Raw genomic sequence first — 1,131,658 nt, 5'->3', positions numbered from 1 at the left:
CCAAGAAGAAGTAACTTCAGCCAGGTCTTGTAGGAAAAATTTACGTAACATGTTGGGGAAACACTGGTTAGATCCATGTCGTTTGTATAAAAGTTCAATGAGGGCTGGGCACAGTGGTTCATGCTTATAATCCCAGCACTGTGGGAGGCCAAGGTGGATGGATCACCTGAGGACAGGAGTTCGAGGAGACCAGCCTGGTCAATATGGTGAAACCCCATCTCTATTAAAAATACAAAAATTAGCTGGGTGTGGTGGTGGGCGCCTGTAATCCCAGCTACTTGGGAGGCTGAGGCAGGAGAATCTGGGAGGCAAAGGTTGCAGCAAACTGAGATCGTGCCATCGTACTCCAGCCTGAGTGACAAGAGTAAAACTCCATCTCAAAAAAAAAAAAAAAAAAAAATCAATGAGTAGTATAAAATAAGCTTGTAAAACCTGACTGCTAATATACTGTGGGTTGTAGTAGATAAAATTAATTGCTTTATCTATCCAGAAACCTTCATTTGTTTGCTAAATATCTGTTTCTTTTAATAAATTGTTCTTTCACATCCCCTCAACTTAACCATATATTTCCAATGGGGACTGATAATCCCCCAGCTCTAAGCCAAGATATTCAATCCAAGACCTTTCTTAGGATCTGTACATTTGGAATTAAAGACGATTTTTCTGTTTCATGAAAAGACGTAAAGATGTTGAATCTAAAGAAGTCAGAGCAAGAGACAGAAATATAGCAGAAGAATTAGGGAGAAGAGACAGGCAAAGAATCCTGATGTTCTAGCCCTTGGTTATAGCCATATCTTTTCTTCCTCATTTTTAGTTTTATGAATCATTTTGAATTTCCCTTTTTACCCAAACCAGTTTCTGTCCCTCTCTTGTAAACAAGAGTCCTGACTAATATATGGAGTACATAAGAAAGCCTTGAATGTCAGACACAAGTCTTTGAGTTTGAGGAGCTGACTGTCATGATTTGTGAGGTCCTGTCCACCTGAGAATCTTTAATTCTATAATATTTATCTATAAACACAATGGGAACCTTTGAAGTTGATATTAGTTGTAAAGCAGCTTTTCCGAAAGATTATTTTGGCACAGGGGTGTAGAATGGATCGGAGCAAAAATAAGCTAGAGACAATTAAAACAAGTGGTTGACTATTAGTGCTGTCATGAGTAAACAGAAAACTCAGACTGGGGGTGGAAGCATAGAGTGGAAAGGAAGGGTCGGATTAAATAGCCATTAATCTTTCCAGAAGAGTCATAAAAGGAGGAACTCCATCACTGGCATTTGGTTGTGACTAATGGATTGAGACGTCTATCTTTTTCCAAGTATTTAATAGAAAATAAATCTTCCATTTCCTTGGGTTTTCTTGAGTCTTTTCCCAGGGAAATACATCTCATCTTTGGAAACACAAAGGCATAAGTCATATTTCCACAAAATTCCTTCTAACTAAAACAAAGATGTCTTCCAAATTGACATTTCTACAGTAATTTTGTTTTTTTTATGACTCACTGACTTCAGACAATTTGAGGTAAACAGGGAAGATCATGCATAAAACCTGTATCATTTTTATGGAATCATAGGTTTCTAAGAGACAACGATGTATCTGTTCATTGCTCCTACTTTGCTCCAGTTATACCCAAAACCATCTTGAAGTGTGGTAACTTGCAATTGAACTATTTTAAAATATCTTATTAGTATATTGATTCCACACACACAGAGACACACACACACACACAAATGCACACACACAGGTACGCACATGCACAGAGAAAAAGAGAGACAGACAGAGAGAGAGAGAGAAACAGATGGTGTGTGCCAGTGGAACCCACAGCTCTTACTCTGGAATTGAGACTGAGAAAAAATGGCTCCCTAACTAAGAAACTTCCAGTCTCTTAAAATCTTACAGCATGGCAGGGGAGATTTTAGCCCAGTTCTAGCTAAAACTAGCCCAGTATTTTTCCAACTTAACTGATCATTTGAATGTTCTAGCCCAGTGTTTTTCAACTTAACTGATCATATGAATCACTTGGGATGTTTGTGCAAGAGATTACTAGTTTATCTTCCAAGTTGATTTTGATTCTATGGGTCAGAAGTGGGTTGCTGGGTTTCTTCTTGGGCAATTGTAGGAACTATCATTTTGTATTATCTTTAGGGATCCAGATAAAAATTCAAGAAATTAAATCACACAGCTAGCAGAACTTAGAACCCATCAGCCCAACTAATACTCGTTTCTTTGCACTTCTCTTAATAAAGGTGGGGAAAAACTAGTCTTTCCTATTTGGGTGTATGCATCTATTGTTGCACTTTATAACCTGACATTGTACTTAGTTTAACTGATACCATATTATTTCCATTACCATACTTTTGATATTTAACAAAAAATTAAATATACCAAAAGAATATGGTATATAACTTTGGTTAAATGCCAAAGTTACCCTTGTTATATAAGCATTACCATACTTTTGGGTATGGTAATGGAAATAATCATCATCACATCATTTAAAATGCTTTCCTGTTAGCCCCAGATTCTGGGCCCAGCTAGATTCCTAGAAAGTAATGTTTCCTAAAGTCAAAAAATAAGAGATTACTGATTCATCTTGTACTGATTTGCTATTGCTCCCTAATTGACCTTGGTACTCATAGTAAATGTCATCTATTGAGAACTTGCAAGGAACACAACCCTACACTTAAGACAATTACAGACATCATCTCATTAAATCTCAATGACTCAATTATCTGACTCCCCCTGACCCCCGCTATTCATTTATTACATCATTATCACTTCATCAAATCCTAACAGCTTTAGCAGCTACTTCCCCTGACATCCACCACCCATTTATTGGGATCTGTACACCTGTTTACTGCTTAGACTGGGCACATTTGCCTAACCTCTTAGTCCCAATCATCTCAAGTTTTATACATACTACCAATTATCTATTTTGATTATGCCTTTGGATTTAAGCTTCAGAAGTCAAGTATAACCCCCAAAATGTGATGACATCAAGAGTCAAAAGAGAAAAAGCAAAAATTCTGAAAACCAGAAATCTACTAGCCAAGACTTCAGAAGTACTGGTTTTAAAAGTAATATAAATCTGCTATTTGTGGGGTCTGGGTCAGATTTTTCTCTCTATCCAGAAGAATATATCACTCAAAAGGATGTGTCTTGTATGGTGACAAGATGTTCTCTGCCATTAAACACTTGTGGCAAGGAAAGTCTCCAGGATTTGCTTACTAAGAGGAGATGGCAAAAGAAGCAAATCTTGCTGAAACCTCCAGAATAAATTTCAGTTAAATCCAAACCCTGAATTTGAAACTAGGTATTAAACAGAAAAAAAAAAAAAAAAAATCTTAAATCCAGTAGACACACTTTGGTGTATCTAGTACTATATTATTTCCAAACAATTTGAAAATAAGCTCTGTTGACTAAGCTATATTTAAGGAATAAAGTCATAATAAAGTGTCTTAAAAAATAAAATCAGATAGAGTCTGAGAATAAAAGGAAAATAGGAGCAGATTCCACCTAGAAATAAGCTAGTCTTTCAAAACTGGCTTTGAAGTAAGATATTTGATTTCAAATCCTGTCTCTTCTCTTAAATAGTGTGGCTTGGGCAAATCACTTGATTACTTTGGGGCTCAGCCTCCCTATCTGCCTAATAGAATAAAACCTCAAAAGCCTATTTGGACATTCTCTATAAGTTTCTATCACAGTATTTCATGGTAAAAACATGTTTTAAAAACATATTTCTTCACAAGAGATATATTCACAAAAGAGATGGTGCCCAACCAGTTCATGTAATCATTTTGAGGGTGATGATTCAGGGTCATTCCTCAAGATAACTATGCCAGTTATTTGGTTCACAGCTGTAACCACCTCACCACAAAGTGGAAGAAAGGCAAGTAAGGAGAGAACAGTTGAGAATACAAGGACAAATCCACAGCCTGGTTGTCGTTCTGGGCTTCAGACTTGCCTGGTCTCTTCGGAAAAATCACTTACATATATGGTATCACTATTGCAATGGTGCTATTGAGATCATTCAGGAAACACCTGTAGCTCAGCTAGTCGGTGACAAATGTGGTGCCAAGCTGAATACAGGTATTGCAGAGATGTTCTCTCTTCACATGCATAGCAGAGATTGCAAATTCTTCAATTACTGTAAAACTCTTCTTAGGACAAAACTCTCTAACAGCTAGTAACATTTCAGAGGATGAGCTAGCCTATCCCCCGAAGTCAGAGGGTTCACTGAAAGCTCAGTGAAGCCACATCAATCACTTTGAATCCCTTTTGATAAATCTGGATAAAAGAATGTCTCTCAGAAAGAACCATTCCAATTGGAAATAATCTTAAAGGACAGCAGAAAATAACATTCTTTGTGCATCTCTCATGTACCAAGATCTTACCTTTTTATGTTCATCCTCTTAAAAGCTTTACAAATTAGGCATTAGTATTCCCATTTTAAGATAAGGGACTATGATCCAAAGAGAATAAGTTATGTGCCCACTATCTCACAGCAAGTAAATGACAAAGACAGAATTTGAACTCGATTGTCTTTAAAACCTCTGATATTTTATTCCATCACATTGGCCCAAAAAGTCACTGGGGAAGTCAGAGAGAGGTCAATCAGAAATCAAGAAGTGAATATTTAAAAGTTGTGTTTAATTTTCTGATTTTTTGCCTCAAATATTAAGGGAAAATTGGTTTCACGTAACTGAGTTTTGCCCACAGATAGGAATTTATGTCATATTAATATCTACCTATTCTGTTTCCACCCCAAAATGAATAAACTGAAATTTAATTTTGACAGTAAATAGTCAAAGTAAGTGCAGATCCCCCAGGTAAGGGCAAAATTCTTCCCAGGACTTCCTGCATTTCGATGCTAGCCACAGGTTACGGTAGATTCCCTGGCCACCACAGTTTTGACTGACTGGCCACAAATTGGGGGTTCCCACAATCCTGTCAAGTTTGATAATTCATGAGAATGACTCACAGACCTCCGAAAAGCATTATACTTGTGATTTCAGTTCTATTATAAAAGATAGCCACAGTGGTAAGATTGGGAGGGTCCCAGATGTAAAGCTTCCACACCCTATTCCCACAGAATCGGCATATTATCCTCGAAGCACATCAATAATGTGTGCACCAACCAGGAAGCTACACATGTTAGTTTTTATTGGAGTTTCATTACACAAGCATGATTAAGTCATTGGCCACATGATTGAATTAAATTTCCAGTCTTCTCTTTCCCCAGAAGTCAGGCCAATTCGGAGTTCCAACACTCTAATCAACACTATTGGTCTTTCTGGTGACCATCCCCTGTTCCAAAATCATACAGGCCTATCATAAGTTATCTTATTAGCATAACAAAGACACTCTTCACCTGGGACAGTCTAAGATTTAGAGTCTCCCTGCCAGAAACCAGGGACAGAGGCCAGGCAAATCTTTTATGATGTAATACCACCTTAACCCATCTGACCCCTCCCAAACTAGCTCCCTTCTCTAACACTCCCAGTTCAGTCAGGGACACCACTACCCATGTTTTCATCTTGCCAGACCTGAAAACCTGGAATTGTCTTTGACTATGCCATTCTTTTGCCCTTCTCAAGTACGTTATTTTCCCTGCAATTGATTTTCTTCTCAAGGTTTCCTAAATTCATCTCTTCATTCCCACTTCCACTCAGAGTTGAACCCCTGAGGAGCTCATGTAATTTTCCAACTTCCTGACTGATCTGCCTGTCTCTAGCTTCACCTACTACAATCCTTCTTGCCCGTAACAGATCAATCTTCCTTAAACATCCTAGTAATCACTTATTTGTTCCTCTAAAAAGTTTGTACAAGATTTGTACAAAAATTTGTGCTTTATCTCTGCACCATGAGATCCTCTATGAAATCAGTTCCTTGCCATGTGCTTAAGGGAGATAAGAAAAATCACTTGAGTTCCAAACGGTCTTAGCAAGGAGGAAAAGCAGTGTGGTAACTGGAATAAGCACTGATTCTGGAGTCCAGAAGGCTTGAGTATGAATCATGATTCAACTGCAAGTTACAAATGTCTATATTGTAGAGGATTACATAGTGCAGACATGTAAGTACCTAGAACATGTATGATCCACAATATACCTTAGTCGTTATTAGTAAACTCCAGTAGATTCGCCTCCTCTGTTCTTATAACCACATTTTTCTGCTTGGCTATCATGGACTTCATGTTCTTCTCCAAAATATACACTATGCTCCAACAGAAAATATAATCTGTAGCTAAATGCATATTTTTCATTCTCACCATATATTTTCTCTAAATTCTCCCTTTTTATTAAGCCACTCTACTGATTTCCTGCTAAAACAAATTTCCATGAACAGTGGCTTTAACAATTCATTTTTTCTCCGAAATCATACCTTTATTATTTTTATTTCAACCAGTTATTCTTGATTAACACTGACAATTTCATACAAGTTCTTAAAAATACAACTTATTTTCTATGCCAAATCACATTATGAAACACTACATTTTTTTTTCCTTATAATTTTTGAGGTCAGAAGCCCAAAATGGGCCTTACTGGGGTAGAATCATGTTGGCCAAAATGTATCCATTCTGGTTACTCTCGCTAGGTAATAATCTGTTTCCCGACCTTCTTCAGCTTCTAGAGACCACCTGCATTCCTGGAATTCACTTTCCATCTTCAAAGTCAGTAATATTGGGCCAAGTCCTTCTGAGGCCACTAACTCTGATTCGCTCATTGCTTTCTCCCTCTTCCATTAAGGACCCATGTGATTACACTGGGTCCACCTGGATAATCCAAGCTAATTTCCCACTTTAAGTCAGCTGATTCACAGCCTTCATTCCATCTGCAATCTTACTTCCTCCTTTTCATGGAAGGTAACATATTCAAAGGTCACAGGGTATAGGATGTGGACATCTTAGGTCAGGGAGAACATTATTCTCCCTGCCACAGGCCAAGTTTTGGCAACACTTCACCTATGAAGCTTTCCCTGATGATTCTCATCTGTATTGTTCTCATTCCTCTAATCCAGTAGTTTTCAACCTTAATTGTAACATGGAGTCACCTGGGGCACATTTTTAAAATGCTTGGGTCTCATTCATCAGAGATATGATATTAGTCTGTTTTCATTCTGCTAAGACATTCCCGAGACTGGGTACTTTTAAAGAAAAAGAGATTTACTAGACTCACGGTTCCATGTTGCTGGGGAGGCCTTACAGTCACGGCAGAAGGCAAATATCATGTCTTACGTGGCGGCAGGCAAGAGCAAATGAGAACCAAACGAAAGGGGTATCCCCTTATAAAACCATCAGATCTCGTGAAACTTACTCACTACCACGAGAACAGTATGGAGGAAACCGCCCCCATGATTCAATTATCTCCCACTGGGTCCCTCCCACATCACATGGGAATTATGGGAGCTACAATTCAAGATGAGATTTGGATAGGACACAACCAAATCATATCAGATATGGATTAAATTGGTTCATGATATGACCTGAGCAAAGGATTTTTTTCAAAGCTCTCCCAACAGTTCTATAATGCAGGCAAGATTGAGAACCACTGCTCTTTTGAATTTTTGTAATTTCATCTTAACTGTCACAGTGTAGAGGAGATATAACACGATGATTAACAGGGAAGTTCTGCAGTCTACCTCCCTGTATTCAGATCTCCCAGCTTCACTTCTAACTAGTGGTCAGGTGCTGAGCGAGTTAAGCAATTGCTTGGTGCCTCTCTTTCTTCATTTTCAAACCCAGGAGAAGAATAATGACTCAGAGTTGAGAGGATTAAATGAGACAATGTATGGTAAACGTATTCTGCATAGCACATGGCTCAGAACATGCTCTCAACAAACATTAGCTGTAGAAGTGTTTTACGGCCACTTGCCTTGTCTTTGAAACTCACCTAGAAGATTTGCCTAGGCATTACCAATTTCTTTCTTTCTGTGGTTCTCAAAAAAAAAAAAAAAAACAAAACACTTATTTGATAAATAGGAAATAAGGTGGCCAGACAACAGGATTACTGCACTTTGAGCCAAAAATCTTATTTTATTTTACTTTTAGGGTAGTTTTGTTATATTTTTGCTTCCTGAGTGTCTGCAACCAGTTTAACCTGCATATGTGTTAGAATCATTTTTGAAAATTTTTGAAAATACAAGGTCTAGGGCCTACTCCACTCCCCAGGAATAAAGATTCCACTGGGGGCCACACATTGTTACCTTTTAAGCTTTCTGGATAATTACAATACACAGCAGGGGGTAAGAATCTCAGACCTAGACTAAATGGCTACAGCTGTTCACATTCCTTCTAAGGAAGCTGATAACTTATGTCTGGGAAGGCTATTGTCAGGTCTATTGATCGAGAGAGTAATACAAGAAAAGAAAGGAAAAAGAAGAGATGTAAAAGGGGAAACCAGAGACAGAGGAAGCAAGGCGAGAAAGATGATGAAGTACAGCTAAAAGGTGTCTCCAGACTCCTTGCTGGCACTCACATCATGTTCTAAATACACTGCTCCATCCCAACTGGATCTTTAAGGAGGGATGGAAACCTTCGAAGAGAATCTCAGTAGAGAAGTGGTATTCTGTGCTCTACCCAGAGTACATACTCAAAATATATTTCAGCCAGTCTGAAATACTGCAGCAGCAAATACTTTTCTGTGACTGCTCAGGTAGTGTTTGTTAGAGGAGGCATTACAAAAAAGATGAAGCTGAATGTTTAGGGCTATTCCTTAAACAACTCCAGAGAGGAAATTCCTTGCTCATCCTGGGTAGCACCCAGGTCACAATGCAATAAACGTGAGTCAGAAGAGCCAATTACTCAAGAAGTTGCCCAATTTCCTTCCATCTGGTGGTGGAAAGAGGCTCTAAGTAACCTCAAAATGACTCCCAGGCATCTATTACCAGGCAGTCAACAGCGTTAGGCAGGTGGCCGCAGCACAAAGAACTTTTCTATCTGCTGCGAAAATATCCATGACAAAAACTATCATAACTTGCATTTGTACATATTTTTAATTTATAAAATCCTTTCCCACTTATGAGCTTACCTAATTTTTTTTTCCTTTTAGGAAAAACAAGCCCTTGTAAGATACATATGGGTCAAATATTAACCCCTTACTTGAGATGAAGTCTCAGGCAGTGAGTGACTGAATCATGGAAATAAAAACTTCTGATCTTTTCTCCTTTCTGGATGTGCACCTTTCCTTGGGGGAAAAAAAGTATAATTAGTTATGGCATAGACGATTACAAAATAAATTATAAGTATTTAAAAACAACGCATTGTCAGGGTGCTGAAAATCATCAGTAAGATTCCATATAAGAAAATGTCCTAGAGAAATGGGAATCTAATATTAGCAGTATTCACAAGCAAAAGGAGATTATATATACCACGATACCCATACTATTAGAGTGAACGAGAAATCTCATATGCTAAATGTTACTGTATTGAAAGTCAGATACTTTATTAATAACGGCTACTGATGATTAAATATCTGAAAAGCAGCACAAGATTCTTGACATGCATTTGTCATCTTATCCCAACAAACTCCCTCTAAGATAGTTAATTATTGCAAGATTATTCTCAGTTTATGGACAAGGAAACAGGCCCACTAGGCCAGTGTCCCGTAGCTGGTGGATGGCAGGGCTATGATTCAGACCCGGGTCTCTTTGACTCCAGAGCCCAGGCTTTTTCCACTGCCCTATGCCATCTCCTCGCAGCCCATAATTAAGCAAAATAATATGCTCTTCACAAATGAAAAGATCTCACGCATGAAAGTGACGAGACAACTTTTAGTTGATGAGCTTCCAAATACGCTGCGGATCCTTTTTCTGGAAACCGCATTTGGCATAAGGGGACCAAAGTCCAGACAGTTCCGATGACGTAACTCAAGGTCTCCGTGGATGTTGGCCTGGAGTCGGAAATAGCTCCAGGCTCTCCCGTCCTGGCGTCTCTGTTGCCTCCCCTCTCAGCCAAGCTCAGACTGCCCACGGGACTTTGCAAGTGGGTGAGGCGACAGCATTCATGGGGCTTGAGACAAGGTACATTGTGATCTCTTTCCCCATCCCAGTAACTATTTCTGCTGCCTTCCCTCTCTCTGGAGCTTATTCTCAGCTTTGTAGGACATCATGTTTGTTTGTTTTGTCTTCAGCTTTAAAAAGATCTCTTAACAACAGCTTAAGACTTTTATAAAATTACCCATCATTATTTAGAACAATCCACAGAGCTGCTGAAAAGAAATAAGGCTCTGAGACGTGGTGCTTGGGACCAGATTATACGTGTAATCTGGCTTTGCATTAAAATCTTTCTCATGGTGTTTCTCCCCACCTTCATTTCCATCCAACTTGTTTAAAACAAAGTGTATCTTCCTTCAAGCCTAAAAGTCAGTCAACAATATGACCAAGTGTATATCACACCCAAGCAGCTTTACCTGGGAGTCCTAGGATTTCTGCAATTGTGGTTTCTAAGTGTGTTCTCATCTTCCCTAACTCTTCTTCAGTCTTTTATCTTGTCTTCCTTACGTCTTGCCCTTTCTCTACCAGGATTTAGTTTTTGTAAAAAGGAAACTGTACAAAGTAGTAAGAGGAGACATTGGAATTAAAGTCAAAGATCTGAGCCCAAATTTATCTTCTTTTACCTGGCTTAGCTGACTGTGGACAAGGTACCTGACTCTGTGAACCTCCTTTTCTCCTATATAAACTGGAGACCATAGTAATACTTGCCCTGCTTATCTCACAGACCTATAGTAAGGATCAGAGTAGATGAATGGGAAGTCCATAAAATGCCCCGGAAGTGTTAGTTCATTCACCGGCCACTAATGACCAGCTACTGTGCTCCCAACAGGATACTACAATTAATAAGATAAAGCATCCCTTTTCACAGAGCAAAACTTTAATGGGAGAGGCAGAACTGGAAGAAAATTATGACATGTTACGATGTTAATGCAGTAATGAGTGGTATCTTGGGGGACTGGAGGAAAAAGCCTGGCTGAGATTTGGGGATATAGCATGCCAGACAATTCCAGAAAGAATCCACAGAGGAAGTCAGGTTTGATCTGGGCATGAGGGTTGAATGGACATTTTCAGAAAAGACAGGAAGAAAGTGCACCTCAGGAAGAAAGGTCAGCACACATAAAGAGCCTCTTGTGCTAACAGGAATTTTGTGTCCTAAGTGCTGGGGGGACAACCTGTGGCTTTCAGGAGGAAATGAAGTAATCAGTGTTTTAGGAAAATCATTTTAGAGGCAGTGGGGTAAGAAAACTATGAGAAAAATTAGTTTTAGAGGTTATTACTCATGTGAACCTAAATAGACATTATATATGAATTGAGCTGAGAGTTTAATTGTCCTCTGCACAAAGAAAAGAAAGTGAATCCTTGAGCAAGGCTGGGAAGGGGAAAGGGGCATTGGCCTTTATTCCAGGGTGAAGCAACACCCCTGAGTGGGATAGAAGATCTTCTTTCAAGGGAGTGGAGATTCCTGTTGTCAATAACCCTGAGAAGGAGATGATGCCAGAAAGGAAATGAACCCCAAAATGGTAATTCTCACCTCTAAGCTTAGACTCAAAGGAGTCGATAAAAGTTCAAGGACACTCTTTTGACTTGTGGCAAAGATGTCTTCTGACAAAGAAAGACAGTCCTGCAGGGAGGCAAGGAGGTCCCTGAAAGATACTCCAGAAGCGTACACCTAGGGCTATTGCAGCTGAGAGTCTCCATATTAAATAGCAGCTGCACTTTCCTCTGATTTTAATCCCGTCTTCTTATTCCTGAGCCATCAGCCATGTCATAGTAGATGTTATTAAGTGGTCTTAGCTGTGTCGTAGTGAAATAAAAATAAAGCTTGCCCAGGATGGGACACAGTGATAAAGAGAAAACCAGTGAATAATAGTTAGCATGTATTGAGTGTTTTATATGTGCCAACAATATCTTGTGCCAACAAGATTTTCTCAACAATCTTGAAATTATAGAACTCCAGTTATTCTCATTGTACAGGTAAGGAATCAGAGGTTTAGAGTGATTCAATGACTTGCCCAAGTCACATAGTTGATATGTGGCATTCCATCTCCAGAGACAATTCTCTTTATTGCCACCCTGGAGTCCCTCCCAGCTTAGGCTCAGTAAGGGCAGAATTTGCCTTCCAGCTTAGGCTCTGAAAGGCCAGCTTCAGTCCAAGGGAGAGATGTCCCCACCTGTGCGTGGAGTGGATGCCAGGAAGATCGGCAGCATTGTTGGGAACCATATGAGGATGGAGCAGCCATTGGGGATCCATTGCTGAAGGATGAAAAAAGTGTAAGCAACAACCCACATTAACATCGAACATGGCCTGGGGCCTCTCTCAGAGCCACTAAAGAAGTCAGAAAACCAAGCTCCTGCTAATGGTAATGAGTTGCATTAAGCCAGCAGAATGCAGCCTAACTAATGTCGCTGTCTTTGTGTCTACAAGCTGGCAAGGTCCAAGGGACATCCAGAATGCCATTATATGACAATTAAGTATGTAAAAGTGAACAGAGAAGAAGAGGAAAATATCAAGAAATTACAAACTGGCCCATAATCGAATTTCAAACTTGAAAATTCACGAGAAAGAACTTTATTCTACATAGGCCTAAACAAATTACACGCTAATAGCATGCTGTTTTTAGAGCACTTTGACTTTATCTGCTGTTCTATTATCAACTCTGCTGTTACTAATGGATTTTTCTTGTGGAACTCAATACTTGGCAGAGCAAAGAAGAAACTGGCAGCAGCATCACAAATTCCCTTAAAGGCAAATAATATTAATGTTTACCCTAGGGGCATCAAAGGCCTGCCATCACCTTCAAAACCAGTTTCAAAGGAGCTGTATGGAGTCTTACCCAAGGAGGCATCTCTCATGGCGGAGCTTCTCGATTTCTAAAACCCCTATAGAAAGTTTCACAGCTCATAAACAACCCCACCATCAGAACCTTTCTAAATAAGGCAACTGAGTGTTAAGATCCTTGCCACTCACAATTGGAAATCAAAATCAGCAGCAGGAACAGCAACATTGGAAAGCTTGTTACAAGTACAGAATGATAGGCCCTATCCAGGATATAATAAATTAGGAACTCTGTTTTAATAAGATCCCCAGGTGATTCGTGTGCATGTTAAGAAGCACAGCTTAAGATTGCTTGAGGGATCTAAATATTAGCCACAGCATAGGATATAGAATCCGTATTATAGCATTCACCCAAGTATGGGTTTGTACCTCCCAATCAATTAATGAATCCGTTAACTATTGACCTCTTAACATGTGTGCCACTTACTCTGCTAAGCACTTGCTGGTGAAACAAAAAGAAATGAGTCAAGATGTGATCCCTGTTGAGAGGATGTTTATCATTGCTTTTAAGAAAGAAAATATATATGTGCTCAGAATGACCTTTTGGAAAAGTAAATCAGACCTCATCTGCCCTACATTAAATAACTAGGGAGCATAAGAAGCCTTTTAACAGCCTGAAACATACCTTCCTCCCCAGGCTGATTCATGGGCATCATCTCCTTCCCAATGCTATGCTCCAGCCTCACGGGGCACAAAGGTCCTTGCATGTGCAGAATTCATTCTCATCTCCACGCATTGTATAATCCTTGCAAAACAATTCAGCCCTTTTCTGCCTTTCCTCATTTTTTTTAATGAGAACTCTATTTAACTTTTAAGACTAACTTTAGCATCATCTTTCTCAGGAAGCTTTTCTTGGGCTTCAAATTCGAGAGAATTATTGCTTGCCTTGCGTGTTCCCATTGCAAATTCTGTTTGAGAATGTTTCCTAGGTACAAAGGCACCCAGGAAATGTCTGATGGAATAAAATATAAATGGTCTGTGAAACAGGTGTAAATTAGTGACATAAATGATGACCATCACAGTCTCCACTTCGGACACATCTAAAAGCCTGGCCCCAGAGTATAAGTGCCCTAATCTTACTCAGGCACCTCTTAGACTTGCTGGCTGAGTCCAGTGCGAGCTGGAGGCTCAAGTCTGTGCTTGGAATGTCCTTTCTCACGCCCTTCATTTGAGAGACTTCTGAGTCTTTTATATCTCATCTCAAATGCACCATCTTCTAAGAAGCTTCTTGCCTTTCCCAAGAGTGAGTTGGTTCTTTCCATCTCTGCGTTGCAACCTCACTTTATGCCTATCTGAAATGTTGTCTGGTTTTGTTTATTTCTGCCTATCCCTTCCACCTGACTGTCAGGTTTTCCAGGACAGATTCCTATCTTATAAGGCAGGAGTAGAACTGACAGCATTTTATTCATGTCTGTATTCTCAGTGTTCTACAAATGTTGGCACAAAATAGACCAGCACTTCCCAATCGTTGCTAGCTAATCATTAGAATCAGCCATGTAGGGCCGGGTGTGGTGGCTCACGCCTGTAATCCCAGCACTTTGGGAGGCCGAGGCGGGTGGATCACGAGGTCAAGAGATCGAGACCATCCTGGTCAACATGGTGAAACCCCATCTCCACTAAAAATACAAAAAATTAGCTGCGCATGGTGGCACATGCCTGTAATCCCAGCTACTCAGGAGGCTGAGGCAGAATTGCCTGAACCCAGGAGGCGGAGGTTGTGGTGAGCCGAGATAGCGCCATTGCACTCCAGCCTGGGTAACAAGAGTGAAACTCTGTCTAAAAAAAAAAGAATCAACCATGTAATACTTAAAATTCCATATTCCTGCATTTTATCTCAAAACATCCTGCTTCTGTAAGTCTAGGATTAGGCTTAGCCATCTGTATTCATCTGTATTTTTCAAATGTCCCCCAGATAATTCTGGTATGCAAGCAAGATTTAAAAACCCTGCATTAGGTCCCTTCTAAAGTTTGTTGGTGAAGGAATTACTCATTCTATACCTCTGAGCATAACTCACTTTTCTGGATAAACCTGAGGTAACTTGTCAACATATTCTGCTTGATTAGATTGTCTTAGTCCTTTCTGGCTGGAGATACCTATTTATACCCACATCCTGACATTAAAACAATGATAGCAAGCAGTATATACACTTACGGGCTCTATTGTGTGTGGCCATCTTTATATGTTATTACAGGCAGAGGCAGAGGAAAGGTAATTGGTGTATAATTGGGATAGAATAATGGCAGAGGCCCCTTCACATAGATTCACTCTTCCCTTGCCCCATGTTCCCAAGGCACTATACCCATACCTTCACAACATCATTTCTTACCTTTCCTGGAGTGAACGTATCTGCTCTCCAACTAGGCTGTGCTAGATTCCTTAAAGGCAGGGATATTCTCTTCAGTACTGTAATCTTAAACCTTAGAACAGGTGCCTGCCACATAGTAAGTGCTCAGCACATGTTTAGTGATTGACTGACCCCATTCAGACTGACTGACTGAATGAATAAATTAGAGGATTTGGATAGACAGAAGAAAGAAAGACAGTCCGGCAGGAGTGGGGGCTTAGAAACAAGATGTCCACAGGTCTAAAAAAGAGAATGAGGCTGGTGTGGTGGCTCACGCCTGTAATCCCAGCACTTTGGGAGGTCAAGGCAGGCAGATCACTTGAGGTCAGGAGTTTGAGAACAGCCTGGCCAACATGGAGAAACCCTGTCTCTATCAAATATACAAAAATTAGCTGGGCATGGTGGCACCTGCCTGTAATCCCAGCTACTACTGGCTAAGGCAGCCGGGAGGCGGAGGTTGCAGTGAGCCGAGATTGGGCCATTGCACTCCAGCCTAGGCAACAGAGACTCAGTCTCAAAAAAAAAAAAAAAAGATAGTGAGAGAGAGAATGAGCCTGGTATATGTGGTATATGCACAGGACCAAGAGAAATGAGTTTGTGAAAAAAGTTGCTCCTTTTTGGAGAAATTTGAGGCCTGTGAGGTTAGTTCTCATGTAATTTCTAACAATGGACTGCTGAACTGGGCAGGAAGAAACTCTCTTCTGGGTTCAAAACAGTATATTCTTATTTCTAACTCTGCCATGAAATCACTATGTTGCTCACAATAAAATGAAGGGAGAACACTAAAGGAAAATTAATTTAGTATCTGTTATGTGCCTGGTGCTTCGCATATGCTGTCTGCCTGAATCCCAACAACAGCTTCCTGTGCTAATACTTCCACTTTGCGGGAGATGGAAATCAAAGTGAAAGTTTAAATGACTCTTACAACTTAAGGCTCTCCCTGAATACATTGCTGCTTCCATTCATTTAAGCTATCTGGGCCTCAGTTTCTGTACTTGGAAATGATTGAATTCTGCTGGATTATTTCATAGGTGCTTTTAGTTCTAAAATCAATGGGCTTATCTTTGCAATAAAGTTTTTCAACTCAAAAGCAACTTCCTTTGAATCCTATTACTTAGTACAGTACTATGCACCGTTCAATAATTGCTTGTTGAATGTGAGAAATGAGGTTAATTGTGTAGACAGCCTGGGAGATAAAAACAGTGTAACATTTTACTCTAGTTAAAAAAGATTTTCTCACAGTTTCCAAGCAAACCATACATATTCCTATTTCTTCCCTTTTGCCTATGACATGCTCTCCACTTATCAAAATTCTACTTTTGAAAGTTAGTTCAATTGTCCTCCTCCATGCAGCCTTCTGTGGCTCCCAATGAACCAATCGCTATGCTAAGTAGAATGGATTATTCCAACTGACCTACATCTTTGACTGCTTCATAATGAGGGAAGAGTAGAATAGATGATGAAAGGCAACTTCAATGTCCAATATATTTCCTGATGGGGAATTAAAGGAAGAACTGTCCAAAATTGCTCTTTCCTACAATTGTTGGGCTTCAAAGAACCCCATCGATGCCTTAGAAATAAAGTGACTGTATCTATATTTAAAGTCAACATCACCTCTAGCTTTCAAGCTTCTTCATAGATTTTTCATAACCAACTTCTGCTTTTCTGTTAGATACCATTAAATCTGAATGTACTCTGTCTTGTCTGCATGGAAAATATCTCTTTGCTGGGATAGTGGTGGAATATTACTGAACAGAACTGACCTTATTCATTATATCTAGGCCTATGGAGATCCTGTAAGAGTCAGGTCACTATCAGAGCCAAAACGTTTTGTCTTTTTCATGCATCTCTGTTTGTTCTCAGCAAAACCAGATAGACTTAGCATTATGCAAGCACGATCACAAATCAAATGCTTATCCCATATATACACACATATTATGATCCCTGACATTCAACACAGATGTCTAAAGAATATGTTAAACCTTCTGGATCACTCTGCTATAGACCGTAGTGAACTACTGCTCCTGGAAGTTTTAAAATCACATGGTAACTTTTTGTCCTTTGAAAGCTATCATTTAATATTTGCTCAATTTTTTATCCCTAACACCTGTCATATTGAAAAAATGAGTCATTCAGTAAATATTTGCTGACTGAATACAAAAGTCAATGGTTTAATCTCATTTTATTTTCTTTATTTCCTCCCCTAATGCTACTGAAAATGTGTCATCCATATAGTAAACATGTTAATTTAACTCTGGAAAATCTGAGTCATAAAGTGGAAGAAACCTCTGTCCTCTGTCCTAGGCTAATGTTTCTGTAGTAATACTTGTAATTTGTTTGTTTTTACATGCATCTGTCCCCTACTGAACATGTGTTTTTTTAAGGGAGGTGACTGCGTCTTATTCATCTCTATCACAAACATGTATTACAGAGTCCAACATGTAATAAGTTTAGTAGATGTTTATTAAATTAGTGAGTAAATATGTTTATAAAATGATTGATGTGCCTGCATTGACTTCCTGCTCCCTCTTCATCCCTTAGTATCTGAGTCCATTAAGGCTGTTATAATAAAGTACCATAGAATGGGTGGCATATAAACAACAGAAATTTATTTCTCAGAGTTCTGAAGCTGGAAGTCCAAGATCAGGGCGCCAGCATGGTCAGGCTCTGCTAAGGGCCCTCTCTGGGTTGTAGACTTCCCATTTTATTCCCATATGGCAGAGAGGGCAAGTGTTCTCTCTGGGTTCTCTTCTGTAAAGGCACGAAACCCATTACTTATGACATAATCACCTCTCAAAGACCCCACATCCTAATGCCATTACATTGGAGGTTAGGATTTCAACATCTGAATTATGAGAGGACACAAACATTGTCTACAACATCTAGTTATTTTAGAATTTGAAGTTACTTTCTTGTCATATTTAGACATGCAGCTTGTGGGAAAATTAAATGTAAATCCCTTTTATAAAAAGTCAGAGACTCCTGTTATAAATAATTTTTTAATGTTTTTTAAATTGCAAAATTGTAATCGTTGAAGGAATCTTAGAAATCTTTCAAATGTAAATAACATATTGAGAAATCTGCCTAGCAATAATATGAAATTAGTATGATCTTTTAAATTAAGAATATATATGATACGTTAAAAACGAAGACTTAGAATATATGAACATGCATTATACAACGGAAATTAAAACAAAAAAAATCAGCATATAGAAAAGCTTTCAAGCATGTATTGGTATAGATTGTGGGAATATTCAGGCTCTCATGCTTGTTGTTAGGAGTGCAGGCTGATGACATTCTGAACAGCCACCTGGCATTAATGGTCATATATGTATGTATCATATATCATATAACCCAAGATCCTAAATGAATAACCCCCAATTATTTGACACACTGTACATAGAAGCAAATAAGAAAATTTGATGAGGAGTTAGAGGCAACTTAGGTATTCACCCAAGTAATGCCAGGTGACAGAATTTTTTTGTCTACATTGTCTACATATTCCTTCTACAAATATACATTCAGAAGTTTATTCATTGTTGCCATGTTTGGGAGGGCAAAGATTTAAAATGACATCGTTTCTAATTCTCCGCTGAAATTTCATTCTCTCCTTTTATTTCCTTGGACACTATAGCAATGCTTCTGGGGACCCTGTGGATCTGTATCTGTTTTCTATTGTTTCTATTATTATTTCTTTCTGTGGTCATGTCTCCTCATTTGCCTGTTTTTTTTTTTTTTTGGTTTTGTTTGGTTGGTCTTTGTGGTTGGAACTTTGTATTTGTAAAATGGTTTCTAAAAATAAAATGAATGCTTGTTGTTATCTTTTCCAGAGAAGATTTGCCTTCGCTTTCACTAGCAGCTCCTAGCAAACCTGGATTATCTCGATCCAGTTTCAGGAATTAAGAGGATGTGAAGTTGAGCTGCAGCTCTTTTTGAAGACTGGCCAATTGGGATTCATTTTCCTTCTTAAGGTTCATCATCCCCTTGGAGTACCAGCCTAAAGGCAGTGGGGTCACCACAGCTCTTCTCGGAGGGCCCATGACTTTCTCCACATGAAACTGTCACAAAATCCTTAGCACCTCATTGCCTAGGTAAAAGCAGCTCCAAATGCTGGGCTCATAGTCATAGATTTCCATTTCCCTCAGCTCCTGACCAGGTAATTCCTCACTCTTTTTAGCCCTCTAAGATCTTCAGGCAGCCTTCTTTTAATTATCTAGGATTTTTGGTTATCCTAATGGAAATTTGGTCCCTATTATCTAGTCTAACATATACAAAAAACAAAATTAAAAAAAATCTTACATGCTTGTCAATAAATAAATTGTAGTACATTTATGCAATAGAATATATTATGGCACATTAATAGTTAGATAACATGGCTAAATAGCTATGATATTAAGTAAATTATGATGCATTTTTATAATAGAACATTGTTCATCTGTAAAAAGGATAGAATAATCTTAAGATATATTGTTTAGTGAAAAAGCAAGGTACAAAACAGTGGGCATTGTATATTATCATTTAGGCCAAAAACATCTCTAGAAGGATTCAAACAATTTAATACTCAGTTACTTTGTGGGAGAGAAAGTGTATTAGTCTGTTCTCACACTGCTTTAAAGAAATTACCTGAGACTGTAATTTATAAAGAAAAGAGGTTTAATTGGCTTATGGTTCTGCAGGCTGTATAGGGAGCATAACAGCTTCTGCTTCTGGGAGGCTTCATGGAGCTGTCAATCATGGCAGAAGGCAAAGAGGGAGTGAGGCATCTTAGACATGGCAGGAGTTGCAGCAAGAGACGGAGGTGCTACACACTTTTAAACAACCAGATCTCATGAGAACTCACTCACTCACTGTCATGAGAACCGCACCAAGGAGATGGTACACTAAACCATTCATGAAGGACCACCCCATGATCCAATCACCTCCCACCAGGCTGCACCTCCAACACTGAGGATTATGATTTGATATGAGATTTGGTGAAGACACATATCCAAGCCATATCAAATGTGCATAGTCAAAGCATAGAAATGAAAATATTTCACTGTTTATCATTTTGCACATTTGAATTTTGGAATAAGTAGTAATTAATTGTTCAATATAAAAGCAATGGAAATAAACAATAAATGCCAAGAATAATGGATAAAAGTATATGTATGAATACATTGATCACTGCAGTATTTATACTAGCAAACAAAATCAACCTAAATACTCAACTGTAAGAAAATGGTTAATTACAGCAAGTGCAAATGATTGCATACTCTAGGGAAGGTAGTGGGGAAGTGGTGATAATTAATGGTTACAATAAAACAGAAAGAATAAAATCTAGTATTTGATAACACGGCAGGGTGACTATAGTCAATAATAATTTAATTGTATATTTTAAAATACCTAAGAGTGTATTTGGATTGTGTATCCACACAGTGGATAAATGCTTGCATTGATGAATACCCCATCTGTCCTGATGTAGTTGTTATATATTGTATGTCTGTATCAACATATCTCGTATACCCATAAATATATATACCTATTATGTACCCACAAAAATAAAAGATAAGTATGAAAGTTATATAGAAACATGAATGCACTACTTTCTTATTGCTACAAACTACCACAAACCTAGCAGTAAACATCATTTACTTTCCCATAGGTCAGAAGTCCCTGCTAGGTCCTCTTTGTAGGATCTTACTAGGTTGAAATCAAATTGTCAGCTGAGCTGAAGTTCTCATCTTAGAATTCTGTCTACTTCAGTGAAAAAGGCATTTCTTTAAAGAAAGAAAAAACTGATAACCCTTAAACATATGCAAATGTATTCAATCTTACTAGTAAGAGAAATTACACTGAAGTACTAGTTTAATTACCAGTACTGTCAGACACACACAAAAACCTTTAAATTCGGCAACATACTGTATTGTCAAGATGCAGAGAAACAGCCTTATTATTGAAACTTACACTAAAATGTTGCACATAGCAATGTAAATAGACTATGATAATATATATATAATCTCTACATATAGACAATTTTATATATATATGTGAAAGAGATTGGAAGAGAATATGCAAAAATGATAATAGTATTATAAGATATAATTTGTGTGACTTAATTTTTCCTTAATTTTAAGGTTTTTAAGTAAGATTACTATTTTCTGGTATCATTAAAATTATAAATACAAAGAGAAAGAACAGTAACTTTTTCTGCCTCTTTTTTTTTTCCTTACCATAGCACAAAGAAATAGGTAGATTATCTGAGTGCCCCATATTACTGTTAGTTGCTGGTATTGCTAAGATTAGGTACACATCTGCAAACCTCTTGCACTTTGCATGCCTTGCTCTCCATTCTCTTGTTAGAAACCTCCAGGAATACAAGAGCAAGACAATTATGAAACGCAGATTACTCAGTGCTCAATGCTTGCTAGACACATTTAAGATGTAGTTAATCCTCACAACAATCCTATAGGTTAAGCATCATTTCACAATCTCACTGGGTTTTTAATTCTAGTTCTGCTCTAGACAAACTCAGAGGCTTGACAAAGATTTAACTCCTCCTTTCTTAGTATTGGCTTTTGTAAAATGGAATAATAGTGGTACCTAAACATAGAAGAAAATTTTTCTAGGCAAAACCATTCAGGACATAGGTGTAGGCAAGGACTTCATGACCAAAACACCAAAAGCATTGGCAACAAAAGCCAAAATAGACAAATGGGACCTAATCAAACTCCATAGCTTCTGCACGGCAAGAGAAACAGTCATTAGAGTGAATCAGCAACCAACAGAATGGGAAAAATTTTTTGCAGCTTACCCATCTGACAAAGGGCTGATATCCAGAATCTCCAAAGAACTAAAACAGATTTACAAGAAAAAAACAAGCCCATTCAAAAGTGGGCAAAGGATATGAACAGACACTTTACAAAAGAAGACATACATGAGGCCAACAAACATGAAAAAATGCTCATCATCACTGGTCATCAGAGAAATGCAAATCAAAACTACATTGAGATACCATCTCACGCCAGTTAGAATGGTGATCATTAAAAACTCTGGAGACAACAGATGCTGGAGAGGATGTGGAGAAATAGGAACAGTTTTACACTGTTGGTGGGAGTGTAAATTAGTTCAACCATTGTGGAAGACAGCATGGCGATTCCTCAAGGACCTAGAAATAGAAATTCCATTTGACCCAGCAATCCCATTACTGGGTATATATCCAAAGGATTATAAACCGTTCTACTATAAGGACACATGCACACGAATGTTCATTGCAACACAGTTTACAACAGCAAAGACCTGGAACCTACCCAAATGCCCATCGATGATAGACTGGACAGGGAAAATGTGGTACATATACACCATGGAATATTATGCAGCCATCAAAAACGATGAGTTCGCGTCCTTTGTAGGGACATGGATGAACCTGGAAACCATCATTCTTAGTAAACTGACACAAGAACACAAAATCAAACCCCGCATGTTCTCACTCATAGGCGGGTGTTGAACAATGAGAACACATGGACACAGGGAGGGGAGCACTACACACTGGGGTCTGTTGGGGGAAAATAAGGGAGGGACAGCGGGGGCTGGGGAGTTGGGGAGAGAGAGCATGGGGAGAAATGCCACATAAAGGTGAAGAGAAGGAAGGCAGCAAATCACACTGCCACATATGCACCTATGCAACAATCTTGCATGTTCTTCACATGTACCCCGAAACCTAAAATGCAATTTAAAAAAATAGTAGTACCTAAGACATGGCACATACTATCAATATCCTGCCTCTGTCTGGATAGCACTTAACCACACCCATACATGCTCAGCTCTCCTTTCAACTGCCAGCACCTTTGGCTGATTGTCTGGAGTTTTCTTTCCTCTTTTTAGGGAACTCCCTCTATTCATATGTGGAAAAACCTGTAAGTTCTGGAGGAATGAATAAGCTTTACCTTCCCCCAACAGCCCTCACCCAGAGAATAACTGGAAAGTGAATGGATAATCAGTGAGCTACCAAGTCCCCTAGGCAAAATAACTGAGGATTAAGTTCTGTTTACAACAGAAGTAATTCTCTTGATCATATACTCTTTTTAAAAAACATAAAGTAATGAGAGTATTTAACATAATATCTTCCCTTTTAACAAATTTTAAATATAATATGGTATTGTTGGCTATATGCACAATGTTGTACACCAGAGCTCTAGAATGTATTAATCTTGAGTAACTGAAACTTTATGCCTTTTGAATAGCAGCTCCTCATTTTCCCCTCCCCTAAGTCCCTGGAAACCACCATTCTACTCTGCTGCTGAGTTTGGCTCTTTACATGCCTCAGACAGGTAGAATCATACAATATTTGTCTTTTAGGTGGAATCATACAATATTTTTCTTTCTGTGACTGGGTGATTTTACTTACACTCAACACCTTCATGGTTCATCCAAGTTGCTGCATATTGCAGAATTTCCTTCTTTTTGAAGGCTGAATAATATTGCATTCTATATACATACCACATTTTCTTTACTCATTTATTGATGGACATTTAGGATGTTTCCATATCTTGCCTATATAAATAGTACTGTAACAAACATAGGATGGTTAATATCATTACAAGACCCTAATTTCAATTCTTTTGGAAACATACCCAGAAATGGGATTGCTGGATTAAATGGCAGTCCTATTTTTAATTTTTTGAGGGACATCCATACTGTTTTCTATGTTACACTATTTGTGTTTCTACCAACTGTAGAACAAGGTACCAATTTCTTCACAGCCTCCCCAATACCTGTTTTCTTGTGGTTTTGATACAAACCATCCTAAGAGGTGATATGGTAATGAGGTGATATCTCATTGTGGTTTCCATTTGCATTTTTCTGATGATTAATTATGATGAGCATGTTTTAAATATACCTGTTGGCCATTTGTCTGTCCTCTTTGGAAAAATATCTATTCAAATCTCTAGCCCACTTTAAATTGATTTATTAGGTTTTGGAAGTGTAGAAGTTCCTTATATATTTGCGAAATATATAGTTAAAAATATTTCCCCATATCATAAGTTGCCTTTTCATTCTGTTGATCATATCATCTTTGCTGTGTAGAAGCATGTTAGTTTGATGCAGTCCCACTTGTCTAATTTTGTTTTTGTTGCCTGTGCTTTTGGTGTCATATGCATGCATTAATTGCCAACACCAATGCTATGGAACTTTCTCCTTACGTTTTCTAATAAAGGTTTTCTAAAAATCTTTTATTTTAGGCTCGCGGGTACATGTGAAGGTTTGTTACATAGGTAAACACGTGTCACAGGGGTTTGCTGTACATGTTGTCTCTTTACCCTGTTATTAGACCCAGTACCCAATAGTCATCTTTTCACTCCTCTCCCTCCTCCCACCCTTCCCCTTTAAGTAGACCCCAGTGTCTGTTATTTTCTTCTTTGTGTTCATAAGTTCTTGTTATTTTATAACTGAGAACATGTGGCCAGCAAGCATAGGAAAAAAAGCACCAACATCACTGATCATTAGAGAAATGCAAATCAGCACCACAGTGCGATATCATCTCACACCAGCCAGAATGGGTTATTACTAAAAATAGTGAAGCTTGGGTGGGAGAATGGCAAAATCACAATACTTTACAAAAAGTTTATGGGGACAATGTCTCAAAGAAATCTGCAGCTTACAAACGGAAAACTCATTTTAAAAAGAGATAAGATGATGTTGAAGATGAAGCCTATAATGACAGATCATCCACACCAATTTTTGGGGAGGTGCAGAAAAGGGAACATTTATACACTGTTGGTGAGTGTGTAAACTAGTTCAACAATTGTGGACAGCAGTACAGCAATTCCTCAAAGAACTAAAAGCAGAACCACCATTAGACCTAGCAATCCTATTACTGGGTGTATATCCAGAGGAATATAATTTATTCTACTATAAAGACTCATGCACAAATGTTCATTGCAGAACTATTCACAATAGCGAAAACATGGAATAAACCTAAATGTTCCAAAATGACAGACTGGATAAAGAAAAATGTGGCATATACACACCATGGAATACTATGCAACCATGAAAAAGAATGAGATCATGTCTTTTGCAGGAACATGGATAAAGCTTGAGGCCATTATCTTTAGCAAACTAACACAGAAACAGAAAATCTACTAAAATGTTTACAGTTTCAGGTCTTATATTTACATTTTTAATCCATTTTGAATTGATTTTTGTGTATGGTTAAGATAAGGACACAATTCCATTATTTCGCATTAGAATCTATAGTTTTCTCAGCATTATTTGTTAACAAGACTATTCTCTCCTCATTGTGTATTCCTGGAACCTTTGTCAAAGATCAGTTGATCATATGTACATAGATTTATGTCTGGGCTGTCTATCCTGTCCCATTGATCAGTATGTCTATCTTAATGCCAGCACTATACCGTTTTGATTACTGTAGCTTTGCAATGCATTTTAAAATCAGGACATGTGATGCCCATACCCATAGTTTTGTTCTTTTTTTTTGAATATTTTTTTCGCTGTCTTGGTCTTTTATGGTTCCACGTGAATTTTAGAAATGTTATTGCCATTTGACAGGGAAAGCATTGAATCTGTAGATTAATTTGACTAATAGGAATATCTCAACAAAAGGAGACTTCAAAAGGTTCATGGAAATGGAATTAAAAGACAAAAATAAAAAATGTAAACTTTATTTTTCAACATAAGCTCCATCAAGTTCAAGACACTTTTGTAAGTGATGATAGCAGCCATTTAGTCCAGCCCTAAAAACTAAGGATCCTGGGAATTTAACTATTTCAATGCAATCCTTTTTACATTAGTAACAGCAAAATAAAGATGCCATTTAAAGATTTTAAAAATTAGAAAAAAAAAGTCAGAGGAGCCACATTAGGACTGTAAAGTGGATGCTCAATAATTTCTCAATGAAACACTTGCAAAATTATTCTTGTTTGCTAAGAGGAATGAGCAGGAGTGTTGTCATGGTGGTGGAGTTTTCCTTGACATTTTTCTGCTAAAGCTTTAGCTAACTTTCTCAAAACATTCTCATAATGAGCAAATGTTATTGCTCTTTGGCCCTTAAGAACATCAACAAGAAAATGTCTTGAACATCCCCCCGACAAAAAACAAAATTGTTTCCATGATCCTTGCTCTTCACTGGTCTAGTTTTGCTTTGACTGGACAACTTCCTTTTTTTACTGGGGATTTCTTTGTGCTTTGTCTTCAGGGTCCTACTACAAAAGGCTTGTTTACCATTGTTCTCATCTCTTGTTTACCATTCTTTAAAGAAATGCTTCAGGATCTTGATCCCACTTGTTTAAAATGTCCACTGAATGTTATGCTGTTGTCTGTAGCTGGTCTGGACGTGGCAGTTTTGCCACCTATTGAGTGGAATGTTTTCTCAACTTTAATTTTTCAATCGGAATTGTATAAGATGAACTAATTACGATTTCTATGATATTGGCTACTGTTTCTGCTGATAATCATCAGTCCTCTTCAATTATGGTAAGTATAAGATTAATATTTTGCTCACAAATTGATGTAGATGATCTGTCATTGCAGGCTTCATCTTCGACATCATCATATCCTTTCTTAAAATGAGTTATTCAGGGCTGGGCATGGTGGCTCATGCCCGTAATCCTTGCATTTTTGGAGGCTGAGGTGGGTAGATCACGAGGTCAGGAGTTTGAGAATAATTGACATAAATTCTTCATTAATGTTTTGTTAAATTAACCAGTGAAGCCATCTGGTCTTGTGTTTTTCTTTGTTGGGAGGTTTTGATTTTTGGTTTTGTTTGTTTTTAATTATAGGCTCAATCTCCTTACTGGTTATGAATCTTTACAGATTTTCCATTCCTTTATGCTTAAGTCTTGGTAGGTTGCATGTCTAGGAATTTATCTTTTCTTCTAGGTTGCATATTTGTTGGTATATAATTGTGCATAGTAATCTCATGATTCTTTTTATTTCTGCAGCATCAACTGTAATGCTTTCTCTTCCATTTCTGATCATATTTATTTGAGTTTTCTTTTTTCATAGTCTAGATGTTTGTTGATTTAGTTCATCTTTTAAAAAAATCAATTCTTAATTTTGATTTTTATATTGTTTTTCTATTATTTATTTTATTTCTGCTCAAATCTTTATTATTCCTTTCTTTCTGCTAAGTTTAAATTTAATTGTTTTTCTTTTTCCAATTCCTTGAGGTATAAAGTTATATTGTTTATGTGAGATCATTATTCATTTTTTATTGTAGTCATTTATTGCTATAAACTTCCTTCTTTATATTCCTTTTGCTATACTGTGTTTACATTTTTATTTGTCTCAGGATGTTTTCAAATTTCCCTTTTAATTTCCTTTTTGACTCATAGGTTCAGGAACATATTATATAATTTCCACATGCCTATAAATTTTCCAGGTTTTCTTTTGATATGGATTTCTAGTTTCGTGACACTGTGGTCAGAGAATACGCTTGGTATAATTTCAATCTTCTTAAATTTGCTTTGTGACCTAAGATGTGATCTATCCTAGAGAATATTCTATATGTACTTTAGGAGAGTTTACATTCTGCTGTTGTTGAGTGGAATGATCCGTATATGTCTATGAAGTCCATTTATTACATAGCGTTGTTCAAGTAAGTTGTTTCTTTATTGATTTTTTTTTTCAGTCTGGATATTCTACCCAGTATTGAAAGTGGGATATTGAAGTATTGCCTTTTTTTTAATTTCAGCTAATGTTCATTTTATATATTTAAGTTCTCTGATATTGATATCAGATGCATATATTTATAATTATATGCTCCTGGCTAGTAGATTATGTTATCATTATATAGTGTCCTTCTTTGTCATTTATGAGAGTTTTTGACTTAAAAATCTATTTTTTCGAAGAAAGTATAATCACCCCTGCTCTCTCAGTTGCCATTTCCATGGAATGTTATTTTCCATCTCTTCACTTTTAGCCTATGTGTGTTCCTAAATCTAAAGTGAGTTTCTTAAACACAGAATACAGTTGGATCTTGCTTTTTTATCCATTCAGCTATTCTGTGTTTTGTTTGAAGAGTTTAAATCATTGGCATTTAAGATAATTATTAACAAGAAAGGACTTGCTATTGCCATTTAGTTCTTTTCCTTCTTGTTGTCCCTTTGCCCCTCTTTTCTTCTCTTGCTGTTTATGTGTTCTGTTGTTTGTTTGTTTTGTATTGCTATGTCTTGATTCTTTTTTCTTTGTGTATCTTCTATACATTTGTATTTTTTTTGTGTGTGGTTACCATGGAGCTTATATAAAATACCACGCAATAGTCTATTTCAAACTGATAGCAACTTAACTTTAGTCACATACAAACAAATATTCTACACTTTCACTTCTCCCTCCCTGCCATTTTATGTTATTAATGTCATATTTAACATCTTTTTATATCATGTATCCATGAACATATTTTTATATTCATAATTATTTTAATACTCTTTTTTAAAGTGTGTAATAGAGCTAAAAGTGATTTTCTCGCTACTCTTAGGGATTATATTACTATGTGTCTATATATTCAATATTACCAGTGAGTTTCATACTTTTATATGCTTTTGTGTTTCTGTTTATCATCATTTCTTGTCAACTTAAAGAACTCCCCTTAACATTTCTTGTAAGGCAGGTTGGGTGGTAATGAAGTCTCTTGGCTTGTTTTGGTCTGAGAAAGTCTTTAAATAGCTTTCATTTTTGAAGGGATTTTTTTTTCAGGTATATTATTCTTTGTTGGCAGGTTTTTTCCCCTTCACTTTGCATAAATCATCCCACTGCCTCTGGCATGCAAGATTTTGCTGAAAAATAAGCTCATGAGTGATTTTTAGAGGTAACCCTGTATGTGACAGATCATTTTTTTCTCTTGCTGCTTTAAAAATTCCCCTTTTATCATTAACTTTGATATTTTTATTATAATAAATTTAAGTGTATATTATTGGAGGAATTTCACTTATCTGAAGTCTGTTAGGTTTCCTGAATCTAGATGTTCAATTCCTTTATTAGAGTTGAGATGTTTTCAGAAACTATACTTTAAAAATAATATTTCTGTCCATGTTTTCCTCCTGCTTTTTTTCTTCTCTGAATTCCATAATACATATATTGGTCTACTTATGGTGTCCTTAAAGTCCCTTAAGCTTTTCTCATTCTTCCTTCCTATTTCATTCTTTTTGATTTTTGCTTCTCTGGATAATTTCTAATGATTTGTCTTTGAGTTCACTGATTCTTCTGTTTGATGTGGTCTGTTGTTGAACCTCTAGTGTTCAGTTACATTCTTCAGCTCTAAAATTTCTGGGGTTTTGCATATATTTTCTATCTCTTTCTTGAAATTTTTAGTTTGCTTATGCATTGTTCTCCTGACCTTGTTGAGCATCTTTATGATGGTTATGTTGAGTATTCTGTCAGATAGATCATGTATCTCTGTTTTATTAGGGTCATTTTCAAGAGGTTTATTTTTTTCCTTTAGGGCATATTTTTCTATTTCTTCAAATTTTCTTGGTACTCTCTGTTGGTAACTGCATGTTAGATAAATCAGCTATGATGTGGTTTGGATGTGTCCCTACCGAAATCTCATCTTGAATTGTAGTTCCCATAATTCCCATGTGTTGTGGGAGGGATACAGTGGGAAATAATTGAATCATGGGGTTGTTTTCCCCACACTGTTCTCATGGTAGTGAATAAGTCTCATGAGATCAGATGATTTCAAAAATGGGTTTCCCCCTTTGCTTGGCTCTCATTCTCTCTTGTCTGACACCATGAAAGATGTGCCTTTTGCCTTCCACCATGATTGTGAGGCCTCCTCAGCCATGTGAAACTGTGTATATATTAAACCTTTTTTCCTTTATAAATTATTCAGTCTTGGGTATGTCTTTATCAGCAGCATGAAAATGGACAAATACAAGCTATCCCTCTTAGTCTTCACAGTATTGTCTCATGCAAGAAAATACCCTCACTAATCATCCCAGCCAGAGATTTGGGAGCGGGGACTTTCAAACTCTATTGCTAGTCCAACTACCTTCTTTGTTCTTAGTGATCCCCTAATGTCCAGAGTATGACAGGTTCTGTCATTACTCTGAGACAAGCAAGACTGAAACCAGTCCCTCAGGCAGCATCTGGAAAAGTTGAATAGTTGGACTTTTTGTTCAATTATTTCCTTCCCCAAGGAGAAGTGTGGATCTGAATATGTTTTCCAGTTTGCTCTGTGCTGGGCTAAGTGGAAGGTCTAGGCTACGGTGGCTGATAGTTCAAACTGCCATCTTTTTTCTCACTGGTCTCTGGGAAGTAAGAGTATGCTAAGTCTTGTCAGTTCTCCAAGACAGGCAGCAGAGAAACTAGTCCTTTGCATGTTCCCTAGATAATATGAGGTGCTGTATGCATGGTCCAACTTCTTTCTTCCTCAGGTCGAATCTGGAAACTGAGATTTTTCAAACCCTTTTATCTATGCAGGACTGGGGAGACTGGCTATGGTAACTGATAATTTGCACAAACTGCAATTTTTGTTTTCACTGATTCCAAGGCAGCTGGAATACACTGGGTCCTGTCAGCACTTCAAGAGAGGCAAGACAGAAGTCAGTCTTCTGAGAAGCCCCCCAGAAAGATTAGGGTGTTGTACAGGCAGTCCAACTCTTTTGCTGTCCAAGAAGCTGAGATCTTGGGGGTTTGCTCCCAATTGTGTGGCACTGTGCCAGGAGGAAGGATGATGGTGAGGGTGTTTCAAATTTCCCTACCTGCTTCAATGTGGCTAGTCTCATGTTCACTCTGGGTATTAGAGCCTCTCAACTAGTTTCTGGATTTCTCACAAAGGGAATTTGTTCATGTTTTGTTGTTAAACCAGTGTAATTATGGGGGGAAAGGGAGTCCAGGGCTTTCTATTCTGCCATCTTGCTGATGTTACATTAATAATATACTCTTTATTGAAATATACCACTTGTTATCACTTTGATAATACAGTCCTGATTCAATCTTATCTCAGAGATTCTGAGAGCATAAATTAAGATGTATTATTATTACTAAAGATGATGATGAATACAAAATACTCAATACAGTATAGATCTCAGGATAGGTAGCTATATACTCTTACCATTTTCATTTTATAAATAAAATAACTGAGGATCAAAGAGGTTAAATGTAAAGTAAGTAGCACAATCTTCCTCACTAGGTCACCTGTTACGTATCATTAGATAACCAAGCTGCTCTAATGCTTGAGCAAAGCATATTTGAGATGCCAGGAACAATTTTTATGTTCCCTCAGGCTTGTGATCATTTTTACTTTTTTTTTTTTTTTTTTGGATACAGAGTCTGGCTCTGTCACCTCAGCTGGAGTGCAGTGTGGTGATCTCAGCTCACTGTGACCTCTGCCTCCCCAGGCTCAAGAGATTCTAATGCCTCAGTCTCCCAAGTAGCTGGGATTACAGATACAAGCCACCACAACTGGCTAATTTTTGTATTTTTTATATACAGGGTTTTGCCATGTTGGCAAGGCTGGTCTTGAACTCCTGACCTTAAGTGATCAGCCTGCCTTGGCCTCCCAAAGTGCTGGGATTATGGGCATAAGCCACCACACTCAGAGATTTTTACCATTTATTGATACTTCCAAAAGAGCAAAATGAAGAGAAGATAAAGTGAAAATAAAGTAGTCTATCAGTTAAGCCAGGATAAAGCTCAGATAAGAATTCAAACAAAGGTATAAGGATTATCTAATGATATTATTCATATATTGCTTCATTACAAATTATTGTAAACTAAGCAGCATAAAACAATCACATTCTATGTCTTCATGTTTTCTATGAGTCAAGAATTCAGACACAGTTTATCTGGGTTGCCTGTTTCAGGGTTTTTTACAAGCTGTAGTCATGGTCTTGGCCAGGCCTGTGGTCTCATCTGAAGGCTTGTCTGGGAAAGAATCTGCTTCCAAGTTCATGGGCTTGTTTGTGAAATTTAGTTTCTTATGGGTTGGTGGACTGAGGGGTATGTTTCTAGCTGTTTATTGACTGAAAGTTTACCTCAGGTCCTTGCTTCATTCGCCTGTCTAACATGGCAGCTTTCTTCATCAGTGTGCACACTGAGAAGGCAATAGAGAAAGTCTGCTAGCAAGAATGAAGTAATAATTTTATGTAACCTAATCACAGAAGTGGCATTCCATGATCTTTTTCATATTCTAGTGGTTAGAAGCAAGACACTAAATAATCTTACACGCAGTAGGAAGGGGTCATAAGAAGGTGTGAATACCAGGAGGCAGCAATCATTAGGAGACATTTTAGAATCTACAGACCACAATAGTCAATCTCAGACCATCCTGATACAAAAGAAAAAGCCTGGAACAACTGGAATCATTATTTTCTGTTTTTTTTTTGTTTTGTTTTGTTTTTTTATGTTATCTTGGAGTCTTAACATGAGATTTTATGCATGAAATCAGCTTTGGTTTAAGCAGATATATTCTGAGGATGTAAGATGGCTCTAAAACTTCACGGGTAACAATAAGGAGATAAGAAGGAAATCAGAGTTATCTATGACTAGTTGAATAGTGTAACTACACAAAATTGAGATTATATCAAATGTAGGTGGATAATGGATATGACACACTTAATTCAACAAATATGCATTAAGCATACTAGTTTACCTGTAATAGGGGCTTAATACCTGTTTGGAAATAAATCAAATGGAATTAGATTTAAATGTGTAGGTTTCAATTATCCTTGCTTACACTGTTCATGCTTTAACTTTTACCAAGAGCCATTCTGCCTCTGCTTACAAGTGTAATGAAGAATTTGTTCCTTAAAGCAGAAATAAAATTGACTATAAAAAATCAGAATCCATGCTGTTATTACTCACTCCTAACAGAACTGTGCTTATAAACTGCAAAGGGCTGACTTCTCTCTAATCTGAGGGGATGTTCCAGCTCAACAAATGGAAAATAAAGTCATATTCAGCAGCAGCCAAGGAGTTAAGGAGCTGGTATGAACTTGTGCCTTCATTACCTGCAATGCATCGCTGAGATCATTTGAACTCCTGAAAATTCTCTGCTAAAACAATCACAAGGTGGGTTGGTAGTTTATGCATTTTGACCAGGTCTACAACCCACAGCTGTCACAGTAAATTTTAATTGGATATTTTTTCTAGAGAGGAGTTCCTATGCTAGTATTAAATCAGAAAAGAAGTAATTGCACACTGCATTATTCATCATCATAAATGAAAATAGAATGGACTTAGAGTAGAAAACTACTTTTCAGCAGAAAGAGGGTTGACATATGACTGAACTATTAACCACAAGGCTTAGGCCTAATATGACAAAAATGCATGTGAAAAATGATTAGAAAGTGTACTTCCAAATAAATCACTTTCTCCACAGTATCTGTGGAGAGTAGCTTTACAAATAAAGCAACTCGTTTTTCCTTGTATCGTCAACGATTTCAAAGCATTACTTTTATTTTTTTCCATTTATAGTCATTTTATTCATAATATCAAAAACTTAAATATCCTACATATCCACCAAGTGATTAAATTAACAAATGATAGCATATCTATATGGTGACATACTAAGACAAGTAAGATGTACAACTACCGATAGAAGGTTAAACATAAATGAATCTCAAAAATATTATAATGAATAAAAGAAGCCTTATACACACAAAATAAATACAGAAAGGATATATCGCTACAAATATCTAGAAAAGTTATAATTATACAAAGCAGATCATTGGTTGCCAAGACTGATGAAACCGAGGGAAAAGGAGCACTATGGAACTTTCTGGAATGATGCACATGTTCTATCTCTTCATAAGGAGGTGACTATCTGGGTGAATACATTTGACAAAATTCTTATAACTTACCCTTACAGTGGTTAAATTTTCTTGTATATAATTATACTTCAGTAAAATTAATTTAAAAATGTAAACAATGTAAAATATTCAAATATTTATATGCATAAAAGATAAGCTAAGCTTCACCAAACAGTTTACAGGTTAAAAAGCACTTATACAGCAATGATTTTATTGTTCTTCACAACCACATAAGACAGTTATATTTTTAAAATTCTACTTTGCTGAAAAACCAGATCTCAGAAAGAGTAAGACATCTTCCATGGCTTATGGTGAACCACCAGAAGACACATGCCCTTGGATTTCAATATTCCTTCTACTAATCAATACTGTTTATTAACCTATTGCCTGCCCCTTCTCTTATAACTCCAGACTGTTAATTCAAATTAAAATTAATCTTACTACAAATATGGTATTCATATCATAAAAATAGCTACACAGGCATACAAAAAGTAAAAAATTGTGTCATTTTTCTTAAATTGGCTAATTTGTACAAGACTGACATATTTTTGATAGAATGACTTTTCTAGAATTTCAAGGTTTCTATTAAGTTCCCCTTCTACAAATTAAAATCACCACAAGAGAGCACAAGAATTAGTTGAGTAGAGAGGCAAAATATTTATAGAACAAATGAGTTAGCTGAAGTCCACCTATTGATTAATGTTTGTCAAGGACTAAAAGGTCAGTATAGGTTAAAAATCCCCAATCTTTAGATCTGAAATGCTCCAAAATCTGAAACTTTTTCTTTTTGAGACAGTGTCTCACTCTGTTGCCCAAGCTGGAGTATGGTGGCAGGATCCTGGCTCAGTTCAGCCTCATCCTCCCAGGCTCAAACGATCCTACTACCTCAGCCTCCTGAGTACCTGGGGCTGCAGGTGAATGCCACCACTCCTGGCTAATTTTTAATTTTTGACTAGTTATCACTACTGAAGGTGGATGTATAGCTTCTGGTTTTAACTTTGAAGCAAACTGGAAAATAATCCATCTAATTATACTTTCTTTCCCAAGAAATTTTTAAATGATATGCCAGCTTCCTAATATGGAGACAAAGGCCTTAATTGACAATGCATTCATTTTTTTTTTTTTGTATAGTTACAGTATACAAGTTGAGTATCCCTTATCTGAGATGCTTGAGACCAGAAGTGTTTTGGATTTCTGATTTATTTTTGGATTTTGGAATATTTCCATATGCATAATGAGAGAGTTGGAAGATGGTATTCAAGTCTAAACATAACATTCACTTACGTTTGAGATACACCTTATCTGAATAGCATGAAGGCAATTTTAGACAATGTTTTAAATAATTTTGTGCATGAAACAGAGTTTATGTACACTGGACCATCAGAAAGCAAAAGTGTCACTATTTCAAGTCAGTGCTCAAAAAGTTTCAACTTTAGGCTGGTGATGCAGTTCATGCCTGTGATCCCAGCACGTTGGGAAGCCAAGACAGGTGGATCTCTTGAGTCCAGCAGTTTGAGACCAGCCTGTACAAAGCAGTGAGACCTTGACTCTACAAATAATTAAAAATTAGCCAGGAGTGGTGGCAAACTTTTATTTTTTATAAGATCAATACAATATTAACCAAGCCAATGAGAATATACATACAAATTATCCTACTTAAAAGTCCTGACTAGTTCCATTATGTATTAAATGTCTTTGTTATCTGCTTCTTGTTTTGACTTCAAGTTTCTATTGTGTCTTTCCAGGCAAAGTTGAAGCTTTAATTGACCCTGAGTCAAGAATGTAATTGTTCAAATATGTAGGACTTTTTCTTCTTGGAATTTTTCAGCGAAATATATTGTCAATGAGGATATGAAACCATTTATAATTTTAAGAATTGAAATGAAAAGGCAGGGGAATTTGACATTTATTGAGCAGCTACTATGCACCAAATATTTTCTGCCATATTCTCTCATTGAATGACCAGTACTGCAAGTAAATATTATTATTCCAATTGGACAAATGATAAAACTAAAACTAAGAAACTATAGAAAAGAAGAAAACTAATATTTGTGCAAGTTTATACTAACATGAGGTGCTCTTTATATATATAAACTCATTTAAATTTTACAAATGTCCATCTTCATGTTATAGTTAAACAAGCAAGCTCAGAGATGTTAAATAATCTGCACAGTATTATACACTTAGTAAGTGGTTAAGTTGAATTGGAACCCATGTGCATCAGATTCCTTGTATTTTGCCCAATTATTTCATAATGCCTCAGCATAACATTCTTTAAATGTAGCTTTTAGCAGAGGCACTGCAAATTCACATGGCTTTCTGCCAGCACAAAAGGAGAAGTTTGCTATTTAGAAAACTATTGTGTTCTCCAACAGGGAAAGACATCTAAGAACATCTCCAGAATTAAATTTGTCTGTAATTAAATAAATAAAATGTTTAAGACTAAATATTAGAGGCATCTTCCTTGGCTAAATTGTATGTTCCAGCGTAGGCTGGATTAAGTCACCAGATCTACTCATTATAATTTCTTTTTCCTTATAATTTCTTTTTTCTTTATTGGTTTAACATTAGCATTATAATTAGTTCTTAACTCATCTTCCTGCTGTTCTAGACTGGGAGTTCCTTGATAGATACCTTGATATATTGCAGGCATCTAACTCTTGTCATTTAGTATATGCTCAATAAAAACTGGAAGGATTAATTAATGGATAAATGCACCACAAGTTAAATAACAAACACCTGAAACAACAGGATACAAACTCAGACTGATAACTTAGTTCTAGCAAACTTTAGAATACTCCCTTACAAAACCCTCACTCTGAAGGTGATGTGATGACCCCAGGCTGCCTTGGGTTGTAGATTTAGCTTGGCAGATACTTACCCAGGATTCAACTTCATTGAGCATTATTCATCTCTGCCCTGCCACTGTCTCCAATAGCTGAAAGACTAAGGTTCCTCTGACTTTGTGATTCTCCATTGTATTCTCCACAATTTTCTTTTATTCCTCCTTTCCAAACACATTTTATTTTTGTATTTACAAAAAAATTGGACATGGGCTTTTCTTCTGCTCACTAGAATGTCTGCAGATGACATGTAGCGGTTTAAAAGCACAAGCTTCAGATCAGACTAAATGCAAACCTAACTATTATTTATGTATTAGCATGTCACCTTCAAAAACCTACTTGATATGTCTAAACCTCAGTTTCTGGTATGCAAGATGGGGATAATAGAAGTACCTACCTCAGAGTTTTTATGGAAATTGTATTAGATCATGTAGCAAATATAGTAAGCATAGCTCTTGATAGATATTTTTAAAATAATAGGATGAGAGTGAAAAATGTCTTTTCATTTGGCTGTTCAGTTCACAAAACCAAAAGAAAAAGAGAAATCCCCTTTATCTTTCTAAGGAAGTGTTCATTGAGTAGTCTAGTTATGAAGATGGGATGGTTTGGCTTAACTTTAGCTATTGTGCCTATCCTGGCAATGATGCTGAGATGTTTTGATTGTCAGCCTTGGTCATGTGACTTCCTCAATGGACTGGGATGGGTAAGGGAATGGGGTTAACTCCTCACCCAAACCACACGGACTGAGAGTGAGAGGGGAGAGATTCACTAAAGGAAAATCAGAGTGCTGAAACTAGAAAAAGCTTTAAAGACTGCTATGAATATCTAAAGTACTAAATCAACCTTTGGATAACCAGTGTAGAATGATATTACTAACCAAGAGAAACGAAAGCACCTCTAAGTGACTGCTTTCTCCTATTTGAAACCAAAATGTGGAGATAAACAAGAGAAACAGATCAATTAAAAGCCTATCCTGATTTAATTGGAGCAACAAAGGAATAATTATTGTACTGGAGGCCACGAAGTTAAGTCTAAGCATTGCCAATGAAAAGGACATAAGCAAAATAGTTGTAAGTGAAGAATTAGAATGTTCCCAACATAAATAAGAGATCAATGTTAGAGGTGATAGATATCATAATTATCCTGATTTTCTCCTTACACATTGTACGTATGTGTCAGAATATTACATGTATTCTCCAAATTTGTACAACTATTACACATAACCTTAAAAAAGCAAATATGTATGTAGATTAATCAGGGTTTCCTTTAACAGACAATTTGGCTAAACAGGAATTTCTTTGTAGAATTCTTTCTTCCCTCCCTCAAAAATTACCCAGATACTTACTTCAAACTTTCCACTTTGCCTACAGATATACAGCTTTGAAAGACATGTCTCCTAAAACTTAAACCATTCACTTATCCGAATGGGAAATATGTGAGTAAAAGGACTGAATTTATGCAAATAAAAGGATCAATTTTTCTAAGCCTGTTTGTCCTTTTTATATTTGAATAAGACCTTGTGTATTCTCTTCTCTCAGGAAAGAATGTGTAAGAATGATAAAATTCAGAAGGGCGTAAGTTGCCAATACTTTTTCATGCAACTATGTCCCATAAGCTTTTGTAGACATAGAATTAAGTTCTGTTGACAACAAGCTCCAAATATTGCTTAAATCAGGCCATTTTGTCCTACAGTCATTGACCCCATAGCTGTGTGTGTGTTTCTTTTTTCTCTCTCCTTATATTTCTGCTCATAAGGAATTTCCTCTTTTTATAGTCATTTACCAACAGGGTCATCAAACATGAAAGAATTAACACAACATTTAGACAACGTAATTTTGTTTCTTAAATAGAATGTCAGATATACAAGCAAGTTTAAAAATGTTCACATGAAAAGACAAAATAAGTAAATGTGGAAGGTAAGTATGGAAGTCACAGAACGTTTTTCCTTTCTTTTCTTTTGTTCTTAAACATGCATTTATGTATTACAAATTAAAAGGGTGTTATGGGAAGACCATTAAAAAGGATATGAAACATGAAAATCTCAAGTAATAAATCATGAAAACAATTAAATAAATTACCAGTGAGCTTCTCAACCCCTAAGCCAAGTATTACATTCAAGATCTCAAGTTAACAGACACTGTAGACTTCCAGCAAGATGGCCGAATAGGAGCAGCTCCGGAGCACAGTTCCCAGTGAGAGTGATGCAGAAGGTGAGTGATCTCTGCATCTCCAACCAAAGTACCAGGTTTATCTCAATGGGACTGGTTGGACAGTAGTTGTAGCCCAAGGAGGGCAAACCAAGGCAGGGTGGGGGTGCTGCCTCATGCGGGAAGTGCAACGGGCCAGAGGACCGCCCCCCTCCCACCAGCCAATTGAAGTCATCAGGGACTTATCTGGCCACTCTGGCACTCTGGTTCAGATTCTGAGCTTCTCCCATGTGTGCTTTACAGCCCACAGATGAAGAGATTCCCACCAGGTGACAAGTGCTGCAGGTTTCCAGCCCAAAACTTGGCAGCCGTTTCAGCCAGTGCCATGGGTTTCCACCACAAATCTGGGTAGTCATTTAAGCTGGCATCTGGAATGACTGTGAGACAGAGCCACCCCATTTCCCCTAAAATAAGTGGGCTTAAGGCAGGGAGCCAAGTGATCTGGCTCGGCAAGTGCCCCCCGCAACAAAGACCAGCAAACTGAAACCCACTGGTTGGGATTTTCACAGCCAGCACAACAGCTTGCGCTTGACCTGGTATGGTCGAGCTCAGTGGGGGGAAGGGCATTCCATCATAACTGAGGCCATCTGCCATTACTGAGGCAGTTCTAACCTTATCTGTGTAAACAAAATCCTAAGGAAGTTTACACAGCAGCTGGCTGGAGCCTGTGGCAGCTTAGCAATGCCTCTGCAGGCAGACTGTGACTAGACTCCCTCCTTGCTGGGTAAGGCATCTCTGAAAAAAGGCAGCAGCCCATCAGGGACTTATAAATAAAGCCCCACCTTCCAAGGACAGAGCACCTGGGAAAAGGGGTGGTTGTGAGTTCCACTGCAGAAGACTTAAATGTTCCTGTTCAGCAGCTCTGAAGGGAGCAACAGAACTTCACAGCACAGCACTTGAGGTCTGATAAGGGACACATGGCCTCCACATGTGGCTCCCTGAACCCCATATATCCAAAGAGACACCTCATACAGGAAAGCTTTGGCTGACATCTGGCAGGTACCCTTCAGGGACAAAGCTACCAGAGGAAGAAACAGGCAGCAATCCTTGCTGTTCTGCAGCCCTTGCATGTGATTCCCAGGCAAGAAGGGTCTGGAGTGGGCCTCAGCAGTCATGCAGCAGAGGGGCCTGACTGTTAGAAGGAAAAATAAAAAATAGAAAGAAATAGCTTCAACTTCAACAGAAAGGACATCCACTCAGAGACCTCACCCGAAAGTCACCACTTCAAAGACCAAAGGTAGATAAATCCATGAAGATGGGAAGAAACCAGCACAAAAAGGCTGAAATCACTGAAAACCAGAATGTCTCTCCTCCTTCAAGGGATCACAACTCCTCACCAACAAGGGAACAAAACTGCATGGAGAATGAGTTTGATACATTAACAGAAGCAGGCTTCAGAAGGTGGGTAATAACAAACTTCTCTGAGCTAAAGGAACATGTTCTAACCCAATACAAAGACACTAAGAACCTTGAAAAAAGGTTAGATGAAATGCTAACTAGAATAACCAGCTTATAGAAGAATATAAATTGATTGAGCTGAAAAACACAGCACAAGACCTTCACAAACATACACAAGTTTCAATAGCTAAATCAAACAAGTAGAAGAAAGGATATCAGAGATTGATGATCAACTCAATGAAATAAAATAAGAAGGCAAGACTAGAGAAAAAAAGAGTGAAAAGAAATGAACAAAGACTCTAAGAAATACAAAATTATGTGAAAAGACCTAATCTACGTTTGATAGGTGTATCTGAATGTGACAGAGAGAATGAATCCAAGCTGGAAAACACTCTTCAGGATATTATCCAGGAGAACTTCCCCAACCTAGCAAGGCAGGCCAACATTCAAATCCAGGAAATACAGAGAACACCACAAAGACACTCCTCAAGAAGAGCAACCCCAAGGCACATAATCGTCAGATTCACCAAGGTTGAAATGAAGGAAAAAATGCTAAGGACAGCCAGAGAGAAAGGTCAGGTTACTCACAAAGGGAAGCCCATCAGACTCACAGTGGATCTCTCAGCAGAAACCCTACAAGCCAGAAGAGAGTGGGGGTCAATATTCAACATCCTTAAAGAAAAGAACTTTCAACCCAGAATTTCATATCCAGTCAAACTAAGCTTCATAAGTGAAGGAGAAAGAAAATCCTTTACAGACAAACAGTTGCTGAGAGATTTTGTCATCACCAGGCCTGCCTTACAAGAGTTCCTGAAGGAAACACTAAACATGGAAAGGAACAATCAGTACCAGCCACTGCAAAAATGTACCAAATGGTAAAGACCAATGACACAATGAAGAAATTGTGTCAACTAACAGGCAAAACAACCAGCTAGCATCAAAATGGCGGGATCAAATTCACACATAACAATATTAACCTTAAATGTAAATGGGCTAAATGCCCCAATCAAAAGACACAGACTGGCAAATTGGATAAAAAGTCGGTATGCTGTATTCAGTAGACCCATCTCACATGCAAAGACACACAGAGACTGAAAATAAAGGGATAGGGGAAGATTTACCAAGCAAATGGAGAGCAAAAAAAAGCAGGGGTTGTGATCCAAATCTCTGATAAAACAGACTTTAAACCAACAAAGAACAAAAGAGACAACGAAGGGCACTACACAATGGTAATGGGATCAGCACACAAAGAAGAGCTAACTATCCTAAATATTTATGCACCCAATACAGGAGCACCCAGATACATAAAGCAAGTTCTTAATGACCTACAAAGAGATGTAGACTCCCATAAAATAATAGTGGGAGACTCTAACACTCCACTGTCAATATTAGATCAATAAGACAGAAAATTAACAAGGATATCCAGAACTTGAATTCAGATCTGGACCAGGTGGACCTAATAGACATCTGCAGAACTCTCCACCCCAAATCTACTAATATACATACTTCTCAGAACCAAATCACACTTACTCTAAAATTGACCACATAATTGGAAGTAAATCACTTCTTGGCAAATGCAAAAGAACAAAAATCATAACAACCAGTCTCTCAGACCACAGTGCAATCAAATTAGAACTCAGGATTAAGAAACTCACTCAAAATTGCCCAACTACATGAAAACTGAACAACCTGCTCCTGATGACTACTGGATAAATAATGAAATGAAGGCAGAAATAAAGATAATTCTTCGAAACCAATGAGAACAAAGACATAACATACCAGAATCTCTGGAACATATTTAAAGCAGTGTCTAGAGGGAAATTTATAACACTAAATGCATGGAAATTAGAGAAGCAAGGAAAGATCTAAAATCAACACCCTATCATCACGATTAAAAGAACTAGAGGAGCAAGACCAAGCAAATTCAAAAGCTAGCAGAAGACAAAAAATAACTAAGATCAGAGCAGAACTGAAGGAGATAGAGACACAAAAAAATCTTCAAAAAAATCAATAAATCCAGGAGCTGGTTTTTTGAAAAGATCAACAAAATAGATAGACCGCTAGCCAGACTAATAAAAAAGAAAAGAGACATGAATCAAATAGTTGCAATAAAAAATGAAAAAGGGGATAACACCACGGATTTCACAGAAATACAAACTGCCATCAGAGATTACTACAAACAAATCTGTGCACATAAACCAGTAAATCTAGAAGAAATGGATAAATTCCTGGACACTCACACACTCCCAAGCCTAAACCAGGAAGAAGTTGAATCACTGAATAGACCAATAACAAGGTCTAAAGTTGAGGCAGCAATTAATAGCCTACCAACCAAAAAAGTCCAGGTCTAGATGGGTTCACAGCCGAATTCTACCAGATTTACAAAGAGGAGCTGGTTCCATTCCTTCTGAAACTATTCCAAACAATACAAAAAGAGAGAATCCTCCCTAACTCATTTTATGAGATCAGCATCACCCTGATACCAAAACCTGGCAAAGACACAACTAAAAAAGAAAATTTCAGGCCAATATCCATGATGAACATAGATGCAAAAATCTTCAATAAATACTGGCAAACCAAATGCAACAGCACATTAAAAGCTTATCCATCACGATCAAGTAGGCTTCATCCTGGGGATGGGATGCAAGGCTGGTTCAACATACACAAATCTATAAATGTAATCCATCACATAAACAGAACCAAAGACAAAAACCACATGATTAGCTCAATAGATGCGGAGAGGGCATTTGACGAAATTCAGCAGTCCTTTATGCTAAAAACTCTCAATAAACTAGGAATTGATGGAATGTATCTCAAAATAATAAAAGCTATTTACGACAAACCTACAGCCAATATCATACTGAATGGGCAAAAACTGGAAGCATTCCCTTTCAAAACTGGCACTAGACAGGAGTGCCCTCTCTCACCATTCCTATTCAACATAGTGTGGAAAGTTCTAGCCAGAGCAATCAGACAAAAAAAAAGAAAAAAAAAAAGAAAAGAAAAGAAATAAAGTGTATTCAATTAGGAAAAGAGGAAGTCAAATTGTCTCTATTTGCAGATGACATGATTGCATATTCAGAAGACCCCATTGTCTCAGCTCAAAATCTCCTTAAGCTGATAAGCAACTTTAGCAAAGTCTCAGGATACAAAATCAATGTGCAAAAATCACAAGCATTCCTATACACCAATAATAGACAGAGAGCCAAATCATGAGCAAACTCCCATTCACAATTGCTACAAAGAGAATAAAATACCTAGGAATACAACTAACAAAGGACATGAAGGACCTCTTCAAGGAGAACTACAAACCACTGCTCAAGGAAATAACAGAGGACACAAACAGACAGAAAAACATTCCATGCTCATAGTTAAGAAGAATCAATATTGTGAAAATGGCCATACTGCTCAAAGTAATTTATAGATTCAATGCTATCCCTGTCAAGCTACCATTGACCTTCTTCACAGAACTGGAAAAAACTAACTTAAACTTCATATGGAACCAAAAAAAAGCCCGCATAGCCAAGACAATCCTAAGAGAAAAGAACAAAACTGGAGGCATCACACTACCTGTGAAAACTATACTACAAGGCTACAGTAACCAAAATAGTATGGTACTGGTACCAACACAGAAATACAGACCAATGGAACAGAACAGAGGCCTCGGAAGTAACACCACACATCTACAACCATCTGATCTTTGACAAACCTGACAAAAACAAGCAATGGGGAAAGGATTCCCTGTTGAGTAAATGGTGTTAGAAAAACTGACTGGTCATGCGTAGAAAGCTGAAACTGAACCCCTTCCTTACACCTTATACAAAAATTAACTGCAGATGGATTAAAGATTTAAACATAAGACCTAGCACCATAAAAACTCTAAAAGAAAACCTAGGCAATACCATTTGGAACATAAGCATAGGCAAGGACTTCATGACTAAAACACCAAAATCAATGGGAACAAAAGCCTAAATAGACAAATGGGAGCTAATTAAACTTAAGAGCTTCTGCACAGCAAAAGAAACAATCATTAGAGTAAACCGGCAACCAACAGAATGGGAAAAAATTTTCGCAAGCTTCCCATCTGACAAAGGGCTAATATCCACAATCTACAAAGAACTAAAACAAATTTACAAGAAAAAAACATACAGCCCCATAAAAAAGTGGGCAAAGATATCAATAGACATTTTTCAAAAGAAGACATTTTTGCAGCCAACAAACATATGAAAAAATGCTCATCACTGGTCATTAGAGAAATGCAAACCAAAATCACATTGAGATACCATCTCACACCAGTTAGAATGGCGATCATTAAAAAATTTGGAGACAACAGATGCTGGAGAGGATATGGAGAAACAGGAATGCTTTTACACTGTTGGTGGGAGTGTAAATTAGTTCAATCATTGTGGAAGTCAGTGTGGCGATTCCTCAAGAATCTAGAGTTAGAAATGCCATTTGACCCTGCAATCCCATTACTGAGGTAGATACCCAAAGGATTATAAATAGTTCTATTATAGAGACACATGCACATGTATGTTCATTGCAGCACTGTTTACAATAGCAAAGACTTGGAACCAACCCAAATGCCCATCAAGGATAGACTGGATAAAGACAATGTGGCACATATACACCATGGAATACTATGCAGCCATAAAAAAGGATGATTTCATGTCCTTTACAGTGACATGGATGAAGCTGGAAACCATCATTCTCAGCAAACTGACACAGGAACAGAAAACCAAACACCGCATGTTCTCACTCATAAGTGAGTGTTGAACAATGAGAACACATGGACACAGGGAGGGGAATATCACACACTGGGGTCTGTTGGAGGGTGTGGGGTTAGGGGATGGATAGCAAGGGTTGGGGAGATTGGGGAGGGATAACATTAGAAGAAATACCAAATGTAGGTGATGGGGTGATGGAGGCAGCAAACCACCATGGCATGTGTATAGCTATGCAAAATCTGCATGTGTATCCCAGAACTTAAAGTATAATAATAATAACATAAAATAGACACCATAGAAACTGATACTGAGCTACATATGCAAAGAAACATTGTTTAATTCTGTTGCATTCTTAAAACATGAATATTTGAGTGAGCAGAGTGTCAGATAAGTATGCTGAAACATGACTTTATTATTAACCTGAGTAAATAAACTCTGGATTGGTACATGACAAGAAATGAAAACCTGAAACCAAACAGAGGCATTCCAAGTTTTAAGTTAGACCTGTTTTCTCTGGAAAATCTATAAGCCTATAGCCACATTACTTCCAAGATGCATCAAATCAAACAATGTCACTTTAAATAAAAATATCACTGGATATTGTGAAATACTTTTGGAGAAATGTTTTATGAAAACAAACTTCAAACATTAAATTTTACAGAGAGAACAAGCCTATGATTAAACAAAAAATATATTTGTATCTCTCAAGAAATCTTGACTCATTAATAGCACTTGACTCATGTTGACAGCTATCTTCCTAGTTCCAAAAGTAAATACTATAATCATGAATGTCATCACAGAAAGGCTTTTATCATTGAATTACAAGTTGCTTACTTCCTTAAAACCTGATCTTATTTTTTTACGGTCTTTTTTATTTTAAAAAAGCCTCACTTACTTATTTTATAGTGTATAATATGCTTATATATAGCAATGGGTTAAAAAAGAATCCCACTAAGATTTAATTCAGGGTCATTCAATAATTCCGTGTTCACCAGTATCACATTTGTAGAGCCTATTACTTGTAAAACTACTCCAGTTAGCATCTTCTCCAGAATGACTTCCATGAGCACACTCCTTACCACCAAAGTTATTTTCAAGAACTCAAGTATTTTGTGCAATGAGATAAAGTACCAATACATGTGTAATTGGGGAATTACTCACTCCTCTATACCACCTATTTAACCTCTAATCATTATACTTGCCACCGTGCATTATAGATGTTTGTTTAATGCCTGTCTGAATAATGAGCCTCTGGGTTACCTCAATATAAAGCCTTGTTATATTCATTTTTGTATCCAGTAGTGGATGCTGTCTTAGCTTTGACCTCTTTATGGAGTCAAAGTACTTATCTTGCAGTTGTGAGTTTGGCTGGTAATGGCCCATAATTATCTTTCTCCAGAGAGTTGTCTTTGGCCAACAGGGGCTCAAGAATGCCTAACAGTGGATCCCTCATCAAATGACTAAATGATTCAAGGGCATAAAGGATCAGCCTCTTGACTTGGAGTGAGATACGTCTGTGGTGTTGTTCACAGAGGTTCTCTGGTGTTGGTCCAAGTTCTCTAAAGATTCACTGAGGTCAGGCTTAGTGAAACCTATTATCTCTGCTTAGCTTCTTCCTGATACTATCCTAATCTGCTTCCTTAGAAGTTTATCCTGAAAACACTTCATCAGTGAAGGACTTGCACAAGATTCCCCAACTCCCACTGTACTTTTAGGAAATCTGACCAAAAACACAGCTCTAAGCACATTGATTTTTGTGACAAATACTCAGTTTCTCCTATTAAACTTTGAAATTCATAAGAACAGACATGATGATTTATTTATCTCTTCATATCTAAGACCCAATTCAGCACCTGAAATGTAGCAAACTTTCAAAAATATTTATAAATTTGAATTAATATGTGTGTACATTTACCTCATTCATTATCTTCATTTTGTACTAAATAAATAAATGGTAGGAAAAGAAAAAGATGGATCTAAAGACTATCGTTGCCATTATAATTTAATTCCAAGCTTTCTCCAAAACCAAAAGAATATAAATTGTTGGTTGGAGTAGTCAGGTCTGAATTACAGAGGGCTGAAGAATCCCTTCCTCTATCTTCTATGCCTACAGTAATGAAGGGAATTAAAAAATAGTATCTCATCAGTTCAACAGATTCATTAACAGTAGCTAATGGTCATATACCAGAACTCAATTTTCTTTTTTTCTCTTTTTCAACTTTCCCTGAGTATATTTTCCATTCCTCACTTTCATCCTACTCCTGTATTAAATCAGCATTAGGTTGGTAAATGTCAAGGCAACTCTAGAAATAAAGATGGGGCATTTTCTCAGTTGCAGCACAGTGTATCACTGGAGATTAAAACAAATGTGGAGCTCAGGTCTCTATTGTATCCTTTGCAAATGATCCTATTTCTCTTCACTAAGCAAGATAGATCAGATTCCACCAAAGGAATTAACAGTTTCATTTAGAAGGACAAGGACTCCTATATTAATCAAAAGCATGCGAATATATCTAAATTAATCTGAAGGCACAAGTTTCTCCATCAGTGTTTCTGTTTGTGCCTATGTCTTACTAGGAAAGTTGCAGGATTTCCATGATTAAAAAATGGAACAATATTTTCAGTATTCTAATTATAATTTCTGTTACTTACTGATCATCCCAAAGTTTGGCTAAGAAAGCATAAAAAATAATTGACTCTTCACAGATATATTTTGTTTTGAGGGTAGAGAGAGCCTTCTGATGAGAAAGGCTCATTAGGTTTCTATTACTTTAACTTGTGTCAAATAGGCAAGATCCTTCCATGAATACAAGAACAAAATGACTCAAATACTATCTCTAAGTGGATTACCTGTTTGGGAACATTTCTATTGGTCAGCTCCTCTGTGAACTTCCAGCCAATTATATTTTGATTACGGAGTTATGAACAAAACTCCTTATATGGAGATTAAGGGTGAGGGTGTAATAGGGGAAGAAGAATTCTAAAGAAAACTGGTGTTTAATCTGGAATCAGTTGCCATTTAACCCAAGTAAACTGCTGGGAATGTGGAGTCATTTTTCCATCTTCTTGTCTTAGTCTGTTTGGGCTGCTATAACAAAATATGATAGATTAGATTGCTTAAACAACAAAAATTTATTTTTCATGATTCTAGAGGCCAGAAGTCCAAGTTTAATATCCTATGCTTGGTAAGAGACCTATTCTTTCTTGCTGTATCTTCACATGGCTGAGAGAGGGATCATAATCATATCACTTGTGTCTCTTCATATAAGAACACTAATCCAATTCATGAGACCTCCACTGTCATGACCTATTTACCTTCCAAATACCGCCATCTCCAAATATCATAACATTAGGATTAGAGTTTAACAGATGACTATAAAGGGGGCACAATCAGTCCATTGCAACATTCTTTACAATGGCTTTAAGGGGGTATATTTTTATCTTTATTTTATAACTGTTAAAATTTGGTTTTACAGATATCAAATGATTTTACAAAGTCACATGGCTATTAAATTGTAGAGCTTATATTTAAACCAAGGGTCCTCTGCTCCAAAGTCCACCATCTTTTGACTCCATAACTCTGTATTAATTTAACTAGAACAGTTGACCTTTGAACAATGTGGAACTTAGAGGCATCAAATCCCCATGCACAAAAATCTGTGTATAACTTTTGACATCTCCCAAACCTATTAATAGCCCACTGTTGACTGGAAGCCTTATCAATAACATAAAGTTGATTAACATATTTTATATGTTATATGTATTATATATTTTTACAGTATATATGCTAGAGAAAAAAGTTATTAAGAAAATTAAAAAAAGAAAATATATTTACTATGGATTAAGTGTAGGTGGATCATCGTAAAGGTGTCTTCATCCTCATCATCTTTATGAGGTTCAGTAGGCTGAAGAAGAAGGGATCATTCTTGCTGTCTTGGGGTGGCAGAGGAGGAAGAGGCGGAGAGGAGGCAAGAGAAGCAGGCACACTTGGAGTTAATTTTTATTGAAACAAAATGTACACATAAGTGAACCCTGCAATTCAAACTTGCATTGTTCAAGGATCAGTTATATTTATGAAGATCTATTTTTTGCTGAGCTCTCAGTATCTCTGACTTAGGAACTAAAAAGAACATTTCTTTTGGACACTTTTATTTTTTTTTATTAAACCATTTTTATAATCTCACCAACCTTCTGCTATATTACCCACTAACTAGCAACTAATAAAAACTTAGTTTAAAAAAGCAGTTATTTATCCTGATTAAGAGTGGATGCAGTCTTCTTTAAGGTTAACAAAATGAGTTAGTAAAATTCAGTGGATCCTTTGAAGGCATGCAAAATCTTTGGAGTATGTCAGCAAATGAGGAAAAGCAATATTGGATTAAGCAAAATAATTGGTACTCTCAATTTTGCAGCCAAATGCCCAAAGCCAACTTAGTATGTTCATAGCTCCGTGGCCTTCCAAACTCTGGGGAAATTTCAAAATTACTGCCTGATCCTCTGAGTCAGGAAGAAATGAGGCAAGGCTGGGTTCTATTCTCAATGGAGCTGGGGAGAAAATTAAGCTCCTCTCTGGTTTCTTTGTGAAATGGGGTACAAAGTTTTCTACTAAGAGTGAAAGTGTGAGATAAAGATGCGGTGACTTAAAGAGAGTTGTAAAGCTAAAACTCACTGTCTTGAAGAATGGGAGGAAAGATTGACAGGTGACAGTTATTAGAATGGAAGCTCTATGAGATCAAGGAATTTTTCTCCCATCTCACTTTGGTGTTTGGTACTTCATAGGTGTTCAATAAATGTGTGTAGAATAAGCAGCCTCAGGATAAATTCTTGTTTTCATTTTGTGGGATCTAAAGTATGATGTGGAAATAAGTTAAATATATTAATATTATTATAATGAAATTGCTAACATCTCATACTGTATCATCTGTCGCTCCCATAGTCTTTGCAAAGTTGAGATCTGGATAAAATGGCTACCAAGGGGGAATTAAATAAATATACAAGGATTTAGCCTGAAAAATACCTGTAGAAGATGAGTCTAGGTTATGTTCCCAGGCTTTGCTTTGGTTATGGTGAAGTGGTTTGTGAGTATTGTGAGATGAGTCTGTGAGGTTTTTTGGGAACACTGCTAGTCACACTTACCTTCTTACCTCTCCCCTTTGAAAGGGCTAGCCTGACTCCTTTTTCCTTTTAATTACAACTGTTATTTTAGATTAAGCGGGTACATGTTCAGGTTTGGTACATGGATATGTGCTAAAATTTGGGGTACAATTGATCCTGTCACCCAAGTAGTGAGCATAGTACCCAATAGTTATTTTTTCACCCCTTGCTATTTTCCTTCCCCTCTGCCAGTGCCCATTGTATATTGTCATTTTTATGTCCATGAGTACCCAATGTTTAGCTCCCATTTAAAAGAGAGAGCATATGGTATTTGGCTTTCTGTTTCTGTGTTAATTTACTTAGGTTAATGGCCTCCACTTGTGTCCATCTTGTGGTAAAGGACATGATTTTGCTCTTTTATGTGGCTGCATAGTATTCCATGGTGTATATGTACCACATTTTCTTTATCCAATCCACCTTTGATGGGCACCCATGTTGAATTCACATCTTTTCTACTGTGAATATTTCTGTGATGAATGTACAAGTGCATATGTCTTTTTGGTAGAACAGTTTGACTTTGGATATATATCCAATAATGGGATTGTTGGGTCTAATGGTAGTTCTAAGTTCCTTGAGAAATTTCTAAACTGTTTTCCACAGTGGCTGAACTAAATATACATTCCCACCAACATTGTCTGAGTGTTCCCTTTTCTCTGCAGCCTCACCAGCATCTGCTGTTTTCTGGCTTTTTAAGTATAGCTATCCTGAATATGTTCCATTGTCAAGAGCCAGAATCCCTCAAATGCAGCACCTTCCAGTCTTTTCTTCTCCCCCTAGAGGAATTTCTGCCAAGGATACGGAAAGTTGTCCTATCTTCCTGCCAACCGCTGCCCATCAGTTTTGACACACTGTTTTGCAGAAAGTTCTAAATTTCTGTAGGAAGCAGTACTGTGGGAGGTTGATAAGTACTCATCTGGCCTAGATATGTTGTATCATGTTTTCTTCAGGTTTAGGGGCTACTTTCTTTTCATTCCCCCATATCATCAGCTTCTCATGACCATGGCTGCTTTAGTGCACCAGTTCCTATGTGTTTGGCTCCAGAAGAGAAGAAGGGGAAATAGCAGTATTACCCTTTCTTTTATTCTTGGTGCATTGGTCAAGTTTAAGCTTTCCACATTCACTTGCAAATCTGACAAAGCATTTTTAATCTCCATATGAAAGCCAATGTTTAATGCAAATATTTATTAAATCTGTATAAAATATACAAATTAGTAAATTATTACTAATGACATGACTTTCTATATTATTCTTCACAGCTGAAGCAGGGAAAGTTTCTTTCATTTTAAACAAGAAATTCATTTTCCACTATCCAGGATACCTAGCTAATCCATTTCAGGTTTTCAGTATAATACAGATTTGTCTACATTTACAAAATGAAAGACTTAGCTGCAAGAAAAACAGTAAAATAACAAGACTGCATTTCAAAGCAACATGGGAAAACCATTACACCAAAATTCATTTTAAACAAGTTGCTTCTAGACAGTATGAGTTGAGTGTGATTACTAGTTCTGGAAATCCATTATGAAATAGATAAAGTTAAACATTGCCCTGGATAATTGATGCATTGAATTGCATTCATTTATCTATTGAATAGTAAATAGAGCTCAATTTTGATAGGAGAGTTAGGGTATCTGGGAGAAGATTTTATCTTAAGAATGTAGGTAAGAACGAGTTAGGTTAAGAAATTAAAAGTATAGAGTAAGAATTTTATACAATCATTTAGAATATGGTGAATTGATGGTATGCCAATTTAACTCAATTGGAACTATGTTTCATAAAATCTATTCCCTGTATAGTTCTTGTTAATGTGAAGTATCAGCCACATTCTTTTCGCACTCAGAAGGTCAATGCAAGCAATGAGGTCCCTGCAGTGTACGTGCATTGTTGGGTATTGGGGACTCACTACCTTGCAGTGGCATCCACCCCACAGTTCCTACAGCTCCTGCCAGTACTCATTTATTGCTGGCTCCTGTGCTAGGTGCAGATTTAGCTCTATGATGAAGAGCACGTGGTTTCTTTTGCAGAATACCCTCATCGTCAACATGTAAAGACAGTGAGAGACTATCCCTGATTTAACCTGTTCTCAGAGGCTCCAGCTTCAAAGGTTCCCATTTTTTCTGGCTTTCATCACTTCATAGACATCCTGATTCTCAACCTCCTGCCTCCTGTGTCACTTCATAAGTGCCCTGATTCTCCACCATCGAGCCCAGAAGAAAATGGTTTAGCTATACTCCACAACTATGTAAGGTGAGGCACATTCATAATATATTAATGTATATTTCATAGAGGTTGTGTTTCTCTGATCAAACTCTGACTGAAATATAGAGTGAGGTTATGACAGGCAAAAATTGGGATGACAAAGAAAGCATCTTTCATTTCAGAGAAGGAAGACAGGGCCTTTGACTAAGCTACTGTTGCTGCAATGTTCACTGAAATGTTTAACAGAAGTTAAATCTGCCGTATTTAAGAACTCAAGGTATATACTGAGTATGGAACAATTTACTAACAAACTATTTTCTAGAGGTTCAGTATCTCCATATAGCTTTATCCTATTTTTGAAGTTATTAGTTACTCAATTTTAAATAATACACAATAGCTGAGTGACCACTGTATATTTATGACTTACATTTCAAATGTATTCACTGGTTGACATTATCTAGGTGACAATATCATTCTTAGTACTGATGGTCAACCTTTAAAGTGTTGCTTGGTATATCACTTTGGGGTAAATTTGTATGTGTGGCCTGATTTTTCTTCTCAAAACAATTCTGAGAAATCAGAAAAGAGCCAACAAGTAATTGGGGTTTGGAAAGTAAAAAGAAAACAAACATTTCTGGACCCCATTCTATCACATTTGCACTATATAACTTCAGCTAATTCTCATAAACCTTTCATGGTTAGACTTATTATTTCTATTTTATAATTAAGAAAATTGAGACTCAAAGTACGAAAGTTAAAATCTCATACTTTATAAACGGCTGTGAATCAAGTTTTTAACAACTGCAAAGTCCAGGATCTTTCTGCTACCTGGTGCTTCTTCAAGGCAAGGGAAACTTGTATTTCTGAAGGTTGGCTAATCAGGCTTATAGCTTTCTGCTTTTACATCCTTCTCACCTATGGCTTTGCTGTTATTTCATTCCAGATAAATAAATAAGCTTAACTCTGCCTCTGTATTGGAAAAACTCCTCTTTCTAGCTTGAAGAAAGTTGTGGAGACCTATACTCAAAGGCTCAGCCAAGGTCATTGTTGATGTTAGATACACTATGACCTTCTCTTCTGTTTTCTATAACCAGGTCTTTATTTTTCCTAAAACTTTCACTTTATACTCAATATTTATTAATTGAAAACCTGTCTCATTATTTATTCTATAAGCACTGAGAGTTCAGTATGGGCCAGATATAACCTTAAACATTAGGGTTAATGAATAATGAATGGAATCTATCCACAAAAAGATATTTGGAGTATATGAGATAACTATGTAAAATAAAAATTTTAGGAAGATACAATACTACATAATTTGAGAATGTGCAAGGACAGGAGGGATCAACTCTATGGGAGAATGAGCGAGGTAGGCTTCATAAATGAAGTACTGCTTGAGTTAAGACTTGAAGGACAAGGAAGATTTTTCAAGGTGAAAGTTTTATAGTCAGAGGTAATAGCATGTGCAAAAAGATAGTGGCATAAAGTAGATTTACTCTTTTGGAATTATAATTACTCAATGTATTGTAATAAAGAATGAGAGGGGAAACTGGGCAATGTGGCTGATGAAGAAGGCATAAACTAGACCATGAATGACTGGGTCAAGCTAAAGAATTTGGACTTTTATCCTGAAGACAACAGAGGTCATTAGAATGTTTAAATAGAGGAGGACTGTAATTACTTGTGTAAGTCTGATATCTGTGTCTGAAGAATGAATCGGAAGAAGGGTCAGTATTGATCCTGGAGTGGCTTCTGTTTTCTCAAACCTAGTCTTCTAGTTCTGGGACTCTGAGCTAGCCTAGACCACCAGGAACCCACCACTCTCTACCTTTTCCCTTTCTAGAAGTCAAGGCCCTTCTTCCTTGCCTTCCATCTATTATATGCTACAGCGAATGGATACTTTGCTGTCCTATCTATTGGGTTATCTATCTGACCCTCACTGCCAGATCTTTGGGTCACAACCCATCTTCCCTCCAATGCTACTGATTGGGCCTCTATTATTATCTATGCTATCCTTGTGGATCTTGTTGGTTTCTTAATACCAGCCATTCTCTATTTGTTCCACTCCAGCCCCTCTAAGTGTCTAGGGTTAGGCAGATGTTTTCCTTCAATAACTCTGAATTCTAAGTGACCAGTTATATCAGTTAATCTTAATCTTGGCTATTTTCATATATATGTAAATTGGGCTGAATAAACTTCTGAATACAGTGCTGGTCTTGTAATTTTTATACTGGACAGGGGTAATGAGAATATGCAAAAAGTCCAATTAAAGAAACATTTTTAAAATTCCACATATCAACTATATTGTTAATTGTTTAAAGTTAAAGAAAGTCTTTGGTTAGCTACCACCTTGGGACTCTAAGCTCTTCTTTAAAAGTGAGTGAACCCATAATCCTATCAATGGGAAAACTGTAGTAACCTTTAGAACCAGAAAAGATTGAGGTGCATTATACATTTAGAAAACTAAGAAGATAAGAGGCAAGCAGAACTGTACGATAAGGAGTTAGTGTCTGACAGCTGAATAGCAGTAGCAGAGAACAATGGAAAACATTTTCATCTCTTGGTAATTGGTGCTTTCTGATAGCAAACTATTTTCAGTATATTTAACATGTCTGAAAAGTGTTACATTTTTAATATGTTACATAAATAAAAAAACTTAAAAGATGCAAAAGAAAGAATCAAACACTAGACTACAAAACTTCAGAGAATCATCTAAGCACCAGGGAGGAAGTAGGATACTGTAATGAAAAAAAAGTCCCCAACGTATAATACCTAGAATTTTGATTTCAGCAATTGTCTCTCAATATTGAGACCCTTTGTCTATTCCAGAGGGGTAACAGCAGGTAGAATTTTACCTAAAATCCCCTCAAGTTTCCAGTTCTTCTAGTTACTTCCTCCTCAAAATTTTTTCTGTTACTAATTAATGGCACCTTGTTATGGCCTCTGTGTTAGTTTGAACAAAAAGAGTCATTTCCCAATGGGTTGTAAAAATGAATGAGGCGTGGAGAGAAGTTATACTTTATACAGTGGTAGAGTCACAGAATTTTAGTGACATTCAAGATTAATTTCCTATCTTCTACAAAAAAGTGAATTGAAAACCAGAGAAGTGAAGGTTATTTGAACCTTAATTAGGATCAAAAGTGGCTCCAGGTTTCATAGGAGCATTAGGCTTATTTTGAGAATCTACTTTAAAAAAACATAAAATTCTGATTAAAAAAAGCTTTAAATATAGTTGATTAAAAACAACAACCACAAAAATCCAAAAAACTAATGTTCTCTGTATATACAGTAACAGTAATTATTAATTAAAACTAATAAAGGACAAAGTCCACATAAACTTGAAATAATTGGGTTAAAATTTCAAGAGCTTTTAAATAAACAATTCAATGGTATTACACAAACTGCAAACAAACAAAAATCCCATATAAGACTTTGGGTGCAGCTTATAAAAGTGAGATTTAATATTCTAATCCAAAATGAATGAGATAAAACCCAATTTGAATAAGTAAAAGCCAAATAAGGGTGAATGACCCAGTCATGCAAAATGTAGGGAGACAGAGGGACATCAGGAACAACTGGAACCAGAAACATGGACCTCCCCAGGACTGTGTCTGCATCTGTTTCTTTCTGCATGTTGGCCTTATTCCCTTTCACTGTAGACCAGCATTCTTCAGAGTCAGAGACCCATGGCTACTGACCATTCATAAGTTATGTACCGTAAAGCTTCAGCCAATGCAGGAAAGCTCTCACTGGGCCAAGCCAAATTTTAGGGAAGAAGCTTAATTGGTCCAGCTTAGGTCCAAGTCAACTATTGCTAAATGAGTAGATCTAATAATAATATGGGGCCACCATTGGCACATGGTCAGTGCAATAAAGGACCCAGTGAAGAATAATCTGGAAAGACAAAACAACTACCTCATGATTTACTCAAAATTGAACAGCTAATAAGCAGTAGGTTCAGGATCATAATCTCAGGATCCATTTCCATACAAAGTTATTTCTCTGAAAGTGACAGCAGATACTAAACAATTTAATTTTCCTGGCTCAGCATTTTTGTGTTTTCTTAATCATAGAAAATTATCAAAATACCAAAATAAAGACAAGATCAAACACAAAATAATTTTAGGTTTTTTCATTCAAAAACACTTAGAAGTTCTTCTAAGTGATCACTATGTTTATATATCAATTCTTATTAGATATTTATTAATGAAAAATATAGGACATATGGATTAGGTGTGCATTATTTTTTTTTTTTTGAGACGGAGTTTCGCTCTTGATACCCAGGCTGGAGCGCAATGGCGCGATCTCGGCTCACCGCAATCTCCGCCTCCTGGGTTCAGGCAATTCTCCTGCCTCAGCCTCCTGAGTAGCTAGGATTACAGGCACGCGCCACCGTGCCCAGCTAATTTTTTGTATTAGTAGAGACGGGGTTTCACCATGTTGACCAGGATGGTCTCAATCTCTTGACCTCGTGATCCACCCGCCTCGGCCTCCCAAAGTGCTGGGATTACAGGCTTGAGCCACCGCGCCCGGCCTAGGTGTGCATTATATAGTAACACAGAATTGAAACTGTCCTTTTGCTATTCTGATTTTATTTATTTTCTTATTGCCTCTTTATAATAGATATAGAATGCACAAAAAAGTGGTAGTTGGTCATGCCCTCAGATAAACTTAAGATTATTTTACAGTGCTTTGATATACAAATAGCATCACTACAAGCTATCACTAATTGTGTTTGTAAAAATGTGGCTTTAGTCACATTTTTAAAAACAAATAGCATACTGCTAAACATTTCAGACCAAAAAGTTCCTGCATAAGGAAGTTGGTATTGATTTGCATTTCATAGTTAAGTAATTCTCTATTGATTTATATTTCTTTGCTTTAAACAAAGTGCTTCAATCACTGGAAACATTAAAATAAGAGGAATTAAAAATGGGGAAATTTTGACAAAATATATTGTAATAGAAAGAAAACTCCAAGCCTCCCTTTTTTCGCCCTCCACTCAGCTTAGCAGCATTTTAAAAATTTCATCTCAATTTTTCAACAAACAAATTCTCATTGTTCTAGAACAGCTCCAGGAATTCCTCCCCAGTTGGACACATGACATAAGTTGAATGAATTGCTGGAGAGATTTTACATAGTGCCTAAATGATCCCATTCTGCTTGAGATGACAGAAAAAACAAAAACAAAAACAAAAAACAGAGCTTTGAAAATAATTAATGGGATGATGGCCAAATAGGAACAGCTCTGGATTGCTGTTCCCAGCGAAAATGCAGAGGGTGATTGATCTGCATTTCCAAACTAATTTTCACTGTCCACAGACCAGGAGATTCCTGGGTGGAAAAGCACCACAAGTCTCCAGCGCAGCTGTTTCAGCCAGTGCAGTGAGTCTCCGCACAAAATCTCACACAAATCCGGGCACCATTTCAACTGGCGACTGGAAAGTCACCCATTCAACTGGAAAAAGGGGCTGAAACAGGGAGCCAGGTGATCTGGCTCAGCCAGTCCCACCCCCACAAAGACCAGCAATCTGAAATGCTCTGGATTAAGAGTTTCACAGCAATCATAGCTGGTCCCTGGACAGTCCAGCTCTGTGAGAGGAGGGGCGTCCACCACTACCGAGGCAGTCCACCATTACCAAGGCAGTCTGCCATTACTGAGGCAATCCACTATCACCAAGGCAGTCCACCATTACAGAGACACTTGGCCATTACTGTGGCAGACTGCCATTACTGAGGTAGTTCTAACTATACGCCTATAAGCAAAACTGCAAGGAAGTTCACACAGCAGCTGGGCAGAGCCCATGGCAGCTCAGCAATGCCTCTGCTAGCAGACTGTGACTAGGCTATCTCCTCGCTGGGCAGAGCATCTCTGAAAAAAGGCAGTAGCATGACAGGAACTTATAAATAAAGCCTCACCTTCCAGGAACAGCGCACCCGGGGAAAAAAGGCGGTTATGAGTTCTGCTGCAGCAGACTTAAATGTACCTGCCCAGCAGCTCTGAACGGAACAACAGAGCTCACAGCTCAGCATTTGAGCTCCTATAAGGGACAGACTGTCTCCTCAAGCAGCTCCCTGACCTGTGAATATCCAAAGATACACCTTATAAAGGAGAGCTCAGGCTGACATCTGACTGGTATCCTTCTGGGACAAAAATAACAGAAGAAGAAACTGGCAGCAACCCTTACTGTTCTGCAGCCACTGCAGGTAATCCCCAGGCAAGCAGGGTCTGGAGTGGACCTCCAGCAGTCCTACAGCAGAGGGGCCTGACTGTTAGAAAGAAAACTAAGATACAGAAAGAAATAACTTTGTCATCAACAAAAATGATGTCCACTCAGAGACCCCATCTGAAAGTCACCAACTACAAAGACCAGAGGTACATAAATCCATAAAGATTGGAAGAAACCAGTGCAAAAAGGATGAAAACATCCAAAATCAGAATGCCTCTCCTCCTCCAAGGGATCACAACTCCTCACCAGCAAGGGAACAAGGCTGGATGGAGAATGAGTCTGATGAATTGACAGAAACAGGCTTCAGAAGGTGGGTAATAACAAACTTCTCTGAGCTAAAAGAACATGTTCTAACCCAATGCAAAGAAACTAAGAACATTGAAAAAAGATTTGATGAAATGCTAACGAGAATAAAGAGCTTAGAGAGGAATATAAATGAATTGATGGAGCTGAAAAACACGAGAACTTCACGAAGCATACACAAGTTTCAACAGCTGAATTGACCAAGTGGAAGAAAGGATATCAGTGATTAAAGATAAACTCAATGAATTAAAATGAGAAGGCAAGATTAGAGAAAAAAGAGTAAAAAGAAATGAAGAAAGCCTCCAAGAAATATGGGATTATGTGAAAAGACCTAATCTACGTTTGATAGGTGTATCTGAATGTGACAGAGAGAATGAATCCAAGCTGGAAAACACTCTTCAGGATATTATCCAGGAGAACATCCCCAACCTAGCAAGGCAGGCCAATATTCAAGTCCAGGAAATACAGAGAACACCACAAAGACATTCCTCAAGAAGAGCAACCCCAAGGCATATAATCATCAGATTCACCAGGGTTGAAATGAAGGAAAAAATGCTAAGGGCAGCTAGAGAGAAAGGTCGGGTTACCCACAAAGGGAAGCCCATCAAACTCACAGCAGATATCTTGGCAGAAACCCTACAAGCTAGAAGAGAGTGGGGGCCAATATTCAACATCCTTAAAGAAAAGAACTTTCAACTTAGAATTTCATATCCAACCAAACTAAGCTTCATAAGTGAAGGAGAAATAAAATGCTTTATGAAAAGCAATTGCTCAGAGATTTCTTCACCACCAGGCCAGCTTTACAAGACCTCCTGAAGGAAGCACTAAACATAGAAAAGAACAACCAGTACCAGCCACTCCAAAAACATACCAAATGGTAAAAAGTATCGACACAATGAAGAAACTGCATCAACTAATGGGCAAAACAACCAGGTAGCATCAAAATGGCAGGATTAAATTCACACATAACAATATTAACCTTAAATGTAAATGGGCTAAATGCCCCAATCAAAAGACACAAGCCAGCAAATTGGATAAAAAGTCAAAAACCCTCAGTGTGCTGTATCCAGGAAACCCATCTTACATGCAAGGATACACATAAGCCCAAAATAAAGGGAAGGAGAAAGATTTACCAACCAAATGGAGAGTAAAAAATAGCAGGAGTTGCAATCCTAGTCTCTGATAAAATAGACTTTAAAGCAACAGAGATCAAAAGAGACAAAGAAGAGCATTACATAATGGTAAAAGGATCAATGCAACAAGAAGAGCTAATGATCCTAAATATATATGCACCCAATACGGGAGCACCCAGATACATAAAGCAAGTTCTTAATGACTTACAAAGAGACTTAGACTCTCACACAATAATAGTGGGAGCCTTTAACAATCCACTGTCAACATTAGACAGATCAATGACACAGAAAATTAACAAGGATATCTAGGACCTGAACTCAGACCTGGTCCAAGAAAACCTAATAAACATTTACAGAACTCTCCACCCCAAATCCATAGAATATACATTCTTCTCAGCACCACATCACACCTACTCTAAAATTGACCACATAATTGGAAGTAAATCACTCCTTAGTAAACACAAAAGAATGGAATTCATAACAAACATTCTCTCAGACCACAGTGCAATCAAATTAGAACTCATAATTCAGAAACTAACTCAGAACTGCATAACTTCTTGGAAACTGAACATATTTCTCTTGAATGTTGACTGGATAAACAATGAAATGAAGGCAGAAATACAGAAGTTCTTTGAAACCAATGAGAATGAAGACACAATGTACCAGAATCTCTGGGACACATTTAAAGCACTGTCTAGAGGAAAATTTATAGCAATAAATGCCCACATGAGAAGCAAGGAAAGATCTACAATCAACACCCTATTGTCAAAATTGAAAGAGCTAGAGGAGCAAGATCAAAAAAACTCAAAAGCAGAAGACAAGAAATAACTAAGATCAGAGAAGAACTGAAGCAGATAGAGACACAAAAAACCCTTCAAAAAATCAATAAATCTAGGAGCTAGTTTTTTGAAAAGATCAACAAAATAGACAGACCACTAGCCAGATTAATAAAAAAGAAAAGAGAGAATAATCAAATAGATGCAATAAAAAATGATAAAGTGGATATCACCACAGATTCCACAGAAATACAAACTACCATCAGAGATTACTACAAACAACTCTATGCATATAAACCAGTAAACCTGGAAGAAATGGATAAATTCCTGGACACTTGCACCCCCTGCCAAGCCTAAACCAGGAAGAAGTTGAAACCCTGAATAGACCAATAACAAGGGCTGAAGTTGAGGCAGCAATCACCAGCCTACAACCCCAAAAAAGCCCAGGTCCAGATGGTTTCACAGCCGAGTTCTACCAGACATAAAAAGAGGAGCTAGTACCGCTCCTGAAACTATTCCAAACAATCCAAAAAGAGGGAATCCTTCCCAAATCATTGTATGAGACCAACATCATCCTGATACCAAAACCCGGCAGAGACTCGGCAAGAAAAGAAAACTTCAGGCCAATATCCGTGATGAACATAGATGCAAAAATCTTCAATAAAATACTGGCAAACCAATTGCAACAGCACATCAAAAAGCTTATCCCTCACAATCAAGTAGGCTTCATCCTGGGGATGCAAGGCTGGTTCAACATATGCAAGTCTATAAACGTAATTCACCACATAAGCAGAACCAAAGACAAAAACCACATGATTATCTCAATTGATGCAGAGAAGGCCTTCGACAAAATTCAACAACGCTTTATGCTAAAAACCCTCAATAAACTAGGTATCGATGTGACGTATCTCAAAATAGTAAAAGCTGTTTATGACAAACCAACAGCCAATATCATACTGAATGGGCAAAAACCGGAAGCATTCCCTTTGAAATCCAGCACTAGACAAGGATGCCCTGTCTCACCACTCCTATTCAATATAGAATTGGAATTTCTAGCCAGAGCAATCAGTCAAGAAAAAGAAATAAAGGGTATTCAATTAGGAAAGGAGGAAGTCAAATTGTCTCTATATGCAAATGACATGATTCTATATTTAGAAGACCCCATTGTCTCAGCCCAAAATCTCCTGAAACTGATAAGCAACTTCAGCAAAGTCTCAGGATACAAAATCAATGTGCAAAAACCACAGGCATTCCTATACACCAATAACAGACTTAAAGAGAGCCAAATCAAGAACAAACTGCCATTCACAATTGCTACAAAGAGAATAAAATACCTAGGAATACAACTAACAAAGGGTGTGAAGGACCTCTTCAAGGAGAACTACAAACCTCTGCTCAACAAAATAAGAGAGAACACAAACAGATGGAGAAACATTCCATGCTCATGGTTAGGAAGAATCAATATCATGAAAATGGCCATACTGTCCAAAGTAATTTATAGATTCAACGCTATCCCCATCAAGCTACCAATGACCTTCTTCACAGAACTGGAAAAAACCACCTTAAACTTCATATGGAACCAAAAGAGAGCCCGCATAGCCAAGTCAATTCTAAGCAAAAAGAACAAAGCTGGATGCATCATACTATCTGACTCCAAACTATATTTCAAATCTACAGTAATCAAAACAGCATGTTACTGTTACCAAAACAGAGATATAGACCAATGGAACAGAATAGAGGCCTTGGATGCAATGCCACACATCAACAACCATCTGATCTTTGACAAACGTCACAAAAACAAGCAATGGGGAAAGGATTCCCTGTTTAATAAATGGTGTTGGGAAAACTGGTTAGCAGTGTAGAGAAAGCAGAAATTGGACTCTTTCTTGACACCTTACACTAAAATTAACTCTAGATGGATTAAAGACTTAAACATAAGACCAATCGCCATAAAAACTCCTAGAAGAAAACCTAGGCAAAACCATTCAGGACAGAAGCATAGGCATAGGCAAGGACTTCATGACTAAAACACCAAAAGCATTGGCAACAAAAGCCAAAATAGACAAATGAGATGTAATTAAACTTCAGAGCTTCTGCACAGCAAAAGAAACAATCATTAGAGTGAATTTTTTGGGAAAAAATGTTTGCAATCTACCCATCTGACAAAGGACTTATATCCAGAATCTACAAAGAACTAAAACAGATTTACAAGAAAAAAAAAAACAAATAAACCCATTCAAAAGTGGGCAAAGGATATGAACAGACACTTTACAAAAGAAGACATACATGAGGCCAACAAACATATGAAAAAATGCTCATCATCACTGATCATTAGAGACGTGCAAATAAAAACTATATTGAGATACCATCTCAAGCCAGTTAGAATGGCAATCATTAAAAAATCCAGGGACAACAGATGTTGGAGACGACGTGGAGAAATAGGAACACTTTTACATTGTTGGTGGGAGTGAACATTAGTTCAACCATTGTGGGAAACAATGTGGCAATTCCTCAAGGAATTAGAAATAGAAATTCCATTTGACCCAGCAATCCCATTACTGGGTATATATACAAAGGATTATAAATCTTTCTATTATAAAGACATGTGAACACGTATATTCATTGCAGCACTGTTTACAATAGCAAAGACTTGGAACCAACCCAAATGCCCATTGACGATAGACTGGACAGGGAAAATGTGGCACATATATACCATAGAATACTATGCAGCCATAAAAAATGGTAAGTTCATGTCCTTTGTAAGAACATGGATGAATCTGGAAGCCATCATTTTCAGCAAACTGACACAGGAACACAAAATCAAACACCGCATGTTCTCACTCATAGGCAGGTGTTGAACAACAAGAACACATGGACACAGGGAGGGGAGCATCACACACTGAGGTCTGTGGTCGGGGGGACTTGGGGAGGGACAGCAGCAGGTAGGGAGTTGGGGAGGGATAACATGGGGAGAAATGCCAGATATAGGTGATGGGGATGGAGGCAGCAAACCACATTGCCATGTATGTACCTATGCAACATTCCAGCATGTTCTTCACATGTACCCCAGAACCTAAAATGCAATAAAAAATAAAAAATAAAAAAAATTTAAAAAAAGAAAATAAGTAATGGATTTCAGCTTCAGCTCCCTTTTACCAAGGAAGTGTTCTCTTTAAGCTTAGCCTCATGACCTGCTACGGGCATGACCAAAGCTATAGATGTTTCACCATCTACTGATGGCAAGAGCAGAAAAGCCTCAACTCAGAAGTGGGCTTCAGGAGTCCAGAAATTTGAGAGTCAATGAAGGATCATGAACATCACCAGAGTGAAGGCATATGAATTATTTTCTAAATGAGTAAGAACAAAATCTGTTAATGTTCATTTTCAATTTCCTTTACATAGACTAAATCCTGCCAAGGAGGCTCACAGCACAGGGCTGCTTATGGAGAAGACAAGAAGACAGGATGCATGAGGAGAATGTGTGACAATGTGATTCCCCAGCAGATGACCTACAGTAGTGACACAATACAGAGGGTGTCCAAAGAAACATCGTAAGAGGCCCACAGGGCTGTGAAACATTGAGAAACCTGAGCTGAGCTCTCACCACCCTGGTAAATTCCATTGGCACCAAGATGCTGAGCCAATTTAAATGCAAAGCAAAAATCTTGCAAGGTTTGCCAGACTCTTTAAAATGTAATTATAGCAACTCATCCAAGAATCAGTTTAACACATAAGCAACTTGGAGAAGACTGCTGATCACATTCGAACATTTTATGTTCCACATACCTACACAATGACATTACCTGGAGGATGTTCTTTCTTAATTTAAGAAAAAAAAAGCCATTTTTTTCCTCTCACACTTTGAAAAGTATGTTGTTATTTACATGCATTTGTATCTTTAATTTTTTAATTCTTCACTTTCTCCACCTATATTGTACTATGTGATGGTAATTTAGAATAATGTCTCTGGTATGCTTAGTGCTACAGTAAGTCTCCATTCTCCCTTGCCATCTCGCCCACACTGCAAAACCAACCTGGTAATCTCTGTGCATCTCAGCCTTTATCTGTGCCCAGGGAGAATGGCTTCTACCAACTGTGTCACCAAACCAGTTGAGTTTGGCCAGTAGGAGGCACTGAAATGAAGTCAGATAACTGAAGGAGAAAAAGATTATTATTACCCCCTATTCTCTTCCAACAAGGTGGCAGTTTAGCAGGAGTTGTGTTCCTCTGGAATGGGTATATCAGATGGCCTGTCACATGGTGGCAGCTCTCTCCAAATGCCAGTGACTGCCTCCTGCCCTTGCCCATGTTGGCCTTATGGTGGTAATAACTCCCTGTCATTGTTAGTTTCAGAGGGCTTTGCCAATTCTTTTTTAATTCCTTAACTCCACCCATACCTTGGTACAGAGTCCCTTAATTATGCTTTCTTAAGTTATTCTCATATGTACAACATCTCCTTTCCTCCCAGGACTCTGATTAATACAATTGACAAAGAAATACCATTTATTGCAATACCAAATCTAAAGGCCTGCATATCTATTAGCAGCAAAGTTGATGCAAAATGAAATGACAACAGTCCCACAGACAAGGGCATATATTTCCAGAAAGCAGTATGGTGTAATGGATCAGTACATAGCCTGATATTACCGTTCAAAGTCTGGTTTTTCTGCTTAGATCCATGAACTCGAGCAACTTTTCCAGCTTTTCAAAACCTGTTCTTGCTTAATAAGATAAGGCTGATGATAATATGTCCCTTAGAAATTTGGTGCTGAGATTAAATGAGATAATTTAGTTTAAACTATAGCATGCCACAAGCATTAAAACTGGGAGCATGACAGTTATAATTGTGGCAATGGTGTTAAAATGATGTTTCCAGAGATAAAACTTCAGCTGAGAGGTGTAATCTAAACATTCTAAAGACAACTCCTTTCATGACCTATGCTAAGGAAAGTCCATTGTGCTTTTTTACTCGGTTTACAAGTTGCCACATTATTGTTACTGTCAAAGAATGATCAACAATATGCTGGATTATTTTCTCAATTAATCTCAGGTTAGATGAGGTTCTCAGCTTTGAAATATTTCCTCTCCCCATCCCAGAATAATACAGAATGAAGGTGACAATTACAAAGGTGATGATGATGGTAACTTTTACTGAGATTAACCACATGCCAGGACTGTTTCAAGCATTTTACATGTGTTAAATCTTTCGATCCTCATAACAATTATATATGGTTGCATATTATTATTTTCCCATTTTGCAGATACAGCATCAAGGGGCAAAGATTAAGTAACTTGGCCATGGTCAAATCTAGTAAGTGGTAGAAATGAAGTTATAACCCTGGAGTTCAAGATCCAACATCCATATGCAAAAATGCCCAGTTATACTACCCCAGTTTGCCATTGTGACTATACCTTTCATGTCATGGATATCTGAATGTAAACATTTTATTCAGAATTATAACCCCACTGAAAGTTTTTTTGTCAAGTGTGCATTTTACAGAGCAAATATCATTAGGCCATTTAAAGTTATTATTGAATTTTCTATTCAGCACAGGTAAAAATTTTTATTGAAATTATATTCATCATGATTGTTTTTCTGTGAACTGTACGCTGAATATCTAATTTATTACTCAGTCATTTTGTCCATATCATGTGAGTGATAATAGCTTCTATCGGTAGGACTCTTATTGTTATAATAAAGCTGCAGCAGACCCACATTTAATTTACACGAATTCAATCAACTTGGCCAAAATGCAGAATAAATCTAAAGGTTTCAGTGATTTCCAAACCTACTCTCAAGGGATTATCAAACATGAAAAAATTGTATACATGATGAGGAAGGTTGTGATTCCTCCAGGAAGAAATTAAGAAATTAGTGGAACCAGGGTTGATGAGAAACAGATTATTAACATAATCTCAAAATGCATCCCTACAAATTATAATTTACAGAAATAACAATTTACAGTACAACAGAGAAACCAAAAAACACCATAACCAAGTTATGAATGTTAACATCATAAATAAAGTGTAAACACATGTGACATACCTACAAATGTGACAGCCTAAGAAGGACATAACATTACTTATTTAGCAATCCAGCCAGTAAGTACTAAACCAGAATTAGATGATAAGGAAACGTCAAGTGAACCGAACTGGGGACAGTCTATGAAACATCTAGCTTGTAATCTTTCAAAATACCAAGGTTAGGAAAGAAGAAAAAAAAAAAAGGCTGAGAAAAATTAGCCTCAAGATTGAATTAAATGAGATTTAGGTAATGTGATAACTTAAGTGCAATACATGATCCTGGACCAGATTCTGTGCTAGAAGAAAAATGGCTATGAGTGCTATTATTGGGATAATTGATGAAATTGGAATGTGGACTCTACATTAGATAAAATTAGCGTAACAATATTACATTTCTTGAATTTGATAACTAGGTTGTGGTTTTGTAAGAAAATACCCTTGAGAAATATACACTAAAGTATTAAGGGATAAAAAATAATGATGTATGCAATCTATTCTCAAATGGTTCAGCAAAAACGTGTGTGTGTGTGTGTGTGTGTGTGTGTGTGTGTGTATAATGAGAGAATAAAAAAGCAAAAGTGGAACAATATTCAAAATCAGTGAATCTGTGTAACAGATAGAAAATTATTCTTTGTATTTTTGTAAAACTTTATATTGGAACTTATTTCAAGATCAAAAGTTGTTTAACAAAATAATTCCTGGAAGGCCTTAGGGAAACATTAACTAAAATTGGGAAAATTGCTAAAATATATTATAGAAAATTATAGTAATACTGGAATTTAAAATTTCCACAAAATTGCAGAAGTCTTGCAAAAACCCTCAAATTATTTACTTGCTGATTATGGTCCTTCTATGGAATTGCATGTTGAACATATTATCCTGTAATACATGCATATTAGTGAACAGAGCTATCTACCAAGAATCTTGTAATCTATATTTATAGGCAATTTAGGGATTTTCCAGGGTGATTTTTACTATTTGTGATTTTCAACTTGTTTTAGAACCAAAAACCAGTGTTTGAAATGTTTCCTCAGTATATTTCTAGAAAGTCTAGTTTTTCTAGATCAGTTTTTGCAGATCTAAATGTTTAAGGATGCAGTCTGCAACATGAGGGAGTTTGTGCTGAGTAGACAAGGCTGAGTTTTTTGTTTATCACAGGAAGACAGAGCACTATGTTGACATATTCTTAGCAGCATCTTGCAGGAGGGAGAGAAAAGTCAAGATATCCATGTTTTGAGGATCTGGTATAAGGTAAAGTTTTCAATGGGGTGTTATGCTTAGAATTGGGTAAAACCTGGCCAGACATGGTGGCTCATGCCTGTAATCCCAGCACTTTGGGAAGCCCAAGCAGGCAGATTATCTGAGGTCAGGAGTTCAAGCCTAGCCTGGCCAACGTGGTGAAACCCCATCTCTACTAAAAATACAAAATTAGCCAGGCATGGTGGCACATACCTGTAATCCCACTACTCGGGAGGCTGAGACAGGAGAATCACATGAACCCAGGAGGTGGAGGTTGCAGTGACTCAAGATCATGCCATTGCATTCCAGCTTGGGCAACAAGAGCAAAAATCCATCTCAAATAAAAGAACTGGGCAAAATTTGTGATATAATAGTTTAGGGTTGGTACATAAAGGGCAAGACAGCGTTTACAGGTGAGTTAAAGAATAAACATTTGCTTGTTAAGCTCAGCTGAATCATCTGTTATGCTGATTAGAGGCTATTTACTCATATAAGGATAAGTTAAATAAAATGATTTTGAGATAAATGGGCTTGTAGAAATTTTCTAAATCAAGCAATAAAGTTATTTGAAACTTTATCTTCTTGGTTGGGCAAGAGTTATATGAAATACCAAAGGTATGTTAAGATGGACTGTGTAGTTGGTTTCTGTTCTGTTTCTATTCTTTTAGGCCTAGAGATAGTAAGAGCTCCCAGCAGTTACTAACCCCAGGGTGCCTCATTATCTGTGGTTGGTTTCCCTTCACCCTGCCTACATCCTCAAAGATAACCTTTCTTAATACTTTTTTCAATTACTGTAAGTGAATATGCCATCTGTTTCTTAATAGGACCCTAACTGATAAAGATAATTATGAGTCAGATAAACATTTGTTCACTTGTATATATTTAGAAATTCACCAACTCTCAAAGAATTACTTGGTTGCTTGGCATTAATCAATTGCATTGCTATTCCAATTCAATATCATTGCGTATGGTGTAGTTACTTTTGGTGCAGCAAAATGCAAACTTCAGAGTAAAAGATTGTGGTTTGTGCCTGGACCTATTTGACCCCACCTACAGAAGTAAGTGGTCTCATTCTTAACCTCTTGCATTAGTTCCGACAAAGGACAGAAGAAACTTAAACTACTCCAGCCAAATACTGGGAGTTTAGCACCTGCATGGCTTATTCCTGCACTTTTGTTCTGGTTCTGAAAACTGTACTTATTTTTAACTTTTATCAGTCTCTGTCTTCATTTCTCTATCTAATGGAGAAAATAAATAAGGGTTGTCTGCCAACTCCCCTGTAATATACTCACAAAAGCTTGTGAATCTTTAAAAGAAACAAAGCAAAGAAAATAAATGCATGTCTAAGCACATTTCCTGAATATGTGTAAGTTCTCTGGTGTTTCTCTTCCCTACAAAGATTACCATCATCTTTAATATACATACCTCGCAAACATCCGCCAAGTGCTGCATTGAATTATTTAGTATGATTTAGCATGGCTGCTTGTTCTCTGTTAGAACTGTGTGGAATGAAATGAAAGAAAGGACATAAGGCAGACACAGAGGAGCATGATTATAAGAAAATCACACTAGGTTTCATTCATCATTCTGTGCTTTCATGCCAGGAACTATTTCAGTTTAGTTATAATATGCACATTATATTTATTTCAATGAGAAACAAATACTTATATAACACATATCCCAATACTTAGATAGATAAAAGTGAACTCTACTTGAAAGCCTATGTCACATGCAATTTCCCTGGCACTTTGAAAAGGAAGGGTACTGCTTTTTTTAAAGAACATGTTATGAATAGCCAATGTTTAAGCAGAAAACACAAAATCCCCCTTTGGGTTTCATACTGGATGCCACTCTCAGCGAGCTGCATAACCAAAACACTGGAGTCATTTCAGTGACTTGCTGGGCTTCTCATGTAATGTGTTATAGGGTGACAGCCCTCCCGATTAAGAATATGTGCTTAATTTTTATTGTATAAGTTATACAGTATACAATCTAATATACTAATTAAAAGCTTTGGCTTTCAAGTTAGACAAACCTGGGTTTGAATTCAAGCTCCCACTCTTACTAGCTCTGTTGGCTTTTCCAAATTGATTTGTTTCATTAAACTTTGGTCACCTCAGCTAAAAACAGTGATAAAACTAGCTGCTACTCATGAGGGTATTATGAGAATCAAATGAAATAATGCATGAAAAATACAAAGCATGATGTCTAACCCGGGCAAACACTTCGTACTACCATGTCATTTGAAGTTTCTGTTTAAATATTGGACTTGCACAGGGGAATAGCCAGTTTTCACATTTAACCCTATTATCTTCATTCAGATGAAATCCAAATAAATAATACTTGTTAACTTCTTTCTGCCCATCAGTTGCTAATAATCAAGAGCCCACTAGGGATTTTCAAGTGAAAGTTCCACCAGCACATCACAGTTTCTGTGCCTGAAGTCAGGTGAATTATTTTCCATCTAACAAGAAAGTTCTTCCTATTGACTTACTGACTACTGTTAAACTGGAAAAATTCCCTTATTTTCAAAGATAGCTAGAATCATGAATTTGACTTGATCTCATTAAAGACTAAGGAAACTGGAAAATAGAACCAAATGAACACGGCATTGTGCTTCTCCAGATCTATCTATCTGTCTATCTATCTATCCATCTATCTATCTATCTATCTATCTACATATCTATATCTCCGTTTATATATACATTATTTACTTTTATGTGATAAATAATACTTATGCATATTTAGAGTGCTATGTGATTTTTTTTTTTTTTTTTTTTTTTTTTTTGGAGACAAGCTCTCATTCTCTCACCCAGGCTGAAGTATAGTGGCAAGATCCTGGCTCATTGTAACCTCGATCTCCTAGACTCAAGCAATCCTTCCCTTTAGCCTCCTGTGTAGCTGGGATTACAAGTACATGCCTCCACACTTGCCTATTTTTTTTTTTCCAGAGATGAGGTCTCACTATGTTGCTCAGGATGGTCTTGGACTTCTGGACTCAGGCAATCCTCCCACCTTGGCCTCCCAAAATACTGGTATTACAGGCATGAGCCACTGTCCCTGGCCTGATGTTTTGATCTATGTACATATTGTAGAAAGATGCAATCAAGCCAATTAACATATGCTTTGCCTCACAAATCTATCATTTCTTTTTCTGATAACAACATTAAATATCTGTTCATTGACCTCAGGGATCTTATGTTCCCTTAAGATATTACACTCTGACATGTTTCATCAGAATTACCAGACAGAGTCTGGTGAGGGGCTACTTTATATTGGGCTAAAGTCTTCGCGGATAAGTTGGCATGAGCAGTAACCTATACAAAGTGAGGCATGAGGCATGCAGCTATGAGGGAAGAGCATTCCAGGGAGAGGGAAAGTAAGTGCAAAGGTCCCGAGGCAGGAGCTTGCTTGGAAAGGTGAGTCCATGACAAGGTGGCCCACAGGGTGGGGACAGAAGAAGCCAGGAGCCCCAGACTGCAGGGATATGTGGGCAATTGAGAAGGTTTTAGAATCTCTACTGCATGGCTTGCCGAAAAATTCTTAGCTATTAAGTGGCAGACCTGGGGAAAAGTTTGAGTATTCAAATTTGAAATCTGAGATGATGGCATATGAAGAAAGCTTCTAAGGGAAGAAGATAAGGCTCTTCATGGCACCTTGAAGCACCACAACAAGGCCCCACTATTTTTTCTTCTCAGTGCCACTAGGAATCCAGAATAACTAGGATCTGTCTGGTTCCAACTCACCTATGAAACCAGTTCATGTTCTCAGTCATTTCTCCTTTTCCTTTTGCTCAAAACCTCCCAATGGGAGAACAAAAAGAAGAAATCATATTCCCTGTGCTCTCCGCTTTAGCCACTTGTTAACATTTAATTCTAATGAAGCTCTGCCATGCTCTTCAGTTGTGCTGTAAGACGAATCACTTGGACACTTTTGTTTTCCTCTTTCTGCAAAAATAAAGATACTGATGCTATTAATATTTTCAAAGTCTGATTTTTGCCAGAAACATGAGGTAACAAGTGTAGAATTGTTTTGGTCTATTTTCTGGAAAGATTATATATTAACAATATTCATTAAGTAATTTTATGTCCCCAGCCTGTGCTAGGTATCATGGAGCATGAAAAGAAGTAAAATGCCCAGGTTCTGACCACACAGAACTCAGAATTCTGTTCAGGGACAGAATATGCATCCATAAGCAACACCAAGGGTTTAAGGTCCTTACCATTAAGAAAAGGGCCACAGTGATGTTGCCAGGTCCCTTAGGCCCAACTCCCTAATAGGTTCTAGGAATTAGCTGACATCTGGCTAGGATTTAGGCTTCTCTGAATTAATAGGAAAACTTGGTCCCAATTTCTCCCTTCAAGGTGTGTAAACTCTCCATATATATTTAAAAATTACATCAGATTTTAAAAGTATAAGAAGAATGCTAAGATCATACAGTTCCCTCAGTGAAATTAGAAGCACTCATACCTCTATATATTCTGTTCAACAGGGCAGGTCAAAGGGCTATTTTCTAGTGATTTTTTAAGACACCCTAACCTACCCCCACCCTCAACATTTCCCACTGACCCAACCAAAGTGCTTATAATTTCCACTTTTTGTGTTACTTCTTTAGAATAAATATGTTGTTTATTGAAAGTCTTTGTTAGAATGTAAGCAAGTTACTAAGAAGTAACTCATTAATTGATTAGCATGGATTAATATATAATTTTCAAAGAGGAAAGTCTTAGGAGACTGTAAATATGAAGGTTTTTGGAATAAGAGATAATGTTTGAGAAAACTGGAACAAAGACCTCAGAATCTGAGAACCTAAAATATTCATGAGACACATTAAGAACATGTACCTGTTGGTGAAGAGGAGAAAAGAGAATGCTAAGGAAAGATAAGAGTACATGAGACCTTATAGCACAGTTTGAAGTCAGGTAGCGTGATGCCTCCAGCTTTGTTCTTTTTGCTTAGGATTGTCTTGGCTATGCAGGATCTTTTTTGGTTCCATATGAAGTTTAAATTAGTTTTTTCTAATTCTGTGAAGAATATCGATGGTAGTTTGATGGGGATAGCATTGAATCTATTAATTACTTTGGGAAGTATGGCCATTTTTGTGAGATTGATTCTTCTTATCCATGAGCATGGAATATTTTTCCATTTGTTTGTGTCCTCTCTTATTTTCTTGAGCAGTGGTTTGTAGTTCTCCTTGAAGAGGTCTTTCACATCCCTTGTAAGTTGTATTCCTAGGTTTTTTATTCCCGTTGTAGCAATTATGAATGGGAGTTCACTCATGATTTGGCTCTCTGTCTATTACTGGAGTATGGAAATGCTTGTGATTTTTGCACATTGATTTTGTATCCTGAGACTTTGCTGAAGTTGCTTATCAGCCTAAGGAGATTTTGAGCTGAGACAATGGGGTTATAATGCCATACGTCTATGACCATCTGATCTTTGACAAACCTGACAAAAACAAGCAATGCGTAAAGGATTTCCTATTTAATAAATGGTGTTGGGAAAACTGGCAAGCCATATGCAGAAAACTGAAATTGGACCTCTTTCTTACACCTTATACAAAAGTTAACTCAAAGTGAATTAAAGACTTAAACCTAAGACCAAAACCCATTAAATCCCTAAAAGAAAACCTAGATAATACCATTCAGGACATAGGTATGGGGAAACACTTCATGACTAAAATACCAAAAGCAATGGCAACAAAAATCAAAATTGACTAATGGGATCTAATTAAACTAAAGAGCTTCTGCACAGCAAAAAGAACCATCATCAGAATGAACAGGCAACCTACAAAATGGGAGAAAATCTTTGCAATCTATTCATCTGACAAAGAGCTATTAATATCCAGAATCCAAAATTTACAAGAAAAAATAACCCCAGAAAGAAGTGGGTGAAGGGTATGAACAGCCACCTCTCAAAAGGAGACATTTATGGGCCAACAAACATATGAAAAAATGCTCATCATCATTGGTCATTAGAGAAATGCAAATCAAAACTACAGTGAGATACCATCTCACGCCAGTTAGAATAGAATGGCAATCATTAAAAAGTCAGGAAACAATAGATGCTGGAGAGGATTTGGAGAAATAGGAACACTTTCACACTGTTGATGGGAGTGTAAATTAGTTCAACCATTGTGGAAGACAGTGTGGCAATTCCTCAAGGATCTAGAACCAGAATTACCATTTGACCCAACAATGCCATTACTGGGTATATACCCAAAGGATTATAGATAATTCTACTATAAAGACACATGCACACATGTTTATTGCAGCACTGTTTGCAATAGCAAAGACTTGGAACCAACCCAAACGCCCATCAATGATAGACTGAATAAAGAAAATGTGGCATATATACATCATGGAATACTATGCAGCCATAAAAAGGATGAGTTTGTGTCCTTTGCAGTGACATAGATGAAGCTGGAAGCCATAATTCTCAGCAAACTAACATAGGAACAGAAAACCAAACACCACATGTTCTCACTCAACTCTCACTAAGTGGGAGTTGAACAGTGGGAGGGGAACACAGGGAGGGGAACATCACACACTGAGGCTTGTCAGAGGGTGGGGGGCTAGGGGAGGGATAGCATTAGAAGAAATACCTAATGTAGATGATGGGTTGATGGGTGCAGCAAACGACCATGGCACGTGTATACCTATGTAACAAACCTGCATATTCTGCACATGTATTCCAAAACTTAAAGTATAATAATAATAGTAATAAAAGAGTACATGAGACCAACTCTAGCAACTTTCCAATTTTGCCTAGGGCTGCTCTGGTTAATTCCTCTGCTTTATATATAGAGAAACCATTGTCCAGGGCATTTAAGTGACATTTCCATGTAGACTCAGTGAGTAAGTGGAAGAATAAAGATTAGAAATCTAGATTCCCAACTCCATACCTGCTTTGCTAAATTAAACAAAAAAGAAAATGCAATGGCTCTGAAGATGCTTTGGTTAGGGTTTTTCCAGATCCTATTTTCCAGGCTTTTTGGTTTTTGAATGAAAGTTTTTTTTTTTTTTTTTTTTGGCTACTATGAATATTTACTTAAGAAAAGGCTATTAAACAGGGCTTGCATTGGGATTAGAATGAAAAGAAACTTAAACCCCTGGTGAACTACATCTTAAAATTCAGAAGAAAAACATTCTCATGATCAGAGGTTGGTGCAATATGCAGACACATTTCCTCTTTTCTTCCCACACTCATCTTAAAAATAATACCAGACAATACTAGACATCAAAGCTAGCCAGCCGAGACAGGAGGAAGTGACTACTCAAACCAGGGAGGAATTCAACAAGGTAAGTCCCTAACAAATACATTGTGGTGATAAATGGAACAAAGCCATCACTGAATTGATCAGTGTCTCAAGAAACATGGGTCCTGCCCACAAGCATCATGAAAAGTTTTCCTGATAATGCCAGTGGTTGAGTCAGTGTTGTAAAAGAAAATTGTTTGATATAAACACCTAAAGACATTTTTTTGAGTCCTATAATTTTTTTATGCTCAAGAGAAGACATTGTAGAACAATGGGGGGAAAATAGTGCTTGACTCATACAGATCTGTTTTTTCAATTCCTGGCTTCGGTATAAATAGCATCAAAAACAAATGGGAAAATTCAAAATATTAATTTTATTTGTTTTAAATATTTCCCAAGAATTTAAATACTTAAGACTCTGTGACTCAGAAATACAATTACAGAAAGAATTACCGACATAAAAAATGTAAAATAATGTTTACTATAATATTATTTGAAATATATAATTATTGGGAACAATGTAAATATCAATATTTCTTAAGATGCTTTGGGCTGCAAGTAACAGAAAACAATTTAAAATGGCTAAAAAACAAGAAAATTTTATTATTGTATATGTCAAAAATGTCATGGGGAAAATATATTTCAAGATTTGATTAATGTATTAGTTCAATGATTCATGAAGAATGATGGTTGCTACTATCATTTTCCTCTACTGGGCATATAAACTGTTATCACAGTAACTCCACTCATCAGTATATAGTCCCACAAATACAGGCTTCATAGCAATATTGGGCAAAAGAAGAAAAACATTTTTTTTAATCCTATGGAAACACCTGTTGGGAGAAGCAGCAAAGAGAAAGAACCGGTTATGAGAAACACATAAACAAGGAACAACAAACTGTGGAAGGCTGCAGGAAGCCTCTGAGGAGGAAGGTCTCTCCCTGCCTCATGTTTTGGTGCAGGGTGACCTAGGTTCTGTTACCATAAACATTGTGCTCAAGGACATAAAACTCCTTCGTAGCATTATTATGTAGTCAGACTTGTAGGCTCCTTGTAAGGCCCATGTTCCATCAGCTGCACATAGATAATAGGCTAAAGATAACCACATGTTCTTGTTTTGTAAAACTCCCACACTGCCACTGTTATCTATTCTTAGAATGACACCCAGTTTTGGCTCACTGATTCACTTCCAGCTCACTGATTCACTCCACCATCACTCCACCCCTACCCTATAGATCAAAGTGATTATAACCAATAATACAGTGTGGTTGATCAGAACTCAGGCCTTCACTGTCTCCTCCAAAGTTATAAAGTGTTGGCCTCCTGGTCCCACTTTTTCTCTTAATCTGTCTTTTTCTCATTCCTTTGTCCCACCGAACTCGGGGTACACACAGGTGATGTAAGGCTGGTTCCCTACAACACCTTTCCAAGAAACCTCTATTAGGGTTCTTCTCATTTCCCTTTAGCCAGAATCATGTAACATACACATTCCTAAGCAAATACCAAGCTAGAGGTATGGGATTCTCTTATCTGGCCTAGGAAACCACATAGCCTATTAGTGAAAGTGGATCACTCAAATTAGAGCTGAGATCTGAAAGGAAAAGGAATAGACATGACATTGAAACAGTCTATACTTTGATTGGAAAAATAACATTGATATACAGTAGTTACCTCCAGTGAATAAGATTGAGAGGTTAATGAATCAAAATATGAGAGAGGTTATGCTGTGATAACAAATAGATCCTGAATTTCAGAAGTTTAATGAAATAGCAGTGTAAGTTTTCTTTCACGCATATCAACACGTTATGTAAGTTGCCTGGCTCTCCTTAGCAGCTCACTTCCAAGCAGTAACAATAGGCTCAGGTTCCTTCTAACCCTACTATTTAAAGCATATTGCCTTCAAAATTATCGCAGAAGGCAAAGAGAACATGCTGACTGCGCAGGAATTTTAATGGCAGCCTTAGCATTGGGTTACATTACTTTCACTAAAACTCCTTTGGCCACAGTGCAATTACATAGTACCTCCTCTAAATGCAAGAGAAACAAGGGAATGAAAATGAATAATAAAACTCCAATTTGGTTATATATGGTTTTGTCTGTCATGAGGGATTCTTGACTTTTATTTTACTTTACGCACTTGTCCCTTTTTGTTTGCAAATGGATGTTATTTTGTAAATTAAAATAGTTGTAAATAGAAAGAAAAACAATCTCTAGTTGTGTTTAATACATTACCTGGTTATGGTAGTATTTAATGGCATTTACCTTTTACAGAAATCCTCTCTCCCTTTTTATACCATATGAGGACTTAGACAGAGATGAAAACTATTGCGCAAAGTCTGCAGGTTATGGACCTACCATAGAAGTCCAAGGATTCAGAATCCAGAGAAGCAAAGGAAGTCAGGACATTCTAACCAGACTTTGCTGTTGCTTGTATTTTCATTTACTTCTTAGATTTATTTTTATTATGGCAAAATACACATAAAATAAAATTTACCTTGCAACCATTTTCAAGTGTGCCCTTCATTAAGCTCATTAACAATGTCGTGTAGCCATCACCACTACCTATTTCCAGAAATTTTCATCACCACAAATGGAAACTTCGTACTTATTATACAATCATTCCCCATTTCCCTCTTCCCCAAGCTCTTGGTAACCAATAATTTGGTTTTTGTTTATATGGATTTTCCTATTCTGGATCTCTCATATCAATGCAGTCAAACAATAAGATACTTCTCAGATAATGTAACATGAGTCAGTATGTGATAATGTGCTAGTTTATCTTAAACTAGTCTTGGCCAGGTGCAGTGGCTCATGCCTGTAATCCTAACACTTTGGGAGATCAACGTGGGCAGATAACTTAAGCTCAGGAGTTGGAGACCAGCCTAGGCAACATGGTGAAACCCTGTCTCTACAAAAAAATACAAATTAGCCAGGTGTGGTGGCACATGCCTGTAGTCCCAGCTACTTGGGAGGCTGAGCTGGGTAAATCCCTTGAGCCATAAGGTCGAGGCTGCAGTGAGCTGGGATTGTGCCACTGCACTCTAGCTTGGGTGACAAAGTGAGACTCTGTCTCAAAAAAAAAAAAAAAAAGATAGATAGATTTAAAAAAAAAACAGTCCTATTCAGAAAATGACTTATTTCAGTCTGAGGCCTTTAAAAATCTTTTATTTTTTTCTGTAAAAGGAAAAATGAGTCACAGTATAATTGGAAGAGGTAAATATATAAACAGGAAATTACAATAATATATAATAGTAGATATTTGCATGGAACATTTGAGGACTATGAAGGAACACGGTCATCCCAAATTGATTAGCCTGAGAGAAATTCAGTAGAAGCAATCCCAGACTTTTGTATTAATGGATTAAGGAATGTTAATAAATCAAAGTGGTCTTGGGGAAGAAAAATGAAGGCCATAAAGACACCTGGAGATGCGTTAAGCGAATTGGGAACTCAATAGTCTGCTAAATGAATTTCAACTCAGACAAAACCATAGAACACACAGGATTCAGAATAAGAATGTGAAATCGAAAGAATTTGCTGTAGCAAACCTCCGTCTCATTCCCATGAAGCTAGGACTCATCTTTCACTTAAACCAGATTTCACCTCTCTCAAAATCTTCAGCCACAGTGAATTCACACACATTTTAATACCTGATGATCTGTTGTCTAGTAGTCATCCTTATTTATATTTTATTTCTTGTTGCTATAAGCAGATATTATCTCCTTCAAAACATAGACATGTAGAAGACATGTCTATGACTCCTAAGGGAGTGTCACTACCCCTTTCAGAAAAGGTAAACACAAGCATATCAGGAAGATGGTGAGGTAGAAATCTGTAAATTAATGTAAATAAATAATAAGATATGTCCTGGCCTAGGTTAAGATGAGGATTAGTAACACAACTAATCAATTGTGCTTGCTTCAGGATGTGTGTGGTTTCTTGCCTGGGCAGCGTACTCTCTTCCTCTGGTAGCTTCAACCTGTATCTACTTTCTTCACGTTCTAAGGTCTTGGTTGCTATATCAATCATGGCCTTCCCCACCTTCAAGCCAAGACAAGTGCAAGTAAGTCCATTTGGCTTTGCCACCCAGAAGTAAACCTGGAACTAATGGACACCTTCTTCCCCAGGCTACCTTAGGAATGACTCAGCATCTTTGTGGTCTCTTAAAGATTCAAGCTTCTGGGAGAGTGACTTTAGATGATCTGGGATCACATGAAACCCACCTTGACTGCTCAGTTTATTCCAAACCCATGGAGAACACCTAGTGTTGCTACCAGAGAAACACTCCTGAGTCATCAGCCTCCTACACCTGCACCTCCATCAACAACCCTTGAGAAATAAGAAAATCACCTTTGTCTCAATCTTAACCCATGACCTCAATGCCTAATCAACAATTTTTCTATACTTTAGCCAAATTCATATTTCCTGGTTATAGAACATTAAAAAGGAAACATCATTGTTGTATGTCTCCCCATTTTGGGGGAGGGTGGTCATTTTCACTGTTGTACTAATGATGATTCTGGAAAAGCCATCTTTTTAAAAATAATTAATAGATGTCCCTAATGCACATGATGACTTTTAAGGTGAGGTAAATAACAACAAAAAGACACAGACTTTCTTCTGAGCAGCAAAGAAATTCAGAAGAGTCAAATTCTGGAGAAGTAGAAAGACAGATGGGAGGGAATGTGGAATGTTACCACATATAATAGAGTCAGGTAGCTTCAGGATAAGATTTTCTTTAAAAAAATATTCATTACACATGCCTGGAGACCGACCTAAAAACCACTGCTCTTTGGCCAAAGACAGCACAGGAAGAATGTTGGGTTTCATATGAATCCATTTCCCTATGCACATAGAGATAGATAATAAAAAATAAACAGTAAAAAATACCTATCATTTTTTAGGCAATCAGAAAAAAAAATAGTGTGTGAGAGACCCTACTCCTTCTAATAGCTTAGAGAGGAAAATAAGTAAAATGAGACAACTGGATTTTATATTATTAGTAGAGGGAGAGAAAAATGGGTTTGGGAGCAGCGGTATTCACATTACTCATAATTGCCACAAATAGAAACTACCATGTGTGGAACATCGTGGTGGGTGAGAGAATGGGCTTTGGGGTATGCAGGCCTAGGCTTGAGTCCAGAGCCTGCTACTCACTTACCTGACTTAAGACAAGTTTGTTAATGCTTCTAAACCTCATTTTTTTGACTTGTAAAATGGGGATAATAATAACACCTATGTCATCGGATATGAGTTTTCCTGTTATTATGCTCAATTACTGTTGTACTTATAATTGGTAACTCCTAGTGTTTTTGTAAGGATTGAATTAGATAATTTATATGCAGTGTCTTGCACATAGACACTCAGTAAATTTTTGTTGTTATGACTATAATACGTCTTAGGGCCATCTATCAGGATTAAAAGCTAAATAAGTTCAGGCCAGTATTTCTTAACTTATTTTTATTTTTATTAACAGGACAAGAGTCCTCTTATTTACTTCTGTCCCTTCACCACCATCAACACTATGCCTGTTTAACATTTTGTCATAAAACATAGACTAATCTAGTATCAAGACAGCAAAGATGGTGTAAGCCTCAATTTTCTCCACACATCTTTCTGACAACAGCTTCCAAGAGACAGCAAAGAACAAAAACAGCAAAGAAAACAGGCACGAACAGAATTTACAAAGAAACAGTTTGTTCAATATAAGGAAGAACTCTCTAACAACCAGAGCTTTCAAAATATGGAATGAGCAACCACAAACTGATAGAATCTTATGGTTGAGAAGGACTTCGAGATTATTTCTTCTGTTGTTCTCTAGGTTTTGAATTCTTTTTACACAACTTCATTTCTTCCTACATCATCCTCATTCTACTTCCTTCTCAAGTGACAGAAAAACCACTCACTCCCCAAGGATGTCCTCTCATTTTGAGAAAGATTTTCAGGATTGGCAAACGTTTATGGTAAAGAGTCAGATAGCAAATAATTTTGACTTTGTGGGCCATGGATGGTCTCCACTGCTACCTCTGCTGCTGCCACTTTGTCAAAAACACTTTAAAAGTATAAAAACCATGCCTCATTAACAGTCCATAGAAAAACAGGCCATGGGCAAAATCCCACCTGACATAGTTTGCTAGCTCCTACTCTAAATTGTGATAATTCCTCCTAGCATTAAGCCCAAACCTAACCACTATTGGTTTAACACTTAATGCCTTCCAATTTTAACCCAAAAAGTAACCCCTCTAAATGTTTCCAACTCTTAGCCCTCATTAAGTATAAGCAAATACAGTATAATGTATCCTTAAATTTCTACTACAAGTGATTATGCTAACAACTCTTTGAGATATATGCAATGATTTTCACAATTTCCAGTCAGCAAAATGGAGACCTAAAAATGTTAAAGCACTTGCTCAAAGTTATGCAATTAGTTGGCTGGGGTGGGGTGGGAGAGAATGCAGGAAACAAAACCTAGAGCTTCAAGAAGCTCTTTATACTCTGAGGTTCCATGTCCACTGCCAGGGAAACACAAAGACATTAGAGTCCTCTTACTCTGACAAATTCCAAAACAGCTGCCAAAACTCACAAAATATTCTCTTCTTCATGTTAAATATCTTCTGTTTTCTGTTGCTCAAATAACCACCATAGTGTTCCTTCTCCTTTAAATAAGGGTTTTTAAAGTTTGTTCCTTCCTTAGTAGCTGCAGCCATTATTGATCTTTTCTCTTCTTAATGATCAATATACTTTTGCTCCATACCTAGGATGTAGGATATGGATTTATGGAGACAGGCATTTAGGCATAGGTTTATAATAATTATTCAATTCTATCTGACTGCCTTTTTAATGTGCAAGGCACATCTATCGAAGCTTTATTTTGTTCAGTCTTAATTGTTGTGTTTTGCCTGTGTAAATATTTTATCCCCTAAATTAATGTAAATTCTTTGAACTATGCAATGGGAAAAAACAAAGCCACCCTCTAATTATGAACAATTACTCAAAATTGGATAACAGATTCTCAAATTTCCACCATTTCCAAACAAACAGAAAAAAAATCTGGAGAATGCCATGCATGGTAGGCAGCCTCTGAGACACCCCTTGGGGATTTGCACTTCTTAGCACAATGCTGAGTCATGCCTTTGTGTAACCTCTCTCTTTCAGTGTGGGCTGGACCTAGTAATGGCTTCTCACAAATAAAATACGGACAACATGATGTGATGTCACTTCCAAGAGTTGTTACAAAAAGACTTCCATCTTGCTGGCTCTCTTTGTTTCTGTCTCTCTTTCTTCTTTTGATTGTCTTCATCACTTGTTGAGGTGGAGCCAGCTGTCCTGATGTGAGTTTCCCTGTGGAATGGTCCATGGCATGAAATTGAGGCCAGCACCTGGCCAAACCCTAGCAAGGAAGAGAGGCCCCCAAACTAACTGCCTGCAAGAAAATGAATCCTGCCAACACCCACATGAGCGAGCTTAGAAATGGACCCCCTCCAAGTCAAGCCTTGACACAGCAACTCCTGACACCTTGAGCAGAGCCTTGCGTAAAATGCTAAGTTGAAATCTAAGCTATGTCTAGATTGTTGACTCTTAAAAACTGTAAGAGAAATGATTGTTGATTGAAGTCGCTGTGTTTCAACCATTTGTTACACAGCAATAGGTGACTAACATGATAAGTATTTTGTCTCATCAAAAGGTAATGAGACTGCTTGGTGGCCAAGGAGTTTCCTGTGGGGTGATGATGTGTTAGGACAAGATAAAGATACGGTTCCACAATGTTGTGAATGTACTACATAATATTGAATTGCAAATTTTAAAGTAATTAATTTTATGTTCTATGAATTTCACTGCAATACTTTTTTTAAAGGAAGCAACACAAGACATAAGCAGAGAAGGTAGGAGAAAAAAAGAAAGATGAAGGAAAAAACGAAAGTTTGCATAAGAACACCTAAAGAAAACAATACATCACAAGAAATGAAAATTACGATCAAAATTCAGCACCAAGTTACTTGACCTGATGAATCTGTCAACTTACAAATGTGAGCAAATGTAGGCTCAGTTAGGAAAAAACAAGATGACAAAGGAGCTGAAATGTGTGTCACAGCACTCAGTAAATGAAGCAGAAACTATAAAAATGTTTCACTGTGAGAAAAAGAAATAATAATGAGGAACATAAAGTAGCTTTCTCAATAAATAATTCTAAAACAATTCAACCCTTTAAATTATGTGAATATATAATTTGATTCAAAAAGAAAACATTATATAGCAAAAATAAGGAAATGAAGATATTTTTATTTTAAAACCTCAATAAACTACAGGTAGATTGTGAACTTGTTTTTTTGTTGTTGTTTAATGTACCAAAGGCCACTAAGGTACAGCTTGAAATCAAGAATTCAATTAACAAACAGAAACCAGAACTTCTGCTTGTAATAAGGTAGGATATTATAATTAGTGTGGGAAGAGACAATTGTTTAAATTATTTTACAATTAGGAAATTATTTCTTATGCAACGTATTTAGGCTACACTGTGTCTGAGAATACCATGCATGGTAGGCAGCCTCTGAGATATCCCCTGGGGATCCCCGCTTCATGTTTGCTTCTAGGAAATGTATACGCGTCTTGTACTTAATGTCAAAGCCAGCCCCTCTCTCGCTATTCATCTTGTTGTTCTTCTAGATCAGTGATTCTTAACTCTGGCCTGGGGAACTTAAAAACTTCATGATTCTACTCTCAGAAATTCTGATTTGATTGGCCTGAAATGTGGCCTGGGCATTGGATAGGATTGACCTTTGTTCTAAACAGAATGGAGAAAAAGAACAAGAAGCCTGTGCTCCAAATTAGAAAATGTCAGAATTTGGGAAATACATTGCTGAGGATTACTCTGTTTCAATATATCCTGCAAATGTGGTTGGAAGTGATAATAAACACTATGGCCAAATAGATGTGTGTGAATAAGGGGTGGTGGGAGATGGAGAGTAAAGACTCAAAGTGGACAGGTTGAATGACAGGGGCATAGAGTAGGATAAATAAGACAGGTTGGTATGTCCATGTAGGACCTTACCAGTGAAAGAGATGCTTTATGGAGCATTATTTTTAAAGTGTCCACAACCTGTGTTCACAGCCATGTCAGGTCACTTATGTTTTTTTTCCTGTTTGACATTGTCACTGTGTTTAGTTAACCCCAACTTATCAATATCATCTGATATAACCATGAAACCTTAGATGGGGCTGCTGTAGGGGAATACTGAGCAATGGAGAGCAATGTGGCTGGCTCACCTTCACTTCCTCATTAACAGCCACTTGGAGGGGCTGCCTCCTAACAAAGCAGACATAGGAGTTCCAGGGGCTGACCACTGGTGAAGTGACCAGTGGCCCAAAGTTTAATTAAAGAAAGAGGGAATAATTGAAGGCCATAATACAAACCCTATTGTTAACTGAGCTAAACCTATTTGATCATGCAAACTCTTAACCTTGGATGGAGATTAGCCAATCTACCACAATTTAACTATCCAGTTGTGATCAAATTTTGCAACACATCTATATTTTTATTAATGCTTTATTTTACACAAGCACAAAAAGGTTTTATACAACTAGTTCTGTAAGCACAAAGAAGTCTCAATTCTCTGTCTTTTTTTAAGTGTTGCAACTGTCCATTGTATGAAAGTATTATTCTGGAGGGAGTATTCTGTTGTCCTACCATACAAAGTGATCAGAAATTCTATAGCCTGATGACTAAACCCAAGACAATTTAGAAACCAAGGTGTAAACATCCAACCTAGGTTCCAAGTTTCAGTTATTATCCCAATTTCACACAAAAGGAGGGTGTATCTTTCAAATATTTTAGCCAATCCACTCATATTGAATGGACATTTAATAAATTTATTTTGACAAAAGAGCATATTTCTATCATCAATTTATGTCAATTAGCAAATATTCTGAATACAGCAGCACTTATACTAGATGCCTCTGAAATACAGGCTTCCCCCAAAAATGTCAGATTTGTATTGGAGAGTGATTCCAGACTGGATAGTTATCTATACTTGGGTATAACTTTATCAAATATACACATAATGTTTTACATAACGAGTCATCAAACCTACTCTCTTTCCCCTGATACATTAAAGCTGAATGCATCCTGAAATGAATAGTTTTGACAGGACCTTAAAATGTAAGTAAATGTATATATCCTTTCCTCCCCCATCCCAGATTCTCACAGACAGAAATTTGTACTATAGTGTAAAGTACACAGTACGTGCTATTCTTAGCCTATTTTGCATTGTTATAAAGAAATACCTAGCCAGGCACAGCTCACAGTTGTAATCCCAGCACTTTGGGAGGCCAAGGCAGGAGGATAACTTGAGCCCAGGAGTTTGAGACCAGCCTGGGCAATATGGTAAAACTCCATCTCTACAAAAAAATACAAAAAATTAGCCAGGCCTAGCGGCATATGCCTGTAGTCCCAGCTACCCAGGAGGCTACGGTGAGAGGATCATCTGAGCCCAAGTAGTCAAGGCTACAGTGAACTGTGATCGTGCCACTGCACTCCAGCCTGGGTGACAGAGTGTGAGACCCTGTGTCAAAGAAAAAAAAAGAAAAGAAAAGAAAGAAAGAAAAAGGAAGGAAGGAAGGAGAAAGGAAAAGAAAGGAAAGGAAAAAGAAATATCTGAAATGGGACAATTTCAAAAGAAAAAAGGTTGATTTGGCTCACAAGTCTGCTGGCTGGAACACTGGGCAGCATCTGGTGAAAACCTCAGGCTATTTCCACTCATGGCAAAGGGGAGCTGGCATGTGCAGAGGTCACATGGCAAGAGAGGAAGTAAGGTGGAAAAGAAATGCCAGGCTCTTTTTAACAACCAGCTTTTGCAGGAACCAATACAGCAAAAACTCACTTCCCCTTCCCCACAGTGAGGGCATAAATCTATTCAGGAAGGATCCACTCCCATGATGCCAAAACCTCCCATTCAGCCCCATCTCCAACACTGGGGATCCAATTTCAACATGAAGTTTGGAGGGGACAAATATCCAAAATTTAGGAGATGCTTTAAAAATATTTGAATTGAATTCTGCCATTTTACAACTCTACATAATAAATAGGTAAAGCACCTGTATTAGTTTGTTCTCACGCTGCTATAAAGAGACTACCTGAGACTGGGTAATTTATAAACAAAAAAGGTTTAATTGACTCACAGTTTCACATGGCTGGGGAGGTCTCAGGAAACTTACAATCATGCTGGAAAGTGAAGGAAAAGCAGGCATACCTTACATGGTGGCAGGAGAGAGAGTGAGAGAGTGAGGAAGTGCCACACTTTAAAACCATCAACTCTTATGAGAACTCACTCACTATCATGAAAACAGCATGGGGGAAACTGCTCCCATGATCCAATCACCTCCCACCAGGTCCATCCCTTGACACATAGGGATTACAATTTGATATAAGATTTGAGTGGGGACATAGAGTCAAACCATTTCATTCTACCCCTGGCCCTTCCCAAATCTCATGCCATTTTCATATTTCAAAACCAATCATGCCTACCCAACAGTCCCACAAAATTTTAACTCATCCCAGCATTAACTCAAAAGTCCAAGTCCAAAGTCTCATCTAAGACAAAGCAACTCCCTTCTACCAAAGAGACTATAAAATCAAAAGCAAGTCAGTTACTGCCTAGATACAATGGGGGTATAGGTATTGAGTAAATGTTCCCATTCCAAATGGGAGAAATTGGCTGTAACAAAGGGGCCACAGGCCCCACAGAAGTCCAAAACCCAGCCAAGCAGTTACTAAATCAAAGCTTCAAAATCTCCTTTGACTCCATGTCTCATATCCAGGGCATGTTGTTGCAAGGGGTGGACTCCTGCAACCTTGTGGAGCTCTGCTCCTGTGGCTCTGTAGGTTACAGCCCCTGTGGCTTCTTTCACAGTCTGGTATTGTGTGACTACGGCTTTTCCAAGTGCATGCTATAAGCTGTCAGTGGATCTACCATTCTGGGGTCTGGAGGACAGTGGCTCTCTTCTCATAGCTCTACTAGGCAGTGCCCCAGTGGGGTTTCTGTGTGGGGCCTCCAAACCCACATTTCCCCTCCACACTGTCCTGGCAGAGGTTCTCCATGAAAGTTCTGCCCCTGCAGCAGACTTCTGCCTGGACATCCAGGTATTTCCATACATCCTCTCAAATCTAGACAGAGGTTCCCAAAGTTCAACTCTTGTCTTCTGTGCATCTGTAGGCCCAATACCACATGGAAGCTGCCAAGGTATGGGGCTTGCACCCTCTGAAACAACAGTCCAGGCTGTACCTGGGCCTCTTTTAGCTACAGGCAAAGCTGGAGTGGCTGGAATGCAGGGTGCCATGTCCTGGGGCTGCAAAGAGCAATGGGGCCCTGGACCTAACCTATGAAAGCATTTTTTCCCTCCTAGGCCTCTAGGCCTATAATGGGAGGGGCTACTGAAAAGATATCTGACCTACCCTGGAGACATTTTCCCCATTGTCTTGGCTACTAACATTCAGCTCCTCATTACTTATGCAAATTTCTGTGGCTGGCTTGAATTCTATCCTAGAAAATGGGTTTTTCTTTTATACCAAATGGTCAGGCTGCAAATTTTCCAAACCTTTATGCTCTATTTTTCTTTCGAACATAAGTTCCAATTTCAAACCATCACTTTGTGAACACATATAACTGAACACTTTCAGAATAAGCCAGGTCATATTTTGAATGCTTTCCTGCTTAGAAATTTCATCTGCCAGATATCCTAAGTCATGATCCAATCACCTACCACCAGGTCCTTCCCTTGACATGTGGGAATTACAATTTGGTATGAGATGTGAGTGGGGACACAGAGCTCCCACTCTCAGTCTCTCTCTCCTGCTACCATGTAATAATGCCTGGAGGATCTGTCCCAGGTTCTCTCTTCATGGCTTGTACATGGACCTCTTTTATGTATCTTGACATCATCTTTGCCTTCTCTCTGTGCTTATCTCTATGTCCAATTCCTCCTTTTCATAAGGTCAACATTCATGTTGGATTAGGGCACAACACTTTTTGAAATATACAAAATTTCCTTGAACTCTCTCAAATTCAAAGTTCCACAGATCTCTGGGCAGGGGCCAAAATACCACCAGTCTCTTTGCAAAAGCATGACATGAGTGACCTTTATTCTAGTTCCCAATAAGTTTCTCATTTTCATCAGAGACAACCTCAGCCTGGACTTCACTGTTCATATCACTATCAGCACTTTGGTCAAAACCATTCAACAAGTCTCTAACAAGCTCTAAACTTTCCCTCATCTTCTTGTCTTCTTCTAAGCCCTCCAAACTGTTCCAAATTCTGCCTATTACCCAATTCCAAAGTCACTTCCACATGTTTAGGATATCTTTATAACAGTACCCACTCTGCCACTACTAATTATCTGTATTAGTCTGTTTTCAAACTGCTATAAAGATACTTCCTGAGACTGGGTAATTCATAAACAAAAAGGTTTAATTGACTCACAGTTCCATATGGCTGGGGAAGCCTCAGGAAACTTACAATCATGGTAGAAGGTGAAGGGGAAACAAAGCACCTCTTACAAGGCAGCAGGCGAGAGAAAGTGAGAGCACGAGGAAGTGCCACACTTTAAAATGATCAACTCATGTGAGAACTCACTCCCTATCACAAGAACAGCAGTGAGGGAAAGTGCCCCCATGATCTAAACACCTCCCACCAGGCCCTTCCCTCAACATGTGGAGATTACAATTCAAAATGAGATTTGGGTGGGGACACAGAGCCACACCATGTCAATAGCTGTAGTTCTAACTTGAACTCTAACCTGCATTTTCTCTCTTTTCCTATCATAAGCAACACTATGCCGATTCTCTGGGTGTAGTTCACTTATTTTCTCATTTTAAATGGCATATTTAACACATTTAAGGCAAGAATAGACACATATTTAAAATCATTATTTCTTGCATTTTTTCAACACAGGTAGCAATATTGTTTTTGAATAGGGTTGTAGAAATGAACTTCTTTTAGAAGTTTACCTCATATTGAATTCAGTGTTGAAAAGTACCTGCAAGAAAGGGCATAAGTCTCTCTCTGAATCATGTTTTTAATCACAATGTTACATATTAAATTTCTTTCTCCAAGTACTTAAGGTCATAGGGTTGGAAGTCATTTATTACTGAATAATTACCAATCCATGATGCTGAGCATGCACAACTCGGTGAGCCCAACACTAGCAGGTCAGGAACTCACCTCTTGGGCTGGGCATCTTTCCCACTTCACAGAGGCTTAGGGGTGACAGTGCCTATTCACTTCTAGAAAAGTTCCAGCCACCCTAACACTGGACACTTCTCTGGAGCTGACTCAGAGTACAAAAAATATTAGAAATATGCCTTGCAGTGGCCCTTCTTACATGCATGAAACAAACCTCGGAGAGAGGCCTACTCTCAAGTCACACTCCACTCTTCAGGCACCAGCAGTCATTTCTCCTCTCTTCTTTTTGTCTCTATTCCCTCTAGCTCTTTCTTTATACTCCCACTTCTGCCTCCACACAAATCCACCACACAACTCTTACTAACTGATTCAGAAAGGATGCTCATTAGCAAGGGGAGGATATTATTAGTTGAATTGTGTCTCCCTGAAATTTATATGTTAAAGTCCTAATCCTCAGTACCTACAATGTAACTGTATTTGGAGGTAGGATCTTTACAGAGGTAACCAAGCTAAGATGAGGACATTAAAGACTATTGACATGTTGGATTAGGACATAGAGATAAACACAGAGGAAAGGCAAAGATGATATCAAGCGATGTAAATGAGGCCCATGTACAAGCTATGGAGAGAGGACCTGGGAAAGGTCCTCTGTCTTACAGCCGCTCAAAAGAAGCCAGTCGTACTGACACCTTGATTTTGGACTTCCAGCCTACACAGCTGTGAGACGGTAAATCTTTGTTGTTTAAATTACCCAGTTTGTGATATTTTGTTACAGCAGCTCCAGCCAATTTATACAGGGGACTTTGGCCTTTTCTTTAGAGTGAGAGAGGGATTTTATTAGGAATAGCAATTCCTGGGTCTTTTAAAGGGCAGAATATCAGATTACTCCAGAATGAGCCAATGATTTATCCTAATGTAACAAAGAATATTAACCCTCTCCCCAAAAAGTTTCATTTTGATAAGAAAATATGTCACTAAGGTATAATGAGAAATATTTATTTAGTCTTTGTTCCCAATTGCTAGTGCAGAGCTCTTAAAAGTTTTGGAATTTCTTGAGTGATGGGAGTATCTTTTGTCTTTCATAACAAGCTCCTTTCAACAATAACTAAGTTTATATTAATACTTAAACCATTCAACAAGTCTCTAGGAAGTTATAAACTTTCCCTCATCTTCTTGTCTTCTTGAGGGTCCCTGGATAACTCTTGAGGGTTCCTAGATAACTTCATGATTGAGGGTGGTCTCCAGAAAGACAACGGAATGATCAGTGAGTTGGAATGTCCAACTCCACCCCCTGACTTTCCAGGCGAGGGGAAAGGGGCTGGAGACTGTGTTGAATCACCTGTGGCCAATGATTTACTAATCATACCTACGCAACAAAACCTCCATAAAAACCACTAAACAACAGGGTTCAGAGAGCTTCCTGGTCAGTGACCACAATGAGGTGCTGGAGGGTGGCACACCCAGAAAGGGCAGGGAAGCTCCATGCCTCCCCCCATACCTTGTTTTGTGTATCTCTTCTACTTGACTGTTCCTGCATTGTAGCCTTTGTAATAGATGGGCAACAATAAGACAAGCACTTTCCTGAGTTTTGTGAGACATTGTAGTGAATCGACAAACCTTGCAAGGAGGTTGTGGGAAACTTTCAACTTGTAGCCAAGTCAGACAGAAGTGCAGATAACCTGGGGACCCAGGCCTTGAGACAGCATCTGAAGGAAGGACAGTCTTGTGGGACTGAACCTTTAAACCTGTGGAGTCTGATGCTAACTCTGGAGAGTTAGTGTCAGAATAAAAGGAATTGTTGGAACCTCTGGTGTTTGAAGAATAGGAGAATTGCAGTCACAAACATGCTTATTCTGTAACACAAATAAAAAGATTATATTCCTATTGTTACTCACTCATTGACTTTAAGGGTCACCTGCTACATAGGAGGCTCTTGTTGCTGCCCCTGTAACTTAATAGAATGGTGAGGAGGCGAAACTTCCCAGGAAATCCTAGCTCCAACGTCCCTCGGAGTCACCCTGGGAGTTTGTGCTTCATCTTAAGCCCCCGTTTTCCTACAAAGCCTGCTTGAAACCAAACTCTCCTTAGTATCCTTTGCCTGGGCAGCAGCTGAGCGCAAACAGGAAGAGTGGGAGAATGCGGGTGAGGTCGGAAAGGAAACCAACCTTGACTTAAACTCCCACCAGCTTTCCTTTCTTCTCTCTCCTACTCCTGTTCCTCAAGGCATTTTTCCTCCCTTTGGACAAGAAATAAAGTCAGGATGAAATACAAATTACTAGTTGTAGGCCACTGCAGTTTTTAAGTCACCCACAATTCTCACCTCCAAGCCAATTAGATTTCCCTGAGCCAAGTCAATTTCCTTTCACCTTCACCATATACTTATCCTACATGAATGCCCACTCCCAATCCACTCACCCCCAGAAACATGAACAGAAGCCTTCCCACCTTTTCTGCCTCTCTTATCTTCTGTTCATTGAATGCTTGATAGGTGCATTTTTAAGTTGCTTTGCCAGGCTTCTCTGGACTTTCTACCACAGGTTGATGGAAGTGGAGAGCTGTACAGCCTGGGCTTAGGCTTTGGGCAGGTATGAGTTCAAATTCCTCTGTGCTACTTACTACCTATATGTCCTTGATAAGTCACTTAAAGCCTCAGAAATGGTTTTCATTTTGTAAAATTGAGATTTTATTTCAACAACTTGATATCTACACATGTTTAATTTATCAGCTAAGTTGGAGCTGTCAGTTAATATAATTAAATAAAGTCACCAAATCACATAATTTGGGGGGTAACTTGAACCTAAACTTCGAAAAGGGCAATTTGACTATTTTTTATTCTCACAGATTTTAATGTATTATGGCTTAGAAACTTAATAGTGAAGCTAAATGGAGTAAACTCCGCAGGTAAGAAGAAACACTTTAGAATCTGCTATTTATCCCTCTTCTCCCCCAGGGTTTTGATGGTCATATTAGAGCAGAGTGAAAACATGATCAGACATCTGCAGAGAGACTTTCCTTTATTCTTCATTAGGAGATTTTGTTTGTAAACTTTAAAGTGCAAAATACACTACAGGTTTGTTTGATGGAAATCACATCTTATACCCTTCAATGAATTATATAAGAGATCTTTAGCATAATTCTGACAATACCCAGTTTTTGTATTAAACACACTGATGTAGAATTGTATTTTCTTAGTAAATATTTGTTCATTATTTTAACAGAGCACATGAAACTGGAGTGTAAATACATACACATTTTCAGTATAGTTATGCATCTTTAACAGTGGGGATTGGTTTTGAGAAATGCTTCATTCAGTGATTTCTTCATTCTGCCAATATCATAGAGTATACTACACAATCCTAGATGGTATTGTCTAATTATATACACCTAGACTGTATGGTATAGACTATTGCTCCTAGCTACAAACCTGAACACCATGTTACTGTACTGACTACTATAGGCAATTGTAATATAATGGTCAGAACTTGTGTATCTAAACAGAAAAGATAAAGTGTAAATACATTGTGAAAGATAATGTATTTAAGATAATGTAAATGATAATGTGCCCTACCTGTAATGTGCACTCACCCTGAATCGAGCTTGCAGGACTGGAAGTGGCTCTGAGTAAGTCAACGAGTGAATGGTGAGTAAACGTGAAAGTCTGTGACATTACTGTCCACCACTGTGAACTTTATAAAACTCTGTACTTCATATACTAAATTGATCAGTAATACTTTTTCTTTAATAATAAATTAACCTAGCTTACCATAACTTTTTTACTTTAAGAATTTTTAAATATTTTTAACTTTTTAAGTCTTTTGTAAATACACTTAGCTTAAAAAACAGATTTCACAACTGTATAAAACTATTTTTCCTTTATATCCTTATTCTATAAGCTTTTTCTATTTTCTATTTTTATTTTTTAACTTTTAAACCATTTTGTTGAAAGTTAAGACACAAACACACACATTAGCCTAGTCCTACACAGGATTAGGATCATCAACATCACTGTCTTTCATCTCCACATCTTGTCCCACTGGAAGGTCTTCAGGAGCAATAACACTCATGGAACTGTCATCTTTTATGATAACAATGCCTTCTTCAGGAATATCTCCTGAAGGACCTATATGAAGCTGTTTTACAGTTCATTCTTTTTTTTTAATAAGTAGGAGGACTACACTCTAAAAATAACAATAAAAAGTATAGTATAGTAAATACATAAACTAGTAACAGTTTTTCATTATTATTATCAAGTATTACATATTGTACATAACTGTATATGCAATAATTGTATAGGACTGGCAGGGCAGTAGGTTTGATTACACCAGCATCACCACAAACATGTTAGTAATGTACTGCAGTGCATCACTACAATGCCTGTGATATCACTAGCAATAGGAATTTTTCAGCTCCATTATAACCTTACGTGATCAGCATCAAATAAACATGTGGTTTAGACATCATTTACCAAAATATCATTACGATTGTTTGTTTTTCAAATATCCAGAGGAAAACACATTCTTATTATCACATATGAAAATAACACTATAAAATAATAAATAAGCAAATCTGCTGACTGCTGTCATCTTATACAGCACCTCTCCCTACACACACACACACACACACACACACACACACCATAGTACTTTTATTGTTCTTACTGTTTTTAAGAAAATAGAATCATAGCATACACATTACCATGCAATGTAGATATTTTTCCATTCACCATATATACTCAATATGCCCAGTAATCATAGACATATACCTAACTTTATCTATTTTTTCAAGACTTTATGTATATATGTACATGTATTGGAAATTTTATCCACTCAAATTCATGTCAAATACTCTGACAAAATTTTTGTTCTATATTTATTTTTCTCATTTTATTTTTATTTATCTACATTGTCCTCTCCTTTCCTATACTCAGATGTATTCTATTAATTGTGAATTTAAGGATTCTAACATATGGTTTTGTTTCTAAGAATTGCCAATTTACATTCTTTGTTCATTATACTACTGAATTACATTTTCTTGCCTGTATGAATCCTAAATATTCTTTATATTATGTAGACTTTAAACTGTATCTGTATCTGTGTTGCAACTTCATTTTACAGATCTATGACCTATCTGATGACTTTGGTATCTTTTGCTATATAAAGACATAAATTTATATGCATTTATATACACTTGCCTTTTACAGTTCCTGAATTTCCTGGACCAATAAAAATGTTTCTCCCACATTTAAGTAGTAAGTATACATACTTAATTTTTTGGTACATTTTTAAAATTTTTAATATTTAAGTTTTAAATTCAGCTAAGATTTATTCTCATATGTGGTACAAGGGGTGGCTCCCACTTCATTTTATTCCAGATGAATTAAATATTAGCTATGCTGTAACCATTTATGAAATAACCTATCCTCCATGAAATAAAATGACAACTTTGCTATATATTCAAAATCCATAAATAATAGAATTTGTTTTTTGCTTCTCTATTTTATTTCTACAATTTATTTATCTGTTTAAACTTCAAAGCTTCATAGCACCTTCTAATGTCTAACAAGGCAATATCTTCATCCTCACAGTTAAAGGTTTTTTTTGCTATTTTTGTTGTTTATTCTTCTGTAAGAAGATCTTTGATGAAATTACCGAAGTCTTCTTACCATTATAATTTGAATTTCTATTATTTCAGAACTAATATTTTTATTTAATATTACCATCTAAGAATATGATATGTCTTTCTAATTATTTACATATGAATTTGTCTTTCAATAACATATTTTTCCCTATGTGTTTCCTATTATATTTTTTTATTAAGTTCTGATACTTTTTTCTTAAATTCATTTGTAAGTACTTTATCATTTTTGTCACCATTATAAATGAAATATTTTACTATTTTTATTTTTGGTTGACATTATAAGAAAAAATACACTGAGGTTTTTTTATATATATACTTATATATACAACTATATATGTGTGTGTGTGTATATATATATTACATATATATACACACACAACTATATATATATATATATATGTATATATATATATATATATATATGCTATTTGGTTTAATTAGGTCCCACTTGTAAATTTTTGTATATTATACACACAACTATATACAAGTTTTTATATTATAGTTGAATCTTGAACAATATGAGTTTCAACTGCACAGGTCTACTTAGATGTGAATTTTCTTTTGCCTCTACCACCCCCAACAAGCAAAATCAACCCCTCCTCTTCTTTTTTCTCAGACTACTCAACATGAAGATGGCAAGGATGAAGTCTTTTGATGATGTACCTCCACGCAATGAATATTAAATACATTTTCTCTCATAATTATCTGAATAATGTTTTTCATTTCTATAGCTTGTTTTATTATAAGAGTAAAGTATATAATACATATAACATACAAAATACCTGACAATTGGCTATGTTATCAGTAAGGCCTCTGGTCAACAGTAAGTTATTAGTAGTTAAGTTTGGGGAAATCAAAAGTTATATTTGAATTTTCTATTGCAGAGGGTGTCAGTACCCCTAACCATTTGTTGTTCAAGGGCCAATTATAATCATACTTAATGTATTATAATCTTGCTCATTTACCAGCTGTATAATTTTCACAGTATCAACAAACATTTTTACAAAAGTTTTACTGATTATTAAGTGAAATCATTTGAATATTTGACCATTCAGAATGATATTTATAATTATTTTGGATATTTGAGGGTAATTTTATACTCAAGAAACCATTTTTACTATCTACAAATATCTCTTTTTTAAATTAATGTTAATAATCTCCAAAAATTCAAAGTGGATAAGAACTAAAAGTCAACTTCCTCATAATATTTACCAGATGCTATATTTAAATGATATAATCATTAAAGCTAGAGAAGGGATAGCAGGAGGTGCGGGGATAGGGGAGGGATAGCATTAGGAGAAATACCTAATGTAGATGATGGGGTAATGGATGCAGCAAACCACCATGGCATGTGTATACCTATGCAACAAACCTGCATGTTCTGCATATGTATCCCAGAACTTAAAGTATAAGAATAATAAAAGAGAAAATAATTATAATAATTCAAGCACTTATTAGTAATCCAGGAACAAAAACAGTCACACTTCCATTATTTATAAACTCAGTGAAGTCCTGGCATCACTTCAACTTTTTTTTCTTCTTCCAACTTCTTTTTTAGGTTTAGGGAATACACGTGCAGTTTTGTTACATGGGTTAATTGCATGTTGCTGGGGTTTCATGTACAATTGATTTTGTCACCCAGGTAGTGAGCATAGTCCCTGAAAGGCAGTTTTTCTATCATAACACTCCTCCCACCCTCCAATCTCAAGTAAGCCCTTGAGTCTATTGTCTAGTGTCTTTTGTTTTAATCTTTGCTTCTATGTGTACCTAATGTTTAGTTTCCACTTAAAAATGAGAACATGAGGTGTTTGGTTTTCTGTTCCTGTGTTAATTCACTTAGGATAATGGCCTCCAGCTCCATCCATGGTTGCTGCAAGACATGATCTCACTTTTTTTTGTGGCTGTGTAGTATCCCATGGTATATATGTAAATTTTCTTTATTCAATCCACCATTGATGGGCACCTGGATTGATTCCATGTCTCTGCTATTATGAACAGTGTGTGATAAAAATGTAAGTGCATATGTCTTTTGGGTAGAATAATTTATTTTCTTTTGGATAAATGCCCAGTAATGGCAATGCTGGATTGACTGGTAGTTCTATTTTAAGTTCTTTCAGAAATTTCCAGACACTTTCCACAGTGACTGAACTAATTCACATTCCTACTAGCAATATATAAACATTTCCTTTTCTCTGCAGCCTCACCAGTATCTCTTGTTTTTTGATGTTTTAATAACAGCCATTCTGCTTGGTGTGAGATGGTATCTCATTGTAGTTTGATTTGTATTTCTCTGATGATTAGTGATGTGGAGCACTTTTAAAATATATTTTTTGCCTAATTGTTTGTGTTCTCTTTTGAGAAGTGTCTGTTCATGTATGTTGCCCATCTTTCAATCAGGTTGTTTTCTGCTTGTTCAATTGTTTAAGTTTCTAATCGATTTTGAATATTAGACCTTTGGTGGATGCATAGTTTGCAATTATTTTCTCTCATTCTGTAGGTTGTGAGTTTACTCTGTTGACAGTTTATTTTGCTGTCCAGAGGCTCTTTAGTTTACTTAGGTCCCACTTGTCCATTTTTGGTTTTATTGCAATTGCTTTTGGAGTCCACATATTGAAATCTTTGCCAAAGTCTATGTCCAGAATGGTATTTCCTATATTTTCCTCCAGGGTTTTCATAGTTTTAGGTTTTATGTTTAAATCTTTAATCTACCCTCAGTTTATTTTTGTATATGGTGAAATGTAAGAGTACAGTTTCAATCTTCTGCATATGGCCAGCCAGTTATCCCAGAGCCATTTATTGAATAGGGGGTTCTTTCTCTATTGCTTGTTATTGTTGATTTTTTCACAGAACAGATGGCTGTAAATGTGCCGCCTTATTTCTGGGTTCTCTAAACCATTTCACTGGCCTATGGTCTTTTCTTATGCCAGTACCATGCTGTTCTATCTACTGTAGCCTTGTAGTATAGTTTGAAGTGGGGTAGTGTGATGCTGCCAGCTTTGTTCTTTCTGCTTAGGATTGCTTTGGCTATTCACACTCTTTATTGGATCCATGTGGATTTTAGAAGAGTTTTTTTAATTCTGCAAAAAATGATATTGGTGGTTTGACAGAAATACCACTGAATCTATAAACTGCATTGGACAGTATGATCATTTTAACAATATTGATTCTTCCTATCCATTAGCATGAAATGTTTTTTTCATTTGTTTGTGTCATCTGATTTATTTGAACAGTGTTTTGTTATTCTGGTTGTAGAGATTTTTCACCTGCCTGGTAGACTGTATTCCTAGGTATTTTATTCTTTTTATGGCTACTGTGAATGGGAATGCATTCAGTTTGGACATTATTGCTGTATGGAAATGCTAGTGATTTTTGGCCAGGCTCATGCCTGTAGTCTCAACAGTTTACAAGGCTGAGGCAGGCAGATCATTTGAGTTCAGGAGTTTGAAAACAGCCTGGGCAAAGGAGAAATATAATTCTTTTCAAACAAGCAAAAGCTAAGAGAATTTGTTACTACCAGACCCACCTTGCAAGAGGTCCCTAAGGGCCACTCCATGCCTGTTTCACTCACCATTTCTCCAGGAGCCACTCAGGGTCAGGAATGAATCCTGGTGCACAGCAACCTCAAGCAGGGTTCTTAGCTTCCTCTCCTTTTAGCCCAGGGTCTGTGTCTTCCTTCTGTTGACTCTCAGTGTTTTCCTTCTGAAGATCAATTCAGAGTGTGCCAGTCTTCTTGATGGTCTGGTCTCTTGGTGGGAGAAGTTATTTTCTCTCTCTGTCATTTCAGCCATCATGGCTAAATTTCCTCTAAAACTCTAAACTTTTCTTTTCTTTTTTTTAAATTATACTTTAAGTTCTGGGATACATGTGCAGAATATGCAGGTTTGTTACATAGGTATATATGTGCCATGGTGGTTTGCTGCATCCATCAACCCGTCATCTACATTAGGTATTTCTCCTAATGCTATCCCTCCCCTAGCTTCCCACCCCTGACAGGTACCAATGTATGATGTTACCCTATGTGTTCTCATTGTTCAACTCCCACTTATAAGTGAGAACATGCAATGTTTGGTTTTCTGTTCTTGTGTTAGTTTGCTGAGAATGATGGTTTCCAGCTTCCTCCATGTCCCTGCAAAGAACATGAACTCATCCTTTCTATGGCTGCATAGTATCCCATGGTGTATATGTGCCACATTTTCTTTATCCAGTCTATCATTGATGGGCATTTGGGTTGGTTCCAAGTCTTTGCTATTGTGAATAGTGCTGCAATAAACATACTTGTGCATGTGTCTACAAATAGAATGATCTAAAATCCTTTGAGTATAGACCCAGTACTGGGATTGCTGGGTCAAATGGTATTTCTGGTTCTAGATCCTTGAGGAATCACCACACTGTCTTCCACAATGGTTGAACTAATTTACACTCCCATCAACAGTGTAAAAGTGTTCATATTTCTCCACATCCTCTCCAGCATTTGTTGTTTCCTGACTTTAAATGATTGCCATTCTCACTGAGTGAAATGGTATCTCATTGTGGTTTTGATTTTCATTTCTCCAATGACCAGTGATGAGCTGTTTTTCATGTTTGTTGGCTGCATAAATGTCTTCTTTTGAGAAGTGTCTGTTCATATTCTTCACCCCTTTTTGATGAGGTTGTTTGCTTTGTTCTTGTAAATTTGTTTAAGTTCTTTGTAGATTCTGGATATTAGCCTTTTATCAGATGGATAGATGATTGCAAAAATTTTCTCCCATTTCATAGGTTGCCTGTTCATTCTGATGATAGTTTCTTTTGCTGTGCAGAAGCTCTTTAGTTTAATTAGATCCCATTTGTCAATTTTGGCTTTTGTTGCCATTGCTTTTGGTGTTTTAGTCATGAAGTCTTTGCCCATGCCTATGCCCTGAATGGTATGGTCTAGGTTTTCTTCTAGGGGTACCATGCTATTTTGGTTACTGTAGCCTTGAAGTATAGTTTGAAGTCAGGTAGAACGATGCCTCCAGCATTGCTCTTTTTGCTTAGGATTGTCTTGGCTATATGGGCTTGTCTTCGCTAAATGGGCTCTTTTTTGTTTCCATATGAAATTTAAAGTAGTTTCTTCTAATTCTGTGAAGAAAGTCAATGGTAGCTTGATGGGGATAGTATTGAATATATAAATTACTTCGGGCAGTTTGGCCATTTCCATGATATTTATTCTTCCTATCCATGAGCATGGAATGTGTTTCTATTTGTTTGTGTCCTCCTTTATTTCCTTGAACAATGGTTTGTAGTTCTCCTTGAAGAGGTCCTTTATGTCCCTTATAAGTTTTATTCTTAAGTATTTTATTCTCTTTGTAGCAATTGTGAATGGGATTTCACTCATGATTTGGCTCTCTGTTTATTATTGGTGTATAGGACTGCTTGTGATTTTTGCACACTGATTTTTATATCCTGAGACTTTGCTGAAGTTGCTTATTAGCTTAAAGAGATTTGGGTCTGAGACAATGGTGTTTTCTAAATATACAATGATGTCATCTGCAAACAGACAATTTGACTTCCTCTGTTCCTATTTGAATATCCTTTATTTATTTCTCTTGCCTGATTGCCCTGGCCAGAACTTTCAATACTATGTTGAATATGAGTGGTGAGAGAGGGCATCCTTGTCTTGTGCTGGCTTTCAAAAGGAGTACTTCCAGGTTTTGCCCATTCGGTATGATATTGGCTGTGGACTTGCCATAAATGGCTCTTATTTTTTTAGATACATTCCATCAATACCTAGTTTACTGAGAGTTTTTAGCATGAAGGGGTGTGGAATTTTATTGAAAGCCTTTTCTGCATCTATTGAGATAATTATGTGATTTTTGTCATTGGTTCTGTTTATGTGATGGATTAATTTATTGATTTGCATATGTTGAACCAGCCTTTTATCCCAGGGATGAAAATTCTAAGAACTCCAAGGAATACCTTGCCTGAAAGGTTCACTCTTGCACAAATGAACCAAATATTTTGATGTAAGATCGAGTAATCTTTCATTCAAATCAATTTTTGATTTGTTACACAGCTATAGATAACTAACAACATATATGATTATACGCTTATTTTCATTTATTTCATCTTACTTCATGTTTAGTATTTCCGTTTGATATTTTTCTTTTCCCCCTTTGTATATTTGTAGCTAATTTAAAAGTAGAAGTGCTTATTAATTTGGGTTTTTACTGTACGTTGATAGTGTACTTTGGGTTCCTTTCCCATTCCTAGCAATTATAATAAAGCCTATTATTTATTAATATTAATTTTACTTAAAAATTCTTACTAAGGGCTTTATTCCCCTATTACTTCCCTCTATATCCATATGCTTCTTAGTATGAGATTTTTCATTTGCTTGCATTTTGTATTTTTCCTATCCTTATTCACAGATTTAACCTCTTCCCAGCCACCTCTCAAACACCCCATTCTCATCTCTGTTCTGACTTGTTGGCTAGTTATAGTTCATTCTCCAGAATTTTCCTCCTATAGAGTATTTGAGTGGTGTGTACTTTTAATTCTTATACATCTATGAGTATTTTTCTTTCATTCATGCTACTGGAATGGCATTTTAGCTGTTTTCAGGATCCATGATTGTATTTCCTTTGTCTAAGTAGTCTATAGATGTCATTCTATGATTGGCTAGTTCCTGGTTCTGCAGACGAGATGTCCAATGCCAACCTAAATCTGTGAATTAACCTTTGAAATAACTTGTCATTCACACTTTGAAGCCTATAAAATGTTCTTTATTCTCAGATTTTAGAAATTCTATTAAGAATTGCCTCAGTCTACCTCTGCCTACTCAGTTCTTTCTTCAGTTTAGGAAATTTTTCTCCTATCATTTAATGATTGCATTTCTATGAGATCTTGTTTTACCTTCTCCTTATCTGTGTATTAAGTCTCCTGTGGCTGTAAGGCTCATCTTTTCCTCTCAATTTCTATTCCTTTGCAGTTTGACTAAGTGGTCTCTGAAAATTTCCTTCATTTGATCTTCCTGGCCTCTAATTTGAATGTCAGTAAGGATCATTTTTCTCTTTCAATTTATTTGCAAGAGCCCAATCATTTCCATCCTCCAGGCCATGGCTGTCTTCCAGCCCCATCATCCATTTGGCTCATGAGGAGTAAGGATTAAAGTTGTTTGGGAATGACAAGGCAGCAGGATGTTTTAGCTACCATATTTTCAGAATTCCATTCTGCCTTTAGAATTTATTTCTTAACTAAGGTGTGATGCTTATTCATGTCTGGCACATGATGTCAAACAACATTCCAACCCCCAATCATCCATTTACATCCTCTTACTTGCATGCAAGCAATACATTTTAAAATGCTGTCTATAATTAAGATGTTTCTGATATAAACCATATATAAAGAACAAATAATAGTTGTTGCTAATGTATGAGAATATCAATATTTAAAATTTTACTTTTTATGGCTTCAGTTTTGAATCAACTGGAAAGTATAGAAGAAAAAGTAGATGAGATGACAATAGCACCTTTATTATTTAAGAACATAGCTTAAATGTTGTGATAGTCTCTAAAAAAGACCACTCTTTTAACTGCCTCATGTATTAACATCCTTGTGTATCTATCCCTCACCTATTGAATCTTGGCTGGTCCTGTGACTCACTTATAACCTGCAGGACACATCAGAAATGATACTGTGTCCCTTTCAAGATTAGGTCAGAATAAACTTTGCAGTTTTCATGTTGATGTCGTGGAATGCTCATTCTGGGGGAACTAGCCACCATGTAAGAAGTCCAACTACTCTGATACCACCATAATGTGAGGAAGCCCAAGCTAAGCTTATGAAGAAGTAATGATGCCCAGGTAGCCCTAGTTGTTTCAGCTCTCCCAGGGCAGGAAAGATATGCTAGTTAAAAAGGATCTTACACATTCTGGCACAGGTAGATGTGATGTGGAGAAAAACTAAGTATATTAGTCTATTCTCACATTGCTATGAAGAAATACCTGAGACTGCATAATTTATAATTAAAAGAGGTTGAATTGAATCACAACTCTGCGTTGCTAGGGAAGCCTTGGGAAACTTACAATTATGGCGGAAGGGGAAGCAAACACACCCTTCTTCACATGGCATCAGGAGGGAGAAGTGCAAGGCGAAGGAGTGAAAAGCCCCTTATAAAACCATCAGATCTCATGAGAACTCACTCACTATCATGAGAACAGCATAGGGGAACCGCCCCCATGATCCATTCACCTCTCATAAGTCCCTCCCGCAATACATGGGAATTATAATTCAGATTACAATTCGAGATGAGATTTTGGCTGGGGACACAGCCAAACCATATCACCAAGGAAACCAGCTGACAGCCAGAATCAAGGGCCAAGACATATAGCTCCCACCAAGCCAGCCCAGCTAAAGGCAGCTGTTTGAGCCACTCTAATTAAAGGTTCTAGTCATCATAGAGAAGACATAAGCCATCTTTGCTGTGTTTTGCCCAAATTTCTGTCCCACAAGATTTTGAAATTAATAAAATGATTGTTTTACACCACTAAATTTTGTAATTGTTTGTCACACAGCAAGAGATAACCAGGCAGGGTGTACAGTAACAATGGGTTTCCTGTTACCCACTGCCATAGACAGCACAGGGTAATCTCACCCTGTCTAATTGGGGGTGCTCCAATACAATGAAGGGCACAAAGGAGATCAGAGCAAATGCTTTCTGAAGGCAGACTGCCATCTGTGAAAATGAGGAAAGGAAGGGGTGGAGATACCGATACCCAGTTCCCCTCCCAAACTCACCAACCAGATAACACTCTAGTTCTTGGTCAGATACAAAGGAGGTAGGGATCTTAAGAAGCCAGGAATTTTTAGGGGATTTTTTTTTAACATGGAAATGAATGGGTAGATAAGAAATATCCCCCAATTCAAGCATTCCTGATTGCAAAAAGGAAAATGATTCTGGTCCAGAAAGCCGTATCTGCCAGACTGGATTAGGGCCACCCTGATATAGTCACTTTGTGGGTACTGGGAGCAGGACTTCAACATTATGAATTTTGGGAAAGCACAATTCAGTCTCTAAGAGCCATCTTCTCTCTGTATTCACATGGTTTTTCCACTGTGTGTATGTGTCTCCTAGTCTCTTCTTATAAAGATACCAGAGTCAGATTCAATTAAGACCTAACCCAAATGACCTCATCTTACCTTGATTATCTGTTTAAAGACCATATCTTGCAAAACAAACACATTCTGAAACACTAGGGTGTTTACATCAGTATATTAATTTGGGGGTTACAAAATTCAACCTATAACAATAACTTAAACAGTTTAGTCATGTGAGCTCTGTTCCAAGTGAGTTTAAGACAAATACAGAAAAAGTCTTTCTTTTTCTTCTAATAAGCCAATTATGCTTTCAAAGCATTCTATGGATGACAATTAGTACAATATGGAACAGTTCTCCTGCAGTGGTTGGACTATTTTAGGTAATTTGGCAACCAACAAGGAATGCCGCAACAGGATCATAGCAGCTCAAGGGAAAGCAAAGTAATGATTATACTGAATGATCAGGCTGGGGTTAAAGCGAGCCTGCTGTTGAGATCCTTCCAACAGTTGACTTTGTCACAAAGGGAGAAAAATAATTGTCCTTCTTACTTTGCAAGAATATAATTGGCTGAGAAGAAACAGGCATTAGAACCAACGTACATCTTTCATTTGTGAAATTCCATGGATGTTAACTGAACATTTACTGTGTGCCGAGCCCTGCTGTAGATACTGGGGACCTAAGAGTGAATGACATGAGAAGTTGACATTCTACTTGAGGAAGACAGAAAATCAGATATGCTGAAAAAGTAATTTCAGACAGAGCTGTGTGCTATAAAGAAAATAACACAGAAAAATGGGCATAGGACGAAGGCTACTTTTGCTATTGTGTTAATGGAAGTGACTTACTCTCAATTATAAGATTTTATCTTTTTTCAATATATATTAGAAGCCATTAGAGGTTTTCAAAAATGGAAATGAGATTATCAGATTTATTAACATCTCAATGTGGCTATGAAGAACAAAAAAATAATAAATAAGTTCAGTTGAGGAGGCTTGCAGTGGCCCAGGCAAGAGATGATGCTAGAACAGGCTAGTCATGCAGAAGAGGAGATGGTGAGATGGGATTGATGATGGCATGTGTCTTTATTTAGTAGGTAGTGGTTTGGAGTTATTAGCATCCTTGCATTAAGTATTGATGTGACCCTATTACCGGGATTGTTAGTTTGATACAATGGGATTACACGGGAATTAACAGCATGTGATGCTATATTGCTGAAGAAGTTAATTACCAACACTGCATTATAAAAAGTGATGTACCTGTTTATAAGTATCTTCTGTGTATGTGTAACAACAATTTTAAAAGAGTATTAAGTTCCCTATAGGGAATACTTCTTCCCTGCAATAAATAAGATGTGGGGCCCCACTGGGTGCTTTGTTCTCCCACTTCACAAAGGACTCTGCCACCAGAACTGACAGGAAGGTGGGCCAACAGGATCACGTGTGTCCATCTTGGATTAAGTCTCTCAAGCAAGGTGATCGTTTGTGTGCCTTGTTCCTCAAAGAAATGGAGAAAATATCTGGGCCTCCATCCAGCTCCAGGCACCAAAGGCTACTGTGTACAAAAGGACTGACAAATGTGAACTGCTGAATTGTGTGTTATAAATCACTAGCCCAGCTCAGGGGTGAGTTCAGCTCTGTTGCCAGGTGGCAAAGTATAGATGCAGGGATTTACAGTCAACCCTCCGTAACTGCAGCTTCTACATCCATGGAGTCAGCCAATCACTGTAAATATTTTTTAAAAAGCAATAAAAGACAATACAAAATGTAAAAATACAGTGTAGCAACTATTTACATAGCATTTGCAGTTGGCCCTTGAACAACATAGGTTTAAACCGCAGGAGTCCACTTATATGTGGATTTTCTTCCACCTTTGCCACCCCAAAGACAGCAAAAGCAACCCTGCCTTCCCCTCCCCCTCAGCCCACTCAACATGACCATGACAAAGATGAAGACCTTTATGATGATTCACTTCCACTTAATAAACAGTAAATATATTTTCTCTTCCTCATGATTTTTAAAATAATATTTCCTTTTACCTAACTTACCTTACTGTAAGAAGACAGTATATTATAAATATAACACATAAAATATGTGTTAATTGACTTTATGTTATAAGTTAGTTTTCTGGTCAACAGTAGGCTCTTAGTAGTTACATTTTGGAGCAGTCAAAAGTTACATATGAATTTTCAACCGGGGCAAGGAGGGTTGGTGCTCCTAACACCTCATTGTTCAAGGGTCAATTGTACATTGCATTAGGTATTATAAGTAACCAAGAGACGACGTAAAGTATACGCGAGGAAATGTGCAGGTTATGCGCAACTACTATGTCGTTTTGTATTAGGGACTTGAGCATCCTTGGATTTTAGTATCTGCAGGGGTCCTGGAACTGATTTCTTACAGATACCAAAGGACAACTGTATTCACCAACACCATCATGCCCACCCAATGTACAGAGCCTTCTTCATTTTAGGGGCCTCCTGGGTGTCATGAAGCTTCAGAACAAGGCCCCACAGATAGCCTGATTCCGTTAAGTTTCTCAGGCACCACTTTCTGCTTTTCTTGCTCCATGCATTTTCCTCCACTTTTTGTTATTGTTTTCCACATTAAATTTTATGGCCCATTAAGCATAAAGCCAGTATTATTAGCAACTGAACTATCTAGGTTCCTTTTTTCCTTGAGGATAGGAAAAACTTAAAGTTTAAACTCTTCAGAGGGTGAAGAGAAATATTTTTTTCATCTTTCTAATGTAGCAAAAGAAAACAAAACAAACAAAAACAAAATTCAAGTCAAATAGTGAAATATTCCAATATTCGGGTGCAGCCACAGAGTTGAATATGCAAAATATATACCATAAAACAGATACCAGTGACTTCCAAAGAAGAGCAGAATTTCTTATCCCACTAGCCATAGAGTTGTCCCATATCATGCTTACGGTTGGTGACAGAAATAAACTCTTTTGGAGCATCTAAGTACCTGGCAGTGGGTCGACCTGTTAACTTGGTCCAGGTGAGTAGCCTAAGAGTAAGTCAGTCATCAGGCTCAGTAGAAGAGCTGATGGCCTGGGAGCTGATTCAGACAAGAAAGAGGGACTTAACTGGTGGGACAAGACAGGGTTTCAGCTGTTGTGAAAAGAGAAGAACCTTGTTTTTAGGTGTTAAGAGGCATCTACAGGCCATGTTGTTAGAGGCATTTGAAACAGACCAACTGCTTGTTGAATGGAAGCTGGGTAAAATGAGGCTGAGATGTACTGGGCTGCATTCGCAGATGGTTAAGGCATTCTAAGTCACAGAATGAGAGAGGAGGTCGGCACAAGATACAGTTCACAAAGACCTTGCTAATAAAACAGCTTGCAGTAAAGAAGCCAGCCAAAATCCACCAAAACCAAGATGGCCATGAGAGTGACCTCTGGTCATCCTCACTGCTACATTCTCACCAGCGCCATGACAGTTTACAAATTCCATGGCAACGTCAGGAAGTTACCCTATATAGTCTAAAAAGGGGAGGCATGAATAATACACCCCTTGTTTAGCATATAATCAAGAAATAACCACAAAAATGGGCAACCAGCAGCCCTGGGGCTGCTCTATCTATGGAGTAGCCATTATTTTATTCCTTCACTTTCCTCATAAACTTGCTTTCACTTTACTCTACAGACTTGCCCTACATTCTTTCTTGAGCGAGATACAAGAACCCTCTCTTGGGGTCTGAATCGAGACCCCTTTCCTGTAACAATCTCAGTTGGGTTCTAGGGGAGCTGAGTTTCACCAGTAGGTAGAACTAATCTGAGCCAACTGGTAAATAGACTAAAGGTAAAGTGATAGGACAGAGAGATACCACCGAGGGGTGTTGTCAGACACACGCCTGCTTTGCCTTCAGCTGCACACTCTCTGGAAAAACTAGTATCAGTAAACCTATCTGTTTCTATTTTTTTCTTTCTTGTTTTTGGTTTTTAATATTTAAAAATTGTATTTAGTAGACTTTATTTTTTAAAGCTGTTTTAGTTTCACAGAAAAACTAAGCAAAAAATAGAGTCCCCATATGGTCTCTCTCAATGATATATTTTACCTGTCTTTTTTCTTTTATCATTAAAAAAAACTCACAATACTGATACCTGCCAAAAATTTTATTTCTAAAATGACTAGTAATTTTCAGCCAGGATGCTGGATGATGATATTGGAGAAAGAAGAGATGAGTCAGTATATGGTCGCAATGTGGTGTCACATTACCTGTGACAATGTGGAGTCAACTAGCCTGATGCCTGGTTTCCAAAGCCAGAGATTAATAGGTCTAGAGTGCAGCATTGAGATTTTTTTAAAGGCATTCACATTGTGCAAGACAGTGTGGCAATTCCTCAAGGATCTAGAACTAGAAATACCATTTGACCCAGCAATTCCATTACTGGGTATATACTCAAAAGATTATAAATCATTCTATTATAAAGACACGTGCACTTGTATGTTTATTGTAGCACTGTTCACAATAGCAAAGACTTCGAACCAACCCAAATGCCCATCAAGGATAGACTGGATAAAGAAAATGTTGCACATATACACCGTGGAATACTATGCAGCCATAAAAAGGATGAGTTCATGTCCTTTTCAGGGACACAGATGAAGCTGGAAACCATCATTCTCAGCAAACTGACACAAGAACAGAAAACCAAACACTGCATGATCTCACTCATAAGTGGGTGTTGAACAATGTGAACACATGGATACAGGGAGGGTAACATCACACACCAGGGCCTGTCGGGGGTGGGGGGCTATGGGAGGGATAACAGGGGGGTGGGGAGCTAGGGGAGGGATAGCATTTGTAGAAATACCTAATGTAGCTGATGGGATGATGGATGCAGCAAACCACTATAGCACGTGTATGCCTTTGTAACAAACCTGCACATTCTGCACAGGTACTCCAGAACTTAAAGTATAATAATAATAATCAATTAAGTGTAAAAAAGGGTCATTCAGGTGATTCTAAATGTGTCAAGATTTAGAACCAAAGAGTTGGAGCCATGTTCAACCAAAATAGGGGAGATCAGACACAGTTAAAGGTCTATGCTCATGTTGCTTTCTTCATTCTGCCCGAGGTGTTCTCTCAGTTTAGAGCCCAATACAGTCAGTATATGTAAAAGTAGAAGTTGGGAAACTGGCTGTTCCTGCCCTTGGAGCTGTGGACATCAGACCAAGTTCTCCCTGGTGCCCTCATCACAGTCACAGCTTACTAACTACAAGCCATTTTTTCAGCCCTAAGAAATAGCTAGTCTACTTTTACTTTCAATCCTCAAAGCTAATTTCTTCAAATAGAGATTCAATTTCCATTTTATTCTGAAAATTTTCTACCTGAGTGAAAGGATGGCTTAAGCTTTAGCAATTCTCTTTGGAGCCTTAAAATCATGAATAAACTAGTTATTTCCTGACAGTCTCACTGACACTTGCCTCTTTACAATTTTTCATTTGTAAATGGAGGCAGCAGCTGAAGAAAATGGGAAGAAGACAGTTCAGATGCCCTGTAAGTCTCCATTTGTGTCTAAAGTTCTCTGGTTTTCTGAAGTCTTTTTATGAAGAATCCCCAGAGGCACCATTTAAAGTGAACTTTTGTTTTATTGTTCTGAGAACGTTTATATATTTTCTTGTTCCTTTTCAAATCCAGATGTATGGTCTATCTGGTTTGTCTATGACCCTTTAGCTGTGGGCAGTAAAGGGAATCATTGATCCACACTGAAACCAGTGGGAGACAGAGGGGCATAAAGAGAAAACAGGGCTTAAACATCAGAGAAATCAAATTGTATGCAATATAAAACCAGCTGTGTAAAATAAGCAATTAATGTCTCATTGATAGTTTGTTCATTGTTGCAATGGATAATAACAAAACTTACCCCTAAAATTATAATAGTCATTGATGTTATAGGCACTTAATAGTCTGGTTGTTTTTTTCTTATATTTTAAGCAGTCATTCAATTTAAAATATCAAACTAGCCAATAATCTTAATATTCAATTTGACTGGCCATTCTGAAACTTCTGCTCTAAATTGTCAGTTCTCAATATAAGCCAATTGAGCACTAAACCAGATGTTGGCAAAGACATGGGGAAACTGGAAGTCTCATACGTATCTCATTTAACTGGAAGTCTCATACGTATCTCATTTAACTGGAAGTCTCATACGTATCTCATTTAACTGGAAGTCTCATATGTATCTCATTTAAAGGCAATTTGCCAGAAAGAAATAAAATATTTAGATTATGTACACTTAACCTCATAGTTACACTTCTCAAAATTTTTCTCGGGAAATTAATTGGATAAATGTGCAAAGAAGTGTGTATAGTCATCCCTTGGTCTCAACGGGTCATTGGTTCCAGGACTGCTATAGATACCAAAATCAGCAAATGCTCAAATCCCTTATATAAAATGGTATAGTATTTGCCTATAGCCTACACATATAATCCTACATACTTTAAAATCATCTCTAGATTACTTATGCCTACTACAATGTAACTGCTATGGAAATAGTTATACTGTATTTTTAAATTTGTATTTTTATTGTTATATTTTTTGTTATTTTAAAAAAGAATTTTGGTCCATGATTTGTTGAATTCACGGATACAGAACCCATGGATATGGCCCTCTTTATGGAGGGCCAAATATATAGATACATTTATCACAGCACTTAAACAGTTAACTATTAGAACTCATAGAGAATTGGTTAACTAATTGTGGATTTATACAGAGGATATATATAAAACTACATTGTTATATTTATCAATTTAAAAAGATAACCACAACATTATATGTGTCTATATATGCACACACAAACACACACTACATACATATGTGTACACATGCATATAAACACATACCACATATATAATTCCATTTTTTATAAATATTTCCATAAATACAGAAGCAGCTGAAAGCTCATATGTTACTATCAATGGTAAACATTGAACTACAGGTGACTTAAAACTATTTGCATGCATTACTAAATTGTTTGCAGTATGTGTCTTGTTTTGAATTTCCTAGAAGCAGAGTCTAACACAGGAACTCTTTTGCAAATACTTTTTCCAAGTTCTCTCTTATAAAGAACTTGGAAAAAAGAGAGAACCATTATAAGAAAGAGGAAGAAACCAAGCAAGAATATCTAGCTTTCAACTTTATTCCATGGGGAGCTTTACAGCATGAACAGTGACACAGAATAAGACCTACCTTGATGTAAGAGGACAATCTTTGCACACCCAGAGAGCCAGTCCCTGGCTGTAAGCCACTATCAAGACTGTGTATTACAAAGCAAGATGGTTCCCATATTCTAAGGGCATTTCTCTGGAGAAGAGAGAATCTGTAAGCCATTAGGACCCAACACTCATGAGAACTGGAGGATAAGTGTATCAGCCTGAAAAGGAGATCTGAGTTGGACACAAACAATATTTTCTATAGTTTATACTTTGCACTACTCAGAACCACTTGCTTCTCATATTAAATTTAATCTACTCAGCAGAGCTCCTCTGGAATTCTGATTGGTCACAAGAACACATTAGTGGAAACTACATGTCCTACTGCCACAGTTGACTTAAAGTCCATGACTGATACTCATCATCTCTCTCATCCATCATCCATATTAGATTTTCCTCTTCCTTTGACAGTACATCTGATGGTGCAGGTGTCTTGCCTGGTTGTCTCACCTATTCCTATGGAGTTTGATGCCCTAGTTTGTATGTCCCAAAGTTATTTCCTTCCCTTGTAGTTAAAACTATTAGGAGAGTACCTGTTGACGCCCCAGTGGTTCACCTGACTGTCAAACATATTCTGTCCCATCCCTCATTATGTAGCAGCAACCCTATTTCCCCAAAATGATTAGGATCAATAGCCTGACCTTTATGGTGACTCTTTTCTTTGACTATTGGCCTGCTATCATACAAATCCCAAGGCAAGCAATGGCAGCAGCAATTGCTTTAAGTTTAGTGGGTCTCTTGCTGTGCCCCTGGCAGAAGCATCATCCCTCTAAGACCCATAGAGCTTAAAATTGTTGGAACAGAAGACTTAGTGGACATCGAGAATGATAGTGAGCAAGCTCACTCCTATTCCATCTCTTAGTTTTTCTTCCATGTTTACCACATATTAAAATTATTTAGCAGTCATTGTTTTAAGATATATATCAGAATGATGGTGTTATCCCTAAACTTCAAATGTCTATTCCACCACTTAATCAGGCCAGCAGCAACTGGATCCTGGATCGTGTGTTAATGTGGTAGAAACAGTGATCTCATGATTTTGTGTCTATAGCCACAGCTACTTTCCCATAAAGTTGGTCCCTTGGTCGGAGGCAATGTCAGTGATTTTATGGAAGCCGCTCAAAATGTGGGGGTGGAGATAACCTCCTCAACAGGGCTGTTAGCTGTTAGCAACCAGCACTCACAGAAGCTGGAGGATTGATTCAACGACTCAATAAAAGGAATCTAAGTGGGTGCCAAGAATGTTTACTAGAGTGTATGTGGCTCCTGTAGCCAGAAAAATGGTAATAAGCTATAAAAAAGATTTTATATTCAGCTATCATTTTAAAATGCTGTACTTAGCTGTAATTTAAAACCAAATATCAGAAAAAGTTACACCCTGATCTTTCATACTAGAGAATTAATAGATAGTGTCTAAAGTTGATGTCAAGAATTAGAATTAGAAGCACATTATTAAGGAAATTTAAATTAGACCTTAAAAATAAACAGATTATGAGTGGAAAATACAAGTTTCATACTTTTAAATAAATTGAGAAAATATACATGCTGGAAGTGGGCAATTAACAATAGTTTTCCTTGGAAGTATCAAACTAAATGGGAGTTCGACAAAAAAAAAATAGCTTTCAGGAAGAACATTCTAGAAATAGAGAGAAAACCCTCAGTTTCAATGTTGAAAGATCATATTTCAGTCAGCAAGATAAATACTTTATAGGTTTTTAAAATCTTATCTGCATTTCTTACTGAGAATTCCTCTAAAAAATATTAAATACCTGTTTGAAGGAAGAATGAATCAGTAAGTTTTCATCACACACTTAACAGTTAGCTAAGGAACCAAATGTCTAAGTCTTCATCTGGCAAGGTCCTCATTGACCAAATTAAAGTTAAATCAACTTGGCCTTCCTCATAGAAGACTTATAGTCTATTAGGAATGCCAGAAGAATATTATTCAGTGTTAGAAGCAAGATAAATCCAAACTTATTTCCTTCAGTTCTACTTGTTTTTTTCCTTATTTTCCTTTGATAGAGACCAATGTGATAATTGAGCTGGCTATGTAGCTGGTAAATGCTGCAACATGAATTATAAAGCCCTCTTCTTCTCTTTAATCAGGTTAATGCATTCATTTGAATGATATTGAGAAAGTTGTGTGGCCAGCACTGAAATGCATAGTAGAGCCACAACATTGAACAAAACAGACACTAGCGCTAAGAATCTTGTCCAAGAATACGGCTGCATCTCAATGCAAGCATGTTGAAATATTTTTAATTTATATGTGTCCATCGGTCAGGTCTGCATGGATCAGTACTAAGGATTCATCTCCAAATGATATTGGTAGCATGAGAATATTTGTGCGTCCAACTCTTATGGTCTTAATAGGCTGGTTAAATTCCTGGGGAATTTAAGCTGAAGGAAACATGGAACTGAATGATTTGTTTTGTGTATGAAAAACACAGCAATACAGCAAATAATGGTTTAGAGCTCAGTCCTCATAATATTATACTGATTTTTATATAATTATACATTCACATACTTAAACATAACAAATTGGTTTTCTAAATGTTAACATGCATTAAAAAATAGACTTCATTTTTTAGAACAGTTTTAGATTTACAGAAAAATTAAGAAGGTGGTATAGACAGTTCTCAAACACTGTGCATGCAGTTTTCCTAATATTAACACCTTACATGATTAGTATGATACATTTGTTACCGTTTATGACCAATATTGATGCATTATTATTGACTGAAGTCTATAGGTTGTTCATATTTTTTTAGCTTTTCCTGTTTTTGTTTATTTTTTACCTTTTTCTGTCCTGGCATCTCATCCAGAAAACCACATTACAGTTAGTTCTTATGTCTCCTTAGGCTACTCTTGGCTATGACAGTTTCTCATACTTTCTTTATTTTTGATGACCTTGGCAGCTCTAAGGAGTACTGGTTAAGTCCTTTGGATGATGTCCCTCTGTGGGAATTATTTGATGTTTTTCTCATGATTAGACTGGGATCATGGGGCTTGGGGAGGAAGATCAGGGGTGAAATGCCATTTTCATCACACCATATTTATCATACATTCTATCAACATGGCCTCACTGCTGATGCTGACCTGGACCACTTAGCTGAGGCAGTGCTTGTAATATTTATACACAGAAAAGTTGCTCTTTTTCCCCCTTTTGCATATTTACTCTTTTTTTTTTTGAGAATCTACCTCTTCCACCCAGGCTGGAATGCAGTGGCACAATTACGGCTCACTGCAGCCTCAACAACCCAGCCCAAAATCTGAGTCCAGAGTTATTCTCCCTTTGTTGAGGAAGGAGTATTTATATAAATTATTTGGAATTGTTTCACACTATAGATTTGTTTATTCTCTTCATTTACATATTTATATCATTATGGACTTATGGATATTTATTTTGTACTTTGGGTTATAAACCGATATATAATCTAAGATAATCCAAATAAATTATTTTTCCCCTTGAATTGTTCCAGCTTTGGCCATTGAAAGCTCTTTTAGTTGGTTCCTGGGCTTCTTTGACATGTCCCCACATATGTGGAGGTTTTGTTTTTGTTTTTAAGTTAATGTGTGATTTTTTTATTAAGATGCAATGAGCATAACAAAAAATTACCATTTTAAAATGTACACTTCACTGGATCTTAGTATATTTACTGTGTTGTGCAACCATCACACCTCTCTAATTCCAGACCATTTCTATTACTCCAAAAAGAAATCTCATATCTATAAAGATAGTTAGGCCAATTCTCCCCTTTCTCCAGCTCCTGGTAACCATTAATTTACTTTCTGTATATTGATTTTCCTACTGTGGACATTTAATATAAATGGAAGCCTTTTGTGCGTGGCTTCTTTCATGGAGCATAATGTTTTCTAGCTTCAGTCATATTGGTATCATGTCTTAATACTTCAATTTCAAATGGCTGAATAATATTCCACTGAATGTATATAACACATTTTGTTTATCAACTCAGTCACATGGACATAAAGTTGTTTCCACTTTTAGATTAATATGAATAATGCAGCTATGAACATTTGTATATAGATTTTTTGTTTGAACATGTTTTCAATTCTCTTGAGTGTATACCTAAAAGTGGAATTTCTGGGTCATCTAGTAATTCTATATTTAACTTTTGCGGAACTAACATGTAATTTTAAGTCAATTAAGTAATCATTATTCAACTCTATTTGTTCATTTTTATGCATCATTTATAACTCTCTTGCCAAAGAGAACTTGAGATGATTCATAGTAAAAAGAGTATAATAAAATTATCTTTAAAATTTAATAAAGTAAAAATAAGCACAGAGATATAGTATACACATAAGTAATTCTTAATCTTTCAGGGCTAATCATCCCTTGGAAGAAGCAAATAGAAGCCGTAGAGAACCTTCAGAGAATCTGATATTTAGGGGAGAGGAGACTCTTGCATCTTGAACATGGGATAAGATGAATTCATTAATCAAGTGGTACATTTGGTTTGGAAGTGTCCAGCAGCTGGAGCTATTTGGTTTTAGAAAGGAAACCCCAATCTCCCTAACTTCTCATTTCACAACTGTCACCCAAGTATAATATTACATTATAACCAGGTCCAGTGGCTCACGCCTGTAATCCCAGCACTTTGGGAGGCCAAGACGGGCGGATCATGAGGTCAAGAGATCGAGACCATCCTGGCCAACATAGTGAAACCCCATCTCTACTAAAATTACAAAAAAATTAGCTGGACATGGTGGCGCATGCCTGTAGCCCCAGCTACTCGGGAGGCTGAGGCAGGAGAATTGCTTGAACGCAGGAGGCGGAGGTTGCAGTGAGCCAAGATTGCACCACTGCACTCCAGCCTGCTGCCTGGCGACAGAGTGAGACTGTCTCAAACAAAAACAGAAACAAAAAAATTACACTATAATTTACTAGAAATAAAAAACCGTAAATGTAACAGAATAACTTGAAACTAATTATGGGAAATCTCTACTTTTAAAAGCCCATGGGTACAAGCCAGTCTCGGGGAACTAAGATAAATTGGCATAACTCCTGCCTGGTTCCAGCCTGCCTCTATATTGCAAGGCCCAGCTTATCTGTGCCATCTGTAATGCTCCATGCAACTTCCCGCATAGAGATTGAGTCTACCTGTTCACAATCCCCAGAGAGGAAGTTTTTCTTTCCCCTGGTACCTGGCCTAACTTATCTCCTGTTACTGGATTAACTTCTTCCCAGGAGAGTTTACAGTGCCTTCTGAGTGTACTCTGGTACAATGATGTAGACTAGACAATCTTAATGATCAACAGTTTATTTACCATCTTACTTATTTAATGCTGAATGCCATTACATTGGAATACTGACACCCAGTGGTTTGCTGAACTTGGTGTGCACCATTTATACACAACAGTTTTCCACTCTACATTAAGTGGCATCACATTGTTAATTTGAAATGAATGATGGTGGATATTTACAACCCAGAAATTAGCAAATATTACATATCAGGGCTTTTCTCCCCAAAGAGCTAAACAGCTTTTACCAGCATATCACTGCTGACACCAATCCTGATTCCATCACACCAAATCTTACCCAAATCTTTATCTGTTTGCAAAATGGTTTATTTAGCATTGTGCCCAAGTATTTCATATATCTCATGAATGCCTCCATTTCACAGATAAGAAAAGTGAGATCTAGAGACATTAAATGCCCAAAGTTACACAGCTAGAAAATAGCAGATTTGGAGCTCAAAAACAGATCTTATTAACTTTGCAAGGTACCCTAAAATATGTGTGTATAATTTATACAAGTCTTAAAACCACCTGCTATTCTGCTATTCTAGTATGAAAAATATTGCATATATCTATATAAATTTGTGCCTTTGTGTCTTACATCTGTACTGAAACACAATCAAAAACAAGTTATAACAACGAGAACACATGGACACAGGGAGGGGAACATCACATACTGGGGTCTGTTGGGCAGTCAGGGGAGGGGCCCAGAGGAGGGATAGCAGGAGGTGGGGGGATTGGGGAGGGATGACATTAGAAGAAATACCTAATATAGATGATGTGGGGGACGGATGCAGCAAACCACCATGGCATGTGTATTCCTATGTAACAATCCTGCATGATCTGCACAGAACTTAAAATATAGTAATAAATATAATAATATAATAATAAAAAGGGCATTTCTCTCATAATAATTGCTTAACTCAAGGCAGCTCTATTTATCTTGCAAAATAATTTGGGAAAATTTTTTCATCATAAATTCCTTCTTTGATTGTTATCTCTCACAACTTGAGGGATTTAAAAATTAATCCTAAATTATCTCATTTCATATGAATTTCTTCTCACCCCCTCCTATTTATATCTCCCCTTTTATAGCACTGTTTTAGTGTGCATTTCATTCTGGGGTCATTTTTAATGTCAATTTATATCTTTTTCACTAGACTGTGAGCATCCAGTGAGATACATCTTGCTTGCTTCACAGTTCCTAGAATAATGCTCTGCATAGAGGTGCTTCTGGATAAATACTTGCTGCATTGAAATTAACCATCTCTTAACCAAAAAGAGTAAATACTAGATTTTATATTTCTTTCCTGAGCATCCCTTTCACCCTGCTACAATGATAACCTACTACTACGATATTCCACACTCACTTTTTTTCTAAAGTCATAATTCCCTGCAAGTTTTCTATCAAATCACAGGTAGAGAAGAAATACCGTTCAAGACATTGAGCACTGTGGTTCTACTTTGCACGACTTGCTAGAACAGGAACCTGCCCAAGAGTTTCTGTCTGTTTCTCTGAAGAGAGTCACACAGTGTATAACCTTCTCTGAACAGTGGTGCAGAATTGCCCAACACTCAGTACGGTTTGTATTATGGAAATATTATATCTTATTTGTCTAAGATTATATATTAACACGTGAATCCATAAATTATAGATGGTCTGACAGAGGCATTATAACTCTTTATATATGGTTTAGTATATTCTAAGCCTCAGCAGTGGAATCCCAGAAACTACATTTGCCATTAACCTTAACAGTCAATGACCTCATCACTGAAAATCGTCAAAGCATTAATCATTGTATTCCAGCACCACCCCAGCCTCCTTACCTCCAGATAGGTTGTATATTGCCGGTATTTTGTTTTTAGACCTTCTAGGATTGGAGAGTATGAGGTTCTCTAAAAAAGTACTCAGTATACCATTAATCTGAATGTCTTGATACTTGTCATGAAAGACTACATTGTTTTTCTGTTTTTTCAATTTCAGCCTGTTAATCCTACCTAGGAGCCTTTTTGCTAACCCACATAATTCTTCCATCCCAGCCTTTATAGGAATTTTGTTGTTGCTGCCAGAACTTTTACTTTCTGTAGCACTTACTCATAAATCATCTACTTAGGCTTATAATCATTTAATTTTCCTCATCAGTTAACTTTCTGTAGGTAATATAAATCAGATTATTACAGTATATATTTGCATAATTTTCTCAAAGCAAATCAAAAAATTTCCCACAAAAAGGATCCTGCTAAGCATTCTCACAGCTCCAGATATAGGATGTGAAAGAAAATGGAGATATTTGGGCAAGGAGGAAACTGAGTCACCAAGCATTTCTGTGAGGGATCGGTTTGGACCTGGTATTAAACATTACTCCACACAAACATGATTGGCTAAATTTTATTTTAGTTTTATTTATTTTTTTACATTATATTTTAAGTTCTGGGGTACATGTGCAGAAGGTATACACATGCCATGGTGGTTTGCTGCATCCATCCCTCCCATCACCTACATTAGATATTTCTCCTAATGTTAGCCTTCCCCAATCCCCCCACTCTCTGTATCCCTCCCCTATGCTCCCCACCCCCCGACAGGCCCCAGTGTGTGATGCTCCCCTCCCTATGTCCATGTGTTCTCATTGTTCAACACCCACTTATGAGTGAGAACATGTGATGTTTGATTTTCTGTTCTTATGCCAGTTTGCTGAGAATGATGGTTTCCAGTTTTATCCATGTCCCTGCAAAGGACATGAACTCATCCTTTTTTATGGCTACATAGTATTTTCATGGTGCATATGTGCCACATTTTCCTTACCCAGTCTATGTTTGATGGGCATTTGGGATGGTTTCAAGTCTTTGCTATTGTAAACAGTGCCACAATAAACATACATGTGCATATGTCTTTATAATTGAATGTTTTATAATCCTTTGGGTATATACCCAGTAATGGGATTGCTGGGTCAAATGGTATTTCTAGTTCTAGATCCTTGAGGAATTGCCACACTGTTTTCCACAATAGTTGAACTAATTTACACTCCCACAAACAGTGTAAAAGCATTCCTATTTCTCCACATCCTCTCCAGCATCTGTTGTCTCCTGAGTTTTTTAATGATCGGCATTCTAACTGGTGTGAGATGGTATCTCAACATGGCTTCAATTTGCATTTCTGTAATGACAAGTAAATTTTATAATGGCAGACCACTAGACACATTTCTATGAAAAACAGGGAATGCCTTTGCCACCACTCTTGAGAAATACAGAGTTCCTATGTTGTTTCATAGAGCAACACAAAAACCTCAGTTGCCTCTGGTTTTCTCAAAAACTACTTTCTCCCCACCCTGCAGTGAGTATTTCCATGACACCAGTTTGTTGGTATTGATCCTGGCTGTTCAAGGTGTTTGACCCCCATCCTGACCCCACATTGCCTTCAGCAATGCTCTGTATCTTGAGACACGGTAAAGAGAAGTGGGTATGGTTCAGAGCAGTGGGTATGGACAGAGAAGTGGCTGAATATCCTCCCATAGGAAGAACAGATCAGCCTCAAAGAATTCCCTCTCAAATTTTCAGTACTGTTGAGCTTGAGAAATCCCAGCCTAGAAATGTAAAATTCCTTTTTACCATCAGATTCCTAATTTCTAAAACTTCTCTGAAGAGAGGGTCATATACCTCTCCTCTGAGTATAACCAACTCCATATTTTCACTCTCCACCTCCAGCTTCTTTTTTTTCCAAGTTATGGCAGAGATCCTGGCAGATAAGGAGGAAAATGGGAGGGATGGGGAGACAATCATGTTTCGACTTTATTCTTTCTGGGATAATGTGGAGATTCCTGATAGGAAAGTTAAGGGTTGGACATAGGTAGATGTTTAAGAGATACAGGGAGAACTCAAGACTGGCTCTAGAAAAATAAATAATTAAGAAAGCAAACTCTGTCTCCCTGTTTCCTCGCACTGCCCCTGAGTTCTTTTAGTTTTGCTACTTTCTTTTCCTGGCATCTCACATTCTCAGTACTCCCTGCAAGCCTCCCCCTTTTATAGAACCTGGCTCACATCTATCTCTGTGATACTCTTGCAATCAAATAAATGAGTCTATTACTGAATAATATTTATCTAGGATGTGTCCTATGTGAAAAGAGAGAGTAAACTAAGATGAGGCATATTTTTCACAGCATACCTTAAGCTAAGTGTTTTATAAGTGCTGTCACAACAAAACTATGAAACAGGAACTCCTCAGCCCCATTCTACAGATGAAATAACTGAGGCTCAGTATGACTAAGTAACTGGCCAGCTATCATATAGGTAACAAGTAGCAAAGCTGAATTCAAACCAGATCTTTCTGTCCCCAAAACCATGTCCTTTCCATTTTACCACATAGCTTCCCGGGTCTCATTTTGCCTTCTTCCTACGAAATGGTGCATGCATCCAGAAATTCTTTCAGGACTCACAATATCAGTAGTAATTTCAGACAAAAATTCATTTTGGTTTGACACATCTTTCAATGGACAGGTTCATCATAGCTCATTAATCACATCAAGTAGGCATAACATTTAGTCCACCTACATGGAGTGTCACACCTGGGAGGACTTTGAAATATAATTCAAGCAGAAAAATATTTTTAAAACCAAGTGCCAATCAATATCATTTATGGTGAGGTATTGTAATCACCAGATGAAGCCTGGCTTACTTTAATATATCTAGCAATATAAATGAGACATCAGTTTTCTACCCATCTTCTTTGACCCTGAGTCAGGTCACTCATATCTCTTTGGATTTCATAAATGCAATGAGTCGTATCTTTAAAAATTATTTTTATAGGGCATCAGGGATAAAAGTAGCTTTCTGTGATCAAAGGAAAATACCCAGAAGGAATAGGGACCTCTACAAATCTCAATCTTTATCTCATAGACTGTTAATTCATAAATGGATTTTAAGAGATCTATGTTTGCAAAATGTCATATACATGTGCATTTTTCTTTATATGATTAATGCAAGCTTTCTTTAAACCTTTCAAGGCAAATATGATTACTGAATTTAAAAGTCACACTCTCCTATCTCACAGACCTTGCATAATGATTTTGGCTCCTATCTAATTATCCTAGATTACAGTATAAAGGATTTAATCCTTAATACTAGCCTGGAGTACTGGGTGTGTCAGGATAGAAGGCCAGTTTGAATCTACAACCGTGTATTACTAGCATGTCCAGAAAGTCTGAAATCCCATGGTTTTCATCTGGAAACCATCTCTGAGTGCAATAAAATGATTGAAATATTAATAATTGATGTTTTTAGTTGAATGACACAGAGTAAATGTTTCTTCCTTCAAGGTGTTTTTGGAATCTCTGTGGGAATTTAGTACAAGTAGAAAATTCAAAACTTTCTGTGTATAGTAGCCATCATGCCCTCTGGCAGTTCTCTTCACAAGGAATAGTCACTTCCTATCTTTTAAAATAATCTTAAAGTTGAAAGGAGCATAAGAAATTCAGCTTTCTATCCAGAGCAGAAATTTGACCTTGTAATATCCCTTGCTCTGAGAAAGTCATCCCTTCTATGTATGGTCTCTCCCAGTGATTAGCTCTTAACATAGCTTACAAAGCAGCCAGTTGCGTTTGTTAGAGAATCCCAAATGTATAGACCTGAAATCCACTGAGTTAAAATATGAACCCTTGTAGCATTTACTCATTTATTTTATTTAATCAAATGTTTCTTGAGCAACTATTTTGTGGCAAGTATTATGCTCAGTCCTAGTGTACAGTGACAATTGTTAACAGACAGTATTCCTAACCTCTTAGAGATTAGACTATGTATCAGTTTAGGATTATTCTTCAAGTGAGCCAGAGTGAGCTGATACCCTCTAGGACAGACTCAGCATTTGAAGGGATGACCAGGTTCCCTGAAGTTCTGTCTCCTTTCTTGGTTCTATCTTGGATGCCTCTATCTGAAGTGTTTTATAGACCTCTTCAGCATACCAGTCAGCCTCTTCTATGTGGGCTCTGTGTCTCAGCGGTCATCTGAGTAGGGTGTTATCTAGAATGAAATACAATATTGAAGTCTACTGATGCTGAGGCAGAGAGATTAATTCCTTGAGCAGAGATTAGATTATACCCTTTAAAAACCTTCCTCCAGATGATACTGATGTTCTGATTAATGTGGAAATTCCTACAAAGTGTCCAATCGGTGAAGAGGACAGTGAGAATCCATGGGGAATGCTACTGTTGCTCTCCAAAAACTCAGCCAACAAAAGCAGAGCCCATCATTGTCATCCACAGGAGCTGCAGTCCTTGAATGACGGTGATGAGCCTGGACTGCTGGGACCATGCCGTGGTTCTGAGCTAAGCAGCTCTGCTAGGTCTCATCTCAGCTCCAGACTTTTAACCTAATCACACCCTCTTCTCAGTCCTGTTTTCCTCACTCTCTCCAGATATCAATACTGAGACATTTTCCAATAAACTTCCTGAACAAAAAAATCTCAAAGAAGTTTGTTTCCTGAGAGAACCTGGTCTAAGACAGGGACCCACCTGGATCCAGGAAGAAATAATCTCAAGCCAATCAAGTTCCACAGCTGAAATGGCTTTTCAAGGTTTTCCCATCTTGCAGTAAACAGGCTAGTCCTGTATCCCCGACATTGTCCAGTCAGTGGATGTGGGCTGGCCCTAGGGAGTGAACGTATCCTTGGACATGGTTGCTCTCCATAGCTGGGAGCAGGTTTCAGCAGCTGAGGGGATTGAGTGTCTCAGCCCTGTGGGCAATGTACTACAGCATCCACTGCAGTTCCCAAGTGACCATGTGGAAGAGTTTCTGTCTCCCTGCATGGGAATGGGCATAAGTGAAAATAAACTGTGTGTGCACTAAACCCTGAGATCACATGGTTAATCTGTATCCTAGACTACCCTGCCTGATAAACCTACCTCATAACATTGTTGGAGAAATACATGAGAATAAGTGGGAATCACCTTACATCATCAGGGCTTTTCAGTGTTTGCACTTCTCTATTCCCTGAAGGGTGATGGACTTTAGAGAACTGTCTCTATTTATAGTGTTACTCCCCCCACCCTAATTCCTTTGCAGTTCTCAAAGTGTGTTTCTAGACCACCAGCAGCAGTAGCATCTGGATATTTGTCAGAATGCAAATTCTCAGGCCCATCTCAAATCAATGGAATTAGAAACTGTGAGCATGGGCCCAGCAATCTGTGTTTTATCAGTCTTCCAAGTGATTCTGCTTCATGCTAGTTCGGGGAACTACTGCTCTAAGTCATTTCCTTAATTTTCCCAGACAACACTCCTGATATCCAGCCCAAGCTATGGGATCAGAGTGTCTTCTTTGCACCTAGGTTCCTATACTACTCTTTATATTCCTCTATTTTACCCATTGCACATTACATTATTTGGGTAGAAGTGTGTCTTTTCTCATAGACAATGCCCTACTCCAGGGCAGATATTAGCTAATCATTATTTTTGCATACCTAATGCCTTGCATTGGTTTGAGCACATCAGGAGTACTTAACAAATTCTCATTCCATTGATAAATATGTATTTAAAACATAATCTGTCATGGAATTTTCTAGGTATATCAGAAAACTTCCATGTAACAAAACAGACAACCTCAAAAATCAACGTAATAAAGTGATGCAGAAGCTATGGGCAAAATAATATGTTTAAAGGATATACTGTGTACCTGGTATTCTTCTGAGTGGTTTGTATGTGTTAATTCATTTAACTTTCATAGTAATCCCATGAGGCACTGTTCTAGAAAGGAACATAATTCATTCTGAGAAAAAAATTGCTCTTTCATTTGGCCATAATTATTAAGAAGACTTTTGCTTATAAAAGGCAAGACAATAGCCCAATCTGAGAGGAGGGAGATAAAACAAAGGTAGTTAAAGTGAAGGATGATGTAAACGTTTGACCTCTTTAGAGATTAGTGTTTATGTTTTAATAATTGATTTTTCATCTCCCATAAGAGAACTGGGTGGGGGACCGGGGGAGAATAAACTGATAAATGAAAATTGTCTTTAAAAATCAGTACAACTTTAGACCTGGTATTGTGGCTCATGGCTGTAGTCCTAGCACTTTGGGAGGACAAGGTGGAAGAATCACTTGAGGCCAACAGTTCAAGACCAGCCTGGGCAACATAGTGAGATACTGTCTCTACAGTTTTTTTTTTTTAATTAGGTGAGGCGGCACACACTTGTAATGCTAGCTACTTGGCAGGCCGAAGCAGGAGAATCTCTTGTGCCCTAGAGCTATGATAGAGCCACTTCACTCCACAGTGAGACCCTGTCTTGAAAGTAGAAATCCATAAAACTTTAGCTCAAAGAATGACTCTCTAAAGTAAAAATTTAGACACTGGAGTAGGAAGGGAGATACTGGAGTAAGGAACCTTCAAACTACAGTACCTAAGAAAACCATCCTACTTTATCTTTAAAATAAAATCTTTCTGTAATTTTCCAAAACTCTAGAAAACATTTTCTTTGATGTTACTTCAGGCAGAAAATTAAAGAAGGTTGTTTGTTTTCTAACCTGAAAAAGGTGTGGAAAAGCAGGATTTTAATACTATTAATCCATAGAAGTGTTTCTTGGATTCTCTACTCCAAACTTTCCTCTCAATAGATTCATGACTGCTGTCTGAATTATTCACCACCATTTGTATTCAGCAATTTTCCCCAACATAACCTGACCTCCTCTGAAAGGCTCTATTATCAGGAAAGGGAAAAATCCATAATATTGGGCAACCTAAATGATTTTATAATTAGCTTGACATGCTTTTCTATAATGTGACATTAACTATAAGCATGAAGAAAGATTGGGAATAAATCTGAGCTCAGAGTATTAAGTAGACCCCTTTTCAGCATACATGAAACAAACCATGCAATACTCTTCATGCTATTTACATCAGAATCAGGAAACCGGAGGCTAGAAGTCTTTGAGTCACAGAACCTCCAAAAAAAACAAACAGGCACAGAGGTAGACTGTGTTAATGGGACCAGTTTTTCATCTCTCCCTCCATCCACCTTTTTCTATGCGGCCTTGTAGATCTTACCAGTAAAAAAAAAGGTAGGCTCAATTTTTTTGCCCTCTGACTTTGTTTTTTGGCCACGTGGCTTGCTTTAGTCAATAGAACGAAGCAGTAGTGACAGTATATCATCTCTGAGCCTAGGTAATAAGAGGCTTTGCATGATGCTGTTTGTTTTCTTTACCTACACCATCTCAATGAGAAGAGCATGCCCATGCTGCAGGTACCAGGACAAAGACGAGAGCCCCACGGATCCGAGTCATAGCAGCGAGATGGTCTACCTACCTCTTTCTAGGTGAGCCTAGCCCCCACCAATTTACAGATATGGTGGGAAAAATAATGCTTATTGTTGAATGCCATGAACGTTTTATGATATTATATAGCATTACATTAGCTGTAGTTGACCAATACAGATGGGGATCCATTCTTTGTTCCAAGATGTCTTCGAATGCAAACTTGACAGTTAACCAATAATAATGAGTTTCACCTTGAAATGTACCAGAAATAGGAACACTAAAAACAATGAAAGCAGAAACAAAGACTAAGAAAAATAAATTGCTTTAACCCAGGAGGCAGAGGTTGCAGTGAGCCAAGATTGTGCCACTGCACTCCAGCCTGGGCAACAGAGTAAGACTCTGTCTTAAGGGCCAGGCGTGGTGGCTCACGCCTGTAATCCTAGCACTTTGGGAGGCCAAGGTGGGTGGATCACCTAAGGTCAGGAATTTGAGACCAGCCTGGCCAACATGGTGAAATCCCATCTCTAAAGAAACAACAAAAAAAAAGACTCTGTCTTAAAAAAAAAAATTATGGATTTCAAGACAATATCAGGAGACCATCAGACTAAGGATGAGACCTATGTGACTGTACAGGTCATAGGCTCATGAAGCTGGCCAGGATGGCAAGTCCAGGACACCAAGCCACCAAGCCAGCCTCCTTCCCGGGCACCATCCACCTCTTCCCTCATTCTGGGTCCACCTGCTGGCCAGTTCCTGGGATCTCTCCGGCCCGCCCACTGGACACTGCTGGACATCCAGGGCATCCTGAGAGAGGTCCACTAGACATCAGGGTAGTGCCCAGTACTTCCCCATCAAAGACCACAGAACACTTCTGGAAACGCTTCCAGAAATGCTCAATGCTGCCAGCACTGGAAGTTTGCCTGCCTATTTTCAGCTGAAGAATACTTGCTCTTAAAGAAAATGTAGCAGGGGCATCTACCTAAGGTGAAATGTAGCAGCCAAGAGATGAGAATCTGACACTGATCAACATTAAAACAATATATAAGAATGAAAGTCTGCCAGGCATGGTGGCTCACGCCTGTAATCCCAGCACTTTGGGAGGCCAAGGTGGTCAGATCACAAGGTCAGGAGTTCAAGACCAGCCTGGCCAGCATAGTGAAACCCCATCTCTACTAAAAATACAAAAAGTTAGCTGGGCACTTAACCAATAATAATAACTGAGCTTCACCTTGAAATGTACCAGAAATAGGAACACTAAAAACAATGAAAGCAGAAACAAAGACTAAGAAAAATAAATGGTTCCTTGAATTGGCTTTCATTTCAAATATGATAACACAGAAGAAATCAGTCCTCTCAGTGAAATCCAGGGACTATGGCTTGACACTTTTAATTAAAAAAGACATTAAAAAATTAACATAGAACTCTTCCCACTTTGCTCCAGGGCAGCTCAAGAAGATTGCTGCTTTGCTATCTGAATGCATAATATCTATGCCCAGGCCCATCTGCTTCCCCTCCTACAGGAAAGATTGTGAATGTCAGTGCCTCCAGTGAGAAACTGTCCTGTCGAGACTTAATTTTTTCAGTACTGATAATGTAAAAATGATCTGTCAGAGTAAATTAGTGTGATTCCAAAGCACGAATTTTTGATCATCTGCCATACTTCTGACATAAATCATAACAGTCAAATATTTTTCACTAAAAAGAATGTAAAGAGGTCTATTTGAAATGTCACAGCACAATTCTATTTTATCCATTGAAGCAAGCCTTGTATGGTGTTATGGAGGCATAACACCTAGTATAGTGCTTCTAAAACACTGAGATATGTAAAAATCAACAGATAACATAAAATGTAGGTTCTGTGAGTTAGGAAGGGGTGAGGTCTGGAAGTTTGAATATTTAAGCATTTTTTATTTGTAGCAGATGCTGTTAGTTCAGAGACCTCTAGGGGGACAATTCTTTATCTATGAACAATCTCTGCTAGAATGAAGTTATCCTGAACTTCAGGACTGATTCTTAGTATTAATAAAGAGTAAAATGTAGGGAAAGGAATAGAATTTCAGTCTAGTTGGTTAAGTTGATTGCCCATTCATTCAATCTGATATATATTTTTGGCCAATCTATTACATATTGCTTAGCCTTCCATATCTTTGGCAAATATGGAAATAACCATCATGAAAACAAATTAATCTATAGAAAATCTTGCTACATGGTAACCAGACAATAAAGTGAGTTCTCTCTTTTAATACAATAAAATTTCAGTTAACCATAATCTTACTTTCTCTAATTTACTAGCCTATTTCCTGCTTTTAGAGGAGAGTCTATTCTGGTTCTGTTTGTTTGTTTGTTTGTTTTGTGATATGATCATAAAGAGACATAGAGACAAGATTTTCTGAGATGTCTGAGTTGTTTATATGTTATTCATTCAATAAAATTGCATTTAAGGCACATTCTTTACTAAAACTGTGATGGGTGCTTGAAGTATTCAAAGACAGGTTTTCACAGCCTGAAGGAAGCTAAATTCTAGAAAGGATCAGATCTCAGTTCATTTGGATGTTACTATCTTCTTCCTGAATCTGTTTAATTAGACTTCCTAGAATTCTGCAACTGAATATATTTCATTAGTATTGCCCTCATGCTTTTAAGAGGCATTGTGTTTTATAGAATCAAAGAATTTTTTTCCCATAGATAAGGATTTTAGAAGCTGTCTTGAGTGGCTAATCATTTGTAAGAGGTTAACTGATCTTCATGCCTTCCAAACTGGATTATTGCACATTTAAGCAGTCCTAAATATAAGTCACTGGTAAATGGTTCTTGAAACTAATAGGAAAAAAATAAAGGCAAATGATATTACTAAGCTATTCATAGTGTATATTGTTTGGATGGAAGGAAATTATTGAATTAATGGATTTTTGGAAGTAATTTCTTAATTCTTGAATCTCAAACTCCTCATTTGCAAAATTAAAATATGTAATTTTGAAAAAACATAATAATTTATTAATATATGATGGCAGTTACTTGCTATTCATTAATCCTTTTTCCTTCCCCTTTTCAGGTAACATATCAAGAATGTAAAGCCAAGAAAATTTAGAAAAATACGGTTTAGAGGATTTTACTTGCAATTTCCCATATAAAACACAAGGATGTTTACATCGAATTATTGTTCTTTAGTTTTGCAACACCCTCTGTTTGTGGACCCCCTACTCACTTCCCCACAGAGATCTTATATCTCAGATAAGCTATACAGCCACTTTGGTGCTACAAAGAATCTTTTCTTGTGGTTTTGGAAAGCCTTCACCAACATTCTGTCCTCATTCCCAACTATGTACAGTCACCTGTGCCAGCAGCAGCCAGAACTGATGATAAGTCCAGTGGAGTCTTTAACTGATAACAAAGGCCGAAGCTACGGAAAATCACAGAGTTGGAAGGCTTCTCAAGAAATGAATTCCAGACATTCAATTCGGACTCTGGGGTGGGATTCTTTTTTTCCATCTATGAATGCCAATCCTAAACTTCTCTAAGTTGGCAGTGTTTGTAATTCAATTGTAAACATTCTTATCATATAACTACAGAATTGCAACAGGATATACAAAAGTTAGTAAATCCATGCATAACTTCTATATTTATGTGAAGATGTCAAAGAGAATGTAGATATTTTCAAATGTTTATGTTATTGCAAGAGTTACTTTCCTTGATGGACAGCTTTAGAATCCCAGTGCAATCACTTACCTCTGCTTATTGAGCACCTATTGTATTCTAGACACATATTTGTCTTACTTGACCCTTACAACAACTTTATCAAGTAGATACAGTGTTATCCTCTCAATTTCCAGATCAGGAAACAGAGACCTACCCTGATCAAATAAAATCTTGTCAAGTCAGAGAACAGTGAAATGGCAGACTAAGTTCAGCTCCAGTACTAGCTCCAAAATACAAAATTGTTTTTATAATATCAATGCCAATGTATTAAGAAAAGTCTTGTTCCCTTTGGAAAGGGAATTTCACCAGAATTTATAAATTAGGGAAAATTAAATAAATGACAACTCCATGGTACCTCTAAAAATTGCCATTGAAGCGTCTTCCTCCAAATATTTTATGAAAGGTGCACATGAAAAATTTGGCTGATTTGAATTTCCTATACTATTTACACACTCCTATATAATACTTAGGGGAAATGCTGAGCTGCTGAACAGTGGAATACAAGATGGTAGAGATTTTAAAAAGAGGAATTAGATAGTGGAAATCTTGAAGATGTATCAGAAAATAGGGTACTATTGAAGACTGGAAGGCTCAGTAAGGTCTACAAATTCATGAAAGAGATTTCCTCATGAAGACAAATTTATTTCTTAGCAACAAAACAAGAAACCCTCTCACTTAAAGAGATGGTCTTTGTGGGAGAGAATATTTCCTTAAAATCTCTCTAGGGTAGGATTGGGAAGGAAAAGTGTAGAGGTGGTAGCCAATAAGGAGGGAGAATGTAGTAGATAGCAAGGAAAAATAAAACCTAGAGAAGGAGATCTAGGAGAGGAAAATGGGAAATGGACAAGGTGAAATGCAGTAGGCTTTCTAAGGTAACCACTGCTCATGACCTCAAGGACTTTCCATAGAGACTATCAAAAGTATTGACACAAATGAAAGTTGAGATTTAAAAAACGAGGGTTGGATAGTAGATATATTAGTTTGTTCTCATGATGCTAATAAAGACATTTACCTGAGACTGGGCAGTTTATAAATGAAAGAGCTTTAATTGACTCACAGTTCAGCATGGCTACGGAGACCTTAGAAAACTTACAATCATGGCAGAAGGGAAAGCAATCACATCTTTCTTCACAAGGCAGCAGGAGAGAGAAGTGCCAAAGAAGTGGGGAAAAAACCCTTATAAAACCATCAAATCTTGTGAGAACCCATTCACTATCATGAGAACAGCATGAGGGTAACTGCCTCTCATGATAAAGTTACTTCCCACCAGGTCCCTCCCAGGACATGTGGGGATTATGAGAACTAGAGATCAAGATGAGACTTGGTAGAAAACACAACCAAACCATATCAGCAGAAATCACAAAGAAGTCTGGAATCCTTGTCATGGTTGATGCAACTGGGCAAGAGTACATCTGACTTTGGGTCATATTCAGAATATAAATTAGCTATTCCCCAGTATCACAAGAGAAAAATACTCAGACTACACCTGGGGATGAGGGAGGTGAGTTAGATCTTTGAAATTGCCAACATTTAAACCTCTTACATGGCTCATGCCTTATCCTGTCTTGATAACATGCCTCTATTCTCATCCTATGACTCCTGATAGATGAGAGAGTAAGTGTCCTCTGGCAACATTTTCTTGAGGATCATCTTTGTATACTCTGTGATATCTAGTAGATAAAGTCCTAAATACATTTGTATACTAATGAATAATAATTTAATGTTAGAGAATGTTTGGAATGTAGATAGCACTTTACAGCTGTGTGTCCTTGGACAATTTATGTAACCTCTCTGAGTCTTATTTTATCCATGGTGAAGTTAAGATAATAATAACCACTTTACAAGACTAGTGTAAAGATGAAAAGGAATCATCTTTGCTGTATGTATGTACGTATGTGTGTATGTATGTGAAATACATGTCAGACATTTGTCACAGTACCTGGAATATGGAATGTACACAAATAATAAGTGTTAGCAGTATGTTTAAGTTATAAACATATTTTTAAAATCTGTGGACTTTGATCTGAAATCCAATTCCATAGACTGGGAATCCAGAGCTCTCCTCATATTCCTGCTAGTTCCCAAGACTGGTTTTCTCTTGTCTCTTTCTAACTCCTCATTTCTGTATCAAGCTTGCTACCATTTGGGATTAATGAGAGTGTGACGCAAGGTTCCTTCACCACTTCCCTCTCTAACTACAACTTCTCATGTATGCATACCACATTTGTGCATTTTAGAGACAATTCAATTTTTGAGGTTTATGGGGCAGGCTCATCTTAAAGATCATAGAGCAACTCACCATCACATTGTCTACATTGCTTTTTCCTTTTCCTTTACCCTTCTCTGATGAGTAGCAAGAAAATCTCTTCCTCTACCAAGCACAGAGCAGTAAAGCTCATATTTATACCCATTGGGTCCAGCCTTCCATTAAATGCTTTCCCCAACAAATATAGTTATTTTCCTCTATGGAATTCTGGTGAATAAAGTGTTCTCCAGTCTGATATGTTATTACTAATATAATGATGAACTCCCTGATGGTGAGTTTCACTAGGCCTGTAATAAGTTAGCAGCTACTGAGTCTTTTCCTTCTCTAGGGTTCTTCAGAAGTAGATGTTGATTAATGTGTATGTGCAAAGGGGAGCTTGAAATTCTATACTTTTCAGCTGGTCTAATGAGTTTTTATATTTATAAAAGAGATTTTGCATAAATGACCTCAAATAAATTCAACTGGAGTTGGATTCAGCAAAGCTCAGAAAGCTACAGATATTTGAGTAGCAGCAGAGAAAATATAAGAAATTAGGTCTCCTGAGCCTGAGTTCTATATGTTTTTTCCACACATTACATTATACCCAATGTCCTAGCTCAACCAAATAAACCTCTGAAGACCTCTGATTAGAGACCAAGAAGCATCCCCCTTCCTGATCAAGGCTGACCTCAAAGTTCTAATTCGTTTAATTCTATTTTAGTTCTTAAAAAAAAAAAAGACATGCTTTTCTTTTAAAATGATGCAGTGTTTGGAAACATCCCCAAGAAAAAATTCTTTCCTTTTTTTCAAAAATAAACCTCAGGGCCTGGTTTTATTTGTTTGTTTGCTTGTTTTTGGTGAGGTTGCTCTTTAAAAGAATCCACTGCACTTGGGTTGCAAAGCCATCTGCCACTACATGCTCAAGTATTGTGGTTAAAAAAATCTGGCCACCCTGCCTTTGATATAAAAGAACCACATGGGGTTGAGTCATATGCTGTGGAGAGAACACAGCTAATTATGGGATGTGCTGGGCCCAAAGAAGATGTTAACTGCTCCATAATTACAACTGCAATCCAAGGGAACAGAGTCATGGAAATCCAGTTAATATAAGGATGTCAACATAAAAATACTAAATTCTAAGCCCAAAACTACTAAAATATAGTTTCATTCTTGAACTTTTATTCTTATATACTTCCAAACTGAAGATTTGGGTTGTCATCAGGGATATGCATAATCCTGAAACACTTTTTGCCATGAAGTAAAATTTTGTTTCAACAATGTTGTGTTATGATTGTTTGAATGATACTGAAAGGATGGTACTAGTCCAGGAGACCCAGGACCTTGGTTCTAGCTTCAGCTCTACAACCAAAATGCAATAGACCTTGTGTATGTCACTTAGTATAAGTGGAGCCAGAGGAAGGGGGCTGGTAGGGGGAAGTGAGTTGAGAGAGTATCTGAATTTCTTCCCAGGACAAATAAAAATAATCCCTTTCAAAAATTATTGATCCTCAATTTTATGGCAGGCAAGTATTTGGAATCCAAAAATGAATAAAACGTAGTATAATGGCCAATTTCACAAGGTTGTTACACCTTCTCTAAATATTCCCTAATTTAGAAAGGTCACGGTAATAATAGAAACTTTGATCTTTTGATCTTTTATTTTTTTATTTAAAAAAAATTTCAGCTCAAACCGATCAAGGAAAGTAAGTACTCATGATGAGTGGACTAAGAAGGTAGTAGTTATAATAGAGGAACTCAGAACAAATATTCAATAGTATTTAAAATATTTTTAAAAATTATACTGAGTAGCTATCTACAATAAATCAGGAGCAGGTATTCTACTTATCGTTAACACATAATGCTACACTAACTCTTCGAGGTTAATAGCTTCTTCCTTTGTTACCTGGAGATGATGCCAAGGTTCCAAGAAGTACCAGTCAAAAGTCAGGGTTATCAACTAGCACTGACAAGTGCTAGGATTAGGACACTTAGACCAAATTTTAAAAACCAAGCTTTTAGCATATTAATGGGTATGCAAAGGGAATGAAATTGCAACAGAAGAAATGTGTCTAACACAGTGTGCTTCATCAAATATGAAAGGTAGAGTAGACTTTAAGGCATTATTTAATAGAGTTTGTCTTCATTGAGACAATTTTCTTTTGGAAATGCAGATGTCTAAGTCAATAACTACGGCAAATTACGGCCAATGAGTTAAGGGTCTTCAAGAAATAAACACTAATATTACTTTGTTTTTTCAAAAGGAAATGAGGCAGCAAAGCTAAAATGAATACATGTTTTGACTTACAGGGAATGAAAATCATCTCCTTCCCCCTCTCTTATTATTATACCTGATTTTCTTTGAACCTGAATAAGCGGAAGAGTTAAAACTCACATATAATTCTATCCATACACAGCCCAAATCTAGTTTAGTTATTCAAACTGATGCTGGCTGTGTATAAATCAAATATCTAAATAGAATGACTTATCCTATTATGTTTTTGGATGGACACTGCCCCACCTAGATATCTAGAAATCATTAAGTAGAGTGGAAGAAATAGCAAAAGACTTTGGTGACTTTGGAAAGCCCAAGACATTTTTGGTATGTGGGGCCAAAGACAGAACTGGAAAGTAAGATGTTTTTAAAAATATCTGTTTGTATTGGATTGAATGATTTTATTCAGATCTGTTGTTGGATAAATCCATATTCATGTCTCCAGTGCCTAGCATGATACCTGGCACATAACTGCTAGTAAATATTTTACAAAATAATTGAGCAATGAATGTCATGGTGTTTCTTCAGCCATGGGGTTGGAACACATTGAAACCTGAGACTTATTAACAAATTGAGATACCTCTTCTGCATTTCAATATAAGGTATTTCAATGACTACAAGCCAACTGACTTTGTAAAAGACAGAATAATTTTCTTTTTAAGCCTCTATACTATCCTAGAACCTGACCCAGTGACCTAGACATCATAAATGATGGATTAATACTGGTTGAACTGAGCAAACTTACTGACATATTGGCATACTGAAAAGCAAATCCAGAAAATCCCCCTAAGGTGATACTGCCTTGAATCTATAGGCAGGTTTTAAAAAATATTTGGAAAGATTTCTAAAATACTATTTTCTTATTTTATTTAGAAAGGAATTCTATGAGATTGGTAGGTTGAGTAGTATTATTCCATTTTACCAATGAACAATTAAAGAACCCACAATTTAAATGATTTTTCTAAGATTATATAACAAGTTAATAACAGAGTCAAGATTAGAATTCAGACCTTCTAAAGTAGCTCTTCTTGGTCAAACCTATCTTTCCAATGGATACAATTCTGCAGGTAACCATTGGGTTAGAGACAAAGACTACCCTGGCATAATAACAAAGCCAACATAATTTTGTTAATATCTTGTTATAAAGCTACCTGGAAATGTATTTATACTTTTAACTTGTGATATCAAAGCCACTTGTTCCCATAGTTGGGTGCAGTAAATTTATGGATATTCTTTTAATGAACAAATAGTGTAAATTCACAGAGCTAGCTTCTTTCAATCAATATATATTATTTTCTAAATCTTCAAGTTAAATGCTAATGGCATTGCTAATGAAATATCCCATACACATCTCTAGCTTTCATAAACCCAAACTATCTTAGAGTTAATAGGCAACCTCACACACACCCTCAATCAGAAAGTTTATTCCTTTTTCTTTCTAAGCTCTTTTTCTCCTTATTAACATTTTAATTAATGATTTCTCCTATTTTGGGGGAGAATTCATGGGACTCAAGAGCCTCAATGTGCATACAAAGAGAACAGAAGAGACAGTATCCTCCAGATCCCTTAGTCCATCCTCACATCCTTTTGTAAGGGCCCTTTTCATTTTGAAATTAATCCATCCAGTTCTTTGATACTTCAGTATTTGGGTAAAGTGAAGAAAGACTCCATCTCTGAATTCAAGAAGCAATACCTGTACATCTAACTCCTTTTCTTCATTTAAAATGTTTCTGAAGTTAGCCAAGATTTAGTTTTGCTTAGGCTGCTTTCTGCAGCTGTCCTGGGCTCTTCCAACCATCATGAGTATCTCTGGGCAAGAACTCTACTTTGGTCATGTGATAAATAGCTTTAACCTGAATAGAGAGCCTTCAAGCAGCATTCTTGGAGGTGGGTCTTAGTGAGCCACACATCCACATCAAAACCCAAAAGATATTCTGAGTCTTTAAGTTATCAAATCCCACTGGAAGTTTATTTAAATTTGCAGTTTCTGTAAAAATAGATGAAATTTCATGAAGCTTTACAAAGATATTAATGCCCCAAATCAGGCCTATGCTATGCAAATATTTAAAACTATAAGCCGTTTTCCAAAGCACAGGAACTAGGAGGCTTGCCTGCTGAATTTCTTGGTAACCAATTGAGGACTATTATATAGATTTTTTTTAGGTTTCAAAACTCTTCCTTCGGAAGGAAATTCATATACATTGGCCATGTGTCCTCTAGTGAAGCTGATTTCCATTTAAATGTAAATAAGTGGCATATGTTAATATCAGAAAAAAAGGTATGTGATGAAACGAATTCTGGCAAACCTTCTCTTTATTGTCCAGATATTTTATCTTAGCTTTCTCATTCCAGCTGGTACCTGAAAAAGCACTGCGGACAGACAAAGTAGGGCTCAAAGGGAGGAAGAAAGGCGAAAGTAAGAGCTCAAAGTCACCTTCCTCCTACTTCTCTTTTCCTTGGGCCACATTTGAATTTTATTTAGTATTAATTGGTTTTGTCTTATTTTTAAAACTAAATTAGAGAATATCTCCAAGCCTCTTTGCAAACAAGGAAATTCTCTAAGAACATCAGTAATGAATGGCACAGAATTACACACACACACACAAACACACACACACACACAAACACACACACACACACACACACCCCACAATCAGTCAAGTGAGAAGGATACAGAGTCCAGCTGAAGAAAACAAAGCTAAGAATCTCTTTATTCTTTGAGGTCACTCATGTTTGTTTCCCTCTGTATTTGCATTTCAGAGGAAATATAACAATTGATACAAGCCAGCTGAAGTCCCATTTCAGTCCATATTCTAGACCTTTTGAGTTTCAATCAGCTCAGTTCTGAAACACAAAACACAATGTCCTTTTGCCAAAATATTTACTTTGCAAAACGGGTTGTTTTTGCTATTTGGCCATGGACTCAGCATATCACAAAGAAATGCATTGTAAAGCTAGTTCTTCAGCATGTAAAAAATCTGATCCTGGAGTAACATTTCTTACTATTACTTATTCATTTAGTAAACAGACATTGTGTATTAGATTGAGACCACATTTAAGGGATACTGTTTTTCCTGGCTGAAGTGAATGGTTCTCTCCCTGAGTCCCCACAATTTGGTTTGGCAGTCTGATGTCAATTGGTAAAAATGACGAGACAGGTCTCAATCATTTTAGAGGGTTTGTCTGCCAAAGTGAAGGACACACAACTGGGAGACAGGTCTATGCTTTTCTCCAAAGGTGATTTTGAGGGCTCCAAATTGAAAAGAGAAAAAGTGAGATATTAAGAAACACAAAATTTTCACGTAAGAGGTGGGTAAGGAAAAATAGCCATTCATGCCTTTGTCTGGCTCAGTGAATCTGCATTTTTTTTTTTTTTTTTTTTTTTTTTTTTACAGAAAATGATATAGACAGATGGGGTAGAGGAAGAATGCAGGGAATCTACACTTTACATAAGATAACATAGACAAAATAGGGAAGGGGAACTATCAGATAGGCATTTGTGTCTGCTGGGCAGGTGGGATGACTGCACCTGTAAAGATAAGCTATCAATTTACATTGCCATGGTGAAAATTTAACAGAAACATCTTAAAGATCTTGCAGCTCTCTAGGAATTTCCTTGTGGGAAAAATATGGAGGAGACATTTAGCTTTTCATCTTGTAACCATCTTATTTAGGAACCAAAATGGGGAGGCAGGTTTGCATGACACGGTTCCCAGCTTGACTTTTCCCTTTGGCTTAATGAGTTTGGGGTCTCAAGATTTAATTTCCTTTCACACCTACTAAATTAATCTACCCAAAAATGGGAAAGTTGTGGCTTTGAATTCTGAAAAGTCACTCTAGATTGTGTTTATCAATTTAAATATATTGTTCTGTATGGTATTGAGAGAGGCCAGGGTTGGAGTCGGAGACTAAAATTTGACTTCCCACTATGTTAACTGGCTGAGGAACCTTAGCAATTCATGTAATCTCTCTAAAATTTGTATTTCCTTATCTGTAAAATGGGAATAATATCTAGCCCAAAGGAATATTCTTAAGATTAAATGAGGCAATTTATATATGATAGTTATTTTGCTGGCACTTAATAATAGTTCAGAAAATTCTGGTGATGATGATAATTCTTCTGAGTTGTATCTATACATAGTGTTCTAATGGAAGAAAACTTAAGAATTTTTAGGCTAGTCAACTCTCAATTACCTATGATAATGAGAAAAGATTACTTATCATAGAAAGTAAGGTCATTAATAAATAATCTAAAAATGTATTTGCCACATTAAATATTTATTGTTTTTTATTATGAAACTTACATACGCTTATTGTAAAATTTTTAAATGACATAAATATGTGTAAGGTAGAAGTCACATTTTACACTTCCCAACTCTAAGATTCGGTGATTTTTTTTCATATTTCTTTAGGTATGTCTATATGTGTGAATATATAATAAATAAATTATTTAAACACAAGTGATCATATTATATATGCTGTCCTACAGATTGATTCAGTTCTCTTCATATCATTACATCTGAAATCCTGCCTTGATTTAAAATGCTATGTGATACAACACTATATAAATATACAAAAATTTACTTACCTAAAGCTGTTTTGAAATGTAAATTGCTTAAAATTTGTAAGAAATACAATGCTTCAATAAGTAAAAACCACACTTTGGACAATGGTACAGAGAATTTCTCCAATCTTTTGAAGATAAATTAAGGCATTGTTAGAAGAAAGGAAATAAATGAAAGGAAGGAAAGAAAAGTTTAAAAGTTTATTAATTACCTAGTAATTTGGTATATATAATGCCAAGAAGCATATTTGTAAGTTTCTTTTTTTGTTGCATTTTGCCGATAATTTTCCTGAATGGGAATGAGCTGAATTGGGTAGCACTCTTGGTGTTGTGCTTGCATAGCCTCATAATTCATCTTCATTGAAAATGTGATAAATCTCATCTAATCAATCTAGTTCTCGGTTTCCAGAGTTTTTCTAACACTCTCGCCTTGGCAGGTATCCCACTGTGAATCACCTCTCCAGGCCACTTTCACTAAGTCTAGAGCCAGACAGCAAGGCTTCTTCAATGCTGTGCCCAGAATTTAACCAGCAAAAACACCTCAGTGTCATAAGTTCATTTTGTAGATGAAATGGGGCAGGCTTTGGATGTGACTTTAATTAAGATATGGAAGGAGAGTATTTTTCTTCAGTGTTAACTTTGGGAGCATGTTGAGCAACCAAACATTTTAGAGGTAACAGTTCTTGATAATATTATATACTGGCAGATATTGTTTGAGCAGACATCCTTGGTTTAAAAGATGATTCTCTCTAATCTAGTGAATCTACATATACTATGTGATTTCAATCAAAACTTCAATCAGATTTTTCAAATAGGCATTTATTTGCTGATCCTAAAGTTAACCAAAAAAGTACCTGCTCCAAAATAGCCAAGAATTTCTGCAACAAAATAATAATGTAGCAAATCAAAATATAAAGTTATAAAAGTGACACTGTAATTTGGAGGGAAAATAATGGACTATTCAAAATGGAATTAGAAAAAGTAGACATCTATTTGAAAAAAAAAAAAGCTATGTATTTCATTCTAAACCCAAATGAAAGGACTAAATATATTTAAAAGATTTAAAAATTATCAGAAGAAACACAATGCTAATAAGATTAATACATTATGACTTGAAATGTGAACATAACACACTAGTAGAAATCATGGGATACATACATATTGGATATAATATGCAGAAGGCCACACACATGACAGATGTGCAAGTGGCTTCTTGAAGCTGACAACAGCTCCTGGCTGAAAGTCAACTAAGAAATAAGGACTTCATTGTTACAACCAAAAGGAACTAGACTCTACCGACAGCCTGAATAAGAAGCAGTTTCTTCCCCAGGCCCTCCAGATAAGAGCCCAGTGTGCTAGACACCTTGACTTTGGCCTTGTAAGATGATAAGCAAAGAACAAATCCAAGCCTCCCAGACCTCTGACCCACAGCTGTGAGATAGTAAATGTGTGGTGATTTCAGCTGCTATGTCTGTGATAATTAACAAACATAAATGCCACACAGCTGATTTTTTTTTCTAAAAAAAAAAAAAAGGTGGGTCTCAAAAACTTTAGCTAAATAACAAAACAGCACATGTAGTATTATTACATTTTACTTTAAAAATAATCTAGGTATGTGCTAATGCACAGAAAACAAGTCTAAAATGACACACATCAGACTCTTGGAAAAGGAGTGGGATCAGGGGTTGATGGATAAGAAGGAAAGCTTCATTTTTATTTTATATAATTTGTAAACATAGCTCTACATTGTCCATTTATTGTAATCAGGAGGTATTACGTTTTAAATTATTATTATTATTATTATTATTATTATTATTATTATTATGAGACAGAGTCTTGCTCTGTAACCCCGGCTGGAGTGCAGTGGCATGATTTTGGCTCATTGCAATCTCCACCCCCACAGTTCAAGTGAGCAATTCTCCTGCCTCAGCCTCCTAAGTAGCTGTGATTACAGGCATATGCCACCACATCCAACTAATTTTTGTACTTTTAGTAGAGACAGGGTTTTGCCATGTTGGCCAGGCTGGTCTTAAACTCCTGGCCTCAAGTGATCCCGCTGCCTCAGCCCCCCGATAGTGCTGAGATTATATGCATAAGCTACTATACCCATCCTGTATTAATTTTATAATGGAATGTTTTTAAAAGTAAAGTACGTTGGATCTCTACTTGGTAGAATACTATCTGCCAAGTGCTTAAACATAATATTTATGGCTGTATATCTTCTATAATCTGATGTTTTATATTAATTTTATATCTAGAAAATTCATTGCTAATCTTTATAACTTCACAGATTGGTTTCTGTGTACATATAACTTTTTCTTTCTATAAAATGTAGTTACCAGTGTAAAATATGCCAACTACCTAAAATATATAAAATGATTGACATGATAAATAGAGGGTTGAAAAGAGGGCGAAAAAGAATATCCTGGAGAAACCTGACTTGAGAGGATTCTCTTCAATTCAATTCACTAAAAATGCTGGAGGAGATACACCTTGGAAAATGACCATATTTTTTCAAAGACACATCCTCATTTTGAAGAAACATCCAAACCTTGTGTGCAGAACAGAGTCAGTCATCTGCTTTGTACCCTAACTTGTCCTCCTTTTTTATCTAAAATCAAGGCAATACTTTAGAAAACTTAAAATAATAAGAGGTTTTACATCAGTGCCTTTTAGTATTGATGTCAAAAAACAAAGTGAATACTATCTTCAACTGAAAACTCACTCTTACAGAGTAGTATATCAAGTCACTTATTTACTAAAGCATGAGAGTAAAGCTATCATCAAGGAAACATTGCTCTTTCGGCCATGGTCAGAATTATATTCTTTCCAATAGCTGACTATAATGTCCTTTTTGCTACTGTTTGTTAAATGTTTGTGATGTTCTAATTTCTATAGCCATGTTTATCTACCTAATTACATAGTGAAATCTGCATTTGGAAGGCTAGTTTCATTTCATTATAGTTTCTCAGAGACAAAACAAAAATATTTGTTTTAACTTATCCATTGGGAAAAATACACTATTTATTTCTTATTAAATTAATACTAATATTGGATTTGAACATTAAAATGATGAGAATGATGCCTTTGCAGCTGAATAGAGAGTAAGGGAAACTTAGAGTACCTCACTCTTTCCCTTCTTCAAAATGAGATTACGAGTAGGGTACGAAACTTAGTTTCTTGAATCACAGAGAAAGACACCATCCCCAGTCTTTCTAATCACACACCTGCTCCCAACCACTACTTAATGTCACTGAGGTCTGTTTTGCTTGAATTCTTCTCTCCCTCAAAACGAGAGAACTATATGTATCCGCAGATCATACGTGCTTCCACTTTCTGCAGTTAGTGTTCCCGAAGACCCTTCTGGATGGATACCACGGTGTGCTCTCAGAGCTACTTGCAAAAATGAACTCCACTTGCTTGTGTTATGAAGCACTGGGTACCCAGGAGCATCCAACTAAGTAATCCAACTTAGTTTAACATCCTAAGCCTTAATCATTATGAAGGAAACCCCAGCTCTGCCATTGCTGTATCCTTCAGCATATTACTTGACTTTCCTCATCATCAGTTTTCCTATCTGTGAAACAGGAATAATAAAAATACTTACTACAGGGTTTTCATGATTGTTAAATGGGGTCATATGGCGTCTGGCACATAGAAAGTTAAAAATATAAGTTAGCTCTAATTGCTAGGATTCTCACTATCAATCTGCACACCCATGTTGGCCAGACTTATTCAGCAAAACAGGTTACCCCAGTTCCTACAAGGCCAGTGTACCGCCTGCAGGTTTCCCCAGGCTCTGCGTAACTAAGCCAGGTAGAAGGCAGCTCCAGCAGCAAGGGGCTGAACTGGAGTTTTGCCTTGCATCCCAGCTATGCCTGCCCTGCTATCTTCCATCTCACTTTCTCAGGACCCAGACAAAAAGGACGCAAGTTTCATGGGTCATGCCACTGTATAAGCCTGTATAAGCACTACCCTTCTAAAACCAGGCCCTCTGTAGGTCATTGTGTACAAATGTGTCAGTTGCTAGATTGTGAACTTAAAGGCGGGACCAAGTTTCCTTTCTCTTTGTTTTTATTTGGTCATTTGTCTTGTACTGTGTCTGGAAAAGAATACTTGATAAAGAATGAAAGAATGGTAGTAACATTCATAAGCAAGTCAGCTGAACCAGCCTAAAGTAAAAGGGAAATTATCATGTTATTTCCCAACTCATTGTGGGATCCTTTGTTCCACCTATAAAGGATGTTCTTCCCTTGGTTATCAGCGCCCTCTAGCATGCCTTAGCTTCTCTCCATCCCCTGCTTCGGACTCCTTCCCTCAAAACTCTGTATCAGAATCCTACTCTCTCTTTCTACCAAGCGGCAATCAGGAGTGAATGTATTCATTAATCAAGGAAGCAGCCCCTAAGACAAGGTACTGATATATCGATGTAACAGAAATCCTTAATCTAGAGAAAACTCTTATTTGCAAAGAATCTAATATGAGTCACTATAGTGGGGCAATGTCAAGATCTATATCAGGCAGGTGAAAGACAACTATTTTATTGTTCTTTCTTCTGGGGATCCTAATGACCTCTTTAAGTGACTATAGAGAAATGCTGCTGTACATGTAGGATCTGAATAAGTCTGGCCAGCTGTCTACTGCTTTACTAATTCTATCTTTTTTCTTTGGGTCCTCCGGAACCACTCTTGAAAGAATCAAAGTTTATGCAGAAGGCATTATAAGAAGAGTTGCAAGAAATTAGAGATGGCAGAAGGGTTATCTAGTTCCTCCCCAGAGGCCAGAAGCAGCATTGTTCCAAATACAATCAAATGTTTGATTTCTTTGGATGGCCACATGAGTAAATGTGACCAGAGACTGCTACTTTCCCTCTCAGTTGAAAGCTTCTGCTAAATGAAGCATAGCAGCACTATGAGAAAGTGAGGGGAAAACCCCACAATGACTAGTCAAGAAACTTTCAAGTATAACTGAGGAAGTCATTGGAAGAAAAGAAAGCAGAAAGCCTGCCAAATCAACTGCTTTTCAGATGGCACCTCCTATGACCCCTGAATTGCCTAAGAGTTCTTTGGAATAGAACATGTATTGCACTACCTTGATTGGCTTTATTAAATTAGAGTGTAAACCCCTAAGGACAAAATCTCACAGTAGACTTGGTAAGTCAGGCTACAGGGGTTTGATCACAGCATCTGTAACTTATACATCTATAACCCTGAGCTGGTTATCTCATCTCTCTGGTCTTCATTTTTATTTTTGCAAAATGAAGATGATCATACTATTTACTCTATAAGACTATTATCAGTATTGCTTAAATTAAATCATTCATCCAAAACCCCATGCACAGGGCTGGACACGTATTAGCACTCAATAATTCTCAATATGGACTGCTACTACTGATCATTGCTGCCCTCCAATTACAGTGCCCACTGAAGAGAATATTTTCAAGACAGATACAATTTAATAGATAAATCTCAAGTATTGTCCTGTAGAGCTGCTACTTCGATGTATAAATTAAATGGCCTACAATTGTACCATCATATTATCATATCTCTGGTTAACTTATCACACACTTCTGTTTTTATCATTTGGTACCATGATATGAAATATTTGAGGCAGCTGCATGTGGAAAATAGGAACTTAAATTAGGTTGAGAGAGTTATTTCTTTATTCAATAAACAATTTTGAAGCAGATACAGTTTTCTAGGCATTTCAAATCACTAAGAAAGCTACAAAAGAATACAATTCACATATAATTCTTATTGATAGTAGCTTATATTTATTACTCATCACCGAATAGGCATTGTGTTAGGTTCTTTACGTATATTATCTCATTTTATCTTGACAAAAACCAGCAAGGCACTTTGAGAGAGAAGAAAACTGAGACTCAAAAATATTTAATGACTTGCCTGACATTTTTCAGCTAGAATTTTCAAGAGCCAAAGCCCACTCTGCAATTCCAAAGCCTGGTTTCTTTCTATTCTCTTGGTATTTCTCTTTCAACATCTCACCATAATGTCAGGTAGAATGGAATAAGCACTGGATTAGAGGTACAAGTAAATTATTATAGAACTCAGGGAGGGAAAACAGTAGAGTTGAATGGTAGAGGATTTGGGAAGGTTTTCTTCAGGGCATTTAAAATGAACCATATACAATACATGGAATTACAGAGGAAAGGGAGGAGTAGGAAAACCAGGGACATCGGGAATGAAAACCCTATCAGCAAAGATTCAGCAATGTCAACTTGCCGGGGAGAGTCACTGTGTGGTAAGATATAGAGAATAGACTGCAAATAGGGGCAAATTATGTCCAGGTGGAAGTCAATCTCCAGTGTTAGAAACGATTGTTAAATATTTTAACCATGGACAAAACTTCCCTGTATCTTTACAAACCTGGTTGCATAACTGAAGCAAAGATCAACTTAAGCTCTATCATAATTTTGAAAAATGATACTAGTTCCTGTTTGGGCAGGTCTGACTTCATGATATTTGTCCATAGCATATATAGATGCACACATATACTACCATGCGCAGCTGATGTCTGCACAGTCATATCTTGGCCATTCATTCTCTCCACCCAATTTCTCTCATATGGAAAATCACCCAGAGATCATTCTTAGTTCCACAAAAAGCTGATCTGCAAATATTTATGGTAAAGTCAGTCTGTTGCAAGATCCAAAAGAGAGAGGCAGAGGGAAAAGGAGAAAAAGAGGAAGATGGAGAGGAAGAGGGAAATGGAGAGATAGAGGGGAGGGGGGAAGGAGAGAGAAAGAGAGAGAGAGCTAGAGCACTATTTTATTAGTGGCTCAGAAGCAGGTGTCTTAAATGGAATATAGAGTTTAAAAAATGTCAAGCCTAGGCATCAATAAAGACCTTGGGCCATGATGTTCACAGACCTGTAGACTTTCAAGATGGCCAATTTTACCAAGTTTTATAGATGAAATGTTTAGAAAGCCTTGAACCTGCACCCAAACCCAATGCTCCTGTTGCCCTAGACTCTTTCCAAACATTTTATCATTTAGTTGTTCTGAAACCAATGACTGCTGCCTCTAGAATACATCCCATTTGCCTCTGAAAGAAAGGCTTTTTTTGGCTACAGCAAAAGGAAAGTGGGAAGATAAAACAAACTTCAATTCATCTGTTCTTACTCATAGGTTTCCCATCAAGGATGGGTTTTATCCTTATTTAGAATCAATACTAAGTAAAGAAAGTATAAATATACCAATTGAAAAATGCTTTCTGTGGAGGCCTTGGCAGCCACAGCAAATTGCTTGAGGTTTAGAGACACCAGGCATTTCCCCTAGGTTTTATTCTGAAACCCTCAAGTGTTAAAGGCAATCGTTTCCTGGGACCCTTGATATAATAGCATATAAGATCTGTTAATAGGGTTTCCTTTTTTTGTTTTGTTTTGATTTTTTTAGTTCTGAAATGGAGGTAAATTTCTAACACACCAAAGGAGTTTTTACACCCTAATTGCTTTTGTTGAATATTTCTCCCCAAGAGATAATAGAAGCTGTAGCTAAGTTGAGTATCACTACGTTTGAGAACATAAGATTTTGAAGAAACTGGAAGATTTCCCCTGGGCATCTCCCATTGGTTAGACTGGTGTCAAGGAACTCAAATGTCAGAATGCTCCTAGAGTCTCCATATGCTGCTGTAAGTGGCATAGACCCTGGCCTTAATTCCCTTATCGTTCCTCACACCAGCACTTTAACCCAAGGGAAAGTTGAACTTCAAAGAAAGTTTAGACTTTTTGTCTGTATAGTAGGAGAATTTAACTGGCATGTTCCTTTAGGATCCCCCTAGTGCTAGTCTATTTCACTTCTTTGAGTTGCCCTGGACCAAACTTGTCTAACCCTTGGCCCACAGGCCGCATGTGGCTCAGGACGGTTTTGAATGCAGCCCAAGACAAATTTGTAAACTTTTAAAAACTGAGGAGTTTTTGCAATTTTTTAAAGCTCATTGGTTATTGTTAGTGTTAGTGTATTTTACTTATGGCCCAAGACAATTCTTCTTCCAATGTGGCCTAGGGAAGCCAAAAGATTGGACACCCCTTCCCTAGACAAACATGAAATGAACCACAAGATAAGGGGTCAAAGCTGAATATCCTAAGAAAATAAAAGGGAAATGGATATTGGGAGTGCATTTAAAGGGTATATGGATAAATTTGTTCTCTGGCTTTTGGAAGACCTGAAATCTTTTGGCCAATGTCGTCTTTGGGTTAATGAGTCTCAAGTTAGCTCACTTTGTTGAGGACATGGGGCAACTTATTTTCATAAAAAGTGAAACCAAAACAGCCTTGAGTGATGAGTTCAGGTCTTGGACCACTCTCTGGTCACTTTTTTACTATACTATGCCACCTAAATTTTCTCCTTGAGACCTAAAGGAAGAACATAAAATAAAAGGAAGATGACTTGAAAAGATTAAACTATTATTCCCAGGCTTTCTAAAAACTATTCCAGAAGATGTTACACATAAAAATGCTTTCAATGTGCAAAAACTGTAAGAAATTAGAAAATTACTGTCTCTCTTAGAGCTTCAAACTTAGCATTAAAATGGTTAGAAGATCCTACTGTAAGGATACCTATAGGCATTGTCTTAAACTGGCATTTTCCAACTTATTTAACCAATGAAAAACTACCAATTATCACTGTATTTAGTTTGTAAATATGTGAATATGACCGCACTCATAGACCTATGGAAAGAGCATGCTATCTGCACTGTGAAGTAACCATCTCACTCATCTTAGCATGTGCCTATTTGTATCTCCTTTTTCCTAATTACCTTCATTTGGCACAGAATTGACTTTTAGTTCAGGGTTCACAGCCTGATCTCAGCAATTTCCTTATTCCAACTATTAACTTGACACTTCTGTATCTCCGATATTACCTAGTATAATGCTTGCATACCATGGATACAGAAATATTTGTGACTATTCTATAACTGGTTTATATAAAGCTTTTCTGTCATTTTTCTGTGGGGACAAAAGCATGAAGTGAGTGACCAAGCTGGTCACTTATGTACGGGCACCATTGATTTCTATCACACATTGGTTTGCGGTATACTATCCAATGATGCATGCCCAACCTCTCATGCGTTAGTGAGAGGAGTGCAGCCAATCTGAGCCTCCCTTAAGTGAAAGTCCAGGGAAAAGGAAGCCACAAGCATCCCCTTCCAAAGCCAGTACACGCAAATCAAGGTCAGCAGTTAAAGGCCATGGTCATCGGCTCAGTGACCCATCTTTATCCCTCGGGGCTGGTTCAGTTCCAGATAAGCTCTGGTGGGGAGGAACGAGTCCAGACCAGAGTGGCCAGAGGGTTCACATGACATACAGTTGCTCCTTGAGGTCCACCCAGCTGTAGGCCATCTCTTAGGTGTGACCCCAAATGACAAAGTCATAGACAATAACAAGTAGCAGATACACATTGGCACAGATAACAAGACTCAGTCATATGTATTTATTAATCAGAAGAAACAAAAACAATTTTTTGAGACAAAAATAAATGGACTTGAATGTAGGGACTCAACACATTGCATTATTATTCTTAATCATGGACTCTGACTCAGAAGATTTAGACTGCAACCTGAGGTATTATGCTCAAAATCCCCCTGATCCCTCAATTTTATTATCTATAAAATGAAAATGAAATAGAATCATATAGAGAATATGGTGAGTAGGCAGTTCCTAGCATAGAATAAGTATACATTGAACATTTTCTTTAATGGGACAGTGTGACAACCCCATCATTTGGTCATTGTTAGTTGGGATCTCTTTGAAGTTGACCTTAAGACTACTTCAATGTCTTTCTTGCCTTATTCCATTCTTCCCTTTTCTTTCCTCTTCCTCTCCCTTCTCAATCCTCTTCTCTATTTCTTTTCTCTTTGATCTCCTTTGATATACCAGGTCAACTATGATCTTTCAAATGCCTACTCCCCTCTTATAGATGGAGTGGGAGAGAGAGAGAGAGAGACAGAACAATGTCCCAGCTAGGGAAGAGAGTGGGGGACAGGTTCTCCCCACAGATATGCTGCCTAGAAGTGGTTACTGGAATGAAGGAGGGTGACAAGTTCTGGTGACAGTAGCTGCCACACATATCAGGATCTAAGGAACAATGGTGTAAATGTCTCTTTTTTTATCTCTTAATTCACCATGAAATTACCAGGATCTAGCCCCACCACTGTTCTCTCAAACTCATATGCAGTCCACTAAGAGCACTCAGCTTAACTGCCTTTGACTGTCATGAGGGTAACGCCAACCCATAATACTAAGGTGTCCATTGGCCTGCTGGCCAAGACACACTAGCTGCTTTTTTTGTAACTGGAAATCATTTACTTAACAAGTATTTCTCAGAAATCAAATATGATTCAGTTACTAATTTGAAAAGAAGTTATTTTGCAGAAGTATTCAATGGCTCCATAACAACATAGATGCATGCAAACACCTCTTTAGTAAACATTAGCAATTTTTAAGTAATATTTGTAAATGAATATAAAAGGTATGTGGACAAATACACAAATGACAGACGTACAGCTTGATGAATTTTCGTAAAGGGAGCACACCCATATAACTTTCACCCTGACCAAGAAATAGAATATTCTAAACAACCTTAATCCTCCATCACCTCCATCACCCTCCTTCTAGTTGCAAGCTCTCCCAGGGTAATGTTAGCAGAGTTCTGACACCACAGGCTAGCTATGCTGTTTTTGAACTTCATTTAAATGGAATTAATTTAGTCTCTAATCTCTTGTAGTCTGGTCATTATTTACTCAACATATGATTGTAAGATTCATCCACACTGCCACATGCAGTAAATGTTCATTTGTTTTCATTGATGTAGATTAGTCTTTATCAGCCAATTTCAATTAGCTTTACATATCAAACCTTACACAGTTCGAAGTGCTTATAAAAACAGGAGCTGTGTATTGACTATAGCAAGATCAACAGTTTGCTTAAATTTTACATGGCTCGATTTATTCTTCCTCCTACAGGCTTCTACCCACACTAGTCCAGACCCAGCCATGAAAATGCGCTTCAATTTGTGTATTTCTTGCCTCCCTTTTCAAGGTTCTGCCTCACCAGTTGATACTGTTTGGATGTTTGTCCTCCCCAAATCTCATGTTGAAATGCAATTCCCAGTGTTGGTGGTGGGGCCTGGTGGGAGATGTTGGATCATGTAGGTGAATCCCTTATGAGTGGTTTAGCACTACCCCCTTAGTGCCAAGCTTTTCAAACTCAGTTTGTTCCTGTGAGATCTGATTGTTTAAAAGTCTGGGACCTCTCCGCCCTTGCTCTTTTGCTCCCTCTTGCCCTGTGATGTGTCTGCTTTCCTTTTGCCTTCCACCATGATTGGAAGCTTCCTGAGGCCCTCACCAGAAGCAGATGCTAGCACCACACTCACTGTACAGCCTGCAGAACCATAAGCCTGTGAGCCAATTAAACCTCTTTTCTTTATAAATTGCCCAGTCTCCGGAATTTCTTTATAGCAATGCAAAAATAGCCTAACACACTAGTCATCTGGCATCCCACCTCCAACCTTCTCAACTTTACCCACCTTTCCCAAGAGTATAATCAGGGAGGTTGAAGTGTAACATTTTCCCTTCTCTGCCAACATGGAAAAAAACAACTACGTGTGCAGAGAATATTGCACAATTTTTCAACCCCTGCCTATGTTGGTCTTCACATTGAAAATACATGGTTTTATTTGAAGTACCATGGATATTCACACAATTACATATAAGAACAAACATTTGTCCCCACTTTTTAAAAATATTTAGTGTTTATCTGGGTGGATTTTTTTTTCCTACCACCTTAAGTAGGTAGAGATAGGTGAAATTAGACTCTAGTGGGCTAAAGTGAGGGCAAATATTACAGCAAAACAAGGGATGCTGAGATACAACATATGGTTAACTTGGCCATGGAAAAAATCCATGGAATATGGAAGAAAGTCTAACACGCTAAAAATGGAAGAAAGGAAGCATACCAAGCAATGCAGCTGCTCCGCCAATGTCATTCTGGCCCATCCCAAAGGAACACAAATAGAAATATTCTGGAATCTAGCGCCACTGATATTTAAACTCAATTTCCCGCAAAGTCAGGAATAATAGCGAGTTATTTGTTTTACTAACTTAGGTTGCAAGTGCCTTGGGCGGATCCTGTGCCTTCTTCTATATCTCGCTCAGCGCCAAGAACACTGTTAGACATCAACAAAACCATAATAGACCTAGAGCCTTTTCTAAAGGCCAATGAAAACACATACTGAGCTAATGGAGACATTGACAGGCAAAGGATTCCGGTTCCCTTTCTGAAAATGCCACCAAGACAGCCTAGCTAATTAGGTCTCAGTAAATGACAGACTGACCAGAACGGTCCACCTGCCTTTGTGTGTATAGCAGACCATTTTTCTGTTAGCTTGGTTTTTATTGTTGCTTTTATTCTTTTAGCTATAAGTTAAAAGGTCTAGTTTTGAAATTTCAAAAGGCTGTCTCTGAGATCTGGCTTGTGAGTACACAGTTATTTCAGGAAAACGGGAATATAGGCCTTTAACACTGTAAAGAGTAAATTTATTCACTTGGAGCTGTTCATTCATTCCTCTCTTACCCCTATTAACTTTCCTTGGGCAAAATCTCAAAAAATAATTTTGTCCAAGTCCACCCAGAAATGCAGTGACAATTCCAGGGACAAAATTCAGATGTTCCAGCAACCTTGTCTCTTACCCAGCCTGAGTAGTCATAATTTTTCCAATATTCCCAATATAGTTGTCCTCATGACAGTCTAACTCAACCCTTGTTTGTGTTTCTGTAAATAACCCACACTGATGGAGATAGCCATTGCAAATACGGGACACCGAAGTAACACAGACTCAAAGCTTAACACGGTCTCTCTGTGAACAAGAATGACTTTGATGTCTATTAGGGTTCTGTAAACATAGAGAAAAACCACAGAAGATGAATGTTAATCACTGGAAAGCCAAAGAAGATTTAATGAAGCTTCTATTATAAGAAATACGCATGCAAATGCTTCTGTGTCCCTCACATTCTCTTCTAGCAGAAAATGATAAAACTACAAGTCATAGACCTGATCTACCAAAAAATAAATAAATAAAAATTTCTGGTGAATTCAAAACATCAGCATAGAAGCCAAAACATACCAAAAACTTGTAATGCAGTATGGCAGAACAGAGAGAATAATGGACTCTAGAAGTAGATATGTCTGATTCTAGTTTCATTTGTTATTAATATTGCAGTTTTCTAAACCTCTAACAGTTTTACTTCCCTACCTATAGAATTAAGGCTAATACTTAAACATATATAATTATATATAATATACATTATATATATTCAGAGTTCTTTCAACTGCAAATATGAAAAAAAAACCCAAACTTGCTTAATCAAAACAAACTAATTAATTAAAATAAAAGAAATATATTGAGTAAGAACCTAGGAGCCTCTAGCTTTTGACACACCTGGATTCAGGTACTCAAGGTTGTCAGGAAGTGATGTTTCATAAGACTGTTATTTTCTAAAATGGCTTAATTTTCAAGCATGTTTTCCCATCGTGACGGCTTCCAGAACCAACGGATAACATACTAACGGCCCCAAGTTCTGCCACAAACTGTATCTGGGAAATGAACCTCATTTACTCTGATCAGTTATATGTCCATACCTAGAGGCAGAACTAAAAGGAATTACATACCATTACATGAATAAGGGTAAATGGCTTCAGGAAAGGCAAAAGAAACCAACATCCTCTGCAATAACACACTGGGGTTGTTGTAAAAAGAAAAGAAAACTCATCCCAGGGCCTATAATTTTGACTAAGACAAGTAACAAATTAAGTAATTCTTATTGCTGGACAAAATTTTGACATCCAGGAAATATTTGCCTATATTGACCCCAGTTAAGGAACACATTACATGCACTAATGGAACCTCCATGACGTACATAATGTTCTGCCAAAATGATAAGGAGCAATTAGGTAAAGCTGCAAGATGGTGAGATTTTAGCTGGACTGAAAGGAAGCAGATTTATCCAGGCTGAGAGGCACAGAGAGGTCATTCTAATGGGAAGTAATAAAACAAGTTGATGACTACATATTTTTTATCTAAGAAAGAGTGTTGTAAGATGGGCATTCTAACCAACAGGAAATGGCATGTGATGAAGTAGATACATGAACATTAGTAGAAAGATTTTGCATACCTCCAGCAAAAATAACATTTACAAAATTAAGTTGTTTAAAATGTGATTACTGAGGAAAGATTTTAAAGAGCTCATTCAACATAGTTATTTGAGAAGATACTCCTCCTTAAGCTGATCTTCTTTCAGTGGGGTGGCCTGTGTACAAACATAAATTTGACAAATTAAGTTTAGAGCTCTTCATTATAAGACACAATTAACTTACTCCAATAAAAAGGACGATTTATTGCTTTAAGCATGTTAATAAAAGCCCAGCCACAACTGAGAAACAAAACATAGTTTAGAACAAGAGTACTCTATTAATATACATGATGTGGGTTCTAACTAGGGCCAAAAGAGAAATATTTCCTGGATTTCAGATAGAGGCCTGTCCAACAAAAACCTTATTTTGAGCATTTCAAAGGTAGACTTCAAATAAATTATAAAAAGCAAGACTGAAACATTTAACCAATGCGAAAAGAGACTTTCTAAACACATTGAGAGTGCCAACCATAAATAATTTTTGCAAGCAATATTAAGCCAGACTTACCATCCTTCCAGTAAAGCACCTACATCACGCACTAAGAATCTTTATTTCTGGCCATTATGAATTCATATGAGTTGCCCCATTCTCAAAAATATGTCTACAGAAGGATCTCCTGGCAGCCAAAAGCAGTATTCTCTCAAATAGAAACCCCTTCTCAGTTCGACTTAACAGGTTTATTACGATCGTCTCAGGAAATTTACCAGTCGGGGAGCTTTATTACATGTAAATGCAAATTTCTTCCAAGGCTTGAAGAAATTCACTCCATATTTCAAGGAATGAACATGTGATTTTTTTATGTGTTGTTTTAATAAATGAAACAATAGCTCTTTCTATGAGGCACCTTGAGCTACTGATTAAAAGCTATTGTATGTTTACAACGAAGCAAAAATGCATTCAAATACGTAAACATATAACACAAAATTGTTCAATAGGCCCAAAGGCAAGTGAGGCTTGTATAGAGGCTAGGGTAAGTAAAATAATCGATTCCTATCACAGGTAGTGAGTGGTATTTTGCTTCCTGGCAGCTGAGGCAAAAATGGAAAGATGCCACGCATTGCAAATTAATTATAATACTACGGGTAGAGCAGCAGGGAGATCTAAATGTAAAGTTAGCACTTTTTTTCTCAGAACAGAGCTTTGATCTTTCCAAGTATGTATACTTGTCTGAAACCCCACATTCAGCACCACGCAACATGAAATAAAAAGATTTAGTCTTGTTTCATCTTATAGCTGCATGTGTGTGCACGTGTGCATGTGTGTGCGCGTGCGTGCGTGTGTGTATATGTGGCCAACTGTTGGTCTCACCTATAAAAGAACATCTATATGTAAAACATAAAGCTAGCAAACATCTCATTTTAAAAACTAGATCCTGAGAAGCCATCAAAATGAATTAAGAGTAAAATGCATCCCTGAGTAACAGAATAAATCCACTGAGTGCTGAAAGTCACTGAATCCCTACAAAAGACATAATAAATTGCCTTATTGCCTGAGGACATGTAAGATTGAATATCTACCAAATACAATGATTTTTTTGTTTTGCAGAATTTTATGCCGAGTTGTTCTTTATAGAAGTAATATTCCAAAAGACCCATACTGCTTAAGTTTACTTTTAGACAATATGACAACGTTATCAGTATAAAGAAGGACACTTGTATTTCCCTTTGTTGAAGCAGGAGGAGATGAAGTTAATTCCTTTCATACTTGTATCATGTTAATATAGTTTAAAAAGACAGGTGTTAGAATTTAAGTCTTTTTTTAACCTCATTTAGGGCGAGATTTACTTTCAACATGAGAATATTTTTACTTGCTCCAATTTTGGCAAATATATTGAATGAAAGACATTGTAATAGCTGGAGGAGTGTCTGGATTGAACGGGTTGGCCCAAAGCCACTTATTATCCAGAGAATCAGTCAGATGATGGAGCAATGATGAAGTTTACGCATAGCTTTGAGATGCCCTTAAGTCTGAGGTATGTCAATGCAAGTGCATAAAAATAAATTGTTACATTTTCAATTTAAAAAACATGAATTGGAAAGACGATGTCAAGAGAAAGGGAAGACAAGCCACACACTGAGAGGAAATGCTTGCAAAAGACATGTCTAACAAAGGACCTCTGTCCAAATATACAAATAACTCTTAAAACTTCACAATAAGAAAATGAACCCAGTTAAAAAATTTAATTTCAACTTAAAAATTAGCAAAAGCTCTAAAGAGCCACCTCACTAAAGAATATGTACAGATAACAAGTAAACATAGGAAAAGATGTTCAATATCATATGTCATTAGGAAATTGAAAATTTGAATAACAATATACCATTATACACATCTTATAGTTGCCAAAATCCAAAACACTTACCATACCAAATGCCGGCAAGGATGTGAAACAAGAGGAACTCTCATTCGTTGCTGGTAGGAATGCAAAATAGTACAGTCGTCTTGGAAGAAAGTTTGTCAGTTTCTTACAAAACTAAATGTACTCTTACCATACAATCCAGCAATCACACTCCTTGGCACTTACCCAAATGAATTTTAAAATGTATGTCTACACAAAAACCTGCACATAGATGTTTATGACACTTGTTTCATAATCGACAAAGTTTGGAAGCAACCAAAATTTCCTTCAGTAGGTGAGTGGATACTGTGGTACATAAGGACAATAGAATACTGTTCAGCACTAAAAAGCAATGCGCCATCAAACCATGAAAAACATGCAGGAAACTTAAGCATGTATTACTAAGTGAAGAAAGATTTTAACAAATGTGCCACTCTGGTGTAGAATGTTGATAATGGGAAAGGTTGTGTACGTGTGGGACAAAGGAGGAATATAGGAACTCTGTATTTTCTGCTTAATTTTACTGTGAACTATGACAGCTCTAAAAAAAAGTTTATTAATAAACAAAAAAATGCAATGATTTCCTATATTACATTGAAACTAACATCATAACTTGCTTTTTTCTCCTCTTACAGGGATAGAAAGGTAGTTATATGTCTATATTCCTCACTTCTAGAACATCTGACTCCTTTTACTTTATTTTCTATCATTTTCCTCATTTTCTGTGTTCTACCATCTCTGTTAACGACATATGTCAAATAACAAAAAAAAAAAAAAAAAAAAAGAGAGAATATTACTTTGAGAGTAGCAATCAAAAGCATTGTTTGAAAAGTGACCAAGATTATTTAAATCAGCATCCTGGAGACCAACTAGTTGAAACTCTTTAAGAAACCATGACTGTATCAGCCTCACTAGTCTCTTATTACTCATCAATTCCAAATTCCATCAATCTCCTACTCTGACTAATATGAGAGTTTTCCAGAATGATCTGTCAGAAACACGTTCTGCTTCATGGTACTTTCTGCACACCCGTCACAGTTGCTTTCCATCAGGATTGTTCAGAAGGCATGGTCACATTCCCAACAAAGGATTTTTTTTTCCATCCTTCTCTATTAGAAATTGCCCAGAAGTGCCCCAACAGACTTTCACTGAATACTCCCTGGCCTAGATTATTCTTCAGACAAAGTTGGCAAGCGATTGGCAAGAAAAATTACCCTGTTTGACTATGATCAATTACAATTCATACCCAAAGACTGAGAAGGGGGTTGGTTATGTTTACTTATCACATGGAAGAGAAGTCCAAGTATTATAAAAATCTCACCTAAAAGAAAGGGTAGAAGAAAACAAAAATGAAAAAGAAGAGGGAGGAGGAGAGCAGGAGGAGAAGAAGAAAAGAAAGGGAGTGAAAATAACTTTGGGGTAAATAACTAATAGCATCTATGTACAATTTTATAAAGGCAATTTCAGTAGAGGGTAAGATTTAGAGTTCTATTAAAGCAAACATAGAAAGAAATGAAGTGAGGAAATAGAGACAGTATACACAAATTATATTTTAAGGGATATTAATGTAAATGGGAAAAGATATATCCAATAGATTCCAGAGAAGAATACAGGGTTAAAGAAGTTTGGATTAGTTTTAGTGTTGTTTTTAAGATAGGTGATATTGGGGTATATTTTATGCCAATATGAATAATCCTGAAGAGGGAAATAAAATGATGTAGGAAATGTGACTGTTACAGGATGTAACTCCTGGTGAAAATGAGATGGAAAGGATTTAAGTTACTGATAAAGGGTTTTCTCTTTGCAACAGAAATATGTGCAACCTTTTAAGAGAAGAGAAGGGATAAGTCAGTAGCTGAGTACAAAACTGAAAGGCTGATTGAATTGTTAGCAGAAAACAATGATAGTTCTTATGCAACTATATTTCTTTTCTTTCTAAAGTAAACTTCAGTGTTATGAAAACAGAGTAGGCAGATAAGAGATGTTTGAAATTTGGGGAGACTCTGTATAAGAGTCTCAGAGAGAAAGGAGGTAGGTGTATTTTCTTGAGAAATATTATGGGGCAGCCTAGTAAAGTTGAGATTTTTAGCAGTATTTTTACGGTTATAGCATTGGCACAGAAGAAATGGGTAATTTGGTTGGCTGAGTTTGGGGTTTTGCCAGATAAGTAGCATAATGGAGGGAAGATGAAGAAAAGGAGTTAAGAGTGTTTTTAAAAGAGTGTTACAGTACTAGCCCATGAAAAAATTTAGGATGCATAGGGAAAGAGAAGTAAGAACTGATTAGATGTGACAGATGGTAAAAAGGTGTCAGGTCAATGCCTTTAAAGTTTGAATGAGGTCAAAAAATGTTTCTTTGGGAATATAAAAGGAAGTCACTAAAAAGTCAAAGGTGTGCAGAAGATGGTCAGAGAAGAAGGTTGGAATTAAAATTTTGAAGGTGCTGTAACTATTGATGATGACAATACGGCTGAACTAGAATGCAGAAAAAGATACTTGGAGGTAAAAATAGTTTGGACACCAGGAAGTGGGACGGACTATTCACTTTCTGGATTCATCACTTACTTGCTGCTAACCTTGGATAAAGTAGTGCACATCTATAGTATTTGGTTTCTTCACCTTTAAAAGAAGGATGATAATATAAACCAATTCATAGGGTTGTTGCGAAATCCAAAAATGTTCATTATGTAAAATGCTTTCAATAGTATCTAGCATATAGTAAGCATTCAGTAAGTGTTACCAGTTAGTACTATTTGCATTTGTATCATGTATGTATTACTTTATTTTTAAATGGTGAAGTTTCTCAATATGTTACGTATTCATTCTATAACAGGAACTGTTTTAAGCACTTACCTTTTTTTAAAAAACTCATTGAATTCTCACAATGTCCTTACAAGATAGGTACTATTGTTATACCCATTTCATAATTTAAGAGACAGAGCACAGCTAGTAAGTGACAGAGACATGTATTAATCAAATCAGTCTGCTTCTAGATTCTCTGGCCTTAAGCACCATCCTATGCAGTAATTGACAGTGGCATAGGTGAATCCAGATGATGAGAACAAAATGAATGAGGAGAAGACATTTGGAAGAAGAGATATGAAAACAACAAGGAAGGATAATGGATAATGAAGTCTATGACATGCACATCAAATACTCTGGGGTTTTGCGGGAGGAAGGAAGGGAGACAGCCTGGAAGTGACAGTGGGGAACAAATCTTACAACACACAGAAGCATTTCAAGTATTTCCGACCAAAGGACAACATGAAAAAATAGCTTCAAATTTGGTCATCTAGTGAACTTGGCAGTTCCTTAAGATTTTGTCCTTGTCCCTGTATTTTTATCCCAGGGAGAAAAAGTGCTTGTGAAGTTCTTGTCCTCTACCCAGTCTTGCTAAGAATCATGCTCAGTTTAGGGGCAAAGCTTGTCAGGTATACATGCAAGCATTGTTTTAAAAACAAAGCAAATTCTCAAATATAGGGACTTTTCTGGTATGTGACATATTTCAAATAGTATAATTAGATACAACATTCCTAATTCCATTTATTTACATGACAGGTTCAAAAATCAATCAATCAACCAACCAAATGCTTTTCATAACCAAGTAGCTATTGAGAAGGGATTAGCAAAGTGCAGGCAATGGACTAAATCCAGTCTGTCACTTGCATTTATATGGCCTGAGGGCTAAGAATTACTTTTACAGTTATAAATGGTAGAAGAAAGTTAAATGACTAATAATATTGTATGCCATGCAAATCTTAAATAAAATTAAAATTATAAATAAAATAATTAAAATTTCATTACAAATCAGCATTAACAGATAACATTTGCAAAAAAAAAATTTTTTTTTGATCAGTTTAAACCAGAATTAAATAAAATGTTATTCTCTCCAAAAAGTTCCATTCTTATCATTCTATTACAGAAATGGGTATGTGATTACTATTATATTTAGAGGTTCATCAATAAAAATCTTTGTTTTTTGCTATATATTTGCTACCTAATCACCTACATAATATTCTCAATTTTATCTTTTATCCTGAGATGCTTAAGATATTTGATATCTGGACTCTTATAGAAAAACTTTGCTGATTTTTGGTCATAAATAATGTGTAGACAAAGTTTATATTAGTGTAGGTATTATCATGTGAATATTGTGAATGCGATATGTGGGTGTCTGTGTATAAATGTAGCCACTTGACCACATATTCATTCCACTTACAGATATTTATTGAGCACGTAATCTATGCCAGAAACTGTCCTGGGTGCTGAGAATACAAGGTTGAAAATAGACAGTCACTGCTCTAGTCTTATTATTTTATTGTGGTGGTAATTTTGATAAACTTTTAGAAGAACAACGAATTTCTACAAAATTTTCTTTTACATGAATATGCCCTTTTCTTTCTCCAACTCAATTGTCAGGTATTAATTGGTTACCGAATTTTATTATTTTATAAAACATTTGATGAATTCATTGGTTTTCAGTCTCAGCTAGAAAACTGGAATGAGCAAACAGACATCTCTCCTGACTTTTAACTCCATTGGAGTAAGTGTCTTGTGACCTCTCTCTCCTTTGCTTACCCCCTATTATGTCATTTGATTTTCTGGGGGGGGTCCTGGCATGCTGCTTGGAGAAAGTCATCCAAGGTCTGTGTCTCTGCCAAGCTGAACTGAGCATTGTCAGTTATCATAGCAATTGTGTTGCTCATCAGCAGAATTGAGACCCAAAGCCATTTCCATACTTTTCAGTAGCTAACGCTATCCTTTTCTTTCTAAATTGTCTCTGACATCAATTGCCCTGCAGGATTTCAGTGTGGGTTTAGGGGATTGAACAGCCAATGAATTCAGGCGGTTCTTATAGCATGCAATCATAACTTGTATTTAGCTTTCATAACAGAATATTATCCAAAACCATCTCAAAGATGCCAAAACCAATCTGAAACCACTTCCTAGGTCCACTGCATAGCAAGTGGATATGTTCTTCCCACCACATGATGAAGGGCACTAGGCAGCTAGATATCTGATCATATGAATGGTGAAAGTATTTGTCTGGCTGTTATATTTAAGCTACAAAACTTTCAAGATTTCTGGTTCCACATTGTTTATTGAACATTTTTCTATTCACATTCGTTGCTATTCCTTCTATAACGCCTGGGAAGAGTCTATTGCTATCTCTTTTCCCTCACATCTTAGAGTGAGCCTAATTCAGGGGCCCTCACTTTTAAATGTACTTCCTAAAATACAGTGTTATTCATTGGGAATGTTCCCCTGCAATTTAAAACTTCCTTTAGTAAGATTTTGCCATTTTTCTAAGTGTTTGCTGCTTCCAGGGCCTAGCATATACATGTAAATGCAGGCATAGCCAGAAGGTGGAATATTCCGTTTTTCAGAAATTAAGGGGTCCCATTTTTCTGTTGAATCTAGACTTTGATCCTCAGATACCTTTGATCAACTTAACCAATGATTTTCCCTACCTAAGCACATAAGAAAAACATACAAAGGATAGAACACAAAAATTCCATGAATTTCCTAAAGCCAGAGTTCTCAGCCCTTATGGTATTGCCATTTACTTCCAGTTTCTGGTTGATACAGTCAGACTCTGAGGCCTCTAACTGGATCCAATCTAGTTAATTATCAGATCCAGTACAATCACGGACCCAGTCCAGTTTCTGTCATGACTTCTGAACCCAGTTTCGATCCAAAATTCGCTCAAACTTGGAAAGCTCAAAACACAAATCCATGCAGCTTTGGAATCAAAGAACTTACCATGATCCTCCGGGGCTACCAAGGACAATGGACACAGTAGGCCCAGTAGGTATCTCACTTGGTGCTCCTGGGGGCCACTGGGAGCCTACAGCAGATCCCACTCTGACATCTTCTGCAAGAAGAAAAGCATTAGACAAATTAACTTTAACAGAGTTTAATTGAGCAAAGAACAATTCAAGAATCAAGCAGCTCTCAGAATCGGAGACTCAGGAGCTGCCACAACAGAAATTTCAGGGAAGGTCAAGGACTTGGGGAGTTTCCTCAGGTGCTGGTGATGGATATCTTTCAGTTTACTTCCTGAATGAAGGCAATTTTCTCAGAATTTATTTAAGCAAGTTTTGGTGCCATTGGAAGTAAGTCTCCTACTCAATTTGCCTGGTCCCAAAACCAGGTTTTTCCAATTGTGTAAGAAAATAAATCAGTTTAGGCATTTCAAAAGATCCTCTGAAGGAAATATATATACATATAACTCTTGTGGGAGTAGGATATTTGGGAATTCAAGGCTTTTACATACTACCCACAGATCAAAGAAATAGGAGAGAAAGAAAAATGAGTATTTAAGGGTTGCTTTGACAGAAATGAGAGAATCAGGGGACACAAAGTTTTTCTAACATATAAAAGGCTTTTTTATTTCCCAAGTGTCCCGCTGCCCTAGCTTTGCCAACACTATTGAGCTTATCTGCCTGGGAAGTAGCAGGGGTATGGTAATTCTAACCTGGTTCAGCAACCACCTGTTACCCTAAATGTGTTCTGTGGTAGCAGTGGTGATTCTCTCTGAATCTTCCATGCATGAAAAAGAAGTGCCCGTTCCTTTCCTTTTATTTTAGAAATAAACAAAGCTGGGAGGTTGTGCTGTAGCCAGAGCACATTGAATAGAGAGGAGAGTTTGGCAATGCTGGAATAGGAAAGAATAAAATAACAAATTCAAGGCTGGAGGGGAAAGAAATTGGAGGAAAAAAGTGAGAAAAAGTAAGTGTGCAGGGAGGGTGAGGGTCACATCTAAACCTAATGGCCAGAGACCCAGATTATGCAAATTGTTCCAGGCAGCTGCACACTCTGCTCCACCCCAGCACCCAACTAATGAAAGAACACTTCTTCAATTGATTTTTCATGGTCTTTAAAACTGCCAGCATTATAAAAATTCTTTAACGGTATAAAAAAGAGATATTTTAACTTAATGAAATCAAATTGATGCCATTTTGATAAGAAAGTAATATATGAAGTGATTAATAAATTTGGGGGTTTGAGTTAAGCCCTATCTATACCCACTACTATCAAAATAAGAGCCTTCAATCAATTCCATTTAGTGCATACCATGTCTCTGGGAAGACACCATCATGCCCTCACCTTTGTCATAATCCTTAGAGCCATTCTAGACTCCTCTATCTCTTTGACCATCTCCCCAAACTTTGGCATAAGAAATCACCACTACAGGCAATTTCTGTTTTCTAAATATCTCTCCAATCTGTCCTCTCCTCTCTACTTCAATCTAGGTGACCCAATTCCTCATCTGGATTTCTGATATGAATTAAGTGGTCTTGTCTCCTGACTATGCTTTAAAGAGAGAATTTGCTAAACTGCAAATCTGATCTCATCATCTTCTTGCATATCTTTCTTTGGGGTCTCCAACAGCCCTTGAAATAAAGCTTAGACATATCCCTATCTGTACAGGATGCTTCCTTAATGGCCTTTCCAGAACAATCCTCTCATGTCTTTAGGGGCTATCCATGCTCTGCCATAGTGACATTTCTGCCAATGTTTTATGCTGTCTCATGCCTTTGGAGCTTTGTTGTGATGCTGGATATTCTTGTCTATCCGTCTCATGACTGTGTGTTCCACAAATGTAGAGAGCATGTCTTATTTGTTGTTGTAGCCATGGCACCTGGCATAGTGTTTGGCACATAGTAGAATGAGGCCAAAGACTGGCAACTTTTAAAATAAATTGACAATTTTAAAAGGAAGGAGTGTTTGTGAGCTGGAGTCAGGTACCATAGTCATGACTGTGAAGCTATCCCTGACAGTCCTAAGAAAACATAATAGTCTCGAATGTTTGGGCCAATGGAAGAAGGCTAATGTGGCTGATGGCCACCAGCAAAAAAGAAGAAAAATAAATGCTTAAAAGCAAACTGTCTACTGCATAATTTTAGAGAGGGCTGGTCCTGATGTAAGGGGTGACTCGAAAGGAAATTACTGCCCGACACAGGAGGAAAGAATACCAATTATTTTCCTCTTAAGTAGGGCCAGACCAACTCAACAGAAAACCAGAGAGGATGGGCTATGCATTCCTGGAAGGAAGCTACTGGTGCTGGTGCCATCAGCCTGGTTGACAAAAGAGACATGATCCAGGAGCCACCCAGCTGAAGGCTGGTACACCACAGACAGACATGCTTCTTGGAAAAGACCTCTGGCAATTAGGAATTCAAGCTTAGCCTCAATTTCTCAGATGAAGCCTTCTAATTTTCCTTTTCCCTCCCATGCGCTTCTTCCAGGAAACCTGCCTTCTTCTCTGTGGTAGTTGTGAAAGATCAAATGTGCCTTTTACCGAAAAGGCAGGACTTTTCTCTCCTCCCAACTCCTTTGTGTGTACCCACATAGGATCGCTTATACAGGGACACTCCTAGGACCTGACATGGGGCCACCTCCCTTTTATGCCTATGAGTGTTTGTGTGGAATGAGAGTGCACGAAGTCAAGGTGGAAGACCGGATCCGCTAGTCTAAGGCAGTAAATGATTATAGAATAATGTGACCATGAAATCCACCACGTTGAATAGAATTGTCTGTGATATATTTTGAGAAAATTTTTGCATGCTTTCATGCCATTTCTTCTAGATTTTACTCATGCTAACTAACTTTAACCAAAACTTTACCAAGAGAATAAGGCAAAATCAGAAAAAACAAAAACAAAAACAAAAACAAAAAAAAACATGGCCTACTCAATTAATTGCAAATTTAAAAATAATCATTGAAATGGGAGAAAGAGATCTGACTCCACTTTGGTACCCAATCTCTTCTCACAATGTTCCAATAAAGTTTCCAAACTTATCCAGGCATTCTCCACCTGCTTCGCATAGACACACAGTATATCCTTCCAGTGGGTTTCTTACACATGCCTACCTCCTCCATTCTACCCAGTTGTACCAGCGCTCATAACCATTACAGCATAGAATCATTCCTCTTCCACTTCTGTCTCCCCGATCATCTACCTTCCTTCTGGAAGATGGGGATTTGTCTCCATCATCTCAACTTATCATCATTAGGTCACTCTTCCCTTCTAAACACCACTTCCCGTGCCTTACTGCTAGACTGCCACCATGGCCAGGGATCATTCAGCACATAAAAAGCAATGCATAAGTATTAGTTGATTGTCTAATTTAGCTAATTTCAGGTATTGAATACAAAACTTGGGACATGGCAATACATGTTGAAACTGTGTACTGTACAAGTATAGAGATCATGCCTTATTTCTTGTTTCAGTCATGGTACCTGACATAGTGCTTGGCACACGATAGATGGAGGCAAAAGACACAACTTTTAAAGCAAATTGACAATTTTAAAAGTACAGAGTGTTTGTGGACTGGATACAGAGATTGCAGTCATGACTGTGAAGCTACTCCTAACAGTCCTAGGAAAACATGATGGCCCTGAATGAATATAAAACATGTCCAAAGTTTTGTACTCAAGTACACTGTTGCTTCTCTCTGAAACCTTCATTTTTTCACATGAAGTTAAACACTGCATGCAGATGGAAGGATTTTGTCAACCCATGAGAGGGCTACAAAAGTACGGAAGTTGTCAACCCTGAACATACTTTCGAGCTTGGGGCAGCAGTGACAATGTGGTCTAAGCCATTCCTCACTCAGGATGCTCACAGAAAACCATTCACAAAGCTCAATCAGTATCCCCAATGAAGCTAGAAAATCAGGGTAATTCTGGAAATAGACAGACTGCAGGGTCAATACAGAACAGGCATTGACGGATGATGTGCTATGTTTTATAAATCGCGGTTCCTGGCCCACAGCACAACTCGATTTCTTGGCCTAACCCACGGTATTTTTAGCCATTGCACTGACGAGTTCCATGTCTGAATGATATTCCTCTTTTGCTTGCTCAATTCTTATGTCTTCCTTCCTTCCTGCTGTGAAATGTTGTGTCTACAGTGTCTTGCTAAATCACTACTACATTTACTTGTGTTTTTCCTGCCAACATGCTCAAAACCTGTTTTGTCCCCATCTGGGGGAAAAATATAACTTGATAAAAGTAAAAAGAAAATTGTGTCTCTTAAATGAATAGATATATTTCACTGTATTTTCTACCTCATTTTGAGCCCTTCCTGGTTATCAGACATCATTAAGTAATTATTACATATTATCACATTTAACATTCACCACATTTGCGGTTTAGATACTTGTTATCACCTTCAGTTCAATTTATGAGGAAATGGGCACAGAGAAACTTCCCCAATGTCATTTGCTATTATATTGTAAAGCCAGATTTTGAGCCTAGGTCAGTTCAAACTTTTAGCTCTTTGCTATTAATTTTCTATGACTTTGAAGTCTGGATCTTCATTTCCCATTGCTCCCTCCAATTCTGGCCATGTTCATCAATTTCAAAAGAATTCTTGTTTAATGAAATTTTATGTCACATAAGATCACAGAAATCATAATGATATAACTAAGACTGAAAGAATTTAAATGACGTAATGTAAGATCTTAAAGTTATTTTATGTCATCTCAAATCAAAACTAAGTTTTTCCTCTCCTTCTGTTGTTCTTTTATCCTTCTTACAACACTGTGGCCCTTATAGTTTTCCTATTTTTTTTAAGAGATGGAGACTTCCTCTGTTGCCCAGGCTGGAGTGTAGTAATGCAGTCATTGCTCACTGCAGCCTCAAACTCCAAAGCTCAAGCAATCCTCAGCCTCCTGAGTAGCTGGGACTATAGGCAAGCATCAACACATCTGGCTAATTTTTAAAATTAAATTTAATTTTTTGTAGAAATTGGGTCTTACCACATTTTCTTTGTCCAGTCTACCATCGATGGGCATTTGGTTTGGTTCCAGGTCTTTGCTATTGTACACAGGGCTGCAATGAACATAACGTGTGCATGTGTCTTTATAATAGAACGATTTATAGTTCTTTCAGTATATACCCAGTAATGGGATTGCTGGGTCAAATGGAATTTCTATTTCTAGATCCTTGAGAAATCGCCACACTGTCTTCCACAATGGAGAAATGCCAGATATAGTATACACCTAAAGTAAAATAAATACATTTAAAAAAAAAGAAAGAAATGGGGTCTTACTATGTTGCCCATGCCAGTCTCTTGGTCTCATGCAATCCACCCGCCTCAGCCTCTTAAAGTGCTGGAATTACAGGTGAGAGCCACTGTACCCAGCCTCATTTTTCCTATGAAGTTTTGATGAGCAGTATTTGTTTTCCTTCACAGAAGCAGCCCTATTTTGACAAAGAAGAATGAAACCTCTCAGAGGCAGGGATTCAGATACAATTGACCCTTGAACAATGCAGCAGGTTAGAGAAGTCAACCCCTTGTACAGTTGAAAATCTATATATAACTTTTGACTCCCCAAAAACTTAACTAATAATAGCCTAGTGTTGACTGGAAGCCTTGCCGATGACATAAACAGTTTGACTAACACATATTTTTATGTTATATGTATCATATATTGCATATCATTTGAAGCCATAATGCACACACCAGATAAATAAACCTTTTCAATTCTTAAGACTTCTTGGTTATGAAGGATGAATGTGTAAATGCAAGATGTGAATTTATACCTTCTCGCTTTATAAGTTGCCCATAGGAATTCACTTGGTTGGTGGATGAGACTAAATACAAGCAAGCCAATGCTAGGCAAGCTTCAAATTGGGCCTCTTTGTTTGGATGGCCTCCCACGCCCCTTTATCTTTCTCCTGTCTCCTGGAATTCATCTTCTTCCCTGCTCATCTATCACCTGTCCATAGTGCTCACTGATCTGGCTGCCCAAGCACAAACAGTACCAACTTCCCTTTTTTTCTACCCCTGTTACCTTCTCTCTTCTTCCTTTCCATGAATTCTCATTCCCTAAGCTAGATGATCTCACTTAAGGTTTTGAGGTTTGAGATCTCTATTATTCTTTTCCATTCTTTCCCCTGTCCTTTGCTGAGCACTCCCATGACTTTCCAGTACCTTCTTCAGTCCATCCCCTACAGAAGCAGAGCCTTGCTATAAACTGGGAACTTTGCCAGTTCCCCTTTTCCATGACTACCGCCCTATCAACATTTAAACTATCTGAATACCCCTCCTTCAAGTCTTGTGCTTTTGGGTGATTAATGAGCACGAAAATTACGAAACTAATCCTTTCAAATGTGTGAGCTTCCTAATATGTCACCCCATAGTAATCAAATGCAAAAGCACATGTGTATAGAAGACCCTCTCTAGGAGTGATTACTTTTAAAGACAGCAAGATAGGTTCCTCAAGTCCTGTAATAGAGACCAATCACTGCTGGCTTCCTTGACCTCCAAAGTTAATTTTATTCCTCCAACTCTTGATAATGACCATTTCATTCCTTGATAATGACCATTTCATTGTGTCCCTTAAATTACATGCTTCAAATAGACGGTTTATAATTTCATTACATGGTAGTAAATGCTTTATTTTTCCTTTTACTTACAGGGTTTATTTTTAATTTAAAAAGTAATGCAAGCTTGTTTTAATAATTAAGTATAAGAATATTGGAGAAAAGGTTAACAATCTCATTCTACCCATTTCTACTCCATCAACTCTGAATAACTAATATTAACAATTTGGTGTATATTCTTCTAGCCCATTCTCTATGATCCAAAAAATTATATCCAAAATAAGTACATATGTTCACACAAAGATATGGATATGTGTGTATAAAATATATTATTGTACTCCAAACATGGGATCATTTTACACCTATGAATCTTTTGCTTGCTTTTGTTCTTAATAACAAACCATAGAGATCTCTCTGGTCATTATATTCTCTATTACAGAGCTCTATAGTTCAGTCAAGTTTCTCTCTAATGAGAGATATTCAGGCTGTTTCTAGTTCTAGTGCCATTACAAATAACAATTCAGGAAATGTCACTGAGTATAGTTTGCATTTAATGGTTTTTTAAACTGTAGGATGTATTTCCCAAATTGGGATTGCCCAGGTCAAAGAAAATGTACATTTTCTGAAAAACACTGGTTAGAGCAATTTCCACTCTCATTAACAACATCTCAAGTGTCCATCTTCTTAGCATAATTACAATTTTTAAAATTATAAACATGTTATTTCTTGCAAGCATACAAATGGGGTATATGTTTGTGTGTATGGGGGCTTGTGTCTACTGTAGTGAGATCCCTAAAACTAGGGACCTGAGGTGGAAGGAATGAAAACAATTACTTGAGGGCCATGTTTAAAGATGTATACTAACATTTTTGTACATGTTAATGCTGGTTGAAAATATTGCCAATGACCTTTCTGGGAACATAAAGATAGAGGTAGACATTTTAGAAAATATGAATGCAGCCTTGGGTATAGAAAGAGGGAGAATGTAGTTATTACCAGAAAATTGCCAAACAAGCAAATTGCCCTAATTTGATGTCTGTATATGAATAATTTGGCCAGTTTCTTTATTTTTCCTACCCTGTCAATCTGCATAGCCACTTGTTCTCTGAAGTAGCACAGAGTGCACATGAGAGGCAGTAGAGTGTATAGTTAATAACAATGATGGAAGTAGTAACAGGAGTTAATATTGTTTGAGTGCTTGCTATGAAACAGGTGCTCTTCTATGTGCTGAGTTCAATTCTCTTGGTATAGCCATGCACTGCACCACCAACATGCACAACCTTCCTATATTCCTAGAATGTCCAGTCCGTCTTAGCCACATACATGCATTGATGGAATGTCCTGTTATGAGCTATATTTGAATTTGCCTCCTACTGCCCATATCCTCATCTTTCTGCCCCCATTCTCTTCTCACTTCCCTGCCTCACACCCACAGTGCTCCACAGAAACTGTTAAGATGAAAGTCACCAGGTGCCCGCTATGTGGTAAAATCTAATAGCACTGTCTTCAGTTTTTACCCCCTTGACATTTGGCCACTGTAAGTCTTCATGAACACAGCTCTCACCTGTCTCATCATGCATATTAACCCTCTTGCCTGGCTTTCCTTCAATCCTCCTTTCTTATTCTCTATTATCCCCTTAAAGGCTCATCTTCTCCAAGATAGTAAATTTGAATCTTTTTTTTATATATACTTTAAGTTCTGGGGTACATGTGCAGAACGTGCAGGTTTGTTACATAGGTATACACATGCCATGGTGGTTTGCTGCATTTATCACCCCATCATCTACATTAGGTATTTCTCCTAATTCTATCCCTTCCCATCCCCACTCCCTGCTATCCCTCCCCAGCCCTCCAGCCCCTAACAGGCTACAGTGTGTGATGTTCCCCTCCCTATGTCTTTGTATTTTCATTGTTCAACACCCACTTAGGAGTGAGAACATGCAGTGTTTGGTTTTCTGTGTCAGTTTGCTGAGAATGATGGTTTCCAGCTTTATCCATGTCCCTGCAAAGGAAATGAACCTATCCTTTTTTATGACTGCATAGTATTCCATGGTGTATATGTGTCACGTTTTCTTTAACCAGTCTATCACTGATGGGCATTTGGGTTGGTTCCAAGTCTTTACTATTGTGAACAGTGACACAATAAACATACATGTGCGTGTGTCTTTATAATAGAATGACTAAATATGAATCCAATTCATATTCATGAAATCAAATACAACATGTAGACTACCAATACCAAAGCTAAAACTCCAGGCCTGAATCCCTTCTGACAACCACATCTTTATCTTCAACTATCTAGCAGAGGCACCAGATATGCCAATCTGTTATTAAAATAAAACTAACTTTATTTCCATTAAACAAGCATATTTTTCCTCCATACTCTCTGTATATCATGACTATCCAGCTACTACTCATCTTACAAATGTAAAGATATCATCCTAAATATATCCTTCTCTCTGAACTCCCAATAGTAGCAGTTATTTATTGGATTTTGATATGGGGCCATATTATTTTTATACTTTGATTCATTTCGTTAAAAAGTGTCCCACAAAACAGTGGCTACAATTCTCATTTCATAAGGGATAAAGCTGATGCTCAGAGATACTCAGTAACTTGACCCAAGTCAGACAGATAGTACAAGGCAGTATGGGATTGAAATGAAATTCTATCTGACCTAAAACTCCTTGTATTTTCAACTACACTGTGTGACTGCTCACCCAGTACTGATAGTGATTATAATAGCTAATGTGACTATGTTTGAAACACCAGATACTAAGAACGTTACATAAATTAATTCATTTAATGCACACAAAACTCTATGATTTAGGTACTACAATCCCATTATACAAAGAAAGAAACTGAGATTTGGATAATTTAAAACTTGCCTTGTATAAATGACCCAACTGGTAAGCTATAAAGTTCTAGTTCCAGGACACAAAACGAAACTCTCTAAGCTTCTGTGATCTTCCTCCTCAAAAAGCACTTTAATCTGCCTCTCTGTCCTCATCACCACTGCTGCACCCTGGTTCAAACTTTCATCATTTCCCTCTGCCTGTTGTCTCCTCCTGTTCTCCCATTGAACCTACTGCACTTCATACACGGCTCCATCATTAGCACATATGACATGATTTCCTGACTCTTAACTTCTCAGGGACCTCATGAGGGTGGGTATTTCATCTCATTCATCTCTTTCCATCCAAACATTGATACATTTTAGATAAAAGGATAGACAGGTGCATATCCTCCACAACCATCAGTAGGGCTTATTCGTGAGCAAATCTCTAAGGTTTCAACCCCAGCCACCATGTGCAGAGAGATAAACAGATTGAAAAGAAGGAAAAGCAAATCAGTACATTGACACACCACAGGCAATTTAGTAATTCTATTCCTTATTTGACTTTCTCTACTAGGTCATCAGCAAGACGATTTACAATGAAAACAAAGACAGTAAGTCCAATTTTTAAACTATTTTCTTTGTAGAGATGGGTCTCACTTTGTTGCCAGGTTGGTCTTGAAATCCTGGCCCCAAGCAATCCCTTTTGCCTTGGCTCTCCAGAGTTTTGGGATTACAGGTGTAAGCACCGCACCCAGCCAAGTCAAATGGAATACAGTCTTATTTTGTATTCATTTGTGTTGATCTGAAAACCAATAAGGATTTTCAAGTGATTAAGAATATGGAAAGAATATATTTCTTTACTGTATGATTATACCTAAACTGACATCTTAGCACTAAATATAATGAAATTATCCCCATCTTTAAAACTTGAGCCATAATATATCAGGTAGTGTAAACAGGATCATGTTACATGGTTTTAATAGTGGTTTTCTTTTGGAGAGGGCAGATTTTCAGAGATGTCAACTTCCTGTAAGTTAGCATAATGGTGGGAATTTCAAATAACTTTTCAAATTTTATAAGAAATCGGCCAATATCTTCCCAAACATCCAAATTTGTAGCCACAAAACAATTGACTCTTTTGAGGAAGACATTTTTCCCTCTCCACAGGTATATCACTCAGCAGCCCTGGACATGGTGAGTCTAGAGAACCAAAGAGAGAAAGGAAACAAGCCCTGGGCTTCTTCCCAATATGCCAGGAAAGAAACAGCAGCAAGACTTTAAGAACACTGGAAAGAGGTAAGACCTTGGCCTATTTATAAATCTCAATTTACTCTTAAAGAAACACTTGGTTCTATTCCTCTTGATATCTCAAACTGCTAATTTCTAAATATGGCCATTCAGAAAGAACACATCTAGTCATTATCCACTTTGTGTGGAAAAATATTTTTCACTCTACTTCAGATAAAGATGGAGTGTCTTATCTATGAACAAACCATTAAAGTTTTATTCCTAGCCAATGTTGTTCTCTTTCAATGACAAAAAATAAAGAAAGAAAGAATTTGACATGCTATAAGATAAATCCAACTGTTCTTTCTTAAAATAGGTAAGACACTTTGATCTTCATTATCTGTATCTGAAATGAAAACTGACTTTTACTTTTAAGCTATCTTTCTCTAATTTGCTAAAAACCTTTTAAATAGCATCTACTTCACTAAATCAGATAAAAAGATAGGCCAGGGATTGAAGTGGTTTCAAATCCATGGCTTACACTGATGTGTCAATAGCAAAATTCAGAATGGTCAATGCTTCAGGGTTGAGCCCTATCCTTGAGGATCTGTGCCAATGGAATCTTTGGTCTCAGGGTCACTGGTGGAGCTTAGCTATGCCTTGGATGCCAAAGGACTGGAATGCTGTGTAGCCATGTATTAAACAGTTGTTAAAAGTATTCTTGGTTTTAAAGATTTGCTATAAATTCTAATGTTAAAAAACCTTCTGAAATACGTCAAATAGAAACACAATTATAAATGTGGAACTTGAAGAAGCTTTGTTCACCCACCCTCTGATGCCTCAACTCTACGAACCAGAGGTTTCTTCCTCGCTATCCCTTTCTCTAATAATAATGATTGCGTTCTTTGACTGCCCATTGCCTGAAGGCTGCCCGTCAATATTGTGTCACCAGCCAAGAGCTCTTCTATTTCTAGTCTTCCTGCCTCCCTGTCTTAGTCCATTTAGGCTGCTATTACAAAAATATCATAAACTGGGTGACTTAAACAACAGAAATTTATTTCTCACGATTCTGGAGCCTGAGAAGTTTAAGTTCAAGGCACCAGCAGATTCAATGTCTAGGTCATAAATGTTGCCTTCTTATGATGTCTTCGTATGGTGAAAATGGTGAGGCAGTTCTCTGAGGCCTTTTTTTTTTTTTAATAAGGGCACTGATCCTATTCATGAGGGCTCCATCCTCATGACCTAATTACCTCCCAAAAGCCTCATTTCCTACTATTATCATCTTGGGAGTTCAGATTTCCAATATATGAATTTTCAAGGGACACAAACATTCAGGTCATAGCCCTCCCCAAAATACTGTTTTCATAACACAGCAAATTGCATGTTTCACAAAAGCAAATATAAAGAAATCTATCATTCCTCACCATACAATTAATGGCCCCTTATCACCTGCAAAATAAAATCCAAGTTCGTGAGCATGACTCTCCATGAACAAATCAAAACCATATGTTTTAGTCTGTTCTCACACTGTTAATAAAGACATACCAGAGACTGGATAATTTATAAAGGAAACAGGTTTAATTGACTCACAGTTCCACATGGCTGAGAAAGCCTCAGAAAACTTACAATGATGGCAGAAGTCATCTCTTCACAGGGCGGCAGGAGAGAGAATGAAAGCCGAGCAAAGGGGGAAGCCTCTTATAAAACCATAATAGCTCGTGAGAACTAACTAACAAGAATAGGATGGGGAAACTTCCCCTACGATTCAATTATCTCCACCTGACCCCTCCCACAACATGTGAGGATTATGGGAACTACAATTCAAGATGAGATTTGGGTGTGGACACAGCCAAACCATATTATTCTTCCATTGGCCCCTCCAGAATTTAATGTCCTTACATTTCAAACACAATCATGCTTCCAACATTCCCTCAAAGTCTTAGCTCATTCCAGCATTAACCCAAAAGTCCAAGTCCAAAGTCTCATCTGAGACAAGGCAAGTCCCTTTTGCCAATAAGCCTGTAAAATCAAAAGCAAGTTAATTACTTCCCAGATAAAATGGAGGCACAGGCATTGGGCAAATTCTAAATGGAGGGAATTGGCCAAAATAAAGGAGCTACATGCCCCATGCAAGTCTGAAATCCAATAGGATAGTCATTAAACGTTAAGTTTCCAAAATGAACTCTTTTGACTCCCTGTCTCACACCAGGTCATGCTGATGCAGGCTTGGGTACCTCCACCCTTGTGGCTTAGCAAACTGCAGCCCCTCTCCTGGATGTATTTACAAGCTGGCATTGAATGTCTGTAGCTTTTCCAGGCACATGATGCAAGCCATCAGCATATGTACCATTCTGGGATCTGGAGGAAGGATGGTGGCCTTCTTCTCATAGCTCTACTAGGCAGTGCCCAGTGGGGACTCTGTATGGGGGCTCCAACCCCAGTTTCCTTCTGCACTGCCCTAGCAGAGGTTCCTCATGAGGGCTCCACCTCTGCAGCACACCTCTCCCTAGACATCCTGCATTTCCATACATCCTCTAAAATCTAGGTGGAAGTTCCCAAAACTCAATTTTTATCTTCCACACACCCGCAGAACCAATACCATGTGGGAGCTACCAAGGCTTGGGGCTAGCACTCTCTGAAGCAATCTCTTGAGCTATACCTTGCCCCATTTTAGCCATAGCTAGAGCAGCTGGAATGCAGTCCCACGGCTGCACACAGCAGAGGACCCCGGACCTGGACCAGGAAATAATTTTTCCCTCATAGGCCTCTAAGCCTGTGGTGGGAGGGACTACCTTGAAGGTCTCTGACATGCCTTGGAGATATTTTCTTCATTGTCTTGGTGATTAACATTCAGCACCTCATTACTTACGCAAATTTATGCAGCCTGCTTGCATTTCTCCCCAGAAAATGGGTTTTTCTATTCTATTGTATCTTCAGGTTGCAAATTTCTCAAACTTTTATGCTCTGCTTCCTCTTGAACAATTTGCCACTTATAACTTTTTTCTGCTAGATACCCCAAATTATCTCTCTCAAGTTCAAAGTTCCACAGATCTCTATGGCAGAGGCAAAAAAGCTACCAGTCTCTTTGCTAAAGTACAGCAAGAGTCACCTTTACTCTAGTTCCTAACAAGTTCCTGATCTCCATCTAAGACTACCTCAGCCTGGACTTATTGTCCATATCACTATCAGCATTTTGGTCAAAGGCATTCAACAAGTCTCTCAGAAGCTCTAAACTTTCCCATATCTTCCTGTCTTCTGAGCACTTCAAGTCTCTAGGAAGCTCTAAACTTTCCCACATTTTCCTGTCTTCTTCTGAGCCCTCCAAAGTGTTCCAACTTCTGCCTGTTACCCAGTTCCAAAGTCACTTCCACATTTTTTGGATATCTTTATAGCAGCACCCCACCCTCTGCAGTACCAAGTTACTCTATCAGTCTCTTCTCATGCTGCTATAAAGAACTGCCCAGGACTGGGTAATTTATAAAGAAAAGAGATTTAATTGACTCACAGTTCTGCATAGCTGGGGAGGCCTCAGAAAACTTACAATCAGGGCAGAAGTTACCTCTTCACAGGGTGGCAGGAGAGAGAATGAGAACCAAGTGAAGGGTGAAGACCCTTATAAAACCATCAGATTTCATGAGAACTCACTATCATGAGAACAGGAATGGGGAAATCACCCTCTTGATGCAGTATCTCCACTTGGTCCCTCCCTTGACATGTGGGGATTATGGGAACTACAACTCAAGATGAGATTTGGGTGGGGGCACAGCAAAACCATATTAACATCCTTATAGAGAAATTTATATTTATACTTTTTTTAATGCTGAAAATCAAAGATCATATTATCCATTCAAGAAGTTAGATGTGCAAACTAAATGCTATACATAAAAAATGAAAAAAAGGGAAATTAATGGGAAAGCATATAGTTAAGACAATGAACAAACCAAAAGTTAGTTCTTTGTAAAGACTAATTAAATCTATGAGCTTTAGTGAGACTAATCAAGAAAAAAGAGAGAAAGGGTACAAATAACTACAATTGGGAGAAAAAGGGATAACCATTACTCTTTCAGAAATACTAAAAATAATGAGGACACTATGTAGTTGCCAGTTAAATACAGGAAATGCAATTAAATTTGAATTTCAGATAAACAACAAATAATGTTAGTCTCAAGTATTGTTTATCTGATATAGATCAGAATAGTTTTATATTGCTAAAGATATTGAAACCATAATTAAAAATCTTTTCACACCAAACTAAAAATACTCCAGGTCTAGAGGAAATCACTGAGAATTATATCAACCATTTAAAAAATAAGTTACACCAATCACACACAAAAATCTTACAGAAAACAAGAAAACAAGCAAATTTTTTCCAATTCATTTTATGCAACCAGCATAAGCTTTATAATAAGCCAGACAGGACATTATAAGAAAAAAAATCTGGTCAATTTCTCTGTTAAAGTAGTACAAAAAATATATGATTTATAAAGATTAAGCAGCTTAACAAAGTTGGGTTTATTCTAGGAATGAAAGGTTAGTTTAATACTTTGGAATCAGTCAATGATATGTCAATGTTATTCACCACATTAACAAAATAAAGAAAAAATATTATTTTATCTTACACAGTAAAGAGCATGTGGTAAAATTCATGTTTACACAACGATGTTCTGCCTATACTTTGTTCTGACAACAGTGAAGACAGTTGGTATACTGTGTCTGTTAAGTAATTACGAGTATGTATACTGATTGAATTAGCAATTTCAGACTTGTTCCAGTCCAAAATAGTTTCAAGCTGATGACAGTGCCAAGTTGAAAATAGTTTAGCTGTGATGCGTCTAAATTATTTAGAGAACTATATTTACATTCCTGGAATCAAAAGAATATGTTAAGATAGGAAGGGTTTGGTCAGAGTCAAATAGGGCAAGGGTCTCTAAAAAGGTGATTGCAGTTTGCTGCACAAAACTAGCACCATGGTTATAAACCTCTGCCTCATGTTAATAATATTATAAGAAAAAAGGCCCAATGCAAATAAAGTGAACAGTAAATTGGGTAGAATAGACTGTACATTCTGCCTAGTGGAGAGGTTTGAGAGAGGTAATGGAGAATTCACAAGTGTAAGCTCACAGGGCTTTTGTTTTGGGTTATACAAAAGAGAATTCAAGCCTGCATGCTCATTATAGAGGTCTGCCTGCACAGATAAACTAAACATGCTAACATTCCTGTTGGCATGCCTGCTGTTCCAAGCGGCCTCTCTTGCATGGAATGAAACCTCAAAACAGGTAGGAAGCTCTGTCCCCTGATATGGTGGCTTTTGCAGATTGACTTGGGCTCCTGGCAATTGAGGCAGCCTTTTGGCTTCATTATTTTTGGCGGGACTTGAGCCCACCTAACAGGTTAGGATAAATAAACAAGAGACTCAACATATATCTTTAGATTTAGAGAAAGTAGTTCTTTCTACATTATAAAGATCACATTGTATACTTAACTTTATATTTAAATATTTTAATTTAATTTTATATTATGAAAATTATTTCCTTTGAAGTTAGAGTTTCTATTACAGTTTTCCTGATGCCTGGCACTCAGTGTTGAGTGAATAAAAACAAGTTCAATATTAAGAATAGTATTAAAAGGCTGTATTTTATGAATATAACGTTTTCAACATGTAGGAGTCTTTCAGGGAGCATGGAGTCGAGCTGAATAAGATGAAGTTGAAGAGTACTGAGCAGGGGAGGCAGCTTAACCTTGAGTCTCTCTAAGCAACATTCCCTGTTCAAAAAGCTTCTGTGCCCAGCTCTGACCATTGCAATGGTTTTCAACTTCTGTTAATCAGATCCCAGGAATTACAGAAAAGTAACTGGGGATTCCAGGAATGGCTAGGATAGGAAGGGAGGGAGAAGTGTGTGTGAGTTAATGAAAAGATCAATGACATGTTTTCTGAATGTTCATTTCTCCTCCAACCAAAACAGCAAAGTATTTATCAATTTTTAATGTACTGGTTTACAGAGAATATTTTATTCGGGAAAAAAAAAAACAGTTCATTTGCTTGATATGAAAACCACTGACTATTTAGTAGTACTGTATTACACGGTTGGTAACGAGGAGACTACAGACACCGTTTAATGAATTATGTCAATGGTAAACAAATGCAAGGCCAGTAGGTTGAACACAGAACACAGATGGAGTAACAGAACTGGCTAGATGCTGCCCAATCCTGTTTCCTCCTCTTCGACACTCAGGAAGAATAGATTTTCCAGCACCATATGGCTGGATCTGACCAATTGAATGTAAATAGGAGTGATGCATACTATTTGCAGGCCTGTCCATAAAATATTTTGTCTGATCTTCAACATTTTCTCATCTCTCATTTTTCCTTCTCTATGTTAGTTGTTACATTGAAATGACAACATGGCAGAGGCTCAAGATGGCAAGTCCTTGAGCTTCTGCTTGCAGACAGCCACCATGGATTGCTATCCAAACAGGAGCTTACATATTTGACTGTGCTGGAAAGCCACAAATTTTAATTAGGTCAAACCACTAAGAGGTCAGAGTTTAATTGTTACTATAGAATAGTCTAGCCCAGTATGTTCAATCAATATGGTGGAAAACTGGTATACTCTGCCTAGCATAACAGACATATGAAGAATGATTTTAATAGTCCCTTCCTTGATAGGAAAGAATATTTCATGTAACACATATCACAAGAAATCCTGGTCATATAATAGAAGCAGGGTAATTTTTTTTCTTTTATGCAACTTAATTCATTTTTAAATTAAAATATAATGCCTCAATGTACTTTTAAATAGAAATAAAATAAGAATATAAAAACTTAATAAATAAATTGTGTTAATTGCACTGCTGCATTTTTTAAAGGGGAAAAAATATACCTAAATATTGGTCTGTTGTAACAGTAAACAATAAAATTGCAGTTTCTATTTTCTTTCTTTCCTTCTTTCTTTCCTTTCTTCCTTCCTTTTTTCATTCCTTCCTTCCTTCTTTTCTTTTCTTTTCCTTTTTTCTTTCTTTCTTTTTTAGAGAGAGACAGAGTATTACTCTATCATCCAGGCTGGAGCACAGTGGTACAATCCTTGCTCACTGCTGCAGCCTCAAACCCCTAGGCTCGAGCAAGTCTCCTGCCTCAGCCTCCCAAGTGCCTAGGACTACAGTCTCGTGCCACCATCCCTGACTAATTTTTTAAATTTTTTTTGTGGTCATAGGGTCTCACTTTGTTGTCCAGGCTGGTTTCGGAGTGCTGGCCTCAAGCAATCTTCCCACCTCAGCCTCCCAAAGTGCTGAGATTACAGGTGCAAGGCACTGTATTAATCTAGTCTCTGTTTTCTAGCCTTCAGAAATTTTGTCAAAATTAATTTTCTTCATATATTCATGTTCAATAGAGAATAAATGCTTTGTCAAACTTTCTCTGGTAGTTGATGAAAGAACATGTTTTATTAATTTTAATCTCATGAAATTTCTTTCACATGAAACCACAGAGACACAAACAGCTAAGAAAATTCTTAAACTTAAGTCTAAGCCTGGCGAAGTTTCATAAAAATTCCATTTCATAATAAATTCCAGAAGTCACATATTGCTCATATCTTTGGTTTTTTTTGGTATCAAATCTAGTTGCTTTCAACTGTTTTTATAGTCAAAAAATTCCCCCAAAATACTTTCAACAGAAATTCATCAGAAATTTCTATTACATTTAGTAAAAACTTCTAAGTTTTAAAACTAGTGTCTAGTTCTTGGTGAAAGTGATCAGGACATTCAGACACTGACTTCTGATTTCTTCTGACAATGTGAAGTGATATCTTTGTTTTTTCCATGGGTAATTTTTTCTGATCTGATTTTTTTTCCCACATAATGTCCAGTCCCTTACATTTTTCACAGTTGATAGCCTTTTCTACTATTTCTATGCACCAGTCTTAAAGGGACAAGCTTGAAACTTGTTTCTGGTACATCATTAAACCATTTGTGGCTGTTTGCAAACATTTTTGTGTCTGGCTAACTTTGCCTAAAATTTCAAACCAGAAACAAAATATAATTCAGAAAAGAAAAATTAATATAGCTATCTTTGTTTATCTCCAATGCATTGTCTAAATACAGGAATATGCAGTACCATGGGGGCTGAAAATATGAACTGTACTGGAATTAAGCTTAAAGGATTCCGAACCATACGAAACTTCCTCTCAAAATGAATGTGGTAGCTGAGTCTACATATGTGGGAGGCCAACTGCTTAGCTGGGAGTTGTTACAATTAACTTCCACAGAGAATTCAATGTTTATTAAATAAGTGATTTAAATGCGCTGATTTGGAGCATGCATATATATTATTGAAACACAGCTGCAATCACAGCAAATGTTTGGAAATTAGACCAGAAAAAGATCTTTTCATTAATGGTACTTAAGAATTTCTGAGCATGGTGACAACTTAAAAACAGATCAAACTTTAGTCAATTTTATTGTATATTTAAATTCTGGATGGATAATGCACCCCCTGGTTGTCTGTACCCCAGGTGAACTGTTTCCACTGTCCAGACCTTGGCTGGGACAGTGAGGACATATGTATCCAACCTCTGCTCAAATATGGATGCATGATCCTGTAACTATCCAATCACTAGGATGGAAAATAAGCAAACCCTCAACTTTCAACAAACATAGAAAAGGCAATTTTCATCATAGTTTTTCCAGATAGCTCTGCAGATAGCAACTACCTGTAGATAGCTTCACATAGCTATACAGTTTATGATAACCCATTGTCATAAACTGTGTATTGACACAGTGTTTCCAAAGGATTTCATTATAGTAAGAATAAGAATTTCCACCAGATAGAAAAGAGACATTGCATGCACAGCAGTGTCACATTTAAATCACTTATTTAATAACCATGGAATTCTCTGTGCAAGTTAATTGTGATAACTCCCAGCTATGCAGTTGGCCTCCTACACATGTGGACTCAGCTACCACATTCATTTCCAGAGAAAGTTGCTTATGGTTCAGAATCCTTCAAGCTTGATTCCAGTGTAGTTCATAAGGGGTAATCATAAACTATGTAATTTCACAATAGTCCCAGTTTCAATATTCTCCTGGGAAAAGAAACATTTCGAGAAATCCCTGACCCATGTGGTCCATTTTCATGATACTTATAGCTTCTTTCTAACAATGGATTGTGGCCATTTCCCTTCAACAAAGCTCTGTTTCCCCAGTTTTGCTGGCTTAAAAGACCAACTCAAACATAGAGAGAAAATGTGTCTTTGCTCAGGTACAGAAACCACTTTGTAGGTCAACAAATAAAAATGTCTTCTTGATGCCATTTAACCCTACACGTTTCCCAAAGCCAGCACACCTTCAACTAACAGCAAAGCAATCACGTAACTAGTAGGAAGGGGAGAGTAACCAAAACCATCGGGGTCATGGTGGAAGAAACTCAGAAACGTCTGACGAAGTGGAAGCTGGAATGAGTGCAGCGCATGCAATGTCTCCTTTCCATCTGGTGGAAATCCTTATTCTTACTATCAAGAATTTCTTTGGAAATACTGTGTTACCTCTATCAGAGAAAGAAGAGCTCTTTTAAGATTTCTAATTTCACCTCGAGTTTCTTCTGCTTTTCCTCTACCCCATTCAGCCACCCCAGACCCAGTTAATCCTCCTGAAAATAACATACTTTTGCAGTTAGTCGTTTCCAGCCGTATTCTCTCAGCCATTATGTTTTCATGCCGGCTCCCTGACTATGATTATATTGATCCATGTATCAGTGAAACAAAGCCCAGAATAAGCACAAGACCTTGGAATGTCCATCTCATAGCTTATTTTGACAGTGAGCTAGAGGTTTTTTGTTTTTTAAAAAATTCAGTTTTGTTTCCTTTTCCAACTAAGAACATCTTCAAGTTCAGGGCCAAATTTACAGACTTATGAAGTGAGTTATCTGGAATTCATCTCCTAGCTAGTTACCCCTCCCTCCATGGCACAGAGCACATCAGACCCTTCCTCTGTGAAAAGAACAGATTCCTGGTGTTCTCAAGCTTAGCCGACTGCCACGGCGTGGTGTGGTGTGACTGCCATCTGCTGGCGTGGGGCTGACATTACAGGATGGCCACCGTGCACACCCTGGCAAAGTAATGAAGTACTTGTTTGAAAAACAAAAGCTTTTCTGGAGAAATGAAGAACGAGTTTTGTTATAAACCTCGTCCATCTTCAATACCAAAAAAAAAAAAATTCTTTTACTCTGGAAAAGCTAAAGAACAATAGAAAATTGGTTTATGGCAGACTTCCAAGTGCTCAACACGGTGAGGAAATGGGATTATCAGCTACAACCTTATTACCACGGCAGAATCAGTATCATAAACCGAGAAAGCAAACCTCACTGACTCTGGCAACAAGTTCCTACCTCATGAAGCCAGTTGTGTGTGGACACTAACACCAATAACACATTGAGGGATCTTCCTTAAAATACTGGCAATGCCTGTAAGTAAACCTTTTCTCTTTAAAAGATTGTGGGTTTTTTGTTTTGTTTTGTTTTTGAACCTAAGTGACCAGAACATAAGTATTGACATTTAGAGGAAGAGAGGCTTTTTTTTCTCATTATAAAAGCCATGCCTCAGTGTTTAAAGATCAGAATCATGCATAAGAAATGTTTCTACGAGCTCACCCTTAAAATCAGAGCCAGGCACTTGTGCTCAGTCCTGACTTTCTTTCCAAGTCTTATCTTTAGGATGTGTGAAACTGCACAGTTCACGGCAATGGAAGCCAAGTTTCTATTGCTGACTTCAGCGGGCGTTGCTGCTTAGCTCCATGTCGAAGAATGGGACCTTGTATAATTGTGAATAGACAACAGGAAAGAATTTCCCATAGAGAACACCCTGATAGTGGAATAAAACTGAAGTTCTTGAAAGGACTTTATTCGTTATAGCAAAAATAAAGTCAACACGGAAGGTACTGTCTGCTGTTAATCAACACAGATCTATTCATTAAAGGCTATGGGAACTGAATCATATTTTAAATTTTATAAAATCCAGGGTATATAATAACTATTATATTTTTATACTTATACAAATGTGATTTCTCTTATCCCCAAAGCCTATTTCTCCCCAAAACTTCCCCATCTTATAAATGGCCACACATCTGCTCAGTTGCCTGAATTCCAAATGCACAAAAGCATCCTTGCAAGCTCTACACTCTCACTCATCAAACTCCATGTCTTTGCAGCCCTACCTCAAAATCCAAAACTATCTCCATCTCTCTATATCTATAGGGGCCAGCAGAGTCCAGTCCACTATCATTTTCCTTTCTCAACTACAACCACAGCCTGTTTAATGGTCCCTGCATCCACTCTTGTCTCTTCATCTTCAATTCTCAGCAGCACAGTTGGAATGATCTTTCTAAACTATAAACCTCCAGGGGTGACCCAGAGAATAAAACCTGAATCCCATAGCATGGTTTACAAAGCCCTTCCATAGTCTGGCCTCCACTTATTCTTTACTCTCATCATCTTCCTCCCTCCCCACCACTCAATATACTGCAGGCACTCTGGCCTTCTCTCTATTCTCCCAACTCTCCCCGGCTGGTCCCACTTAGGAGTGCAGATTTGCTTGTTTCTCTGTATGGCACCATATTCTTGCATGTCCAGTTCCTTCTTTTCATTTCAGTGTCACAGAGAACATCACTCCCTCACGCCAGTACACCTTCCTGAGCATCCTGTGAAAATCGGCCCTTTCCCTTCTGCTACCTCATAACTCCATTTTATTTGCTTCATATCACTGATCCTATCAGCAATTATCTTGTTCCCTTTTTTTCTTATATTCTAGCATTAGAATGTAAAGTCATGAGAACAGAGACTTTGCTATTTCACTTGACATTGTATGACCAGTACCTAGATTAAACCTGGCACATATTAGGTACTTAATAAATACATGGTAAAAGAAGGAATGTGTGTGCACATTATGCAACCAATTATGTTTGCCTATAATTAAGGCTTTCTCTTATAAGGAAGAATTATTGGCACTTTTTGGGGATGAATCTCAAATTGGATCATGTGTAAGAGCTTGAGCTCTGCTAACAAGCATTATTGGTTGGTGTCTTAGGTCAGAATATCCAGTTATCAGATCCTGAGAAAGAATTTGTGTGCAATTGGTTCATTAAGAATGGGATCCCCAGAAAACTTATAAGGGACCAAAAGAAGGGGAACAAAGAAGGGAAGACGCCTAGCAAGGCCATGACCTCAAGCAAAAGATTTGATGAGGAAAAATATAGTCCAATTCCAAAGGGGAGCGCTGGAGTGGAAGTTACCCCTTAAAATCATCTCAATCTGAACCAAGGAAGCTGGGATTTCATAATCCAGCCCAGGCAGGCATTGTCTAAGAGCCGTCAGGCTGGGTACACGCTCCCAGCTCCTGCTTGTGAGCAATGTAACTCTAACATACCCAGCCCACTCTTCAGCACTCTGACTTGGGGTGTGTGGAATGACATTTCTAAGCATGAATTTATGAGTAATTTTCTCATTGGGAAATTTTGTCTATTAAACGAGATAATGCATAGAGAACTTTGAAAATAGCTATTATTTATGATCTGGTTTTTAAAAGCAATTTGAGGGTTAGAAGGAATATCTAGGAAGTTAAGTTCTTACTTAGGAATAGAAACTGAATAACAGCTCTGGTTTATTGTCCAGTCCTATAGATACAAAATTGAAAATAGAAGTGGGGAATGTGGGGAGAAACACTGCATCATAGATTTAGGAAAATAAAAAAGCATGATAGTATCATAGCATCAATAGGTGCTCACTCTTACGAGTATACCAGTAAGTTTTCTATGGAGACCTCTTAGGGCCTTGGAATATTGGCAGAAAAGAAAGAAGTTTGGCTTCCTGAACACCTAGGAGGTGAGAGATCCAACTATTTTCAGTTCCTTTAGAATAAGAGAAATGGATTCTGCCACAGTGATAGGAAATGGATGCAGTCATCTAAAATATGTATGTTTGCACCCAGAGAAACTATAAACAGTTATTGGCATCAGTTTGGATTCGTCAGCATGTGTTGCCAAAAAATAACTTTGATCTTAGAGAGAAAAGCAGCTGGAGCATCCTCAATCCCAGATGTGCTCAGAGCCAGTCTACTGGATAATTTAAGAGAATTCTGCTGTCTGCACCAGTTTCAGAGAAAAGTGAGTGAGATTTATTTACCATTTTTTCCTCGATGATGGTGAGATCTCTTTACTAAGCTCTGGTAAATGTTCAAATAAATGCTATAATTTGGATCTGGGATAAATCAGGCAAAACCATCAACCCCTACTACTGCTGGAGAGACCAGCGCAATGAAAGGCAGGGGTCTGAGTCACTCATGGCAGAGCAGAGCCGATATGTTGATACCTGCTCTTCACACAAGAGCATGCATGCAGGTGGGGTCGGTGGGAGGGGGATCAGTTCTTTACAGAAGATTGGTGACTGTCTAAGACGCCAATGTGGCCAGCCACACTCACTGCTTAATAGGGTTGTTGTTAATATCAAATAATGCATGTGAGGCTTTTAACACACTGTTTGGCATAGAGTAAAAGTTCATGAATGTTATTTTTATTATTCTTATTTTACAGCTGTTGAATAGTCAGGATTAGAAAAAAAATTTTTTTCAATTCTCACAGATCAGAAAGTTGGTAAGTTGCAAAGTTAGAATTTAACCCCTAGAACTTTTTGACTCAAAAGGTTATGCTCTTACCCATCTTTCTGATGAAGTGGTTTTTAAGTGACCTGTGTAAGTCAGGTTACTCCAGAAGAACAGAAGCACTAGGGGATAAATCGGAGAGAGAGAGAAAGAGGAAGAGAGAGAGAGAGAGGAAGATAGAGTAGAGCTATGAGTATAAAAGGCATAGCTATAGATAGATTTATTTTAAGGAATAGGCTCACAAATTGTGGGGTGTGGCAGGTCCAAAACCTGTAGAGCAGGATGGCACCTCAGAAATTCCCATAAAAGTTGATGGTGCAGCCTTGAGGCTGAAAACAGTCTGGAGGCAGAATTCCCTTCTCTTCGAGGAACCTCTGTCTTTAATCTCAAGACTTTCAACTGATTAGCTGAGGGCTACTCACATAAGAGTAATCTGCTTTACTCAGAGTCTACTGACTTAAATGTTAATCACATCTAGGATATTGGCCTGTAGTTTTCTTTTCTTGTTGAGTCTCTGCCGGGTTTTGGTATCAGGATAATGTTGGTCTCATAAAATGATTTGGGAAGGATTCCCTCTTTTTGGATTATTTGGAATAGTTTCAGAAGAAATGGTACCAGCTCCTCTTTGTATGTCTGGTAGAATTCAGCTGTGAACCCATCTGGACCGGGGCTTTTTTTGGGTGGTAGGCTCTTAATTGCTGCCTCGACTTCAGACCTTGTCATTGGTCTATTCAGGGTTTCAACAAGAAAAGAAAACTATGGGCCAATATCCATGATGAACATAGATGCAAAAGTCTTCAATAAAATACTGGCAAGACAATTGCAACAGCACATCAAAAAGCTTATCCACCATGATCAAGTAGGATTCATCCCGGGGATGCAAGGCTGGTTCAACATACTGAAGTCTATAAATGTAATTCACCACATAAACAGAACCAAAGACAAAAACCACATGATTATCTCAATTGATGCAGAGAAGGCCTTCGACAAAATTCAGCAGCCCTTTATGCTAAAAACCCTCAATAAACTAGGTATTGACGGAACGTATCTCAAAATAATAAAAGCTATTTACGACAAACCAACAGCCAATATCATACTGAATGGGCAAAAACTGAAAGCATTCCCTTTGAAATCTGGCACTAGACAAGGATGCCCTCTCTCACCACTCCTATTCAATATAGTACGGGAAGTTCTAGCCAGAGCAATCAGGCAAGAAAAAGAAATAAAGGGTATTCAAACAGGAAAGGAGGAAGTCAAATTGTCTCTATTTGCAGACGACATGATTGTATATTTAGAAGACCCCATCACCTCAGCCCAAAATCTCCTGAAACTGATAAGCAACTTCAGCAAAGTCTCAGGATACAAAATCAATGTGCAAAAATCACAAGCATTCTTATACACCAATAACAGACTTAAAAAGAGCCAAATCAAGAACGAACTGCCATTCACATCTAAAAATACCTTCACAGAAACATCTGGATTGCTATTTGACCAAATAGCAACTGGGCACCATAGCCTAGTCACGTCAACATCTAGAAATTAACTGTCACATGAGACAACAGAAACAAAACTGTATGACAAAGCACCAAGTGCTAGAAAAAAAGAAAATGGATTATTATTACTAAACAATAGGCCTAGGACTACCAGCATACTATGCCTTGCTTTTTGGTTCTTTTCATGTTTTTGTTCACATTGCATGGAAAGACTGAGGGAGCTGGTTAGCCTATTAGAAACATGGACTGTAGAAAACCTGAGAAAGAGAATAAAGAGGTCCTGACATTTTTACAGGCAAAACACAATTTGTGCCAATGCATAACATTTGTAAAGTGTTACAAGATTAGTCTACATGTCTTTAATTGCCTTTTATCCCTGAGGGTGAACAGCTCCTTAAATCACACACAAAAAATGAATGTCCAAATTTCTATCATGATTCACCATCATTATGTATATTTTAACGTGTGCTATTAAAGTTAAATTTGTGAACTTTCCTCCTCCACAATCTTTCAAAATTGAATTAAACAGCACCATGCAATTAGAGATGCCTAAGCCTTAAAATTCCTATATTATTTTCCTAGAATTTGAAACTTTTGAAGGTTTGCTCAAACCAAGAAACAAAATATTCCTTGTACAGGAAGTCCCAAATATACCTTAATGAACTGACAAAGAAACTCACATTATTTGTCTGAAATAATATAAGGTGTTTGAAACTGGTTTGCTGCAGAGTAAGGCCAAACCGCTCATTCTAATACTCCAAAGGCAGAGAAAAATTTGCTTTTTAATCGTTGTAAAAGGTGGCATTAAAAAAAAAAAAGTTATCACAGAGCTTAGGGCATTGGTGAAATAGAAATAGCAACTGGCTTTCAGAGATACAAGACATGAAGTTGCCTCTGGCAGCTTAATAATTTGAAAGCCCTTTAAGGCAATCGTCTTAAAATAGATTTAACTATGTGTTTGGAGAAGATTCGCAGCTCTGCCTGAAGAAAGGAGGTCACTGGAGCACCCCAGCCAATTTAGTTCTGACCCTCTAACTTGCATCCTCATTCAGATGAAAAACAGAAGCCCTGAACTGAACTAGACTCCCTTTCTTAAAAGGTAACTTAGTTAAACACAAATTGTTACCCCCGTTTTCTCATTTAAACAGTCCTCCAAAATGGCTTAACAAAAATTCTATTCAATCACATACATTATTTTCCTGACAAGAGTTCAGCTAGATTCTATTTTCTCCATCTAATTCTCTTCCCAAAGCTGTTTTAGCAACGTGTATTATTAGTCAGGATTTGATCAGAGAAGCAGAACCACTAGGAGATTTATATAATAAGAGATTTATTATAGGTATTTGGTCTTAGATGATTGTGGACTAAAGAATCTATTGAGCTCTGGCTTCTGCAGCTGGGAAAGTCAGCTGGGGCTGGGAATTGGGCATGGAAGAATGTGAAATGGGAGACAAAGCTCCAGAGAAACCCTGCAGGGCTCTGCTGGAACCCCTGAGAATGGATGAGAATCTGCATGGGACTCTCACTGCCTCTGAGCCTTTCACTTTGATGATGGAAGTGAAATGAAGGGGGAGTGGCCCCTTTTGTCACAGAGTTAAACCTACACTTGACCCATGAGTCAGAAAAACTAAAAGAGGGGGTCTGGCTGGAGCTCTACATGCCCACAGGTAAGCCAGCAAAGAAAAGACAGCATGCATTAGAGGCAACAGCACTTCATGGCCTGGCTGGCACTGACCTCTTGGACATAAAAGGAACGTCACTGCTATTTCACTTCCATCTTTTCACTCTTGTTCAGAACATCTTTTGTGGTTCACCCATCCTGGAGCTATATATGTGGAAGGGAATTCTGGGACCATCAGATACAAGTTAGAAAAATTAACATACTATGAATCTACTACATGCCCCTATAAATTGGTACCCAGGAAAATTTTTCACTGGCCCAACTACAGATTCACGTATCAGTTAAAAAGAAGTTTTGCAACATTAGGATGTAAGAGAGAGAGAGAGAGAGACGCAAGAAAATATTAACACTAGAATGACTTCAGGGTAGCCCATCCCGAATTTTGCAAATGAGTGAAAATGAAATCCAGCAAGATGTGGAAACTTGTCTCAGGTCTCATAATTGCCCAGAGGTAGTACGAGAAAGCAGTTTGCCTACCTGCTAAATTATTATCTGTAAATCCAGAAAGATATATGAAGAAATAGAAATTCCCAGGTAAGCCTACCCTGGGTCAGACATACTCAGGGTCCTTGAAGCTGCATATAGGAACATGTGAACATGTAATAAACATGTGGCCTCAATATTATCAGTAAAAAATATATATATATATATTCTCAGTAATAACATTCTCAGTACAGAAATTAAAATTGTTTTTAAATTTATTTCTCAATTATCTTAATTTGCGGTGCCCTTATGTAAAAAGGTAGCATAAATACAATTAAGGTTTAGGTTATATTAAGTTTGATATTCTAAATCTTAGCCCTAAAAAAGAGGTATTTTACATAACATCAGGAACATAGTTCTTAGATTCATGCAGCCCAAACTTCAAATATGAGCTCTACCATTTGTGAGCACTTGGGCCAGCAACAGGTTCCCTAAACTTTCAGAAATTATTTCCTTTTTTAAAAAGTAGAAATTAAAGTGTTTTAGGACTAAATGAGAGAATTCATACATAACGTTTACTATAGTGACACAGGAATAGAAAGAGCATTAATATAGGACCTAGTAATTATTATCATTATTATTGTTGTTATAAATGACACCACTAGTAAGGGTGTTACAGTAAATCATATCCATAATTAATTATTATTAATTAGTATTATTGATAGCAATTAATCACTGAGTATATTAGACCTAAACCACTGAATGTGATGCAAAATAATTTTTACATTTCTTCCTGAAAAGAATAATTTATGTGATTCCTTCAATAAGTCACAGTAATGAAACTAGGGTTTAATATAAAAATAACCTGATTTTATCACCATATGCCTTAGAGTCTATTCAATCTCTCAGTATGAGAATTGTTAGATAAATTTCAAGCCGAGGCTTTAGGATGAGAAATAGAAACTGTACGAAATTACATGTATATCTTTGCCAACATCCCACCTCTAGCCATTTATCTTCTTTTCATTGTTTAGATTTCTCCTTGAAATTAAGGAATACTCATCAAAACATAACTCTGCTGATCTAGTAGACTCTCTTCAACTGATCTTGGTCACAAATCAAGGTGCTCTCTGCATGGCCTTTTAACATGGGAACAATTTATTCTGAAGCCGTTGGGCTCCATCATTGACAGTCAACACCTTTATCACTATGTAAATAAAAGTGCACTGATGTTTATTTAGAAAACATTTCATCTTGGGCTCTACAAATTGGCTGTTTCACAAAGGTTTCCAAGCTTATTTGATGTCCTCATCTAGTGCCACACAGGTTGTTGACAAACAAGATCAGTTGAATTCGACTTCAGATAATTTATCCCTCCTGGAGTTCCATTGCTATTTTGACCTATTTTTCCTATTTTCTATTCACAATATTTAGTTTAGCTCTCACTTCGATATGTATCAGTCTACTGACTTGAAATATCAAAGACTTATTTATCTTCTGGGTTTTATGTCCATTACAAGTGACAGAGGTCTCAGCTCAAGCTCATCTTAGTCATTCAGGGTCCCAGGTTGATGGAACAGGCACCATCTTAAGCATTGCCAGTTGCTGTGCCAGAGGAAAAAGAGCTCTACAGAGTCCTGAACCAGTGATTAAATGTTTGGCTTGAAGTGGCATGAAGTAGCTGAAGTAGCTTCTTCTAAGAAGTCATTAGCCTGAATGGTCACATGGTCTCATCCAACCAGGATAGGGTTTGAAAGTACAACTTTAACCAGAAGGGAATAAACCAGAAATACCTGAGGAAATGCCCTAATGACTAACACATAGAATTTCTAAGATTTGGAACAGCAATCTTTTTTTTTTTTTTAATTGTAACCTTGAGAAGGTTATTTTCTCATTTTCTGCAAAAAACATTCAGTGATAAGTCACGGGATATAATCATTCTATGAAAGGATTCCGAAATCAGATAAGTGTGTAGCATTTTGATGATGAATCTCAGATGCAAGCAAATTTCAGTCTAGGAGACTCTCTAATAGAAAATTGCCACAGCACCCTAGAAATCACACTCACATGGAGAGTTACATATTCACTCTCTCCCCATCCCTAACCCCAATCAAGAACAAAGTAAAGACAACCTGGAGAAACAAGCCTATCCAAGAGTTCTGCAAAGACCTACACCTTCAGTTGTCAACAAACTGCCTCCGTGATGATGCTTTTTAATTTGCAAAAACAAAATTTGACCATTTCACTTAATTTAGGTATAAGAATTCTAATTATTGGTCTTGGGGCATACGTGTTATGTGAATGGTAACAGGCTAAGTTTGCACTAACAGTATCTATGAGCTGTACATATGACTATTTGAACTTAAATATAAAATTAGTATTCCTTAATCACATTAGCTACATTTTGAGTGCTCAATAGGCACATGAAGTTAGTGGCTACCGTATTGGAACAGCACAGACAGCAAACATTCCCATTCAGGCAGAAATTTGTATCGGACAGCACTGGTCTAAGTCTTTTACCTTTGCCTGTAGAAATAGTTTAGTTTGGGCACAGTGGCTCTCACCTGTAATCCCAGCACTTTGGGAGGCAAAGGTGGGTGGATCACCTGAGGTCAGGAGTTCAAGACCAGCCTGAGCAACATGAAGAAATCCCATCTCTACTAAAAATACAAATTAGCTGTAGTGCATGCCTGTAATCCCAGCTACTCTGGAGGCTGAGACAGGAGAATCGCTTGAACCCGGGAGGTAGAGGTTGTAGTGAGCCGAGATCACGCCATTGTACTCCAGCCTGGGCAACAAGAGTGAAACACCATCTCAAAAAAAAAAGTTACGTTTCTTGTTTCCTAAAGCCATGCTTTCAGAAGCCTAGGCTGATTTCTAACATTTCAAAGAACTAAATAGGAAGTCATACCTACAATAACCTAGGCTTAGAACACAAATAGCTTGGCTAGTTTGGGTCTCATTGGTTTGGTATGCCTTGTAAAAACTGAGTTGCAGGAGTTAGTTGCTACAGGCAGTGGTTCAAATTCCAGACCATCCAAGCTAGAAAAGGAAATCAAGACATCAGAAATCAGATAGAACTTAATCTGATTTCTACTATTCCTCTATTTCATAGATCCAGGCTAAAATTTTGGTGTAAGGTTTACGTTTTTTTGGAAAACTATTACAGAAAGTCTAGGTCAATAGCCATAATTGATATATAATAACTTGTTCGGATTTGTTGTGACTCATTCAAATGTTTCCATGAAATTAGGAACATTTTATGCCTGTCAGTAACAATAAAGAAAAAAGTGGATGAACTGGGTTGTGAAGACAAAAAAGAGATGACGGAAGGAGTACCCATTCGGGTCTTTCTTAGGTGTGATATTCACATAACCTGTGTATTGATCTTCAGGATGGATATGATTGATGACCAAAGAAATGGTGAGGGTCTCTGAAAACATGACTTGGGCAGCAGATCAAACTTCAGTATTTGTTGCTTTGTTTGTGGAATGGAATACATATACATTGCCAAAATTTAAAAAAAAGCAAAGACGTGTATTACTGCAGCCCAACTCCTTACTGGTGAGCCCCTTATAATGTCCCAGCTTTTGTTTAGTCAGATTCTTCTTCCCATTTCTGCAAAGGCTGTCACATCAGAAATGAAAGATTAATTTTCACTGCCTCACCTAAATTTGCCAAGATCCAGTAAGAGGACTGGGAATCTAATTATAAATGGCTTAAGCCCTTTATCTGATTTGAACAGACAGAGTCTCAGCAGCAGTAAAAATAAAAATGTTTTTCTGAACAAGTCGTATTAAACTGTGGTATATTTTAGGTTAAAATATATTCATTCTCTGAAACCTACACATATAGTCAAAAGACGTCTCTTTCTTATTTGCAACTGGGAGAAAGAAATAGAACTTTAATCAACAAACTGATATATACTTTACATTTTTTAGCTCAACTCCTTAAATTATAACTTCAAGAAGAACTTTAAGAAATAGTTATGTAGCATGAAATATGCATGTTTGAATATGTATTGTGAAAAATTTTCCATTGAATATAAACTTGCAGTTGTCAGGGATTAATGGTATAAACATTTGCCATTAATTGTGCCAGCATCTACAGTGACCAGGACTGCATCTGTTTCTATAGGATAGAAACTCTGACTTGATGGTTAGAAGTTCAGCTTTAAAGTCAGACTAGGATTAAAGTATCAGCAACGCTACTTTCTGTCACTTTGGAAAAGTTATTTTACCTCTCCGGGTCTGTTTTGTCACTTGTAAATGCAGAAAGTAATATCTCAGGCTGGTTGTAACGATTAGTAGTGATGAATTCGAAGCATCTGGCATATGGCAGGGAACCAATGGATGTTAGCTGGTGTTGTCACTCATGTTTGCTGCCACCCTTGTCCATGAGCAAGACAGCACCACAATGCCATTCACAAAAGCAATCATAGAATCAGCCTAAATGTCCATCAACATTTGTAGTAACAAGTGAATTGGATAAAGAATCGTAGTATATATACTATGGAATAATATTCAGCCATAAAAAAAGAATTAAATCATGTCTTTTACAGCAACATGGAAGCCATTATTATCCTAAGTGAATTAATGTGGAAACAGAAAACGAAATACTGCATGTTCTCACATATAAGCGGGAGTTAAACAATGGGTACTCGTGGACATAGAGATGGAAACATGAGACACTGGGGACATCAAAAGGTGGGGAGGGATGGAGAGGAAAGAGTTGAAAAACTACCTATTGTGTGCTAGGTTCACTATTTTGGGTAATGAGTTCAATAGATGTCCAAATCCCAGCATTACACAATATAATCTTGTAACAAACCCACACATGTGATCCTGTATCTTCTTTTTTAAGTTTTGGACTACATGTGCAGGATGTGCAGGTTTGTTACACAGGTAAACATTTGCCAGGGTGGTTTTCTACACCTATCAACCCATCACCTAAGTATTAAGCACAGCATGCATCAGTTCTTTTCCCCAATGCTCTCCCCGCACCGCCCTGCCCCACTAGGCCCCAGTAAGTGATGTTCCCCTCCTTGTATCCATGTGCTCTCATTGTTCAGCTCCCACTTATAAATGAGAACATGTAGCGTTTGGTTTGCTGTTTCTGCATTAGTTTGTTGAGAATGATGACTTCGAACTTCATCCGTCCCTGCAAAGGACATGAGCTCATTCCTTTTCATGGTTGCATAGTATTCCATGGTGCATATGTACATTTTCTTTATTCATTCTATCATTGGTGGGCATTTAGGTTGATTCTGTGTTTTTGCTATTGTGAATAGTGCTGCAGTGAACATATGCATGCATGTATCTTTATAATAGAATGATTTATATTCCTGTGGGTGTTTACCCAGTAATGAGATTGCTGGGTCAAATGGTTTTTCTGGTTCTAAGTCTTTGAGGAATCACCCACCACACTGTCTTCCACAATGGTTGAACTAATTTACATTCCCACCAACAGTGTTAAAGCATTCCTATTTCTCTGCAACCTCATCAGCAACTGTTATTTCTGAACTTTTTAATAATCACCGTTCTGACTGGCATGAGATGGTATATCATTGTGATTTTGATTTACATTTCTCTAATGATCAGTGATGTTAAGCTACATTTCATATGTTTGTTGGCTGCATGTAAGTCTTTTTTTGAGATGTGTCTGTTCATATCCTTTGCACATCTAGGCAATACCATTCAGGATATAGGCATGGCAAAGACTTTATGATGAAATCGCCAAAAGCAATTGCAACAAAAGCAAAGATTGAAAATGGGATCTAATTAAACTAACGAGCTCCTTCACAGCAAACAAAACTATCATCAGAGTGAAAAGATAAGCTACAGAATGGGAGAAAATTTTTACAATCTATCCGTCTAACACAGGCCTAATATCGAGAATCTACAAGGAACTTGAGCAAATTTACAAGAAAAAAGCAAACAACCTTGTATCTTAAAAAAAAAAAAAAAAAAAAAGCTAATGCCACAATGATGTCAATATGCCCATGGAAGACATGATTACATCATCAGCCTCGGAAAGCCAAAGCCCTTCTGTCTAATCATTACAGATGTATTTTAAGCATTAAAGTAATAAATGCCCCCACACAAGGACTTTATCTGCTTTCTTCTTAAAAATAAATTACCCAAATAAATTATTCACCTGTATGGTAAATTTAGTGCAGACTACAATTGCATAAAATACTACCCCTAACCCCATCTGGGCCACATAGGAACTGCTTTCCCTTTAAAAGAGAGACTGTTGTGGTGGAAGTTTCTTGTTTTTTGTTGTTCGTAGTTGTGTTGGTTTTGGTTTTCATTCTTTGTCTTTTTTAATGCCCTGGATTTGAAGTCTAGAAACCTAGGTTTGAATTCCAGCTCTGTCATTGACGAGTTGTGTGACTTCAGCTGCTAAGTCTCTTGTCTTGCTGGATTTCAATTTCCTCATCTGTAAAATTGGGGGCCATTCTGAACATTATGGAACTTGAACTTTTGAAAGTGCTTTGCAAACTGTAATGCGAGTTACAATGTGGATTAAGAAAAAGCCACCTGAGAGATGTTACTACAATACAACTATGTTCCCAAGGAAGGGCACAGGTGCCCTGGTACTTCACTGTCTTGTCACGTTAGTCTGCTCTCTATTTATTTACTTATTCACTCACTCACTCACAAGTATTTATTGAATGCCTACTATGTGCCAGATGTAGCTCTGCAAGCTGGAAATGCAGCAGTGAAGAAAGCAGCTGAAGTCCTTCTTTCCCTGAAACACACACACTGGGTGAGGAGACAGTCATTAGGTCAACAAATACATGCTCTAATCCCAGGCAGCGGTAAACGCAGTAAGAACAAGTTAAGCAGCTATACTGGTGGATTAGGTTTGTTTTTGCATTGCTATAAAGAAATACCTGAGGCTGGGTAATTTATTTTTAAAAGAGGTTTATTGGGCTCATGGTTCTGCAGACTGTACAGGAAGCATGGTGCCAACATCTGCTTCTTGTGAGGGTCCTAGGAAGCTTCCAGTCATGGTGGAAGGTGAAGGGGGAGCCAGCATGTCACAAAAGAAAAGGAGCAAGAGAGAGAGGCAGAGGTGCCAGGCTCTTTTTAAGTAACCAGGTCGCCCATAAACTCAAAGCGAGAACTCATTCATTACCATGGAGATGACACCAAGCCATCATGAGGTATCAGCCCTATGACCCAAACACCTCCCACTAGGCCCCACCTTCAACACTGGGGATCACATTTCACCAAGGGATTCTGAGGTGACAAATATTCAAATTATGTCAGCAGCCTTAGGAATAGTTTGGGCAGGGTCTTCTCTGAAGAGATGACATTTAGGCAGAAACTTATGAAGTGAGAGAATGGGCCACATAATTGTCTCAGGAAGAACCTTCCTAGCAGAGAAGACCAGAATAAACACATTAAGTGAGGAGGATACTTGCAATCGTGGAGGAACATGAAGGAAAACAGGGCATTCGATGCCTAGTGAGCCAAGAGAGGAGTGGAAAGAGACAGCCCAGAGCATTTCACACTTGTAAATCACGGTAAAAAGGATTTTATTTGGCTATGTCAAAAGATCCAAAGAACATGAGAACTGAGGACTAGGAGATATTTGGGTGAGGTTGGGGAAGGCAGATGGAGGCAAATACAACATGGGACACAGTGGAGGAGGGTAAATCGGACATGGAGCCACAGCGGGCAGTCCTGGACTCCCAGATCCCTCAGAGCTTGGGAACTGACAGGGTAGGTGCAGACAAAGGCAATCCTTCTCCAGGCTGGCCGGTGCCTTCAGCAGGGAGCATGATCAGTACTGAGATCTAGTACAACTTTTGCAGAACAACATATGACACAAGTAAAGTCAAATAAGTTAGCATTGACATTTAAAGTGGCGTTTGGCAGGAATGTGCTCAGATGCTGATGTGAGTGAACAAGAAGCCATGAGCATTCACAATAAAGAAAAATTAAGAAAGACACTGTATATCCCCTAAAAGGTATAGTAAAACACAATAGTTTTTGAGATGATGTTTTATTATTATTCCTACATCTCTAATCCCACTTGCCCACTGCCTGTCACATAGTAGGCACTGAAAGCCTTGTTGAGTGAATGAATGAGATAAGGAAAAAAAGAAGAAAGGAAGGAAAAAGGGAAGAAAACAGGGGAGAAAGGGAGATAGGAAGAAAGGAGGGAATGGGTGATACATTAGTTTCCTAGGTCTGCTGTAAAAATTTCCAAAAACTTGGTGGCTTTAAACAATAGTTATAGAATCTAAGAAGTCCAAAATCAAGATGTTAGTAGAATTGTTTCCCTCTAGAGGCTGTTAGAATATATTCCATGCCTCTCCTAGCTTCTTCTGGTAGCTGCTGATCACCCTGGATATTCTTCGTTTGGGTCTATGAAACTTCCATCTCTGCCTCTGTCTTCATATGAGATTCTCTCAGTGTCTGTGTCTCCCCTTCTTCTTACAAGGACATGAGTCATTTGGATTTACAGTTCACTTACTGGTCATATCTGAGATCCTTAATTAGATCTGTAGATACTCTTTCAGAAAATATGTTCATACTCAACAGGTTTCACATGTACATGTCTCCTGAGGGGGCACCATTCAACCCACTATAGATGGGTATATATTTTTCATATGAGGAAAACTACTGATGGGTCAGATTTTTATATCAGGAGTAGCAGCAAGTTTTTCCTATTTTTTTGCTAATATATACATAGTATAACAATTTTGTTCTATGCAGGCACATTTTCAAAGGAAGAATAATATGTTCTAAAATATTTTGGTATCCTTGAATAAGATTGTACCAAAAATAATTAACTAGACTTGAAAAGTTCAGTTCCTAGTTTTAAAAGAAACTGAAGACACGGAGTACAATCCCTGCTTTGTAGTGTTCTACCTTTTGTCCAGTCCAATTTAAAACAGTTTGAGAATGATTATATTCTGATTGTTATGTAAAAATACCTTCTATTAGTCACAGATGCATGGGAACAAGTTTGCATAGTATAAATATTTAATAGTCAATAAACATTAACTATCACAAATACATATTTACATTCTAAAACAAGACATATAACAGTCCAACAACCACTTGATAGGCAACATACATCAATATGATTCTCCAGTTGGTAAATGAGACCCATAAACAAAATTAAATGCAATGCTTTCATGCATCACCTGGTCTCTTCTGCAACTTCTTGATATTCTTTACATGGAATGCATACTGATACATTAAAATAAAAACTACATGTATACACATAGTTTAACATTATAATATAGTTATAAAATATAGTTTAGCATTAATAGTACAGTTTAGTATTTCTTTTCTTAAAAAATGTTTGAGGTCCATAGGTTATTGGGGTACAGTGGTGTTTGATTACACGAGTAAGTTCTTTAGTGGCACTATTCCTTTCAGACCTATTTATGATGAATGTTAAAGAGAAAAATATGGCTAGCATTGACTTCTTAAAACAGAATATCTAATAAGATACTTTAGAGCAGTTTGAAAAATGTTGATCTGGGAAAATTCTGGAGCCTGAACTGCCATTTGGACAATCTTTAGGGATGTGCTTCAGACAGAACAAGACCTCCAGAGTTAGCTCTAAGGCACCAAAAAATTTGGAAATTCCACAGGGATGTGGGCTTAACTTATCCCTGGACACATCCAAAAACAGCCAAAGGCATCAAATGAGCATTTCCAACTTTTCCGCTATTTTCTCAACAAGAAATCTTTCTCTCCAGTTAGGGAAATACATTACATGCCCGTTTTCATATTGCCACAGTATTTCCAACCCAACCCAACAGAAATGTACTTACTGTCTCTTATTTTTCTCTATTTTTATCCACATTTTCATTTATTTATTTGATTGATTGATTGAGACAGGGTCTTACTCTGTCGCCTAGGCTGCCTCCCTGGGCTCAAGTGATGATCCCATCTCAGTCTCCTGAGAGGCTGGAACTACAAGGTGTGCACCACCACACCCTGTTAATTTTCATATATTTTTATAGAGATTGGGCTTCACTCTGTTGCCCAAGCTGGTCTTGAACTCCTGAGCTCAAGTGATCCACCCACCTCAGCCTTCCCTAAGTACTGGGAATACAGGCATCAGCCACCATGCCTGGCCTTCATTTCTATTTCTATTATGAAGCATTTCCCTGGCACACAAGAAGTCTACTTCTACTGGACTTCTCTGTTTTATTATCACTGTCACTCAAATGGCAATTTGTCTGCATTTCTATAATTTTCTGCTTATATCGTTTAGATTTTCATTTGTGTCACCCTTGTTCCCCCAATGAGTATAAGCTTCTCATATATGTAAACCATGTCTTATGTCTCTATGGCCATCCAATTAACATTGTTTTGCACATAATAAAAACTAGAAATATGTGTGAAATAATAAAAGAATTAATATACTAGTGTATTCTTTATTAAAATGTCTGGAAACATTAAACAGTACAGAACTGATATAAAAGAATTAATGAAACTCTCCAAGGACTTAGTTTGTGATTAGGGCATAATGTATCCACCATGAAACCTATATCCATTACTCACCAATGTCTTTCAGCAATAAGTAAGTCTCCTCAAAGGAGAGTTTATGTTTCTGATCTTGTGGATATGAAATTATAAGATATTGGTCTATGTAGAATTGAAATAGTGCTAATAATTTCTTATGTCAGATAAATTAAAACAATTTTGTATCCAGCTTCAACCAGTGTTCATCAACCAAACGCATGTCAGGAATTTGGAGTGGAGAGAGGCTGCATTATAAAGCCCTCCCTTTTCCTAGACATTAGGGAGCGTTCACCTTTATGCAATTTCATCTTAGAAAAGATTGTTTCTTAGCTCCATTTGAGAGCCACATCCTAAACCAGAGAGTGATAAATCTGTGGCATCTGTTCATTTCCCTCACCTTCCCAAACTGTGGCAGCCATCATTAAGTGACCACAGGATTCTTTCTAATTAAATGTGGACTTTGTCTCAGAATCTATCTCAGCCCAGCACTTTGGGAGGCCGAGGCGGGTGGATCACGAGGTCGAGAGATCGAGACCATCCTGGTCAACATTGTGAAACCCCGTCTCTATTAATACAAAAAAATTAGCTGGGCACGGTGGCACGTGCCTGTAATCCCAGCTACTCAGGAGGCTGAGGCAGGAGAATTGCCTGAACCCAGGAGGCGGAGGTTGCGGTGAGCCGAGATCGCGCCATTGCACTCCAGACTGGGTAACAAGAGCGAGACTCCGTCTCAAAAAAAAAAAAATAATAAAAAAAATAAAAAAATAAATAAAAAAAAAAGAATCTATCTCAGCCCAACTCTTCAGGGCCACCGCCAATCAAATAGATTTGTAAGTCTTCATTTCCATTCCTGGGTCTAAACCACCCTCAAAGCGTTAATCTTCTCTTCCAGTATTAATTCTTGGCAAATTACAATCATTTGACCATAGCTATCTGGCATTTTTCCTCAATTCTTTTGCTTAGAGTTTACTTTTGCTGCTGTTTTTTTTTTTTTTTCTTTTAATCTCTCAGGTTCAAAAGGAAAATACAACTCTTTCTGGTGGTAGTCTTTCTTTCAGAGTCTCAGAAGCTATACAGCATAAACCCACTCCCTCCAAACACTTTCATCTGCAGAAATTTTCTTTTCTTCTTTAAAGGATGAGATGTGTCACAGACTTGCACCGAAAGAGAATCATTAGTGAAAGGGAAAACCAAAGGGGAAAATGAGAACCAAATACCATTAAGAAAGCCCTAAAAGTCATTTTTATTCAAAACAATCCATTTTAACATGCTCTTCATACTTATTTGTTCTCTTTGGTGCAGAGAGAAGGAATCGCCCTAACAGGTTGCAGTCTTCCACTGGATGACTTAGTCATTTGTTCACATGTATATGATCTTTTTCCCACAGATCTAATATACTAAAACAAACGATTATCCTTGGAACATAAGAGAGGCAAAGTAGTGCCAAATAAAAGTAGCATTAAAGAGGAGAGCATTTAGGAAAGCTTGTTGGTCAAAAGAGGAGGCATGATAATCAAAGACATCAATATACAATTTGCAAAAGAAGAAAAAACAACCAGTAAAATATAATATTTTGAACTCAAGAAATGCAAACATAAACCACCATTTTTTTTTTTAGTTTTGAGTATTACTTTGCCAAAGTTTAAAACTATTGGTAGTTCCAAGCACCAGTGTAAAGAGATGCCACTCTGATGTACTGCTGGTGTTGAGAGTTTCTTTAGGACATAGTTCCTGAACAGCAATTTGGCGATACATGCTACATCAGTCAAGGTTCAGTTGGAACAGAAGTCGTTCCAGGAAACAAAAGGAGTGATATGGAGTATTTACACTGAGGCTTACACAGCAGCTCAGAATGTGGAGGAATGTAGATCGGGAAGGCTCCTTTCAAGAAATCCAGAGGTGCAAGATTACAAGGCAGCCACCAGTTATATCTCAGCTCCCTGCAACACTGAAATAGGTGGTTCTCCGGAGAGCACCTGGAGACACTAATGACCTCACTGATTGCAGTACTGATGTGTATAGTTCTTATGGGATGTCCAGGTGCCACTGGAAAACTTCATTGAGTTGACCCATGTGTCAGCCCTAAGTTGTGCCGGAAAATAATATCTTCCCCTTCTGCATCTCATAGGAATGCCTCTCATTAGCAAATTCTACACCAAACTTTAAGCCAAAGGATTCTGGGAAACGTACTTTCTGAGTTTTAAGTCCCTATGTTACATAGAAGAGCAGGGATGAGCAGTCTAGGTTCAGAACCTATATTAATATTTTAACTATACCTTTGACTTATTGATTTCTTCTCCAGGAATTTAATCTGAGAAATTAATGGATGAGAGTATGTAATACATGTGGAAGGATGTTTATCACAGTGTTGTTTGTAAAACAGAAAAAAATAGTAACTATCCATCCAGAGAAAATTAGTTAAATAAATGATACATTCACACAGAAGAATTCTCGGGTGGGAGACATTACCAATTTCTAGTTCTCTTCACTTTCTTTGAGGCACACAGAAGATTATATATCCCAGGCTTCCTGAAGTTAGGTGGCACCACGTGACTACTTCTGGTCAAAGGACCAGGAACAAAGTGTTTGGGCTTTACTTTTAGACAAACGCCATGGAACACCTCTGTGTAATATTCCAGCACTTTTCCCCTGCTGCAGTGACTAGAAGTCCCTCATTGAGATAAGAACCATAAGATGGAAGAGGCATGGATCTACGAGTCATCATTTAGGAATACCAGATCCATAGCCAACTGTGTAAGCAAGAGGTAATTCTTTTATCATTAAGCCACTGAGTTGCAAGGGTTAATTTGTTACTACAGAATAACCTTGGCTATCCTGACTACTGCAACTTACTACTCATAAAAAGATTGCTATTTCTATTCATTGAAATAGGAAAGTGAACACAATATATTGTTTCAAGCATATCATGCGATTAATGTTAAGCTTTCAGTAAATATTTTGAATGAAGGAATTAGTGGATAAAAAGCAGCTTACACATAATATCTAGTATGAGTCCATTTTCCTAAAATTTTATGATTGTACATATGGTACGTGCATTAAACATGTAGAAAAAAATAAATGTAAAAATATTCACCAGAATATCAACTATGGTTTTCTAAGATGGGATTTCTGATGATTTTTGCTTTCTTCTATATATTCTCCTATATGATGATTTTCATAAGATGCCTGTGTATTATCTTAATAAATTAGAAAGTATACATACATTAATACCAATAATAGAACATACTACATTCTAGCTATCATTAGTATTATTTTATTGTATATAAATGGGAAATATTTTAAGGAGTTTCCCAAAACATTTTAACTCATCATTTACTGTCTATTCATTGAACTATAAATTCACTGACTTGAATGACAGTTCCAAGCATGCTATTGGGCTCTCCTTTTAGCAGCAGTGTGTCCTTGGCAAATGTATCCTTTAAAGATTCAATTACTGCTATTAAGACAGGCTCTTGACCCTGAATAACTGAATTTGAATTCATATTCTTCCCTTTCACAGTGGTATGACTTCAAGCAAACAGTTAAATGCATTGGACCTCAGTTTTATCATCTGTGAAATGGAGATATATTACTTTCCTCCTAGGGATGACTAAATAAGCTGCATTGTTCACAGGTAACAGATATAAAAGTTAGTCTGGTCCAGAGTTAAGGTTCTGGACCAGACTATCACTGAGCAAATCTGAAGCCTGCCACTGGTTAGCTGTGTGACTCTGGATAATTCTCTTTACCTTTTTGTGCCTTAATTTTCTCATCTGGAAAATAGAGGTGATAATAAGAGTAATAAGGGTAACTATGTGAAGGTTTTTTGCAAGAGTGCATGAGTTAAAATTCATTGAACTCTTAGAAAAATTTCTGGTACCTTTAAGTATTCATGAATAAAAATGAATAAATACTATATGTTATGTGTTTGAAAAAGTGCCTGGCACATAATAAATATGTTCTCTTTAAATTTCATTTATTTGACATAAACTCAACCTAATGAAAAGTAAGAACACCATAGAAATTATGTGCTTCTGTTAAGAAAAACTAAAATGCTTAAGAGGACTTTCTTATTCTTTGAGAATGTTATTTAGAAAGTGGCTGCCTCATAGGAATCTTCTCTCAAATATCCCACAGTTCTGTGCTACAGAGGGCACTAAAGTTGGCCAGACTGGTATTGGAGCTGTTCCTCTTTAGCCATTTTTACATTCTTAGGTCAAAATGTCATAATAAATGTGTGTGGATATGAGGAGATATTATCAGAAATACCAATTTTAAATGGTTTCTAAATTGAGATCTACAGATACCACAACTGCCTCCCACCCACCATGACTCCTCGAGGTAGTTCAGGAGACATCGAAGATTAGGGGGATGCTAGGTTTGAGGAAAGCTTCTTGCACCAACCCACATCCACCACAGCATCTCCAATTTTGTCTATTTTGCAGATAATAGGCCAGATATATCATGATGATGTGTTGAAAATTCAATGTAATAATACTGCTTATTAAAAGATTAAATAATGGTACTTTCTTTTCTCCTAGATAATCTCCTATGAAAGAACAAAAAATGTGTATTAGCTCCACACCTCAAAAGAGTGACCAGGCCTTAATCCTCACATCTGCATTCCAGGTTGCAGGGTCAGAAGATTTTGTGCTATTGCTTCCTCCATCCACCTCAAGAGCCAGGAGCCAGAGAATTCCCTAATGGAAACTCCTAAAGAGATACTTAAAGTTCAAAGCTCTAGTACGTGCTGAAACTAAGTTGAATGACCTAAAGAGAAACATGGAGACGGTGTGTCCTGAAGATTAGTAAGGGAAGCTCCAAGGCTTCTGAAAGAGTTGAATCCCCTGAACTTAAAGAATGATGCTGGATGCCTACACAAAATGCAGTCACTCTAAGGCAAGCCAGTCCTCAAAAAGCCTGGCAATGTGGGCACTTATAAGGACCTGTTGCTAAGCACAGAGCCTCGGTAATCTCAGAAAGGACCCTTCGTGGCAGAGATGGAAAAGTGGAGCCACCTTCCCTTGAAGGATCATGAAGTCATGGCAGGGAGCCAGGGCCACAGGGACTATTGTGCACTGATGACCCATGCCTTGCCAGATATAAGAGATCAAGAGGAGGCAGTGAAATGAGTGGACTTCCCATTAATATCGGAAGGAGAGGCCTGGAGCTAGATTTGATTTGTTTAAACAAATATATAAATATGATATCATCTGTATCCCAAGTGCCATGTAGTAAATAAAAGTGTTATTTTCATAAGACTTTCAAAAAAATGATTTTCCTGTTTTAAAAAATGTTAGAAAAGCACCACTCCCTCTAGCCACACTATGCTCTACCTACCCCAGGAAGGATTCCAGTGAAGGAATTCTTAGTTCTTGTGGGTTCAACATCAACACACAAACAACTATGATAAAGTCTAATGACATATTCCATGATGCACATGCCAAGCCTCCACAGCAATGAAGAGAGAAAAATTCAGAAAAATGGAAAGATCAGAGTAGCAGCATCCATTAGGTACTGAATAGTATACAATAAGGGTAGCTGAGTTCCAGTAAATTGTAGAAGAGCTGCTTTCCATCTTTCATCTTACTCCCCACTAAGCTTTTTTTGTGCCCCTAGTCTTTTCAAAATAATAAAAACATACCAGATTGCAGCTGAAAAATATGGCAAACCTAGGATTTTTACCCTCTGATTATTTCCACCCTAGGGAAGAGCTACCATGAAAGTGCTGTGTCTAGTGGCTGAAATTGAGACCCTGTAGGATTTAAAACATTCCGAGGAAAATAAAAAGCTGATGGCACAAGTCTAGAGATTAAACTCTCATTATCACTTTTCTCTGAGAGTTCAGAAAGAAATGTGAAATAAAGTCACTGAAGCAGAGCCAAAAGCCACTCTCATTTTGGTACAAGCAACTCTAGCTGCCTTTTTTTTTTTTTTTTTCTGTGCAATTTATCATGAAAGCATGGCTTCTATTCCAGGGCATAGGGGAAGCTGGATGTCAATTTCATCCACCTCTTTTGAAGAGTATTATGGGTGACACGGAAATTAAAACAAAAGAAAAAAATCACATTCTATACGAGGAAAAATAATAGTCAGCAGCATAAAGGAGATAAGTGCCACTATTATGGTCTAGAATTAATGAGGACTCCAGGCAGCCTGAAAAGCTTTTCTTTCAGAAAACTCAATGACGTGATTTCAGTGCCTCTCTGAATGACAAGGTGGACATCCCTTCCTCAGCATGGTAAGCACTAGGAGAGATGGTCTTCCTTCATTACTTCTTCCTTTTCAATGGATTACCTCCATTTTTGATCTAACTCCAAGGGCAATGAAAAGTAGGGGGCTGAAAGTGAGAAGCTGAATTATTCTGGGAAAAATATGTCAAGTTAGATACTTGCCTCACACACATCAGAATGAAATTTAAGTGGATTAAAGTGCAAAATGTAAAAAATAAATAATACCCAGAGATAATTATTTAGTGGATATCATTAGAGAAAGCCTTTATAAGCATAAAAGCAGAAAGTGCAAAGGAAAATTTTAATAGAATTTGTCATATGAAATTTACATTTTTTTTTTTTTTTTTTTTTGAGACGGAGTTTCGCTCTTGATACCCAGGCTGGAGTGCAATGGCGCGATCTCGGCTCACCGCAACCTCCGCCTCCTGGGTTCAGGCAATTCTCCTGCATATACCATGAAATATAAATAAAATGAATAGGCAAAAAAGCAACAGAGAAAATATTTGCAATATTGAAGATGGACAAAAGATAAGTATCTGTATAATTATTTCTTATAAAGCAATAAGAAAAACCTCCAGTGAAAAAATAGACAACATACTATTCTCTCAAAAAAACAGATTATCAAAAAGCATATAAACAAAATTTTACCTCATAAAGAATTCAAGTGTGAAATAATAAATAAATAATATTCTCGTCAAATGGCAAACTTGCTTTTTTTTTTTTTTGAGACGTAGTCTCACTCACTCTGTCACCCAGGCTGGAGTGCAGTGGCATAATCTGGGCTCACCACAACCTCTATCTCCCGGGTTCAAGTAATTCTCCTGCCTTAGCCTCCTGAATAGCTGGGATTATAGACAAGCACCACCACAACTGGCTAATTTTTTTTGTATTTTTAGTAGAGACAGGGTTTCGCCATGTTGGCTGAGATGGTCTCAAGCTCCTGGCTTCAAGTGATCCACCTCCTTCAACCTCGCAAGGTGCTGGGATTACAGGCGCGAGCCACTGCACCCCGCCGCAAAGTTGCTTTTTAATGACAAATCCATCTCGATAAAACTTTGAATCTTTCTCAAATAAATTGGACAATGTATAATCTAATAGAAGCATAATTAAGATGGGATTGGCAAAAATAAGTCCTGCTAGATCATGGAAAGCAGGAGCCGTAGAGACTTTCTTTTTGTACACTCAACCAAGTCAGTCAGAAACTCCAGCATCACTACCACACTGCTAGTAAGGACATATTTCTAAGTTCATGATATGACCTTTTCCTCTCCCCCAGGATAGCACTGCTGCCTAAGGCCAGATCACGAAGCAGGGGAAGGAACTCACTCACACCCTGTGCTATGGGAGTTTTGTCATAATGAACAGTCTGCAGGTACTTCATCCCGTGTGTCTGCTGTGACACCAAATCTGGGGCCACCAGGCTTGGTAAGCCCAGCCGTGAAGGTCCATAGCAGAGCATATCGCATGTCTTCATATTCTTTGACTCAATCATTCTGCTTATAGAGATATGATCTAGCAAAAATAGAGATGCATACAAAGTCCATCCAAGGATATTTGTGGAAGAATTTTTTATTATTGAGAAAACATGAAAATAGTCTAAATGTTTTCTAGACCTGAGGGACAGCTAAATTATGGAATCCTCAAATGATGAAACACCAAGAAATTAAAAGTAATAGTCTAATAAACTTTTAATGACCTGTGAAAGTACTCAAGATATATTAAGTGAAAAAAAATTGAAATAAAACTCAGTGCCACTGCACTCCAGCATCAAGGACAGAGCAAAACCCTGTCTCAAAAACAAAACAAAACAAAACAAACAAAACAAAAATGAAAATCAAATGCTTCCTATGGTTTGATACAGATATTTTAAAAAGGAAAGACAGAATATAAAAAATATTAATTTTGCTTTGTTTAATCTTTACATTTTTTAAATTTTTGTTTAATTATAAATGTATAATTTTAAAAACATTTTGTACCTAAAAAGTAGAACACAATAGTTAAAATTAAAACAATTTATGAACATCTAAAGCACTAAATAAAGCCCCTCATATGTTTCACTTTTCATCAATGAGTCACTTAACACAAAATTGAATCAGTATATGCTCTTTTCAATGTTTTCCTAGGCAGATTTACATTTATTTATTTTAGGAAAATTGAGTCACATTCAGAACACATTTAGTGTGCTAAAACTTTATTTTCATCATTCATAAGGATATCATGAATGTCTTCCATGTACTCAAATTTAGGTAGATATTCTTGGTTATTTTTTAGCAGCAAACTAAATTTATTTGAATATTTTTTGTTTCTTTAATCTTTCATAATTCAGATTTCTCCAAATGTTCAATAATTCTATAATAAGCATATATTACTTTTAGGATCAGAAAAAAAATACACATTTTTAAAGAGAAGAAGGAGTGCCTTCTGCAGTGAAGACAGGGAGAGGGGCTATTCCTTGCAAATATCCCCTCGCTATGGGAATGGGAGAGCCATCTACTGGAGAAGCATTCCCTTGTTCACCTTGTAACAGACAAGCACCGAGGACCTGCTGTGTGTCAGCCCTGTGGGAGGCTCTGGGGAGACGGAGCTCACTGCCCTCCTGCCCCATGCCTCATTTTGTTACCATGATCTAAGCACCTGCCTCAGAGTCAGCTCTCATTAAATAAAAAACTGAACTGTGCTGCTGCTGCTGAAATGGAGCAGGGAGCTCCCCACCGGAAATAGGAACGTTAAAGGGGAAGAAGGGACTTTGGGGTTCCCTTCAATTCCATGATTTTCTGTTAATGCCTACCAGGAACGAGATAAATGCTTTTCCCTGCCCCATAGCTGCTCATAATCTGGTGGGGAGACAGCCTTGTATGTAGATTATTCTGCCTTATAAAATAAAATGTCCTCAACCCTGGAGGCAGACAGACTTAGATTTGAGTCCAGATTATAGTAACTTAGCGTGGCTTAGCAATCAGTTCATAAGCTTTAAAATGAGAATGATAAAATTGTCTCATAGGGATGGATAGGAATTAAGGGAGAACTTGGGGGGAAATGAACGGCCAGGGCACAACACCTGGTAGATTTCATAAAGGACCCTACTCAGATGAACCATCCATTCTCTGGCTGTCTTTCCCCCGCATTGCCTGGGCAGTTAAGATCAGCATCTTCATCTAGACCCAAGTAGCCACTCTGATGGTTGCTGAAGTGCCATTTCTGAAGGGTCTGACACTGTCTAGATTCAGTGACTAAACTCTGCCACAGGCATGGCGGGGAGGGAGTGGAGCTGTTACTTGTCCTCCCTAAACCCAGGTATTTTCAGAAGTGTATGATCATTTTTAAATTGCCCCAAGGCAAATAAAAGCAGGAAAATAGTTCTGTTACTACTAAATGATTTTAAAATATAGTGACAGGATGTGGGATTAGCTGGGATTTCACATTCTAGATATCACCTCTCCTACCGTGGGGGGCAGGTTTCTCAAACCCATGCCTGATTGTGCAAAAAAAGAGAAGAGCAAAAGAAAATACTGAGTTAGAGATGAGCCTAAATAAGACTAGAGAAAGTGATCTTGGTGTAGCTTTGAAATAAACCTACTGTGGGGCCCTGTGGTGCTTTCCTAGCTGCCATTAACAAAGCAAAACAGTTGAGCATTTTATGAGCAACTGTCATACTGTTAAAGAACATAGCCTAAACAGGAAAGAAGCAAGTTGCCACACTCAAAGTGATATTGTCTCACTAGGTTGCAAATGGACCCTAAACAAGATTTTTAAAAGCAGCTCATGAAAAGGATGCAATCATTACTTGAAGTCGGAGTTCGAGACCAGCCTGGCCAACATGGTGAAATTCCCCATCTGTACTAAAAATAGAAAAATTAGCCAGGTGTGGTGGTGCACGCCTGTATTCCCAGCTACTTGGGAGGCTGAGGCAGGAGAATCGCTTGAACCCAGGAGGTGGAGATTACAGTGAGCCGAGATCATGCCACCGCACTCCAGCCTCAGCCATAGAGAGATACCTCATCTCGAAAAAAAAGAAAAGGACATTCAGCAACCCTGGATGCATTTACTTTGTCTGCAAAGACCTGTTTGCTGAAGTCAAGGTAAACTGAACCACTCTGCCACTAGAGTTCTGACCAACTCAATCAAGAATGGTCTTGCCTGGGTATCGTAATTATATCAATGGAGTTTACCCAGGATCGGATGTTTCTGCATTAACCACTACCTATATGAAGATCTGAAATCTCTAGGGCATTTAAAAATAAAGCCACTAATTTAAAAAAAAAAAAGTGTCCTCTTTAGTGAAGGTTTCTTTGATGTCCCCTCAGATTAAAGTGATCTCAACCTGCTCCGAGTTCCCATAGGTCTGCATTTCTATCAGGTTACAGCTTGTACATAAATGATGTGTGTGCATGTGGCATAGTTCCTCCTAGAGCCTATGCCCTTTGAGAGCAAAGCCTAGGACTGCTGTCTTTATGTTTCCCATTGAATTCAGCTCAGAACATAGTAGGTGCCAGGTAAATGTCTGTGAAATTATCAAAGAATGAATGCAAACACATACACACACACATTATTCTAGACAAATGACATACAAACTTTGTTACAGTCACTGCAATCCAGAGTCTCCTTCACCAAATCGAATGACTAAGAAGCCAAGTGGCTAAGGTAAAGGAGTGAAGTAGGCCTGAGACAGGGCATTTATTTGGTGAATTGGTGAAGGGTGTATTCTATCTAAAGACAGCAGCTGCCACTCAGTTCCATGTACTTGTTGCTATATGGAAATTTGCAATGGATTTCTCAGCTCCTTCTTTTTCAGGTGCCAGAAATCTTGACCTATGTGAAATATTTTTGGTTTTAAAATGTCATCAACTGATTAATACATTTTTAAATACAGAGTAGAACAAGCAGAAGCTACCTGTGGGCCAGACACAGAACAAAAGTTTACACTTCTAAGTCAGGTATGTTACAGATTCGTTGCACCATGCCCTTTCCTCGGAATATGTTCTTGTTTAATCTCTCCCTGCCAGAAATAAGTATTTCCCTTCAGCCTGTAAACCTCTACCCTGGTCTTCACTGTTCTTGTGATCTTACTGGGAGAATTTTCTCTAAGGCCAAGTTTATTGCTGTTTGTCTGTCTTCCGCTGGTTTTGTTGACTCGTTAGGACAAACACAATTTTCCTCCCCAACCCTGGCCCTTTCTACTATCTTTCTTGTGTTTTTGCCACTTGAAAGCCATTTTTCTCTTTGTAATCTTTGGATTACAAAGAGAAAAGTGGTCTTTTTCATCTAACCTTCTTTGAAATTCATTGATCTCAACTCAGTTAAGTTTCTTTCATTCTACTTGAATATCCCTCTCTTGTGTCAATCAATTCCCTTTTACCTTTTAAGTCTAGGCTTTCTCTTCTGCCATTTTTCCTTGTGAATAGAGTTTAGGCTTCGTGTTTCTCTGGGAAACTATGTCTTTGACTACAGAACCGCCAGCCACAAAGTACACTGCTTTCCCTTTCCCAGTGGACTCACTAATCCATGTTGGGGATCTTCTGTAAGCAGCCACACTGACTTGCACTGCATGTCATTCAATATAATGGCATCCTGATCACCATTCTATCAATATGTTGTGACTCTTGGGACACAGAGATGGCATTAATCTATCTTAATCCTAAAATGTCACTGAAATTCTGGTCTCTTCTCTGAACATGCTGGAAGTTGCTGTTGATTTTGATTTCATAGTTTTTAGCAAGAAAGAGGAGGTGCTGGGCAAAAATACAATACACAGATACTTTTTTCTGCAGAATAAAAGCCTTCCTGTATGATCTCCTCTAATTCATCTTTTCAAAACCATTCCCCTGTTCCCAAAGCCATATAACCAATACAACCCGATATACTTAAAGAACAAATACTGATGCTCACCTTCAGACTGGTGCTACTCAGCTGAAAAGGCCTCTCACACTTACCTTTTCAACTATTCTCATCCTAGTATACATGGGCTATGGATCTTACTTTAAAATCTTATTTTTATAATCTATGAAAGGTAGATCTCTTCAAATGTTTGGGCTTGAAACTGAAGAGGACATTAAAGAAGAGAGTTAGGCTTCTTAAACTATAAAGAACTGGAAATGAGCTAACGACATATTTCAGGGCATTTTATAAGCATACAATAATACTGGGAATAATCAAGATGTCATTAAAAGATACATGAAACTAGCATGCAGGAGACACACACATTCAAGAACAGTCTTCCTAGAATACCTACAGGATAATCAAGTTGGATTAAAATGTGTTGCATATTCATTCCCCGATTAGTCTGAACTCAGTTAAATGATATTCTTTACAATTTTAGTCAAAGAAAAACAGATAATGCTAGAGTAAGATTAAGGCGGCTGAGGGGCAAGAGGATGGTAAGGGTGAAAATTAACCAGAGTATATAACTCTCAGACTTCTGAGTGACTTGGTGAACTTCTGAGGGCTACCTGCCAATATTTGAGCATGAACTGAAATTTGAGTTTGGTAAAGAGAATTGTGGTTTTGTGTAAATGTCAAATCAAATGTCCATTCAGAGGTTATGTATTTTTTTTAGGTGTTTCCGTGGTTACATTTAAAGAAATTGTAATTCACATCTTACTACCCTAGGTTTTTAATACTAAAATCTTCACAAGTCTTAAAATTGTAAGCCACCAATGTACTTTATTTGTCCAATTTCATTTCTGATCATATAGTCTGAATTGTAATGGCAAACTACAATAGCTTATTATTGCTTAATACAACTCTAAATCTGATTAAGTGGTTCAAAGAATTCCCTCTTTAGACAAGTTAGAACCACTAGAGACAAACTAGACCCACCACTTTGTCTGGAAAAGCCTGACCCATCCAAGCCCAAAATGTCACTGAGTCCTGTCTTGACATTCAGAGTACTTGAGTTAGTACTCGAGTACTGACAATCAGCATTGCTTTTTTTTGTTTGTTTTTGAGCTTTTCCACCATTCCTTCTGCTCCCTACTATGAGAAAGTAACAAGGTTTAAAAATAACAAAAATTATCCATATAGAAAAATATTTTATCATATTCAAGCATCAAAGCTATGTCTATTTTGAGGCAACATAATGCTGCTTCTTATTTAAACATGGCTCTATTTTCCAAACTGTGTTACTTCTAGCTTTTGGTTTAGAGATTTCGTGTTTGGTATTCAAGGTTAACTTCCTAGTTGATTCAATTATTAACAGCAGCAACTGCCAGCATGAAAATGAGATGCTACACAATATTTGGCCTTAAAAGTTAAGAACCTGTGAGTTAAGTAGATGATCTAATCTAGCTTCAAATTAACCACATTAAAATAAAGTAAATGCTCTTTCCTCTTTATGTTGCAAAACATAAAATGTCATACTCTGTAACTTAAGAATGACTGTTCTCATTTGATTCAGAAGATGGTGTGGCATCTTTAATTCCTTTATCAATATTATCTCAAACCAACAGATGGAAGATCGGGCAATTAAAAAGAATGAGCATGTGGTGCACTTATCATACCTCCTCCTTCGCCTGTGAAGTTTGCTTACTGAAGTTTGTTTTACCTTATCCTCCCTATTAAAAAAATAGGGCCAAAAATTATTAAGAAAACATTAGAATTTAGGGAAATTCATGATATATTATAGAGGCAGAGACAGAGAATAAATTCACCACTCTTTTTTCAGACTATTTCTCTGTTGCAAGATTTTATTCTAACAGACAAGTAAACAATACTCCTTGTTTTTTGTTCTTATATAGCGAAATTTTGACATAGATTTTGTCAATAGTAAATTAGTGAACAAGCACTTGTTAAGTACCTGTAATATACTAAGCTCACAGGCCCTACAGACACACTGGTGACAACAGATACTGGCCCTGTTCACTCTAGAACCAAAACTTATAGGAAAACAGGCAAGAAGAAACTTACTTCATTTATTAAAGTAAAAGAGTTGAATTTTAGATCATAGCTCTAGGAATCAAGATGTGTTACGTGCTGTATCACTTTCGGTTCCAGCAGGAAACAGATGGTAAAGTCAAGCAAGTAAATGGGAGGCTTTAATAGAGGGAATAATTATAGAGTTACGGGCAGGATTTAGTCTCCTAAAAGGAAGAGTGTTGTACTCCAGGGTGGTAACAAAGAACAGTGGAGTCCCCCAGGGCAATAACAAGGCACGGTATGGTACCCTAGGTCTCGTAACAGCAGGGAGCCAGCCGTAACAACCAGGTTTTTCCCCTTCCTTCACTCGCCATCCCTTTCCCCCCCCCCCTCCCCGCCCCCCCCCCCCACACACAGAGGAATAATAAGGACAAGGTGGCTAGGGGGACCTGGAAGAAGGACTGTATGAAGAAGTGTGCTGATAGATACCATTGCCTCAGTGGAAGAAAGCAACCAACCCTCAGCAATCCAGCAGAGAGGAAGCTGGGGAATTAATACTCAACATCATTCTCTTCTATCCTGTCTCCTATTGGTGAATACCGGACCAGAACTAGGCATAAAATTTAAAGAGGCCCTCGCAGTACCCTGGCGTCCTCATTCCTTTTACCCTAATCCCAGCCCTGAGCAAACCCAGTGAAAGCTGAAGGGCAAAGCAGCCTGTTGAAAATTTTCGGAGCACAGAGAAAGTCTGAGAGAGTAGAGAGCAAACTGATGGGGGAACAAGTAGAATACTTAGCACACCTACCTTTATTTTTCTAAATTAAATTATACGTAGTTTAAGAGTCCATTCTTCTGGTTGAAGAGAAATTTAATTTCAGTCAATGTCTGGCTCCATTCACTTCCTTCATGGGATTATATTAATACAAACATCCTGAAAATTTGTGGCAGAGATACTGGAAGAGGGGCCGGGTCTTGATGGTTGTGGCCTCCTCTAACTTTGTCTGTTACGATACTTGATACTTCTCTACTTTAGGAATTTACACATCTAGGCCATATCTGTACAATATTATTATCTTCTTGACATGGTCTTCAAATCCATTTAATTTGTAGAAAAATAAGGAATAGCCATTCAACCACAGTTTTAATATATTAAGAGTATATATTCCCTATTCACATTAAAATAAGTAAGTAAATGGCTGTTTAAAATCAGTCCACATTGTTTGAAGTTGGTCGATACGATGTCCCACATAAATTCTTTGTTTTTCTTTTTTTTTACTGATCTAATCTGCAGGCCAATATCACCAAGTTCCTAAAAGGAGCCCACAGAATGGCCTGACACAGACACACAAAGCACAGCCAGAAAACAATCAGGACCCTAGCAACAAGGCAAAAACTGGCTCCTCTCTGCATAAAGAGCTGTTTTATGAGCATTTCTTGTTACTTTCAATTAAGCCCCACTACCTCCCCCAAAGAAGTTCCTTTTTTTTTTTAAATGTATTAATTTTACTTTAGGTGCATACTATATCTGGCATTTCTGCCCATGTTATCCCTCCCCACCCTCCCCTCCCTCCCCATCCCCTGCTGTCTCTTCCCTACCCACCCCCCACAACTGTCCCCAGTGTGTGATGCTTCTCTCCCTGAGTCCCCATGTTCTCGTTGTTCAACACCCACCTATGAGTGAGAACATATGGTGTTTGGCTTTTTGGTTATATATAAATTTTAGGATTTTTTTTCTATTTCTGTGAAGAATTATGCTGGCATTTTGATGAGAATTGTATTGAATCTATAGATTGCTTTTGGCAGTATGGTCATTTTCACAGTACTGATTCTACCCATCTAGGAGCTACAGTTACCAAAAAAGCATGGTACTGGTATAAAAATAGGCACATAGACCAATGGAACAGAATAGAGAATGCAGAGATAAAGCCAAATACATATAGCCAACTGATCTTCAACAAAACAAAAACATAAAATGTGAAAAGGACACCCTATTTAAAAAATGGTGCTGGGATAATTGGCTAGCCACATGTTGAAGAATGAAACTAGATCCTCATCTCTCACCGTATACAAAAATTGACTCAAGATGGATGGGACTTAAATCTAAGACCTGGAACCATAGAAACTCTAGAAGATAACATCAGAAAAACTATTCTAGAGATTGACTTAGGTAGAGTTCATGACCAAGAACCCAAAAGTAAATTCAACGAAGACAAAAATAAATAGATGTAACCTGATTAAATTAAAAAGCTCTGCACAGCGAAAGAAATAATCAGCTGAGTAAACAGACAACCCATAGAGTGGGAGGAAATCTTCACAAACTATGCATCCAACAAAGGACTAATATCCAGAATCTACAAGTAACTCAAACAAATCAGAAAACACACACACACACACACACACACACACACACACACACACAAAATCTCATTTAAAAGTGGGAAAAGAACATGAACAGACAATTACCAAAAGAAGATATACAAATGGCCAATAAACATATGAAAAATGCTCAAAATTACTAATTATAAAGGAAATGAAAATTAAAACAATGAAATACCACCTTCCTTCTGCAAGAATGGCCGTAATTTAAAAAAAATAATAATAACAGATGTTGAAGTGGTTATGGGGAAAAGGGAACACTTTTACACTGCTGGCAGGAATGTCAACTAGTACAACCACTATGGAAAACAAGATGGAGATTTCTTAAAGAACTGAAGTAGAACTACCATCCAATCCAGCGATTCCACTACTGGGTATCTACCCAGAGGAAAAGAAGTCATTATATCAAAAAGACACTTGCGCACGCATGCTTATAGCAATTCACAATTCACAATTGCAAAAGTATGGAATTGTCCTAAATGCCCATCAACCAACGAGTGAAGAAAATGCGATATGCATATGTGTGTGTGTGTGTGTGTGTGTGTGTGTGTGTGTGTATATATATATATGCATGCCATGAAATACCACTCAGCCATAGAAAGGAACAAAATGTCATTCACAGCAACCTGGTTGGAGTTGGAGATCATTATTCTAACTGAAATAACTCAGGAATGGAAAACCAAATATTGTATGTTTTCACTTACAAGTGGGAGCTAAGCTATGAAGATGCAAATGCATACGAATGACATAAAGGACTTTGGGGACTCCAGGGGAAGGTGGGAAAGGGTGGGAGGGGAGTGAGGGATAAAAGACTACACATTGGGTACAGTGTACACTGCTCAGGTGATGGGTGCACCAAAATTTCAGAAATCACCACCAAATAACTTATCCATGTAACTCAAAACCACCTGTTCCCCCAAATAACTATTGAAATAAAATAAAGTATAAAATACCATTATAAAAATTAGTCCACATTGTGACCCCTGTTTGAATATCTTTGGATTCCTTAATATTAAAGTCCATCCTCCCAACCACAGCTACCCTGGACAAGCCCAGGGATGTGTCTCATAGGAGTTGTGCTTACAGACATCACTTTTAAAGCGTCCTTCTTTTCACTGGGGCAGAGCAGGACCTGGTCTCTGCCATCTTGACCTTATTCTGAGTCTCAGCAGTCACTCTAACACTACCTCAAACTCTTCCCATCCAAGCACTCTGACCATCCTCTCCCTTCTCCACTGAGGAATCCACAATTAATCCTCCTGAATGGACCCAACCCTTAAGAGCTCCTGGCTCTTCCAGTTCAAGAGGAATCCGAAATTTAGAAACCGTACTGTCTTCGCTGTTATGGAAAGAGAGAATGGAATCACATACATCACTTATAAAATATGTTCTTCCTAATAATTCACACTGTCACTAAATAATAACAGCTGTTTTGATGAAACAAACAGTAGTAAAAAAAATTGCCTGTAGGGAGGGAGGGTATGACTTGCACAAACTTGGAGAGAATTGGCCACAGGCAGCCTAGAGAAGGGTATGCAGAAGTCAGAGTGCCTGAGCTTGGCAGGCATCCTTGCTAATTTTGCAGGAGGTCTTCCAAGTTTTCTAGGTACATGCCTTATCACCTCTGCTAATGATGATAAACTGTTACCTCAGGATTCACAGCCACCCTTTTACACTGCATATGGATTTATTGCTATCACTCTTAAACAGTAGATAGCAATTAAGGGAAATGAGTATGCGGTATAACATAAAAACTCACAGGTGTTGCTTTGATCCTGAGTGACATCCAAATCTAATGGAATTTATAGGGGCAGATCTCCTGGAAACTATGTACAGTAACAAAGCTATCAATCATTTTTTTTTAATGGAAGAGTAAAATTGCCCATCTGGGCATGCCCTGTAATGGCCTATGTGCTAATGCTTCCCACCTTAGGTCAGCACCGAAAGAGTTGAACTAGTGTAACTGGAGCCCGGTGAGAGCCGGGAACCTAGAATAGGGACTTCCTGGCTGGGGTTGTTGCCACAGGACACCGATACCCTGGAAGAAGTGTCAGTGACACTTGGAGACAGCAGGGAAGAAATTCACCAACCTTTTCCTCCTTCCACAAGCATATTTCTTTCTTCTTGCCTCCCTTTGGCTTAACCCAACGAGAAGCCAGCCAGAAAGGGAGGTGAAGAAATGTCACCCTCAAGGATCAGCTTTGCAGGGCACAGAACAGAGAAGAGGAGAGCAAGTTCAAGGTGGATGGGCAGAGGGAAGATGATTTCAGTTATTTTTATCTTCTCTGTTTTAGCCTCCAGAGATCCACTTAGCTCTCGTGAACCTGACAGGATCAGAAGTAGGGCTAGGAGAGGGCAGAAAATGGTTATTCCCCATGAGCAAACTCTACAAAAGTCATCATTTTTTCAACATTTCTGAGGTAACATACTGACATGGCTGTAAGAATCTGATATAAAGACATAGGAAAGGTGTGTAATTGACCATGAGAGTCATAAAAAATATTAAGGACACATTTTATTATGATTTTATCCCCTTAACCACTAATAGCATAGGTATTGAATACTGAGTTAATAGAGAATATTCCATAATAGGATAGCAAAACAGCATTCCTAGAAAATTGGCCTTCTATAAGCACCTTTTTATTCAGAATATGTGGGGCACAGTGACACACCATCAAGATTTCTCATAGGAAATGAAGGTATTAGTCTCATCTGTCAGCACCATCCAGAGATTGCCTTACCTTGAAGAGAGCTACTTATCCAAGGTCACACACCTTGTCCCAATCCCAGAGCAGCCCACCTCTAATGACTGATTAACACAGGCTTGTAAAGGACCAGCCCCTTCATCCTAACTAGGGACCCAAGAGTCCTGCCATCTTCAGAACTCCCCATAGGAATGGCTGAGGTTTCCACTGGACTGCATCTCAGCCCAACTTCTTTCTCTGCACTCTTCTGCTTTTCCTCCCTTTCACAGTTATATCCCAAGAGCACTCCCTAACAAAAGTCCTCTGTGCTGATCTCGGGGTGTTTTCCTGGGAATCAACCAGCACCACCGAGAGATCCTAACAAATAAACATTTGTATTTCCCTATATTGTTCAACATGCTTCCTGTTGTAAAACAGCAAAACAAAGAGATTATTTTCCTGCCAATATTTTATTAAACCCTCTACACATTAGTTTCCCCACTGCCCTCCCGCTTTTTTTTTTTTTTTGAGACAGTCTCGCCCTGTGGCCCAGGCTGAGGTGCAATGGCTTGATCTTGGCTCACTGCAACCTCCACCTACTGGGTTCAAGTGATTCTCCTGCCTCAGCCTCCTGAGTAGCTGGGATTATAGGTGCATGTGCCACCACACCTGGCTAATTTTTCATATCTTTGGTAGAGATGGGGTTTCACCATGTTGGCCAGGCTAGTCTCGAACTCCTGACCTCGTTTGTGATCCACCAGCCTCGGCCTCCCAAAGTACTGGGATTAAAGGCATGAGCCACCATACCAGTCATTCGTTTCCCTTTTCTGAGATTTTGGTTTTGTTCTTGAACATACTTGAGAAAATGAATAGACCTGGATTCTTCAAAATAAAACCCCAAACACACCAAGTCTTATACCAGAAAGCCAGAGAAGAAGACAAAAGGAGAACCAAGTGCCAAGTTAAAAAGGGATGGGCCAGGTATGGTGGCTCACACCTGTACTCCCAGCACTTTGGGAGACCGAGGCAGGCAGACCACTTGAGGTCAGGAATTTGAGACCATCCTGGCCAACATGGCAAAACCCTGTCTCTACCAAAAATATAAAAATTAGCTAGGCATAATGGCATATGCTTGCAATCTCAGCTACTCGGGAGGCTGAGGCAGGAGAATTGCTTGAACCTGGAAAGAGGGGGTTGCAGTGAGCTAAGATTGTGCCACTGCACTCCAGCCTGGGTGACAGAGTGAGCCTCCATCTCTAAATAAATAAATAAATAAATAAAGGATGAATGAAAATGTAAGAAATATATTTACACATCCAGTGAAAAAACACATTGAAAATGAAAGCCAGGTGCCTGGCCCCGTGGACTTTTTGCATTGGAACTCTACTAAGTGCTTTAATAATATCTTATTTAATGGAAAAAGAGGAGATGCTGATGACCATAAATTATGTATTGAGTTATGGCAATTTTTAAATGATTATATATATCAAGAAAAATGATGAAATCAAAGATGAACCATAGTGGCTTTGTAATGCGTTAACTTGTCCTGGCTGATCTACGTTTCTCAAAATTCCTTTCTTGTGTGTTTCTAGCTAGAGTAGGCTGCATGGGAGATACTTAGGAGAGACTTGGAGGGCAGTAGTGAAGCATCAGTCCTTCGTAGCTCACATACACTGTTGCTGACCTGTGACTTATCTTGTTGGCATGAGACAGTGATCAGGGTGACAACTGTTCCACTTTCATTGGATCTACCAACTCTATAGTAGTCACACACAGAGGTAGGATGGGCCCACACGAACCTAAAATTTGGTTCAAATGTTGAGACCAAAGACATCATCATGCATCAAGAGGTTATGAAAAGGTCTTACCCACATAATGAGGTTTTCTGGGGACAGCAAGAGCGGTTCTCAAGTAGAATCTGTAAAAACATGAAAGATAGCAAAAAAAAAAAAAAAAAAAAAAAAAAAAAAGAGACTGGCTTGGGTGGTTAGAGGATAGGGCTAGGGCTGATGTAGCTTGGACTTCCTGCCAGTGCCAGAGAAGGGAACATCCAGGCTTTCTTATCAGCCTGTGGAGCAGAAGAGGAAGGAGGAGTGGTAGGACTTGAATGCTTTCAGCAATGAAACAACAAAAATGGATTCAATCTTTAATATAAGCTTTTTTGATTCCTGCACCAAAATAATTTTGTCTGGGTTTAACTTCAAGATGAAGGGCCTTGGCTTCTGCAGTGCACCTTACTCCACCACCCAGATCGGGGCAATAAAAGCACACATGGGTTTCAGTTTATCCTCATGGGCTCCAGATCATGCTTGTGGGTTATAGCTTGATCTTGCTCTCCCCTGCTTTACAAACATATTTTCTTCAGGATTGCCTGTGCTGTGGACTTTAAGTTTCAAAAACAGGTACAAAGACAGCAATTTCATAGTAACTACCTAACCAGCTCCCACCGTTGCATATAGCCAAATCCCTGCAACAAGTACATATGTGTGTGTGTCTGTGGGTCTCTGTTGGGGGGGCTGTACACATACTAGTGGCTTTTCAGTTTAAACTCTGATACATGAACCCCAAGCCCTACTTGTTTGGTAGATGGGAACATGAATCAAGAATGGTTTGGAAACCCATTTCAGACCAGATGATATTCCCATTCAATAGGTGGAATGGTTCCCAATGGAACCCCAATTAAATACTTACTTCATCCAGGTGTTTAAGGTCCTTGGGCCTACATCTGTATCCTGAACTGCAGCCAAACTGAACTGCCAGAAGCTGTCTAACCAGACAGCCGTATTCACATAAACAAAATGCAATAGTGTGAGAAGAAGGCCCAGGTCACAGTCTCAGTTTTGCCTCCACCTAGATGAAAGACCTTGGGCAAACTTGCCCTGCTGGTCTTGATTTCCTTATGTGTACGGTGGTGTTTGTGGTCATCTTGGATAATCAATTACCTTTATCAATTTCATTTTGAAAATCGTAAGATCACATGTGAAAATGGTGAGGTCTTTCTTTTTTTCAAATAAGAGTCTATACACTAAGACTGTCTAAATTACTGTTTTTGCTATAAATGAGTTCCCAAGGCCCTCATCATATAGTGTACTTTCTAAATTTTAGATCACAGGGTCTTACCGTGTCAGTGATGATATCTACACATGCATTTATTTCCTTCCTTTCACTCGCACTTCCTTTACTTAGCATATTAAACGCCATCACAATTTTCTACCATGCCCAATTTCTGCCAAAGTGCAGATTTTTCATACTTGCAGATAGGATTTAAAAGTGCCAGCATTTAAAAGCTTAAGTTCTTATCAAGGCAAATGATGGTAGTCATTTGTGTAAATCTTGTTGACAGTTTTCTTTAACTTTGGTCTCCAAGTCATAAAAATTAATGTCTACAATTTGCTTTATGGTCCCACAGAGAGGGACAGCAAAGAAAAGGGGGAAAATACCTGCTCTGTTACAGAGTGTGGCCAGAATTGATCATGTGAGTAAAAATCCAGAATTATAAAACTATTGCTACTCTCATGCAAAGAAAAGGAAGTGGAAAGAAAAAAAAGAATTAAACAAATATATCAAGAGATATATAAACTCTACAGAAGACAGATCTGCTAATAAAAAGACAGAGTACTAAATTATTATGACTCTAAACCTAACTAAATGATTGTAGCCATTTTTTCAACTCCTGTTTACCAAGTCAAATTAGAAAAATAAACTTGCACAATAAGAATAATGGAGACCATACAAATAAGTATTGGCAAAGTGCAGGTGGGGAATGCTTTGAGTCAATGTGACCATAAACATTTGGTCTGGATGATATGCATTGTGACATAATAAGAAAATTAGCACACATCTATTGAATTGCTTATAATTGTCTTTAAACAAAGCACTCAAGACACACCATATGATTAGAAGAAAACAGATGTGGTATCATCATTCCACAGAGCAGGTAGGAATGGCTGAGCCAGCTATTATAATTCAGAAATTGTAACTTAGCAATATAATGAAACAAATATAATAAGATGAAAAATCTTTAAACAGCTAAAACACAATGGGATCATAAGCAAAAGATAAGATGGCCTTATAAAGAAAATATCACTTCAGACTGAAGTCATAGATTTTTGCCAACAAATTAGAAAATCAATGACTGAAGGAAATAAAGTAGATGTTTTGTAATTGCAATGCCTTTGGTGAAGGTTGTAACAAAATCACATAAAATTTTATTTCTTAAATTGTTTTGAATTGGCTTAAAGATGAATATAGTCACCTGGATGGAAAATTGTTTGCCCTATTGAAGGAATATGCCTAGAAGATGCTGATAGGAATGAGTATTTATTTATTTCAATGCCCGAAATTTTCCTTCTTCTTTTCAAAGTCTTGATGAAAATGAGTATAGAGTTACAAATGCAGGCACTACCCATATGGAAATAGTAAATTCTGTATTTATTTTTAGCCAACTAAATGATAGGGCATCCATTTAAACAATATAAATGTAGAAGAAAATGAAGGAATAAGGTTAAATGAAATATGTCTGATGTAGGCATAGAGTATAAAATGTTGGCTATTTCTGATAATGTCTATGTAAAGAAATGGAATTATGTTTGTTTGGGGTTTTGTTTAACTTTGGTTGAGTAATCTGCACATATTTTGGGGTGACTGCATCTCCATGGGAGGTATGCCCTGTGGGCTCAGTCTTGCATGAGAGTTGGAGCCTGTTCCTTCTCTAGATGGAATGGCAGCATTCCTACAGATAAAAAGAAATGGCCATCTGCTGAGTGTGGTGGCACATGCCTATAGTCCCAGCTACCTGGAGGCTGAGGCAGGAGAATCACTTGAACCTGGGAGGTGGAGGCTGCAGTGAGCCGAGATCAGGCCACTGTGTTACTCCAGTCTGGGCAACAGAGTGAGACTCTGTCTCAAAAAAAAAAAGAAAAAAAAGAAAAAAAAAGAAAAAGAAAAAAGAAAAAAAAATGGCCATATGATCTGAATACCCAGAACATTGGGACAAGGGTATAATAGGGAGTTGGATCACTTTCCTGCTGACCTGGCAGTAAAGCTGAGGCATCTCCCTCCCTTCCCCCTGCAAAGATCTCAGTACATTTCACCAGGAGCTCCCTCAGCCAATTTCATCAGGGCTCGGACATTTTCCCACCATTGGAATATTGCATATATCCACCTGCTATAGTTGTAGCCAGTTCTTACCCATGAACACCTCCTACTAGCATTAAAGCTGAACTACTTAACCTACTGGGGAAAAAATACCAGAGGAAAAAAAGTGGAAACCACTGGGGAACAAGGAAAGCTTCATGAGACCTCTGCCATTTTAGCCTGACATGATCTGGATTTGTGTTCTCATCCAAATTTCATGTCGCAATGTAATCCCCAATGTTGGAGGAGTGGCCTGGGGGTAGGCAATTGGACCACGGGGAAGGATTTCCCCCTTGATGTTCTTGTGATAGTGAGTGAGTTCTCATCAGATCTCGTTGTTTAAAAGTGTATGGCACCTCCCCTTTCTTTCTCTTCCTCCTTATCCGGTCATGTAACTTGTACCTGCTTCCCCTCTGCCTTCCACCATCATTATAGGTTTCCTGAGGCTTCCCCAGCAATGGCTCCTGTACAGCCTATGGAACTCTGAGTCAATTGAAACTCCCAGTCTTAGGTATTTCTTTATAGCAGTGCAAGAATGGGCTACAGAAAATTTTTACATAGCAGTGGGGCATTGCTATAAAGATACCTGAAAATGTGAAACCAGCTTTGTAACTGGGTAAGAAGCAGAGGTTGGAACACTTTAGAGGGCTCAGAAGACAAGAAGATGAGGGAAAGTTTGGAACATCCCAGAGATTTGTTGAATGGTTTTAACCAAAATGCTAGTAGTGATATGGACAGAGAAGACTAGGCTGATGAGGTCTCAGATGGAGATAAGGAACTTATTGGGAACTGGAGCAAGTTCACTTTTGTTATGCATTCACAAAGAACCTGGTGGTATAGTGCCCCTGCTCTAGGGATCTGTGAAACTTTGAACCTGAGAAAGATGACTTAGGGTATCTTGTAGGAGAAATTTCTAAGCAGTAAAGTGTTCAAGATATAGCCTGGTTGCATTTAAAATCCTATGCTCATATGTATGAACAAATAAATGACCTGAAACTGGAACTTAAATTTAAAAGGGAAGCAGAGCATAAAAGTTTGAAAATTTGCAGCCTGATCATATGGTAGAAAAGAAAAACCCATTTTCAGGGGAAGGAATTGAAGCAGGCTGCAAAAATTTGCCTACCTAAAAGGAAGAGAAGTACAAATAGCCAAGACAATGGGATAAAGGCTCTGAAAGCATTTCAGAGACCGCTGTGGCAGACCCTCCTATCAAAAGCCTAGAGGCCTAGGAAAGAAGAATAGTTTCATGGGTCAGGCCCAGGGCCCTGCTACCCTTTGCAGCCTTGGGACACTGCTTCCTGTATCCCAGCTGCTCCAGCTCTATCCATGGCTCAAAGGGGCTCAGGTACTGGAGCTTCTGCTTCAGAGGGTGCAAGCCTCCAGCCTTGGTGACTTCCACATAGTGTTACGTTTGTAAGTGTGCAGAGTGCAAGAGTTGAGACTTGGAAGCCTCCGCCTAGATTTTAGAAGTTGTATGGAAAAGCCTACATGTCCAGGCAGAAGTCTGCTGCAGGAGTAGAATTCTCATGGAGAACTTCTACTAGGGCAGTGCAGAGGGGAAATGTGAGGTTCGAGCTGCTGCATAGAGTCTCCACTGGGGCACTGCTTAGTTAAGCTGTGAGAAGACGGCCACCATCCTCCAGACCCCAGAATGGTAGATACACTGACAGTTTGCATTGTGCACCTGGAAAAGGTACAGGCACTCAATACCAGCCCTTGGGAACAGCCGTGGGGGCTGAGTTCTGCAAGACAATGGGGCAGAGCTGCCTAAGGCCTTGGGAGCCTACCCCTTGCATCAGTGTGATCTGGATGTGAGACATGGAGTCAAATGAGATTATTTTGGAGCTTTAAGATTTGATAACTGCCCTGCTGAATTTTGGACTTGAATGGGGCCTATAGTCGCTTCATTTTGGCCAATTTCTCCCTTTTGGAATGGGAGTATTACCCAATGCCTGTACCCCAATTGCATCTTGAAAGTAACTACCTTGTTTTTTTTGTTTTTTCTTATTTTACAGGCTCATCAGTGGAAGGCACTTACCTCGTCTCACATGAGACTGAAGTGAGGACTTTTGAGTTAATGCTGAAAGGAAATGAGTTAAGACTTAGGGGACTGTTGAGAAGGGATGATTGTATTTTGCAATGTGAAAGGGATATGAGATTTGGGAGGTGGCAGGGGCGGAATGATATGGTTTGGATTTGTGCAAGCATTCAGGGCTGAAGTTAGGCAATCACATCCTCAAAAAGGCAAAAAACCCACTCCCATCAAAAATAAATTCAAAAATATTAAGAAATGCTCTATTGGGATGAGAAGGAGGCAGAAAAATAATTCTGGCAATATGAAAAAACCAGAGTTTTATAACACTCCCAATGGATCAAACTAACTCTCCAGCAATGGATCCAAACCAAAATGAAATCCTTAAAATAACAAGTAAAGAAATCAAAATATTTATTACAAAGTTGCTCAATGAGATCCAAGAGATAATTGAAAACCAACATAAATACATTTTAAAAATTCAGGATATAAATGAAAAATTTTCTAGAGATAGTAAGAAAAATAGAACAGGACTTCTGGAAATTAAAATATTTCAGAGCCTGAAGACAAAGGTTTCAAAATAACCAATCAGATAAAAATAAAGAAGAAGAATTAAAAGAAATGAACCAAGTGTCCAATAAATATGAGCTTATGCAACATGTCAATAATTTAATCATAGGCATATAATAACAACCTGAATAAATTAATCATAGGCATATAATAAGAAACCTAATAAGTTAATCATAGGCATTCCTGAGGGAGAAGAAGAAAAAGCAAAAAGAATTGGAAAACATATTTGAGGGAATAATTGAGGTCTTGCTAGAGATTCAGACATCCGGATACAAGAACTTTGAAGAACTACTGGAAGATTCATTGCAAAAAGAATATTACCAAGGCATATAGTAATTAGGCTATACAGTCAATGTGAAGAAAAGAATTCTAAGAGCAGTGAGACAAAAACATAAAATAACTTATAAAGCAGAACCTATCAGACTAACAGCAGACTTCTCAGCAGAAACCTTTTAAGCCAGAAGAAATTGCGGTCCAATCTTTAGTTTTCTTAAACAGAATAACTGTCAGGCAAGAATTTTGTGTTCTGCAAAACTAAGTTTCATAAATGAAGGAGCTATAACGTCTTTCCAAGACAAGCAAAAGCTGAGGGTATTTGTCACCACTAGACCAATCAATCCTACAAGAAATCCTCAAAGGAGATCTAAACATTAAAATGAAAGGTCAATATACACCAATATAAAAACACTCAAAAGCGAAAAACTCCCAGGGCTTATAAAACAGTAATGCAATGGAGAATACAAAGCAACTAGGTAACAATCAACATGATGACTGGAACAGTATCACTCATATCATTACTAACTTTGAATGTAAACTCACAGTCAACATCATACTGATTGTGGAAAAGTTGAAAGCATTTTCTCTCAGAACTTGAATGAGACAAAGATGCCTATTTTCTATTCAACATAGTACTGAAATTCCTAGCCAGAACAATAAGGCAAAAGAAAGAAATTAAGGACATCCAAATTGGAAAAGAGGAAGCTAAGCTATCTCTGCTGATAATATGATCTCCTATCTAGAACACCCTAAAGTCTCCTCCAGAAGACATGTAGATTTAATAAATAAACTCAGTAAAGTCCCAGGTTGCAAACCTAATGTTCACAATTAGGGGCACCATTACACACCAATAACAACCAAGTTGAGAATCAAATCAAGAACTCTATCTCATTTATAATAGCTGTAAAAATAAAATAAAATGAAGTAAAATAGGAATAAACCAAGGAGATGAAAGATTTCTACAAGAACTACAAAACACTGATGAAAAAAATTGTAGATAACATAATTAAATGGAAAAACATTCCATTCTCATGAATTAGAAGAATCAATATTATGAAAGTGATCATACTGCCCAAAGCAATCTACAGATTCAGTGCAATTCTTATCAAAATACCAATGTCATTTTTCACAGAATTAGAAAAAAACAAACTTGATATGGAACCAGAAAAGAGCCCTAATAACCAAAGCAATCCTAAGCAAAAAGAACAAATCTGGAGGCATCACATTACCAGATTTCAAATTATAGCACAAGGCTATAGTAACCAAAACAGCATGGTACTGGTATAAAAGTAGATACATAGGACAATGAAATGGAATAGAGAACCCAGAGATAAAAACTACCTATCTATGACCAGCTGATTTTCAACAAAGCAGACATAACCATATATGGGAAAAGGACACCCTATTCAATAAATGGTGCTGAGAAAATTGGATGGTCATATGCAAAAGAATGAAACTAGACCCTTATCTCTCACCCTACACAAAAATTCAGATGGATTAAAAACATTAGACCTAAAACCATAAAAATGTGAGAAGAAAACCTAGAAAAAACTGTTTGAAATTTTGGTCTAGGCAAAGATTTTACGACTAAAACCCCAAAAGCAAATGCAAATAAATAAATAAATAAATAAATGGGACTTAAACTGAAAAGCTTCTGCACAACAAAATAATCAACAGAGTAAATAGACTACCTACAGAATTTGAGAAAATATTCACAAACTATACATCTGACTGAAGACTAATACCCAAAATCTACAAGGAACTCAAACAAATCTTCAAGAAAAAACAAATAATCCTATAAACAAGGGGAAAATACCATGAACATTTTTTAAGGTAAATATACAAATGGCCAACAAACATATTAAAAATGCTCAATATAACTAATCACCAGGGAAATGTAAATTAAAACCACAATGAGATGCCATCTTACCGCAGACAGAATGGACATTATTAAAAAGCCAAAAACAATGGATATTTGCATGAATGCAGTGGAAAGGGAATGCTTATGTACTGTTGGTGGGAATGTAAATTTATACAACCTCTCTGGAAAACAGTTTGGAGAGTTCTCAAAGAACTAAAAGTAAATCTAGCGTTCAATACAGCAATCCTACTACTGAATAGCTACCCAACAGAAAAGAAGTCATTATATAAAGATATCTGCACTTGTATGTTTATCTCAGCACAATTCACAACTACAGAGATACAGGATCAGCCTAAGTGCCCATCAACCAATGACATGATGAAGCAAATGTGATATAAACATATGATGAAATATTGCTCAACCATAAAAAAGAATGAAATAACATCTTTTGCAGCAACTTGAATAAAACTGGAAGCCATTATCTTAAGTGAAGGTACTCAGGAATAGAAAACCAAATACTGTATGTTCTCACTTATAAGTAGGAGCTAAGCTGTAGGTACACAGAAGCATACAGAGTGGTATAATGGATATTGGCGACTCAGAAGTGGGAAGGGTGAAAAGAGAGTGAGGGATGAAAAATTACCTATTGGTTACAATGTATACTAGTTGGGTGATGGGTACACTAAAAGCTCAGACTTTACCACTGTGCAATTCATCCATGTACCCCAAAACCACTTGTACTCCTAAATCTATTAAAACACAAATAAAATAAAAAGCCAGAATGTATGAATTTAACCCTTGAATTACCCTCTCTTTTATTCTCTACCCTTCCTTCCCTCCAACTAAAAATTATCATTTTCAGTGGAAAAAGTTACCAGAATGCTTCCAAAAGGACACTTTGTGTGACAATTAAGGTAAGCATCCTGCTCACACAAACCAGATGAAAATGAGCCTAGAGATTGTTGATCCTCTCTCACCTACCAAGTGAGGAACACAGCCAATATCTCAGGGTCTGAACTGGGGGGATTTTTGTTCACAGAGCCGCATAAAAGCAATGAGTAAACAGCAGTATTTGATAAGATGACTAAAAACTATGTCACTTAATCTGACACAGAGGGTGGGAGAAACCAGGGAAGTGGATAAGCAAAGTAGCAAAGAGGGAGGCTTGAACTGTGTCTTCAAGGAAAGCAGGAGACTGTCTGGCATTTAGGAAAGAAAGCAGGGGAAAGGAAGTCTTAGGCAAAGGGAATCTCACATGCAAACCACAGAAGCAGGGTGCACACCAAGATTCAGAGCAGCTGAGTGTGTTTTAGTGTAGGATTGACCATACACCCAATGCTTGTCATGCAACCACAGCTTAAGGCTTTATCAGTGCTCTATTGTGCATAGAACAAAAGGGGGAAATTCCTATTGTGGCCTACAAGACCTGCCTGGTGGTCTTGCCCACATCTGACTCTCCAGTTTCATCTTGCTGCATCCTGTAGGGAGACAATTATCCATTGCCTCACTTCTTAGAAAAAGATGCAACAAATGCCATTTTGTTCCAGATTATCTTTTCAAGTGTACAGGGAGTTGTCCTGGAAGTTGGAGACAGAGAGCGTAAGGCAGGTTTGATTATGGTCCAGTGAAATAAAGATGATGTTTCCCTCCAGATTAAAAGTCAGGCAGACTACTACCATTTTAAAAGATTCAGGTTCACAAAACTCAGGACTCCTCAATGGTGACACCAACTCACTGCATGTGCAGCTCCACTGGCACCCCTCCGTGTTACCTCTGTGGGACTTTGGGTGGGCATGGAGGGGGTGGTTGATACAAACATGCAGCTTCTGCTACTTGCTGTGCCATGAGTAATAGAGTCCCTTTTCTCTGACCCTGGAGTCTCATGTTGTCTGCCAGCCTCTATAAAATGGTAACAGGCTAACGTGTTTGTGTGAAAACAGGATAAAATCTCACACCCTTCACAGTTCCTGATATACTCACACTTTTTGAACTCTGGTTACTCTGGCTTTGTTTCCATTTTTTGGAAGTGTTATGTTTCTGGACACACATCCCTCCTTTATAGAGTGTTCTTTTGCACTCCTTGCCAAGTTAATACTTCTTCATTCTGAAGATCTCAACGCAAGTATCACTTCCTCAGAAAGCCTTCCAGAGACTTTTCCCCAGAAGCATAAGGCACCCATTCCCCACAGTGTACCTTTAGCTTATAACATCAATCCCAGTGCACTAGGATGATAAATAGAAATTGTCTCATGTTTTCAAATTTCAAATGAGGCCCTGAAGCTTAACACAATAGATGATGAATGTCCTTATATTGTAAAGCAAAGTGCTAGGCACACAACCTAAGGACTTGCCTAGAATAATCAAAATTGGCATATCCAACTCCTGCCTATATAAATGAAGCCACCGTCTTCATCTGGAAGAAGACAAACATGTATTTGACAGGAATTTGCAGATGAGCTGTAGAGAATGTGGATGTTTTCCTTGTTCTGTCCTTTTCTTTGCTCTCCATCTCTGGCCAGGTGAAAGGTCCCCGAGAGAAACTTTCACAGCAATTGGGATTGTTTAAATAGAGGAAACTACCAGCCAGCTCCCTCATTAGTTGCTCACTTGGCAGTAGAAAGTACAACTTGCCCCATGCTGCTGCTTAATGGAGCCCATGTGTTCGTGCGTAAGCCTTACATGTGTTTTCTGAAGTCAAAGAAAGAAAGTCAAAGATCTGAGCCTGATTCTTCTGGAGAAGCCTGAATGAGAAGCTAGCTGGAGCTTTCCCTGGGAACAAAATAGTAAGAGAAGATAGCAACAGGAGAGCCTTGAATGCCTAACATTTGGAAGCGAAAGAATGCGTAACATCTTTCCAAGGGTCAAGCGGATGTGGTTGAAGTTAAGCAGGCAAGAATGTTATTAAAAGAACTTGCTCCAACCTACTGAACCGTGGAGACACAAGAGGAAGTCTAGGGAGCAGCTGTTATAGAGCGGTCTACAGAGAGGGAAGGAATTAAAAGATGCATGCTGCCAAGAACAAGATAGAGGAGAGAGGGAAGCAAGGAAATGAAAGAGCACATCCCTTCCCCACTGCTGGTCTGGGGAGGTCTGGTACAGGCTGGATAAAGAGAAAAAAAAAAAAAAAAAACTTGGAGTAAGAGGATAAAGTTTTGATTGAGATTAGTATAGACTTCTTAATACCTGAAAACAGACTTTCAAAAATGCCTAAATGTTATATAAAAAGTTTTGAGCAATAAGGAAAAAAAAATAAGGTAAGGTCAAAGAAATAAGAAAGGAAGAAATAAAGCATCTCTATTTGCACACGAGATGATTGTGCAGAAAATTTCAAGAAATCTACAAAAAATCTCTTATAACTAGTTGGGTTTCGCAAGTTGCAAGAGACAAGATTATACAGAAATTATTTGAATTTCAATATATCAGCAATGAAAATGTGGAAAAAAAATAAAAACAGTAAGATTTACAAAGGCTCTAATGAAAATTAAATTTTTAGATATATACTTAACAAAAGATGTGCAGAATCTGTAAGTTAAAATTTATTTAATACAAAATTCTGATTAAGTACATCAATAATCTAAATAAATGAAGAGACATACTGTGTTCATGGATTGGAACACTCAACATAGTAAAGATGTCAATTTCCCCCATATTGACCTATAATAAGTTTAGTATAATTCCTATAAAAATCTCAGCAGGTATTTTAGACAATAGACACTTTTGTCTATGTCTATGTAGAAATATACAATTTTATTCTAAACTATATATGACAAGGCACATGTCATAGAACAGCTAAAATAATCTTGAAAAAGAAGAATAAATTTGGAGAAATTTCTCTACCTGATATTAAGGCTTATTATAAGCTACAGTAATCCAGACAGTGTGGCATCAGCAGACAGACAGACTCACTGGTCAATGAAATATATAGAGATTTCAGAAATAGACTACACAAATATGTTTAGCTGATTTTTGACAAAGATGCAAAAGAAATACAATAGAGGAAAGATAATACTTTCTCAATCAATGGTGTTGGAGTAATTGGACATTCATAAAATCAAACTTCAACCTAACCCTCGCATCTTATAGAAAAATAAGCTCAAAATGGATCACTGACTTCAAAGTTAAAAAATAAAACTTAAAATCTTTTTAGGAGGACATAGGGAATACAAAACCTTCTAGGGCTAGGAAAGGATTCTTAGATGTAACAACAAATCGCAATCCAAAAAAAATAAAAAATAAAAAAAACACACAGCTGGGTGCAGTGGCGCACACCTATAATCCCTGTACTTTGAGAGGTAGAGGCAGGAGAACTGCTGGAGGCCAGGAGTTTGAGAACAGCCTGGAAAACATCGTGAGATTTTGTCTCTACAAAAATATTTTAAAAAACTTTAAAATTAAACTTAACTGGTAGAATGCACCTGTAGTCCATGCACCTTGGGAGGCTGAGGTGGAAGGATCACTTGAGCCCAGGAGTTTGAGTCTGCAGTGAGCTATGATCATACTACTACACTACAGTGTGAGTAACAGAGTGATATTCTATGAAAGAAGAAAAAGAAGAAGAGAGAGTAGGAGGAAGAGGAGGAGAAAGAGGAGGAGGAGGAGAAGGAGGACAAAGTCATCCATTATATTATTTGTAAATTGGACCTCAACAAAATTGAAAAAAGTTTTCCTCTGAGAAAGCACACATGAAGAGGCTGAAAAGAAAAGCTACAGACTGGGAAAAAATATTTGCAAGCCACATATCCAACAAAGGACTAGTATCTAGAACATATAAACTCTCAAAACTTAACAGTAACAAACCAAACAATCTAATTAGAAAATCAGCAAAATACCTAGATATATCAAGGAAGAAGATATATAGATGGAAAATAACCATATGAAAGACATTCGACATTATTAGACATCAAAAAAAATGTAAATTAAGACCACAATGAGTTATCACTGCATACTTATCTGATAGCTAAAGTTAAAAATAGTGACAGCACTAAATACCAACAAGGATAAGGAGAAGCAAAATTACTTATCCTTTGCTGGTAGGAATGTAAAATGGTACAGCTACTCTACAAACTATGGCAGTTTCTTAAAAAACTAAATATGCATTTACCATACCACTCTTAGATATTTATCTAAGAGAAATAATAATTGTGCTCACATAAAAGTGGTACATAAATGTTTATTACACTTTAAATTGTAATGGAAAAAAAAAAACTGGAAATGGTCTCGATGTTTTCCATAGGTGAATGATGAAGCAATCTGTGGCATATTGAACTATGAATGTTACTCAGCATAATGCCTACATGACATTGCCGAATTTTTCCCCTGCCCTGCTCTGCTTATCTTTAAGAAAAATAGGGGAAAAGTTTCATTTGTAACCAGATCAGCTAAGACTGAAAATCAAGATACCTCGATAGCTGACCAACAACTTCAAAAAGACCCCAGCCTTCCTTATTATATCATTTCCATTCTAAATGATACTCCCAACACTGCCATAAAAGTTGATAACTGCCATGACAATGATCTCAAAACAAGCTATAAAATGGCAAAAAGGAAGGTGACACTCGGGTTCCGGAGAAGTTCACTGCCCATTTTCAGAAAATACATGAATATTACTAGTTTGACTTTTAATGTCCAATCCCTTCATTAGAGAAAGCCTATATTTTAGCCCCGTCTCCCTGGAATCGTCCAGAAGTTGATTTGCGAGCCACACTCTTGCTTCTCCATTCCCTTAGCCATGGAATAAAGCTTGCTCTCTACTTGACCTCACTTTCAATTTCATGTGTTGGCTATGGGACACTGAAAAGGGAAAGATCCCATCTTTTGGGGCTACCAAGTTTAGAGGTAACATGAATACTACTCAGCATTAAAAAGGAACAAACTATTGAAAAGAATCAACTTGGATAAATTTCTATAGAATTATGCTGAGTGAAAAAAGCCAATCCCAAAAGACTACATACTGTATTATTCCACTTATATAATATTTTTGAAATGACAAAATTTCTAGAAATGAAGAACAGGTTAGTGGTTTCAAGGGGTTAGGGATAGAGGTAAGAAACAGGGAGGGAGTTATATATTCTTATAAATGTGTGACACAACAAAAAAATCCTTGTGGTGATAAAACTAGTATCTTGACTAAGGTGGTATAGACGTAAACCTTTAAATATGATAAAATTACATGGAACTAAATACACAAACACACACATATGCGCACATGCACACACAAATGAACGTAAGTAATACTGGAGAAATATGAATAGAATTAGTGGATTTTATCAATTTCAATATCCTGGTTGTGATATTATTCTGTAGTTTTATCAAACGTTATCATTGGGGTAAAACAGGTAGGGAGTACGGGGCTCTCTCTGTATGTTTTCTTTATACTATACATAACTCTAATATTATCTCAATAAAAATTTAAATTAAACACACGTGGGATATGCCAAAGATTCCTTATTTGGGTAAGAAAGGCAGTTTATGAAAGTGGGTGTAAAGGCAAAAATGAAAAAGATTAATCACTTCCAGTTTATACCACCTCAAGTTTAACCAATTGCTCCAGTTGAGGAACAATTGTTACAAAGAAGACACTGGCCAGAGGGTCAATAGAGAAAACAGAGAAAGAAACTTTTTACATGTTTTTCAATAATAAAAGTGTTATATAAGTGCATTTTTCTAATGAGAGATAAAATTAATAAACAATAAAACCACTTTAAAATCTCATCTTTACCAAGATACATAAAATATACCTTAACAAATTGAAAAAAATTAAAATTATACAAGATATGTAAGAACATCCTCAATAGAATTAAACTAGAAGTCAGTAATAGAAAGCTGAAAAATTCCCCAACTATCTGGGAATTAAACAACACAATTCCAAATGACACATAGGCTGAAGAATAAGTAAAAAGAGAAATAAAAAAATATTTGGAACTAAAAGAAAATAAATACACAACTCATCAAAAACCATGGGATATAGTGAAAGCAGAGTCTAGATAAAAATTTATGATATTCAATGCATATAATGAAAGAAAGGTCTAAAAATAATAATCTAAGCTTCCAGCCTAGAAAACTAGAGAAGAATGAATGTAAGTCCAAAGAAAATAGAAGAAAAGAAATAAAAAGCAGGACCAATGAAATCAAAAACAGAAAATCAGTAGAGAACATCAATAAAACTAAAAGGTGTTTCTGTGAGGAGATCAATATAATTAATAAGCCTCTAGCCAGATTAATCAGAAAACGAGGAAAAATACAAATTTATCAATATCAGAGATGAAAGAAAGACATTACTACTGATACCATCGATAGTAAAAGAAAAATAAATATTATGATCAACTTCATGTTCACAAATTTGATAACTTAGATGAAATGGAACTATACTTTGAAAAATACAGATTATTAAAACTCAAACAGATTAAATAGATAATCTGAATAGGCCTCTATCTACCAAATAAATTGAAACAATAATCAATAACTTTCCCCCTAAGAGAAGGAAAACACTAAGCCAAGATGGTTTCACAGGTGAATTTTACCAAACATTCAAGGAATATATGATACCAGTTCTCCACAATCTCTTTTGGAACATCTAAGTGGATAGAACACTTCCCAACTTCTTCTATGTGGTCAGCATTATTGCAGTACAAAAACCAGCTAAAAGCATTACAGGAAAGGAAATCTAAAAATGAATATCTCTCATGAATAGACACAAAAATCGTCAACAGAATATTATCAAATAAAATCTAATAATACATAAAAAGAATTACACCACGACCAAGTGTAAATATGCAAGGCTGGTTCAACATTCAAAAATCAATTGATATAATCTGCCACAATGAACAGAAACAGAAAAATAATATGATCACATCAATATATGAGACAAAGAATCTGGTGAAGCCCAACACCCATTCATGATAAGATCCCTCAGCAAACTAAGAATAAGAGAAACTTTCTCATCTTGATAAAGAAAATCTATTAAAAACTTATAGCTAATATCATACTTCATGGTGGATATTTTCCTCCTAAGAAGGGGAACAAAACAATGATATCCTTTCTTCTCTATCCTACTTTATATAACACTGGAAGTCCAAGCTAGTGCAATAAGACAAGTAGTATACAGGTTTTAAAGAAAGAAATAAAACTGCCCTTATTCTCAGATTGCTTATATAGAGAACCCCAAATAATATGCAAAAGACTCTGCAAACTAATAAGCAAATTTAGCAAGGTCACAAGAAACAATATTAATACACAAAACTAATTGCTTCCCTATGTATCAGCAGTGACCAACTGGAATTGAAACTTTTAAAAAATATACATTATTTACAATGGCATCAAAAAATGAAATACAGTTGCCCGTTGGTGTATGCTGGAGTATTGGTTCCAAGATCACCATGGTTACCAAAATTTGTGCATACTCAGGTCTCGCCATTTTCCCTAAGGAACCTGATAATGCAAGATCAGAACAGAACTGAAGGAGATAGAGACACAAAAAAACCCTTCAAAAAATCAATAAATCCAGGAGCTGGTTTTTTGAAGATCAACAAAATAGACCACTAGCCAGATTAATAAAAAAGAAAAGAGAGAAGACTCAAATAGATGCAATAAAACTTGATAAAGGGGATATCACCACAGATTCCACAGAAATACAAACTATCATCAGAGATTAGTACAAACAACTCTATGCATATAAACCAGTAAACCTGGAAGAAATGGATAAATTCCTGGACACTTGCATCCTCCCAAGTCTAAACCAGGAAGAAGTCGAAATCCTGAATAGACCAATAACAAAGTCTGAAGTTGAGGCAGCAATTAATAGCCTACCAAACAAAAGAATGCCCCGGTCCAGATGGGTTCATAGCTGAATTCTACCAGATACACAAAGAGGAGCTGGTACCACTCCTTCTGAAACTATTCCAAACAATCCAAAAAGAGGGAATCCTTCCCAAATCATTTTATGAGACCAACATCATCCTGATCCCAAAACCCAGCAGAGACACAACAAGAAAATAAAACTTCAGGCCAATATCCATGATGAACATAGATGCAAAAATCTTCAATAAAATACTGGCAAACCAATTGCAACAGCACATCAAAAAGCTTATCCATCACGATCAAGTAGGCCTCATCCTGGAGATGTAAGGCTGGTTCAACATATACAAGTCTATAAACGTAATCCACCACATAAACAGAACCAAAGACAAAAAACACATCATTATCTCAGTAGACGCAGAGAAGGCTTTCAACAAAATTCAACAGCGCTTTATGCTAAAAACTCTCAACAAAGTAGGTATCCATGGAATGTATCTCAAAATAATAAAAGCTATTTATGACAAACCCACAGCCAATATCCTACTGAATGGGCAAAAACTGGAAGCATTTCCTTTGAAATCTGGCACTAGACAAGGATGCCCTCTCTCACCACTCCTATTCAATATATTATTGGAAGTTCTAGCCAGAGCAATCAGGCAAGAAGAAGAAATAAAGGGTATTCAATTAGGAAAGAAGGAAATCAAATTGACTCTATTAGCAGACGACATCATTGTATATTTTGAAGACCCCATCATCTCAGCCCAAAGTCTCCTGAAACTGATAAGCAACTTCAGCAAAGTCTCAGGATACAAAATCAATGTGCAGAAATCACAAGCATTCCAATACACCAATAACAGACTTAAAGAGAGCCAAATCAAAAACAAACTGCCATGCACAATTGCTACAAAGAGAATAAAATACCTAGGAATACAACTAAAAAAGGATGTGAAGGACCTCTTCAAGGAGAACTACAAACCACTGCTCAAGGAAATAAGAGAGAACACAAACAGATGTAAAATATTCCATGCTCATGGTTAGGAAGAATCAATATCGTGAAAATGGCCATATTGCCCAAAGTAGTTTATAGATTCAATACTATCCCCATCAAGCTACCAATGAGCCTCTTTGCAGAACTGGAAAAAAACCACCTTAAACTTATATGGAACCAAAAGAGAACCCACATAGCCAAGACAATTCTAAGCAAAAAGAACAAAGCTGGAGGTATCACACTACCTGACTTCAAACTATACTACAAGGCCACAGTAATCAAAACAGCATGGTACTGGTTCCAAAACAGAGATATAGACTAATGGAACAGAACAGAGGCCTTGGAGGCAACACAACACATCTACAACCATCCGATCTTTGACAAACCTGACAAAAACAAGCAATGGGGACAGGATTCCCTATTTAATAAATGGTGTTGGGAAAACTGGCTAGCCATGGGCAGAAAGCAGAAACTGGACCCCTTCCTGACACCTTACACTAAAATTAATTCCAGATGTATTAAAGACTTAAACATAAGACCTAACACCATAAAAACCCTAGAAGAAAACCTAGGCAAAACCATTCAGGACATAGGCATAGGCAAGGACTTCATGACTAAAACACCAAAAGCATTGGCAACAAAAGCCAAAATAGAGAAATCCGATCTGTTTAAACTCCAGAGCTTCTGTACAGCAAAAGAGACAGTCATTAGAGTGAACTGGCAACCAACAGTATCGGAAAAACTTTTTGGAATCTACCCATCTGACAAAGGGCTAATATCCACAATCTACAAAGAACTAAAACAGATTTACAAGAAAAAAACAAACAAACCTATTCAAAAGTGGATGAAGGACATGAACAGACATTTTTCAGAAGAAGACATACATGAGGCCAACAAACATATGAAAAAAATGCTCATCATCACTCGTCATTAGAGAAATGCAAATCAAAACCACATGGAGATACCATCTCACGCCAGTTAGAATGGCAATCATTAAAAAATCTGGAGAGAACAGATGCTGGAGAGAATGTGGAGAAATAGGAACACTTTTACACTGTTGGTGGGAGTGTAAATTAGTTCAACCATTGTGAAAGACAGTGTCGCGATTCCTCAAGGAACTAGAAATAGAAATTCCATTTGACCCAGCAATCCCATTACTGGGTATATATCCAAAGGATTATAAATAGTTCTATTATAAAGACACATGCACATGTATGTTCACTATGGCACTGTTTACAATAGCAAAGACTGGGAACCAACCCAAATGCCCATTGATGATAGACTGGACAAGGAAAATGTGTCACACATACACCATGGAATACTATGCAGCCATAAAAAATAATGAGTTCATGTCCTTTGTAAGGACCATGGATGAATCTGGAAACCATCGTTTTCAGCAAACTGACACAAGAACAGAAAATCAAACACTGCATGTTCTCACTCACAGGCGGATGTTGAACAATGAGAACACATGGACACAGAGTGGAGAGCATCACACACTGGGGTCTTTTTGGGGGGACTAAGGGAGGGACGACAGGGGTAGGGAGGTTGGGAAGGGATAACATGGGGAGAAATGATAGATATAGGTGACAGGGAGATGGAGGCAGCAAACCACATTGCAATGTATGTACCTATGCCACAATCCTGCATGATCTGCACATGTACCCCAGAACCTAAAGTGCAACTATATATATATAAATATATAAAGAAATATATGTATATTATGAAATGCCTAAATTAAGCTAATTAACATATTCCCTCACGTATTTATCATTTTTGGGGGGTAAGAACACTTAAAATCTACTCTCTTGGCAATATTCAAGTATATAACACATTGTTAACCATAGTCACCATGTTGTACTATAGATCTCTTAAAATTATTCTTCCTGTCTAACTGAAATATTATAGTTCTTGACCAACATCTTTGCAACTCCACTGGTTCCCCATACCAGCCCCAGATAATCACCATTGTACTCTATGCTTGCATTAATTTGACTTTTGGGGATTCTACATATAAATGAGATCATGCAGTATTTGTCTTTCTGTGCCTGGCTCATTTCATTTAACATAATGTTCTCTAGTCTAATTCATGTTGTCAAAATGACAGGATTTTATTCTCTTTTAAGGTTGAACAGTATTCCATAGTGGATATATGCTACATATTCTTTATGTATCCATTTGTTGATGAACACCTAAGTTGATTCCATATCTCTGCTATTAGAAATAGTGCTGCAATTAATACAGGAGTGAAGACAATTCTTTGATATAATGATTTCATTTCCTCTGGTTGTATATACTCAGTAGAGGGATTGATGGATCATATAGTAGCACTATTTTTAACTTTTGAGAAACTTCCATACTATTTCCCATAATGGTTATACTAATTTACATTTGCACAAGAGTTTTCTTTTCCACACATCCTCTCTTTTCTCCATGAGTGTTATAATTTTACTTGTAAACAGAATTATACAAATTTTTTAAATTCTGATGAAAGAAAATCTTAAAAAATGGTATTTTCCATGTGCATGGAGTAGAAAACTGAATATTGTTAAGATGACAAGACCTCATAAAACAATCTACAGATTTCATGAAATCTGTATTAAAATCCAAGCAACTTACTTTGTAGGTGTTAACAAACTGATTTAAAGTTTATATGGAAATGTGAAAGATCTAGAATAGCCAAAACAGTATTAAAGAACAACAGTGAAGAACTCACTCTTGCTGATTTCAAGTCTTACCATAAAACTACAGTAATCAAGACAATGACATATTAACTGAAGAATAGACACAAGTTACTGGAACAAAACAGCTCAGAAAAAGACTCACACAAATACAGTCAACTGCTCTTTGTAAAAGGAGCAAAGGCAATGCAGTAGAGAAAAGGATCATCTGTTCAACAAATGGCAATGGAGAAACTGGATATTCATAGCCAAAAAAGAAAAGAAAAGAAACATGAAATAAAACACCCAGATACCAACTCAAAACAGATTTACATGTTACATGTAAAATGTAAAATCATAAAATTCCTAGAAAAGAGCAAAGCAGAAAATCTATATGAACTTGTGTTTGGTGGTGAGTTTTTAGATTTAATACTAAAGTATAATCCATTAAAAAATTGGTAAGTTGTACTTTAATAAAAATAAAAACGTGCTCTCTGGAAAACACTTAAGAGAATAAATAGGGAAGCTACAGACTGGGAGAAAATATTTGTAAAATACATATCTGACAATGAACTTATATCCAAAATATTCAAAGAAATCTTAAAATTCAACAATAAAGAAACAAACAACCCAATTTTTAAAAATTGGTAAGAGACCTGAGCAGATAACTTACCAATGAAGATATACAGAAGGCAGGTAGGTCTAAGAATAGATTCTCGACATCATTTTATTAGAGAATTTCAAATTTAAACATTTGTAACTTAACAATGGAGAAAGCTGACAAACACTACCTCAGTCAGGTAATCAAGGTCAACCTCAATAATAATGTCATATTGATTGTATGTACTCTAACCTAAATCTAATAATGAGAAAACAGATAAATCCCAAATGAAGACATTCTACCAAATACCTGACCAATACTTCTCAAAACTGTCAAGGCCATCAAAATCAAGTAGTCTAAAAAATTGTCAGCCAAGAGGAAACTGAAGTCATGTCAACTAAAAGTAGTGTTGAACCCTGAACAGATCTTGGAATAGAAAAAAGAACATTCAGTACAAAATTAAGGAAATATGAATAAAGTATGGACTTTAGTAAACAATAATATGTTGATATTACTAATTGCAGCCAAGTACCATACTAGATACTAATAATGAAGGAACTGGGTGTGAGATACATGAGAATTCTCTGTACCTTCTTCACAATTTTTTCTGTAAATTTAAAACTGGTCTTTAAAAACCTTTTTTTCCAAGGCTTGTTGAATGGACATGGAGTTTTAGTTTTGTAAGATGAAGAGTTCTAGAATTCTGTTACAACAATGTGGATATGCTTCACCCTACTGATTTACACACTGAAAAATAGTTGAGATGGTAAATTTTCTATTATTTTCTTCCACAATTAAAAATAAAAATAACATATTCTTAAAAGTCTCATTTTTACTTTTACCTACATGAGTTTCTCAGTCTCTTCAATTAACTTAACATTAAATACTATTATTATAACATTATGCTATTTATTAGTATACCTTATGGCATCAATAGAATGCCTTACGTATGTAGGCATTGTGCTAAGTATTTCACAAAAACTTGATGGAATCTTTACAACAACTCCATTAGGTAAGTACTATTATTATGTTTCCCATGTTACAAGAGGTAACTATGAAGCTCAAAGAATTGAAGTGAATTGCTGTGGTCACATTGCTAGTAAGTGGTTCGAATTCCCAGAGCAATCCACCTCCAGCACTCCATATTCACAACTACTTTGCTATATTTGCAAATTTCTCTTGCATCAGGAAGGTATCAGAACCCCAAGGTATTGAGACAAAAAAATTCAACAACAAACACATTAAAAAAAACACAAGAGCAAACAAATAAATAAATGCTAAGCTAGCAGAGCAGCCAGTCACTTAAGTAAAGTGGCTTTCAGTTTCTATACATTTCCCATAGCAGCTTTGGACCATTTTATAGAAGGCTAGTCTCCAATTGGAATCCCATTACAATCAATATTGGTTGTTGTGATCTAATCTATGCTCCCTATCACTCACTAATATTCATTTACAAAAACTGGGAGTAAAAGATATGCTATACATTATGGACCCAAAAAAATCCTGAAGGTTGAAGTAATGTTGCTAAGAAACAGGTTCATCTTCCATTTTGTTTTAAAAAGACCTGCATGTTACCTATCTGTTTAACTATGAAGCCCCTTGCACATGTCAGCCATGGGTTGTGACTGATGGAAAAGCAATCTCTCTATTTGTGAATTCTCACATTTCTCTCCTGGAATTTAAGAGGCAGAAAGCTCATATGAGGCTAAACTGGATAGTTCCTTGGAAATTAAAGTTCGAAAACTTTGAGGAAAAACATTCCAAGCTCCGTCTGATCTAAAAATCAGCCCCAGTGCTTACCTTTAATGTGGAAAATCATAAATAGCCAGAATTGATCCCTGTTCAGGATGGAGCAGGCCATGTGAATGGAATGTGGAAAATACATAAATAACTTTGAGTTGAAAATGTGAATACATTTTCTAACTTTGAAAGTGCTATGAAATGTTAAACCAGTGTTCAAAAGCTATGATTTTTTTCCCTTCCATCAGCTTTCACTAATTTCAGTTTCAAAAACTCTTACATAAAAGGAAGGCATAATCTCTATTATCAGTGTTCGAGGTTTATAGATATTAGCTTTAATTATTGGTTAAGTTGAGTCTTCTCTATCCTTACTAGTGCTTCGTCCTTCACTTTCCTAGAACTGAGAGAAGTGTGTTAAAATCTACTATTAGTGTGTCCTCTGTCTATTTCTCATCTCTAGGAGTTTCTGCTTTTTGAAGGTCGTTTCTGTGTTACTGGAAGAAAAGATAAATTTTGAATCGTCTTTGTGAATTTCTGCCTTTAGTAGTATAAAATATCCTTCTTTATCTCTTTTAATATTTCTGGCCTTAATTTATGCTTCCCTATAAGAAGAACCCTGAGTTTTAAAAAAATTTGCAATTGCCTATTCTTTTATTTTTAACCTTCAAAATCACTTAATTTTAGGTATGTTTCTTTTAAATATAGAGCAAGGATTTTCTTCTTTGGGCAATCTGAAAATAGTTTCTTTTTTCTTTGTAATAAGTAAGGTAAGCCTATTTGCATTTGCTGATATGATCTATGTGTTTGGTCTCCGTTTTGTCATAATGTTTTATGATATTTTTTATTGAATATAGAAAGTTGTTCACTATGTGGTCCTTGTTCTTGCCTCTTTCTTTTTTAAGATGCATACTGAAGTATTTGATAGTAAGATGATATTTCACTATTTTACTATAATTTACTTTAAAATATTTCAGCCATAAAAAGTGGCGTTTGCAGGGGGACACATAAAAGAAATACAGTAAAATATTGGTGGTTATTCAAGCTGAGTATTGGGGTTCATTGTACTTTCTACTTTTACATATGTTTAGAAAATTTTGTTTTTAAAAGTGCTTTGCTTTTTAAACAGTTACAAAAAATAATTTCCTCTGTTTTGTCTATTACACAAAGTTTGATTTTTTTTAATTTGCTCTCACAATAAACCAATTTATATCTTCATGAACACAGACCTGAAATAATTAACACTTAAGAGCTTCATAAAAAGAAGTGTTAGTCTCTAAATCAAATAAAGACCTTCTCTATTGCCTCAAGCTCTGCAATAAATTATACATACTGTAAATGAGCACAGCTTCTTTTAAACTTATAAGAAACAATTTTGTCTTTGTGCGAGTTTTATAATGACATCCAACAGCCTATAAAAAGCCTGTCTTGATGTGGTTCCCGTAGTGACAGAACATAATATATGTGTCCATTAAATTTGGAAATGTAATGAAGTGCAATAAAAATCTACTTCAGAAAAAAATACACTTCTCAGCATATTTTTATTAATTAAAATATTACATTGAGCATTTTTCATGTCTGCATGCCTGACAGCAAATAAAAGCTTTGCCAAAGATTAACTGTGACTCTTGAGTTCCATCCAATATTAATTGGTACAAAATAGGAAAGGCATTTTTGCAGAGAAAATATTTTGACTGGTGGCCCAGAGTGATTAATGGGTAAACAGTAATGCTTCCTGAACAGAATATACCATTTCAAATGCCACCAGCAAGACTGGTTTTGACATTTGTGTCCACAGGGACAAGAACAGATGAGAAATTAGATGTCTTCAATTCTTGTGGAAGAAGAGAAGTTCCTTATTGGTGATCCCCTACCCTAGACCTGCTGAGAACGTGTGACCATTTTGCCTGTTGGGGAGGCATGGTATCATAAAAGCAGTTTAAGAAAACCTCGTATAAGCTCAGCTATCAACAAAAGCAAAAACCAGCTCAGTACACCATTGGAAACATATCAGTTGCAAACAACTAAAAAAGTGAAGGATGGAGGAAAAAAACAAGGAGTAATGAGCTAAATCACTCTCACATTCCACTTTGAATGGCTAAAATTCTAAGCAGAACAAGAGGAGAGGAAAGCATTTAATTTTCAGAATGGTTACCCAGTTATCTTCAAATGAGGAAAAGAAAACTCTCAAGTATATTCAAATATATTCTCTGTGCCTGTCCTCCCAAATTAAGAATATCTGAATGAGTATGATATATTTGAAATCACATGAAAAATGTAACTGGGGAAAGGATGCATAGCTTCTTAACCACTCCAAAAATCAAGATGAGCATGAATTGCCTCTCATATATTAAATTAATCTGAGAGATATTTGCCTTTTGAATGACTGTATCATACTGCAAAGCAATAACTGTAAGAATCTTCACTGTCTTGTTTGTTGTTCCATGAAGAACCTGACAAAATAAAACCACATTGAGCAACTACTCAACTGAAGAACAATGTGTTAGATTTACAGGATTATAAACCCTCCCAAAAGATTTTTTTTAATGCTCTCACAGTATTCCTATTACTTAACCACACCTCAAGACCCTCATCACATTTTTGGAATTATGGAAAATACCTGAAAAGCCACTGCTCCTACTGACATAGTGCCACACTCAAAAATATAAAGATCTACTTGGGCATAGTATTTATACTGCACCCATCATTCAGGGCAGAATATCAACATTATATTACTACTTACTAGTACAGATTTGTCTTGCTGTTACAGTGAAAAAGTAATCAATGGCAATTCACTAATATTTGGAAGTTCCCCAAAGTAAACTTTTCTTCCTGACTGGCTCAGAAGTCTTTTTGAAAATAGGGAACTCTAGGAGTGCACATATTTCAAGGCAAAAATAGAAAGCAAAAGAAGTGAAGAAATCAAAAGCCTTCCAAATCTGGAGGCTCCTGGGGTGTTGAGCTCAGATCTTGCCAGTAGCTCCTTCTCATTTGGTGAGGTGGGGATTTATAAGCACACTCCTTTTACCCAAGTGGACTGTTTCTGTACCAAAATACATAAGAGGACTCTTTTAAGAGTTAGCACTCTAGTCAGGGTTTCCTGATTTTTAACACATACACTCCAGCATCTGCCCATCCCAGGGTTTCACAAGTACACTGCTAGCTCCTGATCCTTCATTTCACATTGAAACACTTATCAGACTATCTCTAATGGTCTCCTCTTCTACCCCACTGGCCTGCCCTCTGGACTGTGAGCCCCTTGATGGAAGGAAATAAATCTTGCTATTTCCAACACTTCACCCTTAGCAATTACTTAACACAAAAATGTTGATTTATGTGGATGGAAAAAGTCTTGATGATCTATTTGTAAACTATTATATACATATGCACACTGATTCCGTCAAATACATGATGGCACCCTTCATCCTTTGCAACTCAAGGTCACATTATCTGGATAGTAGACACATAAGGATGCATTTCTTTGTTCTGTGCCCCTTTTTGACTATCTAAAATATTACTGAATTGTTAAAGGATGAATACAGAAAAAGAGAATGTGTGTGTGTGTGTGTGTGCGTGCGCGCACATGTGGGTATACTGAGTCACTGCCTCTGCCTAATTTTACCCATTTATTTATTTATTCACTGTATTTTTTTGAATATCTATTAAGTTTTAGGCTTTATCTTAGACATTGTGCAAGGAGTAGTGAACAAAGTAGAAACGTCCTTTTAACTCAAGAAGCTTAACTGTTAATTCTGCTGTGCTTGTGAAAAGACAATTAACCAGTAGACAAATAAAGGTACCAGGTAAGCTCAGGTTGTAAAATGTGCATATAAAAAAAGCAAACCATATGATATAATAGATTGACTAGAAGAAGAGAGAGGCTGCGTTAGTAAGTGGCAGAAAAGGCCTCTTTGAGGGGTGGCTTTGAACATAATAAATTTAGAAGGGTGAAGGATAGAAGAGGGGAAGCCGATGAGACAGAGTGGGTTGGGGTAAGATCACGGAGGGCTATATAGGATGTCACAGGAGTTCAGATTTTACTCCAGGGCCACAAGAAGACATTGGACTGTTATAAGCAGGGAAGTAGCAAGGCCTTATTTTTAGGAAACACTACTCTGGCTATTGGGCAGACGATGTAACATGGCCTGCCACAAGATCAAGCGGGGGATTCTACAGGAAGACTGAGCCACATTTACTCCAGGGCTTCTCAATCAGGGGTGATTTTGCCTCCCAAAGGACATTCGGCAATTACTAGGACTATTTTTGGTTGTCACAACTAGGAAAGAGGGGTGCTACTGGCATCTAGTGGGCACAGCCCATAGATACTGCCAAATATCCTACAATGTACATTCAGATGCCATGAATGAGAAACCTTGATTTACTCTACACATATCTTCTCTTTGGCTTCTGGGGAGCATGATAGGAGCAACAGAAAAAAAAAAGTTACATAAATTCTAAGGGGTGTGTGTCCATAGGAAATAAAGCATCAAACTAGGGAAAAACAAAGATCACAGAAGAAGCTATAAAGCCAGACTTACAGTCACCCCAAACAAGGAGTCATCTACTAATGTCACCTCTTGTACCAAAAGCAAAGATGCCTTGCTCTAGAGACCAGCTGAACTACGTTTAATTTTTTATTGCATCCTCAGCATTGTGACTCCCATAGATGAAGAATACAGAATTATCATTTATTTTTCTTTAGTTAAATAGCACTCGAGTTGGATTACTTTGTAGTAACACTTAGAAATATTTCACAAATAGCACATCGTGGCCTTAAAAATGTGTTCCTTTCAATAAGTTAATAATTTGCTTTCAATCTTTGACAAACCTGACAAAAACAAGCAATGGGGAAAGGATTCCCTGTTTAATAAATGGTGTTGGGAAAACTGGCTAACCATGTGCAGAAAGCAGAAACTGGACCCATTCCTGACACCTTACACTAAAATTAACTCCTGATGGATTAAAGACTTAAACATAAGACCTAGCACCATAAAAACCCTAGAAGAAAATCTAGGCAAAACCATTCAGGACATAGGCGTAGGCAAGGACTTCATGACCAAAACACCAAAAGCATTGGCAACAAAAGCCAAAATAGACAAATGGGACCTAATCATACTCCACAGCTTCTGCATGGCAAAAGAAGCAGTCATTAGAGTGAATCGGCAACCAACAGAATGGGAAAAAATTTTTGCACTTTACCCATCTGACAAAGGACTGATATCCAGAATCTACAAAGAACTAAAACAGATTTACAAGAAAAAAACAAGCCCATTCAAAAGTGGGCAAAGGATATGAACAGATACTTTACAAAAGAAGACATACATGAGGCCAACAAACATATGAGAAAATGCTCATCATCGCTGGTCATTAGAGAAATGCAAATCAAAACTACATTGAGATACCATCTCACGCCAGTTAGAATGGCAATCATTGGCTGTGCGCAGTGGCTCACGCCTGTAATCCCAGCACTTTGGGAGGCCGAGGCAGGTGGATCACAAGGTCAAGAGATCGAGACCATCCTGGTCAACATGGTGAAACCCCGTCTCTTCCAAAAATACAAAAAATTAGCTGGGGATGGTGGTGCATGCCTGTAATCCCAGCTACTCAGGAGGCTGAGGCAGGAGAATTGCCTGAACCCAGGAGGCGGAGGTTGCGGTGAGCCGAGATCGCGCCATTGCACTCCAGCCTGGGTAATAAGAGCGAAACTCCGTTTCAAAGAAAAAAAAAAGAATGGCAATCATTAAAAAATCTGGAGACAACAGATGCTGGAGAGGATGTGGAGAAATACGAACACTTTTACACTGTTGGTGGGAGTGTAAATTAGTTCAACCATTGTGGAAGACAGTGTGGAAATTCCTCAAGGACCTAGAAATAGAAATTCCATTTGACCCAGCAATCCCATTACTGGGTATATATCCAAAGGATTATAAATTGTTCTACTATAAGGACACATGCACATGAATGTTCATTGCAGCACAGTTTACAATAGCAAAGACCTGGAACCTACCCAAATGCCCATCGATGACAGACTGGACAGGGAAAATGTGGCACATATACACCATGGAATATTATGCAGCCATCAAAAACGATGAGTTCGCGTCCTTTGTAGGGACATGGATGAACCTGGAAACCATCATTCTCAGCAAACTGACACAAGAACACAAAATCAAATACCGCATGTTCTCACTCATAGGTGGGTGTTGAACAATGAGAACACATGGACGCAGGGAGGGGAGCACTACACACTGGGGTCTGTTGGGGGGAAACAGGGGAGGGACAGTGCGGGGTGGGAAGTTGGGGAGAGATAGAATGGGGAGAAATGCCAGATATAGGTGAAGGGGAAGAAGGCAGCAAATCACACTGCCACGTGTGTACCTATGCAACAATCTTGCTTGGTCTTCACATGTACCCCAAAACCTAAAATGCAATAAAAAAAAATTTTGCTTTAGGAAGTGTAAGTCTTTTATTAATTACTGAGATAAAAAATATTCTTTGTTTTGATAGCTAAACCTTTTCTATCAATATGTCTAGAAACAGAGACAGTAACCCACAATGGGCAGTACAGTCAGATACCTTGATCCAGGTTAAGCTCATGAAGAGGCTGACACACCAGGATTCCCTCAGCAGATGATTATGCTAGTCTTAGAGAAAATTTCACACTCAAAGGGAACTCCTGGGATGCTGCTGTTATTCTTTGAAGGACACTTGACTTTCACTGAACATCTGCCTTGCTTAATGTATGTACCCCTACTAAACATGCGCACCTGAACTGAATATGTTAACCAAGGAAAAAAATGATCAGGAAACCATTTTGAAAACCCCAGGACTTCAACTAGTAAGCTAAAATATATCATGGATCCCAAAAAAAAAGGCCTTACTATAGGATTTTAGGGGTTTCCTTTAACGTTTATATTTTCTGAATAGCCACATCCAATGAGAAGCAATAAAAAATTTGAAGGAAAAACAAGAATACATATTTATATAGAATATGAAAGCTACACACTAGAGTAAAATACATACTAATGTGAGGCAATATATAGGCAGATAAATACATTTCCTGATGAAAATGCAAGTTATACCGGTGAGAGTTGCAAGATGTGTTCCTTCATACACTGATGGAAATTGAGGATTACAAATTACTAAAATCTTTTACTGAAGTATCCCTGAACAACTTTTTTAAAAGTTCGTGCTTTGTAGTTTGTTAACTAATCTTTGAGCTTACTTCCATTCCTCCTAGTAAGTGATCAAAGAAAAACACAAAGATTTATGAATAAAGCTACTTGTTGCAAGATTACTAATCATGGTGTGAAATGGTAACAATAATAGTCAGGAATTGGTTAAATTAATCAAGTTAGTTGACCTAAAATGTAAAACATTAGTAAGTCATTTAAAATTAAGTTTGTCAGCAAAACATTTAAAATACTCTTCACTGGTGCACTCCTAGAACCTAAAATAGTACTTAGTACATTACATTAAGCCCTCAACAAATACTTCCCAAGTGAAAGAATATACTGAGTCAAAAAGATTACAAAATCGTTGGTTTCATTATGACCCAAATTCTTTTGAGAAAAGTACACACACACATACACAACACACACACACATACACATACACCCCTAAATATATATACTCCTACTTAAGCCTAAAAAAAAGACCTGGAGGAAAACACACAATTATTTACAATGGTTATATTTGGGTGGTAGATTTGTGCATTTTTCAGATCTTCTACAATACCAGTTACTTAAATACAATAAATATTTATCAGTGCTGTAATCAAAAAGAGCTACAGTTTTAAGTGGCAAGACAATTGCATACATTAGAAAAGTAAGTCACTATTCTTTTTGGTGGCATTTCCCACTGGCATTTATTTCATTTCTCTACTGGATCTCTTGAGTGTTTATGGGATCAATCAATCAATTTAGTTCAGCAAACATCTGTTGGCTGGGCATTGTGGCTTACACCTGTAATCCCAACATTTTGAGAGGCCAAGGCAGGAGAATCACTTGAGCTCAGGGGTTTGAGACCAGCCTGAGCAATCTGGTGAAACCCCATCTCTACCAAAAATACAAAAATTAGCCAGATGTGGTGGTGTACACCTGTAGTCCCAGTTACTTGGGAGGCTAAGGAGGGAGGATCACTGGGGCCTGGGCGTTTGAGGCTGCAGTGAGCTTTGATTGTGCCACTGCACTCCAGCCTGGGTGACAGAGTGAGACCATATCTGAAAAAAAAATTAAAGTAATAAAAATAATAAAAGAATAAACACTTGTCAATGCCCTATTAGATGTCTGCCTTAATTTGGGGAGACATAAATGAATAGTATACTTCTTACTACTAAAGATATTATAATTAATATAAAATATCATATGTTATATATTTAATATAAAAATAATACAGTGAAAATACAATGAAAGAAAACTTTTTAGTAGTTGGAGCCAGTACCATAATGCAAGTAAGTGGATATAGGTCATAATGGGAGCAAAGATAGACTAGGAATGTCTTCCCCAACCTGGGAGAGACCAGAAGAAGCAGTCAAAGCCATAAGAGGAAAACCAGGAGTGCACAGGGTTCCAGAAGCCAAGGGAAGAAAATAGAGGAGGAAGAGGCCAAGTTGTCATGCTGCCAAAAAATCAAGTAAGACAACACCTGAGATGTGAAGTGAACAGAGAGCATGGGTCGCTTTGCTTTTGGGTGTGTAATCTTGTCACATCTTCATCTCTACCCAAGGAGAAATGATAAATACACATGTCTACTGCCTCCTCCAGCCCCAAGGTTAATTTACCATCACTCAATCTAACTCTCATTTGTGAACGGACCTCCCTTCTCTTCATTATACCTTCACAACCTCAATCACTCCATTCTCCACGCCTTCCATCTCATAACTTCCAGCTTTCTTCCCAGGCAAAGAAACACATCTCATGATGCTTTTGAGATTTTAAGACATTTTAAGACAGAGAGCTTATAATGTAAGCTGAAGAAGAGAGTAAATTCAAAAGGGATTTAAGTAACTAATAAATGGTAACTTTTGAGCAAGATTGGTAGTCCTTCCCTGCTTTTTATCAATTTGGGCACTAAAGATGGATGTTCTTACTGCCAAGTCCTTTGCATTAATAAACACTGGGACCAAAGGGAGTAGCCCAGAGCAGAACCTCAGTTCCAGTGGGGTTCATGCCAATATACGCTTCACTCAACAGCCACACAGATATGAAAATTACCAGTGTAAGACCATATGACCAAGAACAGATTTTTTTTTGGTATAATGTCATGGATAAGCAACGGAAGTGGGAATTTTATTTATTTATTTACAGTCTTGCTCTGTTGCCCAGGCTGGAGAGCAGTGGCACAATCTTGGCTCACTGCAACCTCTGCCTCCCAGGTTCAAGCAATTCTCCTGCCTCAGCCTCCCCAGTAACTGGGATTACAGACACCCACCACCATGCCCAGCTAATTTTTGTGTTTTTAGTAGAGATGGGGTTTCACCATATTGGCCAGGCTGGTCTCAAAGTCTCGACCTCAGGTGATCCACCCACCTCAAGCTCCCAAAGTGTTGGAATTACAGGAGTGAGCCACTGCATCCAGCAGGAATTTTATTCTTAAAACACAGAGATCAGAAGTAACTCAGCAAAATATAAATCCACTAGCCAATGTGTGAGCCAAAGAATGCTAGTTTAATGGGATCATAATAGCTGTTATAAAAAATAAGAACCCTGATTCTGTGAAACACTGGATTAGAAATGTTTTTTACCATTGCCTTTTGTGTGTGTGTGTGAAACAGTGTCTCATTGTCACTCAGGCTGAAGTGCAGTGGTGTGATCATGGCTCACTGCAGCCTTGACCTCCTGGGCTCAAGCAAGTCTCCCACCTTAGCCTCCTGAGTAGCTGGCATCACAGGCTTGCACCACCATGCCTGGCTAATATATATATATATAATTTTTTTAATTTTTATTTTTAAAGACAGGATCTTGCTATATTGCCCAGGCAAGTCTCAAACTCCTGGGATCAAGCAACCCTCAAGCTTCAACCTCCCAAAATGCTGGGATTACAGATGTGAGACACTACACTGGGCCTACCATTATCTTCAGCATGTCCAGGTAAATTAGATTTCTCCAAGAGGATAATAAGATACATAACACTTTTCAAGTTTATTGGACCGCAGAATCTCTTTGCATGGAGCAATTTTCAGGTCTAGGGGTTTCTTTAGAGAACAAAGCTTTAAAAATCATCAACACATGTTAGAAGAAATCACTAATGTTGATTAGATGCCATTTTAGAGCAGCTGTTTTCAACTGTGGCTGCATATTGGAATTACCTGAGAAACTTTAAAACCCCAGTTCCAAACCATGCTTCAGACCAATTAAATCAGAATGCCTGAGGCTAGGACACAAGCCTCAGTATTTTTTAAACTTTCAAGGGGGTTCCAATGGGCAGCATAATTGCAAGCCCGAGCCACCGAGTCTACCACCAATGCAGGAAGCTCTTTTTCAGGATCCCTGATACCTTATTCTAGCTCTTAAATAATGGGGAAGCTTGATGTTCCCATGAGACACTAAAGCATTCCTCTGCTATGTTTAACAAAATGAAGCACCTTGTGTCTAAGATTCCATTTATCTCAATAATATCTTACATTGCTAAAACTATAGAACACATGCTACATTCCTATCTTCCCTCAAAAAGTAAATAGCCAATATTTTTTCCTAAGTTGTTTGAACACAGTGTTCCCGATAAAATTCACACAGAGAGAAAAAACAAGCTTCAAATTTATTAATAAAGTTCTAGCAGCAAATATTGAAAAGTAGATATCTAGACAGAGAGTACAGAATATTAACTGTGACATGTAATATTTAAGGGCAGAAAATTTTTATTAATATTTATATACCTAATATGTATAATCTAGAAATCTAAATAGCAGAGATGCTTTTTGCATTATGCAGACATCGGCCCAGTAAATCTAACCAACCTCCAGGGTACAAAGTAAGACTATCTTGAAGGCAGAAACTGACCAAAGATTTTGCCCATCTGCATTGGTAGGAACCTTAATTAACTTTATTTAGAGTTCTCCCAAGTACTGCTTTGCTTCTTCTCAGTAAATTCTTTGGAACACATGTTCTGTTGTAACATGCTGCTTTCAGTTTAATAGTTAAAATAAAATTACTTGAATTCCAGCAACTCTAGTCATACAACCAACCAGTCAAAATATTGGGACTTAGAAAAGACAAAGCACTGATTGAATCCACCAAAAACTAAGTTCTCAAATGACACCTCAAAAAGCAGTGTTCAGGTGGGCATGGTGGCTTATGCTTATGATTCCAGCACTTTGGGATCACATGAGGTCAGGAGTGGAGTTCGAGACCAGCCTGGCCAACACGATGAAACTCCATCTCTACTAAAAATACCAAAATTAGCCAGGTGTGGTGGTGCATGCCTGTAACCCCAGCTACTCGGGAGGTTAAAGCAGGAGAATCACTTGAACCTGGGAGGCAGAGGTTGCAGTGAGCCGAGATTACGCCATTGCACTCCAGCCTGGGCAACAGAGTGAAACTCTGTCTCAAATAATAATAATAATAATAACAATAATAATAATAATAATAATACTAAAATGGTTAAAAAGCAATGTTCATGATTTGAGGTGATTTGCTATGTTATAGGTCATCCTGTTAAAATGCATAATGATTTAATCCATTGCTACTCATGGATTTCATGTAAAATTCTCATCAAACAAACAAATATACTCAGTAATTTATCTTTAAAATTGAAAAGGCTTATTACAAGGTAGGTGCATTGTTTATCTGAATTATAAAATTGAGCCCAACTTCAGCCTGACTTTCTAAAACCAGCTATCTGTTCTTAGAGTCACTAATCTTTACTTCCTTTGTAATCCAATTTCCTTTATTATTTGCATTGCTAATGACTGTTTTGATTAAGGAATTAGAGATAGAAATGATAATGTTGTATAACCAAGTTTGCAGATTTGGAGCTTTTGCCTTTAAATGCAGTGTATTCAAAGAGCCAGATCTTGGTACTAGGTAATTTGTGAAATTATGTGTTATATTATCAACATGTTTGGATAGTCAAGGAGCTAAGGATTTTAGGATTATCCTCTGTCCAACAGCTGGTGATATATAAATATATCAGATCAATCTAAGACCTTAAAAATAAAATTTACTGAATTAAGCATTAGATTTAATAGTCCCATAAAACATCACTGAAAGAAAAATATTGCAAATTACATTGCCTGATTTCAATATAGCAATTCATTGAATTTTATCTCTCTAGAAAAAATAAATATCGCAATTATTTATCATGAGAAATTTGAATCTAATTTAAATGATACTTCTACATAAAACTGATAGTTTCTGTAAGAATGGAATAATAATATGGTCTGCTGTTTCTAACACAGTTGGTCAGATATTTTGAAACATAAAGAGGGCCTTAGGGAATGGTTGGCATTTGTGCTAAAGAAGAGGAAATACAGAGAAAGCAGCTGAGAGGATAGGAGAAATCTGCTGCTGTGTTTAATTTTGTGCTTGGGCTGCTGTCCCTGCAGAAGAGGGACTAGACTTTCTCTGATGTTTCTGAGGGTTAGAGACCATGTAAACATAAATCGTAGAAGAACATAAGGAAATATTTTCTAGTAGCAAAAATTATTTCAAGATGGAAAGCCCCCAAAAGGAAGTGAGCCTCTCATTAATAAAGGCAATCTATCCGAGGCTTCATAACCACAGCAAGAATATTGAAGAAGACATCTGGCATCAGAATTCGGGCTTAAATGACTTACTTTTTAATTTGTTGTACCCTAAGATCCTAAAATTTTCTATGATTAATTACAGTTAATTGGGGGCTTGTCAAAAAACAAGGTACTTCGTTTAAATAAATCTTTTAAAATGCCAGAACTCAGAATCAATCTAAAATAAAAACTTTTAACCCAAGGAGCAGCCACTAAGAGATACAAAAATGTTGTGAAAAAAAAAATTTGTTTTGAGATGGAGTCTCGCTCCATCATCCAGGCTGGAATGCAGTGGTGCGATCTCGGCTCACTGCAACCTCAGCCTCTCAGGTTCAAGCGATTCTCCTGCCTCAGCCTCCCGAGTAGCTGGGACTACAAGTGCGTGCTACCACGCCTGGCTAATTTTTTGTATTTTTAGTAGAGACGAGGTTTCACCATGTTAGTCAGGATAGTCTTGATCTCCTGACCTCATGACCTGTCCACGTTGGCCTCCCAAACTGCTGGGATTACAGGCATGAGTCACTGCGCCCAACCTGTACAAATATTTTCTGTTAAAAATATATACCTCTCTCAGGAACCATGGCTCATGCCTGTAATACCAGCAATTTGAGAGGCTGAGGTGGGAAGATCACTTAAGCCAGCAATTTGAGAGGCGGAGGTGGGAGGATCGCTTAAGCCCAGGAAAGCATGACCGGCCTGGGCAACACAGTGAGACTCCATCTCTACAAAAAATAAAAAATAAAAAATTAGCCAGACATGGTGGCATATGCTTGTAGTCCCAGCTACTAGGGAGGCTGAGATGGGAGTGTCACTTGAATTCAGGGGTTGAAGGCTGCAGTGAGCCACAATCTCATCATTGTACTCCAGCCTGGGCAACAAAGCAAGACCTATCTCTAAAAAAAAATAATAATAATTAAATCTGTACAAATATGGCTATATTTTTCTATATATGGGCATGATGTTTGAAAATCTGTACAAATATAGTCAGTTTTTGATAATTCGCATTAAAAAGTATTGCGTAGTTACATGCTTATTGTTTTCTCTAGATTGTGTGGTTATAGATAATTTTTATTTTTATTTTTTGCTTATGTTAATATATTTGTTTTCTAAACAAAGGGCACAGTTAGTTGAGAAATGACAAATTTTAGTAAACTATTAGAAGTATATTTTGACATATATGTACATTCATAGAATATGGTTAAAAACTGAGACAAATAATTCTTCATCAAATCTCCCTCTGAGTCAAGCGCTGTGGCTCATGCCTGTAATCCCAATACCATGGGAGGCTGGGGCAGGTGGATCAATTGAGGCCAGGAGTCCGAGACCCACCTGGCCAACATGGTAAAACCCTGTTTCTACTTAAATAAATAAATAAATAAGCAAGCTGAGTGTGGTGGTGTGCACCCGTAGTCTCAGTTACTCGGGAGGATGAGGCAGAAGAATTGTTTGAACCCAGGAGGCTGAGATAGCACCACCTCACTCCAGCCTAGGTGACAGAGTGAGACTCTGTCTCAAAAAAAAAAAGAAAGAAAAAAAAAGAATTTCCCTTTCACCTCAATTGTCTATTGTTAAAAAAAAAAAATGTAAAGTCTACATTCCTAAATTATAATTCTCTTTGTTCTTTCATTTCTCAGTGCAGAAACAGCCTATGTATTTCATCATCTAAAAGTTCACACAAAATAACAAAATATAGCATTCTGAACAAATTTTACTGAAACTTAGAGCATTATATTTCTCATTATATAAATGTATTCTGAGAAATATTTTAAATTTTATGATACTTTGGTATAAAATTAAATTACTATTGACAATTATTTAGGGTTATTCTCAATAGCTATATTAATTATTGGCACAGACAAGTCCCCAAATTAATTCTGGCAAAATTAATTATTTTTAAAACTATTGCATTGTGATAAAATCAAAGTAATAACCACATGATACAAATACAGGAAAAAAAACATAATTTATTTTGCTACTGTCTGCAACTATCATGCAATATAACCTACTAAAAAATTCACAATATTTGCCATGTACCTAGCTTCTATGAACACTATTTTAAAATCACAGTTACCTTCATTTAAATGCTATGACTAAAAATCAAAGACATCACAGATGGCATTAGAATTCAGGCTCCACATGTTCAAGATTACTTGAAACTTCTAGAAACCACTGTATGAGATAACTCAGCTTTAAAATAAAATTTCTAGTTTCTATCAGCCTCACCCAATGTGTGACTCAATTAATTGTTCTAGAAGGTACAATTTCAGTGTCAGGCCAAATAAACTAGCATGCCATTAAGAAAAATCTGATTCTCCTCCCCATGTTAGCATCATTTACACAGGCAGGCAAACAACTAGAAGCAGCTACTTTGGGGAAAATGGTTGCAATTGTCAAATGCTTTTGCCACCACTTGCTTGGTTCCCTGCATTGATACTCTGTCTCTCATCAGTACCTGGGGCTGCCTGGTCCCCTCATGGAAACTTAGCTCAATTCTCCAGGTTCTATGAGCAATTGATCCTTCATCAGAGAACACTGAAAGAATCCCAATTTAGAACTCAATAATAACTATAAAGTCCACTCAACTCTGGCCTGTGTCCGGTCTTTTGCCCTAGTTCTGATGTTTGGTCTTTCAATCAAGATGCCCATCTTTCATCTCTGTCCTGACAAATGATTCCTGTCTTGTTCTTCTGCACCTGATTGTCTGCTTGGATGCATGACTGGGAAGCCAATCTCTCTCAGGCTGGAACACAACTTTGTCCTTGTGTTTGGTAGAGGTCGGGTCTCTCAGATGTTTGAAAAATGGTGCATACACACAATTCCAAAAGAGTTTTAAATTGTGGTATTCTTTACATGTTTACTTTGAACGAACTGATGTTTTTAACCTGAAAACAGTTCAACACAATATGATTGTGTTAGTCACAAGAAAATTATAGAATTAATTTCTAAAATCAATTCAAAATGCATTACAAGAAGTGTAGCAGAAATGAGACTCCAATAAAAATGATACAACCAATGACTCTACACTCTGATCACCTATGCTTGTGTGTGTTCTCTTTTTAATTTTCTTCTCATCTGCTCATGCACTTTCTATGCATGTATTCTCATTGGGAGATGCACTGGATGATGTTCTTTAGTCCCTGAAAATCCACTCTTAACCCCTCTACCATGCTGAGGCTGACCTGTAGTAACAGCTCACCATACTCCCTTGCCCTCGGCTTCCTCTTGAGTTTGCCAGTGCAGAACAGTAGCAGGGAGTTGGGGGCTAGTGAGATTCGGTCAGAAGTATATGCCCCTAGCTCCAACCTAGCTGGGTCACCACAGGTTGTCTGCTTCTCTCAACCTACAGTTAGAGCTCATACAGAGTTGCCTTCTCCACATAGCCTCTGTCTCCAAGTTTCGCTTATAGCTCCCCCGCTGCAGCTCTTCAGATCTGTGAATGGTAACAGCTTCCCCACTGTTTCTAGCTCCAGGGAACTGCACTGTCCCTTGTGGTATCTCTACACGTGGCCAGCACCTTAATAGTAGTCCCTTCCTTAGGCTCTCCAGAAATTATTCGATTTGACGATGCCATTTATTTCCTGATGCAACTCTGACTAATACAGGAGATAACGCAAAAATTCTAAATTTAAGGTTCTACATAAATATAAGATCAAATTACCTTCCTGGCTTTGTTCTGTTAGCCCTGGGTTTCCATTCCTCGTGTCCCGAAACTGGAGTCCTGGCTCTGACCTAGGCTTGTGGCTAGTTACTTCCAATCTAGAACTCCCAGTTTCAACTGGCAAGTTTTGTGCTCCTGGTACCTCCTTTACTAGGCTGTGCTGCAGTCAGTGCACCACTGTAACCTATATCATCCTTCAACTGCATGACCATCTACCATTATTTGTCCACATGCCCTTAGTATACCTGCCTGACTAGACCTTCTCCCACCTCTGGCAGCACTTTGCACCCCATGAACCTGCTGCAGCCTAGTGAAATGTGTCTCCTCTGTCCTTCCATCCTATTGAATCAAATACTCTGAATCTCATCTACATCACAATAGATTCTATTTTGGACACTTGGTATAGAAACGGTTTATATATTCCCTTTTACAATTACTATGACACATTTTCTTCATGCATAAAAGTTACATTGGAATACATATGTGTTCACCATTCACTTTCAGGTGAGTGGTTCAGTATGCATTCTCTTACTTGCCTCTGCTAGTATGGGGTAACCACAGCTTTCCTTCTTTCAAGCCCCTGCTTTACTAAATAAACATTCAGAATAAAGTCATATGCTAAAAGTCACTATGGCTCTGGGACCTTTCTCAGTAGCTACGATTATGACTGATAGGAATCAGGAACACGCTTGTGATGCTGGTAGGTATTTAGGAGAAATGGGCATTCTGAATACACCACCATGTGGTTGGGCCATGCTGATTCATTTTATAACAGGTAAAGCAAGAAAGCTGCTCAGATTGTTTTGCTGCTATACGAAGTGTACCATCAGCTTTGCTGTTCTCCATTACAGCTCTTAGAATTTTGGAAACAAGATGTGCAGTTAGCTTGAGTGGCGCTTAATTTTAAATTGTTGTAGGAAAAGCATAGAAACTTTGCACCCTCGGAAGGGATGGAATGAAATCAAAACATGCGCTGGGGGAGGGGTGGTTATAGCTAGTTGATAATATAACTGAACTCCTCGAAGAGACAGATCAAGAACTTGTGTTCTACCAACACTGACCTAGATGGTTTTATCTAGTGTCCTGAATCCCAAATTCAAATCTTCAGCGCAGACGTCTTGCTGATCTCCAGACTCACCAAAGTGCCTCCTCTGCAGCTCCACAGAGATGTCCACCACATATCTCACACTGATATCCAAAACTGAGACAATGCTCCCCTGCCCTCCGTTTCTCCTGAAATCTTCCCTGTCTCACTAAATAACACTTCCATTCTTCCAGGTGTACAGGTAAAAGAAATTTGGATTATTCTCTTTCATATCAAATCTCTTAGCAAATTGTAACAGCTCTTCTTTCTAAATATCTAAAATGAAACCACCACCGGCCATCTCTACTGCTACAACCCTGGTCCAAGCAGCAGCATGTCTTGCCCAGACAAACACAGCCTTCTCCCTGTGGCTCTCCTGCTTTCACATCTGCCCCTACATTGATTCTATGCAGAGTAGACAAATGTTTGAAAAGGGTGAGTCAGACCATTTCACTCCTCTGCTCAATCCCCTGCAGTGATTTCCCAAGTCACACAGTATAACATTTAAATTCTTTACCAAGGGTTTATACGAGGCGTGATGGCCTTTGCTCCAAACTTTCCCTGCCTCTCACCTGCATCTTCCTGATGACATCTCCTGCCATTCTCCCTTACTCTCTGTTTCAGCCACAGGAGCATCCATGCCATTACTTAAATGCACTCCTACTTCAGGGACTTTGCCGTGATTGCTAGAAACACTCTTCCCCTGACATCTGCCTGTCTTGCTCTATCATTTCCTTAAGATCTCAATTGAGAAGCAATTAGAGAGGCCTTTTCCTGCTCATTCTATAAAATAGTACGTCTCACTCATATCACACCTTATCTCCTTATCCTACTTTATTTTTTTCTGATACAATGTAATATGTTTTTGGTTTATTATCTGTCTTCTCTCACAGAATGTAAGCACTTTGAGGGTAAGAACTTTGTATCCTCAGCACCTTCAACAGTGCCCAATATGGAACAGGCACTCCCTATGTATTTGTTGATTGACTAAATGAATGAATGAAGTACTGTTGTTCCCAGTCTTCCTCCTAATAGAAGTCTGAGTATTTATTCTAGCACGTCAGCTGAAACATATCAGACCTTGATCCAGGCATTCACAATGCCCCAAGAATGTGAAATCTGGAAATAATCATCCTTTAAAAATTGTCACTGCCCCATGGGCCTTTTATCATTCCTTATACCAAGACTGCTGGAAAATCCAGATTGAGCGATTACAATGTTCTCCTAAGGAGCCATTTGCTGTTCATAAAATTCTTTAAGAAATAGCATCTATGGAACAAAGAGGCTGATGCAGAGTAGAGATACATTATCCTGAACAGCTTAAGATGGCTTCCAGGAATAGGCTGTACCACGTAATAGCACAATAACCTGTCCTTTTCTCATTAAAAGGGGGCCGAGAGTGCAACTGGCACCACACATTAATTTTTAAAGTTCTTTCATGAAGTTGTTCTTTTCAGTTCCAAGTGTGGACTTCAAAAAGAAATACAAGATGCTAAAAGAGAATTTTGAAATCTCAGCAAATAATTGAAATATCCTGTGCTTTCTAAATGTGGAATTAGAAAATGAGGTAGAGGAGAACAGGGAAGAGATTGCTGAAGAGAAAATAGCATGTGAATTTTAGACACATCTTTACTTTTTAAGAATTAATGAACTCAAAGATTAGAGACAGAGCAAATATCTTATCGCATTTGTTATGTGTTGGGTAGATAAGGTATTTGACTCTGAGAAGGCATTGAATATTTGGTAGTTATTCTTTAACCTCCATAAAATCGGTTCAGATCACAGACTTTGATGTCATATACACGTGGGTTTAATCTGGGCTGTTAGTAATTAGCTATGAGACTTGACCAGTCGCTTAGCCTCTTTGATCTGTTACTCTCTTATCTAGAAAGTGGGGGTAATAATACTCTCCACAGTGGAAGGATTAAGGAAAATAAACAGAAGAATTTGTGTGGTGTGGTGTCTAGCACATACATAAGACTAACAGTATATAATACAGCATGCATTACAGGAAGAGAATGAGAAGGATAGAGGGGATGTCTAAAGTATGCAGTAATTACTCTTCCACTCCTTCAAGTCTCCACTCAACTGTCTATGGCATGTGATTTGAGGAGTTGCTGACAAAGTGAAAGGCTTTGGACTCTTGTTTTTCATGCAATATGGAGAGAAAATTCCTTTTTGTCAGCTGATTCATCACCTGACTTCACTCTGAACTTAACATCCCTTCCAGAGTTTGATAATGCCTCCCCTGGGAGCACACACTCATCTTCTTAGAATAAAGGTGGATACATCCCTTTGTCATTCCTCTACCCCTGCCAGATCCTCCCTTGCACTAGATTGGCTCTTGTACCCTTGATACTCCATTCCAGGCACCTTGGCTGCTTCCCCGCTGCATCCTGTGTTCTAGTTACAGAAGAATCCCCACCACTCCCTGAAGAAAGAGGCCAGGGCATCTTAGAGCTCATGACACATGTGCTGATCCCTCTCTGTGTATCAGATTTATTCTTCAGGATTGCCTCCTTGCAAAGATCCTACTGTCCACCCCACCAACATGAGAAGATAATTTCTGATTCCTTTACATCATCTGTATGCCTTATTATAACTTCATTATGACTTTTAGAAACTGTGTTGCAATGATTGGTTCATATGTAGCAGAGAATTAGGGTCAGACAGAATTTCTAATTTCAACTCCTCACTTACTATATGACCTTGAGGATGTTATTTAATACCCTTGAGTCCTAATTGCCTGCAAAATAGAAATAATAATATATCTCAGATGATTGTTATCAGAGTTCAGTGAGATTTTTGAAATTAATGTGTTGCCAATGTCTGCCACACACTAAGTGTATTAATGCACAGTGCCTGACACCTAGAACTAAGTCATTCAACCAAAATTTATTTGTGTCACAGTTGTTATATGTTGGGCTTTGTGTTAGAAGCTTGCAATTCAACAGGAGAAGTAAGACCCAGGTCCAACACTCAAGAAGCTCAGACACTAGTTGGGGTGGGTTAGGGAGTGTTGGTTCAGGGACAGGTATGGCAGAGCAGGGCATGAAGTAGGTGGATGGACAAGAAAAGCTGCAATCATGACACAGTGTGGTAGGTGCCATGATGGGGTGGGATTACATGTGAGTGCACCCATTCACCTCTTGGAGGGGCAAAAAGTCTTTCAGAGGCTTTGGGATCCAAGCTGAGACCAGAAAGGTGAATGGGAATTAGCCATACAATGTTGCTAACAGAGATGGTAGTTAGTGAGTGGGATGGTGCCAGGGAAGGCACAGCATGGGGGACATTCTTGGCAGCAATTTGCAGGGCTTTGGAAACAAAAGAGAGCATACTTAAGTTGGGAGCGCCAATAGCACTTCAGAGCCAACTCTACTTCAGCTGGAGACAATGAAGATAACCAATAAATATTAAATTAATTAATTAGCTAAGTAATTGATTAACTGGATTCCTCATATTTCCTACTCTTGCGAAGCTCTTACGGTACTTTTCAGCTGCTTGCCACATGCATTTGAAGACTTGTTCACATCCAGGATAACACAGGGATTAATAACAAGGGCTTTGGATTCAGACTGCCTAGGTCCAAGTCGTCTCTGCTATCTACTATCTGTGGGAGTTGAGTTACTTATCTCACAAGATGAGAAACATAGATAAAAACAGTTTACTCCTTACAGATGGTTACATGGATTTAGTCAATAGTATAGTAGAAGGAACAGATCAATTATTCAATACATGTTAATAACATGACATGTTATTCACAAGTTTTTCCTATGTGCATTTCTTGTCTCATGATCAGATTGCAAGCTCCTTGGTGTCAACGTCACAGTCTCAAACAATTTCCTGATAGGACAGAACAGTGCTGTTCAAAGACACTTAATAAATATTAGTACAAGCAGCATAGCATTGTGCTTAAGACTGTGAAAACTGGAGCCAGATCTGCCTGAGCATAGATTTGTAGTTCTGCAATCTTCTGATTCTGTGATCTTGGGAAACTTAATCTCTCTTTGTCCCAGTTTTCTTGTCTATAAAATGGGGATAATCATAGTAATGACCTCACTGATTTGTTAGAAGCATTCTATGGGTTAACATATGAAACTCTTAGACCAGAGGTGGTATTTGAGAGCTAGCATTATTATTACATTGTTTGTATTTGTAGCATTAGAACAGGAAATCAGAAGTGAGGTGGGAATGCAAAATGTCTAATGAGGCAGTCAACCTACAGCTATAATGGCATAGAAACGTGTAATTGTATAAAATTACCTGCACATATGCACAAAGATATATTCTAAGCTCATTATATTAAAAGTAACAGTGTCTAATGTAACAGGTCATTCCCTCTGCCTCATATCTGATTTTGTCATATTGATCTTGAGTCCAGCAGAATCTTGACTTTAGTTGAGCCCAAGTAAGAGACTGGCATGCTTTCCAGAAATAAGAAACCAAACAACAAAAGTCTGCATTTTAATATCCTGATACCAATAAAGGCCTAAAATTGCAGCTTTAAAAAGTTAGATATTAGTGATTGACCCAATCCTAAGAGACTCAATGCAATTTGAACCATCAAAGTCAGTTCTAAAGCTGGATCAAATCCACTTACCCATTCCTGATATAGAGCTTATGGATTTTATTATTCTAAGGATCTGTAATCCAAATATCTCATTTGCGGCTCACAAGGGAAGATGCAATAAACTGTGCAGAATGCCAGGAATTCAAACGGGAAAATTCCTAACTCCTTAATTAAAGTTGCAGGGATAATGCTTCCTGCATGAATCAGATTCATAACAGTATAATAACAACTACAGATTTATAGCTGGACAATGGATATATGTCATGCTCTGAGATACAGCTGAGAACAGAGTTTGTTAAGGCTGAATTATGGCAAATGCCTTCAACTGAAAAAATGTATGCATAAAATATTAGCTTTGATACACACTTAGAATACTCTGCAGTATAATAAAGATAGTTTCTTTTAAAGCTTATAAATTAAGACTGCTTTCTTTCAAGTGAATTACAATTATCACTTTCTTTTTTAAAGTGGGTGAGCATTTATCTCGTGCCTATTTCCTATAAAAAGGTTATGTCCTTAACCTTAACATTTTTCCTATGTAACATTTTCTAGAGTTCTTGGACTACAGGCACATAGCTACTATAAAAATGAGAAAGAAATATACCTCAGCCATTACAATCGGTAATTATTATGTTAGCCACCAATTGCTTCTAGGTATTCTTTGATTCAGTGGGCAGGTTTACAAGTGTTCAGAGCATCTTTTTTTTTTTTTCCTTTCCTATTATTTTAAGAAAATCCAGGTAGCAATTGCCTTGGCTGTAAATATTCCTTGGACACCCACCATGAAGACATACTTTATTTTCCTCCAAGCTAGAAATGAAAGGAGAAAAATTTTAAAGCATTTGAAGGTACATTTTCATTAAGAAACTTGAGGATTTGAGCTTATAACTCACATCTCCAGGAAAGGGAGGTTGTTGGGTGGAATAAGGAACCCCCTAGGCCTGCATGGGGATTCTGTCACTTAGCTAGCAGACGATGGAGTGAGTTTCAGTTCTGCCAGTTGTCAGATTTACAATAATATTTAGCTTTTGTAAATTACCAGCTCCCAAGATCATGTCTCTAGGTTTTGGTATTTTTCTTCCCTGAAACCTAGCTTTGAGTCCTACTTGTCTACTGACTTGAGTTATTGCTGAATTTATCTAAAACTCATAAGCTTTTGCTTCATCACCCCTTGGCCACAGCATGATTTATTTGAGCTTCTTAATTACATATATACATATATAATATATATATTATATATATACACACATATTATATATATATATATATAAAAAATATATAACCCCCTGTGTGTATGTATACACACAGGGGGTTATATTTTCTAAGGGGGAAAGTATTTGGAAGTATTTGAGATTTAAAAGTTTAGATTTAAGATTTTAAATTTAAGATTTTAAATTTTTTATTTAAAAGTTGTTACTTTTTGGAAGTATTTCTAAGGGGGATATATATAAACATATATATCCCCTTTAGAAAATATAACCCCCTGTGTGTATGTATATACATGTATATACATATATACACATATTTAATGCTGTTTATTAAAGAATACACTCTAATAGTTAGACTTTAAAATATTTTTTTATTTAAAAGTTGTTACTTTTTGGAAGTATTTGAGATTCCCATTCTGTTTACTCAGAAACTCAGAAAAAAAATTTAAAATTTATTAAAGGAAATAAAATTCATTGATCACTACTTTTCTCTGTATACTTCTTTAATATATATTTTCATTCTTTTCTGTAAATGTAAGAATAATGTACTTGTTTGTGGCAAATTTTGAAATTACAGAAAAAATAAAGATTAAAATATGAAATAATTCCTAATTTTAATACCCTTAATCATCCACCATTAATATTTTGATATTTTCTTTTAGCACTTTTCTATGCACTTTCTAAAAGGATTAGAATTATAATGCCTATGGGCAACTTTGGATACTATTTTTAAAACATAACATTATATCTAAGAATTTCTCCATTCCCGTATTCTTTGAAAATCTAATTTTTCATGGCTGTATAATACTCTCTAATATGAATATACTCTAATGAATTTAATCATTTCAATCTTGTTTCACTTTAAAATGTATTTAATTTTTCCTTCTCATGCCTAAATCTTTGTTCTCATCTCTGATTATTTGCTCGAAGTTTCTATACCAAATACAGTGTCAAAAGATACTTTAGAAGCCTATATAATACATATGATGTGGCAGATACTGTTAAGTTTAAAATAATACTGGTTTATTTTATCCTTATAAGATATAGGTACTATTATAGGTTATTGTAAGCTGTTTTACAGATGAGAAAGGTGAGGCAGTGAGATTAAGTAACATCCTAAAATCCCACAGTGAGTGTGTGATTGAATTGAGGTTTGAATTCAAGTACATGCTCCTAACCAGTGTTCCCAGCTGTCTATTGAGAAAAGTTCCTGAGATTTTGATAAATATTGTCAAATTTTGTAAAGATCATACAACACACATGGGAAAGAACTTATTTCACCTAACATCATCTTACATTCACCAACAAAGAACATTATTGTTTTTCATAGCTATCCCCAAATTGTATATTTTAAATTGGTGTTTATTCGATTTGGCCATTTTATTCTAAAATATGTTCTTTGGGAAAATAGTACTTTGAACATAGTTGGAGTTCAACGAATATTTGTTGGTTGGTTGATTAATTGATGGATTGAGAAAACAGAAGAAGTAATTTGAGTCAGATCAGTAAGTATTGATTCAGTCTATTTGAATATAGACTAGCAGGCCTGAGAGAGCAGTGTGGCTACCTGAGCTGTTATAAACAAGGCAAATATCTGTATATTCAGGAAAACTCAAGCAGCCAGGCTTCTGTTCAGTGGGGTTTCTTTTCTAACTCAGATACAAGCTGATAGATGCTCCCTGAAGATGCCTACTGTTCCTAAAGGGTCAGACAGAAAGCAATTAACAAATAATGCAAGATTGTATTCAGTCACGAATTAAATGAAACATAAACGTTATAGTAGATCTGAGAGGACAGAAAGCTCCCAAAAGTACCCTGAACTGAACCTCAACAAACACTGTGAGACTAGTCTTGTCTAACTGTATTTGAATTAGTTGAGCACTCCATCTGAGCAATGCTAAGCCCACTCTTTTGGATGAAATCCTAATAGGAAAATAGAAATATTTTCAAATGGCAATATTATTAACTGCCTTTTATTTTTAAGCAGGAAATGCCATATCTACAACTGTACCTAGTAATTTTCTTTTCTACTCTTATCATTTTATTTTATGCCCAAAATGTAGAAACTACATAAGTAGCCCAAACTATAGTATGATTATATGCAGCGCTTTTGAACATGTTCTGAGTTGGAATAAGATAGATTGATGACAGTACATCAGCTAATCACAAAATGTAGCTTTTCTAGTTGCCATTGATAATAAAGTACTCTTAAAATTAGAGATTGTTTTTCATTGCACAGACTATTAACAGTAGCGTTATACAGAACTATGTAGGAACATGGGATTACTTCTAGACACTTTTCTTGAGCGCAAGTATTGCAGCCTTTTAACTACTATAATACTTCTTAATAATGTTTTGTAGCTGTTAAGAGAAAGATAATTATAGAATCAGTAAAAAATTTTTAAGTATTAAGATACAAACAAATCTATTTCTTCCACTAGACACCAAAAGCACAAGGCCCAGGGCTTATAAAATTTTCAAAACAAACATGCACACAAAGCAACAAAAAATGTATCTGCTCTAAAATTGGAAAAGAAAATTGCAAAATAGAAATTAGTAAATGCTACTATTAGATCTACAGAAGGTATCACTTTTTAACTATTCAAAGACAAATCTTAAGACAGTTATATATAAGTTAAAATGTTTTATTTCCCTTATGAAAATGCATTTGTTATGATGTGGGCCTCCAGAAGTATGGGAGCCTAAGACTTGCAAAGATCTTAAATTGGCCCTCAGTTTAAGGAGGTAATTCTGTCTGATGAAGCTGTTTTCAAACATTGATTTATCAACCATGATTTTCATTTCTCCATTAAGTAACATACTAAGGGACACTTATAGTATTAACAGGCATACAATTCCTACATGTGTCTATAAACTAATTAATAAAGGTCAGTTGCTTCAGAATTTGCTTCTATTTGAGATGTTTGCTTTATAGTTTCCTCTATTTTAGCCACTGCTTATTTTTCATTAGTATACAGTTGCAATCTGCTTTTTGCTCAGACCCTGGGAGAAACTAATCACTGCTTCTCTCCAGTAACCATCCAGTTTGTGGAACTTTGTCATGGCAGCCTTTCAAACTAACACATTGTCTCTACGTTGAAAGTCTGAATTCCAGCAAGAAGGAAACGGATCTATCTTGGTTCAGGTGTCTTTAATCAACTGTGATCACAGGGGAAGAATTATAACTACCACGAACCAAGTACATATATGAGAGAAAGGGATGTCTTAGCTTGATCCCTAGAAAATTGGGCCAGAGGAAATAATTAAGAGCTGATGCTTTATTTGGGAATACAAAAACACAGCAGCAAGGGTGAGGACAAGGTAGGGCTACGATACATCTCCATTTGCTTTAGTCCTGGTTTACAGCTGGTTGTCCCAGTGGATTGTTGGGAGGTGATGGGCAAATTCATCCATGGAAGAGGAAGGCCTTATGATCTCCCATTAGGAGACACAGGGTGATATTCCACAAATGGAGCAACATACTTTTCTTCAAGAAAGACTATGTGATGTCAAGTGATCCAGGGGTTCACAGGACTAGGGATCAGGGTCTCACATGCATAGTTTTGTTTTTATTTTTGTCTTTCATTTGGCTTAAGAATTTCTATGGAATGCAAGGTTTCAAAGGCATCTAGTTTGGGGTTTACTGACAAATGTAAGTTTTTTATAGTTATGCTTTTATTTTAATGTGTATTACAAAAAACAGCATTAAATATGCAAAATAAATATATCTAATAAGAAATAAACGAATTATTTTTTTAAAATTCAGTAAATAACAGTACAGAGAGTGCTGCTGCAAAATGGTGGGGGTGGTTCACAAAAGAAGTTCATTCATAAATGTGCATGCAATGTGGGATACTGGCGTGGGCAGTGGTTCAGCCTGGCCTAGAGCAGCTCCAGTGACTAGGTTTTCATGCTTTCCTTCTCCTTGTGCCTCAGCCAGGTCTTTCCTCTTCTTCCTCCTTGCTTTTTCCCATTAGTCCTGATTCAATCCTGTGGAGTCACATAGAATTATTCTGTTGCTCCGGCTTTGTATCTGTCCTTCCTTTATTTGAAGACAATCACAGTCTTCTTCAAACCTTCTTTTTCTCAGGTATAACTTCCTATGGCCCTTCCTCATTGAGCATCTTTATGTTCTCTTGTCTGTCATTTTCTGACTAAAGAGAGAGGATGTCCAAATGTCAAAAGCAAAGATTTCCCATACAACCCACTTGTGTAGAGCTCCAAGAGACTGAGTCTCCACTTTTAATGTGACTCAAGTATTTAACATTCTTGTGTAGAAATTATTTCATTTGATCCCCTAGAGTTACAGATGCAAGATGGGCAGGTAATATTAGCTCTACTTATCACACTAGAAAACTGAGGGATTAAAATATTAGTGATTTTACTTTAATTTGAAGACAAGATTGTTGAGCATAAAATGGAGTCTCCAAACACATCTGTTGCTTTTTTCTGCTGACCTATTTACATAGTCTGTGCTGTCATAAAATTCACAGTACAAGATATAAGAGAAGGCAGTTAGAACCAAGATAATGGAGAATAATAAGAAAAGAAAAGTAGAAAATTAAAAGAGAACACATAAGGGATATGGAGTGGGTTGGTAGGCAAAGCAGAGGGAAATGAGTAGAAAGGAGAAATAACATTTTATTTGAGTCTTTTATAATGAATTGTCTTTCTTCATATTGGCTCTTGAAATTGAGTTCCCTAAAGCGAGTGCCTGCTGCTTCCGTGGTACTAGGGAAGCCTCTCAGAAAATGTTTAATATTCCCCAGAAGGACCAGCCTCAGGTTTGATAATTTGCTAGAAGGATTTATATGACTCAGCATATAGTTTTACTTATAGCTAAGAGCTGTTACAGTGAAAGGATATAAAGAAAAATCAACAAAAGGAAAAAGCGCATTGTGCAAAGTCTGAAGGAAGCCAGATGCCAGCTTTGAAGGAGCCTATCCCGGTCGAGTCACACAGGACGTGTTTAATTCCTCCAGCAACAATTGTTGCAACAGGCGTAAACTGTCTACCAGGGAAACTCGTCAGAGACTCAGTGTCCAAGGTTTTTATTGGGAGATGAGTCACTTACGAATTCATCATCTAGCATGTACCCAATCCAGAATCCCAGAAGGAAAGCAGGTGTTCAGCATGAATGAAGTTCCACAAACAGTTCAGGCACACTGAGCCATTCTTATCAGTGAGGGGCCATTTATATCAGTGCAGGGAACTATTTACCCAAGTTTCCAGAGGCCAGCCAAGGGCCAATCTAAGGATAGCAGTCTCAGGCCTGCTTTGTTAACTTTTCTGCACACACAGTAAATGCTCCATCGAGGCAACAAAAGCTTCACTATGCTCTAAGTTGATAGGCAGAATTTCTTTTTTTTCTCTTGGGAGAAGGGAATTCAGACTGTCCTAATATAGAAATACAAGTCATCAGAAATATACTGGGATAGTAGATAGAGGAAAATGAGTGATACCAAGTAAATAATGAATAAACCAATGTGATGGATGCACAAATATATAGTTTCCTCAGTGATAATTAGTGTTATTTCCCAATTCCACATGAGAACTAGTGTTTGCAACTGAGATATTTCTGCCCCTTAAATCTAACCTAAATCTTTCCTTCTTATTGAACTGGGTCTTTCCATTCCCTGTTGAAGCTCAATTGGTGGCAACATCACAGACCATCAGGATCTATGATGACATCTACACTGGGGTGTATCCCTAAGAAGAGAACATTTGATCCTTACATTTCAAGAGTTTTTAAACTTCTACACATAGAAAATAAATGTAATAGATTCAGAATACTTGAGGGAAGTGTGCTAAATCCAGGTTCTTTTTAGAGAAAACTTAGGCACTGATTAGCTATGTCTCCTTGAGCAATTAAACCTCCACATTTCAGTTTTCTCATCTGTAAAGTGAGTGAATCAAACTATGTGCCCTGCAAGATTTCTTCTGACGGAAAAACTCTCTGAGTCAATGAGTTTTTACATTTCTGTCATATACACTGCCATTGGCATTACTTACAAGTCATAATGCTTTTCATTCAAATGTCTTTCCTCCCATTCAAATCTAGGGATAGGAAGGATAGAGGGGCAGAGAGCTTGGAGTTGGAGTTGGGGAGCAATGACTTCAGAATAAAAAGTTGTGGGAACTCAAAAAACATCTCAGTAAAACAAGAGTCTTCCAAATACCCTCCCTACTTAGAAACTTGTATTTGGATCACACAGAACTATTTCCTGTGCTCCAGCTGAACTTTCCTTTCTTGGTTTTTAATAATAAAGAAACCAGCACATTAATTTTTAAAACAGGAAATAATAGGGCAAAGACTCCATAAACAGCTGAAATGTTAATCACACAAAAGCTCCCAAAGCAATTTCGCTCTGGACTCCTTGTGGTTATGCATTACAATAGGAATTTTCATCAGAACACTGACCCTAGGACTGGCTGCTGGGCAAATGGCACCTAAGGCAGCCTTTATCCCCGTGCCAGCTCTTGAAGGAACAACCAGGGCAGAATGTTTCAGAAGAGCCATTGCTTAGTTGGTGCTGGTGGAGTGGGGAATGAGAAGCAGTACTTAATCCATGTTGATTAGGTACCCTGCTTATATTATTGCAATTTCAGTTGTGGATGAGAGAATCTTATTATCATGTGTGTTTTACAGACAAAAAAAAAATGAGGTACAAAGAAGATAGGTAACTTCCCTGAAGTCATACAATCACACAGTGTATTCTTTTTCTATTGCTGTGTTCTTGCTGCATAACACATTAGCATAATCTCAGCACCTGAAGGCCACACAAGTTTATGATCCGGGTACGAGTCATCTGAGTCTTCTGCTCAGGGTCTCACTGGGGTGCAATTGAGATATTAGCCAGAGTTATAATTCTAACCTGAGATTGCTGACCTCTTTCAAGGTCATTGGTTACTGGCAGAACTTATCTCCTCACACATATTACTGAAGTTTCTTTCCAGCTAGCCGCCAGGAATCCCTCTCATCTAGTAGAGGTTACAAGTAGTCCTTGTCAGGTGACTCCTATGCACAGTTCACAGTATGGCTATTTGCTCCCAGGCCAGCAGGATCATATCTCTCCAAAGTGTCACTTTCTTTAAAGGCTCCTCTGATTAGTCTGTTCTCATGCTGCTGATAGACATAGCTGAGACTAGATAATTTATAAAGGAAAGAGGTTTAATTGACTCACAGTTCAACGTGGCTGGAGAGGCCTCACAAACATGGTGGAAGGTAAAGGAGAAACAAAGTCACGTCTTACATGGTGGCAGGCAAGAGGACTTGTGCAAGGGAACTCTTTTAAAACCATCAGATCTCATGAGACTTGTTCACTACCATGAGAATAGTATGGGGGAAAATGCCCCCATGATTCAGTTATCTCCAGCGGGCCCCACTCTTGACATGTGGGGATTATTGCAATTCAAGTTGAGATTTGGTGGGGACACAGCCAAACCATATCACCCACCGAGGATAATCTCCCTGTATTACTCTGTTCTCATGCTGCTAATAAAGACATACCCAAGACTGGATAATTTATGAAGGAAAGAGGTCTAATTGAATCACAGTTCCACATGGCTGGGGAGGCCTCACAATCATGGCAGAAGGCGAGGAGGACCAAAGTCACATCTTACATGGCGGCAGGCAAGAGAGCGTGTGCAGGGGAACTCCCCATTGTAATATCATCAGATCTCATGGGAAAGACCTGCCCCATAATTCAATTACCTCCACATTCCATTGAATAAAGCAGGTTCATAAGAGCAAGTTCACTCCTGGGTACAAGAGGGCAAAGACACATAATTCCCACACAGGAAAGGGTTCTTCAAGGAAGGAAAGTGGTTTTTGAGAAACAGTAATATGATCCATCACACCAGAAATCAACAGGCTGAAACTTCTATTCTGCACACTTGGGTTTTCTCTATTCATTTGTCAGAAATTAAATTTTACAATACTTACCTGAGGTTGGAGAAAATAATACAAGTTAGCATTTTAAAGGTAACAGACATAACGAATGCTCAAGTTAGAAAGGTTCTTACAGTTCATGTAGTCACAACATCATATTTTATGAATGAGAAAGCCAGCTCAGAGAAGCCAATTGAGTTTCCCAAAGCAACCCAGCATTACATAGAGGGCTAACACAAACTCCCAAAACACTAGTCTCAGAACTTTCAATCATTCTTCTATGGCCTATCCATGGGATAAGCCAACTTGCCATCTGTGAGTCAGATGCAAAGCTTCACATAGCATAGATGTGGTTCCCGTGCTGGAACCTGATTTATGGTCCTGCTGAGAGAACACCCCAGTGCAACGAGTTACAATGGGCTTTTCTCAAACCAATTCTCCTCGCTCTGTTGAGAGAGGCTATAATTATACTCACTTCTTTCCTTGTTTTATAGCTTGGTACTGACATAGTGAGAACATCTACAATAAAAATGTCTATGGGGCTCTGTTTCCTTTTGTATAAATTCATTGTCTGGAATCTAGCAGCCACATGTCTTGGTGATTTATCAGAATTAGTCCATTTAGGAAGCAATGCCTTGCTCAACTGAAATCTGTTCTCTTTGTTTTACCCAAACCCTAGTATTGTCATGAAGCTTAAAATCAGACTTCAAGGGGATGTTTTAAAGTAAAACAACAACTCTCTGATCCTTGGTAAATTCTTATCTTAAAGCCTCTCTGTTCAAATCATTTTTGTGCTTTATTATTGTTAATGAAAATTATTTCTTCATCATCATTTTATCCTCCACCAATGACATTCCATCTAATTTGACAACATAATCTGATGGCCATCTTCGTTTATGAATTGGTCATATCTTAGAGATGGCAAAACATATGTAATGGAAGAGAGTGCTATTTTTGACATATATAGTATAGTTTATCTAGACTTTGGTCCTTAGTTTTTAATATAAGCTCTTTAAAGTATCATGAATTTCATATCCTTTCAATTTTATTTATAAAAACAGGGAGTACATAATCTAATGTTCTGAAATCTTTAAAAAAAAATATGTGTATATCAATGCACATTATTAGCATTTCGTTCACTCTCTGAGTTTGAATCCATTACTTGATCATCTCATGTTTTCTATTTTTGATTTATTAAGGGTTACATTCTTTTAATATAGTCATGGCATAGATGTACAAGGTTTAGTGCTAAGAACTAGGCAAATGGCAGACACATGAAGAAATCATAGGAGAGATTGGACTATTCTAAGAAATAAATTCATTCATACATACATACATACATACATACATGTTCACTACCTTCAGGAAGGTTAGAATCTAGATTTTTTTTTTTTTAATTTCCTCAAACTTTCAGGGCTGGAGTCTACAATGTTGTTTAGGGTCCCCTACCCCTCCAATTAGATTTTGCCTGCCTGCTCCTCATTTGCTGACTCTAGCAAAGTATACATTGGAGTAGTTTATATGGTTGTGTTAGAACAACTCCAATGACTCAGAATTTGATGAGTGAATCCACCTTCTAATGATTTGTTGTTCTGCATTTTATATTCACACATACACACATATAACATAGGTACAGTATTTTCCTGAGAGTTCTCCAACATAAATAAACTAAATGATGTCAAGCCAGACAAGGGGTATTCTTCAAAGAAAGCCAACTTGGCATAAAGAAAATCCAGACATTGGAAAGCACATTTGAGCAAATACACAGACTGTGTGTCTGAAAAACTGTTTCTCTACAATGCCAGAATTGGAAAGGCTGAACCATTTAGTTACTTGAATAGGAATATTCCTTGAAGACATCACTGATGACTGGACTAGCATGAGAAAGCCATAATCATGCCATGGAGGTCTAGGAACTTAGCCTGCTCCATTGCATAATTTGCACATCTTAGCTTGGTATGATTTGTCTTGACTATGAGACCTACGCCATGATCCTTTCTCTTGTTACTGAAAAACAGCTGAAATGATATTAAGTCTACTGCTCATGTTAGTCCAATTTATGTTGCTATAAAGGAATACCTGGGGCTAAATAATTTATAAAGAAAAGAGGTTTATTTTGGCTCATGGTTCTATAGACTTTACAAGAAACAAAGAATTCACATCTGCTTCTGGAAAGGCCTCAGGAGGCTCACAATCACAGCAGAAGGTAAAGGGGGTGCAGGCATGTCACATAGTGAGAAGGTAACAAGAGAGAAGGGAGCAAGTTATTAGGAGGTCTCAAAATTTTTTAAACAACCAGATCTCACGTAATCTCATTACTACCCATTACCACAGGGAGATCACCAAGTCATTTATGATTCATCTACCCCCCATGACATAACACCTCCCACTAGGCCCACCTCAAACATTGGAGGTCACGTTTCAACAAGAGATTTGAAGGGAACAAAACATTCAATCATATCACTGAATATTCATCTCCAGATATGTCCACATCCTAATCCACAGAACCTGTGAATGTTACCTTATATGGCAAAAGGAACTTTGCATATCTGATTAAGATAAGGATCTTAAACCTAAAAGATTAAGGCTAAAAGATGGGGATATTATCCTGGACTGTCCTCAAGAGCTCCATGAAATCACAACAGTCCTTATAAAAGGGATGAACGAGGAGTCAGAGTGAGAAGAGAAGGCAATGTGATGATGGAAGAGACTGAAGTGATGTACTTGAAGATGGATGGGGTCACAAGCCAAGGAATGTGGGCAGCCAATAGAGCTAAAAATGGAAAGAAAAAACCTACTCCCTCAGAGCCCCTGGAAGGACCCAGCCCTCACGCTTTGACTTTAGCCCAATTGAAAACTGATTTCAGCCTTCTGACCTCCAGCATGGTAAGAGAATAAATTTGTGTCATTTAAAGCCATGAGGTTTAAAGTAATTTGTTACAGCAGCAACAGGAAACTAATACAGATATTTAGGGTTTCTCTTTCTCTAATTGTTTGTTATTATAATGATGCTATGATGAAATTCCTTCTACAGATATTTTTGACTGCCTTTTCAGTGAGTTCGTTAACATGGGATTCTAGAAGCAGAATTCCTGTAACCTGTACCCTCTTACAATATACCTGGGAGTGGCTGGGAAAGTGCTGAGCAACTTGGCTGTCTAGAAGAGTTTGATTTTTTTTTTTCTGTTATTGTTTTGTTTTGTTTTGCTTGAAATAGGGTCTTGCTGTATTGCCCAGGCTGGAGTGCAGTAGCCCAATCATGGCTCACTGCAGCCTCAACCTCCTGGGTCCAAGCGATTCTCCCAAATACCTGGGACTACAGGCATGTGCATCATACCAGCTACTTTTTGTATTTTTTGTAGAGATGGGGTTTTGCCATGTTGTCCAGGCTGGTCTTGATCTTCTGGGCTCAAGCAATTCTCCTGCCTTGGGCTCCCAAAGTGCTGGCATTACAGGAACGAACCACCACACCTGATTGAGTTTCGTAGTAATTTAGTATAGAAAATTGTGAATGGTTAACTTTTGTGTTTTCCAAGTTTTTTCCCTTTTACCCTCAAGAGCCTTGCAACTTAAAGTGTGTTTTTTGTACTAGCAGCATGGCCACCACATGGGAGCTTCTTAGAAATCCCAGCACTTTGGGATGCCAAGGTTGGTACAACACCTGAGGTCAGGAGTTCAGGACCAACCTGGCCAACGTGGTGAAACCCCGTCTCTACTAAAAATTCAAAATTTAGCCTAGTGTGGTGGTGGATACCTGTAATCCCAGCTACACAGAAGGCTGAGGCAGGAGAATCACTTGAACCCGAGAGGTGGAGGTTGCAGTGAGCCAAGACTGCACCACTGCACTCCAGCCTGGGCCACAGGAGTGAGACTCCGTCTCAAAAAAAAAAAAAAAAAAGAAAAAGAAATGCAGAATCTCAAAACCTTATGAAATCGGAATCTACATTTTAACAATATATCCACGATTCTTATGCATATTAAAGTTTGAAAGCATAAGCCCTACAGTCTAAGTTGCATAAAAGAAAAGTCTTTGTTGGTTTTGTTTAGTGATGTATTTGCAGTGTCTCAAACAGTGTCTGGCATTACTTGGAGGGGCTCAACACATATTTGTTTAATGAATGATTAAATAAGAAAATGCGCTAAGGCTTGCATGTTAAAGATGAATTTGAAGATGGGAGTTACCTGTGCATTATTCTCTATACTTTCTATACATACACACACACAGTTTAAATTAGAGAATGTTTTTTGTATCCATACCTCAGGGCCATTAGCACAACCTGAAAAACTGGCTGCAAGTTGAACTCTTTTCCTGGCCATTGTGAAAGGATACATCCAGGGAAGAGGTTAATATAAAAAACACTGGAATGAGATGGGAGAACTTACACCCAGTAACTGCTATCAGAAGTCGCACCTCTTCTTGGGAACAAAGGGACCAAGATTCAGAGGGGAATGACCATGCAGGAACCTAGTGGGGACCTAAGGAGGGTTGCCCTTATCATGAGTACCACAGACCTCAGAATAAATTCCTGGGTCTATCTTTGGCACAAATTACTTACTTCTTCCTAAGGTTCATTCATACCAAATAATGACTGTATCACTTTGACCTAACGGCCTGTAGATTTTGAGGGTGCCACAAAAGTCCTACATATTGTTGAGTTAATAATGACTGAGATTAAATTTTCCTTCAGCCTCATAATATAAAAACTCTAAGCCAGATTTAATTTCATGTAATGAAAATAAAGTACTGATATTTCCTCTTTGAAAATTACTTTTAAATTCTGTATTATCAAAATTTTAAATATCCACAAAAGGTGAAAAGAAAAAATTACAATGAACCCTCATTATCCATCATCCATTTCCAAGAATTATGAACGTATTGCCGAATTTTTTCCATTTATACTTCTCATTATATGCTAATTTTACCAGGTTTATTGAGGCATAAAATGTATCAAATTCATCCACTGTAAGAATACAAGTTAATGAGTTTCAGTAAATGTTTACAGATGTGCAGATATCACCACAATCCAATGGTAAAACATTCTCATCTCCCCCAAGTCCCTGTGTCCTTTCCCAGTCAATCCCTGCTTCCATCCCCAACTCCAGACAACCACTGATTTGTTTATATCTATAAATTTGCCTCTTCTGGATATTTTATAGAGAGAGAATTATGTATTCAGTAGACTTTTCTTTCTGGATTCCTTCACTTAGCATAATATTACTAAGGTTCATCCATATTGTAGCATATATAAGTTGTTCAATTCAGTTACTGCTGAATATTATTAAGTTACATGGACATGCCACATTTGTTTATGCATTCTCTAGCTGATGGACAACTGGATTGTTTCCACTGTGCAACTTTTACATTATAATAATGCTATGAACATTCATTGATGAGATTTTTTGGTACATATTTTCATTTTTTCTTGGGTAGATACCTAGGTACAGAATTGTTGGGTCATAGGGTAGCATTTTTAAACTAAAACCTGTTTTCAAAGTGGTTGAACCATTTTACATTTCTACCAGTAGATAAGAGTTCTAGTTTCTCCACATCTTCCCTAGCACTTGCTTCTTTATCTTTTTTATTACAGCCATTCTAGTGTATATAAAGTAGTACTTCAGTGGGGTTTTAATTTTTAAATCCCAAGTGACTAATGATGTTGAGCATCTTTCCTTGTGTTTGTTGGTCCTTCACATGTCTTCTCTGGTGAAATGTCTATTTAAGTCCTGGCCTCACTTGTTAATTGGGTTGTTCGTCTTTTTATTATTGAGGTGCAAGAGATTTTTTTGTGATATATTCTGGAAGTCTTTTATCAAATAAAAAATTCCAAGCTTTCTCAACAAAATCTGTGGTTTGCCCTTTCATTTTCTTAATAATGCATTTTGAGGCCCTCTGATCATGGGTGGTTACATTATCTGCTTACTCAGTAGGTGCAGGGGCCTCATTTAGCCACATTTAGTTTATTTATTTGGCTACAACAAATGACCAGAAAACCAATTTCAACAGAAACTTTTCAGCCTTTACAGAGCACAAAATGTGCATCTGAGGAAAGCAACTGTGGCCCCGCTCTGGCTAATAGGACGGGCCAGAGAGTGGAGCACAGGGCTTCTCATGAGGGCAGAAAAGTAGTGCCAGTGGGACACCTGCTGGGATTTTGAAAGCAGTTGAATTGACCCTGTAGATCAATTTGGAGAGAATTAACATATTCTAATTCATGAACATGGAATTTCTCTCCATTTATTAAGATCATATTTTATTTCTATCATCAATGTTTTATAACTTTTCAGTATAAAAGTCTTATGCTTCTTTGGTTAAATTTACCCCTAAGAATTTTATTCTTTTTGGTGCTACTATGAATGAAATTGCTTTCTAAATTTCATTTTCAGATTGCTCATTGTTAGTATTTAAAATTACTAACAATGATTAGTAGTTAAAATTACTAACAATATTAGTATTTAAAATTGTTGTTTATACATTGATCTAGTATCCTGTGATCTTGTGAACCAACTGATTATTTCCAGCAGCTTTAAAAATGTGTATTCCTTAGGATTTTCTACATTCAGCTATGATATTTTTTATATTCGTGTGTTTGTGGAGTAAGATTCATGCCAGCCTAATTTTAACTTTAACAAAAGAAGACTGTACTCAAGATTATTCCTATTACAGTAGTGCCTGTGCCTAAGGAGCAGGGTAAGAGAGATGTCATCAGGGCTGTGCTGGGAATTGGGCATCTTCTGCAACCTGGCTTATCTTTTCTACAGCCATACAAGACAGCTTTGCAGAGGACGCTTTTGTCAAAATGTGCCTACTCCTATAGGAATGTATCAGGAGGAGGAAATCACTGAGAATTGCTGCCTTTGGAAGAGGCTTGGCCTGAAACACGTCTTCGGGGAAGATTCTAGGAAGACAGAAGAGATCTCCAAGAACAGAAACAGCATGGGAAAGAAACAAGAGAGACCTGAAGACAGTGCATCAAAGTGTAAGAAGAGGCATCTTCTCCATTTTACAGAGGGTGCAAAGTCAGCATTTTGAGTCCTGCACAGAGTGTACAATTCAGAGATCAGATAAATGAAAACAGAGAAGGCATGGCAATGGATAATTGTTGCTGCAAAAGCGGCAAAATCCTTGTGTTGTACTATAATTTAATCTCAGCACATTGAGTTAGCGTGTGTACAGCATTTAGCACAGGGTTTGGTTAATAACAAGTATTTGATAAATGGTAGCTGTTTATATCATTATTATTATTATTATTATTACATTTTCAGCTAAAATTAGAGGCATTCTGTGACTCCTTACAACCGGTATTTATAATGTCAAAGGCAGTTTGTTACTCAATTTTTATGGTCATTTCAGAGAAAATATTCACGGGACTCAGGAAGTAGGTAAGGCAGTCCAGGATAGAGGCAGATTTCAGAGGAGAATGTGATAAGAAAGAATACAAAAGAAACAAAACTTTGTATTAACCACCCAGAGCAATCAAGACTACAAAATGCTATGGAAAGACTAATGAATATACCTGAAATGCATACATCTGTATGTGTGTGTGTTGATAGAAAGTCTATTTCAAGCTAATCCACAATCATATTTAATTGCATCTTTTAGTTATAATTATCAGATTAAAATATAAACTCCCTTTTCATTGTAGTTGAAAACCTAACACTGGATGTGCCTGCCAAAAGGCAGACCGTTGTGTGACCAGGGGCTGCAGCCTGAAGGGCCCCAATAGAGGCAGTTTCAAAATGAGTCTCTCCCCTCTACTCCCCGCCCCTGTGTTAGTTAAGAGTGGAGTCGTCTGATCCTGCTTGGTGACAATATGGCTCTTAGGGAGTCATTTAGTTCACATGGTTACAACATATAACTCAGGACCTGGATAAAACTGAAGTTTTTCAGACCCTACAAAGTATAGGAATCTGTATCTGGAGAAACTACTTCTATCTTTCCTGCTCAGCTTCTGTGCTCCAAGTAACCCAAAGACAAAGTCTGGCTAGTAGGATATTCCAGGGCAGGGACCCCAGCAGCAGCCTAGATGCAGTCAGGAAGCAAGAATGCTCAGGTATGAATAGGTACAGTGACTCATACCTGTAATCTCATCACTTTGGGAGGCAAAGGTGGGTGGACTGGAGTTCAGGAGTTTGAGACCAGCTTGGGCAACATAGGCCCTGTCTCTGCAAAGAACGTTTAAAAATTAGCCACACCTATGGTCCCAGCTACTTAGGAGGCAGAAGTGAGAGAATTGCTTGAATCCAGGAATTTGAGGCTTCAGTAAGCTAAGATCATACCATTGTACTCCACCTGGGTGACAAAGCAAGACCATGACACACACACACACGCACACATGCACACACACACACAAATGCTCAGGTGGCCAGCACCTCCAGGGTAAATGGCCTGTGACAGGTAGCTGAGGGTAGCAAGACAACACGTAACCTCTCAGTATTCTGCTTCTAAACAGATAGACAATCCCAGACCCAGCAGATAGAGAGAGCCCTAGGTTGATGCAGGAAGCAGTGAGCAGTAAATGGAAAGAACAATCTTTTTTTTTTTTTTTTTTTTTAAGACAGAGTCTGGCTCTGTCACCCAAGCTGTAGCGCAATGTCCTGATCTTGGCTCACTGCAACCTTCACCTCCTTAGTTCAAGCAATTCTCCTGCCTCAGCCTCCCAAGTAGCTACATTACAGGCTCCTGCCACCATGACCTGCTAATTTTTGTATTTTTAGTAGATACGGGGTTTTACCATATTGGCCAGGATGGTCTCAAACTCCCAACCTCAGGTGATCTGCCCACCTCACCTCCCAAAGTACTGGGATTATAGGCATGAGTCACCGTGCCTGGCCAGAATGAACAGTCTTGAATCAACTTTACCACTAGGGAAGTGAAGTTATTTCACTTATGTAAGCCTCTGATTCTGCTTCATAAGTTGGAAATAGAATAATTCCTACCTGCAGGATTATATCCAGGATAAAAAGAACATGCTCTGGAGTGGTCTTTCTGAGGTCTAAGCACTATATAAAGAGGAACCAAAATCACAGACAAGCTGCCTCGAGGTTGCTATATGTAACATGACCCAGAAAATTTTATTTTATTTTTTTGAGATGGGGTCTCACTCTGTTGCCCAGGCTGGAGTGCAGTGGTGCAATCTTGGCTCACTGCAACCTCCGCCTCCTGGAGTCAAGCAATTCTCCTGTCTCGGTCTCCCAAGTAGCTGGGACTATAGGCGCACACGCTACCATGCCCAGCTAATTTTTGGGTTTTTAGCAGAGACAGGGTTTCACCATATTAGTCAGTCTAGTCTTGAACTCCTCACCTCAGGTGATGCACCCACCTCAGCCTTCCAAAGTGCTGGGATTACAGGTATGAGCCACCACTCCCAGCCCATAATAATATTTTAGTGGCCAAAAGCAGGGCTAATTTTCTTGTTAACATTTTTCTTAAAAAGATAATTTAAGGTGTAAGAATGCATTTTATTTTCTTAGAAATTTATGTTTTTATTATTTGTATGAAGAGTATGGTCCATAAACCTTTCTCTTTTTTCCCTGAATAGGTCCCTGTATAAAATATGTTTTTTTATCATGGCTCTAATTGGTTCCTGTTTCAGTCTGACACTCTGATCTCTGTGCTATCTGTGCTTCACACCACTGCCAACCTGCTCTGGCTCAAAGACAAATCTGAGGTTGACTCCTCTTTTTCCCTAACGACCCATATCCAATCAGTCAAGTCTTATGGGTTCTGCCTCCTTTATATCTCTCAAATCCATCCATCTCTCTGTCCCACCTGACATGCCTCCATTGTAATCACTATCATTTCTCACCAGAAACTAATGAACCAGCCACCGACACGGTCACTCATAGAAGTCCCCCTGTGTTGCTCTTTTATCTCCAATACTTTCTCCACACTGAAGCCAAAATGATCTTCCTGAAGTGCAGAATTTGTCATATAACTTTCAGCTGGCAACCGTGACTGTCAGGGCAATCCGGATAAAATCCCCCACCGCCATGCCTGCTTCTTTATGTCCATCCTTCAGGTTCGGGATCTGGCTCAGCTCCCTTACCTCCCCTTGCACTACTTCCTCTATTGTACTTTCCGCTCTAGCCATTCCTCACTCTGCAAGAACCTCCTATGCCACGTTCTCATATTGCCTGCCCTGCTGCACATGCTGTTCCCTTTACCAGGAAGACTCTTTCTCCTTAGCATTTTGCACACTGACTCCCTTCACATGCCCACTTTCCCTTTGCAGTCTTATTATTGCCTATGCCTCCTCTGGGAATCCTTCTCAGGACCCCTAAGACTGGGCTAGATGCCTTTGCTGTGTGTCTTCACAGCACTTCCCACACCCTTGCACTTATCCATCTACACTTATCTTTGCCTATTTGTTGCTGCGGCTCCTCAGCTGGGCTATCATCTTCCTAAGGCATGCAGAATGCATGGATCCTTGCCCTATTATAGTCCAATAATGGACACTGTGTTCTCACACAGATTTCTCCCAGCTACCAGGAATAGCAATTGCTGATGGCTCAAACCATATCCCTCACTCAGCATTGCCTAGGCTTCAAAAAACTGCCTTGTCCAGGACTACAGCCCTTCTCAAGGAGGATGGGCCACCAATGACTAGATGGCATGGCCATAAAAAGGCCTGGCATGCTTACCTCTTTGGGACAACTCTAAAGGGTTATTTCAGTTCAGATCTCCTGTTGGGGCTGGACGAGGTTTCAGCAGTAACTGCATTGATCATCAGTCCTCTCCCTGTCCAGTTCTGTCATCCTCACTTTCTTTTGGGTGCACAGCTGAAGAATATTCCCTAATAAACCTTCTGCACACAATTCACAATTCTCAGTCTCAGAGTTGAATTACAGAGAAACCAGCCCAAGCATTCCCATCACTCAACATAGTCTCTGGCATATAGTAGGTGCTTAGAATATAGGTGACATATGAAAAAATGAGTGGATAAATGCCTTTTGGGATCTGCTCTCAGAGGGGGAAACTTCTTGTATTCATGTTTTCATTTCTAGTCTCAGCATAGGGCCTACTGCTTACTTGTTTGAATAGTCCTTCAAATGTTCTCTTAACATGACTAAGGAAGCAATCTTTATGAGGCATATGACTCTTTTACCATTAGGCCTAAAGTGATACATACTAAAAGCATTGAAGGAATGTAATATTACTCTGTATAATAATGAAATCTACTGCCTTCAAAGGAAGAAAAAGTTATGTTGTAAATCACCAAGTAGTTAGAAAATACTTGGCTTTTCATTAGGGCTTAGAGAGACTGTGCTCTCCCTGAAGATTAAAATAATTTTAGAGCAAGACATGTGCCATTCCAACCAATCTAATAGTTGGGGATAGAGTTTTTTTGTTGTTGTTTTTTGTTTTTTTTGGTGGGGATGTATCTTTAAGAAAATCTCCAAAGAAACTTACCCTGGGGTCACGACCAGCCTGGCCAACATGGCAAAACCCCTTCTCTGCTAAAAATACAAAAAATTAGCTGGGTGCAGTGGCACGTGGTGCACACCTGTAATCCCAGCTACTTGGAGGTCTGAGGCATGAGAATCACTTGAGTCCAGGAAAAGAAGGTTAAAGTGAGCCGAAATCATGCCACTGCACTCCAGCCTGGGTGACAGAACAAGACTCTGCCTCAAAAAAAAAAAAAAAAGAAAGAAAGAAAAGAAAAAGAAATCTACTTCGGGATACATGCATACATGGATGCTGCTGCAAGACCTGCAGCACCAACACCCCCCATCCCCCTGTACCATTCTGCAACTCTTGGGTTATCAAAAGAAATCACTGATTATTTAAATAAAACCAGAGTATGGTACTCCAAACTCAATGACCTGGATTTAGGAAACTGTCTTAATATGGGAAATCACAATGGGCCCTGGAATGACCCAATGGGTAAGTCTTGATTGGTATAAACACCCAGAGTAGGGTGGTTAAAAGCTGTATCCTAGGGTTGATTGCTTGAGAGCAATTTCCAGGATATGAACAGAGTTTTATTGGGAATGTCTAGAAGATAAGGCTCTCTGGGATAGAGGGGAAAACCAGTAAACGGCAGTGCAGTCAGGTCCAAACCTGTGGATGTGTTCAAAGAGGACCCATATAGTGAAGGGTTGACTTCTGAGTCGACGAACATACATACAGGAAAATACATTTTTGGACCTGAGGAAGATATATTTTTAGTATATTTTTTTTTACATTTTTTAATCCCATGAGGCAACACTTTTTTAAAATTCACCAGTCCTTCAGATTTACAGCAACAAAGATGCAACTGGAAGCCATTATCTTAAGTGAAACAACTCAGAAACAGGAAGACAAATTCTGCATGTTCTCACTCTTAAGTGGGAGCTAAATAATGTGTACATATGGAAGCAGAACATGGAATGATGGACAATGGGGACTTGGAGGGGTAGGGGGTGGGCAGGGGTAGATGATTGGAGGTTGCTTGGTGGGTGCAGTGTGCGTGGCTCCAGAGCTAAATGTGCTGAGGGCCCTGAGTTCACCACAATGTGATATATCAATGTAGCAAAATTGCACTTTTATCCTATGATTATATACAAATAAAAACAAATAGAAAAAAATGAATAAATAAAATCATCCAGTCTTTCAGTAAAGAAAGCCACATATATGCATACATGCACAATCATACGTTGATATTCTGAAGTGGTGGTTCTGGGAGGCTGAGGGTTAGACAGTCATAGAGAGAGCAACAGCCTATTGAGCAATGACTTTCTTGACTTTCATGTGTTAAGGTACACTACAGTGAGTAGGAGGGGTATCATCACCGAGTGAGAAGTGTCAGGGAAGAGACATTAGTGGTAAGAAACAGCTTCCAAAATGACAACTCAAGGGAATTTCATGACCTGAAACCTGTGCTTGCCCACAACAAGCCCAAGAGAGAAAACCTCTTGGTTATATTATCTCTCCTTCAGGAAGATTCACATTGCACATTAGCATATCAAAGTCACCACGAAATTCTGTTAGTAAAGGCAAAAACTTAACTTCTTTAGACTGTATTCTCCAAAACCTGTCTATTGATATGTACTCATATCTGTGGGACCCCCATATGAGAAATGCAACAGAGACAATCGAAGGGTTTTGTTTTAACAATGGAGTGGCATAATGAAAGAGGATATTGTTGAGGATTTATGTGGCCACTGGACACAAGATAATTTAGAAGTGAGAGTATGATCCCTGTTGAGGGAATGCTACAATGTGTCGATTTCAGTTCTTTATCAGATGTAGAATGAGGACAGTGGCTAAGGAACGAGAAAGGGAGAGACAAGAGAGCAATTGTTGAGGACAGAATTGACTAGATTTGGTCGCTAACTTCTGTACTGATGGGGAACAGGAGGACTCATGTGATCATAAGACTGTAAAGCAGGAAATGACTTCTAGAGATGATCTAATTTGGCGGTTTTCAAACTTTTATGTAGCCACAGGACAAACAACAAAGTTTCAAGGAGAAGCCTAAAGCAAAAAACAGAAGAAAGGAGGGCTGTGGAAGTGTTTTTTCAAACGATGGAAAAAAAGAATGAAGGATAAATTCCTGTCCTTCACATTGTAAAATTTTGGCTAGTAATGATTAAGGCAGTCTAAATCTGAAAGAAGGACTTCAAGATATAGGCTTAACAATTCAGGCATTATTTCTCCCACCTCCAAAATATTCCTGGACAAATAAGTTTCAGAAACAGGAATATTTCACATAAATAGTTTTGGAAGCCTTGATGGTATAAACACCCAAGTAGGGTGATTAGAAGCTGCATTCTAGGCCGGGCGTGGTGGCTCATGCCTGTAATCCCAGCACTTTGGGAGGCCGAGGTGAGTGGATCACAAGGTCAAGAGATCGAAACCATCCTGGCCAACATGGTGAAGCCCCTCTCTACTAAAAAATACAAAAATTAGCTAGGCATGGTGGTGCGTGCCTATAGTCCCAGCTATTTGGGAGGCTGAGGCAGGAAAATTGCTTGAACCCAGGAGGTGGAGGTTGCAGTGAGCCGAGATCAGGCCACTGCACTCTAGCCTGGCGCCTGGTGACAGAGCGAGACACTGTCTCAAAAAACAAAAACAAACAAACAAACAAACAAAAAACAGCTGCATTCTAGGGTTGATTGCTTGAAAACAATTCCTGGCTCTATCAAGCTATCCATGTTAATATCCAAAAAATTGACTGGGCATGGTGCTTACACCTGTAATCCCAACATTTTGGGAGCCTGAGGCAGGCAGATCACCTGAAGTCAAGAGTTCAAGACCAGCCTGACTAACATGGAGAAATCCCACCTCTACTAAAAATACAAAACATTAGTCGGGTGTGGTGGCAGGCATCTGTAATCCCACCTACTCAGGAGGCTGAGGCAAGAGAATCACTTGAACCCGGGAGGTGGAGGTTGTGGTGAGCTGAGATCATGCCATTGCACTCAAGTCTGGGCAACAAGAGCAAAACTCCGCCTCAAAAAACATAAAATCCAAAAAATTATTTAACTTCTCTGTGCATACTTTAGTTTCCTCATCTGTAAAGCTGGGGTACCAATTGACTGGCACTCATTTCATTGTGAAGGTGAAATGAGCTATTTCATCTAACATGCTTAGCACAATGCCTAACACAAGAACAAGCAATACATTTAGCTCATTATCTAAGAAAGCTGTTGCATACCAAGCACTGCTAGTGCTAGAGAAAGAGGTACAGTAGAACAGGATACTATTTAAGCTTCCAAATAATAATCAATTTCATTTACTAAACACTTATTTTATTACAATAATTTTACCTATGTGACCTCTTGTGCTGATTCAAAATATGTCCACAAATTCTTATACACCTTCTTCAAAAAGTGAAGCCTCTTGGGAGGCCGAGGCGGGTGGATCACGAGGTCAAGAGATCGAGACCATCCTGGTCAACATGGTGAAACCCCGTCTCTACTAATACAAAAAAAAATTAGCTGGGCACGGTGGCGCGTGTCTGTAATCCCAGCTACTCAGGAGGCTGAGGCAGGAGAATTGCCTGAACCCAGGAGGCGGAGGTTGTGGTGAGCCGAGATCGCGCCATTGCACTCCAGCCTGGGTATCAAGAGCGAAACTCCATCTCAAAAAAAAAAAAAAAAAAAAAAAAAAGTGAAGCCTCAGCAACCAAAATAAAAATGGACAAATGAAATCACATCAAGTTACAAAGCTTGTGCAGAGCAAAGTAAACAATCAAGAAAGTGATGAGACAACCTGCAGAATGGGAGAAAATACAATCCATAGGACAAGAGATTGATAGCCAGAACATATAAGGAACTCAAACAAATTTGTAGGAAAATTCTCATAATCCAATTAAAACACAGCCAAAAGTTCTGAATAGACATTTCTCAAAAGAAGACAAATGGTAAATAGATTTATGAAAAGGTGCTCAACATCATTGATAATCAGAGAAATGCAAATCAAAACTGCAGTGAGATATCATCTCACCCTAGTTAAAATGGCTTTTACCCAAAATACAGGCAATAATACATGCTAACAAGGATGTACAGAAAGGGGAACTCTCTATATTATTGGTGGGAATATAAATCAGCCACTATGGAGAACAGTATGGTAGGTCCTCAAAAAAAACAACTAAAAATAGAACGACCATATAAACTAACAATTCCATTGCTAGGTGTATATCAAAATAAAAGGAAACCAATATATTGAAGAGATAGCTGCACTCTCATGTTTATTGCAGCACTATTAACAATAGCCAAGATTTAGAAGTGTCTGTCCAGCAACAGATGAATGGATAAAGAATATGTGGTGCACACAAACAACGGAGTACTATTCAGCCATTAAAAGAATGAGGTCTTGTCATTTGCAACAACATGGATGGAACTGGAGAATAATTATCTTAAGTGAGATAAACCAGGCACAGAAAGACAAACATCTCAAGTTCTTACATATTTGTGGGTATTAAATATTAAAACAATTGAAATAGAGAGTAGAATGATGGTTACCAGAGTATGGGAAGGGTAGCGAGATGGGGAGGGGAAAGTGTGGCTGGCTAATGGGTACAAAAGCATGGTTAGATAGAATAAGATCTAGTATTTGATAGCACAACAGGGTGATTACAGGCAATAATAATTTATTGTACATTTTTAAATGACTAAAAGAGTATAATTAGAATGTTTGTAATACAAAGAAATGAATGTTTGAGATAATGGATACCCCACTTTATCCTCCTGTGATTATTATGTATTGTATGCCTGTATCAAAATATCACATGTGCTCCATGAACATAAACTCCTAGTATGTACCCACAAAAAAATTATTTTAAAAACTGGAACTTAATTCCCATTCCATTGAGGGCTGGACTTTGTGGCTTACTTGTAGCAAGTAGAATGGCTGGAGGGATTTCCAAGACCAGGTACTGTAGATTCCTTCTTGCCCCCTTTGGATAACCCTCTCTGGGGGAAGCCAACTGTCCACCTGTGAGGACAACTCAGCTCTTCCATGAAGAGGTCCATGTTTTGGGGGCACTGAGCCCTCCTGTCAACAATCAGCACTAACTTTCCAAGTGCGTGAGTGAGCCACCTTGAAGCAGATCCTCCAGCCCCAGTCAAGCCTTCAGATGAATTCAGCCCTAGCTGACATCTTGACTGTCACCTTATAAAAGATGCTGAGCTAGAACCATCCAGCTAAGCTGCTCTCAGACCCCTTGAGCCACAACAATTTTGTGAGATGATAAATGTTTATTTTAAGCCACTGTTTTATATACATATAAATTTATATATATATAAATTTATTTTTATCTCTGTGTGTGTGTGTGTGTATATATATATATACACACACACAGAAGTGACTATAGTCAACAATTTATTGTACATTTAAAAATAACTAAAAGATACATACATACATATATATTATACACACACAGAGAGAAAACAATTATTAGAATTGGCTTACTTGATTATAGAGGGTGAGAAGTCATGACAGGCCATCTGTGAGCTGAAGAACCAGGAAAACTGGTAGTGCAGCTCAGTTCAAGTCTGAAGGCCTCAGAGTCAGGGAAGCTGATAGTGTAATTCTCATTCCAAAGCCAAAAGCTGGAGAGCCCATGGGTCCACTGGTATAAGTCCTGGAGCCCAACAGCTGGAGAACATGGAGTTCTAATGTTCAAGGGAAGGAGGGGAAGAGAGGGCAGTACTAAGGGCAGTCCCAGAAGAAGAGTGAATTAGCCCTTCTTATACCTTTTTGTTTTATCCAGGCACCCACTGATTGATTGGTGCCTACCCACACTAAGGCCAGATCTTCCCTACTCAGCCCACAGCCTCACATACCAATCCCTCCTGGAAACACCCTTACGGATACACCTGGGGCAACCCAATCATTCTAATCAAATGCCAAACCACCTGGGTTTCCCTTTCAGCAGATGACAGGCTCAGTGTCTACTGAAGCCCTGATAATACATAATGCTTTAGTAACTATCTGGGCATCTCTTAATCTAGCCAAGTTGAAATCACAAATGAACTATCACAGACACTAAGTTTGGAGATAATTAGATAAATAGATAACTTGTCCTCAAAAAGACCTGGTGAGAGATACAATCCATTTTATAGATGAGGAAACCAAGGCCAGAGATGTTAATTATTTTGCTTTAGTTCACCCAGCTGGTTTGTGAAGAGGCAGATTTTGAACTCTTTTCTATGTTTCCAAGGTCCAGGGTGTTTGTACTCTATCACTGTATAGAATCAATTAATAATTCAGCACATGTAAGGCAGCACGCATGAGAAGAAACCACAGCCTCCAGGAGGCTTTTTGTGTATTTGTTATTATTATCTTTTTTTGAGGCAAGCCCAGAGGGAATAAAGGACCCCTAATCATCCATAGAAGGGCTCTACAAGGAAGGCAGATAAGACCTTAGCCAATATATCGCCACATTACCTAAGCTACCTAACAGATACTACTCCATTAGCATTTAAAACTGAGGGGCAAAAATTAGCCAATAATTTTCTTCAGCCCCGCAAGGTTCCTATTTCCAGCTTTTAGGACCTCTAAATAAAAATACACCTTGCAGAAATACCTTTCGAATCCCCATTTTTCACTAAAAGTTAGCACAGACTAGAAAAGGCAAGTCAAAGGTAAAACCCAGGGCTGCACCATGCTAATGCTTACCTTATCTCACAAGGTGCATCTTGGTGTGCTGTGTCCTTTCTCTCCCAGCTATGATCTAAATTATCTCCTAGGTCTCATTTTTCTTCTACTTCTTTGCATTTTCAGATCATGCCTTCAGGTTTATGAGGACAGTAATCTGTCATCAGCACCTGCAGAGCCTTTTGCCTCGCTCTGACTGCATGAATTCCCCAGACTCTTACTTTCTGACAATTGATGGACTTTTCTCATCTCTAACCACAAAAGCCCAACTCCATTCTTTCATTGTGCAACACCACAACATGTGGGTTTTTTATTCTTCCACAGGGAGAACAAGAAAGCATATGGACTACTAAAAAGAAAAGGTACTTTAAGTTTTATCCATATTATTTGCTCAGCCTTAAAGAAAAGCAGCACAAGGAGAGACATCTTTGGGTCCATACCTGATATCAGTGTATTCAGCTCTATGTTTTAACTGTGGTCTGCCACTCTTCAAAACTGTACATGCTAGAAACTTGTTCTTTTGAACAAGCTGACTCTTGAATAATGCAGGCTTGAACTGTGCAGGTCGACTTACACATGGATTATCTTTTACCTCTTCCACCCCAGAGACAGCAAGACCAGTCCCTCCTCTTCCTCCTCAGCCTAGCCAAAAGGAAAATAATGAGGAGGAAGACCTTTATCATTATCTACTTTCACTTAATAAATAGAAAATGTATTTTCTCTTCCTTATGATTTCATTAATAACATTTTCTTTTCTCTAGCTTACTGTGTTGTAAGAATATAGTATATAAACATATAATATATAAAACATTTGTTAACCCACTGTTTATGTTATCACTAAGGCTGTTCCAGCCAATGGTGGGCTACTATTAGTGAAGTTTTGGGGAAGTAAATTGTTGTACATAGATCTTTGCATAGGAGTTGGTGCCTCTAACTCTTTTGTTATTGAAAGTCAACTGTACATGTAAAATTAAAAAGCCAGCATAGCATGACAGCATTTCTGGCAAATCATAACAACTTCATATGCATTTGATTCATATAGGTAGGTTAAATCTGTTGAAAAAATGCCCATTTATTTAGAGACTCACCTGCACTCTAAGATGGAACTTTAGTGTTCTCATTTAATCTTCATAAAACCCAATAGCATATTCAGACAATAGAGTCCAGAATAAAAAAAAAATGGAACTATGTATCCCCACCCCATTCAAACTAGGAATTTGTTATTTTAAGGACAGATTTTTAAAAATATGCATATATTTGCACAAAGACTTTCTTGTAGTCTTTCCTTTATGCTCTCTAATTTTGATGTGCTAGGCATTAGTCTACATGATTGTACATATACATACTGCCCGATATTTCAACACAAGACACTTTCAACTGCAAACTTAGCCATTCCTATTTTTCCTCTACACTTTTATTTGAGAACCTAACCCTATCTAAGCTCTGACTCTCCTTTGTTAAATGTAGTTGTGCATTAGATATGACTTCATGGGAGAATTTACTTCCCATGTCCCATGTCTGAGTGGCTGCATTCAGCTGTGACATCTTTCCTCTATTAGCTCTGCACATACAGCCATGAGGACTCAGAGTCATTCTCTTCCGGAACTGATTGTAGACAGAACTTTGAAGCCAGCAATAGGCTCTTGGCAATAATCATTTCCACAAATGACTAATACTGTGCAAAGGACCTTACCTATGTTTCCTCATTGATTCTACCCAGTGTAGCTCATGCCAGACTCAAGAACTAGCCTTGATGACCTCTCCTGTCTTCCTCAGTCCCATAAAAAATAAAAATTCATTGTGATGACTTTTGGGTGTGATAACAATGCTATAGCAACTTCACTGCTCCACAAGGCAAGTGGGACCTGGATTATTCTTATTATTCAATGAATTAGTTAAACCCACTTTATTTCTAGCATCTGTTCTCTTGTAATTCCTTTCCTTTGCCTTTTTGCTGCTGACTCAATGTCCCATTCCAAATACAATACCCCTAAACACCAACACACACACGCGCACACACATACACACACACACACGGTCTTATTTCTCACTCCTTAAGAACAATGGTTAAATTCACGTCTTTGCAAAGCCTTGGTTCTACTGTCTTCTGTGGTAATGGTTCTTAAACTTTAACATGAACTAAAACCTTCATGAGGACTTGTTAAACCATGCAATTCTAAGTCCTCACTCCCAGAGTTTCTGATAAGGTAGTTAGGAGGTAGGAGTCAAGAATTTTAACTTCCAGTCAGCTCCTCAGTGGTGCTTATGTTATCTCTGGGTTCAGGACCCAGACTTTGAGAACAACTGCTATAGTTTATAAAAGATGGCAAAGGATTCTGGTCTGTTGTGGGTTAAATAGTGTCCTTCAAGCAGATACATTTAACTATCAACTTCCAGCACCTGTGAATGTGATCATATTTGGGCCTAGAGCCTCTGCAGATATAATCAAATTGACATGAGGTCATATTGGATTAGAAATTGCCCTAAATCCAATGACTAATTTCCTTATAAGGAAGACAATTTCAGAGACAGAGAAGACCAGAGATTAGAGTGATGCAACTGCAGGCCAAAAACCACCAAGGAATGCCGGCAACCACTGAAGCTAACGAGGCAAAGAACCTCCAAAAAAGTATGGCCCTGCCAACACCTTGATTCCAGAGTTCTAGCCGCCAGAACTATAATAAGGTACATTTCTGTTGTTTGAAACCACCCAGCTTGTGGTACTATGTTATGGCAGCCACAGGAAATTAATATACAGTCATTGTAGAGTTAGAATAACTAGCCGTTCTTCATTCTTCGTTGTATTCACATTCTTGCCATGGCTTCTTAATAGGTAGAATATATTTTCAAATGTCTTGTGATAATAGTTTGGCTGTGTCCCCACCCAAATATCATCTTGAATTGTAGTTCTCATAATCCCCACATGTCGTAGGAGAGACCTGGTGAGAGATAACTGAATCATGGGGGCAGTTTCCCCCATCCTGTTCTCATGATAGTGAGTCCTCATGAGATCTGAGTGGAATAAAGCGGGGTACTGACACTATTTAAATGAAAATAGTAAGTATATTCCTACAGACTGATATGAGTGCTCTGGAGAAAACTAACCCAGAATGGCAGCCTAAGAAAAACTTTGCTAGGACTTGTAGGCTTTTACTGAAGAGCAAGGATGCAATCAAATGACTTTTACCAAAGAGCAAGGATGCAATCAAATTGGAGTATGGTGAGTGGGTTTGGGTCATACCATTCTGTTTGCTGCTGGAGAAAGGGCTGCACTGGGGAAGAACTGTACGGCAGATAGACTAATTAGTAAATTATTGAAATGGTCTTAGTGAGAGAAAACCATAGCTTAAACTTGAAGAATACTGAAGATGAATATCTTCCAGCTAAAATCTTCCATTAAGAACACTGTACTTTAAGCTCATTGAAGAAAAGTTTCACTCTTAGACAGTTATTTTGCACAATTAAGGCAGATTTTGTTGAAATATGCCTGATATCAAATGAGATTCTTCATGTCAGAGTTCATTTCAATATATTTTTGGAAGCCAGTAGGGTAAGTTGCACTTTTACACCTGAAAAGAAAGTGCATTGAGACAGCATGAAAAAAAGTACTGAGTGAGGAAATCAGGCTCTGTCTGGTTGTATAAATTGGGGATAATTATCTATCCTTGCCCAGCCTTTGTTTCATGCCTATAAAATGAAGCAAATACTCACTCACAGTCATTGTTAAGATAAAATGCAATAATATATGTGAAGGCTCATTGTACACCACATAATGATTAAAAGTATAAAGTATGTTAGGTAATTATTAACAGAGGAACAGAAGGGTAGGGAAAGGACTAGTGAAATAACTACAGTAACTCATCAGCTTTAGCATTTCTGCCTAGTGAAGATTTCTGGTCATTTTGGAAGTAGTGGTAAAAAGGGAGCCCATCACACCTTAAGTTTTTAACAACCTGGCATAGAATAGTTTAGTTGTGAAAATAAGTCACATCTCTTCTAGTGTTCTCTTGTGCTGATGTGTACAGATGACAAGTAATTCCAGATGACCATTCCTATGCTTTTACACACAGTTTACAATTTTTCCTGCCTGGGGAAGTGGAAGCAACTCTGCTCAAAAGAGCTGCTGCAAATATATTAGACTGGTGCAAAAGTAATTGCAGTTTTTGCCTTTTTTTTTTTTTTTTTTTTTTTTTTTTTAAGGTTGTTCAGTTGCAGTGGCTCATGCCTGTAATCCCAGCACTGTGGGAGGCTGAGACAGGCAGATCATGAAGTCAAGAGATCAAGACCATCCTGGCCAATATGGTGAAACCCTGTCTCTACTAAAAATACAAAAATTAACTGGGCATAGAGGTAAGTAGCTGTAGTCCCAGCTACTAGGGAGGCTGAGGTAAGAGAATCACTTGAACCAGGGAGGTGGAGGTTGCAGGGACCCGAGATCACACTACTGCAGGCCAGCCTGGCGACAGAAGGAGACTCCATCTCAAAAACGAACAAACAAAAAAACCTATTATTTTTGCACCAACCTAATACTTCAGGGTAGGAAATCCAGAACACAGAAGCTTGTATGCAGTCAGCCACTACAGCCCACAATAATCCCACACTCTTTTTTTAATCAAGAAGACCTATCCAAAAGGGGCAAGTGTCCAGGACGCTGCTCTTCATGGCACGCCCACATTTTCCTGCCTGTCAGAAGAGGATCTGCATTGATCAAGTTAAGTTCATTCTGTGACTTAACTACAAGTCAGACTGGGCAGACTTACTCCACATCTGGCAAGTAACCTGAGGCCCCTGTTACTGCTTAACTGAATTATATCCAAGTTCTTTGGGAATGGCCTCTCAGGCTTCCATGGATGATGAAAGGAGCAAACACTTATTGGGTGTCCATTATGTGCTAGGATAGTGCACAGCACTGCATATACTCTCTCAGTCACTGCTGAGCACCAAACTGTCAGCTAGGTAATGTATACATTACAGTTAATAGTATTCTATGACATGTGGGAAGACCAATGCACAGAAATATCAAAGAACTTTGCTAACAATCAACATCGAGTAAATGAGAGTCAGGATTACAATCTAGTTCTGTATGTCTATGATGCTTGAGTACTGAAGCCAAATATTCAGATAACCAGTTAATACAAAGGTAGATGGATTCTGCTCACATTTTGGATACATAATTTAAGTCTGATTTTGAAAGAATACTTTCGAAGAACAGTGCTATAGAATTTCACCAACTAATCAACATACAGATAACACACAATGTGATTTAATTGTACACAATGTGATGTAAGCAAAAATAACTAGACTTTTGTATAAATCATGTTCCCTGAAACATGCTTACTTCCTCCAATAGAAGCCTGATATAACTTGAATAGTTGGTACTTTTTTATGACTCAAGAATCAGTTATTATTTTTTATCTTAATTACAAAAAATTATCTTTTTCCTCTCAGTTCCATCATGTCAAAAATTTTAGTATTTAGGGTTGGAATCCTTTTGGTTAGGTTTAGATCTCCCTGAACAGAACAGAAACATAATCTATTTACTTTTTGAGATTTATGAATGCTTTCTATAGAGTCTTGTGAATATAGCAACCCAGTTAGAACAGTAAATACACTAAAGTCCTTACATGCACTATTTTAAATCTTAGAATCCAGTGAAATCTGTTGTCTCATCTCAATATTTCTTTTTTATGACTTAATTCACTATAAGGTAATGGTCTTTCCCTCCCTTTCTGTGCTCTCTGATGTATTCAGAAATTTTTGAATCATTCTAAATACCACAATTTCTGATATTAAAATATTTAAAACCCCTCATTTTATTAGCAATGACAATTCCTAATTGGCCAAATGCTTATGAATCCAGATTTGTGATCATGTAATCAGTATTGAAATCTAGATGGAGTAACACCACCAAGTTCTGCACTTAGGTAGAGCTCAATCCCTTTGCTACAATTCATGTTTTGGAGACATAGGGCAAATTACTTAAACTTACTAAGCCTCAATTTCCTCATCTGGAAAATAGTGATATATGACAATATTGTAGTGGTTTAAGAAGATGATGTATGTCCAGGTGCTTAGAGCTTGGCGCTTGTAATTTCTCAACAAATGCTACTTATAACAACGATAAAAATAATGACAATAGTAACAATAAATTATTTATTGAGTACTTACTATGTGACCATAATTATGACCAAGAATCTGGAAGATATGAAGCATAAGACTCAGTTACGGCACTTGAAGTGCTTATGTACTATAAGAAACAAATACTAGCAACACAATGAACACAGAATTTGGCTTATGAGAGGTATGGAGTGAGGTCTGGACTTTGCCCCTTACTAAAACTGGGTTTATCTGTTAGGAACTATACTTGGCTGCTGATAAAAAAAAAAAAAAAAAAAAAAAAGACCAAAAATAAGTCACTTAAACAATACATGACTGTAGTCTGTGAAAGATACTAAAGCAGAAGCTAAGCTGTGCCCAAATTACTGGTTCATAGAAACTGAAGTAATACATGGGTATTATTGTAAACCACTAAATATTGGGACAATCTGTAAACAGCAGTAGATTAATACACGTGGCCCATCATGTGGTAGTATACAATTGTAATTCCTCCATTCTCATTACTTTATAGGAGGGTTTGACAAGCTTTTTTCTTCTGCAAAGGGTCAGGTAGGAAACATTTGAGGCTTTGTAGGCCAAGAGGCAAAATTGAGGATATTATGTAAGTACATCTGTATAATCTCCATGCTTTGCAAATTATACTTTTTTGTGTTTTTTCCCAACCATTTAAAAATGTAAAAATCGGCCGGGCGCGGTGGCTCACGCCTGTAATCCCAGCTCTTTGGGAGGCCGAGGTGGGTGGATCACGAGGTCAAGAGATCGAGACCATCCTGGTCAACATGGTGAAATTCCATCTCTACTAAAAATACAAAAAATTAGCTGGGCAGGGTGGCGCGTGCCTGTAATCCCAGCTACTCAGGAGGCTGAGGCAGGAGAATTGCCTGAACCCAGGAGGCGGAGGTTGCGGTGAGCCGAGACGGCGCCATTGCACTCCAGCCTGGGTAACAAGAGCGAAATTCCGTCTCGGAAAAAAAAAAAAAAAAAAAATGTAAAAATCATACTTGGTGAGACATAAAAAATAAATGGTGAGCCATATTTGACTCATTGGTCTTAGTTCGTTGACCCCTGCTATATAGAATTATTTGGTTATACCACAGTTCATCTCTCCAATCTGTTGTTGATAAATATTTGAGTTGTTTTCCATTTGGGAAACATTAAAATAATGCAGCCACAAACATTCTTGCACATGCCTTTTGAAGAACACATGTATGCATATTTGTTTGGTATACACCTAGGAGTAGAACTGCTGGGTCACAGGGTAAGCATATATTCAGCTCAATATTTCAGATGGTTTTCCAAAGTAGTTTTGTGAATTTGCACACCACAAGCAACATATGAGTCTTTACTGTTTCAAAATCTTGCTAAGAGTTGGTATTTTGTGTCTTTTTATTTGGACATTCTAGTGAGAATTCTAATTGTTTTTCTTTAGCACCTTCCAGGTGATTCTAATATTCAGCCAGAATTGAAAACCTCTGCACAACTATTGCTTATCTCTTATTAGGCTGAACCACATGAAATTGCTTTATTTGAAGGTTTTTAAAATGGTCAAACATTGGCTATTTCACATGGTTGAAACTAACATCTCCTTCCTATCTTATTTATACTAAAAATAAAACATTTAGAACGCACATCATTGGGAAAGATATTAAAGACTTGAGTGCGAAGGAACAAGTTTCAGCCTCATCCTGAGCAGCGCTCTCTGGCCCAGGTGGAGAACCATAAGCGGCTGGTGGCTCTGCTCTCCCCACTAAATGGGTGGTTCAGGGGCCAGGGGGCGGTGCCGGCTGCCGAGGCCAGCGGACGAGCCCGAGGAAGCTCATCACACAGCCGAACGCCACCTGCCCACCTCACCACACCTGCTAGGTGCCAAACCCCTTGCAATGGACTGGGAAGAGCTCAATCACGGGTCCTTACTCTTAGCACCGAACCGATCTCAGCGCACGGCCTCCTGGGAGATGTAGTCCGCACCGCTTCCCTCGACCGACAGCCCCCCAGGCACCCCGGGTCCCCTCACAACTTCCTCGGCCTGGACAGCTGAAGCTGAAGGTGCCGTCGGATTGTGGGGACCAGACGGCACCCCCCGGAGGAGTCGAGGTACTCTCCCGAGTCCGAACGAAGGGAGGGAACTACACTTCCCAGGCCGCCCTGCGCGCGCCGAACCGGGAGCCTGCTGCCTCGCTTTGCGTGACCGCGGCAGGTTGGTCCTGGAGCTGATGAGCGCAGAATATTTAGGCGAAAGCGAGAGGAGGGGGGGCGCGCGGGGCAGGAGGAGTACCTCGCCAAGAAAATTATGCATGTGTTAGGAAAGCTCTGAGAATGGCTGTGGAAGGTAAGGGACGCTTGGGGCATTTTTAAGCTCCCTCTTAACCCGCGCACCCCAAGCCATACATCCCCGAGGAAGCTTGGCGATCGTGGGGGAGGCGAGGAAAGAGGGTGGCGGAGAGCGGGCCCCTTCCTCCTCCACCTCTTGGCACTCACCTGCGCCGCCAAGGCCGGTAGGCGCTTTAATTCAGTTGCTTTGGAGAGACGTGAAGGGTAGGTGCGCAAGACTTTGAGTAGAAGGTGTGGAGAAGAGTGTCCCTGATGCGAAACGATATCCTGGAAATGGGGGGAAAGCCGGAGGATCCGGCACGAGGTTCTGGCTCCGAGATGCCCTTTTTCACTGCCCCCTCCCGCCGGAGCAGACTGGGTGGCCCCGGGGCTGGGGATGCTTGGTTGGCCCCCCTCACGTGGGAGACGTCCCCGGGCCAGGTGCGTCCTCCGGAAGCTTGGACTGGGAATGGGTCGAGGGCCCTTCGTCCTGTGCACCCAGCAGCGGCGGCCGCAGATATACCCAGAGGGTGGAGGTATCCCTACACCTGTCTCTGCTATTACAGACAGCGCCCCGGGCTTAGCAAAGTTTACAGGCAGGAAATGTAATCAGCCAGGGAAAAGAAGTGCAACAACCTCTTCGATTTGGGTGAATCATTTTCTCTGAAGACCACTTTCTTCTTACAGTCTTGAGCTTCGGCTTTGCAGTTTTGACCTTACAGCCCTGCCTCCCTTGAACTTCCTGGTTGAAAGCAGCGTCGGGCTGCTTGTGAGGGGTCCTGAGTTTTTCGTTTCAGATTCTCTTACCTTGGAACACAAGCTTCCTTGTTTAGGGTAGTTTCTGAAGAAGGAAAAAAAAAAATTGTGGACCAGAAGCGTTTGTGATGTCACATTAGAGGTCAAGCTGTGCCTGAATGATGAAATGATTGTGGGACGAAATGGGAGCCTACATTCACCTACAGAATTATGGTTCCTGAGTGCAGTCAGGTCAGAGGGGAACTGAGGTAGGGAGAGGAGGGCATGCCTGCTAGCTGCTTCAGGCGCCTTGCCAAGGGGAAATGAGCCTGTTCCTTGTAGGCTAGAGACAGAGACTAGAAGAAACCATAAGGGCTGGTTTGCTCCTCCCTCTCCTCCCTGCCCCAGGAGAAACAAACTGAACTAATCTGACTCTCGCCCCCCTTATAATGACTGTCTTAACAACCAAAAGTAGCAACAACCCAGCTCCTACACTCAGCACCCATAAACTCTAAAAACTCTTTGCCTTTGTGTTATCTGAGGTTCAGAGATCCACAGCCAGCCACTTCCAGCTTTCCTAACTTTATTAGCAAAAATGAAGTTTTCTCTCTTACAACCAAGATTTTTCTAGGTTTTCTTTTCTGTGCAAATGTAGAGGGGTGACAATATGACTTTTTTTTTTTTTTTGCATCGTTACCATTGATAGTCAAGGCTTCAGATCAGATGCCAAAAAAACAAAAGCCGAGATAAAGTTCATCTTGAGCTTGAGACCAAGGATATGTTGACCTACTCCTGAAGTATCCCTTCTACGTCACCCATCAGATGACACTGATTATGATCTCTTCACCACTCCTGTGTCCCCAAGAGAGGGACACTTCCCCTTGTTGCTAGTCCACATTGTTTTTGAAAACAATTTCTTGTTCACTGTAAGAAGTATAAATTTGTCCTATTTCTTGCCTGATGGGCGATTACACCAGTGAAGCCAGACTTTACAAAAACAAGAATTTAGGAAGGGAGTACATGTGGACTATGGAGAGTTTATTTTCTAGTGACGTATTTGGTTAAAGTACCTGTCTAGTAAATAGGTGATCCTGACTTTGATTCACAGTGAGGTCTCAAATAATGAAATTTAATCTTTTAACTGCAAATACGATTCCTATTTTTGGTCTTTGCAAAGACGTCAGCCTGGATCAGTCCCTTCCTAGTTACTCCTGCTTGGTCTTTCAAGTCTCAGAGAAAGTGTCATTTCCTCTGGGAACCTGTCCTAGTCCTCCTTTTCCTTCTGCCTTCTCAGCAGTCTTTCCAGTCTATGGGAGGTGCCTCCTGCTCACATTTATCTTAACATTTAACATACTTAACCTGTCTCTTACTAGACTCTAAGCCCCGTGGGGGTCTGACTTGGACTTTATATTCCCAGTTCATAGCACAGTACTTGGCCCATAATAGGTACTCAATGCTCATGAATTACATGGTAAATATACTCATGGAGCTTTTGTAACTGGTTCTATAAGGGTAAATGGGGCTTTCTTAGAAGCCTAAATGCCATACGATAAGAGATGTCTGACAGAGTTGAAGACAGGAGACTTTTAAGGGAAGTGTTCATCTCTTCAGTCTTTTATCTTGATGCCCCAAAAATCTTTTAGAGCAGTAGTTTACATCTACTGCTGAGTAACACTGTCCCTGGGCACATTTGGGATATGTAGGAACTGCTGCTGGGGGCTGCTATTGGTATTTTGTGCCTGTGGCCAGAGATAATAAATGTCTTGCAGTGCACTACCATCCCGTATCAATTTGCCAAGCCATGGCAAGTAATGACCAGTTTATTCAACTCACTGAGAAATGCTGCTTCAGAGAATAAGGAGTTTTGCCAGAGGAACTGAAATAGAAAATACAGTATGGATTACTTAACAACTAAGTTGTAGTTTTCATATCTGGAAAAAAAAATGGACTCACTACTGGTTACTTGCTGGGAACATTGTGAGGATTAAATAAAGGAGAGGGCTTCTAGAAGGATGTCTGGAACCTGGATTCTAAGTAAATATTACTTATACTCTCATCCCTCTTAAGAAAAGGTATACTATTTGGCATGTGTTTTATATCCTGAATTTTCACTTATTCATGCCAGCCAGTTTTTCTAATTAGTAACAAATTAGAAGGTTTTTACTATGTATAACATTTTTCTTAAGTAAACTTGAACTTGTAAAAGTGTTAATAGCAAGTAGTTCACTCATTCATTTTGCTGAACCTGCAGCTGTGTGTTTAAGATGAAAAAAAGGTGCTCTTTGTTTATTGTTCTGTGGCTACTTTGGGTTATGTTTTCTTCTCAATTTAATTGCATCATCCTACTTTTGTCTACTAGCCTAATTGTGACCCATGTTTTGCATTTATGGTCAGCATACAGGTGTGCATTCCAGCCACAGAACAGAGTACGACCTTATGGTCTGTATTTGGATTAGGATTATATTGGCATCCATTGTCTTTTTTTAAAAAACCAGTGTCTTGTGAAGCAAATGAGCAGGAGTAAGAACTAGGACGTCTAGGAAAGAGGTACCAGGGACCCCAAACTAATCCATTCTCTATGGACAGACTGTGTAGATGGTTGCGCCTGCGGATGTTTACTAACAGAAATGGGTTGCAGTATTATTCGGGGAGAAGAAAAAAGTGGATTCATTAGGGATGGTGTCATATTCATCTCTGTATTCCAGGGATGGTGCCTGGCACTTCGGAGGCCCACAGTCATTGTTTCATGAATGACATATAAATGCATGAGTCCCTGGAGCTAGAGAAGGGTTTTTTACTCCTCATCCCCAACTCCTTTTCTTGCTTTATCCTCAGAGATTTATGAAAAAAGTATGGAGAATGGACATTGTACATGGTAATTTCTATTCCACATCTGACAGAATAGCACCTCTCACATGGCAGAAAAATGACTTCCAATATTCAACACTCATCTCTCTCCCGAAGAAAAGCATGTTTAATGGAAGGCCATGTGCTCTTAATGACATCTATGTTAAAGGATCTGAATTTTCCATAAAAAATGAACAAATTGGCTTACCAAAATCTTCTGATAAGTCATTCAGTGCTCAGGTTCTATGTTTTTCTCCTGTAGGAGAGGGAAGAAACTACCCATCACCATTAATATTTTAAGGCTAAGTAATAATAACAGTGACTGGGAAAATGGGAAATGAGATAGCGTCAAACATTTGTGACAAATAGAAGCAGTCATGGTAAACACTGGGCTTTGACAGCCCCATAAATGATGACCCTTATCCAACTTGAATTCAGAAGTGCATCACAGAGTAAAAGGAGTCACATGGGAGATAAAAAACATCAATTTTATCACAAGGCTACAGTGGGTTATTTTTTCTGACTTTGGGTTGGAGGGTAAGTAGGCTTGCTGATATTGTACCCAGCAGTGAACTTACTCATCATAGGGGTGCCTCCCTCTATACTAATGAGAACATCATTTGAATGTACCTCTTCTACTGGTCGCATTTTCTAAGGGCAAGGACTATGTCTCATGTCTCATCCATGAAGTTTGAATGAATGAATAGAGACAAATGAAGGAATGGGTGGGTTTTTGACTGCTTTTGATTTCCACGGTAACTCTCGTAGACACTTAATGAGAACTTCCAACTGTGTTCCTCTACAGAGCAGATGTTATGAAAGCAGCGAGACCATGGACACGTTTCCCTCATAGGTACCTATCCCTGCAGCAGCATCATGGTGTGATTGTTAAACTAATTACTCCCTCATTCTCTCCCATTCACTTATTCCCAAGGGTCTTTTTTTCTTATTTTTATTATGTTCTTTAGACCACCAAATCTGACTTTCCTGCACCAGCAGTTTCTGTTGATCGCTTTGTTTTAGGAAGGAGAATGGCGGCTAGAAGTTCACCATTGAAAATTCCTGTCCAGTGACTGTGTGAACAAGAATTGGGTCCTCCAGGTTTCAAAGCTAGTTTGAAACTTGCTGTGGCAGTGGTTCCTGCCACCCCCATCTCTTATGTAGCCCTCTTAGCTAGTTCAGACAGGGCTTCAGTCTAATTGTACAGATGTATTGCCTAGCCCAGCCCTTCCTAATCCCTTTTATCTCACCCTTTCTTTCTCATCTGCCTGGCTGTTCTCTCATGCCTGATGAAGCAAGGGCTGGTGCTGAGAAGTAGAACTAGGAAATCTTTGCTGGTGTAGCTGTGTTCTGTAATGCTGAGTCACACTGGATAATGGGGTGACATGTTATAAGGGTGGGGGGAGCTGGGGATCTGAAGCCCATGCTTGAACGCTGGTGAGTGAGTGTCAGCTGTTGTGCATTTAACTAATTAGAAGAAAGAGGGGATGTTGCAAAGTCTCATTCACTGGCATTCAAGCAGGTTGTGCATTTCTGTTGATAAACAGTTGAGTAGCACCCATGTACAAGGAACTCTATGAGATGTGGTGGGGAATCTAATAAAGAAGGGAGCTTAGCCCACTCAGCCCCCTGCCAGCCCAAGCCCTCCCCTGCAGCCTCCACTTGGGAGACAGAGAAGCAGATTAGGCTGAATGATACAAGTGCTAAATAAAAGTACAAGCACCATAACGTGGGAGGTCTGAGAACAAATGGAGCATTTAGTTATGAGCTGGATGGGGATAGCCTAACGAAAGAGTAGCATTGAGTGAGATTTTGAGTAGGATTTTGATGTGTGGGAATCGGGCAAAGGGCATGAAACTGAGTAGTGCTGTATAATGCATGCTTCCTAGTGGATTTCCCCTGCATCCCAGGGATGTGGCAGTTTAGCCCTTTATAGGAAGGAAAGTGAATGGGGAGCCTCCTAACTCATGTCTGGTAAAGTCCTTTTCTTAAGGGCTCTATTATTTGCTTGGCCAAATCTGCAGCACTCCCCACAGTCCAGTTGGATCTTGCATATGGTCCTTTTGAAACCACAAGAGCAAGTGAAGAAAGCTGCTCTCTTGTAAATCAAGCTGATTCCTCCCCAGTTTTCTGAAGTGAAATGTAGCAGCACCACCTGCTCTGAGCTGGCTCATGAGAGCAAACATGGCTATATTTAGTCTGATTTTTCTAAAGTGTGGGTGCAAGAAGCTACTTGTACAGCTCACCTCCCATGTGAAGAGCACGACAGGATGGCAGCTGTCAGGTGGCAGCAGTGGCCCACCTCACTGCCTCCAGCAGCCTCCTTCCCAGAGCGCTGGGGCTGGCAAGAGCCCCTTGGCAAGTTTTATTCCTTTGCTCCTCCCTGCTCCCTGCCCTTGCTGCTGCAGAAGGTGTTTGTGTTCTGTTTGGCAAATCATGAGTCTCAAGTGATTTGACAGATGTTTGTGAATTGGCTATGGGGTGTGGCTCTTGGAGCTACAACTGCCCTTGAGACCTGGGGTACAGAATGGGCTCAGCCCTGCTTCTGGTTTTTCACTGCCTCCACAGTACACGACTCTCCCCTTGGGGATCATAACAGTCACTGTGTCATCTTTAAATGTGCAAGATTGGCAACCAGGCTAGATGTGAACCCCAGCTCCACCCGGGACCTGCTGGGTGCCTCAGTAATTCACTAAACAGCTCTGAGACTCCTTTGCCTGTCTATCAAATGAGAATATTAATGGTTATGACCTCATAGCCATGTTGAGAAGGTTCAATTAGTACAGGGGAAGCTCTTAAGACCTGGTTTGTGGTAGGTGCTCAGTAAACACTGAGTAAGATGTTAGACAAGATGACGGTGATGATGCTGTCTGTTTCACCTTGTCTTCCTGCCATACTTAGGAAAGCATCTAAGCCATTTTTGTAGCATTTTTATAGCCCCATGATATTACAGGCTGGCTCAATGAGGTAATGTAGGTTATTGAGTTGGAAGAACACCAACAATGTGTAATTGATAAAATACAAGGTATCCTCAGCTTAAAATGTACTATTTGATGTATTCATTGTCTGACTCTGTACAGTCATGAGGCAACAGAGGGAAGTAAAAGTTACAAGTATATTCACTAAAGACTCATCACTTACATAATTTTTCTCTACCACAAATTTACTTGCCACTTAACACCAGCTATTTTGTAGGCTGGTCTCTTTCTGATTGTCTGATCATCACCCATCCATATATGTATGCAAAGTAAGTTGATTATGAAGAAATTTCAGATCTTGCAAAAGAGAAAATAGTTCATGGACTCCATGAAAGTGACATTGGGAAACTATTGGAATAATATGCCGTGGCCCAATTAAGATCTGACTGAGCTAGGCCAGATAACCATTAAAGAAGAGAAAATTGACTAGGATATTGACTTGATAGGCATTAAAGAGAAATATTAAGACCTTTTTGGGATTAAGAGAAGTCTTTAGTGAAAAGAGATGCTCTAAATATTTTGGGGAAAATGTTTCCTTTATATTTGGGCTATGAAAAGTCAAGTATGAAATGAAAGATATTTTGTCCTGAGGACATAAGTCCTGTTGCTAAAGTTATATAACAAAAAAATGGTTTCTATTTTTGTTCTAAGAATTAACACATATTTTCAATTATAAGCTAAATTTGTTTAAATATCAGATAAACGTCCCTGTTTCTCTTTTCAAGATGAAGTACCATTCAAACTCTTTCACTATTAATTTGGAAACTCTAGTCCCCATTGCAATTCTAGTCCCCCTTTTTCTTCATTTCTCCCTCTTTCAGGGTTTTCTATTGGTATTTAAATTGGCTTTAAACTTTGGGTTGTTTAGGTGCAATTTACATACAGTAAAATCAGCTTTTGTAGTTCTTTAAGTTTTGGTAAATGAATTAAGAGAAGTCTTTAATGAAAAGAGACGCTCTAAATATTTTGGGGGAAAATGATCTCCTTTATATTTGGGCTATGAAAAGTCAAGTATGAAATGAAAGATATTTTCTCCTGCTGACATAAGTCCTGTTGCTGAAGTTATATAACAAAAAATGGTTTTTTGTTTTTTTTTTTAGACGGAGTTTCGCTCTTGTTACCCAGGCTGGAGTGCAATGGCGCGATCTCGGCTCACCGCAACCTCCGCCTCCTGGGTTCAGGCAATTCTCCTGCCTCAGCCTCCTGAGTAGCTGGGATTACAGGCACACGCCACCGTGCCCAGCTAATTTTTTGTATTTTTAGTAGAGACAGGGTTTCACCATGTTGACCAGGATGGTCTCGATCTCTTGACCTCGTGATCCACCTGCCTCGGCCTCCCAAAGTGCTAGCATTACAGGCGTGAGCCACTGCACCCGGCCCAAAAATGGTTTCTTGTAACCACTACCACCATCAAGAAACAGAGCAATTCGAACACCTTGTAAAGTTTCCTTGTGTCCCTTTGTGGTCAGTCCTTCCCTCCACCCAGAGCCCCTGATAACTACTGCTCTGAATTCTGTCCCTGGGACCATAGAATGGAATATTTGAAGTTAGGATTACTACAGAACTCCTAGACAAATGGCTGCCTAGACTTTTACCTTTTCTAGATTTCATATAAATGGTATTATACACTATGTTGCCAGTCGAGTCTTGTTTCTTTCACTGAGTGTACAGCATTGAAATTCTTCCATGTTGCTGCATGATTCAATAGTTCAGTTCTTTTCATCGCTCATTAATATTCCATGGAATATCTAAACAGCAGTTTATTCACCAATTGAAGTACATTTAGCTTGTTTCCAGTAATTGGTAATTATGAGTAAACCGTAAACCACTAAAAAGCAGTTGCTTACAGGTTGTTGTGGGAACCTAAGTTTATTTCTCTTGTGTAAATAGATAGAAGTGTGATTTTCCACTCATATAGTGAGTATGTTTTACCGTTACTAGAAACTGCTGAACGGTTTTCCAGATTGCTGGTGTCTCACATGTGTTCTCCTTTATTTGTATTTTTTCCCCTGTGGTTATCATCTTCTGATAATGAGGACCTCACAAGGATAAGAGAGTTAGATTAATGGGGCTATACAGGTAGTTAGATGGGATTAGAAAGACACAGTTTTCCAGAGGTGAGTTTCTTGAGCTACACTGCTACACGATTGGGCAGTATAACTATGGCAGATGTTAAGTATAGGCATCAAGCATGGATATAGTTCAGAAATGCCACTTGTTTTGGCATATAAAAGAAGGCTTCTAATTAGTAACTTGTAATAAGAATTTGTCATCAAGTTCTGTTTTTTGACTTTGCTGTTGTTGTAGAAAAACAATTAGATAAGGAAAACAGGCCAGGGAGAGCTTATTTAGGGGGAAAATTAGGTAAGAAAGGAAAGACAAGACTAATTTTGAGAGGTCACAGCAGGCAAATTTAGCTAGAATGGGAAAAACTTACCTATCCCTGAAAGGAATTGGTCTTGCTTGCCAAGGTTTGTTATGGACTCCATCTCGTGAAGCCTGAGGAAAGGTCAGTTCACCATTTCTTGTATGGTTAAGTTTTGGGGATGGCAGGGGTGAGGCTTATATTTTGCTGCCCTGTGTGATTCTGATTTAGAACAGAGTCTTGCAACAGATGTCCATTTATACAATGGGTGCAGTGCTTGGTTCATTTGCAAAGACCACATTTTACTCAGACACACATTGGTTATGGGGCCTGATAGTGGGATTGTTTTCAAATGCAAAAAGACTGTCTTGGAGATGTGATTTGGATACTGACATATTAGGATTTTCCAGGGCTTCCCACTGGTCTCTGGGACCATAGAATGGAATATTTGAATTTAGGATTACTACAGAACTCCTAGGCAAATGGTTGCCCTAATACTTGTTGTCTGAGGTTGTAACATGTGAACATTTCAGTTGAGGGTTTTGTTTTTGTTTTTGGAGAATTTGCCTGTGCAGTACATGGAGGAAAAAATGTGATGTTATTAACCAGGCTTCCATAGGTGTACTTGGTACTTGATTTTGTTTGAAGTTTGTCTATTGCCTGCTTGATGACCAATTATGTTTTTGGTGGAAGAGAAGGTGAAACTAGTAACCAAGAAATGAGGATAGGGATAGGGAAGGGGATGGAGTTGGAGATGGAGCATCCAAATCCTAGCCTCAGTCAAATCATTACCCTTTTGTTCTCTTTCTATCTCTGAGAGTAGCACCAGGTATGTATCAGTGCTTTGTGATGCCTTAGTCCTGCCTTTCATTTTTTTCTGCTTTCTTTCTTTCTTTTTTTTTTTAGGACCAGGTGAGCCATCAGCATAGAGCAGAGTCTGTCTCTGGCACCCCCCCACCTCACTTATCATGCAGGTGGGCTCTTAGCTTGGGCTACTCCATGCTGCTTATACTTCCACCATGCACGTGCTAAAAAGGGGAGGGGAATTTCTGTGTTTGGTCCCAGGTACCTCCTTGCAGCTGCAGGCATCCCCCCAGCACTCTGCAAGCTTCCAGCGCTCCTATCTTAGTGTGCCCAAAAAGGAGGAAGGAATGTGCTCATTAAGACCCAGTGTTTTTACTGGGACCCATCAAATGTATGTGAAGTCTGGTGATTAACCTGGAAATTCTCCGTCTGTGCTAGACTTGCTAGTCTATGTTTTACAGCCTGAACTTCCAGGCTGTTTTTTAGTAGAAGAGTAGTGAATTCTTTGAATTCAAAGAATTCAAAGAAATTTTTTTCTGCTTTCTAAGCTTTTTTTCTAAGCATTTCTTTCTGCTTTCTAAATTTTTTTACATTGTGGTCATTTAGTAGATAATTTTGCCTGGATAAATGGGATTGATATTTTGTGTTAGTTATCTAGGGAAGTATATCGTGGGTATAGCATTCATTTCCCATCACTTAGAAGTACACTGAGTACCTACTATATGCCAGGATCTAGAAGAATTTGATTTATAGTTAGATAGTAGGATGGGTAAGCTTAGGAAATCCAGGTGTGCCAGAGTCTGAGCTCTTAGGCAGTGTTTTCTTAGACGATAAGATTCTCCTGGGGCACTTGATAACATCCATATTCCTACCTCCCACACTAGGGTAATCTTTTCAGGTAAATCAGAAATGGGGCCCTGAATCTAACATGTATCCTGAGTCATTCTTATTAAACTTATTCAGGAAACACTGACTGATCTAGGGGCAGAGTTCTTAATGTAAGATCACAAGAGGGAACCGAAGGATTTCCTGAGATCCTTGACCCCCTTGCAACTGTAGGCACAATTTGTATCTGGAAATTATGTGTATTTTCATGGGGAAAGAGACTGGAGCTTTGATCCTATTCTCACAAGAGCTAAAGATAGTAACCTCCGGTCCATGAGCACATGTATTTGACTTTTTTTATTCTCTAATCTATTGGCAGTGCCTACAACCATATCTGGCTCACAGAAGGCACTCAACTATTTGTTGAGTAAACCAAAAACTAATGTTATTTTGTGATTCTTCTGAGCCAGGATTTTTATACCCTCTCTCTAAAACTTAGTTTTCATAATGCAATGAACTATGTGAGTTTTTCTCCTGTCTAATCATTGAGAGAATTTAGGTCCAGAGAAGTTAAGTAATTTTCCTGAGGCCACACAGCTAATTTGTGGTAGAACTGGGCTTTGTGGCTTGCCTGCCATATGCCAGATTCCTTGCTTTTCACTCTGCTGTATTGCTTTCTGATTTGTCCAAGTTTGATAATTTGGTTATGATTTACTAGTTGTTTTTTGGAAACCTTGGTTACTTAAGAAAAACGGCATTATAATAAAAACAAAAAATTGCTTAATTGGGCTCTGCAATGGGGAAAATTCTCTTGGATTTTTGGATCAAATTTTCAGTAAAGTGTTTATCTTAGTATTAGCTTTCTATACTTTTGCTTTCTCTCTTTTTACGAAGCTCCAGGTCTTTGAGTTTTCTCATGCTGCCTTCCAAATTCACCTGTACCCTAGCCTGCAATTAGTGTAAATTGCTACTTCAGATATTCACTGTGCTCTTGCTATAAGCTCAGTGCTGTGAATGGCACTGGGAAATACAAAAGAATCTACAGCTATTGAACTTACTGCTCCTGAAACTTACAGTCCAGTCAGAGCTTCAAGATTTCTGTCATAAACATGTCACAGCAAAAAAAGGTTGGGACATGGGCAGGGCATATGGGCAGGAAGGCTCAATAGGGGCTGTGCTCTGTCTGTATCAGAGGGGAGCTGCCATACCCACAGCAATGGTCCTCCCACTGCCCCAGACTCCCCTGGAGAGGTTATTACATGGATTTGTTTTGTTTTTTAAATAGAATGAACTAACTGCAATGGAAAGTTTGCTCACAGTCTGGAAAGATTGAAAAAACAAGGGGGAAGCTAAAGTAATGTAGTAATAGGGTGATAAGGAAAAATAAACGGGGGGGCAGATATTAGAAGTGCTTCTTAGGTGAAAGAGAAGATAGGATTTTGGATTGTTTAGTTCCAAGGAGTGATAGATACATAATTGCTTCCAACTCTTCAGGACTCTCCACTGCCAATAAAATAAAGTCCAAACCTCTTGGCATTCAGGGCCCCTCCCAGATTGGCAGGATTTCCTGCTCCAGGCTGATGTCCCTCTCTTTACCCTTAGGAATCTTCCTGGATCTTCAGCCAAGCTCAGCTACTGTTTCCTGGGCTCTTCGTGTACATTTGGCTACAGACGATAGTAAAATAAAAATTCATAAAGTAGTCCGTAATGAAACAGATATGTAACAGTAAACAGTGTGGTACAGAAGTGCTCAGTGAACCCACTTTGTGGGTTGTTCTCCTTTGTCTTTGAACTGCATGGTGGCTGGAGGTGCTTCTGACAGTTTTCACTTTGCAAACTTTTGTTCCTTGATGTAGTCCACCATGCTATGACCACCCTCACTCACGGATTCACTAAAAATTTGGGTGACTTATTATCTTATTTGTTTTTATTCTGTCTTTGAAAAATGTATGTATAGCTCACATTGATTTCAATGTTTTATATTAGAAATGTGTGGGATCTTTATTTAGAAGTTTAGGTTTTTAGGACCAGAAATACGTTGCAGGAACATAACTCATGTTTATATCAATTAACTTATGGTAAAATTGGGTTCATTATATGTTGTGTCACTTAAAGTCGTCATTTCCAAGAACCTATTGAGGACCATTAAATGAGGACTTCCCATACCTTGGACCCCTCCTGTCTTTTTTAAGGCTGTTCTTCCCTCCTCTAGTGCCTTCTGCCCACATGCTCACATGTGGTACTTTTCAAATCCTTTCAGCACTTTGGGAGGCCAAGGCGGGCGAATCACCTGAGGTTAGGAGTTTGAGACCAGCCTGGTCAACATGGCAAAACCCCATCTCTACTAAAAATACAAAAATTAGCTGGTTGTGGTGGCATGTGCTTGTAAACCCAGCTGCTCAGGAGGCTGAGGCAGAAGAATCGCTTGAACCAGGGAAGGGGAGGTTGCAGTGAGCCAAGATCATGCCATTGCACTCTGGCTTGGGCAACAGAGTGAGACTCCATCTCAAACAAAACTAAACAAAACAAAAAAACAAATCCTCCTATCCTTCTACATATATGATGTCTAAGGCAAGGGGAAAGTTGAGCAAGAGTAGGAGATTCCCTCATGTGAGAAAAGCATGACTGCCAGACAGTACAGGGCTTAAGGGACGGGACAGGGAGCAGAAACTAGGAAACTGAAGAAGACAAGCAGAGACAGCCAGTGGTGGTAGACATACCATTTCCGAATGGGGTGTGTCAGTGAGGCGAGATGTACAGCCAGCCAGCAAGGTGTGTGCTAGGAAGTGCCCACTGGGCTTGGCAAGCAGTAAAAGGCATTCTGATGAAATGGGGAGGCAAATTCATATAATAATGTTTTCAGGATTAAATGGGTGATGAGAAGGCTACTCTTGATGAAATGAAAAGATGGAAATGTATTGAAGTAGAAAGAAGGGAGAAATAGTTATAGCAAGAGAGAGATGAAGGTCATTATAAATGTGGCAAGATGCTGAAAGAAGGAAGATAAAGGGTTATACCTAGACCAAAAACATGTTAAAGGAAGCTTTTATAAAAGGTAGAAAATATTTGAGAGTGTTTATAGACTAGGCACATTGACTTAGTGGAGAGGAAGATTTTGAAGATACAAAGGATAGAAGAGATGACTGAAAGAGCAAGGGCCACCAGGAATTTAGATATACTAGCCCTTAGAGAAGGTACTGTTCCTGCTGGAACATACAGGTGCTGGGTAGGACAGATAAGGAGTGTTATAACTGCAAAGTAAATACATAACTATTTACCGTACATAAATATTCCTGTACTGCATGATAGGCACTATTCTAGATGTTTGTCATATATTAACTCATTAATCTTCACATCAACCCTTTCAGCTAGGTATCATTATCATCCCTATTTTCAAATTTAAAAGGGGACTCAGAAAGCTTAACTTGCTTATGGTCACACAGCTAATAAGCAGTAGAGTTGAAATTTGATAAAGATGTTGCCTAAAAAGATGTTCATCCAATTTCCTAATTAGGACATTTGGGGAATACTGGATCAGGACCTTATCATCTTCAGCATCTTCTTTAAAAATTGGACTATTAAAGGATGACTTATTCCTTGTGAATTCATTTATTTTGCAATAACTCACTCCAGGTTGGGTAGGAATGGAATAGGAGGATTTCTAATTCTCAAATGTTGGAGGAGGATATAATTTTCAGAATGTGAGTCATTTTCTGGAGAGGTTAAGCCTTGGTAGGTGCTTGTCTATGGAGTAGGGCTTGGGTGTACCAGCCAGCCAGGTGGTACCATGAGGGTTCTTTTACCTTATAGCATGGGGTTGGGATTTAAATGAAACAATAGAAAGCAGGGGGAGTGTCGGAAAGAAAAGGTAAAAAAGATGCTGAAAATAAACTTGGTCAACTTCATGATTTTGCCAAGATAGACACATGATCTCCATTTCTGTCTCCTATCTCTGCTTCCTTCCTGCTCTTAGAGGCTTTAAGATTTAGATTTCTAGGGTGTTGAGGTTTTTGCCCCTGGTTTTAATGGTAAGGGAGAGTGATTCTTCTTGACTAATGCTCAGTCTATTGCTTGCTAAGTACCACTATGCAGCCTTATGAATCCTGCCTCCTATGCTTTGCCTGGCCAGGGTTTTGTTTTTTTTTTTAATTGAAACTCAATAGGTGATAGCTTTGACACCTGCATGTTTGCTGGGGTTCACCCCAGGCCATCATTACTGAAATCATGCCACCTAGCTTTACATATACTCTGTGCTTTCCAAAATACAGTTTCTCATCTGAGCCACCGTTGATACTCTGGCAGCTGGAACAGGTGCTCTTCTTCCCATTTCACAAACAAGGATGTGAAGACTCCCTTACCCAAGGTCACAGAATTAATTAGCCGCAAAGCTTGGATTTAGAATTTGATATCTTGAGCCTTTCTCTTGAGCTCCCATTATTGCTGCCATGATTGGAAAGGATGGCACAGGGCCCACTTTAAAGGGTTTGCAAATGGGATATAAAAAGAGAACCAGAATCTTAAATTATGGATGAAGGCAGCCAGAGGAGGGCCAAGGTCTTGTGGCTCTCCAAGGTGCCTACTGCATGGCTCAAAGTGATGAGAGTTTCAGTTCCTTTTGTTTTTCCCTAGTGTTTTGTTAATTGACTCTCCAATACTAGATCTTCTAAATTTCCATATTAAGCTAATTATTTTAAAGCATATTTTCTGGGCATGAAAATTCTTTGTATTCACCACAGCAACAAAAAATTATAAAAACACAAATAAGAAACTAACAATACCAGTTGTTAACATTTATTAGGCACTCACTGATAATTAGCAGCCAAAATTGCTCTTCAGTCAGTGAACCCTGGTACATACAGCTATACTGGTCAGTGATGATGGGTACAGGTTCTGATGGGTGTGTGTTCAGGCTATATGGTTGTTGTTTGTTTTGAATAGCCTACTTGCTCACAGTAATCCTATGAGATGATAATTAATATTATCTCCATTTCCTTTTTATAAAAAAATTTCATAGCATCTTAGAAAATATCTCCATTTCCTAGATGAAAAAATTGAGGCCTAGAAAGATTAAATAATTTTTCTAAGGCCAGTAGCTGGCAAGTGAGAGAGTAAGAATTTAAACCCAAGTTGAGATGACTTCAGTGTTTGATCTCTTGCCACTAAACAAGCCTATTAACATACCTCAGAGTTACCCCAAGGATTATTAACATTTCCTTCTGTGCTTTATATAAATGACTAGCTATACTTGGAGTAACATGAGCTATTCTAGCAAATCTTATTAGTTATTGATAAAATATTTGTAAAAATGTATTTTTTCACTTCCTTTTGGGAAATGTGTGTAAGCACAATGAGTAATCAATCATACAGCCCTTAATGAGGCCAGTGATGGGAACTTGAGAAGGCAACAAATAACTTCAAGTTTTAAAAGGTATCATCCCTTTCTGTTCTATCCCTGGGATTTTTGATGGTCATTGTTGAGACTAGAAACTTAGAAAACACTTAGCTTCTCTAGTGAAAGGCATATCTGTGTTGGACCAAATGGGAGGTCTTTGCAATATAAAGACAGTATCAATCCTAGCACTGTGGGAGGCCAAGGTGGGCAGATCACCTGAGGTCCAGAGTTCGAGACCACCCTGACCAACATGGAGAAACCCCATCTCTACTAAAAATACCCCATCTCTACTAAAAATACAAAATTAGCCAGGTGTGGTGGTGCATGACTGTAATCCCAGCTACTTGGGAGGCTGAGGCAGGAGAATCACTGACCCTAGGAGGTGAAGGTTGCAGTAAGCCAAAATCGTACCTTTCCATTCTAACCTGGGCAATAGAAGCAAACTCCATTTCAAAAACAAACAAACAAACAAACAAGACAGTATCTAAGTTATTTATAAACTCATTGTTATATTTGTTAACCTATGCTCATCTATCTTTATCACAGCTTACTGATTATCCACATGCATTACTTTTATTTGATGATTTCGATGATGACATTTTATTCTTGTAATCAGCAATATATTCTTTTAGCAAGGTTTTCTACCCATCTTTTTCTTTTGGGGTTTCATTTTGGTTTGGTCTGTCTAGTCATCCCCCTAATGTTTCATTGGTCTTTTCTTTTTCTTCGTATACTGTGGAGGCTGTTCAGCTATTTTTATCTTAATGTTTTAAAATCCTTGATTAAACATTCAGAAACACCGCAGCTCTTACATTCAACCACTATATTTCTGTGACCTTTTAGTGTCATTATTTCTAAATTAGGATTCTGTTTTTAGGTAATAAAACATTTTATATGCAAATATTTTATATAAAACATATATAAACGTCATATACAAATATAGATAGATAAATATTCTCTACCATTTATCAAACGCTTAGTTGTATACCAAGTATTATGGCTTACAAACATTCTCTCTGATGCTAACAACATTGTGGTTATTCCTATTTTGTATATGAGGCAACAGGCTCTAGGTAGGTAACTTCCCTGGTACCATTTAGTGGAAGAAGCAGTTGGAAGTGAAGCCTGGTATGTATGTATAGTTGAAATCATCATTAAAATAGTGGCTAAATGTATCCAGTACTATATGCCAGGAAGTATGATAGGTACTTTATATAGGTAAAATTTAGATTTTATTAAAGTTATACATTAACATAATTTTAAAAATTAGTCATTGTCTTTTAAAATTTTTGCTTAGTAATTTGTTATTGTTTGCTGTGTTCTATAAAAGTATTACTAATTTAAGTAAAAACTTCCCTTATTTGTTAAATTTCCTTCCAGTACATTAACATATTAGGAATCCTATCAATTTCTTTTCATTGCAGAAATTTCCCCAAAAGAATTCTGAAATATGTTCCAAATAGGTCGTTCTGTTCTCTTGACTTGCTCCATGGCTGTTGCCTTGGGATTTCCTTTCACCATTGTCCATGGGGTGCCTTTCTTGTCTTTGTGTTAGTTTTGCGCTAGGGTCCTGAGTGTTCTTTGTTTTCACCTTGGTTTTGATGGAGTACATCCTCCTGAGAAGAGTGACCTGGGAAGCACAGTTTTGATAACTTGCATGTCTAGAAAAGATTTTATTCTACTCTTGTACTTAATTTATAAGTCGACTGGATTTAAACTTTTTAAAAAAAGTTGGAAATTATCTTTCCTCACAATTTTGAAATGTCTAGTATATTCTAGTTTCCAGTTACATTTTTGGGAAATCTGAAGCCATTCTGATTTTTGATCCTTTGTATAAAACATACTTAGTTATTCTTGAAATTATTGAATATTTTCTCCAGTATTAGTGTTCAGAAATTCCATGAGAATATGCCTAGGTGTGAGTTTATTTTGTCCACTATGTTTTGTATTTAGTGGTGTTTCTGAATGAAAACTCATATTGTTCATTTCTGAGAATTTTTTGAATTATTTATTTGATTTTATTTTATCTATTTTCTTCTGTTGTTTCTTTCTTCAGCTTTTATTTTTGAGATGATAAATTGGCTGGACTGGTTCTTATTTTTTAAAGTCTATGTTTGCTACTTTTAATCTGTTATTTTTGTTTTATTTGTGGATATATTTTATTTTCATGTTTCTGTGGTATTTACAATTTCTACATAATTTTTAATTTTTAAGACCTTGGTTTTTGGAAAAAATTTCAGCATCCAATTTTGTGGATGTAATGTTTCTATATTTTATTGATTATCGTTTATTAATGATATTTTTATTTTCTTAAGTGTACTCCTGTCTTCATAGTTCTTTCTTCCTGTTTGTTTTTGTTTGTTCATTCTGATCTCCTTTTATGTTAAACGTTTTCTTCAAATATTTGTCAATATTAGAGACTTTGCTCATATTTGAGTGGCCCACTTTAAAAAAAAAAACATTGCACACTCTCTAGGTATGAATGGGGTTTGTTGATCATCATCTTCATTGTAAGATCCATTGGCTGGTTATATTTAGGTGCAGAGAGAGGGTCTTCTTACATGAGACTGTTTAGATCTTTTTTTAATAGGTTAGTTAATTACCCAGAGAAGAGCCAGTATTTGAACTCCCAATTTCTGACTCCAGAGTTTGTATCCCTGTCCATCCATTTCACTAACTTTCAGATAAGGTTCAATGTCTATGTACATTTAATTGTGTTGTCTCTAAGAAAGTTAGCAATTGAAATGTAGATTAGGCATTCTCATTTCTGAATATAATTCCTTTAATCAGGGATTCTCTTCTACTATAATTGTAATTTTTTTTAAATTGCATTTGAGCACCCAGAAGAAGGCCTGGTGCACAGTAGGCATTCAGAAAATAATTGTTGAATGAATTCAGACCTTGTGCACAGCATTGGACTTTCTGAATCATATATGATAGGATGTAGAAAAAAGCCCAAGTATCCTAAGTCCCATTCTAGTGCTGTAGTGCATGTGTACACACTCAGATTTGGCAAAGGCAGTTGTGCAAACCAAAATATCTTCAGCCCTGAAAGAGAGGTTTCCTGTGATGGAACTTCTTGGAGCAAGCATGTTTTTCTCTTTGGGAATTGGGAGGTATTATTGAAGTGTTACCAACCATAAGTGGGCCTGAAAGGACCAAGTGAATAAAGACTTTATGGAGTACAGAACTACTCTGCTTAAGAACTCTGGGTGTACTTGTGTATGAAGATTGCAGCCTTTTGGATCTTGATTTAAGCCTTCAGTCTGCTGACTGCTTCTTAGAGACCTTCCCATCTGTTCCTTTCTGCTGAATGGGTCTTTTTAAAATAGAATGGAGAAACATCCCTATGGGCCACTCCACAGCTGTCTCTTTCCTTCCCCATTAGCTTCCGTTCCTCTCTTTCTTTCTGCTTTTACCCACCAATTCTTCACCATTGGAGTAGGGATGGGGGTGAGAGCTTGTTAACGTTGACCTGGCATTTTTAGAGGACCCAACTGCCAAACTAAACAGGCTCAGCTATTGGCATGGCCATATGCTCTGTGATACTGCTTTTGACATCTGGGTCTCCATTCTTAGGGAGAGATCAGTGGAGTAAGACTTCCCCAAAAGAAGCAGGAAAAGAGCAAGACCACAGTATTTCTACAATTTCTCTTCTGATGATAATGAGTAATCATGTTTGAACTTACGATACTCAGTCTGCCATCCATGTTATGTTTTTGTCAGTGAGTGGGATAAAAGAGAGTTGTACGAGAAAACGGAATGATAATGAGGAGGGTATGGTGTCTGGAAATATTTAAACAAAAAAGAGTCACTGTCTAGGCATGGAGAGAAAAATAATTTATTGTTTTAAGCTATATCATAAATTTAGACCTGAAAGCATAGTTTGTATATAAACCTAAGTATTTTTAACCTAATTTAACGTATTCTGGTAATATCCTAGAGCAAGATACTGTTAGAAATTCAAAAATTAAAAAAAAAATGCAACATAGTAACATTTCCCTACCTTTTACATTAACCTTTTAAGATAATTATAATTATATGCTTATTATATATACCCTTTGGAAAATAGAAAAAAAAATCTCCATGAATTCACCTCCAAAAGACAGCCACTGTTAGTATTTGGCATATTTTCTTCTAGCCTTTTTCTTTTTGTATGGTTTTTAGTTTTGCATAGCAGTCATAAGACATTTTGCTTGCCTTTTAGTGGGATTTTTTTGGTCTTCAATTGGAGTTGACTGTAGTTATGTACTGATAATGCATGTCTGTGATTTATTCTTTTCTTGTCATGAGGCTGAATAAGGAGTGCCTTAGTTCTTGGCTTGAATAAATTCTCTATATTCTTTTAACATAACACATTGTTCAGATTAGAAAGTGAATAATCCTTAGAGCAAAGGAGCGTGATGTATGTTTCACAACCACTTAAAAATATATCAGATCTGGAAAAAAAAAAAAGCACAAATGGCTTGGGAGAAATGTGCATAACAAAGATAAGACTTGAAGGTTCTTGAGATGGGAAATGGTCCTTCAGAAGTGCTGGGATACATTATTGGTGTCTAGTAATATTTATTAAATGTGTAATTATTATTACATGTAACATGGTGGTCTCAAGGCTGAGAGAGAAATATCTTTTTATCTAGAAGCATTTTAGAGGGGAATGTAGTGCAATAGAGGCACCAGTGATGCCAGAATTAGAAATTATGATATTGTCTGCACTGCTGACTGTTAATAGTTGCCACCTCAGAGACACCTTTGCTCAATATCATCACCAATAAAATGGTCTGCAAAGCCTGAAATATTTACCATCTAATCCTTCATAGAGAAAGTTTGCCAGTCCCTGATCCTAAAACCTGTCTTCTTTCATCCTTATTACCTTTGTCCTAACTGAGGCATTCATTTCTTCTCACTTGGAAAACCCAAGAGACTCTACATGTATTTTTATTTTTTACTATAGTTTTGAACCTCTCAAATGTATTCTATATAGAGGCAGTATCATTTTTAAAAATTTGGAAACACCGTTTTTGCTTGCTTAAATTATTTGGGGCACCCTGCTGCACTCAGGATAGAGTCTATGTTTCTTGCCTAACACGCAAGGTTAGAAAATCACCACACTTTACTGACATCTAAAGACCCTTACAATTATGAGAGACTAAGTTTTATGTTACATGACATATGCTGTATGAAAACCCAAACCAACTCTACCAGGCCTAAGTAAAAAGAGGAGACATACTGTCTCCCATACCTCAGACATCTATGAGTAGATCTAGCCTCAGGAAAGTCTGGATCCTGATTTCTAATTGAGTTGCCTGGGCTCTGTTTTTTTCTGTTGGCTCTCCGCTTCTGATCACGTGGAGGCTTTCATCTTGAGAGGTCTAGATTGCTGTAGCAGTTCCTGCTTCAAGTTTTTCCAGGTTTACATATGGTGGGAGAGAGAACAATTATTTCCCACTAATTCCTACACAAGCTGTAAGGTCTTTCTGATTGGACTGCCTGGGTCATGTGATCAGGGATAAGTGCATGTGCTGATTGGCTTAGGGCCGGTTCCCACACTGTAGCCCTAGAGTTAGAGGGGAGATCCCACCTGAACCATAAAGACTTTATCTCCAAGCAAACATTGAATTGTTGTGAAAGTGGTGTGATTTGAGGTAAACTGTGACAAAACTACCAGTATTCACTGAGCACCCCAAGGGCACGGAAGCCTTTTGACAGAAGCAGTACCGGCAGTGCTCTGTACCTGGGCAGGCCAGCAGTGAGTATTTGGGGCTGCTTCCCGTAGTCTTGTTGACTGCCTTCTCATGTGCACCTGGTCGTCACTTGGTTCTTCTGAGCACATGATAGAATGTTAAACTCGGAAAGGTAGAACAGAAAGGAAGTTCACACATCATTAAGTCTATCTCCCTTATTTTACAAAAAAAGCAACAGGTCGTGCAGAGAGGAGGAGGGGTCACAACGGTAGATATCTGTATTCTGTCATTGGAAACCTGGACACATTGCATCTCTGCTGCAAGATGTGCACACCATGCCAGACTCCAAAGTACATGCCATCCATTTTGAGTTCAAAATAGAATTAGGTGGGTGCTTCTGCTGGAGAGGTGTTTGAAGCTCAGTGTGTACCTCATTCCTCCTGGGTGCTTGATAGGGCCTTGCCTGGGGTAATTAAAAGTAAAGTAGAATTGCCAAACACTCCTTTTCTTTGCTAACACTTTATTCCAAAGAAATCAGACAGTAAAGAATGAGTGGCAATTTCAGACAGAGATCACATGGTTTGGGATTGTGGGTGCCTTACTCAGTGGCTCTTAATTCTGGCTGCTTATTATAATCACCTGATGCCTGGGCTCTATGAGGCTCAATTGGCTCAGGATTGCTATGGTTGGCCAGGTAAGACTGATTGCATAAGTTCTTCAGATGATTCTAGTGTGTGGCCAAGATTAACTATTGACTGGATATAGGTCCTGACTTCATTTACTGGTTCAGTGACCTTGGATAAATAACTTAATGTTAGAGCTTCAATTTCTTCATCTGGGAAATGGGGACAATCCTATTTACCCAGAAAGATTGTTGGAAGGAATAAATGATGTGATGTACAAAAGGTTTACAGCTTACGTAAGTTCTCAAATAAGAAGCTTTTCATCAGTTGTTCTTAACTTTTTAGGGATATTGTGTTAGTCTACTAGAGCTGCTCTAACAAAATATCATGGAATGGGTGGCTTAAACAACAGAGACTGAATTCATCACAGTTGTGGAGGCTGTAAGTCCAAGATCTAGGTGTCAGCAGGCTTGGTTTCTCCTGAAACCTTTCACAAAATATCACAGACTGGGTGGCTTAAACAACAGAAACTGCATTTCTCACAGTTCTGGAGGATGTAAGTCCAAGACCAAAGTGTCAGCAGATTTGTTTTCTCCTGAAACCTTTCTACTTGACTTGGAGATGGCCTTTTTTCTGTGTTTGCACAACCTGGTATCTCTTCTCCTTCTTGTAAGGACATCAGTCATATTGGATTAAGACCCCCACCTTTATGGGTTTATTAATCTTAAATACCCCTTTAAAGGCACTATCTCCAAATATGGTTACATTAAGGGTTAAGGCTTCAGCATATGAATTTTTAGGGGTGAAGCAGTATAGACGCATTTCAATTCATAACAGATATGGGTTCTTCGATTCTCAGATGAAAGCTAGGTTTCCTTTAACCAGAAAAATGCAGAGATACACAGGCATATCAGACCTTGCATACATTTGTCGGACCTTAAAGAACCTTTTAGCAATAGCTAAAGCAGCCTTGCAGAAGAAAATAAATATGAGAGAGAGGGATGGGAGACTATGTATAACACAGAAGAGGCATCCCATTCTCATTTATTCCTTCATTCAACAATTATGCACAGCATGCTGCCCACATGCCAGCCATTGTGTGAGGATTATGAAACTGGCAAGGTCCCTGCTCTTAAGACTTACAATTTTTGTTGGGGGAGATAGACAGGAAACAAACACATATGCCATTAAATAGCAGAGTACCAACTGCCACATAGAGAATCAAAACAGAAAGATGCAGTGCTGCTTGCCCGGGAAGCAACTTACATATCCTCACTGAGATGATGATGGTGGAGGCTTGAGTGACAAGGAGTCAGCCATGCAAATGAGGGCACAGGGTTTATGGCTGATGAAATGCCTGGTACTCTCTGGTTTATTTTAGTATCAGTTAGCAGAGCTACCTCCTTTCACACCAGCTGCTTCCCAGATTCAGTTCTGCCTGCAGGGCGAGACTTCAGGATTTGCTGTGATAGGCGTGACTGTTGTGGATTGCATCCCTAGCTTGGGATGTTTTTCTGTCATCCTCTCTCTGAAATGTCTAGGTCATGTGTTTGAAGGGGCAAGACCCATCAATTCAACCATCTGTTTCTCTAAATCCTCACTGACATTACCAGAGTTTAGTCACTATTTTCTTTAGCCTGAATTAAAGCAACCATGGGGGTGAGGGAGAGTCAGCACCGGTGGTGTGGCAAATGCACAAGGAATATTTGCATTGCAATACATGCTTGTATAATGGTCTGATGGGGCCCTGAAATCCAAAGGGACCCCAAACAGGAGCTGATAGGTCAGAAAGACTTCTAGAAGCTGAGACCTAAGGAGCCCCTATTGGCCTTAGGATAAATAGCAAAATCCTTTTGTGGCTTGTAGGCTCCTGCAGATCTGGAGCCTGCCACTGTCTCTAGCCTTGCCTAGTACTGCCTTCCTACATCCTGTGCCTCATGCATGCTGAGGGCTTGAATGTATCACTGTCTCTCCAGCTTCACAGGCTTTGCACATGTGATTCCATCCACCTAGCTGACTGTTTGCCCAGTGGATTCCTGCACACTCTCAGTAAAGCTTTTCTCAGTAAACCCTATACTAGGTGGGGGTTTCCTGTTTCCCAATCACTCCTCCCACCACACAAAGCTGTCAATGCTCTGTGTGCACCTTTTCAATCTGGAGAACCTGGAACCATTCTGTTTGTTTGATGTCTGTCTTGTCTGTTAGTTTCTTAGATTTCATAGGCATGGACCACATCAGATTTACTCACTAATTATTCTTCAGTGTCCAGCAAAGTTCCTGGCAAACAGAAGGTGCATACTGAAGGAAAGAGAGATCTGGGAAGTAATAGATGGAGCAGGAAGAACACAACCAAGAATGGTAAAGTGCCAGATGCCAAGGGAGGGAGAGCATGGAGTTTGCCAGTGATCAACAATGCGAGTTGCCAGGCCAAAGGCTGAAAGCTTCCTCCAAAGTTAGTATTAAGGGGTAATTAGTAGAATCAACCACAGGTGGAAGAGCCATATTATAGTGAATTGAGGCCTGGGTGGGAGGTGGGCATTAGATATAGCAGGTGGGTAGGGTTCTTGAGAATGGAAAGATGGAGTGCTTACGAGTACACATGTGGTGGACTGCTTGTTTCAGATCCTGACTCTGCTACTTGTTTGCATGTGAGTTGGCAAATTACTTCAACCTCCTTGTCTCAGTCTTTTTATCTGTAAAATAGGACCCTAATGCATCTAGTTCCTAGAATTTACATGTTCTTGGCAGGTGTATTGGCTATTGTGTGGAATCTGATCAGCTAACAAGGACACATTTATTTTCTCATTCATAGTCTTCAGGTGGACACAGCTTGACTCCAGGCTTCTGGGTGGGGTCTGCTCTGTAAACAAAGTGTGTGTCCTATTCTGGGATCCAGGTTTACAGAGCAGTTGTTCAACAACAACCCTGGGTGTGGTCTTCCTCTGGTTATCACAAGTACGTAAGGGGCTGAATCAAACTATCTGAGCACGTTTAACTGCCCTGCTCACATCTTGTCCACCTACATCCATTGACCAAATTCATATGCCAAAGTCGTTGTATAGGGACAGACACACTGCCCTAAGGGGAGAGGAGTGAATATTTATGAAACACTAATGTAAAATGCTTAAATAGTGCCCATAGAGGTCTGTCTATACTGTAAAAAAATAATGTACTTCTGACAGTCTTACTGTGGGAAAGGAGGAAAAGAAGGGAGTTTTTAAATAATAGTCACTGGGAGAGATTATTATATAGAGCAAGACTGGAGCATGTTAATTGACTCATGGAAGGAGTCATTGGGCTGGGTAAAGATAAAAGAGCAAAGCATAAGAACTCAGCTGAGGTTTGGAAACATGAACTTAGAGTGCTGCTGTCTTCCTTATGGCTTTTGGTATCAGCAGTAGCCAAGGAGGCAAATGGTTAGATTGATAGACTTTCTCTGATCTGAGCTTTGCGTACTTGATTTTTTTTTTTCCCTTCTCCCTAATCTTAAGGAGAGACTTAGATTGTAACAGTTGGTGTTTACAATGTTTTAATGGCTGTCATATTGAGAACTGACTGGAAGCATCTTTAGAAATAATTTACACCGCCATAAAATGCATTGCTAATCTTTCTGAGTGGATTCTTTAGCCTTTTGTTTGTTTTTTTATATACCAGCCAATGAGATCTAGACCAATGAGAAAATTGGTAAAATATTTTAGAAGCATTGTCTGATTTGAAAAGCTAAGTAAGAATATAAATCCTTTCCTAAATATGCAATCACACTGTCTGCCATTTGCTTGACGTTTTGTTTCTTTAGTTGTGTCTTAGAGCAATGTGCATGTATGTGATTAAGAAGTCTATGGGATGCACATCCACCAGCGCTGAGCTGTAGGAGGCATGGGTGGGAACGTGAGGGATATGGATGTGTGTTGATTTGAACCAGCAGTCATTATGTATCTTCTCTGATGGGCCCATATCTAAAGGGATGTAGGTAATGGTGTTGATTAACAACAACATTATTTATGGAATGTCTAACTTTATGGTGGTGACTTGAAGAATTGGAAATGCACTATCCTGGGTAGTGCAGATAAATACTTTAGGAGATTAAGAAATACAGGTATATGTTGGAATAGGAGAGAAGGGTTTTAATGAGACAAACTGTATCACGAAGGATGCTTGTGTATCAGCACAGGAATATTGCCAGCCTGTGTTTATTCATCTATATTATTGAAATAACATGGGCTAAGTTTCGCCCTGCTTAAAACATTTATTGACTTTACAACTGTTTAGTGAAAAAAAAAATCAAATTTCTTACTCTAATACCCAAAGCTCTATGCACCCATTGTAATGGGTCCTATTTTTTTTTTCTCATAGTCTTTCCTGATTTTCTTGGCTTGGAAGTAAACATTTTCTTTTACAGTTTTGCAACCTCTTATTATTACTTTCTCTGCAGCTTTTATTTCCACTTTCCCCTTAATGCCGTATCATCTGCGTCATAACTATTGGCTGGCTTATTTTTGGTCCGTTGCATAGAAGTATTCAAACCTTTAGCTTTCATAGTTTTTAAAATAGAGGACACATAGTTTCGATAGAATTTTTTTATTTTGCTAACATTAAAACTCCTGTGCACAGATACATATACACTTAATTATCTAATTTCATAAAATTTGGTCAACACCAAAAAATGCAGACAAGACAGTAGAAGAATAAAGAACAGACCTTTACGATGAAAACAATTGGCCAATGGAAAGTTTACAGAGTTGTTTTGTTTTGTTTTTTCCATTTTGCTGAGGACCACTGAGTGCTTCCTCACATGTTTCTCTCTTCTCTGGGAAGGCATTAGGGAGCCACTATTTTAGTAGACTGTGAGCTTTACCAGAGCTGATTTAGCTCTGAATCCCTATTTATCTCTTTCTCCCTCAGAGATAATCTGGGATCTCTAAAAGCTTGTAACAAGAAAATAACTATCATTTGTGACACAGGCACAATCAGTTTGGGGGACAGATTATTCAAAGATCTGACAGTTGTCTAAAATAACTAGGAAGTTGCTTTTATAAAACTTATGTGTAGAATGTGTATGAAAGTCAGAATAGTAGACAAGTTATAAAGGTTGTTTATTCTTAAAAAGCTAAATTTCTAGAATAAAATAATAATGGCATTATGTTTACTTTTTCTAATTCTGAAAGTGTAGATGTGGTTACTTAGATCATTAAAAACAATTACACAACTATAGAAAAGAAAATAATTTTATGAAGTAATTTCTGACTTCAAATTCTACTTTTCTCAGTTCTTTTAAAAAACTAACATTTACAGAACAAAACAAATTGAATTTAACATTGGATTTTCCCAATGTTAAAGGACACTGATAAATTTTAAAACTTGTGCTATTCAATAGGACTTTGTGTGATCATTGAAATATTTAATAATCTACACTGTCCATTATGCTGTACACAGCCACGTGCGGCTACAGATATGTGGCTAGTGCAACTGAGCAGCTTAATTTTAAATTAAAAAATATAATTAATTTAAAATAGTGACTACTGGCTCCTATATTGGACAATGTACTTTCAAAGGATTGACCAAAGTACATTCAGAAGTATTGGGCTGTTATTAGTAATGCCAACATTGACAGCAGTTTTCTTGGTAAATTTGAGATTTTTTTTTTTTTTTTAATTAAGGAGTGTTTAGTAACTTGTATACTTATCAATGGCTCCATTGAACTTTAAACTACTTTTAGCCTTTGGATCACCACAAGTTTTTAAAGTGCTCATTCTCAATTCATGAATTAAGCTCATGAATAATTTCCTTCATTATAATATCTCTCGCTTTAGAGAATGTGATTTTTTATTTTATACATATATATTATATGCACATATACACATGCATATATAGACATTTGTGAAGATCAAATGCAATAAGGGATGGAGTTTGTTAAACTTGAATGTTCCTTTAGTCCGAATGTTACTATGAATAGAGAGAGCAAGCAAACAAAATTGCCTGCTAAGATTATCTTGCCCCACCTCTCTGAGAAGAGAGATGCTCACATTCATTAAGTCAAACCAAAACATCTCATGGCTTTTTCATATTTCATATTCAGAAACATAACAGATACTTATGTTTCTGCCTAGATTGTCCTTTTTTTAAAATTATTATTTCCAGAACAAAACCTTCAAGAGAATTTTACATTTCTCTCTTTTTTTTTTTTTTTTTTTTTTTTGAGATGGAGTCTTGCTCTGTTTCCCAGGCTGGAGTGCTGGAGTGCAGTGGCGCAATCTCGGCTCACTGCAACCTTCATGTTTCGGGTTCAAGCAATTCTCCTACCTCAGCCTTTTGAGTAGTTGGGATTACAGGCATGTGCCACCACAGCAGGCTAATTCTTTGTATTTTTAGTAGAGATGGGGTTTTGCCATGTTGGCCAGGCTGGTCTTGAACTCCTGATCTCAGGTGATCTGCCCACCTCAGCCTCCCAAATTGCTGGGATTACAGGTGTGAGCCACCCTGCCCAGCCAAGTTTCTCTTTTTCTTCTCTGAAGCCTGTGTCTGACCTTTGTAACTCTCTACCTTCCCTAACACTAAGTCACCTCTTTCTGTTAGTGGAGCTGTGTGTACAGGTGTATGCAGATGTACAAATGATCTAGGTATTCGATTTTTGAAGAAATCAATATTATTAAAATGATTTAATAATGGTAAAGGAAGTAATACAGCAGTGGTTACCATTTTTTGAGCACTTTCTATGTGCCAGGTATTGACTAAACACTTTAAATATGCTTTAATTATTCTAAAATCTTATAAAGATGTTATGATTTTTCTAATTTTACACGTAAAGCAACACTGAACCTAAAGGGAATTAACTTGTTCAAGGCCACACAGCCACTCTGTGGGGACAGCCAGATTTGACTCCAAAGCCCATGATTTACCTACTAAACAACAATTAAAATGCAGAGGGAAAAGAAAATCTCATTCCCCAGAGTAGCATGGTATGGTAGGAGCTATGTGATGTAAACCAGTCTGAATTCCATTTCCCCTGTGCCATTTTTTTTTCTATTTTTCATTTTAATGGTGGCCTTAAACATGTTGTTTAGCATCTCTTAGTCGTCCCTCTTTTTTTTTCTTTTTTTTTTTTTTTTTTTTTGCGAGGGAGTCTCACTCTGTTGCCCAGGCTGGAGCTCAATGGCACAGTTGCGGCTCACTGCAACCTCCGCCTCCCGGGTTGAAGCAATTCTCTGCTTCAACCTCCCGAGCAGCTGGGATTACAGGCACCCACCACCATGCCCAGCTAATTTTTGTATTTTTAGTAGAGACAGGGTTTTACCATCTTGGCCAGGCTAGTCTTGAACTCCTGACCTTGTGATCCACCCACCTTGACCTCCTAAAGTGCTGGGATTAGAGGTATGAGCCACTGTGCTGGGCCATCTTCCCCCTTTTTTTAAATAGTTATCACCACCTTCATGATAGAGGATGAAAAGTCCTTTGAATATGTTAATTCTGTATTTTTTTCTTCTTCCCCTGCAAAATACCAGATTGTCATATGTAAAGACTTCCTAAATGATTAAGGTCATCTTTTTTTTCATTAGCTTGGTTTCCCAGAGAGTGCAATCAGCTTGTCAGTAGAAACTATGTTACAAGATGCAGATATTTGCTTTTATCTCTTAGTTTTAACCTCATTTCCCAGTTTGCTCCCAGGTTTTTTTGGTATATTTGAAAAGCTGTTCTTTTTTCCTTCTTGTTTTCTTACTAAATTATATTTTAGTTTGTCTTTTTCAGGTAGGATTGCACTTTTTAAGTATATACTATATTCTTTAAAAGTGCATGGTTACTATTTTATTTAACTTATTAAAATTGTTACCACGTAATATTTGTCTACTGTGTTGGAGGAGGGCAATGAGTAAAAGTGGAGGATTTATGTTCATTGAACACATGATAGGTGTCAAGAATTTTATATGTGTTATTTCTATTTATCAACACAATAATAACATGAGTGTAAAAAAAATAAGGTAATATTAGTATTGCTATTTCACAGAAAAGATGATATAACTTGCCCATGCTCAAATATGTATTGTAAGAAAATGGTAGAACTTGTATTTCAATTAATGTGTGTTGGCTAAGATTAGAGTTAGGAATGAAAACATATAAGTCAAAAGTCATTTATAAACGCTTTTGAAAAATGAAATATATCTACTGTCTGTATTCTGTTATGTTTTTGAGATTATTTTATATACAATAAAAGTACATATTTTAGGCCAGGCATGGTGGCTCTCGCCTGTAATCCAAGCACTTTGGGAGGCCAAGATGGGCAGATCACGAGGTCAGGAGTTGGAGACCAGCCTGGCCAACATGGCAAAACCCTGTCTCTACTAAAAATACAAAAATTAGTTAGGCATGATGGTGAGCACCTGTAATCCCAGCTACTCAGAAAGCTGAGGCATGAGAATTGCTTGAACTCAGGAGGTGGAGGTTGCAGTGAGCCGAAATCACACCACTGCATTCCAGCCTGGGCGACAGCAAGACTCTGTCTCAAAAAAAAAAACAAAAAAGAAACAATAAAAGTACATATTTTAAGTGTTTAGTTTGATGAGTTTTGATACTTGTATAGTATCTTGTAACCAAAAGCAAGATGGAGAACATTTCTGTTCTCCAAGTAACTTTTCCAATTAAATTATCCTTTGTTTCCTTCATTCTGTTGTTGAGTCCATCCACTGAGCTTTTAATTTTGTTCATTATATTTTTCAGTTCTAACATTTCCATTTGGTTATTCTTCATGTCTTCTATTTCTTTGCAGATACTTTATTTTTTGGCTAAAGCTTATTTTTTCCATTTGTCTCAAGTATAATTGCTTAGTGAAGCATTTTTAGCATAGCTGCTTTAAAATTTTTCTCAGATAGTTCTGACATCTCTGTCATCTGGGTGTTGGTGTGTATTGATTGTCTTTTGTCTTTCAGTTTGAGATCTTCCTGGTTATGAGTGATTTTCTTTTTTTGTTTGAGATGGTGTCTTGCTCTGTCACGATCTCGGCTCACTGCAGTCAATCTCCACCTCCCAGTTTCAAGCGCTCGTCCTGCATCAGCCTCCTGAGTAGCTGGGATTACAGGCACATGCCACCATGCCCAGTTACTTTTTGTATTTTTAGTAGAGACAGGGTTTCACCATGTTAGCCAGGGTGGTCTCAATCTGTTGACCTCATGATCTGCCCACCTCAGCCTCCCAAAGTGCTGGGATTAGAGGTGTGAGCCACTGCAACTGGCCGGTCATGAGTGATTTTCTATTGAAACCAGGATATTTACATTTTGCATTATGAGACACTAGATTTTATTTAAACCTTTTGTTTCAGCTGGCTTTTTAAAATGCCAGTCTGACCAGAGAAAAGAGAAGATACTGCTTAGTTACTGCCAACTAGAGTTATAAATCCAGGTTCCCTGCTCAACCTCAGTTGATACCTGAAAGGTAGGATTTCTTCCTCATGGCTGGGTAATAGTTAAAGTCCTAAATGTCTGCCAGACTTCCTCTGACACAATCCCAGGAAGGATAGCTCATCTCTTATAAACTGGTAGAGGTGAAAGTCCAGCCTTGCCATATCATCTCAACCGACATTGTGGGGATGAGGAGGTACCCTTTTTATCAGTTGATAGAGATGAAAACCTGGACTCCCTACTTGGCCTTCTACGGCATTCTCCTGGGGATAATGGGGCACCTAAGTGCAGCCTGGTGAGGGTGTGAGTCTGGGCTTTACACTCAGCCTTACTGATGTGATGGTTGGGTCACATTTCTTTTCCGTAATGTTTGAGTAAAGCAATTATTGTCTACATGTTTCCTATCTTGATAGGCTGTCTTTCTTGGTTGTTTGGCTGAAGAGAGCAAACTCTTGTTGTAAATTATTTTTTGTCTGTTCCTATAGGTGTTTCCAGGTTGCAGGCTTCTTCAGTTCTAAGTCTGGGATATATGAGGCAAAAGGAAGCTGAAAGAACTTAACCACCATGTTATTCAAAGTCCTTCAGAGTCTTTAGATGGTCACCTTCTCTTTACCATTCAGTCTTATGTTTGTCTTATATATAATGTCCATCATTTTTAACTTTATTAAGTGGGATGAATTGAGAAAAGTATGTCTATTTCTTCTTCCCTAAAGGATGCAAGAGGTACTGCTTTATTTAGAAAAATAAAGAGTAGATGATGTGTAGTAAAAGAAAGTAATGTTTCATAAAAACTTGGTTCAATTCATCTACATAGATAAAGATGTTTGGTCACAGTTTCACAATATGAAATCTGTTTCTATAGTATCATAGTTTAAAATGTTTTTCAAGTCACCAGTGTAGAGCCCTTATCAATCTCTCAAACTGATAAAGCATCATAGAACCTCTGCATGTATGTCCCCTTGTATTCTCCTTGTGAATGAGGAGAGTTAATGTTGATGCCTTGGACATCTTCCAAAGTCTCTCCCCACTTTACTGATGCTACAGTATCAAAGTTAAGCATTATTTTAATTTCCCTTGTTTTACATTGTCTAGATATCAAATGTAGGACAAGTGAATATTTGATGTGGTGATTAAACTTAAGTAGTCTTTGGAAAACGAGATTCCCTTATAGTAAACTGTTTTTACAAAGATGAAATTGTTTCTGAGACAAGTAAACCAGAGTGAGTGAGCATCCTGGGGCTCAGAGAAGACCATGTCCTTGTACTGCTGCATGTGGTCTGAACATCTGGCTCTGCTGAACAGTCATGTAGGTCCAGCTTGGACAACCATGTCATAGTTGTCAGGCTACTCTGGACAGACTTGTGAGGATAATAGAGTGGGTTTTGTGGGTTCAGCCTTTCATTTTGCATTTAGTTTCTTCCCCTGTCTTTCTCGTTGATGTAGTGACTTCCTTCTTTCCAGTCTCTTCTTGCATGGATAGGGGAGCCATCTATTATTGGCCACTTAGACTTGCTGAGGGTGGTCATGTTCAACTTTTAATGCTGCTGAATTACCCTTCTGGACATTTATAGTTTACTCCTGTTTTTGATAGTGGAAAAAGGACCTCTATAGAAATTTTAAGCTTCAGCAAATATATGGAATATCACATTTAGCTGACCAAGGAGAAATTTGGAAATCATATTCTGTGTCCTCGTTGCCTGACCCAAATGATAAAATTCAGCATAATTTAGCTCATTTAAATTATCTTGGAGTGGAGAAGTGCAGAATAAGTCAGAGGCTAGTCCTGCAAAGACCCTTAAGTTCTTCCTTGATGTTGCTAGAGGGGAGGAGGCTGGGGTTCTCAGGTTCCAGTGCCCTTCAGGTTATGGTTATACTCTACCCTAGAACAAGGGCCAGCAAACTTTTTCTGTAAAGAGCCAGTCAGTAAATATTTCAGTCTTTGCAGGCCACATGGTCTGTGTCACAGCTACTCACTGCTGCCATTGTAAGCACAAAAGCAGACATGAACACTATATAAATAAATGAGCATGTCTCATTATTTTCCAATAAAACTTTATGGACATTGAAATTTGAATTTCATATAATTCCCACGTGTCATAAAATGTCTTTTCTGACACTTTAAAATGTAAAAGCTATTCTGAGGTCAGAAACTACATGAAAACAAGGAGCAGGATGGATTTCGTCAGTGGGCATAGTTTGCTGACCCCTTTCCTGGAAGAGATCTGCTGGGCAGATTCCTTTGCTCAAGGAGATATTGTGCTCCGTATTAGAGAAAACAAGCCTGTGTTTATGAGACATACTTTCTGATACAGTTGTATTTTTATGTTGACACATAAATGACCAGATACACATGAACACATTCCCATTCATTGATGCAAAAATTTTCTGAATGATCTGGGCACTTTTCTGGGTACCTTAGGACCCCAGCTAAGCAAGAAATTTTCATCCTCAGGTTTTCACACTGTCATCTGGATTGATTCCACCTCCAATATCAGTGTTCATTGATAACAACATGTATTCCAAATGTGTATCTTCCTTGCTAAGCTGTTATTAATGCAATACTTACTCAGCTTTCTAAATCATAATAGGAGTTGTGAAACCCAGACCAGGACATTTTGATAGGATTTCAGTTTTCCCTTTTTTAAAGAAGAGCTAAACAATCCTGTGTTATTGGTTAAAATGGTTGTTTTAACCAGGACATTTTGCTAGGATTTCAGTTTTCTCTTTTTTAAAGAAGAGCTAAACAATCCTGTGTTACTGGTAAATGGTTATTGGTTAAAACATGTGATTTTGCAGAGGATCATCTGAAAGTTATAGAAGACTTAACCATGGCTTAATAAGCAGGGAACTACTTTTCTCACAGACTGTCAAGTCCAGAGGGGGACAATGAACAACGTATTCCAAGTAGCCCAATGATGTCAGAGCCAATGTGACTATTATTCTCTTGGCTTTTTTTCATATTTGTAGCCCTGTGGTCACAACATATTCTGTAGCAGTTCTAGACATCACATATTCATTTAAGGCAGGGAGAAGAGGGAAGGGAGTTATTAAGATCTTTCCTCTTTTGTCAGTTCCAGAACTGTTTGTTTCCCATCAAACTTCTGCTTATATGCCCTAGAGAGGAATCTGTCATCAGCCTCACTTGTAGCTGCAAGGGAGGCTGTGAAATTTTTTATTTGGCCTCGTAGCCATCTTTCAATAGGTGGCAAAAATAAGAGTGTTGAGAATGTGTAGCCTATCAGAAGTGTCTGCTATAAAGAGTTAGACTTTTTTTGGTGTTCATATTACTTCTGGATGGTAGTCTCTGCTGAATTCAAATCCAGAATACAATAAATGAAGCACCTATAATAATTAATATAGTGAATTAAACAGATATCGGAGAGTGTTATATGTATATTATATGAGGGAAGTGTTTAAGCAGGACATATCCTTCAGGAGCTTTAGCTAGAAGCAAGACATACACATGAAATTTTAAATAACCTATCTCAATTCTAATGGTGGGGATTGGAGGATATTTGTTTTTAAGGTCATTGATTCATTTAGCAACATTTGTTGAGGGTTGAGTTTGTATAACTATTTAGGCTTTGCAGGTGCAAACATGAGTAAGATGGTCTCTGCTTTGCAGATGGGAGGTAAATCAGTAGTTTCAAGATAGCTTTATGGTTTTGTGATTTAACATTTTTGGTGAATTACACAATTAGATTGGAAGCAACTTTTATTTGCTTTTTTTGAAAAATATATGTTATGCATCAGGACTGAATGGCAGTGAGTAGGATTGAATCAGTATTTTTCCATCATATCTATACTCAGTCTATAAACAATGGTTGAACATCTACTGTAAGGTATTTATGTGGCTAGATACTATATTTGTAAAGCTCAATAAGAAGTAATCACTTCCTTCCAGGGGCTCCTAGTCATAGACTTAGCAGACGTGTCAGTAAATATTTGCAATGCACGGTAAATACACACATACAAGTCATATAAGAAAAAGAGGTGGACTGGGCATGGTAGCTGACTCTTGTGATCCCAGGACTTTGGGAAATTGATGTGGGCAGATGGCATGAGCCCAGGAGTTCAAGACCTGCCTGGGAAACATGGCAGAATCCTGCCTCTACAAATAATACAAAAATTAGCTGGTTGTGGTGGTGCACACCAGTAGTCCCAGCTACTTTGTGGTTGAGGTGGGAGGAACACTTGAGCCTGGGAAGTTGAGACTGCAGTGAGCCGTGATCACATCACTGCACTCCAGCCTGGGCAACAGAGCAAGACACTGTCTCAAAAAAAGGAAAGAGGGGAATTATCAATATTACTTAAGTGCAAGATTAGTTAAAGCTCTACAGTAGAGAAAAGAGAAAATTAATATTTCCTGAAGCAGGTGTCTATGCAATAGGGGAAAGGCAGAGTATATGATGTAAAAAGATCACTTCAGTCAAGGCAGAGAAGCACAACACATTTCAGGGCACAGCTAGCAGTTTCTACCTGGGGGTTCCTTGGCTGGAGAACCAGTTCTTTCTGAGGGGCAATTGGGAGTGTTTGCACAGTGTCTCTATTCAAGGCAAAACTCAGAATAGTGGAACATTAAACTTTTATAAGTCTTCATCCCTTGTTTCATGACAGAGAGAGTGTGGTGTGGGTGGCTTTCTGGAGAGTAAGATGCACTTGTTCTTGGGAATGACCACAGATGCCAGTGCATCCCTCAACTCCTCTTGCATCACTGTGAGGAGAGAAAACGAGGACTGGAACTTCATTCCAGATAGCCTGTGACTGTCACCTAAATCACATGAGAATGGCATCCCTCAGCCACTAAGACCCGGAGAGCCCAGGCTCATTTCCAGCAATCAGCAATCCCAGCCCTGCTTCTACTGATTAGGATAAGACCTGTTTTGGAGAACATTTCCTTTCTAGGAAAATTCTGAAGTGATCTCATACTTTTGAGCTATAATTTTTTACCCTTTTATTTAAAAAAACAAAACATTCTAGGTAAAAATCATGATGACATTATTCATAAATAAACTCTCAAACCTTTGAATAAAAATATCTTTGGAACTTCTCTTTCCATTTATTGAGGCATTAGGGAGTTGAAATGAGAGGGAGTAGGGTTTTTAAATTTTTATTTTTTATTGTGATAAAATATACATTAAATTAATCATTGTAATCATCTTTAGTTGTATGGTTCAGTGGCATTAGGTACATTCACATTATCATATAACCATCACCATCATCCATCTCCAGAGAGTTTTCATCATCCCAGAGTGAAACGCTATACCCATAACTAACCAATAACTTCTCATTTTCTCTCCCACAGCCCCTGTGTAGCATTGCTCCATTTTCTTTCTCTATAGATTTGACTAACTTGTATAAGTGAATCATCCAATAGTTGTCCTTTTTTGTCTGGCATATTTCACTTAGCATAATGTCTTCAAGGTTCATGCATGTTGTAGCATGGATAAGAATGCCATTCCTTTTAAAGGCTGCAAAATATTTCATTATATGTATCACATTGTGTTTATCCATTCATGCATCCACAAGCATTTGGGTTATGCCTGTTTGACTGTTATGAATAATGCTGCTATGTACATGAGCATACAAATATCTGAGTTCCTGCTTTCAGTTTTTGTGTGTGTATACCTAGAAGTTGAATTGTTGGATCTAATGACAATTCTATGTATAAGTTTTTGAGAAACCACCATACAGTTTTCTGCAGGGAGTGTATCACTTTACATTCCCACCAACAATGTACTTGGTTTCCAGTTTTCTGGGGAAGTAGGTTTTTACACATGAAAAAAAATGGTGCCTTCAAAACGGCATCTCAAAACAATGCTACAATATGTGCATTTGCAGTGAAACATTTCTCTCTTAAATTTTTTAAAGAACACTGTTTGCGAAATTCATTTTGGTTTATAACTCTTCATTTTGAAGAATTCAGTATTAGTGACATTCAAATTAAGCAAAAGTGACAGCAGCAGCACTTCCCAGAAAGCCCACAAACTGCCTACAGTGTCAATTAAATAACTAGGCATCCGTCAGGCACAGGAGTGGTGATGAAGATTAGGGAAACAACAAGAGGGTCTCAAAGCCAACCGGTGAGCTGCCAAGCCCATTAAATTAAGTAAAAAGTAAAAATAAGAAAGTGTAATGATGAGCACAGAGAAGAGAAAGCAAATGGGGACACCTTTGACACAAGCAAAGAGATGGAGGTCATGCATTGTAAGAGGCCATTGGAAAGTTGCTTGATTTGTAAATATTAGGGACATTGAATTTCAGGGAAAACAAAACAAAGCCTGTCAAAAACGGTTTTGAATAAATAAGCCTAAGCACAAAAACCTAAATCAACTACTGGGTTTGCAGTGGAGGAAGGAACATCTATGGAGGATTAAAATATTTGTGTGAAGAATGAGGCTACGTGTGTGGAAAGTCAAAAAACTGTATTCTGCTTCCTGTTTATAGATACCTTACATTTTGAATGCCAAGTATTTACTAGCAGAGAAAGACTTCCTTCTGATTTAAGGCATGATTGTGTAAAGGAAGGGGATTGCTGGTTTATTCTGCAGCTGAACAAGTATTTCCTTAATGTCCCTTATGTGTCAGATCCTGGACTCAGGAATGGAGGTCATGGAGATGAAAAAGGGATGGTACCTGCCCTCCAGGAGCTTACAGTTATGTTGGGCAAGGCAGACAGATCAATTACATGGACATTCTCAGTACTGTGAGGAAAATGAAGCACCAGGGAACTGTGTGCATGAGGGAGCAGAGGGAATGGGTTCTTGCTCTGGTAGCCAGAGACCCCTAGAAGGCTTTCTGAAGAAGAGGTCTGAGCTGACATGAGGTGAATAGGAGTTAGCTTCCCAAAGAGGAGGAGATAGGACTGGGTTGTAGTAGGGCCAGTGTTGCTAGGTAGTAGGGCCAGCGTTGCTAGGTGGTAGGACCAGCATGAGCAGAAGTGAAGGAAGTATGAGAGTCAAATTTGGTGGGGAGGTGTTAGGGGAAGAGAATAGGAGGTCACCAGCAGTTTAGTGGTATTCCTAAGTCATGAATTTCAAGGTAGGAAGCAGCAGAGGGTAAAACTAGACAGAAAAATCAAAGCTACACATTTCTCTTTTCTTCATTAATGTCTGAATCCATCCCATGCCAATCCCCCATCTCCCTACACAAGCATACCTTTTAAAGATAATCACAACTTTGGTGTATTTAATTGAACATTCATTGTAAGTAGGCTAGTCTTTGGAGATGGAGAAACTGATTGATATTAACAGTAATTAGCTTCATGCTCTCAGAGGCTTTGTCTGCTGAGCTCTCTTTTCAGCACTGCCTAACGTGGGCATTGTGGTTGGTTCCCCAGCATCTATTCTGCTACAGCCCTGTTGAGTAGCAGCGGTGTGGTTTGGGGAGCTGACCCTCTGAGCTGGTCAGTTGGTTTAAGGGTAATCCTATTTCCACTGCCAGGGTGTGAGTTCGGTAATTGGCATGTTATTCACTCGTGGCCAATGAGAAAAGTGAATAAAATTTGAAGGAGGTTTGGGAGAAAAAGAGCCATAGTCAACCAAGCCCTTTCTGCTGCAAGATGAAAATGAAAAGCTTGTAGTCTAGATGCTGCAAAGGGACCCAGGTTGAGGATAAAGGTGATGCTGTGGATAATATAATGGAGAGATGAAAAAAATCACAATGTTTGATGACACTTGATAATGAAAATCAGCTAATTCTGAGCTTGTGCCATCACTGGACTTCTCGTTCTGACAGTTGATAATTTTCCACACTGTTTAATCCAGTTTGGATTTTTTCATGTGAAATATAAAATCATGTGCATCCTAAATAATCCATAATTTCTGTGACTTTTCTGTATACACTAGTATAGTATGGCCTTTTGTAATCCTAACCCCTTTAAGCCTCATTTTCCTTATCTGTGAATGAATATAATTATGTCTCAGAGTTTCTCATGAAGATTATTTGAGATTCAGAACAAAGCCTGAAAAGGAAGACATGAACTAATAAATGTTAAGTGCCCAGAATGTACCACTAAATAGGAAGCTTAGAGACTAGAAGAAATTTATAAATAATGTCCACAGAAAGGGGTACAAATAAGATCACATGCATTTAGACCTTTGTGCAGTTTGCTTTTTTTTAAAAAAAAAAAGTCATTCATTCAATATTTGAGCAGTATATTGGGTATAGAGCTATTGGATTTGCTGATAGATGGAAGGGAAGTGATGAATCATAGAGTGATGTTAAGGATGTCTCATCAGCTTCTGTGTAATTTGGGAAGACTGGAACAGGCAAATTGTTTCTGCTATAGTTTTACTTGTCTGACATTCATGAGAAAGGTCTATCTAGGCTGAAGTTAATATTTGGGAGTCACCAGAATGTTGATTGGGAACATGGGAATAGATGGCCCTATTAAGGAGGGAGCGGAGAATGGGAGGAAAACACGTCATTTCTCTTGGGAAGGCTGTCTCATCCTCAGGTGTAAAGTACTCGTCAGAATCCTGGCAAAGAAGGGGCAAAGAGGAAACTGCGGCCTGAACGGAGTGCCGAGTAGAGAGTTGGACTACTGGAATCACAGAAGCTGGCTGGAGGGGAAGAATGCTGAGAAAGGGGAAAGTCTAAAAATGTTGGGTAAAAGGAAATTATTCATGAAGTGGAGACCTGGGGAAGATAGGGATGTTAAGTATCTAGCCTTAACTTCTCAGCGAATACAGGAAAGGGGATGAAGATAGGAATTTACCTTAATTTTAAGAGTTGAGGTCACAGGGAAATGAAATAACTTACTACCCGAGAAGTCAAAACACGCATACCTGCCATATGCACACAGACACACATGGTAGTTCATGTAGTGGAATGCATGGATCTTACAACATTCACTGCTATTTATTTGATAATACAGGGTACATGGGGCAGGGGAGCTCAGTAAGCATTTGTTAGATGAATAAATATCCCCAGATTTATATCCCTCAGTTTTAGATTTTATTTGTGGAATATCTATGTTACAGGACATGGAGAGAGTAAGATGCAAAAAGCTAGAAGCCACTGGGCTTGATGGCCTTGAGCCCTCTACTCTGGCTTTTTCTTCTTTGCCACACAGAAGTGACAATTCTGTTTTAAAATCACCAGTCTTTTTGTTTGCCTCCTTTATTACATTGTGAGTAACATCTGTCATATGAACATCTGTGTTTCCAGGATCTAACCCAGGGATGGCACATAGTGAGTGCTTAAGAAATATTGCTTGAATGAATGCGAGAGGGTGGACTTGAGGGAATGCTTAAATAATAGAGAAGTTCCCAAGGAGAGAGGGGGAGCACTTTTCAGAGGGAGGCAGAGATATAAACTAAACCACAGGGTTAACATAATTGCATGTGTGGGAAGCAGTAACAATATTGCCTGATTCTCATCTGTAATGTGGGGATTCGTAACTTGCCGCAAGTCAAACAACTTGGAATTGAGGGCTTCTGGATTTGCACCTAAATCTTGCTGATTTCCAAGCTCAGGGTTTCCCGCTATACCATGCTTCCTTGTCACTATATTATTTCTTGTAGTAATCACCCCACCTTTCAACTCACAGATGCCTTGTTTTTTTTCATCTTTGGGCTCGATGAAATATTTTCTGTCATGGACACCTTCTTTGTATGGTTGGTTTTCTGAGTTCTATTTGTTGCTCTTTCCTAGCTCTCCATTGTGGTTTGAATCCACGGGGTATTGATCACCCTGTCCGTGCTGAAGGTATTAAACTCCAGATTGAAGGTGAAGGTGTGGAATCTCAATCCATTAAGAACAAAAATTTCCAGAAGGTACCTGACCAGAAAGGAACCCCCAAGCGACTACAGGCAGAAGCTGAGACAGCTAAGGTGCGTAACATTCCAGTTAATTATGGAGATTTGAAAGCTGCAGGCTTGATATGCTGTGGTCCAGCCATAGAGAAGAGCTGATAGTGCTTTCACTAATTACTGTTGTATCTGTGGTCAAATGAGCACTGTATCTTGCTGATAAATAATTATAAAGGAAAATAGTAACTGTATTCCCTTTGGAATGAAATGGAAACACATTTGTGGCCCATCTCATAGCGTGAGTCTCTGAGGTTATAGAGAAGAATGGCCTGGACTTAAAACTAAAAGATTAATCTGCCAGGTTCAGACTTACCGCTCTATGATGTTGGGCAAGTCACGTAACTTTCTGAGTTGCAAATTCTTCATCTACACAAGAGAATCAGTCATAAAATAACTTCTCTTATCAGATTGAGTGGATCAAACAATTGCATGCTTGTGAAAACATTTTATAAAAGCCCCAGTACTGCGTGAGTATAAGAGGCTTGTGCTTACAGGTATTGTTAATTAGTAATAGCTGATATTTTATGAAATATGCATGTATATCCCAGGTACTGTTTGAAGGACTCTTGATCTATAGACTTATTGTGTCCCTGTAACAATCTTGTGAGGTAGACAATATTAAATAGAACCCAAACCAATGACAGAGAAAATTATTTTTTTCTGCTGTAGGATACTTAGTTCTTTTCAATCGTTAACCTAAACATAGGTATCATAGAACTGACAAAATAGGCGTTGGTGAAGATGCATGGAAACTTGGGTTCTGTGGGGTAGGTAATTTTTTAGTAAGGACAGCCTCTTCTAAAGGCTGCTTACAATGGAACTGGCCCTACCTGGGTATTTGAAATCAATGCAGATGTTCATGTTGGGGGCACAGTGTTGTTAAAGATACTCATATCAGTTTTCCTCTTAGACACTGAGGAAATTAATCTTCATATAGTTTTGTTTTTCCCTTTGTGTATTCCCTGCAAGACAACGTGCTTTCAAATGTTGGTTGAGTGAATGAATGTATGCATGCTTTGGAAAGCAAATATTATAACCACCGAGAAAAATCTTAAGGAAAAAGGTCACTTGTTGTTGTACAATAACCACCTCCCTTCTCCTCCAAATAATGTCTTCCAAAATCATATGTGAATTTTTTTTGCTTTATCTACAGTTTTGAATAATTACTGTTATTCCTTTTCTTCTTTGGTATGGATAATTAAAAATTGTTGGCATTAACTATGTGTGTGTGGTAGGGAATGGGGAATGATTACCAAGAAATATATCGCAGGCATTTTATGCTGGACATTTTAGCTAAGAGAAATGGCAACTCATAGTATATTGACCGATGATCAGTGAAGTTTGGCTTGTGAGCAGCATTGGAAATGAGTGAACCCTGTTAAGACAGCTAAACCTGATCAATCCATGTTGCTACATGGATATCTTGAAAGAGCCAGGAAAAGAAGCCTTAAGGGTCCTCTTTAGGAAGATAAATAGACTTTCTCTGAGTGAAATATTTTCTAAAGGATGCTTAAAATATTAAAAATTAGAGTAGACAGAAAAGAAAAGTAAACTATTGATATTTGATTTTGATTCAACTTTAAACATTTCTAGTGTGTATCTCTTTTATTTATAAAGGGATTAGAAATATAAAAAATTTGATTCAAATCTGATATGATTCTATTTCTGAATTATCTTGAATATGTGATATTGTTGTGAATCTGAAATTTTGTGTCTTTGCCTCTGAAGCACTTTATAGTTGCTTTGCTGAAAACATACTTCAATGAGTGTGTATAATGAGCCTTTCTTCTGGAACAAACCACATATTGGAAACCAGATTCATTTGAGTTTATGCAAATCATCTACAGTGAACACCCATCCCCAACAAATGAAGTTGAAAGGAGATTCTGGGTTTTTGACAATGCCATCATACTTAGGGGTGAACAGACTAGAGGCTTTAGTAAAGCTTGCATAAAGAATTTGTTCACTTGTTTAAATGGAGGACTTGGGAACGACAGTGGCTGCTGGGGGAACAGAGTTAAAATCACTATAGTGTGATTACTGTGGATGTCAGCAGCATCACAAGCCCTGAAGCTTCTGTATCTTAGACAATGTGAACTTATGTTGTGCAGGTACACACAAATTTACATTTTCCCTTCTGTTGCATTTAGAGGCTAGTGGAGTTTTGAGCCATCTTCTCTTTTCTTGGGTATATAATTGAATCTCTAGTAAATTGACCCACTCAAAACCTACCTTAAAAAACCTGTGGCTAGAAATACATACATCTAAAGCCCTTCAATAATGTAAATTCGTATAGCTTTTCTGGATGACAGCTTGATAATCATTATCAAAATTTTAAATGTGTCCAATTTTGGGGCCAATAATTTTTTCTCTAGGAACTTGCCTAAGGAAATAATTATCCATGTGTACAAAGATGGCTACAGGAGAACACACTGAAAATAGCCCAAATGTCCATTCATGGGACACTGGCTAAAGAAACTGTATTAATGTGATGGGATATAATTTTTCCTTTGTGAGGATTCAGGAGACTTATATTTATTTATGTGGAAAAATGTGATAATATTTTTAAGTAGAAAGGGAATGAGAAGGGTAGGTTATGACACAGTAGGTATAGTATGTTTCCATTTAGGTGAAAATGTCTGTCTCTGTATAAAGGCATCACTGAATCTGGGAAGGTTTTCCACAATTTGAGCAGCAGTTTCTATCTGGAGTTAAAATTATGGAGAAAACTTTTACTTTCTGTATTTCTGCTTTGCTTGAATTTTTAATAAGATATGTATTATTTTAAGTGTATTTATTTTAAAGCCCTTTTCGGATTGTCCCATTAACTTTAGTAGCTCAACCATGACATATTCTGTTTGTTGGGTTAGTATTATGCTTTTAGGATACTGAATTTCCTCACATGGCTTCTAATTCTTGCTGGTGGTTTATTTGGCAGAGGAGTAAATTATTGTGGGGTCTCTTTGCCCATGTGTGCCTTGGATTGTAGAGGCTTCTGGTGAGGTCCTTATGCATCTGTCTTCCCCTGAACTCTGGGATGCGAGAGTTCTGGCCAGGTATTACACTAATGTTTCAAGTTGACGTTCTGTCTGTTTGCTTCTGACTGATTATGCAAATCAAGTTCCTCCATATGCAGACTTCTCACAGGGAGCCTGGTGTATCTCTGGGCCTTGCCACTTTAATTCCTGCCATGTTGGGCTTTGAAACCAATCCCTCAGCACAACACCTGTTCCAGAGTAGCTTAGTGACCTTATATTTAATAGGCAATGCTAGAGTCTATGTGTATATGTGGGTTGGGGGAGGATTGTAGCATGTGCTTAATATACCCTGTTGACACTAAGATTTGTATTGCTTTCATAATTTTAAGAAGTGTGTGTGTGTGTGTCTATATTCATTTTGGGTAAAATAATTCTCTATCTTAGAAGGTCACATTTTGGGACCCTTAGCCCCAATTCCTCAAAGACTCGGAACTCTTACTCCAGGAAAAGCTTGACAGGCTACAAGTTGCCTCTAGCTCTTATAGACCAAAGAGAAACCAATAGAGTACCCAGATCACTTGTAAGTCTTACTGGGAAGGATAGAGTCTAGTTGGAAATAAAAAATGAATACAATTGAAATGTGGATCTGCAAAAACTACTTATCAGGATAAGTCCTAAATGCTTGTGCGTACTTGGAAATTCATAGAGAATATGTATGTCATGCCATGCCACAGCTATAGTTACCAGTTTAAGAGGAAAAAAATTATGTCTACTTAGCTTTATAGGAGGGTACAGGCAAGAAATGTAGTAGGCAAAGCATTTTCATCTCATTAGAAGGCCCAGAAGTTATCCAAGTACACAGCTTCTTTTGACCTATCACCCACACAGCTACCACAGTTGAAAGTCCAGGTGAAGATGAGTCTCTTTGATATATAAAAGGCTCAGCCTCTTTTTTTCACCATTCATTTATACCATTCTAGTAACGTGGACTCAAGACGAAGTCACAGCTCCTGAAGACCAGGAGTGGTTCCACATAGCAGTTTCCAAAAAACCAGCACTATGGGAAACTGAAGTCCTTCTCAGACAGGCCAGCCCTGAGATTGATTAACCCTTTACTTACAGAGCAGTCAGAACAAGACTGCAAGGGAGGGTACTCTAGCACAGGTAGAACTTGACCTGTGCTGCGAAGTATGGATAAATTTCAATATGTAGCCCTAAGGATGGAGGGTGCCTGGAGCCATGAAGTCTAAGCACCTTGAACTGAGGTAGGGCAGCAGAAAGGCTCAGGTGTGTTCAACATCAGTCTCTTCAAGTCAGAATTTGTGTGGCAGAAATCAAGTCTGAAACAGTAGGTTTGGGCCAAACTGTGTGATGGAATTTGAATGTTGGAGTGAGTACCATAGATTTACTTTCCACCTTCATTGTTCAATACAATAGCCACTAGTACATGTGGATATTCAAATTTATTTAAATTGAATAAAATGCAAAAATTTATTTCTTTGGTCATACCAGCCACATTTCAAGTGTTCATTATCCCATGTTTCGAGGGGCTGCTTCTTTGGACAGTATGGACGTGGAACATGATCATTATGGCAGAAAGTCCTATCAGACATTGCTTCTCTAATCTTTGGGAAACCATTGCAGTTCCCTGGGTGTAGGAATAAGATGTAAAATGGAATTATGTTGATATTCTCTCTGATCCTCATCCTTGGGCTTGAGTGGACAAGTGCTTCAGTCATTAAAAAAAAGTCAAAATACTGGGGAGTTTCTTTTGAAATTGATGTTCCCAGATGCTCTGATGGTTGGAATTTGAATTTCTATGGCAACTCTGGCTATGGAATAAGCCCAACAGCCCATCAGTAGCCTATCTGCTTCCTATCCTGGAATACAATAATGAGTCTTTACAAGTGGCCTAAACATGACGTTGGGAATTCTTGACTTCTAGACTTGATTTTCTTTTTTTTCCTTTTCTTTTTTTTTCTTTTTTCTTTTTTCTTCTATTTCTTTATTTTTTTATTGCATTTTAGGTTTTGGGGTGCATGTGAAGAACATGCAAGATTGTTACATAGGTACACACATGTCAGTGTGATTTGCTGCCTTCCTCCCCTTCACCTATATCAGTCATTTCTCCCCATGCTGTCTCTCCCCAACTCCCCACCCCCAGCTGTTCCTCCCCTATTTCCCCCCAACAGACCCCAGTGTGTGATGCTCCCCTCCCTGTGTCCATGTGTTCTCATTGTTCAACATCTGCCTGTGAGTGAGAACATGTGGTGTTTGATTTTCTGTTCTTGTGTCAGTTTGCTGAGAATGATGGTTTCCAGGTTCATCCGTGTCCCTACAAAGGACACGAACTCATCGTTTTTGATGGCCGCATGATGTTCCATGGTGTATATGTGCAACATTTTCCCTGTCCAGTCTATCATTGATGGGCATTTGGGTTGGTTCCAGGTCTTTGCTATTGTAAACTGTGCTGCAATGAACATTCATGTGCATGTGTCCTTATAGTAGAACGATTTATAATCCTTTGGATATATACCCAGTAATGGGATTGCTGGGTCAAATGGAATTTCTATTTCTAGGTCCTTGAGGAATTGCCACACTGTCTTCCACAATGGTTGAACTAATTTACACTCCCACCAACAGTGTAAAAGTGTTCCTATTTCTCCACATCCTCTCTAGCATCTGTTATCTCCAGATTTTTTAATGATCGCCATTCTAACTGGCGTGAGATGGTATCTCAATGTAGTTTTGATTTGCATTTCTCTAATGACCAGTGATGATGAGCATTTTTTGTCTTCTTTTGTAAAGTGTCTGTTCATATCCTTTGCCCACTTTTGAATGGGCTTGTTTGTTTTTTTCTTGTAAATCTGTTTTTGTTCTTTGGAGATTCTGGATATCAGCCCTTTGTCAGATGGGTAGACTGCAAAAATTGTTTCCCATTCTGTTGGTTGCCAATTCACTCTAATGACTGCTTCTTTTGCTGTGCAGAAGCTGTGGAGTTTGATTAGGTCCCATTTGTCTATTTTGGCTTTTGTTGCCAATGCTTTTGTTGTTTTGGTCATGAAGTCCTTGCCTACACCTATGTCCTTGCCTACGCCTATGTCCTGAATGGTTTTGCCTAGATTTTCTTCTAGGGTTTTTATGGTGTTAGGTCTTATGTTTAAGTCTTTAATCCATCTGGAGTTAATCTTAGTGTAAGGTGTCAGGAAGGGGTCCAGTTTCTGCTTTCTGCATATGGCTAGCCAGTTTTCCCAACACCATTTATTAAACAGGGAATCCTTTCCACATTGCTTGTTTTTGTAAGGTTTGTCAAAGATCAGATGGTTGTAGATATGTTGTGTTGCCTCCAAGGCCTCTGTTCTGTTCCATTGGTCTATATCTCTGTTTTGGTACCAGTACCATGCTGTTTTGATTACTGTAGCCTTGTAGTATAGTTTGAAGTCCAGTAGTGTGATGCCTCCTGCTTTGTTCTTTTTGCTTAGAATTGACTTGGCTATGTGGGCTCTCTTTTGGTTCCATATGAAGTTTAAGGTGGTTTTTTCCAGTTCTGTGAAGAAGGTCATTGGTAGCTTGATGGGAATAGCATTGAATCTATAAATTACTTTGGGCAGTATGGCCATTTTCACGATATTGATTCTTCCTAACCATGAACATGGAATGTTTCTCCATCTGTTTGTGTCCTCTCTTATTTTGTTGAGCAGTGGTTTGTAGTTCTCCTTGAGGAGGTCCTTTATGTTCCTTGTTAGTTGTATTCCTAGGTATTTTATTCTCTTTGTAACAATTGTGAATGGCAGTTCATTCTTGATTTGGCTCTCTTTAAGTCTGTTATTGGTGTATAGGACTTGATTTTCTAGGTGTTCATGAGGAAACGTCACCTTGCTGTGTTTTTATGCCTGTCAAATAAGGGTTTCATAAGGTTAATGATCCTTGCTTTTCTGGTTTTTTTTTTTTTTCTGTCACAATGCTAATTCCTGGAGTCAGTGTTCTTTGAGTGTTCCTTGTATTTGCATGCCTCCCCCGTACCTTTTCTTTATAAAATCTGTATCCCCATTTTACAGATTTTATTTGAGAAACCCAAGGATGTAAATGACTCACTAAAATTTAGTTTCTGGCTAATAATCTGGAGGAAGATATAACTCTGTTTGTTTAATGGCTCTAAATTCAGGGTTTTTTATGCTCCTAACATGAAATATACAAATCACCTATTTATTTGAAAAGAAAATACAGCCTGTTACACTGAGAATCTGGCCAACTAGGCAGAAGAAGAGGTTAAAATGCTGCATGTATTCATTAATCCTCAGGAAGAAAACAGCAAATCTTGATTGCTGTATTATATAAGGGAGAAGCAATGCCAACATCTAAAACAGTGAATAATTGCCTACATTTGGCTTTGGGATGTATTATGTGAATCTTTGGCAGCAGATAGGCTTTTCTCATTAGGCTAATATTAGATTTAGTTTGTATTTCTTTGGCACAGAGTTTAAAGGAGCTGGCCTGGAACTTGGTACTGGAGGCAGGAGGAGGAGAAAGCTGGGTGCTTTAGATAAGCCACAGGCAGATAAATGAGAGTTGACTGCAGGGCAACTTGTGGACATTTGTAATGGTAAGCAGGAACCATTAATCTGAGATTAAAACAGAGAGAAAAAAGAACTTAGACTTAGGTTAAGAGATGAAAGGTGGACTGTACTTAACCTTGATCAAATTACATTGCTTAGCTGCCTTTGAGAAGGTCTGTTGCAATTTAGGGATAGAATGATCTAATTCTTGACTATCTGTATTTCTTGGCTCAAGGAGCACAAATGTCTCCAAACAAAGCTGCCAACCCAGTATAATGTCACCAATGATAGGAAAGGACACAATGCATGAGAAACATAATGAGATGTACTTTCGTAAGAATTCTCATAAGGCTCAGAGCAAGAGACAAGCAAGTATGACTTCATGTTATGTGAGTTCCAGGACCCCAGTACATGTACACTGAGTTCCTGGACAGGGCTCAAACAAAACTACAGTAAACTTATATCTGAAGAGGTAAGCTTTTATTACTACCATGTTAAGCTCTGAAAAGTATGAAATTAATAGGAGATATTTAAGCTATAGGTTCATTGTGTAAACAACAAAGAAGAAAACCTAGAGAGCATTTGACCATCTAATTTATCTTACAGGGAGATGAGACTCAGATGAGACTGAATGATTTCACAAAGATCTTGGAGCTAACAGTGGCACAGACTACCTAAAACACAGTTCATCCAACACATGAACAGTGCTTTTCACTCTTTTGTGCTCACAGTTCTATAGGAAATAAAAAGTGCTTGGAGCCACTTGGTTAATGGTATTTCTCTAGTGGAGTAAGACTACAGGATATGCCATTTGACAATGTAAAAGGAAGGTGGTGTTCAAGAGAGTGTATCAGAGCCCACCAGATTCATTTGAGTTTATCCACCTAAACTACTAAGTTACTGAAGTGATTCTCTTTGGAGATTATTGGTACTTGCCATCCCTTCTGCCTATAATGTTCTCCCCTTGATTATTGTTCAGCTAGTTCCTTGTCATTTAGGTTCTAGCTCAAATGTGCTTCTCCAAGAGGTCTTTCCTGACCACCCTAACTAAATGAATCCCTGGTCACATTCTTTGACATCACTTGGTTTGATGTCCTGCATAGAACTTTTCCTGGTCTGAAATCATCTTGTTTTTTTCTGTCTCTTCATGCAGAATTTAAACTATTTGAGAGCAGTGATCTTGTCTGTCTTGTTCACTGCTGTAATATCAATGCCTGCTACTGTGTCCAGCACATAATAAAAAGATTAAATTTTTGATAAATGAATGAATAAGCCAGTTCATGTAATACAGAAGCCCCTTGCCTCTGGGTTTATATCTCTTGCCTCACAGTTATTTCATTATCTTTAGCTCCTCCACAAGTGAGCAGAAGGATGTCTTAATGAGTTCTGTAATTGTTGATGATATCAAGAGAATGCTTTTCTGGATTGGTACAAGTGGCCTATTATCTATACAGTGGACAAGGGATACTTCCAAAGCCATTCCATTACCCTTCACCCTTCAAAAGTTTACTCTGTGTTGTCACTGAGACCAAGCAAATTCCTGATCGCAGTCTGTATAAATCTATACTTCACTTATATATAAGAACCATTGTGAAATACAGTATGGCAACTCCTCAAAGACCAAAAAACAAATACCGGTTGACCCAGTGTGTTAGTCTGTTCTCACATTGCTGTAAGAAAATACCCAAGACTGGGTAATTTATAAAGAAAAGAGGTTTAGGCTGGGCTCAGTGGCTCATACCTGTAATCCCAGCACTTTGGGAGCCCGAGGCAGGTGGATCACTTGAGGTCAGGAGTTCAAGACCAGCATGTCCAACATGGTGAATCCCCATTTCTACTAAAAATGCAAAAAAATTAGCTGGGCATGGTGGTGGGCATCTGTAATCCCAGCTACTCGGGAGGCTGAGGCAGGAGAATCACTTGAACCCAGGAGACAGGTTGCAGTGAGCCGGGATCACACCACTGCACTCCAGCCTGGGCAACAATAGCAAAACTCCATCTCAAAAAAAAAAAAAGAGAGAGAAGAAAAGAGGTTTAATTGACTGACAATTCTTCTTGGCTGGGGAGGCTTGAAACTTACAATCATGGCAAAGGCACCTCTTCACAGGACAGCAGGAGAGACTGAGTGCCAGCAGGGGAAATGCCAGCTCCTTATAAAACCATCAGATCTTGTGAGAACTGACTCACTATCACAAGAAGAGAATGGGGGAAACATAATTCAATTACCTCCCACAACATGTGGGGATTATGAGGATTACAATTCAAGATGAGATTTTGGGTGTGGACACAGCCAAACCATATCACTCAAAATATTTGTTTGTTTTCATGGTGCTGATAAAGACATAGCTGAGACCGCACAATTTACAAAAGAAAGAGGTTTAATTGGACTTACACTTCCATGTAGCTGGGGAGGTCTCACAATTATGGTAGAAGGCAAAGAGGAGCAAGTCACGACTTACATGGGTGGCAGCAGTCATCCATGTAAGAGAGAGCTAAATACTATCAGGTCTCATGAGACTTATTCTCTATCATGAGAACAGCATGGGACAGACTGCCCCTATGATTCAATTACCTCCTACCATGTCCCTCCTACAAAACATGGGAATTAAAGAATTCAAGATTTTGGTGGAGACACAACCAAACCATATCATTCTGCCCCTGGACCCTCCCAAATCTCATGTCCTCACATTTCAAAAGCAGTCATCCCTTCCCAACAGTTCCCCAAAGTCTTAACTAATTCCAGCATTAACTCAAAAGTCTGCAGTCCAAAGTCTCATTCAAGACAAGGCAAGTCCCTTCCACCTATGCAGTCTGTAAAATTAAAAGCAGGTTAGTTACTTCTAGATACAATGTGGGTACAGGCATTGGGTAAATACTGCCATTCCAAATGGGAGAAATTGGCCAAAACAAAGAGGCTACAGGCCCCATGCAAGTCCGAAATCCAGCAGGGCAGTCAAATCTTAAAGTTCCAAAATGACCTCCTTTGACTCCATGTCTCACTTCCAGGTCTCACTGATGCAAGAGGTAGGTTCCCATGGTCTTGGGAAGCTCCACCCCTGCAGCTTTGCAGGGTACAGCCTCCTTCCCAGCTACTTTCCTGGACTGGCAATGAGTGTCTTCAGCTTTTCCAGGCCTATGAAGCAAGCTGTCAATAGATCTGCCACTCTGAGATCTTGAGGATGGTGGCCCTCTTCTCACAGCTCCACTAGACAGTGTCCTAGTAGGGGCTCTGTGTTGGGGCTCTGACCCTATATTTCCCTTCTGTATTGTCCTAGCAGAGGTTTTCCATGAGGACCCTGCCCCTATGGCAAACTTCTGTCTGGACATCCAGGCATTTCCATGCATCTTCTGAAATCTAGGTGGAGGTTTTGAGACCCCAGTTCTTGATTTCTGTGTACTGGCAGGCTCAAAACCAAATGAAAGCTACCAAGGCTTGAGACTTGCACCTCTGTTGCCATGGCCCAAGCTCTATGTTGGCCCCTTTCAGCCATGACTGGAGCAGCTGGGATACCAGGCTCCAAGTCCCTAAGATGCACACAGCATGGGGACCCTGGGCCTGGCCCACAAAACCACTTTTTCCTCTTAGGTCTCTGGGCCTGTGATGGGAGGGGCTGCACTGGAGACATTTTCCCCATTGTCTTGGGGATTAACATTCAGTTCCTCATTATTTATGTGAATTTCTTCATCCAGCTTGAATTTCTCCCCAGAAAATGGGATTTTCCTTTCTATAACATTGTCAGGCTACAATTTTTTTGAACTTTTATGCTCTGCTTCCCATATAAACCTGAATGTATTTAACAGCACCCAAGTCACCTCTTGAATGCTTTGCTGCCTACAAGTATCTTCTGCCAGGGACCCTAAATTATCCCTCTCAAGTTCAGAGTTCCACAAATCCCTAGGGCAGGGGTAAAATGCAACCGTCTCTTTGCTAACACGTAACAGAGTCACCATTGCTCCAGTTCCCAACAAGTTCCTCATCTCCATCTGAGATGACCTCAGCTTGGGCCTTATTGTTCATGTCACTATCAGCATTTTTGTCAAAGCCATTCAACAAGTCTCTAGGGAGTTCCAAACTTTCCCACTAAAACTGAGCCCTCTAAACTATTTGAACTTCTGCTTGTTACCCAGTTTCAAAGATGTTTTCACATTTTTGGGTATCTTTTCAGCAACACCCTACTCCTTGTACTGATTTATTGTATTAGTCTGTTTTCATGCTACTGATTAAGACATACCCAAGACTGCGCAGTTTACAAAAGAAAGAGGTTTAATGAGACATACAGTTCCATGTGGCTGGGGAAGTCTCCCAATCATGATGGAATCAAGGAGGAGCAAGTCATGTCTTACATGGATGGCAGCAGGCAAATAAAGCTTGTTCAGGGGAGCTCCTCTTTTTGAAACCATCTTATCTTGTGAGACTTAGTCACGAGAATAGCATAGGAAAGACTTGCCCCCATGATTCAATTACTTCCCACTGAGTCCCTCCCACAACATTTGGAAATTCAAGATGAGATTTAGGTGGGGACACAGCCAAATCATATGATCTGGTCATCTTATAACTGGGCATAATATACCCAGAGGAATAGAAATCATTCTATTACAAAGATACACATATGCTCATTGCAGCACTATTCACAATAGCAATGATATGGAATTAACCTAAATTCCCATCAATGGTAGACTGGATAAAGAAGATGTGGCATATGTACCCCATGGAATACTATGCAGCCATATAAAAAAATGAGATCCTGCCATTTGCAGGGACAAGGATGGAGCTAGAGGCCATTATCCTTAGTGAACTAATACAGGAACAGAAAACCAAATATGGCATGTTCTCACTTATAAGTGGGAGCTAAATCATGAGAACACATGGACACACAGAAGGGAACAACACATACTGAGAGGCCTGTGAGAGTATGGAGGATGGGAGGAGGGAGAGGATCGGGACAAATAACTAATGGGTACTAGGCTTAATACCTGGATGACAAAATAATCTCTACAATAAACCTCCATGACACAAGTTTACCTATATAACAAACCTGCACATATACCCCTGAACTTAAAAGTTAAAAAAGAGTCTCTGATTGCCTGAATAGGGCCCTATGACCTCTACTACCTGATAGCATGGCTCTTAAACCTTCCTCTGCGGCTCTATTCAGGGTCACAGGTCATCAGCTGGCTCCTGTGATTTCTACCCCATCTCCCTGATCTAGCCCAAACTTGAAGGAAATGGAAAGCAGCTTCTTCTCTTTCTCTTTAAGTGCTTAGGAATTCCTGACTTAAACTGAAAAATTGGAGCACCAGGTGCCAAGTAAAACCTGAAATATTATTTCCAAGGCTGTATGGATTAGAAATTGTTTTCAAATGTTGATTTCACACATAGCCGTAGATATATGCTGTATTAGTCAGCTTCAGCTGCTATAACAAATTACTGCAGACTTGGTAGCTTAAACAACAGACATTTATTTCTCACAGTTCTGAAGGCTGGGAAATCCAAGATCAAGGTGCCAGCTGAGTTGCTTCCAGAGAGGATGCTCTTTCTGTCTTGCGGAGACCACCTTCTCACTATGTTCTCAAATGGTGGAGAGAAAGTGAGCTTAGGTGTCTCTCTCTCCTCTCTATGGATGCTAATCTCATCGTGGGGGCCCACGCCCTCACTGACATAATCTAAACTCCCAATTAACTCTCAAAGGCCCTAGCTTCAAATACTACCCTACTGAGGGTTAGGGCTTCAACCTATCCATTTTAGGAGGCACACACATTCAGTCTGTGACATATACAGACTGAGTAATCTGAAATACTTGAGACCAGACATGTTTTGGATTTTGGATTTTTTCAAATTTTGGAGTATTTGCATATTCAAATTCTCTATCTCATCCAAATTAGATATCTTGGAGATGGGATCCAAATCTAAGCATGAAATTTATTTGTGTTTCATATACATATTATATATATATATATATATATATATATATATATATATATATACCCTGAAGGCAATTTTATATAATATTTTAAATTTTGTGTATGAAACAAAGTTTTGACTGACCCATGATATGAGGTCAGGAGTGGAATTTTCTACTTATGGTATCATGTCCTTGCTCAAAGTTTTGGGTTTTGGAGCATTTTTGATTTTGGATTTTTAGATTCAGTTTGCTCAACCTGCACCAAATTTGCATTTTGACCAAATGCCAAATGACTGAGTGTTAAATCACTATTGGCTGAAGTTGAATATCATCGTCATAAAATGAATGTCTGGTATATAAGAATAAATCTGAACTATTAATAAGAATACCTATTTACTACAGCTTAATTAAAATTATACCAAGCAGAATTTTTTAGAATTGGCATTATAGAGCAGTGGTAATAATTTCTCAGCTGTCAACTCCTGTGGTTGTTCTATTGCATATTTATGATACTGAAAATATGCTCTTTTTCAGCTGAGGTCAGTGAAGGAGCAAAATATGCTTTTATCAAGCTCTGCCATTACAGTAGTAGTGTTAATGGTGATATTCCCCCCAAGTCATTAAGCTTTCCTACTCTCCAATAATAACTGACTACAGTAAAATCTTTAACTCCTGGACTTGCCATCTTGCTGATGGTCATGATGCAATTTCATTGAAACAATCCTGTAAATTAAAGCTTTGGATTGTACAAGAAGAGGATTTCTTTTTTAATTTTCAAAATCAAGCTTAATTTTGTTTTTCTCACTTGAGGGTTTTCCTCTTAAGCAATGTTTTCACAATATTCATTGTAAAACATAGTCCTCAATTCAGCAACCAGAATGATCTTGTTAATGTGTGAGTCAGATCATGTCCCTCTTCTGCTCATAATCCTCTAATCACATCCTGTTTTCCTCAAATTAAAGCCAAAGTTCTTAGTGCCCTACCAGGTCCTGCATGATCTGTGCCCTGGCAAGTCCCTCCTGTCATCTGCTACTAGGATCCTCTATGCTCAGGCTGCTCCTAGTTCAAACCAGGTACCTTCCCACCTCTCAGTCTTTATACTGGCGGTTACCTCTGCCTTGAAGCATCTTTCCTTGGGATATACAAGGCGTACTCTTTCATTTCCATCAAATCTTTGCTCCAGTGTCACCTCCTCAGTAAGGCTGAAATGGTCAGTCCTATTAAAATGGTCAGTCTCTCTTCCAAGGCCCCTGATTCCTGACTCTGTCCTGTAATTTCTTTACCGCACTAACACACTCATCACTTTCTGAAACCATATATAATTTATGTTTATTATTATTTTAGGTCATCATCCCCTAGAGTATAAACTCTGTAAGGCAGGATCCCACGTTTTGTGACATGTGCCTGACAATAACAGCCATTCCTGGTACATGGAAGGACTCGACTATTTGTTTGAATGAATTCTTATAATAGTTAGTATATATTTAGTCTTCAACTGGCTGGTAGGATTTTAAGATATAAAGCAAACTGGAACAATTTTACTGTTTAAATCACATCTAGAATATCTACATTTATTACAAAGGGAATTTTCATAAAGCAACAGTAAAACAAAAGGACACTGCTATTTATTATTGATAATATTACAAGAGTTAGATGTGATCAAATGATAATTAATTGCACACAAGTTCAGGGTTGCCACAAATATAGTTGAAGTGGCATCTAAACCAAGGCTGAAGCCAAATCCTAATAGCAGATTTTTGGCCAAATACCACATCGAAAGCTGAACTTCAGTGGCCCTTTGTCCCTTACGTAATTCCACAGTTAGGTCCTAAATATTCACTTGTCTAACTTGTGTATTGGTAGCTAATCTATTTTGGGAGATGGGAAGAATTGGATACCAGCCTTTTCTCATGTTGTTCTGAATAGATGAAGGATTAACCCTACCCATGCCTGGATGGTAGTAACCTCTTAGAGGTTGTTAGTTAATAAGCCAGAACTAGAACACATGGAAGATGGGAAAACATCAAAGCTTGCATTTTTTATCAAGCAGAAGGTGTTTATAGAGGAAATGTGATTTCACTACTTTTGACTTATCTTCAAATACCGTAGTAAAGAACACAGGCTCTGGGGTCTGATATCTGCTCGGCCACTTACCCGGGGCCAATTTCTTACCTCTCTTTGCTTTAGTGTCTTCATATGTCCATTAGGAATAATAATATCTACCTCATGAGAGAGATGTCATTAGGATCATTGGAGTTTGTAACTGAAGTGCTTAGAATAGCACTTGATATACAGTAAGCACTATATAAGTTTTCTGTTGTTATTTTTGCTATCGTTATTATCCTCAGGAAATGTTTTGGCAAGGTGGTTTGGAAAAAAATATGTATATATATATTTAGCAGAGGGTCCAAATTGGCTGCCTGTAACCATGTTGAATCCACCAGCAAGTTTTCTTTGTTCACCCAAACTGAAAGTTAATTTTTTTAACAGTGGAGAAACCCAGAAATTTTTCATTTAAAAGTTCCAGATTTTTTACTTCTCTTGAAAAATTAAAAAGTCTGGAAATAATAAGCCTAAATGCATACCTAAATGATCAACCTAAATTTGGAGTTGTCAAGTAGCTCCCCCCTTGGGTAGACAGTCTCTCTGGTTTAGATCTGCCTATGCCTGGTGCTCTTCACTCACGCTTCTTTTTAAGCTTCTATGGGCAGTTTAGTTTATGACCTGTGTTATGCAGGATCCTGACATAGTATAAAAGGTATCATTTAACCCCTTTTTATTTAGTGAGAATGTCTCTTACATCCTTAAAAATACACAAACCATTCTAGATTCAAAAATATATATATTAGGTCCCTTTCTGGTAATCCTATATTGAGCAAGTGGGTTCTGCCTTCATGGGGTTTCTGTTCTATTTTGGTAACTGTATCTAAAACAAGTACTATAATGCAAATTCTTTTTTTTATTATACTGTAAGTTCTGGGGTACATGTGCAGAATGTACAGGTTTGTTACATAGTTAGACATGTGCCATGGTGGTTTGCTGCATCCATCACCCCGTCATCTACATTAGGTATTTCTCCTCATGCTATCCCTATATATTTGGAAGGAAACCAACTGGGGTTTGAGAAACTGAGATTGAAAATAAATATGGAGTAGAGGACAGGGGAATGAAAGAGGAAGGGTGTTTTCTGAGATGAAACTGAAATGTTAAAAAGGAGCTGCTGTGCAGGAAGATGGGCATAGGATCTGCCTTTATAAATACCCTGATGTAGAAAAAGAGATAGCCTATGTAGAAAAGAAAGAAGATCATTGTGCAAGTTTCCAAATTGCTCAGAATGATATTGGGGAGATCATGTGGTTTCATCTGAGTTTTATACTTAGTGCAATGGAAGATCAATGAAAGGTTTTACATAGAGAAGGGACTTAGAAAGAGAAGACTCTAGCTGCTCCACAGAGAGCTAATTAAGAACTAGCAAGCACACAAACAGGGAGATGAGGAAGGGATTTTTGTAGCTTACACAGTTGAGAGGAGATGGTGTCTTGAGCCAGGATGGTGTCCGTCGGTGGACAAATTTGACATCTATTTTCAAGATACAATTAATAATACATGATTAGGTGTAACCTATGGAGGTAAAGAGAGGAATTAAGGATGACTCAGTAGTTTCTGGTTTGAGCAGCTAACTGAATGTTGGTATTATTTAGTGAAATAGGGAAAACTGGTGAGAGAGAGAGAGGAAGAAAAAGGGAAGCCTTGGGGTGGTGGAGGAATCACAAGTTTCATTTTGACCATGTCAATTGTGTAATTTCTTAGTCATATCTAAGAGAAGATGTCAAGTAGGCTGTAACTTGTAAATCCAGGTTTCCAAAGAGATCTCAACTAAAGGTGTACATATTAGAGGTCACACTTGTCATACGAGGTACGTACATGTGTTAAAGTATGTCGAAACTAAGGGGTTTTCTGCTGGTCCTTGTCTCTAGGAGGTGGTGGTGGTGTCCCTTCAGTTTCCCTGTCCCTGCTGCTTCTTTGATGAATACTATCGTGGCTCTGTCATCATTGGACTGTGAGGAGCCTAAGGGCTCAGCTGTTCAGTTTGAAGGGTAATGGCACAACATGAAAGGACTTGGCTAGAAATAGCTCATCCTGGCCTTTCTCTTTCAGTGTAATTTTTGATCCTGCTCCCCAACCATGTTTACTTACAGTTAACTCTTTAATACATCTAGTAAAAGGAGGCCAATGCATTTTGTAGGCAATTGAAAAAGAGGAAGAATAGGGCTATTGGCATGAGCTGGTACAGCCTTGGCTTTAAGTCTTTATCTAAATTTCCTGTAGGAATATGAGGGTATATTTGTTTTTCACCAGTGCTGTCATGATAGATATTACTCGAGTTCACCAAAATCCACTTCTCCTACTCTGCTGGGTTCTTGGGAGACTGTATTTTTAATCTCCCAGAACAAGTGGTTCTAGATAGTGCCTATGAGAGAACATGTATTGCTGCATTTACAGGTTGGGGCAGCAAAAACCCCAGTGCAATTTCCAACTTCCTTTTTCTCTTTGGGGAGTGTGGTGGCCACATATTAAGATGGCAGGGCTTAAAGTCAAAGGAGCTTCAATCACCAAGTCACTGCATGGAATACAGCTGCTCAGAAGCTGACTTATAGCAACCTTTGTATAAGCAAGAAATATACTTTCATAGTGTCCCTAGATTTCAGGGGATGTTTGTTACTCCAGCATAAGTGTAGCCTAAGTAGATTAATCCAAGTGGCGTCTGAAAACATTGCAATGCTGCATGTTCTTAGGCTGTAACTCCTCAAAGGCAGGAATCTTGCTGAACCTCAGGTCAAGTGCAAACCCCAGCAAAGATTGGTATGCTTAACTGTTACTCTCCAGTCAGTATCGATCATAACTTTCTTTTTACCAGATAGACTATCAGTGCTCTTTTCAGTCGAACTACTGAACTAAAATTAAATCACCATTTGAAGATTTTAGAACTTTTCTCCTGGGCCCCAGCAATTGTTACTCATGTCAGGACATTCTAGGGCATGCATCTCTCTAGTGCCCCATTCTGTATTGCATGTAAGTGACAGCAATTAGTCACTACTTCCCTTTACTTTCATGTGGCTCATGTTTTTTTCTGCCATGTATTACTGAGTACTTGGCACCTGTTCCTGGTCTCAGTTGCTGGGCTTGAGACTTAGAGATAAATGTTGTTTTGTCAGTGCCATTACTGTATGTGTGTATGTTGAGGATTGGTCCGGGGTGGGGAGGTGGTTAATCTGCTTAAGCAATTATTTTGTTTTGAAGAAGCTGACTTATTTTTACCTCCTCAGTGCAAATCTGGTATATATGGCTTACCATTTACGCATTGACTTTCTGAGACACAAGTGCTTCTCCTTGAATGACCCCTTCTCCTCTTGAGCTTAGTTGACTAATATTTATCAGCAACATCTGGGGCTTAGCACAATGAAGTTATTTACGGAAGTGCTTATTAATGCAGTTTTGTGAATCATGGCTGTTTCTAGCCAACTCTGCCATTTTGTTGAGGATGGCACCCAGTGGAACCCCAAAATTTGCAGCTATTAGGAAGCAGAGGCTTGTGTGCATTGATCAAAACTCACAGATAATAGAGGAAAAAGGAAGAGTTACAGTGGAAATGGACATTAGAAATCATCTATTCCAACCTGCTCATTTTACTTCTGAGAATATTGACAGGCAAAGAAATGAGATGACTTGCAGTAGCTGCAAGTGAGTTATAGAGATGTAAGTAAAAATTAGAATCTTTCCTTCTCAGTTCACCATGGCTTTTGTTTCTTGGGACTTTATTCAGTACTTTAAGCAGGTATTTATGAAGGAAATGCTTTGTTTGTAAATTGTTTCTTAAGTGTTGTTTTCACTCAGGGAAGAAAAATATGAGAAATCTCAAGTTGTGTTTGAGTTGGTTATTTTCAGTGTTTTAAGAGTTTCCCAGCCTTCCTTCTGGAGTCCTCTTTCGAGCCATGGCCAGGTTAGGGCAGAACAGGCCTTTAGCTTTATATTCTGGGTATGGATGGGGATGGGTCCTGCTGACAATGAAATGAGAAGAGGACTAGCATCTCCGACTGCTGTCAAAAGTGATTCCAGGGTCATGTGTATTTTCCTACTCACTCTTTTAAAAACTATGTGTGATTCTTGATCTGTATATAATAGCATGTAATGTATGTTTGTATAACTGATAGTAAAATTAACACTGGTGAACCCATCACCAAATTTATGAAATAGGCTCCTTGCTCTTGAATTCATCTTCTTGTGTGTTCTCTGGATGTGACTGGCTCTCTCAGTTATATCCTTTTCTTTTCTTGGTTTGCATTTTGTCTTTCTATAAAATGTTGTTGCCTAAACATATGTACAAATGTCCTCTATCTTTAAAATAGCCACAATTAAAAACAACCTTTTGTTTCTGTTTTTCATTCCACTCCTCAAATATAGTGATTTATCAAACTGTCAGCAGCCCTTTTCTTAAGTTTCTATCATTCGCTTCCTTGGCAATCTCCAAGAAGATGACAGCTAGCTCATCTCCAGGCCTGGCTTCTCTCCTGGGTCCTTCCAGTGGGCAGGTCTACTTGAATGTACTCCAGTGACATCAAAGGGCCACATCAAAAGAAGCAAAAGAAAATTGCATTCTCCTTTGGCCACCATCCTGATTTTAAAAACATCCTTTCTTTTAATCCCAAATAAATGTCCTCAGGGAATAATTTGTATATACTTCCAGTATTTACTACATTGTGCATGCTTGTGATTTGATCTGTGGCTACACTGCTATAACTGTAGTCTGTAAAGTCAACAATGAGTTACATTTTTTTCCACCATCCTGCCCCATCTTTTGGTGCTTGTTCTTTGTCACAGTTCTGCAGAGTTTCACATTGTGGATCAATTCCTATTTTGTGCGTTTGTATTTAGAAATGTGCTTTCTTCCTTTGTCTATGAGATGCTGCTATAACCTGGTTTCCTGCTTATCTCTGACTTTTTCCTCCTTTTTTTTTTTAATTTAAATGACCTCTTTGACTTTTCTTTATTTCTCAAATAGAATGACTTCTGAGCCTTTCAGCAGCCTTCTTCTGGTGTTTCTTACTATTCCCCTCTTTGGCAGTCTCAATGCGGGTGACAGCCAGATCCTTATCTTCAAGTTCAACTTCTCTCCTGAGTCCTTCTCCTTCACTTTCAGCTGCCTGCTGGACATTTTCACTCGGATGTACTGCAATTATGTTAATTGACAAAAGGAAAACAACAGAGGAAAAATTATATCCCTTCTTCAGGAACTCATAAGCCTTTGACACAAAAATCAAGGAGGAAAATCCAGTGTGTATTAGACAGCAGTCAAGCTCCTTTCTCATCCATCTTGTCATTCTCAGGGAAGGTCCTTTTTAGAAATGCTGCACATCTAAATTATTTGATTCACATTATTATTCTATTTTTTTTCTTTTATACTCAATTACTGGGTATTGATTTCTATATTTGTGGACTAAATAGAGATTTATTATATTTTATACCTTTCTGAATGAAATTTATTAAGCAGATAATCCCATGAACCATAAACTTTAGCACACTAATTACTTTTACCTCTAGTCAGGTTGAGAGTTGTAATTTAACATTTGGCTTCTTTTTTATTGATCAGTTTTGAGACTGATACAGTTTGACCGTGTCTGTACCCAAATCTCATCTTGAATTATAGTTCTCATAATTCCCATGTGTCATGGGAGGGACCTAGTGGGAGGTAATAGAATCAAGGGGATGGTTACCTCCATACTGTTCTTGTGATGGTGAGTGAGTTCTCACTCACAACATCTGATGGTTTTATAAGGGACTTTTCCCCAACTTCTCTCTGCACTTCTCCTTGCTGCTTCCATGTGAAGAAGAACATGTTTGCTTCCTATTCCACCATGGCTGTAAGTTTCCTGCCGCCTCCTCAGCCATGGTGAATTGTGTCAATTAAACCTCTTTCCTTTATAAAATACTCAGTCTCAGGTATGTCTTTATTAGTGACATGAGAACAGAAAAATATAAAGACAACGATAAAAGTTAAAGTTTTGGATATTTATAAGTGGTTTTAATTTCTATTTTAAATTAACCATACAGAAAAACAATGCAGATATAACTTAAAATGTAGAGATGTGCTTTTCTTAAAAATTTGTTTTCACCAAATTTATTTGCTATACATTATCAAAAGTTTAAGTTTATATAATGTTGTCATCAAAATAGCATTATTAAATCATTAAATGGGTTCATTTTTACTCTGTTTTCTTCTGTTTTTGTTTTGGACCCTGGAGAGAGGGTTTTGTGGTGTTTAAAGATTATATATAGTTTGGGAAAATTTCCTACAAAATTTGAAACATAAAAACTAGTATAGTATGAGCATTATTTTAGAATAATAACACAAATACAAATTTTACAAAGCTGACAAATACCACAAACATCTCAAAATACAGAAAAATAAGTTTTTATTAACTGAGTAACATACCCCTATAATACTTTTTGGCCTTCATATTTTGACTGTTTGCTCATTAACTGTGTCTTTAAAACAGTGAGTTTGTAATATTTCTGTGTTTCAAGAACAGATAATGCAATCTTTCCTCTATTGTGTTTGGCTGAAATTTCTTGGTATTATTGATATTTGGATTTATATTATGTGACCTCTTACACACACATACTCACTGATTATTGTAATGATATAGATTTGAGCCCTAAAACAGGAATTATTATATATTCTACCTGCTATTATTCCATATAAAAGAAAAAGAAATAAGATATGTTTATAATTGTATGTGCCCTTTTATCAAATCTGTTCCACATTTCTCTTCTGTTTCATTATCTGTGAGAATGAGGTTTTTAGCTTTCAGTTTTTCAGGTCTAAAGATTGGAAGAATCTCTCAAAGCCTAGCTCCTGCTTCATTACATTTCAAAGCTTTTTTTCTCCACTACACGTTTCCATCCACTGTCTCGTGACTCTGAATGAATCCAAATGGGTGAGAAGGTAGTGCAGAAGTATTCTTGGGAGTCATTTGTATACTCATACAGCTAGTAATAACTCTACATGAGTGTCAGTGAACTGTATCATACCATAAAGACTATATAAATACATCTCACTAAACTCAAGCTAAATGTGATTCTACCTCAACTTCTCCTTACCTGGGTCCCCAAAATGTCTGGGAGTCCCTAGAATTGCCTGAAAATAGGAAGGCATGACTGAGGAAAGTAGGAATTGAAAGAGACAATTATGTTAACTGACTATGGATGAAATATCTCACTTTTGAAAAATTCGCCGGTTTTCAGCCCTGAGCAAATAAGGGGTCTTAAAGCTTAAGTTCCCTGAGCTTCACAGTGTATTTGCTCCCTTTATTGTAAATATAAGTAATGATTCCCAAAAAGCATTAGATTTCTGAATCTTAACTTCTGTAACAGTTTTAGTTATATATTTTATAGTTTTAGTTTTATATTATTTTGAAGCGTCATTTTTAAATGTGTGTTTTTAAATAAAAATATTTTATTGGCATCACCCCTCTCAACAAAGAGCACCTAATCAATTTCAAATTGAATCTTTACAACACCCACTAGATTTTTATATAGGAATATGCTTTAGTTTTAAAATGCATAGTTTTGTATCATCATTCAGTGAAGGTAACACACTAGACTTTCTATGCATGTCACCTGACTACTACACAAAGAAGAGAAGAGGAGACAATGTTTTTAATTATAGCAAACACTTGTAGCAGTTATCACAGACCAGAGGCTGTTCCAAGTGCATGTCACATGTATCTCCACCTCTAGTTCTGGCAGAATTGCACAAAAGATAAGCTAAAAGCCCTCTCACTACAATCTCAAGAAATGCTAGATAAAACAAAAATCCTAATAAGTTTATGATGAGCCTTGCAGGAAAGTAAAGCAAATCAACAGATACTCAAAACAAAAAGGAAACTGCAAATCAGAGAGGAATGTATGTGGGACTGCCCTGTGGAGCCCTTGCTAGAGGGCTGATATTAGGTGTTAATACTCATTTGACGTTAGAGGCAGGAGAGTTGGAACTGCCATCCCTACATAAAATAGGAACTCTCAGAGGACTGTATTCTATAGGAAAGAATGGTCTAAAGATTTACCAATGAGTACAGGAAAGCAAAAGGAAATTCATCTATCTTAATCTGGGTTCTAGGTAGGGGGAAAATAGGTCTTCCTGGAAAAAGCTGAGTTCATGTACCTGTCTTCCTATGTGCTCCAGGAGCTATAAGCTGAATAATTAATTCCTAAATTTGTGTTGTGCTAGTGACAGCTTTGGGACAGTTGCCAGAACCAAAATCCACTCTAGAGGGAATCCTTTTGAGATATTAGAGAATCATTAAATAGCTCTCATTTTTTCTCCCCCTGAATTGGGACCCAACTAAAATGTAAAGTATTGAGTCAGGCAGATATGAGTCAGAATTTCTATTCCTGACAAGTCTAGCTGAACAATGTACGACATGAGTTTGCTAGCACTTGACCCTCAAGCGTGATCTGCTTCTCCATTAAGTCTTAGCTCTGTGTCACTGTCTCAAGCCCCAAAGATTGTATGTGGTCTAGCAGTCCATCCTTGCCAATATATAACAATAGTGTTACCAAGATGTTATATCTTACTGGTAAGATGCAACAATTCTAAAGTTGCATGCACCTAATAAAATAACCTCAAAATGTGTAAATAAATGGAATGGAAAAATTGACAAACTCACAGTCATAGAAGAAAGTTTTAACTTCCTTAGTATTTGAGACCTAGGTAGACCACAGTTAGATGTAGAAAACATGAACAGCAAAATAAAGAATCTTGATTTATTGGGCAAGGTTAGAACCCTGGACTAACAACTAGAAAATACACATTCTTGTGCATTACAAGGCAATAAGAGGTGACAAAATTAAAGATAAATATGCTTTAACCTAGAGATTCCACTTGCATAGAGATACTTTTTGATATGGGAAAGAAGATATTTACAAAGATGTTAATTGTAGAATTATTTGTAATGGCCAAAAGTAAAGAATAAGTGAAATTTTCGTGAGTAGAATACCAGATAAATGAATTTTTATATTCATGCAAGAATATGAAATATTAAAATTATTGAACTAGAGTTATCTGACTCGAAATAGGTTCGTCTCATAATCTTGAGTGATGGTCTAGTTGTAGAATAATATATGAAACATGACATTTATGCTAAGCTTAAAAAGATAAAATATATCAATGTATATAAACAGAAGTTACAGGAACACTCTTGAGTTTATAAACAATAATATTAGGATTTTATTTTTAGAGGCAGGATAATATGGAGAGCACAGGCTTTACAAAGGTCCTTGTGTTTGAAATATTTTATTTCTGTTTTAAAAATATCTTGAATTTCACTAGGTATAATTTCAAAATGACAAATTTGAATGAAACCACAAAGATGCAAATATACATATTAGTTATGTGAAAAAGTCTGTGTACCACTAGAACTCAGGTCACAGTGTGTCTTTGGACTCAAGTTTTCTTTCTGCCCTTTCATAGCTACTGTAGTCGAGATCATCTTTAAAGACTCATTTCAGATGCTCTTTTTCTCTATGAAAGCTTCTCTGATCTACTCCAACCCCAATCAAAATGAACCTTCCTAAATGCTCCCTGTATTAGTTCGTTCTCACATTGCTATAAAGATACTACCTGAGACTGAGTAATTTATAAAGAAAAAAAGAGTTTTAATTAACTCACAGTTCTGCATGGCTTTGAAGGCCTCAGGAAACTTACAATCATGGCAAAAGGAGAAAAGGCATATCTTACACGGCAGCAGGCTAGAGAGAGCAAGCAAAAATAGAAAACTGCCTTATAACCCATCAGTCTCTTGAGAACTCACTATCACTAGAACAGCATGGCGGGGAAAACACCCCTGTGATCCAATCACCTCCCACCAGGCCCTTCCCTTAACACGTGGAGATTATGGGGATTACAGTTTGAGATGAGATTTGGGTGGGGATGTAGAGCCAAGATATATCATCCCTTCACTCTTTGCTTGTTCCTTTACTATGGCCCTTATGTCATGAGTAGCTGGACCCATGTCTCTTTCTATCATCAGATTGTGAGTTTCTTGAGGATAAACTCTGTGTGCCTTTGTCATCTCTGGCTATCAGCACCTTCACACTTATTAGATTCTGAAAATAAGATTAACAAATGATATTGACAATGACAATTCAAAGAATCTTGGAGCCCAAAAATTACTCATTGGTGATAGCCAAAAGGACTTATGCAAACATGTCATTTGCCAGTTGGAAAAGGTAGGTCAAAATGTCTAAAATATTGTGATTCATAAATGATATTTGCAAGAGAGTCCTGATCAGTTCTGTCACATGAGTCATGAAGAATGCCATTCTTTGTTTAATACATCAGGCCATATTAGCAATTCTAGAAGACCATGTTGAGAGTATAGGGGTGGCATTTTCAGCTCTAGAATTTATAAGGATAAACTTTGGATTATTGAGAATACAAAAGAATCATACTCTAAGTGGGATTGTTTTTCATTTAAAACTCTGACACTTATTTCTTAAGGTCACTGGTTGATAGATTTCTGTTCTCTACATTTTAAAGATGAGAATACAGGTAAGGCATAAGAGTGAGGACTCCAAATCTAAATTCCAGACCTTTTGCTCAGTGCTCTGTCTGTAAGTATTTTGCCCTGGCATTCTCTAGTTCCCCACTCTCAGAATGTGACTACTTCTTCTTCTTTTTTTCTAAGCCAATTTAATAGAACATTATGAACAACTAGGATAGTCACTGGAAAACACCAAATAACAAGGACTGGTAATTGTGCCTTAAAATTCTGTTTATTAAGTGCAAATTGACACACTGCTCAAGGATCCAGTTGGAACCGTTACCCAGTTTTACATTTCAATTGAAAGGGGCTTCTTCATTGGCTGTGGTTGGGTTGCCTATAGTGTAATAAATACTTTCTGATGGTTTGTTTCTCTGTTTCAGGAAGTGTAATGATAAACATACAACAGAGCTAGGAATTGGTCTGCAATTCATTGGCACTATAGATTATTTAATAGAAACATGGAGATTTATAATGTGCTGATTTGCAGAGTGGAAGAGACCTCTTATTTAAATTTTATGATATGAATATTTTTAAAATATTGATTTGGTTGTCACTATGGGCTATAGAATTCATTTGCTTCTTTGATTCATTAACAAAAGGCTTTGTATGTAGTGTCCCTGGGATAGTGTGGAGAAAGATAAGCTTGTTGTTGCATATCAGTAACACAAAGTGATGCTCTAGGAGAAATCCTGCTGGCTTCATTTGCAGGGGAAATGAAGAGGAGGAATACTGTTGTTTTAGAAAAATGAATTTGGTATCTTTTTTTCTGGCACTCACTCAAAAAGAGAAAAAAAACACTATAAGCAAACTGTGAAACTTGGGTAGGAGTGTTTTAGTTGTTTTATTAGCGATTTAAAGAAAACAAAGAATGGGAATCAAGTGTAAAGATAAACAATATCAGGAAAGGAATTCTTCAGTATGTTCCCTAAAAAGGTTTTTGTAAAGGCTAATTTACAATTAATTAATTTGAGGAGGACGCTGTGATATGTGGCTTACTTTGTTTTATTCTCACATTTACTCTGTTAACCAATAACAGATGAATATTAGCTCTTTTGTGGTTGTTGAATTATTGTTTTCCTTTATTTTCTTTCCAAACCCCTATTGGTCATCTTTAGTGTTAATTCTTTTCCCCCAAATGCACAAACATGGAAAAATACAGCATATTACTCAGGATTCTCTAGGGAAACGGAATAATTAGAGATCCAAATCTAAATCTGTCTTTCTGTTGACAGACTAAAGAATTGGCACATGTGGCTGACCTGTCTGAAATTTATAGGGCAGGCATACTAGCTGGAAACTCAGGCAGGATTTCTATGTTGCAGACTTGAGGCAGAATTCCTTCTTTGGGAAACTCATCTTTGCTTTTAAGGCCTTCAACTGATTAGGTGAGACCCACCCATATCATAAAGGGTAATCTGCTTTAAAGTCAATTGGTTGTAGATGTTAACAGATACCTTTAGAGTAACATCTAGACACATTTGGCCAAACAACTAAACACCATAACTTAACAAGTTAACACATTAAATTACCCATCGCATGGGGTGTGTGTGTGTGTGTTTCTTTTCAGTATAAAGGGTGTTAAGACCACATTGTTAAGTTATTAGAAAACTAGGAAAGAGAAGGAATCATATATCTATTACTCTACCAGACTTTGTTTTATTTTCTTCCAGTGTTTTTAATAAAAGAGTTTCTTTTAAAATATCTTGAACATATTTGCTATATGTTACAGGTATGAAAGCTTTTGTCTCTTGCTCATATTTGTCCCAGTTGTTAGAGAAAAAACACTATCATGGGAACCTGGTGCTCTTGATGCTTGTCCATTCTCTGCCTAATTTCATTCTCTGTCCATTTTCTCACTAATTTCATGAGTTGAGAAAGAAAGAAGGTCCTTCTGAACTGTGGTTTCCTTCTCTGTTTATGAAGAGTTTGGGTTTGGTAATCTCAAGTGACCTTCTTAGCTGAAATATTTTCTTAATCCAGGATGTCCTCAAGTGTGTTACATGCACCCCTCTATGACTATATGCCAGAAGGTTGGAGGTGGTATGAGGATGATCAATGTTTGATTTAGGAATTTAATATTTTGTATATTTGAAAAAGAATTAAGGCACCAAATCATGGTTTTTCTCTGGTAATTGCTTAAGACAAGGTGAAAACTAACAAAGGGAATTACTTTAAAGAAAAATATTGGGAAAACACATATTTTCGATTACACAGAAAAACATTAGTAATGGCCAAAGTTTGGGATGTATACTGTAATAACCTGTGAATCTGATTCAATATGCTCTCCCTCTACCCTTCAAGAAACCCATAAAGACCACAGTTCTCTTAGCAGACAGCAGTGTAGATACATCATTGCTCAGTTAATACTTTGCCCAACCTGTATTGTGCTAAGTTCTGTGCCAGGTGCAAGAATCTTTGGGTAAATGAGATATGGATTTGGCCCTTGGTTACTTAGTCTAGTGGGGCATCAGAAGTGTAAATGATTAATTACCACCCAGTACTTTACAGTAAGAGAAGTATATTCTCCTGTCAGGCTGGGGATAACAGAGGAGAGAAACTAGCCTTACTCAGGGGACGTCCAAAAAGACCTCACTGAAGTCATTCTTGATCTGGCCAACAAATTGGCAGTGGGCATTCAGGTGCAGGGAATAGGATGTCTGAGAGTTTCAGCAGACTCATAGGTATTTGTGGCTACATTTTTTTTTTAAAGGAAGTGCCTGTGGAAGATACTGTTGTAAAACTTTTTACCTGGTCACGAGTGGCAAGCTCACACTAATCTTTCAGTATTCACAGGTTTGATTCTGGAATATTTGCCATCTCTGCATTTTTCTGTTACCTAACTTGGAGCTTCTATTTCTTTACTCCTGAATGAGTCTCAAGCAAAAGTCTGAATATTCTGTAAACATTCTTTTTCAGTATGGCTTTTGTCTTTTTTTTTTTTTTTAAGAAAGAGAAAAGGAAAATGGTTTTCAGTGATCTTGGATGAGGGAAATTTTATCCTTAATTAAATGCCTGCGTTTGGTTTTGTGTTTGCTAGGAGCCTAGTGTAAAGCAAACTGATGTGGCCTTCTGTTCTCTTCCAGGCACCAAGTGCTTGCTGGGCTTAGTTCCCAATGAGTCTGTGTAATGCATTCCTTCTGTCCCACCCCATGTTGCAGATCTGTGGAGGCTGACATCATCACCTTGAATAATAAAGCTATTCCCAAATGTAACAAGTTCAAGTGCCTAAATGGAGGAATGGTGGTTAGGGAGGTGCAGTGGGGCTTTCCAATGAGTTCAACATTGTAATTGTGGTTTGCCTGCTATTAAAAAAATCTTCTTCTAGAAGTGTCTCATTGTAATTAAGAGAGATTAAACATTTAAATTTATTTTCTAGGGCTAATTTATTGCTCCACTGCCATCTGCCCAGCAAGCAGATCTGTTCATCTGTTCCCTTGACAGGCAGTGAGATTCAAGTTTGCCTTCCCTCTCAGTGGGCCCCTTTCTAGACCTTGGAAGCTGATGGGAATCCTATGGACAAAGTTGGGGTGGGCTGCCAGGAAAAATTGTTGGATTCAGTGTTGTCTCTGATTGAGAACAGAATAATGCTCTTCATTCCACATCGGGGCTGGGATTCACAGAAACCTCACCCCATTCCACCTCTTCATTTGATGCTAAGCGCTACTCAGCATTGTCCAGTTCTCAGCTTAAATGTTAATTGGTCCAGAGCCTTGCCTGACCACCTAAGGCTTGGTTTAGTTCCCTTATTCTATTCTCTGTTTGTACCCTGTTCTTTCCTTCTCATCACATCTGGCTCTCTCACTGCACTGCAAGCTGTGTGAAGGCAGGAATGATGGTGTTTGTTTGGAGCTTGCTTTGTGACGAGAACCGTTCTAAATGTTTTACATGTGCTCCATGGAGAAAGGTATATGACAGAGGTTAAGGGTCCTGGTTTTGGAGCTTGACTACTCACGTAAGCTCTGTGGAGTAACCAGAGGCAGTACTTGGGCTCTGGTGGGTTGGAAACAGATAGTGAAAGATAGGACACCAGACCCAAGAGCTTATACTTTGTTCTGTATGCAGTTCTTTGCAGTTGGGAACAGTCTTAGTGCAGTCTCTCACTAGCTGTGTAACTCAGGGAATTTCATCTCACTTGCCAGGCAGGTAGCCACAGATTAACCAAGACACTAGTGGAAGCTCGATACATGTTAACGATCTTTCATCTATTCAAAAATGCACATTTTTTAAACCTTTTAACATTTCTGAAATTGGGAGGCATCTTATAGTTGCTTGCATAATATGATTTCATTGCCAGTGTATTTTTCCCCCTAAGGAAAATGTAAAATAATGATGTGTCAGGCTCATCAAGATTCATTGAAGTAGGCCGGGCGCGGTGGCTCAAGCCTGTAATCCCAGCACTTTGGGAGGCCGAGGCGGGTGGATCACGAGGTCAAGAGATCGAGACCATCCTGGTCAACATGGTGAAACCCCGTCTCTACTAATACAAAAAAAAAAAAAATTAGCTGGGCACGGTGGCGCGTGCCTGTAATCCCAGCTACTCAGGAGGCTGAGGCAGGAGAATTGCCTGAACCCAGGAAGCGGAGATTGCGGTGAGCCGAGATCGCGCCATTGCGCTCCAGCCTGGGTATCAAGAGCGAAACTCCGTCTCAAAAAAAAAAAAAAAAAAAAAAAAAAAAAAAAAAAAAAAAAGATTCATTGAAGTATGGTATCTCTTTCTCTTTCCTCCACTTTGGACAAAGACTATGGGGTCTAGAGGAAGAAGTAGATACCCTAATTTAGGAGTTCTAATGATGTAATGATGACCTATTCATAAATGCCTATGCAGTGTTTAGAATTGCCTGGGCTGCTTTTTTTTTTTTTTTTTTTTTTTTGGAAATGGAGTCTCACTCTTGTCACCCAGGCTGGAGTGCAATGGCGCAATTGCTGTTCACGGCAACCTCTGCCTGCCAGGCTCAAACAATTCTCCTGCCTCAGGCTCCGGAGTTGTTGGGATTACAGTTGCCTGGCACTATACTTGGCTAATTTTTGTATTTTTAGTAGAGATGAGGTTTCACCATGTTAGCCAGGTTGGTCTCAACTTCCTGACCTCAGGTAATCCACCTGCCTCAGCCTCCCAAAGTGTTGGGATTACAAGTGTGAGCCACTGAACCTGGCCTGGGCTTTTTGTTTTAAAATATATGTGTATACGTTTATACATGTATATCTATAAATGCGTGCACACACACACACACACACACACACACACATATTTATATAGTTTTTGGCCTTATCCAAATTCTACCGACTTGTAGTTATTGGCCTGGGCATCTGCATTTTGTCAGTTTCCCTAGAGAGTTCTGTTGCAGCTCTCGTGAAACAATTTGAGAACCAGTGCCCTCATTCATCTGCTGTTGGCTCTAACTTCCAGTCACTACTTTGCCTTTTTCTATTTAGTTTCTTCTTCTCTTCTTTATATGTCGAAGCACCCAGCACAATGCCTCGCACATAGAATGTTCCCCCCCAAAAAAACTAATGTGTTTCCTCATCCTTTCACCTTAATGTTTCCAAAATTGTAGGGAGGCACAGTTGGAGGATATGCTGAAGAAATAGGGATGTGGTGAAATGAGAGCTACCGACTGAAGTTTCTGCGAGTTGTTAGCAGGTAATGAAGGTTGAGAAGGAGGCAGGAAGCCAGACACCTCTGGTTGCCTAGTTTTTGGTGTTTTTCCCTGGGGCCTTTATAATGTCTGTCAAGTACTTTAGTTTGGTTTCATTTTCAAGGAAAGTGACCTGGGGTGAAATCCCTGGAGCAACTCTGTACCCTCTTCGGCTTTCAGTCCTCACAAATATAAACATCTTGTGCTTGGAAAACGCAGACTGTAAGAAGAACTTCTGATTGACCTGTTCCTGATCGTAGGTAATTGTGACTCTTACCTCTGAAGCCCTAGAGACACCTCTCGTGTGCTCTCCCCACTTCCCAAGCTACTGCTTCCATTTGGCCCTATTATGCATCCTTCAGTCCTTCAGCACCTTTTTCTGAAGATTTTTGTGGAAGACTATTTCCCTTTACCAAGCCCTTGGAACCTTGTATAGCTATTGTTTTGTACTTAAACTATTGCAATATATTGTGAAAGTAAAATATGACTCATGTTTGTGCCACCACATGCCTAACGCATAAGTGATGATATTTAGTTGAATATATGATCAAGAAAAGGTAGAAATGAGTATTGCCATTTGGAGGAGAGCTGATGGACTCACCTAACCATGGAGAGTTTCAGTTTTTTGTGGGGGATGGGTAGGGTAGGTTGGGAGCAGATAGTGAAAGACAGGACACCAGACCCAAGAACGTATACTTCGTTCTGTAGGCAGAGAGGGCCAAAAGATTTTTCTTATCAGGAGAATGGTGGGTTAAAAATGATAATTGGGTAAGATTCATTTAGCATCAGTGATTGGCATGGGGAGATGCTGTGGGTAAAGCAATGAAAGATGAATATAAAGACTATTGTAGAAATGTATACTTGCCTAAGATTTTAAATGGTGTCAGAAGGAATGGAGAGTGGGGAATGAATGCACAAATATGTTCCGAAGGAAGACTTTTTTGCTGTAGGACAGGGTGTCTAATGTTTTGGCTTCCCTGGGTCACATTGGAAGAAGAAGAGTCATCTTGGGCCACACATAAAATATGCTAACGTTAATGATAGCCGGTGGGAGAAAAAACAATCACAAAATCTCATAATGTTTTAAGAAAGTTTATGAATTTGTGTTGTGCCACATTCAAAGTTGTTCTTGGCCACATGTGGGCCACAGATTGGACAAGCTTGCTGTAGGATGTGGACTCAAGATTCCTAAGGTTTCACTGTGAACTGAAGTAGGGAAAGAGAAGTTGGCTTTAAAAGATGTGTTTTTGTTTGATCACATTAGGCTTGGAAATGAAGGTAGCTCTTCTACAGGGAAATACTAGGCAACAACTAGAGACTCGGAATGAGTGACCAGTAGATGGATCAGTTATTAAGATAAGAGATTTGGAAGTTGTACACAAAGAGGTTTAATTGGCATCTTGAGTGTGGGAAGTGAGTTTAGGACTGAGTGCTCAGACTCCGGGGAATGTCCAAAGTGAGGCGGGAGGGGCAAGTCAGCAAGTCCGCAGGACCCTGGGCATGAAACAGACCTTTCAAGGGTCCATTTCCTCCAATCCTCTTAGAATTTTTCTTTGGATAGGGGACTAGGCCTTCAAAGATAACCCCTTTTCCTTCATTCTTAGGCTGTTTAATTCTTCTTTTTTCTCTTCTTCCTTTTTTAAAATCCTCCCATCCTTTTTCCTTCCTTCTTTTCTTCCTTCCCTCTTTCCTTCACTTCTTCCATTCCCTCTTTGATGTCTTATGTTGGCTTCCTTTGTACTACTGTAGTGCAAAGATTCCTGGGTATTTAGCTTGGATAATCTTGCATATAAGATGATAGTGTAGGTGGAAAGGAAAACATAGACAACCTTGGAAAGTCCGTGCTCTGTTTTTTATATTACATACACAAGACTATTTTGTCCCTCAAGGGAGAATCATTCCTCATAATAGAAATAAAATGCATTTAGTTAAATGGCATTTACAGGCAGTTTATCATTACCTGAATGTGTATATGTTTGGAAATTAACTTTCACTTGGATCTAGTTATATGTAATCTCATAAAAGTGATAGTCATAAAATTGCCTTTCCTTGTTCTTTAGTTTCTTAGTTCTGGAAGACCTAGAAAGCTTCTCACACTCCTATATAACGATGTTGGGAATTGAAATCAGAGTGCTGTCCCCCTCTCCAAATGCCCTTAAAACCACATTTCCTTAGAAACTGGACTTTAAAAGGAATATCTAAGATTATACTATTTTTAGTACAATAGTTTAAATAGTCACATTTGTTGCAAATATTGTGATCTTGTGGATATTTTAAATTATATCTAAAACATTTAATCATAAAGTTATTTTATTTTCAAAACCAAATACTATTTGGAAAGTTGTTGGAAATAGATGTATCTATTTTTTCACTGAGAATAGGAGGATCTAATTATCTTCACAGATCTCAAAGAAAGAGTATCTTTTTGGTACTCTTATCTTGTGATTTGGTTTTCTTATCCTGCTACTGTCTGGAAGTCCCTGACACTTACTTATTCTCTATGCAGCCAGGGTGGCCTATTTCTCACTGACGTAATAGTTTTTTCATCCTTGCATGGAGAAAAATGGACTGCTCTTTTCAAAGGACATATGCCTACCCTCTAGGATTGCTTGCTCATCTCACCCTTCTTTGGTTTATCCTCACTAAGATGTTTGGCACAGTCCTTTTCAAGAATCAAAATACTGCTGATCACCAGAGCTTGCACCTATAATCCCAGCTACTCAGGAGACTATATGGGAGAATCACTTAAGGCCCGAATTTCAAGACCAGCCTAGGTAACATAGTGAGACTCCATCTAAAAAAAAATTTAAAAATAAATAATCAAAATACTCAAAGTCAGCATGAGTTAACACATTGCTTGCCTTCATCAATTTGTACATTTGTGTATTTTGTTTGTCAGTTACTGAAATAAGTATGTATATGTACTTGGTCATGGGTAAATTATAAAATAATATATATATATTTTTTAACATTTGGAATTTGTTATAAGGAATTTATAATCTAGTTACATGATGAGTAATAGCTTAGACAGCAAACTCTTAGTGAAAGGCCAAATTCTGCCTCTTCCCTCTGTCTATTTTATAAATAAAGTTTTGTTGGAATACAAACACTCACAGCCACTTACCTACTGTCTATAATTATTTTCATGCTACAATTTAAATGCACATTTAAATAATTTTGGCAGAGATTGTATATCCCACATCCTAAAATGTTTACTGTTAGGTTTTTTATAGACAAGAGTTTTCTTGATTCTTAGCTTCAAAGCCTTAATGTGTCAGTCAACTGATACCCAATCACTTGCCCAAGTTATTGTGGATAGGCAGTTTCAGATTAGCTACACATTTATATAAAATATCTTATGCCTACTTGAAGAATGGTAAGGCTTAGAGCCAGAAAGACATGGATTAAAATCTCCACTCTTCTCTTTTATTCTTGTATGACTTTGGACAGTGGCTTAAACTCAGAGCCCAAGTTGCCTCATCAGAAAAGTGGGCTTACTAGCTGTCTGCTTCCTGGGTAATAAAGATTTGATGAAATAACACACATATGATACTTAAACATACCACTATGTGGTAGTTTTTCTTGGTTGGCTTCATCCTCTGGGAAAGACAGATCCTTGTAGCCCCAATTTTTACATAAATCCTGCCAGTGAGATTTAAGAAAATCTTGTTCATTCTCCCAGCATCATTTCAACTTCTGAAAAAGGATCCTGATTTACCCTGCTCAGGTCACATGTCCACCTCTGGGCCAGTCACTGCCCCACCAGGATCCTATGGCCTGACAGAAGGGTGTGTCCCATCAGAAAGGAATGAAGACAAAAAAAATGTCACTTTAGAGCAGTGTATTTACCTTTGTTTGATCTTCTCATTTGGCTCCTACCCAATCTTTGCACATATTCCAGCTTGAGATAAAAATTTTCAAGGGCTAAGGCCTAGAGCATATGTGGCATTTTTATGTGGCCATTTGCAATGGTGCAGGTTTAAGGAGCAGAAAGGCCTCTTTATGTAGCATCAATAGTGGCAACAGCAGCAGTTTATCTAGTGCCTGTGATATGTTTAGAATTCTGTGAAAGACTCAGTCTCTGAGATTCTTAACTTTCCATCAACCTTGACAAACAGTAGGGATGATTTTCACATAGCTGAATGCCCCTGTATATATACACACCCAGGGTTATGCACAATTCACTGCATGCTGGTATATTAGATTTTTCTTCCACTATGAAAGCATATGGGAATGCAAGTGAGGCTGACAACATTATAGATGACCTTGAAGCTACTCGGGGAAAAAGCAGTCATAAAGTGCTAGGCAACTTTAGCACTTTATTATAATTAAAAAATTACTAATGATATACCTCATCACTGATCATAATACTCTGGGGACCTATGTCATGGTAATTGAGAGCCACTACCCTGGAAGAACTTGGAGTCACCTTAGGATTATGAGAAAGACTTATAAAATGAGTGGCAATACAAGGTTGAGTTCCTATGAAATAGAACTGGCATCTGGAACAGTCGAAAGTGTTGAGATTCTCATAGATAGAGGATTAATGTATTTCTGGGCCTGTATTAGTTTTGAGTCCCTTGTATAAGAAGTAGAGACTCCTGCCATTAACATAAGCAAAGAACAACTTATTTTAAGGATGGAGTGGTATCTTATAGTACTCCATCATTTAAAATAGTATCTTGTACATATTAATTGTGTAGTAAATATTTATTGAGTATATGCATCACCTCAACCAGAAAGTCATCAGAAACCCAGAAATTATTGTCTCCAGGTTTTTTATCTGCTTATATGTGCATATATTTCTTTTCCCTTTTCTTCCCTGGGGCTGGCTTCTCTGTTTCCCAGTCCACCTGACGGCACATGGCCACCCATGGCTCCTGAGTTTATACTATCCAGTTTCAGTTGCATAATGAGGCTGACTTGACTTCCTCATGCCCAACTCTAAATTCTGAAGGAGAGGGAATATGATGGCCTGATAGGAGTTAGTGGCCCACCTTTGGGAAATCACTGGTGACACAAACATGGTGACCAGCAGCTCTTCCCCAGGGCCCTATGGCTCTGGGGTGAGGGACAGCATTCTCAAATGCAAATAAATTAATTTCAGACTAAGAAGAAACTCCCAAGAGTGTCCACTATGAGCCCAATCAGATAGATGTCATAAAAAGTACTAAAGCCAACTCTCCATACAGCAAGGCAGGATTATCTGGGGATTGGTGGTTGAAGCTGGAGTCAGAATAATTCAGCCTCCTGATCTTGGGTGGAAGTCAGCCATACTCTTCTGTGGTTATTATCACTCATGTTCTGCACCAGCCAAGAGAACTTAGAATTGTCTTTGAGAAAGTGTCAATTTGAGGCTTCCTAATTTTAATGATAACAGCTACTTGGTGCTGAATAATAATGGAATTCTATTCCTGGACTTCGTGATTCCATCTCTGAGCAAATGCAAAGCAGATCTTGGCAGGTATATCTATATATGATCAGCAATGCCAAGGCACTTCTTGCTGCTAAAGCAATGTGGCAGATGTGAGTGACATTTTTAGGCTGTTAGTGCTGAATGTAATAATGTTTTAATGTAAAATGTATCATGCATTACTCTTGGGGGATGGCTTGAATTGTTAGAAAGTGTCAATAGGTTTATATCCTAGTTAGGTAATTTGCTACCTCTGAAATATCAGGCAAATTTCCTAACCTTTCTGAATTTTGGTTTTGTTATTTGCAACATGGAGGTAATGGTATTTGGGGAGGAAAAAAGATAATGCAAATAGATGCCTTATATACTATATACAGAAATAAATTCCAGGGGAGGCAGAGCAAGATGGCTGAGTAGACTTCCACTGATTATCCTTCCTGCAGGAACACCTAATTGAAAAACTGTCCACACAGAAAGCACCTTCATAGGAACCAAAAGTAAAGTGAGTTATGACAGTACCTGGTTCTGATTTTATATCACTGAAAGAGGCACTGAAAAGGGCAGGAAAGACAGTCTTGAATTGCCTACACCACTTCTTTCTCATCCCCCTGAGGTGGCCACGTGGTGGGGAGAGAGAATCTGTGCTCTTTGGAGAGGGAGAGCACAGTGATTGTGGCACTTTCATTGGAACTCAGTGCTGCCCTGTCACAGTGGAGAGCGGTACCAGGCACAACTCAACCAGTGCTCACAGGGGAGCGTTTAAACCAGCCATAGTCAAGGGGAATTGCCCATCCCAGTGGTCAGAGCCTGAGTTCTGGCAAGTCCTGCCACTGTGAGCTAAAGGGCTCTGGGGTCCCAAATAAACTTGAAAGGCTGTCTAAGCCACAAGGAATACAGTTCTTGGGTAAGTCCTAGGGCTATGCTGGGCTCGTAGCCAGTGGATTAGAGGAGGATGTGACCTAGGGAGACAACAGCTGAGGCAGCCAAGGGAGTGCTTGCATCACCCCTCCCCTAACCCAGGCAGCACAGCTTGCAGCTCCTGGAGAGATTCTTTACCTCTGTTTGAGGAGAGAAAAGGAAATAGCAAAGGGGACTTTGTCTTACAACTTGGATACAGCTCAACCACAACAGGATAGAGCACCAGGCAGATTCCTCAGGTCCCTGTTCCAGGCCCTAAATCATGGACATTTTTGGATATACCCTGAGGACGAAGGGAACCTGCAAACCTGCTGCCTTGAAGGGAAGGACCCAGTTCTGGTAGGATTTATCACCTGCTGATTATTCAGGGCCCAGGAGGCTTCAGGTATGAAAACACACATTCTCAGCTGTGGTTATTACAGGAAAGGACTCCTTCTTGAGAAAAGGAGAGGGAAGAGTAAAGGTGACTTTGTCATGCTACTTAAGTACTAGCTTGGCCACAGTGGGATAGAGCACCAAGTAGGTTCTTAGGGTCCTTGATTGCTCTTGGATGGCATTTCTGGACCTCCCCTGGGCCAGAAGGACTTTTTGAGTCCCAGGCCTGGCAGCATTTACCACAAGTTGACCGAAGAGATGTTGGGTCTTGAGTGAACATACTGCCCCATGGTAGCTGGGCAATATTTGCACAGGCCTATGGTGGTGGTGGCCATGTGGTGAGATTCCTCTGATTGTAGAAAGTTGAGGGAAGAATGGAAAGGAGTTGTCTTGTGGCATGGGTGCCAGCTCAGCTGCAGTAGAATAGAACACCAGGTAGAGTCCTAAAATTTTTTTATTTCAGGCTCTGGATAACATCTTTGGACCTATCTGAGATGGAGGAAAACTTGTCACCCTAATGGGAGAAGAACACAAATCTGTCTGGCTTCACCGCCTGCTGACTACAAAGCTCTACAGCCTTGAGCAAACATAGGTGACAGCCAGGCTCTAGTTGTCATGGGCCTTGGGCAAGACCCATTGTTGGCTTCAAGTCTGATCCAGTGCAGTTCCAGTGGTGATAACCACAGGGGTGTTTGTGTTACCCCTCCCTCAGCTCCAGGTTTCTCAACAGAGAGAGAGAGAGAGAGAGAGAAAGAGAAAGAGAGAGAGAGAGAAAGAGAAAGAGAGAGAGAGAGAAAGAGGCAGACAGACAGACAGACAGACTGACTCACTCCCTTTGTTTGGGAGAAAGTAAGGGAAGAGAATAAGAGTCTTTACCTGGTAGTCCAGGGAATTCTGCTGGATTTAACTCAAGACCACCTCTACAACAAACATAGCATTACTTCACTTGGCTTGTTCCCTAATACAGATATGGCTGCAATGATCCAAAACTTAGATCATAATACCTAAGTCCCCTCCATTACCTGGAAAGCGTTCCCAAGGAAGATAAGTACAAACAAGCTCAGACTGTGAAGACTACAAAAGACCCAACTCTCCAATGCCCAGACATTGACAAGCATCAGCGTAATCCAGGAAAACATTATCTAAGCAAAAGAACCAAATAAGGTACCAGGAACCAATCCTGGAGAAGCAGAGAGTCTGGGTAACTAAAAACAGACATGTGACCTTTCAGACAGAGAATTCAAAACAGCTGTTTGAGGAAGCTCAACAAAATATAGGATAGCACAGAAAAGGAACTCAGAATTCTATTAGATAAATTTAACAAACAAATTGAAATAATTAAAAAGAACGAAGCAGAATTTTGGAGTTGAAAAATGCAATTGACATACTGAAGAATGCATCAGTGTCTCTTAACAGCAGAACTGATCAAGCAGAAGAAAGAATTAGTGAGCCTGCAAACAAGTTATTTGAAAATGTACAATCAGAAGATACAAAAAAAAATGAAATACATCTACAAGATCTAGAAAATAGCCTCTAAGGGGCAAATATAAGAGTTATTGGCCTTAAAGAGAAAGTAGAGAGAGTGGGGAATAGAAAGATTATTCAAAGGGATAATAACAAAGAACTTGCCAAACCTTAAGAAAGATATCAATATTCAAATACAAGAAGGTTATAGAACGCCAAACAGATTTAACCCAAAGACTACTTCAAGACTTAATAGTTAGACTCCCAAAGGCCAAAGATAAAGAAAAGAGCCTAAAAATACCAAGAGAAAAGAAACTAATATACGAAGGGGCTCCAACATATCTGAAAACAGACTTTTCAGAGGAAGGCTTACAGGCCAGGATAGAGTGACATTACATATTTAAAGTGCTGAAGAAGGAAAACTTGTATCCTAGAATAGTATATCCAGCAAAAATATCCTTCCAACATGAAGGCAAAATAAAGACTTTCCCAGACAAACAATAGTTGAGGGATTTCATTAACACCAGACCTCTGCTGCAAGAAATATTAAGGGAAGCTCTTGATCTGAGAGAAAAGGAGCAATAAGAAATCATCTGAAGATGCAAAACTCACTGTAAATAGTACACAGAAAAGCACAGAATATTATAACACTGTAAGTGTGGTGTGTAAGCTCATATCTTGAGTAGAAAGACTGAAAGATGAACCAATCAAAAATAAGTACAACTTTTCAATACATAGACAGTAAGTACAATAAGATATCAATAGAAATAACAAAAAGTTTAAAAAAAGGGGGGTGGGGTGGGAAGTAACAAAGTTAAAGTATAGAGTTTTTAATTAGTTTTCTCTTTGCTTGTTTGTTTATGCAATGAGTGTTGTCATCAATTTAAAATAACGGGCAACATTGTTTGCAAGCCTCATAATATCACCTCAAGTTATCATTTCAAGTAGAAAAACATACAATACACATCAGGAGATACCTAAAGTCTGGGCCTCCATATCTGTGTGTGTGTGTGTGTGTGTGTGTGTGTTTGTGTGCGTGTCTACATAGTTCAATCTAAACTGATAATAAAGTGAAAGGAACATCATAATATAATGCCAGGTATTTTAAAATATGTTACAGAGGTAACTAAAAATAATAAATAGTATCTATAAAATCAGCTAGGGAGAAAGGAAAGCATTTTAAAGATTTTATCTTGTATTGGGAGAGGAGGAAGGAAAGCTGTAGGGGGAAAGAATACAGATAGAGGGGGCGTGGGCAGAGAATGAGGGCATATTTGGTATCCTATTTTCATTTAATAGGAAATTAGCATGGTTATCAGGATAACCACTAGTGGAATGGAAAAAGAGAAGTAGAACTTAGAAATTAACTTGGGTACATTAAGGGAGGCAGTGAACAATAGCTTGATCAAGCCAGGAAGAAAAAGAAAAAAGGAAACAGCAAAGTAAACTGAACAGAAAACAATGGACAATAGAAAGAATATGATTAAGGACATCAGTTGCTTTGTTGTTATGTGTTGCCAAGTTTTCTTACTATCTTACCCAAATTCAGTTAACAAAGCCCAGCACCATGAAGCAGTTTTCAAAGAGATAAAAAATGGTTTAAATTACAGGAATGTGCAAAGATCAAACTTATGGTAATTTAAGGTTAAAAGCACTGAACAGGATAAATAGGGAAATTACTTGATTATAATAGGCATCATATAAAACAAGATATACTAGTCATAAGCATAAACATCAAATGAGTGAAAAATGTAAAGTAAAACATTAAAATTCAAAAACAAATTAATGTTATTAAAATTTAACTGTGGGATCTTCATATATATCTGTAAGTATCTCACAGATACAGGCAAAATATGTATTACAATATACAAAATTGAATATATTTTACTTTGACTTTTATGAAGAGTCTTTTAGAGGATTCTTTAGAGTTTTTTAGATCTAAGATCGTATCAGCAAGCAAAGATTGTTTGACTTCCCCTTTCCAATTTGGATGCCATTTACTTTTTTCTCACACTTGGTTACTCTTTCTAGAACTTCTATTACTGTGTTGAATATGAGTGGTGAAAGTGGGATCTTTGTCTTGTTCTAGTTCTTAGCTACAAATAAAATAAAATGAAATAAAATAAAATATCTATGAATACATTTAACCAGGGAAGTGAACAATCTCTACAAGGAGAACTACAAAACATTGATGAAAGAAATTATAAATGGTACAAACAAATGAACAAATATCCCATGCTCATGAATTGGAAGAGTCAATATTGCTAAACCAACCATACTGTTCAAAGCAATCTACAAATTCAATGCAATCTCTATTAAACTACCAATGTCATTTTTTACAGAAATAGAAAAACAATCCTAGTATTCATATGAAACTGAAAAGAGCCCAAATAACCAAAACAATCCTAAGTAAAAGGAATAAAGCCTAAAGCATCATATTACCTTACTTCAAATTATACTGCAAGGCTATAGTAACAAAACAGCATGGTACTAGTATAAAAGTAGACACATATATCTATGGAACAGAGTAGAGAACCCAAAAATAGAGCCACATACCTACAACCAGATGATGTTCAACAAAGTTGACAAAAACATACACTGGGAAAAGAATACCCTATTCAATAAATGATGCTGGAAAAATTGGATAGCCGTATGCAGAATGAAACTGGACCCCCATCTTTCACCATATACAAAAATTAAGATGGATTCAATACTTAACTGTAGGTTGAGCATGGTGGTTCACACCTGTAATCCCAGTGCTTTGGGAGGATGAGGTAGGATGATCACTTGAGCCCAGGAGTTTCAGACAAGCCTAGGCAACAGAGTGAGACCCTGTCTCAAAAAAAAAAGATATATCGTCATGTGCCTGTAGTCTTAGCTACTTGGGAAGCTTCTTAGCAGGAGATCCCTTGAGCCCAGGAATTCAAGGATGCGGTGCACTATAATTGCACCACTGCACTCCAGCCTGGGCTACAGAGTAAATCCCTTTCTCTAGGGAAAATGACTTACCTATAACACCTGAAACTATAAATATTCTACAAGAAAACCTAGCAAAAACTCATCTAGATATTGGTCTGGGAAAATAATTTGTTACTAAGATCGCAAAAGCAAATGCAACAAAAACAAAAGTAGACATATGGGACTTAATTAAATGAAAAAGCTTCTGCACAGCAAAAGAAATAATCAACAGAGTGAAGATACAACCTACAGAATGGGAGAAAATACTCGCAAAGTTTGCATATGACAAAGGACTAATATACAGAGCTTACAAGGAACTTAAGTGATTCAACAAGAGGAAACAACAAAACAAAAACCCAAATAACCCTATTAAAAAGTGGGAAAAGCATTTTCCTAAGTTAACTAATACAGGAACAGAAAACCAAATACCACATGTTCTCACCTGTCAATGGGAGCTAGACATTGAGTATATGTGAACACAAAGAAGGAAACAACAGACCCTGGGGCCTACTTGAGGGTGGAGGATGGGAGGAGTGTGAGGATTTAAAAACTCCCTATCAGATGTTATGCTGATTATCTCAGTGACAAAATTAGCTGTACACCAAACCCCTGTGAAACATAGTCTACTCATGGAACAAGCCTGTACATGTACCTCTGTAACTTAACATAAAAGTTGGAAAGAAAAAAATAAAGTGGGCAAAGGACATGAACAGGCACTTCTCAAAAGAAGACAAACAGCCAACAAATATACTAAAAAATATCATCACCACTAATCATGAGAAAAATGCAAATTAAAACCACAATTAGTTACTATCTTACACCCATCAGAATGGCTGTTACTCAGAAGTCAACAACAGATGTTGGTTAGGATGCAGAGAAAAGGGAACACTTATATGCTGTTGGTGGGAATGTAAATTAGTACAATCTCTATGGAAAACAGTATGGAAATTTCTCAAAGAACTAAAAATAGAACTGTCATTTGATCCAGCAATCCCACTACTGGGTATCTACCCAAAGGAAAAGAGATCATTATATCAAAAAGATACCTGCACTGTTGCGTTTATTACAGCACTGTTCATCCTGAACAACACAGTGAGACCCTGACACGCACCTATTCATAAACATACATACAAACCATGGAATACTACTCAGCCATAAATAAAGAATGAAATTATGTCTTTTGCAGCAAGATGAATGGAACTGGAGGCCACAGTCTAAGTGACATAACTCAGAAACAAAGTCAAAATACCACATGTTCTCACTTACAAATGGGAGCTAAATAATGTGTGTGCATTGATGCAGAGAGTGGAATGATAGATATTGGGAACTTCAAGGGGTGAAAGGGCAGAAGGGTGATGAGGGATGAGAAATTACTCATTTAGTACAACGTACACTATTTTGGTAATGGTTATACCAAAAGGCCAGACTTCACCACTATGCAATATATCTATGTAACAAAACTGCACTTGTATCTCCTAAATCGATAAAAATAATAAATGTCGGAGAATGCAGTCTCAAACCTTGTGACAATAAACTTGAAAGCACAAAGGAAATGTTTAGGGGCAAATTATAAGTCATTTCTGGTGCTGGCCAGGGTAAAAAGCCCACCAAGGGGATTTCTCCCCTGATTATGACTAAAAGTTCTGGAGAACATTTTAAAAAGCAACTAAGGACTCTGAAAAGTAAATGAAACAGATTGGGAGGGAAGCAAAAACTTGAACTACTGGTATAGTGCTAAGTTCCTGGTTTTCTCTTCTTTCAACCTTGGCTGTGACAATGGGCAGCCCTGGTTGCCGAACTGTGCAGTGGTTGTCCGTGGCCACAACTTCATTGGAGAAACCCCTGATTTCTTGCCAGAGGACCAGGAAAGGGAACCCTTGCAAGCTGGAAAGTGTGGGGGGAATCTCTGTGTTTTTTCTTCCTTTTGTCTTTTTTATCTTTCTGCCTTATAGCAGGAACGGACCTGCATGACACTGTATTGTGGTCACAGAGGCAGTGCAAGCACCTAAAACTTTGAAAGAAAACCATCTCTGAACAGAGAAATTAGGAAAAGGAGACCTCGTGGTCTGTGGAGTGACTGGGGCCAGTGGAGGGTGGTAATCTCCATTATTTCTTTATTCTGGTCTTTCTGCCCTAGTTGCACAGAAATGCAGATAGCAGAATGTCAAAGTCTGAGAGAGACTCACCTTTTTGGGCAGAGGAAATAAGAAGACAGACTTCTGTCCTGGTGGGTACATGGTTCTAAACATTGGCCAAATCTCATAGATGCCTACACCAAAAAAGAATGAAATTTGCTCTATATGAATTCAAAATTGGGTAATTAGAAAAAAATATACAAGTATCAAGAAAATTCATTTAGGAAGACGAAAGTTTGCATAACCTAATTATCATTGAAGATATTAGAACATGAATAAAATCTACCATTTAAAGAACATATGGACCAGATTGTTATGCAACTAAGTTATCTACATATCAGGAAGAAATTAATCCCCATGTTACTATTTCAGACTATAAAGGAAGACAGCCTAATGTTAATCACAAAACATGATGCAAGTATTATAGAGGCCAGGTGTGGTGGCTTACACCTGTAATCCCAGCTCTTTGGGAGAGTGAGACGGGTGGATCATCTGAAGTCAGGAGTTTGAGACCATCCTGGCCAACATGGTAAAACCCCATCTCTACTAAAAGAAAAAAAAAAAAGAAAGAAAATTAGCCAGGCACTTGTAATCCCAGATACTTGGGAAGCTGAGGCAGGCAGGAAAATCACTTGAACCCAGGAGACGGAGGCTGCAGTGGGCCAAGATCACGCCACTGCACTCCAGCCTGGGGGAATAATCTGTAGGCCAAAATCACGTGATTAAAAATATCAGGTAATCTAGCATTGTGTCCATTAATAAGATGCAATGACTAAGTAGGCTTTATTCCAGGAATGGAAAGCTCATCCTGGACAGTATTAGGAAAACTGTCAATATAAGGCATTTTTCTAACTACTTAAAGAATAACGTCAAGTAATGTCAAATTACCATGCTCAAAATCCATTTTCTAAGCCTCAGCAGATATCCCTAATTAAACAGATTAACTCAAGGTTAATAGGAATAAGTGGGAATTTCAAAAATATAATAAAGGCTGCTAACCAAAAACAACAAACAAACCCAGTAACTAATATTCTCTTAAGAGGCAAAACAAATTATTCAGTTAAAATCAAGAACTAGCGGAGGATAGCTTCTATCACGATTATTATTCAGCATTATTTTGGAGATTATAATGTAGAAAAGAAAGGAAATGTAGTTTGTATACATAGTAGGAAAAAATACAATTTTATTATCATTGCTGATGATAAAATTATATGCCTAGAAGACCTGAGATAGGCTGATGAAACAAAGTACTAGAATTAACAAAGGCTTGATCCATGGGAAATAAACAAAAATCGGTCGATTTTCTTCTCTATTAACAAAATGATATAGAAATGGAAGTAAGGAAACACACTGCATTACAGTCGGTGTCTGCACTTTACTTATATGCTGTGGGGAGCTCCTGTGGGGTACTAAGCCTAAGAGAAATATGATCAGGTTTGCATTCTGAAAGAAAGCTTTGGCAGCTCTGAGGAGAATAGTTTGGAGGGTTGCTACTGGAAGCTCAGAGGCCAGTTATCAGGCTCCTGCAGTGATCCAGGCAGAGATGATGTGGCCTCAAGCCAGTGACAAGGAGAATGAAGAGAAGGGAAGGATCGGAAATATCAAATTGAGAAAATAGAGGATTCATAATTAACTGATTGGAAAGGAGGGAATATATGAGTCTTCAACTGGCAGGTGATTAAATGGTTTGGAGCTGAGAATGAAGGATGTGTTCTGAAAGACATTTGGATATCTTCAGTGAGTTTGTTTGATATGCCTAGTACAGTTACTGGGCCAGTGTTTCTTCCCATAGGAAAGTGACTCTCAAATGCCCGATGTGTGGAATGTTTTCCTTTTAGCCCTGCAGATCTCTTCCTTTGTGTGTTCCATGTCTCAGAAGGCTGTGTCTATGGACTGTATGGAGGCTCCTTTCCCCCTGGCTTCTGATTGCCTTGACCTTGACTGAACATTTAAGCCCCTGCCACGCTGTCTCTTGCAGCCATAGGTACTCTGCACTTTGTGATAACTGCTCCCTCACCTTGTCCCTTTCAGCCTAGGGGTATGAACAGCTCTCTGCTGGTACTCCACTTCACCTTATCCCTGCAAGCACCTTTCTAAATAGTCTTTTCATTAAATTCCTCCTAATTACTTCATTTGATGTGCTGTTTCCTGCTTGCTAAACTTGGTCAGTGAACTGACTGCATCAGAATCACTTGGGTGCCTATTAAAAATACAGATCTCTGGGCCTTATCCCAGAGCTACCAAAGCAGAATTTGTAGAGGTGAAACCAAAGACTCTGCAATTATACAATAGCTCAGGTGATTCTGATCTGTAGCAAGGTTGGGGGACTATTCCTGGTTTTCTTGGTGACTCTTTAGAGACCTTTTAATATGAGACAGATGGTTGAGATTAAGGAGCGCTGCCATTCGCCATTATGTGACCTCCGGCATAATTATTTACCTGTCCAAACCCTGAGTTCCGTAAATGTAAAGAGAGTTAATAGTTTCTATCTCATATTGTTGTTCAGCAGCTTAAATGAGGTAATCCATGTAGAACAGCAGGATGCTAATAATCTTCCAGTAAGTGTTATTTATTATCTATGGGTAGAATTCATTTAATCTTCACACACTCAAATTTTGCCAGCTTTAGGACAAATAAGACTTGGTGTCTGTAATCAGTCTTGTGAAGGACACAGAGAAGTAAAACAATTATAATAAAATATGATTAGATTATTTGGTATTTATAAACTTCTAATTTATGAACTTTCACTGATGTCAACAAAGCTGGGTGACATAACAGATGTACGTCAGCTCTGTCCTCCAACTGTGGGATATGGTGAGCAGATGCATGTACAGTGTTACTTTGAACATAGAAGCAAATGAATTTCTGAACCTAACTTCATAGAGACAGATGCTTTCTTATGAGCTGCTTTAGGAGTCCAGAAGAAGTTGGGAAGAACAGGGCAGGTTACAGAGTCATTTGTGAAATGTCAAAGACATTTCAAGCTTGTCTGTCCATTGGACAAGGAGGCAGGAGAAGTGTTTCAATCCCAGGGAATAGCAGATGTGCATCCCTGGATTGTGAAATGTGCAGTGGCTGAGAATGGGCAGTTTGGTATGAAGAGAACACAATGTTAGAAGCACCTGATGCACTTTTGAGCCATTCTTTCTTTAAACTAATATTTATTGAGCATCTCTGGTGGGCCTGGCACTGCTCAGGTTGCTGGGGACTTAGCCAAGTACAAAATAGTGTCTGCTCTGATGGCACTTGCATTCTATAGGGGTTTGCCTCGATGAGCAAAGATATAAATGTCTAATGTGAAATGGTGATAATTGCTGTGGAATTCCTATAAAGCAAGGTAAGAGGAAAAGGTGTGTGAGGCGGGGGATGGGGGAATGATATATAGTCTCCAGAGAAGGCCTGGTTAACAAACTAACATTTAATCAGAGACCTGAAGGAAATACAGGAGGTAGCCAAGTAGCTATCTGTAGAAAAATCATTACAACAGAGGAAACACAAAGACCTTGAGGTAGAACATGCTTGATGTGCTGTAGAAACAGCGAGGAGCCTACGTGGCTTTAGCAGAAAGAAAATAAGAAGACAGGCATAGGAGACAAGATCAGAGAACTGGGTGGGGCTGTAGCATATGCAAAGCCAGGGAGACTATTGTGAGCAGTTTTGCTTTTACTCTAAGTGAGGGAGTAAGGAATCTTTGAGTTTCAATATGATTTGATTTAACATTTACAAAAGATCACTCTGGCTGCTATGTTGAGGACAGACTGTCCGGGGACAAGCAGGAAGCAGGGATCCCACTTAGGAAGCTGTTGGAATTATCCACAGGAGAATGGAGGCCGAGCATGGCAGTGTAGGAAGTGGTCATATACTTGATACGTTTTGAAGATACAGTCAACATTTTTCAGTGATGGATCATGAGGAATAAGAAGCAGCTGACTCAAGGTTTTGGCCTGAGCAATTGGAAGATCAGTTTTAGCTCTAAGAGATCTGCAGGAGGAGCAGGGTTGTTGTGTGATAATGGATATCAGGAACTCTCTTTGAGACATTTTTAGTTGGAGATGTTGAGCCGGTGGCTGAGAGAATGTCTGAAGTTCAAGGGAGAAGTCCAGGCTGCAGGTATATATTTGGCAAGCATTGGCATATGAATGGTATTTAAAGCCTGGAGACTGGGCGAGTTCTCTTAGGGAGAAGGAAGAGCAGAGCTGCAGGGACTGAATACTGCAGCATCCAATATTTAGAAGTCAGGGAGATGAGAAGAAAACTGTAAGAAGTCAGAGAAGGAGCAGCCAGGGTGGGAGGAGGGAAGGGAGGTGAGTCATGTTCTGGAAGCTAAAACAAGAAAGTGTTTTTGGAAGGATGGATGGTAGAATCAAATATTCGTGCTTTGTTAGGTATGGTGACTGAGAATTGCCCATATGATTCAGCAATGTGGAGTCATTGACGACCATGAAAAGCTGTCTCAGTGAAGTAGTCAAGGGGAAAAAGCCTGATAGGAGTGGTTCAGTAGAGTGGACCTGGTGGCCTTGGAGAACAAGAGCAACACTTTACAAGTTTTTTGACTCTAAAAGGGGTGGGAGTAGAAAAATTTGGTAGGAGCAGGAGGGGTACTTGGGGTTAACGGTGTATTTTTTAAACACTGGAGATATAAAAAGATACTTATATGCTGATGGAATGATATCATCAAGCGGGAGAAACTGAAGATGTGTGGGAAGAGAGTGAACATGTTGCTGGATAGTTTGACTTAAAGGAGCATGCACAGTTATAAGAGAAAAGGCAAAGTAAGTGGGTTCAGGGACAAGACAGGTGAGTGGTAGAGATGGTGGTGGGAGGTTAGGAAGCCTTTTTGGATTGTTTCTCAGACATAATGAGTTTACATTCAGCAGTGAGGATGGCAAGTAGATTCTACAGAAGAGAGCATGAGTGACTGGAGTAGGGGCAGGTACTGGAGACCCCTGGAACACTAAAGTCCCCTTGGCTTACTGGCTCTGAAATGCAAGGGAGACCAGTCTCCAGGGTTGTGGATTATTTTATGACCTCTTTCACTGGAGTAGCTGTAGGTTCTGAGTAGAGAGAGCTGAGTTTATGGAAGATGGGGTTTGTCAGGTGTAGATGTCTACAAAATGAAAGAGGCATGCATGAGAGAGGAAAGTATTTTGTGTAAGAAGTTTAGCTTTATTCCCAAAGCCCTGGGTGTCGACTCTGATTGTATATGTGATTTACAGAGATAAGCATGATAGCAGTGAAAAGGGTGAGCACTACACACTATTATGATAGATTATGGGAGCTGATTCATGACTGCTTCCATTTCAGCCACTCTGACATTTGTACTTTCTTTTTTTCTTTCTTTCTCTTTTTTTTTTGAGATGAAGTCTCACTCTGTCACCTAGGCTGGAGTGCAATGGCACAATCTAGACTCACTGAAACCTCTGCCTCCCCAGTTCAAGCAATTCTCCTGCCTCAGCCTCCCGAGTAGCTGGGATTACAGCACCACCATGCCCATCTAATTTTTTTGTGTGTTTTTAATAGAGATGGGATTTCACCATATTGGCCAGGCTGGTCTCGAACTCCTGACCTTGCGTTCTGCCCTCCTTGGCCTCCCAGAGTGCTGGGATTACAAGCATGAGCTGCAGCGCACTTTCAATTTCATGGGCTATTCCAAGTCTGAACCTAACAGTAGACTTGTATTCTTTTGTCCACAAGCAAAGAACAACTTCCATTTCTGCAGGAGGTTGAGGGAGTGCCCCCCACAACCTCCCTCGTCCCCACAGCCTTCAATAAACCATGTACCGAGTCAGCAGTCTCTGAAAGGTCTGTGACTCCCAGAGCTAATTTTCAAACTTCTGTGCATCACAGTGCACACAAGTTGTGCCACCCCTTTGGTTCAACTGGGCCAACTATTTTCAGATATAAAATACATTTTATGAGTTAGATATACATCTAAAAAGTACATTTTGTAAAGCCCAATAAAATTGCATTTTCAGCTAGAGAAATATCAAATATTAGAATGACCTCCAAGGACCAAAACAGCCTGGAACATTGTGTATTTTATTAAGTAGAGAGATCTAAACAAAATCCATTGTGTTTATATGTATAAAATGTCTTTACACCAAAATAATCTATCTTACAGTTTCGTTTTGGAATAACCTTCTCATAGCTGTTTGTTTATGCCCCAAGGAGCAAGAAGATGTCTTGTTTTTTGTTTTTATAATTTGTGTAAATAAGAAAAGAGAAGTTAAAAACTGGTTCCATTAAGCTGTGTTGGGTTTGTTCAGCTGCATCGTATGCTTGATGATACATTCGTTTCTCAATGTAACAGATCTACAAAGGCATGCTGACAAGGTTTACAATTAAACTGGATATTAACTTCTTTAATCTGGAATTGTTGCAAATAGATTAAAACTTCACAGTAACTTTATGGAAAAAGCGTCTCTCTCCTTGTAAAATGATTCTTTTCTGTTTTTCTTTGAAAACTCCATTAAAGCTCATGTTTGCTGACAGCATATGCTTATTTAGTATTGAATATTGCGTTGGTCTTTCGGTGTGGGCACTGATTCTTAATTCAGTTTGGTGCATGAGTTTCCGTGGCTGTAAACCTGTCATCAGTATGCTTAGGTCTCCCAGAATACTGCCAAAAACACCTTTCCCCCTGCCCACAGAGCCATTCAGAGTGGCCACTACAACTTGAGCTAAAATCAAGTTGGATGATGTTCTTGGATCCTTCTGCATATCCTATCTCTTGCACTCATTTGCTTTCTCTCTTTTTACTGTGTGTGTGTATGTGTCTCAATTAGTAGTTTACTAAGCTGTCACCACTGTGCTGGACACTATAAGCAAATGCAAAGTTATGGGAAGATACAATTCTCACCCCCAAGAGCTCACAGTTTTGGAAATGCTGGACAAATTATGATATGCTGATTACCATATAGGATAGAGACCTTGTTAGTTAACCAGTACTTCCTTGGCACACTGAATTTTCTGTTGACAAATATATATACTTACTGACTGTAAGATTCCCTGTTGAGTAATCCAATGTGAGTTTGAAAAACTAGGTAAAAATATCTCTCCACACAATGAAGGTGGAAAGCTTCTCTTTTGCATTTGCTCTATAGCTTCTGAGTCTGGTTGAATGCCAACAAAATGAGGTGGCTGCAGGGATATGACATTTAATTACCTGGGAAGAAAGAAGCTTAATAAATTCTTGGCCTTATCACTTAGCATTATTATTACCATTAAGGAAAATAAGGACCTGGATAGAGATCGTCAGCACAGCCCAAACAGTCTTGGAAGAAGTCCGAGTGTGTGTATTAAGCATAGAAAGCACTGAAGGTCACGCATCAGTCACTTCAGCCATACATGCGCATATCTGGTGGTATAACACTATCTGCAATGGCATTGTCAAATATGCAGGTGGCTGGAGGATAAATATGGAAGTATTGTGAAAGGTAAAAGCGAGAATGGAAGAATAAATGACAGTGAGCACTTATCTCTCAATAAGAGAAATGATTTCAAATGTACCCTCCTTCAGGCCTGCTCTGACAGGTCTCTAATACAAAATCCTACATATAACACAGCCAGCATCTGAGAGTGAGAGCCTCTGTGCTCAGCCATCTCTGCTAGCAAAGGGATGAAGGAAATAGACATGGCAGCCGGTGTTAAAGGAGCTTAGCTTAAAGGGAGGATCAAGGGAAATGTGACAGACAGTGAGTGCTGGGTAGAGATAACAGCTGCATGACGGATGTTTAGAAATGTATTAAGAATTGGTTAATGCAACAAATAGAATGGAGAGAGGGAAAAACACTACAGTTTTTAGATCAGCATGCACAAGGATGCTAGTTTAGACTAAAGAAGAAACAGACAGGCATTCTCACAGGCATGGACTAGATGATATGAAGGAAGATAAATTTATACGTATGCATTTAATATATGTTTTAATTATAATTGGCACAGAGTCCAACAAATCTTTAGTGCCCGAGCAAATAAGATTGACGAGACTGATGGCAAATCTGTGCTACATAATAGGTTTACCCTTGTCCTAATTATTTTTTATGGATCACTACCCAGAATCCATATAAAAAAGAATGGTTAACCTTTCTCTCAGGCTGATTGGAGTTTTACTATCTATCTTTTTACTCTTCTCCTTTTTAAATGAATGAAAAAAAGTTTGTATAGGAAACATTAAATTGAGCCACTCTGACCTTTGATATTTGGATAAAGCAAAAATGTAAGCAATTGTCTTTAGACATCTTATTGATGAGTCTCCCAGAAGAGAAACATAAGCCACCTGATTTTCTGATTACTTTTCCTGGGGATCCAGTTCTTTATCTCACCATTCTGCCGTTGAGAGCCTGTATCTTCTCAAATGTGTTATGTTCTCAGAAACAGTTAATTCATGTACATTTCTTGGGTGAAATGTATCAGCATCTAGATTTCACTGAGCATTTATGTTGTAAAATTATCTTTTTTTACCTGCTTTATCCTCATCCTAATAATGCGGAGAAAACTCAGCTTCAGAGAGAGTGGTGTTTTTTTCCCCTTGACAGAAGTAATGGCTATGTTTTGAAGTATCTCACACCCGTGCAGTATGATCTCTTACCATGCCTGCCAGTTCAGACCTTCCCAGTGTTAGAATGTTCCGGTAGGCTTCTAAATGAGTTAAATTGACTGTATTTTCTGAAAAGTCAGGAATTTGAAGATGGAAAGATATTATTATGTGTATTTTTTTCTTCTTTACTAAAAATAGGTACTGCAGCATACAATTGTGTTATGAGATAATTAAATCACCATATTCTAATGATGTATTTTAGAGAATAAACCAAGCACGTTGTAATAGGAATGAACTCACCCTCTGCTTCCTCAGTTCCCCTCCCAGCTCTGTGATGCCTTCCCTCTAGCATTGTCTAGTGTGGGACCACAGAAAGCTCTTTCATATTTCAGAGAATTATCTGAAATTATCAGTAATCATAGAAGAGGCAATTATAACTTATGGAAGCACCAACGTAATTATTACATTTTTTCATTGCTCTGAGCTTTAAGGTACTCTTATAGCTTGATCACAATGTTGCTGTGGCTTTATTAGTCAAATTATCTAGAATACACAGACTAGATGTTAAGTCATTTTATTTAGTTGTGACCAGTAAAAGCAAGTCCTAATTTTAAAAGTATAGTGTTTTAGACAATTTGTGGTTCTATTTAAAAAAAAAATGCAACATGTTCTCGAAGGCCATACCACAAAGCAGATTAGGCAGAGCTGAGTTATTATAAGGGCTATCTACATGGTCATGTATCAGCATCCCCCAACTCAAAGATACAATCCTCCAATATTGTATGTCACTTGCAGCAAAGGTACAACCATTTAACCTCAATATGTCATCAAAAGAGTAAAACTGTGCTCCATACACTTTAGAATGACATAGATATATTATACTACAATCATTAGAAAAATAGCCCCAGACGACTTTAATTTTCTATTCGAGAGAAAAAAAATGTAAGAATATGAGCCAGACCTGCATTGAAATTCTGGTATAACTTGGGCTCACTCTTAAGCTTTTGCCATTTAGGGTCTTCCTTGTTAGCAATCACTATAATTTAACATGTCCAGTGTCTGACAAAATGCCTGGAATATAGAAGGTGCTCAATAAATGGTAGTTCATATTATACGTTGAGTGTATCTGGAAGAGCTACCCCTAAGTGGGAGGGCTACCCCTAAGTGGGAGGGCAGAAATTTAACTTAGGCATTTGTAGAAAATTGCAGACCTCCCAAAGCTCCAGAGGGGTACTGAACACTGAAGGTGCAATTGAGGAGAAAGCAGGCCAGTGCTATCCCTCAGTTGGGTTTCTTTCATTCCCACAAGGCTTGCTTGTGACTATAAATCAGGTTGGCCCTCAGTCCCCAATAACTGTTGACATTTTTTCCCTCCTGTTGGTGACAGTTATCTGCATTTCCATGACTCCTGCCTCTTAAATCTCACTGTATCATGCAAAGCCACCATCTTAAGCCTTTGGTTTCCACATTCTCTTTTAAGAGTTCATGCTTTTCTTCTTCTCACAATTATTTATTGAACGCATGCTGTGTAGCCTTCCCTGGTGCCTGACCTGGGGATACTGAGTTGAAGAAGACACAGCTGTGCATTCCAGGAGCCTGCATCTCAGTTTGGAAGTCTCAGAAAGACCTGGTGGTACTTAACCATTCTTGAAATGAACTTCCTACACTTTCTTCAGGAGGCCAGAGGTGCTCAGCATGACGGTGGTGCAGTAGGGTGTGAAAAGCTTATTCCGAGGTATGTGTTATGTAGTCAGGGTTGAGTAGGGTGACTGGGGCTCGTATGTTGCTAAGTAATTTCCCTTTACTCCCAGCTTAACACAATAAACATGTATTGATAACGTAGAAAGTATTAAGCAGGCACTGTGCTAAATGCTTGAAATACATAGCTGAATAACATTCTTTGTCATTTTATAACCTTTTGGGCATTGGGTATGGGCAAACATAGAAAGAAGAGATGAGATAAAAGAAGTTACTGTCCAATTTATCAAAAAGCAAATATTGGCCCCATAACTAACAGACTGTAGATTTTAATGTGAAGGGATATTGGCTTTGTTACTTCCTATCACAGGTTCTTACTTTGCAGATAATGCTTTTTCTGTCTTACCTATCAAAAAAGCCCTCTCTTGGATTATCTGTTTGTCGCCCTTCCACTCGTTAAGTAACATGGGACCTCAATCCTATAGAAAAACCCATTCTATGTATTTTGGTGGAGTCAACTGTCCCCCACCTATGACTTATACCTGGTTTTTCAAAGGATGGCCACAGTGATTAGTTCTGAGGTAGACATAAAACACAAGAGGGGCAAATTAGAAATATTTATAGGAATTTTTGCTAAAACTATTGAAAGATAACTGCCCCTTTTTCCTGGGGTTGCTAAGGCAGTAAACAGTGAGTCTGAGCCTGCTGTTGGACATCTTATTTGCCTGTTGGAGCGAAGGAGAGAAATAGAACCTGAATGACGTTGTTCAAAGTCCCAGATTCAATCATGAATGAAGACAACATTTCCAGTTACCTGTGTGAATCAACACCCTCCTCCTGCAGCCCATTCTGGAAGTAGTAGGTATGAATTGATTTGGAGGTGGCTGAGTTGCAACCAAAATATCTGTTACAAACTCGCCCATTCAAAAGCTAAGACATTGCCAAAAAATCCTGGTCAATTTTATAATAATCTCCAACTCTCCAGGCCATACTGCCTTTGGAATGTACCTCATGTGTGTGTGATTGCTTCTGATCTTGTACATGACAGTTCACATTCTCCTGATGGGCAGCACCAGCAGACTGCATGGACCCTTGTGGTTTGGTTTGTAATCCCATGTTCTGTCAGCACTTGGATGATACATCATCTGGGATTCCTACAGGTTACCCTTATGGATGTGATATACTTCTTTTCCATTGTTGCTTTAAACATTTCTCAGTCACTTATCCACCAAGAACAATTGTTAGACATTGGTGTCGTAACCTTTAAGCTGGTCTCCAGCTCTCTGGGGGGTGGTACTTTTACTATCCCCATTTTCTAAATGAGGAAATTGAGGTATAGAGCAGTAAAATAATTTTCCCGCTTAAGCAGGTAAGTGCTGCAACTATGATTGACCCTTGAACCTGACCCCAGAGCACTGATGTAATCTGTCTGCACCCAAAATGGTTTCAATTTATCTTTATTCAGGCGCATGCCAAAGAATCTTACCCTTTGCTTTTTAACTATTTTGTTCTCCCTGGTGACTAGGATGTCTTATACCCCCTTTGACCTAGGAACCATTCAGAAATTAAAATGATTTCTTCCCCACTAATTATTTGTAGGGAGGGGTATTTACCCCTAGAAGGAGAGTAAGAGTTAGCCAAGAAAGGAAGATTCTTGATTTTCTTAGAACTGTTTTGGAATATAGAACTCATAGACATAGCGCCTCTGCGTAAATCCTGTTAGAACATCAACAGATTTGTCTGAAACAAAGAAAAATATCAACAATAACAACAGAATCACAAGTTAGGTTTCAGGAAAAATGAGCCAACAGGCAAAGATTATTGGAAACAGAACAGTTACGGTCTAAGGAAGGGGAAACAGAAACTTCTGGGTCCTTTTAAGGACTAGACTGCCCTGCCATACCCAGGGTAGCAATCTATATTCCCAGAGCTCCCAGAGTTCCCTGCATTGAGCAACTATATACATTTTATATGAACAACGCATTGTAAACATTATACAACTTCTGTCCAAAACATTTATACAAAATTGAGATGTCATCACAATAGCCATCACCAGCACAAGTGAAACAACTAGCAAACAATTGTAAAGCAGTTTTTAGACAGTATGTAGTACTAGCATATAAACAGTATGAGTAACACTTGTGAGGTAGAGGGCAATAACTATAATAAGTTCATGATACAGGTAAGGAAAGATTGAAGAGGTTAGTGGCAAAATAGAAGATCGAGGAGGAGGTAGCTCTGGAGATGTGAGTTTCTGTTCATTTGAACTTTTCTGCAGGGCTCCCTAGAGAGCTCTCTCAGCAAATTCACAGGTCCCAGTGAGAATGGGAATTTGGGAAGGCCACTGGGAGCCACAGTTCTCACATGTATCTCCGTGGCTTACCCTTTAGGAGAGCAGGAGTTTGGAACTGCTAGTCCTTTCTTGGGAGAGTGCCCAGAGAAGGATTCCTCATTTAAATAGCTTCAGGGGTCAGCAGATCATGTGATTGAAGGCTGCAGAGAGGGCTGGGGACTGAGGTCTACCGGAGAGTCCAAGTCTTGAGTGAAGGCATTCAAAGTACCATGTTAACTAAACAAAACTCCCATGGGCAGGATTTGGGATTTGCCAGTTGGTGATTCCTATCTAGAATGAATAGAAAAGGATGGAAGTTTCATATGCCAGAATATGAAGGATGGGAAAGGTTGGTATTGAAAAAGGAGTTTGACAATGAGGAAGGTGTCTGGGGTGGGGGTGACCTAAGATAAACAGTGGTCCTTCAACAGACCCCTCCAATCACCTTTAGTGAGGACAGCTTGAGTATGTTAGACTCTGGGGCTTTTGAGTTGTCCGTGTAATATCTTGCTACTCTGTGATCTGGTGTGAGCAGCTGTATTAGTCCATTCTTGCATTGCTATAAATAAATACCTGAAGCTGGATAATTTATAAGACAAGAGGTTTAATTGACTCACAGTTCCACAGGCTGTACGGGAAGCATGACTGAGGAAGCCTCAGGAAACTTTCACTCGTGTCAGAAGGCGAAGTGGAAGCAGATACGCCTTACGTGGCTGGAGTGGGAGGAAGAGAGAAAAGCGGGAGGTGCTAAAAACTTTTAAACAGCCAGATCTCATGAGAATTCGCTACCACAGTAACAGCAAGGGGGAAGTTCATTCACATGATCCAGTCACCTTCCATCAGGACCTTCCTCCAATGTTGGGAATTACAATTTGACGTGAGATTTGGGCAGGGACACAAAACCGAAGCATATCAGCCAGGAACCTGGAATCCAGGTGTCCTTTCCTCACTGCAGAAAAGACTAATGTATAATGCTGTTTTCCCAGTGTTAAGGTTTTTCTCCCACAGGCTGCTCTTAATCTTTCTTAATAACCACCACTTGTCCATGCTACAATTTAGTTCAAGGTAGGCATCTAATATTACCTATAATTTTCTCTACTTAATTATCTTATGTTGACTAAATTAGCATTTTGTGTGCAAAGAACACAATGATTCATAGATGGTATACACCCTAAATAATTTGTGTACCACTTTAAATATCTTATAGATAAAAAGAGAATGAATAATCTTTGAGAATTTGGTAGCCTTCCCCATCCTGTAGCAGCGAAGAGAGTAATGGAATAAGAATATCTGACTTATAGATAGTGCTTGATAAATATTTGCTGTGAATGAATGGAAGTGGGAATACAAAAGGCCTATGGGACTCCTTTTGGCCTTCTCTGGAGCCGGCTGTAAAGCTAATCTGAAAATGGGAATAATTCCTCTTTTCCAAAACTGCTTTAAGGAGGAATTGAGATAAAGCATTTTGTAAACATATGGCACTATATAAATGTTTAAAATTTTTATTGTGGTCCCTCAGCCCATGTTGGGGAATGTTATGGTTATCCCATTAGAGAGTTGTATGGAAACTTAAAAAAATAATTAAAATAATTTTAAATGCCATGTGAGTGGGGAGGGTTGCTGATCTCATATACTTTACACAGCTGAGGTTACAAATTTGAAGTTTGGCAATAGATGTGCTTACTTGACCTTCCCAATGCTTTAAAACTTTTATGCAAATTAGTTACCAGTATTTAATAATAAAAATTTCACTTAAAGTATGCATTTTAGCAGGTTGTTAGAAAATCAGATTTTCTGGAGACTTTTGACCTGAATTCCCACAAAGAAATAATAAGCTGGAATGGAATAGTGGTGGCTCCCTGTAGAACACTATTCCTTTTTGGTTAGCGATGATTCCCACTACTGCCAATTTCCCCCCAGAACTGGGGGCAAGTGCCATTTGCTGTTGATAGTGGAGCTCTGTTTTCCCTCTTTTGGGCCTCTCTGCTCATTTGCATTACCTGTCTAGTCCCCAGTAGGCAACAGTTTGTGACCTCTGCCAAGGGACTCTATCACCACTACATCCACCACAACATCCACATTCTCCAAACCCCAACTGTCTGTACTTGATTGAAATACTTGCCTTAGAGGCATCTTCTTCTTTTCTCTCTGGAACAACCAGATTATTTCCTTTTCTAAAGCAGAAAGAGTCTGCTTTAAATACTGCTCTGTGTTTGATCTGGTCTTTAACATGTGTATAGGAAGATGTATGTATTTTATGGTTTGTTGGTTGTTTTTCTTTGAAAGGGTGGGTGGATGTTTTGGGAAACATCCTCTTTAAGAGGGTAGTGATAATTTTGCATCTTAAGATGTACTCTGTTGACCTTTGCAACCCCCACAGCCTTTTCTGCATCCTCTAACTTTGAGTGTGTTTTGATCAGTGTTTTCAAAGACCATTTCCTTTAAAATGTTTTCAGCTCTATTCACCTTTATTGTGTTTTTAAAATATCTTATTTCTAAACTATCTCAAATCCCTTTTCTTAGGCTAGCTGCATTTGGGCTGAGCTGGTGATTTAATTTGTATGGGTTCTGGTTTTGCAAGAGAAAAATTAAATGACTAGCACATGTCTGAAGTGCATCAACTATTTAGTATTTATTTTGCCAAGACAATTTTTCTAGGCTGTGAGAAAATAACAATAGTCCCTGCCCTCAAAGTGTTTCCAGTTTAGTGATAAAGATACACACATTGACATAACTGTAAGAAAAAGCTAATATGAGTATCCAGTAATACTAAAAGTAACTGACTTTTATATGGCCTTTAATAGTGCACAAAACATTTTTCACATGCATTACTTGATATAAGCAAAGCATTGCAGAAGAAGAATCATTAAAACTGTCTAGAAGATTGGGTAAAGCCTCACAGAGAAAATGATACTTAAATTAGGCTTTGAAGGATAGTTTATAGCATGAACAATGGAGAAAAGGGATAGAGGTCATATTTCAAGCCAAGAGAATGAGATGAGCAATGTCAAAGAGTCACAAAAGGGCAAAGTATATTTGAGTGTGGCTAGTAGATGAGTATCAGTGGATCTTGGAAATAAGGGGACAGTGTTTTAGTTATATTATTGCAAAAATGAGTGGGACTAAGTCATGGACAACTCAGAATGCCATGCTAAGGATTTAAGCACTAAAATGGAAAACTTAGTATTTCTAACAGCAGTCTGGTTTTATTTTTCTTTGTTGTGGTTTCATAAAAATATCATTTATTGAGTATGTTGCATGACCTTATTTTTATGCAAGCTGATATATGTTTGAATTCTCCAGAATTTGTTCAACTATAAGTATCATAAAAGTAACTCAGACTATTTTATGCAATCATAAAATAGATAGATATTTATTGGCTCACAAAACTGAAAAAGCCAACAGAGCTCAGGCATGGCTAAATTCAGGACTCAACTCCATGTCATGAATCCCATCTCCTGGGTCTGTTTTGTCTTCCTTTGCTTTACTGTTTGCTGCAATCTCTGCATATGGCAGTCCCCAGCCACAAGTTCAATAGAAAAAAATGTCTCTTTCCTGGAAGCTGCAAAGTATTCAAAGGTAAGGAAACATTCTGATTGTAGTCAGTTGCCCAGTTTATATACGTGCCTAGGAGTATTAGATAGGTGCTCCGGAAACAATGTCGATCCTATTTCCAGATGAGGGGCAGTGGATGCAAGGTTGAAAGGTGAAAAAAAAAAATGTCCTTTATGGTGCTCCATTATACTTTCTTAGAAAAGTCTAACTACTGATTTATTGAATTATTCACTTATTTAGCATTGGAGGTGCAGATTTTATTGACAATCAGAAAGGACAATTTGATTTGTCTGTCCATCCTAAAAGTAGCAATGAGCGTTGGCAAAAGGCTGTCTCTTTGTTCAGTGCAGATTTGTATATGTCCCTCTTGTGTGCTTTTACACAATAAATGGGCACCTTTAAAGTCATCACAATGGGAAATGATTTGACTACAACCACATTGTGTCTGTTGAATTTTCCACTAAATGATCTATATGCCATTGTGAAACCCCATGCAAACCTTTATTCCATTGTGGATTTTGTGTTGCATAGCGTTGAGAAATATTTTAAATGGTATTTTTCCCCCCTTTACTTTAATGCTTGCTATAGAACCTTGAATATAAGAAAATGCCTCTTCAGCCAGAACTGTAGAGCTGCTAGGACCCTGCCATTATAATTGACGGCAGAGGTTCTGCAAACGTAGTCTGAGGTCTGCGTTATCAAATCTCTGCCCAACTTTCCAGTCCACAAAACATCTATTCACGTACTTAAAAAAATTAAGAGATTTCTAAATTTGTCAATTGAACTGCTAGACGTGGCATAATATGCTACCTAAAATAATACCATAAGCCATGAAAAAAATGGAATTGTCAAATCACCTACAGTTTTTAACATTTTTTCTTCTTCATATGAACATTTCAATTTCAATTGCTGTCAGTTCCTCTAAATAAGAATTGATCTTTCTTTCTCTTCCCCTTCCCATCATTCTGAGTGCTTTCCAGGGAAGCAACCAAATTAAATTAATCTCTGCAGCTTTGAGTTTGTATTTATTTATTTATTCTTTCCTAATTTAGTGAATATATTGCACCGACATCCCTTTTGTTAGCAGTTCAATTTTCTTCTACCGTTCTAGATGAGTTGTCAATGATAAGCAAAGTAATATTTGAATTCCAGGAGGTTCTTTGTGAAGAAAAATATAATATCCCAGACTGTCACAGCCAGTTTACTTTTTAAATGACAACAGTGTTGTTATACCTTTTAACTTTGATTTCCTGAGAAACTTCAAACTGTAATATCATTAAATTTGGTAGTAAAGTAACCACATTCACAAATTTCTTTGCTTGGAGGAAATGCATTCTCACTACTTAATATTGTGAGTCATTAGCACTTTTAACTATTGAGCCAAGCTCTTGATAGGGACTCTGTGAATAATTGTTTAATAAATGTACTCCTTTGCCCCAGCATTTTGCGGGGGCGGAGTATAGAGGGGCAGGGCATTGGGTTCCTATTGGAGCTAGGGTGTAATACCTAAATCTGACCAGTAGGTGCCACTCTCCAACAGATGTTGCCTCCTTTGCTCACTTACCATGACCATGCCAAGTTTACACTGCGTAAACCTGGAGGAGGGTGTTGCTTTCACTTGATTTATGATATGAGTGGCTCCTCCTGGAATTGTGTCGCCAAACCCTGTCTTCAAAGTTCAAGATTGAGTTATGTAAATGAAATTATAAACCTACTTTGTAGACAGTAATGGGACATTATAAAAGAAACCTCCATAAAACATGTGTAGTTCCCTTTCCTATGTTTAAAAATTATTGTTGTCCTGGACAATTAGATGAAATACCTCCTTGTTTCTTGGAGTGTGATCTCTATCAGAATCACATGAGATGCTTGTCAGGTAAGGTTCCTGGACCCTACGATGAGCCTACTTAGGCAGATTGTGTGTGTATGTTTGTGCATGTGTTTGTTGGGGGGCTGTTGATCACCAAGCTTTTGAGAAATTTTTTTGTAAAGTAAAATTTGAGAACAACTGTTTTAAAAGATTACTGATGATTCTAAAGTCTTAGCCCAGCACATGTTTGGAAAAGTGGCTTTTCCATTAAAATGAGGGAAATGCAAAAAGCAAAGAGTGTGTATGTCAGTGTGAACTACTCTAGTGTGCACAGATAATTCTCACCTTCAATATTATCATCTTTAAGTATCAAAAGTGTACACGGATAACTCTTACCTTCAATATTATCTTTAAATAGCAATAGCAATATTATTTATTATTAAAATATGTGTAGGTTAATTATTACAGTGTTATGCTTTGGAGTACAGTCATGCTTTATTACACAAACATCACCCTTCTATCAGCATTTATAATCTAAGACAATAGTCAGTGTTGGTCATTTAGGACACATGTGAAGGACAAAAATCAAGTAAACACTTAAATTGTGTAAATGTTGAGACAGCTTTTAATTATGTTAAATTTTAATTAAAAAATAATAAACTAATCATAATCTAGACCCCACCATACAAAAGGAATGAAGCAGGGTATTATGTGTGTGATGTTCAATTTTGAGTTTTGGGGAAGTAGTGTACAGGATTTTAGCAAATCATATACATCTACGTTTCAGAAGTAAAACCATTTCAGAAGCAGAGCATGTGTGTGGATGTGTTCATTCCTGCCCACAGAGTCAAAGCCTGTTTCAGGAAGACACAGTACAAGTTCTGTTTCTTGTGGAAGTGGTTTCTGAAACCCTCAAGCTATTTTGTCGCATTTCTGCTGCCAGCCAGTCAGGCCCACCCCAACTTCCTGGTCCACCTGTACCTGGTCTAGCCTGTGGGTTTCATTAACTTAGATATGGCAACTCTTTTGACTGTGAGTCACACCTTGAAAGTTAAATATTATTAAATTTTGGAAAGTTGGCCACATTCATTCACATAAGAGCTTTTAAGGCTTTAATGTAATTATTTGGCACTTATGGGCTATAAACACACACACACACACACACACACACACACACACACACATTTGACTAGCCACGTGATCTTTTTGCCTCTTCAGTAATGATCAATTCAGGATCACCCAAGAAAGTGATACATTTCCTTTACCAGGCAATTATTGACCTTAAGGGAGGAAGGTCAATATTCTTGGTATATTTTTTATCATCCTCTTGCCTCCCAACTGGCAACCGACTGTCAATATTTAGACTAGAGTGTTATTAAGAATATAAAATGTTATTATAGAGCAGACTTTGTGAGAAGTTTGACCCATCACTTTGGTATGATAGCGGACTCTCAATCATGTTGTAACATTAAAGTTCCATTTTTAATGTTGCCTAGGACTGGAATTATGTTCAAAGTTAAAGGATAAAATGAATTTTGAGAAAACACATTCATCCTTTTCATATCTCCACCTCTGTCATACTCTGCCTACCTTTCTGACTGCTCATGAGAATTTGGTTGAAAATAAAAGAATGCATATTGATTCAGCCCTTGCTGTGTGCCCAAAACTGCCCCATATTTGATGATAATGGAAATAAGCACCCCCTCTGTTGCTCAAAATAAGAAAAATTAATACGAATAAGCAGGAATTATGCAAGTGATATGGAGATGAGACTGTAAAATGACACGAAGGTGTCTTTCTCACTTTATCTTCTCAGATATGCAGAAATCATGGGTAATTTGAAATGACATTAACAAGTTAAGGCTTATTATTACTTGTGAAAATGATCATTTCCTAGATGACCAAAAAAAAAAAAACACACACAGAAAAGAAACTTGTGAGAGAATGCTGCTTTAGTCTTTTGATTCATTAATTCTTAAGAAAAAGGATCTGGGCACAGTGGCTCACATCTGTAGTCCAGCTACTCAGGAGGTTGAGGCAGAAAGATCCCTTCACCTCAGGAGTTCAAGGCTGCAGTGAGCTATGATTGCACCACTACACTCCACCATGGTTGACAGAGCAAGACCCTGTCAAAAAAATATATATATACTATCTTTGTACTATCTGGGAGTTTGTTCAACCGAACAGTCATTACCCATTGCCTTCCCTTTGGAATGAATAATATCTGGCCTTAAAGAGTACTGTCCTCCTTCAGTGTACTGGGCATTGGTTCCAGGAGCCTCATGTATACTAAAACCTACACATACTCAAGCCTTGCAGTCATCTCTGTAGAACCCATGTATGCAAAAATTCAGCGTCAGCCCTCCATAGCCATGGGTTTCACATCCCTCAAATACTGTGTTTTCTACCTGCGTTGGGTTGAAAACAAATCCACCTATGAATGGAGCAGTTTGGCTTAAGGATCAGTTGTACTTCCCTCATAAGTTTATGTTGTTTTTCACTTGTTTGGGGTCTAGGTCTCTATATAACAGCTAATGGACAATTAACTTTAATTATTATTGATATTGTAGTTCAGAATTCGAATCCCGATTAAGTCTGAGATCTTGGAGAAATTACCTAGCCTTTCTAAGCCTCAGGGGTTTTTTCCATATACAAAATAGGAATAATAGGGAGTGAGATGAGGTTCATACCATGCTTGGTATCAGGCTTGGTGCATAATAAACCCTCAATGTGGGCTTTGTGGTAGATATCGTCTGTGTTACACTTTCAAGGAGTTTCTAATATAGTAGTTAATATGGGGCGTGTATTCAGGTGGCTATAGTTAAATACATGGTAAAGTTCAGAGAAGGGAGATATCACCCTAACCCAAAAGACTTAGAGCCGGATGTGTCATTTCACCTGAGCTTTGAATAAAATGAGATATTTAAACAAGTCAGGGAGCCTTTCTAGGTGGAGCCTTTCATTGTTCCAAAGGGAAGGTGATGACTGTTTGGTTGAACAAACTCCCAGATCGTACAATCTCCTCCTTTGTTTATTTTTGTTTTTTTTTTTTTTTTTTTTAGAGACAAGGTCTTGCTCTGTTCAGGGAATCATATAAGTAGAACTAGAAAGGTGGGAAGGCACAAGATATGAATGAGTTGCTCAGTGTGACTGAGTTATAGAAGTCATGAAATGCAGCAACGTAAGCCAAGACTGGGAAAAATGAAGTTGGTTGTAACTACACTGATTATGTAAGACCCAGAATGCTTTACGTTCCAAAGTTTGGTCTCTAAGCCATGAAAAATGGAATTTCATTCTAATAATTTGGAGGAGTACATACCTGTTTGTTTATGACCAGCATACCCTCCCATGAGTGACAGCGCTGCTCCCAGACAGCTTCATGATGGCAGACAGCGTGTGCCAGTGATCCAGTGGTTGAAGGTTCCTGATTAGCTGTGGACTTCTACATCACCCAGCCAGTCACCTTCCACCACACCAACGTAGTCACCTGGTATGAAAAGACATTATGTTTGAGGCTAAGTTAAAGGCTAACATGTTCTAAATTGGCTGTGGCTGATTGTTTTGTAAATAGTGTCAGCCTAGGAAACTAACAGTGGAATGTGACTCTAGTGCCTGTCAGCCAGCGTTGGTGATGGTATCAAATACACGACTCTTCATGCCTCAAGTCATTACCAAGTACTTTTTTAAATCCATTTTTGGTTTGATAAACTGAGACTAAGAGGTTGTATAACTTTTTCTAGTTCTTGTAAACATTGTTAACATTGTAGGAAGATCAATCTATCTGAGTTTCCCTTTTCCCCATGGAAAATTGGGAATTAGCACCAATACTTGCAAGACAGAGACTGTCAGAAGGGAATGGGCCCCTTCAAAATGGCCCACAGTTTTACCCGAATTAGAATTCAGGAGATGTTTTACTCCCTTGGGGCCATAGCCACGTAGGAGTTCTAAGTTCTTAAGTACTCAAGCATATGAAAATGATTAAGTTATTAGGTTTCATAAATAGGGCATTGAAAACTAAAGATAATAATGTAAAGCAGGTAGATATAATTAAAAGTAGATAAGGAGTTAGGCAGGAGTTTAGGAAAAACAGGCTGCCAACCTTCAAAGCTAGAGCCTGGTCTCTCTCATGTCAGTGCCTCTGGATCCATACTGCTAGTGTATAGGGACCAGTGTTCTGTTAGCAATTAACCAAGACAATGAGTGTGACCGCAGGTATGAGTACTAAGTTCTGCTAGAGACTAGAGCAATAAGCAAGAGAGCTAACTTTTACTAAAAGGTTCATTTTAGGGATGATAATCAGACTGGGATGATAATGAATGATACTATGCCCAGGGCACCAAGGAATACCCAAATTCTATTCTGGGGTCTGAGGAAGATATTTCAGCAACTAGAAAATGAGAGGCATAGTAATCCTTCACTTTTGGTTGTGGCTTCTGCATAAATCCTAATGTAGAGAGTTCTGATAAGTGAGTGAGTTCACAAAAAGCATTCTGCTTTTCTAAGCTGGTGGACATACTTGAATTACATCTGGTGTAGTTACAGAAAACCCAATTAAACAGTGGCTTAAGTGTCTTATGGGATATGAAGCCCAGAGCATGTAGTGCATGATGGATTCACAAAAGTACAGTATCTTCAGTGTCACAGGCTGCTTCTGTCTTTCTTCTCTGCCTTCCTTAGCATGTGAATTTTACATTCCTGTGGTTTCAGTTCGACCCATCATATTTGTTTGTCAAGTCAGAAGAGAGGGGTGAGATTCAAGGGCCAAAGGTAAGTGTCAGGAAAGTCTGCCCACTTTCCAAATGGTTTTCCTGGAGGCCACCCTAACAACTTCACTTTTGTCTCTCAGACCAGAACTCAATCACATGGCTAGTTGCAAAGGAATCTGGGATGTGTAGTTTCCATGATAGTAACCTGAAAAAAAAAAGAGTTCTGCCCAAAAGAAAGGAAAGAATAGATATTAAAGAAGCCAACAGCACCAATTGCCAATGTGAGTTAAGTCTGAATAACAGCAGAACAAAGTCAGCACTGAGACTTACTGAGCCTCCACTCCTCCTTACCAAAATCTAGTCTCAGAATCCATCATGATCTCTGTCACCCAGGCTGGAGTGCAGTGGCACGAACTCGGCTCACTACAACCTCCACCTCCTGGGTTCAAGCAATTCTCCTGCCTCAGTCTCCCAAGTAGCTGGGACTACAGGTGTGCACTACCACACCTGGCTAATTTTTGTATTTTTAGTACAGACGGGGTTTCATCATGTTGGCCAGCCTGGTCTTGAACTCCTCATCTCATGATTCACCTGCCCTGGCCTCCCAAAGTGCTGGGATTACAGGTGGGAGCCACTGCACCTGGCCAATGCCATCTTATCCGGATGCCATTTTATTCCAACTAGTGCCAGATACAGCAGAAGTTGGAACCAGAAATAGAAGAAGCACATATATGCCTTTATATAAGTTTTCTATGCCTACATTATCAAATTATCACAAATTGGGTAGCTTAAAGCAGCAGTATTGCCTCACAGTTCTGGAGGCCAGAAGTCCAAAGTTAATGTTTAACTGGATCATCCTAAAACTTTTAGAAACAGCAGATCAAAGCCACATCCCCCAGACTGTCATACCAGCTGTGAGAGAATGATTGACAGCCAGTTCCCTCTGCCTGTGGCTGGCATTGCAGGGCTACACTGTCTCTGGAGGCTCTAGGGGAGAATCTGTTCCTTGCCTCTTCTAGTTCCAGCAGCTGTTGGCCTTCCTTGGCTTGTGGCCATGTGTCTCTCTGCTCTATCGTCACTTTGTCTTCTCTTCTATATGTTTGTGATTTCTTTTCCTTGGTCCATCTCAAATTTCTCTCTGTCTCCCATAAAGACACTTGTCATTGGATTTAGGGCCCACCAGGACAATCCAGGATGGTCTCATCATCTCAAAGTCTTTGACTTCATTATATCAGCAAAGACACTTTTTCTAAGCAAAGGCACACTCGCAGGCTTTGAGCGTTTATTTTAACTGGATTTCGCCTGGGCAGAAAAAGAGGTAGTGGTTATAACAGAGGATTGACAGAATGAGAGAGAGAGAAAGAGCCGAAGGAGGGAGATGGAGGCAGAGTTGTAATTCCTGCTCCTGACTCCAGGTGGCGCTTAGTTTCTGACCAATGTTTTTTAACCTCAAGACACTCAATTTCCTTAGAAAGGATGAAAGGCAACATAATCTTGAAGCAAGTGGCCACCTATCTGTGGATTCTTTATGCTTTCAGGATGCATTTCAGCTCTATTTGAAGTTTTCTAGAGAGTCAGAAGGGCTTGGCAGAATGAGCCTTAGAAGTGCTCTTGGCAGTGAGAAGGGGTCCCTGAGCACTGTTCAACTCTTCATGAATGTTTGTTAAGTGAATGGATGACCCTAATGCCTTTCCATTGAAGAACCTGCCCTATTAAAGACCCATTCCCAGCCCCAGAAATAATCACTTAAGTTTCTTAATTTCTCTTCATAATGCACTACTGGTAGGAGAGCTCATTTTCTAGTATTAAACCAAACTGCAGTGCATGATACATTTCCTTTTACTTGCAAGAAATCCCTGCAGACGGCATTAATGGATTTATTTTAAATTGCTGTTTGTAAACTCCAAATAATTATATAAAATTGTTTTTTAATGTTTGCATAATTTTTTCATCATTAAACGCCACCAAGCTCTTTAATATTGAGGCAGAATCAACCATTGAACATAAAAAATGGTTACCTTGATGTTTTTAACATCTCTGCCTCACACACAGGCATTCTTTGCTCTGCATGGATATTTATAGTGCTTGTCACATTAGTGGCTTACTCTGGCAAATGTATTGTTTTGGCGTGAACTTCAATAAGAGGGGGAGAAATCCTTATCCTGAAACTTCCTGGAAGCCAAGACTAGGTACTTGGCCTGCCATAGAGAATTGGGCAAAGGTACTATTCTCATTTTATCATTTGAGAAAGCCTTGTTATGCTTAGCCATTCCTCCCATTTTCAAAATCATTGTCTGCATAAGCCATAACTCAGTGCTGCAAAAGCCTACAAAATCTACTTATTAGGATCAAGGTGTGATTTTAAGATGTTTTCTTCAAAATTATAGTGGTGGCTGAGGAGTTCAACAGATGTTTGCTTTGAATTTAATTTTACATTTTTATTCATTGAAAAATGTAATGAAAATGTGCTCTTCAATATATTCCAAGTCTGAATCCACTGGAGACTATCAGTGCTTTAACTTGCCCTGACTTTTACACAGTTATTAGAAAAAAGATTTTCCTGTCATTTCTATTTCATTAACACCTAACCTAAGATTATAAGACAGGCTGGCAAATAGTTGTAAATGATTTTTTTTTGTCTCTGTGAATTAGAACATTCATCAGGGAAACAACATGCAGAAATAAACTACTAATGCTAATAATATGCATTTGTCTGACATAACCCATGATTTCAAATTTTATATTCATCAATTCACTTTTAAAACAGTCTCACTGTTCTTATGAATTGATTGGTTTTAATAATGAAAAGATGTTACAAGTTCAAATTTCTATTTATATATTGAAACCTAAAAGATTGCTTCTCTGTGTTATAATAGAGTCCCTGGAAGATATAGTTTTAAAATAGCCTCCTAATAAACACACTAACAAACAGTTAAAAATGTAATTGTACTGTTGTACAAAGTGAGGTCTGTACACTAGCAGCTTGGAAGCTTGTTAGAAACATACAAACTTGGCCCCCACCCTAGTGCTACTGAATCAGAATCTGTATTTTAACAAGATCTCCAGGTAATCTGTATGCATATTAAAGTTTGAGAAGCTGTGCACTGGAGTAAACAATAGAAGTCTCTGCTAATATACTTGTAGTCTACGGGAGTAACCCATCATCATATGTGGTCACATATGATGAAGGTGCTTTCCAAATGCCATGCAGAGGGCTGATGTCCAAGCTGGAGAGATTCCCAGCCCACATCCACAAAATAATGATGTAATAGGTTTCTTGGAGATGAGACTTTTTTTGAAAATTTTTAATTAATTTATTTTTAGTTTACAAAATAAATATATTCATTTTTGGTGTACAGTATAATCTTTTGAATCATATTTATGGTGTATATCTTTGTATATATGTATTTATGGTGTACTGTATGATCTTTTGAAATATATACACATTGTGGAATGACTAAATCAAGCTAATTAACATGTGTTACATCACAGACTTATTTCCCATGGTGAGAATAAATAAAATCTGCCTGAGTTTGTATATATTTTAGAAGGCTTCCCAGGCAATTGTGATGAACATCTAGTTTTGTGGAAAGCAAGACACTGAGAGAACAAAGCAAGACATTGGGACATAAAAATGACAGTTGTTAAAGTTTGGGTGAAGAGAGAATAATAGGTAAAGGGAAGGTTTACGCTGAGAAAAGCATCTCATGCTAGATTGGCTTGCAAATACCCAAACCTAGTCAGGGGCCATATGAGGGCAAGAGGAAATGGAAAAGGTGGAAAACAGTGACTAGAGAGGCATTCCCTTCATCCCGTATCTACTGGGTGGCTCTTCCACACAGACCACCATGCCAGGCATTGCTGGACAATGAGGTAAGTACCTAGACCCTCTACCCTCTTACACTGTCTAATGTGCTAGAGGAGATCAGAATGTCAACAACACTAATCCAAGCAAGAACTAAATACATATAAATACAAGGTAAAATAATTGTATTCTCATCATAGATGAAGGAATAATTGATTTTTATTTTTTATTTTTTATTTTCTTGAGACAGAGTCTCACTCTGTTGCCCAGGCTGGAGTGCAATGGCACCATCTCGGCTCACTGCTACCTCTGCCTCCCGGGTTCAGGTGAGTCTCCTGCCTCAGCCTCCCAAGTAGCTGGGATTACAGGTGCCTGCCACCATGCCCAACTAATTTTTGTATTTTTAGTAGAGACGGATTTTTGCCATGTTAGCTAGGCTTGTTTTGACCTCCTGACCTCAGGTAATCTGCCCGCCTTGGCCTCCCAAAGTGCTGGGATTACAGGTGTGAGCCACCGCGCCCGGCAGGAATGATTGATTTTGATGGAAAGAATCAGGAATGGCTTCACAGAAAGGAACCCATGTCTCTATGTCCTAGGCATGATTCTAATCACATTTGAGAGCAATTGATATGGAAACAAAAGATGGAGATTCAAGAACTGCAGGCTGGGCGCAGTTGCTCACATTTGTAATCCCAGCACTTTGGGAGGCCGAGTTGGGTAGATCACCTGAGGTCAGGAGTTCGAGACCAGCTTGACCAACATGGAGAAACCCCATCTCTACTAAAAATACAAAATTAGCCAGGCATGGAAGTATATGCCTGTAATCCCAACTACTTAGGAGGCTGAGGCAGGAGAATCACTTGAACCCAGGAGGCAGAGGTGGCAGTGACCCAAGACCATGGACTCCTGCCTGGGCAACAAGAGCAAAACTCTCTCTCAAAAAAAAAAAAAAGTACAAAACTCAGAGGCATGTATCCTGGGGAACAGATCAACATCGACTTGGGGTCCACATAGATCAATGTCTACTTTGATGTGGGAAGAGGAGGTCATATAGTGAGAGATGGCATAAAAGGACACTTTGTTGTCCCGGCGTAGAGGACCATGAAGCCACATTAAAGACAGTCTTCGGTAGATGTTGGCTACCCCTGATAACTCTGTTGATTTTCTTGAGGACTCAGAAGTTGAGGAAGTGAGCATCTTGAATCTTTTTCATTACTCAAAGAAAGAGATCACTGAAGCTCTTGGCCTTCAGCTTGGTAATCTTGGAGTCTATGGGCAAGATTTATAAATTATTTGTACTTTATCCACACTGACTTTTTATTTTTAGCAGCCTCTAGTTTTCCAAAGTTTTTCTCTAGCCCTGGCTGATTGTGTTCTCCTTGAACACATAGATATATGAAACGGTTCTGAAAGCCTACACATGTTCTAGAAATGTAAAACAGTGTTGAACAGTATCTGCTTCACTGAAGCTGCAGATCTCTAAGATAGGCAAGAGATGGTATTATTACCATGTAACTTTGGCTTGAGGAGGTTAGGGGACGTTGTGGGCATGTGGCTAATAAGTCTTGGAGCTGGAAATAGGTCACGTTAATTATTCTTGCCACAATTTTTTTTTAATTCCTCTTATTCCTTACAGTAAATCACTGTCGTAATCATCAGCTCTAAGTAACAATATTTGGTCCTTCTCTTCTTCTGGGCCTGTAGAAGATTGAACTTTCTGTTCTCCTGCTGGTTGGGTGGGTACCCCCCTTTCTCTATTTGTGGTCATTAAGGAAACCCATGCTAGGATGAGCCTCTGCCAGTCTAAGTCCCCAAGTAACTATGATAAGTTGAGCCTCTATACTGGACATGTAGTGTCATCAGGAAATAAACTTGTGTTAAGTCATTCAGATGTGGGGGTTGTTCGTTACTGCAGCAGACCCTAGCCTATTCTGGCAGATAATAGCCTCTATCAAATTTCTATCTAGATAAGTCAGCATGTATTCACTGGAGAGTGTGGGCAGTGTAAAGTGAACTTGGTGGGGAGATAAAGCATATATGGAAAACACTTCGTAGCACAAGACACTATACTGTCCGAGGAAAGGTGCTGCATTTTGCCTGTCCTCTAGTTCTATCTACCATTTCTGTGATACACCTCACACCTAATAGGTGCCATATCTGTATTTGTTGAATGAATAAACATATACTTTTATTTTAATATGAAAGCTGTATGTTCTTTCCATCAAGACATATCTTGGCAATATCATTTTTACTAATCATTTCTATTAGTTTTCATATTTTTTATGCTATATACAATAAGCCATGAAAAATCTAGGTGTGAACACTGATCTTTTCACAGGAATTTACTTCAAGTAAAGTATATCTGCATTATTATTAAACAGCTAGCATCATAGATTTTAGAGGAAGAAGAAAGGGGTGCAGTTGTGACATTATTAGAAATTCACAGCAGTGATTTCCCATTCTGATTTGGTGATATGCCTGGAGCTACCCATGTACCTCTAGCAGTGTTGCAAGGTACTAAATGTTACAAGCATAACGTGCTAAACAAGCTGATCTTAAATGAAATATTTTAGCATATATTGTTTTTTACTTTATATTTCATTGTAAACACAATCTCATTCATCTCTATAGCTTATATACCATAGTAATGGACCTCTCTTCAAGGGAACAGCATCTTGTTCTGTAAACAGGGGCCTTAAACAGAGACTGTTTCTGTGACTTTGTGGTCATTGAAAAGATTAAATGGGTTGCAAAACACCATCTTTAAAAGTCAGGGTAAATTTGTCTCAGTTGGAATCCGAAGCAAGCAGGGCTTCAGAATGGCGTCTATGTCTACGTAGTACACCCTGATATAGCATATTTCTTGCCTTGTTTCAGTTCGTTAATTATCTGCTTCCTGTTCTTCTGTTTAATTAGTCCTGTGTTGTTTCATTCTTTCCACTTCCTGACTTTCTTCCTTTCTTTCATATTCTCCATCTGTTTCTACCTTTGAAAGTCTCATTTTGGTTTTTAATTTTAATTGATGTCTCCTCTGACATTTCAGATTTCATTAGCGTTTCTTACCAGATTTGTTACATTCATTTTAGCCATTTTTACATGTCTGAAAACTTCTAAATCCTTGATTAAGTGTATTGATCCTCAAAATGGCATCTTAAAAAAAAAAAAAGGAAATAAATGTTCTCAAATGCTGGTATTCTTTTTTTCCCGCAACTGTTATTTTAGATTCCGGGGCTACATGTGCAGGTATGTTACATTGGTAAATTGTGTGCACTGGGATTTCATGTACAAATGATTTCATCACCCAGGTAGTGAGCATAGTACCTGATAGGTAACCTCATCCTCCTCCCATGCTCCCTGGTCAAGTAAGCCCTGATGTCTGCTGTTCCCATCTTTGTATCCATGTATACTTAACGTTTAGCTCCCACTTATAAGTGAGAACATGTGGTATTTGGTTTTCTATTCCTGCATTAATTCGCTTAGGATAATGACCTACATTATCCTAAAAAGCTACATTCATGTTACTGAAAAGAACATTATTTCATTTTTTATGGCTGCCTAGTATTCTATGGTGTATATGTACCACATTTTCTTTATCCAGTTACCATTGATGGGCATCTAGGTTGATTCCTTGTCTTTGCCAATGTGAATAGTGCTGTGATGCACATATGGGTGCGTGTGTCTTGATAGAATGATTTATATTCTTTTGAGTACATACCCAACAATGGGATTGCTGGGTCCAGTGGTAGTTCTGTTTATAAAAGTTCTTTCAGAAATCTCCAGATTGCTCTCTACAGTGGCTGAACTAATTTACATTCTCACCAGCAGTGTGTAAGCGTTCCTTATTCTCCGCAATGTTGCCAACAGCTGTTAGTTTTTGGCTTTTTAGTAATAGCCATTCTGACTAGTGTGAGATGGTATCTCATTGTTTTGATTTGCATTTCTCTAATGATTAGTGGTATTGAACATTTTTTCACATTCTTCTTGGCCATGTATGTCTTCTTTTGAGATGTGTGTGTTCATGTCCTCTGCCCATTTTTTAATGGAGTCATTTGGTTTTTGGCTTGTAACTTTGTTTAACTTCCTTATAAACTCTGGATATTAGACTTCTGTCAGATGTGTAGTTTGCAGTATTTTCTCCCATTCTGTAGGTTGTCTGTTTGCTCTGTTGAGTGTTTCTTTTGCTGTGCAGAAGATCTTTAATTAGGTCCCACTTGTCTGTTTTTGTTTTTGTTGCAATTGCTTTTGGAGACTTTGTCATGAAAACTTTGCCAAGGCCAGTGTCCAGAATGGTGTTTCCTAGGTTTTCTTCTAGGGATTTTATAATTTTAGGTTTTATATTTATTCCTTTAATCTATCTTGAGTTGATTTATGTATGTAATGAAAGATAGGGATCCAGTTTCAATCTTCAGCATGTGGCTAGCCAGTTATCCCAGCACCATTTATTGAATAGGGAGTCCTTTCTTCATTGCTTGTTATTTTTGACTTTGTCAAAGATTGGATGGTTGCAGGTATGCCGCCTTATTTCTGGGTTCTCTAACCTGTTCCATTGGTCTCTGTTTCTGTTTTATGCCAATACCATGCTATTTTGGTTTCTGTAGCCTTGTAGTATAGTTTGAAGTCAAGTAGTTATGAAGCCTTCAGCTTTGTTCTCTTTGCTTAGGATTGCTTTAGCTACTCTGGCTGTTTTTTTTCTTCCATATAAACTTTAGAATAGTTTTTTTTTTCTAATTCTGTGAAAAATGACATTGGTAGTTTGATAGGAAGATCACTGAATCTGTAAATTGCTTTGGGCAGTATGGTGATTTTAATAATATCGATTATTCCTATCCATGAGCATGAAATGTTTTTCTATTTGTTTCTGTTGTCTCTGATTTCTTTCAGCAATGTTTTGTAAGTCTAATTATAGAAATCTTTGCCCTTCCTGGTTAGCTATATTCCTAGGTATTTTATTCTTTTTATGACTGTTGTGAATGAGATTGTGTTCTTGATTTGGGTCTTAAATGCTTGTGATTCTTATAAACAGAATTCTATACTCTTAAACCCCAAGTAGATGGCCTTGATATTACAAGTTGTATTATTTCAAAACATGGTTTCAAAATGATTAACATTAGTAACACATTAGCCAACATTTAATGAGCACCTAAATGTGTCAGGCACTTTCCTAAATTCTCTCTCTATATGATCTCATTTAATCCTTACTAAAACTCAGAGGTAAGTACTATTAATATACCCATTTTAAAGTTGAGGAAACTGTGACATAGAGCAGTATCAGTCAGTAACTGTAGCGTTCACCCGGTTAGCAAGATCAAGGTCCCCATTTTGATAACCAAAATTTAGAGAAATTAAAGAGATAAGGTAAAAAACCAGTCAGAAGCACCTACATGAATTAGGTGAAGATTAATTATCTTCCTGCAATATCAGAATGCATTAGCCAGTTTTCAACTAATCATCATTTACATATTTATTTATTTTTGTTTTACTTTAAGTTCTGGGGTACGTGTGCATATCTTGCAGGATTGTTACATAGGTGTACACATGCCATGATGGTTTGCTGCCTCCATCCTCCGCCCCATCACCTACATTAGGTATTTCTCCTAATGTTATCCCTCCCCAGCCTCCCTATCCCCTGCTATCCCTCCCCTAGCCCTTAGCTGAAGTGATTATGTAAAAATCACACCCAGCTGAACTTGGAAGTAAAGAGATGTTTGACAGGGTCAATATATTTGGAATTGTTTTTGAGACTGGGAGAGAAAGTGAATGCATGCCATGATGTCACACTTCCCCAAAGATTTGGAATTTGGGCTTCTGAGACTCATGTGCTGTGGCTTGCTTAATGTCCAAGATTCAAGTCAGTCCTATTTTGACAGGGGCAACTAATGTTTCCTGAAAATATACTGTATGTCACACACTTGTGTCATGCACTTTATGGGCACTTTTTCATGTGATTCTTATAAGTCCTCCATAATATACGGACTGTCATATCCCCAGGCTATAGGTAGGGAAGCTGAGCTTAGGGAAGTTTATGGAACTTGCTTATGATGACATAGGTGAGAGATGTAGAACTGGGTAACCCCTGTTTTCACCATACATTATTTGGGGTAGATGGAAGGCATTCATTCATCAGATTTTTATTATATTATGCTTTGTGTGAGACACTATGCTGAGCACTCAGGGGAAGGAAATGGTTTTTGTCCTCACAAATTTGTAGAATAAATAGACGTGTGCACAAAGAATTAGAAGATAGGCAGATGAAGTGTGAAGTGTGTTGGGGAAGCACAACAGAAGGACTAACTCCTTGAGAAACTAGGAAGAATCCAGACATTTAATGATTAATCAGTAATAAGTAGTAATTAACCAGGTGAATAAGGGAAAGGTGGTTGGGATTGAGGGAGCACTATATACTGAGGCAGGGTATCCTTCATTGATTAACTCAGCAAATACTTTTGAGTATATATTTCAGTGAAGACACTAGGGAATGCCCTTATGGACTCTATACTCCAAACATGTGACAGCATTGAATGTAATTTCATGAAATGCATGACATGACACATTCAGCACATAGCTACTGCTGACATTTGTAAAGTGAAGACAGGTGAAGCTGTTGTATGTATTTTCCTATTGCTGCTGTAATAAATTGCCACACACATAGTGGCTGAAAACAACACAAATTTATATCTTATAGTTATAGACATCAGAAGTCCAAAATGGGTCTTATAGACTAAACTCAGGGGGTTGAAAAGGATACCCTCCTTCTGGAGGCTCTGGAGAAAAATTGACTTATTTGCCTTTTCCAGCTTCTTTAGGACACCTGTATTATTTGTCTTGTGGCCGCTTCCACATCTTCAAAGCCAGCAACATGGCATCTTCAAATCTCTTCTGCTCTGACAATCCTGTCTCCTTCTTATAAGGACCGTTGTGATCATGTTAAAGAAATCAGTGGGCTCACTGCCCAATGCACGTGGAGGCCAATACAATATCATGGCACCAGAGAAGAGAAAAGCATTATTGTGAGTAGACTGGCAAGGAGACAGGAGAAAATACTCAAATCTGTCTCCTTTAGCTGAGGGCTAGAGTTTGTTTTATTATAAGCAGAGGGTAGTGATGCATGATCTGACTGGTTCCTGCCATTGGGTGATCCCAGGTTTCAGTCTGATTAGATACTGGATTCTGCCATGTGGTGTCCATCTTGTATTTCAGTCCTTCATTCTTGGTCTGAATGTTCCACCCAAGGTTGCACACCTGGTTCATCTGGGCATGTTCAGGTTATGTGACCTTCAGCTTGTGGGTCTGTGGCAACTGAAAGCAATTCACAATTTTGTTACGTAAGAAATGAACCAGAATGATCTGGTATGGTTACAATCACATTGGACATGCACAGATAACCCAGGATAATCATCCCTTCACTTTGATCCCATTGCAAAGTCCTTATTGCTCTGGAAAACAACATATTCATAGATTTTAAGGGATAGAACATGGATATTTTTGAGACTATTATTCTGCCTATCACAGCTATAAAGAGGGGTAGAAGCAGATGATGAGCTTCCTTTAATATGTGAGGACCTGCACTTTATTTAACAGAATCATGAGAAATGAGCAGAAGCAAAAGTAGGCCAGAAAAAGGAAAGAATGCTTAAGAGTTTTGTGCTGGTGAGAGCTGATGAGGTCTGAATAAGGCAGCATTCAGTAGGGGTAACAGACCTTGGAGAAATTAGCACGTATCGCACTTGGCAATTAACCAGATAAGCGGGTGAAGAAGAGGGAGAATGTAAGGGTGACCCCAAAGTTTTTCACTTGGTCAACTGGGAGAACATTTTTTTTAACTTTTGGCTTAAAATAATATTTTCTGGACTATTTTGGTGTCAGCATAAATATTCATTCAAGTTCAACATTAGTTGTATTGACTTCTAACAAACCTCTGGTTTTAGGCCATCCAGCTGGTTATTCATGTCCTCTGTTTCATATTTTTCTTTGTTCTGTTGTAGGATATTGTTTAATATGCTGGGTATATAGCAGACAGAGGTGTCTTCTCCACTAAATTGCATTTTAGTGTGGTATCTTTGATTGGAGATTTTAAGGTATGATAATGCTTGACACACATCACTTTTTTCTGCCTCTTCATACATTAAGGAAAGTAATTTTCCCAAGTATTCATTTTAGGTGGATAAGTCAATTTGTATAATCTAACAGTAGAATATTAGCTTTCATATATGGTTTCTGTATCATAATTCGAACATACTAGGCTCTGAAGAGCCCACCAGAATTGGTTAATTCAGAGTATTTTTCAGGTTCCCTCTTTATGTCCAGTATCATTTTATATACCTTTGTTAGGTAAGAAAGAAGTATATTTCTCTTCTTAAATAACTGGGAGATATACTGGGCCCACTGTAATAATACAAGTGACGTAGCTGAAGAGATATATAAAAAGTATTAGTCATCTATGAATGGATGTGAAAACAGCAGAGAGAGCATGGCAGCAAATGGAGATAGCATGAGCCAAGAAATGGCTTGTTCAAATGGATTAATCTCCCTATTACCAAATTAAGTAACTTTTACCCCTTCTAACTTAAAGTATATTTATTAAATTCTTATATTAACCACTTTATTTGTACAGACAGAGAATACGTGCAATGCATATATCTGTCAAATAACCTGTATTCAACATATATAAAGAATTCATACAAATCAATTGTTTCAAAGTAGAAACAACCCAATTTGTTTTAAATTGGCAAAGGTTTGAGCAGACACTTCAAAAAAGAAGGTGTTGAAATGGCCAATAGGTGTATGAAAATGTGCTCAACATCATTAGTCCCTAGGAAAATGCAAATTAGAATCACAATGAAATACTACTTGATACTTACTAGTATGACTTAAACCTTAAAAAAAAAAAAAGGGGGACCAGTATCAGTGACATGAAGCAACCAGAACTTCATAACTTACATACTGTGAGTGGGAATGTAAAATGGTACAACCACTTTGGAAAACTTGGCAACTTCTTAAATTTAAACACACAGTAAATTGAACTTAAATACCTACTTGCCAGGTGACTCAGCAGTTTTATCAATTAGTATGTCCAAGAGAAAGAAAATCATCCACACAAAGACTGGTACATGAATAATCACAGCAACTTTCTTCATAATGTTCCCAAAATGTAAACAACTCATATATCTATCCATAAGAGAATGGATCAACAAATTGTGATATGTTTACACAATGGGCTTCTCTGTAGCTTAAAATAGAACAGATAAGTTGTATACACAGCAACATGACTGACTCTCATACATGTGTTGTGTGAAGGAAGCCAGACACATGCATGTATTTTCTGTATGATTCCATTTACATGATGTACAAAACAAGCAAAGCCACTCTGTAAGGATAGAAAATAAAATAGAAGTTACTATGAGGGGTAGGGATTGATTAGAAGAGGGAATAAGGCAACTCCTCAGGGGGATGAAAATGTTTTATATTTGGTTAGGGGTATTGATTGCATAGGAGAAAACACTTAGGATCTATACATTTTGCTCTAAATTAATTTACCTAAAAATGAAAATGCTGTATTAGATAACCAAGAATGCAATGATGAATAAAATAGATGAAGTGCCTTCCTCCATGAGTTTTTTAGTTCAATGGGTGAGAAAATCATTAAATAAAAAATCACTTGTGGCATGAGTCTTATGATGGCACAGATGCATAAAGCAAAGGGAAACACCTAAGTGATATTAGACCTGAGAGAGGTGGCATTTAAGCAGATTCTTTCAAGATGAGGAAGAGTGACTCAGATGAAAGAGCAAAGAGGGAAAAAGTTTCCTAAACATTTGGAAAGTGAGAAAGAACTCACTTCTTCAAGGAGCTGAAGAAGTCTGGTGTAACTGGAGCACAGGCTGGGAAGAATGACAGAGATGATGCACTGGCCAGGTGGACAGGTGCCAGTCTGGGAATATCATGTTCATTCCATTAAGGGCTTTATATTTATCCCCGGGGCAATGGGAAGACAGCGCTTGGTTTTACTTTGTAGAATTATATAATTGGTGTAGCAGAGCTTGCCTGCATTCCACCAGGTTTCTTTTTTCTTTTTCTTTTTTTTGAGACAGAGTCTTATTCTGTCGCCAGGCTGGAGTGCAGTGGCGCAGTCTCAGCTCACTGCAACCTCCACCTCCCAGATTCAAGTGATTCTCCTGCCTCAGCCTCCTGAGTAGCTGGAACTACAGGTGCACACCACCATGCCCAGCTAATTTTTTAAGAAAAATTTTTTTAGTAGAGACGGGGCTTTACCATGTTGGCCATGCTGGTCTCAATCTCCTGACCTTGTAATCTGCCCGCCTTGGCCTCCCAAAGTGCTAGGATTACAGGTGTGAGCCACCGTGCCCAGCTTTTCCTTCTTTAATTGTAATAAAAAGTTTTAGATGGGCATAGCAATCCAAAGAAAAGGCTTCATTTCCCCGCCTAACTTGTAGCTTTATGTAACCATGCAGATAAACTCTAAGAGGATGCAGATGGAAGTATTCTTTGGCAATTTCTGGAGGCGTTCTCTAGGAGAGAACTGGTGTTTGGCCATTTTCTTCTTTACTTCCTGCTTCCAGAAACTTAGATATGGCCTTCGGCCTAGTCACACCTGAGGTCAGATCCTTTGGACTTAATGGAAAGTAGTTTACATGGTATCCCTGAAATGTGAGAAGGAGAACAAGAAGAGAACAGAAAAATACCTTTGAATTTTGTTGTTGTTGTTGTTACTTTTAGCTAAACCTAATCCTAACTAACATGGTCAGATTTTCATTTTTAAATTACTATCCTGGCTTTATTATTGTCCCTGAACACAAAAATCTTACTCACATTTCTATGATATTTTGCTTTCTCTTTTCTTTGTCCTTAGGTATGAAGATAATGAAAATAAAGCAATCCCTCATCAATACAAATAACACTTGATAGTTTTCACTCTCAATTCCTACTAGTGACTGGTTTGAAGTATAGGAAAATGATGGACGTGACCCACTATTATAAACTAATTGCCAACAATATGGGAACCCATCACAATAAATGGGTTCCCTCCCTTTTAGCTTGTATTAAGAAAAATTGATTAGCATCTTAAATAGGAAAGTTACATGACTCTTATAACTGAACAGCTGCAAAATGTTAACATATAATAATGATTTGCTACATCAACAATATCAGACTTCTTATTTTTTAAATGCCATGATAGTAAGAACTTAAAAATTTTACTAAATACTTTTCCTGCCTTTTTCTATAGGCAGAGACTGTGCAGAGAAGTGGTATGTAAGAGGAACGTTCCTCCCTCATATTAATCTGAACTTTCTAGGATGTTTCAGGAAAGCAGAGCTGCCTCCTTTCCTTTTTTATCCCCCCACCCCATCCCAGAGTCCACCAGGATCTCAATATCCTAGTAAAAATGAATAATTTTTGTAGTTGTTTTGAACAATTAAATCATGCTACTTCCTTTCATGTATTAAACAAAAGGAAAACCCAACATAGGAAACACAATAAGACAGAAGACATTGTAACAACTGTGCTTAGAACAGAAGGACATTATGAGTTAAAAATATTTTAAATTAGTTTTTAATGTGAAAATTAGAGGCATTATAAATCCATCACATGAACAGGATTGTAATTTCCAGTCGACATAAAGAAAAAACATCCTGACAGGAAGGATTTTAAAACACTGGAAAAAGCTACTGAAAGAAATTTATCAAGGTGGTTTCTCTAGAGATCTTTAAACGGGGAAGAAGCTCATTTATTTTAGTTTGTTTAGAGGAAACTTAGGAGGAGTCTAGAGGCTGAAATTCCTGGCATTTGAAGATTTCTGCAACTAGAATATTTTAAACATTGCTTACAAAGCAAGTATCTTCATGACCTCAGATTAGGCAAAAATTCCTGAAACAAAGCACAAAAATGACTAACCACAAGAAAAAATGATGAAGTAGATGTGTTAAAATTAAAAACTTCTGCTCATCGGAAGACATGGCAGAATAAAAAGGCAAGCCACAGGCTAGGTGGAGATATTTGTAATACATAAATCCAGCAAAGACTTATATCCAGAGTATATAAAGATGTTCTATAAATCACTGAAGAAAAAGACAAACACCCCAATTAAGAATGGTCAAAAGTTTTGAACAGGCGCTTCACAAAAGGGGGTTATTGAAATGGCCAATAAACACATAATCATTACTTATCACAGAAAAGCAAATGAAAAACTTAGATACCGCAGCCTCCTCACCAGAATGTCTATATGGAAACCAATGCCAATACCAGGGTTTGACCAGAACCAACTAGAACTTTCACACATTGTTGCTAATGTGTAAACTGGCACAACCTCTTCAGAAAACTGTTTGACAAGGTTGTTTTGTTTTTGTTTTTATACAGTTAAACAACTCTCTTATGACTCAGCATTCTGCTCCTAGGTATTTACTCAAGAGAAATGAAAATGTATCCAAACAATGACTTGTACAAGAATGTCACAGCAGCTTTACTCAAAATAGCTACAAACTAGAAATAACTCAGGTGTCCACCAATAGGAGAAGGGAGGAAAAAACTAAAACTAGCTGGTGTAGTCTCTGCACAGTAAGAATGAATTACTGGTGCATGTAACAATATGGATGTTGTATAGAACAAAGGAAGCCAGACACAGAAGACTATATACTGTATCATCCCATTTTTGTAAGAATCAACAGAAGACAAAACTAAGAGATAGAGGTACCAGAATAGCTGTGGAAATGGGGTTTGGTGGGAGGGGATTCGGTGCCAAGAAACATGGGAGGAAAGCTTCTGGGATGATGGAAATTCCCAAGGTCTTGATGGAGGTTATTACTGCATGGTGTATACATATGCAAAGTATTATTACACTGTACCTTTAAGGGTTAGTGCACCTTCCTGTTTTCATACCTCAAAAAAGTAAAAGCAATAATAAAATTAATTGTCTATGGTGGTTCTGAGTCTCTTTGGAGTGTTTCCAGTATTTCCATTAGACATACTATGTAAAACATTTTTCTTTGAGCACTTCAGATGATGCAACTTTTCATTTTAAAAAATAGTAAAATTAATGAATGGGTGGAGCGTACACAATACATGTCTTATTAACTGTGTCCCAAAGAACAAAATGTGTTTGGGGTAAGGCTCATCATTATTGATAATGGTTATAAACCCACATTTGTTAATTCTGATTTTTTTGTTGTTGTTTTTACTTCTGTACTGACTGGGTGTCTGTGAATCTGCAGACACACTTTCACATACTTATGAAAGTAAGCATACTTCCATTTAAATTCACCAGCTGTATGTCGAACTGAACAGTGAATAGGCTGCTGCTGTGAGGTAACAGTGGATTATATTAAGTATATGTCACTGGTGAAATTAATCAGAGTGCAGCATTTGAAAATCATTGTGCATTTTGTTGGTCTGTGTTTCAAGTTATGAAGCCATGACTTGTCCAGCCATACTGCACCATGTTGTGATAGAGAAGAAAGCGGACCTAAAATGTAAAGGATTGAGGTCATATCCCAATTCTGCCATGCATTATCTCTGAGCAAGTTCCTTTTCATCCCCAAGTTCCATTTTCCTTTTCTCTAAGAAGGGACCAATAATCTGTAATTCAAGAAGCCATTTGGGAAACTAGAACAAAAGAATATTTGCGAAAGTGCTTAGCACAAAGCATAATATTTATGAGGTTAAAGGCTCAATAAAACTGCAGTCCTTCCTTGAAGTCCTCTCAGAAGCAACGTGAGACATCCAGATGTGGATTTCTTCTTTTTGCTAAACCACAATGTTATTGGCCACTCTCAGCCTAAGTAGCAGAAGCCTGGACTGCTTGAAACCTTATAGGACTAGCGGAACTCTGAAATAATGAAGGTATCTGATGTACACTGAGTGTGGCCTGGCTTGTCTTCCAGCCCCTCCTGGTCCTGGTCTTTGCTTATTCATTAAACTTAGCGTGCCTTCCCCTGAACTCCTTTCAAAGCTTATCATCTTTTAAATTGGATGAATTTCCCAGAGTAGCTTAGTGCTCAAGTCTCATATTATGTGCTGCATATAACACAATCATATAAAATTGCTGGAAAACACCAACAACAAAAACATACAGCCGCTGATACCCTAAGGTGGTGAAATAGGTTGCCTAGATGGAAAGCTGACCATGTCCCAGCTCACCCTAGGTCCTTTACGAACATTTGTACTGGGGATTCTGTTTGCCCCACTTAGATCCACTCTGCACCCATCTTTGCCCTGCTTGGACCCTGGTAAGACCATGTCACCCACACTCCCCTTCCCTCTGACTTCCTGTTGGGAAATGCCAGCATGGGCAGGAGTAAAGGGAATATTTATATTTATTCCCCTTACTCCACCTCTGTTGGGCTGGTTTGACAGTGGCTGTGTTCTGCTTCTTGTGGCCATCGGTCCTGTCAGAGGGCACCTCTGCTCCAGCCATGCCCCTCTCAGAGCCTTGTTCTTTGTGCCTAGATGGGCTGTCTGACTCCCACCATTGCTAGCACAGAGGTGCTTCACCTCCCTTTGTTGCTTTCCTTAAACCTTACTGTACCTTGGTCAATACTACCTGCCGTATTAATTTTCTACATTGTCATAGCAAATTGCCACAAGTGCTGTGGCTTAAAACAAAACTAATTTGTTATGGTTCTGTGTGCAGAAGTACAACATGGGTCTTCCCGAGCTAAAATCAAGGTGTCAGCGGGGCCACTTTCCTTTCTGGAGGCTCTGGAAGGAATATGTTTTCTTGCCTTCTCTAGTTTCTAGAGGTTGCCTGCATTCCTTGGCTTGTGGTCCCTCCTTCTATTCAGAGTGAGCGATAGCAGGTTAAGCCTCACATCATACCTCTCTGACCCCATCTTCTGCTACTGTCTTCTACTTTTAAGTTTGGGCCTCCCTGATAACAGGAGAACTTCTTCATCTTGAGGTGCTTAACCTTAATCATGACAGCAAACTTCCTTTTGCCGTGCAAGGTAACATTCCCAGATTTTGGGGCAAGGATATGGACAATTTGGGGTGCCACTCTGTTAACTACCTTTATGAAATTCTCATGTACCTCATTGTGCCATCTGCTTCCTGCCAGGACCCTGACTGACACAACATTATTTGATTCCATCCCATGGTGACTCTGTGATATGTGTTGTTTCACAGATGAGGAAATTGAAGATAGAAACCAGTAGGCTGGGTTTGGATTGACCATATCAGTACTGAGTAATTGTAATGATATTGGTTAGTTTTTTTATGATTATTTATTCCTTTTTATCCTCAAACACTACTTTTAGTTCCCTATTCTTCATCAAAATCCATATTATTGAAGTTAGAAAATTCAAAATTATTTCTGGATTTCAGCTACTAGAACTGCTTATAACATTATTTAAATGTTGCTAGCTCAAAGTGAAATTATTTAGTTTATAATATGCATATATCAACTACAAATTATATATGCATTTTGCCTATGGACAAATGGAATAAGGTGGGTAGAACTGTGTTCTGCTTTATCCTGTCTGCCTTCTCTCACCATCCAGTCAGCCTATTTAGTCTTTCTTCCTCCTTCCCCCTTCTTCCACCTCTGTTATTTGCAGGAGAAAAGTGTATTTAATGTGTCATTGCAGCTTTTGTGTGAATTGTTTCATTATGTTACCTCTCCCAGGAGCACTGACTTGGTGAAAGAAAAAAGTAGTAAGTCCTAGGTGTGGGGTGTGAAGGTGGGAGTCTTTGCAAACCAGGCTGTCTGGTTTACTTACAGAATATTAGTGGATATCTTTGGCCCACGCATTTTCAATCCTATCAGATAGGGAGCCAGAGGCCTCCCTATTGCTGATTCCCGTGTCATAGGATAACAAATGTATAATAGAATTTATGCTATGAAAAAGCACATAGAGGAACAGTTCAAGTGAAAAGCCAGGTCCTGGGACTACAGATCATGATGATGTAATTGCAGACAAACAGGAACAGATTTCCAGCTGGGTGGTCAGAACCACCCACAAGCATCATTGGGTAGATCCATTAGCATGAAAGCTACATAAGACCAAGGATCATTGGGTTCCTTGACCTCCATATTCTCAATGCCCAGAGAAAATATTTCATAAATATTTGTTAAATCAATAAATCAAAGAGAAAGAAGAGACACGTGACATTTTAGAGTTTGTAACCACGCTTCTAGAGACAAAGGCAGACTGTTTTTTTCTGGTTCTGTGAGAGCGAAGCACCCAAGAGTTGACAGAAGTATGCTGGCAACAGAGAGAGGTAAGTCTCCCTAGGAGATTGTACCTGGTGGTTTTGTGAGGGAATCTCAACTGAGTTGGTGTTCTACTTGATAAGAGGACAGTGGTATTTTTCAGTCACTTTTTTGAGCTATGACATACAAAAATCTGTATGATTGATATACAAAAAGTTTAATGTGTACAGCTTGATGAGTTTGGATATAAGAATGTACAGAATATACCTATGAAACCATCACCACAATCTGTGCCATAAGCATACCTCCCAGTTTCCTCCAGCCCTCTTTAATTTTTATTATTTTGTGATAAGAATACTTAACATAAAATATGCCCTCTTACGTGTTTAAGTATTCAATGAAGTATTGTTAACTATAGACACTGTGTTGTACAGTAGATCTCTAAGACATACTCATTTTACATGACTGAAACCATGGGGACAGTGATATTTTGAACTACAAAGCTGTATCAATAATACATTTGTAATTTACTTGTAATAGAGTATTATAGATTGGTTACAAATTGCACCTGGCTAGCACACCTAAGCTCATTCTTCAGATACACACATGACCACCTCATCCACATAGTTGACTTGGTGTATCTGCTCACGTGTTCCCTTATCAGATAAGGTCTCCTGCCCTTTCCCTTTACCCTACTCTGTTTTTCCTCATAGCATGTATCACTGTATGACATATCACAGGATGATTTTTAATTGTGTATCTCCACTAGAATGAGCTCCATACAGCTGGATATTCTCTCAGTTTAGTTTCTTGTTGTGCACCTAGTATTGAGAACAATACTTGACATAGAGTTGGCACTTGATATGTATTTGCTGATTGAATAAATCTGGCTTTGAATCTGTCTGGGTGACCTTCTGCAGGTTAATCTCTCTGAACCTTGGTTTCCTTGTCAATGAAATGGGGCCAAGAATTAGAATATCATGATATTCTAGAAATTAAATTAGAAATATTATACCAAATATCCTGGTAAAGCATCTGACCCTTAGTAGGTCCTCAAATGTGAATTTCTGTACTGTTGTCTAGTTTAATTGTGTACATTCTTCACAGATGTAAGAATTTTTTGATTGTATAAAAGTATTAGTGGGCATATAGGAAAGTTGTTAATATCATTGATTTATATATTCATCGTAATACTTAAATTTCATCTTACTAACAGAAAATCAAAGTTGGCTACTGCCTACTAAATAAAATGTCATAATGAAATTCACTAGATGGCAACCTTGGTCTCAATACGGCAAGGGTTGAATGATTGACAGAAGTTCTTATTTGTTAAAGCAAATTGTAAATGACCGCATTAGATGACACAAGCAGGACAATAAATGTAGAAAGTGATTTAAGACAAGGTTCTTATAATGTCAGTCCTTTTTGGTTTACAAATCTAAGTGGTATGTTTCTCCATAAAAAGTACATGTTAACGCAAAAGAGCGTCTTCTTAAAATGTCAAGTGCAGTGAATTACTAGCATGCTGCTGATGGTTTGTGTTTTAACCTCAAACACTCCCAGTTATTGTCTTGATTGTTACAAATAGCAGATATGCTTTCTGACATGATTATTACTTTATTAAATAATTTTGTTTAATGCCCTTATACCTCTTCCATGTCTCTCTAATAATTTATTCATGAGGCTCATCATATTCTGCATAAAGCTAGCATGATTATATTTGCACCTGAAATTTTTTTAGATTGAGATGGATGGCAAAGATCAGATACTTTAAAAATACTTTGCAGCACTGCCCTCTAATTGCCAATTTTACTGAATATAAAATGTATTTACTTTCTCTTCCTTGTGGCTTCCCTGGGAATAATACTCAAAAAGCCAATGAAAGCACTTCAGTATGGAGGAGGCTTCCAGGCAGGTCCTTTTTGGGTCTTTTCTGGAGGAATTTCATTGCAAAAGCATCCGAATGTCCTCATTATAGGATGAGGTGACCTCTAGGGGTTCCCTGAATTACCGATCCTTGGACAGCTTTAAAGCAAGCAATAAAATACATGCAGTCATCCTTCCATACCTGTGAGGGATTGGTTCTAGATTGTGATATCCACAGATATCAAAATCCGTGGATGACCAAGTTCCTGATATAAAATTGCATAGTATTTGCATATAACCTATGCAGTAATTACTGTAGTGTAAATGGTATACATTTTGCTATACTGTGTTGTTTAGGGAATCAAAATAAGGGGGAAAAGTCTGAACATACTTAGTACACACACAATTTAAAAAAAATATTTCCCATTCAAGGTTGGTTGAACCCATAGATGTGGAACCCACTAATATGGAGGGTCGACTGTACCCATTTTCCTTTCCATGTGGCAACCATTCAGCAAAAGTTGGGGTGTATGAAGTAAAGTGAGTTGGGACAAGTTAAAATGATTTTTCCTTCAAGAAGTCTTTAACACTAGGAAAAGGATTGAAATGACTGATAATGCCCATTTGGGGAAGGTAAGTGTCATCTTGTATCAAGGGTCTGACCTGCTGCATTAAATGCTCATTTCATGTATTTAAAATTATAGGATTCGGCACCTATTGAATTTAAAAGATGCTCATGACCTTTATTTTTGGAATGAAAGTAATGAATGGTCATTTGACAAATGTCATTGGGCATCATACTTTGAGGGTTAATACTGCCTGGATGTGAATCCCTGCTCTTCCATTAATTAGCTATGTAATCTTGCCTAATTTGTAAAATGGAAGTAATTGTTGTAATCTACCTCATGGGGCTGTTGGGGGAAATTAAATGAGTTAATATAGGTAGAGCTCTTGGAACATTGCCAGACTCAGAGTAAGTGTTTCTGTGAGTGTTTTCCAAGGCGAACTGCAGGTCTTACTTCCTCTATGGAAACTTCCTGTCTCTCCCTTATGTGATTTATTATCCAAGCCCTGTATTTTGGAGCTTTATTATATTTAATGGAACTCTTTTTTGTGCCTCTGCTATTTTTTTTTCATTTAGGTAAGTCAGTCATGCCCACACATTTATGAGATCATTGAGGACAGGGATTATGATCCACCATTTTTAAATCCCTCCTGTGCCCCCAAACCATCTAGCACAGGGCTGATTAAGTCTTTGGCTTCAAATGATTGGTAAAAATAGATCAAAATGGCCCTCTTTTGCAAAGCCTGCTAGGATCTTACTTTCTGATTTGTTATAGAAAATTAAATGGTTCTTTCTTAGTCTTCCTTTGTCCCCTGAACTCCTCCCTCCCTTTCTCCGTTCCTTCCTCCCTCTTTTCCTTCTTCCTACCGGTTTGTCAGCCAACCACCTAACTGGCTATTCAGAAAATATTGTCTTAGCTTCTACTATGTGCTGAGAACACTGCTAGGTGTTAAGTATTCAAATGGTGACCCAAATAGAGATGGCCTGTGTTTTCATGGAACTTATATGCTGTAAACAAATAGTTTAATACTAAATTAGAAATTGCTGTAGAATGGCTAGGCACAGTGCCTCACACCTGTAATCCTAGTACTTTGGGAGGCTAAGGCAGGCAGATCACTTGAGATCAGAAGTTCGAGACCAGCCTGGCCAACATGGTGAGACTCTGTCTCTCTACATGAATGAATGAATGAATGCATGCATGCATGCTGGGCTTGATGGCACACACCTGTAATCCCAGCTGCTTAGGAGGCTGAGGCAGGAAAATTGCTTGAACCCTGGAGGTGGAGGTTGCAGTGAGCTGAGATTGTGCCACTGCACTCCAGCCTGGTTGACAGAGCCAGACTCCATCTCAAAAAATAATAATAATAAAAATAAAAACAACAAAAAAAGAAAAACAACAAAAAAAGACCCAGTGGTGGTAGCTCATGCCTGTAATCCTAGCACTTTGAGATACCGAGGCAGGTAGACTTGAGGTTAGGAGTTCAAGACCAACCTGGTCAATGTGGTAAGACCCTGTCTCTACTAAAAATAGAAAACAGCTTGGTGTGGTGACGCGTGGCTGTAATCCAAGCTACTTTGGAGGCTAAGGCAGGAGGATCATTTGAACCTGGGAGGTAGAGGTTGCAGTGAGCCAAGATCATGCCACTACATGCCAGCCTGGGCAACATAGCGAGACTCAGTCTCAAAGTAAAATAAACTCAGACTTGAAAGATGAGAATAAATTATTTTGCCAAGATCAGTGGAGAAGCAGAGGTTGAGAAAGGCCTGGGCAGGTAGAGGGAACTGTATGGAGGAGGCAGCATGAAGGTGTATTCAGGAACTGGAGATGCCAGTGCTGCTGGAGCCAAATCCAGATGTAGGGGTCATCACATGCAGCCTTGCAGGCCATGTTAACAGGCTGGATCTGAAGATGATGGGAAGTCAGGGAGACATCTGAAGGGCTGCAGTTTGTGATGTGCATTTTTAAAATCACTCTAGTTGTTTCCAGGAGAGTGCTGTTGAGGGGACCCAAGTCAATGAAGGGAGATCTGTTAGGAGACTATTGCAACAGTTCATACCTCTATCATTGTATTGAGTGCATTGGGTTACTTAATGATTAATTTACCTGACCCTGTTGTTTGCATTACTGGGTCCAAACATAGTGCCTGACATTTGTCAGAAACTGTTGGGGAGATGAATGCTGCCCCTTGTGCAGTTCAGGAGGATTGCTTCTCTTTATGTAACCTTCTGATTTGCTCACTATTCTGTGGTCACCCACTGCTATCTTTCACTTAGGACATGTGGCAAGATGCTGCCTCTCTCTGCAGGTATCAGTAATCAAGTACAATGTCCTTCCTACTGAAGCTGGAATGGAAGAGAAAACCATTTACTTCTCTTTGTCTAGAAAATCATTACATTACTTAATGCTGAAGTGTTACAAAGTACATACCTAGGTTTTTCTTCGTTTTATATGTTGGGTTTTGGTGTCAGTTAGGTTCTACGAAGACCTTGCCTATTGAATCTAAATATGATTCTGGTATTCTGTTTACACTTTTCTCCCTCTGCACTCCTTTCCTCTTACATTGTTTTCAAGAGATATGTGTGCAACTGTGAACTAAGAGGCACTGTGATAGTGTTCAGGGAAGTAGCAGGGATCAAAAATGACAAACATACCCACTTTTGCAGGATTTACTTTCTAAAAGCAATTATATATTTTAAAAAAGAGAAAGAGTATCATGGGGGGAAGAGTAAGGGAAGGATTGCTGGTGCTGGTGGGTGTAGTGATGGTCAGAGAAGGCTTTGCTGAGAAGGCAGTGTTTTGGTAAATATTTGAGAAGGAATTAGCTATAAGAATTCTGGAGTAAAGTGATTGATGCAGCTTGGGCCTGTGTCCCCACCCAGATCTCATCTTGAATTGTACTCGCATAACTCCCATGTTTTGTGGGGGGACCCAGTGGGAGATAATTGAATCACGGGGCTGGTTTCCCCCATATAGTTCTTGTGGCAGTGAATAAAGCTCGTAAGACCTGATAGTTTTATAAGGGGTTTCCACTTTCACTTCTTCCTCATTCTCTCTTGGGCTGCCATGTAAGAGACGCCTTTCACCTTCTGGCATGATTGTGACACCTCCCCAGACACGTGGAACTGTGAGTCCATTAAACCTATTTTCCCTCTGAGTCTCAGATATGTCTTTTATCGGCAGTGTGAATTGGACTAATACAGTGATCCAGGTGAGGGGAACAGCCAGTGCAGAGGTATTGAGGCACCGTGTGTCTGGCAAGTCACAGAAAGGGCAGAGGGGCCGGTGTGGTTTCGGGGGAGTGAACTAAGGTAGGAGGTGTGATCAGAGAGACAGTAATAGAGACACAGATTAGGAAAGGCCTTGTAGTTTGCTGTAAGGACTTGACTTTTACTTTGAGGGAAATGGAGAGCCAATGCTGAGTTTTGTGCAAAAGAATTACACATGTATTGATTGCTAACTGTTCATCAAATGACAGAAAACAATCTACCAAATCCATTTGTCTTGAAAATGGTGTCCCAGGTGTTGAATAGAAATTTTCTGACACTGGCCTTGAGTAACTATGACATATTTTCATTGCTTGGGTAGCTTAATGTCAAATAATGGAATGTCAGCTCTTCTCTAGTGAGTTCCTGGAGCTCCCACTCACTGCTGTGGAGAAACAGTGCAGATCATGAAAAGCAGATCAATGCAGTGGAGACCGGAATGACAGAAACTGCCACAAGCAGCTGGTCATTAGGAAGAGACTCGACCATGACTGACGTAGAGAGGCAGCCCACAGCGGTGGTTAATAACAGGGAGTCTTGGGCCAGACTGCCTGGTCAGTTCTGCCATTTGCAAACTGTGTGATGTTAGGTAGTTCACTTATTTTCACCTTGCTTGCCACAACCATGAAATGGGAACAATTATGAGTTGTCATGGTAACTAGTTACTGTATTTAATGTGCTTTAGAAATGTTTTAAATAAAATCTACATACACTCCCTCCTTTCCCTTGGGTTTATGCAGCAGGTTCATTACTTTGAGGCCTAAGAAAAGTAGATGGCTCTCCACACAACCCTGTTGACTCTTTCCTGGTTCCTGATACTTTCCTCTTTGTCTTTGGGTGGTCAGTGGCTCTGCAGTTAAGCCTGGTAATTCAGGTCTCTCCTCTAGTGCTGATTGAAAAGTGAACAGCAGCTTTCCCTTAATGGGAACACCCTGATGGAAGAAAATATTTTGGTCAAGCCATCTTGCTAATTATCTTAGGAATTAATTTTCTGGTAGTTGTTGAGCTCACTGCCTTTTTATAAATAGTTTATTAAATTAATTTGATATAAAAGGATTTATATTTAGGTAATTGGATGGTGATTAGAATATGAATGAAGGCATATTGAGAACCAGAGGTACAGAGTTAGGCCGGCATTATTATTGAACATATATTAATTCTTTATAGGCTTTTTGTTTTTTGACGAATTGGCATCTGTGTAACACTATGCTTTGAATGGTGTCATTTAATTTCTGACCCTAGAATCAGATAATTATAGAGGGGTAGTTTGACCAAGTACTGAATACTTGTCTATTCCAGATGCTTTTAAAAAATCTGTCTTAGTTAAGCCTCACTTGGTAAGGTGGATAGTCACACTTAGAACTCAGTTTGAGGAAACTAAAGCCACGTAGCTACAAATGGTGGAGCTAATGTACATAACTTTCTGTGTCTACTGCCCAAGAGCCTGTTCTTTTCACTCTACTCTCCTGCCTCCCTTGGTAGATCAGTGTTGGGCATTGTGAGTCAAAGGACATGATCTCTTCCATCCTGTTGGATTACAGTGCTCCCCTCTCAGAATTTTAGGTCCCCACTGACAATACTATAGAAGCCACTTGGGAATAAGTCCCTGTGTATATCCTGTTCCCAATGTCCATTGAGACTTACAAATGTTCAACTGGTATTCAAACCAAAGTATCATTTGAGCCATTCATATAAATTCAAATGATTAGAAAAACGGGAGGGCCACCAGCTCAAAATAAGGAAATAGAAAAAGTAAATAATTTGAGCCAAATATATCTGGGTTGTGTTAAAACAAAGGATCTTTTATCTTCAACTAATTCTGTGTGGCTGTGTCTCAGAGAACAAGTAGGAGTTGCTGTTTGAAGACTTGTGAAACAGCCATTCTGAATTGAACATCAAATCAGTCGCAGAGGTCAAGCATGATGGCTCTTGCCTGTAATCCCAGCACTTTTGGAGGCCGAGGTGGGCAGATCACTTGAGGTCAGAAGTTCGAGACCAGCCTGGCCAACATGGCAAAACCCTGTCTCTACTAAAAATACAAAAATTAGTTAGGCATGATGATGAGCACCTGTAATCCCAGCTACTCAGAAAGCTGAGGCATGAGAATTGCTTGAACTTAGGAGGTGGAGGTTGCAGTGAGCCGAGATCACACCACTGCATTCCAGCCTGGGCAACAGAACAACATTCTGCCTTAAAAAAAAAAAAAAAAAAAAAAGCAGTCCTCAGAATCAGACAGTGCTCCATGGCTCCATGTCAGTGCTATAATTCACCCTGGTGAATAGAGAGGCCTGCTGAAGTGCACAGGTACAGGAAGTGATGTGTATGGGTTGAAAACAGTTGATGACAGGCTCTCTAGAGGACTTGTGTTTGTACCATTGCTGATAACTGGGAAGAGACAGTGAGCATTGCCCAAGAGCTGGCAGAGAACCACTCAAGCTAAAGAAACAAATGCTATTTTCTGAGCACTAAGGTTACTTGGCAGACATCTTTGATATTCAGGCTGGCAGAATGCAAATGAGGGCATGAAATAATTTTAGTACTTATTTTTAGTAATCTTAAGAACATGCCTACTATTGTCTTGTTCCTAGAGCCACCTGTTCAAATTTGTTGAATTGAGATGGTAGCAGTACAGGCATCTTTAGTCTCCTCTATCACTGTAAGCCCTTCCATGTGATTTCTGTCGTTTCTCTTGTATTCTTGTGATGATATTAGCCATGCGATGTTTTGAAACTGGATTCTGGGAGCTTTGGAACTGTTGGGAGCTTTGGAACTGTTGGGGGCTTTGGAAGAATTCAAGATGTCTCATTTTCTGGACTAGACTCTACTTGGATTCCTTATTTATCTCTGTAAAAGAAACATTTCAGGCACCAAAGGACTGAAGCCATCCAAATAAATGTATTATTTCTCCTTCCCTAAAAAAGTAAAGTGCCTAGCAAAACCCAGACACTGCCCACACTACTCCTGTCTTCTGTCCAGAGATGAGACTCTTCTCTTACTCGCATGGTCCAGAATGTGAGAACTGGCTTAGCCAGCAGGCTCTTTTTAACAACCAGCTGTGGCAGGAACTAATAAAGCAAGAACTTGCTCATTACTGCAAGGACAGCATGAAGTCATTCCTGAGGAATCCACCCATGACCTGAATACCTCCCAGTAGTCTCTACCTAGAACACTGGGGATCAAATTTTAGCATGAGGTTTAGAGCATCAAATATCCAAACTACAGCAATTTATCTGTCTTATTGGGTTAATGGGAATAGTAAATGAATTAATATATGCAAAATCACTTAAAACATTGGCAGCCAGGCATGGTGGTTCACACCTGTAATCTCCGCACTTTGGGAGGCAGAGGCAGGTGGATCACTTGAGGTCAGGAGTTCAAGACCAGCCTGGGCAAATGGTAAAACCCTGTCTCTACTAAAAATACAAAAATTAACCAAGCGTAGTGGTGCACACCTGTAGTCCCAGATACTCAGGAGGCTGAAGCAGGAGAATAGCTTGAACTCAGGAGGTGAAGGTTTCACTAAGCCAAGATGGCACCACTGCACTCTGGCAAAAAAACATTGTTTGACACATAAAAAGCACTAATTTAGGGGTTTATTAGATGATGAGAATGATGATGCTTACAATATTGATGATAATGATTATGTTGGGCTTCGAATAAAAACAACTCTAGACCAGGCATGGTGGCTTATGCCTGTAATCCCGGCACTTTGGGAGGCTGAGCTGGGAGGATCACTTGAGGTCAGGAGTTCAAGATCAGCGCGGCCAACGTGGAGAAACCTTGTCTCTACTAAAATTACAAAAATTAGCCAGGCGTGGTAGTGTGTGCCTGTAATCCCAGCTAGCTGGGAGTCTGAAGCAGGAGAATCACTTGAACCCAGGAGGCAGAGGTTGCAGTGACCCGGGATCACACCACTGAATTCCAGCCTGGGCTGCAGAATGAGACTGCATCTCAAAAAACAAGCAAACAATATAGCTCTACTATCAAGTGGCTAGTAACACTGGGTGGGAATATAACCAAGTCAGTCAAGATTTAATCACAGATTTGTTGTTTGGATGACCTGTGCAATACTATAGGAGGATGGAGGAGACTTGGTGTGGGGTGATGGGAAGAATTCTAGAGGGTGTGCCATGCCAGCTACAGCCAGCACATGGAATAAGCAGGTTATGTAGAAAAAGCAGTGACAGCAGTGCCTCCCAGGCCGAGGAAACAGTATGGAGACCTGTGTGTGAAGGTGCATGATGAGTCGGAGAGTCACAATTAGCAAGCATGTAGAGTGCAAGTGAGGGATTAGGCTGGAGGAAAAAGAGCACACAGGGTCTCATATGCCTTAGTGGGCAATATGGATTTTGTTTGGAAGGTCAAAAGCATGGGAATAACAGAGTCAGGGTGGAAGCAAATTCAAAAAATGAAGATTGGTGAAAACACTAGTGATTCTTAAAGCACTTGGATTTTCTCTGTAAAGATGTGGTTGTGGGACTACAGGATCATGGACTGCGCCGTGTTTTTAAGTTCAGAAGAAGCACACAGAACATTTTCTTTAGATTCTCTATTACTAAGGCAGGAAATAGATGGCATACTTACTAGGATTTTTTAAAATAAATGTTAGGAAAGGGGCTACTTAGAGTTATAGGGAAGGTTTAGAAAACCACCAGAGCACAGAGCAGGACCCAGGAGGTAGCTATAGAAGTTGTATGGAGGGGCAGGAGGAGGGAACACTGTGACAGAACCTGGCTCAGAGCTGATGCCAGGAGGAGGGGCTGCTTGATAGAGGACAGAAGCTGGAGGGATGAGCCACTGCCAGAACTGCTTTGAAGCAGGGAGGGACCTCTCCCTTCTCCCCACTGTCTCACCCCCACTGAGCGCAGGAGAGCAATGTGTAGGGGTCAGCCTCCTGGGACCCAGAGAGGGACTAAAAATATATCGGGTGAGCAAATGGGAAATACAGGGACATACTTAGCACTCCTCCTATGACAGTACAGGGACATACTTAGCACTCCTCCTAGGACAGACCATTTTTTTTTTTTTTTTTTTGGTCTGTCAAAATCTACAGCAGGGCAATAGCTATAGATAAGATTGGCATTTGTGGAATTTTTCAAATTGCCTTCTATTCTGAGTCAGCAATGTACACTAGGCGTTTTTATTGTAACCAGCCACTTTCTTTTATTAGGATATTCCAATGGAAAACCACTGAATAAGTAAAATCCCTCCTGCTCTCCTTCCTTTTTAACTTTTTTTAAGTTTATTACAGAAAGGGCCTCATTCTGTTGCCCAGGCTGGAGTGCAGTGGTACAATCATCACTTACTGTATCCTCAGACTTCTGGGGTAAAGGGATCCTTCCACCTCAGCCTCCCAAGTAGCTGAGAATACAGGTGCGTGCTGCTATTTTTTCCTTTTAGAGATGGGGTCTTGCTCTGTTGCCCAGGCTTGTTTTGGACTCAAGCAGTCCTCCTGCCTGAGCCTCCCAAAGCCAAGGGTTTAGAGGCACGAGCCACTGCACCAAGCCTCTTTGTATTTATTGAAACTCAGCTGTGTGACAGGCTTTCAACACCAATCACCATAGCAATCTGAAAGGTGCTTGGTATTACCGTGTGCATTTTACAGATGAGGAAATTGAAGCAGTGATTTTTCAATGAAACTAGAGCTAGTGAGTAAGGAAATGGATTCAAACGCAGTTTTGGTTTTGTGCATTTGAGTGTGCAAATAGCTTTATAGCAAATAGCAAATAGCTTTATAGTTTTGGTTGTCTATATCCCACTGCCTTTAAGCAGCAGATTTTCTTCAGGTCTACCCCCCTATTTTGTGGATGGTATCGGGTACCTGGATCTCCACTGTCATCACCATCACCACCGCGGTCACCACCACTACTGCCATTACTATCGCCATCACCACCACCAAAACAAAAACAGTAAATAAACACCTAAGACCAGGAACAAGTTTCATGGACACTAAACCCAAACATCCTAAATAGGAATTATTTTTGCTTAACTGTAGTTTTATTTTTTAATGACATGCTTTAATTTTGGCTTTGAAAAGGCGTTTTTATCAAGTTTCTTTGGCCTATTCTCCTGCTAATGTTTTCAGTGATGACATTGGTAATAATTTGGTGCCATGAAACATTTCAGTGGCGTTATTGGCTTAGCCACTACTTTAATACTGTTTTGGTACAACTAAAATTTCTGCAATGGAGTTCAAGATGAAATGGCTTCATGCTGTCCTTCCCCCTCACCAAATAATGGTGGCTGCTAAAAGTCCTTACAACTGCAGACTAGGTAATTGAATAATTTGTATATCAAATTAAGGTCCAAATGATGCTTTTAATAGCATAATTACTCATAATAAGGAAAAGGTCAGCATTCACTAGTAATTATCTATTCTCTATAATTTTTAAAACATGAAAAAAAATGCTGTGACCAGCACATCCAAAGGGGAAAAGGTACTGAAAAACACCACTGGTATGAGAAAATCATGCTTTATTATTAAATTAGTAATTTCATTTGAGAGACATAATGCATAATTGATCAGCTAATTTGCCTGAAGCCTTTCATTTAAATACTGTATTTCACAGATTTTTAAATGCACATATTCTTTCACATTTTCAAAATCAGGCATCATTGTGTGACATAGTTTATTTAGCATCATTCTTTTTCTGTCTTAGTTGTATATAAAATTAATGCAAGTCTTAAAATCAGTGCTATCTTATATCAGATGAAATAGAGGATTCAGATCTTTTTATTTTTTCCCCAATAAGATATTCCTAAAAGACTAAAAGAACTCTTTAGAGGGAGCTAATGCTGAATGAATACCGAAGAGTAAATTCACATATTCTAATATGGTCATTCATTTCCCTAATTTATATTATGTGCCTTATCTATGTGAGACACTGTGTTAGCATTTTATAGGCGTAATAATCACAATGATAAATAATATCCCCTACTGCATTTGGATAGTGCTTTATGGTTGATTAGGAGCTATTACATGCATCATCTTACTTATTCTCAGCGTTAACCTTGGAAGATAGACATTATTTCTATTCTCTGGCTAAAGAATCAGTGACAACCCTTCTGCAGGTTGGGTGACTCAGCTAAAGACACTCGGGTCAGTGTTGACAGAGCCAGAACAAGAGTCTTTCAACTCCAGGTCTGCTCTTTCCACTGTAAAAGAGAGGAAAGTACAAGTGAAAAAGAAGGGGTTTCCAAAGCAGCTAAGTTTAGTCCAGCTTCCACTTCACAACCTAATACCTAAGCCACAAGGCCGGGTTATCTATCTCTTTCCATGTGTTTTTTTTATTACATGGGTAATACATAAACAGAAATCTCCTTTAAAAAAAAAAAAAGATAACATATTAAGTGAAAACACTATCACACTATGTGTGTATTTGTGTATTTGAGTGTGCAAATAGCTTTATAGCATAAGTAGAGTCATATAATAGTGTTTAGAGATTTGCTTTTCTCACTTACACTGTATCTTGGTGATCTATTCATTCATTCAACAAGTATTTACTCTTCGCAGCACTAAGAAGTCCTCATATGTAATTTTCTCTTTCTGTCTTACTCTCTAATAGATGAGGAGTTTTCCATTATATACTTACATGTATATATGTGTATGTGTGTATATAAAATTATAATATCCGTATCAAAATTTATTAAAACAATTCTCTGTCACTGGACATGTGGCTTCTTTTGGATATAATTTTATTACAATTAACTTTGAAATAGCAATGTAAAAATTATAGTACAGGTTGGGTGCGGTGACTCACACCTGTAATCCCAGCACTTTGGGAGGCCGAGGCGGGTGGATCACCTGAGGTCAGAAGTTTGAGACCAGCCTGGCCAATATGGCGAAACCGCGTCTCTACTAAAAATACAAAAATTACCTAGGCATAGTGGTGGCATATGCCTGTAGTGCCGGCTACTCAGGAAGCTGAGGCAGGAGAATCACTTGAACCCAGGAGGCAGAGGTTGCAGTGAGCCGAGATCGAACCACTGCACTGCAGCCTGGGTGACAGAGTGAGACTCCACTTCAAAATATATAATATATATATATTATATATATATATATAATATATGCTCATCTGTGTAAATGTGTGTACTTGTGGGTTAGATCCTTAGATGGGAAGGTTAAAGACAGGTGTGCTTAAATTTTAGTTGCTTTTACGTAACTCTCTGCAAAGGAAACTGAACCAATAGTGTGACAGGCTAGGCAAATAGAATCTCCACAAACTTCATTTGTAAAATGGAGCAAATAACACCTCACAGTTCTGATGAAAATCCTGCAGAATAGAGCTATGATAGCCACCCTGCAGCATTTCATCCTCTTCCATGGATAAGACAGATCCACAACAAAAGTACATAGCAAGGCAGTAAAGGCTAAGGGGCATCTGAATGGCATGGGTAGTTTTAAAAGGTCAGAGAAGACAAGAGGGCTTCTCACTCTGTGTGGAGGAAGGGCAGAAGACTGAACCTTGACCTGCTAGTGGACAGGCAAAAATGTGCTGGGCTGCCTTCCAGGCAGAAAGAATAGTGTGGACAAAGGCAGAGAAAGGAGATGCATGTAATGGGAAAGAGTAAAATCCAGCAGAATCCTTTATGATATGATGAAGCAGTAGCCTCTCCCTGCAACTTAACACTTTTGGATTAAAACTTTGCCTTTGCATCTCATTAGTCATCAGCAAAATAAGCCACCGTGCTTTATCTCTTCAGGTCGGCCATTGCTTTTTGTACGTCCCTTCTCTGCACAGTGACAAGAATTATACACCCATGGATAAACTATCAAAAGTTATGCAGGGCATAGCATTCATAAAACGGTGAGTGATAAAGTTGAAACGGAGGTGAAAAATCTAGTATGTTGCCACAAGGAAATCACGTTTCAGTTGAATCCATCTGAACAGGTGTGTGCCCATCATTATGCCAGGTGCTTGAGTCAAGGAGAGAAAAGAGTGAAGGGGACAGTAAGGTTATAAGATCAACTCTCAGCCCACTGAAAACTTTCATATTAAAAATAGAACATTGCTTCATATCCACAGAGCTCTATGAAGAACCACACGCCTCACTGGCTCTCTCTTTGCATTGGGTTATTTACTAGAGGCATTTCTGAGCCAATGGCAATAATAGCAGGGTAGTTGAAAGACACTTTGGCCTTTTTAGAGAGGATGCTGCTGCCAAGAGTGGTGGGTTTTTTGTGAACATCGGAAGACTGGTTTGTTTACAGAGGCAGTTGGCAGAAAACCCATCTCTCCTTGCTAGTTCATGTTACCACCTGGTGAATTTGCCAAAGATTATGATGATACACTTTTTGGTCAGCTTGCTGCAGCTGTTTTTCCACCGTTCATATGGTTCATATTATTAGGAGTGGGCCTGGGACATGTATCTGTGTATACATTTCCTGTGCCAGGGTACTCTTCTGTGTGTTACAGTTCACTGATTTCCACATTTGTACTGTTGACAGACTATCTTGTTACTTGCTACAAGGTAAGATCTGTGGTTTGCAAGAATGAGATTACCGAAGGAAAAAGAAGTGGTGTCTTGTAGCAGGTCTCAGTCTCCCACTGGATGGATAAAATGATCTGTGGCATGGTGCCACATTGTCCCCATCTTTATGCGCCCATTGTACATCATACCACGAGTCTTATGATCTTGTCAAAGCCTTTTAGGCTCTTGAACTGACGGAGTGTCTTGGTGATTTCAGTGTGTAGTCTAAAGAACAACCCTAAGTCATAAATTGATTGGCCCTGTCATCAACGTATTGAGGACCGTCTTCTCTGCATTTTTGTCTTAGACCGTAATTGACAGGGCAGGATTCAAAAAGATCCATACTAACTAGCATGTTTGACCTGTGCCAGTCTCCAAATTGGTTAGGAGGTGCTAAGCCCAAGGCTTTCCTAGAGTGGATATCTAACAAGCTTGTAAAGTAAATGACTGCGGTCTAGATGTCTTGCTATTGTCTATTTTATGCCGAGTCTCCGTTTTGGCAAAGATCATGGCCACATGTTCTGCAGAGGAGCACAAAAGATGGCTTTTCTAACTGAACCTGGATCAGAGAGCTTAACTTTAAAGCAGAGGTATCACAGCTTTTGAAATACAAAACAAAAGCAATACTAAAAATAAACATTCATATAACATTTTCTGTGTGGTAGGCATCATTCCAAGCACTGTACCTGGATTATATCACTTAGTTCTTCAAAAACCCTATGAGGTAACACAATTGTTCCCATTTTACAAAGGTGACAGGCATACTAAGAAGATACATTCTGAGTCATATAGCTGTCAGGTTGGGATTTGAGCCCAGGCAGTTTGACTTTAGCTTCCCCAAGCTATAATTGGTCATGAGGGTCCAAGGGGGCCCAGAAATAGTTGTATAAACAAGGAAGTTCCGGCAGGAGGCGGAACCATTTCACGGTTGGACCACTGCCTCTGAATAGATACTCAGGTAAATACAGTCCTGACATTTTCTGCTCCCAACTGCATGGTATCCTCTTTTGTGACTACTACTCGTAATCATTGATTACCAAAAATGGTTTGTGAAGCAATCCAATTAAGTGAGCCAAGAATTACATGTCAAGTGTTACCATCTTTATTTGCTTATGTCAAGTGGAGTCAGAGGCTTTCTGTGATCAGAAAAGCAAGTGAAAAATGGTTGATTAATTTCCTTTAAGTTTTGTCAAATTTTGTGGGCAGGGAATCTAATTTTCAGTTTAATATTCCTTCTTAACACACACTGCATTTTTTTTCTCTCTCTCCCTATTACTGCTAGCCAGAACACATCATTTGTAGTTTCACTTTACTTGAGTGCTAGGCTAATAATATTAATATGAACGCTTCTCTCTTCTTATCTTTATTTTAAGTAATTTGTAAAGGATGGTCAGTTACAGACCTGCTTAAATAGATGTCAGCCATTTTGTACCGTACCTGAAAAAGCATAATATTGTAATTAAATTGTCTTTTAAGATACTTGTACTTACCATACCTGGGGTTTTTTTGTAGTTAATAGTATTTTTGTGTTATTTATGGTATGCCTACTGTAGGTTAGATATGGAGGAAGTGAATAAAGGTGAATAAAAGCCATAAACAAAACCGCTTTGTGTTTTCTCCTGTGTAAAATATATATAACTACATATAATTATGTAATATAAAATGAATATAATAATTGTATTTATTTCATAGAGTTCTGGTTAAATCTTATAATCTTTGTAAATGTCTTAGTCTAGTGCATGTACTAAGTACTCAACAAATGTTAGCTGTGGCCACATGGCTTCAAGTTTGTCTTGGCTCCTGATCCCATAAACTGGTAAACTGGAACCCGCCCCTCCTCGTTCTACAGGCTCTTGGACCTGCCTTGAGACTTCTTTTTTCACTTTGTACCTTTCCATGCCTGAACTGTGACTGCTTCCAATCCTATACTGAGATTTCATCTGTAATAACAGTATACTAGGTGTTAGTTATGAGTGTAATAGAGTATTTGTTGATTTCCCCTTCTTAGTATTCAGAGGTTGAGAAGGGAGATGGATAATATCTTCAACTCCTCATCTAATATGCTCATTTCCTTTTCGTTACCGCTAAGTGATCAGTGAAGCCTCTCTTGACAAAAAAATAAAAAAATAAAAAAATCCATCTTAGAAACTAGGGCTGTACATCGGGTGACCAACTAATCCCAGATGGATTTAGCGCTGAAAGTCTTGAGTTCCAGAAGCTCCCTAAGGTATGGTTTCTCCCAGGATTGTCTCACTTTTAAAATTGAAAGTCCTAGATTTCAAGAACCTCCTTGGTTCTGGGCAAGCCAGGATGGATGGTCATCATATGCGTGGAATACTAAGGCAGTTAAGAATGTGCCCCTCACATAGTGTTTGTATGTAATTGTTTGCCATAATTAAAAATAAACTATTCCATTTAACATACAGTAACTGCCTTTAACGTTCAGTAAAAGAGATGAAGCTGTTACATGGCTTCTCCTAAGGCAGCCCTTGATAGGGTCATGAAAAATCTATGTCTTATCCTTTGCTGTGTTTATGTCTGAAGCCATGTATAATTAAACAGATCTAGAGACTCTGCAGGATTGTTTGAGAATAACAAGAAGACAATTGACAAATGATAACTCCCTTTTATTAATTTAAAATGAGAACCATAACTGGCAAGCAGACAGATCCCTTGGGTTAGCTGATCACCTTTTAGCCCCTATAAAAACAGTCAACCTAGAAAATAAAATAACAAAGGTTGCTTGTTCATCATGGCACCAGAACAAATAAAAGTTAAGTAATATATTAGGAAGACATCAAGTTTTATGAGTTCCACTCACCCCTCTGAAGGTACTTCCCAGTGCAGTGGTTCTCATCCTTGGCTGTGAAGTATAATCATCCCTCCTGGGTCAGCTCCTCCCTTCCCTCTTCCCCCACCCTACACACAGATTCTGATTTAATTTGATTGGGGTATATTTCAGGCATTGCTCCTTTTAAGAAACACTTCAGATTATCCTAATTATCAACCAGGGTTGCAACCAAGGCCGTAGGGATCACTCACCCTGCAGACATGGAGAACCTCCACTGGACCAGCCACTGAAAACCATGCACATTGCTTCTGCTTCAACTCGACAAAGACCAAACCATTTAGTGAAGGCAACACAGCAGAGTATAGCATCTATCACTTTCTGTTTGCAATTTCATTAGGATAACCCAGACCATTTCAATAGGACTTGGGGGGAGTTCCAAACTATTTAACGGTGGGATAAATCTTCGAGTGGCTAATATCCTCCATTTATAATTGATTATTGGCCCTGGTTTTTGATAATTTCATTGGCAAATCTTGCCCAAATAGTTTAGTCTCTATAAAAAAAAGAATCTAAAGGGACGGCCCATTAGGAGCCTTTTTGAGGAAGTGCATTCACTCAAAATAAACCAAATAATAGCAAATAGAGTTGTTTCTGTGTATCCTTTATTCTACTTTCAGAAGACTCTTTTTACCTTCTTGACTTTTGGAAGAAGCATATTATTCTTAGCGAAATAGCATTCCACTGGTTAGGTTTAAATTAGTACTATTTTCCCAAGTAGAAATCGCTCTCTTTAGTTAACCTAATTATTTCCCTGACTGTGGGAAATAAGGCCTAACCATAGTCAACCTATAATACTCTTTTCCTGGACCCATCTTTTCTCTGAAGTGTTCTCTGTGGTGGTTCTGGTCCAACTCTCATGGGCGAGTGGAAATAGAGTCACTCTGCCCCTACCATTTCTAATTTACAGGATACTTGAAAGTGAATGACTCCGTCATGTTACACTGTTTTGCAGCACAATCAGTTTAGGTTTAGCAAAGTTAGCCCCATCACCTATATCGATATAAAGCAAGGGCATTTCTTTACAATGGTTATTTGAGGGGACTTCTCCCAGCCTTCCTTCCTTTCTTTCTTTGTTTTTTGTTTGGTTGGTTGGTTTTGTTTTTTGTTTTTTGTTTTTGCAAGGCCAGAGGGTGAAGGACAGCATATAATTGAAGGATCAGCTGAAATCCTAATCCTTTTAGCAACACTGTTGCTTTTATGGGCTTCTCCTGTAAGCTGCTTCTGAAATATTATTTTCATTTTTTAGTGTGGAAACTCAGACATAGTCTCACAGAGAGATTAAACAACCTCCCTAAGGACATTCATTTCGAGTCAGAGGTTGATCCAGTAATCTAATTAAGGCCTTATAATTCCAGCAGTGTTGCCAAAACCACACTTTTCCCTCTTCCTCCTGCCAAACTCAGTAATTGAGTATGATGACCTGCCTGTCCCCTTGTGCTGGAAGCCGTCTGATCTCCAAAGCTGAAGCCATTTGACCAAATTCAAAGGTTCCACCCAGGCCAAGGGTGTGGGGTATGGGTCGTTAATCAGAGAGAATTTAAGGGACCCTCGTCAGGAGTCAGATCTTGCCCCTTGGGTTTCTTTGGGCTTAGCCTTTGTGGGAGCATCCCTTCCCTGTTTTGTAACGTGGTACTTGTAATGAGGAGGATCACTTTTCTGTTCCCCTTCATCAGGATTCTCCCATTCATCCTCCAGTTCTTACAAGGCTGGGACTGCCCTGCCTTGGTGCCTGGCTCACCTTCTCGGAGTCCATGTCCTTTCCCTAAGCCTGTGCCAAGCAGTGGGAGCCTGGCTTTCTCCTGCCCACTCACCACCTGCTCAACTTCCCACATGATGCTGAATGTTACACGTGCCACTGCTGTGCTCTCTGTGATTCCTGGATGAATACTTGTTTTGATCCTAGGTGATCTCTAACACCTGCCTGAGCCATGGCATCTCACTATGCACCTAGCACCTGTGATGCACCTGTCTGCCTGGACTTCTCCCCATTGCCTACAGCTGGGTGAGCCCCACCCCACTGAATTCAAGGTTCTAGCCCCATCATCTGTGAAGTTCTAGTTTCTTGGTCTGGAAAGAAGCCATACATTCCCCACACCAATTGAGGATTCTCTTTGGATTCAGCACTTTCTTCCACTTTGTATCCATTTCTTATAGAACTTAACCTTTTATCCCAGCACGCCGGGATAACCAGAAATTGCCTTTTGTGTTCCCACATGGTCCTTGGCCTCTGTGCTTTGGATTTTGAGAATGGTCCTCATTTCTCTTTGTCCTTATGTTCAGCTGTGGTGTCAGGTTTGCTTGCTTGCCTCCTTGCTTTTTTGCTAGTTTGATTTTGTGGAGGATTCTGTTTGATCCTCTTTCACTGCACTGATCTAGCCAGCAGATAGATGGATATATGAATAGACGGATAAACAAACACACAAACGTTCTGGCTTATTTCCTTTTTAATGATCCATGGTTGCCAGAATTAGAGTATCTGGCTTGTGTGAAACTGAATGGTGTATCTGTGTGTGTTACCACTATCCCCTCCACCATCTCTTAAATATAATTGACATTCAGCACATGCCTATTATTAATAATAAAGCAAAAACTACTGTTGTCTTGTTGAATTCAAGTTTAGTGTCAAAATGAAAGAGAGATGTGTACAAGTTTACCAGAGTAACCATATCCTTTACTTTGTGCAGGAAAAGAAGCAAGACAAGGCTATTAAAAATCTCTGGAAATAAATAATGTCTCATTTTATCAGATGTGCATATAATCCTGAATTTCAGTATTTGAAAATATTAGAAATGAGAGAGATTTGAAATAAAGCAGGCTTCGGAAGGAACAGACATGGGACTATAGAAAAATTAGAATCATTTGATACCATGTACCTGAGACTGAAAAAATCAGTTGCAGATATTCCACCATTTAGTAAGCCTGTGTGGACATTTAAGATATTTCCAAGTTTTCACTATTAAAAATATCATAGCAATGCACACCTATATGTGCCCTTTTAAACGTCTGTGCCTGTGTTTCTACAGTGTAGAGGCCTTGAAGTAGAATTGCACATTATAAATCGTTCTACTATAAAGACACATGCACACGAATGTTCATAGCAGCACAGTTTACAATAGCAAAGACCTGGAACCAACCCAAATGCCCATCGATGATAGACTGGACAGGAAAAATGTGGCACATATACACCATGGAATATTATGCAGCCATTAAAAACGAGGAGTTCGCGTCCTTTGTAGGGACATGGATGAACCTGGAAACCATCATTCTCAGCAAACTGACACAAGAACACAAAATCAAACACCACATGTTCTCACTCATAGGCGGGTGTTGAACAAGGAGAACACATGGACACAGGGAGGGGAGCACTATACATGGGGGTCTGTTGTGGGGGAGTTGGGGGGACAGCGGGGGGGTGGGGAATTGGGGAGGGATAGCATGGGGAGAAATGCCAGATATGGGTGAAGGGGAGGAAGGCAGCAAATCACACTGCCACGTATGCACCTAAGCAACAACCTTGCATGTTTTTCACATGTACCCCAAAACCTAAAATGCAATAAAAAAAAAAAAAAAAAATGTGTGTAAGAGCAAAAAAAAAAAAAAAAAAAAAAAAAGAAAAACACTAATTTGCACTTCAATAAAGCAAAACCAGTCTAACAGAGAGCATGTCTCCCCACTGTGTATTCTCAGTGCCTGCATATTTCTTAGGTGAAAACTCAATGTTTTTTGTTGTTGTTGTTGCATGTTTCTGTTTACTAGTGAATATTATGTGTCAATTGAAAATAAGGAGATGAATCTGTCTATTCCAGGATATAAAATATGTCTGAAACTTCTTGTTAAGTAAAAACAAGTTCTCATAGAAAACCATATGTTGGTGCTTTACATATGTACATATGTAAAATACAAAGGAAAGAAAATGTGCGTAAATCTGTACCTCAAAGATAGTGGCTACCTCTGCTGAGAAGAATGGAATTAGGAGTATAGAATGAAAAGAGTGTTGAGGTTCTTTGTACATCTTTGTTATTTAAATTGTTACAGTGAGAATACATTCAAGAATTACCATGTATAATTTTTTAAAATATTAATTGAAACGTCCATAGTATAATGTTTTCTGTCTTGGGTATCTGAACCTTGGTTAAAGGACTGCTGGAGTAAGCAATTATATAAAGCAAACATGTATGTAATCAGCAACTACTATGTGGTAGACCATGTGAAGTGTAGAAACGTTGGATAGAACTGTCTGTACTCATGAAATGCTCGGGGCTCTGTGTAGGAGCAGACAGTTATACAGATAATTAAGCCTAACTGAGAAAAGCATTCTAGTTGGAAAATGTTACCAAGAACTGTGCGAACAAGAAAGAGGGAGTTGGGGAAATCCTCTAATAGAAGTTATATTTAATTTGGGGCTAGAAGGGTGTGCAGGAATTCTCCAGGTAAAGAAGGTGGAAATGACATCCTACCCAGGTAGAACATTATGTGCAAAGGCTGAAAGGGCAGGCATTTTTGTGGCTAGAGAAATGGTTCTGAGGAAGTGATGGGTGATGTAGCTGAGAAGGTGAGTTGGTGCCCTCATGTCAGGTTTCCAGATGGGATCATAGAAATAGGTACTTTTCATCCTTACATCACCAGTAACCAGCCAAGCACAGTTTGAGAGAACGCCTGTGTGTGTACGCGCATGTGGCCAGCCTTGTTATTTGTGAGCCAAACTCTCTCACTATTCATGGCCTCATCATCTCTGCCCTAGTCCGGCTTTTTTCCTCCTTCTCCTCTACACTTCTCCCTCCAGTAACATTCCCTTCTCAGCATCTTTCAACTCCCTCAATTTTGTGGTTTCTTGTTTTTATTGCATTGATATTCTCATTCATCTCTGTCCTGAAAATACCCCATTTGCTCTGCCTCCTCTCTGATTCCATGTCTGCACTTCACATTCGCTTGTGCAGACAGCAGGTTGGCTGCCCAAATCATCTGCTGCTTTTCTCTACCCTTGGAATTCTACTGTGTGCTCAGTACTCTTACCTAATTCTGTTTCTGTCTCCTCCTGTCTCTCTGAGACTCTAAGACCCAAGTCTTGATTTTTCATCTTTGTGTCCCAGCAAATTTCACGGTTCATGGCAAACAGTAAGTGCTTAATAAATGTTAAATAAATGAATTAAATTGAATAAATGAACCTTCCTTCCATTTAATGGTGGGTTTTTATACTTTACCCATCGTACAGTACAATGCCATGTGAGATTATAGGACATTACAATTATGTGGTTATAGGACCATGTAAATTATAGTAATGTATAGATGAAAAAGAATAATGGGAGGGGGAATGGATCATATTTGAAGGACAATATTATATTAGAATTCAGAACAGATCAGAGGCTGTATTACCATTGGAAGTAGAAGCTTTCATTAGAAATGTGTAGTTGTGATAGGAAGTGACCCTGACCACCTCATTTTAAAATAGCCCCTCACAGTACCACTCCCATTGATCCTGGTCCTGGGCCCTCTCATCACGCAGTTTTATTGCCTTCCATTTGGCTTGTTGGCTCCTTAGCATCTTTTCTTATATTAGAATATAAGCCAGGTATGGGCAGGTGTCTTGTCCATGTTTCTCACACATGTATACCAAAGTGTCTTGCATGTAGTGGAGACTTGATTACATATTATGTAAGTGAATGAATCTTCTAGTTGTTCTGTAGAAAAAGCTACCTAACCATTTGCCTTCTGCCTGGTAATAAAATGTTATCCTTTTTAAGTTTTCTTCTTTTAAAATTCTTAGGAGTTAGTAGGGGCCACTTACTAAACAAATTCAAAAGTCTTTGCATGTACCTGGCCCCAAATAGTCATCCATAGTTATTAGTAATTGTTTGCTTGTTTTAAGTGGCTTTTAAATCATTTGAATTACAATACACAGAGGCAGATTACCTGCTTCTAATGCTACTCTTCTGTCCATTTCTTCATCACTTGGAAGTAGTTTTTTAAAGGAGAAAATGAAGAAAATGTAGAAGTGCTGCTGAATATGTTAACCCTATAAATCAGAATGCATTGCAAATAGGAACTGCAAAGTTAATGGGATAGATTATAAATTATTGTTTGAGGCTGGGTGTGGTGGCTCACGTCTATAATTCTGGCACTTTGGAAGGCTGAGGCGGTCAGATCACTTGAGGTCAGGAGTTTGAGACCAGCCTGGCCAACATGGTGAAACCTGATTTCCACTAAAAATACAAAAATTAGCCAGGTGTGGTGGCAGGTGCCGGTAATCCCAGCTACTCAGGACATTGAAGCAGGAGAATGCTTGAACCTGGGAGGCGGAGGTTGTAGTGAACCAAGATCATGCCACTGCACTCTAACCTGGGCAACAGAATGAGACTGTCTCAAAAAAAAATTGACACCTTTCCTGTGTAGCAGATTTTTTTTACAAAGCAATGTATTAACATTGTAAAAACTGAAGTCATGAACTGAATAAACACACATACACACACACACACATACTTGTATATAGCTGAAGACTTTACTATTTGCTTCGAACAATGGGGCAAACAGAGCATGAAATTAAGTGTCAGGCACATTAAATCTACAGATTTTAAACTTTTTATATGGTCACTTTTGAACAAATAACAGTAACTTGAAAACTAGTTTGTCTCTAGAACGAATTATGGCCTAAAATACATTTGATACATAGAAATAATATGATTGAAAAGCTAGCTAAAATAGAGGCTGGCATCACCTTCCTTGCAGTGTGAAAGATTTTTGCTGCTTCATAATCAATAATCCCAAATGACTCTGAAATCCCAAATGACTTCACTGATGTATAAAATGTATAGAAAATTAATGTAACGGAGGAATAGAGAATCAGTGGAAGATTAGTTTGGAATCCTTTTCTGGGCATTTCTTTAAAGCATCAGAAAAAAATGTCCTGAACTTGATTCTCTCTGGTCTGTATATCGAATGTGTAACCTAGATATTTTTATTATTAAGGTAATGTGCTTTCAAATCAAAGGGATCAAGAAGTGCAGAAGATACACCTTTGAACCTACAGCTTTCTTTTGCACCTGCTCAGAATGTCAAATGGCTAAAGGAGCAGAATGAGGCCCCAGAATAGAAACGGAAAATAATGTACATGCAAAGACAGAAGATGAGGGTTTTTAATTTAACAACCTGGCTAAATTCAAATGGAAAATGGAAATAGAATTAAAAAATGAAAAGGGAAGCTTATTAAAAAGAAAAAACAGGAGCTAGAAAGGATGAAAATGTGAAAGAGGATTTTAGATGGTGTTTTGTGGAGAAATGTGATTTAGTTAAGTAGGAAAACTGCATTTATGGTGTATCTTTTAGTGTCATTGTTCATTCACATGGACTCTGGGTGATGTTTGTCAAGTGGGAGAGGTTTTCTGCTTCTGGGTTTGTTAAGCACTTCCATGGGATTCAAGATTTCATTTCCACAAATAGAATTCATGAGCCAAGTGAGCATTGCTCAGTGAGATTCCAGATTTCTCTTTATGGTCCTGAATGATCCTCCGTAGAGGAGGCCAGTCAGCCTCAAAGACCCAAAGGACAAGTCATATTAGAAGAAAACGCTGAGCAAATGAAAATGCTTCCTCTTGGCCAAGGCACGGGTGGGCTGATTGGGAGCTGAGATTCATGTTTAATTGGATATTCATGGCCCATCAGCATGGATGCTGAAATTTCTCTTTCTAATAATAAGAGCCAGCTTCATGCCCAAGTCAAAGAAATGACCAGGATATTGTATTTTTGTTTCTTACCTTTTTATACTGTTTTCTGGAAAGGAGGTATAAAATGGGAACCATCAAATCCTACACATTTTTGCCTTCCTGTGGGTCTGAGTGGATTATGCCCCTGGGAAATAACCAGTCTGGCTTGTTATGTAGCTGTTGACATAATATTTCTAAAAACACATTTTAATCCTGATTTCCACCTGCCTCATCTCTCTTCAGTAAAATCATGTTAGTAGCCATGATGATTGCTTCAGACCAGGAGTTCAAGACCAGCCTGGGCAACACAGTGAGACCCTGTCTATTCTAATAAAAAAAAAAAAAAAATGCTGGTTGTTGTGGTGCAAATCCATAGTCCTAGCTATTCAAGAGGCTGAAGTGGGAAGATTCCCTGAGCCCAGGAGTTTGAGGCTGCAATGAGCTATGATTATGCCACTGCACTCCAGCATGGGCAACAGTGAACCCTGTCTCAAAAACAAAAAGAGAGAGATAGAGTTAGTATCAGTAGTGGAACTGGCAGCTGTACCAAGAGGAGGAGTAATAATAAAGTAGTAATGGCAGAGAATACTATTCATTAATTATCATTAATTATCAGTAGCATCAGGAACTAAACCACATGTTTTACATTTATTTTCTAATTGAATTCTCATAGCAAACATGTGAGATAAATATATTTATCCCCTTTATCTTGATGATGAAGCAGAGGCTTAGAGAAATTAAGCTACCTGCTTATGAGTACACAGCTAGTGAATGGAAAAACCAAGCTGCAAACCCAGATCCATGGAATGCCATTTGAGCAGAGTCAGACTGAGTGTGTGATGTCATACAACCTTGCTTATTAGATGTATTGGTCTTCTGAGCTCACACTTGTGAATAAAAAGTGTACAGTGATGGAAAGACCTCTTTTGTATTATTCATACAAAACTCCATACCTAATACAGTGCTAGGCTTTGAATAAGTATTGAGTAAATATATTTGAATGAATGGATGAATGGAGACAGAGCAAGCACAGTGCCGTATTTTAATACAGATCCACAAGGCCACTCCTGGGCTTTTCAAGTTGCTCGCCTTTGTCTTAACATAAAAGCCCTGCTCTACTATCAACTTTGGACAGGAACAGATACATGGAGAAAATGTTTTATTCTATACTCTAACTTCTAGAATTTTTATGTCATTAGGAAACATGGACAGTGGAGAGCGCTCCATACTTAGACTGTGTGATTCATTCATCTAAAGAATATTCATTGAGTGCCTAGGTGCTAAGTGCAGAGAATGTTGTAGTAAATAGGTGTAGGAAAATACCAGACCATGATAAGGGATATAGTGAAGATGGGATGTGTTAAAAAAAAAAAATGTCTTGGGCATCACTTAAGATCACATGGTCAAGGAAGACAACCCTGAATAAATGATGTTTCAGCCGAGATCTGACTGACAAGCTGCAGCTAGCCATGAGAACATCTGAGAGAAGAGCTAGCTTTCATTACTCACTCTCAAGTAAGGGTGGGCTTTATGTGTTGGAGGAACAGAAAGAACAGGACTGTCTTATTCTTGGAACATCAAGATCAAGACAACAAGGAGTAGGAGATGCATTAGGAGAGAGGGCCTTGCAGGCTGGAGAATGGAGTTTGGATTTTATTGTAAGTGCAGGGGGAAGCCACTTTTAGAAGGACTCAATCAAATTTACATATTTTTAAGTTTACTCTGATTGTGCTGTGAACAATAGATTGTAGGTGGAAAGTATGGAATTTGGGAAATAGGAGGTTATTGCCAGAGTCTAGGTGAGAAATAATTGCCTTTGAATAGGGGTGGAAGGAGTAAAGGTAGAAGTGAATGTATGCATCCTAAAGATATTTTCTGGATAGACCCCATAGTCCTGTACATACATGTATGTATGCATATATGTATGATGTATGTATGTATGTATAAGGATGATTACTGGGCTTTTGGTCAAGATCTACCAGGTTGTACAAACTGGTGAGAGAGCAGATTTGAGGGAATGAATTCTGTTTTGAATGTGTTAAGTTGGAAAGTTCTGTTTGTTGAACAGCCAAGTGGAATATCAAGTAGGCAGCTGGTAAAGATGGAGAGGATGTTAAAGAGCGATATTGAGAAAGATAATAAACTTTAGAGTCATTTGATTTATTGACAGTGTTTAAAGCCAGTGGGACTTAAAACTACCCCAGGAGAGAGTACAGATAGAAAGTAGAAGGGGTAACCACACCAAACCCCAAAGCACACCATTTAGGTCAAAGAGGAAGACGGGACAGAGAAAGAAGGACTAACTAGTGAGGTAGAGAGAAAACCATCAGAGAGAGAGGTGTGGAAGCCAGGAGAAGAAAGTGTCTCTAGAAGAAAGTGTGTTCCATTGTGTCAGAGGCTACCAAGAGGCCACAGGAAGGAAGGTGTGGTCATGGAGGAAGTAATATTAGAATTAGCAACCTGCATGCCTCAGGGCTATGTCAAGAGCATGTCCAATGGGAGGATGAGGAAGGAAGCCAACTAGAGTGTATGGAGACAGTGTGAGGTACTACAACAGATTCCGTTAGCTCACACACCTCTTCCAAGATGCTTTCCTATGGAGAAACCAGACAAGGTTATTTATTCTCAAAAAGGAGGGAAATGCTGACAGTTTTTACAACATAAATAAACCTTCAAGACAATAGGAAAAGTGAAATGAACCAGTCACCAAAAGACAAACATTGCATGAATCCACTTATGTGAGGATGGAGTAGGCAAACTCACAGGAGCAGAAAGTAGAGTGGTAATTGCCAGAGGGAGTGGGAAGACGAGGGCACGGGGAGTTATTGTTTAATGGGTGCAGAGTCTCAGTTTTGTACAATGGAAAGAGTTGTTGAGATCAATGGTGGTGAACAGTGTATACTTAATACTACTGAATTGTACAATTAAAAATTATGAAGATGATAAATTTTATGTTATGTGTATTTTGCCACACTAAAAATAAAAGCTTTTTAAAATGTAGATACTTAATCTGGAATGTCCAATATTTAGTAATAGGCATTCTAGAAAAGAGAACAGAGTAGGAAATATACCTTAAAAACTAATAATACGTGATTTGCCAGGGCTTGATCTTTAAAAAGGGACTACTGACTATCTTTCAGAAAGAGTGGAAGAAGACCCATATCTAAGCATATTCTCATGAAATTTCAGTATATCAAGAATAAAAAGGTCCTTAAACTCTTCTAGGGGAAAAATATAACAGAGAAAAAAAGGAATGAGAATCAAGCTACCTTAAATTTCTCACAGCAACACTTGAAGGTAGAAAACTGTAGAGCAATGCCTTCAAAATTGTGAGGGCTTTTTTTTTTTTTTTTTTTTTGCAACTTAGAACTCTAGATCTAACCATTTTATCGATCAAATGTGAAGGTAGAATAAAGACTTTTTCTGACATGCAGGGACTGAGAATGTTTACCTCCAAAGTCCTTTCTTAGGAAGTTGCTTATGAATGTGTTCCAGCAAAAAGAAGATGTAAACTAAGAAAAAGAAAGATTGGGATCCAAGGGACAGTTTATCCATCCATCCGTCTATCCAGGGCAGCAATGGAGGGAAATAACAAATGGCCCCTATGTAGCAGATCTGGGGATTTGCCATAGCAAATGGCCCCTATGTAGCAGCCAGTGTAATCTGGGGCCAGGAGAACTCCATAAGGTAGATCTTAAGGAAAAACAGGAATTTGCTAAATAGATAATATGATTAAAATCTTTGAAAAAAATTGATACCAACAAAACCAGAGGAAAAGAAAGGAAATTGAATACTCCGAAGTTGCCAGTCACGGTGGCTCATGCCTGTAATCCCAGCACTTTGGGAGGCCAAGGCAGGCAGATTGTTTGAGCCCAGGAGCTTGGACCAGCCAGAACAACATAGTGAGACCCTCATCTCTACAAAGAATTTTTTTTAAAAATTAGCTGTATGATGGCATGCACCTGTAGTCCCAGTTGCTTGTGGGGCTGAGATAGGAGGACCATTTGAACCTGAAAGGTTAAGATTAGCCAGGATCACACCAATGCACACCAGACTGGGTGACAGAGTGAGACTCTGTCTCAAAGTTAGATAAATAAATACCCCCAAAGACTCTAACACTGCATAAGAATATTTTCTCCAAACATGAATTAAACTAAATTGTGGCATGAATGTAGGCAACTGCTGGCATATAAGGAAAGAAAGACTATTTACGTTTAATGCTGGGAAACTTCTGTGTGATTGTTAGTGGTTATGACATTGGACTACTGAGAATGTGATAGAAGAGAAAATCATCCAAGCCAGACTAATTTGCCCAGCATTGGGATAGTATATATAATCATAATAAGCTTAATGCTGCTTATTGATTTTTTTTTAACTGTGACTCAATTTACAATTATACTTAGCATAGCAGACCAAATAGAGGTCTTAGAATAGAAAATATTGCCGTTAACCTTGACAATATGTAATAAAAGTAATACTGTAGATGACAGAAGGTCCGACTTTGAAGGCAATCAATGATTATAGAAAAAAAGTTTTTTTTTAAGGTTTGAGTATGTGTTGCCTTTGTTTCAGTGTAATTTGTTGAACTGTACATTTATATATTAACTTATTGTTAATGGCTATGTTTAAAAACTGGCTTGCAAAATTTTCTTAAATTTTTTTCTTTTCTTTACATTCTGGAGTACATGTGCAGATCTTGCAGGATTGTTACGTAGGTACACACATGCTATGGTGGTTTGCTGTCTCCATCCCCCTGTCACCTACATTAGGTATTTCTCCTAATATTATTCCTCCCCAATCTCCCCACTCCCTGCTATGCCTCGCCAGGCCCCCAACCCCCAACAGACCCCAGTGTGTGATGTTCCCCTCCCGTTGTCAATGTGTTCTCATTGTTCAACACCCACTTATGAGGGAGAACGTGTGGTGTTTGGTTTTCTGTTCTTGTGTCAGCTTGCTGAGAATGATGATTTCCAGATTCATCCATGTCCCTGCAAAGGATATGAACTCATCCTTTTTTATGGCTGCATAGTATTCCATGGTGTATATGTGCCACATTTTCTTTATCCAGTCTATCACTGATGGGCATTTGGGTTGGTTCTAGGTCTTTGAAAAATCATATAGATTTAAATATATTATTTAAGGTTAAAAATAATAGGTGAACTAAAATTAGTAATACTAAGTCACAGACATTCAGAAGACACAAGAGAAGCTAGCAGATATCTACTAATTTTTTATCATTCTCATTGTGGTATCAATGGCTAATCCTTTGAGTCTGATAAATTAGAGACTAATAAGGTGAACCACTGAGAGGTTACCCCTGGAAATTGCAGCTGAAGTTGGAGAAGGGAGATGTTTGAGTTAGGACCATGCTTGGGTTATACTTTGAAGACAAGACAGTTTCCACCCAGAAGAGATGGGACAAGAGGCTCATGTTTTTTCTACTCTGAGCCCTTTTGGATAACTCATTTTTTAAAACCATGTGCATACTTTCTATAATAGCAACAAAAGGAATAGAAATAAACAGAATTTTAAAATGAATAATAGAATGATTATAAAAGCATAAAAATTACTTAAATCATAAATAAGGGCCCATTATTATTTTAGTGGGAATATGGTTATAAAGCTATATACATGGACATGGATTCTGGAAAAAGCTCATACAAATTAAAGTAATTATGTGAATGAGGCAAATTCTCAGTAAAAATGTTTTCTAATTGTATAAAACCTAATATTTGAAGAGTAAATGCAAATATATAACAACATGTATAAAGTAAAAAATCTATTATAATTCATCTCTAGTTTATCCTCTTCCCACTTATATGTTGATAGTGAGACCTTCAAAGCTCTATCAATCTTAGATTGTCGGGCTATTTTGTCTGAATTGAACAGTCCACCTGAACTGGAGTTTGCTCCGGTGTTAATCACCTCTTGCTGCCATAGTGAAGTACCACGGACTGAGTGGCTTACACAACGAAAACATATTTCCTCCACAGTTCAACGTCTGGAAGTCTGAGATCAGGGTGCCAGTTTGGTTCTATTTTAGTAAGGGTCTTATCCTGTCCCCTTTTGCACAGGAGACACCCTCCCTGTGTGGTAGAGAGAATGAGCTCTCTGAATTCTCTTCTTATGAGAGCACTAATCCTGTGTATCAGGGAACTACCCTTTATGAATTCATTTAACCTTAATTACTTCCTTAAAGGCTCTGTCTTGGAATACAAATTGGGAATTAGGGCTTTAACATGTGAATTTGGGGGAGACACAGATATTCAGTCCATACTAACCCCATCAATTTAATTCATCATTTGGCTGAATTAACAGATAGACAAATTGTTTTAACACCAAGAAATAATTGACCTGGGGTTGTAGGTGGTTAACTTTCAAAACCCAAGAACACTAGTATTGGAAACTTTGTAAAGACCACCCCCTACCCTAAGGAATTCCAGAGTTCTTAGGCTCTGCAAGACCCCAAATTCCTGCTCTGCCCTACTAAATACAATTGCAGCAATATTTTATAGTGCATCTGTTTTTAACAGATGCCAACAGCATGGCGACCCTAACATCCCTTGGGCCCATCAGCCCTCTCTCTTCTATAAAATGACCCAAATAAAACACTTTGACTTTTGATTATGATTTGATCTTCACAATAACTTTGTAAAATGGACAGAGTAGGCATTTTTATTCTCATTTTACTAGTGACATAATTGAGAGACAGAGAGATAAGCATTGCCCTATTGCATAGTATAGAAAATGTGCATCCTTCCACAATAAGGAGAGTAGAAAAAGCCCTTGAGTAGGAGTCATGTGACTGGTTCTGAACCCAGTTCTGCTTTTGGCATACCCAGATTAAGACAAAAGCAGGGTTGTCTTTGATCAGACTTATCATAACTCATTAAGGAAGCAACCTAGCACTGGAAACCTCAGTAAGATAGCTCACATCTCTAATCCTCATTGTTCTCCCCTGTGTCTATCAAATTAGAGTGATAACATGAAGTAAGCATGAAGTTTGAAATTACTGCAGACCTGGAGTGAATGCAGTTCTGAATTCACCAGCAGTGTGACCTTGGACGAGAGACTTTACCTTTCTAATCCTATTTCTCTACTAGCAGTAATTCCTACTTTGCAGATTGTCAGGAAAATTCAAGATGATTTATCTAAATTTCTTAAGACAGTTTCTTCCTGTATTTTGTGGGAAGAATATCATTAGAATGGTATCGAACATGGTGTCTGGAATGGCATCCATATACTTTTAAGCCACATCCCTGAAGCTAATTTGGTCAGGCTTGGCCACACACATTCGCAGAAGGATTTCAGAAAAGCAAGAGAGAACGCAAAAGCATGCCAAGCCTCTTGAGAACACATCTCAGACCTGGCCCATCACTACCTCTTCCATGTTCTTTTAGTCAAAGGCAAGCCGCATGAGTCCCTTCTGCCCATCAGACTCAAGAGGTGGGAAAACATATGCTGTCTCATGGCAGAGGACCTCTAGTCATTTTATGCAGGGCCATTCTTGCACCGAGGACATTTTTATCATCAATCTACCACATTATTATTCCAAAGGAATTGTAGAAATGATATGATGGTATAATCAATAACCATTTTTATGGTTCATATTTGTTTTCACTTTTGCTTTTGTCATGCTTTCATTCATCGAACATTCACAGAGGGATTTGCCCACAGGTATGTGCTCAGAGCAACATATGCCTTTGTGTCCTGCACTCACAGCACCTCCCATCAGGTGTGCTCATCTGTGTGGATGAGTGATAGGTTTTCCTGCTGTACTAAGACAGAGCAGACACAAAGTAGTGTGATCCTCTCCCTCTGTATTTCTCTTGACAGGCTGTGCAATCTGGGCTGATAGGAAGAACAGGCCTTGATAACCAGAGCCATCCAGGCTGCCAGGACGTCTTGTTTCCTGTTGAGTGCCTAAGCACATCTGCTTATTCCCTCTATGAGTTTTTATTGTAGAAACCTTGATGTCCAGCACAGCATGTGTTTGGGGGCCAGCAGATCTTATCAGCGTTGCCTACGAGCATCCGCTTCACAGCTTGTGAGCAGTGGTGTTTACACATCTGGATAGTGTGCCTTTATAAATAGCTCCATGAGGTGCCTGGGGAAGCTGGGCTGTATCTTTGGCATGGAATTGGGACACTTTGTACATGAGTATTCCTGGAAATAGAGGAGGACTGGTTCTGAGATTCAGAGGGAAATAAATGGCAGGACTTATCACTGCAAGACACGAGGTGATACTGTGTCATTGCAGCAAACCTGGGCCTGAATAAGGAGAAACATACCTTTGCCCCTCTTAATTTGGTATCTTTCTTTTTCCATTTTCCCCCTTTTTCTATATTTTCTCACTTTTATCCTCCTCCTATGCCCCGTGTTTTCCACTGGTACCTTTTAATCCTCCTCCTTTCTTATCAACTGTTTTTCTTTCAATCTTAGTTGACTGTACCTAACACCATCTCACAATACCTACAGCTCAAGTCAGCTGGACTCCCAAGACTCTGCCTGTGTCCACGGTGCTGCCCTGCTGCTTCCCCAAGCCAGGCTTGAGAATCCAGCAGAAGAGGATGCCAGTGCTGTTCAGGAGATATTAAGATATGCTTTCTGGAAACATAATATGTGAGAGGCACTATTTAAAGTGCTTTAGTTAAACTATTTCTGATCCTGCCACAAACTGTAAGATAGATCTTATTTGCAGTGAATTTAGAAATATGTTTAGAAAGCTTTAGTGACCAGCCCAAGGCCCACAGTGCTAGTGAATGCCAGAGCCTTCAACTCAGGTCTGCATGATTCCAAATGCCAAGCTTGTTTCATCACATCACTCTCTGTGTCAGTTGAAAAAGAAAAAAATCGAGGATCAGAGATGTGAGATGTCTTGCTAAGAATTATAGTGCTAGACTGGCTCTGCATTTTTTGGCTCAATATAAGAGAAATCTAATCGGAGGAAAGGCTGTTTTAGTCCCAACCTGGGAATGTCAAGAGCGCAGCTGGGACCTGAACCAGTTTTCCGACACTCAAAGGATGTAGGATCTGTGATATATGGTGGTGGAATAGACAGTTCTTTCATTTGTTCAGCAGATAATTATTGAGTTCCTGCTTTGTGCCAGGTACTATTCTAAAGTTTGAGATTCTTTGCAAATTAATAAAGACCCTTGTCCTTGTGCAGGTTGCAAGCCAGTGGGAAGAGACATAAAATAAACGTAGAAAAAATAAGTGAATTGTGTAGTGTGTTAGATGATACTTATGATTGAGAGATCAATGGTGAAGCAAGGTAGTGAGTATAGGAAGTTTCAGAAGGGAGTCTTGCATTTTTAAATAGGGAGATTGGGATAGGACTTACTGAAAAGGGAGCAGTTGAACAATTCTCAAAGGCTTTGAAGGAAGTGAGGGAAATAGCCATGTAGGTTTCTGGGAGAAGGGTATTCCAGCAAAGTAAAGAGCAGGCATACTTGGCATTTTTGAGCAATAGCCTGAAGACTGGTGTAGTGAGAACAGAATGTTTTAGGGAAAGAGTAATAAAGATGACATCAAAGAGCTGATTAGCTAAGTCATGTGAGCCCTTGTAAGTCATTTTAAAGATTTCCATTGAGGGGAAGGAAGAACAAGATGACCTGTTTGTTGTCTTAGTACACAGATGCAGGAATCTAGGTGTGACGTGATAGTGTTTCCAATCAGGATTGTAGTAACTTTGGTGATGAAGAGATTGGCATCTGGTTACGTGTGAAGGTAGAATCATCGAGTTTCCCTAATAGATTAGATGTAGAATACAGGAGAAACAGGGCAGTCTATGATAAATCCAAGATTCAGGGCCTCCCCAGTGGGAAGTTTAGCATTTCTATGATAGGAAATGTAGGCTACAAATAAGGCATTTTTAGGGGGGAAGAACAGGAGCGCCACTTTGGACATGTTGAGTTTGAGATATTTATTATATGTGCAAATGAAACGGAAGTCAGTTGCATGTGCGTATATGATTCTATAGTTCAGAAAGAAAACTGAGCTGGAGATATAGTTTGGGATTCATCAGCCTACATCATGGTAGAGGAAACAAACAAAAAAAACACAAGCCATGAGACTCACTGGAGACCCCCGATATGACGAGTGAAAAGGAGATTAGTACAGTGGGCAGTGAGATTTGCCTCGCACTTATCCAAAGGCCAAACTCCTTATGGCTTCCATATGAGAGTAGGTTTTAAAGCATCAGTGTTTATTAGCAATAGTGTGGCCTATTTCATAGGATACATTTTCTGATGCTGTGGATTTTCAGGGAAAGTGCTGAATCTAGATCAGTGTTTTCCTAAATTTTGTGCAGCTCAAAGAGAAAAAGAAGAAAAGAAAAAATAATCATTTTCAATTAGGAGATGGACATCTTGTCTTTACCCAAGTAAAATTGTTTACAAACACAAGACTTAATATATTCATCGTACTTCAGGTTTACTGACCAGCAACTTAGATGTCTTAAAGTGAATTGGACTCTTGTATGAGGTTTCAACTTGAACCCATTAACTACTAAAATCCCTTGAAAACTTTTTGTGTCTGTGGTCACAACATTTAGAAATTTTAAAGTCCATTAATAATATCAGTATGGGCAAATTAAGAGGAAAAAAATATCCTCTAGTCTTACCTTCTTTTTAAAAAAAATGACACTACAACAGTGATGTCTTTAAACAGTGGTTCTTAGATTTATAGTCCCAGGACTTTGTTGTACTCTTAAAAGTTGGAGAACCTCAAAGAGCTTTTGTTTATGAAAATGATGCAAATATGGGAGAATAGCTAATACATTGGTTAATAGGGATTTCAAATGATGAATTGACACCTGTTACTTGTTAATAATAAAGGTTTAGGCTTTGATATCCATTTTCGTTGTCAACACATTGAGGATAGTGCCTTTTGAAGGAAATATGAAGAAGCTACAAGTCCCAATGAAGAAGACTAGGAAAGGAAGTGTCTAAAATAGATGTCCTGTGCAGAGCAGATGAAAAAACTGGTAATGCCTCAGTCTAAGTTGCTTACACATTACTGGTTTTTAGGGGCTCTTAGACTATCAGAAGAGATTAGCATCAAAATTTTAAAAGCAAGAAATAATCCGGGTGATATTAAAGCAGTGGTTAAAGATGGAAGAATATGAAATAACACTTTATATATTTAATTATTTTACTGCTTAGCAGAAAAGCTTCAAGTTTATTTTGGAGAACTTAAAACTTAATGTTTAAGAGTTCTTTTCAGTTAAACACAAATACACTATGTATATTTATCTTTCTTTCACCTAAAAGGAAATGTATTCTTCTTTTACCTGGAAACTTTCTGGCAATGAGGTGTCTTCCCCTTAGGAGGCATGAAGTTTAAGAGTTTTCTCTGTCATCAAATATTTTGGTCCAAACCCATGAAAAATCATTAATAGGTTGATTTTATAGACCATTCTGGAAACAGCATACAATAGACAAGATAATTTTTTAAAATTTTCTAACCCCCTCTTTCTATGAAAGGATTAAGTTGACAGAAGAGGGTATTATTAGTGTTTTAAAATTAATTAATTATCAAGTATTCTATGAGCTAACCATTTTTCCTAATATTTAGTGACTTTTTTTGGGTGAATGGGCTTTAAAAATGCTGAAGTAGACATTAATGGTTTGGGATGTGTGTGTGTGTGTGTGTGTGTGTGTGTGTGTGTGTGTTTCCTCCTTTGCCTTCTTTCTCTGCAATCTTGAGTACAATGACACAATAGAAGTCAATATAAGACAGGGCTGGGAACTAAAGAAAGGGCATTGCAAGATAGTAGGGGAAGAAAGAAATAGGCAATTCTTAAAACTTGCAAACACTTGCTTATAATGAGATACTAAAAAATATGTTTACCACTTTCTGAAATTTGGCCATAAAGTTCACTTTGTCCTGGCAATGAATGTAAACATTCTAAGCATTCTCTATTGTTTTATAATCAACCAACTGGGATCACCTAGGTAAGAGTCTGTACAACCATTGGGATCTTACAATTGTAGCGTTCTCTTATAAATCAAATCCCTGTAAATTAAAAGAGAATTTACATTGCAAAACAGATAAACTAAGGGATAATTGAATCACAAAATAAAATTTAACTTTAAAAGCATTTTGCAATATGTTCTTTCAATTTCAAACTTCTTTAAAGCATTTAATTATTCTGTTAGGAGAAAAGCTTCAAGTTTACCTTGGAGAACTTAATACTTCAGAGTTCTTTCCGGTTAAATACAAATCAGAAATTACTATAAAACATAGCTGAATTTATTATACGCGTAAATTAAAATAGAAATCGTTTGCCAAAAAAAGTAATTTGCAAACAACCTTTCCCTCAGGAATGTGTAGTTTGCATAAAGTGGGTTCTTCCTGTAAAGCAGAAAGTCAAGGCATCAGAAAGGAGAGGCATCTGAAATGCACTTTCAGTTCGTCTGTAACTAGGCCAGGACCAATTCAGAAAGGAAATGTCTGGAATTCTGTTTCGTGTCACTACGCATAGGAGTTAAGATAACAAACTGCCTCTGGCCTCTTTCAGGGCAGCAAAATAAACCAAAATTGTCTCCAGGGTTGTAAATTCAGAGAATGATATGGTAGACATGAACACAGAGAAAGGGAACTGGGGCAAATATTTTTTTAATGTTTGCTATTGGGCAGGATGTTTTTTTCTCATGAGTTTACTGTTTCTAGTAAATGTGAAATGCCTTATTTTTTTGCTTTACAGACTATTATTTAGGCTTAGGCCCTTACTGCGGGAGTGGGTGGGGGGTGGGGTGGGTGGGAATCCAGCGGCATATCAGAGAAAGTCATCATCTAGGGATGGCTGTGAAGAGAGTGTAGGCATTGGATGTGGAGGAAAGGAGGCGGTCGGTGGAAGGCTTTGACAGCTCTGCCTCTCCTTTCCTACCTTCAGTGGGACAATATGTTGAATTTGAGTGATGTGGGTTTAACATATGCTTCTTGTTGTTCTAATTGCACACAGAAGTGAAGTGTAAGCTCTTTAAAGGAATCAGGTTATGGCATTCACTCCCAACATTTGGTACCTGTTGGGGATGAGGGAAATGTTGATGGAAGGAGGAGTAACTGAGGCTGACCCCAGGTGCTACAAAAAGAGAAGGTCAGGCAGAACAAATTAAAGTCAGCTCTGAGAATCCCGAAAGAAGCAGCAGACTGGGGTAATGAGTCGTTACAGCTCTTAAGGTGTAGCAAACTAATAGTAATTTCATTAAAACACTAAGGCTGACAATCATCTGATAAATGGTACCAATACTTTTATTACCATCTGATTAAGAAGAGACAAACAGTACCCCACACACACTTTACTTATTATGCCTGTTTACATGGAGGCATCTCTGTAGGCTCATATCATCTTTATTTTCTCTTTATTTTTTGAGACAGAGAGTCTCACTCTGTCACCCATGCTGGAGTACAGTGACACAATCTCCACTAAAGGCAGTCTCCATCTTCTGGGTTCAAGCGATCCTCCTGCCTCAGCCTCCTGAGTAGCTGAGATTAAAGGTGTGCACCACCATGCCCAGCTAATTTTTGTAGAGGTGGGGTTTCACCATGTTGGCCAGGCTGGTCTCAAACTCCTGACCTCAGGTGATCTACCCACCTCAGCCTCCTAAAGTGCTAAGATTACAGGCATGAGCCACTGCACCGAGACTCATACTGTCTTAAAAATCAATGCCTAAAGTTTTGAAGTATATGAGCTTACTGGTATATGCCTAGTAAGAGTGTATTCTGAAGGATAAAGCAAAGCAGCTCCTTGAGTGTTAGCCTAAGAATCTCTGAATTAATGATAAAAAGAAAACTTATAACAAAAGCATATATGGAGGGCTGCTGAGGATGCATTCTGAGTCGGCTTGGTGTGTTTGGGTAAATCTCCACCTGAAGCCCAGTTGAGGCTGAGGGTCCTCCTTTTCCCAGGAAATGAGCAAATTAAGAATGACCTTCCAAGAAGGAAAAAGTTTAGTATCTTGATGCATAAGCAACTTTATCTTTCTGCCTTTCACTTCCTAATTTACAGCCTTCTGTGACTGGTTTATAGGAGTTTTCAAAAGATGTGATTAGCTTTACTTGCAAGAAACTTGCAAGAGTTTCAGGGTAATGATGTGTCAGCTATAAACTCATTCAGCTAATCTGGAGGAAAACTTGTAGAGCAGGAAAGAACTAGATTCAGGGGTGCTGACTTGTGAAACATGGTGATAAGTGCCTTTCTAGCTAAAAGATCTAAAATTCTAGCTTCCTAATTGTGCAAGGGAAAGGACATGTTGATGAGCAAAAAGAAAAAAACTAAACATCATCAACAACAAAAACATTTATTCATTTATACCTTCCATGTCCAAGGTCTTCCTCTCCCATCAAAATTAGGAAAAGTCAGGAGGCTGAGGCAGGAGAATTGCCTGAACCCAGGAGATGGAGGTTGCGGTGAGCTGAGATCGCGCCATTGCACTCCAGCCTGGGTAACAAGAGTGAAACTCCATCTCAAAAAAAAAAAAAAAAGGAAAAGTCAATATGATTTCTCACAGAAGTAGGAAGGAAAATGGCTGCAGCCCATTACTCCAGTATGAAGGGTTGCAGGCAGAGGCAGGCATGTTTGATTAGGAGCCACCTAGGCACAACACACAGCAGGGTAGAGCAGCAAGGGATGAATGTGAAAGTCACTGCTGATTAAATAGCAAGCTATGTCTGTGAATGTGTTTCATTTCATTAATTCATTCACGTAATCTTTGTGGATGTACATAGCATCTACTGAAAGCCACACACTCTGGGGAACACAAAGTTATAACAGCACCATGTATTCCAGTTACTAAGATTGCAAAATAATTCACCCCAAACTTAGTGATGTTAGATAACTGTTTATGATCTCATGGATTATGTGGGTCAGGAATTCACTCAGGGGACTGCAAAGATGGCTTGACTCTCTATCATGGTATCTGGGGGCCTCAGGTGGAAGATCTGAAGGCTGGTGGCTGGAATCATCTGAAGCTTGTTCATTTGTCTGGTGGTTGATGATGACTGTCAACTGAGACCTTAGCTGGCAAATTGGCCCAGACTCCTACACGTGGTCTCTCCATGTGGCCTGGGCTTCCTGACAGCATAATGTTTGGTTTCCAAAGGTCAGTGCCAGAGAGTGAATCAGGCAGAAGCTGTTTCTTTTTTGTGACCTAGCCCCAGAAGTCACATAGCATCAATTCCACTGTATAATATTGGTTATGACGTTCACATACCTTGCAGAAATGGAATAGGAGGGAGCATCAACCCCCTGTATTAGTGGAACAAATGTAAGTCCCACTGAATGAAAAGCAGATACGTATATATGTATATATGTCTATATTAAAACATACATATATGAATATATGAACATATATAAAATCATCTTTGGAAAACACAATCTACCACAATTAGTAAAAGAAAGAAATTATCACAGTACAAAATAAAAAGTAATTTTTACTCATCTATTTCCAATCATATGAGTCCTTGGGCCATCACTTACAAAATAATCAAAATGTGATTACAGCATTTTGATTATTTTGTAAGTGATGGCCCAAGGACTCATATGATTGGAAACAGACGAATAAAAAATAATACCTGACCACTATGCTTTCCAACCTTGAATCACTTCCATATTACTTCCACTGTTTTCACTATGACTCTCTCACCATCTCTACCATTGTTTCTTTAGTGTTTTTAAAAGTTATTAGATGCTAGATATACTGCTTTTTTTTTTTTTTAAGATTCTGAGACAGAAGCAAGCCCTTTCTTTGTCGAGAAAACAACAGCAACAACAACAACAAAAAATGTCAGCAGGTGTTACACACTCCTACCAAATGAAGGCTCTCCCCTTGCCTTAATCTGAAAGATTTGATAGAGAAGTGAAAGGAAATGATGCCTCTGGAGAAGAGCAGGGATAATAACGGCCACATCTTTGTACTACCCAGGAGCCTTTAAATAACTGCCAATATGATACCTTACTTTTTTGGCGAACACTGATCCAGAATGATAAAAATTCTAGATAGTGAAGCATTAATCTGGCCAAAACCAAATTCCTGGGATCTCTGAGGGAGAGCATCATCTGACATTAAATTGATGCTTATTCACTAATAAAGATATTTGTAATCCCTCATTGGTCAGAGGTTAACCTCTTCTCACTCCGTGTGTGTGGGTGTGTGTGTATTCTCATAAATACTTCCTGGAAAGATCCAGTGAACCAAAAAAGACCTTGACTAGTTGGCTTCTATATAAAGCCTAACTGCCCCCATTATCTGATTGCCATTCTCTCACATCCTAGTGGAATTGACTTTTTGCTTCCCAACTTTGGTATAACTAATGCTCCTGGGCATTTTGGGGCTACCCTAAGTCCAGAGCCCCCAGACAGAGTTGCAGTTCTTCTAAATCTAGTAACATTTATTTGTAAAATAATTATTAGCACTTGCAGCAGCCAGTGTTGTACCTGGCTCTAGAAATGTCAAGGACAGCAAGAGATGTCTTCCTGAAATACAGAGAAAGGCACTTGGGGCCAGCTATTTCTCCCCTAAAATGTAATTAATTGCTTAGCAACCCCATTGTTTTTTGCTAGAGTATTCATTTAAAAACACTACTTCCTAGAGATTCCTTGGGATTTTTTCTCAACAGAGATGGTTAGATCATTTTTACAACTTCTTCACCTGGACCTTTTCTTTGTGGTTTTCAGCAACATTCAGAAGGTCTTCAGAGGTTAGGAGGAAGACAATAACTAGATATTTATCTTCAGGGGAATCCATTCTGTAGCCTTTAACATACTCTAAGACTTTTAACTACAGTGTCTTCCTAGGCATGGGGCCAATGTTGACAGATCTTCTTTTCCTTCTTTATAGTCAGCTACGGTGAAGCTGTCTAAGCCAGTGGCTCTATGGACCCAGCAGGATGTCTGCAAGTGGTTGAAGAAACATTGTCCGAATCAGTATCAGATCTACAGTGAGTCATTCAAACAGCATGACATAACTGGTAAAGTATGCAGTATCCCAGATATTTCACTCCCTTCCTTTCTTCCAGTCACGATGGCCTTTCCCATACCCTTACCACGAAGCAACATCTTCCTGCTGAAATTTTCTGGCATGGGTTTTCTTTCAAAGGGGTGATAAATTCCAGATTTATGTGAGCCATGCTATATAACAAATGTATGTGGTTATCATAGAATGCTGTGGATTTTGAGCGCCCATTGTAAAAGTATATGGGAATCATGGTGCAGGGTTGGGGGAATCCTAGAGAAAATAAGAGCATACCAATCATAGAGAAAGGAAAGAAAGAAGTCTTTCACATGAACTTGGCTACAGAATCACTGTGTAGATCTTCCAAATAGAAAAGGTTTCTAGATAGGAAAATGCTTTTTTAAAAAAAATTTATTTATTTTACTTTAGGTGCATACTATATCTGGCATTTCTCCCCATGTTATCCCTCCCTACCCTACCCTCCCTCCCCATCCCCTGCTGTCTCTCCCTACCCCTCAACTGTCCCCAGTGTGTGATGCTCCTCTCCCTGGGTCCATGTGTTCTCGTTGTTCAACACCCACCTATGAGTAAGAACATACTGTGTTTGGCTTTCTGTTCTTGTGTCAGTTTGCTGAGAATCATGGTTTCCAGATTCATCCAAGTCCCTACAAAGGACACGAATTCATCGTTTTTATGGCTGCATAGTATTCCATGGTGTATATGTACCACATTTTCTTTGTCCAGTCTATCATTGATGGGCATTTTGGTTGGTTTCAGGTCTTTGCTATTGTTCATAGGGCTGCAATGAACATATGTGTGCATGTGTCTTTATAGTAGAACTCAAACCCAGAAAATGCTTTTTAAAAAACTTTTAAGATAAAGTATATTGACTTCTTTGACTGAGTGAGCTATACACATGTATCCAATCACATGAAAGAGTCCATGGTAGAAAGTCAGTTTCCCTGACACCCCTGTCCTCTGGACATTCGTTTCCCTGTTGACCACCTTCTTGCATCTGCACCTAGCAATGTTCCAAGCTTCTGAAATGAAATATAATAATATTAACTCTCTGCCCTTGGGATGAATACCTTCAAGGCACAGATTATGATTCCATTTAGATAAGGGTATTCGAATATGTTATGTGGATGTCAGTAAGTACTTGGAAGCAGAAAATAGGAAGGTAGTGAACCGTAAGGCCCTTCAGATCAAGTCTCTCATTTGGGGGATGGAGTGGGCAAGATGGAGCAAATATGCTCACCATGGTAGCCCGTCAGAGGAAGGGGGGCATTTCCAGACCTTGCCTGCCCTTTCACCCTAAGATTCTGCTTGCACGTGGGCAGCACTTCTCTCCTCCCTTCACAGACAGTACAGTGAAAGACAGGCCTGAGGATATACTCTGTGAACCAAAACTGTGTAGCTTCAAGGGGGAAACAATGTTGTTTCTGGTCCAGAGCTGCTTTTTTTCTGAGAAAATGCTGACACTCTGGTGGTAAATGTCATGAAATAGCTCAACACTCTAGATGACAAACCTCTTTCCAAGCCCATTTCTATCTTAAGAAATCCTAACCTCTCTTGTTCTGTTCACTCCTATTAGTTTGAAAAGGGACTTGTTAAGCAGAAAGTATTTCTTTTTGCAGTTCAGCTCTTAGGCTGTAGCTGTGGATCTGGGGCAGGTCAGTTCACCTTCTTAAAATAGGTCTCAGTCGATGGTTTTCTAAGTGTGTTTCATGGAGCCCTTGACTGCCAAAGGGACGTGGGTGTGCTTTGGATAGAAGTGGGTGTGTGAACCAAAGCCGCTCCCTTTATGTCTGTTGTATATATTTGAATCATACAGAAAACTTGATTGATTTTGAAAAAGAGTTCCAGCACTAAATGTTTAAAAAAAATGTGGAACCTAGATGATCAAGGATTCCTGCTGACCACATTGATATGTCTAAATATATAGGGAACACACCCAATTGTAGCTCAAGCCGAGTTAACAAACGAGAGAGTAAAATCCTCTATCTTAAATATAAATATAATTCTTTATGCATTTCTTCTCTGCCAGTCCCAACTAGAGCCAGTGGCCCTTTTGGATGAAATCTCTGAAATTCTGAAGTCAGTGTGGATACTTAAGCTTAGATTCCAAATGTCTAGATTTCATTTTCTTAGTTCCTCCCTTAAGAATAAGAAAAGCCCATCTAGGGTCGGTTATTCAACTCCTAAAAGTAATCAATCAGTTAGTAACCATTTGCCTGATTATGGTAGCCTTCATCAGATAATGGCTGCTTAATGTTTCTTAATGTCTGTGCGATAGTAATGGCAAAGCCTTTTTCATGATCTTATTTGAAAGCAATGTTATCTTTTATTAGGGGTGAGAATTATGAGGTCCCCTTGAGGGAAGGATAAGCATTTATAATGGTTTGAAGAGGACCAGGCTTACAGTCCTCAGAAATAAAGATTCATGCTTCAACGCTTATGGAATAAATGGTCCCACTTCCCAAGGTTTTCTGCTAAGTGACATGAGGACAGGAGTGTGGGAATGAGGTATGTATTTCAAACTGTTGTATGCTTTTGGTGGCAGACTTGGTCTTCATGAAACACGCTTGGTATTGAGAAATCACAACTTTCTTGGGATCTTGGGCAAGCTGCTTAACCTGGGAAAGTTACTTAACTTCACTTCCTCATCTCTAAAATAAAATTAATTGTATCTGGCTCAGAGACACGTTGTGAAAATTAAATGAAATGATATAGGTAAACCACTAAGCTAACTGTTTATTGGCTCCTTTTACATGCCAGCATTATTCTATTATTCATGTCAAGACTCACCTGGAGGTGTCGAAAAACATGCCGTTATTTCATTTTAAGGGCAACTTATTTTCTGGCAAGAAAAGAAAGCAGGGAATTATTTGGGGACTTAGGGAACAGAGAGAATGATTTCAGATTAACATTTGGTCTACATCTTTTTGACATTCACCTATTTGAAGTCTCAGAAGACCACTTTCTTCCCCTGTTCTCTGGCCCCTGCCTGTCTAAGAGTGAATGCAAAATACCCAAATGATCACAAGTGCCAAGTGTATAGAAAATAGCTTTCAGGACTTCAGCCAATATGCATTTACCAGCCCTATGATGGTAGAAGCTGTGGGAATCCCAGTACTCTTGAAGGCTGTGATAAACAGGGCAAAGAGGTTTGTATAAAACACACACACACACACACACACACGCACACATACACACAACAAAGGTAAAATGTTGAAAGGAGCCAAATTTTAAAAACAAACATCACATACCTTACTGACAGAGGAAAAAGGATAAGAATTCCAGAACACTTCTGATGAGAAACCTCTTAAGCAAGAAGAAATGAGTGAAAACTTTGAAGAGTTGAAACAAAAAAATTTGCCAATTTCATATCCAATAAAATTATTCTTAAAACATTAAAGAAAAGTAAGGAAAGACATAACCAAACAAAAACTGAAGGAATTCAGTGACAGCAAATTGCCCTGCAAGGAATGATAAAAGAAGTTCCTCAGGCAGAAGAATAATGATATAGATCAGAATCTTGGATCAACATAAAGAAAGGAAGAATGTCAAAAAAGGAATAAATGAAGGTACAATAAATTCCCTTTTTCTTATTGATCTAAAAGTTACCTGTTTAAAGCAATGATAATAATAATACATTGGGTTTTATACCATATAGATAAATAAAATGAATAACAGCAATGTCACAAGGGATAGAGGGAGGAATAGAGAATTCTGTTATAAGGTACCTACAATACATATGAAGAATAGTGTTATTTGAAGGTGGACTTAGATTACTTAAAAACATATGTGGTGGGGGGAGTGAGAGGGACAGCGGGGGGTGGGGAGTTGGGGAGAGATAGCATGGGGAGAAATGCCACATATAGGTGAAGGGGAGGAAGGCAGCAAATCACACTGCCACATATGCACCTATGCAACAATCTTGCATGTTTTTCACATGTACCCCAAAACCTAAAATGCAATTTAAAAAAAATGTGGTTAACCTAAGTCAAACACCAAAATTTTTTTTATAAAGGAAAGATAAAAGGTGTGTTGAGAAGGTAAAATGAAATTGTATCAAATACTCAGTTAAAATCAGAAAAGATAGAAGAAAAAAGAAACAAAAGCAATGAATAGAAAAGAGTTATAAAGATGGTAGATTTTAATTCTATCAACAATTACCTTAAATGTGAATAGTCTTAACACACTAGTTAAAAGACAGAGATTGTCAGATTAGAGGCAAAAACCTAACTATATTCTCTCTAGAAGAAACATACTTTAAGTACTCAGGTTAATGGCAAAGCATTGAAGAAAAATGTATTACAGTAACACAGTCAAGAAAGTTATAGTAGTTATATTGAATTAAGACAATGCAGACTTAAGGAAGAGCAAAAAAATAAATAAATAGGGCAATTACAGAATGATACAGAGTTACATTCTTCAAGAAGACATAACAGTTCTAGACATTTGTACTCAACATAGAGCATCAAAATACATAAGGCAAACACTGATAAATTTCATGTAGAAAATGATAAATTTACCATTACAGTTGTAAACTTCAACATCACTCTCTGGTGATCTGAACAGCATTGTCAACCAACATGACCTAATTGTTAGAACACTTTATATAATGTATGTCCAATATACATTCTTCTCAATAGATGCACAGAAAGCATTTGACAAATTCAGTGTTGATCCTTAATTTTTAAAGAACTTATCAGAAAAGTAGAAATTACAGAAATTTTGATAAACAGCATTTATGGTGAAACTGCAGGTAACATCATCCTAAATGGTTAAAAAAAAAAACTATTTTTCTCTAGAGTAAGACAAGAACATTAGCTTTCCTACCTTCTATTAAATATTGTTCCAAAGACCCTAGCCCGTGAAATAAAGCAAGAAAAATAATTAAAAACAAAAAGATTAGACAGAAAGAAGTAAAATTATTTTTATTTATAGATCAAGTGGTTTATATAAAAGAACTGTAAGATCTGGAAGTTGAGTGTTATCTAAAATACATGGGACTAGAAGTGTTTTCAGTTTTTTTTTTATTTTGGAATATTTGCAGAATACATACCAGTTGATCTTCTCTAATCCAAAAATTTAAAATATGAAGTACTGCAGTTAGCATTTCCTTTGAGCTTCATGCTGGTGTTCAGAAAGTTTTGGATTTTGAAGTATTTCAGATCTTGAATGTTCAGATTAGGGATGCTTATACTATGTGAAGAAAAAAAATCCTACAAGAACTAATAATTTAACTTAGTGCACAAAATACAAGACTAATATATAATACCTGACCAAAATATATGTAGGATTCTACACAGAAAATTGTAAAACATTGCTAAGAGAAATTAAAAGTCTAAATAAATGGTGAGATATATCACACTTGCAGATTAAAAGACTCAATGTTAAAATTATGTCCATTATTCTAATGATCTGTAGATTCACTGCAGTCGCAATCAGTATACCACCAGATTTTTTAAATAAAATGAACATATTGATTCCAAAATTTGTATGGGAATGCAAAGATGTTAAAAGTAGTGAAAATAATATAGAAAAAGAACAAATTTTTGAGGACTTGCCCACCTAATTTTAAGACTTACTATAAAATTACGGTAACTAAGATAATATGGTACTGGAATAAAGACTAACGTGTAGATTATAATAATAGAACAAAATAGAAATTCCATAAATATGCTCACACATATATGGTCAAATGTTTTTCAAAAATCGTGCCAATGAGAGAAAGGGTATTCTCTTCACTACAGGGTACTGGAATAACTGGATAAATGAACTTCACCTCCTACAATACACTATACACAACATTTAATTTGAAATAAATAATGGGCTTAAATATAAAACCTAATTGTATATAATTTCTAGAAAAAAGCCTAAGAGAAAATTTTTACAACCTTGAGAATAGGCAAGAATTTATCAGACATACCCCCAGAAGCATTTACTTTAAAAGAAAAAAAATGGATAAATTGGTCTTTTTATTTTATTTTTTCTTTTCTTTTTTTGTTATTGTTTTTGAGACAGGGTCTTGCTCTGTTGCTCAAACTGGACTTGAGCTCCTGGCTCAAGAGATTCCATGGCCCCAACCTTACATGTAGTTGGGAATACAAGTACACAACACCACACTTGGCTTCTAAGTTGGTCTTTATCAAAATTCAAGGCCTTCTCCTCTTCTAAAAATCTGTCAAGGAAATGAAACAGCCAAGCCACAGATAAGAAGAAAGTACTTTTATTATATATTTAAAAAAGGACTTGAATACAAAATACATAAAGAACATTTAAAACTCAGGAAGACAACCCAATAATATGGGCAAAATATTTGAAATGATACTTCACAAATAAAATTTAAGAATCCCCAAAAGGTATGAGAGTGTGCTCAGAAATATTAAGTCATCAAGAAAATGCAAATAAAACTACAATGAGATAACAGTTTACACCCAGTAGAATGGCCTAAATTCCAATGCCAAGCCATACCCAGTGTGGCTGCAGACATGGCACACATGAATCTCTTGTATGTATGTTGCATGTGAGTATAATATGGAGTCACCTGATTCGAAGACATCAAGCTTCTTATGAAGTTATCATGAACTTATGAGATGATTCTGCAGTTCCACTCTGAGGTATCTACCCAGGAGAAATGGAAACGTACGTTCTTAAAAATTCTAGTCCAATAATCAAGAGATTAGCCAAAAATTCTAAACAACCCTTATATCAATCAAGAGAATAAATAAATTGTATGTTCACACCAAAACCTCTACTCTCTACTCAAGTATAAAAAGGAACATACTACTGATGATGCAATGTGAGTGAATCTCACATTGTGCTCGGTGAAACACATAAACACAAAAAGGCACATATTAAGTGATTCCAATCATATAAAATGCTAGAACTTGTAAGATTAACCTGTAGGGATGGCAGTCAGATCAGTGGTTGCCTGGAGTAGGAAATAAAAGGGAGATTAGCTGTAAACGGGAGTGAAGGAGGTGAAAATGTTTTATATCTTTGTCAAACCTTATCTACTTGTTATTTCAAATATGTGGGATTTATTGTATGTAAATTGTGTCTCAGTAAAATTTGTTTATAACAACTTGTGTACTTTTTCATTTTTGAAACTACATACCGTTAAGAAAATGAAAAGATGAAAGCGTTATCCTACATTTTTCCATTCTGGCTATAGGATCATTTAGATTAACTGTGGTTGGGTGGATGGTTATGGTTTTATATTTATCCATAATATAGATAATTAGAAATTGAGTTTGAAAATCCAAGTTTGCACTTTTTTCACTGAAAAAATAATCTGAAGATACAAAAGCATTCTTATAAAGAGAGGCACAGTGTTGCCTGTTGTTGGGAGGTGACTGCTGACAAAGGAACAATACTCTCGTCTTCCTGAGATTCTGCTCGTCTGAGTCTTTGTCAGTGCATCCAAGACTTACGGATTTCACAGTCAAGTTAAATTGCAGAAAGCATTTTTGCAAATGACATGCAGTTGCCGCCTTTGTATTTTGCCCATTAATATTTTTTAATTAAAAAGTACTCTCACCACTATTTTATAAACCAAAGGAATTTTAACACAAAATAGTCGTGATTTCAAAATAGATTTTGCTTGAAGAAAAACATGTTATTTTTATTTCTCCCGTTTTCCTCACAGAACAGCCCCGATTTGTAGGCTAGCGTAAGGAAACTACTGCTCCAAGGACACATTTAGTGATACTCTAAATTCCAGATTTATTTCGTGATAGTATTTGACAGGAAAAGAATGGAAATTGTCACCAGATGAACTATTTGTTTCTTAAATCGGAACTAGAAGGAATATTCTTACTATTGGAACTGGCTTGCTTTAAAAAATCCCTGACGTCCTTAATCATGGCCATAGTTTCTTGGAGGCTTTCTATGTGCTGGATGTTCCACTGAGAACTTTGTGTACTTTAGTTCTGTCCAGGACATGTGATCCCTGCCCGGTACCTAGAACTGTTCAGTGTTAAAGAATTAGTGGCTTTCAGCAATCTTGCAAGCTATTACAGGTGAAGAAGTGAGTCTCAAAGTTCAATGGGCAACTCAAGATAATTAGAGGAGCTGAGCACTCACCATCAACAGGACCCACCACAAGCCTTGTTAGGAGGATTAGGGAGTTAAAACCCGGACAATATTTAGAACACTGCCTAGCACATCAAAGGACATCAAGAAATATTACCTATTGTCATTACTAGTCAATAATTCATGAATTGATAAGCATTTAATGACACCACTATGAGCCAAACACTGTGCTAAGAGAGGTAGACTGTATCTATCCCATCGCAGTGAAATATTACAGAAAAGCAGGGCATCTGTGATGTCAGGCTGGAAGGGACCTCTTTCTGTCTACTTATTTTAACATAAATAAACAGAAGCCCAGAGATTAAACTGATTTGTACAGGGACACCAGAAAATGTTCAAAGCTCAGTCACATGGCTGTGGGAGAACAGGAGCCCAGCTCTATGAAAAGTCCATTAGGTTACCTCACATAGAAGGAACCAGAGTGGGGTTCTGAAATGGACAAGACATTCTTTTCATGAGTGTGTTTTTCCAGTGAAATTCGAGGAGTAGAATGAAGCCTTTATAGCAAGGGACTTGATCTCCTATTGCCTCACCTTTGACCAGATCCAGTTTTTTTCTCTTTTTTTTTCTGTCTTTATTCCACTCTCTAGTCTCCTGTGATAATGACACATGATACTATATCACATATGATCAATTGTCCCCTTTTAAAAAATCTCCTGTTTCCATTTTATTTCTTTCTTTCTTAGACAGGGTAGGGGTCTCACTATGCTGCTAAGCTGCCCAGGCTGGCCTTGAACTCATGGGCTCAAGCAGCCCTCCTGCCTCAGCCTCCGAAGTAGCCAGGGCTATAGGTGTGTACCATCATGCCCAGCTCTGATTTCTTTTTTACTGATGACTTGTTAATTACTCTGTAAATTTATTTTTTATTTTTGCATGTTTTGGGAAAGCACTGGACTCAGATTGCAAAATTGGAGACAACTTCTCTCCTTGGTTTTGCTTCCATTTTCTGTTTGAAAAATTAATATACCACATGCTTTCTTCCTGTCAAGTCAGAGTCTCCATCTTTACAGAGCCTGCATGTTATTGGGAGATCAGAAATTATACCTTTTACAGGCAATCAGCTAAGTAGATCAATGACTCTTTTGCTTCAGATGGCATCATTTATGGTGAGGACCCTGATGTCATCTGTTATTGATGGAGGAAACTGAAGTCCACACATGTGGGATTGATGATATTTACAATCCTGAGGCACTGTTTCAGTAAAATACAACTGTCTTCAAGAGATCTTGGCCAGCATCCTTTTAGGACACTGTGTTTGATCTCCCATATTCCCTGTTGAAATTCTTATTAGAGATGTTTTTCAATTCCCATATTAACTGTAGGGTAATGTTACTCCTAAATGTTTAGAAAACTCTTGGCAAGCTGCGTATCTTTGACACCTATAAAAGATTAGAGAAAGATTGGACTGTGGTGACCTGCAATAGAGCACATTCCATTCATTATTCACTGTGTGCAACCTTGGCCAAGTACATTTAACCTCACTGAGCCTCAGTTTCCCTTTCCCTAAAATAAAATTATGATAATAGGCATCTTATAAAGTTGGTATTGGCTATTATTACTGATCTGTAGTTGCAGGAACTCCACATCAAAGTTTGTGAGAAAGCACTTTGCAAGTGGTAAAGAATTATAAACATATGTCTTACATATATACATTTGTCTGTAAAGAATTACATACATGCATATATAAATGCATACACTTATGTGTATAATTTTTGTTTTTTATTGTTTAGAGGCTTCTCAGTCATCTAGTTAAGGTCCTAAAACCTAGCAATTAGTGATAATTTCTCCAGCCCACAAAAATTTTGCCTTGCCCAGTGTGTTTTTTATGTTAATAATGATTATTGTAAATATCAACCCATTTCCTAAATATATACTTAGCATCAAATACTCCCAAGATATTTCTCTAGTAACCCTGAGCATAAAGAATTCAGAAGATAATAAATATTTTAAAATATTTATATGCTAGGCACTCCAGTAAGTATTCTTCATGTATTGTTTAATTTTATCTTCACAATAACCCTTTAAGGTAGGTATTAATATTATTACCATTTTACGGATGAGGAAAATGAGGTTCCAAGACCCTAGGTAGCTTTTCAGATGTCATACAAGCCCAGAGGTGGTGAAATCAGTATTTTAACCCAGAGCTGTCTGAATCCAAAGCTTATGTTTTGACCTGTACACTCTGAGAGACAGCATCTTATATGTGCAGGTAAGTGATATAGAAAATAAGCATGAGAGCAGACATGCTTATAACCCTAGTAAGACATGAGAAGGAACTGTTGTCCATGAGCCTAGTTGACTGGGAAGTCTGCTTAGAGAAGGCTGGATTGATGCTGTGTAAAATTTTAGAAGATAAAGCCTTTAAAGATAAATGTAAAACTTCTAAAATCTCAAGTTGTGTGTATGTATTTTGTTTGCCTCTCGGTGAATTTTAAAAGAAAATATAACAGCATGTGAGCCATGGACTCACCACTTCCTAGTGCCTCAGACCCTGGCACTCACACCCTTGTGTGTTACCCACCTGAGTCCTGAAGATATTTGGGTTTCTAAACCCTGAGGAGGGAAGAATAAAGGAGGTGAAGATGGATCAGAAGAATAAGTTGTAAGCTACATTACAGAAGGCTTTGAGGGCCAGGCTAAGAAAATTAGATTTTTCCTTTCTTGGGTATCATTCAATACTCATTAATGATGTGACATGTGACATCACAGCTCACTGCAACCTGAATCCCATGGGCTCAAGCCCCAGAGCCTCCAAACACATCCTCCCAAGTAGCTGCGACTACAGGCACACACCACCACACATGGCTAATTTATTTTTTATTTTTTGTAGAGACAGTTTTCACCATGTTGCCCAGGCTGGTTAAGGAAAAAAAGATGTTCCCTTTCCTAGGGTCAGTGACCTAACTATGCTCTTTTCCTTGCCTACCGTCCCTTCCTCCTCCCACAAGAGAATTGTTTTCATCTGTTTTTCTTCTGGGTCTTCAGAATGTCTCCCTCCACGTTTGCATTTCAGCTTGAAGACATGCTGCATCCTGTAACCATCTGCTCTTCCCTCTTCTTACTGCCACTTTTCCGGTCTAAGTTTTCATAGACGGAACCATTTAGTCTCTCTTTTTCCTGTGATCTTGACTCATGGCTCTCTAGGAAAGTGTCTATTCCTTGGTCTTTTTAAGCTGGACTGAACCAGGCTGCTTCCTGCTTACTGAGAATTAATACCTACTGAATAAAGTCATAGTTCCTAAGTTTGGCTTATGAGGTTTTTCCTTGACTTTGTTGTAACCATTTCACTGAGAATTAATACCTACTGAATAAAGTCATAGTTCCTAAGTTTGGCTTATGAGGTTTTTCCTTGGCTTCGTTGTAACCATTTCACTAATCCATCCCGTCCTGAAACCACAGCACGTCACTCTCATTCTTGCCTCAGTATTTGCTTTGTGAACTTTTGGTCATTTTCAGGTCCTGACTGTAATTACTCCCCTCCTCCAGGCAAAACTGATTGTTCCATTCTGTGTTTGCTTTACAATTTACGCAATTAATAAATGACAGCTATTATTGTTAGTATTGTAACACTGATCACATGAAAGTTATTTGGTTCCATGTTCATCTCCCTCCTGCCAGCCCAGGAAGTTCTCTAAGGTAGAAATTATGACTGATTCATCTTACTGTCTCTAGCTGTGTCAACCCAGCGCCTGGCATAAAGTAGGCATTTAATAAGTGTTGATGGGGTTACACTGGGTTTGTTCTTCCTTTGATAGTCTTAGCACTGAACTTAAAGCCTTTCTTCATTTCTGTTGATAAGAATACTTTGATTATTCTTTCAGTTTCCTGATTTTGCCTCCTTTTCATGAACCTCATCCTATACTTCCCTGCCTGCAGCTTCTTAATACTTACATTCTATTGATGTTCCAGTTGGTTTTCCTGTCTCGTTCTTAGAGAAGCCCCATTTTACTTTTTTTAAAGAACTCCTATTTTGAATCTGTGCTAAGCCCCAAAATGTCATCTTCAAGTACAGTTGAATGACAGTCTCCAAAGTTTGTAGCATTCTGAGCCCCACATTCCCTTCGGCAGGTCTTCCCAGGATGTTGTGGTAGACTGTGTCAGAACTTTGCTCAGTGCCAAGAATGACTGTCGCTGTGCTGTGGAAGCTCACTGAGTCTGCTGAAATTTAAGTCAGGTGCTATTTTGTAGGGTGGAAGCAAATATCCTTTATCTAAAAAGTTAGGGCAGCAGGAAAGAGGCCCTAATCTGTCACACCATGAGTGTATTAAATGCAAATTTGCCTGTGTTTCACAAGTAACAAAGTGCAATACAAATATAGTGGTTTGTTTCACACACCCAAAGTGTCGAAATTTGGATAGAACAATGCTAGTAATAGATTTTTGTTTTCAACCCTTTGAGGCAATTTAGCTAACCCTAAAACTACCTTGGTGACATTGATGAATACAAGCTCAGCAATTACAACTTGAACAGGAGCAATGAGAATAGTAAATGACTAAATTATGATTACAGTGAGACATATAAAATTGTCGTTATTGGACAATTTTGACTAACAAAAATGGCAGTTTCATTAGATTTGCCATAATAGCAGAATAATGCATTTTATTTAAAGGAAGTACAAAATAAGTAGGAGCATAATATTTATTGAGCATCTTCTATGTGCCAAGCACAATGTTTAGCACCTTTTATGCATTAAATCATTTAGTTTTCATAAAATCTCAAAGATGTGTTATCCATCTCATTACACATGAGAAACCTGAGGTGCGAAAGTTATAACTTCCCTAAGCTCATACTAGCGTAAGCTGCAATAGGTAAGATCATATTAGGAGAAGGATTCTTCTAAACTGAGTTTTGGCAAACTTTTTGTAAAGGGCCAGATAGAGGAACCATTTGGCTTTGTAGGTCATAGGGTCACAACTACTAAACTCCATGTTTGTCGTATGTAAATGAATGAGGTGGCTGTGTTTCAATAAAACTTTATTTACAAAAACAGCTGGCAAGCCAGATTAGGCTCACAGGGTTGTAGTTTGCCAACCCCTATTCTAACCTCTTCTTCCCTTTGCCCAAATCAAATCTGTTTTCTCAGTGTTATTTGTAAAAGAAATTTAGAATTCTTTTCTAAAAATGTGCTACCTTTTTTTTCCTTCTTACATACTGAATGTAGAAGAATTAGAAACTGTACATTCGCAAAAAAAAAATGTAAAATTCCTCTCTAATTCTAACATCCAGAAATAATAACTTATGTAAACATTTTGACATGCATCCTTTCAGATAGTTTTCTCTGTACATATATTTATTTCCAAGAATGGCATTGTGCCTTAGAGGGGTGGCATAGTCTTCTCTCTTTCACTTAAAAATATTGTGAATAATATTGTGAAATATAAAAATACTGTGAAAAATATATCGTGAATGAATTTCTGTGTCAGTGGTTGAATACAAAATATGGTATTTGACTGTTTGCAGTTATTCTCTGGATGTTCTATATATGTCTGCTTTCCAGATAAATTGTATATCTGGTCCCATATGCTTCTCCATTCAACCCCTGCCCCTACTTCTTTGGCTGCATTCATGGCCCAGATTCTAAGGTTGTACTGTGAATTCTTCTGCCTCTTACCCTCCTGCATATACACATACAACCACATACAGAGGCACATGCAAAACAGCACCACAAACCTTCCGTCTCCACATTAATTAGCCCTTAGTTATAAGAGTTCCAGTTTTCTTTCTCTGGCAGTTGTACCTCTGATATTTGTGGGATTTCTTCACTTTTGCCATGGTTGTGGCCAGTCACCATGGTGAAAACAGACCTAGGTAAATGAGCACCAGGAGAAATCATCCATCTCCAAGCCTCTGTCACTGTCCTCTGTAGATGCCACCCTTGAGGGCAGTGTAATTTCTTTCAAAGTTTTTTTTCCATCTGCCTCCCTCTTCTCCAAGATTTCTCCAAAACAGAAGCTTGCACAGCTTTTCTTCAATTCATTAAATTTTCAGCATCTTTCCCCAGTGGTAGGTACACAGCAGGTAATATAGACAGAAGGACATTAGAATTCCTTCCAAGGGAGCAGTTTCAAAAGGTCACATGTTGCCACAGTGTCCTTCTTTATAAATCTTTCAGGGGATGGTGAAGCGTGTATCTGGGCAGGGGAAGATAGGACTGCTGTAGTTATTTCATAAGGATCTTAACCCTAAAATTTCCATTTAGTAATACACTCAAAGTAAGGATCAGTTCAGCACATAGAAAAATGAGGACAAGATATACTTACCTTTGCAAAATGAGCTCCCACTAAGTTCAAGTCAAAAAATAGTCTCTCTCCCAACAAATGAAGAGAGCTACAGAGTAAAGGATGAAGTGATGGCTGGGGCTGACAAATGGTGCTGCTATAGAATATAAAAGGGAAGCCACTTACTTTCTCTAAACAAATTCTTGAGCATAGTTAACTATCCTGAGGAAGTCCCCAGAATCTTACAGGTTTTGTTATTCACAAGAAATTTCTCACTGATATTTGTATCACACTTTAAGTTTATAAAGTGATATTTCACACACATGTCCCAACCTCAGAACCCTGTTGATAGAATATTAGCGTGAAACTGTTTTCAAATGAGGAATCTAGAGCTCAGGGATATTAAAAAAAAAAAAAATTGACCCAGATCCCATAGCCAGCAGATGGCAGTACTTAGCTCCTCTGACTCTTAAGTATTTGTCCCCCTCCAGTTCAAGGAAAATTCCTTACTTCCATCGTTTTGGCTTTGTTAATTAAATACTCAACACATTCACATTTGACTGGAATAGAGCCTTCTATGCTGTTAGCAATGCAAACTAGAGGGGAATACATTTGACATCAAGAAAGAGATTGTCCTAGGAGAACCAGAAATCTAGAATGATGTAAATTATCCCAGGCACAGTCATTCATTATTAATGCTGAAGATATTAATCACCAAGAGAAATTGTTACCTTTAATTAGAAATAGAAGGGAAAGGAAAATTATACAGTAATCCTTTTTTGAGATAATTAGCAAAATGTCAGGGACAGATGGACTAGAAACAATGGAAAAACATATGTTTTACTGATGCTTCTCTTTGATCATGTATTGGATGCTATAGTGGCAAAGCATTTCCTGGTTGGAAAAATTATCCTTGTCCTTTCTTCTGCTTTTTATTTAAGAAACTGTCTGGCTTTTCTTTTGGGGAGCTTTTGTAGTCTATATCCTTTTTTTACCACCTCTGGCTGCACACATTTGAGTTGGATGTTTTTAGTACATTTAAAAAGAAATGCTAGGGAATAAATTGAATCTACAAACAGATCTACTCTGTTTCTTGTAAGAGGTATCAGTAGAAAAGACTGCTGCCTAAACCACTAAAGGTGAAACCAGGCCAGGCTCAGAAGGTAATCGATAGTATAATGCTTTGAAACGTCATAGTTTAAAAAGATACATGTTATAAGTATGCGCTCATTTATTTGGATACATTACCTCAGATTTTACAAAAATTTTCCTACTCCATAGAAGCCACACAGAGTAAGCATGAAGGAATAGGGGTGAAGTTGATTATGGGCAGAAAGAACATAAGAAAAGCAAGAATGAACCAACTGGTAGTCAGCTGTGCACCAGCTGAGAATATTCAAGCAGGTCATGCATCTGAAATGGGGCTCAAAGCCCTCATGTCCAAACAATGGAGTTTCAATAGAAAATGAACCTAAAATTCTAAAGTGGGCATCTAGGAATTGAATATTAAAGAAATTGTTGTTAATAATAGATTATTATACAAGATGACATGACGAATTGCCCTGCTCACTAATTTATCTAATTTTGTTTCAGTATGCATTTATATCTTACAGTGTTTGAAAATAATAACATTTCTTTCCATTACAAGTGTTCTGTGGTTTGGATCTTTAATTTTTAGGGGATTTTCTTTTTTTATTCTGGCCATGTGTTTACTTACTGAATATTTTATCATTATCTCTATTGAAGTTTAATTATTTACTGATTAGCTAAATAATTTGTAATTTCTTATAAGTTGCTAATTTACAGATCATTCATTACCTACTAATTGTTCAATTATTCTTTAAATTAGTGCTCATTAATTTACTCAATAAACATTTGCTGAGCTATTACTAGATGGCCAGCTCTATCTACTATAATGGAAACACAAAGAAGCCTGAGAAGGAATTTGGGCTCCTTCTTTCAAAAACAACTCTTTCTAGGCGTGGTGGCTCACAATTGTAATCCCAGCACTTTGGGAGGCTAAGGTGGGAGGATCACCTGAGACTGGAAGTTCGAGACCTGCCTAAGCAACATAATGAGACCCTGTCTCTACAAAAGAATTTTTAAAAATTAACTTGGCGTAGGGGTGCACACCTGTAGTCCTAGCTACTCGGAAGACTGAGGCAGAAGGATCACCTGAGCTTAGGAGTTTGAGGTTACAGTGAGCTATGATTGTACTACTGCACTCCAGCAATAGAGACCATGTCTCAGAAAAAAAAAAAAAAAAAAACTATTCTTCTGGAAACAATATTCTTTAGAACAAACACATATGTTCACTACATTTCTTCATTAACCTAGTTTCACTTAGCTCCATTTTTAAAAATTTTTTTAAGAAGGGTGATGTTCAGAAGTTTTTATCTGCTGCATTTTTTCCCCAAGTTTGGTCACATGGAAAAAAAAAACCCTCTGGAATATCTGAAAACACTTTGAAAAATGAAAATGCAGAAAGTTAACTGAATCATCAAAATCAGATTATTGTAAAATCACAAATAGGGTAAATTACTCTTCAAATAGATATAGATGCTGAGGATTTAAGGGGTGGAAGAAGAGAGCTGGATGACAATACGGGAGGAAAACAAGCTTGAATGCACTGAATGAGATTAAATGGGGTTCGGGGATTATACTTGGATTCCATTGTGCTGGTTATGGTGAATAATACTGGTCAGGCTAATCAAGCCCAAATGAATGAAATTGTATACCACTGGATGGTTTGATTTCCTGTAGGACAATTCCTTCAGTCTGGAATTTTGGCAGCTACAACATTTAGTTCAACTAGCAAAGTGTTATTTCAGATGAAACTAGTCTTTGTTATTTGATTCTGCGCAAGTTTAAAGATTTTCCTGATTCTGCCTGACTCCCTAGGGCATGTTAGAGAACTACTAAGTAAAAGTGTAGTGTTATGCATTATCCTTTGCCAGACTTTGGGTAATATGCCCTGAAAAAAAAAAAAGAGTTGATGCCTGTTAGCCTAAATTCTTTCCCTGGTCGAATTAACTTATTGTAGTAATAGTTAATAACAATAGTTAATGTGATTAAGGATAATGTAATTATGAAGCTCATTACATCATATAACATTTTCTCTGTTTTCCTCTACATTCAGCATTTAATGTTATCATGCTGTGATTTAGATGGATGGTATATACTGCAAGATTCTTCCTTGATTCCACTTCGGTGGGAACTATTAAACTATTATTGGAACCCAGCTTCCCTAATCTGATAGAACGAAAACCCTATTCTCCTTTTATAACACTGAGCACTGATGTCTATTCTTCACTGTGCTCTGGGAAATGTCTCCAAACACTTTAAAGAAAATAAAAAGGAGAAAGCCACGCTAGAAAAATGAGAACATTGAAACGATTTTGTTTAGACAATTTTAATGGAAGATCCAGTTGAGTCATCATCTGAGGCCTCAGGCTCTATTAATCTGTTGAAACCCTCTCTTCAGTTAAGCACATAACAGGCAGATCCCAACCTGTAAGTTTGCCACTTCTGCGTGTGGAATGTGCCCCGGAGGTTTGCTTATTTGACTTATGTGGGCAGATTAGATAGCTCATTCTTAAAACATACTTGGAAAAGGAGCCTGTTTATCCTAGAGGAGAATGGTTACTTAAGACCATAGACTACAAGGAAATCTCCTAATTCTTTCAAAACCTCAATAAGAGTCAGCTGTATGGTATGCTTGTCTTGAATAAACAGTAGAATCTCCAGATTCTCATGTAGTCAAATAAAAATCTTTTTTCAATTAATTACAAGCTTTTGTCAAGACCTATCTGTTTTCCTTTTATGTCATTTTTAGAATATAAAGCAAGTAATTATTGGCAGTAGTCTACACACACACCCCACCCCGCCCGTTAGAACAGTTTTTTTTCCCCCCAGTGGCATTTCCTCCAGTTGGTTGAAGGAGGTGAGTCCTAACCACAACAGGGTGCGCATGGTGGCGTGGTTCATTATATGTGTCGTATTTAATGTTAGAGATGTCTGCTGAATAATAAAAGATCTTGGATGGAAGCAAAAAATACTTTTGTAAAATAGTTTTCTGCAGAAATGTGTATGAAGACTTTGTTCCCTTTGCCTTTTCTTCTGATGGACGGGAGCTGGTGATTGAACCTTTCGGTTGTGTTGTGCAGTTGCTTAGAGCTCCTCTAGGGGGAGCGTTCACACAGGCTAAATGTAAGATACTTGCTTTGGGGACTTGACTTGGGATTTCAGTGAGTACACCTTATCCACCCAGTCATCCCTAGGAGAATTCTTCCCGTAGGCAAGCTTTACTATTTTAATTGTCACGAGGAGGAGGTGACAGATGACTAATCACTATCTTTTAAAAAATTCTATCAGTTTGTGTGTGAATGTTAATTAATCAGCTTCAGTATTAAGTGTCCCACTCTGTGCAAAGGGAGGGGTCTGTCTGGTTAGTGTCCCCGCTAGGTCAAGAGCACACCAGAAGCTGGGCTTTATGCACGTACTTTTAATTAGAAAATTCTTTGTGGATGGGGTTATTCAAACCTATCTCATACTGCCATATAAGCAATGTCGATGTTTTTTATGGCTAATCTGAAAAGGATTACTGCCATCCTTTAATAGGCCTCAGAAGATAATCCCCACCCTACCACCAAACTCTTCCCCTTCATCACAAGTCTATTACAATGATGGAATACATGTTTAGCCTCATTTTAAATTTCTGGCTATAAGGACTGGTTAAATCCTACTCAAAATGAAAAGGAAAGATAAATTAACAAATGTGCTAACCGCTCCTTGAAGGTAAAATTAAAATAGATTGGGTGTGAAGAAAACTCTTTTTTCTCAACAGATGCTAAAAGATTATTTCCTATTTCTCTTTTATTTTTTAAAAAAATAGATATGGTACATTATCACTAAAATGTAATTTTTGGCAGGTGACTGCTCTATTCAGCCTCTCCATTATCCTCCGAGGTAATTTCCATGGAAGGAAAGATGAGACAAAAAGATGCAGAGTAACACTTCTTGTGATTCTTGGAAATACAGTACCCTTTCATGAGAAATACAATCATTTAAAGGAAAATGATTCTTCTTTTTCAAATGTCAAAATAGAGTGGGAGGATTTCTGTGGAATATAAATATTTGCTAACTCTTTATATAAGCATGCTTTAACCAAACACCTGGTAAATGTTGCACAGTTTATTAATAAGTTGCAAAATCTCCAAGTTGGGAAATATAGCTATGCCATCATGATCAGTCATTTGGCAGATAGTCAAACCTGACAGCAATTGTTTAATACCTTTTTACCCATAAAGACTCTGATTCACTGAAAATATTCGAGATTTCAGCAGATTTTCCTCCCACCCCCCTGACCCTGTACCAAATTGCTCACTTATCTTTCATAGAGTTCTATTATTCTTTCAAATTTGCAGTAATAGAAAATGACTATAAGCAGTGTTATAACGTGTATTTTGTTGTCTCTACCTGTCTAAGATCCTTTCAAAAGCTGTAGCTTACTCTTTGCCTTCTTTCTCTTTTTACTGAACACCCATTTTGTGCTTTAGTCTGGGCTACATGCCATAGAGACTGGGATGAAGGGTGAGAAGTAGTATGACACGAGACGCTTGTCTTCAGGGATCTCAAAATATATGTAGGGAGAAATGAAACCCAAAGTAAGTTAAATAGCATCTCAAAGCAATCTACAGTTAGTTGTTGAGAGAACGATACAAGAATCCAGAGGTAAGACCATTGTGGATGGAATGTTCTAGGCTGATTATAGGGTTGCAGAATTTAAGCTAGGCTATTAAGACTGTGTAGGATTAGGAAAGGCAGAAAGAAGGTAAAGGGCATTCTGGAAGGAAAAGGCATCCTAAGATGAAATAGCAGATTAAATATGCCAAGTGTATTAGAGACAGTACATGAAACTCTATGATTAGAAACAAAGTGTTTTTATGAGGAAAGTGCCTTACAATAAAAATCTTTATTGTATTATCACTACTGAAATGGCATATAACACATACCCACCCTCCAAAATGAATGGCTTAAAATAGTAAATAGTTAGCTCACAAGTTTGCATCCTGGTGATTTGCCTGCATTTGCTAAGTGGACCTTCTGGTCTTGGCTGAACTCCATCACTTATCTGTGAGGCAGCTGGCTGTTGGTTTATGTAGGACAGACTCCACCAGTATGTTGGGGACAATTGAGGTCCTCTTCTTTGCCTTTTCATCTCCAGCAAGCTGGCCCAGGTATACCTTCTCATAGCAATGGTGTGGAGGTACCAGAGAAAAGAACCCCAATCTTGCATGTCCTTTTCAAGCCTCTTCTTGTGTCACATTTGCTAGCATTCCATTGGCCAAAGCATGTCACGTAGCTGGGTCCCCAGTACTACCCCACCACTGAGTATGTTCTCTACATCCATAGTGAACTGTTTCAGGTACCTATCACTGCAAAACAAAATGCTCCAAAACTTAGTAGCTTAAAATGACAACCATTTTATTGCATTTCCTGGATTCTGTGAGTCAAGATTTCAGGAAGGATTTGGCTGAGGAATTCTCTCATACTAATGGTATCAGTGGTACCTCAGCTGGCAGATGGACTGCTCTGGAAGGTCCTAGACAGCATCCAGAGCAGAATTAGACAAAAACTGCATGGCCTTTTCTGACCTAGTCTGGGAATGTATGCAGTAACCTTTGCTATACTCCGTATGTTAAAGCAGATACAAATCCTCCCCGCTTCCAGGACAAGGGACACAGACACCACTTCTCTATGGAAGAAATATAAAAGAATTTTCAGATGTTTTGAATCATTGCTCAAGCTACAAATTGCTTCTATTTTATGTATAAATTATTCTCAGCTCCTCCTAAGTCCCACCCACCCAAAGACCCATCTCGTTACTGTATCAAGCGCAGACACAAGGTCCAGACTTCTTATCTAAATCAGGTACAGGTTGAGATGAAATTTCTAATAAGATGCATTCCTGGGTATAGTTCCTCTTGATCTGAATATCAGTGAACTAAAGTGATTAGTTACCTGTCCTCCAGCATAAAATGAAGGAATAGGCATAGGTTAACCACAAAAGACACAGGTCTGTGTTAATTATGAAACCTGGCCAAGCACAGGCCACCAGCTATGATCAGGGCCATTGTCTATGTTTCTTGGCTTTACCCTCTAAGTGAGGGCTAGTAACCTTTTTCTATGAAGTGCCAGATACTAAATGTTTAGGCTTTGTTTGCCATGTATGGTCTTTATTGAATTTTATTCTTTTTTTTAGACAATTCTTTAAAAATATATGAACATCCTTAGATCATCGGACGTTTACAACCAGGATGCTGCCCAAATTTGGTCCATATGCTGTTTTTAACCAACTCCTGTTACAACTTGTGTTACACCTCCTATTACAACTTGTTACGACTTGTGGTTCTACCATTTGAGTCACTTTTCCTTTTTCACAAGGAATAGCCTGTGTTTATAACTCAGTAGTTGTCGCAGTGTTTTTAGCCCCTCCACAGAATTTCAAGAGTTCAAAGCCCTCTTTTATTTTGTATCTAACCCTTTTAGTCCAAGCTGTCAGTATACTCTTTCATTACAGTTGTCTTTAAAACTGAGTGGATTTTCTTGGAATCGTATTGGAATTCACTCTATTTAATAGACAAACATGCATAAAATTCTTCAAAATATGTATGCCTATAACAATTGTGGGTCCCCTGTGAGACTGCTGTGGGACAATACCCTTAAGATTTTTCAAAGCCCTACTTTATTAAATTAAAACATAATTTGTAAGACATACTCTTTAAGATCCCTGTGATGCTTTTATTTTTACTAGAATGATCAATGACACACTACTTTAAATCTTCTGACATGTTAAAAAGTAGTTTCATAGTCACACCCTGGGTCCCTATTACTGTGACCCTACATCATTCTCATAGCATCCAGGATTTGATTTTCATGCCCTTAATTAAACCCTTTTTGACTTTGACAATGTTTGCTGGGAAGCACTGGAGTTAAGAAATAGTTTTATTTTTGAAATAAGCGTGGAGTAAATGGCTCCTTTATTTTTTTCTCTAAATTATGCTTGAAAATTGCAAATTTCGGTTTTTAACTCATTTATCTTTTCCTGTAACTTACGAAACACAGTTAAAAGAAACTTTTGATATTCTTCTGGAAATGTACTTAGATTCTTCAAATCATTGCGCATTTTATGTTTTCCACAATACTCTACTCAACAGTGTTTCTAAAATGTCTACCATTTATAATATACATCTTCTTTCCTCTAGCCATCCATAGTATGTTTCTTACTTTCTAATAACATTTTCCTCACTTTTCTCACTGAAAGGTTCCTCAAGTTTTTTTTCATCTTTTACCCACTGCTCCGTTTCAAAGTTAATGCCACCTGTTTAGTTTTTAGTTTATTAACACATCACTTCTGATAACAAATTCTGTCCAAGTTATTTATTGCTATATAACAGAAAACCCCAAAATGCTATAGCCTTAAAAAACAGCCATATTTTCATATCACAGAGATTTTTATTGGTAAGGAATTTCATATAGGCTCTTCTGAGTGATTCTTCCGAACCTTGTAATGTTAACTGAAGCCATTCTCTGGTATTCACCTGGCTGATAGACTAAGGCCTCACTTAATATATGGCTCAGAAGATTTGACTTAGCCAGAAACAGTGACTTCTCACAACATGGCTGACTCAGGGTAGTTGAGCTTCTTCCATAGCAGGGAGCTTCCTCCTAGCATAACAAATACCCGAAAGTACCAGCAAGATGGTGATTGGCTTTTGTGAATTATTCGAGCTAATTGAATCATTCACTATTAGAAAACAAAGTCTAGTAGTCAAAACACAAACCCACATCCAAGAAGCAGGAGATATCGTCCCTACCTTTCAATGAAAGAAATGTCAAAGTATTCAAGTCTGTGTTTTTAAACCACTGGGTGGACCATTAATGCAGCTAATATGACATATAGGAAATTTTTCATTGCCTTGGAAAAATATCTCGACTTAAGCTTAGACTGCCTTTACTCCTTTGTAGTCAGTGAGAAATAGTACAACTCTCTCTTTCAACCTTCATTTCCCAAAATCTCTCTTTCATGCATTTTCATTTGCTTTTCTTTATCACACATCCCAGTTTGTAAAGTTTTGAACATGTACCCCCAATATGTGTAAATAGCCTTAGATATTCTCTTTATCAATAAATAATCTCATTTTTATGTTCATGGGAAAACATATTTCTAAATAGAAAAAACATGGATCTTGTAAGACAAAATATTCTTAAATATCTTGCAAATTGTGATGGTGTCATATTATCACTAGCTAACATTTCAAGGCAAAAAGATATACATGTCCTTTAAGATGACATTCATAATTAACAGTGGATAAAATAAATATATAAATTAGTCTTTCTTAATAATTTTTGAATGCAAAGTCCATCTTCTTGTCAGAGTGGAACATTATTGTTGCATTACTGCAGCTAATTAATTAAATGTTTTACTTTGGAGTGAAACGTCCCAGCTTCATTATCTTACTGGTTTTCAAGAACTGTTTTAACTTTGTGTATTTTATGTGAGCCAATTTAGTCAAAACTAGATATTATAAGCCATTTAGCCAGGTACATGTAAATAGTATATCCCAGTACTGACCAGGAGCCAGTGAGCGTGGCCGAAACTGCTATCACCTCAACCCTATGGATTTACCACCTCTCTTGGAAATACTTTAAATACATCCTGACCTTCCAACTAACATTATTTCTTTAGATATAAAGTAAATAAATTTTAATAGACAGTCTATTTCCTTGCCACATCCTAATGAATCATCTGGCTCTTCTGCCTTTCCCCCCAGCTCCAGGGTGCAAACACATACCATGATGAAAGCAATGAAGCGATTGACATAGGAGACATTCAATAACATATGTTGAAGTAATAAACCCTTAAAAACCAGAATGACAAGTAGGTATGCAGTCTTGCTGAATGAACAGTGAAATTGCTCCATCTTCAGCAAAAAGAAAATTATGGAAAAACAGTTGTTCTCAACAACTCATCTCCTCAATGATCTAGTCAAAACACTGTGGGAAACTAGGACTTACTTTCCTATAAATTGCATTCCTGCTGGAGGCTGATTTGAAAAATTAACTACCTGTATTAGTGAAAATTAACAGTTTTTCCTCCCTGCCACACCTTTCCCATTTGTAACTTCATCTTGATTTCGTGGGTTTTACATTTCATTACAACCCCATAAATAGTTTAATTTTTTCTTAGCTGGTCATGATGGTGTGCACCTGTAGTCTCAGCAACTTGGGAGGCTGAGACAGGAGAATTGCTTGAACCCAGAAGGCAGAGGTTGCAGTGAGCCGAGATTTCACCATTGCATTCCAGCCTGGGTGACAGAGCAGGAATCTATCTCAAAAAAAATAATTTTTTCAACAATTAGCTAAGTTGAGTTATCAGGATTGATATCTTTTTTGCTCTTTTTAATGGGAGAGCTAAGGCAAAGTGAGTAGAAATTTCTTGCTAAAGGCCACATATAGAAGCCATAACTATGCTGGGATTAAATTTTAAAATTCTGACGCAGAGGCTTTTACTATGTTCATTTGAGCCATTATGGGCTTTTGAGCTTTGTTTGAAGTAAAATAATTCTTCATGGTTAACTGACTGAACTATTTTTTAAATCAGCAAATAATGGAGTTTTTAAAACTAAAAGCAGTTAGTATAGCAAATTTAATAAGAATCATGTTTTGTGAAATAGAGTTCTTAAAACAAAAACAGCTTATTAAGTTGGAAGAACCAAGATAGCAGACTACCTTGGTTCTTCCAGAATCCTTATTAAGAAGGGGGAAAGTTGAATACTTCTCTCTGAAGGTGATAGCAGGTAGTGATTAGATATGGAGGCTGATGATCCTGTAGAATTTGGAATAGCATTGCAAAGTTGGGAAGACACTTATAAAAGAATGCTGAGCAGGTTTGACATCCAGGTGAGGATAGAAACCATGACTTAACTTGTACTGGCAGTAGTCTGCACACGTGCAATTTCTCTCCAGTGGTGTGTAGATTGAAAAAACAGACGGTATAATCTTTGACATTTAGCTGGCCTTTTGTAGCACGCACACAAGAGGCACTGAATTTGAGGACACTATCAAGGGAGTCTGGTATGGAGTTAGGTGTAGGACTGGATTGAAAAAGTGAACTCAGAGGGAAATGTATAAACTTGGGTAAAGAGGAGGTACAAGGAACTTGAGCATGGATAAAGTTGAAGGTCAGGATTAGCTGGAGCGAGAACAGCTGGGCACATAGGAGTCTGTGATAATAGTTTCAACTTTAAGAGCTCAAACTCAAATAATTCACAGTGAGAACAAAGTCCAGAGTATGGCTATGGGGGTAAGTGGTTGAAGATGGATAATAGTAAGGTAGTAGGCTCATTTGTATGATAGAGAGTAGGATTTGAGATTAAAATGAGTCTGTGATCCATGTTCCTCAGGGAATGTGAGTGACTGAGAAACTGGCAAATGAAAAAAGGGGCAAAGGTGCAATTGGAGGAGGGCATAACACCAAAGGGAAACCATCTTGTTTATGATAATGGGGTAATAATCATCTGGAAGCAGCAGTGGGAAACTGTCACCAAAAATCACCCTGGACCCACTTGACTGACTGTCCTTCCGAATGACATTTGTCAAGGAGGAGGAGATTCCTAGTTGGTTAGTTTAAAAATAAAGGCCAAGGCATTTGTCCATACATAGTTCTTCCAATACAAAAATAGGGCTAACCTCCTTCTTCTACCAACATTTTCTCCTCTGGGTTTATTTGATCATTGTATGATTTCTTTTCTTTAAGAATGCATAGTGTTACCAGCATATGAAAAGATGCTCAATATCACTAATCAGAGAAATAAAAATCGAAACCTTGATGATACATCACTTCATAGCCATTAAGATGGCCACTATTGAAAACAGAAAATTACAAGTGTCAACAAGGATGTGGAGAAATTGGAAACTTTGTGTACTGTTGAGAATGTAAAGTGGTGCAGCTGTTAAGGAAATCAATAGGCAGTTTCTCAAAAAATTAAAAATAGAATTACCATATGATCCATCACTCCCATTCTTGAATACATATTTAAAAGAATTGAAACCAGGACCTTGAAGAAATATTTGTACACCCATGTTTTTTTTAAATTAAGAGTTATGTATTTTTTTATTTCAATAGTTTTGGGAGGAAAGTATTTTTTTGTTACTTAGATAAGTTCTTTAGTGGTAATTTCTGAGATTTTGCCATGTTTATTGCAGCATTATTCACAACAGCCAAGATATAAAAGTAACCCACATGTCCATCAGTGGATGACTAGATAAAGAAAATGTGGTGTCTCTCTCTCTCTCTCTCTCTCTCTCTCACACACACACACACACACACACACACACACAGACACACAATGGAATATTGTTAAGCTTTAAAATGAAGGAAATTCAGTTACATGCTACAACATGGATGAACCTTGAGGACATTATGCTAAGTCGAATAAGCCAGTCACAAAAAAGACACATACTGCATGATTTCACTTATATGAGGTACCTAGTGTAATCCAACTTAAAGAAACAAAGTACAATGGTAGTTGCCAGGGGCTAGGGAGTTGTTATCCAATGGGCATAGAGTTTCAGTTTTGCAACATGAACACATTTTGGATATTTGTTGTACAATAACATGAATATAGTTAACACTACTGAGTTGTCCACTTTAAAATGGTTAAGAGGCTGGGGACAGTGGCTCATGCCTGTAATCCCAACACTTTGGGAGGCCGAGGCAGGTGGATCACCTGAGGTCAAGAGTTTGAGACCCGGCTAGCCAACGTGGCGAAACCTTGTATCTACTAAAGATACAAAAATTAGCCAGGTGTGATAGCGGGTACCTGTAATCCCAGTAACTTGGAGTCTGAGACAGGAGAATCGCTTGAACCCAGGAGGGGGAGGTTGCAATGAGCTGTAATGGTGCTACTACCCTCCAGCCTGGGCAACAGAGCAAGACTCCATCTCAAAAATAAATTTTTAAAAATTAAAATGGTTAAGATGGTAACTGATGTGTTATATATTTTGTACTATAATTTTTAAAAAATGCATAGTGTTTGTTTGACTCTAATTTCCTGGTAAGAAATATTAGAAACAGGCATGTTAGGGAAGGTCCTATGTATTTATCCTATTTAAGACTCTTCTTGGCTGGGCGCAGTTGTTCACGCCTGTAATCCCAGCACTTTGGGAGACCGAGGAGGGCAGATCACAAGGTCAGGAGATCAAGACTATCCTAGCCAACATGGTGAAAGCCTATCTCTACTAAAAATACAAAAATTAACTGGCGTGGTGGCATGTGCCTGTAATCCTAGCTACTTGGGAGGCTGAGGCAGGAAAATCACTTGAACCAGGGAGTCAGAGGTTGCAGTGAGCTGAGATTGTGCCACTGCACTTCAATCTGGGCAACAAGAGCAAAACTCCATCAAAACAAAACAAAAACAAAACTCTTCTTTTTTGTAGTAGGAGGAAAATACTTAGATTTTGCTCAATCCAGTTTATATACCCCGGTTAAATCAACATTCCCCAGCCTCCTGTTGTCATTGAACCTTGTTGTATTCCTCCATGGAAAATATGTTTTATGACTGTAGAGGAAAAACGCCAAAAAAAGTCAACAATATTTTTCTAGTTATCTGTTTGCACATATGATTTCTGCCTACCGCTAACATTTATTTACAAAAAGTATTATCTCCACTTAGACTTTCTTTATAGGCTGGAAATATGATAGCTGAAAAGGGACACCATAAAGTCTGTGATGCCATTAATGACAAGGACCCAAAGGGGTTTTAAACTTATTCACATCTTCCTATTCTAGGACAAAATGGTTTATTATTTCTTTCTATTTTTCTCCCTCCTTTCTCTCTCCCTCCCTTCCTCTCCTTTCCTTTGTTTTCTGGTATAACTTATAAATAGTAAAGTATAAAAATCTTAGGTACAGCTCAATACATTTTTACATATGTGCTTAGACTTATGTAAACCTTACTCAGATCAAGATGTAGACTATTTCTAGAACCCCAGCGGCTCCCTCATGCTTCTTCCCAGTTGATGTCTTCCAAGGTAACCACTATTCTAACCTCTGCTACTGTAGATTGCTTTTGCTTTATTATTAATTTTTTTCTGTACCTAGCTTTTTTCACTCAACATTTTGTCATCAGATTCTTTGGTGGTGTTATCACTATAGTTTTGGTTGTTCATTGTTGAACCATATTCCATTGTGTAGTTATATTTTAGTTTCTCCATTCAATTGCTGAGGGACATTGGATTATTTACAGTAAAGCTGTCATGTACTTTCTTGTACATGACTTTTGGTGAAAATGAGCACTCATTTTAGAAATGAAATTCTCAGGTCTTGCGTATGTTTAGTTTAATAGATACTCCACAGTTTTCAAAAGTGATTATTTTAATTTATACTTTGACCAGTAGTATAGGATAATTCCAGTTTCTCTACATCCTTGTCAATACTTGGGATTTTCAGTGTTTTTGATTTTAGCTATTATGTTGCAATTGTAAGAATAATCTATTCATGAATTAAATAAGACAATTTTAAGGTGAATGAAAGAAAGTACAGGTTCAGGAAGAGCTTATAAAGATGTCATTTGTAGGCTGGGCATGGTGGCTCTTGCCTGTAGACCCAACACTTTGGGAGGTCATGATGGGGGAATTACTTGAGCCCAGGAGTTCAAGACCAGGCCTGGCCTCACATAGCAAGACCCTGTCTCTTAAAAATAATAAAAAATAAAGAGTGTTGTAAGTAGAAAAAAGGAAGGGATTTGTAGAGCTGACATTTCTCTAAGTAAAATCCCCAGATGACCCTTTCTCAGCCTCATCCATGGTGCTTGTTAAAGACACATTTTCCTAGGCCTCACACCAGAGCCATTTAGTCAGAATTTGGCCCATGAAATCTGCATATATACAACTCCTTTGGTAACTCTTACGGCATTAACGTTTGTATGCCACTACTTAAAATTTTTAATAACAGAAACTCCAAATGGAAATTAAGAAAAAGTGGGTTCAATCTACGTTGACTGTATTTTCAGGCAAACAATAGAGGTGCTTTAAAATCAGGACTGTCTCAGTCCATTTCAGCCACGCCTCACATCAAATGGTCTAGCATATGGGTAATTGGAATTCCAGATGGAAAAAAGAAAGAATGAGACTGAAAAAGTATTTGAACTTTCTTCAGGAGGCCAAGAATTTTGCAAAATTATTGCAGACACTAAAGTACAAATCCACGAAATTCAGAGGATACCAAGTAAGGTAAATATAAAAAATCAGCTGGGCATGGGGGCTCGTGCATGTAAGTCTAGCACTTTGAGAGGCTAAGGTGAGATAATCGCTTGAGCCCAGGAGTTTGAGACCAGCCTAGACAACGTAGTGAGACTGCATCTTTACAAAAAGTTTTAAAAATTAGCTGGGCATGGTAGCACATGCCTGTAGTCCCAGCTACTTGGAAGGTTGAGATGAAAGGACTGCTTGTGCCCAGGAGGTCGAGGCTGCAGTGAGCCAGAATCAGTCACACCACTGCACTCCAGCCTGGGGACAGAGCAAAACCTCATCTCAAGAAAAAACAAAGGTATAAAAAAATCTGTCAAAACATATGACACTGAGACTTATATTGCTAGAAACCAAAGGCAATATATTATCTCTGTTCCAAAGATATGGAAATATCTTTGTCATCAAGAGTGCTATAGCCATCTAGATTCAAGTTAATGGCTCTTCTTTGTACAAGGATGACTCTGTTGTTTCTCTGCCTCTCCAGAGCTTCCTCTCCCTCTGATTTATTTCTCGGTGCACTTCATTGTATTATATCGTGATAGACGTGACAAATCCCGTTCTTTAAAGTCAACCCTGTAAGGTCATGTTCTCCAGATATTCACAATTTATTTTAAGAAACTAGGTTTTTGTTTTTAGTTTAATAATGGCAGCTCTTACTAGGGCCTTTCTGTGTGGCAGGTACTAAATGTACTTGGATCACCAAACTTAATCCTCATTTTCATGACTACCTTGTTAAGGAAATACTACTATAATTATTATTTTTTTTATTTTAGAAACTAAAGATAAAAAAGCTTAAGATATTGTTCCAAATTACCAAGCTAATAAGTGAAACACCTAGAATTTAAATCCAGGGATTCTTATTCCCAAATCCTACTCTTACCCACTCTGCTATACTACCTCTTATTTAAACAACAACAACAACAACAAAAAAAAAAAAAAACACATAGACTATACATAATATTTACAAAAGTATAGCAGACTTCATTCCCCCTTTTCACTGATAATTAGCCCAATTTGCTCAATTGGGGTAATTGAGTTAGGGCATATTTTTATTCCTTTGTCTTTGTTTTTAATTAGCCCGGTTGCAACAGTGACGTGGTTGAAATTAGGAATTACTCTTGCATTTGAAGAAACTGAACTGGGAGACTGTCGTGAAGATGCGGCATTCCCTACACAGACAGATGTTTGTGACGCCTTGTTTGTGTGAAGTTATGTGATAAATCATGAGAGAAGCTTAGTACCCAATTCACAGTGCAGGCTGTGTGGGTAGACTCTTGACAGGGATTTGGGTAAGTTTTAGATATTGCTTACCAGCAAGTTTTTGCCCAACTTCACTATGTATTCTGGCTGGCTTCTCTATTTTGGGCAACATGCAACATCTAGTTTTTAGCGTCAGATTGTTTTTTTTGTTTTGTTTTGTTTTTTTGGTGAAGAAAAACAAAGATCAACAAGATGATGGTTTACCAAGTATTTGTGTTATCAAAGGTCATATGATGGAATCTGAAGATGCTTAATGTTTTGGGGTAATTCTGCTCTGATTATCTCAGTAAATGCCAGCATCTGTTCTTTCATGCTTTTACATGATCAGTCCAGAGCCCCTTCTGCCATATCTCCTCCCTCACTTTCTCCCCAACACACACAGGAGAATATTTATGGCTGCCCGCTGCTCTTAACTAGATGGAAAACAAAGCCAGAAGTTTCTAAGGGTTAGATGGCATTCCATAGATAAAAGGTTGGCATGTTGCTCACACAGTTACAGCCTTCAACCTTTGACCCCCTCTAGCTTCTCTGGCTATAGCAGTTCCCTCACAGGCCCCAGTCCCTGGATATTTTGTCAATGTGGATATTGCACATGATTTACATTTCTATGCAGAAAACTTTGAAAAAGTTTTTCTCCTTAATGTTTCAGTGTTATTTCTCCATCTGCCCTTTCTCTGCATCTTAAGTATTTCTCTCTCATATTTCGATCTTGCCTTTTATTAAGGGCTCTGCTCCTTAAATGTTCTTTTTCAGTTTCTCTACTTTATCAAAAGCTTAGAAGTACCTTGGGTGACCCAACATCTCTGGCATATTCAATCTGAGTGTCAAATGCATGTACTTTCTTTGATATATGACCTAATAAGCCTTTTCTATCTCTAATTTCAATGATTTTGTAATACCAAATTATTTCTTTCTGTAGTGTATGATTTTTTTCTTCTCCTCTAACTTCCCTAAGTTCAGTAAGTTTTCTTAATTAAATGCAGTGGATTGTTTAGAATAAAATCTTGGAAATGTGCCTTTTTCTTATAGGAAGACAAGGAAATTGAACTCTGTAAATCAGAATATTAAGCTTAACATATAATTTATAAGGAAGAAATAAAGGAAATGTGAATCACGCTCAAGAAAGACTCACTTTCATCTTAAAAATTAGAAAATCATGTGGATTCATTTCTAAGTGATGAGAAGACACTCTGAAAATAAAATCTCAAGGTTTTATGTAGAAGCACATTTAGTAGATACTTGAGCCATCTCCATTATCTTCAAAGGTTGTGTGTTTGTGTGTAATCCCAGCAATGCATCCTATGACTTAACTCATTTAAAAAGTGAGTTCTCACAGATCTAAAAACTCCTTGTGAGTTTTTAATGTTTTGACCTTTTACATGAAGGCCTTGTCTGGGCATGGTCGCTCACAACTATAATCCCAGCATTTTGGGAGGCAGAGGTGAGAGGATTGCTTGAGGCCAAAAGTTCGAGACCAACCAAAGAAACATAGTGAGACCCTGTTTATACAAAAAAAAAAAAAAAAAAGAAGAAGAAGAAGAAGGGAGTTGTGGCACAAACCTATAGTTCCAGTTACTCAAGAAGCAGAGACAGGAGGATCACCGAGCCTAGGAATTCAAGGCTAGAGTGACCTATGATTTCGCTGCAACCTGAGTGACGGAGCAAGACCCTGTCTCTAAAATAAATAAAGCCCATATCTGTCATAATCCAATGCAGAAATACATAGGACCTGAGGCAGAAAGGAACCAGTAAGGCTATTGCCTACCTATCAAAGAAAATCTGAAATGTTATAAATTCACACTTTCAGCCATGTTTAGTTTTCAAAGTATACTGTGAATAAGGGAGAACTCTAGGAATGTTTTCTGCAAACACATTTTCTTTTCGTTAGAAGCAAGATACAGAAATGATCTGGATGCTTTGTATTGGGATGATTTGGCCCTGGAAAATCCAACCTAAAAGAAACAAAATTTGATGTTCAACTAGAGATTTGTGATTTTAGACCTAACAATTCTATAACATCATTTTAAGGATGGTGCCATCTAATTCTTCAGTTTAGGCACATTTTGAAGCCATTCTTCAGTGTAATAGAGAAGTTGCAGCATTTGACATCTTTAAGTGGAAGACTTAATTTAACCAATATCGTTTTCATTGAATTCAAGCTGTTGATGTTATGATAGCAATACATTTATCAGTTATTAGACTTTTATTTTTTCCAATCTCAGTTCTGTTTTTAGTGGCCGATCAGTATTCATTGGAATCTGCCATTCCTTTGACAAAGACTGTCTCCTGGCGCGTGACAGTATGTGTTGTCACAGTCACAACATGGTGGAATGTGTGTTGATTTACAGATTGTTGTAGCTGAAGGCATGTATTTTGCTATGCTCCATTACTCTGCATGCAAAGAAAAACATTTCAATTGTAAAAAGCAAGCTCACTTCAATTGTTGAGGAAATGTAGCTTCTGTAAGGGTCAGAGGACAACAATACAATTCTCTGTGACTTTATTGTCTGAAACTTTGACTTATTTATGTTTCCAAGTGCCTCCTGATAGGGAAACTGATTATACAAAGTCTACCTCTACAAAATGAGAGATCAGTGAATTACTTTGTTTTTGTTACTTTCTTGTCCAATTTAGATATTTTTGTAAAAAAAGTTTCTTAAAATCATGTTCAGGATAGTTAGCTCTTCTTGTTGCATTGATCCTTTTACCATTATGTAATGCTCTGCTTTGTCTCTTTTGATCTTTGTGAATTTAAAGTCTGTTTTATCACAGAATAGGATTGCAACCTCTACTTTTTTTTTTTTTTTTTTGACCTCCGTTTGCTTAGTAAATTTTCCCCCATCCATTTATTTTGAGTCTATGTGTGTCTTTGCATGTGGGATGGGTATCCTGAATACATCACACCAATGGGTCTTGACTTTTTATCCAATATGCAAGTATGTGTCTTTTTATTGGGGCATTTAGCCTGTTTACATTTAAGGTTATTATTGTTATGTATGAATTTAATCCTGACATTTTGATACTAACTGGTTGTTTTGCCCATTAGTTAACGCAATTTCTTCATTATGTCGATTGTCTTTACCATTTGGTACATTTTGGAAGTGGCTGGTACTGGTTGTTCCTTTCCATGTTCAGTGCTTCCTTCAGGAGCTCTTGTAAGGCAGGCCTGGTGGTGATAAAATCTCTCAGCAATTGCTTGTCCATAAAGGATTTTATTTCTCCTTCACTTATGAAGCTTAGTTTGACGGGATATGAAATTCTGGGTTGAAAGTTCTTTTCTTTAAGGATGTTGCAAAATAGCCCCACTTCCTTCTGGCTTGTTGAGTTTCTGCTGAGAAATTTGCTGTGAGTCTGATGGGCTTCCCTTTGTGGGTAACCTGACCTTTCTCTCTGGCTGCCCTTAGCATTTTTTCCTTCATTTCAACCCTGGTAAATCTGACGATTATGTGCCTTGGGGTTGCTCTTCTTAAGAAATATCTTTGTGATGTTCTCTGTATTTCCTGCATTTGAATGTTGGCTTGCCTTGCTAGGTTGGGGAAGTTCTCCTGGATAATGTCCTGAAGAATGTTTTACAGCTTGGATTCATTCTCCCCATCACATTCAGGTATACCAATCAAATGTAGATTAGGTCTTTTCACATAATCCCATATTTCTTAGAAGCTTTGTTCATTTCTTTTCACTCTTCTTTCTCTAATCCTGCCTTCATGTTTAATTTCATTGAGTTGATCTTCAATCTCTGATATCCTTTTTTCTGCTTGATTGATTCAGCTATTGAAACCTGTGTATGCTTCACAAAGTTCTCATGCTGTGTTTTTCAGCTCCATCAAGTCATTTATGTTCTTCTATAAGCTGTTTATTCTAGTTAGCATTTTGTCTAACTTTTTTTCAAGGTTCTTAGTTTCTTTGCATTGGGTGAGAACATGTTCCTTTAGCTCAGAGAAGTTTGTTATTACCCACCTTCTGAAGCCTGCTTCTGTCAGTTCATCAAACTCATTCTCCATCTGATTTTGTTCCCTTGCTGGTAAGAAGTTGTGATCTCTTGGAGGAGAAGAGGCATTCTGGTTTTTGGTGACTTCATCATTTTTGTGCTGGTTTCTTCCCATCTTTGTGGATTTATCTACCTTTGGTCTCTGAAGTTGGTGACTTTCAGATGGGGTCTCTGAGTGGACATCCTTTTTATTGATGTTGAAGCTATTTCTTTCTGTTTTTTGGTTTTCCTTCTAACAATCAGGCCCCTCTGCTGCAGGACTGCTGGAGGTCCACTCCAGACCCTGCTTGCCTGGGAATCACCCTCAGGGGCTACAGAACAGCAAGGAATGCTGCCTATTCCTTCCAGTAGCTTTGTCCCAGAAGAGTACCTGCCGGATGTCAGCCAGAGCTCTCCTGTATGAGGTGTCTCTTTAAATATATGGGGGTCAGGGAGCCACTTGAGGAGGCAGTCTGTTCCTTATCAGAGCTCAAGTAATGTACTGGGAGCTCCATTGCTCCCTTCAGAGCTACTGGACAGGGATGTTTAAGTCTGTTGCCGCAGAACTCACAACCACCCCTTTTCCCAGGTGCTCTGTCCTGGGAAGATGGGGCTTTATTTATAAGTCCCTGATGGGCTGCTGCCTTTTTTCTGAGATGCCCTGCCCAGCAAGAAGTGAGTCTAGTCACAGTCTGCCTGCAGAGGCATTGCTTGGCTGCCCAGGGCTCTGCCAAGCTGCTGTGTAAAATTCCTTGTGCTTTAGTTTACACAGGTAAAGTTAGAACTGCCTCAGTAATGGTGGACTGCCTTGGTAATGGCAGACTGCCTCAGTCATGGTGGACGCCCTTTACCCCACCAAGCTTGACCATCCTGGGTCAAGCTCAAACTGCTGTGCTGGCTGCAAAAGTCCCAAGCCAGTGGCTTTCAGTTTGCTGGTCTCCATGGGACTGGGACCCATCGAGCCAGATCACCTGGCTCCCCATCTTCAGCCCCTTTCCTCTCATGGGTATGGGCAGCTCTGTCTCTCAGGCACTCCAGGTGCTGGCCAAAGTGGCCACTCAGATTTGTGCTGGAAACCTACGGTGCCTGCTGAATCAGCCACCCAGATTTGCGCTGGAAACCTGCACCACCTGTCGGCCTGGTGGGAATCTTCTGATCTGTGGGCTGCAAAGACCACAGGAGAAGCACAGCAGCCAAATTGGAGCACCTAAGTATATATGCACCCAATGCAGAAGCACCCAGATACATAAAGCAAGTTCTTAACGACCTACAAAGCGACTTAGACTCCCACACAATAATAATGGGAGACTCTAACACTCCACTGTCAGTATTAGACAGATCAACGGGACAGAAAATTAACAAGGATATTCAGGACTTGAACTCACATCTGGACTGAGCAGACATAATAGACATCTACAGAACTTTTACCCCAAATCCACAGAATTACATTCTTCTCAGCAACACATCACACTTAGTCTAAAATTGACCACATAATTGGAAGTAAATCACTCCTCAGCAAATGCAAAAGAACAGAAATCATGACAACCAGTCTCTTAGAGCACAGTGCAATCAAATTTGAACTCAGGATTAAGAAACTCATTCAAAACTGCACAACTACATGGAAACTGAACAACCTGCTCTTGAATGACTACTGGATAAATAATTAAATGAAGGTGGAAATAAAGATATTCTTTGAAACCAATCAGAACAAAGGCACAATGTACAAGAATCTCTGGAATGCATTTAAAGCAGTGTCTAAAGGGAAATTATAGGGCTAAATGCCCACGTGAGAACAGAGGAAAGATCTAAAATCAACACTCTATCATCAAAATTAAAAGAACTAGAGGAGCAAGATCAAAAAAACTCAAAAGCTAGCAGAAGACTAGAAATAACTAAGATCAGAGCAGAACTGAAGGAGATAGAGACGCACAAAAAAAAACCCTTCAAAAAATCAATAAATCCAGGAGCTGGTTTTGTGAAAAGATCAACAAAACAGATAGACTGCTAGCCAGACTAATAAAAAAGAAAAGAGAGAAGAATCCAATATATGCCAAAACAAAATGATAACAGGGATATCACCATGGATTCCACAGAAATACAAACTACCCTCAGAGATTACTACAAACAACTCTATGTACATAAACCAGCAAATCTAGACCAAAGGGATAAATTCCTGGACACTTGCACTCTCCCAAGGTGAAACCAGGAAGAAGTTGAAACCCTGAATAGAACAATAACAAGAGCTTAAGTTGAGGCAGCAATCAATAGCCTACCAACCAAAAAAGTCCAGGTCCAGGTGGGTTCACAGATGAATTCTACCAGACATACATAGAGGAGCTGGTACCATTCCTTCTGAAACTATTCCAAACAATACAAAAAGAGGGAATCCTCCCTAACTCATTTTATGAGACCAATATCATCCTGATACCAAAACCTAGCAGAGACACAACAGAAAAGAAAATTTCAGGCCAATATCCATGATGAACATTGATGCAAAAATCTTCAATAAAATCCTGCAAACTGATTGCAACAGCACACCAAAAAGCTTATCCATCACAATCAAGTAGGCTTCATCCCGGGGATGCAAGACTGGTTCAACATATGCATATCTATAAACGTAATCCATCATATAAACAGAACAAAAGACAAAAATCACACGATTATCTCAATAGATGCAGAGAAGGCCTTTGACAAAATTCAACAGCACTTTATGCTAAAAACCCTGAATAAACTAGGTATTGATGGAATGTATCTCAAAATAATAAAAGCTATTTACAACAAACCAACAGCCAATGTCATACTGAATGGGCAAAAACTGGAAGCATTCCCTTTGAAAACTGGCACTAGACAATGGTGCCCTCTCTCACCATTCCTATTCAACATAGTATTGGAAGTTCTAGCCAGAGCAACCAGGCAAGAAAAAGAAATAAAGAGTATTCAATTAGGAAAAGAGGAAGTCAAATTGTCTCTATATGCAGATGACATGACTGTATATTTTGAAGACCCCATTGTCAGTGCAAAATCTCCTTAAGCTGATAAGCAACTTCAGCAAAGTCTCAGGATGCAAAATCAATGTGCAGAAATCACAAGGATTCCTATACACCAATAACAGACAAACAGAGAGCCAAATCATGAGTGAACTCCCATTCACAATTGCTACAAAGAGAATAACATACCTAGGAATACAACTGACAAAGGACATAAAGGACCTCTTCAAGGAGAACTACAAACCACCACTCAAGGAAATAAGAGAGGACACAAACATATGGAAAAACATTCCATGCTCATGGAAGAATCCATGTCATGAAAATGGCCATACTGCCCAAAGTAATTTATAGATTCAATGCTATCCCCATGAAGCTACCATTGACCTTCTTCATAGAACTGGAAAATACAACCTTAAACTTCATATCAACCAAAAAAAGAGACTGCATAGCCAAGAAAATCCTAAGCAAAAAAAAAAAAAAAAAAAAACAAAGTTAGAGGCATCGCACTACCTGTACTACAAGGCTACGGTAATCAAAACAGCATGGTTCTGGTGCCAAAACAGAGATATAGACCAATGGAACAGAACAGAGACCTTGGAAGCAATGCCACACATCTACAACTGTCTGATCTTTGACAAACCTTTTAAAAACAAAAAATGGGGAAAGGATTCCCTGTTTATTAAATGGTTCTGGGAAAACTGGCTAGCCATGTACAGAAAGCTGAAACTGGACCCCTTCCTTACACCTTACACAAAAATCAACTCCAGATTAATTAAAGATTTAAACATAAGACTTAACACCTAAAAACTCTAGAAGAAAACCTAGGCAGTACTATTCAGGATATAGACATAGGCAAGGACTTCATGACTAAAACACCAAAAGCAATGGCAACAAAAGCCAAAATAGACAAATGGAATCTAATTAAACTCCAGAGCTTCTGCACAGCAAAAGAAACAATCATTAGAGTGAATGGTCAACCAACAGAACGGGAAAAAAATTTTGCAAACTACCCATCTGACAAAGGGCTACTATCCAGAATCTACAATGAACTAAAACAAATTTATAAGAAAAAATCAACCACATCAAAAAGTGGGCAAAGGATATGAACAGATACTTTTCAAAAGAAGACATATATGAGGCCAACAAACATATGAAAAAATGCTCATCAATACTGGTCATTAGAGAAATGCAAATAAAGACCACATTGAGATACCATTTCATGTCAGTTAGAATGGCGATCAGTAAAAAATCTGGAGACAACAGATGCTGGAGAGGATGTGGAGAAATAGGAATGCTTTTACACTGTTGGTGGGAGTATAAATTAGTGCAACCATTGTGGAAGACAGTGTGGTGATTCCTCAAGGATCTAGAAATAGATACACCAATTGACTCAGCAATCTCATTACTGAGTATATACCCAAAGGTTTATAAATCGTTCTGTTATAAAGAAACATGCACATGTATGTTCATTACAGCACTGTTTACAATAGCAAAGACTTGGAACCAACCCAAATGCACATAAAGGATAGACTGGATAAAGAAAATGTGGCACATATACACCATGGAATACTATGCAGCCATTAAAAAAGGATGAGTTCATGTCCTTTGCAGGGTCATGGATGAATCTGGAAACCATCACTCTCAGAAAACTGACACAAAAACAGAAAACCAAACACCGCATGTTCTCATAAGTTGGTGTTGAACAATGAGAACACATGGACACAGGGAGGGGAACATGATACACTGGGTTCTATTAGAGGCTGGGGGGCTAGGGGAGGGATAGCAGAGGGTGGGGAGATTGGGGAGGGATAACATTAGGAGAAATACCTAATGTAGATGACAGGGGGATGGAGGCAACAAACCACTATAGCATGTGTGTACCTATGTACCAATCCTGCAAGATCTGCATGTGTACCCCAGAACTTAAAGCATAATAAATAAAATAAAATCATGTTCAGTATCATATAGTGATTAGAATTATAAGGTTTGAAATCTGGTTGTCCTAGATTTGACCCAAGGTATCACCTCTTCCAGCTGCAAAGTGTTCGTCAGGATCCTTAACCACTCTGTGCTCTTGTTTACTCCTCTGAAAAGTGAGAAGAAAGTAATTGTGCCTGCTTTTGAGAATCTAATGAGGTAATTCGTGTCGAGCACTTATCACAGTGCCTGGCAGAAGAAGCCCTCTGTAAAATAGATTGTACATAAATGTTTGTGTGTGTGAAAATATATGCATGTGTATGCATACATGTGTATTTATTTATGATTTACGTGGTGCTCAAGTACATCATGCCCTGTGATTATGTAGTGCTCATAATGTTTTATGGAAAATGAGACACACATAAAATCAATAGGTGATACACACAGAATTTTTAGCAGCAGATTTATTTTACTAATTATGTATTGCAGAGGCCACTATTCAAAGTCTTTTATTCCTCTCACACACACCTACTAACTATAGAGATAGGTATCCTAGAAGCCTTTTAAATGGTACAGTGAAGCCCCCTGGGCTTTTTAAAAAATGTCACAGGCAACATGGAATGTTTGTGTCAGAGAATTTATTGGGTACCCCTTGACCCAGTGAAGCCCTACCAGAGTTTTTGTTCCCCATGAAGCAGTCTCAGAGAAGGAAATCTACCTTTCAGAAGCTTATTGGGTGGTGTCCTCATGTTTAATGCTTGTGAGGGCAGTGAAAGAAGGAGGATTGGTCAGAAGAAGTTGGGCTGTGATTCAGCCACAGTGAGACCTCTGTCAACCGCACGGGGAGCTCTAGAGCTAGGATTCAAAGTTATCTTGAGTTGGAACTGGGGTACCTGGGGCAGGTACCTTCATACCTCCTGCCTCCCTCATCTACCAGTCATTGGATGCAGGCTAGTAGCAGAAAGAGAGGCATGACCTTGAGCAAGGTGGCTTTTCTTAGCTCAGGGAAATTCCCAGAAGGGCTGGAAGCTGTCAGTAGCAAGCAGCTGGGGAATTCTTTAGTCCTTAACGAGGATCTAGATGGCACCACATGAAGTTCATACCAATCATTAGAACTAATTATTGTAGGGAATTGTGGTTTGATTCAGCCTAAGTTATCTGAACTCTACTTTTCTCCGATACGTCACTCTTCTGCATTCTCTTCCACCCTTCCACAGCCATTTATTTAAAAAAAAAAAAAAAAGAAAAAAAATTTACTGGGCCTGGTGTGGTGTCTCACACCTGTAATCCCAACACTTTGGAAGGTGGAAGCAGGAGGATTGCTTGAGACCAGCATGGACAACACAGTGAGACCTCATCTCTACTAAAAACATTAAAAATTACCAGGATATGGTGGCCTATGCCTATATTCTCAGCTACTTGGGAGGCGGAGGTGGGAGAATTACCTGAGCCCAGGAGGTCAAGGCTGCAGCAAGCTGTGATTGTGCCACTGTACTCTAACCTGGATGACCCTGTCTCAAAAAAAAAAAAAAAAAAAAAAAAAAGCTTTATTGAAGTATAACTGATACACAATAAACTGCACATATGTAAAGTATGTGGTAAGTTTTGACCTATGAACACACCCGTGAAACCATCACTACAATCAAATTAATGAACATGTCTCTCACTTTCCAAAGTCTGCTCATTTTATTTTTAATCCATCTTTCTCTTCCCAATCTTTCTCCCCCAATTCCACTGATCTACTTTGTCAAGCAGTTTTTATTTTTTCTAGAATTGTATATAAGTGTAAGTGATACTTCCACTTTAATGAGTGATACTTTAATGAGGGCTCAAAATAAAAAGACAAGGAAAGATTATCTTCCTTTCCAAAAGTTCTCTACATATACTCAGAGAAAGACCATCTGTACTAAAAATATAAGAAATTAGCCAGGCGTGGTGGTGGGCGCTTGTAATCCCAGCTACTTGGGAGGCTGAGGCAGGAGAATCGTTTGAACCCAGGAGGCAGAAGTTACATTGAGATAAGATCTCACCACTGTACTCCAGCCTGGACAACAAAAGTGAAACTCTGTCTCAAAAAAAAAAAAAAATGCATGTGTATTTTTTACTTGTAGAACTGACTGAAATTCCCTGTTCTGAGCTGGCACCGTGGCTCACACTTGTAATCCCAGCACTTTGGGAGGCCAAGGCCAGAGGATGGGCCAGGAGATCGAGATCAGCACAGGCAACATAAGGAGACCTTATCTCTACAAAAAAAAAAAAAAATGTGTGTGTGTGTGTGTGTGTGTGTGTGTGTGTGTGTGTGTATATATATATATATATATATATGTACATAAACAAACACCTAGTCAGCCATGGTGGTGTGCACCTGTAGTCCCAGATACTCTGAAGACTGAGGTAGGAGGATTGCTTAGGCTTGAGAGGTGGAAGCTGTGGTGAGCCATTATCACGCCACTGCACTCTCACTTACATGATAGAGCAAGACCCTCTATCAAACAGAAAAAAAAAAAAAAGAAATCCCTGTTCTGCTACTTGTGTGTGTTTTTACTTTGTCTCCATGAACTTCTATTTCCTCATCTTTGACATGGCGATAAGAATAGGGTGCTGATGTGGATTAAATTAGGACAATTGGTAGAAAAGAATCTGACATGTAGTGGATGATTTTTCCCAAAAGTAAGTTTTTTGTTGTTTTGCCTCCTTACCAACCTGAGTCCTATAAACCCCAAATACTGAGAATTATTCTGGCCCTTGAGTTAACATTTGGAGAATCAGTTGGTTGAAAGCAAACTTCTAAAGCAATGGTGCTCAACCAGGGGCAATTTTGCCCTCCAGCAAGCCTTTGCTAAAAATATGAGACATTTTTGATCGACACGAGTCGGGATGCAGAGTATTATTGTCATCTAGAAGGTAGAGGCCAAGGATGGCACACAGCATCTTGCAGTGCATAAGATAGCTCCCATCACAAAGAATTACCTAGCCCCAAATGTCACTAATGCCCTGTTCTAGGTAAAGCAAAGCAGAAAGTTTGTCTATTTGCATATCACATTGATGACTTTTGAAATTTGTCATGTAATAAATAGAATTTCCATTTTTTTCTTACCCCTCTATCCTTAGAAAGATCTCCCAGGATCGTCTTCAGGATCCCATCCTTTTGGGTGCTCCCATCATAGTTTTGGAGTGAGCTACACAGCTCCTCATAAGGTCTTGGGTGACCGCTTACCTTTCTTTAGGTCTGTTTCCTTAAGATAGCGACAGTACTTTTGATGGTGTTTACTGCAGTGGGTAGTTACTCAGTACAACACAGGGAAAGAGGGTATCATATTATTCCCATTTTGCCAGCAAAGAAACGGAATCCTAGAGAGAGAAATTATCACAACAATGACCACGCAGCTAATGACTGGCTAATCCAGCCCTGGGCTTTCAACAACAAACCCAAAACCTCTTTTTTTTTTTTTTTTTGAGACAGAGTTTCACTCTTGTTACCCAGGCTGGAGTGCAATGGCACCATCTCGGCTCACCACAACCTCTGCATCCTGGGTTCAAGCAATTCTCCCGCCTCAGCCTCCCAAGTAGCTGGGACTACAGGCATGCGCCACTATGCCCAGCTAATTTTTGTATTTTAGTAGAGACAGGGTTTCACCATGTTGACCAGGATGGTCTCGATCTCTTGACCTCGTGATCCACCCACCTCGGCCTCCCAAAGTGCTGGGTTTATAGGTGTGAGCCACCGAGCCTGGCCTTTTTTTTTTTTTTTTTTTCTTAACCAGAACTTTCCTAATGTATCTCATGATCTTTCATGGTCATGGCTACAGAGTTTTATCACACTATTGTTTTTGTAGCTATTTAATCCCTGCTGGTCTTATATTTGCAGGTAATTTTTAAGCTCCATGAAGGCAAGAGTACTGTTACCATCTCTTCTATTGAATATATCTGAAGCTGGGACAATACTAGTTGATGTTCTACCTAAGAAATCCCTAACACTAGTAAGATTTATCATTTACAAGTTTAAGGAATATAAATCCCTCAGTATTAGGAAACGAATGTCAAAGTAGACTGAAAACTTTTTTGAACAGTACTTTGGCTCTAGGTATTGGCTCAAATTAATTCACATGCAGGAACCAGCATGCCCAGTGCCTGTTCTCTTTGGCATGTGAACCCTATGCTTATGTGTTTGGTTGTTATGACCACAAAGTAGAATATTGAGGGGGAGGAAGACACTTGTCAATAGACACTTTACATGCTTATTGGCAATTAATTTTAAAAGATACCTAATGCCTAGTGGGTTTCTCACCACCTAGTGACACTTCATAAACAGAGAATCCCAAACCAGTGCATACAAATGCTGACAAATAAAAGTACCAAGAGGTTTGGTCTACCTATCAAAAACAGAAAAGACCTTGAAGGTTGTTTATTATATCATAAATCTTCCCTTATAGTCTCCGTTATGTTGGTACCAGACTTCTTTGCTTGAAAAATCTGCTCTGAGGTACAAGGCAAGCAATTACTGAGTCCTCCCAGGGACTAAAACAAAATTCCCAAACAAAATGTTTAAGGGTTTTTAAAAATTAATTTTTGGATGGGATTTGGTAACTACATGTACTAACAGATACTGTAGAATATTTAACGTTTAACTTACTGTTTGGGAGCTGCATATTCCTTCTCGGAGAGCTGAAGACAATGCAGGGTCACATTTTCTGTTTGAAAAGCACTATAATATATTTCTTTCTGAATTTCTATTTCAGGTGGGAATTAATGTTATCCCAGTTTTCTCCTATTAACATCAGCACCTGAATATATTCAGCCAAAATAATAGATTGTCTAAAATAGTCTTTTTACCCAAGACAGGTTAAAAAAAAAAATCAATACACAGTTCCCATCAGTATGGTAAATTACTTAGAGTAACCACAGTACAAATTTCCCTTAACCCTTCCCTTTCTTGGCCCAGAGAAAGGGCCTTCAATGAACTGCTAATCATCTAAATGTAACCAAGGGAATGACCAAGCTTGGTAGTGGGCTGTGCTCTCAGGTATAAGTGAGAGGAGATTTATTGGTCTTGGAAGGTTTGTGTGTATTCTTGCCAGCAAATGAGGCAATGGGTTGGCTGACCTTGGAATCCTTGCTAGCTCTGGTATTGGGTGATTCGTAGTCACCTTCAGGGAATCAGACATTGGACTGAGGTTACTTAAGAAGCTGGATTTGCAATGCATTTCTAGGTTATGAAAAATGAAGGGCTAACTCAGACCTGGTCTTGGTTATTAACTTAGAATAGGCTGCACAGAATGAAATCATGGAACTTGGAGTCCATTCCTAAAGTCAGCCGAAACCCTTAAAATAAGGCTGCCTGAATTCCTTTGTGCTGAAAGTTGAAGGGACATGGAGGAAGGAGGGTAAAAAAAAAAAGTTAAATTTGAAAGTAGCGGCTTGTAAGCCAACTATGACCCATATATACATAATTTATTTGGCTCTCATAGTATGGAAAAATTAGCAAATTTTAAATTTGGAGATTTTATAGTACTTCTGGATTTTCAGTTGTACCTAATTAAAAATAAAAGAAGTAGCAATATTTAACTTGTATTCTAGAATAGCAAGAATGGATTGGAATTGCCCATTTTAGGGTAAAAAAAAATTGTCTGGTCTGCTACAGTCTACCTTTTCTTTTCTTTCCTCCTTTTTTTTTTTTTTTTTTTTTTTTTGAGCTAGAGTCTCGCTCTGTCACCCAGGCTGGAATGTAATGGCTCAGCCTCAGCTCCCTGCAACCTCTGCCTCCTGGGTTCAAGCAATTCTCCTGCTTCAGCCTCCTGAGTAGCTGGGATTACAGGTGCTTGCTACCACACCTGGCTAGGGTTTTTTTGGGGGTTTTTTTGTATTTCTAGTGGAGATGGGGGTTTCACCCTGTTGGCCAGGCTGGTCTTGAACTCCTGACCTCGTGATCTGCCCACCTTAGCCTCCTAAAGTGATGGGATTACAGGCATGAGCCACAACAACTGGCCTTTTTTTTTCCTTCTTTGAGACAGAGTCTTGCTCTGTCACCCAGCCTGGAGTGCAGTGGCATAATCTTGGCTCACTACAACCTCCTCCTCCTAGGTTCAAGTGATTCTCCTGCCTCAGCCTCCTCAGTAGCTGGGACTACAGGTGCATGCCACCACACCCAGCTATTTTTTTTCTTTTTGTATTTTTAATAGAGACAGGGTTTCACCATGTTGGCCAGGCTGGTCTCAAACTCCTGACCTCAGGTGATCCTCCCACCTCAGCCTCCCAAAGTACTGAGATTACAGGCATGAGCCACTGCACCCTGCTTCTTTTCTTAGTCATCTTTTCTTAGTCATCCCTTTTCTCAGTCATCCCTTAGAGCATTTCTCTTTACACAATTATGTTAACCCGACAAGAGCATTTGAGTTTATGACCTCTGGTATAATTTTATAAGGAGGTTGTAGATGCATCAAGCATATATAAGTATGCAGTCAAATTAAGGTGTACTTCAAATAACTTGTAAGGAATTCTAACTGAAATACTCACATTTACCAATTAGTAACTTTTTGTGAACCAATTACTATAGGTTTATATCATTCTTACCCACTTACACCATGATAGGCTTTTGTGAAATGGGGAAAGGGATGGCAGTACAGTGACTTAACTGAGAATCCCTCATAAACTCAGACGTTTAAATCAAGATTCTCTTGGTGCAAGTGGTACAAATGAGCTCAACTAGCTTATCCCCGTCCCCTGCCACATATTGACTTACAGAACCAAGAGTGCGGGAGTGTCTGACTTCAGGCCAGACTGTATTCAAGAAACCAAATGTTTTCTTTCTCTCTCCTTCTCTGCCTTTCTCCTCTCACCCCACTTTTCTCTTTCCCAGCTCTGCTCTCTCTGTTGGCTTAATTCTCTAGGAAATTCCCTCCATAGAGTGGTAAAGACAGCCACTAATAGCAAGTCTAGAATCATATTGTCCCCTGGGAAGTAGTTGAAGAAAGAAAGAGAACTTTTCTTTCCTTTTTTTTTTCCTTTGAGATGGAGTCTTGCCCTGTCACCAGGCTGGAGTGCAGTGGCATGATCTTGGCTCAATGCAGCCTCTACCTCCCAGGTTCAAGCAATTCTCCTGCCTCAGCTTCCCAAGAAGCTGTGACTACAGGCACGTGCCACCATGCCCAGCTCATTTTTGTATTTTTAGTAGAGACGAGGTTTCACCATGTTGGCCAGGATGGTCTCGATCTCTTGACCTTTTGACCTGCCCACCTTGGCCTCCCAAAGTGCTGGGATTACAGGCGTGAGCCACCACGCTCAGCGAAGAACTTTCTTAGTGGCCATAATGATCCCAGCAAAGAAACATTTATATTCTGGTCTGGGTCACATACCCAGCATTAATTTTACAAGTATTTTTCTAGTGCCAACATTGAGTAAGGCTCTAGCTAGATGCTTGAGAACCTCAAGGGAGCCCTGCTTTCATGGAGCTTACATTATGGGAAGGAGTGGAAGTGAATCCAAAGATAAACACAAAAAGCAAGAAAATTACATAGTACTTTGGAGGTAAAAAAAAAATACTATAAGGAAATTGCTTTTAACTGTTAAAAACCCTACTAGGTGAGACAAAAAGCAGCTCTCAAAAGACTTTGATCAGAAATGAGCAGAGATGTAGTATAGGCAAAAATGAAGTGTTCATAATATTAATTCTACAAATGGAGGGTTTTACTACTGGGAATATCGCTTGTGTCTCGCATGAGCTGCTTTGTGGTGGAAGGTAAAAATAAAGGAAGAGACTAAGACCAAGTATGAAACGGTGAATATAGCCCTGCAAACTCCCTGCTGCAGGTTTCACATAGTCATATAGAGCTTCTTGGAGACTCCTTAGAGTACCTTCTGGTTCTTAGGTCTCTGTCATTGCCTGTGCTATTCTGTGTGCCTTGAATGCCCTTCCCAGTAACACTCTTGATTTTTGATTTTTTGTTCAAGGTCCCAGATGAGTTAAATGCCCCTCTTATGGGCTTGCAACGAACCTCATTTGTCCCTCTGGCAGAGAAATCATATTATCTATCCTTGTCTGCTAGTTTCTAGTAGTCTAGGAGATTCAGTCTATGTTACATGTACAAACAGTCTGTGAATCTGTGTGATGGCTGCATGCAGAGACCCATCATTTCCCTGTCATTCTCCACCAAGTGAACCATTATGCCCTTGTGCATAGTGATGCTATGATAGTGTTCCCACTGCTTGCATTTAAGCCCTCAGAGATGAAGATGTTTTTCTGACCCTCAGCCTCTCATTTGCTCATGAGTTCTGTTCTCTATTCAAGAAGTGGCCTTGAGGAGTATGTAGGTTTGTATAAAGTATTTCTGGGTGGCAGTTTAGGGGGGTGGTTGAGAGCATGGCTTCTGCCTATATTTGTATCCCAGATCTGCAGGTTATTAGGTACAAGGACTCTAGCTGTTTTATAGCTCTTAATCATAGATAATAATAGTACCTTCAGAAAACTGTCGAAAATGAGTTAATCTATGTAAAGCTATTAGGATAGTGTTTAACAGAGTAACTCCACCATAAGCATTTGGTATTATTGTTACTACTGTTATGAGGAGGAAGAGGGGATGATGAGGAGGAGGAAGAGTGAGAAGAGGTGGTGGCCAGCCAAGGAAGAGTAGTACCCAAATTGTGTTGTCATTGTGGTTCCAAGTTGCAAAAGTCCTATGTATGTATTATTTCGACTCTCATGGTCATTCTATGAGATAGTGTAGTTTTCATCCCCATTGTAGAGATGAGTAAATTAAGACTCAGATTGTGCTTTCCTAGGGATTTATCTACATCTTTTAGCTGTGATCCCATGCTTTTGTGATTTGGTCTCTCATTTCGTTGTTCCCAAAATTCTAATTTTGGAGTAATGGCGTGATTGGAGAAACACAAGTTTGGGCTGTAGGACACTAGTTGTATGCACAGTGCCTGTTGCTCTGGCCCAGCCAGGACTGGGGTGGAGCCAGAGGCATTTGCTTAGTGCATGACACAGGGCTTTACCTGACAGCAGTTTTGGAGCTAACCCAGTGCACAAAGGGCCATTTATTTGGGGAACTGTCCAGTAATAATCTATTTCTGGCAGAAAAAAGGCCTTGTAATTCATTCTGGGAAAAAGTAGCACACCCCTCCCCCGCAATCACTTGCAGTGGCACTGAGATTTCCCAATAGGACAGGGTCTGTGGCCACTCTTGGCTTACCTCCAGCTTGCCCTGTCATTTCCAGTCATGCCTTATGACATGCGATCATTTATCTTGAAAAGTTGTGCCAGGCTGTCTGTTGCAATTCTCTGAGCAGAAGATGAAGGGCACCTGGAATAGAGACCAGAGAGCAGGCTGGGCTTGAAATCCAGAGACATGGTCTAAACCTAAGTCTCTCCCTGTGTCATCTCCTGTGCTGTTTTAGGCAGGACAGTTTCTCTGTGCCTCACTTCTCCACGTGGAGCACAATGAATCCTTTGCCGTAGTCAGAAACTCAAATGTTCCTTTCAGCTGTGATAGACTGAATGATATCCACCCAACAGCATCAGATCCTAATCCCTGGAACCTGAAAATGTTACCTTATAAAGACAAAGGGTCTTTGCAGATATACTAAGTTAAGGATCTTTACATGGGGAGATTTTCTCAGGTTATTCAGATGGGCCCCAAATCCAACCCCAAGTGCCCTTGAGAGAAAGGCAGAGTGAGATTATACACACCCAAGAGGAGAAGGTGATATGAGAATGGAGGCAGAGATTTGTGGCCACATGCAAGACGGTGCTGGCAGCTGGCAGAAACAGGCATATCAGAGAACAGATTTTGCCCTACAGCTTCCAGAAGGAGTGGAGTGTGGCCCTTCTGACACGTTGATGCTAGCCCAATGGAGCAGATGTTGAACTTCTGACTTCCAGAACTATGAGGAATAAATTTCTATTGTTTGAAGCCCCTGCGTTTGTGATAGTTTGTTATGGCAACCATAGGAAATGAATGAACTACTCTGCGATTCTTATCCCTCACCTTTTCTTGCTGCTCATCTGCTCAGCAAGGTTTGTAGTCTCACTTGGTGTGTGTTGAAAAATAGAAAAAGACACTCTTCTTTCTTTAAGCCTCATTTAGTCTCCTGTTCTCTATTCCTTTGGATTGGCATGTGTTTCTGCGGTCACCACAACACAATGGAGCCTCCTCCCCCTACGTGTCCAGTTTCTCGCTGCTGCTGTTGTTTTACCCAACAGCTTCCAATCGAGTCTCTCACACCTTTTCTGATGTAAGTAATTTAATCATCTTGAGAGCATCAATTTGTGATAAAGATGATAACCTTTATGTTAATTTAGTAGCACTAAGGATATGTGGTCAATGAATACTTATGAGCACTACTGTGTGCCAGCACAGAGGCAGCACCAGGTAATCTTGGGGGTAATAAGGCACCTGACAGGTGAGACCCCACCCCCAGCATGTTAGGGTCCTCCAGAGAAACAAAACCAGTTTGTTTTTTGGGTATATGCACAGTATGAGCGTATCTATACACACATATATGTATACATGTACATACAGAGAGAGAGTTATTGTAAGAAATTGACCCATGTAATGATGGAGGCTGGCAAATCCAGAATCTGCAGAACCAGTGTCCCAGGTGATGTTAACAGGCCAGAAGCTGCTGTTGAACCAGGAAGAGCTAATGTACTAGTTTGAGTCCAGAGGATGGCAGGCTGCTATAAAATTAAGAACCAATGTCCCAGCGCAAAGGCCATCAGGCAGAAGAATTCTCTTTCAGTCCAGGGAGGGTCGGCATTTTGTTTTACTCAGGCCTTCAACTGCTTAGATGAGGCCCACCCACATTATGGAGGGCAGTCTGTATGATCCACTTTACCAATTTAAATGTTAATCCCATCCCCAGTCACCCAGAATTGGTGATGACCTGTTTGACTAAGTACCTGGGCACCTCATAACTATGTCAAGGTGGCGTATAAAAGTAACCATCACACTTGCTCTTGTGTTGCTGGGATTCTAGTGGAGCACACGCACTCATGCTTTTTCTATGTATGCTCAAGCTTCAGATTGCAGCCAAATTCTAACTTTCCAAGATTCCTAGCAGAGCACCATGCTCCTGCTATGGGAATATCCTCACCAAATATTCCCTGGCCTCTACAAGGAGTTCTAGAGAATATCTTTAGCTCCGAAGACACCTAATAGGGCTAATCAATACAGAGCTGGGTTGTAAGAGGTCCCTCTGATTTCTCTAAGTTCCACCAGAATATGCCTATGCTCACCTTACCACCAGTCAACTCAGAGCTTTGGGGTTCCAGGAGAGTCCTGAAGGAATAAGAGCATTCAAGAAAAGAAGAATGTTTCAATTATTTTTCTTTGTTTAACTCTATCATGTTTATTCTTCTCCATATCCCAAGTGCCCTCAAAAGAAAAAACAGCACTAATCCTACCAGGATTTCCTCCTTCCAACACATCCTCTCTTGAGCAGTGACTCAATGTCTTGCTTGGAAATGGGGCCCCCAGCCATTGGTGGCTCGGGTTGAAAATATGAGTCATCTCTGATGTCTGCCTTTCCCTCAGACCCCAGTTCTGGGCATTGTAATGTTATTAAAAATATATCCAGAATTTTCCTGTTTCTTATTCTTCTCTGCCACTCCAGTACAAAAACAACGATACCTCCTGTTTAGATGACTGTGGTAGTCCATGGACTCTTCTTTCCTCCCACACATACCTCTGCCCCGAATCCATTCTCTACATAATGACCAGGGGGATTTTTTTAATACAGATACCATGCCCAAATTATCCTTGCTCAGAACTTTCCACATCCAGAAGAATAAAATTCACAGTCCTCTTCGGGGCTTCTGAGGCCCTGTGTGATCTGACCCTGTCTTCTCTGAGACCTCTTGTCTCACCTGCTCTGTCCTAGTGACACCAGTCTCCCTGTCATTCCTCTATTTGCGTTGACACTCCTATTCCTTCATTCTAACTTTCTGGTTCCATCATCGCCCCTTCAAAGAGACCTTCCTATTCTAACCACCCCAACTACAATAGCCCCCATCTTTTTAATAGGGGTCCCTGTCTGTCCCTTCATTCTGCTTTTTCTTCAGAGCATTGATGACTATCTGAGATCATACGTCTGTCTCTAGATCTAAATCTAGTTGTTGGTTTATTTGTATGTCACCTTCCTCCCACACTAAATGGTGAGCTCCAGGCAGGCAGAAGACACTTCTCATCTCCATATCCGCAGCAACCCAAATAGTGGCAGGCACATAATGGTGTTTAATAAATACTTGATAAAGGCAGAGTAAAAGGCAGGGAGTAAGAGCAATGTGAAAAAATTTAGCTTCTTCTAACCCCTAGCTGCTGTGAGCCAGTGAAGGGCCCAGCAGTCCAGGTCACCTAATAACTGTTATAACCAGTTCGATGGTATCAGGCAATTCAGTTGGTGCTTCTTGTTTGAGATTGGGTTGATTTCACTCCTTCATCCTCCTCTGTATTGACAGAGGATTGCTATCATCTGTCTATGATAGCAGCCCCCATCTTTATTCATTCATGTGGCAACTTTTAAAAAATCTTTGCTCTATCAGTAGGTTTTGTCTAATTCTTGCTTCCTCCTTAAGTCCTAGTTTACATGTCCATTACTCATTAACAGCTTCCTGATGCCCAGACTAGGTTAGATTACCCTGTTCCTAGCTCCTATATTTGCCTCTCTTAGCATCCGTCACATACCTGTACACATTTGCCATCAGCTACCTTCCTTGTCAGCCTGAAGGCTTCAAAAGTGACCCTGTCTGCTGTGTTCATCATTGTACCCAGGGTGAGTGACAAAGTAACGGGCATAGTGAGTGTTCAATAAGTGTTTGTTGAACTAACAACTGAATTTTATGATAAGCAACAAAAATTAACATAAATTATAAAATAATTTGATTGATTGCTTACTTATCACTTCCCCGATACCTCATCAAAACAGTGCCACACTTACTTGGACATTTATTTATTTTGTATTCAGCAGGAGGTGGTGGAATAGGAGATTTGATGAGACATTTGCTCCTGGAAATGATTTAATTATTATAAAAATTTTCCAGAACCACCAATCTGTAGAAAACACCCAAGGAAGACCATGAATCAGATTTTGTTAAGGTTTTTGGTGTACAGATCATGATCTTTCCTAGAAGTGATTTTATCAGGAAATTTTGAAATAAACGTTATCCTTAATCTTTCTTGAATAGTAACCTTTCTATTTTCCTATCAAGGAAGATAAAGCACAACCGAATGCATAGTGGGAAAAATTAGGACAAGCTCTCATGTTTTAAATATTCTTTAACTTCTCAATTTCTCTTCCAACAGAGTAGAAATAATTATGTTCTCAGGATTGAGATTAAATAATTTGAACAGTTGGGCATTTAATATGTGAAATGTTCATAAGTGTGATTGTATCACAAAGAAAATGAACAGACTTGTATAACTTTTTTATAACTGACAGAATTTTCTGACTCGTATCTGTAAACCCAATGCTATTAACCCACCAAAGTTGAAATAACATTCTGGTAGGGCTACATATCTATACTTGGACCAATCAGATGCATTTATGGAAAGGCCAAGGCTACAGGTTTATAGGAAGGCATCAAACAAAGAAAAGTTGAGCTGTGTGTCCTGGAATAAAACCCTCCCTCTGATGCCTTAACACTGTGTTCTAATGATGGCCCAGCCAGCTTAAGACAGAAGCAGCTGTGTGTCTTACTAGTGCCTTGGCAGTCTCTCTAGGAAATGCCACAGCTCGTGAAACCACAGCCCAGATAATTGGGAACAGAAAGGAGGGAGGGTGATCTACATTTTTATGTTGGGAGGGAGTAAGATCGTCGGAGCTTCAGGGGGTGTTTTATGCAGTGTTTGTAAGTTTATGACATGTATGAAGAGGTAGATGTCTGTTATTTGGAGGCCAGTTATCCATAGAAATGATGTTTAAGCTCCATTCTTTGTTTTCGGAGTGAAACTTCCGCACTAAGGTCAGACAGTGAGCAGAGCATTGGACTTCAGGACTGTCCTGGAAACCTGGCACTCGAGCTCACCACTCCTTAGCACTCCTCTACTTTTTTACCTTTGTGTATTACAGCAGCCAGAAATGGGGAAAGGGAAGGAAATCTAAAGCCATCTGTTTGACTTCAAAAACATGTAAATTCAAGTCACAAGGCCAATTGCTGCTATAACAGACTATCACAAACTCCCATGGCTTTAAACAACACAAATTTATTGTCTTACACTTATAGGGATCAGAACTCCAAAAATGGGTTTCATAGGGCTAAATTCAGCATGTTGGTGCAGCTGCTTTCTAGAAGGTGTGGGAGAGAATTAATCTCCTTGCCTTTTGCAGCTTTTAGAAGCTGCCTGAATTCCTTGGCTCTTGGCCACTTCGCTTCCATTGTCACATCTCTCTCTGGCTATCCCATCTCCCTCTTTCACTCCTAAGGACCCTTGTGATTAGATTGGACTCACCTGGACAATGAAGGCTACTCTTCCCATCTCAAGATCCTCCTTACCTTCATCACATTTGCAAGTCCCTTTTGTCATGTGAGATAAGAAATTAACAGTTTCCAGAGACGAGAACATGGACATCTTTAGGGGCCCATTAGTCCACCAACCAGAGAAGGCAATGGGAATTACTTGAGTCTGATTTTGTCCTTTCCTTCCTTTTCGTTCTCATGACTACCATGGTCTGCCTGGTGTTGCCAAGCCTGAGCTCTAGTTATGTAGGATTCCCCTTACAAATGCAGGTTCCACTGAAGCTTTGGACCTCCACCCCCAACCACCGCAAACATGCACACATCCAAAAACTCACTTCCTCTCCAGGCATCGGCCCAGGACCACGTCTATATTAGTATGATTCTCACCATTGCTGCTTATTAAATATCTCACTTCTGGGCACATGTTGGGAGTACAGTTGGTGGCCCTTTTGTGGGCAGAAATGTTCATGCAATTAGTTCTGGCCAATGATTTATAAATAACTGAGCATTGATAGCATGAAGATCTTCTAGCACCTTCTCTTCTCCCTCTGTTACATTGATCAGCAGCATTCAAGATGGGTAGACTTGCAGTTGACATGCAGAATATACTGGAAGTGAAGTTTGTTGTAGTCACTGATATGTTGGAGTTGTTTTTCACAACATATAAGCTAACTTATAAACTAACTATATAAACTAACTTATCCTGACGAATGCACTTAGCAAAGGTTAAAAGGCAGGAAACTAGAAGCATAAACAACACAAGCTGCTGCTAACTGGTCTTCTCCGTTCTCCTGTCTCCTTGTGAAATGTATATGATAATACATCTAAAGACATCATTCATCACATGTAGTTGACTCTGTCTCTTCTTCATCTGTGGAAATGAGAAAAGATATGCAGATGTGATGAGTACGAATGTCGGAGAAGAGTAGAGGGTCGTGCTATGGGCATTTCGCAATCATCACTCTCTTTATTTCTTGCAGTAAACTAGAAATAAGCTTATTTTAGGGCAAGCACAGAGTGGAGGAGAATTTGATAGAAATCACACTAGGAAGAGAAGTATGTAGGGAAATAAACTTTGAAGGGAGGCCATGCCAGCTGACCACAGCCCAGAGTGTCTGCACATTGGAGGCACTCATACCTCCAGGTGCCTTGTTTTTGCCCTCTTTGGATGTCCTTATTTATTTATTTATTTATTTATTTTTGAGATGGAGTTTCACTATTGTGGCCCACGCTGGAGTGCAATGGCACCATCTTGGCTCACTGCAACCTCCGCCCCCTGGGTTCAAGTGATACTTCTGCCTCAGCCTCCCAAGTAGCTGGAATTACAGGCATGTACCACCACACCCAGCTAAATTTTTGTATTTTTAGTAGAGACAGGGTTTCTCCATCTTGGTCAGGCTGGTCTCAAAGTCCCAACCTCAGGCGATCCACCCACCTCGGCCTCCCAAATTGCTGTGATTGCAGGCATGAGCCACCGTGCTCAACTGAATGCCGTTTTTACCCAGCTTTTCTCCCTCTCAGCCCTGACTGCTAGGCCCCTTGAGTTAGGCCAATAATTGGGATTAAGGCATAGCTCCCACCAGCTAGAGATGGAGCCTCCAGCCCAATGCGAGGGGCACAGCAGAAGTGGCAATTACCTGCAGATTAAAACTGGACTTTAAATGCATGTTTCACAGAAATGTTATTATATCCTGTGCTACACATTGCTAGAGTTTCTATATATACCACCGTTAGAGCATCCAGTTCTTCAGCTGGGTTGTCAGTGACTTGGCCTCCTGTGGGCCAGCCTGAGAATCCAGCCCCCAATGAAGAGCATTGTTTCTATGGAAACCTGCAATTTGTGACCCAAATATCCAGGTTAAGGTTTTCCTATTTTATCTAACTGAATGTGTGAGTCACACAATCTAACTGGATGTGTGAGTCAGTGGGGTTTCCCAATGTTCAATTAAAAGTTAGGATTCTCTTTTAAATATGTGTATTTTTTCATCCAGATAATCCATTTATGTCAGCAATAATAATGGAGGACCTTTATTCCAAAATGTCTGTGTTTAGGTAGGAACTTCTGTGATGGCAGGGTTAGCTAAGACCAAAATGGACATCTTTCTTCAGCAAGTAGTTCATTTGCTTTTCCTTTTATTTCTTAAAACCCTGCAGGGCGAGCCCTGCTGAGACTTACTGACAAAAAGCTCGAGCGAATGGGGATTGCCCAGGAGAACCTCCGGCAGCACATCTTACAACAGGTGCTCCAGCTGAAGGTGCGAGAAGAAGTCAGAAATCTACAGTTACTCACACAAGGTACCCTGTTGCTTCCTGATGGGTGGACTGAAGGGGAGATGGGAAGAAAGAATACCTTACTAATATGACAGACAGGAGCCAGGGAGAATTTGTCATTGTTTCTTAGCAGAATTTTCTTCATAGAAAAAAGCATACAGATTTAAAAATTATTTCCCTCCAAAAACTTTTTTCGTAGCTCACTTGAGAGAAGGATTTACAAATAAGTAATGAATGAGCAAACAGAATTATCTGAGCTAACTTCAAGGCCATCACATACAGCTGTATGGATTGTATACTGCACAACCCCAAAGAATACCAGTCAATTGATCAGGGTACAATTGCACTCACCGGAGTTGTATAGTATGCAGCCTGCATGACTGTACAGTCCGGATCTAGCTATCTTTACCTGACTTTCAATTGTGAGGGGGCTTTAGAGTTTGAGTGATTCTGTAGTTACTATGACCAGTGATATAAGTACAATTTTTTGTTGTATTTTTATTTTGCTTTTCACTGGTTAGTGGGAGAAAAACATTTTAGATATGTATAAATATACATGAATGTATTATACACACACACTTTAGAGATTGTGAGAGCCCCATTTAACTTCTTGAAAGTATAATAATTTTTAAAACAGACCATAGTGAATCTAAGACTGGACTGTTAAGAAGAGTATATAATTCTTAACAGGAATTATAAATAACTTCAATATGAAGAGAGCACTTAAGATCCCAATAACTGTGGAAGTGACAAAATAAAGCCAGAATTTGAAGAAAGCTCTAAGTTACGCTATATGTAACTTCAGTGTCTACATAAGATTTGGTTGCTATCAACCTTCATTGGCTATAACCTTTATTTGTTTTATTTTAGTGTCCATTGTACATCATTTTAAGTGAAAGGATGATAAAATACGTATTTTTGAGAGCCTTGAGTATTTGTCATTCTGCAGAATATTGTAATTACATGCATACTGATACTGGAGAAATCTGGGTCAGCCAAGTTTCATGTTATTGCATTTAGATTAACCTAATAATAGTCCATTGCCTAGAGGAAATAACGTGTTCTCTGAAAGATGACTTTTCTAGAAGGATAAATATAGACTTCAAGTGATAATAAAATAGTATTGTTTATTTCATATGCATTATTTGCATTTTGTCCCCAGAGACTTCCAATGGTGAATTTATAGGTACTGGTACACTGAATGATTTAAATTTAAATGTGAAATACTGACATACTTTTTAAGTTTCTTTTAAGAAGTAAGTAGAAATATGAAAATAATGATAAGAAAGTCTATCACAGTGCTGTTTGGAAAACAGAAAATTTAGATGCAAACTGGAGGTCTAGCAATATGAAAAGAATCAAGTAATTCTGCTTAAATAAAGCAGTTATTAAAATTACATCTTCAAAGAATATAAGTACTTAAGAAGTCATACAAGGTGGGGGGAGAGTCATGTGTAAAATTGTGTGTATAATGTAAGCCCAATTTTGTAAAAACCGTATATTCTTATATGTACAGAAAAAAGGGCTGCAAGTGAATATGCCAACCATTTTAATAGTTCTCTCTGAATTGTGGGATAATTGGGTTATTTTAATTCTTATTTTTTCTATATTTCCCAAAGCTTCTGCAAATTCGTATTACAATTATAATCAGAAAATACAAGTATGCATATTTTTTAAGCTTCAACCACAAGCATAGTTCTTCCCAGGTTCTGTTTAGTGTCTGTGGTTTTCACAGCTCATTTTTTCCCTCTGGTGATAGTCTGTAGAATGAGACCTAAACTCATGTGTGACGCATTGTGTGTGCCTTTGACTCTTCCTCTACTAGTGTCAGCCTGCGATGTGTTTGCTTTGGAGAATCATTTCTACAGCTCTCGTTGCCCTAGATGCATAATATATAAGATTTTTCCTAAGATAGTACTTAGTTCTATTAAGCTAAATATACATTTGTGTTCTGGGAAGATAATGCTCACTTCAGCCTTTTCAATTCAGTTATTGTCACTTTCTTTAGCTTTGAAAAGCTGTACATTTTTAATTCTTTCATTCAGTTCCCTTTGGAAGGCAGCATTGTTGTCTAGCTCTTGAATATTTTGTCTGTGCTGATATTACGCTTTTTATTGCTTGTTTTTCACGTTTTGTTTTTGATTTTGGTTTTGGTTTATTCGAGACAGGGTCTCACTCTCTTGCTCAGGCTGGAGGGCAGTGGCGCAATCTTGGCTCACTGCAATCTCTGCTTCCCAAGTTCAAGTGATTCTCATGCCTCAGCCTCCCAAGTAGCTAGGATTACAAGCATGTGCCACCACACCCGGCTAATTTTTTGTATTTTTAGTAGAGATGAGGTTTTGCCATGTTGACCGAGTTTGTCTCGAACTCCTGGACTGAAGTGATCTGCACACTTCAGCCTCCCAAAGTGCCGGGATTACAGGAATGAGCCAGTTCTTCACATGTTAATGCTCAAACCATGTCACGCATCCTCCAGAAAATCCATAGCCTTATTGAAGTAATAGTTTCTTTAAAAAAAAATAAAAAGGAAAGAAAATTGACAAATTGTTTTTATATTTTATGACTGATAATATACGTTCTAAAGAGCAGTTAGAGTTAAAATATTTTGGGTCTAGTTTTACTATAATAAAAATATTAGAATTTCATTCCACTCAAGTGAGCTGATTAGTTTAATATATATGTATCATATAGAAATTCACCGTAGGGGTAATAGATGATTCAAAAATGAATATTTGATTCTTCATCTCTGTAAATATTACTTAGCAGAAACAATATGCTGAATAAGTACAAAGATTTTGGAATGTTTTTGGAAATCCCTGGACTTTGAATCACAGTTCTAATCCATAGTGATGGAATATCTTTCCATGGTTCACGTGGGGCTGTCACTCTGGTGTAAAGCATTTAATTTTTTTGTTGTTGATGATTATCTAATATGTTCAAGCTGCAGTAACAAAATACCATAACCTAGGTAGCTTATAAACCACAGAAATTTCTCTTTCACAATTCAGGAGGCTGAGAAGTCCAAGATCAGGGCACCAGCAGATTCAGTGTCTGTTGAGGGCCCACTTCCTCACAAATGGCCTTCTAATCATTGTAATGTCACCTCACAGAAGTGGGACAGGATCTATGTGGGGCTACTTTTATAAGAGCACCAATCCCATACATGAGGGCTGAACCCTCATGATCTGATCGTCACCCAAGGGCATCACCTCCCAATACCATCACCTTGGGGGTTGGGATTTCAGTACATAAATTTCGAGGGGACATAACATTTAAACCATTGCACTGATATTTAACAAATATTTACTAACCGACACATTTGAAAAAGAGTTATCGCTTTCAAAGTAGTCCATTTTTGAGGAAAGGAATTTATTTTAAAAATGATTGCATTTCTTAAGAGTTTTCTTCTTGCCTTTGGATGCAATTTCAAAATATAGGTTCTTGGGAACAACTTAACTGTCCATCTTTAGGGGAATAGCAAATTAAATTATGGTATACCCAGGTACCAGTGTACTCTCAGCTATGAAAAAAGATGTGAAAAAAGCAAGGTGCAGAACAATGTATGCTATATTTGAACATAGCATAGTATACTATATTTGAACAATGTGCATAGTATGCTACATTTGCCAAAGAGGGGGAAATAAAAATGTATATCCATATGTGCTTTGTTTTAAGGAAATGCTGAATGATGTACAAAAAGCTAATACAAGCTGCACCTGTGGGAGAGGGAAGATGGTGGATGGAGAGAGAGTGTGTGCCTTTTATGTCACTTTGTTTTATTAAATGTATGGGTGCGTTAACTATTTAGAGGAAGACAATTTTTTTAAAAAAAAAACAAGGAGAAAGGGTGGATTTTGGCATCAGACAGGCCCAAATTTTAAATCCTGTACCTAACACATTTTGCTGTGCTCACCAACTAGGGATTTTGTAAGAATTAAAAGAGCTAAGATATGTAAATCACTCAGTACAGTATGTTAGTAAATACAGAATATTATTGGCTATCAGTAATAGAAGCCACGCAATTAAATCAACCTCATAATTTATAATAATCCTAATTTTTATAACATCTTTATTGAGATGTAATTCATACAACTTACCACTTAAAGCATAAAATTCAGTGGTGTTTAAGAGTGTAAAGAGAGTACAACCATCACAAATAATCAATTTTAAAACATTTTCATTAACCCAAGAAGAAACTCTATAACCTTTAACAGTCATTCCCCATTTCTGCCCAACACTGCCAGCACCAGCTCCTGGAATCCTGACTGCTTAACAACAGAGATATGTTCTGAGAAGTACATTGTTCCTGATTCCATCATTATCTGAACATAATAGAGTATGTTTAGACAAAGCAAAATGCTATAGCCTACTACACACATAAGCTAATTGGTATAGCCTATTGTACTTAGGCTACAGCAGGTTACTGTACTGAATACTGTAGGCAGTTGTAACACAACCGTATTTGTGTATCTAGACATATCTAAACATAGAAAAGATATAATAAAACTTGAGCATAATAATCTTAAAGGACTACCATTGTGTATGTGGTTTGTCATTGTCTGAAACATTATGTGGTGTGTGACTATAATCTACTTTCTGTTCATCTGCCTATTTGGGGCATTTTCTATAAATGGAATAATATAATATGGGTCTTCTGTGATTGGCTAATTTCATTAGGATAATTTTAAGATTAATCCATGTGGTAAGCATGTGTAAATATTTATTTTCTTTTTGTTGCTGAATAATATACCATTGTATGAATATACCACATTTTATTCATCAGTTGATAGATTGTTTCTTGATTTTGGTTATTATTAATATTGGTGCTTTGAACATCTCTGTGCAAGTTTTTGCACGAACACGTGTTTTCATTTCTCATGGATCTATACCTAGGAGTTAAGCTTCTGGGTAATATGGTAACAACTCCATGTATGTGAAACGTGAAGCGACTTCACCATTTTACATTCCCACCAGTGGTGTTTGAGAAATCAATTTCACCACATCCTCACCAACACTGGTTATTGCCTGTCTTTTTTATTATAGCCATTCAAGCATGTGTAAAGTGGAAACTCATTGTTGTTTTGATTTGCATTTCTCTGATGGCTAATGATATTGCACACCTTTACATATACTTACTGGTTATTGTGTATCTGCTTTGGAGAAATATCTACTCCAATTCTTTGCTAATTTTTCAATTGGGGAATTTATTTCTTCCAAGCTTTATTTTTGACCCACAGTGTTTCAGTGCTTGATTGTCCACCTTAAATACATGATCTGGAGTTAAATTTGTGGCTACCACTTTTAAGGAAGAACTACATCCTTAAAGGATGAAGTAATTCCCGTACTGAAGACATTCAAAGGAACCAGTCACAAAGTTGGAAATCAGTTCCAAAACGAATGAATGAATGCACGCTAAGATTTTCTCTCAAGGAAACAACACGCTTTGGGATGTAGAAATTAAACATACACATGCAAACACATCAAATTGGTTGCATCAGTTTGTAATCAGACCTTTAAATTATATATAATCATCTGAAAGCTCATTCTGTAGTGTTTATAGAGGCAATAAAATAACAGATAACTAAGCCTACTTTTCTGCCTTTCAATTGCTGTTTTAAAACGTGTCTTAAGCTTTTGATTCTACACTAATTGTTTTTACACAGTTGGCCAGGAGCTCCATGTCAGCAGGCAAAAAGGTCACAAATGTATCAGAAGAGCTCTGCCTGGCCACTGTGGGTTATTTGAACACAGAAAAGAGGAAATATTTGCCCTCTTTTTTTTCCTTTCCTCCTTCTGGATGCTGACAAAAACCGTAAGGCATTTAAAAATTTTTGTATGTTGGATGCATAGTTGATATATGAGTATATAGGCCCTAGCACTGAATCATGACAAAAATTCCTGAAGCAGATTATTGTCTAAATCCAGAGCTGTCCTTAAACTGAAATCCTGGCCTCTGACTTCCCCTGCTTTGAATCTCAATACCCCCTTACTATTTGATATTTGCAAGTAGTGTAATCAATGCTTGGACTTGCTTTCATGTCATCCCTTTGGTGCCTTTAAAGTGATTCTCTCCTTCACATAGCCTTTTGGGCTTCTGTGTTGTGTCCATGAGTGGCCAGGGTGTCAATCTGGTTGTTGTTTTGTTGCATGTACTTGCTAGAAACTCAGCTATGTTGGAGTACTTCTAATTGTCTCTTGGGAATCACAGTGTAGAGCTGAAAACATTATTATGCTTTCCTTCTGTTTGATTCATGAGAGATGGGGGAAAGGTGCTTTATATAACATACAACTGGTGCAAATTATTTTGAGATCCTTCAAATTAATCCATAATCAAGGACACAAGGGGCTTTCTTAGCTTTCTAATAGTGGACAGTGTTTCTAGTAGGAAAACCCTTCCACGAATACTGAATGCTGAATGTTCAGTATTAGCTATGTGATTGTTTCTCATATAGCTAACGAGTGATAAATGTTTACTATATACAAAGCATGCACTAATTGTCACATCAGCTTCTGACATTTACCCCACCATGGTCAGCACTGTTTGTTAGCCCCAATTTACATATGGGGGTAAGTGAGGATGAAGAGATCAAGTGATATACTCAGTCAAACAACTAGTAAAAAGCATAGCACAGGTCTGTCCAACTCTACAGCAAGCTTTTACTCATTATGCTTTATTGCCTTTAGTATGTCAAATGGGCTAATAATTCCCATCTCAAGGTGGTGGTTAAATGAGATTTTATGTAGAAACCATATAATAGAGTTTATTGCAAATTCTGTGACAGAGGTTGGCAAATCTTTTCTGTAAAGGACCAGTTAGTTAGTATTTTAGTCTTTGCTGGCCTTATGGTATCTGTTGCAACTACCCCCACTAGGCAAAACCAAACCATCAACAATATTTAAATGAATTTGACATAGATATGTTCCAATAAATTTTATTTATTTACAAAAAGAATTACTGATACACATCAAAGGAAACAACAGAATGGAAAGACAACACAACACAGAATAGAACATATATATAAATCACATATCTGAAAACGGGTTAATATCCAGAATACATAAGAAATTTCTACAACTCAACAAAAGAAAAAAAAAAAAAACAAGCCACATAAAAAATAAGCAAAGGGTTCAAATAGACAGTTCTCCAAAAAAGGTATACAAATAGCCAATAGGCATATGGAATGATGTTCAACCTCACGAATCATTAGAGAAATGCAAATCAAAACCACATATCACCTCACATCCATTAGAATGGCCACTACCAAAAGAACAGAAAGTAACTAGTGTTGGCAAGAATGTAGAGAAATTAGATCCCTTGGATACTGTTAGTTGGAATATAAAATTGTATAGCCATTATGGAAAACAATATTGAGGTTCCTCAAAAAGCTAAAAATAGAGTTAGCATATGATACAGCCATCTCACTTCTGGGTGCATATCCAAAAGAATTCAAAGCAGGATCTTGAAGAAATAATTATACACCCATGTTCAGTGCAGCATTATTCACAATAGGCAAGAGATAGAAGTGACCCAAATGTCTGTCAGCAGATGAATGGATAAAGAAAACATGGTATATATACACAATGGAATATTATTCAGCCTTTAAAAAGAAGGAAACTCTGCCACATCCTGCATGATAAACCTCAAAGACATCATGCTAAACAAAATAAGTGAGTCACAAAAGGACAAATATTCAAAATGATTCTATTCACTTGGAATATCTAAAATAGAATTGTAGAAACAAAGTAGAAAAGTGACTACCAAGGGCTTGGGGGAGGAGAAATTCGTGTTTCATGTACAAGTTTCAGTTTTGCAAGATGAAACCTTATAGAAATCTGTTGCACAACAACTTAAATATACTTAACATGACTCAACTATATACTTAAAAATGGTTAATATTGTAAATTTAATATTATATGGTTTTTACCACAGTAAAAGAAAAATTGCTAGCCCATTGTTTGGGGACCCCTGCTTTACAAGTAAAATAATACGAGCTTTGAAATCATCATCAAGATTATTATTTTTATTCTTTTATTTTCTCATTCTATAGTGTGGAGCCATTTTTGGGTGTCCCTTTTAGTGAATTTCTTGGCTACAAATACATAAAAAGTATAAAAATATATCAGCAACTATGAGGGTTGGGTAAATTCAGGCAATAGAAAACAGTGTCTCAGCTGGCAAATAAGGCAGATGCTAGTAGTAGATGCTACCATCCTCATATGCCTTTATAATTAGTGCCTATAAGATGAAAAAAGAAGAGCATGTTTGTTTACCAGGGCCAGTTATAGCTCATTAAACATTAGTGTTTCCTGAAGAACTTTTTTCGCATTGTCCAAATATATGTGTCAAATTTTAGTCAGGAATTGCATAACCAGATGGACTTTCCCAAAGCTCCGTCTTTTGGAATAACAAAAATTAGAAACACTACTTTCTAATCCAAGAGGACTTTTTAGAACTATATGTACAGACTAGCTATTTTAGTCCAGTCACCTCCGCAGATACTTCAGCAACTCAAGTAGGCCATCTGAACTGAAATAGGCCATCTGGTCCACCACCTTGCTTAAAGAAGGAAATCTTTGTAGAATGGAGCAATAGACTTGTTGAGAAATTGTCCAGTCTCAGATTGCAGATTTGGGCCCCAAGACCTAAAGAGGATCAGAGATTTGTTCGTAGTTACACAGCTAGTTAGTGGCATAACTGAAACGAGATGGCAGTTCTCCTAATTTCTGTGCTAGTATTCTTTTTATCTCATTGTTTTTATTAAGGTATATACTGTATTGTATACAGTGAAATTCGCCATTTTTAGTGCAGTTATGGAAGTATTGGCAAATGCACATCGTTGAATAACTACCACAACAGTCAAGATAGAAAATTTCCATTACTCCAGAAAATACTCTCCCAGTGCCCCTTGGTTGTCGGCTCCTTTTATTACTGCCAGCTCCTGGCAACCAATGAGGCTTTCCATCCCTACAGTTTTGCCTTCTCCAGAATGTCATGTAAAAGGAGTCATAGAGTCTGGCTTCTGTCACTTACGGAGATGCATTTAGACTTATCAAAGATGTGATGTGTCATCATTCCATCCACCTTCATTGCTGAATATTCCACTGAATGTATTAGAATGCTGCAAAAGTAATTGAGGCTTTTGCCGTTACGTTTAATGGTAAAAACTTCAATTACTTTTGCACCAACCTAATATAACCATAGTTTGTGTATCCATTCCTTAGCTGCGGGACATTTGAGTTGTTTACAGTTTTGTTTAACACAAATAAAGCTGCAGTAAGTACTCACACACAGGTTTTTGTTATAAACACTGATTTTTATTTCACTGAAAAAGTAAATATCTAGAAGTGGAATTGCTGATTGATATCTTAAATGTATGTTTGACCTCATAAGAAACTGCCAGATCAGTATTCTTAAGATGATGGAAGAAGAAGAAAAACAGATTTAGAGACTGACTTTAGTACATACAAAAACAATGGGAGATTTTTTGAAAAAATTACTGCAACTTTATAGAAGTTCTACGTAGTGCTTCCTGGAGCCACCAGAATCCTAAGCATCCCCAGTTTCCTGAGAGTCTCTTGTAATCTTTCTCAAGGTAAGTTCAGGTCAAACATATTTACTATTAACTCATTTATTCAAAACAAATTTGCCCAGTATCTATTGACTAGGCAATAGGATGTCTTTCTACAAGTGACATTGAGAAATGCTTTCTTTTATCTCTCTTCTGAGGAAGAGAATCTTCTTGCTCCTGAGAAAGAAAGCATGAGGAGGTCAGATTCCTTTTTATGCATATGTGAAGAATGCATGATGTTCTGATTGTCTAGTATGTCTCAAGTTATACTATTTGAATTTCCAGGCTTTTTCATGTCTTTTATTTAATTGAGGCTTTGGTGTTACAAATCTGATGTTCACATACCAGTTCTCTTCAACACAGTTCTGCTTTATCATTGGATAGCATGAGCATTTCCTTGCTTTGGTGCTCACATGTTTCCATGTATGTGATACTGATTCTCTTAGTCCTGTTTCTAATGGCCTCTCTCAGGCTGTTGGCAAGCTTCCATCTTCTAACACTTCCCAAATGTTGACTCCTCCTGGGGACAGGTCCTCTTAGTTGTTGGCATTTTGAATGCTGCCTGGACAATCTCACCCTCCATGGCTTAAGCATTCCCTACTTCATAGTGACTCTCAGATTTACATTTCAGACCTCTTTGAAACTACAGATTCTTATTTTTCTCTCTCTGAAAGATGTGTACCCCTAAATGTTCCTCTGACATCTCAAATTTAAAATATCTGAATCTAACCCATTATCTTTTCTGCCATTTCCCCAGTCTGTTCTTCCTCCTGTGTTGGTTCTCAAGGTTAATACCTCCATAACTCACAGTGTCACCTTTCGTAGAAGGCTCAGAGTCACCTGTGATTACTCCATTTTCCTCACCACTCAAGTGGAATCCATGGCCAAATCCTCAGAGTTCTGCTTGTGAAGTGAGTTTCCCATCTTTCCCAGTCTTATCTCTACCCTAACCACTGTGTTAATTCATTCCTCTTCAGTTCTTTCCCAGGCCGTTTGAATAACCTTCTAGTTATCATTTGACCTGAAGTCTCTGTCCTGCTCCCTCAATTCTCCTTCAATTAACGTCCCACTTCTATTGCCAGAGTTAAATATATTTCTGACAACATTATTTCCATCCTTAAAACATTTAATGGTTCCCAGTTGCCTACAGAATAAAAATCAAATTCCTTAGCATCGCATAGCCATTCTAGACATTTCATGGATGTATTAACTTTGGGCAAGTTTCTTGTCAGAAATTAAGATGTCTTCATTATAAAAATGGGAATAAGATCTATTCCCAGGATTGTTATGAATATGGTATAATAAAACTCAGAAAAGACATAGCCTTGATGAGATATTAACTCTTCAGGGAAGATTTACCTCATCTTTCAGGGAGAACCAGTCCTTCTCCCATCCATCTGAATTTCCTTTTTTTTTTTTTTTAAATTTTATTTAAGTTCCAGAGTACATGTGCAGGATGTGCAGGTGTGTTACATAGGTAAATGTGTGCCATAGTGGTTTGCTGCACCTATCAGCCCATCAGTCAGGTATTAAGCCTGGCATTCATTAGCTATTTTTCCTGATGCTCTCCCTCCCGCCAGCCTCCATCCAGACAGGCCGCAGTGTGTCTTGTTCCCCTCCCTGTGTTCACGTGTTCTCATTGTTCAGCTCCTACTTATGAGTTAGAATATGCAGTGTTTGATTTTCTGTTCCTGTGTTAGTTTGCTGGGAATAATGGCTTCCAGCTCCATCCATATCTCTGCAAAGGACATGATCTCATTGCTTTTTATGGCTGCATAGGATTCCATGGTGTATATGTGCCACATATTCTTTATCCAGTCTATCATTGATGAACATTTGGGTTGATTCCGTGTCTTTGCTATTGTGAGTAGTGCTGCAGTGATTATATCCATGGATGTGTCTTTAAAGCAGAATGATTTATATTTCTTTGGGTGTATACCAAGTAATGTGATTGCTGGGTCAAATGATATTTCTGGTTCTAGGTCTCTGAGGAATCACCACACTGTCTTCTACAATGGTTGAACTAATTTGCATTCCCACCAACCGTGTAAAACCATTCCTATCTCTCTACAACCTCACCAGCATCTGTTGTTTCTCAGCTTTGTAATAATCCCTGTTATGACTGGCATGAGATGGTATCTCACTGTGATTTTTATTTGCGTTTCTCTAATGTTCAGTGATGTTGAGGTTTTTTTCATATGTTTTTTGGCCACATAAATGTTGTCTTTTGAAGTGTCTGTTCATGTCCTTTGCCCACTTTTTAATGGGGTTGTTTTCTTCTTGTAAATTTGTTTAAGTTCCTATAGACTCTGGATAGTAGACCTTGGTCAGATGGATAAGTTGCAAAAATTTTCTCTCAGTCTGTAGATTGTGTGTTCACTCTGATGATAGTTTATTTTGCTGTGCAGAAGCTCTTTAGTTTAATTAGATCCCATTTGTCAATTTTACTTTTGTTGCAATTGCTTTTGACATTTTTGTCATAAAATCTTTGCCTGTGCCTATGCCCTGAATGGTATTGCCTAGATTTTCTTCTAGAGTTTTTATAGTTTGGGATTTTACATTTAAGTTTTGTTGTTGTTGTTGTTGTTGTTGTTTTGAGGTGGAGTTTCACTCATGGCCCAGGCTGGAGTGCAATGGTGCAATCTCACCTCACTGCAACCTCTGCCTCCTGGGTTCAAGTGATTCTCCTGCCTCAGCCTCCTGAGTAGCTGGGATTACAGGCACCCACGACCACACCCAGCTAATTTTTGTATTTTTAGTAGAAACAGGAGTTCACCACGTTGGCCAGGGTGGCCTCAAACTCCTGATCTCAGGTGATCTGCTAGCCTTGGCCTCCCAAAGTGCTGGGATTACAGACGTGAGCCGCTGTGCCTGACCTACATTTAAGTGTTTAATCCATCTTGAGTTAATTTTTGTATAAGGTGTAATTGAGGGGTCCAGTTTCAATTTTCTGCATGTGGCTAGCCAGTTTTCCCAGCAACATTTATTAAATAGGGAAACCTTTCCCCATTGCTTGTTTTTGTCAGGTTTGTCAAAGATCAGATTGCTGTAGGTGTGCATCCTTATTTCTGAGTTCTCCGTTCTGTTCCGTTGGACTATGTGTCTGTTTTTGCCCCCTCTGCATTTCTTAGCACTTTGTTCAGACTAATAATACTGTATCCATCACATAGTATTTCTTGTACTTCCATCCATTGTGCCCCAGGCTTTGCGTGAGGTACTAGGGATAAAAAGGGAGTGTCCCTTCTAGCAATAAGGACAGAGTGATGTATGCCATTATAGAGATACATGATAGTATAATGAAGGCACAGAGCTGGAACTCAGCCTTACTTGGGAATAGGTGGGATAAGGAAGACTTGCCAGTGTTACAACAAATTAGCTAGTTTTTAAGGGATAAGAATGTTAACAGTTGCAGAAAGGCTGACAGAAGGAGAAGCTTATATGTAAAGGCATGGTGGTACTTTGTCTTCCTTATAGACTATGTGCAAACTTCAGTTGTGCTCTAATTTTGCTTTGCATGGTGCTAGCAGGAGGTGGATCCTCTGTATGCTTCGCCGATATAAATTTAATTTTTGGCCTTTTCTCTCATTGGCTTTATTTCATTTTCCACTTAATCTTCTCAAAGGAGTGAATGCAATATCAAATTTTTATGGATTCATAAGAAAATAAACATAGCTACAAAGCCATTTTGAATAATCTTTCTCCATGAGCAACATTACCCAGGATCTCTTTTTTTAAGAATCTCTTTATTCCTCTGTGATCTTTTTCTACTGATCTGCCAAGTAAAGACGATGGCGAGGTCTCTTAAATATAAGCCATTCACCTGCTTTGAGTTGTTTCATCTAATATTTTCAGTCCTTAAATGTTCTCCTGAGTGACACTCTCAAGTAACTGTTAAGTGAAACTTCTCCTATGACCATGAGCTCAGCGGCTTATGATAGATGAAGATTTTAGATGAGTAATAGGATTCTGAACAGATTATTCTTCTGTAACTAGGGTCTTTTATTACTACTTCTTCATTCAGCCTTATTTGATTATGATCTGCCAACCACGAGTCCCTTCTCAATTTCCTCCAAGTCCACATTTTCTCAAACTACTACCTCCTTAAGATTTCCCCCAACACATTTCAAAATCTTCACACTCTTGAAGAAATGTTGTGGCCAGGGATATTTCTAAATTTATCAAGTCTTTAAGCCATCAGAGAAATTCTCCTTGGATTGAGCTTTATATTTAAAAGCTGAAACTCAGACTTTTTGAGGGGATTATTAAAATTATATGTCAGTTTATCCATAGCAGTTAGAATTATGAGATGTTTACCCTGGTTAGCATCTATTCCTGTTTCATTTTTATTCTGGGACTCCATTATGGTTAGTTAATCCAGGAAGGAGTTTTCTTTAAAGGAAGGCTTGACATGGACTCTTGATTCTTGTCTGTTACGTTGTTCATAGTAGAAAAAGATCTGCCTATTGTAACACCCCTGATGGTTCCTCTAACCAGCATATGGGAGACATGTCTACAGTTTGTCTGATTTGGCTTTTTCTATCAGGAATGATCCTTGTCATTGCTGCTTCACAGCTCAGTGTTTTAAGTAATTGTCTACAGATGAGTAACTTTTAGGGAACTTCAGAGACTTCAGATGCTTCATATCTGCCCCTGCAGAACTCACCAACCTTAAATGCATTGACCACTTTGCATATAAATGTCCTAGATGCAACAACATGTGATATCTCTTGTTTGGACAATTTAAGATGGTCATAAGGTTGCACTGTTATATCACCTTGACCTCGTAGCTTGACCATAGATTTAAAGGATCTTGAATTACTAATGTTGCATTGAAGAAAGATGAGTTATAAGTTTTCAACAATAGATACTGGTTTTATTCTTGGGGATAATCCTAGACCCTACAATCTAATATGTATGGTGCTCGTATGTATGTCCTATGAGCTTTTTAGAGAGGTAGTTGAGTGTGAACAATGACATGTGGACTGGATAAGAGGAAATCAAAGCCACTTTCAGAGATGCACTGAGATGTTCTGGCTTTTCTAAGAAGAAACAGAAAAATATGCCGTCTGTGTGCTTTAGGACTTCTGTCCCTAATATTGCATATTAACTAATTTCTTTGTGACCTTTTTCTTTGGGGTCACCAGTTCTCAGTGTCTGGCATAAACCACTGTACAGTGTAGAGTTCAAGCCTCCCATTGCATCAGAGTTTCTACATTCCAATTCTAGAAGGTACCATGTGCATAGTCTACACTGTGAATGGACTCTAAAGTTGTATAGCCATCGGTCCAGTCTTGAGCCCTAGACAAGAATAAAGCCTTCTGTCCTTCTCTGAAATAACACTTCCATACTTAGTATCCCTCTTTTCATTTTGTTTATCTTTTTTTCTTTTTTTTTTTTTTCTGAGATGGAGTTTTGCTCTTCTTGCCCAGGCTGGAGAGCAATGACACAATCTTGGCTCACTGCAACCTCTGCCTCTGGGTTTAAGCAATTCTTCTGCCTCAGCCGGATTAAAGGCATGTACCACCATGCCTGGCTAATTTTGTATTTTTAGTAGAGACAGGTTTCACCATGTTGGTCAGGCTGTTCTTGAACTCCTGATCTCAGGTGATCCACCCACCTTGGCCTCCCAAAGTGCTCGGATTACAGGTGTGAGCCTCTGTGCTCAGCCCTCATTTTGTTGATCTTTTTACAGTAGCAATTACACAATCATTTGTTTAGCAATTTAAAAAACATTGAGAACCTACAAAGTGTCAACTACTATTTATATGCTGTATGCTAGGGATACAGGGATGAATATTAAGTTCTTGCTCTTGAAGTCTTATGAAGGAGAAATATATGAAAAATGTTATAGCACAGAATTGTTGGAGGTGTGACAGAAGGTGGGTGTTTGCAGTGTCATGTAGAAAGAGTATGCAATCTAGAAGAAATGTGTCAGGAAAGGTTACAAGGAAAAGTGACCTCTGAACTATGCCAGCTTTACAGTTAGCAAGGTGTGTTTATTTCCTCTTCAGTCATCAAACAAACATAAAATTGCCAAAGTGATAAGAGCTCTAGAGAGGTACAGCGTGTTGTGATAGTATATTTACTGTAAAACTGTGTATAGTGCCTGCTTTGTGTCGGGTTTTTACTAGCTTTTGGCAAAATATAATACAGATATGATTCTTATATACATGGATTTTACATTTTAGTGGAGAAGACACTCATCCACATGGAATCATAGTAACATGGTGAGTGACATGAATGGGGTCATTAATTATGCTTCGGGGAGCAAGTAAGCAGAGGGACTTCTCTGGCTCCAAGGGATCAGGAAAATCTCCCTCAGGAAGCTGAGATCTAAAAGAGGAAGAAGAGTTAGCTAGGATGATAGGTGGTGCTTGGTGACTATAGAAAGAAAATGTCCCAGTTGCAAGGAACAGTCTGTTCTGAGGCTGTATTAGGGTTCTTCAGAGAGAAACAACCAATAGAGTATATATAGACATATAGAGGGAGATTTATTATGGGAATTGGCTCGCATGATTATGGGGGCTGAGAAGTCCCACGATCTGCCTTCTACAAGCGGAATAACCAGGAAATCTGGTGGCATAATTTAGTCCAAGTTTGAAGGCCTGGGAATAGAGGGAGCTGCTGGTGTAAGTCCCAGAGTCCTGAGGCCCAAGAATCAGTAGCTGCAATGTCCAAGGGCAAAAGGAAATGGATGCCTCAGCTCAAGAAGAGAAAGAAAGAATTTGTTCTTCTCCACTCTTTTGTTTGTTCATATTCTCAACAGGCAGGACAACTGCACCTGCATTGATGAGGGCAGCTCTTCTTTACTTAGTATGCTGATTTAAATGCTAATCTCTTCTGGAAACACCCTTGCAGGTACACCTAGAAATAATGTTCTGCCAGCTATCTGGGCATCCCTTATCTCAGTCAAGTTGACATATAAAGTTAACCGTTACAGAGGCAAAGTTTGAAGAGGAAGTTTGGTGTGTTCCAGGAACATGAAGAAACCTAATAGAGGGTTAGGAGTTATTCAGAAGGGAGGGGAGATGGCAGGAAGTGAGATTGGAAAGGTAAGGAAAGGACTGGATGGTGAAGTGAATGCCTTATTTGTTTGCTTTTCTCAAGGAATCTAGAATTTGTCCTGAAGACAGTGGGAACTCCTGAAGGGTTGTGAATCAGAGACACTCCTAATCAGATTTACGTAACAAAATGAGAGGATACACTGGAAAAGAAAAGACAGGAGGCAAGACATCTAGTTAGGAGGCTGTTGTGGTAATTACTCAGGATATGATGACAACCTAGATAAGGGTGGTGGCAAATGAGGAAGAAGAAGTCATCCTCATCTCAAGAGAAGAGGAAACTAGACAACCTCTGGTGATAGATTGGAAAACGGTAAAGGAGAGGGTTGTAAAGGTTCATCCTTCACTCTTCACCACCACATTCTCCTCCCCCAAATTTATGACCTTCTTGCAGCAGAATTTTTTTGTTCTACTTCTTCCAAGGGTAGATTGCTGGACTTTATCTTGAACCTACCAAATTAGACCCTCAGGCCCAGGCATTGGTATTTTTCACAGCTTCACCGCAGTTGACTCCTGTGCATGTGAAAGCCTGAGGGTCTGTTGTCCAGCACTATACAGATTCAGAGCACACAGCACTCCAGGCATGCATGCAGCTCTTTAATAGCATCTGAGTCAAAGTCCCTTTGGCCTTAAATAGTTCACTTGTCTAGCCAGGTGAATTCATAAGGAGTTTTCAGCTCTTGGAGTACATAAGGGTATCCTATCTTAAAATCCAAACTAGGATGGAGCCCATCTAACACTATCACCTAAGCTTTCAGGAGATGTCTTCAAGACCTAAGAAAGTAGCCCACCTTCTGTAGTCCTCAGGAGACAGCACTGCTGAAATCCCACCTCCTATTTACCCAGAAATATGAAATAAGTTTTCTTAGGCAGTCCCCAAAGGGTAATAAACAAATTACTTTACACAGAGACTACAGTTTCCTGTGCTTGGCAGGTATAAGGGCAAAGTTATCATGGTATCACTCCCTGTGAATATAAAAGAGAAGAAGAGGAGAAACAAAGATAGTTGCTTCAGCTCTAAAAGGACAGTTTGGGGATTCATATTTGAAACCATTAAAGTCTGTCAAAGTTAGGCAGCAGTTTTCTAAGTTATTAATATCTAATATTAGTATTAGATACTAGTTTTTATTTCTATACAAAGGCACAGTCTCGCAAATCTTCACTTTATTACAAATGGAAGTCTGGAGCTAATATTGATTTTGTACCTGTGTGCACACTTCACATTTTATTAATAAATTCTGCATTTAGTTTGCACAGTAATTTTGCAAAGCAAGTGTCATCAACCACATTCTATAGATAAAGAAATGGAGGCCCAAAGAACCCCAAATGCCTGTCTAAGGCCACACAGCCAAAAAAGATTTCTATTGGTCTGAATTCCTAGAGAGCCAGTAAGATGTATGTACATGGAGAGAAGGGGATTTATTATAAAGAATCTGCTCATGTGATTATGGAGGCTGAGAAGTCCCAAGATCTGCAGTTGGTAAGCTGGAGACCAAAGAAAGCTGATGGTTTCGTTTCAGTTCAAATATAAAGGACTGAGAACCAGGAGAACATTTCCAGATGGTGTGAGTTTCATTCAAAAAGCTGGCATGCTCAAAGCTCAGGAGGAGCTGATGTTTAAGTTCAGGTCTGAAGGGAGAAAAAAAGAACCCGATGTCCCAACTCAGGGCAGTCAGGCAAAAGGAGTTCCCTCTTACTCTTAACTCCTGGAAGGTCAGCCTTTTAATTTTATTCAGGCCATCAACTGATTGGATGAAGACCATCCACACTGGGGAGGGAAATCTGCTTAACTCTCTTTACCAATTCTAATATTACTCTCATCCATAAACACCCTCACAGATACATCCAAAAAATGGTTTGACTAAATACCTGGGAACCCCATGGCCCAGTCAAGTTGAGACACAAAATTAACCATCGCAGTGAGTAAGATGACTAATTGCCTCCAAAGGCCATGCTCTTTCCTCTCCACTATCTCTCTATGCTCTGAAGTATTTCTTATTTCAAAAATACATATTTTCGTTTGCAAGAAACTCAAGATACATTTTAAAAAATTAACATTGGAGACTATTCAAATGACAGATTTAATAGCTTGCTTATCAAAACATAGTTATCACCCTCCATCTTCCATTTTTCCATTTTTTGGGCTGCTAGGAACATGTGGGGTTGGTTTTGCTGAGATGCTTCCTGCATATCTGAGCTATTGGGTCCCCAAGAAATCAAATTTGTTTGTTTTTCAGCTTGGCATCATAATGAAGCAGAGATGTCAGCATAGCATTTCCTAGTGCTGCCAATATCTTAAGTGATCTTAATCTTGTTAGATCAATAATGTGAAATTTTGCTAGTTGTCATTTTAATTGATTTAATTGAAGTTGATTTGACATAAATGAGTGGACAGAAATTTGTTAACAGTGACCACGAAGGTTTGAAGTATCAGCTATGTAAGAAGTGATATGGCTTTGATTTATACATCTAAAGACTCACTCTTTCCAAGTTATATGAGGGAAAGAAACCTAATGTTTAGTGCTAAAAAAAAACTATTAAACATTGGTGAAAGTAGTATATGGAGATTCTGAAAACATAAAAGAAGTATTTGCGTATGTGTTTCAGTTGTTCCCATATCTATCATGTGGTTGGTTATAATTCACAGTTACTGTAAACTACGTTATGTGTGCATTTATCCTTATGTCTGTGTATCAGAAAATTTCTTTTCTTTCGTCATTTGTGTCTCTCAAATTCAGATCACACAACAGAAAGGAGGAAGAGATGAAATAATAGAGCAAATTTTATTGACCTCTGTTTTAGATATATTTTTTAATTAATTCTCTCTTAAGACTTGGATATTTGTTTTGTTATGAAAAGAGTTTTACTATAATAATTTTGGTCTATCGGGATTTGACATGTATTAAAGCATAAATGTCTCTAATTTTCTTTCTATTTTTAAAATTTTAAATATGCATTACCTTTTGCGCTTCCCTGTTCCTTTTCTTTTTTTTTTTTTTTTTTCTACTTCTCTTCACTGTCCCTCCCTTCATCCCACTCCCCACCCCCACCAAAGTACTCTATCACTGAAGACCTTCCTCAGCCCATGGAAGAGCTATTAGAAATTTATTAAGTACCAGTTTCTGCTTCTTTGTCAGGGACAATCATTTGTTTTAGAGCTGATTTTCTGCCTTAATTAAATGAAAATGTCACTCCGTCAAATGAATTCATTTATATTTATTAATCCAGTTCTCCAGGCTTGAATTTCTTAGTAGGAACTTGGACTCATCACATTTGCTGACAGAATGAACTGAAAAATATCTCTTATATCAGTTTAAAAAATTCACAAATTATTACTCCACCGTGTAGAAGTAATATAGAAACAAAGCGGTGATTAACAAATATGTGAGTGGTTTGCTTATATAGATGCTATCTAAGTGCATATAAATACATATTTGGTTACGTTAGTGCACACCTGTGTACCTGTGTATGCTAGGGCAAGAAAGTGATGACTGTCCATCACTACAGTCCCTTAGTACTTTAAGAAAGTGTCAAAGCTAATATTTTAACCACCTGTGTGTTTTTATTTGCCTTTTCAAAGTGCTAATTGATGATGCAAAGTTTAAATGCTACCCAGTCTTTACCTCCTAAAGTTGTAAAGGATTACTTATTGAGTATGGTCTTTGTATCTAACATTGTAATAAGCATGTTAAAAGATTATAAATCGAACTATTATAAAGACACATGCACACGTATGTTCATTGTGGCACGGTTTACAGTAGCAGAGATGTGGAACCAACCCAAATACCCGTCAAAGATAGACTGGATAAAGAAAATGTGCACATATACACCATGGAATACTATGCAGCCATAAGAAAGAATAAATTCATGTCCTTTGCAGGGACATGGATGAATCTGAAAATCATCATTCTCAGCAAACTGACACAAGAACATGTTCTTGTGTCACATGTTCTCACTTGTAAGTGAATGGTGAACGAGAACACATGAACACAGGGAGGGGAATATCACACACTGGTGTCTGTTGGGGGATGAGGGGCTAGGGGAGGTATAGCAGGGGGTGGGGAGATTGGGAAGGGATAACATTAGGAGAAATATCTAATGTAGGTGACGGGGTGATGGAGGCAGCAAACCACCATAGCATGTGTATACCTATGTAACAATCCTGCAAGATCTGCACATGTACCCCAGAACGTAAAGTAAAATTTTAAAGAAAAACAACTTGATAATGCATGAATATATGAATTCATGAATAGTTAATTGCTCAAAACGCAATGATATCGTGAAGTACCTGTCTCAAAATCTGTGGTCAAATGCATGTACATAAATATAATTGCCTTGAAATTTTTGGAAAAAAAAGATTGAAATGGAATAAACGTATTCATTCACTCACTGAACAACTTTTGTTGAGTTATCTACTATGTGTCAGATAAGGTAGTGGGAATCAGTGATGAACAGTGCATCCTGAACCCATGCTTTTATGGAGCGTACAGCACCTAACTCATAGTAGGTACTTGGCAAACTGAATGAGAAAATAAGTGAATTAATTAATCTTGCAAGAGAAAGGGACAGCAGACTGATAATTATTAAGTTATTAATTGCATCAAGTCCCCAAAGGAGAATGTAAGGGCTTGAGATTGTATAGTGGGGACTGACAAAGTCAGGGCTTGGAGAGTAGGAATCAGGGAGAGTGTTTACACAGAGGAAACAACGATATTAAGGTATTTTGCTAGAGCAGGGTTAGTGGTGAGGTGACACTGGAGAATTATTCCAAAGCTATACCACCAGAACATTTAGGTCATATTAAACATGTGGGCCTTAACCCTAAGAACTTTAGACACTCGGAAGAGCTTTAAGCAGAGATCTGACATGATCAGATTTCATTTTGAGATTAAGCCCTTCCAAAAGGGCAGCATACTAGTTCTTTTAAGCTCTCTACTCTGTTTCTCCAGAACACATACAGAAAGGGATAATATTACCTTGAATTCTTCAAGAAAAAACAAATGCAATTAAAGAACTTCTTTATCTTGTTGAAATGGTAGAAACTGGCACTGATGTTTCCCTGGCAGGGGTAGAGTTTGCTTTAGACTTTCTGGTCATCTCACAACCATAAGTGGGAACTCCTTACTCATTTACCCTTTGTGGCAAAATCCCTGTGGCTATACATGGCACCTTTGGGTTCCTTGTACACTTTCCTTCCTATGAAAAGCATTTTTCAACACTACCTTTTTGTTTTGTCTTTTGTTTTATTTGTTTGTTTGGTTTTTTTTTTCTTTCTTTTACCTTAAGTAGTCTAGAGACAAAACTTGTTTTAAAGGACTGGAAAGTTGAGTTTCCAACAATATAAAGAGTGACTTCATAAAATAGGCAGTTTTAATCTTTACATAAGCCATCCTTTTGTTTTTCTTTCTGTATCATAGTAAGAGTTAAAATTATGGCTTTGCAGTTTCTGTTGTGAGAGGCAATTGTACTGGGAGTCAGTTGGTCCCTTGGGTTAACCTGGCATTGGGGTCAGGAACTGCCAGTACTTTTTTTTCCTCATCCTCAGAATGGCTTCTGCTAGATACTAAGATTTGCAACACTAAAGATATTTGAAACACTTATTACTTAGATTCCAGGGAGCCCACTCTTTTCAAGCCTTGGGCTTAGAAGGAAAAGGTTGAGAAAGTGTTGAAGAATCACTCTTGATCGGTGGATTTCTTTATGCATCAATAAAGAAGATGTGTAAGGGATAGTGCTAAAACTACAGCCAAAAAAATACCCAAAAATATGTACAATTATGAGATGTTAAAATTCAAGTCTTACAGAAATTAAAATTTGTTTTTAAGGTAATGGCTAAGAAAGCAGAAAATAATGATAAGTAGGAGGTTGGGAATGATCTGGACTTCATGAAAAGTAACATGAGTATCACTAACATCTGAAATTGGCCACTGGTTGTTGGGAAAAAAAATCTATGGTGAGAAGGATGTGAGACTTAATGGGATTTGAAAGAGCGGTTACCATCGTCCAGTGCTGAGTTGTGTTAACACAACTTAACACATACTGTTAAGTTGTATTAAGGGTGATAAAGGAAACGTATAAAATGCAAAGAGAGGCTCTAAGTTAGACTGGGGATTAATAGTTACCTTTAAGTGGTAGTAAGAAGGAGAAATGTGGTCTGGCCAGATGAGGTATAGGAGAAGAGCAAGCACATAGGTGGAAAAGCACATGCTAAGCTCTGAGGCAGGAGAGTTTTCCTTTTTTTTCTTTTTTTTTTTTTTTTTTTTTTTGAGACAGGGCCTTACTCCATTGCCCAGGCTGGAGTGCAATAATGCAATCACAGCTCACTGCAGCCATGATGTCTTGGACTCAAACAATCCTCCCACCCCAGCCCCCTGAGCAGCTGGGACTATGGGTGTGCTCCACCACACCTGGCTAATTTTTTTATTTTTTGTAGAGATGCTGTCTCATTACATTGCCCAGCCTGATCTTAAACATGGGCTCAAGGGTTCCTCCCACCTTGGTCTCCCAAAATGCTAGGATTACAGGTGTGAGCCACTGTGCCCAGCCTGAGTTTAGCGTTTCCTAGGAACTGGACAAAGACCGCAAGCTGAATCACAGAGTTTGAGAGAGAGTTATGTGGCTGGGACACAGGCAAAGACTGGATCCCCTGCAGCTTCAAAGCTACATTAAGGATTTAGAATAGGATCCCAAGAAGTGCAATGAGAAGCCATTAAAGAATTTGTTTTGAGTTTCGTTATTTTATTTTTGGCAATAATATTTATTTGTGGGGTACAATGTGATGTTATCCATGTATCAATTGTAGAATGATTAAATTAGGCTGATTAACATATCCATCATCTCACATACTAATGGTTTATTTATGATGAGAACATTTAAAATCTACACTTTTAGGCCGGGCGTAGTGACTCATGTCTATAATCCCAGCACTTCGGGAGGCCAATGTGGATGAATCACTTGAGATCAGGAGTTCACCTAAGGTAACATAGTAAAACCTTGTCTATATTAAAAATACACAAATTAGCTGGACGTGGTGGTGCGTGCCTCTAATCCCAGCTACTCAGGAGGCTGAGCACAAGAATCACTTGAACCCAAGAGCCAGTGGTTGCGGTGAGCCTTGATCATGCCACTGCACTCCAGCCTGGGCAACAGAGCAAGATGCTGTCTCAAAAAATAAAATCTACATTTTTAGCAATTTTGAAGTATACATCATTATTAATTATAGTCACCATGCTGTGCAATAGATCACAACAATTTATTCCTTCTGCTTAGTGGGAACTTGGTACCCTTTGATTATCTCCCTTTTCAATTTTAAACAAAGGAGTGATGAGATCCTATTTACATTTTCAAAAGATTATGCTGACAGCTGTGGGGAGACGGATTGGATAAGAGCAGATATGATACCCAGAAGGCCAGATAGTCCAATTTTGCAGAAATGCAGACGAGAACAGGTGATAGTTAGAACTGAGGTTATAGACAAAGCGAATAGGGGTGGATCTGTTGGCAGATAGTATCAATAGAACTTGGTACTGGAGTGGATTTGGGAGGAAAAGGGGGCTTCAAGAGTGAGTGCAGGTGGTTGGCCTGAGCAGCCACAAATGCAGAGACACCTGTGCTGCAGAAGAAGAAGCGTGAAGGACAGAGTTGTCCTGGAAATGAGAGAGGTCAGTTTGAGACATGTGAAGTTTGAGGTCCCTTTGAAACACCTAAGAAAGCAGTTAGATGTCTGAGTATGGAGCTCCAGTGAGAGACCAATATGAAAATGTAAACCAAGGAATCATTAGAATATCTGTATCAAGTATGCCATTGGAGTGGTGCAGTCACTTGATCACTAGACATTTCTGCCCTTCACTCACATTAGGCTTTGTTTATCGTCAAGTAAGAGAGCTGGAGGTGCAGGCTCAGAGCATCCTTGTGGGTGCTTCCCTCCCTAAGGTACAGGTGGGCATTTGTATACATCATGAGTCTCTTCTTGTGAAGTTTTGTTTGAATGAATATCAGAAAAGGGCTTGAGAGGGACAAGAAACTGTACTGAGGAAAGAGACCACAAACAGCATTTCAGGGCCAGGTGGCGGTGCCCTACACCGGTTCCCATTTCTAGCATTATGTTTGTCAACAGTGGAATAAACTATCACAGAGTGGCTCACTGTGATCTTGGGAGTCAAAGAATCTAAGTTGGCCTCCCAACTCTGTCCCTCACTATGACCTTAGGCAAATGGCAGATCTCTCTCTGAAGGTAAGTTTCTTTTCAATAAAATGAGAGCAAATATACCTACCTCAGAGAGTTGCTATCAGGATTAAAAAGGATATTTTTGCAAAGTTATTATTAGCACAGATCTCAATAAATAGTATATAGTAAGTGGTTTTACTTCTGAGAACATATTCTTTCCAGACATTAATGTAAGGATGAAGTATGTATTTTATACGGCTATTCCAATAAATCAAACACTGAAATTTGGTGAAAATTCTCAAGCCAGCAAGATAAGAGAGGAGATCATTTAGGGTATATAGCTTTATCACTTCCACTAAACTGCTTCAGCCACAGGCTAGTATTTTTTTGTCAACTGGAATCACAGTCAAAGATGTACCAATATCAAAAGACAGTTTTCACTTTTTGTGAACAAGTCTAGTGGGTGGTGTATGTAAGCTTCTGTATAGAGATATGCATTTTTATCTTTTTAATGATTTCCTTTGATCAGACTGTCTAGCTTGTTGGATAATCATTTCTAATATTTTAGAAAATTTCTTTCTGTGTACATAAAGAAGATGTTTTAGAGGATAGAGAGTTTTTTCATTTTTCTAGGATGGGAAGAATCCCCACTACTACCTCCAAACTATCTAGTCTTCCCCCTTGCTCTACACTTTTGCATCAATTATCAGTAGTTCCTTATTTTAAAAAGTAATTTTCATTTCCATAGCCTTTGGAGAACAGGTGGTGTTTGGTTACATGAGTAAGTTCTTTAGTAGTGATTTGTGAGATTTTGGTTTACCCATCACCCAGGCAGTATACACTGAATCCAGTTTGCAGTCTTTTATCTCTCATCCACCTCCCACCCTTCCCCTCAAGTCCCCAAAGTCTATTATATCATTCTCATGCCTTTGCATCCTCATAGCTTAGCTCCTACTTATAAGTGAGAACATACACTATTTGGTTTTCCATTCCTGAGTTACTTCACTTAGAATAATGTCTCCAGTTCCATCCAGGTTACTGCAAATGCTGTTAATTCGTTCCTTTTTATGGCTGAGTGGTATTCCATCATATGTATATACACCACAGTTTCTTTATCTCCTTGTTGACTGATGGGCATTTGGTCTGGTTCCATATTTTTGCAAATGCAAATTATGCTGCTATAAGCATGCATATGCAAGTATTTTTTTTTTTCATATAATGACTTCTTTTCCTCTGGGTAGATACTCAGTAGTAAGATTACTGGATCAAATGGCAGATCTACTTTTAGTTCTTTAAGGAATCTCCATACTGTTTTCCATAGTGCTATTTTTAAATGTCCTACTGAGAAATATTCATGCTTATTATCCAAGTCAGATAGTATTTTTACTAAGTACCTGCTGGATACCAAGCACTCTTTGGACTCAAATGAATGAAGCAAGGCAGACTCCTCTTATTTCTGGATTCTGCAAATGTGATTTAACTGGAGAACAATACAAGAATATATATAATTTAATTCTCATTTGTGCCATATATAATTAAGCGTTCTGGAATACCTCTGACCAGTAGAACTTGTGAAGTGATGGAAATATTCCAGTTCTGCACTGTTCAATATAGCAGCCACTAACGACATGTGCCTGTTGAGCACTTGAGTTGTGGTGAGTGTGACTAGGAGCTGACTTTACAATTTATTTTAATTTGAATAACCACACGTAGCTGCCAGCTGCCATACTGAACAGCATAGCTTCAGTAATTCTGAGGAGAGATGGTGTGGACTCCAAGAATTCAGAAAGGGAAGTAGCCTGAGCTTAGACACAAGGAGGAAGTTGGATGAAAACTCCATTTAGGGGCATGAGCAAAGGCTGGGAGGAAGGAAGAGGTATATGGTTTATGAAAATTATAGAGGAAAAGGAACTGAGGGAACCCAAGATGAGAGAAGCTTTCTGAATATATTCAGGAAGAAGGTTCTAGAATCTAGACCATTCTTCTACTTTACATGTTTGTTGTGAGTATTTTACTAGAACCAAACCTCTCATTATTTGAAATAGGGGTTGCGTAGTGTTTAACTGTTTTATGCCTTTTATAAATAAATGATTTCCACAGAGTCATCATTTGCAATGTACAAGTTGTTCATTGAAATTTTTAATACCAGTCAGATGGGAATCTAAAGAGAATTCAAAGAAGCAATTACTTAGCAGAGGTTAAAGGAACTCACAAGGGTTGTTAAGTCACCCCAGAACAACCAAGGCAGAAACCTAAGTGGCAAAAGTGTGGGCATGTGATAAGGAGCTCTGAGCAGAGCTGGAGCCTTGGAGGAGGGGTCAGATGCCTGCTGGGAGGGAGGAACCATTTCAGAGTCCAGCAGCCAGGCAGCCAGTGCCAAAACCATCAGGTGCAGCTGGAGTGGAAAGAGGAAAGAATAGCCTCACCTCTCACCTCCTGCCTCCCACTCATACCACTCACTGGCTAAATGCATCCAGAAGCTAGAGGGCATGGGATGGCAGGCTGCATAGTCCACAGGGCCCAGCACTTCCATGGCACAGAGCTGGACTGAGGAGGGGCAGGGAAAGGAAATAAACCACACTCTTATTTCTTCCCTTAATGTTTAAAAAAAAAAAGTCTTAGTTTGGGCTGCTATAACAAAACTACCATATTCTGAGTAGCTTAAATCACAAAACTTTATTTCTCGTGGTTCCAGAGGCTGCAAAGTCCAAGATCAAGTTGCCCGCAGACCTAGTGCCTGGTGAGGGCCCTCATTTGTAGACAGTTGCCTCACGTGGAGGAGAGAGGGGAAGGAATTTCTCTCCTGTCTCTTCTTACAAGGGTGCTAATCTCATCCTAAAGACTCCGCCCTCGTGACCTTATTACCTCTCTAAAGCCCCATCTCCAAATGCCATCACTTTGGGAATTCTGGTTTCAACATATAAATTTTTTTTCTTGGGACACAAACATTAACTTCATAGCAAATACTTAAAGCAGTTTAATATCTAATGTTGGTTAAATTATGGCAAAACCATACAATGATATGTGAGGCAGCAGTGAAATTATATGTAATGGCAAGAGAACATGCTCACTAGGTATTAAGTGAAAAGAATATGAAAACATCACAGAAAGGTCAAAATACTGTATTTAGTAGTGTATATACAATAAAATATAAGTATGTAATTTTATACACACACAAAAATAAATACAGCAATGTTTTAACAGTGGTATCTCTGGATGGTGGTTTAAGGTGATTTTTATTTTCTTTGTATTCTCTCAGGTTTTCCAAATTTTCTAAAGCATGTAACATCATTATCATATTTTTAGGATCTGGAACAGTGTTTCTGTTGTTTTATGACATACCTGCAGGGCTACATTCAGTAGAGAGAGGTATATGGCTAGGTTCCTTTTTATCAGTCATTTGCTGGCTCTACAGTTAGCATAGGTCTTTGTGTGTACCCCTTTCTACAGTGACCAGGCACCTTACCTGCATTTCTTATTGCATTAAAAATGAGACAAGTCAATAAAATCCTCTTCTTTTAAAATATTCCTTTGAGGAACCCTGAGGTACTGGAGAGTGGCCCGATTTCCTATTGATCTTTTTATTGCCTCAATTATTTTCTCAAACACGGTTAGTTAATTTAGAGCCCCACCAACCACTTTTCCCCATTGTCTGTTACATTTGGTCTCAGTTAAATATGAATCTTTGGTGACACTTCCATTACTAAATTGACAGTTGTATAATGCTTTATTGGCATCTGTAAGAATGGTACATATTTCTTAGGAACCATGGAGATGGTAGGCCTTTTTTTTTTTTTTTCCTGAACCACCTAAGCATAGCTGGTTGTGTGTGCTCTTGTAATTTTAATCTTTAAAACAGCAATCCATCTGTTTCACGGTTTTATTCTTTCCTAATAGAAAGAATTTTCCCTTGCTGTCTTACTGATCTACAACCATTTGACCATGATGGACTCTTGAAAACGAAATTATCTCAGTGATTTGATGACTTCTCATATTACTTTTCATTTCAGTAAATCCACTCCCTGTTCCAGGCTTGCTTTTTAACCTCCAGCTGCTACCCAATTATTAGTTCTTGGATGATTGCTTCAACAGCATTACTGTAGTACTTGCTTGTAGCAGATATTAATAAAACTAAGCAGTTTGTAAATATGCACAGTGTTAAATGAATATAAGGATTATTGTTGATAACTCTAATTGTGCTCATAGTTTTGCTACTCATAAGTTAGGATTCTTGTGGTTGCAAGGAACAGAAATCAACTCAAGGTGGCTTTGACAAAACAATGGGTGTTGCTTGGATAGTCCTAATGTACATACATACAGAAGGAGTCTTCACCAGGGCTTCAAGACAGAGTCAGCAAGGCTTCAGGAAGAATGAAAACTGCAAACTGGGAAACCAACAAGAATTCAGATGATCTGCTCTCATTTTCCCTTGTTTCTGCTTTTCTCTCAATCTCACTCTTCATTTTTTAGACGCACTCTACAGGTCAATTCACAGAATGGCAGAAGATGACTTCCTACTCTTTTCAAGTTGACTGGCTGTGGCCAGAGCCCTCAGAACTCTCAATTTTTCAACTTTCTGCTCCCAGAAAGGAACTTGGGCTAGTTTCTTTCCTTTCTTAGTCTCACTAGAGTAGGCCAATCTTACATACACATACGTAACCTGATAGCATTGTTACCAGGTTGGGTCGACATACGCTAGTGAATGGTTAAACCATGACAAACCACAGCACAATGAGGTAAATGCTGTGATTGAGGCAGCTACAGAGGAGGTTCTGCCACTCCCTACTATAGGACCTTGGGCAAGTTCCTTTCTTTTCCTAGCCTCACTTTCCTGTAAAATAAAAGGAGTATGTTCTGCCCCTCCCTATCCCAATTCCAAATTCCCTGAATGGCAACTCTAATTGACCCAGCTTTGATCCAGTCAGCAGTAACCAAAGGCAGAGTTGAGAAGCAAGTCCCTTGCTGCCTGGAGACATCCCCTGTCCCCCGTGATCATTGTGAGATGATCAGACCATTTCATGAGGTGTCGACTATCATTGATGTGTAGTTGATGCCTTCATTGTACTTAATAAATTACAGATACAAATTTGCCAAAGTAGGCATCTTTTTGCATTAATATTTAGAAGAAGAAGAACCATATAGCTCATAAGGATGTAGCCAAGGAAAAATTAGATTTTGGAGACTTATGTCCCATGTGGTGAGAAAGAGTAGATTTTGCATTCTTGACTTAAGAGATTGTCATAGAGATATTTCAGGAAGAGGATTGGATGTGATCAAAAGAACTGAAGTAAAATATCAGAGTTACGAATGACACTGAGAAAAGTAAAATGGAAAAGGACTAGCTCATAAGGGGTAGACAGGTTTCCCATTGTGAATATGGCTGTTTGGGTACAGCATTTATTAAGAATCTACTATGTTATGGTCTATACACCAAACCACACATATTTTATGAAGCTCGCATCCTGGACATGAGGATATCTGTTTTGAAGCAACCAAAATACGGTTAGCCTTTTTGTGTGGGCCTTATTGCATTGTATCCCCAAATAAAGACATATAGGTAGTCATTCACTTGATGGACATTTGTCTAACACCACTAAGCCTCAAGCAAATCCTAGGCACTGTGGTTATCAAACACACCTTTAAATGAGTATTAGTATTAATTAAAATCTGTGGCTGGCACTTAGTTAAGCACTTCACATTCTTTTAACTCGTTATTCTCACAATATACACCAGGAAGTGGGTTCTCCTGTAATTTCCATTTTATAGGGAGGCAGCAAGGCACCAAGATACAGGAATCACAGGGGCTGGAGCTTGACCTCAGATCTATCTGACTATAAAACCCTTGGTTTTACTGATTTAGTTAACATTGCTATCAAGTTAGGGTTGACATACACTATAAACGGTTAAACCATGGCAAACCACAGCATGAGGAGGTAAATGCTGTGATTGAAGCAGCTAGAAAAAGAAGTTATGCCACTCCCTACTATGGGACCTAGGGCAAGCTCCTTTCTTTTCTTAGCCTCACTAACCAGTAAAATAAAAGGAGTAAAGGACTGATCTTACAGGTGATTGCGTGGAGTAAGAGAGCAGATAATAGGTGAAGGGCTCCCACAGTGGTAGCTTTTGTTTTTGAGCCAGAGTCTCACTCTGTTGCTCAGGCTGGTAACAGCTTACTGCAGCCTTGACCTCCTGGGCTCAAGCAATCCTCCTACTGTGGCCCCTTGAGAAGCTGGGACTACAGGCATGCACCACCACGCCTGGCTGGCTTTTCAGTTTTTTGTAGAGAGGAGATCTCACTATGTTGCCCAAGCTGGCCTGAAACTCCTGGGCTCAAGAGAGCCTCCCAGCTTGGCTTCCCATGGTGCTGGGATTACAGGTGTGAGGCACAGTGCCCAGCAGGTGGCTCTTGTTATGATCCACAAAGTGCTCTGTACTGTGAAAATAGGTACTGCCTGCAGGAGTCAGACAGAACTCAGGGAGGAAACAAGCTTTGATGCACCTGGTATTGCTAGGTAAAGAGACAAAGGTTGGACATTCAATGTAGAAGGATCTGGAAATGAAGGCTCTTCATTTATTCAGTGCACTTTTATTGAGCATATACTATGTGCCAAGTACTGAGCTCAGTGTGTTAGTTAGGGGTAGATAAGCACAGCATCATTGAAGCCTGTGGAATGTTCTAGATCCCAACTTTAAACAATAGAAGAACCTGAGGAAAGCAGCAACCAGGAAATATCTGTGGGAGCAATTATGGACATGACAAACCTAAGATTGTCTCAAGGAGAACCAATTTCTTCAGCAAGCCCTTTCAAAGTTCTGTATTCAGCATTCAGCAACTGTTTTTTCACACCTTGTGCACTGAGGGGTCCCCCTCCATACTTTTACACCCACCTGTGTCTACACACTACAAAATAAATCACTGTCCTTCATTTTCCAGGATGACATGTCTGACTTTTCATATATCTCGATGAAGGATTATTCAGTTATACAGAACATTCTTCAACTGGAGATAGCTTGAGAAGGGGTTAAAAAAAAGTGTTAAGGCATATTAAAAATTGGCTTATTCTAGTGGCAGTTTGTCACTTTTCAATTTGGCATCTTTCCCTGTTGTTTTTTCTACCATGAAGATCTGTATGACTCTTGATTCAGAGGGGATTTTCTTGTGAGGTACCTTTCTCCAAGCCTATGGATAAAATTGCCAGGTTTAATTGAAGGCTGTTTAGAGTCTTGCTCTATTTACAGTCAAAAGCAGATCATTTCTGTTCTTGGCCTCGGTCCTAGACTCCCAGGAAATTAATGGTGCCTCTTGGCCTGTGACAGTCTGCGTTTACTCCCTGGAACTGGCTTCTGGCTTTGACTGGCCTTGGGTGTCAGGGCTTTCTTGGCCCAAATGGGCCAACTCCACGTGGGGCTGATCTGGTTCCCTCAGGCCACTCTCATCTGACCAGCTCATCCTATAGTCTCTGAAGCCGTAAGATTGTTGTCTGTGCCTTCCTGTGATTCATAGCATGGAGCAAAGGATCAAAACTGCTTGAGCTGGAAAGAACTTCATTTGCTTTTTTAAAAAAGTAATAAGCGATCAGGCACTGTGACTCACGTCTGTAACCCCAGCACTTTGGGAGGCTGAGGCGGGAAGATCACTTGAGGCCAGGAGTTCGAGACCAGTCTGGTTGACAAAACCCTGTCTCTACCAAAAATTAGCTGGGTATGGTAGCACGTGCCCATAGTGCCAGCTACTCAGGAGGCTGAGGTGGGAGGATCACTTGAGACTGGGAGGCGGAGGCTGCAGTGAGCTGAAATGGCACCATTGCACTCCATTCTAGGCCATAGAGCGAGACCCTGCCTCAAAAAAAAAAAAAAAAAGCATATTTTGTAGCAGTGTTAGTGTGTACTAAGCACTGTTCTCATTTTACAGGTAAGGAAGCTGAGACACAATAAGGTTAAGGAGCTTGCCATACAGCTGATCACTGGCACAGCTGGGAACCTAGCCCCAGCAGTCAGATTCAGTGCATGCACTCTTAACCCCCGACTGTGTGGCTTTGCCAGGCTTAGAGGTAACCTAGTTCAACCTCTGATTAAATGAGTTATTATATTAAAAAAAAGCTCTTAACACACAGTAAGAGCTATGTAAGAGCTTATTATTACTAGTGTGTTTAATGATGGTGAAAACTGAGGCCAGACAAGTGATGGAAGTTTATCCATTTAGTCCAGGATCTCGCAAACTTTATTCTGTAGAACATTTGTATCAACAGGATAAGTGTTCTTTTTAAAACATATATTATTATGGTCAAATAGGTGTGGAAAATATACATTTAAAAAACAGCCTTTTATAATGTAGTACTTCTCAAACCCTTTAATATGCTAATATGCATTATTAATCTTCGAAAGGTAGCCATTTTTTGAAGACCTTTCCCACTTTTCCCCACATTTTACACATATTTGAGATCATTGTGGAGAAAGCAGTTAACATAGAAGGTCTTAGACTGTTTTCCTTAGAAGCTCCTGATTGCAAGGTCGGCCCCTGCTGGTGTCTAGAAACTCGGATTTCGGGAGGGTTCCCACAGCTCTCTGACCAGAATGGTGCACCGTGCCTAAACTGTTTGAATAAACAGCATCATTTATGCTGGACACTTGCTTTCCTTCTGGGAGCCTAGAATTTTGATACATGCTAGGAAGGATCCCCAGTAAAAACCTTGGGCACTGAGACTGGGCCCAGGGCCTCATGCCTGTAATTCCAGTGCTTTGGTAGGTCAAGGCAGGAGGATCACTTGAGCCCAGGAGTTCAAGACCGGCCTGAGCTACACAGCAAAACACTATCTCTACAAAACGATTTTAGAAAATTAACCAGGCATGGTGTTGTGTGCCTGTAGTCCCAGCTATTCAAGGTGGACCATGGGGTTAAAGGGGTACTGAGGCACGAGATTCCCATGAGCTGAGAGTTTGGGGCTACAATGAGGAATAATTGTACCACCGTACTCCAGCCTGGGCAACAGAGCAAGACCCTGTCTTTGCCAACAACATCAACAGCAGCCAACTTTGCCACTGAGTCTCTGATGAGCTGGCCTGGTAAACATTTCACATGTGTTGTCACAACCCCTTGCTGGAGGAAATCAACACATCCTGTGTGACTCTACTAAGGAAGGGCTCTTGTTCGCTCATGCCTGGTTTTCTCTGGACTCTGTCCCAGGTGCCTTTTCCTTTTGTTGATTTTGCTTTGTATCCTTTTTCTGTAGTAAATCTTAGCCACGAGTACAACTACATGCTGAGTCCTGTGAGTGCTCCCAACAGAACCTGGGCTGCTCTTAGGGACCCCCGTCACATCCAGAAAATTCTTTCCCTGTCAGTGCCTTTTAACATCTCATGGGTCATCAGGTTCAGGATACAGTGTGAGCCCTGAAAAACTGTTCAATCCCATAAGTTAGAGGCAGAGATTAGCTCACATAATTATTCTGGGCTTTTGGTGAAAAAGGTTAGGGTTCTGAAGGCTCATGTGGAGTAGCACCTTCTTCCTGCCTGGGACACATAGATTGAGTATATACTGAGAGAGCAAAACTAACTGGTACAATTCTGTCATCTTTCTGGAATATTCAGTTGGGAAAGATAAGCATGGAAACAGCCTCAAGACATAACCATCCTTTATGGTCTTCCATTTTTAGACTTAGCTCTTTAGCCCATATTAAAACTATTTGTATAAATGTGTATTAGCATATATATAAAACTATAATAAAATTATATATATAACAGTTTTCTAAAGTTTGTTTACTACATCTAATCAGAAAACCCTACTAAAGGGATTATATGGCTTTTGGGGTCTCATGCCTGAGCCTGTGACATCCCTCGATAATTATGATTTCCCTGAGTTCATTTTATAGAATAAACAGATGCATCAAGGGTCTCCGGAGAGCAGGTAGGCTGCTGCGGTGCAGGAAAAGCCAAATGGAGATGGTGGTTGGCCCCAGCATCTGTTCTCTCAGCACCTTTCCTGGTACTCCTCCTCCTCCTCCTCCACATTCTTCATGGCTGACTTGTCTTCCTTTTATGTATTTTCCAGATACCAAAAGTTATATTTGCATATCCTGTACCATGGGTGAAGAAATGTGTCTCCTGCAGTCTAGCCAGCTCCAGTTTACTCCCCTACTTTTTAAGCCTAGACCAGCCTACCCTGTCCTTTGACCTTATTTTCACAGCTCTTGACTTGTTTCCAGTTAATACAGTCTTACTCCAGCAAGCCACCAGGGACTAATGGTTTAACTGGCTCCTTGTACCACTGGCTAGTTGGACAGATAATTCTCTAAGCAGTTTATCTTCCTCACTGTCTCAACAACCCACACTTATGCTTCATCATGCCTTCATTTATGTGTTTCTTCTACGTGTTTGTCCTTTTTGACCTCTCCAAATTCCAGGTCAGGTTCTACTCTGTCTTCTGTGAAGTTGGCCCTCCTCTTTTTACCACTACCAACCTTTCTGAATCTGTGAATTCTCACCAGTATCTCTGTTTATACCATACACCTTGGTATATATCACTTTATTTGTTTATACAGTCATGCATCGCTTAATGACAGAAATATGTTCTGGGATATGCATCGCTAGATAATTTCATTGTGTAAGCATCACAGTATGTGTTTACAGAAACGTAGATAGTATAACCCATTACAAACCTAGGATATGTGGTATAATCTATTGCTCCAGGCCACAAACCTGTACAGCCTGTACTGAATACTGTAGGCAATTTTAACATAATAGTGAATATTCGTATATGAAAACATGTTTAAACCTAGAAAAGGTACAGTATAAATACAGGATAAAAAATTAAAAATAGACCCTCGTATAGGGCATTTACCATGAATGAAAACTGCAAGAGTGTAGGTTGCTCTGGGTAAGTCACTGAGTGAGTGGTGAGTGATTGTGAAGACCTAAGACCTTGAACGCTACTGTAGCGTTTATAAACACTGTACACTTAGGCTACACTAAATTTATAAACACATAATAATTATACTGTAATGTTACAATGGCTATGATGTTACCAGGTGATAGGAATATTTCAGCTCCATTATAATCTTATGGGACCACCATTGTATATGTGATTCAATTTTTACTGAAATGTCATTATGTGGCCGACTGTACATCCAAGACACAATGATTGAGCTCCTGCTGAGAGCCATTCATTACACTAAAAAAAAATGGAGATACCAAAGAGAATAAAACAAGTCCCTGCCCTCAAGGAGTTTACAGTCTAATTGAGCTATGACATGCTGTGTTGTACTGTCCTTTATCACATACCAGTGCTATTATTCTACATGAGAGCTGGGAACTCTGTTTGTGTTGTTTCCATTTCCAGAGTGATGAATGATCTATAGGAAACAATGGTTAAGAGCTCAGGAACAAATCCAGTTCATATCCCACTTCTGCAGTTTACTAGCCACATTAGCCTCTCTTTCCTCATCTCTAAACTGGAAATAGTTATATCTACCTCTTACAATGTTGCAAGGTCTGACTTTGATAATGTTTATAAAGTGCTCAGCACTGGACCAAGCATACACTAATCATATAAGGAGATGGTACCTATAATTCTTACAAAGTTGGCCTTATAACACAAGCCTTTGTGGTGTTTTCTCCCTGGAACTCTGACCCCTGAACAGCCCTGAGAGATTTTTCCTAGTGGGCAAGGTTCCAGCATTGTCCTGTAACCCTCCCACATTAGGTTCAACCTGAGCTGGATAGGGGGAGTTAAAACAGAATGCAACAGTGAGTCAGAAAGTCAACAATGAATACAAAGACCTACAGGGCTTCCTCTGCACAAGGACATGGATTTCCACATCTATGTTTGGCTTGAAGTTTGCTGTTGCTAGCTTGCTTCATTTCCTGGCAGTCACTAGAGGCAGAATGGAAGCTGGAATTCAGGAAGGAATTTCCATGTAATGACCACATACTATATGCCAAGTTCCATATATATGTACATTCTCAATCTTTACAACCTCCCTGCCAAGAAGATATTCTTATTCCCACTTTATAAATCAGAAAGCTGAAACTTAGAGGTTAAGTAACTTAACCAAAGTTGCACAGCTAACCCGATATAGATTCAAAGCTTTGGTCCATTATATTGAGTGCCCCTCAGAAGTCGTGGCCTAGTATGGCCTGATCTGTTTGCATTTTCTCCTCTACACAGTGCACCCCCACTTGGCCCAAGGGGTCTATGGGGCAGATGGAAACTTCACAGTGAGCTTGCAACTCTATTGTTCTAATATATTCCTCTTTAGGGCAAGGATGAGGTAAGGCAAGCAAAGTGCTTGGCCTAAAATGTAAAGAGGCACTTACTCTCAAGTTTATGCATGTACAAGACCACAAATTTGCTCACCCTAATCCCAACCCAGCCCCTCCTGTTGATTGTCCTGGGATGTGGGATACTTGAGAGGAAACCACAAAGATCTTCATCACCGTGTTAACCAAAATAGGGCTGGGACTGGCTTGCAGGCTGCTAGATACTACTCCCCTATCAGTTTTTGCATGTCACCATTTCTGGTTAGCATCTGTCCCCAGAACTATTTTCTCCCCTCCAAAACTACCTTTCATGAATTTTTTTCACTTGATTTTCTCTCCAAAACTACCGTGTAGCCACATAAGCAGGAAGAGAGCTTTATCACTGAGATCCTCCATCAAGGCTAGAAAACTGGTTTTAACCCATTTGCTAACTTTATTCTGTTGGAAGTGGCTAAGTAGAGGAGAATTGGGGAAGATTGGTGCACAGGGTAAGCAGGACCTGCCTCCTGAATGGGATGTGGGGAATTGCACTTGCCATTGTTGGAGCCCAGGCCAACCCTCCTCATCTTACAGATGAGGAAACCGAGGTCTTGAGAAGGGAAATGACTCTTGTGAGCTCACTTAGTTGGCCAATACTAAATTAGAGCTAGAACCCCTATTTCCTACTCCTAGCACATTTTCCACACTGAGTCAAGGAAACAGGGTCCACTCTATACATTCTTATCTTGACTGCATTGCTACCACCTCCACCACCAACTCCTCAAAGGAGGCAACATCCTGACTATAGCTGTACCCATTTTTCTCTCTGTCAAAAGCCTGTTCATGTAATTAAATACCAGCAATGCAGTTCATGGCCCACCTACATCAGAATCCTCTAGCATAATTAATTGAAAGTGAAGATTCCTGGGACATTTTCTAGTTCTTCTGGGTCAGAAGGCGATTCTGTCACTAGAGTTTGAGAACTACTAATCTGGATTTGGGGCTATTTATATCAGTGACTTACTCAGTTTCTGGGACTTCTTTTGGTTTTTTTGTTTTTCCTTTGGGGCATTAAGTCAGTACATCCATCATCATCTTATATTTCTAGTTCTTAGTCAAATTCAACAAGAAATGAAACTCACTGTATTCTTCATCAGACTGTAATTTGGCCAAGAGAGAAATGGGAAAAGGGAAATTTCAGAGTAGGAGACATTTGATATGCTCTTGTAGACATGATAGAGTTATATAGAAAGATTCCTTATCCACTGTTGGTGGGTTTCAAGTCTCTTATCAAAGACAGTGAAACGCTTTTAAGATTGTTATTTTAAGTTGTAGGCAAAATAGTTCCCAATAAATGTCAGTCTTAATTTCTTTTTTTTTTTTTTTAATGGAGTCTTGCTCTGACACCCAGGCTGGTACAATCTTCACTCACTGCAACCTCTGCTTCCCGGGTTCAAACAATTATTGTGCCTCAGCCTCCTGAGTAGCTGGGATTACAGGCACCTGCCACCATGCCCAGCTAATTTTTTTGTAGTTTTAGTAGAGATGGGGTTTCACAGTGTTGGCCGGGTTGTTCTCAAACTCCTGACCTCAGGTGATCTACCCACCTCAGCCTCCCAAAGTGCTGGGATTACAGGAGTGAACCACTGTACCTGGAATTTTAAAACTTTTTAATAAGAATTTGGTTTAGTGCTTTAAGCAAAGGGTACATACTGGTGAGCATGGACAATTTGTGTGAATATGTGTGTCTGCCACACAGTGGGTTTCAGAAAATTTGAATTAGGTTCCAATATTTAAAACCAGATTTCAACAATTTAAAATATAATTGTTTATTTTCTATTTTAAAAATTTAAACTATTTTCACACTGGACCTGTCATATACTGCATGTTCGTGCCCTCTCGAAATTGATACATCAAAACACTAATCCCAATGTGATGGCATTTGAAGGTGTGGCTTTTGGGAGGTGATTAGGTCTTGAAAACGGCACCCTCATGAATGGGATCAGTGCCCTTATAAAAGGGGTCCCAGAGAGCTCTCTCACTTGCTTTCCACTATGCAATGACACAAGGAGAGGTTGGCATCTGCAGCTCAGAAGACAGCTGGCACCAGAACCTGACCACACTGTCATCCTGATCCCAGACTTTCAGCCTCTTAAACAATGAAAAATAAATTTCTGTTGTTTATAAACCACCCAGTTTGTCTATGGTGCAGCCTGAACAGATTCAGACCAGGCCACAGTCACATAGTGCAATAATCTGGCGTATAGAGGTGCTCTCTTAGACTATGGCACATAGATGTTTGTGAATTATTTAACATTTATTTACTTGAGAGGTGGGGTCTAGGTTTGCTCCTCTGGGATCTGGGAAGGCTTGGTGTCTGCTCTTATCAGTGAAATACGAGAAGTGAGGCTAAGCTGGGCATGCACGGGCTCACTTTCTGTCTGTTGGGACATGTGTTCAGGACAGTGAGGCACCATGTCACAAGGCCAGCTACCCTGAGACCATCATGCTGTGAGAAGGTCAAGCCACAGGAAGAGGCCCTAGAGGGAGAAATAGCATGTAGAGAAAGACAGAAAGGTCAAGGAGCACTAAGGTGCCAGATGCACAAATGAAGAAGCCATTCATTCATCATCCCCATGAGGTGATGTCACAAGGATCAGAGATGAGCCACCCAGCTGAGCCCTTCAGAAATGCCCCACCCACAAAAATGTGAACAAAGTAAAATGATTGTTTTAAGCCACAACTTTAGAATAGATAACTGAAACAAGAGAATGTCTTTCCAGTGTGTTCTGTTCTGACCGCCGTTCCTTTCTCTGGCTTTATTTTAATTGTTTTACATCCTGACTCCTACAGGAATTTGGGTCATAATCTTTATTTAAATTGCAACCTAGAGAGCATGGAATTATGTAAACTTTTGGAAATAAAATTTTTTTTGAGACAGAATCTCACTCTGTCACCCAAGATGAAGTGCAGTGACACAGTCTTGGCTCACTGCAACTTCAGCCTCCTGAATTCAAGTGATTGTCCTGCCTCAGCCTCCCAAGCAGCTGGGATTACAGGCATGCAGCACCATGCCCCAGCTAATTTTTTATTTTTAGTAAAGATAGGGTTTCACCATGTTGGCCAGGCTGGTTTCAAGCTCCTGGCATCAAGTGATCTGTCCTCCTCAGCCTCCCAAAGTTCTGGGATTACAGGCATGAGCCACCACGCATGGCAGGGACTTAAAATATTAAAAATAATAATATATATACACATATATGTGTATGAATATGTACATGACAAAATTAAGTTGTAAGGGCAAGAATGATACAGAGAGCAAATGAAATGTCTACTTGAAATACTTTATCTCCATAGGCCCCTCGCTCAAAGTAAAGAGAGCATAAGATCAAGAATTTGTCACCCCTGGCAACTGGTTTTCTAATCTATATAAAAGCAGCTCCCATTCGTCTTTGACATGCATGAGTCTATGAATGAGACAGTTCAGCTTTTGCATTTTTTCTTAAGAGTGATATATTTGTGTATCTTGCAATGTTCTGTAAATTCATTCCATGGCAATACAGCCTGTGGGGCAAATGAAATGTCTACTTCTTTGTTGAAGCCTGTGCCTTATTCATCTTGGACCTCCAGCTCTCAGTAAATGTTTGTTGAATAAATGAATGAACAAATGAATGTGTGTTAGTCACCGAGGGTACAAAGACAAATGAGACATAGTCCCTGCCCTTGAGGAGCTCACAGTCTATTGAACACAGGCAGCAAATTAAATACTGGTCATGCCTCCTGGCTAGCACATTCTTTTATTCAGAAGCACCATTTCATCTGTGCTTGCCCTCTGTTCACACCTATACCCAGATGAGACTACAAGATGTGTGAAAATATGCCTTGGAGGAGCCCCGACCGGGGCAAGGGGCTGCAAACCACCTGCTCTGAAGAGACAGCCTCTCAGTGTTGAAGTGAGTTCATGAGAAGGAGGAAGAGAGGACAGCCCCATCGCAGCTGCAGGAACAGGGGCACAATTACTCAGAATCACCCTCAGGGACCCATCAGAAAAGCAAGAACAAAATCACTACCGCATCATTCCATCAGGCTGTGCTTGCACAGACTGCAGAAACGCCGTGAGGCCACTTGATCAGCACCACTCCTCAAAGCTGTGGCTACAGCCAGCAGATTCAGGACAGACACCAGAGTTTTGCTTCATTTTTTAAAAGAGATGTGAGGAAGGCCCTGATTTTAATCAGCCTGCTCCCCTCCTACCTACCCTCCCTATGCCTCCTCATACATTTCGAGGAATTGTCTTTGTTCCTTCTCTAGCAGGTTTGGCAGAATTTCAGCTTGTGCATTTTTCTTTCTCTCTTTCTCTCTCTTTCCTTTTCTTTCTTTTCTCTTTCTTTTTTAAGACAGGGTCTCACTCTGTGACTCAGTTTGGAGTGCAGTGGCACAATCATAGCTCACTACAGCCCTGACCTCCCCAGACTCAAGTGATCCTACTGCCGCAGCCTCCCAAGTAGCTGGGACTACAGGCATACACTACCAAGCCTGGCTAATTTTTTGTTTTCTATAAAGACAGCTTCTCCCTATGTTGCCCAGGATGGTCTCAAACTCCTGGTTGGGCTCAAATAATCCTCATGCCTCAGCCTCCCAAAATGCTGAGACTACAGGTGTGAGCCACTGTGCCTGGCCCTCTTTCTTTCTTTATGAGGTTGTTAGTGAAATAGGACAGAGCAAAAGCAAAGATGTTTGTTTAATCTTAGAGATAAGTGGCAGCTCATTCTTTATTCTTCCAGTGAGCTAGAGTATTAATGTCAATATACTGATATGATCCACATTTTACAGAGTGTTGATTAACATTAATTTGGGTGTTGGAAGATTTCTACTTGCGTATGTTAAATAACAAGAACATGAGGTTGTCAGGAAATTGTTAGGGAGGGATGCCTTTGCTGTCCCGTCAATTTCCAAGCAACAGGACTGTGTTCTATAGCCCTGGGAAGCCAAGCTATCGGTAAATGACTTTCTGTGTGCAAAGCAGAACTTGGTGAAATACTTAACCAGTAGTTAATTTGCTGCCTTTGCTGATAGACTCTGAACGCCTTCAAGTAGAAATCCCATAAGAAAAGGTAGAAACAACAGCAATGGCAACCAAACTCCTCTCTTCCTCATAGTCTAAAAGTTTATGAGCATCTTAATAGTTTGAGGAGAAAAAATTATCTATCAGGGTTCGTTTTCTTCTTTAATACATTGTTTTTTAGTCCACATTGGAATACAAAATTAAACATAAACTCACTGTCCTGGTAATTAGGCAAAGGGATAAAAATTGCTATTAAATAATTAGATAGCTGCAGAAACTATTAATAACAAGGGGTTATTAACTTGCACACCTTATGTAACTGACTGCGTGCTTCATTCACTTGTAGCTGAAGAGATCCACTTTCAAAAAGGGAAGAACTTACGTCTTTGGGAAAACATAACTTGTTTGCTAATCTTTGTTTCTGTCCTTTGAAGTTTCACAACCTTTCTTTGATCTGTAGAGTAGTTACACATTGTGCTTAGCTGTTGAATGTTTTCTGTGTGATCTGCTATCCTGATGATTTCAGTATATTTAAATCTGGAATCTTGTGGCCCAAGACTTCTATCTTTAGATAGGTGCTACATTATTAAGTGAGTAAAAGCTGTACAATAATCTCCCCTTATCTGTAGGGGATGCCTTCCAAGACCCCTGGCATCCCATGTATCGTATGCATGAATTCCTTTTTGTTTCTTCTCAGTTTAATGGATAGAAGGTTCTTTGTTACCATAGATCTTAACAACTTCAGCATACATTTTTTGTTGTTGTTTCCTTATTAAGTTGAGAACTTTCACTCTTTCACTTAAAGGAATCACTTTATGGCTTCTCTTTATGGCATATCCTAATTGCCAGCACCATTACTCTTGAGCTTTGGAGCAATAACTAAGTAAAATAAGAGTTACTTAAACAGAAACACTGAACCATCAGGACAGTCCACTTGAGAACCAAGATGGCTACTAAGGCAGGGAGTGTCTACGGTGTGGACACACGCTGAGTTTATGTCTGTCTTTGGGATGGTGCGTCAGAAGGCATAAGATGTTATCATGTCCTTTAGAATGGTATGCGACTTAAAACGAATTGTTCATTTCTGGAATATTTCATGTGATTATTTTCAAACTGAGATTGACCCTAGGTAACTAAAACTGCAGAAAGCAAAAATGTGGCTAAGGGGGCAGTACTGTATTGCCCACCCTGCCGGACAGGACTAGAAGGTAAAATAAAGAAAGCATGTCAAGACAGCATGCTTGGTCTCCCTGCTTTGGAGGGGTCTGAATCAATGAATACCTTAAAACCCAGGGCTTGTACAGGGACAGTGATAGGTAAAAGCAGAGCTGGCGTGTGAAATAGATGACTGGTTCCAAGCCAGCAATTGCTAGGACTTGCTTGGTTTGCATAGTCTTGTCCCTTAATCTAGAGCGTTGAAAATTTCAAATGGAGACAGTATGGGTAGAATTCCTGAAGCATAAGGCCCTTTCCTCCTCAACTTATGAAGTTAATTATGTCATGATAAAAATCATAGACCCAAAAGAAACTTTTAAAGGTTTTATTGTCCATGCTCCTGATTTTAGGTAAAACCATGTATGATCTATCCATAGAAGACAGCAATTGTGCCTATTATTAAGCTTTCAAGAAAAGGATCATATTTAGCTTTCTCTGATAATATATCCTGATGTTTGATTACCTTTTCTAGAAGGAAAATCCTGATATTGTTTTAGAGTTAGTCAGAGCTGGGTTCAGATGTTGTGATCATGTGACTATCATCAGATTACTGATGCCAAATCTTGCCAAATCTTAATGAACTAATTTGCAGCATGGGAGTAACATCTTACATCATGAGGTGGTTTTAAGGAGTAAAGAAAAACATGTGGGCTGGGTGTGGTGGCTCACGCCTGTAATCCCAGTACTTTGAGGCAAGCAGATTGCTTGAGCCCAGGAGTTAGAGCCAGCCTGGGCAACCCCATCTCTACAAAAATTAGCTGGGCTGGTGGCATATGGCTGTAGTCCCAGCTACTAGGGAGGCTGAGGTGATTGCTTGAGCCGAGGAGGTCAAGGCTGCACATAAGTGCAGTATCTGCCATAGAAAAGGCCCTCAATACATGTTACTTCCCTGTTCCTGTTTTACCTGACCTGACACCTCATATTGTGTTCCTAGTGCCAGAGGAAGAATATTCAATGGCTAACTATTCCCTAGGGTGGCAGATAGCAGAGCACAACTGAAAGATTCGGCACATACTTTAATGGGAAACTGGCTTGCCACCCTTGGAATAGCAAGATAAAAGGAGAAGGCATTTAGTATGTCACAGCAGGTTGTGGGAGAATCAGTAGTTCCTAAGAATCCTTTGCCAGGTACAATTTGATGTTGTACTTGGGACTCCGGACAAAGTAGCTTTATGTCCAGTCCCCTAAATAGTGAGGGAAGACAATTTCTTGGAAAGCTAACCTCAACTACTTTTCAGCATTCGTCAGGGTGGGGGTGGGGGCAGTGGGGAAACATGCTCCTAGTGGAAAGCTGCAAGCAATATACACAAATGGAAGAGAAGGGAAAGTCTGGATTTGTGGGTGAGTTGACGATAGCAGTCCTGGGTGAGCCACATTGGGAGCGTTGCACGGTAGGTAGAGGACCTTTAAGGTCTTGAATGTGTATCCAAACAGATGCAGGAAGTTCTTCCTTCAGTGGTAGCTGTACCTTCACCAGGGCTAGGATGTTTCTGGACACACAACTGCAGTGTGATGCAAAGACCTTCAACGTGACACAGGAGAACATATTTGAAAGAGATCTAGACTTGAAAACCAATCTCAATGAGCACAGTAAAGTTAACTGGGATTCTCACACCATATTTTTGGGAATGGGACTGGCTGACAGAATGTTAGAATAATTTTCAAATGTTACAAAGAGCAATGTTTGCAACTTCAGAAAAAGGGAAAACCGGGCATGGTGGCTCATGCCTGTAATCCAGCTCTGTGAGAGGCAGAGACAGGAGGATGGCTTGAGACCAGTTCAAGGCCAGCCTGGGCCACATGATGAATCCCTGTCTCTGCCAGAAATACAAAAATTAACTGGGCATGGTGGTGCATGCCAGTAGCCCCAGCTATTCTGGAGGCTGGGGTGGGAGGATTGCTTGAGCCTGGGAGATTGGGGCTGCAGTGAGCCATGATCACTCCACTGCACTCCAGCCTGAGTAACAGAATGAGACCCTGTCTCAAAAACAGAATAGAAAGGGAGGTTCCAAATGATGCTCAAATTATGGGAGGTGTGATTCCAATTTGAGAATAACTTCCTGACAATAAGAGTAATTTATTAAAAAGGAGGAGGGGGAGGGAGGAGATGGGAAGAAACAGGGAGGGGAAGGGGAAGAGGAAATTGTGGTGAATTTCCTACATATCTTGGATGCAAAGGCAGGCATCTGTTTACTACAAAATGAGCATAGTCATTCCTGAATATCAAAGACCTGGGTTTTGTCTTTCCATCATTGTTTCATGCACCAAAGACATATTGTGTACATAACTTATGCCAGGTACAATGTTGAGGTCTAGCGTGATAGGAATGACAGACACAGGCCAGGTACTCAAAGAGCTTACCGACTGGTACCTGATGCTCAATTACTGGTTGTTGAATAAATACGTAAATAGAGATGTGTAAACAGATAAATTAGAATACAATGACATAAGTATTAATAGCTTCTTCCATTTCTAACTTTGGGAATGCTTTGCAGATGTGCTGTTTGGGCTACATTTTGAAAGACAATTATTGGTTTGCAGGATGGGTACTGAAGGGATGGGACACACACACACAGACATACCCCACCACACACACACACACACACATATACACCAGATGGGCTATTTGGCCACTGAATACAGTGTGATTGGATTACAGGTTATATCATACAGGTTGAGAAGGTCAGTGATCACAGAGGAGGTTAGAGGAGAATGGAGTACATAAACCCTGGTTCTTTAGAATATCTCTTTAGCTCCTAGTGACTGACACTTTACTGTAAGTCAAATCCTTCTGTATTTAATACTCCTTTGACCTGTCCTGAAAATGGGACACTCCTTCTTGGCCTTAACTTGTAAGTTTAAAAAACAAAAGAATTGTTACTTATTCTAAAAGACAGGCGTTGGTGAAGAAATTCTTCAACTTGGAAATATTCAACATCAACGTCAGCTGTTTGTGAACATTCCTTCTTTTTCAGAAGTGACACACTTGGGATCATAATACAGAAAGCTGAGCAAGCCTGATGTTGGCTTCTACCCAGAGAGTGGTGGGACTTGGTGTAGGAGGTAGATAAAAAGGATTTTCAATACAGTTGAAGCCCCATAACACAGCAAACTTGTCACCGAACCCCTGTCAACTTATTTTGTTGCATAAAAATCTCAACTGTGCACAGGGAGGAGGTGATTGTTGGAAATCAGAAGTTTAGGGAACAAGCCTCCAGCAGACACTGGCTTTGAGAGCTTAGATTCTCTCCCATCAGGAAAAGAGTTGTGAGGGAAGGAGGGAGGGGGTGGGAGCTGGAGTAAATCAACTCAGAGGAGCCCTCCCTGCAATAACTATGTATGAGTACCTTCTGTTTTTCAGGCACTGTGCTAATGCTGGAAGGCAAATACCACACATTCCCTGCCCATAAGAGTCCCATGTTTCTGCCATGAGACAGACATTTCCTCAGGGAGACAAATGACTAAGCATGAGATAAATATGAGGTCACCAAAAGGGGTCCCTAGCTTCCCTTAAAAGGAGGAGGTTCAACAGTCAAGAAACAGCAGACTCCAAAACTGAGACTAAACAGGGAAAGCATTCCAGAGATGCTGGTGAGATTCAAGAAATGACTTGTTCCGTATGGCTGGAGTTTGAGTTTGTAATGGGGCAAGTATGAGGGGTGAGACTGAAGTAGAGAGAAAAGCAGAAAAGCATATGTTACTACGGTATTGGAATGTCAACAGTAAACCCTCACAGCCCTGCAAGGGATGATCCTTCAGCAGAGCACTCAGTGTCACATGGCTGTGAGCCCAGGCCCCAGGCCCTCTGCATGCACACACAGGCCATCATCCCAGGGCTCCTTCCTATCACTGCAATGCTTATGCTGAAAAAAGCAGGGACGAGGCCGGGCACGGTGGCTCACGCCTGTAATCCCAGCACTTTGGGAGGCCGAGGCGGGTGGATCACGAGGTCAGGAGATCAAGACCATCCTGGTCAACATGGTGAAACCCCGTCTCTACTAAAAATATAAAAATTAGCTGGGTATGGTGGTGCGTGCATGTAATCCCAGCTACTCAGGAGGCTGAGGCAGGAGAATTGCCTGAACCCAGGAGGCGGAGGTTGCGGTGAGCCGAGATGGCGCCATTGCACTCCAGCCTGGGTAACAAGAGCGAAACTTCGTCTCAAAAAAAAAAAAAAAAAAAAAAAGCAGGGACGAGCACAGTTGTAAAGAGCAATCAGTGTTGTGACTAAATAATGACACCTGGGCTTCCTGTTCTGGGAAATGAGTCAATTTAGCGAAACAAGTTGAATAATCACTGCCAATGCCAATCTCAGCCATGGTAGCAACACTGGTCATTTCTAGTTTTAGTGAGTGGCCTCGTGATCAGTGTTCATTCATACGAGTGAAGAAGAATTTTAGGTTTATGTTTTATTTTCAGTCACACACGTAATACAACATCATTGTCAGGGAATTAAATAGTTTTCCAAAAATAAAAAACCTAAAGTTACTCCAGACAGAAATGGCTTAATATTTTGGTGTTATACATGTTCAGTCTTTCAGAAGTACATATATTTACAAAAGCTATTATTTCTTCTCTCAGTTTACATTTGACTTTTTAATTTTTTTCCCTTTGTCCTCCTTTTTTTCTTTGAAGGGGGAGCTAGTTTTGCTCTATGGCCTGAGTTTGTTGTTTTTTTTTAAATTTCTTTCCCCCACCCCACCTGAGGAATTTGGAAGGTATGGTACCTGTCTTAAGTTCCTCTGATAGTTACTGTCAGATGTTTAATTAATACTAATGCATGTTTAAAATCTATGTTCTAAACCTTGGTTTCTGAAATTATGAATATTAAGGACAAACAATCTATTGATTCACCCCTGTGTACAAGTAAGAAATTACCATGCTGTCCTCCTTCAGCTCCCACACATACCACCCCAGCCTTCCAGTTTTTGTGATTCTAGTTTAAGATTGTTGTCCCAGTCTAGACGAACTGAATTATCGATTCTCATATGTGCGGACCTCTTCTTTCAAGAATAATGTTTACATTCTTCTTAGAAATTGTATTTTAAAATGCTTATATTCCTCTGTTTCCACACTCTTGGTTAGTCTCAGTTATCATGAAGGGCAGCAGCACTCTAGAGCCCTTCCCTGGCTGAAAATATCTTCTTGCTGCCTTCACTTATCATGGACAGCTTGGGCCAATAAAAAAATTCAGGAATCATAAAATCACCATTCTCCTTAAAAACCACTTAGACAAATGTCATTGACATCTTTGTCTTTCAGGGGCTCTATTTCTTTGTCCAAGATTTTGAGAAGTGTCTTTTTCTTACAGTTAATATTCAGTAGATCCAAGTGATTTTCTAATTTCAGTAAGTCTATAGTAAATCTTTTTAAACTAAAGATATTTTTTCATGTAAGGGAAATTTTCTTCCATATAAATTTTTGAAATGGTTTCTGTTGCCTTGGTTCTACTTGCTGCCTCGTCTACTTCCCTCATACATCTGCTGTGTTTACTATGACCATGTTCTTAGTCCATCTTTTTTTCTTTAATTATTTTCACTTGCCTTTTTCCTGCCTCTGAACTCTGGTGACTATCTCAAGTATGTTCTGACCTTGTGAGTTTCTAAACCAGATTAATGAGATAATTTAGCATCGTCTCAGGATATTTTTGCAAATACAGATTTCTTAGCTTGACCCAAGACTCACTGAATCAAAATTTCCTACATTTGACCCTAGGAATGTATATTTTCATGCATCTTTCCCTACCCTTCATATTTCTTCTTTTTTTCTATTTTCATACAGTCGGCAGGTACATGTGCAGGTTTCTTACACACATGTGTTGTGTAGTGGTGGAATCCAGGCTTTTAGTATACTTGTCCCCCAAATAGTGAACATTGTACCTAACAGGTAATTTTCCAACTCTCCCCTTCATATTTCTCATGATTATGACACTTAGGAAACCACTGTCCCACTTTTCTAGTTTAATCTGTTTCATTAAGGGATGATTTTCCTGTTTACTGCTTTTCATTCAGTTTTAATTTATGCAATGGAATTATCTGCTTGCTTATATTCCTTTTATGAGATACCTTTTTATCTCAATCTGTTGCCTCATTGCCTGCCTTTCTGCAAGTTTGTGTTTTGAATAATTACTTTGAGGCTACATTAAACCTTTGTATTTCTCTTCTGATAAATCTCTTCCAAAGTATTTGATTATATATATATAATCACACTTTAGGTTCTGGGGTACATGTGAAGAATATGCAAGATTGTTACATAGGTACATACATAGTAATGTGGTTTGCTGCCTCCATCCTCATCACCTATATCTGGCATCTCTCCCCATGTTATCCCTCCCCAACTCCCTACCCTCTGCTTTCCCTCTTCTAGTCCCCTCAACAGACCTGAGTGTGTGATGCTTGCCTCCCTGTGTCCATGTGTTCTCATTGTTCAACACCCACCTATGAGTGAGAACATGCAGTGTTTGATTTTCCGTTCTTGTGTCAGTTTGCTGAGAATGATGGATTCCAGATTCATCCATGTCCCTACAAAGGACACTAACTGATCCATTTTTGATGGCTGCATAGTATTCCATGGTGTATATGTACCACACTTTCCCTGTCCAGTCTATCATCGATGGGCATTTGGGTTGGTTCCAGGTCTTTGCTATTGTAAACAGTGCTGCAATGAACATACATGTGCATGTGTCTTTATAATAGAGCAATTTATAATCCTTTGGGTATATGGCCAGTAATGGGATTGCTGGATCAAATGGAATTTCTATTTCTAGGTCCTTGAGGAATCACCATACTGCCTTCCACAATGGTTGAACTAATTTACAATCCCACCAACAGTGTAAAAGTGTTCCTGTTTCTCCACATCCTCTCCAGCATCTGTTGTCTCCAGATTTTTTAATGATTGCTATTCTAACTGGCGTGAGATGGTATCTCAATGTGGTTTTGATTTGCATTTCTCTGATGACCAGTGATGATGAGTATTTTTTCATGTTTTTTGGCCTCATATACGTCTTCTTTTGTAAAGTGTCTGTTCATGTCCTTCACCCACTTTTGAATGGGTTTGTTTGTTTCTTGTAAATCTGTTTTAGTTCTTTGTAAGTTCTGGATATTAGCCCTTTGTCAGATGGGTAGATTGCAAATATTTGTTCCCATTCTGTTGGTTGCCAGTTCACTCTAATGATTGTTTCTTTTGCTGTGCAGAAGCTCTGGAGTTTAATTAGATCCCATTTGTCTATTTTGGCTTTTGTTGCCAATGCTTTTTGTGTTTTAGTCATGAAATCCTTGCCTATGCCTATGTCCTGAATGGTTTTGCAAGGTTTTCTTCTAGAGTTTTTATGGTGTTCAGTCTTATGTTTAAGTCTTTAATCCATCTGGAGTTAATTTTAGTATAAGGTGTCAGGAAGGAGTCCAGTTTCTACTTTCTGCACATGGCTAGCCAGTTTTCCCAACACCATTTATTAAACAGGGAATCCTTCCCCCATTGCTTGTTTTTGCCATGTTTTGTCAAAGATTGGATTGTTGTGAATATGTTGTGTTGCCTCCGAGGCTTCTGTTCTGTTCCATTGGTCTATATCTCTGTTTTGGTATCAGTACCATGCTGTTTTGGTTACTGTAGGCTTGTAATATACTTTGAAGTCAGGTAGTGTGATACCTCCAGCTTTGTTCCTTTTGCTTAGAATTGACTTGGCTATGCAGGCTCTCTTTTGGCTTCATATGAAGTTTAAAGTGGTTTTTTCCAGTTCTGGGAAGAGGGTCATAGATAGCTTGATAGGTAAAGCATTGAATCTATAAATTACTTTGGACAGTATGGCCATTTTCACAATATTGATTCTTCCTAACAATGAGCATGGAATCTTTTTCCATCTGTTTGTGTCCTCTCTCATTTCCTTGAGCAGTGGTTTGTAGTTCTCCTTGGAGAGGTCCTTTACATCCTTTGTTAGTTGTATTCCTAGGTATTTTATTCTCTTTGTAGCAATTGTGAATGGCAGTTCATTCTTGATTTGGTTCTCTTTAAGTCTGTTATTGGTGTATAGGAATGCTTGTGATTTCTGCACATTGATTTTGTATCCTGAGACTTTGCTGAAGTTGCTTATCAGTTTCAAGAGATTTTGGGCTGAGACGATGGGGTCTTCAAAATATTCAATCATGTTGTCTGCAAATAGGGACTGTTTGACTTCCCCTTTTCCTAATTGAATACCCTTTATTTCTTTTTCTTGCCTGATTGTTCTGGCTAGAACTTCCAATACTATATTGAATAAGAGTGGAGAGAGAGGGCATCCTTGTCTAGTGCCAGATTTCAAAGGGAATGCTTTCAGTTTTTGCCCATTCAGTATGATATTGGCTGTTGGTTTGTCATAAATAGCTTTTATTATTTGGAGATACATTCTGTCGATACCTAGTTTATTGAGAGTTTTTAGCATAAAGGGCTGTTGAATTTTGTCAAAGGCCTTCTCTGCATCTATTGAGATAATCATGTGGTTTTTGTCTTTGGTTCTGTTTATGTAGTGAATTACGTTTATAGACTTGCATACGTTGAACCAGCCTTGCATCCCTGGATGAAGCCTACTTGATTGTGATGGATAAGCTTTTTGATATGCTGTTGCAATCAGTTTGCCAGTATTTTATTGGAGATTTTTGCCTCTGTGTTATCATTGATATTGGCCTGAAGTTTTCTTTTCTTGTTGAGTCTCTGCCGGATTTTGGTATCAGAATGATGTTGGTCTCATAAAATGATTTGGGAAGCATTCCCACTTTTTGTATTGTTTGGAATAGTTTCAGAGGAGTGGTACCAGCTCCTCTTTGTGTATCTGATAGAATTCGTCTGTGAACCCATCTGGACCTGATTTTTTTTGGTTGGTAGGCTATTAATTGCTGCCTCAACTTCAGCCCTTGTTATTGATCTGTTCAGGGTTTTGACTTCTACCTGATTTAGGCTTGGGAGGGTGCAAGTGTCCAGGAATTTATCCATTTCTTCCAGGTTTACTGGTTTATGTGCATAGAGTTTTTTATAGTAATCTCTGATGGTAGTTTGTATTTCTGTGGAGTCTGTGGTGATATCCTCTTTATCATTTTTTATTGCATCTCTTTGATTATTCTCTCTTTTCTTTTTTATTAATCTGGCTAGTGGTCTATTTTGTTGATCTTTTCAAAAAACCAGCTCCTGGATTTATTAATTTTTTGAAGAGTTTTTTTGTGTCTCTATCTCCTTCAGTTCTGCTCTGATCTTAGTTATTTCTAGTCTTCTGCTAGTTTTTGAGTTTTTTTTTTATCTTGCTTCTCTAGGTCTTTCTATTTTGATGATAGGGTGTCGATTTTAGATATTTCCTTTCTTCTCATTTATTGCTATAAATTTTCCTCTAGACACTGCTTTGTATGTGTCCCAGAGATTCTGGTATGTTGTGTCTTCGTTCTCGATGGTTTTGAAAAGCATCTTTATTTCTGCCTTCATTTCATTGTTTATCCAATCAACATCCAAGAGCCAGTTGTTCAGTTTCCCTGAAGTTGTGCAGTTCTGAGTTAGTTTCTTAATCCTGAGTTCTAATATGATTGCACTGTGGTCTGAGAGACTGTTATGATTTCCATTCTTTTGCATTTGCTGAGGAGTGATTTATTTCCAATTATGTGGTCAATTTTAGAATAGGTGCGATGTGGTGCTGAGAAGAATGTATATTCTGTGGATTTGGGGTGGAGACTCCTATAAATGTCTATTAGGTTTTCTTGGTGCAGATCTGAGTTCAAGTCCTGGATATCCTTGTTAATTTTCTGTCTTGTTGATCTGTCTAATATTAACAGTGGAATGCTAAAGTCTTCCCTTATTATTGTGTGGGAGTCTAAGTCTCTTTGTAGGTCATTAAGAACTTGCTTTATGTATCTGGGTGCTCCCGTATTGGATGTGTATATATTTAGGATCGTTAGCTCTTCTTGTTGCATTGATCATTTTACCATTATGTAATGCCCTTCTTTGTCTCTTTTGATCTTTGTTGGTTTAAAGTCTATTTTATCAGAGGCAAGAATTGCAACTCCTGCTTTTCTTTGCTCTCCATTTGCTTGGTAAATCTTCCTCCATCCTTTTATTCTGAGTCTATGTGTATCCTTGCAGGTGAGATGGGTTTCCTGGATACAGCACACCGATGGGTTTTGACTTTTTATCCAGTTTGCCAGTCTTTGTATTTTGATTGGGGCATTTAGCCCATTTACATTTAAGGTTAATATTGTTATGTGTGAATTTGATCCTATCATTTTGATGCTAGCTGGATGTTTTGCCCATTAGTTAATGCACTTTTTTCATTGTGTTGATGGTCTTTACCATTTGGTATGTTTTTGGAGTGGCTGGTACTGCTTGTTCCTTTCTATATTTAGTGCTTCTTTCAGGAGCTCTTGTAAGGCAGGCCTGGTGGTGATGAAATCTCTGAGTAATTGCTTGTTCTTAAAGGATTTTAATTCTCCTTCACTTATGAAGCTTATTTTGGCTGGATATGATATTCTAGGTTGAAAGTTCTTTTCTTTAAGGATGTTGAATATTGGCCCCCAATCTCTTCTGGCTCGTAGGGTTTCTGCCAAGAGACTCACTGTGAGTCTGATGAGCTTCCTTTTGTGGGTAACCCGACCTTTCTCTCTGGCTGTCCTTAGCATTTTTTCCTTCATTTCAACCCTGGTGAGTCTGACAATTATGTGCCTTGAGGTTGCTCTCTTAAGGAATGTCTTTGTGGTGTTCTCTGTATTTCCTGGACTTGAATATTGGTCTGCCTTGTTAGGTTGGGAAAGTTCTCCTGGATAATATCCTGAAGAGTGTTTTCCAGCTTGGATTCATTCTCTCCGTCACATTCAGGTACACCTATCAAACGTAGATTAGGTCTTTTCTCATAATCCCATATTTCTTGGAGGGTTTGTTCATTTCTTTTTACTCTTTTCTCTCTAATCTTTCCTTCTCGTTTTATTTCATTGAGTTGATCTTCAATCTCTGATATCCTTTCTTCTGCTTGGTCAATTCTGCTATTGAAACTTGTGTATGGTTCACGAAGTTCTCCTGTTGTGTTTTTCAGCTTCGTCAATTCATTTATATTCTTCTCTAAGCTGTTTATTCTCGTTAGCATTTCATCAAACCTTTTTTCAAGGTTCTTAGTTTCTTTGCATTGGGTTAGAACATGTTCTTTCAGCTCAAAGAAGTTTGTTATTACACACCTTCTGAAGCCTGTTTCTGTCAATTCATCAGACTCATTCTCCATCCAGGCTTGATCCCTTGCTGGTGAGGAGTTGTGATCCCTTGCAGAAGGAGAAGCATTCTGTTTTTGGGGGCTTTCATCCTTTTTGTACTTGTTTCTTCCCATCTTTGTGTATTTATCTACCTTTAGTCTTTGTTGTTGGTGACTTTCGGATGCGGTCTCTGAGTGGATGTCCTTTTTGTTGATGGTGAAGTTATTTCTTTCTGTTTTTTAGTTTTCCTTCTAACAGTCAGGCCCCTCTGCTCTAGGACTGCTGGAGGTCCATTCCAGACCCTGCTTGCCTGAGGATCACCTGCAGTGGCCTCTGCGTTCTTGCTGGGAACTGCACTCCAGAGCTGTTCCTATTTGGCCGTCTTCTCTAGCAATCAGTATATGATTCTTTCATCTTTTGTATGTTATGTTTATTTCTCCCTTTGTGTTTAGGAACTTTTTTCATTCCATGTTGGGGACCTACTTTATAACTTACTCTTTAGTGGTGTCTTAGGTGACTTCTCTGTATTCCAGGCACTCTTAAGTTGTGATGTGTATTTACATAGTAAGTATGTATGTGTATTTACATAGTAAGTTTTGTCATTCAGCAGCCCAAGGAGTGTGGAGAAGAGTCACATCTGTGAGCAGCCCAGGCAGTAGAGCTTTGCTTTTGCATTTTTCTACATATCCAGGAACTCTTGCATCAGGACCCGTGTCTCCACATCTTATGTATACTTAATCCAATGTAGCTACGTCTCGTGTCTTATGTGAAATTAGCTAGAACGTACATGAGTTGGGACGATATCCTGTCTAGTTCCCCAGAATGGTGATTCTATTTCTTTAGGATTGGCCACATTGGTCACAACTGAGAGAAAAATCCCCATTTTCATGGGAATTTTGTGTAGTTGAGTCACATGCATTTTCTTCCCTACACTACACGTTACATGTTGTTGCATACAAGCGAATTCTTCTTCCTTCTGCAAACTGCCCTGGCCCCTGGATCTCAGTCCTTATTAATATTCCCATAGATATTGGAGGAAGTTCACAAAAAAAGTCAAGTAATAGCCAAAACTATACGTAAACCCATCATTCATTTGCAATTATGATGACATGAATTGTGCTATATCTGTGCATTGGAAGATAAAACCTAATTAGCCACATGCATCAATATGGATAAATGTTAAGAAGAAAGTTGAGCAGAAGAGTCAAATAATGGAAAACATGCCATAATGACCCATTCACATGAATTTCACAAACAGGCAAAGCCAGGCAGTATATTGTTTACACTAGAGATATATACTTAAGTGATAGAAGTGTTTGTTTTTTCACTGGATAATGAACACAAGTACAGCATAGTGATTACCATAGGTGAAGCGTGAAGGATGGGGATCAGGGAGATGCACTCCAGACCTTTGAAGATGCTACTAATGTTCTACTTCTTAAGGTCAGGAGCTTATGAACAGGTGTCTGTTTTACTGTGACTTTTCATAGTAATACTAATTTTTAAATGATTTTTAACTTAATTTTTGATATAGCTTAATTTCATTTATAATAATTTTAACCACAATTTTAATAACTCCTTTATATATATGATCATTTACAAGATGAAAAAAACTAAAAGAAAAATAAACTACGTAAGAGAAAAATTTGCCAAGACTGGCCACTCCCTGTCTCTTCTGTAGGCCACTCCACTGTGGCCTTAGATGACCTTATGTCCAAGATAGGAAAGGGGGTTCCGCAGAGTACCATGTTCCTTCCACACATGTGTGTTGCCCAACTTCCTCATTTAGTGATTTTTTTATACTTTTCCCAAATTTCTTCTACATAATCTTCAGTAAACCACAGTGCTACACTCTTAAGAGGTGACTTACATGTCTTTCCTCAGTTTGAAACTGTTTACATGGCATTTGATACAGGTTTCTTGATGCTTATAAAATTCCTTTATAAGCATTTTATATTTAAAATCTACTTTACCACTAAAAGAAGCTTTTTCTTATTCCTCCTCCTCTTGGGATTATTGAAGGTAGGAAGATGGGATGCTTGCTTGCATCTGAGATCTTCCCTTAGAAACGAAAAAGGTGGGTAGAGTTATAAACATGGCAATATGACCAGTGATATGACTATGAACAAGGAAGAGCATCATTTCGAGCAGTGCTGTGTGTGTGCCATCATACCAACAGATGAGAACAGTGATACTCAGTGAGTTCCATGACTTCTCACTTTTTTTTTTTTTTTTTTTTTGAGACAGAGTTTCGCTCTTGTTACCCAGGCTGGTGTGCAATGGCGCGATCTTGGCTCACCGCAACCTCCGCCTCCTGGGTTCAGGCAATTCTCCTGCCTCAGCCTCCCGAGTAGCTGGGATTACAGGCACACGCCACCACGCCCAGCTAATTTTTTGTATTTTCAGTAGAGACGGGGTTTCACCATGTTGACCAGGATGGTCTCAATCTCTTGACCTCGTGATCCACCTGCCTCGGCCTCCCAAAGTGCTGGGATTACAGGCTTGAGCCACCGCGCCCGACCCGACTTCTCACTCTTGATGTCAAGTTCAGAAGCTAAATTCAAACCCAGCCTGAGATCCACCCACTGTGCACTACAGCACACTGCCTGCTGCTTCAAGTATATGGTCACCTGAAGTTGAAGACACATTCAGTCATTCAGCATATATTTGTTGAGTACCTCCTATATGCTGGGCCTGGTGCTAAGGACACAGCAACTAACAACACATACCTTTTCACTCTTATCATCACACTTAAAATATAGAATAGAAAATAGGCATTAAAGAATTGCACAAATAATTATTAAATAACAGTTGTAAAGAAATTGCTCTATAATTGTACATAAGGAGGGAACCTAGATTGCCAGGTCATGGAAAGGATTTATTAATGAAGTGCCCAGTAATCTGAAACATAGTTGAAAAACTAGAAAAGCAGAGAAGTAGGAGAATAGCAGCATAATAGAGGGCACAGCCCGTAGGAAGAGCCCAGAGACTAGAATTAAGTTGGTCTGAAGAAATTAGCGGAAGTGCATAGTAAGGAAGGCCCAAGATGGGAAGCAATACAATTGGTAACATCTCATAAAGCTGCAATCAGGATTTTGGTTTCATCCTAAAAGTAAGGGCAAGCTTCTTTGGGGTTTAAAGAAGGGAGGAGGCATGGTCATGTCTGTTGGTTGTCTACTCAGAAGAGGTGAAGAGAGCAGACCATGTTATTCCTGAGCTAAGATATAATCAGGAATTATTGATATATGTGAACTGTCTGTTACATTGTTATATATTTGCTTATAAATATGTAGTATCTATAATAAGACTCTTTAAATGGGTGAAAATGTGTCACTCATAGTCTGCATTTTGAAGATGGAAAATAGATCTAGCAAACCTCAAAAGACATCCCTGGCATTCACAGCTTTTCAAGCTGAAGATTTGTCTTCTGAATGGGAGATGTCAGGACCTTGGTGCAAGCCCCATCAACCAGGCCATCTTTGCCAGTCAGATTTGCCCACCCTCCTGCCAAGGGGCCTTGAACCCTGAATACTACTTAAGATCTTCAAGGGGCCACAGATATGTGCCATATGTCAAAATAAGTAGGTCTTTATTTTGAATCAACATTTTTTTATTATAGATCCTTATTCCATGATCCGTTTAGAAGTTATTTTCAAGTATCAGAGAATTAATTTCAATGAAATTTCACTTGATTTCCTGCCGTCTTTCCACCCTTCCCCTGACATTTATTTATTTTTCTTCTATATAATGGGAGACTGCTAATTATTCTCCAGAACAATCCACATGGAGTAATGGTTTAATTGACACCTGTTTATGGGGCGTCTAAGGCATGGGGATACTATGTTTTATGCTTTGGGTGTGAATGATAAAGACAGATGAGTCAGGTTTTCTGCTTTCAGGAGGCCTTAAGCCTCAGAAGAGGAAATCAGAGCATCCCAAAGCGCTGTGATGAAGGGCTATGGAAATGGAGAATACATTCTGGATTTTCAGTAGCAAGAAAGAAACCAAGAGCACTTTCAATTACTTGGATCTCTGTCAGTAGGAATTATTTTTTTTAGGAGGTTGTTTTAAAAACAAAAACAAAAAAGCTGCAGGCCCATGCTCCTGAAAAATCAATCACATTACAATTCTGGGCAGTCCATTCTTGTATTCCCTATGTAATTCCCTCACCGAGTCCATCTTTTTAAACAAATCTCTGAAGTAGCAGTGCATCTATGGGGGATCTCTTGTGTTTATGTCAGCAGGCCCCTGCATGGTCACTTTACAGAAGGGACCAAAATAGCTATTTTCTAGTTGCTTTCAACATTAATTTGCTTCACTGTAAATGGGATGTAAAGCTGGCTTGTTAAGCTAATTATATCTAAGCGTTTATATTTTGCTGCTAAATGGAATCATGTAGAAGGCATCCACCTGCCCCCAAAGAATGAAAGATGTAGCCATAATAAGCATTTCTTAATTAGACAATGCACCTTGCTGTCTTTTATGGAGAGTGATTTATTAGGCCAGTTTTGCACCCCATTGCCATAAAGCATCTAACTAACCAGGGAAACATATATGGGTCCAGCAGGATTAAGTTGTGTTTGATACTAAGGACAAACCCCCAGATACCTTAAAGTAACAACTTATTAGTTGGGGAACTAGAGGGAGGATGGTGATCTCTAGGCATCAATTCTTGTACAGATTTATAAACTTTTAAATTCCTCACAGATACATAATCCTAAATAAGCTGAAATGGCTTTCTTTCCCTCTTCTTGGTATTTGTCATCCTACTGGAAATCTAAAGAAATGTAAGTCACTCAGTCATCAGAGCAGACATAGAGTATAACCAGGGATACACTTTGGGTGAAAAAATAGATAATCTTCCCCAAGCCTCCCCCTAACTTGTGACCCTGAGTTTTTGGCTCCTTTTAGGAGGTAACATTTCACTGCTTTCCCCTAAGTCATGGTAATTTTATGTCAATCCTGGTCCTGGAATGGTTGCTTCTGAGTTCCTTATGAGAAAACTTAGTCGTCATTTGCATTTTAGATCCCTGCAATGGATTGGCAGGCATTAGAGAGTTAATCCATCCTCTAGCGATAATTCATAAATATATGCATATATCCATCCAATTCGACAGTGTAGCAGGGTGCTATTATTAAGAAATTGAAGCACTAGGTGTGATTAAATAAGATCACACATTTCATTCTCTCTTTAATTTCACATCATTCTTCAGCAGCTGAATCCATGGGCTCCCGGCGTGAAGTCAGCCAGCACCATGCATTTTTAGTATGCTCAGCAGAGCACTGGCAAAATGTTTCCAAAGTAAGCCACCCTGCTGGGCTGTTGTGAGTCAAATCTGGTTTTTGCCTCCAAATTATTCAGTATTGCTAGACCCAGTTTATTAATCCATTCATCTCCCTAGAGAGTAAGACTTCTGGTACTTTTACATCATTGACGTTCAATTTCAGCTAAAAATACTTTCAAAAATAAAGAGGACTACAATCAAGGATAAAGAAACATTTAGGCTGTCAGGGTTCTGGGGTTGGGAGCAATGAGGAGATGGTGGACAAAGGGCACCCACTTTCAGTCATGATAAGATCTGGAAACCAAATGCACAGCATCATAACTATTGTTAATAATACTGCATGGTGTACTTGAAATTTGCTAAGAGAGATTGTAAATGTTCTTACCACACACACAAAAAAGATAACTGTTTGAGTTGATAGATATGCTAATTAATTGGATTGTGGCAATCATTTTACAAGGTACACATATGTCAAAACGTCACATTTTATACCTTAAATATATTCCATTGTTACTTGTCAGCTATGCCTCAATAAACCTGGGGGAGCAAAGAAATAACTAAAAGAAGTCTTCACAGCTTCCCCCTCAGTCTTTCCCCTTGTTTCTTCTGCAGCTCCCCTTCCACCCCAACTCTCTCTAGGATTAGGAGTTGGAAATGACTTTAGTACTTTTCCTGTACAAGCATGTCCCAAGAAGCTACATTTATGGCATTCCTGATGCTATTTAAAAAATGAAATTAGGGTAAGGAGGCAATTCTCAGATTAGGGTTCCATTGTCTCATCTCTGTTGTTTAGCAGCAGACAACAAGACTAAAGCAGCATCCCTGTGTTGAAAAGCAGGCAGTGGTCACGTGCATACCCAGCATATCAATAGGCACCAGCATAGATGCATGCTCTGGAGAGAGAAGAGTAACCATCCCTTCCCAGCAATGTTTGCTCTTCCTTTGCAACAAGAGGCCAATCCCTATGACCAGTTGTGAGTCAACTGCATAGCATGGTGTAGGTTAATTCATTCCACAAATACAGATTGAATACCCATGTGCCAGGTGCTGTTTTAGGCAGCAGTGAACATACATAATCACTACTCTGATGAAGCTTACCACTGTCTATGGTACGACCTCCGCTTACCACACCATTCTCATCTTCTCACCCCAGTGGACTCTGTTAACATCTAGACATATAGAATAACTTACAATCCCATGAACACCATGCTCTTTCCTGCTTCTGTTTATTCTGACCCATGTGACTGGGCAGCCTCCCTTCTACCCCTTTGTCTGTCTAACATCAAGCCAAATGTCAGGTCTCACTTCCTCCACATGCCTTCCCTGGCCTTACCCTTACTTTAAGTTCATAGCAATATCTTCCTGTTTTTTTTATCCCTACTATAATCTTTTCAAGGGTAGGGATGGTGTCTTACTCATTATAGTTCACCTTCTGTTTGAGATGTAGTGGGTACTCAGTAAATATTTGTTGAATTAATTATTAAATTCATTTATATCCTTGAATACAGTCCACATGCACTTGTTTGCCCTCCAGGTAATCCTTGTAAGACCCACAAGATAGCTCTTAAATAGAAAGCAGAAAAATTGTGACATTTATAATCTTGATCACCTTAATTGTAGTCAGAATTAACAACTCCATGTACTTTCTTACGAAAATCACCTTCTCTCCCTGGTATGCTTTTTAATGAGAATGGAACCCCCTTGGCAAAATTAAATTGGAACTGTTAGAAATATTAGGTGGTTCTTTCTTGAAATTTCTTCTGGAGAATTATCAAGCCTGTACCTTTCCCACTGAGTAAAAATTAAAATTTATTTAAAAATAAGGAGAAAAAGAAACAGATTTATAACTATTAAAAATAGACATGCACATAGATAAAAGTTAGAAGGCACTGGGCAAAAATGAATGAGCTGTCTTTGGGTAGTGGTATTAAGGGTTCATGTCCCTTCTGTCAAAATGTTCTTTAGTATTTTATAATGTTATGGAAAAAGTATTGAAAATAATAATCTTCTTAAAAGAAACCTCTATGTATAGGTTTTTATTTTACGCATATGAGTCCAAGTGAATTAATTAAAGGTTTTCCCTCTGCAAACAAATATTGCCAGTGATGTTGTGTTGTACCAATTTTTTTGTTTTTGAGATAGGGTCTTGCTATTATCCTCATTTTGCAGAGAAGAAAACTGAGGCATAAAGAAGACAAGGTCTCACTCTGTCACCCAGGCTGGAGTATAGTGGTGTGATCTTGGCTCACTGCAACCTCTGCCTCCCAGGTTCAAGTGATCCTCCCACCTTAGCCTCTTGAGCAGCTGGGACTACAGGCGAGTGCCACCACACCCAGCTAATTTATATATATATATTTTTTAGTAGAGATGAAGTTTCGCTGTGTTGCTCAGGCCCATTTCAAACTCCTGGCATCCAGCAATTCACCTACCTCAGTCTCTCAAAGTGTTGGGATTACAGGCATCGGCCACCATGTCGGGTGTAGATTTTTTTAAATCTCAGAACTTTTTTCAGCAAGATATTCATGCATTCATTCAACAGATATTAAACATCCTAGGTCAGACATTCTACTAGATACATGTTTTCTCCGTAGTAATAATGATGACCAATGCCTGCAGCACTTGTCACCTCCCAAAACTGTTCATTCCCATACATTAGATCTATCTCTCACAATTTATAGTATAGATAGGGCATATGTATTAGTTAAACCAACTCTAGCTGCTCTATCAAATATATTCCAAAAAGTTAATGGCTTCATTCTTTCTCATTTAACAGTCCTAACCAAAGGCTACAGGTCAATGGGTGACTCTGTCCCCCACAGTCATTTAGGACTCCAGTGTGACAGCAGCTCTACTATATTTAATGTGCCATTTTTGAGATTGCTCCAGTCCTTGCCATTCCAGCCTGACTAAAGAGTCTTGAGCAAGTAAACACAGGTTGCAAACATCACTTGTGTTTACATTCTGTTGGCAAGACCTGAATCACACCTGCCTCAAGGGAAGTTTCGAATTACAGTCTTGTCTTATGAAAGAAAGAATGGATTTTGGTGAATAGCTCGCAGTCTCTGCCACAACAAATATTTTTAAATTGCTATCTGTAAGATGAAAAGACTAAGGCCCAGAGAGGGTGACTTGCATAAAATCACCCAGTTAAACATGAACAGTTAAACAAGAACTGGAAGCGTGGCTCCTGAATGCTAGATTAGTGTCTCTTCTAGTACTTGGATAGCAAAATACTGGCTTGGTGGAAACATTACCCATGGATATCATATGTACCGCCTACATGAATGTGAACTGTTATACCACAGCACAGAATTTTATATGCAGGTCTTGCTTTATTTGGTTCAGCCTAGGACAGAGAGAAGCGTTCTTCTAATACGTGAAGAAAAGCTAAATGCTATCTTGTAAACATTTTAATGTAAGCAATGTGTTTGGCTTTCCACCAGCTCCAGAGCACAACTGAGAACAGACTAATGAAACCCATACCCACGTCAAAAGCTGATGCACTGCCCACAGGCACGTAGCCAGGGATCTCCCTTATAACTTTAGTTGCTCCCTATTCAATGGTTCATTTAGTGAATATTTATGAAGAGCTTATTATGTGGTGGATACGTAGCAACAGAGGGGACCCAGACAGGCACAGCTTCCATTATTATGGAGCTCGCTACAGACATAAGAACTAATAAAACGATCACAAATTGTGACAAAGAATGCTAAGAGAGAGAGTAATTGTGGGAGGCCTATTTCAGAGACACCTCTGAGAAGGATTTCTGAGGAGGGAGTTTTTAAGCTGAGTCCCAAAGGGTGGAGGAGTCAGTCAGGTGAAGAACAGGAGGGAGAATCTTCAGGATTGAAAGACAATGTGAGCAGCAGCTCTGGGGGAAGAAGAATGTGGTATATGGAGGAACTGAAGGCATTCTGTGTGGCCAGGGGTATTGAGTGCATGCAAAGTGGTCAAGATAATAATAGCTAAAGTATTCATTGTGAATAGCTAAAGTATTCACAACCACCTGTGAGATGACTTATTATTGTCATCCTGATTTTACAGAGAAGGAAATTGAGGCCTAAGGAAGTTAAATGGTTGAATAGCTTGCCTAATGTCACATAGCTCGTAAATAGAAAGGCCAGGATTTAAACCCAAGGAGTGTAGCTCCAAAGTTTACCCCTACACACGGTATTATGCTGTCATACTGCCATAGTATGACTCAAGACCTTCCACTATTCACAAACAACTTTTCTCTTTCTTTTTATTTTTTCCTTTGAGATGGAGTTTTGCTCTGTTTCCCAGGCTGGAGGGCAATGGTGCAATCTCGGCTCAATGCAACTTCCACCTCCCAGGTTCAAGCAATTCTCCTGCCTCAGCCTCCCGAGTAGCTGGGATTACAGGCATGCAACATCATGCCTGGCTAATGTTTGTATTTTTAGTAGAGATGGGGTTTCACCATATTGGCCAGACCGGTCTTGAACTCCTGACCTCAAGTGATCCACCTGCCTCAGCCTCCCAAAGTTCTAAGATTACAGGCATGAGCCACTGTGCCTGGCCTACTTTTCTCTCTAAAAAAAATAATAAAACCTCTCCTCTTTCTTAGCAAGGGATTCTTAACCTGAGATCCCTGGATCCCTTCCTTTCTCTAGGAACCATGGATAGAATTCAGGAGGGCTGATGAATTTGGATAAGAGACATATATATGTGTGTGTGTGTGTTTATATATAATTTTTATATGGTATATATTATAAATAATATATATATTCATCAACTTTTTGCTGAAATTCAACTTTTTTCTATTATATATGTAGGGTACAAAACCTCAGTGTTCTTAGCAGTACATGTGACTTTGTCACCAAATCACAGTAATTTTTTTTATCATATAAATGTTGCTGAAGATATCTAGAAATATTATTTGCACTCATCACTACTTTCAAATTATGGTATTATTCCTGCCAACAATTAATGGATTGACAAAGATGCACATACATTGTTCTGTCATAGATTTTTATAAAACTATTTTGATAAATGATTTTTCAATATAACAAATTGATTTTTAATTTCCTATTATCCTTTTAGCATTTAAAAACATTCTTGAAAGAAACAAAGAAAATAAAAACATTCTTGAAAAGGGATCCAGAAGGTTCAACAGACTGCCACTGGAGTTCATGGCACGAGAAAACATTAGGGTCCCTTCCCTTAACCCTTTCCATATTTAAGCTTCTGCCCTCCTTTCTCACTATGCTAGATTTCTAGAGTTGTCCATATGAATTACCTGCATTCTGCCACATCCCATTTATTCCACTGTCTGCTGTTTTTAGACTTTCACTCCCAGCTTCGTTTCACAAGATAGGCGTTCTGCTATAACTGTAGTCCTCTGAAGTTAAATCAATACTGTGCAGTATTTCCTTTCCATGACATCTGCAGAATTTTGTCACAATTGATCATTTTTTTCTTCAAGGGACTCTCTTGCTTCAGCTTCAGAAAATTCACTTTTCTCTCTTCCTTATCTACTCTGCTCTTTATAGGCTCCTCTACTAATCACTCCTTTAAAAATAATAATTCAGTGTTCTCCTTGGTGAACCACACCTACTCCTAAGACATCAAGTCCACCAATATGCTGATGATTCTAACCCTAGTGAGTTCTAAGCTTCCTTCCTGAATGCCAAGCTGTCCAATGAAGATTTCCACCTTTCTATCGCACAGGCATCTCAAACTCGTACACCAAAGTTGAACTCATGCATTATCTCAACCACCAAACCTGCTCTTTTCTCCTGCATCTATGTTTTGATTATTGCCATCAACCCCTTCCCGATCACTCAGGATTACCCTCAGTTTGTTCCCTCTTTCTCACTCCTACTTCTGCTGGATGCATAGCTCCTGTTGGTCTGCATCATGGAGGAAGGAGAGCTGATCTGGCCTGAGAATGATGTGTAGCCCTGGGAGAGAAGCAAACATTCTAAGTATAAGGGTTAGAAGCCAGGCGCAGTAGCTCACGTCTGTAATCCTAACACTTTGGGAGGCCGAGGTGGGTGGATCATGAAGTCAGTAGTTAGAGATCAGCCTGGTCAATATGGTGAAACCCCATCTCTATTAAAAATACAAAAATTAGCTGGGCAGGGTGGTGGGCACCTGTAATCCCAGCTACTCGGGAGTCTGAGGCAGAAGAATCACTTGAACCTGGGAGGCAGAGGGAGGCGGAGGTTGCAGTGAGCCAAGATCATGCCACTGCATGCCAGCCTAGGCAACAGAGTGAGACTCCATCTAAAAAAATACATAAAAATAAATAAAAGCAAAAAAAAGGGTTACAGCATAATATCAATTTATAAACCCTTGAATTTTCTCTGGAGTTTTAATTATCTGGATTACAACTTCTGCTAGGGGTTTGATAGCTCAGTAATGAATTAAAATTCAAATTGTAGTGGTTTGCCTCTCTTTCTCAGAGTGGAGCATGTTGAAAAACAAGCCACCTTCCTCTGCCAGTGTTACACAGAACTCCTTCCCTTGCTGGCTAGGAGTGTCTGACCTTTTCATGATAGAACAGGTGGGCCGGGCGCGGTGGCTCAAGCCTGTAATCCCAGCACTTTGGGAGGCCGAGGCGGGTGGATCACGAGGTCAAGAGATCGAGACCATCCTGGTCAACATTGTGAAACCCCATCTCTACTAATACAAAAAAATTAGCTGGGCACGGTGGTGCGTGCCTGTAATCCCAGCTACTCAGGAGGCTGAGGCAGGAGAATTGCCTGAACCCAGGAGGCGGAGGTTGCGGTGAGCCGAGATCGCGCCATTGCACTCCAGCCTGGGTAACAAGAGCGAGACTCCGTCTCAAAAAAAAAAAAAAAAAAAAAGAACAGGTGAAGGGACGGAAAAGGGTCAGGAAACTTCTTACTTCATGAATACTCATAAGCTGACCCTTGCTTTTGAGGGCTGGCAACTGTTTGCTCTTAGATACTTTCTTTAGACACTGCCACCATCCCACCACCCCCATTACTGGAGGTGGCTCACCTATGGCAAATGCATCTGTACCTTTCTACAAGTTTATGTTTCTGGAATATTCATGGTGTATAAACTATATTGTTTATATTGCTGGAATACTTTGAGTATTCACTTCCAGATTTGTGGCTGAGGGGTGTTTTTCCATTTAAGGGGCCTCCCTCAGTAGTCGTTCACTTCTCCATACTAACTTTTTCATGCAAGATGGTCCAGCTCTTGCCCCAAGAAGTGCTGCTGTAGCCCTTTCCCTGCCAAACTTGGGGGCAAACTGTCTTCAGCATCGAAATCACTCATTTAGTCTGCCACCAGAGCAGTTAGCGAGCCACAGCTTCAGACTCTTTACATTTCTCACTTTGTCCCTCAAGCTCCTAGAGACATATGTCACCTTGTTTGAGAGTCCCTTAAAGCCCTCTCCCCAGGGTTGGGGTCAGAAAGGAGTGCCTCCTTCTTCTCTCCCTCAAGTAAATATAAGCAATTTAATATTTTTTCTATTTCAATAACTTTGGGAATACAAGCAGCTTTTGGTTACATGGATAACTTATATAGAGGTGAATTCTGAGACTTTAGCGCACCTATCACATAAGTAGACTACACAAGTTGTATCCAATATGTAGTTTTGTATCCTTCACCCACTTCCCACTATCCTGAGTCTCCAAAGTTCTATATATCACTCTGTATGCCTCTGCATATTCATAGCTTAGCTCCCACTTATAAGTGAGAACATATGGGTATTTGGTTTTCCATTCCTGAGTTACTTCACTTAGAATCATGGCCTCCACCTCCATCTAAGTTGATGCAAAAGACACTATTTCATTCCTTTTTATGGCTGAGTAGTATCCCATGATATATATACCATGTTTTTTTATCTACTCATTGGCAATTGTGAATTGGGCTGCCATAAACATGTGCGCATGTGTCTTTTTCATATAACTTCCTTTGGGTAGATACCCAGTAGTGGGATTGCTGGATCAAATGGTATAAACACTTTGAGTTCTTTGAGGAATCTTCATACTGTTTTCCATAGAGGTTGTACTAAATTACACTCCCAACAGCAGTGTGTAAGTATTCCCCTTTCACCACAACCACACCAACATCTTTTGTTTTTTGACTTTTTAATAAAGGCCATTCTTATAGGAGCAAGGTAGTATCTCACTGTAACTTTAATTTCCATTTCCTTGATGTTTAGTTATATTGAGAATTTTTTCATACATTTTTGGCCATTGGTACATCTTCTTTTGAGAAGTATTTGGTCATGTCATTTTCCTACTTTTTTTTATTTATTTATTTTTTTTTTAATTGCATTTTAGGTTTTGGGGTACATGTGAAGAACATGCAAGGTTGCTGCACAGGTGCACACCTGGCAGTATGATTTGCTGCCTCCCTCCCCTTCACCTATATCTGGCATTTCTCCCCATGCTATCCCTCCCCAACTCCCCACCCCCCCCCACTATCCCCCCTCCCCCCAACAGACCCCCGTGTATAGTGCTCCCCTCCCTGTGTCCATGTGTTCTCCTTGTTCAACACCCGCCTGTGAGTGAGAACATGTGGTGTTTGATTTTGTGTTCTTGTGTCAGTTTGCTGAGAATGATGTTTTCCAGGTTCATCCATGTCCCTACGAAGGATGTGAACTCCTCCTTTTTAATGGCTGCATAATATTCCATGGTGTATATGTGCCACATTTTTCCTGTCCAGTCTATCATCGATGGGCATTTGGGCTGGTTCCAGGTCTTTGCTATTGTAAACTGTGCTGCAATGAACATTCGTGTGCATGTGTCCTTATAGTAGAACGATTTATAATCCTTTGGATATATGCCCAGTAATGGGATTGCTGGGTCAAATGGAATTTCTATTTCTAGGTCCTTGAGGAATCGCCACACTGTTTTCCACAGTGGTTGAACTAATTTACACTCCCACCAACAGTGTAAAAGTGTTCCTATTTCTCCACATCCTCTCCAGCATCTGTTGTCTCCAGATTTTTTAATGATCGCCATTCTAACTGGCGTGAGATGGTATCTCAATGTAGTTTTGATTTGCATTTCTCTAATGACCAGTGATGATGAGCATTTTTTCATATGTTTGTTGGCCTCATGTATGTCTTCTTTTGTAAAGTATCTGTTCATATCCTTCGCCCATTTTTGAATGGGCTTGTTTGTTTTTTTCTTGTAAATCTTTTTTAGTTCATTGTAAATTCTGGATATCAGCCCTTTGTCAGACGGGTAGGCTGCAAAAATTTTTTCCCATTCTGTTGGTTGCCGATTCACTCTATTGACTGTTTCTTTTGCCGTGCAAAAGCTGTGGAGTTTGATTAGGTCCCATTTGTCTATTTTGGCTTTTGTTGCCAATGCTTTTGGTGTTTTGGTCATAAAGTCCTTGCCTACGCCTATGTCCTGAATGGTTTTGCCTAGGTTTCCTTCTAGTGTTTTTATGGTGTTACGTCTTATGTTTAAGTCTTTAATCCATCTGGAGTCAATTTTAGTGTAAGGTGTCAGGAAGGGGTCGAGTTTCTGCTTTCTGCATATGGCTAGCCAGTTTTCCCAACACCACTTATTGAACATGGAATCCTTTCCCCATTGATTGTTTTTTTCAGGTTTGTCAAAGATCAGGTGGTTGTAGATATGTTGTGTCGCCTCCGACGTCTCTGTTCTGTTCCATTGGTCTATATCTCTGTTTTGGTACCAGTACCACGCTGTTTTGATTACTGTAGCCTTGTAGTAGAGTTTGAAGTCCGGTAGTGTGATGCCTCCTGCTTTGTTCTTTTTGCTTAGAATTGACTTGGCTATGCGGGCTCTCTTTTGGTTCCATATGAAGTTTAAGGTGATTTTTTCCAGTTCTGTGAGGAAGGTCATTGGTAGCTTGATGGGGATAGCGTTGAATCTGTAAATTACTTTGGGCAGTATGGCCATTTTCACGATATTAATTCTTCCTAACCATGAACATGGAATGTTTCTCCATCTGTTTGTGTCCTCTCTTATTTCATTGAGCAGTGATCTGTAGTTCTCCTTGAAGAGGTCCTTTACGTTCCTTGTTAGTTGTATTCCTAGGTATTTTATTCTCTTTGTAGCAATTGTGAATGGCAGTTCGTTCTTGATTTGGCTCTCTTTAAGTCTGTTATTGGTGTATAGGAATGCTTGTGATTTTTGCACATTGATTTTGTATCCTGATACTTTGCTGAAGTTGCTTATCAGTTTCAGGAGATTTTGGGCTGAGGTGATAGGGTCTTCTAGATATACAATCATGTCGTCTGCAAATAGAGACAATTTGACTTCCTCCTTTCCTAATTGAATACCCTTTATTTCTTTTTCTTGCCTGATTGCTCTGGCTAGAACTTCCAGTACTATATTGAATAGGAGTGGTGAGAGAGGGCATCCTTGTCTAGTGCCGGATTTCAAAGGGAATGCTTCCAGTTTTTGCCCATTCAGTATGATATTGGCTGTCAGTTTGTCATAAATAGCTTTTATTATTTTGAGATACGTTCCATCGATACCTAGTTTATTGAGGGTTTTTAGCATAAAGGGCTGTTGAATTTTGTCGAAGGCCTTCTCTGCATCAATTGAGATAATCATGTGGTTTTTGTCTTTCGTTCTGTTTATGTGGTGAATTACATTTATAGACTTGCGTATATTGAACCAGCCTTGCATCCCCGGGATGAATCCTACTTGATCATGGTGGATAAGCTTTTTGATGTGCTGTTGTAATCGGCTTGCCAGTATTTTATTGAAGATTTTTGCGTCTATGTTCATCATGGATATTGGCCTGTAGTTTTCTTTTCTTATTGAGTCTCTGCCGGGTTTTGGTATTAGGATGATGTTGGTCTCATAAAATGATTTGGGAAGGATTCCCTCTTTTTGGATTATTTGGAATAGTTTCAGTAGGAATGGTACCAGTTCCTCTTTGTATGTCTGGTAGAATTCGGCTGTGAGACCATCTGGGCCTGGGCTTTTTTTGGTTGGTAGGCTCTTAATTGCTGCCTCGACTTCAGACCTTGTTATTGGTCTATTCAGGGTTTCGACTTCTTCCTGGTTTAGGCATGGGAGGAGACTACTGTCCAGGAATTTATCCATTTCTTCCAGGTTTTCTAATTTATGTGCATAGAGTTGTTTGTAATAATCTCTGATGATGGTTTGAATTTCTGTGGCATCTGTGGTGATATCCCCTTTATCATTTTTTATTGCATCTATTTGGTTATTCTCTCTTTTCTTTTTTATTAGTTTGGCTAGTGGTCTGTCTATTTTGTTGATCTTTTCAAAAAACCAGCTCCTGGATTTATTGATTTTTTGTAGGGTTTTTCGTGTCTCTATCTCCTTCATTTCTGCTTTGATCTTAGTTATTTCTTGTCTTCTGCTAGGTTTTGAGTTTTTTTGATCTTGCTCCTCTAGCTCTTTCAATTTTGATGATAGGGTGTCAATTTTAGTTCTCTCCTTTCTTCTCATGTGGGCACTTATTGCTATATATTTTCCTCTAGAGACTGCTTTAAATGTGTCCCAGAGATTCTGGTATGTGGTGTCTTCATTCTCGTTGGTTTCGAAGAACATCTTTATTTCTGCCTTCATTTCAGTGTTTATCCAGTCAACATTCAGGAGAAAGTTGTTCAATTTCCATGAGGATGTGCGGTTCTGGGTGGGCTTCTGAATTCTGAGTTCTAACTTGATTGCACTGTGGTCTGAGAGACTGTTTGTTATGGTTTCTGTTCTTCTGCATTTGCTGAGGAGTGATTTACTTCCAATTATGTGGTCAATTTTAGAGTAGGTGTGATGTGGTGCTGAGAAGAATGTATATTCTCTGGATTTGGGCTGGAGAGTTCTGTAAATATCTATTAGGTTTGCTTGTTCCAGGTCTGAGTTCAAGTCCTGGATATCCTTATTAATTTTCTGTCTCGTTGATCTGTCTAATATTGACAATGGTGTGTTGAAGTCTCCCAGTATTAATGTGTGGGAGTCTATGTCTCTTTGTAAGTCTTTAAGAACTTGCCTTATGTATCTGGGTGCTCCTGTATTAGGTGCATATATATTTAGGATCGTTAGCTCTTCTTGTTGTATTGATCCTTTTACCATTATGTAATGTCCTTCTTTGTCTCTTTTGATCTTTGTTGCTTTAAAGTCTATTTTATCAGAGATGAGAATTGCAACTCCTGCTTTTTTTTGCTCTCCATTTGCTTGGTAAATCTTCCTCCATCCCTTTATTTTGAGCCTTTGTGTATCCTTGCATGTGAGGTGGGTTTCCTGGATACAGCACACTGATGGGTTTTGGCTTTTTATCCAATTTGCCAGTCTGTGTCTTTTGATTGGGGCATTTAGTCCATTTATATTTAGGGTTAATATTGTTATGTGTGAGTTTGGTCCTGTCATTTTGATGCTAGCTGGCTGTTTTGCCCATTGGTTGATGGAGATTCTTCATTGTGTTGCTGCTCTTTACCATTTCGTGCGTTTTTGGAGTGGCTGGTGCTGGTTGTTTTTTTCTATGTGTAGTGTCTCCTTCAGGAGCTCTTGTAAAGCTGGTCTGGTGGTGATGAAATCTGTGAGTACTTGCTTGTTCACAAAGGATTTTATTTTTCCTTCACTTATGAAGCTTAGTTTGGCTGGATATGAAATTCTGGGTTGAAAGTTCTTTTCTTTAAGGATGTTGAATATCAGCCCCCACTCTCTTCTGGCCTGTAGGGTTTCTGCTGAGAGATCTGCTGTGAGTCTGATGGGTTTCCCTTTGTGGGTAACCCGACCTTTCTCTCTGGCTGCCCTTAGTATTTTCTCCTTCATTTCAACCCTGGTGAATCTGATGATTATGTGCCTTGGGGTTGCTCTTCTAGAGGAATATCTTTGTGGTGTTCTCTGTATTTCCTGGACCTGAATATTGGCCTGCCTTGCTAGGTTGGGGAAGTTTTCCTGGATAATATCCTGAAGAGTATTTTCCAGCTTGGATGCATTCTCTTCGTCACATTCAGGTACACCTATCAAACGTAGATTAGGTCTTTTCACGTAGTCCCATATTTCTTGTTGACTCTGTTCATTCCTTTTTACCTTGTTTTCTCTAATCTTCCCTTCTCGTTTTATTTCATTGAGTTGATCTTCAACTTCTGATATCCTTTCTTCTGCTTGGTCAATTCTGCTGTTGAAACTTGTACATGCTTCGCGAAGTTCTCGTGTTGTGTTTTTCAGCTCCATCAATTCATTCATATTCCTCTCTAAGTTGTCCATTCTCGTTAGCATTTCGTCAAGTCTTTTTTCAAGGTTCTTAGTTTCTTTGCATTGGGTTAGAACATGTTCTTTTAGCTCACAGAAGTTTCTTATTATCCATTTTCTGAAAGCTGATTCTGTCATTTCATCACACTCATTCTCCGTCCAGTCTTGTTCCCGTGCTGGTGAGGAGTTATGCTGCCTTGTAGGGGGAGAGGTGTTCTGGTTTTGGGTGTTTTCATCCTTTTTGCGCTGGTTTCTTCCCATCTTTGTGGATTTATCCGCCTATTGACTTTGTAGTTGCTGTCTTTCTGATTTTGGTAATTTTAAGTCTGCAGCAGCTGAACTCATAAACCCCCTTTTCTTCTCCCCAGGTGTTCTGGCCCAGGGGTTTAGCACTTTATGTTTTTCAGCTGTGTTGCTACCGTTTTCCCTGCCCACAAGGTGGCAGTCTAGTCACACTCAGCCTGCAGAGGCTTCGCTGAGCTGCTGTGGGCTCCGCCCAGCTTCCGTGTGAGCTTCCCAGCAGTCCTGTGGGTGTAGTTAGAACTGCTTCCGCTATGCTGGCCCGCCCCTGTAGTGACGGAGTCTCTGTAGTGGCGGGTTGTCTTGGTTACGGAAAATTGCCCCGGGAACTGCAGGGTGTTTCCCGATGGAGGACGCCCCTCCCCCACAGAGCTGAACCGTCCCGGGTTCAGCCGTGTTTCTAGAGGGGCCCTCTTTGTCCTGTAATCTCTTGGCTTGCCTCCTTGCCACAGTTCCCCTTGCTGGCCCAGAGGGGACACAGTCTCGTTCACTTTGTTCAAGGAGCCGCTGCTCCCCGCCCCCCGTGCAGGCCGAGCGGCTGCTCCGGTCCAACCAACGGCGCTGGGAATGCGGGGAGCTTCTCCGCGCAATTAAAATCCGCTGCCCTGTGTGCCGCTGCGTCAGCCGAAGCAGCGGCTCTGAGATTCGTGGCACTCCCTTGCCCGGGGGTCTCCTGGCTTGGCTCCCTGCTTCAGCTCCCCTTTCTGGCTCAGAGGGAACTCTGTCTCTCTCGCTCTGCGCAAGAAGCCACTGCCCCCCGCTCCAGGGCGTAGGCTGAGCGGCCACTCCGCTCAAACCAGCGGCGCTGGAGACCCGTGGGGCTTTTCCTCCTGTGAATCTCCTGGTCTGTGGGCAGTAAAAGTCCGTCTGGAAATGCGGCGTCCACTCACCCTCTGCTCCTTCTCTAGGAGCTGCAATCCCGACTTCCTCTTAAGTGGCCATCTTGGATCGATATCCTTTTCCTACTTTTTGATGGGATTAGTTGTTTTCTTCTTACTGATTTAATGCAAGCAGCTTAAGAGATGAAGGACTCTTGCCCACTTTTTTTTATCGAAAATCTCCCTCTACAGCTTTTTCATTGAAGTATGCCACAAAAAAGTACACGTACATTAATTGTACAATTCGCCAAACTTTTACAATTTGAATACCTATGCAACAAGCACACAGATCCACAAATAGAACATTACTAGCACCCCAGAAGCTTCCTTGTTGCACCCTTCCAGCTACTACCCCACCAAAGATAAATACAATGCCAGATTCTAATAGTAAAGAGTAGCTTCATTTTGTACTTTATATAAGCGGAATTGTACATTATGTACTCTTTGTGTCTGCCTTCTGCAACATTTTCATCATTAGATTCATTTATGTTGTCTGCAGTTCTCGATCATTTATTCGTTACTGGAAATTGTTCAACATGTGAGCATACCACAATTTATTTATGCATTCCACAATTCTGGTACTTAACTAGTTTCCAGTTTGGGACTACTCTGAATATAACTGGACATGTCTTTGGGTGACATGTCTTTGGGACATATTTGTGCATCTCTGGTGGTGCATACTAGGTAGATTTGCTGGGCCACAGGACAGATAGATTGTGTTAATACTAATTTGCTTGAGCTACGACAACAGAGTACCCTAAACTGGGTAACAACAGAAACTGATTTTCTTACAATTCTGGGACTTGGAAAACTGAGATCAAGGTATCTGTAGAATGGGTCTCTCCTGAGTCCTCTCTCCTTTGTTTGTAGATGGCCGTCTTCTCCCTGTGTCCTCATATGGTCTTCCCTCTCCTGTGTCCAAATTTCCTCTTCTTATAAGAACATCAGTCATATTTGATTAGTGCCTATCCTAATCACCTCATTTTAATTTAATTACCTTTTTAAAATCCTATCTCTGGCCAGGCATGGTGTCTCACACCTGTAATTCCAGCACTTTGGGAGGCCAAGGCAGAAGGATTACTTGAGGCCAGGAGTTCAAAACCAGCCTGGGCAACAGAGTGAGATTCCATCTCTGCAACAACAACAACAAAAAAAAAGAAATTAGCCAGGCGTGCTGGACAAAGCGAAACCCTGTGGGGGTTAGGATTTCCACATATGAATTTTGCAGGGAGTGGACACAATTCATCCCATAATACCTATGTTCAGCTTTAATAGATTCTTCCAGTACCTCCAAGTGGTTGTACTAATTAATACTCCATCCAGTAGTCAATGGGACTTCTAATTGTTCCACATCCTCCCCAAATACTTCATATTTTGTTTGTTTTAAACAAATCTTTCTTAAACATAAGCTCCCAACTTTTATATGCTCTTGATATGGCTGAGGGTCAAGATAACGGAACTGGCTTTCACACCTCCCTTGCAAACCTTGTCTGTTAGTCGTCTGCCTCCTTTCAGTATGTGACATCTGTTGCCTTCAAGTCTCAGGGGCACTTTCCTTCAAACAGCATGTGAGATAGTTCTAGAATTTTTGCTCATTTGTTTTCTATGTCATGAGACAGAAAAATAAGCTGACAACATTTGTATCATTCATTTAATTTTTGAAATTTGTCCCTCCACCAGCATTTCAATAACTCACACCAAAAAGAAGATGGCACCAGAAACCTCTAAGCAGTTAGATCTCTTCATTCTGATGCTGGGACTGCAGCTCTCAGGGGGAAACCTGGTAATAACTCCATTCAGCAGATGCTGCCCCCAGCAACCAGCACCCCCTGGAAGTTTCTAACAGTCCCACAGTGGTGGATGCTTTTTCTGCCTGCAGCAGTTTTTCTTTTCTCAGTCCTTTCCTAGGTAGGTAGTTCAGCTTTGGGTTCCCTGCACCGTCTCTAACGGGAGGCTTCTGAAAGGTTTTTTTTTCTAACCTTCTGATGGTGTCTAAGATGCTGTGAGGTTTATTCAAAATAATTATTTTAAGACACTTATCCCAAGCCCTCAAGGAACCACATACGAGTAACAAGTCTCTGCTTCGTCGCTCTCACTTCCTGTGATCCCATTCCCAGTGCCTAATTCCTGACAGACTCCATGGCTCTCTCTTGGCTCAGAGGAACTTCTTCACCCCACAGATGGCTTACCAAAGGGTAAGGTGATGAATCTCTCACTCTCTCCTGGGAAAATCTAAACTCAGGAATTTAGGAGATCTGGAGGAAGCTATTTATGCAAATTACAGTAATAGCCTATAATTTCAAGGTGGATATCTATGTTGACCTGATCTTTTCATTATATGTGGTTAAGTTTATCTTTAGGTATCAGAGTTTTAAAACTCGAACACAGGAATAGGACTTTACACTTTTTGGGAGTTTTGTTATTGTTGTTTCAGATGAGCTATAAAAAGCAGTTGAGTTACCAAGACCAAATGGCAGTGGTTCCATATGAGCACGTCTCCGTAAGAATAAAACACTAACCCAGTCTCCCAAAGCTTTTGGTCAGAAACAAAGGAAAAGAATCTTTCTGAGAGGCGAGATAACATAGTTATCTATTAAGTATGGGCAGGAAGACACTAGGTAAATGTGTGCATGAAATTAGTTTTACTCGACTTAATGCATAAGGCAGAAATAAAAAGTTTTTAAGAAATTTCTTTTTTAAAAAACCAAAAATAAACCACTACTGGACATTTGTCCCAGAAAAATGAAAATATATGTTCATACAAAAACTTGTATAGTAATATTCATAGCCACTTTATTTGTCATAGCCAAAGACTGGAAACCATCTAGTATCCTGTAGTGAGTATAAGCTTAAATAAACAGTGGTACATCCATACCATTGCACACCATTTTGCAATAGAAAGAAACAAACTATTGAAACATGGCAACAAACTGGATAAATCTCAAGGGAATTATGCTGAGTGGAGAAAAAGCCAATTTCAAAAGGTTATATACTCTATGATTCTCTCTATATAACATTCTAGATGATGGCAAAAAAAAAATTTGGTTGCCAGGGGTCGGGGATGGGGAGTGAGTGATGGATGTGGCTATGGAAGGATAGCACAAGGAAGTTCTGTAGGTGTCAGAACATCTCTGTATCTTGAATAAAGTGACGTGTGATAAAATTTCATAGATACGCAAACACACGTATACACACAGGTGCTTATAAAATTGATTGATTATACCAATGTCAGTTTCTTCATTTTGATATACACAGGACCTCCCTGTACATTTATCTGCAACTTCTTGTGAATCTATAATTATTTCAAAAAAAAAGTTAAAAAAAGAAGAAAGCTGGTGTATTTTATATCTTCAGGTTTCCACTGGCAACCACTGAGTCACATTACCCTGCTGAACAAATGGTAGTTCGATGTTATTTTATGCTATAGAATTTATGAATTAAAATAGTTGAGCAGATACAGAAAAAATACATAGAAAATGCCAAACCTATATTTGTTCCTTGATTTTAAGTTAATGGGGATAGTGAGATCTGGAATTAGGAACATTTGAAACTGTTTAGAATTACACTTTATTTTACATTTGAGCAAGATTAAAGACACAAATCACCTCATCAAGAACCTTGACTTTAAATCTCTTCCAAGTAAAAATTCAGAATTATTCATCAGCATGAGATCTCCCCTCTATCTCCTCTCTACCTCTACACACACATACACACACACACACATGCCCCCACACACACACATATGCACATGTCAAAAAATATCCACATTTCAATACGAGATAATCACTAAATTTCTATCAGAAATGAAAACCTTTATACATTTCAGCATTTGTTCTTTCCATCAAATCATAGAAACCAGGATAAATATTTGAGACTTAGGAAAAAATGTTTAATAATGGAATCACAGGAGATGTTCTCTTCAGAGGTGTATAAACTAACTGTCTCTGGTTCACCTTTACCCCCAGCTAGCACTATCTGCCTAGAAGAACCATATTTCTCTTTGAAGTGTCTTGTTATACATTCTGTCTGTTATACCAAAAGGTTCCAATATAGCATGCTTTCTATGGATAGAGAGAATTCTTTGTTAATTTTGACATACTTCTTAATAAACCTTAGCCCTTTGGGGTTGCCCGTAGAGTCACTTCAGGAAAGTACCCACAGAAAAGAAAGAGGGAAGATTGACAGGACTCACATTCACACCTAGAGGAACTCCGAAACCACCACTGCAGCTGTTGCTTTGTACTTGGTCAAGTGGATAAATATAAGTGAAGAAAATACAGATTAAGTTCTCTCAAATTGTAAATTAGCAAATTGCCATCAGATCATCCAGTTTTCCTCCCTGCTGCTCTCACAAATGCATATCATCAGAGTTTTAACAAATATGTCAATACAGGGGCATAACATGGTTTACATTCCACATGGATTTCTCGTTTAGATATGTGAGTGTTTAGGAGAGAAAATACTTTCCTTAAATCCCACAGCGCATATGTGACAGAGAGGGCATCTCTTAAATACTTCCTATTAATGGTTTTGCACCAGTGGCTCTTGAAGGAGGGAAAACTCCAATCTTGAGACCTACATAATATAATCTCCTCTTTGTGGATGCAAATTCTCAGTTTTTCTATGGTTTTCTTCCTACCAATGTGGTTTACTCATCTTAAGAAAGGACAGGATTCCCTAGTAGTAACTATGGGAATACTGTTATTTCATTTAATACCAAGTCAAGGTAGCTAAGTTTCCCTTGCTCAGTCTCTATATCATCTGTGAGTTTAGTCTGGAAAGATCAGGAATTTTGAAGTTAACACAGCCTTTGAACCCAGCTCTGATTCTTACTAGATGATTCTTACTTGGACTTATTATTAATCTTTCTGAGCCTCAATTTCCCCAGTTGTACACTTTAGATAAAATCATTATCAAAAATGTTGTTATATTAGATATAATATATTAAAAATACATAGAGCATGTCTTACATGGATATTCACTCTACAAGTGGTTTAATAAGAGCTGTAGTTAGAGATGGGCATGGTGGGGATGGTAGAAGTAGATGCTGAGGGACAAATATACATATTTAAATGAGGAGAAAAGATTACCCCCATATCAAATGATATTCTAAGACAATATATAAGTAAATGTTGTAAAGGCTGTAAGAGTTTAGACAACAGAACAAAAGAGAAGAGGAAGTGGCTTCATGAGATGGGATGTGATCTGGACCTGGAAGGATGTGAGAACTAGAGGCATGGAGGGGATGAGGGCAGCCTTTCAAGTAAAAATCAGCAACAGAGGCTGCAACTGATAGATTTTTGTCTATGAACTTCTGAAGTATTCAGAGACAGACGTAGTGCAGAGCAGCAGTCAGAGGGTGTTTATATTTGATGCAGGAACAGATAAACAGCCAAAAGCTCTGCAAAGCTATATAATATGATAAAAGTAACAATTGCTAAAGATTAAGAGAGCACTGCAGGGTGTGTGGGGAAAGGGAGAGACCTCTACATCATGATTAAAATAATCCAGATATGAGATGGTGAAAATGTGTAAAGGTGTAGTGATCCCAGGAATGCAGAGGAAATAGCAAGATGCAGGCACATTTCTAAGGCAAAAAAAAGGTTGAGGACACCAACTGATGTCAAGCCCAAATATGAAAGGAATCATAGGATGGTAGTAAAGACAGAACACTCAAGAGAAGATAGATAATTAACTGCCTTTTGGACTTATTGAGTGTGAGGTCATAGTAAAACATAAAACTAGAAATAATTGACACACTGTTGGAGATATGATTGGAGGTGTTTAAAGAAATTAATTAGAGAAAAAGCCTTTGTGGTCAAAAAAGGATGGTTATTACTGAAATCAAGTGAAAAAGTAACTCTATCAGGAAGAGAAAATACAGAGCTGAGGAGAGTAGAGTTTCTCAGAAGGAAGGGTATGGTACTGAGATGGAAGTAGAAAAATAAACCAACTAAGAAAACCAAAAAGAATGTTCTTTTCTGAGAGACTTAATGAGGGCCATGGCCACTAGATAGACCCCAAGTGCACATGAGCCTCAGAATTTATGTATCATTTTCAATCACCTAGACCTGCTTCAAAATTAATCTGAAACTTTGGATAAGCCTAGCACAACTATATCTTACAGAGATGCTCTAAACAGAGATCAGCAAACTTTCTGTAAAGGGCTAGACAGTTAGTGTTTCATGCTTTGTGGGCCAGATAGTTTCTGTTGCCACCACTCAACTCTGCTGTTGTAGCACAAAAGCAGCCATAGACAAATGTAAATGAATATGTGTTTGACTGTGTTCTTATAAAACTTTATTTATAAAAAGAAAAAAAGTGGGTGAGCTAGATTTGGCTGCAGGCTATAGTTTGCTTGTCCTTGCTCTCTAATGCATATGACCGTAACCCAAGTTTCATTTTATTTTCTTCTCAAATTCTTTGATCATATAAGGAAGCAGTGGTGTAATACAAAGAACAAGGATTTTGAAGACTGCAGATTTTCCCTGCAATCTGATAATAGCTATAAGTCCTGTATCAGATGCTTTGAGCAGTTCGCTAAATCTTTCTGAGCCTTGCCTTTGTACTTATAAAATGAGACTAATTATCCTGACTTCACAGGGCTGTTGTGAGAATTAAATGAGGTAACAGAGTACATTTAGTGCATTGTTGAGACTAGCCAAATGCTTGTTCTTATAAACATGCATTAAAATCTTTCTGCTATATCATAGGTACCAATCAAGATACAGAGGATACAAAAATAAAATGATACAGACCCTGCCCTCAACAAACTTTCTATCTGGTAGGAATATTAGTCAGGGCTCAGATGAAGGAACTAGAAACCACATGAGTTATTTTCAGCAGAAAGTATTTAATATAGGGAATTACGTGCTTACAACATTGTTGGAAGGGCTCAAAGAAGTCCAGGTTCTTCTCTGGTATTCTAGAAATGACTTCTGAACAAGACCACTCATCTGGCATTGTGAGGACAGCAACTCTCTGTTTCACAAGGGAAGGTAGGAATTCAGAGGAATACTAGGGAAATCACTGAAGTCAAGAGCATACTCACCTTAGCAGTGATCCAGGGATCAGAAAACCACAGGTATTGCAACTGCCACTATATAGCCATGAGATCCTGGCTGTTCCTCAGAGCTCTGCCACATAAAACTCAGTGTCTTCACAGCTGTGGGTGTGCAGCCTCTACCTTACTTTCTCTATCCAAATCTCACAAGAGACTATCTAATTTCCTGAACCTTCAATCTAGCTGCAAGTGAGTCTTGCAAATTTAGTATTTGGCTTTATAGCCTCTTCAGTACAATGAAGCACACTAGAGACAGACTGGAATAGATATTGAACACCACATACTCATCGAGATAGAAAAACAAGCAGATAAACTGACAATATTAAGTCTGAGGCATGAGTGGGAAGAAAAGGAGATCAAACAGAGGAAACAAGCAGAATAAAAAAAGGAGTGATTTTTTTTTCTAACTAGAGAGGCATTATCTGGGGTTGAAGGATGAATAGAGTCTAAAGAGGTGCATAGGAGAAAAACATTCTGAGCAGGAAAAACAGCATCAGCAAAAATGTTATGCCACTTCCCATCCTCATTCTTGAAAGTGACAACAAACATCTTGGGTGTAAATTTCTTGTTGTATAAGGAAAGTAGGGGAAGCTTTAAAGCTTTCTTTCCTTTAATAATTATTAAATAACTTCAGTGGTCTCTGCAACCAGAGAGTATGTTTCAAGAATGCAGGTCTGTTGTGTGTCATGGATACAAGGATGTGCTGAGAGAAGGATAGTAGGGAGAGAGGAATTAATGTCCTTAAGCATGAGCATAAATTGTGATAACACAAGATAGGAAATATGGGACTAATGTCATCAGAGACCCAGGAACTAAGTGAAGAAGGTAAGGAAGGGGAGCCTTCATGGAATTTTTAAAAGAAAGAGTAGAATTCTAAGCAAAGAGAACTCCCTAAGCAAAGGCCTGTAGGTTGGATTTTTTTTTTAGGCTTCTGAATATATAAGGGAATTGTCATATTCAAGTCTGAAAGAACTTAGGCATAATCTTTAAAGTACTAAAAGTAGATCTACCATTTGATCTAGCAATCCCACTACTGGGTGTCTACCCAGAGGAAAAGAAGTCATTACATGAAAAAGATACTTGCACATCCATGTTTATAAGAGCACAGTTTACAGTTGCAAAAATATAGAACCAGCCCAAATGCCCTTCAATCAAAGAGTGGATAAATAAAATGTGATATATGCACACACACACACACACACACACACACATACATACACACACACACGCTATGGAATACTACTCAGCTATAAAGAAGAATAAAATAATGGTATTTGCAGCAACCTGGATGAAATTGGAGACCATTATTTTAAAAGAAGTAACTCATGAATGAGAAACCAAACATTATATGTTCTCACTCATCAGTGGGAGCGAAGCTATGAGGATATAAAGGCAGAAATATAATACAATAGACTTTGGGGATTTGGGAGAAAAGGTGGGAAGGGGGTGGGGGATATAAGACTACACATTGGGTACAGTGTACACTGCTAAGGTGATGGGTGCTCCAAAATCTTAGAAATCTCCACTAAAGAACTTATTCATGTAAACCAACACCACCTGTTCCCCAAAAACCTATTGAAATAATAATAAAAGATTTAAGAATCAAGAAAGATCTTATCCTTGAAATCTTCATACCACCAAAAATTTGAGCTTATTCTATCTATAAGTAATCATTTGAATTATATTGATTATTTCCAGAAGCATGACCGTAATCAAAATAAATTTTAGGAACATGTATAGGATGGTGTGACAAGCAGGAAGCAGAATAAAATGGGGAGAGACTGCAGGCGTGTTAAGCAGCTATTACAACTTGCCATCTGCGCAGTGAAGGGGGTCTGAACTGAGTTGTGATGAGAAAGTAGAAAAAAAAATCATGTGTAGAACATATTCCTTTTTGAAATGAAAGGCATTTTTTTAGATTCAAGTCTGAAAAATAAGTGACATCGACTTTTCAACATCTTTATTTTCAAGAATTTTACTCACACATTTAGCTGGGAAAATACTGTGTGATGATGGCCCTGATGCCTGGTAGAAGGAGTAAGTATTGCTCATATCTCGCCACCAACATTTACCCATTCTGCTGGGGTCAGTTACTTAATTTCTGAAGCTAATTTTCCTCCTCTGCAAAATGAGGATGAAGCAGTGCCTAATACATAGGGTAGTTGTGGAAATTAAGTAAGAGTATTCATATAAAGTGCTCAGCACTAAGAGTATTCATATAAAAGTGCTCAGCACAACACCTTGCATATAATAAGTGCTCATATAGTAAGTTTTGTGGTATTGTTGCCGTTGTCATCATCACCATCAATCATCATCATGTGGGGAAGGTGAAGTGAGGGGTTGTAGAAGAGTGGAAAGAGGAAAATTCAGAGCCAAACAACCTGTAACAGGTTCCTGGCAAGAAACAAATGCAATGTTCAAATGACTGAGTGATTTGGAGAATTTAATGAAGAAATGGCTATGTTTTCAAAATTTACAAGGATAAGCTGTAGAGAAACAAAAAGTTAGCATACTACCTCATCCTAGTTGGAGAGAAAAACAGGAATTACCAATTATCAGCATGAGGTTTGATGTTCTCTCTAGCAGAATGGGAAGAGTTACAGGAACTTGGAAGAAGATAGTCATGTGGAAAGAGCTAGCAACAAGAGCTGTGACCTTTGGTCAAGGGCAGCAGCCATGGCCATCTGCAGTGAAGGAGGCCAGGGGAAGAAACACCCTGACCTCACCCTCCTACTTCTTTCCAGTCTTTTCCCAGCACTTCACATTGGCAGAACCCAACCCAAACAAAAGCCAGAGGCAGAGCATCCCATGAGACATTCTATATAGGTCAGCATCTGGGAGCACAAAGCACGACGAAGAAGGGTATAGAGCAAAACCGTACAGAGGGATAAACAATGTATTTAGCACGCACACACCCAGCTTCAAAGCTGCATTGTAACTTTAGGCAAATTGCTTAATTTCTCTGAGCCTCAGGTTGCTCACTGTAAAACAAGGGTAACAATAATAATTATGCAGGTTTATTGTAAATATAAACTAAGATGATGTCTGAATTATGCCTAGCAGAGCCACAGGCATGTGGTAGACATCAATTAATGTTCTCTAATCCCACCTCCAGCTAACGACAGCTCTCTTCACTTGTGGCTGCTTTACAGCCTTTATGAGCTCCCCAGAAGCAATGTTTCTCATCGTGTGGTCCATAGACCACGTGCTTTAGAGGCACCTAGGGTCCTTTTGAAGAGACAGCTCATGACCCCCACCCCATCGAACTAAATCATGAGTGGAAGGATATGAATCTTCATTTCAGACAAATTTCCCCAAATGATTTTCACACACAATAACGTTTGGGAACCACCATTCCAGAAGTCCACATTTCTAATTGACGCCCACTTGAGTAACGTATAGGTGACATTTATTTATGCTTGGCAGTCATTAGGTGCAGTTACAGCCCATCAGCTCCATGAAGAGGGGCTAACAGACTAGGACACTAATGGCCTGTCTTGTGATGTTAGGTCATGCTAGTTCTCCATTTTGCTGACTTTATTAATACCCAAGGAACAATGTTCCCAGGCTTTTAATTAAAAATCCCCTAACATGCAGGCTTTAATCATTTTCTAGGTTGGATATCAGCTTGTTCAGTGGCCAGATCTTACCCTGCTTTCAGAGAAAACTTAGTAGGCAAAGCAGAAGCTGTTAAAAGGCATAAAGCTTTTTGAAAGCTTCACAGATGAGCATATGTCAATTCCAAGTACAAACAGGAGGAGGTAAAATCTTAGGGTAAGATCAGAAGATCAAGGACCTTGCTTTAATTAAGTAATGAAAGGTACAAGAAAGTTCATCAGCAGTCTAGGACAGACATAGAGCTCATGATTTGGATCCTGAATTGGTTAGGATTCAGCTGCAATAAGCACAGACTCAAAATAGCAGCCGCTTAGACAAAAGAGAATTTTATTTGCTGCTCGTGTAACATTGCAGAGGTAAGAAGAGCAGGGCTGCGGTGCAGGCTTTACTCTAGAGTTCTCAAGGACTCAGATTCCTTCTAGCTTTTGGTCCTGCCCTCCCTAGAATGAGGTCCTTGTCCTTGAGTTCCAGGATGGAACTCCAGTGGTCACGTTTATGCTCCAAACCACAGGAAGAAGAGAAGAAGGTGCAGAGGGTATGGAACAGCTGAGTTTTAAAGAAGATTTAGAGTCGTCCATCCAACACATCTGGTTCCATCACTTTGGGCAGAACTTGTACACATGGCCATGCTAAACTACAAGAGGCTGGAGGCAGAATCATAGCTAAATATTCTTATTAGGTGGATTATATATTGAGGACAACCAGGAGTCACTACCTCATGTTCTGTGCCCTAAGAAACATTGAACCTTCTTTCTCCAGTAGAAGATTCATCAGTAAGGTTCCAGTCAGGAACACTGATGCCACTCCAGGTGTTTTTAAAAGAAGGAACATAATGCAGGGAATTGACAGCACAATTGCTAAAAGAGTTGAATCTTGAAACTCAAAAATGAGGCAGCCCACGGATTAGCAACAGCAGGAAGTTTCTACCTTCCCTGAAGCTGGAAGGGCAAAGGACAAGGCAGAACCTCTAAGTAGCAGTCTGCCTGGCAGAAGTTGGAACACAGTGAGCTATTACAGTAGGAGCTGGAACCAGGAAGAGATGCAGTCATTGGCAAAGACACCACCAGAAGCAAAGTGATAGAGAGAGGGATATTCCCTCTTCTGCCCCTTGGTCTCCTTCCAGTGCTTCACATGGGCTAAAACTACCTGAAAGGTGTAGTGCAAGGGAGTCCAGGCTATGTCATGTCACACAAACAGCGTGGGCAAAGAAGGAAAAAGCATGGATCTAAAAGCAAACAGGTGAGTGACTGGAGCAACACCCAAACCCAAGTTGTAGAACTGGCTAGATTAGTAATCATTGGGACCTTTCTAGACATTATTTCTGGAGAAGTTGATAAATTTGTAAAGCGAAAGAGGGTCCTTCTATGGAAAGCAGAAACTCACGCAGATACTTGTATACAATGTTCACAGCAGCATTAGGCACAATAGACAAAAGGTGGAAGCAGCCCAAATGTCCATCAGCAGACAAACGCATAAATGATATGTAGTATATACATACAATGAAATAGTATTCAGTGTTGGAATTCACTCAGGGTGGCTGGCAAAATATTAGAGAAATATTAGAGAAAGAAGATTATAGTGTCTTTTGGAAGGCCAAAAGGTTTTAGTGGAAGCGGCTGAAGGCAGCCAGTTCATTATGTTAGAATTTTAAGTCATAGGGTAAAAGATTAGGGACAATGAAAGCTTCCCCAGTTAAGTCTGTTTACCCCACATCCCTTTGTCTCTACTGTTTACTCATGTAAACTTTGTGCTGGATGGTCCTCTCAGGAGGAGGTCGAAGGGGACTCACCTGTTAATGGTGTTTATGCTGGGCCCCGGAACCAAAAGCTTTTATCATTCATAAAATCACTCTTTTAACTGTGTTAATTGTCCACAAGCATGCTGACTTAGAACCTCTGTTATTAAATCTATACTGAATAAATGCAAGGAGGACAGGAAGTCGTGGTCAGTTGGCTATAATCGCCCTCTGAAAGCAGTTGACAACCATCCCTAGCCCACTCGAAATCATTGTACTGGGTGTGAGAGTGCATTTATTCATCCGTCACTGAGTAGGGTCTGCAGGACAGACCTCTGCAGGTGTTGATCAGCGTCTCAGGTGGTGACCCCAACATGACTGAGGTCTCAGGTGGTGACCCGGACGTGACTGAGGTCTCAGGTGATGACCCAGGCATGATCAAGGTCTCAATTCAGCCATAAAAAGAAATAGAAGTCTCATTCATGCTATAACACAGATAAATTTTGGAAACATGCTAAATGAAATAAGCCAGACACAAAAGGATAAATATTGTATGATTTGATTTATATGAAGTACCTAGGTTAGGCAAATTGATAGAAAGAGAAAGTAAAATAGAGCTTGTCTGGAGCTGGAGGGTAGAGAGCAATGGGGAAGAATTATTTAATGGGTTCAGAGTTTCCAGTTAGGATGAAAAAGTCCTGAAAAGGGATAGCAGTGATGCTTGCACAACACTGTGAACATACCTAAAGCCACTGAACTATACTTTTTTTTTTTTTTTTGAGATGTAGTCAGTCTTGCCCAGGCTGGAGTGCAGGGGCACAGTCTTAGCTCACTGCAACCTCTGCCTCCCAGGTTCAAGGAATTTTTGTGCCTCAACCTCCTGAGTAGCTGGGATTATAGGTGCCCACCAACATGCCTGCTTAATTTTTGTATTTTTAGGAGAGGTGGGGTTTCATGATGTTGGCCAGGCTGGTCTCGAACTCCTGACCTCAACTGATGCACCCGCCTTGGCCTCCCAAAGTGTTGGGATTACAGGCATGTGCCACTACAACCCAGCTTGAACTGTACATTTTTAAAAGGTTGAAATAGTATTTTTTTTAAGTTTTAAAAGGTAAGTCATTTTAAAAAAGAGATTCTTATGCTTTTCAAATGTATTTACTGATTGAAAATCCCTCCTGGAGAAGATGAATGTTGGTAATGAAATAACAGAAGCTGCCAAATGGACAAAGCAGTGGGATCAAAAGACTAGGAAGACTTAAAAACCAAAGCAACACCCATCTCCATTTCTAAAAATTGTTGTGACGTTTCAAAACACTTTTTCTCACAGAAGAAATATCTCCCCATTTCCCAAGTTGAGCTTGATATGACCATGAAGCATAAGCGTAACTTAGTGTGAAAAAGCAGAGGCAAAATAAAAAATTCAGGAAGAATTGAGTGTCCTCTCTTCATAGGGAGGCCCTGAAGACTTGGAATAGGTAGCTTCACGAAAGAATAGGAGAAGAGCAGAGAACCCTGGCCCACAAAAGGTCCTTTGAAGGATGGAGATAACTAGGAAGGCTCAATTTCTGGGTACCGCGTGAACAGAGAGTAGAAGGGAGTCAGGAAATACTCAGCTGTGTCAAAAGCAGCCCATAAATGTCATCAAGGATAAGCACTTGAAGATGGTTGTTGGCTTTTATAGCCAACAGTGCAGAGGTCATTGCCTGCTTAGCTAAGGCCATTTCTGTGAAAGGAAGAGGAATTCAAACTGGAATGGGATGAGTAGAAGAGTCTTTTCTGCATTTCTTCCTTTGCTGGGCTCAAGAGAAGCAGTAAACAAACTCTATTCCCAGAACTATCCTGACAACATTGATGATGGCGGTACACAAATTAGGAGGTAAACAAAAAACATGTTAATTTCAGGCTCCATTAGAAACACAGGAAGGAAAAAAAAAAAAAGTCAACGTCTGCCAAACAGAAAAGGTCAAAATTAGAAGGGAAAGATCTTTCTTTTTGAGATCCTAAGAATGTCCTGCCAACAATGAAGGCAGAGGAGGAGGATTTTGTTTCCTCTTTCTCTTTTGTCAATCATAGAATTCTAAAACAAATGCTCTTGGTAATGCCTTCTCTAATCAGATTTGTGGAGTAGAATATGGCCTGCATGTTCTCTCTTCCGGTAAAGGAAACCATACAGCATTTGCGATATCACCACAGGATTCCATTCCAGAGCTGTCTTCTATTTGTCCCTAACGTACAGTTGTTGTTCTTGTTTATAAGAAACTCCAGTAATGTTTATGACTTTAGCAGGATGCATAAGTATTATTCATTCGAAGACTCTACAACTTAAGTTGTCTCTGACATGAAATTGGCACAATGTGTCAAAGAGACCTCAGGCCCTTGAATTCCTTTGGAAAATGTGCTGCATGCTCCAGATCAAGTCCAGGAAATGCACACATATCCTTTTCTTGCTTTCCTGTGTTGAAGGGGATGATACTCAAATGAAACCGGTTATCTTTTGTAAGTTCCCTTTAATGTGATGGCAGTGAGCGTTTTAGGTCTTTGATGATGGATGAATCTTCATTTATAAATGTAAAGCCATATGTATTAACTTAGTTTCCTTCCAGGCATTTTGTATTAGTGACTATCACATATGGCTTTATAATGCTCAAATACCAGATGCCTAGTTGTGCTGTGATTTAATATATGCTGGGAGAAAAGACATATGAGAATTTCACTTTAACTTTTTGCCTAGATAATAGGTCAGAGGTTCTATCCCACCTGGAGGTAAAGGATTGGTCTTACTCATTTCTCGGGCTTCTCTCTGGATTATATGAGCCTATGTTATCTTTTTCCCAAAAGTATTAGGTTTGAAGACTTGATCACCAAGTGTAATTAAAGCCACCTTTCCTCCCCCCAAAATTAAATAGACATTTTTAAACACACATACACATTTCAAGATCAGCAGAGTTCCCTTTTGAGCGTGGAAATATAGCCATTGCTAAATTACATTATTGGACTGAACTCTAGGTGTTAGTTACAGTGGAAAGTAAGAGATTGTAGGAGACTCTTTTCTTAGAACCAGGACATGGATTATGGCCTGGATTTAATTAAGTGTTGCTCATGGCACCATGCAGGCTGATACTTAATTATATTCAGTTTAGCCCTTTATTATATATCATCTCTTGTTATTCTCCAAGTGTTTTAAATATGCTGGTCTTATTTTCTCTAGCTCTGTTGTAAGCTCTTTGAGATCAGAGCTAATGTCACACAGTACATACTCAATAAATACATTATAAATAAATTTATGAGCAAAGGACTAAATGAATGTGACTACAGACTCAAGATTGTACTGTTCACAATACAAGATGTGACCTTAAAAATTCAAGAAGAGTGAACAACTGGAGGGGAGGGGATTTTCCTGTTGTTCCCTGAAAGGCATCCAAATTCTCCTGAAGCTTCCATGAATAAGATGGAGGTTTAATTTTTCTCTCTCTGGTCCTCTGCTCTTTTAATCTGTTCCAGCAAAAACTTTTCAAAGATCTGGTGCTAGAATATGTTGTGAAGAGTTTTACCTGAATCTAGTATCTGTGTATTTATATACTGGGCTCATTCTAGGCCCTAGCCTGAGGTTTTTTAATTTTCTCAGTTTTCACTGCCATCTTCTCAGTGTATTACCTTTGCCTTCTTTGTGACAGCCTATTAGGATACCTGTTTGAAATGAGATGTTTCTGAAATACTGGTCATGGACTCTACCCATAGGGAATTTCTGTAAGAATAATATACAGAATTAGCAGCAGTAATTCCATCTGAGAAGTGCAGAAATGCAGAAAAGGAGAATGTTTACTTTTATTCTGTATTCATTTATATGGTTCGCTTTTGTTCAGGAGCCTGTAAGACTTTCATAATTTAAAAACTAATTAAAAAATAAAATATATCCAACATGACAGATGCCATTTTAGCAGGTCTGAATAATAATTCATGAACTATTAAGGCAGTTTGCCTATACATACATTTACCATAAAAAGAAGAACAACTTGATTGTTTTAAGAGACACATTTAATGAGTCTAGTCCTCCAGCTTTCAAAGAGACTTATAGGTGTCCATGATTGAATACTGGTTAGTGATTCATCCTGGCATCTGTTTATGGGGATATGATGGCTGAGCTGCTTTTGTATCTGTGTCTTTTGGCTTTGAATAATCCACCCCCAGTAAGCATGTTAATAAGAAAGATACTGTTTCAGCCAATGGGTCAAGAGAACCATTTCCATCATGGCAGCTTTTTGTATTTTTCCTCTATGTTTTTACTCTAAATGGTGTTCACAGTTGTATAATAACATATGCTGCATGTGATAAGTCCCCATGTTGACTACAGCTTGCTAATTATTCACATCCAGTAACCCCACCATCTTTTGCTCTTTGCATTTTCAAAGTTTTTCTTTCTCTCTGAGGTTTTCATGTAGCTTTTGTCCCATGGTTTTATTCCCATCTCGTTTATATAATCCTGCTTCTAATTTGTTGTTGGCATTTCTACTCTGACTTGTTTTGAGTTTCTGCAAATGGTTCAACTATTATCAGTCATATTTAAACCTTTTAACCTTCAAGAAATGCTTACAAGTGCATAAAATTATTTGACTCCATAAATGAATGCTCAAAAATGCATGCACTTTTTATAACCATCTTTATGCATCATGTTAAAATGGGTAAGATGTGTTTACATTTGCATATTGTAGAAATTGAAGGTTTAATTCCCAGTAGACTAAATGCATACGTACTCAGAAGAATATACAGTTTTACAAACATGTACTACCTATCAGTAATCTGTAACATTTAAGAATTAACAAAAAACAGGTGAAAGAGACTGGCTAGATAATCACTTATCCTAGTGGTTCTCCAACTCTAATGTACATTAGAATTGCCAGAAGGGCTTGTTGGAACACTGATTACTGAGCCACTGATCTGGTAGGTCTTCATTGGAGCCTATGAATTTTACTTCTAACAAGATCCCAGTATATTCCAATGCTGTTGATCTGGGAGCGCACACTGAAAACCACTGCCATCCTATTTCTCATCCTGAGTACTCAGAAAGACTGCATTTCCCAGCCTCACCAAGTCACTGGGTTCTAGCCAGTGGTACGCATTCGCCACTTCTAAACCTGACCATAAAATTCCCTGCATGGACCTTCACTCTCTGTTGCCCCTTTTCTGGGCAACTCTGTAAGCCACGTATTAAAGATGGCAACTTGTCAAGATGGAAGGTGTCTAAAGAGGTCTTAAGTTGACTTCATAGACACAAAAAGTAGAACAGAGAATACGAGAAGGTAAAAATTGCGGAAGAAGGGAGGGATAGGGAGAGATCTGTTAAAGGATACAAAATTACAGCTAAGTAGGAAGAATAAGTTCTAGTGTTCTATAGCACTGTGGGATGACTATAGTTAACAATAACATATAGTTTCACATAGCTACAAGGAGGGCATTGAATGTTCCTAACACAAAGAAATTATGAATGATGGAGATGATGGATATGCTAATTACCTAGATCTGATCACAATATATTATATGTATTGCAGCATCACTGTGTACCCCATAAATATGTACAGTTCTTATATTTCAATTAAAAAATAAAGAAGGAAAAAAGGAATAAGGCTTTGTATAACAAGGAACTGAGGTTTAGGGGCAGCATTGCCAGACTTATCCCAGTACACATGATTTTCATGTCATCCTGACATGAACCATGCCCAGCTTTGAGGAAACTTTCATTATGGTAATTAGGAGAATGAATCAATACACCATTCACTACCCCACATCAACGACAACAGAAAACTAAGTTGGTTTCGATAGACTCAGCCTACAGCCATATGTCTGTAGGCCATGAAGAGATTTTTGCCAGTTTTTCCTAAGATCTCCTAAATCCATCTTAGTATATTTTTTGGTCATCTTTCATCTGAACTTTTCCAGCTGCCTCATCCTTAGATTCCTGTATTCTTATTTTCTCAGACTGATTCTACTCATATCTTTGCTCCATGTTGGATGAGACCAAGGCACTTTTCCTCTCATTCAAAACCCATTCATTACTGGACAGCTCTGCCTTGCTTCCTTCTATTCCTCACTTACCTTGTTCTGCCAATAAGGTCATCCCAGAATTTCCGACCCTATCTTGATTGGACAGAATTCCGCCTTAGGCATCTTCACAATAAAGCCAGTGGACCTGCAGAGACCCACATCTTTCATCACAGTCATATGTTGTGGAGAGCAGACAGCCTGCCAGATGATCCCTGTTCCTTAACCCTATAGCTAGTACTACTTTTGCTGAATCTCTTACCTCCCTGCTTTCTCTGAACCCTGCCTAAATGTGCATGCTCCTCTTCCCTGCTGCCACTAACCTCACTAAATCTGAACACTAGCCTACCTGGGGACTCTGAGCTCCCAGGCTCTGGTGCCCCATTTGTTTATCAGTTCTCTCCAGATCTTCCCTTGTATCCTACCCTATGATTAAAGGAGTCACTAGTCAAACTTCCTTCTGTTATGCAAATGCATTATCATTGCCCCTTTTGATGTCTCCCATACACGGAAGAGGAAAAAAGGCAATGATTTTTCCCAAATATAGGAACATGTACTTCCTTTAGCCCCTTTGCTGCTTCACACTACCTTATTTGAAACCAAAGCCCAAAGATTTATATAAAAATAGGCAAAACAGTGCTTATTATTCTGTTTATAAGAAAATATATAAAAGAGAATTTCAGGCTGGGGACAGTGGCTCACGCCTGTAATCTCAGCTCTTTAGAAGGCCGAGGAGGGAGGATCACTAGGTCAGGAGATCAAGACCATCCTGGCTAACTCAGTGAAACCCTGTCTCTACTAAAAATAAAAAAATTAGCCCAGCGTTAGTAAGCCGAGATCACGCCACTGCACTCCAGCCTGGGCAACAGATCAAGACTCTGTCTCAAAAAAAAAGAATATCAATGTTTAAAAGCATACACCAACAAAATGTTTCAAAATACCAACTACTGTTCTAAGACCATCTCAATAATCTATTATATATCCATTTATACAGTTATTTATTGCTACGTCATTTAAATATATTAATATTTTTCTGCTTACTCTATTGTACATTTATGCTTCATTTATTGAAACAATTCAAGCAAGTGTTGCTTGCAATTTTCTTGTTATTATAAATAACAATGGGATGAACATCTCTATGCCTACATCTTTGTGCACACACCTTATATTTCTAGGTAGATTCTTAGCAAGTGAATTTCTTGGTCAAAGTATATAAACAATTCATGTAAATGCTGCAAGAAGAAGCTAAAATAATTAGATATGGTTATGTCTGGGTGGCAGCTCACTCGGATAGTCAGAAATGGGGCATCAGAATCAAGTGGGATTATCTAGCCAGTCTCTTTCACATCTTTTTAAAAAAAATTCTTAAATATTACTGATAGGTAGTGCATGTTCATGGCATTGCATATGCTTCTGTGCATGTATGCACTTATTCTACTGGATATTCAACCTACAATTTCTATAATTTGCAAATGTAAACACATCTTACCTATTTTGAAATAAAGACAGTGCATCAAGTTATTTATAAGTAGTGTGTGCATTTTTTAGCATTCATTTATGGAATCAAATAATTTTATGCACTTCTATTTCTTAAAGGTTAAAAAGTTTAAAGATGTCTAATAACAAATGAACTATTTGCCCATTTCCTATGAGCCATACATCCAGCATGGAACTAAACATGTATGTGTGACATTCACAATAAACCTACTAGGTAGGTGTGACCACACCCGGCCTCTCAGGCAAGAAGGCTGAGGGCCAGTGGGACCATCACAGAGCAGGGAGCTGAAAGAACCCTCTCTCCAACTTCATCTCACTGCTTTCCACTGCCTTTGGGCTTTCCCACATTTCTTTTTCTGCTTCTACAATGCATAGTGCTTTTTTCTGTTATTAGCACTGCATTTGACTTATTCTGTTTCTGAATTATGATGATTAAAAACAAACATTATTTAAAATTTTGATTTTTTTTCAAAAATTATTTGTCAAAATTATGTGATTGTTTTCCCAAGGCACAATTACATTATGTTAAAAAAAAAAGTATATGAACATTTTAGAGAATCCATATTCTATACCCATGTGAACAAACTAACCCTTCTCAAAATGTATAATAATTTACAGATCTCCCTCAGGAGTGTGTACCACTGCCATTTCTGTAACTGCCTCTACAAAAACATTTTTGAATCTTTTCTAATTTAGAATACAATTTTAATTGGCATTCATTTTACTAATATTGAATTGTTTTCACATCTTATTTACTGGAATATATATATATATATATGCCTTTTATTTACTGGAATATATATATATGTATATGTATATATGTGTATGTGTGTGTATGTATGAATATACCAAAGTATGTTTATCCAATGTATCTGCTCTTGTGAAATTAGTCCCTTTGGAAAGTGATGTCTCTTTTCTAGTGATCATGACCTTCCCTTAAACATTTGGATAACTCTTTTTCAGTGACCATCAGGGCTTTAGTGACATTCTTTTGGATAGTCTTAGGATCAGTTATATCAACAAGTTGTGGATATCACAAACATGCAGAGCAACTGCATAGTGATAACCTCAGTTTTCTTCTGTGGCACATAAACCAGCCATGAATGCAACTGTCAGAAAGGTATTGTAGTTACATGGTGAGCTGTGGTGAACGTGAATGGAATAAATGCCTAGCTCCTGAAAAGCACCAGTCATTTGAATACATCCATCATGGAAGGCTTATCTCTATACTCACCTCATCATTTCATAGACAGGCCTCATATTTAATATATCTAGATTAATTAATAGTTGTCTATCAGTCTGCATGTCAATGTGCCATGCAACCTTAAATATGCAGTCATGTACATCAGACAGTTAGAAATTGGATCAGAATTGTCAACTAGCATGTTTTAGACCAGAATGTCATTCATTCTTAGGATTTGTATCTATTTTATACCCTGTTGTATTCCAGGTACTTAGAACAGTGCCTAGCACACAGTAAGTGGTCAACAGATATTTGGTTAATAAATGATGAACAAATGAGTGAGTGAATGAACCAACATTTAATAAATAAACATCAAAATCAGAGCATAGTTTGCCTTATTTTGTTGGATAATACAAGATGGCAAATGCTTGTGGATAATATAGGTGAGAAATACACAATAAAGGTAAATTGGCCCAGTGGAAAGGCCTGTTTCTGTTCCAATTTTGGCTGTGTCAGCAAATAGCTGCTACATCATTCTTTCCACCAATGTTCACTGGGTACCTACCATGTGCTCTGCACTTCACCAAGTGCTGGAGATACGTGAAGACTGTAACACGTGCAGCCTGTGCCTTTTGGGGAATTTACAATCCAGTGGGAGAAAAAGACCTTAATCAAATATTCTTGGAAATAAATAGGAAATTACAGATTTTGTTATGTGCTAAGCATTTAAAAGAAGAGGCCAACCTGGCATGAATGATCAAAAAAGGCTTCCTTTTCTGAGGAGGGGATATTTGAGCTGCATCTGGAAGCAGAGGAAACATTTTGAACAAAAGTTCAAGCAAAATCTGAAAGCATTGTGCATTGAAGAAATCAAAAACAAACAAGTGAAGGGCATCACACAGAGGGGTTGGAGAACAGTGAGATAAAGCTGGAGAGAAGGTTCTTGTAGCTTTTTGCTTTGTGATGGTTCCACTGGCCCTCAGCCTTCTTACCAGTGATGTGTGCATTGTCACACTTACCTGGTAGATTCATTCTGAATGTCAAACCAACATGTGTAGATGCATGTCTACAAAAAATGCTGTTAGGGTCATTTTACTGTTTCTTCTATTACCTGTATTTTGACTTCATAAAAGCAAGATCTAGGTCCTATATTTTAATGAATTGCCCTGGTGCCCACCCCAGTGTGAACTGCTTAGAAAATGCTCAATTGACCAGGCACAGTGGGTCGTGCCTGTAATCCCAGTGCTTTGGGAGGCCAAGATGAGATGCACACTTGAGGCCAGGAGTTCAAAATCAGCCTGGTCTACATAGTGAAATTTCATCTCAACAAAAGAAAAAATTAACATGATATGGTAGCACATCTGTAGTCCCAGCTACTGGGGAGGCTAAGGTGGGAGGATTGCTTGAGCCCAGGAGTTTGAGGCTGCAGCGAGCCATGATTGCACCACTGCACTCCAGCCTCCTCAGTGACAGAGCAAAACCCCGTTTCAAAAAAAAAAAAACCCTCAATCAGTGACAGGTGGGGTTATCATTGCACTTATTAAGCAGTCTTCTGTGTGCTAAGATATAACATATTTTTCTCACCCAGGCTTTTATTTGATAAAAGTTGCTGTGAATTTACAATACTAAATTGAGTTTCCAGCATCTGATACTTTTATATATAGAATTACACATCTTTATTATCCATTGATGTTTCAGATTTGAATGTGCAGTTTGGACATAATTTTATTTTCGTATTGGCAGAATATTGGTTAGTTCAGAGTTTGAAAGCATCTCTAAGCTTTAGAATGATAAAATATGTAATCTATACATATTGGATTGCAATAAATATTTGCATCACAGCATTTTTGATAGCAATGAGAAAAGTATATGCAGAGATTAAATAAATGCATAAAAATAGCCTTTCACCAGTAATTTACAGCTCAAACAGCAAAGCAATAATTTAGAGTTCTGACCTTGTAATTCAGCTTATTAGAAGAAACCAATTCTTTTTATTTCATATTGTGTTGTCGTTAATTGATGGAGAATTCTAAGTGAATTGTGTGCCAAAAATTGATGAGTTCCATTCCCTTTGTGTCTAGATGACTTGTATGTCCTATTTTCCCAACTTTCACGTATAAAAAAAAGAAGTATGTTTTCTTCTAACAGCCAATACTGTGAACTAGAGAGGCATCCTCCCCATTTCCTTCTCACGTAATTATATAATACAGTTTCTGCTTTCTAAACTTTGTTGACGATTCTGTTCATGGTATACACAACATAGTGAACTGCATCCCAGTCTTCCTTAACTAGATGAGCCTAATCCATTGTAAAAATTCCTGTCAATCAGATAAATTTAAAAAAAATAAAAAATAAAAAAAATTTTAAAAGATAAAGAAAAATAAAAATAAATAAAATTCCCGTTAATCAGATTAATGTACCCAGAACCAAGCAGATACTCAAAAAGCAGATAACAGGACAATGGATATACAAAGTATCACTTTTCATTGCATGATCCTACATGATTCTTTTTTATTTTCTGATTATTGACAGTAGACGTGAGATAAAATTTATACTCTGCATATTACAAGAATTTTAAAAAATATTTTACTTTTTGTGTTTTTCATCCTTCTGCTTTTACTAAGAAGTTAAGTACCTGTTTATCCCACCACTCAGTCCCTCTTACAAATACAGTGTTGTGTACTGGCCTATTCATAAAGTATTAATGTCACACTGAAAAATACCTTTTAGAAACAGACCCCCTGACATGTAACTATTGGTGATTGAGGAGCTTCAAGGCACATGAGGCATGCCCAACCCTACTGTTGAAGAAAGCTGCTGAAGCTCTTCTTCCGCTGGTGAAGCAATTAACTTTATATTCCATTTGCTGATGATGCCGCTTGCCTAAATTGATCTTGTTTGTTAAACTCATGCCAGTCTTTTCAGCCTGCTCAGCTCAGGGGAAAGTCAAGCTGTATAGTCAGGCTCCAGTGCTTTTGGGTAGAAGTGAAAAGATTTGCACTCATCAAACAGGAAAATGGCATTCCTGGCTGTCAATGTGGAAGGAAGGGCTTTTCTCTCCAGTGTTGCGTGGCAGACTCTCTGCTGGTGTCCCTGAATGTCAGCTCATACCTCATTGCTAAGTAAGTATTTTCCCCACCTAACCTGACAGGTAGACATGTCTGACATGAAAGCAGGCTGCCCTCACACTGGGGAGCAAGGTTACCCCAAACTTGGGGCCAGTTCTGCTAAGCTGAGTCAGTTTTGCTAAGTGTTACTTCAATTTGGGTGTATTATTAGCTTTGAGATATGCCTTGAGTACCTTAGCGATCCAGTGTGAGAATGGTTCACTAGAGCTAGCTTCTGTCTGATGACTGGTAAGGGGTACCACATTTTTCCCACTGGCAAGCCTTCATCTCTTCCTGCCACATCTTATCCATCAATGGGAATCTGGATTTGCCAACAGATTGGTTATGAAAGGAATTGGGATTCCCTGAAGAAGTGGGCTTTGAGCCCCAAGAGTAGGGAATGTCACTTTGAGACCTATGACCTAGCTGTACATAGTGGGTATTTGGCATTTTGCATCTTCAGCTGGCTTCCAGCAACATATATCTGGCTCCAATTATCACTATAGTGTTAAAATTTAAATAAAGAAAGGCAAACTGGCTATGGTGATCCTAAAGAAGATACCATTTCCTGATAACACAAATTGCTGAGGAAAACCATGTACTTTTAAACCAAATATAAATTGACTATTCTTCTGTTTTCAATTTTATATACTGTATTTTCATTCACAAATATTGATTAAATGCCTAGCCTGTATCACCACTAATGTCAGGAAAAAAAAAAAAAAAAAAAAAGACATTTTTCCTGGCCCTTAAGAAGGTAACCATCAAAGTAACTTCCCCTTCAGTCATCATGAATCATCAGAGTTGGTTGTATTAAAAATCCACAGCTTAACACTTCACACTCACTATTTTATCTTGTCTAAATCTCCGTGCCCTAAATTTCAGCATCTCTTGTATAAAATTAGGGGAATAAGTCCGTATAATCCTTAATGTATCTGGAAAACATTCAGCTAGTTTCTGCCATTAGCACCTGTGTGGTCTTAGAGATGTTGCTTAATGTTTCTGAGCTTCAAACACAGCATAAGAAAAATGAAATAATGCCCAATTTGCAAGGTTTGTTGTTGATGATTTTTTTAATGGATTGAAGATGAAATAAAGTCAGACTAGCCAAGTAGTAGTGCTGAATAGAGGTAGCTATTATTATATTGTTTTTTCTATGAATCTGTGACTACTACCTGTGATCCAAGGACTCCAGAATGTGTGTGTGTGTGTGTGTGTGTGTGTGTGTGTGTGTGTGTTGCAGTTTTGGCCATTACTTTATAATTATACTGTTTATCTTTCCATAGGTTATTGGGGTGCAGGTGGTACCTGTATTTAGTTATATAAGTAAGTTATTTAGTGGTGATTTGTGAGATTTTGGTGCACCCATCACTGGAGCAGTATACACAACACCGTATTTGTAGTCTTTTATCTCTTGTCCGCCTCCCACCCTTTCCTCCAAGTCCCTAAAGTCCATTGTATCACAGAACGCATTTTAGTCAACTTACCAAGATGCCCTGATTCTACCATGCAACCATTTATACTGATTCATTTTCTAAAGCATCTCCCTGTAGCACTTTTCCTCTTTTATAAAGTCACAAGCAGAAGCACAGATAAGAAAAAAACATGTATTTGCTTTCACCAGGTAAAACAGGAGCATGCTTAGGACTTACTGCTGAGTGCCTAACAGGTTGTCAGCAACGAGTCAGCTGCTTCTTGTTGCCCTGACACCTCCTTCCAAAGTCACTCCATGGAAGTCGCTCTATGGAAGTAACTTTGGAAGGAAGTATCAGGGCAACAGGAAGCAGCTTGTGGTTTCAACTGAGAAAACACATGATGGTTTACACGGGTCTTCCGTGTTCCCCTAGCTTTTTTCTTCTGTGTTAGAAAAATGACAAGATTTTTCTGTGAACTAAATAATAATAGATGAAATAGGGAACCTTCAGGAAGTTAGTAAATACTTCCCTTTAGAGCTGAGGACATGCAAAAACCAGACCCCTGAAACATCAGCCAGACCCTGGAAACTCGCCTGATTTGGGTTCAGTGAAGATACCAAAGAATAATTAGACCATAAGGGGAATTCTGTGTTCCATTCCCCAAGGACGATGATTAGTGACTTTCCATGTCATTCTTTTTTCCACTTCCTGTTTTTTTTCCCTCTTTGAGAAAATTGTTTACTAAATGATGGAAAAGAATGGAATGGAAGAAACCAGGCAGACGGGCTATAGGACAGACCTGAGGAATGCCTCTGGTTTTTCATTTACATCCACCAGATCTCTCTCTCCTGCAGGCCTAGACAGGGACTCTCTCTTTTGTCTTTATCTCAGCAGCCAAATGAAAGAAATTGAGAGTTTTTTCTGTGTATTGTTACTCTAAAGAAAAAAGAAAAGGTGTATGTATAAAGATAAAGTGAAGTTTATTTGTTAGTGTCCTTAAACACAGTGAAACACTGTCAAACTAGGAAAAGACTTTTCACGTTTTCATTGTACTAGGAACTGTGCACAATTAAATTGAAATATAAATTTGTAAGCCAACATTTCAGTTAAGCTGCTTATGAAAATAATTAGGCCAGTGAAGCAAGGAGCAAGCCAGCCAAGGAAATGGTGAGTTTGGTTAGAAAGCTCTCTTTGTAAGTATGTACAGAAATGAATGAGAAAAGAGTTGTAAAGGCATAGCTTTAGTAAATAAAAACATTTCTACACCAAAATTTAAAAGACACTGGAAAAAGACTAATTTTTTTCCCTATATATATATTTGCAGTCATAGAAATCCTGAACTGGAAGGGATTTTAGCAAAACCCTTTTCCAACTGGTCACCACCAAATTCCTACTCAGAACTTAGTTTCCCTATGAGTTTCACTTTTTGAAAGATTCTCTTTACAATTTGAACTTAAGTAGTAATTAACTTGATTTCTCACTAAGTAGAAATGTGATCCCCAAATGGAAGCACTAGATTAGCATGAAATAACTAGTGATACCTCTTCAGTTAGTTTAATTTAAGCAAAAAGCAAATGCATGTGATGTTTTCACTAATTTATGTAATCATATTATGGGTAAATATGACTTCTTGGCTTTTTCTAAGAAGCAAAAATAGTGCAAGGAGACCCACTGCTACCTTTGAGGGCGACCAATGGGTAACCATTGTTTATTCTAGCCCATTTACTATATGGTCAGTTTCATGGTTCAACACTAAGGCTCTACAGTTTAGGGCACAGTCAGGGCTAGAGTATAGATCTCTCAGTATCTAGTCTAGCACCCTTTTTGTTAAACGACACTGCTACTTAACAAACTCGTGAGGCTGGGGAGTTTTTAATGCCATTAATTCCAAGAATTTGGAAGTGTGACTGCATTTGAAAGACCATAGAAACAGTACTGTGGTAACCCATTTTCCTCTCTGGATTTCTCATTACATTTTCTTAATATCAAATGGGCATTTTTTATTTTTGGTCTTATGTGCAGTACTGTTATATAAGGGTTATAATTTTTACTTAGCTGATCCTTTGCAAACTTACAAGTCATTGAATCTTCCTTATTTTGAGTCCTTTAGTGTGAAAAGTGCACACCCAAACCCTTCTGTTTGATCATAGAAACAGACAAAACCTAAAAAGCCTCAGAAGAGCTCTCTTAAATGAATAATTTTATAAATTTGCTTCTCTCTGATTTGGAAATGTAACTAGATCTTTCTGATCTTTCTGATCTTTCTGATCTTTTCTGATCTAGCTACATTTGGAACCCAAGTCTTTACTCTCTGTATCTCAAAAGAAGCTGGCAGGTAACTCAAATGTACTGTTGAGGAATTAATGAAGAATTTTTTAAATTAATTAAGAGCACACTAAGTTTAGAACTATGTCCTTTCAGAACTTTAAGGAGAATGCAGTTGGCATCAGAAATGTGATAACGAAAAATACAGTTACCAAGAATTAGAATAGGTGACAACACCTTAAGTAGAGTATTAGCAGTCCCAATTCTGGTTGGCACTACTCTAAGCTAGAAGCCAGCATGAATGATTGGTTCATCACACATGGCAACATCGTATTTTTGAACCACCTGAGTGTGCAGTGAATGTGCAGAATGTGTCACTGTTGTTTTTAACAGCCCTTTGGAGAATGTGGACCACCTAGACTCTTCATATCATTCACATTGCATTTGGAAAATAGAACATTTAACTGCCTGCCATTTTGAGCTGCTGCTGCCAGGGAACCTATATGCTGAGGCTGCTTCAGGGGGACATTTGTGTGATCTAGAGGGTGTCTCTCTTTCAACTTATTAATTAGGAAAAGAGAAGAGGCAGATGTGATATATTAGTTGGCCCTAAGATGGATTGCTCTGAAAAATCTCATATTGGCAAGGGTGATTCAAATTGCCAGGAATCCAAAGTTTGCTGTGTGACATCCCCAGAAGTCTGATAGGGTTTGACTGGTTTACTCCACTAAATGAAACTGCTGAGATGACTGTCTTGAGGTGATTAATAAAGTGTATAAATCTTAACTATGGGAAGAAAAGAAGATGAATTGATGCATGCACATATTGGAAATGTAATGAAACCAAATTGAAGCTACCAGGATTTGCTAATATATTACAGAAAAAAACAATACTGTGTTTATTGTTCTTCACTGGTCTTATTTTTGCTGGCCTCAATTCAAAAATGACCAGGAAAACATGTTGGGTTTTATTTTTCATTTTTCTGGCATGGAACACCTGAACTGGCAACAAAGTAGGAAAGTAATAATGACATCATGCATATGTGCCCCTGGTATTTATTATTTATTTCTCCCATGTTAATGGGGCTAAAAAAAAGTACAACTTCCATCGAAGCTGCTATTGAATGCTGTTAGTAATAATATATGAAGTTTCAGTAGTTTTTGAAGTAATTAGAACCTCGGAGCAAATGAACGCTAACTGGACTCTCATCTTCAAAGTTATTTTTTCTAACTAAATAGCTCTGTTCTATAATTATCTTGTCATTATGGAATAAAAAATCATTTTAAGTGACTAGATGCTTTTATTTTTAACAAGTGTTTGTTCCTTGCTAGTTATTTTGAACTAATTGTAGTTTATGAGGGTCTTCAAAACATCTGAAATTGCTTCCTTAGATTTCTAGTCTCCAAAGGTTGCAAACTTTAATTCCAATAGAAAAAGAAAATGATGAGGAAGAATGTGTAAGGCAATAAAAATTAGAATTTTTGCAATTTTGAAAAAATTGACTTTTTAAAGATCATAACAGACAGCTATGCAGGGTAGTGGCATAAAAAAAAAAAGTTTTGTTACCACATGGACCTGAGTTTGACTCCAGCTCCACTAGATGCTATGACCTTTGGCATGTTATTTAATTTCTCTGAGCCTCAGTTTTGTCACCCATAAAATGGGGATAATAAATGTGTATGTTGCAGTATTGCTTTAAGAATTAAAGATAACATCTACAAAATCTTTAGCACAGAGCCCATCATCGTAGTTCATAGGTAATATCATCATTTCTTTTCTCCATCATTGTCATTTTTATGATATAAAAATGTACTGCTCATATACCTACGCTTGGTGTTCAGGACAGTCAGTCCGTGACATCTTGTATCAAGGTGCTTTTTCCAATGGCAAGTTTGTATCTCCCAAGAACACGGGATTTAGATTAAACAATCCAGAAAAGCAGAAGCTTTCCATGTCATTTTCCTACCCTTAGGGGCAGTCATTAGGTTAAGCATGGGTAGAAAGTATGACTGGTTAGACCACATACTTATTAGGAGCTTTCCTGTGAACCAGCAAGTTCTCAAGAGCCCATGCACTCATACATTAATGAAGGTCCACACTTTGCCAGTATCTCCCTGGGACAACAAGGAAAACAAAGGAGGTAAACAATAATCACAGAAAACCAAACCATCAAACAAGGAAAACCCCTCGAGATGAGCCTGGTAAATGTCCCTTTTCCTCTAGTCCTCTCTTTCTTTTCTCTTTATTACAAATTGGTATCATGAGTTATACAGGTAAGTAAAAACTGGGCAGTACGTGCTTCTGTCAGGAGGTAGAGATGATGAATGTCACGTTCAGAACTTCTCTCTAAGTCCCAGCACTAGCCCAACTGTTTTTATCAATAAACGATTTTCTTTTACTCTCCCTAGCTCTTTGCTCAGACTTCTCATTTTTCATTTTGCTGTTGGTTTAAAGAGCATTCTTCCTTATTCAGTTTCTTGGTTCTAGGTACTAAGTTTGTTGTTTCTTACATTCCAGGCATAAAATACTTTATATATATTAACTTAAAACAATTTAATTTTACAGCTGAGAAAAAAATTGTGGGGTCATAGGGATAGTATGTGGTAGAACAAGGCAGGAATGAGTGAGGTGCTTCAGGCACATGAGAGCAGGCTACCTTTCTAGATATAGTCAACATGATGGGTACAGATTGGTGATTTCAGATGAAATTCCCATTACAGAACCAAATTTTGATTCTGAATGTAGATGCTGTGGTGAGCATTTAAACTGTGTTTCCTTAACCTGACTTCTCCAAACCTCCTTTACCATTCTCAATGAAATCTACTAGTGCATAGGTGCTGATCAAGAGACACAAATCCAGCTACCTTTCATGCTTCCTCCTTTGATCAATCCCCTTCCTACTCAAAGCTTCTTGGTCCCACCAAGCTGGCTCCCCAGCTAAAGGGAGCATTCAGAACCCTGCCAGTTTATGACACATCGCCACAGGGGTAACGGAAGAAAACGTTCTCATCTCAATAGGCTAAGGGAGTGGTAGTGTCAGCTTTTATTAGTTTTTTAAAGATGCTGGAAAGAAAAAGAGGTTGGATGGATTTCAGAAGAAGGAAGGGAGATTGCTGAAAAACAGGAAGCAAACCATGCTCAGAGATTAACAAGACCCAACCAAGAAATAACCATTATCATCCCTAACTGCATCTCAGAGAGAAGGGCCAAATAGAAACACAGCTTTCTAACATATGTTCACCCCTTCTCCCTGACCAGGCTCAGCAAGACACTTAGATATCTAGCCAACTCTTCAGTCTTTCTCTAGGTATCAAAGGTTCTTACAGGGTCAGACTTTTATAATGCTAATAGCTGTTAATTACTCTACACCCATCATGCACCAGATATTGGACTAAGTCCAGTACATATAGTGTCTCGTTCAGTCATTTCAATAGCTCCATGAGATTGGCAAATTATGATTCCCAACTTACAAGAAAACCAAGTCACACAGTCAGAAAGGGGCAGATCTAGTATCAAACCTGAGCCCTGTTATTTTCAAAGGCCATGTCCATTTCTGCTATGCCACATTATCTGAAGTAAGACAGTTTTTCAAGCGTGCTGTTGCACAATAGTGAGTGTTCATTGAAGGGATGGCAGTGGGGTAGGAAAGAGGTCATTTTAGGGAAAACTGTTTATGCCACAGTGACCTGAGAAAATAGCATTGGTTCCTTATTTTTTAATGACAACATTCATATTTTATTAAATGTAACAAACCTTCAAGCTGCTGTATGCATTATTTAGCTTTTTCTGTTTACCTATTTCTTATTTCAAAAATCCCTATATAGTCTCCAAAGTTTTATATGATCACTGTAACATGGGGACTCTCGGATGTCTCACAGGAAGTTGATTTCAGACTCTTGAGTACTCACTGTGCAGTGTGGGTAGAATGGATTTACAAACCATTCAGAGTTAGGAAATCCAACCCAGAATTCCACCCATGCAACTCATAATCTAGGCTTTTTCTTCTGGCTATTAAAAAAAAACAAAACAAGAAAACAAAACAAAACAAAAAAAACCATGGCCAAGCACAGAAAAGTTGAGTAGGGACTCAGGAAGAGCCTGCCTGGATATAACAAGGTATAAAAATGAGAGGGAACTTCGGCCAGGTCATTTGTCTGCCTGGGACCATATAGTTTCCAACAACAGATGAGTTTTGATTCACTGCTTTAAGATTCTTCTGTAGCCCATTTTCCAGAAAACAATGATGCTGCATGTATATATGTCACCACTGGCAATTGCAACAGCATTTAGTGAATTTCACATCATAATTTTTAGTCAGTCTTGATGTTCCATTTTTGTCCATGGAAAGAGTAAGATGGACTATTTCAGATTCTTTGTGTATGAAGATTAAAAGGGACAGGGATATATCAGGCAGTCAGAATCACTCATCAATCTGTGCAGATGTTCAAAACAAGATATGCTGACTGTTGTCCATTTCAGTGTGAAAATTACACACTGAAGCACTTTGTTATATTGTTGGAAGAGAAAGTATGAAACCATCCCAGCCACTTCTGCTGCAATCCAGATGCACACCCAAATGGTAAAAGACAAAGAGATTGGCTGTTTCTTCTACATTTAAAAAGTGTAAGAAACCTGGAGCTTTCTTCATTTTATCATTAAGGGGGCAAAAACTGGCCAACGGAGTTACTCAATGAATCCAAAAGAATATTCATGGAAGGGCACTATTTAATGAGCTTGGTAGGAGGAACATTTGGCAGTCTTTGGAAATTACCTTTATTTTATACATTTTATTGTCATGAAAGCTATGACTCAGAGTCATCTTTATTCATTCAAATGAATCCACAAACCTTCTAGAATGTGATACAGTTTACTTTAGGGTACCAGAGGACTTCTATAAGCCAGAAACCATTGTTCCTCTACCCTTAGTATTTTTGAATGGGAACAGACTGTAATAGGTGAAGTTTCTGAATGAAACTCCCAAAGAATGAGAATAGAACCCTACTTGTCAAGCCCAAGGTCCCCTGTTTAATCTTGTATTCATCTGCTCAGTCTCCTCTATGCATACATTTGCTCTTTGAAATCTTTGCTCATTCTGTTTCCCTCTACCTGCCTCAGTTCTAGCCATGGTACAAGACACAGTAGAAGCCCCTCCTCTTTACAAAAGGCACATCATCAGAGCCCAGGATGGATCTCCCTTCCCTGGAGTTCAGCGCTTGCTTGTTCTCTTGTCTTTAGCTTTATCTTGCAAATTGGTTCAGGTATGGTCAGTGGCCTTCATCTTATGTGCCAATTCAGATTGGGAATGGCCAATTAGAGGAGGTTTACAAGGCCACTTACAGAGTTTGTGGGAAAAGTGCTGTGCTGGATTGGTCGTGTCTCTCTTGGGCATGGCAGCAAGAAGTGGAATATTCAAGCTATGAACTCCCTTCTAAAACTAGCTCATAAGTGCTCAGAAAATAAGAATCTCTTACTTTGGTTTTATATCCTATGCATGCCTAATTGTTCTGACAGCATAGTAGAGGTTTATATCATATTCATTGATTGATGAATATGACCAAAAGGTGCCATTAATACATGAGGAATAAGATCTAAATGAGTCTGGAAAGCAGTATCTTGGTTTTGTCAAGAAACAATATTTCCTTTAAAAGCAAAGTACCAGAGAAGTGTGTGTATTTTCCTCTGTGAGTACTGGTCAAATATTGAGATCATGTGAAATTCCACATGCAGCTATACTTAGAACTAGATTTTATTTATGACATGTCTAGGCGCACTGGAATTTTTCTTATTTCTGTATTTAATCCATGAAAGCAATTGTAAAGCTCATTCTACCAATGTCTAATTTGGGCTTAAATGACGAAAGAATAAAATAAATACATATGTATACATATATACACACACACACACACACACACATATATATGTGTGTAATATGGCTGATGTAAAAATAAAATGAAAAGATTGCAGGATACCAATAAAAACAGTCTCTGTGATAAAAACAGTCAGGGTTGCTTTAAAACCTGTATGTCTTCCTTGCATTTCCAGTCTGAATAACTGGATAGTGTCAACTTAAGTGACTTGATCCTGATTCCTGTCCAGTTTAAGTGAATTCTGATCACATTTGAGGTTCACTCTCATTTCATAAAGAATAACCACCCCCCTCAGCCCCCCTACAGTAACAGCACTCACTGCTGAGGTTAATTGCTATTTAAACTTCAACAGTTTCTTGAAGCTTAAAGCAAAATATTATGTTTGAAAAGCAAGATAAATAAATTGCAGGAGACCAAAAGGTAGGGTTTACACAGAAACTACTCTTGCTCTGGACTGTAGAAGGAATAGGCAGGTGCTGGAGCTCAGCTTTCAACCTGCTCAGCAAACAACCAACACCAGCCTATACAGGAGTGACGAGAAGAAGATAGCCTTTACCTATCTTGAGCCCCAGGTCCTTGGCAAAATGGCAAAAACAAGGGACTTGCAGTTAGAAGACTTGAGTTCAAAGTTCCTCTTAGATGTTTGACCTTAGATATATGGCATAGCTGCTCCAAACCCGGATATCCCCTCTGAAGAAAGTAAAAAAAGTGAAATAATCATTGTTTACTTACACCATAAGGTCATGATGGTCAGATGAGAAAATGGAAGTGAAAGGACCTGATGAACTGTCATTGAGGCAAATGAAGCTATTACCTTCCAGTGTCATTTAGCTCCACTTGCTTATCCTCTTCTCCAAATAATTTGCCTTAAAACAGAGGTAATTAATGTCTGTCTTCAGTGGTTTTTGAGCTCATTTCTGCAGAAAACCCCTGAAGGATGCAGCTCCTGTCTGTAATCTTGGTTTTCTATCCCTAGCTGGTGGAAGCAGAGGTAGAGTTTGAAATGATCCACTAGTAAGAACGAGAGATCTTAATGTAAAGAAAATAAGTGAACAAATTTTGGAAAGGGTAAAGGACATGTTAGTTTAGAAACTGGGGAAGGGCTTTTAACCATTGCTGGAATCATACTTGGTAGAGGACCTGCGTTTAACATGACCGTGACTGAGGCTACTCAGCACTCTACCAGCTTGTCCCAGAGCCTGGTTTAGAACCATTCTCCACGCCCACACCAAAGCAGATTTTGAGCAACTTCTGGATTTATCATGCAACTTAAAGAGAAGACTGGCATGTGGATGACACATTCTCACTTCTTCTGGTCTAGAGATTGTCACTTTATGCCAAATGTCAGCAGATCTATTCGTAAAAATGCCTAGTATCTATTAAAAGTCATCCATTCATTCACCAAATATTGATTGTATACCTGTTCTGGAGTCATCCCTGTGTTAGATGACAAGTCAGGGGTGAGCCAGATGGAAACAGTCCCTGTCTCACAGCATTTGCATTCCAGGCCCTCAGAGCCACTGTATGTGGAAAAGCCATCCAAGGAAAGGGGACCTCCTCCCCTCTAGACACATGCAGTGATACAATTTCAAAGAGCACTAGGTTCTAGTCTTCATGGCATCTCAGTTCTTTCCTTCTTACTACTCATCGTGGGATCTTTCTCATTTTCTGTTTCCTAATCTGTGAAATTGAAGGCCAAAATGAGTTATCTGAGGATCCTTTCAATTCCAGGATAACATAATTTTTTGACATTAGGAAAATGTGTGCCTCGGTTTCTATATTTGTCAAAGAGAAATGATATTTCCCTTGCTAGTACAACTAGCTCTTTCTGTAATTGAATTCAGATAATATGTGAATGAGTTTTAACAATATAAAGCATCCACATAAACTTAAGATTCTACTAAGACTATGAGTAGGATGTCATCATTAATACGGGACAAACAAGGACATCCTTGCTATTTCTGCTTGAGGACGCAGAATTCACTCTGGCCACTTAAACTGAAAGCATGGAGATACTGTGCAGGTGGCTGACAAAGCCTGCAATTATTAAGAATTCTTACTTCTAGAGAACCTCCCCGACCAAAGTGCTTGAGGCCCAGTGTATATATAGTAATACAGTTGAGATAAGTCTCAGTTGCCTAATGAGAAAATCATTTCCATCTATGTGTGTTCCCTGGAAGCTAGGCTCACATCAGTTTCTCATTTCTGAAGAATTCTTTTCTCCTTCCCTTTTGCTGCTGCTTGGAGCTTGCTTTTGGAAGGTGACGTGCTATTGTTTTATTTCTCCTAAGTTTGATCATCCAGAGTCATGGCTCTGGACTATCATGTATCATGTATGATAGTATTTAATGGCTCACTAAATACTATCAGCAGCATTCAGTCCACCTTCATCATATTTCTATTAATACAGAGTCACCCTGGAGGTATCAGTGATGATAATTTTGTCCTTGATTCTATCTCACACTCAAGCTTATTCCTGCGCACGTAGCACAGAGTGGTCAAAGCAGCTGATTGCAGATAAGTTCAGTGCACTTTGAGTGACTGTGCTCCTCTCCAAATTGCTTGGCAACAAAATGGTACTAAGGGAGTGTTTTGTATTTACTGTGACACAATAACAACTGGACTAAAAAGAATATTTTGACTAAGAGCAAGGACATTGTGCTATCATTTACACTGGGGTTTGCTTTTGAAATTCCTTGTTCAGCTAAAGAAAATGTTATGGCTGCTGTTGTTGTTTTATCTGAGTAATTGCAGTAGACAAAGCCTAACAGCGTTTATTGGGCTTTGTCTCCCAATTGCCCACTCATCACCACCACCAAAAGGACACAATGGCCAGTCCCATGTATAAGTGGAAAGAATGTGCAATGGTCAACTCTGTATATCTAAGTAGTATTCTTTAGAAGGGAATCATTTACAGACCAAGAAACTTGCCAACATGGGGCATGTGTGTCCTTGTGCTTTTGTGTGTTGTCTGAACTCAAGTAATCTGCTCCACCAACTACCTCTTTGATAAAGTGAATCCCACAGGGCCAGGCTGTCCATCTCCCATAATTTGCCCTGAGAAGAAACATTGAAGTCTCAGATGCATGAGAAACAAGATCGTGCTGCGTGTAAATCAGCAACAGTGCATCAAATATGCATGTCCAGAGTATAACATGAAAATAGACTTCTCACTTATTTCCTTTTATGCATATAAAGCACTAACAATGCACACCACAATGTCGAAACAAGGAAGTGGTGAGCAAATTCACAATTTCAGTTCTGTAAGTGACAGCTGTATCTTGGCTACAGTTCAAAGCATAATTCAAACGTGGGCCAGAAATGAGTGATTCAAATAATGTGCTAAGAGATGCAGTATTTGCATCACTTCTCACGTAACCATGTCTTCTTAATGTTGATCACAAACATTAATGAGAAGATGGTGATATCTGATCATTACCTCATATTAAAAGACACCCAGGCACACCCAACTTTGATCTAGATTTCCATTCCAGTAAAAAGCATGGGAAGGTGTTAAGGTATTTTTTTTCATATGTATTCAATTAATAATAAAAGACTATTTTTCTGACCAGTAGAAAGTTTTCTAAAATAACAGAACTAAGCACCAGCTGATTGTAATTTATATTTCAGAAAAACAATCGTTATGCTTTCTATTCTAGCAAAGGGAAAAGTTGTCAGGGGTGAGCAACTGAGCTTTTTGACCACTTGGAATTCATCTTCATTTTTGCATCAGAGGCTGAAGCAACTCCAGACCCAGATGTGCAGTTGGTTTCTGTTCAACTTCAACTCCTTTGGGGGAAATTACACTGAATTGTGTAATTTTTTTTCCAGAATGCCCAGATTATGTAAACACACCCATTTGATTTTTAATAGCAGAGCTAGGAAATCCCAATGGGAAAGCATGCTAATACTTTTTTCTCTAAATTGTATTTTGGGGCAAACCTTACACAAAGATGGATTTAGAGCCTTTTATAATGTCGGGTATGATAATCTCTTATATGAGTCACTTTGTAAATACACATGGCTACATACAATGGGAACAATGCACCTTTACTTCCCTTTACTTGGTACTGCCATATTGGTCTCCCTGATCATGTATGAAGCCTCAAAATAGAAAACTTACCCAAGTTAGTTTGTTCACTGACCCTTTAATTTTAGTCATGCAAAATCTGACTCCTCCTTATATGTCTTGAGAGTGAGCTGGCTCTAAGTATGTTGCCTGGTTTTGAGCAGCAATGGTTATGTTGCACTGGTGAGCACTTAACAGCACCAGGTAGTCAATGATCAGTGAACACTGGCCCGTGTCCATAGTTATGGTTTTTTCTCTAGGCTGCCCCGATGCTGAAACTCTCTTGAATCCACTTTAAACATTTACTTTCAGCTGGAGAAAGGAGGATGTGTAGAAAGAGAAGGAAAGAGAATTTTTCTTAACCCTTTGTGAGTGTTAAAGCACAGTGATAAAATAAGGCTAGCTTATCCATGGCACTCTTGGGTTATTCATGAGAATTGGCAAGGTGGTGGCCTTCAATAACAGTTTAGGCTTAGCCTGCATCGCTACATGGGCTCTTGCATAAATAAGTGAACTTCATGAGATTTACTATGTAAACAACATCAGGGGATTTTTATGAAAGGCTTAATTACTCTCACAGGTTTAAAGAGTGTTAAATCTGAGATATTTGGTCAAAAGTAAAAAAGACAATTAATAAAAAATTGCTTGCCACTACAACCCAAACAAAGGCTTGCTTTGAAAGCATTTGTGTTATCACTACTTATGTTTTCCCACAATCTGGACCCTTTCAGGAGTCAATAAATACCATGTTTGCTAACAGAATGTGTGCTACCAATTAGCAGAATTCTAACCAGTGCTGGGTAAATATCTGAATTGTTTGCTGTGGAAATTACCATGAAAGACTAACTAGGATTGTTTTTCCCAGCTCTGAAAATAATTACTCAGAGCTCTCTATCTGGTGAAAGACAGCCTAATTAGGAAAGAGGGCATGGACTATGGAATTAGATGGGCAATGTAATAACCTCAGCATGTAGTCTCAGGTACCTCATCTATGAAATAGTGATAGTAATAACTATTTCATGGAGTTATTATAAGGATTAAATAAAATCAGTATATAAAAACTATATACATAATAGATAGTATTTTTTAGTGTTAATTCCTTTTGTTTCCCTGATTGCTAAATAATACCGTTTGAGAATAGAATTCTCCTTTTTTTTTTTTTTTAACTCAGTAGACATACAAATCAAATATATTACTTTTTCTTCTTTGTCCCAGGCCTGCATAAACCTGTTAAAACTACATAAGGAAATAATTGCATCAAAACCAAAGTATAGTCTTCTGTGTCTAGCAAGATGAATGACCAGATGTTTACAGAAAACCCTTGCAGTATGCAATCAAATATGCTAGACCATAGATAAAATGTTATGATAATAAAAGATAGATGAATGATAGATAGATAAATAGATAGATAGACAGATAGAACAGTCAAGTAAAGAAGCATCCATAAATCTCTACTTCACAGAGATAACAAACACTGGAACTAGAATTCTGTGGTGGAGATTTTTGAACTTGAACTATGTACTGAAATTATTAAGAACTCTTACTTCTAGAGAGCCTCCCCCACCAAAGTGCTTGAGGCCCAGTGTATATATAGTAATACAGTTGAGATAAGTCTCAGTTGCCTAATGAGAAAATCATTTCCATCTATGTGTGTTCCCTGGAAGCTAGGCTCAAACCAGTTTCTCATTTCTGAAGAATGCTTTTCTCCTTCCCTTTTGCTGCTGCTTGGAGCTTGCTTTTGGAGCTTGCTTTTGGAAGGTGACATGCTATTGTTTTATTTCTCCCAAGTTTGGGAGAGAGATGGGCCAAGTTAAGGCCTGGGTGGTGAGTGGAATAGCAGGTTGAATCAGATATCCTTCACAAAAAGTCAGAAAGCTAGTAGTCCAAAGGGTGACATATAGTAGGTGAATTAGGAAAACAAAACAAAACACAAAATGCTTGTTTTTCATGATTCCAAGTGAGGAGAGTATGTGTAGTCTAATTTCTAAGCTTTGTGGAAAAAAACTGGAGACAGAGCAACTTCAAAAACAATGCTCAGGATGTCATGAAAGAATCCAGGTGTGGTGGCTCACACCTGTAATCTCAGCATTTTGGGAGGCTGAGGTGAGTGGATCACCTGAGGTCAGTAGTTCAAGACCAGCCTGGCCAACATGGCAAAACCGTCTGTCTACTAAAAGTATAAAATTAGCCAGGCATGCTCTCACACACCTGTAATTCCAGTTAATAGGAAGTTTGAGGCAGGTGACTTGCTTGAACCTGACAGGCAGAAGTTTTAGTGAGCCAAGATCACACCACTGCACTCCAGCATGGTTGACAAAGCAAAACTCTGTCTCAAAAGAAGTCAAAAAAGAAAGGTGGTAGTAGAATAAATATAGAAAAATGAAACAAATATTACAAAACAAAGTTGCAAAAACAAATCCAGATATTTCAATCAATAAAATCAATCCAACTGCTTTATCCTCTCCCATTAAAAGATAAAAGTTGTCAAACCATATTAACCCACATATGCACAATCAGACAAAATCCAGCCAAATGTTGTTTATGAGACACACAAAATGGTTGAAAGTAAAAGATATAAATTTTGTATTCCAGCAAATAAAGAACCTTCCTTAATATAATAATATCAAAAGACAGAATTAAAGACAACAAGTAGTATACTAAAGAAAAATAAATGTACTGCATTTTCTTCAAAGTTAACATTCTTCAGGAAACTATAATGTTGAATTTATGTGTACTGAATCACATAGCTCCAAATATTTAAGGCAAACTAACAAAATTACAATGTGTACAGAAATGTACAATTCTACAACATAGTAGAAATTTTTTATTTTTAGTGAGATATAGAAATCCAGAACAATCCAATGAAGATTATATGGCCTTATATGGAACACTAATCCAACAACTGGAGAGTAGTTATTTCTTTGAGGGGGATATATAAATTTTATAAAAAGTAATCATGTTCTAGAGCATAAAGAAAGTTTCAACAAATTTTAAAAAATCAGTTTTGTATACACATGCACTCATATGTTTATCACAGCACTATTTACAGTAGTGAAGACATGACATCAACCTAGGTGCCCATCAACAGTGGATTAGATAAAGAAAATGTGTTACATATATACCATGGAACACTATGAAACCATTAAGAAGAATGAAATCATGTCCTTTGCAGCAACATGGATGTAGCTAGAGGCCATTATCCTAAGCAAATTAATGCAAGAATTCTGTTCTTGCAAATATCACATACTCTCACTTCCAAGTGGAAGCTAAACACTGGGTACTCATGAATATAGAAATGGCTACAATGGACACTGGGGATTACTAGAGGGGAGAGAGAGGGATGGGGTCAAAGGCAAAAAAATTAGCTATTGGATACTATGCTCACTACCTGGGTGATGAGATCATTTGTATCTCAAACCTCAATATCACATAATACACCATGTAACAAATCTGCACATGTACCTCCTGAATCTAAAAAGTTGAAATTATTTTTTTAAAGTAGAATTTTGTATGTGAGTGAGTTTTATCAAATATTCCATTCTAAAACACATAAATTATTTTATATAATAGAAAAAGAGGGAATTTTCCCAAACTTATCTTGCAAGGGCAGTATTAACCTTGGATCCAAAACTAAATACAGTGTAAGAAAATAAAATTACATATTATTTAAATACTTAGAACATTAACAGGTAAACAAGACATTGACAAACCATCCTAAAAATGCTTTTTAAATGATAGAGCATAATTTTATGGTTATCCCTGAAAACAAAACTAGAAAATTCTTAACATAATTCATCATATTAACTAACTAAGGGAGAAAAACTGTGTCATCTCAATAAATATAAAAAAGTTATTCAGCAAAGTTCTACAACCCTTCATGATCCGTTTTTAGCAAAACTATGAATAGATTGAAACTTTCTTAACCTGATAATGTATGTCTATAATAAACATAGCAAACATCACTCTCAATGGTGAACTATTTTTAAAAGCCCCTTCAAAATTAGGAACAAAACAAGGATGCTTGATATCACAACAGAGCATAATATCAATGTAATTTTGGAGGTTCTAACTAACCTGCAGAAACATGGGATAGAGGATAACTTGTATACCAGGAGACATGCACAAGAATATTCATAGCAAATTTGATTTTCATAGCAGTAAACTGGTAATCACCCAATTATCTTTTGACTTAGAATACATAAATCAATTTTTATGTCTTTATTATAATGGCTTCCTATACAGCAGGAAAGCAAATGGACCATATCTATGTCTGTGTCCACATAAATGAATACTATGAAGCAAAAAAGCTAATCACAGAATATACATGCAGTAACATTCCATTTATATGCAGTTTATATAAAGTTTACAAATAGGAACATTTAATATATATTTGGAAATATATGTAAATTATAAAGAAAAGTAAATTACTAACACAAAATTCAAAATCTTGGTTACATCTGAGGAGAGCACAGGCAGGGGATGGAGTTAGGGAACGGCTCGTATGCAGTTTTCTGTATGCTAAGCTGATAATAGACACACAGGCATTTATTATTATTATTAGTTAGACTCTACACTCTACATTTTGTATTGTCTGACTTTTCACAATGTATAAAACAAAACATCATTATGAATGTGGATGGAATACACATTCTTCCTTGATATGCCGTCCCATTTCTCTGTCAAAGGCATCATTTCTAGAAAATTGCCAAAGCGATATGCAGGAGACTTCACTGAGTAATGATTTAAGTATTGTCCTTTTGTGCTTATTTGGTCTGAGGCCAAATTCTCCTATTTTATTTTCCTTTACATTCTTCTGTGTCCACACTTTCACTTATAATGGAATTATAGGTCCATGTCATGCAGCACTCTTAACTATATGCTCAATTTGGTCATTTACAAATTTCTTCCCTGAGCCACTTTCTCACCTGTAAAGCAGAAAATGTAATATCTGCCCCATACTATGGGAGTGAAAATTAAACAAAATGATGTCAGCCTGGGATTTAGTGAGCACCAAAATAATATTAACTAATATCGATTGTTATGAAATGCAATAGCTTATGCAGAGTACCACACAATGATGGGCACAAAGTAGACACTGAAATTATCACAGCTACTCTTAGTGTCAGGATCCAAGCTTTGCTTGTTTTACTTTTCTTTTGGAGACAACTGTTCCTATCTGAGGACTGTACTTGTTTCCATAGGACTCATGCCTTGAGGCAGGTCCTCTAGTTTCCCATCTGTGTGCCTATACTGACTAATACAGCTCATTATTGCTGGGGTTGAGAATGTTCACTGGATTGGATCAATCCCCCTCTTCCTTTAAGGCCGTGTATTGACAGTCTGTTCCACAACAATCCTTATCCACTGTCTCAGAGTTCGTCATGGGACCACCCTGGGAGGGTCTCCTGAACCCTGAGCTGTACCCTCCTCTATCTCTTAAGCTGTTTAACCAGCTACTTTGTCCAGTTTGTCATTGTGGATCTTTCTGTTAAATAAAATTCAGTGGGGAAACTTAATATAAAAGCTGCTATTACACAGATGACATATGAGAGAGATTCAAAAATTATTTTTGTTTCACTCCCTGATATGGTTTGGCTATGTCCCCACCCAAATCTCATCTTGAATTGTTGCTCCCATAATCCCCATGTTCCATAGAAAGGATGCAGTGGGAGGTAATTTAGTCATGGGAGTGGTTATCCTCATGCTGTTCTCATAATAGTGACTGAGTTCTCACGAGAGTTGATGGTTTTATAAGGGACTTTTGTGCAGCACTTCTTCTTGCTGCCACTATGTGAAGAAGGTTGTGTTTGCTTCCCTTTCTGCCATGACTGTAAGTTTCCAGAGGTCTTCCTAGCCATACCGAACTGTGAGTCAATTACACCTCTTTTCTTTATAAATAACCCAGGCTCAGGTATGTCTTTATTAGCAGCATGAGAACAGACTAAAACAGTAAATTGGTACTGGTAGCGTAGGGTGCTGCTATAAGGATACCCAAAAATGTGGATATGGGTAACAGGAAGAGGTTGGATCAATTTGGAGGACTCAGAAGAAGACAAGAAAATGTGCGAACATTTGGAACTTCCTGGAAACAGGGAGGGCTTAGGAGACAGGGAGATGTGAGAAAGTTTGGAACGTCCTAGAGACTTGTTGAATGCCTTTAACCAAAATACTAAAAGTGATATGAACAATGAATTCCAGTCTGAGATGGTCTCAGATGGAGATAAGGAACTTGTTGGGAACTGGAGTTAAAGTGACATTTGCTGTGTAAAGTGACTGGCAACATTTTACATCTGCCCTAGAGATCTGTGAAACTTTGAACTTGAAAGAGATTATTTAGGGTATTTGGCAGAAGAAATTTCTAAGCAGCAAATCATTCAACAGGAAACAGAGCATAAATTTTTGGAAAATCTGCAGCCAGATGATGCAATAGAAAAGAAAACTCAATTTTTCTGGGGAGAAATTCAAGCCAGCTGCAGAATTTTGTATAAGTAACAAGGCGCCAAATGTTAATCACCCAGACAATGGGGAAAATGTCTCCAGGGTAAGTCAAAGACCTTCACTGCAACCAGCCTCTCCCATCAAGGCCTCAAGCCCAGAGGCATAGGAGTGAAAAATGGTTTGCTAGGCTAGGCTCAGGGCCCTCCTGCTGTGTGCAGCCTCAGGACTTGGCGCCCTGCTGTCCAACTACTCCAGCCATGGCTAAAAGGTACAGCTCAGGTTGTTGCTTCAGAGGGTTTAAGCCCCAAGCCTTGGGAGCTTCTACATGGTGTTGAGCCTTGTGGGTGCACAGAGATCACAAATTGAGGTTTGGGAACTTCTGCCTAGATTTCAGAGGATGTATGGATATGCCTGGATGTCCAGGCAGAAGTTTGCTACAGGAGCAGAGACCTCATATAGAACCTCTGCTAGGGCAATGGGATTGGAGCCCCCACACAGAGTCCCCACTGGGGCACTGCCTAGTGAAGCTATGAGAAGAGGGCCACTGTACTACAGAACCCAGAATGGTAGATCAACTGACAGCTTGCACTGTAAGCCTGAAAAAGCCACAGGCACTCAGTGCCAGCCCATGAAAGCAGCCAGAACAGGGACTGTACTCTGCAAAGCCACAGAAGCAGAGTTGCCCAAGGCTGTGGGAGCCACCTCTTGCATTAGTGTGACCTGTATATGAGACATGGAGTTAAAGGAGATCACTTTGAAACTTTAAGGTTTAATGACTGCCCTATTGGATTTCAGACTTGCATGAGGCCTATAGCCCCTTTGTTTTGGCCAATATCTCCCATTTGGACAGTGTATGTACCTAATGCCTGTACCCCCATTGTATCTAAGAAGTAACTAACTTGCTTTTGAGTTTTCAGGCTCATAGGTAGAAGGGATTTGCCTTGTCTCAGATGAGAGTTTAGACTTGGACTTTTGAGTTAACACTGAAATGAGTGAAGACCTTGGATGACTATTGAAAGGATATGTTTGTGTTTTCAAATGCAAGGACATGAGATTTTGGAAGTGCCAGGGATGGAATGATATAGTTTGGCTGTGTCCTCATCCAAATCTCATCTTGAACTGTAGTTCCCATAATTTCCGCATGTCATGGGAGGGACCTTGTGGGAGGTAATTTAATCGTGGGGCAGTTATCCTTATGCTATTCTCATGATAGTGAGTGAGTTCTCATGACAGCTGATGGTTTTACACGGGGCTTTTGCTCAGCTCTTCTCTCTCCTGCCACCATGTGAAGAAGGCCATGATTATAAGTTTCCTGAGGCCTCCCCAGACATGCTGAACTATAAGTCAATTAGATCTTTTTCCTTTCTAGATTACTCCGTGTCAGGTATGTCTTTATTAGCAGCATGAGAATGGACTAATACACCCCCTCTTAGCCTCACATTCTTCCTATACATTCAAGCAGTTTGTAGAATTCCAACAATGAATTCTGTAAGAAGAGATGTAATAACTTCCCCGTGCTCCATTTGGTTTAAACTTGGAACTCCTGTGACCCTTACTTACCCAATAATTATATTCAAATGATGCAGTAACCCCTTGGCCTTCTCGTGGTATAAACATTTTATCTTATCTCTTCTTTATGCTTGTTCAGTCTCTGTTCATTTGCATTCCTTCTCACTGCGATTTAGGATATATGTGTTGTTGTATTTTGGATTATAAGATCAAATGCATGATCTAGAATATGGTCATTGATGTGCAGATGAGATCACTGGAAAATTGTCTTATAACCATGTCATTAATTTTTCTTTTAATATCCAAGCACTGGAAATGCTAAAAGTCAGTACAAAGCGTGTTCTGTGACTCCCCAACTCCCACCAAAAAGCCTAAATAAAAATGAGGAATGTTTTCATTCAATATCCTATATGTAAAGCAAAAATATAATCCAAATAAACATTTAGAAGAGAAGGCTGAAAACTCAAGACCATCATACCCTATGGGAAATGTACATTCTAAATATAACAAACATACAGAGTGAGATAGGAGAAAAGAAACAGAATGGTAATGATATTGCTGGTACTAAAGTCTATTCAGGAAATGGAAATATATAGAAAGAGGAGTCAGCTACTTCTTGGGCATTGATCAAAGGAAAATACATAAACATATATAAGGTAAGAAAGATAGTTCTATTTTATAACATTTTCCTTCTGATTCTAGGTGATTATATAGCCAGTCTACTCCTCCACCCCCAAGATTCTGGGGTATTTTGGCTAATGTTATTTGCAATGTCCATAAACTCAAAAACGTTAGTACTAAATGGGATATGAAAGTACCTCTAGTTATTGTTCAAGAAACCTCAAATACATTTAGGGAGCAGACAGCTCATGGGAATTGTGAAGCAGCCTGGCCATGGTTCTATAATAGGAAGTAACGATTACTGCTGAAACCTTTAACTTATTTTCTCCTCTTCCACCATGATTAAAAGAAATCACATTCAAAAAATAAAATGTATTGTGGCAGCCACTAAATATATCTGCTGACCCAAGTTTGCAAGCCTAACAACTCCCATTGCACAGATGAGATATGCCTATAGTAGAGGTGATTTACCCAGCCAGGGTTGCACACATGGGGTGGAGATGAGTCTTGGATCCAGATCTATACACAAAGATGGATTCCATCTGCAACTAGAAAGGAAGGGGTGTGCAGGTGTTTTATGCAAATAATTCTTGTTAACTGGAATAAAACAATTTAGACGAGAGCAATATAGAAGTTTTGTAAATAATACCAAAGTATTGGGGTCAATAAAAGAGACCAAAAACTTGATTGAATAAAACATCTTGCTTCCACCTCATTGCATCCTTGTCCATATTGATCAGCTGTAATAGAGCATGACAGAAGGTATTGATTGACTGAGGCAATTCTCAAGTATTAGGAACCTGAAAGCAGCCATAGACTATTAAGAAGGCAATGCTCTATGGAAGCCTAAAATTAGAAAGGTTAAGTGAAAAGAGGACCTGGGTATAAGGTGTTTAATATCTACATCAATCTGGCAGATGACTTACTTGAGGCAGAATGGGCCTTATTTTCTTCACATATAAGTTACAATTAAGCATATGTTGGTTATTGTCTTATAAATAGCTGTTGATAAAAAATGTCTGTTTAAAATATTTGCCTAGGATTCTGTGATATTGATTTCTAAAACACTCTCAAAAACAGTGAAAACAGGTCGAATGCACACTTCTACATTTGTTACCTGCTTAAACACATACACACACACACAGTGAGAGAGACAGAGAGAGAGAGATAGAGAGAGAGAGAGAATAACAGCAAAGAAAATTGTTAAAGGCATAAATTCACCAAGTTATGGAAAATAATAGGAAGGATAGCAGTACAAAAATTTGGATTGCTGGAAGGTGATAGATCCATGGTTCATGCATTAGCAAGATAATGATATCTGAGCTAAAATAAAGATTATTGGAAAGTTTGAGAAACAATCAGATCCCCAGATCCTTTCTTTTACTCCCTATATTTAGGAGACTACCACGCTCACATCCTGGTTGATGGCTAAAGATTTATCCTAAAGAAGGTAGAATAGAGTCCCTGAGAATGGGATTCACCAGTCATATCTGAGAGCAAGGCTCCAGGAGAGATTTTCCCAGGAAGATAAAATTGATAGAATACCTGTATTATGGGGAAAAAAATTTTTTTTTTGAGAAAGAGTCTGGCTCTGTTGCTTAGGCTGGAGTGCAGTGGCATGATTTCAGCTCACTGCAATCTCTGCCTCCCAGGTTCAAATGATTGTCATGCTTCAGCATCCCAAGTAACTAGGATTATAAGAATGCTCCACCACACCCAGCTAGTTTTTGTATTTTTTGTAGAGATGGGGTTTCACCGTATTGGCCAAGCTGGTCTTGAACACACCCAACCTCAGGTGATCTTCCTGCCTTAATCTCCCAAAGTGCTTGGATTACAAGTATGAGCCACCACATCAGGCCCTGAATTATGGAATATGTTGAGAGAATTTAGACAGCTGGTAGAGAATATGGAGCTAGGTTGGTGATAAGTATTTAGAAATGAAACAAATTAAAGAACAAGATTGTCATTGCTTCCCAGAAAAACAGTAGTCATGCAGGAAAGGAATTATGTTGGTAGTTTACTTCATTCTCAGCCTTAGATAGCAGTTAAATAGTCAACACTGAAGAGTAAACACTAAATATTTATTTAATGAAAATTACTGTATGGAGATGAAAGTGTGGGATGGGAAAGAGAATGTGTGAGGTAGAAGTGAAGGGAGGAAAGTTAAATCCTCTGCCTTCATAGTGGGAAGTAGCAATCATTTAGAGATATGGAGGGATATGCCAGAATAATCAGTTGGTTAGTTAATTTGGTTGGAAGGAGAGATATTGTAAGTTTTTTGTTTTTTGGTTTTTTTTTTCTTTTTTTTTTTTTTTTTTTAGATGAAGCCTTGTTCTGTTGCCCAGGCTGGAGTACAGTGGGGTGATCTCAGCTCACTGCAACCTCTGCCTCCTGGGTTCAAGCTATTCTCCTGCCTCAGCCTCCCTAATAGCTCATATTACAGATGCCCACCACCACACCCAGCTAATTTTTATATTTTTAGTAGAGATAGGGTTTTGCCATCTTGGCCAAGTTGATCTCAAATTCCTGACCTCAGGTGATCCACCAGCCTCACCCTCCCAAAGTGATGGGATTACAGGCGTGAGCCACAATGCCTGGCCTGTAGGATTTCTCTGTACCAAAACTTATAGAGAAATTTGATTCTTTTAAACTATAGGCCTTTATAAGAATACACACACACACACACACACACACACACACAAAATAGATGGAAAATGCTGGCAAATTATATAACATAATAAAGGTTTCCAAACTCATTAATAAAAATAAGGTGAAAATATGTGCTAAAAAGCCAAATCAGTGAGAATATTTGACTCAAGAGCCAGCTGAAGAGGAACCAAGAATTTTCTTCTCCTCATCTCATCTTTCCTAGCAAACCCACTCTGTCCACATGCTACTGAGGTGATGTCTTTGTGTTGAGCTGATGAAATGATGTACCCCAGCTTGGGAATGGTAGGAACCATATATTTTGGGCTTCTCAGATAATCTTTTTTTAATAGCTTTTATTTATCCTCTACTCTTGGTTTTATTTCTTTAGGATAAATTTTGATCTTGCAGATAGTAAAATTGTTTTCTGAAAATCATGGCATCATAAAGACTTGAGAAATTCTTGGGTGTTAATGAAGTCTAGTAACCTACCTTCTTCAAACTGAATAAAAGGCTGAGGTAGAGGAGGGAAGAGTCAATTACTCATGTACCCTAGTATCTTACATGATATGATGTTTTATGGTATTCAATATGGAGCTCTATGGGTTTTGGCTTTTGAACTGACAAATACAAAATGTGTATGTTATGTACAGCGTGATATTTTGATATATATATACATAGTAGAATGGCTAATTCAAGCTAACATCTATTATCTCACAGTTATCATTTTTGTAGCTAGAATGCTTAAAATATACTTTCTTACCAGTTCCTAAGGATATAATATATTGTTGTTAACTTAGTTATCATGTTGTAAAATGGATCTCTTACATTTATTTCTCCTGTTAAATTTTGCATCATTTGACCAATATCTCCTCAACCCCTTCACCCCCTAGACTCTGGTAACTGTTACCTTTTTACTCTCTACTTCTATGAGTTTCAGTTTTTTTAATTCCACAAATGAGAGAGCTCATGCAGTATTTGTCTCTCTGTGGCTGGCTTATTTTACTTAATGCAATGTCCTCCAGGTTCATCCATGTTATTGCAAATGACAGGATTTTTTCCTTTTTTTTTAAAGTTGAATAATATTGCATTGTGTATATACACTACATTTTCTTTATTCGTTTCTCCACTGACCAACACTTAGTTTGATTCTGTATCTTCGCTTTTGTGAATAATACTGCAATGAACATGGCAATGCAAGTATCTTTTCAACATACTGATTTAATATCCTTTGAATATATGCCCAGAAGTTGGATTGCTAGATTATATGGTAATTCTACTTTAGATTTTAAGGAATTTCCATACCGTTTTCCATACTGGTTGTACTAACACTGGCAGTATGCAAGAGTTTTCCTTTCTCTGCATTCTTACCAATATTTATCTTTTGTCTGTTTAATAATAGCCATTCTGACAGGCATGAGATGTGATATGGTTTGGGCTTTGTGTCCCCATCCAAATTTCATCTTGAATTTTAATCCTCATGTGTCAAGGGAGAGACCTGGTGGGAGGTGATTGGATCATGGGGGCAATATACCTTATACTGATCTCATGATAGTGAGTGAGTTCTCATGAGATCTGATGGCTTTATAAGGGGCTCTTTTCCCTTCACTCACCACTCTCTCTTGCCTGCCACCATGTAAGACATGCCTCTTTCCCTTCTGCTATGATTGTAAGTTTCCTGAGGCTTCCCCAGCTTTTTGAAACTGAGTCAATTAAAACTCTTTTCTTTATAAATTACCCAGTCTCAGGTATGTCTTTATAGCAGTGTGAAAATGAACTAATAAAAGGTGATATCCATGTACCTTATTGTCTTATATTGTATAATGTCTTACAGTCTTGCATATGCAGCCCTAGGATTCTTAACCTTTTTTTCTTAAACTTTTTATCAGTCATGAGACTTTTAATCCCATTAAATCTGTAAACCGTCCCTTCAGAAAAATTCATATATATAGATTTTACATATACTTTAAGAGAATCACATGTTCTTTTGATGCCCATTCATGGACCACTTAAGTATCCATGAGCCTACTATAACTCTGATCCATATTATTTAACATACTAGATTCTAAATTAGTGTTAAAATAAGGGACTGAATGATTCAAAGAGAGAGAATCTAGTTCCAACTGATTTATTTGGTGAAAGCAGGAAGGACACACAACCAATAAACTATTTTATCTTACCTCTTTGATATTCCTCTTGGAATAAGGATAATTGGTTCTGTATCACTTTCCTTTCTGCATTTTAGATTGTGTCTGTCCTTGTAGTCACCTCTGTTCATCCTGAATCAATACATAAAGAATGTCTTCTCTACTGTCCAAACTCCTGAATTTCCAGCCTCAACTTGTAAAAAATGCCCTCAACAGTATGTCTTGCCATCCTAAAATAAATAAATAAATAATGCTCCATTATGCCTCATTCGTTCTACATATTCAAGATTGCCATATGGCTTCAATGGATGTCTAGTGAAAATACATTTAATATCTCATAAAACCTACATGAAGATGTCAAATGCCCATAATTAAAGATGAATCCTCTTTGAGATATTGCTTTACCAATTAGCCACCTGGAGCTGTCTGGCCAAATCCTTATCAATTTAATCAATTAGCCAGTCTTGGGTGTTTTGAAGATGTACAAGTCCTAAGGAGAGTTGGGAATACTTAGCAAACTTAGTAGTGATGATAGTGCTGAGATAACTGAATTCAGGATGTTCTCATTATGAAAATTCCACATTGCTGTGCTGTTCCACTCCCTCAGGAAATCACCATTGGAAGTACCTGAGCAACAATACCTGAGCCTGTCCTTTGCAGGATAAGAGAACTCACAGTGACAACAGAGTAGCAGCAGAGTAGATAGAGGTCTTGAGAAGGTGCTTGCTGAATTCACCTTGCTCTCTCAGTGATCTCTTCCTTTCTATAAAGGACATGTCTCAGCTTAGGTTCTCAGCTTGCTATGCTGTCAGGTCCACAAAATGTCAGTGCCACTTTCTTGTCCACCAGTTCTCCAGCCAGGTAGGAGCCACTGAGGGATATGTAAACTTTGGTGTGCCTTGCCTCTGGGAGCATGTGTAAGACAATGCAGATGCCAAGTCCCAATTCCCAGAGACTTCCATCCTCACTCTAGCACATTTACTTCTGTCCTTTCTTCCCCTGGCATTCCACCTTCACCCATTTCACTCTTGTGCATATGGCAGCAATATTATTTTCCCTCTAGTGGTTTTCCCAGCCAGCTTTAGAGAACAGTCAGCTCTGTGTATCCCAAAGGCTTTGTAACAGGTTACCAGAGCTTGCAGAATGTTTTCTATAAAAACAATTTTGTCTTCCCTTTTTGGCTTTAAAATCAAAAAGACTACTCCAGTACATGATTATTCATGTCATTAAAGTGGAATATGAGAACATTCTTTAGTGCAAAAAAATTTGTGAAAAATGGCTAGCAGTCCAGGATTTGAGAATATCCTTTAGTGGGACTTGGGAAGGATGAAGAGAGATGGAGGAGGATGTATATTTGTACTACATAGACACATCAGAGGGTGGTAAAGATGCCAATAGAACAAAAGCTACAGGGATGGTTACCCAGGAACCATTTGCCTTATCTTTAGAGAGTTAACTAGAAGATTATGTTGATGTTTCCAAGTGTTGTTAAGAAATAGAGTAAGAAAGTTGGACGTGAGACCTAAAATAAACCTTAAACTTACGTTTAGAAACGACAGAATGTTGTACTATTTCAGTTGCAATAGAATACGACTATGCTTTCACGATGTAAAGGAAGTCTCAAATTATATGATGAAAATCATCACCTCATGGCTAAGGAGAGGAGCACTGGGTGCATTTGCAGTTTGTGGAAGCTTTTTAAGGACTGTTTCTTTACTGTCAGCACTTTACTGAGAGCACCATTTCCATCTCCCCTGCCTGACAGAAAGGGCCAATTGCTGTCCACATCTCTGGTGCTGCCTATATGTGAGCAAGAGTGATTATTCAGCATCTTCTGAGCACTTACATATACAATTCTTCCATTGTATTTTCACATAGGTTCCTTTCATGTTTGCTGGAGTCTTTCTTCTGTAATTGCTCTGCCTTCACCATGGAAGTCTTAACGTTCTAGAAGCTAGCAGCAATGTCTTTTTTGAGTTTTTTTCCTCCCTATCTTCCAGTGACATTTAGGGCAGTAGTGTGAGTAAAAAGCCAGCCTGTAAACACAGATATTGACTCACTAATAGATTTTTTTCTGAGGTACATGTGTCTGTGCCTCTAAACCGAAATCTTTTATTTAACTTCAGTAAAACGTGTGTCTGAAGAGTTTCACATTTCCCAATATCCGGTACTTAAAACCATGCCAGATCCCTAAAAGCACCTGATATTCTTGTTCTAATTTTGTTCTACTAAATTTGACAGTGAAAAATCTTATCTTTCTGTACCCTCTGTTATTGTTTTTATGTGTCCACACATAAAGATTAAAATGAACACTTATTTGAATACTTCACTTCTGTGAGGTTCTATTCTTAACACTTTACAACTTTTCTTCCAACCGTTGCCTAAAGGAAGTAAAGACATTTTGCAAACAGGAAAACTAAGAAAGGGTATTTCACCAAAACTGCTTTAAAATATCAAAAGATACATAGCTGGAGAGGGAATAAGAGATAAAACAAGGGTGGCAGACACTGGTGGCTGCTGAAGCTGGGTGATGGGCAATGTGGGTTCATAGCACTATTCTAATTTTGTATATGTTTGGGAGTGTCTATAAAGCACAAATTTTAAAATTATAAAAATAAAACTAATGAGTTAAAGAAAACTTTTTCAGAAGAATCAATCTCTTCTATGTCTAATCTTGGGTTAAAGTTATTTGAGTGCCTCCTCCTAGTATAGAAAATACTCATAACAACTGAGCCTTATTCTAGAAGCCTATTAAAACATTGACTGGACAAAGAAAATGTGGCACATATACACCATGGAATACTATGCAGCCATAAAAAAGGATGAGTTTATGTCCTTTTTAGGGACGTGGATGAATCTAGAAACCATCATTCTCAGCAAACTGACACAAGAACAGAAAACCAAACACCGCATGTTCTCACTCATAGGTGGGTGTTGAACAATGAGAACACATGGACACAGGGAGGGGAGCATCACACACTAGGGTCAGTCGTGGGGGTTAGGGGAGGGACAGCGGAGGTGGGGAAGTTTGGGAGGGATAACATGGGGAGAAATGTCAGATATAGGTGATGAGGGCATGGAGGCAGCAAACCACATTGCCATGTATGTACCTATGCAACAATCCTGCATGATCTGCACATGTACCCCAAAACGTAAAGTACAATTAAAAAAAAATACCTTGAGTAGTATGTTTCCAACTATTATTACCTATCATGGCCCTAAAGTCTTCAGATCTCCTTTAGTTTTCCTCCTGAGTATTTCACAGAAGCCTATTTTGTACCCCAGGAAGACATAAGGGGATGTCATTTCAAATGCCATGAAATAATCTTTGTGCTGTGTTCAGTTGTGATTATGTGTGCGTTTTTCCAGTAACTCTTCTCCATTGTAAACTGCTTCTTTTCCATGTTGTCTGTGCTGCCACCTCATTTTCTTGTTGTTAACTGAAGAATTGCTCGCCTGTATTTAGACTTCAGATGGGCATCTGCTTTATACTGTTCCATCTGTTCTGCATTGTAGTTTCTTTGAAATACATTAGGTACAGGGTAATATTTAAAGAGACAGTCAAGTTAGCATGGGCCTTGAGTTTTCAATCTCTTATAGGGAAGTTTCCCTAGACTGTTAACAGAGATGTAAATGGTGTTTTGTTTCCATGCTGAAATCACTTTGTGTTTGAAAATTTGTGAAATTGTTTCTCTTTTATTCTTTGTTTCTTGGCCTTGATGTCATCTCAAAACTAAGTGATTTGGTCTCCCTGGACAGACTGTGAAAAGTCAAACCCCTCCACACCAAAATAACTGGTAGACAGTGGGTTGAAAATGAGAAAGTTCCTATGGATTCACCTGCCTCTCTTTGAGACTAGGGTTGAGTGGCTGTTGACCTGATGAAGGACAGTTCCAGCCTGTGACTTCTGAGTCAGCACACTCAGATTCAAATCCTGCCTCTGTCTGTATTCACTTAACTTGGTATCCTCTAGATTTGTTCATGTTGTTGCAAATGACAGGATTGCACTATTGTTTAAGGCTGAATAGTATTCTGTTGTGTATATATACCATGTTCTCTTTATCCATTCATCCATGTTGGACACTTAGGTTGATTCCATATCTAGACCATTGGAGAAAAAAGATGTCAATTTAAAAAACAAAAGAAATTGGCCGGGCGCGGTGGCTCAAGCCTGTGATCCCAGCACTTTGGGAGGCCGAGACGGGTGGATCACGAGGTCAAGAGATCGAGACCATCCTGGTCAACATGGTGAAACCCCGTCTCTATTAAAAATACAAAAAATCAGCTGGGCATGGTGGCGTGTGCCTGTAATCCCAGCTACTCAGGAGGCTGAGGCTGGAGAATTGCCTGAACCCAGGAGGCGGAGGTTGCGGTGAGCCGAGATCGCGCCATTGCACTCCAGCCTGGGTAACAAGAGCGAAACTCCGTCTCAAAAAAAAAAAACAAAAGAAATTGAAAATCCTACCTCTGCAACTAGACTCCACCAGGTTCAGCCTCTGTGCTCCGTAAAATGACAGGACTCATACCTACCTTGCGGTATTGTGGTAAAGACACACTTTGAAATGTTTCCAGTGTGGGACTTGTCACCTATTTCAAAAACTTTATAAATGGTCAGTAGCAATCATTACTATTAACTCTGCCAGTCACTGAAAGCATGGGAAAGTACAAAAAAAAAAAAATCATGTGTTTTCCTGGTTGCCAAATTAAGTTGAAACCAATTTTCACATTAACAGCAGGCATTTGCTAACTTAGAAAACACAGCTACCAATGATGTTCCAAAAGATGGTCTTTGAGGCTGACGATCGTTTAATGTGTCATTTTCACTTTGGGTGGAAACTTTTGCTGAAATGTGAGAGTCTTGCTGAATTTAATTTTTCCTTTCTTGTCTCCCCAGCTATCTTATGTGTAGCCTCAGAGGTGGAAGTTTTCTGACTGGGGCTTGGTTAGGACAGAAGTTTCATGCTTTGATTTTGTTTTGTGTTTGAGGTTGCTAATGAAGAATTCAGGAGGAGAATTGTTGGATGCTCTAGGGAAAAGCATAGACGTCACCTTATTTCTGTTGTCTGTAAAGTTGAAAATGACAAAATTCAGGAGTGCTAATAAGTGGTACTGTGTCTAGTTGAGCTCAAAAAAAAAAAAATCACTGCTTCTGAGGAAATTGGAGCTTTTGAAGAAAACAGCTTTTTTGACAAATGAAATATTTTAAGACTAAAATTTTATTGTAACATCTGTATTCATTCATTTACGCTTTTAACAAATGTTTGCTGAGCATCTTCCCTGGGCCAGGAACTTTGTTAAAGACTGAAATACTAAAATGAGTAAAGGAAAGAGTAGCCTCAATTTAATTATATAATTTGATAAGAGTTTCAGAAAGTAGCTGATTGCAAATGTATATATTGGATTTAGGTGAAGTCACAATAGCTGGTGCAGTACCTCGGGGTCATAACAGCAGGGAGCTGTTACCACTCCTTGTCTAACTGAACAAAGGGAAGAGGGATGTCCTTCAACCTGGAGAGAGACCAGTAGAAAGAAAGTCACCTCTGGGAGATGGAGGCAACACAGGATAGCCTGCCAAGGAGGTGGCCAAAGAGGATAGACTCCAATGTCACTCTTCTCCTGCCTTCTGAAACTCCTGATGGTATTGCCCATTAGCAAATCCTCATTGAGAGGTATAAGAAAAGGATACCCATTAGTACGGTTCACAGACGTCAGGCCTCCAGGGCATGAAGTAAGGTGGGAAAGTTGGAGAAGGGAACTGAAAAGAGCAAAGGGAAGAATCCAGCACAACTAGGAACTCCCTCAGGATACTCCATACTCAATGCAGTGGTAGAAGACTGACACACAAGCAGATACCTTTTAATAATCCATAGTAATTAACATCATACTGATATTTACAAAATAACATAAGAGACCAGATAATAAACCTGCTAGCTTCAGTATTGGGGCAGGTGGGAGGGGCTTTTATTCTGCATCTCAAAATATGAGTATGAGTTTTTCTGCTGATGGGAGAAGAAGGAAGAATATCATAAGGGACAGAAAAAAAAAGGCAAGTACATATATCACACAAATATATAAAGCTTATTTAGAAATCATCAGCATGACCAGAGCATAAGGTATATGAGACACAGGTAATGGGTTTGGGATTTTGTGAGATTTTGTTTTGATTGTTGGAGAATATTATCCAGAACCACCACAACATGTTTAACAAGCAAGTAATTCTGACCTGCCAGCTTCCTGAGAGGAGACGTCTGTTTTGTTCACCATTGTGCATGCAGCACCTAAAATAGCATTTGGCATATGTTAAAGCTCAATAGCTCTTTGGAAAATAGATGAACTGGCAAACAAAACAACCCCTCTATCTGAACCTAAGTCTCATGTATTTATTTTAATGTATTAACATTAAACTTAAAACATACTAGCAACCATAGTATTTTGATTCTTCCTTTTTTGTTCTAGAAATAAGCATATCTAAAGAATGGTGGTTTTGTGAAACAGGTGAACAGTGGGGAGTAAGGACATCTCTTCTTCACTGAAAACAGCCTTTGGCCTTCTGTTTCTCAGCCCTCCTCGTAAAGTAAAATTGTGCTCTGTCCCTCAGCTGTCTCCTGAGGTAATCATGAAGATCAAATGAGATCAAAGGGGCCTTGACAGATAAAAAGTGCTGGACAGATAGGATGCAGAGATGCCTCCTCCTGCAACAATAGAAAGTGAGAGGGGCCGCATAGGTGAATTTTTCAAATGACTAAATGTGTTCCACTAAACCAGCGTTTCTCAATCTCGTCACTATGCACACTTAGGATCAGAGACTTCTTCATTATGAGGACCTGTCCTGTGCAGTCTGTGACGTCCTGCAGCATCCCTAGCCCCTACCCATCAGATGCATTGGCACTACCACCACTACCATTCCCAGTGGTGACAACCAAAAAAATGTCTCCAGGCCTTACCAGATGTCCCTCGGAGGGCAAAATTGTCAAACGAATACATTAAGCATTCTTTTTCAATCATAACCATTCCATGGAAATCTTTCCAGAATATGTTGATCACATTTCTGGCCTGTTTAACATGGGCTCCTGGGTTGTTAAGCTGTAATACTGGCTGTAACAATCATAGTATCTTTAAGACATGTTATAATTATATGCCTACATCTCTAGTCTGCTATGATTTTGTAGGCCTTGTGTCTGTGTTCCATGGTTTTTGTTTTCACTCTCGCTCACCCTGTGTGGCTGATAGCTGTCATTTCCCTAAAAGTGTCAAAGTGTACTGATTTGCTATTTCTAATCTGCTGCGGATTTTTAAAGTGGTCAGCCAGTTTTCTAAAGTGAGAATCCACAGTCCCTGAGTTTGGGTCTGGGTATGCAGGAGCCTCGAAGATGAACTTGGTTTATTTGAGTCAAGCAGAGGCCTTCTCATTCCTCGGTTCTCAACTCTTCTCCTCTTAGAGGCTTCTGCAACAAGGGTAGTATCACTGTGATTGTCACTAATGTCGCTTTACGATGTTACCTGTATCAACTTTCCCACATTCTCAATTTAGAATAAGGGAGGAATGGAATGTCCAATAATAGTTTAAACATTACCTCATCTGTATACAGACATTTCAGGCAGTAATTATTCTTTTATTTTGTCATCACCCTTCTTACACCTGCTTCCATTTAGAAATTATATGGGGGAGTAGTGGATCATGATCTATGAGGCTACACAGTCTGGTATGATCTAGGCCAATAAGATGTTGTTTGATATTTTAAGTAAAATTCAGTGTATTAGCACCTAACATTGTGTCATGGTGCCAGGCACATAAATAATAATAATTGTGTAGGCACTCAAATAATAATTGTGGAAGGAAACATGAATGAATGACAGAAATATAGTCTAACTCCTCAGTTGCCAATATGAATAAACGCATATAAGGTGTGGCAAGCCACAGATAAGGACTTCAAAAATCCAGATAAGGAAAGTGGTTTATAACGAAAGCATAGGCTAATCTTTCATGTTACAGATAGAGAACTGTAATCGTCTCAGAGGGAGGGAAACTGAAATGACTAAACTTCAGTCCATTTCTTGTTCTGCTGCAGTTCTCTTTTAAGTTCACAGATTGGGAATGGCCCAGTACATTCCAGCTCTTAGCACGTATTCACCTCCTTTTATTTTCTCCATTGCAAATGCTTGTGCCTTTCAGTGGACAGAGAGAAAGGTCAAGACTCTCAGCGTCTGCCTGACACCAGTAGATAGAATCTCCAGTGACTCTAATGGCCTGCTTAACCAGGTTGTTAGGCTATTTCTGTCTGCTGTAGCAAGGAATATTCCCTCGCGCCAGAATAAAGCAACCTGTAGTGGAACACTTACCTGAATGGTGAGCAAGGTCAGGAGAAAGCATTTTATTTAAAAATGGCTCTGTACATAATAAAAAAGGGATCAGTGTCTAATATGATTCTGAACACCAGATAAGAACAGCATTTGATTTGCTGCATTTTTTCAAGATCATGACTGGTCTTAACAGTCCCTATTGGTGACAGACTTCTAGATGTGATTCTGGACCATCCAGACCCTCCCCTCAAGAAAGGAAGCTAAGACTGGTCAGTTTCCACCACCCAGCAATATGAAACCTGAGACCATCCTGGTAGCAGATGATCCTCAGAGATGGGCCCAGGATGCAGGCTAACCTGTGAGTGTCCCCTGAATTGAATGACCCAGGGATGCTGTGACTTGTAATTGTGGATTCTGTATGGTCATTCTGGGGAGGAATTCTGTTGAAGAGAAATCAAGACAATCTGACCTGACCAGAGTCAAGAAAATAGCCAGTCCCTAAAGACAAAGAAATTCTTAGAACGCAGTAACCCTCTATTGGTGTTTTCAAAAAGGCAACATGAGTCGCAAATGATCTCTGTGTATCTCTTGGATTCTGCCATCTCAACATTTCAGATAAGTCACTGGTTAATTGGGCTGGGTTAATGGTTCTTTTTTATTATGATGACTTTTAACCACCTTCTGGCAGAAGGTGTCTGATTAAATCCTGGACACCTGTGGGTGAAAGATGTAACTTCTCTGGCATTTTGTTCCCCCCAAACAGAGCAAGAATGACAAGGAGTGAATTTGGAACATGGTGGATATTTAGCTGTGTTTTGTCTACATTCATAACAGAGAGCAGCTGTCAGTAGTTCTGAATGTCTTTTCTAACTGGATGCCCGCAGGATCTGGGACAATGTCTTGAGGCCAGTGTGTTTGCAGCATAAGTCAGCAATAGTGTTATAAGATGACTCGGGCTCAAGTAGAGCTCAGGGTTAGTAACCTAGTAGGAAATGAGGGGTGCAAAAGTTTAGCAAAAGTGGGAGTGTTACAGTTGCTAAATTCTGGACTGAATTCTTACAACCTGCTTGACTCCAAAGTATCCTAAAAGAGTCCTTGAACCAAGAATTCCATAGCTACAAAAATATATATATGTCTTATGCAGATGTATTACATTAAGGAGATCCTAATGCTTATTTTGTAATCATTTATCAAATACTGCTAGGAGCTGGCCATTTACATATACGTGATTTAAGAGAGTTTTTCACTCTCCTTTAAGATTTGAATCATTATCTTTATTTTAAAGATGGTAAAATGGGAACTTCTTCCCCATTAGTACTTTATGCACTTTGAACTGAAACTTGACCTATACTGAGGCTTTATCTGGGAATGGCAGAACTAAAATTGGAGAATGGGTCTTCTGATTCTTTTATGTTCATTTTATCCCAGATAAAGCTTTTCTTATATTTATAGGTTAAATTCATTTTTGAGGGGTAGCCTGGGAAACTGAATACCAGGAATAACACTGCCTCAATGAGGAAATATGTTCTCACAGCAGTGTGAAAAGGAGTTATTAAAACATAACCCATTTGTAACTTGTAGGCTAACCATATGTATTTACAATAGTTATAAAGAATGAGCTCTGTATGCAATAAGTAAATATACGTGCACATATCCATGTATATAGTTTATGTACTGTTTATCCATCATACCCAGAAAAATTTTGTGAGTGATTAAATATTGAAATGTTAATAGCAGCTGTTTCCAGAATAATTCAGGGTAACTTTATTTTGTTGTTGTTGTTCATCTAAATTTGGGGGAAATGGAGCACAAGCTATATTTTTGTAGAAAGACAAGAAATAAAGGATAAGGCCCACACCTGGCTCTTTTTAGATTCAGAGCGGTATTTGATTTTTCCCTCCTTCTATAGTCTTCCCCCACTGCCCCCAATCTGTATTGGCTTCATCACAGTGATGCAGCTTAAGCTATGGATTTGAAGGTGATTCTGTGAGCTTATTAATTTAAAGTCTGTGCAGGTGTTAGGATTCCAAGGCATCGACTCAACAGAATCGAGCCACATCATGATAATTAGGATTGAGAGAACATTTGGGAAAGGCATTGGGGAAAGAAATAAGGGAAACCAAATGTAAGGAATAGAAACGCCTGATCTGTAGGACCCTCAAGCAGGAGGCATTGGTTTTCAGGAGGGGATGGCAAGTAGAGAGGTGAAACTAACAAAAGAAATCACTGTGGGAGAGAAACAAATGGCAAATTTCAAAGCATGGGAGGGCCCAGAGAAAGATGGGAAAACACAGGACAAGGAGACCAAGGAGGAACAAGTCCTGAGCTGAATGGTGGAAAGCTGGAGGAACAGCACGGCTGTGCAGTGGGCCCTGAAGTGTTTGAAAGGCCAGTTATGTGGTGTGGGCATGTAGGAAGCAGAGGGACTCTCATGACTCATTTGTCATGGGAAGAAATGGGGTGGGAAGGGGGAAGTTTGTGTGGGAGGAAGGAGTGAGGCCCCAGGACAGAGGGAATGGAAACAATTTAGATACATGTTATTAATTATTGTCTCCAAAAAGCCTGGTGTGGTGAGATGGATGATGACGCGGGAGAAATGACTTAAGATCACTTCCAGCATAGCTTGCTGTGTCTTTCCATGCGGCATGAATCAAAATCTCTGGAACTTCCTCGTTTTCAGCAAGGAGGCTGCAGTGCTGATAAAGGCTATTGGGAAGATTAAGTGTTACATCACTGCCATTTTTGCAACTGTTCTTCACACTCCTGTCAACCCACTGGCTGAAAGACCTCAGGGTGGAAACGTTCACTGCAGCCTAATATTTGACAGATAGGGAATTGACTCTAGAATGATTTTTCAAAACTTAAGTTGTATTCTGAAATAAGTGGTTAATGGCCCCATTCCCATCACCCTCCTGTACGTCTTTCATCTTTTGTGCACAACACATGTGGCCAATTTTCACACGGATGAAATCTGCTTTACTTGCAGGAGCCTATGGTTTAAGTATTATTATTATTATGGTGGTGGTTTGCCAGTGTCATTTACAGTTCACGCATGTCTAAAAAGTGTTTGAGACAATTTTCTTGCATACAATAGAACCTTTCAGTAAGAATGAAATGTAAGAACTTTTTAACAGAAGAGAGAGTTATAAACTACAAGCCCAGGTGTTACATTTGCCATTCTGGGCATTTTCTTTCTGGTGCTTAGCAGGCACTCAGTAAATATATTGGAATTAAGAATACGTGGGTTTTTGATTTCGCAGAAATCACCTCTGTGTTGCCTTTCAATGTTATATCCATTGATCAGATTGTCTTTCTTTTCTGGGACCTGACCTTAGTTAAAGGATGGTTTAGTTGGTTAACTCACATTTATGCAAGTAACTGAACACATGCTAAACTTGAGAGATCATGCCAGGCACGGAAAATGGACCACTCTTCCATGTCCTCATCTTAGCAGCAGCAACATCAGGAACACAGTTTCCTAAAATGCCTCCATTATCAGCATTGAAACTAAAGACACACTGATGGCCTGCTGTTTACAAGGCAACTCACTAGGCCCTGAGATACAAAGACTTTATAATAGATCCTCATAAATACAAAAAAGTAGGACATTCTATTTTAAAATAATGGTAATATATAGCACACAACATTATAGTTTAGGATAGTTTACTGTAGATTATTTAATCATGGCACAGAAATCGTACAGAATATGCATTGCCGCCATTCCCATTTTGGCAGTGAGAAAACCGAATTCTACAACTCAGAGCCTAGGAACATGACTTCCTCTAGATTTCATCTTCATGCAGAGGGAGAGCTAATAGTACACTGCCTTTCTGCTAGTTTCTCATTGAAATACCAACCATACCCACTCTACTTAGTTTTGCTAGACACAAAGATTGGTACATTAGATGTGTATGATCTCTAATTGGCTCACAAAGAAATATCTAGACAGCCTTCCATCTCTCACCAAAGCAGCCACATTGACCGGGACATTCTCCTACCTCCCTAGGAGACTTCAGGTCTTTCTGACCAATGCAGTCTGTGATGGACCCTGGCTCAGCTCAGATTCTCTCTGCATGGGATCCCTCTCCACTTCTCAGCAATGCTACTACACTCCACTCATCTCATGCCATACTCAGCAGGAATGCCCACAGGCCTGGGACTGCTGCCGGGACTGGTAGAGAAGCCAGGTTCTTACAAAGGATAAAAGGTGGGACTTGCCTTATCCCCCAGGGTTAACTTATATTTCAGCTTTTTGGAGGCAGGACAAACTGCTTGGGCCACCAGTGAGCTCCCAGCACCTTCTACACTCACTGCTCATAATAGGCAGTACATCTGTGTTTGGTAAATGAAAGGTAGGAAAAACAGAAAGGGTGAGAGAAAGAGATAAAGTGGGAGAAAGAAGAAGAGAGAAGGAAAAGAGAGAATGAGGGAGAGAAAGGAGGGAGGGAGGAAGAAAGAGAAATGGGAAAAGCAAGAAGAGAAAAAACAAGGGAGCAAGAAAATGAAACAAGCAAACAAAGGCAGCTAGCAGGACGTGCTGAGCTGCATATGGAGCAGAGATGACTGCTTATCAAAATGAGATAGCACTACCCAGACAGGGTAAAGATGATAAGGTGCTCCTCCTGGCTCTGCCAGTGACAAGCTGCGGAACCTCAGACAAGTCACCCATCCTTTCTGGACCACAGAGAAAGGCCTCATTTGTAACAGGAGGGATGAGACCAGATCTTCGGATGGACTCTTCTCTACATGAGCATCCCTATCTCCATCCTGGTCCTCCAAGCATCAGCAAAATCTTCCTTGCATTCGGCACTCTGGCCCAGACCCTCTGCTTTTTCCTGTCTTCATTTCTTATCAGGCACATAAGTGCTTAAATGAACATAAGGAAGAAATCACAACTATAGTTTTCATAGAGGCTAAACTGCAGAACACAAAAAGGATTCTAGAAGGACAAATCTTATTTCATTTAGCCTCTTCTTAAAGCCAAGATATCTGCAAATGCAAAGCTTAGGTTCTGCCCTCTACGGCACCAGGCAGAGCCTGACTAGGAAACTTCAGAGAGGAGAATGTAAAAGGAAATGTAGATATTTATAATTGAAGTATCTTTCCCCTTGGGTATTTCTTTCTTTTTTTTTTTTAATGAAAATTCAGTCAACTGAATATTTAGTTCCCCAAGGAAAACTCCTCAGCTGTCGATTACACTGAGCACGCGAGAGAAGCTCTGACAGAAGATGACGCCCGCTCTTGGCTAATGATCACCTTGCTTGGGATCAGTGAGAGACAAGGTCTTTGAGGCCGGCCTCCTTTCTGCTGTGAATTAGGTATTAGGTACAGAGTATAGCTAAAAGCATTTTGTGCGAGCCTGCAAACCAAATGGTTGCTGGATCCAATTTTGTACAGCTATATCAAATACATTTAATTTCCCCATCGAAGGTGCTTGCATTTAATTCTAGGGCCAGCAATGCAGAACAGTTTTGCAGATTGAATTTCCATTCCAAGAAAGAAGTAGTCAAGGGGAGAACTTCTAAAGCACGTGTAACCAAAAAGCAAAAGATTTTCGGTGCCCACAGCGAAGGTGGGGTGTAAAAAGATCTAGCGAGCACTAGACGGACAAGAAAACTTCAGATGCAAGATGTCCCTTGTTACCTCATTTCAAACCAGCTAATCGCCTTATTTATAACCAAAGCAGGGTGGGCTTTGATGCCCTGATTGCAGCAGCAGGATTCTGCTATCCTTTGAGATGCCTGGTGCTTCTCCGTGTTATGTGTGGACTGACGCTTGGCTGCCCAGTCCTACAACTGCTACTACAAAATGCACCTGAATAAGGTTTAATTCTAAGACCAAACTCAAGAGTTCTTAGTAACAATCATAGATTGCTTCCCTCAAAAAAACCTCTCCTGATTTTTGCTCCTCACCCACAACCACTTGACCACTCCTCCTGTTTCTCACTCATCAGGCCCTATGCACATATTATGACCACAACTGGAGGAAGGGCTAGTGTTGCCTCAGGATTAAGCAGCGCAACCTTGGGCAAGTTACCTCTATACATCTTGGTTTCTGTGCATTTTAAATGGCAGTAATAATAACAGGGTGGTGAGGATTGAGTGTGAAGGACTTAGAACACGATAAGACAAGGTAACTATTTTGTAAATATGGCAAGCCTGTGTAGGACAGACTCTCTTTGACTCCTTAGGGTTTACCCCAATGCCCAGCGTGTTTCACAGCTTAGAGGAAAACAGTGTTTATTGACTGACTTTTGATGTCCATTTTTTGGCCGGGCACAGTAGCTCACACCTGTAATCCTAGCACTTTGGGAGGCCGAAGCAGGTGGATTACTTCAGGCCAGGAGTTCGAGATCAGCCTGGACAACATGACAAAAAATACTAAAAATAAAAATAAAAAAATTAGCCAGACATGGTGGCAGTCACCTGTTGTCCCAGCTAGCTACTCAGGAGGCTGAATCACTTAAACCTGGAAGGTGGAGGTTGCAGTAAGCCGAGATTGCACCACTGCACTCCAGCCTGGGTGACAGAGCGAGAACCTGCCTTAAAAAAAAAAAAAAAAATTCCATGTTTTGCCTTCCCAGTATTTTATACTTTAATCTTTGGGGTATTTGGGGGTATTCACCACAGTTAACAAGTTTAGATTGGTCCTATTTGAGTGCCCAGGCTGCATGCCAAATACTCTTTAAGGTGCTTTGTATAAAATATTCTATCCCATTCTTACATTGCTGTCTTATTTTTCCCATTCCTAATATTAGGAAAGTGAGGCGCCGAGAATTTAAATAACTTGCCTAAGTCTGGTAAGCTGGTATTTGATGAGCCAGGATTCAAATACAGTGTGTCTTATCTCTATTCCATGGGGCTCCTGAACATACCAGGGATCTGGTAATTCAGTGACGTGTTGGCATGCCCTGCCTGCCTCTGCCTGCCTGCACAGACCACTCTCCTCACATGATCAGGGAAATTCCTAATTAGCCTGACTGGCTGAGCCTCCCATCCCAAAGGCCAGAAACTCGACCTAAGTTAAGACCCAGGTGAGATCTGCTCAGCCTGATCTCCAGCCTCCCATGCATACCTCCACACCACACCCCGGGTGTGAATTCACCTGTATTCACTCAGAGACTACTGCCTGCTCACAGTCACCCAAATTGTGATGAGGACAACAGCACTCTGGATCTTACTTAATGCCTTTCCCAGGAACGTCCACCTATGACTCCATCAGAAGTTCATGATGTTGTTGAAAAATAATCCCATTTATAGTTTACATTGCATCTAAAATTATTCTAAGGGCCTGTGGCTGCTGCTTAGAGCAAAAGCAAAGGAGGCCTGTTTTCTTACAGACGATACCCAGGAATCCTGAAATGATTGATTGCATGTCTTTTGTTAGTGAGAAGTTACCTGTCATTAGAATTACCTTTCTTATTTCCTATAGCATGAAATCCTTTAGAAGATACTATTGTATAGGGTGTATAAAATAACTTCAGAGACCAGAAACCACAGCTGAAGAAAATTGTGTGAGACTGGGCATGGTGGCTTATTCCTGTAATCCCAGCACTTTGGGAGACTGAGGCAGGCAGATCACGAGGTCAGGAGATCGAGACTATCCTGACAAACACAGCGAAACCCGATCTCTACTAAAAATACAAAAAAAAAGTTAGCCAGGCGTGGTGGCATGCACCTATAGTCCCAGCTACTAGGGAGGCTGAAGCAGGAGAATCGCTTGAACCTGGGAGGCAGAGGTTGCAGTGACTCAAGATCGCACCACTGCACTCCAGCCAGGGTGACAGAGGGAGACTCTGTCTCAAAAAAAATGAAAAGAAAATGGTATGTGATACACACATACATACATAAAGTCAGCTCTTCAAATCCATGGGTTCTGCATCTATGGATTCAACCAACCATGGATCAAAAATGTTTGGGAAAAAAAACTTCCACAAATTTCCAAAGAGCAAAACTTGAATTTGCTGTGTGCCAAATACTAGATTGAATCCAGGTGATGAGTCCACGTGTAGGTGTTGCATTAGATATTTATTATAACCTAGAGATGATTTAAAGTATATGGAAGCACATGCATACACTGGAGGATATGCAATAGAAGGATCACAATGAACAGAAATGGAAGAGTAGTTTTTAGTGTAAGAAAATGATTAATCATTTGGAATTAGGCTATATTTGGGGTAAGCACTCACAGTACTTATAGTATATAAATTTAATGTCTCTCATTTCCAAATACTACATTGAATCCACATAAATGAAGTGATATGTAAGCATTGTATTAGATATTATAAGTAATCTAGAGATAATTTAAAGTATACAAGGGATGTGAATAGGTAATGTGTAAATACTGCATTGTTTTATTTCAGGGACTTGAGCATTCACAGATTTTGGGATCTGTGGGGGATCAAGGAATGACTCTACATACACACACACACACATACATACACAAACACACAGACACATATACACACATACACACAAACATACACATATATATACACACACACATACACATATACACACACACATACACGCACACACATGCCTTTTATTTTATAAAATGAAATAACTGTTAGTTATTTTGGCGGCAATGGCAGCAGTTCTGTTCAACTGATGGTCCTTAAGCATGAACAGATTCTCATAAATAAAGAGGGCTCATAGCTGTATTGATCTTACACTGCATTTGTTTTAGAGAGTTGAGTATTTTAAGATGGTGTGTGTTAACAAGTTGAAGAGTGCTTTTATACGAATGCTTTCTGGGGCTTTTTGCAGTTAGTGCTGATCATATTTTAATTGGCTTCCATTTGTTCCATTTGTTTTCAGAAGAGGGTGTACATCTTCTGATGTATAAAAAAAATAAAGTCACCTACTCAGTAATCGTTTTATTAAGTAGCGGCCAAAATAGACAGTAAGCTAAGGCCTGATGAACGAATGTATACTCATGATTGCCATCAGATCCTTCCTGTGCCCATTGCAGACATCAGACATCAATCTGACCAACATTCTTCTCAACATCACCCTCCATCCAGCCTCCACCAATCCATCAGTGTTGGCCACCAGCTTGACTGCTGGACTAACAATCTGTTTGTCTCTCCACAGTCAGAGCCAATGTTCATATGAGAGTAGCCAAGAATAAGAACAGGACTCCTTGTGTAATGTGGAATAATGAAGATAGAAATATTTGCTCTGGAAACCATACCACATGATCCCTATATTGGGAACAGAAGTAGAAGAGTAGTGTCTGGTGTAAGAAAATGATTAATTATTTGAAACCAGGCTATATTTGGGATAAGTAAAGTATAGTTCCTACAGTGGAAGAATTTTATGTCTTCCACTGGTGAAATGTCCCTACCAGTCCAATTCCAGAGACCCTGTCCGTTTCTTCAGTGTCTTTATTTCTTACCTGAACTTTTATAACAATCCCAATTAACAGTGAACTCTTTGAGAGCAGGATCTGTGTTTCTTTTCTTTATTCTTGTTGTATGTAAGTACCTGGCACCATTTGACATAGTGACTGAGTATAAATGAATTAATCCTCCCAATAAGCTTCCTGCTTCCAGTGCCTTTTTCCTCCTATTTTAATCTGTCTTAATTTATAATATTAATAAATATTTTCTTAATTTTTAATTCTAGCACTTTGAGTGGGCAAGGCAGCCAGAACACCTGAGTTCAGGAGTTCAAGACCATCCTGGGCAATATGGTGAAACGCCATCTCTACTAAAATACAAAAAATTAGCCAGGAGTGGTGGTGCATGCCTGTAGTCCCAGCTACTCAGGAGGCTGAGGCACCCATTCTTTTAGCTACTCTGAAACACATGTTATTATCAACTATAGTCATGATGCTGTGTAATAGATCACCAGAACCTAATCCTCCTATTTAACTGAAACTCTGTATCTTTTGATCAATGTCTCTCCTTTCCCCATCCATGCCCCTCCTTGTCCCCAGCCTCTAGTAACCATCATTCTACTCTCTGCTTATATGAGTTACTTCAACATTTTTAGATTTCACATGTAAGTGAGATCATGCAATATTTATCTCCCTGTGCCTGGCTCATTTCACCTAGCATATGTCCTCTAGGTCCATCCATTTCGTTGCAAGTGACAGCATCCTACTTTTTAAAGCTTGCCTCCAGTCTTGCTTCCTGTAATCTTATCCTCCATATTCAGCCATATGCAAATCTAGGCACATCACTCTCCAGACTAAAACTTTGTCTCCTTTTCACCTACTGAGGAAAACTCAGGCTCCTCTTCAGCTACGTTGCCAGTCACCAGAGCATTGCACTTTACTATCTAGTAACACTAATTATTTTAAATTCCTCACAAACATGTAGTTCCTGCCTCTGAGCCTCTACACATGCTGTTCGCTCTACCTGGAAATCCTTCCTCACCCAACTCTACTTCATCTTTCAAAACTCAGATAAATCATCATTTACTCAGAAATCCTTCCCTGTATGCCAGAGTTGAGGGTCAATGCCTCTTCTCTAAAATCTCATATCACTCTATTTATATTTATATCATAGCACTTACCAAATATTAAAATGATCTATTTTTATGTCTTCTTGAAATGATGATGATGTTTTTTCTGCATGTTACAGAAAATCCAACTCAAACTGGAATATATGAGTACACATAAATGAAAAGAGATAATGCAAGCTTAAAGTGCAGTTTGATTTAACGTTTCCTAGATTATTGGGGTTACATTTTTCTGTGTTTCTCTTGATCCTGTCTTCCTGGCCAACTTAGATTAATGCCTTCATGGTATCAAAATGATTCCCACATTTCCTAGCACAAGTTTCTTCACTGATACTTTGATGAAAAAGAATTTCTCTTCCTCTTACCAGCAGACAAAAGCTCCACACTTCCTCTCATTGTATCAATGAAAGACTGGTGCCTATTCCAATCACTGAACTGATGCAAACCAATCACTGATGCAAAAGAGATAGGAGTGTGATGATTGGCTCAAGCTTTTTGGCTGGAGAGTTCAAGTCCTTGCAGGATGGGGAAAATAATAAAAGATACTTTGGAGACCACTGACAACTCTCCTATTAGACCAGGCTCCTAATGGTTATGCGTTTCCTGCCATGTTCATCTTTGGGTTCTCAGCATATAGCACAGTGTTTGATACCTGCATAGTAGATAATCAACAAACATCTGCTTAGCTGGTGAGAATTGAGTCTGCTTGGAACTGAGAAACACATTCTATATCCATGCTCACCTCTCCACTTTAGCTCTGAGGTGCTACCACCATGCTGCCTACCTCCTGCAGCTGCTTCTCAACCTTCTTCTAAATGAATCCTTCTGCCTAAAGTGGGTTCCCGTGCCTCTTAGACTAGATTATATTTTCTCAATCAAAATTCATCTTCACCCCTCCCCTTCTGATCCCAGAAAGATCTACCTGTTTAGAGGCACTCTGGGGCTTCCCTTACAACTGGAAAATTATATGATAAATTCAAGAAGCTATCACCAGAAATCATGGAAACATCAAAAGAGAATGGTTTGCCAGTTAATCCCTTTCATTAAATATTCCCTGAAGGCAGCTGCTATATATCTTTTGATTGTTACTATAAAAGAAAGAGTATAACCAAGTAGAAAGAGATTAGACTTTGGAAACAGGTCTGGGTCAAATTCTGGTACCACCATTTCTTCCCTCTATGAAATGTTGGTCAAATGATTTAATCTCTCTGAGCTCAGATTCCTCCTATATAAACAGGAATAATAATGCCCACCTCCCAAGATTATGAGACTTACATAAAATGGACTGTTAATGTGACCGGGACAGTTTATGGCCAAATTGATACACTCCCTTCTTCCCCTTGCAGCATCCAGAGTATATTACTGGTAGGCCTAATGGTTTTGGTTCCATAATTCCCATTTCAAGTAATCTAGGCCATGGAAGAAGCTCACTGTTACTGGAGAAGCTCTTTTGAAAGCTGCTCTGTCCTCATTGTCTAATCAAAGAAATTTGAGGCTTCTAAATAATCTTTGATATCTTGTCTCCAAATAAACATAGTTATCTGCCTACCTTGGCATGGCCCTGGTTTTGTTTGCCTGTTGAAGTGGAAAATAAATGGCTTGCCAGCTGTGGTCATGATGTAGACCTAGATATGAAATAAGATGGGTGCAAAAGTCAGGATTGCTGTGGAGTCATAGAAGCCTTAAGTATTCTCAGGGTTCCCTTAACTCTGGGCTTCCACACATGCTGCCTCTGTGATATAAAACTCAGCCTCCTCTCCTATTTCCAAAAATAAACCCTGCTGAGAATGTGTGCCAGGAAGAGAAGTTGTCTGTAGACCTCAAACAACTTCAGATTTATCATTGAACATCCCTGTTAAAACCCTACACAGGGTGAGCATCTAGTTATTCCTTCAGATATTTATGCCTTCTTTTGGTTTCTCTCTATAAATTCTCCTCCTCCTTTCCTAGTTTTCACTCTACTTTCCTTCTGGGCACAAAACAAAATTCCTCTCACTGTCTCACTCAGGGTATTTTATCATCAACTTTTATGATTTTGACTACTAGTCCTCACTCTACCCTGTACAGTTCATCACAAAATTTTATCAAACGAAGATGGTTCCCTCACTCAAAGGAATTTTCATTTTAGCTATGATAATCATTATGAACAACATATGTATTTCATCTATCAATGTTCCTTGTAAAAAATTTACAGAAAGGGCCACACCATGGAAAGGACTGAAAATGTTTCAAAACCCTGGTGATTAAAAAACAGAAGCCAATGGCATTATTTGACACCTGAATGGAAGAAGACAGATATTCAAGTGTTACTTGCAAATGGATTTCTAGTAGGGGGAAAAAGCTCTGGCAGTTCCTAGAGACAACGGTCTTTAGCTCACCGCTAAGACTAGGTTCTGAAGCCAGACTGGGTTAAATCTTCAATCTGCTACTTACTAGCTATGTGAACTTGGGCAAATTTTTAACCCCCTATGCTTTAATTTTCTAACCTGCAAATATCGATAACCAGAATACCCATCTCAAAGGGTTTTTTGGAGTGTTAAATGAATTAGCACCTTTCTATATGGGCAGTATGTACTCCAATAATGGCTGCTGGGTGAAGTAAATCAGGGATCAAAAAGTCATGATGTGGTCATGCTGAAGACCTGGATAGACTGATGTGAAAGTCAGTATTGCTGTGGATTCTAAGGACCCTTAAGTATTCTCAGAATTCCCTTAACAGATATAAAACTCGTTTCATCTCCTATTTCCAAAAATAAACCTTGCTGAAAGTGTGTGCCAGGGAAGAAAAGTTGTGCTTCTTGGGGGAGCCAATGAAAGAAAATCATTGTCCCAATGTGCCATTTTCTCTCTCTTCATGCAGACTTCTTTCTTTTGGTAAATACAACTGCCAAAAGCTCAGCTCTTTAAAGTTTTACACCTCTCCACTTCCATGAGAAGAACAACCAGAAGGTTTGTGTCATCTTTCAGGGACATAATCCTTCAAAGTTTCACACTCCGGGTGTGTGTGCAGATTACTGAGGCAGGAAAACATGACATATCTCCAGGATTTTTAAGTCATTTTATATGAAGTTATTTCCTTCATATAAATGGGATGCAGGTCCACAGTAGAAAGTCTAGAATATACAGAGAATAGGCAATAAAAGATAATAAGCAAAAGAAGAAAATAAGAGTCATACCTTAAGCCAACACCCCAAAATAACAACTGTTAATATTTCATTGCAAATGCCTTTGATCTTTCAAATGTATATGTGCACCTAAGTATGTAGTTTTTTAAAAAAATGGAATCATGTGGTGCATGCAGGTTATCTTTTTGCACCTTAGGTGCACAGAGTTGAGTTATCAGTGCTACTTGATTCGTGGCATACCATTTTTTCAGCTCTTTCAAGGACTCTTCTGGATTTTTTCCCCTCCTTGTTTTCAAATTTCACATCTGTTCCCCACCCACTCATGCAAAAATGCCAATGCACTTGATATATTTTTAATATATATTATTCTTTTGAGTGTGGATATATTCATGATCCATACAAGTGATATTGTGGTATAAGACCTCATCGTTTTTCATTTTTATTCAACTCTCTAAAATCTAACCATGTTGCTATGTGTACATCTAGCTCAAGGTTCTGCTTGATGCCTAGCATCTCATCACATTTTACTTAGCTACTACCATAGTCACATACATGTGAGTTGACTCATACAAATAACTGGGAAGAATTTATCTGCTGTAGACCAAGGATGGAGATTCCTGGATCACAGAGCATCTGAGGGCTTCATTTTACTCCATGCTACCAGATTGTAGTCCAGATGGGTAAACCATTGTCTACTCTCTACAGATTGCATGGCATTATCCAGATTTCTAATTTTGGCCAATCTGATGGATATAAAGTTGTATCTGACTGTTTTAATATATATGTTCTGATAATCAGAGACTTTGAGCTTAGCATCATACTCCTTACCCAGTTAGATTTCCCATTTTGAGTGTAACCTGTTTAAATTCTTAGATTTGGTGGCAGGAGTGTGGATGTGGCAGGGGCAGGGAAGGGATCATGTCTTTTCTTTTTTCTGGTTATAGCAGTCCTATATCATCTGGAGCAAATATGTTCTAAGACCTCCCCGCAACCAGTGGATGTCTGAAACCACAGAGTTTTTTCCCAGGCATACCTACCTATAATAAAGATAATTTATAAGTTAAGCATAGTACAAGATTAACAACAACAACTAATAATAAAATATGACAATTATAGCAATATACTATAATAAAAGGAATGTGAATCTCTACCTCTTTCTCTCTCTCTCTGAAAATGTCTTATTGTACTGTACCAAGGATAACTGAAACCATAGGAAACAAAGCCTCAGATAATGAGAGACTACTGGTATGTGTCTGACTTTCTTGCAGTTTCAAGACACCTACTTTAAGGTTTTCTGGCCTATATTCTGACAATCTGTCATCTTTGTGTTAACTTTCTTTAATGTCTTTTGCCAAATGTAAATTCTTAATTATTCTTTTATCCATACACTTTTATTATTTACACTTATGGGGCCAAATGTGGTGGCTCATGCTTGTAATTCCAGCACTTTGGGGTGCCAAGGAAGGTAGGTCGCTTGAGCCTAGGAGTTCAAGACTAGTTCAAGAACAACATGATGAAACCCTGTCTCCACAAAAAAATATGAAAGTAAGCCAGGTGCGGTGGCATGTGCCTGTCGTCTCAGCTTCTTGGGAGGTTGAGGTAGGAGGCTACCCTGAGCCCAGGGAGGTCCAGGCTTCAGTGAAGCATGATTGTGCCGCTGTACTCCAGCCTAGGCAACAGAGCAAGACCCAGTCTCTAAATAATTAATTAATTAATTAATTATACTTATGGCAAATATCACTCAAATGTCATTGTTTTGTTATGTATGTTGGAGGAATGCTAGTAAAACCTGGTTTATTAATTGTAGAATTTCTTATAACTGAGATGTTGATATAAATTGAAGGTATTTAAATTATTTTTAGAGTACTTCATTGATACTATATCATTTGATTTTTATGAAAACTCTTTCATGGATGAAGAAACTAATTTGACTTCAATGTAGTGATGTGCCCAGGTTCACATAACTCATCAGTTGCCAAGCCAGGACAAACAGGCAAATCTCTTGTCCCCAGGACAGCAGTATACCTATGGGGTTTATCAAGAGTAAGGATTATTTCCAAAAAGGTATAATCATCTTAAACTTCTCCATGAAAGTCACTTACCACCTAAGAAGACAGTCACATCAAAATGTTTGTTTTGATAAGTATGGATTGACTTACTACTTTGGTCTAAGAAGTAAGCTCAATGGTCTTAAAAGAGGCAGAGGTGTTAATGTGCTAAAAGGTTACTTACCTCTTTGAACGCTGTTGTGGGAAATAAGTTTTTTTAATGAGTCCTGTTCTGGAAGTGATGAGTATAGATAATTTATGGTTTTCAAGGTAAGCCATTTTCTACACTTGCCCTCGGATTACAGAGATAGAATGAACCATTGGGCCAAGAAGAACAGAAACTTGAGTATGAAGAATGGGAAGAATCTAATCACTCTCCCATCAGGAAATGTCCTTCCAGAAAATGAGTATGTAGTTAACTTTGACCTTGGTGCAGACCATAAAGACAGATGGGAGAGAAATATTGGACTCTGGCCCCTAAAATCAATGAATACTATCCCAGGGATGGGACTAATGAGCTGGAGGTCAGGTGGTTGTTTGCAGGGGAAGGTAAAGCCAAGCTCTTGGCTCCTGCTGGTAAAGGAAAAGGTGATTGAATGACGGGGTGATAGAGGGCTCATTCTTCAGTGTAATCTTAATTACATTACAAAATGCTGTTCATCAGCATTTTGTAGACAAAGAGAAAAAAGCTCAGTCAACTGCTGGTTGACTCTTTAATCTTGGCATGTCCTTCAGCACCACAGGCAATAGCAGGCCAGACCTGTGTTCTCTGACTAAGCATGCCTCCCTCGTAAAAAGATTCCTTTTGCATAATCCAATTAAGCAAGGCTTGTAGTCGGCACTTTAAGAAGAATCAGTATTTTAAATATTTGCCAAATGAGCTCAAAAGATTGTAAATAACAATAATTATAGCTTCCATTTACTGACTGCATACTAGGTGCCAAGCATTGTGTTTAACAAGCACCATTTCATTTACTGTGGGGGAAAAAAAAAACCCTAAGGCACAAATATCATTATTACCTCCATTTTGCAGATGAGGAAATTGATGCTTAGAGATGTGGAATGAGTTACTCGAGGTTATAAAGCTAATAACTGGCAAAACAGGAATGCAAATCCAGAACCGTCTGATTCCAAAGATGAATTTCTATATTCTCAAATTGTGTATGAGTTATCCACTGCTGCTTAACAAATTACTTGAAAATTTAGCCACTTAAAACAACAAACGTTATTATCTCTTGTGGTTTCTGAGAGTCACAAATGTATGAGTGGCTTGACTGGGTGTTTCTGATGCAGCCTTTCTTGAAATTTCAGTCAATGTGTCAATCAGGGCTGTAGTCATCTGAAGACCCCACCAGAGCCAGAACATTTGCTTCCAACATCACTCACGTGGCTGTTGGCAAGAAGCCTTAGCTCCTCTTCATGTGGGCTTCTCTACAGGCCTGCCTGAGTTTCATCTATAAATAAAGATATCCTACAGGGATTTTAATGAGTATCACCTGAGATAACCTATGAGCTAGTGTGAGGTAAGCTGAAGCAAGCTGTATAAATTTTGGATAGTATTATTAATAAATGAATTTATTGCAGTCTTGCATAGGATATTCAGGAATGTGGAGATATACCTGACTCCTCCAAAAGAGTGGCCAAGATGATGCCTAATTACCTCCATGGCCTGGGAAAGCCCCACTCTAATGGAGACGGCATCTTCTCCAGGGCTGTCTTTAGGGTGCAGAAGATGAGGAAATCTGCACACCCGCCCCCATGAAGATTCCAGTGTTGTGGCTGGGAATCTCTGTCTCCCTTTGTGTTAGCTACATGAAAAAAAGGGCACTTTTGCTTACAGAGACCTGGTGGCTGTTAGAAGGTGAGTGCCCAAACCCTTTGGTGTCCTAGCCCACATATCGAGATCCCAAACCTGGATGAGAAGAACAAATGGTCTGGGTAGACAGTGAAGCTGGGGCTAGCCTAAGAGCAGGGTATGATGGAAGATCTTAGGTGTAAGACAAACCCATCTGTGCTCATATTTGCTAGCAAGAAACTGGTGCCCATTAAGGTTCTGTAACCTGTAGAACAAAATATTTTGTATGTAGTGCACGTAGAAGAGTGTCTGGCACATAATAGGGATTCAGACAATAGAAGAGTCTTGGTAGTTTTGTTATTATTGTCATCATTCCAACTTCATATGACTGCTTTGAGGATTAATACATGCAATTACTTGTTTAAAATCTTATTGTTCATTAGATTGTAAATTCCATTAGAATAGGAACCTTGTATATCTGTCCTATTTACTACTGTATTCCTAGTGCCTAACAAAGAGAAGATAGCAAATATTACATGCATAAATATATCTAAATGTAGAGCCTTGTATGTACTAGGCGATGTAGAGCCTTGTATGTACTAGGCAGTCCATGGTTGATAATTATCAGCATTATAATCATCACTGTGTCATCCCCATTACTATCATCATCATCATCATCACCAGCACCACCAGCATCCCCATACTTCTAGCATAAGGATATCCTGATGTGATAATCCAATAATGTCCTCAGTCTATGACTGAGGCGTAATTTCCTTTTCTACTTCAGGTACCTTCAGTTCACAGAAGAATCTGTGTGTTTTCTTTTTTCCCATGGTAACAAAACACCTGATCCACCATATTGGTATAATTGTTATGGCTTGAGGAAAAAATGTATTCCTAAAAAAATCTTAACCAGTCCTGTAATCAAAATTCACCCCAAGTCTCTTGGAGTGAGAGTCCACTGGTGTTAAATCCCATCTTCACTATTTTCTGTGTGACCTTGGATAAGTTACCAAAACTCTCTGGATTGTCATGGCCTCACTTCTAAAAGGACAAAAGTAACCAAAATACCAATAAGGCTGTTGTAAGGAATAACAGATGCTTTCTGTCAAATCTCTTGCATGTGTCCTTTCCATGGTAGATGCTCAATAAATATTTATAGAACGAATGTGTTGACTAGATGAATGTTATAATTTATGTCTGTAGCTTCACTACTCATTCCAACAGCTGAGTCAGCCCAAGAAGATAGCCTTTGAAATTCTAGGGACCTCTGAAGGGGTGTAAGATGTAAGTTCCAGGACTCACTGTGACTTTGGGCAAGTCCTGAGATATGATTCAGAGTCTTAAGGGTCTTATCCACAAAATAGGAGGAAATTTTGTTTGCACAACAATGAGAATGCACTTACTGCCACTAAACTATACACTTAAAAATTGTTACAATAATAAATTTTAATTGATTTTATCACAATAAGGAAAACAAAAAGAGGACAACTCTGGCTAGCTAGAATACTAGCTTTCTGGATACTAAGGCTTGAGACCAAAGATATTGGCTAGCATGTATAATACCTTACCTATGCCAAGCACTGCTAAAATGTTGGATGCATGATCTCAAGCAACCCTCTCAGTGGTCCTATGAATGAGATATTATTATTACTACCCCCATTTTATAGGTGAGGAAACAGAAACTTAATGAAGTGTTTCTAGAGCTGGAGTTTGAAGCCACGTGTGTCTTTTTAGAGAGCTCTTGTGCTCTACTACTTAATTTTCTGAAGTTTTTGTTGTTGTTGTTATTGTTGTTTTGACAAATCGCAAATGTAGGCAGTTCAAGTCTTGGTCACATGAGCTTGAGTAGAGAAGGTGGTATTGAGACCTGTTACAGTTTAGGAAAGGCCTCATCTACTTCCATTCTTTGAAGCTCCCATGAATTGGAACAGAGGAAGAAGAGGAAGGAGGAGATGGAAGAGAAGCAACAGAAGAAAACAATGCCAAGATGCAGTTACCAATATGTTTCTGAATTTTTTTATGTTTACATTTGATTCTTACATTTGCATGATTTTAATAACAAAAAAAATACTTTATTGGGCAAAGACATCAAAAGTCCCAATGAAGGTCCTACAAGATTAGAAAACCTGAGCTTATGGTCCAGCCTTCTGCCTCCAGCTTCCCACCCTCCAGTTCCTCTCATAGTAAGAGGCCTTGGGTGATATCACCTCAGCTGGCTCTTGGAATTCCCCGAGACTCCCAAGCTTCTCTTCTTACATCTGGAGAGAGGAACAGCAAATCCAAGGCTCCCATCATATTATTGGTTTGACAAGATATAGCTATTAGGACCACAACCCAGGAAGGGTTGCTCCCTGGAATCCCCTCCAACGGACTTGATTGATTATTAAAATAGTTGCAGTAGTCCTAGTTATAACAATAACAGCAGTTAATACATAGAAGGCTGATAAATGTGCTCTACATAGCTCATTAGTTTATTCCAACGATTTGGTAAGGTAGGTACAATCATTAGTCATCTTTTTTCCATCTTTTTCTCTAAGAGACAGGGACACCTAGAGTAATTTGTCTAAGGTTGCAAAATTTTTAAGACACAGAGGTGGAATGTAATAATGGACAATGTTAACCATTTATGGAGAATTTATAATGAGATGGTTGCAAGGATTGAATGGAATAATTTACATAACCATATAACCCAGACCCTGACACCGATCCTGTGTACATGGTATTATAACCACCATCCTCAACTTACAGGTGGGAAAGGCAAGACTTAAGGAAGTCAAGGAACTGACTGCTACTATACAGCTCAGAGGTGGCAGAGCCATGGGGTCAGTCTTGTGCCAAAGCACAAACAATGTCCATTCTGCCCTTTGGTCTTCTCAGGGGCTGATTAGAAAAGGCGAAGGTGGTGGATTTCCAGCTCTTTACGGCATCACCTTGCCTGGTCTCCTTAATGGTTCTGTGCTGCGAGTTTCTGTTGTTGTTTCTGTTTTCATCCAAATAAAGCATAAGAGAAAGTTCCAGCCTCCTAAAGCATAATGTGCATCTTAAGGGCCAAATTTGATAACAAAATGTGTTGTTCTATTCAGTCTCCGTATCAAATTTCTTAAAGAAGATGGATATCATTTTTGCTGCCTTTTGTAGGCACGAGTTGCAATTGCTTTTCAGCATTCATTCCTTATAACAAGACAGAACAATTCCAGCCAGCCCAGGCAAGGTTTTCTTCATAATTGTGTCTGTAATAATCCATTATTTTATATTTATTTAATCAGTCTCAATAGTTCACAAGAACACCTATAATCTTAAATCCAGTAATCAACTGTTTCTGAATTGCCCCATCCTAAATTTAGGCCTCACACTTGGTAATTTAGCTAGAGAGTTTCATTGGTGAGTGCCACTTTTTCATGGTTGAGGGAAAGTGCTACTGTTTGGGCTGTATTTAATTCTTGTTATTTAGCAAGTTGAAGTGTATACCACAGAGTTTAATAATGCAGGGTGTAATTGCTTTAATGCTATGAAGGCCCATGGCTGCTGACTTCCCCAGTCTTCACTAGGGCTCACTGGCAAATGAGATGTTGCTGCTCAGTGGGGCTTTTCTGCTTCCATATTTTAAGAAAACAAATATCGTTGCAGTGTGGCATTTGTAGAAAAATCTGTTGAAGGGATGAAGTAGTCACAAGCTGGAGCTACTCATAACTGCTAATATCCATTGATTGAGGACTTCTTGAGTGCTTGGCATTGTATATTAGCTTATGTAATCTCACAATAACCACAGAAGGTAGGTACTATGACTACCTCATTTATAGAGGATTAAAGAGATTCATTTATAGCATGTCACATAGTCCGTGGCAGAGAATGCCTGCTCCAGGATCAAACCTTTGCAAATACTATTGTGTTATCTTTCTGGGACTACTTTCAGTTCTTTTTGCAGAGCATTAAGGAAAGAATGAGAGAGACAGAAAGCTCCACATGTTCTTATGAAGAATAAAGAAAGTCCCAAGAGAGTTGTGAATTCTGGATGTTTATTTGCCCATTTCCCAGGTGGATTATCATGACACTGATCACCAGTCAGGGTTGTCCTTGTTTCTTGTGCCCCATCCACTCTTCAAATATGATCCCAACGACTGAGAACAAAATGAATTGCACTCTGAAGTGTAAAGTGTCTTATGAAGCTTTATCTAGTCCCACTGCTAAGATCTCTTTCACTTTGTAGTAAGGCTGACATTCGACTGCGTGATGAAAACAATTCTTCCTTTATCAAAATGTTTAAGATCTGCTGGTACCATATACATGTTTTTAAAAATAAACTTACCACACCTGTAATCTCAGCACTTTGGGAGGCTGAGCAGGTGAATCACAAGGTTAAGAGATCGAGACCATCTGGGCCAACATGGTGAAACCCCGTCTCTATTAAAAATACAAAAGTTAGCCAGGCATGGTGGCACATGCCTGTAGTCCCAGCTGCTCAGGAGATTGAGGCAGGAGAATCACTTGAACCCAGGAAGTGGAGGTTGCAGTGAGCCCAGATCACGCCACTGCACTCCAGCCTGGTGACAGAGCAAGACTCCACCTCAAAAAAAAAGAGTAGACTTATAATAATCACATGTACTTAAAGACTATATAAATGTATGTTATTTGTTAATGGACTGAGAGTGGCATCTTACCCTAAATTTGAGGTTTGTACATCTGAGACAACAGAGCAGATTTGAAGAAAAATGACAGTAGAATTGACAGTTTATTTGGATTATACCTTCTGATTACCAAGAAATGGGATAAAATTCTAAATGTAAGCATACTTATCCTTATCTAAACATAACTTGGAATTCATCAGCCAAACAATGAACTTTTTGAGAGTACTTATGTAAGAAGAAGTGGATAAAAATCAATTCTGCTTCTAAAAATATTTACAAATCCAAAAAACTTGGCCGTAGCTGCTGAGAAATTATTTATTTTTAATGTTTCATTTTATTGAAATAATTAAATTTTACTATGGCTTGCTTATCCTTATCTCCAGAAAACAAAAATAATCACTATCTATAATATGTATTATTTATTGCTTCCATCAATAATTTCTTTTGAGATGGAGTCTCACTCTGTCACCCAGATGGGAGTGCAGTGGTGTGATCTCAGCTCACTGCAAAGTGTCTGACTCCGGGTTCAAGTGATTCTCCTGCCTCAGCCTCCCAACTAACTAGGACTATAGCTACCTGCCACCACACCTAGCTAATTTTTGTATTTTTCAGTAGAGACGGGGTTTCACCATGTTGTCCAGGCTAGTCTTGAACTCCTGACCTCAAGTGATCTGCCCACCTCGGCCTCCCAAAATGAATAAGTATTTCTCAAATGCCACATCAGGGAGACAGCAGCAAGTGAGATGTAGTACCTGAGTACAATTCTACGGGGAAAGACAGGTACTGAACACAAAACCAAATCAATATGTGTAATTTCAGATGATGATAAATGTTATGACAAATATAAAGCAGCGTTAGGAAATAGACAATGCCTTCTTCAAGGAGAAAAACAGTCAAGGAAGGCCTTTTAGGGAGGTAGAATTCCAGCAGGGACTAACAAATGAGAAAGAGTGTTTTAATCTTTTCCATATATAAAGTCTTCACCAAAAAAAACACTGGGGAAACACTAGTCTTATCTGAAGGAAAATAATTCTTCCCTACTTTCTACCTTGACTTACATTTTCTAGTTGTTTTTCTTTGGAAAACAATTCTCTAAGATAAAAAGATCTCAGTTCACCTTTCCTTTACATTACTCCTAAAATGAGGCCAAAGAATTTCATTTGTCCCAAAGGTGAGCCAGATTTGAGCGGCTCTGCTGTAGGAACCAGTTTTATTCACAACTATCTGGCAGCCTCTGTTTTCAAAGGCTCCTATCTGAGTGAGGCTGCCCCGTCCTTTGGACTCATTGGAAACCCCTGTCCTCACAGAAACAACTTACTATTTTACAAATCTACATAATTCCCTAACCTGGCTGTTTTGCCAGAATGATACAGTATCATATGGGCCTTTCCAGTTCCCCAAACTGGGAGTGAGGAGTTCATATGCCAACCTGGAAATAATATCTGAGGCTTTACAATCTCTTTTCCCAGCCTTTAGGGAGAGGAGGAGAAGGCAGGGAAATGCCATTGGATGGGATTCTCCTAAAGGCCAGATACTGTCCCAGGCACTTGATGTCTTTTATTTTATCTAATCTACCTGGGAGCTCAGGAATGTCTTCATTTTGCAGGTGAGAGAAAACAGAGGCCTATAGTGCTTAAACCATTTCTTTTAAGTTACCCAGTTCATAAGAGGTAGACCTGAGATTTGATCCCATTTCAGGTTCGAAAACCATCTCTCTGTATGCATGTGTGGTTTTTTTTTTTTTTTTTGAGACAGAGTCTCGCTCTCTTTCCGGGCTGGAGTGCAGTGGCACAGTCTCAGCTCACTGCAACCTTCACCTCCTGGGTTCAAGCAATTTTCCTGCCTCAGCCTCCCGAGTAGCTGGGACTACAGGAACATGCCACCATGCCCAGCTAAGTTTTTGTATTTTAGTAGAGATGGGGTTTCACCATGTTGGCCAGGGTGGTCTCGATCTCCTGACCTCATGATCCACCCTCCTTGGCCTCCCAAAGTGCTGGGATTACAGGCGCGAGACAACGTGCCTGGCCCCCATCTCTCTTCTTATTACTACAGAGATCCAGGAAGACGTCAATTACTCCTGAATTCCAAGTAATATATGGAACTCTCCACTGCTCGGCATATCCAAAAACCTACCTAATTCTCACAGTGCCTTGCACGTGAGCCATCAAAGCTACAAATTAAAGTCTTGACCAAAGAAAGTTACCGTTCCTAGAAATATAATTTCCAATAGGAGAAGATATTTCAGGCAGTAAACTGACTGCCTTAACCATGGGTGCCAAAACCCTATGGGGGATTTATCAAGAAGTTGAAATAAGAAACAAGACAAATACATTTAGACTTTACTGAATTCCTCACAGTTTGGAAGGAAGAAAAATATTATTCTCTGGGAATGGAAAAAAATAGATTCATTCCTCTCTGCTATTACATGGGTCCAGCTGAGCAATAATGTACTGTGAAGCCAAATGCTCTGATCGGTTTCTCTGAGCTGTTATTAAAGTTTGCAAAATATTGCTCAGATTCTTCCTGGCAGAGTTTCAGTATTGTCTATTTAAACTGGAATTGGGCTGGTACTCTTCATTTCTGTTAAACCTGCCAAAGCTGGTGATCCCACTGCACAAATCTCCCGGCGCCACAGCCTTCATCCAGCAAGGCTGGAGACACTCTGGGAGCCTACACCCTCCGCTGGCTTTCTGACATGACTCAGGTCAAGAATGACTGAATCAACCTTCCTCCCCTTTCTCTTTGCCTCCCTTTCTCACCCTCAGCACACCACATACACACACACACACACACGTGTGTGCACATGCACAGGCACACTCTGGCCCTTTACTTGGAGCAGGAAAGAAAGGAGCTATACAGAACAGTGCAGCTGTCTGGGAAGGTGTTACTCTGCTGAAGCTGGAGCCTTAGTGTTTTAATAGGGACATGAGAACTCTTTTCCTCTGCTGATATGGCAAATGCTATTAACCCTCCAGCAACCTCCCTTACTATTCCCCAGCTTTGCCCTCTACCCTCACTTCAGCCCAACTGAACCTATTCCATGTCCTCAAATACCCTATGTTATTTCTCGCCGTGGGCTTTACTTCTGCCAGTCCTCTGATGGGAATACATTTCCTCTCTACCCTTCTGATAAACTCGTTTACCCTCTAGGTGGCAACTTGGACATTTGTCTGGTTCCCCCAGGATGGTTTAGATGCCCTGTTATGTGCTTCTAAGGGGAGCTTAAGCTTATCTCATCTAATCACAACCTCGATTGTAAGTAAATGGTCTCCTGAACACAACTACCAGCTGAGACTCAGGAGGAGGCCTGTCTTCTCCTCCTCATGTACAAAAGTGGGCTAAATGCTGTAATAGGTAGACCAAAAAGATATATGAAAGCTCCAATACACTATACTTTTATTCTTGCACAGATAACATCAGTAGGCAAGTGAACCGGTAGGCTGGATGGTCTAAACTTCTGCCATCATCAATAAGTGGCTTTCAAAGTCTTCCTAGAGGCTTTCTCCATTCAATCTGGCCAGAAGGTAAAAGAGTATGAAGGAGTGCCTTGTGAAAGGCGGCTTTTTTTTTTAGACCAGGACTCGAAGTGTGTACATCACTGTTGTTCACATTCTCATGGCAAGAACTCAATGACATGGCCATACCTAATTGCAAGCGATGACTGGGGCATGTGGCATCTGGCAACTACTCCCAGCAAAAGATATGTGGAAGGAGGAGCATATTTTTTGGTGGACAGGTAGCCTCTTTGCTGCATCCTTCTATCCCCAGTGCCTAATAAACAGTAGCCAAATAATAAATAGTTGCTAAATCAACCAATAAACTAATGAGTTTAAAAAAAACTTAGGGAAATAAACATTACCTTAGTATACTCCAAGCCGTGATACAGGACCACATCCTCACAACTGCTTTGAATAAAACACTTCAAACTACCAAAGGTCAGACAGGCAGTAAAAATCTCAATTTCCTTAGCCACTTTTATTGTTCACTAGTGGAATGACAGTGCCTGGCACAGTACCCAGGATACAGGTTCTGCTCAATGAATACAGGTTGAATGAATGAATTATTGGAAATCATAGGCTATTGAGATTAGAAGTGACCTCAACATAACCATGGTTTTATTATGCTTGCCAAGTGATCTTTCAGTTCTCCCTACCTAGGAAGTGTACTCACTCCCGGAGTAGCACCTGCCATCTTAGGTCATCCCTGACTCTAGGAAACTCCTTTCTTCCTTTGATCTAAAACCTGGCTCCCTGCTGCAGCACAGAGTTGAAAGAAAGAAATTCAAATATTTTATCATCCACTCTGTGCCAGGAATTGTCCTGGGTGCATTTATGTTATTTCATTTATTCTCCATAATAACTCAGAGAAGGCAGTTACTGCTGTGGCTCAGTCCACCCTCTTCCCAGCCTGGGTTGCTAGATTATTATTAATAGCATTTTAATTGTGCCCCCGTGCTTTCACTGTTGCCCTCTTATGATAAGTCTGAAGCTAAGATTATCTTTTTAAATTGTGAATCAAAAGTCTTCACTTCTCTGCTTAAAGATCCCACACTGGCTTTCCATTACACTTGGAATAAAATCCAAATGGTTTGTCATCACCCACAAGCCCACTGGATTGGGCTCCTTCCTGCCCCTCTGACTGGGTCTCAGCCACTCTCCTGCTTGCTCACTATGCTGCAGGCACACTGACCTTCTTTCCTTTCTTGAATACCTCAAGGTTATTCTCACTCCGGGACCTTTGCACTTACTGTTTTCTCTGCCTGGAGCCCTCTGCCCCCAATTCTTTCTTGGGCTGACTTCTTATTGCCATTCAGTTTTCAGTATAAATGCATTTTTCTCAGTGAAACCTCTGGTCATAGAACAGTTCTTTATTCTGATCACAGAGTTGATCATAGAGTCGTTCTCCATTCTGAACTTGTCCTTCTGTCCCTATAGGTCACACAAATTGTGTGTCCTCCAAAGGAGCTCAAGCCTGACTGCTTACATCAGACCCACTAGGGAAGCTTCCAAGAAACTGCATTGTCCCAGGAAGCTTCCCTAGAAATTCTGATTTCATATGTCCTCTGGATTACTTAGGAATCAGTACTTTGAATAGCTCTCCTGAATGATCCTGATGTGTAGCCAGTCTAGAAAACCATGTGTCAGATATTTCTGTCTGGGATAGAATACTGCTTCCATATCTGATTAGCTCTGCACCTTGGGCAAGTCACCTAGCCTGTTTAATCCTCATCTCTAAAATTGTGACAAGAATAGTATCTATGTCATAGAGTTATTGTAAGCACTGGAGGAGCATTCCAAGTGAAGCACTTAGCATGGTGCCTGGCCCACAGCAAGCCCTCATTAAACGTCGGCTGCTATTATCATCATTACCCTCCTACTCCTTTTACTCCCTCTCCTTCTCCTTGGCAGCTCTTCAGGGGTGTCAAGGCAACCATCACAAAATACCTCTCTTCCAGGCCAGTCATCCTCAGTTTTCTTTTTTTTTTTTTAATCCTTTTCCACATGGCAGATTCATATTTCTTCTCTCATAGACAGATCACATCCCAGGAGGAGGTGTAGTATTTCTGCACCCCAGAACTCATAGGGGTTGAAGGCTCTGATGCAATCAATGTAGATAATTGGGCTCCAGCTCTGAACTTCGGATGGCACTCATTACTGGCCCTGGTAGGGCAGCTGTGTGTGGCCTCTCATTCCAGGGAAGTCTTCTTATAGGAGGACTCTATGTGAGAGTGTCTGTAATGAAGGGGGAGACTGGAGAGAGGATATGGGAGTTTCATTTCCTGAATGCTTTTCATCCTAACGTGGTTAGTTGAGAGTCAGAGCCCAGCCCACGTTATAACTCATTAAGTTCCTGGAGTTTGTTGTAGATTTTGAGCCTTTATCATTATAGTCAACACCCTAGGAGCAAAAATAATGAAAATAGTGTTTGATGAAGTTGGAAAAGCAGGTCTCAATATCCGTAGTGATGTTAGAAAGGAGGAGAGAAGGCTAAATGTAAAAAGCAAAGTGTGCACTAGTTAATAATAAGGCATAGTGTGCACTTGGGGGGAACACGTAAATAAGTCAGGAAGAAAGAATTCTAGACATTGTACAAGAGATACCATTTTTCTAAGTCTTCTTTCTCTTTTTATTACTGTTTATCTTGCAAAGACAAGTAAATTTGGTATTTTTATTTATGTTTTTAATTTTTATTATTTTATTTTTCCATAAGGTATTGGGATACAGGTGGTATTTGGTTACATTAGTAGGTTCTTTAGTGGTGATTCTGTAAGATTTTGGTGCACCCATCACCCAAGCAGAGTACATTGCAGCATGTGTGTAGTCTTTTATCCCTCGCCCCCTCCTACTCTTCCACACAAGTCCCCAAAGTCCATTGCATCATTTTTATGCCTTTGCATCCTCATAGTTTAGCTCCCACATATTACTGAGAATATACAATGTTTGGTTTTCCATTCCTGAGTTACTTCACTTAGAATAATAGTCTCCAATCTCATCCAGGTCACTGCAAATGCTGCTAATTCATTCCTATTTATGGCTGAGTAGTATTCCATTCCATCTTGTAGGTATACCACAGTTTCTTTATCCACTTGTTGACTGGGATGGGCATTGGGATTCTTTCCATAATTTTGCAACTGTAAATTGTGCAGCTATAAACATATATGTGCAAGTAGTCTTTTTCAACTAATGACTTCTTTTCCTCTGGGTAGATACCCAATAGTGGGATCGGTGGATCAAATGATAGTACTACTTTTAGTTATTTAAGGAATCTCCACACTGTTTTCCATAGTGTCTTTACTAGTTTACATTCCCACCAGCAATGTAGAAGTGTTCCCTGATCACCACATCCATGCCAACATCTACTGTTTTTTGATTTTTTATTATGGTCGTTCTTGCAGGAATAAGATGGTCTTGCAGTGTGGTTTTGATTAGCATTTCCCTGATCATTAGTGATGTTGAGCATCTTTTTCATACGTTTGTTGACCATTTATATATCTTCTTTTCAGAATTGTCTATTCATGTCCTTAGCCCACTTTTTGATGGGATTGTTTGTTGTTTTTGTACTGATTTGTTTGAGTTAGTTGTAGATTCTATATATTAGTCCTTTGTCAGATGTATAGATTGTGAAGATTTTTCTCCCACTCTGTGGGTTGTCTGTGTATTCTGCTGACTGTTCTTTTTGCCATGCAAAGGCTCTTTAGTTTAATTACATCCAAGCTATTTCTCTTTGTTTTTATTGCATTTGCTTTTGGGTTCTTGGGCATGAAACCCTGCCTAAGCAAATGTCTACAAGGGTTTTTCCAATGTTATCTTCTAGAATTTTTATAGTTTCAGGTCTTAGGTTTAAGTGCTTAATCCATCTTGAGTTGATTTTTGTATAAGGTGAGAGATTAAGATCCAGTTTCATTCTCCTACATGTGGCTAACCACTTATCTGAGCACCATTTGTTGAAAAGGGTATCCTTTCCCCACTTTATGTTTTTGTTTACTTTGTCGAAGATCAGTTGGCTATGAGTATTTGGATTTATTTCTGGGTTCTCTATTCTGCTCCATTGGTCTATGTACCTGCTTTTATACCAGTACCATGCTGTTTTGGTGACTATGGCCTTATAGTATAGTTTGAAATCAGGTAATGTGATGCCTCCAGATTCATTCTTTTGCTTAGTCTTGCTTTGTTTATGTCCAAGTCTTATTTTTTAGTTGGTGGGTCCCTTTGCTTTCTCTTAAGGTTGAGATCTGCTTTTGTGTGGTGAGGTTCATTTGGGAAATGGGAAAAATAGAGTCATAGATAATGATAATATTTTGTATTAATTAAATAGTCTTCATGCTCCACAACATGTTCAATCACATCCCTGTAAGTAAGAGTTAAACCATATGTTAATATTCTTGTTTAAGCAATGAGAAAAGTGACTTACCCAGTATGATATTCCATGTTATACCAGGCCAAGCAGGAAAACCCATGTCATCTTTTTTTTTAGCTTTTATTTTAGGTTTGTGGGTACATGTGCAGGTTTGTTACATAGATACACTCATGTCATGAGGGTTTGTTATGTAGATTATTTCATCACCTAAGTACTAAGCCTAATACTCAATAGTTATTTCTTCCACTCTTATCCCTTCTCCCACCCTCCACCTTCAAGTAAGCCCCAGTGTCTGTTGTTCCCTTCTTTCTGTCTATGAGTTTTCATCTTTTGGCTCACACTTATGAGTGAGAACATGTGATATTTGGTTTTATGTTCCTGCACTAGTTTGCTAAGGATAATGGCCTCCAGCTCCATCTATGTTCTCACAAAAGACATGATCTCATTCTTTTTTATGGCTGCCTAGTATTTCATGGTATATATATACCTTATTTTCTTTTTCTTTTTTTTTTTATTGCATTTTAGGTTTTGGGGTACATGTGAAAAACTTGCAAGGTTGTTGCATAGGTACATATGTGGCAGTGTGATTTGCTGCCTTCCTCCCCTTCACCTATATCTGGCATTTCTCCCCATGCTATCCCTCCCCAACTCCCCACCCCCCTCTATCCCCCCCCTCCCCCCCAACAGACCCCAGTGTATAGTGCTCCCCTCCCTGTGTCCATGTGTTCTCATTGTTCAACACCCACCTATGAGTGAGAACATGTTATACCACATTTTCTTTATCCAGCCTACCATTGATGGGCATTTAGGTTGATTCCATGTCTTTGTTATTGTGAATCTTGCTGCAGTGAACATTCACATGCATGTGTCTCTATAGCAGAATTACTTATATTCCTCTGGGTAGATACCCAGTAATTGGACGCTGAACTGAATAGTAGCTTTGAAAGCCCATGTCCTCTAATTCCTGGTCCAGTGTCCACTACATCTGATGCTATCAAAGATTTGTGGAATGTTCTACTCATGCACCCTCTCACTGTTCCTCAGTTTTCCCTCCACACACATCCAAAGCTACCATGTTCCTCTAAATAGGTATCATCCTAGGTTCACAGATGGCCCCTCTGGAAGTTCTTGACTCCCTAAAGCTGCCTTAGTACCTTCCCTGTGCCCCCATGAAACTTTGCTCCTATCTCAGTTACTACACACAGCTTACTGGATTCTAATTATTTTTCTTTACAATACTATCTCCTCATGATAACTTTCTCCAGGGCAGGACTATGTATACACTTATCTTTGTATCTCCAGCTTCTTACAAAGTGCACGGCATATAGGGGATCCTCCATAAATGTTTGTTGAATAGTTGGATGAATGGATGGATGGATGAGTGGTCAGATAGATGGACAGAAGTTCTTTCAGGGTGAAATTTAAAGAAATATATGAGAAGCCAGCTTGCTATCAAAGGAGGGTTTTCTTGACTTTCTGTTAAAGATAGAATCCATCTGATGCATAATTACTTATCCATGTTCTGCTAGAAATTTCATGCTGAAATAGTGTTTGGTATGAAGCTTCAATACACCCCAAAAAGAAGTAACTTGTCCCAGGCAACAGTGTAATATGAGTAGCATAGTGTCCAGATGGTGAGAATTTTAATTCTGAGTTATTGAGTGTGTGATTTCTTGCTAGCAACTTAGCCTCCTCATTCCTCAATGTCCTCATGTGTTAAATGGGGACAGCATTGGTACCTCATGTACAACTGGTTTGTGAGGATTAAATGATACAATAAATATAAAACCCTTAGTATGCACCAGCACTTTGGACAGTGCCTGACACAGAGTAAACGCTCAATGTGCTTGAGTTTTCTCGTCTTCCTACTGTGTACCTATGTATCTCTGTGGTCCAGGGAGTCTAGCTGAGTCAGCTCTGTATCTGGGGACTCAGTTCCTACAGAGCCCAATGAGGTAATTGAAGCTGCTCTGGAGACTGAACCAGGTGTAACTCACTGCATCCTTAGACAAGTTACTTCCCATCTCTGAGCCTCAATCTTATTATCTGTCCTTGGAGAGCTGCTTTGATGAATTTGTAAGCTCAAGATCATACGCTGAGTATCCTTGGTCATATCCAAGGTCATACGCTGAGTATCCTCAAGGTCATACGCTGCGCTTGGCCTGTCCCTTCATATGAATTGGACTGTACAGTCTTTGAATAGGGGGACTGTTTTATCCTCACCTTTTCACATCTGATACCAGCTTGCTCTTTAGAAGGCCCTTGATAAAGTTTTGCTGAGTTGAAATCAACTTCCCTAAATCGCTTAACATGCTCTTCTGGGAACTTAGTTGAATTCCTGAATGCTAAGCTCCAGAAAGGCTCTGGCCCATTAACCCTATTCCCCTCCAAGCAGTTAGGAACTTAATGATCCTGCTGCCCCCCAGCATGGTACAGAGCTCACCTCTTGCAGATCACTCCCAGATCCTTTCTGGGAGCCAGCCTCCAAAAGCCCTGGCAGCACAACTTTGCTGGCAGCATTTGGGATGAGGCCAGGTCCTCTGCAAACTTAATGGAGTGCCCCTTTTTTAGATTCCAGACAAAGCATTGTGTTCAGAGGCAGAAGCCTCTCCCAGGAGTTGTAAGCTTTTTTACACCTGAGCCTACATAGCAGAGTGCCTGGCACATAACAAACTTTCAACAGAAGGGGAATGAATGAATGAATGAATGAGGCATAGGTTTTAGTAGTACCAACCTCAAGATATGCAACATTTAATACAGGAAGAAGTCTAGGGAGAGCCACTTTTACTATTTTCTAATAAAAAATGTCTTGTCCCATGAGTGATTTTATGACGTCTATAAGCATAGGGCAGGAGAGGATGAAACAAAAGCTTTTGGTCATTTCAATAAACACTCTTCCCAACTCTCTGCCCTTTTCATGAATTCTCGGTTGAGAAATACCTGTAATAGGTGAGCAACGATAATGTCACTGAATAAAGATTGATGGAAACAAATATAAACCCAAAATGTTTTTAGTGCCAGAAATACTGTTTGCTCAACAATAAGTTACATCAAAGGACTTAAACATTTCCCACAGAGGTCAGCAATTCTGCGAGTGATGCACTGAAATTCACACCTCTGCCAGAAGCGCTCTGCTCCTGGCATGAAAAAGAAGTCACATCTGTTAACGTCAATATCCCGAGGAGGCAATTTTGCCTTTTCTGATTATTGTTCAGGTGTTTCATTCTCCAAAAAGCCAGTATCTGGAAGCTTCTTAGATCTTATAAAATTTAAAAGCTTTGTTTTAAAATTTATAAATCTCTTTTTTTTTTTTTTTTTTGTAAATCCTTGAACTAAAAATAACGCCTGTGGATGTCTGTCCTATAGGAATCTTAGAGGTACTCCTGCTTCAGCAAACATCACTGTTGTGCACGTAATTGGCCTCATCTTTAAACAAACCATGTAGCCAAAACTACATCTTTGGTTTTCTTTGTGCTATTAAAATATTGTCCTTTGTTATTCCAGTATTTGTCATTTGAGATTCATTATTTTGGAGTCAGGGTATTTGGAATTAGAAAATAAGGATAGTAATAGTAACATTTGGATTCTAAGTGATTTTTCTTTCCTTACTTCATTGAACCCTTACAATCCTGTGTGACCCGAGGGCATTATTATTTTGTTGTAATGAGGGAAAGGAGTCACTAGTCAGGGTTAGAATCCAGACCTCTCCAAAGCCTACAGCCAGTGCAGTCCTCAGCCACTCTCAGGACCCAAATCCACCTCACCTGTTCTGTGTGCTTTAACACAGCACCTATCCACTTCCAACATACAATGTCCTTATTTATTGTGTGTTTCATTTATTGTCTCTCCCCTAACTAGAATTGAGCTCCATAAACACAAGAATTACTTTTTTCTGTTCTATTTGTGGATCTATCCCAAGCTTGAGAATAGAGCCTGACACATTAATTGCTCATATATTGCAATTGCTATCCTTACTTGTTTACCTACAATTCCATGACACTCTGTTTCTCTGGCAGAAAAACTGAGGCCAGGAGTCACCTGGTGATTTACTAAAGATGACACCATGAGCAAGTTGGCAAGAAAAACAAGATCTCCCAACAGCCAGCCCAATTCTTTGTCTAAATCTCAACTCTATCTTGCCCTACTTTTATTATGCTATAAAATGAATAACTGTTTATGAGTTCATTCTCAGGTACATTATTGCTTTTATATTGCATCAAAGATGGGCAAAAGATATGGCCCTATTGATTGTTCTCAGAAACTCAGCTTTTCCATCCCTCAAGGAATCATTGCTTAAGGCTCATTTTGAGGAGAGGAGCCAGTGTCTATCAGAAGACTGTCTCCAGCAAGTCTACCTCCATATCAGGGCAGGGTCACTGTAGTGACTGGTTTTAGAAATCTTGAAATCAGTCATCTGAATTTTTCTGTTTCTATCCACCGGACTCCTACAGAACCTTAGAACCGACCAAAAGTCAAAATGCTTAGACGTTTTCAGCTCATGGTTGCTCAGTGAGTCAGTGTCTTCTAGGGAAAACCCAGATGCTACAGGAGATAGCATAGGAGTGACTTAGTGTGACTTTGAATGAGGCATTGAATCTGTGGGCCTGATGTATAGGAGGGAAGTCTTGGATGAAAGCTGAAGGAGAAAGTGACAACTCTAGATGTAAGAGTGTATTAAGATAAAAGGGTTTGTGTTTGGCTTTCAGAAAAGAAGAAAGACTCCAGAGGCTGTCAAGAGAAGATATTTATTTGAGCATAAGTTGTTTTTTCATCACCAGCAACAGAGCATACCTCCTAATCCTCATATTAATATCTCTCATTCTGCTAATACCACAACATGTCACTCTTAGTAGAAGACTTAGCTAGAGAGATTTTTCACTTCTGATGACAAGTCTAGTCTACTCTGCTTTCATACCCATTCTCAAGGCTGGCCCAAAGTGGGGACTTACGTATAGTTTTAACAAGTCAGATGGCCCCTGTGCATTAAATGTGTGATCTGGATTTGATCTGTCCCATGCTCTGTTGAGGGATGCACTGTAGTCATTCAGTGCAGTGATGATGGGAGTCCATCAAGAGCTCTGTACACTTTAAAAAGCACTTTCTCAACTAGGCGCGGTGGTTCACGCCTGTAATCTTAGCACTTTGGGAGGCTGAGGCAGGTGGATCATCTGAGGTCAGGAGTTTGAGAGCAGCCTGGCCAACGTGGTGAAACCCCGTCTCTACTAAAAATATAAAATTAGCTGGGTGTGGTGGCACACACCTGTAATCCCAGCTACTCGGGAGGGTGAGGCAGGAGAATCGCTTGAACCCCGGAGGTGGAGGTTACAGTGAGCTGAGATTGTGCCATTGCACTGCAGCCTGAGCAACAGGAGCAAAACTCCATCTCAAAAAATAATAATAATAATAATAAATAAAAATAAAAAGCCCTTTCTCACACATTATTAAATTTTAGATTATTATAAAATCATCCTGAGGTAATTATTGCAGAGATTCTTATCTCTGCTTTATAAATTAGAAATCTGACTTAACAGAGGTTCATGACACATCGAGGTCACATAGCTGGTAAATGACAAAGCCCAAATCCAAGGTCCTCTGCCGCTCTGTTCTTTTCACTGTGACATTCTGCCTCCTGCCCACATGGATGTCCTGCAGGCATCTCAGATACATGTCCGACACCAAGTTTTTATCTTCTGCTCTTGAAAAATCCCCGTCCTCCTCCTCTTGTTTTCCCTGCTGATTTAATAACTGTCCTTCCCTTAATTACCCACCCTAGAACCTTGAGGTCCTCCTGTCTTTTCTCCTGCCACATGTCTTAGAGTCAACCCAGGATTTTCTTTTCTAGATGTCAAACAAAAATGTCTTTCCTCTTAACTGTTGTCACTGGCACTGCCATGATTCAGGCCTTCATTATCACTTACATGGCCCACATGAATATTCAGTAGTTTAACTCTTTCATCAAATCATCACCGAAGCTCTTCTCTGTTCCACGAACTGTGCTTGGTGTGAGGGAGACTGTTCTGAGCAAAAAGCAAAACATGGATCTTATTTTCTTGGTGCTCTGGTCTCAATTAGCTGGTAATCAAATAATCACTCCAACAAATGTAAAAACAGCAACTCTGACAGTTGCCACAAGGCAAGCCATATAATCCTCTACCTGCAGAACCAGTATGGAGTGATATTTCTAAACCATAACTATGACCATGGCACACCCTCTGCCATAAAACTTTCCTAAATGCCCACTGCCTGCACGATAAAATCCAAACCCATTAGCTTGGTATACGTGTCTCTTCGTGATCTGTCTCCAAATACTAGATAAGGTTGCAAGCCCCTACAACACCATTTCTCTCCCACCCCTCACTCAATTAACTCATCCTATGACTAAGCCACATCTGTTACTGTTTTTTTTTTTTTTCTTGCCATTCCAGAAACAGATCTGTTCTTTCATTCTTCCACGTCTTGGCTTAAGCAAAACTCTCTTCCAGAAATACAGTCCCTCTAGCAATACAAGAAACTGGCCTACTCATGCTTCAGGCTGAGCTGAAATGACCCCTCCCACTCACTCTCTGGATGTGATTAATTATTCCTCGTGGTTTCCAACACGTTTTCCACACTGCTAACATAGCACGTCTCCCACTGTATTACTTACTTTTTCCTTTCATCTCACCCCCATCCCCCAGATTATGAAACACTTTTGGGTAGAGATTGTTTTAATTAATTAATAGAGGTTTAAATTTATATTTATTTTATTGCATAGAGCCAGACCATAAATACATAATAGAGGAGAAAAACATTTTTTATCCCTTATTTCTTTACACTGTGAATCTCTAAATTCTCACAGGTATTCCTTTCATCCTAATTTAGCTTCAAGAAGTTTTCCCTTTCTTTCTTTATTTTTTTTAGAAATCATATGCAAGTAATTCTAGAGGCCTTCATATCTTCGTATTCCACCACATGTCTTCTCTTCTCAATGCGCAGTATGTCCCCTGCCCCTCCTGCTTTGTAAATCTCTCAGGCAGTTGGCACAAGGACAGGTTTTGCATATTTGCGTAATCACTGATTCAATGATTACAAAGTGACCATATCAAAATATGGAAAACGTGTTCTTTGGGAAGGCTTTGATGTGTTTGTTTTTTATTTTTGTTTTTGTTTTTAATGTTTGTAAAGCATCAGGAATTAATGAAGCAACTGTCAAGTCTGTTTCCATTGCCTTTCCAAGCTTGGCCAAGTCTAGATCTTGTTTCTCGGCTAAAGTGGTTTGAATCATGATTTTTAGCAACTGGCTCCTGGAGTTTGTAACAAGAAATTGAGAAACACATGAGAATAGTGAGAACAGCTTTTTGAGAAACTGATTTTATAACATGATAGGAATGATAGAAGAAAAATGTAGTGATTAACTAAATTCTTGGGAAGAAGGTAAGCTGTTATTTAAAATGCACACTTCTTAAGGGCCTATAGATTCCTAGGATCTGGCAACTGAAATGATCATTTCTTAGAGACTATCACATTTCCTATTCTACAACCTAACAGTCACAGAAGTCATAAAATACAGAATCATGGCCAGATTATTTATGTGGATTTAAATAGTGGATAGATATATCTTTGTAAAGTGTAAAATAAAAATAAAAAAAATAAGCCAGCAGAATTGCTGTAGAGAACATTATTCACCACTTCCATTCCTGAACAGCATGACAATGGAACTGTACATACCAAAAGACTCACTCACACTGGTATGTGCCAAGAGATATTGATTCTCTCAGCCCTAGAAACAGAACTCCCAGGTTGGTCCCACCATTCAAGAACAGCCTCGACCATTTACCCAGAACACCAGGCAAGTATTACCATTTTCAATGTAAGCCATAGTTTTAACAAGAGTAGTAAGTACTTGAATGTTGATGATAAGGATATCATCAGGTAAACAGTGGAAACTCAGGGATAAATTCTGTCTCATCCATTACTGTGTAATGAACTACCCTAAAACCTTAGTGACTTAACACAACCACTGTTTTATTATACCTCACGATGTTGAGAGTTGCAAGTTAGGGCAGAGCTCAGCTGAGCAACTCTCCAGCTTCACATGGCATTGCCTGTGGCTCCTATATGATATTAAGCTGGTGTCAGAGCTGGTCCAAGACAACTTTACTCACATTCCTGTTGCCTTGGCAGGGATGGCTGGATCACCTGGCTCAGCTGGGCTCTCCCCATCTCTGTATATTCTCAGGGTGTCTCATGTGGTCTCTCCAGAAGGGTAGTCAATCTGTTGCCTTTAATCAGCAGATCAAATGCAAGCTGACAATCCTCTGACAGACCAGACCCAGAACTGGCATAGCATCATTCCATCATTCTCCTGGTCAAAGCAGTCAGAGGCCAACCTCCACTCAAGGGAAGGGACAATAGACCCCCATCTCTCACTGGGAGGAGATACGAAAGAATTCGTAGCTGCCTTTAATCCACCCAAGGGTGTTCAGAAAATTACCTCGTATGTTTTATTTAGGATATGTACTTTCGATTTCTAACATAGATGGAATAGATCATTTCTTCATTCTGTTATTTAAAAGATACCTATCAAGCATTTGATAATTGTTGATATAGCTGTGTTGTCTACTGAGATAAACCAGGAAAACACACAGGGAACAGTCTCTCCCCTCTAGGAATTTGCATCTAGATGTGAACACAAGGAAAATACACAGCAAGCAATTAGAGGTTATAATAATATAATTACAGTGGCAAAACGCACGTCATAGACGTGTATGAGTAACACAGATGCTTACAAGTTTCAGCCGAACATAAAAAAACAGAGTGAGATAAGGTGAGCTGACCTGTGAATAGCAGGAAGGGTGACGGGGGCAGTGGAGACCCAGACAGTTCATGCCACATCTAAAGGGGCAGCTTTGCTCAGCTCCAGCCTATTTTGCTCTAGAGAATGTGAGACAATAATACTACAACTGCCAATTTTTCAGAGAACTATAAATCTCCCGATTATTAAATGTTGGTAATTATTCAAATTTGGGCTACTGACTACCAGTTTTCAACCCCTAAAATAGACAATAAATGCTTTAGGATTCATGAAAAGAGGAGATAAAGGTCAACTAGAATAACACTATTTGAAGTATGGGCTGACAAGATATGGAATCAAGCTAAGTGTCTACCGATGTGAAAATGGATAAAGAAAATGTGGTATGTATGTGTATATGTATATTTACATACATATATATATACATATACACACACACATATACAATGGGATACTATTGAGCCATAAAAAAGGAGATACTGTCATTTGCAACAACATGGATGAACCTGGAGTATGTTAGGCTAAGTGAAATGAGCCAGGCACCAAAAGACAAATACCGTATGTTCTCGCTTATAAGTGGAATCTAAAAGTGTTGAACTCAAAACAGAGAGTAGAATGGTGGTTACCAGGGGCTGGGGATGTCAGGGAATGGTGGGGGGATGTTGATCAAAGAATATAAATTTAGGAGGAATAAGTTTTTGAAATCTATTGCACAGCATGGTGATTATAGTTAATAATAGGTTGTTGTGTATCCTACGTATATAAAAGAATAGATTTTAAATGATCTCAGCACAGAAACAAATAAATGTGTGAGGTGATGGATATGTTAATTAGCTTGATTTAACCATCCCACAATTAAACATATATCAAAATATTACATTGTATTCCCATAAATACATACAGTTATTCGTCAATTAAAAATAAAAACTGAAAATAATAAATAATAAAGTGTGGTCTGAGCACCAGTACCCATGCTGTGAACTGTTTATTACTGATCCACAATGGGATAAATAAATAACTTGATAATCAGAGTTTAAGTCCTTATAGCAATTTAATATCCAAGGCTGTCATCAATGTTCTTGTCTTCTTGTGTACAGAACAACCAATTTAGCAGAACCTGGGCTGTGAGCTGTATTTGGTGTGAGCTGCATGCTAGTCATGTGCAGTAGGACCACATGTGACCACGCACTGGAATAGAGAGGCCCATGGTGAGGCATCATGGAGACTGCAGACCTCAAATAACAGCTAGGATTGGGATTAGCACAGAGGACAGGAGGCAAGCACACCCAGAAATCAGAGTCAATAAGGCACTAAGAAGAATCAGGGGAGAGCTGATTTGCAAAGGGCGTTATGGAGGATGCAGATGGTTGGATAAAGATTATAGAGGGCCTTGGACATAGCCTTGTGCAATTGAATTTATCCTCTAAGAAATGTGGAGCCACAGGATGTTTTTGAATACAGATGGGCCTCACTAACTTCCTAAAATACCCTTTCTCCTTTTATTTTCCTCTCTTTCAAGGCCTGATTCAAATTCCACCCTCTCTAGGACTAGTTTATGCAATAGCAATCACTCCCTTTAAAATATCTAGTAAACTGTTTTTTTTCTGAATCAACAGATACCTTATACTGTTAATTATTTTCTGTAAAGATATTGTCTTTTCTTCCAAATAGTTTAAGCACTCTCTGTACAAAAACTCCTTTACCCAGTTCTGAATATTCCTCAGAATCTAGCACAATCTCTCACCCATACTGATATTCATCTGGTATGTGCTGATGAGCAAGACAGGTAGTTTTTTTAGGGATACTGATCTGTAAAAGTGTTTTGAATAGATGGGAGCAGAAAGTACAAAGTTACAGACCAGATGAAGACAAATGCAAGGGCCCAAAAGATGAATGCGGAGACCAGGGTCTGGCAAGGAAAAACTAATATAGAGGGTGGATATAGGGCATGAATATTTACAGAAACGTGTTATGCACACAACGTCACATTAGCAGTTTCCTGAAATCTCATACCACATTTATACATGGCTAACATTTTCTTTATCAAGAAATGTTGAGAATAAACTTTACTACTTAAGAGTTTTCCAGGCTGCTGAAACTTACTGTTTTAAGCACCTAGATTTTCAAAATCTACTACTACGCACATCAGTTATTTATTTTATTTTATTTCTGAGACAGAATTTCACTCTTGTTGCCCAAGTTAGAGTTCAATGGCATGACCTTGACTCTCTGCAACCTCTGCCTCCTGGGTTCAAGTGATTCTCCTGCCTCAGTCTCCCAAGTAGCTAGGATTACAGGCATGCACCACCACACCCGCTAATTTTGTATTTTTAGTAGAGACGGGGTTTCACCATGTTGGTCAGGCTGGTCTCAAACTCCCGACCTCAGGTGATCCGCCCGCCTCGGCCTCCCAAAGTGCTGGGATTACAGGCATGAGTCACAGCACCCGGCCACGTCAGTTATTTATTATGCTGTGATACTCATGTCCCTACCCTAAATAGCCCTAGACTGCTATAATGTTGTATTTTTTCTATTTCTTCACTTCTCTACCAACTACTAGTAATTGATATTATCTGTAGGTCTTGGCTACTTCTGTGCTGCTACTTACTTCACAGAACTTATTCTGAGTAAAGATAACAAGATAATTCTCTGGAGTAGAAAGCACTCGATGACAGCTGTTTTTCTTGCAATGTATGAACTTAAAGCTTTTTCACTAACATTTAGGTTTATTTTTGATATTACATATATTTCATAGTGGTTGGCACACTTTTTTGTAAATAACCAGATGGCAAATATTTTGGAGTTTGTGAGTTATATGATCTCTGTAACTACTCAGCTCTTGCCTTGTTTTGAAAGCAGCCATAAGACAATACATAAACAAATGGGCATGACTGTGATCCAATAAAACTTTATTTTCAGAAAGAGGAGTGGGCTGGATTTGTCCTATAGAGGCTATAGTTTGCCAATACCTGTTTTAGATTATTAAAATTGCCAGAGCCTAATTTCTGAAATAGAAGGATTTGTCTTTAACTTGGTTTATAAAGAAAATAATAGAAAGATCTTTTTCATGTCTATATTCCTCTAGCTTAAATATTCTTATTCAGATTTTGGCTGAGCATGGTGGCTCATGCCTATAATCCCCGCACTTTAAGAGGCCAAGGCAGGTGGATTGCCTAAGCTCAGGAGTTTATAACCAGCCTGGACAACATGATACAACTCCATCTCTATTAAAATACAAAAAAAAAAAAAAAAATTAGCTGAGTGTAGTGGCATGTGCCTATAATCCCAGCTACTCAGGAGGTTGAGCAGGAGAACTGCTTGAACCTGGGAGGTGGAGTTTTCGGTGAGACCAGATTGTGCCACTGCCCTCCAGCCTGGGTGACAGAGTGAGACTCCATCTTAAAAAAAAAAAAAAAAAAAAAATTGAGATTTTTAAATCATGCTGCAAATAAATTCTCCTAACATGTATCAATTGCAGTAGCAGCTTGACCCCCTTGTTTAACCTTCGGTCTGAGGATCGGTCCCATCTACCCTCCGCCTTCACCTCCAGCCATTGTTCCACTGCACTTTATTCTCCTTCCTAATTTGTTATGTCTGTGCACTCTAAGGCATCCTCTCCTATGCTACTGATTTCTGTAGGAAACAAGAGCTTTGTCATCAGCTGGCAAGTCCTGCGAAAGAATTACAATTTCATGAGGGTTACAGCTTTAAAGCAAAGATAAACAACAGTTATTTGTATTGAATTCAACACTATGTTAACTCAAATGACTTTCCCCTACCTTCTGATTTCCAAATTAAATTAAACACTAAGTTTCTAACATCTATATGCACAGTAGATAGCACCTTGCATACATGCCTATGAAAATGCTTCCTGCTTCAGTGATATTTGGAATTTTCTTGAGACAAAGAAGATATATTTCTGTAAGCCTCTTTGGCTGAACATTGCATTGCAAGATGAAAAACTTGACAATGTTGCCTCTTTGGGTGTAGATGACACTACCAAGGGCACACACTATGACCATCAGCTAACATGCTGCAGAAACCATAACTTAGGCATGCAGGTTGCTACCTGTTGAAACAAAAGATCTTGACATCCTGATATAGAAAGTGAACAACAGCATGAAATACACTTGGTGTCTGTCTAAAGTGACATTGTAGTTAGCCAGATGTCTGCCTCCATACGGAGCCTTCCTATCAGAAGAAAAGGACTGATTCTAGTCCCTGTGTTTTATTCTATGGACAAGATATTCTGTTTCTTCTTCTGATTCCATTCTGAATAACCTATGACTGAGATCAGTCAGTCCACAGTGATTTTTGCTTGCTTCCACTTTGATATTGTTCCTTGGGAGCACCAAGATATATCTTTAAAAGCTTGACAGTATCAAAAGTATATTTGCATCAAACTCATGAACTCTGCTCTCAATTTCCAAGCAGGGTACAAGACCTTGTGTGTTTATGGGGAGTGGGGTGGGGGTGTGGGGTCAATACGTTGGTGTGCTGTGCTGAAACTTTTTTTCTCTTGAATGTTTTTAAATTCTCTAGTTCTTTCCTGAACACACCAGAATTGACCTAGACTCATCTTATGATATGGTCCGATAAGGGCTAAGGAATAAGACTTTAAGAGCTCCATAGCCTTGCTTAGCCCTTAATAACTTCAGTGTGTAGCATAATTATGCAAGAGTTTCAGTTCGGGAGTCAGCAGATCTAGGCTGTCTTCCAGGTTCTGTTCTTTGGGATTCTAGGACAAATCTTGCTCAGAGCATCTGTGAAAATTAACAAGGTAGTGAATTTTGATGATCTGCTGCATGGCAAGCCACCCCATAATGGAGAGGCTCAGAAAAACAATTATTATTTGCTCATGATTTTACGATTTGGGCAAGGCTTAGCAGAGACCTCTTAATTTTTTCCATATATACTATCAGCAGGGACTGAGGATCCACATCCAAGATGTTTCACTGAAATGGCTAGCATGTTAGCACAGGCAGTTGGCTGCTTGTTCAGCTGCGGTGGCAGCTGATATTTGGAATAACCTCAGTTCCCCTCCATGTGGGCCTCTCCATGTAGCTTCATGGCTTATTCACAGCATGGTAACCGGGTTCAAAGGAGGAAGAAACACAAGTTTCCTTTCCTCCTAAAGATTAAGCCCAGAATTGGCACAGTACCATTTCTATTATATGCTGTTGATCCAAGAAGTCTCAGGCCTGTCCCAGATTCAAGGAAGCAGGACAGGGGAAAAGACCCCATCTCTCAATGAGAGGTAGGGAAAAAGGCTATGACAAAATATTTGCAGCCATCTCACATAGGATATGGAGATCATTCATGGTTTTTTATTTTCTGTAATATAAATTTTATCCAACAAGATTCAGAATTAAATTCAGCATTTTATCTCTTTGCCAAAAGATGAGGTCCAGCCTCCCTCCACCCTTTTGTGCTTCACCGTATTCTCATTCTTTATTAAAAGGGAAGGGATTCGAGGTTTCTGAGGCATCTACAGGATACAAGATCCATGATATATGCTCTTTCAGTTACCATATTTCATTGCATCTGAGATCCAACTTGTTTCATATTTTAACATTTCTGAATTGCACCTTTTACAATCTAGGAAGTCTTGTAATCACTGTGGATCACATGGCAGTCATGCGTGCCTCAAGTGGTCTGTGATTGTGCGTATTTTCATCACTTCACTCAGGTTCACCTGTTGAGTTTACACTGTTGAAAAACATCTTCAAAAATGTTATACTATAATTAGGCATTGAAGGAAAAATATGCCTTGTATCCCAAAAGTCAAAGAAACAGTACCATTAGTGAGGCAGATTTTTGACACTGGAGGTATAATTACAGCTTCATGTATTCTTGCAAAGAAGCAAACTGAGCTTGGGACTACCTGGGATAGAAAGCTATTACAAGTAGATGAAGGTGTGTTGTGTTTTATTTCAGAGATACATCCAAAATGATTACTTACCACACATGAAGGTTATACCTGAAGGCATAGAAATTGTCAAGTTCTTCAGAACAGATTAGAGAAATCTCTAAGCAACAAAAGGCTAATGTTATGCCTGGTGCAGGACTATAGAAAGCATTGTATTGTAGTTTAATCAGCATTTTTTTTCTTTCTCAGTGGCACATTTTTAAAAAACGTACTTTGGGTCAGACATGGTGGCACACACCTGTAGTCCCAGCCCCTTGGGAGGCTGAGGTGGGAGGATCACTTAAGCCAGGAATTTGGGGCTGCAGTGTGCTATGATCTTGCCTACAGAGGTCCACTGTAATCCATCCTGGGCCATATAATGAGACCCCCATCTCTAAAGTTTTTTGAAAAAATGTATCTTGGATTTGATGAAATACAGTAGTTCTCACCAAAAATAAAATAATAATTTTTAAAACTGCAATATACACACCAATCTTCTCCTTTTACAGATGAGGAAGCTGTGGTTCAGATGGCTCACAGAAGGTAAATAACTTGACCAGTCTCAAAACTACCAAGTGGAAGAATTTGTTATCTTCATTATCCCACACTGGTTCCTTAAAATGGTAGAGCAACACAGGTTGGTAGTTCTGGAAAGATATGAATGTTGTGCAGTGACAGCCATTCCACCTCCTGTCTCCAACAAACTTCAAAAATATGAATGAAGTGCTGCTGTAGTCCCCCCAAGCCAAACGCTAACCGTCTGGAAGGAAAGCTTTTCATGGGGCTGGGCCACTGCCCAGGACTCCTTCGCAATCCTGTTCAGAAGAATAGCAAATTTAAAAAAACAAAAAAAAATACTTGTAGAGTGTTTTATAAGGGCCTCATAATTTTATAGAATCAGAATCACTGCTCTGAAAATGGGAATAATCTAAAATAAGAAATATTTTCCAACCCTTCAGAACAGGAGTATGTTGAAGGAAGACTTGCCCAAATTGTTATTTTAAAGCAGTGCATTAAACATTCCTTGGCCCCCTACAAAAGAGAGCTATGGTTTAGGTCACTGGTACTCACTCACCCTAAGGAAATGCCCGGAGCTTCCTCTCTCTCTCTGTGTGTCTGTCTGGGCCAGCTCCATTGTGGGGCCACTGTGGACAGCAACAAGCCAGCTTTGCTCTTTATTTCTACTGCAAAGATGAGAGGAGAGGCTTATAGACCCCCCCCCACCATAAGGAGTGAGACTCCATCACTTCTAATACAGTCATTCATTATTTATCTTATGTTTGTTTAGTTTAGGAAACTATGCTGATTACTTGGGAGCTGTGCAAAAATGCATAAAACACAATCCCTTCCCATGTGAGGTTTCCGTAACCAGACGAGGGGATAAGGCTTGGGCAGAATTCCCAGCCATATCTGTAAACAGCAAGGAGAGCTCCTCCCCCTCCCTTCTGCTCCCCTGGAATCTTGCCCTTATATAATAGCATACAGGACATCGTGCAGTAGTGGTTTTTCTGTGTGCAAATCTCTCATTAGACCGTGAGCTTTCTGAAGGCAAGGGCAGGGGTTATTTGTTATTCATTTTTATAACCCCAATGTTTAGCACAGGGCCTAGGACAGCAATCAGGAGATGATGTTTACTCCATTTTTCATCCATTCATTCGACAAAATCACATGGAGGTTCAGAGCAGGGAGAGACAGGCTTTGAGAGAGTATGTGAGGCCTTCTTTCAGGAGTAGCCAGTGCCAGTAGCACCTGCTCTTACAGAAAAGGTAGAGTTTGGGCAGGAGGATGAGGAAAGAAGTAGAGACCATGTAAACAAAGGTAGGGCCATGTAGGACAGATTTAATCAGTTATTGTATCTGGAATGTACTGTGGATAAGGATGGAAGGAGAGGTTGAGGTTGCCATCATGAAAGGCCTGGAATATTAGGTCAAGTTTTTTCTCTTTTTTTTTCTTTTCAAAGGAGACACCAGTAAATAAAATCCCTCTCCAGGCTGTACTGCTCTGGAGGAGAGCAGTGAAAAATGATATAGGTAGCTTCTCATTAGAAGATGTACCTGGGATTTGTCTTCCTCCTTGCAAATGATGTACAAAGAATACTACTTTAACAACAGACTCCAGGTCTTGGCTGTGATACTTCCTTAGAGAGGTGGCAGTGCATATTACTCGGAGCCAGGGCAGGTTCCATCCTGGCTCCATCAGTTTTTAGTGATGTGACCCAACCTCTTTGTGCTCTAGTTCTCCCATTTCAAAGTGGAACTGACAATCATATCAATTTCAAAGCTGTTATGAGGCTTAAAAGTAATGATACACGTAAACCCCAGGAGAACAGTACTTGGCACAAGAGGGTTTCACAAATGTTAGCTATTATTATCCCTTGTCTTCTGTGTATGTTAGTTTCCTCATCCAAATAGAGATAATGCCTGTCCCAGCCCATTTCTCCTGGACGCTGACAGAATAAAAGGCAGTTAAATGTGTGAAAGCAATCTGGAAGTTAAGTGCTGCATAGCAGCAAGGTATTGGTAGGGCTGTTAATTACCATATCCTTGGCTGAGAGTTTTGGTAATTACCATATCCTTGGCTGAGAGGTGATCCCAAGAGGCTGGGCCGAAAGGTAGGGGGGTCTTGGCTCTCTGGGTTCTCCAGGCTATTGGCCACAGGTGTGTGTCTGTGAATAGTTTCTCTAGATACAGTATGTCATGGTGAAGACCTTATTTAACTGGTCCAAGATTACATAAAGATGGGAATAAGAAAATCAACTAAGCAAGAAATAAATAAGGTTTAAGCCCGGAGCCTTGCAAGCAGTGTAATTTCAAACATCATAGTCTTGGACATCTGGGCTCTATTACCTAAAATCTCATTAAACCTTCAGCTTCATAATTCTGTGTAGAACCTGGCAAATTGCAAGATCCTGCTGATGGCCACCAGCCAGTTCAAGCAATTAATCACAAGGGTCCCCAAGCAGGTTTGCGACTCAGGCCAAGTGGATTCTTTGAGGGGAAAGTGTGTACACAAAAGAAATAGCCCAATCCACACAGTTTCATAGCAACGTGCTTTATGGCTCTGCCCACACAGAGAAATTATCTGTTATCATTAAGACATCTCATAACTCTTTTCTCAATGGAAATTAGTACTTACTAGCCCAGGGAAGATCTCCAAACCTCGTTAACTGCAATATAGACTGTTACCTGCTGAGAGCTGACAGCTCTAGTTCAGACAAAATCAAACCCTACCCTTTCGCCCCCCTCAGCACATTCTCATTTGGGGGAACACAACTTGAACTGAGCTCTTTTTCCTTTTAAACTTTTCTGGAATGTCTGGACATTCCAGAAATGTTTGCATTCCCCTCCGTGTTCCAGGCCAAAGGGCAAGAACCCACAAGTAAAATAACCTTGGAGCTTGTCTTCAGAATCCTGCCCTGATATGACCCAAGGGGAAAGGGCTCATAACAAAGGAACTATTTCTCATAAGATTTCTTGCTTGATTTTGCCAACTCAAAGAGGTTTATGTAAACGAGATAATGGGGGCACTTCAGAATGTTTATAAAGCCTTTCCTAATTACTATTTTGTATGTAGAGTGATTCTGGGAATATGATGGAGAAGGGGCGGGGGAAGGCTTGAACCCCTCCTACATACAGCAGGAAGGAGAATGAGAACAAGAATACATTTACAATATGGGTGAGAGGATTTGAAGCTTCACCTTGCTGTTTAGGTTTCTTCTCTCTAAACCTTTTTCTTGTTGTTGTTTTTACTAAATCACTGTCACTTTTCTCCTTTACAGAGCGGCGCCGTCAAATGTAGTAGCCACCAGGCATACCTGACCACTTAAAGATAAACGAATTGAAATTAAATAAAATTTAAAAGTCATTTCCTCCATGCACCAGCCACATCTCAAGTGCTCAGTAGCCACATGTGGCTGATGGCTGCCATGTTAGACCAGATATAGAACATTTCCATCATTGCACACAGTTCTACTGCACCGTGTTGCTATAGATTAAGGAACTCTGTTGCCTCTCTACTCAAAGTATGGTCCACACACCAGCAGCACTGGTATCACCTGACAGCTTGTAGAACAATGTGATCTGCGTTTAACAAGATACCAGGTGATTCATACGCACATCTTAAAATTTGAGAAGCGCTGTTCAAAGATACCTTTTACTCTAAGATTCCATATGGTAAAATGTCATCACTGTTAAGTATTATTCATTAATACCTTTTTATCTTGCATAGCTTTGTTTCCAAAAGAGATACTCTATCTCCTTGAGAGGTGACCAAAAAAAAAGAAGGTAGTGTTTACATAGACCTTGTTTTCTTCTTTAAAATTGTGCTTTACTTTTTCTCTTGAAAAAGCTGCAGGATCTGGAGATTTTTAAAAAATATTTATCTAAAGTAGCGAATCTTAGAGAACATTGTTCCAATGACGAATCTGTTGGATCAGTCAACAGAGAAGCCCTTGAAATTAAGATAAGATTAAAGCAAAAGACAAAGAGGAGAAAAGATAATTTAAAAAAAAAAAAGAAAGGGAACTTCACTTATTCATGCAGTTGACAAACATGCAGGGCTGTATGCTCTATGACTAAGAGAGATGGAGCGTAGAAGCAATGAGAGGAATGAGAAAACAATCCCTCTGAGTATAATCTGCCACCCAGTGTAACATTGTGGAGAGGGAGGGAAATTTCAATGGTATTTTAGATCATACTTCAAGGTATGTTTTTATGCTGTCTTGTGAGATTCACTGTTGGTTGTGCCAGTGGACAGTTTTCTTCTGGAAGGTTCTATGGGCTTTTAGAGTGGCTGTCAGATTGTAGTGGCTTGAGATACTTGCCTCTGTCCAGTGCAAAAAAAAAAAAAAGTGGAATCGCTGAGGTTACCACTGACTAATTGGCTGTACAAATTCATCCCTGCTGAGAGCATCTGGCCTGATGATACTTCTTCCAGAAATGCATCCTCTCATATTCATGTGGTACAAGATGATAGTCCACTGTTGTCAGCAGGCTTCTAGCTCAAGAGAGCTATAAAGCTGGGTGAGACTTTGCCACTTTTCTGGGAAATCTTCCCCAGAGACTGGAGTTAATAGATATCCTAAATGGTCACAGAGAATGTATAGAGTTTCAGATACTTGCATAGACTGACCTTTCTAAACCAATTCTCCTTAAAGAACAATATGCTGGCCCCTCAAGAAATTCTGTCTCTACTTGAAAACTGCTAATTTCATCATGTAGCTTTCTTCTTACATACATTCATTCATTCACTCATTTAACAAACATTTCAAGAGCACCTTTGATAGTCCAGACATTCTACCACACACAACAGAAAGAGAAGCAGCAGACATACTTCTTGCCTGAAGGAACTGAAGGTTCACAGTAGTGGTGCTTAAAGAGAGGTCCCCAGACTAGCAATATCAGTGTCCCTGCAACATTATTATGAATTGAAAGTCACAGGCCTACCCCAGATCTACTGAATCAGATTCTTTCCATTTGGTGCCCAGAAAACAGCATTTTACCAAGCTCTCCAGGGCATTTCTAAGCACAGTAAAGTTTGAGAAATAGTAGTCTAGAGACAGGTTGAGCATCAGCAATTCTAATAGAATATGATACAGATTCTGTTTAATAATATAGTCATGTATAATCATACAGATTTGAGACTCTCCAACCCCTGAAGCCCCCAAGGCAATGCAAGATACTTCAGTGTTTAATGGAATACATGTGGTTTGATTGATTTGTGAGAAACCTGTAAACAGTACTGGGATGATGGACCATGCCTGTATTCCCAGGACTTTGAAGGGGTTGAATAGCTTCTCCTGTCTGCCTCACTCTAAATATTTGGATCATTGCACTGTATGATATCCAGGATTTGTGATATTTTATTATATGAAAAGAACAAGGCTATAAACCAAATTTTCCTGCAGTATATACCACTTTTCTCTGTCTGAAGGACAAATAACTACTATTTAAGTACTGGGAGAAAATGTAGGTGTGTTCATGGACTTTTGCCAAGTTGCTTTCGTGTGAACTCTCAAGGTTATGGTTAAACAGAGTTTTCCAGTCCTCCCCTAGACATTCTGAATCACTGGAAATGGAGACAGGCTGGACCCAATGAAAATGTTAAGAAGCTCCCTCAGATGAGTTTGAGGCAGTCAAGTTTGAGAATCTCTGGTTGAAAGGTCAGAGTTCTTAAACCTCAGAATCTAGAGATTCAATTTAACCTCCAAGAATCAGAGTCAGTTTCTTAGAGGTTTTTCAGGCTCATAGTGTAGACTAGAAGCTTTAGTTCTAGAAGAACAGTAAGTGAGGAAATAAGATGTCCTTTCTTTCCCTCAGGGCTGGGGAAAAGGGGAGAACCATTTTGCACACAAGGGCATTCTTTTTCTCTCACTTTCTCAATGTGTGTCAGGGGACCTCGCTCATCACAAGAACCCTTCAGAATTCCCCAGAGAGAGGTGACCATCCAAGCAATGAGGACTGCAAAGCCAGGCAGCAGAAATACTCCTCTGATACTTTCAGGAGCCAGTTATATTCTAATAGAAACAATAACATCAAGGGGTGAGAGAGTGGGGATGGAGGCCAAGGCCTTCCTATCTGTACCAGGTATCTATCTACAAATGTTCCCGTGGGGCCTTGAGACTTCATATTTCTCACTTAACATTTCTGGAATTAACAGGCCCCTGATATTTCATAGTCAGATCAAAGGTCATAGCCTAGCCTAAAGGCCACAACCTGCCTTGGATCACTCACCTCTCCAGGTCTGGCTTTCTCCATTTGCGGAGCAAAGGTCATGGTACCTAACTACTTTGGTTGCTGCAAATTGAACACAGGTTCTTAGCATGATGCCAGGCACCTAGGAAGTACTTGGTTAATGATAGTGCTAACTGTTATGGTCATTATGTTGTCTGTAGACTCTGTTACTCTAGGTTCTTTATAAAAACAGAACTAATAAGATGCATAAATCTATACAGAGAGATGTATTAGAAGGAATTGGCTTACTCAATTATGAAAGCAGAGAATTCCCAAGATCTGCAAATCAGAGATCCAGGAGAGCCAATAGTATAGTTCCAGCCTGAATCTGAGTCCAAAGGCAGGAGATGGCAGTCAGGCAGAAAGAGTAAATTATCCCTTACCCAGCCTCTTCTCTTCAGGCCTTCAATGGATGGAATGAGGTCCACTTGTATTAGGGAGGGCTATCTGCTTTACAAAGTCTACCAATTCAAATGTTCGTATCATCTACAAATACCTTTATAGACAAACCCAGAATAATGTTTAACCAAATATCTGGACATCCAGTGGCCCAATCAAGTTCACACATAAAATTAACCATCACAGACTTATTGTGGTTTCCAGTTTACTAAGGATAATGGGGAGTTACAGGCTAGTGTATATGTATCTGTTTTATTACACTTAACCCAAGTTCTCTGCCATCCTGATACCTATCTCACTGGAGATTCTGACCTTCATCTTCCCTATAGTGAGAGGATTGAGTCCTTAATCATACTCTCAGTGCAGCTTTCCCTCCCTACCCCCCTGCCCTTTGTCAAGCTCTTGTGGGCAGAGAGTGGCAGGCATGGGACCAGTGCTGCTGAGAATACATATGACTTCTCCCACCGTGGGCTGGAAGCAGTTTAGCTTTATTGGCATGTAAATCCTCCTCTGTCCTTCTTTTATCTTTTACCTCTCCCATACATATTAATTAATTAATTAAGCACACCTATCTAAATCATCCAATCTTGATTCTTATAATGGTAAGCCTGTGAGGGTTCTGAAAGTTAGAAATGATTTAATATTAGAGGTTTTGATTACATTGAATATAAAGTCAAATAAAATAAGCAAATGATGAGAAGAAGAGGGGAGTGAGGTTTGAAATTAGCCTTATTTCCTGTACATACAAGAGGCACACTAATGTTGGTTTTTAACTTGGCCTATTTTAGAGTGATATATTTGGCTCATAACCAGGAATAGAAAATAGAAACAAGGATCTGTATCTTCTAAACCAACCTCAGCACTACTGACATTTTGAGCCTGATAATTTTCTGTTTTGAGGGCTGTCCTATACATTCTAAAATGTTCAGCAGTCTAATGGGTCTCCACCCATTAGATGCTAATAGTACCTGCCCCCCACCACCCCCCCAACACAAGTTGTTACCACCAGTATCTCCAGACATTGCCAGTTGTGCTGAGGGAGCAAAATTACACCCAGTTGAGAACCACTGCTCTAAACACAGGAAAGAACTTAGACTGTTAGAATAAAAATGTACTGGCTTTCTCTAGATCAAACCTCTTATTTATGGCACTCCATGTATAGGATTCATGTTTGATGAGAATTCTTTTATGCAAACACAGTTACTTGATTTCTCGCCTCCATTCTTGTTGGAGAGTTTCTTTTCCTGACACACATTACTCATTGAAAGCACTGTGGTGAGAACAGATCTAGGTTCTAGTCTCAGCTCTATGCATTCTAGCAGTGTGTCTGTGACAGCTAAGGACCCTGCTCTCGTTTTCTCTGTGTACATTACAGAATAATGCAATCCAGACCTCAAAAATGGCAGTACAGATTCAAGAAGTAACTGCCTATAAAACCTTTGTAGGCATATTGTAGCTGTTCAATAAAAATGAGATCTGCTTATTGGCTATTATGCTGGGGCAACCATGGATCTCACTTTTTTGGAATGTGCTTTTCACACCTGATACAAATAGTCCCACACTGAAGTTGCAGTTCAGACCCAACCTCAAAGTCCCTGAACTTGTTACATGAAAGACTTTCAAATAGAAGATATGGCCCCTTCTTTCTGAGTGGAAGACATTAAACAGCCCTTTTAAAGGATGAAGTCTTATTTCCCCCTTGGGCTCATGAGATGCGGGGCAGCCTGGTTATAGTATGTTGTCTTCTTCTCCACACACAGCAACCCTTCAGCCCTGTGCTGCTGGAGTGAGGAAAGGTGGGGCGGAAGAGAAAACAAAAAGAAAAAAAAAAAAAAAAACGAAAGGTGGGAAGGGACGTAATCCATCCCAGATCTGTTATTGAAGCTTTTGCCAGGCTGGCCACTGCCTCCTGGCCAGTCACTTCCTGCCTTTGAAGTGTTTCAGACTCCCTTTCTCGTGGAACTGTCTGTAATGACTGTGCTAATCTAGGAGACAGCAGAAGCCAGAGTGTGCCCAATGTGGCTTTGGCAAGCAGGAAGACAGTTATCTGCCTCCTGGACATTGCAAAGGCTTGACCTCAGGGCATTTTGTTTATGTTCCTGGTCCCCAGCTATAGCATTAGAACATTGACATTTAGCATTAAAATATTGATATTTGGTATTAGAGCTTTGACTTTGATTTCTCAAAGGAATTTTGGGAATTCATGATAATGATAATAAAACAGTAGCTATCAGTTATTTACTATTTACTAAACACTATGCAAAGTGCTTTTCCTATGAGCCCTTTTTAACATCACAGCAGCCCACTGAGGCAGGAATTGTGACTGCTATTTTAAGGTGAAGAAATTGAGATTGGGAGAAATTCATGTGTTCAACATCATGTGGCTGGGAAGTGGTGAGCCTAGGATGTGAACCATATCCATCCGCCAGAGCCCATGCTCCTGACCACTGGACTCCAGTGCTTCCCTCCTCAACCTAGACTCTGAAACCATAGGGCTAAATATGATGATTGATTCCAAGAATTGATTCCAAGAATTCTTGATTCCAACAATTCCAAGAATGTCTAAACTATTAATAGTAATGGTGGCTCATCAAGCAGAAATTTGAAAAGGAACCCTTTACTATTTGTTAGCTACAAAATCCACACATGAACAGCCCCCAGGATATACATCTTCCTTGAGTAGTTGATAAAGCAGAGAGAGAAACCAGAGCAATCCCACTCTCCACATGCAGACCAGGATTGAATCTCATGCAAAATTAGTTGCTGAATTAAACAAAGACTCTCCTCCAACATCATTCTTTTCTTTATTAACTTTACAGCTATTTAATAAGCACTTTCTGTATACCTGACACTTCACATTGCATTAGGAGGATACACAACAATAAGACATGACATCACCCACCAAAAATAATAGGAGCGATGGAAATATTAAACTAAAGTGTTCATTGTGGGTTTGTTGGTAAAAATTTGAGATGCCACACTAGCTCACAGGAGAGAGTTGTTAGCTTTTTCTAGGAGGAAAGAATACTTCAAAGAGGATGTGATGCTCCAGGTGGTTGTGAAAGAGGGAGGGGTTGGTGTTCACTAGTGCTGAAGGTATATAAAGAAGATATCCTAGGCAAAAAGAAAGAATCAGCAAGACCAGGAACAACCCCGCGCATATGCAGAGCTGGAAATAGGCTGGGATGCTGAAGCGTAGGGGATGGAGCCCAAAGAGTGTTCCATATCAAAGATCACATGTTTCCCCCTTTTCAGAGCTAGAACTGTCTAATGCAAACTGCCATTTTGCATTTTGACCTCATGTAGATTTATATACCCAAAGACATGATTCCTGTTGCAGGTAAGTCTCTAGCAAAGTGATGATGGCAGAAGCCATCACTATACATATGTGACAGAAAGATTAAGGTTCAAGGGTCCAGGTGTGTGTAGCCAGGTGTAGTGGTGCGCACCATGCCTATGGTCTCACCTACTTGGGAGGCTGAGAAGTGAGGGGATCACTTGTGCCTGGGAGGTTGAGGCTACGGTGAGCCATGATGGTGCCACTGCACTCCAGCTTGGGCAATGACAGCTAGACCCTGTCTCCAAGGCAGATAAGAAGAAAGACTAAGCTTCAAGGTTTACTTTCACCACGTCTTTCACATACAGCCTGAGTAAATGGGGACCTCGTGTCCTCACATATAGCCCATCTCAGCATGGTGACCCATTCAAAAGGAACACAATACTCACTGCAAAAACAGCAAAGAGCAATGAAGGATCACTGACTACCATGGAAAGACTGCAAAGACAACACTGCTATAGCACACTCTTTTCTTTGGCCATCCCTTTTCCCAATGCCCCAGGCATTATGGCCAGCACTGTCCCAGACGTCCTATGTCATCATCTAAACCTTCAACTTGTCTCTCTATGGCCTCTAGTTCTATTTGTATTCATATCTCACAGGAGTATCTTATTGCTCTAAAATAAATTCATTTTAGCCTCTGATTTTTTTTTTTTTTTTTTTTTTTTTGTGCTCTAACAGGGCCCTTCATTGTGCTGACTGGGCTTGTGGATAAACATGGAAGCCTACTCAGAAGATGGGATGGGAAAGGCTCAGAATCTTTCTATGTTCCTATCACTCCTATATGTCACTAGAAGGAGACACACCTAAGTATGGTGTATTAGTTTGTTTTCATGCTGCTGATAAAGACATACCAGAGACTGGGCAATTTATAAAGAAAAAGAGGCTTAATGGACTCACAGTTCCACATGGCTGGGGAGGCCTCACAATTATGGCAGAGAGTGAAAGGCATGTCTTACATGGGGGCAGGCAAGAAAGAATGAGAGCCAAGTGAAAGGGGAAACCCCTTATAAATCCATCAGATCTCGTAAGATTTATTCACTACCACAAGAACAATATGGGGGAACAACCCCCATGATTTAATTATCTCCAGCCAGGTCCTTCCTACAACACGTGGGAATTATGGGAGCTACAATTCAAGATGAGATTTGGGTGGGGACACAGCCAAACCATATCATATGGATATAGCTTTGATCCTTACTAGCTGTGTGACCTTGGGTTAACAATATTTCTGAGCCTCAATTTTCTTTTCTATAAAGTGGGAATAATTCTATGTATCCTAAGAAGAGGATTGGACAACCATAGAGGGAAGAGCTTTAAAGTATACTGCACTCAGATTACATTCATGGTTATAAGTACTTTTTTAATAGGCTAAGATTAGACATATCTGCTTTCTCTCAGCTACTAGAGACAATTGTAAGAAACATGGTTATTTAAAGAAGCAGCAACTATGATAAACCTAGTTGTCAACTCATGACTCAGGTTCCAAAGTATAATAATTAATTAGGGCTCACTATTATCATTATTCTTTTCTTAAATTGAATTTTATAGGTTATTAATTCTTTTCCAAGGTCACACATTTTCCGGATCTGATTTTAGCCAAGTCTCAAGGATAGTACACTGTGTCAAGTTCCTAGAAATCAATGTTGCTCTTTGAGGCTGTACTGCTCCCCTTGCAGGTCAACCTGGACAGGACTTTACCCGCACTGGTTTTTCTCCCCCTTTCAAAATGCTGAAGTACTTCTCTTAATGAAATTACAAAGTATTTATTTTCAAGGTAGTATCAGTGAGTGAAAACAATCACGATGCTTTAGTTAGTCATGGGGCAACCCTGCAAGCCTGCAAGCCTAATTTTTGTTGTTGTTTTGCAAAATATTATGATGACAGTAATAAAAATCCTAGGGCCTTCATTTTCACATACAGTTCTTTTCTATGCATATATGTAAGCTTTATATTATATCATAACTGCTTCCATGTTGTTACATAATCATCATAATTAGTATTATTTTAATGACCATGTAATTATCCATGTTGTTAATGTACCATAATTTACTTAACCTAAATCTTCAACAGTAATTTTTCCTCTATTATAAATAACATCTAGGTTACATATTTGTGCACATAGCTTCTTTCATTTTTTTTTTAGATTATTTCCTTAGGATATACTCCTAGGAATGGGATTACTGTGTTAAGGAATATGCGTTTTTAATAGTTTTTAAATAAACTGACATTTTTCCAACTGGCAATGCCATCAGCAATAATTAGTGTCCTGCTTTCAATACAACCGATCACAAGTATGTATTATTATTTGATTTTAATACACTTACATAGTACCTTTTGTTTTTGCATTTTCTCAAAAATTGCAAATGTTCATCAAACACTTGCTTACAAATTGTGTGTTATGTCATATTTTGAAAAGGCAGTTAGTTAGATTTGAGAGCTAGTTAGGTTTGAAAACTGAGGTAGTTTTTTTTCTTTTGCATCAAGAACGCCTGCTGTGCTTCTCTCCCATTGCCAGATAGTTGTGTGTATTAAAAACTATTATCGATAGTTTTCTGAGCAAAACATTCCATTGTACTCATACAATAATTAATTCTTGATGACCCATGTCTAAGGACTGTAGGGAGTACCCAAATAAAATAACAGGAACATGAGACAATTTAAATTAGAAAACTCAGGAACGTATATTAATATTTCTATACCAGCACTCCCAAGGCCAAAAGTAGGGTTGCAATGCAAGTAGTTTAATCTCTGGTTTGATTTTAACAGCTTTCTTTATCTAGTCTCTAACCTGCTCAGCTAATCTGACTTTGCAACTAGCAAACTCAAGAACTCCAGCCATTCCACTTCCAACATTTGTTTTTCTAGATTTCATTCTAAGAAATCTTTCTGATGAATGAAAACTTCCATCTCTCCCCAAAAATAAAATGCTTCACACCATCCCCAGTCTTACCTTGTGCCAGATCAAACAAATGCATGAACCTTCATAATATATGAAACTATTTCCCAAACCGCAGCCCGTCATTCGGTTGGATGCTAATTCCAGAGATCTGGTTTTACCCTCCCTTCCAGGCAGCTTCACCTATTTCTCAGTTGGGTGTCTTCCATGCCTTGCCAAATGGTAGGGAAAAAACAATTCATGAATATAAGCCACTGTAAATCCATCCTTTCATTGAGTAACCATCATTCTGACTAGAGCTTTTTCTTTGACATAAGGGTGTCAGGGTTTGTTTGAATAAGATAATTGCTACATATCAGTGTCTGGGAACATAAAGGAAAGCACTTACCATATTTCCCCCTTTTTCTTCTTACAGCCTCAGCCGAGGGTTCTCCATAAACACGGTTAGCCTTCCAAGCTGCTGTCCTGCCAGTTGATATGAACATGACCTGTTCCTCACAGAAAGACTAACCCATGGCACTGCCAGAAGATATCCTTGGAACATGGACAATTTAACTGGATTAAGTGAAAAAACATCCATTCAGTAAAGATTATGGGCTTTGGAAAAATCTTACTTTGCTATGGATTTAAAATGAGGTGCATAATATACAGTGCCAAGTCGTTCCAAGTGGTCATTGGCAGACCATTAGCTGGAAAATTGCTTCCAGTTTTCATCACTGTGCATAACTCAAGTTCCCTTTGGGGAGTTGTCTGTGCCCTTCACTAGAAGTCCTGTTTTAGCATGGCAACTACTGGATTATTTTATTATGTGTGCAGATGGCATGATGTTTTAGAAAAAAAAATTACAGCAGTTCTGCAATCTCAGTGGAAGTGTTCACAATATTATGCCCTGGTAGGAATGTAAACATGTCTCGATTGTGTTAGTTATGATGTCTAAAGGTTCTGTCCAACTCTTAAGCACTTTATATGAGAACACTACACCAAGATGAATTAGCACGTTCAGCACATGTGAAAAATCAAGTATTTTCTTTTTACGTTTATAAATCTTGGTGGGTTTTTTTTTTCCTGGCTCAGACTGTCCAAGACAAACTCCACTACTAGCATATCCCCAGTTGTTTGTGGTAGGTTGATGTAAATATGGCCACGATACTGTTAGATTTCACCTCCGGATTCTTTACTGAACAACTGGTTTACTTGTAGCACCAAGGGGAAGCAGAGGGGGTCTAGTGATTGTGATATCTTAGCTTGCCTCTTTGTTCGCAGGCAAGTTGACAACAGGCACATACAGGTACTCAAATACAGGAGGCTTCTATTTGGCTAATGTAGGTATTCTGCAGAAGAGTTTCTCCAAAGAAAAAAGGGGATGATATTCTTTTAATCAAAGACCATTGTGAATGGATAGTAAGGTCAACAGAATGCAATTCTTTCGTGTGGTCTGACTTTAACACTTCGGAAAAAATTCTAAGTCGAGTTTAAATTGCCATTCTCTTAAGAGGGAAACATCAAGTGACCCCACTATGTGCCTAGAGAAGGAAGCATCAAGTCCTATACTAGGTTCCTTGCTTAGCATAGAACCTACTAGTCCCTTTTCATCTTTTCTGGGATGATACCCATAACTATTTTTTTTTTAACTAGGTCTTACGACAAAGCACAGTCCTGGGAAACCAGTCAACTTAATTATCGCTTATCTTTAAGCATTACAGACATGTGCATATTGACTGGCTACATAACACTGTAGCATGTTTTTTTCCTGAAAATATAAAGTTGGCTGAGTGGAAAGCTCAGCGCAGTATGTTCCTGTGCCCACTGTCCCAGCCTGGGACTGACAGGCATCAGAGGCTTTTCTTTAAAATACGTGTAACCACTTCTGGAACACTTCCAATGCAAGCAAGCTTGATGTTTTAGGGTGTCTCCAGATACATAAGCATTGTCTGCCTCCTCTCAGGGTCTCAGGAAATACACAGCCTGTTGGAAACCACCCCCGCCTGAGATCTGGAAACCTGACAGGGAAAGGGAAGAAGGTCCAAATGAGTCAGCAGCAGGGTGACTCACCACAAGCCTGGTAGGCTGCAGAGCCAGAGAAGGGGGCTTCCAACAAGGAACTCAGAGAAGTTTCAGTCACCACCAAGATCTGGCCCTTCGACAGGTCAGCAGCAGGACTGCCTGGCCCTCTGCAGAACGTAGTTCTCTTCGCATCCATAATTAGGAGGCCAAACTCCAGCTGCCAACATCCGTGGACACAATATGCCAATCTCCACTGCCCATCTCTTGTGCTCAGTTCTAATAGCAGGTCTTCTTCCTCCTTTCATCCCTCCCTTTATTCAGCAAGCATTTGTTGAGCATCTACTATGTGACAAGCATTGTGCTTAGGTAACAACAGTACACAAAGCAGACTCCCCACCTGCCCTTATGAAACTGTATCTTCTCTTCCCAAACATTATCACCACCCACCTTTTCCACAGTGAAAACTTAGACAGCATTCTCCATTTTGCAAGAGTAACCTAGGAAGAAGAACATGGCAGCAGACAGCTCCTCAGGGAGCAGGCAGCAGAATGAGAGGTAGTAAACTGCATCAGGCTCCATGTTTGCACCTTTCAGGTATAGCCAGCTCTTCCAGGGCCCAGACTGAGTTGGTTTGAGCCCCTGAAAGCAGCATTCAGTTGCTTTCCTCGATATCCACCCTGGGCATCTATGTTCCCTTTCTTTACATAGGCACAACCATTCACCACTACGCTGCATTATCTAAAGCTCCAATTCTATAACTAGTCCAGGGAACACGCAATTAAGTCTGATGAAGCCTAAGAACCGCCAGGTGCTGAGATATTGTAATTTGGAATTAAGGTTTAGCCAAGGACATTCTGAGACTACTGCTGACTCTCTTGGAAAACTGGACATGCTTTTTAGTGCAGATGTTCATTAAATGATGGTGGTTCATTGTTACTTGCTTTGGCCTTTGCAAAACATTCCGAACAATTAAATAAGTAGTTTCCTAGTTTGTCTTTGTTTAAGCCAAACGAGTGTTGTAAAATTATTGAAAGATGATGGGTGAAGAGGGACCTAGGAGAAGGCAAAATGAAGACTATTAAAGAGCCCAGTTGAAGACTGTGTCTCTAAAAATGCCTTAATGCCTTGCACATAACTCTGTGTTTGCATATGAACTACTACTCTTTTCCAAACAGTCAACCTCTGTTTGACACCACTTTGGGGGATAGTTTTGGAAACATGGTGGCATAAAATCCAAGCAGTCAAGAGTTAAACCAGCAAAAAGGAGGAACAGCTTTATTCGCAGGCTTTGGCATCTTTATTACATGGTGGTCCTCTGTGATCGCCCATGGTTACCTTCGGCTGTGCTATGCTTTCTTCCCAAGATGTGTGTATGAAATGTTACCTCCTAGAAATCCAGAAATGACTGTAGTGAGTTTTGTTTAGTAGGAAGCCAGAGATGGGAAAGTAAAGGATACATATTTTTATGTCTAAGGACTGTAACCTGTTGATGCTTGACTTTTCCCTTTACTTAAACCTATGCTACACCTTTATTAAAAGACTGACACCCAGACTTGTACAGAAAAGGCACTCTTGGGAATGAATAGAAATGAATAATTATCATACTTTCCATGGTGCCAAGGGGATCCGTTTATTTCCGCTTTAGAACTGAATATGCAGCATTGCCAGTCCTGCTAGTGTGAAAAGCAAATCACTTCAGTAGTTTGAGACCTACCTAGGGGAATAGAGATCCTATCAACTTTCTTTGTGGGTAATGGCCTACCTTCAAATCCCTACTCAGGCTCTGTGAGGTGTGCACCTGCAGATTTCACTTCTACCTCCAGAATCCTGGCAGACAAGCCAGGAATCTCTCCAGAGTCACTTCTCAGTTGCTCAGACAGAGGCTAACAGTCCTTAGTCCTGAGGAAATTCTGCCATTTTAACATTCAAGGAGAAAAGGAAAATCAGCTGTACGTGAGAATATCAACTAAGGATAAAAACCTCTAATGGATTCCCCCTCGTTACTTGCAAATGCTTTCTTTGTCTGCAAATGTCACATAATTGATTTTGGATAGGAACAATAAAAGTCTCAAGGAAGTGAAGTTTTTAAGACCCCTTTAGCCCTTTACTTTCACCAAAACCTTCTCTTTCTTTCCAGTACATTAGCTGTTTCGTTCTTTGTGCTGTTTTCCTCTACATTCTTTAGAATAATTTTGTTACTTGACAACTAGGCTTGTCAATTGCCTTAGACTGTTTTTAAAAATCTAATCCTTGAAAATGACATAAATTCCATTATTGCTTTAGGGCTGTTTTTATTCGCCCCTCCAACCCCTTCCACTGCACTTTTTAGGGTGTTTTTTTTTTTCTTTTCATCTCTCTTTCTTTTAACATGATGCTGTGGGTGGATCTCAAGAATTCCATAAAGTACTCAACAAAAAAACAGAGTCGTCACCTTTTTTCCCCAGTCCTAACAATTTCTTCTTAAACTTGATGGTGGTGAAAACTTGCTGCCCAAAAAGCAAGTTGGGTAGTAGGGATTAATAGCACTGACCAGTCATCTGGGAGATTAATTAATCCCAATGCAGTCCTGAGATGAGGAAAGAGGACAGGCCAGGAGATGTTTCTACTCAGGGCACCACTAAGGACTCTATTTCAAAGCCAGATCCTGCTCCTTAGTCTTTTTAGATCTGAATCTAATCCTGAATCCAGAGGATTATCCTATGATTTCTGGTTTATGAACCCACATGATTCCTGGCGCCACTGCATAGCTTCAAGGTAAAAGAGATCTGTGTTTCTATTATTTTGCTATGGTGGCTTTTGGGGAAACGGAGAGCATTCTTTTGAAAGCAGGAAACTTGAGGAAAAGCTGGCTAGGTGCATGGGAAGAATATAAAGAATAAGGTAGATGCTTCTCATTTGTGGAAGGTAGCTAAAGGGACAGTAACAGTACTGGTGGCCTTCTGGCCATCATCTTAGCTCCACAGGGAAAATTCTGGGTTAGGGCAAGTGCTGTTTCTAAAATCTAAATTTTTTAGGGTGAAATTTGCCAGCAACGAATGTAAAAGGGAGGAGCCATCCGGCGTAGGGCTAATTTTATACTTCTTGCCCAAGGGCAAAATGACTGAGACAGTACTTCCATGAAACAGCAGAAAACAGATGCCAAAGATATCATAAAACTGAAGTTCGATTTGCCATGTAAGGCTATTTAAAAACCCGATGCACTTCAAGCATTCTTTCAGAGCTTCCCTCCTACAATTATATCAAGCACAAGAAAGCACCAACAGCATACACTTAATGTCATGTAAAAGTAACCATATGACTTGTGTTGAATTATTATTGGCTGGTTGACATATTAGTAAGTGTCATAGATAGTTAGACATTATTTCTGATCATACAAAACTCTTTTCGTAACCTGGAGCCAATGGTTGGGAGGTTTGTTTGTTTGTTTGTTATTTGTTGTGTTGTTGTTTTCCAAACCTCAGATATTTTGAGGCATCTTAGAAAGGCTCTTAAGCCAAGGCCTTTTTGCCTCATATGCAGAGTATTAAGAACAGCCCTACTGATGTGAACCTCAAGGAGGGAGGCTGTTAAATTAATCCAACACTGGAGATACTGATACCTCAAACAATTAAAACACTGAAGACTCTGCTGGTTGCCTTCCACATTGTTTACGGCCTTTTAAAATTCAGTCATTTGGATCAAGGGAAATAAACGGTTGGTTTCACATGGCTTTTGCCACATTAGCACAGACACAGCTATCAAATGTAGAAGTCAAGACTGAGTGGATGCATGAGAGCAAACAGATCTGTTTTATATGATTGCATTTAATCACCACCAAATTCTGTAAAAATATATTCAAATACTTAACGCTAAAAAAAAAATTCAAAAACAGGAGACTGTTACTGGCTCATGCTTTCACTTAGGGTAGGATAACTGATCTTGAAGACGACCTTGTAGAAAACTTTGCTCAGTTAAATGTCTCAGGCACCTGGGGCTTGGTCCTGTCCCATTCCACAAACTGATGATGGTCTTCTCCCATCTCCTCAGAGGAGTTAGCATGGCCTCTAAAATAGCACAAATGCCACGAAAATACCTTTCTAAACTCTATAGAGACTTCCTATCCAAGTGTAATTCGAAGGATATGATTTGAGTTTGAGCATGCTGGTGGTCCTTGATTCTATGATCCCTAAATGAATCAGTTCTAGTTCTTTACGTGTGTGTGTGTGTGTGTGTGTGTGTGTGTGTATTTCTAGTATTTTTTTTAACCACAATTAAGTGAATTTAGCATGTTTGCATTAGGAACTGCCCGCTAGCTCTGTTCCTGCTTTTGACAGTCCCCATGTCCAGATCCCATACAGTGCATTTGAGAGAGGACCAAGGTTATGTTTCCCCACATACCAGCTGCTGCAGAGGTTTTGAAGTGCCTGACCCAGTTCTTTTTCACATCAAAAAGGCCTTCAGTTACAGATGGAAACCTTAAGGATGAATGTAGAGTAGGGGAGAAAATGCATGTTTGAATGCTGGAACCTTTGTCTTTTTTTAATTTTTATTCAATTCCCACCTCAGATCACCAGAAAGGGAATCCTCTCTGGTGGATGTTAGCACCCACTGGAGGTAAAAGGGGTCCTACTTAAACTCATGAACATAGGCAATTTTAGGGCTCTCCGGGGCTTTGAATGGTTTTGCCACCACTACCTTTCCTCCACCAATAGAAAGATGCTGTCCTTACAAGGCGATGTTTGAGGAGACCACGGTTTAACTAGTAAAAGAAGCTCACATTGCAGAGAGCTGAATAATACCAGGCTCTTGACTTTGCACTGTGTGTCACGGTCATGTCTGGGACAGAAGGAACCAGTCTGCTGAAAAGCCAAGCCAGCACAAACATTTGGAGACTAATTCCACTGAAACTCTTGTATCCCTAAATCATACTACTGTAGTTTCAGTTAATGTAATTATTTAATACCATTAGACACTTAATTAAATAGCTTTGCACAAAATTTTAGAAAAGATCAATCTTGTAACAAAATTCCATATTAACAGTAAAAAGCACCTGAGAAAAGAAATATTGATCTGTTGTGGTTTATATACTTGAGTTATTCTTAGAACTTTGTGGAGATTGACACTGCTCTGATAAAAAGGAAGAAAATGTTTTGAATTCAAGAATGCCAGACTAATAGAAATCGCCCAGTCTCTCTGGGCCGCTGCTCTTCAGTGTGGGGTGCTCTCCGTCTCTCCTTAGAAGATGGGGTTGTTTGGAGGCCGAAATGAACTAAGGGAAGGAGCTGTCCTGTGCCTCCAATATCCCTTATGTGTATTTAGAGTGCTGATCTGGGTTACAGGCTTTATTCAGTGATTCCTTTCCCTTACTTGAGGCTTTCTCCGTGGAGTTGTTATTTCTGAATCTCCATTCTGGGATTTACAAAGGAAATAGAGTGATGAAGAAGTAGCAATCAGCATTTTACACAAACAGACATACATGTACACACACACTTCTTCTAATACATGAGGCTAGTCTGCAGAGTCTACAGCCCAGGTGTCCATTTATTTCCACTTCTTCACCTCCCAAAGATTTAGAGCTCCATGACCCACTAAGGTGAAGAGTGCCAATCCCAGGTCGGAGAAGACCCATCGGAGTGTGAAGGTGCCAAACTGAGAGGCACAGGAAGCAGACAGGACATCGAACTTCCTTGATGAACTACTGCATATTGGTGTTTGTTCTAGGAAGGAAAGAGGAAGAAAAATGACACAATGTGAATTGAACATGAGTAGTTCTCTTTATAGAGTATGAGAATGGAGGAGGGGGAGAATCTGATAAAGATAATGATTCGTTCTTTCACAAACACTAACAAACATAGCTAAAAAGCACATGTCAGAAACACAGAAGTCTGTGTAGATGGTCAACATGCTTATAGCTTCCTAAGTGAGTACTTCAACCAGCAGTCTGAATTCTGCTGGTCTCCCAAGAGTGTTTAATTACATAAGTATTACCTGTATTCATTTCCCACAACTATTGGGTTTTCCTTTCTTTCTTTCTTTCTCTTTTTCTCTATGCATCCTAGAAAAACTCCCAGGACTATACTTAGGAGGAGGCAATCAAATTATTTGGTAAAACAAGAGTGCCTTTTCTGTTGGATGTCCACTTTAGTTTCCTGGGTTCCCAGGGCATACAATGTTTAGAAACTTTTTTTCTCTAAACATAAGAATTATTGTGCACCACAATTTTGAACCACCGATTTCCGTATCTTAAGCAGCTATCAACTCGCCAATTCCCTTTGGGTCTCCTTTGTATATTCTTATGTTTCCTTCTGTTTCTGGTTGTCCTCAAAAAGAGTTGAGGGGGGCATGACTCTTACAAAAGGGATAAAAATGAAACTGTGTACAGATTTTTGCCCCCCTTGTGTCTGTGAGCATGATCTCTATCAGGCTTGAAAATCTGCTTTATCATTTTGTATATTTGACTATTTTGTATTCAGCATTACTTGACTCCTTATGTGCATGGCAATGTATTAAAATGTGGGATTTCTATTACCGTGTAAAAGCGTTTTGATTCTGATTTTCAACATATATCCTAGGAAAAAAAATTACATTAAACTTTTCTATTTTCTTCAGCTCATCAGCTTTGCAGAAGAAAAAGAAAAGTTAACAGCATTTCACTTCTCCTGTGTTAGCTAATGATGCAATTCATGGTGGAAAATTGTCCTCAATTATGCTGTGTTTCCTAGAGAAATAATATATGTGAAATGAATTGATGGCCTCCCTGCAGCTCCCAGCACATAGAATTCCCCCAGCACCAAATCCCACCAGCATAATTGCAATGACTGGTGAATGCTTTAGTGGTGAGCACAGCTGGACGAGAGACACAATTCTCTTCATCCCTCAGACATGGTAACACACGAGGAAGAGATGGGACAACAGATCTTGGCCCACCGATTTCGTCTCACCCCAGAGAGTCAATAATACGTGCTAATAATAACATGATTGATGGCATTTTCCAGCACCTCCTGCTCCATCTCTCTGAGGTAGTGACCAAATATAAGCTCTCTGTATTTTATCAATAGAAAGACTGACCTTCAAATAACACCTGCCCAAGAGACCTGAGTTAGAAACCAGAGCTTCCAGACAGCTTTGGCGTAGCCAGCCTCTAGTGCAGCAGACATCTGCAATACCCTCCACCTACCTCCACGTATTTTTAAAGGGCCAAATACTTGTCTCAAACTTAAAAAAATTCCCTGAATAATATGATACACCAAATATAAACAATTGACCATTTTCCTGCTCGAAATTACCATTTTCACCCTGCCTTTTCTCAAGGAGACATCATAATGAGTACTTATAGACACTCTGACTTTACTGAATATGATGAATTGCCTCAACCCGTAGAGAAGAAACACTTCTTTCCCAGAAAGGAAAAAGCACTTATAAATTGCATAAAAAAGAAAGGAGACACCCATTGCCTTTTTTATTACATGCTTACTGTAAATCTAGTGTTTGTTTTGTTTTCTGAAAAAGGTTTCCAAAAGCAAAAACCTGTGATATAACCTTTTAGGTTAGCTTCCTGACTCCACGTATAAACATTCTAAATCTTTCGATATACCTTGCAACTCTAAAAGCACAATTTTCTCCTACTTTTCTCTACATAAAGATTTTGAACATGGAAAATGGAGTCACCTTTTTGTCGGTTAAACTTTTCAGAAGATGTTAAAATCAGAGCCCCCAAACAAAACATTCTCTTTGTCTTGACCTTTTAGGATCACTTGTAAGTATTTCTTCTCTTTCTGTCTCTTTCTCTTATTTTCTTCTCTTTTCCTCTGTTAGTCCCCTGCTTTTAACTTATCTCTCTCTTTTGTAGGCTTGTCTTAAAACCTTTCTCCACATGCCTTCCTCTTCCTTTATCTCATCACCTTCACACTCCCTTTTTCTCTCCCATCTCTCTCTCTCTCTCTCTCTTTCTCCTCTCTCTTTCTCTCTTCCACCCCATTTACCCTTCTCCTTCCTTCTTTTTATGGTAGCGCATGTATCTGTCTTTGTATCCCCATCTCTTGCACACTATAGTTGCTCAACAAATGTTAGGTGAACTGAATTAAACTTGCTGTCATGTTTTTCCTGGCTTATTTTCCTCCTGCCTACTGAGCCTAGCAACCTCTACAAACACTTCATTAAACAAATCAACTCATAGTAATAAAGACTACACCAGATGTGTTTTCTGAGGTAGGTGAAAGCTTTAGCTGAGAGGTTCTCCCCCAGTGAGGTGTAGGCAGATTCTCCTATATACCACTTTGCCAATACAAAGAAATCCTTTCTGCCATCTCAGCTTTGGGGAACTCATGATGCCCTGGGCAAACATGGTAGCTATATTTGGATCAAGGACAGTGATGTCTGTGAGAAATTCAGTTGAGACCGCCAAAATAATTTTTCAATCTAAGATGATTCAGAATCTTATAAAATCTTTTTTTTGAGACCTAGCAAATGTGAAGTGCAGTGCTGGTTATCTTGTGCTAGAGAAAACCTAAAATACACTTTAGTTTCCTATTGATAATTTTTGCCAAGAGCTGTCTCTGGTTGGGAGGTTTATTCCGGTGATGACGAAATCATTAGAATTGTTAATACTTTCTCCAATATCTATTTATAAGGCATATAGATGTATGTGCATTGTAAAATAGCTTTCCCTTATTTTTCACAAACATTGTGCAAATATTGAAAAATTAACTAAAAACAAGCTTTAATAAAGACATCTACAATCATGCTTTTGTGTAACACTGGGGAAATACAAAGTGGGAATAGATCACGAGAATTGTATATAGTTGTTTGACAAGTGACGATGTTCCCTTTCTCATGAGAAGTGGAAAACTTGACAGGGTTCTATTTTTCTGTCATATTTCTCTCCTTTGAGTAATGTAACCCAAATATTATTAGGTTCCCATGGTCCAGTCTCTGCAGGAAAGTTCAAAAGGGGAATAAAAATGCATATGAAAGCACTGTGAGATTTTACTTTGTCCTTCATGAAACTTCCAAAACCGAGTGTGTGGGTGGACGTGTGGGTATGAGTTACACAGAAAATATCTTTAAAATCCTTCCCATCTATGCCACCCTCATTATCCTCCACCCAAAGGCAGCTGCTTCCTTCCATTTTAACTCTTCTTTCTCTCTCGAGAAGAGCCCTTCTAAATCTCAGCCCTTTTTCACTTCTGCCTCTCCAGCTCTGCTTTGCTATCCTTGTTGACATGATTCTTCCTTCCAAAAGCATTAAAACCAAACTAGCAAACACTAAATTTTTCTATAGGAGAAAAGTAGAAAAAGGGATATGATAATACAATATTTTTTTAATGATTTTATCAATTTTTCTTGATTTTTCATAGTAATTCTTGCCTCAGAGCAGTGAAATTGATGACTCCAAAAAAAAAAATGGTTAATTTGGTTGCCACTGATGGTTTAAATTCTAGTTCCAGTAAGTAAGCCTTGTGGGGCTTGAAATCTTTTCATGTTTTAACGAACATAGGTGAATCTCGTGCCATTTGTCCTATGTGACAAGAACTGGTCACAGTACTGGTCTAGGTGTTGTTGATTCAGAGATGAATGACACTTTTCCTGACCTTAAGGATCTTACACACTAAGAGAAATAAGCAGCTCAACAAACACTTCTTAAGTATCCTATATTAAAATGCAAATATCTCCGGAAGGATAACTTAAGCCCCATTTATTCTCAGATGCTGGGGTTGGGGAGAGATGCAAGAATGTTTCATAATCAAGCCAGCTCAGAAAACATGATATATGTACTTTACCCAGTCCTAGAGACTTGGGATGCCTATTAGCATATTAAAGGCTCTGAGAAGTCTTGCAAGAAATAATCATACACATATGTTCAGTGCAGCGCTTTCAAAATTCATCCAAGCATCAATTGTTTTCCCCAGAGAATACCAGTTTACAGCCCATAGAACAAACATTTTTGGAAATGCCATTCTAAGCCAAACAGTGCTTCGTAGCAATGTTCTTTCAAGCAGGTGAGTGTACAGACCCTCAGGAAAGAAGTGGTGCCAGATGGACCCCCTGAGAGGGAGATAGAGACCTGAGGGATAAAAAGTGGGCTAAAAACAAACCTGCCACTTCCTGTTAATGAAAATAACCACAAAACAACTACTACATGTTCAACTCGGTTAACCTATTACATCCCAGCCCTGTCACCAGCCATGGATGGAGAAGGGGGAACAGTTGCATTACCTTGGCCAAGACTCACATCTGTCTAGATTTTAACATTCTCTTCTGGAATCCTAGGGGGTTGGAATAGATGGACTCCTGTAATCTCTTTGCAGCACACTACTTCAGCTCCATTCTAATTTTGGACAATCTTATCCTCAACTTTGCTTTTGAAGTAAGCAAATAATTCTTTTGCAGCAACTTGGATGGAGCTGGAGGCCATTATTCTGAGTGAAGTAACTCAGGAATGGAAAACCAAATATTTTATGTTCTCACTTATAAGTGAGCTAACCTATAAGGATGCACAACCATAAGAATATATAATGGACTTTGGGGACTTGCAGTGGGAGGAAGTGAGGTCTAAAGACTACACATTGGGTACAGTGTACACTGCTCAGGTGCTGGGTGCACCAAAATCCCAGAAATCACCACTAAAGAGCTTATCCAGGTAATCAAAAACCACCTGTACTACAAAAGCTATTGAAATAAAAAAGTAAGCACATATCTAGAAAAATCTAGAAGATTCTAATACACTATAGTTCACTTTCCTTCTTAATTCTAAAGAGTATGTTTTCATTTTACAAATATTTTTGTCTCCCAGGTATTACAGAAGCAGTTTTTCAAAGAAAACAAAAATTGGAACTACAATTTGAGCAATGATACAGCACACAGGTCCGCAGTTGGTAACTTCGTCAACAAAAACAGGTATTGATTTTTATTGGTTAAGCCAAAAATCTGTAAAAATTATTCTTGGATACAATGGAATCAGGAAAAAAGAAGTCTTTCAAGGATTTCGAAAGAAAGAACAAATAGTATCAGACTTGACGCTGGATACTCTCCCTTTGTTGACATTCTATTCGAAAATTAAATTAAGGGAGTTAAGAGAGAGGGTGAATTCAGAACTATATTTTAAAGAAGGAGCTAGGTGCCGTAGGCTCATGCCTGTAATTCCAGCACTTTGAAAGCCTGAGATGGGTAGATCACCTGAGGTCAGGAGTTCAAGACGAGCCTGGGCAACATGGTGAAACCCCATCCTTACTAAAACTACAAAAAAAATTAGCCAGGTGTGGTGGCGAGTGCTTGTAATCCCAGCTACTCGGGAGGCTGAGGCAGGAGAATCGCTTGAACTGGGGAGGCTGAGGTTGCAGTGAGCCAAGATGGCGCCACTGTGCTCCAGCCTGGGTGATAGAGTCAGATTCTGTCTCAGAAAAAAAAAAAAAAAAAAAGGGTTCAGAAAGATCTTCTGCCTAACTCTTAAATAATGACATTTCTGAGAGTGTGTTTTTGTGTTTGTGTGCATACGCACACACGGTGATGGAGGTGGAGGCAGGAGGGAAGAGGGAAGAGACTGGGAAAGTTTCAAAGACCTAATTCCCCTTTGGTCAGATTTACTTCTTCTCTGACCCTGGGCAAGACTGATACGTCCCTGCCTTTGTTTTCCTCTTGCATTCATTTCTATTACATTGCAAAATCCTTAAATGATGTTGCTTCATGAAAACAAAGTCTTTTTTTAAAGTTTTTTAAAAATCTATTTATTTCATTTTGAAAAACAAACATTGTTATAATGAGAATCAGTCCTGGTGGGTATATGATATTGGTCTCTGAAACATGATTTAATTTCCTCTAACAAAGAAATTAGCTCCATTAATCGAGTGCTTACTATGGGTCAAATATTCCTTACATCACCTCATTTAATCCTAACAATATTCTGTTGGATATTATCATTTTCCTGGAGGCCATTATTCTAAGTGATATAATTCAGAAATTGAAAACCAAATATTGCATGTTCTCACTTACAAGTGAAAGCTAAGCTATGGGTATGCAAAGGCATACAGAGTGGTAACACGGACACTGGAGATTCAGAAGGCGGGAGGGTGAGAGAGGGCTGAGGGATGAAAAACTCCATACTGGGTACAATGTATACTACTTGGGTGGTGAGTACACTAAAATTCCAGACTTCCCCATGATACAATTTATCCAAGTAACCAAAAACTACTTGTACCCCTAAAGCTATTGAAATAAAAATAATAATAATAGTAAGATATTATAGTTCCCATTTCACACATAAAGAAATAAAGGCTTGGTTGGGTGTGGTGGCTCACGACTGTAATCCCAGCACTTTGGGAGGCTGAGGCAGGTGGATCACGAGGTCAGGAGTTCGAGACCAGCTTGGCCAAGATGGTGAAACCTGTCTCTACTAAAAATACAAAAATTAGCCAGGCACGGTAGCAGGTGCCTGTAATCCCAGCTACTCGGGAAACAGAGGCAGGAAAATCACTTCAACTCGGGCTCTAGCCTAGGTGACACAACAAGACTTCCTTTCAAAAAAAAAAAAAAGAAAGAAATAGAAAAAGAAATTAAGGCTTAAAAGGATTCAATTATTAGTCCAGGTCACAGAGCTAACCCAGTTATTTCTGACTGGGAAACATAAAAGTGTATATCCGTGTATCGAGCACCCACAAGGCACTATGCTAGACAATCGCTTGCATAAATGGTCCTTAAACTCTTCAGGATCACAAGGTACTTTGAAAACACTGCTGAAAGCTATGGATGCTTTTTTGAAAAAATGTAACCAATGCACACACCTTGACATACATTTTCAGTGGATTCAAGAATTTTCTGAAGCCATCTCATCTTAAGAACTCCTGCTTTAAGTAATTGCACAAAAGTCAATTTGTGAAGAACATATGATAGAAGTAGAAACATAGTCAGCAATGACTTGGCCTTCAAGACACAGCAAAGTTCCTCTCACAGGAAAAGGGGAGGTAGTCATGATTCATTCTACAAGTACTTACTGGGTGCCTCCCATTGGAGGCCCTGGTCTACCACAGGAAATTGTACAGAGCAAGTCAGTCTTCATGGAGAATATTGCCCAGGAAAGGACATAAGTAAGTGAACAGGCATTTTTACTTGTACACCTCATTCTCCATTTTTGTGTTCTTTGATGCTTCTAGGGGTATCCAAAAAACCAGCTAATTCAATATTCGGTGTTTATAGTAAAAATATTTCTATTGCATAATTTCTGTCCCAATGTGTGAAGTTGAAGATATAATGACATATCTAACAAAAATATTTTTCCTATTGCCTTTGGCGAAAAGGAAGCAAATGGACCTGGTCTTTCAAACACTGTTCCAACATCTGTCTTCCAAAATTGGTATGAATGTATTCTCTTAAAATTAAGACTTTTGATTTTTTGTGTATAATGAGAATACCGGCTTTCTTTTTTTGTGTGCTGTTTTTCTCAAAATTTTAAACACCTTCTCTTACTCAATGTGTTATTCAACTTAACTTATATTGGGGTGAGAAGGCTATTAGTAAGAAACCAAGTAAATCCCCAGTGCCCTCATATGGTATAATTTCAGGCTCGTCAAGTGTTTCTTTTATTATTCAAGAGCTTTTCTTTATTCATAATTCATTTATTTCCACCAAGCAGTTGCGGCAATTCATAAGAAAATATACTATAAAATATAAAGCTATAAATAAACAAAAATCAGAATCAGAGAAAATGTAGCACCATTAGAACATCAAGACAAGGATGTAGGCATAGCCTATATACACTTTGGTCATCATTATTAAAAAAGGAAGCCCTAAATTTCATGCCAACCTTACAGGCCATCATAATGATTTGATACAGAATTTACAACATCCATAAAAATAAACATGGATGTATAGTGGAGAATAATGCAAAAGTCATGTGAATGTTTAAGAACTGTGCTGAGGGCTATGCCTTTAATACCTAAGAATATAATAAGCTCAGTCTTCTCTGATGATGGCGGTGAAAAAGTAGAAGTATCACCTTAGGAGACATCACGTTTTCCTTCCCATGTTAAGTCTGGGAAAAATTTCTTAATGTCTCTTTATAGGTGGAGCCCCGAGTGAAGCAGTAGACAATTTCCCTGCAGCATATGCAATAAAGGTTTTCAAATATCTGTTTCTTAGGATGCACCTCCAAGGCAGCAAAGGACAAAGAGATTATTGCAGCCAAGTGGAAAAAAATTCTGTGGGGTCCAAAATAATGTGGTCTCCGTTTATGAGCTTATCAAATCTTAAGGTTACCTAAAGGATTGAGAATAAAGAATAAACAAGACATCACACTCATGACTAAAGCCCTCTAGCAACCAACCTCAGCTAGAATAGCAATTACGTTTAGAGCATTTGTAATTTGGCAGGTACTTTAATGCATTGTTTTATTTGATCCTTCTAATAACTCCAAGGTAGGGACATTGGTCAGGACTCTCAGTTGCAAGCGACTAAAGCCCAACTCAAACTATCTTAAACAGAGAGACAGAAAGAGAGAGATTTATTGGATGATGTAATAGAGAAAAACCAGGGCTGGACGGGCCTTTTAGCTCAGTCTCTTAGTGTCCACATGTGCTGCTTTCTTCTATGAATGGGAAAGGTGACATCTCACAGCCCTAGGCTTATGCAGAAAGAGACCCTCTGTCCTGACATCCACCCGTCCTAAAAATGGACTCTGATTGGCCATTTTGGGGTCACATGCTACACCTTGCCCCAATCAGGGTGTCCAAGAAGAGGTGGCTCTCTAATTGGCTGCGCTGTTGTTGAGAAAGTGTATCCCCAGGTTGATAGCAAAAGGATCTCATGGAATTTTGAGGTGAGAGCAATGCTCAGAAGGCATGGAATGCAAGGCAGACAAAAACATGACCGTTCTGGCAGTAGGTATGATCTCCACTTTACAGATGAGAAAATAGGGGCCCTAAATAGAAAGTAGCAGAGCTGAGATCTTATTGTGAATCTGATATTAGTCATAATAGGTTAGATTGCGCTATGGTAACCAGAAATAAAACTTAAAATTTCAATAGTTTAGCTGGATGTGGTGATATACACCTGTAGTCCCAGCTACTCTGGAGGCTGAGGCAAGAGAACTTCTTGATCAAGGTTGTTCAAGTCCAGCCTGGGCAACATAGCAAGATCCCATCTCTAAAAAAAAATTGTTAATACAAAATTTAAAACGTTTTAATAGCTTAAAACAATTCTTTCTGGCTTATCTTACGTGCCTAACTCAGGTAAGGCTGTTGGGGACTCTGTTCCCCACAGTACTCAGCCTGACAGTGGAGGCTCTCGCATCTGGAAAACCTGGATTCCAGGTCTGTAAACAAAGGAAGAGAAAGGCATGATGCTGCGTCCAGTGGCTCATGCCCATAATCCCAGTACTTTAAGAGGTCAAAGCAGGAGGATCACTTGAGCAAAGGAGTTTGAGACCAGCCTGAGCAACTTGATGAAACTCTATCTCTACCAAATAACTGAGTGTGGTGACATGTGCCAGTAATCCCAGCTATTCAGGAGGCTGAGGTAGCAGGATTGCTTGAGCCTGGGAGGCGGAGATTACAGTGAGCCAACATCACACCACTGCACTCCAACCTGGCCAACAGAATGAGACCCTGTCTCAATAAATAAATAAATAAATGGGGGGGGGAGAGAGAGAGAGAGAGAGAGAGAGAGACAAAGAGAGGAAGGCATGAAACACACAACCATAGCCCACTAGACAGAATAAGCCACATGGTTCTGTGTAACTGCAAGATAGTTAGGAAATGGCCCAGGGTCAGAGGTTGGGGGAAGGGAGGAGGTAGAAGGGAAGGATCGTGGTGTGTACATGGATATTTGTGAGTATTACATATTTTAGGCATTTAAATTTCTATAATCCCAAACCTTTGGCTCGCATCTATTGTTTGTCAGGCCCATAGTCCTTAAGTGCCACAGAAGCAAATGTGAGTAACCAGAGTTTCTGGTCAGCCTCTCTTCCCACCTGGCCACAGTGAATGATACAGGGACAGATATTCTAGTTCTCCAGCTGATCCTAGGGGCAAGATAATGGATTCAGAACACAACAGGCTTACAAAGCTGGCTAGTCCTGTACAGGTGTCATTTCAGCCCCCTGACCTCCCCTCAGGAGCCACAGAGAAGGGAGCCGACATAGAGATCCTTGTCTATGGGGTATTGAGTTCAGCTGAGGGAGCACCAGCTTTAGGCTGCTGGCAACTGGGCTAAACTTCCAAAGCAATTGTACTTGCACTCTGAGTGTTGTTTCTGAATTTAGTTCTTTACATGATTTAAATTCTCATCTTCAGTGACCACGCTAAGCTGTGATTGTGATAATAGATGGAGGTCTGGACTCCAAATCCTGCCCATGGCCTTTTGCTGTTGCAGATATGTGATGGTATGAGGGATAATTCAGATTAATCCAGGCTTTATAAGTACCCACAGTTTTGATCCAAAATTCCTGCCTAGTCCCGTATCTGCATGAGCCAGAGAGTGAACTGCAAACACCCTTTTTTGCCTCTTCTGGCCTAAATCAGAATGTGACCTGAGTGCTTGGTTGGCATTGGGCCTCTTTCACCTGGACTAGACTCTAGTAATAACTTCATCTTCAAAAGGTAGGGGAGAAAACCTAAGGCCAAGAGGAAAGAAAAGTTTTCCAAAAGAGAGCTCTAAAAGAAGATATGCTCTTAACTTCTCTGTGTCTTCTACTCCGAATACTGCCCCTCATACCTGGCAACCACATCAGGCATCCCTGAAGATTTCCTTGTTTAGAATTCTTTTTTTTTGAAGATGGAGTTTTGCTCTTATTGCCCAGCCTGGAATACAATGATGCAAACTCGGCTCACTGCAACCTCCGCCTCCCTGGTTCAAGTGATTCTCTCATACCTCAGCCTCCCAAGTAGCTGGGATTACAGGCATGCACCACCACACCCAGCTAATTTCATATTTTTTGTAGAGATGGGGTTTCTCCATGTTGATGAGGCTGGTCTCTAATTCCCAACCTCAGGTGATCCGCCCGCCTGGGCCTCCCAAAGTGCTGGCATTACCGACGTGAGCCACCGCACCTGGCCCCTTGTTTAGAGTTCTTTACTTTCATGTATGTTAACTGTAGAGAAACCACTGACACTCTCCAAGAATTCCAAATGTTTGCATCCATTGCCAGCCATGGGAGGAGGGAGTCCTATGGACTATAAACAGAACTGATATGCCCTCCCAACCCCCTGGGCAGAAGCATGAACAGGCAGACTGCCTCATTCTGTGCTTCTCTTTTGAGCATCCAAGGCTACTTTCAGAGCCACACTTGCCAGATGGTGAGGCTACAAGGAAAGAGGTGCCCCACGTACATTAGACTTTACATGAGGCAAGAAATAGCTTTGTGTGTGTAAGCTGTCGAGATTTCAGGATTTGTCTGCTGTGGCAGTTAGCATTAATTATTCTGACTAATTCAATATAAGAAATGTGTGCCCGGGCGTGGTGGCTCATGCCTATAAAACCAGCACTTCGGGAGTTCACGACCAGCCCGGCCAACATAGTGAAACTCTGTCTCTACCAAAAATACAAAAATTAGCCGGTCATGGCGGTACTCACCTGTAATCTCAGCTATTTGGGAGGCTGAGGCAGGAGAATCACTTGAACCCAGGGGTCGGAGGTTGCAGTGAGCCGAGATTGTGCCACTGCACTCCAGCCTGGGCAACAAGAGGAAGACTCTGTCTAAAAAATAAAAAATTCTAGTGTTTGAAAAATCATACAATAGGTTTTTATGCTTTTCAGAAAGTACTTTGTCCAAAAGAGCTGAAACTTAGTATATAACTTCTCACTTTTTGTAGGTGTTTCTTGCACGTATTTCCACAAGTGTGTCTATGGTCTTTAAGCTTCTTCTTTCCTTTGCAAATGAACAAAAAGTTGCTTGGCTTAAAATAAGATTTAACACTGTCAACTGATTAGTAACTTCAATTTAGGTTTTAACACTAATTGTATGGGGCTTATGCTTCTTAACTCCAGTCTCAAACATCCAGGGTTTTATTTTCCACTTGTTCTTATAAAATAGTAAGATAAGAAAAGCATAAGAAAATACCGTACTCATAGAGTTACTCAAACATACCTGGATACACAAAACTGATGTTTGACAAGTTGAGCCACTATGTGATGGCTTCGGGTTTTCAGATTTATGGACGTTTCAATTCAGCATAGAAACAGTGGTCGAGAGGTTTCAAGAGAAGCGTATGGCAGTGTGGTTAGACCAGATGGGAGCAGATAAACCTGCATGTGTATCAGCCACCTGGACTTCTGAAAGGGCCTCTTCCTACCACACGCTTGCCCAACTCAGTTGTTCTCCACATGTCACGGAGAACAATCTATTCAAAACATCAATCAGACCACATTGCTTCTCGGTTTTTAATTTCTAATGGCATCTCCTTTATTTTTATTTTTTATTTTATTTTATGTTTTTAAAAACAGACTCTCACTGGGTCTGCCAAGCTGAAGTGCAGTGGTGTGATCATAGCTTACTGCAGCTTCAAGTTCCTGGGATCGAGCAGTCCTCCTTCCTCGGCCTCCCAAAATGCTGGAATTACACCCACCTATGAGCCGCCATGCCCAGCTTCCTTCCCAGGTGGTAATCCTCAGTGGTGGCTGGGCACAGTGGCTCACGCCTGTTATCTCGGCACTTTGGGAAGCTGAGGCACAAGAATTGCTTGAGCCCGGGAGTTTGAGACCAGCTTGAGCAACATAGTGAGACCCCAGTCTCTACAAAAGATTTTTTTAAAAATTGGCTGGACATGGTTGCATGCCCATAGTCCCAGCAACTCAGAAGGCCAAAATAGGAGGATGGCTTGAGCCCAGGAGGTAGAGGCTGTAGTGAGCTATGATTGTGCCACTGCATTTAAGCCTGGGTGACAGAATGAGACCTTGTCTAAAAATAAAATCTTTAGTGGCTTCCCCTTTAGACTTAATACAAATACTATGCAGCCATAAAAAAGAATGAGTTCATGTCCTTTGCAGGGACATGGATGAAGCTGGAAACCATCATTCTCAGCAAACTGACACAAGAACAGAAAACCAAACACCACATGTTCTCACTCGTAAGTGGGTGTTGAACAATGAGAACACATGGACACAGGAAGGGGAACATCACACACCGGGCCTGTTGAGGGGTGGGGGTGGGGGGTAAGGGAGGGATAGCAGGGAGTTTGGGAATAGGGGAGGTATAGCATTAGGAGAAATACCTAATGTAGATGATGGGGGGGTGGATGCAGCAAACCACCATGGCACATGTATACCTATGTAACAAACCCGCAAGTTCTGCACACGTACCCCAGAACTTAAAGTGTAACCAAATGCCCATCAGTGATAGACTGGACAAAGAAAATGTGGTACATATATACCATGGAATACTACACAGCAACAAAAAATGATGAGTTTGTGTCCTCTGTAGGGACTCAGATTAATCTGGAAACCATCATTCTCCGCAAACTGACACAAGAACAGAAAAACAAACACCTCATGTTCTCACTCATAGGTGGATATTGAACAATGAGAAGACGCAGACTCAGGGAGAGGAGCATCACACACTGGGGGCAGTTGGGGGGGGTTAGGGGAGGGACACTGGGGGTGGGGAGGGTGGGGAGGGATAACGTGGAGAAATGCTGGATATAGTATATACCTAAAGTATAATAAAGTAAAATAAAAGTAAAAAGAAAAAAGAAACCCCCCCAAAAAAAACTCAACTCATGAGCAGCTCCATAAGCCCTGCATCATCTGCTACCAACTGCCTCTCCAACTTCTCTGTCCAACACACTCCCTCTTGTTCATGCCCAATTCTGTGATATTTTAAGTGCATCCATTCATTCCCACCTTGGGGCTTTACTATTCTCCATGCCTAGGCTTATGCATTACATCACCACCACACTACTGTTTCTTTCTCAACACCCTGATCTTTTCTCAAATGCCACATCTGTAGAGAAATTTTTTTCATTACCCAAATAATCACTTTCCCACACACACAAACAATAACACAACAGTTATGAAGGACATTTATGGGACAATTGAGGAAAATTAGAATTCACTCCATGTTAAACAATGTTGTTATATACTACTATGGTGGTATTTTTTTTTTAATTTAGGTTCAAGGGGTACATGTGAAGGTTTGTTACATGTGTAAATTGTATGTCACAGGGGTTTGGTGTACCAGTAATTTTGTCACCCAGGTAATCAGCATAATAGGATAGGTAGTTTTTCACTTCTCACCCTCCTGCCATCCTCAAATAGACCCCATGTTCCCTTCTCTGTGTCCATGTGTCCTCATTGTTGAGCTCTCACTTATAAGTGAGAACAGGCAGTATTTGGTTTTCTGTTCTTGCATTAATTCACTTAGGATGATGGCCTCCAGCTCCATCCATGTTGCTGCAAAGGCCATGATGTCATTCTTTTTTATGGCTGTGTAGTATTCTAAGGTATATATGTACCACATTTTCTTTATCCCATCCACCACTGATGAGCTTCTAGATTGATTCTATATCTTTGCCATAGTGAATAGTGCTGTGATGAACATACACATGCATGTGTCTTCATGATAGAACAATTTATATTCTGTTGGATATATAACAAGGGATGAGATTGCTGGGTGAAATGGTAATTCTATTAAGTTCTTTTAAAAAGTTTCCAAACTGCTTTCCACAGTGGCTGAACTAATTTACATTCCCATCAACAGTGTATACAATTCCCTTTTCTTCACAGTCTTGCCAGCATCTGTTACTTTTTGACTTTTTAATAATAGCCATTCTGACCAGGGTGATATGTCATTGTGGTTTGGATTTGCATTTCCTTAATGATTAGTGATATTGAGCATTTTTTCATATGTTGTTGGCTATATGTATGCCTTCTTTTGAGAAGCGTCTTTTCATGTCCTTTGCCCATTTTTTAATGGGGTCATTTGTTTTTTGCTTGTTGATTTGTTTAGGTTCCTTATAGATTCTGAATATTAGATCTTAACTAGATTCATAGTTTGCAAATATTTTCTCCCATTCTGTAAGTTCCCTGTTTACTATGTGGGTAGTTTCTTTTGCTGTGCAAGAGCTCTTTAGTTTAATTAGCTCCCACTTGTCAATTTTTATTTTTGTTGCAATGGCTTTTGGAGTCTTTGTCATGAAATCTTTGCCCAGGGCAATGTCCAGAATGGTATTTCCTAGGTTTTCTCCTAGGGTTTATAGTTGTAGGTTTTAACATTTAATTCTTTAATCCATCTTGAGTTGATTTTTATATGTGGTGAAACTAGGGGTCCAGTGTCAATCTTCTGCATATGGCTATCCAGTTATATTTATCCCAGCACCATTTATGGAATAGGGAGTCGTTTCCTTGTTGCTTGTTATTGTTGGTTTTGTTGATGATCAGATGGTAGTAGATGGTGCAGCTTTATTTCTGAGTTCTCTAATCTGTTCCATGGGCCTATGTGTCTGTTTTTGTACCAGCAGCCACCCTGTTAGCCTTGTAGTATAGTTTGAAGTCAGGTAGTATGATGCCTCCCACTTTGTTCTTTTTGCTTTACTCTGAATTTTTTGAGAGTCATATGGCATTGTGGTTACACAGGTAAAGATCCTGTTCTTTGGAAATATTTGCTGAATTATTTAGAGATAAAATTCCATGATATTTATAAATTGTTCTAAATGGCACAACAACAGCAAAAACCAACACGTGTACGAAGAAGTACATAAAGACATGCACACATACTGGGGAGAAAGAAAGCTAATGTGGCATTATGTTAATAGTTTATTAATTTGGGTGATGAGAAAATGCATATTCATTGCAAACTATTATTTCAACTTTTCTATAGATTTGAAATTTATCAACATAAAATGGGGGAAAAAACAAAGTCTTCACCCCCACTTTTTACCCTTTTATCTTGCTTTATTTTGTGTAGTGTGCCTAAAATTCTCTGAAATTTTGTATTTCTTTATTTCATTGATTATTTGGATCATCTTGTTCTACTGGAATGTCAGCTCCTGGAAGTGGAGAAATTGCCAGTTATAGTATAATGAACCACTTTTCCCCAAGCATCTAGACCCAGGTAACACTTAATGAACAGCTATTGAATAAGTGAATGAATGAATGACCCCCTCAGATACACTTGACTCATGCCATGTCCCAGTCTCCTTAGAAGTGATTCAGAAAAAGGTGCCTTGAACACTTCTTGTCTCCCAACAACCAAAAGGCCCTCAAAACAACCAAAAGAATCAGCAAATCTGAACTGAGTGTCCTCACTCATCCTGAGGATCTGCAAAAACAGGGAGCCTTCAGTCTCACTGGGGACATTAAACAGGTCCACATACAACAAGATGACTATGAGAGCGCTTTTAACTTTACAAAAGCACTGGCAAACATTGCCCCATTGAATCATTACATCAGTCCCACAGGATAGGTAAAATTATTTGCCTGTTGACAGAGGAGGCCAAAACCCAAAAGGAGCTTGCATGATTTGCCCAAGGTCCAGCACTTTTAACTGGCAGAACCAAGATTTGAACTTTTCTGAATCAGAATAATTTTTTCTTTTTACTATACATCAGCCCATCTAAAATATTATTTACGATTACTAACAGACAGTATTTTTAATTTCCAAATAAGTTATGGATATATAGATAGGCCAGATATGGTGGCTCATGCCTGTAATCTCAGCACTTTGGGAGGCTGAGACAGGCAGATCACCTGAGGTCAGGAGTTTAAGATGAGCCTGACCAACATGGTGAAACCTTGTCTCTACTAAAAATACAAAAATTAGCTGGGCATGGTGGTGCATGCCTGTAGTCCCAGCTACATGGAAGGCTGAGGCAAGAGAATCACTTGAACCCAGGAGGCAGAGCTTGCAATGAGTCGAGATTGTACCATTGTACTCCAGCCTGAGTGACAGAGCGAGACTCCATCTCAAAAAAAAAAAGTTATGGATATGTATATTATATAATATAATATATAATATATAATTAAATATATCATATATTATGTATATTATATAATATAATAAATATAAATATATAATATATAATTAAATATATACATTATATATATAATATTAGATAATGGTCAAGAACACATCCAAAAATAGCCCATCACATAAAAGAAAACGGAGACTGCTTGTCTAAGACAGAGCCTTGTAATGTACAAGGACAGCTACTTGCTTTGTCAATAAGATGGAGGTTCCAGGGGCACTGATTTCGAGCTAAGCCTCTGGGCCCTTTAAAGCAAGTGCTTCTGTTCCTTAATCCACCAGCTTGCCCTTCTGCTCTCCACCTCCATAAAGACAGTCAGCCCATTACAGCGGCGGGCCTTGGAGCTCTAATGTGACAGTCTGACAACACCTAACACCTTGTAAGCTACACAGAACCCTGCCTCGATCAATACTTGGATGGAAGGCAAAGAAGTAAAAAGAAATTTCAGGCCCAGCAAGAAATAGTGTTTTTCACTCAGGAGGTTGCACTCTAAACTATGCATCAATTCTGTACCATTTGCCCAACAGGAAAGGGGAGCTGGTTGAACAGTATGATTCCTATCTTATGCAAGGTACAGAAAACCCTATTCTTAGGAACTGATACATTATAGTAAGTGAAATAAGCTAGTCACAGAAGGATAAATATCACATGATTCCACCGGCATGAGGACAAATACCATCAAATTCCTAGAAGCAGAGAGTAGAATGGTGGTTCCCAGGGGCTGGAGGGAGGGGTAAGTGGGGAGTTGTTCAAATGGTAGAAAGTTTCAATTGCGCAAGATGGATAATAGAGGTCTGTGGTACGGCAATGCCTATAGTTAACAAAACCATATTGTATACAGAAAAATATTAAAAAGGAGCTCTCAAGTGCTCTTATCACAAAAAAAGGGAAGAGAGGTAGAAGCAAACTTTTGGAAGTGATGGATATATTTATTACTCCGATTGTGGTGATGGTTTCATGGACGTATGTGCATGTTCAAGCTCATCAAGTTGTATACATTAAATATGTGCAGTTTTTTTATATCAATTATACCTCAATAAAACTGTTTTAAAAATCCAATAGTACCTTCCAGGTAGAATACAATGCCTTTTGGCCAAGGTTCAACTCAACTAATTACATTCCCATCCCAATTTCTAATGGTCTCCAATCTGCTCAAACAGGCATGCAGACTTTGACTGCTATAAAATATAGTGTTAAACAGAACCAAAGCAATGATTAAATATATATTCTATATGTTAAAAATCTATACTGAGGACATTCAAGACCTGTTTCAGGTTTTTTTCTTTCTTTTTTAAAAAAGCTATATTGAGATTAAACAATATATACAATTCACCCATTTTAAATGCACAATTCAATGTTTAAAGTATATTCAAGGGACCAAGCAATCATCAGTCTAATTTTAGAACATTTTTACAACCTGACCAAAAAAGATAAAGCATCCTGTACCCATAAGCAGCCACCTCCTCTTCCCCGAGTCCCTGGAAACCACTGACCTCCTTTCTGTCTTTGTAGACCTGCCTATCCTGGACATTTCACATGAATGCAACCACACAATATATGGTTTTTGCTTCCAACTTCTTTCACTTAGCGTGTTTTCAGCGTTCATTCATGCTGTATCACGTATCAGTACTTCATTTCTTTTCATTGACTAATATTTCACTGTATGGATATATTGCATTTGGTTTATTCATTCATCAGTCTATGGACTTTTGGGTTGTTTCCACTTCTATGTTATAGGTAACACTGCTATAAATACTCATCTACACATTTTTGTGTGTGCAAATGTTTTTATTTCTCTTGGATATATACTAAGAAGTATAATCACTGCGTCATATAACTATACGTTAATCATTTTAAGGACCTGCCAGGTTGTTTTCAAAAGTGGCTGACCCATTTTACATCTCCATCAGCAATGTGTGAAAGTTGCAACTTTTCCACATCCTCACCAACCTTTGTCATTTTGCAATCTTTTCACGATAGCCATCCTAGTGTTTATGAGATGGTATTTCAATGTGATTTTGGTTTACATTTGCAGAATGACTAATTATTGTTTTGCATATAGATGTTTAGCTGTCCCAGCACCATTTGTTGAAAAGACTCCTTTTCCCTATCAAATTGTCTTGGCACCCTGTGAAAATCAATTAATCATAAATGCAAGAGTTGGGTTTATTTTTACAGTAGTATGCCTTACATACTTCTCAAAAGTGACAGTAATAAAATTGATCTGTGTTATTGGTTGAGAACTATGTGTTCCCAGAAATCTGCAAAGAAGAGAATTTGTAAAGTATGCATATAGAATAGAGTATGACATCTTAAAAATCACTTTAAGCCCCCTCCACATTTTATAAGCGATACCAGTTTTCAAGTCAAAATATTAAACTAATCTGTCTAACAATAACTAATACATATTGGACCTGGAACTTTGCCAAACTCTTTAAGTATGGATGGCATTTAATCTTCACAAGCCCTCTATGAGTTTAGTGTACAATCGTTTCCCCAGATGAGAAACTGAGGCCTCACACAGCCAGTAGTCACTTGTGCATTTCCAAGTCTATAATGAACTGATCACCCTATGTATGATGAGTATAATTTATAGACATTGCCTAATAGCAGATATAAAAGTCTTAGTGTTCCTATGGGGTCTGAGACCATAACTCAGTGCAGCCCACCACAAACCTGAAATTTCCTTGAAGGTACCATGTTTAATCTTTAAATTCATGCAAAATTTTCCATCTCCATAATACGTGTTTATATAAAATAAGACTTTATATGGAAACAATCACAAGTTGGGGAAAAAACAGACTTCCTCAGTCTTTGAGAAAAATTACCCTCATAGAGGAGCCTCCGGGTAGCTTTGCTGACTCCTGGGGGTAGCAGTTTAGAAGCGGGAGATTCCTTTGTTGCCCTTCACATTTTTTATTTTTCAATTGCAATTAAAATGTTTCAAAAACTGTACACATTGCCTCTCGTAAACATTTCTAGAACTAGAGTGGATTTCTGCACGTAACATTGGCGCAGCTGCCTGATAGACTACAAGTGGTCCTGAAGCATGGCTGAAAAACAATTTTCTTTGAGCAAATCTTATTTTCATACTGGCTTACATTATACAAGTAAAGATGTATTCCCACAGGAACAAAGAAATGTAGCCCCAACATGCAATTTTGAAACAATTGCATCTGTAGGGAAAGCTTTTCAAAATCACATATTTAAAAAGAAAGTGTATCATTCTTGATAAAACAATAATAGAACCAAACTAAGTCAGGAGGAGAGCAAATAGTGTGCTAAAACTTATAACAATGCGAGGATCTGCATTTCCTTGTAGAGTGGCTTCCACGAATTTGTCTACTATGTTTCTTAGACTTTAATCTGTCTGTGGTTAGTTTTATTTTACTTTATGTTTTTATAATTTCAACTTTTATTTTAGATTCAGGGGGTGCATGTGCAGGTTTGTACATGAGTATGTTGCACGATGCTGTGGTTTGGGGTGCGATTCAGCCTGTCACCCAGTTAGTGAGCATAGTACTCACTAGGTAGATTTTTCAACCCTTTCCCTGCTCCTTCCCTCCTCACTATAGTATTCCCCATTTTCTATTGTTGTGTGGTTGGTTTTAAAGGAAAAAAATAAGTATTAAAATGCTAAACATCTTTGTGTTAAGGGTGATCTCTTAAGTAATTCATTGTTAGAGTCATTGATGTGTTTAATATTCTTTGTCCTTTCTTTATAGTGAAAATGGATTTGTTCTTGGATATATACATCTTCACACCCCTAATTTTTTTCCTCCGGGACTTGATTTCCACAGCTGGTATGCGATTGCAGTTTTCTTACATGGCAATCAGTAAGAAAAGTCCTACCAGTCAGTTGATCTTGAAATTTAATAATTTCTGAAGTTTTTTTTCTAAACTTAGGTTAGGGCTGCAAAAATAAAAATAAAAAAACTTGTCCAAGCATAATTCTGCCCTATCTGGGATGTACCTGGCAAACTAGTGAGACAGACAAGCCAGAGGCCTGTTTGCAAGAGGACTGAAAAGTATTTTGGGAAGAACACAACCTAAGAGAATGTAATGAGGAGAATCTAGTAAGAAAGCTTTGGTTGTTGCTATAAATTGAAAGCATTCTCACATTGGTTCACTAAACTTTTAATAAACAGATGCTATACGTGTGGCCAGAGTGTGGGGAAACCAAGAATTATTGCAGAATGACTAACAATGCTGAACATTTTTTAATATGTACTTGTTAGTCATTTGTATATCTTCTTGGAGAAATGTCTATTCATATCTTTTGACCAACAAGAGCTGATGAAGTGTCTCAGGGCTAATGACACAGTGGGGCCTGTGTGGTCACTGGAATGTGGAAAGAGAGGACACAGGTTGTGGGAGGGAGGGAGACAGGGGAATAAGTACCCTGACCCCATTCTCCTCTTATGCTCTAATGGTCCCTCCATTAGCCAAACCCAACAAACATCAGAAGGCAAAGAGCCATTGTGTATTAGTCTGTTGTCATGCTGCTGCTAACGACATACCTGAGAGTGGGAAGAAAAAGAGGTTTAATTTGACTTACAGTTCCACATGGAGGGAGGTGACAGGCACTTCTTACATGGCAGTGGCAAGAGAAAATGACGAGGAAGCAAAAGCAGAAATCCTGATAAATCCATCAGATTTCATGAGACTTTTTCACTATCAGGAGAATAGCATGGGAAAGATTGGCCCCCATGATTCAATAACTAGGTCCCTACCACAACATGTGGGAATTCTGGGAGATACAATTCAAGTTGAGATTTGGATGGGGGCACAGCCAAATCATATCACATTGTTAAGTCCACTTGGATGTTAATAATCCCCAGCCAACAACCCCCAAGAACACACCTGTAGCTGAACATGTTGGGTTTGTTGCTTACTATAGTGGGCCAGAATTCACAGCCTAGAGAACCTTAGGGAGTCTCTGTGAGGGGATGTTAGGACTTACTATTTCTCAAATTGGGATGGTGGTGGGTAAGCTGGGGAAAGGCTGAAGGAAAGAAGAGGCTTCATCCTGGATTGGCTGCTGTCAGCAAAGGGAAGCAAAGCAGCTTCTTTAATCTCACTGCATTGCATCCTCATTCTACATAAAATTTACTAGGATACCTGATTATAGAATTTCCTCCACTTCTTGATAGCATTTTCCTCTTCTAGCTAACCGGTTTTCCGTTTCTGTGGCTTGGACAAAGGTCACATTTTTGTCTGTGTTCCATATGATACAGAGGGATGTTGTGGTTGTCTTGATCCATTCTGATGATGGAGTGGCCTTTTCTGACATTGAAGTTCTGTGAAAGTTCCATGTTCAACAGGAGAATTTCCTGATTGTAACAGGCCAGGTCCAGGAGCATATGGGCTGCTTTTCTCTTGCTTACAGGTCAGCCTCTGGGAGTGCACACCAGGGTGCATGTGGTGGAGCAGGCCATGGTGTCTAGCACCCAAAAGCTGCTAAGTGCTGAGTCTGACATAATGGTCAACATCAGACCACGTCTCTGGGCCCAGCTCTCCATGGGGGGAAGTAAGAAGTGACAGAACTATTTTCCTTGACCGGGAACGCCACTTACAAAACAGAGGAGTTCAAGATGCTTCTCCTTGGACTGCCTCCTCATAGAAGACAACATGCAGGGAAGAGTACCCACTCTCCCACATCACTACAGGTCGCTAAGCATTTAAGGGGCATGATTAACTTTGTGAGAGTATCTGACTGTGCAGTGGGGGAAAACTGCATTCCAGCACCTGATTGGAAACTCTGCTGCTCAGTGAAGCAGAGGAGGCCCAGCAGGAATGGATAGTTCTTGAACATGGGAGCGATGTCTTCTAGGGACTTAGATATACATAAGGGGCTTTGCAGGAAGCTGAGGTCTTAAGTCATGCAGAAGGAGAGAAAAGTCAGAGAAATTTGGATTTAGCATTGTTGTGCCTTGTTAATATCCATAGTCCGTGGAGGCCTAGAGAAACCTAGTGTGTATACTTTTTAAACACCAAATCAACTAATTTTATATGCATTAAATTAAAATGAACTTTTTCCTGAGTTTGGCAATAATGCACAATACACTTTTAACAGCTCTGTGCATCATTCCCAACCTGTAAAGGTGAATAATCATGCTTACTTATTTATAAAGTTCTTTGAGGTTTTTGGATGAAAGGCTCTTTTAAAGTACAAAGCATTAATTTTTTGTGACAGAGCAATATATGGGAAATGAACATGAAGCGATATAAAACTTTTTGTGTTCTTTCTTGCTTTAAGATTTTAGTCGCTTTTTTTACAGAGCCACAAAAAGCCAGTCTCCAACAGGAGATCTGGGGTTTGAGATAACAGAACTAATAAAGGTACTGTAAGTATAAAATCCTACATAGGCTTGAATCAGCTACTCCTTTTGAAGATGTAAGAAATAAATAGATAGACAAAGTATTTTGTACAAATGAACTCATTTCAGTAAGTTGCACTGATAATCTGGAGAGTATGTAAATAGTCTCTATTTATAGACCCCCTATATCCATTTTTGACCAGGACGAGCTAGTGAAGCTATAGCAATAGTCAATCATTACAAGTAACTAGACCACAAGAAAAAAATGTGCCAGTTGCTAGGTGATGACTTTCAAGCTATCATTTTAGGCAATAAATATAAGGTGAAGTTATGAGGAAAGAAGTTATTCACAGCTAAAACTCCAGCTAAAATGGCAATTATTTATTGCACGGAACTGAAATCAGATGAAGTTGAGAAACCTAATGTACCAACCTAGAAGCCAAGATGCCACAAAAAAGCAGACATTTTTCAAGGACAAATCCAAAGGCAAGTAGAAACAAGGATTTAGGAGGCAGGTAAAGAGGATAAAAAGTTGGGGAAAACTGGACTCAACCATGTTACTTATTATCATGTGTCAGATCAGACATTGTAGATCTGGAGAGAATATTTTGAGAACCACTGGTCTAAAGGATTATAATCAGTCAATTTAAAAGCATGAGAAAGGACACTAATAACAGCTAGAATTTAGTTTTCACTGCTATGCCACTATGCTTCAAATCACTTGTTAGGTGATATATATATGTATGTATAGTGATTTATAAGAAATAACTATTTTGAGGGCTGGGTATAGTGGCCCATGCCTGTAATCCCAGCATTTTGGGAGGCTGAGATGGGTGGACAACTTGAGGCCAGGAGTTCAAGACCAGCCTGGCCAACATGGTGAAATCCTATCTCTACTGAAAATACAAAAATTAGCCAGGCATGGTGTCAGGTGCCTGTAATCCCAGCTAATCAGGAGGCTGAGGCATGAGAATCACTTGAACCCAGCATGTGAAGGTTGCAGTGAGCCATGATCATGCCATTACATTCCAGCCTGGTCGACAGAATGAGACTCTGTCTCAAAAAAAAAAAAAAAAGAGAAATACATATTTTGGTCTTTGGCCCCTGTTGCTGGCACAGAGCTCCTAAAACCCTTGTAATTTACTGAGCAATAGGGATACTAGGAGAATTCTTATTCTAATATGTTTTCTTTGACCCTGGTTCCTGACACAGATATTTTAATCCATTGGAATTTCCTGAGTAATATGAATATCTTGTTGTAATGAGGTGACATTATGGGCTTCTGGATATGGACTGGTTGTCAGAAAGACCAAGCTATAATTAGAAGCTTGGAACTTTCAGCCCCATCTGCCATTCTCTGAGAAGGGGAGAGGAGTTGGAGATGGAGTTAACAATTGATCATGCCTGTGTGATGAAGCCTCCATAAAAATCCCTGAGCTGTGGGGTTCCAGGTGCTCCCAGTTTGCTGAACATGTAGAAGGTGGCATGCCCCAAGAGGACATACAAGCTCCACATCCCTTTCCCCTATACCTTTCCCAACCCTGTGTCTCTTCTGCCTGGCTGTTCCTGAGTTGTATTCTTTTATAATAAATGGGCACACATAAGTAAAGTGTTTCTCTGAGTTCTGTGAGACAGTCTAGCAAATGATCACACCCAAGAAAAGGTTCATGGAAACTTTCGATTTATAGCCCATCAGTCAGAAGCACAAGCCACAACCTGAGACTTGCAGTTAACATCTGAAGTGAGGGCAGTCTTGGTTTTGAGCCTTTAACCTGTGGAATCCAATGCTATCTCCAGACAGAGTGTGAGAATTCAGTTAAATTGTAGGATACCCTTTGCTATCTGCAGAGAATCAATGTATGGAAAACACACATGCACATACACACACACATCTAGTGTCAGAAGCAAAGTATTAACTGTGAGTGTGAATTTACAGTAGTAGAAAACAGATGGTTTTCTACTACATTCCATATATACATATGCAGAATGGATATATGCATATGTATGTGTGTATATATTTATACACACACACACACAAAGGCTCTAATTTTCATGCATGCATGAACACAAAAACAGACATTATTTATTTCTTTGTCATAGATTATAAAACTAAAATTAGGCTAATGAAGTTAAAAAAAAAAAAAAACTTGCCTATAGCTGTAAAGGTCAAAACAGAGACATGAGCCCTGGTCAGTCTCCATCAAAGCCCATGACTTTCCCACTGTGTCATTTTCCATCTCTGTTAGAGAGTTAGTCACCTACTAATAGCAAAAATAAAAAAAATTAAATTAACAGCTTATGTTGGAAGAGCTTGCAAATAAGCCAAAACCAGGAAGAACTCAAAGGCACAGTAGCCTGAGGTCTTTTCAAGAGGACAATATAGCCTGACCCCCTGCAGGCTGGAGACAGAGCACTAGTGTTGGATGACACCATTTTATTGCTTGGGGCAACCCTTGACAGTGGCGTGGGTGGCTAACTCAGTTACAGCTGAAGCAGAAACTGGCTGGCATGACCTTCAAAATCCAGAAAAGGCAAGAGGAGATGCTTCAAAATTATATTTTCTCTTTGAAGAGCTCACATTTCTTTCACTGACTTTGACTCCAAATAATAATTATATATGGAAGCCAAGGGGTAAAAGTCATAGAAAGTGTCTCCTGACAGCAACAAACAACAAAACATCAAGGAAGGCGTTCTGCCTCCCTTCGTCCTCCTGCTGCTCTCCCTCCTCTTCCTACTCCTCCCTCCTCCTCCTCCTGGTTGTCCTCCTCCTCGTCTTCCTCTTACAAGGAAGAGCCATTTGTTTCCTACGCCAAGAGCAGATGTGTAACGTTGGAAGAGAAACCTCACTCCTACCCATGCTCTTGCTCCTAGGAGTGCTCTTCCTCCCTACTTTGAAAAGGCTGAAGCTCCCTAGGTTTTGCTCCTCAGGTTCTACTTTGACTCTCCAAGGCATTGGTATTGCCTCAAAGCTCTCCCAGGTGGTTCTAATATGTATCCAGTATGAGCACCACTGTGAAATAAATTACCTTGGCTTTTATCTACAATCTCTCCTGCTGTCTTTCTCCTCCCTACCTCAAATCATGTCCCTATTATCCAAACTCTAATAGAAATACTTTTGGCCAAGTGTGGGCTCACGCCTGTAATCCCAACAGTTTGGTAGGCTGAAGCAGGAGGATTGCTTCAGCCCAGGAGTTTGAGACCAAACTGGGTGACAGAGGGAGTCCTCATCTCTACAAAATAAATAAAAGTTAGTCAGGTGTGGTGGTGCATGCCTGTTGTCCCAGCTGCTTGGGTCAAGGCTACAGTGAGCTGTGATCACGCCACTGCACTCCTGCCTGGGCAACAGAGTGGGTCCCTGTCTCAAAAAAAGAAAACACTTTTATTGACCTTGAATCTTTACAAACTACCCTTCCATCTGTATTCTTTAAAAAAAAAATGGGCCAGGCCTGGTGGCTCATGCATGTAATCCTAGCACTTTGGGAGGCCAAGGCAGGTGAATCACCTGAGGTCAGGAGTTCGAGAACAGCCTGGCCAAAATGGTGAAACCCCATCTCTACTGAAAATAAAAAAACTAGCCGGGTGTAGTAGCGGGCACCTGTAGTCCCGGCTACTCAGGAGGCCAAGGCAAGAGAATTGCTTGAACCAGGGAGGCGGAGGTTGCAGTGAGCCAAAATCGTGCCACTGTACTCCAGCCTGGGTGACAGAGTAAGAATCTGTCTCAAAAAAAAAAAAAATTTGGTAGGAGATTATGTGCCTCTGTTTATTCAAATCCATGCAATTTTTAACCCCTCAAAATCAGGTTTTGGTCTCTAATATCCTACCAACGTTGTTGTTTATTTGTTTTATTTTTGTTTTTACCCAGATTACTAATATCCTGCCACTTCTTTGCTTAGTCATATTTTCCTCAACTTTAATGCTGTGTTTGATACTAGAGACTGTTTAATATTCGAAACACCATCATGGACTTCAATTTGTGACCATGCTTAATTTTGCATTTCATAATTTACCAACCATTGCTTCCATTTTCACTCTTTTCTCATTCTCTATGACTGCAGTTATAGATATTCCTCAAAGTTCCACACACCTCTATTTCCCTTTAGCAGGCTCATCTGGTTACAGCAATTCAATAATCACTTTTGTGAAGCTGTCTCCACCCTTTTTTAAATCTGCAGCTGATACCGCTTGAGAAGTCTAGACCTAGATTTTATCTGTCTGTTGGACCTTTCCACCTGAATATCTCATCAGGATCTCAAATTCAATATGTCTTCAATAAACTCATCATTATCTCTACCAGTCTGTTTCTTCTCTCTCTTCTCATTTATAGAACCACCACATTCATCAGTCACTCAAAGTTGAAATCTTGACTGCATTTTGTCATCTTTGATTTCTTCCTTTCTTTACTGCCAATAAGATTACATTCTCTATAATTATGTTAATGTCTTTATTAAGGTACAATTTACATTACAATAAACTGCATGTAAAGTATGTAATCTGATAAATTTTGACGTGGATATATCTATAAACCATGAGATAGTGAACACAGCCATAACCCTTAAAAGTTGCCTCAGGGTATCCCCTTGTCCTCCCCATCCCCAGGCAACCACTATTTGCTTTCTTCTTTTTTTTTTTTCCTAAGACACAGTCTTGCTCTGCTGCCCAGGCTGGAGCACAGTGGCAGGATCTTGGCTCACTGCAACCTTCGCCTTCCAGGTTCAAGTGATTTCCCTGCCTCAGCCTCGCAAATAGCTGAGACCACAGGCGTGTGCCACTACGCCCAGCTCATTTTTGTATTTTTAGTAGGGGGTTCACCATGTTGTCCAGGCTTTTCTCGAACTCCTGACCTCAACTAATCCACCTGCCTCAGTCTCCCAAAGTGCTGGGATTACAGATGTGAGCCACCATGCCCAGCCCACTATTTGCTTTCTATCACCATAGGTTACTTTGCATTTTTCAGAATGACATTGATCCTTTCCTGTGCTTATATGCCATTTGTCCCTTGGAGACATGCCTGTTTAAATATTTTGCTGAAATTTTAATTCGTTAATTACACATATTAATAATAATAAATAATTTATTATTATTATTATTGACTTTTGAGGCTTCTTTATATATCCTAGATACAAGCCCTTTGCCAGATATACAATCTGTAAATATTTTCTCCCAGTGTAAGATTTGTCTTTATATTTCTTCTCACAATGTCTTTTTCTTTTTCTTTTTTTCTTTTTTTTTTTTTTTTTTTTTAGACAGTCTTACTCTTTCACCCAGGCTGAACTGCAGTGGCATGATCACAGGAGCTCACTGCAGCCTTGAATTCCTGGGCTCAAGCAATCCTCCCACCTTAGCCTCAGGCATTTGCCAACACACCCAGCTATTTTTTTTTTTTTTTTTTTTTTTTTTTATAGAAACAGGGTCTTACCATATTGCCCAAGCTGGTCTCAAAGTCCTGGGCTCAAGTGACTCTTCCACCTCAGCCTCCCAAAGTGCTGGGATTATAGGCATGAGCCAATACACAATGTCTTTTGAAGAAGAGTTTATAATATTGATAGAGTTCATTATATATATATATATCATGCTTTTTGTGTCATAAATAAGAAATAATTGCCCAAAGGTTATAAAGATATTTCTCTTATGTTTCTTTTATAAGTTGTATATTTATGTGTTTCACATTTAGATCCATGATCCGTTTTCAGTCAACTTTTGTATATGGCTCTAGGTAAACCAAAATTTCTTCTTATTTGTATTTGCAAATTGTTTGGTACCATTTGTTGGAAACTTTAATCAAACTCTTTCTTCACTTTGTGGAAAATCAATTGACCATATGTGTGTTGGTCTCTCTACTTTGGTTTCTGGATTATCTATTTTAGACCATTGATCTATTTGCCTACATTAACATAAATATGACACTGGGTTGATTACTATAACCTCATGATAAGTCTTAAAATCAGATAGTATACATTTTGTTTTTCATTTTGAAAATCGATTTGGCTAGTCTAGGTCCATTGTATTTCCCTACCAGTTTTATGGATTTTTACGGTGATTGCATTCAATCTATAGGTCAACTTGGAAAAAATTAAAAATATTAGTCTTCAGATCCATGGACATAGTATATCTATCTCTCCATTTGTTCAAGTCTGCTTAAATTAACTTCAGCAATGTTTTATAGTTTTCAGTGTACAGGTATTGTATATCTTTTGTCAAATTAATCTTTAAATATTATGAGTTTTACTTTGTTGAGTGCTATGTATTTTTACATTCCTATAAATAGTTTGAGATTTGTTCTGGAATATATTCAAATTACCTGGAAATTTAAAAGTTTGATTCTTTTGGGTCATGTTATACAGTTTTGTTATAGGCTGGGCATGGTGGCTCACACCTGTAATCCCAGTACTTTGGGAGGCTGAGGCAAGTGGATTCCCTGAAGTCAGGAGTTCGAGACCAGCCTGGTCAACATGGTGAAACCCTGTCTGTACTAAAAATACAAAAATTAGCCAGGTGTGGTGGTGGGCACCCATAATCTCAGCTACTCAGGAGGCTGAGGCAGGAGAATCACTTGAACCCAGGAGGCAGAGGTTGCAGTGAGCTGAGATCATGCCGTTGCACTCCCACCTGGGCAACAGAACAAGACTCCTTCTCAAAAAAAAAAAAAAGTTTTGTTATGTAGGATCAGAGAAGCACTTTATCTAGGATTAATTTCTTCCCACTAGTGAAATAAAGCCCTGCTGAGTACTTTGTCAATGCCTTATGAATTATACTGTCACAGGATCCTTGGGGTGTTGCTTTGCCAGCTGGAAATCTCTGTGGTAGTTTGTGCCTTTGCCTGAGTTTTGCTCGGGCCTGCTGGGCTCTTTCCACTCACTTGGCCTGTCAGCCTGCACTTGGCTCATGCTACCAGCCTCAATCCCATGTTTGCCAATGACAAACCAGTTGCAGAATGGTGAGAGGTATGTGAGAGAGCGAGCATGGGGTCCGGTCACTGTCCACAGCCAAGCACACTGGGTGTGGTGGGGCAGGCAGCTCCAGGCACTGGCACGAGTGCTGGCTCTCTGTGAGGCTGCAGCTGGACCAGGCATACCACAAGCAGCTTTCACTTTGGGCACTGGGGAATGCAGTGGCACGCAGAAACTTGGAGACACCAGGAACCACAGAGCCCCAAAAGGGGTGGCACAGCCCTGGCTCAAGAAGCTTCTAGGTCTGGGCTCCCTGAATGGTCGCAGTTCTTCTCTCTTCTCTTCTCTCTTCTCTACTTCTTGTACTTGAAACGTGGTGAGTGGGGTGGGGCCGGGGAGGAGGGTGTGTTTCAGACTTGTTTGTATTACAGCTCTTTCAGTCCCATCATTCAGCAGGTCCCAAATTCTTGTCCCATGTCCAGGAAGAATGAGGTACATGGACAACTGGAGGGTGCACAAGGCAAAGAGGTGCTTTATAGAGCTATAGTACAGCTCTCTGGAGACCTGAAGCGGGTAGCTCCTTTCTGCAGGCAGGTTGTCTCAATGTCTCTTCAGCTCTCAGCTGGGTCTGTCTGTTCAGCTCTCAGCTGGGAGGAGACCTACATTGGGAAACTCATCTCCACAGGTAGATGATTTCATCATCTGTCCTAGTCTGGCTGAGTCTAGGGTTTTTATGGGTTTCAGAGGGGAGGAAGTGCATGCTGATTGGTCCATGGGCAGACCTGGAAAGTGCACCATAAGTTCTCACTGTGGTCCACAGAACTGGAGGCTCAGACCCCAGGCTTCATGTGATCCCCAGCTTGAAGGTGGGGCTTCATCGAGGACCCGCCAGTTTCCATCCAGGATCCTGTCCACATTCATGCTGCCCAGGCTGCTTGTGCCAAGGAGCACCTGCAGGCCAATGCCAAGCCACCCTCAGCCCCACCTTGGCCTCCCTCCCATGTTCGTCTGTACCTTAAGACTGGAGGCGTTCAAGGCAGCAAGGGCCTGATGTGTCAGTACAGCCTGAGTGCAAGCACACCTGGCCAGGTCACAACAGTGCCCAAGCTTGGCCACAATCTGCTGCCATTGGAGTGGGTGCCAAGAGTAGGGAGAAGCCAGCCAGTGAGAGCAGGAACCTCCAAGCCTGCAAGGGCAGGAGGCCTTCCCCAAAAGCACAGGGATGCCCTGGTTCACAGCTGCAGCTTGGGTGGCTGCAGCTGTCCCTGGGAGGGCAGGGGTCCTACCCCTCCAACTGAGAAGGAAGGGGAGCTTCCACCTATTCCCAGCTCCCCTGCCAGCTCCATGGAACATGCAGCCCTGGCAGCACCTCCCCCACTGCAATTGGTGTCTTTGTAGCAGCCACTCCAGACAGGCCACTGTTGCCATCAGTACTATTTTCTGTTCTTGCAGGTATAAGCAGGCAATCTTCATGGCTTTACACGAAATCTTAAGGGCTGTGTCCTCTAATCCTTCTAATGGTTGTTTTTCTGGCATTAGATAATGTCCTTACATGCATATGCTGATTATTAGTCAGCTGAATATGCGAGATGTACCTTCTACAGATCTCCTAGAGTCCTCTGTCTATGCAGCTCTCTCTTCTCTTATATTCTGTCCTGCAAACTCTAGCTGCTTGAGAGCTTGACCTCCCTGGATTCTCACCCTTTTCTCTTCAACTTACAGAGACCACTAGGATCCACCTAACTTCCCTCTCCTCCTCCAAGTCCTGGAAACTCTCTTCAATCAGTAAGCTGGAGCAATTATAAGGCTCACCTAATTTGTTTCCCATCTCTCTGGGAACACTGCTCTTCATTGTCTGATGTCCACAATCTTGAAAAACTTTGTTTTATATACTTTGTCCACGTTTTAGGTGATTTTTAAGTAAGAAGGAAAATTCAGTCCCTGTTATTCTATTTTGGCTATAAGTGGAAGTCCTCCATGCCCTACAATTTTATTCCACCACTTCTCTTTCATCCTTTATTTTCTATTTCACTGCCCTCATTGCAACATTGTAAAAACAATAATGAAATATCTGCTATTTATGAGATACTGCCATGTTCCAGGGCCTTATCATGCTTGATAAATAGTATGTCCAGCAACCATGACTACAAGTTAGGCTTTTAAAAATATATATTTATGAAATATTTCAAACATTTAGAGAAGTTTAGCATAATATAAATGTTTTTCACATAGAATATGAACAATGCTAACTTTGTGCCATTTTTGCTTCAGCAGTAGCTGAAGTCTTCTTTGTGCCCTCTTCACCAATCCCATTCCCGGCCTTCTCTCCCTGGAGGTAACCAGTATCCTGGTATTGGTGTTCTTCATGTCCATGGATTTATACATTCATGGTGGGCTTATTATCTTCCTTTTACTGATGAAGAGTCTGAGGCTTGGAGAGATTAAGTTACTTGCAGAGAGCCATTCAGTTTATAACTGGTGGTACTAAGAATGGAGCCTAGGTCTCTCTGGTCCAAAGACATGTCCTTCATGGCAAGACTATATTCATCTTCCTGAAGCCCTATTTAAATCATATCATTTCCCAGTTTTGATTGCTACCACTGAATTAAATATAAGTTTTTCATCCTGACTTTATAGTCCTGAAAAAGGATGGACTGTAGTGACTCCAACTCTATGTAAATCTCTTCAAATCCAACAAAATCATTTGATGTTTTTTTTCCTCCCTAGTATTGCTGTGTGTTTTCTGGCTGTTGTGTTATTGCCTGTGTTTTTTCCTCTGTCTTCAATATCCAACCCTTCTAATTTCCATAGGGCAAACATCATACTGACCCAGCATACTTTATCTGACAAAATACATGATTCGTTCATTCACTTACTCATATCAAACATTGGCAACTGCAAAGAGCATCTGACCAATGGCTGTTTGAGTCTTTGCTCCTTCCCTCTCTCTGGGATTGTCACTCTACTCAGAACCCTTTAGCAAAGCATTTTGTATCTATTGCTCCAACATTTTGCCACATTTTATAATATTTTCTATGCATTTTCTCCCTCTTCTATATAACTTTGTCCTTGTATTACCATGAATGTCTAGCACAGTGCGTTATAGGTGCCCATTGAACATTTACTAAATTGAATTATGCACCTAAAAATCTGGATATCCTGGGACATATAAGAATTGGTAAATATAGTAGTATTTGTTTTTGATTTACATTCAGCCAGTTAAAACATACTGAGTACAAAGGTTTTCTTAGATGAGTAATGAGGACATACATAAAGCCCTTTCAAAACATGAGGCTCTGGCCCACATGGAGCCTTGATATCTAGTGTTTCTTCAACAAGCCTCTGAAGCACAAAAGGAAATCTCAACTCCATCTTTCCACCCACAGAAAATGGTATTAACATCTTAAAGAAAGTTGGTTGAAAGACATTTGGATCCAAGCAAGCGATATTAAGCCAAATGTTCACACTAATACAATCTGATGTTATCTTATACCACAGATGTTTGTTCTGTGTTGGCTTGAGTTATTATGTATTATTATCATTGCCATGTAAAGTACCACTGAAATGAAAGGGGTTGCTATCAATGGGTCTTTTTAAAGTTACTGAGCTGCAGAGCAACTCTGCTTGAGCTGGAATAATAGATACAGCAGATTCCCCAGCTAATTCCATGTGAGTTTGGTGCCATTTTATAGTTTCCCTTGCCTTCAACTAAAACAGAATAGTGACTTTGAAATTATTCATTGCAAAAGACTGAAAATAAGTCATGCAATAATGCTACATATTATGAAAAAAAGCTATGCTTTATGATACAGAAAGAATTTAATGCTGGATAGAAATGCTTGGATTTACATCTATGCCTGTGACACTTAATTTCACTGAACTAGGTGGATTAACTAAAGAATGAGAAGGCAAAAAAAAAAGAAAACAATAAAAATTCAGGCTGCTTCACCTTATTCAACTCTGTGTGCGTGGATGCTGCTGATTTGGACACGTACCATTTCCTTTCAATTATTCATCCTCCTAGAAGCTGGACAGACTAGACGTGCTAAGGTGTGTTGTGAAAAAGTAATGAAATCTCTGCCATAGACACCCTCCCCACCTCGTGTTCCATTCACTTGATTTAGCAACACAGGAATACACTGAGGCTCTTGTCCAGGGAGCACCCTAGAATTCTCCTTCCTTGGGGCATGTCAATTTCCAATCCAGTCCAGGCTACATCAATGGACATCCTTCTGGTGTCCATGCAGTTTACATCAGTGAGCACTGAATGGTCACCTATGGTATGCCAGACAGAGTGCTGAGTTTTACACTGGATACAATATGATCTCCTGCTTTGAGCCTCTCATAACTGAATAAAACTACAAAGAACTTTAGAATACTGTATTATAAACTATTATTAGATGTGGGCCATTCCCCTAAAAACACTGTTCATCGACCACATTCAACAATGATGTATCTGGTCTGTGTGTTCTGAGCATTAGATTGTTATTTTAATTTAGGGTTGAGTCCACTCTAACTTTGGGAAAATGCAACAGCATTTCCTGCCCAGAACTTAATAGAAATAAGAAAAAAGATTAAACCGCTTGATTGAACCCACACTTTATATAATACATTGGATATAATATACTAAATTAGATACAAATAAATACATATGTGGATATTCATTACACACATATATACACAGAATTAAAGTTTAATAATGAAGCCATAACCATATGCAGATCTAACTAAAATTTAATTATAATGTAATCAGTCTTGCTAACAGTGTCACCCAAGGGAATGTCACCATCATGGTGGGATCTAATTCTTCTAGTTTATCTCCTGGTTTTATGCCTATTTGCTACATCCCCTTGCTGTCCAAAACTGGTCCCTTGCTAGGCTGTTTGCTTACTTTTTCATACCAAGTCTGGTATACTATTACAGAAGATTGTCATTTTATTTTTCTGTCATTGCTCTTGAGGTTTGGATTTTAAGTGTTTATTAGATATTTTACTGTAACCCATGCTATTATTATTCCTAATTTTCTATTGCACAAATGTTTGTAGTGCTGGGCCATAGGATGTGCAATGTCTATTCTGCATGCGGCCTCTTACAGCTGTATAGTTTCTTGGTGTATACTAAAATTTAGTAGTATGAGCTCTATAGAACACTCTGGACCTCAGGAAGAGAAAGAACAACTTCCAGGTTAAGTGCTTCCTGAAAAGTTTTCTGCATTGTGCAAAAAGTTATTTGTGCTCTTCTTTCTTCCTGGGGCTTCTGTGAGTAATCAATACATGCACATGTATGTGAGATCTGCATAATAATAACTATGAACAGCGTGTCATGGGAACACAAAGGAAAGAAGGATTAATTCTGAAAGGACAGTGATGTGTGATGACAATGATTAGAAATTTTGGTCTGATGGAGGGAGTATGGAAGGGCATCCCCTGCATAGGGAAGACCAGATACAAATACAAGTATGTATTGAAATGGGTGGCATGCTTAAAAAATAGGTAGCCCAGTGTGATTAGAGTACAGGAGGGGTGAAATGAGATGAAACTGAAAAGGGAGCAAGATTTTTGAGGCCCTTTAGTGCCATGATAAAGATTTTGGCATTATTCTTTATTTTGTGTGTATGTGCGCTTTAGTGTGTATGTGCTTGTGTTTATGTGTGTGTGCAAGCGTGTGTGCTTGTGTGTGTGTATTCTTTGACTTTCGCTTAAGCAGGCATTGACGTGATCTAGTTTTCTTTTTCTAAAGGTAATTGGCTGCAGTGTAGTGGATGGACTGGGGAGGTGAAGGATAGTGGCAGTAGACCAGTTAGGGTCACCGCAGTAATCCAAATAAAAGACAAAGAGGATCTAAATGGGGAAGGTAGGAGAGACACTGGGAGAGAAATTCCTTTGAGATGTAGATTAAAGAGATTTAAAACAAATTGGATGACTAGGATGAAGAAAAAGTAGGAATTAAGGGTGAAAGCTCATGTTTCTAAATTGAAGGACTGGATAGATTGTGAAACCATTAATTCAGGTAAGAAATATAGAAGGTAGATGGGTTTTTCTTTTGAAGGATATGGGGGAAGGGGAAAGGTAGAGATAGCTTAGAGTAACCCTCAACCCATGGTGTAGCCTCTGGTCATCTCCCATCTCAAGCAGTATCGAAGGGCAAGTTCAGTTCTAAGGCCAACGAGGGAAATCAAGCTTAAGACAGTCAAGGCAAGGAAGAATATGCCTGGAGCGTGGAAACCAGTCTCATAACTGGCACCTTAATATCAAGCCATTTGAGTCTGGGCTACCTATGTAAGTTGGCTTTTTCTCTCTTTGCAGCAGGAAGTAGATTGTATGTTTGGCCAAATTTTTGTTACCCATTTTTGTATCCACCTGCTTTCAGTATATTTTGCAGTTCCTCCCGCAAAAGACGGAGCGTACTTTCCTTTCCCTTGACTTTGAGTTTGACCAATGAGATGCTAGTAGATTTGACATAAGCAAAAGCCTGAAATGCGCTTATGCAATGGGGCTTGCCCTTTGGCTCTTCATTCATCCCTATTAGGACTACTTCTTTCAGGTAGCTGTTTCCCCTTTACCCAGGTTCTACAACAGACGCTCAAGACACAGAGCCAATTCAGCAGCGACCACTTGAACCTAACCCACCCAACCCTACATGAGGAAAAATAAATAATTATTTTATGGCACTGAGTTGTGAGATGTTTTGTTATACAGTGCAAACTAACTGACAGTCACTGAGTGAAAAATATGCTTATGAGCAGTGATCCTCTGGCCTCCCTTGCCAGCTCTCATTAGCCAGCCAAGGGGTTAGGAATGTCTGGCATAGCCCACAGCTTATCAAATGTACATGTATTAAACAGATCAGATCTATTCATAGTAATTGTGTAGCACTTCATGGACTTTCAGTCACCATTTCGAAAATTTCACTTCTGATTATGAACGGCATTGTACTTGTGTTGCATAAAACACTGGGAACAAATTCCACTACCAGTGGTAGACTTTTCCAAACCTTAATTTCTCCTGAATCAAGAAATTTTTGGCTGGGCACGGTGGCTCAGGCCTGTAATCCCAGCACTGTGGGAGGCTGAGGCGGGTGAATTGCTTGAGCCCAGGGGTTCAAGACAGCCTGGGAAACATGATGAAACCCTGTCTCTACAAAGAAATACAAAAATTATCTGGGTATGATGGTGCACGCCTTAGTCCCAGCTATTCAGGAGGCTGAGGCAGGAGGATTGTTTGAGACTGGCAGGGAAAGTTTGCAGTGAGCTGATCTTGTGCCATTGCTCTGTAGCCTGGGCAAGAGAGCAACTCTGTCAAAAGAAAGAGAGAGAGAAAGAAAGAGAGAAAGAATGAAAGAAAGAAAGAAAGAAAGAAAGAAGAAAAAGAAAGAAGAAAGGAAAGAAGAAAGAAAGAAGAAAATGAAAGAAAGAAAAGAAAGAAAGAAGAAAGGAAAGAAGAAAGAAAGAAAGAAAGAAAAAGAGAGAGAGGGGGAGAGAGGGAGGGAGATAGAAAGAAAAGAAAAAAAATTATTGCTGTTGTGAATCTCAGTTTCTTACTCTAGTCCTAAATCTTAAATGTTCTACTTTTTTAGTAGGGGTGGTGGCAGCCAGTTCTGTGTTCTGGAGATATAGAATCTAGTCAGATCTCAACTTTAAATTCTCGAAGACAAGTATTAAGTAGAACTTTGGCCTTTCTTTCTCTGCGTAAACAACCCAAACTCATTTAACCTTTCTTCAGAGGTTCTATTTGCCAATTATTTGACCATCTTTCTGCTCTTTTCTGAACCCCCTTCTACTTTGTTATATGTCTTGTAAGTTGTAAAGACCAAAATTGGACATGCTTTTTATATCTGAGTCGGTGCTAAATCTAATCTCTTCACCCTTGGGTCTTTAGGAAGATGGCAGGTCACATACCTTAAGGTTGAGGTGGCTTCCGTTTCATCACTACAAAGACTCTGTACTCCCCATGGATTTCCCAGCCCTGCCTAGGGCTCCACATGTTATGTCTTTTGTGTTGATTTTTGGTACTTCAAAATCTTAGTCTGTCTTTGGTTCCTGCCATGATCACTCCAGGTTTTTGATGATTGCTGTTTATTTTTTAAATTTCTTCTTCTTTAAAAATGAATAGAGCATGACTGGGCTGTGGGACAATATCACCAGTTAAATTTTAGTGTAATTAGAGGTCCACACAGGAGGGGTTAAAAAACATTTGAAGACATAATGGCTAAATATTTTCCAAATGATAAAAAGTATACACTTAAACACCCAAGAAGCTCAACAAAACTCAAGCACAAGAAACATAAAAAGGAGATATCAACGGTACATTTTAACCAATATTATTAAAACTAGTAATAAAGAGAACAATTTTTAAAGCAGCTAGAGAAGAAAAGATTTGCAAAAAGAGCAAAAGTAAGGATGATAACAGATTTCTCATTAGAAATAATGTGAGATAGAAAACAGTGTAGAAACATTTTAAGATACTGTAAGGAAAAAATCCATCAAAATAGAATGTTAAAAAAATCGTTTTTAGAGATAGGTCTCACTACGTTGCATAGGCTGAACTTGAACTCCTGACTGAAGTGATCCCCTCACCTCCTCCCAAGAGGCCAGGACTACAGGTGTGTGCCATTATGCCTGACTTTCCAAGAATTTTTTTATCCCCAAAAAACACCTTTCGCAATGAAGGCAAAATAAATATTTTTTCAGGTGTATATAGAGCCAAAAGAATTCATCAGCAACAGACTTGCACTTAAAACACAATGAAAATAATACCATGTGAAAATTTGGATCTACACAAAGGAAAGAAGAACCTTGGAACTGGTAAATATAAATACTCTCTTCTTCCTATTTTAATTTCTTTAAGAGATAATCAGTTATTTAAAGCAACAATAATAATGTCCAGGAGTGGTGACTCATACCTGCAATTTCAGCATGGGAGGCCAAGGCAGGAGGATCACTTGAGGCAGGGAGTCTGAGACCAGCCTGGGTAACATAGCAGAGCCCATCTCTACAAAAAATTTAAAAACAAAAATAGCTGGAATAAAAAATAGTATTTAATTTTTTTTAATTTAAAAATAAAAATAGCTGGAATAAAAATAGTATTAGAGGTATGTGCCTGTACTACTGGCTACACAGGAGGCCAAGAGGAGAGGATCACTTAACCCTAGAAGTTCGAGACTGCAGTGAGATATGACTGCACCACTGCGCTCTAGTCTGGGGGACAAAGCAAGACTCTGTCTCTAAAAAAAGGGAAAAAACAAGAATAATGATATATTGTAATATTTATAACATGTAGAAGTAAAATTGCAACAACAGTATAAAGGAAGAAAGAACAAGTGTACTGAAGTAAAATTCTCAAACTACAGGTGAAATAATATAATAGACTTGAAGGTATGTGACCTTTAAAGATGTATATCATAAATACAAAAGCAGAGTTTCTCAATAGAGGCACTATTGACGTTTGGAACTAGATAACTCCTTGTTGTGAGGTCTGTCCTGTATATAGAAGGATGTTCTATGTAGTAGCATCTTTGGTCTATGATACATAGTATAAAGTAGCATCCTTGGCCTCTACTCACCATATCGCAGTAGCACCTCTTCTGTTATAACAATTAAAAATGTCATCAGACTTTATTAAATTCCCCTGGTGATGGGAAAGGAGAGGGGCAAAACCACTTTCAGCTGAGAATCACTGGGATTAAATAATTCAAGACAATGTGGTATTGGTTGTAAGATGAACAAATAGATCAGTGTTACAGAACAGAATCCAAAAATAGACCCAAATGTTTATGGTCAGTTAATTTTCAACAAAGGTGATTCAGTTGATAATGATGGTCTTTTTAACAAACAATGCTAGAACAATTTGCTATCCATATCCAAAAAACTTAAAAAATAAAAACTTCATATCTCACATTATGGTAAAGTAATTAAAAATGGATCATGAGCATAAATGCAAAACTTAAAACTTTCCTTTCCCTTGACTTTGAGTTTGACCAATGAGATGCTAGTAGATTTGACATAAGCAAAAGCCTGAAATGCGCTTATGCAATGGGGCTTGCCCTTTGGCTCTTCATTCATCCCTATTAGGACTACTTCTTTCAGGTAGCTGTTTCCCCTTTACCCAGGTTCTACAACAGACGCTCAAGACACAGAGCCAATTCAGCAGCGACCACTTGAACCTAACCCACCCAACCCTACATGAGGAAAAATAAATAATTATTTTATGGCACTGAGTTGTGAGATGTTTTGTTATACAGTGCAAACTAACTGACAGTCACTGAGTGAAAAATATGCTTATGAGCAGTGATCCTCTGGCCTCCCTTGCCAGCTCTCATTAGCCAGCCAAGGGGTTAGGAATGTCTGGCATAGCCCACAGCTTATCAAATGTACATGTATTAAACAGATCAGATCTATTCATAGTAATTGTGTAGCACTTCATGGACTTTCAGTCACCATTTCGAAAATTTCACTTCTGATTATGAACGGCATTGTACTTGTGTTGCATAAAACACTGGGAACAAATTCCACTACCAGTGGTAGACTTTTCCAAACCTTAATTTCTCCTGAATCAAGAAATTTTTGGCTGGGCACGGTGGCTCAGGCCTGTAATCCCAGCACTGTGGGAGGCTGAGGCGGGTGAATTGCTTGAGCCCAGGGGTTCAAGACAGCCTGGGAAACATGATGAAACCCTGTCTCTACAAAGAAATACAAAAATTATCTGGGTATGATGGTGCACGCCTTAGTCCCAGCTATTCAGGAGGCTGAGGCAGGAGGATTGTTTGAGACTGGCAGGGAAAGTTTGCAGTGAGCTGATCTTGTGCCATTGCTCTGTAGCCTGGGCAAGAGAGCAACTCTGTCAAAAGAAAGAGAGAGAGAAAGAAAGAGAGAAAGAATGAAAGAAAGAAAGAAAGAAAGAAAGAAGAAAAAGAAAGAAGAAAGGAAAGAAGAAAGAAAGAAGAAAATGAAAGAAAGAAAAGAAAGAAAGAAGAAAGGAAAGAAGAAAGAAAGAAAGAAAGAAAAAGAGAGAGAGGGGGAGAGAGGGAGGGAGATAGAAAGAAAAGAAAAAAAATTATTGCTGTTGTGAATCTCAGTTTCTTACTCTAGTCCTAAATCTTAAATGTTCTACTTTTTTAGTAGGGGTGGTGGCAGCCAGTTCTGTGTTCTGGAGATATAGAATCTAGTCAGATCTCAACTTTAAATTCTCGAAGACAAGTATTAAGTAGAACTTTGGCCTTTCTTTCTCTGCGTAAACAACCCAAACTCATTTAACCTTTCTTCAGAGGTTCTATTTGCCAATTATTTGACCATCTTTCTGCTCTTTTCTGAACCCCCTTCTACTTTGTTATATGTCTTGTAAGTTGTAAAGACCAAAATTGGACATGCTTTTTATATCTGAGTCGGTGCTAAATCTAATCTCTTCACCCTTGGGTCTTTAGGAAGATGGCAGGTCACATACCTTAAGGTTGAGGTGGCTTCCGTTTCATCACTACAAAGACTCTGTACTCCCCATGGATTTCCCAGCCCTGCCTAGGGCTCCACATGTTATGTCTTTTGTGTTGATTTTTGGTACTTCAAAATCTTAGTCTGTCTTTGGTTCCTGCCATGATCACTCCAGGTTTTTGATGATTGCTGTTTATTTTTTAAATTTCTTCTTCTTTAAAAATGAATAGAGCATGACTGGGCTGTGGGACAATATCACCAGTTAAATTTTAGTGTAATTAGAGGTCCACACAGGAGGGGTTAAAAAACATTTGAAGACATAATGGCTAAATATTTTCCAAATGATAAAAAGTATACACTTAAACACCCAAGAAGCTCAACAAAACTCAAGCACAAGAAACATAAAAAGGAGATATCAACGGTACATTTTAACCAATATTATTAAAACTAGTAATAAAGAGAACAATTTTTAAAGCAGCTAGAGAAGAAAAGATTTGCAAAAAGAGCAAAAGTAAGGATGATAACAGATTTCTCATTAGAAATAATGTGAGATAGAAAACAGTGTAGAAACATTTTAAGATACTGTAAGGAAAAAATCCATCAAAATAGAATGTTAAAAAAATCGTTTTTAGAGATAGGTCTCACTACGTTGCATAGGCTGAACTTGAACTCCTGACTGAAGTGATCCCCTCACCTCCTCCCAAGAGGCCAGGACTACAGGTGTGTGCCATTATGCCTGACTTTCCAAGAATTTTTTTATCCCCAAAAAACACCTTTCGCAATGAAGGCAAAATAAATATTTTTTCAGGTGTATATAGAGCCAAAAGAATTCATCAGCAACAGACTTGCACTTAAAACACAATGAAAATAATACCATGTGAAAATTTGGATCTACACAAAGGAAAGAAGAACCTTGGAACTGGTAAATATAAATACTCTCTTCTTCCTATTTTAATTTCTTTAAGAGATAATCAGTTATTTAAAGCAACAATAATAATGTCCAGGAGTGGTGACTCATACCTGCAATTTCAGCATGGGAGGCCAAGGCAGGAGGATCACTTGAGGCAGGGAGTCTGAGACCAGCCTGGGTAACATAGCAGAGCCCATCTCTACAAAAAATTTAAAAACAAAAATAGCTGGAATAAAAAATAGTATTTAATTTTTTTTAATTTAAAAATAAAAATAGCTGGAATAAAAATAGTATTAGAGGTATGTGCCTGTACTACTGGCTACACAGGAGGCCAAGAGGAGAGGATCACTTAACCCTAGAAGTTCGAGACTGCAGTGAGATATGACTGCACCACTGCGCTCTAGTCTGGGGGACAAAGCAAGACTCTGTCTCTAAAAAAAGGGAAAAAACAAGAATAATGATATATTGTAATATTTATAACATGTAGAAGTAAAATTGCAACAACAGTATAAAGGAAGAAAGAACAAGTGTACTGAAGTAAAATTCTCAAACTACAGGTGAAATAATATAATAGACTTGAAGGTATGTGACCTTTAAAGATGTATATCATAAATACAAAAGCAGAGTTTCTCAATAGAGGCACTATTGACGTTTGGAACTAGATAACTCCTTGTTGTGAGGTCTGTCCTGTATATAGAAGGATGTTCTATGTAGTAGCATCTTTGGTCTATGATACATAGTATAAAGTAGCATCCTTGGCCTCTACTCACCATATCGCAGTAGCACCTCTTCTGTTATAACAATTAAAAATGTCATCAGACTTTATTAAATTCCCCTGGTGATGGGAAAGGAGAGGGGCAAAACCACTTTCAGCTGAGAATCACTGGGATTAAATAATTCAAGACAATGTGGTATTGGTTGTAAGATGAACAAATAGATCAGTGTTACAGAACAGAATCCAAAAATAGACCCAAATGTTTATGGTCAGTTAATTTTCAACAAAGGTGATTCAGTTGATAATGATGGTCTTTTTAACAAACAATGCTAGAACAATTTGCTATCCATATCCAAAAAACTTAAAAAATAAAAACTTCATATCTCACATTATGGTAAAGTAATTAAAAATGGATCATGAGCATAAATGCAAAACTTAAAACTATAAAATTTCTAGAACAAAACAAGAAAATTTGGGGAACCATCAATTAGGCAGAGATATCTTAGACAACGCACCAAATAACACAACCCATAGAAGAAAAAAGCTACATTTTTCATCAAAATTAAAAATTTCTGTCCTTTGAAAGATTCTGCTAAGAGAAAAAACTGGAAGGCCTTGAACACAGAAGATATAAAGAATACTCCAAATTCAATTGTGAGAAGATAACCCAATAAAAATGAGCAAAAGATTTGAAGGTATACAAATGGAAAATAAGCTTATGTAAAAATGTTGAACATCATTAGTTTTTAGGTAAATACACAAAACCACAATGAGCTGTCACTTCACATCTACCAGAATGACTAGAATAAAAACATGTATAATTTCAAGTGTTGGTGAGAATGTGGAAAAACTGGAATCCTCACAAAGTGCTGATGGGATTATGCCTGTAATCCCAACATTTTGGGAGGCTTAGGTGGGAGAATTGATTGAGCCTGGGAGTTTAAGGGGGTAGTGAGCTGTGATCGTGCCGCTGCACCACTCAGCCTGGCTACAGAATAAGACTCTGCCTCAAAAAAAAAAAAAAGTTAAGCATACATTTACCATATGACCTAGTAATTATAACTTAGGCATATGCTGAAGAAAAATGAAAATGTATGTATGTCCACACAAAGTTTGGCATGCAATGTTTATAGCAGCCTTATTCATAATTACCAAAAAAGTAGAAACAAGCAAAATGTCTATCAACTGGTGAATGGATAAGCAAAATGCGATATAACCATAAAATAGAACTACTATTCAGCAATTAAAAATAACAGACCATCGAACATGCTATAATATGGGTAAAAAGTGAAATGAAAGAAGAAAGACGTAAATAACCACATATTACATGATTGTGCTATATGTAATGTCCAGAAAGGCAAATCTGTTAGAAAGAAAGTATATTAGGATTGTCTGTGACTGGAGATAGAAATGGGGATTAACTGTACAAAGGTGTGAGAGATTTTTGGTGGGGAGAAGATGATGAGAGAAATATTCTAAAACTGGATTGCAGTAATGGTTGTATTCTGTAAAGTTTCCAAAAATCATTACATTATAAACTTGAGGTGTATATATTATACCTCAAAGAAGCTGTTTTTAAAAAGGAGATCAAAATGTATGTACAATTTTTTTTTTCTAATTAAGGCTTCCTTTGGATACTGTTTTTTTTAAATTGTATTTTAGGTTTTGGGGTACATGTGAAGAACATGCAAGATTGTTGCATAGGTACACACATGGCAGTGCGATTTGCTGCCTTCCTCCCCATCACCTATATCTGGCATTTCTCCCCATGCTCTCTCCCCCCAACTCCCCAATCCCCGCTGTCCCTCCCCTATTTCCCCTTGACAGTCCCCAGTGTGTGATGCTCCCCTCCCTGTGTCCATGTGTTCTCCTTGTTCAACACCCACCTATGAGTGAGAATACGTGGTGTTTGAATTTCTGTTCTTGTGTCAGTTTCCTGAGAATGATGGTTTCCAGCTTCATCCATGTCCCTACAAAGGACACAAACTCATTATTTTTATGGCTGCATAGTATTCCATAGTGTATATGTGCCACATTTTCCCTGTCCAGTCTATCATCGATGGGCATTTGGGTTGGTTCCAGGTCTTTGCTACTGTAAACAGTGCTGCAATGAACATTTGTGTGCATGCGTCCTTATAGTAGAATGATTTATAATCCTTTGGATATATGCCCAGTAATGGGATTGCTGGGTCAAATGGAATTTCTATTTCCAGGTCCTTGAGGAATCGCCACACTGTTTTCCACAGTGGTTGAACTAATTTACACTCCCACCAACAGTGTAAAAGTGTTCCTATTTCTCCACATACTCTCCAGCATCTGTTGTCTCCAGATTTTTTAATGATCACCATTGTAACTGGTGTGAGATGGTATCTCAATGTAGTTTTGATTTGCATTTCTCTAATGACCAGTGATGATGAGCATTTTTTCATATGTTTGTTGGCCTCTTGTATGTCTTCTTTTGTAAAGTGTCTGTTCATATCCTACACCCACTTTTGAATGGGCTTTTTTGTTTTTTTCTTGTAAATCTGTTTTAGTTCTTTGTTTAGTTCTTTGTAGATTCTGGATTATCAGCCCTTTGTCAGATGGGTAGACTGCAAAAATTTTTTCCCATTCTGTTGGTTGCCAATTCACTCTAATGACTGTTTCTTTTGCCATGCAGAAGCTGTGGAGTTTGATTAGGTCCCATTTGTCTATTTTGGCTTTTGTTGCCAATGCTTTTGGTGTTTTAGTCATGAAGTCCTTGCCTATGCCTATGTCCTGAATGGTTTTGCCTAGATTTTCTTCTAGGGTTTTTATGGTGTTAGGTCTTATGTTTAAATCTTTAATCCATCTGGAGTTAATTTTAGTGTAAGGTGTCAGGAAGGGGCCCAGTTTCTGCTTTCTGCACATGGCTAGCCAGTTTTCCCAACATCATTCATTAAACAGCGAATCTTTTCCCCATTGCTTGTTTTTGTCAGGTTTGTCAAAGATCGGATGGTTGTAGATATGTGGTGTTGCCTCCGAGGTTTCTGTTCTGTTCCATTGGTCTATATCTCTGTTTTGGTACCAGTACCATGCTGTTTTGATTACTGTAGACTTGTAGTATAGTTTGAAGTCCAGTAGTGTGATGCCTCCAGCTTTGTTCTTTTTGCTTAGAATTGACTTGGCTATGTGGGCTCTCTTTTGGTTCCATATGAAGTTTAAGGTGGTTTTTTCCAGTTCTGTGAAGAAGGTCATTGGTAACTTGATGGGGATAGTGTTGAATCTGTAAATTACTTTGGGCAGTATGGCCATTTTCACAATATTGATTCTTCCTAACCATGAGCATGAAATATTTCTCCATCTGTTTTTGTCCTCTCTTATTTCCTTGAGCAGTGGTTTGTAGTTCTCCTTGAAGAGGTCCTTTATGTTGCTTGTTAGTTGTATTCCTAGATATTTTATTCTCTTTGTAGCAATTGTGAATGGCAGTTCCTTCTTGATTTGGCTCTCTTTAAGTCTGTTACTAGTGTATAGGAATGCTTGTGATTTTTGCACATGGATTTTGTATCCTGACACTTTACTGAAATTACTTACCAGTTTCAGGAGATTTTGGGCTGAGACGATGGAGTCTTCTAGATATACGATCATGTCATCTGCAAATAGAGACAATTTGAATTCCTCCTTTCCTATTTGAATACCTTTTATTTCTTTTTCTTGCCTGATTGCTCTGGCTAGAACTTCCAATACTATATTTAACAGGAGTGGTGAGAGAGGGGATCCTTGTCTAGTGGCAGATTTCAAAGGGAATGCTTCCAGTTTTTGCCCATTCAGTATGATATTGGCTGTGGGTTTGTCATAAATAGCTTTTATTATTTTGAGATACGTTCAGTCAATACCTAGTTTATTGAGGGTTTTTAGCATAAAGGGCAGTTGAATTTTCTCAAAGGCCTTCCCTGCATCAATTGAGATAATCATGTGGTTTTTGTCTTTGGTTCTGTTTATGTGGTGAATTACGTTTATAGACTTGCGTATGTTGAACCAGCCTTGCATCCCCGGGATGAATCCTACTTGATCATGGTAGATAAGCTTTTTGATGTGCTGTTGCAATCGGTTTGCCAGTATTTTATTGAAGATTTTTGCATTTATGTTCATCATGGATATTGGCCTGAAGTTTTCTTTTCTTGCTGAGTCTCTGCTGGGTTTTGGTATCAGGATGATGTTGGTCTCATACAATGATTTGGGAAGGATTCCTTCTTTTTGGATTGTTTGGAATAGTTTCAGAAGGAATGGTACCAGCTCCTCTTTGTATGTCTGGTAGAATTCGGCTGTGAACCCATCTGGACCTGGATTTTTTTGCGTGGTAGGCTCTTAATTGCTGCCTCAACTTCAGATCTTTTTATTGGTCTATTCAGGGTTTCAACTTCTTCCTGGTTTAGGCTTGGGAGGAGGCAAGTGTCCAGGAGTTTATCCATTTCTTCCAGGTTTCCTAGTTTATGTGCATAGAGTTGTTTGTAATAATCTCTAATGATGGTTTGAATTTCTGTGGAATCTTTGGTGATATCCCCTTTATCGTTTTTTATTGCATCTATTTGATTATTCTCTCTTTTCTTTGTTATTAATCTGGCTAGTGGTCTGTCTATTTTGTTGATCTTTTCGAAAAACCACCTCCTGAATTTATTGATTTTTTTCAAGGGTTTTTTGTGTCTCTATCACCTTCAGTTCTGCTCTGATCTTAGTTATTTCTAGTCGTCTTCTAGGTTTTGAGTTTTTTGATCTTGCTCCTCTAGCTCTTTCAATTTTGATGATAGAGTGTCGATTTTAGATCTTTCCTTGCTTCTCATGTGGGCATTTATTGTTATATATTTTCCTCTATACACTGCTTTAATGTGTCCCAGAGATTCTGGTATGTTGTGACTTCATTCTCGTTGGTTTCGAAGAACATCTTTATTTCTGCCTTCATTTCATTGTTTATCCAGTCAACATTCAAGAGCCAGTTGTTCAGTTTGGGAAGCTGTGCGGTTCCGAGTTAGTTTCTGAATTCTGAGTTCTAACTTGATTGCACTGTGGTCTGAGAGACTGTTTGTTATGACTTCCATTCTTTTGCATTTGCTGAGGAGTGATTTACTTCCAATTATGTGGTCAATTTTAGAGTAGGTGTGATGTGGTGCTGAGAAGAATGCATATTCTGTGGATTTGGGGTGGAGAGTTCTGTAAATGTCTATTAGGTTTGTTTGGTCCAGGCTTGAGTTCAAGTCCTGGATATCCTTGTTAGTTTTCTGTCTCGTTGATCTGTCTAATATTGACAATGGGGTGTTAAAGTCTGCCACTATTATTGTGTGGGAGTCTAAGTCTCTTTGTAAGTCATTAAGAACTTGCTTTATGTATCTGGCTGGGTGCTCCTGTATTGGGAGCATATATATTTAGGATCGTTAGCTCTTCTTGTTGCATTGATCCTTTTACCATTTTGTAATGTCCTTCTTTGTCTCTTTTGATCTTTGTTGGTTTAAAGTCTATTTTATCAGAAACAAGAATTGCAACTCCTGCTTTTTTTTTTTTTTTTTTTTTGCTCTCCATTTGCTTGGTAAATCTTCTTCCATCCCTTTATTTTGAGCCTTTGTGTATCCTTGCATGTGCGATGGGTTTCCTGGATACAGCACAATGATGAATTTTGACTTTTTATCCAATTTGCCAGTCTGTGTCTTTTGATTGAGGCATTTAGCCCATTTACATTTAGGGTTAATATTGTTATGTGTGAATTTGATCCTGCCATTCTGATGCTAGCTGGCTGTTTTGCCCATTAGTTGATGCAGTTTCTTCATTGTATTGATGCTCTTTACCATTTGGTATGTTTTTGGAGTGACTGGTACTGGTTGTTCCTTTCTATGTTTAGTGCTTCTTTCAGGAGCTCTTGTAAAGCAGGCCTGGTGGTGATGAAATCTCTGAGTACTTGCTTGTTCACAAAGGATTTTATTTTTCCTTCACTTATAAAGCTTAGTTTGGCTGGCTATGAAATTCTGGATTGAAAGTTCTTTTCTTTAAGGATGTTGAATATTGGCCCCCACTTTCTTCTGGCTTGTAGGGTTTCTGCTGAGAGATCTGCTGTGAGTCTGATGGTCTTCCTTTTGTGGGTAACCCAACCTTTCTCTCTGGCTGCCCTTAGCATTTTCTCCTTCATTTCAACCCTGGTGAATCTGACGATTATGTGCCCTGGGGTTGCTCTTCTTGAAGAATATCTTTGTGTTGTTCTCTGTATTTCCTGGACTTGAATATTGGCTCGCCTTGCTAGGTTGGGGAAGTTTTCCTGGATAATATCCTGAAGAGTATTTTCTAGCTTGGATTCATTCTCTCCATCACATTCAGGTACACCTATCAAACATAGATTAGGTCTTTTCACATAGTCCCATGTTTCTTGGAGATTTTGTTCATTCCTTTTTACCCTTTTTTCTCTAATCTTTCCTTCTCATTTTATTTCATTGAGTTGATCTTCGACCTCTGATATTCTTTCTTCTGCTTGGTCAGTTCAGCTGTTGAAACGTGTGTATGCTTTGTGAAGTTCTCGTGTTGTGTTTTTCAGCTCCATCAATTCACTTATATTTCTCTCAAAGTTGTTTATTCTTGTTAGCATTTCGTCAAATCTTTTTTCAAGGTTCTTAGTTTCTTAGCATTGGGTTAGAACATGTTCTTTTAGCTCAACAACGTTTCTTATTACCCACCTTCTGAAGCCTGTTTCTGTCAATTCATCACACTTTACATTCCACATCTTTCACTAAAAATCATAACATATATATTTGTTAATATCATTCACAACAACTTGAAAACACTTTTTCTAATAACTACTTAATATTCCTGTATATACATTTACCCAAAATTAATAGTTTCCCTCTAGATCATTCATAATTTTAAAAAATAATGCTGATGCTGAGGCAGGAGGATCTCTTGAATCCATGAGTTTGAGACCAGCCTGAGCAGCATAGCACGACTCTATCTCAACCAGGCATGGTGGCTCATGCCTGTAATCCCAGCACTTTGGGAGGCCTAAGCAGGCAGATCACTTGAAGTCAGGAGTTTGAAACCAGCCTGGCCAACATGGTAAAATTCCATCTTGACCAAAAAAATACAAAACTTAGCTGGCATGGTGGTGCATGCCTGTAATCCCAGCTACTCTGGCTGAGGCAGGAGAATCGCTTGAACCCAGGTGGCAGAGCTTGCAGTGAGCCAAGATCACACCACTGCTCTCCAGCTTGGGCAGACTCCATCTCAAAAAAAAAAAAAAGGGAGAGAAAGAAAGACTCCATCTCTACCAAAACACACACACACACACACACACACACACACAGAAAAAAAAATCAGCCAGGAGTAATCCTAGCTACTTAGGAGGCTAAGCTAGGAGGATCTCTTGGGCCTAGGAGTTTGAGGTTACGGTGAGTTTATTGCACCACTGCACTCCAGCCTAGGCAAGAAAGCAAGACACTGTCTCCACAATAAAATTAAAGTCAGGAGTTCAAGACCAGCCTGACCAACATGGTGAAACCCCCATCTCTACTAAAAAAAAAAACAAAAAATTAACCAGGTGTGGTGGCACATGTCTGTAATCCCAGCTACTTGGGAGCCTGAGGCAGGAGAATCGCTTGAATCCTGGAAGCAGAGGTTGCAGTAAGCTGGGATCACACCATTGCACTACAGCCTGGGCAACAAGAGCAAAACTCCATCTTAAAAAAAAAATTATCATGAAAATAATGGGCATAATCGTTCCTGCTGGCTGGGTGTGGTAGCTCACGCCTGTAATCCCAACACTTGGAGGCCAAGGTGGGCAGATCACATGACATCAGGAGTTTGAGACCAACCTGGACAACATGGTGAAACCTTGTCTCCACTAAAAATACAAAAATTAGCCTGGTATGGTGGTGTGTGCCTGTAATCACAGCTACTTGGGAGGCTGAGGCACAAGAATCGATTGAACCCAGGAGGCAGAGGTTGTGGTCAGCCGGAATTTAGCCACTGTACTCCAGCCTCGGTGACAGAGTAAGACTCCATATCAAAAAAAAAAAAAAAAGTTCCTGCCTCTCTTAGGTACAACATGGCCGTTCTAAGCATTATATAAAATCAAGTGTGAAGCATTTAGTATGTAAATGTCAAATACCAATTAGATATTAGCCATCATTACTGTCCTCAGCAATCATTATAAAACTTCAAATTTATGATTATTTTCTCAGAATAGGATCATATAAGTGAAATCCCAGGGCTCATTTAAAAAACCCTGCTCTCTAAGTTAGAAGTAGCAAAAAACATTCTTGGCTCTTTTCCAAGCCCTATTCTGATACTGGGAACCCAATGTGGTTCATCAGCTTTTTGCTCTGATGCTTTGGTCTGATGCATCTGAGAGCTCCTTGGCTCTATGCTTCCCATTCTCTCCAACTAACCCCGTCAGTCTTGTGATTTCTCTCCTACTGGGAGATGGACTGTGTAGCCTTGGATAAAAATAGTGGACAAAAGAGCAATGAGTGATAATGAATGTTATTCTTCCTCATAGGTAACATAGCTGCCTTTTCCTATGGATCACTAGTGTCTAAACACAGAGAATTGGAATATGGGGTCTTCAGGATTCTCTACAAAGTCTAATTGGGAAAAATTGTTGGTATTTGTGTGTTCAAATCTATAGACCACTTTGCATGTGGTTATGCTGCCTTAATTTCTTAACAGGGTGGACAAGGCCCTCCGTTCTTTATCGCCATGTACTTCTCCAGCTTTGTCTCTTGCTACCACCTCCCTGCAATGTGATGCTAAAATCATACAGCTGCTTTTGCTGTTTTCTCAAATGTGCCATGCCTTCTCTCCCACAAGGCTTTGCATATCATGTTCTCCTGCCTTGAACACTCTCTGCCTACCCCTGCCTCCTTCATTTGGCTGACTTGTACTTATGATCCAGGCATCCTCTTAAACACTGTATCTTCCTGGAAGTTTTCCTGTCCCCATGTTGGAGTTTGGTGCTCCATGGTTAAGCTCCCATGGCACCCTGTCATTACCCTTACTGGATCTAAATTGCCTGTTTATTCGCCTTCGTCCTGATCACAACATGTGGCAGCCATGGGGTTGCATCACTTTGATCTCCCTTCAAGAAAGAACTGGCTATTTAGCTGCAAGGAGTGCAGTTAGCTGACAGCTTCCAGCTGTTAATGCCTTCAAGCTCTGCCTCAGCTTTCAAGCTGAAGCCAGGATCTTTTTGGGCGGCCCCAGCCAATGACTGAGTATCACAGTGGCACCAGGGCCGACTCAGGACTCCTTTAGCAGGAAATCTTTCGGTTGGCTGAGACTTCATCAGATCTCCATTGTGGTCTCAGGCTCTCTCTTCCTCATCCTGCCTCCTCACTATTTTCTTTGACAGATGTCATATCTGCTTTTTGGCATAAGGGATTCCCTGTCCAATCCTGCTTCCTCAGCCCTTCATGTTCATGGCTTACTCTTCAATAAGCCTCCTGAAATCCTTCCTTTGTCACCTGCATCTGCTTTCTGGAGAATCTGAGTAACACAGACAACGAACTCTTTAAAAGTAGAAACTCCATTCTTATTCAAATTATACCTTCAGCTCGCAGAAGAACACACAGTAGGAACTCAATAAATATCTATGAAAAGATTGAATGAATGAATGAACACTTAAGATAGTGTTCAACATTGAATGATGTTTTGATCTTATATAATTCACAGGTGCTGGTCAACATTCAAGAACATTCTGATTTGAAGACTCAGATTCATTTATAAAATGCACTGCAAAATTACATAATTACACATTTTTCAAGTGAGTATTTTCCAACAGTTGGATTTATGCCAAATATATAATTTGCCCCTTAGGATAATCCCATGGGCTAATATAGTTGAGCATGAGTCATAATAGATATTTGTACTTGAAATTACACAACAGCTATAAAACTGTTATTTACTATCAAAATAGCAAATTTAAAATATTACTGCTTATGCCTGGAAATCCCATCTAAATGTTGTTTTATAGAATAAAATCCAAAAGCATTAAAAGTCTTTCAAAATCTAGGCTTTATTTATTTGGCGCTTGCCACACTACTGTGTATGTGAAATATCTAGCTAGCTAACTCCTCCACTAGATTGTAAACTCCTTGAGGACAAGCAAACCATGCACCTCTCTGAATCTTATTGCCCCCTCTTTAACCTAACCCTGGCATCTAACAAGGGCTGTGTTGCATTGGAGAATATATGGATTTTTAGTACCTCAGTTGAAATACAAGCTTTATCACTTACTAATTGTGGCCTTCAGCTTTCTAAAACTCATCCTCATTTTTCTCACCTTTAACCAAATCTCATAAGAATTTGTAGTGAGAGTTAGAGATAATATTTCCTTCCCTTCTTTTCTCTTTTTTCCCTCTCCCTCTCTACCTCTTCTGACCTTCCTTGCCTTCCTTCCTCCCTCTTTCTTTCCCTTCCCCATTTTCTCCCTTCCTTGCACCAATTTTAAAATTAATTTTATTAATTTAATAAAATTAAAACTCATTTAAATCAATAAATTAATAATTAATAATATATAATAATAAATTGATAAAGTTTTATTAACCTACCAAATATCATTAAATGTCTACTATGTCCCAGGCACTATACTAGGTACTTTGGAAGCAGCAGTGAGTGAAACAGACAAGCTTATGCCCGCTATGAACTTTCTCAGTGGGGATGAGGGTTGTCAAAAATAATTACCCAAATAATGAATATGTGCAATAATAGAAGTGGGAGGGTGGCTAAAAAATAATGCCCCCAAAGAATATTCATGTCAAACTCTGGCGCTTGTGAATGTGATTTTATTTGGGAAAAGGGTCTTCAAAGACGTGATTAAAGATCTTGAGATGAAAAGACAATCATGGCTTATGGGCAGGGGTGGGGCTAAATGCCATCCAAAGATCCTCACCTGAATCCTTATAAGACACACAGAGGAGAAAACACACAGAAGGGGAGGAGGCAACATGACCACAGAGGCAGAAATTGGAAAGATGCAGCCACAAACCAAGGAATTCTGGAGCTACCAGAAGCTGGAAAAGGGGAGGAAGGATTCTCTCCTAGAGCTTTAGGAGGGAACGTGGCCCCACCAACACCTTTATTTTGGATTTCTGGCCTCTAGAACTGCAATAAAATACATTTCTTTGATTTTGAGCTAGCAAGTTTGTGATAATATGTTATAGCAGCCGCAAGAAACTAACACGAGTGAGTAAATAAACAAGGATCTGGGGGTCTGGTAAATGACTGTGCAGAGACCTCAGTCCTCTCCATGTTTTCCTGCTTTCCATATTCTATGGCATGTTAGAATATTGTCTCATTTTCTAGACTACATTTTTTCTTCCCTGATTGACATACTCTCACCTTGCCCTTGCCTAGAAAGTTGGAGATGAATTCCCACAGGTTTAATTTTAACCCCTTTTGCTGTGGACTCTCTGCAGTCTATGCTTCACATTCTTGGAAGAACACCACAGAGCTCTATCAGCCTGGGTATTTATAATGACAGACAGGGGACGGCTGCAAAGGCACACTTGCAACTTCCTAACATGCTTTTACACTTTACTGTGATGTGGCGTAAGGTACACGGGCAGACGCCATGAGTTCTGCGTCTCAGTTCAGTTTTGACACCAATTGATTGAGTGCTCTTTGACAAGTCATTTAAGGTACTTATGCCTCAATTTCTTCATGTGAAATGAAGGTTTCTCTGTCTTTAAAAATAACCATAATTCCATAGTCAATTTTTTTTACATTTGTGCAAAACATTTATGTAAATTGACTTAGGGTCCTATATGACTAATTCTGTAAGTAAGACGTTCTGCAGTACACATTATCTAAAAGGAGGAGAATCTATACTCCTAGGTACTGTGCCCATCTTGGTTTTGCACAAATGATTTCCCATAAATCAGATGTAGAAGTAATGACAAGTCTTGACTGTGCCCCCAGAAATCACAACTCAAAAGTCAACCTTTAGGAATTCCTTTAAAAAAAAAAAACAACAAAAGTTGTTTCATGGTGGAATTTCCCTTGGTAAGCTTGAACAAGTAGTATAAGCAAAGTTATTCAACCAGAAGAGATTCACCGTCATACTTCCTTTATGAGTTTGGTAATAAACAGGCCCTGGCTGGTGCCTGTACTTTATTCATTATTATTATTATTCATTATTCTAGCACATCTCTGGGTCTGTGCTCTAGGCAAACCAAGTCTAAACACATCTCTTCCCTCACTCTTCTTCCTCACCCCCATCAGCTCTATGACACAAGATAATGTTAGTCATTTATATAAACTAGTAGATATTCATCAATTAGCCCACTCCTTTGCTTGGCACTGCAGAGACAGAAATGTGTGACACACGAATGGCTCTCAACATCAAAGAGCTTATCTGTGCAAAGGCAGCCAAGGATTCATGTCAGCAGCATGTTGTGAGGGCCGATGTGGGAGTACTTGAATTTGTTATAGAAGCAGATAGCAGGAAGCAAATACTCTGGTCTGCTAGACTGGAAGTTAGCCCATTGATCTGAGCTTTCCAATTCACCGTTGCGTTCCCAATGCCTAAGACAGTTTCTGCAATAAAGCAAGTGTTCAATAGATATAAATTGGATGGTTAAATGTGTGGTCGGAACTTGGTAGGGATGGACAGAGGAAGGTTCCCAGAAGAAGAGAAACCTGAGTTAGAGTTCGAAGGATTGAGAGACATTAGGTGATAGAAGGCAAGAGGGAACTTCTAGAGATGCTGTAAGCCAAGTGCAGAAATAGACTTTTCGTAGAGGCAAAAGGAGAATGTGGATGATAAATTAACGCTGAGATTGATTCTTAAAAGGTTAATGTCCTTTCACTTTATAGCTTATACATTGTTGAATAGTGAGAGTCTGCTTCTAACATTTGTTAATTTTGGCACTGGAAGCAGGAGTTTCAAGGACCTGGGAGAGATGCACAGCCTCCCTCTGAGGCCGATCTAGAACAACTTTTCCAATCAGGTGCCAAAGTTTCTATGTGGCTCTAAAACCTCCAGCTATGTAGTGAGAATCTCTAGTTGGGACCACAAGATTTGTGTGATTATTAGCTACTAAGCCAAGAAGGTATCAATTCATGTTACTATGAACTGGGTCTGTAACACTAGAACATGTGCCTTTGAGAACTGTCCCAGGGAGGGGCCATTTTCCAGAATTATCTAGAAACTATCACAGGGAATGACCAGGACTACAGCAGGACCTCAGCCCTTCCTAGCCCTCTGTGATTCTTCTCCTGCATTTGGTCCTGAAGATTTAAATGTCCAAATCTGGTCTTGCTTCTTTGCTTACTTCCTAACAATTGCCATGGAGTCAGGTGGCACAGCAAAAGGTAAATTAAATACAAAGATGCTCTGTTTCAGATCCATGTGGCTTCTATGACTCACTGAATCAGAACTAATATTTTCACTCTTTGCTAGAACTAATATTTTTACTCTTTGGTGAATAGTTTTGGTGAAAACTATTCACCAAAGTTCTTTGAGCTACCGCATTTGTCCGTCCTTAACCTACATCTCAATTTCTATACTGGTATGTTTGCATCATGGAAAGTCAAATATCAGACTATCTATTAGTAGGGTGCTTGGTGTATGGGAAATTGGCTTCAAAACAGCAGACCTTGGCTTCGGATTTGATTCTGATATCAGCAATGTGGCTCTCCCCTGACCAAGCTTCATTTTCCACCAGAGTAAAATGAGAGCAATCATATCTCATGTATCATCCTCACAAGTTTATTGAGAAACTTTTTTTTATCGTTTAAATTATTTTTATTTCCAGAAAACTCTACAGTGTACATTTCACCCCATTCAGTTTCAAGTTCTTTAGCCTTTGCTTTTTCGAGGCTTGGCGATGAGAGCCACAGACTTGGGACCCAGGACGTTGCCACCCCATTGGCGGCGGATCTCATCATATCTCTCTGTAATTTGTCCTGATAGCTTCCACCAGCTTAGCCAAAGCGCCTTTGTCTTCCGCATTAACCTGGGTGAAGGCGACAGTGGTGCAGGTCTTCCTGTGGACTAGACGTCCCAGTCTTGCCTTCCCCTTGATAATACAGTAAGGGACTCCCATTTTCCGACACTGGGCAGGCAAGAAGACAGCCAGCTCAGTGGGATCCGTGTCATGGGCAATCACCACCAGCTGAGGCTTCTAGTTCTCCACCAAGGCAGTGACAGTGTTAACTCCTGCTTGAAGGACAGGTGGTCTCTTAGTGGGGACGTCCCCTTTGCCAGCAGCTTTCTTCTCGGCCCGGGCCAACAGCCTCTGCTTCTTCTCTTGTGTTTCAGGCCGATACTTCTGGGCCAGCTTTAGCAGCTCAATAGCTGTTTGGCGGTCCAGGGCCTGGGTGAACTGGTTAATGGCAGGAGGCACTTTCAGCCTCTTATAAAGGATGGCTCTCTGCCGCTGCAACCTGATACAGCGGGGCCATTTCACAAACCGGGTGAGGTCTCTTTTCGGTTGGATGTCCTGTCCAATGCCAAAATTCTTCGGCCTTTTCTCCAACACGGGATTCGCCACTTTCTTGGCCTCCTGCTTCTTCACGACAGCAGGGGCCGGGGCCTCCTTCTTCCCCTGGGCCTTCTTTCCTTTCGGCATCTTGGGCGGCGGGAAGACCTATTGAGAAACTTTTAATGAGACCATGCATTGAAACAGGATTTGTAAACCTGAAGCACATAAACATGTAAGGAATAATTATTTTCATTTTTGCGTCTTCTCTACATATATGGCAGTCTCAAATTACTTAGTACTTCTGTTCCATTAAACAAAGAGTGATAGAACTCTGAAGACTTTCGTAAAAGCTGAGCCAGAAAAGTGCTGTCAATGTCCTTTAAATTTCATAATCTCTTAGAATTTGCTTCTATAGCTTCTTATCTTTTTGCCAGTTCCTAAATATTCTTGCTCTTGTCACTAACCATCTGGAGCACTCAATAAATGTCTGCTGAATTAATATATTAACAACTCAGTGTTCATTAGTCAAGATAGTCTTAGCTATGCTGCAACAACAGATATACCCTGAAATCTCAGTGTCTCAGCCCAACAAAACTTTATTTCTAACTCCTGTAAAATCTGATGCAGGCCATGGGATGGGGCTAGGCTCCTAATGACTCAGAGGGCCAGGGTTCTTCTGTATTATGAATCAAGACAATAGTTTCCGAAGTTGCTTCAGGGAAGGAAGAAAAAGATGGAGAAAGCTCTAGGCTTTTAACTGCCATGGCTTACAAATGTCACTTCCACTCACTAATTGGCCAGAACTAATTGTATAGCCCAACCAAACTGCAAAAGAGGCTAGAAAATGTAGAAGAGAAAATGAAATATTTGTTGAGTGCCAACTTCTCTGAAACATGATGCCCTCCACCTCAGTAAGAGTCGTTGTCTCTTTCATCCCCAGTACAGACTGCAGGGAAATATAACAATACATAAGACAGACAAAGGCCAGGCACAGTGGCTCACACCTGTAATCCCAGCACTTTGGGAGACCAAGGTGGGGGATTGCTGGTGTCCAGGAGTTTGAAGCTAGCCTGGGAAACATAGAAAGATCCTAGTTCTACCAAAAAAAAAAAAAAAAAAAAAAAAAAATCAAAAATTAGCTAGGCATGGTGGCACATGCCTATAGTCCCAGCTGCTCAGGAGACTGAGGTGGGAGGATCACCTGAGCCCAGGAGGTGGAGGCTGCAGTGAGCTGTGATTGTGCCACTGTACTCCAGTCTGGGCAACAGAGTGAGACACTGTATAAAAAAAAAAAAAAAAAAAAAAGACAAATTCCCTGATTTTTTGGAGGGTATATTGAGGTGAAAGAGTGAGAACATTTTGACTGCATTTTAGTTTCAAAGTATCATGTACTGTTTATCCTTCCATTTCAATTATTGTTTGTCCTTCTACTTCAATTGTGCCATTTTTGAGGGTGTCAAAGTTTTTTTAAAGAATAAGGCAGGGACCATTCTAACAGCTCTGTGCTTCTCCCTAGGGAAATGAGACTCGTGTCTCTTGCTTCAGCTCCTATCTGCTGGTCATGAGGTTCAAAACTCCCTGTGATTTCAGCTGGGAAGATGGCAGAGGAAAGGAAGTCCAGTGTCTTCCAGCTGGACTTGTTTAGATTGGCACAGTCTTTGTAAGCAGCTGTGACTTCAGAGCTGCTGGAAAATGTGCTTATCACCCTAGAGGACTGAGTGGGAAGGATAAGATCCTAGCTGACAGAGTCTGAATGAGAGCCAGTGGAAAATGGGCCTTAGCCTTTTGGTAGGTGGGTGGGAAGAAGATATGGGGTCCAGCCACAGGGTGTGAGCAAGCTGTGATATTATCTTTATTATTGTAGCCAGATAGAATAGAATCCTAAGACAGATAGAATCTTTTAGCCAGATAGAATGGAATTCTGGCGCAGTGGCTCACACATGTAATCCCAACTACTTGGGAGGCTGAGTCAGGAAGATCATTTGAGGTCAGGAGTTCAAGACCAGCCTGGGCAGAACAGCGAGACTCCCATATGTAAAAATATATAGATATAGTCAGTCACAATGGCACGTATCTATAGTACCAGCTACTCAGAAGGCTGAGGCAGGAAGAGGGCTTCAAGCTAGGAGTTTGAGGCTGTAGTGAATTATGATCATGCCACTGCCCTCCAGGCAGGGTGACAGAGCAAGACAGTCAACAGAAACTAAAACTAAAACTAAAAAAAAAAAAAGAAATGGAAACTTAGTTTTCATTGAGTGAATGAGAAATATATGCAGTTACATTTCCTTCTTTGCCATTTCCCCTTATCATTGAGTTTCTTTCCAGCCTAAAGGGAAAATTTCTTTTATTCTTTTTTTTTTTTTTTTTAATGTCTGCCAAAACCCTGACACCAATCTCTGGGCTGACTTCACCCAACATTACTTGCTCCTCCAATGCAGACTAGCATTTCTTGATTCTCTGCACTTCACTTAAAACTTATACTACATGTTGTTAACATCCATTTCCACCACTTCTGTCTCCACTTGGTCTTATATCACATGGGCCAGAAAGCTAAAAATTATCTTCTCAGTCTCTTTGGCCAGTTTGATGCAATTTAGAGTCCATCAATGAGTTGTATGTTAATGAGATTGGAAAGTGGGAGGGAAGAGAGCCATTCTTCTTAGTGTCGGTATTGGCTGATGCACATGCTTATCAAATGGGAGCTTGTGCAGTCACCAGAAAGTTGGTGTGAAAACTGATGTGAGGGTGTGGGGCAGCTGTGATGGTAAATGTGGTTTCCAGCAGCCTCCTGAACTGGGTGGCAGCTGCAAGAGAAGCCCTGAAAATCTGCATGTTTCACCAGTTGCTAGGTGATGCTGACAGTGCTGGTCCAGGAACGACACACTGAGAACAACCGTCCAAAGCAATAAAGACATTAAGATAAAAGAATCTTGCTCCTATAAATTATTTGGGATAATTAAGGTCTCAAATCCCCTATTGAATTTGTCATTGGAGACCAGACCACTTTACGGTGACTTCCAGAAAAAGCCCCTCATGGGAAAGCCCTGATGCATTTCAGCCAGCTGCATGGGGTTGAGAGCTAATTAGCAGGGAAGCTAGAATGGTCTTGCTTTCCCAGGCGTGTTATCCAGCAAACCCAGAGACAGTGGGTTGTTGAAGAAAATTATACAGATGAGACCCAGAAGCTGCCATTTCGTTGGGGGAAGATTTTGCCTTTTCATTACAGAAGAAAGCTAACATTTCCCATCTTTCCTTCCACCAAAAGTAGGCAAGCATAAAACCAAAGCCAATTTCTTACAATTTAGCAACCTCAGTACCAACCAATTATATTCCCGGGACATGAGAAACAGCTGTTGTAACATTAGAGCTCGAACAGTTTCATCTCAGCTATTTAAGGGGATAAAAGAGCCAATATTTTCATTCCCTTGTGATATTATCAAGACATGATAAACAACCAGGACTATAGTATTAATTACATTAATTTGGAGAGGAGAGGGACCACTTTAATTGCTCCAAGCTGGACAATAATTTTTTATGGGCAATCATTCCATAAATTCACATTAGGGAGAGTACTTTGTCTTATTTTATCAGCAACAAAACTTCTGGAAGCAAAAAACTACCACCATCCCCTTTTAAGGTAGACTTCAATAGAAAAAAAAATTCTCACTGTTGGTATGTATCAGTTGCTCAAACCTGACATGTTGAGCTGTTTGGTAAAAAGAAACATAGGGAAGGTATTTGTCCTTAAAGAATTCATAATCTAAAAAAAGAAGTAGTACCAACAGCTAGATTTGAATACTTTCTTATATGTAAAACGTATATGAAGAGTGTGTTGCCTCTGTCTCGGGATTAAGATCAAATGAGGGTGTGGGGAAAGCATTAGGAAGAATATAGCTAAGAGGTGCTGGGCTTAATACCTGGGTGATGGGTTGATCTGTGTGGAAACTACCATGGCACACATTTATCTATATAACAAACTGCACATCCTTCACATGTATCCCTGAACTTAAAAGTTGAAGAAAAAAAAAGAAGATCAAATGAATGATGGACTTCAAAATGCTCTCTAAGTCATACACCCTAAAAAAGCAGAAGAGAAAAGGGAAATATTTATTGAATGCCTTCTACATTTCTACATGAGGGACTGAACTAGGTGCTTGACTTACATCGTCACATTTTAAAACACATAAGGAACTTTAGAAAGAAGTAAAAACATAAAAAGGAGAAAGTACAATAGTGAAAATGCCAATTTTGTCAACATGGAAATTATTCAGATAACACTCAATTTTTTCAATGTGGAAATTATTCAGACAAAATGTATGATTCATATTAAGTAATAAGATACATGTTAGATACCATAAGAATCCTCTGTCACCCCCAGAACCTGATAAGTGGCCACATTCTGAAATCACTCAAGCATATACTATAGTTGGGATAATAAAAACATATGTAAGTAATCTACTAAGGCTCCTGGAATTAAAAACTGCACTCAGTTCCAATGTTTGGGATGGAGGAAGATGGATGGAAAGGCCCTGGAGAATTAGGAGTGGCTCCAAGAAGTAGCTCCTAAGAGCTGTTGGATGCAGCAAGTGTTGCTGTGGCATTGAATTCATAGTTTATAATTCAGGGCCTAGGGGATTCCATCCAGGTTTCTAGAAGCACTTGTTCTAGAGAATCCCTATAAACAGTGCTGATATTGTCACATTTGCCAGATTCTCCTTCAGGTTCTGCCCGAGCTACTATGAAGCAGTTGTGGGGAATGGGTCTTCCAATGCTCGGAATGCTCTGGAAACTTGAATTGAGGATAAGAGCAGTTCAGCATGGGACTAGTACCAAGACACACTGAAGGGGTTGGAAGAAATTGAAGGAACGCTCTGGGGTTGTGCATTCCCCATTGCAGAATTGGGGACACTGCCATAAATGGGGAGCACTTACTGGAGAATGAAAAACTTTGAATGTTGCAAAGTTCTGAACCACAGGGTTCCTTTTTATGTAGCAATACCTTCATAATGTATGTATCCACTGGGGAATTGCTTGAGTAAAATGTAGAGCACCTATGAACACACAGAACCACTCAGTAAAACTGTATATATCAATATGGTAATGTGTGAAATATATTGTAGAGAGAGATTTCAATTGCAAACAGTATTGTTTTATATGATCTCACTTTTATTTAAAAATACAAAAATATGAATATAAAAGTATTGTGAGTGCATATGTGGAAATATTGACATTGGTTATTACTTGATAATCAGTATGTGGTATACCCATACCCATTATAATGAGATAATGGGTACCTTCTCTTCTTTATGTTTTCTGAATTTTCCACAGTACTATATAACTTGTAAAAAGCATAATTTTGCAGAACTGGAATTATTTTTCTTATCTTCAGGGTAGCAATAATAAAACCTGTTGGAAGCTTAGCATGCCACATAGTATTGCACCTTTGTGAGGTCATTTTCTCACAATGGGGAAATAAGGTTGTTCTTTAACGAGAGGAGGTGTTACTCCAAGGAAGCAAACGAATAAACATTACTTGTAGAATTTCATGTGCTCTTTCTACTACTCCTAAGTCGTCTGGAAATTCAGCTCTTCCTGACCTCTACCTACAGCCTTCATTTCGGAAGCAGGCAATAAAATTAGGAAGAGGATGACCTGGGAGGAAAGAGACTGGTATTGATAATGTCATGACTATAGATAGACATACAGGTATAAGTTCATGTCTGCTCCTGAGTCTGAATTACCTTGGCCAAAAAATCTTTTCCTAAGTGAAGGCAAATGAAAGCTATATGAGTAATACTAAACTTGCTTTAAAAAAATACTTTCGTTTTAATTTAAATATACAAAAAGGGATGAAATACAGTATACTCAAAAAGCTAGACACCTTGTAGACCTAAAAAGTAATTAGACCTCAGAATAATAGATCTTACAAGACAATCATGTCTACCCAAATGATCCCCCACAAAATGCCATCTACTCCTGTTTTATGATGTGCTAGAGAGACAATGTTATGACTCTCATCCAGATTTGGTTTTGGTTTCTTGTTAACCAATTTTTTAAAGCTGAATTGGTAGCAAAGACATTGTATCAATCTAGGTGCCCATCAACAATGCATTGGATAAAGAAAATATGGTACACACAAACCATGGAATCCTGCACAGCCATAAAAATGAACAAAATCATGTTCTTTGCAGCAATATGGATGCAGCTGGAGGCCATTATCTTAAGAGAACTAATGCAAAAACAGAAAACCAAATGCTGCGTGTTCTCACTTATAAGTGGGAGCTACGCATGGGGTACACATGGACATAAAGACAGGAACAGGAGACACTAGAGACTACTCAAGGGAAGAGAGAGGGAGCAGGACAAGGGCTGAAAAACTACCTATTGGGTACTATGCTTAGTACCTGGGTGCCAGGTTCAATTGTTCCCCAAACCTCAGCATCATACGATATACCTTTGTAACAAACCTGCACAGAAGAAACTATCCGTGGCCTATTAGATATCCCACCCTTATTCCTTGCTAACACAGTCATAATTGTGTTTGTGTATTGAGCAGCAACATACTGGGGAAAGCAGGCTTTGAGCTGGTGGATTATTGACAACCTAACTCATGGTCATTGCATTTTCTTTTGCTGGTGGTAGTTAGGTGTGTGATCTGCTTCTGGGTGATACTGGAAGGGTGAGTATTCTGGAACAATTTTTGTCTTTGACAAGAAAGCACGTAGCACAAACAGAAACTGCTGCGACTCCGCTTTCTTCCTGCTTTTAGTTGAGGTAACAAAGATGCCTGGAGATGGGGTAGCATTAGTGCAGACATCTCTGACACATTAAAGATACAAAATGGGAAATCTGAAAAACTCTAGACTCTTTATGATATTTTCAATCTGCTCCACAAACTAATGCCAATCTCTAGACCACCTGTTAAGTGAGAAGCACTGATCAGACCTTTTGTTTAAGCCACTTTTAATTTGGAGATGCTGTTACTTGCATCAGAAACAAGCCAGAGAAAGAAAATATTACAACTCTCTTTAGTATCCTATTTTGATCTGTTTTTTAAAGTTTGCTCTTCATAATCATTTCAGACATTAAATTAGAAAATTTGAAAATATCTAACTTACTGTTTACCTGCAGGACACTGAAAGTCATCCCTGCAGGAGGGCAAGAGATATAAAGAAATGCAGGTCCTTTCCAGCAAGGAATTTTTATTCACGGCATGGTTGGCTAGACACATACCTGCATTTGGAAAAGGAAGAGGCAGAGACAGAAGACTACATCTTTTCTGTTGACCATGAGTAGTAGTAAGCCTGCTTCATCACTCGTAGACTTCAGAGTTAACAGAGGCAAAAAATCATTCCATCTTCTGAAAGGTAAAGCTGGTATTCTTTGACCATATAGTTTTATAGGAAATTTCATCTTTTCTCATCTCCAAGAGAAACTTTTATTTTAAAAGGTTTAAAGTGGAAGCACTTTATTGATGATATTGGCCATGAAGCCCGAGGAGACGCATGCACACATCCAGCCTTGAGCCTTGGCAGCTTGCCTCTAAGCCCTGCCACTTCAGGAGGCCAGGGAAGGGCCAGGGAGATGGCTGGGAGGCAGGACTGGATTTTGGTTTCTTGGCCATCAGGCTACTTCATTACTACAGTGACATGTATCCTGGGAAAGCTAATGATCCCTCTCTAGAGCCAAATAAATTGAATACTTGGGTGAAGGATTTAGCCTTGAAAATGAGTTCTAGCCAGTAGTAAACCTACTGAGAATAAGGCAAATGGGCTTACAGAAATAATATAGTAATTCTAAATGTGTGCCTCCCTTTCCTGATTACAAGCAGCACTGAAATATGGACAGAAATAAATCTATTGTAAAGAAAATTCCATTTTCCTATTGGCCTGTATATTTCAAAGATGATTTATCAAGAGGATTAATTTGCAGGTGGGATTTGTTTCAGATCCTTTAGTTTAATTTAAAATTTTTCTTCTCCTTTCCAAAATTTCCCCCCAAAATTAAATTATATTGCAGTATATTACATTGCATTACCAGAGGAATTCACTCATTCTTCACTCATTCATTCCATACAAATTTAATGAGCACTTACAGTGTGTCAGGCTCTATGCTAAGTATCCAGGAAACTGAGGTGAGAAATAGATCATCCTGATCCTCACAAAGTTAATGCTCCTTATGAGACTTGCAGTATGTAAATCAGTAATTGGAATAAAATAGGATCTATGTGCTGTGCCTCACTCACACCTGTAATCTCAACACTCTGGGAGGCTGAGGCAGGAGGATCGCTTGAGCCCAGGAGTTCAAGACCAGCCTGGGCAACATGGCAAAACCCCATCTCTACAGAAAGCACAAAAATTAGCCAGGCATGGTGGTGCACCTGATCGCTTGAGCCTGGAAGGTTGAGACTGCAGTGAGCCATAGTTGTGTCACTGCACTCAAGCCTGAGGGACAGAGTGAGACCCTGTCTCAAAAATAAATAAGAAGTGTCCACACATAAGCACAGGTGGGAGCAGCACTACCACAGAAGATGAACAAGATCCCAGGATGAGCCATAACAGACAAAATAATCAACTTCACCTGGAGAGGAAGGAACTTCACACAGAAACGAAGCATTTCATTCAATACAGATTCCTTCACAACATTAATAATTATTGCCAAAATCGATCCATCTTGTCATATTTTAATAAGCCAGTTTATCTTAAAGCAGGACTTGGCTTAGGCAATATATCTACCCTATTTTATTTTAATTAGCTTTTTTTTTTTTTTTGAGAATATGGGTTTATTCACTTAGCTGTTCACACACACAAAAAAAATTTATTGCCTACCGTTATGAGCCAGGTCTATAGGGCAATTCTGGTTCCAATGTAAGTTAAAAACAAAAAAGAAAAAGCTAGGTTGGGCTTGAAGGGAATGAAGGCAATCGTCATGGGGCCTTGTCAATTCCATATTGGTGGCTAAGAGAATACTTAGGAGCCTGGTCCTCAAAACTCTGACAATCAATATTCTACCTTGGATTAAGAGACCAACTGGTACAAGCCACTTTCTTTTCAATTAAGGGAAGAATCTCAGTGCTACATTCAAATTAGTAACTGAGTTCCTGATGGAAATATCCCAACAACATAATAACATAATAATAATGATCTGACTTAGGGCCATACATTTGCACATATACATGTATAATCATATCCATGCACTTTTTTTTGAGACAGAGTCTTGCTTTTTTGCCTAGGTTGGAGTGCAGTGGTGTGATCTCGACTCACTGCATCCTCTGCCTCCCAGGTTCAAGTGATTCTCATGCCTCAGTCTCCCAAGTAGCTGGACTACAGGCATGTGCCACCATGCCCAGCTAAATTTTGTATTTTTGGTAGAGATGAGGTTTTACCATGTTGACTAGACTGGTCTCGAACTCCTGACCTCAAGCAATCTGCCTGCCTCTGCCTCCCAAAGTGCTGGGATTACAGATGTGAGCTACTGTGCCCGGCCTTGTCTATGCACTTTAAAGAGACTCATGCACACATTTTTTTTTTAGATGGCGTTTTGTTCTTGTCACCCAGGCTGGAGTGCAATGGTGCACTCTCAGCTTACTGCAACATCTGCCTCCTGGGTTTAAGCGAGTCTCCAGCCTTGCCTCTTGAGTAGCTGAAATTACAGGCACGCAAGACCATGCCCAGCTAATTGTTTTGTTTTGTTTTAGTAGAGATGGGGGGGTCTCACCATGTTAGCCAGGCTGGTCTCGAACTCCTGACCTCTGATGATCTACCCACCTCAGCCTCCCAAAGTGTTGGGATTACAGGCGTGAGCCACTGCACCTGGCTTCATGGACACATTTTAAAGAGACTCCCGTGGCCGTCTCAAGCATGCTACCCTGAGTCCCACCCTAAGAAAGGCTGGTGTTGAAAGCAAGCCTGGAAAGGAAAGAGACACAGAGATCTAAGCCTTGTGTGTAATGGGAGTGGTAGAATGCACCAGAAGCTATCAGAATGTGACAAGAGGAAGAGGGCATTTATTTTAAGGGTGTGGGGAGAAAAATAAATTAGGCTGCAATCAGATTCTTCATGCAGGGGCCAGGAGTTGAGAGGTGCCCTGTGCTTGTGTATGGATTTTTTTTTTAAAGAACATCCAAGTGGAGAACAAGGAGATATAATTTTTCTTGACACACCAATGTACAATAAGAACATATATTTAGTAACATTTGCCTCCCTGCACCCCAAGCAGCTGTTCAGCTCCAGCAAACACTCTTGCTTTCAGGCAGGGCAGGGGAAGTGTATGCTGCTTGTCTCTTGAGTCCTCGGTGAGAGCTGGGACTAGCATTCCAGAGCCCATCCGCTTCTCACCAGGCAGCAGGGGGTCAAACACAGCCGGTGCTTAGGAAGCAAGGTCAGAGAAGTTGCTCCAAGGGAAGACCAACTGGGGAGTCTGTCTGATTTAGGCAGGAAGAACAAATCTGCTTTAATTTGGAAGCCACTCTCTGGTCAGGCCCTTAAGGACCCCAGTAGAGTTAAAATTTGCTTCTCTTATTATACCTTTTTAAAAGCCGGAAGCAGGAAAGAGAATCTCTTGAAATTATTCCTCCCTGCTCTGTGAGTCTATAACTCACGAGGCAAGGTTTTTGGCTGTCAGAGAAAGGTTTTACAGCTCCTGGAGGTAAGACTTGTGCGAAGTGGAAGACAGGATACATCCACTTCAGATGAGCCCACCATTTTTACGACATAGTGAACACCTGGTTTCCTTAGGGTCATAGTCACCTTCTTGACAAATCCTGACAGGTGTCTTGGGAATGCAAATGGCAGTGAAAACAGCCAAGGGGAAGAAAGACCCTGTGAAAACGTGATATATGATCCAGTCAAGAATTTGTTTCCATTTTTATTTTATTTATTTATTTAGAGACAGGGTCTCCCTCTGTTTCCCGGGCTGGAGTGCAGTGGTGAGATCACAACTCACTGCAGCCTGGACCTCCTGGTGAGTGATCCTCTCACCTCTGTCTCCAGAGTAGCTGGGACCACAGGTGTGTGCCACCACATTCAGCTAATTTTTAAATTATTTTCTAAAGGTGATGTCTCACTGGGTAACCAGGCTGGCCTCAAACTCCTGGGCTCAAGCAATCCTCTGGTCTCAGCCTTCCAAAGTGTAGGGATTGCAGGTGAAAGACACTGTGCCCGACCAAGGACAGGTGTTCATTGGAGCCTTGATTCATTTGTTCCTTCACTCCTTGACACGTTCAGTATAATAAGCTGGTGCTGCTCAAAGCAGTCCTTCACTGTCAGGATCATTATCAATTGAGGACTTGTCAGAAATACTCATTCTTCGCCACTGCATAAAGTACTCTAGATAAAACCCACAAATGTGGAGGAACCAACCCCCTCCCCCACGCTTGGACTATAGTTTCATAAATTTTTTATTTTATTTAATAAATTTTAAAAATACACATCCTTGCGTCCACCCCATACCTAGGGTGGTGGGAAGTCTCTAAGAATAGGCAAGTGTGATGAAATGTCTGCCTGCCTGCTTTCTTTCTTCCTTCCTTCCTTCCTTCCTTCCTTCCTTTCTTTCTTTCTTTCTTTCTTTTTTTGAGACGGAGCCTTACACTGTAGCCCAGGCTGGAGTGCAGTGGTGCGATCTCAGCTAACTGCAACCTCTACCTCCCAGGTTCAAGTGATTCTCCCGCCTCAGGATTACAGGCACATGCTACCACACCCAGTTAATTTTTGTATTTTCAGTAGAGACAGGATTTTGAGATGTTGGCCAGGTTGATCTCGAACTGCTGACCTCAAGTGATCTGCCCTGCCTAGACCTACTAAAATGTTGGGATTACACGTGTGAGCCACTGTGCCTGGCCAAGATGTCATTTTTGAGATGAGGTTGCAGAAGGATTTGGCTGCAGTCTTGGCCACACTCTCTCTGACTTGCTGTGAGGGAAGCCAGCTGCTACATTGGGAACAGCCTTTTGGGGAGGTCCATGTGGCAAAGAACTGACATCTCCCGCCAACAGCCAGCAAGGACCTGAGGTCCACCAATAGCCGTGGGCCTGAACGTGGAATTGGTTCCTCCCCGAGTCACGCCGTGAGGTGGCTGCAGCCCCTAACATCTAGACTGGAGCCTTGTGAAAGACTGTGCCACAGTGCCCAGCTAAACAGTGCCCAGATTCCTAACCCACAGAAACTGTGAGATGATAGCTAGGTAACTAATACAACTACTGAATCAGAAATTCTGCAAGTGGCCAGGCACTGTGGCTCACGCCTGTAATCCCACCACTTTGAGAGGCCGAGGCAGGCAGATCACCTGAAGTCAGGAGTTCAAGACTAGACTGGCCAACATGGTGAAACTCCGTCTCTACTAAAAATACAAGAAGTTAGCCAGGTGTGGTGGTGCATGCCTGTAGTCCCAGCTACTTGCGGGGATGGGGGCTGAGGGAGGAGAATCACTTGAACCCAGGAGGCGGAGGTTGCAGTAAGCTGAGATCGCACCATTGCACTCCAGCCTGAGTGAAAAGAGCAAAACTCCATCTCAAAAGAAGAAAAACCAGAGAGAGATTCTGCAAAGTGAGTCCCTGGAATGTGTATTTTGACATGTTCTGCAGGTGATTCTCATGGACAGTAGTTTGAGAAGCACTGCTGTGACAAAGTTAAGAGCAAGAGCTTTTGAGCCAGACTGCCTAAGTTCAAATCCTAGCTTGAGTACTTCTCAGCTGTAGGAGCTCAAGTGAGTTACGTGCCTCTCTGGGCTTTAATTTCTTTTGTAAAATGTGGCTAATAATAGTATATACTTTCTGGATTGTAAAGAGAATTAATTGGGTTAATATATTTAAAGCACTTAGCACATTGTGTGGCAACAGCAAGCACAATAAATTCAGTGATGATTCATTCATTCAACAAACATTTATAAGCCCCCAACTAAGGGTAGGCAGTGTGCTAGATGCTGGCGTTATAAGGGTTGAGTAGACATAATCCACTTCTGGCACTGTTGTCCTATACAGGAGGCAGCCATATATAAGAATGGACACAGTAATGGGATAAAGATGCTACAATTGAGTTCTGCACAGAGTGAAGTGGAGCCCAGAAGAGGTCAGTTTTATTCTGGATGAAAGCATTAATGCAAAGCTTAGTAACTCGGGTATTTGGGGGTTGGAAAAGAATAGATGATTTGGGCTTGCGTCCCCCAAGCCCCTCACCTCAGTCTTTCTGAGTCTCTAGAGCTTCCTTTTCAAGTGGACAACAGACAAATCTACTGTCACTAACAGCCTCTTCAGGCAGGAGCTGCACAAATGCAGGGCCTGCGTACCTCATTCACAAGGCTCTAGGTCGTTGGTTCTGCTTTCTGCTTCTAGACCAGGCAGCTCAGCTCAGCCCAGCTCACCTTAGGGTGTTTGCATCTGCTTTTCCCTTTCCTGGAAAGATTCTTTCCCCTACTCCTTTCAAGGTTGGCTCCTTCTTATCCTTCATGTCCCTGCCTAAATGCCTCCTCAGAGAAGTCTTCCTGTTTACTGTGTTTACATAGCATCTCCATTTCAAAGCCTGTTTCATTTCCTGAGCAGTACTAGCGTTTAGCACGTTCATTTCTCCATTCACCATTGTCTCCCTGAGTAGACTTCACAGTCTCTAAGGGCTAAGCCTTGGTCTTTCATGCACCATGATGCACACCAGGGGACACAGCAGGCATTCAATAAATACTTGTTACTGAGTGGATAAATGGATGAATGAACTTGTCCTTTCAACACTTCAGCATGATTTGCTGAAATGTCCATCTTAATTATGACAGACATTAATTCAAATTCTGGAAGATGTAACTGCTAAAAAACCAGAATGTGAAAGCCAGTCACTTTAAGGGTCTGTCAGAGATTTGGGAGGGGATGAGAGAGTGAGAGGACATTATAATAGTTAACATTTGCTGGCCAGATAGGGTGGCTCACGCCTGTTATCCCAGCACTCTGGGAGGCCTAGGTGGGTGGATTACTTGAGGTCAGGAGTTTGAGACCCGCCTGGCCACATGATGAAACCTGTTTCTATAAAAAATACAAAAATTAGCCTGGCATGGTGGCAGGCACCTGTAATTTCAGCTACTCAGGAGGCTAAAGCAGGAGAATTGCTTGAACTCAGGAGGTGGAGTTTGTAGCAAAATGAGATCGTGCCACTGCACTTCAGCCTGGGTGGCAAAGCAAGACTCCATCTCAAAACAAAAACAAAAAAGCCCACATTTACTGAATACCTCTTCCAGGATGGGAGCAAGTTGTTAAGTGTTTTATATGCATCACCTCATATGCGTCTGAAGTAGTCATCATCATTCTTTGTCTGGTAGGGGGAAGTGGAGAAACTGAGGCTTACAGCTCTTAAGTAACTTGCCTAAAGTCAGAGCCAGTGTGGTGTAGAGCCACAACTGAACGCACGCAGACTCCAACGCTCTTGTGTTTAATCACTATTCTCTCCTGCCTCCAGTGAAATGCAGTTCATTACGTAAATATTCTGCACAAATGGAAGTATACACAGTTGAACAACTATCTGACACTATAACACCAGACCAGATCGGATAATACCTGAAAGGTTTCTCAAGGCTACAGGCAGGAGATCTTATCCATGAACACAGGAACTAGGCTGTGGTCAAGTAAGTCGTAGCTTATTCATTGTGGCTCCTTCTCTTGCCCAGGGGTCCCATGTTGTTTGGAAGAAATGGAGTCCTAATGCAGTAGAAAGTCATATCACCTCCAATTGACTAGGGAGCTTGTTCCCTCCTACAAAAGAAGCTTGGTAGTCTCTTCCTAAACCCTTCAAGGATTAGCATTCTCCTTGTCAAGGTGACATGTAATTTATAGCAATTGGCAGTTCCTGTTGCAAGGAATTCCAAGATCAGACCAGTCAAGGTGGGGAAAGGGGCTGTGACAGGTCAGATCAGAGCTTAGGTAGAGAAGTTGGTTGGGGGTAGAGGTGGAGAGGGTCAAGAAGCAGGAAGGGGGAGGTGAAGCTTTACAAAGCAGTGGGGCCTCTCTGTGTTGAGCCTAAAGCAGTCTTTGATGGACGGTTCCCATTAGCAACAAGTCTCCACAGGCCAAAATGAAGAAGAAAGGAACCAGGCTTATCCAGTCTTAAACAGGACTAAAGTCTGCATTTTTCCCGTGTCATGAAGAATTATTGGGCCAGCAGCCAGGGTAGGCTGTCCTAGACTAAAATCCTCAGTAGGAGGGAACAATTAGAGAAACGATGAATTATGCTTCTGAGGGCAATTCCCTTTTCAGGGCTTACTTAAAGCCAGAATGTATGTTTCTAGTCTGCTTTAGTGAGATTTAAATATTCAGATTTTCAAAGAGACAAGGTCTCTGCTGAAATTTACATATAAATATGTCAAAATATATTAGTCTTCTTTATACCTTTCTCTTTACACTTCCTGAGTTGCCTGCACTTCGACAATGTGATCAGTCCCTAGGAAATGAAGAACGCAATTGTCTGAAGAGACAGAAGTTGAGGTAGAAGAGCTGGGAGGTTAGTATACTGGAGCTGACCTAATGTCATGCAGAGTGTATAATCAGAGGAATACTTTAGTTTGTATATGTTGCAAGTTTTCAGAATAATGGCTTACCTAGGCCAGAGTTCCCAGCCATGCAGACTTTTGTAGATATATGTATATACTTTTACCTATTTAGAAAGACTACAAAAGCATTCTGAAAATGACCTGGAAACTTGCTCTAAAGATCTCAAGAAACCAGGATTCAGAGAAATAGAGGAAATTCAACCAAAGAAACAACCTTGGAGCATCCAGGGATCATTTGGATAACTAGCTCCAAGGTCCATCTTATCCGTGCAGTAATAACAAGTTAGCCCATATACTATACACAGATCACCAACTATAAATGATTTAGACTATCATAAAACGCACTTAACTCACTGAAGTAGGACTGGACGTGATTTAACCTCACTTGAGTGAGATGGCAGGTGCTTTAAGACCTTCCAGGGTCTCATCATTATCATTGTGAGCACCAATAATTATTGTACTATAGTTGCATAGAAGTGCCAGATGATAAAATATGTTCAGTTGACAGAAGGTAAGGGAAGCTTCGTTCTGTGGGGTATCAGAAGTTTAAAAAGAAGAAAAAAGCAGTCAAGGCAGCGTTGGCAGACAATTGCATAATAAAAAGTGTTAAAATTCAATGGGGAAAATGCACATGAATTGTGGGTGACTTCCTGATTTCATCACCTTCAATAGTTGACATTTCCATTTCTCCTTTTTTTCCAGTGACTCTATCTATAAATGGATCTCCAAATGTTAATAAGGACCCGCACAAATGCAGCCACTTCCTTCCCTTGTAAATTACAGCCCGGAGTCAGTTTTATGGTGATTATTTCTTTCCGTGTCTGTTTTTCCTCCTGGAGTGGGAGTCCCTAGAAGGCAGGGGCTGGGTGGCACATATAGGAAAATCTTTAGAGAAAACAGAAGGTACCAAGATAAGCAAGCAGGGTGGAGCTTCTGTATCTTCCACTAGGGGTCAGTAAAACTTTTATGAGAATCCTATGATGGCATCCGGACTTAGAGAAGGGCAATTTCGTTGGTGACAACTTTGTCCCTCAGAAAACACTCACAAGAGGCTGTCCTATCACCGAAAAGGAGCTCGTTCCAAGTTGTTAAACACACATAAAAAGCACAGCCAAATATGACTTAGACTAGCATGTCAATATATCAAACAACAGAATTAACATCAGAGACAAAAGTCTCAGCTTAAATGCACAGTTTTGATAAATACTAAACATGCTATCTTTCCTAATAAACAATCACTGGCTAACTGTCCAGTGAGTAGGGCTAATTATCTTGACTCTGGTTATTGTAGTGTCTGTATCATAAAAATAAGATTTGAAGTTTCTCTTTTCCTTATGATGTGCCATCCTGGTTTGCAATAGTGCTTATTGTAACATTATACAGGAATGTAGATGGAATTTATTAGAAACAAAGACTTTTGAAAATACGTACTAGATAAATAAACTTGATTCCCTGCCCTACCAACAGCTAGGGTGAGCTGTTAAAAATTGAAATCAGATCATATCATTCCCCTACTTGAAATCCTCCAAGGCCTTCCAACTCCTAAAATCAAATCCAACACATCATCCTGCCTGTGATGCTAGGGCATGCCAAGGTTCCTGCAACTTCTCAGATCTCATCTCCTGCCTCTTGTTCCTGCATTCATTATATTCCTGCCACAGTTACCTTATCTGCTGATGCTTAAACTCAGTGGTTATCAAACTGGGGGATCTGGAGCGTCAGCCTTGCCTGGGAAGTTGTTAGAATGCAAATCCTCGGGTCACACCCCAGATCTATTGAATCAGAAATTCTAAGGGTGGGATTCAGCCCATCAGGTGATTCTGGTGCATGCTAAAGTTTGAAAATCACTATTCTAATTCTTCAAACTCCTTTCTGCCTTAAGATCTTTGCACTGGCCAGATCTTAGGCCTGATACACTCTTCCCAAGGTTCCTTTCCCATCAGTCACATGGCAGCTGCTGAAATGTTAGCTTATCACAGAGACCTTCATTGACCATCCTGTTTAAAGTGAGCCTCCTTACTCTCCTTATCCCAATCTATGCCATTGTCCTTTTCATTTCTCCTTAGAACTATCTGAAATGATCTTGCTAATTTATTTACTTATTATTTTATTTTTTAATTTATTTTATTTTTGAGATGAAGTGTCGTTCTGTCACCTAGGCCAGAGGGCAGTGGCATGATTTCAACTCAGCGCAATTTCCACCTCCACGTTCAAGCAATTTTCCTGCCTCAGCCTCCCAAGTAGCTGGGACTACAGCTGCATGCCAACACGCCCGGTTAATTTTCTTATTTTCAGTAGAGATGGGGTTTCACTATGTTGGCCAGGCTGGTCTCAAACTCCTGACCTCAAGTGATCTGCCTGCCTGAGTCTCCCAGAGTGCTGGGGTTACAGGTGTCAACCACCCAGGCTGGACTACTTATTATTTTATTATCTATCTCCCCAATTAGAATGCGAGTAGACACCTTGTTTGTCTTTTATACCACATATCCTGAGTTCCTAGAACACGGGCACATAATAGGTTCTCAATAAAAGTTTCTCAAATTGATGTCTATGAGATTGTTCTGATAAGCCTGCCTTGAAGAAGGAAGATAAATTTAGATTATCTAAAGGAAGCTGCAGTCTTGTGGCACAGCCCTGGCATGAAGCCAGAAAATGAGGGTCAAATTCTAAATTCTCAACATTAAAATCAGGTGACCTTAAGCAAGTTATTTAACTGGATTAGTGGGTCTCAACTAGAGGTTATTTTGCTTCCAGACATTTGACGTGTCTGGACATATTTTTGACACCCCAACTTGGGATGCAGGTAGGAGTAGAGGGTGCTGTTGGGCACTCAGTGGGTAGAGGCAAGAAATGTGATTAAGCATCCCACAATGCACAGGGCAGCCTCTTCCAACAGAGAGTTATGTGGAGCAAAATATCGACAGTGGGGCCGGGCGCAGTGACTCACGCCTGTAATCCCAGCACTTTGAGAGGCCGCGGCGGGTGGATCACGAGGTCAAGAGATCGAGACCATCCTTCAACATGGTGAAACCCCGTCTCTACTAAAAATACAAAAAATTAGCTGGGCATGGTGGCGCGTGCCTGTAATCCCAGCTACTCAGGAGGCTGAGGCAGGAGAATTGCCTGAATCCAGGAGGCGGAGGTTGCGGTGAACCAAGATCGCGCCATTGCACTCCAGCCTGGGTAACAAGAGCAAAACTCCGTCTCAAAAAAAAAAAATTCAAAATATATCGACAGTGCCCAGGTTAGAAACCCCGAACCAGGCTGGGTGCAGTGGCTCATGCCTGTAATAGCAGTTTGAGAGACTGAGGCGGGTGGATCACGAGGTCAGGATGACACCAGCCGGCCAAATGGTGAAACCCCATCTCTACTAAAAATATAAAAATTAGCTGGGCATGGGTGGCGTGCATCTGTAGTCCCAGCTACTCAGGAGGCCGAGGCAGGAGAATCGCTTGAATCCAGGAGGTGGAGGTTGCAGTTAGCTGAGATCATGCAGCTGTACTCCAGCCTGGACGACAGAGCCAGACTCCATCTCAGGAAGAAAAGAAAAAAAAAAAGAAAAAAAGAAACGTCAAACCAGAATCTTACTATTTTTAAAACAGGGATAATATTCTTTTTCTGCTTCACAGGGTTCCAGTGATACTCAAGCAAAAATTCTTCTGTGTTTTGTAAATGACAAAAGACTGTAGATGGATACCTCCTGGTATAGCATATCTGCTCAATGAATATTTGTTCAAGGACTATATGAATGAATTGCCAAGAGCCCCCTCCTAGGATTGAGTTTCAGTTTCCTCATTTGTGACAACTGGTAAGGAGAATACCTGCATCTTAGGAACCTTGCAAGGATCAAAGAGATAATGCTGGTAAAGCACCTGGTGCAGGCTTTGACACACACATGGTTGAATTTCCCTTGTTTTGCTCTTGGTTAGCTTCCTGCTTGGCTATCTTGGGAGGCCTGCTGGGGCCTCCTACTTCTACTTGTTTTTCTTCCACTTGTTTGCTCCCTTCTCAGTGGAGTTCCATCTTCCTCTTTCCCAAGCTTTTCCCCTCCTGGGCCCACTTGGTCTACACAGGGCCTCCTTGACTATTTCAGCTGGAAAGATATCATCGCATCTTAGCCTGCATTTTTTTGGATGAAGCTCCCAAGTCCTAGCATTCAGAAACAATGCTGCAGGCTTCCTCAGATTCTTGGCAGAGAAGGAAGTAGAAACTAGGCTGTTTTCTGGCTGGGAATCCCTAGATTCATCATTACGACTCCATGATGCCCCAACTTTTGTTGACCTGATTGTCTTTTCCTACCTCCTATACCCAATCGGTAAAAACCCAGCAGAGTTCCCTGTTCTTTCTAGAAACTGGAAATGCTTACTGCTAGAGGTTTCATTAGACATCACCAAAACCTCACAATGTGCCCACATCAAATACAAAGTTTGTATAACATTTATGAAGATTGGATTGCCTTGCCTGTTGACCTAGGGTTACCTGTTAGGGAATTTAAGCTTCTGCTAATCCCAATATTTCAGCTTGTTTTCATATTTTAGAGCCAATCAATTCTTTTCTATAGCAAATAGAATTGTAAACCATTGATATACATATGCTCCTGCAGTGCTTTCTACATTAAAAAGAAAAATAGACTCCTTTGCTTTGCTGCCATCAGCTATTTTTCTGTTTTCCCTTTTTCTGTTGGTTTATAATAGTCAATGGCCATTCCAGAGTATGCAAAGAATCTGGAAACCAATGTGTGTTTGATGGGTGATATTCCATGTATTTAATGCTGTCAACTTGCAAACATGGTCTCATCTCATGTACTTGGGTCCACATCTGTCCAGGAGTGTGATGATCAAATCTTGCACCTGCCATGTGCATTGAGGACTGCAAAATTTTTCTCATATTAGTTTGTTCTCATTTGATTCTTACAGTAACTCACATGCTTAAAGTAACTTACATGCTTATAGCTAAGCATGCTATATATTACAGTTACTCTTGATTTTACCAATGAGAAACCAAAGCTTAGGGAAGTGAATTGACTTGCTCAAGGTTATAGAGCAAGTGACAGGGTCAAGGTAAAAGCCTACATTTTCTGGAATCTTTTGTGCCACACTGTTTTCAGGTCTTTAGACAGCGCTCGGGGAAAAAGTACACCTGGAAAAGGAAACTAAGCACGGCTTGAATGCTTGGGCTACTTTAGCTCTGTGTGTGTGTGTGTGTTTGTGTGTGATAGAACTCTAGCCTTGAATATTCTCTTATTTGCCCTACAGACAACAGGATCAGATTAATTAATTAGTTCCACAGTGTTTATTTCGTGACGGACACTATTGTAACTATTGTCACTATTGCTGAGGATGTAACACTGAACAAAATGACCAAGTCCTTGCACCATGGAACTCACATTCTAGATGCAATAGATAAATAATAAATGAACAAGCCAATATATAGAATGTCAGGTGCTGATTGTGCTAAGAAGAAAAATAAGGAGGGTGAGGGGATCAGAAAATGGAAGGGTTGTGCTGTTTTATTTAGGGTGGTTAAAGAAGCCTTAAAGAAGGTGGCATATGAGGAGAGACTTGAAGGAAATGAGGGAGTGTGTGAGGTGGATTTGGATGCAGACGGGCAGAGACAAGTGTGTGCAAGGGCCCTGAGGCAGGGACATGGTTGCTATGCATGAGAAATAACAAGGTCACCAGCCTGGCTGGAGCACAGTGAGTAGATCAGGAGGGAGAGAGAGAGAGAGATGTGGGCAGGAAATGGGATGAGAGGCTGTGGTGAGGGGAGGTGGGGCACAATTAAGAAAAATCCTGTGGGAACTTGTAGGTAATTGAAAAGGCTTTGTCCCTTAGTAGAGAGACAAGGATCCCTTGAGGGCTTTGACCAGAGGAGTTACATGATTTGAAACACATCAGTGTGGTTTTTTTTGTTTTTGTTTTTGTTTTTGAGATGGAGTCTTGCTCTGTCACCCAGGCTGGAGTGCAGTGGCATGATCTCAGTTCACTGCAACCTCCGCCTCCCAGGTTCAACGATTGTCCTGCCTCAGTCTCCCAAGTAACTGGGACTACAGCTGCGTGCCACCACGCCCGGCTAAGTTTTGTATTTTTAGTAGAGATGGGGTTTCACTATGTTGGCCAGGCTGGTCTTGAACTCCTGACCTCAGGTAATACACCTGTGTCGGCCTCCCAAAGTGCTGGGATTACAGGCATAAGCTACCATGTCTGGCTCAAACACATCATTGTTAAAAAATTTACAATGGACCAACTTGCCCTCTGTTAAGATAATCCTGGTTAGTAATATTTCCACTTCAAACCACAGACTGAATCTTGCTTTGAGGACTACCAAGGGGCCTTTAAAAAAAAAGAAAAATTTCCTCAGATTTATTGGGATGTGAATGACAAATAAAAACTGCATATGCATTTATGATATACAACATGATTTGATGTATGTATATATTGCAAAATGATTACTATTATCAAGCTAATTAACCCATCTGTCATGGTACGTATCTCTGTGTGTGTGTGTGTGTGTGTGTGTGTGTGTGTGTGTGTGTGTGTGTGTGTGTGTGGTGGGAGTACTTAAGATCTACTGTCTTAGCAAATTCCTAATATACGATACAGCATTATTAACCAGTCACTATGCTGTAGGTTAGATTCCCAGAACTTTCTCATCTTACAACCGAATGTTTTATATTCCTTGACTAACATACCCTGATTGCTCCAAGCTCTCAGACCATGGCAACCACCATTATACTCTCTGCTTCTGTGAATTTGACTTTTTTAGGTTCCACATGTAGGTCAGATCCACACAGAAGTGCAGTATTTGTCTTTCTGTATCTGGCTACCTGGCTTCTTTCACTCAGCGTAAGGTGGTTCATCCCTGTTGTCTGAAATGGCAGGATTCCTGCTACTTATGGCTGAATAATATTCCATTGTATGTATATGCCATATTTTCTTTATTCATTCATCAATTAACAGACATTTAGGTTGTTGCTATGTATTGATTATTGTGAATAACACTGTAGTGAACATGAAAGTGCAGGCATCTCTTTGACATGTTGATTTCATTTCCTTCTGATATATACCCAGAAGTAAGATTGCTGGATGATATGGTAATTATGCTTTGGTTTTTGAGAATTTCCCTATCATTTTCTACAATGGCCATATGAATTTACAGTCCCACCAACAGTGTGCAAGGGTTCTCTTTTCTTATTGTCCCAAACACTTGTTATCTTTTGTCTTTCTGATAATAGCCATTCTAATAGGTGTGAGGTGGTATCTCACTGTGGTTTTAATTTCATTTCTCTGATTAACATTGTTGAATACCTTTTCATATACCCATTGGCCGTTCGAATGTCTTTTTTGAAACATGTCTATTTAGGCCCTTTGCCCATTTTAAATATTTTGTTTTGTTTTTTGCTATTGAGTTGTGTGAGTTCTTTGTATATTTTGGATATTAACCCCATATCAGATGTTTGGTTTGCAAATATTTCCTTTCCTTTCGTTGGCTGCCTTTTCATTTGTTGATTGTTTCCTTTACTAACTGCGCAGAAGATTGTTAATTTGATGTATTCCACTTGTTTATTTTTGCTTTTGTTGCTTGCACTTATGAGATCTTTCTTTTCATGTGTGTACAAGTGCTATGGTGAAGCTAAATTTTAGTAAGTCATTCATTCATTCATTTGAATTAGTGATTGTGCTTCACCTAAGTGCCAGGAACTGCTCTTGGCATTTGGGATAAAGGAGTAAATAGGACGAACAGTTCTGCTCACAGGAGCTTCCTCCCAGGTTCAAGTGATTGTTGAACTGTTTTTTTTTTTTACCATGAAGAAACAGTTAACAAGCAAATAAATAGAAGAGATTTCAGCTGATGAGAAGAGTTAGGAAAAAATAAAACAGAGGAGATGAAATGATAATGCCATTATAGAGGCTACTTTTAAGATTTCAGTTGGATTTTGAAATGTGGAACTTAGGCTAATGGTGTTACACATGTAGATCAATTTACAGTTTACAAATTCAGGCCAGGCACAGTGGCTCACGCCTGTAATCCCAGCACTCTGGGAGGCCGAGGTGGACAGATCACTTGAGGTTAGTAGTTCAAGATCACCCTGGCCAACAAATGGCAAAACCCCGTCTCTACTAAAAATACAAAAATTAGCCGGGCATGGTGGCGGGTGCCTGTAATCCCAGCAACTCAGGAGGCCGAAGTGGGATAATCAGTTGAACCTGGGAGGTGGAGGGTGTAGTAAGCTGAGACCACACCACTGCATTCCAGCCTGGGTGACAGAGCGACTCTGCAAAAAAAAAAAAAAAAAAAGGCTAGCAAGAAAGGTATTATAATCCTGACTTTTCAAATGTGAAACTGGAGGTCCACCGAAATTAAGCGACATGCCCAAGGCACTAGTAAATGGCAGACCTGGGGGCTGAACCCAAGTTTTCTCTAATTTTCAGTACCAAAGTTTTTCTCACAGTATGCAATACTTTAGGAAGTACAAGTAGAGATGGGTAACACTGGGGCCTGGGATAAGGAAATTAGCCATAATTAGGCAAGAAAGGCGTGAAGCACATGCCAAAACATAAACAGAACACAAAAGAGCAAGAAAGGTAGCTAGCTCCCCCTAAGGTTACGCAAAACAACCGGTCAGATATAGAGGGACCGGACAAGGTGGCTCACACTGTAATCCTGGCACTTTGAGAGGCCAAGGCAGGCAGATCACTTGAGGTCAGGAGTTTGAGACCAGTCTGGCCAACACTGCAAAACCCTGTCTCTACAAAAAATTAGCCGGGTGATGGTGGTGTACGCCTGTAATCCCATCTACTCGGGAGGCTAAGAGAGGAGAATCGCTGGAACTCGGGAGGCGAAGGTTGTAGTGAGCTGAGATCCCACCACCAAGGCACTCCAGCCTGGGTGACAGAGTGAGACTCTGTCTTAAAAAAAAAAAAAAGATATAGAGGACCTCCAGTCCCACAGCCCCACTTCCACAGGGCTGAGATAATCAGAAGAGAAGGGCTCCTGCCTTGAACGATTGTTCTTAGCAACTTGGGCTGGGGGACGCTTTGGATCACATGTGGTTTCAGTCACTGCCTTTATCTGCATCATTGTCACTGTATTTGGAAGATGACTGAATCCTCATTCCTGTCCCAGGCCTCTCTACATTGTGCAGGGGGTACAAGTCAAATCTGGAAAAGCTGTCTCATCTTTGGCAGGTCAGCAATAGGGAGAGGCTTCAGGAATGTACAGTAATGTCCCACCCACGCCCCTTCCCCGTTTTATTAAAACAAACCTGAAACAACAGAGGTCTAAAACTTTCCACTGTATCATTTCACCTTGCCTTGTTATAACCCTGCCCTTTATCCACACCCTGCTGGGGTTTTTGCAGCCTAAGGGAAGCTGGGAAATGTCTGCTCCTAGCGCTCAGTCACTCCCATAATAAACAATCACTAAACAGCGGGCTGCCCTAGGCAACTGTCCAGCTTGCCCTAACCCTGAGACTTCAGTTAGGCCAGAGGGTGGGAGGTGTTCTCTGTAAAGCAGTGTTCAGGCTCTGAGGCCAGGGAGTTTGGTTTTGACCGCAGATACGGTTTGGGAACTAAGCATATCTTTGTGGACCTGGAGGATCTTTAGCGGGACTGCTGGTCAGTTACCTGAGTTATCCAATGAAGTTCTTCCACTGAGGGTGGCAGGAGCTTGGGGTCAGGGAGTTGGGAGGTCAATGAGGGAAGGTCCAACCATTTGGCACTAACTGTAAATAAGGTCACTTTCCTCATGTAAGTTTCCCTTCTATAGCTGGGACAGTTTGCAATTCTACCAGTCATCCTTCCTTCCACCACCACCACCACCACCAGGAGAATAACATCACTCTGAGGACTGGGGCAAGCTTAAGTTAACCGATTTCTCTGCAGCCATTAGAAAATCTTTTTTCTCTGATTGGATCTCTTGGAAGCTTTCTTCACAATAGACAGAGGGGGTTCAGGCAAGGCTGCCTAAGTAGATAATGAGGATTTAGGATAGCTGTCTTATACTCTTAGCACACAGAAGCAGGCATGAAGAATTGCAACAATTCCTCTTGATTGTAATAATTCCTCTTCATTGTTGGGGATTGGGGTGTCTCCTTGGTTTAAGAAAAAGATACGCTATGTAAGGGAGGAGTAAGGGGAGACTGCTTTAATGCCTGGCAGAAAATTGAAATACTGAGTCTCGGAGAGTGGAAGGAGGGTTGGGAGAGGCAGCTTTCGGATCGGCAGTCGCTTTCTATGAAGTCTTTCTTCCTCCCTGCTTCCCACTTTCAAAGCATCCTTCTCTAGGCGATCCGGTAGACAGCCCAGGAGACCGGATTCTCCAAGGCGCCCGGGGCCGCGAAGCACGGGGCCCCCGCCGGTTCCTCCTTCCCGGGCTGACTCGTTTCCGCAGGCGCCTCCGGTCCCCGGCACCGCGCAGGCCGAGATCCTGGCCTGGGAGCGCCGCGGGGCCACTGGACTCGCCCCGGGCCGCCCCACGCTCTACCTGCCCGCCCGCCGACTGCATGCAGCCCGGGAAGCCCCGGCTCCCCGCGTCCCCCGCGCCCCCGACGCCGCGCCGGCGCCTCAGCCCGCGGCCGGGGGTTATGAATGGGCGCAGCGGAAGCACCGCCCCCCCCGGACGTGACGCTCGGCCAATGGCAGCGCGGGCTGCGTGGATGGATGAGGTCAGCGCTGTCGTGTCGGGAATGGAATGTGTAAGTGTAACATTCAGAACCGGGTAACATTCGGCGACCGAACGCGGCAGTCGGCAGCGATCGCGCGGGGGCCTGCGAAGCGCCGCTCGGGGCCGGCACTGCCCGCGGGGAGGACGCGCCGCTGCCGCCGCCACCCAGCGCCGCCGCCGCCGCTGCCGCCTCCAGCCCGGGCCGCCGCGCGTCCCGGGGGCCGGCCCCGCGAGCGCAGGAGTAAACACCGCCGGAGTCTTGGAGCCGCTGCAGAAGGGAAGAGAGATGCAGGGATTTGTGAGGTTACGGCGCCCCAGCTGCAGGATGCACTAGCCGGCTGAACCCGGGATCGGCCGACTCGTGGGAACCGGAGTGCTCTGCACGGAGAGTGGTGGATGAGTTGAAGTTGCCTTCCCGGGGCTCGTTTTCCACGCTGCCGAGAGGAATCCGAGAGGCAAGGCAATCACTTCGCCTTGCCATTGATTGGGTATCGGGAGCTTTTTTTTTTTTTTTCCTCCCCTCTCTCTTTCTTTTCCTCCGTCTTGTTGCATGCAAGAAAATTACAGTCCGCTGCTCGCCCGCCCTGGGTGCGAAATATTCAGCCCCGCTCTCTCCCGTGCATCGTGCAACCCGAAGATGAAAGACCGAAGGGGAGAAAGTTAAAGAAATCGCCCACATGCGCTGGATCAGTCCACGGCTTGGGGAAAGGCATCCAGAGAAGGTGGGAGCGGAGAGTTTGAAGTCTTTACAGGCGGGAAGATGGCGGACTGGAGCTGAAAGTGTTGATTGGGAAACTTGGGTGATTCTTGTGTTTATTTACAGTCCTCTTGACCCAGGCAGGACACATGCAGGCCAAAAAACGCTATTTCATCCTGCTCTCAGCTGGCTCTTGTCTCGCCCTTTTGTTTTATTTCGGAGGCTTGCAGTTTAGGGCATCGAGGAGCCACAGCCGGAGAGAAGAGCACAGCGGTCGGAATGGCTTGCACCACCCCAGTCCGGATCGTTTCTGGCCCCGCTTCCCGGACGCTCTGCGCCCCTTCGTTCCTTGGGATCAATTGGAAAACGAGGATTCCAGCGTGCACATTTCCCCCCGGCAGAAGCGAGATGCCAACTCGAGCATCTACAAAGGCAAGAAGTGCCGCATGGAGTCCTGCTTCGATTTCGCCCTTTGCAAGAAAAACGGCTTCAAAGTCTACGTATACCCGCAGCAAAAAGGGGAGAAAATCGCCGAAAGTTACCAAAACATTCTAGCGGCCATCGAGGGCTCCAGGTTCTACACCTCGGACCCCAGCCAGGCGTGCCTCTTTGTCCTGAGTCTGGATACTTTAGACAGAGACCAGTTGTCACCTCAGTATGTGCACAATTTGAGATCCAAAGTGCAGAGTCTCCACTTGTGGAACAATGGTAGGAATCATTTAATTTTTAATTTATATTCCGGCACTTGGCCTGACTACACCGAGGACGTGGGGTTTGACATCGGCCAGGCGATGCTGGCCAAAGCCAGCATCAGTACTGAAAACTTCCGACCCAACTTTGATGTTTCTATTCCCCTCTTTTCTAAGGATCACCCCAGGACAGGAGGGGAGAGGGGGTTTTTGAAGTTCAACACTATCCCTCCTCTCAGGAAGTACATGCTGGTATTCAAGGGGAAGAGGTACCTGACAGGGATAGGGTCAGACACCAGGAATGCCTTATATCACGTCCATAACGGGGAGGACGTTGTGCTCCTCACCACCTGCAAGCATGGCAAAGACTGGCAAAAGCACAAGGATTCTCGCTGTGACAGAGACAACACCGAGTATGAGAAGTAAGTGTCTGGGCTGGCGTGTCTTTGCGAGTCAGCCTTGGGCCCTGCCGGCCTTGGTCCAGGTGTGAAGTTGGGGGATGGGGTGGGGGCGGATGAGCCCTCAGTCCTCTTCCCACTTTGAGCCTGGAATTGAGCAAATCCGGTTCAGGTGTGCAGCTAGAGGCTAGGCGAGTTGGAGCTCCTCGGGCAAACTGAAAAACCTGGAGCACCTTCCTGAGCCAAGTAGATGACAGTGTCTCCCTCTTGCTTAGAAAACCTTCAGGGAGGAGTGTCTCCTGCTAAAAGTCAGGGTTTGATCCGAGTTTAGTAACTGCATTTCAGGCATGGGGATTGGAGGGTGTTTCTGAGGGTGTTTAGAGACCCAAAGAGGCTGTGATCTACCGAAAGTCCAGAGATCTTCCACCAAGAGTGATGCTTTTGTTTGCTTTTCCGGTGAGTTGGGGGTACCTACTTTCCCAGGAGTTTTCCCAACTTCACATTTTCTGTAAGCCTGTAATTCATGTTAGCTGTGGAAGTGTTTAAATTTTATCTAACTGTGTGGCCCTTTCCTCTCTCCCTCATGGCATTGACTTTTATGAAGGGAGACTGTAAACTTGTTGGGCCTGTGGCTTTGCATGCATGCATGCACTCATTCATTCATTCATTTATTCATTCATTCATTTCTGTACATGTCCTGTCTCTTTCCTAGGAGAAACTGTTTTTTAATCTGGGCCTCAGTCCCACTGTCTAAGCTCCAGTTGCTAATTTAGATTTCCCATTCTCTTTTGTCTTTATCTATTTGCATATAAATTGTAGACTGTTACTCTTTGAATGGGTGTGAGATGCCTCCTTACCCTCTGTAGTGAGGCAAGTTTTGTCCAGTTGCTAAGTGACTGAATTGGTTACTTTGTAGCCCTTTTCACTCTTCCTTTTTCCTTCCCAGTGACAGTAACTGACACAGGGGATTTGGAGTCAAAGCTAGATTCCACAAATCTGCTTTACCCTGGGCTTGGTGGACCAGTTTCCTAGTAGGTGGGGTTGCCGCCCAGACTCTCACTTATATCTGAGTGTGAAAGAGTTAGTGAGTTCCTACAGTGCATTTCAACGTTACGCCAGTTAAAAGCCAGAGCAGCCTTGTGCTACCCAGGGAAGGAAGGGGAACCTCTCAGCTGAGTACAAGAGGAATTGGCAGAGGTTGGCAGATTTTGCAATTGATTCATGAAATGCAGAATAGGGGAAATGCTTCACAAACCTGATTGGAACAGGAAGGGGTATGGTGGGAAACTGGCCTTGAAATGAAAGGTTTGATTGTTGTCTGTGCATTTTCTCAGACACTAGGACCTCTATAGGAGTGACTGGAAGGGAAATTAAAGTCCTCCAAGACTTGATCATAGAGAGTGAAGGAGAAAGTATCAGGTACTCAGATTCTGCTTTCCAACCCCCGATACCTTTTGCTTTTCAGGCATAAGAAAAACCAGAGACTAGGATCAATTATGAATCCATATTTTCCTCTCATTCAGGGGCAGTTATGTGTGAATGTGCAGTTGCAATGGATTACAGTTTTCTCATAAAAGACATCTAAACTATGGTTTGTAATGAACTGCTTTGTTTATACGACATTTACATTGACCTATTTCTGTGGGTGCTTATAAGAAAAAAATGCTTATAGCCTTTCAGGAATTTCTTTGTCTGGTTTATGGTGGAGTAACTCGAGATGAAATCTAACCTTTCAGTGTCTTCTAAAGCAGTCTCACAGAATGCTGTGGAAGGATCACTATATTCTTCATCCTTCTAAAAGGGCTAAAGCTGAGATTTCAGCTAAGGAAATTTGAATTATACATTTATTTGGAAAATACCCTCCATCCAAGGGAACACTATTTCTTACCCTTTTATTCCCAAAATAAAGTTTCTACCTTTTCTGTGGAATGGAAACATTTTCTAGAGATCAGGAATGAAGGAAGGGAGAGGTTGGTTTCTTTAAAACTTTAGTGTTTACCAATTAAATTTAACTAATTTTTTGCCTCTTTGTGATCTGGCCAAGAAATATGACACCCACACTTTGGTTTATGTTTAAAGACCACAAGGGGTCAAGACCTCAAGACTGGGTCTGATCAGAAAAGTGGCATTTAGTAGAAAAGCAAGTTTGTTCTGTCTCCCAAGCAGGGATCTCTTTAGGAGGGACACTTCTGGATTTTCATTATGTTCCCCTTTTGCATACCTTCCAGCCCTAAACTTGCATGATAGCCCGGGATGGTGCTGCAAAAGATTTACATTCACTCACCTGGTACACCTGAGTTTTAACTCATTTCTCTCAGTGGGTTAGCAGAATTATTTGTCTTTGAGAAATGGTGCTTACAAACTTTATTGCCTTTTATTATTGCCTTTGTAACACATGAAGATGAAGCAAGAACTCTTAAATTTGGAGATACGCTAGCAGAGCAAGCAACGTGTGTTGTGCTCTGGCGGAAGAGCAACTACTGTGCTGCTTATATCGATGCTTTCTGGAAGATAGCCTTAGATAATGTGAGATGTGGAACTACTCAAGTCAAGATATGCCAGTCTCTCTAGCCCCTTAGGAGGAGGCGATACTGAAATTAGGTCTGTAGACGTGATCTATGTAAGTTTGGCTTCTCATACTGACTCATGGTGTGACTTCTGATTAGTCAGTCACCTTGAGCATTAGTTTGGGTTTTGTCGAGTGGGTTTTAGACTGCTTCAGGGGCGCTCTAAGCACTTACTTGGTAATAGCTTGTAAAAACACAATCAATTTTCATCTAATTTATTAGCAAGTGTATGTGGGGGGAAAAAAAAGCTTCAATTTAATTTTCTCCCTCAAGCAATCACCTGTAAGTTTCCTTTGGAGCAGACTTTATGGGGTCTGATGATTATATTAAAAATTTATGGTATCATGATCAAGTTAGGATACTATAGAGTATATACAAATGTATCAACTAAACAAATTGTTGCTTTTGGTGAAATAGAACATTATGTGTCGATAAAGATCTAGTGCTAAATGAGCAAGGACTTCTGTCTCACCTGTGCCTTTGTCAAAATTAGACATTGATTACAAAGGTATGGGAGAGCTACATGGAATGAAGGAAAATGACTTTTCTAATAGGAAATAAATTTCTTTTATCATTTTTTGGACCCAGACGTCCAGGAATGTATTAAAATATCAATTCTTATGATACCCGTATTTATTAATCAATTATATATTTTAACGCACGTGGATGATGCCAGCTAAAATCACTGCAGTAATTAGATGATTTGTAATGATGCTTTAGAGAAATTCTTTCTATTTTATGTTCTTTCAGCTGCTTATGCATCCTTACAGAATTGTTGTATTTTTACATGAACTTCATAGTTCATGTCCCTACAAAGGGCATTATTGTGAAACTTTAGGTTCGGGTATTTGAAATAGAAGAAAAGAGAGGGAAAGAAGAGGTGGCTTCTATCTTCGGCCCCCTTTAAGGAAAGCGAGAGTGAATATTTAAAGCTTTTCTGGGAACAGGGAAGATAGTGTGCAAATCTTTTTGACATTTTCCTTTTTCTTGTTTGCTAATGCTGTACCTCACAATTCTGGTATCTTTAAGGGTCTTGAAGGTAAGAGATTATTTGGCTTCCAACATCCTGATTTTTACAGATGTAGAAGCTGAGGGACAGAATGTTTCAGGGATTTGCTTAAGGCCAGAAAACTGTTTAGTGACAAGGGTGGCACTAGAATGCAGGCCCCCTGAATTTTGCTTTGATCTGCAGCCTTTCATTTCTACTCTCAGGTACTCTTGAAAATTCACCAGCCATGAGGAGATTCTCATTAATGGTGTTTACTATGGGATTTCCCGTCGAATTCTTCAGTAATCTGATGAAAACTTGGAGGACACCTTTGTAAAAATAAATAAGTAAATAAATAAAAGCATATTCACAATTTGTCATGTGGTTTCAGGGGCTGACGCACACCTCCTGCTGAGGGCATCCTCAGACTTACAAACACTTGCTCTGGGAGTTTACATTTTGCCTGTTTGCTTAGTTGGGTAGGTCTGTGGAGCTGTTTAGTCTAAGCAGTTTTTTGAACCTTTCTATTTGGCCCTAAGGGGTTTAGAGAATAGGCTGTGCATGGACTGAACAATAAGTTGAATTCTGTGCACTTATAGCAAAAAGACAATATGCATAAGACAAGTCATAATGCTAAATGCTTTTATCTTTTCTTCCTCTCTATCTCAAACTGTATTAGCAGACACCTTGATCAAGTGCCTGATCCAGCAGTGAACCTTAGATGAATGTTTTCCTTCTCCAAAATGAAAGATGGGAATTGAGATTCTCAGGTTTTAAATGTAAAATATTAGCGCCTTTCTCCCCACAGTTGTACAAAAGCATTTCTAAAATAAACCAAATTATCAAAGTTAAAAAATAAGGTAGGGCCAGCCCTATGGAAAATTATGAAGTTGGCTCGTTTGTCTTCTGACACTGAGGTGCTGGTTCTCTTCTCTCTTTCCTTTCTCGCCTTTTTCTAAACCTGCTTTCTAGAGAGTATCTGAGAGCCTCAATCACAAGGAATCCCTGAATAAGGGTTGGGGTGTTATTTGCTACTTTTAGGGACATTTGTATTATTACTGAATTCAGCCTAACAAATGAGGGTTTCCAGTGGAGCCTGTGACCTAAGCTACTGGCCTTCATGGCTCGCTACTAAGGTTTGGGCAGGTCCTGCAGATGGGAGGCCACCTTTGGTCCCCCTGACTGTGACAGCAGCTTTGGATGGCAAAAGGGGTGATGCCACCCCTGCAGGTAGTGATGGTTGATTCTGTCAGAAGGCCTGGCGATCTGCCTTCTCAGAACACAGTGCTGGAAATACCTGCCAATAGTGACCTTTAATATGCCATTGTCACAGCAGAAGTTGTGCTTGGTAGGGCCTGGCTGCTTTGCTCACAACTGTCTTGAAGGTGTCTTCTCCGGCTATGTTGCCGGTGTGTAAATGGAGGAAAAACGCGGTAAGGTGGCTTGCCTGAGGCTACACAGCCTGTAAGTGGCTGAACTGAGGCTAAAACCCAGCTTTTCTGACTCCAGAATCTCTGTTCTTTTCACCGAGAAAAGAATATTCATTGCTACCTCACTGCATTCACTTTGCAGCACCGCATATTCAGAATGAAACAGGTGAGACAAAGTGGTCATTGGCTTCTGCAGGCTCTTGGACCTGTTACACGTTTCAGATATAAACATGGAAACTTATGTTTCCATGAGCTTAATAACTACAGCTGATCCTTCCTAATCCAAAGGTTTGAAATGCTCCAAAATCTGAAACTTTTGACCACCAACATGAGCATTTTGGATTTCAGATTTTTGAATTAGGAATGTCCAACTCTAAGTATACAATGCGGATATCTCAAAATCTGAAAAAAAACAAAATTTGAAACACTTTTAATTTGAAGCATTTCAAGCATTTTAGGCCAAGTCCTTCTCAGCCTAAAGTTGTGTATTTGAAACAAGGTATTTTCTGAACAAGGTGTTTGAGAAGTAGCTGTTGCCATGTAATAATTACCTAGTGCTTCCTTCACTCTCTGGAAGAAAATATAGTGGGCTTTTTTTTTCTCTCGGGGTCATGATGTGAATGTTGTACACAGTGGCCTCACCATCAGAACAGGTGTTCCAGCCCCCTACATGGAACTGTACGTGCTTCAGGTTGTGCTAAATTAACTTTCTTTAGATAAGGGATAACCAGCATTCATTTCAGATAATGGATATTCAACCTGTAATTGTTTTTATTTAAAAGCTCTTCCACCTTGACCAAGTTCCAGTAATAAACAGAGATTCCCTCCAAACTAGAAGATTTGTTGAGTGTCTGTTATTTGAATTTACTCATTAGTTCATATAACCTTTCAACAACAGTGAGAGTTAGATTATATCCTTATTTTACACATCAGAATGTAGACCCCTGAGACAGTAAAGTAACAAGCTCAGTGTCACATCTAGTGAGTAAATGGCAGAGTTCCTACCAGGGTACTTAGATTCCAAAGTCCCTTCTCTTCTACAGAATGTTACCACCCTTAAAGAATCAGAGTTTCTACCTGTTACATATTAATTTTTAACAAGTGAAGCGCGAGTCGCGTTTTGAGTATCAACATTTTTTCCATTGCTTTACTTTATGAACATGTTTCCCGAGGAAAAAGTTTGGCTCAGAGATGTTATAAAGATGGCCCCTAATTCCGATCGTTAATCACTGAACTCCTTGAACTCTTCTGTTCAAGGGGCATTGCAATTTTTTCTATGTAGATTCTGCTTGTAATTCTCTCCTAGGGTTCTTCTAAGAAAGATGAGGAAGCTGATTAGTAATCTACCTGTATGACCTTTCCCCTACTGATAGCATCCAGCAGGGTGTCCCTCTTTGATTGTAAGTGAAAGTGAACCCTGGAGATGTCGCTGCAGGTGGATGGGGCTCAGAGTGAATGCTGCTGCCCCAGGTAGACGTTGTGATCCAATAGAATAGAAACGAAAGGGCTACGGGAATGTTCTGTTTCTGGAACATATCACACTCAGTGCCTCCAGGGCCTAAGGCTCTTTAAAAGAAAAACAGTGCTTAAAAAATTATAAACGTTATATACAGGCTGAGCACAGTTCATGCCTGTAATTCTAGCACTTTGGGAGGCCAAGGTGGAAGACTGCTTGAGCCCAGGAGTTCTAGATCATACTAGCCTGGGTAACATAGCAGGATCTTATCTTTACTAAAGATAAAAAAAATTAGCTGTGCATGGTCGTGCACACCTGTAGTCCCAGCTGCTTGGGAGACTGAGGTGGGAGGATTTCATGAGTCCAGGACACTGAGGCTGCAGTGACCAATGATGGTACCACTGCACTCCACCCTGGATGACTGAGCAAGACCTTGGCTTCCAGAGGAAAAAAAAAAGAGAGAGAGAGAAAAGAAGGTATATATAGCCTTTGTGGAAGATTGGGAAAATACAGAAGTCCAGAATATGTAATTAAATTTCTTTCCTAATTCTATTTTTTTTTTTATTTTTTTGAGATGGAGTCTCTCTCTGTAGTTAGGCTGGAGTGCAGTGGCACGCTCTCGGCTCACTGCACCCTCTGCCTCCCAGGTTCAAGCAATTCTTCTGCCTCAGCCTTCCAGCAGCTGGGACTACAGTTGCAGGCTGCCACACCCGGCTAATTTTTTGTACTTTTAGTAGAGCTGGGGTTTCACCATGTTCGCCAAGATGTTTTCAATCTCCTGACTTCGTGATTTGCCCGCCTTGGCCTCCCAAAGTGCTGGGATTACAGGTTTAGCCACTGCGCCTGGCTCTCCTAGTTCAGTTATAAGTGCTAGCCACTGTTGGTAAACTTTGACGTAGTCAGTCTGTTCTAGCACATATATATGCTTATATGGCTCTGTCTCTGCATATCCAAGTACCTTGGATGGATAAATTAATTATTATTTAATTAATGGTGAGTAAATAATGAATTCAACACATTTTCTTGTTTGTGCTGGACACACATGTGTTGGAGCTGGGGCTACTTTGGCAAACAAAACAAACTTCTGCCTGTTCACCTTACCATTCTAGTCTGTCGGTTTTGTAAAGTTGAAGTCAGCCTTTAAATATATTTTTGGATGTTGTTTTTTTCCCTAACATTATCCAACAGCATTTTTCTGTTCGAAATAGTTTTGAAAATAGGATTTTTAACGTGTTATTTTTTTTTTTCTCTAAACCATGGCTGGACCAGAGTTTGTTTAACCATTTACATTTTCTTACATATTTTTAATTTCTTTATTGTTAGTATTCCTTTTTTTGAGACATAGTCTCGCTCTGTTACCCAGGGTGGAGTGCAGTGGTGTGATCCCTGCTCACTACAACCTCTACGTCCTGGGTTCAAGGGATTCTCCTGCCTCAGCCTCTTGAATAGGTGGGATTACAGGTGTGCGCCACCACACCCGGCTAATTTTTGTATTTTTAGTAGAGATGGGGGTTCTACCATGTTGGCCAGGCTGGTCTCGAACTTCTGACCTCAGGGGATCTGCCTGCCTTGGCCTCCCAAAGTGCTGGGATTACAACAGGCATGAGCTACCACACTCAGCTTTCTTACATATTTATCTTGATTCCCCCCCGCCATTAGAAGTCGTCTGTGATAAGTTTCACCTTGTTGCGTGTTTTTAGGGTCTCTCTCTCTCTCTCTCTCTCTCTCTCTCTCTCAAAACAATACAGAACTTCCTGTTCTGTCCTCCCTACTCCGGACTCCAATGCCATTCAGGACTGTAGCTGTTTTTAAGGTGAACATCCATTTAGTGAAGTAGCCATCATTAAATGACTGCCTAGATAAACATTTGTAGGTGTTAATTGGTCCTGCCAGGGGGCCTTTGAAGCTCCACTGCTCTGTTCCCTTTGAAGTTTTGTTTTTCCTCCAGCCAAAATCCTCCCTGGTCTCTAACTGAGCAGACGTCCCTAGACTTCTCTCCACGCACTGTGCACATCCCCTTGCCTGGGATTTCGGAATCTGCAGGCCTTACCTTGGTAGATGTTACCCTTCTAGCTCATTGTATTCAGTTTGTCAAGGCATTTGTTTCTATTTTCTGTTTGGTTGTTGACCCCATGGACCATAGGAGGTAAATTTGGACAGGTTGCTTTGACCTCTGGGCATCTAAGTAGGGCCTGGGACTCTAAGTGTACAGGAGGCATTATTCTAAGTGATTTAAAAATAGACAGCAAACCAAGGCATTTGTGGGGCTACACAGCCTCTTTTTGTGTATCCTTTTGTCTTTCGTGAAGCCATTTAGAAGGGAGAGCCTGTGACCCTGCAACACAAAAGTAGCTGATCCCCAAAAATTCCTGGACTAGGTTTTTAACTTCCCAGCCTCAGTTTCCACATCTGGAAATGGAGATCATAATACTGGTCTCATAGGGTTGTTAAGAGGATCAAATGAGGTGACGTGTGTGAGGCTGTACCTTGTAAACGTTAATCTGCTTTACAGGGTGGTAGTATTATTAAACTCATCTTCCTGCCATTTTCTAATCAACAATAGAGGTTCATTTAGTTTTGAAACAACTCTTCTTATCTAAGCCACAGCAATAACTTATCTCTGCTTTGATGCTTAAGTCCTCAGGAAATTGTGGTAGGTACCCTGGAAGTCCAGCCATTGTTTCTATAAAGACCTACAGGGGTCTTCAGGCTGGGGCTTGCATGTGTCGTGGGGTAGGAGTGGAAGTGGTTGAGGGGGGTCCCTGGGACAGTCAGACACTCCCCTGACAGGTTCCCTGGTTGACTGCTCTAATAATGCAGGTGATCTCTTTTCCAGTTGACTTTTAAGTCCTTACCAGTCAAGGGTGACATTTGGAGGAACACCTCGTATAAGTGGAACTCAGCTACTGGGCAGCCTCCCTTGGCTGGTTCTGCAGGCCCTTAGCTTGCAAAGAACAGAAAATCACTTGGGCTGCCTTAAGTTTTGGGATTTATTGTGAGGGGACATGGAACAGAAACTGAACCGAAACTGCTCTAGTAAGTTCTCAGGACCCACCACAATACCTCGGACAGGCGCCTTTGTTCTTGCTGTATGCCTGCATGTCTTGCTTGGCCAGCACCTCTGGCCCTGTGTGTGTCTTGCAACCACTGGCCAGTTTTTCCTGATCCAGGGCCCAGGGGAGACCAGTCAGATTGACTTTTCTAGTGAGCATTGCTCCTTCTGGGGAGAGCCATTCATATGAGGCCACGTCTTGGGTATGGTGGTGACCTGGTCAGTGAAACATTGCCACTCTTGATTTAATTGGTGGTCATCCTTTTGGAAGAAGCAGCCCAAAGTTGCTTCCTGGAACAGAGGACTGTGGTTAGGGGAAGTTGGCTGTGGCACGAGCTGTTGAAGCCATATCCTGTTGGCATGTACATATTTGACCCCAGCTGATAACAGCAAGAGCAACTCATATTTGAGGGCATCCTATGTGCAGGATAGTGGGAAGTATCTTCTTTAATGTTTATGTCCACCTAGCAGGAGGATACCCATTTTATCTCCATTTTACAGATGAAGAAACTGAAGCAGTCAGTCTTTAAAAGTGGTTTGCCTAAGAGCACACACCTACCAGAGGAATTGAGACCTCTGACTTTTGAACCTGCGTTCTTCACCACAGTACCTTACTGCTTTTGAACAGCTGGAACTGATGTCATAAAGACCACACACTCACAAGCAATAGGATGATTGATTTATAGAGTATCACTTGGGTTTCTCACCTAGAATTTATTTAATATTACTTTAGAGAGACAATTCTCACCTGTTAGGTAATCTGGTTTCTCAGCCTACAGTAGATTAGAAGCAGTAAATTGAAAAATGAGAGAGGGATTCTTGCAGATAGTTCTGGGAAGAAATGACAGCTGGTAACCCAAATATAAGGAAGTGGGCCAGGAAATTATAAAATGTAATGCCCAGAAGAAGTAAAGAAGCATGGCAGTTTAACAACAGCTGGCTCAATGCCCAAGAATGTGTTGTACACGCTCCTCAGGAATGAATGTGCTTCTAAGTCCAGCACCTACTGCCCTGCCGGTCACCAAGCACAGCTTCTGTGGATATTTGATGAACTAGAGCACGGTACAGTATTGACTCTGAGACATCATTTGCGTTCACTGTCCATTGTTTAAGAACATAGAAAAAGAAGTAATGTGTTTTATAACTTTTTTGAAAACCGTATGGTTAATAAAATAGATTGGTGGTCTTCAGAGTAAGATCTCCATTTGAAAACTTGTCTACTAACTTTAGCAATTTCCTCCAGGGCTCCAGAGAGACAGGATCTCCTTTAGGTTAGCATTTGATTTCTGTTATTTGTTGCTAACTCTGATTTCTAGTGCATTCTCATGATGCATGTCAGTTTAAACCTAGATGAAATGGTAAGTTTTCTGATTCTGTGGTGTGGGCCTGTAGTGCTAGCTATTCTTGATGGATCGGTATCTAGAATGACTTGGTCTGTGGGTTCAGGTAAAGAGAGTAGCCTAGGGCTAGGGCTGGCCCTGCCTGCCTAAGGTGTGGCATATGGATGTTAGGGTTTGGAGAAGGGAGAGACCCACGGGGGGACAAGGGACATCTTCTATCTTGTCCTGGGGTTACCCTGGCAGGGATATTGGGCATTTCACACTCCTAGCAGGGGCCCAGCTTGGAGATGTACAGGCACACTTCCTGCACACATTCCAGCATCCTGGCGGATTGGTAAAAATCATCTGCAGTGCCACTGCTAGAAAGCATCACCACCCTACTTGAATGAACCTTGGGGGCGTCTCATAGTTAATTTACATGTTACTAAGGCAGGCGAGCTCTGCCTGCCTCCTCATCCCCAGCCCCAGGGCAGAGCCACACTCCTCCTCCCTCCTTTCCCAACACACCTCCTTTGCACTTTCTGGAAAGCCACCACCCAGCTGGATCTTACTTCTTCCAGAGTCACTTCCTTGATGCCTCAGACAAGGCCAGATTCTGGTATGTGCTCATATAGAACATTTAACAGCCAGCTGTGGTTTTCCATTCAGTTCACTGTTTTTCTCTTTCTAGTAGATTGCACAGAACCTGAGGGGAGGATTCATGTTGGTTTTTCATTAATTTACTCAACAGATACTTATTGAGTAGCTACATCATGCAGGCACTGGGGAGTCAGTAGTCAACAAAAAGGTGCATGTACCTGGCCTCTAGATGCTCACAGCCTAGTGGTTGGAGGCTGAGGCTGATGGCATACAAATGTTGGCATATATTAGAAGGTGTTGCATGCTATGAAGTAAAGCAATGTATGGAAGGGGATTAAGGCAGTGAGTCTCAACCTTCACTGTACCGTAGACTCTGCTGGGGAGCTTCTGAAATTAGAGCCAGGCCCAGTCCAGGCCGATTAGGGATGAAGTTCCAGGTTTTTATTTATTTATTTTATTTTTATTTTTTGAGAAGAAGTCTCACTCTGTTGCCCAGGCGGGAATGCAGTGGCACAATCTCGGCTCACTGCAACCTCCACCTCCCTGGTTCAAACAGTTCTCCTGCCTCAGCCTCTGGAGTATTTGGAATTATAGGCATGCACCACCATGCCTGGCTAATTGTTTGTATTTTTAATAGAGACAAGTTTTCGCCATGTTGGTCAGGCTGGTCTTGAACTCCTGACCTCAAGTGATCTGCCCACCTCAGCCTCCCAAAATGTTGGGATCACAGGCATGCGCCACCACGTCCAGCCGGCCGAAGTTCCAGGATTTTAAAAAGCTCACCAGGTGGTTTAGATGCACAATGAGAGTGGGGATGAGGGAGAGTTTTGCAGCTTTAAATGTGGAGGGGAAGAAAGGCCTCCTTGGGAAAATGACATTGAGCTCTAGTACCATTGTACCTTCAAAGCCTCAGCACCATGCCTGACTGACTCATAGGAAGCACTCAGTGTTTGCTGCATAAATGAAAAAAATTTACATTTATTTAACCGAAGGGAATGTTACTACTGTTGATGTGGTATATTCAAAGTATGGAGTCTCTAAATGTTACAGTCTCTAAATGCTCAGGCATTCCTGTTCCTTCTCCTCGTTCATTGTGTTCATTTGCTGATTCACCCAGACTTTCTTGTCATGTTCAAATGGGAAGTTTCTTCCAATGAACTTTTTTTTTCCCAAGGTATTTTTTTTTCTTTCTTTTTCTGTTTTTACTATTGTGTTTGATATGAGTATCACTGAAACCAAATTAAAATGAACCAAAGGGTTTTGGTGCATGATACAAATCCAAATAATTTATTGGTATAGGAAAAAAACATTATGATCTTCCTATCATTCAACAGTCCGTAGATATTGGGACATTCCCCTCCTTTAATTGTAGTTTGTCTCCCAAAGGATTGATAGAATAAAACTTTTGGCTTACATTTTTTGCTCAGGTTACATTCAAACTCTGCTAACTGATATTGAAGCATTACCCCAGAGTATATAGTAACATAGAGCTTAATTGAGCTATCAGGCTTCTAATGAATTCATATTGAGATTTATCATTTAATTAAAAAGCAAAGGGGGGAAAAGCAAAGGGAATGTGTACAATTGTTCCTTCCACTGGCCTTCATTTCCTTCATTTAAAATCCTGGCTTGTTTGTTTAGTTTGTAGAATCCTGCAGGACATTGCATAGAAGTACTCGAGATGTATAGGTAAAATAGAGGGTGTGCAGTATTGCAATGACTTGACTTCTTAGTGGATCTTAAAAATTGATTCAGATTTGGTGACAATCATGTGACACTTGATTAAGTCAACATTATGTTTTATGTTTTTACAAAGGTTGGGAAGGCCACTTAACAAAATTATTCTTATGTCTGTATATCTGAAGCAATCTGAAAATCCAATCAGAGGGAATCTAATACTGAGATGCTTTTGCTTTACTGAAAGAATAAATTTTTCTTGAAAACACCATTTCTTTTATGCTACATGTGTGTTTAAAATTCACACCTGCATTAAAAAAGCTACCTTTAAGCAACACTTTTTATGATAACTGCATTTTTAAGTGTACAAGTGTAATGTTGCAAACGTGTAAATGTCGGGCGGTCAGTCTTTTATTGATTCAGAGTGGAAATGTATAATATTTTTTGTATTCAGATTATTGAGTTACATGTTTTTAAAAAAAGAACAGTATTTTATGTTAAGATAAAATTTAAGTACCTCAATGCTTAGTACAGTTAGAAGGTGGAGTAGTATTTTCCTGCAGTTATTTTAGACTTAGCTATGTCTGAGGAGTAACTCAAGTAGGGATAACAGAGAGCAAAAAGGATTAGATGTCAAAACAAATCTTAGATTTCTATAAAAATAAGCTAAGAAATGAGCACCCTTAGACGGAAAATATGAAGTGAGAATCTAGAGCATGTTGGTGAGGTTTGAGCCTCTTTGGGCCTCAGTTTTCTTCGTCTGATTTTCCTGCACAGAGACCACTGATTGGGGCTGTCACGTCTGTCCTTGCACATGTGTGTCTGCATGTGTGTTGTATGTTTGCTCAGGGAGGAGAACATGGTGTTCAACTGACTCCAAATATTTAGGACCCGATAGTTTTGTCTGGAGAGAAGAGCAATAAGATTATGGGAGTGATCTTAAAATCTGGTTTAACTCTTACAGTGTAGACAAAAAATAGAGATCCAGGGAGATTGAGCAATTTGCCCAAGGTCGTATAGTTGTGACTGAATTGGAGATGGAACACACATCTCTTGACTTTCAGCTGAGGATTGCTTAGAGGTTACACATAAGGGTTCTGGTTTGAATTCAGATGGTGACTCTGTCACTAGCTACGAGACCTTGGTCAGCTTCTCTGTTTCCGTTCTTCGCTTGTAAAATGGAGATAATAATTTCAACCTCCTAGGATTGCTATTATAGGGATTAAATGAGTAATAATACATGTAATATGCTTAGAACAGTGCATGGAACATAGTAAACACTCAATAAGAAACCATTGTTACTGTCTGTTCCACTAAACCACATCAGATGCCTATAACTTCAGGCTTACTGTTTGTATGTGTTTATCATGGTTTTAATTTCATTTCTTTCGTTTGACCTATCTGTTTACAGCTCATTATAACTGTAGTGTGCAATACTATACAGTAGCTTGCCAGTGATATAGAAGCTCCTGGTGGTTTGGCAAGTGCCCAGAATTCCAACCACCTGTTGGAACTGTTGCCAAAATACAGTAGATTTTGACTTCCCAGAAGTTGTTCAACTGAGAGTGCAAATCATTAATATTACTTTGTGTCTTTAAAAAAATTCTTTCTCCTATTACAAAAGTATTATGTTTCCCACTAGTTCTGTGAAGCTGAGCAGTCAACAGAGGTCTTGTTCCTGCCTCTTGAAGAAACATTAAAGTGGGTAGCAAATGTGCTGGGGGTCGGTCACCTGAGATGACTTTCAGAGATAAACCTGTGCGAGATAGGGAAGGGAAAGCTGTTTTTTCTTTTCTAGCAATCCAAGTAGTCAAGCGAGTGATCCCACCATGCGGGGGCACTTAGCAAATCAGAAAGCGCAATAACAGTGAATGACTTTCTACTTTCAGCAGTTTGCAGGGCCCTTAACAATTGACGACTTTTCCTTGAGGATGGCATTATTGGCAGCAGCAGGACCCAGACCTCTGCACTGTTTCTGCATGTTAAGTTTAAACAGTGTATGTCTATCTTTGAGGATAAACTTGTAACTGGGGTCAAGGTAAAAGTTAGGGAAGAAATTCTAGCCTGTGATTGGAAGATCTGGGAGCATTCAGACACATTGGAACTTATATTTTTATTCTTGCTCCCAGGAGACAAAGCTGCAATTATGAATACACACATTGTAAGAGCTTTTCTGTGGTAGACTGTGGTGGCCACCAAATCCAGATATGATCTGATTCCTGTCTGGTTCCACACTGTAGCAGGCTTTGCTGTCATTGGGTCATCTGTGTTCCTTGAAACTTCACCATATCCAAATAAAAAAAGCCTTTTAGAACAGGATTAAATTTTTATACATTACAGAATTATACAGAGGGTTCTTTAACATCCACTGTTCAAAAAGAGACTCTGGTGAATGGTTCACTAAGTAAAGTGAGATGGAAGGTCTCATCCTAAATTTGATACTGCTTGGCTCAAAGACAAGAAGTGGGGTGTGTATTTTATGCACATGATGAGTATAGGCCTGTATTTGTATGGGGAGCATGTATTCAAATTTCAAATCTTTTTTTTTCCCCCTGGGAATTTTTCTGGAGCATGTGGTGGATATTGTTTTCTGCCAAGAATCAAGGGGCTGTTTTATAATGGACTCCTTTTTTGGAATGTGGAGGGAGTAGGTAGGTCTTCTCTTTCCTTTTCCCAAAGTTTTCTTGTATCTTCTCCACAAAATAAAAATTTCTTTCTTCTAGTTCACTGACGTGGAGATTCAAAGCAGCAGTGCGATAAAAATACCATATTGCATTTCCAATGAACTCCTTTAATCAGATGAGATGAATTAATGGGATTTGTTGGACATGTCTCTGAAAGTATAAGATACTCGCTTTTGGAACTCCCAGGCATGGTGGCCTGGGAGCTTTCTCAGTTTGCTCCTGTTCAGAACATGTGTAAGAACTGTCATTTGAAGCCTGTCATTTTAGTCCCCCTTGGGGGTTAAAAATGGCCTGGTGATTTTTCAGATAGCACAGCATAAATCAGCAGCTGTTTGGCCTGCCCTTCAGCCTAGGGCATTCCCTGGTTATCACCAGCCACATCATCAGATGCTTGTATTACACATTTCTCTGTCCACACCAGCAGGTGAGATGGTAATCTAAGAGTTGGTTTCTAACATGTGTGGAGGAAACTTTCAAAAGTCCCTCCAGCCCTAGTATACTCTTACCCTGTATAATTTTAGGGGTCCAGGTATGCAGGCTTTGATGGTCCTCCTTATGTGTTTTAGGGCCTCGGGGAAAATCCTGGAATTTAGACAGGGGCAGTGAGTGAATGGCTGTAGCCCTTGAATCCCATTTGGGACCTTAGCTCATTCTACCTTGCATTATAATTATTTAGTTTTATCTCTCTACGTTTTTATACTTTCAGGGGTAAAGCTGATTCATTCTCCTCTGTATCCCAGAGTCCACCTTCAAGGTAGTATGTTGCTTGGTAGGTGCTTAGTAAATGTCATCATATTTGATTAGCTTTTTGTGGTCTTGTCTTTAGTCTAGAAATTCTAGATCTCAAACAGAAGGTAAGAGTGTGGTATATTCTGGATTTTTACTTTTCTGTAGTATATATCCTTTTCAAATATAGAGCCAGAGTGCCAGACAAAAAAAAATATTGTGATCAAAGTATATAACATTTCCTTTCATGGTGGAAAAATGTGCCCGATAAATGTTTTCTCTGCATTATTTTCCTCCAAATATATTTTAATCACAGTTATTTGGATATTTCACAGTTTATATTCAGCTTGGGCTCAGATTAAGTCTTGTGTTAGTTATAACCTTGAATATCAGTTAGGTTCATGAGAACAGGGATGGTATCTATGTGTTTTTAATCTGTTTCCCAGCACTTCACACAGTGCTAAGTTTACAGTGGATCTCCAAGAAATACTTGTTGAATGAGTGTCTTTTGGTCATGGTGGCCTTTTAGTGCAGAAAAACTTTTGGATCTGAATTGCTAGACATTTAATTTTTTTTTTGTAATAACACAGAGAATGTTGAACAGAAAAAGTAGGTTTAGCAGATATATATCTATGTCTCTATATATTTTACCCTCTTTGAGGTTCGAAATAGTCGGAGTGAAATTAGTGATTAACCAAAATCCAACGATGATTTGCATTCTTTGAAATAATTCATCCCTTTGATTGTCATTTTAGCTACAAGTAGGTTCCCAGTTATAACTGTACTATCCCTACAAGCCTGCTTTATGGAACTCCGACTGCATCGTGTTGTCTAAGATAGGGCTCAGTTCTTGGGCAGGTGCAGTTTATGTTCTTTGAAACTGTCTCCTTTAGTGAGGAGCAGGCTGAGAGATAGTGAACTCACTGAAGAGAACTGTGGCCGAACTCTCTAGCAACTTCCTAATAGAAGATGTTCCCCCATTGACTTCTTTGGCATTTCAGCTGCCCCATTGAAGGAGGGGACAGACTGTGCCCTTGGGACCAGAGCCTTTTTCTTGTCTGCTGATGAATAAGGCACCAGCTTACTATGCTCAGCCAACCACCTGTGTTACAAAACAGCTTTCCTAGACTCTGATCCCTTAGCATAAACCATACACAGGCGGCATAAGGATATAATTGTGTGGTGTCATCCATCAGCAGGGACGTGCATGGTTTTCTACCAAGTGGCTTCAGCTTCCACGGTTCATCTCTATACCATTTTGCCTTTTTTTTTTTGAGACAGGGTCTTGCTCTGTTGCCCAGGCTGGAAGACAGTGGCACTATCATGGCTCACTGCAGCCACGACTTCCCAGGTTCGAGCAATTCTCCCAACTCAGCCTCTGGAGTACCTCCAGAGCATGTGCCACCACACCCTGCTGATTTTTTATTTTTATATTTTTAGAGATGGGATCTCCCTAGGTTGCCCAAGCTGGTCTCAAACTCCTGGTCTTAAGTGATGCCTTGGCCTCCCAAAGTGTTGGGATTACAGGCATGAGCCACCACACCTGGCCTACTTTGCTCTTGTTTACAAGTTTTTGGTTGACACTTCTCTGCAGAATAGCACCTGGCATCTCTCACCACCACTGAAAAGGATGGAGTTTTATACACCTCTTTTTCCTAGGTTCTCTCTAGCAGTTACCAAGGGACCATCAGAGGTACTTATTGTTGCTGCTTATAAAAGCCTTCCTTCCAGTCTGAGTCATCTCACCCTACTCTCTGCTACTCCCTTTTAGCTACTCTTTTTTTTAAGTAACCCTCCCTCTTTCCGCTGAAGGGTTGTGCTTGCACACACATGCACACATACTCATGCATACGCACACCACACATGCTTCCTGTCCTCTGACTCTCGCGTATCCTATGTAAAACCTCCTGCTGCCACTTAAGTGAAACTCTTCTAAGAGTTTTCATCTAAGAAACTCAATTTTACCTTTCACTTTTCAGATAGAGACCCCCAAGTGTTTTAATAATCTGGTGAATGTTTTAAAAAAGGAAATATTTTTTAAAATCCAGACTGCAGAGGTAATACTTTAGCATTGTTGAATTCAAACATTATAGAAAGTGGAAGTTCCCTATTGTAAGTTTCCCATAACCACCTTGAATAGTTTAGTGAATATTTTATTCTAAGCACATGCTGTTTATCATCTTGAAAACCGGACCATTGCATACATAGGCTCTTTTGCAGTTTCTTTTATTAGAAAAGATTAATCATATATCAAGCACTATTCCATGTCAGTCCATATAGCTGTCTCCCTCATTCTGTTTTTACAGCTACAAGGGACTCTGCTGTGAAAATACTCCTTTAATTAGTTTACAACTGAGTGTAAAATTTGGCATTTGACTCTTGATTCTAGTCTTTTTCTGTATATTCACCCTAAATTCTTTGAGACTGAGGGGTACCCTAATTTTTTAAACAAAAGTTTGGAGGGCTTTGGGGTGAAAACTAATTTAAATGCTTACTTTCTCAGGTGCCTACCTCCATTTAAAAATCAGTTTTGAGGGCTATAAAAAGCCTTATGATGTTAAGGCTTTGTTTTTTCAATATAAAAATAACATACAATTTATTTTTTTCCATTTAGCCGAAAGGCCAAATTACACTAATCAAGAAATGATCAGTCTCATATGAAAGAGTAAATACACATTCTCCTTGAATCAAGACTACTCTGAGATTCAGAAATGCTGATAATGGAAGGTGGGGTGTGACCCCTTAAGTAAGTGTGACGAGTTAAAGGTGTATGGATATTTTTTGTGGGAAGTGGGCTGCCAGACACAATTGCAGGCTGTTTCACATTACCTCACACTGTGCTTTCAAACTGTTTTTTTTCTCTCTTGGCACTAGTGAGTACAACTCATAAGTGGCCAGATAATATCTAAGTCTACGACCAGAGCAGTGAGTGGGTTTTACCATGATTTGATCAAAAGTAAACAAGAAAACAAAAGCAGAGGGAACAAAAGGTAAGAGAAGGAATCATTTTTCTCATTGTGGGGCTAAAATGCTGCAATGTTGAATTTTCACTTTCTGATTAGAACTGACAGTTGAACAGATAGGATTTATTTTGTGGGGGGTCAGGAAGAAACTGTCAAATTTTAGTTTGACTGTTCTTTTCTCTAGCTCTCTCCCCTTTTTTCCTCCACGTTTTTTTAAGCATTACTGTATTAATCAGATAGCAGCCACTGTTTGACACGTCCTTCTGTGGTGTTTGCAGATTAAGTCTGAACCATGCCAGAAATCTCTTTGCATTTTGTGATGTAGCAGAAATGAACCTGGTTTATTCCATCTCTACATCTTTAGCCAAATGGCTCAGAAGGGATCTACCCAATTTCATTAAGAAGGGTTAATGTGCAGTCAGGTTTAATACAGGTGCCCTTAAAATGCGTTATTTTTGTTTTGTTTTCTCACCTCCAAGTTTAATATTTCCATGAACATTGGCCTTTGTTTCCCCAAGACGAGTTCCTGAATGACCTTGTTCAAGTATCCTTTGCTGATTTGAGTTCCCAAGTAATAAGCTTGGGAATGTTTTAAGTGCACCAGCAGGGAGAAGAAGGGGAATTCAGCAGTTGCTGTTCAATGCATTTGCTCTCTACCTGCTGGCTTCAAACAGTATTAACTTTATGTGCTCATTGTGCATTGTGTTTAATTAAAAGCAGTTCTATTCACGGAGGCACTTGTAGGATTTTTTTTTTTTTTTTGCCCTGAAATGAATAAAACAAATAGGCATCTGGTATTTGTTTTGTATAACACAATCCCCATAAAATGAAGAGTAATAAAACATAATTGTCTGTAAAGGCTTGTTTTATAAGCCTGAGAATGGGCTTGTTTCTACCAGGTTTTTATATTCTACTCACAGGATAAAGAATTTCTTTGTACATTAATATGTAACAACAATAAGAACAAATGTCTCCCAATTACCTGCATGAATCAAACTTATCTTTTATTAAACAATCTTTTTCTGTTATAATGTACATGATAAAAGTTTGTCATTAAATTCCTTCTGTGCAAACACATTAGATTGAAGGAAAATGTTTTCCTTCAATATTCTGTTCAATTGGTATAACTTTATGATTCTTTTCTCCCCAGAATAATTAAAGAAACAACTTTATGATTGGTTATTGGCTTTTCTGGTCAGAGAACATTCTGTGGATTCTAAAACCTCCTTTCAGAAAAGTACACATCAAACTTTTACATACGTTTTTATAGGTTTTGTAGACCTCTGATCCTTGGTTAAAGACCCCTGACAATGCCTAATAACCGTTTTGAAAGCTGTACTTCCGATCTGAAGCTAAGGTTTTAGTTTTAGTTTTAGTATGTGAATATCTGATGAAATCATTCAGTGGTTTTGTAGCATTGGATTTAATTTCAGGGTTGGGCTCCTTTCTAGGAATGGAGGAATATTCTTATCTCAGAAAAAAAATTCAGAGTGTGGGAAGTACAAAAATTATTAATTCAAAGGTATATTTGCTGTCAGATTGGATGGCAGTGCTTACATCCCTAGGGGCTCCTGTTTCCAAGACTGTTTTCATTGTTTCTATCCAGTGCTAGGCAGGAGCCTTGAAGTGGCGAATTCATCCTCTGAAATTGTGTGTCCATTGCTGCAAGAATAAAAGAAGCAGTAACAGAATCATGCAGCGCAGTATTTCATGGTGACAGTTTCATGTGGTTGTGTGATGTTGCAGAGTCGTGTATGTGATACCTACCCTTTTCTTTTGAATCAAAACACAGGGTTTTACTGGAGGAGAGAAGTTTCAAAAGCAACCTAGTCTAATACAAAATTAAGCTCCTAAATAGTTATGCCTTTCTGTCTACTACCAAACTAATTGCTTACAGGAAATAGAAGTGCACATATCTAATATTTATATCCTGTTTGAGTAGTGGTTTCTAATTTTAGATTTCTAAACCCTTTTTACATTATCTTTTTGCATTGAAATTACACTGAAACATTCATATTATTATGAATGCAAGCTGAATTAAATAGACAAAGATTCTCGGTTTCTTCCTTTATGTTGTCATCTACTAGAGAATGAAGAGCTTAAAATAAGTGCATCAGTTCCTCATCCAAAGGAAAGCTGAATATTCCAATTCTAGATTAGCAGTCACTTTGCGTGCTTACTGGAAATACCATTTTTGAACATACTTGGCAACTTAAAGTGCCCAATTAAAAGCTCTGTTGAAAGAGGAAGTCTGTGGATGTGCAATTAGTCCTTAGGATTCAGAGCATTTCCTTTATGTGTGGAAGGCCATAATATGAAATCACTGGTCACAATAGCTTTATGCAAGGTGCTTAGAATAAAAGGCATTTTCAAGATAGAGCATTTCTGTACTCTTGCTCCGAAAATAGTTTACCTAAAGAGGTTCCCAAGTCCATAAAAATACTGGTGGTGTCAAGAAATTTTGGAGGTGGCCTTTCACAAATTTTAGGTAGTCGATAAATATAACTAGCCATGTAAGTGATAGGCAATACACAAGAATTGCTTATATTCTTAGACTTTCTATTTTATCTGATTGACAGTCTTCTTCTTCCTACCTTTTTATTCATTTATTTATTTTTAAAAGATGAGGATTGGGTACCAGAAAATTAGCCATTATTGTGTGCTTTTCCTTACTAAAAAATGAAGCCTCGCTGAGTAGAGCCAGATGAGCTGTATATTCTGAGATTATTTATAGTGTTTATGATAGAGAGACCAAAAACAGTAAGCACTTAATAGCTTTCCTTATTTACAAGTCAGATTCATCTAAGGGATATTTTTCTTTTATTTTTCTGGTGCTTGAAATGTTCCTTTAAAATAGATTATCCTTTAAAATAGATTATCAGAGAGGATACACAGTGACACAAAATTCGTTGCTTGGGAAAATGCAGAATGGATTAAGCTTTTCTTTTTCAAGGCTCTGCAACAAAACAGGTACATGTTTATTTCAGTAAACACACTGCTTTTTTGCCTCGATCACACACACAATTAACATAGGATAGATATGTGTATGTGAACATGCAGCTCTGGTTCCCAATCGTGTAATGGATGTATTCCATTAAAGTTTGCATTAAAGTGAATGTTTATCAAGCAGATCGTTTTTCCCTAGTGACTTCTACTGTAAAAATGGCACTGTCTTTCAGTAAGCTCTGAATATATGTTCCCTTATTCTTTGGTAAGATGACCAACCAACCAACCAAAAGCCAGCCCCGATAACAAACAAACAACCCTTTAACTACCATGAATCTACAGGAAATACTAACTTTCTGATGAAGTCGCTGATGCCACTCATTGTCGTCCCCCACCCCTAAGCTATAATATATGGCTTTAATAACAAAATGGCAATACATGCCATTTTGTTGGTACCACAACCTGGATGGTGTTACTCTTTCTTCTCCTCACGCTTCCTCCCATTGTTCCCATGGGAGAGAGAACAGATACCAAGGCTGCAGCAAACAGGTTATTTTAATAACCTCAGCCTCCCTTTCCCCCTACGATATACATTTGATATCCAAGTTGAATTTACCCACCTCTCTCTAAACATTTTTTCCTAACCCTTTGTCAATTTGTCACACCATCTTTGGATGAAGAGTGCTAGCTGATGATGCTTGACAAATGGAACATCTGTACCTTGTTAGCCATAAAGGCTCATCCCATTTCCTTTCCATAAACATCTATTGTGATACAATATGGATTGTGTAAGGCACTGGGCTTTAGGCCTCCAGCCCAAATATCTGTCATCTATTAAGTACTTTGGATAAAGAAGGCACTATACTTAACACGCACTATTTCATCTAATTTTTGCAAAAGCTAATTGAGATTGAGTACATTAGGCCAATCTCTTATTTTATTAATACTGATGAGGAAAGTGAGGCTGAGACTTGTTCAGCGACTTGCTCAGAGTCATGCAAAGCATCAGGGGCAGAGTTAGGATTTGAACCCAGCATGAACTGGGCTCTGGAATCAAATGCTTCCCTGATGCCATGCCCTAGGTCTCAGCCTGGCCTGCGCTTCCAGAGTCACCTGAGGACTTTTCAAAACACTGATGTATGTGGACCCTGCATCTTGAGGAGCTGGGCTCTGGGCATTTGGGTTTTGAAGGTTTTACAAGTGACCCTGATGCTGTGTCAGGCAGGCTCAATGATGACTGAATTATATAACATGCCTAGCTTAGTTACTTGCTTGGTGGTTGATTGCTGCATGAAAATCTGATCCCCGCAGTCTTTGAGCCTGCAGCTCAGTGAAAGAGGTGGATGTACATACAACCAAGCATGAGCAAGGTGCGTTATGACAAGTACAGACTTTGTGCTCTGTGATAATTCTCATGACAGAACTTGCAGTGGATCCTGGGAGGTAGCATCTGGGACATAGTCACTTCAGCAAGTCCTATTTATTCTAGCTTGGAAGAGTTACTTGCATCTTTACTCTGTATACTCTGTGATTACCAGACAGTCCTGGTCTAGGTTCTTATAAAAGTCCCAGTTGAGGATCTTGAATCACTCTCATTCAGTTTGTCTGAGAGAGGTTGGTGATGAGATTAGTGGTTTGTATATTTCCTCAACTGACTTCCAAACTAATGGATATGTTCCTCAGGATCTACGCCAGTGGGGTTACTAGGTCAAGGATAAATCGTTACCAGACTGGTTGATGGTGTCACCCAGGCTGGAGTGCAGTGGCATGATCTCAGCTCACTGCAACCTACACCTCCCGTGTTCAAGCAATTCTGCCTCAGCCTTCCAAGTAGCTGGGATTACAGGCACTCACCACCATGCCTGGCTAATTTTTTATGTTTTTGATAGAGATGGGGTCTCACCATGTTAGCCAGACTGGTCTCAAACTCTGACCCCAAGTGATCCACTCACCTAGGCCTCCCATAGTTCTAGAATTACAGATGTGAGCCACTGTACCCCGCCTCCCTCTTTTCTTATTGACACCCATTGACCAATAGCATGGTCAATAGTGCTTGATTCTTGAGTTTAGAAAACTTCTGTTGAGCTTCTTACTGTGTCCTGGGTACTGTGCTGGGCAATAAGAACACCAGAAAGGATGTGACTTCTTAGGAGCCAATTAAACTAGGTTAGGAAGAGAGGTGTTGTGGTATCACCTAGGGCATAGGCAGTGAACCTGTCTGCCTAATGATACCGGGTTTAGCTCTTGAATTCTTTATATTCAGAATACGGATTAGGGCCAGCCTGGCCTTGACAACCTGAATCATTAAACACTTATGGTGACTGGTGGGTGATTAGCCACATAAGAAGAAGATATATTCATAACTGATATAATAGGAGCAATGGGGACTCGATGGAGAGTATTAAATATAATAGTGTTTTCCATAAATGTTCTTGAATTGTGGAGATTGCTCTTCTGTAGATTATTCACTCAGGCATTGAATATGCATTTATTAAGTGCTTTTTGTATACTAGGCTTATACACAAATGTTAATTTCAAATTTGGTTCTTAAATTCCTCAAGATCAGAGTTTAGCAAAAAGCATCATTATATCCTGAGATGGAATTTTATCAAATTACATGCTTAAAATGAGGAGAAAAGTCTGTTTCTCTCTCTCGCAAGCCCCATCAGTTTAACTGTCAATTGGTCTTGTCAATCAGCTAAAAGAGTATGAAAATGTCTTGGGCCATAGGTACATACTCCACGGCGTATCCTGGTGACAGAGATTGAGAAACTGATTGGAAGAGATGTTTAATCACCAGTGCTGGCCTTACTGTTCTGAAATTTCAGGTTTCTTTCCCTCACCCCAAACTTAATTCTTTCTTCTCTGTTTTCAATTTCAGAAGAAGTTCAGAATGAGTGAGGGAAATTAAAATGAAGTCCAGAAGACTAGCAGAGATTTCACTGGGCATGTGGATAGGAATGACTTGTGAGGAAACCATCTGAAACTGAATTAAAATAAAATGTGTTCAGTTCACTATATAATTATAGTTAGCTTGACCTGGTGTTTTGGGCTGCATTATCTGTAAATTTGGAACTTATTTGATGTATAGAATATTGATACCCCTTAAACAATATTTAAGTAAATATTGTTTACTTAAATTTTGCCCATCTGTTTCTTGTTAAAAGAAACTGAACATTTGCTAAAATATCCTTGTTTTAGAGTACTCAATCTTACTGTCACCTTATAATGGTTTTATTTTGGGGGAGGTTTATTTATATTAGTATGATTGGAAAAGAACAGAAAGGTCTTATTGGAAAATAAATTTAGGATTTTCCAAATAATAAAATAAAAACATATCCAGCTGTAATCTTAAGATGTCTTTTCATGATGTCTAGTTTTAGAAACTTTCCCCCCCAGATGTGAAGAACAATGCCTTTTAGGACAATAGTGAGACTTATATGAGAATTGTTGTGCATTGTGTTATGGTGCATGATGCAAAGGTTTAGAAATAAACATATCCCTGGATACAACAGGCCTATTTTTGATGCATTTTGCTATTTTTGGCCTGGCATAGTATCTTAGGATGAGAAAATCCATCCCCTTCCCTTAGTCTGAGGTCATATGTTGCCATCGGTTCTCTATAATGGACTTGATGATGTTATGGTTTTAAAATAATGGGAAATTAACATTTCTTGTCCCCGTGATCGTGGCCATAGGACTTAATCACACTCCTCTTTTACAAGAACTCACTGACTCTTGTTTCCCCTAGCAATATACTTACCTTATACCTGGCTAAAACCTTGCAATTCTTTGTTTTGCTCTCTGTTTTTGTGACAATTTTAAGAGATAGACAAGTAATATACAGACTGGGTTGAATGAAGAGAAAATGGAGCAGTTGTAATTCCCTGGGGCAGGGTAAGAGACTGTTAATACGTTAGTGGTAGGAGGGCTTCTGCAGAAAATATGACTGTACAATTAAATGGGGCTATTAAAAGCACGCCAGCATCAATTCATTAATGACAGTGGCAATTTCTCTGTAATCCCCTTTTCTCCTTCTCCTCCTGGGACTCAGTCTATGGAGGGATGAAAGGCAGATGGGTAAAGATGAGAAAGACTACTGAGGAAGAGACACAGTTATTTAGATATCTGCTTCCTCATCTTCCTCTTTGGGGGAAGCTTCTGTGATGAAAACACTTTATGAAAGGTAAGACCCTCAAATACCTGTTCTGTAGACATTGGGGATGAAAATGTGCATCCTAGCAGATGATCTGGTTCTGCCTTCCAGAACACTGCTCTGACTTTAGAAGCAGATACCTATGCATAATAAATCTGCTTGGAACTAAAACAAAGAGAGTTTGTGGAAATTGTTTGATTGAAACCTTGTTGCAAAAGTATGCAGAATTGACATTCAGCAATCTTGTGTAAAAATACTGCAAAATGTTTCTTTTTCTGGAAAATAGTGTATTTTAAAAATCAGTTGGAATCTGGTTACCTGCATGACCTAGTGAGAACTTCAAGGCTTGGGGAAATGGTTGAGGTTAGTAGTTATGTGTTTGATATCCTTTTGTGTGTCATTTAATTATCTAAGCCCGCATTTCCTCATTGGTAAAATGGTGATTCTGGTCTCTGTCTTTATAGTGTTGCTCTGTGAAATTAAATGAGATACTGAATAAAAAGCATTTTGCACAGTGCCTGGCATAAGATAAGTGCTCCCTAAATATTAACTAGTTTTATTATCAATTGAATTTTAGGACTCCACCCTGCGCCGCCCCCCCAAAAAAAAGACTTAATGGTCTTATCTGTCTGCTGAAGAGTAGGATTCTGAGGAAGCTGAGATGTGGAGAGATGATGTATTAATTAGTGAAGGAGCCGCATTGGAACCACATTTTGTGACCTTCCACTGCATTGAAGTGCCTCTCATAGTATGAGACTTCCGTATTTAGTCAAGAAGGACCAACATTTCTTCCACCTATTGTAATAGATAAGGTATGCTTTTTAAATATATATATTTAAAAATAGAGGTTGGGTGCGGTGGCTCACACCTATAATATTCTCAGCGCTTTAAGAGGCTGAGGCAGGTGGAGCACAAGGTCAGGAGATCGAGACCATCCTGGCTAACATGGTGAAACGCTGTCTCTACTAAAAATACAAAAAATTAGTCCCTGTAGTCCCAGCTACTCAGGAGGCTGAGGCAGGAGAATCGCTTGAACCCGGGAGGTCAAGGTTGCAGTGAGCCAAGATCATGCCACTGCACTCCAGCCTGGGTGGCAGAGCAAGATTCCATCTCAAAAAAAAAAAAAAAAAATGTAATTTTAAGTTCATTGCTCAGGTTCTTTTGGTGGCAAAAATCCTTGCACTTTGGAAGGCATTATTATTGGGTGAGTTTTAAAAGAACTACTTTCAGAGAAAAATGCATTTCATTTCAATTATGCCGGAGGCCTGCAGAGTACCATTTAAACTACAAGTGATATAAAAGGTTAAGTATTTGATTAAAACTAATCTCCTTTAAAAACAAATGTTTCAGTCTCCACCAGAACTTCTTCAGGGACCTTCAGTGTTTTGCTGATAACTGGATCCAATTTATGGGAGGTAAAAGAAAAGGCAGTTATTTACTTAATTCATCTATTTGTTTCCAAACTTCATATAATGAATCTAAAGAATGGTGAAATTAATAGAAGTTTGAGTGCTTAAAAAATGGATGACATCTCATATTTCAAGGAAACAGTATTTGATCAGATTTCAGGGTGGTGTGAAGTTCTTGTTGATAAAAGGCAAGTTGCATTTATCAGCTGAACAACTCAGGAAACAGAGATGATATGAATTTATGGAGGCGTCCTCCATACCATTTTCACCATTGCTTTGGTGATTATCTGAGGTCTCTACCAAACGGATACTGATACTCGTATTTCCAGTTCAAATCATAGCGCTGCTATTTCCATGGCCCGTTGTATCATCTGCCGCTAGCCTCACCCTCACCTAATTTTTGACTCTCCTTTATCTCTTTCAAGGCTCAAATGTGTGTACTACAATCATGTGTTTAGTGGTTTCTCTTCCGTGTTACACTGTGAGCTCTTTGGGAACAGGGACCACTTTTGCCTTTCATCCAGTGCCTAGCAGGATGCCTGCAGGCATCAGGGAATGTTTATTGAATAAGGCAATGACAATGCCAAAATCTGGCTTCCATGAGTTTATATGCCTCTGGTAACCTTTTGTAAATGACACTTTTTCTATATGATTAGCCACTTCTATTCTTTCTATTGAAGTTATTTCTTATTTCAAAGTAAATCTTGTTGCAGCCATACTCCTCCTGACTACATCCAATGTGGTTAATGTTTTTCTTTTCTTTTTAATTTTGGGAGGGTTGTGAAATACAAGATGGAACATAATGTGGCCTAAATCCGGGGCTATTCAGCTTACTAGGGTCTTTAGCCTTCCAGAATGTTGAGAAAGTAATTAGTGGGTGAGGGTAGTGTTAGAAGAAATGGCTGGGATTCTTTGTATCCTAAAGAATGTTTCTCCTTGGTGATGAGGTAGGCATTGTCACCCGTCTGAATAAATCCTTAGGCAAAGTACAAAAACACCAGCCGGCTGAACAATGCCTTGCCAATCTGGCTTTAGGATTGCAGTACCTTGTCCGAGTAAGTTTAGAAATGAGTTTCCTCTTCAGGTTTTAGGCCTGTCATAATGTTGAGTGGCTGTCTAACCTTTGACCTTTCTGTGTTTTTGACATCAAAAAGAATTCTGAGCTTTCCCAAAAAGATTTTATTCAAGTCATTAATACTCTTCATGCACAGAGGGAAATTCACATCCAGCTTACGGACATGGTGAAAAATTAGTATCTTCCCATTTGCTCGGTTTGATTGAACTATAGTTGATTATTTTTAAAGATAAGGAGATCATATTTCCTTAATATTTCAGTATGTTTCTTTTTGTACCCTTAAAGTTATTTTTCCCCATGCAGAATTGACTTTGATTAAAAAATGTTTTGATGACTATTTTTGATTCGTCAGTATATCTAATGGTGTTCATTTTACTCATGAAAAATCTTGTCTATGAAGGACACATTTTTAGTAACATTTTTATAGCATATGAGAACTTTTATAGCAAAAATAGGAATCATTAAGTGTGTATGCTTTTATCAAAACTTCTCGTTTAATGGAACTTAAAATCTTAACTCATGTTTTTATAGCACATTTTTTGCACATGGTACGTTCTTAAGATTTGAATGGAATTTAGTGTGACTGTTCTTTGTGTTCTCAAAAGTCTGATCTTTGTTACAGTTTGTCTTTCATTTGAGACTTTTTTTTTCTGTGCATATGGTACATGTATAATGCTTGGTTTTCTTTAATTTTTTTTTTTTTAAAACTAAACACATCTACAACTCATATTTTCCTGTTTACGAATAGGAGCAGTTTAAAATTGCACAACATGGTGGCATGTGGTATAACATAACCAAAAGCTACATGTTTATCCTCCTTTATTCACCTTTCATTTGCAGAAAGATGACTTACATATTTATGATGTAAAATGTCTTTAGAATGACCTTTGGGACTAAACTTTTTTTTCCTCCTGAAAATGGTCATGACCTAGCCTTATTAGTAAAATTTAAAAAGAAAAAGTTGGCCAGGCATGGTGACTCATGCCTGTAATCTCAGCACTTTGGGAGGTTGAGGTGGGTGGATCACTTGATGTCAGGAGTTTGAGACCAGCCTGGCCAACATGGTTGAACTCCGTCTCTACTAAAAATATAAAAATTAGCTAGGCATGGTGGCATGTGCCTATAATCCCAGTTACTTGGAAGGCTGAGGCATGAAAATTGCTTGAACGTAGGAGGCTGAGGTTGCAGTTAGTGGAGATCACGCTACTGCATGCCAGCCTGGGTGACAGAGCGAGACTTCATCTCAAAAAAATAATAAAATAAAAAGGAAAAATCTGGTCAAATGCCCCTTGTTCTTCCTCAATAGATACATAGTGAGTTGTGCAAAAAAGGAGTTGGAAAAGGAATCTATATATTCAGAGTGACTTAAAGAATAGATCAAATTTTGTTTTAAAAAATGGGCAAGACTAAATCATAGTGTCTAGGGAGGAACACCTGAATAATAAAAATATAAAGAAATGCAAAATATGAGTACTACTAAGAATAGTCTGTTGCCAGAAGCATATAGAATATTACACTCAGATTATAACAGAAGCATTTTGGTATTCATAAATGTTCTTTTAAAAAAAATAAACACAATTGAAATTATAGGCTGTAAGTACGGATTTTAACTGTAACGAATGTGAAAGCGTTGTCAATGACAATATAAAGAATATTTTCTAAAGTGTGGACCTAGCCAAGAATACTAGGTAGAAAAGGTAGCTCTTTAAAAAAATTTGTTTTTAATTGTGAAGTAAATTTATTGTCGCTTTGTTTGATAGTTATTACTAGAGTCCTTAGGTTAATTCTGTTTTTATTGCTTTTCAGAATAATTAAGACCTAAATCTTCCGCTGAATTCTGTTTGGTTTCGTTCTTTTGCCTTGTTCTTTCATTCCACAAATGTTACTGTGCACTTTCAGTGTACCAAGCCTTGTGCTACTGCTTTGATGATAAATGCGATAAGGCAATGCTGCTTTTAAGGATCCTTCAGGGTAGAATCTTGTGTAGGAGTAAGGACTTAGTATTTTTGCTGTAGAAGTGCATGAAGAGCTATCTATGGCACAATTACTGGAAAAATGCAGTTTTTATTTTATTTGGTTCCCATGTGCATTAAGTCCTTCTTTGGCGGGAATTTGAGCAGGGTGGTCTCAGTTGAATCCTGGCTTGCATATTACTCAGTAAGGAAGGAGGTCATGGAGCTGGATTCTAGGGGACAGTGGAAAGCCTGGTGGTGTTCCTGGAAGGCTTGAGAATGCCTGGAGCTGGAAGCCTCTTGCCCTTTGGTGATCTTTTTCATATACAGCAGAGCTCTTGACATTCCTAGCATACTACCTTGAAAAGATAGTATCTTGCCTTATAGAAATTCTGGACTTGGTAGGAATCATTTGTTTATGTTATTTTAAAAAGAAAAAAAAATCTAAAGTGTACTTTTTGGAAGAAAAACGAACTTGTTTTTGGACTTTTCTGTGTGTTGTTTCTTTAATTGAAAACCCTGTCTGGAGACCTTTCATCCTCCTTCCCTTCCCTCTAGTTTTAGTTTTAAATTGGAACATTGCTTTCTAAGCATTTTAAAAAAATATATGAAATATTTAATTATTATTACTCTTATTTACCCATTAATAATTCTTGATTTTCTGTCTATATGAAATAAAAGAAAAATTACTATATAATTTTCATCCAGTTGTACAGTTAATTCTGTAACTGAAAAACAAGATAAAAAATAAGAAAATAATTACTTAAGAAAGAAAGGCATCTCGACCTCCTAAAAATTTCATCAAATATTCACTCAGCAGACCCTTCTTTATAAAAGGGGCTCACTTACTCTTGGGAGCACTATGACTGTGTGAGCACTTGTGGCAGGGATTGGGTTTCTTGGGGAATCCATAAGATACATGCGTGGCTTTTGGGCATGAAGGTGAATAACACAGCCCTTGGCTTTCAAGGCCTTTAAGGAGGTGCTCTATGGGGAGAAGGGCAGAGACAGACATTCCTGAAAGGAATAATTATTGAGTGATAGTGGAAATATATACAAAGACTTTGGAGTAACAGTGATGGAGGGGCCCACTGAAAACTTATTAATGTTTACAGCTGTTGTTGAAATTCATCCAAACCAGCCAATTATATCTACGTTCTCTGGAATGAAAGTACAAAATGATTACAGTAGAGAGTTTAAACATCACAGTTGACACAATCCCCTTTTCCTACTGGAATGGAAATCTAATGGGGAAAGTTAAATTCTCTTCCAAAACCTTATCCACAATGATACCTTACCTAAAAACGTAAAAGCAGCCAACTTTGTGTTTTGTGATCTTTGGGATCATATAACTCTTATAAAGCAACTTGTGAATTTTCTGGGAGGTTCTTTTGGAAAATTGCTTTATGTTGTTTCAGGAATATACTTTCCTCTCCCCTGAATTATTACAGAGGGGATATATACATCTTCCCTCTACTCAAAGTATAACCTTGTATGTGTCTGTTTCCTCTTTATCATGTGATATAGTTTAGATATTTGTCCCCCTTAAATCTCATGTTGAGATGTAATCCCCAATGTTGGAGGTGGGGTCTGCTGGGAGGTGTGTGGGTCATGTGGGCTGATCCCTTATGGCTTGATGCTGTCCTCAGGACACTGAGTTCTCATGAGATCTCATTGTTTGAAACTGTGTGACACCTCTCCCCCACTCTCTCTTGCTCCTTTCCTTGCCATGCGAGTTGCCTGTTCCCCTTCTGTCTGCCATGATTGTAAGCTTCCTAAGGCCTAGGGAGAACCCGAGCAGCTGCCACTGCCATGCTTCCTGCACAGCCTGCAGAACTGTGAGCCAGTTAAACCTCTTTTCTTTATAAATTACCCAGTCTCCAGAATTTCTTTATAGCAATGGAAGAATGGCTTAACATACCATATATAAAATATAAAACAAAAAACCCATAACAATTACCCTCTGCAGTACAAATAACAACTCTTTCATCCAAAGGAACTTCTTTCATTGTTTAAATAATGAGAAACTTGTGTTTTTAGAAACACTGTGTAGGGTGCAGCATCCTCTCATTACAAACATTTCTGTGCCTCAGAGCACACCCCTCCTGGTATGTATCCTTAGGAGGAACACATAGATCAGCCTCTCTTCCTTTTGTCCAGCTGCAGTACGGGGAATGGAGACACAACACGGTCAAGTTGCCTAAAACCAGAGCGGCCTGGGATGAGTCTCACCTTGATCCTCCCCAATACTATCCTTTGTCAGACTCCAGCATTGTGCACAGCGTGGTCTCTCTGAGCCCAGGAATTTGGGCACTTTCTGAAAGTTTCCTTTGCAGGCGCTCCTGGAAACCAGACCAGTGTTTAAGCATGAGTTAAAGCAGTAGCATCTGTCAGACATAACCATGCATTATATCTGGGACAAAAAGTTTTAGAAGGAAAAATGTCTGTTAGGAGTGTGGGGTAACTGCAAACCTGCTTTTTGACTGGTGTTTTATTATAGAGATGGGAAATGAATGGGACTGGTATCCACATCTACTGGAATGGGTCTCCCTGAGCTTCCAGCCTTCTGTGGTCCAGATTTTCATATTCCTTCCAATTTGCCCAGAGCAAGCTGTGACCCTCATCCATCCTTTTTTTTTCTTTTGCATTTAACAAAGTTGTAAAGGGATTTATATGCTTTCCATTAGCCTTAGCAAAACTGCTGTCATGAATATTTAATGGCTAGAGCAGTTTGTTTTCTTTTACTCTTTCCCAGCCTTCCCTCCACCCCCAGCTCTCCCTTCTGCCTGGAGAAATGTAAATATCGCGCCCCTCACCCACTGGCTGTATCCCAAAGCGCCGGGCTCCCTCAATTCAATGTTCTCACCCGTCTGGTGGGGACTTTTTTCCCCCTCCTCCCTCTCTCGTAGCCTCCTCTCCAGGCAGCCAGGGAGGTGACCGCGGTGCGCGGGGCCGGGCACGCGTGGGGCTCTGCCTGCCCTGGGCCCTGCGCCCTCTCCCTGCACCGCAGCTCCGCAGCCGGAACAGACGGTCCTTTGCTTTGAACTTCACGGGAACACAAAAGCTTCCCTGCAACTTAGCTGGAGCTCCCTCAGAGGCATTCCTGGCACTTCACGGGTCGCTGGCCTCTTTCTCTTTGCGAAAGGAAAAGGGGCTAATGTCTGGGACAGAAAATGACTTCTGAAGACACGAAAAGATTTACCGTGTCTAGAGCAACCTCTGAACTTTTGTGGTGGTGATCTCAGAAAAATGCATTTTTTTGCTATTGGTTGCTTAGATCATCTCCCATCCTTCTTCCCTCTCTCTCCCTGTCCCGCAGTTATTTATTTAATTTCTCCATTTCTGTCATACCTCACCCTCACCCCTGCCCCTGCCCCACCCCCATTCCGGTTTTGCCTTTTCCTTCTTTGTCCACTCTTGTGCTGCGGGAGTGGAAGGGTCTGAAAGGTGATGCCGGGAGAGGGTCTGAGAAGTTTCAGTGTTAACTGAGAAGGAAGGTTCCAGGGGAACCCTCCTCTCCTTTCTAATGAAGTCAAACCTGCTGGAGTGTGTCTGCTCCAAGGGATTGTTGGAAAGATGAGAGAAGGAAATCCATATAAAATGTTTAACACAGTGTTTGGCTTTAGTGATTGTTCAATAAGTCATACCTATATGTTATTATTAATATGATACACACTCATTCTTCTGAAATGAATGAGTGTGAATTCTTCCCTCTCTGCATAAGTAATTATTTGTGCTGGATCCTTCTTAAGAGGTCATCTATTTCCCTCCCTCCCTCCCTCCCTGTCGCTGTCTCTCTGTCTCCTCTCTGTCTCTCTGTCTCTCTGTCTGCAATCTCAGCTCACTGCAACGTCTGCCTCCCAGGTCAAACAATTCTTGTGCCTCAGCTTCCTGAGTACCTGGGATAACAGGCTTGCACCACCATGCATGGCTAATTTTTGTATTTTTAGTTGAGATGGGGTTTTGCCATGTTGGCTAGGCTGGTCTGGAACTCCGGACTTCAAGCGATCTGCCCACCTTGGCCTCCCAAAGTGTTAGAATTACAGGCGTGAACCACCACGCCCTGCTCATCTATTTCTGATGAATGTCTACCATAGCATGCTTAACTGATGGAGGTGTCATTTCATTTCTCTTTGAGTAACCTAAAATTGAATCAGTTAGTATATGTCACTAATGTATAACATAGTTATAATCAACTAAAAACTCATAAAGACTTCTAGATGGGCTACTAAGTGAATACATCTTCCTCTATCCTGTGAGGACTTGACTGCAACTTTTACATATTTTGATATTGAAATTCTTCTTAATATATTTGGCTTCAAATTCCAGCCTGATAAGATAATATAGGCATCTGCCGCTGAAGTCCAATATCAGGTAATTCTTGCTCCACTTCAGGCTTCTCTCAAATTTGATGATCATGCTCCTCGTGTCTTGGATGGCTATGTCAGCAAGCCTGACATCTCTGTAGACCTGCCTGCCTTGGGTTGCCATACATATTAGTAGGTCCCTTTGGGTAAGAGTTTCCACTAATAATGTTTTTCTCTTGATTTCTTTATCATACCTTGAAACTGACTTTAAACATTTTGTTAAATGCCTTGCTAAAATCCCAACACACTTCTGAACAGATGTTGGTATGATAGAGGAGCAGAAAAAAGGCACAGACACGATAAGATGTTGGTATGATTAAGTTGGATGAACAGAAAAAATGTACAGCCAGATCCATCTCCAGAATCAACCAATTTCCACATTGCTTTCAATCTCATCCCATTATGTTTTCTGTAAGTAAAACTTCCACTGCAAATATTAATTGATGTTAAATCAAAAGTACTGAGGGTCTAGTCACAGGGGCTTAGGGACAAATGAGAGAAGCAAAAAGGTTCTCTCCCTGAGAGTAAGCTAGAGTCTTAGTGCGTCAGACAATTAGGCAACAATGTAAGACAGTGTATAATTAAATGCTAAATTATGTAGAGAAGATTATGTGCTATGGAATTGAGGAAATGGCTCTCACAACATTTCTAATGTCCTAAATCAGTTTCCAAATGGTTTCATACATCTATATGTACTTCACGCATGCTCAGTATCATTGACGCTTTCCTGCTTTTTTGTAGCAATTATGAAAGTAAACATTTTCTAAGTACCTACTATAGGTTAGAGAACTGGTCTAAGCACTTTACAGATATCAACTAATTTCATGCTCACCGTATACCTCTGAGATAGATATTCTTCTTTTCTCCATTTTGCAAATGAGGGAACCAAGGCGGGGAGTCTAATACCATTCCAAAGTGAGCTCTGTTAAATTCTTTCCTCTTTTTAATTTGGTGGGTCGGTGGTGAGGGTAGACTAGGAGAGGCATTCTGGAAAGTGAACCTAGATTTTCATCCTGGCTTCTTTTAACCTACTTACCTGTCTAATTAGACCTTGGGCAAGGCACGTTAGGTTTTAGAGCGTCTGCTTTGTAAAATGGGGCAGGATGGTGTTTTAAGATTTAAGTGCTTCTTATGCAATAGGAGCTCAGAGAATGGGAGCTGCTGTTTATTAAAAATAACGATACGAATATCATTGTCGTATTCTCTACCCAAAGAGACCTATTGGAATTGGACAGAAAAGGAACATTTCTGTCTCAATGAGTCTTAAAACCCAGTACCAAGTGCAGTATTAGTTGTGAGATATTTGTAGAATGGGTGGATAGAAGGATGGAAGAGAGAGGGATCTGAAGAATTCCTGTAGCACGTTGAAGAGGTTCCAACCTCTTCCAATTGAGCTATTTTTAGCCTTACTCATCATTTGTAATCAAAACAATCCTTTTGTTAGCCTTACTCCTCCCCAACCCCTGCCCCGCTACTATTTTTGCTATGGTAATAGTCATTGCCAACTTATTTTGTTTGGAATACACAAACAGAGCTGTCTCTTCCCATCACAGATATTTTAACAGTAAAAACCCACTGCATCATTACCTCTGCCTTGTATTCCAGACAATAGTAAAGGACGTTGTAACATCACTGTGTCAGCGCAAACAAAGAACTATGTAATTTTATCCCATATTAATACAGTGTTGCGCAGAAGGTATTATCATTAGATGGCAATCTATAAAAATGACCCCTGAGACCAAGCACTGGCACAATTATTTATTCTTCAATTATTTATTCAGTCCTAAGGATGGAAATGCTGACAGACACTGCAAAATGCTCTACCTACCAATTTACAGAAATTGAATGACGGAATCATTTGTGGACTGAAGTAGCTTTTTATTGACCCTATTTTGATTTATTTAAATTCTCACTTTCACAGCTTAACTATGTTTACTACATGCAGTTACATGATAGAAACGAGAGGCTGTTTTGTTCATAAAAGCTACTTCAAAACAAACAAATTAATATTTATTCTGAAAGGGTCAGATCACAAATGGAGGTTTTAAAACGGCCTCAAGAACATTCAAATTGCATCCTTAATATTTCATATGATTTTATATTTAGATTGGCTATTTTATGTAAAGTCTTTTTCCCTTTTAGTTCTCAGACCTCTTGATATCTCTTTTCTAGCCAGGATGGAGGGAATAGTCACACATAACTTCCATTTGCAGTCAGTAATTGCAACTTAATTTATGTCTGAGGAGATTTCCAGAAGGTTCCCGCTCCTGTCTCTTTCTTCTCAACTTAATTGTATTGATAGGTGCTATTCTTGTGATTCCAATATATTATTTGTACATGATAAAATTCAATTCCCATTAATTCACACTTAGCAGTCATAAAAGAATTTGTTTGGTCTTAACTCCTAAAGTTTACAAGATTATTTACATTTGTATTAATATTGGAGTTCAAAAAATACGGTTTTCTTTAGAGATCAGTTTCAGTTTTCCCTAAATCAGTTATTTTTTAGTTTTGATTAATTAAATTCGGGTGAAATCCAATTTATCTCACCTTCTGATATTTTTAAAAGAGAAGTAATTTTATTTACATTAACTTTAAAATATTTTTATGCCAAACACTTGTTACTTTGAGGGGATCGAAACAAATCATAGCAGAGATAGGGAACTTTCAATATTTTGGGAGATTATTTTTCTAAATAACTGTATGTTTACTCTAAGTAGATATGTATATGCATGCATTCACTTGTGATATGCACATACACACAGAAATTTAAGATGTCCTTTAAGAATCTTGGGACTATCAGAAAAAAAGTAAAGTGAAATAATAATTTTCAAAAATATATTTTTGTAGTAAAAATGCACTGTTGGTGTTACATTACTGTATAAATCAAATTTGCTGAAGTTTATAAACATTTTTATGACTACTTTAAACTTGGACATAATCAGATATATCTGCTGTTGACAACATGGCTCTCAATATAAAAATGATCACCTTTTTTGCTTAAAGCCTCATTCTGAGAAGTAAAATGTGTATGTGAGGATATGAACTAGGATTGTTGTAGAAAGTCTATTACTTATTTCGATACTGAAATTCTTATGGCCTGGATCAATGGCCTGGATCATAGCTAATCTTTATGAAAAGATCATTTTATTATTACATTATTACTACAGGTAGGCTGTCACCCTGGGCGTTACATGAATCCTCTGATTATACTGTCCGTGATGTCCAATAGTAGATTTAAAAAAACAACAACAACAAAAACGAAAACCCAAGCCAATGCTCTACGATATTGCTACAAGTATCTTTTAACCTGTGGTGTGAAGTTATTTCTGAAGGTGAAGTTTGCCATTCAAATACCATTTCCTGGTGTTCATTTGATTTCTGTAACACCTCTTTTTCTGTCTCCACTAACCCTAGATCTGTAGTCCCTCTAAACTTGCTACCTACCACTTACACTTTGCCAAAGTATAGTTTTTGCTCCCTTATCTGCTTTGTAAGAGAATGTTTTTAGTGTCATGATGTGTAAGTGGAAGCGGGTGCTTAGCAGGAGTTCTGAGGTCACCAGCCCAGGGAAGAGGAAATGGAATCAGAATAGCCAGACAGGAATAGAGGGGGTACTGGACTGATGTGCACTGTGGCAGGGTGATATTAGCAACTCATGCTGCTAGAGCAAGACCACTCTTTGATTCTGTTTGTAGAAATTTTAAGCTAAAACTGACAGGTTGTTGCCTCTCTTTGTGTAAAATGTTACACATGGGAAGTTAACCTGTGCTACAAAATACTGATCAAGACAAGTCATGGGCAAGTGCAAAGAGCTAAGTGGTTTACTTCCATACACTAGTATGTCCTTCTCAGTCTTTCTTGTCATTTCATACGACTTGCTTCCTCTAGCTAGTCCAAGCTTTGTTTGTATAAATAAGAACTGTCATTTAATGAACACTTGCTATGAACCAGACACTGTGCTAGAAGGGGGTATAGGTACTCCAGGGGAAAGGCCTCTCCAGCAGCTTAGCTTGTTCATGTGACAGTAGTGTCCCAAAAGGTCAATAGTGGAAGCTTTAAGTCTTCTTGTAGCTTAGGCCTGGACTGAATAAATAACAATAGTAACACAACAGCAAAGGTAATAGTAACAATGAAAACAACCCTTCTAGGAAATTTGAGGAAAGTCTCTTGTATATTAAATCTAAAAAATATTTGCCATTAAAGATTATTTTAAAATTTGTTTTGAGTGTTGTCTATCCAGCACGTGCACTTGAAATATGTGTTTTTTGTAATATATTCTGCCACCTAAAAATAGGAAGTATATATTCAGATTTAGATGTTAGGCAAGTTTTTCAGTCCTGGTTTCTATTTGTCTTGAGTGTTACTGCCTTAGCCACACTATTTAGCATGGGGATTTAAAAAAAATGGTGTGCATGTTCTCATTTACAAGTAGGAGCTGAACAATGAAAATTCATGGACATAGGGAGGGGAACAACACGCACACTGGGGCCTGTTTGGGGGAGGGTGGGGTCAGGAGAGCGTTAGGAAAAAGAGCTAATACATGGTGGGCTTAATACCTAGGTGATGGGTTGATAGGTGCAGCAAACCACCATGGCACGTTTACCTGTGTAACAAACCTGTACATCCTGCACATGCGCCCCAGAACTTAAACAAAAACTGGTGTGATCCTTCTGTAAGACAGGATTTTTTTTTTTTTTTTTTTTTTTTTGAGACAGAGTTTCACTCCTGTTACCTAGGCTGGAGTGCAATGGCGCGATCTCGGCTCACCGCAACCTCTGCCGCCTGGGTTCAGGCAATTCTCCTGCCTCAGCCTCCTGAGTAGCTGGGATTACAGGCACATGCCACCATGCCCAGCTAATTTTTTTTTGTATTTTTAGTAGAGACAGGGTTTCACCATGTTGACCAGGATGGTCTCGATCTCTTGACCTCTTGATCCACCCGCCTCGGCCTCCCAAAGTGCTGGGATTACAGGCGTGAGCCACCACACCTGGCCGTTAAGACAGGATTTTAAAAGCCTGTCTACATTTCTGAGTTTTCTTTCAAGGTGCCAAGAAGACGCTGACCACATTGTTTGAAGAATTGTTAAGGACTTGAACTTTGGAGTCTGTCAGACTTGAATTCCAGGCTCAGCTCTGGCACTGTAAGCTCTTTGGACACACAACTTCGCTGAACCAAACTGCTTATCAGCAAAAATAAGAATAATAACATTTTGCATTGAAAGGTGCTATGAAGATTAAATGAAAGTGTTTTTCTAAAGCTCTAGATATATAGCGGGGCCCCGTCTCAGGTAATCAGAAAGTTGGAGTTGCAGTTGTTGTTACTGTTACTCATATTGCAAATGCTTTGAAAACATGCCACCATGGTTACTTCTTGTAGATGGTGACTTAAGCTTATCTTCCACATTGGGAAAATAAATGATTTATTTCCCTTTAATAGCTGTCACTGTTAAATGTCACTCTGTTGGTCCAGGCCTGCAAAGCTTACAGTATGGGGCTTATGAATCATGAATCAACACAAATGTCACCAAGCTAAAAGAGAGTTAGCAGAAGTAGCCTATGTTAAGATTAGGTTTCTGATTTAATGCGCAGTTTCTAAAAACCAAGTAGCATGTAACTGGTCTTATCCTTGCTGAGATAACATCTCCGGATAGTTGCCTTAATAATTGGGGGAGGATAATTCTTGCAACTTCCAATTAGTATTGACTTGACCACTGCTTTGATCTAGGATGAAACCCCTTTGTGTTGGTCTGATTTCCTCAGCTATGGTGTGTATAGTCTAGTTTAAAGCTAGGCTCTGTTATGTACTGTGTCCATCCTGGAAAGTTCATTGGACAAGGAACAGAACAGTGGCTCTCTCAAGCAGTAAGCCAGCCAGTGAACACTATAGCGCCGTCTTCCATCCAGCCCTGTGTTCCTTCCCCTCATTCTTCTGTTATTTCACACCACATTCTTCCTTCAGCTAGTCCAAGCTATGTCTGTGTAAGTAAGAACTGTAGTTTAATGAACACTTGCTATGAGCCAGAAACAATGTTGGAGGTGGTGTCGGTACTCCAGGGGAAAGGCATCTCCAGCCGGTTAGCTCAGGCGTGTTCAAAGGGCGACAGTACTCCAAGATGACAGTATTAAAAAATGCCAGGCTTCTTGAAGTTTAGACTTGAGAGTCTCCCAGTGTCATTTCTACTACATTATTTTGGTTGAATCAGGTTACCTAGCTAAACTTGATTTAGCTAGGTAAGTCAAGTTTTACCTTGCTTTACCTAGCTAGATAGTCAATGACCTTGCTTTACCTAGCTAGGTCAATGAGAGAGAATAATTGGGGGAGGATAATTCTTGCAACTTCCAATTAGTATTGACTTGACCACTGCTTTGATCTAGGATGAAACCCATTTGTGTTGGTCTGATTTCCTCAGCTATGGTGTGTATTGTCTAGTTTAAAGCTAGGCTCTGTTATGTACTATGACTATTCTAGGAAGTTCATTGGACAAGAAACAAAACAGTAGCTGTCTCAAGCAGTCAGCCAGTGACACAGTCAACAGTGTGCGTTTAGGGAGAGAATTGTGGCCATGTTGCAAACAATCTACCGGAGACTTAGAGATAGCAGCTGTCTTTTCCCCATTCGACTTCATCGTTCGTGAACAGACATTCGTCAAGCACATATTGGGTAGCAAAACATCTATAGTATTAGGTTTTAATTTTTTAAAAAACTTTTATTTCCAGAAAAGTTAGCTTTATCTGTGAGTACAGTTGACCCTTCAACAATGTGGACATTGGGGGTGCTGACCCTTTGTGAAGCTGAAAATCCATGTATAATTTTTGACTCCCCCAAAATTTAACTATGAATAGCCTATTGTTCACTGGACCCGTTGCTGATGACATAAACAGTCAACTAACACATATTTGTTTGTTATATATGTTATATGCTATATTCTTACAATAGGGGAGCCCGGCGCTGTGGTTCACATGTAATTTGGGAGGCCGAGGCAGATGGATCCCCTGAGGTCAGGAGTTTGAGACCAGTCTGGCCAACAGCAAAACACCATCTCTACTAAAAATACAAAGATTAGCTGGGCATGGTGGCACATGCCTGTAATCCCAGCTACTCAGGAGGTTGAGGCAGGAGAATCGCTTGAACCTGGGAGATTGAATTTACAGCAAGCTCAAGTTGCATCACTGCACTCCAGTCTGGGCCACAGAGTGAGACTCCGTCTCAATAAATAAATAAATAAATCAACAAACAAACAAAAGTATGTAGCTCTGGTCTTACTAAGTATATAATGATTGTCTCCATGCAATAATAATAATTTAAGATCTGAAATGTTAATACTTCAAGTAAAACCAACAGCAAAACAGTTTCCTGAATTTGTCTGTGATCTCACAGGAGAGTCTAGTCATAAACCGAAGGCAGGGACATGTAGCTAATATCACAGTGGTGTTTGTAAGAGGATTTTTAGTTTGTCACACTTAAACAGAACCCTCAATATCCTCACAGAGAACTAAAGCAATTGATTTCTAAGACTAACGAGAGCATCTGAATGCATGTGGCAGGCATTTGGCGAATGTTGTGAAATTGGTGGTCCCATCAATTGTCGTACTTCAACTGTCCAGGCTAGGATTGTGTGACGAGAAGTTGGCACTTCAGCAAAGCTTAGGAAAATGCCTCATCTGCTTTTGTGGGAGGTGGGAAAATAACTAAGTAGCTGCTTTCAGTGAACACTGCAAGCCTTGTTCAAGTGTACACCTTTCATACAAAACTCCTGGATGAATGGCAGTGGAAAATACGGGTTTGTGATAACTTTGAATGATGTGTGATTGCCTTGATTAGCACTATAGTTACTATGTTGATATGCACTTCTTTGTTTTAAAAGAGAACTTGAATTTTTTTTTACTATAACTGCCAGTTGCTTAGTTTCTACCACTTTTAGTCAATTTTTTTTTTAAAAAAACGAATTTCTACCTAATCTGTACTTGTCAGTGATGACAAGTTTTAAAAGTAACTCAAGTTAAAAAAAATTCTCTAGAAACCATCATCTGTCAAAAAGTTTGCATTTAATTCTTTCTTTCAGATAGAAATGAGACATTTTCTCCTTCTGCTTTCTAGAATTGCACCCTTAATGTTCCAGAAAGCTGGGCATCCATATTATTTTGAGTTTAGGATTTTATAGTGACCTAGTCATAGTTACAAGGTGTTTCAGGGAAATGAAGGGAAGAATGAGTAACAAAGACACGTTAAGCAGAATAAATTCTATGTCTTGTTTTTGGCAACTAGTTAGCATACAGTTTCCTTGTTTTCTTCAGTCCACATACAGAACTATTCTGTCTGAAACTGATCCAATTAGGCTAGTTTCCTGTTTAAAAGCTTTCTGGACCTTCCATTTTCCTGTTGGCAAAAACCCAAGCTTTGAGACATAGTTCTTTCTAAACTGGCACTAATTATTCTTCCTAGGTCATCTTTACTGCCACTACTGTTCCTCGTGAATGTCTCACCTCTCTGGGCTGTTAACATATGATTCCTTCTGCTTTGAATGGCCTGACAATCCCATCCTTTTCACAAATCGGTGATAATCTTTTCAGTCATGTAGACTTAGACCGAATACTCTCACTTTGTGGAGTCTTGAGATAGTGTCCGTCCGTGTAAAACTGGCCTGGTTAGTTTCTCCTCTGCTTCCTGAGTCCTTGAAGGCCTTTGTGTATAGCATGAAGCACACAGCATTGGGAAGTCTGGGTCCGCAAGCCTGCATCTTCACTAGAATACAGCTTTTTCATCTTTGGACCTCTAGGATAACCGGAGATTGCAACTTACTTGACCTCTACCTAAGCATTTATTGAGCAAGTCATTGAGCTGTCCATGTAGTTTAGCAGACATTCTGATGATTGTTTCATAGAGTTTGTGTCAACTGGGAAGGATTGTTGAGAGGCAGAGACCATAATCACCAGGAAGCTGGAAGTCATGGAACACGTGTCCATGTTTCTTCAGTTGTTTTTAGAATTGAGTAAATGTCATCTGACTATTGGTGTCTCTTTTGTTTTTTTAATGAATCTCTATGATTGCAAGCCATTTTCTCTCTGTAAGTTTCCTGTGAAATTTCTTTCCTTATCAAGGTAATAATACTTTGGGGTTTTGACGTTTTTAAGAGATTCAGTCAGAGCATTTTGTCATTTTATCCAGTTGCTCAGCTTCTTAACCTATAAAACAGAGATAGTGTCTTTGCTATTAATTTTTCTTAAGGGAGACAGAATGCAAATACTATTTGATCTACAAATCTTTTGCAAAGGTGAATAACTCTGTTTAATGAGCACTTTACTAGAAGTCAGCCTGTACTTTTAAAATCTTGGAATGTTATTTGGCTGACCAACTTAACATATTCATATTTTGCTTAGCATGGTCCCTTTCAGATGACTTGCTGCAGAATAATGAGGTGCAAGTTTAACAAACTAATTCTTAATTTACTGCAGGACCTCACCAGTTTTACCACTTACTCCAGATGTGTGGAGGCCATCATGGGAGAATTTACCTTTTCATGTTTGGGCATTTTTGTAAAAAGCTTGTGGTGTTGAATCAAAGGGTTATGAAATAGTTTTAGGGATGTAACAAGCCATCCCATCATTCCACATAGACAATTTTATTAGCACATTTTCTATTGAATGTGTTTGCTGGTTGTACTTGAACCAAACCAAATACAATCTCCAAATCGTAACTCGTACAACCCCTCAACTTGGAGACTCTTGATTTACAAATGTCTCTCCGTGACTGAAGCGCCTGCCAAAGGAGTCCTCTTTCCTGATTTGGTTGAATGTGTTTTTAATTCTGCATGAGCTGTCTTTGTTGATAATAATAAAATGATAACAGTAATTTTAGCCTTAATTGAATGGGCTCAGCCACTGAGCCAAGTGTTTTGTGTGTAGTGTTTAGTTCATTTCACTACAGTGCCCTACTAAGGATGGATTTTAGATGAGAAAACCAGTAGAGAGAGAAGGGAAGTAACTTAACTCAAGTGTCTTAGCCACAGTTTGCAGAAACAAACTTTTCGTGGAGTTTTTGTCTCTGTGATGCTTCCCCATTTCAATCTCAGGCATTTCGCCTGCAAATAACTTTCACTTGAGAACACCCATTGTGCAGCCACTTGTGTTTTTTAGTTTCAGCTTCTCATGATGTAAAGAAAGGGAAAATGATACCAGGCAGTGTCTTTTTAATAATGAAACGCATGTAAGTCTTCCTCAAATTGCTCTCTTTGGTGAAGAATAATAGTTGTGCTCCAAAGGCTTTGGTGATGTGATTTTTACATGAAGCAGCTGAGCCAGGTGGTGTTTCAGCTTGTTCCTGGACATGTTGATACAGCTCTAATTGCTTAAGGTATGTGCCTCTTCTTAATCATCTATCCTTTAACTGGAGAGCTGTGCTACATTATGACTTGGAAAATTAGGCATTTAAAGCAACCCCAAATGTAAATGGCCCTTACCAGCAAGTCACCAGCTGAGGCAATGCAGACGTCACATGAAGAGAACCTCGTCGATCCTCTGAGGCCCCTGGGGACTGGCTTCCTGAGACTGTACAAGTTGGTGGTTGCCATCTTAGTTGTTTTCAGGGCCCAGGTAGATGTTATGAGTGGAATGCAGAGTGACAACTGAGCTGGTTGTCATGCAAGAAAGTAGGGCCAGGGGACTAGACCTTTGGTTCTTTCAGAAGTTGGAAATGTGGAATTTTAGAGGAAATCTCCTAATTTTAGGAAATATATGGAGTTTTTGGAAAAAAATATGGAATTTTAGGAAAAATCCCTCAAACTGGGATTAGTTCAAACATTTGAAAAAGTCTGAGGTCCAAATCAAACACGTCTGTGGGCTAGAATTAGGTTGCAAGAACCCAGTCTGTGACCATTGGCTTAAGACATGTTGATAAATGGATCTACTGGTCCTTGACTAAAGGAAATCTAGGAAAGAGTTGTTTGATTTTTAGGGGGTAAGAATATAACACACAAGAAAGAAGTCACTTATTCATTGTTACCCAAGAGTTGTTTGTCTTGCAAAACACTCAAACCTTAGCACTCATTGAGTGCTCTGCACATGGTAGCAAGTGATTTATGATGATAGTAGTATTTTTGGAGCTCTTCAGAGGTTCAGTGTGGTTCTATGTGTGTGTGTATGGGTCCCATGTGTGGCAGTATAGAAATATGTTCTTTGATGAACAGTTTTTCCATCCCTGTGTTCACTTGCATAGGATTGCAAGTTGTTTCTCAAATGGATCGCCAGTATACACAGAGGCTATGCATTGAGGTCTTTTCTCTGTATTATCCTATTTATCAACCAGGTGTCAGTCAAAGACACACAAACATGGTGAGTATTATGGGATTAAGGGATTTATTATAGAAATTGGTTTTTCCTCAAATAGTAGAGGAGCTGGAGGAAGTAAAGGTCTTGAAGGAAAGTGAGAGGATTAGAGAAAGTTTCACCAGATGTTCTTGTGTAGGGCTGGGCAGGTCAGAACTGGAGGATGCTGATGAGGGACCAGAGCAGGGAGCGGATGAAAGGTTCTAAAAGCTGCTGCTGCCTCTGTGTCTGTGGAGTTCCAAACCCTGCAGCCAGATGTCTGGTGCTGGGTGGAGCCCTTGCTGTTCAACAGGGCTACTTGTTGGGAAGAAACAGGGATGAGAGCAGAAGAAAGCAAAGACAAGGTGGACCCCATTGGGTACCTTCCATTGTCCATCAACCTTATGAGAGTGATGGTCTGTTTCACGTTCACTTTCCAAGTCTCATCAAGCTCCCTATGTGGCTAGCTGTACCCCAGGACCATAGCGGGAAGGGTATTCCGTTAAATGAGAGTTCTTGGCTTATCAAGTTGACAGTTTTACGATTCAGCATACTCTATGAATAAGGACAACATCCTTAGGACTATACTACTGGATACGTTTCCCTGTTGCCCTAGAAGGTTTCTACCCGCTCTGAAACATAGCGTTAAAATAACAGGATTTGGAACCTCAGTCTTGGCCAGGCCAAAGTAGGTATATTTCTGTTTAGGATCCTCCCAGCATAGTACCAGTCATTTACATTCACATTGAGATTAATGATTTTATCTGATCTTTCTTCCTGGAAAATTTTGGTCAGTTGGGTTGGAGGAAAGGGAGGTACTCAAGACCATCATGCAGAGAAGCAGAGGGGAGAGAACAAGAGAAATTTTGGAGGAAGAGAAATTTTAGAGGTTGGGTGGAGGGAAGCTGAATTCAATTTTAACTTGGGGCCAATCTATGTAAATCCTCTACTTTTAATTGTGTCTGCCTGCCTGTCTACCAATCAATCAATCAATCAATCCATTCATTCATTAATCAGTTATGTATATCTCTATTTGATATTTTTCTATAGTTCTATATCATATCTATCCATGTATTTATCTATATTGTATTTATCTAATCTGTTTATATTATGCTACACACATACATGAAAATTTTTTGAATGGAAAATTTTATGAGGAAAGTACTCTTTATAAGGTGGATTAGTAATCCTCCTTTGAAAAAAAATTCTAGTTCTTCTCAATTGTGAAAGATATGTCTAAGCTTTCTAATAAACTCTAAGCAGTCTTAGATAGCTGCCTCTTTTAATCATTTAGTGAAATAATTGGTTTCTCTCCATACAAGGAGGTGTTAGAATAAGTAAGAAATCCTGCTACATGACTTGTCTACTTACAGAGTTGACTTGACTACAGAGTTATTAGAGTTCAGTGTTTGCAGTAAAAGGAAACATATTTGTAATTTTTTAGGCTTTGCCAAAGTGTTAGCTGCTTTTTAAGTGATACTTCAATTTTTTATTGAGATATTGGCTACTTCTTCTTGTTGGTAGTGTGGCTACTAAACAATATAAAATATATTACTTTCAAACCTTAGAAAACTAATCCAGAAGTCCTAGAGCACAGAAATAGGTTATTCCTCCTGCTAAAACTAAGGTCTTTCTTATGACCTGTTCCTAATTTGATAGATATATTTTAGTAAGTTTTCTTTGCCATGAAAATTACCAAATGTTTTCCTTTCTTAGGTTGTATGTGTGTGTTGTGTATTTATGTCTGTCTGTTTGTGGGTGGGGAAGTTATTTGGTTTAGAAGTGTTGGGAGATACATTGTCATTTGGGGATATGCTTCTGAAGCCACTAAACATTCCAGGTGGAGATAGTGGTTTGCTCTGGTATAGACCACTTTTGAGTTTTTTAAAGAGACCAGACGTTTTTTGAACCCCTCAATGTGCTAGGCACTAACTGGGGTGCTTAACAATACTGGCTACTCAGTGAGAAGACTGCCTTTTCTTCCTCTCCTTCTCCTCCTCCTCCTCCTCCGCCTCCTCCTCCTCCTTCTTCTTCTTCTTTTTTTTTTTTAAATTAAGACAGAGTTTCACTCTTGTTGTCCAGACTGGAGTGCAGTAGTGGGATCTTGGCTCACTGCAACCTCTGCCTCCCAGGTTCAAGTGTTTCTTCTGCCTCAGACTCCTGAGTCACTGGGATTACAGGTGCTGGCTAAATTTTTGCATGTTTAGCAGAGATGGAGTTTCATCATGTTGGCCAGGCTGGTCTTGAACTCCTGGTCAAGTGATCCACCTGCCTTGGCCTCCCAAATTGCTGGGATTACAGGTGTGAGCCACTGTGCCTGGCCAAGACTGCCTTTTCAAGGCTCTTAGGAGAGTTGTCATGGCCCAGGTGTAGAATATAAGAATGGAAGTTGAACATTCACGAATTAACCAATCACATTCATCAGTTCAGCACAACTATTGAACATCTGTTATATGACGGGGTTAGGAAAGGCTCTTTAGAGAGGGCAGTGATGTGAGGTGGAGGAGGACAGCAGTCCTGTCCTCCATGTCTGTGTTCATCTATGATCATCAGAAAGAATAGCATCCTGGAGGATGTTCCTGTCCTGCATCCCAGGGCCTATTTTTGGGAAACCAAGTCACACCTCCATGGCTGTTTGGTAACGGCATAGTTGGCTATGAGGAATTGTTCTCCTGAAGTCTGACTGAGTCATCCTCCTGTGCTCTTAAACTATGCTTGCCAAGCCCACCAGACACTTCATTCCTAGCCACGGTTAGAAACGTACATAAAACCCTCCTCCAGGCTCTCTTCTCTGGTAGAACTCCTTGACAATTTGCCTTGACAAAGGGTTCTTCTGTTTATGTCTGTGACTAGTTATCATGCCTGCCATCTTTTTGTGGGACACTTACTGTCTAGGCCAGACCGCCCCCCAGCACTGGACTCCTTCCCAGCCTTCCTCATGGGTGGTCACCCAGGCTCGAATTACAGACCTGTCTCTCCTTCATCCAGGGCCAAGTACTTCTCTTTCAAATAGTCCCTTTTTAGACTTGCCTGCATATGTGAAAATACAAGGGGTAGATCTTGGGGAACTGATAGTGGTAATATTGTAAGTAAGCCGGTATAGGAGGGATATTTATCACAGGCTTCCTGGAAACTAGTTGAGTTTCACTGAGTCCCTTCACTTCCTTCTCTCTGATGAATGAGTAATCAAATGACTCACAGGGAACTGCTAGTTAGAAGATTGCAGCATGTTCTCACTAGTGCTGTCCTGTTAGACCCAGGGGAAAGGTTATATTGATGTGTTTTTAGGTACCATGTGTCAATTCTTCCAAGATTTATGTATGTTTTTTGTTTGTTTTTCTGAGGGGAGCAGGGTTTAAAAAGGTTTGAGAAGCATTGTGTTAGACCAAGTTTGTCCAACCCATGGCCTGTGGGCCACATGCAGCACAGGATGGCTTTGAATGCAGCCCAACACAAATTTGTAAACTTTTTAAAAACATTGTGAGATTTTTTTTGTGATTTTTTTTTTCCTTTCTCATCAGCTATCACTAGTGTTAGTGTATTTTATGTGTAGCCTAAGTTAATTCTTCTTCCAGTGTGGCCAAGGGAGGCCAAAAGATTGGACACCCCTGTGTTAGATCATCATTTGTTTGCTATGTGATTCCAAGTGGTAGAATGGTCACTTAAGATAAAATCTATAGTGAGAAATTTGGCAGAAGTTATAGAGATTTCCATTTGAAGGCATAATGAAGGCTAATCATTTTTTATAATAGATGTTAAGATTAATAGTAATCAAAGCCCATATTTATTAATCACTCATACACATTGGTATGAGGTTAAGATTTTGTGAGAATAATAATCATCATTTAATCTTCCCAATAGCCCTATGAAGGGGGCCCTATTATATTGAATTTTATACAAAAGGAAACTGGAATTAGACTAAGTTATTATGAAGGGATGGGTCCAAATGACAAGACCAGCCATCTGTCTTGGAAAACTATGCTCCAGTATGCATTCAACAAGAGAACAAGGTTTTGTTTCTCATCTCCATTTCTTTATACTGGAAAAAGAGTTCAAAATTTAATACAGTTATATGATCTGGCAAAATTCTTCTTCAGATAGAGGTAGATTTTAAAGAGAATGGTGATTTGTCCACACATATTCACAGCAGCTTTATTTTTAATAGCCACAAACTGGAAACAACGCAGACATCTGTCAAAGGTGAATGGAAGAATAGACTGTGGTATATCCACACAATGGAATAATATTCAGCAATAAAAAAGGACAAACTGTTGATACATGCTGACATGGATGATCCCAAAATATGCTGAGTGAAGACAGGGAAGAAAGACTGCATATGTTATAGGATGCCATTTATACAAACTTCTAGGAGATGCAAATTAATGTACAGTGACAGGAGACAGATTAGTGATTGTGGTACAATGGTTGGAGTGGGTGGTATGGCTAAAAGAGTGCAAAAACTTTAAAGAGTGATGGATATTTTATTAACTTAATTTTGGAAGTGGATGCATGAGTGCATATGCATGTCAAACTTATCAAAAGATAGTTTACCAATGTGCAGTTTATTGCCTATCAATTATACCTCCATAAAGTTGTATATGTGTACACACACACACACACACACACACACACACACATGCAGTAAGGGAAGGCAAGGAGAATGACCCGTTAATGCATGGGAGTAATAAAAGAGAAATTGTACAATGGGAGGCTCACCTGGGAACCCCAGAGAGGTTATTATTGTTTGATCAGTCAGTCAACAGGTATTTACTGAAATTCTTCCAGGTACTTTGAGAGAATGAGAGATGTATGTGAGGTTAGCTGTGCCTGGTAGTGGGACACATTTGGAAAGAGCTGGGCTCTGGAGTTAGTCTGATGTGGGTTTCAAACCTGGCTGTCCCACTCCTTTGGTTAAAGCTTTTGAACTCCTTTACCTTCTCTTTAATCCTAGGGAAATGGAGATGGCAGTATCTTTAATTTTAGGGTCGTTTGAAGGATTAGCAATTATATGTATCAAATGCTTGGCCAAAGTGTGGGGCACATGGTGGGAATGCAGTGGCAGCGATTATTATCACTTTAATTGCAAAACTGGAAGTTCAGATTCCAGGAGGAGGATGTAGTTGCAGTGAGCTGGCCTTCTCAGACAAAACTTCACTTGAAATAGGCTTGGAAGACTATATAGGAGTTACGTGAAGTGGTAGGGTCTGAGTCAAAGTGCAGAAGTGAGACTACATAAATCTGTTATATTTCATGGGGGGGAGTGGGGGAGATGAGGTAGGGGAAGGGCAAGAAGTCCTGCTTACTAGGAAAGATGTTTTCCTAGCTAGTTTGGGGCGCAAATACCATAAAGCAATGGAGGAAGACTTGTGTCATGAAAATACTTAATCTGACTGTTCAGCATTATTGGTATTGTGGCCTGGATGATTCTGTGTTGTGGGGACTTGCCTTGTACATTATAGGATGTCTAGCAGCATCCCTGGCCTTAATCCACTGGATCCCAGTAGGTAGCATTCTTTGCCCCCATACACGACAATCAGAAAATCTCCTGACTGCCAGATGTGCCTTGGGGGGGTCACTGAAGACCACTGCTTTAGTGATTAGACTAAGCATCAGTGAAGATGAGATTATCATTTCAATGTTGGAAGGGAGAAAGGAGTGGAGTTCATTTAAAATACTGAATAAACCACTCTAATTATAGAGGTTTAGCGGAAGTAACGTGGTTTGGAGCATTGACAGCAAGGCCACTTATAAGCTGCATGGTCTTTGGCAAGTAACCTATTGTACATCAGCTCCCTTATCTGTAAAATGGGGGCAATAATCGGACCTAACCTTAAATCAGTAAATTAAATTGTAACTGAAGCCATTGATTATTTACTTAAAGAAAACAGCATTGCTCTTCCTTTATTGGAAAGACTTTGAAGAAAAGGGAATCTTTCTGTCTCTAGCTCTCTTGAGTTGATTTTTAAAGGGCCCATCTTTTGAAAACACCTGTTAATAGTTTGACAAGAGGCTATCGAAAGATCATTGTGGAAAATGGTACTTTGTCCCCAAGTTGATTCTTTTTCTCTGGGCTCACTGAAAGATCTTCAAGTTTTTATGTAAAAGTGAAGTCTCCTTGAGCAGAAGGAAAGGATATCAAGGGCACGAAGTGGCTGTTACTGAAGGGAGCGGTGGTGTGCTGTAAAGGAACTTCTTAGAGTGACATTGGCCAAAGGGTCATCTCCCTCTTCTTGGCACTGAACGACCACCACAGACCACAAAAGGTCTTAGAACTGACCTCCATTTCAATGGGATTTTTCAGTGACACTTGAGACCTCGTGTCATAGCCAGATTGTGACCATTCTCCAGCCCAAGCTTTCTGCTACTTTTACAACAGACTATTTTAGAGGCTGCTTAAGAGGTGCTACTAGGATGTGTCAAGCTTCAACAAATTGGGATTCCCTCGCCAGCACTGTGACGATGGGGAGACCGGTATGGAGACTGGCGGAGTGATGGATGCATTGGCTTATCAAGGTCATGAGTGGCAGCTTGCTGCATTGTGTCCCCAATTCAAACAAGGATCCCCCAGCACTGCAGCAGTCTAGGATTGTCTCCTAAATTCCTCAGATTCCAAACACACAAAGACGGTGTCCTGGAGCCAAGTACTTTAGGGAAGACTCTTGTATTGCCTTCCCTGCAGACAGGTGGGCCTCCTCTATCCTAAACAGAGGCTATTTAATAACGTTTGCTTCTTATTATTAACTTTCCTTACTCACCTGATCTAATGACCCTATGGTGAGTTGGAACATGACTGAAAATGTTTGAAAACAAAGCAAGAATCATTTGGACCAGTATTTCTTTTGGAGAAGTGACTATTAAGTGGCGTTTAAAGTTTTTCGTTTGATTGTTTTTTAACCTATAAGATTTGGAGCTGCTTCTATGGCCTTGCACATATCGTTCTGTGACTATCATGCCGACGTTAGCCCAGTTGTCTTACAAGTATGTACAATGCTTCCAGCAATTCAGGTTCTTTTGGCATTCTTGTTAAATGTACTGCTGTTAGGACTGGAATGAGAAAAATGATGGAAATACAAGTAACCATAAAACAAAACTAGAATAGAATAGCAGACACTGAAATAAAAGCAAAATGTTTATTTATATTTTGTCATCCAGGCTTATTGATTGAAAAAAAATACAAAGATTTTAAAAATCCAACCATAAGTATTATGAGGAAATGTCTGAGGAATTTTTTGAGAATCTTTCCTAAATATTTCAAGTTGATTGACAAAAGATAAAACTCTATCATTTTGCCTACCGGCCAGCATTTTATGATACCTTCACTTCTGAGTTCTAGGAAGTGGTTTTAATTACGTTTGCGTACAACTCGCCATCCCACTTATTAAACGGTAAGGTTTAGTTGACACGATGACCTTAATGTAGAAGGACATGACGAGGGCAAAGATTCCCAGCTTCTAAGTCTAGTTCATCTGCTACCCTCAAATCTGTCTTTGACACTTAGAAATGCCCCCACCCCCTTACCTACTTTTACTTTTTAGGAAGCATGCAGTATGATAACCCCCTTTCCAAAGGCCAATAGCAAGGCCACTCCTGACTGCAAAATGAGTTTATGCTTTATGCTGGGGATGTACAGCAGAAAACAGTAGGCCAGCCAGGTGGGGAAATAAAGCCAGAAGAGACAGTATATTTTCAGGAGCAATTTAGTGCATGATTGATCTTACTGTTACTGTTAGTGTAGTGTTCATAGCTGACTGGGTTTACCTGAAGCAACTGGCCAGAGCTCTGTTTGGAAACAATCATAAGAGAAAACACATTGATTAGCTGGTAAGTTAACTTTGTACTTCCGTACTCTAAAGTTAGTAAATCAGCCTGTCAGTGACCGCTTGGAAAGATGTTCACGTGTCTTACCGATCCCTGGCCAGGGTTGCCAGGATCTTCTCTTTTCGTTGTGTTTTCTCTGACCCATCGATTCTTCCTCAACTTTTGTGATTCTTTATTCTTTTTTTTTTTTTAACTGACTTTATTCAGTTTTTGTTTAACTGAAAGGCATAGGATATAAACTGAATTTATAGGATTTTCTTAGGTAGAAAAAAAGGATAAATTTCAAAATCGTATGCTAATATGCAAATTGAATTTATTCAAATGAAAACATTACTTTTTTTGTTTTTTTTTGAGGCAAGATCTCGCTCTGTTGCCCAGGCTGGTGTGCAGTGGTACCATCACAACTCACTGCAGCCTTGACCTATGAGCTCAAGTGTTCCACCTACCTCTTAGCCTCCTGATTAGCTGGGACTACAGGCGTGTGCCACCAGGCCCTATTAATTTTTTGTATTTTGGGTAGAGATGAGTTTTGCTATGTTGGCCAGGCTGGTTTCAAACTCCAGGGCTCAAGTGATCCACCCACCTCGGTTTCCCAAAATGCTGGGAATATAGGCATGAGCCACAGCATCCGGCCAAAACATCACTTTATTTGTGTGTATGGATTATGCTTTCTCTACTGATGTTAATGGCAGGGATTTTTTTTTCCCCATTCTTTCTGTATGGTGTGATGGAGAAAACTTATGTGCTATAATGAAGTGGGAATAAGGATTTAAACAACATGAAATATTATAGAACACCTTCCTCCAACCCACCCTCCCACCATTTTCCCTTCTAATTCTTATAGCAATATCATCTTCTTATTTCCCTCCAAGATTAATCAAGATATTATTGATGAATGGTGTAGACCTGGTGTGGCAAATTAGAGCCTGTGGGCTAAGAATGGCTTTCACATTTTTATATGGTTTAAAAAAAATCAAAAGAAGAATAGTAGTCTATGACATGTGAAAATTATATGAAAGTCAAATGTCAGTGTTCATAAAGTTTTATTGGAACCCAGCCACACTCATTCATTTACTTTCTGTCTTTGGCCGCTCTCCTACTACAATGGCAGAATTGAGTACTTGAAAGAGAGACCATATGGCTTGTAAAGCCCAAAATGTTTGCTCTCTGACTCTGCACAGAGAAGTTTGCCGACCCCTGGTGGGAGGCAGATTGAAAATGAATAACCATCAGTAATAGAAAGAGCACAGCCTTTAGAATCAGGCAGTACAGAGTCCATGTTATGTCTTGGTTTCCTCAAAGCTACAACTGTTACACACTATTCTACCTTAGAAGGTTTGGATGAGGATGAAATGAGATAAAGAATGTAAAGCATATGTATGTGTATAGCATGCTGCCAAATACCTCACAGATACTCAGCCAGTGCTGCTGTCTTTCCCTCTCCATGTTACCAATGTTTCAGGTTCATTGTCTTACCTCAGGTCCTCTGTTTATACAGAACTGGAGCAAAAAATACCCTTTGCAAGTCTGAGTAGCTGGAGAGACAGAAACCCACATCTCCCTCTCCCGCTTCCTTTATTTAGTGTCCTTTTCTCCATAACTGGTGGTGTTTAGCACTGTGAAATGTCATTTTACCTTAAGGTGAATGGATATATAGAATTGATCTTGACCTTGAATGAAAGAATGATACACCAGGCAATCATCATTTGGGGGAACTTCAGAGAAGTGCTCCGTGAGAGTAACAGAGCAGTGACTTCTGCTGGAGGGCTTCACAGGTGACATTCTGAGCCCTGTGCAGCCTGTGCCTCCGAGACAGTTCTTCACCAGCTTCAGAACTGTGGTTTTTTACCCCGTTAACACACTTCTTGTTAAACTAATCTGCTTGCTTTCTAAACTGCAGCTTCCCTGGCCAGAAAGAAAGAAAAAGCTTCCCTGCATGAAGATGAAGGTTCATTGGCAATGTCTTCTTTAGTCTCTTAGCAAGAACAGCAAACAGAGAACTCCCTTCTTTCTGACTTAAGTTACACATATTTTTTTTCTCTTTTTTATTTTCAAAGCTGGCAGGCTCATAAGAGCAGCATTCAAATAGACCATGCCAGGGATGCAGGGCGTCATGAATGGGACATTTCTTGTCCTCCTGGCCCCCTTTCCCTTTGTGCAGCCTCTTTTCCATGTATTATTAGCCACCTTGCAAAGTCGGAGCTTTGCCAACAAATTCTGGGTTCTGTGGGTTGCTTATTCAGGAAAACGAGTTAGTTTCTACTGTTTGTAGAAAAGAACAACAAACCCACTTATAGGTTACATTTAGGTTACTAATATAGATGGTAGCACACCTAAGTAAACTGGAGATTATACTGATGCTGAGTGCTTATTATTACAGTGTGGGTTTTCATGTGAATTTTGCACAGATCCATGAATGATATGCCCATTTGCCTTTTTACTTTTCTTGCTGTTAAAAAATTAGCTTATTTTGTAGCCATTGAAATATTTATAAAGAAAAAAATTAGCTTCTACCTCTCTTTTTTTCTTTTAAGAATATTTCCATGTGATCTACCGGTCTGAATTAGTTGGCTGCAAATGGATGTGGGAGTGTCATTTCAAACCTTTTATAATTTGGGATTTCTTCTGGAGGGGGTGGGTGTCAGAGCTTTAGTTCTTGTTATTGGCTTATGACGATAGTCTGGAATTTTATAGATTGTGTTTGGCTGTCAGCATGGTGCTTGGGTGTGATTAATTTGTGTAGCTTGCCATTGGATAAATAATATTCATTCCTTGGATCCTTGTTCAGAAGGGATTAACCAAGTGAACTGGAAAACATGTCTTTGCAGGAGAGCTTTCACTGTGTGTGATAATCAATGAACAATCTAGCGCTAATTTAATTCCACTTTTATAGACTTGGCTGACTCACTGGCTCTTAATGCTTCTTAACTTTTTCTATGTTTTTAATCTTTAGTTTTTTACACATATGCCAATATTATAGTAGACATAATTCAGAACTTAACATTTCTCTAGGGATCTTGTTCTAGGAATTCAAAACAAATACCCTGTAAAATGGGTTTCTGGAACGTTGTTTTTCTGATGGGTCTGTTATTTCTGCCTTTCTTCTAATGGGAAAAAAAAAATTATTTTGAAAGGGTAAAATAAACTTAGCTTTTTCGGAAAGGGAGGGTTAAAATAAAATTATAACAACCACCACCACAAATAAACAGGTGACACCTTAGAGACCTATCTGGGATAGGACTCTTGAAGCCTATAGCTTGGCTTTGGGTTTTGGTATTCATCATTTATAGGGCTAAATAATTTATAGCCAAGCTTTTGCCTTGTGGGATGCTGGGAGTGTGTTCCACCGGGAGGCAAGGGTTTCTGTTCAAGTTTTCCTTTTCACTTGATTTAGGTATTTGATAAGAAGCTGGAGAGCTGCTTATGAATTGTAGTAATATGTCTTATGGTTTACAGGGAGCAAAGCTAGGGAGGTCCCAGGTACTGATTTTTATATATGTGTGTGTATGTATGTAATTCTTGCTCTTTTGCCCAGGCCAGAGTGCAATGGTGTGATCTCTGCTCACTGCAACCTCTGCCTTTCCGGTTCAAGCAATTCTCCAGCCTCCTGAATAGCTAAGATTACAGGCATGCACCACCATGCTATTTATTTATTATTTTTTGTGGTGCCTCCATGGACCAGACTCTGCCTCCCACTTCAATTTTGGCCTGAATGTAAGTGACAGGTGAATGCAGGGTTGCCAGATTTAGTAAAGAGAACTATAGGGCATTCAGTTAAATTTCAATTTCAGATAAATAGCAGATATTTTTAGTATTAAATATGCTCTGTATTTTATCTGGCAACTCCAAGTGATGTTGGGGAATTAGGTTTCTCTATCCTGAGGGCCCTCGGGTTAGATCACTTATTCAGAGATAACTGAGTGAGATGTATGGATGGAAAAAGAGAGCATCATTTATTAGACACTTTTTATATCAAGTCCTTTGTATTTAGTCCTCAGCTTATGAGGCAGGTATTGTAAACTCACTATACCTTTGATGATAAAAGTAGCTAATGCTGATTGAGTGCTTTCTGTGTCTTGGGCACTGTTCTAAGAACTTCGATGTATCCTTATTCAGTGCTTAAAATAACCCTAAGAGGGTTAAGTACTGTTATGATTTTCATTTTACTCGGGAGGAAACTGAGCTGCAAGGTAACATAGCTAGTAAGGAATTGTTTTGGGCTGAAGAAAAAGGATGCATGGCAGGGGGAATATCTTGCCCCAGGTCACATTATTAGTAATTAGGGGAGTCAGAACTCCAATGCAGGTCCCTTCACTCCAGCTCTTCTTACCTCGAAAAACACACATGCTGGGCCCTCCCCTGGAGTTGGATTTCGTTGGCCTGGGCATGGCAATTTTTAAAACTTCCCCAGGCGATTTTAATGTGCAGCCAGATTGAGAAGTACTGCTTTCCCCCATTTTTGGAGTAAAATGAATTACCCTCCTTAGGAAATCTGGTCGCTCTATGTGGCCATTCCTTTAGTTCCTACCCCTCCTCCACAGAAACACACCATTCCAAATCTGGCAGCTAATTTTTCATGGTCTTTGTTTCTTCAAAATTATTTTCAGGAAGTCTCGGTGAATATATGTTGGGGTATAAACAGGCCACAAAGAAAGACCCCATGTGGGTATTCTATTGATGGATTTTCTGAGCGATCTTTTCTTTTTCATTCTTCCATTATACTTCCTGGAGGAGTGTCTATCCCTTTGTTCTTCATTTAGTTCCAGCTGGGTACCAGGTTGGGTATTTGGGGAGGTTTACAGATTAATAAAACTAGACCACTACCCTCCAGGAGTTTTCAGTTTTAGAAGGGAAGTATATAAATGTAATTCTAGGTTTAATCTTCTCAAAGTCACTTCAGAGGAATACAAAGTATTAAGGAATTCAGAGGCAGCAGAGGCAGAGGGAAGTGATGTGAAGTGTGACCTCTGCAGACACTGCCTTGGTTTGAGTCCTGCCCCACCGCTTCCTCCCCTCAGAACTCTGGCCAGTGCTTGAGCCCTCCTGGTCTCCAGGACCTTGTAGGCACAGTGGACATGCCAAATTTTTTGATGAGAGACATGACGAGTTAGTGCTGGGGGAGGAGTGCACACCAGGGTGAGGGGCAGTCCTGGTAAGCTGCTGTGCTCTGTGCATCACTTGAAGCTTTTCCAGCAGGCCTCAGCTGATGTCGATGGGTCCAAAGCATCAACAGTAAGTTACTAAGCCTTATCTGCTGCTCCTTAAATTCACAGAGGCAAGAATTATCCCTAATTTGGTAACCAGGGAGGGGCCACAAAGGTGTGTGAATGGGAAACTAGACACAGTCTTGAAGATGACCAGCAGGAAATGGAGTGGGAGATATTGATACCCCAAGACCCTTGTTACGCTTAAAAAAAAAAAAAAGGCATCTAGGCTGGGCACGGGTGGCTCATGCCTATAATCCCAGCAGTTTGAGAGGCTGAGGCGGGCGGATCACTTGAGGTCAGGAGTTTCAGACTAGCCTGGCCAATATGATGAAACCCTGTCCTACTAAAAATACAAAAATTAGCTTGGTGTGGTGTCATGTGCCTCTAATTTCAGCCACTCGGGAGGCTGAGGCACAAGAATGGCTTGAACCTGGGAGGTGGAGGTTGCAGTGAGCCGAGATTGTGCCACTGTACTCCAGCCTATGTGACGGAGTGAGACTGTCTCAGAAAAGAAAAGAAGAAGAAGAGGGAAAAAAAGACATCCAATCCATCCACAGAGCATGGGACCCTTAGCTAGCAAGAAGGCAGCTGCCATAGGAGAGGAAGGCATTTGGTATAAGGACTCAGGTACGTGTTATGTATATGTGGTGGCAGGTGGGAGGAGGGTTGTGATGGAAGCTTCTAGTCTTGGTGGTGACATTCACAGATGGATGACACAGGAGGAGAGGATGAGTGTTAAAGGGAAAAGGATGCTGAATTAGGTTTTAGGTAAAGTTATGCTGCAGCTTTCACTGCAAGCAGTGCAGTGCCACGTTCTGTGTTATTATGCACATGCTCTAGATTGTACCTTTGGGGCTAATGAGGAACCTCTCTGTATCTAACTGTTACTGGTTTGAGAGCATGAATGAAGGAAGGTTCACACACTGTTACCATTCCATCTGTCTTTTATGTTGAACTTGTGCTTTCTTCCCTAGTTTGTTTAGGTCTAAGTAAAATACTTCTTAGATAATAGATAAATTATCTAATAATAGATAAATAGCAATAGATAAATCTTCTATTGCTATTTGACTGACGGGGTAATTTCTTTGTTACCAGTTCTGCGAGCAATAAATACTTCTAATATCCTGAGTATATTTATTCCTAAGTGGGAGTTAGAGTAATGAGGCATTCACTAATGCTGGGCTCAACTCAGAATTCAGAAACAGAAGGTAGATAGCTGTTCCCACTCTGGAGTTTTAAGGTCATTAGAAAGCTTTTGTTTTTGTTGAAACCACTGTGCTTTGTGTACAGTATGATTGAGCCTTTTAGAAGGTTGCTCACACTTACATTTTATTTTTGCTTATATAATATGGACTAGGGGTTGGCAAACTTTTTCTGTGAAGTGCCAGATAGTAAATGTTTTAGGTTTTGCACATACGTTCTCTGTCACAGCTAGTCAACGCTTGTAACAGGATAGCAGCTGTAGACAATATGTAATATGTAAATAAATGAACTGTGTTCCAATAAAACTTTGTTTACAAAAGCATGGGGTGGGGCGCCCGTAGTCCCAACTACTCGGGAGACTGAGGCTGGAGAATGGCTTGAGCCCAGGAGTTTTCAACGTGCCTGGGTAATATAGTGAGACCCTGTCTCTATAGAAATCAAAATCGCAAAGAAAACCAAAAACATTGCAGGCTGGGTTTGGCCCTCAGGTCTAGGTTTTCTGACCCATGGTTCACTAGATGAGCTCTGGGAGCAGCAGTTCTCTGTTTGATAACCGTTAACTGTGTGACTTACCTTCTCCGACTCTCCATTTTATCAGCTGTAAAATGGGAGCAATAGAAGAACAAGTGCATGGTGTTATTTGGACACTGAAAGAAATCACAAAAGTCATTTTTTATAGTTGCTAGAACATGGTAAGGCACAGAAAATGTTAGCTAAAGAGGAACAAAAAATCCATTTCAGTTGCATTATATAGTAACCCTGATGTTTAGGTGTAATCGTTTTAAGGTAAGAAGGAGAGACTGGCAAAGCAGAAGTTTTGAAGGGCCAATTAAGATCACCACTCTACACAATGAACTGCTGTAAACAAGGTATATATTGACTTTTAATGGACTTAAAAAGAGCTGATGAGATCATAGAAAGCTTCCACGTGACCAATAGCGTTTATTATTCTGTAGATGGTATATCTCGGAAATTTTGTTTTCGTTGCCTTTCCGGAAATGAGTTGGATTTTTACCTATTTTTTGGCATAGATCTGGGCTCTCTTCCTACCAGTAGTGGAGGTGTAAGGAGTAAAAGTTTTGCCTAGAAATGCAACATAACCAGCACTTACTGAGGGCCTGGTGTGTGTTCACATTGTGTGAGATGTTACGACTGCAGAATGAGTTTCCATAATGATGGTGTCTGCAGTGGAGTTGGAGGAGAGTATCTTACACAGAGCTCCCAAATCCCTTGGAATTTCCTGGGTAATAAACTATCTTTTGTTCTAATGAGGTTACCCTTAGTGGACGTGATGCTAAGGCAGCATATAAATAAGTGAGGGCTCGTGGGACGCCGGCTGTGTAAAGGTGCCAAAGTACTTCACACTGAAGTACTTTGGCACACCGCTTCTTGTGCCTGGAATTTTTGTTGTGGGTAGGCAGGCTGATCTGGTGAGAACAGTGGTGGAAAGAGGAGAGGAGCATTTCTTCCCTCGAATGGAAGTCCTATAGAGCAGGTGTTTGGGACTGCTGAGTTCATTGCCAGATGCTAGCATACTAAACAGAATGCACCATAGAGTCGGGGCGCAAAAGTTTCTGAGTAAGGGAGTGAGATAATAATTGAGCTACGCCTTCTGCTCTTTATTTGGTGTTAGGCATACAAGCAGGATAGTGTAATGATGGAATGAACATAAAACAAGTGAGGATTATTAAACAGATGAGGCTGTGTTGAATGCATAGGTGGGCAGAGGTGAGGGAGACCCCCCTGTCCATCTTGGAGATCAAGAAGGTTTTGGATATGGTATTGTATGAACTTGGACTTTAAGTTCATACTTAAGAAGTATGAATGGAGACATAAGTTGAATGGAAATTTATCAGGTATTTCAGGACGAAGAGAACAGAAGAGAGCATGCCTAATAATAGGAATGGCAGGGCAAAGGCATACCAGAATTAAAAAAAACAAAGTGGGGGCCAGGTGAGGTGACTCATGCCTATAATCCCAGCATTTTGGGAGGCTGTGGATGGATCACTTGAGGTCAGGAGTTCGAGACCAGCCTGGCCAACATGGTGAAACTCCATTTCTACTAAAAATATGAAAACTAGCCGGGGGTGGTAGTGCATGCCTATAATCACAGCTACTCGGGAGGCTGAGGCAAGACAATCACTTGAACCCAGGAGGCGGAGGTTACTGTGAGCTGAGGTGGCACTACTGCACTCTAGCACCAGATGACAGAGCAAGATTCCATCCAAAAAAAAAAAAACAACACCAAGATGGGTTTGAGAAAGACTTATAAGCTCTCTGATTGAGCGCCTTTGTGGTTGACTTCTGGAAGAACCCCACTGTTCTCTGCCTTGTTCCAGTTGTAGCATGGGCATTCTTGAAGGAAGCACAAGTGAAATGTCCACTGATACAGCTGAACACGATGCTGGCCCTGTAGGTTTGCTATCCAATTTATGGACGCAAGGCGAAAACACAGACAAAGTGAAGGGGATAACGAAGGGAAAGATGTTCAAAGTTATCAAGAACCCAGACAAATACCTGGAATTTCTTCCCACGCCATCTCCCAGGTAGCCAAAATAGCTACCTAGTTTTTCACAACCTTTCATCACTTTAAATACACTTGGGCTTCCCATTTCTGAGGAACAAAGACAGAGGAAGAGAGAATTACAAAAGGGGTCAGTATGAATCTGTGGTTTGAGGGCTGGTAATTAGGCCAGCAGGCTTTTTTGAACTATAAAGCAATTTGTTAAATTTTTATCTTAAAAAAAAATACACCAAAATCAGGTTTCTCACCATAATGAGAAGGAAAGTTCCAGAGGTCAAACATTGGGTCTTTCTACTTCTCCTTTGAGATTTTTATGAGCCAGAAGGCTTCTTCATTAAACAGCAGTTTCAACATTGCAGGACTGTATGTTTTTTGGGTTGTTACGCTTTCACAGAATTTTTGAATTGTAGCCACACTTCAGAATGAAAATTCAAAGTCAACATGCTTACATGGACTTAGGAGAAGTGCTGTTCTCTGCCTTTCTACTGTAGTGGCTTTACTTTGTATGCTTGTTTATTTATTTATTTTTGGAAGAAACCATCAGGCCTGCTCAGTCAGTAGTTCATCCCACCAGTTCAACTGGAAGGGAGTTTTAAACCCTTTCACCTTCATGAATTATTAATTCATGAATTATTGGTGCCTGCTTGGGTGATCAGTAAAAATAATTCATCAGCATTTTCTTCAAAAATTTCCACTCTTCTGGCATTTTGATAGTACCAGTCATTGGTGTTTTCATTGTACCTTCTGGATCTTATTATTATTATTATTATTTGAGACAAGGTCTCATTCTTGTCATCCAGACTGGAGTGCAGTGGCACTATCTCAGCTCACTGCAACCTCCACCTCCTGGGTTCAAGCAATTCTTCTGATTCAGCCCCCCAAGTAGCTGGGATTACAGGCGTGTGCCTCAGGCCCAGCTAATTTTTGTATTTTTAGTAGAGAAAAGGCTTCACCATGTGGGCCAGGCTGGTCTCGAACTCTCAACCTCAGGTGATCCGCCCACCTTGTCCTCCCAAAGTGCTGGGATTACAGGTGTGAGCCACCATGCCTGGTATTAATGTTGAAACAGAATAGAAGCTTAACCTTGGAGTAAAAGAAAGAATCAGCAAATAAATTATCTATGCCTACATACATTTTTTTAAAAGTATACTTCCACTGCTCAGAGTTAGATGATGGCACAAAACTTGTTGAGGTCTTCATTCATCTTTACAAATGGCTGTTATGCTGAGTGTCCCAGGTAATACGATACAGTGGAGTGAATTAGAAATTTGAAATTATTGCCCTGAAGGGGCTTACATTCTGCTTGTTGGAGTGCATCTGTTTGGGATAAGGTAGACAATTTAGGAAATTCACAAGATTGTTTCAGACCATAGTGAGTTCTATGTCAGAATGAATAGTCCATGTGATAAGAGGCACAGACATTGTAAGAAGACATTGGGTCCATATGAAAAGAGGAACCAACATCATGTTCAGGCCATGGTGCATGTACAAAAGACCTTTTTCTGAAATCAGTGCGGGCAGTGAGTGTCCAGCTGTATTAGGATCTCTTAGATGTAGTTTAATGACGAGTTTATGGCTTCAAATGAGACGGTATTAACTTCAAATCTCAGCTTCTCGGATTTTCTCTCTGCAAGTGGGAGAAGTAATGTCTGCCCTTCGGAGTCGTTACAAGGAGACAAGATACACATAGGGTCCAAGTGCTTGGTAAATGGTAAGTGCTGTTACTAGAGTTCAGGTGTTCTAGTCACAGGTCCTCAACAGATAAGCCTTTGGAAGTCGGAGATACAGCTGTCCCAAATTGTTTTTTTTTTTTTTTTTTTTTGGAGATGGAGTTTCGCTCGTTACCCAGGCTGGAGTGCAATGGCGTGATCTCGGCTCACCGCAACCTCCGCCTCCTGGGTTCAGGCAATTCTCCTGCCTCAGCCTCCTGAGTAGCTGGGATTACAGGCACGCGCCACCGTGCCCTGCTGATTTTTTGTATTAGTAGAGACGGGGTTTCACCATGTCGACCAGGATGGTCTCGATCTCTTGACCTCGTGATCCACCCGCCTCGGCCTCCCAAAGTGCTGGGGTTACAGGCTTGAGCCACCGCGCCCGGCCTTTTTTTTTTTTTTTTTGAGACGGAGTTTCGCTCTTGTTACCCAGGCTGGAGTGCAATGGCGCCATCTCGGCTCACCGCAACCTCCGCCTCCTGAGTTCAGGCGATTCTCCTGCCTCAGCCTCCTGAGTAGCTGGGATTACAGGCACGCACCACCATGCCCAGCTAATTTTTTGTATTTTTAGTAGAGACAGGGTTTCACTATGTTGACCAGGATGGTCTCGATCTCTTGACCTCGTGATCCACCTGCCTCAGCCTCCCAAAGCGCTGAGATTACAGGCGTGAGCCACCGCGCCCGGCCCAAATTGTTTTTAAATTAAAATTAAAACCACCAGGTTTCATTAATCTGCTAGCAGAGAGGAGGTCCAACGGACCGTGCTGAACCGGAGTCAGATGCTCGGAGGTCGATGGACGGACTCTGCAGGGATCCTGCATGTCTGGCACAGCAGAAGTACTCCATAAATAGGCAAATATCCTTCGACTTCAGTTGAATTTATATTTTTTCCATTGAGGGAACAAATATGCCTCTAGTGTTAGTTGTTTCATTTGCCCACTATTCAACACTTTTGCCTTTTCATATATTTATGTTTTGAGTACCATTGGGATATACACTCCCTCTCCCACTTTAAAACAAAATACTTTTGGAACTCGGAATTCAAATCCTTACTTTCTCACTTATTTTCACTAAAAAAAATGTCTTCTTGATACAATGAGAGATTTAGAATTGGTTTATAGGAGGAAAGTGGAAAGGCTGGAAACTAACTCACCCAAAATATTTAGCAATTTGATTATAAATAAGAGAATAGATTTTGAGTCTTTCAGTTTGCAGTGGAGAACTTTGATTTTGCCTGATGTGTGAAACTATATAAAGCATACTCCATAATATAGGTTCCTGCTGCCTGGAAGGTAGTCACGTCATCAAAGTGTGTGTGCTCAAGAGAAAACACATTAATTTTTCTTTCTCAGTTTGTCATAAGAGGGGAGTGCTGTAAAGAATCTTCTGGCTGGGCATGGTGGCTCAAGCCTGTAATTCCAGCACTTTGGGAGACCGAGGCTGGAATGAACTGTGATTGCACCACTGCACTATAGCCTGAATGGCAGAGCAAGACCCTGTCTCAAAAAAAAAAAAAAAAAAAAAAGGAATCTCTTTACTTGCAAATTGGAAGGTACTTGAGGGCAGACATTGGTGTCTTCAGATACATGTCACCATGTGTGTTCTTGTGTGAATTTCTGTGCACACATGCATCCCCCTCCCCTGCCTTGACATAATGCATACAGATAAATGTTAAGGGTCAGTGGGAGCTGTTTTGTTTCATGCAGACATGTTACTAAGATTATTCTGGAAAAGATTTTGAAGATGATCACAAGCATTGATCATAAAGTTAGAAGAGTTGATGTTTATAACAGAGACAGGAATTGAAATTTTCTCTGCCATTGTCTCTCGAGTGTTTTTGAGGCCAGTGTTTCTTACTCTTGCTTGAATATACCTGGAGAACCAAATCTAGATTCCAAGGTTTCTGCCCTAGAGATTCTGATGGATTTGGTCTGCTGTGTGCCCCTGGACCCTGGAGATTCTTAGGACAAAGCAAATTTGGGACACTGGGGAAGATAAGAAAAAGGGAATAAGATAAATTTCACCTGAAGGGATATTCCAAGAATGGGGAGCAGAGTGTGTAAGGTCATAGAACAATGATTCAAAAGAACAATGGAGAAAGGGGTGTATGGTGGGGGCAGGGAGGATAAAACTTGGACCGAGGTTAACAGACACCCGGTTTAAGGCTTCCTATTCAAGGCTAAAGGTTTCAGCTCCATTGTGGACCCAGTGCTGTGGCATCACCAAATGTGTACATTTTTTATCTTTATTGACGATCACAGAAGTAATATTTTCTATTAAAAATGGAAACATTGCTAGAATAAATGACCCCTAAAGGGAAATTCTTTCATAATTCTACTCTGCTCAACTCAATTGAAATTACTAACCTCAAGTGTTTGTGACTCAACTGCAATTACTATTGTAAAGCAGTGGATAAGATGGCATGAGAAGCTGAGACCTACAGATAAGTTATCAAGCAATTTACTGTCCCAGGCAAGAGATGAATGGGGCTTTGAATAAGTCTTAGGAGGTTACCAAAAAGGGGCGGCCACTGAGAGATATTGAGACTATAGAATGGATCAGGGTGTGGTAGAGGGAAAGAGAGAGGCAGATTCTAAGGGGCTCTGAGGTTTCTGGAATGGCTAACAGGCTAAATATTGGTGTCATTAAGCACGTAGGAATTTGGTGGGAAGATCATATGGTTAGGGACATGTCAACTTGGAAGTGCCAAGGGAGATACCTGTGTGAAGATGTCTAAGGCTGCTGGAAATGTAAAAGTGAATCTGGGAGTGAGTTGGAATTTAGGAATATAGTTTTGGAAGCCACAGATACATGAAAAAAAAAAAAAAGAAAAAGACTGAGATACAGAGAAAGGAAGGCAAGAGACACAATAGGAAAATGGTCATTACTGCCTAAGTGTTTTTGTTTGTGAGGCTTAATGAGATAAGGGCTCACTCTTAGGTTACAATAGTGGAAGAAAGATGAGTAAATTATCTCCACAGGTCAAAGAGGTTATAGAATCTGTTCTCATATGAGTTAACCAAATTTAACTTCTCACGCTGAAAAGTAGACAACTCATAAAGGAGCTATCATGTAAACCTTATTTTTTTTTTTAACTTGGAAGAAGTCCAAATACAGAATACTTAACAGATTGAAGAAAAATGTTCAGTTTAGATTTCAAGTGTGGTCATTCTCATAGCTATGTGGTGAAAGAAATCATGTTTCTGAAAATTGTGTTTCTGAAGAGGCTACATTTTTAAAGGTACCACTGGGAAACTATGACTGTTAGGAGTTTTGGAGTTTTGGCATTGGATGGGGGTGTGTATGTGTGTGTGTGTGTGTGTGTGTGTGTGTTTTGAATTCAGTTATAGAAGTTACATGTAAAGTTACTCATCTGACTTATGGGGAAAAGTCTGGTTTTTTTTTTGAAATACTTTTTTTTGGTCTGTATTCCTTTAATTATTATAAGTTAGAAGGAAATGACACGGATTGCATCCTAGTTTTAAAATGCTGAACTTTTAAAAAGGCAGTTTTATTTTTCAGATTTTAAATAACTGTTATTAGTAATTGGATTTGTGGTAGATTCCAAGAGAGTTGTTTTGGAAAGCACAGTGACTTCCAGTGACTTCAGACCTTGGTTTCGAATCCCAGGCCTACTGCACACCGACTCTGGAGAGTGACTTGGAGCCTCCAAATTTCAAGCTTCCTGTGCCTGAGCGAGCTAACAACCCCCACTGAGCAGGATAGCTTGAGGGTGAAGTTACACCATAGATGAAAAGCTGAAGCAGGCTTCTAACCTGCCCAGGCTTGGTATTCAGAAAATGTCCATTCCTTTTCCATGGAAGCACTAAGTTTCTAGTGCTCTGTTTTTGCTAAGACCCCTTTGCAACACTGTTTTAACATGGTGCTTAATATATTGTCAGAAACCACATTTTCCAATGCATATGGTGCAGTTTATAATTTCCAATTTAGCTTTTTAATTAAAAACTCACCTTTTGCTGCTAATACCTATAGGCGTTGGTTTCCAATTCTGCTTTTCTGGTGGTGACTGAATTTCTGTCCTCCCAGCAATGAGTTTAACCCTCTGTGTACAAGTAGGAACGTCATGACTGCCATGCTTTGACTATTGGCATAATTATTTCTGCTACCTCTGCAGACTGTGGTGAGGGTAGGATCAGAGTGGTCCCTAGCCATCGTCCCCCTGTTGAATTGATAGTCATCTTGAATGTCCCAGCAGCCTAGACTTGTAGAGCATATCAGGAAAGTAGAAGCAAGAATTCTGTCATGTGCTACTCCACTCCGAGATGGTGCAGGTCAGCAGAAGCTCTGTGGCTTCAGATGTGCGAGTGAGGCCAAGGCACTGTCACATTAATATCTGTGTGATCTCAGTGACATTGTGCCTTTCCATCATTGTCAGGGCTGCTGTGCTCTCTGTGCCTAAAAGTGGAACTTCAAACAAGCAGCTCACATTCCAGAGCTCTGAGAGATGTTATCAGCCTTTAACAGTTTTCTCTTTGAGAAGATATTAGATTCTGTACAGGTTGCAGAAACGTTGTCTTAAGGTGGTTGGAAGGAAGTGTTTGAAATAATACATGTGCTTGTGCTTTTGGTAACCAAGGCAACCCGTCTCTGATACAAAGCTTCCTTTAAAAAATGATGGTACCCTTCTCGGATTGCCTCAGAATCACCCACAGCAAGATTCCAAAGGGATTTAAAATTAAACTAGGTCACTTCTAGAAACTGTATCAAGAGTTAACAGAGCACATGAAGAATCACCTCTTTAAAAATGTCCTGTTTAGAAGAGGAACCCAATACATTGTGAATACAGTATGCTACCATCTGAATAATCTGAGTCTTGCTTATAATTGATGTTTAATAAATCTTACCTGGATTAAATTTGCCTCTGCTTCTGCCTTATTATCTGTATTATTTTTATTCTTAGTTTGCCTCCTATTCCAAATTAATCCTTAGCTTCTCTTTTCTAACAGTTTGTTATTAAAATTATATAGTGATGGTTAAAGCAGTCACTATACTTTGCAAACAGATTTTGTTAATACCTCTATCATATGTAGAATCATAGAAACTGGAGTTGACTTAGAAGATAATCATATATAAACTTTTCGTTCAGTAAATGAGAAAATGCCAATAGGTATGGTGGTCACACCTGTAATCCCAGCACTTTCAGAGGCTGAAACAGAAGGATTGCTTGAGCCTAGGAGTTTGAGACCAATCAGGGCAACACAGTGAGACCCCTATCTCTACAAACATGCACACCTGTAGTCTCAGCTACTTGAGAGGCTGAATTGGGTGGTTTGCTTGAGCCCAGGAGATCAAGGCTACAGTGAGCTATGATTATGCCACTGCACTCCAGCCTGGGCAACAGAGTAAGACCCTGTCTCAAATGAATGAATGCATGAATAAGAAACTTAACCTTTAGGAATAGTTACTTAGAGGCAGAGAAGCTCTAGCTTAAATCTGAACACAATATATACATTTTAGTAATGTTCTGACACAGAGACCTGAGCATTGGTACAGATTGTGTGGCATTACCAACACCATTTTAACATTTATGTTACAGAAGACTTCTGCATGCTGGACAACACGAAGGAAATACAGTACTGAACTCACAAACAACAAAAGGAATAGGACAGTCCTTCTTAAAGCAGGGGTCTCAATGTCAAATGTGACAATGGCCAGACAGCCTTTGCAAATATGTAGACTGGCCTAGTATAAGAGAACAGGGAGTGGGCACGTATTTGGTGCATTGCAGTGGGTGTAAATACCTGAAGTTACTTGATCTCTGGAAGAGCCCTTGACAGCCAGATAGGCAGCAACCCCTTTCCTAGTATTTATTGTCATACACTGTAAACTGAAGTTGTGCTGCTTTTTTTTAAGTGATACATTTCATAAGAGGTTGAAGTGAAAAGAATGTACCTAGAATTTTCACCTGGGAGAAAATTTTATTCCTGATTCTTGGTTATCTATTAAATTATATACCTGGGGATAAAATTTTAGTTGAGATTAAAAGTTAATTTGTTGGCCGGGCGCGGTGGCTCACGCCTGTAATCCCAGCACTTTGGGAGGCTGTGGCTAGCGGATCATCTGAGGCTGGGAGTTCGAGACCAAGCTGACCAATATGGAGAAGCCCTGTCTTTACTAAAAATACAAAATTAGCCCGGCCTAGTGGCACATGCCTGTAATCCCAGCTCTTCAAGAGGCTGAGGCAGGAGAATTGCTTGAACCTGGGAGGTGGAGGTTGCAGTGAGCCGAGATTGCGCCATTGCACTCCAGCCTGGGCAACAAGAGCGAAACTCCGTCTGAAAAAAAAAAAAAAAAAAAGAAAAGAAGTTAAATTGCTACCCTCTGTGAAAGACACCATGAAGCTTTGATGGGATTTTGGGATTTTATATATACCAGATTATTAAAGAGTCATGAAAATTAGCACAGGCCCTGAAAAAAATCTTTGTTGTCCTACAGTGGTTCTCAAATGCCTCAGAATCCCCTGGGGGACTCTGTAGAGCACAGATTGCTGGGCCTCACTCTAAAATTTCTGGTTCCCTAGGTCTAGGAGGGGACCTGATAATTTGCATTTCTAACAAGTTCCCAGGAGTTGCTGCTGCTGTTGTTGCTCCAGGGACTACAGATTGAGGTCACTGCATTAAATGAAACCCAACTATTTGCCTAATTTAATACAAGTATTGCATCTATTAAGTTGGTGCAAAAGTAATCACGGTTTTTGCCATTGAAAGTAATAGCCAAAACCGCAATTACGTTTGCACTAATCTTAATAACTTGGCATTTTAATTTTGTTCTCAACCGAGTTGCTCAGCCAGTCACTGCAAGGCTGTGGCACTTCAGACAGCACATTATAATCAGTGGTTTGCTGGTAAATGCTTGACAATTGGCTTTAGGGTTGAGGAGCAGCCTTGATTTGTCGTGTTGCCAGTTTCTGTGATATGAATACTCTCATCATAGCCAATTAAAAGCTATCAATCTGACATCAGCTTGTAAAAGTCCTGAAAATTTAACAGTTATCTTGAGGATACCACTGAGTCATAAGGAAGCATTAAAGGTCAGGTTGAAATTTAATCTCAGGTTGAAGTGGACCCTTACTATCTCCTTAGGGGGAAGGTATGGAGGAGATGAAAAAGAAACCCTTGTTTATTCCTGGGGGGTAGCATTCGGAGATGTTTGTCTTCAAAGGGAAGGAGACACTATAGTTCAAAAGTCACAGCCTGGCTGTTCACAGAGGGTTTTATTGGCTCCAAAGCCTTTTAACTTTAAATCAGTTGCTGACTGTAACTGAGATTTTTCAATTGAAAAATATTTGAAGTTCGTTAGTTCTTCTTTCTTTTCTTTCTCTTTCTTTTTTTTTTTTTTTTTTTTTGAGATGGAGACTTCGTCTGTCGCCCCGACTAGAGTACAATGGCTCAATCTCAGCTCACTGCAACCTCTGTCTCCTGGGTTCAAGCAATTCTCCTGCCTCAGCCTCCCTAGTGGCTGGGATTACAGGTACACACTACCACACCTGGCTAATTTTTGTAGTTTTAGTAGAGATAGGGTTTTGTTGTGTTGACCACGCTGGTCTCGAACAAACTCCTGACCTCAGGTGATCCGCCCGCCTCAGCCTCCCAAAGTGCTGGGATTACAGGTGTGAGCCACCATGCCTAACCAAAATATTTGAATTTCTATTTTTTATTGAATGAAAAAGCAGAAATTGCAGCAACTCCAGCCCAGATTCTTACTCAACAGCACTTAGCAGCTGTTCCCCCGCACCCCTTCTGTACTTTGTTTAGACTGGACAGGCCATTTCTAGCCCATCCGCACCCCAGGCTCTCAACTAGGATACACATACGACCTGCTTCATCATTGATACTCATGCCTGCCAAGAATTTGTATGCTCCTTCTTAGATGCATGTTTCAGAAGGGGGAAAAATGCTTTAAGGGAAGCATTTGATCACCTTAAAGGACCTTTGGAAACGTAAGCATGAAAGTGATCCAGATATCCTTTTTTTTTTTTTTTTGGAAATATTTTTTATTTTCCTGGCAACTTTCATTTAATTTTTAAAAAATATTTTATATATATATATTTTTAATATTTTTTACCCTTTTTGTTTCTTCCTCAGTGTTTTCATTCCTCTTCCTCTTTTCTTTGTAAGGGGGAAAGCAGGAAAGAGGAATTACATTTTCTAGAAACAGAAGCCAAGACCTCAAGAAGCCTCTAATTTCTCTTTCTAAACTGCAGACCTGGGATCTAGATGAGGATATTCCTGATAAAAGCATACATGCTCCCAGGAGGTTTAATTACTGTTTATATGGTGTACACACTTTTCTTTTCAGAATACTGTGACTTATTTGTCACTTGAGTGTTTCTTTTCCCATTGCTCTTCTCTCAGCATCGTGTGTCAGCCCTGCCCAGGTTGGCTTTTATATCCTTAGCCATTTTTTTTTAAGTATGGGAAAACATAGTTTAGAAGAAATCCCTTCTCACAAAATCACCTCTCCCAACCACTCTGTGGTTATTTTATTTGAGGGTGGTAGAAGGAGGGAGATGTTTGAAGAGCCTCAGAGAGAAAAGCACGGTTTTAAATCTAATCATTATCAGATTGAGAGCTAAATACTTTTGCAAGTTTCATGAGGAGATATCCCTGGGAATTTTCTGGATAAATATCATTCTTAAGTTTTGGCAGTGTACGGAATTTAGGCCACCCACATTGTCTGGGGCAGAAAACTGTTTAGTGAAGTTCAAATAATGTGTTGCAAGAGTTTGGTTGAACTTGTAATTTAACCTTGAGGAAAGCAAATACTTGTGGGAAAATATTTGTGCTCAAAATCAATAAGGAATGTGCAAGTAGAATGCCTTCATTCTGAGAGCTGCAGTTTGGAGCTGAAGCTAGTACCAGGTGGTGTTTATCAATAGTAAGCAAAAAGAGCAAAGCGGATAGGTGGCAAGACTTTGACACTCTTGGATGGGCACATTGACTTGCTTAAGGAATGCCGCAATTGCCTGCTTGGCTTAACAGCGCTCAGATCAAGTTCATCTGCAGATGAATAATAACTGAGATTTGTTAAGCATTTACTTTGCGCCACGTAGTACAATACAGAAGTTTAGCACTATAAGACCCTGACCTGTGAGATGGAGACACTGACTCTTGGAGAAGTTAGTTACTTTGTGGGGGTCTCACAGCTCAATGGAGGCTATAATTTAGGTCCAGCTCTACCTAACCCCACATTTTGGATAACATGTTATCTGTGTATGCCATGGCCCTTAAAAGAAGGATTACTTGTAACGTTTTATTTAATTATTATTATTTATTTAAGAGATGAGTTCTCACTGTCACCCAGGCTGGAGTGCAATAGCATGGTACCTCATGGCAGCCTCGAACTCCTTGGCTTAAGTGATTTTCCCACCTCAGCCTCCCAGTTAGCTAGGACTACAGATGCACACCATCATGTCTGGGTATTTTTATTTTTTATTTTTTGTAGAGACTGGGTCTTGCTATGTTGCCCATGCTGGTCTTGAACTCCTGGCTTCAAGCGATCCTCCTGCTATAGCCTGCTGTAGCCTGCTATAATCTCCCAAAGTGCTGGGATTACAGGCATGAGTTTGACACATTATTTTTTGTATTCATCAATGTTGAATGTACAACTGTATCTCTCATTTATATATATAATAAGATATATATATATATCTTATTTCATTTGGAAAAATTAGAAAACACTAAGTTCTCAGACACCCCCCTAAATAAAGCAGGCAGATTCTTATATTGCATAAAAAAAACACAGCATCTGGTGAATGGAACATGTTGGAATTTCCATCAAGAATTCTCTCATGCATGAATTTTCTAGAGGTATCTGGTGTGTTCCCAATTAACCTGGAAATACGTTTGTAAAAAATTCATTTTTCCTAGAGGCCAGATGTGTCCTTGCTGTTTCCCCAACATGGCCCTTGGCCACAAGTGGAGTGTCAGTATCTCTGGGAAGAGAGCGGCTGCTGCAAATGTCCAAGCATGGGCGCTTTCGCCATCTGTCCCGTGTTGTAGGTTTTCATTGCTTTAGTTGTCATCCTCAACACAAGGACCTTTAGGGGCTGGGACCACAACTCTGTCTCCTAGTCTCCCATTACAGCTGCATAATTAGTTGTAGAACTTTCATTTATAGGTGAAAACTAATTTTGGCAACCATTAATTCCCACCGTAATTCATATAGTAACTGCGGTATTTTTATTAATGGGAAAGTAAGCTCAAGCATTAAGCAGTGTGACTAATATGTGTTGATAACTGCATATTGTTGATAACTGTAAACTCTGAGATTGCACTAATACAAGGTAATAATTCCCAGGACAACCAGGAAGGGAACTGGGGAGCAGCTGCAAATTTAGCCTTTGCCATTTTGCTAGTTGTTTAGCGTCATTTAAATTGGTGGGAATTCTAGTGCTGATAATGCACTGGAAGATTTTTTCTGGACTACATAAGAATGATTGGAGATTGATGTGTCGATATGGGGGCATGGGATGTGGCTGATGCTGGGGCAGATGGTTTCTTTAGACAGTTGCTAAGAATGCGCCCAAGAAACTTGCAGTTTAGCATGAGGTTGTGTGGTCAAAAAGTAATCTGCTTGCTTTTTGGACCCACATTTTATGTAAGCTGATACTAAGAGCAAGCACTTGTAGAGAGAGGGAAAGGTGGTGTAGCCTGATGACTTGAGCTTGAGTCTAGCTCTGCCATTTAGGGGAATGCCCTTGAGCCAGATCTGTTAAATTCATTGAGCCTCATTTTCTTACACACTTGTAGAATGTAGTTATTCCTATAAAGCTGTTGATAGCATTAAATAAGATTGTGTGTGTGTATATGTGTAAAAGAAACTGATTTGGAAACTCAAAATCCTCTCTAAATAGGAACCTGGAAGCCTGTTTGCCCTTTCTTAATTTTCTGGTGATACAAATAGATATATCATTGTAAAATTATTCTGTGTACTTGAGTTTCTTTCAAAACACCAACCCTGAGTAGTGCTTGCAGTTTCTCTAATAGAAAGTCAGTTTCTTGCTGGGGATGGGATCTCACTCTGTTGCCCAGGCTGGACTCAAACTCCTAGGCTCAAGCAATCCTGCCTCAGACTCCCTAGTAACTGAGACTACAGGCACATGCCAATGCACGCAGCTGGAAGTACCATTTTTGGTAACCCAGATTCCTATAGCTGTGCATTGGGTCATTACCTTGGACAATCTGATGTCTGAGAAGACTCTGTTTTATGTTTCCAAATGAACCATTTTGGCTTGGAAAAGGCACTGTCCAGAATGTGTGGCTAATGAATTGTTGAAGGAGCTGGACGTGGCCCAGGCAGTCTTGTGAATTACTGTTGTTTGTAGTAGCTAATGCTGTTTTTTCCCTCCACAAAGATGAAAGAACCAAAAAACAATTAAGTGGCTTGATTTGACTATAGCAGCATTTGTAACAGAGCTGGGAACCAAATGAAAATCAACTTAGTACTACTCTTCAAGAGATTTTTTTTCTCTAGTGGCTTAGCGTAGGTCATATCTAGATGTCAATGATGAATACGTTGATTGCTATCTCAGGGAGAAATCTCAAAATTTTGTTTTGCCCTTTTGGAAATTTCACAGTGTATATTAACCTATAACCAAGAGGCAGGTTCATTATGTTTAATTACATTAAAAGAAAAAAGAAGTAGAGAAATTGAAAGGGAAAAGAGCCTAGAGATTGTTACCTTTTTATCAAGCAAAAGCATGCCACAGACTCTGCATAAATAAAAAAAAAATAACCTGAGCCTTTCATCTTGGGAATCTAATGAAATAAATGTGGTGGTTTCACTGTTTTCCTCCCTAGTCCTCACTTTAGCCAGCACCGACCTTGTGGACAGAGGAGTGATGTCATTATTTGCGAACTAGATGACTGGCTCAGTAGGTCCCATGTGGTTCCTAAGAAAATTGTAGGTCTTGTCTTTGCATCTTGTGCCTTTTACTGTACAGGTGGAAACCTCTGTGTGATTTCATTGTGGTGACCATGGGGTAACTGGTCCCCAAACTCTGTAACTCAAGAAACAGTCCCCACAATAGGGTACACTCTTTTTCCCAACCAGAGTGTGGCACTCCCTTTCTTCATGAGCCTTTGTCTGCATTTTTATCATTTGCAAAGCCTCCTCTAGCCAGAGATTGATGTGCCTGGATGATTTATGGCAGTGATTGTCAGAGACTTTTGAAGCCCATCCAATTTCAGGATTCGGGTTCTCATTTCTTGTCATTTATGGCACATTTGATGAATTCTCACTATCAGCTGACATGTTTCATAATTGTCAAAACTTTGATTGAAGTGGTATTTCTGAAAAAAAAATATGGAAGAGAAAAAAAGAAAACAAGGCTCTTTCACCACATTTCCTCCCCCATGCCTGAAACTGCTTTGCCTGAGGTTCACAGCTCCATCATTTAACCACTCAGCGACTTGCTGGCTGGGCAAGTCAGTCTCCTTTTACAGTCTTCTGCCTGCATTTACAGGGGCTTTTCTTTTGCTAGTTTGGCTCTTTTCTAGTCCAGATGGTAAAAGCTGTTGAAAGTAGCACTTTGGAGAAAGTTTCTAAGCTTTTCCCTTCAGCGGTCTTTCAAGGTATATCCAGCGGGGCGTGAATAGATAGTAGCAAGCTCTTCGCTTATTTTGTTATCTTAGCCCTGGTGCAGTTTGTTTTGTTTTTGTTTTTATTCCATGAGCCAACATTCTTTGGCTGGAATGTTGGCTCTCCAGGTCTTTGGCTGATTTCAAAACCTAGAAATCTGCTCCTGTACTTTGGAGTTCTCCTCATGGTGAAGCCCACAGCGATGAGCCAGGAATGGATCCGGTTCCTTCATCCGAAGAGCTTTGTTTTTGTTTCTTTACCTTAGTCCTGTGTATCTTTCTAGGTCAGAGAAAACTTCTCATAGGAAATGACTCCTGTCTCTTCCCGCTCTGATCCCCAGTACAGTGACAAGGAATTCCTTCTTCTCCTAGCTTGTGGTTGCTCAGTTTCTTTCCTCAGAAGCAACCACTATCAGTAGTGCCTTTTGTATCTTTCTAGATATACTTCATGCATGGGTAAGGATTCACACACACACATACACAGAAACACACATACAAACACAGACGTGTGACTATCAAGATATAGTTTGAACTCACAATTCTGGACTTCCACTCTAGTGTTTAAAGCACATCAATATTTAATATCTCCCTGCTGCTAATTAGATGAAAGATGACCACCTTATCATGCCCTACAAGGATCATGCCTCCTGTGATCTGATTTCCCTCCAGCTCTCCAGCCTCATCCGGCACCGCTTTTCTCCTCTTTCTGGGACCTCTAGGCCCACTTCCTGTTCTTCTGTTAATTCCTCAAACAAGCCTTCCCTTGTTCCTTATACTAGCTGTTACTCTGCTACATTGTGTAGTTTCTCAACTGTTCATTTAGGCCATTTAGCACAATTGGTAAGTTCCATATTTGTGTGATTATTTAAATAGCATCTTTCTGCCTCTACTGAACTGCAAGTTCCACGAAGACAGAAACATTGTGTGGTTTTTGTTTGTTGTTGTTGTTGTTGTTTTTTAAGCCATTTTATCCCTAGAGTCTGTGCATTGCCTAGAACATAATAGGATCTCCATGGATCATAGTTGAGTGAAGAAAAACAAATGGCTGGCTGGCTGAATGAATGAATGTGTGATGTAGAAGCTTCCTTTGGGTGGGAGGAAGTGCTACCTTTTGGAAAATAGTTGTGTTTTAGTATCCAAGCACATTTTTTTTCTCTGTAGACATTAGGCATTTTCTTTTTGTTGTTTCTAACCAATTTCTAAGAAGTCAGCCGTTCTAGAAAGACTGATCATAGGCATCATCAAGGAAAATCTTGGCAGGTATTAAGGTTAAACTTACGGCGTTTATGCTTTCTCACCTTTCTTGATCTCTTCTGTTTCTACTCTGGTTTTTTTTGAAACATAAGTAGCCCCTGTTTTTCTTCTAAAATTTCTCCCACATTTTCATCGATTAATGGGGCATCCAGGCCATGATAAGGGGCGGATAGGAAAGAAAGGGAAGGAGAAAGTGAGCAAAGTCCACTCTAGACCTACAGTCCTCTGAAGGCAAGATTAGGGTCCCATATCTTTTTGTATTCCCAGCATGTGGCACAAGGTAGGAGCTTCGTATGCAGCATGGAGCCAAATGTGAGGATGAACAAATAAGCAGGAAGAAAGGAAGAAAGGGCACTGCTATTTCTGGAACTGGCATTATTGTTAATGAGTGGCTCTGTATCTGTGCTCGAGTCTTGCTCCTAATAAGCTGCTGGAGATATGTATTACCTGCTGTTGCAGCTGCTGTTTCTTTCAAATTTACTATTGCTTTTCCCCTTTTTAGTTTCTTCATCTACCTCTTTAGTGTTAATCTTTGTGTCCAGAAAAAAAAAAAAAAACATAGAGTTTGGAGCAGGGACCTAAAGATTAATTTCTAGGTACAGCTCTGCATCTGGACGAGGTCCTCATTTATTTTTGAAGTCTGAGGGTTTAGTTTATGATGACTACATTTTCCTAGTAGCCTGAGAGCCTGCTAGGAAGGCTCTCAGTGTATATTTCTATTGGTCCACTTCTTGCACTTAAAATGGCTCAGAGACTGAAACCATTTCTATTTTAAAGCTTCCCTTCTGCTGACAGCCTTCTGAGCCAGAGCCAAGAAGAAGTATTTGCTATTACCCATTGTTTTGAGTGTGCTAACACCGTGCTAATTGCCAATGGTCGGGAACAGTCTTTCTTAATAAGAATTCCTGAGTTATTTATAATTAGCCCATTGTTTATATCCTAGTAAGGTTATTGTATTTGAAGTGTTTGAAAGTAGCTTAATGTCTTAAGTGAATGATTTCTCTTTGTTTACGTTATTCCAAGCAAACTTCCTTTTCCCTTATGATACAAAAGTAAACTTTATTCTATTTCATCATAAGTGATGAAACTATTTTGCCCATTTATGGAACATTCTGAATAATTAGAACTGGTTATTTTCCAGGAAATAGTGGTACCTTGCCTTGAAATTTAGTGTGGTTTATGACTTGGTTAATGACAACAGACAGAAGGTACAGATTTGAATCCTCTAACCACCTGTTCCTATTTTCCTACCCTTCATTCATTTGACTTTTGATAAGGTTATCACATATTAAAATATACCTGGGTGCTAAGCATTATACTGTGAATGTTCCAGGGTTCAAAATGTTTTATTTTCACTGCCTTTCCCAAGCGTTTACCTCCATAAATGATGCAACATATTTTCTTTTTGTCATGAGAAGTAATTGGTTGTTTCTTTTAATCTGTCCACTTGCATTCCAGAAAAATAATAAATCTTTAAAATTATTAAAATAATGAGCAACAATTATAAACATTATTGGGTTAATTTTGGGAGTCCAAAGCTCATCCTAAGGGGAATTAAAAATATATCTTTTTTTTTTATTAAATTTGAAATGGAGTCTTGCGCTGTCGCCCAAGCTGGAGTGTAGTGGCATGATCTCCTCTCACTGCAACCTCCATCTCCCAGGTTCAAGTGATTCTCCTGCCTCAGCCTCCTGAGCAGCCGGGATGACAGGTGTGTGCCACCGCACCTGGTTAATTTTTGTATTTTTAGTAGAAACGGGTTTCACCATGTTGGTCAGGCTGGTCTCGAACTCCTGATCTCGTGATCTGCCTGCCTCAGCCTCCCAAAGTGCTGGGATTACAGGCATGAGCCACCACGCCTGGCCAAATATATCTTTTTAAATATATCGCCTCCCCCTGCATTATTTTTTCTTGTTGCTTTCCCAATTATATATACATATATATAAACTTCACAGATACCAGACAGGTTATTGCTCATGGTAGTAATATTATTTGTACCTGATATAAAGGCTGCAACTGAGGTTTCACTGATCGTTGGTTTACCTGGAATTTTATGAGTTGAAAGGCTTACTGAAATTCTTGGCTTCCACCAAAAAGGAAAATGCTTGTGTGTGACCCGGCTCGCTCTCTATGCATTGACTAAAATAGGTTGATTAGAGCAACTAAAATGATTAAGAGGATGGTGCAGATTTGGATAAAGTAAAGAGCAAAAAGATTAGGATTTAAAAGTTGAAGGAGACATGTAGGATATAGTCAGGTGGAATTTGGACTTGCTCGCAAAATCCCAGAATGCTGTAACAAAAGGGCACTTCTTTATGCTAGAAGGAGGTGGTTTTACTTTAAATAAAGGGAAATGGAATGTCTCTGCTCAGAGGATAACAAGCAAATAGAACTCATTTTCCTAAGTACCTGTATAGTCTGGGTGCTAGGGCGGTGTGTTCAAGAAAAATTTAGGCAAAACTCAATGATAACTTCTCAAGGGTAAGTTTGAAACATTCTGACAATATCCCTAACCCTTGGGTGAACCATCACACAGGGAAACGATTCTGTTGTACAGAATATGTTTTGATGCCACTGTCAGACATAAAGTCTGGTGGGAACTGGACTTCTCCTCTGACCCAGGGTCACAATTTTTATGTTTTCAAAATTGGCCATCTTCCAGAAGTGTTCATTTTACAGTGCTTATATCTTAGTACCTCAACTTCCGCAGAGAAGTTTTATTTGAGTCATAAATTTCTAATGTCAAAACCTTCCTGACAATTATTAGCTAAGTGTTTAGCCCAAAAGAGAGATTAAAAACATATATCTTATAACCTAGCTACCCAATGAGTTAACCCAGACAGAATTTTCGTGTTGGAAGTAGTTTCATAAGACTTTGGGGAGAGATACCTGAAGATCTGATGTATTAGTGGTCAGAATAAAACCTTTGTAATACATGATCACCTGTCTGCCATATGAAAAGTGTATATATAGAAGCAACTCAAAGTGCACAGTTAGGTAGTCCTTACCATTTAAAGCCTCCCCCTTTTAAAAAATTTTAAATAAGAGTTCATATTTGCACAATAAATGATTTATTGAGAAATTTTAATGTGTAAGCTTTCCACGGACTCTAACTGGAATTAGAAAACTTTGAAATGAACTCATAAATATTGTTCTAACATACAGAATACACGGATACACTGAAAGCTGTAAAATGTAAAGCAGTTTATCATTGAAGGGTTAAGCTACATTAAAGAATAGATTTAACTCCATCTTCCCTACATGATGCTGAACAATTTGCAAAGTACTTTCTATGTATATTGTTTTATTTGATCTGTGTAACTGCCCAATAAAGTCAGAAGGAGGGTAGGGGTTATTTTTCTGGTTTTATATCCAAGGAAGCTATGGTCAAAGGAGGCTAAGTGCCTTGTTGGAAGGTCACTGAGATAGCAGAGTGAGGGCTGAAGAACACACGTACTCTGTGACTCACAAATTCAGATCTCCTCTCCTTCAGCCGTGCTAACCCATAATATAATACTATTCGATCAGGCACAGTCCTGAAATAACCTCAGAGTGCTTAATGCTGAAGGGCATATTCTGTGTTTTAATCAAGGAAGACTATGACAGCAAGAATTAGCTGCACTAGCCCCTTTGTCAAACGCTGGGTAGCTGAATATTTGAAAAAGCTCAGTATTTGTGTCTTTGATCAGATAATGCACTAAACATTGATTTATAGAGGATTATCATAGCATCTATAACATATTTTAGATAACACAATTAAAATAGTTCTGATTTAACATGGTAGGACAAGATTGAAATGTAGTGCCACAGCTGAAAGTGAAGGTCTTTTCTCTAGACTAGAATTAGTAATTCCTTCTAATTCTAGCAAGTCTGAAAACTTGTAAATAAAATCGTTGGTAGTGTTAGAGTGAACTGTTTACATTTTATGTGTCTGTAGAAACTGAGGCCAGGTGGGTCGATTGCATCCTCCAATATTTTCCAAATGAAGTTTTCTTAAAATCCTTTCCAGACAAGCATTTTTATAGGAATGCCTAATAAAACCCCAAACACAAATTTTAGGTTCTCTTATTCTATAAAAACAATGCGAGTTGCTTCTGAAGTTATTGGAAGAGCAGTCAAATAATAAATGTCAATAAAAATGCAAGAAGAGCAGAGACTTTGAGCAACCCCAAAATAACCAGGGCTGAGCTACGTTGCTGGGTACCTTTTCCACATTGTACTGCTCAGGGGTCTGAAACATGAGACTATGAAAGAAACATTTCTCATACAATGGATTTATTGCTTAGTTATTCACCAAGCACCATTCATTGAAAGGCAGTGTTTCTGGTGGCTGAGAGGGCAGAGTCCGGAATCTGCTACCACCACTTACCAAGTGGAAAACTTTGGTCAGAGTTGCTTAAGTTTTGTCTCAGTTCCTCTAACTATAAAAAGAGGATGCTGACAATATTTAATACATACTGAGAGTTTAAAGTTGTGTGTAACACCCAGAAAACTTTATTCTGTTCAGATCACCCTGTGAAAATTGTTGGGGATGGTGGGAAAAGAGAAGAAAATTGTTGGGGATGATGGTGGGGGATGACCCTGGAGATGAATTCAAGGTTCCTTTTCTGGCCCAAGACCATGTATGATTAATAGTCACAGGAAGTGACTCTTTCCTGCGATAGAATCTGGACTCACCATTTACCTTGGTTCTGTTCACTCTTTAGTGCTGAGTTGCTAATATTAATGATTTTTCCTGCTCTGACAAGCATGGCTCTGAATCAGTTCTGTCTTTCTCTCTCTTCACACACACACACTTTTTGAGTACAACAGCTCAGAATATGATTTAGAGATACACGTGCTCAAGACTTGTCTCCTTCTGTATAAAAGTTCAAATCTATTTCTCCCATTTCCACTTCCTTTTTTTCTTTTTTTTAAAAAAAATTTGTACTGCTATGTCTTACTACTTCCTCAGTGAATGGGGAAAAGAATCAATTAAAGTTGGGGAAATCAAAGGTTTCAGAAATGAAAAACTGGATTTCTAACGCACTCACATTGTACCAAGCTATTTTGTGCCTGTTTCTTTAAGTTTTTCTTTCTTTTTTTTTTTTTCCTTTTTTCCTCTGCCTCTGGAGCTACCAAAAGCATATTGATCACTTTTTACAGCTTTTCCATGATAGGCGCAGTAGTTGCTTTTTTATTGAACCATAGATTGCAGCATTATAAAACACACTCATTCAGAGGAGTAATGAAGGCCATTTTTAATTGCACTTGGGAAGCAGGATACTTTTATTAAATTATACCTATGTCTGTATTGGAAAAAAGAGAGAGAAAACCAGGTTGTGTTTTCTTTGGGATTTGAGGTTTCCCAGAGCTGGAGTGAATTCAGGGTTGCATGACAAAATTTGGAACTTCAGCCTTTTGGGATTGTAAGTCAGAATTTCCCCAGTCCTGTGATTAACCTCATGTACCCACAACAGTTGCAAATCAAACAACCAAGGGCTTAGTCATAAAGAAGTTTATTATTTCCTGGAAGATAACTCTCAATGTACATGCATATACAAATAAGACAGAGTGGCACACTCAGGTTTTTAGTTAAAGATTGTGTGTTATACACTGTATTAGTTTCCTGGGGCTGCTGTAACAAAGTCTATAAACTTGGTGGATTAAATAACCAAACCACAGTTCTGGAGGCTAGAAGTCAAGATCAAGGTGTTGCCAGGGCTGTTTTCCTTCTGTGGGCTGTTAGAGGGAATCTGTTCCTATCTCCCGCCTAGCTTTCTGGGGGTTTTCTGGCAATCTGGTGTTTTTGGGTTTGTAGAAACATTGCCTTGATCCCTGCTTTCATCTTCACGTTTTTTTTTTCCCATGTGTGTATGTGCATACGTGTGTGTGTGTGTGTGTGTGTTTCCAATGTTCCCCTTCTTATAATGACACCATTCATGTTGACTTAGGTGTCCACCCTGCTCTTGTATGACCTCATCCTAACTTAACTGATTACATCTGCAATGCCCCTGTTTCAAATAAGGTCATATTTGGAGGCACTTGGAGATTGGGTCTTCAACTTATGAATTTTGCAGAGGACACAGCTCAACTAGTAACATATACCTATAGATTTGTCTTTATTGATATATGTATATATCACAGTGTTCTGCTATAGGTTGTGGAGACGTGTGAAAATTAATTGTAAGAAAAAATTACTTGTGCAATGAATAAAACTATAATCCCCTTCTTGACAGTTTAAGGAATCATTCTGGAAAGCGAAATTGCTCTGAGCCAATGTGTGGAAAATTCTGTGCAAGACCTCATTCCTTTTGTTGCATTTTTTAGAAGATGCTTTTGGCAGCACTGGGCTCAGACCAGATGCCTTCCACATCAGGTGGTTTAAGCATGTGTGTACATGATCGTGTGCAGGGTTGTGGGAAGCCAATTACAGTTGGAAACAGTTGTTTAGCTGGCAATTAGATTCTGCACAGTCTTGAATTATGTTGCTTTAAATTAAGATTGTGTAGATTTGTGTTGTTTTTATAATTTGCAAAAGCCATTTTGGGGTTATAACTAAAAATGTAATCTGCCAATTAGGAGATTTTCTATCTGATACCTGTTTTGTTCATTGGACTGTGGGCCCATTTTAAATATTTATCATCTGCTTTCTAAACCAATGCCAAGAATGTCTGCATGCCTGCCAGGTGAGGGGAGATACAGTGGCCGACTCCTGAATCTTTGGCCTTGACTTTAGCTTTCTTGAGGACCCAATACTGACTTTGTTACTATTTACTTTAACAACTCAGGTAAAAACATGCATCAAGTAAGTCTTTTGTTTCATATAAAACCTGACTTTTGCAAGAGACAAAACCTCTGGAAAGTGAGATTTGTTGTTTAAATAAGAAATAGTGTTCTATTATTAACCCAGGCCAGCTGAGACAAGCTTTTTAATTAGCCTAAAAAGAAAGTATAATGTATAAGGAGAATGAGGTAGGTTTTACTTAGTAATGTCTTAGAGATGTTAAAACTTATCCTATGGTGATCAGATTCAGATTCAAGCAGACTAACGAATAGTAGTATTTTCTGTTCAAGATGATGGACATCTTATCCTTATAAATGATAATACCAGTCCATCTGGGAGAACAAGATGCAAAATGTAACATATTCCTTCCTTCTTTCATGGGAAATTTTATAAACGTACCGTGCATACAGGGAAGTTCGCCTACCACGAAGGTTCAACTCAATAGTTTTTCACAAAGTGAATACTTCCATAACCAGCACCCAGATCAAGCAATCAAATGCCACCAGAACTCCAGAAGTCTGCTTGTGTCTGTTCTAGTCACTAAGTCAGAATTTTGTGATGGGATGGAAACTTTGTCTCGTTTTCTGCTGGCAGTGAGTATTGATGATTTTGGTGACACATTTCCACTCAGCGCATTTGCAGTTGTAGGTTAGTTTTTACTGGGAGCATTTTCGTGCTTCTTGTTCATTCTGCTGGAGATTGGGGTTAGCTCCTTAGAGTTGAGCCTTTTGGTGAGTATGATGCAGAGCAGAAGATGGCCTTGACTGCAGCTGGGACAAAGTCTTCCAGGTGCTGCCTGCCTTCCTCTCTTCCCACCAGATTGAGTTCTTTGTGGTTCCTTGAAATGAAGGCGGCCTCTCCTTTACCTCCAGGTCTTGGTCCTGTGGTTTACCTATGTCAGGATCCCAAAGTACCACAGACAGAGTGGCTTTGTTTATTTATTTATTTTTGAGATAGAGTCTCGCTCAGTCACACAGGCTGGAGTATAGTAGTGCAATCTCGGCTTACTGCAACCTCCACCTCCCAGGTTCAAGTGATCCTCATGTCTCTTCCCCCCCAGTAGCTGGGATTACAGGTGTGTGCCACCACGCCCGGCTAATTTTTCTATTTTTGGTAGAGATGGGGTTTCTCCATGTTGGCCAGGTTGGCCTCAAACTCCTGGCCTCCATTTATCTGCCCACCTTGGCTTCCCAAAATACTGGGATTACAGACGTGAGCCACCACGCCCGGCCTGGAGTGGCTTTAAACAAAAGAAATTTATTTTCTCACAGATATGAAGACCAGAAGACCTGAATCAAGGTATTAGCAGAGCCCTGCTCCCTTAGAAGCCTCTAGGTTTCCTTCCTTGCCTCTTGCAGCTTCTGGTAGCCCCAGGCATTCCTTGGTTTGTGGCACAGTGTAACTCTGGTCTCTGCCGCCACCTTCACTTGGCTGTCTTCCCTCTGTGTCTGTGCGTCTCTCTGTCTTCACGTGGCATTCTCCTTTTTGTGTCTCTTTCTTCTTTTTATAAGGATGGCAGTCATACTGGATTAAAGGCCCTTCCTGTTCCAGGCTGGGGTGACAGCTGTGTAAACCCCTTTATCAAATAGGGTCATATACTGAGGTGCTGGGGGTTAGGAATTTTGCATATCTCTTTGGGAGACACAGTTCACTCATAACATCTGTGTTACCCCCTTCTTGGTTTAGATGTCATCTTTTCTGTGAATTTCTCTGCGATGTTCCCTCCCCCAGCATCTGGCTTTGATGTCGCTCTTGACACTGGAACTTTCTCTATTGTCATACTTTCTAGAATCTCTCATAATTTTTTTTTTATTTTTCTTCTCTGCCAGACCCTGAGCAATTTGATGTCAGGAATAATTTAGGGTATTTTAGAATTTTTAGAAATCTTACATAATGAAATTTTGGACACATTCATGCATTTTGATGTAACTTGAAATATCTGAAACCGAGTCATGGTCATCATGTTCTTTTTGCGGGGAAGAAGTGATACCTGTTGGTAAAAGAAAAGGCTTGGGTTAAACATTACTCCCTCTCCTGAGTTTCTGTGATCATGACAAACACGGATTCTAAATCCTTGGCTTGAGAGCACACAAATTGCCGAACAGATGTGGCGTCAGCGCTCGCGAGGGTTGTAAGCAGCTTACTGATCCAGCAGTTTAAAGACTGTTTACTGGCGGTGGCAACATTACTTCTGGTTGCCTGTCTTAATTCATTTTAGATTAATCTGTCTTGCAGTTCGAAGGAAAATGAATTGAGTCAGTAACTTCAAGAGTTATGTAAAATCTGTACAGTGCTAAATAATTGAATGGGGTTTTATGTATGGTCTTGAAATTGGAATGTCAATTTGACACAAATGCTCCAAAACAGAGTGTTAGATGAGCTGATCTGTTCCTCATATAAAAGCTTTGAAACTTCCATTCCTGTATCACTCTAGAATTTACCATTCCCATCCCTTGCAGAATATTAATGTTAACTTTGGGGAAGGTGAGTCTGCCTGTGTAACTCTTGGGCCTGGGGTTGAGGTTTCAGGGTAATGGTACCCAAACCTGAGTGGGTTTAAGAACTACCCAAGGAGTCTGTTAAGAAGGATTCTTGGCTGGGCCTGGTAGTTCCCGCCTATAATCCCAGCACTCTGTGGGGCTGAGGAGAGGGAATCACTTGAGCCCAGGAGTTTAAGACCAGCCTGGGCAATATAGGAAGATTCTATCTCTATTTAAATTTAAGATAAATTAAAAAGCAAAAAAAAAAAAAAAAAAAAAAAAAAAGAAGGATGCTTTCTGGGTCCAACTTCAGAAATTCTAATTTGGCTGTTTTGTATTTGGGCTCAGGGAAACCCTTTGGCATTACAGGAGGTTCTAATACTGCTGTTCTCAGATCACATTTTAAAGAAATAACTGGTTGAGGTGAAGGAGAGTATGTGAACTCTTGAGAAAAAAATTCAAGACAATTTTCCTTAAAATACATTTGTCACAACCAGGCAGACCCAGGTTGGGATAAAGTGGGTATTTTGCAGACCCAAAGAAAATAAATGCTTGAAATATTTTCCAGAGACCCATGGGAGGAAGGCTGAAGTATCCTTATTCTTATCAGAAAACTTATTTAAGTTTTATTACCAGTATCTTTAACCCCATTTTACAGATGGGAAATCTTTGAGGCTCCAAGAGCAAAGAAGGCTAACATTTGTTGAGCACTTAATGAAAGTGTCAATATTAGTAATTGTTATCGCCATCATCATTATCTTTATAACAGCCCTGTGAGGTGTTATCATTGCCATTTACAGATATGTAAAGTGAGATTCAGACAGTTCAGGTAACTTGCTGGGGTTACACATTGAGCTTGTAGTGAGCCAGGGTTCAAACACACTTCAACTTAACTCCAAAATCCATATTCTTTTTGTACATCAAGGTAGATTTAACATATTTACATGACGAGAGTTGCCAGGTAAAATATAGAAGACCCAGTTAAATTTGATTGTCATATAAATACTGACTAGTGTAAGTATATCCCATGAAATACTTGAACATACTTACATTTAAAAATAGTGGACTAGCCAGGTGTGCTGGCTCACGCCTATAATCCCAGCACTTTGGGAGGCAGAGATGGGCGGATCACAAGATCAAGAGATGGAGACCATCCTGGCCAACATGGTGGAATGCTGTCTCTACTAAAAATACAAAACTTATGCTGGGCATGGTGGTGTGTGCCTGTAGTCCCAGCTACTCGGCAGGCTGAGACAGGAGAACCTCTTGAACCCAGGAGGTGGAGAGGTTGCACTGAGCCAAGATCACGCCACTGCACTCCAGTCGGGAAACAGAGCGAGACATGGTCTCTTAAAAAAAAAGGGGGGGTCCATATTATACTAGAACATTCAGTGTTTATCTGACATACAGGGTTACCCAGGTATCCTGTATTTTCTTTTGCTAAAATCAAGCAACCCTATATGTGGGTAGTGGGTTTTCAGGTTGTAGGACCACACTTTCTGACTTCTGACTCCAAGTCCATTCCTCCATTCTAAGTGCCACATTCTGCTCTGTATTATTCTTGTGTGTCTGCTGTCCTCTTGGGGAAGAGAGTGAATGGCTTATCTACTCTAGCCCTGTACTTAGGTAGATACAACGTTGCTCAGGTAAGAATAGTGTCTGTCTCAAATCAGTGAACACAGGCTGGGCACAGTGGCTTACGTCTGTAATCCCAGCACTTTGGGAAGCTGAAGTAGGTGGATCGCTTGAGCCCGGGAATTCAAGACCAGCCTGGGCAACATGGTGAAACTGTGTCTCTAAAAAAAATACAAAAAAGGCTGGGTGCGGTGGTTCACGACTGTAATCCCAGCACTTTCGGAGGCCGAGGCTGGCGGATCACTTGAGATCAGGAGTCCGAGACCAGCCTGGCGAACATGGTGAAACCCCATCTCTACTAAAAATGCAAAAATTACCTGGCCATGGTGGTAGGTGCTTGTAATCTCAGCCACTTGGGAGGCTGAGGCAGGATAGTTGCTTGAACCCAGGAGACGGAGGTTGCAGCGAGCCAAGATCGTGTCACTACATTCCAGCCTGGGTGACAGAGTGAGACTCTGTCTCAAAAAACAAAACAAAACAAACAAAAAAGTAGCCAGGTGTGGTGGTGCATGCTTGTAGTCCCAGCTACTGAACAGGTTGAGGTGGGAGGATCGCCTGAGCCTGGGATATTGAGGCTACAGTGAGCTGTGATTGTTCCACTGTACTCCAGCCTGGGCAACAGAGAAAGAGATTCTGTCTCAAAGAAAAAAGAGAAAAAATCAGTGAACACATGGTAGTTCACTCTTCACCCACAGAATGGATGTTTTCATTTGCTTAATTTTAGAGAAGAAGGAGTGAGAGCCAGTTAGTTGCCTTACTAGCAATAGAAAGAATCAGGCCACCATTCTGCTACAACAAATTTAGGAAAAGGCTTTTATTTTGGATATGATTACAGTCAGAGCAATAACGGTGAGTTAGCAAATGGAACAACAGAACCCCCTGGAGTCAGCTTTTTTTTGCGAGAAAAATAATAATGTTTTGGTTAATGTTAGATTGAATGCCCATTATGTGCCAGGCAATTACATGCATCATTGTTGGAGGCTGCCATGAGAGGGAGTTATTTTTCTCAGCTCCATTTTAAAGATGTGGAAACTGATAGAGATGTGATGTGCATAGCCCCAGGTCCAACAGCATTGACATGCAGAGCTGGAATTTCAGCCAGGTGTCTCCACCCTGGAGGCCTGTTCTTAGAGCCCTGCGCTGCCAAGGCTGAAGCCTTCTGTCTGGGCATGGTCTCTGTCCTGGAGATTGCCTTGTCGTGTGGCCTGCTGGAAATCCACTCTTTGGTTTGGGAGGCAGACATTGCACCAGCAGTTTATTCCATTTAGGCTTAGGAAGCTTCACCTTCCTGGGCAAAAAGGGTCAGTCCAAAAGTGGCTTTTGACACCTGTGTCAAACTGGGAAGCCACAGTGGCTTCTTCAGGAATTAGGTCCTAGCCCAGTGGAAGAAACACTGTCCTGTGTGGTCTTCTGTGTGGAGTGGAAACTTTCAGCAAGCCTTCTAAATTCTTGATGATCACAGGATCGCTTTGCACTTAAAACTGGCATCTGGCCGGGCGCGGTGGCTCAAGCCTGTAATCCCAGCACTTTGGGAGGCCGAGGCGGGTGGATCACGAGGTCAAGAGATCGAGACCATCCTGGTCAACATGGTGAAACCCCGTCTCTACTAATACAAAAAATTAGCTGGGCACAGTGGCGCGTGCCTGTAATCCCAGCTACTCAGGAGGCTGAGGCAGGAGAATTGCCTGAACCCAGGAAGCGGAGATTGCGGTGAGCCGAGATCGCGCCATTGCGCTCCAGCCTGGGTATCAAGAGCGAAACTCCGTCTCAAAAAAAAAAAAAAAAAAAAAAAAAAAAAACTGGCATCTGACCTGCGCTTCATTGAAGGTTCCCTACTTTTGGCGAGAGCTTTTGAGGGCCTGCGTCTGTGAGTTTTCCTTCATTAGTGAACGATAACAAAGCACTTTAAAGAAGGGAAACATGTCCGTGGTGGTAGTTCTTGCTGTGTGAAGAAAGGGAGTGCTGGATCTGAGAGCAAACCTCTCCAAGTTGGTCCCTGGGGCTTCTGCTGCTGCTGCCAGGAGCCACTTCCTTGCAGCCGGGGTCGGCTGCTTCCCATGTTCTCTTGCGCTCTCTGTGGGACTTGGCCTGCGATGACTGTCCTCCCATCCTGAGCCATTTATAAAAACAGACTGTTTCCATTTCTAAGTGACTGAAGGGATTCCTTGAAGTAGTGAGATCAAAGATGCAGTTTGGAATCTGTCTCTGAGTGAATACTAGCTACTTGTCATGGAGGCATGTCACAGGGGAGCCAGAGCTTGGGAAAACCAAATGAAAGCCTTAGGAGCCAGAGAGAGAGCAGGGCAGGGAGTGACAGATGCAGGGAATTTTGGATCAGACCAGCCAGGTATGATTACTTTCCACATGTGTGGCTTTAGGTGAGTTGTGTTAGTATCTGTCAACCTCAGTTTTCTTAATCTGAAATATCATTAGTCATGCTGACCTCAGAAAGTTCTAGAAATTAAGCGACTGTTAACGTATAAAATGGCAGGCATCATGAGTTGGACCCTGTATTTACTTAATACTTTTTTCCCTCTTCATACCCTAATACGGTAATGGCAAATGGATTTTATAGGCACATTTTAAAATTAAAACATAGGTATTGCAGAATTCCAGCTAGTCATTAACTGGTATTCATAATAAAAATGGTTAGCGGGTGCCTGCTACATTCCAGGCTCACTTCAAGCTACTTGGGAATGGAGTGTTATGAGATAGACACGAGTCCTGCCTCTTTGCAGCTTCCATTCTAGACAGGGAGGTGGGTGACAGAGCAGCAGAGGGGTACATTTTTTTTTTTTTTTGAGATGGAGTCTCACTCCGTCACCCACGGTGGAGTGCAGCGGCACGATCTTGGCTCACTGCAACCTCTGCTTCCCAGGTTCAAGCGATTCTCCTGCCTCAGCCTCCTGAGTAGCTGGGATTACAGGCACTTACCACCATGCCCAGCTAAATTTTGTGTTTTTAGTAGAGATGGAGTTTCACCATGTTGGTCAGGCTGGTCTCGAACTCCTGACCTCGTGATCAGTCCACCTCGGCCTCCCAAAATGCTGGGATTACAGATGTGAGCCACTGCACCCAGCCGAGAGTACACTTTTAATGTCAGGCATGGTACTGAAGAACAGTCAGCCAGGGAAAAGAGATCTGAGAGGACTTGGCTGTGGTAGTCTGTGAGGGCCTCTTTGCGGAGGTGTTGTTTGAGCATTACACTTTCTCATGGTGAAGTGGCTGCTGTGCTTTGCTGACAAACAGCCATAGCTGACCAGATAAGTCCTTCCCGCTTTGCAAACAGATTTTCTTGTGTGCATCTTGATGGCTCTCCCGTTTCCTTACCCGTCTTCTTTCCTGCAAGCTCCTGTTGTCCTCTCGGTGTCATACGACCGGACAGAGTTGAATTACCCCACAGAAAGCTTTCATTAATCTTCCTGTCCCGTTGGGGTGTTACTGTAAACCTTGGCACCCGGAGCGTCTGCCACAGAAGCAGCTTCTAGCAAGAGGAGAAGCTGAAGCCTGAGATGGGCTACAGTGAGGAAGAGTGAGATGTGAGCCAAGAGAGTCCTTAAACATTTCATGAGTTTCCACGGAGCCTGCGATCACACTCTTGCAGCGGCTGCGTTGCCAGTGAGAATTGATGCCTTCAGCCCAGGGTAATGGGAGCCTCCCAGCAAGGTGATGTGCCATGTAAACATGCTCCTGAAGGACCTGAATGCTAATATCCATAGGAACTGCTCTGCAGCTTCTCCTTTTAAGTGGCTAAGATGAATTTTGGGAGGTCAGTGTAACACATTAAGTGAAATTTATGTTGGTTTTCTTTGTAAACAGCTGCAGTTGTAATTCTTCCCAGTGGGTGGTCAAAATGTTCTTTTTTGCTTGTTTTGATGAGATTTGGGTAGAGGTGAAATAGAGGTGGGGGATGAAAATAGACAAAAAAACTGGAAAATATACTTATATCCTGCCAACTCTAAGTCCTAACATTCATCTTGCAATAGGCAAACGAAGACACTGATGGACAAAGGTAATTCTAACTTTTCGTCTGAGTGCGTGGATTTGGTTTCATTAGCTCTTTAGCCTACCTGTTAGCTCTAAGCCACTTCCTAGAACCCAGTTCCGTCAGCAGTTGAAGACCTCCTTGTTTTGCACTAAATATTCTTTTGGTCCGGGTGAATGTAGACCAGTGGTTCCCAACCTTTTTGGCACCAGGGACCGGTTTCGGGAAAGGTAATTTTTTCACGGACCAGGAGGGTGGTGTGGGGATGGTTTTGGGATGAAATTGTTCCACCTCAGATCGTCAGGCACTAGTAAGGCTCTCATAAGGAGCGTGCAACCCAGATCCCTTGTGTGCACAGTTCACAATGGAATTCACTCTCCTCTGGGATTCTGATGCCACCGGTGATCTGACTGGAGGCAGACCTCAGGTGGCAGTGCTCGCTTGCCTGTCACTCACCTCCTGGTTTGCAGCCTGGTTCCTAACAGGCCACGGACAAGCACCAGTCTGCTGCCTGAGGGTCGGGGACCCCTGGTGCAGACCCAGTGTTGGTATATGCAAATATTGCTTGCCCTTTGGTGTCTGAAAATTTTGGCCACTGTCTGACCATTCACTTGCTTTGACTCACCCTTTCTCCATGTCCTTTTCTCAACTTTCCCTCTGTGGGCTGGAGCCACAAATCTCCTTTGCCCTCATTTTCCAGTCCTGAAAATGGGGACATGTGACCTGGAATAGTTTTTGTCGAATCTGGGAAATGTAGATTGGCTGCCAAGAATTTGGCCTTTTCCTAAATACATTGCTGGTTGATTAGAACAACAGAGGAGAATGTTAGTCTGGAAGGTGTGGTCACATTCCCAATGCAGTGCAGGGGTCCTTTCACTGGAAAGGACTCACAGACTTCTCAAGTCACTATTGCCATGTGGCTTCTTGGACACCTTCAACCTCTGTCCCTGGTAAGCCAATGGCTACTTCATTTCACATGTTGGTTTCCCCCAGTTTTCTGGGACCTCCACTTTAATACCCACTTTCCTGTTTCCTTTTAAATCTCCTGGCAGTTCTACTGCTTGGAATGTAAACTGCAGATATACTTCTTGTGTAGGTAAGAGATGACCCATGTCATTAATAGCAATCACATCTAACACTTGCTGAGTATTTACCTGGTTTCTGGAACTAAGAATTTTGTATATTTTTCATGCATTTCTTCTTTTTTTTTTTTTTTAAGACAGAGCCTTGCTCTGTTGCCAGGCTGGAGTGCAGTGACACGATCTCGGCTCACTGCAGCCTCTGACTCCTTGGTTGAAGTGATTCTCTTGCCTCAGCCTCCTGAGTAGCTGGGATTACAGGCATACACAACCATGCTCAGCTAATTTTTGTATTTTTAGTAGAGACAGGGTTTCACCATTTTGATCAGGATGGTCTCGATCTCCTGACTTTGTGATCCGCCCACCTTGGCTTCCCAAAGTGCTGGGATTACAGGTGTGAGCCACTGCGCCTGGCACATGTCATTCTTGAAAAAACTTTGTGAGGTAGGACTGATAGTATCTTCATTTTCAGATAAAGCAATTCAAGCAGAAAGAAAGTAAAATGTAACCAAAGGTGTATTTTTTATTAATTGCAGCTGTGGTTTTAATAAGAACGTATTGGAAACAATGTAGTCAATGTGTGTCTAATTAAATACATAATGCTCTATTGCCAATACCATGGGATACTGTGCAGCCACAGAAAAGTTGTATTGCCTGTCTTCATCTATTAATGTGCAAATCCCTTCATAATACATGAAGTGAAAACAAGTAAGTCTGTATATAAAGTGTAATATGCAGGCTGGGTGTGGTGGCTCAGGCCTGTACTCCCAGCACTTTGGGAGGCTGAGGCGGGTGGATCACCTGGTTCGAGACCAGCCTGGCCAGCCAGCTGAAACCCTGTCTCTACTAAAAATCCAAAAAAAATTAGCCAGGCATGGTGGGGGCATCTGTAATCCCAGCTATTTAGAAACCTGAGGTGGGAGAATCGCTGAACCAGGGAGGCAGAGGTTCAGGGAGTCAAGATCACCCCACTGCACTCCAGCCTGGGCAACAAGAGCAAAAGTCTATCTCCAAAAGAAAAAAGTATAATATGCGTAAATTAGTTCGACCATTGTGGAAGACAGTGTGGCCAACATCCTTGGCAAACTAACACAGGAACAGAAAACCAAACACTGTATGTTCTCACTCACAGTGGGAACTGAGCAATGAGAACACAGGGACACAGGGAGGGGAACATCACATACCCCTGGGTTTGTGGTGGGGGGCAAGGAAAGGGAGAGCATCAGATTTTTATTTTTAGTTAATTGGTTTTGGTAGTCATGACTAGATGGTAATTCACATGGTTTAAAACAAGTATCAAAATACAGTGAAAAAAATCTTCCTTCCACCTGTATGTCTCATCTGCCAGCACTGCCCTCTCCACCATAGATACTCACTATCATTAGTCTCTTGGGTAATGTTCTAGAAATTATAGAGCAAAATTGTCCTCTGTCCAACCCTTACACAACTGATGCATATTATACTTTATTTTTATTTATTTATTTTGAGACAGAGTCTCGCTCTGTTGCCCAGGCTGGAGTGCTGTGGCGCGGTTTTGGCTTACTGCAACTTCTGCCTCCCAGACTCAAGTGATTCTCCTGCCTCAGCCTCCTAAGTAGCTGAGATTAGACACCTGCCACCATGCCTGGCAATTTTTTTGTATTTTAAGTAGAGATGGGTTTTCACCATGTTGCTCAGGCTGGTCTCGAACTCCCGACCTTGTGATCCACCTGCCTTGGCCTCCCAAAGCGCTGGGATTATAGGCGTGAGCCACCGTGCCTAGCCTATACTTTGTTTTTATTTATTTATTTTTCTTTCTGTCTTCCAACTCTATGCCTTTCTTATCCTCCCAAACAAGATTTCTTTCATCTGGTGATGTGAATGAAACTACATTCTTGTAGTTACCTGGGCTTGAAGCTCTGGAATCACCTTAGATCTATCTTCTTCTTTATTTTATTTTATTTTACTTTAAGTTCTGGGATACATGTGCAGAACATACAGGTTTGTTATATGGGTAGACGTGTGCCATGGTGGTTTGCTGCACCTCTCAACGTATCACGTGTGTATTAAGCCCCACATGCATTAGCTGTTTGTCCTGATGCATTTTCCTTGGAAGGGAGCCTCTAGTTTTCACCAAGTTATCAAAAATATTCAAGGTCCCCTTAGGTTGTTCAGGATAGTGGTACCTGTTCCTTGTTACCTTTGAAAGGATGCAGATGTTCTCATGTAACCTTTCTGTAGGCATGTTTTCTGTGGCCATCAAATGCTTTTAAAGAATTAAATTAATTGCTAACTCTAACAATTGAAGGATTTCACATAGAAATGTGTACTCAGTGCTCAGGTAGGGAAATGGAGGACTTGGCAGCCCTAGGCTTGCATTTCCACATGGCAACAGTCCTCCAGAGCTAGGTAGGGGATTCCCCTTTCATGGAGAAAGTGTTCTCTTTTTTGTCTCAGGCCACTCTTACAACCTATTTTAGTCTAAATGACATTGGCTTGGCTTGATGAGAAGTGGGTCCTAGTCTCTTTTCTTCTTAAAGCAACTCTAAAAATGTGCATAATTTTTCAGATGATAAAAATGAGATTCAGACAATTGAGATAGAATCAACCTGAGTTGTTCATTGAAGTAGATTAGGATAATGTGAAACCTGAACTCAGATTATCTAACTTTATTCTAATATATATATATTTTTAAGATGGAGTCTTGCCTCTGTCGCCCAGGCTGGAGTGCAATGGCGTGATCTCGGCTCACTGCAACCTCCGCTTCCTAGATTCTAGCAGTTCTCCTGCCTCAGCCTCCCGAGTAGCTGGGATTACAGGCGTGCACCACCATGCCCAGTTAATTTTTGTATTTTTAGTAGAGACAGGGTTTCACCATGTTGGCCAGGCTGGTCTCCAACTCCTGACCTCAGGTGATCTGCCCGCCTCGGCCTCTCAAAGTGCTGGAATTACAGGTGTGAGCCACCGTGCCCAGCCTATTCTAATATTCTTTCCACTGAACCACAGTTGTCCTCATTGTTATGATGATTTTTGACCTTCGAGGCATTTCTAGGGATAGAGTATTATATGCATTTTACAGATGAGCAAGTTGAAACTTGGTTCAGCTCTGAAAAAGGAAAGTTCCATACTAAAAGGGCAGTGTTCATATTTGGTCCCAGGTTTCTTGACTCAAACACTATACCCCTTTAGGGGTACTCAAAAACCTCAGTGATCCATTTAATTCTGACATTGTTTTGCAGTGGAGACATTAATGATTCTAACATATTTGACTCCAAACAGAAGCAGGAAAGGTGGAGGGATCCCCATTGTTGCTGTTGTCTTGGAACTGGAAGAAAGTTCCTGGGATCAATCAGACAACAACTTGTAGTAGACTCACTCCTGGCAAAGCACTGACTTGTCTAGGAGCATGGGCTGTAAAGTGGGAGAGATGTTAAGAGGAATAAAGAATTGCTTTCTAGAGCCCAATAAACTTAGATGGGAAACCTAGCTGAGTATACCTGAGAGGACTTAACACCTTCATAAAGGCCACACCTCAAGTTCATGTTAACATTATTTTACCTGTGTTCTTACCTATAGAGTAACAAGAATTATCCTATTGTATAGCATTAGAGATGCCCTCTTGTATAACAATAGAGATGGCTGCTTTGATGGACACCTCTTGTAAGCTGTAGTATATTTGATGCATATTTATTAGGGTTGTGTATTGATGACAAAATTTGTAAAGCAGAGATTCTCTGTCATGAACGAAGAAGCATACATAGGGTGTGTTATTTTCCTGGCTAGTCCTTTTCCCATTGCAGAGTTTGCAGTCATTCTGCGATTTTTCGCTTACATGTGATGTAGAAGAAAAAGTACAGAGAGGGCCAATTATCATAAATGACACTTTGTATAGTGGTGAAATCCTGGACTTGCAGCCAGTCTGCCAGGTTTAAATCCTGGCTCTATCACTTAACAGTTGTTGTGACCTTACATCATTAATTTATGTGATCCTTTGTTGCCTCCGTTTTTTCCTCTGTAAAATGGAAAGATTAGGCCAATTCATATCCCGTAGAGCTGCTGTGAAGGTCAGCGAATTGCATGTGAAACATTCTTAGGACAGAGCCTGACATATACTAAATAGTGCATAGGTGTTAGCTGCTGCTGCTGCTTTGTTTTGTGTTTTAATCATTGTCGAGGTGCCTATTCCTGACTTTCTGTCTGTAGCAAATCGAGCTTTGTACCTTAAGCTAAGAAACAGGTAGAAACCTAGGCATAGAAGTTGTAAATGCGTACCCTTTGGGCTGAGCTCTAATGTGAAGGGTTTAGACTAATCCCTAATAGTCTGTCCGACTGCAAACAAGTCTGGTATATCTGTCAGTCATGAGAAGCATCATTAAGCACATGATGTTCTCTGAGGCTGAGCCCTTCAACTTGTATGAAAAACCCCAGCTGTCAAAAGTTAGGCAAGTCCTGACTGCCACTCTCCAGCTCTGTGATCTCATGCAAATCTCTTTTGTCTCAGGGCTCTATCTCCCTCACCCTCATGTAAAAGTAGGATAATAATATCATTTTTCCAGGATCAGCATAGGGAACAAATAGACCATGTTTAGTAAATGCCCTACAGAGCATGGTGGCTAAGTAGGTGCTTAGAAAGTAGCTGCAGCTCTCAGTATTACTGTGAATGAAAAATTCTGGCCTCATATCCTGTAAATTAAAATACTTCACCTTAACTCCTTAGGCAATGTTGTTGCCTAGAATCATCAGCATATTTGAGGACCAATAACACAGTTTGCATATTACATGGAGAATGTGGGTGGACTAATTGCATCCAGGCATGGGGTGACTTGCTTGAGATTAAATCAAAAAGAATTTCCTGAGTTTGTGATGTAAGGGAAGCTCAAGAGACTGTTTGGAATATCAGGAAGCTAAATCCCAGATACAAGGTCTGAAAATAATGACTCAAGTGGTAGAAAAGGTGATAGATTGGTCAGTGGGACTGGAGCATCTGTGCTACGCTCCCTCTTTGGTTTCCTCCCTTTCACGACTGAGAGGTTTGGAGTATCAGTGCTGCTTCCTCCTCAACCAGAAACAGTTTCAATTTTTCTATATTCTGCCCGCCTTCTCTTTTCTTGCCTGCATTTGTCCATTCACTCAATAAAAATTCATTTAGCTCCACAATATTCATTGAGGAGCTAAAGGGGCCAGGTCCTAAAGATGCAACAGTAAAACACACATATGCATAAGTACACATGCATGTACATATACAATTTGCACACATACGTGCACATACACACCTCCATATATAACATGGATGCACACATGGCCATGTGAATCCCTCTCTTCTTAGACTTGATGTTCTAGTTGAGGAGGGTAGAAAATTTAAAAAATAGTAGTAAGTTTGTTTCACTTCACAATTGTTGTAAGTTTCCCCAGTTTTTTTTTTTTTTTTTTTTTTTCTGCCTCTGCTATTTGGGAGGTTGTGTGTTCAATGATTTCTATTCTTTGAAGAACTTCTAGCCTAATCGCTTAAGCTTCACAAAATCTCTTCAAACTATTTCTTAAGGGGATCTAGTTATTGAATAAGGTTTGGTCCACAATTTTATGAAAAAATATATAGACATATTAGAATGTGGTGGTAATACAGCTTTTCTGTTTATTGTGCTGAAAGCAAAAGTGTAGAAAAGTACAGAAACCGTGAAAATATACCTTGTTTGAAGTAAATAAATATGAAAATGAAGTATATTATTTAACTATGCTGGAGGTCAATTTTAAATGAATTCTGTTTTCTGTGGGCTTAAAAAGAAAACTTAGTAACTAGTGGGTTGCTATGTTTTATGTTAAGCAATATTTAAATTGAAACCAAAGTAGAGTAAATATATATTTTGACTAAAACAGGTATGTCTCGTTATGGGGCAAGTAAAATTTTATAGCAATTAAATTAATTAAAAAACCTATGAATGTTTTTTGAGTTTGAAATACAATTGGCAGAATCTGAACTTGCTATACATCTAGTTGGCTTTTAAGGGAAACTGATTTTTAAAATTTTCCTTTTTTGATTTTGGATCTTGACTTAAAGAGTCCAGATTCCTATAAATATTATGCAGAAAGTTCTAATGGTGCCAGGAATTTTAAAAATCTCATTTCTTTTTTTTAATTTTTAATTTTTTAATTTCAGTAGCTTTTTGGGGAACAGGTGGTGTTTGGTTACATGAATAAGTTCTTTAGTGGTGATCTCTGAGATTTCAGTGCACCCGTCAGCCAAGCAGTGTAACTGTACCCAGTGTGTCGTCTTTTATCGCTCACCTCCTCCCACTCTTTCCCGAGTCCCCAAAGTCCATTTTCTCATTATGCCATTGCAACCTCATAGCTTAGCTTCCACTTAGGCGTGAGGACATGCTCTGAGCATCTTTTAGAATAATGGCCTCCAATTTCATCCAGGTTGCTGTGAATGCTGTTATTGCATTTCTTGTATGGCTGAGTAGTATTCCATGGTGTGTATGTATGTATGTATGTATATATATGTGTGTGTGTGTGTGTGTACGTGTACACACACACCCCACACATTTTCTTTATCCACTTATTGATTGATGGGCATTTGTGCTGTTTCCATATTTTTGCAGTTGTGAATTGGGCATCTATAAATGTGTGTGCAAGTGTCTTTTACATATGTCTTCTTTTCCTCTGGGTAGATACCCAGGAGTGGGATTGCTGGATCCAATGGTAGTTCTACTTTTAGTTCTTTAAGAAATCTCCATAGTAGTTGTGCTAGTTTACGTTCCCACCAACAGTGTAAAGTGTTCCTTTTTCACTACATCCACACCATCATCTATTATTTTTGGAGAAAAATTTCATTTCTTAGTGGCTTGTGGGAAGTTAAAGAGACATCAGGAAACAGGCAGACCATTTTTAACTTAAATCTTCTCAGTGTAAAGATGACAACTAATATATCAAAAATAAGTTTTTTAATGGAGTTCATGCCGAGGAAGAATAAATTTGAAAATAATTTATTTGGAAATATTTCCATTGTTAGATTTTGTTGCTAAAAATAGTACATTCTTACCATAAAAGCTTTTCAGTCTTCTCAGCTTAAAACAGCATTTAAAAATGACTATTTTACTTTGTCTAAAAAAATCTTTCTTTTGATAAGTTTACAAGAACAACTGATAGACATTACGATAGCTGTGATGCACTAGTAAATTTTAATAAAACCTTTCCTTATGAAATTGACCAATGGGATTTAAAAGATTGGTCGTGGTTTTCTAATTGTAGCCCGAATACATTTCTTCTATTTGGATTTACATAGCTTTGTTAGCTTTCTTACTCAGTTGTTATCCTCATTAATTCCAGTGTTGAGAGAAAAAAAATCCTGAATTTCAAACCTCATCTTGGAATCATTGGATTGCAAAATATCGACTGGGTTGAAAAATAATGAAGGATTATCTATTATGTTGGTTTTACTACATTTTTTCTTACAATTAATAAATAAGACAAAAATATTTTAAAATATTATATCTTAATCTTACTCTTTTTATTTTTGTACATTTCATAATATACATTTTATGTCAGTAAAGCAGAACATGTGTATTACCTAAAAATAAACCAGTAGTTACTGCATGCTCAATTAAAAAAAAATGATGCAGGCCTGGTGCAGTGGCTCATGCCTGTAATCCCAGCACTTTGGGAAGCTGAGGCAGGCAGATCACTTGAGGTCAGGAGTCCAAGACTAGCCTGGCCAACATGGTTAAACCCCATCTCTACTAAAAATACAAAAATTAGCCAGGCATGGTGTGCATGCCTGTAATCCCAGCTGCACAGGAGGCTGAGGCACGAGAATCACGTGAACACCTCCCAGGTTCTTCACTATTCTAAATGTAGAATTATTCTATTCTAATATTCACCATCTTCACTTCTATGGCCTCCCGGGTTCAAGTGATTCTCATGCCTCAGCTCACTTGGCAGTGAGTCAAGATCACCTCATTACACTCCAGCCTGAATGACAGTGAGACTGTCTAAAAACACAAAACATACAAGAAATGATGGGGTGGTGTACAGTAGAGAATTGAGAAAATCACCAAATAAGATGATATTCTATTGGTACTGAAGGGTTAATAATACTCTGCCATGTTCGTGTTACTCACCTGGCAGGAACTTCCCAGGAGTGGGTTGATCCTATTATATTTTATTGTACGTTTTATGAATGAAATGCATTTTTATTATCGAATGAAGCAAGCATATAGGACAATGGGGAGTGATTTTTCTCCCAGTCTATCTTTTCAGATCTCCTCATCTAGCATATGTTGGGCTCCCAGTTTTAATTGTGCAAACTGGGAGATTATGCTCCGTTGTGGGTCACATCACTTTCTTTGTGTAGATAGAATCTCAGTTTCTCTTTCTCTTTTCTTATTTCATGGAGATAATAATTTAACTCTGACATCCATGATGTGATGATTTGCCAAGTGCTCTATTTCTAGCTACAGTTACTAAGGAATTGCAAGAAGTCATTGGGAAATGGCATTTGGCCTCCACTTAGCTTTATTCAGATTGGCTTGTTTCTCAAGGACCCACAGGATCAATGATGCGTGCAGTGCTAAAGGGCAGGCTGCGAGGTGAGGGCTTATTTATTGCTTGCTGGGGCATGTTATTGACCAATAAGAAGTTAAACAGTTCCTAGCTACAGCTAAGACATTGCCTTTTAGGCAGGAAGACAAGAGATCACCTCAGGCAACTTTTATTTGCACAGAGAGGTGTGTAAAGTGGAACCAAGGCTTGGAGCTCTAGGCATCCCTTGTGTTTGTCCAAATTTCAGCTTATTTGGGGTGGTTGGAAGACTTTGAGATGTGCCCATGATGCTATGCATTTTTTTTTAACTCAGCCTTTGTCAAGGTGGTCAGGGATTGTTCATTTTGAAAACTGTAGGTATGTGCATGTTTGCTGCAAAGGTTTTGTCTAGGTGAGATGTACTGGCTGATGTTTTCTTTTGCTGATGCCCCTCCCTCCCAGCTTTGGATAAACGAGGGGCAAGATAATATTTGATGAAATGCAAACAACACTTTACTTTGTATGTGCTTGGATGAATAAGGAATCCAAAAGGAACATTATTCAGGAAAAAACTCTCTGTGTGTGTATAAAGTACATATATATATATATATATATATATATATATATATGCATATATGTAGTGAAAAATCTCCTTTTAGCTTTATGAGATGGTCTGAGCTCAGCTCTGAGATTTATGTTCTGAGTATGAAAAATAAAATGATTTTCCTAAGATTTTAAAGAATATTTCTTCTCCCTTTTCCTTCTAGGTATAAAAAGAACTTTTTTGTGAACTATCGAGTGAAGAGATGAGGAAGGAGAGGCAGGAGGAAGAAAACAATAGGGATTGTTTTCAAGTGTGCAAAGTCACTTGAGCCCAGGAATTCCCTCCTTAAAAATGCAGAATCAGACTGAAAGGACTGCAGATTAAAAACTAACACCCCCTCCCCTGCAGTGAGATAGTCCTTTCATTTTAGCTCTTTGAATTGAAATAGCATTGAGGATTAAATTTGTGTAAGCCCCACAAAATTCAAAATTCTTGTGCTTTTCAGATCACTTGCCTTATAGTGGAAATTTTAAGCATATTAGAGGATATGTTTTTGTGGGAGCTATTGATCAGAATGGCACTAGGAGTTCAAAAGAATATCTAAAACTAAAGCATAGCTATATTTTGGATCATACTGATTAATCACATTGAATGCATCTACAAAGGTAATAAATGGTTTGTATCTGAGTTAGGTGTGCGGTCTGGGGGCCATCTTTGAGACGATTTGTCCTTTCTGCAATTCTAGTTTCTAGAATGATTGAAGTGTAGGAGTTAGGTTGTGGAGCATCTCATAAATTTAACCAGAATCATCCCCTTTTAAAATCTAAGTCAAATATTGATATATTAGTTGGGTGTTATTTGATTACAATTTTATTGGTTTAGGCAGTAAGGCACTACATTATTTCTAAATAATCCTATAAAGCACTAAATTAAAAAAATTAAAACAAAGAACTTTGGAAATGATGGCACTGCTAGTTTTTTATGTGCCAACCTCTCGTTCCAGAATTTCTGAAAGGAAGAAGAAAAGTAAATTAACATTGATCACAGGCCTCCGCCATCCCTGCACTGTGTTTATACATGACTCATGTTCCCTCACTTCTCAGAACTCTTGCATGTTAGTGGTATTACCTTGCTTTTACAAGTGAAGAAAGGTTAGCTAATTTGGGCAAAGTTGCTCAGTTAGGGAGTAGTTGAGCTGGAATTGGAATGTAGTGCTGGCTTCTGTAATCTTGCTGTTTCAGCTTTCCCAAAACGGACTCATTCTGACTCATTTGAGGGTTTTACAAGTTAGCCTTTGGTAACAAGTGCCCAGCAGCCTCACCTGTATTCAGCTCTTCTGTATTTGTGTGATGGGCGCTGAACACTTTCATATTTATGCTTTCTTGTTCTCATAATCAGCCAACAGAGGTATGAATCTACCAACAGAGGCAAATTCCCTCCTTAAAAATGCAGAATTTTAGGCTGGGAACGATAGTTCATGCCTGTAATCCCAGCGCTTTGGGAGGTGAGGAGGGACTGTCACCTGAGGTCAAGAGTTCTAGACCTTGTCTCTACAAGAAATTTAAAATATTAACCAGGCACAGTGGCACATGCCTGTTGTCCTAGCTACTCAGGAGCCTGAGGTGGGAAAGTCACTTGAGCCCAGGAATTCGAGGCTGCAGTGAGCAGCCTGAGTAACAGAGACCTTGTCCCTTAAAAAAATAAAATAAAATAAAATGCAGAATTTCCCCATATGCGTGAATGACAGTGGGTTTCCTCTCTTAAAGAAGATCCTTTGCAAAAGCATAAAACTGCCAACCATAGAGGATGTTACAGGGAAAGAAAGGCTGCTCATTCAGGGTGATTCACAGGGGATGAGGCATCTTGGGGGTTCCTTGGAGAGCAGAGGTGAGCCCCAATGAAAGACAGCTTTGTCTTAAAGCCATAGGGGTGCACAGTACTTATTAATTTATAAAAAATCATCAGAATGAGCTCACCTGAGCTAATGTTTCAGACCAAGGACACAGTAGGCTCTTTACTATTCTGTTCCTCTACTGAATAATGGAAATTGTATTTTTCGGTTTAGCCAGTTTGTTTTTATCTGTCTTGGTCTCTTCTTGAAAGCAATTTCTGTTTGAGTTAGTGGCATTAACCACTTATCCCTGGGTATATATCAGGATTGGTAAACTATGGCCCATCAGCCAAATTTGGCTTCTTAGACACAGAAGTTGTCAACCCTGATCTATATTCATGATTTGGGGATTTATTGTACCTTATGTACTTACTGTAAATAAATACAAATTATTTCTGAAAGTAGGTGGATGTAGAAGTCTAAATATACATCTATCAACATACCCAAGTTGGTCAGACTGAAAGTTGGAAACTACCCCTTTTTGGTGTGTTATGACAATTTTTTAACAAATGTGTGTGTGTGTGTGTATGTGTGTGTCTATATATATAGACACTTTAAATTGTACAGACAAGCAGAAGAAGACTTTCCTTCTTCCCTAGCTAATGAGCTTCATTGCAGTTGAGGATTTTGAGAGGCGTGCCACTTTCCTCAAATGGTATTCTCTTCTTAACGACTGCTACTGCTAAAGGTAGTGTAAGTGTAACGTGGAGAAGGAACCCAAGACGTTTAGCACTTTACCTCAGTGTGTGCAAGAGCAGGGTAACATTATAGAGAAGTGTTCCAGAATTGAAGTGGTGCTCTGCTGGCCTGCACCTACAAGAGGCAGTGATGGAAGTTTTAGTTGTTTCTCCTATAAAAATGTTAGCTGCTTGGCCCAGAATGGGCTGAGGGGTTCAATGGCAGAGGTTGAGCGTTCAGCTATGTTACAGTGAGCCATTTGAACAATTCCTGTTTGTCCTTTGCCTGTCACTTTTCTCTTTCCTTTCCAATCTTGCTTTAAGAAATGTAAGAATAACAGTTTTTCAAAGGATCTCAGCAATGCTAATATGAAAGATTATTTTTCTACTTATGGAGTCTGCATTACAAATTACTCCAAAATTTGCTGGCATAAACAGCCATTTATTAAGTTGATGGATTCCGGGGCCAAGCATTAAAATAGGATGGAGCACAGATGACTTGTCTTTGTTCCGTGATGCAAGGGGCCTCTGCTGAACAGCTCAAAGGCTATGGCTGAAATCTTCTGAAGCAGTGCTGTCTGGTAGAACTTTCTGTAGTGATGAAAATATTCTACATCTGTACTGACCAATATGGCAGCCACCGGCCACACATGGCCATAGAGCAACTGCAATATAATTAGTGTCATTATAGAATTGAATGTTTTATTTAATTAATTTAGATATAAATAGCTGTGAGTGGTTACCATCTTGGACAGCACGGATCTGAAGGCTTGCTCACCCGTATCTAGCAGTTGGTGCTAGGTGACAGTAGACTTTAGTTGGAGCTCTCTCCACTGGAACACCTCTTCGTGACCTCTTCCTGTAGTGTGCTGTTCCTCATCATATGTGTTGGGTTCCAAGGGCAAGCGTCTTAAGAGAAAAGGAACCAACGGAAGTAGCCTTGGAGCCAGCAGTCCTGCTTCCACCATATTATATTTATCCTGTTTAGATTCAAAGGCAAGGGCAGTAGACCCTATTTCTTGATGAGAAGTGGCAAGGTACTGGGAGAGCACCAGAACCAGAAAGAGAGAGAGAGAGAGAGAGAGAGAGAGAGAGAAAGAGATCATCGAGATCATCTAGGCACAAAGTTAAGCCTATACAAAGGTGGAGAGGCAAAATGGTAAGCTTTTTCTGGGAACACCTCAACTCTACATTGCTTCTTTAGAAAAGAGCATTGTACCAACTACCCTGCCAACCAAGTCCTTCCTTTTCATTGTGTGTCCCCACCCACGCCATGCATATTGAAAACCAGCCACATACCCAGCAGGTCACCAATCCAGAAAAATCCATAGCCCAAGGGGATATCATTGATGAATTACAGACAAGTTGCCTGTCAGCAGGAATCCTGGATTGGATTAGAGAATCTTCATACCATGCTGGCTTTTCTAAAGAAGATCTGGCTCCCAGAAAGGAACAAAGATGCCTGAACACATGGTCTGCATTGAAAACAAATATTGATTGGCCCCTGCTGGGTTGCTGAGCTAGAGTGGGTTAGAATCTGATGTTAAAAAGTGCTGGGGTGTGGAAAACCATTAACTCTGCTGATTGACCAGAATAAAAGCTCCATCTATTTTTAAGATCTTAAAAAAATGAGGGTGAAATCTTTAAGTGGGTGGAAGGGCAGAATTGATGGTGAGAACCCATAGTTAGGCAAAAGCACTCTCAGTCTGTCTTCATGGCTCTGGACACAGGTCTTAGGCCTTTTGTCTCCCTGTCTTCTGTTCTATATAGCATTTTCTGGACCTGTGACTGTTTATTAATGCTGCACAAAATTTACTCAATTGCAAATTAACGTCCAAATAGCTGATGTTCTGTGGTGTTCAGATTTAGGATTCAGACCGTCTGCTGGGTGTTCTTATTACACTGGTAGAAAAATGCTCTGGCTGTATCTGATTGCATCCGACAGTTAGAAATATTTCTGTCACTGCCAGATGTACAAGATACTGTAAAAGGAGCATTTTCTCTAGCAAATTAGACTTGCTAGCTCCATGAATCTAGATTGACTGAAACAGCTTGTTGCCCCAGGGATGTAGCTGGATTTGGCTTGGTCATTTCTTTTAAATACAGGACTTCAGAAATCTGACCTTTTTTTTTTTTTTTTGAGACAGGATCTTGCTCTGTTGCCCAGGCTGGGGTCCAGTGGCATGATCATGGCTCATTGCAGTCTCAACCTTCCAGGCTCAAGTGATCCTCCCAACTCTGTCTCCTTAGTAACTGGGACTATAGACATGTACCACCATGACCAGCTAATTTTTGTATTTTTTGTAGAGATGGGTTTTGCCATGTTACTCAGGCTGATCTTGAACTCCTAGACTCAAACCATCCATCTGCCTTGGCCTCCCAAAGTGCTGGGATTACAGGTGTGAGCCACTGTGCCCAGCCTGACCTACGTCCTTTTAATGAAGATTTTTCCAAATCTGCTGCCTTTACTTTCAACCCGAGATGCGTTTGTCTTTCTAGAGCAGCCCACTCCAACAGAACTTCTTATGATGATGACGTGTTCTAAATGTGCGTGGTAACCGTTAACCACATGTAGATATTGAGTACTTGAAATGTTGCTAGGGCAAATGGGGAGCTGTTTTAAATTTAATTAAATTTAAATAGCCGTATGTGGCTAGTGGCCGTGTCGTTGGCAGCACAGTTCTAGTATCTGCTTTTCAAGATGGTGTTTGCTTAGAGGAGAGTAAGAACTTTGCTAGCTCTGTAACTTTTTAGTAATATCTTAATTTGAGTCATTTCTTTCCTCTAACAACAATCTAGGAAAAGAAGCAATGTCTGGGGATGCCATTGGCCAACTAAGAGCTGGGATGGCCACTAGGCCAGCCATAAAACGTGTCACTTTGGCTTCTGTACTCATTTTCCTGAAGTATTCTCTGCAAGGTAACCAGGACATTGTTAGTAGGTTCCATAGCCTAACGAAAGGTGTTTGGGAAGGCCCGGTTAATTAAAGTGTTACGAGTTTCCTTCCTGAAGATTTTCTCAGCCTTGAATATACTCATGGACTGTGAGTCTCCAGATGAGGCTGTGGTATCAGTTTCCAATTATGTTTGATCTGAACAGAACCCCTTTGCTCTTTCTGGTGTTGTTCTGTGAAATAATATGCTTTGGGAAATGCTAGTTTAAGCAATGAGACTTCCTGCTACAATAGATGATAAACTTAAGATATAGTATAGGCAATTGACATATCCCTTTTCTGGACTTTGGTGGAATTTGAAATCTGCATTTATAGTTTTGACTCTGTTCATCCTTCACTGTGTTTGCATTTTTAGTTAACTCTTCAAGTACATAAATATCCAGGCTGGCCTGGCTATGTTCTGCCAGGCCAGAGACTTGTGTCAAGTTTAGTTCTTATAGTTGGAGAAATGCTAGTGTTTCCTTCATCTGTAATTTTTCTCTCTGTTGATCACCATGCAGCTGTGAGTATGAATACATACATACTTATTTCTCCTTTTATTTTTTATAAACTTGATCAGCCAGCAGGAGACGAAATAGAGCAGATCACAGCTCCCTGTTCATTTAATCAAATGAGTTACTAAACGAGGAAAAAAGAAAGAAATGTAAAAATGGAGAAATGTTTCTTTCCCTTTTTTTTCCTCTCTTTTTCTTTTTAAAAATTGTTCAACAAGTTATCTGCAGAAAACATCTGCCTCTCAAAGAATAAATGTAATTTGGGTTCTAAATTCATATGTCCCTCTCTGGTTGGAAGGAAGAGTGTTTCTGCACATGAAGTGAAATCAGCTAAGATGCTGCCTGTGAAGCTGAAATATTGAGCTTTATGAGATGACAGTCAAGTAGTGAAAAGTGGTAGTTTTCTGCTTGACACTGTCACCACTGTGGAATAAGAAAGAATTCCGGGAAGAAGAGACATAGATACAGGGTCTCCAGGTGTCTGTTTCCATGCCATTGTGGGCTGTTCAAGCTACCTTATTATGGCGGTCCTGTTGGCAGGGAGTGAGAGCCGTCTCCACTGCCACCCTTTCAGTGGTTATCTGGCTTGTGCTGATCATCTTGTCAGGAGACAAAGGGCCTTGCAAAGTAGGTGCCTGTGAAGAGTGTCAACTGAGGCGCTGCAGGGAGCTCGAAGCTCGGAAGGCCTGGGAGAAAATGCCTGGCTAATGTACGAGGCCTGGAAGACTCTTCTTTGTTAAGAAGATTCATGGGTCTCTGAGGAGTGGAGTGATCAGGGCTAGGAGAAGATGTTGGGCCAAGCCTTCATATCCTATATCCATCTGCTTGAACAGTTTTTTTTTTTTTTTTTTTTTTTTGACTAGTTGAAAAGAGGAGGTCCCATTGAGGCTTATTTGAACAAATATTTGCTCTCCCTAATTATATACCCAGAGCTGCTCTCCTGAATGTTTAATGCAAACCTTAATATTTACAATAGCATAAGGAACAGTTTATAATGTGTTTGGGAGGCTTCCGAAGTTGGGGCAATAATTATTCTTTGCACTTATGTAAGACTTTTCTTTCTAAAAGACCTGAGCTGTATTTACCTTAGCCACTGTTCACATTGAGATCAAGTGAAGTGAAGGCGATGAAAACTCCACAGAAAGGAGGAGTCCCTGTGGACAGCTGGCAGCATGTTTTATAGGTGAGACGCTTGTCTTTGCCAAAAGTTGTGTGCTAGCCACAAAACTTTCTTTCTGATCAGGAATAACATGCAAGCCTATGCTTACAATTGCCTTCTGATATGAATGCGGAGAGTGTCACAGGGGTGCCATGCTGGGTTGTTGACCCTGGTGGTGGTGGACTTCTCACTCAATGCCCTGCTATATGGCAAGCCTGACCAGTTCCCTTATTAGACTCAGGATTTAATGAATCTTAAAAAGATGTCTGGAGGCCGGGCATAGTGGCTCATGCCTGTAATCCCAGCACTTTGGGAGGTCAAGGCAGGCAGATCACCTGAGGTCAGGAGTTCAAGACCAGCCTGGGCACATGGTATAACCTTGTCTTCACTAAAAATACAAAAATTAGCTGGGCGTGGTGGTATGTGCCTCTAATCCCAGCTACTTAGGAGGCTGAGGCAGGAGAATCACTTGAACCCAGGAGGTGCTGGTTGCAGTGAGCTGAGATGGCGCCACTTGTATTCCAGCCTAGGTGACAGAATCTCGCTCCATCTCAAGAAAAAAACGGAAAAAACTCCAATAGCAAAGGTGCTGGGTTCAAAAGGCCAAAGAGACTCAGATCCAGCAAACGATACATGAGGTTTTATTAAGGGCTTAATACAGGGGAGAGAGAGTCCAGTGGTGATTGGCTGGACAGGAGAACCACCTTATGTACAGAAATGGTCCAGTGGCAGTGAGTTGGACAAGGTAACCACAGGCTCAGTGGCAGCAAGCTGGTTGGAAAAACCACAGCTGCCTGCAGACATCATGCAGTTTATATGGCATTTCACAAATACAAAAATTAGCTGGGTGTGTGGTGGTGTGTACCTATATTCCTGGGTACTTAGGAGGCTGAGACACAAGAATTGGTTGAACCTGGGAAGAGGAGGTTGCAGTGAGCCAAGATTGCACCACTGTGCCCCAGCCTGGGTGACAAAGTGAGGCTCCATCTGAAAAAAAAAAAAAGAAAAAAAGACATTGAGGTCTGGAGAATGAGGTTGAAACCTTCTTCCATTCTGTGTATGGCCCCTGGGAAGGCTGTGTAACCTCCTGGTGCCTTGTTTTTCTCATCTGTAAGGTAGGCATAATAAACACCATTTGCACATGGTTGGCATGAAGATTAGAAAGAGTGCAAGTCCAGAATCTGGCTGCGTAGACTCTTGTGTTGGAGCAGCAGGGGTTATTAGTTCTGTCATCATCTGTAGAGCCTGTTGATACTTGAAGACCGCCTTAGTTTTGCAAGTTGGATAGAAGGGGCCTCTAGTGATTTCTAGAGTTTTCCCTCCATGCACAGTGCCCAAAATGACTCAAACTGGGCAGTTACTTGCGGGTTGCATCTTTGCACAAAATAAAAGATGAAAAAGGAGAGATTCTGCCAAATGCAAGCAAGGTGAGGAAGCATATGAATATGCTCAAGACTTCAAGGAAGTCAGGTTGTGGGCAGCATTTACGCAAATGGGAACTGAATTCCCCAGCACCGGATCTGTGGGTCTAACTCTCAGGCTCGCTGGCCTCAGCATTATGGCACCAGCTACCAAATAGGCACAAGTGGCTCCTGAGCAGTTTGCTGTCAGGGAAGGCATAGGTTCAGGTGGATATCTGTGAGCACTCACCTTCTAGGATGCTGGAAGGTGTCGAGATGTTGCTTCAGCTAAGGAGTCGGCTTTTCCTTCTTCTCCAACTTTTTTTGGTGAAATCTCTTTCTATGGATGCTGTGCCCAGTTCTCAGAGTGTCTCAGTTCTCTGGAATTAGTTTAAAATGAAGTCAGTTTTTCCTTGTCTACTGTAGACAATTCTAGACACAGAATTACTCTCCTTTTCTTAACTGCTTCTGTCTTCAAGGGCAGGAAGATACAACTTTCTCTATAGGAAGAGAGGGAGACGCAATCTGGGTTCTTTTTTATTTTGTTTTGTTTTGAGACAGAGTCTCCCTCTGTCACCCAGGCTGGAGTGCAGTGGCGCAATCTCTGCTCGCAACAACCTCCGCCTCCAGGTATCAAGTGATTCTCATGCCTCAGCCTCCCAAGTGGCTGGAATTACAGGCTCACACCACCACAGCCAGCTAATTTTGTGTATTTTTAGTAGACACAGTGTTTCACCATGTTGCTCAGGCTGGTCTCAAACTCCTGGCCTCCAGTGATCCACCCTCCTTGGCCTTCCAAAGTGCTGAAATTATAGGCATGAGCCACTTTGCCTACCCCAAGTCTGGGTTCTAAGGGATCATTTGCTTTTTCCCATTTTCCACATAAGCAAGTACATTTGATTTTTGGCATAGTTGCTGTCACATGAGCGTGTAAGTGAGAAAGCAGTGGACCTCTTCTGGCAGGGCATGGCACCTGTTGTCCTTATGCATGGACAGCAAATGTGAGCAGCTAACATCTTGCCCAGATGGATCTCTTTTATATAAATGTTGATGCTGAACGCTGGCGTCCTGTGGTGAACTTTTCTCTTTTGAGTGGTTGAGGGGCCGACTGTCCTAAGACACCAGTATGACTTGGCAGGTTGCAAATGATGCTCAATAGGACGTACCCCAAGTTGTTCTTCCCCATGAAAGGAACATTTAGCAAACAGAATGGACGTTGGAGTTGGTCAGTTTAAAAGAGCTACTGAGTACTGCAGGCTCCATTATGAGGTCTGGGGCCGCAGGAATGAACTGAACACTTAGGGGTCTTTGTTCTCAAGGAGCATGTAATAGTGGAGGCAGAGAGACAGCAAACGTGGAAGCAGAAATAAACATAAATAATGGGGGGCGGCGGCATGGAGTGGAAGTAAGGAGACCCCTTAACTGGCTTTTGATGTACTCCATATCATAGTCATGTGGCTTAGCGGAGGAGGCAGGAGCCAGGCAAGACAGGGCTGGGAGTGGGGGGAGGAATTCCTTTTGTATTTTAGAGGTAGAGCCAATGGGACTTGCTGGGTCTTGCCTCTGCTGTGGCTTAGGTATGTTACTTAACTTCTCTTTAAAACCTTCATTTGTTTTCTTCCGAAAAAGGGCGATACTAGGAAACTTCACAGAGTTGTGGTTAAAAATTTTTTTTTTAATTAGTTTGGTTATTTATTTATTTATTTATTTTGAGAGGAGGAGTCTAGCTGTGTGGCCCAGGCTGGTCTCAGACTCCTGGCCCCACTGATCCTCCTGCCTCAGCTTCCTGAGTAGCTGGGATGACAGGCACCAGCCACTGTGCCTGGCAGATTTTTTATTTTTAGTTGTTAAGTAGTTATATAAGAATGAGCACCTCAGACTGGTTTTTAGAGGAGAGCCCACTAGACTCTGTGTGGCCACTTGTCCAATTCTGGGTTGGATTAGCAGGAGTCTGTGCTCATCTGTCCACAGGGACCACCTGTGTGTTTGGCATTATGAGGCCTCAGTTACGCCCATTGCCTCTTCTACCCTTCTTCACATTGGAGTAGACATCCCTGGGAGCAGCATGGGAAGAGGTTCCTGCTGCCACCCTGCAGGCCTCTCTTGACGTTGGGGTGGGGAGCGTGCTGGAAGTGGAGGAGCTAAGGGTAGGGGGTGGGAACCTCAGGCCTGTGCTGTTTTTCTCTCTGCCTGGCCGATCCTCACTCTTCTCTGTTCCTAGGAGCTATCACCGCCTTCCTTGATGCTGTGGTTACCTTTACAGCCGTGGTTCTCAAAGTGTGGTCTGAGCATCTTTTGCATCAGAATCACCTGAGATAATTATTAAAACTGCAGGCTCTGGTCCTTACTCTAGACCTACTCAGAATCACTGGGGCCGGGTCCAGGAATCTATACTTTTTAATGAGCTCCCTAATTTAGTGAGCCTTGTGTGCTCTAAATTGTGAGAATCTCTTATTTAGAAAATTTGATTTTGCTTTTGGAGTAATAATAACAAGTAATATTTGTTAAAGGTTAATTATGTGATGCTACTCAGTGTTTTATATGCAACAACCGAATTAATCCTAAAATAACAGTGTGAAATAGAAACTAATATTATCCTTGTTTTTCTGGTGGGAAAACTGAGGCAAAGAGTATTTGCTCAAATGTTGATTGCAGAGCTAGTATGTATGTATGTATGTATGTATGTATGTATGTGTGTATGTATGTATTTAAGACAGGGTCTCACTCTGTTGCCCAGGCTGGAGTGCAGTGGCACCATTACGGCTCACCACAGCCTCAACTTCCTGGTGTCAGGTGGTTCTCCCACCTCAGTCTCCTGAGTAGCCGGAACTACGGGTGCCTGCCACCATGCCCAGCTAATTTTAGTATTATTTGTAGAGATGAGATTTTGCTATGTTGCCCAGGCTGGTCTCAAACTCCTGGGCCCAAGGGATCCTTCCACCTAGGCTTCTCAAAGTGCTAAGATTACAGGCATGAGACACCACATCCGACCAACAGCCAGTATTTAAACCCAGGTCCCCAGCCTTATCCTTCACCTATCCTCTCCCAACCTCCCTTATGTGGTGTTATTACATGAATGAGTCTTCTTAGTTTAAATTGAGTACTGATGACTTCCTATTATGTAAGAGGTAGCAATTTAAACATAGAGCATTTTAAAATTGAGCTTTAACTTACATCAAAGCCTAAGATTTGACTCTGATTTTGACTTGCATATACCCTGAGTAAACATAAGCATTGTTCTCCTTCATTCACTTTGGTAAATGAGTTGTGTAGCCATGCTCTTCTCGTAAACTTTTACCTGCTGTGCTAGGCGGTGAGCCACGAAGTGCTTGCACTGCCCTGGGCCAGCGCCTGGAACATTCTCTAAGTAATGGCCAGTGCCTGCACAGGTAGAATGCAGGTAGAATGCCACTTCTCCCCAACCCTTGCCATTGATCTGCATCTTGGGAGGCTGTGCAGGGAAATGGAGGATCTGGAGTTTTCCTAGTGTCTGGAGGTCACTGAAAGATTTTTTTCTTTTTAGTGACTCCAGGTTAGTGTCTGAGAAAAGTTGGCCATCAAAACAGGACCAGCCCAAGCAGATTTGAAGATAAAAATCAATCATTCCATTCCTAGTACTTTATTATTTCACGTTCCTGTTGCTTCCACCTCCCATAAGGAATTTGCTAAAGATACAACCTAACAGACGGCTTAAGGTGGAGAGAGATTTTCGACTGTAAGTTACTTGGAGAATATGAATTTGAGTAGGGTGGGTGGGAAAGAGGTTTCTATTGACATTTTCTCCTTGCATCTCAGGTCCTGAATCTTCCAAAAAGTGCTGCTTGTGCTCTACATTGGCTCAAACTTGCATTTCTGAACTAGTTAGGTTTGCATTAATGTCGCTGGAGTTGTGATCACATTGAAAATCCAAAGCCTAATTGTTATTAAAAAAAAAAAAAGAAGTGATTTTGAGATGTAATGGTGTTCTACACTCAAGCACGAGCAGGTTCTACTTGGTTGTGGCAACCTCAAGATTTATGACTGACTGTCCCGTCAACACTTGCCAAATGTTTCCATGCTGTGAGTATGCATTTTACAGGCTGTTAAATAAGAAACCATGAAGTGGTCAGGTAAGTTTTTTAAAAATGAGCCTATCACCAATGTACAGCTTTCTCTAGAATTTAAATCTCATCGTTAATTTGAAGTTCCTCCCTTTATTGAAAGCTGGTATTTAATACACCTACTGGGAGATGTGGCCACATAGAGATAGTCTGGATTAATGGGTTTTGGTCTTATATTTTAGGCCTAAATTGATTCTCCATTAAAAGAAGAGTAAAAACGCGGGCACTGTGGCTCACACCTGTAATCCCAGCACTTTGGGAGGCTGAGGCAGGCGAATTACTCAAGATTAGGAGTTTGAGACCAGCCTGGCCAATGTGGCAAAACCCATCTCTACTAAAAATACAAAAAGTTAGCCAGGCGTGATGGTGCATGCCTGTAATACCAGCTACTTGGGAGGCTGAGGCATGAGAATCACTTCAACCCAGGAGGCAGAGGTTGCAGTGAGCTGAGATCACACCACTGTGCTCCAGCCAGGGTGACAGAGTGAGACCCTGTCTCAAAAGAAAAAAAAAGAAAAGAAAGGTGCTTTTTATTTTCACTCAGAGAGTTTCTTTTTATTTTCACTCAGAATACTTAGGGTTACATATGGTTATAAAACTTTTAGTAACTCTGTTAAAGGAATTAACTGACACTCAGGAGCCACCACTTTCCTTAATAAAAAAGTCAAGAATACAGTAGGGGTTATGTAAAAGAAGGAATCTCCAGTCCAAAATCAGTGACATAAGGATACAGCATCCAATTCTGTTATTGAAGTTGAAGAACAGTACATAAGGAGTAAACACTCAAAGCGATAACTTAATTCAATGCTATAGAAAAGCGATTTGTGAGTCACTTTAACATTTCAGATTTCTTTAAACCGTAGAAATGATAAATTAGCCAAAGAGCTAACAATTGACATTATCTCAAGTTCGCATAAATGTTGATTTAACTGAAGCAAATGAAATCAATCTAGTTACTCCCTTCCCATTGCTTCATCTTTGTACAGTTTATAAAGCTCCGAAAAAGTAGCTCGAATGAACAGAGTTTTTGTTTTTAAGCTTTTTTGCTGAGGTGTTTCTATGTGTCTTTTAAGAATCTCTTCATTATTCCCCCCATTCCTCATCTCACAGGCGTAGCATCTCCTTATACTTAGAGCACCCTGAACGTGTAGATGCAGTAGTAATGCATCTTTCCTTGAGGCTGTTTTGCCACCTCAGGAATTCTTTAGGGTCCAGGGGTCCTATTCCAGAGATCCCAATATGCAAATATTCTACTGTCTATGCTCGGTGCTGTGAAGTCCTCTGTTAGAGACTGAACTACAAGGCATTAACAGGTAGGATCAGTGCCTTGCTAGAGGTTTTCTCTGAAATCATCAGGGAAAACAAACAAACTCAAAGGGTAAATGTGTACATAGCAAAGGGAAGTCGTGGAAAGAGGTCTGTGGCTTGTGCCTTTGAGCGCTGGCAGAATGAGTGAGCAGCACAGCCTTGGTTAGTGTTCCAGATTTATTCACAGATCCCTCTCTGTCCCCTCAGATTTGATTTGGTATACATGGTTCTTTTTATTACTTACTTTCTTTGTTAGTGGTTCAATGTTCAAAAGTGTTGAAGAGTTGTTACAGAGTTTCTTCATCATTCCTGGGGAACCAGGCAGGTGGGCAACTCTTTCTCTTAAGCAGCCATTTGAAAGACCTTACCTCAAGATCTTTCATGTGGAGAGTCAGAGCTGTGAGATGCGCACCCATCCCTGGCATTCCTGACTGTGTTACAGCTTCTCTGGTGGCCTGTCTGCACCTGGTTCCAGGCTTTTCAGGTTGTTGATCATTTTTGAGGTGGTGGAAATCGTTAATGCCCTCTTTTTATTTTGAGTTCAGGAGAGATTTGCCCAGCCAGCTTCTAATCAGAGACTCTTTCAAATCCTGCCTGGCCTCTCTCTCCACTCCTTCCTCTAGTCTATTCTCCATCAGGCCTTCAGAATGTTCTTTTTGATATGTCCAGTCAGATCATGGCACTTGGCTTCCTGTCTACACAAGGAAAAAATCCACACCATGTTCATTAGATGCTTGTTCAACCCACTTCAGCTCCCCAACCCTCAGGCTTCCTGCTGCCTTCCCACCCACTCCCAACACTCTGGCCTCAGGGCTTTTGTCTGGACCACTCTTCCCAAGGTATCTTCCCCTTTTGCTCAAAGTCAGTCAGGAGAGAAGCACTCCTTAATTGCCACATCTCTTTTCTTTTCTCTTTTTCCTTCCTTCCTTCCTTCCTTCCTTCCTTCCTTCCTTCCCTCCCTCCCTCCACATCTCTTTTCTTTTCTCTTTTTCCTTCCTTCCTTCCTTCCTTCCTTCCTTCCTTCCTTCCTTCCTTCCTTCCTTCCTTCCCTCCCTCCCTCCCTCCTTCCCTCCCTTCCTCCCTTCCTCCCTTCCTCCCTTCCTCCCTTCCTTCCTTTTGAGTGAAACTCTGTCACCCAGGCTGGAATGCAGTGGCAGGATCTCGGCTTACTGCAACCTCCACCTCCCCAAACACGCTGGGTTCGAGCAATTCTCCTGTCTCAACCTCCCAAATAGCTGGGATTATAGGCACCTGCCACCACACTCAGCTAATTTTTGTATTTAAGTAGAGATGAGGTTTCACCATGTTGGTCAGGCTGGTCTCGAACTCCTTACCTCAGGTGATCCACCTGCCTCGGTCTTCCAAAGTGCTGGGATTACAGGCATGAGCCACCATGCCCGGCCAGTTGTCACATCTCTAGCCCACATTGCCACTGGCTTGTCATTTATCTTTCCCTCTAGAATATGGGCTTCATGAAAGCAGGATAGTTCTTTATCTTGTTAATTTATCTAGCCTTAGCACCCAGAACAGTGCCTGGCATATTGTGGGGCTCAGTCAGTATTTGTTGCATTGTAAATAGTGAGTTTGTGAGTCTTCCATTTCTCAACTACAACTCTCTAAAGATTCCAAGAGCAGGGAGAACCAGGGTAGTCAGAAAGATCATAAGCAAAATCAGCCAGCATAGATAATATAGAGTATGGAGGACCAGGTAGGATGTGTCATCATACCTAAGAACACTGCCTCTGCTTAAAAATTATTGTTAGCTCTAGAAACAAGGACATATCTATTTGTGTAGCCCTTTGCAGCAAACACATATACATTAGTTCATTAGATTCCCCTAGAAGATTCTATTAATATGGTGTTTAACTTTTTAATGCTGATAACGTAAGATCTTTGTAGGACTGCCTCTGTTTTTTTTGCTGTTATTGAAGGTCAGGGAGGGTATTGTAAGTATTGGACGATGTTTAGAACATACATGTGACACTGGGGCTGTTACTACTGAATATCCATGGTGACATTTGGATTTTCTATTTTATTTTATTTTCTGAAAAGATCTCTCTCTGTCGCCCAGGTTGGAGTACAATGGTGTGAACACTGCTTACTGTAGCATCAACCTCCTGGGCTCAAGCAATCTTCTGACCTGAGCCTCTTGAGTAGCTGGGACCACAGACGCATGCCACCACACCCCTAACTTTAATACTTTTTATAGAGACGGAGTCTCACCATGTTGCCCAGGCTGGTCTCAAACTCCTGGGCTCCAACGGTCCTCCCACCTCAGCCTCCCAAAGTGTTGGAATTACAGGTGTGAGTCACAATGCCTGGCTGCATAGTTTTTATTCTAATATTTAAGGCTGTTATTCATGACTCCTTCTTCTAACCTTCTCTGGCTGGTGTTAATTATGTAGAAAAGGAAGACAAGCCTTGTTAGCTGCCTTCAGGAAGACTAAAAATCTTGTTTGGGAGAGAGGAGAAGTCTTAAAATGAAATGATTTTATTGTACTTGATGAAGTGTCAAGAAAAGTCAAGAGCAGGAGAATGGTGCTGGGGAACAAATTTAAATTTGTTTTTTATCTTTTAAAAGTCTTAATTTTGAATAATGGGAAGGAATGGTAGGAAGAACTCTAATATAGTCCCTAAGATTTTTATATCATGGTATATATACATCTGTTGATCTAAACAAACATTAATGTAGGTGTTGCTCTGAAAATATTTTTGCAGATGTAATTAAAACCCTAGCTGGGCATGGTGGCTCATGCCTGTAATCCCAGCACTTTGGGAGGCCAAGGTGGGCAGATCAGTTGAGGTCAGGAGTTCAAGACCAGCCTGGTCAACATGGTGAAACCCCATCTCTACCAAATTTTTTTTTTTTTTTTTTGAGATGGAGTTTCGCTCTTGTTACCCAGGCTGGAGTGCAATGGCGCTATCTCGGCTCACTGCAACCTCCGCCTCCTGGGTTCAGGCAATTCTCCTGCCTCAGCCTCCTGAGTAGTTGGGATTACAGGCATGCGCCACCATGCCCAGCTAATTTTTTGTATTTTTAGTAGAGACGGGGTTTAACCATGTTAACCAAGATGGTCTCGATCCCTTGACCTTGTGATCCACCTGCCTCGGCCTCCCAAAGTGCTGGGATTACAGGCGTGAGCCACTGCGCCAAGCCCTATTTTTTAAAAATTAACTGGGTGTGGTCACACACACCTATAATCCCAGCTACTCAGGAGGCTGAGGCAGGAGAATTGCTTGAACCCAGGGGGCAGAGCTTGCAGTGAGCCGGGATCATGCTACTGCACTCCAGCCTGAGCAACAGAGCAAGACTCCATCTCCTGCCACGTATGCACCTATGCAACAATCTTGCATGTTCTTCACATGTACCCCAAAACCTAAAATGCAATAAAAAATTTTTTAAAAAAGTAGTAATAATTAAAGCCCTGAATAGTTGGCGTTAAAATAGGGAGATTATCTTAAGTGGAACTGCCCTAATCTGATGACCCCTTAAAAGGGGCTAGACACTTCTTTCTCCAGCTAAAGTCAGTCCATGAGGAAGCATCTTGTTTGATGGCTTTGAAGATTAGGGGAGGGGAGCATAGGCAAGGAGTGCAGGTGTCCTCTGGTAGCTGTGAGTGACTCTGACTGATGGGCAGCAAGGAAACAGACATGCCAGTCCTGTACCCTCAAGGAACTGAATTCCACCACAAACCTGTGTGCTCCTAAGAAGACCTGGGGCCGTAGATGAGGAGATGGCTGATTTATACCTTGTGAGACCCTGAGCAGGGAAACCAGCCACACTGTGCCCCGAGACTTGAGACCGACTGAACTGTGAGCTGAAACATGGGTGTTGTTTTAAGTTGCTGTGTTTTTGGAAATTTATTATAGCAGCAATAGAAAAGTAATCATTGAGGGAAATCTCACTTTGACAAAATCTGGGAAAAAACATCTAAGCTTTCTAAAAAATGAAATTTAGTTTACTTTCTGGAAAAAAGTACTTTTTCTCTCTTTTCTTTTCTTTCTTTCTTTTTTTTTTTTTTTTTTTGAGACAGAGTCTCACTGTGATGCCCAGGCTGGAGTGCAGTGGCACGATCTCAGCTTACTGCAACCTCCACTTCCCAGATTCAAGCGATTCTCGTGCCACAGTCTTCTGAGTAGTTGGGATTATAGGTGCCTGCCACCACGCCTGGCTAATTTTTTTTTTTTTTTTAAGTAGACATGAGGTTTCACCATGTTGGCCAGAGTGGTCTTGAACTCCTGACCTCAAGTGATCTGCCCGCTTCAGCCTTCCAAAGTACTGGGATCACAGCCATGAGCCACTGTGCCCAGCAGAAAGGACTTTTTTGAGAACAAATGACCAACATACATCATCAGTGGGATCAAGCTCCATGCTGCTTGCCTTGCCCCTTCAAGACCTGGTTAAATGAATAGATAAGAAGTTTTGTAATTAGTAGATGAAGTATTTATAAATTAGTGGGTAGCTCCAAAGTACCAGAAGAGACCTAAAATAGTTCTTGCAAAGTATTTATCTATTTTTGGAACAACCTTACTCATGCATTCTAATTTGCTTAGCAATTCTTTCTTCAGAGGCCGTGCAAAGATCGGTTACAGCCCTCCTACTATCTGAATTACTGTACTTTCTGAATTAGTAGAGTTGGCATTGATAACCTTAAAAATAAAAATAGTAAATAAAGCATTTAAACTCCCCCGGTGTTGCTGACTTCATGTAAACAGATAGTCATTTTTGAATATTTTGATGTCCGTACACGTTTTTCTATAGAGACAATATTTAAATGGGTTTGCATACATAAGTTCTCTTTCTTGAAGCTTGAGCAAAGCATCTTTGCACAAGAAGCTTGTAAGCACAGTCAATAAATTTAAGAAAAATGGCCCTTTTGAAAGGAAGCCGCTGATGCATTTGTGGGCTGACTTTTGCATGAATGACAGCGCAGTAATAAGAAAGTAGACAACGGCTTCCTCCACCACCACCACCCTGCTGCGCGCTTGCTGCATGGGGCCGCCCTCGCAGCAGGAGTGTGTGTTTGTCCTGGTGGCCGGGACTGCAGTTTGGCCTTTTTGTTTACAAGAGAGAGGACAGCAGCCTCTGCCCTCCAGCTGTTGTGAAAACAGTGTTGAAAAACCAGAGGGAAGTTTTCACTGAAGAACTCACCCTGGAAAAAAAAAACAAACACCCGAACAAACAAACCTTCCCTCATAAAAGACCATCTGGGTTAAACTACAGACCACTGGGTTAGAACCCAGATGGTAATGAGAATAGTCGTTGTTTAGCAAACTTTCCGAGTGGGATTTCCATATATTAAGTTGGAAGAGAGCCCAGCGTAGAAAAACAGGAAACTAATGGAAGGGCTGTTAGTCTAGTTTGCCGTGAAGATTTTAGCAGTGAGATTAATTGTGTGTGTTGGATAAAGGATCCCCATCTCTGAAGGTCTCCTTCCAAGTGAAATGGGTGCCCATGCTGATTTGAATTGGGAGGTGACGGTGGTGATGGCAGATGGGTATGGATTAGAGCAATACTTTGGAGGAAGTCTCAGCTGGGGTTGGGGATGGACTGCATCCTGAGGGGGTACAAAAGGGCAGAAGGCAGGGGGAAGGACGAGAATGACTCTCAGGTCATTTCTTTCCCCTCTTCTCCTTTGTTCTTTTCTCATATTATCACTCAGGGAAAATGGGAATGGGCTTGTGAGATAGTTGTTTTGATTAGTCAGCACTGGCATCCAGCAATCTGGAATTCTTTGCTGGATGTCCTGAAGCCTCTGGGCGTTGATGTTCGGTGTTGACCTTCTCTGAATTAATCACACACCTCTAGCTATCTTAGACACAGTCATTACACCACGGAGGTCTCTTCATTACAGCTTTGCTACCTTGTCCACGGTCACATTAAAGACTCCTGTCCCAGCTCATCATTGACGAAATGTACAGTAACCCATGGGGCTCTGCGAGAAATATTGGGGAGCAGACATATAAATGAAACAATTTAAGTGGGAATTGATTTTCTAGCTTTTTTGTGTCACTCACAAAAGTTACGATGGTCCAAATGAATGCTGTCTTGTATGGATGTTTCCCCTGGCATTCTGTTCGATCACAGTGCTTTGGAAAGATGAAGAGTTGGTCTACCCATTCAAGGGCAGAGATTAAGGACAAAATGTAGAACATTTTGTTGTGGAGATTGTGCATCTAGGATAAATGGTGTTTTACCCAGTCTAGTTACTGAAATGTGGAGGGGAACTGACTTTTTCATGTTCTTGTTGCCCTTTTCTTCAGTAACTATCAACCATGATACTCCTGGTTCCTCCACTGTCTAGAATGTTTTTCTCATTTTCGATGTTTGGTTTAGAGTCAGGCATCTGACTCAGTTCCAGAACTTTTGCTACTTGATCACCCTCTGCCAAATCATCATTAAAATATGCCCCTGTAATCAGTAATGAAGACAGAAATAAGTAACGGATAAAGATCATGTGTTTTTTAACTCAACATGGTAATATCCTCTTCTTGGGGCCACAGCCTGGAAACTGTAGCATGGGTTGGTGGGACAGGCATGTCACTTGGAGTCATTTCTAGGGTCAACTCTGAGCTTTGCTGCTTTCTAGCTCTGGTCTTCTGTGTCTTCATGTTTAAGGTGGTAAAAACAACACCTGTCCTAGCTCCATTACAAGGTCAGAGGGAAAATTAAGCATGGTTCACGTTGTCAGTGGTACAGCACGCTGTTGCCATGGGTGGTTGTTAGCGTTATTTCTGAACTGTTCATGAGAACAAATGGGTATACCTCAAACCAAATCTAGCCTTTGCAGAACCTATGTTCTGGTGAGAATCACTACTTTCAAACAAGTACCAACAGGTCAAAACTAAAAGTGTGAGTCATGCAGCTGTGAAACATTTGTAAAGAAACCTTTCTGGGCTTTCCTGGGAATGTTTAGTTTATTATTCCTATTTATGTCATCCAGAGAAGGAAATCTCTTCCCTACTCCACCTCGTAATCCTCATACAGAAATATAACCCAGTCTTTTTTTTTCATTAATTTAGATAAGTTGTGAATTTTAGGGAGAAAAGTTGAGATGAGAAGTACTTTTACATAGTTGAATGTGACCTCTATATTCCAAAGAGATGCATGTCTTACTGGCTGAAGAAAGCCTACAGATGGAAGATGGGGAGAAAGTCATGAACTCATTACTCAGTTTCTATTTTGTAACCACTTGGAATAAGTATTTGTGTAAAATATGAGTGTAATAATGTTGTTTTAATTAAAGCCAGAATGTGGTTGTTCAGAAATAACTGAGCAACTTTGCCAGACATTCACATTTCACTGGACACCCTGCATTGCTGGATACTAAATCTGGTCACCCTATGCAGGAAGCAAGGTATATCACATTTCCACCTGTTGCATGCCACTTACACCTTTCATCAGCAAAGGGACACCTATACATCATGGGGACAGAGCAGACAGAAGAACTGAATTCCATTGCCTTCATTCAAACAGATACTTTTTTTAAAGATTTTAGACCCTGAGTTAAGGCAACCTCGCTCTTAATTGTTGTGGTTAGGAATTATTTTCTTTGAAATTAAACCTTCATTAGCCCTGTGTGTTTCCTTATTTACTTTTTTGTTAAATTTCTGGATAATACATAGCTCCCCTTAGAGACCTTTCTAACTTTGGTGGAGAAAGAAACCCTAGCGGCTAACTTCAGTGTTTGGTCCTTAAATTTGAATTCTTTATTATGTACCCACCAGGCCGCTGGTCTTGGGTAGCGGGTATGGAGATATTTACGTGGATCTCACTCTGTCTTATCTGACCCTCCATGGATTAGATGGCCAAGCCAGGCGATGATTGGGAGGACCCCAAAACCCAACTGAGGGACAAACCTTATTTTCATTCATGCTAGAATTAATTTGCCCTATCTAGTGTCTATGTTATTCTCCCCTTTTATATATGTTCTTTATATCCAGCTGACATTTAAAATTGCTTGTGGTCTACTGTGAACCCCACATCATCTTTACCTCTAAAGTAACTAACTCATCCTAACTTCATCTTACATCTGGCAACTTATTTTCCTACTAACACTTTCTTTTACTACTTTGTGATATACCTGATGTCCCTACTGAATGGGCCCTTGGATATTTGGTCTTTTTTTTTTTTTTTTGAGACTGAGTCCTGCTCTGTTGCCCAGGCTGGAGTGCAGTGGCACAATCTTGGCTCACTGTAGCCTCCACCTCCCGGGTTCAAGCGATTCTTCTGCCTCAGCCTCCCAAGTAGCTGGGATTACTGGCATCTGCCACCATGCCTAGCTATTTTTTTTGTATTTTTAGTAGAGATGGGATTTCACCATGTTAACCAGACTGGTCTCGATCTCCTGACCTCAGGTTATCCACCCGCCTCGGCCTCCCGAAGTGCTGGGATTACAGGCGTGAGCCACCGTGCCCGGCCAGATATATGGTCGTCTTAAAAGAAGAAATCAGGATTAAGTGTCCTCATATAAGCCTTAACATATGATGTAATAACTGATTCCCTGAATGACCAGTTCCAAAGATTTTGCTACTGTATCCCAGGATGCAAACACTAGAACCTCAGTATGCAGGGCCACTGTCCTTTCAGGGGTCAAACTTGGGATTCCAACACCCTGACATCATCTTTTTCCTATAGTTACTCAGCTTATCTAAAGGGTCTCTACCTCTCTCTCCTTACCCCAACAGGATTGCTCATTAACTCCTTCTTCACCTCCAAGCTCCTCTGCTACTATTTTAGGGTTAAATCTCCTGAGACTGAGATATCGAAACAAATTTATATTTATTTAAAATTTTAGTAAAGTATAAACTTACATAGAATGCCAGCTCTTAAATGTGCAACCTTATAAATTGTTGTGTATGTCTATGCCCGTGTAATTACTGCCAGATTCGTTCAAAATATAGAACATTTCTAGCACCCAGTAATACCCCTCATGCATTCTCTCAGTCAGTGATTTCTTTTGCATGTCTTTTGATTTCACACAATGGAACCCTACTGTATACAGTCATTTTTCTCTAACTTGTGTAACTTGCCATTATGTCTGTGAGGATCCACAAGGTTGTGGCTATCTATGGCTCATGCTTTGCTCTTGCTAGCAGTATTCATTTTATGAATATGCCATAGTGTGTTTACACATTCTGCTGTGCATGAACATTACGCGTATCTCCAGTTTGGGACTGTTTATGAATACAGCTTCTATGAACATTCTTATATGTATGCATTTTGATGGAAACAAACACTTATTTCTGTTGGCTATGTAGCCTCAAAGGAATTGCTGGGCAATGGGCTATTTGTGTGATATTTTTAATGTGAGATAATAGGTTTACATACTGAGAATTGTGCTTGGTTGTATTTTTCATTGATTGAGAAATAGCTCCAAGATGAGCCGAAATAGCTCATATATACAAATTGCTTAAGTTCTTTAGTCTGAGATAAATGATTTCTTTAAGTTACCAATGTCATTTTGAACACTAATTCAGGTATGTTTTCTTGTTAAAGTCCTGGCCCTCTTCCGTAGCTCATGTTACTGTTTTCTGTATTAGCTTGCTTTCTCTACCAGCATTTAGGTTATTGTTGAAAAAATAATATGAGGGTCCAGGGTCAACACTATCAGAATCTTTCTTGTAAAATTACTCCTGGATTGACACTGAACTGCAGATGACATGTGTGTCAGATCGTGTGAAGTAAAACAGCCGAGCAAGGAGGTTAATTTTTCAAATGGATTTATTCGAGCAACAAGCATTTAGGAAGCACTGTATGAAGCCATTGCTCTGTCAAGTAGAGTAAAATATAACCATTATTTTCAAGTAGCTGACAGTTTGGTGGTGGGGGCAGAAAATGGAAACCATTGTTTGCAATGTCCTTTAAGCAAGTATTGCCCTGCATGTTGGAGGGGAGGAAGGGAGTAGGGTGGGGGCGATGAGAGAGCATGAATGAGGCATCTGAATCAGATTGGAGACCCAGAGAAGGCTTCCTAGAAAAATGTATTTTGATGGAAGAAAACAAATTAGATATTTGGGGAGATAGAGTGAGGGTGAGGGCTTTGCACTCTAGGGAAAGGGACCAAATAGCATATTTAAAGGAATGGAGGCATGAAATAGCATTATCCATCTAGTAGTCAATTTAGGGGATAAAACATTTTTTATTCCATTGATGGTGTTATTGCTATATACATTTCTGGAATGCCTCTTTTGGAATGACTTTCAGAGCTAATTTTCAAACCACACCAGAAAATCACTCTTGATACTTTATAGCTTTGACCCAAATGGTATTTCCCAGCTGGACACTCACCAGATTTGTCTCCTAAACACTTTTGGCTCATTCCAAAGAAATACAATCTGTCTTCAGAAGGTTTAAGGCTTACCACTATTGAGAACATTCAAAAGCCTGTGTGTGTCCCAGAACTCAGAAATCAATTCCAAAAGGCCACTTGTGTGCAAAAAGCACTTATCATTGGAATAAGTCTATAACCTCCTAACGTGGAGGTTCAGTTTCCGAAAGACTCGGCTTTCAACCAAGTTTTTATTTTAGAAATTTTATGTCAAAAGTGGATCATTTTACATGGTGGGGGCCAGGGGAAGGAGATGGTGGGGGCCAGAGGAAGGAGATGGTGGGGGCCAGGGGAAGGAGATGGTGGGGGCCAGGGGAAGGAGATGGTGGGGGAGTGAATAGGTATGCTTTATACTAACTCCTGTGCTTTTTGTTAGTTGTCTTAGGATATGATAACTAACTCTGTGTTTGGTTAAATTGGCTCATAGATCATGAAAACAACGGTCATCTGACAGGTGGCAACAAAAAGCCAAATCCAGGTAGTGAGGGCCAGGTGGGGTGGTTCATGCCTGTAATCCCAATACTTTGGGAGGCTGAGACAGGTGAATCACTTGAGGCCAGGAGTTTGAGACTAGTCTGGGCAACACAGTGAAACCCTGTCTCTATAAAAATTACAAAAATTAGCTGGGCGTGGTGACATGTGCTGTGGTCCCAGCTACTTAGGAGGCTTGAGGTGGGAGGATTGATTGAGCCTGGGAGGTACAGGCTGCAGTGAGCTGTGATCGCACCACTGCATTGTAGCCTGGGCAACAGAGCAAGACCCTGTCTCAAACAAACAAAAATTCCAGGTGGTGAGAATCTGTGGTATCAGCCTGATGTGACCTAACTGTAAAGCAGCTTTGTGAAGCCATGGAGCAGATGGGGAAGCATGGGGGAGCTACTGCAGCAGGGAAGAGGGCTGGGGAAGGCAGGAGGGGGATCCCAGAGAGTCAGAGAAGCTGGGCCAGCTCAGGCAACAATCAGTTAATTATTTTGCCTCCAGCTGTATATTTTGAATTGATCTCTTCTTAGTTAATTCACTACTATGACTTTTAAACAAAAATAACCCGAAAGCTCTCCTACAATCTTCTAAGACCAGTAGAGATCTTACCTGTTATGTTCCATGTATTTAATTAATCAAACCTAGTTATTTTTGAAGATGAGAATAGTTTCGTGACCTAGCTGGGTGGCAGGGGATGAGAAGAATGATAACCTTTTCACCTTAAGATTTTCCTGATGAGGCACTAAACCACTGGGCTGGTCTACACTGGTGCAAAAGACGTTTTCCTCCTCTTCCCCTCCCCTTCCCCTCCCCCTCCTCCTCTCCCCCCCACCCCACCTTTCTTTCTTTCTTTCATCTCTCTCTCTCTTTTCTTTTGATACAGGATCTTGCTCTGTCACTCAGGCTGGAATGCAGTGGCATGATTATGGCTTACAGCAGTCTTGACCCAGCAATCCTCCCACCTCAATCTCCTGAGTAGCTAGGGCTACAGGCACACACCACCATGCCCAGCTAATTTTTAAATTATTTTGGAGTCAGGGCCTTGTTATGTTGCCCAGGCTGAACTTGAACTCCTAGGCTCATGTGATCCTCTGCTTCAGCCTCCCAAAGTGACTTTTTAAAAAAGGCGTATAGGCCCTATATTAAACTAGTATAACAAGCTGTTAATTTGCAAATAGCCATCAATACCTTTGTGGATGGAGATCCTGAAGGTTGCCAGAGTTTTCATATGTTCGTTCACACAGGTTATATATTCCCATACAGCACTGGTTAGAACCACACTGGGGATCAACCAGTGCCTTCAAGCCAAGAGGGTTTCCACTGGCAGTTGCAGTGGAAGAGGAGGGACTTCCTGCAGTTCTCACTCTCCTATCAGTTTTTCTTGTATCATGTGCTACCATCAGTTTGTTGTTGCATGAGGATGCCCACATTGGATAAAGGAGGGGTATCCAGAGAGATTTCACACTTCTGCACAGAAGCACCAGCACTTAATTTCTCACAAAATCAAATATTTTGCAATGGTTCTAAAACCAGTATGTGGTCTGTGTTTGAAAATTATCATTCAGGCTTACAGTAAGGTCAATATGTGTCTGTTCTTGGTTTTCTGAGCCTCTCTTTGGTTTCTTGTGAAACATATTGATACGATTTGACTCTGTCCCCACCCAAGTCTCATCTTAAATTGTAGTGCCTGCTGGGCATAGTGGCTCACGCCTGTAATCCCAGCACTTTGGGAGGTAGAAGTGGGCCCATCACAAAGTCAGGAGATTGAGACCATCCTGACTCACATGGTGAAATCCTGTCTCTACTAAAAATACAAAAAATTAGTCAAGTGTAGTGGCACGCACCTGTAATCCCAGCTACTTGGGAGGCTGAGGCAGGAGAATCACTTGAACCCATGAGGCGAAGGTTGCAGTAAGCCGAGATTGTGCCCCTGCACTCCAGCCTGTAGGCAACAGAGCAAGACTCCATTCAAAAAAAAAAATTAGTTCCCATAATCCCCATGTGTCATGGGAGGGACCTGGTAGGAGGTAATTGAATCATGGGGGTGGTTACCACGCTGTTGTCATGATAGTGAATGAGTTCTTATGAGATCTGATGGTTTTATAAGAGGCGCTTCCCCCTCTTTGCTCTGTACTTCTTGCTGCTGCCATGTGAGAAGTGTTTGCTTCCCTTTCTGCTATGATTTTAAGTTTTCCTGAGACCTCTCCAACCCTGCAGAAGTATGAGTCAATTAAACCTTTTTTCTTCACAAATTACCCATCTTTATTAGCAATGTGAGAACAGACTATTATATATATCAAAACTATCAAAAGAAAGCAATTGGTATTAGATTTTGCATTTGCCACCAGAGTATGTGTGCATGCATACGATGTGTGAGTGTGTGCATTTTTTTCCCACTAGTATGGAAAAAGGCACTGAGAGGATAATGAAATTGCTCTCCTGACACCTCTTCACCTCTTCTCCCATCTGAGCAAGAGTGGTTTCATATACTGTCGTCTAGCAATTGACCTTTCCCGTGTCTATCTATCATTTACTAATTTTATTTGTGCCTAGCACCCTTGCCACAAATTTGCTTTTCAAGTAGAAAACAGCAAATATACCTCAACAATATTTATTGCACTGGAAAATACATAGGCAGAAGTCATAAAATCTTGTATGCTACACAATGGATCCTTTGACTGCACTCTGGAAATCTCAAAGCCTATTCTGATCTCAATTCCATTTCGTTTTTCTGTTGTTCATTTTTCTGTATGTTATTAATGGTGCTTTTGGTGATCCTGAACACATTGGCATATAACTAAAAAATATCCTTTTGGAAAAATGTCAAGAAAGGAAATACCGTTTGCAAAAAGTTCAACCCAGATGATAATTAAGCATCTATAATTTACACGACCACAATTAATTCATGGAGTGGGTTTTTTGGTGAAGAGCAGGGGTGCTGAGCATTCTGTAGCTCTTCATCACCAATATTAATTTGAATGGCTTCTGTACCTCCTTGTAATTGAATTATTAATAATCACAAAGAGTTTATACACTTCAAATTTAATCTTCATTAATATATGAAGCTCAAAGAGCTTCATGTCTTTTGACCATGAGTAGGCTACGTCTCTAATTTATCCTCAAAGTTGTTTTTTTACTTCCTGTAAGTTTCTGTAGTCCCCTAACTCCTAAATGTGAGTGCCATGGAGTGACTTTGATCAGGGAACATACATCTGTAACTGTTTTGTGACCTTAGTCCCAGCTACGTTTTATGACTTGGCCAACGCTTATCATATAATTTTTACTTTAGGAATTTGCCCCAGTTAGTGAGGCTTTGAGGGCAGAGGAGGTGAAGTAGGAGAGGAGTAATAAATGTATTTTCTTTTCAGTTTCTATCGTGAGTGGTCTGGCTTGAAATGGGTGCAGGTGGTTGCAGTCCACTCCCTTCCCAAATGGGACAATTTAAGATCATTTTGTTATTTCGGGAAGCTGAGGGCAAGCCTGCGCAGGTGAGGGCATAAGAGGAAAACCATGTGCACACCTGGTGTCCTGGTGCTTCCTGGGCGGCCAGCTTTATGCAGTGCAGTGCCCCTGAAGGGAATGGGGCCAGGAGAAGACATAACAGGGCATGAGAACTTTCTCTGCACCAAGAATCATGCTAGATAACCCCAAGATTTTTCGTCCTCTTGAGAATCCTGTGAGATGATCCTACTGCCCTTATTTTTCAAGATGGAAAAATAGATTACCCAGGATTGCACCGCTTAGGAGTGGCAGAAAGTGGCAGCATTGGAACCGCTGCCCTCCATGGATACATCCAGCACACGGGTTCCTCTCTAGTGTGTGATTCCAGTTCATTTACATCACATTTTGGATTTCATTCAATGAAGTTTGTAATTGCTAAGTTGTGATGTGAGTACTTAGACCACCAAGAATTTCAACTAAACCACTATTCTCAAAGTGTGGTCCATGGACCAAATACCCTGGAGTCCCTTGAAAGCCTCTGTTGAAAATGCAGATTTCTGAGCCCTGTCTCAAACCAAGTAGGTCAGAAGTTCTGGGGGTAGAGCCCAGGTGTAGGCTCTCTGGGAGATTCTATCATGCATTAAAATTTGAGAGTCATGCTACAAAACCTCTTTACAGTGCTCCAATATAAAAAAGATCATGGGGTTAAGCTAGGCTAAACAAATATGTCTGCAGGCTGTCAGTTCATGAATTCTGCCTAAAGACTATCTGGTTTATCCTTCATTTTACACAAAAGGAAACTGTGGTTTACAGGGTTGAAGTAACACGTTAAAATTCTCATGGCTTTTTTGTGGTAGAGCAGACACTAGAAACAGTTCTTCTTGCTTGACTCCATAGCTGGCTGCTTCTAGTTTTTTAAAAATCAGCTAATCAAGGCAACTTGGATCCATTTCAATCCTGTCAGTGACCCTACACTCAATATAAAAGATGAGTCCTGGGAGAACTGCCATTCTGATTCACATTCATTTGAATGTTGAAAAAAAAAAAGTGCATTTCTTTAGAGTTCTCTGTAGGAGGTGGAAAGATTCAATAAGCTTGTGAGAAAGGTTTTCATCTCACCCACACCATGTGCGTGTGTACACGCACACACGCGCGCATGTACAGACACATACACACACACACCACCAGCACGTAGACCAGATATGTCACAACATAAGGGAGGGGACTGGCAAACATGCCTAATTTATGCAGGATTTTCACGGATTTTTCAGTATTTGGAAGTGATTTCTTAAATTATACATTGAAACACCTCCATAAAGATGAAGCTAGAGTTAGTTTCACAGTAGCCTCAGAAGTAAGAGACTTTGCATCTCTGGGATCGATGTGTATATTTCAAAGTGAGACATTTCACTTTATAGAATATAGAGGGTCTTGGTCTGTGGTTGACATTTTCAGTTTGTAGGACTCAGCAACCAACTGATTGCTATACAATACTGTGGAAATGAATGGTGGAAGAGATTGCCCTGGAAAACTCTCTTTAATTCAGTTAAGAAATATTAAATTCCTGAAGGCAACTTACTTGTTTATTATTTACAATTTCTCTTAAACTAGCATGAAAGGATCTTGTTGGATGGGAGTATGGGAGTGACAAGGAAGGGACAAAATCTTACTTGTTCACATTTTTACTTTGTTTGGATTCCACGTAATGGGGCTTCTCATAAAAGACTTGGACCCTGCCCCCAGGCTTTTGGTAATAAATGTGGCCCCTTGGTTTTGTTCCCTAATTATTTCATTCGTAAAAGTCTTATCTTTCCAATAAAGATTTGTATATGGTAACTCCTCTGGACTGGGTCTGCTTTTTGCATTTCCCTTCTTTTATGTACCACCATGGTAGAGAACTTACTTTTACTTAATAAATGGTTTTGGATATCAGGAAGAGACAGAGCCGTATTCAGTAGGTAGTTTACAGTCAAATATTTACTGCTTTAAATAAGGCAGAGTAAGTAGTGTTTAATTAGAGCACAGACTTTGGGGTAAAACAGGCCTAAGTTTGAACCTCAGCCGTGATTCTTATCGCTCCATTTGAAAAAAGTAAATTTTGGCCGGGCATGGTGACTCACGCCTATAATTCCAGTACTTTCAGAGGCCGAGGAGGGAGGATTGCTTGAGCCCAGGATTTCAAGACCAGCCTGTGCAATATAACAAAACCTCATCTCTAAAAATTTAGCTGGACATGGTGTTGTGTGCCTGTAGTCACAGCTACTGGGGAGGCTGAGGTGGGAGGATTGCTTGGGCCCCCGAAGTGGAGGCTACAGTCAGCTATGATCATGCTACTGCACCCCAGCCTGAGTGACAGACTCTGTCTCAAAACAAGAAGTAAATTTTATTATGTATATTTAAGACATACAACATGATGTTGTTAGGAGATATATATACATAGATAGTAAAATGGTTACAATAGCGAAGCAAGTTAATGTGTATCATCTCGCGTGGTTATCCATTTATTTGTATGTATGGCAAGAGCAGCTAAAATCTATTCGTTTCTCAGAAATACGGAAGACAATATTATTAACTTTTGTCCTCATGTACATCAGATCTTTAGACTTATTTATTTACATATCTGCTACTTTGTTCTTACTCCCTTGTGTGATCTTGGGCAAGTGGCTTAATCACCACTCCACCTTTAGGTATCTGTTCTATGAGTTAAAAGTAACTCCTAGCACTGTTGTGAAGATTAAGTAGCAGAATCCATGAGTAAGTACTTAATAAATGGCAAGTGCAATTGTTATTATTAGCAACAATCATAATAATAGCCATAGTTCCATTATTAAAGGGGATGATGATTGTCCTTGTTATCCAAGTGCTCATCTCATTTGACTTTGGGCCTTTGGAGTTAAAGTAGGCTTAGTTCCTCAGTTTGGTTTTCTTTCTCCCCCTCATCCCACCCAAAATTTGGTTTGTTTAGTTCAAACCTTGTTTTTTTAAATTGGAGACAGAGTCTCGCCCTGTGGCCAGGTTGGAGTGCAGTGGCGTGATCTGGGCTCATTGTACCTCTGCCTCTCGGATTCAAGCGATTCTCCTGCCTCAGCCTCCCAAGTAGCTGGGACTACAGGCATGTGCCACCACGCCTGGTTAATTTTTGTATTTTTAGTAGAGACGGGGTTTCACCATGCTGGCCAGAATGGTCTCTATCTCTTGACCTCATGATCCGCCTGCCTCGGCCTCCCAAAGTGCTGGGATTACAGGCGTGAGCCACCATGCCCAGCCTCAAACCATATTTTATGATGTTTCCATCTTAAACACATTCTCCCAAGCTGAAATTTTAAGCAGGAAGTCTTAAGATATCTCCTCTTCTGAAGGGAACTTTTAAAAATATTTATAGACTGCTTCTTAAGTTTTTGGTCTGAGGAAAGAGCAGCAGTACCTTGGCCATTGACTAAAATAAAGACATAATACAGGGACTGGAAACTGAACAGAAATATGGAGTTTGTGAGTGAAGAGTTGGTTATACAGACAGCCCTCCTTCCTCAGGTGCATTCTGGGTAAGTTGACTGGTTTCAAAATGGTCACCATCAAGTGCCAGGCGCATAACTATAATGAGCTTCCTTTCTCATAATTCTTCTTTTCATGATTTTCTCAGCTGGATTCTTCAAAGGGTTATTTGTAAAGACCTTTATGGTGTGTTATGATTTAATCAGATGTAGCCTGAATTTCCCAAGATGTGTTAATTATCATCGCCATACAACTGCAACAGAGGAAGCAAAATGTTTTTCATTTGGGCAGGTTGAGGGTTTGTTTAAAACGTACTTAGGGCCATTAGGATCACATCAAAATATAGTGCATGGTAATTATGCATGAAATAAAAGATTACCTGCTGTTTAAGTAGCCAGTTTCCTGATAATACTGCAATAAAGTATTGAGAGAAAATTGGTTTTTCAATAGCAGTAGAACACCTTGTTTAAGGGACAAAGTGAACTGCATTAGGTTGAAAAATGAAAAAGAGAGAAAAGAAAAATAGATTTTATCATCAAAGTTGTCAGTGGTTATTATTCTCAGTCTTAAAGAATTATTTTTAGTCTTTCCCTTGATCAAAATGGAGAATTATTTGTTTGCATTTAGATAGTGGTGGAGTTGGTATGTTTCAGATTTAATGAAATACAGAACAGAAGAAATCCCTCAGGAAAGAAAAGAAAGGGAAGTGGGTATGTTCGCAGTAATATATGAGAGTAGTCAGAAGGCTGGCTTCAAAAGTCAAAGAAACCCTAAAGTTGAAACCCAGTCCCTATGCTAACTAACTGTGTGACCTCCTCCGCGTTACTTAACCTTTCTGACCCCTCCATTTCTTTATCAGCAAAATGGAGATGTTATTATTAATATAACAGACCTTGTTGTAAAGATGAAATAAGACAATGTATGTAAAGCACTTTAAGGAGACATGTCTGTACGCCGGGCATGGTGGCTCAAGCCTGTAATCCCAGCACTTTGTGGGGCCCCTGCGGGTGGATCATGAGTTTAGGAGTTTGAGACCAGCCTGACCAACATGGTGAAACCCTGTCCACTAAAAATGCAGTAAGTAGCCAGGTGTGGTGGCACGCTTCTGTTATCCCAGCTACTCAAGAGACTGAGGCAGGAGAATTGCTTGAACCCAGGAGGTAGATGTTGCAGTAAGCTGAGATTGTGCCACTGCACTCCAGCCACCTGAGTGACAGAGTGAGATTCCATCTCAAACAACAACAACAAAAAAAACGCACACACACACACAAAGAAGACATGTCTGTCACAAAGCTGTGCTAAATTAAATTAGATGTTATTATACCATCAACAGGCTGAATAGCAAGGGGAAAAAGTTCTAAACTTTGGAATCCTGTCGTAATACATGTAGAGATCTCATTCTGTGTGAAAGTATCTTCACTTTTGGAATGGGATGTTGCCTTGTGGAACTGCAGTGACAAGGATATGTAGTTACAACTGTGATCATGGTCCTTTGCAAAATATGTGGAGACTTTCTCTGTCACTCATTGGATTAGTACATTTTTACTTTTTGGAAAGAATTACACTTTGAATCATTTCTTGATGATTTGGCTAACAGAAATAATTTCTGTGAATGTGTATGTGTGTATTTTTTTTTTTTTTTTTTTTTTTACCATGGACATACCCTTGATGAAAAAGAAATACTTTGCTTGGTTGTTCCTGCAACAGGAAATTTGGACATTACCCTTTGTTCATGGTGGGGAAGATTGTAAGTTACTCCACATATCAGAATTATCTACGTGAATAATTAGCACATACCTAGAGTTAAAAAGTAACTAGTTACAGAAAACTCATTATTTTTTCTAATTCTAAGAAAGTAGCTTCATTTTGGGAATAAGAGAAAAGCTCAAGAGATTCTCTGATTAATATGTATTGAGTCTATTACACAGCTGATAGTGTGCTAGTGTTTTCACAGTTTCTATCTAACTTAATAACTAAAATAGGAAGAAAAATATTCTATTCCGTATGTGTGAGAAAGCTATCCTTTAAGTTCTAAAGTTGGCTTATGATCTCCTGAATTGTACAATATTTATCTGCAGGACCTTGAAACTATTTAATCAGAGACCTCTGATCCCAAAATGCCAACTTTACTTTTGGTGGTCTTTCGAGGTAATTCCCCCTTGTTTTTAATGTGTCCATTGAAACACTAAATAGAGATATTAGTTGCCTTATGCTGAGGGAGTATTCTACCTGGCAGTACTGATTCCACTCCAGGTTATTAATTAAACAGTAGCAATCAGCCCATCTAATCTTTAATATTCTATTGCTGCGGACTGATGCCCAGACATCAGACATTTTATAATCTAATACAAAATTGCTGTGCTTAAGACTGAAGAAAAACAACACATAATTTATACTATGTTTTATCTTTAAGTTTCAGAGGATATGCCAGTTGTATCTTTCTATGATTAACTTAAACAAACAAAAAAACCCAAAACACTATATATCTCAAGCCCAACATGAAGGGTATTGAGAGTAAATTATAGTAAAATCATTTATTTCTGACTCTTCATTTTTATATACTCATTTTTTCAACAAATGTTTATTGAATGCCTACTATGTGTCAGAAGACATCCTTCTAGACACTGGAACTGTAACAGTGAGTAAAATAAAGACTTCTGGCAGACCGCAGTGGCTCATGCCTGTAATCCCAGCACTTTAAAAGGCCAAGGCAGGCAGATCACCTGAGGTCAGGAGTTCAAGACTAGCCTGACCAATATAGTGAAACCCTGTCTCTACTAAAAATACAAAAATTAGCCAGGCATGGTGGAACACGCCTGTAATCCTAGCTACTTGGGAGGCTGAGACAGGAGAATCGCTTGAACCCAGGAGACAGAGGTTGCAGTGAGCCAAAATTACACCACTACATACCAGCCGCCTGGCCGTCTCAACAAAACAAAAAAAATCCCCAAAAAGAGTCCTTTTTCTGTGAAATTCACATTCCTCCCAAATGGAGGTTGTTGGAAAGTCTTTAAGGTGCTCTTTTGACTGCTGTGGTTGTACTAGGAAAGAAGAACTAAACCAGAAGTGGAGATGTTCTACAAGTCATATTTGGGTGATTTAATTAACCTCTGTTCACCATCCTCCCTCCCCGGCCCTTCACTGCTACCATCAATAAATACCACACTTCCACACCTTCCACACATACCTTGAGGGGAGGAGGAAAGAAAGACAAGTCAGAATTTGCTGTACATGCTGTATTCTAGAAGCCATGTGGAGTTGGTCTAAGGGGATCCTTATAAAAACTTAGCAGACAAGATTTATATGCACTTCATTGGAATTCCACTAATTCCAGATTTCAGATCAGCTGTGAGGGTTGTCTAGACTGAAGCTTTACAATGTTATCTTTAAAGATAATGTAAATTAAAAGGATGGAGGGAAAATATGAAAAGTATATAAGTAAACAAATGATAAAAAGCACTGTAATTCCCCAAAGCAATTTCTTTGACAATGCACAATGGTTTTTACTTAAAATTAATATAGCATATTTTATAGTTTTCACTAACTTTAATCAGCATAACCATTTAACCAAAATTATGGCAACTTTCATCAAATGAACCTCATGATGAAAGGGTTGGGAGGGGATGTGGGTTGCATGTAATAAAATCTCTATATGTTTGGCATAAACAGCCACACACGTCATTCTCATGGGAATAAAATAGTAGGAGCTTTTTTAAAGATAGGGTCTTACTCTTTCACTGTTGCGCCAAACCCCAATTAACCTCAATAAGGGCCGGGCTTGGTGGCTCATGCCTGCAATTTGGCAGGCAGAGGTGGGCAGATCACCTGAGATCAGAAGTTTGAGACCAGCCTTGCCAACGTGGTGAAATCCCGTCTCCACTAAAAATATAAAAATTAGCCAGGCATGGTGGTGTGTGCCTGTAATCCCAGCTATTCAGGAGGCTGAGGCAGGAGAATTGTTTGAACACGGAGGTGGAGGTTGCAGTGAGCTGAGATCATGCTACCGCACTCCAGCCTGGGTGATGGAGACTCCGTCTAGATAGACAGATAGACAGACTCCATCTCAATAAATAAGTAACTACCTACCACCACCACAACAAAACTCCAACAGAGAAGGCACCGGGTTCAAAAGGCCTAAGAAGAGATACAGAGCCACCAAACGACAGATGGGGTTTTATTAAGGGTTTAATACAAGGGAGAGAGTCCAGTGGCAGCTGGCTGGACAGGAGAACCACCTTATGTACAGAAATGGTCCAGTGGCAGTGATCTGGACAAGGTAACCCCAGGCTCAGTGGCAACAAGCTGGTCGGGAAAACCACAGCTGCCTGCAGACATCATGCAGTTTATATTGACATTTCACTTAACACCTCCCCTAACGACCTCCACCTGGTATCCTTCATTTAACCAGAAACTCAGCACCTCAAACCCCTATACAGCCCATGTTCCAGGGAATGGGAAGGGAAGGAATGAGACTGTACTGGATGAGATGGAAGGGGGTGGTGGGGAGAGCAGCTCAGATGTTCCTCATAGATAAGGAAGGACTCTCCAGATTGGCCATGTCCGGTTTTGTACCTTGGAACACACATTCAGGTGCATCTGCCCTAGAGGGTCATTTTAAGAGTATGCTTAAATTATTGCTATCAAGGGGTGTGTACAGTCACCTAGGCTGGATTGCAGCAGTGCAATTATGGCTCACTGCAGCCTTGAACTCCTGGCTCAAGGGATCCTCCTGTCGCAGCTTCTAGATCAGACAGTAGTACAGGTGTGTGCCACTATTCCTTTTTTTTTTTTTTTTTTTTTTTTTGAGACGGAGTCTTGCCCCATTGCCTAGGCTGGAGTGCAGTGGCATGATCTGGGCTGACTGTAACCTCTGTCTCCCAGCCCCAAGCAATCCTCCTGCCTCAGCCTCCTGAGCAGCTGGAATTACAGGCGTGCACCACCAAGCCCAGCTGATTTTTGCTTTTTCAGTAGAGACAGAGGTTTCACCGTGTTGGCCAGGCTGGTCTAGAACTCCTGACCTCAAGTGATCTGCCCACTTTGGCCTCCAAAAGTTCTGGGATTACAGGAATGAGCCACTGTGACTAAATCTTGACTAATTTAGTTTAGGTTGTGTTTTTGTTTTTGTTTGAGATAAGGTCTTGCTATGTTGCCCACACTGGTCTCAAACTCCTGGCCTCAAAATGCTAGGATTCTTCCAACCTACCTCCTGAAGTGCTAGGATTACAGGTGTGATGCACAGCACCAGGCCCCCTTGGCTAAATTTGATTTGCCACACTTTACAGAAGCAACATAAGCAGTTTCTGCTTTTCATGGCATAAATGCATAGAAGAGTATTCCTAGTAGACAATGTTTTATTTACTATAGCCACTGGGTAATATGAAGCATATTCTTCTACTAGGAAGTGGTAGTTTTGCAGTTACCTGGTAACTGAATGAGGAAGAAATCAGTGACCTAAACTGACAGATGAACCCACTGAGGTGACATTGTTTAAATGCACAAAATCTGAGGCAGTGGAAAGAAGGAATTGATTGCCTTGCTAATTTTTTTCCCCTGCACTGACCATTCTTAACTAATATATGAAGTGTCATTTACCCAAACAGATTTTTCAACACTCACTTATGGAGGACACTAAGTGGGGAGTTCATAGTTCTGGCAGGGAGCTGGGAGATCTAAGACCGATTTCCACTATGAAATCTGTGGTTCTATGCAAGGCAACCATGAAAGAAGGAGATGTTTAGACCCCATGTTTCAAGCCAGCAGCAGCAGCTTAGCCTGCCATTAGGCGTTTGTTCCATGTGCATCTTGTAAGCACCTGAAGTTTCTCTTGAATGTTCTCTTTAGAAAGATCCATCGTTAGGGTGCAAGAGCAATGCTTATTTGCTGCAAGAATATTTATCCTCAACAGCAGACGGCTGAATCTCATTTTATATGTGAATTCTTGAAATAAGTGCATGTAAGTTGCATGCTTGCAAATTGCATCTAATTAGAATAGCTTATTTTAAAAGCTCTTTTAGAGGATTCAGAAGTATAGACTCATAAAATGTCACCTTATCCCCTAATATTCCTTTTGGTACATTTAGATTTCTAGGTGCTGGTTTTGCTTAAATTCACTATAAATTTTAATTGCAAAGCATATTCAAGTCAATGATTAATGTCAAAGATAACTATTCTTTTCATCCTAAGGCCTATATACCAAAATCCCCCTGTCCTCCAGTTCTTTATGCTTCTTCCTCACATCTGCTTCAAAATCAGGAAAGGATTGGAAGCTGGGTGTAGTCACGTGCACTTGTAGTCCCAGCTACTCTGGAGGCTGAGGCAGGAGGATCACTCCTTGAGCTCAGGAGTTCAAGTTTAGACTGGGCAGCTTAGCAAGACCTTGCCTGTTAAAGAAAGAAAGAGGGAGAGAGAAAAAGAGAGAAAGAAAGAAAGGCAGGTAGGCAGGCTTTGGACAAGAAAATGCCCTGAAATTTGGTCAAAGTTGGAGTCTCCTCAATGTCAAAGTAAACGACCGTTTGCGCATTTACCCTCTACTCCCCCGCAAAAAAGTTTATGACCTTTGGGCAGAGTATTGCACGTTTTTCTTCTTTTTTTGATACTAGAATCACCAGGATAAGGGTGTAGTGTAGACCATCTCAGGCGTATTTCATTGCTGTCGTGTTTTTCCCCATTATTATTTGAAAAACAAAGGATTTCTTGTAGCTCTTTAGTGCACTAACACTCACACAAATTGCCCCAGGCTTCTCATAAGTAGGAAGTTCCAAAATTAAATGCCTAATTTTGCTGCTTAAACATCCTTTGTTTGCGCTGTGTCCTGGATGCTCTTATCACTTCCTCAAGATGGCTGCCTTAGGCAGTCGATTCCGTTAGAACCAAATTGTAATTAAACTATTTTAATTTTATGCACTGATTACAATGTTTTCTTCTCTATTTATTATGCATGGTGAAAGTTCCTTACTACACAGATTCAGGTACTTACATTATGTACAAAAGAAGTGAAACTGTTTTCCAAACTGTATTCACTTACCTGATTTCTTTCTCCAGTCTTGGTTGAGTTCCTCTAAGACAGGGTGATGGTGGTGGTGAATTGTGTTTGGTTTAGATAAATAAAAACTGGAAGAGTCCATTAAGGTTGGAGCTTTTTGTAAGCTTTTGAAGAAAGCAAAGTCGAGTGGAGTTAAAATATTGGGGAGGGTTGCATTTAGATTACTGGTACAAAATAGTTTAAGGTTTTACCATGAAAAGTACAAATTGCACTAAATTTGAAGATAAAATACAAAACTTAGTTTGTATATTTTATTGGGTATTTATCATGTACTAATCTGTTGTTCCATCTGATGTTCATGACAACTCTGTGAAGTCACAATAAAGCTTTGAGATGGTAAGTAACTTCATTCTATTTTAGAGAAAGTAGTGGCTGAAGTGGGTTATGAACTTAGACATCTACCCTCCTTTAGCTTGCTTTCCGAGATGCTGACACCGGGCTCAAGTACCTGATTCATGTGGTTTGAGCAGCTGTATTATGAAGAAACATTACAGTGCATTTAATAGGCGCTTGGGCTGTGTAATCATACAATCATGTGTCCAATATAATTATCTCCCTAACTGTCTGTGATCTCCAATGTCCTCATCTGTGAACTGGGGAGGTTAAATAAAATAATGGGAGATACTTATCCAGTCTCTACCTCAAGCAGGTGATCATGATGACAGTGGTAAGGACTGTGCCGAGTCGTATGCCTCCCATGGTTATAATTTGAAGGCACTTCTGGCCTTCAAATGTAGTGCTAGCTAGCAAGGGCACAGAAGAATGAAACAGCTTTGTTTATGAGAAACATGAAGCAGAAGGGAGTGATGGACCAAGGTGAAGCCAGGAGAACAGGCTAGAGCTTCATCAGGGCCGGCCTTTTGTGATAGGCAGATGAGTTCTGGGTCCTTCAGGAAAAGGCTGCCTGTCCGTTTTCCAGCTTTGCCTAATACATGCAGCTTTCACAGGCACTAGCCATTCTTAAGCCATTTTCTCTCTCCCTCACTTTGTGCACAACCTGTTGCAATTTCTCAGGTCTAGTGTGATGCTAATTAGAGGAAGTGTGGAGTTGGACTTCCTCAGAATTCAAACAGGGGCCCCTTAGTGATCGCAGTTAGAACCTAGACTCTCTGGTCAAGGGAAGTTAACTGGGAATCAGTGCAGAAAAAACCAAACTATTGCTTGTTCTTAGTAGCCTCAGAAAGGAGATTTTGCATGTGGAGTAAAATGGGAATGTTTAGTGGAGGAGCCAGAGATGATTAGTGTAAGATCTGTGGGGAAAATGATATATTTAGGAAAGAAAAAAGCCTTGAATCTGTTTTCAATGGAATAATGTATCTTTAGTAAATTACATACTTTTGCCTAGACTAGTTGAAAAAAATGGTCTAGTTCTACGTGCGGGTATTAAAATTAGTGCCTATGGGTATATAGTAAATGCTCAATAAATATTTAATAGACTTGATTATTGTGTTTCTCTGACATGAAATTTTTAGAATCTAGTTAACTATTATTATTTCTTTAATTTGGAAAGCAAGTAAGCAACCTAATTATTATAGTAGAATGATTTAAATAGAAAGATTATTTTTAGTTTAAATGTGATTCAGATAAATATTTTGATGACCTAGTCTTATTTTTATTTCTATGTGGATTCAGTGTCAATATTTCTTTATTACCCAATTGTTTTTGGATTCAGTGTCAATGTTTCTTGATTATCCAGTTGTTTTTGGTGTTGGGGGGGAGAAGTGACTTGAGTTTAATTCAAATGTGAGACAAGACACGTTTGGCTCTTTTGGAAAGTCGAGGTCATTTTAGAAGGTTTAGGGTCACATAGGGAAGTGTGATGACGTAGCTCTGTGGATTTCATTTTCTGGGCTCTATCCATACATTCTATTTCTCTCTTTTTTCCCCCATACATTCTGTTTCTCTTTCTCCTGTGAACTTTCAACATCTGGATGCTTTCCTACGAGATGAATGTGGTTCACAAAGAAATTTGTGCTTGAGGAGTCTTGAGGGATTCTTCCCTACTTTAAGTTAGTTTCCATTTCGATAAGTCTCTAAACCTTTGAAGAGAAAGTGCTCTTATTAAAAAAAAAAAAAAAAGACTTGTTAACAGGAACTCTTGAGGTAGGTATTCAGTTTGTTAAAGACTATTCTCTTTCCCCATTATCCAAAATAACCGTTAGTTTCCACCTTTACCAGTCTTATTAACTTTTAGAATGAGCTGAGTGAGGTGGTTAAGATAAAATCACCTCAACATCTACTGGTGATCAGTTTATCTCAAGTGTGTCTTTAAGGAAGTCCATTTCAACTGAAACTGATTCAGTATCTTGAACTGCACAGATATGCTTTCAACTTTGAGCTGGAATTAGCATTTTTATCTTTTTTGGGAACTGGACCTAGAGAAGGAAAATAATAAACTTTGTTCACTCCCTCCACCCTAAACCTTCCATTAAAAATTTTTCTTGAAGTACAAAAAGTTTGTCTGGTCATTTCTGATGAGAGAAAAAAAAAAGTACAAAAAGTTTGAATGCCCCATGAAAACATCTCAAATGATGGTGCTGGGTGTGTACACAGGGCAGGGTTTTACTGTTTTAAAAATGCACTTGGGGTGAACCTTGAGGAGTTTGCCTTTTTATAAACCCCTCTAATCTTCTAGGTGAGGAGACTGAGGTCCAGCGAGTGGAAGTGATTACCTCTGGACAGAGCCAGGCCTGGGCCAAGGGCTTTCTGTTTTGTCTCCTGTTGAGGCCCCCTCCATAAGACCTGCAGCCTGTTTGTTCTGGGCCTGGGAGGCCAGGAAAAGGGACATCATGAACTCATTGCCAACTAGGCAGTTATCGGATGCTTATTAGAGGCCCCAGCATCTCTTTAGAGGCTTTAATTTAGTAGCACTGTTTTGCTGGTTGCATAGTTTGTAACTTAGTAAAAAAGCAATGAATTTAACCAGTCCTCAGCTTTCATCTTGTTTTAGCAGTCTTCTAAAAATATCAGCATTAAGGAGGTGATGTAAAAACCTCTTAACACACACACATGAGATCTTCTGCTGTTAATATTTGCTGCGGTTTCTCTGCACTTTTGAGGCTCTTCCCCTCGATGTGTGTATGGCTCTTGGTGACTGTTAACACGGTGTTGTCGCCAAGACACAAAGCAAAGAGAACATGCCCTGAACTGCTTCCCCGGAACGATCAGATGGTTCCAGTTAAGAGGGAAATGATGAAACTCGTTGTTACAGCCTGGGAAAAGTGAAACAACATGTTTCAAACTTGCCACTTCATGGTCACAGGATTGAATTGGGCGGAACATTTTCCAGGCCCCAGCTGGTAGTGCCTCCTTCATGGAGGCGGGTATCTTGTGCCCACTCTGGTGTATTTGCATTCCCGGAACTTCCTTTCTCCTCTTCCCCCATCAGGAATATAGGCCCATCATTAAGAAAACCTAGCTTGGATTTCCTTGGAATATATGCCAACTTAATTTAGAGTTTTAAGGCTGGGTATGGTGGCTCATGCCTGTAATCCCAGCACTTTGGGAGGTCAAGGCAGGCAGATCACCTGAGGTCAGGAGTTCAAGAGGAGCCGGGCTAACATGATGAAATCATATCTCTGCTAAAAATACAAAAATATTTAGCTGGGCATGGTGGCACGTACCTGTAGTCCCAGCTATTCGGGAGGCTGAGACACGAGAATTGCTTGAACCCCAGAGGTGGAGGTTCCAGTAAGTCGAGATCATAACACTTCAGCCTGGACGACAGAGTGAGACTGTGTCTGAAAAACAAATTTTGTTAAAGTTTTAAGGTGAGAAAGCAAAAGGAGCCTTTTCCTCGCTGTTAAAATACTTCCTTGGAATCATTTGTGCCTGCTCATAAAATGGTAGTCAGAGTCTTCCACCAATAGTCAGGAAATTCAATTTTTACTTCCTATTTTGCTGTTTTTTTAAAAAATCTATAGTTATCACTTTCACTCCTTTTCCTGTGTGTGTTGTTGCTATTCATTAATAATGCTTAAAATAGATGCCAGAGGCTCAGATTATCTGTAAACAGCAAATACTCTAAAATCATTTTGACTTCCCTTTTAAATCTGCTGCTGTTTTTGTCGTTATGTTAACGTTACATCTTTTTGAGTATTGTTTATTGTAATGTAAGAACTAGTTGTGCCTGGAGTACACTCGAGCTGGATCCTTGCCATACGGACAGGCTGGGGTGAATGGTGGTATGCTCATGGTAAATGTGACATGATAAGAAATATATATTTGGGCCAGGTGCATTGGCTCACACCTGTAATCCCAGCACTTTGGGAGGCTGAGGTGGGCAAATCACTTGGGGCCAGGAGTTCAAGACCAGCCCAGCCAACATGGTGAAACGCCCACTCAACTAAAAATACAAAAATTAGCTGGGCGTGGTGGCTCGTGCCTGTAGTCCCAGCTACTCGGGAGGCTGAGACATGAGAATCGCTTGAACCCGGGAGGTGGAGGTTGCAGTGCACTCCAGCCTGGGCGACGAGAGAGATTCTTTCTTGCAAAAGAAATGTATTTAGTCTCTGCCCCCAGATCTTGACACCCAACTGCTAAAAACCTTGTAATTTCCTGAGTGGTAGATGTGATAAGAATGTCTTATGCAGAGTTCCAAATCCCTTGGAATTTCCTGGGTGATAGACTATCTTTTGTCCTAATGAGGTGATTCTTAGTGCGTTTCTGGATAGCTTCAAGGTGGTGATGACATCAGAAAGACCAAGCTGTGATTAGAAGCTAAGAGAGGGACTGGAAACTGTTTAATAATCTATCATGCCTGTGTGATGAAACCCCCTCAAAATTCATAAACTATGAGGTTGGGAGAGCTTCCAGGTTGGTAATCATATCCACATGCCGGGAGGATGGTGCACCCTGACTCCATGGGGATAGAAGCCTCTGTGTTAGGGACTTTTCTGGACATCACACAGTGTACCTCTTCATCTGGCTGTCCATGTGTATCCATTATAATGTCCTTTAAAATAAATCAGTAATAGTAAGTAAACTGTTTTCTTGAGTTCTATGAGCCACTTCTAGCAAACCATTGAACTTAAGGAGGGAGTCATGGGGATCCCCTGACTTATAGGCAGTTGTTGAGAAGTATAGGAGACCCAGACTTGTGATTGGCATTTGAAGTGGGACGGGGGCAATCTTGTTGGACTGCCCCTAACCTGTGGGGTCGGCACTAACTCTGGGTAGTTACTGTCAGAACTGAATTCATCAAGTTGGTGTCCAGGGAGTTGGAGACCTGGTTGTTGGTGTGAGGGGAAGAAACCCACAAATTTGGTGTCAGAGTGTTGCCAGTGGAGAAACGGGTTCCCCCCACCCCGCCCCATATGAGTTGGATGGTGGTATGCTGTTGGTAGGGCATTTGTTTTAAATAATTCACAGATCCAGATTGTTTGCAGAACCGTGATGGAGTTTTGAATTATATCCTTGCATAGGTGGGATTAAAAATAAGACTCCAAATATAGGCCTGGTTTGAACCTCGTTGTATTCATTGTATCATTTAGCAAGGACATATATAATCCATATGAGAAGAAAGAGAGTGGGAGGGGAGCTTCAGAGTTGGCTCAGTCCATGGCTCAGTCATATCCCTAGAGTTTTAGGCACTTTACCTTGCTTCACTTTGCCACCTCAGCATGCCACTTTGAGTCACAAATGGACTTCTGATGGGGGCAAGACAGCTGTAGATGTCACATCAGAACATGGCAACTTCTAGTCTTCTCCTTGGGTCTCCTCTTAGGAGCAAGAAGACTTTCCTGGAACCCTTTAGCGGACTTCCTCTCCGTCTCTCTGCTTAAATCATTCACTGGCAGAAGAGCAGTACCTTGGATGGCCGGGGCAGTCAGGAGCCATCCTCTGAGGGGCAGTCAGAGCTGTGCTTCTGTTAGTCACCTCAAGCAAACAACCCCTGGGAGGAGAGGAGATACACAGGAGACATTCTTCTAGAAAGGAAGAACAAGACCAGAAATGGATTACTGCAACCTGTTTTCTTACTTGTAAGGTGGAGATAATAATGGCACTTAATAAGATTATTGTGAGAACCAGATGAGTTAATACATATAAAGCAGGGAAGACAGTGCCAGGCACATAATAAACTTTCAGTAAATAACAGTTTATTTGTTAATACATCATAGGTTTTATTCTTATGACAGTATTGAAGGCATTATAATCTATTGGTTTTATAAGAAATGTTAAATTAAATAATGGGAGAGGTGATAAAACAGTTGCAAGGACGACTAACTACATGGCTGCATAACACAATTTAATCTGAACTCGGACCAGATGCGTCATTCATTCTTGATGGTTTGGGGCTGGTCATTTGGCACACTGAGTCACAAGCATTTGAGGCTTCCAGGGTGGCACTGTCACCGTAAGTGTGACCCACAGATCAGATACGAGATAGGTGGAATGGAGAAGGCAGAGTAGCTGAGAGAGAATTTGATTAAGCTGTTTGCTTTATTGTGGCTCACAGTACTGAGAAAAACCGTTCACAGAATCATGGGAGCAGAATGACCATTTCTCCTATAATCTGAGGTCCCAGCCTTTAGGTTGTATCCCTAGTCTGTGTCAAACACTAGGTTGTATTCAATGAATGGCAGCCTAGCATAATTATGCTAGCTGAATGGTTTTATAGGGAAAGATTATAGCAGATATATGTATATATCTGTATATTTATATACCTAACTATATATCTCTCTATATATAATTTGAATAGTTGGCCAAGTGACAGCTACGGAGCCAGCTGGGTCAGAGTTCAAAATAAGCTAACAGTCTACAAATCCCTGGAAGACTTGAGCATTGAAAGAGGGAATTGTTATTTAGGCACAGTGGGGAAAGTGAGTGAAAAGAAGAAAGGCAAATTAATTAAGATAATTAAAACACAGACACCCTTGGCGGTATTAAAAGCTATCTCATATTTGGCTTCCTAACTCTACTATTCAGTCATTTACAAAATATGGCTTGTAATATGTCAGTCGATGAATAACCTTTATTTTACTTCAGAATTGATGAACTTCTTTGGTCTACACAAATCCATCTTCCATTTTTCATGGCTTACCTCATTTAAGCCAATGCAAAACTGAAAGTGGGGAAAATAATATTGAAGTTTTATTATGAAACGCCTTCTCACCCACTTTTTTTTTTTTCAGTCTCACTCTGTTGCCCAGGCTGGAGTGCATTGGTGTGATTTTGGCTCACTGTAATCTCCGCCTCCTGGGTTCAAACGATTCTCATGCCTCAGCCTCCCAAGTGTGGCTAGGATTACAAGCGTGCACTACCATACCCGGCTAATTTTTGTGTGTTTAGTAGAGATGGGATTTCATCATGTTGGCCAGGCTGGTCTTCAACTCCTGACCTCAAATGATCCGCCCACCTCGGCCTCCCAAAGTGCTCGGGATTACGAGCATGAGCCACCTCGCCTGGTGTCTCACCCACATTTTTGGAGGGTTGATAGATTCCTTAAATGACTGTTATTGTCATCTTCCCTTTTCTGCTGTCTAGCAGGCTACCTGGAAGGCAGTACTCCTCTGTAAATGTTTGCCACATAGTTTTTCAACAAGTATGAACCAACTGTATTTTAAAAGTAATTTGACACTAATTTTGTATTCAAATAACATTTTGGTATTTCACAATTTATTACCTATACAACTAATGTGTGTGCTACTTAATAAAGACAGAAGGTGGTGATGCGTATTTAAAAAAGGATTCTTAATGACTGATGTGTGCTGGGTGATTGTCCTAGGGTGATCACCGAATTAGTTCTTTTGGAAGCCACTAGGAGCCATGTTTTTATGTGTTCTGACACTAATAATTTCTGACATTGGTTTAATTTACTCTTATGTTAGATAAGGTCCAAACCATCGGAACCAGGGGTCAGCAAAATAGTAAACACTTTTGGTCTTGTGCGCCATCTGGTCTCCGTTACTACTCTTAATTCTGCAATGGTAGCTCGAACATAGCCATAGATCTTACATAAATGAATGAGTGTGGCTGTGTTCCAATACAACTATTTAAGAACACTGAAATTAGAATTTCATGTTATTCTTCTGTTGATTTCCCCCTAATGCTTTAAAAGTGTAAAAGTGATTCTTAGCTTGCAGACTGTACCAAAACAGGTGGCAGGCCAGATTTGGCCATGGGTTGTAGCTTGTGGATCTGATGTAGTCCACGTCATCTACTAAGTGTGCTACCAGCAGAAGAAGTGGTCTATATAAAGAGGATCATTTCTAAATCAAGAGTAGCCAGAAGAGTGGCTTGTATGTAGTCCTTTGTCTGTATCTCTATCACAGTCATAATTCCTTTGGTTCTTGTTATTCATCTTTTTCCATAGGCAGCAGGTATCCTCCACGAAGGCAGAGTCATGACTCATTCTTCCCTGTATTCCAAGGATCTAGTTTGTATGGACGTATGAATGAATAAATCAATCAAGTTTACATCTCAGAAATCGGTGCTGTGGTTACTGAATTACAAAATATGAAATGCCTTTTAAGAAAAACACAAAACCAGGAGTCCACCTATGCCATTATCCCATTTGCTGTGAGACCCTGAACCTATATTCTCACTTTCCTAAACAGGCTTTATATAACATGTGAAAGAGAGATGAGTAAAGGAGGCCGACTTAGGTTGGGAAATATACAAATCATTTAAGAAAGACTTCCATTCCTACTGACTCCTGGTTGGCAAGTTATTTCTGGTCTTCCCTTAAAATAATCAGTCACGATAATACTCTAAAACATTACCTCTTCTCTCACTTTCTGCTTTTACAGAGGGACTGATTAACTCTCAGAAAAGGTTTCCATAAGGAAATGATCTCAAATACAATTAGATTTTTTAATTAATGTGTTTTTATATTATTATTTCTGACATTGATTTAATTAATTCTTATCTCATTTGGGGTCCAAAGTTCATAAGGCTTCCCGCCAAATATAATTTGCCTCTTTAGTTATAAGTAAAGAAGTCTACAACTTTTCTTTTTAAATTTTTGTTTCTCCATGGAGTACAATGTAGAGAGCCAGTATAATCCACCTGTTAAACATATGATAGGGGGATATGCCCAGTCTAGTTACAGAAAGCTCCTGGCTAGTACCCAGTAAAACAATCAAAGTGAACTTGAATAACATCTTTGTGTACAATTCATAGTCCATCTATTCTAATGTTGCAGTATACCTATTTTTTTTCTTTAAAATCTCTTTCTATGCCTTTTTTTTTTTTTTTAACATTTCTAACCCCAATGTGTTCATCCCTGGTTCTATCAGGGTAAGCCCTAAAGGGACAATTTGGACTTGACCTTGATTTCGGCAGAAGATAGCTTTTCTCCTGTTGTGGCCTCTTTCCTTTAGCCCTCACGTTATCCTATCTTGACAAAGTAAAGGTTCATTGTGGCAGGAGCTTACATAAACAGGAATTGGACTCGTACCCCATTTCTAGGAAAAATGGAAACAGCAGGCATTATCTGATGTTAAAGTCTGTTGAACTCTGAACAAAGTACTCAGTGTAAATCCATACTTGGCTCTTATAACTAGCCAGCTGAGAATCAGTTACCTGAAATAGCTGCTGGTCAGAAGGTCTGTGGCTTTTCCAGAGATGTGTTGTAGACTTTATGACAAGCCTACTAGAACTTCCCTTGTTATTTTATTTTATTTATTTTATTTGTGATGGAGTCTTGCTCTGTCTCCCAAACTGGAATCCAGTGGTGCGACCTCGGCTTAATGCAACCTCTACCTCTCAAGTTCAGATAATTCTCATGCCTCAGCCTCTCCAGTAGCTGGGACTATAGGCTCATGCCACCATGCCCAGCTAATTTTTTTCTTTTTTTTTTTTTGGTAGTAGAGACGGGGTTTCACTATGTTAGCCACACTGGTCTCAAACTCGTGACCTCAAGTGATCCGTCCACCTCAGCTTCACAAAGTGCTGGGATTACAGGTGTCAGTCACCACGCCTGGCCTCCTTGTTAGTAATTTTAGAAGAATATTTCGATGCCATCTAATCCTCCTTAAGTCTCAATTATCTTGTCTAAAAAATGGTCATAATGTCATCTGTCAAATAAGACTGATATTGGGTTTAAAAGAAGTATTTAAAAGTACTTAGGATAGTTTCTCAGATTAGCAGATCCTCAAAAATGAGTGATTCTTTTTCTCTCTTTCCTTTTCTAAATATTCCTTTGAAATCTTAATAAGATCTCTCTTTATTATCAGGTTTTACATTGTTGAGTATTTTCCATCATATTATTACTTATATATAAAATAGTTGAGCTCTAATTACAATCTATTTATTTTGTATTTTTTGCAAATGATTCATAATGAAGCCTAAATGAGTAACTTCCAAATGTTTGCATATATAATATGTATATATAGTAATTTATATATAATATATACATGTACATATATAGTGTGTGTGTGTGTTTGTGTATGTGTTTGTATATACACACACAAACTAGGTATCGATATTAGACTTACCTGTAGATTATAAATATGTCAGCTTTCTTTCTGGTCTATGATTTTTTCATGCTCTCAAATAATTCTAAAGCTGTAAGTATATAGGCTTATAATGGATGCATCAACTTTAAATGAATATTTGGTATTCAAACTAAATGTTATTTAACTGGTTTCAACTGCCTTTTATTTTATCCAGCTTAATTTTATCTTCCTTCTGAGGATAATTTTATAAACAAATTCCTAATATACTTAAGATAATAAGGATTAGAAAATTGATTGGAAATTTGCAGAATCATCTGGTTCTGAGGGTGAGCATGAGACTTTTGGAATATTTGTCTCCCAAGGATACATTAACCTATCTCTTAAATACTCTCAACAAAGAATATTAGAGTCATTAGACAACATTTAAAATTCAGGCCTATCCGCCCTTCCAGTTTCAAGTTGGAATAGAGTTGTTTCCACTGGGGAATAATTTGTCTCTATTAATTGAGAACAAATGTGCATGGGTGTTTTAATTACACAGTAAATTAGGAGAATTTAAGATGCAGAATATGTGAAAGCCAAGAATTCAAAACCAACAACTCAAAAACATAAGTAGATAAACAGGAAAAACATCTCAGTATAAGAATGCAAGCAGGTCCCAAGAAAAAGTGGGGGAAAAATGAAGAACAAGACAAATTACTAGGGTTTTGCTGAAGTTCCTTTCAAGTGGAATGATTCTGATTTATGGCTACAAGCCATTGTTGGCTATACAGGGCAGGAGGAAGAAACCACACTCAAAGGGTTACTTTGAGATGTCTAGCTTCAACTAGTGGCTTTTATGCATTCAGTGAAAATGAATATTGAGGATTTCCCATACAATTTTAAACTTCACAGAGAACTCTCATAGCAAGTATTCAGTCTAGGTTCATGGAACCCTGGTAGTATGTGTAAAATTGTATGGTTATGAGTTTATGGGGGAAATAGGTCCAGAACTTTTTTAGATTCTGAATGGAATTCATGATCCTAAAACATAAGAATACAGCCTACTGCTTGAGCAGTGTGAACATTTGTTGACCTTGTTCTCTGTCATTTAAGATAAAGTAAAGTTAGTGTCTCATAAATTGTTACTACTCCTTTTTTTTTTTTTTTGGCAAGGGCAGTCAGGGTGACTTCTTTTTCCCTCTCACTTCACTGTGCATACCAGATTCTTCCAACCAAATTTGGTGCTTCCTTCCAAGACCAATCTGCTGCTACTTCAGAGCACCCTTCTCTGTCTCTTTTTACCATAATGTATTGCGATATTTCTTTCTTTCTTTTTTTTAAATTGCCCGAGGCACATGAGCATTTACTGTAAGCTACCTTAAATCTTTTTTTGGAAAGAAATGGGATATAAATAGAACATATACCTCCCCAAGATCTCAGGGTGTTGATGGACTGATTACAGAGATGGGGAGCAGGTATTTCCTCAATCATCACTGGAGGCAGAAAAATCACTTCCAAATATTTGTTCTCTGATAGCTGTTGGGAAAAGTCCTCCTTAAATGAGAGGCCCAGGAAGGGATGAATAGGGATTTTGGCTGACCTCCAAAGTGAAACTAAGATAATGCCTGCCTTCCCAGTATTACTTTAGGCTAATTACTCAGCTGTAATTACTTACACTCTGTGTTTTTGCTTCCAACAGGGTTGTGTCCTTGCTTTTGTTTATCTTGCATCTCGCATTAGACTTTGAGCTCCTTAAGAATGAAGGCTATCACTTCCTTTCTATTCATAATTTGTTCTTGAGGCAATGCTTTCCACAGAATAGTCAGGAATGCATTTAAGTTAATGATGAAGACACTAATCTCCCATTGTTGCAATTTAGGGAACTTTTGACCATCCTTTCTAGGAACCCCAAATTATCCTCATTGTGAAGGACCCTAAAGTGAGCCTCTGGAGATTATTTGTGGTGAAAGTGTCATCAACTTTGGGAAAGTTTCAGAACTTAGTGATGGTTTGTGCTTTTTCAGGACAACTTGCTGTGCCAGCATTTAAGCGATAAACATCCCCCTTTAAATAGGGCTGATTAAGTTTAATGCATATGAGTTGATGCCTAAAAATTATAGGATACAGTTGTATATTTTTCATGTAAACATTACCTCAAAATAAAATAAGAAAGAAAAAAGTGACTTTGGATAAATGTCAAGTATATATAATGTATGTGTTTGAGCTCTGAACAAACTGCTAGAGCGTTTGGCCACGGTTGGAGAGACAGAACATTTTTCCTTTCTGTAGCTGGGAAGCAAGTGTATTTACCCACAAGAGTGGTTTATTTCCTAGTTTATGTGGATTACACACATCTGTATATAGTTGTGTCTGCCCTTTTCTCTGCCTCAAATCCTAAGTGGAATTAATAACTTATTGTGGTTCCTTTTAACAAGACAGAACAGATCTCTCTGCCTCAGGCTTAGGAGGCTCCTTTATATTAATTCTTGGCTCAGGTAGCCCTTATACTTCTCAAAAATACACGCCATAAATATCATAAAACTGGCCTCAAAGTCATCCACATTTTCCTCTGTAAAATGCTGATGAAGCAACTGTGGCAGAAGGAAGCCTTCTCAAGGAGAAGCCAGAAGTCAGTTCTATTTCATTCCTCCATTTAAGTTTCACTTTCCCCAAAGAGGAAGGTGGAAAATCCCTCCAAACGGTGCCAGGTGGCGGTAAGCACTGATAGTGAGGGCCACATGCAACAGGTGAAGTTAATAATTCAGAGGCCATGGGCTCTCCCACCCTGCCCTGGATCAATGCCTGCTGTTTGCTGAAGCAAGCTGGGAGCCCACAACTGGTCCTCGTGTACAGGATTGGCTCCGTTTGTGGATGACGCTTTTGCCTATTTTCCATGCTCGCCCAAGCTACGTGCAGGCTCCTGTGGGTTGCTCAGCGCCCTGGTTGTGTCTTGGCAGGCCCTGGCCTGTCTGTACCTTCCTTCTCTGTAACCAGCTTCAGGAACAGGCCCCAGAGGGTGCTGGGATTAGGCACCACAAACGCTTATGTAGGACTTTACTGTGCGCTAAGTGCTTTGCAATCCCTTTTATTCGTTCTCCCTTAGAGCATTGACATAAAGAAAAACAAAAATAAAAAACCATTACTCAAGTCTTTATGCCAAAGGGGAAAACTAAGTTAGACACAAATATGCCTCATTAACAATCCAGATGAAAATGGAGACCCTCTAGACCCCAGTCATGCTTTTGATATTAGATTACAGTTTCCTCATTCATAATACAGTAATCTAGGCTGGATGTAGTGGCTCACGCCTGTAATCCCAGCAGGTTCAGCAGGTTGGGTGGCTGAGATGGATGGATCACCTAAGGTCAGATGTTCGAGACCAGCCTGGCCAACATGGTCAAATCCTATCTCTACTAAAAATATAAAATTATCTGGGCATGGTGGCGTGTGCCTGTAATCCCAGCTCAGGAGGCTGAGGCAGGAGAATCACTTGAACTCAGGAGGTGAAGGTTGCAGTGAGCCGAGATCATGCCATTGCACTCCAGCCTGGGCAAAAAGAGCGAAACTCCCGTCTCTAAAACAAAACAAAAAACATAATACAGTAGTCTTACACACTGACATTTTTCACATATTCTGTAGATGTAGAATTTCATGGGCAAGTCTAACATCTGAAATAAATAACCACAGACCAGGTGCAGTAGCTCACACCTATAATCCCAGCACTTTGGGAGGCTGAGATGGATGGATCACTTGAGGTCAGGCGTTTGAGACCAGCCTGGCCAACATGGTGAAACCCCGTCTCTACTAAAAATACAAAAAATTAGCTGGACATGGTGGTGGGTGCCTGGAGTCCCAGCTACTCTGGAGGCTGAGGCAGGAGAATTGTTTCAACCTGGGAGGCAGAGGTTACAGCGAGCCAAGATCACACCACTGCCCTCCAGCCTGGGCAATAGAGTGAGACTCCATCTCAAAAAAATAAAATAAAAACCACAGAGCACTTCAATCGGAAGAGGAAGGTGGGTCCTCTGATCTTTAAATTTGGCTACCTTTGCCCAGTTCGCCATCAGGGGCTCCGTGTAGTCCAGCTTGAAAAGAACTAGACTAAAAAATCGCCAGAGTCTCAAAGTACTAAAATGGAGCCTCAGAGAGGGGGACCCTCATGATTTGATTGAGGAAAGGTGATGTACAGGGGTTGGAAGCACGGGCATCAACACCCAGCTTTACCAACCTGCCATGTGATCTTAGTTCTTCTCCAGGCCTCAGTTTCCTCATCAATAAAGTGGGGACAATAAATGAGATGATCTATTTTTAAGCGCTGCATGTAGGCCTGGTCCATAGAAGTTCTCAGAAATGGTGACACTATTATTTTTATTGTTGGTATAACAATGTCACTAATAATTGCTGTACTTTGAATTTGGGGGATAGGCTTAAAAATAGAAATAGCATCAGTAATAAAAATTGCCTGTTCTTTTAATATGTGTATTCTTCCTTGACAAGCATTTCAACCATATCTGAGTTTTTCCAATTTTAATGGCATTGTTCTGTCTTAAAACCTATTGGGTGTGTCATGTCTACGTAGAGTCTTCTGTGCAGAGTGTGGTCATAGCCGGGCAAACCTGTTATCTAATTTGAATTTTCACATTCATCAAGTGAGAAACAAATACTAAATCAATGGCTCTAAAGAGTAGGAACAGAACAATTAAGTTAAAATTAATGGAGCACTGGGAACAATATCTACTGCCTCCAGGGCATGAACTCCCTGATTTTTTTTTTTTTTTTTTTTGGAGATGTTCTGTTGCCCAGACTGGAGTGTAGTGGCACAATCTTGCTCGCTGCAACCTTCACCTCCTGGGTTCAGGCGCTTCTTCTGCCTCATCCTCAGGAGTAGCTGGAATTACAGGCGCCCACCACCACACCCAGCTGCTAGTTGTTTTTTTTTTTTTTTTTGTATTTTTTGTAGAGACAGAGTTTCGCCATGTTGGCCAGGCTGGTCTTCTGACTTCAAGGGATCTGCCCGTCTATGCCTCCCAAAGTGCTAGGATTGCAGTCATGAGCCACCGTGCCTGGCCAGATTCCACTTCTTTTACGGTAGTTAAAAGCAGAATTGGGAGAGAGACAACAGATAAAACCCACCACACCCTTTTGATCTCCCTTATGTCTTTCCTACAGAAATGAGGAGAGTTTCTGAGAAAGGCAGTTGGAATTAAACAGCAGATAGCAGCCTATGGAGCACACAGTTGGGGTGGGAGGGTGAAGCCATATAGCTTGGTGAGGTTTGCCAGGAGTACCTGCTGGGGCCCTGGCACAGGTTACCCTGCAACCAAAACAGGAATGACACTAGAAGAATGAGACCGAAGTAACCAGCACACTGTCACGGGAGGTGGGGATATCACATCCTAGCTACCCACTTCCTGGCCCAATATCTGAAAGTAGTTCATATGGCAAGCTAGAAACAAAATACGCATGTATACTATTACACATGTAATATCAATGGTAAAATTTTAAATCGCTCATAATTTTACCTCTCAGATATTCCTGTTGATTGTGCTCTGTGTGCTCATAAGCTGATGTGTACAGCACAGCACATATGTGCAAACACACACACATGCATTTTCTTCTGCAAGAGTGTCATCACTGCCTCCCAAAGTGCTTCTTTCACCCAGCAGTATACTTTAGGCAGTTTCCATTCTCCTGAATACACTTGTATAAATGCATTTTTTGGTATGTGACTATGTAGTATCGCTTTGCATAAATGTACTATAATTTATCAAATCATTGTATGTCATTTGGTTGTAATATGCTTTGTTATGATCAGTGCTGTGATTATTATAATCATAGCATTTCTTTACAAGCCTCCTCAGGTATTTCCATAGGATAAATTGTCAAACTGCTTCCCACAAAAGACCTCCCAATTTATTTTCTTGCTAGCAGTTTGTAGTAGTGTCTGTTTACCCTTACTCTTGCCATTATCAGGCAATGTTTACATTAAAGACTTACAACCATTTTTTTGAATTGCCTAAATAAATGCTTCCTTAGCAAATACTTTATAAAGAAGAAAACAGGCATTCTGGCTAAACTTCTTAGGGCTACTACATGAATGTTTTCACAAATACTCATTTGAAAGAGCTACTAGAAAATTGAAAATGGACGACTTTGTTTTTAGCATTCTTTGTATTCAAAAAGATTTTTTGAGAGTTTCTAGCCCAGCGGTAGCTTCATGTGCCAGTAATCTATGGGTTCCAGAAGCTCCATATTTTCCCAGGATCACTTGGCTGCTACATGTCAGGACTGGGAGTAGACCCTGGGCCATCCGACTTATTCAACTTATAGAATTAGGATCGTAGCGTTAATATATATCAAGTGTAATTTTTAATTTTTTTTTTTTTTTTTTTTTTTTGAGATGGAGTCTTGCTTTGTCGCCCAGGCTGGAGTGCAGTGGCGCAATCTTGGCTCACTTGCAACCTCTGCCTCCAGGGTTCAAGTGATTCTCCTGCCTCAGTCTCCCGAGTAGCTGGGACTACAGGCGCCCATCACCATGCCTGGCTAATTTTTTGTATTTTTAGTAGAGATGGGGTTTCACCATGTTGGCCAGGCTGGTCTCGAACTCCTGACCTTGTGATCCACCGGCCTCAGCCTCCCAAAGTGCTGGGATTACAGGTGTGAGTCACCGCACCCGGCCAAGTGTAGTTGTTATTACATAAGAATGTTAAAAAAACATTCAGCAGAACATGTTGGATATTTGAGTATAATTTTCTTATCATTTGCTCCCTCCAGCCACTGTGCTAGGTTCTAGGGATATAAAGACAGGGGCCAGCTCTGCCTTTCCTCTATGTCATTATAGTCTCATAAGGAAGAGACCCAGAGGAGTTACGATAAATGTATGCCCCAAGTATACAGGTGGTGCAGTTGTGGTCTGTGCACATGGGTACAATGAGGATGCAGGAAAAGGTCTGATTCATTTGGGGTACAGACTTAATAGAAGGAATGAGCTGAGTTTAAAGAGTCGAAGAATTGGATTTTGGTTTATGGATGGGACCTCCATGTTAAAATTAATGAGGTTGTACATTACTGAGGCTAAGACGGCAGCAGCAGGCGATGGGAAGGTCATAGTTGTTGGGACCCATTAGATCTGTAACTCCTTGAACAGGTTGCTTTGATCCTCAATTGTCCCATCTGATGATAGAATGATACTGTGCATTCCACTTGTAGAGCTAGGATTGTAGCATTAGCACAGGCAGTGACAGTGATGGCATTCACAGTGTGGAGTGACACAGAAAGAGGGGTGAAGCTGCCCAGCCGTTCATACGTTTTGCCTGTAGGTCTTAAATTGGGTGGCAGGAGGTTTGAAGTTGTGATTTCTGCCTCATGTTTTCATTATAAAATGAGTGGTCACTTGAAGAAAAGTGGCAGTGTGTTTTGTATTTGAAACTTTTTGAAGGATCCATTCTGGATTAAACAAGGATTTAACACGAGGGTGTGAAGTGTATGTGAACAGAGCTCTTCTGTGCCAGGTCTCTTAGGAACTCTGGATGTGGTTTGGGCTGAAAAAACGTTCATTCACGATCAACCCTTTCTGTACTGTGTGCGGCGAATGCCTGGGTTTGCCTTCCTGACTAGTTTGCAAAGTGTGTTGCTTTTTCTGCCCCTGTTGAATTTACACTCTTTGCAGGTTCCACTCTCACCACCCTAGATCCAGCCTTACTGGAGGCTGCACAGATCACCAGTTTTCTAAACTATGGGCCCAGACTATTCTGTCCTCCATATGTTATAGTCGGAAAGTCTCTGCTTTAAAATTTTGCAATTTAGCAACTCTGATTTTCTCATCTTCCTCTAAACTGTTCAGTGGCTATGTATTGCCTGCATAATAAAGATCTGAACTTCTTCACAAGATACTTGGTAGACTGCCGGCACTCATCAGCTATCCATGCCTGGATCGCTTGCACATGACCATCTCTCTGCTTTGTTGCTGCTCCCCTACTTGCCTTCTGACTTAGGTAGGGGTTCCCTAGAGGAGTCCTGAGATGGGGATTCTCATGCAAGAGACTTATTGAGAGAGATATCTTTGTAGAAGCAAGTAAAGGAATGTGAGAAGCAGGATAGGGCAGGGCAGGAAGCTGGGGAAGGATGTGGGTCTAGTTGAAGTCCAGCCTCAGCCTTAACCCCTGGGGAATCTGCAGCATGAGACCCCTATATCAGTCAGTCATTGGCTATAGGTTGCCTTTGGATGGGGGTAGGTGATTACCTAGGCATTTCCCTTGCAAGATCCCAGCAGCTTGGGGGTGACTGCACTGACCTACCTAGTAAAAGGAATATGCGTGGGATACCAGCTGCTTCCATTGTATCCACAGATCAAACTCCTGCTGATTCTTCAAGACCCAGACAGATTTCACTTTTGTAAAGTTTCTCCCAGACCAGAAATTCTCATTCTGAACTAATGATGTTGTCATCTCTGAGTCTTCTTATGCCTCATTGTAGACCTTATCAAGATCACCTTGTGTCACTGTGGATTGGCTTAATATCTGGCTTCCTGCTAGACTAATGAGTTTCTTGAGGGTGCAGTATGTTTTAATTCACCTCTAAATAGCTACTCCCCAGACCCCAGGGCTGTCCCTGTGTAGCTATTTAGTAAAGGTCTTTTGAATTGAAATGAGCTGTAACATCCTTCCATGATGCCTAATGCTTTTAGCCCTGTGGGAATGTTTCTTCAAGCCTTCCAGATATGGGAGACTCTTCCAGGAATGCTAGCTCAGCTTGCCACTCTTTCCCCTCTAGAATTCCATGACATTGAGATTATACCACAGGTTCTCTGGGCCAGCATTTTCTTCCACCTGCTCTCCTGGATGTCAGTCTACGTCACCTCACCAGTCAGCTTGGGCAGGTAGCCTGCTGTCATCTGCTGCCCACATGGTCAGGGCCCTAGGGTAGATGACTTTGAAACAATATTACTTTCTGGATGATGTTCTGGCTGCCACTCAGAATCTGACAGTTGGTAAATCCTGACCTGTGCCATTGAATGCCATGACTTATCGGTGTAATGCTGAAAATTGTTCAGAGGAAAACTGGGACATCAATGGTAGACCCAAGAATCATGTCAGGGGATGGAAAAGGGCCACCATGTCCTAGTTGGTCTAGAACTAGATTCTGCAAGTTACAGTCACAATCCAATAACCAAATAGAAGCACTCATTCATTCATTCATTTTCTCAACAGTCTTCTGTTTCTTGTTTTCTATTTATTGTGTGCTGGATGAGGGCAGAAGTGATTAAGTTGTGGTTTTTGCATTCAAGGAATTGACAAGGGAAGGAGATGAGATTGAGACAGATATGTGCACAACTCACAATAATGAAGGGAATAAAGGATATGCACCACAAGAAAGGAAGTGCTCAGGACATTGGTTAAGAATGTGGTATCTGAAGTTAGAGGGCCTTGAGGTCAAATTCCAGCCCCATTAAGTTGTCAGTTGTGGGACTTTAGGCAAGTAATTTAATTTTTTCACCTTCACTATTTTATTTGCTTCCTTCCTGCTGTGCTTTGCTCTTTGCTTTTTTCTTTTCTATTTTTCTTTTCTTTTCTTTTCTTTTCTTTTCTTTTCTTTTCTTTTCCTTTTCTTTTCTTTTCTTTTCCTTTTCTTTTCTTTTCTTTTCTTTTCCTTTTCTTTTCTTTTCTTTTCTTTCACAGAGTCTCGCTCTGTCACCAGGCTGGAGTGCCGTTGTGTGATCTTGGCTCACTGCAACCTCCGCCTCCCAGGTTCAAGCCATTCTCCTCCCTCAGCTTCCCTGGTAACAAACTGCAGGTGTTTGCCACCACACCCAGCTAATTTTTGTATTTTTAGTAGAGATGGGATTTCACCATGTTGGCCAGGATGGTCTCGATCTCTTGACCTCGTGATCCACATACTTCAGCCTCTCAAAATGCTGGGATTACAGGTGTGAGCCACCGTGCCCAGCGCTATTTTTCTTTTATCTTTTTTTTCGAGATGAAGTTTCACTCTTGTTGCCCATGCTGGAGTGCAGTGGCACAATCTTGGCTTACTGCAACCTCCGCTTCCCGAGTTCAAGCAATTCTCCTGCTTCAGACGCCCGAGTAGCTGGGATTACAGGCACATACCACCACACCTGGCTAATTTTATATTTTTGGTAGGGATGGAGTTTCGCCATGTTGGTCAGGCCGGTCTCAAACTCCTGACCTCAGGTGATCCACCTGCCTCAGCCTCCCAAAGTGCTGGGATTACAGGCATGAGCCACTGCACCTGGCCACTATTTTTCATCTTCAAATGGAAACGACAGTGGTACCTGCTTCATAGGGTTGTCTGTGAGGATTAAATAAGATACTGTCTGTGTAAAGTACAAATTGACACACATTTACAGATGTTTGCTGTTGTTATGAATGCCATTATTGTTGGGCCAGTTCTTGCAGGGCTGGGGACGGTTCTTGGAATAGGTGGCATTTGAGTGGGGCTTTGAATTTTTACAGGCAAGGGAGGCTTTCAATGGAGGAAAAATAAAGGGATGGGCGTGAGATTGTATAACTTACTTGGGAATGGCAAATGGCCTGGACTAGCTGGGTTGTACTATGGATGCTTGCCAGGTTTCCGTGGGAGCTGAAGCAGTAAGTGTATGCTAGGATGGAGTGCTTTGCAAATAGTGATTATTCAATAAATATTTCCTGAATTTCTTTGATTATTTTATGTTTATGTGTTCACATTTGTTTATGATAAAAATGCCAGTGGGCATTGGGTCCGAATTTATCTTACTGCAAAATAAAAATAATTATGAGTATGCCTCCTTGAACAGTTATAGAGATTGGCACACTCCTTTTCACCATTGTAAAGAAAACTTCATCCTCAGCTAATTTTTGACCCTTTTGTTTGAAGATGTGTTATGCTATAGATTATAGAGCTGTCCAGTAGAACTTTCTGTGATGCCAGAAATAGTCTCTATCTTTATTGTCCAGTACTGCAGCCATAAGCCACATGAGACTATGGAGCATTCAAAGTGTGGCTAGTTTGACTAAGAATTTAAATTTTATATTTTGTTTAATTATTATTATTATTTTTTGAGATGAAGTTTTGCACTGTCATGTAGGCTGGAGTACAGTGGCGTGATCTCTGCTCACTGCAACGTCCGCCTCCTGGAGCAAGCAGTTCTCCTGCCTCAGCCTCCCGAGTAGCTGGGATTACAGGTGCCTGCCACCACACCAAACTAATTTTTGTATTGCTAGTGGTGACAGAATTTTGCCATGTTGTCCAGGCTAGTTTCAAACTCCTGACCTCAAATGATCCGCCTGCTTCAGCCTCCCAAAGTGCTGGAATTATAGGCATGAGCCACCATGCCCGGCCTGTTTAATTTTAATTAATTTAAATTGAAGTCACCCCATGGAGCCTGATAAGAGCTACCATACTGGATAGCACAGCAGTCTAGAAACTATTTTGGATCTCTGTAGAGGAAATGTGCAAATGTGAAGCATTGGGTTTGGAATAGTGTGGGACAAATGAGAAATTTCCTGTTAAGGTATCTGGTACTGCAGTTTCAAAACTGAATACCCTCAAAACTAGCTGTTTATTTTTATCAGTTTTGTTTTGGAGAATATTCAGGCAATCTGTGAGTAGAGTAAGCAGTGCTTCAATAGAGAGTGCCTTGAGAAATACCAGGCTGATTACAGACCCACAGGAAGCAATTGTCATAATTAGGCCCTGTTAATAAACTATGGGCTGCAATGTGTGCACACACACACATTCACACACTGTTTTCCTCTTTCTCTCTCACTGAATCAGTGCTCTCTCTGGCACGTAATGCATAAGAATTATTTTTCTTCCTGATCTCAGATTTCCAGCAAATGGGAAAATGCTCTAAACACGTTGAGTACACGGAAAACCTTAGTCTTTATTGTATGTGAACAGCTAATAAGGAAACCGTTTGACAAGAGCTCGCTTTGTGTCATGGCTTCTGGCTTTCAGCCAGTTTATTTGCTTGCTGGGACGACTATTTTCAGGCAGCAGAGTTGAGCAATGGGGAGGGGCAGGATGAAGAAACACAGACTTCATAAATCAGGGCGATTCAGCAAAATTCCATTTGAATTGCATCTGGACCAGGGGCAGGAGTGCCATGGAGTGTCTGTGTAGAAGCTGACATTTTAATGATTTGATTAGTTTAGGAAGAATATCTTTATGGGTTGTGTCGTCGATTATATTAAGTACTGAGTGAACTTGTTACATGATGATGAACTTCCATTACCTACATTGGCTGTGTACAAGTGCAGTGATTTCAGCCCAAGACCCTAAGGGTAATCTCATGCAATCCTCTTAAAGAAACACTGTTTAATGACTAAAGCTGTTAATCATATTAAATACATACAGCCACTCTGGGAAAAAATTGCCAAACAAGCATAAATCTAAAAAAGGTTTTTGAATGAACTAAATGGAGTGTTTCGAGGGGATATTGGGCAGGGGAAGTTATAATGGAGGGAGCGAAGGGACGTAGAGATGGAAGAAGAGAGTCATAATAGGTACAATGATGGTGTTTCGATCACCTGTGTGGCAGGTGCTGGGTTGAATGGGTTAATCAGAATGCTCTGGGCCGCATCTAGAAGGCATTCCAACGCAACACAGTATTAGTTAGTATTTTTTTTTACTTTTTAAGACGGAGTCTCACTGTTGTTCAGGCTGGAGTACAGTGGTGTGATCTTGACTCACTGCAGCTTCCACCTCCAGGGTTCAAGTGATTTTCCTGCCTCAGCCTCCCGAGTAGTTGGATTATAGGTTTGTGCCACCATGCCTGGCTAAGTGTTTCATTTTTAGTAGAGACAGGGTTTTGCTGTGTTGGTCAGGCTGGTCTCGAACTCTTGACCTCATGATCTGCCCTCCTTGGCCTCCCAAAGTGCTGGGATTACAGTCGTGAGCCACTGCGCCCAGCCCTTCCACACAGTTTAAACAAGGAAAACTTATCTTACTAAAAATAGAGAAGACAGTTGGGAGGCTCCCAGCTACTTGGGAGGCTGAGGCAAGAGAATCGTTTGAACCCGGGGAATCATTTGAACTCAGGAGGTGGAGGTTGTGGTGAGCCGAGATTGTGCCACTGCACATCAGCCTGGGCAATACAGCGAGACTCTGCCTCAAAAAATAAATAAAGTAAATTTAAAAAGAATTAGCTGGGCATGTTGGTGCATACCTCCCAGCTACTTGGGAGGCTGAGGCAGGAGGATCCCTTGAGCCTGGGAGGTTGAGGCTGCAGTGAATCATGATGATGTCACTGCACTCCAGCTTGGGCAACAGTGAGACCCTGTCTCAAAAGAAAAAAAAAAAAAGAGTGATGGGTGACTAAACAGGATTTTCTGGATTTGGGTTTGGGAAATGGAGGAATGTCTGTGTGTGTGTGTTTAGAAATGACAAACCGAACAATGGACATGACACTGTTAGGTCCTGTCCCTACAACTGCTGTTTTGTTTCTTGAGAGCCCAAGATGGTTAGTAGGCCTCTTTAACCTCCCTTATCACTTAATTCTCACCATAATCCTGGGAGATGTGTATTTTAGAGATAAGGACATTGAGGCCAAGAGAGTTTAGTAAGTAACAGAATGGATTTTCAAGCCAGGTCTGGCTTGATAAGAAAGCTCACATGCTTTCTTTCTTATGATACTGTTTAAGCTGTGTTCTGCTGAATTCCTAAGATTCTCTGGGATAGATGCATGTGTGAGATCAATTCAGGGATAAAGGGCTGGAGTGGCTTTGAGACTCCCAACCTCTGCTCCTAACCAGTTTTCTATCCTGAGTTTCCCCATACCATTTTATTGGAAGAAGAGATTCTGTGCTTAAAAAAAAAAATACATACATAAAAGAAGCCTGCACACTGCTGTCCTGAACCACAGTGCCTGAGTCAGGTATCCATTTGCATTGTGAAAGGAGCCCGAGGTGTGGAACAGTTCTGGGTTCTTTAGGCATCCAGCTGGTTGGCTTCATGTGAACTGGCTGTATTTCAGATTTCATTCTCTAGCCAGAAGCTGAAAGGCAGGAGCCCTTTGAAGAGATACAGGGAAGCAAAGAGGGTTATCCAGATGAGAAGGAAGGGAGAGGGGGCGTGACAATTCCTTGGTGGGAATTCCCCCAGTGGGTACTGCCAGTGGAGGAGCTTCCATATGGCAGTTCAATGGGAAATCATGTCCTGGTCTGCCCTGAAGCCCTGGGGGCCTGTTGCAATACCCAGGCAGGCTCCCCAGAGTCAGTTCTCTCTACCAGAGGCCCACAGACTGCGCCTGCTTCCCTCTTCTCTTATAAAGCCAGATATGGGTGGTTTTTTTTTTTTTTTGAGACAGTCTGACTCTGTTGCCCAGGCTGGAGTGCAGTGGTACGACCTCGGCTCACGACAACCTCTGCCTCCCGGGTTCAAGCCATTCTCCTGTCTCAATGTCCCGAGTAGCTGGGATTACAGCTGCCCACCACCATGCCCAGCTAATTTTTCTTGTATTTTTAGTAGAGACGGAGTTTCACCATATTGGCCATGCTGGTCTCAAACTCCTGACCTTGTGATCTGCCCGCCTCGGCATCCCAAAGTGCTGGGATTACAGGTGTGAGCCACCGCACCTGGCTTTTTTTTTCATTTAATGCTTTTTTTTTTTGAGATGGAGTTTCACTCTTGTCACCCAGGCTGGAGTGCAGTTGTGCGATCTCAGTTCACTATAACCTCCGCCTCCTGGGTTCAAGTGATTCTCTTGCCTCAGCCTCCTGAGTAGCTGGGATTACAGGCATGCGCCACCACACCTGGCTAATTTTGTATTTTTAGTAGAGACAGGGTTTCTCTGTGTTGGTCGGCTGGTCTTGAACTTCTGACTTCAGGTGATTCCCCCACCTCAGGCTCCCAAAGTGCCGGGATTACAGGCGTGAGCCACTGTGCCCGGCCTTTAAGACTTTTTTTTGCTAAGCACTGCTGGGAAACACATGGAGGAGAGCAAAACCCGACAAGCCTGGTGCTGCTCTTGCCGTGTCTGTGGGGTGGGGAGAACGGGAAGTCGTGAAAATTTACAGGTGTGTCTCAGACTAAAGGGTTGCGAAACACTGGCTGAAGCAGTTCGTGTTGAGGGAGAGGGCACAGGAGTGTTCCGGATGGGAGAGATAACCGGTGTCCAGAATTTGAGAAAGGAGATAGAGGTTTTGCTGGTGGGATTGTGATAAGACTCCTAGAGCTGGAGCCAGGAGGCGAGGATCCACTGCTCTGTGAAGAGGGCGTCTTCACGTGGAACAAGACTGGACAGTCGGAGCCCACCAGGGACCCCTGTGAGCAGGAATCTGAACTTGTTCTTTTGAAAACAAAGCAAGATGAGCAATGCGATGTGAAGCATTTAGAGTAAGGGTAGCGGACTGGATTAAAGAGAGGGGCAGTTGTATCATCTTTCTGTGTCCTGTGCCTCTTATTTCTTCCTTCGTTTGTTCATTAAGCAAATGTTTATTGATTATTTATAATGGGCCAGACTGGCCTAGGTATATGAGACACAGCAGGAGATAAGACCAAGATGGAATTAGCACTCATGGGGCTTATATTCTAGTAGATAGAGAATAAATAAACTTGCCAATCAAATATCTGCCGTAGCTCTCATCACTTTCAGACGTAGATTAAAACATCTGAGAGTGCCTGTAATCCCAGCACTTTGGGAGACCAACATGGGCGGTTCCTTGAGGTCAGGATTTGGAGACCAGCCTGGCCAACATGGTGAAACCCCATTTCTACTAAAAATACAAAAATATCTGGGTGTGATGGCATGCACCTGTAATCGCACTTACTCAGGAGGCTGAGGCAGGAGAATAACTTGAACCCGGGAGGTGGAGGTTGCAGTGAGCTGAAATCGTGCCGCTGCACTCCAGCCTGGGCGACAGAGGGAGACTGTCTCAATAAACAAACAAACAAAAACATGACAAAACATCTGAGAGTGATACGAGCTATGGCGGAGATTTAAGATAGTTCCATGAATGCTAGAAAATGACTGCTTCTAAAAGACCAGGAGGCCTCTTCAAGAGAGATTTTGGAGGCGAAGAGTGAGTAGCATAGAGCCAGTTTGGGGAGATTTGGAGAACATACCATTGAAAGAGAACAGCCAGTACAAAGGCCCTGAGGCAAGTGAGAGCTTTGTTCAAGGGACAAGGAGGCCACTATGGCTATGGAGTGAGCACAGGGAAGATGTTAGGAGCACAGCAGGTTTGCATCCCCTCTGGGTGTCCTTGGTCAGGTTATTCAGCCACTCTGTGCGCTGCCCTGGCTGCCAGCTCTAGGCTTCACCGATCAGAGTTTGGCTGTTCATGGAGGTAAATCCAAGCTCTCTTTTACTTTACATTTTCATTTTGATTATTATCTTAAGAACAGTCATAAAAGTATTTTCTGGGTCATCTTGATGAAGCCAGCACTAAGCAAAGCCATGGATTTCTTAATTCTGTGCATGTATGTTCCTATAACTGGCATGTGCTAAAATGAAGGCTCAGGAAATCCAAAAGATTTTTGCGGTATTTGAATAGAAAAAAGAGGGGTGGAGGGAAGTGAGTGTGGGACAGTGAGGTGTGGGTAGACTGAAGAACCCTGGTGGGCAGACAGTACTATGTTTATGTTTTGAGTGGGATTCCCGTTTTTACATAACAGCCTCCTACATTTGTGAGAAGTAGTCTTAGCAGTTGTATGGTATAGCATTTCCCTTCCTGCCCCCAGACTCAGTAATTGGATTAGATGCCATTTAATGTAGTTTTTAATTCCTGTGAATAAATTATCTTTTTAGATTTACCAAGTAAATCTGTAAAATCAGTATGAAGGGATTGCTCCCTGCTCAGCATTTGGTTAAGCTGAATTCTGATTATCCTTAACCTGCAAGCAAAGCTTTGAAGTTCCTAATAACTTTTGTGTTCAATAGTTTTCATGCTTATGTAAATAGACACTCTGTAACATTTTGAAGTTAAAGCTCCCAAAAAACCTCACAAACATAACTTGGCCCTAGACTCTGTTTTTCTATTGCAAAACTCAATATGGACCATTGAGTTTTAGTGAAACTACGTGATTTCAAATGGAAATAATTTAAATTTCTTTTGTTTTTAAAATTTTGTATTTGTGCATAATAAGTTACATTTCAATAAAAATAAAGTAAATGCATTCACTTAACTTATTTTCCATGCGGTCATTTTCTTCTTCAAATATGGTCCATAATTACTTAGTTTTGAAATTCACTACTTCGACTTACAAACAGAACATTTCAAGTGATCGAAAATCTAGGACCCAGAACGAGTGAATACACAACTTTAGGATTCTGGCCTTGACTGCAGTCGAAACCTAGATTTGACTATGATGTCTCAGTAAAGGAATATACCTAATGATAAAGGAATTGGATATTGCTTCATGCAGCTATTCTCTGCCAGCATGTCCGGCATCAGGCATCTTTGGAAGCATATTTTTGAAAACAGGTATCCTCAGGCCAGGCGAGGTGGCTCATGCCTGTAATCCCAACACTTTGGGAGTCCGAGGCAGGCAGATCACGTGAGGTCAGAAGTTCAAAACCAGCCTGACCAACGTGGTGAAACCCTGTCTCTACTAAAAATACAAAAATTAACCAGGCATGGTGACTAACGCCTGTAATCCCAGCTACTTGGAAGGCTGAGGCAGGAGAATCACTTGAACCTGGGAGGCGTAGGTTAAAATGAGCTGAGATCAGGCCATTGCACTCCAGCCTGGGCAATAAGAGCGAAACTCCATCTCAAAAAAAAAAAAAGAAAATAGGTATCCTTGTTCTCTCCATATCATTTTATTATTGATCTCTGAAAGACTGATAACCTTGGTAAAATAGCCAGCTCAATGTGTAGCCAATAACTACCCCAAGGTGTTTGGTTTTCCCCTCCCTCATTCCCACCTTCCCCTTTTCTATCTCCTTCTCTTCCTCCTTTCCTCCCTTTTTTGTACACCCCACCCCTTGCCCCACACACATCATATATATCATTGTAGTTTATAATTCAAAATGATTTATCAATACCGAATATATCAGCTTTTCTTTTCTAATCATGCCTCCTTTGCAGGGCATATGTATATGCGTGTGTGAGTATATACGGGAAATGTATCCATGTATCTGTTACTGGAATGGGATATCCATCCAGACCCCAAGTGAGGGTTCTTGGGTCTTGTGTGAGAAAGAATGCAGGGCGAGTCCACAGAGTACGTGAAAGCAGTTTAATAGAAAATTAAAGGAATAAAGAATGGCTACTCCATAGGTAGGCAGAGCAGCCCAGAAGGCTGCTGGTTGGCTATTTCTTTTCTGAGATAGAGTCTTACTCTGCCGCCAGGTGCCAGGCTGGAGTATAGTGGCGCAATCTCGGCTCGCTGCAACCTCCGCCTCCTGGGTTAAAGCAATTCTCCTGTCTCAGCCCCCCGAGTAGCTGGGACTACAGGTGTGCGCCACCACAACCAGCTAATATTTTGTATTTTTAGTAGAAACAGGGTTTCACCATATTGGCCAGGATGGTCTTGATCTCTTCACCTCGTGATCCACCTGCCTCGGCCTCCCAAAGTGCTGGGATTACAGGCGTGAGCCACTGCGCCCAGTCTGGTTGGCTATTTTTATGGTTATTTCCTGATTATGTGCTAAACAAGGGGTGGATTATTCATGAGTTTTCCAGGAAAGGGGTAAGCAATTCCTGGAACTGAGGTTCCTCCCATTTTTAGACCGTATAGGACAACTTCTGGGCCTTGCCATGGCATCTGTAAACGGTCATGACCTGGTGGATGTGTCTTGTAGCATGCTAATGCAATATGATTAGCTATACTTAAGCAGTGAGGATGACCAGAGGTCACTTGTTGCCATCCTGGTTTTCGTGGGATTTGGCTGGCTTCTTTACTGAATGCTGTTTTATCAGCAAGGTCTTTGTGACCTGTATCTTGTGCTGACCTCCTGTATCGCCCTATGACTAAGCACAACTACTTCCAGGGAATGCAGACTATTAGGTCTCTGCCTTATTTTACCCAGACCCTACTCAGGATGGAGTTGCTCTGGTTCAGACGCCTCTGACAGATCTGTCTGCCTGTTGGAAAGGACTCTGTCAACTTGTCATGTTGCTTATATAAATATAGAAATATGTATTTAAAGCTTGATGGATACTTCACCATCACACTCTCTTCTCCTCTCCCACATCACTCTAGTGCTGATCCATTTTTAGAAATGATTTTTTTGGGGTGGGGTTTGACCAGATGTGGATATTTAGAGATAAATCTACAGTCTTCCAACTGTAGAAGCCTATATGTCTTTGAATCTTGCTTTTGTGTGTAAATGTGCTACTTTTTTTCTTTGATATATGAATCAAATAATTAATTTGCATTTAGTTGCTTAAGCCTGTCTCATAGCCTGGGGAGAACTGATGGCTGTCACTTGTCATTCTCCACCCCTCAACACCCCACACTCCATTTGGTACTTCATTTCTTCTTCTCGAGGTGTGAACGTCTCAAGAAAGATGTCGACTGGTTCCCCTGGTTGGCATGACAATGAGTGATAGGTAGTCTTGCACTTCTTGATCAATGACAAGATCACCCTTTGGCAAGCTCTTTACCTCCTTTTGTTTTTTTGAGATGGAGTCTCGTTCTGTTGCCCAGGCTGAGTGCAGTGGCATGGTCTTGGCTCACTGTAACCTCTGCCTCCCAGGTTCAAGCAATTCTCCTGCCTCAGCTTCCTGAGTAGCTGGAATTACAGGCACCTGCCATCATGCCCAGCTAATTTTTGTATTTTTAGTAGAGACAGGGCTTTGCCATGTTGGCCAGGGTGGTCTCAAACTCCTGACCTCAGGTGATCTGCCTGCCTTGGCCTCCCAAAGCGCTGGTATTACAGACGTGAGCCACTCTGCCCAGCCACTCGTTCACTTTTCTATAAAACACATTACAGATAGACACCCATGTATAGATAGATACCCATGTTGAGAGAAGCATGTTAATCCAGCTGTGCAAGCTTTACAGTAAGGAATTTCTGGGACTATCTTCACCTTTGGCACATTCCTTCAGTCTCATCCCCTATGTTCCTAATGGGAGCAGTAATGGGGAATCTGGCATGATGACTTACTGGAAAAGTCTATTGAGCCTGCTTATAATTCTTTGATTTTGGAGGAGGAGGTCACTATTTTTCATTGGTTGATTCATTCAAAACATATTAAGCTCCTACTCCATGTCTAATAACTTCCTTTCTGGCTAGTCTGTGATCATGGCAATGGGCGGATGATACCTTTTGTTTTCTGTTGTGTCTCTGATATCTTTCACATCGAAGAGCATGGAGGAAGTGCTCGTATCATATTTCTGCCAGAATGAGGAGGAGGGAAGCGTTCAGCAGTGACAGTTCCTACGATTTAGCCTTTAGCCTTCTCCCTGTGAATCATCGTTTCATCTTTTTTGAGCTCATGTTTCTCTACTACACGTGTGTTTCTTTACTTTCCTTGTAGTATTTCTTCCTTGAGCTCAGCATTGCAGGCACTGCTTGGTCAGGCTTAGCCCATAGACAGGAAATACTTATTGAGCACTTACTGCATATCCAGCACTCTTCCATGCCCTGTACATGTATAAACTCATTTCCTCTTTCCAGCAACTCAGGAGATGTGTGTCTTCATTATCACCTTAACTGAAGAAACCAAAGATCAGGAAGGATTCAGACTTAATGCAAATGATCCACTATTTGGGATGCGGCTTAATTAATCTGGGCTCAGTTATTTCAGTTTTCTATTTGGCCGTGGGCTTTTTGGTTGTTTGTTTTAGTTGGCACAGAACTCAAGGTCCTTGGTCTTTTCATGCCCTTTTTCATCAGTGTCGCAAGTACTTGCTCCGTAAGGAAATGGTTTTAATTTTACTTTTCTCTAAAAGTAAAAAAATCCTAGTTGGTAGTGTAGTGGTTTAATCTTTTGTTTTGCTTAGTTTTTTTGAGATGGAGTCTCCCACTCTTGCCCTGGCTGGAGTGCAGTGGCTTGATCTTTGCTCTCTGCAACCTCTGCCTCCCAGGTTCAAGCAATTCTCCTGCCTCAGCCTCCTGAGTAGCTGTGATTACAGGCACCCACCACCATGCCTGGATATTTTTTTGTATTTTTAGTAGAGACGGGGTTTCACTATGTTGGCCAGGCTGGTCTTGAACCCCTGACCTTGTGGTCTGCCTGCCTTGGCCTCTGAAAGTGCTGGGATTACAGGCGTGAGCCACTGTGCCCGGCTTTTTTTTTTTTAAATATTGCCTGACATGTCAAGAGACCCTGCAGGCTTTGAGCATATGCTTTTCCAGTCATTGGTTCAGATATCACATCCAATGGAAATCCAATCCACATCCAATGGAAATTATTGGATGTGATATCCACATCCAGTCCACATCCAGTGGAAATTATTGGATGTGATATCGGAACCAGTTGCAAACACGATCTCTCAGCCTCCTTCAATTGCTGTTTTCCAGGTAAATGTTATTGCTGTGATTATCATAATTATTTTGCATTCTCTGCTTGGCATTTTTTCAGAATGGTATTCTTTCCTTGAAAGATTAAAAAAATTAAAGATTTTGAGAAAGTTTGAAGCTTAAGTAAACTAACAACTAAAAAGCTTAAGATTCTGTGCCTAATGGGACGTAATTTGTTATTATCTTTTTTATTTGCTCATGCATATGTATGTGCCTGCATTCAACCAAATGTTTATTACATGCCAGACACTATGGACAAGTCTTGCTTTAGGTAATGGGCTGGGCAGACAGACTCCCGTCCTAGTTCATCAGGCTCCTTCTAATAGAACTTCCAGTGGTTGAAAGAGCACTGGCCTTGGTTTTACCCTCTTTATCAGGAAGTAACTGTTTATTCTCTGGTGAGTCACCCAAATGTCCAGGCTCTTCACCTGCAAAATGAGTCCATTGGCCTAGATGTTCTCTATCAATTCCAAAGTCCTAAGATATTTATGATAAGGGATATGCTGTCCAGTGACCATCAACAGTATCATTCACAGCAGACCTGTTCAATAAGGAGGAAGTTGCCTTCTCAACTGGAGGCTGTACCGGACAAATAACATTCACTATTCTGCCTCCAGGGTTTCTCATTTAACCATGGGAGCTAATATGAAAGGAAGCTGTTTCTAAGCCAGTGAGACTTGAAGGTTTGCAGGTTTTCACCTGCAAGCAGGACCAACTACATAATTTACAGGATCTAGCACAAAATTAAAATGTGGATCCTTTGTTCAAAAATTGTTCAGGATTTCAAGACATAGCAGAGCATTATACCAAGCATGGTACCCTTCTGAGAACACAGGGCTCCAGTGTCACTGGATGGGTCATAGGCCAACTAAGTCAGCCTTACCTATAAATGGATCTGATTAAAGGCAGAAGTATCTTTTTATTTTGTAAGCAGATTGAGTGGTATGTTACTGTCTCACAATGTGTTATTACTTTTGCTGTTACGACTAAGATTATTGGTTTAAGTGACTGTACCCTATGCCCATTTTCTCTTTTGAGAGTCTGAATCCCTTGAGATAAGGACTATAGCTTGCCTAATTTGTGATTTTCCCCTCAGCTAGACTACTGGTATGATGTGTTTGTTAAATGCAATGAGTGTAATAATTATTTATCATGATGAGAAATTCTGATTTTTTCCCCCCAGAGGGACCACTTCCAAGGAAATGAGTTGTAACAATCCAGCTTAAAGATAGGCTGGGCACAGTTGCACATGCCTGTAATCCCAACACTTTGGGAGGCCAGGGTGGGCGAATCACAAGGTCAGGACTTCGAGACCAACCTGGCCAATGTGGTGAAACCCTGTCTTTATTAAAAATACAAGAATTAGCCGGGCATGGTGGCGGGCACCTGTAGTCCCAGCTAGTCGGCAAGCCGAGACAGGAGAATTGCTTGACCCCAGGAGGCGGAGGTTGCAGTGAGCGGAGATCGCGCCATTGCACTCCAGCCTGGGCAACAAGAGTGAAAGAAACTCCATCTCAAAAGAAAAAAAAAAAAAAAGAAGTCAAAATAATATTTAATAAGGTGTTTGTGGAAACAGAGATGGGCCATGGGGTGAAACGCTCTGAAGTAGAACTAGGCCTATGCAGTGTAAAAGGGAAGACTAAGATAGTAAGTTTTTGCTTTTTGTTTGTTTGTTTCCAAAAACCTTTTTGATGTAACACAAGCCAGTGTTTTTGTTGCTAGTTGGCACTTGATGAAAGACGATAGCCGGCTGGGGAGAGCTAAGAAAATCAGTGAGTGGAGTTGACAGACTTGCAGTGTGTGTAACTCTGCCTTTATCCTGTGTGATATTTTAAATAAACAGTTTTCTTATGTAGGGGACAGTGATTACTGTGCCTATCCCACATAGCAGAGAAGCCAAAAGAGGCCGACACGCTGAAGGAGTTATAAATTGCACATGTAAACAGCTGGATGTTTGGGTGTTGGTGAAGCCTCTGAGATGAGACGGATGAAATATGCTGAGACATTCAAGGCTTTCGTTGCTAGTTTTCTTGCAGAATTGTTAGCAGGTCTTTAAACCAAGAGACACCGGCAGCGCAGTTATTTTCCATAACCTGGACTCTCCAGGAAAATTTAAAAATCCCTTCAAATAGAAGGTCACTAAACATGTTTATAGGCAAAGCCTTTTCTATGATCATTTTTGTTGGGTCCGAATCTTCTGCGCTGACAGAGTTGAACTGTCTGCCTTCTTGCTTTTCTTTATCCTGTTTGTCTTCCTCGGTGTGGCTTTGGCTTCAGTGACCCCTCCCTCCTCCCAGTTTCCTAGAAGCAAATTGTCCTTATGAGCTAATGCATGTGGGTCCTTTGAATTTGCTCAGTAATTTTGACAATTAATGACTTTTTGTGGATTCGGTTCTTGGGCACCTCCACTGCATCCCGCTTCTAGCCATGACTCCCTGCGTTAGTGATTCAGCCTGAATGAAAAAATGGCTTATTTTAAAAGTGAGAGAAATTTATCTGAAGAGCAATCAGTTAGAAGGACATGGGAGAAGAGGCCCTCTCTGGGGTTTTACGTGGTCTGTCTTAAAAGGAACTCACTCGAGTTCTAATCCCTAGGATTATAGGCTGTAGTGCAATGATCAGCTTAGATCCATTTCAGGGCCAATAAATTTGTCTAAAAAACTTTGAATACATGAGGAGAGGAAGGATAGAGAAGCAAATAAGTTTTACCACTCAAATGATCTAGAGAGTAACATCAAAGTTCCCTGTGACACTTGCATTGGGATTTTACTTTGATTATAGACTTATGTTCTTTACGAAGATCACAATTCTTCCTAGAGCATATATATCACCATGCTAGCAGCTAGCAGATCATAGGCAGAGTGCAGTCTCTTCTATGGGCTTGATTTTAGACTACAGGCAAATTGCTTAACCCTTTGAGTCTTAGTTTCCTTAACTTTAAAATTGAGAAGCTAAAAGAGATAACATATGAAATGGCTATTGCAAGACGAGACGGATGAAAACAATTTCTTGTTTCTTTGTTGTTGTTGTTGTTGTTTGTTTGTTTGTTTTTGAGATAAGGCCTCCCTCTGTTGCCCAGGCTGGAGTGCAGTGGCACGATCTTGGCTCACTGCAGCCTCAACCTCCTGGGCTCAAGCAATCCTCTCACCCCAGCCTCCGGAGTAGCTGGGACTGCAGTGTATGCCACCACATGTGGCTAATTTTTTTTTCTATTTTTTTCTTCTTCTCGCTCTCTTTTTTTTTCTCTTTTTTGTAGAGACAAGGTCTCCCTATGTTGCCTAGGTTGGTCTTGAATTCCTGGGCTCAAGTGATCCACCCATCTTTGCTTCTCAAGGTGTTGAGATTACAGGTGTGAGCCACCACACCTGGCCAATTTCTTTTTTTTTTTTTTTTTTTTTTTTGAGACGGAGTTTCACTCTCGTTACCCAGGCTGGAGTGCAATGGCACGATCTCGGCTCACCGCAACCTCCGCCTCCTGGGTTCAGGCGATTCTCCTACCTCAGCTTCCTGAGTAGCTGGGATTACAGGCACGCGCCACCATGCCCAGCTAATTTTTTTGTATTAGTAGAGACGGGGTTTCACAATGTTGACCAGGATGGTCTCGATCTCTTGACCTCGTGATCCACCCGCCTCGGCCTCCCAAAGTGCTGGGATTACAGGCTTGAGCCACCGCGCCCGGCCCAATTTCTTGTTTTTATGTCAAAACTACTTCAGATCTGTTCTCATAAACCTAGAGTCATATGGCTTCCATAAATGGAAAAGGCTTACAAGTGCTGTGAGGTGATGGCACTCTTTCTCTGTAGGCTTTTTGAGAGCAAGATATTTTCTCCATGTACTTCTGCTTCATCTTTGAAATATGCTGCCAAATTTCCTCCTGTAATAACTATAGGGTTTTTTTTTTTTTTGAGGTAGTTGCATTGATTCACTCATTCTTTCAACAATTATATGTGTGCCAAAGACCATACTAAATGCTGTAAAAAGAGAGATGAATAAGAGAGACACAGCTCCTGTTGTCACAGCTCCTTTTCCTGTCATCTGAGGAAAGCCATAGAATATAATCTAGGTGAGAAGAGTGACACCATATTTATGAAAACACTTCAAATGCATTCCCAATTCCAGCCTAAAGATGCCCACAGTGGGCTTGGGATAGCATTATCATAGTTTCTTCTTACCTAAAAAATTATAGTTCTATGCTTTGGAATTTTCTTTCTCCATGGAAACATGTCGCTAAGTTTATAATAAAAGTCGTTTTGCTTTATTATTTTATTGTTGTTATTATTATTATTTTTTTTTTTTTTTTTTTTTTTTTTTTTTTTTTGAGACGGAGTTCCGCTCTTGATACCCAGGCTGGAGCGCAATGGCGCGATCTCGGCTCACCGCAATCTCCGCCTCCTGGGTTCAGACAATTCTCCTGCCTCAGCCTCCTGAGTAGCTGGGATTACAGGCACGCGCTACCGTGCCCAGCTAATTTTTTGTATTAGTAGAGACGGGGTTTCACCATGTTGACCAGGATGGTCTCGATCTCTTGACCTCGTGATCCACCCGCCTCGGCCTCCCAAAGTGCTGGGATTACAGGCTTGAGCCACCGCGCCCGGCCTGTTGTTATTATTTTTGAGATGCAGTTTAATTTTGTATTTTTAGTAGAGATGGGGTTTCTCCGTGTTGGTCAGGATGGTCTCGAACTCCTGACCTCAGGTGATCCATGTGCCTCGGCCTCCCAAAGTACTGGGATTACAGGCATGAGCCACTGCACCCAGCTTAATAAAAGTCATTTTAGAGCCAAACTTAACAGAGCACATACCTGTAAGCTTTAGGTTGTTAGAGAAATAGGATGCAGGGTTTGGGACATTCTCCAGGGAGCCCATTACTTATCAAAATTGTGTCATTCATGTGTACATTTCAAGAGCCATTTACCTATATACTCTACTAATAACTCATCTAGAATATAAAATTCTTTTTGAACTGGCCGACTCCAATATAGGGAATAAAGGGATGCTCATTTTGCCTAATCTTTATAAAACTTGGTTAGGTTTTATGCCTTTCCAAACTATACTGGACCAGATTTCTCCTTCCTCCTGCTTTTCTGCCCTCCAGATCTGCTGTAGTGTAGAAAGCACTGTTCCTCTGGACTTCCTACTTACCTGTTTTGGCCTGTAGTGATAAATATTTTTCTCTGACGTTGCATGATGATGTAACCAAGGAGGCCAGTGTGAGGTCAGCAGGATCCACATGACACAGTAATTACAGGCAACTGCTGATTGCTTTTGTGCTCAGAAGGTTTGAAAAGATGTAGCATAAAGGTGTAAACAGATCATTTCCTTTTAGATTTTGTTAGCAGTGCAATCCAGAGGGATTCCCACTTATTTAGCATTGCTCCCTTTGGCTTTGATAGCAGCCAAAAATAAACCCCCCTGAGTACTAACTACTCCGGAGGGTAGCTGATGACATATAAAGTAAATCTCTTAATTGCATGTGAACTCTAGACCACATTGGTCAGTTCCTTGTGTATTTCTAATAGTCCTGGTCCAGTGCCATACATATGGTGGGCATTCAATAAATATTTCCCTTGTACAGTGGGGACAGAGAAGGGAATTTCCCCCAAATCAGGCAACTTTAGAGTTGGCTATATGAATCACCCAGTTATTTTCTTAAAATGCAGATTGTGATTCAGTAGATCTAAGGAAATTCTCCAGTTCTAGCATGCTCTCACATAATACGAATTCCTCTGATCTAAGAGCCTACCCACCAGACACAGCTAAGGCCAGAACCCACCTATTTTAACTCTTAATCTGGGATTATTCCCAGTACACCAACGATGGTGAATACATGTCTCTTCATTTTCCTTCTCACTCTTACTAGACCGATAACACTGATTGATTGGTGAGCTCATTCCCACTGAGCCAAGATGCAGCTTTGGAATCGTTCTCAATGTGGTGCTCCCCATGCAGCAAGTGCCGATTCAGAGTTATTCCAGATCACACTTCGGGGATGGGTGGAAAGTCAAGTCATCTTTATACTCCGTGTTGCTTCTTTAAGTTCAGTAAACATGCTGAAACTTCAAAGCACTTTTCTTCCCTCAGTCTTCTCAAGCCACCCACACCCCCCTTCTCCCTGTCCTTTCTTCTTCCTTCTGTTTGTTTTGTTTTGTTTGAAACAGGGTCTCTGTCGCCCAGGCTGGAGTGCAATGGCCCAATCTCAGCTCACGGCAACTTCCACCTCCTGAGTTCAAGTGATTCTCCTGCTTCAGCCTCCCAAGTAGCTGGGTTTACAGACAGCCACCACCACACCCGGATAATTTTTGTATTTTTAGTAGAGACGGGGTTTCACCATGTTAGGTAGGCTGGTCTTGAACGCCTGATCTCAAGTGATCCGCCCACCTTGGCCTCCCAAAATGCTGGGATTACAGCCTGAGCCTCTATGCCTGGCAGTTTTTAATTTTAGGCTAAATGACTGTTGTTAGATGACTTTTGCTAAATCACTTTCCTCTTGCATCCTTCTGCTTCTTATATCTGTAAAATGAACTGCCTGTGGACAGTTGCTCAGGGCCCAGCCAATATTAGCATTAGAAAGGGTTGCCTCCTTAGCCCATGATTATTCCAGTGTGGGCTCTTTGCTGAAAACAATGGAAGCTGGTTAACTTAACCAGAAAAAGAAGTTATTAAGGAATATTGGACAGCTCACAGTATGGACAGAGTGGTTAGGACTAGGCTGGAGCTGCTGCCTTGAATCTTGTCCAGACAGCCAAGATAACACTGGATGTTGGGCAGTGCTTTGGCTAGACATTGAAATGCTGCATCTGATTGGCTAACTTAGGTTCCATTTATAGCCCTATGGAGGCAAGGGGTGCAAGGGGAGAGAGAAACTGGCCTTTTTCTCCTTCCATAATAAGACGCAAACTATGCCTCTCTCAGACACTAGCAATATGAAATTCCTCAATCCTAAGAAAGGTGGATTGGTTACTGAGTATAACAGATGACTGTCAAAACTTTGATGTTCATGGAAAGTTCTTTATAAAAGTTTCTAAATGAAACTAAAACTTGGCTACCAACAAACTCTGGTAACACAACAACTTGCCCCTCTGTTCTTTTGAGTTCTGACTTCTGATTGTTTCTCACCACGTTGTCAACTTCTTGGGAAAGTAGCCCGTTTGTTTTAAAGCAAATTGCCAGGGATTTTTTTTTTTCTTTTTTTCCCCTTAGACCTCAGGAGATAAAATTAATTGACCTCTTTAAATACATGCAGTTGCTCTTTTTCTTGTTTTTGAAGGGAGACACTTAGGAATTTCAGCAATTGGGGGTGTGAGTTCTAAGGGCTGGTGTGGTTTAGATAGCCCATGGCAGTTTCAGGAAGACCCTGGTTTCCTTTCAAGCAAAAGCTGCCACCTCTGAACTGAAGTGGATTATTGCCTGCAGCAACAAATCCAGTTCTCAGTTGAAATCCTGCAGTTTTATGGGAATTTCAGTGAAACTTTTAAAGCTGTAATTTTTGTAACTGGAGTTAAAAAAAAAAAAAGAAAAAAAGGAAGAAAACAAATCTGAATAAAGCAACATAATCCATTGCAGAGTCTGTACAGTTCTATTTCTTCTATCATGAATGTTTTCCAGGCAGATGAAAAAATGTTTCTGAATGTTGAATATATGCAAACATTACAATCAAGGATAATTGTGTCTGTGTGCTTTGACTCTCATTTTGCTTTCTCTTCCTTCATCTTCTCCTGTACCCTATAGGAATGTGATCATAGACATAGAAATAGAATTTGCATTTGTATAAATAATGCCCAAGCTGTTTGGAAAAAAGCCTCCCATATTGGGCACAAGGTTTAGAGATGGCATTTTCTGCCTCAAATCTTGGTTTGAGTTAGATCATGGAAATAATGCCTTTTATCTGTGTGGACATCAGAGTTTACGCAGCCGCTTTCCCTCTGCCCCCTTCATTTGATCTGCACTCTCTAACCTCATGAAGTTGGCTGAACTAGAGTTATTATTCTCATTTTGCCAATGAGTGAATGAGGCTCAGAAGAAAGCATCTAGGTTAGAGATTTCTAGGTAATGTTTCTAATGTTTCCTTCTGTAAAATTGTTGTTGCTCTATCAAGTATATGAGTTGGTTGCTGTTTTCTCTCTTTGATGAGTGACAGGATTCCCTTTTATGTGTCTTGGGTCTGTCTCCTAGAGCCCTCATGAGACATAATGAGGAGTATTTGTAAGGTGCTTGAGGATCCGCAGATAAAAGGAGCACCTGTTAGCCTTTATTATGGAAGTAGCGGGGCCTCTTGAAAAGCTGTGCCCTTGTTGTTAATGATGCTGGCTAGAGCAGTTGCAGGCGGGACTTTGCCCAAAGCCTTTATTAGTCATTACTCTCAGGAAATGCATCCCCACCAGGATGTTACTTTGTAAGCTGTAATGCATTTTTAAAACAGAGAAAGGAAAATAAAAACCACCTTTTTGATGTAAGACGTTAAAGGATGACCTGTTACTGTGATGGTATGTTTTACAAATTTAAAGATACAAACTAGTTCCAAAATGTACATCTGTATGTTTAGGAAGGGGTGGGGGGAGTCTTGTAAATCCATGCTGGTGGTGGGGTCATGCTTGATTATGTGTTGAAGGAGCAAACTGGTGGTTCCCAAGGCTCTGTTCTGAGGCAGCCACTCCTGGTTTTGTTGTTGTTGTTTATTTATTTATTTTTCGAAGTGGAGTTTTGCTCTTGTTGTCCAGGCTGGAGTGCAATGGCACAATCTCTGCTCACTGCAACCTCTGCCTCCCAGGTTCAAGCGATTCTCCTGCCTCAGTCTCCCAAGTAGCTGGGATTACAGGCATGCGCCACCACTGGCTAATTCTATATATTTAGTAGAGACAGGGTTTCACCATGTTGGCCAGGCTGGTCTCGAACTCCTGACCTCAGGTGGTCCGCCCACCTGGGCCTCCCAAAGTGCTAGTATTACAAGCGTGAGTCACTGCGCCTGGCCAGCAGCCACTCCTGTTATTCCAGCACAACTGTGGCTAAGTTATCTTCACACGGATGGTCAGCTTCCTCCTCCCTCAAATAATCCTGAAGGTGATACTACTGACCTAATTCTCTAGGAATTTGGAAGGAGTAACTAATGAGCGATTGTAAAGCATATTGGTTGTATAAAGGCATGCTTATAAAAGCACTGACTGAAATAACTAATAAGAAAGCAGCAATCCCTCTTCCTTCCCAGGAGATTTTGCATAATGATTATTTTCTGTGGTGTTTTCTTTGTTAAATGAAAATATTGCCCGTGCTTAGAAGCTAATGCAGGGAAAGAATACAGGAGGGATTTAGGAATATCTTATTTATTGGTATATAATTTTACTGTTGAAGTCACACTACAGATGCTGTTAAAAAATGTAAAAATGGGGCCAGGCACGGTGGCTCACGCCTGTAAATCCTAGCACTTGGAGGCCAAGGTGGGTGCATCACCTGAGGTCAGGAGTTCAAGACCAGCCTGGCCAACATGTTGAAACTCCATCTCTACTAAAAATACAAAAACCAAACTAGTGTGGTGGCAAGTGCCTGTAATCCCAGCTACTCAGGAGGCTGAGGCAGGAGAATTTCCTGAACCTGGCAGGTGGAGGTTGCAATGAGCCGAGATTGCACCACTGCACTTCAGCTTGGACAACAGAGCAAGACTGTGTCTCAAAAAATTTTTTTTAAATTGATTTTTCCCCTGTCTGTTCTCTCTCTCTCATTCATTCTTCTTCTCTCTTTAACCTCAACCCCTGGTTCCTTCACCTCCTTCTCATCAGCTCCACTGTATCAACTGTCAACATGAAGTGGAGTGCTCTTGCTTCCTATTAAACCCAAGATAAAGAAATCAGGACCTAAAACTCTTCTTAACATGTAGTAAATACATAAAACCTCCGTTTACTGTTTGTAATATATCATCTGACCTTCTAAATAACATATAGTTGATTCATTTAATATAATTTGGAATTTAAACCAGGAATATTTATTTAATGGTTAGCTCTTGGTCAGGTACAGTAGCTCATGCCCGTAGATGCAGCACTTTGGGAGGCTGAAGCAGAAGGATCACTTGCCCAGGAGTTAAGACCAGCTCGGGCAGCATGACAAGATCCCATCTCTACAGATATTTTAAAACTCACCCTTCCAACTCTGGTCCCAGCTAGTTGGGAGAGTGAGGGAGGATGATTGCTTGAGCCCAAGAATTTGAAGCTGAGGTTAGCTGTGTTTGTATCACTGTACTCCAGCCTTGGCAACTCAGCAAAACCTTGTCTCCAAAACAAAAACAAAAACAAAAAACCAAAAAGTTAACTCTTAACTTAGGTGCCGGCCAAGCGTGGTGGCTCACCCCTGCAACTCCTGCACTTTGCGAGGCCAAGGTGGGATGATAGTTTGAGACCAGCCTGGCAACATAGGGAGACCCCATCTCTACCAAAAAAAAAAAAAAGAAAAAGCCTGGTGTGGAGATGCAATGCCTGCAGTCCCAGATACTCTGCAGGCTGACGTGGGAGGACCACGTGAGCCCAGGAGTTCGAGGCAGCAGTGAGTGAGCTGTGATCACACCACCACTCCAGCCTGGGCAACAAAATGACACCTTGTCTCCAAAGCAAAACACACAAAAAAAACAAACCTCAGATGTCTTTTTAATTAATTTTCACTTTGATGAGCATAAAAGTTAAGAAGAGTTCTCTTGTTTTACTATTTTTCTGTAAAGTTGCATTCTTTTTTTCTCCAAGGATGTGTTGATGCCAAAACAAAGGTCTCTGCAGTAAAGGTGAGCTGTACTGAATTCTGCTAACAGTAGATTTTTCTTCCCCCTGAGGAATCTTAGAGGGTTCACTTAGGAGAACTGATCCATGAATATTTCTCATATTCTCCTCCAACAGTGTGTCTAACGCACCAAGTCAGTGGTTATTCACATATGTAATAAGACACCCACAAAATAGTGCCTTAAAATAACAACTTTTATAGTTCCTCAAGATCCAGTGCCTTGACTGAGTTGTTCTTCCATTCCATGTGGCATCTGCTGGGGTCATTCATGTGGCTGCATTTGGCTGGCAGCTCAGTAGGACACTCAGCTCGCCTCCATGCAGCCTCTCACACTAGCAGCGGGCTCTGAACTTCCTTACAGTGTGGCGGCTGAGTCCCAAGAGACAGATTCCTAAAGAGCAAAAGAAGTTTCAGACCACTTATGGGTCATGCCCAAAACAGACAGTGTCACCTCTGCAGCATTCTGCTGATCAGAACAAGACACAAAGCCAGCCTAGATTTAAGAGGAGGGAAATAAGATTTATATCTTTTTATTATTATTATTATTATTTTGAGATGGAGTCTCGCTCTGTCACCTAGGCTGGAGTGCAGTGGTGTGATATCGGCTCACTGCAACCTCCACCTCCGGGTTTCAAGTGATTCTCCTGCCTCAGGCTCCCAAGTAGCTGGGAATTACAGGTGTGTGCCACCGTGCCTGGCTAATTTTTTGTATTTTTAGTAAAGATGGGGTTTCACCGTATTAGCCAGGATGGTCTCAATCTCCTGACCTCTTGACCTGCCCGCCTCAGCCTCCCAAAGTGCTGGGATTACAGGCATGAGCCACTGTGCCCGGCCTAGACTTACTTGTAGAAGGAAGAAGCAGCAGATGCAATCAGAGAAGGGAGGAATTGATGAGGTCGTCTTGGGAGACTAGCACATGCATAATATCTGTGCAGCATGGTTATTACTGTCTATATTGAGCCGTATTTCCAACTAGCAGCGATCTGTGGAGCTCCTTTGGGGGAGAATCTATAATATTCCTAATAGGAATAATAGGACCTGGCACTGTGTTGGGTGCAGGGCAGAAGCTCACTATTGTTGAATGAAAGAACATGCTGTGATATTCTAGAAAGTTGAATGTAATAGAAATCCTACGAAGTAACATTGTTGGGAAATAGGAAAGACCAGCTTCACATTCAATGTAGCGATGTCTCTTTTGTTACAGCGTCTCATGCTGTTTAAAGCTGCATTACGGGAGGCTTTGAAGCTCAGCAAGGAAACCATTTGGCAGATAGCAGTGCTAACTGGAGACTTATCCCTGGAAAAGGCACAGGACTCCCCACATTAGTGTTCATCGTGTCAGGATCCTTGTGCCAGGCGCCTAAAAGTGTGCTGACCAAGTCTGGTTGTCTCTGTATTTCTGGAAGTTAAGACCTACCGCCCAAGGCGCATGTTAGCCATTCAGTGAATGCCAGGTTAGTGACTGGTGGTCAGCAGTGCCTGAATCAGTGACAAGCGGAAACGGAATGTAGGTCCTGTAAACTAACAATACCACCTGCCAGGTACCTCTGGGATGGAACCTGTGGTTGCTTGTCCAGATACACCTTCATCTGCTGTTCTCTATTCTGTACAGTGGAGACCATTCTACTGACAGAAGAGGCGGCGGTACCATACACATCAGAAAGTGTCAATGTGCTAATCACACCAGGTCCGCTAGAACTTTGCATCTTTGAGGCTAAACCAGTAGCTTAGTTAAATGAACCTCATATTGCACCTCAATATGTTGGTGAGAATTTTACGAAAGCATATTATCAATGAAAATATCAAAAGAGCAAACGTGTTAGGATGTGTTAAGATGAAGGGTTTTTTTGTTTTGTTTTGTGTTTTTGAGATGGCGTCTCACTCTGTCACCTAGGCTGGAGTCCAGTGGTGCAATCTTGGCTTGCTGCAACTTTCACCTCCCTGGTTCAAGTGATTCTCCTGCCTCAGCCTCCCAAGTAGTTGGGATTATAGGCACGCACCATCACACCTGGCTAATTTTTGTATTTTTAGTAGAGATGAGATTACACCACGTTGGCCAGGTTAGTCTCGAACTCCTGACCTCAAGTGATCCACCCACTTCAACATCCCAAAGTGCTGAGATTAAAGATGTGAGCCTCAGCACCCAGCCAGGATGAAGGTTTTTTTTAAAGTCTATGGCTGTAAGAGGCTATTTATGAAAAGATCTTTACCTTGTGGTAGCTTATGAAAATCCTTTTTTTCATCTCGTTTAATTTTCTTTTTATCAGTATTATTACTGATGTTACAATTTTGGTAAGATCCAGAGAGAAGAATTGATTGTGATAGGCTTTCTTGCTTATATTTCTTCTTATCTGTTACCTTCTGAAGTAGCTTTTTCTTAAACAGTATTGTTAAACTTTATTTTTTACTTTATTATTATTATTTTTTGAGACAGAATCTTACTCTATCACCTAGACTGGAGTGCAGTGACACTATCTCAGCTCACTGCAACCTCTGCCTTCCAGATTCAAGTGATTCTCCTGCTTCAGCCTCTGGAGTAGCTGGGATTACAGGCCACCACACTCAGCTAATTTTCCTATTTTTAGTAGAGACGAGGTTTCACCATGTTGGCCAGTCTCAAGCTCCTCACTTCAAGTGATCTGCCCGAACTCAGCCCCACAACGTGCTGGGATTACAGGCATGAGCCACTGCACCCATCCTTAAACAGTATTGTTAAACTTTAAATTGAAATCTGAACTCTTTGTTAAACTGCCTTTTCCAACTTTAATTCCCAGTTGTTTTTAATACCTTTCTATTATACTGTCTCATTATGTATATGTTGCTATTTTCAAAACTCAGTTGCAGAACAAGTACAGGCCTATATCCTGAGAACTATAAATCTCTTGCAGAAGGAGCAGGCCTTGCTGGGTTTTCTGGGTAATGGATGTGACTCTGTGTGGGTGCGCACACCTGTGTGTGTCTGCATGGTGCTCTGGGCCCTGGAGACTGGTATCAGAATTGCTCTGACCTAAAAATGCACTCTAGATTTTAACATACCTCCAGCAGAAGAGAGGAGAAAACATTTGCAGCATGGAATTATCGGTCCCATTACCACCCAGGTGTCAAGGAAATGAAGCTTTTCTATTACAAGATTGCAGCAAATCACACAAGAGGATGGCAGCTTCGTTAACATGGGTAAAGTTACCATAATTTATGTATAAATAACTTTTCTATGTCAAGACATAGTATCATTCAGTCCCAACAGAATAGCGTTTTTTTCTATAAAATAGTGAAATGCCAAAAAATCAGTTTCTATCAAAGAAATCCACAAAAGACAGTGCTTTCCTGTAATAAACCTGACATTGACAGAGCCCATAGCACCTCTGCTTTATACTTTAAAATTTTTACATCCAGCCAGTACAAAATATTTCAAACTTTATCACAAAGAGTGACTTTTGTTTTGCTTCGTTTTTTGAGACAGAGTCTCGCTCTGTTGCTCACGGTGGAGTGCAGTGGTGCAATCTTGGCTTACTGCAGCCTCTGCCTCCTGGGTTCAAGAGAGTCTCATGCCTCAGCCTCCTGAGTAGCTGCGACCACAGGCACATGCCACCATGCCCACCTCATTTTCTGTAATTTTAGTAGAGATAGAGGTTTGCTGTGATGGGCAGGCTGGTCTCAAACTCCTGACCTCAGTCAATCTGCCCACCTCGGTCTCCCGAAGTGCTGGAATTACAGGAGTGAGCCACCACTCCCAACCTCAGATAGTGATTTGATACATTGTTTATTTGGTTGTTGAAAGAAATATTTTGATTTTTTTTAATAAGAATGAAAAATTTCAAATAACCTAAATTTCTATCTGTAGGAGATTGATTAAAAGCATTGTGGTACATCTGTATGGTAGAATATTAGGCAGGTTTCTAGAAGAATGAGGGAGATCTAAATGAATGCCTGTTTGTTCAGTTGTATAAAAAAGGGTTCATATCTATTAAGCAAAAACAAATTTGAACGTTATTTGTAGAATTATTCCATTCAAACAATATCAGTAGAAGAAGACTGATCATCTTGTAATAATTAGTCAGCATAATAAAACCATGCTGAAATAGTCTCAGTTTCTTAATGGAAGATCCCTGTATGGGCCATCAATTTCTAGGACACAGTGTATAAATTATAGTTCAAAGCAAAGAAATTATACCCCCTACCCCACCCTTAGAAGATAATTAGGATATGCTGACTGTTCTGTGTCCTTAGGTTGGAAGTCCATTCCCAGCTTTAATATTGGCACAGCTTTGGTATAGAAGAACTTTAGAATCAAAGTCTGTAGACCAAGGTTAAGCCTGAGATGGGCAAACTGCCTAATCTCTCCCATCTCAGCTTTATTTAACCCCTGAGTCTTAAATTCCTCACTGGAAAAAAAAAAATGGAATGAATTGTTCATTTTTCCAGTGTTGTTGTGAAAAGCAAATGAGATGTTTATGGAATTATTTTGTGAATTGTAATATATTCTATCCATATTACTTATTGATTGATGAAATAAATCCAAAGAGTTATTCTTACTACTGCCTACTTCCCTCCCAGAGTAAGAAGCTGAGAGTCACAGGCCACCGGATTCCCTCTTCGCTGAGGATGACATTTGTGGCATGAATCGTGGAGATGGAAAGCAGCTCAGGCTCAGATGAGGTTAGCGCCTCCTTGGCATTCTCTGGAAAAGAGATTGTGCTGGGTAAAGAGAGTCTCCACTTTTGATTTTATACTGAACTCATGAGCATAGGAAAGAAGAGTCTCCACATGGTTTAAAAAGGGGAGATTTTGCCCAAGCCCTTGGAACGGTTGAAGTGTCTGAAAAAGAGACATACCCTGAACTGCCACTAGACACAGGGGCCCCGAGACTGGAGATGAGCTGAAGAAGTAGTTTCTGAGGCATTTTCCATGGTTTAGTGTTAATTTCTTGTGAAAGGGACAAGTAAACAAGGGGGACCAGGACCCTGGCATGGGTTGTGTTCTCTTGGGCTGTCTGACATCTTTTTTTCTTTTTTCTTTCTTTTTTTTTTTTTTTGAGACAGAGTCTTGCTCTGTCGTCAGGTACCAGGCTGGAATGCAGTGGCACAATCTCTGCTCACTGCAACCTCCGCCTCCTGGCTTCAAGCAATTCTCCTGCCTCAGCTTCCCAAGTAGCTGGGACCACAGGCACACGCCACCACGCCCAGCTAATTTTTGTATATTTTAGTAGAGACAGGGTTTCACCATGGTCTCGATCTCTTGACCTCGTGATCTGCCCACCTCGGCATCCCAAAGTGCTGGGATTACAGGCGTGAGCCACTGCGCCTGGACTCACACCTTTTTTTAAAAATGGAGTCTCATTCTGTCACTCAGGCTGGGGGGCAGTGATACAATCTTGGCTCACTGCAACCTCCGCCTCCCGGGTTCAAATGATTCTCCTGCCTCAGCCTCCGAAGTAGCTGAGATTACAGGTGCCTGCCACCACACCTAGCTAATTTTGTATTATTATTATTATTTTATTTATTTATTTATTTATTTTACTTTAGGTGCATACTATATCTGGCATTTCTCCCCATGTTATCTCTCCCCACCCTCCCCTCTCTCCCCACCCCCTGCTATCTCTCCCCTACCCCCGCAACTGTCCCCAAGTGTGTGATGCTCCTCTCCCTGAGTCCATGTGTTCTCATTGTTCAACACCCACCTCTGAGTGAGAACATACGGTGTTTGGCTTTGTGTTCTTGTGTCAGTTTGCTGAGAATGATGGTTTCTAGATTCATCCAAGTCCCTACAAAGGACACGAACTCATCATTTTTTATGGCTGCGTAGCATTCCATGGTGTATATATACCACATTTTCTTTGTCCAGTCTATCACTGATGAGCATTTGGGTTTATTATTATTTTGAGATGGACTCTTGCTCTCTTGCCCAGACTGGAGTGCAGTGGCAGGTTCTTGGCTCACTGTAACCTCTGCCTCCCGGGTTCAAGCGATTCTCCTGCCTCAACCTCCCAAGTAGCTGGGACTACAGGCACATGCCACCACACCCAGCTAATTTTTGTATATTTAGTACAGACAGGGTTTAGCCATATTGACCAGGATGAGCTCACTCTCTTGACCTCGTGATCCACCCACCTTGGCCTCTCAAAGTGCTGGGATTACAGGCGCGCACCACCACACCAAGCTAACTTTTGTATTTTTATTAGAGACGGGGTTTTAACATGTTAGCTAGGCTAGTCTTGAACTCGCAACCTTCAGCAATCCACCCATCTCGGCCTCCTAAATTGCTGGGATTACAGGCATGAGCCACTGCACCCGGCCGCCTTTTAACAAATGCTCAGTTATCCCATTGTTAGCTGTGTCACATACATTTATTCTTGTCTTCCTTAGTTCTTATGGAGCAATTACCTGGAACCTAGCTCATGGTTTCCACAATAGCCTGTCCATCGTGATAAGAAATAATTCATAAGTCGTGGGAAGAAATTTTTCTTCAGATTGCTCTTGACTTTGGAGTATTATATGTATATGCTTTTCGATGGTCATGCTGTAAAATCGTAGATGATTCACTATGAGGGAGTCAGGATCCAGTCGAGCCAGAATACTCATCACACTTTGTGGCTCCTTCTTGGCCTCTGCCACTCAGTGCTCTGAGAGTGTTGATGTGGTGCAGGAAGCTGAATGAATGCTGGTCCCCAAATTAGGAAGCCTGCATCCCAGACTCAGCTTGATCTTTTGTAAGCCTGTAGTCTTCTCTCCAATAAACAAGATCACTGAAATTAATTATTTTCAAGGTCTCTTCTAGCTCTGAAGGGAGGTAATTATTTTTTAAATATAAATTTGGTACCTACCCATTGTAATAAATAATCAAAGGAATAAGGAAAGGGATAAAGTAAAAAGTGGAAGTTCTCCTACCTGCTCCTTAGGTCCTAAAATGTAAAATTGTAAAGGATAAATCTCAGGGCTTGAAAATTGTTGAGGCAATCTGTCATGATGGCAAGATCTAGCCCTGTTCGGTTTTCTAAGCAGTATTCTTTAGTGTACTCTGCTGTAGGACAGAACTACTTGCAGGGAAGGGATGTTAGTTTGGGTCTCTGTCTCCCTCTTGCAGTATGGTACCATGGTTGACCTCGGAGCTATCATGCCTCGTTTCTAACACCTTGTCTTCAGTAGTGTTTTTTCTTCTTCTTCAGGTGCCTAAAAATTAGCTCTTACCTTCTCTCTTTTTTCTACTCTTCCTCTTCTTCCTTTTCTCCGTCTCTTCTTTTTCTCTCTTTTTCTGCATTTCTGCAGAGGTATCCTAAAAATAACTAAACATAGCTCCCCATGAGAAAGAAGATTCATATTGCAGATTGTGTCAGTGTTTTTAAAAAATAACATAATCCTGTTGGTAAAAATCAACAAATATTTACTGAGTGCTTGCTCTGTAGAGGGCATCAAGCTGAGTACTAGAAAAAAATATCATAATGTGACATTAAAATAATATATGCAGCAGGCCAGCTCAGTTCAAAGTGAAGGATGAGGGAGAGTTCTGGGTATCCTGGAACCTGGCACTTTTTGCTGAGCTCAGAAGGACCCAGATGTTGAAGAGAATGCTTTTTCCAAGCTCCCAGAATAAGTGTGTGAGAAATGTAAAATTTAGGTCCACCGTTGGCCTTCTCTCCAAGGCCAGTCCCAAAGGGTTCCCCATTTGCCCTTAGCTCTGACTTGGTTTCCCTTGGTGACCATGGCAGCTCTTTGAGCTTGAGTGGACTGTGATGTTGGTTGCAGACTTTTGTCTCTTCTATCAGCTTCATTGATGGGATTTAGACTCAATTGCTCATTGGATAGGGAATCTGAACAGGCCATTCAGAATGAGGGAGTTTCATCTTTCGGGTTATTGTGGAGGGAGTAATCACTTATCAGAACCTCTGCTTTTTGTGATGATTAGAGGAACGTGCTTCCTGCTACCCCATAGTATACCAGGAGACAGGAGGCCTCTTCTTGTGCTAAGGTTTATTTGGAGCTCATCTATATTTATAATCCTTTCCTGCCCTTGGAGTGCAGTGGCAGGTTCTTGGCTTAATTACACAGCGGGGGAAATTTAATTATAAAATAACTTATTTGATAACACTAAAGAACTTGCTGTGTGCCAGGCACTGGGCTAAACACCCACTGGCACCTGAGGCAGGTGCTATTGTGATGTCCCTTTACAGCTGAGGCTGCTGAAGGTTGGAGAGCACATGTGATTGCCAGGGTCACTTCGCCAATAAGTCTTGCAGTCAGAAATCGGCCTTGGACAGCTTGACTCTAGAGTTTACACCCTTCACCTTGATCCTTCTGGCATCATCCATCTCTGCAGCTCCACATCTAACAGATAGGCCTCATGGGCCTGGTTGTGGTTACATTGCATGTACCAGTGGCAACAAGCAGCAAAGCTATTTCTCAGACACACACAGACACACGCAGAGTGTTAGTTGACTATATTGTTTCACTAGTTCAGGGTCATGCAGATCCTGACACGATCGTGTGGAGAGAGTTCTCAAAGTCGAGTCAAAGCATTTGGTCCTATGCTAGGCTTTCCTAAGCTTTGGTGAACTCATATGTGAAATGAGGACAGTGGCACTTGGTGCTTAAATTGTGTAACATATGAAGCAGAGACAGGCTCACATATAATTGATTCTCTGTTCATTTAATTTCCTTTCTCTTTTCCCAGTTGACTCTTCTTCCTACCTCCTCCTATTTCCTGATTTTCTTTCTCGCTGTCACAGTAATTCAGTGTATCCGATCCCAGGCTGTAGCTCCAAGTAAGAAGAATAAAGCAAAGCTAGATGTGTTTTCGGCAATCTCAAGCTCTCAGGGGGAACTTTTGTTGTGTCTGTAAGCTGTGATTGGATCCCACACCGGCTGGACCATCTTTCCTGGAGTGGTGGAGAGGAAGGAGTGCCCAGCCAGGAGACAGATGTGTCAGTATCTGTAAGGTGACCTACGAGTGGAAAACACTCTTGCTCTGATTTTCCTTTCTCCTGGGAGCCTGACTTCTTCATCAGCAGCCCACTCTCACCTCCTGTGCCCTTACGCGTGTGGTTTAACTGGAGCTTGTGAAAATGATGACTAGTCTATTGTGCATCTGGCTGAGGCATTTAATCCACTGTGGAGACACCCTTATTAGAGGAAATGGAATGCAAGTTATGCTTATCATGGAGAGAGTGTATTAGGGCCCATCCTGGACATCTTGTAAAAGAATTAATGCCGGGTTCGGTGACTCATGCCTGTAATTCCAACACTTTGGAAGGCTGACACTGGTGGAGCACTCGAGGTCAGGAGCTTGAGGCCAGCTTGGTCAACACGGTGAAACCCTGTCTCTATTGAACGTACAAAAATTAGCTGGGCATGGCCGTGTACAGCTGTAATCCCAATTACTTGGGAGGCTGAGGCAGGAGAATCACTTGAACCCGGGATGCAGAGGTTGCAGTGAGCTGAGATCACACCACTGCACTCCTGCCTGGGTGACAGAATGAGACTCCATCTCAAAAAAAAAAAAAAAAAAAAAAGAATGAATGGATTTACAACCTTTTCTGCAGCAGGATTTCCAGGAAATGAACTGGGAAATGGTGGCAATGAACGATGACAATGAATGAACTAATTAATGAAGGCAAATGCATGTAGCATCCAACTGTAATTTTGTTGGAAAATCAGAAATAAAAATACGCTTTTAAGAGGCATAAATCACCAGCAATTATATGACTGTGAATCAGTCTTTCATTTTTTTATTTTGAAATAACTTTATACATATAGAAAAGTTACAAAAATAGTAGAGAGTTCTCTGATGCCCTTCACTCAGCTTCCCCTACAGTTAACATATTATATAACCATAGTATAATTATTCAAACTAAGACATTAGCCTTGGTATAATACTATTGATTAAGCTACAGTCTTTATTGAGGCTCCACCAGTTGTTTTACTGCTCTTCTGTTCCAGGATCTACCTCAGGATCCCACATTGCATTTCCTTTTCGTGGCTCCTTACTATGCACCAATTTTTGACAGTTCTCAGTCTTTCCTTAGCTCATGACATTGACGCTGAATACTAATTTTGATGCTCTATTCAGTTCTTATATTGTTTTATAGTCATTATTACTATACTATAGTTAATTTTTTTCTTTTTTTGAGACAGAGTCTTGCTCTGTCACCCAGGCTAGAGTGCAGTGGTGCAATTTCAGCTCACTGCAGCCTCTGCTTCCTGGGTTCAAGCGATTCCCATGCCTCAGCCTCCTGAGTAGCTGGGACTATAGGCGCGCACCACCCTGCCCAGCTATTTTTATTTATTTATTTTTATTTTATTTTATTTTTTGAGATGGAGTTTTGCTCTTGCTCTTGTTGCCAAGGCTAGAGTGCAATGGCACAATCTTGGCTCATCACAACCTCTGCTTCCCGGATTCAAGTGATTCTCCTGCCTCTGCCTCCAGAGTAGATGGGATTACAGTCATGTGCTACCACGCCCAGCTAATTTTGTATTTTTAGTAGAGACGGGCTTTTTCCATGCTGGTCAGGCTAGTCTTAAACTCCTGACCTCAGGTGATCCGCTCACCTTGGCCTCCCAAAGTGCTGGGATTACAGGCATGAGCCACTGTGCCCAGCCTTTTATGTTTTTAGTAGAGACGGGGTTTCACCATGTTGTCCAGGCTGGTCTCAAACACCTGACCTCAGATGATCCACCTGCTTCAGCCTCCCAAAGTGCTGGGATTACAGGCATCAGCCATTGTGCCCGGCCTGTAGTAACATTTTTTTACTTAGCCTCCCATCATAAGAAATTTTTAATGTATGCTATATTAAATGGCTGGAATTTTAGTCTGCAGTAAATTTCAGGGTTTGGTTAAAAACCTTCATTAAAACCTTCAAAATGTTCCCATCACACTTGAAATTAAATCCATTCATGTCACCTTGTGTGGTCTACAAGACCTTTGGAGATCCAGGCTTAGTCTGACCCTGCCCTACCACCACTGTGTCTCCGCCATTTTTGATTTCTCTTATTATTGGCTGGATATTTGCTAGCCACACTGATTTGTTTTCTTCATTACTTCTTGCTTGCTTCTTGTCTTACTCTCTTAATAGAATGTGAGCTCCATGAGAGTAGGAACCTCCTCTTGCTCATAGTTGCATCCCAAAGGCCCAGAACCATGCCTGACCCCAGAGAAGCAGCTCAATAATTATGTGTTGATTGAGTGAGTACATTTTCTGAGAAAGCCAGTTAGAGGGAAAGGAAAGCTTCCTTTACCTTTCTTCTGAAGCATTTGAGAAGAAATCTGTCCTGCGACACCGACTCAACAAGAATTTATTGGAGGTGCCTTTGGGGCTTGGCATCATAATAGCTCTTTTGTTAAAGTTATCCTCCCTCCTTTTTTCTCTTTTTAACTTCGTGTTAGGCTGTTCTTGTACTGCTATAAAGTACCTTAGACTGGATAATTCACAAGAAAAGAGGTTTAATTGGCTTATGGTTCTGCAGGCTGTACAGGAAGCATAGCACTGGCATCTGCTTCTGAGGAGGCCTCAGGAAACTTCCAATCATGGTGGAAGACTAAGGGGGAGCAGGCATGTCACATGACAAAAGCAGGAGCAAGAGGGCTAGAGTGGTACAGGAGGTGGTGCCACATACTCTTCTTTGTTTTGAGAAGGAGTTTCCCTCTTGTTGCTCAGGCTGGTGCCCAATGGTGCGATCTCAGCTCACTGTAACCTCCACCTCCCGGGTTAAAATGATTCCCCTGCCTCAGCCTCCTGAATAGCTGGGACTACAGGTGCTTGCTACCACATCCGGCTAATTTTTTGTATTTTAGTAGAGACAGGGATTCACTATATTGGCCAGGATGGTCTCGATCTCTTGATATCGTGATCCTCCTGTCTGAGCCTCCCAAAGTGTTGGGATTACAGGAGTGAGCCACCACGCCCGGCCCACATGCCCTTTAATGTCCAGATCTCACAAAATCTCACTCACTTTCACAAGGACTGCACAAGGGGACGGAGCTAAAAGTTCATGAGAAATCTGCCCCCATAATCCAGTCACCTTCCCTCAGACCCCACTTCCAGCATTGGGGATTGCAATTCAACATGAGTTTAGAGGGGACACATACCCATCATATCAAATTTTAATAGTATAAGGGACAGATAGCAAAAAAGGATGAGTGTTTCAAAGGCATTTAAATTAATTTCAGCTCCACCACTAAGCCTTTAGTGTGTCTTTTTCATTGAGAAATTCTCCCCTAACTTTCTCTTAAAGGTGTTATGGTAGGACACCTCCCTCTTGGCCAAAAGTTTGGGGTGGAATTAGAGTCTTTTTTTTTTTTTTTTTTTGAGATGGGGCCTTGCTCTGTCACCCAAGCTAGAGTGCAGTGGTGCGATCTCAGCTCACTGCAACCTCCTCCTCCCAAGTTCAAGTGATTCTCCTGCCTCAGCCCCCTGAGTAACTGTAATTACAGGTGCCCACCACCGCCACCGCCACCGTGCCTGGCTAAGATTCTTTAAAAGATAATAAAATGCTGTGGTTTAAACACATTTCTAGTAGTTTTGACAGGCCCATTATTCGTCCATTGTCATAGGAAGGGCAATTGAGGGACAGTCAAAGGGCTTTTACCAGCAGATCAAAAGAAAGGAAGAAGGGCTCCTGAGGACCCACCAGCCAGAAGTACCAGGCAGCAAGCTTCCTTTTAGGCATGTGCCCCATCCCAGGCAGTACTTTGTATTGTTAGATTTGGATGACAGCTGTTATATTTGAGACTTGGTCAGGCTTTCATTGTTTGACATATTTTTTATGAAGTTTACTTAGCCTACCCATTTGGTGTGATTTCCTGAAGCTGCTATAGATAATTTAACCTGGTGTAATGGCTAAAAAAGAACATGTACCTAGTAATTGTAACCCGTTCGAAACCAAGAGTAAGACATTGAGAAATGCCAATCAGGACTTTCAGTTGCAATTGGAAATTTAAAACTATCCTTTTCATTTGCAAGAAAGAAAATTCACTTCTAGTATGTTATCTTTATCATCATATTAGGCCATATTGTAGATCAGAACACTGGAGTTTAAAGATAGTAGGTAATAAAAAAGAGCCAACATCTTTAAAAAACTATAAATGTGGCCGGGCGCGGTGGCTCAAGCCTGTAATCCCAGCACTTTGGGAGGCCGAGGCGGGTGGATCACGAGGTCAAGAGATCGAGACCATCCTGGTCAACATTGTGAAACCCCGTCTCTACTAATACAAAAAAATTAGCTGGGCATGGTGGCGCGTGCCTGTAATCCCAGCTACTCAGGAAGCTGAGGTAGGAGAATCGCCTGAACCCAGGAGGCGGAGGTTGCGGTGAGCCGAGATCGTGCCATTGCACTCCAGCCTGGGTAACGAGAGTGAAACTCCGTCTCAAAAAAAAAAAAAAAAAAGAAAAACTATAAATGTATGTGATCCTGTTTGTGGACCATTAGGGATTATACTAGGTTGATTTAGTGAACTGTGTGAATAATTAATAAATTCAAAAAATGCGTATTTTTTGTTCCCATGTTTTATATTTATTTCAAGTTTACAATACAACCAAATTTAAGCTGAGCAAGGGTTCCTTGAGAAAGAGGGCCAGATATGGATCTGAAAGCTGGGAATTACCTGCTGCTCTTTCTGTCATCAACTTAATTATTTATAATTTGGGGCTAATTACTATTTCTTTAGGCCACTATATTCTTTACTCGACTAGTTTTAAGTTGTTATCTGTTTTGTTTTGTTTGTTTTCTCGCTCTGTTGCCCAGGCTGGAGTGCAGTGATACGATCGTGGCTCACTGCAACCTCTACTTCCCAGGTTCAAGCGATTCTCCTGCCTCAGCCTCCTGAGTAGCTAGGACTACAGGTATGCACCACTATGCCCAGCTAATTTTTGCATTTTTAGTAGAGATGGGGTTTCACCGTGTTGATCAAGCTGATCTTGAACTCCTGACTTCAGATGATCTGCCTGCCTTGGCCTCCCAAAGTGCTAGGATTACAGGCATGAGCCACTGGGCCCAGCAGCTCTGTTTTTATTATTGTCCGACCCTATTGTAAAATGAGTTTTTAAGAGACTGATTTGTAAGAGATACAGAATAGTTTTAAGTTTTATTTATTCTTTGTAAATCCGGTTTTGGAAAATAGTTCTTTTAAGGGAACGTATATCATCCCCCTTAATCCTGTATTACTGATAGCAATTATTTGCTTAAAGAATTTTTTTCCAGCATGTAGTGTTTATGCTCATTTTTGGATACCAAATAAATGTTGACTAAATTAGTGAAACTTTACGTTTGGCTAAAATGAGACAGAAAGCTGTTTCTTTAAACTTTAGATCCTATTTAAGAAATAGAAATATAACCTATGTTTTTGATTGCCCTTTGATTTCACAAGTGATGAAGAAGTAGGTATTTAGCTTTTTCAAAAATGTCGCAGAGCTGATGTCATCTTACTGTTCAAGTGTAAAAACCTACATGTGGCAGGTGTGTTTTCTAGGCATATAAATACCTGAACTTGCTCACAGGCTGATTACTAGACTTTATAGGTTGCTTTAAAAAGTGAGAGCTTCCTACTAGTGGATGAATACTTGCCCATTAATTGTTTAAAAAAACGTGAATTTAATCAGGAAGACCTAGAATAGATTCTTACCAAGTTCAATGTGGTATGACAGTAAATCTCACAGCACAATTTATGAATTCATATATAATATGGCAGAACCAATGGCTACTATAAACAGCAAAGTGAGAGCATATTCCTAATTCAGACTATCTCATTTTACATTTTTAATAATTAATGGAGCTTTTCATTTTTAAGTGTCACTACTGAAAGTGCTAGCGTGCTCAGCAGTAAGCAGGTGAGTTCAGAATGTTATTTTAAGGTAATAGGGTTCCCACTGACAACAGGAAGCACACTTTCTATTAGAAAGGGGAACCATCGGCCGGGCGCGATGGCTCACGCCTGTAATCCCAGCACTTTGGGAGGCCGAGGCGGGTGGATCACGAGGTCAAGAGATCAAGACTATCCTGGTCAACATGGTGAAACCTCGTCTCTACTAAAAATAAAAAAAAAATTAGCTGCTCATGGTGGCGCGTGCCTGTAATCCCACCTACTCAGGAGGCTGAGGCAGGAGAATTGCCTGAACCCAGGAGGCGGAGGTTGCGCTGAGCCAAGATCGCGCCATTGCACTCCAGCCTGGGTAACAAGAGCGAAACTTCATCTCAAGAAAAAAAGAAAAAGAAAAGAAAAGAAAAAAAGAAAGGGGAGCCATCATGATGAAACAGACAGAGACTTTGTGGATTGTTCTCTCCAACCCTTTGTGCAAGGCTGTGTTGCTGGTACCGGGCAAATGTTTCAGTGTTTGCAAGCTCAGAAAAGTAAGGGTGAGGGTGAAGAGAAGTATGTTGATAGGGGAAATTGCTAAACTCTTAGATGGACTGATTGCATTAGTTATTAAAAGACTAACAATTCGTTTTCACCTTTTTATGTTTGGAGAAGCATCTGGATATTGGTAGACTTTGCAGAGGCAGCTTTGTTGTTTGATCTGAGAATTGTTTTGGGGATAGAGAAGAGGAAGAAGGGATTCCTTGAGGAATGCTACCTCCTTTACAGATAATTCAGGGCTGTTTGTGAGGGAATGTGCATAGTCAGCCACGGCCTGGGCCATCTTAATACTGTGGGGTGAGGGAGGTGTGCTACAGCAAGCTGTTCCTTTTTTCTTGTTTGCTTTCTGTGCTTGGAATTCTGATTCTCCAAATGTTGAATGATAGCCATTCCGAATTAGTCAAGCACTATTGGACGGGGTTTGTGGGATAGAGTAAAATCTGTATGACAAGACCTCTGCCTTCTGCTCTGAGATCTGACACCTGATCAGGCCACCATCATTCGGCAGCACATACACCAAAATTGGAATGATACAGAGGAGATTATCGTGGCGCCTGCGCAAGGATGACATGCAGATTTGTGAAGCGTTCCATATTTTTAAAAGGAATTTGAGGTGATAAAAACGTTCTAAAAAAAAAAAAAATAGATGTAAACCACACACCATTCTTTCCCAAGGAGACAAGTGCTTTCCCTGTAAGACATTTTTAATTCATGAATTTTTCAAGTACCCGTGATGTACATCATCTTTTGGTTTTGAGGTCTACTAGTCGTGTGTTAGAAGTTTAACATACAAGGTATGAATTCTGTGCTTTAAAGAATTTTGCAGGAAACATTGCATGTGTTAAGACAGATTTTGGATATATTTTCTGAGGTCATAAAGTATAAGAGATCTGTCATAGTGGAGGATATTTATTCCTGGGAATAACAGATTTCAACTGATGGCAACTTTGATTGATAGTGGCTTCCTGGACTGCTGTGTTAGAAGAATTCTAAGCATTCCTAAATTCAATGGGAAATAAATCTATTACATTAGTCTGTCACAGGTATCAGTCTTACTATTGTTGCTATTCCTGGTTTGTCTATTCTTCTTACATGAAACTAGTTGGGTAGAGACTTAGCATAGCTAGTATTTAGATGAGTTCCAAATTTGTGTTCCAAGAATTAAATCAATCAAAATTAAATTTGAGCACTTGCCTTGTAAGAGATGCTGTGAAAGTAACACATTTTCAAAGTTAAATGGAAGCATTAAATGGAATAAGACCTTGAATGGTGAGAAATGGTCAAACAACTGCTATAAGAATTACGAGGGAGAGAATACCATGCCAAGAGTCTTGCAAATCAGGGATACTAAAGAATGATGAGGCAGAGTTGGTTTTATGTAAGCAAAAGCAAATAGCAGCAAGTGTAACCTTTTTAAAGAAATCTCAGTACCACAGCCTGTTGGGAGAGATTATTTGTGATTTGGAGAAATGCGGGTCACCAGCAAGTGGTGGCGGGCTTGGAAGTGATGGATTTTTTTCATGGTCTTTTTCTTCTGACTCTGTTTGAGATTATAGGTCCCTAGAAGGTAAAAATCTGGCCTTTCATTCCACAAAGTTTTTTTGTTTTGTTTTCAGATGGAGTCTTGCTCTGTTGCCAGGCTGGAGTGCAGTGGCACGATCTCGGCTCACTGCAACCTCAGCCTCCCCATTCCACAAAGTTTTATCCAGCTGCTCCTCGTGTGCCAGGCACCATATTAAGATGACAGGACGTGGTTTGGACTCTGTCCTTGATGATTCTTCAGAGCAGAGCAGGAATAGGGAAGGGAAGAAGGGAATAATATTTGTTGGTACCTTCGTGCCTCTTAAAGGAAGTTACTCTTAACTCCATTATACAGAAGAGAAAAACCAAGGCTCAGAAATGTCGGTTTGCCCATGGTCAGCCAACAGAGCTAGATTTGAATCTAGGTCTCTCCCACTTGGAATTCTAGCTTCTTTTCACCAGAGTTCCTATAAGTACACTTTGATCAACTGATATATTTATAGGTCTTTTTTATTTAATTTTTTTTCTTTGCTCAGAGCCAGAAATGGAATGTTCTTTTAGTTCTTTTTTGAAAGATACATTTAAAGTCAGCTTTTTTAATTGAAGCATAATGTATATCCAAAAAAAGTCCACAAATCTTAAATGTCCAGCTTGACCAGTTTTCACAAAACGAACACATCCTTTGTTACCACTTCCTAGAGTAGAAGCTAAACACAGGATAATTTTTTTTTCTTCACACTTCTTTTTTTTCTTATTTCTCTCTCCTTCTTTCTCTTTCTCTCCTATTTCCCTCTCCCCTACCTTCTCCATGCCACCCCATTTTTTCTAGCTGAAGCATTCTCTTGGACTTCTTGATCACAGAATTTAGTCCCAAAGATTTTTATGAAGCCACTTGGTGTTGGGGAGGTGGGTTGTACTCTGAGGTGCCCCTCTTGTGGGAATTGCTTGAGTTATAATAGAGTAAATGTGCCTCGAGTGGTGGCTCGGGCCTGTAATCCCAGCACTTTGGGAGGCCGAGGTGGGCCGATCACGAGGTCAGGAGTTCGAGACAACCTGGCCAACATGGTGAAACCCCATCTCTACTGAAAATACAGAAAAAATTAGCTGAGCATGGTAGCACACGCCTGTAATCCCAGTTATTCAGGAGGAAGCTGAAGCAGGATAATCACTTGAACCTGGGAGGCGGAGGTTTCAGTGAGTGGAGATCACATCATTGCACTCCAGCCTGGGTGACAGAAGGAGACTCCTTCTGAAAAAAAAAAAAAAAGTAAATGTAAGAGTGACATGAATCATGAGTGTTGATTTAATTCTATATTAAGTCACATTCCAACATTTATTATATAACTAGAATGTACCAGCTTCTATGACATTTTAAAGAATATACCCATTTCAAGCTTCACAAATATTCCCATTTTACACATAAAGCAATGGGTATGTTTATGGTTAAGGTGACTTACCTAAAGTAATATACAGTCTAGTAAATGGTAGAGTTCCTTATACTCATCCACTTTTCCTTAAAATACATCATAGCTGTCTGCTTTTACCTTCATTCTTTGTTAAACATAAGTTTGCATGCTTAAAAATAAAACTAAATTAACTGAGAAGGGCATAGGCACACCAGGTTTGTTATAGGAACTGCTTTTTTCTTCCCTTTCTTTTTTAGAAAAAGAACTTGGATTCCAGATAATTGTAGTCCTGGAAATAGGACAAAGTTTCATATTTGAGAAGCTATTCTCACGTTTCCAGTTATCCTTAAGAGCTGGTCTTTGCAGCCATGTTTAGTATCACTGTTAGTTTGAAGCTGTTGCAGCTGATTTTCTTAGCAGAACCAGAAGTTCCTGAAGAGACATTGAACAATAAGTCACATTCTTTATGTTCTAGTTAATTACAGACAAATTTTAAGAACTTCACATCAGTTACTGTCCCTTGAGTAACCCATGCCCATGTTCCTTAGAAATGCTTTATGTACTTACTTTTTTTTTTTTGAGACAGAGTCTCGCACTGTTGGCCGGGCTAGAGTGTAGTTGCGTGATTTTGGATCACTGCACCCTCTGCCTCCTGGGTTCAAGCAATTCTCCTTGCCTCAGCCTCTAAGTTGCTGGGATTCTGGACGTGCTCTACTACGCCCATCTATTTTTTTGTAGTTTTAGTAGAGATGAGGTTTCACTGTGTTAGCCAGGCTGCTCTCGAACTCCTGACCTCATGATCCGCCTGCCTTGGCCTCCCAAAGTGCTGGGATTACAGGCATGAGCCACTGTGCTGGCCATAAGCCACCGTGCCCAGCCCTACTTTACATACTCTTTGAGAACTGAAGCAAATGAAGTTCAAGAGAAGTACATCTAAGAATTTGACTGTTTCCAGCTTCTGCCATTAGAACAACTGTTATAGTTTGAATTTTTTGGCTGAAGGCCCACTTCATTATTTTTAGTTCTTTCTCATGCTTTTGCAAACCCAAGAACACTAACATGTTGGAATTGAGCCTGTCCTTATATTCCTGATTAGAGACGCCATTTAATTTGATATTTTGATAAAGACTGTCTATGGCAAGTTGTCGTAGGACTAATTTCTCTAGAAAAGCAAGAGTCCGAACAAAAAGGAGGGAATAGGGGTTTAAGTATAGGTCACTGGAGATTGAAAATAATTTTTAACACTGACTCCTTTCTGGAATGCCATATTAATTCATGTTTAGTTGAATCCGTGGTAAATCTTTAAATGTGCGTGTGTTTGATTTTAATAGCTGATTCTAACTCAGGGCTGAACGCTGCTTTGGGAAATTTATAAAATGTTCTAATACATTAATAATAAACATAGAGTTTCTAAGTGGAAAATGAGAGTATTTTCTTTCTCCGTTCATTTATCTGGGAGTTTTGGCTCACCAAGGAGGTGTGTTCTGTAAATGTCTGGACAATCCATGGAGCTGAACTGGCATTAGAGTCAAGTAACACTCCTCCTCTTTCCATGTTCCTTAATATCTTCAAAGGCATTTGGGGGTTTCACCTTAGCAGCTTCCTATTTTGCCTTCTCCTTAGTTTAAACCTTCAAATATAGCTGAACGTGATAAAACACTCCTCAAATGGGGGAGTACCAGAAAGACCAGGTACATGGTTTCATGCTGCTTTTGTGCTGGGCACAGATCTAGGCAAAAACAATGTTGCGTGCATATTAAGAGCTTAAATACAGATGGAATGAATGAATGATTTATGACAGTGCAGGTTTTGGAGCTTGGTAGTAATACATAGAAATCTCAGAATCATGCCTGTTCGTGGAATAAAAAGTAAACAACTTTTCTTTGTAAGGTTAGAGATTGGATGGGAAAATCAGCAACATCTACGAGGCTAAAGAAAGAAATTCCTTATACCCAGATTGTTGGGTGTATTTGCAACATTCCTCTCATTGCCTGACAATGGTAAGGATTTTATTTAAGGATATGTGTGCTAAATCAAGAACCTGAGTTTTTCCTTGGAGGTAATGGAGGAGAAAGGAAAATAATGAATGGAAGAAGATGCCTAATATATTGATGTTTCAACCTTGAATCCTCTTTCCTCTTTGCACAGGGTCAGTGGAGGTTGTAGCAGGTCATTATATTGTTTTCCTAATACGTTTTGCCATTTATTTTGTTTGCCTGGGAAGCCATAAAAGTGCTGGTGTGAGCTAATTATTGTAACAATACATGGCCAAGTCAACAATGACGTCATAGAAGATACTGGACTCTTAATGGAACTGAAAAATTCCTATCACCTGGTGGCATCATAGCTGTTATACTGTCTTGGCACAATGCATTGCTCACACATTTGTGGTGATGCTGATTTAAACAAATCTACTGTATTGCCAGTTTTATGAAAGTATAGCACATACAATTATGTACAGTACATAATACTTGCTAATGACAATAAATGACCATGTTACTGGTTTACGTATTTACTATAGTTTTTTACTGTTATTTTAGAGTACACTCATTCTACTTATAAAAAAAAAAAGTTACCTGTAAAACAGCCCTAGACAGGTCCTATTTCAGAAGATGGCATTGTTGTCATGGGAGATGACAGCTCCATGCATGTTCTTGTCCCTGAAGATCTTCCAGTGGGACAAGATGTGGAAGTGGAAGACAGTGATATTGATGATTCTGACCCTGTGCAGGCGGTAGGCTAATGTGTGTGTTTGTGTTTTAGCTTTTAACAAAAAAGTTGAACAAGTAAAAAATATATATAGAGAGAAAAAGTTTATAGGCTGGGTGCAGTGACTCATACCTATAATCCCAGCACTTTGAGAGGCCAAAGCAGGTGGATTTCTTGAGCCCAGGAGTTTGAGACCAACCTGAATAACAAAGTGAAACCTTATCTTTACCAAAAATGCAAATATTAGCCAGGTGTGGTGGTGATGCCTGTAGTCCCAGATCCCTGGGAGGCTGAAGTGGGAGGATCACCTGAACCTGGGACGTCGAGGCTACAGTGAGTTGTTATTGCACTACTGCACTCCAGCCTAGGAGACGGAGTGATATCCTTTCTCAAAAAAAAAAAAAAAAAAGTAAAAAAGAAAGAAAATATTTTTGTACAGCTATACAATGTGTTTGTGTTTTAAGTGCAGCGTTATTATAAAAGAGTCAAAAAGTTTAAAAGTTTATAAGGTAAAAAAGTTATAGTAAGGTAAATTATTATTGGTAAAAGGAAAAAGTAATAAATTTAGTGTAGCCTGAGTGTACAGTGTTTATAAACTCTATAACCGTGCACAGTCATGCCCTAGGCCTTTGCATATACTCACCATTCACTCACCCAGAGCAACATCCACCATGCAAGCTCTGTTCATTTTAAGTGCCCTATATAGGCATACCTTTTTTTATGTTTTATATCATATTTTTACTGTACCTATTGAATTTTTAGGTATGTTTTGATGCACAAATACTTATCGTGGTGTTAAAATTGCCTAGAGTATTCAGTACAGTAACATGATATACAGATTTATAGTCTAGGATGTACAGGGTACACCATATATCCTAGGTGTGTAGTAGGCTGTACCACCTAGGTCTGCATGAGTACACTCTATGATGTTCACTCTACAAGAAAATCTCCTAATACCGCATTTCTCAGAAGGTAACTCCATTGTTAAGTGACGCATGACTGTATTCTAAAAGAGTGCTCTGGTCCCTGGAAAATGCTGAATTTGATACTCTAGATCTCATTTCTTGCAGACCAGAATGCTGGCTTCACTGGAACTTTTTACTGAGTCCTCTCTGCTTCATATAAGACTGAGTCTGTGTACAGGGTTTACCCAAGTATCTACCTTGGTAGGAATTGGCGAATGCTCTTAGTATAGCAGACTTTTGGGGCAGGCAGACCGGTGCTTGAACCCTAGATGTGTCAAGATTACTTGAGGAAAAGAATGTAAAACACTTAGCGTCAATAAGTACCAATAAATGGTAGCTACTAGTTTGCTAATATTAATTTTCCCTTTTCTTCAGCCTTTGTTTACCCTTTGTCCCAGGAGCCACCAAATTTACTATTGCTGAATGTGTGGCACTCAGGCTTGTGAGAGCAGAGGGCTTAGGAACAGCAGCCCGTGCAATGGAAGCTGGGTCTCTGGCTGGCCCCAGGCCTCTGCTGACTCCAAGCCAAAGGATTGAATTCACTCACTTTGGCAGCTGCAACTTGGCAAATGTAGCAGCTTAGCCTGTTTGTCAGTGAGGGGACTGACTGCAGGGTAGAATGGAGACCTACCCCAGAATTAGACTTGGGGTGGTCAGCAGCCTCCAACAATGAATTTATTTCATGACCTCACCCGTAAGGCTCCACCCTGTCTCCCACCATTCTTAGTCATGAATTGGAATGAACTCAGAAAGCATCCATGCCCAGGTGTCCTCTGGCAGACAATAATCATACAATAAGATTGTCTTGAACTTGCTTTTAAAAACAATGTGAGGCGCTTCCTCATATGATTTTTCTATAGGAAAAGCATGTGGTGTATATAAAATCCCATGCCTTTCGGGAGAAACGGTGCTGATGTTGCCTTAGCAAATGTCATTGCTCTGCTTCGCTGGGCTCTTCCAGACCATCATTCAGCTCAGGCGTCATTTCTAGTCATCTTTCCTGACCTCTTGACAGGATTTTTCTGCTCTGGGCTCCCACAGAACACTTCTCTTTAAGTACCCACCACATTATGGGGACATGAACTGTTTACACATTGGATTCCCCACTGTGACACATGCCCCGTGAAGGCAGGGACTTTCCTGTAGTCACTTCAGTGAATGCATCTCTTAGCCCAGCACCTGGCATGTGGTGGGACCTCAGTCCATTTTGCTGTAGTTGAATGGAGAACCTCACCAGCTCATCAGGGGGCTCTCTCGCTCATGTAACTACAATTTGAGTTTAGATCCGCCCTTATGAGCACACGGTAAGATATTTTGACGCACAGTGGCAAACAGTGCTCAAGTTGCCACATATGGCCATTTTTCTCAGACATGTACTTTCCTGACTCGCCAGCCCTGAAAGGTGGCATCATCTAAAACACCCTGAAAGCTGATAAGCTTTTGGTTGCATTTATCTTGCTGCTCCTTGAAACACAGGCCTTGAGGGCCTTTGAGACATAATCTTCAGTTTCCCCCACCCCCTAGTTGGATTAATAGATTTAGGTAGCTGTTGAACACAAGCTGTCTCAGAATGCTTGTGTTTTAACTCAGTAGGAACCCAGCTGATCCTTTCGAAAGCAACTTTTAAGAGAAGCTGATGTCCTGTGAACACGTTAGCAAGCTGTCATTGTGACTTTGTCAGCAGGCTCATCTCAGAGCATCTGCAGACTCATTTTGAGATTGCCTAATTATTTATACACACAGATTTCTCTCTTTTCTGGAGATGGGCTGAGATGAAGCTGGTTCTTAAGTATGGGGTAGATATATCATGAATGCTTTGTCATTAAAATAGGTCATTTTTCTGTTTTACTCCTAAAGCTAGTATTAGACAATTATATATCCCAGCTTCTAGAGTTATAAAACCGTATTTTTAAAAACTCACCTTTCCAGTGTTTGCAAAATGTGAGCACAACATCTACTACTGCCAGTCTAAAATGTGTGTGTTTAGACAGAGAATGTAAATTTAATCCTAGTAAGTGCTCATTCTGAAGACCATCTTCTCTCCAGCGTAAATATGTGCTTATCAGTATAGGATAAATGTATTCAAAGAATAGGAGAGTAAATGGCCTTTTATTCAAATTGCTTTTTTTTTCCTTTGGGAAATAGTGAAAGCTTCATTATCAATCACTTCATTTTCACCAGCGTCATATTTAGAGGGTAGAAAAAGGAAGACTTTGGGGGTCAGTGTTTTGAATCAAAACAAATCAGAAATTGGTAAAACTGTAGTTTCTTGACTATTTACTGACCTGATTGGAGTCATTTTCTTAGCTTGGAAGAGCTGTGTTCATTCATTTTTATTTTTATTTTTTCCTGCAGTCTGGGTTTAGTAGGTAATGTGGAAACCATGTACCATAAATAAATTGCTGCAAGATAACAAATAGAATTGGAATCTCTGCTTGCATTTGCCTGAGTGTGTGTGTGTGTGTGTGTGTGTGTGTGTGTATGTGTGTGTTTCCTTACATCCTGCTCTGCCTGGCAAGGCCAGTCATGTGCTTTTTAGGATGTTTTGTGTCCTAACTTAAAAAGCCTCATGGGATCCACAGTCATTCACACATTTTATCAAACCTAGAAAAGTGGCAGTGGGAAACTAAGTTAGAATTCAACTTGTTGTACAGGTATAATTAAACAACGGCTGAATCAAAAAGAGCCTTCACAATGTGAAAATACCACGATTCTGTTAACCAGACTGCATTTGTAGTTTTCCGTCTAATCTAATGCATTCATGACTTTCAAGTCCCTAGCTCCTTCTCTCCACCAAGTTTGCAAGACTGAAACTAGGAAAAAGGGCAAACATCTAGAAAATACCCCAGCTGGCCTTGCCTGGGACAGTGTGCCCACCAACTCACAGGAAGGAACTTCCTCCAAAGAACAGGATCTTCACACATTACTTCTGAGAGCAAGGAAATAAGAATGGAGACCCCAGTATGGGATCTTGGAAGCCCCTAGAATGTATGTGGCTAATTTGAAGCTTTGGTTGTCAAAACACCACTGTGACACCTCTGATTTTGAGTTCACTCTATGCACTGTGGGTCCATGGGAGACAACAGGATGTGGTGGGAAGAGTATACACTTTGGGGTCAAGAAAAATTAAGGAGCCATTCCTGGCTTTGCCTTCTAGACAAATGACTTTATCTTTTATCTAGAAAATGGGTATAACAAGAAGAACAATAATCACTTAGAAAGCATTTTGTGCTGAGCCTTATGTTCAATAATATTCTTACCTATGAGGTAGGTTCTTGCATTTAAAGTGGACCAAACTGGAGCTGAAAAATGCCAGGTGGCTGGGTATGGTTGCTCACACCTGTGATTCCAGCACTTTGGGAGGCTGAAGAGGGCGGATCACTTGAGACCAGGAGTTCAAGACCAGCCTAGGCAACACAGTGAAACCTCAAAACCTGTCTCTACTAAAAATACAAAAATTAGCTGGGTGTGGTGGTGCGCCCCTATAATTCCGGCTACTCAGGAGGCTGAGGAGGGATAACTGCTTGAACCTGGGAGGCAGAGATTACAGTGAGCCGAGATCGAGCCACTGGACTCCAACCTAGGTGACAGAGCAAGACTGTCTCAAAAAAAAAAAAAAGAAAAGAAAAGAAGAAAGCTAAGCAATGGGCCAGAAAGACACTCTTGGAAAGTGGTAGATCTGAGACTGAAAGCAAAGCCTGCTTTAGATCCAGAGCTCAAGTTCTTAGCCAATATGACCTTTCAGATTGCTCCAAGTGTTCATCGACATAACACAGGAACAGTGCCTAGTACAGATTCTGGCACACAGGAGACCTGCAGTGAAGATAAACCCACTTTGGCACTTCTGCTCATGGGGGAAAGCAGTCAGCCCTTAGTTTGTCCCTTAGCAGCAAGAGTGCCACACCATCTGATGCATGACTACCAGCTACTTTTGAGTCTACTCGGAAGTACAATGTGCATGCTCTGTGCCCTGCTGGATGCAAATTTTCTCATTTCTACAAGCTCTAGGTTACAGGGAATATAGCCACATGCAGCTAGTATGAACAGAACAACTAGTTCTGGTTGAATTATTCAGTTCTTAACTGTTCGCAGCTTTGGCATCTTACAAACACAGCCTTAGCCTTGCATTCTTTCCACTTAAAAAATATAATGTAGGTGCCCAGCAGGGAAATTCCGTGGACAGAATAGCTGGCAAGTGGGGCACTCTTAGAGCAGGGAGGATGCTGAGCAAGTTGGGGTGAAGGGAAACATGGAGGCAGAAGCTGGGGGGCTGGGACCCTGGGTGGCAAGAAGCTAAGCAAAGGTTGTCATTCTCCATTAAGGCTAGAACCTTTGAACCTGAACCCTTTGTTGAAGGGCACTGAATTTAGAAGGCTGCTCTTCTGTCTGTCACTTGTTCTTTATCTCAATGTAATTAAGAAGACTTTGAAGAAGGAATATTGTGCTAAAGCCTAGATAAGAACCAGCTCTCCATCCACCTCCCCAAATCCCTAAAGCCTTGTTTGATTTTAATATTTTTCTTTTGGATTTCACTTTGCTGCTGTGTGAAGGGGCAGCAGGTGGGGAGGGCAGAGAAGAGGGTTCCTGGGGAAGCAGAAACGCTTATGGAAACCCATTTTTAATCTGGATGATGGCTCAGTAATGTAAGCTGTGAGAGTTGGCAGAGGAGTGAAAACTGTAGGATTAATGGCCTGGGGCCTAATTCCCTGGTACCTTTTAAAAGGCCAGCTAACCAGCTGGCTTCCTCTGTTTGCTCTATATACACTCCCTCCCATATCTCCATTGTTTTTTGCTTTCCTTTTTGGCTGATTTTTAACTCCTTCTCTGAATCTGAATTTTAGCACCAAAGTAAGGTGAAAGAGAGGGTTGTATGTATATGATGATTTGTATTAAAGATGCTTAGGAATTAATATACTAAAGGAAGCCTTGTACTAAAATACAAAAGGTGATGATTTGCATTATAAAGTAATCTGAGGTTTTTGGTATAAGTTGTCTTTAAATAAAAACTCCTTGATTTGGGCATGCATGTGTACACATGCACACATATGCATAGACAGGCCTAAACATGTGTGCCTCAATGTGAGTTTTCGAGTTTAAACCCTTGGAGTATGTGTTTTCTGTATAGGTAGAAATGAAGTCCAACAAATGTTATCAATTCTTGTGAGGTTCCAGATAAAACAGACATGCATGATCTTCTTTACGTTTTACAACATTACTGCTTTCTCCAAGTGCCCATATTTATCTCTTTCAGAAGCCCATGTGATCTGTAAAGCAGGTAGGCCAACGTGGAATTATATATCTGTGTGCTGGGATCTGCATGTGGGCTGCTGGAAGCTTGAGTGTGCAGGTAATGAGCGTTACTTTGGATGCAAACGGAGGCACTAGGCAGGAAGCAAAAGGAGGGTAACTTTCTCCAGCAAAGGAGGACATGATTAGTGTTTCCAGCATGAAACCTTTGAAGTGGGTCAGCAGGAAAGGCAGAAAAAGCAAAGCAGTCAGACATTGGAGAATCAGAATGTTTCTTGTTGCCTAGGTTATTCTGATAGACTTTGAAATGCCAGTCCCTGTTAGTTTGGTGGGTAAACATTCTCATTATTTTCTGTAATTGGCATTATTACTAGAAGATAATTAATGACAGTAACATTTTCCTATAACACTCAGACCTGGATGGGTCTTAATGACTTCCGTTCAGTCTTGCGTGAAGTTGTTTACTGTTTGATTTTTGAGTGCTTGAAACTACTTGGGGTTCTGGCTGTGAGTGGACTCCGCTGGCCCTGCTATGTTTTATAATATAATTGCATTGACCACGCCAGTCAAATTGTCTTCGTTCTTTCTGTCCTAGCCTAATGCCTGGCCAGAACAGGCACCCAATAAAGGGTAGCAGTTATTGCAGCATTTATCAACTAAAACATTGAAACCCCGTTTATAACTCCGGTTTATAACTCATGACTGTTTTATGTCCATAGACAATGCCTGATGTTTTTGGATTGTAGAGTGCTTTTTACCAAATCAGAGGTAAATCCCACAGAGAACCTGTTAGGGCTGAGCCCAAGCAAGCCAGATGTTATCAAATCACTCACTGTAACTTCACATTCTTCCCTGGTTTACAACGATTTTGATCATGTCAACTAAGATGACATCATGATCTCATTGACAGTGGATTATTAGTTCACCCATCAGAGGTTGTGACAATTTGATACAGCAAACCCAGAAGCTTATAGACATTGTATTTGCCAGTTGATGCTTAATCTAATCAACCTTTTTATATTCAGTGAAACTCTCATATCTACACATTTCCATGTTTATTTTTAGCTTCTTTATCACTTCCTATCGTTCCCTTTTGCTGTCCTTCGCCTCCTCAAATGAGGTTCCAGAATTAAACTGGACATTGTAAGAAGGGAGGCGGCATTATTTAGAGTGTGTTGCCTATAACACATTTAATTTGCCACAGTCTGGATCAGTCGTGGCCTCTCTAACTACAAATGGCAGAGGTGGCTGCCTTGGGAAGAGGCACTCACACTGTCCATTCTCTGCTTTTAAACAGGGCCTGGTCGCAGTTGGAAGGATGTAGCATAACTAATTCATAGTCCCCAAAGGGATATATTTCTCCAGGATTACTTAAAAAGGAATTAAAGGCAGGGAGATGATGGGGGTGATGTGGAGGGGAGCAGGTAATACTAGGAATATTGGTACAAGTAAGGCTGTCTTTTTCATTGTTTCTGTTCATTTTAACAGCATTGTGAAGTAGAGGTGGATCAGGAGCCTTGTGCTGTAATCTACCCCCTTGCTGCACAAACACTGGCCTTATACACAACACCAACAGAACCAGCATAGAGGGAAATATTCCAAGGGGTGTTTACTCTGCTGGTGTCAAAGAAAACACACACCTGTAGTCCCAGCCACTCGGGAGGCTGTGGTAGGAGGATCGCTTGAGCTCAGTTGTTCAAGACAAGCCTGGACAATATAGCGAGACCTCATCTCAACAACAACAACAACAACAAAAAGTAAAAGACAAAAGAAAGAAAAAGCAAACCAGACAGTGATTAGAGTGGTAAAAAAAGATTTTAGTCAGCAGCTATTGCAGTAGGGGCCTAGTTCTGAACACACTTGAACGAGTGGGGATATACAGCCAAAAGGCAGGGTTAGGGGGTCGGTGGGTAGATAGCCCCTAAAAGGAAATATCAGGAGTAAGGAGGATTCTTGCTAAACAGACCTAACAGGAGTTGCTGAAGGCAGGCCAGGGGCATCAGGTATCACCTGGGGAACAGTGAGAATGATGAATTCGGTCAGATAACCAGGGTGGGGATTCTTTCTAAACTGATGTGACAAGATTTTCACTAAAACTAGGTGATACGGGCCTGGCAAGGATGGACTTGGAAGATCGAGGCTGATTTCATTTAATCAAGAAGGGAGTCTTGTTACTGGTCTGTCTCATCTCAGTGACTCAGAAGTACAGCAACAGTGGCAAATGTTTCGCTTACTCAAAGCGTGGTTAGTCCAGGCTGCAGTGAGAGGTGGAAGGCACCAGGGATTGGGGCAGGCTCAAATGTTCATCGTCGCGGGGGGTTGAGCAGCCTGCTGGAGTGTAAATATCTTGAATTGATGTTACTGGGCCCTATGGAGGTCAGCCTGGATCCTTCTTGCCTCACTGCTCAAATTCCATTTTCACCCAGCAATCCTTAGAGGTTTCCAAGTGCCTTTTGTTTCTTCGTGCCATTCTCCCTGTAAGCTTTCCATATGGCCTTGGCATGGAACAGGTTTATCCAATCCTGGGATATTAACAGTGTGGCTTTGGTTGTTCTTGGAGACCTTTCCTTCTGTTCAAATGGCTTCTCTGTGCCTCATCTATTGATAGATTGGAAAGTGCTCATGTTTTTCCTTTAACTTGATCGTACTTGGAATCTTTTATTTATTTAGCAGAGAGTTCACTTTGAAAAGGAAGATGGTGGTGTGTCGTAGATATTTCTGTTCTGAAAGAAGTAAGTTCAAAGAAAGAGAAAGGAGTATGCCATTTATTCATGCGTCCAGCCGCTCTCGCCTTTGGTACAGGTGCACATGCCAATACGTTCGTGTATGATGTGTACGTGCACTGTAATGTGTCCGCTACTTTGTCAGGAATGTTTAGAATTGAAACAGTGAACACAATTTTAAATGTAGAAGATCATGCTGATATTTTGGAATAACATCCAAAACCAGGTTCTTGATTTCTCTGGCTTCACCCTCCCCAGCATGCCGCTTCTGCAGATTTCCCCTCAGTAAAAAGCGAGCCCTTTCTCTGAGTTGCTCAGGCCAACACCTTGCAGTTGTCTTTGTCTCTTTTCTTTCTCTCCTATACGTCCCACTCATCTGCACATCCTTTTCTTTGTATCTCTAAGATATATCCAGAATTCAGCCGGTTCTTACCACCTCCACTGCTGCTTCTATGGTGCAAGCCACAGTCACCTCTCACCTGACCATGGTCACAGCCTCTCACTCTCTTCCATTTCCCACCTTGGCCCCACTACGAACTCTTGTCCACACAGCAGCCACCAGGGGAATCCTTTTAAACGATAAGTCAGCTACATCTCCCCTCTGCTCAAAATCCTCTGTGACTTTATGTCCATATCCTTCCCTGTGACCTACAAAGTTCTACAGTTTGATGCCACTTCCCACCCGTCTTCTTCCTCACTAGTCTCCCAGATGACAAGTATTCTCTAAACAATAGTAGTAGCAGTAGAAGTAGAAGCAGCCGCAGCAGTTTTCTTACTAGATTCAAGCTGGCTTTTGCTGGCAAGACTCCTCATGTCAAAAGTATCCTTGTGAGATCATTTCACTTTGGGCATTGTCCTAGGCGAATGCATTGGAGACTTTGCTGACAAGTCCTTAAGCAACACTTAGCAGTGGCCTGTGTAGTTCTGGGGTTGGAATCATCCTCTGGATGTCCAGTGCTCAGGAGGTGGTTAAACTGGAAACAGAAACACTGTCAGCAGAAAGATGAAGCCAACCTCTGCCATCAGTGAACTGCTAAGAAAATCTTGCTTGCCCTCACTCCTGCTTAGGATGCTGCCTTTAACCTTGGTCCTTAGGGTGGGGAAAGCTCTTCTGAATATTTTTTATGTGAGGAGGGGTAAAAGGTTCAATAAACACCATGACATGTGGTGCTGCCCCTGCATGCAACAGTGTTCAGTGACTTCTTTTGAGTTCATAGCAAAAGTATATTTACTTATATTGAATCCAGGGCCATGATTTTGATCACACCCACTCTGTCTTCCTGACTTAGAGCTTTCTTTCCCTCAAGGGCATTCTCAACAAAGGAGTATAACTTTCAGATCTGGTATAAACTGCCACCTTATTATCCTATTAGTCAATTACAGCTGCTCAAGAGCAGGGTAAGTGACAGTATGGCAGATTACAGCAATTTATTTGCCATTCTCATAGTCTTGTTTGGCATATCATCAGGCTGTTTAAATTTAATGATAGGAGTTTTACATGTGTTTTAGAGAGCAGTTAAAGTTGTAATCAAAATGTTTAGGAAAACTCCTACTGACCTGCATAAATGCTCCCTTCTTCACAACGTTGCTTGTTAAGTCTGGTTGTAATCTTGATTAGTAAAACTGACTCCAATTAGGAAAAGGAACTTATTTTCCAAAGAAAGAAAGGCTTTTTGGTGTTTTTGTATACAAAGCTCAGCAAAGAGAGGGCTGATGGAAATTATTTTACTTGGGTTAGCCCTTGTGGGCAAATAAATTGCATTTAAATAAGTCACCATAAATTCCCTGAGAAACTTGGTAGAGTCTGTGGGAACAGAAGGACCTGCAGGCCTGATCACAGGGTGGGGGTGTATAGCACAGCACTGGGAATAGTTTGGAGGAAGAAGAGCTGTAGGTGAAAGAGGAGAAAATAATTGCCCTCCATTATGTCTGGTTCTCTTTCAAGCTAACGCTGATAGTTATTGTAGTAGCGGCTGCATTGAAACGAAAAGAAAACCTCTAAAAAGAAAAGTTGAGTGCTTTTATAGAATCTTTAGATCTTTTAAGATGGGATGAGATATTGGAGGACCTGCTACCTTGAACTTGCTCACACCTTTACCTTCACTGGTCTAAATGAAGGACTGTTGTTATTAATTGAATAATCAAGAGACCGGAACCTGGGAATACCCAGTTTATTCTTAGCTTCCCTATGCTAAGAAGCTAAGAATATTGTCATTGTCAACAACTACAGACTCTCTTCATCTTTGTTGAGCTCTCAGGGTGCTATGTCATTTGGAAAGTCAACGTTGCCCTGCCTACTTGAAGCATGGCTTCAAGCCAGTATTAGACCAGAGTTTCTCAGTCTTGACACTATTGACACATTGGGCCTGAAAATTGTTTGTTGCGGGGGCTTTTCTGTGCATTGTAGGATATTAAGCAGCATCCCTGCCTTCTGCCCACTAGAGGCCAGAAGCACCCACCCATCCCCCAGTTGTGACCACTGAAAATATCTCTCTAAGTGGCCAAAGCTTTCTTGGGAAGCAAAATTGCTCCTGATTGAGGACCACTACTATTGAATGATCCAAAGTTTACATTATCACTGGTCAACAAATTTTGATATTATTGAAATAACATTTTGAATCATACAGACTTTTAGTGTATGTTAAAAAATATTTAGGAAATCTCTACTATATATAAGTCAGCACAGAAACCACTGAAATATATAGTTCTTACTGTTTTGTCCAGCACAGACAGTATGTATTACATGTTGATGTAAAAGATACATTGCAAATTTTATAGTAAATTTTTGGGGAGAAATTTTTCATGCATTTTGATCAGATATTTTCTGAAAGCTGTTCTAAGTGGTTTATCAGGGAAATTATTATTTTTTCATATAACAACTATATATTGTGTGCCAGAACCAAGCTATAGATTTTTCAGAATTGGCAGAGCAATTAAATAGCATGGTTATTATATGCTATAAAGCGAAATCTTAGAGATGTTCGAACTTTCCTGTATAGTTAGATCTCATGATGATGTTGTAACTTTGGCACATTGCTTTCCTTTCATAATATAGTGCCACTGGATGCAAAGTAATTTTTGGATACTGTTTTCTGAGGATAGAAAGGGAGTATGAACACATCTAATCTATCAGCAATATCAAAACAGGCATATGAAGCACCTTTTCTATGTATAGCCATGGTGATGACTAAAATTGCTGACCTTCAGGAACCTGTGTATCATTGTGGAGGTAAACACACATATCCTTCTAAAGTCATTAAAGATTTATTGGGCTCCCCTGAGTCAGGTTCTGTACAAGTCCCCTAAGATATGAAATCACATGAGACACAACCCCAGCTCTTTAAGGAAAATATGGTCTAGTGCTTATAGATAAAAAATGCTAACAGCAGTGCAGGCTATAGAGCGGAGAGTCCCTGAGCTAAATCTGTTGAACGTGCTTTAACTCACCGTGTATATTTTTAAAACTCAAATTAGTTACAGTGTGGGTTAGGGTGATAAATAGCTGGGAATGACAGAAAACTCAAGGAAACAGTGGCTCAAACAAGATAGAAGTTTATTTTTCACTAACCTGAATTTAGGTAGCTCAGGGCTGCTGGTAAGCAGGCTCCATGATCATCAGAGACCCAGGCTCCTTCTGCTTTGTTGCTACACCATTTTAAACACCTATCTTCGATGCTGGAATCCAAGATAGCTGCCCCAGCTCCAGCTATCACAACTGCATTCCATCTCATAGAAAAGGAATGGAGAAGGGCCTCTCACTTGGAAATAACGCTTTCTATACACTCTTACATGGCTGCAGGAGCTCTTGGTGAACCACCATCAGGGCTAGGCATGTGTTGGGTTGACCATAGGAATATCATCAGATTAGGTTTTTGCCTCAGGGAAAAAAGACTGTGTTATTAATAGTAGAAAGAGCACAGGCACGGGCAGGCTGAAGTTTGAAGACAGGCAGCGTGACTTACTGTAATAGTTAAGGGAGCAGAAGGTAAGTGCTAAATGACAACATGTATTAGCAGAATTTAGACAAAGGATGATATGAGGGCCCGAGTCAGTAAGGAAGGTAAATGGGGAGGAGGTGGGACTTGAACAGATGTTGTTAGAGAGGTAGAGCTTGGCTAAGCAGAGAGATAGGGAATCCCAACAGAGTCCACTGTAAAGAGAAACCTCAGCTTCTGACTTCCTTAGATGCCATGTTTGAAGGGTGTTTAGCTAAAATCTGAGATCAGAGAATGATTGGGTTCCTGGGTGTCCAGCAAGCACTCAGTTTTCTCTAGGCTGTTCATAGGACACTTAACTAACGCATGTTGCCCTTTCTAGGATATTATATATATTTTGGTATAACTCTGTGTGGCAATGGCCTTTGGGATTTTGCAGAATGAGAAATATTATATTACTTTATTCAGCCGATTTCCCAAGCTGTTAAGCAACCAGTTTTGAAGGTTTGAAACTCATGCTGTCTCCATCCACAAGGACCATGAATCTATATGAATGCAATTGTTTTATTTAATCTATCATTATATCATCTATTATTTTTATTATCACTATAGTCTTGAGACAGTTCATTACAGCATAGAATGGTATCCTCTGTGAAAATGACTTTATGTGTGAACTGCCTATGTTTATCTAGGTTCTGCAAGTCTGCAGACTTTTTGCTTTTACTATGTTCTTAAAAATAATTAGTCTGAGAAGAGGCATTAGATTTAAATGTAATCACTGTATTTTATCAGTTTATTGATAATCCTTTAAATTATAGATATTTGATCAAAAAGAGAGGTCAGATAAGCAATGAGAAAGAGAGAAACTATTGAATAGAAAAAAGGGATTGAAATGTTCCTGGAAACATATTTTGCTTGATGCAAAGTCCTTACAAAACATTTTTGGAAAATTTCTCCTGTCTTAGTTGAGGAGAAGGAAATATCTCAGAGTCATATAAATACTATTCTGAAAGACCTACCTAAAGACTAATTGGCCAATAGCTATCTTAGAAAATTAAGGTATAGTCTAGAACATAAACATAACAGTATTTGTTATATATTACAAAGAAAAGACAAAGGTAATTGAAGGTGAAAAAAAGCTTTCTTGGTTGAACTGTTAATCAGAGGTGGTATTGTCAATGGCATGCTTACCATGATTTATTTCATTCCTATTATATAGATGCATAGTTGAGGCACAGAGAGATGAATAAACCTGCTGAAAGTCACATAGCTAGGAAGTCATAAAACTGGGATTCAAACTCTGACAATCTGACTTCAGATTCTAAGTTTTTTTCTTTTTTTAAATCGTAAGCTTTTAACCTCTGTCCTATATTATTTGGGTTTTCCAGCTAGGAAGATTGAAGCCCTTGTATAATTTTGGCCATTTAAGCACCACTTCATAGCAGGTAGGAGCCACCCCCTTCTAAAACTGACAAATGGAAATGGACATAATTGCCCTGAGCATTGAATAAGATGAATTCCTAGATGGCAGAGATCTATGAGTTTCTGCACCGTTTTGCCCAGTGGTGGCTGATGACTGGGTAAATATCTAGTTTTTATCTCTGAAGTGTAGCTTTTCTTTAGAATTTGACATTTTGGTGCTTAGCCAACTTGCAGGAGAATCATCAGTCACATAAGCTGAGTAGTGTGGCAATTTGTTTTAGTAACTATTCACTAAGTCAACAACCCAGCTGCTTTGCCTTTGAGAGCAGGAGCATTCATGTTCATTTATATTTGGGGGACATAGCAGGTAGCACCAAGTATTTGTGGAATCAGATTCACTGGCATGCCACTTGAATGGAAAGAAACTAACAGAACACTGGAACCCTAGTGAATGGCATTCATCATGAGACTGAATTCAGTGCAGTATAAGGTGGTTTTCATTCTGTACTACATCAAAGAGGATTTAATTCCTGAAATACAAAAACAAACAAACAAACAAACAAAAACCCTCCATTTTGAAGCCAGCTCATTTACAAGGTATAATTTTATATATACTGCAGTTGCTATTTTTTTTAATCTTTATATGTCAGGTATTTAGTAAATATATCCATCTCATTCGTGAAGTGTGTATTATTAGATCTGCCATATAAATTTTAAAACTGAGATTCAGGGAGAGGTCACACAATTGGCTTACACACAGTCATGCAACTTTTAACTGATATTTGAAACCAGGTTCAATAGACTCCAAATTCTAAGCTCATTCCACCATACTCTAGGATCTCCTACCAGCCTTCAATTAAAGGTCAAAGGGTCAATGTCCGCTGGAGAAGTCCACAGAAATTCTGGCTTTTACAGAGATAATGGAGTTGGGAAGGCCCCAAGTGTATACGTGGATTAGAGTAGACATATGACAGAAGCAAAAAGATGAATGAATTCTTTCATAGGATGTCTATTAAAGAAAAGCTCTAAATTTCCTCAGAATATGTGAATGGCTATTAAAAATACAGAGGCGGGACAGGAAGAAAAGTCTTGATGGAATAAGTTGGTAGGAGTCTCTTGAAGAACTTCAGTACCACATTTTAAGCCAAGAAATAGCTTCCCTTCCTCTTGGTGTGTTACCATTTTGTACTTGTAGGAGTCACTGACACATGTCTTCATCACTGTGTCTCAAACATGATAGTCTACATTTTTTTTTTGTCTGTTACTTTCCATTTTCAGAAAAAAAAAAATCTATTTTCCATCTCCTCTCCTGCCAGTACGGTTAATATTGCCAGAACAACTGTAGATATTAAGAAATATTGGCTTAATATGACAATTCGATTTTGCCATTAAATTTACATGTAAATTTCTAGGCAAGTTCCCATCTTTTAATATTTACTTAAAATATTTACTTTCACATGTATATGTGACACTTGGTAAGAATGCATTAAGATGAGTGTTGATTTGGTTTATTCTTTAGTACCTGGTAACTTCTGTCCAGAAATGAGTTAGAAGGAAGTTATTACATAAGTAATTATTTATCTTGAAGAGTACATGGATAGGTAGGTTGTACCTTGACACCATTTTCTCACCTTCAATGGTGTATGGTAGCTGGATGTTTTGGATGTTTTCAAAATAAACAGCTATTTGTGGCTATGTTTTTAGATTCATCTCTAATGCAGCACTCGGGAAAAAATCAGCAGGCCTATATTAACAAGAAAACCACTTTTATGTTGTATTTTGATCCATTTAAACTAAAGCTGATTAGCACTTTTTGAAACGTGAATCTAAATCCTTGTGCTAATCAAGGGAAATTGAGCCAGGTTGCTACTACAGGAAGCTGGAGAAAAGAAGGGATGTAATGGCAAGTTCCTTTTTTATTTATCTTGCAGCATGTAGCGGGGTACTGTGCCCACCCCTTCCCCAACAAACCACTCTCCTAAGTGCTTGTTTAATAAAAGAACACAGCAGGTGAATATTTAAGTGTTAATGGGATTCACATAGTTTCATTTTAGTGCAATGGACAGAATAGAAGAGAATTTGAGGGGCGGGGGGCTTTTTGTAGCATGCTGTTAAGAAAAGCATAGAGACTGTTGCACACTAATGATACAACCGTAATTTGAAGCAGGTTGTGTTTGATGTGCATTTGCTGTGTGTGTTTACTATAATCAGTGGCTGTTTATCCTTGGGTGGTATGAAGCCGACTGCCCACCTTCTACATTTGGCACTAATGATTGCATCTAAGTAAAAGCTCACTTGGTCGGGCGTGGTGGCTCACTCCTGTAATCCCAGCACTTTGGAAAACCAAGGCAGGCGGATCACGAGGTCAGGAGATCAATACCATCCTAGATAACACGGTGAAACCCTGTCTCTACTAAAAATACAAAATATTAGCCAGGCGTGGCAGCAGGTACCTGTAGTCCCAGCTACCTGGGAGGCTGAGGCAGGAGAATTGCTTGAAGGTGGGAGGTGGTGCTTGCAGTGAGCTGAGATCGTGCCACTGTGTTCCAGCCTGGGAGACAAAGTGAGACTCCGTCTCAAAAAAAGAAAGAAAAAAAAAAGCTCACTTAACTCCATCACCTCCTAGTGGCTGCAAACTTTTAACAGCTGGACAACCTGAAAGTAGACTTGACTTGTCGCAGATTTCTACTCTCTACCAAGCAGTGACACCAAAAATATATTTGCCGATCCCTTTCCCCCTTCATTTTTCTTTGGGGGTTTTTGAGATTGGGAGACTCTTCCTTGTTTTTCTGCTGTCTAGGATGGAGCAGCAGATGCCAGGGAATGGGGTGGAGAAAGGAGAGGAAGATAATATGATAATATTTAGTTTTCTTCTTTTCATGCTTAAACAGATTGAAGGAATATTCAGAACAAAATCTTGTTTCAAGTATATGGCCATTTTTCAATTAAAGTCACTTATTAACCTCTACTTACATAAGCAGAATCTTCTGAGTCTCTTTGAAGACAGAAAAGATTTCCTTCCTCCCTCGGACTCTCTCCAAATCCCCAAGTGACACTCATAAGCTGGTTGAGAGGGTGAAAAGCTCACAAATGTGAAGGCAGAAGTCGCTTTACACCTTTCTGGCACGGAAACTTTGAAGTCTTCTTACAGAGAAACTACACTGTATAATTCAAATTTGTAAAATGTACATTCAAGTCTAACTGCAGTTTACCTGCTAATGCTGTTAGAGGGCTGCCTCGTCTAAGCTCCAGCTGCTCTGTGGTCTCTGAATAGACAGCCACACAAAGCTGCTTGCATGGCTCCCTGCCCCGCCAAAAGGCCTCTCCAGGCGCATTTAGTTACAAGGATTGCTTCGCTAGTGGACTTTGCTGACATTAGCTGTAGTTTGGGTTTGTCTGTTTGCCTGCTATGAAAGTAATGAGTTCTGTGCCTTTAGGAGAGAGACTGAGTGGACTCAAGGATTAGTCCCAGCCTTTCGGAATTGTCTGTGCCTGTTTCATAGCTGTGATGATTTTGATGAGCTTTTATTGTTGCTTTTCCTAGCAGCACCATCCGGGGCAGTAAGGATAAGCCTTGTCTGGTGAAGAACAGTTCCCAAATTACTTGGAAATAAATTGTAATCTCAAGAATTGCAGTGTAGAGGCCAAAGAAAAGTTTTACAAGAAGTTGACCAGGAGATGATGTCAAACAAATGGTACCTTAAAAGTTAACTTTTTCCTCCTCAAAGGCTGGGTGCCCAGGACTAGTTTAAAATGTTCCAGTACTTAAAAGAAAAATTGAACTCACATAAGTGGAACGTCTTATTTATTGGTGATGTCAAAACTTATACCTCTGGGGTGTGCTAACTGGGTTAGAACCCTTCACTGAATATTGAGTGTGCATTAGTATTCTAACTTAATTTCTTTCTTTTCATTTTTTTTTTCTCAACTTGATATTACATGGGCTTAGGCCTTTCTTTCTCCCAGACAACAAATTCACTTTGAACAACAGTATGATGCCATATCATTTTTTTTTTTTTTTTTTTTTTTTGAGACAGAGTCACATTCTATCACCCAGGCTGGAGTGCAGTGGCACGATCTCAGTTCACTGCAACCTCTGTCTCCCCCATTCAAGCAATTATCCTGCCTCAGCCTCCCGAGTCACTGGGATTACAAGTGCCCACCACCACTCCTGGCTAATTTTTGTATTTTTGGTAGAGACAAAGTTTCACCATGTTGGCCAGGCTGGTCTCGAACTCCTGGTCTCAAGTGCTCCACCTGCCTCAGCCTCCCAAAGTGCTGGAATTACAGGCATGAGCCACCATGCCTGCCTACCATATCATGTTTTTATATGCAGAATACCTAAAACAGTGATAGGCACCAAGCACTGATTTGGTGTTCCTGCGTTGGAGAAAATGAGTTGACTTAGGGTACCCCTACAGCTTCATAGTAATGATCTGTGTCCTTGTTCTACCCTGGGGAATTTTACTAAGACTGACTAGGAATTGGTTGAACTGAGTGTATGGGGATGGGGAGGAGAGGAGCCTTCATCATAGTGGCATTAACAGGCAAGAGGAAATTAAAGCAGGACTGCCTGACACCCCTCAACTAATCAGTCAACCATACTGCCACTTGCCATCTAAAATTAACAGGCCGGGCGTGGTGGCTCATGCCTGTAATCCCAACACTTTGGGAGGCCGAGGCGGGCGGGTCACTTGACATCAGGAGTTCGAGACCAGCCTGGCCAACATAGTGAAACCCTTTCTCTACCAAAAAAATGCAAAAATTAACTGCCTGTAGTCCCAGCTATTCAGGAGGCTGAGGTGGGAGAATCACTTGATCCTGGTAGGCAAAGGCTGCAGTGAGCTGAGATCATACCACTGCACTCCAGTCTGGGTGACAGAGTGAAAACCTGTCTAAATAAGTTAATTAATTAAATTAATTAACTAAACAAAATTCTAGCTCACTAGCTTTGTCTGGTTACAGGTTCCTTAACAGGTCTTAAATGGCAGAAAATTCCCACTAGATTGAACACCTCTTGACTTTTTTATAGTATTTCCCATCAGAATAACGTTTACAGAAGCTACTCTATCCAGGATAGTCCTGGGGGATCTCTGGTGGAAGATAAATATTTCTGCTGTGCGCAGCAGCAACTGTAGCTTGGGAGGAGCAATGGGCGTGGGTTTTGTGGTTTCCTTCTGACTTTTCAGGGTAGCTCATCACTTCGACCACAAAATCACTGCCAACCTTCAGAAGAGGGAAGAAGGATTGGCCAACCTACATTTTCTTTTCTTTTTAGGGACAAACAGTGACTTGAGTTTTTAGAGACCAGACAGCTTAGTTGCGTTTGGAGTTTCCCAATATAGTCTTTGCAGAAATGTGAGTTGGTTTTTACTTTGCTACAAACCAATCATCTGCATTACAATTGGCGTTGGTCCTGGAACCACAGAGGTGGTTTGCTTTACCCCTTGACTTAAGTTGCCTAATTTCTGTGTCACTAGGATGAACCAACACCTCTTACCAGCCCATAAGTTGTGAGACAGCACTGCAATGAGTGAGGAATGTGGACCAGCAAATTGTTAAAAAGCGAGAGTCATTCATTCATTCATTCATTCAACTAGTATTTATGTAGCCCTCATAAATGAGTCAGGCATTGCTCCAGGAGCTATGGGTACCATAATAAACTAGATCCCTAGTCCCAAATATTCTTTTTTTCAAAGTGTCAGACAGTAAATATGTTAGGCTTTCAAGGCCTTACCATTTCTACTGCAACCATTAAACTCTGACATTTTTTTCTTTTTGTGCAGTAGCAGCCACAGCAGTACATAAAACAAGTGCAAGCCGTGTTTTAAAAAACTTGACTTATGAAAACAGGCAATGCATGAACCATAGTTTACCACCTCTGAACTAGACCATAACTTGCCCTTGTTGAGCGTACATTCCAGTTCCCTGCACTTGCTTTCTACTCGGTGGCTTTATTTTATAAGGAAGATATGTCCCTAAATACTACACCTAATCCAGAACAAGAGTCATGCAAAACTATTAAAAGATGCATAATGTAAAAAATATCATATGAAGGTTACAAGGTCAATAAACCCAGCAAACAAAAGAGCTCATAAAAGAGTCATCACAAAGCAACATATATTTTAAAACTTTCTGGTGACTCATTGGTTACTGATTATGGAATACATCTTTGTAGATCTTAAACATTCATAAGAAAACAAAACCATCTTTAGCTTTTGATAAGCTGACCATTCTTTTAGTACTATGGAAGCAGTAGGAAAACCTGTCACAAACTTCAGAAATCTCCTAAACATTTTCCCAACACCCCATCCCATTATATACAAACTACTGCAAACTCCACAAATGATTTAAAGGAACAAGTTGTTCATAAACCTGGTGAATTCAGAAAATTGGTCATTCAGCACGCTATCTTTGGCGAATTGACCATTTGTTGATTTGGTAGCTTGGCGTGTTGCTTGAAGCAAATAAATCTAGAACTGGCAAGCAGAGTTCTACATACATGTTGTAATTTAAAATGTTCTTTGGATGAATGACTGAATACATGCATGGGACCAGACTTGCTAATGGAATGGTATTTATTGTTTAGGTTATTGAGGTTGTCAAAAATTTTTACATGGTAAGGGAATTTCATTCATGATTATGCATAGAGAATTATTGCTCCTGGGGTTCAAAGGCTAACTCATTATTTTTAGGCTTACTGAAGATCCAACCTTACTCATCATTTTCCCCTAGCGTTTTATTTAGAAATTAACATAAATTTTTAAACATGTAGAAAAGTTGAAAGACTCATCCAAAGCATACCTTATATGGTTTATGGATCTTGAATTGTAAGTAGTAGGCTCTCTTTTTCCAAAGTGGTTGAAATAATACCAACTCAAATCTGTTTTAGGACCACATCTTTTTAGGAGCGACCAGAGACTGATCGGAACAATTTCTGGTTTTCTTTTGTGTTTTGGGGGGAAAATGCGCTAGATTGTGCCCGTTCTTGCACTTTCTTGATCTCACTTTTGAAACAAAGGCCAGTGGTGCCCGTTCCAATTGCTAAGTTATGTCTTTCCTGTATTCTAATTTCATTTAATTGATGCATAACAAAAATTCAAGAGGTTAGCGTTACCATAGCCAGTCTCCTTCCTTTTGCCCATATAAAGTACCATGTGGATCTTGGGAAGAATTCACTAGCTGCAAAATAAAATATAGATTGTAGTCTTCCACACTGTAATTTATTGAGTTCCTCTTTTTTCTTGTGAAAAGGAATGATTGAGGGGGAAAATGAATTGTTGGACATCTAACCACAGAAAGAAAAATTAGTTTTCTCAAACTTCTCCAGCTTCCGTTTTTGTTTCACTTTACATCCTGTGTGCTACTGGTCTGCGGAGAAATTATGACATGAAAGGGAGTCATTTCCCTTCAGAAGATCGCTCACAATTTAGTAGTAATCACGTCTGGGAAAATGGAAGGGTTAGAAGTATTTTCTACATCTTTTTTGGTAGTCAGCTGCACTTTGATAAATGCTACGACCTATCCATCATTGAGTGTTGTGTTTGCTGTTGTTGCCTGTAGGATGATATATTCTTGAGCTGTTGACCTCTAGCTATGTTATCTGCTTTGGCCAATGAAATGAGAGCTCAAGTCACCTGTGCCACCTACAAGGAAAAGCTTGAAGAGCCATTTTATGGCTTCACCATTCTCGTGGTTCCTTCTGCCATGAAAGCCGTAATGTCTTAGGGGTCAGGTACTCTATAGCATGGGTCCCACTGTGAAGATATGGAGCATAGCCCACAGCCAACCCTCGATGGATGTGCTGTTGAAAGCCATCGAAATGCTGAGGTCATTAGTTACTGCAACAGAGCGTAGCCCACGGGCATGACATCCTCATCATACTATTGTACTTGTTTATAGTTCTCAGGTTCTAGAATGGAATCATTGGAAGACTGTAAACCTGGACTTGTGTGATTATGAGAATAAGAAAGGGTATTGAGCCAGTTGCCTTTACAGCACTGGATATTCTTTTCTGTAGAGATTGGTTTTTCCAGAAATCTTTCTCCTTCTTTGATGCTCCTCACTTTAGCCTTTTGAGAGATTTTAAGGTGAATCACAAGCAACTTGTCCATCTTTATGCCAGGTCATGTAATTTCTAAAACATGGTTTGTGTGTTTAATGATAAAAGAAGAGCTCCATGAAGGCAGAGGTTTGTTCCTGATGGTGTATCTCAAGTGCCTGGCACACAGCAGATGACCACGAGATATTTGCTCGATGAATGTGCTATGTCATTTATATTCAGTTAGTTTTCCCTTTGATTTTAGTGAAGTGTATACTCAGGATAATCATGTTCCTTTTTCTGCCTCTAACAGAAAACTTGACTCTGGATAGTAGGTTGAATATATACCTTATTTATTTATAAGAATATATATATGTGTTATTTAGAGACTGAGTCTCACTCTGTCACCCAGGCTAGAGTGCAGTGGCATGATCTCTGTTCACTACAACCTCCACCTCCTGGGCTCAAGTGATTCTCATGCATCAGCCTTCCTAGTAGCTGAGACTACAGGTACCCACCACCACACCTGGGTAGTTTTTGTACCTTTAGTAGAGATAGGGTTTCCACCATGTTAGCCAGGCTGGTCTCAAACTCCTGAACTCAAGCCATCTGCCCACCTTGGCCTCCCAAAGTGCCAGGATTATAGGTGTGAGCCACCGCACCCAGCTGAATATTTATTTCTCTAAATAAATTAATTGATACCACAAGTTAAATTACCAAGAGGCATAGCCTCAGTTTATTATAACCAGGGTGTCATCAATTACTTGAAATATTATCTTTGCCTCATTTTAGGGAGAAGAAACATTAAAACTTGTTTAATGAAAAAGTTGATTGTGTACTTGTACTTTAAATTCCCAATTCTACTTGACTCTTGAATTGGGTCAGAAAGGAAATATATACCACCATACTGTACGCACGGCCTCTCTGAGCCATGACACTGATTTAAGTGGGAGGGGTGGCTATATTTCCACAGACTTAGCCCATTCACTCATTTCCTCTGCTTTGTCATCGTTAGGTTGGATTTAAGTAGCATTACTGTAAAATTTCCCACTGAGAAATTTCAACATGAAGTGGTTTTCTGATCTCTTTAAAATAAAATGGTTAAAAATAGACCTTGTGGGAACAGTTTTCCACTTCAAGAACAAAATCCTGCAAAAATGTTTTAATGCAGATTTGGGACCTAATTATTTTTTCTCACCTCAGCTTGGCTGTAGTTGTGCTACAGTGGAAACAACAAGCCTCAGTGTTACAGGATCTGGCCAGCAAGTGCTCTGCACACCCTGCGAAGGTTTCCTATTGAGTTGGCTGTTGCTTACTTCCCTTCCCCTCCCTGGAGCTTTTCTTGTGGTGGTGGCTCCAACTATGAAGAGCCTACATCTGGTCCCTCATTAATTCGGTGACCTTCTCTCATGAGGCTGGGGAAGTCCTGACCATTTCAGTTGCACTGGCCTCCAGTCTTTGCAAACATTAAAGTCTGCACTGGGTAAAAGTGAATTAACTAAAAGGACAGCAGTGTGCAAAAGATACTCTGTCATTTACATCCAGGGTCTTCAAGGTACTCAGTCATTAGGGCTGGTTTAATCGCGCCGCTGTGACCTGACCAGAGCCTTAGTTAGCTTTGAGACACATCCAGGGGTTCTCTATATAGGAAGGTACGTTCTTGGGTGGCCATATTGTTTTCTTGTTTTAATGTCATTCTTTTTCCCATAGCCTGGGAGCTGAAATGTCTATGGATACTTACTTGTGACATTCCTTTACAATTTGTTGTTGTTTACTGTTGTAGTTCTAATACCTTCGAAAAATGTCTCAGACTTAACATGTGCTCCGTAAATATTTGTGGAAGAATGAATGGTAAACAAATGAGTTTCCAACCACTAGTGACTAGTAATTGTTTAATTTTGTGTCAATATTCACTACTTTCCTGCCTGATGGCCCTGATCAGGAAAAAAGACTGAGAGAGAAAACATAAAGTGTGAAGATCCTTTACAATTAGATGCTATGCCATGCCCCCACATCTCCCATTTTGTTATTATTATTATTTATTTTATTTTGTGTCCTTACTTCTAGCAGGTAGAAAATTGTTTTTTTAAAAAAAATAGCAAAGAGCCCAAATTCTATTTTATCGACATGGAATGGAATGCATTTCTTAAAATTTTCATTGGACCACATGTATGGAACATTTTTAAAAAGCAGTTTTATAAAGCATCTATCCTTACTCTCTGAGTCTGGAGTCTAGTATGTTTTAAAATAAATTTGGGTGTTTCTGAAATAAATTGCTCTGTGTTTCTGCCTTAGTTCTCAATTATGGCATGCTCATTTGCACTCTCCCTTTTGACACAGGTAGTCTTTCTTTGTTCCTCTGTCTCTAAGTCCTGTTGTTTAAAATTCAAGTGTCATTTCTTCTGGATACTTTCCTTGTGAGTTAGATGCTTCTCTGTCCCAGTATACACCAATACACTCTGAGTCCACTTCCACATAGAGTATTTATCACCCTTTAATGTTGCTGTTTGGTTAATGGTTAGACTATTAGATTCTTAGTGCCCCTAGGCCAAGACCTGAATATTATTTATCTCTACATAGTGACCATCTCTTGTAGTTTCTGGCACCGACAGGTGCTCAGAATAATTGCTGCATGAATTTACTTGTGTTCTTCAGGTTCCAAAGAAAGCTTCAGGTCAGTTTTCCTTGTCTTCAGCATTTCTCTTTTCACTAGCCTGTTGCCCTCTTTCCTGCCGGGAAGGTTTGAATTTAGAACCTCGTTCTACCCACTGCAGTAGCACCCACGGTCACTGCCCACTGCTTGCATGGGGAGATGAGCCAGATGGGCATTTGTTGATCTGGAAACCTGGAATCTCGAGTCCTGATCTAGGTTTTTTCGGTGTTTCTTTACATTCTTTTCTGTCCTTTTTTACTCCTTCCCTCAACTCCTCTCCCCCAGAGATGGTACTTGGCAGCTGATGATTTTTGCTCACTTAGAAATTGAATATCATGGAAATCTAGCAAATAAGAGTGACCCTGAAAAGTCTCTAGAACGCATTGAGAGCATTGCTTAAAACAATTTTGCTTGTGGAATTAGCAGTTGGGGCTCTGAAATTACACCTGTTATTTTAGAAACAAGAGGCTGGAAGGGGTAGATACTAAGGCTTCTTCCTTTGCCATCCCCTACATACATTCATTCATTCATTCATTCATTCATTCATTCATGGATGTAGTCTCACTCTGTCACCCAGGCTGGAGTGCAGTAGTGCGATCTTGGCTCACTGCAGCCTCCACCTCCCAGATTCTAGCTGTTCTCCTGCCTTGGCCTTCTGAGTAGCTAGGATTACAAGCATATGCCACCACACCTGGCTTATTTTTTTTTCTTTTATTTTATATATATATATTTTTTAGTGGAGATGGGGTTTCACCATGTTGGCCAGGCTGGTCTTGAACTCCTGACCTCAAGTGGTCTGTCCGCCTCAGCCTCCCAAAGTGCTGGGATTATAGACGTGAGCCACTGTGCCTGGCCCCATCCCCTACCTTTAAATTATCTTCTTAGGCAGATGATTTCCAGTCTTGATATCAACTCACAGAGGAGAGTACCAATATTTCTCTTGCCAGTGTTTTTTTAATGTCTTATCCGTAGAAAACCTGACCAACAAGCAGTACTTTGCTCCTTCAAGATGCAGTTTAAAATCTTTTATTTTCACACCTTATATATATATATATATAGAAAGGAGACTATCTGGCTAACACTACTGTCAAAACTGCTAATGGACAGTTAGGAAGAAGGAATTCAGGAAATAGTGCTGAAAACTGGACAGTGTTTAATATGCAGTCACCTGTATCTGTGCTTTGACACTAAAGAAGATGGAAAAGGAATGTATTTACTCGTTTCTTCTATCATTGGTAGCGGAATCCATTTGGATGAAAGACTTTCTGAAGCTCATGTTGTCAGTAATGTGCTGCCTAGATTTTTATGGGCACATGAGTAACAGAATAGATCAATGGGGGGACTATACGATAGCTCATCTAGCAAATTACCCAAGATAATTGAGGAAAAGGAGGAAGGATTGTTCTTTTTTTGTTTTTGAGGCAGAGTCTCTCTTGCTCAGACTGGAGTGCAGTGGTGCAATTTTAGCTTACTGCAACCTCCGTCTCCCAGGTTCAAGCGATTCTTCTGCCTCAGTCTTCCCAGTAGCTGGGATTACAGGCATGTGCTACCATACCTGGCTAATTTTTGTATTTTTATTAGAGACGGGATTTTGCCATGTTGGCCAGGTTGATCTCAAACTGACCTCAGGTGATCCACCTGCCTCAGCCTCCCCAAAGTGCTGGGATTATAGGCATAAGCCACCGTGCCTGGTCAGGATTGTTCTTTTTTAAAAAATACAATGGAAAAAACAATAAAGAACTAAATTGTCATCCAAACTTGACAACATATATCCCTAATTATGCATTATAACATAATCTATCAAAGCCTTTTTGAACCTCTCTGTTCATGTCTATGTTAAAAAGAAATGACTATTTAAAATTAGGAATTTCTCATTGTTAGAATGAACTAGACTAGCCTATTATACCCAGATTTACTCACCAGCTGCTCTGCACCTAAACTAATGCTGAGGCTAACAAGGGTGAAAGGATTAAAGTATATTGGTCACAGGAGATACTTAAGAAATTCTCCCAGGCCACTTTGTAGCATATTTACCACGTTTCTTTTCAGATAGAGGAAGATAGTCATAGTATGTTATGTTTTGGTGGCATTTTAAACAGACAAACCAGAAATACCAAATAAATCTTTTTTGAGTGTTGATAAACTCATTTTTTAATATGAATGTTGAAAATCACCCCAATCCTGTTATGATGCCTATCTTTAGATACCACTTTAGTTCTCCCTTAAAAGTGAGGCTGGGTGTGGTGGCTCACCCCTGTAATCCTAGCACTTTGGGAGTCCAAGGCAGGAAGATCACATGAGGCCAGGAGTTCAAGACCAGCCTGGCCAACAAGGGGAAGCCCCATCTCTACTAAACATACAAAAATGAGCCAGGTGTGTTGGTGGCATGTGCCTATAATCCCAGCTACTCGGGAGGCTGAGATGCAAGAATCACTTGAACCCTGGAGGTGGAGGTTGTAGTGAGCCAAGCTTGCATAACTGCACTCCAGCCGGGTGTCAGAGCAATACTCGGTCTCAAAAAAAAAAAAAAGTGAGAGGACAACATTGGTCTTAACCATATTTTCTCCATTTCCTTAACCCGTCTCAACTTCATGAGAAATTGCAGTTTTGTTGTCAGAAAGAAGTTTGCATGTATAGATTATCCTTTTAGGCAACTATTAGGAATTGACCCATCCAAGTTTTAACTGTAAGAACTCAGTCTATTTGGGCAGCTAATAAACAACAGAAATTTATTTTCCACAGTTGTGGAGACTCAGAGTCCGAGCTCAGGGTGCCAACGTGGTCAGCTTCTGGTGCAGGCCTGCTTTCAGTTGCAAACTGTGGGCTTGTGATCCTATTCTCATGTGGCTGAGAGGGCAAGGAAGCTTCCTGCAGGTTCTTTTATAAACAAGAAGATTTCTACCCTCATGACGTAATCACTTCCCGAAAGCTCCACATCATCATCCCATCACTCTTTGGGTTAAGAGTTCAACATATGAAATTTATGGGAAACAAACATTCAGACTGTAGCAAATTCTAACACTCTTTAACTTCTCCCTAATCCTTGAAAAAATTTAGAATCTATTATGTAAAATCCTATTTTGGCTTCCTCAACCCTAAACTGGACATCCATTTCTTTTTTTTTTTTTTCCTCTCTGCTTCAGTATTTGATTTATACATGTTTGGAGATCTCTGAAATTGACTGAATAGTAGAAAAATTTATATTAAGAAGTAAGATACAAAAACACATTGTATAATATTGCCATTGCTTTTCCATTTTGTGAATAGTAAAAATAATAATTTGTCTTTTGAATAAAAGATAAATAACAAAATCAGCTTTGCTTTAATGCTGCACAATTAGCAGCTATCCAAACATGATCAGAAACATATTAAAATCCACATTTTGTATTTTTAGGTAACAACATACTCTGCATTGAGATACTGTTCATTTTGTAAATTAGGTAATCCCCCTAACATTTGATAGTGTTATTCTCAGTTCTTATCTGTAGCTATACAGTCATTGAGCTGGATAAAATGTTGCAATGTAGCAATTAAGAACAGCTTTTTTTTTTTTTTTTTTTTTTTTAATCCACAAGTTCAGTAAATTACAACTTGATTGTCTGAGTAAACAATGTTACCTGCTGTGGCTGCTTTGTTGAAGAATAGAGTTCTGCATGCAAATTAATGGCAGTTAGTAATTCCCAGTATGATAGAGTATACTCTTCCCATAACTGAAACTTCCCTTCTTCCACCCTAGGAAAACAGACTAAGAGGAGTACATGTCAGCATCTTATTTTTTTCCCCTCCCTCCCTCCCTCCCTTTCTTCCTTCCTTCCTTCCTTCCTTTTACTTCTTTTCTTTCTTTAATTTCTTTCTTTTGAGACAGGGTCTCACTCTGTTGCCTAGGCTGCAGTGTAGCAGTGTATTGGTGTGATGTAGCTCACTGCAGCCTCTATCTACTGATCCCAAGAGATCCTTCCACTCCAATTTCCCAAGTAGCTGGGACTACAGGTACACGCCACCCCAAGCAGCTAATTTTCATTTTTTGGCAGACAGGGTCTCACTATGTTGCCTAGGCTGGTCTCAAACTCCTGGACTCCAGTAATCATCTTGCCTCAGCCTCCCACAGTGCTGGGATTACATCCATGAGCCACTGAGCTGACTTACCTTTTCTTCAATACCTCAGACCCAGGCAACCATGCCCACCTCAGCCCTACCCTAGGGGATACTGTGGAAGCAGTTTTAGAAGACAAGCCCCAGAATGCCTGATGACCTCTCAGCTCTCACCAATGTGTTTAGCAGTAACTTACCAAAGCACACACAACCTAACCTGATGATGGTAACTCATGTTCTCATTAGGGGATAGAAATGCTTGTAGACCAGAGCCCACCTAGCAGTTCTTGCATGGGGGTAACCTGTGATATTTCAACGAGGTCCTGCTCTTGTTAACTGTATATGGTTCAGTGTCAGATAATTTAACACCCAAGAAGATCTGACTTGAATAAATTAGAATACATTTGCAAATTAATTGGTTAATTAGATTTTAGATATCTCTAGGGGACTGCGCTGAAACAGATGTGTGCAAAAGCCCCTCATAGGGGTGAGGATGAAGGCTTCTTACAAAGCCTTCTGAAGCAAGAGTTCTAGCCCTTGATCCTATTGTTGGTGCCAGAGTATTCCAATACATGCATTTATGTCAAAAGCAATAGAACTGCATTTTTGCCTTGAAGTTATTACAGGAACATGCTCAGAAGATGCCATACTCTCCAAATAATTATACTGCAAAATAATCAAAGCACTATGAGGGTTGATTTTTTTTCTTGATTATATCAGAAAACTATGTGAGAATACAGCTAAAACTAAGGAAGGGCAGATTAGTGAATGCTTTTAAATACTTGTGTAAGATGCAGGCAATGCATAGGAAAATTCTATGCAATAGCCAAAGGTTGTGCTCAGGCCTTGGCATTAGAGAGCAGCCCTTTTTACATTTTTTTCCCGTTATATCAGCTAGAGATTTGCTCTTTTAATTTTTTTCTCTCTATTGCTTTACCCTTCTACAGAGTGGAAAGAGTTGGTTTCCATTCCAACTCCTGAATGCTGTCTATAATACTAAGGTGATTTTTCAAACTGGATCATTAATATATTTCCTTTTATTCTTTCAATCATTTCTTTTTTTTTTTGGACAAAGCATTTATGGTATACTCACTGAGTCCTGATGTGGATACAGGACACCAAGTAGAGTGATACTGTCCCTGCTTTCAGCAGGCTTCCAATCTCTTTGTGCTTTGTGGAATGGTTAAGTTCATCTGTGTTTTCTAACACTTGCAGTAGGAAGAGGCCTCCTATCTGGAGTAAGTTGCATGACAGTAAAATAAATGTAGAGCTAAGGACTGATGATGAATGAGTCACATGTCCACAGTTCTCTCTAGGGTAGATAGCACAGACTGATGGACAGTTTGCTAGAATGTGGAAAGAAATGGTGCACTTAGGATCAACATCAGACCTCTCCTTGCTCCTGCTACTTAAAACCCGTTGTTACACTGATTTTCAGCTCTCAGAGGATCACCTTTCTATCCCCTGTGCTTAGGAAAGTCCCTAGCAAATAACAGAGTGGCAGCAACTGTTGAATTGAGCAGATGCTCAGATATAACAATTCTCAGATGTTTGAATAAGAGAGACCCACACCTTGGCACTCACAGAGGAAAGTTATTGGTGGGAGATGTGTTTTAATGCCAGTGAGCATCCAATTTTACCATGAGATTTGAGAGATATGTCATTATCACATTTAATTCCTTCAGTTTTAGTTTTGTTTCTATGTTAAGAGAAATGAGCCATTGCAGAAATAATTAATGAATAGTTTGGTCATCTTTAGATGAATTTTTTTCATTTTTTTTTTTTAAGTAAGGAGCAAAGTCTTTTTTTTTTTTTTTTTTAAGTGTTTTGTTTTGTTTCAAGACAGAGTTTAGCTCTTGTCACCCAGACTGGAATGCAATGGCAAGAGCAAAGTCTTACAAGTACAGAAATGACATTTTCTTTTTTTTTGTTTAATTGCATTTTAGGTTTTGGGGTACATGTGAAAAACATGCAAGGTTGTTGCATAGGTGCATACGTGGCAGTGTAATTTGCTGCCTTCCTCCCCTTCACCTATATGTGGCATTTCTCCCCATGCTATCTCTCCCCAACTCCCCACCTCCTGCTGTCCCCCCCACTCCCCCCCAACAGACCCCAGTGTATAGTGCTCCCCTCCCTGTGTCCATGTGTTCCCATTGTTCAATACCCGTCTATGAGTGAGAACATGCGGTGTTTGATTTTGTGTTCTTGTGTCAGTTTGCTGAGAATGATGGTTTCCAGGTTTGTCCATGTCCCTACAAAGGACGCGAACTCATCGTTTTTGATGGCTGCATAATATTCCATGGTGTATATGTGCCACATTTTTCCTGTCCAGTCTATCATTGATGGGCATTTGGGTTGGTTCCAGGTCTTCGCTATTGTAAACTGTGCTGCAATGAACATTCGTGTGCATGTGTCCTTATAGTAGCACGATTTATAATCCTTTGGATATATACCCAGTAATGGGATTGCTGGGTCAAATGGAATTTCTATTTCTAGGTCCTTGAGGAATCGCCACACTGTTTTCCACAGTGGTTGAACTAATTTACACTCCCACCAACAGTGTAAAAGTGTTCCTATTTCTCCACATCCTCTCCAGCCTCTGTTGTCTCCAGATTTTTTAATGATCGCCATTCTAACTGGCGTGAGATGGTATCTCAATGTAGTTTTGATTTGCATCAGAAATGACATTTTCATTTGAAATCAGTAGTACTTGAAGGTTGGGGACATTGATTCTTGCAGCAGGGGTAGCAACGTCACTTCATTGTTTTCTTCTTTTGTCTCTCATAGTAAAATGAATTTTTTTCTGAATCTTACAAATTAATTCATGATTCAAAGACTATTTGATTTTATTTGATTGTTTTAGAACTGCATTATTAAAAATACTACTCACTTAATATTACCTTATTTCAAGGAGATGTGTGTGTTTGCGTGTGTGTGTGGTGTGTGTGTGTGTGCATGAATATAAATGTGAGGAAAAATGAATGTTTATGGCTAAAAAATTTGAACTCCACCCTTCTTTTGCAAATACAATCCACTAAAATGTAGCTTAATTAAATAGGATTATTTTAAAATCAGGAATAGCATTTATATACCAGTGGTTATTGTGTTTGACATTAAGATGTAGATACTATAAAGTTATGTTATATTGAAAATGAGCTTTGTTCCTGCCACATCATCCTTCAGTAAAAGTCAGTATTGCCAGAAAAAGAAGGAAACTTACTGTGTGTGTTTTATTTGAATTTCCAGGCATAGTTTAGGACAAGGAGGTAGATACGTCGGAGAATTTAAAAAACTTCTGGTAATTGACTTCATCATGTACTTGAGACCAGAACATTCCTGTGCATCTTGGACTTAGTGAATTGACCTGTCTGCCAGCCCCTTAGCCAGCTCTGAGGTGGAGCTGAGCTTACAGTCTGTCCTTCCAGTCATCTGGGCCAAAGAAACAAATCCCTATTTATGGGCAAGATCGAGCTCCGCCACCTATTGGAATTTCTGTTCCAGTATTAGAGATTGGCACATTGGTTTTCTTTCATTAAATTCTTCCTCATTGTGGATGTGGAGGCAGGCTTGGGCAGGCTCACTGGGGTTCACAGAGCAAACCGGAGGACGTGGGTCTGGAGAGAAGCCTCATGCACTGAAGAGGGGCAGACACCGGGTGGGGGCCTGTGGGTGCTGGCAGGAAGTCCAGCCCGCCAGGCAGAACACACACAGCAGGGAACATAGAGTTGGGCAAAATGTGAGATTTTTGGCAGGCATTTGGCTCTGGGGAGGTCTTGGGGGCCCCAGGGCAGGTGAGTGGAGGAAGTCCAGCAGGCGGCCTGTTGAGGGCTGGCTACTCTGTGTCGGCATTCATGTGGCCTGGCAGTGGGTATCAGGCCCTGCTCTCTGGTCTGGAATTTTGGCAGGACTTCAGCATTTGTTCCGAGACATGCTTTCATCGTAACATACTCCTTGGTAGTGAGGATGTGTGGAAGAATATAGCTTCTTCCTACCTCTACTGCAGATACTACCAGCGCTGACTTGTCTCATGCCTCTAATCCTAGCACTTTGGGAGGTCGAGGTGAGAGGATTGCTTGAGCCCAGAAGGTCAAGACCACCCTGGGCAACACAGTGGGACTCCATCTCTACAAAAAATTAAAACATTAGCCAGGCATGGTGGCATGTCCTGTGGTCCCAGCTGCTCAGGAGGCTGAGGTGGGAGGATTTCTTGAGGCTTCTAGGTTGAGGTTGTGGTAAGCTATGATTATGCCACTGCACTTCAGCTTGGGTGACAGAATGAGACCTTGTCTCAAAAAAAAAAAAAAAGGCCGGGCACAGTGGCTCACACCTGTAATCCCAGCACTTTGAGAGGCTGAAGCAGGCAGATCAGGAGGTGAGGAGTACAAGACCAGCCTAACGTGGTGAAACCCTGTCTCTACTAAAAATACAAAAATTAGCCGGGCGTGGTGGCAGCCTCCTGTAATCCCAACTATTCAGGAGACTGAGGCAAGAGAATCGCTTAAACCCAGGAGGCGGAGGTTGCAGTGAGCCAAGATCGCGCCACTGCACTCCAGCCTAGGTGATAAGAGCAAGACTCCATCTTAAAAAAAAAAAAAAATTTTAATTAAAATTTAAAAAAGAAGTTGACCAACCATATTGCCTGCCTTCAATGATTCCCTGAGAAACTGTGACCTGGGAAGTATGATGACATCCTTGGGGCTTATACTCAGATCACATGCTGCCCCTAAAGCTAGGAGTGGCGATCATTCCCACCTAAGCCAAAGGGACTGAGTGAGTCCCCAGAGGGGAATGGGTGAGGGAAAGGAGGGCAGCAGTTATCTAAGGTAGGAAGCCACAGGGAGGCCACATATGGAGGGTTGCAGCTGAAATCGCCTTAGCCTCTCTTTATGAGGTTGTTGACCCTGATAGAGGAATCATTTACTTGGAGAAAAGAATGAATGAACATGCTGGTGGCTGGTGGTGATCCCTGGAGCCAAGTTCCCGAGCCTGGGATATAAAGTATGGACTTGGTGTCTGGAACAAGGGAAACTCCAGCTGTAAGAAACTGAGACAAATAATTAAAAGGGCTTATGGCATTAGTCATGTGCTGAAGTCCTCATTATTGAGTCCAAGTTTCTCAGGGGTTCTCTATTAGAAGTAACCTGGTTTCTAGAACTAGGGGGTGGAACTAAACTTATAGTTGAGGTGGTCATGCAAGCTCATATGATAAAACATTAATGGTGGCATTCAAACACACTGACCATTACCAGGTTGGTTGATTGATAGGTATGTTTATGTTCAGGAAAACAAACAGCCTCAGAACTGCAAAAGAGCTTTTTAAGGAATAAAAACAAGGAAAGGAGAAGGCAGGGAGAAAGGATATTTAGAAGTGGGTAGAAGTGGGAGTCATAGTCTCTTTGAATATTGGTAGGAGGTCATCAAGGCTTTCATCTCCAAGTTTCCAGTCCAGCCAGGTTGTTGGTGATTAAAAATCATTTTCATGTGACCATTTGCTCTTTGGTGGAGGGTTTGGAATGAGCTAGTTAATCCCAGTCCAATTCATAATGGGCAGGTAGCCAGTTCACACAAACCACCTTGAAAATCCACACTAGTTGGTTTGTCTCCATGGAACAGCCAAAAATGGAATTGCCCATGGTTGGAAATTTTCTTCTGCCCACCCTATTCCTTCATCTCTCCTCTCCCAACTCCCACCACCACCTCTAGCAGGAGTGATTTTGCATTTAAATAGCATCCTTTTCCCACTCATTTTCCTGGACTATAAATTTCCTCAAGCAAGCTAGCTTTCCCTTTTCTTTTTTCTTTTCTTTTCTTTTTCTTTTTTTGACAGTCTCACTCTGTCGCCCAGGCTGGAGTGCAGTGGCACAATCTCGGCTCACTGCAGCCTCTGCCTCCTGGGTTCAAGCAGTTCTCCTGCCTCAGCCTCACAAGTAAGTGGGATTACAGGCATGCACCACTACACCTGGCTAATTTTTCTATTTTTAATAGAGACAGGGTTTCACTATGTTGACAAGGCTGGTCTTGAACTACTGACCTTGTGATCCACCCACCTTGGCCTCCCAATGTACTGGAATTACAGGCGTGAGCCAGAGCCACCAAGCCTGGCCTTCTCAAGCATTCTTTTTTTTTTCTTTATTTTTATTTTTATTTTTGTGTGTGTGAGATGGAGTTTTGCTCTTGTTGCCCAGGCTGGAGTGAAGTGGCATGATCTTGGCTTACTGCCACTTCTACCTCCCAGGTTCAAGTGATTCTCCTGCCTCAGCCTGCTGAGTAGCCAGGATTACAGATGCACACCACCATGCCTAGCTAATTTTTATATTTTTAGTAGAGAAAATATTTTTACATTTTCACTATGTTGGCCAGGCTTTTGTCAAACTCCTGACCTGATGATCCGCCTGCCTCAGCCTCCCAGAGTTCTGGGATTACAGGTGTGAGCCATTGTACATGACCAGGCTTTCTTTTTAGAAGAAGGAGTGGCTTAGATGCAAGGAAAGTAAACGGAATGTACTTGAGACATTTTCAGCGTCACCACTGTTTTCAGAGTTGGTCTTATGGCCATGGGTAGCAAGAAAGAAAGCTATCTGTGAACAGAGCAAAGGCACTTCATTTTCTGGGAAGGCCAAGGAAGCAAATTCCTAGACAAAGATTCATACAACCTGAAAATAGTTTCAGGCAGATCTACCAACACACGAAAACCTCTAACAGCTCACAGAATCATCTCCAAGAAGGGCTAATCATGCACTACTGGGAGATACCTCAAAATGGATAAAATTCTAGGTTTCTGTAACTTTGATTGATAGCTGGTTCCTGCATAAATCATTACACTCTGCACCTGTACAGTCAGTTCTGTGCCATCCCCACTGTCCCTGAGCTTGGTTAATTCTCTGGGCACTTCTAAGGGGCCAGTGGGATTGATAGCATTTGCTCCATTTTATAAACAATCTGTTCAGTTGGCTGGCGGGGCAGCCAGCAGCACATTACAACACGTTTGCGGTGCGGAGCTGGTTGGAATCCTGGGTGTGCTCCTCACCAGCTGTGTCACCTTGGTCAGCCCCTTAGCTTCTCTGTGCCTCGGTTTTGATCAGTTATCCCTGAGATGAAGTCTCCACTTAACTGACAATTATATTTTGTAATTAAAAATATTTTTAGTGTTTTTCAGATCTTAATAGTTTAACTTCTTTTGTTGTTGTTGTTTGTTTGAGACGGAGCCTCACACTGTCAGCCCGGCTGGAGTGCAGTGCCACAGTCTCAGCTCACTGCATCTCTGCTTCCTGGGTTCAAGCGATTCTCCTGCCTCAGCCTCCCGAGTAGCTGGGATTACAGGCGCATGCCACCACGTCTGGCTAAATTTTATACTTTTAGTAGAGATGGGGTTTCACCATGCTGACCGGGCTGGTCTCAAACTCCTGACCTCAAGTAATATGTCCTTCTTGGCCTCCCAAAGTACTGAGATTACAGACATGAGCCACCACTCCAGGCCTAACTTCTTTTGTTTTAAAAATTTACATAAGAAAGGCAAGCGTCCATGAAATGATAAGCTCGAAGACCCTCTTGCTTTGTTAATGTGATAGTGCTCACCCCCTTCTCCCTTCAGCTAATGGTAAATTAAAGCAATATAACTCAATGTAAATATTTGTCAACCCAGATGCATTTCTAGACTTTCAGTGTGTGAAGACACCTGGTTATTTACACAATTTATACGATTAGTGCTGTCATCTTCAGACAGGATGAATATTGTAATACAAGCAAGTTTTGCTGTAAGTCTTGACAGTCAGAAATAAATAATCTTATCTATAACTACATTTGTCTGTAGAATGAGGAAGATAGGGAACAATGTGTGTAAAATTCTCTAGCCTTCCAGGTTACAAGAAGGATGAAGGAAATGAAGTTCTCAGTCAGTGTAAGACAAAAGGAAGTCATTTCTAAGTAAACCCGTTGGATGTTTTTCTTGCTCTATAATCACAAAGTATAGATACCACTGAATGGAAGATGATCTCATAGGGTCTTCTTTACTACTGGTTGAAATAAAGAAGACCAGCCTGGGAAACATAGCGATAACTCATCTTTTCAAAAAAAAAAAACAAAAAAAACTTTAAAAAATTAGCCAGATTTGATGGTACACACCTGTAGTTCCAGCTACTCAGGAGGCTAAGGTGTGCTTGAGCCCAGAGGTCAAGGCTACGGTGAGTCACAATTACAACACTGTACTCCAGCCTGAGTGACAAAGCAAGACCCTGTCTCAAAAAAGTAAAGGAAGTTTTATTTGGGCCTTCTGGCCTCCATGAAAAGTCTAGTAAGTAGGAAGTGAAATTTACAGGCGATTCAAGCAAAATCAACAAGTGTTTGTATGTAGTCAGCCAGCTCATCTCAGGCACTCCTTCTGGCTCTAAGATGTTCGTCTGGGCTTCTGTCAAGGTAAATAATCTTTGATGCAGGTAAATGAATACTAGTGTTATGAACTCTTAAAAAAAAAAAAAACAGCTTTGACTTTTTTTTGAAAAATCTGTGTATCTTTAGAGAAGAGGAAGGAAGTAGGGATTATTTAAACCAAGCTTGTCCAGCCCACAGCCGTTGTGTCACATGCCGCCCAGAACAGCTTTGAATGCAGCCAAACACAAATTCATAAACTTTCTTGAAGCATTATGAGATTGTATGTGTGTGTGTGTATGTGTGTGTGTTTAAAGCTCATTAGCTGTTGTTAATGCTAATGTATTTTATGTGTGTCCCAAGACAATTCTTCTTCCAGTCTGGTCCAGGAAAGCCAAAAGATTGGACACCCCAGTCTAGACTGTCCCAAAGAAAGCATGCAAGACTTAGTGACAGTATTCTGTGTGTAAATCACTGGATAAGGTCAAGCAAAACCAAAGCAATACAAAAGTTTAAGTTAGGAAGAAAGAAAGTGTGTAAACCTGTTCCTTAGTCTGGGAAAGAATAAAGTCTTTTTAAAAAAATTTTCCGATTTTTGTGTTTTTGTTGTTGAACTGCAATATGCACTTTAAGAATTTTTCTTAACGTCTTTTTGCTGGGACCTATTTCTCAGCATTTCTCCTCTCCCTTTTGAGAGGATGGAGTAGGCATAGAGTTGTCTTGCTAATATTTCAGTGTGGGAAGATTCCATGCAACCTGTTGCCTGTGGAAGAGATTGGAATGAATTGTAGCAGGTGAGGGGTTAACTGGTAGAAGAAACCTTTTCTGCAACATGTAAACAACTTCATCTTTTTGGAAATCGGGTCCAGGTAGAAAACGCTGGCAGTGATTTATGCTGACCAGACTTAGGGCTCCTCATAAGTGTATATAAAATACTCCTGGGTGCTGCAAGGCTTCTTAAAGAACTACATTAGCTCTGCTCCTTCCACCTTCCTCAGCCTGTGTTACTGACATATCTGAAGTGCCCGCAAGAGGAAGGAGCCGGATGTGGAGCCATCTGGAGCCGGGCAGGGTAAGCACAGGGCAAGCAGCTGCTGGAAACTTTGCAGAGATATCTAGTGCACTGATTTACTGGCCTTTGGGGAGTCCATGTACAGAACCCAGACTCATGAGGAAGCTGGCGTCTGGCAAAGGTGGAGGTACACGATTGTGCTTGATTATCAGGACATATGATAAGTCTGTCTAGTCGTGTACTCTGTGCCAAATTGTAGATTTCTTATTCGGGCCGCATCAGCTGTCTGCCAGCAAAACCAAAGCAATACAAAAGTGTAACAACAACAAACAACAAAAATGCAAAAAAAATAAACAGAAGCCTGGACTTAGCATAGTGATATTCAGAGATACAGAGTCACCTTGAAATACAACAATGCTTCTGAGAATATTAGAAGTTAAGAGCATGCACTTTGGAGTCGACCACTACGGTTCCAATCTGGGCTCTAATGCATAGTAGCTGTGTGTCTGGGGCAAGTCACTTAACCTCTCTGTGTACTTGTTTTCTCCTCTGTAAAAAGGGGATGATTGTAATAGTACTTGCCTTTGAGAGTTATTGTGAGAAATAAGTGAAGATTACATATGTAAAAAGTTTAGAATAGCATCTGGAAAATTAAGCACCATATAATTTTGTGTTTGTGTTTTCTGTGGAGTACACGAGTATGCATCAAAGTTAAGGGCACCCAGTGCCCTGTAAGACAAATGCCTTTGACCATATCACTTCCCTTCCTTCCTCTGCACTCCCACTTGAACTGGCTTAGTTTCCATTGTTCTTTGTGTGTGTCAAGAATGTTGTGACTTGGGGCTCTGCACATACGCTTTCCACTTCCCATATTCTTCCCGTGGTCCCCTTCAGGGAGTTGGCTTCTCTTCTGTCCTCAGCCCTCAGTTTCAATGACACTTCTTCAGAGAGGACTTTCCTGACCACCCCATCTTTACTCAGATGCCACCATCCACCCATAAGCATTCTCATGTTCCCGTCACGATTTGTAGCCATAGGTAACTTGGATTTGCATGTCTTCAGTGTCAGTAAGCCACAGTCTCCACGAACCACACCGCATTCCTGTCTGATTCCCCATTGTAGATCTAACATCCAATGCCAGCAGTGCCGGGATGAAGTGAGCACTCAGTAGACATTGGTCCAAAGTAAGAATACGTGACTGACTACTGAAGGATGTGCTTTTATAGAGTGGATTCAAAGGGGTAAGGACAATATATTCCTCCCTTCTGACGTGGTCAACCCTGATCCCTCCTAATCCCACCAGTCTCCACCCCTTTTATTTACGTTGTCATGGGAATGAAAGAGAGAGAAGTTAAGGAAACAATCAAATACCTATTTTAGAGATGAGGTGCAGCCTCACCTTCTGCATTTGTTATCTTTTTAACTGGTAGGGGGCTGTGGAGGAAGTAGCAGGGCCTGTTCTTCCCACCTGCCTGGTTCAGTGAGGACACTTGCCATGTGGATGTGCCCCATCTACTGGTTGAATTGCGTGGCTGCATCCTTAATGATGGTAATGCCCTGTGCAATTAACACTGTCCATTCAGACTCTTAGCAGCTAAGACTGCTAGAGTTTGTATCATACTTTATTATCTTGCTGGCAACAAAATTAACCATGAAGTGTGATTTGCCTACAGAGCACATGATTGAGCATCTCTAGTATCTACATTTTTATCAGTGTTGCACAAATTCTATTTTGTGGGCTTTGAAAGTTTAAAGCTGTAAAGTTTCACATGAATGTCAGGGGCTTAATATTTATACCTGAACATCAGTGTTCACCGCTTGGTTTGTCCCCCTGTGCACATTATGTTCACCAGATTTGCATCATTTAGGGATTACCTTCTCTGCGAGATATCTCAGAGATATGAGCACCACAATCATTTTTTTGGTCTTCTCTTAAGGATCATGGGTTTTTAAGACAAAAACTTCAAGGCCAGGTTCAGTGGCTCACATCTCTAATTCCAGCACTTTGGGAGGCCAAGGCCGGTAGATCACTTGAGGTCAGGACTTTGAGACCAGCCTGGCCAGCGTGGTGAAACCCTATCTCTACTAAAAAATACAAAAATTAGCCGGGCGTGGTGGTGTGTGTCTGTAATCCCAGCTACTCAGGAGGCTGAGGTGCGAGAAAAACTTGAACCTGGGAGGCAGAGGTTGCAGTGAGCCAAGATCGTGCCACTGCCCTCCAGCCTGGGTGACAGAGCAAGACTCCATCTAAAAAAAAAAAAGATAAAAACTTCAGGGAGCAAATCACATTTCATGCTCTCTTTTCATACATATCCCCAAAAATCAGGCCATAAATAAGTCTCAATAAGTAAATTGGAGGAGATAGACTTTATCAGTTTACTTAAAGAAGCATAATTATTTTAAAATGACAAACTGGTCTCTGTGTTGATAAATGTTTTATGTCTTAGCCTCCATGTCTGAATGCCTTGTGTAAATTATGAATTAGCTAGTAAACGGACTTAGCAAAGGATGCTCAGTGGGGCCTGTCAGCCCAGGGCTAAGTGGGTAGCCTTTCTGACATTCTGCTGCTTTTTAGCTGTTGCTGTGTTGGGGATATAGATGTCTGTGGTCTCATTGAAAGGTATGTCTCCATGAGGACTCAGCAGAGTAATAGTTCCAGTGGGTAGATGAAGGCCAGACAATTTGGAAAGGAGCTCAAAATGTCCTGTGTCAAGTTTGGATAATTTTAGAGCCCACATAAAACATTTCATATTAAAGTCAAATCATTAGTCCTTACTTGGACTAATGACAGCTGCTTATTTGGACTAAGACAGCTGCTTGCAGCATCTGAGATGAGTTGTATCTGACCATCAGCCCCTTTACCTTCAGACCAGGGGTTACTAACTCAGATGCCTACAGGGGCCAGGTAAGTGATGTAATGAATGAATCAAGCCATCTCCGCTTCTGCTAATTTGCCATGAGGGAGTACAGCAGGGCCAGTGCTGGCAGATCTTCCCATTTTTCACAGATGCCTGAAATCTGGATTTTGGCGTGAAATCTCATGATTTGAAAATGTTGGCAATTAATTTAAGAAAAATGTTTAGATTCAGTAGGGACCAAACCAAATGTATCTGCAAGAAGGATACTGCTTGTGATTCTCCGATTTGCAGCTGCAGATAGGGGCAAAGGACATAGTTCCTTTACAGAGGACATACTGAATCACCAATTATTAGAAATAAATTTAGAGGGCACAAGTGCACTTGTCTTACATGAACATATTGCATAGTGGCAAAGCCTGGGCTTGCAGTTTGCCCATTATCTGAATAGTGGACATTGTACCCAATAGGTAGATTTCTTCCCTCATTCCCCTTCGACCCTCCCATCTTGAGGAGTCTCCAGTGTCTCTTCTTTCACTCTGTACGTCCATGAATACCCATTGTTGAGCTCCCACTTCTAAGTGAGAATATGTAGTTTTTGGCTTTCTGTTTCTGAGTTATTTCACTTAGGATAATGGTCTCCAATTCCAGCCATGTTGCTACAAAAGCCATGATTTTATTTTATTTTATTTTATTTTAGACAGAGTCTTGCTCTGTTGCTCAGGCTGGAGTGCAGTAGCGTGATCTCGGCTCATTGCAACTTTCATCTCCTGGGTTGAAGCGATTCTTCTGCCTCAGCCTCCCTGGTAGCTGGGATTACAGGCACCCGCCAATACGCCTGGCTAACTTTTGTGTTTTTAGTAGAGTTGGGGTTTTACCATGTTGGCCAGGCTGGTCTCGAACTTCTGACCTCACATGATCTGTCCACCTCGACCTCCCAGAGTGCTGGGATTGCAGGTGTGAGCCACTATACCCAGCCTCATTTTCATTTTTTGTGTGTGCGTGGCTGAGTTAGTATCCCATGTTATATACATACATACCACAATTTATTTAATCCAATCATTCAGTGATAGACACTTTTTACATCAAAAACATGTTGAATTGTATGTATATGCATATAATCAAAATATATGTTTAGTAAAACCAAAAAGCTTCCAAAATAACACAATAGACAGTTATAGTGCAGAATAATAAGTTTACTGGACACATTTCATTGTTGAATATTTTTCTTCTGGCTCTTGCTTATGATAGAACAAGCCAGAGGCAATATAGTTGTATACACCATGAACATGCATTCAGTTGTGTGTTTAATCTTTAACTACTCTGCAAGGATTCACCTAACATATCCATCTAAAAGAATCCTCCTCCTACCCATACCACACTCTCCAGATTTCCAAATCAGGAGTAGTGCAAAGATCATGAAACCATCTCTCAATTATTGTTTTCTTCTTTTCAAAATACATATATATTGTGTAGTTGCTGACTTATTCTTCCTCATTTTTATTCTACAGTCTCCACTCAGCCTCCCAAAGGGAAGGTTTTGAACTAGTGGTTGGGTTTTGCGCCTCTGTGTTTGAACACTGAGTTACAAGACACACTTCAGAGATATTGTGTGTTTGGTTCCAGACCATGAAAATAAAACAAAGAGCACAATAGAGCAAATCACATAATTTTTTTCTAGTTTCTAGTGCATATAAAAGTTATGTTTATACTATACTGTAGTCTATTAGGTATGAAATAACATGTCTAAAAAAACCTCAATATATATACCTTAATTTAAAAATACTGCTAAAAAATACCTGTGATTATCTGAGCCTTTGGTGAGTCATAATCATTTTGCTGGTGGAGGGTCTTGCCTTGTTGATGGCTGCTGGCTGATCAGGTGGTGGTTGCTGAAAGTGGGGGTAGCTGTGGCAATTTCTTAAAACAAGACAACACTGGAGTTTGCTGCAAGGATTGACTCTTCGTTTCATGAAAGACTTCTCTGTAGAATTCAATGCTGTTTGATAGCATTTTATATACAGTAGATCTTCTTTCAAAGTTGGAGTCAATCCTCTCAACCCCTGCCACTGCTTTGTCAGCTAAGGTTATGTAATAGAAGTCCTTTGTTATTCCAACAATGTTCAAAGCATCTTCATCAGGAGTAGATTCCATCTCAAGAAACCACCGTTTGCTCATCTGTAAGAAGCAATTCCTCATCCCTTCAAGTTTTATCATAAGATTGCTGCAATTCAGTCACATCTTCAGGCCCCACTTCTAATTCTAGATCTCTTGCTAGTTCTACCATGTCTGCAGTGACTTCTTCTGAAGTCTTGAACCCCTCAAAGTCATCTGTGAAAGTTGGAGTCACCTTCTTCCAAACTCCTGTTAATGTTGATGTTTTGACCTCCTCTCATGAATCATGAACATTCTTTATGGTATCTAGAATGGTGAATCCTTTCTAAAAGGTTTTCAACTGACTTTGCCCAGATCCATCAGAGGAATCACTATCTGTGGCAAGTATAGCCTTACAAAACATATTTTTTAATTAACAATACTTGAAAATTAAAATTACTTTTTTTTTTCAATCAGTTTTGTTCTATTGCCCAAGCTGGAGTGTAGTGGTGCTGTCATAGCTCACTGTAACCACAAACTCCTGGTCTCGAGTGACCCTCCTGCCTCAGCTTCCTGAGTATCTGGGACTACAGGGACATGCTACCATGTGGGACATTTTTTATTTGAGGGTCTTGCCATATTGCCCAAACTGGTCTCAAACTCCTGGGCTCAAGCAGTCCTTGTGCCATGGCCTTTCAAAGTGCTTGGATTATAGGTGTGAGCCACTGTGCCAAGTCTGGCTGAATTTTTTTTATTGTAGACATGAGGTCTTGCTATGTTGCTCAGGTTGGTCTTGAACTCTTGGCCTCAAGCAATCCTCCCACTTTAGCCTCTCAAATTGCTGGGATTACAAGCATGAGCTACTGTGCCTGGCCCCAAAATTACTTCTTGATCTATGGGCTACAGAATGGATGTTGTGTTAGCAGGCATGAAAACAATATTAATCTTGTATGTCTCCATTAGAGCTCTTGGGTAACTATGTGCCTTGTCAATGAACAGCAATACTTTGAAAGAAATTTCTTTCTAAGCAGTAGGTCTCAACAGTAGGCTTAAATTAAAATATTCAGTTAACCATGCTATAAACAGATATGCTGTCATCTAGGCTTTGTTTTTCCATTTATCTATAGATCACAGACAGAGTAGATTTAGCTTTAAAGCTATAGATACAGCTTTTAAGTTAATTCTGATGAGTCCCAGGATTTTTGGAATGGTAAATGAGCATTGGCTTCAACCTCAAATCACCAGTTGCATTCGCCTCTTACAAGAGAGTCAACAACCTGTCCTTTCAAGCTTTTACACCCGTCATTGACTTCTCTTCTCTAGCTGTGAAAGTTGTAGAAGGCGTCTTCTTCCAGTATAAGGCTGTTTCATTTACATTGCATGTCTGTTGTTTCGCATACCCACCTCATCAATGATCTTATGGATAACTTGCTGCAGCTTCTAGATCAGTACTTGCTGCTTCACCTTGCACTATTATGTTATGGAAACGGCTTCTTTTTTTAAAGCCTCATGAACCCACCTCTACTAGGTTCAAACTTTTCTTCTGCAGTTTTCACACTTCTCTCAGTCATCATAAAATTGAGGAAGCATTACTCTGGATTATGCTTTGGCTTAAGGTGACATTGTGGATGGTTGCTCATCTAGGCAGACCACTAAAACTTTTTCCAAATCAGCAATAAAACTGTTTCTCCCTCTTATCATTCATGTGTTCACTGGAATAGCCCTTTTAATTTCCTTCAAGAACTTTTCCTTTGCATTCATGACTTGGCTGTTTGGCATGAGAGGCATAGCTTGCAACCTGTCGGTGCCTTTCAACATGCCTTCTTCACTAAGTTAATCATCTCTAGCCTTTGATTTAAAGTGAGAGATGTGTAACTCTTCCTTTCTCTTGCACACTTATAGACCATTGTAGGGTTATTAATTGGCCTAATTTCAATATTGTTGTGTCTCAGGGAACAAGGAGGCCCAATGAGAGAGGGGGGCAGGAGGGAATGGCTGGTTGGTAGAGTAGTCAGAACATGCACATTTTTCAAGTTCACTGTCTTAATATGGGTGAGTTTGATGACACCCCAAAACAATTACGGTAGTAACATATCAAACAGCAGTGATCACAGATCACCCTAACAGATACAATAACAATGAAAAGTTTTGAAATATTATGAGAGTTACCAAAATGTGATACAGAGACAGGAACTGAGCACATGCTGTTGGAAAAATGGTGCCGATAGGCTTGCTTAACGTAGGGTTGCCACAGACCTTCAATCTGTTAAAAAATGAAAACAAAAACTCAAAATTTGCAAAGTGCAGTAAAGTGAAGCTATGCCCATATTTACAACTAGAGAATTTCATAGTGGCAACTGAACTGAGCTGACCTGCCACTTAGTTTGGTTTTTTAGGTTCAGGATGATTTCTGACAACTTTACATGTGCTTAGCATCCTATCAAAGCAGAGGGTAGAGAGGATATGAGTGCATTATCTTATCCAGAATACAGCAATCAGAAAACCTATAAACAAGCCATTTTAATGTCAGCATAGCTGACATTTTAAGTTCTATGTTTTAAGGTTTAGTAGTTCATTATTTGAATTACGTATTGCAGTGGGCACCAGAATCTTTTCGTGCTCACTGCTTTGAAAGATTTCATTTGTATCTATTTCTCCATATGGTATCAAAAGTGCTGATAAAAAATGCAAGTGAAGTTCAGCAGCATGTACTTCAGGTTCAGAGGGCTATGTTCAGGTTCTAGTTATGCTGCTCTGGCTATATAATTCTGGGAAAATTGTCACACCTCTGTCAGCCTTGGTGTGCAGCTGTGAAATGGGACCATAGTATTAATGTTACAGATTGTGACACTTAGAATGTGGTACTGTATATAATTAGCATAGTGCTCAGCAAATGAGTGCTCTCAATAGTGTGGCTGTTATATCATCATGATCGTTATTGTTACTTCTACATTTTAAGGTATTATTTTATAAACATATTTTGTATTATTGGCAACAAGCCTTTCCTTTAACACCTACCAGCAGCTTTCTTCTTCATGCAGGACTTTCATTTAAATGAATGAAAAATGGGCCGGGCGTGTTGGCTCACGTCTGCAATCCCAGCACTTTGGGAGGCCGAGACAGGTGGATCACCTGAGGTCAGGAGTTCGAGCCAGCCTAACCAACATGGAGAAACCCTGTCTTTACAGAAAAATTAGCTGGGCGTGGTGGTATATGCCTGTAATTCCAGCTACTTGGGAGGCTGAAGCAGGAGAATCGCTTCAACCCAGGAGGCGGAGGTTGTGGTGAGCTGAGATCACGGTGAGCCGAGATCGCGCCATTGCTCTCCAGCCTGGGCAATAAAAACGAAACTCTGTCCCAAAAAAAAAAAAAGATTGAAAAATGTATTTTGTGGTCTTTAAGTGTGTGTGTGTGTGTGTGTGTGTGTGTGTGTGTGTGTCTTCTCCTCCTATTACCCGCCCCAATTTTTTCTTCCTGTTTTTTTCCTAAGAGAAAAACAGGAAGCCTTAAAAGATAAAGGTGGTGATGGTTTGGCCTGGTCTGCCCTCACAGTATGATATTCACTTTGCTGCCTCAGAGGTTCTTGAGTAGGTCCTGTAATCCCTAAATTAGTCTAGGAGGCAGATGGATGAAAATAGTGTCTTTGCTGGATGAAGCCCAGTTGTGGCTTTTCCTTTGTTCCCAGCTCCAATCGAAACCAATGCCTTAATAACTGAAATTCCGTTATTTACCTCTCTTACCTTAACAACTATTAGAGTCAGCAGGGAGGGCTTGTCACCATAGCAGAAAGATGCCATCACAGGGCTTTTTCTGGCCTGCAGGACCTGGACTCAGGCCTCACAGTAGTCAGTACCTGGGGAAGGGCAGAGGCGAGGGCTCCTGGGCGCTCCTCCCGTGAGCAGCTTCCTCCCCTGGGTGTGCCATCCCAGCAGAAGCTCACTGCCACTTCATCACAAGGCTGCCTCTTTCTGCAATTAAGTCATTTTAGTATTTTCTATCATGGCTTTCCTTCACCCTAGAGACGTACAGTGTTAGGACAAAACACAGGCATTCAAGCTGCTCATGGCATTTAGGGAGTTAGGGAATTTGGCTTTTAATTACCATGAAAATGTGATTATTTAGGGACTCAGCACCATATCTATAGAGCCCATAGAATTTTGTGGCAATAGGAAAGGGGCTTATAAATAAGTGCTAAAATGGGTGAGTTGGCAGGTCTCTGGGGAAGAGCAGACAAAATGAACTAGAACAATTTTAAGTATTTTTCATTAATGCTAATCAAGTTGTTAAGGCTCTTTTCTGCCGCAGCTTTACCGTGTGTATCATGGGTTAACGTCTGTTGCCTTAGTTATTGGTTAGCAGGTATGTGGAATCTGGAATGCTCTGATATGATCAATGTGTTTAACTGAATGAAAGTGATTATCGATTCAGACACGCGATTGTCCTGCCTCAGCCTTCCGAGTAGCTGGGATTACAGGTACACACCACCATGCCCAGCTAATTTTTGTATTTTTAGTAGATAGGGGATTTCACCATGTTGGCCAGGCCAGTCTTGAACTCCTGACCTCAAGTGATCTGCCCTCCTCAGCCTCCCCAAGTGCTGGGATCACAGGCGTTAGCCACTGCGCCCAGCCTCAGACATCCAGTCTTGAATCACACTCATTTTTCCAGGCAGCATGGAGTCCTAACCTTTGTTTTGCAAACCATCCTATGGATTTAGTCTACATCACAGCGAAATGTTTTGGACTTTTGGAGATAACTAGTTATGGCATGTGTACATTGTGTTCCCAAATGTACTTTAAATTTCTTGATGACTTTTGCATCTCCTCTCAGCACTCCTCAAAGTACCGCATCCAAACCCCAGTCCTGCTGGGTACTTAGCTCTTAGGTTTCAGCTTAGTCCCCACCTCCTGACTAAGTCAAGTTCCTCTCCCGTGTGCTCTCACAGAACCATCAATCTCTCCTTGGAACTACCATACCTGTTGATATTATTATATGATTAATTATTTATATCCATCTCCCCCACTAAGACAGTGGATTCCGTAATTCTGAAAGGTAAAAGAACAGGATTTTTTTTTGTTGCTCAGTATTGTATCCTGACAATAGAATGCCTGGTGCTTAGTAGGTACATGCTAAGTACTATTGGTAAATGGATGGATGGATGGATGGATGGATGGATGGATGGATGGATGGATGGAATGTCATTGTTTTATGTCTCTTTCCAATTTTTTCCATATGGCTGAAAGACCTGCACACATAGTAGAGACTTTACGAGCTTATTAGGGAACTAAAAATCATATTATGGGTCTTGGTACAAAAGCCTCAAGATGGATTGGGAAACTAAGAATCATATAAAGTCTTAGGAAGAAGGCTTGAAGTTTCTATGTTCCATTGATGTTCCTGACTGAGATAAATATAGCAAATGAACAGGTATTTATTTCTCACTTTCTCTAGCTAGTCCTCAGGAACTGTTAGTAATGTGTGAGATGGGGCTGACACTGGGGGCGATATCAGCTCTGATCCAGAGCCGCATAAAAGCTCTCTTCCAATGTCAGGCATATCTTTAGTTAGAAGATATAAATTAGTCCAGTGCATTTCATAGCATTTCTCATGGTGTCCCTTATGACAGGGCTCACTTAGCTAGCCAGTGGGACATCTCCAAAAAGCATTATGGAAAGGAGGCAGTGTGCAATTGTGTATAATACCTTGGGCCCTGAAGTCAGAAAACCTCAGTTCAAATCCCACCCACCTGTTTATTAAATAAATTTAGACAAATTAGGTGTAAAACTCAATTTCCTCTTCTACAAAATGTGAGATATAACGCTACTTACTTCACAGGCTTGTTGGAAGAGCAAATGGCCATATGGACATAAAGTGCTTTGCAGAGAGTTGGGCATGTAATAAATTCTCAATAAATGCTAGCTAGAATTATTACCACCATTTTTATTCATCGAAGGAGTTTCTATTGCAATCCCAAGCCCGTCCCTATGATGTCCTTCCATTCCAACCCTTTTCAGACTATACTGGGGCCCACATTGTCCCCTGTCCTTTCAGCCCACATGGGTTTGGCCCAGACTTTTACTACCAGGACCCAAATACAATGTCCAAGAATGGCACCAATTATACTGAATCTTACTGTATGATATCTTATCCAGCACTGTGAAGGCCAACCTGAACTGCCAGAAAATCTTGGTCATACAGTGGTTTGGGGTGTGTATACCCTCTATACACAGGCATTAAATAAATTAAATAGTGTGTGTGTGTGTGTGTGTGTGTGTGTGTGTGTGTGTGTCCAGCTAAATGACACTGCTTTCTTAAATCATTTAAGCACACTTAATCTAATGGAACATGTGAGAATTTCAGCAGCTTCTGAATAAAAGTTGGAGAGAAAAAAAAAACTCAACGTGGCACCAACTAAACCCCCATGCAGTTATTTAAAGCAGCTTGAGCACTTCTGTGGAAACTGGGCTCCGTTGAAGAAATAGCCACTCCTCTTACAGAATGAAACCTCACTTTTTTTTTTTTTGTCTTTTAAAAAATTCGTCTTTATATTTTTAGATTTTGGGTGAGAATGGGACTCTAAATCTATTTTCAAGCTGTCTTTTCCTTTCTCTGCTCACTCAGAATTATTCTTTTTATCTTGGTTCTGCCCCTGGTGATATCTTGGGTAAGTTACTTGACCTCTCCTGGCTGCTTTTTTTCATCTGGATATTTGGACTCGATGATCTCTGTGGTGCCTTCCAGCTGTTAACATTTGTTTGATTTTATGATTCCCTCCCTTGTTATTACAGAAAGCACAAGTGTTGTGCCTTAAGCGTAAGCTAGGAAAGTATCCCTTGATCAAGCTGAAACATCTCTACTTTCCAAGTTCCAGGACTCAGTTTGAGCTTAGAGAGTTACAGTTGTTTCCAGTCAGTTTTTTGTGCTAAGGATGGTTTGGGTTTTATTTCTGTTTTTCTGGAGACCTTACTGGATATATGACCATTTGATCTAGGTAGGTAATATTGTGTCTTGACACACACCAATGCTTTTACCCTTGGGATGTTTTGGAAGCCTGCAGGCAGGGTCCTGAGGGTGCCTGAGTCACTGTTAATGAACCAAACTGCCTGAAATGCTCCAGTGGTTGACTTTTGGCACTTGGCAGAAAAATCCTTTTCATGTTAGTTTCAAGGTTGTCAGATATCATTATACCCAAGTATTAAAAATTTCAAAGAAAGGAGGCAGTTTGTTTGATTTATAGAATAGTTATCTAGCTTTAGCTCTGACTTAGCTTTGGCAGTGGTTTTGCAAGCACTCGAAAATTAAATCCATTTTTTATGGCACTACAAGGTATTATCTCACAGCAAATGATAATTAAACACCTGTGAAATCAATTAGCCCTTTAAGCAGGGAAAGAAAGTTTTCCAATTATGTTTTCGCACCTTCAAAACTTTTATAATTCCAAAACCAACACTTGTGGAGAAGGATATGGTCGATTGGCCGTTGCTGGGTTAACTTTCCATAACGATTATCCCTAAATTTTGCTTAGCCTTAATCCCATGGAAGGCAGTTTGTGATACAGGCATCCTTCCAAAGAGGCTGCAATTGCCTTTGGAGCTGACTCTTAGCAGCTATCTATCTGACACACAGCGGAGCTGTCAGCGACTCGACAAAGGAAGTTACTCACTTTGTGTTTTGATGCCAAGTTTTACTTGACAGTTTATTTAAAAGCCAAGATACCTTAATGGAAACCAAGCAACAAGACATTCCATGTGACAGAAATGTTCTCCCTTTAAGGGCCCCGTAGCCGAGAGTTCTGAGCCATCTACATTACAAATTCATACTCTGAAAACAGACCGATTGGTCAATAGCTGAAACCTAACACAGTGGAAAACTGGGGCTCATGGCCGGCCGTTCAGCCCCATGGTATCATGTGTGTTTAATCACCAGCTTTGGTACAAATTAGCTATTCCAGATGCCTCTTTTGGAAAATGATCTATACTTCTGAAGCACTAGATGGATTTTGGGTATATGCCATAACAATTTGGGAATCAAAGAAGAGGCAAAAGAAACATAACAATGCCAGGCCTTTGACATCTTCTCCATTTTACCTCATATATACAAAAACTGTTCCAAGAAAATTCTGGCCTCATCCTTCCTAATATTCATAAATGCTTTAGTTATTAGTTTGTGCAGGGTTTCATTGTATCACTTTACATAAACACCTCTAAAGATGTTTTTTTTTAAGAAATTCCTTCTCCAGACATTTTTAATGGGCTCTTGCTTTCATCATAGATGGCATTTGGAGAGGTGGATGAATCGTACCATTAGCTAGAGAGAAGGCTAGTGTTGTATAAAACGAAGATGAAAGAAAACTTCTGTATCCTTTTAGAAACTTGTCGTATGGATTATCCTTGCAAACATTGCCAGCAGCTTGGACACTTTATGACCTGGGCTTTATAAACCCATGAGGAGTGGGGTGAGTGTTGAATAATCTTACATAGGTTCAACACATATTTCCTAAAAGATTACTGTGGGCCAGGCACCGTACAGGGTCTGGAGTCACAGTGTTAAATAAGAACAGGAAGGGTCTTTCTCTCATGCAGTATATACTACATTTGGGAAGAAAGACTGTAAGCCAGTAAAACAAATGCATGCGTGAGTTCTGACCTTGGTAAATGCCAGGACAGAGATGAAACAAGGCAAGAGAAAGAAAGTGAGTGCCAGGAGCCCGGGCTGGTCTGTGCTGGCCTCTGTGAAGAGGGCCTATTTGAATGCTTATAGGTAGCTTGAGAGAGATCCTGAAGAATTCCAGGCAGAGGGTGCAGCAAGTGCAAGTGCAGGAGATGGAAGTTCATATGCTCTGTCAAGAAATTGAGAGCAGGACTTTGTAGCTGTGGATGGTGACTGAGGATGGGGCAGTCAGAGATGTGGGCGGAGGCCAGTTCTCATGGGACCAAGTCAGCCAGCGTGTTCGGCGCGAGTGTTATTCTAAGTGCCAGGAGGAGCTATTGGAGGGTGTTCAGACTGGGGGTGACATTTGAAAGGTGTCTTTGGCTGCTCTATAGAATATGGACTGTAGAAAGATACGATTGAACCCATTCTGTTTAAAAACTAGTAAGAACCAGAGTATGGTTTCCGTTGCTCTGTTCATGCCCACTTGAGCTGAAGGAGGAATGGGATTAAGCAGGTATAGGAAGAGGGGTGTGAGGAGACTCTGATGGCCACTGAATTGCAAAATCCGTGAATGGGCAGCTCCTGGAGGCCTCTTGCATCATGGCTTCCCAGTGCTCAGTGCTACCCGACATGCAGGGGCTTTGTCCAGTGAGTAAATATCAGGGCATGAAGGCATCCTTTGGGCCATCTGGTCCCCCTCTCCTCAATCTGGTGCTTAAATTTTCTCTCTGTCCTATAGCCTCTTCCCAGAATGAGGCTGCCAGGGAGCTAGCTAGCTTTATCTGCTTCTCAAGGGAATTGTGGGAAGCATGGCCAGCTGGAGGAGGAGGAGGGAGAGGTGACTCAGCTCCACAGACCATCTTCCCCAGGGCACTGTTATACTTCTGCCAAAGGAATCTAGACTCGTGGGCCTCTCCAATCTCTAAGGACCCAACCTTCATGCAGAAGTAACCCTGTAAATCAATAATATGTGGCATCAAATCTTCAACCATAACCCAATTTTTCATGTCCCATGGATACACCTGTGCATCTATATATTTATGCATCCACATACCCAGATAGGAATGATTAAATTTTACATAGACAACTAGCTTCATGCAGCGTTCATATTACATTGAGTGTTCTAGAATTTTTTGAGGATGTGTCATGTCAGCGTCCACAGAGTTCTGAGGTTTTGTTTGTGTATTCAGTCAAAGGCTCAGGAGTGAGGCGGCCCTGACTGTCAGAGTCACAAGGCAAAGCCTAGTGATGCAACAGTGGGAGAGGAAATGGGAAGCTGAGGTTGGTGGCACCAGCCGACATTCTACAACCTGTCATTGGATTCTCAAGATGTTTTATAATCACTTAAGTGCAGGGGCCAGACAAAAGGATTAAGCACTGACAAGAATGCAGGACACCGGACAGTCTCTGCACAGTGCTGCCCTGGGGGTGAGAACAGTAGGAATGCCAAACATCCCCCTAATCCCAGGCCTGATCCAGGCTGGCCTTGCTGGAAAGGATATCTTGGATCAAGAAAGGAAGTGGACAGAACATTGGTTGGAGCTCAGTTTTCTGTACAGGGGGAGGGAGTCATTGCTTTCTGGACTAGTGCAGGGTCCATCATTGCAGAAGCCATGAGGAGGTTCTAGAGTTTTTTTATTTCTTCAGTTCAGACATGGAGGAAGGCCAGGAGAAGGTTCCGTTTGAACAGCACTGTGCATGCATTTAACTTGATTTACAAATAATGCTATTTATCAGGGCTGGAGAAACACAAATTTCTCACCCTTGTCAGTCTGCAGGGAGAAGATGACGTTTTTAACAAGCTGCCAGACCTGTAGAAATAAAAACAGAGAAGGGATTTTAAAATGTACAAAAGGAAGACTAAATAAATAACATTATTTTTCATTCCCCAAGTAAATTGGGCTTGGTGTGAGTGTAAGAATGAACTCATCCTTGGAAGAACCCAGCATAATCAAGAGTTGGGCATGTGTTTGTTAAAGTGCAGATTGCTGTATTGAAGGACTTGCATCTTATCTTTGCCGCCTTCTTGCTTCCATAGCCCCTGTACATTTTAATGCAAATCAGTGGACACTGAGCACCTTACATTCATTTAACAGCTCTTTTTTTGAGTAATTACGGTAGGCCAGTCCTTGAGGTAGTTGTTGGGTCTACAGAAAGTAGGACTAAGTTCCTGTGTCCTGGAATCCAGGGGAAGGAAGATGAGAAAAATGGGCAACTTAATACAGATCAAGCAAGAGAGAGTTAGCACAGGGTGCCCAGACTCCAGGGATCAGGGAAGACTTCCTCCAGGCAGTAGGAGAGGAAGTTAAGGGAAGGAAGGAAAGAGGGACATGTAGAGAAGAAGGACTCCCTCCACAGCCAGCCTGCTGGGACTCAGATTGTCCTAGGTGGGGAGCTGACACCCTTAGAACAGACACACTGCACTGCCCACCCCTCTCCTGGTCTTTTCGGGCTGCCGTCCATATTTCCTGGCCCCGTTCCACTTAACCTGTTCCATTGGCTTAGAGCCTGATGAAAGGTTAATGGTAAGATAATGACCTCAGGTGTCCCATCACCATTGGACCTGTGCATGCCTCTTCCGGACTCATTTATCCATCTGAGGTCACTGCTGCTGCTGGCTCTTTTATTGTTAATCCCCTCTCTTCCCCCTACCCCCTCCCTACCATGTACCCAGGTAGCCCTTTATTTAGCATTTTCAAAAACGTTTTGTTTCTATCCAGAGAATTTAGGCCCATGTGTCTTGGAATTGCATTTCTCTGAGAAGAGTTTTAGAAGTGGATATTGCTGAGTATAAAAGCTGGTGCTGGCCAGGCACGGTGGCTCACACCTATAATTCCAGCACTTTGGGAGGCCGAGGCAGGTGTATCACTTGAGGCCAGGAATTCAAACTAGCCTGACCAACATGGCGAAACTGCATCTGTACTAAAAATACAAAAGTTAGCGAGCGTGGTGGCACACGCCTATAATCCCAGCTACTTGGGAGGCTGAGGCATGAGAATCACTTGAACCCAGGAAGCAGAGGTTACAGTGAGCTGAAATCGTGCCACTGTACTCCAGCCTGGGCAGAAGAGCAAGACTCTGCTCAAAGGGGAAAAAGGAAAAGAAAAAGCTGGTGCTGCAAAACCTTGCCTCTTTCAGAAAGCTTCCTGAGATTAATGTCGTGGGCACGAAGTACTGAACGTCTCTCATTTTCATCTGCTGGCACCTTGTTACTCTTTCCTCCTAGGCAGGTTGAGAGATGACAGAACTGGTCGTGGATCCTGTCCTTCTTGTACAAACCCAACAAAACTTTTGACACTTTACTTCATCATCTGTAAACTGGGACCAGTAGCACCTATTCTCCACGATGGTTGTAAACATAAGACACAATAAAGAATACAGACTGTGCAGCTCAGTACCCTACCCACAGGAAACGCTTAGTAAGTGAGGATATTGTTATTATAATTGATATCTGGCCAGGCACGGTGGCGCATGCCTGTCATCCCAATACTTTGGGGACTGGGAAGGATGTGAGAGGATCACCTGCAGCCAGGAGTTCAAAACCAGCCTGGGAAACATAGCAAGACTGTCTCTACAAAAAATTAAAATTAAAAAAAGTTTTTAAAAGTCGTTATTAATAACTATCATATTTATATACACACATATATATACATATATAGACACATACACACACACACACACACACACACATATATATATATATGATACCTACCTTTATGTATTAGCCATTGAGCTGTTATTTAATGAGCAAGAATTGAGATGGTCATTTTTTACCCCTTGTGAAGTATGAGGTACACCTGGTACATGATGTGTTCATTAATATACACAGGTAGCAATTACCACTTGGGCTAAGTTTAAGGTTCTGAACTGTTAGTAGACATTTAGCCTAAGGATAGGGGGTGGAGTTTAGAGTTGATAAGAGATTATGGCCCAGTGTGTTCAGGCAGGAAGTTTGACTCCAAGGACCCTCTGACTCCCTCTTCTTCCCTGTGATAGGCGGATTTATCTTTCCCCACATCGCCAGTGGTTGTGAGGCTGTCATGAGATCGTGGCTATGAGAGTGAATGCCTCCGATAGAGATTTCACGCCTTAACCCCAGACCACAAAATGTTACCTGCCTCCCTTCTCTATGTTGAAATGGATTTAAAGTGGACATGAAAGGGAGACTGTCTTCTGTGGAAAGCCAAGAAGTGTGAAAGGGTGAATATATATTCTTGGCCCTGGTTTTAACTGTGCACTGGTTCCCTGTGAGTGGACAGCTTGGATCGGCAACTTCAGACTGAGGAGAGTCACAAGGAAATAAATTCCTACTCCTTGGCATGACTGGGGTGGGGGTGGGGAGTGGTACAGCAGTTCTAGCAGCAGGCAATGCTCAAGGCAAAGAACCGTCTGGGTAAGGAATTGCACTACCTCCAAATAGCGAGTGCGTTCCTGCTACAGGACACTGAGCATCCCTGAAGGTGCAGCCAACCTGGCCAGCCAGGCCCAGAGCCTAGCACTGCACATTTGCATAGCTCGTTTGTACTTGCCTGACATTGGCATGTACAGCAGCTCATTTATGTGCACAAAGACTCTGTGTGAGTAGGTGTCATGGAGAAACTGTGGCTCCTTAAGTCCAGTGAATTCTCAAAGACCCCAGGGACCTGTACTTTTCTATATTCTATGTTTTCAAGACACCTAACTGAGATGGAACAGTGGCCAGTTGGACCCATTTTCCAGCTAAAAGATTGGCTCCAACTTACATAAGTTTTTCAGTTCAAATCTTTGGCTTGGGCCAATTTCGCTCTGTTGCATACTGTAAACTACAGAGTTTTCTGAAAAATAACTGAAATTTTAGGCCAGGTGTGGTGGCTCACTCCTGTAATCTCACCACTTTGAGAGGCTGAGGCAGGAGGATCACTTGAGCCCAAGAGATCAAGACCAGCCTGAATAACAAAGTGAGACCCTATCTCTATAAAAAAGTTTTAAAAATTAGCTTGACATGTGGCACATGCCTGTAGTCCCAGCTGCTTAAGAGGCTGAGATAGGAGGATTGCCTGAGCCCAAGAGATCAGGGCTGCAGTGAACTGTGATCTCACCACTGTACTCCAGCCTGGGTGACAGAACAAGCTCTTGTTTCAAAGTAATAATGATAATAGTAATTGAAATTTTAAACTAAACCTGTAAAGGCCAGGGAAGGGTCTAAGGCAACATGGTTAGTAAATAAATGACAGAGTACCTTCTTAAACAACTCCTGGTCGCGATCTGGGGTGAAGTTTTGAGTGGGAGAGAAAGAGCACTTTTAAATTGGCAGCAAATTGCCCATGCTTGAAACTAGGTGAACTGCTTAAGACCTGGTTTCATAAGAAATGTCAGTTTTAGACACTGCACGTTGTATGGGTTGACCAAGGAGGCAATGTGATATAATGAAAAGAAAATGGGCTTTAGAATCAGAAATCCGAGAGTTGGAACACGGAGGCTGGTTCGTCCTAGCTGTGACCTGCATTGGAAGGGATTTTGAGGTCTCCGAACTTAATTGCTTCTCTATGAAGTTGGGTTATATAAAGTCCTGAGCACACTATTGGTAACATGTCATTCTTCTGCTTAAGCCCTTCAGTGACTCCCTGATCACCCGCAAGGGATCATCTCTGAGCTCTAGGAGATGTCATACAAAGCCTTCCTAGTGGGAACCCACCAGAAACAGCAACCTGAACCTCCATCCCTTCCCCCCACCAAACTGGGTGGTTTCTCTCACCTCGGTGCCTTTGTTCCTGCTATACTATCTCAACCCCCAGAAATTTCCATCACCTCCTCTTATCCCAGTGCCTGATTGCTTCTTGTTCATCCTTTAAGACTTAGCTCAGGGCCTCACTTCCTCCAAGAGGCCTCCCTGCCTACATATGGCCATTGCTTCTCTTCTCTGTGTAACCCCCACCTCTACCTCATGTCCTATCCTAGCACTCTCCTCACTGAATAATCATCATTTGATAACATACATTTTTTGTTTTGTTTTGCTTTGTTTTCTGGACAATGAGCTCCCTGAAGAGTGTGCCTGACACATGGTAGACATTCAACTAATGCTTGGTGAATGAATGAAAAAAGCACAAGGAGGTGCTGAAAGGATGTTAATTTTATTTCTCTCCCCATGCGCTTTAGAGAACTACAACAGCCATAAATTATTTTTATTTTCTTTCTTTATTTTTTTCTTAAAGGCTATGACTCAAACTTGGGTATAAGCAAAGATTAATTACTTATGAGGATGGGGACTGGAGGGAATAGATCAGCTGTAGATGTTAAGTTACTTTATAAATAAATACTTGAGACAAACTGGAACAACATCATGGGGAGACTAGAATTGTGTAGTACAGAGATGAGAGGCTGGATCACTTGTTGCTCCCCTATCATCTTTGGTTACCAAAAGGCAGGTTCACTTGGCAAATGTGCATGCTACAGAGAGATTGTGGAAACCACAGGAGGACGTGTGAGCACAGTGCAGCAGCAACATTCTTGTCTATGTAGCTTTGATAATAAGGCAAAAGCCTTCATTAGAAGCTGCTGTTCTGCTGTGATTCACAGCTTCTGTTTCCATTTTACTTTAAAAGGTCTATTCCACATTTGTCTCTTGGCTCTGTCTTTGGGAATCTGGTGTAGTTTTCATTCTTTTTAATTGTTACTAGGTTTTTTTTTTCTTTAAATGTTTATATCCCTCTTATTCTGATATAATTTACCATAATAACTTGCAATTGCATAGTGCTCTGCCATTTGTATTCAAAGTACATTATTTCATTTGATCTAGACAACTTTGAGGTTTGGAGAAGTTGAATGATTTGCAGGGGTTACACAGGAAGTGGTAGATCAAGAACCCAAATTCCTCAGCCCAGATTTTCTAACTTGAAGCTGGCTATGTTTTTCATTATGCTCTGTTATCTTCCTTCAGTCCTAATGATAATAACTACCTTTTATGGTTTGCTTATAATATGCTCGTGCTTTGGTTAAAATGTATCACTTAATCCTCACAGTATAAGTATTATCCCCATTTTGCCAACCAAGAAACTAAGATTAAACAAATTAAATGACTTTCTCAAGATTACGCAGTTTATAAATTGAAAAGCTGGAATTCGAACCCAGATGTGGCTGTGTCTAAAGCTGCCTAACCACTAAGCTTTTAATTACTAAGCTCTTAACTATGGTGCCAGTGGTTCTCAAAATTTAGTGTGCATCATAATTATCTGGAGGGCTTGTTAAAACACAGAATTCTGGGCTCTTCCCCCAGAGTTTCTGATTCAGCGGGTTTGGGTGAGGCAGAGAATTTGTATTTCTACCAAGTTCCCAGATGATGCAGATGCTGCTGCTGGTTGGAAGGACACACGTTGAGAACCCCTGCACTATGCCACATTGCCCCATCTTTCCCAGTTGCACAGAATGGCTGCCAGCAAATGTGTTTCATACAGAGCGGCAGGACTTCAATGGTGCATTAAAATAGTCCACTTTAAATGGGGTGCATCCCATACATTGTTCAATACAGCTTTAAGGATAAAAGTATTATGACCATAGCATGGTGCTAGTTTCTAGGTTAAATTCAAGGTCGTCATTTTTGTTGCATTTTTCTTTGTAGAAGTTTGTGAAAACTCTTCTACCTTTTGTCATCCTTTATATATATATATTTTTTTTTCCCACCCCTCCCCACCTTTTGTCATCCTTTACCTACACAGTGGGGAACTTAACGCCCATCTGAAAAGGGTAGCAAAACCGTTTATCGATTAGAATGGCAAATTATCTGGGATCAGTTGTCTCTCTTACCTACTTACCTTCTTGCTTAGGATCTCATATGTTTCTTTAAAGTAATGTGTGATAATGTAATTCACTTTTCTAAATGTAAGAAGTAAAGGAGAATTAGTCCATCTTAAAACATTGTGTCCCCTCATTTGACCTGTCAAGTTTCCCTGTCTTTCTCCCCTACCCCCAACCAATGGCAACTTCTAAGTGTTCCTTACCCCTATAATTATGTGAGTTCATGAATGTCATATAAAGGGATACTACAGAATGTTTGCTTTTGAGGGTGAATTTTTCATGCAGCATAATTTCCTTGAAGCTGTCATGTGTATCAATAATTTGTCCCACTTGATTGCTGAGAAGTATTCTAAGCTATGGATGTACCACAATGTGTTGAATCATTCACACATTGAAGGACATTTGAGTGGCTTCCGGTTTGAGGTTATTACAGACAAAACTGCTGTGAACATTTGTGGACAAGTTTCCACGTGAAAATAAGTTTCCATTTATCTGGGATACATGCCCAAGAGTGCAATTACTGGGTCATATGGTAAACCCATTTTTAGTTTGAAAAAGAACTGCCAAACTGCTCTGCAAAGTGGCTGCATTTTACCTTCCTGCTAGAAATGTATGAAGGGTTCTAATCTCTCTGCATCCTCATCAGCCCTTGCTCTCATCTGTCATTTTGCTTACAGCCATCCCAGTGGGTGTAAAGTGGTATCTCATTGTAATTTTGCTTTGCTTTTCCCTAATGACTATTGATGTTGAATATCTTTTCATGTGTTTATCAGCACTTTGTGTGTCTTTGGAAAAATGGTTATTCAAATCCTTAGCCTCTTTTAAAATTGGATTATTTGTCTTTTTATTATTGAGTCAGAAGAGTTCTTTATGTATTCTAGATGAAAGTCCTTTTTCATATATATGATTGGCAAATACATTCTTTTTTTTTTTTTGGAGACAGAATTTCACTCTTGTTCCTCAGGCTGGAGTGCAATGTCACTGCAACCTCTGCCTCCTGGGTTCAAGCGATTCTCCTGCCTCAGCCTGCTGAGTAGCTGGATTACAGGCATGCACCACCATGCCTGGCTAATTTTGTATTTTTAGTAGAGATGAGGTTTCACCACGTTGGCCAGGCTGGTCTTGAACTCCTGACTTCAGGTGATATGCCCGCCTCGGCCTCCCAAAGTTCTGGGATTACAGGTGTGAGCCATCTCACCTGGCCCATTCTCTCTTTCTGTAGCCTTTTTTTCACTTTCTTGATGGAAGCTGGAGGGATGGGGAACCCAGTCTTCCCAACTGCACTCCCCCAGAGTAAAGCTCCTGTGGGGCAGAGCTAGTAGGGGCTGGTCATGGAACAGGTCAGGGCCCAGATGCCACAGACTCTCAGGGTACTTGCCAAAATTTGGTAGATTTTCTTGAATGACTGTTTCTCTATTTGTTATGCCCTTAGGACAATTTGCAGAGACTTAAAATGTTTTTACGATTGTTACTAAATTGTTGTTTTGCTGGGGCGAGTGTCCACAGAGTTCTTCCATAATCTCCTCTTATAATGCAGATACTCCCAGGAGATGTTTAGATCTTAAATCTTCATCTCATCAGCATTTTCTCATTGTCAGGTGCTGCCTTGGTAGCTCCAGCAACTGGAGAATCCCTTCTCTGTACTCCATCAGTTGAAATAGGATAGTGTCTGAAACAGTATTTCTTGAAAGAATGAATGAATAAATGAGTAGATTTAAGTATCTGCAAGGAGGTTGATGTGGAGTGTGAAAGAGTATCACAATGGACTGAGTGGGAGAGGACCAAGCACGTGGTCAAACTAGAATCGTTGTCTGCCCACTTGTGAGGCATCGTTCTTCCTTCAGGTAGAACATGTTAGTTATTCATAGACTCACTGTCCAGGGAGCAGAAAAGAGAGGCTGGTTCATGGGCTAAGTATGCTTAGAAATCTGAATGAAAACCATTGTTCTGAGGTATGAGTGTATATGTTCTGTATGTACCTGTGTGTCTGTATGTGAATACACGTTAGACATGCACTGCATACATATGAACAGATACATATATATACATATATACACACATATATGGGTATGGAATTGTGCATATATATATGTGTATATGCACAATTCCATACCCATATATGTGTGTATATATGTGTATATATATGTACTGTATATAGTGTATATATATTGTATATATATGTATCTATATGTACTCTATATATGTGTATATATATACTATATATATATGGTATGGAAACCTTCTAAGTAGTGGGATAGTCTCAAAGGATGCTTCTCTTTCTTACCTAAAAATGATAAGATAAAGAATAACCGAATATTAAAACTGAATCTGTAGTCATCTAGCCCAATGAGTTCATTTTGCAGATGAGGAAACAGATAGAAAGCTCATGGGTTTTGTTAAGTCTCACAGCTGCAAGGGTATTCTTCTCACATCTCATATTACCTATTACGTTCAGGAGTGCAAGCTTCGATGTACTCCTTTACTTGCTATATCAGCACATAGTCCTTCTATATAACCATTTAAAAGTCAGCAACCCGGTATAACTGTCATTTGAATTTTTCCTGTAAGTTTTCTGCCCTTCCTCTTCTTCCACGCACTCCCTAAAGTAAATTCTGCAACTAGCAACTCTGAAACTTGTTACAATGCAGAACATTAATAGGGTTTTACATTTTTAGTAGGCTAATGATGAGGATGTAGGACCTTCATTGCTAGTCCCTCAGGGGTTTCTATTCTGGGCACTTATTAAACTTTGCTGCAGTCTGAAGTATATTTGACCTTTCTGTATTAAAAAAAAAAAAAATCAGCTTAAACAACTTTATGCATATATTTTTCTGAGAGAGTGTGTGTGTGTACACATTTCTCTCTTCTCCATCTATTAGGCAGAGATTCAGACATTATCAACATTTGAACTTGAAGATACTTGTCAGCTATGTTTGGTGAGGAAGAAGAAATCACTACCATCTAATGTATAATTGTTTTATTTAAATTCAAGCCTTTTAAAAAATCTTTTTTACTTTGATGTCTATTTTGTAATTTAATTAATGCAGGAAGGGTTTTAGAAAATTTTTACTCTCAATGGAGATAATCTTAATCCATTCACGGTGACCTTTTCTTGTGCAAATTAGTTGTACATGCTTGTTTAAGCAAATGGTCCTTTGCATGACGTCTCTTCTTAATGACGGGTTTATAATTGAAAATTGGCTTACTCTCATATGCCTAGTTTGTAAGAGAATATAAAAATAGATGTGGGCTTTAAAAATATAAAGATATATACCAATATCCCAAAAAGAAGAGGGAAGAATTCAGTGCCTTTAGGCTATGATTAAATTAGACTATTAGAGTCAGAAAATGGTGGTGACATATGCTACTGTCAAAGTCACACCTGTCTGCTCAGCATTGGAAGCTCTTGAAAAATGAGAGTGATTTCATCTTGGCTCTAAGAATCAGGGCCTTTACAGGACATGAGCCATCTCTACTTTCTCAAATTTTCTTAAACTCATAATATACTTGAAACTGCCTATGTAGGAATGTGTTTATGGCAATCACTTTAAAAGCAACAGTTGTAAACAAAATGAAATGCATTTTATCTTTTTTAAACTTCACTGGTGTAAAGAGACAGGTAACACTCGTATTTTGTATTTTTTTTCAGAATGCAAAAGCAATGTAATACTGTTAAATGGTATTTGAGTAAAATAAAAAAATAAACTCATCTCTTCTGTAGACCAGTTTCCTGTACCCCCTGCTATTTCCAGGTTTTTCTTTTCTTTTTTTTTCTCGTTTTTCTTTTTTTCCTCTTTCTTAGGCTAGCATCCTTCCCTCTCACTTCCTCTTTTTCCTGTAAGTTATGTCAGCCATTCTTAAACAAGAATATTTTTCCTGGGTAACTGAATGTTCTTGGTTAACTGTAGAAACTCCATCTTGAAGGAGAAAACAAATATTGTTTTGTGCTTGTGATAGAGGTTTCCTGGATCGTTTTTAACAGCATGGCTTTGAAGGAGTTGGGAACAAGACAGTCTTAATTTTGCTGAATGCCATGTTGTTAAAAGAGAAGGAGAAGCAGCAGTATTTTTTTTTTCCTTTTTAAGCCTATGGGGCAACATATTTTATCAAGACTTGAAAATCTGATTTTGGAAGCAAAGACTGGGCAAACCAAATGGTTGCCAGAACGATCAGACTTGTCTCTATATTATACTGCTTGCAAAAGGGATCCTAATTTTTTTGTCCAACATGATGAATCATGTTTGTTCTTCATGCAGTAACCCAACCTCCTTCTTTGAAATGGAAAAGTGAGCGCTGCCTGCTAGTCACTTTCCCGAGTTGCTCTGTGTAAATTCACGCACGTGGGCACCCACCTATGGTCAACATCCCCACATTCCTAATGGGTCTTCATTTGCTGATTATTCCTCCTCTCTTTCTAGGTATGATTATCGGGAAATGCTGCACAATGCCACTTTCTGTCTGGTTCCTCGTGGTCGCAGGCTTGGGTCCTTCAGATTCCTGGAGGCTTTGCAGGTAAGAGGCCCTGGAACCTTCCTAGAATAGGGCTGAGGACTGAAGCCAGATTAAGTGAGTTTAACATTGTCACCTCTCCTGGGATAAGCTAAAGAGAAAGTGTGGTTTCCTTTGAGGATCTGAAATTATTTTCAAGAAAATCTAAAACATTTTTGAAAAGTGAGGGGTGGAGGGGGGACTTACTCAGTAACTTTAGATGTAAGAAATTAAACGGGTCATGTTTGCAGAAGGCAAATCTGATTGCCAACTTGGCCTACCAGGCAGCCTAGCTGGACTCTAGAAAACAGCCCTGCTCTTTCCCTTTATTTGTGGTACTCCCTAAAAGCAAAATTGTCCTTTAAATTTTGAGAATGATCCCCAGCATGGTGGTGCCACTCAGTTGGCCCAGCTCTTCCAAGGCTCTGCAGTTCCGAGGTCTTGGCTCCAGCCCTGGAGCCTTTGTGGTGGGAGTTTCTCAGCTCATCAGCCTCACTCTGCAGAAATGTTCTCTTGAGACAGTCGTCTACATTTCCCACCTGGAAGTTACAAGCAGCCTTCTTCTATTGCTACGAGAAAGCATGCCCTCACCTTCTCTCATTCTGCATTCCTCGACCTCTTGCTGCTATGTTCTTTCCTCCTCTATGCCCTACACCATGCTGTGCTTTTGCTACAGTGCTTCATAACTTCTTATCTCTGCCATCTCAACTGCAAATCATTCTGCCATGTCCTCTCACAGAAGAGCTTCCTTCTCTGGAATATCTTTTCCAAGTGTTCTCTGTGTGTTCTGCATAGAATGCCGTCACAAATGTTCTTGTAGCCTCCTGGGATGTTGCATTAAAAAAAATTGTTGGGCCAGGCGCGGTGACTCACGCCTATAATCCCAGCACTTTGGGAGGCCGAGGCGGGTGGATCACGAGGTCAAGAGATCGAGACTATCCTGGTCAACATGGTAAAACCCCGTCTCTACTAAAAATACAAAAAAAATTAGCTGGGCATGGTGGCGCGTGCCTGTAATCCCAGCTACTCAGGCGGCTGAGGCAGGAGAACTGTCTGAACCCAGGAGGCGGAGGTTGAGGTGAGCCGAGATCCCGCCATTGCACTCCAGCCTGGGTAACAAGAGCGAAACTCAGTCTCAAAAAAAAAAAAAAAAAAATTGTTCTCTGGTTTGGATTATGAGTTATTTGGAATCAGTATTTTGTCATTAACCTAGTGTTTCTTGGCTGTTTATTTCCCAGCGCAGACAGTAAACTGGTACGACTGTGGTTTAGATCACTCCTCACTGAAGGGAACAAGGTTCTGGTTTAGGTGTTTGCAGAGCAAGGGAAATGTGAACACTCTATACTGGTTAAGTCTACAAAACACTGCATAGGAATGCTGAGCTTCATTCTGCTCTTTGTTGCCCGTGACATTGGGGTAAACCACCTTGCACCACGGACTTATAGCAGTTACATTAACAAGACCATTTATATTCAAGGTTGGTTTTATGCTCGGATTTTGTTGGTGCAAGCTTTTGTTACGTCAATAAAACCTTCTCCAGCAAGGCCAGTCGTCTCCACGGAAGTAAGGTCAGCCAAACCATACACTAGAATAGAAATGGGGTTTTAGCATTCTAGGGCAAGACTTGCAAATATGAAAATCTAGTCTAGGCACATACAACCTTCATGTGACTTGATAACTTATAAAAGCTTCCTTTCCTTCTGGCCTAGGCAGTCCAGGATTCATGCAGTGTCAAACATGCCAGTCATTGAAATTGTACTGATTTCACCTCTGATTGGAACAGTTTCTGCTGTCGCGTTCCTCACATTCACCAAGTCCCCTTTTTTGCTCAGGCTGCCTGCGTCCCTGTGATGCTCAGCAATGGATGGGAGCTGCCATTCTCTGAAGTGATTAATTGGAACCAAGCTGCCGTCATAGGCGATGAGAGATTGTTACTACAGGTAAGGAAGGGACCGTGGCCTTCAACACATTGGCAGATTATTGCTGCCCCTGTCCAAACTTTCAAAGAAGATGAATCCAAAAGGTCAGCTCTATAAAAGAAATTTTATCAGGAGAAAATTACCTGTGTCATGGTGAATATGAAGTCATTTAATATGACATTGTTCACTTTCCAACAAAATCTGCCCAGGTCCCCAGAATATATTCTGAAAAGAGGTTGCAGGTAAAGAATGGAAGCTTTGATTTTCAAGAAGTGTATCTCCACCCTCTTCAATAACCAGAATTTTTAGAAATATTACCAGAGAGTTTTTATCCTACCCTGCTGTTTCATATTCCTTTCCTCTGTTTCTGCACTTGCCTTCAGATTAATTTTCAGAAAGAGAGAGGTCTCTAGGGCTTGTTCTTGTAATTAGTGTTATCATTTCTCAAATGATCCAGTCTGGGTGTCTGAGCGAGTGTTATCTTTAGGATGTATATTTAAATGAGCAGCCCCTAATAAAAGTTTGAACTGCTCAAGAGCTGCCTAGGAAGGGGGATACAATACTCACAGAGAAATCTGAGGGCAGGAGTGATCGTGTATTTTTTTTTTTTTTTTTTTTTACTAAGGATTTCTAAAGTCCTTTGTGTATTTCTGTTTTAGGATCAACACAAGTTGCCATGCTCTTTTCTCCTAAATTATAGAACATGTTAGTGTTTTTTTTTTCATTGCATCATACACTTTATCTTTGAATTACCGCAAATATTTGCAGATTTTTTAAAAAATGTTTTTACCTTTTTATTTTTTGGATATCCATTAAATTGAGTTTCTAAGTCTTTATTTTATTTTATTTTGAGACAGAGTTTTTTCTGTCACCCAAGGTGGAGTGCAGTAGCATGATCTCAACTCACTGCAACCTCCGCCTCCCAGGTTTAAGCAATTCTCCTGTCTCAACCTCCTGAGTATTTGGGAATACAGGCACCCACCACCACGCCTGGCTAATTTTTGTATTTTTAGTAGAGACGGTGTTTCACCACGTTGACCAGGCTGGTCTTGAACTCCTGACCTCAGGTGGATCTACCTGCCTCGGCCTTCCAAAGTGCGGGGATTACAGGCATGAGCCACTACTTCTGGCCTCTAAGTCTGTTGTTGATTCTACTTCTGTGCTGCTGGCCAGTCTGCTAGCTGACACTGAAGTAATGCAGCACTTTAAAATGACAGATAAACTACTGTACCTCAGAGACCTATGGGTTAAGCAAACTAAACTGACCACAGCTCCTGAAACATTACTTCTGTCTAGTACTCAGTTTGTGATCTCCATGGTTCCTAGGACCTCAGAAACAAAGGAGGAATATGACAGAATCCATTTTTTGGGAGAACAAGTTATTCTGCCCTGAATACAACTTAATTTCTTAGTGTTCATTGAGAAAGGAGTCTGGAGTTTTTGTGAAAGGGCCACTTTTATGCCAATGATTTCCCATTATGATTCCTTAAGGAAAGGAAGTCCTTATAGAAACACCGAGGAAGTCTTCCCCATAGAGAGATAGTGTATGCCAAAATCATTTATTCATGAAAAGCCAAACAAAAGTGATGCATGTCATGCTTGTCCATGTTGCCTTTTTCTTCATTAAAATGTTATTTTAAAAATAATGCATAATCATTAAAAGAAATTTGGGAAATAAATGGAATTAAAAAAAAATCTATAATTTCTCCTTTTATATACCAGTGCTCCCATGAATTCGATGTGAACAAGTTGGAAGTTTGTCTTTAGAAAGAAACGCATTTTAGGATACTTAATTGTGGTTGTCCAGTTTCTTTTTTTTTTTTTTTTTGAGATGGGGTCTCACTCTGTCACCCAGGCTGGAGTATGATGGTGCAATCTCCCCTCACTGCAACCTCCGCCTCCCGGGTTTAAGCGATTCTTCTGCGTCAGCCTCCCGAGTAGCTGGGATTATGGGCGCCTGCCACCACGCCCAGCTAATTTTTGTATTTTCGGTAGAGATGGGGGTTTCACCATGGTGGCCAGGCTGGTTTTGAACTCCTGACCTCGTGAGCCACCTGCCTTGACCTCCCAAAGTGCTAGGATTACAGGTGTGAGCCACTCACCTGGCTGATTGTCCAGTTTCTACCATTTCACCAAAGTTGATGGGCATTTTGCTTTCTGAAGCCACTTTTTGGGTTGACTCTGAGGATTTGGTTTTTGTCACCCTCCCCGACCCAGACTTACTGGTGTTTTTCCCTCTCATATTCAGTCTGTCTTTGCACAGCTGCCTCCATATTGAGCAGCAACTGTGTACTATCATTAACAATGGTTTTAAAGAGTTGGCATCCAGCCCAAACGTCTGCTTTGGGAAATGTTTTTTTGTTATGTTACAATTTTTCATTTCCTGTTTTAGAACAGCTCGGATGTTTTTATTTGGATGTATTCTTGTCATCATGTCACCAAGAGAGCTTAATATGGCATTCTTATATCTATTCTGGTGCATTCCATTTGTTTGGGTACCGTACATGACCTTTTATTAACACTTCATTGAGCTCTGCAACTTCCAAAACAATCCAGCCAAATTGGAATTAATTTATCACTTTCCCATACCTGTCTCTCAGGACAAGCAGATTAATAACCAATAGCCAAATGCCATTAAAACTTGGAACTCTGTCTTTTCAATCAATTGGAGTTGTCTTCTGGAGCACTTTGCAGAGTGCTGTCAGACACTTGTATCCTATCACAAACCCATAGAATACACTGCACTTGATGTAGTAAGATGAAGGTGCATCTTATTTAAGAGAGGGGAACCGTATTGGTAGGTGAGTCTGTGATACTCCTTTTCTCCTTTCATAACCACAGCAGACTCAATTTTCTGGAGACTACATAGCAATGATAGCTTTAGGCATTTTTCTTTTTTTGAGATGGAGTCTCGCTCTGTCACACAGGCTGGAGTTTAGTGGCGTGATCATGGCTGACTGTAACCTCCACCTCCCGGGTTCAAGCGATTCTTCTGCCTCAGCCTCCCAAGTAGCTGAGACTACAGGCATGCGCCACCATGCCTGGCTAATTTTTGTATTTTTAGTAGAGACGGGGTTTCACCATATTGGCTAGGCTGGTCTTGAACTCCTGACCTCGTGATCCACCCGCCTCGGCCTCCCAAAGCGCTGGGATTACAGGCATGAGACACAGCGCCCAGCCTTATGCATTTTTCTAATAGACTGTTTCCTCGTAGCCATGATAAAACAGTCATGCCAACCTATATAACTCTTAGCAATTACCATTGACATTTAGAAGAGGGTATGGTTATGAATATTGAACAGGATAATTTTTTTCTAATCTTTCTTTGGCAATCTAGGTAACTTTCTCAGTAAGTAAATAAAAATAAGTTTCCTTGGACTTACAAAGGTTCTATCATATGAATAATTTCTCTACCTTCTCAAGTAATGTTTTATCTCCATTTGACCTTGAGCTCTAATTACAGGCTAATGTGTGTCTGCTAGTGTTTCTCCTTTACCTGTTGCCTTTGTTGCAATCCTGTGTTTTCTCCTTTACCTGTTGCCTTTGTTGTAAATCCAGGTATCCACTTTGAGACACAGATTTAGTATGTAGTTTTGGACATTGCCAAACCAAGTGAGCTTTTCCTTCTGTTCTTACTGTGAAGCTGTTTTATGGCTCCTCCAAAGGGGAGTGTTGAATTTAAAAAATGTGCTACCACTTCCTTCCCCTCCAATGGAAACTCTGTTACAGTCTTAGTCAAATGCCATGGGTAACTTTCCTATTAAAGCAGCTAACGGAGCATTGCTCCTTTTAGCCCAGACTCCCATATCTGTCAGATTAGTCATACGTTATGGAGGCAAGCATGCAGAAAGAGGTGAGCACGAAAGGGCAATTGCTAATCACAAGGAATCTCCCCTTAGGAGTATAGACTCCGTAAATGAAATAGACCTTAAACTGTAGGTGAAAACAGGGAACAAGCCCAGAAAACTTACCAGACTCAGGAAGTACATTTCAGAGCTCCAGACCCAAGCAGATTCCCTTGCAGACATTAAGCAATGGGTCCAACTTTTAATACTATCACTCCAATATCAATAATGATAACAGTAGTGATAATAAGCTATATTAGTTAAGTTTTCTATGTTTTAGGCACTGTGCTAAGCACTTACATAATCTTCATTAAAACCTGAGTACTTGATCCCCTCTTTATAAGTAAGGAAGTGGAGTCTTTGAGAAATCAGCTAACTCCTTCAAGAAAGCACTGCTAGTAAATGGTAGAGGCAAGAATCCTACCTTGATCTTTTCCGATTCCCATGCACCTGTGCTTAACCATTAAGCTGTACTACCATTAAAAATAATAATAGCCCTGTGGTGGCTTCAGATGGTTATATTCACCTATTTCTTAATAACCACTATATAAAAGCTACTCTGCTAACCAGAAAATGGGTAGCAAGATAACAAGATATAGGTCCTTCCTTTAAAATTGTATACCCTGGAAGAGAGCAGTGATGGCTAAATATATATGAACATTTAAGAGATCCAGTTAGACTTGGGTAAGGGCTGAAGGCTGAAAGAGAGATATAGGGAGCAGAAAGGCTCAAAGGTGAGGTAGAAGGTATGTGCACATAAAAGTGACGGACCTTAGCTTCAAGTTGGATAGGAAGGCTCATAGACATTCTCTGAAAAGTCCCTTTATAGATATTTTATGCTTTCTGGGGTAAAAAATCATAGAAGTGCTTGGGGGATAAAGTCTTCTGACCTTTTCCCAAGACCTATAGTTACTCCTCTGTAAAATTTGGTTGTTCCTGTGCAAGGTCGAGGATTTCTGGAAACAGCCATTGTGACTATAGAATTCCCTAAGCAACTGATAAGCTGCTACTGAATCTTAGAGGTCAGCTGTAACTTTCATACATCAGAGGCCATTGGGGCAGGTTCCCAGTAAGTGCTGTCTGTAGCTCATAGTTCTTAGGGTCATTTCAACTTAGGAGTTGATGATGTTTAGTAGATCTATATGCTAGAAGCCAAATGCTATAAAGAATAAAAGCCTAACCCAATTGGGTTATTTTGATCAAGTGCAACCTTTGTTTTACAGTTATAATTCCTATGTGTTCACTTTGTGTTACAGATTCCTTCTACAATCAGGTCTATTCATCAGGATAAAATCCTAGCACTTAGACAGCAGACACAATTCTTGTGGGAGGCTTATTTTTCTTCAGTTGAGAAGATTGTATTAACTACACTAGAGGTAAGTGAGACCGCTTGGCTCTTGGACTTGAATAATGGTCCTTTATACACTTCTCTCAGCCTTCTGTTTTGCTATTAGGGATGTGTGATTGGTCCAATGGGGCAAAACCAGATTCCTGAACTTGGACAACATATTGGTTAACCTCTTTTACCTGCTTTGCCATGCCCAAGAAAATACTCTCCTTCCTGGCAAACTCCACAGAGGAAAACTTACATGGAGAGAAATTATACTCGTTCACACAGAGATTGACTCTGTCTTACATCATTTCAGGGATATGTGGGTCGTGACTGTCTTCTTGTCATTTACATTCAGTGGCATCCTTTGAAGACATATTTCTGAAGTTCATTTAGAAAAAAATATATAAAGGCCGGACACAGTGGCTCATGCCTGTGATCCCAGCACTTTGGGAGGCCAAGGCAGGTGGATCACCTGAGATCAGGAGTTTGAGACCAGCCTGGCCAACATGGTAAAACCCCATCTCTACTAAAAATACAAAAAATTAGCCAGGTGTAGCGGCACATGCTTGTAATCCCAGCTACTTGGGAGACTGAGGCAGGAGAATAGCTTGAACCCGGGAGGTGCAAGTTGCAGTGAGCTGAGATTGTGCCATTGTACTCCAGCTGGGGCAACAAGAGCAAAACTTTGTCTCAAAAAAAAGATAAAAATATATAATGGTCAAGTAAGGCCAAATCCTCTACCCTTCTAAAAGCATGAGTAGCTTTCTTAGTACTACAGTTTGATGGCGTTGGAGGACAGCAAAATTAATTCTCAAGACTTATGCAAGCCAGCCAACCAGCATCACTGTGGCAAAGTTGTGTTAAGGGGAGAATCAGGATCGTACTCGTGTGGCACAGAAGGTGTTAAATCTGTGAAAGCAGAAAATCTTTTAGGCAGATGGATGTCCATCTTCAGGATGCTTTTATTCAGGCAGGACAGAAAAATGAAAAGGAAGCATGGAGAGGATTAAAACCTTTGGAAATAGAGCAGGTAGCATTGGCCTGAAGCTACGCCAAAGAAGCACAAAGAGCTAGGAAAAGGTTCAGGAAACTGCAAACTCAGGCATTACAGGTTTGCAGGAAGGAGAGCAGAGATCTTCCGTGAGGTGATTCTGAGGTGTTCCCAAAATGAGGTGGGGGCATTTGTGGCCTCCCCTTTGCAGAATTCACTCTGGAAAAGTGATGACTGCTCTGAAAGCTAATATAATGTGGAACTTACACTGAGAAATCTGAGTAATACCAAGAAACCGAAGTTGCCCTGCTTGGTCCACATGGCTGCTTTCTTGCCATTCTGAGTATCAGAGCCAGTGCTGTTCATGCTCCAGGCACACCGGGGCATGTATGCACCCCACGCTGACCTTCAGCTCCTGCTCCCACCTTAGGGAAAGCTCTGGTCAGTGTCCTCTTAAGTACAGTGTATATATTTTTCATTCAGGAACTGGATGAAAAGGGCTGTTTAGGACCCAGGCCCATCCCCATGGAGGGGTCAGGATCATAATGACTTCCAAGAGCTTCCTTCCTGCAAGCATCATCACCTCTGTACACTGTAGCAGATTTTAATATTTAAGAGTTATACTTTGCTTTTTTAATCCTGACCTCCATCTAAGATCCTTCATAGGCCCATCTTAAAGAATGTTGAATGTTACTTTTAGTCCCTTTTTGGAGTACAGAGTGCCTTTTTTTTTTTTTTTTTTTTTTTTGAGATGGAGTTTGCTCTTGTTGCCTGGGCTCGAATACAATGGCACCATCTCAGTTCACTGCAACCTCTGCCTCTGGGTTCAAGCAATTCTCCTGCCTCAGCCTCCCAAGTAGATGGGATTACAGGCACCCACCACCACACCCAGCTAATTATTTGTATTTTTAGTACGGACAGGGTTTCACTATGTTGGCCAGGTTAATCTCAAACTCTTGACCTCAGGCAATCCACCTGCCTCGGCCTCCCAAAATGCTGGGATTACAGGCATGAGCCACCATGCCTGGCCGTTTTTTTTTTTTTTTTTTTTTTTTTTTTGAGACAGGGTCTCACTCTGTCACCAGGCTGGAATGACCTCAAGCAATCCTCCCACCTCAGCCTTCTGAGTAGCTGAGACCATGGGTATGAGTTACTATGCCCGGCTAATTTTTAATTTTTTGTGGAGTCGAGGTCTCATTATGTTGCCCAAACTGGTTTTGAATGCCCAAAGCAGTGGGATTACAGGAGTGATTATTGAAGAAGTATACATTCATTTTAGAAACTATAGAAAACACAGCATAAAATACAAAATCATTCATTCATATAAAACCACTGTTGACATATATATCCACACAAACATATATATTCATTTTTTATATATAAATTCAAAATTTATTGTAGTTTTAGTTTTAAAAAGGAGTCTTTGTATACTTTTATTATAACCTGTTTTTCTGCTTAACAATGTTAATATTTTCTCATGTTATTAGATTTTTTTCTACAATTAATGACTATAAAATATTCCATTTATGGTATCACCTGATTGTTTAATCCCCAATTTGGGTAGATTCCAGTTGTTTCTGGCTTTTTATCTTTATGTACATCATTGCAGTAAATCATCTCAAGGTCATCAAATTATTGTACAGATTCAATATTACTTCCTTAGGATAAATTCCTTGAATTTGAAGTCCTGGCTCAAATAATATGCCAAATGCTAAGATTGTTTTGTTTTGTTTTTGAGACAGAGTCTCACTCTGTCCTCAGGCTGGAGTACAGTGGCACTATCTCAGCTCACTGCAACCTCCACTTCCTGGGTTCAAGCATTTCTTATGCCTCAGCCTCCCAAGTAGTTAGGATTACAAGCATGTGCCACGGAGATGGGGTTTCACCATGTTAGCCAAGCTGCTCTCAAACTCCTGACCTCAAGTGACCCGCCCACCTGAGCCTCCCAAAGTGCTGGGATTACAGGCATGAGCCACCATGCCCAGCCCCCATACATTCTTTCTTCAGTGTTTTCTCATGCCACTTTTACGAATTTTTGGGTTGTTTCTGGCCTTTTAATTCTGTCCATTTGTTGTTTACCTCTAATATGTCCAGGCCATGTTTCAGTGTTTTAATTTTTTTCACCCTAATATGCATTCCTATCGTGAACTTCTGTTTACTTAAACCAATATGCTATTATTTACTATTAATATGCTTTTTATTTATTTTTATAGATAACTGTATCTTTATCCAATCAATGACTTTTTACATGTCATTTTTACTCTCACTTATTAAGTTAGCAGTGCTCGATTTTTCTATTGTAACAGTTGGATGTCTTACATTCATCAGAATAGGAGCCAAGTAAGATCAAGCTATTTTCATCTCTGAACCTAAAAAGGCCTTTTCCTCCTTGTATTTAAACCATGCGATTTTTTTTAGCAACACAGTTTTATTTTTAAACACTAAAAGCCATATACTTCATTCAAATTTATAGCAACTGTCAAATCTCTTTATACAGTTCCAAGATTGGATTGTAACAGTTCGACCTCTCAACCAAATTTCATGACAGGTACTACCCAGTTTTCCAAAATACTTCATAACTCAGATTACCCCAGAATTCAACATAATCAGAAAATCAGGGGAAATAGAAGAAAATGCCATCCACAGACACAAATAAACACAGTGAATGTGTTTATAAGAACAATAAGTATCACATATCAAAAATGCTAACTTGGCTTAGAACTTAGATAATATACTTCATTTAGTCATTGCTGGAGCTACTAAGGCATGAGAATAATTCACAGTTATCCTTAGGCAGCATAGATTTGAAGATCCTGGGCTCAGGATGTTATGTACTCAGACACTAGAACTTTAGGTCCTTCTCCTTGCTTGCTATATTCTAGGCCGTGAGAATGGGATTATGGTGTCTTCAGACGTTTTGAACCCTAGAGTTGTAGGTAGAGTGTTTAAACTCAATTGAAAACAGGACATCTCATTTTCTCTTCAATGCCAGGGTCCAAGTTGTTAGTACATTTCATTGTACAGAACTCTGTCTAGGATTCTGTTAGTTTTTCCAGTTTGATTGAAATTTTCTAATGCTGCATCTTGGTAATAAGGAACTATTTAATCAAGCTAGACTCTGGAGAGCTCAGTGGGTTTGTGTGTGTGTGTGCAAATTGACAAGTAACAATGGGGACAATGATAAGACACTGAAAAAACAGTGCTCCTTCATAGATTCCATTATTTGTCAGAATATTGCACAATAACCTGGCACTAAGGATTGAATCACTGGAGCTTAGTCATAATCAAGACGAGTGAAAGAAAGTGCTTGAGATTATAATAATATATGAAAAGAGCCAGTGGTAGCTAGGAAGGTAGTTAGTGGAGTTTTATGAAGTATGCTCCATTTTCCTCCTCAGTTATCTAACCATGCACATCCGAACCATGGTATTGCTGATGTTATCATACAATGATATTGTAAAATCGATGGGATAATGGAAATAGAAAATTGATTTGGCTTCAAGTGAGGTGGCATATGGCGGCATTGTGTGTCTTAGGCTACAGTGCTTTGGTTAAAAGATGAAGGGCTACATAGAATGACTATAACCTGTAACCAATAGTCCATTATTTGAAAAACAGAGGATACATACAAAGAAAAATAAGGAGCCTGTCATTCTTCCCTATGAATTCACATCAATTAGTAATATTGTCCTTATCGAGAGTGCCATCTGGGACCATAACAAAAAAAGTCATGTATTGTGTGTTTCTGTATGTGTGTGTGTATTGATTTTCTTCTTATAGCCAAAGAAGCATCCAACCTCTAAATCTGATGTATTCTTCCACAACAATAAAGAGTAAGCACTAAATGTCATGAAAAGATTCTGGGAGCTGTCCAGTGTAGTGATAGGATGAATTGGAGAGGGAAAAAAAAAATGATCTTTCTATATGGTGAAATGAAATCCATATTCCTTCATGCTTTTGAGAAGGCAAGTTGATATATACCTTTTAGAAAGACACTTGGCAATACTTATGAATGACCTTAAAAGTATTTTTACCCTTTAACAAAGTCCTACAGAATCAATTCTGGTCTGGCACAGTGGCTCACACCTGTAGTCCCAACACCTTGGGAGGCCGAGGAGAAAGGATTGCTTGAGCTCAAGAGTTCGAGACCAGCCTGGGCAACGTAGTAAGACCTCATCTCTACAAAAAATAAAAATAAACAATTAGCTGGATGTGGTGACCGTCTTCTGTGGTCCTAGCTACTCAGGAGGCTGAGGCAGGAGTATCCTTTGAGTCCAGGAGTTCGAGGCTGCAGGGATGTATGATCGCACCACTGCACTCCACCCTAGGTGACTGAATGAGACTCTGTTTAAAAAAAAAAATAAATCCTAAATGTGAAAAATTTTATTCATAAATATGTTCATTGCTTTGCATGGAAAAAATTGCTGAACTGGTCATTAAGGATAAGTAAATCATGAATACTATTAAATGGAAAAATATCTGTAATATATAACGTCTATGCCATTACAACTATGTAGTAAATGGAAAAACCAGTGCCTAGAAAATGAACACAGGAATTAGTTTCTTTTTAAAGGCAAATATCAAGCCTTAAGTATAACAATTTAGGCAGCTATTCTTAAATTCTGGGAGGCTGTTATAATTAATATGGTATTTTATTGTTTTGTTACAAATGAGGAAAATAATACACAGTGGTGGCAAATTGCTTGACACAGGTTAAATTCAACATTTGCTGTTGCTTTCAGACCTGTCCTATATCTTTCTGTCAAGATCCGTTGGAAGACAATATAAAATGCTTGTTGTTATTTCAGAAGAGTGCTATAGCTTATTATCATAACCTTGAATTTCAAAAGATAACAATATTGTGATACAGAACCAAAAAGATAGTCTATGACAGGGACAAGCATACCACCCAAAGACCTGATGTGAATGATGACCCATTCTGTGACAGCTCTGAGTTCCATGCCATTTGTCTGTAGGTTCAATTTATAATGCTGTCTATTGTCAATTTATTTTCAGTCTTGATATCCAAATGTATTTAAGTGACCACATGCTAAAAGGTACATAAATTTGAAAAGAAAAAAATAAATAAAAAGGCCCTAAAGAGAAACTATAATGGGGAAATAAATAGACAGTACATTTGGAAAGTGCGAATAATAAATAGCAAGAATAAATGTTGTACAAAGTGAAATTGCTAACCATGTAAAAAATATCCTTCACAACTGTGACAATTTTCTCATAATTAATACCAAGACAATAGCATTTTAACACATCCCTGTCGTACCACAAAAAGTAAAAATAAATATTTTCACTAGGTTCCTAAAATCTCCGCCAAATTAGAAACCTCTATCTAGCCATATAAAATTAGCAGTTTTGATCTGGGTGAAAGATAAAATGCAGAAATCATTGACCTAAGATATTTGAGTTCTTCTGAATTTTCTCCTTGCATCCTTCCTTCTCTGTCATTAGGAAAATAAACATAAGATTTACAAAGATAAATGTAGCCCACTTTATTACTTATCTAGTCACCATGTGGAATGAGATGCACGTGTTAATAACCTTAGCAAATAATAAAACTCCATTTAAAATAGTCTGTACTTAAAATCACATTGCATTAAATGGAGACCTGGAAAATGGTGATTTGGGTCTTAAACCTCTTAAGACTTATGGTAGGATTTTTTTTTTTTAATGTAAAAAAAAAATTTGCTGAAAACAAAATTCCGTACCAAGTTAATTATTTGCCAAATCATATTCTAATAAGTGGATGGTATAATTATAAGAGTTTGAAAGTCACAGAGAGAAAGCTATAAAGTAGACTAATCACATTCAACTAACAAATGATTTGGGATGGGAGAATGTTCAACTCTAAATGCAGAATTTAATGATCTGCAAGGTCCCAAAGTCCAAAGAAACTAATGAACTAGCTTGGCTATTATTAGTCTTCATATGCTATGGTTCTTGTCCTATTATGTAGGATGTTTTAAGCAATTGTTAACTCACTACGAGATGAAATACAGAAAAACTTCAGTAACCAGTACCCAGAGTTCTACAGTTGACTTTGAAAGGAAAATATGACAAGCAAACACATCTAACTCTTGAATTAAAGGAACAGCTCAAAACCTCAGTAGCTTCTAGAATATGTCATGTCTTCAGTATGCTTTCTGTTCAGTGTCTATATGGTCTGCGTTGACCTCTCTGTCCCCTGAGGACAGATCTTCTCGATGGGAGTCTGGGACCAGTTCTTAGATGCTTAACCATCAGGGAAAGACTAACTGTTGCACACAGTCTATTTTGGAATGAGCATGGACTCATTATTATACAAAGACAAGATAGAATTTATGGTTTAACTGAAGTTTAATTAGGAAATTTGATTGGCTATAATTCATATCTTTCTCTTACTCTTTTTCATTGCTCCATTATTCTCTCTGTCTCGAAGACATTTTTATCTGGAGAATGAGAGTGGGAGGGAGGGTAGAGTCACTACTCTGAGTGCCACCATCTTTCAAATTTGAATTGAACATTATCCTTTCCAAATATCATCAGGATCTCATCCTCACTGTGTGCTATGCTTTTGTTTTCTAGATTATTCAGGACAGAATATTCAAGCACATATCACGTAACAGTTTAATATGGAACAAACATCCTGGAGGATTGTTCGTACTACCACAGTATTCATCTTATCTGGGAGATTTTCCTTACTACTATGCTAATTTAGGTAAGTGAGATTCCTCCAGGGAGTTGCCCTTGTTTACCCACAAGATGTCATACAGAACTAAGGGCCTTTATTCTTCTATTTTAATGGGACCCGTCTAACACCCTGCATTGAAGATTGCTTTTTCTAGAGACTTGTTATAAGTGACATAACAAGTTCAAAAACAGAGCAGAGCATTGCAAGATGAAAAAAAAAAAAAGAAAAACTTTTTATCTGTGCAGCTATGCTTCATATTTAGTAGAGTTATTTCTTTTTGAGGAATAGGCTCCCCAAATTATGGATCATTTTGAACATGGCAATGGGTTAGCTATCATGTTAAGCCTCATAAGATGGAGTTAGGAGAGCTCTCCCCAATTTTTCTTCTACAATTCCAACATCTCTATTCCATATTAAAGAAAAACTGAATAAGAAAAAAGGAGAAATAACTAAGAATGTATGACAAGCACAAATTTATTCACTTTTCCAAAGTTTGTTATGCTTCTTTTATGTGCTATGCTAATGTATTGCTGGGTACTAGAAATAAAAAGTCAAATAAGATACAATCTCTGCTTTCAAGCAGTTTTTAGTCTAAACACAACAGGGAAAAGGGAATGGCAGAGGGATGAATCTCTATACCGGCTACTGTTATTGCCTTAGACATTCATGTATTTGGAGCCCCAGTCCCTCTCATGTTATGAACATCATGAACATTTCCCCTCATTTGCAATTCTATACTTGAGAAACCCTAAGACAGTAAAGCATCTTCCAAGCTGATACAGCAAAAGGACAAGATTTTCCACTCAGTGCTGTTGCTCTCCTTAACACTCTCGCCCTTTTAAGTTGTACATGTTTAGCTTGAAACTGAGGAGATGAAACCTAAAGAAATTCATGGCCTGAAGCATCAACCATTGACAAAGAACCTTTTAATCCAAACCCAACCTGATACAGGAAGCATCTCTAATTCAGTGAATAGTCAACATTTGGGTAACATATTTAGAATTTAGAAATTGTCAGATTGAGGCAGTGGTTGACAGGAATTTCTGTATATTTCTTGTACAATATTTAGATCTTCATTTGGAGTTAGCACATTAGAGGTGTGTAAATGATGCTTCTTAAGCCTCATCATATGTAAGATGGAGTTAGGAGAGCTGACTAACTCCATCTAAAATCCAAAAGCAGGAAAATCTAAAAGCAATGACTTGTCATTCCTGTTAAAAAAGCAATCCCTCGGACACATTTATTCTTCTTATTTGGCAAAACTTTGAATGTGTATCTAGATATTGGGAAGATTAACTTGTTTCTTACATACAATTAAAGTGCTACTGCTGGATGATATAATTTTCTCTACAAAACCTTTGTTTAATCCTGTAATACACATATAGTCTGATTCTAACCTTTATCCCATCAGTATCAAAGCTGAATGTCCTTGCACTGTGTTCACAGTTAAGCCACTAAAGTGCCAAATTAGTGGGTCTAAACCGATGAAGTTTTAAAAAGCTCTTAACCTGTCTCTAATTTCTTAGTGAGTTCTTATGGGAAAACTCCTTGGGGGAAGCCATGTCACTTCTCTTTGGTGACAGTGGTTGTTTTGCATAGCTATGATCCTTTTTAACCCAGTGCTTCAGAGCTCGGAATTGGCAAAAGTCTGCATCACATACTTTTATTCTCAGCTATGTCACTGCTACACAAAGAGGAGATTCTGAGAGTATGGAGGCGGCTTCTCCAAAATAATAATGATGATGGTGAGGGTGATGATAATGATAGCTGCTGACATATATTGAGTAACTGTTATTTCCTAAGTCCTGTTCTAAGTGCTTTGTACGCATTAACTTTTTTTTTTTTTCCTAAGACAGAGTCTTGCTATGCTGCCCAGGCTGGAGTTCAGTGGCACCATCTCGGCTCACTGCAACCTCTGCCTCCCTAGTTCAAGCAGTTCTCTGGCCTCAGCCTCCCGAGTAGCTGGGACTACAGGCACACACCACCATGCCCATCTAATTTTTGTATTTTAGTAGAGACGGGATTTCGCCAGGTTGGCCAGGCCGGTCTCAAACTGCTTGGCCTCAAGTGATCCGTCCGCCTCGGCCTCCCAAAGTTCTGGGATCACAGGCGTGAGCCACGGCACCCAGCCAAACTTACTGAATTTTTGCAATCCTATAAGTTTGGCATTGTTACTGTCAGGTTAGTTTCCCAGCTGTGGAAACAAAGGGTTAAGTAATCTTTCCAAGGTCCTACCATGACTAAGTGACTGATCTGGGATTCAGACCTCGAAAATCAGACCCCGAATGCCGTTCCTTTCCCCTTTTTTCCCACTAGCTAGTTATTTGAAATGCTATTGGGCAGAACCCTTTCATTACATAATTAAAAATTAGACACATGCATATACCATGGGAGAGCTAGCACATTTAATTAAATCCATAAGAAGATGCAAGTGACCCGAAGTACTACCGCTCTGAAGGGTGGTGAGTGGTGTGTGTATTTAGACACCGGGTACCTAAAAAGCCAAAGAACATCACAGAAACATCACCAAGAGGGGCAAAAGACGTCAAAGCAAGAACCCAGAAGTGGACATTGATCTGGAATTTCCTGAGGTCTCTAGACTCAGGCAGTAGCTAGCGAGCAGATTTCATCTTGTTTTTGTCCTGTCAGGACATAAGAAGCAAAGGAGAAATCATCCAGGAGGGAACATTTGCTCCGGCGTGACGCAGCGGAGCAAGGCGGAATAATTTTCTAAGTCTTGTTTTCCAGCGCTTCATTAGGCTCTGCTCTCCTTTTTATTTCAGGTTTAAAGCCCCCCTCCAAATTCACTGCAGTCATCCATGCGGTGACCCCCCTGGTCTCTCAGTCCCAGCCAGTGTTGAAGCTTCTTGTGGCTGCAGCCAAGTCCCAGTACTGTGCCCAGGTGAGTGGGAAGTTGACAGAGCAGCCCCTCCCTGCTCCAGCTCCAGACCAGAGACTCCTCCCTCCTTACCTGTTATGCCCCAGGCTCCCCGGGACTCTGACATCACCCTGCTGCTCCCTTTCATTCTTCTTGCCTCGTTACAGCCTTTTCATCTACTTAGAAATTCTTTGAAGTGAAATCTGGCACAGGGAGGGGCGGGTTACAGAAAGACCTTAGCACTGGTATAGGGTTAAAAATATATATACACACATGCCAACACATTCTGTAAAGAAGATATAAGCGTATGATTTTGTTTTTAAATGTCAAAATGATAAAGTAACATCCCAGAAGCCTCCGGAGGACCCAGACAACTAAGCTTCAATAGTAGAAGCAGACTTGGTGGTGTCATGGAGTGTCAGCTTTTCTTTTCATAGCAACCATGACTAATTATAAAATTGGGAGCAGACGATTATGTCTGTGGTAACAATATTTTCCAAATCAATGTTGCTCCCATACTTGAACAGTGGTTTTTCTGATTTGCGAATTCGTTTATACAAGAAGGTTTACACGAGGAAAGAATTCAATAAGGAAGTATGCATTTTTGAACTAAATGCCTTTATTGGAAATTATAAAGTTTATAAAATCAGCAACCATTCTAGAGAATGCAAAACATGAGCTCATCCTAGTTCTAGCTTGAATTCTTTTATTTCTCCCACATTGCCTGGTGTAGTGCAAGTTCACAGCAGATGTTCAGATGCTCAGTATACATTTTTATTTAATTTGATCAGAGTTGTTTTCTCACACACCATCATAAGATACCAGAATTTAGGAAACTACTTTATTAAGCTCCAGCCACCCTGAAATTCTTTTTCCTGCAGCTTTCCCCTATCCTCAGACACAGGTTTTGTTTTTTTGTTACCCTTTCTGTCCTCTCTCCAGTTGTTGGGGTGTTAAGGTTCTGAGGTTGTGTGGGAATGGACTCACTTTAAAATTCAGTTTTGATGTCTGCCTTTCTGTCTTGCTGAGATCTCCAGCTCCTCTTTCTCTTTGTCTCTAAGAAGAGGTTTTCGGTTGGACATCTACATAAATACAGCCTACCCCAGCCATCTAATAAACCCCGTCCTTTTCAGATCATAGTTCTATGGAATTGTGACAAGCCTCTACCAGCCAAACACCGCTGGCCTGCCACTGCTGTGCCTGTCATCGTCATTGAAGGAGAGAGCAAGGTAAGACTCAAAGGGGACCCATGTATGAAGCCACTATGGAATCTGTTTCTCCATGGGACATTTTAGGTCTTGGCCTTAGATATTTTCTCCCTGTTCCTGGATTATTTTTCTAAAACTGTACTTTTTTCAGAATATTCTTAGCTTTGACAGCAATAGGCTTTCAAATCAGGGAAACCTGGGTCTTAATTCCAACTCTTTTGTAGCTTTGTGACCTTGTGTATATACTTAACCTCTATGAGCCTCAGTTTCCTCATCTACAAAATAGAAATAATAATACATACCTTGTAGGGTTGCTGTTAGGATTAAATAAAGCCCGCTGCTGGCAATAGTTGTCTTTCCCTAAATGACAAGGATGAAGATAAAGCTGATGGTGGTGGTGATGCATGAGATTTGCTTGGCTGATTAATCTGAATGAGCTATGTCACTCAGAATGGTGGTTCTTTCTCCCATTCACTTTAAAAAGGACATTTTCACCTTAATTTTGTTTGGCATCTCCCTGTAAAGATTCTCACAAGTGCTATATAGCTGGCTCCTCTTCTGTTCTCCAGTTCACTTTGCATAGAGCTGAACTATCTTTCTGATCATCTCCCGGCCCTTTAAGGTCTTCATTTGCTAATGCTTCTCATTGATATTTGAGGCTGTCTATAATCTGGCCCTAGACAGCCTTCCAATTTTTCTCTCATTGCTTTCCCCTACAGACCCTGTCCCCTCCCAAATTTGATCACTTATAATTATCTGAATTGCGCCATGTCTCTTCCTCCCTCTGATTTTGACTTTGCCATTTGTAAATCTTGACCACCCCTCCTTAACTCACTATCTCTGATTGTCAACATTCCCACATATTCTCAAAGCTTCTGTTTGATGCTACTTCATCCTTGAAATTTCTTCTACTAAAGAGCAGCCGGCTCTGTTTTCTCTAGCTTCTGTTTGTTGCTTTCTTATAGATCTCACGCATTGTGAAGGAAACAGTCACTACTAAATGAAATTGAGATTGGTGAAGCAGTGTTATCTAAAAGACTTTCCTCGTCAGTCCCCAAAGGGTCAGGTCATAAGAGACTGGCTCACACCTTTGCGCCAGAATGACACAATCAGTTTATTAGGCTGAGCTATTTGATATCATCATTGACTCACCAAAAGGGGCAATTTCATATGGTTTGACACAACACAATGCGAATTGTAACCATCACACAGACAAGACGATCAGTGCATTATCTATTCAGTTCCCATCTATGAGTGTCTACTGTGTGCTGAGTACCATGTAACATGCTTGGAACACAGTGGGGAATGTGACACATTTAGCCACGGCACTCATAAGGCTGGAGTCAAGCAACCTGTTTATTAGAGAGCTGTTAGGTGAGCATTTAATGAGAAAAGGTGGATACTGATAATCACATGCCTCCCTTGCAAATCCATCTCACCATAAGCATGGTTTGATGCAACCCCTGATATCCTCCCCATCCCCATAAAATAGCCCATCATAGGAATGGCAGTGTCCCAATTTCAATGCCTGAAGCCACGAGAAGGCTCAGATACAGGCAGTTAACTTTCAACTTTGGGATTCTTTGTTTTGTATGCTTCCATGGGTCAAGGAGACCAGCTCTCCTTCTGGTGGTAAATGTCTTTCTTTGGATATGTCAGGATATTCAGACATACTCCAGTCTAACTGTCTGGGGGCCATTCTGATTTCTTTAGGTAATATAGCATTTTCATGCTCTGACTCACTGATTGATTTTATATTTTCATTCTCAGTGAAAAGAAACTCCCCGTTTCTTTATTTATAAAATGGTAGTGATAATAATAGTAGGTTTCTCATGGGCTTTATCAGATGTCTCTTACAAGATGCCTCAGATCCTCCGAGCTGCATCTATATTCAGGCTCCTGGCATTTGTTCAGTCCTTGCCTCCACCTTGGGCACTGAGTCTAGTGGGCTGGGTGCTTCCTGTGTCTTTTCCCTGACTCTCAGTACCCTGGGATTGCACCTCACAGTGAAGCATTTGCATGTAAGTCTTGCTTCAGGCTCAGTAATGCAGGAAACCTGGGCTAGGACATGGGCCCATTTTGAGGATTAAATGAGATCATTGCATATCAGGTGCTTAGTCCTGTGCCTATTATATATGCACCAAAGGTTCAATAAATGTTAGCTACTGTTTTGGGAGGCATCATAATGTTATGATTTGCGTTATGGGCTCTAAAGTCAAACTTACTTTTGTGTGACTTAAAGCAAGTTACTTAATCTCTGTGTCTTGATGCCCCCTTTCAATAAATGGAGTCATAATATGTAACTAATAAGGAAACCAAAAGATCAGATTATATGAGACTACATAAATAAATGTACTGAGAAGTGTGGGCACACTGTGGATGCTCAATAAATCTTAACTATTATTGTGTTTTCTATAATTATTTATGTACATTACTTATGTACCCTCCTCCTCACCCCCACAACATACACACATACACCACACGAGGCAGGAAACTTCTTGAATCCTGGTCATTTCCTAGGCATGTTTGTTAATTTTTTTTTTTTTTTTTTTTGAGACAGAGTTTCTCTCTTGTTGCAGAGGCTGGAGTGCAATGGCACGATCTCTCGGCTCACCGCAACCTCCACCTCCCAGGTTCAGGCGATTCTCCTGCCTCAGCCTCCCGAGTAGCTGGGATTATAGGCCTGTGCCACCACCGGCTAATTTTGGATTTTTAGTAGAGACAGGGTGTCTTCATGTTGGTCAGGGTGGTCTCGAACTCCTGACCTCAGGTGATTCACCTGCCTCAGCCTTCCAAAGTGTTGGGATTATAGGGGTGAGCTATCATGCCTGACCAGCATGTTTTTTAATTTTAAAGGAGTTGAGATTTCGCATGGTGGCTAAATCTTTCTTAAATGAACAAGGAAAACCCAGTTCACTTAGGACTGACTTTGTAAGTACATTGTACATTGGTTCCTCTTATGCTAATCCATTTAAGGAGGTCACGGAGGCAACATATTTGAAAGAAAGCCTCTCATTTCTGCATGAGAATTTGAAAGTAGATGGCTTATAGGCTTTTTACCTCTATTGATGAAACAGGTTCAGAAGAAAAGGAAACAGATCCCTTTAAGACCTGTGGTTGGGCAGATGAGGAGGAAGAAGTCTTACATCTTCCTCACTCTCCATTTAAAAATCTCCATCTCTAGCCTTGAATTTAAAGTTAATGTGTTTGCTGCTTGGGCTGCAAAATTCTGTTTTGAATTTATAGGCCTTGTCTTTGCAGTTTTCCCCTGTAGTCTTAACAAGGGAAAGGTCAGGGCGGTGCTAAGCTGGCAGCTAATGGTTTCTGCATTAGTTAGTGGACGTGTAAACAGTATCAGGAAGATTGCTTCAGGCTGAGAATTCTGAGCACTGTGTCTATGGGGTTGCTGATCACTTAGTGTTTTATTTCAAAAGGCTGAGAAAGAAAAAGAAAAGGAAAAAACCCTGACCCAGTTGACAGATGGTGTAGGAGCAACCCCTGAAGCCAAGTATGCTACAGATATGTCCTTTGAGCTCTGAGAGATGAGTTGGAGCGGGCACTGTCCATTCATTAAAGTCCTAGGTGCTCTGGTAGCTTCACGGGCAAATAAGCCGAGTTTGAGACGAGGCCTGCGGATGAGCTGGCTTCTGGGGTTCCTCAGATTTGGGGAGACCGCAGCTCTGATAGTTAGCTAGGTACCTCCCTTTCCCTCTTTCCCTTTGTCTCCAGTATTAAGTTGCTTCTTTCCCTGGCTTTTGTCTCTTCAAAGTTGATGGCAGATGTGAATTCAGAGGGGGTGTCATCATTATTACTGTAACTTCTGGAAGAAGGTGGTGAGCATATGATTGGCATATGTGTTTCTGAATTCACTTTTGAGGTCCTTTCCATTTAGATACAGCCCAGTGGCCAAGGTGCTCCAGAGTCACACGGGGGGGAAATTCTGAGTCCATCTTGGGCAAGATACTTAACCTGTGTATCTCCTTTTCCTCCCCTGTAAAATGGGGTTGTTATAAAGATGAAACAAGATGATGTACATGAAGGACTTGGAACATTTCCTGGCACATGGTAAATGTTCAGAAAATGTTATTCCTAGGGTATCAGCATTCTTATGGTATCAGCATTCTTATGGTTAGTTCTTCTATGGTACGTTTAACACAAAGGTTTAAGTTGTGACTATTACAGGGTAACCTCTCCACCCTCAATTTTACCAGCTGATGCCATAATCTTCAAAGCCCCCACCACACACACACACCCCACTGTGTGTGCACATGTAGTGCACCATTCATTATTCTATAACTGCCTAAACTTTATGCATACACCACCTTCACAATTTCTCTAAATCCATCAATCATGTGTGCTATTATTTAATATTTTTCTTTTTTTTTTTTTTTTGAGACAGAGGCTTGCTCTGTCATCCAGGCTGGAGTGCAGTGGCACAATCAAAGCTCACGGTAACCTCTGCCTTCTGGGTTCAAGTGATTCTCGTGCCTCAGCCTCCTGAGTAGCTGGGACCACAGGCAACACCACACCCAGCTAATTTTTGTACTTTTAGTAGAGACAGGGTTTCACCATGTTGGCTAGGCTGGTCTTGAACTCCTGGCCTCAAGTGATCCACCCACCTCAGCCTCCCAAAGTGCTGAGATTATTGGCATGAGCCACTATGCCCAGCCTAATATTTTTCTTTAAATCAGGATACTTTTCATTTTAGTGAAGTTATTTGTAACTTTAATATTACCTTTGATTGCTGTAGCTGCTAATATAGGTGTATATTTTTTCTAACCTGTGCTAATACATATAATTTACAAATGTTTGTAATTTGTAAAAGCAGCACCTTCTACAATGATCTGCTTTCCCTGTGGTTTGTGTCCATACTTGGAATCACTGCTCCATCCATTCACTCTTTCAGTCAGGAAGAGTGGGTGTCAGGATGTGGATTCTCTCCTCATTGCCTCTGTATCTGCTGAGTCCTGTCTTTAATGCTTCATTTCTCTCTATACCTGGTGAATTCTTTCTGCCCATCAGGGTCCTGCTTAAATATCACTTCTTCTACAAGGCCTTCATCTGCTCTTCCAGACAGCTGGTTGCTCCATCCTGTGGTCTCCTGGCACTTTTTGATTCAAGCAAAGACTAGTCATCTGCTTCTTGGTCTCCTCTACAGACCGTGAACTCTTCAAAGACAGGGAATATATCTGATTTATCTTTGTACCCTCTTTGACCAGCAAGATGCCTGGTACACAGTAGGTGCTCAATAATTGTTGAACAAATAAATATGCATTGATAGGAGATAACATTCCTTCAATGTTGAGGGGTGATATGATATGATAGTAGCACATCCTTTTTTTTATTTTCTGAGACAGAGTCTTGCTCTGTTGCTCAGGCTGGAGTGCAGTGGCGTGATGTTAGCTCACTGCAACCTTCGCCTCCCGAGTTCAAGTGATTCTCTTGCCTCAGCTTCCCAAGTAGCTGGGACTACAGGTGTGTACCACCACGCCCAGCTAATTTTTGTATTTTTAATACAGGCGGGGTTTCACCATGTTGGCCAGGATAGTCTCAATCTCTTGACCTCGTGATCTGCCTGCCTTGGTCTCCCAAAGTGCTGAGATTACAGGCATGAGCCACTATGCCCGGCCAGTAGCACATTCTTTATGCAGGTGAGGATGGGAGAATTGTCCTGAAAACAAGACTGAAGTTACCTCTTTCCCTCCCCACTGCCTACCTCCTACTTCCTCCCAGGTTATGAGCAGCCGTTTTCTGCCCTACGACAACATCATCACAGACGCCGTGCTCAGCCTTGATGAGGACACCGTGCTTTCAACTACAGAGGTAAGAACCCATGCCTGAGGAGCGGCAGGTGGGCTCTTCAGACAGTCGCCCCAAGTTGCACGATGCTAGTGCTTCTCTTAGCCATGCCTTGGCAGCAGTCAAGAACATTTTTCGCAACTTCCTACAGCGCTGGTTTTAATCAGCCCGAGTCCTGTTAGCACCTTGCGGCCACCTGGCACTCTGAGGAGGGCATCTCGCCTTCATTGTCTCTGCTAATTGGCTCCTCATTTGCATAACTGGGCCTCACCTCTCCTCCTAGGCCTGCCCTCCTTTTTTGTTTTTAAACAGCACAGTTGTGGGCAGGTGCACAGAACTGAGGGGAAGGGGAAGGGTGCCTATTCTGAATTATCTTGAAACCATGCTGTCCAGAGGAAACAATCCCATCCTTCCCCACATATCCTATAGCCTCAATTAGGGAACACTATTTTGGGCTCTAAAGGCAGCTTTTCTATCTTGGTTTAAAGTGCTCATTTTCTTTCACCTATACAAGAGCAAATGGTTTCACTTTAAGGCTGTGATGGAGATTCCTATTTCAGATGTTCAGGTATTTGTGCCAAAAATAAGATTACCCAGAGAATGTACATGGAAGACAGAGAGAGGAGGAAAGATAGATATGGTAGAAAACCAATTTTTACAACTTGAATGAGTATTGATCTCTGAAACCTTCCTTTAAACCATGCAGGGGACCAAAGACAGCTATATAAAAATGGAGTATACGAGAAATACATTATTAATGGCAACTACTAAAAAGCATGGAGACGCAACTACTTACGCCTTTCCCCTCCCTTTCTTTTTTCCTTTGTGTTCGCAATCATTTTTCTTTTAATGTCAACATCGCCACTTTCTAACCTGCCCTTTCCTGGACACCAGTCTGGTTCTAATGGCCTGCCGCCCACAGAGCCAGGACTGGATGTTGGCCTAGGCTGGTGAACTCAGTATCTCCTTGAAATTCCACAGATGCTTTCGATTGCCATCAGATGGAGTTGCATAGATGTTAGATGCCAGGGCAACCTATCCCAGGACAAAATGTCCTGGGCCTCACCTTGTTAAAATGCTTTCTATGCAGCCGAAGCTCTATAAATACTTGTTGAATGACTGGTTGGGCAGGGTGGGGGGATGCGGGCTTTAAGGATTAAAGGTGGACACACTGCCAATTGTATCATATGTAGGTTGGCAGGAGGAAGGGATGTTGATAAGTTTAACATTTAAAGGGAAAGGCAGCTATGGAATACAGGGTACAGATCACTCCAGCTTACATATTTTCTGCCACTTTCTGCAGGGGAAGCTGGAACACATTCATTCATCAGGTATTTATTGAGAGATTTCTTTGTCCTGGTCTCCATGCCAGATACTTCAGTTACACATTTTCAGCTTACATCCATCTGAGTCCTGGCAACAAACTGAATTTAAATCAGATGATTCAAACAAAGGAACTTGGGATTACTTAGGGAGGTGCAGATGGGGTTAAAAGACCCCATAAGAAAGGATGAAGTACCTGGTGAACAATGATAGCAGAAAGCAGCTCCTCCCTTTGGCCTGAAGGAGAGAAGGAACTCCTTCTCCCAAAGGCCCTGAGAGAGGGCACTAGGAAGAAGAGGCTGCTCTACAAGTGCTATGATCATGGAAGGACCTGGCTACTGCCAGAACTCTAGTGACAAAGGATAGAGGGAGCAGAGAAGAGATACACTGACCCCTCTCTCTGTCCTGCCTCGATTTTCCTGCTGGTGACTCCCATTGACCTAACCTGACCAGGTGATGCAGCCCATTGGGGTCCATCATCCGAGGGCACAGGGCAGGACAAGAAGAGTGGACAGTGGATTTTGGAGGGCAGACACAGGCAAAGTATCACACTGCCATGGGGCAACAAATGGTCAAGACACCTGCAGCATCTACCTTAATCATCATCCTATGACCTGCAGTATTGATTCATCTTCTCTCTTCCCCTGGGCACAAGGCAATTGGTCTCACTCTAGGATTTGTTTTTCCCTATCCCATGGTGAAATAACTTGCAACTGCTATGATGGATCCTCATGCTGGTGAATTTCTTTTCAAAGAATAGCAGTTCCAACCACTCATTGCATGCTGGGAGGAACATGTGTTGTATGTGAAGTAATTAGAAGTCAACGTGGGTTGAAAATGATATGTAAATCTAAGAGGCTGGCAGTCTGGTTTGCTTTTGCCTGCTGATCAGTGGAGTGGTTGTGTTGCCTAAAATGGTCCTGGGCAAGGATTTCTCTTTTCTCTTTTTTTAGGTGAATAGATTTTGGTTTACTGTTTTTCCTCTCTAAGGATCTTAGATTGTTCAAATGTCTCTCTGCAGCATTAAGGATAGATTTTTAAACAGCATCCTATAAAGGGCATTATAGATGGTTTATAGTTATTAACATTGATCTGGATTGCTGCAAACACTGCTCAAAAGAAAACAGATGTTGGTTTTTGAAAGGGCCTTAAACTGACCTTTGCCTTCTTTGATGTGTTAATAATCTTCATGAAAGCAGAGCTATCACAAGAATCATAGTTTTATCTGAATTTACTTTTGAGTTCCTTTGAAATGACTTGAAACAGCTTTAAGATAGTAAGAAATTCATGTGATGAGAACACCCATTGGGTTCTGTAGTAGTTGCTAGTGCATGTGTTTCCTTTTCAAAGAATAATGGAAAACCCCAAAGAGTGCTGACAGCCAGGCTGATTCTTTGACAATAGGCTGCATAATATGGTATCCCATTATTTGGCACCATTAATATGGACTGCCAGTGAAAAGGTGTAGGTTATCACAACCTAATTTCAATTTTCTGGCGAATGTTCTCCATCCCCTGCTATCTTTTAACTTGGAGATGGCATGCTCCCTACCAAGCTTCTTAATGTCGGTTCCACCACGCTGGGTTGTTTTTTCTCCCCTCTGGAATTCCTTCACCCCACTCCACCCCACCCCCACCTGCTCTGGGTTTATGGGTTTTTTCTTTTTTTTTTTTTTTTTGAGATGGAGTCTTGCTTTGTCGCCCAGGATAGAGGGCAGTGGCACCGTCTTGGCTCACTGCAACCTCCACCTCCTGGGTTCAAGCAATTCTTGTGCCTCAGTCTCCCCAGTACATGGAATTACTGGCTTGCAACACCACGTCCAGCCAATATACTTTTAGTAGAGACAGGGTTTCACCATGTGGGCTAAGCTGGACTTAAACTCCTGACCTCAAGTGATCCACCCACCTCAGCCTCCCAAAGTGCTGGGATTACAGGTGTTAGCCACCGTGCCCGGCCCCATCTGGATGTTATAGTTTGGGGGACAAGCCATATTTTTAAGTCTTTCCTATCTTAAGAGAGGGCAGTATATTAGGATTTTTCAGGGAAACAGAATCAATAGAGGATGAATATATATATTGAATATTTATGTATATACATACACATACATACACATACATACATACATACATACATACATACATACACTGATAGATTTATTATGAGGAAATGGCTCAAACAATTCTGGAGGCTGGGAAATCCCACGATCTGCCATCTGCAGGCTGGAGACCCAGGAAAACTACTGATGTAATTCTAGACAGAGTCCTACAGCCTGAGAACCAGAGAGCTAATGGTGTAAATCCCAGTCCAAGGGCAATAGAAGTTTGATGTCCCAGCTCAGCCAGCAGGCAAAAAGAAAAAGGGGGTGAATTCCTCCTTCCTTCACGTTTGTTTTGTATTCAGGCCCTGAGCTGACTGAATATTGCCCATCTGCATTGGTGAGGTCAGTCTGCTTTTCTGACCCCACAGATTCCAATGTTAATTTCATCCAGAAACACCCTTACAGACATACCCAGAAGTCATCTTTAATCTGGGCACCTCATGGTGTAGTCACATTGACACAATTAACCATCGCAGGTCCTGCTTTTGAACCTCTGAGAGGGCAGGACTTACTTGGACTTAGCAGCATCACTCAGTCCTATAGCTCCCATCACAGTGCCAAGACTCAAAGTATTTGCAAAATAGACAAAATTTCCAATTTGTATTGCTTATCAAGAAGAGATAGGGCAAAGATTGTGAGGCGAATCATAACCTGTACGAGACAAATTTAATACTGGAGTAACAGAGCTGAAAGAGAAGTCATGATACCATACATAGTCCATTTGAAACCAGACTGTCTGAGTTTGAATCTTGGCTCTGCCACTTCCTAGCTCAGCAAATTACCTGAACTTTAATATATCTTAGTTTCCCTTTCTGTAAAGTGAAGAATGTAAAAGCCCCTACCTCACAGGGTATTGTGAGGATGGAATGAATTAAAATGCATGAGCACCTATAACTGCACCATTGCACAAATTATTGTGCTCATAATTTCACAATTATGAGCATTATATGATTGTTTGCTGTTACTATTTTCTGTTTATTTATTTTTTAAATTTTTTTATTTTGAGATGGAGTTTCGCTCTTGTTTCCCAGCCTGGAGTACAATGGCACGATCTCGGCTCACCACAGCCTCCACCTCCCGGGTTCAAGCGATTCTCCTGCCTCAGCCTCCCAAGTAGCTGGGATTACAGGCATGCACCACCACATCTGGCTAAATTTTTTTGTATTTTTAATAGAGACAGGGTTTCTCCATGTTAATCAGACTGGTCTCGAACTCCTGATGTCAGGTGATCTGCCCGCCTCAGCCTCCGAAAGTGCTGGGATTACAGACATGAGCCACCTCGCCCGGCCTATTTTCTGTTTATTATTTTGATTTACCATCCATCAAATGATCATAGAAATCAGAAGTGATTTTTACGTTTGAAAACAGAGCATTTGCTAACTATAAATGCTGGTTTAGGGCAGGTTCAGAAATACTTGCTTTAGGCTGTTATAAGCACTGGAAAGACATTTAGCTGTATTTCCTTTAAAATAATCCTGTGGCTTCAGTTGGCCTTGTCCCCACTTACTCTTAGTGAATTTCACTGTGGATACTTTTTTTCTTCTAGTTTCTCTTAAACTGTGCATCTTCAAACCTAAGAGGCCTGAATTATGTTTCCTTCATGATATCTGCTCTGTATTCCTGTTAGAACTTGTGTTTTTTTTTTTTGAAGTAATTTCTCTGACTCTTGAGAGAGTGCTTTTATTTTAGACACTGTGGCTTTGATATATGCTGGGTATGATATATGCTGTATATTCATTCTTTGGATATACATGGGAAATTTCTCATTTATAAAAAAGATATGTTTGTGTCTCATGTGAATCAAGTCACGTGCACCTTTGAGGGATGGGGAAGAGAAGCAACTGTTTTTTCAACTTATGTCTTAGCTGGAACAGACTGAATTTTTAAAGGGCATATTAGCAAATGTTTTTCCTTCCTTTCATTTCCACACTAATCTGAAGTTTCTTTAACAGAAAACATTAAAATGTGCATAATTATGGGGCAAAATGTCAAGCAGTCAGTTTAATTTGCTGATGAATACATAGAATTAATGTTTCGCCACAGTCTCGGGATTTTGCATTATGAATTAGCAGGGAGAAGGTAGTGTTTTTGTTGACATTTGTTAACACTGTTGATTGCTTGTTTGGCTTGTGTTCTGCCTGCAGGTGGATTTCGCCTTCACGGTGTGGCAGAGCTTCCCTGAGAGGATTGTGGGGTACCCCGCGCGCAGCCACTTCTGGGATAACTCTAAAGAGCGGTGGGGATACACATCAAAGTGGACGAACGACTACTCCATGGTGTTGACAGGAGCTGCTATTTACCACAAGTGAGTAATCTAGACATGTCTCTGACAGACTTTACATAACTTTTTATATTGGTTGCTGCATAAATGGGAACTTAGGCCAAATCTTGTTAAGAGCATTAATGAAAATTAGTCTGTATCCCTGCTTAAGTTTTGCTAATGTGTCAAATGTGTGTTTATGAAACCTCTTGGCATATTTCATTTCCAGAAATTATGGTAGAGTAACATTTTCAGTTGCTGTGAAGTGTGAAAATACACTCAGGGCATATTAGGTAACTGAATATGTAGAATAACAACAATCAAAGTAAATACCTAAGTCAGTACCCAAGGGCACTGTTATAGGTGCTTGAGATTCATCATTGAGTAAAACAGAAAAAATTCCTTGCCAATGCCGTTCTTATACTCTTAACAAAGAAAGACAGTCTACATAATAATTATGTAGTTTATTAAGGAGATAAGTGATATATAAGAAAAAGACAAAGTAGGAAAAGGGATCAGGAGTGCCGAAGGTGGAGATGGGGCAGGTTGGGGGTGATTCTGACTGATGATTGGGTGAGATTTGAGTAGAGACTTGGAGAGGAATTTAGCTAAGAGGATAAGTGCAGCAAGAGTGTTCTAGCAGGAGAACAGCTAGAATAAATGTCCTGAGGCAGAATACTGGGGAAACATTGAGAAGACCACTGTGACTGGGTAGAATGAATGACAGCAAGTCAGAAAAGTTGTAGGGCATGGATGCAGGACCATGATGTCTATCATGAGGACTTGACTTTTTCTCTGAGAGACATGGGAGGAGGGCAGGGTTGGAACAGGAGGGCTCCTGGCTTTTCTTTTATGCATCCACTTTGGATGTTATGTTGAGAAGAGGCTATAAGGGACCCAGAGTTGAAGGAGGAAGCCCTATTAGGAGGTGAGTGACATTATCTAGGCAAGAGATTGTGGGACCCTGGGATCAGAAAGTGAATGGTGGCCGCGGTAAATAGTGATCAGATTGTGGACATGTTTTGAAGATGCTTTAGCATAGTGCCTGGACAGTCTGGATGTAGAGTTTGATGACTCCAGGTCTTTTGACCTGAGGCACTGCAAGATTAGAGTGATCAACAGAGATGAGGAAAACTACAGATGGAACAAATATCAGGGAAAATATAGGAGTTCAGTCTTGGACATGTTAAGACATCCCAAAAGATATATGGAAAAAGCTCAGAGGTGGAGATACAAATTTGGCAGTTGTTTGCATATATATGGTCTTTAAAGCCAGGAGACTAGAATAAGATTCCCAAACTAGTGAGTGTAGGTAGCTAACATTCCCCACTCAACCAGTAACAAAATCCCCGCTTTTCTCTCATAGTAAAGGTGAACACACCAATCTTGCCTTAGTCTTTTTAAATAATGAATAGGGAATTTTGCTATCTCAGGGACAGCTTGGAAATGCCCAAGGCATAAACATTTAGGCTGACTGATTCTTGATCTTAAGATTTCAATTCTTGAAAGTTATTTGTTCTGTTGCTCCCTGCCACCACCACTCAAAGAATCTGATTCACTCAAATGATTTTCCCTATAAATATATGCTATATGTATATAAATACATTTTTAAAATAGTAGGATGAGAAATATTTCAGATTAATTGTGGGTTTTCTATTAATGATTGACCACCCCATTAATTCAGATTTCGCTCTAACAGGATTGAAATATATATGATTTATAATGCACAAATATAGAACAGTCTATTGTTGGACTCAGAATCAAGGGACAATATTGAATACAGTTCTGATTAAGCCAATGATTAAAATTGTTAATGAGCTTTGTAATATATAGATTATGTGTAAGTAACTTCTCTTTCCATCTAAGTAATTAGGTTTTCTTTTTCTTTCTAAGTGACCAGTCTGATATTAGAGTTAGACTGGGCAAGCAATGTCTGTATATCTGTATCTCTATGCCTTGTTTCCTCATTTGTAAAATGGGAGTAATAACAGAGCCTGCCGTGTAAGTTCCTTATGAAGACTAGATGAAGCATTTCTTGTAAAACACTTTAGAACACTATCTGGTACATAACAAGTACCATAGAGGTGATAGTTGTTATTATCATCACCATCATCATTGTCATCACCATTCATGACACATTAAGGGATTCAAAGAATGAGTATGTGTTTTCTGTCTCCAAAGTTCACTTGTCACCATGTGATAATGGCCCCCCTGTGGAACCCATCTTTGATTTTTACAGATATTATCACTACCTGTACTCCCATTACCTGCCAGCCAGCCTGAAGAACATGGTGGACCAATTGGCCAATTGTGAGGACATTCTCATGAACTTCCTGGTGTCTGCTGTGACAAAATTGCCTCCAATCAAAGTGACCCAGAAGAAGCAGTATAAGGAGACAATGATGGGACAGGTAAGTGTAGAAGAGCCCTCTTCCCTTGCTTTCACTCACTGGTGGGTCAGCCCCAGGTAATGAGAACTCATGTTCCTCTAGGCGTTCCAGCCAGGAGCATAAAATGAGGAGAAACGAGAAATGAACCACATCTGAAAGCTTGGAAAGAGTGTATGATTGGCACATGGATAATTAGGAAGACACAAGTTAAGAGTATCTTTATGCCAAGGAAATAAAGCTCTCCTATAATCTTTAAGGCAACATGAGAAAGACATACCTTTAGAGTTTGTCTTAGTCCATTTGGGCTGCTATGACAAAAATACCATTGACTGGGTGGCTTAAATAACAGATTTATTTTTATTTTCCATAGGTGAAGGCACTAGCAGATTTGGTGTCTGGCAAGGGACTGCTTCCTGATTCATAGACAGACCTCTGCTCATTGTGTCTTCACATGGCAGAAACAAGGGCAAGAGAATTCTCTGGGGTCTCTTTTATAAAAGCATAGCTCCCATTTGTGACTACTCCACCCTCGTGACCTAATTGTCCCACAAAGGCCTCACCTGCAAATATCGTCACATTGAGAAGTAAGCTTCAACATATAAATTTTAGGAGGCACAAACATTCAGCCCTCAGCAGAATTAAAGCCCTACAAATAACTTAAGAAAGTTGATTGTAGGTACTTTATTTAATGACTAGCAACCAATACTCTAACAGTTTTCTGGTCTTGCAGTTGAATTAAATTGTGTCTTGATAACATAGAAGGAGTCACAATACTCAATTTTCAGTTCTAAAATCAGCACTTCTAAGCTGCAGACAAGTCAGTTACCTTCTGAAACTCAGTTGGCTCATCTTTAACATGAAAATTGTGAAATCTGCCTCACAGGGTTGAGATAATATGTGTGAAAGCTTTTATAAAAGTGAAGTAAAATATTGTGTTGCATTATAAAATTTTAATATTAAAGATAGTTTCAAGGAAATGGAATCCAACATTTTCTTTTTACAAGAAAACTAGTGAATTTAAGCATATTGCCACAAGTTGCCCAGTAAGTTAGAGACAGAACTGGGAATTGAATCCCAGGGTCTGTGGATTCCAGTGCTTATCCTTATACACCCCAGTGTCTTGGGATCAGGCCCATTTGAATATGCTGAATTTCATCTATCTTTATTCATCTTGAGCAGAGCCACTACTATATTGTAAGAAATTGGAAACCCTGGCCAGGCGCAGTGTCTCATACCTATAATCCCAGTAATTTGGGAGGCTGAGTTGGGTGGATCACTGAGGCCAGGAGTTTGAGACCATCCTTGCCAACATGTCGAAACCCCACCTCTACTAAAACTACAAAAAATTAGCTGGGCATGGTGGCGCATGCCTGTAATCCCAGCTTACTTGGGTGGCTTAGGCACAAGAATCGCTTGAACCTAGGAGGCAGAGGTTGCAGTGAGTTGAGATCATGCCACTGCACCCTAGCCTGGGCAACAGAACAAGGCTCTGTCTCAGAAAAAGAAATAAAAAATCTTAAGAGCATTAAGATTCACCCATGTTAGGAGCATCCAGCAGGATTGAGGTCTATCTGAATGAACATACTTTAACATGGTTATATCAGATTAATTTTGAGGGGGTTTGCATGTGCCTTATTCTAACAGGTATTGGAAAACACATACAAATCTAGCTTTTGCATAGGAATCTTAGCTAGGCCTCATGTTAAGCTGAAAGTTTTTCATTCACTAAATTTAGTAAGCAAAAATTTGAAGTTTATAAAGAATTTGAAGTTTATAAAAAGTTAATTTAGTACTTACCGAGCATGTTTTCAGGCACTGTTCTAGGTATTGGTTATGACGAAATCGCTGTAGCAGAGCCTGGTGGAAAATTCTGTTTCCTTCTAATTACTGAAAGAACAGATAAGAGGATTTGTAAGAATTTTTAAAGCCGAGAGACTATTCAACAACTTCAAGCAAAATGTATTGTCTATTATGTGCCCAAACATTTGTCTTTACATTTTTATTTATCTCTTAAGGATGAGGATGCATTCTGAGAAATGCATCATTTGGTGATTTTGTCATTATCCAAACATTATTAAGTGTATTTACACAGCCCTGGATGGTAGAGCCTGCTATACACCTAGGCTATGTGGAATAGCCTATCGCTCCTAGGCTACAGCATGTGGCTGTACTGAATACTGTAGGCAGTCGTAACACAGTGATAAATATTCTGTATCTAAATATTTCTAAATATGGAAAAGGTACAATAAAAATATGACTGGTATTACAGTCATATGGGACCATAGTCATCTATGTGGTTCAACATTGAAGTGTCATTATGTGGTGCATGACTGTATATTATCTCATTTAAGGACATGACATTTAAAACATTTTTTTTTACTCAGAGTTCTTCAGAACACTCACTGAGTGGGAACTCTCATCATACAATGCTTCTTAGGGGTCAGATTTGTCCTCTTTTCATAGATTGGCCTAATTCTACCAAACAGTATTTCTAGTAATTTCATACATCTCTACAGAAACATCTAAATTTAACTTTAGGTCTAACGAGGTATATTCAGGTACTATATTTGCCCCCTTCTTTCTATCATACACATTAATTTATTGAATGTTTGTGTGACCGGTAAGGTAAATGGATATCATCCTCTAGGATTAGGCTTTTATTACATAAGAAAGACATCTTTTCTAATAGATGTTGGTTGACTCAAAATAAATATTAACATCTAGAAGCAAAACGATACCTGAATGAATCAACTGAACTTAAAAAAAAAGTGAATAAGAATGAGCTTAAACTTCAGCCAGTATTTCTCAGTTACATATATGAGTATCTTTGCCTGGGTATAGCACCCTTTGGGAATGAGTGGGCCGATCAAAAATGGTCCAAAGGTCAGGCACAGTGGCTCATGCTATAATCCCAGCATTTTGGGAGGCCAAGGCAGGCAGATTGCTTGAGCTCAGGAGTTTGGAACCAGCCTGGGAAAAATGGCAAAACCCATCTCTACTAAAAATACAAAAATTAGCCATACATGATGGTATGCGCCTGTAATCCTAGCTGCTTGGGAGACTGAGGCATAAGAATCACTTGAACCCAGGTGGTGGAGGTTGCAGTGAGCCGAGATCATGCCACTACACTCCAGCCTGGGTGAGAGAGTGAGACTCTGCCTAAAAAAAAAAAAAAAAAAAAATCCGCAAACCCATATCCATTTAGGGTCAACATACGTTACCTTTGGGACTGTCTACTCTGATAGGAACTCAGCCAGTCAGCTCCACTTGATATCTTTCTCTGATTTATCAAGTAGAGTTCTCCTCATGTAAATGCTAAAGAGCGAAGCTTGAGTTCTGCCCCTCTGTACCCTTGAACAAAAAACTAACTTCCTTGAACTTGCTTCCTCAGCTATAAAATAGGGAGGTTATTACCTGGGTAGATACTTCACCAGATTGTTGTGAGATTCAAATGAACTCCATGAAAACACTTTACAAATAGTGTTTTGCTTGTTATTCTGCTGTTCAGAGATAACTTGACATTTGTGTTTATCTTCAATGTTATTTTCGAGCATGTTGACACTGTGGTTTTAAAGTGACTCATTGATTCTCACACTAAAATGTATCTTCCCATGGAAGTATTTTTCTAACAATATGAGTACAACAAACACATTGAACACACATGCATGCATCCATATACAACATTAAAGACTTGCCTACTGATATAAATGGGTTTGTGGGCTTTTTCCCCCATAATTGGGCAGCCCATCTTTTCCGTATTTCATAAAAGCAGGGATTTAAGTACAATGTGCTTAGTCATTCTGTTTAAATTTCAGCACTGCAGTCATTTGAGGCATTCTTTTTAAATCAATGCCAATCATTTGCATGATCTAAAAATATTTAACCAACTTTAGGGGCCACACAGAGATCTAAAAAGATGTTAGCCATCTTTTCTATTATCGAGAGTTAACCTTTTTTCTATTCTGGGTGAGCAGTGATTCTTTGGAGGGCTGATTGCTCTTTAAAAAGTAACCTTTGGGGATTTTAGTTGAGTAGGAAAGCCAACAATTCTTGGATTAAGAGAAGAACAGAATTTTGAGATTTTAGTATAAATTAGAGGAGTTACAGCAACCTGCCCTATATGCCACTGAATTTCCCCTTCTCATTATCATGAAGTCACTTCAATGGGAAGGCTACAGAAGAGAAAATGAATTTTTAGATGCTGCGTAACACTAGCCTTGAGTGAAGTGTAAAAGGTGCTATTTTGTTCTTCTTCAACTAAACTATATATGTGAATTTTTAACAAAGTATTCAGTAGGACCCTTATAAAGGTAAAGAGTTAGTAGAAGGGAGGAAGTGATGGATAGTGAGAAAAATAGACTTCTAAAAGTTGATTGATATTTCTAAATCAACTACATAAACAAGAAGTGTTTGGAAAACAAACATTGAAACCACCAACACATTATCTTAGTACTTGGTCCCAAGCACAAAGAGAAGTTTTAGATGGAGTAACTGTCGTAATTGAGGTTCAGTTGCTAAGTCATGGATGGACCAGAGAACTAGTCAATAAATTTTAGAGAATTAAAGTCAACATGAATCTTTGTTTTTGTGTTTTTAACACTGAGGAACATAGCATACCTTCTGAACAACCAGCATCAGTGACTGCACTGTCACCAGGTTCATAGATGGTGAGGCTCAGTGGCCAGACCAGACCCCGAGCTCTGCTGCTCGCTCATTTGCCCAACTCCATTTTCTGCCAATGTTTCCATCTCACCTTGCACTTCTCTCATCATCGTCCTTGTTTCTCTCCTTCTCCCTAGACTTCTCGGGCTTCCCGTTGGGCTGACCCTGACCACTTTGCCCAGCGACAGAGCTGCATGAATACGTTTGCCAGCTGGTTTGGCTACATGCCGCTGATCCACTCTCAGATGAGGCTCGACCCCGTCCTTTTTAAAGACCAGGTCTCTATTTTGAGGAAGAAATACCGAGACATTGAGCGACTTTGAGGAATACAGCCGAGTGGGGGAGGGGAAGCGAGAAGGGACTGGGGTCAAGCTGCTCTCTCTTCCCAGTGCAGATCCACTCATCAGCAGAGCCAGATTGTGCCAACTATCCAAAAACTTAGATGAACAGAATGACAAAACAAAAAAAAAAGACCAATGAGAACTCGACTCCTGGCTCCTGGGACTGCACTGGACTGCTCCAAACTCACCTCACTGGCTTCTGTGTCCCAAGACTAGGTTGTGTACAGTTTAATTATGGAACATTAAATAATTATTTTTGAAATGATTGCTATGCAGGTTTAAACTTTTTTAATGATCAAAACTATTAAAAACCAGAGTTCTTTGTTTAATCAAAATTGTGTTGGTTGTGAATATTTCAAAGCTGCTATTCCTCTTCCCACAGACATCATTGTCATGGCCATGTAGGGTGTCCTGCTGTTTCAAAACTTCAAACTTCATGGAAAACACAATAAGTCACTCTACCCATTATCAAGAAACAACTGAGCATAAGTTGTAACTTCATTATGCAACTTTGCCAGTGCAAATTGTTTTTCACTTTGAACCTTCAAATCCACTTGAACTTTTAATTCTAAAATGTCGCTGCATGAAAGAAAGTATTACGACTTCCAGGTAGGCAGTTCTAACTGAAAATTCTATGTTTGAGATAGATATATATGATAATAATTTTTCATTGCAGGGGTGGGGGGAATTAGTACCAAGAAAACGCTAGTATAATTAAGAAATGTTCAGTTTGCACAAAGAACCATCTGGATAACCCACCAGCATGTTAGCAAGATGGAAATACAGACCCACAACAGTAACCCAGTGCTTGCGGGGTGTGGCCACAGTCATAGATTCAACCACTGACCTAAGTGCATAGCACTGGGAAGAAGCTTTGGTTTTGAAGCCAAGGAAGGATGAGTATATTGGGGAGAACATTATTTACAAGATGAGCTCTTTAATGTTTGTGAAAATCTCAAGTTTCAGATGTTTCTCTGTTGAGAAAGAAAAAGGGGTAATAAGGTGGAAATTCACACCAATGAACAAGAGGATTGCTGCAAAGTAACTGAGTTTAAGTCTCGCCATTGGGACCCTAATGCTATTTTTGGTCAAACATGGTTTTGAGCAAGAATCTGGAACAAAGTAATCAAAAACAAATGTGAATACAGTTTCATTTACTTTTAATTTTTAAATCTGTGGAGAAGTTTAGCTATGCTTCTTGCTAGAAAAGAACATTTCTATCCCTGAAAATGCTATCTTGGGCTTATGATTATTGTTAAATTCCAAGTATAAACTGGAAAAAAAAAACATATCCCTGTTATGAAAAAACGAAGACTTCTGATATTCAATGCTTTCTTCTACTTGGACAAAGCCAGAGAAAACAGGGAAGAGAAAGACATTATTAAGTTTTACCACTTACTATACAGAATAAACAGTAAGCACCTAGAGTTCCTCCCTCAAACTCTCATACGTTTCCTATTTCTTTTCCATTTATTTTTAGTTTTTAGAAGAAAAGTTCATCAGCAAATTATGTTCTGATAACTTCAAGTGGCCGTCTGAGGTCAGTGGAAACCATAAGCCCAGTGGACTTCACCTCATCCTTTCTTTGTAGACCTCTGGGAGAGGAAGAGGAACTTGCAATGATAGCACAGGGATGGTGTGGTAAACAGGAGTGAAAGTGTTTGCAGAAGTCCAGAGAGGTGATTCAATAGGCGCCTAGCTGCAGACCAAGGAGTAGACACTGTGTTGAGAGGTGCATTGGCAGCGAAGTTCAATTAAAGAGAGGCTTTTCTCTGCAGCCTCATGACTCAGAACAGCTCCCTAAATACCTCTGTCATTTTATTGGACCCATCCATAGTCCATTCTCAAACATGTGACATTTTCCCCTAAGTAAACGTGATTATCTCTTATGCATTTGTTGAAAAATAATTCTTAAGTCCATGGTACTTGCACTGTGTCTTTCTATAAAATGTTTGGTCTAATAGGTTTTGTGTCATTGAAGCTGCACTTCTCAGCAAGTTAAAGAGTTAGCAATTAAGCCTTACTCATTTGGCCTTTGCAAATTTGTATTTAAATTAAGTTTTTCAGGATTGGCAAATTATTCTTGTATCTTTCTCCTTTACAAAAAATAAATGCGATATTTTGTTCAATGACCCCCAAACCAACTTGAAACTTAAGGGGCCATATTGGCTTGCAAAGCAATATCCCTAATTGTACCAGTCAGTCATATGAGTGGATTCAAGGACCTGCTTTGCCAGACTAACCTGTTACCAAGCTCATAGGACACATATCCTCTCACAAACATGTGTTATATGAAGAAAAATAGTAATTATAAGTAAGAACAGGATATGGCACAGCTTTCATCTACTTTAAATCTCCACAGTTTCATTTTATGTCATTCTCTGAGCAAATCTCTTTGAGATGTGAACTAGCGTGTTCTTCTCCCATTTGGAATATGCAGCTGGGAACAAAACAATGCTTAACAAATCAGTGAAGCCTGACAGTGATATGTAATTTGAACTCAGTTAGGAAAAGAGTTGTATTGCATTGCCACAAGTTGACAAATCATAGCCATCTCTGTAGGGTGTCAGGAGTTATCTCCTGGTTAACTTTAATGATAACAAGGGGTCCCTAAGTGGGCCAACATGTGCTGCGTTGGAGAGAAGCCAAGGGCCGAGAGTACAGTGCCAACTGCTTAATGAATTACATGCAGAAACTCCAAAGAGAACTCAGCCACTTAAGGATTTCCACACAGCCTCTTTTCCCAGCTCCACATTAAGACACAGGATCTTAAAAGTAATCTTTAAAAAGCTGATTATGTATTTATATGAAAGGTTATAAATATTAAAGCTTACAAATACATTAATATATATCACCTTTGTTGAAGCTAGCAAAGTGGCTCAAAATTGAGACTACAGAGAAAAATCCATGAAATAATCACGATAGTCATACCACAAAAGACGGCATAGCTAGGTGGGCCTGCCTGGTCGTATCAGCACACTTTCAGACAGACTCTTCAGAAAAAAGGGAAAGCTCGTTACTGGAATTTTATGTGCATTACAGTTTAATTTCTTCTTGTTACAAATGGTGCTCAAAGAAGGATCAATCCTGGTTGCATCCTTCAGTTTCTCTTTTAGAATGACTTTTGATTTTCATTACAGTAGGCTATGTTAGCCTTTATTTTGGTGGTTCTCAAATACCTGGTGACTTGAAAGAATATTATGCTGGTGGCCTTTCATAAAGGTTACTGAACTTTAATCAGGGGTGAGATGAATGAATGTGAATAGACCTATGTACTGTTTTTTTTTTTTTTTTCTTCATTAAAAAAAAAAAAAAAAACAGGGCACTTGATTTAAGAACAAACCTGTTCAGAGGGCAGGATCAGGGAGAAGACAGCCTTACTAGGTTAGAATCAGAATGAGATTCTTGCTGGACAAGGCTGAATTATGGATGCAAAAGCCAAGCAAACTTCCCAGACCTGGAAGTGTCTTGTGTACCCTTGGGTCTCTGAGAGCTCCAGTGTTTAAAAGTACCAGTTATTGCCATGAACTCTCAAATAAAAATGCCCCCTGCCTTCTAATTGTGAATATAATCAACAAGCAGCCAGTACATCAGGATCCCAGTTGCTGAATTCATTTACCTAGTTCCCATTTACAGCGACTATGGGCAAGAACCTTTCTATGGTTTTGTCATTCTTGGCCATATTTAACCAAGAAATTTCTTTCACTGCCAGCCTCATTTTCTTGGGCATGCTTACAGGGACAAAGTTGTTTCGAGTTGAGTTCTCACTGAATAAGCATTAATATCAAACTGTGCTAAACTTGTCTCACTTGGTATTAGAACTTCAGCATATAGAGATTAGTTTACCCTTTGACTCCAAGTCTTTTTTTTTTTTTTTTTTTTTTTTGGAGACAGCGTCTTGCTCTGTCACCCAGGCTGGAATGCAGTGGCATGATCTTGGCTCACTGCAACCTCCACCTCCCCGGTTCAAGTGATTCTTCTGCCTCAGTCTGCCTAGTATTTGGGATTATAGGGGTGCACCATCACATGGGTTAATTTTTGTATTTTTAGTAGAAACAGGATTTTGCTACGTTAGCTGGGCTGGTCTCTAACTCCTGACCTCGGTGATCCACCCACCTCCACCTCCCAAAGTGCTAGGATTACAGGCATGAGCCACCAGGCCCAGCTCCAAGTCTTTTGTTTTGTTTTGTTTTTAAGCCGGGGGATTGAGTTCCCTAAGACAGTCGTGTCTCCCATCAGTTCAGTAATGCTGTCCAGAACCTCCGGATAGAAAAGCTGTCACCTACACCATAATTATGATGATGAAAGTGACTCCTCAAAACCTTCTCTCCCTTTTTTTTCACCCTTTCCAAAACTCAAAGGCTTTTGTCTCCATGAGTTTTACCTAGTAGGGATTGTAGTTGTCACTGGTCTACAGTTCCAGTACATTTTATATCAGGAACCTTGATGAACTACCCAGAACTGGAACTTCGATGGCCCAGTAGCTAGGAGACGAAGGCAACCCTTGAGAAAGCTGAGTCCTCAGGATAGCACAGTCTCACCCTTGTTTAAAATCAAGTCAGGCTAGCCTTTCAGTCACTCTGGTTTTGTAATGATTTGCCTTTTAGGTCTCAGGTCATTTGATTTCTGCAATAGTTTTCTGTTCTTCTCCTACAGGAATACATCCCTGTCCTTACGGTTGTAATTACTCCCAAAACTAGGGCCATGCAAATGACCTGGTTACCATGTAATGAACCTTGTGTACTTATTTTGAGAGAACAATATGTATAGGATATGTTGAGGGGCAGAAAGAAAGACATTGAAAAATGGAACTATTTTAGGGGGCAAATTGTAATGCAAAAAAACAAAAGTATACCTTATTTTGTATACAATGTACATTTGGGACAGAGTTTTCTAATATGTTGCCAATGTTTTTGTAGTGTCACCACAGGTCTTTTCTGAAGTGTTTTTCCCATTTGTTATAGAGTATTAATGACTTAGCATAATTAAGCCCTCGAGTATGTGTGAGAGAGCATGTGAGAAAATACAAAGCCATAGACCTTGATTTACTTCACTGACCTGTGTAACTTTATGTCTGGGTTTCGCCATCCAAGATAGATTGTTTTATAGAGAGTGTCACCAAAGACTTTTTCCTTCCAATTTATAGAAGAAAAAAAAGAAATTATTAATAAATGACATGACTTTTCATCTGTGTGGTTTTCATTCCATCTTTTCTGTTGACTGCAAAAAGACGCCAGTTCTCAGGAGGATTCTGTGTGCCAGGAAAGGCAAAGCTTCCCTGGGGATTCTCAGGGAGACAGGCAGATGAGGTTGGACGGAGAGTGTGCTGGGTGGAGCTCCAGCACTTGCAGCCTGGCTGCAGCCCAGCACCCAGCCTTGTGGGGAACATGGGGCTGCCAGCCGTGGCCATCTTCCAGGCCAGATGCAGCTGGTGCTGTTGGAAGCAGGCCAGGGTGAACGGTGGTGATATGCCCAGTTCACAGCATTCCTTCGCATGAGTGCTGGGACAAAGTGGCAGGGCCAAGCCCCAGAGCATCTGGATCCTGACAGCTGTGGCCATTACCCCTTTGGTTTCAACTACTGCATCGAGCTCATGAATTGCTGGCTGGTGAGGCATATATCACACTGGCATTCCTCAAAAGAATTTATAAATGCTCCAGGTGTGTTGCAGCTCCATGATTCAGGGCCACTGTAGTAAGGTTTTAAGGCAGTAATCAACCTCTTTCTCACAATCCTCCTTCTTTCCTATTTTCCTCCCTCCCTCCTTCCATTCCAGTGGTAGCTCTCCCCCGTCTCTGTTACCCTTCTTCTACTCTCTTCCTTTGGGCATTTTTACAGTAAGAACATTCAGTCACCAGCTTCACATATTTACAGGAGAACAAATGGCAAATTGCATTTAGGAGCGCTGATTTGCTTTATGACATCAATCACGTTTTGTGTTCTGTATTTCACTTTATCCCTCTGTAAATTGGTGACTTTAAAATCGTTATTTACAAAGACTTTCTGAAACACAACTGCCTACTGAGCACTGAACAAGGCAGATGTCAAGGTGAGCTTGGACAAGGCCAGTCTAAGGCAGGTCATCAGAGTAAGCTCAGAAAGGAATGTGGCCAACTCAGGTCCCAAGCTGGCCCACTGTTACGATAGTGCCACTTGTAAAATCTGGCCCCATGGTGTGCCTAAGGACAGAATCATTCCCAAGTTGGAGGACAAATGAGAAGTCTTGTTGGAGAAGTAACTTTTAAGTATGGTTCCAGCCTACCTCACAGATGTTTCAGTGAATGTTGTAGCATGTAAAGAGATACCTTGAGCAAACCTTAATTACAGATAGTGTTGCTTTAGGGTCTGAGCATTTCCACAGAATCCACTCATGAGATGAGAGAAGTAGAATTTGTGTGTAGATACCTGAGTCATTCTACGTTAGCCTCCCCTGACACTGTGCAGCCTCTGTGGTTTCGAGGAAATCAAAATATTAGGGAGGAAATTAGACTATGTTGGGTACTCCTCTAGGCTCAAATATGCTTTAGAGGATATAGTGGAGGTACTCACCTACTACAGTGGATTCAAGGTTTTTATTAACCTTTGACCTCAAGTGATAAAACTTTCCAAGTTTCCAGGTTAAAATTACAGTCTTTGGAGCCCAACCACCTGGGGTTGAATCTTGATTCTTTGTCTTGGTAGTTTTGTAATCTTACTGAAATTACCTGACCTCTCTATGCCTCAGTTTCTTCAGGTAAGTAGTAGTCTATACCTTATAGAGTTCTTCTGAGGATTAAATGAGTTAATAAATATCAAGTTCTTAAAAAAGCACCTGATACAAGCAGTATGTAATTTTTACCTATTAGTAATAGTTAATATTTTGCCAAAATATTTTAACCTGTTGAAGAGGAAATAATCTTAGTTTAATGTGTAGGACCTTAATACTGGCCTAAATTAAACTGTGGTCCCTGTCGTGTCACAGGCACCTCTTGTTTTCAATTATAATCATGTCTTAATGACGCTTAACATGAAATCATCATAAGATTCTGGAATCAGCAATCGATCAGCAGAAATTGTGCTAAGTCACTTTTTTTTTTTTTTTTGGTCTGCCTTGGAGGGATGGTATGTTTTCTATTCTCACTCAGTGGAATGTAATTGAGGTAGCTCAGGACTGAAATGAAGTTTAGGTGCCAATTATTGTTTCTTTCTTGGTGGCTTACATTTTATAAAGAAAGAAAACATGCTCCTGTCAATATGCAAATTATTTGCCAAGTTTGAATTTCTGTTCCAAACTAAACTGCAAATAACTCAGTTTCCTTGATCAAATACACTGGTAAAACAGGCCTAAAATATGTCTATAATCAGACAGGATCGTATATCCCATCTTAGAGTAGAAAACATGTTAAGCTATGAATAAGGAGACTTGGAGGCTATTTTAGCTACTCCCAAAGATGATATTTTAGAACATGTTTTTTTTTTTTAATATATAGAGAACATATTTTCATGTCATTAAATCAACTCATCTTATCAAATTTGAATCCTGCATAGTGTTCCATTGTCTGGCCACTTCCTATGTTTCATAATTTTTTCACTCAACTTCTGATCTTGGAAATTTAGGTGTTTTATAATTTCTTACAATTATGTGGTAACTACTTAATCAACAATTTAATGTAATGAATGCTGTGATAAATATTCCTCAAGATAAATCTTTGTTCACATCCATGACCACTGTTTTAGGATAAATAATAAACATGAAATCGGCAGGTCAAATGTTATAACTATTTTAAAGGTCTTCACTGCATATTCACAGTATATTTCAATATATTATAAAGTCTACTGATAGAAAACCTAAACTTATCTAATAAAAAGCTATATAGAATTTAAATAAGGAAATGAGTATATTTATTTTTGGTTGGCCACCAGGTTAATTGACAGGTAGTTAAAAAGAAGGGAAAATAATGCTGAGCTGTAATTGCTAAGAGTCTATGGTTTAATATTTTTTGATAATTGCCATTTGGTGGCCAAAGTGTTTAAGTAAATTGGGGTCCAGGGAGGCAAAATTAACAAAGCAGTCCTCTGTGGTTAAGAAAGAAAAAAAGGTGGCTATTATGCCCTTGCAGAGACCAGTTTCTTAGTATTAGCCCTCTTACTGGATGTTAGAAAACTTTTCCTGGGTACCATGTCACTTGTGTCTTTTTTTTAGGTTGAAACACAGTAAAAATTAAGCATCCCTCTCAAATGTTTTTCTTTTTCTTCTGGTAATATCCATATCAACTAAGTTTTAATTAAAGCATTTTAAATATCACCCCCCTTGGCAGCTAGTGCCCCTTTCCTACCAATAGCAGTCTGTTTTTTCTTAGGGGAACCCACCGCTCTTTGCCTCATAGGACCTATGATTTGGAAGATGCTGGTCCAGCCCCTCATCCTGACTCCAGGGGAGATTATAACCTGTCAGGTCAAGGAAACCCAATTCTAGATCATCTGTGGGCACTTTTTTTTTCTGAGACAGAGTTTTGCTCTTGTTGCCCAGGCTGGAGTGCAATGGTACAATCTCGGCTCACTGCAACCTCTGCCTCCCAGATTCAAGTGATTGTTCTGCCTCAGCCTCCCAAATAGCGGGATTACAGGCACATGCCACTACACCCGACTAATTTTTGTATTTTTAGTAGAGATGGGGTTTTGCTATGTTATCCAAGCTGGTCTTGAATTCCTGACCTCCTGTGATCTGCCCGCCTTGACCTTCCAAAGTGCTGGGATTACAGACGTGAGCCACATGCCCAGCCTTGTGGGCACTTTTAAGGAGGAGGTACCATATTTCCCCTAGCATTTTGTACACGATAGAAAGTGGTTGAGAATTACACTAGCGGTATAGCAAGGCTGTAATATGTGCTGAGGCCAACTTCATAGAAGATATGCATTTAACTGAGATCTTAAAAAATGAGTAGGGATTTGACTAGCTAAAAAGGGTATGAAGTAAACCTTTTTCTTGCAAAGGGACATAATGGATACCTTCCATCAGAAGTACATAGTAGAGAGAAAAGTGAGGGTCTAAATCTGTGTGAAAGACATCATCATAACAAAGGTTCAGTTTGACAGGGCTCAGGATGACTGCTTGGCTAACAGTAGGTACTCCCAG

The 1,131,658-nt window shown here is 39.4% G+C and overlaps 2 protein-coding genes, 1 long non-coding RNA gene and 1 other non-coding gene across 12 annotated transcripts; all 4 read left to right on the top strand.

Moving 5' to 3' along the window:
- The first annotated feature begins 26,356 nt into the window (after positions 1–26,356).
- Positions 26,357–95,912, top strand: LOC105710827 (uncharacterized). Of its 2 annotated transcripts, XR_010345509.1 has the most exons (4): positions 26,357–26,639; positions 52,270–52,492; positions 94,782–94,829; positions 95,835–95,912. It is a non-coding gene; the product is annotated as an uncharacterized LOC105710827 (long non-coding RNA). The 2 variants fall into 2 exon arrangements; XR_001105890.2 differs by lacking the exons at positions 94,782–94,829; positions 95,835–95,912 and adding an exon at positions 64,289–64,706.
- Positions 95,913–300,755: 204,843 nt separating this feature from the next.
- Positions 300,756–791,692, top strand: SAMD12 (sterile alpha motif domain containing 12). 8 transcript variants are annotated; one of them, XR_002478667.2, is made up of 6 exons: positions 300,756–300,912; positions 342,190–342,368; positions 472,448–472,577; positions 528,941–529,081; positions 781,511–781,601; positions 790,974–791,692. XR_002478667.2 is itself a non-coding variant. In XM_012443284.2 (6 exons), the coding sequence occupies exons 1-5, from the start codon at positions 300,900–300,902 to the stop codon at positions 733,499–733,501; spliced, it is 522 nt and encodes a 173-aa protein (XP_012298707.2). In that variant the 5' UTR covers positions 300,811–300,899; the 3' UTR covers positions 733,502–733,546; positions 781,511–781,624. The 8 variants fall into 8 exon arrangements, 7 of the variants coding, with proteins under 7 accessions (XP_064240607.1, XP_012298707.2, XP_064240606.1 ...); XM_012443284.2 differs by lacking the exon at positions 790,974–791,692 and adding an exon at positions 733,443–733,546 and having other exon boundaries at positions 300,811–300,912; positions 781,511–781,624; XM_064384536.1 differs by lacking the exons at positions 781,511–781,601; positions 790,974–791,692 and adding exons at positions 707,811–707,844; positions 721,083–731,626 and having other exon boundaries at positions 300,811–300,912; positions 472,448–472,547.
- Positions 791,693–812,504: 20,812 nt separating this feature from the next.
- On the top strand, positions 812,505–1,127,728 carry EXT1 (exostosin glycosyltransferase 1). Its single transcript, XM_012443266.3, has 11 exons — positions 812,505–814,256; positions 1,084,742–1,084,835; positions 1,086,644–1,086,751; positions 1,091,832–1,091,951; positions 1,099,479–1,099,611; positions 1,102,368–1,102,486; positions 1,103,596–1,103,691; positions 1,109,404–1,109,493; positions 1,115,035–1,115,195; positions 1,117,390–1,117,561; positions 1,122,340–1,127,728. The coding sequence occupies exons 1-11, from the start codon at positions 813,295–813,297 to the stop codon at positions 1,122,523–1,122,525; spliced, it is 2,241 nt and encodes a 746-aa protein (XP_012298689.1). The 5' UTR covers positions 812,505–813,294; the 3' UTR covers positions 1,122,526–1,127,728.
- Positions 1,015,353–1,015,461, top strand: LOC135278135 (U6 spliceosomal RNA). Its single transcript, XR_010345693.1, has one exon. It is a non-coding gene; the product is annotated as a U6 spliceosomal RNA (small nuclear RNA).
- Positions 1,127,729–1,131,658: the final 3,930 nt, after the last annotated feature.

Source organism: Aotus nancymaae, unplaced genomic scaffold (assembly GCF_030222135.1).
Source record: "Aotus nancymaae isolate 86718 unplaced genomic scaffold, 86718_ANA_hifiasm-v0.15.2.pri h1tg000036l, whole genome shotgun sequence".
Lineage (NCBI taxonomy): Eukaryota > Metazoa > Chordata > Mammalia > Primates > Aotidae > Aotus > Aotus nancymaae.
Note: the sequence above shows the minus strand (reverse complement) of the source record. Positions and strands in the feature narration are given on the sequence as shown.

Coding starts and splice junctions, on each gene's coding strand:
- SAMD12 (XM_012443282.2), top strand. Junction 472,578..528,940: donor CAAACAGCATGACATAACTG/GTAAAGTATGCA, acceptor AAAACCCTGCAG/GGCGAGCCCTGCTGAGACTT. Junction 707,845..721,082: donor GTTCAGATGGCTCACAGAAG/GTAAATAACTTG, acceptor TTCTTCTTACAG/CCTCAGCCGAGGGTTCTCCA.
- EXT1 (XM_012443266.3), top strand. CDS start 813,295: ATGCAGGCCAAAAAACGCTATTTCATCCTGCTCTCAGCTGGCTCTTGT. Junction 1,091,952..1,099,478: donor TTGTATTAACTACACTAGAG/GTAAGTGAGACC, acceptor TTTGTTTTCTAG/ATTATTCAGGACAGAATATT. Junction 1,099,612..1,102,367: donor TTACTACTATGCTAATTTAG/GTAAGTGAGATT, acceptor TTTTTATTTCAG/GTTTAAAGCCCCCCTCCAAA.